Genomic DNA, 1,139,187 nt, shown 5'->3' on the forward strand with positions numbered 1-1,139,187 from the left:
TCAATTTTCTGGAAGAAATTCAACATAATGTTTAAATTATATAAACACACATTCCTAGAGGTCTTATCTCTAAGTAGTTCTAAACATTTTCAGCAAAATAGCTTCATCCTGGGGCATAAATGTTATGACACATTCAAAAGAAACCCATACAAATCTCTGTAGTCTAATTCCTGTGAAAAAAATGTACTTATAACTAATGCAGTTTACTGCAACTCCAAAGTTCCATCTAACAAGTATTTAGTCTGTATGAAATCATAATTGTCTCTGTACAGATTTCCTTTTAGCTCATATAATAATTCTAATTCATAATGTGGCGATATTTTTTTAAAGTCTTTGAAGTTCTTTTTGCAACAAATACACTGATAAAACTTTTAGCCTATGACAGACTTCTACATCTGTTTTGTGGTGAAAATGCACTTTTCCTATCTAAAGTCTGAATGAATAGACTTTATGCAAGTGAACTGGAGAAGAGAGGGACCTGAAAACCAATACCACCTAAGTTGGGGCCAGGAAGGATACAACTTATGAAAAGTGTTTGGGGAGGGAAGAGAGCTGCCTTCTTAAGTTCCAGTGACATTTTTGTGATTCTCTTCACTTGATGTGTCAGCCAGGACACAACCAAACAAGAAGAAGTTACTGTGAGTTCATCTTTGCAGAAGTGGCATACCTACAGATGCAGCACATACAGGTCTCATGGTCTGGAACAAGTTTTCTGGGAGACCACATTTCTCATAAGGCAGACAGCAGTGAGGAAAACTGGGAAAGCTCTTGCTGTCATCTCCCAATGCTGAACTCTCCAGAACCACTGGCAGGACACGCTCAGTGGCAGGTTCCTGCCTCTGGAATCTCCTTCCCTGGTGGTCCAACACAGCTTGATTCTATCAAGCGTCAGGAGACAGTTAGTTCACTGGGTTTATTATCTGTTTGGTTTTGTTTTATTGTTTGTTAATTTTTATCATTTTGCTCCTCAGAATGATAAAGTTAACATCCTTAAGAGCAGCAGTAGTTTAATGTTACCTATCCCTGACAGTTATGTAAGATACATTCTTTAATTGTACAATAAGCGCTAGTGGCAAAGGCTATAGTCACTCTGTAAAATTAGAAAAATTAAATTGCCTTAATTGAAGAAGACAGTGCTAGAATCCTTAGTGGCAAGAATAGGGGATGCTGGAAGGGCATAATAATCAATGGAATGGAGTAAAAGCTATAGTTGTGCGTAGGAGCAGGTTGTTTATAAGGCAAAACTAACTATTTTTCAGGACCAAGACAAAATTGACTTCTGCTGTGCCTCTCCTCACCTTGTGAATACCACTCTGATTGATAAAATCATAGTTCTTGTAAGTCAATCTTTTTTAATTGCTGAAAACATTGTGTCAGACTCAGCCATGTTGCAAGCAGGTGCTATGCCATTTTAGTTGATGGAGTTGCACCTGTTTACATGCTGGCTAAATTTGGTCCATGGGCTTAAAAAGCTGTTGGGACAATTAAACCTCAAAGATGGCATTTTTCCCCACCCTTCCTTTTCTCAGTCTGCTTGTTATCCTGCACAGAGAGTTACGTCCACTAGCATATCTCCAACTAGTCAGGCTAAGGTCAGAGGAAGTCTCTTTTTTAGTTCACTGTGTGGAGCTTCTGTCTACCAACTGCAAAGACCCAATTTTGAATTTGATAATAACATCAGATAATGTACATGGTATGTGCACACAGCAAATCCGCCATCAGAGTGAAAACTCCACTAATTTGTGATGGCAAATCAAATGTCTGGCCACCAGTCACCAGCTAAAACATTGTCACTTTAGAAATTCACCACAGAAAGATACATAAATGCTGCCATGTCTCTCCGGACCAGTGCAGAAAATCATTGTGATGTGATAAGGTCTTGTGAATGGCACCTAGGGCTTGAGCAAATTCCATTAAGTCAATGGAAAAAGTGCCTTTGGCTTTGAATAAGGTGCTTAAACTGTAGTCAGAATTACCGGAATTGCACATACACATGCAACCTAAGTAACTGGGCTCAAAACAGAAGTAACTGGGCAAAATTGAATGACCTGTGGCATACAGGTCAGAGGAGATGATTTAATGGTCCCTTTTGGCCCCAAACTCTCAGCTCATTCCGTTAATGCAATTGCAAGTGAACTTATGGGAAATATGTGAGCAAATTAGGTGCACAAATAAGCATGGAAATTACATGAACATATGCAAGCAAATGGATGACTGTGGTATTATTACCTTTATTTTTGTCCAGCTATCCTGGAAGAAGGACAGGAGACACTGGATATGGTTTAATTAGGCCACAACTTCATTCTGCAATGTCCAGGAGTACCTGGCAGATAAAAGTGTACAGTGCAAGTAATTCCATAATCATTTCAATATATATCTGGGGGGCTTTGTCAAGCCCTCCCCCTTACCCATCCTGGTTCCCAGCCAGCCTGTTGCTGGGACCTCACCATTCCCCTTCTTGAATCAGAGCTAAGGGGGAATTATATATGGGGATGGACAGGAGCTCCCTGCGGTAACAGTCATGGTCCAAACCCACCCCCCACACCCATTTCCGCTCTTTTAAATAATACCTCCTTTAAATCCTTTACCAATCCATTTTATCTGATCACTGTAGCTCTTCCCTGCACTGGACGTCAGTCCCATGTTTACATAATGAGTTGTGACATCATAACCTAAATCCCATTTATGTTCACCCCAACTAAGCACACACACCCCAAAATCCACTATGGGGAAGCCAAAAAAAAAACACCCACTTCGCCTTGGCCAATCTGGCATTGAGGGAAAAATTCCCAAGAAAGAAGCGATCAGCGCAGTGCCCTTAGTGGATCCTGACCAAACCTAGTATTTCACCATGTCGATGGGTGGGAGATGCTCTGCCTGGTCCAGATAAAAGAGGGATTTTCCTCAGTGGCATGGCTCTATATTGTCCCCCATCTCTTCTGGTCACCTCGGATGGGTGAAACTGGATGGGTTAATGTCCCCACATTGACCTTGTCTGCAGCTGCAGCTGAAAATTACTCCCTGACTCTTTAGCCCTTTTTCAACAAGTCAGACAATAACCCCCAGTGCTTAATGTGCAGTGAGGTCATTTTAAAGTGCTTATTGGGATAGCCTCCACAGAATCATTTTTGTGATGTTTCCAAGTAATGCATCTGTCATCATATCCATTTGACGATAAATATATTTGATGACATATCTGATTCAGAGCATAGCTCTGAAACACATTTATATTTACAAAACTCAGTATCAATAAAATGTATTATAACATATACAATAGTATAGTAAAAATGTACATATATCTAGAATATTATATAAAGTTCTCCAATAAAACTTCTGTGAATGGCCACAATCACGTGAAGACTTTTTTTATTACAAAAAACACCCTGCAATCTGAATTTCAAAAGTAATTCTATGATGCAGTTCTGGTATACAGTGAAGTTAACACTTCTGGAAGTGTCTACTTAAGTCAGGCAGCCCCAACCATAGACTGAGATGGGCACCACCAGTACCTTTGTAGACACAAGTGTGGTCTGGACTTAGTAACTGTGCTTACTAGTCAGTCTTGAGTGTTTGCAGCATGGATACCTAGAAACCAAGCATGGCACCCATTGTCTCTACCATGGGGGTGAAGGGAGGGTACTGTAGCCTTGGAAAATGGAAGTGGATATTAGGGAAATTGTTCAACTCCAGGAACTTCAGCAGCCTAGATACAATTTGCAGGCAACTACTCCACTAAAATGCAGACCAATCTGGAAGCCCTGTCTTCAATTCATTTGGGCCACTTATTGGAGTAACCTGATTGGTGTCTCCGTGGACCTGGGCACTCCCTGGAATGGAGGAATTCAAGGCCCTGGAACTCCGGAGTGGAAAGGGAAAAAAAGGAGTGAAATAGAACCAAGCTGGTAGTGGAGAGGGGGCGCTTCCCAATCTGGCTTTCTCCCCTTTTTCCCTGAGTGGATGGATCTGTGTGCTATGCCTTCCCATGATTCTCCCTTCAACACACAAGTGGGTAAAAATCCAGACCCAACACAATGACTGAGACACAAATTGTCAGTAGGACTATAGTGGGGACCTATTTGAAAATCATCCCAATCTAAACCAGCACACACTGGGGAACATACAAACCAAATATATTTAGATTACCTGGACTATTACCATCTTTGTTTATTTTTATGTTTAAATTTTTTTTAGATTTTTTAAAATGCATATGCAAGAGCTGAGCACCCTGACAATAATTAAATAATGGTAACAAAACTACCTAGCAGCATAAATGTTAATATACAAATAAATTAACCTTCCAAATTCTCAGGTAAACTTATTCTGATGCCCTATTTTAGCATTCTCTTTGCAAAGAAATTGGTTATGCCAATCAGAAGTTAGAGGGAGGTAGAAAATAGGACTTAAAATAGAAATCAAAACTCAACTTCCACATAAGTATTTTATTGTGGAGGCTACAGATGATAGCTGGGGAGGGCGCTTGGTGAGAGTTAACACAGCTCCAAGCTATATTAAACCCCAACAGGATTTTTTTTTAAAAAGAATATACTTGGTCAGCAGGCGATGCCAGAGGAAATGGCTAGTTCCTTAAAGAACAGTGCAATAGAAGTTAAGAAAGAACAATAACCTTTCTGCAGGGTTCTTTTTAATCAGCCTATAGAATTTATTAGAAAATTATATCCCTGCTATGGGATTCTACGGGATTGTTTGTAACAAGTTATAGAACTAAGATCATTCTCTGTTAAATTCTATAGCTTTTTAGAGAAATCTCTGTAGAATCCTATTGTGTTTTTTTAGAGCCTCATTGGTTTTATTCCTAACCAATTCCATGGCACTTCTCCACAAGGATTCCCTCACTCTGCTACTTCCCAACAACAATGCATTCTCCAACCACTCCACAAAGATCAAACCACATAGAGGGCTGATCTAGCCTCTGAGTAATGACTTCAAGATTTGACTAATTATTGTTTTAAAGTTGTTATTTTGTGTTACACACAAGCCTGCCTCTCCTAGTTAACTTTAGCTGGGACACTTTAAAATTGATGGTTAGAATACCTACAGTATAATTTACTGGCCAAAAAAATAAATCTTAGTAAAATATAATGCTCAGTTTTCAGGCTTTTATTATGAAAAAGTGAGCAATAAAAATGAAGAGTACACATAACTGAAGCAATGCAAGGTCCACCTAAGGAATGATTAACCCTCTCAGTGAATAGAGTAGTGTAATATAAAGCATCGACGTAAGAGGAATTTTACTGACGGTTAACTATGTCCATACAGTGTTCATATAGGTTATTCTATAGTAGTAGTAACTTTTTATTATATCATATTTAATTCCCTTTTTTGCTGGCCATTTACCCTCATGTCTCCTGGAATCCTTTAAATAATATTGCTTGCAAAACTAGCCAAAAAGCTGCTCTTGGCTCAAAGGAACGTTAGAGAATTTATAAGCTGTTTACCCTGCTATCCCTGGAACTACTGACAGCGGAAGCAAAATCTAGACATTTGCAACTCAACATGAAGAATGGAAAGTTAATCTCACCAGTACTGTCAAGGTTTGAACCGATGACCTCAGAAGCATGACATCTGACAGATGTCGAGCCACAATTGCTAATACAATTTCACTGTATTATGAAAAGTTCTTTCAGAGATTTGTTGTCTTATGTGTTGCCACCCTCAGATGTAGCTCAAAGAGAGCAATGCACATTCATAGTCCAGATTTAAATTATTTTCCCCCATAAAGACTCTGCCAGGCATAAGTGTAGACTAGCAATGGGCAACCCTTAAAAGAGAGTCAGTGGTTTGGTTCAGACAATCCGTATTCAAAAGTTTACACACTGATCTGATCTGCAAAACTCATCTGCAAAGCTCATGAGACTTTTGGAACTTTGATCCACTCAGGCTGAAACTCACGTGGAAACCATTTTTCTTGTAACATTTCAGTACTTCCCGTTCCAGATAGAGGAAAGAAATGCAGAGACACAGTAAAATGAAAAATAATTTCAATCAATAGTCCTCTAGATATTTACAAACCTCAGTGAAGGTTAAGGTCAATTTGATTCCAGTTGATTTGCCTGTTCCTTGTTCAGCCACTGCACACGATCCATATTTTACTAGTTAAGACGCCTGGATTCTGAGCAGAACACGAACAGTTTTTCAATATCATTATTAATATCACTGTCTGGTCTCTGGCCCATGAGCTCTCAATGCTACTGATTCCTATATCAGATAGAGCAAAAGGAAGAAGATCAGCATAATCCTGACAGAAATAGAGAAATAGATCAGAGCACAGAATTGGAGAGATTTAGGATTAATGGATTTAGGATATGAAATCCTGGTACCACTGGCAAAATTCCCATTGTCTATGATTGAGAGCTTTGATTAACCAAGGCAAGGTTCAAGTTGACTAAGGGTCTGTTGTTTCATATTCAGGAAAAAGATTAGACAGTCCGATGGATGGTCTCTTTTGAGTATAGAGGAATCGTGGTTCAACATGTTCACAATGAGCAATGTGCTGGACATTGCATAGATAAGGCTAATTATCAGACTCTTCAGGAAATAATACATTGGCTTTATATGTATCAAGGTTACACTTAAGGTGGTCTTGCCTGTGGTATGTTCCGTCCATTGCAGCCTGACGAGCAGTCACCCATGCAGAAGACAATTAACTTTACCTTGGAGGTATCTCCAGATGGATTGGATAGTGAAATCTAGAAAAGGTAATAAATACCTCCTCCCGATACCTGTTTGTTTACCAGAGGGTTGCAGTGCCTCCAAGCACCTAATGAAATGGCAAGAATAGTTGCCCTTTTTTTGCTGTAAAAGTTCCCTCAATGCCTATCTTCCTGCCTCTGGCCATGCTCATTGCTGCCTCAGGCAGATGGTTGGCTGCCTATCTTCCCCTTAAGACCCAGCATGAGACTCAAGCCAGGTATAGATAGGCAGGTTAGGGATCTCACCTAGGATGTGGGATACCCTAGTTCAGTTTGCCCCCTGCCTGATTTGGGATTTGAACAGGGATCTCCCACCTCTCAGGTGATTTCCCCAACCCCTGGACTAGATGTTATAAGGAAGACCTCTTTCTCTTGCCCCCAGCCACCTCATATGGAGGTAGGCAAGTGCCTAAGACATTTCTTGAGAGTGGCTTAGGCACATAAGGCATCTGACTGAAGGAAAGGGGTTCCCAGCTGTGGTTCACAAGCAGAAACAGGCACTTCCCTGAAGTCTAGACTTAGGTGCCGAACTCCATGAGAGTACAGCGGCTTAGGACACACCCCTCTTGTCAGCCTCTCCTATTGGTGAGCTAGGTTTCCTGGTTAATATCCATTCAGGTCATTAAAGGCTCTGGACCTACATTGCTTTTTGAAAGAAGTGCAATTCGGTATCTTATTTAAACATTTAAACAAACAAATATAAAATCAAGGAAACATATCACCAAAGCTATACTGTTATTAAACTATACATTAGAACAAACACTTCAATACAATGACCAAAATATCAAAACACAAATATTTGGATTGGAGTTAAATCATAAAATGAATTAAATCCTCCAACTAATTCTAGAAATAATCAACCCTTATCTCTTGTAAGAAGATAGCTGTTTATTTGGTTATAAACCCCAACTAGAAAAATGATACCGCCTCCATCAGATATATGACTTAGACTGGCTAGAAGCTCAATATTAAAACAAAATTATCTAACATTTCAACCACAACCTCACTTATTTTTGGCCACTTACTAGTATGGACTTTACAGGCTCTGCCATTGTCTTGGGCTCTCACACCCATCTTATCTGGCTAAAAGATCTAAAGGTCACCAATTTACAGAAAGATCAATATTAAAGAATCCTATAGAAAAATAGCTGATTAAAGACCCTAGCAAGAAAAGTAGTCATTCACCCAACTGTTCACCCAGAAACAAAGTTAAAAATAAGTTTAAACAATGTATGAGAAATTTACAGAAATCTTCCTTATTTTTGGAAGCAAACAGTTTATCTCCTGAAACTTTCACCTTGAGAGAGGGAAGTTACTATAAGTCTCTCAAGATTTAAAATATAAGATTTTCAGTTTATATAGGGTCTGTGTTCTCATGCAGGTTATTTCTCTCACATACAGTACAAATTATACACATAATTATACACATAAGTGTCTGCAGGATTGGCACCTTATTTTCTAAACATTAACTTTCTCGTTTTCAATCACCTATGATTTTTGTTGAACACTGGTTTCTAGTATCTTATTCTAGGTATCCCCATACTTTGTGTATCACAAATCATCATTACTGTTTATACAGTTCCAGTGGAGTGCATTATTAAGGACTCCAGGCAAAAAGCCCCCCCGAAAAAGCCATTTGCAGTGCGCAATGGCAAGAAATTTTATTGGGCAGTGTAACAGGATGGTCTGCCCCTGTGAGGGTCAGGGGGCTGGGCTTAGCCAGCTCTGTTTGATTCCCAGACCCAGCTGAGAAGGGGTCAGGTGATGCCCATAGAGATCAGAGAGAGAGAGAGCTCAGCTGCAAGAAGCGTTCTTAGAGGACTCTTGTGATTGATTGGGCCTGGACCAGAGAGAGAAGCACAAAGTGAAAGGATTCTGGGCTCCTGCAGCCTGTACTGGTCGAGGAAGTAGCTTTGTTCTGTGTTACTTTGCCAGTTATTTTGTTTTAATTAATAAACCCACACTTTGAGGGGAGGCCCTCAAAGAGACTGTGGCATGGTGTCAGTCCTTCCTAGCCTGAGGAAGCAGGCCAGGAGCCAGGGCCAGATTTACACCTTATGCACTCCTAGGCACAGCATTTTCAGTGCCGCACCACCCAGCTGACCTTCATGTTTTCTGCATGTCAGGGTGGGGACAGGGGAGGCCAAGTGGGGACAGGCCAGCTCCTTGTGGGAGGGGAGGGGTGCAGTGGGGCAGGTGGAGAGAGGGAAAGGGTGACCAGCTCGGCCAGCTCTGGGCAGGGGAGAAATATGTTCACCCCTGGGCTCTGGCTTCTGGCTTGGCCAGGGGACGGGACCTCAGGGGAAAGAGGAGGAGCAGGACGGTGAGGCAGAGTTCCAGCACTCATGTAGGGCCCCCAAATTGGCTGGGGCTCCATTGGCCCATGCAGTAATCCACCACTATTTAGGTGCCCCTAGAGCATCACCACCCCTAGGCATGAGCCTATTATGCCTAACTGGAAATCTGGCCCTGCTAGCAGCCCTACACTTAGGAATAATGCTGCATCTTTTTGAGCACATCTGTTGGCACCTTATCTGTTAACTATTTACACACACACACAAACATCTCTTTTATAGACCGCTCCTGTAACAGGCAGAGACAACTAAAATGGACAGATCTTTACCTCAAAGAGTTTACAATCTAAAGACCCAATCCTGCAAAGACATACACAAAGGGATTATATGATGCACATATCATATTTTTGCACCATTTCAAAACTGGGGCCTAAATTAGACACACCACGGTAAGGAAGGATAAAAAACAAAGGTTTATAGCGGTGGAGGATGGGATGAGGATTATAATACGGAACCACCAGGAGTTATTTTTACTTAAATATGGTGTTGGTTTCTCCTTGTTTTGTTCATTGATTTACAAACGTCACAGAAAACTCAGCAATGTTATTTTCAATGAAACAGTTTATATACGGTAAGAAAGGTTTCCTGCTACGTGCACTCCCAGACCACTGCGTTACATGTTGACGATATAAAAAACTAGTACTGTGATTGCTTAAAATGGCTAGCTTTCTGTTAACTATATTGCTCAACCTATCCATCTCATACCATATCATTAATTTGTAATCTACATTATGCAATTTCTTCTACTTGGGTTATCATCGCTACAACTTGCCTGCATAATACTATAAAACTAAATGGAACAGTTTTGCTTTGTTTTTGTTATGAATGTTAAACTCATATGTTATGATACTTCCAAGAACTATGTATCCAAGAAAAACACAGAATACAATGGGGATACACAGCAGCATACACATGGGGATGCCTGCCAGGGAGATCCAGCAGAAGTGCTGGGAGGCTGCAATTCAGTTCCAAGTTTTATAGGAGAGGGGATATTTTTTCAATGATGGTTTCAGAACATTAGGAGAAGTATATAATATCCTCCTAATCAGACAAGACAAGAATAATCTCTCTCCTTCTGCTTTTGAAGAGTTTTAAGGAAAATGTGGTTGGGATGATAGAAGGGTAGTCAGTGACAGAAGTTGAAGTTGGCTCTTTATTCATCAGTCATGCTGTGTACAAGCAGCTGCAGTGCAAGCTTTCTCCCACTATCCTGCCAATTATGTTAGCCATGCTCCCCCGAGATAATGACTAATCTAAGGCCTGGTCTACACTACAGCCTTTTGACGCCAAAACAAAGGTGGCGTGCACACTACAATGCTCGCCCCATCGACAAAACTCTCCTGGTTTGGCAACAAAATAAAACCACCTTGATGAAAGGCGTACAGCTTTTTGTGGCAAAGTTAGAGCAACAAAGCATCAATGTAGACATGAGTGCTGTAACTGGCCGCCAGGAGCTATCCCACAATGCCCACCCTGGCTGCTCTGCTGACCATTTTGAACTCCACTGCCCTGCTCTGCATTCCAGCTACACAGGCATGTGCCACTCCCCTTTCAAAGCCTCAGAGGGAATCAATCCTGCTCTCTCCTGGCAGGCAGGCAGGGCGGCCTGCTGCTGGAGGGGCAGGGGAGAAAAATTCCCAATGTGCTGTGCAGAGGTGGGGGCTCATGTCGGGGTGTCCCCCTCACCCCACTTGTGTACCAGTCTCTGCTGAGCTGGGGGGGGTGGTGGTGGGGGAGACACACCAGCTATCTGAGCATCAGCTTCTACCCCAGGATTGGTTGCTTCCGGCTGCTGCCTGAACGTAAAGAGATAATGTGCACGCGCACGCATGCAATCACACACACACACTTTTACCCCTCCCCCCACTCACACACTTCAGTGGGAGGGCTTCTTGTGTTTATGTTCAGCAACTTCAGTTTGGCTGACAGGGCAGTTGAAAAGCAGTTGTCAATCTAGTAGGATGCCCATAGAATGATGGGATTCAGAACCCTTCATCACGTGAAGCTGTGTCTGCCCCTTGAGGCATTGCAAACCCTTCCCAAAGCAGTGAAGCACCCTTCATGCAGGTGCACCATGGGATAGCTCCCCAAAGTGAACTGCTCCTTGTGTCAACGCAAGAGCTGCAACTGTGGATGCACTCCACTGACACAAGGATCAAAGTGAGGATATGCAACAGCAGTTTAATTACAGCAGTGGCTGTACAGTGGCATAACTTGTAACAACAAAACTCTACAGTGTTGGCAAGGCCTTAGGGTGCTCCTCTTCATACAAGCATCAAGGATAGGAAAAAATCAACAAATTTTTTTAAATGAAAATATTAAAGACAGGCTTGCATGAAACCCCCACAACTGAACTTGAAGTTTGGGTATGGATCCACATACAGATCTCTGCAGCATGCACCCCACTCTAATAAATATTGTATAAACAAATTTCAAAGTTTCCATGGTAGACTGAATGTTATGGTTCCTAACTTACAGTGAGTCCTGGAAGAAAGCGTAAGCTATTTTTGTGTCTTGTTTAAGGACTAAGGAGATCAAGGGCAGCCAGACAGGGTAGAGCAATAAAAAGGCCTCTAGGAACATAGTTAGATAATTGTATATTTTGGTTTTAAAAGAGCTCTCTTATGCACAGAGCAAAAGGATATCCTTTTGAATCTAATCTTGGCAAGGTAACATTAAGTCTTCGAAGAAAGCAGCTACAGACAAAAATCAGTTTCTCATCAAGCTTATAAAATCATGACTGGTTTGGGCAGACTCCAGGTTAAAATGCTGTTAATATGCACAAAACGGATGTGTACACGGATCCCTTCGGATGCTGGTAGACTATAGGTTCAAACATGCTGAAAGCTATATATTGCCATCTGTTTTTGTACCAAATTCCTGTTGATGTCAACTCCCATCACAGGAGTTCTGCGCACAGTTCGAGAGCAGCACATGGCTCTAAGAAAGTGAAACAAATACTTAAACTTGTCTAGCATTAAAGCTTAACTAAGCAATGTAACAGAACATAAGCATTCAGGATATGGAACAAAACAACTATTTAGCCATTTAAAACAGGTGTTAAATGCACAAAGGCCTTACTGAATATATCAAACTAAAAAACACTGGTAACCTAAGAATTGATTGAAGTACTAATATATGAAAAGTTACTCCATGAAAATGGCATTGTGGTATTCCAGGTTTATTGCCTCCCAGGGAGGTTGGGCATTTCTAGAGGGAATACTTCCCCTCACACAAGCACAGAAACTGAGTGTAGAAAAGAAAATTATATTAAAAGGGGAAAAGTAACCAGGCATTAACTTGGGAAAATGCCACAAGCGGATTTGCAAGCATAAAACCATGAGCAAAACACCTCAGAGTACACTGAGCAGTTTCCATTTGCCTCAGTTTCTCAAGTCCAGCATCCCACTCACAGTTGTCCTTAATCAGAGCAAACCCAGAGTTCAAAGGTGCAGCTCCAGAGTTCACCTCATATCCTGGTTGGGGGGTGAGGGGAAAGAGATGGAGAAAAAGGTCTTTTGTGCAATTCGCTCCGTTGGTCGTCCTGCCAGCCATCACCAATGCATATCACCACCATCTGATGCCCCCTGCTTCTCTACCAAGACCTCTGCTGGTCAGTCCCTTGATTTTCCACCCAGCTCATAGTGATTGTCAGCTCTCACTGGGAACTTCACTGCTGCAGCAGGCTGGGCAGAAAACGCTGTCCCACAACGAGTGATTTCAGCTCTAGTGATCTCTTAACAAAACAAAAAACAATAAGGAGAACAACAATCCATTAGCCCCACAATTAACACTAAAGTGATTTGTAACCCAGTTGGGCAAAGCTGTCCCATCATGCTGAGCACCTAGGCAGGCTAGGTGCCCTCATGCAAATATAGTCTGGTCCTGAAGCCTCTTGCGTGCACACACACATGCTGGGCAGAGCTCATTCAGACCCTACTTTCAAGCTGAAATGTACACCTCCTGCTTGAAGTGCAGACATGACCTAAGATTTTTCTCCTGCTACCATGCACCCATCTCAAGAGGATGAGGGAAAATCTAAGACTTGCCAAACAGCATCAGGCAAGTGATCTATCTAGTCTTATCTGGACTCCAACAGCAGTCAGTTACAAGATGAATCAGAAAGAAAGCATAAGAATCCCTATACTGGAATAACCTACTCATAGGGGAAGTGTCTTTCTCACCTTTGTGAGTCAGTGGCTAGCTTACACTGCCTGTTACTTCTTCTGTTCCAGCTCGTTGTACGGAGTCATGCTACCATCTATTTGTTCTGTATTTATCCAGCATCTAGCACAAAAGGGTGCTGGTCCATGATTGCAGTTCCTACCCCAGACAAACAACAAAAGACCAAAAAGAGCAACCACAGCATAATATTGGTACTAATTCAGGGCTCCAACATGATGCATTAGAAAACTCTTGGCCACATACCCATGGTCTTATTAAAATGTATACACACACACACACACACACACACACACCCTTCCTTGTGTTTTGGGATCCTCCTGAATGCTCTACTAATACTTAGCACTTTTCATCGGGGATCTCCTTCTAAGTAGTCTATTAGGTTTAGTTTACAGTAGGAAAAAGGATATATTTTTAAAATTGCTTTAGCCAAGTCAATTTTGAAACACCACTTAGCACCTAGCATAGACAGTTTAACACCTTTAAAACCATGTTAACTACAAGCAGTCGCCCCCAGGGGGAGCTTAGGTCCTTGATTGAGCAAGTCCAGCTAATATGGTTTTAAAGGTGTTAAATTCTGCTAAGTGGTCTTTCAACTTGTGTTAGCTAACAAGATTTTTAAAGACTTTTTGCCTACTGTAGACAAGGTTTTAAATGTCAAATCCTGACCTCATTGAACTTAACAGGAGTTTTATCATGGACTTCAGTGGTCCAGAATATCCCCCCCCCTCCCCAAGTGCTTAGAGGCAGGTAATGAAGAAACAGTTGTGACCTAATAGAATGATCACGGGGGCTGAAATCCAGCCAACTTAGGTTCTAAACTTGATTTTGCCGGTGACTCGTATGACTTGGGTAAAAAGGGTCATGCCTCAGTTTTCTGGAAAATAGGGATAATGGTACTTACGCATCTATGAAGCCCTTTGCAATTTATGTTTGTAAACTGATATGTGTAAATAATAATTCATCTATTTCTTTTCCATAATACACAAAGTTACCTTTCAAAGATGCATAAGCGTCATTAGCCACATTTTACAGATGTGGAACTGAAGTACAAAAAGGTTAAGTGACTTGCTCAAAGTCATACAGTAAGTCACCAGGAACAGAGGAAACAGACATCCTGATTCCTAGTCCAGGCTCTATTCCCTGGATTTTTCTGCCTTCCATGTATAGAAAACTAAGATGTTTCAGCTCATTTCAGTATGTGTAGCGATAGGCAATACTTCCTTTTTGTTCCTTTCCAATATTTATAAGACAGGAAAGCATTTAAAAATTGTACAAGTCCTGAAAAATAATAAAAAATAATTCCCGGAGCCAAAATTATTACCTAAATCCAGTGAAATTTCTGAAAATATGTTGATACTCATGGCCTTGGCATAATTACATTTTTTAAATGTTAATAAGCTTTTAGAGAGCAGTGCACACACTCCATTAAGAGTGCACTGTATGAAGCATTAGAGGTAATTTTCATCCCTGAGGGTTTATTTTGCAACATGTATGTCTTTGAATCTTTTTCCTACAAGATAGCAGCCCAATGAGGGGGTTCACTTACAAAGCAAAATAGCTGTCTTTAATACTTAGATATCAAAGTATAGCACGGCTTTCCACCACATTAATACAAGATAAAACCTGGATAAGTCATTTAAGGAGGTGACACAGATTAGGGGAAGCTAGGACTATGAAGACAACATCCCTGTGCCAAGATACTTATTGATTATTCAAATAGTATACCACCATGGAAAGTCTCAGACTGTAGCCTCTACAAAATGCTGGTCACAACAACAGTCTTCTATGGTGAACCTTATGCACAAGGTGTCGCTTCAGATGTTCTTGGCACATGTAGTAGCACTCATTTTGGGATGTGTATTTGTTCTCTGATAAATTAGTGTAATTATTTCAATGTGTTTTATAAAATAAGTGTGTTACAATTGAGGGTTCACTCTCAAGGATATATTGTACTTGGAATTCTTCCCTCTTTCAGCTGCAATATCAGCCAGGAGGAAATAGAGTTCTTTCATTTAGACAGTCAATGGGTAGTCGGCTAAACCCAAAGTAGTAACATATTTAAGATTTTTTGATACCTCTATAATAGAGCTGACAGTATTTCACCACTATATATGAAACTGGATACTAAATGGCCATGCTGGTACATTATCTCATAAACACTGACAAGACGCAGTTTACTGTCCTAAAGAAACCTACCAGTGGAAAGACCACTGGTTTCAAGTAGAAGTAGGCTTGGGTAATAGATGCTGTAGCTGGGCTAGAAAGGGTACATAAATTATAGGACAGGCACTGGCTTAGACTGCTTCTTCCAATGAATTTTTCAGAACAGTCAGACCTTGTCTGCTATCACTACAATTTTTAATCCACATTAAGAAAAGTAGCAGAGTTTAATATTGATTAATGTGGTGTGTCTACATTACAATAACTGAAGGAAACTAATCCTTTTTTGATGGGCTTAATCTGGAGCACAGCACTATCCAGGAATGTGGTTTAGTTTAAAGCATGGTTTAGAATAGTACAAGCAAACCCTTACTGGGTTTTCTGCAGAAGGATGATAGTCCATTCCTCCAGGTAATCCCACATTGCCAATGAAATAAGTCCCTGATCATGCAGTGATCACAGATGGACCCCTGCACCTACATGGAAACCCCAAGCTGCTCTAAACGTTGTCAGAGACAGGAATGCTGTAAGACCAACAGCATGGTCTCTTCAGCTGCCTCTTGGGTAATTGAGGATTGAGTACGAAAACCCATTTCTTCCCAGAACCAATACAAAGAAACCTTGAATCCAGACAACCCCTAAAGAAAAAAAAAGTGGATCCGCACCCGGCCATATCTTAGGAGCTCTGCTCACAGGACCTTAAAATGCCACTGCAGCTACTGAAAGAAAAAAAAAGGCGGGGGGCAGGCGGGGAGGGTCACATTACCCACAACTCCCTACGTGATTCTCTTTCCTGCCAGCTGCTTATTTCTGGGCACAAACTGTCACACAGAAAAAGTGACTGTATACAAGTTAGATGGAGTTGAATGAAGAATTTTTATCAAATATATTGTGTATTCATACGTCACAAACAAAAGAGCCATAAACCAGGATTTTCTTGATTTTATTCATTGTTTAAAATTAGTCACTGAAAAATTTCTGGCAATTCTCACTCTGTTGTGAACGTTCAATATTAAACAAATTTTGTTGGTTAATTTTGACTGGACGTGTAGTGCACATGACTGCCTGATTGTATGAGCACAGACAAGGTGGGTGAGGAAATCTCTTTTCTGAGACCAACTCTTTTATTAGTTGATGAAAGAAGCTTATGAGCTATACAGAGTTCTTTTTGATGAGTGTAACTCTTTGAATTAGGTTCACATACAAATACATGTGACTGAAAGTGAACTTTGAGTTTGCAATTAATATTTGCCAATACTCATAGCAATAGTTTTATTTGCTAGAGTACTCATGTAAAAGAAACACACAGGGTATGCTAACAGGCAAAGCGAGTGAATTTTTAAAATGTGAATATTCTGAAAGATATGGGAGTACTCGCTTGCTTCTACAATATAGAGTTGGGCTCAAGCTGAAGAATTCAGCGGCAAATCATTATTTGGAACATTCCAAAGTTTGAGCACTTTTGGTTCAAAAGTCTTGGTGTGGGGCTCATTAGAGGCAAGCTTCAGTCATGAAATTTCAATCTGGATCAAGATTCTGGACCCTCTCCCCACGCAGCCTGAAAGTGTTCAGATCCAGTGTTCAGCTGGTTTGGTCTCCCTCTCTAGTGAAAATGGCACTTACTGGATTTAAAGTGTCTGCTCCCTTTGTATCTGAGTCATATCTACTGACAGCAAATTATTGAAAAAAGTTTTCCATCTGTTAGCCATGCAAAGCCACTACAGCTATGGGAGAGTACGCTCGATGCTATTCTGACTCACACATCGTCCCCAACTATCTGCGTTTGTAGGGCAGTCAATCAGAAAAGTCAGCTTTTGAGCTGTAAACTGTGAGATTTGGAAGTTACTGAAAGAGAATATGGAATCCACTATGTCAAGTTTACAGGTGATCATTGAACTTTAAGGCCAACGATATGTTTATATGGTCCTCTAGAGAGGAGACAGTTGATGGAAAGAACATCCAGCATCATTACTGCCTGTTTTGATGCAAGAACATAAGGTCAGTACAATGAGACACCCTCTTCTAACCACTGTTGGGATATATTTATTTACAGCTGGAATGGTAATTACATATATGGTTCCTTTTAGCTAAACATTGGTTCCTCCTTTTGCCTTTAAAAAGGGTGATCGTACCAAATCTGTTATTACCAGTAGTGTTCTCTTCTTGATACACACATGGGGCTGCCAGCTCAGCAGAATATCAAGCAGCACTTTTCTTTCCTGCCATTCCACAAAATGAGTGCTGAAAATTTAAGCCTACACTGCAAAAGGAGTTTTGAAAAGGATGATTTTAAAGTAAATTCCAAACAGGTGGGTGTAGGGCGCAAGCGGATCAATGTCAAACAATCAGCAGTGGAACTGGGCATTACCCTGAGCACAAACACACCACATGGCATTAATACGCTGAATGCTTAAATCCACAATTTCACTGAGAAACATTGTGACTCTGTAATAACTTGGGAAAACAGGTCAGCAGAGAAACAATTCTATGCAAGTAACAATGCCTGGGCGCTGCGGAGCTTTGGAGGCCGGTTTGGAATCACAAACTAAGGAGAACGGACAGATTGTGCCAGCCCCCTAGCACTGGTGCACAGAGGAGAGAAATCAAGAAGTCTGTTTCCACATCCTTGCCTCCACACTCTTTGTACTCCCAAATACACAGCACCAGGACATCAGAGGGAAAACACCTCTGCAAATGTCAACCTCTCCCAAGAGGATGGAGAGGTTCTTGACCACACACTGTTCAGTACAGGCACAGATGGGATTGAACACTGCACCTTCTTTAAGAGTGGCAGAGGGGCTGCACTACAATGTGCCTTCCACAGCTCCAGGAGATATTGTGCGTGCCTCATGGGAAACGTGCTTTCCTGTACTGCCTGAGAACAGGGCTGTGGCCAGTGCTTAATTTGTAATGAAAGAGGTGCCAGATCTCAAGCAACATTTTTTACATTCATAACTGATGCAGCAAGCCCAGAGGTGCCACTCTAGGCTTGGCCGTTCAAAGCCCTGGCACAAATTAAGCCCTGGCTGTGGTATATGCTACAATATCCGGTGTGCCTCAATATGCAAAGCTGAGTTGTATTCCATGAGTGAACACTGATTAAAAAAAAAGACCTAAGTCTTAAATACATTTCAAACAGAGCACAGAACTCAGAGACAGCTGCATAATCACCACCCTCGACTTCTAAAAGCATGTTCAGAGCTCAGTGTGACCCAGAGAACTCCCAGGTATTAGCTAGCTCCTCAGCCCACTCAAAAAGTCCTTTATGGAAAAATATCCTAAAATTTAACAATGATTACATCATAATGATTCTATAACTACTCAAAATCTATAGAATTGAATATAAAATTCTCTCTTTTCAGAAGATGTTTTGAACCACCCTAGAATAGTACAGAAAGGATTTTTTTAAAATTCTATAAGAAGATTCAGAATGGCTATAGTTTCTATATAGGTGTGTATTAATTATATAAGACTTTTCTGTAAGAGATCAGATAGAACCACACATATTTAAAAAAAAAAAAAAAAGGGCAAAAAAACTATCAGCTAGAATATTTGACCTGACTGTGGAAGCCTGACTCAAGAATGAACCTTCACTATCAGGCTTTCCAATAACTATCATAAGTATTACATTTTCATACATTAATAGCAGACCATTAATATAAACCAGAAATGATTTCCATGTGTTTTCAAATTTCTCCTTTCCTGTAGTAATAAATTGCTCTCTCAAGAAATGTAAGCTGGGGCCCTGATCCAGCAAAGCACTTAAGTATGAGCTTATTTTATGTACATCAGTAGTCTCATTGACAAAGACCTAAATAATGTAGCCATCCATTCTGTCTTTCCAGTGCAGCATTGGGTGTAGTTTGACTTCTATATTTGGGCGGGTGAGAGGAGGAAAAGAGAGACAGATGGCTCCAGTCAGGCTAACAGGGTCACACGTGAGGGGAGGGCAAATTCTGCACCTGTCCAAGGCTTGCTGTTTGAGAGTCCAACTCTCCCCCACCCCACCCCCAACTACCTCCATGCCAGTGCCTTAGGGTGATATTAATCTGTGATGAAAAGGCCAGCACAAGGCCCCTCCCAACACTTAACCCCTTTGTAGGGATGGGTGGGAACCAGCAGTGGAGTATGGGCCCTTGTGCACTGCCTGCACACCATAGGAAGTGTTTCTTCCCAGATCTCTTAAAATGGAAAGCTAAGAGGGGGGTGGGGACCAGAAATAGTGGATCAATCAAATGCACCACGCCAGTGTCCCAGCAGGTAAATGGTAAATATCACATCCTCTGCACTCTATCCAGATAGGGCTTTATTACTTAGGTTTTGTGTGAGTGAAATAGGTTGCTTCCTTTCCCATCACTAATCCCATGCACTTTGATGAAAAATCCTTCAGATTAACAGTATTGTGTAATACACTTGGGCTGAGATTAACCATTAAGTCCCCATTCAGAGGGGTGATGACACAATATTGTCATGTGAGAGCAGTCAAAATGGAAACTAAATTAAATCCTCTTACCACCTCTTGTTACTTCCTTTAACACCCCTCTCCCCAGCTTTTGTCTTCTTCCCTTATCTTCTCATTCATTTTTGCCTTAACTTGTCCAATATACTTCTTTCTTGAACAATCCGTTTTACTTTTTCCCATTTCCTTTCTTCCACTTATCTAATGTTCCCTTTTCTTCTGTTATCCCCCCTTCCATTTTCTTAACCTTGTCACCCTCATATGTGCAATGCTTTCATTTCTAGTCTCCCTTTGATTTTCCTCTCCTTCCAAGCATAAAAAAGATTGTGGATCTTATAAATATTGTTTGTGAAGTCCATTGCAGTCTGCTACTTTGTGCTTCTAGAGGTAACCTTTCCCTTCAGTGTATGACAAATGATATTACTACAGATGACTCACCAGAGTGAGGAAAAAGTAATAAAAACCAAGAATTTAAAAAAAATGTTTATGGTAACTATTGTGTATGCACATTTATGCTAAATCATATACATACACACTTTTCTGGATGAAAAGCAAAATTCAATACTCTACAGTACAGAATTTCTCCCATTTAAAGCAGAAACCACTGAGGGCACAACTTGTGCCCTTGAACTTGTTTTTTTTCTACTGTTACTAAAGCCCTGAAAAGATCTCCATTTTGGTGGAATAAGCTTATCCAGCTCTCTGAGCCCAGAGTACTTTACGAAGTGAGCCCATGGATCATTTTGCAAACAGCTATTTGGATATAAAACTCGAGTTTGAAAGTCAACCTACTTTTAAGTTTCAGAAAAGAGTGCTTTGGTACATATGTTTTTTGGTAAAAAACCTGCCATTCAAGAAATAAAACCTCTCCCTACAGCACAATTGACTGGAGATAATCATAGGGTACTAATCTCATACTGGCACTGAAGAATCAGCCATCATCATAAACACAGTGGGACACACGACATTACACATCCTCAGCCAAATCTAAGTATTCCTTTGCATTCTGAAACCATCTTAAATAGAAAACATCCCACAGCTGCAGGCATATTCAGACAAGCAATTCTGTCAGCAACTTTGAATGACTGGATATTTCAAAGCATGGATATCTTCACTTCTGGAGCACCCTCTCGTGCTTATGCATTGTGTTGCAGGGGACTTCGCTTCTTGCACTCCTTTGGTGGCCATGTCCTTAGCCCCACATGGCCAGTCCCAGCCAACATCTTCTCCTGACTCCCTCTCTAGGTCTTCTACAATTCAGCCTTCCAGCCAAGCCAAGCAACAGTTTACTCTCTTTCGGGATAAGTGAAGGTCTAACTCAAAGTTAGAGAGTGTCCACACTCATAGACCTTCTTCCCTCTGCAGCTTGACTGAAACCCTTTACCTCCTGGCCCCCCTCTAAGATTCTCTTCAAATGCTTCTTCCCCAGTAGAATTCCCCATTGTTTCCCTTTAGCAGGGACTCTAAAGATTGCCCTTCTTTTTATAGGCCCTAGCTTCGTACTCCCCACTCAGAAGCCTACTCCATTCCCTCTGAATACCTCAGCCCAGCTGCCTCAGGGGGGAGGGGCACACTCCCCTCTCCAAGGCATTCTTTCCTCTGGTCTATGCCCAGCTCTGTTTAAATAGTGCTCGCCCTGCTTCACAGCCACAGCAGGGGGTCAGTCTTTCTAATAAAGCCCCACTATACCCAGCTGTGGTCACTAATTAGCCCCATATGTTGCCAACTAATCAATGAGGCTGAGGGATACCTGCTAATTCAAGGGCATGGATGAGCTCAGCTTGCCTCAAAGGGCCAGCCAGCCCATGACAGGGGAAAAAACAGCAATTGAGAAAAAAGAAAGGGCCATAAAATACCAAGTTTTAACTGTTCTGGAGTCACTGTGTAGGTACCTGAATAGAATTTTATGGCTGAGTTGATCGGCTGTGATCTGCTGGCATCATTGGTTGAATAACCAAAGGCACTAAGATTAGTGCTTTCTCAGATGGGAACCATCGGGAAGTGAAAGCACCTGTAAAGAAGGAACCCTCACTGGGCAGCGTGGGTGGGGAAGGGAAGAACTATACTCCTGTGAGGGTTTTGTCTCATCACAGACTCTGCTCATTTAAAAACGTCCATGGACCAGATGGCTATTCAAAAGTGACTATGGTTGGAATTTAGACCCCTCAGAGTCACATATGCAATGTGTGAAGCATGCTTCCGCTTGCCCTGCTAAAGAAAAACTATATTGAACTAACACTAACGCTGTGAGAGAAGCTGATAAAGCCTAGTAAACAGAGTCGAGTGATGTTCTATCCCACATGGTTGTAGAAAATTACTTCAGGTTCCAGGCTTCTTTATTTATATATATATATAATATATACCATTATTGTACTGTGTGACCTATATGTTACCTTGTCTGAAAGGATAACTTCCCTCCTCTCTCCAAACTGGATGTCTAAAGACCATAAACCACTGGAATTGACACAAAACACTGTGTTATAGCTAGATAATAAGAATACACAGGCCCACACACCAGGGATGTGGAGTTTCCAGTCTGCTGCTCAGAAATTTAAAAACTGATGAAATGTGTTGCAGTGCATCTTAGGGGACTCTGTGATAATCACTAGTACCATGTGTCACACAGTCAAATTCAGTCAGTTGAAGTTACTGCAGTACATGCCTGAAGTGTGTGGTGGAAGCTGGCAAGACAGTAGACAGACAGTGAAAGGAAAAAAAAATGTATCTTTCCATTTTTTAAACAATTGAGATACAAAACAATAGAAAGCTAATTAACATCCACATTCTAGCCAATGCCATTAAGTTATAGGAGCTTTCATTATTTAATAGTGTGAGAAATATGAACTGCTATATAGGTAAAATGAAATACAATTGTCTTGGAAGAAACCCTTGTGAAAAAAAAAACAAATAAAAGTTACTGATTTGAACATTAACTTTAAATTACTGAAAGAATTTTCCACCAACAAGGCTTGTTTTATAGATCTCACGGAGATGTACAAGTTTAGTCAAGTCTGAAGACTGTGTCCCTGTTCTTGGGTTACACTATAGAACACAAAAGGAGACATTAAATTACCTCTATGTTCCTCTAATCCTGGACCAGTTGTGCACTGGGCCAGTCCCTCAGTGTAAATTATAAACAGATTGAGGGCTGCTCTAATTTATGTCAGTTGCCAACAGTCCAAAGGGGCTGTTTTGGCAACCAGAAATCACCAGGGTTCATGGAAGTTTCTACCATGCCCCCACACTATCACTCAGTAAGGAGATGGCATAGAAGCTGTTATTCTGGCTCTGTGCTACCAAAGGTTCTTCCTACACTGATGGAGTGGGGGGTTGATCATTCCATAGCTGCCACCTTTAGGATCATGTATCAGTGTTGTAAAAGCAGCCCCAGGGCAGCTGACAATGGGGGGTCTGTTACATTAACTTGTTGTATATAAAGCTGTGTAGGACATCACAGTTTCCACTGTAATGTATTAAATGGCAGATAATTAAAATGAATATCAATAGAGTGACTCTATGCTGAGGCATAATTACAAGGAAGTAGAGTTATTGTTGAGATTTCAACCTTAATTCTGCATTTCTCAACTTTATGATCTGTTTATCCTTTTTTTTCCCCCCAAAGAACATATATTATTAATGACTACATATGTATACACATGCCTGTATGTTGGATGCAATTATAGGGGTTCTTCCAAGAACAACAGCCACATTTCACCTCTCACCTCTTCTTTGTTTTTTCTGTTCTTCAAATGCCCACTTTGCAATGACGTTCTTTAGCCAAGGAGAAGTGGATGGTGATTTCTTTGGAATCCATCAATGCTAACCACTCATTTGGGATACCAGAATACTCTTTTCTATCACTCCCTCCTGTTCAAAATGTATATGAGGCTTCAGAGTTAGGCTTTGTCTACATGGTGTGAATTTTAACAGATATAGTTGTACCACTATAATCTCCCATGGGGATACACCTATTCCAGTATAATATGCCCTTTCAAATTTAGCTTATGTCACCTGGGAAAGGGCCTAAGATAAACCAAAAAAAGCCATTCTTATTCTGAAATAAGAGAGTGTCCACATGGAAGCATATCTGTATAACTACACCTGTTCAACTTTTTAATTTTCCTATGTAGAGAAGGCCAGAGAGAATGAGATGTTCTGGACTGAGATGTCAGCAGCATGCAGGTGACAGAGTTCTTTGTCATATCTTCTTCTGATTCAAATAGCATGGTTTCTTTTTATAACTATCTGTTTTGATTTTTACATCATTTTTGTGAAAATGCAATTCAAAGGCTCCTTTAACAAAAGTTTTATCAGAGCAGTAAATAATCAAGTGAGCCACTGGTCACCCACTTAAAACATTGAATATTATGGATGTCTGGGTCAACCCTTAGTCCTTTATAAAACTCTTTGAAGCAATTTATTATCTCACACTAAACTTTCTAAAAGGTTTGGCCATAACTCCAGCCAGAAATAGGATGAAATTTAATAGTGGAAAGTGCAAGGTCACACACTTAGGGACTAATAACAAGAATTTTTGCTATAAGCTGGGGCTCATCAGTTGGAAGTGACAGAGGAAGAGACCTGGAAGGACCTGGGCATATTGGTTGATGATAGGATGACTATGAGCTGCCAATGCGATGTGACCGTGAAAAAAGCTAATGTGGTTCTAGGATGCCTCAGGCGAGGTATTTCCAGTAGAGATAGGGTGGTATTAGTACCATTATACAAGGCATTAGTCAGACTTATTCTGGAATACTGTGTGCAATTCTGGTCTCCCGTGTTTAAGAAAGATGAATTCAAAGTGGAACAGGTGCAGAAAAGGGCTACTAGGATGATCCCAGGAATGGAAAATCTGCCTTATGAGAGGAGACTCAAAGAGCTTGGCTTGTTTAGCCTAACCAAAAGAAGGCTGAGGGGAGATATAGTTGCTCTCTATAAATATATCAGAGAGAGAAATACCAGGAAGGGAGAAGAGTTATTTAAGTTCAGCACCAATATGGACGCAAGAACTAATGGATATAAACTGGCCATCAGGAAGTTTAGACTTGAAATTAGATGAAGGTTTCAGAGTGAAGCTCTGGAACAGCTTTCCAAGGGGAGCACTGGGGGCAAGAAACCTAGCTGGCTTCAAGACTGAGCTTGATAAGTTTATGGAGGGGATGGTATGATGGGACAGCCTAATTTGGCAATTGACTAATTTTTGACTACTAGCAGTAAATATGCCCAATGGTCTGTTTTGCGATGTTCGATGGGGTGGGTTCTGAGTTCCTACAGAGAATTCTTTCTGGATCTCTGGCTGGTGAGTCTTGCCCACAATTCTCAGGGTTTAACTGATCACCATATTTGGGGTCAGGAAGGAATTTGCCCCTAGGGCAGATTGACAGAGCCCCTGGGGGTTTTTCGCCTTTCTCTGCAGCATGGGGCACTTGCTGGTAGATTCTCTGTACCTTGAAGTCTTTAAACCATTATATGAGGACTTCAATAACTCAGTCATAGGTTGGGGGTCTATTACAGGAGTGGGTGAGTGAAGTTCGGTGGCCTGCATTGTGCAGGAGGTCAGACTAGATGAATATGATGCTCTCTTCTGATCTTATAGTCTATGAGTCTATGAGCCAACCTAGTAGCAATATTGAAAGTTTCCAAAGGAGTCAGTCTCCAAAGTATCCACTCCTGCTGGACTGAAAGAATTTGTAGTTAGGAGATGCACTCAAGATGAGCGGGGCTGAAATAGGAGGAGTCTTAGGCTATGTCTACAGTGCAATTAGATACCCATGGCTGGCTGTGACAGCTGACTCAGGATCAAGGTGTTAGGACTGCAGAGATGTTTAACTGCAGCATAGACATCCAGGACTGGAGCCCAGGCTCTAGGACCCTGTGAGGTGGGAGAGTCCCAGAGCTCAGGCTGCAGCCCAAGCCTGGAAATCTACACTGCAATTAAACAGTCCCCAGCTTGAGCCAGAGTCAGCGGGCAGGGGCCAGCCACAGGTTTTTAACTGCAGTGTAGACATAGCCTTAGGGGTAATTCAAGTACATGAAAGTAGGACCCTTCCATCCACAAGAAAAGAAGAAAAAAAGCAGAACACACAGACAAGGGTGAAAGCCGGGTTTGCTTTGGGAAAAGAGAGGGGAGTTGTGGTGGTTGTTCTTTTATTTCAGTGTCAAATTTAGACCCTGAACCTGCAACTGGGTCTGTATTTTGTAGTAACAGAATATTCATGAGTGGTTTTTCTGTGGGGTAAAGGAATATTTCAGCTCATAAAGGTTAAGAAATTGACAGAAGTGGAAATTTAAGTTCAGGAAAAATGTAGGTAGCTGCCAATAACATAAACACCAACCTAGAGAGAGTGCATCACTGTAGGGGCTAGAAATGAGGATGGATGAACGGATTTGGCTAAAACTAGCAAACCACACCCACTCATTCTCTTGATCTTTGGCCAAACCAATCAAGCCTTCTCTTGAAGTTGATTGCTCTATTTGCTTGTTTAACACTATAATATATTCCATGTAGAGACCGAGATTTAGAATTTTCCTTATATACCTAGCAAGATCTTGAGCAAATCAAAACTGCTCTCAAATTATAATGCTTCGTATACTGAGGTATATACTAAAATTCACTTTGATCTCCTGCTATTTGTCCCTCTTGATCCTTAGACAAACTGCGATCCCTCAACTCCCACTACAGTCACTGACTTAGGTTCTGGTTTCTGTAGTAGTTGAGGAAACTTAGCGTCTTTTGTGGTCAGACTATTTCAATGTATATATACTGTAGTGATGGTAGTGAAAGAAAATGCAGAATAAAAGAGATTAAACTATCAGAAGAGATTCGAGACTAGCTCAGCCCAGAAGCTAATAGAAACCAAGCAAGTCATAAAGGGGCTGATCCTGTAAATGACTAAGCACACCATTGTGGAAGTAAATGCATGGTTATGCAGGTGGTGTCGAAGAGAGGGCTTTGGATTCTTCGATCATGGAATGCTGTTCCAGGAAGAAGGATTACTAGGAAGAGACGGGATTCATCTAACGAAGACAGGGAAGAGTATCTTCACAGACAGGCTGGCTAACCTAGTGAGGAGGGCTTTAAACTAGTTTCGACGGGGGACGGGGACCTAAGCCCGAAAGTAAATGGGGAAGAGGGACACCACAAGGAAGCAGAAGGAGGAGGGTGCAGCAGGGGAGGCCTCCCGATTCATACTGTGAAAGTAGGCCAATCGGCTACTTATCTCAAGTGCCTGTACACAAATGCAAGAAGCCTGGGAAACAAGCAGGAGGAACTGGAAGTCCTGGCACAGTCAAGAAACTATGACATGATTGGAATAACTGAGACTTGGTGGAATAACTCTCACGATTGGAGCACTGTCATGGATGGGTATAAACTGTTCAGGAAGGACAGGCAGGGGCGAAAGGGGGGAGGAGTTGCACTGTATGTAAGAGAGCACTATGACTGCTCTGAACTCCAGTATGAAACTGGAGATAAGTCAGTTGAGTGTCTCTGGGTTAAGCTTAGAAGCAAGAACAATAAGCGTGATGTCGTGGTGGGTGTCTGTTACAGACCACCAGACCAGGAGGATGAGGTAGATGAGGCTTTCTTTACTCAACTAGGGAAAGTTTCCAGTTCACAGGGCCTGATTCTCATGGGAGACTTCAATCACCCTGACATCTGCTGGAAGAGCAATACAGCAGAGCACAAACAATCCAGGAAGTTTTTGGAGAGTGTCGCTGACAATTTCCTAGTGCAAGTGTTGGAGCAACCAACTAGGGGCCTTGCTTCTCTTGACCTGCTGCTCACAAACAGGGAAGATTTGGTAGGGGAAGTAGAAGTGGGTGGCAACCTAGGCAGCAGTGACCATGAGATGGTCGAGTTCAGGATCCTGACGAAAGAAAGAAAGGAAAACAGCAGGATACGGACCATGGACTTCAGAAAAGCGGACTTTGACTCCCTCAGGGAACTGATGGGAAGGATTCCCTGGGAGGCTAATATGAGGGGGAAAGGAACCCAAGAGAGCTGGCTGTATTTTAAAGAGACCTTATTGAGGGCACAAGAGCAAACCATCCCGATGTGCAGAAAGAATAGCAAATATGGTAGGTGTCCAGCTTGGCTTAACAAAGACGTCCTTGGCAAACTTAAACACAAAAAAGAAGCTTACAAGAAGTGGAAGGTTGGTCAGATGACTAGGGAGGATTATATAAACACTGCTCGAACGTACAGGAATGAAATCAGGAAGGCCAAAGCACAATTGGAGTTGCAGCTAGCAAGGGACGTGAAGGGGAACAAGAAGGATTTCTACAGGCATGTTGCCAACAAGAGGAAGATTCGGGAAAGTGTAGGCCCCTTAAAGAAAGAGGGAGGCGACCTAGTGACGGAGGATGTGGAGAAGGCTGAGGTACTCAATGCCTTTTTTGCCTCTGTCTTCACAGACAAGATCAGCTCCCAGACTGCTGTACTGGGTGGCACAGAATGGGAAGGAGGCAAACATCCCACAGTGCTGAAGGAATGGGTTCAAGACTATTTAGAAGGATTGGACATTCACAAGTCCATGTGGCCGGATGCAATGCACCCGAGGGTGCTGAGGGAGTTGGCTGAGGTGATTTCAGAGCCATTGGCTATTATCTTTGAAAGCTCGTGGCAACAGGGGGAGGTCCCTGAGGACTGGAAAAAAGCAAATATAGTGCCCATCTTCAAAAAAGGGAGGAAAGAGGATCCAGGGAACTACAGACCGGTCAGCCTCACCTCAATCCCTGGAAAAATCATGGAGCAGGTCCTTAAGGAATCCATTTTAAGGCACTTGGAAGAGAGGAAGGTGATCAGGAACAGTCAACACGGATTCACCAAGGGAAAGTCATGCCTGACCAACCTGATTGCTTTCTATGATGAGGTGACTGGCTCTGTGGATGTAGGGAAGGCGGTGGATGTGATATACCTTGACTTTAGCAAAGCTTTTGATACTGTCTCTCACAGTATTCTTATCAGCAAGTTAAAGAAGTATGGGTTGGATGAATGGACTATAAAATGGATAGAAAACTGGCTAGAGCATAGGGCTCAATGAGTAGTGATCAATGGCTCCATGTCTAGCTGGCAGCCGGTCACAAGCAGAGTTCCCCAGGGGTCGGTCCTGGGGCCGGTTTTGTTCAACATCTTTATTAATTATCTGGAGGATGGGGTAGATTGCACCCTCAGCAAGTTTGCGGATGACACTAAGCTGGGGGAGTGGTAGATACCCTGCAAGGTAGGGATAGGATACAGAGTGACCTAAACAAACTGGAGGATTGGGCCAAAAGAAATCTAATGAGGTTCAACAAAGATAAGTGCTGAGTCCTCCACTTAGGAAGGAAGAATCCCATGCACAGCTATAGACTGGGGACCGACAAGCTGGGCAGCAGCTCTGCAGAAAAGAACCTGGGGGTAACAGTGGATAAAAAGCTGGATATGAGTCAGCAGTGTGCCCTGGTTGTCAAGAAGGCTAATAGCATATTGGGTTGCATTAGGAGGGGCATTGCCAGCAGGTCACGGGAAGTGATTATTCCCCTCTATTCGGCATTGGTGAGGCCGCATTTAGAATATTGTGTCCAGTTTTGGGCCCCCCACTACAAAAAGGATGTGGACAAGTTGGAGAGAGTCCAGCGGAGGGCAACAAAAATTATTAGGGGGCTGGAGCACAGGACTTATGAGGAGAGACTGAGGGAACTGGACTTTTTTAGTCTGCAAAAGAGAAGAGTGAGGGGGGATTTGATAGCAGCCTTTAACTACCTGAAAGGGGGTTCCAGGGAGGATGGGGCTAGGCTGTTCTCGGTGGTGGCAGATGACAGAACAAGGAGCAACGGTCTCAAGTTGCAGGGCGGGAGGTCTAGGTTGGACATTAGGAAAAAGTTTTTTACTAGGAGGGTGGTGAAGCACTGGAATGGGTTACCTAGGGAGGTGGTGGAATCTCCATCCTTAGAGGTTTTTAAGCTGAGGCTTGACAAAGCCCTGGTTGGGATGATATAGCTGAGGTTAGTCCTGCTTTGAGCAGGGGATTGGACTAGATGACCTCCTGAGGTCCCTTCCAACTCTAATATTCTATGATTCTATGACCTCCTGGAAAATACAAGTATTCTCAATGCCTACTGGCTGCAGTGGGAGTTCAGCGCACACAGCACCTGGAGGATCTCAGCACTTTACAGGATCAGGTCTAATGATTACATTAATAAGGGGTGGGACACAAAATGGAGACAAATAATTTTGAGAACTGACTCAGTGATTAGAGAATACCCTGTACCAAATCCACTTCATAACACTGAAATAGGCATGAGCAAGCCTAGGGAATGTCAGTTGTAACCAACAAAGTTCAGTAAATCCAAACTCTTCCCCGTGCTCTGGAAATGGGTCCCTAAAACTGCATGATGAAGTCCTGAAACATGGGCTTTTCTGAGGCTAGCACACAGGGAAGCATCCAGTCTCTCTCATTTACTCTGTTGCCATAAGGCCCACCCAAACTCACAGTGTTAGTGTTGTGCTCAGTAGATACAAATGCTGCTGACTTGGGCAGATTTGGATTTCCATTCCACTCAAACTGTCTGCCTAGCTCCACACTGAAATTTATCCAAGGGCCAAAATCAGAGTCCTAAGAGCTAGGTAGTATTACAATTAGCACACCATCTTTACTCAGGCAGAGCCCCTGTCCGGGATCTGGAGTCAAGAGCTTCATGTATTGAAATATCTGTTTTAAACTCTGTTAAATTAATAGATCTTGTTTAAAATCAACTCGGATCTGATCAAATGTGTGATTTTTATTACCATGTTTTCTAATAACCGATGGAAGTTGATTGAAAATCAAGTCATTCAAAGCTTCTTTATACTTCAGGATATTAATAAGGTAAATAATAAATACCTGAAATACAGTATCCATGGTAACAAACCAGTAATTAATTAAATATACTCATTACCATGGAAACAGGACTGAGCCAAGTGGAAATTGTGCATAATGTCATAACCCTAAACATATCTCCTAACTAACCCTCATTACAGCAGACAACCTTGGAGTTTAGATCCTTTCATTCCATTTTGACAATGTCCTACTTTGTATGACTAATTTATTACCACCTACCACCGTCTGCTTCTATAGCACTTTTCATTTAGAGGATCACAAGGAAAACAAACCAGCAGATAAAAATAACATTGGAGTGCATGGCTCTAGCACCAAAACCATAAAATTCTTAAAACTCAGTTAAAAAAATAAGTTTACAACATCAATTTTTGTTTTAAAAGAAGGGAGAGAGGAATTACAGTCTGAACCCCACATACCTCCATTTTAAAGGAATTCCACAAATGAGGAGCATATGGTTTGATAGACTTCGGTCCACCAAATCTGTGGGCAGTCAAAGCTTTAATTCAGCACCTATCCAAGCACAGTCAAGATTGTAAAGAACCAGCCACCCCATCTTGTGTTCATATACTCAGCAATATCAGTGTTCCCCATTGCCATGGACATAGGGTCCCAGGTATGTCTACTAACTACAAAGACATACTATAATTTGTTTATGGATGTTCCACTTCAGCCAACTATAGCCACATTCTCAAGATATGAGAAAAAACACACATACATATTAGATGTTGTGCCCTTGTCTATTTTCTTTGGGGTATGGAAGTGAGTCTCCTTTATCCCTCACAGGCTGCAAAGAACCTGATTTCATTTCCAAGACTTTATGTAGTATGTCAACCAAAGATAAACCAGACAGTGAAATGAGTGGTTCAACTTTTGTAATAGATTCTTGCTCAGGCTACAGGGCCAAAAAAATCAGAGATTATGGTATCTACTGGAAGGAAACTGAAATAGTGTCTTTCTTTGTGTTTCCAACACTAAAATAGCCAATAAACTTGGTGCAGTGCATTTAATTTAATTATGTATGCATAGCACTGTCTAGGGACTTTCAACCTCAGTAAATAGTGGAATGCATAGTAGCATTTCCATCTTTTATTACTCTAACGTTTTTAGTAAACTTGACTTGTTTAGTAAACACCCCATGTTCCAATGACTCATAAAGGCAATGAAATTACCACATGAATAGCATTTTGTGCATACATTTTGAGCAGAGCCACAACTAGTCAAGGAAATGCTAATGAAAACGGGAAAAACCACAAAAGAGAAAGTTAGCTTCCTGGTACTTTGTTCCGCAAGTTCTGTGACTTTAAACCAACTTACATTTACTGTTGCCAGAGCTGGCCTTTGGGGGCTGCAAAGCTAGCAGCAGCAGCCCCCATGTACACACGCACATATATTACTTTTTACCTCTCTATAAATAGGTTAATCCCATCTTTCACTTAAAAATAAAACTATCCCTGTTTGTTGCAAACATAACCTTTGATGTGTTAATTTTTCCAGGTTAGTCAAGGTGCCACTACATGGCACCCACTGCTGGTCTTTGGGGCCCACACAATCTACACCTATGAATTCCTCCATTTTGATATATAATCCCAGACAAATTAGTAGTTTCAGAGGAAAGGGGAGAGAATGCTAATCAAGTATCTTCTGATGATACAAGGTCCTCTTGCCAACAGATGGCAGCTTTCCAGTGTTCCAACTCCTCTCCAGAGCTACTAGTGTGATTTCTGGATGGTGTGAGAGACAGCATGGTCTAATGGGCTAAGCGTTATGGTTCCTGTATTCTATCCCTGGCCAACATCGACTCTGTGGTCTTAGTCAAGCCTTTCTGCCTTAATTTTCCTGTCTAGTGACAGTAATAATACTTACCTGTTTCTTTGTGACAATTAATTAGTGTTTATAAAGTGCTAGATAAGTGCTTAGTGTAATGGGAAAGAGATAGCGAGGACCATGGAGAGGCAATAATAGGACTGAGTGGTTATGAAAGAGAAAGAATGAGGAGTAAGACGACATTGCTTTTCAAAGGAAAAAGGAACAAATATAAGAAAACAGTACAAAAATAAAAAAATGAAGATAGAGATGAACAGACTGGATAAGATATGGAAGGAAAGAAAATGGGGATAAAGAAATGAAACAAGAAGAGATACACGATTTATTGGTTAAATGATTCAAATCTACAAATTTATTTTATAGTAATTACCTGTCACAATTCCTTTAAGTGCGGGAGAAAGGGATCAAGGGATGTCTATTTTGGGAGCTTGTGCTATATTATACTGGATTCTATACTGTAATTAGTTAACTGGAGAAAAAAAAGACTGAAAAATAATTTTAAATTCACAGTATGCACAAAAAGTCCTCTAGCAGAGGAGCTCCCACATTATCTGAAGACCTTCCCTTTGACAAAGTTGTTTAAATGTTGACAACTACATGTACGTAGATAGGCTAATGTCTGCAAAAGAGAAGGCTGCTGATGGACCCAATAATCCCATTTTCAATTTATATAAAATGAGTTAATTACTTTTGGGGAACCCCAGCAATGAACTGCCTGTATGGTGGTGTAATTACAATTGGTATACCCATAAACAGAGTGCTACCAGTAATATTTTCATTATAATTGCATATATGTTTGATATCATCATTTAATGTTTCAACAGCATTCTGTCCATTCAAAAGTGCTATGTACATGCTAAGCACTATTTCCAGTTACTAAAAGCTACCATAATTCTACTTCCATCTCCAGATGGAGAAAATGTGTGCTCCTGGAAATATTTTATTTGTGTTTCGACACAGAGTTCTACATCTCAAAACAAGAGAGGAAAAGTCATTCCCTGCTTTTGCATGGCTAGAATACCAGTTTCAAAAGCTTCTTTCACATTGCACGTGTACAGTTAAGCAAAAATGATCACTGAAAAAAATAAACCTGGCCCCTTTCCCTTCCTCCACCTCTTGCTTCTAAAATGTCTCGTCTTTTACATAATTGATTAGCTTTATTAAGCTGAATGTGTTTGCACAGCTTTGGCAAGCAAATGTGTATTTTTTCTGCTCGAGCTGGAAGGAACAGTTTATTTCAAGAGTTAAACAGCCGCAGAGACCCTTGAGATGGTCTACATCCGATAGCTGTGGTATGTGCTCGGCTAAGCCTTAAACTGTACACTATGCAGCAGGCCCCTCTGAGGATACGGCTATGTAAACCATCTTACAGAATCTTTTCCTACCTGAACTAAAGGCTGAGTGTCTCCAGGCATAGCACCAGCAAGTCCTGTAATTGGAAAAATTGCTGCTTAAAAAGATCAGCAACAGGCAAGTATTGAAATGAGTAGGTAGTCCAAACATGTGTCTGAAATTCCATAGTTAATAGTGTAATTGACACAAATAATTTTGACAATGCTTTACTGTTAGTTGCCTCAGTACTGTTGTTTATGTTGTTGTGATGCTTAGGTTAACATGTACATAATCATGCCTTAAATCCTGGAAATTTATGGCGTAATAAAGTCCAACCTCTGTTACACTTTCCTGTTTATTTTACCAGTTTTTACAAAAGGAGCACGAGCCAATAGCAACCACATAAATTCCATATGTGTGGTAGTCGTGCCATCATAATAGTTTCTTTTGAGACCTTGGAATTTCAAGTTAAGATGGTAAACCCTATTTGGATAGTACTGACCGAATCCTTCCTTAAACCACATTAGTGCAGCCCCAGGAATTTGGGCCACAGTTCTGATCTCCCCAATGTAACCATAATACAACTACAGGGTTATAATCTTATGCATCGGACAGATACAGTCATAACAGGTACATCCTCAGAAAAAATATTATATTCGCCAACAGAGTTGTACAAAATTGGATGGAAAAATCAGTTTCAATAAAATCATTTCTTTCTCTGAGATTAAAGATCAGTAATAAACATTTGTTCCCTTCTTCCCAGATGGTTTTAATGTGGGATTGTGCAGGGTTCAGTCTTGTCACCTCTCATACCCAGCATGTATGTACCATCATTAGGACAGAGATGTTTTCATTTAGTATCTGCAGGCACATTTCTAATCTGGATCACATATTTATCACCTCAGCATTTGCATAAGGTAACTCAAATGTTAAACACATCTCTTTATAATCTGATGAGTTACCAGTTTGATTATTGTCTGCTTCTTTAATTTAAAAGATAGACCACATTTCATGACCATATTACGTGCCAGGAATCTTTTTACATACTTTTAAAAGACTGTATAGTAATGTGCCACCAGCTTTGTCTAGACATTCAAAATGCTAAACACATTTTAAAAATGCCAAATTTCTTTTTAATAGCAAATCTGGTGCTTGTTATTCTAAATTCCCACATTTTATTAGGTTGTGTACTGGGCTATTACAGCACTGCATCCGACAGAGGAAAATGAATAAGAGAGGGTGGGAAGAACAACTCAGCATGAGGAGATATACTGCATAACATAAATCCATTCATAATCTGACTTTACAAAATCCAGTCCTCATTGTACCATCCTTGATCTGGCAAAATTCCCAGGGTGGTTACTGAGGAGAGTGCGCTCTGCATCAGTTAAAAAGGATTGAGTTACTATTACTGCAAGCTGAACAAAAGTCATAGAAAGGAAAAAGCCTAGCACCTATATCATCATTAATAAGCCCAAAGGAGACACAAATTCAGCCCCTCAAAAAAATAATTTAGGGGGGGAAAAGTTATTTATAATACTACTCAGCAGAACAGTGATTATAACTTGATGCTCAAAAACAAAAACAAACAACTCACTCCTACAGGGGTAGGCAACATGAAAACGTGTAACAGCAAATAGCACACATCATATGCACAACAACTATTAGTTTTACTTTACTCCATCACAAAAATAAGGAGAAGAAAGATTTATTACTTTGCCAAAATGTTAGCTATTTTCCCTATGTGTTTTGCTTTTCTTCAGTTCCTATTTCTGTGATCAACTGATTTTTTTTTTCTTGCATGGAATGTGATGTACAAAACTCTGTTCTATTTATTTTCTATTGTAAAACATCATACTATCAACATGGAGCACAATAATGGCAGGGTCCTCAAGTGTGATCTCTAGAACTCTAGATCTCTCTTAAGAGATCAAATCCTGCAGTTCTTACTCCTGACTTCTGTTGGAGTTTAGCTTGTATTAGGACTACCCTAAAATTGCATTATTTGGCCCAAGCATTCTATCTCATCTGTTGTTTTCAACTGCAGCAACACTTACATTCTGTGTCATGTAGATAGAGTTCAGCCAAATTCTCATGCTGTTTACCAGTCACCTCAGGTCATGTGTCCCCTCCTCCTGATCAAGACTTTCAAAACACATTTGTTCTAGGCAGACTGACAACCACTGGATCTGGAGACCTATTTCCCTGTGAAAGTTGAATTTCTGAGATTGTCCACTACTGGTATTCTTCCAGAAAGTAAAGTCATTATGCATGTTTCTAAAGATCCCTTCTGAAGCCAAAAACGTAAGATTATGGAGCTGTGACTGCAAGGACAGAGTATCTTCTGTACCTCACTGGATCATATTTTTAGGAATATTGTTCCTGAGCATGCAGTGCCCAAACACATAGAAAGTGGCTACCTGAAGCACCGTCCTGGAGTTATTTAGACTCTGTAATATAGTGGACTCTACTGTAACAGACACTGCTATTACGGCAATGTTTGTTATGGAGGGATAACATACTCTGAAGAGGAGTCCATCATGACTAGAGCTGTGTAAATAAATATTCAATTAAAAAATGTTGTTTTGAGTCAAATCTAAAACTATATTGTTGGCGAATCAAAAAGTCCCCAAAATGTAATGTTTCATTTTGATTTTAAAGAGGGGATGGAATTTTTTAAAGATAAAACTGAAGATAGTTTCTAAACAGGAAGCCCTTTTAAACTTTGAAAAATCAAAATGTTTCATTTATACTTTTTTTATTGTTTTTATTTGTATGGTTTTCCACATGAACAATTTAGTGAAACTGACATGAGTAGTGGAATGTTTCATTGTCACCAAATCTTTTTTTGCCCAAAAAGAGTTTTGACTGAAAGTTTTTTCCCAGCTCTGCTCATGACACAATGAAGGATCAGAATTAAGGTTTTCTTGGCATGTTTTGTGGGAATCGTTACCTTAAGTGTGCATTTCCTGGTTTTCTTAAATTTCTGTCTTGTTTCTCTTAAAGCTAAGTATTTTTATAGGATATATGGACAAAGAAAAGTTAAGTTCAAACAAATGAATAAGTACAAATTCTAATTCATACCTGGAAAAAGGCCTGATGGCACTGCTCTATCCACACATATACGTTTTGTAAGAAGCATTAATGTGCACATACAGAAAGGATAACCCCTGCCCATACACAGAGCACTCTGCACAATTTAGAGTGTTCTTATTAGATGTGGTTTGTACATAGAGGTCATTGCTTGTTCAAACAGCCTATGTGCATAAAAACATTGACCACAACCTCTCACTCCTAGGTCATACTTTGTATTGTCCCTCTGCAGTAACTGCTGTGCAGAGCTTGCAGTCTCTGCAGAACTAATATTTAGGAAGGAGAGTACTGTGATTCCAACAGACCTCTCTATCATTATAGTGTCCCACCAGGTCATTGATATTCTGGGCACAAACATAGATACAGTGGCTCCAAAATGTCTTCTCCTCAGCTTCATTCATACAGGTCATAGAACCATGGGGTTAGAAGGGATCACAAGGTTAATTTAGTCTAACCTCTTGCCAAGATACAGGATTTTTGTGTCTAAACCATCCAAGACAGATGGCTATCCAGCCTTCTTTTGCAAATCTCCACTGAAGTAGCTTCCATAACTTCTCCAGGCATTCTGTTCCATTGTCCTACTATTCTTATAGTTAGGAAGTTTTTTCTGAGATTCAGGATTTATTATGACAGCTTACAGACATCTTGTAATAAAATAAGTGAAAATACAGACTGTTAGAGACCTAGTGGCAGATGTATCATGTTAGGTCAAGTTAGTTGCAGCAAAAAGAGATATTTTTTTTACTCTTATGCTGCAGCTGTGCAGAAATCTCTACCTCCACTATAGCGTCTGAAAAGTCACACACTATGGAACTGCCCCAAGAGAAGCATAGCTTGATCAGTCTGGCTTATCTGCACCTTTATACAGAGGTGAGGATTCTTCACTTTGAGGAATTTTCCCAACTACTTTGTGCTATTGAATCTACCCTTCCATTTAAAAAAAAATATTGTAGCTCTGATGTTTGCAAATAAAGCCTTTAGCACAGTGTAAATCAATGCAGTGCTGTCTTCCTGAATCTTCAGGCAGCAAAACTGGTGCTAGACCCCATGACTACAGATGAAGACAAGTCAAAATTTTTAACCACTTTTCATCCGTATGCTTTCCAGTTTGCCGTCTCCTCTTCTTACATATAAATCAGATCTTATATAAATGATCATCCCTTGGCTAGTACTTGTAACAACACAGCAATCGGTGGAGGATACACCTATTCAAAACAAATGCCTTTTACTCTTTCCTTGAAGTTTACTGCAACATGCTAATAAGACTTACAGCAAAGACTTACATAATATGTAGTATTATTGATGTGACTTAGAGGCAAGTTGCTCCAAAAATAGTTATTTGTTTACATTTATGCACCTCCTTTTCTACCAGCTGTGTCTAATTTTAAAATGTCATTTATTATTTTGTGCTTAGACACTCCTTTGCAAAGAGAACTGGTAAAAGGAAACATAATAGATGGAATAACAAAGAGACAAAGATGTGTCCCCACACTCACTGCCTAATAAAAGTTAGTGCTGCAGAAACACTGATAGGAACTGAAGGCTTTTAATAGACAACAACTGAAAAGAACTCATGGAAGCATGGCAACTAGCCAACACAAGGCCATTTTTAGAATGTATAGATACAGCACACCAGGAAATTATAGACTAATTACTGCAGTTTCGCATCAGTTGTGGGAAAAGTCTTGGAAATGGTTTTGAAAGATCAGATGGAGGAATGGTCGGAAAACCACAACTTGAATTAAGGATAGCCAACATGGTTTCAGGAAGGGAAGGTCATGCCTCACTTACTTGCTGGAATTGTTCAAGCATGCTGCTGCCAGTACAAACATGGAGAATGCTGTGAACATTGTATACTTGTATTTTCAGAAAACACTTGACAAAATTCCACATCAGAGATTGCTGTCTAATGTGCAAAGCCGGGGCCTAATTCAGAAAAGTTGGAGGGGGCTTTGTAGAAGTGAGGGGCTGACTAATGGACAGGAAATGAGTCAAGCCCTGTAAACCTTGGGAGAGATTCCTAGTGTTAAGCATCTATCTTTCTAATAATCCTAGATAAACTTTGCAAGATGGAATGGATATGCACTTTCATTTGGAGAGAATAAATTACAATTCATTCTGATTCTACAGCAAGACTTCCATTGTGTCTTGTATCAGTTAAGTACCTGGGTTAATAGATCAAAGCAGTTCATTTTAACAAAAATACAGCTCAATCCAAGATTAAAGAATTGCGAGGCAAAAAAATAGATATACAAATTCACCCTGTAAAACTCCTCCAAAAATTAGATTAAAATATGCTTGCAACAGAGTTTCAAGAAGACAGGTCTGCTAAGAAAGAGGGTGAGAAAAGTAGTATCCACCTCTTCTTTCATTCATCTAGAATAGATACAGCACCATATATTACACAACCATCCAGACCACCAGAATTTGGAGGTTAATAGGCAAGGTATTAGAATCTTTACAAAGATTACTTCACAGCCATGTGGTCAAATGGTTAACATTGCTATTCTACCTAGCAGAGGAAGATATCCTGTTACAGTATCACTTTGTGGCATGTGTTCTTGTACTTACCATTTCCTCACTGAATGTTTATCGTAAATCATGGATGCATTTAATTTCAGTACCATGGTTTGAAACACGAATATGTTATACTTCAGCTTGTACTCTTGAGGTAAATCTTAGACCATTATGACACTTGCCAACAGTAGGATGAACTTTTTCTCCCCATAAGTGTAACAGCACATATTCTAAAATTACTGCTGTAAGGCATATTGCTTGAATTGGTATGTGTAGAGCAGCAGTAAAAAGCACAGCAATAAAAACACAGTAAGCTGTGTCTTTCTTGGCAGTGATTTTAATAGTGATTTTGGTTGGGTTTAGGTTTTACAAAACCAAACCCAAAGCTGGGGTGGTTGTGGATTCAGATTTTATTTCATTCAAACCACTGTGGCCTAGGGAAAGGTGAAGAAGTTGCTCAAAAATGGTTCTGAGTTTGGCTTATTTCATTTTATTGGCCATTCCAAATAAAGATGGGCAAAAGAAAGGGTGGTTTTGGTTTACCAAACCTCAGTCTGGATTTTGTTTTGAAAAACCAGGGGTGTTGCACAGCTGGGTTCCATTTTATCACAAGCTTCAGTGATTGTTTCGGACAGGGCATCACAATGCCTGGGTGGGCTGCCCTTACTGAGACCTTTTCCATTCCCACAAGGGCACCCTGTCAGGCCTCTGCCTCCACTTCACTTTGGGGTAGGATCAAGCAATCCAAGTACTCTCCAACTAGGTCCCTGCCTGGTTGCCAATTACTTATCAGGCCCTATGGCCTTGACACCTGCAAGAGTTCTCATTCGGGAGCTTGTGGACAGTAACAGTGCAGTGACCACAGAAGCAGCTTCTCCAAAACAAAGTATGAATTATTTTTTCAAAAGGTGCTCAGAGCCTGAGAAGGGCAAATCCTATTGTTTCAAGGAATGTTCCTTATCAGAGCCATTGTTTTACCTTCCCTGCGTGACTTCTTCTAACTACCCATTTGATCAAGCTAACCATTCAGGAACATTAATATCACAGAGATGTGCCCCTCAGTGTGTTCTGTGATATTACCCTCCCTTAATGAATAGCTAGATCAAATGGATAGTTAGAAGAAGTCAGGCAGAAAAGGTAAAATCATGGCCTAGGTAAGGCCACCCACCTTTCCCAGTTCTCCACACAAGGGAATCAGCTAAGTGGTTCTTGTATGGGCCCATTTTAAAGCACACCTTGGATAGCATGATACAGGAGAAAGGCCAAAGGCCTTGTAACCTGTTTACTCAAGAGAAGTTATCATCATGAAATGTATTGCTTGAACTTTCTTACTGCCATTTAAACATATAGATAAGTGATCTATCCTATGTATTTAGTAAATATTATATTATTTAGTAAATGGATATGATAGCGAGACAAGCCTATAACTGTGTGCAGCACTCAAAAGTTATCCACAGCTGGACTTCCTGCATCATATTCAGTAACAGAATAGTTATTAGCCCTCCTCAGCAGCCAATCAAAAGAGCTAGTGTTTATCTTTTTATAAGTAACTAAACATAATTTCCAACCTTTCTGAACTGTAATAAATAGCAGCAAATGGACCATATCTAACACATGCTTTTAATTATGCTGGACCTGAATCTCCCCTGGCATCAGTGTAAATCTAGGGTAACTTTGTTGAAATCAATGGGTGTGACACCAGTATCAATGCAGCTATGCCTCAAAACCATTCCTGTGTAGTGCCATGGATGGAGTTTTACAGAGCATAATCCAGACTCCTTGCATAGTCCCTATGTATTCTGCCTCTCCTTCCCAGTACAACTATGCTAATTCTGCTGCCTTTTAGGCCACATACACCTACAGCATGAAGAGGCAGTTTTGTTCCATTGAAAGTCATTTGAATTAGGCCTGTTTATACAGCGTGAATTGTTAAATAAATATCAGAACTCAACTGATCCTGTCCAACCATCCTTTATCTAGCATTAACGTTCCCAATCCAACCTCCACACCCATTTACTCACTGCATAAACTGTTGATTGTAAGCTCTTTAGGACAGTGTCTAAATGTTTGAACAATGGGACCTTGATTAGGGTTGGGGCCTCTAGGAGCCACGGTAATATAAATAAGAAAAGAAAAATTTTAAATACCGGAACACTTCTAGCTCCCATGCAATTAGTGGTTTTCCACTTCTCTGTTAAAATGATCTTTCTCCCTTCTAAATCCACCCTGTCTCAATAGGCATGATCTCAACTAGTCTAAGTTCTCAATATCATGGAAGAGAATGGTATCTGCCTAAAATTTTGAGCCTAATGCAAGTGACAAGATAGCAATTTATGGCAGATTCTAAAGTGTAGCTCTTATGTTCCATTCCACATCTAGAATTCTTAACCTTTGACAGTGACACTCACAGCTTTTGGTCTGCAGGACAATTCTTTCGAATCTCCCTTCTCACATAAGTGGAAACACAGAAGGCAAAAGGGAAGAGGTGATAATTACATTCAGACTGCTGTTTTTTTATAAATCTGCCTGCTAAAATCATGTGATTTTTTTTAAATGTGCACATAGCATTAGGCCGGTTCTTCTGTGCCTTTCAAAACCATGAGTCACTCAGGGCACAAACCAGCAGGTATTCCAAGGAGAGTTAAAACAAACATGAAATTGATGTTTATAAGATTGGAAGGGAGGGGAGTGGTAATTACCCTTATTGGGATAAAATAGATTTTACAGAGGGCGCATTTAAAAAGTTCATTCCAGTGTTAGAGGGATTGCTGATTCCAGCCATCTTTCATGTACTGTAATGAGGAATACACCACTGGAACCAGCACTACTGCTTTAAAACTGCTACTTTGAAACCAGAATGAACTTTTCAGTGTGCCACTATATCTCAGAAATGCAGTGAAGAAGCTGGTCTTGATAATTTGCTTTTATGCCTACATTTTCTTAGTCTGCGTGTAGGCATGTGCCTGTCATTCAGCTGCCAATCTGAAACTCAAACTTTTATATCTGGCCAACAGTCACTCTCTTCATGTCCATATATGCAGTAGAATTTGACAAAAGAGGTAGTATTCATATCTGGCACCAGATTAGGCATAGACTAGAATTTGGGTTTTAGGTTCAAGGCCAACTCAGGAATAAGGGTTTGGACTCAGTTGTACTGAAATTTGGTCAACTATTTGGGATGTATCCCATTAAAATGCTTTCTCTTTACTTTGACAGTGAGATAGGAAAGAGCATTAGTAAACATGCTATAAGAATCACTCCTATCCTGGAAGTGGGCTAGAATACAGGATTTAGTAAGTCTTTCCTTCTCTAAATTTTTTGTTTAGAAACGCAAGCTGGTTGATGGAAGGTGCTATAATTAGAATTAATAGAATTAATTAGTTAAGCCATCACATGGTTTCCTTTCCAGGCAGGAGAATCAAACATTTGCTTCAGGGCATTGAAAATATTAGCAAGTTTGACAAGGTGGGAGGAGTCCAAAATTGAAAAACTTTAGACATTAAAATAAGGAACATTCTACAATATCCCTTCTTTAAAATTAATGTTAGTAACTTAAATTGGAAGCCCAGGTCAAAAAAAAAAAAAGGCAGCTGGGAAGTTATAAGCACTTTGTATTTCCCAGAGGCAGTGTGACAACTTTGCACTGTAAATGTGTAAAGATGCTCATTAAAGACCAAACCCAGGGAACCAGCAACAGAGCTGTTCCGTGATGGTTACTCCAATCCAATGTCCCACATCCCTTCCACATTGAGCTCTGCACATTCATCTGGCTGATGCCTTGCCTCCATCAGCCCCTTGAACACAGGGAGTGCCTGAAGACCTGGCTCTGCACCATGCATTAAGTATACAACCCTGTCAGGCTTCCCAAATCCAGTCACCTTTCCTTTGCACAATAGAATTACACCAGTTCCACTGCTGGACAAGAAGCAGAAGAGGTAGAGGGTGGATCTCACTCTGAGTCCTTATGCTTGCATTTCTTGCGTACCCCAAACTCCCATTGAAGTCATACAAGGGGCCGTGCTGAGACACTAATTCCTTGTAGACAGAATTGTCATATTCAGTCAAGTACATTTTACTCCAATTATGATTAGTTAAGACTCTCTATAAAACCAAATATTGATATAGTTATAGTTTTTAGTTGTAACACAATATTTCTGTTAAAAAACTGTTCTCCACTAAAATTGCTAACCCGATCTATGTATTAATTATATAAAAATAAAATATATAAAACACATGAAACAGAAAGAGACTATAAGAGATTATAAGACTATAATCATATGAGGTTCTGGTGACAACAAAAAGACCTTGAGCTTTGCTCTTGTGGCTAATTATGATGTCATTAGAACCTCTCAATGTACAGTATTTGTATGTCTTTGTACTTCAGGGCCTATCATTTATTTTATATATTAACTTCTAAAACTACAAACACAATGTAACCTAGTCATTGGAAAAGGCCACAATCCCTGATATGGTGTGTATGGATGCCAATCCTGCTGCTTTTTGCATCTGAGACAGACTCACAGAAAACAACTTGTTTTCACAGCAGATCCATGAAATCAGTTAAAAAATGAATGATGTTGATTGGAGATGCCTTGTGTTAGCAGTTCATTTTAGCTAGTCCAATACTTCTGGTATATATAACTTTACATCTTCAAAATGTCTGGGAAAGATTAATTAATACCAACCACAACATCCATGTGATAAAAGAAAGTCAATCCTAATTAGAGCTACATTTGTGCTACAAAGTTTAGATTCATCCTTAGCGTTTGGGGTGTTCAGAAATGATTCCAAACCTAACTCTAGTATTAACATTCCAATTTTTACATGGGAAAACAGATACAGAGTGCTTGATTATGGATTATGGATTATGATTCCAATTTCACGAGTATAAACCAGGAGTAATGCCACTAAAGTCAGTGGTAGAGAGTTATTATGCTGTAAAGTAGGGGAAAATCACAAGCAAGACCAAACGACTTGCCCTCTGTACATAGTGGAGCATCAAGAACCCAAATGTTCTTGGCTCCCAGTCCCTCAATCAAACCACTAGATCTTGTTCTTTCTCCAACACATCAGTAATATCCCTCCTCTGTGGCTTGTGCAGGCGACCCAAATCTTGGTCCCTACTCTGTACACACAGCAGAATCATAGTTGTTTCTCATGCAAAACAGTCCTCAGCACTTGTGGAGAAGGGGCAGGATTTATTTCCCCCTTTTGGCATGTTTTTCAAAACAAATGTATAATTCTAAAACAGAAAAAAGTAACCATTTAAAAAAAAAAAGAGAGAGATTATCCCTTCCAATGCCCTGGTGGTATGAGTGTTGCAATCTTTGTATGTTCCATGTCTCATACTCACCCTCCTTTTCAACCCCTCATTTTTCCCCCCGAGGAAAGCTTTTTATCATTGATTACAAATCATCCAGCAACATCCATCCAAAACAATCAGATCATTTGATTACTGAGCATTTTAGCAACTCCTGTGGAAGACAAATTTCACATGCAATCCAACAATTGCTAGTTTATAAACACTTCAGGGCAGACACCATGTCTACTTCCGTCTGTACAGCACATAGCACATTTTGGACACTATTATAATAATACTGTTGTGCAGGAGAAGATGACGTGGTTCAATAGTAATAAATCTGTAAAATATATACAAGCTTTGGGATATTTAATATAACTGTGAGAGGCATCTCTTTTCATGATGGTGTCTTTAAATTGTAGCTTTGGTATGACGAGTAATGTCACTATGTTTAAAATGAGTCATTTATTGTAGGGAAAATATGCTGGCCCAACAGCCCCATTGAAGACAGTCCTCTATCCAGTACAGGCAATGCCAGTGGGAGAGGCTCTCCATGCCTAATAAGGTGCTTCCACTTTGCTCTGGAAGAAGCATCACTATAACCAAGAGGATATTAATCCACTGCCAATTCAGTCACCAATATAATGATAATGATTATTTGTATTGCACTAGTCCCCGAGAGGCCTTACTCAGGATCATGGCCCAGTTGCACTAGATCCTGTACAAACACTTTAATGTGTAAAGCTCACATGCTATTAACATTAAAGATGTCCATGCTCAGAAGGGCATATAAACAAATACATAATGATGCAGGGATATTGGCACTCATTGACCTAGTTGCTGAGTCTACCAAAAAGGATTTCATCAGGGAAAACAAAAATCTTCCTTACATGTAAGGAACAGGTCTGGCTATAAGATCTGTGTTGTACTCTAAGTTCTGGCACAGCCTTCTTGTGGGATATATACATACAGACACCACAAGTGATTACTGGGCACTGAAATACCTGCACACCCTTAGCTCAGGATTTGAAGAAATATTTATATATGTGTAATGCCCACTCACCATCCTATTTTGATGCAATTTCAAGAAGTAAAGTGTTAGGGTCTAATCCCAGTCCCACTACAGTCGTTTGAGAAAATTGGCATGAATTTCAATGAGAGCAGGATTGGCCCCATAGAACAGCCAATGCACCAACATGTGCAATCACATTACACCTGGAAAAGTTCTCTCTTCCTCTCAGCAGAACTCTGGGAATGATAGCAAGAGATACGCCATTGCTGCCACTGTAAAGTGAAAAGGCTATTATCAAATATCTCCATTGTCTTTTATTCAAAAGTATTTCAGTGGACATCATAGGATCTGAATATTTATTTTCTATGTGGGCTTCTCCCCAGAGTCAGTCAGGTACATCTAAGTTTGGAAGTATCAGTAGCTCCCTGGGGTTATCCCACATCTCAAATCCTGAGCCACATTGTCAGCATAACATTTGTTATTGAAGTACTGCAAGTATAATGGAACTTCATTCATTCCCAAATTCAGACAGGCTCTCTTAACTTCTGGGTGTGCTCAGGAAACATTTTTAAAACTTAAATGGCAGGCTTCTCTGCACCAAAAACCTCCAATGGCCACACCTCACTTGTCTGGCATATTGCTAAAGAAAAATTGCATTTAAAGAAAAAAATCATTTCAATAAAAAGTTACATGTGTGGCTTTTGGGGGTAGTGGGGAAACAGGGTCTAATAATTGTATTTCAAATATTTGTATTTACATTTTTCAGATGATTTTCTATTGCCTTAGGAATTCATTTACATGGCAATAACAAAGAGATGTAGTATTCTCACGATATTTCAGATCCAAGATGGTGGAAAAATCACAAGATGACCAGTTCTCACTTTAAAAACAAAATCCCTGAATCAAATAGCATTTAAAGGCCTGCAGCATTAAAAGGCAAAGGAAAACAGTAAAAGCAAATAGAAATACCATCTATATTTAGCTTTAAATGAATACCATTACTTTCATTAATACATATTGATGTAAAGTCATAGTTGCACATGGAACTACACAAGTCAAAACCCCTACTCCTGCCTCTTGGAATTGAAAATGGAATCAGGGCCAAATTTAGGGGCAGGTAACCCAAGCAATCACCTGGAGTGACAGAGCTGGAGAGCGCCATGCTCGGGGGGTGTTTTTGTTGCTAGCAAAAAAAGGGAAAATTGAATGTTTGAAATAAAATGTTTCAGGTTTTCTGTATGTGGATTCATTTTTCGCTATCCTCCTAGAATGTTCTGGACCTTTGTAGAATCTGGTGGAACCTTCCAGACTTTGAGAATTACGTTTTCCTCGAACCTCCTAGAATGTTGTCAGCTATGCCTTCATGGGTATATAAGGGGCAGGGCATCACCAGTCAGTCAGAGAGATATAAGAACAAACTGAAGTGAAGTGAGACCCCCAGCTGCAATATTGTGAACCTTGTTTTATTGTGTAATTGTGAAAGTGTATTTGTGCTTTAAGACTTGAAGAGTGTAAGTAACAACTAATAAAGGACATATTTAATGAGAGGCCAGAGATATTTATCAAACCCTTATCTATGCAACAATATAAAAGAAATACTGTTACTTCTTTTGCCATGCTTAACATGTAATGACTCTGTGCTTCAGTTTGGGGGAGGGGGGAGGCAAAGGCAAGAAAAGCGATATTTTGAACTAACAGGCGAGGGTTAACATTCTAAGGCTGTCACCTACTGTAGCACTGTTTCATATTGATCCACCCAATGTAGGTGCACAATTCAATTTCTTGATGTTCGTACATTTCAGTTATTCTTAAAATTTAAAAGTTTCTATAAGCTTAGAGGAAACAATTTTTTTATTTACTTATATAGGGCACGAATAAATATAGATTTACAGATCCCAACATGCAAATTTATCGTCTTATATGACAGGGACAAATCATTCATGCAAATCATGCATCAAAGTTGTGAAATGGGCTACAAATGTAATAAAAAATTAGGTATTCAAAAGTTTCACAAATGGGGGGGGGGGGCGCCACTGAAAACGCTCCTTGCCTGGGGAGCCATTTGGTCTAAGGCCAGCCCTGAATGGAATGATTTGATCCTGAGCTCCCCATTAACATCAGTAGGAGTTAAGGACTGACAGCCCCTCCTAAGCTAATGTGCTTGGCACCTGGCAGGATCAGGCCATAAGTCATAGAAAGAACACAACAAAAAATGACAAAAGCCCATAATGGGCAGGAATAGACATGGGATAAAGGGAAGACGTCTGTGAACACAGGGAAAGTCTAAATGCTTTGGAGGGAGGGGACATATTCCTGTGGTGAGTGGATCGATGAGCTGATTAATTTAATTTGTTCCTGGTTGGTTATTTGGGGGGCTGGGTGAAAGGGGTGGGTAGTTTATGTTTATTTTTATTCAATTAATATTTATATTATCATTTTAAATCACATTTGGTGGATTTTCATTGGAAGATTTCAAAGAAGAAATATTTTGAAGTTAATTCAGGTTCTTGTGGAATCTGAATGTACTGCCCAAGTGGTTTTTCCAGAGTTTGCGAACATCAGCCACATTGCTGCTCCTGGTAACCTTAACAGGACAGACAATGGGAAGGGGAGGGGAGAAATAGTTATTGACCTCAGCACAGACACAATCTTCAGGCAGCAGCTCCAAAGTTAGAATCTTTGGGGCTTTCACTGGCACTGTTCATTGCAGCTCTAAACAGACAGTCTACACACTGGACTCTGTATACTGAAGAACCCCTTATGAAAATACTGTTTCTAAGATGCCCTATATTATATGAAAACATTCCCTGGACCTTTCTCTTTTGGTTTAATGGTGTATTGGTGCCACCTGCCGGTTGATGTTGGTACTAACTTTTTCATCCAGTCCCAGCAGCACCTGACCCAATTTTCTTGGCTATTTGAAGAATCAGAAAAGGGCCCATTCCTGGCAGAGGTGCAAATTCAACATTTAAAGGAGGACCTGTGGGGAGACCAGAAGTGAAAATGCATGATTCCTGAAACCAGTCTGAAGTGGATATCAGTGGATAGTTAAAACTTCAAGGGAATATGATCCCTCCTAGCCCCCTCCCATCCTTCTAGTGATTGCCTCTTAGGGATAGGAATATAAATAAAGAAAAGTAGGGAGATTTCAGAATATTAACATAATTACAGAAGACTCTTTCCCTTCTCCAAACATGAGCTAAATTGGTGGAACTCTAAACTACCCATTGACTTAACACATTTTTTTAAAATTATTACTTCCATCAAGTGGTATCACTATCATTCTGACATCTGGTCAGTAGCGGTGACTTTATAACATACAGAATGTAATATGGGACTACATCTTTGCAACAGCTTTATGAGAACATTTGATAGTCATAGATGTAAGAATTTATCAAGAGAAAAGGAGTTAATTCTCCCATTTTAGATATGAGAATCTGAGGCACAGTGAGATTAAGCAATCTGGCTAAAAAAAATCACACAAAGTCAGTAAGAGCTGGGAAATCAGTCTCAGGTCTCCTGAGATGCAATCTAGTGCCTCAGCCACAAAAACAGTATCATGGAGGAAATTTAGAGCTATGTTGTTATACCTCACCTGGTAGGCCAAGGAATTTAAGCAGCACAAATAACTGAAACCCAGAGGCCTCAACTTTTTTATGTTTCCCCTGGTATAAGTAACTGGATAACTCAGCAGAAGGGTAACAGGGTACAGAGTCTATCATTTCTAGGTCACTGGATCAAATCCAGTCCAGGTTCGTAGTAACAGAAATTGTTACCATGTAACAGTTGTTTCAGAGATGAAAGTAGACTAGTGGCCACAACAGGGATTGGAAGTCTATTCCCATCTTTGCAGGGATGTCATATGTCACGTGAAGCAACTCACATTATGCTAGCTTCAGTTCTCTCATCTATAAAATCATTCAGCTGATAACCATGTTTAAGTGCTTTGAGATCCTCAGATAAAACCGTTGTTATAAGAAATGAGTTTATGGTCTTAACCTAGTTTCTAGTGGGCAGATGTTCTCATCACAATTAGCACCTTTGTTGGCAGCCTCAACAAAGGGATCAAGAAGACTGATTGAGCATGGGAAATGAACTCACCCCTAGAAAATGTCCATCCCAAGAAGGGTTGAGGAGAAGATGGAAGCTTGCATCACTGATGTACATACCTATATGTGGATAAACATAGAATGCCAGCCTCCAGTGTTTTTTATCTGGTACCATTTATAAACCCTAAAGTCACTTTTTTTTTCTTTTTGGAATTAGCACCTCTAACCAAAATAAACTGAGAGGTGGCATTAAAAAAACGTAGTTACTGCTGACCAGGATGGAGTTTGAACTGATAACTTAGAAGTGAAAGTTATTGGTAACTAATAGAGCTGGTCAGGAAATGTTTTTTTCACAGAAAAACAAAAACTGGAGATGTAGATTGGCTGAGGAATCCAGCCTATAGAGGAGAATAGGTACCCAAGGCACCTGAACTACAATGCCCATGAGTCACTGCAGCAGCATTTCAAAATGAATTTTTTCTTCATTTGGACTGAAAACAGACACTTCTTGAGGAAAGTTTTGTTTAGTCAAAAAACCTACTTTTCCACTGAAAAACAGTTTTGATGGAAAATTTTCAACCAGCTCTAGGAATTAATATACTGTAGACGATTTTTCTCCAGTTTGAATTTTCTATTATATGAATTTGGAGTCTAGTGTTCTCTTAATGGGCATCTGAACACAAAGTTTGCATCTGAACACCCCTAAGCTCAGAGGCATTTTGATCTGTGATTTTGGTCTAGGCCAGACTTTGTTTAGTTATGAGTGAAGTTATGTGCACTCAACAAGAAGAAAACATACCCCCTAGTTTGAATTAATATCTAACGTGCATCCTATTTACTATGGTTAATATGAAACTAGACAAAAACTATTTCAAAACATAACTGTGTAAATGATTCTTTCAGACTGAGCTGTGGGAGGTTAGAATGAAATTCCTGTGCTCACGGTGAGCTCATTTCATCAGCAGGAGAAACAAAATATCACTGTTTAAAAGAGAGCTCCACAGCTTTGCACCTGCAGTTCAATTTCTGCAATCCATCATTTACATTATCTTTGGAAATGGAGGATTAGGAAAATCTTGTGGCAAATTTACAGTGAACTGTGAATGCTTCCTCTCCTGTCCTCCCTGCCTCAGCCACAGCTGGAATTTAATAACTCAAAACCAGTTATTTCCTGGCAAAATAATATATTTCTACTTACAATCATTCTTTCTGGGGAACTGAAATGGTACTATGGAGAGTGTTGGATGATGGGTCTTGTAGGTTGTAAAATTTAAGTTCACTCTGATCCTATATTTAAAACCAATATTTACCTTGCCTCTGGGAATTTTAATCATTTCCTTTACTGCAGCAATGCTTCTTTAGAGATAGTTCTGGACCTGGAAAGGAAAAGAAAAAAAATTCAAGGAAAGATACAGAACTCCACATAATCAAGGTCTTTGTACAGTACTACAATGTCTGTCTGAAGAAATATTACACTCTAAATATATAAAGAAGTAATTTAGGGGCCACAGACTTTTCAGGCAGCTAGTTGGGTTTAAGAGAGATCATAGCCTGTCTAACTACAGTTCATGACTGCACAAATAGGACTCTCTCTTGACTTATGGGGAGGGCAGATCATTTTTATAGCTACATGGCATCTCCGTTTTCCCTGTTGTGTTTCTGTACTGGTACTATGGTGCTTGTGAGGCTGATATCCCAAGCTGTAGCATTCTATACCACCTCCAAAGGCAGAGTAAGCCAGAATGCATCAAACTGTTCAGTACTGCTGTGGTATACTTGTGTAGTAGCGGGTAACAAGCATTAACTTTCACATTTCTCCACCAGTCCTGAAATTATTTTAGCTGATATCGGCTTATGGGTGGAGGGCTACAAACATTACCATGGAGAATCAAACCTGTCATCACTGTTTCTGTAAGAGTCAAAATATAAAGTGGAGGAGTGGAGAACTTCTTTTATCAAATTTAGGACCCCATTAATAATAGAATTCTAGATTTAGAACAGAACTTGAAATTCTGACCAAAAAAATAATTTGAGGTTTCAGTTCCACTCAGCTCATTCCATTCAGGATTTCAAGTGCAAATCCTGAGCTGCTGCAGGTCTCCTTATTTCATGTCCTTGATAGTTCTACCAAGAAGACAAAAATTACTTTCAGGCACAAATCAGTATTGTTTGTATAACACAAGATTCCATTTAGCTACAAATACTTGGGGTGATGAAGCAATTACATTTCCCTTGAAAAACTGGTTTAATTTAAAAGAAAGTATCTGGCAAAACTCAAAAGTTTAATGGAATATGAAACTCATAACTAAAAAATATCTAGAGGTTTTGCAAAGCCAGACCACCATGATGTTCTCTCATCCCTAGCAATTAATTATGTAACATTTAAAAACAAGTCATGCAAGTAAATCTTTTTGCAAAAGATTACATGCTATAGAAATAGAAAATAATAGTAATACTTAGCAATTACATAGTGTGTTATATATTCAAAGAGCTGTTCAAACAAACCAAGACATTAATATTTTTCTGCAAAATCAATTCTGATCAATACTGAGTGGAAACTAATGAAGGGAACAAACCACAACCCTGGCTTCAAACACTCAAGTTTTGGGAGTGGATCTGAATTTCCCAGTTGGCCCTAAACTTTATGAGATAAAATTCTGCAGAGTGAGCCCATATCTAATCATGTAAACAGTATCTGTGTGTTCTGTTTGTGTACATTCACAGAAAACTAGACATGCTAGTTGTTTTTCTTACATGTACATTCAGTAGTTAGAAAAGTAGAAGTCAATATAAAGTACAAGTGGAAACTACTGCACCAGCTCTGGCAAGCACTAACTCTTAGCAGTACAGAATAACAACTAGCTGTGCTCAGATCCCTTTACTTGGGAAAAATCTACATAGGGAACAAGAAGTTCCACGAAGTTCCCCTTACAGTATCATTCCCTCAGGGGGTATCCCACACACCCCACATAAACGGATAGTCAGCTCTCAAAGCCACTGACCTTGAACTGCCACTGAGACCTAGGGTTGTGCACCACCAGCAAACGCCATAGACCTCCACACTTTCTGCCTGCCCCCTCCCAGTTCCCTGGCGGCATGGATCCAGCATGACTGCTAAATTGGCTGCTTTCCATGGAATCCCTCTTTTGTAGGGACTCCACATCATGGAAAATTGGACACCACATGCTTCTCTGGGGACAACGTCAAGAGAATACCTGTCCCCTTGTGGAAGAACCCAAACTTAGGGGGTTTTATTTATAAGTCTATTGCCCAGCGGATAGTCCAGAATTAGCCAAACAACAGATCAGCAAAGTCAGATTTTTATTCTTTACGTAAAGAAGGTGGTTTTTTTAAATGTAAGGAATGAACTTTACTTACAAAAAACTGATTGTTTTTATAAGGTGGTATAAACAAGTCTTTATATGTTACAGTTTTCATGGTCATACATACTAAAAAAATGTTATTTAGGAATTTTTTAGCAGAGTACTTGCAACTTTCTTTATTTAAGTTACAAGTTAAGTTCTGCATTTTATTTTTACTGGCGTTTAGGCCTTTTAACTATTTTATTACTTTAAAACATTTTAAGATTAAATAACTGCTAAAAAGACATTTTTTATTTCAGGCTTTTTACAGCCATTTTTAAAATTAGTTTTTAGCAGAAACAGAGACCCCATCTTCTTTTCCCTTTACACCGTTAAGTTCCAGGTTCACAGCCTGCTCCTACCCACAATGAGGCTACCAGGGTTCTGAGGGAAAGCAAGAGCTGTGCAGCTGAAGCAGCGCTCCTACCATGTACACATTCAGCCAGGGATCCACTGTGTTTTAATCCCTGCTGCTGTAAAAGGAATGACTTAGGCCCTGGTTAACAACTCTCTGGAATACTGGCTGCATGTGAAACATTACATAAATAATCTCTATCTGTAGGGCATCCACCACAGATACCTATGAACCATGATATGACTGCTGAAAATACCACCTCCAGATGATGGACAGTAATAGAGAACAACAGAAACGGCAAGGCTTCAACAGCACCAGAAGAATGTAGAATAGATTAAGCAACAATGCCATTGCCAGCCTATGATTGAGGGAAGTTTGGCATATGGGGGATGAAGATTTTGACAAAGAATGAGAACAGAGTTTAAGGTACAATCTGCAAAACCAAAATGTTTGCAAATTGCTCGGTTTCCCAGTGCCTTCGGAGCATAACGTCCAGAGTACCATTTAAAGGCACAGTGGTAACAGGTAATTTCTGAGGCCAGCTGTTGTTGGATAGAAGAGGTAGGCAGCAGAATACGTATCCGCATGGACATATTTAGAAATATTTACCTTACCAAACACAGGGGATATCTGTGCTATCCAGAAAATGTATTCTTCAGTTTGTCCATCCCGAGTACATAAGCAGTCTTAAGTTTCATGGGCCAAATTCTGCTCTCCCTTACACTTCTGTACTCTATTGATCTTAATAAGATTGCTCTTAATTTATTCAGGCGTGAATGAAGGGGAAAATCAGCCCCTTTGTTTTATAAAGGGCTGAAAAAGCCCTTTTTGTGAAGAGAGTAGGGTATCTTTTATGAACGTAACAGTACAAAGTCTAATGATGTTCACCAATTGTTACATTGCAGTCAGTTAATTACACTCTTCTGCTACTGAAAAGATAACTTTTTTAAAATGTATTTCAAAAGGATTCACCCCTTCCTCCCCACACTATAGAAGTGAGAAAAAAAGTGGTTTTATTCTCATTCATCTTCATTTCAGTTAAGAATGCTCTAAAGCTGCCATCTTTACTAAATTTTATGAGGTTTTGGGAAGGAGAGAATCAGAGAAGAATTAGAAATCAACCCAAGACCACCAGAATGCATTAATAAGTTCCAGAAAAATGGGGTTTTGGTTAGACTGGTTTTGTAGGGCTTATTTGGAAGAAGACTTCATAGGTTAAAACAAGAAATGTAACTCATTGTAAATTCTTTCTTGCTAGTTAGAAATATTTTCATATACAGACTTTAGCATTAACAACAGGAGAGAGACTGGAAAGCTTCAGAAAACATACGAATTAAGGATTGTCAATCGTAAAGCCAAATTTCTCAGCTCTTGCTGGTTTGTGATGAAACACTAAACTCAGGCACTTATACTTAATGTGCTTCCTTTCCCCACCTCTTCCCCCATCTGTTTTTAAAAATACAATTTAATGGAAAGTTATAAGATATGAATACTCTTTCCTGGGGATAGTTGTTTATGTCCAGGAAAGAGTAAAATGGTTTGGAGAAAATAAGAACCAACCCAAACTATTACACATTCTTGAAATGAAGCTTTGGAATATTTTAACAATGTCTTCTTCTTCCATTCTCTTGAGGTTTTGCATTTCCTTATTTAGCTTGGCCTAACAGTAGCAGCACTGAAACCCACCAAGGAAGATTCCATTAGTGGTGAAATGGACAGACAGATCTGGATTATGACACCTCCATCTCACTCACTAACTATTCATTTACTGCCCTTGATGTTCATTGTCATGTTGTGCAATCTTGGGGGCTCTGTCCACTTTTCAAGCTTTAACCATCACACTTTTTTCCATCATGTCTCTATACCACAAATTGAAATTCATTCAGGTATAAAAGGTTTTTATGGTATTCTCAGTAATTTTCCATGAACATCAGCAATTTCAAAAAAGTTCTCAATTGTTTCATACTATCTCACTCTCTTTTTAACTCTGTATATTAAAATTAATTTTTATTCTTTGTTTTAAATTAACTAAATGCCTCTAAATACTAATTCTGGCCACTTTATATTTGGTTAGGGCTCACACAGTAGTCACACTGAGAAAGGGATGACTGGCAAAAGCAGGAAACAGAAAGAAAAACACATGCAGAGTAGGATTAGGAGGAAAACCCTCTTTCATTACACCAGTGATCCAAAGATTCAGGTCAAGGGCCAAACCCCATGCCAGATGCAGAACATGGTCAGTTCCAGAAAGACAATAAAACCCATCCCACTCTAATTCTTTCCCAGGCTTTCCTTAGTGAGGCCTGAAGAATTTCTCTCATTCACCAGATTTTCAGTTTGTGAACCCAACTCAGAGGGGGGAAAACACACACAGTACAATATCTTGGGGAAATCTGGCCACTCTTCCCACTCACTGAGTGGATGAGCACCTTGTGGCCTGAGCATCCCCAAGGAAGCCTCACTGCTTCTCCTCTCTTCTGAGCAGGACTCTAGAATCCAATTTTCTCCAGGGTTATAAAAAAAAAAATCCTTTCCTTTAACAAGGCCCCCAACCTTCTGAAGGCTGCTTCCTCCCATTTATCAGTATTTCCCCGCCTGATTACTCCATCCTGGTCAAGGAGTCTCCTTCCATGAATGACATTTCTAGCAGGAGACAAATGCATCAGTCTTTGCAAGCTACACAATTAACCCCTTCCCATCCTGGCTCAGTGTGGTTTGGAGACCCCCTTACAGACTTCAATTTCTTAATGAAATAAAATAAACAGCATTGGGCTAGATTCACAAAGACTTTTAGGCACTTAGAAAATCTCTGGGATTCAAAAATCCTGTGTTCAGTGCCTAGGCTCGATGTATGATGAATGGGGAGAGACAGGTGCCCCAAAATTGAATTCACAAAAGCCAGCACATTAGGTGGCTCCTCACCTTACTAGCCAATCAGAGATGTCGAGATGGGGAGGGGGGCGGTGCTGATTCTACCACTCTATAATACTGTGTGATTGAAATATGGCCATTTATATCATTAATATTGCCACTGTTGGACAATTGCAACAAACCTACAAAATATCTCATGTAAGGTATCAATGGAAAAGTTACAATCTATCAAATATGATTATCCTGTTGTACATATGTATTATCTTTGTATTTAAAGTTATAAATATTGACTATGTACCAGTATTTCAAATGTGTTTGCTCCTGAGGTAACAGGTAGTTTACATCCAGTCTAGCCAGCACATTTTGAATGGACCATTCAAGTTGATGGCCCATTAAAGGTCACAATGGGCCAGAGAAGAAGTTTATCCCCACCTGGTGAGCTTTCCTATGGATGCTTTAGCCAGAATATGGGTAATGACTGCTCCTAGGAGTCACCAAAGCATGCGTGGGCATGTGACTAGCTCATGTGATCTTGGACTCCATCTTGTGCCTGTTCTTTTCCACCAGCCAAGCTGAAAGCATTCCCTCCACATGGGAGAAGGTAGCACCTGGAAGCATCTTCATTTTGCCTCTTTCCTGCTCTTATCTCTGGACTATGGATTTCCACTAAAAGGAGCATTCCAATCAATGGACTGAGGACCTTCCAATCTTTTGAAGTTGCCAGAGACTTTACAAGCTAGCAGTCTGTAACATCACTGTTACAAACCTGACCCAAGAACTTTGCAATGATTGTATGTATATGAAGTCTTTGACCATTTTAACTCTCTCCTTTTTTCACTCATAAATAAAGCTTTAGATATTACATACTAAAGCATTGGCAACAGTGACTCTCAGTTGCCGGTTAGGTAATTTTCCTGCATACACATAATTCTTATAAATCCTTTTAAGCAGTCCTGCAGTATTCATATTGTCTGGATCAAGTAATTTTCTTTTTGACAGCTAAGTAAAATATCAGTATTTTTTTCATCATCAAGGTACAGGTAGGCAAGTATATTTGCCTGGGTTGGTAAGTTTTCATGACAACTTTGCAAGTGTGATTTGAAGTATCTCTAGGAGGAACAAGAGAAAGCCAGAGAGGTACTACTATGAAAATACAGAGATTGCACTAGTCTATGAAGTATCCTGAATAGTGACTCTGTGTGTCATGGCTCAAATGCTTTTCCTGGAGTGTGGCATGCTGGTGAACCATTTCCACCAGAAATATGGCATGGATTCCAAAACCAAAGTGAGAGCAGCAGGTGCAGCACAGGAACCAGCAATGCAGCTTCCCACCACTGCCCCATCAATATGCCTCAGCCTTCATTTCAAGGCTGCCAGCCCTATCACCGAGATGTTAAGCCTTCATGCTCATTGGACCCAAAGTTTTTCTGCTGGGATTGCCAACAGGTCCCAGCAGAAATTCCCAAGATTTCTAATTACTGCCAGTTGAAATGATAGATTTTATGATCTGTACGGTGGCCCAATGGACGCTCAACTAAGACCACCAACTCAATTTAGCTGACAAACAACTATAGATATTAAGAGCTTTCTGTTGGGTAAATATTCTACCAGTACTCATGACTGAGAGGAAAATTTTTGGAAGTAAATGATGTTATCAACCTGAATCTGCTCCTCTTTCCACAACCAAGGAAAAATGGGCTAGATTCACAAAAGGACTTTAGTGCCTAAATCCCAGAATCAGGCCTCACTGGGATTCACAAGCAACCACTCAGCTGCTCCTGAGTCCTGTAGGTGCCTAAACTCGTTCAGCACCTGTATTTTTGCAGTAAACGTTCCCTAAGTGCCTGTGTTTCTGCCTTTGAACATGAGTGGTGCAGCCCCGCTCTACGTGTCTGGATGAATAAGCCTCAGAGTGATGCATGAACCAGGGGAAGATAGGCATTCCTCTGCCTGACTCACCCATGGGGTCTGGTTTGTTAAGCAAACTTAGAGCTTGCCTGCCAGTTTGGGCCCTTACAGAGAAGTTTACACAAAATTCCAGGGTCAGAGGAACTCCCTCAGAACTTCTTATCTGGTGGTTAGGCTACTCACCTGGGTTGTGGGAGATTTCTGGTTCACATCCCCCCCTCCTCTCCCTGGCAGAGGAAGAAAGAGATTTAAACAGGGATCTGTTCGCATCTGCCTTAACCAATGGGATATAGGAAATACTGATGTTGGGGACTCCCTCAGTGTTTCATATTGAACGTGTTCCACTGCTGATAAATAATTTAAGTCTTTGGAGTCATGATCCTGTCTCCCACCTCCCAGGTGAGTGCTCTAACCATCAAGCTATGGATTTAGGCTCATGCTTGCTCTTTCTTTCTCTTGCCCAATGTCAAAACTGTTCTGCTGTGGAAAAAAAAAAGAAAGAATCATTAGGTGAGAGACAGAGAGATTGGCTTCTTACTAAAAATGGTCCAGGCACCTAATGCCAAGAGAGGGTTTGCAGCTGAAAATTCCAAGAGAAGGGAAATGCCTACCTGGAGCCCAGACTATCTCCAAGAAAGGGTGTCACTGTGCCTCAGTGGGTCACAGCTGAGGATACCAGGTTCAGGAAAAACTACTGAGAAGTGGGACAGACCCACCCCATATTGGTGGTTATTCTTCCATAAGATATGCCAAGCCAGTAACAAAAGTAAACTTCTATCTCATTACAACGGTTAACAAGAAACCCAAACTGCAGTTTCCTTAGACATCCCAGCCCTTATTTCATCACCCATACAGTAGACTTTAGTGGTTATTTAAAATCAATTTCATCAAACAAAGGGTCCTTCTAATCCTAAGAGATCAGCCACACAGCCAGGTCAATATATAACTCAGGTCTTACCCAATAAAGAAATTAAAAATTCTGCTTGCATTTTTTACAGGGTGGAGGGGGGGCAAGGCAAGTTAAAGGGGGTATTTAAAGAAAAAAAGTGCATTGTTTAAATGAGAAAATGAATGAATTCCTATAAGGTAAATTAAAATGATGGCTATAGTTATATGCCCTTCCCTGGCTCTCTCCTGCTGGAGTTATAAAGGGGTCTTACTTGGGCACTGTATAGTACCATTAATCACAGCAATTCTTGGATCATCGCACTCTCTCTTGTTGAATAGTACCGTACTCCACAAGTAAATCCATGTCCTCCATGTGGTCTGGATGGCAAAAGCTGATCCTAAATGAGTGCTTTATAATAGAACTTGAAAAAGGACCAAATTTCATTCTCAGACATATGTATTTTCCCTTTAAATCTATAGGAGTTACATATGCCCATCCAAGGGCTGAATATGGATGAATATAAATATGAACCTTAAAACTTATACCCTATACCACTAGTTATAAGCAGCACATTTCAAAATAAATTAAATTTCAGCCTCACTCTGTGTAAGGCACTTTGCATTATTGCTTATTTTACCCACACAACCACAGTGATGCTACTAACAGATCCAACATAGTTAATTTACTTTCTAGTTATGTAAGTCAATGGTCTGAATGAGATCTCTCCTGCCATCTACTGATGAACTGGAGGGGAAAGACCTCCAGAGCAGACCATATTTGCATAGCCATCTGTACTTTTCCTAGGTGATCAAGAGCCATACGTGCTTTACCAAAATGATTAAGTTGGCTGTTTTGGGTTAAAATTCACTTATGTCTTGGGAACAGGGGTAATGAAATATTATCTTTATTGTATGACTAAAGGGCAATTTAATTGTTCTTAATATGCCCTAATTGAGGTGGTCACCCTAACTATAACCTCTCACTAAGCATGGGGTAATGATGTCAAATCCAAGTGAAAGACAGAAGGTTGGGTTATATGTTCCTACCTGATTAGGACTCTGTTTAGTGGGTCTTAGATGCCATGTGCCCCTCCTCTTCCAGTGTTTAACAACAGAGCTGCCTAGACTCAACTGAACATCCTTGTTTCTTCTTTATAACCACTAGCACTGAAATTACTGATAAGCTGGTGAGTGGGACTGAGTCTTAGGTCTGGTGCAGGGACAGTGTTCTAATGAAAGACAATGCAAAAAAGGCAAGAAGCAAGGTTCCCTACTAGCCAGTGAAGTCACTAAGGGCATGTGTTCACTGCAATTAGTAGCCGTGTGGGGAGGGTCCCGCAGCTCAGGCAGCCCAGGCCCAGAAGTCTACACTGCAATTATACAGCCCCACAGCTCAAGCCCTGCGAGCTTGAGTCACCTGGCGCAGCCCAGCTGCGGGTGCCTAACTGCAGTGTAGACATACCCTAAGAAATGGGCTAGGTGGTAGGATCTCAGAATGGGTCACCACAGCTAAAGGCTGCAAGATGAGAGATGCAGCAGCAGCAGCAACAACAACAAAGGCATCCCATTGTCCAACAAAACCTAGAGCTGTGAGTACTAATACCTGGGGCTAGGTGATCATGGCCCTGTAGGATCAGACTGGACTAGACCAAGAACACAGCGGGGCAGAATCAGCAGTGACAGTGGTGAGCATCAGTGGATGCATTTCTTATCCAAACCTACTCCTTCCAGACTGGAGGGTAACTCACTGGAACACTCCCCTAGACTCTGGGACTTTGCTGACTCCAGACAACAAACCAGGAGTGGGGTGCACCATAGGGAAAGGGAGAGTGGCATGTTAAAGGGACATTCTCACATGGTGGATGTCACTCTGCCTGGTATGCAGCTGCAACTGAGTGAGCGAAACTCAGGTCAGTGTCAGAAAATAGGGCAGACACTCCCAAACTGGTAGTGATTTGATCAGTCTATGAGTACTACATGGGGAACAAATATTTGATCATAGACTCCTCATTGTAGCAGAGAAAAGATATTAAAAAGATGCAATGGCTGGAAGTGGAAGCTAGACAAATTCAGCCTGGAAATAAGGCTTTGAAAGAAAGAAAGAAAGAAAGAAAGAAAGAAAGAAAGAAAGAAAGAAAGAGAAAGACTAGCAAGGGTTGTGGCAGATTCTCCATCACTGGCATTTTTAGGGAAGTCTTATAGCATGCATTATACTGGAAGTGGGACTAGATGATCACATCCCTTCTGGCCTTAGAGACTATGAATCCATGACACCTGGTCACAGTGGCCCAGATGCTGTAGGCTGTCAGCCGGACCCAGCTGCTGGGATTTAAAGAACCTATACGGCCTTGCCTTTGCCAATAGCATTTTACTTTCTTACTTGAAGATATTGCTTACAATGTAGGGAGAGGTGTGCAGTCCAGAATTTGCAAGCCTGCAATTCATTTGAAATAGGATATCATCTAGTTTTCTAGTCCCAAAAGATCTGAAATTAAAACAGAAATTTAGCGCTGGTATATTATTGCACACAGGAGTGAACAACAAAGACAACATTTTGTAGTTTTAGAAAGATGTTTCTTGATCCTAGTAACTACCTTCAACTAAAAGGACATTTTCCAAACAAGCACACATTACAGTTAAGTTTAAAAAAAAAAAGGTCACTGCACATCTACATAGGAGACGCTACTGAATTCTCTCTTTATTAAACCTTGGGACCATACCAAATCCATAGTTAGGGTTTCTGCTCTTTTTCTCTATTTTGTGGAATTTATCCTGGGTAAATTATGGCTCCTTCTTTAGAAGAAACTTTAATTTTACCAGAGTTTTTAGAAAAGTTTACCTTTAATTATATTTTTAAATGGCTCCTTCTTGAGTCCCTCCATGCTAAAGAGAAGCTCTCATCAAGTACAAGAGATTTTTAACACCTGCTGGCCCTCTCTGCAAACAATTCTCAATACTGTAAAAGTTGTAAATTTGGGGTATTTCTGGTTAATCTTTTATAAAATATTGTCTCTAAATTTATGCTGCACTCTTTCCAAAAAAAAAATGGTTTTATTGGTTTCAGACCAAAAAAAAAAAAAAAAAAGTCTAACCCCAATACACAGGCAGCCTCATTTGAAAGAAATAAGTAAAATGGGTAGTCTAATTTTCAGATTTTAAAGGGGTTTATTTTATGCAGAATTTAATCCTTGGTTCCAGACTCTAAATTACTAACCTGATAGAGCATTGTAAAAAATAAGATACACTAACGTGGATTTTTCCCATTGCACAGTTAGCTATATGCTATATATAGAAAACTCTAGGTTGCTGGTGTGAATCTATTCAAGGTCAGAACTATAAGACTTAATGACACTGCATTGAACAATAGTCTCTTGGAATGTAATAGCCTCACTCCAGTTTCTTGTGGCTAAATGGCCCCAACAAACAGTACAATTCCGGATAGACAACGTGCTTGTTTCTATAGGACCCATCACTGCAGCTTATAGTGCTAAATACAGGATTAAAAGATGCACCACATCAGTCCTAGTCTGTGGAGTAGGAGTAGTTTCTGCTCCTCCTTTAAAAAAATGTTAGTAAGGATCATGAGTTGGGTGAAGTCTAGAAAAAGGAAATACGAGACACCTGTGCCCCTCTGTATTCTTGATTGGAGAATGGCCTTCCCAAATTAATATGTATGGAACTGAGCACATTAGTTTGATTTGTTCTCTATAACAGAGGGCCCTTAAATGAAAATGCCCTGTGTAGAATTTCTTCTAGTTTCTGTAAACTACAGCATTCTCACTTACCAAAGCATCCCTGAGTATTGCAGAGAGACAAACTACTTGTTACCCAATGCAGAGAGATAAAGGACTGAATGGGCATAAAGGTTCACCAAGAGTTTCCACTGTTGCCATTGGGAAATGTGTTTAGAAATTGCCTCAACAGGCTCAGTATATGAGTCACTTTGGTCACACCATCCGCTTACTCAGGCCATACACCATTCCCCAAGATCTGTGCTACAGAACAACTTGGTTTTGCAGATCAGCACTGGAGCAAAAAAATTGCTGAGAAAATGTAATTTTGGAAGGATGCCTAGATAAGTCAGACTTTTTTTTTTTTTTAAAGCACACATTCATGAATGGGAAGATAGGAAGCCTACCATCACAGCTGTTATTCTCTTTTCCAGTGTCGCATATATAGTTATTTAAATTATATTTACTGGAACATTTTCCAGATTGGAAACAGCATGCAATAGTCCATTCAGACAATTTCAGAACACATTTCCCAATGGCACCAGTGAAATCTCTAGGTAGTTATCACTACCATGCAGGGCCCCACATTGGGGTGGGGGAAGGGTACACTTTACTGGGGCCCAGAGGCCCTGGGGGGCTTGGCCCAGGCTGCAACCCCCATTACCATGAGGAAAAAAATGTTCATGGCTCATGAGATTATATGTATGGGATGAGGGATTGTGGTATGTGTGTGGGAGGGGGCCCATGTTACAAGTTTGTACTGGCCCCGAAAAAAGTATGCTCGGGCCCTGCTACCATGTTTGATCTAACCCTGCTCAGAGTAGGATTCGAAAACATTGAGGTAGAAATGCCAAGTCCTGTCTAATGTCTCTCCATTCTATATAATAAGATTCCAGAAATGTCACTCTAAAGCCTACAATGTCTGTTGAGTCAGTGGGAGATGACGGAACCACCTACAAGTATGGTTCAGAGCTCTTTTGTTCAGAATATCAGGTTCAGGTTCAATCATCACAGGGATTTGTTGTCTGTTAACATCCAATTTTTTAGTTCAGCCATATTGACTTTGAATTGCGACTTACACCCATGCAATGTACAGCTATGCCATGCCAAGAGTCCTAGGATCACTGTGATGTCAGAGGTAACACGACCAACCCCACTCTTACAGGACAGATAATCTGCATGCAACAATTTCATTGTTTGTATGAAGGGACTGAACAGATGGTGAATTATGTGGCCCAACTGTCACAGTTCTTCAAAACCATCCATGCAATACAACCAGCACTCAGAATAACCAGAAACACACAAAACCCCTTACTGCAGCACACACCCTTCATTCAGCACCTGCACAAATCAACAAAGTCTCCCAGCACAATACAAACATTTTTCCACCCTCACTCATATTTATCATAAAACCATCAACTTGAATGCCAAAGCTGCAGGTTTTCACTAATATTATTGTAAATTCTTTGGGAAAGTTTTTTGTTTTATGTTTGTAAAATAACCTAGCACAATGGGGTCTTGGTCCATGACCAGGCTCCTAGGCACTATGATAAATAATAATAAATCAGTTTCCACCAGGGTAGCTGGACCCATTTGGTAGTACAGATTCTAGTATTGCCAGTGTAGATGGGGGAGGAATAGTGCACATAAACAGCTGGTTCCCCCCATACAGAGGGGTTTTGCCTTGAGGATCCACTTTGTGTGTGAAATCACTAGCTACTCCCCACCTCTGCCCCCCTCTGCTGTATTCCAGTGTATAAAGCTTTGTGGCTCACAGCAGCAGTGTGAAATTCTTCTGCATTGACTTTCCATTGTTTAGCATCATCCCAAGCCATGGAAAAACCAAATTTCCACTAATGTGCTATATAGGTCAAGTGGCTCCCAGGAGTTGCCCTTTAATGAACAATCTAGCAGAAGTATTATTTGATAGAGGGCTAGCGTTCTAGCTCATTTGAATCAAAGAGATGATACACCAGTGATAATAAACAATTTTATCCCAGGGTAAAACTCAAAATAAAATGTCTAACTGGTACCTTTGTAAAACAGTAGCCAAATTATGCTACATTGTCTCGACACTTAGCAATTATGTAACTTTTTCTCTTTAAAACATTTTCATTGGTGTGGCTGCAGCAGCAAAATACGGACAAACATCCATGGAATTAAGCAGCAGGTGGCAACTTTTATTAAACTTTAACACAGGGGAGGGGCAATATTCACCCACCCATCTCCCATACTGTCCTGTGCCAGGCATTTAACTGGTTCCACTGCATGGGTTACAGGGCTTCTTACCATATAATGCAAAATGCGGGGTAAGTTTTCTTCAGCCTCCCCCCCACGATTCAGCTCTCTGTGAGTCCTAGGACCCTCCTCCGCACAAGAGGGACAGAGGGTGTGGAAGGGCAGGGACCTCAGCCCACAAGGGCTGACCTCAGCGTATGAAGGCCAGAAGGTCTCACTCTATCACATAAATCCAAGGCCCATCACACAAATATCAGATTTTTTACCATTCATTTTATTCTCTTAACCACACTGGAAACCTGCCACAAGTTCCAACGAATAAACAACTCCACCTCAGTCTGATAATAAATGCATTCATACTTAACCCTCTGTGGCTTGAAGGCACTGCGAGAAAGGCAAAAATCTCTCAGGTCCTCTGCCAATTGGCCCATGGGATCAGCTAGACCTGCAGCATCTGTCAGGCCGGGTTCCCATTCCTAGTTTGGGTAGGTAGGGTGGGCTGCTGGAGTGCAGCTGAAAGAGGCTCCACATGGCCCTGTTCTGGGCTAAATCCTGGGAGTTGGGGAATGCTGGCCAATCAGCACCCTTCTCCCCCAGCTGGCCAATGAGTGCCAGAGACTCCCAGGGTTAGTACCTGCCTCCTTTGCTGCTGGGATTGTCCCCCTTTCACCACCGAGCTCATCAAGTTCCCCCACCCATTGATGCAGGTGGGTGGCCTTTGACTAACCCTCATAGCACCACTATGAAGTAGTGTCTCCATTCTGAAGATGAGAAATGAAGACAGAGAAACTAAGTGACTTACTCAGGGCCACAGACAGAGAGAGGATGTCAAAATCAAAGTTAGAAATCAGAAGTTCCTGGATCCCAGCCCTGTGATCAGGCCATTGGATTACTCCTCCTTGGGCACACATATCCATAATGCACGAAGTTGCACACAGTGGCGGTATTATAATATATTATAGTGGAGACATTGCTTCCAATGCAAGATATATACATGTGGGTTTTGGAATTTTTTTTTTTTACAAATTGATTTATGGCAAGGTGAAAGTTTCACAGAGACAAACTCACAGCTGAGTAAGTAGGATAGGTACAAGCACCGGTTGGAAAGTCTTTTGGTGTTTAATAATACCTGGCCTGAATGTACTTGGCTGACGGTGCTTGTCATATTTAAAAACAGAGAAAAATCTGACACAAGTGTATGCTCTGAAGACTAATTCACAGCTGATTTTAAGCAGTGTAGACAAAGAAGCCACTGGGCAATACCAACTGAACTAAAGAGTAGCCAACAGGTGACACTAATTGAGCAATTGAAAAGCTAGTGGCTGACATCAGCTAACCAATCTATACGGATTGTATCCATGGAACAGATATATTAGTTTTGTAAAGTGCTGTAAAGTTCACTCTTTTGGTGATCAACAGCAACCTTGTAGAGCTAGTTAAAAATCAAAGCTCATCTCATACTTCTCTGCTTTCTAAGTCTAAAGGTGAACTAGCACAGATATGATGAAAGGCACCTAGTGCTACTGCTTAGTACTTTACCCTGCTAATAAAATGGCCTACTCATTGCACTGCTTAATAGCATGGGCCTACCTCCAAATCTCATTAAGTTGGCTACAATCTTAGACTTTATCTCGTTGTTTAGGCTCTATTGCAATTTACTGATCCAATACACCTTTGAGATAGAATTCAAAATTAGAACAATCTATGAGCATTTTAATTGTTCCTGGACCACTTGTATGCAGTTAACCATGACTAGCTCTGTACCTAAGCTATGATGCAATGTAAAAATCCTCATTCTTCATGCACTGTAGTTTTTCCAGATTACAGATTCTAACCATTTTTTTAAAAAGAAACAACAACATGTAGAGCTGGAACCAGGGAAGGCATTTTTCACAAGAAACATTCCTTTCATTCATATACAGTAGGAATCACTACTGAACAGGCTTTCTTCCATCGTTATTTTTCCCCTTAATACAGCTGCTGGATTTAAAACAAAAATGCAACTTCTCTAACCACAAAAATCCAACAAAAAGCAATTGAATCCTCAAGAGGATTTTGCTACATTGACTTAAAATTCAGTACTACCAGTGAAGCAGTGTGAAAAATTGGATCCTGCAAATCAGCAAAGAAGGCATCCAATGTAAATGTGAGACCTCAAATCCTATGCCTAATGTAGAGCACACATTATCTGCTATTGTCAGTTGCTGTGCCACCTACCTGTTGGAAGTACCCAGTGGTAAGGGTAGATGATTCATATATCATAGGATGGTTCTGGTCTTCAGAAACAATGAAAGAAGAGGCATCGTCAGAAAATCTAGTTGGTCACTGGCGACATACTGTAGGTTATAGAGAAGAATAGAAGCTATTTCTCAATAGACACTTATAGTTCCTCAATGTTATGGCCCCCATCAATTGTCATCACAAATACAGATGTGCACATAATAATAATTTCTTATAATGTTTTCATTGTGAAATGAGCAGCAAATTTCACCACATGTTTGAAGCTATTGCCTTTAATGAAATAATGGATTGTTATGAAAGGAATTATTCGAAAAAATGAAATTATTGCCCTGCCACATGTTACATGTATTTGTTAAAACTGAGCCAGAAATAATTGAATATTGAATGGGTGTGTTTCTAATGGGGTCCTGCAGAGATCAGTTCTTGGCCCTACATGGTTTAACATTTTTATCAGTTGCCTGGAAGAAAACATAAAATCCTCACTGATAAAGTTTGCAGATGACACAAGAATTGGAGGAGTGGTAAATAATGAAGATGACAGGTCACTGATATATAGCGATCTGGATCTCTTGGTGAGCTGGGTGCAAGCAAACAATTTGTGTTTTAATATGTCTGAATGTAAACTTATACCTCTTGGAACAAAGAATGTAGGCCTTACTTATATGACAGAGGACTCTATCATGGTAAGCTGTGAGTTTAAAAAAGATTACTGAATCATGGTGGATAATCACTGTAACATGAGCTCCCAATGCAACACTTTGGTCAAAAGGTCTAATATGATCTTTGGATGCATAAACAAGGGAATCTTGGGCAGGAATAAAAAAGTTTTTATCTCTGTATTTGGCACTGGTTGACAGCTGCCAGAACACTGTGTCCAGCTCTGGTTTCCACAGTTCAAGAAGGATGTTGGTAAGTCAGAGAAGGTTGAGAGAAAAGCCACAAGAATGATTAAAGGATTGGAAAACATGATTTCTAGATTCAAGGAGCTCAATCTATTTAGTTTACCAAAGAGAAGGTTAAGGGATGACTTGATTACAGTCTATAAGTACCTACATGGAGAACACATATTTATCCATGGGTTCTTCAGTTTAGCAGAGAAAGGTATAACATGATTCAATAGCTGGAAGATGAAGCTGGACAAATTTAGACTGTAAATAAGGCATACATTTTTACCCATGCAAATATTAGCCACTGGAACAATTTACCAATGTGCATTAATGCTACTGCGTGCAATGAATATATTCTTTTGTTCAATAAAGTCATCTGTACAGCAGGCTACATTATTAATTTACAAACAGTAGTAGAAAAAAAAAAGCCATCAAACAAAAAATGTCATTACCTTTTAGACACATTCATTAACTTCCCCAAGAAACTGAATGTTATCCTCATCTAGTCCAACCCTTTCCTGTTCTGTCATATTCTCTCGTTATTCTTGTCTTAATATAAATTGTAAATTCTTTGAACGAAGAACTGCATCTTTCTCAGTTTGTAAAGCACCATGCACACCTATGGTGCTATATAAGCAGTAAATAATAATAATAGAGGAGCAGCAGCAATAACACCAGTAGAAATAGAATAAAAACAATGATCCAAGATCATCATATTTCTCTATTGACTTCAGTGAAGGGATGAATTTGGCTTTACAGAAGTGTGTTGCATCTAGGACCTGTTTGTGTTTTTCCAGCAAATAATTTTAGTGCAGGCAACAGATGATTCATGGATTCCAAGGCCAGAACAGATCATTGTGATAACCGAGTCTGATCTCCTGTAAAACACAGGCCATAGAACTTTCCCAAAATAATTCCCAGAGCAGATTTTTTAGAGAAACCCCCAATCTTGATTTAAAAATTGTCAGTGATACAGAATCCATCAAGTGCACTGGTAAATTGTTCCAGTGGCTAATTACCCTTACTGGTAAAAATGTATGCCTTACTTCCAGGCTGAATTTGTCCAGCTTCATCTTCCAGTCATTGAATCTTGTTATACCTTTTTCTGGTCGATTTAAAGAGACTGCTATTACATATTTGTTCCCCATTTAGGTATTTATAGAGGAATCGAGCACTCAGAACTTAGTAAATGCAACAAGGAACTTGCAAGTTCAACAATAAGTCTGTCCTTTTGTGCTTATGCTTTAACATATTTTCCTTCTTTATGTTATACATTATTTCTCAATTAATAGGATCTATAATATAAAGCAAAGTGGAATGTCTTCTACAACCTCACATATCATAAGTTACAGAATCTGTAAGATTCAGTGAAATCTTCAGATTTATATTCTACACTATTATCTAGCTAGATTCTTAGACGGTGGAAATCTGTACAGCTCCACACTATGTCCCCAAAGTTAGCACAAAACTCATATCTGGCATAAGATAATATTCAAGAAAACCCTTGGCTTAAATACTGGCCACCAATAAAGTCAATGATAAAACTCCAATTCACTTCAACGGAAACCAAATTTCACCACATCTCTATGTTATCAGAAAGCTCCCATCACCATGTCTTCCACGTTTTGGTGAAGGAAAGACTGAATAGCATTAGAAAACATGCTGATAAAATTGACTTGAGTCCTATCTACACTACAACTTCCACTGTTGCTACACCCAATGGAACTGCACCAATGCTGAATTATGGCTTCGAACTTCACTAGTGTAGACTTGGCTAAAGGGAGTCAGTGGCAGAGCCAGAATCATTATAATTGAGAAGTTTCTGGTTTCTACTCCTGTGCTCAGACCACTAGATCATGCTTCCCTTTCATGATAGGTTTTCAGCATTCCAGTAGTAGTAGTAATGTAAACCCTCACTGATTCTCTCCATAATCAGAAACACCTGGATAATATTCAGGAGCAGATGGCTTAACATATCAATGACACCCCAAACTTTAATTGGCTTGTGAGAGATATACAAGACCATAAGGATGATATTGCTGGTCCATCAACACTTGGACACATGTCACTGTGGTGGCTGTGAAAACATATAGATAATTTAGAGACATCATGATCCCATGCTACCACAATAAATTTCTCATGGAGAAACTACATTTTCCAACATCCAACCCCCATTATATTCTAGTGGTTCTGATTATTATCTAACCTATTTACTACTTCCCTTGTCGCAGTTCCAGAGCTCCTCATCACATTTCAAAAAAGCAGAAGCCTGGTTTATAACAGCAAGTCCTCTGCAAGCCTTTCAGGCAAATAAAACATTCACATCTAGTATTTCTAGCTCATCTCAATTGGAACTTATTTGCCAGATTCGAATTTCTGGCAAGCAGCTCACTGAATCTGAAAAGAAAAATACCTTATACAACACACATACTTCAACAAGACACAAGGCCTAATTTTGTCAGTAGTTCCAAACAGCAGAAGTGATCCAAATAACTTATCTACAGTATACAGATTGGTCTGTGTTTTGGGATAAAAATGTTAGTGAGAGATTTTCCAGATGTACCAGTTCTGCCTAGTGGTTACTCAGAGCCTCACCACACAAACACTCAGGCTGAGCTGCTGCCAGCATCTCTCTGTTTCTATTTTCACAGGGTCTGCCCTCTGGCTTCACATTTTTTTTTTTTCCCCAGCACTTTTTGTCAATCCAAAATATGTAGACGCTAAGTTAAATCACTCATTTTGTTTATGTGGCAACAAGTTCAGAATCCTTGCCGAAAAAATGTTCTTGGCCTTGGACACAGCAGGCTCTGAGATACCTCCATCTGTTTTAAATATGCCACAAATTGTAGTATGGAAACTGCTACCCTCAATTGGTAGCCAATCTGCTGTATAAACCTATATTAAAAAAAATACCAGGGTGATTCAACTGCAGGCTGTTTTTCATATTTTTATATCATTTAGTTCTGTAGGAATTCAGTCCTTTTATGGAAGGAATTTAATAAATATTTGTTGTGACATAGACCTGGTCTACACTAGGAAATTAGGTCAGTATAACTAAGCCACTCAGGGGTGTGAAAAATCCACACCTCAGAACACAGTCAAATAGACCTACCCCCCAAGTGCAGGCTGCGGTAGGTCAATGGGAGAATTCTCCTGTTAACCTAATTACTGCCATTTTGCATTTGTGCATTGGTTTAATATAATATTCTAGGCAGCACAGTGTCTGGGGCAGGCATGGTCTCTTGTATCTGATTGTACAGTGCCTAGCACAATGGGACCCAGACCATTTACTGAATACAGAAACTGCAGTCCAAAAAACAATTAAATTTGTTGGTCTGATTTCTTTTAAATTCTACTATTGCTCGAATAAGTGATTTGCTATGAGAACTTGGACAAGTTATCTCATCTTTATGCCTCTCTTGCCTCACCTACCATTTGTCTGTTTTGTCTTTTTACATTATAAGCTCTTCAGGGCAGGGATTGTCTCTTACTATGTGTGCGTACAGTACCTAGCACAATGATACCTAGCACCGATCTCAGTTGGGACCTGTAGCCACTAATGTAAATAAATAAATCCTGAATATGGTATCCACATATTTCAGTGTGGCTAGGGATATGCCTTAAGGATAGCATCCCAGGAAGATATAATCCTACATACTTGTTTGTGAGTTACACCTCAGAAGAGAGTAGCTGAAGGATATTAGAGGAAATAAAGCAGTGTCTGTTTCTACTCAATTTTACAGGTAAACTGGCCTAAGCACAAGGAGATCCAGGGACTTGTTTAAAGCTGTAGAAAAGCTGTACTAGATCTAGAATCCAGGCTTCACCTGGCTCTCAGTCCATTGCTGTAACCGCCATATTGTAAGTGAATCATAACAATCAAATTTCTAAACAAGTAATTCCCAGTATTTCAAAAAACCACACCACAAACAGTTCCCTGGGATAAGCTATTGTGTTGCAGGCTGATGGTCAGAGTCCCTGTTGTATTGGACATTATGCTACATTAACACACCACCTCACTGATTCTGGGGACTTAAGATGAGCCTAGGACCAAGAGTTGCCTAGCTTTGTAGCTACCTAGAAAACTCCACGGAGTCAGTTAAGTTGGTTTTCCAGCTGCAGTGGTACAAAACATTCAGATTAGGGGAGGATTTGGCCCTCGCTCAAGTAACATATCTTGGCTCCTTCGGTTAGAAGTTGTTCTTATGTTTTCCTATGTGAGTTCAGAGCATAAATCCCCTACTCCTGTGTGTGTGTTTGACATCTAGGTTTAAAGGGGGCTCTAGAACATGAGCCTACGGGTGTTGGTGCTCCTAGTCTCCTGACTCCCATCTACAGCAGATCCATGGGTTGGGACTTAACTTCCATAGCTTGCCCCCAGCAGCTCACTTTTACCCTGAGACTTTAGTGGATATTTTTGGGAACATCATCTAGCAATGTTGGTTCCAGGACTATCCCTGAGGACAAAAATCCATAACTTCAATACCAGTAATGTTTCAATGTGGGGGAAGGCTAGAGATAGTTATGCCATACTTCCACATCTCTCTGCTGCCAGTTTAAAGAGGCAAGGGGAGGCAAAGCTGAGGTTGTATTTCCACACACCAGTAGGTTTATTTTTGGCGTATCCCATCCTCTTTTCCATCATTATATACAGAACAGTACAAAACAACCCTGAGTCAATATTTTTTTATTGCCACCATAATTAACATTTCTCAAGCCACCAAATATTCTTCCAAAATATTTTTAACTGCATTGTCATTTTCATTTCCTCACTTAGGGCTGTTCCTCTGAAACTATAATCTGTTTCAATCTCCCCTGAAATAAATCATTGCTTCAGTTTGGTAAAGTCAAATGGCTGGTAGTTTGATCTGGTTCATGACTGAACCTGTGATGTTTACTTTTGTGGCCTTATAACGAGTACTAGACCATCTTTTTTCTTTTTTTCTTTTTTTTTTTTTACTATGACTGTTTAATTTTGTAGTAATTATTTGTGCTCTACAAAATCAGGAGTTCTTACATCTGTTAGCATTATATGTAAATTTAAGGCAACTCAGTCAGAGCCAAATCCTGGCTTCTTTGCCACAGGGTAGAGTGAGAAATCCCAGGACCCTCCTTTGCCCTTCTATGTTCACTCATGGGGCAGCTAGAATCTCACTGTTTGTATATCCTGGTCACACAGTGCAGGGAAATCAGAGGTCTGAGGTAACAGCAAGGCAAGATTCCCTATCTTGCCAGGTAAGTGTACCCAAACTCTATTTCAGATGAGCCATATCCAGAGATGAGAGAGTTCATTCTCCACACCCCATTCAATCCTTGATGACTCAGGCTATGTACACACTGAAGGCAGCAAATTTGCCATCATCTGATCGATCTATCCGGATCAATTCAGCAGAAGTGAAGACCCGCTCAATCAGTCCAGAAGCTGATTCAATTAAACCACCACCACAAAAGGCGTAGCGCTGCATCGACGGGAACGCATTTCCCGTCAGCGCAGCACAATGGAGACGGCTAAAGGGAAGTTATAAAGTCCTGTCGACTGACACCGAATTTCCAGGTAAGTGTAGACGAGGCCTCAGCTAAGACTGTCAGCCAGGTTGCCAGCTAATGCTAATGGTGATATGGACAGCTACTCCATTTCAGACTGAACTAACACCACAAATTCATTATGTATAGCCCACCAACCATCAGAGAGTAAATTTTAAATTGTTTCTGGTCTAGATTCTGAGGACAAGGTTGAAAGGTTTAATATTCCATTATCAATTCACTGAGGCATCCAGTCTCTCTCCCCACTTAATGACACTGATTGGCACACTGTGCTGGTAGGACATCTAATCTCTCTGCAAGTGAAAGAGGCATTTCTTAAGCATTTTGGGGGGAAAAAGACCATCTGGGGGCTCTTGCACCGATTTCCCAGCCCAAAAATAAACCAGTCAAATAGCCATCAGTCAGTTTTGTTCCCTTTCTCCAGTGATACCTTTACATGAACTTATAAAAAGCCCAAACAGAACAAAACAGCAGCAGAACAAAAGCAGCAACTAAAATCAATTACCTCCTCACATACAGTCCTTTAGGTAAAGCTACAACACACACCCAGATTCTTCCCCTGCGCTGTCGCCCAGACAACCTTTTATATTTCCTTCGCTCCTTCTGGTGGGTCAAGGTTAATTGTCTTTTGCATTAACCCTTTAGGGTCCGAGCTAGGGAATGCCCTCGAATCCTATCATACCATCTTTTTGTTATGCATGTGTCCTTCAGTGGCTAGCACAAAAGGGCCCTAGTCCCTGACTATGGCTTTAGGCAGATCTGAAATACAAGTAAATAAATAATATTGCTATATTTGAATATCAGAGTAGTAATACAGGATACAAGACTGCTCACACTAGGGACTCAGGAGTTTCCGCACCAATATCAGCTGCCTAGTTATGACAGTGAATAGCATTCTTCCTTTATCATCATTTAAAATCTCAGCCCCTTCACAGCAAAAAAGCTGCATTTGTTACACTGAATCTGCCTTCAGGGCAAATAAAGAGCTATTAAAATACCTTGCATATGCTTGGGGGGGGGGCACATTTATTGTTAATTTTTAACTAGCATTAAAAAAAATAAAATCAAAAGTTTTCATTACAGTGAACATATTCATTTAATAAGAATTAAGAAAGCAATATTGTACATTCCTAGATTTAGTGTAACGAAAAACCTGCAATTATTCATTAGTCAAATATTTCTAAACCAAACAGTGAAGCTGGACATTCTATCTAACCTTTCCTCAGTGAAGTGGCATTCCTGTGAATTCATAGTTTCCTTTGTGTGTCCTGGTATCAATAGAACATTGTTCTCTTGCCTGCAGCAACCTCTACTGTTAAAAACAAGACTGAAATTGTCAATTACTTGTGCCTAAGAGCTGTTCTAAAGCTAACTAATAGCTCAGCAGTTCAAGGTCACCCTAATCCCATTACTAAGTGTATTTTCTTTCCCCAATCCTTTTTTCAGTGAGACAACTGCATTAAAACTGAACTGATCCCAGTCATCAGAAAGCTGCGATACAGATGCTGTTTAAGTGTCCTAATTAACATTCCACCCAGACGTGGCCCAGTGCCAAAATTCAGAACTAGAGCCATGTTACCTTCCCTCGCCAAAAAAAAAAAAAAAATAGAAATCGGGGGTATTCAGAGAAGAGGCCATTAAAGAAGCAAAGGCCAGCTGGAAAAAAATGGATCCAGATCCAATTTCAGATTTTGAGTTCAGAAGTGTATGGAGGGTTTTGGTTCAGTTTCACCTTTCATTCTACCCATGTTGAGACTTTGAAATTACATTTATAAAGTAGTATGTATGGTCTGAAATAAACTGATATGGCACAGAAAATGGATACCTATAGAAAATTCAAGCATTATTTTGAGTTAATTGGGCTAAAAGCTTAAGTGAATATTTCAAATGGTAATAACAAAAAATCATGTACTTTGTGTTTTATTAGGAGATTGTTTTGACACAGGGCTAGGTTACAGCTTCTGTTCTCAGATTTTATAGAAACTGACATCAGACTTACCACTGCTCCTTGGTTTTCAAAAAAATGTATACTATGTTTTTCTGTGACTAAGGTCATTGCATCTCATTAGACTCCTCAGAGCATATTGGAATCAAGTCCAGCCAAAGAATGACTTCTGAGCAGACAGCTTTTCTCAAATCATGATCTATTTCTGTCTTTTATACCCCCATGGATTAGAGTATATTTTATAACTGGAAGCATATCTCCATGGTTTTATAAATTATGCCCCAAAATAATGCAAAAATTTACAGATGACTTGGCAGACTTTATACGAATTCCTTGGGATTCCACCAAAACTGGGTATACTGGACCAAATTCATCCCTGGAATTACACCAAGGATGAATTTGTCACACTGTATGTAGCATTTTAACTTTGCTAATGATAACTGAGATAACTGTTCTGGGGCATATCTGTGTGATAATCCAAGGCGGAAATGAATATAGGTCTTATTACCTGGAGGAGATGGAAGTGTAGGGTATTTCTCCATCCTGTCTTTCTCTGTCTGTATTGCTGGAAGTGAATTTTGAGGCCTCAAGCTTACATTTTACAATGCGAAGCTCTGTACCCATAAAGAAGTTAAATAACAGCCCTTCTTGTCTAGTCATATTCCTTTTGCATAAAATACAATAGGTTTTATTTTGTTTGTCATTTTTCAAACAAAGTCTATCCCAAAATGCTTTACAGATCTAAACAATAAATCAGAGCAAAAGAAGATGTTAACAGGTATGTGCAAGGGAGAAAACATGTGTTGACTTGATATTTTAGAAGAAACAGAGAAAGCAGCAAAGCACAAGAAGGATGTTTCAGACAGCACGAGCTGTATAGGAGACTTTTTCATTAACATAGCCAGCCAGTATAAAGGGATAGAAAGGTGAAACAAGTTCTTCTGACTGCATCCATCTTTTTGTGTCATATGTAGTTTTGTTCTTGGTTATTACAATGCCCCACTACCAGACTGTTTCTCCTGCTATGAAGGATATTTAACAATGTAATCAAAGAGTGGTGAAGCACTGGAATGGGTTACCTAAGGAGGTGGTGGAATCTTCATCCTTAGAGGTTTTTAAAGTGTGTATTGACAAAGCCCTGACTGGGATGGTTTAGTTGGGGTTGGTCTTGCTTTGACCAGGTGGTTGGACTAGATGACCTCCTGAAGTCCCTTCCCACCCTAATTTTCTATGATTCTATGAAAAAATGTGTCTCCTGAGCTTGTATGAGGGTCCCAGTTATTACAGAACAAGAGATTTCGTATTAGCAATCGATGTTCTCTATCCTCTTCCTGCCCTGTGGATATGCTCCTAAACTTCTCTTGCATTGTGCTGAAAAGTGCATGTCCCTTGTATGTCACTAAGTAACAATGGCTAACACTGATTACTAAAGCTGGTTGGGAATTTTTCATTGCAAAACACCAGTTCATCTATTCAAAACCAAAAATCTTGCAGAAAGCTTTACTTTCAACAGGAAGATTTCTCAGGTCCAGGATGGAATTGTTGGTGAGAAAGACCACCCTAGAACAGCCAATAGCCTGCTTCTTAAAGGCCTTCACATAGGATGTAGAATAGGCAGGGTCACGTCATTTGTCTGCTTGATATGATCAGAGACTTGAAACTGGGTGAATAAGCACCTGTTGTGGGCTATATCCTCTATTTGTTTACAAAAAAAAAAAAAACAAAAAAAAAAAAAACATATGGTTTCAGTGTTATTCTGCATCAAAATAAAAACCTAGAAATTTTTCACAAAACAAAATTCTTGTTTTCTGGCCAGACCTACTGATTATTCTGACTGTGACTCTTAGACATCTTAATGGATTGAATCTCCATGTGCCTCTTTTTATAAAGTGTTGCCAAAAGAAAAAGCATATGAATTGAAAACTCATTAGGAAGTTGCAAGATTTTTTCTCTTGTTTCTTCTAAAAGTCAGCAGAGAACTTTAACTAGAATCCACTCTCTCACTGAAAGCCTGAGAAACTGCCCTTTGTGTGAAAGACCCCTGTGCAAAAGAATCCCCCACTCCCAAAAGCCACATGCAACGTTTAAGATTTAGATAAAAGCACAAAACCTCTCCATAGTTTCCAGCCAGAAAAACTCTGCAGGACCATGGAAATCTCTGCAAGGAAAAATGGGATAGAGTCCTCCCTCATGCCATACAGCAGGATCAGAGCCACTCTACAGAGACTATTCTCACCTAATGGCTATTTTTGTCTCCTTGTTCCTCTTCTCCAAAAGGAGAACCTTTACAGTAGTAGAACTTCCATTCCTGACTCCATTTGCACAACAGCACAGAGGGAGCTGCTACAGAGCTAGGTTCTGTGCCATAGATTGGCTGTATAATCTATGTGACCTCATCAAACCTTCCTCTCTAACCCGAGCAACAGGATCACAACTACTGCATAGCCAGAGGTTCCTCCACATCCATGGAGCAAAGTAAAGGAATAGCTCCTGTGGCTTATGTGGTGCTTAAGTGATATATTAGGCCTTGCATGGTCCTTCTGCACTGGGCAGATCTTGATTTAAAGTCTTGAGTCTCCATCCCTAAAAAAATGTAAGATATAGTTCACCCCACTAGACAACATGCATCAAAAATTAAACTGGCTAGTTAATTAAAAACAAGCATTGTTTAGAGCCAGTTATCTGCACTGATCATTAATATTTGTTTTAGGTTGTATTTCTTTCAGGTTCATCATAAATACCTGTACAAATAATCCATTTTCAACCAATTGTGGCCAATATTTTCTTTTCTTTTTTTCTTTTCCTTTGTTTTACTGTAACATAAATACATGTGATGATGTCTCTCTAGTAGCTGGGCCCAGCACATTTAACAGCCTGCTACTAAATGGCAGCTAACAGAATTACTCTTTCAGCACAAATAGTAGGGGGTTTTGATTTAGAGACTTGATCAAAAGCTCACTGAAATCAGTGGGAGCCTTCCCATTGACTTTAGATCAAGTTTTTGCAGCTGAATGTCTCTGGTTCATTATAACTGTATAATGGAGTATACCTTCTATCAGTTTTCTGGCTAACGGCAAAGTGTTTAGTAAACATTCTTTCTTCTTAAGATTGCAAGTTCAACACTTAGGAATTTTGTTTTTCTAAAAATTGCATGAACAGAAGCTGAATTTCATAATGACCCTCTAACCTCTGCTGTCTGGCTTATGTTAACTTTTCCATTACCACTGCTTCTCAAACCCTTTCATGACAATATTATATGCTGGCAAAACTTTTGTCATTCAGGTGTATGAAAAAACATCTAAATCCTAAAAGTGACAGAGTGATGTGTCTTTCAGGGCAGACCCAAGAGGCAGCCCCTAAGGATCTCTGACTTCAGTTCCGAGTCTCTGACCCTGTCAGAGTTCAAACAGCCATAAAGATTGAAAAATTTCCTGTGGCTTTGTTTTATTTCCTTCATTCAGCTTCCACGTCCACAGGACAAGCTTCCTTGCAGGTAGCATTTCCCAGGTGCAAGAGGGCCATGAACCAATCCTTTGTATTGTGATGTTGCTTGATGGCCCATCTGATTTTGATAGTCCTTCTGGATAGGGACAAGAGACTATTCCTGGGCCTGAATTTACAAGTTCAGAACAAACATTTTAAAAATTATAAAGCAAAACTTACACTTGATAGCATGGAATACATACATTGAAAGTGAGATTAATGCATAAATCAATTTACAAGCATTTCATAGAGTCTAAACACTAAATACATTCTTAAAAGATTAATACCTAATTTGAGCAAAACTAACATACAGGTGAACTGGTCTGGGCTCCAGCTATGAGTTTGTTAGTTCTTAGCTTATGCCTGAAGCCTGGGCAAGAGCTGGCATCTGGCCCGCCAGCGTCACAATGTGGACAAAAACCCATTTGCATGAATGGTCACAGAGAAGCAAAGAAAAAGGGATGGGAATGTGACCAAATTAAAAAGCCCTTCAGCGGAAATTCTGTGGGATTTACTACTCCCACAATCCTCGATAAGTCATGAAGGATACACCTCTACACCTCCTGCAACAACACAATATTAGTGAAATATTTTTCCTCTTTCTCCAACAATGGGAAAATCACTACAACCATAAGCAATACTAACTTAAGGCATTTTTCCTTCTGCACTAGGGCAAAATTCTCCTCTCAGATCTGCAGGCTGATTTCATTTCCAATATTCTGCCTTCCCTGCACACACACACAATTATTCTCAAATTGTGATAGATTAGCCGTAATTTTTGGAATAACCAAATGTTATAAATACTCATTTTGAAATAAATTTACCTTGATCATTGATCATAAACCTCTGATAAAAATAGCAGTTCCAAAGGAAGGTAATATTTAAGAGCGTTTACACAGATGTATCTATTACAAGGTTGCCTCCTATAGGAGCATAGTGTTCCACCTTTCCCTGTACTTAAATACTCTCTGACCAGAAAGAACTAGTACCAAGTGAAGTCAGTGAACTGTGATCCTCTGTTCAGGTATTCCTTCCCTAGCAGCAGCCAGGACAGAGAGAGTGACTTTAATCTTAGCTGTATAGCAACATGATATCCAGTAAAAACGTTCTGAGAAACATGCTAATGCTGATACATCATGTGACACTGATGCCACTTCAGTGCTCGGTACCTGTTAATATTAGGCCTATTGTTCCTGATCCCACATACACAGAAATCAATGGCTAGAAAGACCAAGGATGAGTTCAGTATGAGCAGGATCAGATCCAAAGTTTGTAAAGCCCTTTAAGATCCACCAGGAAGAAAGGCACTATATCAAATGTAAGATAGTAATTATTATTTCAATAAAAATACAATGATCAGTTATTTATCTTACATATTTCTTTCTTTCCATGTAAACCCTTTTGAAAGATGTGAATGCACAGCTCAAATGCTGTCGAAGAGAGGCAAATTAAAGTTAATTTGCTCTAGTAAGTTCCTATTCGTTTATGGTAGCACACACAATGACACTGAAAAAGGGACACTCCCTACTCTTAGAAGTGCACTGTCTAAGGCAGATAGACAAGAAGACAGAGGTTAGGGGAAGGTGCACAATATATAGTAAACATATTTTTAATGCAAGATGACTAGAAGTAAATATTTTAGTCTACTTGAAATTCTTCCGATGAAGATAACTTTAATATTAGCAAAAATGCAAAAGTTGTTACTGATGTTTCCATCACCAAGACACTTGGAGGCAGCTTTATATTTCCCATTAATGGTAGTTTCAGAGTTAAGCAAAGTTAAAATTTCTACTGACCAGAATTCAAAATAGGCATCAAGAGGCCAGCTTCACAAAACAAGCACTGCTAAAGTAATCAGACTGCAGACAATTAATTGAAAAGTCCAGTTTTCAAGTTAAAAAATGTAACACCCAACCAGATCAATGCAGGTTCGATATAACACCACTTTCTGCACCATACAAAGGATGACTAATTGGCTCAATAGCTGTCTTTAAGGAAATTTTTTACTTCTTTGTAATTTCTGTAAGCAAAAGGGCACATGTTGGAATATATCTAGCCCTTCAACTCCCTTCCAAAAGGTGTGTTTGAAAAGCCTTGTGCCTAATGAAGTCCATATGGGCAGCATACTGCCGGTACTATTTTTAGTTTTATTATCATTTGTGTTTTGCTAACTTATTAGATCATATTTATTAGCTTTCTATTACCTAGAGACATACTATTAAATTCTCCCTTCCTCAGTCCAGTACATTCTTAGAAGTTTGGAGTTCAAAATATTTTATGAAAACGTAAGTCGTTATCAAAGTATTTTTATACAAAAGCAGTGATTTTCCTGCCAAGCTCTTTGTGATAAACATAATTATCATACACTTCCTTTAAAATATTATCTCCTGAAAAAAAAGACCTTCAGGGCATGGTACAAGTCTCACCTATTCACAGAGACATTCTCCTGACAGAAGATCAGGAACCCTCAAGTTCACTCAGCATAAGAACTTTCTAATCAAAGACTATCTAGGAGATGAAAGCGTGGGTAGAAAACCATGTTTCCATTAGAAGGTAATCTTGGCAGTAGATAAATCTGAGTGAGAACTCCCAGATACTACAGTGATGAGAACATTAGAAATGTATGTGATAATATATTCAAATAATAATGTAAATGAACCGTTGCACAACGTGCAAAATGTCACAGAAACAATCACCACAAGTGGTACTGTTAGCAAACTGGTTGGCAACAACAGCAGATAGGCCAAGGACTGAATGAAATACTTTCAGAGGTGCTCCCTCCAGCTCAGAATACAGATATGCTGGCTGTATAGTGTGGGAAATTATTCTTGCACTACCATAGTATGTGATGTGTCTACCAGGATTATGTGTCAAAATAGCTTCTTTAAATATGTCTTTGTAGTGGCTCACATGATGCAACATTTGCTTCCCAGTTAAAAGGTTATGGGTTCACTTCCTACAGCAGAACTTCAATGCCTGTGTAGGGTTGATATAGCAATGCAATAGTAGAGAGGTACTGCTCTGTTAGACTTTCCTTAGTGGAAAATTAAATCTACAATCTTACAGTGGTGGCAACTACTGTGTGGCTAGGGCACACCAGGCCATCTAATTCTGTGCCATACTGCTACCAGTAGAGCTGCACTGATGGGAAATCTAGGGCTCTGAATTTTGCCAGTGTGCAGTCAGCCTTAGAGGTAGCATGCTTACAATGAAGGCAAGCAAGATCCTCTTGTGACACCCTCTGTCTAAAAACAACAGCCCAAAAACCCCCATATTCACCAATGTCATGTAATTATGATATGTTCTATACAAGATATGCCTTGTTTGGTATTATTTTAAAAGTCTTGATCTGCTAAACATTAATATCCTATTGGGTTGTATGTGCTACCATAGTATGTGAAGTTATAAAAAAATTGTTGTAAATGCTACTAGAACATGTTGTGAGGTAGGAACCACATAAACCAGCTTTTCAGGTACAACAATGAAGTGGCCAGATGTACTAATGGGCCATCAAGGAAAGAATCCACAACCAGGAATTGCTTACAGTGAAAGCTGCAGTGTAGGACACATGTTCGCAATGGGGTTGCAGCTGCCATGTCACATTCATGGACTTTTCTAGCAAGCTGAAACAGACCATAAAAGGAGGAGTGTAACATCATCACTTGGCTCCACTCGCATACAGCTGAACAGCTGAAAGGATCGTCTAGAAGACAAAAGGACTTTGGAAGTGGAGAGGGGAGTCCCAGGCAGGAAAGGTTGCCCAGCCTGCATTTAAGAAACTGCTTGTACCAGTTAACAAGGGTGAGACATTGCTAATTCAAAAGCTTGTTAGTGTGTAGAACCTAGACTGGGATCTTATGTTTATTTCATTTGGTAACTACTTTTAATCTCTTTACACTTGCTGCTTATGATCACTTCAAATCTATTTTTCTGTAGTCAATAAACTTGTTTAATGTTTTATCTTAACAAGTGTGTTTTTGAGTGAAGTGTTTAGATAAACTGTTCAATAACAAAAGCTGCTGCATGCTCCTTCTGCTTCAAGGGAAGGGTAAATTGGATAATAAACTTCACTGGTCAGACTTTTTGACCAGGGTTAGACAGTATAGACCTGGAGAGCCATCTGGGGCTTCACTATTGTTGATTTGTGAATGGCTGGGGAAAGCATTCATTGACCTAAATTGGGTGTCTGGCACCACCTGCTGCCAGATTGGATGATAACAGTGTCTGTGTCACTGACCAGAGTCTGGTGGAGGGCTCAACCCAAGCTAAGTAGTTGATAAGGGTACCCAGCAGTTCCACAGCTCCCAGGCGGTACCCCGTGGGTTCTGCATATCGCCACACCTTTGTGACCATCTTTAGTGGCTGTTAATGTGGAAGCTAAGAGCCAATGGCATTTCTTGAAAACAATAAAGGATAATTCCTAAATCCTGTCCAAGTGCCTCTCTCTAAAAAACAGCTTCTTATGTCCAAGGCTATGAATGAGCTATTTCTGAGTGAGATTTGGAGCTGTAATAAAGTTGTTTCCATGTTCATCCTGGAGATTTTATTATTTATGTATTACCCCTCATGATACTAAAAACATTCTATTCCTTAATCCTTTCCTTTTGTTGTTGTAGCTCTGATATTTAACTGTATATACCAATAATTTATAAGGAATGCCTCTTATTTTTATTTCTTTTTAAGGAAGAGCCAGAGCACATCTCCACACAGCTGTCTAAATTTGAATTCTTGTTTAGCTAAAATGTTCTGTGAATGTTCTTGGAGCCTCCTAGAAAGAGGTGTACCTAGTTAAGATCTTCCCATTTTCACGTGTGACTCAAGATGGAGATACCAAACAAGATTCATAATGGAAAATTCCAGTCTTACATAAACCCACAACAGTGTTTAGGTGGACTTGTCCCATGCACATATGCACACAGAGTTCAATTAGTGGCTTGGGAATTCCTTGGATCTTAAACTCATGCTCATTTTTGTTCTACTGAATAGTTTTTATTCCTGCATTCCAACTTGAAATTCCGCTTTCCTGCTTGACTCTGCTCTTTTCAAAACTTTACATTGCTTGTCTGTATTATAGACAGTAGTCTAGCCATATTCAGTGGTAAGCAAAGATTAAACACATTAAGAAAGAAGGGATCGTTGTGTACTTTATTGTTCTGTGTGAGTTCACTTGGATTCTGGTGCAACAAAGGATCAAATATATAAAATCTGCCTGCTTTTATAAGAGGAGATCCAGTGTATTCACACTCTCATTCAAACACTAATCTGTTTTCTATTATATTTTTGTGTATTCAGTGTGTGAAGGGCCGCCATATTTGGTGGGAGTGCTGCTTCTAGTCCTTTTATAGCATTCCTGCCATGCATTGGCAACAGCTCTCACTCACATAATTTTATGAAGCTCTCTGGGGTGAAAGGCACTATATTAATGTAGGACATTACTAATATTTAATACCAAACCCAGAAACTCTAGCAGGATTCATGTACATTCTGATGTTGCCAATGATGTTGGCTTTTTATTTTGTTTGTTTCATTGTTGCTCTTGCTCCTGCTTTATTTTAAACCAGCATATGAGTTGGAATCTCCAAAACCATATTTAAGCTTGCTAGCCAATGTGGAAGAATAAGTAAATAGGTTAACTGAAACTCTCAACTCTACTTTTTTCCAATACACCATAAAGAAAACACCAGCAAATTACCAGATTCCATATCCAGTTAAAAATTATGCTTTTCATATGATTGTAAGATTAAAATGGATATATGCACCAAGTCCCAATTGGAACAAGATCCAACCCAATATAGTGAAATTGCAATCATAATGCAAGTTTCCAGGATCATCCAAGACAATACTACACTGCCTTTTTGGATCTAATAATGAAGACCCAAAGCATTTTACTTAAGTGTATGGTAAACTGTCTTTTCTGATACTGATCACTCACGAATGATCACTCAGCCATTTTGAAGAGTGAAACAGCAACCATTCTATGTAAGAAACCCTACATAGGAGATTTTTTTTTAGACTGAGATGCAGCTGAAACTACAGAGGGAATTTTATACATGCGAAATATAATTGCAAGTGTTATAATTTGACTGAGAGACGTGAAAAGCGAAAATGATTTTTTATGACAGTGAGTGGCAAGAGCTCTGGTTTAATATATCTATCTCATCACACTGGAAAAAAATCAGTATAATACTTTCCAGGGGATCAGACACACTGTTTTACTTGAAATGTCATATACCTAATGTCACTGAATGGAGTTCAAGTATTTTACTCTGATAGATAAACAATTTAGAGTATAAGGAAGCAGATGGCAAACAGACATCTTTTTCTGGGAAAACTAACAGAAGAAGACAAAGCTATTAAGAGTTATTCTGTGTTTAATTTCTGTGGCAGGGAAAGAACTGACAGGACTCACAATTACAAAGAAAAGGAGGGATGCATTTGTTTAATTTATTAGGCCTTTTAAAAAATTCTTCTTCTATTTGTCCAAATAAAAGGTTGTCAGAACATGATGTTTTTAATTATATTTTAAGAGACATTTTGTATGTATCCCTTAAATGCCTCCAGCTGTCCCTTGTTGGATCACTATTAAAGGCAGACGAGCACTTGTTGAAAACTTTGAAAACACTCTACTCAGAACTATTTCTTATACATCATATTTTCTGTATTACTCTTTCTTGGGATCTTCAGTTCTTTGTACCTTGGAATGAGAGCAGGATCGTTGTTTCATAAGATCATTGATTTTGCTCCTACTGATTATTTCCCACTTGAAACTATAATTCTTGAGATGTACCATCGTGATTAGAGGTTAGAGTACTGATGAAAAAGAGATGGCGTGCACACATACAATTTAGGTGTAATGTTCAAATGCCCCATTCTCCAAAAATCAATGCAGGCAGCATGCTACGCAGTAACATTAGGAGGCAGAGCTGTGTTATGTTCTTCAAGTGTAATCCATGATAATTTCCCTATCAACTAATATGAAGTCCCAAAGGACTGATCCTAAGAGGTCCTGAGCTTCAGCAGCTACCAATGGGAACTCTAAAGATCCAACTCAATGAAAGGATTTGGGGCCCAATTCACAGTTGCTATGCAGCACCATTTGCACCACACAGCCTCCCCTCTCACCTTGGGAAATACCCCTGCTGCAGAAATCACTGTGTGATGTTTTTACAAGAGCCTTGACACAGGGGGCATTCCAGAGGGGTGTGGCTGAAGTACCCAGGCTCTCAGTGGCTGCAAAACCAAGTGCAGGTTGGGGCCCTCAAGGCTGCCTTTATCTGTTTTGTGAGCGGCAGTGGCATCAGCAGCTCTCAGATCAGAGGCAGGGACACAACCCTCCTCATCCCATTCAGTCCCTGCACCAGCATAGGAATGATTCAGGACCTATGACTGTAAGTGAAGAGTGAAGATCGGAACCAGAGGTATCAGATATCTGGTTTGCCAGAAAATGTATTTGTTTAAGGGCAAGGGATGAAAAATACAGAAAGTTTTAATTTTTTAAACAATATTTGTATTAGATTGTGGGATCTCTCAACCTTTATTAATCTGTTTTACAGTAACACTGACAGGCCTCATCTAAGATCATGAGCCAATTGTATGTACTAGGCCTTGTACAAACACACAGCAGGAAGCAGTCCCTGTCCTGAAGTCCTTACAATCTCAATTACCTTGCATGTATATGGCTATATAAATATACTGCAGTACAAAAGACATGTGAAGTTTTGTTGGCTAGAGCTGTAAGAAACTAGTGAACATTTTACTTTTTGCTATTTCATTTTGGATACTTCTTCACGTCTCATGTTTTTCTTTTCCAGGAATTTTGATGAAATTGCTATTTTCACAGGTCAAGCCACTTTCAGTCAAAAAATGGGCCATTTTGACATTAGTAGCCTAATCAGCTTGTTTTCTGGTACTGGTTTCATATTTGTGTATTTTATATACAAAAAATTCTCATAAGTTATGAAGCATTTTTTGTGGTTATTGAACTACGTCTAAGTGTTTTGGTTAGTATTAAAATGCTTTGAGGTTATTTTTTTATTTCAGGAAATTCTCTCTGTCCTTTATGTGGTAATGTTCCTGTAAGTAGGAAGTCTATTTTTGTTCCATATTATTGTTTTTCAGTTTCCCCTTAGGTTTGATACATATAAAATTTCACATTTAATTTAGATGTACTTGGATGCTGACGTTTATCTTCCGGATTACAACAGCCAGACTATTATTATTGATATTACAATAGCACCCAGAGGTACCACTCAAACCAGGGAGGGCATTGGAGTGGGCACCCTGCAAACACATAAGATACTTCCTGAAGAGTTTCCAGACTAAATTAAGACAAGATGCAAGAAATGAGTGTAACAGACAAAATGAGGGAGTTGGAGAGGGAGGATGAGGAAAACTATGACAGAACACATGGTTACAAGGACAATTGTTTTGTGTACAACTTGCTACAATAGAACTCTGATGGTTTTAGCTATTAAGCTATTCCTTAAGGACTGGCTCAATCCTATTTTCCTGAGATCTGAGGAAGATAATGGAGGTGTAGTATGCCAGGACAGTGTTGCTTCTACCATTGGGAACGGGGACAGTCACCTTGATACCTGGTGCTCCATACTTCAGCCTCCCCTCTTTTGGCTACAGAAACACCAGCCTCCTGCTTCTGGTTGAGCCATTTCTAATGCTTCTAAGCAGTTTAGCCCTCTGACCAAATGATAGAAGCCACCCCCTCACCTTTCCTGAGATAAATAAAAAGTCTAACAAAACAAAGTCTTTTCTATTCTACAGCTCAGGATTCCCCGTAGCCAATTAATCCCTTCCTTAGGAGTCCCCAGTTACCCTTGTATCAGGTCTTCTTAAATCCAGTTGATCCTTTCCTTACCACTTCAGGCCCCGGCTTTCTCTCAGCTCCACAGTTCCCACTGAGCAGGGGACCATTACCAGTCCCACACACTGGATCTAGGACCTCCCTAGAAAGAAGACAACTCACTCTTCCTACACAGCTGGCCTGCTTTTTATTCCTACCTGTCGGAATCAACTGGTGCAGCTGTTCTCAGGGCCCAAGTTGAACCTTTTCACTACTAGTCCAAGGACAGGATCTGTACCCCCTACCACAGAATCCTAGGGACTGCTGCATTCAGAGAAATGGGAACATAAATCAAAGTAAAATAAGTTTACCTTCATTCTAATTCTCCATACCATCCATAGCTGTCAATTGTATAGCATTAGGCATAACAAAATCCTACAGCTAGAAAGTAAAACTAGAGAAATTCAAATTAGAAATATGAGTTAAGTGTTTAAAAGTGAGCGTGATTAACCATTCAAGTGAAATGGTATTCTCTCCATCTCTTGATGACTTCAGATCAAGACTGGATGACCTACTGGAAGACATGCTTGTTTTAATGAAAAAAGTTATTGGGCTCAATAAATGGGGCAGCTGGTTTAAATTCTAGGGCCCACAAAAGTAGACTAGACAATTTGATGGTCCCTTCTGACCTTAAAATAAATAACTATTCAACTTGCATCCACTAGATAAAGGCTTCAAAAGCAGAAGCAGCAGCTCCAACAACCTACATTTTAACTGGTGAAAATATGATTATTTTTTAATAATAGTGCAATTTTTTTCCCTCACATAGGGCCAAATCAAGGCCCAGCTGGCATGGCAGTACAGAGACATAACGGAGCCTAACACTTTTGGGTTGGCTACTTGCCTCATAAGTGGCAGCTCCACAGGCTGCTACATCTTCTACTCAAGCAGATGAGGGGTTGGAGCAAGATGGGCACTGAGTGGAACTGTTACTTGGCAGCTCTGTGTTCTTGGGGAACCAGGGCGCAAAACCCCTACTCTCTCTGGCTCACATGAATCCCCCCCCCGCCCCAAACCCCTGCTTGAACCAGAAACCAAAGGCATCTCAATATGAAAAGGCAGTGGAAGACACACCTAAAACCCTCCCAACAAGAGTGATACAACTCCCCTAGCTTCATCTACATCAAAGATGTAAAAAGGAGGCATCTCAATTAGTACATCAAATGGAGAACAGAAGCCTCATCTACATCGAAGATGGAACAAAAATTAGCATAGCATATGGAGAACCAACCTCCAAAGCAGGGACTGCCCTGAACTCTGGGATTGGCAAATCAGGGATGCACTGCATGATCGGAGATATCTGCTCTTGATGTAAATGAACTCACACCTGCACACATCCAGCTCCGCAGTTATCAGACCGTTATAGTTATTGATATGCAAAACACTGAATCTTCCTGGTTGCATTGTGAGCTCCCTCAAGGAACACTGCCCATAGCCAGGAATGATCAGCTCCTTTTGTCCAGCATAAAGAAAACCACTCTGGGATACTCCCTTGAGACATTGTTTACCCATAAACAAACCTGGTGGTCTATAAAAACCCCTACCCAAGTTCAAACCTCTGTTCTGATGCCTGGATCCAAATTCTGCATCAGTTCAACTGGAACTTCCCCTCTTCCTGACTGATTGTGTTGGGGACTCTGCCTGTCTCAAGTGCTCCAGACCCTAAGCTGAACAGCCTGTCTCCTGAGAACCTTTGAGCTGCACGGAGTGGTGAGATCCTGCCATCTTCCCCCAACACTCTCTCTCTCTTAGTCCAGGTATAACTTCCTACTTTTGTAATCAAACCTGGGCTAGCTTTCTCCAATACCCCAACTGTAATTGTGTAGTATTGTAAGTGTTTGATTGTTTCTCTCTCCTTGTATGGTATTACTATTAGTATCATAAGTTTTATATACCTGGCAATAAAATAACTGTTATAATCAAGCTGGTTGCCAGTCTCTCTCTCCTTCTCTCTCTCTCGACCCCCCCCCCCCCCCCCCCCCCCCCCCAACTGCATGTACTCCTTTGTGTTCTTGGCTTCCCTATCTTGCTCTGCAGCAACGCTTCTTTTACCTAAACCAAAGATCCCTGGAGTGCTCAAAAATCCTATAGGGTTTGCTTATCAAGGGGGTTACTGCTAGAACAATTGTAGAGTGAGGTGGGAGGCAGCTGAGAAGTGATGCTTCGCCTAGCCTATGGAGTCCAGGGGCATACAAGGGTGGCCGCTGAAAGTGCTGTGTCACCCAGCCTGCTGAGTTCAGGGACATGTAAGGAGTCAGCTGAGAGTGCTGATAGCCCGGTCCGCTCAGATGCACTCGGTTAATCTGGAATGTGTGTGTGTATCTGTGGGGGGTTTATTTGAATCTGTGGCTGGAGGAATCCAGCCCTGAAAACCTTAGGTCCTGCAGGATAGCTCCATTGGGAGGGGACTTGTAGCCATATGAACACACAAGTAACACAAGCAGTACATTAATAGAATCACACACCCCAAGTAACACAAGCAGTACATTAATAAAATCACACACACACCCCTTCCAGGAAGGTAGCCCTAATAATGAGCATACCCCAAGGTAACAGGCAAGTCTGATAACAGAACCTTTCCTCCTCCGCTTCCCTAGTGTGCGGGCCAGCATAGCTATGCTGGTATGCTAGACAGCATATGCTGTGCCAAGTATAGACTCAGCGCAGCTTGCTCTCTTCCCGGAAGAACCAAGAGAGAGATTGTGACTGTGAGTCACATCTCACTTCTGGTTGCTCCTGGGGTAGCATAACAACATGCTGCCCCTTTCTGAACTTCTAGGAAAGCCATAAATTGAGCCTGTAATAATTAAGTGGAAATGATAGCAATAATTGAACAAACCTCTATCTTTCCACAGAGTAAAGATAGTTATATGTCTGTTAATTATTTTTAAAACCATACTCTCCAGCTCTGTACTCTTTGTAACTGTGGAGTAAATATTCTCAGTATACATTTGCGAATCAAATTTGTATAGGTCCTGCACGCTGCTTGGAAACTTTCTCCCAGTACCATTAGTTTAGTCAGAGGTATTCAGAGGTTTTGGCTAGCTGTGGAAAAACTTATTTTCAGTCTAATTATTCTCACAAGGTTAGTTGGTTGGTCTTCAGATTATCAGGTCTACTTCTTTGTGAGCCAGACAGAATAGACATGGTGTTTAAAGTCATTGTTCCTAACTGTTGAGGACAACTGTGCCAGCTTACAAGACCAATATACTGGCGGTATCAGCCAGTATCCTTCTGTCTCCCATTGAACTGTGTGCATTCTAGCTCACAGTGGAACTTTGGCCCAAATACTTGAAGAGCCTTCCCCACTGTTGTGGGCTATCTGGAGCTATGCATAGCCCCCAGGGGATAAGAATGCATGCTACTGAAATGGAAGAAGAAAAAGTAGCAGAAGAGAACCAGAATCCAACATATTGGTTTATAATTAAGGACCAGATCCTGCAATGCTTGGAGCACCTCCTAGGAGATTCTGAGTACCTTCAACTCATCAGATTGTCAGTGTTTAAATCTACTCAACAACCCATTGCTGCGGTAAGAGAAATGACCAGGAGGTTGTATTATAGGAGGTGTGTTTCATATTGGTATTCAAAGGCAAATACTCAAGTATCAGGCTGCTGATTTTTTTGTTTTTTATTTTGTTTATTGTTAGTTTGGCTGACAACATCCTATGCTCTTTACTGAAGAAAGATAGAAAAACACTTTAAGATAACTGACTGGATAGGTGCCCAGTAGCAATGCAAACTGCAATCTCTCCAGAGAAACAAACATGTGTAGAGTGAGATTCACATTCACACTAAGAACTCCCACAAAGCATTGTAACAGGCTGCTGTCCAAGCCACAGAGCCACTTCACTTAGTGCTGGGTTTGAAGGTAACATGCTGCTATGATTGTTGGGAATGAAAGCTATCCAAGCTGGCTCAGAGTTTGTTTTGCTTCAGTTATCTAACATGAAAAAGATTATTCTCCCACATCTGTATTTTCAAGCATGCTATGTTATCAGGCTTTACATGTTTACCCAGCAGGAGGCATAAGTAGAGACTGTGCCATGTCCAAGGAAGCACAAGATCAACAGTTCGATAAAAATGAACTGTCTGTAATATCATAAAGTTGTATATTAAGGGGAAAGGAAAACAAGAACTAGTAATCTACAAATTCCATCTGATGAGGTAAAAAGACATCTGGATTATGCATTTCACTGATGTGACTTTTCAAATGCATACAGAACTTTCTTCTACTCCAACTGGGGCTTCTACTCCAATGGGCCAAATCCTGAGGTCTTTCATTTGCTATTTTATAAGTCAGTGGAGTTTGGGATCTCAAAGTTTCTATATGTATGTCTAACATTTTATTTAGAATTCAGAGAAATACGCATTAAATTTTAGCATCGCAGAATGTTTCCATTTTTATTTGAAAATCACTGCTGTGAAATCCATTATGAGATTTCCAAGTTTTCACACTATCTCCTTTTTCAGGACTGGATTTTTGGACTCAGTGTTTCTCCACTGAATAACACTGACGTGGAAGTTGAAAACAACTGCTGGTACAATTTGGTAAAACTGATGTTTTGTTTGGAAAAGGTCCAGTTAAAGAGTTCATAACAAGGGAGGGCCTAAGTTAATTTTTAAATCTAGCTTAACTGAAGTTCAAGAACTTCAGGCTTTCTTGTTAACATACAATAATTATAGCAAAGAACCCCACATCATCAGAGGCTATATCAAATTTCAACAGTAACACACAGTGGCTTTTCCCTTCCACAGACTTTTGCTTATTTTTTTTTATATCTGTAAATTAGATTTGCAAGTCTAATTTTTTTTTAAATCGGAAATCAAAGAACTCTACCATAGAATTATAAATGATATTGCTTAAGGGAATCATCCTAATCAAATAGTTCACCCTCCTCTATAGAGTTGGAATGACTATACTTTCTGTACACTTGTCCACACCATTAGCCCTTATGGGTCAAATTCTTAAAACAGCCTTGTTGCTGCTCAATTCCTGCAGATGGCCACCCCTTGCCCCCCCTCCCCAATCCATTCGGGTTAACAGTCAACCCACGACCTGACCTTATTAGGGCAGCCAGCCAAAGGATCGGCTCCCACCTCATACATGGGAAATGAAACTGACCATGGGAAACGAAACTTACCAGCAACCAGGAAACTGACCTTACTGCAAGTGTCCCCCGGCCAATCCGGTGCTGGCACGTAGCCCATAGTTTATAAAAAGGGGTCTTTCCCAAGCCCCAGCGGAGAGCCTCATCGCAACCAGCCTGATCATCTGGTCTCAGACTTTCCCCGCTCCGTGTTCCCCCCCACCCCCGGAGCGTGAAACGTGTTTTGCCGGCCGTATTGAAACGAATAATGCTGTGGATATCAGTCTGTGTGTCCTTCTACGCCTGTGTGGTGAGGAGTTAACTATCAGTTTGTATTTTACAGCTACGTTGTCTGTTTAACTGCCCGTTTGTGTCTTGCAGTTAACTGTCTGTGTGAAATCTGTGTGTGTCTGTGTAAAATCATTCTGTCTTGTAGTTAACTGTCTCTGCCTCTGTGCTTTGTAGTTAACCATCTGTGTAACCCCTTTCTATTTCCTACAAGTAGCTCATTGTCTGTGTAGCATAGTGGTAAGTGTCCCTACCTGCTACATGGGAGACCAGGGTTTGATTCCCAGGCAGGGAACCCCTGTCTGTTTAATATTAGTTCAGCTCTGGGAACCACTGTCTGTTTAACATTAGTTTAGGTGTTTATAGTTAGTTGCCTGTTTAATACTTTCTTACATCAGTTTATGTTTTGTGCTTAATTGTTTTTATATCCTTTCATATTAGTCTATATTTTATAGTTAATTGTTTGTTTAGATGATTATAACTAGTTAAAAATCTATATTACTCCTGTGTTTATAATAAAACTCATTTATTTCCAACTGACTCATTATTGACTCTGGGGGATCACTAATCTGTCGGAACAAGCCTCTGAAATTAAACTTGTAACATTTGCATGCACATATATTTTTACAAGCATCACATCTGCTAACTACAGGGTTACCTACCAATTTCCATGAGCAAAATGCAGATTTTGTGCATACAAACTGATTCACATGCAAACTGTGTGTAGTTTTGATGGCATTTAGGGTCTAAATACACTTAATTCCTTGAATCTTTCCTCTAAAGTCGTATGTGCAAATTCTAGTTATAATTTTATTTTCCCCTAACAGAACATTGTCTATGAAAAACTATTATACAATATTATGAATTTAAGGTCATTTCTGGGTTTTAATTGCCATATTTCATTTATCATTTAAAATGGATCCCTTAAAAGGTAAAATAACATTCATAAATTCATATTTTTAATACATAGGTGGGGAAATCACAAAATGGAAGGTGAGTTTTCATTGTTACATGTTTACCATTCAAGCTCTGCATGAACAAAATGGTTTTATTTTGTCCTTCCTTAAATTAAGTCAGTGGTTGCAGACAGTATCCTTAGCCACAGGAGCAAATAAGAATCAAGTCTGGATTTACTGGAAAGGATATTAAATGGCTGCACTGGAGAATATAAGTATTACATCATTCCTCAAAGCAATTTGCAATAAGAATCTGTCTCATTGTTCCCATAAAAGGGGTAGCAGGAGTTTTTTAATGACCCATCCTGTTAGTAGGTGTTAGAACCCTACAGGTTAACTACTGCTGACCCAGAGGGGATGTTATGGCTCATTAGGCTCCATCCTGAATAAAAGGAAGGCTTAGGAATCCCTTCTGGCCTAGGGAATTGGGGTCTACATCTGTTCCTGATGGAAGGAACCACAGACACAAGCAAGAGAAGGTTTAGACAGTGGCTGGGAGAAGATGTACTTGTGGTGTTATTTTGGAGTGATATTTTCTAAATTGAAGATCAGAAGAAGAGCTCTGTGTAGCTCAAAAGCTTGGCCCTTTCACCAATGGAAGTTGGCCTATTAAAAATATTATCTCACCACCTAGTCTTGCTAGATAAATCGGAATCTAAGAAGGGTGTCTCAACTCTATAAATGTGTAATTTTTGTGTTGAGGTGGGTGAGAATCCACAGAACCAAAGTTGTCTTTGATGAATGGTAGCTACAGGGAAGAGGACTAGCAGAACTATTTTTTCATGATATCTCCTTTAAGAATAATTTGTTTTGTAAAAAAAAATTTACAGTCGATATGTCCTATGAGGTCTGGGCACATTTCTTTCCAGCATCAATAACTCTGGTCTCTAGTGTATCAAGAAGGACATGTAATTTTCCACACACTATTTTTTAAACACAGTTAGAAAAAAGGTAGCAGTCAAAATACTGCCTAGAGCTTCTTTCCAACAGACATTAAAATACTGCATGCATCTGAATATTGTCAGGAATCAGCCTGCAACAGAACTAGTCTCCAGGCAGCTGTCATCGGTGCAGCTGGCCTGCAGCCAGCTGCCTGATTAGCCATAGGATCTGATTGGCTGCAGAGGCCAGCAGGCTGACTCTTAAGCCAGCAGCAGCAGCTAGGTGGCTTCTCAACACTCACCATTGTGCCTGCTCCTGTGTTACCTTGTTCCTGTCATCCTGCACAGACGTTTTTTTATAAAACAAATGAAAAATGACATAATGAAAAAATAGTTCTGCTAGTCCTCTTCCCTGTAGCTACCATTTATCAAAGACAACTTTGGTTCTGTGGATTTTCACCCATCTGTCCTGCCACCCCTCTGCTGCCTTGAACCCTCCTTGCTCCAGTTTCTGACCTCCAGTTTGAGCCTTGGCTCTAGCTCACAACTACCAACTCTGTCTGGCTTGACCCTCAACTCTGGCATCCAGTTGCTGCATTCCAGTTTGACTCTTGGCTTTGGCTCCTGACTAGTGACTACAGCTTGACCCTGACCACTTGGCCTGATGCTTGTTCTGATCACTCTCATTCCATTTGGCTGACAGTTACCAGCTGCTAACATTGCTCATAAGCAGATGTACATTGTGTCCATTATAATAACAATATTACTCTTCAAAGAATACTTGGGCAAGATAGGTCAGAAAGAGTACCCTGGAAAAAAAGAGAACAAATTAGTAAGCTGTTTATTTTGGTGTTTGTAGTTTGATATTACAATGCCACAACTGCTTGGAAAAGAAAATTTAAACATGTCATGGAAGGGAAATATGAGAACAGCTAAAAACACAATTGTAAATATTCTTCCTCAAGTCTCTTATGTTGCAAAAAAAAAACCCCACAATGAACCTGGTGATTTATTAACTTTAAGGGAGTAGTATAAATCCACAAAAAGCAAGGAAATTAAAGCTAAGGAAATAACTCCATCCTTTATTGCCTCCATTGTGTCTAACTATAGAACATGCACTACAAAGACTACCTAGAGGCCCATGCAAATCCCAGGCTTACCTGGGTAAATTAAAAATAGCATTTCTGCAGCAATCCCTACGTGTTCTCGCTTTGTAGGTTTACCTCAGATCTTGAACATAGTTTGCTGTAATTCTATTACCTTTATATTTTACTCAAGGTAACAATAAAATAAATAAAGGAACATGCACAGGGAACTGCAGATATCCAGTATCTTTGCATGGTACAGTCATTTTGTTATAGTAAAAGAAGTTTATCTGGTTTGTAACTGCCCATTCAATCTAGTTTTCACATTCTTCCTGGGAAAGAAAAGACACATTTGGCAGGTGGAAGACTGGACCTTTAGTTTAATCTATAAATAGAGTTTAATTTTTATTTGAATTTAGCTGAATTCAACTGATATTGCAGGTGCTCAGCACATCTCAGGATTTGGCTTTATAGGCTGAGTCCACTTTATTGCAGGGAAAATGCCCTTTGTGCACCAAACAACAGCCTTATTTGTGGCAAAAATAATGAAATTTCTTTCTTAAGCAAAATGTGCATTTGCCCCAGCTGTGAATTTTCATTCCATCCCTTATGGGAATGTCCAATGGAATTGGAAAGGAAAATAATAAATTCTTGAGTCCTAAAAATAAGATGTGCCAGAACTCACTTCTCTGTTAGAGGGCTGCTGATACCTGTCCAGGTTGACTTGCTCATGAGCAGCAAAAGGGGGAAAGGGTCACTGTTCTCCTGCCAGCACCTTCAACCTTTGCAGTGGTTAAGTACCTTTCCATTTCCCCTGCCCCATCTTGGAGGGAAGAAGGCAGTGCCTGCAGTACTGACCCTAAGGAAGGCAGGGACAGTGGTGCGGTGAAGGGGGGCAGGCCCTCCCCCCCAGCGTAGCATGTCCCAGTGCTTCCTTCAGCTTGGCACATCCCACCGCTTCCCTCAGGGAAGACCAAGCTCTGTCCTACATACATTTCTCCTTTCCATTGTATCCTTCCCTTAGGAGTCTTTGGGGGACCATCTAGACAAGTAGACAGAGCCCTGCCCCGCCCCCCCCCCCCCTCCCACCTCATTGGGCTCCTGCAGCAGCTCCCTTCATTTTAAATGAGTAAAAAAAATGGCCAAAGAGAGACAAAATAGAGCAGCTTCTGGCCTTGTATAACCTTCCAGTCCTTCAGTCAGGTGACTCCCTGGTCATCCTCAACAGATGACCACAAAGTCCTACCAGGTGACTTTAAAAGTCTCCCCTGCTAATCCCAGTTCTCCAGGGTAGAAATAGCCTTAAGAACCTTCTATGTTAGACTTTTGCTACTAACTCTGTGGGAATTTCAGTCCAACTTGGAGGTGAAAGGACAATAGAAGAAAAAGATATGCACCTTCAAAATGGAGTTTGAAACTTCGTAAAGATAGATACAGAAAGTTCATAATCTCACACAGAATTCATAAACTCTACAGATTACTCAACTCACCACAGCTAGCATGGCAAGATTTATTAAGAGTCCACTTTTTTAGCTTTATACTGTCTATATATTTGAAAATATAAATTACAGTTACCAACAAATAGGCTAAAGAGAAAAAGGAGAGAGAACCCAACATGCTGGACTCTCCCAACCTTAGAAAGAAGGGAGGTGCATATTTAGAATAATAACAAAGTTACCCAACATATCAGTCACCTATTCTTCCATCCATTTTCTTAAATAAAAGATGCCTGAAATCCAAATCCACTTCCTAATACCTTTGAAAGACCAGCCTCTATGCAAATGTGCATCAGCTGTCCATACATTAAAATATGCCTAAAATTTATAACTACTCCCTATAATTAAAAAAGAAATTTAAAATGGGCAGATTCATACTAAGAACTTCAGATGAATCTAACAAGAATAGGTAAAGAAAAAATCTAGAAATTATCCATAGTTAGAAAATAAATACTGGGCTCCAAAGATGGACTTGAGATGGAAATGGAGAGCCATAGATTGACGGAACCAGACTACAGAGCTGTAAATCAAAACGATAAAATACAGTTTAATGCACTGCAGTTTTAAAGCATGTATTATCCCAGCTAATCCCAACATTCAACCTTTCACTTCTAATTTGTTTGATAAAGCTATCCTTCTCCCAGCAATTATGAACACTGATCAGGTTCCATATCAAATGGGTAAGATTTCATGGCATAATCCTGACTCCATGTGAGTTTTAGGGGATGATCTGGCCCTAATAATAACAGGCACATTTACTAAAGCAGCACCTAAAATTATATCTGCAATTTTGGGTTTCCAAGCTTTTGCCCATGGAAAAAAATGGATCTGTGTGTAGTTATAGCATTTGCACATACAAATGGTGGTTAGCCTCCAATTTGTGAGGACAAATGCAATGTTCACACACAAACCCAAATGTTTGCATCCTCAAAATCTTATGGGCACAGAAGACATAGAAGCCAGGTCAAGGTCTCTGAAAATCATAACATTCAAATGCACTCTTACTTTATATAAAATAAATAGGCTCCAGTGCTAATCCTCTTAGATGTGGAACATATTCTTGACTAAAATGTAGACTGGACCATGCAATATGGTCCATGTAAAAGGGATAAGATCAGATAACACATCAGAATAATTTTAGTGCTATTATTTATGAGTAGAATTGAAACAGGCTAGGATTCTCTATATTAGGCAGAAGAGTTTTTCAGACTGTTCAATGGGCAATTGAAAGTTTTAAATTAATGTAAACATCCATGACTAGAATTTATTACAATTATTGGCACACTAGGGGATATCTCCTATGTATTCTGCATAACACTCCTCAATAGAAATCCTCAACAATGTAAATATTTATGAATGCAAATGCAAAGCACTGAAGAAACTTTGACTTCTTTGCATTGCCTAATAATTTCAAGCACAACATTTCTCACAATAAAACTTGTTATTGGTTAAAAGATTTAGGGAAGCTTGCTTATTTTACATCTTTCATTTTCAGCAGACCTGATCAAGAATTGTTTTACCACTCGAGTCACTATTTTGAGCATTTTGTATTACAAACATTAGACTCGTCATTGTCCTTCAGAGGAGTTTATCCATTTGATTATCTGTCACTTGGAAAGCACTGGTCAGAAAATCATTTTTCTGTGAATTAATGATGTATTCTGACTTCCAAGCCATGAAAAAAAAGTACAAACACCAGCTCTTTTAGAGACAAAGTTAAAATACAGTAAATATCAGTAAGTTTACTTCACAATTTTACTCTCTGACCTCTCCTAATAAATATTTGTTGATGATTACCTCTGTTTTAAATGTATTTTAAATGAATTAGGTGTCACAAAAGATATTACCTTGACAGTCTTAGCAACTGAAATGTTCTATCTGCCCATGGTGCAAATGCAGTATAGACAATAGAAATGCAGGTTTCTCCATCTTACCCTGGTAACTTGCCTCTTATCTGACATGGATCGACCAACTATTTCTAATTTATTTCCCTATAACCGTTCATTCTTTGGCTTTTTGGCTCAGACTGTCAACAAGGGTTTCAGATCATTCCAGCTGTGATATGAACAATTTATAATGAATCTGTGCACTACAGACAATAGAAGATTATATAAAATACAGTTTCACATAAATGTACACCATCTGGGGAACCAGATCTAGAACTGTCACTCTTTGGAGCTGAAAACACAGGCCTCCACCACTTGAGGTGAAGGAAAAGTGCCTTTGCTTGCAGTAATAGCATTAAGGTCCATTTCCTCTCACTTAGTCCCTGTCTACACTTACCTCCGAGATTCAGCGGCAGTTGACGGGAGTTACGCAAGCTACGCAAAAAACTTGCGTAACTCCTGTCGACTTCTCTGCTCCTCTTCTGCATGCCGTCTTCACTGCACTGTGCCGACAGGAACCGCATTCCCATCGACACAGCGCTACACCACTTGTGAAGGTGGTCTTAGTACATCAATTTCTGGATCAACTGAACTGGTTTTCACTGACCGCTCAGTCGATCCAGAGAAATCAATCTGGTGGCAGCGACTTTGCTGCCATCAGTGTAGCCGTAACCTTAGTTCCTGTCATTAGAAGACAATGTTACTTATTGAGGGGCATGGATCAGCATTCATGTTGTGTTCCCCATCAGTACCTAGCCCAGGCCAGGAAAGCTAATGTTCCAACAAGCAGACCCAATGCGGTGATGAATCCTAATCACGTGTCATCTGAGGCACGTTGCCCATACTCTAAGAATGTTACTCATTATGTACCAAGAACACTAAATCATTTTTAGCTTGATTTGATTCATAAAACTCTTTAGGGATTCATCCTATGTTCTGGGTCCCCATTCCATAAATTAGGATACACACATAATAATAATTTAACAATATAATAGAAGGAACTGCTCATCCCATCTTAAAACAATACACACACACTCCCAATACATAAATAAACAAATGTAAACCATAATAAACCCTTCAGACCCATTCCCTCCCTAAAAGCCTGTGGGGAAAGATAGGCTTTGCAGCAGGCCCATCAGGTTAATAATCTGTGCTCTAACAAATCAAGGAAGTGAGCAAGTTCCTCAATCAAGAATCCCTCATGAAAAATATCTTGCCCAGTAGCTCCCTCTCGCTAATACCAAGAGAGATCCAATTCACATATCTGTGACTAGGATTCCTAGGCGTTATGGTAATACAAATAAATGATAATATTCTTAACCATGGCAGTATAGAAAAATTGAACCATCAACTGACAGTAAAACTTTCAGTCACCATGAGACAAATCTTGACTACTTATCCGGAGGTGAAAGACTTCCTGCCTGCTTACAAAGCTCTTGAGCCATCCACTCAGATCTCAGTTACTACCACTCTATTTTTAACTACATAGAGAACAGTCATTAATCTATGGAGGATAATCTTTACCAGTGCTTTAAGCATTACCTCAATCACTGGCATTCTACACTGGAGATACTTAAGAGTGGTTTGTCTCACTTGTATTACAAGACTAATCTCAAGAGTAATCAACTACTGATCAAAGGAAACAAATACACTAATGCTATTTGAAACAGTACAAATGCTTTTTTAAAAAAGTGTCAGCACCATAGGCCTCTTCATCTTTTATAATGAAGTTTTATATAGGAGGTCAGTGGAAAATATATAATGCGATACTCCAGACAAATCTTCAGGACAAGTCAACAGCAGAGATGAGACCAAACCAGAAACACAGACTTATGTACCAACATATGTTTAGAGAGACAAGATGGGTTTAGAGAGATAAGGTAGGTGAGATAATATCTTTTGTTGGCCCAATACAAAAATATGACCTCACCCACTGTCTCTCTAATATGGGACCAAATGGGACCAAAACAGCTACAACAATAATGCATTTAACATATGTTTAGGTCTTTAGTAACACCTGGAAATGCTACAATAGTTAACTTTGGAAGCTTGCAAATTCCTAACCCCAGACTACATATTTTTGCCAAATGCCACCTATTACTGTTAAACTTTCAATTTAGGAAGTTATTTGTCAAGTCTGAAATAAAACTGGCAGTTCCTAATCCTTCCTGGTGCATGCCATTGTGAATGCCAATGACTCTATTACTTGCTAATGTTTACTGACACCGCCTAGTGATTTTACCTCAACTGCAGCCAGCATACACATAATATGGTAAAACTGGCCATATACAAGTCTGCTAATATAACCTACTGTATCTGCCCAAATGCAAACACTTTTGAATGCACACTTTCAGCACATTATAAACCTTATTAACTAGATGCATAAGGTTCTCTCTGAGATGAAATTGGGCTCTAAAGGTCTCCAGTGTCAGTCTGTTCATTTGTCTTTCTAATCAGTTCGTGACTTTAAACCAATGATGGAGGCGGATGCAAAGTATTCCAGTTTCAATTGTGTATAATATGCTCCTGTAACTTAATGGAGCTTGCTTTTTTTTGTTTGTTTAGTGCTGTAAGCCATTAGTTTTCTATCTGATCCATTACATGTAGTAATTGTTTGCAAAAGGAAATAACTAAGCTCTCTACTTATTCAAGAAGTGGCTACGCTGCATCAGCCATTAACAATTTCTTAAAGATTTTTCTTATATTGAGTTCATGGTGCAATGACTCAAAAAGTACTTACACCAGCAACAAGAGATATACTTTTCCCTCATTACTGTCGTGATCATGGAACTCGTATTAACCTAAAATGAAGCACAAAATATACTTCATGCCTCCCATTAATATGCATACTCAGGACTCCTTGATTAAAATTCTTATCTCTTCTATTGACCTCTTGTGTGACACTGGCAAAAGAATTTAACCTTACTGTGTCTCAGTTCACTCATCTATAAAGTAATTAATACATATTTATCTGAAAGATAAAGGTATTGTGAGAACTCATATTTGTAAAGTGCTATAAAATCCTCAGATAAAAGGCATTATATGTGTAAATATCATAAACAAAAGTTATATGAATTTAAAATTGCTTTGAAAACATTTTTCCAGACTATTTTTATGTTAATTGATTTGCAAAATGTGTCCACTGGCACATCAACATATGTACATAAATTTAAAACATCATACATTTAGATGAAAAAAAAAGAAAAAGCCTATGACAGACTGACAACAACCTACTCACACCAACCTCATGTGAAAGTCTATGAAGAGAGATGGGCTCTGCTACAGATCAACAAACTCTTGTTCTAATAGACAAGTTGTGGAAGTGGATTCCCAAGTGAAGCATCATCCAGTAAGAACCTCCCCTACCAGTCCCAGACAACAAGCACTCCTCTGAACCCCTACCACCATGTTGGCTCCATGGTAGGATATAGTCCCAAACTCTTTCCATAGAGCTTTGTAGATTGAAATCAGCATCTTGAATTGCACTTGAAAGCAAGCAAAAAGCCAGGGAAATTAATAAACTGGTGTAATATGTGCCTTCTGGATAATACTAATGTTCTGCTTCCAGGTGGTCCTTAAGTGCATCTTTTCTTGGAGTATCACAGTAAACTCTGCTTAGAGACTTCCATGATAAGAGATTAATTACTCTATTCTGCAATGCTGAAACCATCATCAGCCAAAAAGAAATCTAATCAAAGAATTAACTGGAGCTTGTCAGACCATTTTCAAGTAAATATAATTCTGCCAAACCAAAACATTTCACAGAGATGTATCAGTTTTGCTGAGAGAGTCTGTAGCCTGGTGGTTAGTGCATTCACTTGGGATGTAGGAGACCAGTTTAAGTCGATGCACTGTGTTCTGGGATGAAAAACTCTACTCTGACTCAGGCAGAGCAGGCATTTGAACCTGGCTCTCCCCATACCCACACCAGTGTTCTAGTCCCAGCCCCCAGAACACACTTCCCAAATCAAAAAGCTCAGGTTTCGATCCAAAAATTGACATTTTGACACAATGCCCGCTACCTCTCCCTACATTGAGAAATTCATGTTTCAATCTAAAAAACTGACATTTCAGTACAATTCCATTTTCACAAAAACACACTAAAGATCTTATTTTCATTCCAATGCAGAACTAAAAGAATTCTGTGAGTGTGTGTTCAAAACACATACTCCCCAACTATTTTTAAATGTGCTAATGGTTCTGATTTGATTGGCTTCTTGTCAAAATAGGACGCTCCTCCAAAGTGCAACCAGATCTCAGGAAAGCTGGATTCATTATGCAGTTGTGACAAGAATATATTTTCAAAATTTCATACCTGGAGTGTTTTGTGCCATAAACCATAGTTTCTCAACCTGTGGTACACGTACCCCCACAGGCAGGGGGTACCTGGGGAAAAACAGCGTGAAGGGGAGGTGGGCGGCAGCAGCCCACTTCCCACCCGGTCACAGCTCCCAGCTGGGAAGTGAGCAGCAGCCACCAGCTCTTGGAGGGAGGTGAGCAGCAGCCACCCACTTCCTGCCATCTTCATCCAACAACTCTGATGTTACTGGAGTTTATATTAAGATATGGTGGGGGCTGCTGGAACAATCCCCATCCCTCCCCACCAGGATTTTTAAAAGAGATATAAATAGCACTTACAGACTTTGGAAAAAGATAAGAGGACCTATGCAAATATGCAGTGTGCAAAAATGAAAGGCTCACCATACCTTTTGCGTTAACTAGTCTTAACCACTTACTTCAGCACAGTGCCTCACATGATTTAGTTTCCCATATGAGAAAAAACGCATCAGACAAAATAAACATAGCTAGCATATTTTGTGGAGAATCTGATAGTGAATGGTTCTCTCTACCTTTCCAGACAAGGTAGAATATTACAAGGAAAGGATGTATGAGATTGTGTTATCCTCAGTGTTGAGTCCCCTAGAAAAACATGCTGGGGAAAAAATTCTAATAGAAAGGCAGCCTTGACCCAGGAAGGAATAATAGGCACTAGAAAGTCACAAAGGAAAGGGACTGCTTCTGTGTTTCAAATACCACCACTAAATCACACAATGAAAGATCCCTGTTATGAGTTGACTTCTGAGTGCTCTGGTTTGAGACACCAAGACTTTCACTCAACTCTGTGGGCATGAACTTACACACAGAGACCAGCTTCCTTTCCCTTCCCCAACAAAGACTAGCTGGATCCCCTACAAAAACAGACTAGCCTCACTCCCAACTTCAGACACATAGGGCATGTGCACATTGCAATTAAAAATGCATGGTTGGCCTGTGTCAGCTGACTTTAGCTAAGGGGCTCAGACTAAAAAACTGTTTAATCGTGGTGTAGATGTTCAGGTTCAAACTGCAGCCAAGGTCTGGGACCCTCCCACCTCACAGGTTCCTAGAACCCAGGCTCCAGCCTGAGCCCAAACATCTACTCTATAGTTAAACGGCCCCTTAACCTGAGCCCCAGGTAGTTCTTATGGACCAGTTGTGGATTTTTAACTGTAGCATACACATGTTCTAAAGGCCCATTCCCCACCCTAAATGGCTTATGGGTTGGGTTAAAACCTCATTGAATTTTTAGGGTGTGCTTAATTTGTAATAAAAGAAGTGTCAGGGCTCAAGCAATGTTTTTACATTCATAATTGATGCAGGAAGCCCAGAGGTGCAGGGGCTATGAACTGCCAAACCTAGAGGTGCCAGGGCTCAGCCCTCACAAGCTCTGGCATAAATTAAGCACTGAGTGTGCCCTTCACTTAAGACATCTGTATGAGACAGTTAAAAGCCTCTGTCACGTTGGTTGGATGGGGGGCGGGGAGAGCATTTATTATATTGTGTGACATCAATATGTCAAAATCATAATAATTCATGTAAGATATGCCATGTCAGGTACTGTTAGAAAGGTTATAATATGCTAAGTCAGATGGTAATGTTTATGTTCATGTGTTATATGTGTAATGGAAATTATGGATATATTTGATATATCTGTATTTTAAATTGTGCTGTCTGAAACACACCCTAGACAGGGTGGCGGCAGAACAGTAGCCTGCTTAATGGCCCATTGAGACATTCACAGATGCAAGGGGCCTAGGGGGAAAAGCCAGAGGTATACCAGATGAGTCACCGGGACTTGCTCATGTGACTCTGAACTCCATTTTGGTTCCTGTAAAATTCCACAAACAGCATGGCAGGGGCCAGAGGGTATAAGGCAGAGGCCTGGGAATCCATTTGGTTCTTCAGTCGGGATTCAGTTTCAGATACCAACTTACCTCTGGATCAGCTCGTCTACAACTGAACTGAAGCTGTGAAACAAAGGACTGAGACCCATCCAAGTACTGGATGTATACCAAAGGGACTATACAAGCCTGCAAACTCCACAATTCTTCTAGAAACCTGATGTACATGGACTTTCAAATCATTTGTATGTATCTGATTGCTTTAATCCTTTAACATTTCTCTTATGGTTTGTTTCTTCCTTTTTATAATAAAGCTTTAGTTTTAGTTACTAAAGGATTGGCTGGCAGCGTGGTATTTTGAGTAAGATCCAAACTTATATTGATCTGGTACTGTGGCTGACCCTTTGGGGTCAGAGGGAACCTTTTTAGTAAAGAGCACAGAGTTTAAATAACTGGTCTTCTTTACTGGACCTAGTGGCTAATTGGGAGCCGGAGACTGGAATGCAGTAAAGAGGGCTGTGTGTATTAGTATTCTGGCTTCTTGATAATTGGTGTGGGGAATCAAAAGCACAGTTTGTGGCTGGTTGGGAAATCTGGCTTCAGTGCCACCCACCAGTGCTGGGAGAATCTCCTCTCCTTTTACAGCCTGCCCTGACTTTGGCATTTTCAGGTGGCTTCCCTCGGCACAGAAGGGTTACAGCCCCCCACAAATTAAGCATAATGGAGTCCACCCAGAATCTAGCATTCTGTGGATGGAGATTCCACTGGGAACTCGTTTGAGCAGGTGTGCTTCTGTGAGTCTGTGTGTATGGAAAAGACACTGGGGAGCAGACTCATAGGTAGAGAAAGAAAGCCAAGAAGCCACCTGGAAGCATAGCACAGACCTGGGAGAAGCATAGAGAGAGGTTCTGGGATAAGATGCTGGGTGAACAGAATCCTAAACACTAGATATTCCAAAATTCCATTAGAAGGCTTAACAAAGGATTGCAAGTTCCCACACTCATACTCTATGAACCATAAATTTCTCATATTCTGCACAGTTCATGGAGAAAAAAAAATCTCAATATCTTTTCTTCAGTAGATGGTTTATGACCAAATGTCACAACAAGCAATAATATCTCTGCTTCACCTCATGCCACTAGCTAGCAAATCAGTCATTAAGTGCAGTAGTTGAGAAATGCCTTGAATATAACTATTGTGCTAAAAGTGAACTTTCATCAGCCTATGAAAAATGGAGTTTTTATCCAATTAACACATTATAAAACTAATTCTAACTAAAAGCTGTTGAAAGAGCAGTGTGTTAATCCTTCACTTTGATTGTCTGCCAATGCATAACTTCTGTCTTAATTTAACATTAATCAATACTGTGGTCTGTCTTGGGATCAAACTTCAAAAATATGCAGCTAATCGTGACAGCCTCTTTTTTTAACTTACTTTTTTCAGTCTAGCAGCAATAATAATGAAAGGCACACTATAAAAATACCTCCGCTTCAGATATTCACAGTCATACATTCTAAAGACGAGGTAAAGAGTTGCATTTATTGCTTCATAAGGCACAGCATTCCCGTGTAGCAATTATTTTTAAGATACAAAATATTTTCCCTATTTGATGGCTTATGCATAAGTGTCAGACACGGATTTTTGTAAAATTCTTCTGATGAAGAGAAGAATTCCAAAGAAATATAGAGGAAATGTTGTTAGAACAGAGGACTGGGAGTCAGTTAAGGCATTTACCACTGCTCTGTGCCTCAGTTTACCCACATAAAAAGCAAAGAAATTAGAAATAGAAAAGACTAATTAAGGGCCAAATCTCTTCTCCTTATTCCAGGGGTAATCACAATAAATTCAGTACCACTATTCAGGTGCTCAAGATGAGCAAGATTTGGCTTTCAATTATCTCATTCTGCAAATACAGGATTGTTCCGTAAATAATATTTGTATTGTTTTGTCCTCTCTCATCCTGTTTCAAGTGATGAGGCTTCACCTACTTTCCTTGGGGAGGAAATAGGCATTATAATAACAATATACCTAATTTTCAGGGTGTTATGAGACCTACTATTTAGAAAGATCTCGCTGAGATCTTTGGAATAAAAGGTGCTATGTTAGTAAATTACATTATTATAGAACTAATTCTACCCATACAATTACATAAATTAACATCTGTATGATAATTAGAGGCTATGAAACTAAACCTTTCCAAGCAAAAATATTTGAACCCACTGAAAGAAAAGCCAAAATATTTTCCTCCCACTGTGTCGCTTCAAAAAGAAGTTAGATACTTTCAACTGTAAACTGAATAATCCGATATTTATTCAACAAGCATAGAGGGAGGAGTCTCTGGAAAGGGATGGGAAATGAACCAGCTACTATATATGCCCTGCAGCTCCCTGGGGAGCATGACAGAAGGGGACAGATATCACCAATGACTAGGTTAAGAACATGCCATGAAAAAATCTAAGAATTATAGTGGAAGTCAGCTGTTTCCTGAAGTAATTGGTCAATTATTTATATTATTTTGCTGGGCAGGTATTCAAACTGAAGTTTAGATTTATGGCTATATAATCGGTCATGAAAACTAGGCTTAAAATAAGAAATACAGGAACTAACATATTCACCACTATCCAGAGTTTCCTACAAATTATCCACATCTAACAGTCCCTAAATTACTAATTCCCTGTCTAAAAGTGTGATCCTGCAGCACTGAAAGCAATGAGAATTTTGCTATTGACTTCAATGGTGGAAGGATTGAGCCCTGAATTTGAGGCAGGTTTTTATTACCAAACTTATAAACACAACAGCAGATTTATCATAAGAAAATCTAACACTGTGGCTTAAAAACTGTGGCTTAAAAGCTGTGGTGTAGAGCTGGGAAAATTTTTTCAGACAAAATTATTTATGGATGAAAAATGCAGATTTGGGCTGCCCAAAACTTTTTGAAGATATCAATTGATTCAATTAATTATTCTGGGTGAAAAAAGGAAACAAATTCAGCAGTATCAAAATGGTTCATTTTGATATTTCCAAAATAAAATGTTTCAATTTTTTGATTTAGGCACCATTCACTAAATGGTGGGGTTCCCCCCTTAAACTGAATACTTCTGTAGTTAGGGCACTCACCTGGAATGTGAGAGACACAGTTGCCTCCAAAGCAAGGACTTGAACCAAGGCCTACCCCTTTCTGGGCTGAGTTCCCTAATCACTAGGCTTCTGGTTATTTAGGGGTGGGTCTTAATCTCTCCTGTTGAAGTTGTTCCATTTTGTATAAATCAATATTAATTGAACCAGAGAGAGAGGGACAGAAAGCAAGAATGACCTTATAATCTGGTGGTTATGGCACTCACTTGGAGGTGGGCAACATCTGGGCTCCAGTCCTTGCCTAATGTTTATTTAACTATTGTGTATAAGAGGGGAAATGATTTCTTCTTTGATTTTGTGAATGGTGCCTAAATCCCTTTGTTAATCTAGCCCTTTGTTTCCAAATTTCCTTTGCTTTTATTAGTAAAACAGTTAAAAATACCCCAAATAAAAACAAAACATTTTATTTGACCTGAAACAATCTTTTCCAACTTGATTCACCAAAAATTTAGAAATATTTCAGTTTCGAGTTGAGCCAAAATGATATTTTTTCTTTCAGTTTTTCTGAATTGCAAGCAAACCAAATGATCAATTATTTGTACAGCTCTAATTCTGTTATCATTCTTACTGTAACTCTTCATCTTAGTCATTAAGTGGCTATGACAACAGTGCCAGGGCCAAATTGTGCTTTCAGCTATGCCAATAAAAATCCAGAATAACTCCATGAAATCTGTGGTCCAGAACACCGCCTCCCATGAGTTTTATGATGGAAGGAGGCTTTGGGGGAGAAATCTCCACAAGTATCCCCTCAAGGAGATCTTCCCTATCATCTCACTGCCACTCCTGCTGAAAAGCTTCAGGACCCACTCCCAAACCTGGCAGATACATGGGATGCCAGGATCTGAGTAGAGGATCTATGTCTCCCCATCACATCTGGCTCAGATTCTGGAAGCAATCAATAGCTTCCTGGAAGGGCCACCTCCTGGCCACAGCTGCTCCTGGGATCTTCAGGGTGAGGATCTCCAGAAAAGATTATACATACTAGACTTATAGAATCATAGAAGTGTAGGATGGAAGGGACCTCAAGAAATCTTCTAGTACAGTCCCCTGCACTGAAGGCAGGATTAATTATTATCTAGACCATCCCTGACAGGTGTTTGTCTAACCTGTCTAAAAAATCTCCAATGACGGAGATTCCACAACTTCTCTATGCAATTTATTCTAGTGCTTAACTACCTTGACAGTTGGGAAGTTTTTCCTAGTGTCCAACCTAAACCACACTTGCTGCAATTTAAACCCATTGCTTCTTGTCCTGTCCTAAGAGGTTAAAGAAAACAATTTTTCTCCCTCCTCCTTGAGACAACCTTTTAAGTACTTGAAAGCTGTTATGTCCTCCCTCAGTCTTCTCTTCTCCAGGCTAAACAAGCCTACTTATTTCAATCTTCCCTCATAGGTCATGTTTTCTAGACCTTTAATCATTTTCGTTGCTCTTCTCTGGACTTTCCTCAATTTGTCCACATCTTTCCTGAAATGTGGCACCCAGAACTGGACACAATACTCCAGATGAGGTCTAAGCAACGTGGAGTAGAGCAGAAGAATTACTTCTCATGTCTTGCTTACAACACTCCTGCTAATACATCCCAGAATGATGTTTGCTTTTTTTTTCCCATCAGTGTTACTCTATTGACTGATATTTAGCTTGTGATTGTAATCCGCTGAGACAGAGGGTTCGTGGTTTGAGATCTCGGTGGCGAGAAAAGAGCAGTCGGGCAAGCCAGTGCCCACAAGATCTGTTTATTTAAGCTGCTAGTAATACAATTCAGGCGCTTTCCACAATGAGGGAGGGAAGCCCCATTTCTCCCTATAAGCGAGCTGCACGGGGAGCGGACCTATCCGCAGCACCATTCAGCCGACTGGTCTACAGAGAGCTTCACCTTCAGTGTGTCATCCCTGTCCTAATATAGCCCACTCCTTCATCCTAATTGGTTATCTTTTGATTCACTAAAGGATTGGCTATCAACACTTGTTTTTCTTCTTACTATTGGTGCCTTTTGGGTACCCAATCAGCTATAAACTATGATTAGTTGTTTACTACTTTAACTGCTTTCAAGTTGCTTTAAACCATTTTTGCAGTTAGCACACTTCTACTTTATCTTGGGGTCATGCATGGGCAATCGGGCCTAGCCTGGCCACTATGCTGTATTTGCGTCACAATATTCTTCCGCATCCTACAGTGATCCACTATGACCCCCAGATCCCTTTCTGCAGTACTCCTTCCTAGTCAGTCATTTCCCATTTTGTATGTGTGCAACTAATTGCTCCTTCCTAAGTGGAATACTTTGCATTTGTCCTTATTGAAATTCATTCTATTTACTTCACACTATTTGTTCATATTATTTTGAATTTTAATCCTGTCCCCTAAGCACTTGCAACACTTGCAATGACTAGCATCATCCACAAACTTTATAAGTATACTCTTTATGCCATTATCTAAATAATTGATGAAGATATTGAACAGAACTGGACCCAGAACTAATCCCTAAGGGACTCCACTTGATATGCCTTTCCAGCTTGACTGTGAACCATTGATACCTACTCTCTGGGAACAATTTTCCAATCAGTTATGCAACTACCTTAGAGTAGCTCCATCTAGGTTATATTTCCCCTACTTTGTTTATGAGAGGGTCATGTGAGACAGTATCAAAAGCCTTACTAAAGTCTAGATATACCACATCTACTGCTTCCCCCCATCCACAAGGCTTGTTACCCTGACAAGGACAACTTAGGGTGGTTTGACATGATTTGTTCTTGACATATCCATGCTGACTGTTACTTATTAGCTTATTATTATTTACTGTTACTTATCTTCTAGGTGATTGCAAATTAATTGCTTAATTATTTGCTCCATTATCTTTCCAGGTACTGAAGTTAAGATGACTGGTTCATAATTCCAAGGGTTGTCCTTAATCCCCTTTTTATAGATTTGCACTATATTTGCCCTTTCTCAGTCCTCTGGAATCTCTCCCATCTTCCATGACTTTTTTTAAAAATAATTGCTAATGGCTCAGATATCTCCTCAACCAGCTTTCTGAGTTTTTTAGGATGTATTTCATCAGTCCCTGGTGACTTGAAGATATCTAATTTGTCTAAGTCATTTCTAACGTGCTCTTTCCCTATTTTATTCTCTGATCTCATCTCATTTTCACTGGCATTAAGTTAGATGTCCAATTTCTAATAAACTTCCTAGTGAAAACTGAAACAAAAAAGTCATTTAGCACTTCTGCCATTTCCACATTTTCTGTTATTGTTTTCTCACCCCTCTCATTGAGTAATGGACCTACACTATCCTTGGTCTTCTTCTTGCATCTAATGTATTTGTAGAATGTTTTCTTGTTACCCTTTATATCTCTAGCTAGTTTGAACTCATTTTGTTCCTTGGCCTTTCTAATTTTTTCCCTACATACTTGTATTATTTGTTTATGTTCATCCTTTGAAATTTGACCTAGTTTCCACTTTTTGTAGGACTCTTTTTTGCCTTTCAGATCATTGAAGATCTCCTGGTTAAGCCATGGTGGCATCTTGCCATACTTCCTTATTTCCTGCACAGTGGGATAGTTGTTCTTGTGTCCTTAATAATGTCACTTTGAAAAACTGCCAAAGCTCTTGAACTATTTTTCCCCATAGACATGCTTCCCATGGGATCTTACCTATCGACTTCCTGAGTTTGCTAAAGTCTGCCTTCTTAAAATCCACTATCTATCTTTATTGTGTTGGTTTTCCTCCTACCATTCCTTGGCATCATGAACACTTATCATTTCATGATCACTTTCACACACACTGCCTTCCACTTTCAAATTCTCAACCAGTTCCTCCCTATTTGTCAAAATCAAATTTAGAACAGCGTCTCCTCTAGTAGCTTTCTCCACCTTCTGAAATAAAAAATTGTCTCCAATACATTCCAAAAACTTGTTGAATAATCTGTGCCCTGCTGTGTTATTTTCACAACAGATGTCTGGGTAGTTGAAGTCCCTCATCACCATCAAGTCCTATGCTTTGGATGATTTTGTTAGTTGTTTTTAAAAAGCCTCATCCATCTCTATTATATTTACTGGGGATTCTCCACAGGAGAATGCGAATTATGTACATCCACACTCAGGCTGCCCTTGGCCCACCCACTATGGATACTGGACCACAGAGAGGATTTGGTGGGACCCAAAGCAAAAATGCCATGGACTGCCAAGCCTCTCTTTCACAAGGTAGGGGAAAAATCCACATATACATGGTACTTTGCGTATGGGGGCCACAGGGACATGACCAAGAAAAAGTGGAGTTACTTAGGATTTACACTGGAAATACTGAGAAAAGAATTTGGCCCACAGAATGTTCAGATAGGTAATAGGATGGCTAAAATCTTTAGGCCATTGATATTATATGCAGAATTTTGATTAAGCATTTGGCAATAAAATTTATGTTTATTCCAACACAGTTTATAGGATCTATATAGCTTGGGTTTAATTTTTTAAAAGACAAGGTGTGGAGGACAGGTCTGCATTTTTCTGAAGAAAAATACTAATTAAAAGTGTAATTAACTAAAAACTAGATTGCATTCTCAGGTAAGAAAATTTTTTAAAAGTATGTTTAAGCATATGGGCCAGATTCTGCCATCAGCTAAATCTACTCAATCCTATTTAGTTTATTGTCCTGAAATCTTTTTGAAACAGAAAATCTTGCAATTTATGGGCCCAATCCAACACACCTTTACTTATATGAATAAGAGTTGCAGAATCAGACTCTAAATCTCAAATGGAACTCTCCTCTAAATAGCTAAAAACAAACAGAAATAGATATGTCACCTTTACACTTGTTTAATTGTATTATGAAGCCCCCACTGTAGACCACTACACAGACTACGTGGCAAAATGGATTAGCTGTTCTAATACGGCAATTCCTATAAAAGTAAAGTAATTGCAAGCAATTGTAGCTCCTATGCATCTCTGAACAGTACATATACACACACTGTATATGGTCCATAGTTACACCTTTCCTGGTGTTTGATTTATTGAAGACTCAGATAATCCAACAAATCTCAGCCTAAACTTTCTCCTGAAATTTTCCCTGGAATTTTCCCTGCAGGTGTCCTCTATTTCAGACCCTAAGTCTCTTAGAGAGATCCACTCCAACCCACCATATCTTGGTTGATATTAGCAAGATGGTTCTGCTACTGTGACTCAGCAGTAGTTACTCTGCATCTTTAGACAGGGTTTTATAATACATCTGCTTACAGTGGCTCAACAGAGGAGCCTTGCATCTGAATGCAGGATCCTGGAAACTGCAAACCTGCTAGTCATTTAATTCTATTATTTACTTAGTCTAATCTAAACAAATAATTTTCCAAAGTCAGACTATAAAGTCCAACCACAGCTTAATTTACATGTTTTAAAATAAATCTTTGATAATTTTGCCTTAAATCAACTTTTACAGACTGAGGTATCCTGTGTCTCTTATAGTTAGGCAGACAGACATGACTGGAACAAATTAGTTGAGAGCAAAAACAAATCCCAACATTTGAACTACCATTCCTCCTAAAATATGAATTTATTTTATGGACATATAAATTTCTGGATGGGAAAACATCACACAAAATAAGATGAAAGTCCAGCAACTGAGAAGACTTGATAGTTAAAATTCTGTGGTTGCTCCACCCTGTCCTATATAAATGTTAAAATGAACAGTAGCAGGAAGGCATATGTGCTTTTAGAACAATTTCTTCTGGTTTACAATTGCAGTAGGCTAGAGTGACTCATGTCTCTGTAAAAAATGAGAGCTCTGTGCTTACAAAAGGATGCTTTGGTACCATCTCAGGAGTTTTTAAGTGAATAATAACAAAATGATACCTCTGTTAATTTAAATTAAAAATACTACCATCTATAAAAATGTCACTAAACATATAATTTCTTAGGATTCTCTGTTTCATGCTGATAAATTAGGAGATGAGATCTGTTTTACTTCAGAACATTTCAAGTGGCAGGTATTGTAAACCTAAACAGAGAGCATTATAATATTTCTCCCTCAAATTTCCAAACGAGATTATTTTCCAAAGATATAAAACTGACATATAGCACTTTTGAAAGTTGCACTCTTATGATTTAAGTTTTATTATAAAATCCTTTTATAAACTACTTTATACACACACACACACACACACACTCAGAATTCCTAATGTTTTCCAAAGTACTCAGTGTTGACCTATTTCTGATCTCACTGAAATGCATGCAAGTTTTACCATTGTCTTAAATGGGAATAGAGTTAAGCCAATGCCGAGTGATTTGGAAAATTTCTCCAAAATTAAATTTTAAAATGTAATTAATCCAAATGTGTTTATATAGGTATTGTATATTCTAATATGTATAAACAGTACACATTTTCTCAATTTTAAAAAAATGTTCTGTTTTGCTACCCTGTTTAAGAACTAGCGTGCATTTATTTCAAGAAATTATCAGTCAACTGATGAACAGTGCATATGGTAATGAATACAGATCCCAGTACATATTTCCATATTTATGTAATAGTATGCCTATTATCTACAAGTATAATGACTATATTTCATCAGAAGAGATATACACACACCATATAGGATTCTTTTCCATTCTTTAGCCTATATGTAGGGCCAAATACTGGTTTCCCATACAAAATCCAGGTAACTCACCCTTACAGAAGAAGCAAGTAATTCACCTGACTGAATTAGAGGCAGCAGAAGGAGAAAACTCTCCTTCCCTTTGAGAATCAAAAGAGAAGGAAAAACCCTCTTTCCTGTGAAAAAGAACCCTTCATAAAACAAACTACAAACCAGAATGGACTGGGGCTGTCTGCAGCTAGGGGACAAGGAAATCCTTAGGGTACCATTAGCTAGACAGGTCACTGGGAAGGTGTGACTACGTGCAGCCAGTAGTTACAGAAGTGGCAACTGCAGGAGCCAGCAGGAGGTGGGGATTTTGTCACAACACACTATTTCCATCAAGATTTTTTAAATGAATGAAAATACCAATAGCCACATAAAATTATATGAAGTATCAATGTTAGACAAATTGAATGGGAACAGAAATGTTGATTCTATTCCAATGTTTGTTCTCTTTTCCTCTGTGGGTTTGGCAGAGATGCTTGTTAAGTTGTTAACAACAGTGTTTTTTACTTCACAATACACCTCAATATGACAGAGATTTATAGGACTACAGTTGATTATAGTATCATTGTGTTTACAACAAAAGGCAGTAGCTGGACAGTTGTGTTTCCTAGAATTTTAGGAAGAGTCTAACTGAAATCTGAATGTGAATGAGCTAATACTTTTCAGATGATTGTCCTCTTTGGTCATTTTGACCAGTCACTTCTTGTTTGGAAAATAATTTACATCATGGTGCATTTCAGGTTCTTTGCTATAAACCTTAAAACCTGTAATTAACATTTCTGAGATGAGTCACTAGAGGTTTATTTGTAATACAAAACATCTTTTAGATTAGCCAACAGTTCAATAGACAAAACAAGTCTTCTGTTGACTTGTATTATTAATACAAACTATTTAGACACATGAAATCAAAATGAAATCCTAAGTGAATCAACATGTTAGAAATTGGCCAAGTTTAACAACAGCTTTCATGACTTCTTTTCAAACTGGTTGTAGTAAAAAAACCAAGATTATATTTAACACTGTTTTGATTTCTGCCTTGCACCAATTTAACTTCCTTAGGGATTTTTGCAAATGGCAAAAAATGGCAAAAGGAACAGAATTATAAACATGCTGTTCAATCAAGAATTAGCTCTTCAGATATCCCACAAGAATCTTGTTAGGTTCATGCTGTGTTCATCTGATTCTATCATATGTGATTCTATCATACGTTTGCATGTTGCTTTGCAGTAGACCATGTCATAGAAGGAGAAGCCAAAATGCGGCCTCTTGGCCAGTGCAGCCATGGTGTTCTACTGCACAGTCTTGCAGTCCTCATTTTAAAAGAGAAACGTGAAAAGAGAAAAGGAGGGCGTAACTGAGAGAAGTATAAAGGAAGAACACTGAGGTGAAAGAAAATAAAGCATTCTGGAAGTCAAGAGAAGTAAAAAAATCACAACCTGTCTGAATAACACCTTCACAAAACCCTGTAAAAATGATTTCCTGTACTTTTTATATGTTGTTCCTATTATTTCATACATTACTAGTGTACATGTTTGTTTCATAATAAAAGCCAATTAAAAAAATGTATTTTAGTATTGATTTTTATTGTAATTCAGAAATACTACCTAGATTGTTACCGTTTAATTCTTATCATGCAATTGACATTTAGGGTATAGTTATGTTTTAATTTGTGGTTATCTGCAAATTGTTTAATGAAAATTAATAGACTAATTGCTTGTGCTTTGAAAATTGAAATCTAATGCTGAGTAGTACCAATAAATACCAAACAACAAAGGCTGCTTGTATCACATGGAGCACTGTATACTGAGATCTGTGGTCTCTACAGGCTAAGATTTACTATTAAAGATGAAAGTGGATGCAGCCTGCTCCACTTCATGAAATGCAGGTGCAACTGTGAGCTTACTGACACTTTGTCTAAGTGGATATATTTTTAATCTCTTTGAATTATAAAAAAAACGGCATCACATTCAGCATCAAGTTAGGTGTCTGCGTACATCCTTTCTGTAGTATAATCAAAAGTATTATAAAAAGCGGGGACGAAAAAGCAGGGACGAAAAATGCAGGGGCTAAATGCTATTTGAATAAACATCCCAGGTGACAAGATGCAGACAATTACAGTATAATGAAAAATGGTCGGCAGAGGATAAAACAAAAGAGAACGTAAAGTAACACTCTTTAATGATTCATATATAGAGATAGTGTGGAAACTACTCTATCTGATCAGACAAGCAGACCAGGTAGTCCAGTATTGTGCCTCTGACAGTGGCTAATACTAGAGTCTTTAGAGGAAGTTGCAAGAAATTAAGTAGTGGACAATCATGGAATAACGTAACCATAAGAGAAAGGTAATGGAGGCTAGCCTTGCAACTATGACAACTCCATTTTTCACCACTTTGAAGACAGACCACTGATCTCTACTCTTTTCTTTCTCTCTCATAAGCAGTTTCTAATCATGGCAGAACTTTACCTCTAACCCAGTGATTTTAATTGATAATCTAGTTTTGTTAGGGGCTTTGTCAAAGAGTTTTTGGAATTCCAAATATCTATCAACCAATCCTCTGTTATTGACATGCTCAAAGAACAGTAGTAGAACAGGGAAGCACAGTTTTCCTTTCTATGTGAGTAGTATATGATTTATCATGATTTAAGCTGTTAAAATCCCCAGCCTAGAGCAAAAGAAGAGGGAAAGCAGGAAGTAGCTTCTTGGGGAGAGATATTGTTATTGGCAGAGCATGCAGTGGGGCTGTGGAACTAAGGCAGGAACTCTGCAGGATGTGCCCAACAGAGTTGGGCTCCTCTTCAGAGAGGCGATGAACTGCAAACAAGTCCCAAGCATGTGGTCTATTGTAGGTTTAACCCTTTCTCCCTGCTTCCTGGGAGCCTTTGGTGAACAGATAAGTCTTAGGAAGGAGCTCATCTGAGACACTAATCTGCTGCTAGTCCTGGGCACGCAGAGCAGTGTGTCTTGCAGGTGACAATTATAATTAGGTTTGTCATGATAACAACTGGAAACATGGGAGCTGCTACCCTAGAATCAACTCAAATTGTGGTAGAACTGCAGACTTCCACCTAGAAAGAGGTGAAGTAGTGAAACTTGGCATCTGAAGGGGTTAACTCAAGAGGGACTATACAGGAGGTCTAAGGCAATGCTTGCCCTGTAACCATGGCAAGATGGGTGTGGTTGCCTGGTAATCCAGCAAACCACAAGGTTTGATGATGGAGAGAGTACAGGTTAAGGCCTGTCATTGGAAAGAGTATCCCCAGGAGAAACTGGGGGAAGAGATCATACAGGTCTTCCCTGAACCATCACAGCAGCCATTTCCTCATTCCAATTTTAAATATGTAGCTCATAAGGTAAGTGTGCATGAAGGCAGAATGTGAAACCTAAGGAAAATCTCTCTAAAGGTTGGGGCTCCTTGTTGCTTTTCATCATAAAGGAGGTAGATTTAAAGTTCCACAAACAGTAACCAATGTTCTGATTTTCTCAACAGCTTAGTACTGCACATACATACACACATACATTTAGTATACTAGTCATTACTTCTTACCTATCAGTCCTCTTTCAAAAGATGTCCTTCCCCTATTATCAGCACAATTTAAAGAAAGCTGTAGCTAAGTCTGTAAAATATATTTGTTTCAATTAAAGTAGGAGCTTTTAAGCCAGTGATTAAAAGCAAACAAATAATTATGTTTTTCAAGATTTAAACTATAGTTCTTCTAAGTTCAATGACAAGCTCTTTTGAAACTTAAAAGAATGCAAAAGCATGGTGCAAATACCACTGTAAGATTCACCTTAAAAAGAAATGTGTAGATTTGTTGCTCATGAAAGCAAGGAACAAACAGCACTAGGAGAAACAAACTCCTTTTAGGAGTTTGAGCAAAAAACTTTTCCTATAGAAGGCTGACATATTGGTCTCCTTGATCAAATGAAAATTTACAGAACAGTTGCCCATGATAAATTGTGTCTGCAAAAGGTTTGATCCTGAACCAGGTGTCCAAACCTGTCATTCTGTTGGTGGTAATTTAATTTTGACATCTCTTGACAAAAATAAAACACCAGTCAAAGCCTTATTCCAAAGGAGCTGGATTTGAAATTGTCTTGTGATATGGGCTCTACACCTTGGGGACTGAACTGGGACCCACAAACTCTTTCATTTACAACTTCAAACAGTTTAAAAAAAAAAAAAAAAAAAAAAAAAGGTAAAAATACATCAATTTATCTTGTAAACCATATAGTTCAGGCAGGGAAGAAGGGGAAATGTTTAAATGTCAGTTCTTTACAAGTAGTGTATGTAAAGTATCATACGGTGTTTTTAATTTTTTCCAATGTGAGTGAGGGTTAAATCCACATGGAAAAATCTTGTGTTTAGATTGTGTATAAATCCACGTGGAAGTGAAGGTTAGTTTGCTTGCACTCTGGTATAAATTAATACACTGTACCTTTATATTTTTATTAAGTGTTTATATTGTAAGAACTTCAAGTGATTTCCTGTAATATACATTACACAAATGTTCATTGTCATTCACAAGAGGGCACCTATCCTGCGGGCTGGATAGGTGAGCTAAAAAGGAAATTCCAGACTGCCCACAAACATGTCAGGAGTCCTGGGAATTTTCCAGCAGACCAATGAAAAAGAAAAAAAAAAGTGCAGCTGACCAAAAAGGGTCTTCACAGTTGTTTCATATTGTTTTTGCTTGAACAATCTTTCATCACTTTAATAACCACCAAGCATTCCTCCTATAGGTCAAAAGAGTGATGTTCCCCTGAAAAAACCATACAATAAAATGTAAAGCAGAAGACTAAACTAAACTAATCATTTGCGGGTTTTTTAATGTCTACCTAATGATGAGCATCAAGTTTCTGCTGCTATTGGCTATGCCACTGACCACAAGGAATTCCACAACTTCTTTTGGCCATGGATTTATGCCAGGGCTCTAGGAAAACAGAAATGCTGCTCAGGATAGAGTAAAGATGCAGCATTATTGGAAAAAAGAAATAGTAGCAAATATTTCTGACTTTAAATTAATCTAAGATGTACAGAAGCAGGTTGTATGTAAAAGAATTGAATGAGTCAGATGTAATATTGCATCCAGGTACAAAACTATCATTTCGAAGAAATACTTACTTCAGGAGCATGACAATTTTAAGATGTATTTGAGAATGACTTTAGCACTCATGAAAATGAAGGACGGGCAGTCGCAGACTAAGGGTGGATCCATAATTCTGGACCTTCATATTCCAAAGAGGTTTCCACAGTGCGCCAGTTTCACCAAGGGTCATTAAACTAGGAAATTACACACAGAAAACTGCATTAAAACAACATTAAGGTTGCAAAGTCAAGTACTGAAAAGCTAGAAAATGCCAGAATTAAGATTGCCTGTACAACCCCCTTATGTGGTATGCATTATGCATTATGATACCATTTTAATGTCGTTTTTGGTGTGTTAGGTTGTAGGAAGGCGCAGTGGCCTTCCTCCGAGCCTGGGCCCGAGGAAGGGCCGCAAGGACAAGATCAGGCCCTGAACAGGCCAGCAGCTCAGTGTGCCCAGGAACCGGCCACTGATAGGTTCCGCCGGCCAGCCAACCCGGCAGCGGGGGGGCGGAGCCTCAGTAAGGGCCGTAACTACAAAAAGCAGGCCCTGTTGCTCAGTAGAGAGAGAGCTACCGCCGGAGGCAGACGTGCAGCGAAGGCCTGAACCGGGCCAGGCCTCCGCCCCAGGTGAACGCCTTCCAGCCCAGAGGCCCCGGGAGCGACCCCAGCAGCCCGCCTCTAAGGACTGGATAGGGCCTCCGGGCCCTCTAGACTGGCCTAGGCCTACAGGCCTGAAGGACTGAGCCAGGCCTCGGGGCCCGAGCGACTGGACCGAGCCCCCTGAGACTGAGGGCTGGGAGTTTCCCCCTGAGGCCGGCTCCGACTTGGAAGAGCTGCCAGATGCTGAGTCCCCAGAGGCAGGATCAGACCTGAAGGAGCTGCCTGAGGCTGAGACCTGGGACCTGGAGGAGCTGTCCCTCGCAGAGGAGCTCCCCGCCTTGCTGCCCGTGGACGAGGAGGGCCTGGCTGGTTTGCCCCAGGCGGTGTACCCCAGTGACCCTGAGGAACCAGCGGACGCAGGTACTGGGGGATATGGGGAGGAAGTGGCCCAGGGACAGCCATAGGCATGGCTGTACAAGGGGCAAGCGCCGTCGGCATGTTGCGGCGGGAGCCCCATCAACTGAGTGGCATCGCCTTTGCCACGGCTAGGGCCCTGGGCTGGGATGCAGTGGAGTTGAGTGGGTCTGCGTTCTCCTCCCCTCCCCCTTATCCTTGCCACCCAGAGAGCGAATACCGTCCCCTGCCCTCTTGAATCGAGGACATTGCTTGCCCGCCCGCCCTGCCTGAGGGCCGGGGCGACAGACTGCTTGCCCGCCCACCCTGCCTGAGGGCCAGGGCGACAGACTGCTTGCCCGCCCGCCCTGCCTGAGGGCCGGGGCGACAGACTGCTTGCCCGCCTGCCCTGCCTGAGGGCCGGGGCGATGGCCCCTACGGACGCTAATATCCCCTCTTTGTTGGAAGGCGCAGTGGCCTTCCTCCGAGCCTGGGCCCAAGGAAGGGCCGCAAGGACCAGACCGGGCAGGAGCCCGTTCTACATAGGTAGATATGCATTTTGAACCATAACTTCATCCTTACAATTTTGCTACCTAATTTGCACATGCACAAATCTCATCTCCCAAAGTTAAACATAAGAAGGCCTGGGCAAAAACTTGTACATCCAAAATTGCAGATGCAATTTTATAGCCAAATTTTCAAGTTGTCTTTCTGCATAATTTTGTTGAATAATGTAAGGTAATTGGTACTATATTTTAGTACATTTCACAGGAAAAAATTTTTGTAAAAATTCCCTTCAAAATTGGCAAACATTTACAATTTATTAAGATTTAAATTGACCATAGTAATAAGTACATTTATATTCTTTTACTCCGTATTGCTAGGGTTTTGGGGTTAAGGTTCTTTGTGGGGGTTGTTTGTTCCAAGAATTGTTATATTTGCTATTTATAATTAGTATTGTTGGATGGCTTTTTTTAAGACTAAACTAATTATAAAGATTGGGGTCATGGATTGGTTGCTCTTGTCAGGTTTTAGATTACACAAAATGTTTATGAACCAATTGCATGTCATCTACCCTTGGACTATAGCCTCTTCATCTATGGCCGCCAGTTCCACTTCAAGGGGCTTTCACTTCTAATTAGTCTAAATACTGACTCTGACAGATACTGGGACGACTCATGCTAATGATTTCTGGAATAAAACCTAGAAGTCTCTAAACCTACATTCAGGCCCATTAGGGCTTGAAAATTATTTTTATTTTAGTCTATGGCTTTTCACAAGATTCCTAGCACTACTGAATTATTTATTGAAGAGAGAGAGAGAATGCTATATGTATGTAGCAATAATATTTTTATTTAGTCAAAAATAAAAGTTTACTGTGGTTTTATTAAATCCTTCCAAAATAAGATTTAAAAAAAAAACAAACCAGCTTGTTTACCCTTACTCATCTGTGTGTCTTGATTACGTATACAAGTATACTTATACTGAGCCAGAACCTGGGGATCCACCCAGTCCCCCCGGTCGTAGTCCAGGAGGTGTCCAATCTTGGTGATGCCTGTCAGGACCATCCACCATTATATTGAGGGGACCTCTGCCACCTGCATACAGAGGTGGGGGTTATGTAGCAGAGGCTCCACGAGGAGGTCCTCCCCCACGGTGACCGCAACGGCCCTGGAGGCCAAAACTAGCCTCCAGGTCCGGAGGAGGTTCTGGTAGAAGACCGGCAGCTCAGAGAGGTCTCGCGGATGGAGATGAGAGCTGGAGGTCGTATCAGAGCCCTCGGAGGTGGTGGAGGAAGGTGTGTGCCTCCGTGCTCCACGCCAGACTACCTGCACTGTAAAGGAGTTTCTGCAGGGCCTGGAAGCAGAAGGTGTGGACCTGGCTGTGAAGACAGCACAGGCCATCCCCTCCTTCCTCCAGGGGGAGACTCAGGATCCCTGCAGAGACCCAGTGTAGTCCTGTCCAAAAGGACTCCATAATTTTCTTCTGGAGGTAGGCCAGGAACTTCGGGGGCAGGACCAGAGTGTTGAGCCAGTGCCTGAGCATGGACAGGATTAGCTGGTTGAGCACTAGTGCCCTCTCCCGAAGGGAAATGCACTGGAGCAGTCATGTCCATCTCCGCAGCTGCTCAAACACCCTGCCCTCTAAATCTTGCCAGTTCTCCGCCAGGGAGGAATGGGTGGCAGAAAGGTAAACGCTCAGATAGAGCAGCAGACCCACGCTCCACCGGATGGCTTGAAGCGTGGGTGTGAGGGAGCTTGTCCGCCACCCGGCCCCTACCATCAGGCCACAGCTCTTGACCCAGTTGACCCGGGCAGAAGAGGCCGCGAGTAGACAGCCAGGCAGGCCTCCAACCGTGCCAGGTCCCCCAGGTCCTGGACCACGAGGAGTACGTCGTTGGTGTACACTGACGGGACCAGCCTCAGCTCTGGCTCATGGAGCACAAACCCCGTCATCCTTCGGCGAAGGAGATGGAGGAAGGGTTCGATGGCCAGAGAGTACAGCTGGCCTGACAGTGGTTAGCCTTCCTTGCCTGAAGCTGATCGGTTCGGTCAGGGTCCAGTTGAGCCTAGCAAGGCACTCTGCGGAGGCGTACAGCACCTGGAGAAAGCCCACAAAACGGGGCCTGAAGCCGAATGCCTGCAGGGTGCCCAGGAGATACCCGTGGTCCATCCTGTCGAACGCCTTCTCCTGGTCCAGGGCCAGAAGGCCAAATGACAGACCATCCCTACACCCAAGCTCCAAGAGGTCCTGGACCAAATAGAGATTGTCAAAGATGGTACGGTCCGGGACAGTGTAGGTCAGGTTGGGATGGACCATGTCCTTCAGCACGGACCCCAGCCTCAGCCAGATGGCTTTGGCTATGATTTTATAGTCCATGCTGAGGAGCGAGATGGGACGCCAATTCCGAAGATCAGGGAGGTCCCTTTTCGTGCAGGTGGGCCATGCTCACCTTGCCTTCGGACTGAGCCCAGACAATGGCAAGGTCCGGGCCAAGGACATCCCAGAACACGCGGTAGAACTCCACAGTCAGCCCATCCATGCCCGGAGGTTTATTGGTGGGCATGAGATGGAGGGCTTCTTAGAACTCGGCCAGAGTGAGAGGTAGCTCCAGCTGGTCCCGGTCGCTCAAGCTGACCATGGGAAGTTCATTCCAGAGCACCCTGCAGGCGACGGCTTCATTTGGATCCGGGGACAGAGGCTAGCGCAGAAGGCCCTCACCCTTCCATGCATCTCCACCAGATCCGTGAGGGGGGCACCATCCTCTGCTAGAAGGCAGGTGACGTGCTTTTTAGCCCTCCTCCATTTCTCCAGGGCATAGAAGAAGATGGAGCTGCGATCTATTTCCTGAAGGAGATGGATGCAGAATAGAACAAAGGTGCCCCGAGCCCGAAGGTCTTCGAGGGCCCGGAGCTCCTCCCGCTCCTCCCGGCACGCTTCGCAGAGGGGTGGATGCTCGGAGCTGGAGACCAGATGCCTCTCCAGCTCTAAGACCTCCCGCTCCAGCTGCTCTATCCCCACATCCCTCCACCGGCTAGTCCCCCGAGTATAGTCGTGGCAGAAGAGCCAGGCATGCACCTTCCCCATGACCCACCAGCGCCATGCCAAGGGAAAGGCGTGCATCTGCTCCTGCCAGGCCAATCAGAACTCCCGGAAAGATGCCCACATCCTCCATCAAGCTATTATTGAAATGCCAGTAGGCTGGCCCCGGCCTCTCCACAGTCAGAGAGGCCATCACGGTCACCATATGGTGATCCGAGAATGGGGCCGGCCGGATGCTGGAGGAGTGGGCCAGCGAAAGATGGTAACACGAGAAGTAGATACAGTCCAACCGGGAGTGGCGCGACCAATCTTCACCCACCCGGACAAAAGTGAAGGTAGTGATGTCGTCCGGGTGGTGGTCGCGCCAGACATCCACCAGGGAGTGATGGTTGATAATCTCCCAGAGGATGTCTGTGGCGGCCTGGCTGTACTCAGTTCCTATGCGGTCCTGTTCCTCGAGGGTGATGTTCCCCGCCCAGGATCAGGCACTCGTGAGGATCCAAGGTGCCAAGGAAGGCAGATGCCTGCTGAATGAAACAAACCCACTCTGGACTCGAATTCGGGGCATTGAACTTGATCAAGTTCAAAGCTAGCCCCTCCCTATGGACCCAGAGGTGCAGCAGGTGACCCAGCACAACCTCGGCAACCCCCAGCACCTCGGGCTGTAGGTCAGGGGAGAACAGGGTGGCCACTCCCGCCGAATGGGTGGAGAGATGGCTAAAAGACACCCTGTCCCCCACTCCAGCCGCCAGCTGGCCTCAGCGGCTGGATCCGTATGTGTCTCCTGCAGGAAGACCACAGAGTACCCCCCTTCCCGAAGGAAGGAGAGCACCTGGCACCTTCGGAGACCCATCGTACAACCCCAGACATTTAATGTCACAAAGGTGGTTGGGGCCATAAGGAGGGCTGGGGGGAATCCTCATGGGCAGGAGTGCTAGCGACCCCCGTCAGGCCCTGCAGCAATCCGTGACCAACCCCAAAGGTCATCAGGGAATCATGGAAGCCACAGGCCCACTGGTAGGCCGCAACATCCCACCTCCCAGTCCCTTTGCCCTCCCTCAGTATAGCCCTCATGGTTTTAAGGAGGAAGTGGAAGTCCCCCGAGCACTGCAGGGCGAGCTGCACCCTATCCCTGGCCCCTCAGGAGTCCGCCAAGAAAGAACGCAGCTCGTCCCGCAGCACAAAGGGGTACGGGGTCGAGGAATCCCGGCTGTCCTCTGGCCAGGTCCCTGTGGCAGCCCCACAGCCAGCCAAGATGGGCAGACAGGGGGCTGATCCCTGACGCGGTGCCGATGTTGCAGGTGCTGCGCTTCCTGGCTCGGCCTCCGGCACAAAGGACAGCAGTGGAGGGAAAACAGCAGCCCCAGGTGGAAGGGGGTACACAAATGTCACCCCCCGGGGGTCAGTGGATGGAAGGGGAAATGACAACCCCAGAAGCAGCAGCAATATGGGGGGGGGACAGGGAGGGGACAGGGGTGGTACTAAGGGTAGGAGTGGGATCAGGGTCAGGGGTGGTGGCGGGAACAGAGTCAGGGGTGGGGCTGGGATTAGGGGCCCTGGTGGCCGAGCCACCGGGACGCAGCTCCACTTGAGCTGGCTCGGGGGTTGGGAGCATGGGTCTGGGGTGGGGGCCCTCGCCTATGCCAGGCCTAGGTGCCATGATGGACTCAGCGCCCGGGGCCACAGCTGTGGGCAGGGAGAGACAGGGGGTAGGGTCATCGGGAGTGGGGGCGGGGGGCTGTCCCACCTGGAATGGTAGTACGGGCCCAGCTGCTTGGCGCCAGCCATCACCTCGAGAGGCTCGGCGGCCGCAGGTGGAGTGCTGTTGGCAGCCAGGCAGATGGAAGAATCTGGGGGTGACCCAGAGGCGTGGGCGGGCACAGTGGTCTGGGGAAGAGAGGAGGAAAAAGGGGCGGCATGAGGAGATCGCCACCCAAATCGAGGCCTGCTGGCAGGGGTTCGTCCTCCCCCTGGGTGACCGGGGTCAGACCCAGGGCCTCGATCTCCTCAAAGATGGAGCCGAAGTCCCCCTCCACCACCAGGGGAGCCACCCGCTGGAAGCTGAGGTGACAATCGTCCTGGCACCAATGGGGAGCGCAGATGACAAGGCAGCGGGGCAGCTCCCTCTGAGGCCTCCCCAGGGAGGGAATCTAAATGGGCCTCCAGGAGAGGGGCTGTGCTGCCTCTCCTTACTGCTGCGACTTCCCCAATGACCGGCATCTCCCGCTGGACCTCATCGGGGGGGGAGGGGGGGCGCGGTGGAGGCCTCGTCGGTGGCAACCCCCCGCAACAACTTGCGGGGGCTTCCTCCCCGTCTGAGGTGGCGGGGAGGTTCTGGGCCTTCTTACGTTTGCCGCGCTTCCCCTTGATGAGCACCCAGCCCTCCAAAGTGGCAACGGCTACCTGGGCGTACGCTCTGGAGGGTTGAGGCATGAGCACCCCCAGAGCTGGTGGAGGGGACAGCAGGGGAAGGAGGGACTGTGACCAATGGCAGGGCCACAGCGTGGACAGTGGTACCCGCCCTGGGTGGCTTTGCCTTCCTAGTAGGGTTCTTGCCCGTCTTTTTCCCCTGGCCCTTTCTGCCGGCTGACGAAGTTGCAGCAGCAGAGGTGGAGGTCCCTCCCATGCCTGCCGCTACCAGTGCTGGTGCATTAGATCCGGCAGCGGCATTGGTCATAGTGGTAGCCGCGGGAATGGGTGGGGAAGTGGGCCGAGGATGGGGGATGGGATCGACTGGGGGAGGAGTACCCCCCCCAGTCTCCACATCCATTGATGGAGGGGACAGGAGCAAGCACTGGAGCGGGTGGGCAAAGACAAGGGGATGGGAAAGGGCTGATCCTTCCTCCCCACTGTTGTGCAGGTGGGGGAGGAGGGTACGTACAGGGAAGGGTCCCAGGGGCAAGCATCGGGGAGAAAGGGGGGGGCAAGAAGGGAGGGAGAAGGGGGGGATGGCTGACCTCTCCTCTCCATTAGGCTGCAGGTGGGGAGGAGGGCACTGATAAGGAAGGGTCAAAGGTGCCTTGTTTGGGGTGGGGGCGGGTGCCGGCTCCTCCGGCTGCACTGGATGAAGGGGGGAATACAAAGGCATCGGGGGTGCAGTGAGTGGGGGCACAACAAAAAAACACCAGAGGGCTGTGGCAGCTCACGGGTGCTTGGGGAGCATGGGTGCACAGAGCAGGTAGGGTGTGAGCGGGGCAGGGAAACCAACTAAAGCTGAAAGGTTGGGGCGGGGCAGGGCAGGCTGGGGGAACCAAGCAAACTCCCAGGGAGAAAAAAGTAACAGGAGGGGAGGGGGACAAAGTGGGCAGCAAAGGGCAGGCAGGGAAGGCTAGGAGGGAAAAGGGGGGGGGAGGGTAAATTGCCCCAAGGAGGCCAGAGGGCAAAGTGGAGGGTGGGGGGGCCCTCCAGCCAAACGCAGCTGGGGAAAGGAGGGCAAGTCCAAGGGGGAGAGGGAAGGGAAAGGAAGTACATGCCCCCTTATGCATTCAGGTAGTCCTTGTTGCTACAAGATGGTGCAGGAGGCAAATGGCCGATTGAGGGGTGAGGAGGCGATGCAGGTGATAGAGGGTGGCTGGGAGTGTTGGAGGGGGCGACTGCGCTGGTGGTGGTGTGGGGTGGGGAGTAGATGGATCAGGGGAAGGGCTCCATGCCGCTCCACCCTCTCCCCACAGAAACAACAGTACCTTCCCCCACCACCACAGGAGCAGAGATGGCACAGTCTCAGTTCAGGTGTGAACAAGCCCCCTCCACAGCTCCAGGTGCAGTCCTGAGCACTCTCCTAGCAGTAGTGGTTGTAGTCCTCCTCCTCCTCCTCTTCCTCCTCACAGGCAGCAGCAACCGGCAACAGGCTCCCAGGCAGCAGCAGCAGTAAGCAGCAAGTAGCTGACCAGGAAAGGTCCCCCACAGGTGGTGGCGGCAGTGGCAGCGGCAGCAGTGCCACTCTCTCCCCACAGGGAGGGAGGTAGGCCACCGGAGCCCCCAAATTGCTGCAACAGCAAGAGGTACAGGGGGACTAGCCGCCACAAGCCAGTACTAGCTCGAGGGGCAATATATCATCCCCAGGCTCAGCAAGTCCCTTTTCCCCTGGTAGCTAAGCAGGGGTTACTCCTAGTTAATTAACACACCTGGAGGCAATCAAGGCTCCGCCTAGGACTTGTTAAATGCCTCCCCTCCAGAGAAAGGGTTTGGCTGGAGTTGTGAGAGTGAAGTGAGCTAAGCTAAGCTACCAGATGGTGTGGGCAGGCAAGATGCTGTCAAGAGCCAGGAAGGTTTAGGAGAAGGAGCTGAACTCTGGCACAAGAGAACCATGCATCTACAAAGACTGGAGGAGGAAAAAACCCTGCCTGAAAAGGGCAAAGGACCTTTCCCAGGCCTGGAGGCCTGAGAGAAGAGCCCCTACCAGAAAGGAAAGATTGAATTGGACATTTGGTTTGGGCACTACCATGCCCAGTTGGGCTGTCAGGCATCAAGAGCCTTCCCTGGCAAGGAGGAAAGGAAGAACCCCTGTCTGAGCAGTGTATGGACATTAAGTCAAGGGGCATGGGGAAGTAACCAGGGAAGCTAGCAGCTTTCCTGAAGCCACAGTGCAAAGATTCCAGGTTGAGGTCTGGTAGTTAGAAAGGTCTGGCAGTTAGAAAAACCTTCTTTTAACATATAAACAGAGAAAATTTGACTTGGAAGAGAACAAAGATGGCATCCTGCAATGTCATTATTACAGAACTATTCTGTAAACTGAGTTTAAATGCAATTTCAAAAGTGTGTATAGCAGGTTAGCCACCTTTGAATTCTCAGATATAGAACCAGTTTTTAATAACCTATGTGCATTTCCTTTAAGAATCCCAGAGCTACCTTTGCTCTAGTTAGATAAAAGCCAATTCAGGTAACAATAGCAGTGGACTAGCTGCTACCACTCCACCCAAGACCCTGGGTACATACTGAAACTTCTAGGTTGTGCCACCAATTGTGCTGCCAGGTCTACACTGCTATTATTACTTGAACTAGCTTTGATTTAGCTAGATCAAAGCTAGCTCAGGTATGCCTACAGAAGTTGCAATCACACCTCCTGATTGCAGTGTAGCTGTACCCTAAATGTTTTTATTAATAATTAAGGTATCTTGTTCTTTAGTTGTTCAGAACTCTTGGATGAAGAGCATGTTGATTTCTTGAAATTTAACTTGTCAAACTGATCAATTACCTCTAACTGCTTTACAGTTCCTCCTCTTCACTAAAAATAAGAGTAAGTATTGTTCCATATTTACTGTTCTGAAGACAAGTGCAGTGAAACTTGTCCCGCCACAACCAGCTTAGCCTCTTTTATTACTACCTTTATATCCTTGCTTATATCCTCCTATGATTCTCATACAGGTTTCCTACCTCTAATGTACTGTGACAGGGTCAAATCAGATGGCTACTGGAGAGTTCTAGAAGGTTGACATATCAGCCCCAGGATCAGCAAGTCACTTTCCCCCTTGTAGCTGAGCAGGGGTTATTCCAGGTTAATTAATATACCTGGAGCCAATCAAGGCCCTACCTAGGACTTGTTAAAAAAGCCTCTCCTCCAGAGAAAGGGTGTGGCTGGAATTGAGAGTGAGGTGAGCTACCAGAGAGTGTGAGCAGGCAAGATGCTGTCAAGAGACAGGAGGGTTTAGGAGAAGGAGCAGAACTCTGGCAGGAAAGAACCCTGCAGGTACAAAGACTGGTGGAGGGAAAACCCTGCCCAAAGAGGGCAAAAGATCTTTCCCAGGCCTAAAGGCCTAAGGGAAGAGATCCTGCAAGTAGGAGAAGATAGAACTGGACATTTGGTTTGGGCACTACCATGCCCATGGGGCTGTCACAGGTTAAGAACCTTCCCTGGCAAGGAGGCCAGGAAGGGCTCTTGTCCGAGCAGGGTCTGTACATTAAGTCAAGGGACATGGGGAAGTAACCCAAGGAAGCTAGCAGCTTTCTTGAAGCCATAGCATGAGGCTGTGGCTTGTAGGATCCCTGGGTTGGAGCCTGGAGTCAAGGATGGGACTAGGCTCCTCCCACCCTCTACCAGCCATTCAATGGAGAGGCAAGAGCCTGTGAGAATCAGAGACAGGATCAGGAGCCCAGCAGGGAGCGGCCATCTTAGAGCGGCTGCATTACCCTCATCCACCACTAGAAGGTGGAAGAAACACTAAAGGGTGAAGCAATTCTCTGACCTACTGCTAGAAGGAAGCGCTGGATCCACCAAAGTAGAGGAAGAGCTTTGTCACAGTACACAGATAATTTCTTATTACTGATCATATTTTGGCTACTTTTTCACTAAATTTCCTCTTTGCTTTCTTTTTCTCCATCTTTCAAATTCTCTTTAAAGAATACAAATTGCCAAAATAATCTTTTGCTTACATTATGGTTGACCAAGGCCACTAGCCAGTTCTGATTTACAAAACTGTTATTTTATACTTGATAATGCAAGTGGAAGAGATCACTTAATAGGCAGCAGGTTTAAAACCACAAAAGGAAGTATTTCTTCACATAACGCAAAGTCAACCTGTGGAACTCTTTGCCAGAGGATGTGAAGGCCAAGACTATAATGGGGTTCAAAAAAGAGGTAGATAAGTTCATGAAGGATAGGTCCATCAATGGCTATTGGCCAGATGGGCAGGGTTTGCTGTTTGCCAGAAGCTGGGGATGGGTGACGGGATGGATTACTTGATGATTATCTGTTCTGTTCGTTCCCTCTGAAGCACCTGGCACTGGCCACTAGCGGAAGACAGGATACCGGGCTAGATGGACCACTAGTCTGATCCAGTATGGCTGTTCTTCTATTCTTACTTGTTTTCATATGAACAGCAAATAGTCCATATTTAAAACAGTTATCCACAATCATTTGTGCATTCATATGCAGAGTATTTTGCACACGTAGAGAACTTTTTGTCCACAAATTTACAAACACTAATTAATTAAGAACTCAATTGTGCCTTTAAAGAGCCACAGCTATTTAAAGAGCATGGCAGCTATTTAATGTCCACAGTAGCATTACAGTAGTTTAGGACATACATTCACAGTTATGTCTATTTTGCTGTAAATAAGGAGCAATATGTAGAATTAATAACCTTTTTAATTTAAATATAATCTGCAAAATTCATCCATAGATTAATTTGGCCACACATAGTCTTTCCTGACCTCTAATGGAAAAATTATGATAGAACCTATAGTATTTCCCCTATTTTGCCCTTCCCTCCACCTCCATTCTCAAAGCCCAATTGTGGATAAACCACCCATTCAGCTAAGTAGGGGTGCATATAGTTCCCTGGGGAGCCCATCAAACATGCTGCTGAAGCAGCCTGAACAGTCGTTATTTTCCCTTCTATTTACACTCCCTATCTACACTCCCAATCCTACTGAAAACATGACCAAATATTTATGTCCATAAGTAATTTAATCAATCCATATTAAATTAACATTATGTAACCAAGGTCAAGTTTTTCTTTTTCTTTTTTTTTGGTCTAAAAAGTAATCTTTTTTTTTTAAACAGCAGAGCTTAGTACATAGAGATGAGAGCCTGATTAGATCTTGAAGTCCATACACCAAATAAGTGTAGCATACAGCTCTGTTGGCAGGATGTACACTCATAACTATAGGAATGAAAACGAGAAAGAATCAGGCAGCCCATATCTGTTGCAAAATGGACACTTTAGACCTGCCCCCGTTTGGTTCTGACAAAATGAAAGAGCCAGCTGTGACGCTAGGCCCGAAAAAGCCAAGCAACTTTGCAAGTTGCATGGCCTAACTCTGACCTTTCAAAATATACAATAGGAATATACAATTGTAGTGAGGGTCATTCCTTATAAGTAGACTAGAGCTTTGATATGCACGTGTATCGCTGGTAGTTATTTGATGTTATTTACATATCTCTTGTCAGAGGTTAGCAGTGTAGATAAACTGCTTTCCGGTCTGTCACTGTTCTATTGATTAAGAATTCAAAAGGAATATATGAACATTTAGATGGAACTTTGAATGTTACAATACTATTGTTTGTATTTATCTTTTGAAGTTTAAGTTGTGAATGGTTGTAAATGGTCAATTACCTTGTGCTAATGTAACTAGTTATTGGTGTACTCAAGACATAGGAGATGGTACTTCAGTGTTCCAAGTAATCCTCTATTAATTGTTCAAGGAGGTACCTGATGTCAAGAAAATATCAGTCAGCCTTCATGGTTCTATAAAAGATTCCAGTGGACTGATCCTTTTTATCTCAAATCTGTCCAAGCTTGACAGGGAAAGTTTGGATCGCAAGATTGAGATTCCAGCACCAGCCTGGAATCACCCTGCTAATTCTCATGGGAGAATTTGAACAAACTCTGCACATGGACTATTTAGACTTCATTTCTCTGGACTGAATTTCTAACAAAGAAACTCTATAAACAAGGACTGATGACCTCCAAACTGTTTGGGTAATTTCAGAGACTTTGCAGTTAGGGAACTTTGCAATTCAGTTATCATCTCTACTTTGAAACTGACCTAAGAGCTTTATTTTCATCTGTGTATGTTTACTGACCTTTTAACCATTACTCTCTTTCCTTTTTTTAAATAAATGGTAGGTCAGTTAATAAGCATTGGCTTTAAGCGTGTATTTGGGTAAAATCGGAAATATTCATTGACCTGTTTGGTAATGTGTCTCATCCTTTGGGACTGGTAAAACTTTTTTACATATGATGGATAAATATTTTCAGTAATCCCATCATATTTGACTTGGCTGTCTAGGTGCTAGCCAAAGGACTGAATAGTTTTAAGTGAACTGTATTTTGTCTACTGAATGACCAGTGAGGTCATCAGAACCTGTTTGTTGCTCGCTTGGTATATCTTATTGAAAAAAAACCACCAGTATTTAGGGCTTTGCCTGCCCCATTCTTTGTAGTTTGCCCCGTTTAACCTATCTCAGCATGGCTCCCCTGGAGGCCAACGTCACACCAGTCCCAGAAAGGCACACTGGGGGGGAAAATGTTCTTTAAAAGGGGAACCCGTGAAGCAGAGAGATTAAATACGGATCAGGAAAGAAAGTATTCCTGGAGGAAGGATTGCTTTGGTTTTGTGCTTGTTACCATTATAGCACAACCTCAGTAAGCGAGTTTTCTGATACTTCATTTGATCTTAACTGAATCAAACAGAAGCTAGAAGAGAGGAAAAGGTTACCCATGTAATTTTGTTACCCACAATGTCTGTTATCCTTGTTTCAGCTAACATAGCTAATAAAATCTCATTCTTCAGGTAAAAGATGATCACCACAGCCTTTTAGGTTTAAAAATTTAAATTGTGTTGTACGGGTATTGTCCCGTTATGAGGATACTGTGCTGTCACACTACTCCAGAAGCTTGTGTAGCACTTGTGCACCTCTGGATGCCTCTCTGTGTATATTGCACCATCCCTTTGGTTCACCCGCTCAACAATTGACTAGCTCTGTGGGCTGGAGTGGAGAGAGCAGTTGTTGTGTTCTCCTAATTCCAGAGACTATGATTGTCCCTGGTATTTGGGCAGGGAGCTGACTCCTTGCATCCTTCTCCTGTCCAACCTAAAGTGATATCAGGATGTCACTTTAGATGTAAGCTTCCTGTGGCAAGGATTGTCTTCTATGTCTTGTGCCCTGCTAAAAACAGCTGGAATTTAAATAATACTGCTATTATTTATTCTTTGTATTGCTGTGTATTGCTTAGAAGCCCCAGCCACATTGTGCTAGGCACTCCACAAACACATAACAAAGAGATGGTCCCTTCCATACAGTGATTATTGTCTAAGATGAGACAACAGGTGAATAAACATACAGACGGGGATGCACAAGGTAACAATGAGATGATTCAGATCAGTGTGATAAGCAGAGATCACAGCAGACCAGCTAATAATCAGAATTTTCCTTCTTCCCCGAGATGTACAACACTGGGTATTATGGATTACTTTACCTTCCTCTGAAGACTTGGGTATCAGTCACTGTGAGAGGCAGGCAGGACACCAGATATGAGGGATATGATCAGTATGAACCAATCTTAATGTATGGCCCAATGTCTAAGAAAGGCAACAAGGAAGACATTATTTTAAAATAAAATACTTTTCTTCCAGTGATAGTGGCAGGTACAAAGCAGTTAGTACTTACTACCCTATGTACTCATTTTTTCCCCACAGATGGTGAGTCAATCACATAACATACTAAGGTAATGGCATCAGGCTGTGAGCTCTCATTTGCTTTTCAAGCACCTACCTTCTTGTTACTAAAACTGTGGTGGCACTTAAAGGGTTGGGGACCCATTGTGTTAAGTGTGTGCAAACCCATAGGGAATGAAGGTCCCTGCCACATAGTTCTTACAATCTAAGTAAAATAAGGAGTTAACATCATAGGGTTAATTCCTCACACACTTCCTTCAAGAAATATGTGCATTAAGCTCACCTATGGTAGCATATTGAACACCATTTTGCCTGAATGTAGGTAGATGCCTGGAAAGCAAATAAGGATCTCTTCCAGGCCTTTGGGAGTAAAATCAGCAACACCAGCTTCTCTTAAGTATTTTAACTTCCCATAAGCAGTTTAAAGTATTCCTTTAATATGTTGGCTTTCTTTAAAAAGCAAAAAGAAAAGAAAAGAAAAACAACCCTAGAGCTTTCAAGTAAACAGCTTTAAATCCTGCATGGTACACATCTGGGTTCGACAGTCTTTCCATAAGTGGAGGGGAGGGAGGCGTGTGAGAGAGGGGGAAGAGTCAGAGACCAGGAGGGGAGGAAAGAGTCTAAAACTGGATTTGCTGACTGTTTTCAATTATTTTATAGTCAATGAAGCCACCATGTGGAATGATGCTGAATAACATGCTTAGAACCAGCATACGTAAACTAGCTGCAATATCACCAAAAGCTAATATCCAGTTAACTATTATTTGTTAACATGTCCAAGGGTAGTTCTGGCCGTGTGCACTAACCTCTATACCTGGCAAAAAAGAAAAACTAGAGTTCTTGGCACAACAAAACAATCAGAAGATGAGACTTCTAGGATACAGGACTGTCCAGTTGTCCAGGGACAGTAATTCACCATTGCTCTTGTTCAGTTGAAAGTGTGGATGGATAGCCTCTGTCTAGCAGCTTTGTATTGGTTTCGATCACTGGGGGATGTGGCCGATTTCAATTATTGTTATACTAAGATAAGCGAAGAGAACATGTCTGCAGTGGCTCCTTCTGAAGATCCCTGCCCTTTCTTGGGAAACTGGGAACTTTCCTGAGAGTTGAGTACTTCTCATGACTACATCCACTGGTAATTTAGATACTTTGGACCCACTCTTTTGCCCTACTACAGCTGCTCTGTGCCACTCCAGCAGTGCATGGCGGGTGAAATCCTGCTCCACTGAAGTCAGTGGGTGTTTTGCAATTGACTTGAATAGGGCCAGCATTCATAAAGTTGGCTTCACCATCTAGTGGAGGATTCTTTGGAATTTTGCAGTGAATTGTATAATAAAAATGGGTTGGTCCACTCAAGATTCATACTTGCTTGTATCTGCTTATACTAAATTCAGACATAATCAGTCTCATCTTGTAGAGAAGTAGAATGAAAGGCTAATATTGTCTATTGCAATGTATAAACTATAGTGACTCTCTATTTAGAGTGACGCTGTCTGGATCCACCATATTAAGCAAGTGAATAGGATTTTTGCATTGCCTGAACTTAAAGACCCTCATGAGGAATTAATATGAAACACAACTGTCCTATGTTTTAGATTATATTTGGCTTTTTATGTCACTGCTGATTACAGATTCCTAGGTCCATTTAAATGATGCTAGCTAAATGGATTATTTAAATATATCAAGATTCAAGTTTGCAGTTTCCTGCGGTTTTTATGTGCGTTATGGTAAAGTATCTCTCATTGAGGTCATGGAGTTACAGTGCTTTCAGACAGATGAAATGTGAGGAAAGCTCTATGAAAAATTATAGAAACCTTCTACTTTGTAAAGAAGTCAGTTAACTGTAGAGGAAGTAGTAGAAATCACCAATTCCTCAGTCCAGTAATCCTAAAGTTCAAAACTTTAAGAAATGCTATCATCCTGAGTACATTTTAACATGTATTTGAAAATGAAGTTTTAATGGCAGTCAGCATCTCTGAGCCTTCTGGCATCCATCCTGCTAAAAAGTGGAGATGTCATTTGAGAGTGGCAGTGTGGGAGTCCAATGGAAGAGAATGAAAATTTACCTACTTTAATACAACATTAAAACAAGCATTAGGTGGCAATTCCTCTCACTGCCTCCATAGCCACTGCCTCCATAGCAGTGGCTACACTCACTGGGCCCCTGGGACATTTTGATGAAACTGTGGAGCAATAGAGCTCATATACTGAGCGTTTTCGAGTTTTTTGTTGTTGCAAATGGGATTGCAGATGATAAGAAGGTGGCAACTTTCTGAACTGTTGTGGCAGCTAAAACATTTAGTTTGTTAAGCAGTTTAGTGCAACCTGATAAGCCAGGCACAAAATCTTACAGTGACATTGTGAAAATTCTAGAGGCACATTTTTCCCCAAAACCACTGGTATTTGCAGAGAGCTTTAGGTTCCACAAAAGGAATCAAAAAGAAGGTGAATCAATAGCCCAATTTGTAGCAGCTCTTAAGAAGCTTGCTGAGCACTGTGAATTTAATGATATGTTAAATGACACCCTGCGTGATAGGTTAGTTTGTGGTCTGTGCAGTGAAGCAATACAGAAGCTCACCTTGCAGAAGGCCATTGAAATTGCAATGGAACTGGCAGCAAAGGAAGCACAACAACTATGTGCATCAACCAGAGTGCATAAGGTGTCACAAGAACCTACCAACAAAACAATGGGAAGCCGGGAATGTTACCGCTGTGGAAAGCCGGGTCACCATGCATCAGAATGCTGGTGTAAAGACCTAGTGTGTTGACAATGTGGCAAAAAGGGACACACTGAGTATGCCTGCAAACAGAAGAAAGAAGAGTCAAACAGAACAGGCAACCAGGAGAAAAAGAAGCCTGCTGTCTGGCAGACCAAAAAGAGAAATCTTCACATGGTAGAGCAGGCTCAGGATGATCAAAATGGCACCCAGTCAGAAGAAGTACCACTCCACATCTTGTCCATGGCAGTTGGTTCACATGAATACTGGGTAGCCCCGCTGTTGGAAGGTAAACCCATACACATGGAACTGGACACAGGAGAAGCAGTTTTGCTGGTCTCAGACACTGTATAAGGAGAAGCTAAAGCATCTTCCGCTTAAGCCAACAAAAATTGTTCTGAAGACATATACTGGAGAAGCTGTACCTACGTTGGGTATTATTGATGTTAAAGTGGAGCTCAATGGACAGAATGCTCAATTGCCACTGTTTGTGGTGGAAGGCAATTACCCTGCCTTAATGGAAGGTCATGGCTTAAGAAGATCCAGCTGAATTGGGCAGAAGTGCACATGATGGCTAAGGGAGAAATAGGTCTGGCAGCTGTATTAAAGAAACATGCTGCTGTTTTTGAAGAGGACCTGGGAAGTATGAAAGGAATCACTGTGAAATTGAACATTAAGCCTGACAGGCAACCAAAATGTCTGAAAGCCAGAACTGTGCCATATGCCATCAGGCCAAAAGTTGAAGCAGACCTGGAGCACCTGGTCAAGAATGGAGTCTTAGTACCAGTTATACACAGCCAATTGGCAACACCAATCATTCCAGTATTGAAGAAAGATGATTCCATTTGGATTTATGGAGATTTTAGGGTTACTGTTAACCCAGTGTTGTGTGCAGAGCGATACCCTCTTCCCCGCATTCACTGGCTTGGCTGATGGACAAAAGTTCAGCAAGCTTGATCTGTGTCAGGCATATTTACAGATGCACGTCGATGAGAATTTCCAAGATTTGTTGACTATTGTGATGCATAAAGGGCTGTACAAATACTGTTGCTTGCCCTTTGGAATAACATCTGCTCCAGCTTTGTTCCAGAGAGCTATGGAACAGATCTTGAGTGACTTGCCAGGAGTCCAGTGCTATCTTGATGACATCCTGGTCACTAGCAAGAATGAAGAGGATCACCTTAAAAACTTGGATGCTGCCCTGCAAAGACTGGAAGAGTACAGCCTACAAGTCTTCAAAGACAAATGTGAATTCTTCCAGGCCTCTGTTGAATATTTGGGACGTCATTGATGCTACTGGCCTTGGTAAGGCTCCTGCAAAAGTCAAGGCTATTCTGTAAGCTCCACCTCCTAAAAACGTGAGCCAAATTCACTCTTTTTTAGGGCTATTGAACTAGTATGGAAAATTTATTCCACAGTTAGCAACACTACTAAAACCACTACATGAACTCCTCTGCCAAAACAAGGTCTGGAAGTGGACTGAAGCCTGTGATGTTGCATTTAACAAGGCTAAATGTGCATTGCTAAATTCAGAGGTTCTGACACATTTTGACCTGTCCTTACCTCTACAATTGGCCTGCAATGCCTCTCCTTATGGTGTGGGAGCAGTCCTGTAACACGCTATGCCTTCTGAAGAGGAGAAACCCATTGCTTTTGCATCATTCACCTTAAGTAAGGCAGAAACTAACTATGCCCAAATCAAATATGAAGCACTGGGAATCGTTTTCGGAATTCGGAAATTTCTCCAGTATCTGTTTGGACAGAAGTTCAGACTTCTCACTGACCATTGACTTCTAACATCAATTTTTGGACTGCGCACAAGCATTCCACCGTTGGCTTTTAGTCGTATGCAACGATGGGCATTGTTGCTTTCCGCACACACAAGATCAAATATTAGAGATCCACTCTGCATTGCCACACAGGTGGTTTCTCAAGACTGCCTTTACCAGTTAAACAACAAGATATTGGCCAAAAAGAAATCTTCTACTTTGAACAGGTAAAGAACACACCCATCACTGCTACTCAAGTAAGGAAGGCAACTCATGTTGACCCAGTACTGTCCCAAGTTATGGACCTAGTAATGCATGGAACATCTCTACGGGACTCTCAGGTCTCACCCGACCTTCGTCCATACATGTTCAGGAGGATGGAGTTATCAATCCATTCTGGTTGTTTGTTGTGGGGGATGTGCGTCATCATTCCACCACTGCTGAGATCGCAGATGTTAGAACAGCTATATTCAGGTCACTGTGGAATAGTGCACATGAAAGAAATTGCACAAAGCTACTTTTGCTGGCCTGGCCTGGATAGTGCCATTGAAGAGAAGGCAAAAGCTTGTACTTCATGTCAGAGTGTGAGGAACACACCTCAGCTGGTGCCCCTACACCCATGGGACTGGCCTGAAAATCTGTGGCAGTGTATTCACATTGATTTTGCTGGCCCATTTGAAGGAACCATGTTCCTGGTTTTTGTCAACGCCCACTCCAAATGGCCAGAAACCTCTGTAATGCCATCCACTACTGCGGAAAGTACTATCCAGAGACTGTGTGAAATCTTTAATCATTTCAGTCTCCCAGAACAACTTATGAGTGACAATGGACTACAGTTCGACTCTCAGGAGTTTGAAAATTTTATGAAAGCAAATGTGATACATCACATCACCTCAGCACCATGTCATCCATCCACCAATGGATTAGAGGGAGAGGTTTGTGCAGACAACAAAACAAGCTTTAAAATCTGCACAGGGACATTTGTCCATTCAAAAGCATCTGGACACCTTCTTACTATCCTATAGAAACACACCTCATGCTATGACCAAAGCATCTCCGGCCTTTCTAATGGTAGGACGACAGCTGCGCACTTGCTTTGACCTGCTGAAACCCTCCAAAGCACGACAAGTTGTGCCATGTCAATGGCACAACCAAGTCATCAGACATGCACACAGAGCAAAAGACCAAATCTTTAGTCCTGGACAGCCTGTTCTAGCTCAAAACTATGCTTCTGGAACTAAATGGGTCCCTGCTACAATCATTACCCAGACAGGACCTGTTTCCTACACTGTCCAGACTGCAAATGATCTCACCTAGTGGCGACATGTAGATCAGTTGTTGCCCGGTCACACAAGTCCCAAGGACACATCTCCAGTTGAACTGCCTGAACTCATCATTGCAGGTGAGATATTGTCAAGACAAGAGTCACCCGTTCTTGACTCCCCTCCTCCATCCACCTCTGGATACTTCCAAGTATCCAAACATAATACCTTACAAATGGTTTCTGTACAGTTTACAATTCTCTGTGCCAAAGATCATCAAATTAAACTAACTATGTGAACCAGTTGTAAATAGATTTACATGTGCTCACACAGGGCTTTGCACTGGTTTAACTAAATCAATTTAAAACTCATCTTTAATTAAGCCAGTGTGCCTTGTGTGTGTAGACAAGGTCTCAGCCTACAAATTAGCCATGAAATTTAGCTCTCTCCATGAATGTAAGGAAAGTGTACACCCAAAATCTGATAGGTTATAACCAATACATACCTCTGACAAAAGCAAAATTGTACCATTAACTGCCAAATTACAAATGTAGAAGGGCAAATTGGACATGGCTGAATGGCAATTAGAGGAGATGGAAGTAGAGGTTAGAATTAAGTCTAAAAACCAATAATTTAATGTCATTATGAAACAAAGCAGATAGGCAATATCTTCACCATGATCAAAACTTTGAAACTTTGGAACCCAAGGGTGAGCTAACAGTTACCTATCCTAGGGCTCTCTGTGGAAATAAATAAAACTTTTATACTGACATGCTACAGAATTGCTAGTAAGAAGCCAGTGACTGACATGACAACCATATAACAGAGGTACAGTGACTGAATTTGCTCATGCAACAACGTGCATGAAGCATTTTGTATATAAGTGTAAGGTAAAACGTGGTGAAAAGAATAAGGGAGCATATGGAAACCTACTGCTACATTAATAAGCACTGTTGCTCAGCCACCAATGATCATATCTTCAAATGTATTTAGGTACTTAACTCCCATTGCTTTCCATGGAAGATAGGGGCCTTGTCACCATCTCAGAGCACCCCTCCCTCCTTGCATAGGGTATCCCACGCTCAGTTTTCCCTTCTCAGTGCTCCTTAAGAATAGTTCTCCAAAACTCTTAGGCTAATAACTCCCAGGTCACAGGGTTATTTATTAAGGACACCTCAAATCACAAAATAAAGTTCAATACCATAACTCAAAGGTACAAGCTCCACCACTTTCTGGGATTCCAGGCTCTTCAACAGTCTCAAATACCCTTGAGGCTGGAGGCATCTCAGGTGTACCCCCAGAGCGCCCTACTAGAGTTCTAAAGCTAAAACGAAGCAATAATGCAAACAAATTTTCACCCACCCTGGGCTTAATAAAAGTCCCACATCCCTCCTGGGTTCTTTTCCTAGCTCTCAGCCCCTTGTACAGCACTGTGGCCATAGGGATATTCCTCTGGGCTTTCCTCTTTCTCCATAGTCTCCCCATTCTACTATCCAGGCTTCCCAGCAAATAGCAGGCTTGCAAAGCTTTTTACTCTCTGCAACCTCTCTCTCAGGCCCCTCCCTGCTTTTCCTCTAGCTTTTTATAGGAAGCACCATTCCCCTGCTCTGCTAGCTAGAGAACAGGGCTGGATGGCCCACAGGTTTCTGGCCCTTAAAAGGGTGTATCACTGTGAGTATATCTACACTGAAAGGGAAAAAAAAGACCTGTGGCAGAGAGTTTCACAGTCTTGGACTCCCAGAGCTCATGCCATGTGGCTAACAATAGCAGGGTAGACATTCAGGCTCAGGATGGAACCTGGAGACCTATCCCACTCACCAGATTTCAGAGTCCAGGCTCTGGCCCGAGCCCAAACACCTACACTGCTATTTTTATCCCTGTAGCATGAGCCCTGCAAGTCCAAGTCAGTAGACCTGATCTCTGAGATTCGCTGCTGTGGGTCTTTTTTTGCAGTGTAGATATACCCTATGTTACATACCTCCTCCCCAGACCCTTGCCTGAAACCAGAGCAAGTTCTATATCTGTCCACTACAGTTCCTACACTGGTTTTGGCCTCCCTTAATAAATTCCTCAGGAAACTTCTTCCCTTCCAGAGGGGTCACATAATTTTTCCCCAACAAACTAACATCATTTGCTTCAATCTCCTGATGTATCATAAAGCTTGCCTTGGTCCAAGCAGACCTTATATTTCCCCTAATACAACTTTTCCACCACCCATCTGGGAATCCATTTTTTACCTGGAAGCCTTCCTCCCAGAAACTTGTCAGACATCTTCTAAATTATCATCCTCAATTCCATTCTTCTTCAGTGCCTCAACCACCAGGGCCTTAGGGCTTTTCAACCTGCTTCTGACCTGAACCCCAGTAAGATAAAAGGGGTTTGTGGTAGCCACACTACCTTGTCTATAGAAGCAACTTCTGAGTCATTCAACATTCATCTCAACTTTGATCAAGCTTGTCTCTCTGATGGTACTCTTTTCTTCCCATTTCCTCCCAACTCCTACTGGTTATGTTGGATGAGTTAGAGTAAGGACCCCTGGCCAGCACCACCACATCCACCTTCCCAGCAGCCTATGTATTGATGCTGCAGCACACCCATTCCTTTTTCAGCTTATCACCATGGGCCCTTCTTGTTTCCTGGCCATGGCTCACTTTCTTTTGAAGACAATACCTTCTTTTATGGCCTGATTTCCCACACAGATAATATATATCTCTTGACCATGATTTAACAGTAGGCCAAACTTCTGCAGATTCCCTCATACTCCCATCCCCAAAGCAAGACATCATATCACAGATCAGACAGGGGCAAGCCGTTCTCAGGTGCAACATCTCCTTGGCTGGAGCTCAAGGCTCTTGTGCTCCAAACATCTTTTCCTTCCCCGGTACTTGTGGCTGCTGAGAGTTTCCCTGTGCAGAATCTCCATCAGGGACTGCTGCTGCTCTTTTGGTATTGCCAGTCGCCTGTGCAGATCAAACTGCATCTCCTACCTTTTGATTCTCCAGAATCTGCAGGATGACTGCCTAGATCTGCTGCTGTTGACTGGCCACTTCCCAACACTGAAGCAGGAACCCCTGCAGTAGCTGCTGTACCCCACACATCAGTTAGGGAGGATAAATACTCCACTGCTGAAGAAGTCCTCACTGTTTTTCAGCTCCATACTTTCTCTTTTCCTTCACCCTCCTCCCCCCACCATTTTCTTTTAAACCTAGGACTGGCCTCACTTTCTCCTTATATCAGAATCAGTCATCACGCCTACATTCTCTACCGTAAGGTCTTGGGTTTGCTATCTCAGAGCACCTCTCCTAGCATGGGGTGGCCTGCAGGCACCCCACCTTCAGTTTTCCCTTCTCAGGCCCCCTCAAGAATACTGTAATAATAACAACACTCATGTCACAGGGTCATTTATTAATATCGGCACCTCAAATCACAAAATAAAGTTCAGTACAGTTACTCAGATGTTTGGGTTCTTCATCAATCTCAATCATCCTTCAGATTGAAGGGGTCTCAGGTTTTTTGCCAGTCCTCTATGAGTTCAAAAGCAGTTTCCACATAGACTGGGCTTGATAAAAGTCCCATGTCCCTCTTGAGTTAGTTCCAGCTCCCTGCCCCTCGTATGGCAAAATGGCCAGAGGGACGCTCCCCTGGGCCTTCCTCTTTCTCCAGAGTCTCCTCCTCCCACTACCTAGGCCACCTGACTTCTGGCCTGCCTCCCTATTTTCAGGGAGGCTTGCAGAGCTTTCTGATCTCTGTAGCCTCTTTCTCAGACCCTCCCCCATTTTCCGCTAGCATTTGATAGGGAACACATGTCCCTGGCTCATCTATTTAATGAACAGGGTTGACTGGCCCCAAGCCTCTAGTCCTTAAAGTCCTTACATGCCTAAATACCTTTGAGGATCTAGCCCCATAATACTCCTTCCTAATAGCAAGGAGTAAGTCCAAAGAAGGTAAAATAAAGCTAGTTGATTCTTTGTTGGCATGATGAGTATGCTACCTAAAGTCATTTCTCCTCAGACATTCATTCTCCATCCCACCCAGTCCTTCCCTTTTACTCTATATGCTTGTGAATAAGATACCAGCAGGGGTTTGAGACTTACTACCACACATTTTGGTGGGGTATGACTAGCACTTAAATTTACCTTGATCAACCCATAGCCTCTTCTTACAATTGTACTGGAGCTCATTAACTTTGCAGTACCTTCACAAGGTCTTGCAGGATCAAGGCCATTACAATCACTGAGAATTGTTTTACATGATGAGACAAATTGATCCCTCTTGTTTAATATACTATCATTAGCAGTGCTAAAGCCAGATACATCAGAAGAAAGTTACATATGCAGTTAGTATTAAAATTGTTGGAAATTTCTTCATGACCCAGTTGGTGACCAACTTCTTCCTTCAAAGATGAGGATTGTTAGCCTTTGTAATTTTAGCTAGAGTCACTGTAAATGCTACTCTTATTTATATTATACTACATTTTTAAATCTTACTATGCTGTTTGCCTCAATAAAATCCTGCAGTAGTGAATTTCAAAGGTTAATTGTACATTTTGTTTTTAAAAATTCTAATTATACATTTTAAATCTTGCTTTTTATTTTCTCAGTTGCTCTCTTGCTCTTGTATTACAGAAAATGTACATAGGGGAACCTGTCTGTCCTTCTCAGTATTATTGATTATTTATACAGTTTACCTTTTTCATTAGCTCAAGTCTTCTTCCATTGAATTCAGTGGGAGCAGGGTTGGGCCCCACATCTCATCTTACACTTCTCCTTTCCAAACTAAATATTCCTAGTCTTTTTAAACTCTCCCGAGCCTCCCTCTCCAGCTCTATGCCTCTAGTCGTTTTTGTTTCCCTTCTAAGGAACTTTTATTATGGCCTTTTTGAGATGGGATGGGAAAGGAGACTACACTCAGGGGCTCATGTGTTTATGCTAGATACATAAAAAACTGAAGAAGGAACAGATGGTTTATAAATCTCTTATTTCCCTGGTTTGTGCTTAATTACTCAAGCACAGGAAAAGAATCTTCTCAAGAAATTTTATTGGGAAAATTTTTCCAGTCATTCTTTTGTTTCTAGCTAGGCTCAGTGTACCATATAAGGAGAACTCCTTTGTAGCACAAGGTCTCTCTGCAGCACATTTTAGAAAAGGTAAAGAGTGATAAATATGCTTCAGGTCCAAACAGGGAAGACTGGTGGCTAAAAGTCAGCCCAGTTTATTTTTGTAAAGGCTTCCTCCCCTTTCTGTTTGGACAGTTTACATTAATACATGTAATTTACAGCCAAATCCCGGAGATTACTTAGCACAGGCTCAGAAAATGTTCTGCATATTCAAGAAAATGAACATAAAAGGCACAGGGCTGAAGGATAGAATCCTTAGCTCCAGTATGTCTTAGATAACTGGTACTGAAGGTCATAGGAATGGTAGCAGGCATAGCTTACTGTTCCTCCCACCGTTAGGGGCTTTGGCTTTGTATATCCATATACCGCAATGTGCTCTCTCCTTTCATGATCCACAGCTTCTGTACAGATATTCTGGCAGTGTACAGATGCCCCCTGCATTGACTCTCTACTGGTTCCCCTCATACACAGAAGAAATCTGTCATTTCCCCTGCATGCAGACATGCAGGGCTGCTCAGAATTTGCCCTTTAATACAGATGTTGATTTCCCTATTTATTGCTCAGTTTTGAAAACAGCATATGTGGTTTTCATATGTGCAGTTTAAAGAAACAAATTCAACACTGCATTTTCAAAAGAGAAAGTTACTCAACTTGTGCAGTCACCAAGGTTCTTTGAGATGTGTGTCCCTGGTGGGTGCTCTACTTCAGGTGTCAGTGCGTCCCAGCACCGTTGATCAGAGATTTCTGCAGCAGTGCCTGTCCGAGCTGCGCATGCGCAAAGGGTGTCTGGTGGCACTGCTAGCTTGCACGGCCCACCCCCCTCAGTTCTTTCTCTACCATGGAGATGTATTTACACACTCCCCATTTGAACCCCTAACCACATGCTCACTCCTTCATCTGTCCTTCATCTTTCTTCGACAGAATGAAAGGGGTTCAAATGGGGAACATGTGAGGGCTTTTAGTACAATCATTAGGTCCCATGTTGGTATGGATTCATGGATTTCTGGGTACAAGTTTTGCAGGCCTATCAGAAAGCGTTTTGTGACTGGGTCTGAGAATATTGATAGTGCTTCTATGTTTTGATGGAATGTGCTAATGGCTGCAAAGTATACTTTGATGGAGCTCATTGATAGGTCAGATGGTTTTAGTTCTAAGAGGTATTCGAGTATTAGCAGTAGAGAGGCTGAAACTGCTTGAGTGAGTTTCGCTTGACACCATGTACAGAATCTTTTCCATTTCTGCAAGTGTGTTTTGCATATGGAAGGCTTTCTGCTATTAAGTAGTACAAGTTGGACCTGCTTGGAACACGTCCTCTCTATTTGTTGGAACCAAGGAGCCTCTAAGCCATCAAGTGGAGCATTCCCAGATTGGGGTGAAGTGTTGTGCCCTTGTTCTGGGATAAAAGGTCCCTCTGTATCATGAGTCTTCATGGGGTTCCAATGGACATTTTTGTCAGGGGTAGGGACAGTCTATCTGATAAGACGAGACCAAAATAATTTGGCTTGTTTAGCCTAACAAAGTGAAGGCTTAGAGTGATATGATTGCCCTCTATAAATATACAAGGGAGTAAACACAAAGGAGGGAGAAGGGCTGTTTAAGCTAAAGAAGAAATGGATATAAACTAGCCATAAATAAATTTAGTCTGGAAATTAGAAGAAGGTTTCTAACTATCAGAGAAGTGAAGTTCTGGAACAACCTCCAGTAGAAGTAGTGAGGGGGAAATAACTAACTTGTCTTAAAATGGATCTTGATAAATTTATGAACAGGATTTTATGCTGGGGTTGTCTGCAATATGATAAGACTGGACTTGATGACCCAAGAAGTCTCTTCCAATTCTGTGTTCTGTGATGCGGTGGCCTTCGTGCTCCTCTGGGCCGAGCGCTTTTTCACTGTGGTAGGCACAAAATGGCCACCCAGGACTCCCACCAGTCTCAAGATGGCGGCCGTCTCTCTTCGGACCAGTCTTCCCTCAGGTCTTTGCAGGCCGAGTAGTGCCCTTGGGACCTTGGGTTCTAAGGTTTGGGGTAAGGGGTGTCCGAGCCCACCCTCTCCTTCAGACACCAGCCCAGAGGCCCTGGCTGACAGCAGTGGCTGGCTGCTGCTCTAAGGAAATGCACAAGTCTTTTCTCTGGTTTGCTTCCCTACCCTGGACCCCGTCAAGGCTAAGTGGCCACTCCACCAGGGAAGCCCCCCTGCTTTCCCCTGGCTTCTGCCACTCACTGTTCTCCTTCTCCAAACTCCAAGAACACACTGCCTGGCTGGCAGGGAGCTCATATCTGCTCCCAGGCAGTGCTTAATGGGTCTCAGCTGGCTCTGGCCTCAGCTGACCCTAATTGGTCCCAGCTGGCTCTGGCCTCAGCTGACCCTGATTAGCCTGGAGGGAACCTTGGGCAGCTGCTAGGGGAAGAGGGCCTTGATCATTCTTGGGCTAACGTAGCGCCCTTCTACCACCCTCCGGTAGCCCCTGTCACAGTTCCTAGAAAATACAAAGCCTGTAGTTAGGCAAGTGTGACAAATATGACAAAAAGTATAAGGGAGGAAGTGACAGTTCAGTTTCATGAGAAAGCAAATGTTTCTACTGTTGAGATTTTACCTAGAGCATGTGCAGTGTTATATTATTGGTTTGAGTCTTTCTCAAATCTAGGAAGTAGTGTGTGTTTTACTATTGCCTGCTTTGTGGTTATATTCATAATAAAGTATATTTTCCTTATCCTAGTGTAGGAGTTCTCAAACTTTTTTTCTGGGACCCCCTTTTGAAATATTTCAGGTTGTGATGACCCCCTCAAAAATAATGACCCCCCCCCCCCATGCCATGCCACCCTCACTTCTGCACTGCTGCTGGGGGTGGCACTGCCTTCAGAACACCCAGCCAGCAGCCGCTGCTCTCTGGCCACCCAGCTCTGAAGGGCTCTGGCTGTCAGCCATGCATGGGGCTGACAGCCACAGCCATGGCATGTGCAGGGGCTGACAGCTTGCAACCCTCCCATAATAACCCTCCCTTGAAGGGTCCCAACCCCCAGTTTGAGAACCCCTGTCCCAGTGCATTCCTGTTTTTTCACATTGCTTTTTTTTTCATAACAGCCTACTTATATTTTCCATTTTCACTGGTATTTTACCCTTTGCAAACTTTTCTTTGCTAATTATAAGACAGCACTATGCCAACTGGCATTCTTATTTTTCCAGTCTGAAATCCTTTCTTATTTCTCCTGATGCAGGGTTCAGATTCAATAGAATGTTTTGACAATAATGGAATATACCTCATCTTAGATCTACACTGTAGATCTCTGAAATGTGTAGTAGACTAGGTATTTGAGGAGCTGGTACTTAACTGATTAATCTTTAGCTCACTGGTTGGAGACACAGGATGACTCAGGGTAATAGGATAAAGTTTTCACCTCTAAAGTGCCAAATCAACTCTAGCTCTGATTAATAGGGACAGAATGTTGTTACCATCTGGTGTCTGTTCAATGACTTATGTAGAATAAATTGGGAGGCTGTTCCTAGTAGACTGGTTTCCAAATCACAAAAACACTATCAGAATTAACATGCAAGTGAAGACCAAAGATTCAATGTGAAAGAGGACTACACTCTCCTCTGAACTTCAGAGTGTGTTTGTAAGCACATTGATAGGAAAGTGAAAAAAGCTTGCCTTGCAACTATTTGGACTGTCAGTCAAGCACTTTTAACCACCACCATAAAATTTTCACAAATGAAACAAAGTATTTGACATCCCCCCAGGCGCTCCAGTGTAACAAGCTAAGAACATGGTAAACAGAAAAAAGTTTTAGACACAAAGGTGGGTCAGTGTCCACAATTTTTTAAAAAGTTATTGCTGTAGTTTTAGTTGGTGCCGCTCATGGAAATGCCACGAAGTTGCTAATTATGACGTATGAACTCTAGAGAAGATGCCAAAAACCATTGTTGGAATTGATTGTTAATGTGACCATTTGGGAGAGAAATATGCCAAGTTCTTTTAAAGAAGTCACTGTTGGATCCTTGATAAAAAATATTGATGTTGAGAGTCTCTTGGCTTGAATATTTCTTTTCTGGTAAGATTATTGATTAGGTCCTGCAGCACTTGATGTTTTCAGGCCTCCTGTATGTTTTGGTTTTCTACCTACGCATGGAGAACATATTGGTTTTGTTAATTGATCTCCTGAGGATGGATGATGATTATGCTGATGAGGGACAACTGATTCTTTTAAATCTGTCTGCTGTCTTTCATACTGTGGGCCATGATGTAGTTCTAACACATCTGTGGACTAGACCTGGCAGGAAAATTTTTGTTGAAACAGTGTTCTGTCAGAAAATGCTGTTTTGACAGAACCGTAACTTTCTGCAAAGTCACATAGATTTTGATGACATTTTCTGTAATTTTTTTGGAATGAAAACTTCTTAACTTCAGAAAATTTCATTTAAGAAATTTTTCAAAATGTACCTTTCAAAATGAAATGCTCATTTCAAAATTTTTTATTTTATGTTCTTTTCACTTTTCTTATTTTAATTATTTCTATTTTCTTTCATGACACATCAATAGTGGTGGATAACCTGTTATGTCATTATGACATGACATGAGATCATATTATGAGTTATTATTACTGAAATATATTATGTCACAGCTGAAATATTATTTTTAATGTATTTTTAAAACAATACAGGCAGCTGCTCCTTAGTACTGATGAAACGTCTAATCTTATTTTCTAGATCAAAGTTTTGTGTGTGTGTGTTGTAATAAACCAGTTTGACATTTTGACACTTTGAACAAGAAAAGAAGATAAGCATGCAGCTGAAAGTTAGACCAGGTGTGCATGGCACTATTGTAGGCAGTGTTGCAAGGTATTTATGTGCCAGACATGCTAAACATTTGTATGTCCCTTCATGCTTTGATTTGTAGGCTCTAAAGCTTTACATTGTTTTGGTTTTGATTGCAGTTATGTTTAAAAAAATGCTACATTTGTAAGTTGCACTTTCATGATAAAGAGATTATACTACAGTACTTGTATGAGGTGAATTGAAAAATACCATTTTTTTTTTGCTTATCTTTTTTACAGTCCAAATATTTGTAATAAAAATAACAACATAAAATGAGCACCGTACACTTTGTATTCTGTGTTGTAATTTAAATCAGTATATTTGAAAATGTAGAAAAACATCCAAAATATTTATAATACATTTAAATTAGTATTCTATTATTGTTTAACAGTGCGATTAAAACTATGATTAATTGTGACTATTTTTTTAATCTCACGATTCACTGTGAATTTTAAAATCTTTTGAAAATCTTATAACACAGAGATCCCCTGAACTTTGGAAATTAAATGTGCACAACTGCATCACAGTATAACACACGTACCAAATCTGTTAAAATAAAATTGCGAAACATACCAAATAATCTTTGAAAAAAAGGAACTGAATAGCAATAAACATAATTTAGAAAGTAATTTTTCTATTTTCTCATTCTCTTCTGCCCTTGCATTATGTTTTGAATCATCTACCTAGTTTCCATATACAGTATATGTATGTATTTATTACATTCCTCTCTTCTTGTTTATTTCCTTTTTCTTTAAAAAAAATTGATTCCTCCTTTCAGTTTTTTCTGGTCCTGTTTTGTCCTGTTCCTTAGCTTCTCTCTTTCCTGAATTACCTCACTGAACCTTCAAGCCCATCCTTCTTTTAAAGGTGATCAGAAAAAATATAAAAAGAACCACTTTATTAGTACGTATTGAATTATCTCCTAATAAAAAGTTGAAGTGAGCCTTTGAGCTATTGAAGGGGATTCCAGCTCTCATCCTTCAAACCTTACTTTTTAAAATAGCCCTATTAACATCAATAAGTGGGTGAGGGATGCAGAATAAAGCCTGATATCATACAAAGTTAATATCCTTTGTTTTTGTTCTTCTTTTTTTCTTCTGAAATTCAAACATGCCAGGTCTCCTGCTTCATGAGATATGGATCATCATATCATGCTCCTTGGATGATATTATATCAAAGCATGGAAGCTGCCGTTGCCACAAGGTATCAGCAAGATATCAGCACTGAAACTTGCAAATTGTCCTTTGAGGGCAAGGTAAGTCCCATTATTATTAGTTTTTTACAGGAATGTGCTCTTAAAATTACAAATATTGAAAACTTTAAAAAATAATTTAAAAAGCTCAGGATAGCAAAGTAATGTAAAGATTGGGACATACCTCACTTCTATGCACAGGTTTCAGTGATAGTCAACAGATATATTGCATATCTAATGGCAACTAGTGTGATGCACAGTAAGTGTAGACTTTGGGATCTGAGAAAGCTGGAGAGGTGGTAGAAGCACTGTCAACTGACATGTCTACCATTTTTAATTAGGGCTTTCAGCTCGTATGACATATAGATAGGGTTTGTTTGTTTGTTTGTTTGTTTAAAGGAAATCACCCTACATCTAATTTTTCTTTAAAATCTTCAAGTATTGGACAACCATCAGAATAGAAGGAAAGAATATTTCCTGTATTTAAGTCTTTGATTCTAAATGCTTTTAACAATTCTTTCTATACATATAGATAATCCTACTGAATTTAATTTCTTTTCCGACCTCCCTCCTATAGCTTCATTCTGTTTCTTTCTTTTTTATTTCTTGGTTAATCCTTCTATGTCCTTAAATCTTTCAATTCAGCTTAGTCCTTCAAATCCTATAATTATTCAAACAAAGCATTTTACCCTTTTGGCCTTCCTGGACCCTTGCCTATTACCTGTGACGTGTAAGTCTATCTTGATTAGCAATGCTTATTGCTGTATTTTCTTCCCTAGAATACTCATGGAAAGGTTCATGCCACTGATGTCTAATTTCTAATAGACTCAGTGTCATCACTATTACCATGAGCATTATAATTATTGTAGCAGCTACTTTTTATAGATAGGACAATTGTTTCATTTAGTCATTGCAAATGGTTGACATTGATGGATTTGATGTAATCCCATATAGTAGGAGGCCAAAGCCTGGTTCCATATGACAAACCACCCTTTAAAATTCTTTTCTGTTCCCAGCATCCACTCTAGTGAATTCTTTTGCAGACTACATAATTAATATGTATCTGTTCATTTCAGATATCTAAGAGCTTAAACATTCAATTTAGCATATTGTTTTGTCTGAATGTTTTAGCTGATTCTTCACACTCACAGTGCATTAAATTACCTCAGGGGATGAAATAAACTAGTGTGACAATTGCTTATATTATTTTTCACATAAGGTATATTGGTGAGGGAGTCACTTTTACAGATGAAAATTTAGTAGGTCCTTTTGCCAGAAAATCAGTCTTTTGGGAAAGTGTTTCTCAGGCCCCCAAGACTGTCTCCAAAATCACCGCCAAAAGCTTAAACTGTCCAGAGGTGCCACAAGAGTTATTGCAGCAGCTGTGAAAATGATATTACATATACAGTTCAAGCCAGTTGCAAAGGGGACAAACCTTGAGTTCTTGAGCTCCTTCATTTCCAAAATTTTACTGTAGTTAAATTCCTTATTTGCAAAACAGAAATATGCATGATGTCAATTTTTCCAAGCATCAGAGAAAAACATAGAGCAAATGCAAGATGATAGGGAGAGGGATTGACAAGAAAAATAATCAGCATTTTATTTCCCTTTGCTGATAGGTATGTTTATAGTCCCTTAATTATATATGTAGTTACTGTGTGTGTGTGTGTGTGTGTGTGTGTATAATATAAACAGAAAAGAGCTATCTTGTCAGTTAAATACAAAGTCACACTAGCCCATGTGTGAAGGAAAAAACTACTATTTTGGAAGGTATTCTAAATGTATTAGTTTTAATTTTTCATTCCTCCTGTGCAGCTGGATTTATGGTAACTAAATCATAAATCATGACTATTAAATCATGGTATATGCAAAATATTTGATGGTATGGTATGAAGGTTTGACCAGCACTTATTCTAGATTACCGGCATAACTCATTCTTGGCTCTGCCACTCATAAGTAAGAAAATAATCCCAAACTCATGTTGAGAAAACCTTTATATCTTGCAACACTATCACATATTCTATATGTGTATGCATGTGTGCAATTGTAGTAAATATTACTTTAAAGAATCATAGAATATTAGGGTTGGAAGGAACCACAGGAGGTCATCTAGTCCAGCCCCCTGCTCAAAGCAGGACCAAGCTCAACTAAATCATTCCAGCCAGAGCTTTATCAAGCCGGGTCTTAAAGTTCTCTAAGGATGGAGATTCCACCACCTCCCTAGGTAACCCATTCCAGTGCTTCACCACTCTCCTAGTGAAAAAGATTTTCCTAAATAAAGAACCTAGACATCCCCCACTGCAACTTGAGACCATTGCCATTGTTCCTTGTTCTGTCATCTGCCACCACTGAGAACAGCCTAGCTCCATCCTCCCTGGAACCTTTCTTTAGGTAGTTGAAAACCGCTATCAAATCCCCGCTCACTTTTCTCTTTTGCAGACTAAACAAGCCTAGTTGCCTCTGCCTCTCCTTAAAAGTCATGTTCTCCAGCCCCCAATCATTTCCACTGCCTTCCACTGGACTTTCTCCAATTTGTCCACAACCTTCCTGTAGTGGGGGGCCCAAAACTGGACACAATACTCCAAATGTGGCCTCACCGATGCTGAAGAGAGGGGAATGATCACTTCCCTCGATCTGCTGGCAATGCTTCTACTAATGCAGGCCAATATGCCATTAGCCTTCTTGGCAATAACGACACACTGCTGACTCATATCCAGCTTCTTGTCCTTTTCTACAGAACTGCTGCCTAGCAAGTTGGTCCGCAGTCTGTAGCAATGCATGGGATTCTTCCATCCTAAGTGCAGGACTCTGTATTTGTCCTTGTTGAACCTCATCAGATTTCTTTTGACCAAATCCTCCAATGTGTCTAGGTCACTCTGTATCCCTCCAGCATATCTAGTATAAAGAAAATATTATAAACCATGGTTTCCACTTATTATACTTTTTTACTTGAAAAATAAAATTTTAGAAATATGTAATTAAAGCTTGTCCAAACTTTTCAAATAAAAAAATAAAAAATACCGTTTTTCTACATCAAAATTGCATTTAAAATTGGTACGCTTTTAAATTTGTGAATTTTTATTGATTTTTTATTTTAAAATCTCATTTTTCATTTTTCTTTTTACTTTTTAAAAATAGAAAATATTCAAACTTATATTTTAATTTTGAAATACATTTTTAAGTAAAAATCTCATGACTGACAAAAAACATTTTAAATATTATTTAGACAATTAAAAAAAATAAACCAAACAATCCAATACAATTTTTAGTAAATGTTGATTACATGAAAGATCAAAACATAAAAATCAAAATGATTTTAAATGTTCTGTGGTTCTCTTTCTTCAATAAGTTCTCTATATAACCATATAAAATTGCAAATTCACAAATTTTAAAGAACCAAAACTAATTAAGGGTTTTTTAAAATAAATTTTTAATTGTCTTGTGCTGCATTTCTCCCCGCTCATGTACTTTGTCTGTATATTATACTTTTTATGTTTTCTATTTAGATCATAAGGTCTGTCTCCCTACTTGTCTGCAAAACACCTAGCACACTTTTGGGTACTTTGACTCCAATTTTGAGCTGTGGTCAAGCTGAGCTCAGTGCAGTTTTGGGTCGAACGGAGCAACATTTTGGATATACACCACATTTGTGGCTCATGGATCCCAGGACTGGTCAGGAACCAGTTCATCCCATAGCATAAGATAGAGCAGCCTTTGGGCAGTCTAGAATAACTGGAGCACAGAATCCCTCTAGCCAAATTCCTCTCCCCAGGCCATATCCCAGATGGGCCAACTGTGGGAGGATCAGCTGACCAGGACAAGGGTAGTCTAGCCTAGTGGTCAGAGCAGACATCAGTGGTCAGGAGTCAAAGCCAAGAGTCACACTGGAGGGCAGGAACTGAGTGCCAGAGCCAAAGATTAAGCCAGAGTCAGTAGCCAGAAGCCAGAGCCACAGGTTAAACCTGAGGGCAGGAACTGAGCAAGCAGGGTATCAGGCAAGAAGGAGTTCATAAGAACGGCTATACTAGGTCAGATCAATGGTCCATCTAGTCCAGTATCCTGTCTTCCAATAGTGGCCAATGCTGGTGCTTCAGAGGAATGAACAGAACAGGTAATCATCAAAATATCCATCCCCTGTCACCAATTTCCAGCTTTTGGCAAACAGAGGCTAGGGATACTTGAAAGCATGGTTTTGCATCCTTGCCCATACTGGCTATTAACCATTCATGAACCTATCCTCCATGAACTTATCTAGTTCTTTTTTGAACCCTGTTATAGTCTTGGCCTTCACAACATCCTCTGGCAAAGAGTTCCACAGGCTGATTATGCCTTGTGTGAAGAAATACTCCCTTTTGTCTATTTTAAACTTGCTGCCTAGTAATTTCATTTGATTAGTTCTTGTGTTATGAGGAGAAAATAATACTTCCTTATTTACTTTCTCAAGACAGTGGCAATGCAGGCGCAGCAGCAGGAATAAAATAACACAGGAGCAGGCACAGTAATAGATATGAGCATTGAAAAGCCACCAGCAACCTGCTGCTGCTGACTTAAGAGTAAGCCAGCTGGCCCCTGCAGCTGATTAGGTGACATGGCTAATCAGACAGCCTGCTGCAGGGCAACTGTTCTGAGGAGACAGCCTGGAGACTAACTTTGCTGCAGGTCCTGATTCCGAACAAGGAGAGGCAGATAGCATTAAGGAGTTTTCAGGAAATTGTCTCCTCATATGGAAAAGATTTTCAATGTGTTCAACAGATCAGATCCTGGAAATCTAAATGGAACAGAATCCCCAGGTGTATGGAAGCAGAAACACATGGAGGGCCAACTACTCCATAATACAGAACTGATCTCTCTGATCTCTGTCTAATGATTCTAGTGGAATCATGTTGCCTTTGGCTGAGTCTCTCTCAGGTGCACAGTAGCATCTCTTTTTGTTCTTTGTACAGCACCTAGCACAGTGGGGTTCTGGTCCATGATAATATGAACATTATGATAATACAAATAATAAATAATACTAATTTGTGGAGGGGATGCCAGAGGAGCTAATGCTGTCCTAAAAGGACTTATGTCTACACTAAACTGCAAACTTTTGGTGGCACAGATATGTCAATGATTAGTGTGTGATTAGTTGTGATCCCTGGCCAAAATAGTTGTGCTGGCCAAAGCCATTAGTGTCAATGCAGTTATACAGGCAAAACTGCACTTTTGCTGGTATAATTTATTTCACTTATTTGGAATAAGCTATGTCATCAAAAGCACAGCTTTGCTAGTATAAGCAGCAACAATACTTTGCTGGTATAGTATAATGGTATAGCAATACCAGCAAAGTGCTCCTAGTGTAGACCTGGCCTCAGTCAGACTGGGATAGAAAATGAAGAAAATAGACAAAAGAAGGAACAGAGAATGGAGAAATTGCAGGTAAGGCAAAAATGTGAACTATAATATATTGCAAATTAATCTTATAAATTCTGATTTTGTTTTAAATTGACAATGAAGTAAGGCAAGAGATATCACAGACGTGGAAATCAGCAGTAGAAAGTAAGGTGAAATAAATGGGGTTTGAGGAGATATCTGGAGAGAGAGTGAGGATATTTGGTTATCAGAAAAGGAATGTCTTTCCAGGCATAGGGAGGAGCATGAAAAAAGTCATGAAATGAAATATTAAGTGGACTGGGAATTCTTTATGTATGTCTGTCTGAAAGCAGAATTGGACCCTAGGCAGAAGTTATAGCATTATTACCTCTTTTGACCCCTAGATGGTGCTGCAGAACACCATCTTCACTAGAGGTATTTGATACCAAGTTTCAGTAGCAAAAACGTGATTATATTTGGCAACCCTTACAAACCAGTTCCACTACTACCTGAAAAGCTACATACACAGTCATGTGGAGCTTTTTTATTAAATAAAATAAATTGCTGTTGCAAAATCTTAATTTATCTATACATCTAATGCCCTGAGTGTTGCTAACCTTTTGTATAGTTACTTTTTTTTCATTTCTGAAACATTCATATGTTATAATGACAAGTTATTTACTCATCACAAGTTATTTTTAGGAACTTATAATTGTTTCAAATAAAATTACACTTTGTATTTTGCAATAACTTATTTAATTCTTCTTCATGCCACTACAGTCTTTTTTTCCCCAGCATTGTTTTGAGACATATTCTAGTAATAATACAAGAGAATATGTTGGTAGGTGGGATGAAGTACAAGCTGTCTTCAGTATTCATCCCCACTAACTGTTATTTTTATTAAGGTAGAATTACTGTACAATTATTTCATTTCAACACATATTTCATCATGTTGCTTTTCTACAGTTCTCTCTGTTCTGGCATATGAATATTGAAGCTGTGAAGTCATTCCCTCAGATTTAATCTGAAAGAAAAATGTCAAGTACAGCATATGCCCATAAAAATATGCTGCACAGTTTTCAAAATATGACAAATATAAAACTTTACATGTTTTTTAAAAGAAATAAAAAATCTGTAAGGCAGTGTTCTTTAGTAGTCAGAGCACAGGACTCTGAGCCAGAATCTTATCACCCAAATGAGACTAAGGGTGTTTGAGGGCAGAAGAGATTGCCTAAGAGGGTGCTAAATTGATGAGACTGGCTGCAAGGATTATGGGTACTGTGAGACTATGGGTAGGGCTGGTTGGAAAATAGTGAATATTTTCCCTCAAATATTTTGACCAAAACTAACATTTTTCATTTCCTTCAAAATCTTTCACTGATTTTTTTGATGAAACAACTCAATCCCTACTCCTTTTTTTTTTTTCTCCCTTTGCCCCTTTTTTCCACTGGGAACAGTGGGCAGGAGGGGAGAATTAAGAAGGAAGAAACATTTTCTATTCAAAATTTTTAAGCAGCTTTGATTCATTTGACTGAAAATTAAAAAAGAAAATTGAAGGAAACAAAATCTTTTTGTGAATATGTTCATTTCCATCAAAATGTATTTTTAAACCAAAAAGTATAGACACCATTTTTTTTTTTTTGACCAACAATAGCTGAGGGGACAATGAGGTGGTTTGAGGGGGGGGTCGAGGTAGTGGATTGGGGGGAGTGAGACACTGGACTATAGGGATGGTTGAGGCTGAGGAATGCTTGTGATGGCTTGTGAGACAAAGTGGGGACAGTGAGGGAGACTGAGGGAGTTGTGGGACTGGGGGTGAGTTGTTAAGCCAGGGAGATGGTCTGAGAGAAGTGTGGAAGTAGAGAGGCTGAGGCTGGGTTGTGGGGGCAGGAAATCTCACTGAAGGTGGATTTGGGGGGCAATGAGACGGGCTTGTGAGGCTGACGGGGGTTGGGGTGGCACAAACTCTGTGAGGGGCAGTTCTGGGAGGGTGTGCTGAGACAGTCTATGGTATGCTGTGGGGATGGTGAGACTTTGCGTGGGGAGGGGGAAGATGGGGAGATGATGAGGCCATGACTCAGAGGCAGAAGTGGTCCGGGGTCGCACTGAGAGGGGGAGTTGGGGCAGTGACACTGAGTGGGCAGCTGGGGAACCTTGGCGGGCTGTGGAAGCAGGGGGGCTGAGGTAGCGCGTGAGACAAGGTGGTGAGACAAGTTAGTCAGAGGCTGGTGACAATGGGGATTGGGGAAGTGAAATCTGGGGGGCGGCGGGGCAATGAGCCCAATGGGGGGTGGGGGGGCTATGGCCCGGCAGGGCGAGTGAGGAGTAGTGCTGCTTCGCCTGCAGGAGGCCGCCGGCCCCGGTGGTGATGGGGGGGTTTACACCGGGAGCGCAGCAGGAGGCAGAAGGGGCCAGAGGGAGGTGCGCATGCAGTTTCCCCGCTCGCCACCAGAGGGCGCGGGTTCGTTGGGCCGCCGGGTGGGAGGGGGCAGGGCGCGGCGTCCCTTCGGCTCTCAGGCTCCGGCCCGGCATGCAGCGCGCCGCCGTTTGAATGGCGCAGGCTCCGCCGAGTGGGCCTCGGCGCTAGGACTGGCCCGGATCAGCGCCGCCTCCACTGCTGCTGCTGCTGCGGAGTCGGCTCGGCGTGGCCCGGAGCAGCGCGGTACCATGAGCGGCGGGTGAGTGGGGGAGCCGGGGCCCCTGGAAGAGCGCAGTTCTCGGGCCCGCGCCGGGGCCGGGGCCCTGCCTGCCTGCCTGGGGGCTGAGCCCGGGACCGCTCCCTCTGCCGGCCAGCGCGCGCGCCCCCGCTCCACCACCGCGGAGTCCCGGCCCGCAGCTCACTCGGGGTCCCTGGCATGGACCCGGTCCCGACTCCCGGACCGGCCTGGGGCGGGGGCACCGCGAGATGCTGCGTGGGGAGAGGGGCTGTCTCGGACTGTCCGCGTCTCCAGCCTGCCCCGCCGCTTCCGGTACAGGTGGTGCTGGGCGGGGGGGGCAGGGTGCGCTCCCCTCCCGGCCCGTCCCGTCCCACCGTCTCCATGCGCCTTGTCACGGGCCTCGCTCGCGGCAGCTCGGCGTTTACTCGGGCCTGGGCTGCCGGCCCCTGACAGCAGCGCGCGCTGCGCCGCTACCCCCCTCCACCCGCCGCAAGGTGGGAGAGTGACCTGCCACCTTCCTCCTCTTCCCGCCCCTGCCGCTGGGCCTCTCACGCGCATGCTTGGGCTGCCCACCCATTGGAAGGAGACGCTACACGTGCCATTAAGTCCATCAACCCCTTCATTGGGGGGGGGAGAATGTCTTCAGATATTTGCACTCCCAAATGAGCAAGCTCGGGCAGTTGTGTGTTTCCGAGCAGGATGATTCTACAAGCTCCAATTTAAAAGGAGAGACAAAAAGGTGTCGGAGATACCAGGATGGCTGAAAAGCTTGTCCTGAGCTTTGCCGGCGCTTGCTTTGTTCAGTGGATGGAATTGATACTTTTATTCATGTGAAAAAGAAGGAAATAGTGCAGGAACGGTCAATTGTTTTGCTATAGCAAGTTTTGGAGGAAAATACCTGACTGTTGTGCTGGAGTCATTCAGTATATTTAGGTTTAATTCTTGCTGAATGAACAAGCTTAGATACAATGCAAGGAAATGATTTGACTTGTAAAATCTATTAACATTTTTTAAGACTTCAGAACAATTTTTATTTTCCAAAAATAACTCTTTTTTTCATTGTGATGTATGCTACTCTTTTTAGGACTGGCTTAAATGTATGCATTTAAAAATAGTTACATTCCTTTCTTGGTTATAGATACATTTTCCTTTTCCCCACCCCTCCCCTCCCCTCTTTCCATCCTCCTAAACCCCCTGCCTTAAATAGATAACATGATAGCTATGCTGGTTGTTCTGTAGAAAGCTAAATGTAATTGAAAGGGTAATTAGTAATTTGCTTGTCTTGTCTATTAGCAGAACCAAATAGAACAAATAAAAGCCAGTATCAAAACTATTCCTTTCAAGATAGTTTTTCTATCGTAGGTCTAAAAATATTTGATATATAGTCTTAGATGTTATGAATAGATCTGTGGTATAAAGAATTTTATTGAATCACTAAAGTGAGCATTAGTTTGAAATGTATAGTTGAGAATTGTAGTTATAGTAATCATGCTTGCAGGAGGTCCAGTGACACATGGTACATCTATGCATTAACTGGAAATTTTATTAGTTTAAAAATAATGTGTTAAAAGTCTGTCTACCCTTTTCCATTGAATGCCACCTTAAAGCTGTCAAGACCTTATCTTATTTTAAAATTTTGTTTGTAGGAGCTTCTCATTTTATAGGCTAAACATTCTAAAATTTTAGTTGAAAATCTAAAGACTTGTCTGGATCGAAACCTTAACTTCCAAGCTTAAGCAGAGAGGCTGCACTGGAGACTTTGGAGATGCTAGAGATTGTGACATCTGTATAAAAAGCTAATTGATCAAAGGGATACTTGTAGGGGCCAGGATGGAAGTAATCAATAGGAGGTGGGAAAGGTGAGTGGTCTAGCCACAGGTATAAATTTAGGCCTGGTGTACACTGCCACCTGCAGTCAATAGGAGATACGCAAGCTACCTAATGTACAAGCTGTACATAATGTAGCTTGTGTATTTCCTGTCAATGTACTTACGTTGCCATACTGCAGCATCTTCACAGCTCAGTCACCCCTTTGTGGGAGGTGATTTCCTCGACCAGAGAGCCCATCTGGGATCGATTGAGTGGGTCTCCACGACCTGCTCAGTTCGCCATGGAGCTGGCAGTGAAGACATAACCTTAGAGGGTTCCGTGAGAGCTCCCTCACAAGTAGAGAGAGCCTGTGACAGTGTGAGAGTATAGCAACACAGTGAGCTGCCAAGGTAAAGGAGAGTTTGGCTATAGGGGAGAAGTCTGAGGGATTTAAGAATTAGAAAGACCAAGTCCTCAAGAAAAGTAACTGAAGATAAACAAAATCCAATACACTGAACAAGCATACCCTAAACTTAGGTGTATATGAGTGTGTGGTGCAAGGAACTCATGGCCCTCAAAGACAGAATATGGACTATGGAGTATTGGGAATGTAAAATGGGAAACTGAGTCACAAGTCCACTCAGTTTAGGCTTATTAATTTTCACCTTTATTTATACTACTTCAGACAGTAATTGTCACTTAAACTGTCTGAAGATATATTTATGCCACATGATAAACAGATAAGACAGAATTGGTAGGAGGCCCAAATTACTATATTTTGGGGCACTGGGAAGTTCTCCTGTACTTCATGATGGGTCATTTCTACTTCTGATCTCTGGCCTGGTCCTTCAGCCCTATTCCTTCAGTTTCTGGTCTGGTGGTTCTCCAATTTGGACCTTGTAAATAAATATGTAATGAGGAAATATATAAATCTTTCTTCAATCAGCATTAAGCATGTTAAGTGTTTGCTTAGACAACCCATACAATATGCATGCGCAAGCTTCAGTTTACACAACTCTTGCTGTTTGTCATTCAGTTTTTGTGTCACCTTGCTCCTGGGTTTTCCCAGTAAAGGGGGCTTCTTGTCACTACAGGTTTTATGTATTTTGTAGCTACAATCTTTCAGCACAACATTATCTTTGTCCTGTCAACAATAACATCATTTTAAACAAATCAGCAATTCTATTTAAAAGGAAAATTGGCAAAACAACATTCATGCCAGCATGGCCTTGGCCTAAGTATTAGCTCATTTAAACTCATTCACTATCCATAATAGTAAATTATTAAAATATAACTAACAAAGTTCTTAATCACATCATTTAGCAATTCTTTACCTTTACATTTCAAGATCAGAATCTGTATGTATGTATTATCGTCCACTTTGGAGACGGGAGAGGTTAAAAAGCATTCTGACTCCAAAATGTCAATATTTTCTTAATTTTCTTTTTCATTCGAAGTATAACCTTACGTTTGTGAATCATTACCCCCCCAAAAAAAACTTCATTAACAATTTTCCCTGTTGTGTTTTGAGGGAGACCAGAATAGTTGAAGTGGAGAAGCAAGGGACTACAGGTAATGGGAGAGATTTTTCAAGTATATAGTAGAGTGGTCCCACCTCCTGTTCAACAGTCCTTGTGCTATTAAAGAAGATGAAAGTCTTGGGGCAGGAGAGCATCAACTGGAGCAGAGGAAAATGATCCAATAGTTGGGACCCAACTTCCAGATGATGTAATGCTATCCTCTTGCACTGAGGCTATCCCTCCAGGAGTAGACTCCAGTTTTTAGGAAGAGACAGGCAATGGTAGTGGGGAAATCAATTATTAGAAATATAGATAGCTGGGTTAGTGATGACCAGGAGAACCACATGGTGAATTGCCTGCTGGATGTGAAGGTAGTGGATCTCACAAGACATCTAGATAGCCTTACAAGTAGTGCTAGGGAGGAGGTGGTCTTGGTACATGTAGATACCAGTGACAGGAAAATTGAGACGTTCTGGATGCCAAATTTAGTCTCTAGGTAAGAGGTTAAAGTCCAGGACCTCCATGGTAGCATTCTCTGTTCCTTGTACAGGGCCGGTGAGACAGGCAGAACTGCAAGGTCTCAATCTGTGTATGAGACAGTGGTATAGGGAAGAGGGATTTAGCTTTATTTGGAACTGGGGGCGGAGTGGCCTATACATGAGGGATAGACTCCACCTAAACCAAATGAAACTGGACTGCTGGCTCATAAAGTTAAAAAGGCTGTAGAGGATTTTTTTTAAACTAAGGGATAGGAGAAAGCTGATAGGTGTGGAGGAGCACATAATTCAGGCAGAGGCATCCTTTAAGGATGAATTTTATTAAAGGGGGAACTCTATATCCTTATAAAGAGGATAGGAAAGAAGTTGCTAAAATACAAGGAAGAGCTAGTGAGGAAAAGTTAGATGTGTGATCACGTGTCCCATTTAAATATAGCACATGAAGGCAAGCAATTTAAAATTGAGAATGTACAAGTGCTTATATACATAAGCTAGAAGTGTAAATACTGAGATGAGTGAACTAGAATGCCTGGCATTAGATGAAGATATTGATATAATAGGCATCACGAAAACTTGGTGAAATGAGGATAATCAGTGGGACACAGTAATAACAGGGTATAAAATATTTTAAAATGACAGAGTAAGTAGCCCTTGTGGGGGAGTGGCATTATGTGTAAAAGAAAGCATAGAGTCAAATAAGGTAAATGAAACAAATTGTACCATAGAATCTCTATGGATAGAAATTCCATGCTTGAATAAAAAGAGTATAGCAGTAGGAATATATTACCGACCAGAATGACAGTGATTGTGGAAATTGTAAGGGAGTGTAGGACAATGGTTCCCAACCTGTGGTGCGGGACCCCCTGGGGGGAGAGGCAAAAGATTATAGGGGGTCCGTGAGGCTTCAGAAATATGAAGTCATTTAGCCCCCCGAGCTCCATGCTGGCCAGTTGCAGCAGCCTCAAGCCCTGTGCCAGTCAGAAAGGAGCAGCCCTGCCCTCCCCTCCCCCCGAGGGAGCAGCAGCCCTGAGGTCTGTGCTGGCCAGAGCAGAAGAGCAGCCCCCCCAAGCCCGCCGGGCACCCAGGCAGAGCAGAGGAGCAGCACTCCCAAACCCCATGCTGGCCAGAGTGGAAGAGCAACCCCCCAACCCCAAGGTGGCCAGGTGCCTGGCTGGAGCAAAGCAGCCCTGCACCATTGGGGGCCTGGAGCAACTCTGGCCAGCCCGCCAGCACCTGCCACCTCCATTACCCTCAGTCCCTGAGGGATGGGAAGAGGCGGGGCCACACAGCATGTGGGAGGATCAAACAGAGAATGATCGTGTTTTTTTGGCACAATAACTGGCATAGTGTAAGCAGCCTCAAAGTGAAACTGACAGCAAACAAAGTTGCTTATAACAGGGCTCGACAAATTTGTTTTGGAGCTAGGAGCCAGTCCAAAAGTTAAGGAGCCAGACAACACGGGCTCAGCGGCGGTGCACCCTGGCCGGAGTGCAGCAGCCATTCTCTCCTCCTGGCCCTGCCCCTTCCCTCAACCCCTCTCCCATAACATGGGCTCAGCAGCGGGGCGCCCTGGCCAGAACACAACAGCCGCTCTCCCTCCCAGCTCCGCCCCTTCCCCCCACCCCTCTCCCACAACGTGGGCCCAGCTGTGGGGTGCCCTGGCTGGAGTGTGGCAGCTGTTGCGCTCCCCCCTCCCAGCCTTGCCACAGGGGCGCAGTGGCGCCCTGGCCTGAGCGCGGTAGCTGCTCCCCCTGGAAAAATACTAGGCACCAGACTTAAATTTCTAGGTGCCATGGCGACCTCGTGCCCGGGGTTTGTCAAGCCCTGGCTTATAAGTGTTCTTTTAAGCAGACTGAACCAGTCTTAGTTTTTGTAAACATTGAGGGACAAGGAGAAATGTGACATTCTTTCTGCTTCATGTTTAAAATTAAACATAAATTCCTGCCTTACTGCAAGTATTTACATGCTAAAAATTTTTTAGTGAATTTGTCTGGAACGACTAGATTATCATATAAAAATATGCAAATAGGCTGACTGAATGTTCTCTCATCACTGTAATTTCAGTTTCTAATCTAATGAATTGGAAACCTTTAACTACAATTTCCTAAAACCGAGGAAGAAAAATCTGTTAAAATTCTATGTGAAAGGCCACTATCCTCTCTTTAATAAACCAGTTAGATATATTGTCCTGTGTATTATAAAACAAACCATAGGTTTCTTTCAGTTAGAATACTGGAGACAGTCAACAGTATGAAGAAATAACTAATATTTTCTGTTAGTTTTATTGAGTGACCATTTACTTGCTATCTAAAAATCCTAGCTATTTTAACCTGGAAATAAGTACTCATAGATATATTGAGTGTCTAAGAGTGTTTACACTTTTTAATATGTTTTTAAAAAATCTCTAGCTATTTCAAGCAGTGATTGTCTTTCTGTGTGTTGGGAAGGCAACTATAACAGCATGAATTCCCAAACAAACGTTGTTAACCTAGGCCTTGTCTTCGCTAGGAAAAAAGTGTTTCCTAACACACACACAAATTACAGATTCCTAATTTTCTAGGACTTTACCTCTTGTTGGCTATCGTCGTAAGAATACACATTTCCCCCTACCTTCACCTATTGCCCTCCTTCCCCCCTCCCGCCAGTGTGGACTCACCCAGTTATGGTCACTCAAGTATCTTTCCTTTCAGTGCAAGCAGTAGAAAGCAAGGAATTACAGCTACAGTCATATCTAATACAGTATCAGTCTACAACACTCCATTGTACTGAATACCGTCTTAAATATGCTGAATTTTAATTCAGTGGTACCATTGTAGTCAAAGTGTGTGCACATCAGTTATTTGAAAATAACATTACAGTACACAACCTTGGAACACACTATTTAAAATAATACCAATTATGTTAAAATACAATGTTAACATGCACTAGATAGGGGAAGATGGCAAAGTTGATTACATACTCAATTTATTATCTTAGTAAAATCACAGACTACTAAACAAATTTATGCACAAATGTCTGGTATGTACATTCATAGTGTCATAACAAGTGGTGCACTGTAGAGGGATTTTTTTTTCCTTTTTCACTTTCTTGATGTGTGCGCAGAGGGTGATGGTATTGCTAAATAGATTTAGTGTAAATTTAGTATATGGGTGTCATAGTGGTATCAGGGTAATGCTTGGAGATTGGTTGGTTGGATGGGACTGTTGCCTTAATTTGTGATATTCTTGATTTTTAGTGTTTGTGATGTGAGGAAATAACTTTGAGTTTAGGTTATTGAGATTAACAAAGCTTTCTGTGAGAATTTATATTTAATGTATATGTGGGGACAGGGGAGCTGTCTGCAGAGCTAGTAAAGTAATTAGATCGCCTCCATTTCAAAACTGCGCCAGGCGGACAGCTTTAACCTATGTTCCAGCTTTCTGTGATGGCACACACAGCTTTTTATGTGAAGTTGGGTGAACATGGAAGCCTAAAAAGCTTTGAGTGCTGACAGGAGAAAGCATGTTGTTTTAAACTTCCTCTGCCAGGAATGTAATGTTTTATACTGAATAGAATTGTCTTTACAAGTTGTAGCAAAAAACTGGTATAGGCTACTTTAAGTTCATTAATGTGGTTAATTTATAAACGCTGTGGCTCTGGTCCTCCAATACACTACCACTTTCTTGAAGATTTGCAAAAAGAGAACACTTGGGTGGTATAAAGATGGTTTAGTGGCTCTGTGCTGACCCCTGAAGGAGGAATGTTAAGGGAAGGGGACATAAAGTATATTTAACTTCCTGGCTGTGGGAATGGCCCTTGGAGCTGCCACAGTGAGCCAGGATCACAGTGGGGGAACCAAGGCTACAATATGGCCAGCTAACGCTGCTTCAAACATGTTAGCTTCTGTTTAACAGAGCTTTTCAGTTATATTAAGCTAACACAATGGAAAAACGCACATTTTGCCTGATAAGGCAGGGCTTTTATCAGTAAACTTTCATATTGCAGGCAACGTTCATCACCCCAACCTCCAACGAAGCCTAACCTAATTTATGAAAAGTACTCAGACATTTGAATGATTTAAATGAAAATGGCATTCACGTGAAGTAGGATCTTTCTTAATTAGTACTACGTACTTAGAGCTGTAATGTGCTTAATTGGGGTCAAATTGAAAGATGTACAAATATGTAGCAGCTAAAAATCACTGAAGGCAAAAGAAGAAGAGAAATACCATTAAGGCCCTGTTTTGACAGGCAAAAGGTGTTGGTTTGGTATGTTTCAATCGAGTTGCCTTAATGTGACTAAAAAGCTCTTTTCCGGTATATCTTTACTGCAGTAGAAGACCTGCGGCTGGCCTTGGTCAGCTGACTCGGGCTTATGGAGTTCGGGCTGTGGGGCTAATTGTAGCAGTGTAGACATTCGAGCCCAAATGTCTACACGGCTATTTTTTAGCCCTGCTGATAAGCCTGAGTCAGCTGATCTGGACTCTGAGACTCATTGCCATGGGGTTTTATTGCTGTATAAACGTATCCTGAATTCTCCGTAAGACTCAGGCTAATGTATTGGAAGCTGTCTTGGTCTTGATACAGTTTTTATATCACTATAACTGTCAGTTAGGAATGTGACTTTTTAACTGATAAAGTTATTTGTACAACACCTAATGAGGGTATAAGTGTACAGATATAAAGGTGCTTTATATCAGAATAGTTTCTTCTCTTTCCTACATATGGGCTGTACCAGTATACATCCTACTGGTATTACTACATCACCAATTGGAGTAGTACCACTTTAACTATACCCAAGTAATACAACTTTTGTATGTAGACAAGGCATGTGTTAGCTGACCATATTGTATGGTTTGAGACATGTTAGTGTGTATCTTAAAGAGCATTCATGGGACTTTTCAGTCATATTAAATAAACCTTGTTGTAAAACATCTCCTGTGAGCCATCAAAACAGAGCCTGAGAGCTCTCATAGCAAATGTGGAATTTTTTAAGTCTCTGTTATGCTGACCCTCAAATCCCTCAGAACCAAAGTTGAATAAGAGTTTCCACTGGTCTTTGGGCCAAGAAAGGAAAAGAGTAGTACGTTCCCAGGAGGAAACTAGCATATCTGCAGGTGCCTCTGCCATTCTAGCTATTGCCCTGGGCATGTTTAATTTCTCCCTCTTTCACATTGTTTACTTTTAGGCAGATTTTTATGTAATCTCAGTTAAATAAAAAAATTGCATGTGTTCATCATATAATTGGAGTGAAAACTTGCAGTGGCAAAATGCATCATTATTACAATGTGGATTTTTTTCCCTGCATTGCTAGCTCTATTGGCTTAGTAGGAGGTATCTTTCCAAAGTTGAAGGAGCCAAAATCTATGTCAGGAGAGGCATCAAAATGAAGACATACTACCTCTGTAACAATGCTCACCTTTTCTATGGGTCCCTCTAATAGTATTCTGTGGGAATCCAGACCCAAGAATGGCTGCTGGCTGTGCCATGTCCCTATCTCCACCCTCTCTGGGCCATAAGGCAAATATCTGCATTTACTTGTGTAGATTTCATGTCTGCATTTTGGTGCTCTCCCCTGAGGGAATGGCTGTAATTTGGCAATTGGAGGAGCCCCAGACAGCATAGCTCATAGAGAAACCATGATGTTAAGATGTTGCAGACAGATGGGCTGCAGTGTGCAAGCACTGAGGCTCCTTTTGTGGCCTTGCCATTAATAAATTGTAAAGAATCTGTTGGGTTAGGGGACTGAACTCCCAGTTTCTTCCATGTTGGAATGTGTGTAAACCTCAGCCCCTAAGAGTGAGGGGAATATAGGTCTTTTAATGTGTAAATAAACTTCTGTCATGAAGCAGTTACTAAATCTGAATGTTAAACATTGATATTAATTAGCTATGTGAAGATTTGTCCTTTGTTATAATTAAATAATAGCGTGGAGTGTACAGTTATCTTTTTATAGGCTTTTTTTACTTGTGTACTGCAAACAGAAAATAAAAGACATGAATTGGCAGGGAATTCTACTGACAGGCGGGAAGCAAGAAACTTTATAAAAAAAAAAAAAGGGGGGGGGGCAGGAGGAGGAGCAAGAAAGCATGTCAAAATATTGCACTAGTGTTGCTTGCAGACATAGTCTATAGTAGACAATGGTCCTAGGAGGAAATTTGCCTACAAATTAGGAAGCTGAAAGGTGTACTATCAATTTAAACTTTTTAGAATCTTTTTTTTTTTTTTTTTTAAACCCTTTCTGCTCCTCTGTTTATAGCAGGATCTCCTCATCTGTTTCTGCCTTCTTAACTGACAAAGTGCTGTCAATTGCACAAAGTGAACAAATTGAAAAATAGATATTTTCCCACTAACATCTTTTTTAGTAATCATATTTGTAACAGTAGTAGGAGAAAAGCTTTCAGACAAATATAATTTCAAGTTGAGCATCTTTTTTTAAAAGCACTTAGTACATGCTGTATGAAGTAGGCAATTGACCAAAAGCCCATAACCCAAACTCATGTTTGTGTGAGGGAAAAGGAAACAGGACACAACCCTACCTGCATCTGTGACATAATTATAGGTGAAAATAATATTACAGAAAAGTGCTCCTTTTCATCTTGGCTCAGATGAGTAATATCAGTCTTCTCTGTTCTACAAGAGAGCCTGGATCTAGCTGTCAGTAGAGTGCTGGCAAGCATTAACATAAACCAATTTCCCTTTAAAGGCGATCAGCTAGAGTTGGGATTGCCGTTTGTCAGCCTTTGTGTCTCTGCCTCCCCTTTATAGCTCTTTACACATACTTAGTTCAGTCATGCACCTGGGTCACCTTCCATATATGAGCATGTGGTGAGACTCCTGACTTGAAGCTAGTCCCAAATTGTAAACAGATCCAAAAAATTGTTTGAGTAATTCTCTGACTCATAAGTGGCATAGCCACAAAACATTGGTGGAAGTCTTGGGAGAATGCTGTTTAGTTTTACACACAAAATAATACTTTGAGTGGATCACAAAAATAATTGTTGACTTATAAATAGCCTTGGCAGGATTTGATTCAAATAGTTGGTAAATGTTAATTTCATCTGACACTGAAATTAGCGAAAAAAATAATTCCTCAATAACAGTTGTCAACCACAGCCTTCCCTGCACGTCTGGAGGAATCCAATGTCACCAGCTGCACAGGAAACCCTCTGCAGCTCTGCTGTCATGGCTCTGCTCACTCACTCTCTGTCAGGGCGTGCAGGAATGTTCCCAACCAGGAGCTGTTCAACAGTAGGGCAGCCTCTCCTGCAGCTGGGTGCTTATCATCCTCTTCACAGTCCTGACCAGGGGTCTCTGCTCTACTCCACTCCACTCCACTAGGACTGCGGCCTTCTATGCACTGTGCTCATGCAGATATCCAGTGTCACCAGCCATAAGGCCATACAGGGAGCTATCTGCAACTCCTGTCACTGGTCCTGCACACAGGGAGCCCTGCTGCAAAAACTTAAAATTGATTAAAAATCAAGCGAAAAGGGCTAAAAATAGAAATGGATATTAACCATTGAATTTACCCCCCCAAAAAAATTGAATTCTGCCAAGCCTACTTATAAATGTAGGTTTCTTGCAAAATTGGTTGAAATGTATTCTTTATGGGCCAGATGGTTTGATTTTAAATCAAGGCAGTTTAAATTAGCTGTTTAAATCATGACTTAAAACACCAAATGGAAAGTCTTGATTTAAATAATTGATATTTTTAAATCAACTTTTTCCATTTATATTTCAGTTAGTTTCTAAAGAAAGGTGGATTCTCTTGGTTGCTGTAAATCAACATGTTTTAATGGTTCTTAATTATATAGAGACTTCACCCTAAATTTGGTGCATCTTTTAGTTGCCTTTGAGGGTACACTATAATTGTATAAACTTAAGCAATTATATGACTTAATATTTTCAGAATCTTATTCTTCCTGTTTATTATGTTAAGAAAACTGTAAATGATAAGTAAATAAGATTAAACTTTTGCTCATGATTTGTGTCAAGCTGCATTAGGATGGTAACTGGATTTTTATTAAAATAAGACCTTAATAAAGTACATGACATATTGTGCCTTATCTATAAAGCTTGGCCTCAAAATTTAAATTCTTCCCCTGGTTTTTTCTTTATATAGAAAAATAGCCTTTAATTCAAAGTTGTTGATAGTCTCATGGATTCAGCATATTTAATAAAACATTTAAATAAAATAAGTGATTATAAGTTTAGGTCTTAAAGTATTTTGTATTAAGTTCAGATTTCATTTTAAATACATTTGTTTTTAAAAAAATAAAAAAGTATAATTTAAATAACAAAATAAAATCACTTCAGTGTTTTGGCTGAATTCAGAGTTCTAAAAACATGGCCAGATAAAGCTCTGGTAGTTTCTTTATAGAGTACTCTACATGTATCCAAGTCTTTACAACCTTGTCCCAAAGGTACTGCAAGCTAATTATGCAACTGTTGAAGCTGAACCTCTCTGAATTTTTAGTCACTTCATCAGTTTACTGTTTTGAAAATATGAACAGAAGATTGAATTGCCTTTTTATTCAAAACACAGTTTTGTAAATACTCATTATGTAAATGAGACAAATGTATTACAAGGTCTGCTAAAGAAAATCAGAAAAGGGTACTTTTAAGTGTTTAAAGCAGGTGGTTTTATGTAGCTTTCAGAACATTGTCACGAAATAAAAAAATGAAAAGTTGTGGGGGTGTTTTTTTGGTAATGTGAACAATTTCCCCAAAACTGAACTGACACATCAATATATACATTACCTTCAATAGCTTTTTAATGGCCTTTGTGTATAACAGTTTCAGTCTTTACTGATGTGGTCTGAATTCAGATCATTGCTTAGAAATAAGGTAGAATGTCCCATTACTGTACATTGAGTCCACCAAATTTATACTGTTAAATTATCTGACAAGGTGCATAGCCTTGGTTTATCAGTAGTATCCTCAGCTATGTAGATTTTTTCTCATCAGTACAGCTCTTGGAGTCTCTGCAATATGTGAGCTGATAAATTTAATTTGTTTTCAATGACTTGTATGCATGGAATAACTTACTCTCTGTTGAATGAAAGGGGATTTTCTCTGATCAAGTCTCAAATAAATGGCAACCAGCTATTTCCAGTGACAGGACCGATATATCTCATAGAACACTGGAACTCAAAGTACTGATTGTTATAGGTCTTAACTTTCCAAATGTAATCCTGATCTTTAAAGTGAGTGAGTGAGTGAGAGAGAGAGAGAGAGACATGCACACACTCACACCTTTCCCCATGAGAAGTAACTGCAGGTTCAAAGTTTCATTTTGTTTTCTCACATTTCTTACCTTTTCATGATTTTTATAGTTTTGGTGTATTATGAATACTTGATTATAAATTTACACTTAGGTACTACGTTTGTGTTAAATGGAGTTAAATCTAGGTCTAAAATTAGTGATATTTTATTATCAGGTACAGTTGACGAACACAGGTTATGTGTGCAGTTGGTAAGATACACAAGCAGCAGTGTCTTAGTCTAACATAGACCATACCATTTTTACTAAGCAAAATAAAATGGTCAATTATAAATGTGGAAAGTGAATGTTTCAAATATGGTGCAAACCATAGTTAATGTTTTACAACTGAGGCAACTGTATGGTTAACTATTGGAGTTGATCAATCTTGAGAAGTGTATAGTAAAACAATGACAAGCAGAGGTTTTGATGGTTTTTTTGTCTGAAATTTCAGGGCCCAGCATGCTTTTCTGGATATCCAGGTGAACATACATCATTTCATTTTCCACTAATCTTTCTCCTGAAATCTACCAAACTGTCACCCAAATTAGTCTCTTCCAAATGTAGAAGTAGTGTACACTAGTCTTTTCCCAGTGAGATCTGCTTAGGTTTGCATTTTAAATGATAAATCTTCACATTTCAATTCATTTTATTTGATATCTGAAACTCTTCTTTTTAAGATTTGAGCAATTAATGGGAAAATCTATGACTCCAGCTAAAATGATGACCAAAAATCACAAATGGAATAACCCCAATAATTCTTTTGAAGAGCAATATAAACTAGTTTTAGTAAGAAATACAAAAAGTTTTTATATATGCCAAGTTTCAGATAAGTGACGTGAAACACTTTGGATATTTACTCCTGCAAAGTGTTCTAGAACTTGTAACAGAGTTTAATAAATTGGAGCAATCTGTCCACCTAAGAATGAAATAGAGGCCAAATTCAGTAATTATATAATACTTTCATGGAAGATGCTATACAGTATGTTGTGACACCTTACAAAAAATTAAATTTGTTTCACAACACTTTAGTGAGATAGAGAAGTTTTGTTCATATGTTACAAATGGGGAAAGCTGGGCACCTGTTTCTCCATTTGCCTAGTTTCACACAGAATGTAGTGGACAGGAATCTGTTAGAAATCACTGGCAAAAATGGGAACCCATAAGTCACAGTGTATACATCCTCTTTACCAGAGATGCCTGACTCTCGCCTACACTACAGCTTCTATAAGTAGATAATTGTAGGTCCCATTTTTGCCAGGGTGACCAGGCCCAACTCCTGTACCTTAAGTATGAGATTCTTTATTCTAGGAATGTCGTGCTCTGTTTCAAGGGACCTGGACAATTATTAAATCAGTAGTAAGTATAGAACTCAGCTGACCAGCACAAATGCTAACACCCTAACCCAGGGGTCCCCAAACTACAGTCTGTGGGCTGCATCCAACCCGCCGACATATTTTGATTGGCCCACTCCTCCTTCCTGGCCCCACCCCTCTCCCACGTGGGCCCAGTGGCGTGCTGGCTAGAACCATGCCACACCTGGCCCCAAGCAGCGCCGCACGGCAGTCACAACCCCCTCCTGGCCCCACCCCTCCCCCACATGACTTGGGCCCAGTGCTCCGGCCTACCATAAGAGTAGGAGGGAGGGATGTGGCCCTGGCAGCTGAAAGTTTGGGAATCCCTAACCAGAGCAATGTTCCTGTTGTGAGCGGTCTGACAGGGTTTGTCTTCACTGCAAAGTTAACACTCGTGTAGCTCTGAGCTTGACTCCATCCACGCAAAAATCTGAAGCTCAAGTGTGGTGCTTGAAATAAGATAGCTAGCCTGTCCGGGGGGTACAGATTGATGCTCAAGTGTAGCTACTACTGCCTGCTATGTGAACAAAGCTAGAGAGTACTGAAAATATTGTGTAAAGCCATCCTACAAAACAATCTTGAAATAGTGATGATTTTTTTCAAATCTAGACACACCTATACAATTATGATCTGTCCTCGTAGAAATGAAACATTAATTCAAAAGGCATTTTCTGCAACACCTTAGAAAATACTGTTAATACGTAATAGGCCAATGATGTCCCAGATGTCATTAAGACAGTAAAGGAAGCTGACTCATAAGTATGAATTAATTAAGCACAGCTGACACATTGTCAGAGCCTGAGTCTTCATAAAAGGCCTAAAAACAGCACAGACTTGCATCCAAAGGACCAAGAAATCTCCATTAATCAATGCTCGTGAAACTAAAATGCAGTTGGACTCTAACATTTTGTCAGTGAATGATAAACTCTTTTAATAGTAAAAGTAACTTACGTTGTGCATTAGTGTGACATGCAGAAATAATTCAGCAGTGCTAAATTAGGTTGCTAGACAAGTTATCCTTTTGGCAATAAGCTTAGAATGATCATTCTTAATTTACCTAAAGCCTCCTTGTCCTTTTTATCTGAAAGTGAATAGTAAGACCAGTTGCCCTCCACTGATACTCTGATCTACGACAATTTTCAGTTGCTTTCAGACCATGAACTACGCTCTCCTTAGGGAGTGACAGTCAATGAGATTTTTTTCATCTGACTCTTATAAAGATTAATGTGGTCTTCAGTGGAATCTGGCACTTGATTTAACATGGGGGAATCAACAAGAACATCTGTGTTTGCTAACATACTATGAATACGATAGTGGAATGGAAGCTCAGAAGAAAAGATATGCAAACTAGAATAAATTGTTGATGCTGATTAAAATAAACTAGGGATGAAGGTTTAATATATTAAATGGAACGACATTAAACAATGTAAAATACAAAAGAGCAGTGTAATGTGCTCTTAGAGATTTGTGTTCTGTAATAAATTTCTAGTTTGCCAGTATCTGAAGTGACCAAGTCTCATCGTGGATTTTAAAGGTGACCTGCCAAGTAGTAAAGAGAATGTATGCCCTTTTCATTTGTGATGTATGAAGAAGGCCCAAAATGACTTGTTGCCCGCTTCACCCTAAAAACTGTCTCTGGTTTTTAACCCTAGAAATATCAGAAGTGTATTAGCTGGTGACCTTAATTTTGTTGGAGCACTCCCTGGTGTTAGATGGGTTTGTGAGCTTTCCTACCCCTTAACTGAAAGGGTGAGGTTTTTGAATCTTTAACAGAGAGGCTTTCTTACAGCTGTTCGTTAGATGTCAGTGTTGCCCAAAATCAAAACTGAACCTTTAACTGAGAATAAAAGTCACTTGCCATTCAGTTAGTCAGGTTTCATTTGCATATTGTCTGTTGTAAACTCATTCATTTTTCAACATTTTAAACCTATGAGCAGCAGGGCTTTAGTCCCATTGCTGCCACTCATTCCTCTTTCCCCTGCACCCTCCCAACCTGCCATCCTGACCCCTAAAAATTGAAAAGATTTTTCCAAGAGTAGATTTTCTGCTGCTGGCTTCCTGTACCTTATTCTGAGTTCTTACATGCCACAGAATGTATTGCACCAAGAGAAACTGAGTGCAATGTAGAGCACAGCAATGAAACCAGCAGGTGGAGACGGAAAGTGTGGCTGATGCCTCAGCAACTATCCTCCAAAAGTTAAAGTATGGCTTCAGGCTGCTGCCCATCACCCCCTTCTCTCCATTCGAGATAGCAAAAAACTATCCCACGTGAGGAAAGAGAGGTTGACACTCCACCCAACACTCAATAGGCTTGTGCACTTGTGTATAGTTCTACACTGTTAATAAAACTTGACATTTTTAGGTGGGTTTCAGCTTTTATTATGAAAGGTTTGCATAGATCAGATAAGATAATGCTTTCAGTTTTAAGTGTGCTCTCCCTAACAGTTATTTGTAACTTTCATCAGTCCTTATTATGTGCTCTTCTGCAAGTTATTGTTTTGAACCAACTCAGCTGCTCTCTTGTCACAAAGGGAGCATTTAAAAATAATCCAAGTTCTAAAGTGTTGTCTGTGACCCTTCTAAAAGATGTATCAAAACATAAAACTAAAAATCCTGCAGCATCAAACTAGCTACCTCCTAAGGAGTAATGAGATAGTAAGCATTAACTAAAAATAGTTAAAGTATGCTATTTGATCATTTCAGATTTAGATTTTAAGCATCCAAAGATCCACACTGAATGTGGGGGGGAAGGAGGTAAGGGCAAAGCAGGGGTTTGGTTTTTTTTGTTATTGTACTGTGTTCTATTCTACTCAATGAATGAGTTGATCACCAAAGAGTTAAGGCATCATTTGGCCTATTGGAACAATTGCAACGTTGAGCTGCAATCCAAGTAAACAGTTTTTAGATGAAAGGTGAACTCAGTTTCTTCCTTCAAAAGCATAGTTGCAAAAAATGATTTAGTATCTTAATTCAAACCATAAGTATAACCTTAAAATTACAAATAAATATACTTTGAGAGGCTCTTAACCTGCCATGTCCTTCATATGCAGTTCTGTGCCTTTCTTGTAAAAACTGATGGCAACATAAACAGAGAGGAGAGCCTGCATTTCTTATGCTTGTTTTGAGGCTGTCAGATTTTACAGAATAGCACCTTGAACTTGGGTTTTAGTGTGCAAGTAAAAGAGGAATGGATTCTTCAAATATTTTGTTATAAAATGTATGTATTCAGAGTTTGTCTATTTGTCTCAATAATTAGGGTCATTAACATTTTGTATGTATTTTAAAAGTATTTCAATTGATATGCACGTGTTTAGTTTTCTTTTTATCCATTTGATACTAATAGTTCTTAAAGAAAGGCTGTAGTTCGTGTAAATACTACTTAGTTTTGGAATAACTGAAATGTTAGTAATCCACTTGGGTAATATAGCACCTGAGCAGGACCCGTAAATAAGTTTGGTAAAATGTTAGATGTTTGGAGCTTCAACATGCTTGCCTACAGACATTCTTGTAAAAATTTAATTCTTATCAGGTGTGTCCTGAAAATCGATTAGCTTTAATGATGGTTTATGAGTACCAAAGTCCCTTAAAAGTCCTAACTTAACTTTTTGTTTCTGAGTTGAATTTTTTTAACATCTATCTTAAAAACATGATTCTCTGCAGAGACAGTGTATTCCAATCTTCACACTGGAGTAGAGCTTTATAACTGTAAAAAGGTTCAGCAAGTAGATTTATGATAGCAAGAGATCACTTATAAATATCTGACCATCCCAAAAGGAAGATATGGAATTATAATTAAGTAAAATTCTCAATTAATGCAATTCCCAAAAATGGTTAAAGGCTAGCAGTTGAGAAATTTAATTTGATTTAGCTTCATTCATTTTGGAATTAAGATAAACCATATTAAGGCCATGTTAATTCTGAATGAGGATGTTCACACAGTGATGTAATGTGGTTTAACTAATCCATTTTAAATTTACACCTAGTTATTTCAGATTAATTTTACTGGATATCCCCAGATTGGTGAATGACATTACAGTGCCATTGAAATAGGAAGACAAACTATGATATTCTATTGTTTCAGAAGCTTTCACTAGAGCTTGTGTGTCCATTTATATCGAGCAAACCTACAATATGCTTGTGATTGATTTCAGACTACTTAATAATTAGGTTTATGTTGTAAGGAATTAATTTCTAACTATGCTGCTGGTGGCTTTCTTCTATCTTGATTTCTGCATGTTACATATACATTTATGTAACAGATAATGTAAAAGGCTCTACTATTAATCAGAATATTTAGCTGCAGTATCTAATTATTGCTAATTTTTTGTACACCATTTGTGTGGAAGAACACTCCGGAATCAATTACAAGATGAACAGAGATGTTTATGTTCACATCTAACATTGAAAAAAACACGTTTTTCCACAGTAAGCAGTGGTCACAGGCAGCTCACCATGTTCCCACCTATTGTCAGCTGTCAAGGCTTTGTGGGCATCACAGCAGAGAGTCTTAACTTAATGCTAGTGAAAGGTGCCAGACAAACAGATCTCAATTTATCTCTAGAATGTGTACAGTGCAAACAGAAGTCCAAACTTCACAAGCTTAACCTGCAACTGCATTTCAACCTTCATCTACAGACTACCTTCTACTCCTTCCCCCTTAGAGTAGCTTCCTTGGCTTTCTCTGTTGAAGCTGTTAACAAAGATATTGTTTGTAATGGCTTATGACCAAATAACAAACTTATTACCCATCATATTTTTTAATACTGGTTTGTTTAAGCATTGGCACTTCAGTTTATTTAAACAGTAAAATTCTTATTATGGGCTGGTATCAAACTTACTGTAAGATATTGTAACCTTATGAATGCTTTCTTCTCCAGTGGATTTTCTGTGTGCATATAAATACCATATTCTCTGGTTCATGGATTTCTTTGATGTTGTGTCCTATTCATATTAAACTTGTCATTTTTTTGTAATATCGTATGCAGCAAAGTAAAAATTTAAACATACCTGGTAAGCACTTTCTACCGAACTGCTTGGCTATTGTACTTCATATTGACAGAAATACTTGCATCTCTCTACAGTTGACATGTTGTTACTAGGCAATTTATGGTGGGGGGGAAATATAGGTTTTAAATTAAATGAATTACCCGGTGTCTATATATAAGCTAAGTGAAAAGATTTGAAAGATCAGAGCATTTGAAGCTAGCATCTACCTAATAAATGTTGGTAGGTCTTTATTATGGCTGGCTGACTTTGATCCTACGTAACTTCCTCCTACCCCTTATTTTGTCTTTCTTCATACATCCAGGTTGGATATACTTTCTTCTCTTCTGAATCTCTTGCATCCAATTGCTGTCTGTATTGTCTTTTCTGGTAGAACTGTTTAGATTTTCTTCAAGATGATAGCCCTGTGAGCTAGTAGCAGAAATTATTAACTAATCTGAGATCAAATGAACACTTTTTTCATAAAATATTTGCCATCCAGTTTTCTTAGTTGTTGCAAGGTGTTTACCCAAAGTTTGTTGTTTGTTTGGTAGCACCAGTGTCCCAAGTGTTTTAGACAAGATCCCTCCCACTAAATGCTTACAAACAAAGAGTGGAATTTCAAACATTCACCTGGACTGTCTTGCACCAGTGATAAGATCTCATTTTAATATCTGCTAAATTATGATACCCCTTGATTTTGTAAATTACCCAGAACGTTTTGCGGATTTGTATGGTTATTTTTCATTGTCCTAACAATCTCTAAGCTCTGTAGGTTAAAAAAAAACTGAATTTTTAAACTTCAGTGAATTTCATTCCCTAATTTATAAACTCTTTTCAAAACTAGGGATTTAGGAGATTATGGCATCTGAAGCCCACAATGTTAGAAAATGGAACCTGTTGCATACCAAGGGTTGTCACACTGATCTCCTCAGACAAAGGATCTCTCATTCCACTAATAAGAACATGAAGGAGGTAAGTTTATTAACTTTGTTACTATTTCCTCAGGTAAACTTATTTACCTAAAACTATAAATTTGATGCTGGTTAATTTATCTGTAACTTTAAATTAACTAAATCGATGCATAGATTTTATTAGACTCTCCATGTCAGAAGATATCTAACCAAAACTCTGTGCACATTGCCATCTATTAAAAATACATGCTCTGATTTTCAGATATACTAAGTACCCACAACTCCCATTATGGGAGAAATGGGTGATCGGTACCTCTGAAAATCAGGCTGATAATGCATAGTCATTTTTTTAAAAAGCAGCAAATGCTATACCTAGCATAAAACAGCTAGCTAAAAAGACACAATTACAAATTGAAATCTCTCTATGCTGAGAAACTCAAAAGATGCCCCAAACCCCAATCATCTCAGCCCTCCCCAAATGTCTGTATGAAAAGATGGGTTTGCAATATTAAATGAAGGTCAACAAATTTGTGCTCTTCCCCACCAAGAAGGGGGGGAGTGACTCAAAGGGGGGGGGGGAGTAGGCCCTTAGGAGGAAAGGCTGTGACAGCTGCAGCAGCAGCAGTGGAAGTGATCCAAAGAATGGACGAGATAGTGAAGATGACTGCACATGGAAGCTGCAGGATGTACTTTATTCTGGAGAAGGTACCTGAAAGATGCTTCATTTGTATGAAGTGTCACCTGATAGATATGATGGAAGAGATGCTATGGTTGAGTTTTGAAGGGGATTTGAGCAGATGATGATGAAGAGAAGGAGAGCGGAGGCTGAAGGGAAACCACAAGACTTGCAGATGCATTTTGGACCATAGAACTATGAGGGTAGACTGCTGGATGTGGAAAGTGGCCAGTGGAAATATGTGACTATGAGAACAAGGCAGAGGAAAAGACGTGCTAGCGAAGGAGAAATAGAGCTGAGGAACAGTTTTGTTGAGCTGGAAAATGAAGGGGAGAAGCAGGCAGTAACAGAAGATGGGAGAACAAGGAAGAAGAGTGGCTAATCCTACAAGAAGAGGGGAAGAGAGAGTGGAAATAGCCAGAGTTTGCAGCCCCAGGAAGATAGAGGATGAATTGCAGAAGATTGCAAGTGAGAACAGAAGACAAGAAGACCGCAGCCAGAAAGAACAGATGGGGGAAGGTTGAAGAATTGCACCATGAAGAGTCAGGTCCACATGATTGTGGACTGCCTACTCAGAAGAGGAGACAGGCCTGTTACCAGAGCTGATCTGAGGAACAGAAGGGTGTGTAGTCTGCTGGAAGCTAAGATATGGGATGTGGACCTAAGGCTTAAGAAGATCCTAATCAGAGCAGGAAAGAATCCACTGATAGAATCTCAGTGGGATACATTAAGGAAGACTACACCAGGCTAGGGAAGACACTTATAGAAATGGAAGCTCAGGTCATCTTCACTGAGAGTTTATCTGTCCCTCGAGGAGGAGAACATAGGTGAGATAAGACTGACAATCAACTGGTGGTTCAGGTAATGGTTCTAAAAGAAGGGTTTAAGGATGTTCTGCCACTGGGAGGCATAACTGATTAAAAGAGCTTTAACCTAGGAATTTGGGAGAGACAGTTGGGACATGCTTATGTAATCTGCACACCTGATTACAATATTGAGCAGGAGAAAAATCAAGTAACAAAGAGTACAGCAATGGAGAAAGGAACAACAGAGGGTAGGAGAATGGACAACAAGAGGAAAGATAGTGCCAGTACCAATGACCATAATAGTCATGTAGAAGATACTGGCAGTAAAGTGACCGTACCTAGTCAAATGAAGAATCTGGGTGAAGCTAAGCAGGAACAACTAACATGTCTGTACACCAAAGTAAGGAGCCTGGATAACAAAATGGAGGAACTAGAACTATTGATGCGGGAAGTGAAACCAGTTATTATAGGAATATCAGAAACATGGTGGAATACCTACATATATTGAAGGGTATGTGCTATTCAGAAAAGACAGAAATAAAGATAATTGGTGGAGTAGCATTGTATATTAATGATGAGGTATACTGTAAAGAAATTTAGAGACGATGGAATGGATAAAACAGTCTGTTTGGGTAAAAATCACTTTGGGGAAGAAAAGTAATGGAGGCTCCCCTGGGATAGTGCTTGGGTCTGCTGCAGACCCGCAGGATCTGATCTGGATATGGTTTAAAAATACTACTGGGAATTGTGTGATTATGGGAGTCTTTAATTTCAAGTGTTACTAATGGTAGAGCCCAGATATTCCTGGATGGGATAGACAACAGATTTGTTCACTAAATAGTCACCAAACCAACAAGAGATGATGCCATTTTAGATTTAATATTGGTAAGTAGTAAGGATTTCCACAGAAGATCATCTTTGGTTTAGTTATCATGAGTTTATTCAATCTAAACTAAATGGAAGGATGAACAAAAATAGGACTGTAATTAGGGTCCTTGAGTTCAAAAGGGCAAACTTTAAAAATTTAAGGGAATTATTTAGGGAAGTGGACTGAATTAAATTATCTGAATGTGGAGGAGTCTTGGAATTTAGTTTCTGCAACTTTAAATCAAAGTTGTGGAAACTATCTGGAGCCTGCATTCTAAGCAAGGGCAAAAAATTCATAGGGGAGGGTTGATGATGAAACTAGATGAACAAGCATCTCAAACAGATTAAGAGAAAGCAGAAGACCAACAAGGAGTGGAAGGAGGTGTGGACCAGCAAGTAAAGCTATCTCTTGGAGACCAGAAAGCATAGAGAGAAAGTGTAGAGAGAAAGTGAGAACTGCCAAAAGCCAAATAGAGTTGGACCTTGCAAATGAAATTAAAGCCAATAATAAAAGAAAACAAGGAGAGAAGTGGGACCACTAAGCACTGAGATTGGAGTGGAGATTAAAGATAACCTAGGTATGGCCCAATTCCTAAACAAATACTTTGCCTCAGTTTTTAATAAGAGTAATGAGGAGCTTGAGAATAGTGGCAGGGTAGCAAAAGGGAACACGGATATGGAAATAGAAATTACCCCATCTGAGATGGAAGCTAAACTCGAACAGCTTAATGGGACCAAATCGGGGGTGCCTGAATAATCTTCATTCAAAAATATTAAAGGAACTGGTATGTGAAATTGCAAGACTAACAAGGATTTTTAATGCATCCATAAACTCAGAGATAGTACCGTGTGACTAGAGAATTGCAAATGTAGTACCTATATTTAAGAAAGGAGAAAAAAGTGATGCAGGAAACTACAGGCCAGTAAGTTTGACCTTAGTTGTATGCAGAGTTTTAAAATAAATTTTAAGAGTGAGTAGCTAAAGATATAAACGTAAATGGTAATTGGGATAAAATACAACATGGTTTTACAAAAGATAGGTCATGCCAGACCAACCTGAACACTTTCTTTGAGAAGATAACTGATTTTCTAGACCAAGGAAGTAGAGCTAACTGAATTTCAGTAAAGCATTTGATACAATTCAATACGGGAAATTATTACTTAAATTGGAGATGATGGGTATGAATATAAGAATCAAAAGATGGGTAAGGAACTGCTTAAAGGGGAGACTACAGCAGGTCATGCTGAAAGGTGAGCTGTCAGGCTAGAAGGAGGTTACTAGTGGTGTTCCTCAGGGATCGGTCTTGGGACCAATCTTCCTTAACATTTTCATTAATGACCTTAGCACAAAAAGTGGGAAGGTGCTAATAAAATTTGTGGATGATACAAAGTGGGGAGGTATCGCCAATATGGAGGAGTACCGGAATATCAAATAGGAAGATCTCTACATCCTTGAAAACCAGAATAAAATGGAGTGAAATTTAATAGTGCAAAGTGCAAGATCATGCACTTAGGGACTGACTAATAAGAATTTTTGCCATAAGGTGGGGGTGTATCAGTTGGAAGCAACAGAGGAAGAGAAAGACTTGGATGTATTGGTCCATCACATGATGACCAGGAGCCGCCAATGGGGTTTGGCCATAGAAAAGGCTAATGTAATTTTAGGATACATCAGGCAAGGTATTATAGTAGAGATAAGGAAATATGATTGTTATACAAGGCATGGTGAGACCTCATCTGGAATATTGTGTGCAATTCTGGTCTCCCATGTTTAAGAAGGATGAACTCCATGCTGCAACAGTTGAGCTACTAGGATGAACAGAGGAAGAATGGAGGGCCTATTTTACTAGAGGAAACTTCAAGAGCTTGGCTTGTTTAGACTAACAAAATAAAGGCTGAGGGGAGACCTGATTATGCCTCTGATATATTTAGAGAGAACAAACACCAGGGAGTTATTTAAGATAACTGCCAGTGTTGGCAGAAGAACAAATGGATATAAACTGGCCATCAACAAGTTTAGGCTTGAAATTAGATGAAGGTTTCTAACCATCAGAGGAGTGAAGCTCTGGAACAGCCTCTCAAAAGGATTAGTGGGGGCAAAAACCCTAACTTGTTTCAAGCCTGAGCCTGGTAAATTTATAGAGCAGATAGTATGATGAGATTGCCCATTCGCAACTGCTATTAGCAAATATCTCCAACAGCTGGAGATGGGACGCTAGATGGGGAGGGTTACTGCAGAGAATTCTTTCCCAGCTGTCTGTCTGGTAGGTTTTGCCCACACGCTCAGGGTATAATTGATCACCATATTTGAGGTTGGGAAGGAACTTTCCCCCACGGAAATTCCCAGACCTGAAGAAGAGCTCTGAGTAAGCTCAAAAGCTTCTCTCTTTCACCAATAAAAGTTGGTCCAATAAAATATCTTACCTTACCCACTTTGTCTTTCTAATATCTTGGGATCCATATGGCTACAACATTGCATACAATTTACCTTGGTAAAATTGACAAAAGCTTTCTAAGCAGCCTGCTGGGGAGCCATCATTTCAGTTTTTCCCCTATTGGAAATTTTTGGAGTCAAAATTTCCTAGAGAAAACTTCAATTTTACAAAAGTGCTTTTCCCATCAGAAAATCATTCCAACCAGCTCTTATAAACAGCATGACCTTTCTCTGATACTGTAATGAATATCCAACTAGAGTGAACTTCTCAAAACTGGTCTTGCAGTGCCACCCAGCTAGGTTTCTCTGGGATATGTTCATAATCAGGGGGCCTCATCCCTTATTAGACTGTGGATGGTCAGTGTTTTATTAACCATTAAACTTGCATTCAGCAGTATGAACTAAAGACAAAGTCCTATTCAATACTTTATTGACTTAAGAACAATTAAGCGAAACCAGCAGTGCTCAGATGCAGTAATCTGCATCTGGTTTGGTTTTGGGTTTGGTTTTTTCCACCTCAAATTTTTGTTTCATGCTTTGCCTCTTGGATTGCCCCACAGGAAGCAAGGTTCCCCAGGCTCACTCAACCTATCCCTTTATCCCTAAACCTCCATATCCACAGATCACAGTAGCATTGTTACATCCTCTTGGCTATCCAAAGATAGCATTGAAGAGCTATAGCTGGGCACTCAAATAAGAATAGGTAACAAATATCATCCCCATCACTTTCATCTCCAGTGAATCCAGCCCCTCACTTCCAAAAATTAAGGCAAAGAGGAAATCCTCTGTGTTCACATACTACTTAACTCCATGCATCTCCCATGCCCTAGCTTTCACCCACATCACTTATGCTCAGTGGTCAAAATGAGCTGCACTCCTTTACATTCAAAAGGCAGAGATAGATGTTTGAAGAGGGAATATGTCTACACCCCACCCCACCCCACCCAATATGGTTGTCTGGGAAAGTGATGTTCCTCAAATCCCTCACCTTAATGGAGCTCACTCCCAACCCAGTTGTTGCCCAACCTTTTAAGTTGGTTACAATGATCAGGAAATGAGTGAGTGATTCCCATACTAAAAGGTGCTTCTGCCGATCACAGCCCAGCCTCTGCCACCTAGCCAAGGCATGGACTGACCATTCTACCCAAGGACAAAGGATATTAAACCTGTTATGACCTCAGGAGAGCAGAGTGGCACAACAAAGCAGAGGATGAGTATATGTGAAATCCCTGCATTTGTATCAGCCCCATTCCCCACCTTCATATAATCCTATAACTCTACCTCCTGGCATCTCTCCCGTGACGTCATCCAAAAAAAATTCCCCTATCACAGATCCACTCAGGCACCCCCTGCTGTGAAGCCCACCATTTTGCTGTGGAGAAATCCAACCTTTGATCCTTGGCTCTGTTTAAGCTTCCTGAATCTGAACAGTCTAGTCACTGCCTGTGGTTTGGGGTCTCTGAACATACCTTTGGGGTGTAGATATTCTATGCGTCACCCTCTCCTGAGAGTTGAGACCGGGCTGTCCCCCTCTCAGCTCTTAGAGCAGTGCTGACCCCTCAGGTTCCGACAGTAGCTTTAACACACCTTGACCCAAAACTCCACCTGAATGTGTGAGCTCTTGCAGTTTCATTTTCTCAGGAGGCATGTGGTAGGTATATCATATAACACAGAGAGATTTTGCACAGGACTCATACATAGCATTGCCCTTTAAGAGCGCAAGAATTACACAGATCTATACAAAAATAATAAACCCTATACATGCATTTTCTTGCCTTAGCTTCCTCACCACTTCAATGTGTTCTTTGGGCTGGAGTCAAGGTCTATCTTGCAACCTTCTGTTTCAGTGTATCACTTTTGTCCTGAAACATGGAGATGTCACTACCAGCTTTTCTTTCACCTTGGTGTGTCCATCCCCTTAGTCTCTCCTGCCCCACACTTCCTGCTCCTGTGTGGCTCTCTGAGTCTTCCCCTGCCCCACCTAGCAATAGATTTAAATAGAATAGTAAAGCAATTTGACAATCTTTATATAGTTTTGTAAGTCTTCTATGAACACAATAATATTTTCATATGAACAGGTAATCTTTATCACTCTAGCACCTTAATACTCTTTAAAAATCCCTCCTGACTAGAAATCCCAAATACTAAAATAAAGTGGGAGGCCACATGTTAATTTTTAAATGAGAAAATTGTCAAGAATGTGATTGTTTCGTTTTAAAGCTTTTTGTAATTATGATTAGTTTTCTTCAAACATTAATATGCTTAATTTTTAAAAGGCTTGTCTAATCTATACAGCACAACCTTGATTTAGTCTTGAAGGATATTTGCAGTTCCTTTGATTTATCCGTACTTATGCAATGTATGGATGTTGGTACGTGAACCTGTTCCAGATAGGGGAAACCAAGAATAATCAAGGTTCTATTGTATACAACTAGCTGTATAACTGGTATGTTTTCTCTTTATGCCTCCATCCTTACCCTGGCAATCAACATTTTAAAAAGGCTTGTGACTTGTAAATTAATTTTGAACAGGTGCTTTTTCTTTATCACAACCTCACTACCAAATTTAGGTAATTTACATTGATCACAATCCTTCATCAAACTTGTAAAAAGGGAAATTACCTCTGATGTCACAATCCCACCACTTACCAAAGACATCATAATCTCAACTCTTGAACAAGATGCTCATAGGACAACTCTAGAGGGGTAGCTACACCTCTTCAAACTTATGCATATTTCACAGGTACAAACCAGTGGAAAAAAGTTAACAAAGGCCACTGCTGTACTTGGAAGGGAGGGAACACTAGTAAAGCAATAAAGTGGGGGTTTTCTGGTAAATTATGAGTTGTGTTTATAAACTTTCTTATAATACTGTTTTTCCATAGGGTAAGAAATCTCCAAAACAATTGGCTTCTTACACAAACAGGTAGGAGAGCTACTGTTTAGAATCTGGGGGACAGAATTTGAGGGGAAAGGAGGGCAAAACTATCACTTTTTATAACTGTTTTTTGGATCTTTGTATTTTAATGTTTTGATGTTTAAAACACTAATAAAAACAAGTAATTATTTGGGATCCTTGCACTTCCACATGGGAACCTTCAAAAGTTTTTAGGAAATAATGGTGGTCAGCAACACCATTGTTGGGTGGTTTTTAAGTTCTTTTGTTTTTCCTGTGATCTTTCTGCCACACCAATGGGAAAGCCATCAGCTTAGTTCCAAAATAGGAACTCTCCTTTGAGGGCATAAATTAACCCTGCAGTTTTTTTTGCCTGAATTACCACCATTCCTGGAATAGAGCTGAGCCCTCAGATAAATACTGACAGCAGTTGTCACCATGGCAATAACCTAATTAAATTTTTAAAACGTCAGAAAAGTAGCAAATCACTATTTTTTAAAAAGAAAATCATATAATTAAAATAATCTGTAGGTTTAAAGCTTAAATCTATTAAAATATCTTAGTGTTTAATGAATATGTGAATTATATAAAACATTTTACTTGATTTCTCATGAATATACTTTCGTTGCAGAACAACAATTGGACAAACTGTGACCAGCCTCCCCTTTCTTTTCAAAGTAGTATATTGTAAAAGAAAAGTTCACGGTTATACTCCAAAACCTTGTTACAGAAAAAAACAGTTCCCTAAAGTCGGGGGCCGTGACATGGCAAATAAGGAAAATGAACTGGCTTGTGCAGGTAATCTGCCAGCAAAACTACACGACAGTCATATGCTTTTACTAAATGCCAGTGATTCTGGCTCCTCTCAAACACAAGGTCCCTCATCAAAATACAGTGGTTTTTTCCCAGAGGTAAGTCAAGTTTGCAAAAGTGTCTTTTTTTTAAATATAGTTAATGCGCATCACCTCAGTTCATTATTTTCATTTTGGTTTTATTAAGTTAGCAGCAGAAGTTTTTGAAGAGACTGTAATTATTCTTAACTCATGGACCAATAAAATAAGCGAACATTCAAGGAAGTGTTTTGGAAGTAAATTTCTGCCAACGTATTCATAGATGGGAAGTTAATGAAAAGGAATATCCTTTGCAGGAGTATTTGACCAAGCCCTGTGAATGCTTGCAGTATCATTTCTTGTAACTGGCTCAAAAGGCCAGATAATATGTATGCCATAATAACTTTTCATGAGTGACCTGGAAAAAAACATAACTAAAATCACTTGAATGCTGTCCTTTTATATTTGTGTAGATTCTCTGCACTATTTCCTAGGTGACCATGAATTGAGGGATGTGGGTAATGTAATACAGTAAATATCTTCCAAAGTGTGTTTCTCTATTGATTGTTCCAGGTGTGTTGTAACTATGTACAAAAAAGAATGTATGGATTTAAATTACAGTACAGGGACAAGATTTTCAATAATGAGTTCTTAAATTTAGGCTCCTAAATCCTAAAATTGCTGGACATTAAGCAGCTCTTGTGGAAGTTGGTGAAAGTCACAGGGTGCTTGACGCCTCTGAATGTCAGGTCTGTCTTAGATACCTAACTTTAGGCACCCATTTTTGAAAATTATGGCCCGGCGTAATAGCAGTCTATTTGTGTTGCGTATTTTTTAATTAAAGAGAAGTTTATCAGCTGTTATTGGTAAAAAAAAAATAATAATAATAATAATAATGTTTAGTGTTTTGGACCTCTCTACATGTGAAAATTACTTAATCAATTACATGTATTAATAAAATTTAAAATTCCTTCTACCCAAAAAGAATGTCACCTTTTGGCTAGAAAAACTGTATTTCAGAGTAGTAGCCTTTAGTGTATTGCAGCAATTCATTGTGTAATAACTAATCAATATGTAAGTTTGAAAACCTTTTTGTATTTCCAAAAATGTTATACAGGTTTCTCAGGACCATGATACTATGGCGCAAGTTCTTTTCAGTAGAAATCTGAGACTGAATGTAGCTTTAACTTTCTGGAGAAGGAGAAGTATAAGTGAACTCATAGCCTACTTGGTGAGGTAAAATGTCTCATTTTAAAGTTTATTCTTTAATTCCAAGCCTGCTGCAGCTCTGTAAACTTTCCTTAGCTTGAAACAACTTGTAATTTATCTACAATTCCTGATTTTTTTTTTTAAATTAATCCTGGTGGAATTACAGTGTAACACATAATCAACTAGTAATCTAACCTATTGTTCCTTAATGTCTCTAGGATACAGGATCTTGGAGTAGTAGTAGATTGCCTTCCTGTGCTTACCAGCAGGTAAAAAAAAAACTTTCAGGACAAGGGAGTTTGAATGGGGTTCAAATGAATTGATCCATGTTCATGTATGTTAACACTGTTTTATTTTAGTTTACAGGAAGAAAAAACATATATTTCAGTTGGCTGCTGTGTAGATCTGTTGCCTTTAGTAAAATCACTGCTTAAAAGCAAATATGAAGAGTAAGTATCAGAATGAATCACCATCTTGATTCTTTATAATAGAACCTTCAGAATGGTTCAAAAGAATCATTCCCCAGCAAGCTCTTGCCCATGAACTCCTATTCCAATCCAAAATGAGTAAAGTACCCTTCATGGGCCCTGACACACTTTTCCCCTCCACTCCCCCACAGAAGGATCTCTGCATCGTAGTGGATCCTCCTGTTGTTTACTTCCGCACTGCTTCAAAGCAGGAAGCTCACACAACAAAAGCTCTCTGCAGGGATTGCTCTTCTGGTGTCTGTCCCCATTTCGTCCAAGCCCAGTCCCCCAGTGGTGCAAAAAGTGCACCTTTTTTGGCCAAGAGTTCTCCACAGCCAGAAAGGAGGAAACTGGCTTTGCCCTTATTTCAAGATTTATTCACAATAAAAACTAAAATCTTGGAAACCCAGCACCAAAGTCTTGATTCCAAGTTATGAAACTTACTGAGGGAACATTCAAATTCAGAACATCTTAACATCCTTTATGTGAGCCTCCCGTACCATTACAAAACAGAAAATACATACAAGTATTTAAATGTGAAATGATTCTCCTTTGTGGCTTTCCAGTTCCATTGTGCTGCCTTATGAGCTTTATCCTATCTAATCTATTAGTTAATTCTTAAGTAAAAGAGAGTCTGTTTGCCTCTCTTTTCAGTTATACTGTTGGTGGATATCACATCCAACTGCACCAAAGGGGGTAGATACATAATATCTAAATATGTTGTTACAGATATGTGATAGTTGGTTTAAACTGGCTCCTAGCTGTCATTAAGAGATGGTGGTCAGAACTGTCTGCACAACTGGAAAAGGTAGAAGATGGGTGAGTATAATATTGTATATTGCCACTCATTACTGTAGTTATTCAAAAGTTGCATTAAATTTATTTACACTGTTTTGTCCTACAATCCCAAGGGCTCAGATATGTTTTCTCCCAAAATGAAAAAGCTTCAGACAACATATAACCTGAAAGTAAAAACTTCACTTCTTCAAATGATGGCCCCTATGAGTATTCCATATGTGAGTGTGCATGCACGCAATGTGCCTGTGTCTGGAAGTTTCTCCAAGCTGTGTCGACCCGCACATGTGCAGTACATCTCCTCGTACTCCCAACCAAGGCTATAAGGGGCAGTGCAGGTTGACACCACTCCAGTTCGTTCTTGATGCCATGTGGCCTGAGTCAGAACCCTATTCCTCCTTCACTCTTAAGCAGATAAGAGAGTTGCTTTTTACTGTTGTAAATAATTTTATACTTCAGATAGTTAATACAGTTATTATAATTGTAGTATAGTGTATAGTTTAATATAACACCTCCCCAGCTAGAGGTCTCAACCCCTTGCCACCCAGAGCCTATACCTAGGATCCAAGGCTTTAAGACCTGTCTCTTGCCCTCGTAACTGATGGAAAAGGAATGAGCATCAACAGTGCCTATATTGTCTGAGAAAAGCACATATCTGAGTGAAATGTACCATCTATTAGTCCTTCTCGCCCAGAACTTGAAAGGCCCATGATCTTAGTCTCCACAAGTTCCTGCTGGAATAGGCAATGAGGTCCCGGATGCACTCAGATTCTGGCCAGACAGACCCTCCGGTACAGCAGCCTCCACAGCTGAGCAGTGCCCCGCCGAACCATGTTGCAGAACCACCAGCATCAGAGTAAGGACAACCTACCACAAGAGCAAGATCCCCATAGCAGACAGCTCATAAGAGATGCACTCCCTCTCTGAGCCTTGACAGGTCAGCTGAGATGTCACAAGCATATCCTGCTGAACCAATGGCAAAGACACTGCCCCCGCCTGGAGGATAAGGTTAAGAAGAAGTGGGATCCATCAGTACCACTGGTGGCCTCAGTACTAGAACCCTTAGAGTGCCCATCTATGAGTGTGGCTCCGGATACTTTGTCAGTGCTGCCTCGCCACCATGCGCACAGGATTGGCCTAACTACGGAACTGGGTCCCTCCAGAGTTTCCATGAGCACTCTGTGGACTCCAAGACACATGGATACGTTATCTCCAGATGTAGTGTTCCTGCCATAACTGCAGTCTCCACTCCTCTCGGGTCCATCCATTCTCTGGGACATCCCCACCCCAGAGGACGAACAGCTGCTCCTGCTGCAGGGCAGGCCCCTTCCCAGTTCTTCGGACCAGTACCTTCCGGTACCGACTGTCCCACTTTTCCAACGGAACAGTCATCTGAGTTTGAGGAGTCCCAGGATGTAGCCGAGCCAGTTTTGCCTCTGCTGCACAGGAGGGTGGACAGGCAGCTGAGGCACCCCTACTCACCCAGTTATGACCCCCAGGGAAGCCAAGTATCGCCTCCCATGGGGCCCACTCAGACTGATGGACCCCTCGTTCTGGCCTTACTGAAACCATTAGGACCTATACTACAGACTCCTGGCACCATCTTAAGGCTCTTACCGTTTCTTCCCTGAACATTAGCCAGCTCCATTGGTTTATGAAGAGGAAGGCATGGAACCAGTACCACCGGCTCCATTCGGAGTCTCCTCGTGACCAGCCAAGCCAGTCATATCCCTCTGCCGCTCTCTCTGCTGGATAATTATCAGCAGTACTACAAACACCTGCAGCAGGTGGCTACCAACTTGCAGATTCTGTGGGAGGAAGTTCAGGACCCACAACACTGTCTCCTGGACATCTTTCAGCCCAGGGACCCTCCAGAGTGGCCCTCCCTATAAATGAGGCCATACTGGCACCAGCCCAGACTGTGGCACATTCCAGCATCATGTGCCCTCACCCTGAAAAGAGCTGAGAAATGCTACTTTGTGCTGGTTAAAGGGGCTGACTTCCTCTTCACACACCCAGCCCCAACTCACTAGCTTGTCAGCACCCCCAGAAGTCCACCCCACCGGACAATGGGCCAAAAAGATTAGACCTCCTGGGCAGGACGGCCTTTTCGTTGGAAGGTCTGCAATTCCACATAGTGAAGTACCAGACTGTGCTAGCTAAATACAACTTCAATGCGTACGTCAGGCTGGCAGAATTTAGGGACAAGCTCTTTGCGGAGAACCAGGCCCTAGTGGATGAAGGGAGACTGGTGGCTAGAGTGGGCCTCCAGTCAGCAGTGGATTCAGCCGATACCGCTTCCTGTTCCTTGGCCACCAGACTAGTGATGCACCGGAAGTCATGGCTTCAGTCATCTGGGTTCCCGAGGGAGATCCAAAACAGCATTGAGGACTTCCCTTTTGATGAAGCCAACCTCTTCAACAATAAAAGAGATTAATCCCTGCACTCCCTGAATAGTTTATGCTCCACTCTACAATCCCTGGGAATCTACACTCTAGCCCCTAGATGGAAGCACCAGAGGCAGTCTTTCAGACCACATCCACCAGCTATGTAGCCACCCTACTATTAACGGTCTTTACCCCCTTGAAAATGACAGAGGTTTCAGAGATTCCACTTCCCAACCCTGGCCACTGCCACATCCTCAACCCTATCCCAGCTGGAGGCCAAAGGCCATTTTTGACATGTGGGTTGAGACCTGAAAACCACCTCCAATACCAACCACAGCATTCATTGCCTATCATCTTCAGTAGCCATCTTCCCTTTTTGCCCACAGTTGGGGCAAAACCACCATGGACAGTTGGGTACTGGAGATCATCCATCATAGATACTCCATAGAGTTTCTTTCCTCCCTGCCTTATCACCTTCCCACCTGACCCCCTTAGGGGGATCCCTCCCACCAATGATTCTTCAGCAGGAAACAGACTCCCTGCTCCACAAGGATGTGATAGAGGGCGTCTCACCTCAATACCAGGGGAGGGGATTCTGTTCACATTTCTTCATCCTGAAAAAGGTGAAGGGCGGAGACCAAGCCTGATCTTCGTCAGCCAAGTTCATTAATCAAAAAAACCGAAATTCCGCATGATTACAGAACTGGAATGGCATCAACCGGCACGTTCCCTTATACCCTCTGTTGGGAGCTCAAGGAGACGTACCATGCATGTGTGGGTCAACGAACATTGCTTGGAGAAAACTTCCAGACTCGGGCACATGCACACCGAAGTGTGGAATACAGATAGGAACTGCACATCTCGAAGAACCTCCAGTTACAGTAAGAAACCTTCTCTGATATGTGTTGTGAATCTTGCTCCTACTGCACAATATTACATGTTCTAATTACTTTGATTTTTTTTAAATAAGTTGATTTATTTTTGTGAAGCAAATCGTGTTCTTCAAAACTTAAAATTCCATTTTTAAAGCTTCTCAGTGATTTTTATATTGGAGTCTTAATTGCAAAACTCATACAAAATAAAAACAATACAAAAACTGGTGAACATACTTTAAACAGGAAGTTCAGAATTGAAATCTACACTCTGCCTTGATATTGCCACTAATGTGATGTAGAAATACTGAGGCTTCTAAGGCCATGTCTATTGTAAAACATTTGTTACCAAAGAATGATATTCAGATAAATATGAAGTACAGTTGTGACTGAGATTCTGTATATCTCTTCCAGAAATATTCAGATTTTAAAACAACAATTAAGTGGATTGTGGGAACAAGAAAATCATCTTACTCTGGTTCCAGGATATACTGGTAATATAGCTAAGGTAATTTATTTCCGGTAATCAATGTAACACTAAATATCCATCTAATCTGACATCAAATTTATATGCATCCCGCAAGTGGAGGATGTATTATCTTATGGAAATATTTTTCACTTAATGTTGATATAAATCAGAGTTCTTTTAGAGAAATCTCAAATGTCTGCTTTACAGTTTCATGTAGTAGTAGTGACATAGGGATCTAGTTTGGCTTTTCCATAAAAAAAAATTTATTTAAAGGGGGGAAAAAGAAAAAAAGATAAATGCTTCCCAGTTGGGGAGAGGAAGATACTCTTATTTTATCTGATACTAGTAAGGCACTTGGATATTGAGTGCTGCAGTATAAAAACCTAGATATGTAGGTAGAACATGAAAGGAGAGAGGTGCTGCTTTAAATATTGACACACCAGTATCTATGTACTGCAGGATAAAGAACCTTAAATACCAGCTGCATCTTTGAGTTTAAGTGCTAGGTGGCTAGGTCAAGAGAGAGGGTAACAAGCTTGATACTAGAGCTGGATGCTTCAGGCTGGGGAAAACAGCTCACAGCTTTTTAAAGCAAACGATATGTCTGCCTTCCCCTGCTGCTTGTTCATTGCAGCTCTTCACCCTACTGCAGTGCAAGGCCCACTGAGGCAGCAAGTGCTTGAGCACCCACTCCTGCAGGTGCTGCTCTTTGCACTCACAGCAAGGACCATAGACTCCTCACACAAACCAATTTGGGAACTGCAGGGCTGCACCGAGTCAGAACCCTCTTCCCAGGAGAGCTCTGACATGGATTACGTATGGGAAAGGAGGGAGACTAAGCATTGGCTTAGCTGCATAATTTGAGCAACAGAGGGAAGGGGAGAGGTTCCTGAGGTCTAAGAAAGAGAGTAAGAGGACAAACCTGCAAGGGGAGAAGATTTGCACTGATTAATACTTAGAAATTCATAGCTGTGAGCTTTTCATATAGTACTTACCCCACCCACCACACAACTTTCACTAGCTGACTGTTCCTTGGGATGGGAAGAACAGAGATGCAGTGACGACTACTTTTTTTTAAAAAAAATACACACGCACACACACTTTGTTGTGAGGTAATAGTGTTGGTGTTTGCTTGTAGTCTGAGCCCCTTGTGGAATTCACCTATGTCATAAAAATGTGTTCCAGAATCTCAGCTTTCTTTTTTTTTTTTTTTAAAAACTTGCTCATATTTCCAAAATTATCTTGGCAACCATAAGGACCAGAGCGTAAATCAGTACAGTGTTGTCTTCATGAGTTTGCAGAGAGCCTAATATAGAGGTGTGACCTATCTCATTTATCTCAGTTGGAGCCTTGTGAACTCAATTCCATGACTGGGGAATTTGCCGTTTTGCTGCATCCGGACTCCTGATCTCTTGTTTTGTCTTCCTGCCCTGCTGGGACTTGCCTGCAGCTACACTCCAGCTTTCCTCACAAGAAGTGCGTGCTCCCTGCAGTGTTCCGGGTAGCCAGGCAGCAGGGGGTAACGAGGCAGAACTGGAGTCCAGATTGTAGCTATAGAGCTGCGGGAAGCAAAAAAAAAAAAAAAAGGAAGAAAGCAAGCTACCGGAAGAGCAGTGAAAGCCCAGAGACGAGCAATTGAAGCTGGCGACAAGCATGCCCCCTTTCTGTGCCACGTATGGGGAAAAAGAAGTTCTGAGCCCATCTGTACAACACTGGGGAGCAGACACCCAGGGAGTGGAGCCAGGATGCCTGGAGAGCATAGCAGAAGAAAAAAAATGCTGTTGAAAATAGTGAAGGAATTTTACATCATGAGTATTTTCAGCTATGTGCCATAGGTGTGTGTGTACATGTGGAGGAAGGGAAATAAACCAAATTGAAGTTACTGTGGCATTTGGTGTCAATGTGCTTTTCAGCGGGCAGGATTTTGCCTGTACTTTACTTGGAAATAGTCATAAACTAGGGCCTTACTTTACTTGTTTTGTGTTTGTACAGCACCTTGCACAAAGGGCTCTTGGTCCATAACCAGGGCTCTTAGGCACTACTGCAGTACAAATAACAGTATCTTTGTAGTATATTTTGAAATAATTACAGTATGCATCCTACCTTATGCATTCTTTATTTCAGTAATGAAATAATGTGACAAACATTTTTTTTCTTTTCTCCTTTTTAGGATGTAGGTGCTTATTTATTACAGCTACACTGAGATGCTTGGAGAACTGAGGAGTGCATATTTGGCTAAATAATCCTTTAAAATATCCCTGGATTTATATACTATTTCCAAAATATATCTTTTCTGAGAACTGTTGGCAGAAGAGGAATGGACCTTCAAAAACTTTAATGAAACCACTAACAAAATCCTAACCATCTACTTCACATTGAAGTGGAAGAATGCCTAATAGGAGCAGCTTTTACTTCAGTGAGGTGAAAGTGCACTATGAAAACTGTATGCCTTTGCTGCATTTGGGATTTGTTCAGTTACTTGGTAAAGTCATTTAAATGCTGCTGTGTTTCACTACATATTGCATAAAGGAATATAAATTATATCATCGTGACAACAACTGCAGAACCAGTTATAAGGAACCAACAAGACCAGTCACCATCAGTGGGTTTTAAACTAAAATGTGCAGCTATTTTCCAGTTGTGTTGAAAAAACTTTGAAATGTTTTAGTATCTTGTTTTAATCAAAATATTAAAGATGGTTTTTGTTTGCACTATTGAGAAACTATATACAGCAAGATGCCTTAATTACTAATGTTTGAAGAAGCCAATTTATTAAGATACAAATATATCTATTAGAATCAACGGATCAAGACATGATGAAAAACTGCTATAAAAATCAGAATTTCACATCGTGTAAAACTCATTTGTGAAACATTTGCACATTTTTTAAAAATCAAGTCACTATTTCCCCTATATGTGTTCTTCAGAGAATCATCAGATATGTATGACATAACTAGCATATAAAAATACCTGCATTTGTTTGGATAAATGCTTATTGCAAATGTCAGACTGGTGAATTTATACAGCTAACACTTTTTTATTGTATATGGATTTCTAATATATTAATCTTAAGTTCTGTATCATTTAAACTATACAGATGAGTAAATATACTAAATGTTTCTACTGTTTTTCCTTTTGAAGCTCAGATAATTTTACCTGTTTTTTTTCCTAGAACAGCTTCTACACTACTTTTTATTACAGATATTTATATCTCCTGCTCTAGAAATGTTTACAGCCAGAATAGGCCTGTATTTTTTCAGATCTAACAACGTATAGGCTACCTCCTCTATCAAAAGTTGACACATGGCTTTTACAAAATTAGTTATTAAAAGTCTGATTGATTAAGGTAAATTCAAGCTACATTAAATCTAAATGGATCCACAATGGAACAAATTCAGAAGCACAGTTTACAGCTATATTTTGTCTTTCTTATGTGATATTTTAGTTTAACTGCTATAGTTTAACAGTTATGGAAAAGGTTTTGGGTTTTTTAGACCGGCAACTTTCTCTTCTATTTTGTAACTAGTGAAAATGCTTGTCCAAATAAAATTCTATGAAGTGCCAACTGTGCACTTGAAACAGAAGTTGAAATGTAAATCTGTAGCATGTACCAGCGACCGACTACACTGTTTTTGAATTAAAGTTATTATGGAACTTATCTTCATGCTTAAATCAGCGATTATAATTACTGTAGCTTCATATGTGTGCTTTTGCAACTCTATATAGAACCGTCTTTTTTTTCCCCTCTACATGGGTAGGGGCTCCTCTGCTTTGCAAATGAAACTAATAGAATATAAATGTTCACTGTGGGACGTGTAAGGGTCTAGAGTACTTCATTTTGAGTTTAATTTCAATGTCATGGTCACTGACTTCTGAGGGCTAAGTAGAAAAGTGTCTTCTAGCTCTGGTGTTTGCTTTTGTATAGGTAAATGCCTTTTAAGCCACCAAAGGCTCTGCATATCTCAACAACATTATCATCCTAAGGAACTAGAGATGTAGAGTAGCTCCCAAGTTCCAGGACAACTTCAGCTATAATTGTGGAAAGTTATATTTTCCTGTTATCATCCTATGATCTTATTTTTATGAGATGTTATTTAGAAGTAAACCTTAGGTGGATTTCCTTCACTGAATTTTTGTAATGTATTCAGATTACTGTAACTGATTGAATTAAAAAGTTAATTTGAACCAAAGTTCTCCATTCACTAGGAGAAGTGAGTGCCATCTATCTTTAGAGTTTATCAATAACTGTAATTCATGCTCATGTAGTTTTGAAACAGAATTTCCTACTAAACCTAATCACTTTCCAGTGTGTTAACTAGGATGATAGAGCTAGTACTTACAGGAACTGTAAAGATGTCATCGTGCCCTTTACTGCTTCTCTGTTACTATGCATAAAGATGATCTTTAAATTCCTTTCTTTGATTTTTGTTTTGACTTGCAATTGTTAGTTTTTAAATCACTCTGCAAGGGTAGTGAGCTCTAAAAGAGATGAAAACTGTCTGGCTTTCTCCTAATGTTGGCAGCAAGAAACAAAATATTCTATAACTCAGTGAATGGAAGCCTTTCAGAGACTGGCTGGAATAACTACTATAAGTAAAATGCACATCTTTTCATCAGTATCCACTTTGACTATAGTAACAAAGGCCTTGTTTCAAAATGAATGGTGCACATGGTCATTGATCTCTCACCAGATTACAGTTAAGAGGACAGTGGTTGTGTCTTCTATCCCTTGTGCCAGAAGTAAAGGTAAATCTTGTCTGGAGAACCAATTTTAGGTAAATGACTTGTAAACAATGTGTCTTTCCACTAAAAGTTATATTTCTGCAGCATTTATAAGGGAGTACAATATTAAAAATACATTGTCTTTGGTATCTCTGTCTTACCTGAATGAGTGCATCTCTTAATGTGTGACTGTTAGGGAACCACTAGACTGTGAGATGTAAGAGAATTCTTGGTCATTGGTCTCAACAGAATTCTAACCAAAGCTTCATTTATCAATCCAGCATTATATATATATCTTGACTACTGTAGAGCTCATTAAATGTCCCAAAAAACCCAACAGCAGCTTAGTTGGAACTTGTCAGGATCGATCTGCTGCCTGTTTGCTTTTCACAAGTGCCTGGGAATCTGTTGTGCTCTAATGGAATGTATCGTGTGTAATGTCAGATCAAAAAGATGATACAATGAGTAAAGATGTCAGCATCTGTATAAACTTATAAAATATTTGGGTAGTGACTGTCTTAATTTATCTGTACAAGAGTCATTACTGGACCAATGAACAGTTCACTGAGAAAAGAAACTTCCCACCACTTTCTGTTGCCCACAGTTGACACTGGTCAATTGCAAGGCTGTTGTCAATATTGTGTCATTTTTCCCCCCAACATCTTATTTTACTCATCAGAGTTACTCAAGATGAATTACAGCTGGTAAAAAGAAATAGTGAGCCATTTGCTCTTTCACTTCTTTAATGTTTTAGGTCTTCATACATGTGCTTTACATACATGCTTCACTGAGGAGAAAATTGGCGAGTGCTGGATTAAAGCTTTAGAGTTCATATCATGTGACATAAGCATGTATCTACTTGAGGATTGAGGCTCCTACACAGAGGTGTTCTTTATATTACATCTCTTGATAGGAAATTAATGAAGTCTGAAAAACAACACTTCATATTTGAGAATGTTCTTTCATGCCAATGTTCACCGAAAGGGCTTGAGGCTATCCTAGTAAGAGTTTTGACATGAGTTGCAAAACGGCTTGCTCATTCCCTAAACTAGAGATGGAAAAGCCCTCAGGCAAACTTTGAACTATGCAAAAGCAGCCTCTCAACGCACCAAATTAAACTGTTGGTATATGAATTCATGTTTAAGTTCTACTAATACTTTGCTGAGGACTGATCTTGGGAAAAGCCAAAACATTAAGAAGGTAGACACAAAGAATGCTAGAGAGCTTTACTGATGCTATATAATTCATTTTGAAGGAGCTTAAGTGAACATACCTCTTCCTAAACATCTAGAAGTAGAAAATCCTTACTTCCGAGGTAGCTACTGTAGCTTAAATCTTCCTAATATCACAAATATTTTTTCCTGTGGTCTTCGTATCCCAAAATATAACACTGATTTTCTCCAAGAGCCTTTTTACAAAGCTGAGTGTTTTATTAGTTGTCTTCTTCTGACAGCCCTTTCCCACTCCATAAACTGTCTTCTGTATTCCTATGGATTTGGTATTGCACTATGTAGAGAGAAAGATGAGTACCAGGAACAAAGCAGTAGGGGATTCACATGATCTGTTTTGTTAGGGATTAACAGCCAAGGATTGCAGTTTTAGATACATGTGGTGTAATGCAAAAGAGGTCTGTGTTTTATTCTGACAACATGAAAGGGTGTCTAAACACTAAACTGCTATCAACGGTAGAAAGTTGAGTGGAGTAGCTATGGTATATTTTTGTTTCTGTATTTTTTATATCCAATTATTAATAAATACACAAACTAGATGAGTAGATACTCTTGTCAAATATTGATTCAATAGGTAAAAGATAATACAGAAACATGCAAATTAGAGCACCCTTGTAAAACTGCTCCAAATTCTGTATAAGCTTTCTTCAAATCTAGCTTAGGTTCTTTACTATATGGGGGAGTGGGGGAAAAGCTTTTTAATGCATGTGAGATGTCTTGGTAAATTTCCTAGTGAACAGGAATACACATCATAAAAACTACTTCACAAATTGCACCGTTTTGTGCAGTCTTAGCAAAAACCAAACATGGACTAAATGAATCTGAAACCTAAATTATCTTTCAAACTTAGAAGTTGTTCTAGAGTTAATAGCTGGGGTATGTTAGCAGAGTACCATGGGAATACTTACACTGCCAACACTCATGTGGTGCCGGTTATTTGGATTAGAAAGATCCTTGTTCTCCACTATTATATGTATTACCATAATGCCTAGGAGACCTAGTCATGGATCACGATCTTATTGTGCTAGGCATTTCACAGACAGAACAAAGATGGTCGCTGACCCACCAGAATTTCTCATTTTAAATTAAGGATCTTTTAAATATACATTTGATAAAATTATTTGCCATGGTATTTAATAATATTAAATCCCTCCCCAAAAAATCCACATCTGCTGATATTCTATAAAATGTTTATTTTAAACAATTAATTATACAAGAATAACTGCTGCTAATTTGAGTGTCTCCTGTCCTCCATCTGATGCCTTAACCATAGGACACAAGTGTTGGGACACCACAAGATAAATACATGCAACATTCAGCACCCATTTAATGAAGTTAGTTTATCTTTGTGCAGTCTGTAAGGATATTGTATGTATGTTCATTTCATTTGCTAAAAGGTGAGGAAATGAAAATCCTATGAAGGAAAAAAAATACTAGAAACAGTATATAAATAAAGACTAACTACGTTAGTAATTTAGAAATTAGTTTAATTCCAATAAGCCCACAAACATATTTATGTAAAATATTCAAAAGTTAATTAACTCATTGCAATGGGCATTCAGGGCTGCATCTGTACACAGGACTTGAAATCGAAACGGAGGTGAGTTCCTGTGTTTTGAGAATCCATCTGCAAGACAGAAATTCCTGAGTTCTAAGCCAGGCTCTGACAGGGTCTTGCTTTTAGCCTTGGGCAGTGCCAATTAACCTGGTAATAGCATGGGGGTGTTTGCAAAGATTTAAGTAGCAAATGTTTGCAAAGCATTCTGAAGATGAAAAGCTTTCTAATCACATGAAAAGGGGATTGGCGTTTTTATTCCCAGTAATTCTAATTTTAAATGATTTAATGTTTTGACAGACTATTTTTGTTGCACTAACAGCAAGCACGTTTGTTGTAACGCCTCTTTATGCGGATACTGTGCAGATCCCAACTATTCTAAACTCTGCAATTTTGGGCTCTGTCTACTTGGAAGAAATGTTTTAAAATTTAAACAGTTCACAGAGGTCACTGGCTCAACTCAACTGCTAACATTTTAGGCAGCAAGAGTGCAGATGGGCCACTGGCTATCACCATTTTAAAACACTTTTTTTCTGCATAGTAAATATGGCTTGCATGACTTTTAAGACAGAATTAATGGAACAAAGTGTTTATATTTTGCACATTGGCTTGCTTTATATTTTCCTAGTACCTTATTTCTTTAACACAGTCTTTAATAATCTATTCTGTGAAGGGGGGTGAGTTGTTGATTTCTACATGTAATTGTGATGCATTAGAAAAAAGTAGATTGTATTGAAATTATTAATCTGTTCTTTAAAACTGAGTAGTATAATTTAAGCAATGAGACAAACTGCATGGGTATTGTGCAATAATTGAAGTAAGTCCAAAACTCAATATAGTGTGTCATATTCTAAGTAGTCTTCCACTGTAGGTGTGATTATTAGACTAAGCGCACACCCTAGTGTCTTTTTTTTTTAATTGTTTATAAGTCATTTTAAAGTATTGTGTAATTTAAAAATCTTGAAATTTTCTCGTTTAAAAAAACTTAAATGGTTTGCTGGTATTATACCTGCTCTTGAATATCCCTGCCAAATTTTGTGGGTTTATCATTATTTTTCTATTTTAAAATGCCTTTTTATTTATGCTACTGCTGTCTGAAAGACCCATGTAACCAACTAAGGACACCGACAAAGTGTTCTCAAATGCGCAAAGTAATCTAATTTAAAAATAGAGAACAGAGAAACGTGGCCAATTTCTAATGGGCAATAATTGTAGGAATTGTAATAGGCTTTAACAAATGGCTGATGTGATTTTTAAGTTGACACTACCTTTTAAATGTGTATTTATAAAGTTTATTACATAAACATTACCAGCAAAAAAGTGAAACACAGTTTTAGAAAAAGGGTTGCTGTAGTCACTTCAAGGATCAGCAACCTTTCCAAAAGCTGATGGAATTTATATGCATGTTGGAGGTGCTATGTTTGAAACCAAGTGCAGAACTAGAACAATAAAGATTGCTCACTGGCTCAATACCACCAGTCAGCTTATTGAAAGAGCAACACTGATGCCTAGTCCTACTTCAGCAGAGGTCACTGCCTCTGTTCATATGAGAATGAGCTACAGTCCCCCATTCCCAGGAGGTAGATTGGGTAGGTTAAAAGGAGGGATGATGAGGAGGAACTCCATCAGGAATGGGGTGAGGAGGATAATGAAGCTGTGTGAGCTTGGCTAGGCCAATGAAAGTTACGTTGTCAGATATTCACTGCACGCAGTGAATACCTAAATGTGAAGAGAGAAAAGACCAAGAAAAATTGTAATCAGTTCTTTGTATGTCTGCTGGTAATAAAATTCATGCCAATGAATTAAGCTCAGTTTCTGTTAGCTCTGATCTGAGCTACTGTTACACACATTTGTTAAAATATAAGGCTTTGACTTATCCTAAACAGAAGCAGCAGTTCAGGTTTCACTCAATCCATCACTTGAGCTGTGACTAAGTACTTTGCGTATGTCATATTCATCCAGAAATGGAGCGGACATCAGCAGTACTTAAGAATAACGAGCATCTACTATGGCTGTTAAAACACTCATTGAATTCTGTTGAATAAACAAAATGTGATCTCACAATTACTAGGTGGGCTGCACTTTAGATCCCTTTTAGTCCCTCAGGAATGCACTCTTCAGGTGACCAGCCTAGCTCTCTCCATCTTTCATGTATGGAATGCTACAGATCAACCTCCCTGGGATTGGACCTGTGGGCTACAGCCCCCCTGCTTCCCTATTATGTGTAAACACAACAGGCCCAACAATACTTGGCAAATGCAAGAGTCTGTACCCAGTGCCTGATTAAAGTGACTCAAACCAGTTTTGTCAAAACAAATGTATTGTGTGTTCACCACCAGGGACATAGCAAGATGGGGAAAGGGATTTTGAAAGGCCTATATGTTTGTTTCTTACCTACACATTATCCTCTCATTGCACTTGGGTAAATTGTGTTCAGCCCAAGCATCCTTACTCCTGGGCTGGGTGACAGACAGCCACTGCAGCATCCTCTGTAACTGTCAGAGACTCAGATCTACCTCCTACTGCTTGCTCAACATCCCACTTTCTCCTTAGGCTAGGGAGTTTAATGGTTTAGTATCCCCTTTGAGCCTAGATTTGGGCCAGGCAGGTGCACTTTCTCCGTTTAATAACTCCCCTATTGCTTCCTCAAGGATCTTTCTCTCTGGTGGTACCTTATCTTTGCTATTATTTTGTTTCCTGTTTTATCTCCCCCAGCACCTTTGATTTAATTCCTTGCAGTCCAACAAGATACTATCAAGCAGCTAAACTGAGGTACACATCATGCTCATAAAAAAATAATACAGAGAATTCCCTTATTCTCCACAGTGTCTTTTCAGGATTCCATACAATTAACTATACTAGTATTTAGAATACTTACTTTTGACAGTGGTATTTTGTTCTTACGGAATCTTAACCTCTACCACAGCTATGAAAGTATGTATGAGCCTGATTTATTTTTTAAAGAAGTGCTAAGCATCCATAGCTTTCATTCACGTCATTAAAAATTGTAATGTTCAGCCCTTCTGAAAATCAGCCCTATGTTTTCTGCAACTTACATATTTGTCTTTTTTATATACACAATATAGTTTCTCTCAAACTGAAGTTAAGGTTGTAAACTGGTATCTACTATTTTCCAAATATATTATTAGAATGTTGTAGTTACTTTAAAAAAAACAAACATACCTGCAAGTCAGGAAATGTAGCGGTTAATTCAAAAACCTGAAACTCCAAAGCTATATCAGGTATGATTCCATCACCAACTTTCATTCATTCTTACCCTTTGCTGCTGTCCTATCAAACTTTCAGATCTTCAGCTAAGTGCCTAAGATTTTCCACTGTCATAACAAAAATTCTACTTCTTCTTTGAGTGATGTCCCTGTGGATGCTCCACTTTAGATGTCATTGTGTCCCATGCCATTGATCAGAGATCTCAGCAGTATTTGCTTGGGCCGTGCGTGAGTGCGCATGGCTGTAATATTGTGGCACCATTTGCGCATCTGGTAGCGCACATGACCCAACTCCTTCAGTTCCTTCTCAACCATCCACGGTCTGAGACGGCGCGTTACCAGCAGTCAAATTTTGTTCGTAGTTAGATATTTTAGAGTTAATTATTAGTTTAGTTTAGTCATAGTTAAGTCTGTTTTAGTCAGTCACTTACCTGTTTTAAAAAAAAAATTCAAATTTATTTTATTTATATTTTATTTTATTTCTCTGGGTAGTGGAGCTTATAGGAATAGGATATGCCAGGTTCCCCTGGTTTTAAGAGATGTACCTCCTGTAGGGAGGCTATGCCACTGTTGAACAGACACTCACTCTGTGTATGGTGCCAGCGTGAAACCCATGTACCTCAAAAGTGTACACATTGCAAAAATCTTAAAGCGAGGGCCAGGAGGGACAGAGACCTGCAGCTGAAGTTAACTCTAATGGAAAAATCACTCAGACCCTCGTCTGACCCAGAACTGGACAAACCTAACATAGAACGCTCGCCAAGGAAAAGGGCTTCATCTCCTACTTCTAGTCCTACGACAAAGAGAAAGGGTTCACCTAAGAGGCTGTCCCCTAAATGCAGTACCAAAGAGGCAAAAGGATCCTCAGGTACAACATGGTCAGTGCCACTAAAGGACCTAAAACGTCCTGGCCAGGAGTTGAGCAATTTTAAAAAGTTATCTTCCTCCAGCACGGCACCACATAAAAATACGATGCAGAAACTGCCTGACAAATGGCCAACAGTCATTGTGGCACTGCCATGTCCAACAGCACCGAAGAAGAGCATGGTGCCAAGAAAAATTACGGCACCCACGCTGGCACCAAAACTGACCACAGTACCAGAGATAGAGAATATGCTGGCCACGGCACCGGTGACCGAGAAGGCACCGACAGTGGCATCAAGTCCTAATGACGCACCGATTGCAGCACCATCTTCTGATACTGCACCAATCTCAGCACCAACTACCATAACAGAGCCAATTGGGACCACGGCACTGACTTTGGCACCGTCGGGCATAAGAAGGTGCAAACACCACCACATACAACCCATCCACACCTCATCTCCAAGATTAGAGGACACCGTTGGCTCTCCAACACTTTGCACATGATGAGGCGTTCTCACCAGTGCGCTCTCTCAGTGATGATGATAGTGAAGCAGAGGAAGCTCAATTTTAATCTGAGCACTCCTCCCCCACTTGACCTTCACTAGAACCCAGTGATTATACCTCCCAGAGAGGGCACAAACCATATCCTTATTATGGTCCACCATGGTTTTCCCCTTCGATGCCATACCATATGCAGTGGCATAACTGGGATGCTTGCTCCTCCCACTCTATGAAAGACCTATCAGCTCCCATGTGAGTACAACGAGATCGGTGAGACCATCAACTTTCAGCTACAGTGGCTGAAGCAGCGAAAGAAACTCGGGCAGAGATTTCCACTGGGGATCAGGATACCTCTCCTCCCACAAATGAGTCATCATCCTCATCTGTTGAAGCTATGATTTCCCCTGCACCGACTGTTGTAGATGATTGTTGCAGGGTCGATTGAAGAGAGAGATTGAGCAGGGTGGAGTGATAAGGAGTGTTTATTCAGTTACAGCTTCTAATCTGCTCATTCCCCTTTGCTACGCGTCCAACAAAGTGAGCTCTGGGTTAACCACTTCACAACTTTTTATCTAAAATAATATGTAAATACACACTTCTACAATGCCCCTTAAAACCCCTATTTAGTGATATAAATGGTCATAAAATGAATATTAATGGCTATGGGAGGCATACAATTATACCCGTCCCTGTTTATTATTTAACACTTAACCTGTGTGGCATATGCATTTTCGCCATGAATTTGGCTATCTTGACAGCAGGAATGACCATAAATGTTCTTAATGTTCATGATGTTCTTATAACGGACAGATACAAAGCCGCAACATGGTCGTCAGCACATACATATAAAACATTATGCTGTTGACCAGGCATCTGTCAAGGATGCCTCATTAGGCTTAACTGTACTGTCATCTGCACAAAATAATTAACACCGAAGTCCCTCCTCCAATACAGGGCACTGCTCTATAATCACCTAAAGTGGAGCAACCACAGGGACACACATCTCGAAGAACAGCAGTTACTGCATAAGGTGAGTAACTCTTTCATGCTGCCCTACAATCCTTATATAGTAACTCATGCAAGTAATCCAATTAACCTAACTACACTCACAAGACAGGCCTGGGATCTGATGTAAATCAGAAGGGTGGATGTAATTCATGCTGTATTTTGTAAGAATTCTGCAACATAAAACTCTAGTCTTCCTTTCCTCAAGGCTTACAAGATGTTCCAAATTCTTCCCATTCAGTATTCTTCCACCACTTGGAACTGGAGCACATCTACTCTGTTCAGTTCCAAACTTCCAACACAACCTTGTCATTCACCCAAATGCGAAAAAAATATTTCAGAAGTGGCATTCATAGTTTCCAGAATGATGCCTTAACATCTCAAAATTCCCACCACATAGCTACACTTCTAAATTCTATCATGGTGATATCATGTTCTAAAAATGTAAAGGCACGTGTGTGTTCATCAGTCATTTTATGTGATCCTGACATGTATGCCTTGCACACTAGAGGTGTGCATACAGCGTATTGACAAATGAATGCTATTCCTGAATGTTTACTTAGGGTTATTTTGTTTTTTTATAAATTGGGTTATTTAAAGAAAAACTGTATGTGTGTATACAAAATACTCTTTGATAGTATAGTTCTTGCACAATATTTTACATATTGTTTAACTAAAAATAATGCCCTGAATTTTGCATACTATTTCTACTATCTATTTTCCCCCTAGTTATTTAGCTGACTGTGTTGATAATGCCACATTTTGAGGTTCAGTCGGTGTTTTTGATATACCCGCTAATATAATATGGAGTCTGTTTTCAGCCCAGACTTCCCCCAACTCATTCTTGTCTTCTTACTCCTCTGTGTCTCCAGTCATTCCCTTCACTTATTCTTACCTTCCCTCAACCTTCTGACCAAACAACCTAGTGCCAGTGTCCATCAGGAGACCCTGCCTGAGACTCCAGCAATAATCATAGAATCAGAGGACTTCTACTCTAGTCCCCTGCACTCAAGGCAGGACTAAGTATTATAGACCATCCCTTACGGCTGTTTGTCTAATGAATTTCCACTGATGCATCCACCACAGCTAGACCTGTTACTTTGGTAACACATGGCTCTATGACTATAGCAGAGAAGACAACAACAAACAAGTTGTCTGAGTAGTTCAAGTTGTTCTTTCCCATATGCATTACTGAGCATTTGTCTACGGTGAATGTTATCTGTTATATTGCCTGTCTACCTTTGTTAGATGCAGCTGAAGATTATCCAAAGATTCTCCTGATTTGACTAAATAAAGTAATTTTTTGTCATTCATAAACACCCACTACCACCATCTTCCAGGTAATCAATAATGGATAACATGGGTCCAATAAAGAGTCGTTAGACAATATACTAATAGCCACCTTCTGTTATGGAAACTGATCATTTACTGTATTCCCATTCTTTGTTTTCTACTCTTTCTGTTTCTAATTCAAGACAGAACTTTCCCTTTCACTCTGTGAATACTCAATGTCCTTGTAACATCTTTTGAGTCTTTATAAAAGACTTTTTTTTAAAGTCAATGTAAACTATTTTCACCAGTTCTTCTTTAGCTACAATTTTGTTGATACCTTCAAACAATTATAATAGGTTGCAGTCATGATTTTCCTTCACGGAACCTATGCTAATTTGTCTCTATCATATTATATTCACCTAGATGAATTATAAATCTATCTTTAATTTTTTTTCAACTGCTTTATCTGATACTGAAGTAGAGTATGGTCTACATTTCCCAGTACAACCTATAGAAACCTTTTTTTAAAAAAGAGGTACCGTGTTGGTTACTCTCCAACCCTCCAGTGTATGGTAGCTTATTTTAAATGATAGATTGCATATTTTAATTAGCAGTACAGCCATTTCATTCTAAGGTTTTTTTTTTCAGAATTCTTGCATGAATACCATCCAGTCCTGGTGACTTACTGCAACGGAAATTATCAGTTTGTTCTAACACCTCTTCTTTTGATTCCTCAATCTCTAACAGTGCCTCATCTTTATTACATGCAAAGAATATCTTTGAAGTAGCTATTTCCCCATCGTGTTCTGTGGTGAAGACTGTTACAAAGATATCTTTTAGTTTCCCTCTGCCCTTGTCTTTCTTCTCTGTCTTTGTCCTGTTTGAATAATAACTCTTAACACTTTAGATTTTTTTTAAACTACTATAGAAACTAAAATTAATTCTCACAACACGCTTGAGCAGTAGGTAAGTATTATTAAATTAATTATTATTAGACTAATTTAACAGCTGGGGAAACTGAGACATATAGAAGTCAAATGAAGGCCACATAGGAAGTCTGTGGCAGAACCAGGTTGAAAGCTCATGAATTCCTGGCTCCTAGGCCTATATGTAATTAGGCTGCACCATGAATTTACAAAGCAGGGTTTTATAACAGACTGGTTTGTGACACTGGAAGTAGATTAACAAAAAATTAATCCCAAAAGAGAGACAGAAGCTGAGTGCATATACAAATTTAGTATTAGCTATCTAGCGTTAAAATAAAAAACAGCTCATTTTGTACAGTCGGCACAAAATGAGCCCTTAGGGCAAAGCTACATAGGTATATCAGTATAAGGACAGATACCATTTAATAAAATTTGAAATAGTGGAAGAGGAAGTCTCTTAGGTTGAAGTCTCCAAATGCAGATGATCAAACAGGTTTTACAGCTCTCAAAACTACCTACCTTTTGGAAAATGATTATGAAATTGCAAAAGTTAAATGTGAAATACAGGAGTCAATGACAAAATTCCCACTGATTTTAATGGAACCAGGATTTTACCAGAGGACCAAAAAGGACTTCTTATGGTGAATCAGCTTTCAAGTACATTTATACATAGTGAAAAGAAGAAGCTGAAAAAAGAGGAGTTTGAATATGACTCAAGCACTATTCATTTCCAAAACAAAATTTCAGAAGCTCCTATTAAAAACACAGAGTGGTCCAATCTTACAACAACTTGAAAGAGTAATTCTAGATGGATGGCCAATTGAAAAAGTCCAGGTACCTCCAAGCATAAAATTTTATTGAAGCTCTGGAAACAAAATTGATGCATATGATGGAACCCTGGAACACTGTAACGTAATACCACACAACTTGAAGTCAGAAATGCTAAAATTAATCCATAGTGTCCATCAGGATATTGAGATATATCAAAACACATCACAAGATGAACAATTCTGGCCAGGCATGTAAGCTGCAACAACAAATTAAGTATCCACATGTTAAATTTCCAATAAATTAGAAGGACCAGAATGCAAAAGGAATCCTTGGTCCAAGATTGGCACAGACGTCTATCTGAATTAAACAAGATAGATTACTTCTTATTAATACACTACTAGTCACATTTTTAATTAAGATGTTGCCCAACACATTGGGTAGCAATGTAATAACATATAGTAAATTAATTCATTTGCCATTGGATTTCAGATTTATTAATAACTGATAATGGCCCATAATACACAACAGTTGCTCATTTCAACAATTCTCTTCAACCTAACAGTTCAGACATACCAAATCAAGTCCTTACTATTCATAGTCAAATTGGCTAATAGAAAAGTCCGCACAATAAATTGATTTTTACAAAACTCTGGCAATCCACACTTAACATTGTTAGACTGTCACAACACCCCTCACAATGACTCATTAAGATCAATAGTTCAAAGATTTATGGCCAGAAAGATTAAAAAATCCTTAGGGCCTAAATCTAATAAACTTCTTTAGCAAAAGACAATTCACTTTGCAGTATTTGCAAAAGAACTATACATCAGGAAACTGGCACAGACTATAACACAGACTGTCAAACAGTTATTCCTATTGCAAGAGTTAGATTCCAAACAGAAAGTGGCTGGTAAATTCCCACCACTAGCAGCTAAGTTGTATATCTCACACATCTAAGAACCTGTTCTACAGAAGGAACAGAAGACATCTAAACAAAGCCAATAATGGTTCTAGAGTTCTTGAGGATATCCAGATTGCTACTGACAAGTCTTGTGCAGTGACAGAAGTAACCCATGCCCACCCAGTCACTGACACTGAAAAGCTCTAGGAGTAGCTAACACAGGCTCTAGGTGATAGACCCACCACAGTGGCCAAACAAAATAGTGAAAAAAGTATTGTTTTGCAAACAAGAAACGTGATCAGAGAGCTATTGAAGTAGTTCCATTTGCTCTATTTTTGCCAAAGATTAAGTTTTCATTTGACAGCATGTAATAAAAATGACATAAAGGTGTCCTGTTAAGAGCCTGAACTTTATTTAATCTCCCCAGTCATGCGACATGAATCAGAATTACAAAAGGTGATACTTCTTTCATATGGCAGGAAGATTACTGTTTACTGTAACAATGTAATTTAATCCAATCAACAGACCTTGTTGCTTCTCAGGAAAGTGACTGATCTATAATTCCAATATTATATTTCTGACTAAGCCAAAGTACTGACTGTGTAAAGAATTAAACAGGATGGGTCACATTCCAAGTTGGAAATGGTACAATTCCACTGACTCCCATTGAGTTTAATGGCTTTTGGACTGAGCCTTAATACCGTAAAAAATGGGATGAAATTTGGTGAGATTGCAGCTTGCAATCCAGGAAGAGGTGGAGTTAACGTGGCTTTAAGCTTCCTAGTTTAGAACTTCCTAGTTCTAGGCTGCTCTGGGGACAGAAGCAGCCCTGGAATAATTTAAACGACCCTAGTGGGGCTCTCCAAACTATAGCAGACTGTGACTGGATGCCCTGAAACTATGTAATATATAGTATTGCAGTTCCACACTCAAGATACTCCTGCCAGCTGCAGCCCGGACATGCATCCTACACCAGGGCTTGCAGAAGGATCCTCAGAAGACCAACTGGGCTGGTCTTCCTCAGTTCCTGTGCGGGGAAATTCTGAGGCTTCTAAGATGTTCCATCCTGCTATGTAGCATACAGAAGTTATAAGAGGAGTGAGACTCACCCACAGTTTATAACTGAAATACAGACAAATCTTTTACTACGATGTTCCACATGCAACACTACAATAAAGCAGAAAGGATTCCTTTTTAATCATCCTGTTAGTATGTAACATACAGTATTGTGGTGAGGCCATCTTGTGGCTAAAGATACAAAAGGTGTGTGTTATGTACATTGAACCTGAATGGAACAGAAAATTAACCTAGCATTTAACACATATGAACAGATGAAAGTGTCAGAGTCTTTATATTTTTGGAAATCCAAATGTTAATAGTGAATATATTGTGGAGGAACCCAAACTCAGGGGTCCTTACTAATATGTCCGTTGCCTTGGCGGAAGGTCCAGAATTAGCCAACAACAGATTAGCAAAATCAAAGTTTATTCTTTACGTAAAGAAGGTGGTCCCTTCAAATGTAAGGAAAGACACCTGCTTCCAAAAAACTGACCATATTTATAGGGTGGTATAAACAAGTTTTTACACGTCACAGTTTCCATGGTCATACATCCTAAAAAAGTACTATCTAGGAATTTTCTAACTGAATACTTGCAACTTTCCTTATCTAAGTTACAAGGTCGTTCTCTGCATTCCATCTCTACTAGCGTCTAGACCTCTTAAGTATTTCATTACTTCAAAACATTCTAAGATTAAATAACTGCTAAAAAAACCATTTTCTATCTCAGGCTTTTTACAGCCATTTCTAAAATCAGTTCTCAGCAAAAACAGAGACCCCATCTTGTTTTCCCTTCACAATAGCATTCCAGCACTATGTGAATCATTATATGCTGTATCTGCATGAGCAACAAGAAAGCAATTTGTCAGGTTGTTTACATATACAGTGCACATGCACTTCTACTTCCATACATTCTGCTTGCTTGCTTCATAACCAGCTTAATGCATGAGGTATTTGTGAGTGATTGCTCACGTCCATTCCATTATAGGTGAGTGCATGCCACCGTGCATGGTTCCCAGAACTTTTTTTCTCCTTAGCAGCTCCTGTAGGGCCAGCTCTGGTGCCCCCTGGAGTCCCACGTGCATGCTGCAGTGTATGAGGCACTGCTGGCCTTACACCCCCTCAGTTCCTTCTTTCCATCCATGATGGTTGCTGGAACTAGCCTTGCTTTCTGCAAGTACCATTCCCCATTGTTTGAACTCTTTTTGCTGAGGGAGAAGGAGCCGGTGTCCCGGGGCAAATTTCATGGTAACTAAGATAATCTTCTCCCCGTGTTTCCCAAACCGCACGGTTTGGAGGAGGAGAGGAGATGGCATCTCCTCGCGGATTACATCACGCATCAAGTTCTGCGACCAGCAGGCGAGGGTGTCCCTCCCAGGAACCATCACAGCGCATTCAACCAGGGCTCAAGCGCCATCGCCCAGCAGGCGACAGAGGATGTGGGATTCAGCAGAGCCGTGCTCAGGGCAGCTCACCGGTAACTCCTACCCACCTCCAAGGTATTGCTTGTTAGTCACCTATAATGGAATGGTCATGAGCAATCACTCGAAGAAGAAAACTAGGTTACTTACCAGTAACTGATGTTCTTCAAGATGTGTTGCTCATGTCCATTCCATAACCCACCCCCCGTCCCTGCTCCCGGAGCTGGCAGAAAGAAGGGACTGAAGGGGCGTAGGGCCGGCAGTGCCTCATATACCGTGGCATGCGCGCGGGACTCCAGGGAGCACCAAAGCCGGCCCTATGGGATCTGCTAAGGGGAAAAAAGTTCCAGGAACTGTGCATGGTAGCGTGCACTCACCTATAATGGAATGGATATGAGCAACACATCTTGAAGAACATAAGGTACTGGTAAGTAACCTAGTTTTTCAAATGTAGCAAAACACAATACTTACTGATGACTATTTCCATGCCAAGTTTCAAAATCTATCCATTTTGGCTATAGTGTGGTTAGAATGTGGTCAAATTTTAATTTTTTTTTAACAGAAGGAAAAATATTTTCCCTTTCCCTCAGTATACCTCAAAAACTGCTAAAGGTATTTTGCTGGTGAGTAGTTCAGAAAATTGTGACCACCTCAAAACAGTGCTATAATAGAAAGCATTTTGCAACCGTAACTATAGCAATTGCTATTTGTTATGAAGAAAATATTAAAATACTCTCTTTTCTGGTTAAATATAGTAGTTTGTTTCCCAAACATTTACCGTCAGAAGAGGAGAAACACTTCCCTTCCTCAAAAACAGAGACGAAGTGAGAGGGGAAAAAATGGGAGTTGGTGAGGGAAGGTAAATGTAGAAGATAAGCACGAAGAATGATCCCACTTAGGAAAGTGGCATCAGATAAGGGGAGGATGAAGAATAGTACTTTCAGAGAGAAATTACTCCACTCTTAAATTTTTTATGTGGTGCCTGTGTACTATGGTGTTCAGTGTATTAGAAATACGAAAATATATTAGATTGACATAGTGTTTACAAAGTATTTAGGACTCTAATGTGCCTTTTAGGCACTGCAAAGCACTGGAAGTGGGTGTATGTTCACACCCCAGCAAAGAGTTCCAGCAGGCATTGTATCTGAAATTGGTAAGGCCTACAGGAGCAAACAGGAGCACAGCCACTATGCACCCTTTGCAAAGATGCAGCATGCACTCACTCTGCACCCAAGCAGAAATAAAAATAGCTGGAGGAATCTGGTGTTCAGAAGAGCAAAAAGACTATAACTGTGTCTAGACTCTAATATTAACTTGCTGTTCTGCTCACGTTCTTAATTTAAAAGAACATTATTGTTAAATGAACGCTCATATAGCTGCCAAAAGATGGCCCAATGATTTCTCTTAATAATAAGTTTAGAGAAATACTGTTAGAAGGCAAGCTTTATTATTTATCTCAGACTTTACATGTTCTTTTAAAATTGACTGCTGGGGATGCGGGGAGAGAGTTGGTGATTTGAACTCTTCACACATCTGATTAGTTCCACAAAATAAATTATGTATTTTCAATAATAAAAATGGTATGGTCCAAAACAGTGTACAGTATAATGTACATAGTGTGACCAGATAGCAAGCATGAAAAATCAGAAGAGGCTGTGGGGGGTAATAGGCACCTATATAAAACAAAGCACCAAATAACAGGACTGTCCCTATAAAATTGGGACATCTGGTCACCCTAAATGTCCTGTGTACATTGCTATCATTACAATATTTGGGCTGTTATTGTAATACACGTAATATTTTTAACAAAGGACCTCTTTCCTCCTACTACTCAATGATTTCCTCCCTTATCAAAGTAACTAACCATTGCTGAAAGTTCCCTTCTTGAAATAATCAATAATTGATGTTTACTCTGAGCTGTTTCCTTCACAGTCTAGTCCTTTCCCTGGGAGATAGTTGTACATGAGCTGAAAGAAGGTATGCTTAAGAAACTAAATTTCCTACATAAGAAAAAGTTTGTATGCAAAAGTTGTATGCAATTGCAAAAGTTTGTATGCAAAAGTTCTTATCTCCCATGGATAAAAAAAATCCGAGACTCTTTCAGGGAAATTCACTGATAGAATGGGAGATAAGAAGAACACTTCCCCAAGGTTAGTGGAGATGACTGCAGCTTTAACTGCCAGTACTTGTCTCAGTGAGGATGGATAATTTCAAAAGAAAAGACTGCATCAGGAAACTATAAGAAGTATATACTATAAAACCCCTCTTTTTGGTTATATACACTGATTGTAAACAATTTTGCTGAGAAATCAGTCTGAATTGCACCTGCTCAAGAATACTTGCAAGAAAGGACTCCCTGTCTAAATTGCCCTGTACAAACAATCTCTAGCTCCTTCAACATATAACAAATGAGGAAGTAGATTTTCAGAGGAGCCAGATCATCTGATGGTATCTTTCTCGCTGGGCAAAAGATTATGTTATTATCTTATTACACATCAACAATCAATGCTTGTTAAATGACAAAAACTAATTGTAGAGGCCCAACAATATCTGCCTGACCAGGGAATCTTTCTTGTTTCCAGTCAAGAGATCTGGGGAGAGGGGACAGAACAAGTATACATATTTTTGTTTTCAGGTGATGTGTTTTATTACTACAAGACATACGAGAAAGTACAAGATGACATGGACTCAGAACTGTATTTTAATTGTCAAAAATCACAGTAACTACTCTTTTCCTGTGGTAGGGTTTGAACATTTTATGGACCAACACTTTTACTTTCAGTTAAGAGCCGATGGCTAATGTTTTAGTATTTCTTCATATTTCTAGGATGATTATATATGAATTTCTATGCATAAGTACTCCTGATCTCATCTATCAATCCTGGATCTTCATTTCTGATGAATATTCATGATCCAAAAACGTTTACTTGGATTTTAGTGTCAAACAGCTTACATGTTGTTTCTCAATAAAACAGACTATTTGGGAGTCAACTCAAGGAGGGTTAGACTGTTGGTTGCTTACCCTTTCATTGAGAGGTATTTGGAGTTATTGTATTTAAAAGTTTGGTTTATTAAAGATGAGTTGCAAATGACAAATGAAAATTAAGTCCAGATTTATGTGGCAATGTTGTTATTAACCAGACTGCAAAGAACATTCAACACGGAAATAAATTTTAACTAAGGTGTTTTGTAAAAAAAAATTTCCACTCTCTGAAGTTCTCTTAGGATTTCTTGGTTCATCAACAGTATCCCAGAATATATCATATCATATCATATCATATATTATAAATATCATGGATTTCATGAACTATATAAAGACTATTTTGATGTTGCATTCTGGGATGTCCAAGTGATTAGGAGTACGGAATAGCTTCCATATGAAGAGAGATTAAAAAGACTGGGACTATTCATCTTGGAAAAGAGACGACTGAGGGGAGATATGATGGAGGTATATAAAATCATGAATGGTGTAGAGACAGTGAATAGAGAAGTGTTATTTATTCCTTCACATAATACAAGAACCCAGGGTCACCCAATGAAATCAAGAGGCAGAAGTTTTAAAACAAACATAAGGAAGTATTTCTTTACACAACACACAATCAATCTGTGCAATTCGTTGGCAGTGGATGTGATGAAGACCAAAGGTATAACTGGGTTTAAAAAAGAATTAGATAAATTCATGGAAGATAGGTCCACCAATGGCTATTAGTAAGGTTAAGATTTTGTCATGGTTATTTTTAGTAAAAGTCATGGACAGGTTGAGGGGAATAAACAAAAATTTACGGGACCCGTGACCTGTCCGAGACTTTTACTAAAAATAACGGGGAGAGAGAGCTGGGAGTGGAGAATGACACTTTGTCGGGGAAACAGAGTGCACAGCCCCAGCTCCAGCACCGACTGCAGCTGCAGGGTGGAGGTGGGGGGTGCACAGCCCTGAGTTGGCTGAAGCTATGGGTGGGGAGTGCACACCCCAGCTCCAGCCCTGGCTGCACTCATGGGAGGTGGGGACACATAGTCCAGACTCCTGCCACAGCTGCGAGGGGGGTGCATAACCCCAGCTCCACCCCACCGCTGACAGCTGAAGCAAAGTCAAAGAGGTCCAGTAAAGTCATAGAATCCATGACTTCTTTGACCTCCATAACTAAATCATATTCTTAGCTATTAGCCAAGATGGTCAAGGATGCAACCCTATTCTCCAGGTGTTCCTAAACTTATGACCGCCAGAAGGTGGGACTGGATGATGGGATGGCTCACTCGACGAAGTGCATTGTACTGTTCATTCCCTCTGAAGCATCTGGTACCAGCCACTGTCGGAAGACAGGATACTATGCTTGATGGACCATTGGTCTGACCCAGTCTGGCCTGTCTTATGTTCATATGTTTAATTAGTCCGTTAATTTGTATATTATGCTGGTAGAGGCAAAAATGTGGAGGTACGGGTTGCAGTATTATCAGAATGCAGTGGGGTACCGAGGGTTTATGGCACCCGGGGGCCAACCCTACATTTGCACCCCTCCAAGCCTCACACCCCCACCCACGGATGCCCCAGAGGAGAGGGGGTCTGTACCTGTGGGGGGAGGGCACAAAAGAAGTCTGTAGGCTAAAAGTTTAAAAAATTGAATGTTTGAGTTAATTACTTATTGCATTTTAAAAGCTGTATGGACTAATGCCCAGGGCAGACATCTCAGGATGCCTGGCAGGATGCCAAGAGCTTTATTCTGCCTAGTAACAGCTAGAAAGGCAGGAAACCTGCAGAGGTAGTGACGAGTGCACAGCTTGGTGTCGTGTGCAAAGGCATCTAGAGCGGGAAAATCCCTGTGATCTGACTGGTTGGCTCTAATGGAAAGAGAGTATATAAGGAAAAGCAACCCCAAGGGCTGTTACTGTCCATTTGAGTGACAGTTGTATGCACGTGTGTTAAGTTTATTGTTCTGGAGACAACGAGGAACCTAAGAAGAGGAAGGGAAAGCTGTGCAGCGTTCCTGAGAGGCCAAGATCATTGAACCTGTGGAGGACAACGCGTCTGGAGTGCCTTCATTCCTGACGGGGTCCAGCATCTTGGAGGATGAAGATAAATCGTTATGTTACTCTTAGTTAATTCAGATTTATGTCCCTTGTGGATCCTGTTGCATATTTATTTTTGTTTGACCTTAGAGGATTTTTAATAAATCTCTTTGTTAAATTATTTGGGATCAACCCCTTATTCCAACCCGGTGACAGAAACGGGTGAGGTTCCAAACTCACACCACCAGAGAAGGGGTTTTCAGAGCCAAAGTAAAATTCCCCCTTCTTGGTCTAACAAGGCTTGGCTCCACTGCCCCCCCTCCCCATACTTACCTGCCTCACGGCGCCCACCTCTCCCACTGCAGCCCCACAGCCCAGCGCTGGCAGGGACGGGGCAACCACACCCCCCATCCTGGGCTGGCCCTTCACGACACATGGGGGGGAGGGGCTTAGGGGCACCCCTCAAAGCCTCCAGTGGGGTAGCTGTGTTAGTCTGTTTTCAGCAAAACCATGAGAGTCCTGTGACACCTTAAAGACTAACAAATTTATCTGGGCACAAGCTTTCGTAGGCAGAAACCCACTGTCAGATGCAGAGCTTCCTACACTCCCCACCCGTCATGAAGGGCCAGCCAGGCACTTAACTGCCACTCCAGCCCCACAGCCCAGCGCTGGCTTGAATGGGGCAGCCTCACCCCCCCTGGCCTGGGGGGAGGGGAGAGCTGAGCCAGCCCTTCACGACATGCAGGGACAGGAGGTGCAGGAGGCTCTGCACCCCTCAGAGCCTCCTGTACTCCCGCCCGTCATGAAGGCCCGGCCCAGCACACCACCCCGCACTTACCCTCTGCTCCAGCCCCACAGCCCAGCACTGGCTTGGACAGGATAGCCTCATCCCCCTGGCCTGGCGGGAGGGGTGCCAAGCCGGCCCCTGATGATGTGCAGGGTGAGGCGCTGAGGGACGCCCCTCAGGGTCTCCTGCGTCCCCTGCCTTCTGCACATCCTGAAGGGCCAGCCCGGCATCCCCCCCACAGACTGGCACATGGGGGCCTGGCCCCCCTGCCACCTTTTGGTACACCACTGTCAGAATGCTAATATTACATTTTATGCCTCATGATTATAGACTCTCAGTTGTCTAGCTGACAGTTTTATTGACTGAACAAGAGCTGGTTGAAAGGACTTAACCACACAAGACTGAGGAGATACTGGTGAGTTGGGGAAACCTTTTGGGTAGCTCGTTGGCAGTTTGTGTGTCTATTATTCAGGGAGTGCAGTCCTCACTGATAAGACTGGTGTAGAATTTGGAGGTCACTCTTGACTGCTCTAAGCATAAAGGCCCATGAAACTGTGATCAAGAGGAGTTATTAGCATTTCCAGTTTAACTTCCAGTTGAAAATTTCTCTCATATGTGAACTCCAACATGGTCACTAATGTCTTTGTTACATCCTAGACCACTGGAATGCATTCCTAAATGGATTTCTCCTTAAACTGATTCAGAGGCTATGACCTATGAAAAATGCAGCTGCACACTTTCTCCTTTGGAAAGAAGTATGAATGTAAATTTGTGCCTGTTCTCATTAAACTATACTGCTTTGCAATACATCAAAGGATACAAATTAAAATTATTAATAGTAGTTTATAAGTCCCTTCTTTATCTTGTCCTTTAGTTCATGAGTTGCCACTTCTCAGCCCATGTGCTTGCTTGATAGTTATAACCGGCTAAAATGGATCTTCCTGTACTTCCCAGGATTGGTCAACTCAGCACTGAGATTGAGACAGAATTTCTAGGGTCCCTAGTTGTGAAACTCCTTCCTGGAAAGGACTGCCTTTAGAACATACTGTGGTAGGTTTTATTTTGGTTAGTTTATACCTGACCATTTTTTTGTCTCTTTCCTTTGTTTTTGTTTGTGCTATTTCTTTCTTTCTTTTTTTTTTTTTTTTTCCTCATTCTGTAGGGAATTAGTCCCTGTTGTTGTTGGATGACTTGGTGAATGGCTATTTGGTTTACCATGGGGCCAAACTTCTTTGAGGTTGTCTGAGCTGAATATTCTCTCTTCGAGTGATTGCTCATATGCATTCCAATATAGATGAGTGCGCGCCCCGTGCACGAGCCTCCGGAAGCTTTTCTGCCCCTAGCAACCCCCTGCAGGTCGGCTCCTGCGCCCCCTGGAGTGCCGCGCTCATGTCGTGGTATATAGGGACACTGCCGACCCCGCGGCCCCCAGTTCCTTCTTTCCGCCCGTGACGGTCTTTGGAACGCTGCCCCTTGCTCATTCGCAGTAGCAATCTCCTATTTAGTAGTAAGTTGTTAGTAAAAAGTTCATAGTTTTTAATATATATTAGTAAAAAAAAAAAAAAAAAAAAAAAAAAAAGTTAGTTAGAGTTAGTTGTTATAGTTGAGATTAGTTTGGTTAGCCCTTACGGGCTACGCGGAGCCATGCCGGGCTCCACGGGGTTCAAAGCCTGCGCTGAGTGCTCAAAGGCTTTCCCGGTCAGCGACCCACATGATCGCTGCCTCCGCTGCCTGGGGGAGCTACATCGGAAGGACAAATGCTGAATTTGTAAGTCCTTCAAACCCAGGACTCAAAAGGAGTGCGATGCCCGCCTCAGAACTATCCTAATGGAGTCGGCGCTTCGTCCAGTCTCCGAGCCCTCGGGGTCACCGTCGGCACCGAGTGTTTCATCGGCACACAGCGCTCCCCCAGCACCGGCAGCAGCACCGATGCACAAGGTGCCGAAGAAAAAGAAACGGCCGGAGGCCGTGTCCATGGACTCCCCCCTGCGACCGGTACAGCAGGGGGTGCAGCAAGAGATGCCCCAGCCACGTGCCATAGAATCACTTCCGGCACCGGCATCTCCGTGCAGGGAGCCTCCCCCGACCCCGGGGGGTGGGGGAGCTCCCCTGCAGGGGCCGTCGACACCGGAGGCGTTTGCAGCGGCACGAGCTCTCATGGCCATGCCCACGCCTCCGTCCTCCCCTCGGCCGAGGGAGTCAGGGACGGCGTCTCGGGGTAGACCCGTGCTGGGTTACCCCGGTGGGCAGAGGAGACAGGGATCAACGTCTCCCCCCAGATGGTCGAGGAAGGGGGAAGCGGGAACTCCCCCTCCTCGCTCCGACCTTAGGTCGTAGAGCACATCGACACCGCAGCACCGGGAGCGGTCTAGAGGTTCCGAGAGCAGCCGCTCCAGCTCGGGCAACAGGTCCTCGGTGTCCCGGCACCATCCTACCAGCTATGCGGCACCGAGGGAGGCTGAATACCCTCTTCGACCTTGGTGCGCAGCTCCTGGCACTGGTCGACATCGCCCAGGGACGTCCGGCACCGCTCCCGTTCTCGGCACCGGTCTGGTTCGCCTGCAGAGCCGAGACGCTCAGAGCGCACTTGCGAGCACCACTCTCGATCCTCGGTGCGCAGCTCCCGGCACCGGTCGCCGTCTCCTAGGGATGCCCGGCACCGATCCCGCTCTCGGCACCGATCCCGTTCACCGGTGCCTAGATCTTCGGCGCGTTCGCGCGAGCACCGCTCTCAATCTTCGGTGCACAGCCCGGCGTGGATCCCGGTGCCACAAGCGACCAAAGCACCTCGGCACTGGTCTAGATCCCCGGACCGCACTCGCGCTGACTCCCGGGAAACTAGACACCGTTCCCGGTCTACTAGCAGCCATCGTTATCCAGCTGCTCCTGAGTCTCATCGTCGCCGCTCAACATCAGCAAAGACTAGCCCTACACACAGCCCGGTGCGGCCCTCAGCACCGCACACTTCGGCACCGAGGGATTCTCCGGCACATTATCACAGAGGGCGTAGTCGCGAGTGGGACCACTCCAGATCGCCAGCAGATAATCGCCGTAAGACCAAGAGGCCCCAGGGGCATTCATCCACCAATTCCAGCCGGTCACCCCCCCGCCGTCACCATAGACACCACCGCGGCCGCTCCCGATCATCCCGGAGCAGATCACTGCCCGACCGAGATAGGGACCGCACAAAGCGCCCTAGATTGCACAGTCCGGCACCTCGTGGGCCCGGATCATATACGGCACCGGGACCGGTACCGACATGGGTACAAGGGCCCTGGCAATGGCCCTATTGGGGCCCATGGCCGCAACAAACGACCCAGGGCACAGCGTCAGCTCCCTCAGTGGCAGTCCAACCGCCACCTCCGCCTCCCAGCCAGGACAAAGCAGAGACCTCAGACGAAGAGTCTGACCCTATGGAGGGTCCTTCCACGGGTCCCCTCCGGCAGTCCTCCTCCTCTTCCCCCCGGACACTACATCCAGGGACCAAAGAACCCCCCTTCCTGATTTTAAAACACATCAGGAATTACTAAAGAGGTTAGCTGATAACCTACAGATTGACCTAAAAGAACTTTCAGAGGAGGAGGACCCTCTCTTTGGGGTCTCAGGTTCAGCGGGACCTTCCCGGGTTGCACTCCCAGTCCACGACCGGGTTCTTAAGGTGGTCAAGCCCCTCTGGGAGACTCCAGCATCAGTATCTGCCACCTCTAAAATGGCTGAGCACAAATACTATGTTCCCTCTCAAGGGTTTGAATATCTTTACAATCACCCTCCCCCGGGGTCATTGGTTGTAGATGCCGTCAACCAAAGGGACAGACAAGGGGCCCAGTCGAGCACTCCCAAAAACAAAAAAAACAAAAAATTAGATCTCTTTGGGAGAAAAATTTATTCGACTGCAGCTCTACAATTACGCATAGTGAACCACCAAGCGCTCCTTGGCAGATACAACTTAAATCTCTGGGCTTCCCTCCAGAGGTTCCTTCGCGCGTTGCCACCAGACATGGCGGAGGACTATAACACCATTCTCCAGGAGGGAGCGACGGTTGCAGGTGCCGCTCTTCAATCCGCTAGCGATGCCACCGATGCGGCAGGGAGGGCCATGGCATCTGGAATAGTCATGCGCCGATCTGCGTGGCTACAATCCTCCGGGCTGTCGCTGGAAGTACAGCAGGCCATCCAAGATCTGCCCTTTGATGGCGTAGGCCTGTTTTCAGATAGAACAGATACTAAGCTCCATGCCTTAAAAGACTCTAGGGCCACCCTAAAATCGTTAGGCCTGTATGTGTCACAGGCCACAAGGCGACAGGGCAAACAGAGCCCTCAAAGGCAGCAGCAGCCTGTCCCCAGACTGCCTCCTCGGCCCGCCCAGCCAAGGAGGGGCCGAGACCACTTTAGGCAGGCGAACTGCAGAGACCGCCAAGGCCCTGCAGGGGGCTCCCAGCAAGGCCAGCAAAAAAACAATAAGCGGTCCTTTTGATGAGACGCTCGAGGGCAGCTCTCTCTCCATCCCATTGGATCCCACTCTAACCTTCGCAGACAGACTGCGTCCCTTCCTCCGAGAGTGGCAAAGGATAATCTCGGACCGCTGGGTACTCAGCGTGGTGAAACGGGGTTATGCCCTCCAACTCTCAGCATTCCCGCCGGACTTTCCCCCCACCCCGTCCCTCTTCAGGGACCCATCTCACGAGCTACTCCTCGTCCAGGAGGTGCACTCTCTTCTCCGTCTAGGGGCGGTAGAGGAAGTTCTTCCTATGGAAAGGGGCAGGGGGTTCTATTCCCGGTATTTCCTTATTCCCAAGGCAAAGGGAGGCCTGAGGCCTATTCTAGACCTTCGCCGATTGAACAAGTTTATCAGGCGCCTCAAATTCCGTATGGTCTCCCTAGCCTCTATTATTCCCGCTCTGGATCCAGGGGATTGGTATGCTGCCCTCGACTTAAAGGACGCCTACTTCCATATCTCTATCCTTCCTGGGCACAGGCATTTCCTCCGCTTTACGGTAGCGGGTGCCCACTACCAATTTTCAGCCCTGCCCTTTGGCCTCTCCTCAGCGCCCAGGGTCTTCACAAAATGCATGGCAGTGGTAGCTACCCACCTCTGGCGCAGAGGCGTCCAGATCTTCCCCTACCTCGACGATTGGTTAATACGAGGAAGATCCAGGATCCATGTACAGAACAGCCGGCCCTAACCTGCGCGACATGCACCAAATTGGGACTGCTCATCAATGAGCAGAAGTCCACACTCACCCCGGTGCAGTGCATAGACTTTATCGGGGCTACCCTCGATGCGGTTCAAGCCAGAGCCTTCCTCCCTCTGCCTCGATTCCAGACCATAACTGCCATAATTTCGGAATTATACAGGTCCCCCACGACGACAGCCAGGCATTGCCTTCAGCTGTTGGGACACATGGCGGCATGTACATATGTGGTGAGGTTAGCCCGCCTCAAACTCAGGCCTCTCCAAGGTTGGCTGACTTCTGTGTACACCCCATCCAGACATTCACTTTCCAAGGTGGTCACCATCCCAGCCCAGGTACTAACGTCCCTCAACTGGTGGACAGACCCGAGGGAAGTGCTACGGGGGGTTCCCTTTGCAGAACTGACCCCCTCTGTAACGCTAATAACAGACGCTTCAGACGTAGGCTGGGGAGCCCACATGAGCCGAGTCCTCAGCATGCAGGGTCTATGGTCGCCTCACGAATTACACCTCCACATCAATGTCAGAGAGCTTCGGGCTGTCAGGCTGGCCTGCAAGGTCTTCCTCAGGTTCTTAATGGGCAGAGTAGTGCATGTCCTCACGGACAATACAGCAGCCATGTTTTATATAAACAGGCAAGGGGGGGGCACGCTCCTCGGCCCTGTGCCAGGAAGCCATACAACTATGGGACCTTGCGGTGAGGCACAATTTTCACCTATCTGCCTCTCACCTCCCAGGGGTCAGGAACGACGAGGCGGACCGCCTCAGCAGGTCATTCTTACCCCACCACAACTGGTCGCTCCACTGGGAGGTGGCAACTTTTCTCTTCCACATGTGGGGTGTTCCCCAACTAGATCTGTTTGCCTCAGCGTGGAACAAGAAGTGCCCGAGGTTCTGCTCACTCCGGGGACGCGAGCAGGGCTCCCTCTCGGACGCCTTCTTAATAGACTGGACGGGGCCCCTGATGTATGCATTTCCCCCCATCCCACTACTTCCCAAAGTACTCTTGAAAGTCAAGAGAGACAAAGCGGATGTCATCCTGATTGCACCAGCCTGGCCCCGGCAACACTGGTTCAGTATGCTGCTGGACATGTCCATAGCCGAACCAATACCGCTTCCGAAACGCTACGACCTCCTCTCCCAGGACCAGGGTCACCTTCTGCACCCGGACCTGGACTCCCTCCACCTGACTGCATGGAGGCTCTGTGGTTAACGGAGGGAGAGAGAGCCTGCTCAACACAAGTTCAGCAGGTCCTGCTGGGGAGCAGGAAGCCTTCCACTCAGGTGTTGTATAAGGCTAAATGGAAGCGTTTTACCTTTTGGGCGGAGTCCCGGGGGATCTTACCCAACTCTTTGCCCATCCAGGCAATCCTAGAGTACCTCCTACACTTAAAGATGCAGGGCCTTGCACTAGCCTTCCTGAGGGTACACCTGGCGGCCATCTCAGCCTTTCACCAGCCGATGGAAGGGAGGTCTATCTTCTCTCACCCTGTAGGTTTCTTAAGGGGATTGAGAGACTGTATCCGCAGGTCCGTGACCCGGTACCTCTCTGGGACCTGAACTTAGTTCTTTCTATATTAACAGGACCCCCCTTTGAGCCCATGGCTACATGCCCTTTGCTCGTCCTTTCTTGGAAGGTGGCTTTCCTAGTAGCCATTACATCGGCTAGACGGGTCTCCGAGTTAAGAGCTTTGACCTCGGAACCCCCTTATACGGTCTTCTATAAAGACAAAGTGAGGCTGAGACCCCACCCAGCATTCTTACCTAAGGTGGTGTCTCAGTTTCACTGTAACCAAGACATCTTCCTTCCCGTGTTCTTTCCCAAACCACACGGATCGGAGGCCGAGCAGAGATAACATTCCTTGGATGTCAGGCGGGCCCTGGCCTATTATATCGATCGTACAAGGCCATTCAGGAGATCAACCCAACTGTTCGTTGCAGTCGCGGACAGAATGAAAGGCTTACCTGTCTCTACACAACGCATCTCTGCATGGATCACTGCCTGCATACATACCTGTTACGATCAGGCGAAGGTGCCGCTTCCAGGAACCGTGACGGCACATTCGACCAGAGCCCAGGCCTCGTCAGTGGCCTTCTTGGAGCACGTGCCACTGCTGGACATCTGCAGGGCAGCGACCTGGTCTTCAATCCACACCTTCTCATCTCATTACGCCATCGTGCAACAGGCAAGAGAGGACGCGGTTGTCGGCAGAGCCGTACTAAGAAGGGCTACTCGACAGTGACTCCTACCCGCCTCCAAGGTATGGCTATTTAATCACCTATATTGGAACGCATATGAGCAATCACTCGAAGAGAGAAAACAAGGTTACTTACCAGTAACTGTTGTTCTTCGAAATGTGTTGCTCATATCCATTCCAAACCCACCCTCCGTCCCCGCTGTCGGAGTCGGCAGAAAGAAGGGACTGGGGGCCGCGGGGTCGGCAGTGTCCCTATATACCACGATATGAGCGCGGCACTCCAGGGGGCGCAGGAGCCGACCCGCAGGGGGTTGCTAGGGGCAGAAAAGCTTCCGGAGGCTCGTGCACGGGGCGCGCACTCACCTATATTGGAATGGATATGAGCAACACATCTCGAAGAACAACAGTTACTGGTAAGTAACCTTGTTTTTTGTATTCGTTATCTTTTCTTTTAGTTTTTTAATGTTTTGCACTGTGGTATTGAAATGCCACTGAGACATTTTGCAATAGATACCTCATAAATTAAGGAAATAAATAAAAGTTAACTTGGGCTAAAAATAAATTCTGGGGTACAAATGTATTGCCCAGGGTTCTGTCCAATGTCTTTTAAATACAAATGAATGGAGCCATATGCCTCAGTTACAATCACTTTCTACCCTTATCTATATTAAAAAGTTGTAGCTTCTATCTCTAGCAGTTCTGGAGCTGCTATCTTTTGAGAGTTTATCTGATGGAACAAAATTGCGAGTCACTGAGATTACTAGTTCTTCCCACTTTTGTTTAATTGTCCTAAATGTGTAGAACCCATATCTCACAAACACATCCTGAAGGATAATTCTGGGAGTCCCAAAATCAGTTGCATGGACCACACTGTCTCATCAGATTTTAAAATGATGCTTTAATGAAACATGGTGTTTTCGTGTAGTGTCAGATTTTGTCATTGACGGGTTAATCCTCTTTAAACAACATAATACTTGTATGCAGTGTTGCTGTAGCTGTGTTGGTTCCAGGATAGTAGAGAGACAAGGTGGGTTGTGTAGTATCTTTTATTGGACCAACTTCTGTTGGTGAGAGAGACAAGATTTTGAGCTTACACAGAGCTCTTCTTCAGGTCTGAACAAAAAAGTCATATCCTAAGAGATAATGCATGTCCAGCCAGGGGCACATGTTGTAATAAATGCTCAAAACATGGACATTTTGCAGCTGTTTGCCTCACCAAAGTAGTCAGGGAGTTGACTCATATTACAGACAACCAGGAGCCATTGTTTCTGGGATCTATCACTTGTGAAGACAGAGAGCCTGCCTCGAAAGTGAAACTGAATTTTCATGGCATGACTATTAACCTTAATATAGACTCAGGAGCTGAGGTCACAGTTATTTCAGAAGGGATTTACAATCACCTTCAATCCCTCCCAGAGCTGAAGTCACTTCACATAGCTCTGACTAGCCCTGGAGATATTCTGAACTGCGTGGGTCAATTCACCATGGAAACAATGTAAAAAGACAAAAGGAATGCATTCAGATTGTATGTGATAAAAAGACCATAGCAGCCTCCAATGCAGCGTGGTAGCCATGATGGGCCTCGTGAGAAAGTTAAAAGAACTTGATTGACTATTTGGTGATATTGGACTTTTGAAAGGAGATCCAGAACAAGTAACTTTAAGTGAGTACATACACCTTGCAGGATTCCATCATTAAGTGAAACCTGAGTAAAAGAGCATGGAGCAGATTTGCATAATAGAGAAAATCTCTGAGCCAACAGCATGGTGTGCCCCAATGGTACCAGTTATAATGAAAAACGGAAAAATATGAATCTGTGTGGATCTTAAAAGACTTAATGAAACAGTTCTGAGTGAAAAATATATCCTCCCAAAAGCTGAAGACTTCTTTCCTAAAGTGAAAGAAACTACAGTATTCTCCAACCCAGATGCCTCGAGTGGATTCTGGGAAATTCCTTCAGTCAAATAAAAATGTTAAACTAAGTTATGAATACTTTTCCAACAGATGTCATCCAGTTAGAAAACCACCAGATCTAGAAACTGGCCACTGTGTTCATGTCAAACTGGATGGAGAAAAAGGATGGACAACTCCAGCTGTTGTAAAGAAAGGGAATGCAGTGCCCAGATCATATGTGCTGGAAGCTGATAGTGAAGAAAGTTCAACAGACATCATCAACATCTACAGCATTCCTCAGAAAGAACAACCAATGGAGCAGACTCAGCAGATGGCAGATGCAGAACAAGAAGACAGTAACAGACAGCAAGATGACCAAATGTTGTGTGTTCTGGCTGTATAATTAGAAAACCATAAGATGCAGAAACCCTTAACGGTCCCATCATACTGAACTTCAGCGATAGCCTGATAGTATAAATCAGTGGTTCTCATCCAAGGAGTATGCATACCCATGAGGGGACACAGACATCCTCCAGAGGGTATATCAACTCATCTATATATTTGCCTAGTTTTACAACAAGCTACATAAAAGCACTAATGAAGTCAGTACAAACTAAAATTTCATACGACTTGTTTATACTGCTCTATATACTATACCCTGAAATGTCAGTATTTATAGTCCAACTGATTTATTTTATATTGTAAAAATGAGACAGTAAGCAATTTTTCAGTAATAGTTTGCTGTGACATTTTTATATTTTTATGTCTGATTTTCTGTAGGCAAGTAGTTTTTTAGTGAGGTGAGACTTGGGGGTACGCAAGACAAATCAGACTCCTGCAAGGGGTGCAGTAGTCTGAAGAGGTTTGACAACCACTGGTGTAAATGGTTGGGAGGGACGCAGAACTGAAAGGTTCCAGGGGGTAGCCGTGTTAGTCTGTATATAGCAAAAACAACGAGAGTTCTGTAGCACTTTAAAGACTAACAAATTTAATTTCAGCCGGCATAAGCTTTGGTGAGCTTCAGCTCACTCAGACGCAGTTGGTAGAAATGATACAGCAAATAGGTAACATATTTAGTAGGCAACATATACATTATATATGTTGCCAATATTTGCTGGATCATTTCTACCAACTGCATCTGAGGAAGTGGGCTGAAGCTCACAAAACCTTATACCTGCTGAAATTAAATTTGTTAGTCTTTAAAGTGCTACAGAACTCTCGTTGTTTTTAGAACTGAAAAGGGGAGATTCAGCACAACTGTATTACATGGTTCCGGCAGTAGGTGGCGCATTTAAGGGTCTGATGGCGACACACCTGGGGGTTGTAACCAAGAGCTGTGATTATGTCCGATACAGGAGGGCGCCCGACACCCACCACAAGCCCACTCACGCTAGCAAGGCAACGTCAGCAACACTTCCGCCTCGGTAACCTGTCACGACCAAGCGTTCCACCAGTCCACAGCCATCCCTGAGCCACGTGACTCGGAGACTGACTTCCTTCTCGGGGCTCTCCATGAGCGCATGCGCTGTAAGTTTCCGTCCCTCCCGGCAGGAGGTCGTTTAATTGGCCGTCCTTTTATCTCCGCATGCGCTATGCGGCTGCTCTCTTCTGCGCAGGCGTTGAACGCCGTCTCCCAGTTTGGTGCATGCGCAGAGGGTGGGCCGCGCTGAGGCTGCCTCCTTCTTGTCGCCGCTGCCCTGGTTACTGCTAGCGGCGGCTGTGATGGCGGCCTGGTCGGGCTCGCTCCCCTCGGCGCTGCTGTTGCTGGTGGCGTTGGTGCTGCCCGGCGGCTCGCGGGGCTCAGATGCGGCCGGTGCGGGGGAGTCTCCGGGCGGGCCGGGCGCCGGGGAGCGGTTTAAGATCGAGGGCCGGGCGGTGGTGCCCGGGGTGAAGCCACAGGACTGGATCGCCGGGGCCCGGGTGCTGGTGGACGGGGAGGAGCACGTCGGCTTCCTCAAGTGAGCGGCGGCGGGGTTCGGGGAGAGGCCGGGCTGGGGGTGCGCTGCCGCCGCTTGCCTGGGTCAGCGATGTCGATAGTCCCCGGACAGCCGGCGGATCAGCCCTCCCCCATTCTCTGCGCAGCCTTTTCCCTGTGCTGACATGGGGGTGGCTGACAGAAGCCATCCCCTACGCCCCTCCCCCCCCACACACAGCGGCGTTGCACCCCTTTAGCGAGCGACGTGCCTTGGGGACTGGGCTGGGGAGCAGGAGCTGGGCAGACGCTCGCCTGGCTCCTGCCACAAACACCCCTCCCCGTCGGGGGGTCGCCTTACACTGGGCTGGCAGGAGAGCGCCCTGCTGAGCCGCCCTGAGCCCTCCAATCATCCTGGCTGGATCTGTGTCGCTCACCCATACTTGCCCCCTGCGGTTAATACTATAGGGTTGTGCATGAGCGCAGGCTGACTAGTACTCTTAAAACCCCTTTATTTAATAGCAGGAAAAACACACAGGATTATGGGCAGAGCAAAACAGATCACATTTCCCACTTGCCCAAGCTTGCCAGTGCCCCATGAGGCCAGCTACAGAGCCTTTGAAGGCAAGGGACAAAGGGAGCTGTCTTCTCTTGTTACACAGATGTTGTAATATAGACACCAAAAACTCTAGTACAAGTAGTCAGTCACGGTTGCAAAACTTCCACCCATGTATTTCTGGCAACCTGATTGTGATGCCATCAGTAATTCCAATGTAGCCTTTTTTCCCCCTAAACTGTGAATGGTATCTATTAAAATGTATAGGCCCATGCGCCTAATGTTGTCTCTGAATAACGATGATCAGGTGACATCACATGCATGAGTCTTTTTAAAAAAAAAAAAAAAAAAAAGTCGGTTATAATAATCTTGTATATTAAAGTATGATGGATCTTTATTTTATTTTCTCAGGACGGATGGAAGTTTTGTGGTTCATGATATACCTTCTGGATCCTATGTAGTAGAAATTATATCCCCAGCTTATAGGTTTGAACCAGTTCGAGTGGACATAACTTCAAAAGGCAAAATGAGGTGAACCCTTCAAGTTATTTCTGCATCAACCCATTGAAACAAATTGAATCTGCTGGTAGTGCAGTATTAGTGTTGCTTGAACACACTAGTTAGGACAGGACTGGTACTTCCATTTTAGACCATAAGTTTCAATTGTATATAACTTTTTCAAAAGTTATTTATAGATGGACATTTCTTAGCTTCAAAAGTTTAGCTTTATTTTGATTTTTTCCCCTCCCTTCCTATACTTGCAACTTTAACACGAGTGAATGGAAAAGATTAGGAAGAGTGTTGCTTCCTTTCACCACTTCAATAATTTATTGGGTGATAGTAGACAATGTGAAATAAAATCTGCCTCTAAAATCTCTACTTCTTTTCTTTTCTGAGAGGCTTCCTGAGGTCTCCTGAGATTCTTTTCTTTCCATTTTAGTCTGTATCCCATTTCTGTCTTTCTTGGTTACATTCTGTCTGAGTGAGGAAGATGGTGTCAGTCTCTGTCCCTGGAATCTGTCTGTGCCGTTTTGTTCATTCTCCTTCAGTCATCCTAAGGTAGTTTATTTGATGAATACACATCCTTATTCCAGGGGTGGAGCAAGCTGCTATGTTAGTATGGAGAATGAAGGGACACATGCTTGTTCCTAAAATCTGAAGTGCTCTTCCTAGACCACAGCACAGACCCTTGTACTGTTTGTGCTCACCTCATCCACAACAACTTTAGGTCTGTCCTTTGTGTGCCTTACTGTAGGGTGTCTTAATACACACCAATACACAACTGTACATTATTGTACACTATTTAACAAATAGTACAAAGGAATAACTATACTGTGCAATAAGAGGGATTTAATTTAACTATTAAGATGAAATAAACGTTTAAATAGCACTTTTTCTTTAATAGGTGTGTGTGTAGCATCTTTAACGTCACATGTTAAGTGATCATACAATGGAAAATCCTGTTATAAGTGATAAACACAAGAGGCAGAATAAAGGTGGCTATGGGAACTGTAATGGTTATTTTTCTGGCTTCTAAAAGATTAAAATATCAAATTGAACATTTCATTAGCTGAGTCTTTGCTTTAATTACTCCTGTCATCTGTCTTATTGGAATAACTCTCCATAATAGTTCAAGATTTTGTTACCGAACTTTGAAAACTTAAATCTACAACCTTTATTAGATGTCTCATCCTGTTAACAACTGTGACATATTTTACTTTTGAAAATTTAAAGCATTTTAAAAAAGGAATCCTATGTTGTGGTTGGGCTATCTTTGTTAGAAATAATTAGAATCTATGATACTCCAACTGAGGCTCAGGAGCCACAAGTGGCTCTTTAATGTGTCTCCTGGAGCTCTTTGCAGCACATAGCATATGGTATTAAAACACTGTGATTTAATTGTTAACCAATCAGGATGCTTTTACTATGTTATTAGTTGTAGTTGATAAAATATTACTTGGTCAATTATTTTGCCGTGAGAATAAAATATATATATTAAATAGTTATATAGAATGTAAACTAAATATTTCCCCTGTCATATTATTTAAATATGAATATAGAGTACTGTAGTAAATGAAACAATGAATTCACTCTATGTGGCTCTTTTGTGTAATGTTGATCACTAATTTGGCTCCTGAACCACTGAGGTCTGAGTATCACTGAATTAGATCATTCCAATATTTGTTCCTGTTGAATACCAGACTTGGAAATGAGCTTTGGTGAATTTAATTTATACATTTCCAGGCATGGGGTTAAGTAGGTTGTTCAGAAATTAACACTGTAATCCATATTTTATCTGACTTGTTCATGTGCAATTTGCACATGCTTTGTAGACATTTTATAGGGCTATGATAATCAGTACCCAGAAGAATGTGTTTTCAAACTTATATTTAACAAAGCAAGTTTACCAGTTAGTCAGTTACTGAGATCTCCATAACTCTTTTGAAGAAGAACTTGGAATCACAGCTGAATTTTTTCTGAAGCTTTATGCAATTTGTTGCATAGTGAGGTCAGCTGGTTAATGTTTTCTGCCCAGCACTAATAAGTTAACACAAATAATTCTTCACCAACCACTTCCCAATAAATGATTCTTCGGTTTCTGATCTTTTTTTCCTCCTTACCTGCCCACTTTAAATTTTATGTTCTACCATAACTGATAGTCTGCAATAAAGATTAGAGGGGATATTATTAGTGCATGGTATGATGGGTATTAGTTAGAGAGAGTAACATCTGGACAAATGTCTTCTTTGGTTCACATTGTCATGTAGCAGCTTGTTAAGTGTGTAGTCTTGTAACAAGCTTTGACTAGAGGGAATATTAAATATGGATCGGTCAAGTTAGAGGGGAGGGTTTTAAAAATGCTTTAATAATTACTCATACTTTTTCACTAGAGCAAGATATGTGAATTACATCAAAACGTCTGAAGTAGTCAGGTTGCCATACCCACTTCAGATGAAATCTTCTGGACCCCCTTCCTACTTCATAAAGAGAGAGTCTTGGGGATGGACAGACTTTCTAATGAATCCTATGGTATGTATACATGCAGCACACAAATCTATTTGCTGCTGGTTTGAGGTTTTACCTAAACATTTTTTAAGAGCGGATTTAGATTAGGGTCCATCCATAGCAGTTAGAGTCTAAGCAAAGATAAAAACATTCTTGGCACTTGTGGAAATAGAGAAAATACACAAACATTTTACAAAATTCAGTAAAACTAACTTGTTTTCAGAGACATTATCTATAGGATAAGAGGCACCTCTAGAGGTGAATGATCGCACCAGCTGAACAGCACTTGCAGGCTTATGGTTGTTGAAAAATGCTTATTACTAATTATTGGCTGAAGCCAGTGCAGTGGTGATGCAACATTGACTTAAAATGTCACCCCCTCATCCAGTATCAAGATTCTTTTACTGTTTTTAATAAGCATAACTGTACTTGCAAATAAAAAATACAGTTAATGAGTTTTCAGAGTAAAATATTAATCTCCTGTTGGCCCAAGCTGTCTGCTGTTTTCCCCATTAAAATCATTTGTCTAATGAAAGCATTATTTCTTTACTTTACACTTTTAATTGGAATATAAGTGAACATATTGTTAGATTTTAATGTGCAGAGAACAAAATCACAATCTAGGGGGAAATTGGAGGCAAAAATATAATGCATCTTAAACACTGAAGCATTTGGTTTTTTTTATTAAAATATGTTAAAGGAGTGCTATGGCTCTCTAGGTACCAATCTTTTCTTGTCTTGAACAATATCATGGTTGTAAATGTGCTTATTTTAATTTGATAGTCTTGTTTTTTAAACGGTCTTCAAATCAGAAGTATCAAAATACACTGCTCCTCTTAATGTCAGTCCCAAATATAAATAAAGCTGTGCATGTGCACTATGATCTGGATGCTTAGGTTCTACACTAATGGAGTTTTAAAAGAATTAAGACTTAGAACAGTCCCAGTGTAAGATTAGGAAACCCATAGCTTGTGCTTTAATGTCTGCTTCCACTACAAAGCACAAGTAACTGCAGTATAAAATTCTGTATATCTAATCTGGTGACTGCACAGTGTCTTGTTCTGAAACTAGTACTGAAAGTCTTAACAAAAATATTAACAAATAGTAACTGTTTATGCTCAGCTGTATTAGGATCTATGTACAGTACAAGTTTATCTGAGCATGCATGGTTACTGTTTGTTAATATTTTTGTTTAAGACTTCAAAACAAGTACAAGTTTCAAAACAAGACACTGGTCATATGTACAGTGTGAGAGAAAATAAATCTTTAGAGCATTATATTACAGCCTGGATTAATCATGACTAGTCTGGCAGGAAAAAGGACAAATCCCAACCAAAATCCTTTTGGATATTTGTAATGTCTCAGAGAGTCCCATGCTTCAGTTGAATATGAGGATACTCGGGTAAATACAGACACACTCATCATCACACATATGTTGCTGCTTTTGCTTCTCAAGGGGTTTAGACTGTAGATATAAAGTTAAGCTAATTAGTACTGTCTGGAGTACTTTTAGGCCTGCAGATCTTTACACAGGCAGTTCTTACTGAGTTATGACAAACATAACTGGGAAAAAGATGTGCTTCTAGAGCTTCAGGAATCCACTTCTCTTCTAAATTCATAGTCTCTAAAGAATCTGAGAATGCAACCACTTTTATATACTTGGCATGCAGTCTGATCTCATTCTTTCTAGTTTATTTAAATTCTTTGCAGTTCTGCTGAGAATTCTTAGTTATGTACCTCCCTAGTGACCTATAATGTAGCAATGTTTATCAATCAGACCAGTACATCCAATTCTGTGACTATCCTAAAATACTGAAATAACTTTTCAGGAAAATAAAGGGCATCCCTTTATTTGCTGCAGCACTGCTGCTGGGAATAAGAGCTGTGATTCCCTGAAACTCCATTTTGTTGGGTTGCTCTGACATGGAACAGGTCACAGATCCTAACGACACCTTTTCTTTAGAGGTGATCCGTACTAAAAATTGACATCTTTTTCTCTCCTACTTGCTTATTTTGTACCTTTTTACGATCTCTCAACTACAGTCCCTTTATTAGCCAACTTTTCACCTACATTAAAAGCTTCATGCCCAATGCGTGCACACCTCAAAAACGATGTAAGTAGGATCTGAGTTGACATCCATCCATCTCTTGGGCTTTCTTTCAGGTACATTTGAGGAGGTTAATATGATAGAATTTTGGGGGAAAGAACTATAATTTCATTTCAGTTTTTTCCCTTTAAATAAATGACAGATTTTTGGAGCTTTTTCTCCCCCTCTTCCACCCCCCCACCCCTCCCCACACACACCCATCCCGTGAGGCTATACCTACTGGAACTTCCCCGTGATCAGTTGCTTTTAAAATTCATGATGGTTTTTGTTGCTCTCCACACTCTTAGACTGTGTTGCTTTATTGTAGCAGTCAGGGTTGGAGGCTTTAATAATATTCCATTTGCAGCATTCTGTCCTCTGCCAATGAGTCACCAAGTTCAGAATTTAAACTGAAGTCTCTTGCTTGGCCCCTTATAGAACTACAAGATTACTGAGCCAAATCTTCAATAGTTAGGGAATTTGGATTTCAAGCTAAGAATGAATATTTACTCTCAGGTGTTCAATGTCAGATGTTTCCCTACTCACAAGTCTTCCTTAAAAAAAGTGGTATTTTTTAAAATACTTTGAACAATGACAAACTAAGGAAATGTTCTTTGAATTTCTCTCTTCTGTTTAGGTTATGATGATGGTTCTTCCATTACTGATATTTGTGTTGCTGCCTAAAGTTGTCAACACCAGTGATCCTGACATGAGACGGGTAAGTATGCTCAATAGTCAAAAACATTAGTGGATTCCAAATTTTAATAAACAATGGTAATGAGATGTTAAGTTACCAATAAGAAATACAACACAAACTGAAAGTTGCCTAATGGGACACACTAATGGACAGCTATATTTATTCAATGAAAACTAAGTTGCAAATATAGTTATTGGTTTCTAGTATTTCAGTCCTATAAGCCTGCACTTGGGGCAGAACACAGTTTAGTTAATTATGTACAGCTAAGAATTGTATTATAGTCTTATATTTTCCAGACCTTCTACAAAAAACAGTTAATGCCATACTCTTTCTCCAGCTAGTTGTCTTGTAAATCCTCTTCTAATTTTTACTCTTCACAGTTAAAATCAGGCATTGAAGACTCAACAAGGCTTACTTTTGTGGAATTTGTATAATATTTATAAACACCTCTAGATGTGTTGTAAGGCATAAGATTCAGTGTTCTTTTCCCCTCTTGTGCCTCCACCAAAAATGTGTGGTTTACTGAGCTATTAACTACTCCTAGTGTCACAATGGTGTTATGCTATGGAGCCTTAATGTAGCCAGTTATTTTTAAATGATCCTTATTTATTGTCCTTTTACCATGCAAAATGCCAAATAGCGGAAGGCTAGGACAAAATGGAGATTCAAGGTGTATACTAAATCTTTTCTACTATCTAGAAATGTTCATTGTCTGTCTTTGGGTGGCTGCTTCTTTTGGGAGTCAGTTGGTTCCAGCTCCTCTTTCTCAGAAACCACTGTCTTCAGTAGTACTTTACAGGTGTCCAGGCTGCTTTAAAGTGATACCTATTAAAAGAAAATCAGAAGGTGTTTAATGCCTCTGGTTTAACTTTGAGAGAAGCTAAAACTTGAAAGTAGACCAACTTCCTATGAAATGCTGTTGAACTAGGTTGAACTGTAGAGACTGTTTAAAAAAAATACATGAAAAAAACTATTGTTCTTTTTGAAGTACTTGCACTCATCCACTGCTCTGGACAGACAAGTTGCTCTCATCTTTTAGTTTTTATTAACTGGGTAATTTGGCTTGTTCATGAAAAATTCAAAATTGAAAGAATCGTGATTGCTATTGAGATGATCTTGGAGGAGTGGGAAAGAGTTAAATTTAAGAGCTAGAATAAAATGGAAAATGACATTGCATTAGGTGGTTACGTATTAAGCCCTGCAGTGTAGACCTAAAACTCATTATGAAAAAGGAGATTTTAATAAAAATATAGATCTAATATCAACAGGCTACCCAGCCAACTTTTGGTTAGTTCATACTTGAAAAACACTTGAAATTGTAAGAATTCTGAATGTTTGCATTGGCTTTCTGTCCCTCATGTTAAGGGCTGATATAGTAAAAATGTAACTAAAGAGTTATAGCGCTCTGAAAAAGCAGTTAATGTTTTATTAATAAAATACTTAATTTCCTTTTGTAAAAGAAGATTACTTGTTTCAGTCTTTCAAAATGAAAGGATATTTATGCTAAACCAACTAAAGCTATGTTAAATACATAAGAATGGCCATATGGGGTCAGACTACTAGTCCATCTAGCCCAGTATCCTATCTTCCAACAGTGGCCAATGCCGGGTGCTTTGGAGGGAATGAACAGAACAGGTAATCATCAAGTGATCCATCCCCTGTTGCCCATTCCCAGCTTCTGGCAAAGCACAGATGGATAAACATCCTCACATTAAGATCCATTTCTGCAAATAGAAAAGGAGTCAGACATAAAGGTAGTGAATAAGAGCTGTAAACTAGCAGTTCAGTAACTGGTAGCTATGGGTACATCTATACTGCCAAAAAAACCCCAAACACAGTAGGTAGTCTCAAAGCCCAGATCAGCTGACTTAGGATCATGCTATAGGACTAAAAATAACAGTGTAGACTTTCCCATTGGGACTAGAGCCCAAGCTCTGAAACCCAGTGAGGGGGGAGGCTCTCAGAGTTTATGCTCCAGCCCAAGCGGGAATGTTCCACGGGTATTTTTAGCCCTGTAGCTTGAGCCCAAGTCAGTTGACCCAGGCTCTGAGACTTGCTGCCATGGGGTGTTTTGCAATGTAGATGTACCCTATGTAAGAAATTTTAAAAATTTCTGCTAGATGTGTGGTAAATACTAGTTTTTTCTAAACCTTTGGCAAACTTGCCAAATCTGCAAAATTTAAAAATATGTAAAATCCAGAAGAGGACACTGATTTTAAAATCTACATACGAGCTTAAATCTTAAAATAGTGTTATAGACTCATAGACTCTAAGGTCAGAAGGGACCAATCTGATCATCCAGTCCGACCAATGCTGGCCAAAGAACCTCACCCACCCACACTGTTATGCAGAGGATCAGTGTATCTTAGCTACAATTAACTTTGAAAAATGGATAGTTTTTATATAACAAGTATCTGCCCTGTAAGGCTACTTGAGACATGGTTGCCTTGTGTATACTGGTGCTTTTTATATTTTTTAAGTTTCTTTGTGTAGTTGGGGGTTTGGCTGTGGTTGCACAAATAAATTATTTTTATAGTGATGTGCTCACTAGAGAACTACTGCATAGCAACACAATAGGGGAAATTGCAAAGCTACTTAATGTGCCTTTCAGAAACAGCCTTAAATAGTCATGAGTTTACACTTAGATTGTCTAATTTTTTGTGTGCAGGAAATGGAGCAGTCAATGAATATGCTAAATTCCAACCACGAACTGCCTGATGTCTCTGAGTTCATGACCAGACTTTTCTCTTCAAAATCTTCCAGCAAGTCTGGCAGTGGGAGCAGTAAAGCTGGGAAAAGTGGTGCTGGAAAAAGGAGGTAGTTGTTTCTTCCTCCTGGACCTGAGTTTGCACAACTGCTTTTGTGTGGTATCATCTGTATGGGTCTTGGAAGTTCAAAACACCACTACTGTAAACTTGATCCAACATGAAAATTGATCTGCTACAACTGTTATATGTGATGTAGCTTTTTAGCCTATTTAAGCTGTTTTGTACTTGGCAGTAAGCAGAGGAGGACATGGCTTCAATCTCGCATCTGTATAAGGTCAATATTGATGATACTGAATTAATTATATTGCTCTGTAGAGAATTACATTAAAGAAATTAAATTATATGATGTGCTATATGTTAATAAGTTTTAGTCACTAGACAAAATCTCGCTATATGTAAAAACATTTGATTTCAAAGAAAGAGCTCTATATATCCTCTAAGTGCATAAAGTTTCTCCCTTTGGAAACTGAGTGATTTGAGCTTACCGAGGAAACAACTGGCTTTGCCAGCTAGAAGTACGTGAACTGGATATCCTATGTATATGAGTTACATTATTTTATATGCATGTTTTCTGGCTGCCAAAATCCTATTTAATAAGGTTAGTTTGAGTGAAATAGTAGTGCATGGCTTTTTCGATTTCATTTTACTTCATTTTTCTTTCATCATCTAGCAGCTGCCACAAAACTTCAGTGCAAGAACAGGCAAGCATCCTTTTCCAAAACTGCTCATGACCTCTGTCAAGTTACTCATGGATCTCAATAGCCATACAGTAAGAGGAATGCAGCTCAGGTTCATCCAGTTACACTGAATGCCTCATCTCTGAAACATACATGGTTTTTATCAGTTCTTAACTGTATGTGCTACTAGTCTGTCTAGGAGTCAAACACGGGGCAAATACTTTTAAAGTTATTTAGGTTTACTCCCACTTAAATCAACTTTTAAAACTGTTTAAATCAAACTCAATAATAGAACATAGATTGCGTTATATGGTAAATGGAACTACATGCTGTCATTTATTGGCAACATTCTACTTTTTCATCCTGCTTAGTAGGCTGTACTAGAATCACTCATTCATTTGATCTGAATGAAAGAACAGAATCTTCTCAAGCTGCTCAGTGTTAAGTGAATTTTAAAGGTGATTTAATACAGATGCAGTAAACAGTTGATTATTGTCCTCTCAGTGAACATTCGTAGAATTAAAATTATAGGAACACTTGCTTACATCCGTGATTAGTGGCTCTATGTGTAAACATTTTTGAGCTTTTATAAGGAATAATTGTTTCAGGGTGAAACAAACATTTAGAGTGTCCCAAATATTTTAATGTAATTAAAGAGCTCAACAATGTAGCTTATTCTTAAAATACCAGTTTCAGTTGATTGTTCTTTTGCTTTTATAATTCAGCTTTTTCTCATTGCTTGCTAATATCATAAGCAATGGAACCCATACACCATAAACACAACTATTTAAAATGTGACTACTATACAACTGAAGTAAAATTAATCCTGATATTCATATATCTTCTGAGGTTTAATAGCCATTTTCCAAACTGCCAGCCCATAAATATTTTATGACGAGACTTACCAGTACAATACCATATTATATACCGTGATGGATGCTATAACATAGCCAAACTGAGGCTTAAAGTGGAAATCACTCTTTTCAACTGTATTTGGAATAAGAGGGCTGATTAAACATTAAGTTCATTCTTTCCATCTGTCCACACACGCGTTAAAGATTAGATTTTAATAAACTTAAAACTTAAGCAGCCAAAAGGCAGCATAAAGGGAAAATATCAATTATCTTATTACGGTACCTTTATAACTGACTAGAAACTAATATATACTTGTTCAATCTATATATTTTGACATACATGATGAAGTTAACACTTAAGGTGTGGGAGGGGAAGTAAGCAGCTGGATCTTTCTGACAACCATAAAAAAGCTTGTAGCATTTCAAAAGTAAATTTTGGTTAATGTGTTTTCTTACATATGAGGAATAGTCTAACTCTACTAACAAAGAATGTTGCTGAAGTGAGGCTTTATCTGCTTCCCAAAATCACGTTGCTTATATAAGAGCCAACCTGTACTATTTTAGGTCACTTGTTACAACACTACCTTACTAAAGGACTTATCAGCATACCATAGAGCAGCGGTTCTCAACCTTTTTTTCCCTGAGTACCACTCGGGCCAGGTACAGTCGGGTGAATACCACTCGGGGGGAAAAAAAAGGGAGGGGCTTGCGGCGGGGTTTCGCGGTGGTGGCGGGAGGGATTTCCAGCGGGGTTTCGCGGCGGCAGGGAGAGACGGGCGGCGGGGTTTTGCGGCGGAAACAATACCCGCTACCAAAACCCTTCCGCCGTTTCCCCATTTTCGGCGGCGGAGTTTCGCAAGGGTGGGTGGGAGGGCCCATCCGGCGGTGGCGGATTCAGCGCCGCGCGTACCACCCAGCCCTCTGGTAAGTACCACCGGTGGTACGCGTACCACCGGTTGAGAACCGCTGCCATAGAGTTTGTTCTCTAAGTGTAGCAAACCTCTGACCATGGAGAAGAGGGCAATTACCATGGTATTTCTCCCCCGATGTACAAATTATGATTTGATAAGTTTAGCCTTTTCTCTGACAGCATAATCGTATGGCAGTTAAATCCCATTAATTGTTATTTTAATTGCACTTAGTACAGTAATTGATATTTATAGACAAATAACCCTTCTGTAATGATTGAGTACATAGAACATTTCCAGATGATCTACTTTCATAATGTCTAATGGTCTCAATATCATGTGAAAGGAGGGAATTCATTTCTTAAGGGGGAAGTGAAGTCTTAAGTAGCTAAAACTAAGGCCCTGAGTACAGCATAGTAAATATAGTGGCATAATTCAGGTGAAACCTGGAAAGCAGAATATGAATGCCTTACCTTCCACCTCCTCAGAGACTGAGTCACCTGTCTTCTTTTGGTGAGACTCCTTTTAGTTGTAGTTTCCTTTTGAAGACCGATTCAGGCTCAGTATACCAAAAAACAGCAATGATACTATGTGGCATTGTTTCCTCATCCCCATAGGTGAGGGCATATGTCCATAGTTTGAGAATCTGGTGTGCAGAACTATCCTTGGGGTGCTGCTGACCTAGTCCAGATCACAGCAGTGGCAAATAATGGTTTGGTTTTTTTCCATCTCCAGTTGGTGGTATTTACTGTCAGATGGGGTTCTAGCCACAGTGTCTGTCACCTTCTGCATTGACTACTGTAACATACTTTACTTGGGGCTGGCCATAAAGATCATCTGACAGAAGCTCATTCCATAGCTATAGAGCCTCTACCCAGAATACCTTTCTCCTGCACAGTATACTGCTAGTATAATGTATGATCTGTAGCTCTTGCCTGTCCATTTCAGGGTCATTTACAAATCCTTGAATAGACTGTGACCCTGCCATCTCAGGGACTGCTTTTCACTCCATACCCCCAGAATAATAGCTGTTTTCAATGAGAATACTTGAACTAACAACACAGGGTGCACCTGGCAGCAGCAGGGGTGGAGGTTCAGTGGATATGGTACGTGTTTCTATCAGATTATTCTTACCATCTTCAGAACATGCTGTAAATTCCGTCATCTCTCTCATTTAGGCATCTTCTGAATGACCCTTCTGAGCAGTTGGATGGAAGAAGAGAAGGGAGAGCTATGCTGCTGTTAGGGCCCATTCCATCTACTGCACACACTTATGTAGGACAATCTGGGTGTTACTGTGATGGGTGATTTAGGGTATGTCTGCACTCACGGCAGCAAATTCACCACCACCAGATTTCCGCTCAATCAATCCCAGAGAATCAGTGGAGATGCACTCAATCGATCCGGAAGTCAACTGAATAAATCCACCCCCGAAAAAAAATTAACGCTTCATTGACGGGAGGGCAATTCCCGTCGGCACAGCATAGTGGGAACACCGCTCTAACTAGAATTTAGGAAGTCGACAGGAGATACACAAGCTACTCTACAAAGCTTGCGTATCTCCTGTCGACTGGCACTGAATTTTGTGGCAAGTGAAGACCAGGCCTCAGACACTTTAAAATAATTTTGCCAAAGATGTCACCAGTGATCTTTCTGTTATCTAGATGGGGGGAGAAATTTAATTTTCAAAATTGAGTTTTACATTGTGTGTTAAATAATTTGTCGCCCCTCCCCCCTCCCCCTCCCCCCTCCCACCACCTAATCTGTAAAATAGGGATGATAATGCATGCCTATCTCCCAGGGATGTTCTCAAGATCAACTACTAATTTTATCAAAGAGAAAGGATAGAATGAAATTAAGATAGAGATGTGAGAAGAGGACTGAGATTCATGAGATAAGTGTTCTGGACTTTGCCACAGACTTTCTCTGTGGACCAGCCACATAATATTTCTGTTTCAGATCCTACTCTGTAAAATATAGATAATTTCCCCTTACCTCACAGGAGTGTTGAGGATAAATTCATTAATGAATATGAAGTTCTCAAAGAGTATAGGGAAGAGCAACATAGAAAAGCCTATAAATATAGGGTCAGTTTCTCAGGCAACTTTTATATAGCACTTTACGCATTCCAAGTACCGTAGAACCTCAGAGTTACGAACACCTCGGGAATGGAGGTTGTTTGTAACTGAACAAAATGTTATGGTTGTTCTTTCAAAAGTTTACAACTGAACATTAACTTAATACAGCACTGAAACATTACTATGCAGAAGAAAAACGCTGCTTTCCCTTTATTTTTTTAGTAGTTTATGTTTAACACTACTGTATTTGATTTTTTTCCCCCTTCTCTCTGAGACTGCCTGATTGTGTACTTGTGGTTTCAAATGAGGTGTGTGGTTGACTGCTCAGTTCATAACTCTGGTGTTCGTAACTCTGAGGTTCTTAATCTACTGAACTGTACAGGCATTAACTAAATCAGCCCTTTACATAGCCACAGTGTGATGGGGTATACCTACCCTGCACTGGTTCAGCAGGGGTTAATCACACTCTGTGGGTGGAGGAGACCATGCCACCTTACCCCTGCAGGGCATGCTCCAGTTAGAATCAGGATATAAAAGAGAGTAGTTCAGCCCAGTCTGGCCTGACTTCCAAAGGGAGCAGTCGTATGTTGCAGGCTCCTGCGAAGAGACTTTTAGGGCTCCAGGATGCAGAAGCTAGCTAGGCTGAGGCTCTAACTGACCTCCTGGCACGGCAGGTGGAGGACAGATAGCTGAAACCCTGAGACTACCAGCCTTAGAAGGATAGGTAGGAAATAGCCCAGGGAAACTAAATATAGAGCTTGTTGTGGAAATGGGGACAGATTCAGCATGTTTTGGGAGGATCCCTGCTGGGCCTGTGGTGGGTACCCCAGCCCTTGGCCGCCACCCCCCTCTGGCCACCAGGGTGCACTGCCCTGTCTAGAAGGGCAGTCCTATTGTCTCCAGCCACTGGGCCACACTGCCTTGCAGCAAAGGGTAATCCTATTGTCTCTGGCTACTGAGCCCCACTGCCCTGCAGCAAAAGGTAGCCCTGTTGACTCTGGCCATTGAGCCACGATGCCCTAGGAACCCGAACTGCTATGGCAACTTGGGAGACTAGATCTCTGGGGCTGTCCAAGCTCTACTTTAATTCCCCCAGAACCAATGCCCCCCTGATGATACCTACCCCACGACACACAGGTTGAGATTTCTAAAGTAGTCTAGCTAATTTAAACATGCATCCTCCATTAACTGAATGGAAGATGCTTTGAAAATCTCAACCTCAGTGGCTACTGGGCCTGTGATTGCATAAGAGTTTCACGTAGCAGACGGCTGATAAAAGCGACAAAATTTCAATATCCAATTATTTCATGTTGAGTAGGACGTTTAAGAAGAAAGAGTTTTTCTTAAATGTGCATAAAATGTAATGCGTAAATTGTTTCTGGAGTATGTTTAATTTAGAAGTGGTTTTCCAAGAACTGGCTGGGAGTGGGGGAGAGAGAGGAATTAGTAAGCAGTGAATAGGCAAAAGCCAAAATATGTATTTAAAGATTGACTCACTCTCAGCTGCCCCTTTCTGTGGTGTTTTTATGTGTGCTGCACCCTTCCTTTGCTCCTGGGACACTAGCAACTTTTAAAAACAAGTTATGATTTTGTTTGAAAATTATTTACCAATTGTAATCAGAAGTAACATCTTCAGTTACTATAACTGAAATATTATGAGAAAATTCTTCTTTTGTTTATGGATGTGATAGTGAAACCAACTATAGAAAGTCTTCATTCCCTGGTACAGTCAGTTTCCTCTTTTGGTTGTGTGGGTTTTTTTAAACAGCAAGGGATCAGAGAAAAGCATTTAAAAAACCATGTGATTGTAAAACCACAAAAATAGAGTGAAGACATCAGGGCCGTATGTAATACCCAAGACTACTTTTAATTCATTTTGTCTTAGTGGACTTAGATTTCAAGTTGGTTATGTTCTCTTTATTCTCTTCTACAAATTATATATAATGTATGAATCATATATAAAATATGTACTCACCCACCACTCTTAAGAGCATGAATATATAACTTTTTAATACATCTCTGAGGTCTGATTTTTTCCAGAAGAATAGTAAATAATCTCTCTCTACACACACACTTGCAAATTTTTATCTTAAGTTTAAAATTACATCAAGATCTGATTCAGTAAAAACCTCAGCCTGGCTTCTGTTCCATACTACATGTGCCACCAACCAATATATTTTTTGGGTTACTGCATAGCCTTGGATTGGCCTCTGTGTGCAAGCCAGGAAAGTGTTTTTTGAAATTTTTGTTTTTGTTTGTTACTGAATCTAGTCCGCAATCAGGTAGGAACCTTGAGTTAAAATGAACTAAATTTCATATAGACTGCAATAGTGCTAGAGTTGCTTGTGATTTGATGGTAAAGATATTAAAAAGGAGATTTCAGTGAGAGAGTGAGTGTCTTGCATGACCTTGATCTTATTGCTGTGGATACTTTGAAGACTAACTGCATACATGCAAAGGATTTTGAAATGATGAATGAGATTCTTTAACATGTAGTGTGATATTCATCACCCTCAGCAGTGTCTCCAAGTATTTTGGAATTCTGACAGGTTAAAAAAAACCTGCCTGAAAGATAAATAGTGATAAAACATCAATGATGCTGTCTCTCTCCTTCCATTCTCATGTATCAGAGTGGTCCCAAAAGGACTTGTACTGTTACTAGCACTGCTCAGTATATTTGTTAATGAAGTAAAGGGAACATGGATCTGGAAATGTTTAAATCTGTAGCTGTAAGGTGTAGAGCGCATACTAACCACAGAAAGAACAGAGTATTTTTGAGCTTCAGGAAGACCCTGGTAAGAAGAGGTTTGATGTTTTTTTTAATAAAAAAGTGATTCAAAAACAATATACTTAGCATATTGAAAGGAGAGAAAATTCAGAGTGAGGCCAGCAAAATTATATAAGGACATAAGGAAGACTGAAAGAATGTAAAGGGTCACTGAGGAGTCAGATCTGGCCCAATTAGGGGATTTAAAAAACCTTAGAACAATACAAATATTCTGCAGAAACTAGTTTTGTTTTAACAAACAACATTCACTGACTGTTACACTGTGTCTGGCCTGTGTAAGTATGTGTGGGCGAGAGGGGAGAGCAATACACTGAGCATACCCACCCGCTGCAAGTCCCATGCATGGCCCTGTCACAATTGTAGTCTCTACACCTGGGAAAGCACATGCACTGTTTCCTGTCTGTGCTTGGTGGTGCAAATCACCCAGATAGGGCAAATGGGAGGCAGTGGCCTTGCTTCTCCTTTTGCATGGGGTGATGGTAAGTGGACTGTGAGTAGGACACTGGACTGGGTCTCAGGAGTCTGGGTTCAGTTCCCAGCATGAGTACTGGGTGATCTTGAGCAAATTGTTTCCCTCCTTGTGCTTCAGTTTTCTCATCTGTAAAAGGAGGATAACAACACTCACCTCCTTTTGTAAAGCATTTAAAGATCTGCTGATGCAAAACACTGTATAAGAGCTAGGTATTGTTATACCATCCTAAAAGGTTGAGACAGCCTAACGGGCTGCAGCTGGTCACTGCAGAAAAAGATTATGTCCCAATGCAAGGCTCTTCCTACAAGGTCAATTTAGCCCAACATTTGCAATCACCCCTGCATCATCATGCTAGTGCATGCTAATCTGAACATGGCTGTTCAGAATTGCACTTTAATTAATGAAAATCTCACAAGCCTCATTTCATTGCTGAAGCCAAGAGCAATGCAGAATGTAAATAAACAGTATTATGGTGAAAAGTAAATTAGATTTTTAAATTTTTAAATTAGATTTTTAAAATTCTTTTGTTTTAATCTCAGATGTTAATAGGGATCTAGGAAAGGGTATTTGATTTTAATAAATATTTTCGTAACCTGTCATGTTTTAACTCCATTGAGCTTTCAAAAATTGACACTTAAAATGCAGTTCTACTCAGAAAAGTGACTGTAGAAATGGCATTGTGGTGTTCCATGTATATTCTGTCCTCGTGATTCCATCACAGGTATGCTGAGTTTTCAGGTAAAAGGGGGAAACAGGGTTAACTTCCAGTGCTGTAAAATCAATCTGGGATCCAAAGTCCTACTTCGTCATCAGTATTCTGATTCTGCAGGCCAAATTCTGCCCACCTTTAAACCCTTGTAACACCCTTCTCTTCAATTATGCCCTTAATGACACTTGTGCAATCCTTTGTTTTCAATGGGGTTGTGAATAACAGCATTAGTAACAGCTGTAATAACAGCATTTTTCCATACAGTTGGAACATACTTAATTCTGTTGTAGATGCATAAAACAGAATCCAATCTCTCTTATCCCTCTTAAATGTGTTGCCTGTGCACACCTAACAGGAGTTAAAATTAACTTAAAAAGCACTTTGCCAGGCAGGTTGGCCCAGATAATTTACTCAAAATCTGTTCTTTTTGTGTAATTTTTTTTTTTTGGCTGTTGATGCACTTTGAACTGAAACTGTAAGGATGGGTACAGAGAAGAGAGGTCACTTCAGATATCAGAAGAGCACCAATAAAAGGTGGGTCATATTCACACTGAATGCTATTGTGAAAAGAAGAAGTAATGGGAGAATGTTTTTAAAGGCATACATTTTGTCTAGATATTAGAATACATATAACCCCGATAGCCTGAGGGGGTATCTGGGCTAGCAGGGATCAGAGGGCTCTGTGGCTCTAATGGTCCTCACTGCCTCATGTGAGCTCTGATTCCTTGTGGGTATGGGATGGGGAACAGTAATTGGAGCAGCGCATCCTAGTTGATTGGCTCATCTGAGGGGGGCAATGGAAGCAGAGGGCATACAAACCCTTTCCCCCTTGCTTGGGCACCATTACATGCCCAGAACAGGTTCCACCCATAAGATTAGTGTAGGACTGAATTTGGGTCTGCTGTGGACATTGTCCTAGTCACCTTTTTGGGACTGGGAAGGAATTTTCCCCTCAGTGCCAGATTGACTGGGAAGGGGTGAGGTGGTTTTGGTTTGTTTTTTTGCTTTCTCCAAAGCACCCCAGGGAGCTGGTGGGGTAGATTAGGAAGAAAAGTTCAAGCAATCGCAATTTGGGAGGTGTCCAGTGCAGATAATTAGTGGTGGGGCAGGTTCCCAGGTAAACCAGATCTGACAGTGGAATAAGGGGATGGATATCCCTTACAGGGTTGGGACTCCGAATGTCTGGTACAGTGAGTAGGCAAGTCCTTTTCCATAGCCCCTTAACACTAGAAGGGAGAGGAAGGGTGGTTGATAGCAATACTCCATCTGGTGAAACATTGGTTATCATATTTACCAAAGGTGCTCAGAGAAAGGTTGGCCACTTGCACACAGAGGAATACAGGCTCCTTACTAGAGATAATATCTTGGGCTAAATGATCCAAAAGATCCTTTCCTGAATGTAATATATCCGTGGCTGAGATTTTAAAAGGAGCCCAGTGGAGTAAGACACCCAAATCCCATTGGAAGTCAGTGGGAATTAGATGTGTAACTCCCTTAGGCTCCTTTGGAAACTTCATACTGTAGTTTTATGGTTGCACTGATATTCTGCAAAAGCTACTACTCAATTCACTGATATTTTAAATTTTTTCCTACTGATTGCATACACACAATGTATATGTGGCTTTCTTTGCCACTTGGATTTGTGCAGAACTTTACACAGATTACAAGGGCATCATTTAACTTACTCTGACAAACATATGGTTGAGATGGTGCTGGCAAAAAATAACTATGTATTACTAGCACTTTCAACTCTTTCATCGCAGCAACCAATTATGTTTATCACCAGGCACCTCCCTAATGATAAGTCGTCTGGCCAGATTTCTGTGCTTTCTTATTAACCATTAAAGTTTATTTTGTGAAAGAAGTTATTTTCTCCAAAGCCCCATTAATCTAGGCACACCGAGAAAAATTCAGCTGGATTTTATAGAATCAGCCATATTTCACTGAAAATACATATTATAAAAACAGTCAGTGTTTACATTTCTTGCTTTAAAAAATTGGAATAAAGTGTCCATAGAGCTTTTAAAACTCTTTCATGCAAAATTTTACCCTATGTACCAGTACATGACACCAAATGTCATATGTTGTTCTCACCCCACCATCACAGCTCTGGATACGTGAAACATCTTCTTTAGTAGCACACACAACAAAAGAGAAAACAATGAGGAACTCTGCCTCTTTCGCCTTTGAACTCAATATTATTAGAAAAAAGGCTGATTTTTGTAGAAAATCTACAATATCTTTCATACTTAGCTTGTTATCAGTAATGTATGATAGGCCAAATATACCCTTTGGAACTCATCATTTGCCCTATTACTATAATTTTGCAATAAATTGTTAATAGATACATCATTCATTTTTCCCAGCTGAACTTTCTTTCCTCAGTTGCAGTCCTGCTAGGAAGCCATTGTAGTTTCAAAGGCTAATTGCTAGCATGATTTAAGCAGGTTTTTTCTTTAAATGGAGTTCATACTTCCTGCTTCTCAGTAAAACACACCATTATCGTATTTACTACCTGCTTCTTCATGTATATTTAATATTTTGCCTATAGTTTGTGTCTGCATACTTTTACTGCCTAATATTTCTTTCATGCTCCAGGTCAGAAGTTCAAATAGCTAGTCAGGTTTGTTTCTACAATAATAGGGTGTTTTACTGAGACCATTAAAACAGTTTATCATCAGAAGTTTGAATATGAAATGGTGACTGTTTCTGCTATAACCTCTGGTCCTGTAAACTGTAAAGTAACTGCTAGCTTTCTTTATTCTTACGAGTACTTGTTTTTAACCAGAAACTTAAATTAATGCTAGATTTTTTTAGTTATGTGGGTGTGCGTATGCATGCCTGCACACACTTCATTTAACTTCTTTACAGTAAGTACACTGTGGCCCCAAATTGCCAGTGCAACAAAAGTGTTGTATAGTGTCAAATTCTTTGCCCTGATTTGGCTGAGAACAAACAATATTAATTTCTTATTTGAATTTTATTAATATTTGAATTTGTATAGTATCTTCCCTCTGAGGATATCTGTGTGCTGCTACACAGTGTGGCTTCCAAGCAGATTTCTTTCTGGCTTCAGTGGTGGTCATCATCTCAGCCATTGAATAGAAGGCTATGTCTAGTCCAAAGAAGCTTGCAGAAATTAGATATGAAAAACTCAGACCCTTTCATTCTAGAAAAGCATCTCTCTCTCTCTCTCTGTGTCCGTCCGTCCGTCCTTTCAGGCAGCTGCAATTGCAGCACTTTCTCTGCATTAAGGATGGTCGATTGGCAGCCTCCTGCAAATGATCATCGCTTAAGACCCCAAGTATGGCATGTCCAAGACATGCCTGAACTCCAGTAGTCAGGTAGCATTAGTACTGCCCAATCATTAGGCTGAACAAATGGGAGTGATTCTAATAGATGAGGGGATAAGCCACAATGGTCAGATCCAGAGATGAACTTTCTTAAAGTTCCAGGTTGGGTGGGTCCACAGTTTTGGTTAACAAAGCAGCATTTATTTACCTGTACATAAATGCATTTTTTTTTGAGGGGCTCGTCTCCATAGTGTCTGAACACCTCACAAACTTTCTCATCTCACCAGATTCTAAAGACCCATCTCCTAATATCTGAGCTCCTCGCCAGATTCTAAAACCTCCCTCATGTTTAGGATCACCTTACTCTTCTGCCCTCCTTCAAAGACCTTCCTGTGATAGTGTGTCCTCTGAGTAAGGGTATATTGGGATTCTTCCAGATGCTCTCCACACTGCTCCTTCTGTTGTTAGACAGATTGCTCAAGAGAGTAATGCAAGGCATGCTCCCGCTTCAGGAGTGCTGAAAGCATTGCCTGGGCAGTGTTCCTAGCCACTGCTGGTCTGAGATGAGAGATTCCAATTTAGATTCTTCTGTGGCTGGCCCAGACTAGAACTTTTTACCCCATCAGGGCTGGTTGAATAGGATTCAATTAATGCACTGCTTTTCTACTAATAATTTATTTAATAAATACTGTTTTCAGGTATTCAACCAAAACTACCTACATACCTACCTACCAAATAAATGAATCAATGACTAAAACATGGATTTATCAAGTAATTTGACTAATTGGTTTTGTTCTTTTTGTAATCAATTCCTCTGAACATTCAGTTCAAAACTGCTGCTATGAAAAGGAAGGAATATATTTTTCATCTCCTTCAGTATATGGTGAAACACTCGTAATGAGCTCACACATGGTGAAACTGTTTGCAGTAGAAAAGAGACAGAACCAAGAGCTGGCCACGTCCATACCTTTGGGGTATTCAAGTTACAACTCCAAATCTGGACCAAATTTTCCAAATAGGATTTCTATTTTATAAAGGCTCCAACCAAAATGTAATATTCAAACCACCTCAGACTTTGGTATCTTTGAAATACAGATACAAATTATCCAGCTGGAACCCATCTCTAGTTTATAGTGAAGTGGGATGAAAGTCCCAAACTCTTTCAGTGCATTGGAGATCTGGATTGTAGTTTTGGTTTTCATGAAGTTCAGTAGGACTGTGCTCATGAAAAAGCGTTAGTGGATGAGGCCCACTAAATGGTAAGATCTTCTGGTTCAGGGATTGTCTTAATTTGTGTGTGTTGTACAGTGCTGAACATTTGTCAGCACTAAACAAATTATCAATAATAAAAATAATATACTTGATAATAGTGAAGCATTCTGGCCCTCAGTCAGCAAAGCATGTCATATGCTTAACTTTAAACATGTGCTTAAATTCCATTGACTTTATTGAGGATGTATATATTTAAGTATGTATGTTTTTAAGTGATTTAGCTGAATATGGATGGACTTAAGCCTGCGCTTCATGTTAAATGTATGCTTAAATGCTTTCCTGAACTGAGGCCTTTACAACTATATGTGAGTTCCCACTGTATTAGAACTACTCCAGGGCTGAACTGCTGAAGAACTGAAGAAAAGAATTGTAATATTTTCGGTTGGGAAACATGGTTTTAGCTCCCATTGCAAGTTTTGGAACATTTCCGAATTAAAGACAGGAACAAGTTGGTTACTTAACATTTGAAATTTATAACATATTTCCAAGAGGGAAGGGTTTGTGTTTTTCAATTTAGTATAAAATATGTAACTAGGGTTCATCTTACAAATCATTAATGCATGTGAAAGAGACTTATATCCGGTTTCAATGAAAAATAGATGTACAGTATAGCACATATATGTACAGAATAGCAGTTTAATAACCAAGGCAAGCTCTTCACACATCACTGCCACTTCAGAAGTTCAAGGCCGAGTAATCATTGCTGTGAGCGGAACATTTTTTCTGTTTTTGTGTCTCTCATCAGCTGTCACAATGGCTCACACAAGTCCTAAAATATAGAAGAAGGCAGCACAGGCACTTTCTCTGAAACTCGAAAGATTAGAATAAGTGAGTGAGAGGACAACATTTTTTAAATGGTAGAAATAAATGTAATTCATTTATTCCATTTACAACAACAATTGCAAAAATACATTTAGCTAAGGCTGTAAAGAAATTCAGAGTCAATTCAGTAAGTCAGGCCCAGTTTTCAAAGTAGCCATCTAGAATGTGCGTCTGTGGGACTCTTCAGATGAGCAAAGGTTCACTCGTTTAGACCATTAATTTGTTGTGTTATATCTAGTCTGCACTGTTAAAACTATGCTTAAATCTATTTCTGCTACTGTGGTTTAACTGCCACTGTGGAAGGGTCATTGCATACAGAGGGTTTCTGACTGTGGAAATCCTGGTTACAAAGAAAAATTGACTAGGTTAGCACCATTTCGTCAGGTTCTTTTTGAAGATAGCTTAAGAGCTTGATTAAGAAAGAAACTGACCCATCCTAATCAGATTCTGATGATTGCAAGAGCACACATCAGGATATTGAACTGAAGATAGAATTTGGTTGTAAGGCTTTCCGTATAAGATGGGCTGCAGAGAGAAGCTAACTAGAATGTTGGTCATTTTTCTTCCGCAGTCTGAGTAAAGTCAGACAACACATGTCACGGGAATGAATAAAACCTCCATGTACAGTGAAACCCTACAGAGGAGAAGTATGCAGTTGTTGAGCTGAGCGATTAATGAAGGCTTTCTGTAAGTCAATATAGTAATGGTTTACTTAATATATAGATTTTAGTTATTTATTTTTATCAGTTAAGCCACAGAAGTAAATAGAGTAATCCTAAATCAAAATGTATACATCATTTTCAGGAACAGATATTTTAATGGATATTTATTTTCAAAACTTCGTCTGGGTCAGAGTTGATGGAAGTGGAATATGGTCCTGTTTATTTTCAGTTTAAACAGTAGAAGAAAATAAGTGATTATTTCAGTATTTTTCAAAAGTTTCTGGTACACAATAATCTTCTCTGGCAATCAGATGACTGCAGATGCCTTGTCTATTCTAATTAATAATATAACAATAACAAAGCTTCCCACTTAACTTCTGCTTTGCCAGTTTGAAGGAAAGGAACAATGACAAAGACTTGCAAAAAGAGAATCACAAAAAATGGAAAAGGAAAGAAATGTGGAGAGATGGAAGGAGATAGAAATAATGATGGAAGTTGTGGGGGAAGAGGAGACACAAAGAAAGATGTATTCTCTTTGTTGGCTGCCAATGGACTTATCAGTGAAGCATCACTACAGCCAGTGCACAGAATTCTAAAGAAATCTCTGAAGTGATCAGGGGAGAAATGTACCAAGTCCAAATGTGTCCTATGGCATCATTACAGCTAGATCTGGCCTTGTTAAGACTTCATTTATTACTAAAGAAGGATATAGCTTTTATAGAGAGGGAACTTATACAATTTAAAAACTAATAAGTTAACTAGGTGTTTGTTAAATATTTGGTCATACTTGAAATCAAATTAAAAACCAATGAAGGTGTCTTTTTAATTTAACTGTAGAAATAAGCAAACCTTCCCTGAACAAATCTTTTTATATATTTTTGCGTAATTGATATGTGTATGAAACAGAACGAGTCTCCCGATACCTGGGTTGTGTTTGTATTGTAGAGGCACTGCTGCAATCTAACTCAAGTAGACCACAAGAAGTCCTCAAAATAGGATTTACATGCGGTATAGACCTTGTGCAGACTGGCCCTCTGCACAGGGATGGATTTTGTCAGTTGTAATACAGGCAGGAGCAAAAGCGTCCAGAATTTTGTGTGGCTTTAACAGGGGTGAGTGCTTTATTAAAGGTACTCTGGAAGAGATACAGGAGGGTAAGAACCACTTTCAGGTGGAAGGAGTCTGCTTTTTCATACCTTACAGCATAGTTTCTCAACCTGGGGTACATGTACCCCTGGGGGTTTGCGAGACACAGGCCGGGGGTACCACAGGAAAAGCGGAATGAAGGGGAGGCGAGTGGCAGCTGCTGACTTCTGGGGAAGCCGGGCATCAGCAGCTCGCTTCCAACCCAGTCCCACTTCCCAGATGGGAGGCAGTTGGTAGCCCCCTGCTTCCTGCCTGGTCACAGCTCTCAGCTGGGAGGCGGGCGGCAGCCGCTACAGTCCCGGGAAGCCAGTTACCCTCATTTCATGTTTCTCTCTTGTGGAGACAAAATTGCATAGTGGTGTCCACAGCGCCATGTGCACCGCCCCCCCGTCCCCACGCGGATAAAGAAGCAGCCTAGGGAGGGTTGACTCAGTGGCACGAACCGCACGACCCACACGAACCTGCCCAGGAAAATTGTAAGCACCTGGTTGGCTAAAAGCCAAGGCATGACCTTAAAATAGCTACCAATGGGGCTTAGCCTCTGTTACCCACGGGAAACTATAAAAGTTTAAAGTCAGGTAGCAGAGAGGAATTGGATTCACCCAGCACCCCGCGTATCTCCTGGTCGTGTCGGTTCAGCATCTTCCCCAGCCCGCTTCCCTGCAAACTGATCACTCGGAGCTGCGAACTGATCACTCGGAGCGGCTCTCTCCCGTCTGCAGGATTTAAAGCAAATGGCAACTGAATTTGGCCAACATGGTATATTTTTACATGGTGTTTGTGAGTATTGATTAACTGTTTGTGAATATTGATTAACTGTTCTCTGTTGTGTTTGTGCTGTAACTCCTTCGGGGAACTCCAAAACCTAGTGTCACACGCTGGCAGCCATGCGTTGATCCGGAGAGATCACGAACTCAGAAGTCTTGGGTGGCGCACTTTGTCCTTTCATGCACGGAGTTCCCCTACCTTTTGCTATCATCGTTTATTATAGAATAAAAAGTTTATTGATTAAGTGAAACTCGAGAATCCTCACTGCCTCGCCGACCCCCCCCCCCCCCCCCCCCGTATCCCAAACCGAACCTATCGTAGAGTTTTTCTCTCCGTTCCAACATCTCTCACCCCTTCCTCCTCTCAAATCTATGGCAAAAAATTTGGCACAGCGCTTTATATTCCCCAGCATTGGCATGTCGCTCAAAGCCTTCTAGCTTTCACCAACGTCAGCTCTAGCCCAGGTACATACTTGAGTTGCACACCCCTGGTGTAAAGGTGGTAACACTACCCACACTAAATCAGTCATATCACGGCCTTATATACTCAGCCCTTCTTCCAACATATGGCTCGTATTAGTCTGTAAATATAAAATCCTGTGGAATATTGAGTGTTGGGGTACTTATTAACATTTTCAGAAGTTAGGGTGTACTTGCTACTTAAAAGGTTGAGAAACACTGCCTTACAGCATAGATCTTTACCCTTAATTAACATATGTCTTGACACATCAAATAAAATAGAATATGAAGCTAAAGGTCAAACCACTTACATTTTTTTTCTTTATTTTTATATTTTTATGTCCTGCTTATGGCAGTGCCTGATACAGCAAAGTTTATGCTTAACTTTCAACATGCACTTGACTCTCATGAAAGTCAGCGAGACTTAAGCATCTGCTTAAAATGAAGCAGGTGTTTAAGTTCTGTGCTGAATAGTAATGAGCTTGAGCATGTGCTAAGCTCTTAAGCAAATTGTTTCATTGGGTCCTAAATATCCACTGTTCTTCAGTGCTGTATACCCTCACGGTTTTAATGGTGGCATTTTAAGCTTTATGTAACCTTGTAGGCTTTTAGTTCAGATGTGCTTACTTGCAAGTGCAATGTGTCAGAAGAAAGTCCACTAGTCCAAGCACACACAATGAAATCATGAAGATGCACTTTTGCTGGCCTTCTGATTTTGAGATAGGGAGATAATGCTGAGTTGTTCACCTGGACTTCAGCATCTGGCAAAGTACAGTTCCAAAGAATTAGCTCACTGATTTGTGCTCAGCTATTTCTTTCTCAGGCTTCACTTGAAACGAGAGGTAAGCTGTCTGCCTGGTGCTCTTTTTTTTTAGTTTTCTTAATAATTTATAATCCAGAGTTTCTTCTTCGATTTCAATAGGGCCAGTAACATTTACTAATCTAGGAGTCCAATAACCCAGGGAGGAGGGGAAAATGTGACAGGGAAAAGCTATTTAACATTTTGAATTCTCACTTCAAGAAACTCTTGCAGTTTTATTTAGGGAAACCCTGGTTGAAGGGGAGCACTTTTTGCTTTGTTTATTCAAACCCAAAATCCAGAGGCTGGGGTTTTTTTTTCACCTGGCCTGCAGCCACAGATGGAACTTTACACAAACTTTAGTCCAAATGTTTTTAAGTGAGCTCTGGTGCTTGAAAAGATTCTCAGCAGTCAATACACCATACTAACTAGTACTGCTTCATGCATAGACAGCAATTGGAGCTAATGCTTTTGCATGTGCTAGCTGTTCCCTACTACCAGAACAGTTCTCCAGTACCAGAACAGATCAGGCTCAAGGAATACTGAACATAAGATCTGATAAATGTAAAATGTGCTTTTTATATTTAAACTTTGTCAGTATATTATCTTCTATCCGGTTTATCATATGCAAAATTGTGTTATGTTGCATTGACTGATATGGTGTAAAGTAATGAGATGTATACTAATTGGTGGGACACAGGACAACACATCATCAAAATGATCTATCAGAAATGCAATGTGACACATTAAGAAAGCAGGGAGTGAGAGGGGAAAAGCCTGTTTTGGCACAGACTGGCTTCGTTGAAAGCAGGTGTTTCTGTTTTGCCTTCAAGAGTTTTTCTGCAAGTAATAAATCATTTAATTTTAAATGTCAGTCTGTGTTATGCTTTTATTGTGTATCTCAGCAGGGGGATTGACTCAGAAGAAAGATGGATTTGAAAAGTTCAATGGGATTTATTCTGCTGTTACTTTTAAAATGTGCTGCGTGGACCACTGCTGAAGATGCTGTGGTACTTGCTAATGCCCACCTTCTCCCTCAAGGAGGCTACCAGAGACTGAGTAACATCAATGAGAAAGGTATGTGGAAGAGAGGGAGTGTTGGGGTCCATGCACTATTGTATTGTATAGCCTTTACTATACTTTTTTGTATGGCATTCACTACCATAGTCTTTGAGTACTTCACAAACATTGATAGACATCTGAAGGTCCAAGATAAAGACTGTACTTAATAATAAATATTCATAATACTAGTTTGCATTTCTACACTGCCTTTTATTCAAAGATCTCAAAATATATTAAAAGTCTAAAAACACTTTATTTACAAAGGGTTTTAGTCCCTTTCTCTTCCCCAGAATGTGTTTTCTTCCAAGCACCTTCTTGGTGTTCAGTTCTTGAGTGTCCCTCTGCTCTGTTGATGATCTCAACTCTGACAGGCTTCAGTATATTAGTTGGTCTTTCCCTGAGGAAAGGAAAGACCATAGATGTATGGTCAGTGCAAGGATTGTCAGGGACTTCTATGAGAAAAGCAACATGGGGCCCAGCTGCTGTGAATTAGGTCATCTTCCCAGAGCACTATACAAGGGAGGGTGGGGGATTCTGATAATCTGGGGCTAGAGTATACTGGGAAAAGACATCTGTGTGAAGTACTTGCATGCTGGGTGCAGAAAATCGTCATTTTGTTTTGTTGTAGACAGTTGGGGAAAGGGGAGGTCTTTTCTGAACTCTCACTTTGGATGTTTAACTGTGGGCAGATTTTTTTTGTTTGTTTTTTTCTGGAAGACTTTGGAAAACATGGCTCACCTGAACTACCTCAGCTTCTCAGGAATAGAGTTCTCTTTTTCATAATTAGTCTGATTAGCTCAATACAGCACACCCTAATTTAATCAGTGTGTCCAGTCTCTACAGTATGCACAGACTAAGCTCTGAAAACCTTAGTTCTGTGGTAGTCGTGAAAAATGCCTACAGATCACCAGTCATGAACATATTGTTAATTTGTCAAGCATTTAATTGACTATAATATAAATATTATAATGTAATTGTGTTCCTTTCAACACTAGTCATAGAATGATAGTATATCTGTGAATTACTGTGCTATTTTAGTTCATGTCTAAGTCTCTGGTTAATGGAATAGATACTAAATAATATCCTTCCCTACAAAAGAGGAATTGCTGGTATGTATATGCTTGCTTTTTAGCTCAAAAAAGAACTGTTTGAAATCAGCATAAGTGTAACCAAAGGTTTCTTTGTTGCCTTCATAAGCCCTTATCAGTGATTTACATAAAATGTATTCACAAAGGGTGAAATTCACCCCATGCAAAGGGCCAACCCAAGGTCTATGTGCCACTTTTATCCCACCTAAGCCCTCAGCAGCATAAGTCCAGCTTTAGCCCATAGATTTTGATTTACACAATGAAGTGAAAAGAAATATTTTTTCATCTGTTTTCCTGTTATTGGTGTTAAATATTTTGTTAAGTCCACTCTGATCTGTATATATAAAATACTGGGAACAAAGGGCCACAACCTGATGTAGTTCCATGCATACAACACCAACTGAAATCCATAAACAAAAATCAGTGACAAGATTTAGGCTATGTCTACACTGACGGCAGCAAAGTCACCGTCATCACATCAACTTATCTGGATCGACTGAGCAGTCAGTGAAGACCCGCTCAGTCGATCCAGAGGTCAACGCTGTTAATCCATCCCAGCAAGTGGTGTAGCGTTGCATTGACGGGATCACGGTTCCCATTGGCACAGTGCAGTGAAGATGGCGTGCAGAAGAGAAGCACAGCAGTCAACGGGAGTTATGCAAGTTTTCTGCGTAGTTTGCGTAACTCCCGTCGACTGCCACCAAATCACCGGGGTAAGTGTAGACCGAGCCTTAGTCATTTATAAGTGGGGAAAAAACTGTTTCTAAAGGGAATTTCTAGATTTACCACTTTGTTCTATGCTTTTGTGTTTGTGAAAGTTGTGCAAATCTTCCCTTCATAAATCAATATGCAACATAATCATTAGACTTGAATGTAAATGCTCTTTTACCAATTTTACCTGTATTCCTATCAGTAAATAGGGTTGCATTCCTGCTTTGGAGTTTGGGTACTGATTATATTATCCAGGGGAGATTTTCAGAGACAGAGAGGGTAGTTAAGTACCATACTGTCATTGAAAGGCAATGGGAGTTGGGCAACTAATTCCTTTCTTTGCCTTTGAAAATCTCCCACACCATCTTAAAACCACATTCAGCCCTGACCGCCACTGATTTCCCTGGGTGTCCCATGTATGGACTGAAGTCACTGTGTGGCCATACTATATACTTGTCAAATACCAATAGGATAATCATTCATTCTGAAGTTCAGAGTCCAGTATTTTGAGAGGTTTACAAGTTGAGCAGAGTAAAATGTTAAATATACTTTTCTTTTCCCTCACATAGAATATCCAAGAGATTGTTATGAGATTTTTCAGTACTCTGAAGGAAGCTCCAAGGATGGTCTTTATGTCATTCAGCCAATGAAAGATCCCATTGTTACCTACTGTAATATGCAAGATGGTGGATGGACGGTAATTCAGCATATTACTGCCAATAGCACTGTGGACTTTGATAGAACATGGCAGGACTACAAGTATGGATTTGGCGCTGTTCATGACAACTACTGGTTAGGGAATGAATATGTGCACCAGTTAACTAGCACCTCAAGGCCATATACGCTTAAGGTCAAACTCGTAGACCTAAATGCTGAAATCAAATGGGGAGAGTATGAACCATTCAAAATTGAAGATGAAGAGTCTCAGTACAGAATTAGACTTGGCCTATACAAAGGCAATGCTGCTGATGCCCTGACCCAGGATACAGAAGCTTACCTCCATGACAATCAGAAGTTCACTACAAAAGACAGAGACAATGATAATTATTTTCAGAACTGTGCCAAACTAGAGTACAATGGCATTCCGGGTGGAGGGTGGTGGTATGATTCATGTGCCGGAGCAAATCTAAACCGTAGGAATGTTATATACTGGCAAAAAGACTGCAACAAGGAACATATGTGCAAGTTTGCCTGGATGATGGTCAAGCCCACTGACTATGGCCAGTGTCCCACCAAGGCTTGTCCCTGCCAAAAAGATGAATTGTAGATAATATTACTCTATTATGAAGTGAGACAGTAAAAGCAGCTTATACAAATCTTTTTTCAAACATTTTCTTTATCTCCTGTGTGGATTCTGTAGGTTTGCTTTTTGTCTAGTCTATAGCAAAATTACTTTCTCTGATTATTTCTTCTAGAAGCGCTGAAACTAATTTCAAAGTAAAGATGAGATCACGCTAGAAAATTCAGGGACAGACTTTGAGCATTCCAAAGATTTTTCCAGGATTTTGGTTCCACTTATGTCAGAGTTAAAGTCAGGTGAAAGATTTCAGCTCTGGATCCGGATTCAGAGACTGAATCTCTCCCAAAGTCCAGGGACATTTCAATCTATGGGTTTAGGTACATTCTTCTCTGTAAATCGGACATCAGCTGATTAGATGTAATAATTTTGGGCTCTTCTGTACCAAATAATAAATGCACTAATTGGTATGAGCAACTATTTCACTGATCACTGTTCGGAACATAGAGAGGGAAGAATAAATGATAAATCTCTATGATCTCCTGCCTGAAGACAGAATCAGGTTCGTTTAGTGTTTTGTTCATTTTTTTTTTTAATGACCTAGAGAGAGGAGTAACTAGCAGATTCATTAAATTCACAGATAACCTATGTGAATCCCAGATTCATTGTCATTTGAATCTGCTATGGATTTTCCTAAATCTTCGTGATTTAGAATTCAGCCCCACCACTGCACAAACTTTGTGCTCAGAGAACTTGCAGGATTGGGACTATAGTCAAGTACTATACCACATATAGTACATCCAATATTGGGACTAGAACTCCCAGCCAGAAACACAGGCCTCTACCAAGTGATTTAAAGAAACAACTCTATTGCCTCGGCCATGAGAGAGGACTGATACGGAAATGTTCAGATCTAACATATATCCATCCAATAGAGGGCAGCAACATACATATATGTGAGTCTAAATATTTTGTTCTTATGAGAGTATTCATGTTGGGATTTGACATATAGGTGATTGCTCATTTTCATGTGTCTTACACAGTGGGTGACTGTGCAGCTGCATGCATATGCAGTAGCTATGTTTACAAGATGCATATCATGATCACTGCATACCAGAGGCCAGCATCAAGCCATTCCATTTCATTTGTAGTAAAAGATATTTCAGTACTTAAAATTGTGTCTTCTGAACCCTTACCTCACATGGTTTTCTCTCCCCAGTTAGTTACCTCCCATATTTCCTTTTTTATGAGCACCCATAAGACTAAATATCCAACAAAGGGTATTCTTCATTTTTATTAGACCAGCCAGAGTTAATGATTGGTCAGCCTTTCCATTAGAAAGTGATATACTTTGTGTTTACAACACCTATACAATTCTCTCCAGCATCAAACTTGGTGCTAAAGTTTTAAAAAACTGAAAACAAAATGATAATTTTTGAGTTGTTGCAATGCATGGTAAAAAAAAAAAAATCTTTACACAACTACATATATTTCTCTGTTTATTTCCATATTGTAGTCTGGCTTCACTTTTAAAATGAAATTTTGCAGGATATTATTCCATTCTAAAGACAACGTTAAGGGTGTTACTTCTCCCCTAATTCATTATATATTTCTAGCATTTTTAATTCACTTAAATGTGAAGCCATATTTCACATTTGCTAGCTTTGGATGTTGTCACTCAACTTTGACTTTATTTAAACACACGTGTTTTTTTTATTATAAATATGAAATGTTACTGAATGAATATGAAATACGTTATGGCTACCAAAATTTGTTCTTTAACAGTTGTTAAATCATTTTTAAACTAACCACTTTTTAAAAGGATTTATTTTACAAAGTTCCTGTTTTCTTTTCCATATGAATGGGTTTGCCTTCACTCAGTCCTACACAGCATCACCAGAATGTCTATCTGGCATCTACAGTTTCCTTTTTGTTAGTTTTTATTGTTGTTTTACGCAAGACATCAGTATAATAATTAGCATATCTTTTGTATTACTTTAGAGTTTTCCATTAAAGAAGCTTGCTCATTAGAGTTTGGCAACCTTCTGCTTTTCAATTTAAAAATGGAATATTTTCATGGAATTTTTAAAAAATATTAGAAGTGAGATCATAATTACCATTCATATTAACTTAAAGCAAAGAAATTACACCATGTTTCAGCAGGATACAGAGGAGATAGTTAGAGAAAAGAGAAATGGACTGGGGAATGAAGTAGCTGAGCAGCACGAATTATTTTTCACCATGTACTACAACAGAGAACAGAAATTAAAAACATAGCTAAGGTCTGCAGGAGATAGGTGAATGCAAATCCATGCTTATATTGCAGCATTTTATTTTTATGTCCAAATAAAGAGCAGTAATGAGGAAGAAATATGAATTTTAATTGTATCCTCTGTGCCTGTACACATGCAGAGAGTGGGCCAGGGCAACTTAGGAAGGCCCAAAGACATCTAGAGGAGGGGTGTGGTAGCTACTAGATATGCACAGTGGCTGTTTCCAATGCAGTATAGACAGTTTCCATTATGGACAAGCATTCTTATAGATTCCACACATTCACCAACTATGAACTGGAACTCAAAGGAAGAAAAGGTTATAAGTATGGGCATTAGAGACAGTTTTGTGGACTCAGTGGCTGATTGACTTAGGACCAAGAGATGCATCTGCTATGAGGGCTGGATCTCCCTACCTGTACTGCATTGGAATAGGCTATAGATTCCCTATCTTGCTAGAAACTGAGGAAACAGTCAACTTTTGGCTCAGGGACTGGAATCCCTGCTAGCTATAAGGATCTTTGTATTGTTGTTTTGCTGAAAAGAGTCTGAAGTGTTTGGTAGGGAATTGAGAGGCTGCTGTTCTCCTCTGGCTCTGGAGAATCCAGGTCACACACACACATTTTTGAGGCCACATTATAGAGACTGAGAAATCATAGCTGTGATGAGAGCGAATGTATTTTTATGTGTGCACCAAAGTGTAAAAGTGAATATATTATCAAAACTCTGCAATTAAGCATATGTAACAGCAATGAAGTGGGGAAGTCTATATAAGGAACAACAAAGAGTTGCTGCCTAATAGTTTTCATAGACATCATAGAACTATAGGGCTGGAAGGAACATCCAGAGGTCATTAAATCCAGCCCCATATGCTGAATCTAGTATGCCTAGACCATTCCTGACAAGTGTTTGCTAACCTTTTCTTAAAAATCACCCATGATGGGGATTCCACACCCCCCTTAGAAGCCTGTTTCATAAGCCATTGTTTCTTGTCCTACTTTCAGTGGATATGAAGAATAATTGATCAGTCCTCATAACAGCATTTAATATATTTTAAAATTATCATCAGATCCCCTCTCACAAGGTGCAGTCATCATCCTCAGACTGGCACCTGCTGCTGGGGATTAGCTCAAGGCCAACACCCATATCCATGGTCTGCACATGGGCACTCTGTCCCTACTCTCGCCTATGGCTGCTCTTTCAGCTCCCAAGACTGCAGCATCCTCTTCTCGACCCAGTCCTCTAGCCAGAGAGGAGGGGTGGTGAGATCTCTGTCCAACAGTCTAGCCACTTCCCACTGGCAAGTAGGGAGGACACGGGCCCACCCTCCACTCTGGGCCACAACCCAGGAACCCTGTAAATAGCAGCCTCCTGTTGCTCCTCTGTAACCTCTGTCAATGCTGCTTTATTTCCCTAGGCCACTTCCCCATGGCCTCAGCACCTTCTTCACCTTTATCATAGGGCCTCAGCTGTCCAGTCCCAGGAGCCAGCCACTGCTTTGTCCAAGGTACTTATCTCTTAATTCCTGAGTTCCCAGCAGTAACTAACCTACTCTGCCCTGCAGCTCCCTTTTATATGGACCTGCTGGATCCAGATTGGCTGTTCCTTAGAGCCCTCTCCTATTGGCTGCTTCCCATGCAGCCTCCCTAGTGTTCTATTAATCCCTTGCGTGCTAGTGTGGGGCAGCTGCCCCATCACATCTCTCAATTTTCTTTTCACAAGACTAAACACACAGTTTTTTTTATCTTTCCTGATAGATCAGCTTTTCTAAACCTTTTAGCATTTTGGACTCCCTCTGCTTTGTCCACATCATTTTTAAAGCTTGGCACCCAAAAATGGACACAGTATTCCAGCTGAGGTCTCACCAGTGCCTTTAGAGTGGGACAATTACCTCTCATCCCTTACAGATAATACTCCTGTTAATTCACCCCAGAATGATATTAGCCTTTTTAGCAACTGATTGTTCTCTGATATTCAATTAGTGATCCACTATAATCCCAGATCCTTTTCAGTGGTACTACTGCCTAGCCAGTTATTCCCCATTTTGGAGTTGTACATTTACTCTTTCCTTCCTACATGTAATACTTCACACTTTTGTCTATTGAATTTCATCTCGTTGATTTCAGACCAATTCTCCAATTTGTCACGGTCATTTTGAATTCTAATCATGTCCTCCAAAATGCTTGCAGCCCCTCTGAGCTTGGTGTTATCCACAAATTTGGTAAGCATATTCTCCACACCATTATCCAAGTCATTAATTAAAATAATGAACAGTACCAGACCCGGGACAGACCTCTGCAGAACCCCACTAGATATGTCAGCCCAGTTTCATAGTGAACTTTGATAACTATTGGTTGAGTATGGTCTTTCAACCAATTTTGCACCCATCATATAGTAACTTCATCTAGTCCACATTCCCTCATTTACTTATGATAATGTTATATTATATGAAATGCCTCCTCCATCTCTTCCTCCTGATTTGGTGGTCTATAGTTAGACCCCTACCATAACATCACCCCGGTTATTTTGCCCTTTTATCTTCGCCCACATAGTTTAATTTGGTCTGCCTTTCACCTCCTTCTGGACTGCAAAACAAGTGTAAATATTCTTGATGTATATGCAACACCTGCTTTTTTCTCTGCCTGCCCTTTACCAATATTTCAATCATGAGATATAGCTCACAAAGTTTCAGTGATACCAAACTGTGTGACCTCAAAGATGCTACCTTGTATGAACCCATTCATCTTCCATTCAAAGTTCCTGGGTAGTGTGGTATTTACAATACTTGTTTGAGGTTGAAGCCTATGCCAGGGATAGCTTCTGGCCCTAATTCTTCACTATGTTCACTCTAGTGGTGGTCACAGATTGAATTCAGCTTTTTTTAGGGGCCTTGCTAGGGAGTTAGTGGATTTTTTGGTTTGATTGGTAGTATTTTTTGTGGAGTGAGCTATTGATGGAGTGCGTTTTTTTGTTTAAGTAATGATTTTTATAAATAATTTTCTTTAATGATTGTTTATTATTATACATATTAATTATTTATACTGGATTTTTATTTTTAATTATATTTTATTTTTATTATTATAATTGGGGTTGTTAAAACAACATTTGGTGATAGGAGGGGCGGTGTAAAAATATGCTTTTTGGCAATGTAACAGTGTACCCCGAGACATTCAAGAATTAATTGTTGTTTTCATTATTATTATTTATGTGCAGCTGCAAGCATACATGTTGTGTATTTTGTCTTGTTATGTGCCATGGTGTGCAGAAACTGAGATATCTGCAAGGTTACTCAGTAGTCCTATTCATTTCTGCCAACCAGAAGATGTCATGCTACAGAGGTCAGAATAGCCAAGCAAGCAACTAAAGCTATGCTAGGCCTGTAGGACAGTGGTCAGACAACCCAAATTGCACTGGGCCTCCAACAGGGAGAATCCAGAGTTTCTGAGTTTGACAACTTCCTGTTGGTCTCTTTATAGCTGGAAGTGTGCAATACTAAGTCATCTAAGCACTAATAGGAGAAACTATACTTCAATTAAAATCTGTGAGTGACTGTAATGTGAGATCTCACACCATGGCATCACATGGAGGAATATGAGCCACCAGAACCCTACCAGAGCAGCAGTATGTATATGTAAGTAGCTCTTACGTAGACTCATAGACTTTAAGGCCAGAAGGGACCATCATGATCCTCTAGTCTGACCTCCTGCACGTTGCACGCTACAGAACCTCGCCCACCCACTCCTGTAATAAACCCCCAACCTCTGGCTGAGTTACTGAAGTCCTCAAATCATGATTTAAAGCCTTCAAGTTACAGAGAATCTGCCATTTACACTAGTTCAAACTGACAAGGGAACCATGTCCCATGCTGCAAAGGAAGGCAAATACCCCCTCACGGTCTCTGCCAGTATGACATGGGGGAAAATCCTTCCTGACCCCAATTACTTATATACTAGTAAGTATATAGTTAGTAAACTCAGCTATTTGTACCCTACTGTGTCCATGTGGTTCCTTCATGTTACATTTATTGTGTAAAGAGTAAAAGACACAACACTTGGCTATGAGGGTGGGATTCTAATCCAGGAATTCAATGAAGCAGAGAGTGATTGCAGAAGCTTAGTAAAACTACAAAGGAAACTGGAGCCCACAGTCTCTGAGATTCAGACTTAACTGCACATTTAGATAAATACTTTTTAAAGTTTAAAAATGTCTGGCTGTTTAGGGAAAATAGACTTGTTTGATAGCTGAGTAGAAGACTAGCCTACTAGTATTAAAATGAACAGTATATAATTGCTAATGGTATAGCTGATGAGAAAAGATGGCAGTTTTATTGAGTGTAATGAGTACTACAATTTATAATCTGCTATGTAGCCTAACACCACCTCTTAAATCCACAGACAAAATATTTGCTGAGATTGTGGAAATTCTACAAAATCATCTCTCCCCAAAGCCACTGGGGATTCAAGAGTGTTTCTGCTTTTATAAATTGAATCAAAAAGAAAATGTAACAATTTCTGAATATGTGGTGGAGTCTGGAAAATAACAGAGCATTGCCAGTTTGGAGGGAGTTTAAATGATGAATTAAGGGACATGTAGAATGGGGTATGCAGAATGAAGCAACCCAAAAACAGCAATTGACTGAGACTGATTTGATTAGAAAATGTGGACTAGAAATTGAAGTATCAACATAACACAAACTGGCACAAATTGAACCATTGCCAGAGACAAATGTCATGGTAAAACACAAAATTGAAAGTGATCCAGTATTGGCTAAAATGAATGGCATATGATGAATGGATGGATTTATGCACACAAACAACTATTTCCAACTTTCTTTGCTTGAAAAGAACAGTTAAGTATGTATCAAGGTTGTATAATGTGTGGTAGTACCAGAGTGATTATTCCTACGAAGTCCAGGCCATGTGTAATCCAATAATTTGATGAAGGCCATTTGGGAATTGTAAAAATGAAAGTCCTTACCAGAAATTTTGTGTGGTGTCCAGGGATGATACACATGTGAAGAAAATGGCAAAACAATGTCAAGTTTGTCAGCAAATGTAACTCATGCTTAAACATGCTCCTTTGAATCTTTGGGAGTGGCCAACTACACCATGGTAATGAATCCACATAGATTATACTGGACCATTTATGGGACATATGCTTTTTATTGCTCATTCTAAATGGCCTGAAATATTCTGCATAAATCAACTAATTCACTGTAGACAGTAGAATTCTTAAGATTATTGTTTTCATGGACAGTATTTCCTGAACAGATTATCAGTATCAACAGAAATCAAATTCACTTTAGAAGAATTTCAGCTGTTTGTCAAATAAATTGTATCAGACAGGTTACATCAACTTCATGCTCTCCAGCTACAAATGGATTTTGTACACATACAAGCAAGCAATTCTTGAAAATTCAGATCCAGATTTGGATTTTGTGAATCCCAAAGTTTTGGAGAGTACTTTGGATTTGGGATTTTGGTTTGGCCCATAATATAGATTTTGCAAAATTCAAATCAGAATCTGGGTTCAAACTTCAAACTCTGCTGAAGTTTGGGGGTTTGGGTTTTTGGTTCAGTTCTACTTTCCAGCAATAAAAGCACCCAATTTTGTAATGATTTTTCTCTAGAACAACAACAACATTTTCCAGCATTACATAGGATTCTAATTGTTGTAATGAGTTCTCATTTGTCAAATTTAAAGCACTTACCATGTTTCATTGATGTTCCTACTTTTTGCTTGTAGCAGGTGAAAAGCTTCTTCAAATATGACTATCATTGGGAACATTTGTACTTAAACATTTAAATAAGTTTGACCTGTACAATTAATTTTAAAATGTTATATACCAAAAGCGGCTAGGAAAGAATGTTACAATTGTCTGGAAAGTGCGCAGAATGAGTAATACAATACAGAGATTAGATGTAATTAAAAGCTAGAGATATGTGGCCTTTTCATGATGCTGAGTTCTAGAACAGGACCAGAATCTGACTTTTCCCCAAGTTTAGGATTGAGATGGAAGTGTTTGGAGCATGATTCTTGTTTTAAAGTACATATTCACATCTGGATTCAGAACCATATGCACCTTAAATTCACAGCATTCTGACCCAGGTTTCAGTTTGGACCTACCTCTAACTAAAAGAAATGAGGAACAAAAATGACCCTGTGGAAAAATCTTAAAAAGTTTAATAGAGATTGATCTTCCTTCCACAAAATGTTTAAACCAATCAGTGGAATACCATAGCATGGGTATGATTATCTATTGAATCCTATAGGTTGATTAAAAAATTCTAATGAAAAGTTAATTCTCTATCAAATTCTATAGGTTAGTTAGAATAATTTCTGTAGAACTCTTTTAGTTTCATCCTTCTTAAATTCAACAGCATTTTTCCACAAAAGAAGGATATTTGATTCTAGCCTAGGCCTTGTTGTGTCCTGAGTTTCCACAAAAAGATGAATATATGGCCATTTTAATTAGATATTCTATGCTAGAGTTCTGAACATCTTTCAAATTTGCATCTGCAAACAGAATGAAATTTACAGAAGAGTCAGGAATACCTTATTTTACACTTTTTAAGGGAAAGGGTTTGGGAGTGTATGGAAAGAAAGAGAGGAAATGATGACAATTTATTCTGAGTAAGAATTAGATCTTCAAAAATATTCATGTGTGATGAGACTGGAGAATTCTTACCTAGAGAAACAGAAGTTTTACCAAAGAAGATCTCTTCCCTAGATCCCCAGTCCATAACCAGTTATCAAAATTCATGGTTGTGGAAAAGGATCATTAAAAGAACTGGAATCCAGATGGTAAACTTTTTAGTCATTTAGTTTAAAAGGGAGCTTTACAGAACTTGAAAACGAGGTATAATTAACTACTTAAATTATGTTTTGTTGAGGATCATGTTTTTTCTTAGAGTAACCAACCATACTACATAACAGGAAAGCATAAACACTCTATATTTCTTTTATATAATTTCAGGTATTTACAACGTACCTTAGGGTTTGGCAATGTAATGTCTCAGATGCTAGCAGCATAGGTTGAGCACATATTTCACAATTACATTGAACTTACATTGTTGCAACCATCACTTTATAATCTGTTTTATACACCTACTCAGCACAGAATCCATAAACATTTACAAAACACTCTTGCTTAACAGAAGCTAAAAAGTGACAACAAAACTATTCCATTTAACTTCAAAAGTAGAAGTCAATGCTTTAGCAACAACATTGCAGCTAGCAGGAACTGGTACAGCTTTATACATTTTGCCTTTACTATAGCTTTTGTCACAGATGTGCACATTAATATTGTGTTAAATCAAACACACTGCTTATGTGATTGAGCCAATGCAAAATAAGATGAACCCACTATAGTAACCAGTTAGGACACACTCACTATTCACAGAAAAATCTCTGGATGATGACAGAGGAAAATCAACAAAAGGGTCTTTTTAAAAAGCCCCATACTTCCCTTTAATAATCATATGCTAAAGTACCAGAAATAATTGGGACAATACAATGTATTTCAAAATCAATCATGTTGAATTCAAAATACATTTTTCACATTACTATACTGCTAGCCTTTCATTGACATATATTTTCCCTCTGAAAATTAAGAATATTAAAAAAATAGTACTTACTTACACCGTGGTCATTGACATGAATTAACTATATATCTGTGGAAAAACATTTCTTTCATGACAACTACCATTAACTAAATTATATGCTAACTCTATTGAAAACAAACTTCACTGAAAACAATGACAAATTCAGGATATCTGGCACGAAATCTGCTGCATTATCTCTGCACTGTGCAAGTATTTTCATGTCACACTGTATTATAATATTAAGTATTTTGTGATGAATGATATGGAGATGGGCCCAAACCACAACTCTGGATTCAAATACTCCTGAAATTTGATGAAGGGTAAATAGATTCGGATCTGAACTTTGTGACTTGGGCTCATCTGTAGTGCAGTATTTGTAATCCTTAAAGGACCTTTATTTTGTCATCTTTTTATAAACATTTGTTTATTCTCAGGCTCTTCTTATACCCTCTGATTTCTGTTGCCATTTCCTTTGTTTCCTCCTGGCTTTTCTGACACGTAATTTTATTACACTGTAGTGTGCCAGATCATTACCCCACTCCAGCAGTTTTGTGCTGCAAGTGGCCATAAAGACAATGAATCCTGGTATATGAGAAGGACTCCTGCCCTACGGAATCCTCTATGCAGCACAGAACCACTATATCCTTCCTGGCAGGAGAGACATTATTGGGGCATCCTTAGGTCCCAGCAAACCTCAGCTTCTGAAACAGCAAGGGGCCTGCCCTAACTTGCACCTGGGGTCAGGACCAGCATTTACTGGCTCAAGAATCCAGAAGCCACAAAGGACAGCCACCTTTCCCCCAACCTAGCAGTTCAACCATCCCAGAAGATCTGGCACAAAGACAACATAATTCCAAACAAATTAGTTGGGTGATATTTGTAAAGTTCTTTGAAGATCAAAAGTGCTGCATAAGTGCTAATTAATATTAAGATTAATATAAAAACAATCAGATATGAGTCACAAAAAGTCTATTTTTATCTTCCAGGAAAAAAAATTTTCTCAGTATTTTTAATAATGTCATGATATATTGATGACTGCATGACATCTGTATATATTTTTCCTGTGTTCTGTATATCATCAAACTAAAGGCATATATTTTTGGGAGGGAGTAGGGGAGTTAAAGAAGAGATTTTTATTTTTAATTATGTGCCATATATTGGATAATGAACAAAAAAATTAATTGTGCAGTGCAATCAATTCTGTTTTGCACCATCACTTTGCACTGGTATAGTGACTTTAAAAAAAAAACTCAACTCCTGGTACATGAAGAAATACAAATTCAGAAATTTCTGCTAACTATTTGTTTACAGGTGATACTAATTTGTATGACAATCTTGGTATGGGCATTGGATTTTTGATATACAAATGACATTGTATATTACACGCCACCTATAAGCCCTCCCTCCACTCAGAAAAGTTATCCTACAACAGAACATTTTCTTAGTAGTATTGTTTCTCTCAATAGGTTTGTCCATTTGGGGTCCTAAGAATCCCCCAACTCTTTATTTTGGGTACTGCTGTTTTCACCTTTAAATGGTCCTGGTTCCATTCCGTCAGGCTATGGAATAGTGTCACAAGAGAAGTAGTGCAAGGTCCATTGCTAGGGACATCTAAAACTAGAATAACAAAACACTAGAAAAATACACAGGAAAACACAATCCTGCACTGCAGGGAAATGGACTGGCTGACCAACAGGTCTATCCATCTCTCATTTCTAGGGGTCTGTGATTTACTCTACTCATTCTCTGGCTGCAAGGGAACACTACAGGCCCCTAAGAGGTTGACAATAATGCAGCTCCATTGAGTGACTGCACATCCCATAGACAATCACAGCAGCTGCTGCTTTCCTCTTGAACCTATCCACAACACTGTCAGTATGCAAAATGTGGCCTTTTGGTGCAGGGATTTTTGTCCCCAGACATGTAAAGCAACAACTTTGAAAAGAAAGAACTGCAGCCAATTTACAATGCCTGGAAAGTGTCAATACTTTTTATGTTTTGCTCTCATTGTATATTTTAATTATAGCAGTTTAGTATTACCCTGCCAGTACAATTTCTCTTCCACTTTTTTCTTTTTCCATTGACAGAAGAGTAGCATCTTAAAAGTTTTTCTGAAAGTTTTGTTACAGAGAGCATAACAAATAGGGTTAACAGTGCTATTCACATAGCACAGCCAATATCCAAGGTGCCATAGTGTTAGAGGAATGCAGTCAGAGCAAAATGTGGAGACCAAAACCATTATATTATAGGGAGTCCAAGTGATGATAAAAGCTAGAAGAATGGCACTTAAAGTCTGGGCTGCTTTGCGCTCCTTTATAAGGACCATTCTTTTCCTTTTAGTGATTTGGTTACTTATATTTGGATCCATGCTTTTGATGGAAGGGTCCTTTGATAACGCAGCAGAACAAGGAGTTATTTTTACTTTTCGGCAACCATTGTTGGTTTCCTGGGTGCCATCAGCCTTAACCACCAAGTGGAATTTATAAGCCACACATTTTGGACTTTTTTGTATTTGGCTTTTGGCTGGAGATAGAAAGTATTTCTGGGTTTCAAAATCATTTTCCATAGGGTGGTCTTTGATAAAAACTTCCTTATTCTCCTCCTCGTTAAACTCTTCTTTCTTACCTTTGGCTGGACTCTTGTAAGTTACTTGAAAAACTGAATCAGTGGTGGGTTTGTCCTCTTCTTCTGAGGATGCGTAGCTGCTGCAGGTGGTTAACTGGTCTATCTTAGACCAATCATTACAAGTGTTTGGTGTTTGAGGTGCTTTTGCAGTGGCTGATGTGCTTCGACTGGATGAAGACCATGAAGCCTGACACCTCTCCCTTTTCACTAAATTTTGTTGCTTGCAACTAAAGCAGGACTTCAAAAGAGCTTTCTGGGGTTTCATCATCTCAAGCTCTGCCACAGACTCAGAGCCTTGAAGTTCAGCAAGGTCCTTGGTACGTTTCTCAGTCTCTTTATAAATGCGGCAATATAAAATAGTCATCACTGATACTGGGAGGTAGAAAGCAGCAATTGCAGTGCCAAAGGTGATAATGGGCTCATACAAAAACTGTATCTGGCATTCTTCGGATGGGACAGTCCGTTGCCCCACAAAATACTGCCAGCATAAAATGGGTGGTGCCCACAGAATAAAGGAAATTAACCAAGCTAGACCAATCATAATGCCAGCCCTTTTGGGTGTGCGCTTAGCCCTGTAGGTTAAAGGTCTTGTGATGGAAAAGTATCGATCAAAACTGATAACTAGCAAGTTCATTACTGAGGCATTGCTAGCTACGTAGTCCAGTGCTAGCCACAGATCACATGCCAGACTTCCAAGAGACCAATGGCCTATTAGTATATAAGATGTGTAAAGATTCATAGAAAATATTCCAATGATGAGGTCTGCACAAGCAAGGCTGAGCAAGTAGTAATTGTTAACAGTTTTGAGCTGACTGTTGACTTTGAAGGATATCATTACAAGAATGTTTCCCACTATGGTAATTAGGCTTACAATTGCTGTGACAGTAGCAATTGTAATGACTTCCCAAAGGCTATGCCCTTCTAACTGTTTATGGTTAACAGATGTACTGTTTATAATGGTTGAATTGCTGTATAAATGTATTTCCATTCTTATTCTTAGTGTAATATCATCAGGATATTAAGGTCATTGCAGAATGTTTTCTAGTACTTGATAATATTTTTGAAGACACCTGTAAAGATTAAAGGACAGAGAGAGAGAGCGCAGATGATTAAACAGCCTGGACTTTCCATAGACTTATTTAGCATAAACTATTGACATTTTAAGCCATTGTATATATATACAGAATGTTAAAAGCAGTAAAAATGTTATTTTAATGTTTCAAATTGACACATATTGCTCCAAATGACTCTTTTTGCTGCAAATGAAACATTGTAATAAGATCCTATCAGATTATTTTCATGCTTTCTTTGCATTTTGATTGCTGTTTCTACCATTCTACACATAAACTAAACATACATTTTAGGGAACTTTGCTTTGGTAGCATTCTGTAGATCCTGAGACAATGCTAAGTGCAGACAAAACAACTACTGTTTCATAAAGTATTCAGTCTTGTCACCCCTTATCTCCTGAATATTTTAGGGGGGGTACAGTACATGTTCTTAGACACACAGACATTTAAAGATTCACAAAGCAATAAGACAGTGACTCATAGTGGTCCTTTTTGAATGTAGTGTACTATATATGTCATAATTGCCAACATTTCAAAAATATCTTAGGAAGATTCTGTAAAGAAGCCAGTGTTTGGAGAACCATTGGGGTGCTGAGAATAAGAGTGGGGTTTGGTGAATTGGGGATGTCTGGAGAAGGCAGAAGGGGAAGATGGAATTAGAAGAGCTTGGGGATGCAGAAAGGGAGTATTGGACTTAAAAAGCTTTAGGGATGCCAGGATTTAGATTAAAGAGTTAGAAGAGAGGTTGAGGGATTTGGCAAGAGAAAAAAGAGTGGTTCCTAGATTTTGGGAATGGTGGGAAGAGAGTTAGGCTATGTTTACACTGACAGCGGCAAAATCGCTGCCGCCAGATCGATCTTTCAGGATCGATTGAGCGGTCAGTGAGACCTGCTCAATTGATCCAGAAGTCGATTCAATAAGTTCACCCCCTCAAGTATCACTGAGCCGACGGGAACACTGTTCCCGTCGGCTCAGCGCAGTGTAAACAGCACACAGAAGCAATCGACCCGTCGACTGCCGCCGAATCGCGGGGGCAGTGTGAACAAGCCCTTAGACTGCACATAGAAAAGGGATGGCTAAGTTGCAGGGGAGTCAGGAATAGAGGGGCCTGGTTCTGGTCTTAGTAAGGGAAGACTGAAGGAGGAGTTGTTCTGTTGTAGCAACTTCTCTGCTCCAGATAAGCTATTAGTGGCTCAATACATTTCACTCCCTGCTTTCTCCTTCCCTCTACTTAAACCACTAGCAACTCAAGTCCAACATGAGATGAATAGTACAGAGTACTGTGGGCTGGAATAGTGGCTGCAGGGAAGGGCCACACAGCAGCCCTCCACCATGTCACTGGCTTGTGGGTCCCCAACCACTCTGCACTCCATCTGCAAATAGTTCAAATACTCAAACTTTTGCAGGTGGATTTAACCATAACCAATAAATGACTTGTACGATATGAGTAGGTTTAGGGCACACTGCAAAAATACACAGCAAATCATTAGACATCACCATGTGTTTTATATTCAACAGCACAATTCTCAGCTGAAATACACGTTTTTAAAGCAGAGCCCTGGTGTTGCATGCACAGGTTTCATGAATAACAGTCTGTTATAATATTTGCATTACTTTGAGCAATTTTGCACCAATACTGCCTATCTATATCCTGGGGTGGTGTTAGAATGTAGAGGTGGCAATTTAAAATTTATTTTGTACTTTTGAAATAAAACTCCTTGGGTAAAATTCATTCATGAAATAATGCTCATTATAGCTAATGGTGTTATTCCAGGGATGAATTTAGTTGTTTGTATTTAGGACACTAGTAAAAATGTTCTGGTTGTGAACTGCAAATTTGAATTATATATAAAATTCTGACCTATCAGGAAACAAATTTGACTGTACTGGAAAAAGAAAATTCTGCTGTGTATGTGTGTGTGTGTGTGTGTGTATACAGCTCAGATCCTTCCATGGTTTGGAGTAGTTCAAATAAATGGGCTTTTCAAATGACAAAATAAGCTGTCATTGGGAATGAGTTAAACCTGCTGCACAGTCAGAATCTCCTCACATGATTTTGGCTGCCCCTTATGCAGGTAAAAGTGGGATGAAAATGCCAGGAACCTTCTCACCTTGCATAGTCAACACGATGGCCATTCATAATTGTTGTGCCTGTGCTCAAGAAGAACTGGGGCTGTTCCTTCTGTTGTCCCCGAGGGCACATAATGCTGCAAAGTGGGGTGGGGTAGAGGGAGAAGGTGAGTCCATAGTCCCAACCTCCCTCTGTAAAATGTTAAGTTTGGCACAGTCAGTGTAGTCCCATTGAATGCTGGACTTCTCAAAAAGGGAGTCTATCTCCCCAAATGGCGCAGTTCCAAACTGTTTACTTGCATCAGTGGATAAATGCCATAATTTGGAGCTTTCAAAAATCTCTGCTCTTTGTTGGATCAATCAAACACTTCAGAAGACATCACATTTTATTTGTCTTATTAGATGAGATGTGACCATCTAATTTCTGGAATAATAAAACAAACAGTAGTTAAGCTTTTTGGGTACACACACAGGATAATATTATTAATTATTTATTACTGATTGAGCATCTACAGTATGCTTAGCACAGTATAAAACATAGAAGACAACCCCTCTGAGAAGTTTGTATTTTAAAACAGCAAAAACAATATGCTTGTTTTGTGAATTACATCATCTATCTAATCTATATATCTGTCTCTGGGGAAAGGATGGTAAAAGGGCGACTCTAGGTTGGAGGGGAGTCGGGAATAGAGGACCGCTGATTCTTGTTGAGGTAGGACAAGGCTGGAGAAGGAGATGTTCTGCAGCAGCCACCTCCTTTTCTCCAGGTAAACAACATCCCTCAGAGTTAGGTGGTTTGTTCATTGTGCCTGCAGGATTTTATTGGAAATTCAGATTTTTTTGGAACATACTCTGTTTAGTATCATGCACAATTTATAGCTCTCTCTCTCGTGAAGAGTTCTCATCAAACTAAGTAAATAAGAAAGAGCAAGGTCAGGTGTTAAACAAAGTTTCCCCAATAAGATTATGCTTCATGAAAGAAGTGTGTTTTAAGGAATGATTAAGAAGTTTAACAGAAGGAAGCACTAATATTAGAGTGGGAAAAAGTTACATTTGGGGCATATGGTGACTTGGGAGGAGTTAAATATTGGTGGCTTGTTTCTCAGTTTTGGTGGAAGAACCACTGGGGGCCTATCTGATCCTTGCAGTAAAAATATAGCAGCCGTAGTCCTGCTCTAACTTAGGCCCAAAGTATACAAAGACATTGTATCTATTTAACAAAATTGGTTTCAAGATTTATTTAAGAAAGGGATAGATAATAAGACAGAAAATATCATATTGCCTCCTTATAAATTCATGATACTCCCACATCTTGAATACTGCATGCAGATCTGGTTGCCCCATCAAAAAATAAAATAAAATAAAATATATTGGAATTGGAAAAGGTACAGAGAAGGGCAACTAAAATTATTAGGAGTATGGAAAATCTTCCATATGAGGAGAGATTAAAAAGACTGGGACTTTTCATCTTGGAAAAGAGACAACTAAGGAGGGATATGATAGATGTCTATAAAATTATGCCTGGTGTGGAGAAAGTAAATAAGGAAGTGCTATTTACTCCTTCTCATAACAGAAAATCTAGGGGTTACCAAATGAAATTAATAGGCAGCTGGTTTAAAATGAACAAAAGAAAGTATTTCTTCACACAACGCACAGTCAATCTGTGGAACTCCTTGCCAGAGGATGTTGTGAAGGCCAAGACTATACCAGGGTTCAAAAAAGAACTAGGTAAATTCATGAAGAATAGGTCTGTCAATGGGTATTAGCCAGGATAGGCAGGGATTGCTGTTTACCAGAGGCTGGGAATGACCGATGGGATGAATCACTTGATGATTACTTGTTCTATTCAACCCCTTGGAAGCACCTGGCATTGGCCACTGTTGGAAGATAGGATATTGGGCTAGATCAGTGGTTCTCACAAGTTTTTTGGTGGCCTCCGAGTGCGGCCATCAACTCTTGCTTGTGTCCGCATTAACAATTTTTCCTAATATACTCAGTTAACATTAGAAAAGTCAAATAAATATGCACATATACATGTCCAAATAATAAGTTCTGGGTTTTGATATATCAATTGTGTGGATCAGAATATTAGCAAAAGTTTAGGAGCTCTTTGAATGGAAAGGCTGCGTCACTTGCCCCACTCGCCTTTCAGATGAGAAAGGTGAGTGGGGTGCATGAAGAACTGCAGCGCCTGACAGGAGGCAGTTACTTGTTCTTCCCTGCAGAGCAGCCAATCTGGCTACATGTGCAGCAACTGTCCTGAGCCACCTGGCAGGAGGCAGGGAGGGGGCTGCTTTGGGGAGAAGAACTACAGCTTAGGGAGGGGGTTGCTGGGGGTCACTTGCACGGTTGTGGGGCGGGGGGGGGTATGAGTGGGTGAATGCAAGGACCCTGAAGGCAATCGAGTGGCTGGCTGGCAGGGAGGGAGAAAAGGCGGGTGGGTGCTGGAAAGGCAAGAGGGCGGAAGCTGGGACGCAGAGGCATTCGCGTGGCCTGGGGGAGGGAAGGGAGGGTGAGTGTATGAATGCAAGGACGACCCTGGAGGCAATGGAGTGGCTGGCAGGGAGGAAAGGGGGTGGGGGTGCCGGAAAGTCAGGGAGGGAAGTGGTAGGAGGCAGGACCCGAGGCACTGGAGCGGCTGGGGGGAGGTGGGTGGATGTTAGGAATGCAGGGAGGGAAGGGAGTCGGGACCCCATGCACTGGGTATCGGCTGTTTTCGGCGGTGTGTGCTGTCAGCTGTTTTCGGTGGCGTGATTTCAGCAGCTTTCGGTGGCGCAGTTTCAATTTTTCGTGGAACCCCGAAATTCATCTTGCGGAAGCCCAGGATTCTGCGGAACACCAATTGAGAAACACTGGGCTAGATGTACTATTGGTCTGACCCAATATGGCTGTTCTTATGTTCTAGTTAAGTCAGTGCAAACTCCTTGTGTAAACTCTTAAATGAGTTTTTAACTCTGTAAAAAGACAATTTAAAATTGTCCATTGATTTAGAAATAATTTTAGTGAAGTTGGTGCAGTTTCTGTGTGTATACCAGTGCTTACACTTGGGTGCATATGCCATGGCCCCAAGTGACTGGCAGCCAAGATCAGCTGAAGCCCTTCAGATAATTCTCAGATGAGGTGGAAAGCTGTTATGATGGTGCTGCATCACTCAGAGATGCCTACTAAGCCAGGGGCATTCTCTGGTGGCTGCATCCACCAGCTTTATAAATCATTACAAGGTGAGATGTCTGATATGTGTGAGAGTTTAGTGTGGTTGTTTTGTCTAAAGTGGTAAGATGTTGTGTTGTGAAGGCATCAGTGTTAACTGTGGAGGTTTCTGAAGTGTGTGACCGCGTTGTGTGGGGAGGTTCAGTGTGGTGCTGTTAACTGTTTTGGATCTTGTTGTTTTGTGTAGAGAATCATTGTAGTTGGGCTGTGTGGACAGACTGATGTGGTTGTATGCTGACAGGTAGCTAGGTGGCGTGGGTATGACATTCTGGGGTGCAATCTAGACTAGTGAGGGGCTGTGTCACTACATGCCCTGTAACTTGGGTTGACGAACAATGCTTTGCTGCTGTAACGCCCAACCTAGGCTTCTCACAAAAATCCAAACAATATGCAGAGCACATCCTGAGTGCCTGTGTATAGTCACAGCTCTGGTCTAGCAGCTCTGACCCCAGCAGCCTGTCAGCAAACACCAGCCACGCTGTGGCTTCCAGCAGCCTGGATTATTACTTTCAGGGTGACACCAACACATTCCCAGTCCTGGATTTTTCCCAGAAATGTTTGATCTGTCCAGCCCTGTCCTGGACAGCCCAAATATGTTAGGCCTGTTCCTCTTTTAAGTGTATCAAAATAACAGACTACCACCTTAAATGAAGTTATCCAAAAAATTCACAACACTAGATTAGTTTTAATTAAACAATAAAATAAGTTTATTTACTTACAAAGAGACAGATTTTAAGTCAGTACAAGTAATGAGGCATTAAGTTAGAAATGATTACAAGAAAAAAAAAGACAAAACATTTTCAAAACTTAACAGAATAGACTTGGTTCAAGGGTTACCACGTTTCTAGTAACATTGCTGACCAAACTCTTAGGTCAGGATCTACTCCCAAAATGCAACAGTTGTTTCTTTTGTCTTCTTAGGTCAAAAGAGAGAGATGGACAAGGAAATAAACTGGGATGTTTTTGCCTCTCACTTTTATATGCATTTGAAATGCATTTTCCTGAAAGTGACCCCTAAATAAAGTTCTTTTCAGCTGATAGCAATGAGCCATGCAGTCTCCTTGGGGAAAGGTTCCATGCTGGCTGGCCGATCAGCTGTTTGGCAGCATCCTAGCCGCTGACAGCTGCTCCAGCCTTGTCCCCGAAGTCCGGAAGATCCTGGAAGTCACAGAATCCGTGACTTCTGTGACCAAATCATATACTTAGTGATGGCCCATCAGCATTGATGACACCTGGCTAGAGGTGTCAACTTGTCCTTTATCTTTGAGAAACAGGTTTACTCACTCCCCAGACTTGTCCGGTAAACACACTTCAGCCATGATTTCAATTTATGTCATAACTTTACATATAATCTTGCCACATACACTTCACCATGATATTACTGACCTGCATGTTATTAATTTTCAAATGATACCTTATCAGGCATCATTTGTGCAAAGATTATTACAAAGGTATGTAAGGTGTGAATACAGAGGTGCATTGCATCACAGCAGGGTTTAGTGTAGTTGTGGTATTTGTGGGGGCTCATTGTGGTTGTTTGTGATATGTGTATGTGTGATGGTTGCATCATGTTTTCTGTTGTGTGGTTGTGTTACAGGATGTGTGTCTGCGTACAAGAATAGGCCAATAGTGGGGTTCAGTGGGTTGTGAGATGTGTGTGAGCGAGAAGGGCTGTTATGTGCAAGGGACTTGGTGTGTTGTGGTTGTGTTGTTGCATAGTGTAGTTGCTATGGGATTTGGTGTGCTGAGTTGTGAGGATCTCAGTGTGATTGTGTTGTGCTCACTGTGGTGACCACATTGTGCTATGGAGGGTTGGTGTGATTATGCTGGGTAGGGGGTCACTGTGTTTGTGAGGGACTCGGGGTGGTTGTGTTGTGCAGTGTTGCGGTCGGGGTTGTGCAGGGGTCGCTGTGACGGGGAGGGATTTGAGGGTCTCGGGGCGTTGTGCCGTCACGCTGGGAGCGGGCCTGCCCTGGAGCCTGCCCCGTTGCTGTTTCCGGAGGCGGGGGGGACCCGCGCGGCACAACACAGGCTAGGCCAGGCCGCCCCGCCCCCGCCTGCCCGGCTCGCGTTGCACACGCGGCGGGACCGGGCCCGAGAGGCGCTGCCGGGCCATGCAAGCGGAGCGCGGTGGAGGCGGCGGCCGGCCCCGGCGGGGAGGCGGCCGGCAGGGCAGGAGGAGGCCCGGCGGCCGGGACAGAGCTGCGGAAGGCGGCGGCGGGGATGGACACAGCCGAGGTGGAGGCGGGAGCCGCGGAGGAGGCGGCGCTCAGAGCCACGGAGGCGGGGGCCGGGGCAGGCGAGATCCTCGGGGCAGGGGGGCGGTGTTTCCCCCCGCTGCTCGCTACCACAGACGGGTAAGAGGGAGAGACCGCGCCCCGCCCACCCTGGGGCCGGGAACGGGCTGCCTGCAGCCAGCCACCACGGCCGGCAAGGGCCCGCTCGAGCCCTGCGCTGCTTCCCGGCTGCGCCCTGCTCGTAGCTGCCTAGAGCCGCCGCCGCTGCGACCCCTGCTGCAGGCTGGGCTGCGAGGGGCGCCCTGCAGAAGGGGAGGCATTAACACCGCCCCCCAGTAATGCAGGGTCTAAACGTTACCCCGGGGAGGTGGCCCTGAGCGTGTTTTGTGAGTCTCCGAGGCCGGGAGGGTCTCTTCAAAACCCAGCACCTGGCGCGCCTTGTGGGTGACTGACTCTGTTGTGTGAGGAGCCCGCTGAAAACTCAGCAACCCGCCCCTCCTCCGTCACGTTGCAACGCTGCAGCAGGATTTTGTGGCGTGAATCCATCGCTGGTGTCAGTACGCAGAAAAGTGCCGCTTGCAAGAGCACGTTTGTTTGGGAGGGGGGGAGACACCAACTCTTGGCAGCAGCGATTAGCTGCAGGAGCAGCTGAGAGGACACATTGCCCACCACGGCATATCCCACGTCACCCAGCCCTTTGACGTAATTTCTGTTTATGACCTTGTGCTGTGATGTTTGGGATCAGTGGATCAGTATTGTTATTATGGTTCTTCGCTATTTCATCTCCCTGTGAAATTGTGACTCAGGTCTTGACTACACTACGTACTTTAAAAAAAAAAAATTACCCCCCTTACTAACATGAGTGGTGCTGGCCCCATGGGGAACCAGGGTGTAGATAAACCATCTGCTTCTCCCACATTTCTGATTAGACTCTGAGCCCTTATATGATACGATGATTTAAAATGTTGGTGGCAGCTGGTGTATCAACTGGTTCCTACCATTGCTTATGCTAGTATGTGGCCTTAAACCCCCGTCCTGCATGTAATGCACAAATGGATGGAACCCTGAGCATTATGTCGCAGAATAATAGAATCATAGATCAGGGCCTTAAAGTGTAAAATGAAACTCTTGGTTGGTGCCATTACTTAAAAGGTATTCACCAGAGAGCCATTTGTATACAATATAAAATTCCATGGTGATTTACATAAAAATGACTGGACTCTGTATTTTGAATATTAAGTTTTGTTTTCAGTCCAGGGGCATACAGATGCAGGTGGAAGAAAAGCACTGTGCAGCACCAGCAATAATTGAGAGAATCAATAGCGTTAGCTTGTTTTGTGCTGGATTCTTCAAGGCATTTATTTAATTCAGTAGAAGCTATTTGTGTGCGGTGTCTGAGAGCGCATGCATATGCATGGCCTATAAACAACAGTTTCAACCTTGGTAATATTTTTTTGTATCTGGATATTTTTGTGTATACCCCAGTATTGCTGATAATTTGCTGACAGTTCTTCTAATTTTAAAGGGACACGATCAACCTAAAAATCACATTTCTCTATGAATTTTTTAACCTGGTATTTTTGGAAGTAGCTCCCTAAGGTTTACTATAACTGAGCGATTAAAGAGTGTTTTTAGATCTCTGGTTTTTTCAGTTTGTTTACTTTGTGTATTTGACAATATTTTCATTATTTTATTGATAGTCAGTTGTACTGTGTATCTAGTGCACTAGCATGATGACATCACCCTTAGTCATGACTGAGAATATAAGGAACAGTGTCTTTAAGAGCCCAGTAGTCCTCAGCGTCTTCCCCTGCCTCTTCATGAGAGTGTTTAACAGTAAGGCATGGTCCGCACTTAAACATTAGATCGAGCTAGCTGTATCACTCAGGGCTGTGAAAAATTTCATGCTTTGAGTGCCATTATTGAGTTGACCTAACAGCAGGTGCAGACATAGCTAGGATGATGGAATAATGCTTCCATTAATCTAGCTACTATCTTTTGTAGAGGTGGATTAACTACATGGATGGAAAAAATCCCTTCTGTCAGTGTAGGAAGAGTCTGCACTATGATGCTATGGCGGCACAGTGCTGTAGCTGTGTCCCTGTAGTATATACATGGCCTCAGGCTTTGTCTTCACTAGAGAAATCCAATGTTAACCACTGTGTGCTCTTCTAACACACCTTATGTTTGCTCACAAAAGTACTCCCAAGGGTGTATGTGTGCATCAAATGTAGTTTGGATTAGACATATTTCCTGTAAGACTAAACACTATCAATATCCCCTGTGTATTTATTTTATGTCAGTGCCAGTGGAACTGAGATGGCTAGTGTAATAGAGCTATCCCATAATCTCCCTGCCTATGTGCTTGGAAATGTTGGATAGGTACCCAGACGGCATGGCAGCTCCCCTTCGGGTACTTGAATACCTTATACCATCCCACTCCTGATACTTCAATTAGCTCCTGTAGCTCCGTGGGGCTTGTGGTAGTAGTCCTGGGGAGGGAAGATCTTAGCCTGGTGGCTTTTAGTTTACTGGAATTCACAGAGAGTACCAGAAGTATGTGCCTCCTCCAATCCCTTCTGCTCCTACCAGGTCACTCTAGATCAGTGAGTCTCAACCCGTGGCCCAATCAGCACACAGCTGTGGCCCATGTGACATCCTCAAGGCCATAGAGGTAGTATATATATTGGGTGGATGTGACCCACATAACACACAGAGAGCTGCATATGTGGCCCACAATGATAAATAGGTTGAGAACCGCTGGTCTAGATGCTCCTTGGAAACCCGTGGAGGAGCCCTGGGGAGAGAAGACTATACTTTCCATCCTCACCACCCTGGTCCTGGTCAGACATGTTGGGAGAAATTTCCTGCTTGGATTGGAACCATTTTAATGTGGTAGATCTTGAATCTGAACTATTTGATGTTTCTTAAAAATAATTTAAAACCTAGATTCTTACACAAAGTTTAAAAATACATCGCAATGTCAGAATATAAATCTCTTGTTTAGAAAACTATTGAGGATAAACGGATACTTGAATCCCTTCTTGCTGTTGGCACTTCAGTCTCTAATACTGAAGTCTCTGTTGTATTGTGTCTGCAATTATGGTAAACCTAGACAAAATACATTAAAATTATGACAAATTAAATTGAAGTCAGATTTTTGATCTGATCAGCGCACTTTCATGCAGATGAGAGCTGAAGTGCAAATAAAATTACAGGCAAACAGAGACTAGCAATTCACTAAACCTATAATAAAATACACTCTTATGAACAAAATTGCTTCATATACTGAGAAATATGTAAAATCTGCTTTTCTAGCAATTAGTGTGCAGCATTTAATCACTTGCTATATTAGCAGTAATGTCATCAGTCAGTTGGATTAACTTGAAAACTATTATTTAGTCACAATGTTATATGCTTTTAACATCTTAATTATTAGAAGATGGAGAATATTAAGTTGCTAGAGTCCTTGCCCTCACTTAATGTTTATAAAAACAGGTGTGCCACTTTGAATTCTGTCAAGGTCCACTATTTGCTGGGTCCAAAATTCAGTTTCCTATTCTGTGGTAGATATTGGCATTGAAGGGGGTAACAAACTTTCAGAGAGTGCTATTTGTTCTGAACATTGGAGCCATTCCTACAACTGGAACTGCATGGCTGGAAAGTTCTACCTGCAAAGCCCCTTTTGACAACAAACATGAAATTAGCAGGCAAAGTTCTAAGACTTTTATATCTACTGTGGAGAACCTAACAAAGATAATTGTTCCATGTTAGGGCTTGTCTACAGGGGGAAGTGCTTGCAAAATAAGTAAGGATGTGCAAGAGCTATTCTGCACTCCCTCACCCCCCTTGTGTGGACTGTCTTCTTCCACGTATTTATGTGGGGACAGTCAGGAAACTTAAGGTGAATCAACAAAAGGAGTGGCGTCAATATTCATAAGTTTAAGTGAGACTACTAAGGGACTCCTCCGCCACACAGTTACATATACTGAAAAAGAAAAAACAACATGCAGCTCTCACTAAATATGAAAAGCAGCAAGGCATTGATTGAAACAGAGCCCGCGATCCATTGTAATAAGAGCAAAAGCAAAACTGCCCAGGAGATTGATGCTTACAATTAAATGTGCACACCATGTCGTAGCAAACAGATTAAAGTACAGAAGGCAACGGCTTTGTATAATGTTATGCAAGTTTAACAGAAATCCGTCCAAATGCACCACTCCATCTCGAGTCCAATGCACAACGCCACTGTCTGGAGGGATCAGCTTGGCTAGTTATTCATGGCAGTGGGTAAAATGTGCGCAGTAAATTTTTTTTTCCCCTAAAGCTTCTCATGCCCCCCCTCAGAATATGTGCCATGCCCCCACAGAAGGTACTGCCCCCTAGTTTGGGAATCTCTAGAGTAGGGGGTGGAGTGGAGCTGCAGTTGAGAGTGGACCTGGGCCTGGAGGTGTAGCTGGTCTGGGAGTGAAGTGGGGTTGGAAGCATGGCGCTCCTTCCCTACCCCTTGTGGGGGCTGGCTCCGGTTCTGCTGTGCGCCCTCCTGAATGTTCCTTTGTGCCTTCTCTGTGCATGCCCCACAGTTTGAAATCTGCTGCTTTAACTTATGAGCATTGATGTCACACCATTAGTAGATTCGTCTTAAGTTTCTTGAGTGTCCCTGTGTAGACATGGCTTTAGGGTGCCTTTTTGCACAAAGGCACTCTGTGTGTAGAATGAGTATCCACAAGGGGAACTTTTGTGAAATAGTTGGTTCTGGGCTAATTACCCCATGTAATTACCCCAGGTCCTTAAGCTGTAATGTAAATCCCTAATACCGTTTTGTAACAATGTTTTCCTGTCTGCAGTACTAAAAAAAAACATGTTAAAACAATGATGCCCCATACTGTGTCAGTCATGGATTAGGCAAGGTTTGACTCAGGGCTTGTGTACATGGGGACGCTCAGCAAACTTAAGAAAAATTAATTTATGGTGTGAAGTTAATGCAAGCACATTAAACCTCTCTAGATCAGGCGTGGCCAACCAGTCAGAGACTAAGAGCCAAAAAAATAGCTATAGATACCGCCAAGAGCCACATTTACCTTTTGTGTGTGTGTGTGTGTGTGTGTGTGTGTGTGTGTGTGTACAGTACAGTATAAACACACACATACATACTGGATGCACATACATTGAAACATAATTTACAATAAGACAAAACAATCAAAATGTTTATTACCTTGTATGTTACGATTTTTGACTCAATGGGACTTTTGGCAATCCTTGCTTTCAACTTTCCTTGCTCCAGCAGCATCCTGGCACCCAAAGCACTGAGTGAGAGTATTCTGGGGGCAGCCCCGGGGTACTCCTACTCCTACCACACGCCCTACAGACCCTGCCCAGGAGCTGCACAAACAAACAGAGGCCAGGCCCACTCTCTGCCCCAGGCAGCTCCCATACAAAGGGTGGAAGACACGAACATAGAAACGTGGCTACTACACAAGGATGTATCAGCTTCGCCTGTCCCACACCCTCAGTGCCTCCAGCCATCGCTTCACCCCCTGGGCAGGGAGAGCCAGGACAGTGCGTACCCTTCCTCCTCCTCCTGCCTAGGTCAGACGCCCCCCATCAGGCCCGGGGGAGGGGGGGCGTGACGCTCTCCCCTGGAATCCCCTTTGCAAGACACAGCTGGGATGGGGGAGGGGAGTGGGAATTTCCTGTTTCCCCAGCGGCTGCCTCACAGATGAAAGTTAAAGTCACTGTGGGAGGGGAAGGGATCGCACCATGGGGTGCCAGGTGGGGTGCCCGCCTGGTTCACCAGCCCCACTTTGCGGCTCCAGATCAGCATGATGCAGGGAGTGTCGTACTCGAAGAGGAAGCTGCGCAGGGCCTTGGAGGCCATGGCGGCGGCTGGGGCTGCAGCAGCGCGGCGGCAGCTGGGCTCAGCACCAAGCCGGGCAGCTGCCGCACGTGCCACCAGGGACGGGAACTCCCTCCATCTTCCGCATAAGAGCCACATTTGTATGAGCAAAGAGCTGCATGCGGCTCGAGAGCCATGGGTTGGCCACCCCTGCTCTAGATGCTCTAATTCAGAAGTAAAGTGGCCTAATGTGAAAGTTAATTTGGATTAAGGAAAGGTGTGAATTGAAAGTACAATAGCTATTCCTGAATAACTCCATGCATGGAATCTCTTATTCCAGAATAAGACTGCCTTGTTCTTGTTTAATGTAACTCATGGAACAAGGTACTTTTATTCTGGAATAAGCATCTGCACATGGAGTTATTCAGGATTTGTTCTTCCAGAATAGCTATTATGGAGTAACTCCATGTGTAGACAAACCCTTTGCTGTAGTTTAATCCTCCAGGATTAATTTACAGCAAACGAAGGCCACTTTACTTCTGAATGGAAGTATCCACAGACAGTTTTAATGCACTTTAATTTATGCGTATTAACTTTACTACTATAATTAATTCATCTTAACTTTCCTGCATGGCACTGTGTAGGTAAGCCCTCAGAGTACTTCTGCACTACAGAGCCTATACCGGTATAGCCAAATTGGTATAGCCCCCTAATATAGACACAATCTACACCAATTGAAGGAGTTTTTCTGTTGGTGTAGGAACACTATGTCCCTGAGCAATGCTAGCTATGTCAACAGAAGTGGTCTTCTGTCATCATAGCTGTGTCTATACTGTGGGGTTTGTTGGCATAGCTGTCAGTGAATGGTGTGGTATTTTTACACCACTGACCAACGTAGCTATGGCAACATAACCTTTAAGTGTAGATCAAGTCTCGGTGTAGGTTGACCCACAGCGAATGTTTTGTCTTAATAACTAGGAGATCTTTTTTCTGCACCCAAAGCAACTCAGGCCTTGTTTAGACTTAAATTTTAAGTCAACATAGCTACATTGGTCAGGGGTGTGCAAAAATCCACAAGCCTAACTGATGTAGTTGTGTCTACTTAACCCTTGGTGTAGATGAGGTAGGTTGGTGGAAGAAAGCGTCTGTCAACCTAACTGCTGTTGTAGGAACACCACCTCCCTGAACATTGACAAAAAAAAAAAACCCTTACGTTGGTGTAGGCTGCACCCATGCTACAGGGTTATGTTAGCATAGCTAGAGTGACATAGGCACGCTGGTATACTCCCCAAAGTGTAGACATGCTATTAGAATGCAAATATTTTAACTTCTGAGATCTGGAGTTCAGGATTTGGCTTTTCCCTTGGAAGCTTTGATGGTATCAAAGGCATTAGAGAAGCGTGTTTTCATCCAGACTTGCAGGAGAAACTCACAATTTGAACTCTAGGCTAGTAAAGGAGAAAATGACTTTAAAATATTTAGGTTTTAAATACAAATGTATTTTGTTAATTATTTGTCTATGTACATTTTGTGTTACTGATTTACATTTCAAACTTTGTTTTTAAGCGTGTAGGTCTGTGTTCCTTTTTTTTTTAATCTGTTTTATATATTACCAATGCACCTCTCACTGAAGTATCTAGACACCTAATTAAGGAATTGACACAATTGTTGTGTCTTTCTTTTAGAAAATAAGCCTAGAATCACTCAGGTTAGAATACCATGAGGAGCAGTATGACTAATGTCTGACATTCTTCCTTGGGGAGGGAAAAAGGGGGTTGAACAGCCAAGTGGTGTTACCTTTGAGAAGGATGCACTCTGTTTAATTGCCCAAAGACAACATTTCCAGTCCTCCACTACAACATGATATATGGGAGAGACAGACTGGGGCAGTTGGTGTGCCAAATGTCAGATTTCATTGCAGATGTGGGTCATATTGGATAATTCTGTGTTGCTTGCTCTATTAAATCATCTAATTTACGTTAAAAATAAATGGAACACATTTGCAGTTACTTTTTTTTTTGTAAATTAGAAATTATAGTACATCAAGTACTAATTTTTTTATGAACCCAGCACGTTTCTCTTCATTTTTATCCTGTATAACTCCTTTATCTTACTTAGTATTCTAGCCAGCTTTATATTTTATTCCATGCTCTACTATGAAGTTTTGCTACTTTTATATTTAAGTCACAGTCTGTCTTTACCAAAAAAACCCAAATCCTTTCTGAAACTCTAAATAAATGATACAAAGTTTTCTTTTGATAATCGTCTTGACTGGATGCTCTTCAGACAGCATCAAAAAGCTTTAGGGCTTGCCTTCTAATTCCATATTTTTTGTCATTACATTTGTAACATAATGTAATATGCTCTCTAACTTTCCCATCTGTTTCTCCCTGCTGAGTGACATATCAGGCATGTTTTGTGAAGCCTACTGCTTCAGTAATAGCTGGAAGTACCAGGTTCTGATTTTCCTTTTCTGGCAGCTGGGGAGAGGTCAGAATACATTTTTTATTTTCTGAATGGTGGAAGCTGAATTAATAGATCTGTTGATTGCTTTCTTCCTTTTCTAAGGTTAGTCTCTTGATGGCATCAAATTGACTTCAGTCTCAAACTGGAACTTTATTTTATTTAAAGATGTAACACTGGTCTAAAGTAATATCAAATGCAGTGGTTCCCAACCTTTTTAGCTCGAGGGCCACAAATATGATCTTTATAGCCCTGCAGGGCCCCAGTCTCTGCCATCAGCCTACCTCTCCTCCCTCCCCACTTCAGCCAGGGGGAAGGAGTTCAGCGAGGAGGATCTCCTGTCCCCCTGGCTGCAGCAGGGACTCCTGTGCTCCACCTGGGTCCCTCAGCAGTAGCTCCATTTTGCAGCCAGAGGGACAGGGGATCCCTCTGGCTCCAGCAGGGACTCAGCACCTAGGGACCCAGACGGAGCGCTTTGCTGTGCTCCCTGCTACAGCCAAGGGGAGTGGAGCGCTGATCTCCCCTCCCGTAGGCTGTAGCAAGGAGCCTGCACTGTCTTTCAGCTCTCCACCTGGGTCTGCAGGCAACAGCGGCTCCCTTCTGCAGCCAGCGGGAGGGGAGTGCGGGCCATTTTGAAAGTTCCCGTGGGCCATGGGTTGGGAATCTAATATAATGTTATCAGCCTAAGGTAAATTCTGTCTAGTCAATACAACTTGACTGAAGTCTTTTGTAGCTTAATCAATACTTTTGTCTCATTAACTTTGTAGTCATCTTGAATAGGACGCAGAGGTTGGCATATAGTATATTTTACTCTCATTCTTTGTAAAAGCCAATCAATAGGGCTGCGGAATCGGGCCCATATTAAGTGAAACTTCTATTCAGCAAAAACTCTCATCAGGAATATAAAATATACATACTGTGATATAGCAAGGGCAGAAGGCAGTAGGAGAGTGGGCAAAGGGACGTATGCAAGCCCCAGAATGCTCTGGGCTCTTTTCCCTGCAGACTAGCCAGAGTTACTAGAGGGCAGTTAGGAGCATCTGAGGCCAATTAAGGCCCAGCCAGGTGCCTGATAAAAAACATCCTGCTCCAGACAGACGGGGCACAAGCTGGAGGTGGAGGAATGCAGTGTTGTGCAGACGCGCAAGAGGAATGCAGTGTCGTGTGGAGGAGCAAGAGGAGTGCTGTATTGTGTGGAAGAGCAGAGAGGAGTCTGGAGGCAGGTACAGGGCCCAGGAGGGGGAAAGCTTGCTCAAGTAGGACTGAGTTACTTCCCAGGCACAGAGGCCTGAGTAAGGAAGCCCGACCCATGCAGCGAGGAGGCAGGGCCCAAGGAGCTGAAAGGATAGAGGGGGGAAATAAGCCCAGGGGAAAATATTGCAGCCGTGAATATGGCACTAGCAGCACATAGCTGCTAGTCATAGGGCCCTTGGGCTGGGACCCGGAGGAGCGGGTGGTCCCGCGTCCCTACCTTTCTCCCCTTCCCATGGGACTACGCCGTAGAAACCATCCTCCCCTGGGGAGACGGGATAACTGCTGACGCCCTGGCCCATTACGAGAGGCAAAAGCGCGAGACCCTCTAGGGCGAAGCTGGCTGTTTTCCACAATAAATGAAGTCAGTGAAGTTTGTGCCTGAGTAAGAAATATTAAATAGTTCCCTTCAATATTAATTAAAGAATTTACAAATCATAAAATTGATTTTGATATTAATTTCTGCCTGCAGTATTGCAACTAATCAGATGACTAGTCTGTCACTGTTACAGGGCTAACTGCACCTTTGTCCCCTTGCTTGGTGTTTCTGAGTGCACCCTATCAGGTGTCCTCACCTTGTTCCTTTACCTGTCCTGTAGTGGAATCACACATTTCTGCCACTGTTACACTGGGCCCTTGGCACAGATGTGCTTAGTAAGCAAGTCTGTGCAGAGCCTATGACCAGTAGTAAATATAGTGATCAAACAGCCTTCTTAAAAACAAAGTATTGTCTAATGTTAACACTAGGAACAAAATATTTAGAAATAAAAGATTTAAAAACAGCAGTCTACACATGTCTATCTTACCTATAGACTTATCTTCACGGGATGCTAATCTAGGCAGGTGTAACTTCTTCAGATAGCTCAGTAGGTGCCTCTGTCAGTCTGAATGGCTCCCCCAAAACAGCCTCCCTTTCTAGAAAGAGAATGTGTCTTTACCTAGCCAGTGATCTCTTGTCCTGGTCAGTTCCGGGGTTTTCCCCTGCTTGCCCAAACCAGTTTGGTAGGTTGCATAGGAAGTTGAGCCAGCCTCCTCAGAGTGAATGGCTCTGCTATTGTCCTGAAACAACCCTTAAGTGTTTACCATGGGGTGGCTTATCTTGAGCCGCTGTTTCCTCAACAACCCTGTTGAGTTAAACCAATATAGTCATACAATGAACATCCCAATAACCATGCCAACATATAGTATTCAGAAATTATTACAGAACAGCTGCAAGTCTGTCACATGGTGTCTCTTTTTAACCCAAGTAGGAAAAGTTGAGTTTTTTTCCTGTTTTGTATTTGTTTTGATGGTATGCTTTTTGCACTTCTACTATCTTGCCTCTGCTATTCTGAACAGTTTTGTCACTTACATTTCTTCCAGAGTCTTTCTGGTAGTTTCTGTAATTTATAAGCAAGTATGCTGAGTGGTCATTCTGAAATTCTGTGAACTTTTAAAGGCGTTATCATTTAAGTTTCATATATTTTTAACTCTAAAAGAGGTAAAATTATTTTAAAGGATTTTATATAAACCATTAATAATGCAAGTGTATTTTATAAAAGGTGGGGAACCTGCCAAATAATATATTTGGAAGGAAATGTATATTGATGATGGTTTTAAGTATTTAAGAAGTTCATACCAAAAATTCTTACAAGAACTTAACAGCACATCTCATTAGAAAAAATAACTATAAGTTAAGAAAGAATAGAAGAAATTAAAGGTCAGATAATTTGTTTTTCATTATACCATTTTCTGTACTACTCAACTTAATATACAGCATTCTGACTGCCAAGGAAACAGCATTAGTCATGAACATCGCGGTGTGGGGTGGGGGGAAGTTTAATCTTTCTATTTTATGCTGATCCTATCCAGTATTTGTGTGCATGACTGCCTTAGTTATTCAGACTTAGGTGATAGTTGATCATTTAAAATAAATATGTAAAGGTAATTGCTTCAAGGCATAAAAACAATGCGGAAGTATATTTATCATCAGTTTGTGTTGTTTTCCAGACATAGCATGCAACAGACCAAAATTTGAACATTCACCTTTAGTTGGATTCTTAGGGACTGTAACTGCAGACCTTACCATAGGCAAAACTCAGTGGGAACATTACCTGTACAAGGACCAGAGAAATCCTACTTGCCTTATTCACCTGTGTAGTCAGCCCCAGTGAAGTCTATGGAACTATTTGTGCAAGCCAAATGGGATTTGGTCAGTAGTCATGCTAAGGAAACTGAAAACTAACTTTGTAAAATGGGTTGCAAAAATTATACGTTCTGGTGGTTCAGAAATCTTTATCCCAGAATATTCTAATTGGGCTAAAATCAGTCTTGTTTTTCATTATGGGATTTTAAATGGGTTCATGTTTCTGAGTAAATGGACTGCTAAACTGAGTTTGCTTCCATTTTCTATTTCTGCACAAAAGTAAATGAGTGATGATGGGAACAGTATTATTGCTTTTCAGCCATACATAATCTGATCATGTTGTTCTTTAGAAGTCTTCAAAAAGTTTTTCTTGAGTTTAAAAGAAAAACTTTGTGGCAAGTGATTCATTGATGATTTCGGACTAAGGATGCAATTTTGTCACGGAGGTCATGGATTCCATAATTTTAACGGATTTCCGTGATTTCTTCAGCTTCAGCCGTGTGGCGGGGCTGGAGCTGTTGGCCAGTCCCCAGGCGGCGGGGCTGGGCTGTTGGCCAGCTTCCAGTCAGCAGGGCTCTGGGCTGTCGGCCCCCCCAACCTCCATGGCAGTCAACCCCACTCACACAGACAGATTGCAGGTTTCTGTGAATTTTTGTTTATTGCCCGTGACCAGTCTGTGACTTTTATTAAAAATAACAATGACAAAATCTTAACCTTATTTAGGACCCCATGACAAATGCTGGAATGAATATTTCTGAATATTTTTAACAGCAAAGTAATTCAGGCTTTTATAAATCTGTCTTATGGAATGAGGGGCTCCCAATGTTTCCCTTCCACTTTTATGTATGGTATTCCTTTGCCTTTGTATGTGCATCTGTCTTCTCCTTATCTATTGCTTTAATAATGCCACCTGGTATAAGAATGAGACTTCAGTATCGGTAGACCTCAATAACAGAACCTTGCCAATGAAATCGGTAAATTCAGTGGAGTGTGTGGAAACCTTGCTCAAGGTTACTGAAATTCTGCTTCTATTCCTGCCTTTCTTTCCCCAGAGGATAGCTATAGAAAGATTCTCTTTAACCCTGAGGTGACTTAGTGATGACAGATTGAGGTTCTGGGTCACAAGTGTCCCTGGGCTACCTCTCTCTGTTGCCAACATGTTGCATTGACTTAAGCTTATTCTTATTGCCTGAACATTGTAGCTTTACCCACATTCCCTTTTGGGGACAGTTACTGCATCACTTATTTCTGTCCCTATTAACTCATGGCAACAATGGGAACTCATGGAAGCAACTAAAACTGAAGTGGTATTGTGCTCCCTTTTTTCTCCTTCACAGCAAATTTAGCAAGAGTGCAAAAAATAAATGGCCCCTAAGAGATGGATTACAAATGAATACATAGATGTATGATTGTTAGAACTGTGATCCATGAAGACAGTTACAGCATGGGACTCTGATCCTCGTATGTATGTGGGCAGTTCCTTGCATGTTATCAATGCCCTATTGATTTCAGTGGGGCTTTTCAAATGATTACAAGAAGCTGTTCATATAGAGTCAGTTGCAAGATCATGGCCTAATTGTGCAACGACTTTGATAGTTTAGGATTGTGAGACCTTCTGTGGACTGATGGCAATACAGGACTCACTCTAGTACATTCATCATTAATGTATCGCAGTACCAATAAGCTTACATAAAGAATGTATTCTCCACCTTTCCCCCATTTCCCCCCAAGTTCAGTGTGTGGATTGTAAAAGATAGTATTTTAATTATATTTGTAGTTGTTGACTTCAGAGAAATGGTGCTGAGCCACTCATTTAGGGTTCTTTTGGTGGAAAAATTATTTAATGAGATGGACTTTACAAAGAGTGCAGTTTTGAACAGGATTCTGTAATTAACAGGGAGTCAGATGGAATTGTGGTCTTAAAAAGTATGTGTGAAGTAGCCACTCCTCTGAGATAAATGTCTGTGTTTTTATTTTTTAACCAAATTAAGTTATCCATTTTTTTAAATCACAGGTACTTTTTGTTTGAGCATATAGAAAGACATTTGAATACATCCTCTGTACTTTTTTTTATCCTTGAGTAGCTGAAAAACTAATGAACTGATTTTAAGAAGCATAAGTGAAAACAGCAAAAATAATGCTTTCTTGAGACCCTTGTATGCCATATCTAGTTTAAGAATAGTGGTATAGCTGTTTTATAAACACTAGAGATATTATGGTGTAGTATGGAGATAGTATGGTGGAGTTGTTCACACTACCTTAACAATAGTATTGCAGATATTCCTCTAGAATACATTGAGCCAGATATAGCGATGGGTGTTTTACAAATGCGCAAGATAAAGGGGAACTATCCAGATCTTCCTCTAGAGCTTTAAACGGATTTGGCAACTGTTCCAGTCATTTCAGGTCATGTTTTCTGCAGCTGCAGTGATTCTTCTGTGGGGAGAAAGTTGGATGTATAATCCATCAATCTAGAACTTATTCATTATAGTTGATCCCATCCTTCAGTTCGTATTCACATTACTAATCCCATTTAAATTGAGCTGCTACAGACATTTTTAAAATCAGGATGTGGGAAAATAACATCTCCCTCTTGATGTGGGATGTGTCACATAAGTAAAAGCTCCAGGTCAGGCTGAGTGTGAATGTTGAAGGCCGCTAATGTTCTGACAGAGGAAAAGATTTCAGAAAAACAAACTTTTTGTTTTCTTCCACAATCGAGTTGGGACTTGGTTCATATTTTAGAGAAGATATCTTTTCTCCACTTCAGCACATTCTGGCTCTTGTGAGCCTAAAGTGATCAGTCCCAATGTCCAAAATTCATGAGGTAGGCTCCTGGACTTCATAGATCTTTCAGAAATTCCCATACTGTACAAGAAAGATTAAAAGCTTTTTGCCTGGTACCTGTCTTTTCAGCTGCCCTTTCTTCTTATTAAACTTCTTTTTCGCTTTCGTAGATCTCTCTAAAGGTCACAGATGGAGCATGCCAGTGGAGAGGATTACTTTTTGTTGCAGGGATATATAGGTATATATTTTTTTCTCTTCATGAAAGAACCTCTCTCTCAAAGCATTTTTACTTTCTGTAAAATTCATTTGCTTTTTGTTAGTTCCCTCATCTTGACAAAAGTCTGTAATAAGGTAATGTAGGAGAGTTTGCCTTAGAAGAGAGATGTGATATTATGGGGGCTAAGTGGTCTATAAAAAGGGAAGTAAATTATCCCTGATAACGAGAGGCAGTACTTAAAGGTCACTGAGGGAGCTTCACCTATGGATGTCTGAAACTGTAAAAATGCCAATAAGAAATAGATGTCAGATAAATATGACCAACCTCGTCATCAATAAGGTATTACTGCTCTTCGAAAAATATTTCTTTATCCACTTTGCAGTTTTATAATTGAGACATTAAATCTGTGTAGGATTAATTCTCACCAGTGCTGCTTGTTGTTGTCTTATCTGTGTGTTAATGCTGCTGTGCAAATGCAAAAGATAGGCAGTGCAAGGGACAAACAGTTTAAAGATAGAGAAAAGTTAGGATGTTTTGTCTTCAGACATAATAGACTTCTTCCGGCAAAGACTGTAAAGAACAAAACACAAATGCAAGAGGAGGTGCAAACACCCACATTAACTTGTCTGAGGTGTCTGATAAAATTGCAGTTGAATGACTTTTACAAATGGTTAGTTTCTAATGAATAATTAATGATTAATTGGAAGGGAAATAAGCTTATCTACACAATGTGAAACCCAGAAAGGAGGACATACAATCGAGGGTGGTTTAATGTCAGTGAGACAGCAGACTAGATTGATAGTTTCACCAGAAGTGATTGTTTGATTTCTCGCCTATTGTATCCTTTGTTGCCAAATGCAGACAACATAATTTATGATGCTGAAAATTTTTATCAAACAAAATGCACCATTTCTAGCTTCTATATCTCAGAACATACAGTAGGACTATTGTTATGTCTGCCAATCTACATTAGATACAATACACATGCTGTGGTTTATAGGACTGTTCAGAAATCTACAAGAGGGACCTTCTTTCACTGGTGATGTTGAAATGCCAGTAATGATCCTGATGGATCCAGTGGTTCATGAATCCATCAGGGCACCTTGATAGCACCAAGGAAGGTTGCAACTACCAGCTCAGCAGGTGCAAATTGACTGTTGAATGTGCTTTTGGTAGATTGAAAGGGTGCTGGTATTGTTTACTCACTAGATTGGATTTCAGCATGAAAAATATCCCTATGGTTATTGCTGCTTGTTGTGTTCTGCATAATATTTGTGAAGCAAAGGGGGAAAATTTGCTGCAGGGGTAGAGGTGGAGCAGCTATCTGCTTTGTTTGAACAGTCAGACACAAGGGCTATTAGAAGAGCACAATGCAGAGCTATACAACTCAGGCAGTCTTTGAAAGAGCACTTTAACAATGAGCCACAGTAATGCATTGTGGTGTTCTATGCTGTACCTAGCCCTGCTATTAGGAATTGTGTGGTGCGTGGTATACATATATGAATATAACATGTCAGTGCACCTATTAATTTTGTGGTGCTTGCTGTATGTTTATGATTGTTCCACTATGTTTGTCATTGATCCTGTGGGTTGTGAATGTACAAGACCCCTGATTTCACTGCCTATAGGCATTGTACACCATGTGTTGTAAAGTAATTAATAAAGAGTTTTATTTAGTAACTAAAACAGCCCCTAACAAAATAGCCAAAGAACATAATATTAAATACTTTTCAATGACAAAAAATTTGGGACCCCTTTAATAAATTAAGGAAAAGAACGTTGATGTCCATTGTAGCTACACATACATCAGCTGTAGCTCTGAGGTCAGTGTGTATTAAGCTGTGGTTGTCCATGCTTTCTCCTAAAGTGGGGTGGTAGGGGTAGACGTGCTGGCCCAGAGGCCATGTGGAATGCTGAGAGAGCAGTGTAGGGATGCACTGTGCTGCAGTTCTCCACTGACTGCAGTGTCAATCGAGCCTGGGATTGTTGAACCTGGAGTCTACAAGAGTCTGCAGCATCTGCATTTGCTGATGAAAAAGCTCCATTATGTCCTGGTTCATCTACTTCTTCTTTTCCTGTGCCTTTCTTCTCTCCACTCTTTCCTTCCCCATTCAATCTACAGTATTCATCCTCCCATCCACCCTCTAGAGATTGAAGGTCTGATGCAGAACTAGCTTGCAGGATTTCGCAGAACATGTCCTCTCTGTCCTTTTTTTCTCCTTATCTCTGTCAGTCATTCTGCTCGTGTGCGGGGGATACCCTTCAAGGCCATAAAGACTTCAGCCACAGATAAAACACACAGGTACCATTGTCATTATATTATGTGCAGAAAGCAAAACTTGAGATTCAGAAATCCTCTTTTCTTTGTTTCCTGAAAGTGTTAAACAAGACATGCTTATTGCCATTTCTGCTTTGAAGTACTTGTTTATGGCACCACTAACAGCACCAGCTATGGTGAGTCTGACTTGCCAGGGGTGAGGGAAATGAGAAGGGAATTGTTCAGTTGCATGAAACTATAGGGCAATGGCAAAGTACAGGGCAATGGCACTGAAGACTGGCACCATTTTCCACAGCTGGTGGTAGTTTTAGCTGAGATCTCACTTCAGATGGTAACAGATGGTAAAGGCAGAAAGAGCAGAACTGCTACTGGCGTCCCGAAGTCGCTCGAGCCTGTACGCTGCTAGCCCGTTTGAGGCGATGGGCCTGCTGAAGTTATCACCTAATGGAGAAATAAGGCTGCCAACCCAAGAAGCGTTCATGAGTGGATGCAGCGTACCTCAGTCAAAGTGTCGTCAAGATCTGTCAGGAGAATTCAAGGGACATCCCTGTATACATAAACAAACTGCTCTGTAGGTCTTACCTCCTCCCTCTGCCTCCTCCCGCCCCCTCCGGCCAGGGATGAGAAGCAGATGACAATTCTACCTCTCGTTGTGTCACTACCTTTTTTAGCACAAGTAACTTAATGAAAATTTTATAACTGTGTCCTGATAAGTTGGTGGAGTCATAACTGTAATGGGAGTTTTATTTACACGCTTACCCAAGGTTCCTTCTCCTGCTTCACGCTTGTCTGTGCTCAACTGCAGGGACTGGCTGGACAGCAGTGGATTGTGGCACGGTTGTACCTAATGGTCACCCGTCCCCCATACTCCTCCTCCTCACTGGTCATGGCAGAGGTCTGTGATTCAGGCTACAAGGAGGTGTCCTCGGTGGCATGTGGGATCATGGTGGGTTTTCTGTCAAATATGTAGGTCTTTGTAAAAGTGGCAGATTTGCAGTTAGGCGTCTGATCAGTTGACGGCCTTTCTGGGTTTCTAGTATGCCTGCAGTTCCTTGGCTTTCACACAGCACTGCAGTTGGTCCCTGATATAGCCCTTCTCCTGTATACCCTGGAGCAATCTGCATGTAGATGTTGACATTTCTACGGCTGGTTCAGAGCTGTGCTTGCACAGCCTCTTCTCCCCACAGGCCCAGAAGATCCAGTATCTCCTGTCTACTCCAGGAATGATTGCTTCTGGAGCATGTAGCCAGCATGGTCAGCCGGGCAGTTGCACACAACTTTGCAGAGCTGCTAGGTGTGCTCGCTCAGTGGGACAATTAAGAAAAAGAATTTAAAAATTAGCAGGGATTTTAAAGGGGGTGAAGGATTTCCAGTCTATGTGACTCCCCTGTCAGTGGAGTTAACAGTTGTGACCAGAACGGTCAGTGTCTGGTATTGTGGGACATGAGCTGGAGGACTTTTAGGGTTGACACAGGTAATGCAATGTCTACACACACGCTGCGTCAATCCATGTACATTGACCGTAGCTCAGAGCAGTTTGAGGAGGTGGTGTCACTATGCTAGTGTAACAGGGCACTTAGATTGGTGGGAGAGAAATTTAAGTGCAGACATACCCAGGTACGTTGGCTTATATCTGTTGTTGTGGTGACCTAACTTTGTAGCATAGACCAGGCTCAAGTTCTTTTCTGCTGCCAGGTAATATAGATAGTCCTGTAGTTCAGTGGCTGTCAACATTTCCAGACTACTGGAAATGCGGTCTCTCACAGTATTCTTATCAGCAAGTTAAAGAAATATGGGTTGGATGAATGGACTATAAAATGGATCGAGAACTGGCTACAGCATAGGGCTCAACGAGTAGTGATCAATGGCTCCATGTCTAGCTGGCAGCCGGTCACAAGTGGAGTGTCCCAGGGGTCGGTCCTGGGGCCGGTTTTGTTCAACATCTTCATTAATGATCTGGAAGATGGGGTAGATTGCACCCTCAGCAAGTTTGCGGATGACACTAAGCTGGGGGGAGTGGTAGATACCCTGGAAGGTAGGGATAGGATACAGAAGGACCTAAACAAACTGGAGGATTGGGCCAAAAGAAATCTGATGAGGTTCAAGTGCAGAGTTCTGCACTTAGGACGGAAGAATCCCATGCACAGCTACAGACTGGGGACTGATGAACTAGGCAGCAGTTCTGCAGAAAAGGACCTGGAGTTAACAGTGGATAAGAAGCTGGATATGAGTCAGCAGTGTGCCCTGGTTGCCAAGAAGGCTAATAGCAAATTGGGCTGCATTAGTAGGAGCATTGCCAGCAGATCGCGGGAAGTGATTATTCCCCTCTATTCGGCATTGGTGATGCCGCATTTGGAGTATTGTGTCCAGTTTTGGGCCCCCCACTACAAAAAGGATGTGGAGAAGTTGGAGAGAGTACAGCGGAGGGCAACAAAAATGATTGGGGGGCTGGAGCACAAGACTTATGAGGGGAGGCTGAGGGAACTAGGCTTATTTAGTCTGCAGAAGAGAAGAATGAGGGGGGATTTGATAGCAGCCTTTAACTACTTGAAAGGGGGTTACAGGGAGGATGGAGCTAGACTGTTCTCAGTGGTGGCAGATGACAGAACAAGGAGCAACGGTCTCAAGTTGCAGTTGGGGAGGTCTAGGTTGGACATTAGGAAAAAGTTTTTCACTAGGAGGGTGGTGAAGCACTGAAATGGGTTACCTAGGGAGGTGGTGGAGTCTCCATCTTTAGAGGTTTTTAAGCTGCGGCTTGACAAAACCCTCACTAGGATTATTTAGCTGAGGTTAGTCCTGCTTTGAGTAGGGGGTTGGACTAGATGATCTGAGGTCCCTTCCAATTCTGTGATTCTACTGTACCCCTTTCAGGAATATGATTTGTCTTGCAAGTTTCATCTCAGTTAAAAACTACTTGCATACAAAATCAGACATAAAAATACAAAAGTGTCACAGCACACTGTTACTGAAAAATTGCTTACTTTCTCATTTTTACCATATAATTATAAAATAAATCAATTGGAATTACATTTCATTGTATAGTATGTAGAGCAATATAAACAAGTCATTGTCTGTATGAAATTTTAGTTTGTATTAACTTCGCTAGTGCTTTTTATGTAGCCTGTTGTAAAGCTAGGCAAATATTTAGATGAGTTGATGTACCACCTGCGTACTCCGAGGGGTACTTGGACCTTGGTTGAGAACCACTGCTGTAGCTCAAGTGGTAGAAATCTGTGCTGCATTGTTTAAAGTTTTGGTGGTGATGCATGATAGGGAAGGGATGGGGTTTGTTACAGTTGAACATAATGGAATTTGTTTTTACTATTTTCTTTAACAAAAACAAAAAATCCCAACCATCTCCTTAGGAAATTACATACAAAATACTATCCTAAAAGAAATGTATTTAGGTTGCAAAGTTAAGCTCTTGAAAGTGAGAAAATGTCAGAAAGAAGGTATGACAATTCTGCCTCCTTGTGGGTATGCAAAAAAATATAGTCTTTTGTTACATGATGATGACATATAAGGCTGCCAGGCTGGTACAGTTAAGGTTAATACCAGATCTCTGTTTAGAGCTTGACTTTAAGTGCTCTAAAATCAGTTATTCTTATTGCCTTGAAATTTAGTGTATGGAATATGGTTAGTGATCCAAATTGGGGCCATTCGACAGAGGTTTCTGAGATACAGCCTCTCCCCCCACCCCCCAAAAAAGAAGAAACTTTTCTAAGGTTGGTGACTTCTATTAATGTTTTCTTGCGTACAGACAAGGATCAAACCAAGGCTGAAACCTTTGCACTGGATTGGATCTCAAACACCAGAGAGTTACCTCACTAGAGTGCATGTTACTCACTAAGACTTAGGGGGAAATCATGCCATACCGCGTGCCACCGATCAGCTGATGGGGCCGCCGAAAACGGCCCTGAAAGCGCGCCGCCGAATCAAGCAAACACCGCGCTGCCGAAAAGAGGAAGATTTCCTTGACTTTTCGGCAGACGGTATGGCATGGGCGCGCAAGGGTTCCGTGGGGTGGAAAGAAATTGAGAAACACTGCTCTAGAGGAATGTTGTGGCCATCAAATCTGAGCAACATGTAGGCAGTATGAGGTCAAATCCAACCCTGGGTAGAAATCTGAAATGAAGAAGGCATGTTGCTACAATCTGCCTCTGTCAATAGGGCTTTTTATTTTGGGGAAATGTAATATGAGTATTGCAGAATATTCACAAGGTCATCAAACTATTTTTCAAAATAAAATAAATCGGACATGCAAATGCTTGCTGAGAAAGGGGGAATTAGAGAGGAGGAATGAGGTGGGGCTTTGGGGCTACAGCAAAGGGAAGGATGATTATGGGGATGGATGGTTGGTGAGGGGTTGAGAGGTCAGGTGATGGGGAGAGGATGGGGTTAGGTGGTGTGGGAGGGAGATATGGGGTTGAGGGGCAAGGAGACTAGGGGAGAAAAGGGGCAGGGCTGTTTGTCAACCCCCACATTCTTGTGCATGTGCCAGGATTTGGGCGGGGGGGACTGTCTCCCTTGGGGGGTCTGAACTTCTCTCCCTACCTTTGTACATGTGTCAGTATGTGGGGAGGCCCTGCCCATTTATGGGGCCTGACCCTTTCTTGCACACCTCGTGTGAGCCAGGTTCTGGGGACTCGCCCTCTCTCTATTCCCTCTCATGTGAGCCAGGACCTGAGGGGCCTTGCTCTCTAGGCGGTCTAAGCCCCAACTCGTTTCCTCCCAAGTGAGACGGTCTGGGGAAGTTCTGCCCTTCTGGGTGGGGAGCTGGTAACAGGCAGGCTGGGAGCATGCATCAAAAACACGCTACTGAAACTGGGGTGAGGAGTTGAGAATGGGCATACTGGATGCATATCACAGGCTCTCCAGCCCTGAGGGTGGCAGTATAGGAACACCCACTGACATGAATGGAGCAGTTCATATGTCTCAGAGCTATTATTTCAGGTGTTGTTCATCTCCATGGGATGTTGTCATTCATCTGATAATATTTCATTGAGATGAATGGACCAGTTCAACATGTCTTTGAGCTTGCTGTGCTGCAGATGGGTGTGTGGAGCCCATTCCTTCCATCCTTCCTAAAAAGTCCCCCTTTCAGCATTATGCTGTGCTGGGCATCTTGATATAGCAAAGCAAGTGATGATGATTAATTTAATACAGTCTTATAGCAAAGTGCCAGCTCTGGTATAGTTAAGATTCAGAAGACCTTCCTGTTTAAAAGACTACTCTTCTAAGTACTCTAAAGTTTGTGTGCTTACATGTATTGTCTTGAAATTTGCTATGCCTCATTGTGTAAAGTATAAGGTAAAGTTAGTGATCCCAAGTAGGGGTCATCTGAGAAAAGGGTTCATGCCTCCTGAAGAAAACAGCATTTTATAAATGTAACAGATTCTATCAACTTTGAAGTTTGAAACTTGCTTTGGGCAGAAATATGAGAATTTAACATTTGGCTAAAATCTGCTTTTGTTAGGATTTTTTTTTTTATTTTGGTGGATTAAATGCAATCAGAGTACATTTTATAATTCAGAAGGCACTCAAACTATTTTTTAAAAGAAAATAAATTATACATGCAAATACTTGCTGGGAGTGGAGGGTGATTAAAGATGGAAGAGTAGGTGGGAATAGGAGGAAGGGTTTGAGTCTGCAGCAAGGGATGGGGTATCATGGAGAGAGGGAGGAATGGATGGTAGGGGAGGAAAGAAGACTGAAGGGGTAGGGAAGGAGTGGGGATTAAGAGGGAGGGAAAAAGTGGGACAATGTGAGGGGTGATGTAAGATGGGTTGCAGAGGAAGTTGGGGATTTAGTGGTGTGTGCGGCCTGTTAACCCTAAATTCTTCCTTTCTGCGTGTGTGCTACGGTCTGGTCCTGTTAGTAACTATATATTGCAAACATTCAAAGCATGACCATTCTCCTCATTCACTATAAAAAAATGTACGGGAGTGCAGAGTAGCACTTAGGAATCACATAGAAATCATGTGGCCTAGAAAGACCACTGTACTGGTACTTTTCTAGCTCTGCCTGTGGCCTACTGGGTTACCTTGGGCAAGTCACATCACCTTTCTGTGCCTCAGTTTCCCTTCTGTAAAATAGAAATAATGAAAGTTCTTTGAGATCTATTGATGAAAAGGACTATGTAAAAGCTAGGTCTTTTTGTTGTTACCCTGCCACAGTAGCATATCAACTGCAAACCTGTGTGAGAACTACAATTGGCTAAATGACCACTAATTTCCACCAACAAACATTTCTGTTTTTATTAAAAAACCCAGAAAATTAAATGGCAAAAAGCCTTGTTAATGCAGAGTTGAGGTTGCCCAGTGATAGTTCTTGCCTTTCCAGAATGTCAAGTTCAGTAAAATTCAAATTTATGAAAACCAGAAAATTTACAATTTAGGAAAACATACCTGCAACCAGAACTCTGTCCTGTTTGAGCAATGCTACAAAACACCCATAACACACATACCTGCACTTTGCCTTTTCACTGTAATGGACAGGAGCTACCTGCATCTGCCCTATACTCAAACAGTTAACCTCCCTCCCACCCCCCAAACAGAATACAACATCTGTAAAATTTAACAACCATGTCACACCCTTTTACACAGGATACCACATAAACCTATACTTTACCTTGCTCCTCATTAAATCCAGAGAGTTCTTATGCTGGAGCCGTGAAATTGTGGGCAGCTACAGCCCAGCTACCCCATTTGCTGTCCTGGAGAGCTGGGCAGCTGGACTCTGCTCCCTGCGGGGAACTGGGGTGAGAAACCCGGACGGCTGGATCTTGCTACCAGCGGGGTACCCTGCGTGGAGCCCGAGAACCTGTTGGGCAGCTGGGCTCCTGGCAGGGAGCTGCCAGCAGAGCTGAGAGACCAGGCTGTCAGCTCCCCACACTGCCCCCCCCAGGTCAGAGGAAGTGCTTCTGGTGAGGATGCGCAGTAATTAATGTGGTGGCTGTAAGTCGACCTAGCATAGGTCGACTTACCTTTGTAATGTAGACACAACCTGAGTCTCTCTTTTCTGCAGTTCCCCATCTGCAAAATAGAGATAAGAGTACTTCCCTATCTCACACGTATATTGTGAGGGAAATACATTAATTACAAGGGTGATGAAGTGATAAACTAGAGTGATGAGGGCTATATAAATACCTAGGACAGATTATATAGCTCAGGATACATGCCACCAACTCAAAATCCTGAAAGCATGGAAATAAAAACATCCTGCAATTTTTTGTTATTTGCACATTGTGTACAATGTATTTGATAACATATTCCAACACTCATGAAGCTTTTACTTCTCCTCCAGAAAATACCCAAAGAATATGTACCCTCCGCTAAATCAATCTCTCACTCTAGTGCTAAATGGTGACCTCAGCAATGTTAATGCAGAATAAATTCGTAAATATGTGATATAGTCAGATGTCAATCTGCTGATAATGAGCATCAGAGGTTACTGTTAAGTTTTGCACTAGAGTTTGATTTTGATGAAATTGGGGCACATATTGCTTTTTAGTGTCTAATAGTGATGGAAGTGAAAGTTTTACAGTGTTGGATTGTGTTACCGACAGTGTTGTAGGCAATGTGAAAGTGGGAAGGAATGCAAGACAATGTCCCTTAAGTTTTCATATTCATGCTTTTAAGGGTTTGAGTTCATGGAGCGTATCTTGATGCAACTGTCACCAAATTAAGTTTTTGTGTGTTTATAATATACTGTGTGTGAATATTATTATATGTGATAGTTGAGCCTTATAATTTCTTTTGACTGAAAAAGGGACAGTTGGATATCACGATTTAAAGTCAAGGTAGAAGAATTTTCATCTGTTAACTAAAACCTCCTTTCCTATATAGTAAAACTTTTGAAAACAGCTGTAAAAAAGGAAATGACTGACATAAGAGCATATATTTTTGCAATCATCAATGACTAGCTGTAGGAAGTAAGTGAGAGCAAGGAATAAAAATAGGCAAGTGACAAATGTTTTAAACTGAAAATGCATTGAAGGGTTTATTAAAAGAAGACATTTACTATGGACTGGCCAATACAGGAATCATATACTGTATTTCCCCATGTATAAGATGCACCTTTTTTCGAAAAATTTGGGGTCTAAAAACTGGATGCGTCTTATGCAGTAGTACTTACCGGTGACGTACCGTAATACATTTATTTTCAAATTTCAGGCCCCAAAATTAAGGTGCGTCTTATACATGGGAGCATCTTATACATGGGGAAATACGGTATATGTTTGGCTTAAAATTGTGAGCTGATATTAACAGAGGTTCAGAGGCTCCACCTTGTCAGCAAGTATCAGAAGGCATGGGAGTAATAATATTAATGGGAGATCCAGGAAACGTACACTCCTTTGTGAATGGAAGGCAGAAAACAAAACTGGCTTTAGAAGCCCACGTTAAGCACTACAATGAAATAAGAAAGACCAGTGTTTTCTTCTTCATTATGTGGAGCAAATACAATATTGTTTATTGGAACATCAGGATTCAGAATCTTGTGAACAGTTGACTAATTGAACTATAGAGTGCCAACAGGCTATTTGATGTCATGTGACCTAGTGTGAGTCGATTTTAGATTTTTAGTCACATTCAAAGGGCTTATTAAATGTTAGTTTTATTTTATAGAAAAAGAAGAAAACTAATCAAGCTGGATAAAATCAGGCTGTCACATTAAAGTACAAATAAAAATAAAAGCTTCATATCTTGAAATATCTAAATAAAATACGAGAGAGGTCATCACCAAACACTCTTATTAAGATTTGGACCCTGGCTCAGTCACAGTGAAATACGCACATAGGTTACCTATTAAGAACATAAGACTGGCCATACTGGGTCAGACCAATGGTCTATCCTGTCTTCTGACAGTGGCCAGTGCCAGGTGCTTCAGAGGGAAAGGTGATTGTGTCATAAGCAACCATTTAAGGTTTCTCCAGTGTTTACAGTGCAACTTTATTGTACTGCCATGAGTGGTACATTGAGACAGATTTTGCTGCACTTGCTTATAGGCAGTGTCTCTGAATGTAAGGAAAACATACTATTTGAAATATTGTGGGTATTTTTAAAACTTTATTATATTAAAAGGCAAAGCTAGGTGTTCTTTAGTCTTTTTCCATTTTGAAACTGATATAGAAAACTAGTGTTTTAATTTTGATGTATTTATAAAAATAGAAATTATGTTTAAAAGATACAAATGTTCTCTAAATTTAGAAGAAAACTCAGCAGCAGTTTCAAAAAGTGATGTTAAATACCATTTAAAACCATTGGATAGTAAGCTGCCATCTTGATATTCAGATGGAATGTAGATCAGAATTCTGATCCCATTTTAAATCCATAGAAAAATGGGAGACTTTCAGAGTTTTTAGGCAAATTGTGTGTGTATGTATCTTCCTGCCATGAAATTTAACTACTGACTTGTAGTTGAAAGCCTATGCTGTCTTGTGTGTGGCTGTCGGGCCAAGTAATCTTGCCATATGTGATGTCTTTCTTGTACAATCAATAAAATTGTTGCATACAAATTAGTATTAGAGTAAGGATGTTGATTAGTTGATATCACAATGGTCTAGGACTCTTGGAATGGCATAGATACATGCCTTATTGTAACAATACATGGCATGAGTGTAATACATAAAATCAAATGTCTAAGTACTTAAAAATTGGATGGTAACAGACTGAGAATTCCAGTGATGACTGATGTGACTGGTGATACTCTGAAAACAAAACTCTTAATCATGCTTATGGTTGTTTCAGTTGCTTCATGCTGACTCAATAGATATTTTAGGCTTCAGAGTGACACATAGTGTGACAATCCTGAAATAATATTATATAGATGAATATATCTGAAGTATTTTTATATACATTTTAAAGACTTAAATCCTCTTTCAGACCTTTATGACTTACCTCGGTTTTGTGAAGGGTTAATTTAATTTTGTGGCTAAACAAACTTGGTGGGGTAAAGAGTTTTTGGTTGTTTTGAATCTAGACATGCAATTTTTTTGGCTAGAATAAGAAGAAACCTGTCTGAAATTTAGACCTACAGCACAATCATACAAAACTTTACTCACTTGAGTGGTTTCATTGAAGTCCATGAAATTACTTGTGTAGGTAAGGATTTTCAGGATGTCAGACATAAATGTATTTTGGATTCCATGGATTGAGGTACTTTTGATTGACAAGATTTCTAAATTTGATTACTTCCATTCCTCCAGAAAGATGGTTGTAAAAATATGGTGGTGGTTAATATATGAATTGGATTTATAAAACAAAAATGTCATTATTACTTTTTACAGTATAATCACAATTGTAGGTTGTGTCAAAGATTAACCTAATATTCTTGCACATATTTTCCTCTAAATATGATTGTGAAGGAGAGATTTTTTTGGGGGGTCACTGTCTTGCAGAGATTAGCAGAATCAATAATAATAATAATAATAATTAATTAATAATAAAAGAAATCTCATTAGAAAATGGACCATCCGTGTTTTTATATTTGATTTAATTGTACTCACTAACCAAATTTATTTTGCTTCCTTGACATTTTGGAAGTCTCTGTAAATATGAACATTTTAGATTATTGTTGAAACTGTCAGTATAGTTTTTTAAAATATTAAAACAAAAGAACAAAATAAAATATGACAATTAGACTATGAAACAAGGTGACACAAAATTCTGTGTCTAATAGTATATTTTCCAGCACACCTCAGAACACCTTTTTATTTCCATTTAAGAATTGTAGCTTTGACAGCAACAGACAATATGCTGCAGATATTCTGCTACATCTCTCCAGAAAGCTTTCCATAAATTTATTTTTGAATGTATAATACATTTGGTTGTAACAAGTAGTTTAAAACTGATCTTGCACCAATATGTGTCGTACATAGCAACAATCACTAATCTGACTGAAAGGCTAAAACCCTGGTTTCAGTGCACTCATTTTGAAAGGATTTTTTTCAAATCTGTTGTTGTTCGTCTATACTGAAAGGACAGGAGACATTACATATGGTTTTAATCAGGCTGCAACTTTATTATTAGATGTTTGGGATTACCCGGCAGATAAAAGTGTACGGTGCAGGTAATCCCATGTTCATTCAAGAACTTCCTGGGGGATTTCCGCCAGCCCCTCCCTCATTTTCCATCCAGGTCCCCCAGCCAACCCATTGTTGGGACCTTACCATCCATCCCCTCTCATAGGAGGGGTAAGATGAGCTATAAGAAAGGGGGATTGGCTCTCTTCTGTACCAATCATAAGAGCTGCCCCTGTTCCGTTCCTTTACCCAACACCTCCTTTTTAAACTGTTTTACCAAGCCATTTATCCTGTCACTGTATAACTTCCCTATGGACTAGCTGCACTGGACATCTGCCCCACTTATATAATGACTTGTGACATATAGTCTAACTTCCTTCATGCTGCACATCATCAAAACCCTCCCCAAACCCACTGTGGGGAAGATGAAAAAATGCCAACTCCACTTAGGCCAATCTGGTGGTAAGGGAAAAATTCCTTCCCAGCACTCCTAAAAAGGGGCGGCTAGTGCAATGCCCACAGCAGGTCTTGACAAACCTGGTATTTCACCACCTAAAGGGGAGGAAGACTGGGTGCCTACTCTGTGCGAAAGTGGGCTTCACCACATGGGCTGCCCCTTTTGAACCCATCCAGATTCCAGAGGATGAGTCAGTGTCACCCTTTTGCAGCAGTTTGACCTCTTTCTCTCTCCCACCCCAGCCACAAAGCACTGTTCCCTTCATTTGGCCAGTCAGCCAAATTCCCTCCCCTTGTCCCTCCCCCTGCTTAAAGGTGTGTTGTGGTCATTTCTAACAAGATTAGGGTTCTCGTTGTGTATTTACGTTTGTTTCTGAATATTTGCAAAGAAAGCATACTCTGCTTTCATAAATTACATTGTCAGTTTGAAAGTAATGTAACTACCAAGTCAGTGCTTTCCATGTGACAAATTATTTAATGAGTGAATTTATACATTTGCAGATTATTTTAAGATAACCATAAACTTTGACTTAATAAAAAAGCATGTTTCATTGAGTGTTGGTGACAGCTCTTGGATTGATAATGAAGTCTTTAATGAAGTTTTTATCTACAAGACAACGTCCAGGCGCGCTTCTCCCACACAATGCCCTGCCAGTGTGCTCAACCCTGGTTGTGGAGGGAGATGTTTTACATTGCTCAAAATCAGTGTTTCTCTGTATGCAAAATGTTCTTAGTGATTTCTAGCTATACAGAGTGGTCTGTGTTCATGTTCTTCAAGAGCTATGGGATTTGCTTAGAAGGGTAGACTATGTGTATCAGATGATTATGTACAATTAGATAAAACCAATATTAAAAGGCTAATATTGTTTTTTATTTTATAAAAATGAATTCTTGCCCCTTCATCTGTACCACCACAGATTGTTCTTCAAACACAGTCAGTCAGTACCAACTGTCAATGCTTGTACATAGGAATGGGGGCATCAGGATTGTGAAATTGCCAAGAAAACATCCCTCAAATTAAATTCAATACTGGAGGCTATCTGTGATGATTTGCCTTTTTCTAGAAATGTAATGAGTTAGAGAAATTTTAGTTGCAAATACCTAAATATGTCAATATTAAAAACAAATGTGCTAAGATATTATCTTTTATGCCAATGTAAAAGTAATCTAAACAGTATAAAATTAATGCAAGTCTGCTTGACCTACCATCATTCCAAGTGTGCATTCTGTTTTGGCTTCAGATACTATACAGTGCATGTCTTATAGGGAACACAGTAAGAATTTGTCCATATCACACAAGAGCCTTTGCTCTTGTTAGGTTAAAAGTTCATGAATTCTTTTTCTGCTTGCAAAACAAAAGGGCAGAATGTATGTCCAGGTGATATAAGTAGGTTAGTGCAAAAGATTAGGATAAGACTTTTGTCTGATTTGTTATATTCAGTATTATTATAGGTCTACATGAATATGTTGTGATTAAAATAATTAAGTTATTGGAGGACTCTCTCTTGTGCATTTCTGGATTTAAGAGAAAAAATCCTTGTGAAAATGGGTTTTTTTGAGGCTGTGTTGTTACTCATTTTGGGCCAAAGCAGTTCCTGATGCAACCTCGTTAACTTCAGTATCATTATGCCAGGAAGGAGTTTGGCGCAATAAATTAAAAGCTTCTGTGTCTTCCCAAGAGGAATTTAAGTTGCTGTGCTATTAATGTACCTCTTACATTTCTATTCATGCTTAGATCAGTCCCTCAATTAATACAAATCAAGCTCCCGACTTACCTTCCTTCATAAAAGTCTCTGAATGCCCACTTTATTCCATGAAACATTACAAAGTATTAAGATCATAAGCCACTTTCTGTGCTGTTAGTGGGTTTTTTTATTATTGTTTGTATTATCATAGTGCTGAGGAGCAGTAGTCATGGACCCAGGCCCCCATTGTGCTAGGCACTATATAAACACAGAGAAGAAATACGGCCCCTGCCTGAAAGAGACTACAGTTGAAATATAAGATAAGACACATCAGATGGATACAGACAGATAGATGGGGAAGTACAAGAAAGCAATGAGACAACATTGTATTTATTTGTATTGTATTTATTGAGACAATACTGTACTGTAATGTTTTTATATTGTAAGTTATATGGGTTTTTTGTTTAACAAATATCACCTATTTTGAAACACTTTCTATAAATAAATGTAAAGTTTATAAGCACAGTACTATATACATAATATTGGATAAGACATCCGGTTTGTAAACCTTTTGTCTGGGTGACCATATGGCTAATTACATCATGCAATCTATGTGTGTTTGTGGATGAATAGGACTGTTACCACTGGAAAATTCAGACATACTAATAATGCCTTATAACTGAACAAAATAAAGAGAGAAGAGATAAGAAAACCTGAAATTTCCTGAAAGGCATAATATTTAAAGAACAGTACAGAGTATGCCAAGGAAAAAAGTAGTACATGATGAATGTGTTGCAAGGAGTTTTTAAAGATGTAATAATGGCACAAAATAGGGAAAGATGATGATGTAGGATATGAGTATATGGGATAGTATCGAGAGCAGGTAGAGTGAAGTCAGAAGAGGGAAGGCATAAAATGAGTTATAGTACTTGTATACTGCAAAGGCTGGGGAAAAATCAAAGTGGTAGTACTACAGGGTATAAAAGAAGCTAGAAAAGGATAAAGTAAAGCCTGTCAGCAATATAATAAGGGAGGAAGAACAGAAATGCCCAGAGAAAGAGAAAATGGAAATATACTCAGGCTACAATGCAAGAGCACGGGACATGTAAGTACTTAGAAAGACAGATAAAATGTTTGTCTTCTCTCAATAGGTTAATATAAAGAGGATTGTAAGAGGGACAGTGACAACTTCATTGGGTTATCAAATACAGCAATTTAAAATAAAGTGTTCCCATTTGGAAGATCACTCTTTAATTTTCAAAGTTGTATTAAAAAGTCTTGAGTTCACAGTGTTCGCTGAGTGTGAATATATGTGTGCACACCTGTGTGTGTGTGTGTGTGTGTGTGTGTGTGTGTGTGTGTGCATGCCTAGTGTGCCAGGACTACATGTCCACACTTTGGGTGAGTAGTTGAGTAAAGGCAGGATGTTATGGATTGCCGTTACATTTTATCCATTGTGGTTGGGTTTGAGACAAAACTCAATACTTAGGCTCCAATCAAGAGGAGATTGCTGACTCCAGGGAAGTGTCCAGTTGAAAACCATACTCAATTTATTTTAGGGCCCTCGTTCCTGAAGCACAAGTATCAGCGTGAGCTTGTCTGTAAGAAAGTGGCTGAACCAAATGTCTCGTACCGTTTTTGCTTTCCTCTTAGCTGCCACAGTTTTCCCAACTCTGTGCAAAATCTATATGTGAAGGGGTGTCTGTACCCTGGAGAATATGGGTACAGATGACTGTACAGATGGACCACAGCTTCCTTCCTCTTACACAGGGATGTGCAAAGGAGTTGGTTGGGAGCAAAGATGGGGATTCAGTAACGCTAATCTCTTCCAAAAGGGAGCAGGATGATGGGCTCTGAGAGGAAGTGAAAGGTGCTCTTGGGCAAGGGGCCCTGAAATAGCACAAGCTCTTGTGCAGTTAATGAGCCTGAGGCAAGGCTGGCTTATTTTCATCCCCCATGTATATGCATTTATTTGGAGAACTTTGTTGACATGGCATAATCCTTAAAGGGGCAGAATGTAGGTTTGTTTGTTTTTTGTTTTTTGTTGGTTCATCTGCCAGAACCACTGCTGTAGAGAAAGCAGAATACTAGGCTATGATCTCCTGGGATTACATGATTAGTCTTTTTCATACCATTCCTCACCCAATCCCAGCTGCAAAAGTGACAGAGGCTTGCTTAGAAAGACTCCTGCTTTGAAATAGGAGTGGATTAAAGCACACTCAGTGCCCTGCAGGCTAATGTCCAGTAGATTTACACCCCAGCTTGCCACAAAGTGTTTGTATACTTAACCCCCATATCTGTTTTTGGGATAAATAGCAGTGTTCAGGATTGAAGACCAGCACTTTAGCAAGCTATATATTCATGAGAATATTTTTTAACAAGTTAAAGGAACCCCATCAACTGAAAAATCACTCTTCTGTCTCAATTTTTTCTTCCTATTTTTGTGAAATTAATACCAAGCTTGTTTCTATTAAGATTAGGAAGAAAAATATTTTTCTATATTTTTTTCATTTTTGTTAAGTTGTATATTTGATAACTCTGTGTATATTCATTTAGTTTTTCCTATTTTTATATGGGTCTTTCACACAGTAAATGAGAGAGAAAATATGAAAAAAAGGGAAATATAACTAAAACATCCTGTAAAATTGGCTTGGGACTTGGGAACAAATGTGGTATTGAAACTACTTTAAATTCATTATTCAAACTGACTAGATGTCAAGCTGATGGTGACCCTTTAAAGTTGCAGCTATCTGTAGATATTGCTGTTTTAAAATGTGTAAACATGCAATTTTTTTGTTTGCTTACTTAAGGTTACACTATTTAAAAGTTGACCTTTTAAGGTAGTTCTTAGATCTTGTTTTAACTTGTATGATTATTGGTATTGTAGTTTCTGGGTGACACGTTTAAAACATTTTTACTGATGTCTTCTTGCTACAAGGTTAAAATAATCTCTCATTTCAATGTTATGATGCCAAAGGTAGCAAAATATAGTGACTCTGGATAGTTAGATGGGAACAAGGTGTGATGTGGAAAGAAAGAGATTTATGTTTACTGATGTATGTCTTAGGTAATTACTGTACTAATGGAGAAAAATAGCAACCATCTAGAAATAATAAGCAAATTAGTCTCTAAAGCTTCACTGAGCAGAAAGAGGAATATTTGAAAATATCTATATTTGATAAAAGTCAGTGGTAGTTTTGAAGATAAAAATATACGTTTTCGTAACCTGAATGTTGAATTTGTAAATGTAATTAGTGGCAGAACATTTTTAGACCATGCTAACGTATTATTTGTGTGTGGTATTATATGTATTATTACTTCCGTGAAGCACTATATTGGAATTGCAACCTGGTCTGAATTTATATTTTTAAAGTTTATCCACTCAAAGGTAAATTTCAGCCTTGTACCTAGAGAATTAGGCTGCACAGCTCCCATTAACACTATGATAATTTTGTGGTTTATTACTTAAAGCTCAAAATGAAATTTTAACTTCAGTGTGCTGCTTATTTGAACATTGGTATATAATGTAGCTATTGGAAAAAACCTCCAAATCTGATTCTGTTTTTCAGGTTTATCTCCCTATTTCAGCTGAAATTAAATCCATGCTAGTTTTCTGGAAACTGGCATGGTTGGTGTAAGATGCATACTCTTGACAGGAATAAATGATATAGACAGCTCTGTGTAAGATAGCTAGTTATAGTTCCAGAGTTGCCTTAGGTGAGTCTGCTTTCTCTGAATTTTGCAAGATTCTTTAATAAAGCTATAAGCAACAACAGAAAAGGCAATTTGGGGTATTCTTGGTCAAGGGCCTTTAGCCAACCAAATAATACCTTACTGCACAATACCTTACTCTAAAGCATGCCTAGGTATGGTTTACTATTGAAATATATATCCTCAGCTTTAAATAGTGGGGATTAGATTCGATTATATATTGGGTATTAGAGACCAAAATGTTTGCTTGACCATAGCAAAGCATTCGATCTAGAGGAATTGGTCAGGTGGCTTCTCCTCAGCATGGCAGGTGGATTTTGGCCTATTTAAAATTGAAATTGTAACTGTGCACCAGCTTCCAGCAATGCAGATCTGACACCATATCACCAAAAAAAGAGACAATTCTCTAAACAGATTTAGTGTTTTTATTTGATGATTTGGACTTAATAGGAGCGAAAAGATAATTTACCTAAAGCTCATACTAACGAATTGAATGTGTGTATATAAACATTTCCTGTTATTGGGAACATAATGTATCTCCTGGTTCTTGACCTCTTCCATATCATGACTATGACCCAAAGTTAGAGCTGCTACTTCCTATTTGTGTGTACAGGCTTGAATTTTTTGAGTGGAGGATCCAAGAGATAGTGTATAAATACCATTTTATAAAAAGCAATATGCTGGATGAGTCTTACTAACTTATTTTGTCATTTAAATGTCACAGACAGATGATGATGGTCCTGAATCACAAGATGAAGAGAAGGAAGAAGTGAGAGGCTATTCAAGAAGAAAGATAGTCTCCAACTGGAACCGCTATGAAGGTGCTGAGAAAGAGGCACAAAATGAAAGTGGAGAATCTCAGAGGGGAACAGATTTTAGTGTTCTGCTTAGCTCAGCAGGTAAGGATGTGAAAACCACATAAAGTATTGGTTGTTTATGACTTGAACTTTTCATCGTAACTCTAGCTTTTGCTCTTAGCCTTAGTTCTGGAACAGCGCTTAGAACACTACTTGTATGTACTTGACTAAATCCAGCATTGGGTTAGCCAAGTGCATCTCTGTTCAAGTTGTGCCTACTTTTGCTGGTACAGTAGTTTCATGGAGAGGTGTGTTTGTGTGTGTGTTTTAAAAGTAATATATCTTAAAATAACAAACAAATGTAAGGGTTCCCAGTGAGCATAAGGTCTAAATGTAATCATTTGATCTTATTCATTCTGCCTTCTTTTAATTCTTTGATTTACTTCTTACTATGAAGATTGCCTTGCATGCAGATAAAGCTGTATGTTAAATGTCCTTTATATTTTTGTAAATTCTTTGAGACATTGTTAAATGCTAAAATTTGAACCAAAATATTTACTAAGTTTAATAATTATTTCAGTATTAATATGCTTCTTGGTAATTGTGTTTACTAAGCTTTGCTTGTCTTGGGCATACATGTATAATTTCATTCACAGAGATAGGCTTCGGATTATTAATGGCTGATGCAGTCCTCTTATTGTTGTGACACACAAACTGTGACCTGCATTGTACAGGGTAAATTTCTGTATCTCGGGTGTGAATGGCAAGTGTTGTTTTTCCTTGATAACAATAAGGTGATTAGTTATTTTTTGCCTACTCAAAGGGAAAAAGAAATAAGGGGGGAAAGGCTTTGTTTTGTTTCTTTAAATTACAGATACACAGTATGAGCAGCAACACAAAAAGGACAACTTAAAATTATTCCAGAAAGAGTTTGCAATGCCTGTCTCATACAGTAGTTAGCATTATGAATTTATTGATGAGCAACTGTGCTAGTATCAGGGTTTGTAAAAGGTTATACACTATCTGATGGTTTGAAAAAGCTATGAAAACTAACTTGCAGATTTGTTATGCTTAGAATTGCCAGCTACAGGTAGCAGGGACAACTTAGGAATGTCCTACAATAAATATGTAAGGACCAAACCTTGTGGTCCTTGTGCTGAAGTCCCATTGAAATCAATAGTTTTGCCTTAGTGAGGATTGCAGGATCAAGCCTTGAATTACAGGTTTTATTCATTTTTTAACCAATTTCTTTAGTTTGATCACTGAGTATTGCCGCAAATGCTTTTCAGTTAAATGAGGTGTGTGCATCTTATTTCAGAGCTTCATTTGTCTAATCTTTACTCTCCCTTTTGACAAGACCTTGTGGCTATTATTGTCCCTTTAGCAGGTAGGTATCTTGGAATAAGAGATCTTATACTTTAGAATACCTGGGCATGAAGGAGAGGCAGCTTACCTCTGAGGCTCTGTTCACTGGGTGGATAAAACCATGCTAATTGCCAATTTTGGTATCCTGGCTTCCTTCACTGGTTTACCTAAAACATAGTTCCAGGTTGTTTGAACAGATACTACTGTTAAATAACACAGTTAAGCCATGGCTTACAGGAAAAAAATAATTTCTTTATATTGATCAGGGAACCATGTTAGTAACAATTGTTTCTAGCATGATTTAGTCTGTGGTGTAGAATGGGCCATATGCCCATGAGTTTAGGGTTTAAGTAAAAACTCTAATGTTTTTTCATCATTCTTCATGTGTGATAGTGTTAAAACTCCAGTTAGAAACCTCTCTTTTATGCTGTACTTCTAGAGCTAAACTAAAGAGAACCAAGTTTCTAACAATTTATATTTAAAAAAAAAATATTGTCAACAATTTTATTTCCTGTTCGTGAATTATCTAAATTGCTGAAATTAAAATCTGTGTAGTACAGTAGTCTTTTCAATACTTAACGAATTCCTTGTCATTCATTTTGGACATCCACCAGTTTGTTACATAGAGCACACTGCTCTGCTGCTGGCATTGTTTTTGTTTTGTAACAAGAAACATCAATGAGGCAAATGAAACATTTGCTTTGGGAAGAGAAAAAAAACTTACAAAAGAATAATATGGGTTTCTCTCAGAGATGTAAGGGAAGAAAGTAATCATGTTTTGAGCTCATAAACTTTGACAGTCTTTAACTGTGCACTGAACTGCTTATGAAAAATACTCAAGGCTTGCTTAAACTGATTTTTAAATTAAAGTAACACATTGGCATAATTAATTAATATAATCACATCCTTATAATGCCATTTTTATTATTACATTAATTGTATGGATTACAAAACATTGGGTTTTACAGCATGGTAGGAATCCACTAGTTTCCGGTTATATTTGCATTAAAAAAGACTGAGAAACCGATGACAGTAGAAACTGAAGTTGCTTTTTTTAACACCTGTTTAAAACAAAATAAACTAGGTTCTGGCTATTGACCATTCACTTAGCCTGGGGCAAGACCTTACAATTTTTTTTTCTCTAACTTAGTTTATCATGTCTGACATCCTGTAATTTTTTTTCCCATTCTGAATGTCTTTATATTTGCTGTGGTATCAGCAAAAAAATGTATATTCAATAAATGTAATATTTTCAGTATGTCAGAAACATTTTTAGTCCATTTTTTTCTGTTATACAAATTTAGAAAAAACAAACTGTGCCTTTGTAATCTGGGACAATTACTCCTCTCTCCTTCTTGTCAGCACTAGAAATGTCAGGGAAAAGCTTATTACATCCTGTCATTATTTCTATTATATATAAAAAATGTTTTTTCTATACAATAGACTTATTATTTGACCCCAAAGCATTCCACTTCTTGTAAGCTTTTGTTAAGAATTGCTTCTGAGTTATATGATGGACTAAAAAATAAATCTGCACCTATTGACAGTAATCTTTCTATATTTTAATTTAGAAGAACTAGCATCTTTGTAAAAGCAATAGAATTGTATACAATTGCATAAAGTCTTTGAAAGTATTTTGTTGGTCTAAGCAAGTTTTAAGAGGTGCTTTTTAAGTGCTGAAGTTGTAAGATTTACTTATTTCTATTTTAATAATGTCAGTGGATACCAGATTATCGTAATTGAGAAGTCCCTTCAGCTTCTGTACTGCAATCAGATCTTGTTTGTCCTAGGCAATACAATTTATCCCACCTTATCACTTGCTTCTGCATTTCAATTGTTTCTCTGAGGTAGGTGGTAGTTTTGTTGCAGTATACAGGCAGCTAAATTTACCGATCAGGCATTGCCGTGTCCCTCTAACTTGCTTAACAGCAGTGACTATACAGAGGTCTATTTCCCCCTATTATTTACAGTTAGGTACTAATGTGCCTCCTTTCTCCATTTTCTCCTGATTTATTCTGACTGGTTTAGGCTCTGGAGCAATTTCTTTGCTCTGCTGTGCTCCCTTTTCATCACCTGAGAGTGCAAAGGGAGTGGAGACTGATTGCAAACACCCAGGTGGAGGATTCCATCGCATGGGGAAGTCTCCACTGAGTGTAAAGCTAGTAGAGCTGGCTCCTGTATTACCTTACCATAGCCCCTGAGGATGGGAACTGTCATGGATACAGAAGAGCAATGCACAAAGGCAGGTGCTGCGTATTAGAGCAGTCCTTAAGTTGCTTTATCCTGAGACTGGCTGGGGTGAGGCAGAAAATCAGGATGCATCATGTTGCTGCACGAACTCCTGCACATCGCCCCCCTCGCATCTCCCCATCCATTCGGGCTAACAGTCACCCCACGACCTGACCTTATTAGGGCGTTACCATGGACACGGCTGCACCTTTGGCTCCCACGTCATATATGTGGAATGTAACTGACCAGGGGAGACTAAACTCCCCAGCAACCAGGAAAACTGCAAGGGTCCCCCGGCCAATCCAGTGCTGGCACGAAGCCCATATCATGTTCCTGGGCCAATCAATTAACCCTTCATGTCCCATTTAGTTCATAAAAAGAGGGGTCTTTCCCAAGCCCCCTCGGAGAGTCTCATCGAAACCAGCCTGATCCCCTGGTCCCCATTCTCCCCGCTCACGTCTTTTTCCCCCCCCGAGCGTGAATCGTTTTGCCGGCCGTTATCGAATTAATCGAGAAATGCTGTGGAAATCAGTCTGGGTGTTCGCCTGTGTGATGGAGAGAAGCTAACTATCAGTCTGTGTTTTACAGCTACGTTGTCTGTTTAACTGTCCGTTTGTGTTTTGCCAGTTAACTTTCTGTGTGAAACCTCTGTGTGTCTGTGTAAAATCATCCTGTGTTGTAATTAGCTGCTTCTGCCACTGTGCCTTATAGTGAACCGTCTGTGTAAACCCCCCCCCCCCCCCTTCTGTTTCTTGCAAGCAGCTAATTATCTGTGTAGCATAGTGGTAAGTGTCCCTGTCTGCTACGTGAGAGATCAGGGTTTGATTTCTGGGCAGGGAACCACTGTCTGTTTAATATTAGTTTAGGTTTTTATAGTTAGTTGTCTGTTTAATACCTTTTTATATCAATTTATGTTTTGTGCTTAATTGTTTTTATATCCTTTTATATCATTTTATATATATATATATTTTTGTTAATTGTTTGTTTAGATGAGTATAACTAGTTAAACATCTATATTATTCCTGTGTTTAGAATAAAACTCATTTATTCCCTAACTGACTCATTATTGACTCTGGGGGATCTCTAACCTGTCGGAACACATCACTGTGAGTTAGACTCAGCAGAGAATCCAGACTCCCATCTTTGTAGTGAGGAAGTAGTAGGGAGAGCAAAGAGGATTACTTTTCATGGTAAAAGTGCCTTTTCCATTCTGTATGATGATCTACCTTTTTCACTGCCTCCTCTAATTAACACATCCTGTATTTTCTTTGAACACTTCTGGAGTAATCAAAATAGTTGTTCTTCAAGTATTTGTCCACATGGATCTCACTGTAGGTGTGCATGCTTTCCATGCATGTGAGATGGATTCTTCTGACCAGTCATAGCAGCAAGACAAAATATAACAGTGTCCACCTTCTACCCCATAATTTTATTTACTCTGTTGACAAGAAATAATAATCATAAAAATATATTTAGAAAAACCCAAGGATCACTGATACCGTGGCATCAATCTCATGGCTGAGGCAAAGTCACCAGGCTTTATGTCCTGCCCTTCCTGTGAGGTGACCATGCGTCAAGTGATGGGCATTCTAAATGCTTTTTCTGTCATATTTGCTCTGGACTGCATAGCATGACCTTTAACCCGTAGAGACATCTAATTATCCTTGAAACATTTAGGACTTCCATTTAGCTTGGGTAAGGTTAATTTAACCACAATATCTACCTGTTGCCCTCCAGTTCAAGATCACAGTTTATATATTCCCACATCCAGTTATATTTAAGTTCTTGAAAGGTCTGATCCACTTATTTTCCCCCACTGTGGGACTTTTCCCCTCCCTGGGACCTAAATATTGTACTCCTGGCCCAAATGGATCTCCTCCTTTTGAGCCTTTATTGTCATGTTCTGTTAACTACCTCTTTATGAAGGAAGCCTTTTTGTTACCACTGCTCAAAGGGTAAGCGTGATGCAGGTGTTAGGGCAGGACCTTCCTATGCTATTTTCACAAAAACAAGGTGTGTCTCAGACCTCACCATCCTAAATTCTTACCCAAAGTGGTTTCATTTGAATCAGGATATATGCTTTCCAGTGTTTTTCTCCAAATTCCATTTGATTTCTAGAGAAACTAAACTTCACACTTTCAGTGCCTTGATGGCTCTCTCCTACTATCTCCATAGAACAAAGCCTTTCCATAAATTACCTAGACTATTTGTAGCAATTGGTGACAGATCTAGAAGGTAGGCTGGCCCGATTCAGAGATTCTTGAAATGGGTTTCAGATTGCATTAAGATCTCCTCTGAACTAAATAAATTAACTTCACATTCTCATGTTAAAGTACACTCTACTATGGCCCGACCACCCTCTTTGGCGTGCTTGAGGAACATTCCAATATCAGAAATTTGCAGGGCAGCCACTTGGATCTTTTATTCAGCTCTATTTGAGGATTGCAGCCACTAGTTCTGATGCCCAGTTTGGTAGGGAAGTCCTGGAGTTTGTATTTAAATAGCACTCCTGGCACACACCTCCTTAGAGAGAGAACTCAGTCAGCTAGTGTGGGGTCCATGTGGACACCTATACAAATAATGGTTACTTACTATACATTAACTGTGGTACTTCAAGATGGATCCCATGACCTGCCCTCCTTCCTTGATACTGAGGAGTCTTTTAGCTTTGGGATTATGTGTTGGCAAAGGAACTGAGGGACAAACGGTCCTTCTCTATCCTTAATGTGCTTGGATGTCAGAGGGTGGGAGTGAGAGGATGTGTGGGTATGGCCCCAACGGATGCTGCTGGCCAAAGGCTTGGATCTGGAATACATGGGGGTACATGTGCACCTAGAGTGGGATCCCTGTGGACAAAGCATCTCAAATACCCACGTTTACTGTAAGTTAAGTAACCATTCTTTTTCTCTCATTGTGCTCAGCTTCACAGAGAGCCTTTGGCAAGTGGGAGTTAGTATACATGTAGGTTTGAGATTCTCTGTAGTATGAAAATCTCTGAGTATAGTAAGCTCTGTGTCAGATTTTGTGGCATCCTTAATGAGTTGAATCACCCAAACATTTTTCTTGTGATTGTTTGATTAAATTAGAACTTTATTTCCAAAAGTGAAAAACATCTTTTCTTCTTTGAGACTTGGTGAAGTCCTTCAAGTTAGGAATGTTATTTTAACAACCATGCAGCCTTTGAGGAAAAAATTATGCTTTTGGGCATTTAGAAGTGAATTCACAGGTGGATTTTATTTTCAAATGAGCTTCCACTGATATCTAAACTTTAAAAATGTAGCCCATTAGCAGTCATCTTTTTCTATTATTGCTAATCATTATATTTGTCCAGAAACGTAAACTTCCTTCTTAAAATTTTACTGCAAGTGGAGAGAAGAGGGTGAAATGCTTAGTGAAGAAATTAGAATATGTACTGATGATGAAAATGATTGTGATATATATTTAAGAGTTTTAAATGGAAGAATATGTATGTGAGGGAAAAGCAGCAGAAATTGAGTTGTAAAGGAAAAACTTGTTTGTGAATATTCCTTATGCACATTTGTAGATAAAACTGGAACAATAATTGAAAGAGTAACTTTATATATCTGAATGAGGAAGATTAATTTTTAAACTATTGTAACACCTCATCTGAATGATTTAGTCTGGCATGAGGTTAGTGTAGGATCTTGGAGGTGAAAGTCTATTGGTCTTCTGCACCATTATGCCAGTATGCAGATAATATCTGGAAAAGGAGTAGATCATTAAATATGCTCAGTGTACAGAGACTGAAAAATTTGTTTAAAAATATTGCACCTTTACTTAGAATTAGCAGTGCAATTGTATTCGCATTTGCTGCTAATATGAGCTGTTGATTTTGCAGTGAAGATAACATTGTGTGGGTATTAGTGAATGTGTGAAATTATACATCGCTGGAATAGAAGAAAAATGTGTACCATATTATAAAATGAACACTCCTGAAATAGAACATGAACTCATATAAATTGGTAGGGCTTTTTATAATTAACTCTAATATCATTCTTAACATGTCCCTGGATGGCTACATCTGTTTTCTATAATCAGTATATTAATATATTACATTTATATTTATATAGTACCTTTCCCATACCAAATGATCCCAAAGTGCTTTATAAGCTCTACACCAGATAAGTACAGCTGTCTCAGGGTGGAAGGCAGCAGCTGTTTAATTGCAATCAAGCAACACTGAATAACAGTTAGGGACAAGATGTGAACCATAACATCGCCAAGTGAAACTGCAGGGGGCATAGCTAAATTAAAATCTGACTAGGGTGTAGGGGCTAACACCCTGCATAAATAAAGTACCACGGGTTATTTAATGAGCACACGTGGGGAGCAGGGTGTTGAATTATATCGTCTGCGGAAGAGAGCATCTCTAGCACACACTGTTGTTGCTGTGTTGGGGATGTGGGTTTGGAGCTGACTTTGAGGATGAATACCACCTATGGAATGACCTTCCAGACAAAATATATATATTTTGAATGCCCTGATGTGCTCCAGCAGGGCAATTGAGGAACAAGGAAGATATGCTTCTCAGTAACTAAACAACAAATGTGGAAGAGGAAATAGCAACTTCCTTTCTCTTTTATTTCATAGGAAGTAATAAAATGAAGTTAGATGGAGGGAAGCATTCAGTTTAAGTATGAAGAGCATGGCTAGTCTGGCTTTCAGTGATAAACTCAGAGATGAAATGATTTCATTTAAAGAATTTGATACGTGGAAAATACAACAAAAAAGATTAAAGGAATATATCTATAAAAGTATAGTTTGACCTGCACACAACCACAGCACCAGAATTCTAAAATCAGTAACCAACTATGTTTATCTAGCTATTTATTATTAATTCTGTGGCATGAAATTTGTCTTTCCTAAAATAACAGAAGCACTAGAGTTATTTTAGTGTAGTCATGACTATAGCATAAACTTCAGCATGGAAGCTTTGTGCCTATATTTCCTATTTTTATTTTGCTGCATCTGTAGCTAGCCGAAATGCACTATATGGCAAGAAATAGTGGAGTAGTCCAGTGATAGTTTCAGGGGACTTTCCTGTTTAGAGCTTTGCAGGTGTACTAAACATTGCTATCTTGGTGTATCTTGGTTCTAATTTTAACAAGTCAATCTATTGTGATTGAATTCCTCTTATTTTTAGATAGCAATAAGACTAAATGTACCTGTTATCAGAGGATGGGTTATTAGAGCATTCTGGCTAACTCAAGACACCTGGTCCCACACTGTGGAATAATTTGTTTGACAAATTTGGTGAAATAGATTGGTTCTGAGATATGTTTCAAACCTGAGTTTGTTGCTGTCATAAAAAAACAGGATGGTGTCAGAACTTAAATTGGAGCAGTCTGGTATTCTAGACCTGATATAACTTAATGAAAATGTGAAATGTCAACACTTACTAGTTAATTAAATGAGGATTTATGATGAACATTCCCTGTAGATTTGCAAAAGTATTAATGTTTATTAAATTCTCTGGTTAAATGATTTTTTTTTATGACAAATTGTTGCCCTTCTGTTCAGGAAATTGAAACAGGAGCCTTTCTCTTATTTATTTGTTTAGAGCTCAGTGAAATGATTTTTATAAGGTATGCTATTTGCACAATATCTTTAATCTTTTAAATTCTCTGTGATGGACAGTCTATATATTAAGAAATACATTTATATCTTTATAAAATACACTTTATTCATTTAATTATTATTATAGGTCTGCCCTGAAAAGTGTGGTTTTTTCATACAGGTGAAGGGGAACTCCTGGATTTAAATTTTTTAATATTCTTCCAGTCTTGAGTCAAAGCAGTACTTTGATAATATATTCCTTGGTTAGTTAGAGATGGTTTAATTTTCAATGGTGTTGCTGCTAATATCCTTGTAGGTTCCAACAATCTCTAGTTTTATGCTAATTAAATCCAAACTGAGTGTAACCTGGCTGTAAGGCACGTTTGCATTACAGCATATAAAAGCCTTCTAATATAGTCAAACTGTGCATTCATTTTCACTGATAATTTGAGTGTTCCTTACTTAAATTTTGTGTGGTTATGTTCCTTTGATGCACATTCTCTTTGATGGTTTCTTGTGTGAATGCTTTTTATACCTGAAGACTCAAAATAAGGTGATGTTGTTTTTTAGTAGTCTATGGAAAAGACTGATCTTTATTCCTGTTGTTGATAATTTTTGAATCAGCTTATCTCATTTAAAATATTGTTGTTCAGCATTCCACTATAGCACAATGGATTCGATTCAAAATAAAATGCTGTAAAATGTTGTAGCAGAACTGGACAGGGGAGATGGGAGTGGAAGAGATGAGAAGCAGAACTTTTTTTTATGCTGTTAAGGCTAGAAGGATCTTGTAACTCATTTTACAATAAGTAACATTGTTTATTGCTTTGGACAGCACACTTCATCATATTTGGTGTAATTCTTGTATCACTCTTCTGTTAACAGTTTTTAGGAATCATTGGAGCTGTTCAATATTATTGGCATTGCTAGGGCTTAATGAGCCCACATTTATAAATCAAGGCAATACATCACTTCATCAATTTTCTTCATCTCTGGATCATTAATCAGAGTTGTAAAACATTCAGATTTGTTCCTTTTTAGCATTTTTTGATTACCATGTAAGATTTAATTTAGCTATTTTTATTTTCTATACATTATTTAAAGCTAACTTTAAAATAGTAAGAAAGAACAGTTCTTTTATCTGCCTAGTACTGGCTCCTAGCTGAGGTAAACTACACATCCATTGTGGAGCCTTCCGGTCTTGAACCAACCTAGTAAAAACTGTTCAAGCAGAAGGAACAAAAAAAGTGGGAATGATAAAATAATCTTCTTTGCTAGAAGAATCTTGCCATGTTTTAGTACCTGTCCTCATTCTTTTATTCATATGTCCTAAATGACCAAATACAGATTTTAATCCTTCTTTAGATCCTTGATGGTGAATAAATGTTTTAGCTAGAGATAAGTGATCAAGTGGCTTATTACTGAGCTAATCAAAATGTTACTATTTGTCTCTTGGGATCTGAGCACTTTTCTTTCAATAGCTGCTATTACCACAACAATTAAAAAATGCCCCACCTACTTGCCACTGCTGGATGGTGGGTACTGAGATAGAAGTCAGAATTTTGACAATGCAGCATGTGTGTGTTTTGTTCTGTTTTTTATCTTCACATTTGGAGCGGGAGGAGGGGACCTAGCAGCTTCTGGTGAATTTTCTTAAAGGCAAGCCAAGAGAGCTGGCTGTGCGTAATTCCTCCAAAAGAACTTTAAGAATAAGTAACTCTCATATTAGATCATAAATCTTGGTTTGGCTAGAATACTTTTACACAGTATTTAGTAGCAAACATTTCCATAGATAGTTGGCACTCAGATACCATGGCAATAGATGTGGTCTAAGAGCCTACACAGAACAGAAAAATTTTGATTTTCATTGTTTAGGGTGGATGGGTGAACCACCATAGGATAATAATCCTCTGATTTCCAATGCCTAAAAATACTGTTGGCTGCCTTCTCACCATCTGCTTTTGGTTCTCTCTGTACAATCTAGGCTAGCAAGTTGTAGCTTTATCCTTAAATTTCTGTTATTTAACATGTATTTCAGCTCTCAGGATGAGAATTAGTGGTATACAAAATTACTAAACACCAACAGCTGCTGTATAGCTCTGGAGAACTGAAGGGAAAAAACAGACCTTGGTTTAAAAATAAGATCACATCATTTTTCTGTCCTGTGGGTATTCTAAGAGAGATATAGGGAAACATAACCTGAACAGAGAATTAATTTTCTTTATATATTTCACAAAAATTTTGTTCAAACAAAAAAGAATGGAAATGGTAAAGAAAGAGCTTGTGTCCTTCTAGTGCTCTGGAGAATATTTCAAAACCTGTTCATCCTTATGTACAAATTATTTCTGCCATGCTGCCTTATTCATTGTTGGCTTGGGTTACTGGCAATGTAGTGTATAATAAGTGCCAAAGACATTTATATATTTATATGCCTGCTTTTTAAAAATTGTTTATGCTTTTAAGAATCAATATGATTTGCTATTTTTGTGCAAGATTTTCCCAATTCCTAATTTTCTTCTTCAGTTTTTACTTAGGCAGTTCTTCCTATAGATCTAAAGAGTCCTAGAGCAACAGAAGAATTAAACTGGAGAATTCTGATTTCTTACACAAGTTAGTCAAGCAAGTCTTGTTCAACAACTTCCTGTTAACGTACATGAAAAATAAGACTTAAGCAAGGCATCAGAAAAAGGCAACTTGCTTTAACTTCCTTTTAGTGATACATTTAACATGCAAGGAAAACTTATCTTTAAAATGAGTAACAAGAAAAGTGAAATTGTTCTGTCAGTAAAGCAGATTGAGTTAAGTATAAGATGGTGCAACACAGAGAATCTCACAGAGCACTCAGATATATGAAAAAACATTGTTAGCAAAAGGACAGTATTATCCTGACTGAGTGTGTGAGTATTTACCTCTCGCAGCGATCTAAAGAGATTCTTCACTTTCTTTTTTAAAATGCTGGTGTAACTTAAATCTATATTGAAATCTATATTGTAGTTGATCTTCTTATCTCTTTTCTGTTGAAGACCCAATGTGGTTAGAAAAAGCTCTAGAGCACTGAAGAACTGTTGTTCATTAGCTCCGAGATCAGTATTTCCAGCTACATATGTTCAAAAATAATGAAGCCAAACCCACAAAAATCATGAGATTTAAAAATAATAAATCATTTTTTTGTGTCTGCATTTTGATATTTTTCACCACTCAGACCCAACCTGTATGAGATCATCTCGAGTTCAAAATTCAACCTTCAGTACATGCACAAAAGTGCAGACCTCCCTGTTCACTAGCTGGATTGAACTCCACTTCCTTCCTCCATTTGCTGAGGCATGGGATTCCGACATTCTATCCTTCTCTATCCTCCTCCCTAGCTAGACAGGATAGGCAGCTGCTTCATTCACATGCTCAACAGTCTCTTGTCCCACACATTTACTCCCCGCCATATTTCCCTTCCTTTCCCTCAGTCTGATCTTCGTCCTCACATTCTCTTTCACTTCCCCCCTTTTCCCACATATTCCACTAACTCCTCATAGTTTTGTATCCTGTTCCCCAACACATTCCCCCTTTCTGGCTGCCTCCACAGTTCAATTCCCAGCATTTCCAATTTTGTTGTCCTCTCCCCGGACATCACATGGTGACTAAGGAGCCACCATCTTCTCTCAGGACAGCCTCACTTCTGGGAGATCTTGCCCATCTTTGCTGAGGGCAGCCTCATTTTCACCTGCAAAGATCAAATGGAGTTGGTTCTCTGCCTCCTCAGTAATTCCTCTCTAACTCTTCCTGATTACACATACAAGTATCCCTTTTGTCTATCAACTGAGCTGTCATTTTTATCACAATCTGATGACCTAAAAATAGGAAATGCCAGATTTTTAAACTACTAGTTGAATTTTCTTTAGAAATGTTTTGGTTTTTTTCTAGCATATAGAAAAGAACACTGTGTATCCATATGTATGCACACTCACCCTTATTAGATCTAAAATACCATCACGCTATAAGATGACTGACCGAATTGGAATACAAGAATATAAGAATTGACATGTGCCAGAGACACACCATACTTCCTCATTTTGCTTTAGGATTTCTAGATCCATTATCACTATAACAACCAGAGTAGGTGAGCTCATCTACATGCTAGTACATTGTGCTCTTCATTTCGCAGCAGTGTTAGTGTCTGAACTTCAAAAAACAATAAATCATCAATAAAAATAATATTTTTATTTATAAAGTAACCCAAAAGCACTTTGGGTGCTCAATAACAATCATAAAACAATTTCTCATTCATTATTAAAATAACTCCACAAACTCAACAAAATTACAATGTGGGTAAACAAATGCAAAAAGTATAAAACAATAAAACAAATACAGTAGTAGTAATTTAAAAACATTTCTGAAAAAAATAAGCTTGTAGGGTCTTTTTAAAAGTGGGGAGAGGTGAAATAAGCGAGATTTCAGGAGTGAGTGAGTTTCATAACCTTAAGGCCATGACAGCAAAAGTTTGATTGCCTACCAATTTCAGATGTGATGGTGGAACCAACCCCTCAGCACCAGGTGGTATCTGAGTTCAAAACCATGTCAGATCTCACTGTCTAATTGATTTTTAGCTTTGTGTGTTTGTCAGGGCATGGTCAGGGATGTGAATAAAGGGTATTTTATGGGCAAAGGATAAATTAATGTTGCCACAGACTTTACTAAACTCACCAAAGAGCCAAGCAAATTTGGGACTGTTTTTGGTAGAAGACATTTCTTGACATAGTAGGTTCTCTTCTGTTCAATCATTTTATATAATCTTGTGTTAGTCACTATTAACTTATGCCTGTTTTTATGTCCTAAATAAAAGGAGGGGTGGGGAAACTGAGAGTAAGAGGACAGACTGTAAAATAACCTTTAAAATTAAATTATTATGAATACCCATTATTTCCTTCTCTCCCATACTTTAGTTATGAAAGTACTTACCCTATGTTTTGTACAGTAACTGGTAGAATTGGGCCCAGATCTGATTGGCCTATAAATGTTACCATAACATAAATGTTTAATAATAATAAAAAAAGGAAACCATTGAAACGTTTGAGCAATGCACAGTTATTTTCTATATGTGCTAGCAACCAGAATAGAGTAAAGTAAGATTCATAGAGTAATAGGATGAAATCCTAGCCCCATTGAAGTAAATTGTGGTAAGCTTTTCCATTTTTTTATTCTCCAGACCTTTATTATACTGGCTTTTATTCTAAAGCACTATACTTCACACTTTCTGAATTTTTTTTTCCTTTTGAAGATTCTCTAACCAATACGTTTTTCACTAAATGTTGTGCCACTATTTCAGGCTCTTGGTTGGCCTGATTCCTGATTTACATCGGTGTGAGATTAGAGTAAATCCACTGAATTCAGCAGAGTTACATTGCTGTAAACTGGTGTGGAATCACAATACAAAGATATTAAAAGTTGAGCTATTTAAATTTTCTTACAAAATCTCTTCTTCAGTCCCTTTTTACTGTTGACAGCTCCAGTTTCTTCATTCTCCCAGACTTGAAACCCTGATACAATCTTTGACTCCTTTGTTTCTTTTCCCTGCTCTCATTAAGTACTGTCTCTTCTTCCTTTTATGAAATCTCTAAAACCAATCCTTTTCTCAGATGTTAAAAATGTGGTCTATGCCTTGGTCATCTCACATCTTGTCTAGTGTAGCCTACTCTTCCTGTCCTTTCTGCCTCTTTGCCTGTTTACCCCACCCCACTCATCTTCCTGTTCTGTTACTCTGACTGTGTTTAATCTGTCTGCTGGTCTTTTACCCTTTTTCTGAAACAAGTTCAAAATGCTAGTATTCGTTTTCAAAGCTCTTCACATGTCTGTCCCACCTCCATCTTTGCTCTCACATTCTCCTATATTCCCATTTCCTCCTCATTTTCTTCCTAGCTCCCTTCCTTAAATTCCCCATTTTTTTCTCTTTTATACTTTGAACTTCATATTTTTTCATGTTGACCTTGGATCACACACCCTCTGTTTCAATTGATTTTCCTCTTTCAAATCTCTCCTTAAACCTACTATTTCTATTTAGCCATCTGATGCTGAGCCATTGCTCCACTTTTATCTTTTTTGTAGTTATCTGAATTGGAATGCAAGCTTTCAGGGTAGGGACCTTATCTTTTATATGTCTGTGTGATGATGCAATTACAGTACTTTATCAGTAATAACATAAATAAACATTTCTGGTTTTGGCTGTTTTTAATTTCTTTCTTCGTAATTTCTCTCTTATAATACATGCTTTTCCTGTATCACATTGATTTTTTTGTCAGGTTAGAAGCTGATCCCACTCTGGTCCCTTCTTTAAGGCCATGTCTACACTGCAGTTAGGCACCTGCAGCTGATCTATGTTAGCTGACTCAGGCTTGGGCTAACGGGCTGTTTAAGTGCGGTGTAGATGTTCTGGCTTGGACCTATCATGCGGGGTCCCAGAGCCCAGGCTCCAGCCCGAGCCCAAATGTCTACACTGAAGTTAAACAGCCCCTTAGCCTGAGCCTGTTAGCCTGAGTCAACTGGCATGGGCCAGGCATGGGTTTTTAATTGCAGTGTAGACATACCCTTAGGGGCCACAGTAAAAAACAACCCTCCCTCCCCCACCATTCTACTCCTAATATTTATGGATGGTAGAAGAGTATCAGTTGTGGGAGATTTGATAGAAATGCACAGGCCTGACTTCCATGCATATAAAGAAGTAAAACTGTAAATGAATAATTTTTCCTAAATGCCATTCATTGTGGGGATGGTGAGGGAGGAGAAATGAATGAGAATGTGACTGCCTCTGTAGCCCAGTGGTTAGTGCACTCACCTGCCATCTGGAAAAGTCAGGTTCTAGTCAGTGCTCCAATACATATTTATTTATTTGTACAAAGTGGAACAGCTCCAACAGAAGAGACTGAGAATGCAGAATACCTAATCACTTTTTGGTTAGGGCACTGTCCCGAGAGGTGGGAGATGTAGGTTCATGTCCTACTCCACATCAGGCAGAAGAAGGATTTCAATCTCGGTCTCCGACATCCCAAGTCATGTCCAAACCACTTTATAATGGGGTGATGCGGGTCTTTCTCTCTTTGGTTTTTCACGAGCAAGAGTTGACCTGGCTTAGGTACCTAACTCCAGGAGAGGATTTCTGGCTGAGAATACTGAGCTGACATAGGTGCCTTCCTCCAGCCTGTAAGGCACCTTTAGGCCCAGGTCAATAGGAGTTAGGTGCCTAAATACTCTTGGGGATATAGGCCTTAAAGCCTTGCTCCTTTTCTTTGCATTTCACTCTTGGCTAGCTTAGGTGGTTCCCTACTCAGTTTGCCATCTTGTGAAGACCCTTTTCTTCAGCACTTACCCTCTCCCTGAGTTGTAAGAGGTGCTTGAGCACATTCAGGGCTGAGGATTCCACTATGTGACAGGGTGCCTAGGAGTTAAGTGTGTCAATGCCTAAATCCATTTATGATTATAGCCCCTAGCGTATTAATAATCTGCATGGGTTTCTCTGACTTTTGGGGAAGGGCCATGCTGATCTCTGTGTTCTGTAGAGAATTTAGCACATGACTGATACTCAAAATATTGTAATTCTTAAGTGCATTGTTCTCTCCATGCTGCCTTGAGCCATTTCATATCTGGGTTAATAGAAAGTGCATTATTAGGGACTGTTCTCTTTGACTTATCTGGAATACATATCTTGATGTATACCGTATTTGACACAAAAAACTATGTTAAGTGAAGATTATTACGTTTGCAGAGTCAAGCACTGAAAAGTTAGAAATGCCAGAATTAAGGCATGTGTGATGTTAATTTAGCATGTTATATATATTATGATACAGTCTTTAATTACATAATCATCCCTGATATTTTCCACAGGACTTCTGCCTCATTTATGCACAGGCTGGATGGTGCTCACTTAATAAGCAGCTATTCAATATTTTATTTTATCTCCATTGTTTAATGAGGCCTTATTTATTGCATACTATTCAAACCAGGCTTGTAAATCAGAATTAATTTCCTCATGGGTTTTCTGTAGTGCTCATCACTACAGTATCTGAGTGTTTCACAAACATTAATTAATCTATCGTCACAACATCTCTGTATGATCAGAGTGTTGTATTGTCCCCATTTTACAGATGAGGAATTGAGGCACAGAGAGATTAAGGTTAAAAAAAGCAATCACTTAATATATTCAAATGCGGCTCCCATTGACTTCAGTTGTGGTTGTGAATTCTCAGCACTTTTGTAAACCAGACTGTAGTATATCAAGATGGGCAGCCAGCAAATGAAAAATACACAGTGAGCTCCTCTTAAAAGCTTGGTGAAAATGACTTGCTTAGCATCATATAGGAACTTGGTGGCATAGGCAGGGATACTGTCCAGTTCCCCAGGGCAGCATTCAGCAGTCTTAATCATAAGACCCTCCTTTCTCTTCCCGTAGTTCCCTGCCAAATTCACTAAATACTTTACAACTTATGCAACAACTGAAACGGGTCCTACAGACAAAAGCCTTCTTTACTAAAGAACCCTGAATCACCCCCAGAACAGGTCTATCTTGGATGCTTAATTAAAGACTGTATCTTAATACATATGCAGAATGGGGCTGAATGAAGGCTGTAAGGCATCAATGCAGCAAAGCACTGACTTCACTGGGACTACTCACCTGCTTAAAATTACTCCTGCTTCATTTCTTTTTTTGCAAAGTTACGACTAGACTTGGAAGGTTTGATTTTTATTGGTAAATGTTGATAAGCGTCACTTCTACTTCGAGTGATTGCTCATATCCATTCCAATATAGGTGAGTGCACGCCACCATGCACTGGTTCCCGGAACGTTTTACCCTTAGCAGACCCCGTAGGGTCGGCTTAGGTGCCCCCTGGAGTACCGTGCTCATGCCGCGGTATATGAGGCACCACCGACCCTATGGGCCCTCAGTTTCTTCTTTCCACCCGTGACAGTTGCTGGAACTTCTGCCTTTTGCTCTATAGCAAGTAGCCTCCCCTTTTTGAAGTCTTCTCTTTATTTGTAGTCATTTAATTAGTGTTAAGTAGTTGTTAAGTATAGTTGTTAGTTGTTAAGTATAGTAGTTAGCATTAGATTAGATAAGAAGCCCTTAGGGGCTTAGGGTTGGGCCATGCCTGGCACAACCAGGTTTAAGTCCTGCGCTGCTTGTGGCAAATCCTTTCCAGTGAGCGACCCTCATGACCTCTGCCTCCGCTATCTGGGAGAGCAGCATAGAAAGGATAAGTGCAGGATCTGCAAGGCCTTCAAGCCACGTACACAGAAAGAATGAGACGCGCGCTTGAAGGCTATCCTGATGGAGTCTGCGCTCCGCCCGGACTCTGAACCGGCGCGTTCTCCCATGGCAGCAAGCATCTCCTCGGTGCGGAGCACTCCACTGGCACTGGAGTTGACCCGTCGCCAGTCACCGGTGCCAAAGAGGAAGAAGCGCCAGCGCACTGAACGCCAGGACTCCCCCGCATTGCTTGTGCGGCCTGTGGGGAGTCAGGAGATGCATGAGCCACGGGCCGTTGAGTTTACTCTGGCACCTGCATCTCCACGCAGGGAGCCTCCCCAACTCCTGGGGATGGTGGAGTGCCCCTTCAAGGGCCATCGACACCGGAGGCGTTCCATGCGGCATGCGCCCTCATGGCCATGCTCATGCCTCAGTCTCTCCCTCGGCCAAGGGTGCGGGGATCAGCGTCTCGGGGTAAACCCATGCTGGGTGGCCCCAGTGGGTGGTCGAGACCGCAGTCCAAGTCTCCCCCCAGACGGTCAGAGAGGGTAGAGCGTGCAAGCTACCCTCACAGCTCCAACTTTGGGTCGTCAAGCTCCTCTGCACTGAGGATGGTCCAGGACACCGGAGGGTTTGCGCTCGAGGTGACGTTGCTACAGTTCTGCCTCGCGCGAAGTGCGCAGCTCCCGCACCGAGTCCCTCGCCACGGCACCGGTCTCGATCCCCGGACCGCAGTCCGGTGGGGATCCCGGTGCCAGAGGAAGCGGTACTGACATCGGCATGGAGACAGGCATGGCACCGGTCCCGATCCCCGGACCACAGTCCGGCGCGGATCTGGCACCGGCGGCGCAGACATTGGCATCGTGCTGCCACTTGCGCTCCTCGGAGTCGGACTCAGCACCGGGGAGGCACAGCCAGCACCGCTCCCGGTCCCCAAAGCGCCGCTGCAAAACCTTGGCACCGAGATGGAGGTTGTACTCCAGCTCATCGAGCCGCACGCCTCCCTGCCGGCACCGCACGCGACGGCGCCGGTGCTCCTCATCTTTGTAGACGTCATCTCGGAGCAGGCAGGTAGGAGCCACAGACACCACCAGCACCAATCCAGTGGCTTGGGGTCCCGCACCCACCTCCCGGACACGCTGCAGCCAGCACCGATGCCGGCACCGGGATGGCCACAAGGACCGTGGCAGTGGCCATACTGGGGGCCATGAGGGGCGCAGATGGGACAGAGCACCGTCTCTGTCCTGTCATCAGTTGCTCAACCGGCACCCCACCAGCCAGCCAGCCAGCCAAGGGCCATTCCTAGGAGGAGGAATCGGACCCTGTGGAGGGACCCTCCACTGGGCCCCTTCCACAATCCTCCTCCTCCTCCCCTGACGAGGCGACCGCCAGGAACCATAGGGCGCCCCTGCCAGATTTTAAAGCGCACCAGGAGCTCCTTAAGAGGGGGGCTAGCAACCTCAATCTTGAACTAAAGGAGCTCTCTGAGGAGGAGAACCCCCTCTTTGGGGTGGCTGGGTCAGCAGGGCCATCCAGAGTGGCCCTGCCCGTGCACGAGAGAGTCCTAAAGCTGGCCAAGGCTGTCTGGAAAACCCCGGCCTCGGTTGCCCCCACATCCAAGGGCGCCGAGAAAAAGTACTATGTCCCATCGGAGGAGTTTGAGTTCCTATACACCCACCCAGCCCCCGGGACCCTAGTGGTGGACGCGGCCAACCAACGGGACAGGCAGGGCGTCCTGGGCAAGATGCCCAAGAATAAAGACAATAAAAAATTGGACCTGTTTGGCCGCAAGGTCTATTCTACCGGGGCCCTGCTGCGGAGGATCGCTAACCACTAGGCGCTCCTCAGCCGCTATAATGTCAACCTCTGGACCTCCATGCGGAGGTTTGCACAGGCTGTCCCAGGACCAGGCGGTAGACTTTGCAACGGTCCTAGAGGAGGGCGCCGCTGTGGCAGGGGCAGCCTTACAGACTGCCAGCGACGCCGCAGACACCACCAGCAGAGCCATGGCCTCAGCTATTGCCATGCGGAGGTGTTCGTGGCTGCAGTCCTCTGGGTTATCCCAGGAAGTCCAGCAGTCTATCCAGCACCTGCCCTTTGATGGGGCAGGCCTCTTTTCGGATAAGACTGATGAGAAACTGTATGCCCTGAAGGACTCTAGGGCCGCCCTCAGATCTCTGGGGCTGTACACACCACAGGCCTCGAGGTGCCAGTCTCAACCACAGCCCCAGCACCAGACCCAGCCGCCTCCAGGCTGTTGCCCAGGTCCTCCCAGCCCCGGAGGGGCCGCGACAGAAACAGGGCCTTTGGCCATCGTGACCAATCGGGGTCATCTGCGGCCTCCCAACAGGGTGCAGCCAAGAGGCCCAACAACAATAAGCGCCAGTTTTGATGGGGCGCCCGAGGGTGGCACCAATACCCTTCACCTGGACCGTCCCTTCTGTTTTCAGAAAGGCTCAGGCCCTACTACGCTGAGTGCAAAGGATTATATCAGATCATTGGGTCCTCGGCGTAGTTCTCAGGGGCTATGCCCTTCAGTTTACATTCTTCCCCCCGGAATCCTCCCCCACCCCGTCCCTCTTCAGGGACCCCTCTCACGAGCAACTCCTGTTGCAGGAAGTGAATTCCCTCTTCCTCCTCGGGGCTGTGGAAGCAGTCCCTCCTCAGGAAATAGGGAGGGGATTCTACTCCAGGTATTTCCTCATCCCCAAGGCAAAGGGGGGCCTGAGACCCATATTAGATCTCCGCCGTCTGAACAAATTCATCAGACGTCTCAGGTTCCATATGGTTTCCCTAGCCTCCATCATTCCCGCACTGGATCCAGGAGACTAGTACGCTGCCCTCGACCTAAAGGATGCATATTTTCATATTTCCATCCTTCCCAGACACAGGCGCTTCCTCCGGTTTATGGTAGCTGGCTGCCAATACCAATTCTCAGCCCTGCCCTTTGGCCTCTTGTATGCCCCCAGGTCTTCACAAAATGTATGGCAGTGGTGGCGGCCCACCTACGCTGCAGAGGGGTCTAGATCTTCCCCTACCTGGATGACTGGCTGATCCGGGGCAGGTCCAGGGCCTACGTGAGGAACAGAATGGAGCTCACCTGCGCGACATGCACCAGACTGGGGCTGCTCATCAACGAGCAAAAGTCCATTCTCTCCCCAGTGCAGCGCATAGACTTTATTGGGGCCACCCTGGACGCCACTCAGGCCAGAGCCTTCCTTCCACAGCCTTGCTTCGAGGCAATGGCTGCCATAATCGACTGTCTTCACAGGTCCCCCATGACGACAGCCAGGCACTGCCTGCAGCTGTTGGGACATATGGAGGCCTGTATGTATGCGTTGAGTCTGGCTTGCCTCAAGCTCAGGCCTCTCCAGGCATGGTTAGCCTCGGTATATGCACCAGCCAGGCACTCTTGAACAGGGTGGTCACGGTTCCCCCACAGGTCCTGACCTCCCTGAACTGGTGGAGGACTCCCGAGGAAGTACTGAGGGAGGTTCCGTTCCGAGACTTGGCCCCATCGGTCACCCTCATTACAGACGCTTCGGATGTGGGGTGGGGGGCCCACATCAGTAGCGAACTGATCACTCAGGGGCTCTGGTCAGAGGAGGAGAGGAGCCTCCATTTCAACATCTGGGAGCTCAGGGCAGTCCACCTGGCCTGCAAGGTATTCCTCAGATTCCTGAGGGGCAGGATGGTACAGGTCCTCATGGACAACACAGCAGCCATGTTCTACATGAACAGGCAGTGGGGAGTGCGCTCCTCGGCCCTTTGCCAGGAGGCCATTCGACTTTGGGATTTTGCGGTGAGGCACGACTTTCACGTATCTGCCTCTCACCTTCCTGGGGTCAGGAACGACGAGGCAGACCGCCTCAGCAGGTCGTTTCTACCCCAACACGACTGGTCGCTACACCCGGAGGTGATAAGTTTTATCTTCCGCAAGTGGGGTGTTCCCCAACTGGACCTGTTCGCGTCGTCCTGGAACAGGAAGTGACCAAGGTTCTGCTCGCTCGGGGGTCGCGAGCCAGGCTCCATATCCGACGTGTTCCTCATAGACTGGACGGGGACCCTCATATATGCGTTTCCCCCCCTTCTGCTACTATCCAAAGTCCTCTTGAAGATCAAGAGGGACAAAGTGAACATCATATTGATTGCCCCAGCCTGGCCGAGACAGCACTGGTTCAGCATGTTGCTGGACCTGTCCATCACCCCGCCAGTGCTGCTCCCGAGGCATTACGACGTGCTCTCCCAGGACCAGGGTCGCCTGTTGCACCCGGACCTGGACTCCCTCCACCTGACAGCATGGAGACTCTGTGGCTGACGGAGAGAGAGAGAGCCTGCTCAGCGCAGGTCCAACAGGTTCTGCTGGGCAGCAGAAAACCCTCCACTCAGGTAGTGTACCGGGCCAAATGGAAGCGGTTTACCGGTTGGGCAGAGTCCCGGGGCATCCCACCGAGCTGCTCGCCCAGACAGGCGATTTTGGAGTACCTGCTCCACCTGAAGCTCCAGGTTCTAGTGCTGGTCTCCCTAAAGGTGCACCTGGCGGCCATCTCAGCCTTCCACCAGCCGATGGAAGGGTGGTCATTATTTTCCCACCCCATGTCAATCAGGTTCCTTAAAGGGGTGGAGAAGCTATATCCGCAGGTCCGTGACCCGGTGCCTCCCTGGGACTTGAACCTGGTCCTCGTCACACTGACGGTACCCCCTACATGCCCGCTGCTCGTCCTCTCGTGGAAGGTAGCCTTCCTTGTGGCCATTACATCGGCTAGGAGGGTCTCCGAGATAAGAGCTTTAACCTCGGAGCTCCCCTACACCGTCTTTTATAAAGACAAGGTGTGGCTGAGACCCCACCCAGCCTTCCTGCCTAAGGTTGTGTCCCAGTTTCATTATAACCAGGATATCTTCCCACCGTGTTCTTTCCTAAACCACATGGTTCAGAGGAGAAGCGGAGATGGCACTCGCTGGACGTGAGATGAGTCCTCGCCTACTACATCGAGCAGACGCAGCCGTTCCGGAAGTCAACACAGCTGTTCGTGGCAGTGGCAGACCGAATGAAGGGCTCACCTGTCTCCACCCAACGCATCTCCGCCTGGATCACTGCCTGCATCAGGACCTGCTATGAGCAGGTGAAGGTACCGCTTCCAGGGACTGTTTCAGCGTACTCAGCTAGAGCCCAGGCCTCGTTAGTGGCTTTCCTGGAAAGAGTGCCCCTGCACGACATCTGCAAGGCAGTGACCTGGTCATTGGTTCACACCTTCACGTCCCACTACGCCGTTGTGTAGTAGGTGAGAGAGGATGCGGGCTTCGGCAGGGCCATACTGATGAGAGCAGCTCACCGATGACTCCTACCCACCTCCAAGGTATAGCTATTTAATCACCTATATTGGAATGGATATGAGCAATCACTCGATGTAGAAAACAGGGTTACTTACCAGTAGCTGTTGTTCTTCGAGATGTGTTGCTCATATCCATTCCACACCCACCCTCCGTCCCCGCTGTCGGAGTTGCCAGAAAGAAGGGACTGAGGGCCCGTAGTTTCAGGGGGCGCTTAAGCTGACCCTCTGGAGTCTGCTAAGGGGAAAAAAGTTCCGGGAACCAGTGCACGGTGGCGCGCACTCACCTATATTGGAATGGATATGAGCAGCACATCTCGAAGAACAACAGTTACTGGTAAGTAACCCTGATTTTAATTGTACACATACATAAACAGAAGAAAAAGTATGTCCATCCATGATGATTTAAATTTACTGAAGATAAAGAAAGAAAAATACTCTTTGAGAACTTTCAGTTAGTTATTTACTTTGTATATTTTGACGTGGGATGTTGACAGTTGGTGTGATTATAAAGCTTTAACTTTTTGAATCGCAACATCTGTTGTCATTAAAGAATTGTCTGATACCCCCCCCTTCCATAATTTCTTGCAACTGTGAAAATTTAAATAGATAAAACTAGAGAAAATGGTAAAAAATAAATATTGGTACTATCCACCAAAATTTAGAAAAATATATGTATAAAATCAAATTCTGCAAAGCCTAATTGTGACCGAAATGCTCCTTCGGATAGCATTAACTCCCCTTTCTCTGCTTCCCTTTGCCATGACTTTTATCTAGCCTCTGGGAAGAGATAAGCCAGGTGCATCACTGTGTTTCAGGAACTCAGTGGTGCAAAACTGCTTCTTAGTGAGCCGTATACCCATTGGGAGAGAGGATTGATGATGTGAGAAGATGTGGAATGGAACCAGATTTCCCTTGGTCTTTACATGGTTACAAGCCCTTGGGCCCTGCCTTCTCCGAATGGCTGCAAGCCCTTATCCATTAATGAAGAGAGGAGGTGATATATGCATATATTGCATCCTCTTTCTAAATATGTCTGTAAGAGCGGAGTGTGGTTATAATGGATTTTAGGGGACCTGGGAACAAGTGTCTTGTGTTGGCTGGTGTTGTAAAAGCTTTGTAACAAGACAGATTGTAAATTTAGGGCATCTCTATTTATTGTGGGAAAAGAAATATTGCCAGTCCCCAAAAAACATAAGCCAGGTTTAAAAAAGAAAAGAAAAAAGTAATGAAATTGGACCAAAAATCATGAGATTACATCCATCCATCTTTTTTTAATTTTTGAACTCCCTCTGCTCACCCCAGTGTGTGAGACCATTAAACATGGTCTACACGTAAAACTTAGGTCAACGTAACTACATCACTCAGGTCTGTGAAAAATTTCACACGCTGCATGGTGTAGTTAGGTCGATCTAATCCCCGCTGTAGATGCAGCTAGGTTGAAGGAAGAATTCTTCCGTCAGTCTAGCTACTGTCTCCTGGGATAGATTTACTACAGCAAAGGAAAACCCCCTTCCTCACTGTAGTAAGCGTCTGTGTTACAGTGGTAGAGCTGCAACTGTGCTGCTCTAGTGCTTGTAATGTAGAGAGACCCTTAATGCTGCCAACTCTTCCAAATGTGTACAGTAAGGTGATTTTGGCTAGCATTACAGAAACTCTCGCTGGAATACTCAACTAAAATCAAATTACAAAGATTTGTATAAAATGCTACCTGGTAGTGTAGTTTGTTCAGCTTCTCCCTCAGCACACTTCTGTTCTTTCTACAGCTAAGTGGTTTTTTTTTTTTTTTTTATCCCTCTCCCAGGCAACGGTTGTCTTTTCCCTCTTCCTAGGCCAGTGAGTGGGTGGATGGAAGCAGTGCTAGGATTTCTTCACACTCCTCCCTCCCCCTCCCCTCCTCATTCCGAGGTTTGGTATTGCAGGGATCTGGAGGGGAGGAGAGTCAACACATTTTGCAAAGGGGAGGAGGCAGGACCAGACCAGCCTGAGTTGCTGGGCTATTTCTTCTTCTCCCTCCTCTCCTCTTGTGAAAAATGGTGTCTGCTGCGCCTCTTCCTCTCTTCCCTCATGAACTAAGGAGTTTTTGTGGTGAAGGAAGAGCTGTCTTTCTTACAGCAGCTTGGACTGGCTGCCTCCCTAATTCCCTACTTTGTGGGGAAGGGCAGCCAATTACAAGTTGTTTTCCTGTAGGTAGGGCTGAAAATTGTGAGAGGGCTGGAGCTTTGTGCATCATCCTGAGACTGGCACCAGCAGGGGACACAATTGCATTACTTGCAATTAAATTGTGAGAGTTGGCACCACTGTGTAACTAAGGACACTTCTTAAAAATAAGTGATTCTGTATAAAAATGCCTGTTTGACAACAAAAAGAAGTGGGAAGGAAATATGATTTGTTTGACTCTGACTCATTTTCAACCTTCACTGGCATGTGAATTAGATGTCCTTCCTTTGGCAGTGAATACTCACCATCTCAGCACATGAAAGTGTGATGTTTCTGAATTCACTGCAGCTAATGTGGATTGTGAAAACAATGTCATTCTCCACCTCCCACCACTTCTTTTGAAGGCCTTGGTTGAAAGCTGACCATGACATGCCATCTTTTATAGCTGAATAGATGTATTGGTATTTAACTGTACTGCAGATATGTATTAGGGTTACCTAATGATAAAGTGGTTGTAAAGTATAGGCTACTAAGGGAGAAGAAATCCAATTCAAGATGAAGTTGTTTGACATAAAGACATCATTGTACCAACTGAGATTTTTATGATGTGAAGCCAGTGGTCATAATTGATGGTACCAATAATATGGAAATTTGCACCTGAAACACTTGGCTAGCTTTCCACTGAGGAAATGGTGGTAAAATTGAACTGCCAAAAAGCTACGTATTGGAAGCTAATAGCCCAGTGGTAATAGAAGAGAAATTGGATTTGATTTTTATTAGTAAATGTGTCAGACTGAGTTCTGGAAATAGAAGCCGTTGGTTTATCTCAAGGAAAGGTTTAGCATAGGCAATGTGTGCAACTTTCCAGACCTGATTTCACAAATTCCTGCTTTCCCACCTGAAAAAAGTGGCAAGGGTCCAAGGAAGTGTACTGAAATGAACGGACTCTTTCTAGGAGGGAGGCACCCAAAAAGAGGTAGTGAAGGGAAACAGCACCTCTGCTACCACATTCCTCTCTTATGGAATTCTTTTAGGCTTTGTTTTTTTTCCTGTAGTCGTGGTCACATTTATATGAATCCACTTGAAGATACAGAGATACAGGGAGATTTCATTGATTCAAATGTCAGCAATATGCAGATGACACACATGTATATGACCTCTACAGTGTAGGATAACACCACTGCCACTGAACTAACCCAGTTGCTGGATGAAATCATCACAGAGTGAAGGGAGATATGGCTGAAGTTGAACTGTGGTAAAATGGAAGTTATGCTTGGTATAAAGAGGAAAAAAATTGTAGGAGCTTGCAACCATGTTGCAGCCTCCATGGATCAAAAACTACTATCTACAATTTCATAAGTCAGTCTGAAGTGTAGAATTCTTTTGGATTTCTCATATAGCAGTATACACAAGCAATGCATTTACCCTTTCCAACTGGCTGGGACACTGTCCCATCCTTGAAGATGATGGCTTGCCCTCACTAATATGTGCATTCATGTCTGGTCTATAGAAATGCTGTCTACGTGGGTTTGAATTCATTGTAGATAATGTGAATTGTGAAACAAATCATGTCACCCGGCGAAGATGAATACAATAATGTTGTCCTGAGAAAACTACAGCAGGTACAGAAAGCAGCCACTTGCCTGCTCAGCAGCATGGGTTAGCATGAACAAGTTCCCTGCACATTTGTGTTTTAAATTTGAGTGGGTCCTTATTTTCAAGTTGCTACGTGACCTGGGTTCAGGATAACTAAAAGAGAGCCTCTGCCAGCTCAACTCCATCAGTGATTCTGGTTTTCTTGCAAGACATCTGCTGCAACAGCAAATCTCATCTGTGCAATAGACAGAATCTTCTTGGGAAGTCTGTGAAACTCACTTCCCAAGGAACTTACTCTAAGAAATACCTCAAATTTCGTTTCTTCACAGTTCAAATGCTAAGCATACTTCTCTGACCTAGTCTTCTTATATAGCAGCATATAGCACATCTCTTTTGGGGAGGAAATTCCTTCCCTCCCCACATCCTCCATGCACATATACCCTTACACACAGTATTTCCTTTGGGTCAAAAGTTGGAGAGGAACCACATTTGCAGATGCTAATGATTTTGTTTAATCTATGCTAATCAGTTACCACTGTGATGGTCTGGCTTAAAACCCAGAACAAACTATGCCTCAATCCTTTTCTAGAGGGACCAACTTGAGGTCAGAGGGGGAGAGAGAACAGTTCAGTTTCCATGCCAGTAAAGACCTTTGTTTCTGCAAAAAGTGACAGCAAAGATACCACTTTGATGTCGTTTTTTGCTGGCTTTAAGGTGTGGACACTTGGCCCCATGAGATGGACCAAGACCATCAGACTGTACCAGATGATGACTATTAGTCATTATTGAGCTGGCTTTGATCTGAAACACTAATTTAGAGGTAAAAAGCTCCTTATTGCATTATCATCAAGTCAGTTTTCCCTAAAATATGATTCTGATGATGGTGATGGTTGTTTGGTTTAGGGCTTTTTTCTTTTGTACAAGGCTTTGAAATAACCTAACGGATTTGACTGTTATTTCACACCCTCCCCTGTCTTTGATTTTTTGTTCAGTTCAGTGAACATTTTTTTACTAGATGCTTGTTTTTCTATTTCTCTGGAAGTCTTTAATATGCAGAAGTAGCAGCTGTTTTTGAGTTTCTGTTTTTGAAAATAATGAATTTGAATTTGCATAACACTTCTGCTCTGGATTATGAACTATCTTGATCCTTTCCCTTTTGAAAATACAGGCTTTAAGAACTCTTCAGTGATACTACATTTTTAAAGTTACATACAATACATTCATTCTTTGTAGATATTTTGTGGTCCCTGCCATTCACTTTTATTGAACTTACACATCTTATTAAATGTAAACAGTATAGTCAAGTAATAAAGATTCTTTGATTTTCCTTAAATTTTAAGTCATTTGAAATAAAGCAGGCATGTAAAGGCATTGATGGATGCAAAAAGTAAGACTTTCTACTATATGTGTCTGATTATGTTGTTTTGGCAACTATGCTTTTTGTTCTTCACAAGTTTAGTGTCAGCAAATCAGATTGTAGTTTTAGATGATCAGTGTCCAAAGCCATATTATAAAATACATAATAAAAATTGTCTTGCCACCCTTATTCATGCAAATAACTCTTATTTACACCAGTAATCCCATTGAAATCATTGGAACTATTCATATCATTGAGGTTTGCAGAGTTGAGCCCATTGTTTGAGCTATTATATATGTTTTAATTATTTTTGATACATTTAGAAGACCTCAACAGATATAGTCACTGTACCGGGAATAGCACTATTTCCTGCTAAGAACAATTCTTCAAGTTAAATGCAAAGGATATTTGATAGAATTAACCTTTACAGTCACTTGTGTTGCATCTGTGCATTAAGACAACTTTGGCCCCCCAGCATTTTCCATCTATTGCTAAGAAATATCAGACCATATATTATACTTCTATTTTTGGTGAGTAGTAAAATCATTTCTGAATTTTAAGACCTATGCAATAAACTTTTTTAGTGCAATAAAAGTTAGGCACAGATGAGAAAATCCAAATTAACAAGTTTGGTAATAAAACAGTGCAAAGTTTGTCTGATATGTCATACATATATGTCATGCAGTGAAACACCATTGGTGAAATCCTGCCTCCACTGGGGTCGTCTCCTGTTAACATCAGTGGGGCCAGGATTTCACCTCCTGGATTATTTAATGTAATGTATGTAGAAATAGAGATAAGGGAAGCCCTTAAGTTTAAAATCAAATTTCCTCATGTTTGTGAATCTAAGTCACAGTCGTAATATTATATCAAGACCGTGTTTTGTGTGGAATATATCAAGTTAAATAATTTTTATTCTGCTTTTTAAGCACATTAATTGTACTAAAAATGACTAAGTACTATTGAGACAGAGTCAACAAGTGAAATTCAGTAAGAAACAAAATTATCTCCATACTGAATATTCCTTAGCTGTGCAAAATAGTTTGTAAGCTTCTCTGGTAGGGACCATGTTGTCTGTGTACTTGCATGGTTTCTGTCATGATGGTATTCTGATCAGTATTCTCTTTTCCCTTAGCCCCTATATGTGGAATTAATGACTACAAGAGCCCAAGATTAATAGCTACAGCCTTTTTTTATGGTAGGAAAATCACCTGTTGCTCACTATGGGTGTCAGAAATCATTGCTGAATACAGTTGACTTCCTGTACAGGTTGGGACAAAACATGTTTCGCACCATTTCAGAAAACTTGGTAAAACCTACTTCTAAAATGGTGCAGAACACAATTTGTCCGAATCTCTGTTTGCAGTTAAACTATGTGTAGCTGAACTGGTTGCTGACAACAGGTATTAGCAACAAGTAATTTTCCTATTGTAAACAAGGTTTATGAATGCAGCTTCTCCCACTTCCATTACTTACCTCTCTTACGTTAACTCTCTTCACTCTCTGTACTCTCAATTCATTCTATCCACTTTCCCTAATCTTTCTTTCCATAATCCCACGTTAATTTTCACTCCTTTTTGTTTTCCCACCTCCTATTCTCCCCACCCCATACACACCCTCCTTCATTTTTCCTGAGTTTATGTATGTATGAGAGAATGTGAAAAAGAAGGCAAGGGAGAGAAAGAGAAGTAGTAGAGATCTTTATGAGAGAGAACAAGCTAGTCACTTAGAGGAAGATAATCCATGTATATATGAGACAGCTAAATTAGCTTGTGTAAATGTAACTTGAAAGCATTAGAATTTAAAACTATAACTAGAAAGCATATTTTTGGGCTTGTCAAAGAAAATTGATCTTTTAAAGTATCTCTGTGTAAAAGACAATTTGACTAAAGGCAAAGCATTTAACAATCTCAGTGCTTGATTGGGTTGTGTTGTCTGTCTTTGTAAGAAAGAGTGTGGCTGTTTGTATAGTGTGTGCAGTGTGCAATAACTTGCTTGTATTTGTTAATTTTATTGGTAGTTTTCTTTTTTGTTTTTGTTAATAATAGAGAGTTGCTTAACAAATTTTGGGATTGCCTTTCCCCAAACCTTTCTACTTGGAGTATTTTAATGTACTGCTACTTCCTTCTGCTTCAGTGATTGTAAAAACTGTGTACAGAGTGTACAAGAACTATAAATCTCCTAGCAAAGTTTACAAACTTGTTCAGTAGTGGGAAACCTGGGAATTTATATTCTGTAATTTATCATAGCCTAAAAATACTCTGTCCATTTGGGGCATTTTTATTCTAAAAAACATCCAGTGAATAACAAAGCTGTGTAAACACACAATGACTTTCACCTCATAATTGTTGAATGCCTCAATATAGGTAAGGGAGGCTCCAGAAAATAATTTTGTTTCTAAATACTTAAAATAACATCCCAAATTCTGTTTTCCTGAAGCCTGTCAATTCTAGGCAGCTGTCAGTTTCCAAGATTATAATTTTAAATTGAAAATTAATGCATCCAGCAATAACTAATGAGATTAGTATTTGCTCTATCGCAAATGCAACTGATTGAACTAACTATAATAAATGATAGAAAGCTGCCATAATGTTTTTTGGAAACTGCATTACTGAGCCATTGAACAGTTACTGTTGAATATGTCATATTATGGTGAAAAGGGTTCATTTAATAATGAAACGAAATTATAATAGGTTAAATACAATGCATTTAACGTGGACAAGATATATTTTGGTGGCAATAGTGGTATACTTTGAAAATGTCAGTCAGGAAAAGGTGATGTGTACATAATGACAGTGAGGATAATTTATATAATTTACATGACAATGGGTAAAGCAGTTGTTGAACACAGGCATTATAGAAACTTTTTTTTCCCTAGAGTCTTATCCTTTTTTTTATTTTAATCCGGATAATTTGGCATGACTAAATGCATAAACATCATTGTATTCTTGCAACAGATTTTTAAAAAATATTTACAATCATTTATGGTGTATTTTAGATCTGGTGAATTGTTCACAGCAAACAGTTTTTTTTGGTTGCAATGGCTGCACTGTAAATTTGCAGAATTTCTGTGAAAGTGTCAGTTTTGTGGGGGAAAAAATTGTACCATTTCAGTCAGGAGGATTAGGGCAAATTTGAGCAGGAACTAGTGTCACAAGCCTGAGAGCTCAGAACCACCTAGTTCCTATCTCCATCTGAAATCCTGAGTGCTTTAATAATACTTTTGACATATTATAGCACTTTGCCAACGGTTGGCCAGATTCTCCTCTCAGTTACTTGGTGTAAATCAAGAATAACTTTTAATGAAGTCAATAAAGTTAAAATGGTTCATAGGTTATAAAGGCAAAAAGGACTATTGTGACCACCTTGTCTGACTTTTTGACAACACATGGCATAGGACTTCCTAGAATTCCTGTTTGAACTAGAACATATCTTTCAGAAAATTATCCACCACAAGCCTTGGCAAGTTGTTCTAATGGTTAATTACCCTCACTGTTAAAAATATGTATGTTGTTTCTAATCTAAATTTGTCTAGCTTAAACTTCCAGCCATTAGATATTGTCATACCTTTGTCTGCTAGATTGAAGAGTCCTCTATTATCAAATTTCTGTTCCCCGTGTGTTTATAGAGTGTGATCAAGTCATATCTTAACCTTCTCTTTGATAAATGAAATAGATTGAGCTCCTTGAATTTTTCACTGTAAGGCTGATTTCCAACCCTTTAATCCTCCTCTCTGAACCGCTCCTGTTTTTCTACATCCTTCTTGACTAGTGGACACCAGAACTGAACACAGTACTCCAGTAGTGGTCGTACCAATACCAAAAACAGAGATAAAATAACCTCCCTTCTCCTATTCAATATTCATCTGTAATGCATATGCCAACTTGATCAGTAATGATCTTATGTTTTCTTGCAGGTTATTGATAAAACTGTTATATAGCATAGGGCCATGAACTGATCCCTGCGGGACCACTCCAGAAACATATCTGTTGAATGATGATTACCCGTTTACAATTATATTTTGAGATCTGTCCATTATCCAGGTTTTAATCCATTTAATATGTGCCATGCTATTTTGTATCATTCTAGTTTATTAATCAAAATGTCATGTGATACCAAATCAGATGCCTTACAGACATATGTTTATGACCGCCACACTATTACCTTTATCAACCAAATTTGTAATCTCTTAAAAAAAAAAAAAAAATCAAGTTAGTTTGGCAAGATGTATTTCCCATAAACCCATGTTGAAGGACATTCATTATATTACCCTCCTTTAATTCTTTATTAATTGAATTTTTCATGTTAGCCATTCCACTCTTTTGCCTGTGATTGATGTCAGGTTGGCAGGCCTATAACTAACTGGGTCATCTCACTTACCTCTTTCAAATACTGAATCAACACTAGCTCCATCCAGTTCTCTGGAACTTCTCCAGTGTTCCAAGATTTATTGAAAATTAATATTAATGATCCGGATTACTCCTGAGCCAGCCCTTTTAAAAGTCTTGGGTGCAAGTTATCCGATCTGAATCTGCTGATTTGAAAACGTCTAACTTTAGTAACTGCTGTTTAACATCCTTCAGAGTTACTGTTGGAATGGAAAGATCCTCCTGAATTTCTGGTGCAGTTGGAGTTATACTGATGAAAAACTATTGTGAAGGAGAATAATTATGCCTAATGACCTGCTTGTGAAATAGTCAAGTATTGTTGTTCCATATTTGACAGAGTGGGAAGTTGAGGCTCATAATGGGTAAGTGCCTTGCTTTCAAAGTGACAGTTTTGAAATCAGGATTATAACCCAGGTTTTCTGATTTCCAGTTCTTGCCTAATTCTCTAGACTACAGTGTGTCCTAGAGCAATAATTTAAAATTTGTGACTCATCTGTAAAATGGTGGTAATGATATTTGCCAAAGGTAAAAATTAAAAAAAAAAAAAAAAAAGTGTTTAAGAGTACACTGACACAAGTATGTGGATGGGTAAGTATTATTACCCCATTTTGGATAGGGGAAATTGAAAGAGAGATTAAGTGATTTGCAGGGTTTCATTGTGGCCTTCTTAATAACCAGGGTTCTAATCCTGGTTATGCCAGTGATTTCCTGCTTGACCCTCTCATAGGGAAACTGAGCTATATGTTAGTAATAGGTGTGAGGCCTGGTAAAAAAAGTTTATAGAGTGCTATTTAAGTGCCGTTTCAATCAATAAAAGCAGTAGCACAGATGAGAATAGAATTCAGGATTTTAGGCTTCCATGTTTTTGTTCATTCGTCTGTGCCATAAGGTCTCTAGGGAGATGACCCTGTCTCCCCTCACTTCTTGCAACTTTACACACAAGGATTTTCCCCACTCAGGTTTTGCATGATTGCCTACAAAAGATGTCCACATTTTTGCAAAAAAGCTTTTTACAGATTTCAAACAACTCTATTAATACTTTCTGCCAATGTACATCTAGAGTGCAAATTGTCATCATAGTGTCTGAGCACCAGTTACCTCATTACAATAACTCTGTTTATAGAAAGAAATGTACTAAAAGGGCCACAGGGAGATGGATAATATGTTATGAAAAATCTCTGTATACTTAATTCAGGGTTACATGTAGATGTTTGGCTGGTAATTAGAACACAGGATTGGATGGCAATACTTCTGTGTTCTGTTCTTGCCTCTGCAGCTGGCTTACTAAGTGGCCTTGGGCCACCCACTTAGCTACTGTCATGTCTAAGATGGGTATAATGCTTAAATAGTAAACAGAGGAAGTTTTGAGATCTACTTGTTTGTAAAGTGTTTTGTGATTCTTGGATAAAAGGGCAGTGTAAAAGTGCAAAGTATTATATTGTTAACTCACTGCTTTCATTTTAGGTACTCTTCCATTGTAACTCTGGTCAGAAAACAAATTACAATTTTTGTTTCAAAAGAAGGTTGTGTCTGTTTCTCATTGCATTGCTCTTTTTATCCTGGAACTTGATAGTGGATCATTAAGAATTCAGATGCATTAGTTGAATGACATGCAAGTTTATTTCTGGTGTCTCTGGAGATGACAGAGAGGCTTCAGCAAGTCAGTATCATAATTAAAGTTTTAAAGAGGAATAATCCAATGAAATGAAAAATTACTGCTATTTGGTGATTTTAAAATAAAAAATTATATTCAGTTATGTTGATAAATAATTTCTGAAATGTCTGCCTATTCTTTAAATAGGGGTATACAGTTATATTACATTTGACTTTATAGTCTCCTTTTACTTTTTCCATATTTTGTAAGTCAGAGAACATAAGAAACTTAGACATGTAAGGCTGCATTTAAAGGTCTCTGAAAGGAGAAGTTTTGTATAGAATTTTGCAAGCTATGTAGAAATCTAAAATTGACTGTTTTAAAAAGTATTTTCAGAAGTAAATTTCCTTTCTTACAAAGAGGGCTTGGTTGCTCAGTTATACTTTTTTTCTTTTAAAAAATGGGTACTGTATGTCAGGGCTTAAAAATAGCCAAATGCCCACTGGCCCGGGTTTAGTAATAAACTTTCCAGGGTGCGAACCGTCAGCTTCTGCAGAATCAAAGCTTTCATTTAAAACAACAGGAGCAATAAGATCCTAAATATAAAATATTTCTAGCCCTTTTGACTCTGAAAATAACCTTCCAAATGTAAATTGAGTGTAAACAATGCACCGTCTTCCAGAATCTGTGGACAAAGAGCTGCATTGCATCTGCTGTTGCTCAGAGTTTCACCAAACTGCATCAGTTTTAGTTAGTATTACTGCTGTCCATGGGATTCTGAATAGATGCTATGAAAACCAACAATTAGGTTAATTTCACTACTTCTGTTGCTTAGAGCTTTTCCAAGCAGCAGAAGTAGCATCTGCAGCGATTCACTGGGGAAAAGGGCAGAAATTGGGAGAGGTGTAAAGTAGTTGAAATACCCCCAGCAGCAACAGGCAGGCTGAGGGAAGAGTACAGTAGCCGTACAGTTTTGTTGAGCCCCTCTATACCTATCACAACAGCCAGGAGACTGGGATCTGGGGAAAAAGAACAAATAGACTGACTGTTTCTTTTTCATTGTGGGAGGAGCTTCAAATTTATAAGACACCTGGTAGCTAGAGGGTGATATGAAAGATTAATCCCCCAAGTGGGCTTCAGGCTCAGCTCCTTGGGAGGAATTTTAACAGGGATGGGCTTCTCACTTGACAGTCACCTCTGTATAATGGGAACCCACATTTTTGGCTCTTCATTTTATCAGTTTTTGGCTAGTAGATTTAATCTTCTGGCGATTAGGTGTTTGGTAGAATTTCCAAGCTCTTTTGTGTGTGTAAGTGGAAGCTGGATAGAAGTTTCTTTGACTGGATGGATGGATGGTTGTTTTATGGTTGATGGATGGAGGAACGGGCGAGAGAAGGAAGGAGAAATTATTTGAATAAGAGAGAAAAAAGTAAGGAAGAAAGGAACAGGGAGAAGAAAGGAGAGACAACATACTGAGGGGGACGTAGAGGAAAGGAAGAGAAAAATGTGAATGGGGAGAGAAGGAATGGAAGAAACATATTAAAAGCAATGCAAGAAAAGAGACTTTATCTCTTATAGGAAAGAAAAAGTGTGTTGAAACCAGTGAGGAACAGAGGGTAGACCAACAGCAAGAAATCTGTAGTAAGTTACATTTTAAAACATTAAATAGAAAATTGACTAACAATGTTGCAGTAAAATATAGAATATATAAGACAGTGCACAACTGTTTTATTCTTTTTAATTTCAGGGGGTTTGGCTTTGTGAATGGGGCAGCACTGGGGTCCTTCATCAAGGCTATTAAGTTTAGCTGTTGGAGTACTAGAATCACTATGAAGCGATCACAGGATATTTTTATGTAGGACCAATGACTATTTGGACTGTATGCTCTGGCTTGTACAGTATGCTTTGGTTTGTACAGTTGTGATCTGAGTTAAAGCAATTTAGGTACAAGATGTTATTTTTGTAGTTCTGTTGAGACCCTTGTGTTCAACCTTTGTATTGAAAATATATAGAATATACCTTTATGGTTTATTAACACTGTGCTATTACCTCATTGTCCTATAGTTTTCCTTTTATAAATGGCTGTAATTGACACTACCAGATTTATCTGACATCCTATTTTTGTAAATGGGGATGTTTTCCTATAATAAAATAATATCTTTTAAGATTTTATACCGCCATTGTATAACATGCTCTTTCCTTTAGTAGACTGAATTAGATAATGAAGTACAGAAAATCAATTTTGCAAATAGTAATAGTAAAAAGAAGCATGGCTTATTATGTGTTCTTTGCATATATTTTCCTAACTGTTAAATAAAAAGCAATTTGAAGGATTTTAAATCTTAGCAAACAATTCCAGGACAAACCCAGAGAAAGACATTAATACAATTATTTGGACAAAATATTTATGCAAAAGAGATCAGGTATTTGTACAGTGCAGGAAATTTAACAGGACAAAATATTTACTTGAGAAGGTTTGAATTTCATTATCAATGTAAAGGTTACACTTAACTGAAAATCACTGACTTATTATTTGTGAAATCATGGTAATATTTTTGTTAGCAAAGGTGTTAAGTAGTATATGAAATAAAAACTTACCTGGAGATATTTGATTGAAGCTCATTTATCTGTGCTCTGTCTGAATATACTGTGAGACACTCACCAGGTAGGAAGCTTTCCTATTTTAAATGCATTCTTCTCTCTTGTCTTGTGATTTCTTTTTCCACAGCGTCTTTATTTGTTGCTGCTGCTTTGTTTTTTAGTGGTGGTTGCTTTCTAATTTATTCCCAGGCATCTTGAATACTTGACTGAGTTCTATATGCAGCATTTTAGGTTATTCTGTTCTCATAAGGTTACAGAAAGGGAGCTCTGAACTTTGCGTATCTTCAAACAATAGAGGCAGATGAACATACCTTAGATAACTCAAGTGCTCAGTAATTATTAAAAATTGATTAAAAGCTTCAGCATCCAGTAAATCCCATCTGTTTTCTGTAGATGATTCCAAAGGTGAAAAGTTGTTGTTTTTCTACAAATTCAGTAGCTCCCACATTGTATGTTTGCGTTGAAAAACAGTAATGCAAGATCAGTGGACTTCAGGTTTTGTCTTAACTTTTCACCCATGCTTCAGCCTCATATTTGTAAGGAATGATGAAGGATCTGCTCCTCTCTGCTTCTAATGCTTCTGTCAGACACAGATGTGAAACGCTCTTTTTGAACAGGAGAAAAAAAATCCCAAAGGGTGTAGTGTTTTGTCATATCTCGGGACAGTGAGCATGCATGGCATCAATGAGTAGCTGATATGAGCTATGCAAACCTGGCACTGAACTGACAGGAAGACACTTTCATACATAATAAACCTATTAATTATTTCTTCTGACGGACAGCAGTGTATACTAGAAGAAAAAAAGCAGCAGATTATAATATTAGGTTTGATAGGTGCTCTCTGTTTGAACAGCTTGTCATCAAGAAATGAATCCAGGAAAAGACTGCTGCTTTTGGGTGTGATCAGGTAGAATGGACAGTGGTTGTTTTTGACACAGTAAGTGACGTATGTGGAGGTAAAAGCTCCCTCCAGATTAAGGCCTTTTTATAGCTAACTTGAATCAAAGAAATGATCCAAAAAGAGTCATTATTGAAAATTCTGGTTATGTTTCAGTCTGCCTTTAATTTGTGGATCTGGCTATAGCTTTGTGGTTTGTTTCATTTACAGCTTTGTTGTGCAGATTCAGCCTACACACTTGTTCTGTGTATTTTCTCCACTGAAGAAATAATATAAAAATATTGTTTTTCTTATTGTAATTAATTTTTCATTCATTACTGGAGAAGTCACTTGCATGTGAAAAAGATACTGTTTCAAACTTGTTACCCATTTTTGTTGATTCAGACAAAAGCTTTCTGACTCACAAATCCCTTTTTTAATTAGGTGTTAATTTCAAACAGATTGTTCTCATTTTCATGTCAGTTGGATAATTGCTCTCTTGAGGTTAATATGCCCCTTCATACAAATGAAATAATGTATTTTTAAAAAATACTTTTAACATAGCATAAACCCTCCCCTCAAAAATCTGTCTTTAAAGATTACAGGGTAAAATCTTTATTCCTTGCACCCACGTATTTTCGTTAATGCTAATAGGAAATGTATATGCATTGTGGAGAAAATCTTAGTTTAAAGCTAGACTTAGAACTTCTTAAAATATTAGAAACACAATCATTAAAAATATTGTTACATTTCCCTCCGCCTCACTGAGAAACTTAGATTTATTTGAATTTTACATTTTCATGACAAAAACAATAGCAGGTACAACGTTTTGTTTAATTTCCTTTTTGCCTTTGGCACACTGAGACTGGGGAACAGAGACATGAAATTTTGGTTGGGAAGAAATAGGATGTAGTCTCCATTGCATGAGGGGGAAGAGCAGTGGGAAAGAGGGACTGCAAAGATAAATCTGTGTGTATTGGCACTATATCATACATATGTGGAACAACTTTCAGAACTTGCTGCTGTCCTGCATCATCTATACCAGCAAGCTCACGTTCATCATGCTTGTTAAATTATTAGCTTCACAAATGCATGAGAGCATCTGGCTGGCTCCCTTGGTTCATCCAGTCAGTTAATGATGAATGCAGTTAGTTCAAACCCTATGCCCCATACATATTTCCAAATGGCTGTGGAATACCGTGCACCCTAAGCCCAGAGCTAGGCTACCTAGTTGCTGTCCAAATGCAGCCCAGTGAATGATAGCTGTCGTTGCAAATCCAAACAATCAATTCTGTTGGCCTGTAAAGGAAGGAGCCTGAGCTGCCCACGGTACAGTGAACATGTGATGTAAAATCCAAATTGAGTGTGCTGGAATTTGACATCCAGGCATGTTTTCAGGAGTTTTATATAGAGACTGCCTGTCTCATAGCTCCTGTATCATCCTATCTGCAAGCACTGAATGTCTGCCTGGAGTTTATACCCACCCTGAAATGAAGAGGCACTAAATTGGTTAGGAGGTGACTTTAAAAAGACCAAATTCCTGCAAAATATTTTAACCCTGAAGAGAGGCTATTTGTTTGTGTGTAGCAATAAATATGCCTCCATATCTTACGTATATGTCCAGGTAATCTTGCAAAGGACAAAGAAAGCATGTTAGTGACTGTCCTGTGTGCATCCCTCTGCCCTCCCTCCCCCACAGGAACTTTTTGTGTGTAAAGATCCAGACCATCTTAAACTATATATATACAGTATTAGTAAAATGCAGCCATCTCAGAACTGGAGGGTTAACAGCAAACGTTGCACGATGGTAGGGTGAAGGTGAACCTAACGCTATACACATAGTGCCATAGGAGTCTAAGGTAAGCAATTCATGGAGGCAAGAACATTCAAACTCTTAAGCACAAATTTAGTCTGAAATCACTGTAATGACTGAATGCCTGTCATCTGACCATGAACCATCCAGTATACAATGGGCGATTAATTCTTGGACAGACCTGGCTGTCATGCAACCTTTGAACTAAAGGAAAACCTGGTGAGGTGCTCTGTAATGGTAAGTGTAGCTACCGTGTAGCTGTCCTTACACTTAAACTCTTAGTCTGGTCCTCTGCTATTGGCCATCCTCTGAGTGTTGAGCATGGGCACCCTGAAAGAAAGAAAGAAAAACTTATTAAAAACCACACAATGTTTTCTCCTCATGTTCCACCATACCTAAAACCATCATAGACCAAAGTGATAGGGCATGTTCACTGCGTATGTTAGGGTCTAGACTCTGCTCAGGTAAAAATATCTTGAGGCTATCTACCTGAAAATGAAACAAAGTCAGAGCAATACAGTTATTTGTGTTAAGGGGATAACAAGCTTTAAAATGAATGTTGCATGAGAAGCAGGGAAGCACTGAAGTTGAAATCACCCTTACTTAAGATTTGTAGCTGATTGATGGTGGTTAATGTGTTTGTGAGGACTCTCATCTTTGATCCTGCTCAGTTTAAAAATCCGCTCTTTGCTCTTTCCCATGCGTTGCTGGCGGCTATGATGGGCACCACTTGTTTAGTGCACTGGAAGACAGATTTTCCAGGAGTAACTTCTTGTCAGTATAACCATTTTAAGGTTAAATGTTACTGATAATTTGAGGTAGAACAGTTTGGGTGAGTATTAGTTAATGTTAATGGGGAGGGTAGGAATCTCAAAGAAGGAAAAAAACCAACATTTAGATGTACTCTCTAGGACTATCGCTTCTTTCTTGTTTCTTTTTCTTCCCCTTCCCAAATCCTTAAACCTTTACTCACTTCCTCATCCCACTGAAAACAAACAAAAAATAAACAAATTCCACTCTTAACCTATGACTCAGGCTATGTACACACTGATGGCGGCAAATTCACTGCCATCAGATCGATCTTTCTGGATCAATTGAGTGGCCAGTAAAGACCTGCTTAATTGATCAGGAAGTCGACGCACTAAAATGACCCCCTCAAGTGGCATAGCGTTGCGTCGACGAGAACACATTTCCCGTCAGTACAGTGAAGACATTGCGCACAATGGAAATTAAGAAGTAGATGGGAGTTATGCAAGCTACTCTGCCAGCTTGCGTAACTCTTGTCGACTGCCGCTGAATTCTCAGGTAAGTGTAGATGTGGCCTAAATGTTGTCATTCTGTTTCTGCAGTTCTGTCTGATTCCATGTTTGGTGCAGCTTAATACTTCAGTGGTGACTTTTTTGTGGAAGGATACATCCACCACAATTTAAAACTCTAAAGTGCTCCCTGTCTTTATGGAGAAAATGCAGTAATTGTTTCAGTTCCTTTGTCTTCCAAAAGTAGTAGCTGCTTGTGTGAACAAAATTATTTCTCTCCTTCAATTCTCTAGCTCTTCCCTTACTAGGTAAGGTTTGGTTTTCTGGTTTTGTTGCTGCTATATAGTAATTAATTATTCGCTATTGCAATTGGAATACTTTTGCACTGTGAACTGAATTTGTGCTTGTCTAAATTGAATGCAGCTGTAAAGCTGTAATTTTCAGTGATCTGTTTTGTATTCTATACATTATATTGTTTATTGCTAAAAAAAAATCAATAAATATCTTAAAAAATGAAGGAAGTCTTCAAAGACTAAAAGCTTTGTAATCAACCAGACATTTGATTAACATTAGATCATTTTAGTTTAATTGTTTTATGTGGGATTTGAAAGCATGGAAAAAATGGTCACTAACCTTTTATAACTGTTGTTCTTCGAGATCTGTTACATATGTCTATTCCATGTTAGGTGCGTGTGTGCCCACGTGCATGGCTGCTGGAGATTTTTTGCCTTAGTGGTATCTTTAGGGCCAGTTCTGGCACCCTTTGGAGCCCCACACAGTAGTATATGAGGTGCCGCTGGCCCTGCGCCCCCTCAGTTCCTTCTTATCATCAACTCCGACGGCAGGAATGAAGGGCGGGTCATGGAATGGACATGTGCAATACATCTCGAAGAACAACAGTTACAAGAGGTTAGTATCTGTATTTTCTTCTTCTAGTGCTTGCTCATGTCAATTCCATGTTAGGTAGCTCACAAGCAGGATGCCTGGAGATGGGCTCGGAGTTCATGGATGTGCTGCTTGTAATACTCTGCCGAAGTTGGCGTCATTTGTGTCTGCGTGGTAATGGCATAATGTATCACGAACATATGGACAGAAGACCAGGTAGTGGCTTTGCATATATCTTGGATCAGCACCTGCATCAGGAAGGCTGCTGATGATGCTTGTGCTGTGGTAGAGTGGGCTGTTATGATAGCTGGTGGGGGCACCTTAGCTTGCTTATAGCAGAACTTAATGCAAGAGGTTATCCATGACGAGTTTCTCTGGGAGGAGACCAGCAGCCTTTCATCCTATCTGCTACTGCAACAAAGAGTTGAGTCGCCCTGTGGAAAAGCTTAGTCCTTTCAATGTAGAAGGCCAAGGCTTGTCTAACATCCAGGGTGTGCAACCTGTGTTCCTCGCTGGAATTGTGCAGTTTTGGGAAGAACACTGACAGGAGTATGTCCTGATTAGTGTGGAAATGTGACACTACCTTTGGTAAGAAGACTGCATGGGGACGCAGCTGAACCTTATCCTTATAGAACACTGTGTAGGGTGGTTCTGAGGTGAGCACCCTAATCTCGGAGACCTTTTGCAATGAGGATACTGCCACCCCATCTATTCAATAAGCTCATCATTCACCTTTAACATTAGTCACTGAAAACGGATAGTCATGTTTTAGCTTATAAAAGGAAATGTATAGTTAATATACAATAAAACCCAATATAAAAATATTCAAATTGGATTACTAAAACATTATTTTATCACATTTTAATCAATATGTAGTTTAATCCAATAATAATTATCCAACTCGTCTAAAAATGTTTTAAATCCTAACAACACAAATCCCCACTTTGACATCTCATTGGGTAAACTCTCAGCCAATATTTGTAGCATCAAAAGTCAGAATCCTGCAAATAACATAAGCCATCATTAGCATTTATTAAATAATTTTAAAAACATTTTTCCCAAACTAGTAAAATTTCAATCAGGAAGATGCTTGTAAAAATCATAAACTATTTGCCTCAGTTCTCAAAGGGTTTGAAATTAAAGCTACTTGTGTTTTTAAGATGGACTGCCATATGGAAAGTCTGGCGAGGGTGATAGTCCTCAGGATTTGGCAAGGTGGTAGAGATTCCCCCTTGGCACCCCAACACTTTTCCTCTGCAAACAATAGGTCCTTCCACCTAAAAATTATTGTACATCTGCTTCTATTCAGAGGTGATTGGCTATTCTAATCAATGTTTCTCAGAGAACAGGGAAGACCCATTTTATGGGGCGCTTTCTTATTCTATTATTGGGAGAATGATGTTTCCAATTTAATTGAGAGTAAGTAGGAGATTTTTCCTTTCACATTTTCATTAGGAAGTCCTTTAAGAATAAAGTTTCTTCTTTGAGTGCTTGCTCATGTCAGCCATGCTCATTCAACTCCATAATGTAATCAATTTGGAAGATTGATTATCAGCATCAGATATATTACAAATAATGCGTAACTGCCATTTGTTCACTTGTGATATCTGTTGAATATTTTTGGAGACTAGATAGAGGCAGGTTCAATAATGCTTTATGAAATCAATCAAAAGCCAGAATTTACAGAATTTTGTATTTAACAAATATTGTTCAATTTACCTCTGTTTTATACATTCCTTTAACTGATGTTATATCATTTGAGAGCAAGACCTTGGACTTATTATTATCTTGTATTTCATACATGAAAAACATCCAATAAATCTGACTTGTTTCTTTCATTATTAGGAAAATATTGAGCATCTGTAGTTCATTATTGGGGTCTGATAGTGGTGAGGTTGCTGCTACCAATTTTTGAAAGATTTCTGGGGGGAGAGTGTGAAAGAGATCTTTAAAGTTCGGCATGCACACGCATACACGCTCCCATTCTCAACCTGACAATTCTAGTTGCCATAACAACTTGATTATAGCAGAGCATTTGCTGCTATAGTTAAGGTTGTGTCAGCACTTCCATTATAAAGCTGCTGTTTTCAGGAATTTCAATTCATCCAGATTCCTCAGAAAATGGCAGGTAGCATCATGCCTGTATAACAAATTTTATTTTATGCAAAGCCTCTTTGTTACTTCTTAAAAACATTGAGTAACTGTATGAAATACAAGATAGGCCTATTGTTTTGAATGTTTTTTCTTTTTTGCTGTAAAACAACAAAAACTTTGGATAAAATAATTAAAATTGGCCATTTCCAGTGTGGAAGGGGCCTTGAAAGTGAGCAAGTTCTGTTGCTTTTCCACAACATAGATACATACATAGATACACGGAGTTTAAGACCAGAAGGGACCATTAGATCATCTAGTCTGACCTCGTGTGTAGCACAGGTGAGAGAATGTCACCCATTTACCTCTGCAATGAGCCCAGTAACTTGTGTTTGGCTAAAGCATCTTTGAGAACGATATCCAGTTTGAATTTGGAGACATCAAAAGTAGAGACTCCACCACTTTCCTTGGGACTGGTTAATCATCCTCACAGATAAATTTGTGCCTAATTTCTATTTGAATTTATTTGGCTTTAACTTCCATCCATTGGTTCTTTTTCTGCCTTTTTATGCTATGTTAAAAAGCCCTTTAGCACCCACTCTGTTCTCCATGTGAAGATACCTATATACTGTAACCAGGGCAACCCTGGATATTTTTTTATTAACTCTTATGGTCAGGTATTTTCTCCAGCCCTCAAATAATTTGTGTGGCTCTTTTCTGCACCTTCTCCCATTATTCAATACCTTTTTTAAAATGTGGACACCAGAACTGGACATTGTATATCAGTACTGGTTTCACCAATCACAGAATCATAGAAATGACAGTCTAAAATGGATCTTGAGAAGTCACCAACTCCAATCCCGTGCACTGAGGCAGGACTAAGTATTATCTAGACCGTCCCTGACAGATGTTTGTCCAACTTCTTAAAAACCTCTAGTGAAGAGGATTCCACAGCCTCCCTAGGCAACCTGTTCCAGTGCTTAATAAGAACAATGCCTGTTTCTTATATAGCGCTTTTCATCAGTAGATTTCAAAGCTTTTAATGTATTTATCCTCATGCACCTCTGGGAGGCAGGGAAGTGCTGTTATCCCCATTGTACAGCTGGGGAACTGAGACACAGAGAGGCCAAGTGACTTGTCCCAGGCCGTAAACAGGGTCTATGGCAGAGCAGGGAATTGAACCCAAGCCTAGGCCAGAACCTTGACCACTTCTCCATCCTTCCTCTTGCTTCTCTAACCTTATAGTTAGAAAGGGTTTCCTAATATCTAACCTCAATCTCCCTTGCTGCAGATTAAGCCCATTACTTTTCATCCTACTGTCAGTGGATATGGAGAACAATTGGTCATTGTTCTCTTTATAATAGCCCTTCTCACAGTTGAAGGCTGTTATCAGGTCCCGCCTCAGTCTTCTTTTCTCAAGACTAAACATGCCCAGTTTTTTGATCTTTCCTCAGAGGTCAAGTTTTCTAAACCTTTTATCATTTTACTTGCTCTCTTCTGGATTCCCTCCAGTTTGTCCATATCTTTCCTGAAGTGTGGTGCCCAGAACTGAACACCAGCTCCAGCTGAGACCTCATCAGTGACAAGTAGAACAGGACAATTACCTCCTTTATCTTACATATGACACTCCTGTTAATACACCCTAGAAAGATATTACTTTTTTTTTCACAGCTGCATCACGTTGGGTCATATTCAATTTGTGATTTGCTATAATCCCCAGATCCATTTTTGCTGTACTTCCGCATAGCCAGTTATTCCCCATTTTATAGCTAAGCTGTATACATGAATACAACATACTGTATATAGCGGTAAAATCACCTCCCTGCTCCTGCTCATTACTCCCCTGTTTATATATTCAAGAATCGTATTAGCCCCTTTTGCCTCAGCAAAGAACTGGGAGCCCATGTTCAGTTGATCATGCACTATGATCCCTTTCAATCACTGCTTTCCAGGATACAGTCCCCCATTCGGTAGCAGTGGCCTGTATTAAGGGTTGCCAACCATCTGTAAATTTATGGACAGTCAGTAAAGAAATGTACAATTTTAACACTGTCCGTAAACCCGTAAATAAATGAAAATGTCCGTGAAATTGGGTAGAAATAAAACATACTGTATTTTGACATTGATTGTCGTCATTCATAATCATTTCTTGTATCATAAAACTACATTGACCATGACTTTATCAATTTCCTGTTTTCTATTGCACATGCCCAAAGAACCCTATTGATCAATTAACTGCAGCTAAAATAATTGCGTAATTCCAAATTCCTGTGTACAGAATATTGTGAGTGAGTACACACTTTTGTGACGTTATTGTATTCTTTATGGTATTTTTAGCGGTCAGTAAAAAGTTTACCACGCCAGTGAAAAGAATCAACTTTAGATCTTCATGTTAGTAAAAGCTAAAATGCAAGGTTGGCTACCCTTATTTCTTGGTCCTAGATATGTAACTTTGCATTTGTCTGTATTAAGTGGTATCATTTTATTATGGGACTTACACTAGTATTGTGTTTCCTAGTGTCAGAAACCGAAAATCAGTTTCCAGGCTGCCATAATAATAAAAAAACCTGTTCAATCATTTAAAATTTGTTTGTGCATTAGAATCTCTTTGACTGATAAACTAATATAAACTAATATACACTTGCTGTATATAGAATAACACGGCTACCCCCTGGAACTAATATACACTTGGCTAAGGAAAAGGGGTGCAGTTTTTCTTTAAGATTGTACAGTTCAGAACTAAAAAATACTATTAGCTAGTAGCAACTAATTGACATTCCCATTCCCTTACTTCTCTTTGTTGGCTTCTTTTTGTGGAGTTCTCCCTTGTTGAAATCTGTTTAATTTACCTGATATAACATTTTTGTTGTGCTCATAACATTTTACTAATTCCCAATAGTTACAAGTTGTCTGTCTCAATCTTTGAAATTCAATACAAAAACTTCCTGTACTCTTTCAAAAACATTTTACTCTTTGAAAAAGCCACATTCAGAAAGCATTCACAAGCTGCATCTGTTTGTCTAGGCTTTGCAAAAAGAGCCTGGTTTAGTTTCCCCTGTCATGTAACTTTTTGTCAGTGTCTACTTTGTCTTTGTTGTGGTGCTAAATCAGCAATTAGCTCCGCTATGTATGGATTTGTTTAGCATCTCAATCTGAATATTTTCCAGTACGCCCAGTTATTATATTGAGGGTTCCATACAAAATTTTGTAATAAATGTTTGCCAGATTACATTTATATATGTTTTCTTTAAACTTGGATGATATAAGAATATGTAAAGAATTCTAGTTAGATGGATCTTTGCATTCTTGGTGTCTACTTGTAGCTTCTATAGCTATTAAAACCTATAGGATCTCGACTGGAAGCATCTTGAGTAGATTATAGAAAAGCATCATGATTTGAAATTTCAGTATTACTAAATTTAGTGCATACATTTATAGATTAATTTGAATTTAGGAAGGGACAGTATTAAGTTGCAGGCTGTTAGGTGAACTATAGCTAGAAATCTACACTTGCTCTGAACTTTTTGTTATATAACTGTTGTAATTAAACTTTTGTTAGTTAAATGAGATTTTAATTTAGAGAATGTAGAGCATTGAGCTCTTTCCTCTGTCAAGTGAGAAGTGGTGGGAAGGACAGAAAAAGTTGCATGTCACTTTCTTGTTGGAACAAGAATATAGAACTAATAAGAAGAGCTGGATTGTTAGGCTTAATTTGTTTTGAAAAGTCCAAATTTGCAAGTGTGTTTAAGAAATTACCACATTATAGGAAGTTGGAATAAATCCTGAAATTATTCCTACACAGAAATAATTCAAGGTGAAGTTACAAGTGGAGGTGTACACATTAGTGATTTGAGTGCATATTATCTTTCAAAACATTTGAGTCAGATAACATTTTTAAAAAGTTAGAAAAAACCAGGATATACAGTTAAGATTGCACTTCCACAACAACCCAGTCACACCGAAATACCCACAACCCTAAATGTACCCCAGAGGAAACAACAGAAGCAAAATAATTTAGTTGCAGGCATGAATATCAGTATTCCATTTCACATAATGGCCATCAGTATGTATAAGAAGAGTGGTTATAATGCTCTTATAAGTTGGGATTGATAAAGTTATTTTCTTATGCATTTCATTATAAATTCAGTGTTCAATTACAAATCCAAAAAGATTAGATTTCCTATTTTACCATTGTGGATACAAGCAAAGTCATTTTAAAAGAACAGATATGCTCTATTGTTCTTAGAAGAGATAGAGATTAAATAGAATAATCTTGTATTTGTAATTAACATAATTGATACCGTTAAGCAGGGGAGATTCTAATAAAACTATACAAATATCATGATTTTTAAAAGCATCTTTTATTTTTACATCCATTCACGAAACATACTATTGGCACCCAAAAACGCACAATTAAGTCCTAACATCCAGAAAGCAGTAAGTTATGGTGCCATTTCTCATTTCATTTTTTTTTTTTAAATATGCAAAACATTCTGCCTCATTATGAGAATACTACATGATTGCAACAGTACTGCCGGAGAGTTGAGTTTGTGATTATTATTTCAATGTGACTGTTGCTTGTTGTGGAAATGCAAACTTAACACTGTATTTCCAAGATTTCTGTTTTGTAACTCAAATATTCTTGCAGGTAATAGACACTCCCTGAGATGTCCTTTCAACCTTAACTTTCCTAACAGCTTTTCAAGTAGGAATTTTCTTTGTGGTTTTTTTTTTTTTTAAATGGTCTTAAAATCTTCTGGACAGGAGCCCTGCTCCTTCAAATTTGTGTATGCCTAATCCAGCAGTTTCTGCTAGGTCCAGTGAAAGTGCCCCCTTGTTTAGCTGGCTACATAGTTTCATGCTCCCCATCTGTCTTGTGGAAGAAGAGTTGTTATGCTGAAAATAAGGCAATCCTACTCTGCGAATCTCTGAATTTAGGCTCTGAATCTGTGTTTTGCAAAGACATTAGGAGGCCCTGTCAACATCTTAAAGAATGGACTGGGAATTTCCTCCCAGGGCCTACAGGAAAGGGAAATGGTTAGCTGTGAGCAGGCTTAAGAGTCATTAGATCCTGGGAAGGATATCCCTGTACTTCCTGATGTTCTTTAGCTCTCGTATAAAATGCTGCGGGTCAGATGAATTCACTTTCCCTGCTGTTTTCTGGGCTCTAGGGGTTTCTGAGGAGTGAAAATTCCTATCCCAGCTCTTTCTGTTGTTCCCCAACAAACCTGAGTAGGCTTTTCCAGCCTCTAAGATTCTCCAGTCTTTATCTTCTGTAAATCTTAGACGTCTCACCAGGATGCCCTGCATTGTTAGTCTTAAGAGATTCATGGTGGTCCTCTCTGAGGCTCCGTACTGATCTTAGCAGACTCCTTGGGTCTTTCCCCAGATCCTTTGTAGGCATCTGAGACCCAAATATGCCAAAACAGGCTTTTGGGGGACTAACAAACCTACTAAAGCTTGTGGTCATTCAGGGATGGTCCCAAATAGAACTTCTAAGGCCAATAGGGGTACAGGAAGCCTAAAGATTGGGCTCAGTCAGCCTCCTGATGCTCATGCAGAGGTGGTAATGAGTATTCTAAGATCTGAAGGATTTCACCTCTCACAGACCTCTCAGGTCTATTGAAGAGGGAGAATTAGTCCCCCCGATCTCCTTCCTCTTAAGCCCTGCTGCTTTCTTCAGATTTTCCTCTCTCCTTCCCCTTCGCTCCCGCCTCACTTAAAGAGGTACTATGGTATGCTGGAGGGCTTCCTTCTTGCGGAATTCAATAGAAGCCTGGAGGCTTTGGGACAGGGGAAGAGATCTAGGAGGTATTTTCCCCTCTTCCTGTAGACCTTGTCAGCTGAATGGGAGAACTGTCAGAAAGCCTTAATAGGCTCACTGAAGACCCACCCTTCTTGAGGAGTAGGAGGACAGACAGACAGCAGTAGTGGGCTCGTTATCCCCAAATGAGCCAAAATCATCAGGATCATTGGCCTCAAATGAACCAAAATAAGGGGAGCAGTGGGGGCGATTCATGATGCGCCTCTGAAATTTAAGAGGGGGGTAATTGGTTTCCCAATGAGCTTAAGATACGTACTGGAGGCTGGCCTCCAATGAGCCTCCTAGCACTCATTGCGGTTTCTTTCTCTGCAAATCACAGGATCTCTCCTCATGACCATAACAGGACACCTGCAGGCAGTGTGGGAAGTCTGGGTGAGAAAATGGGGGTTGGACATGAGATCATAGGAAGCTTTCCCTGCCTCTCCTTCTTCTGGGTCTCCTAAGGTCTGCAGGAGGGGTAACTCCCATGCAAACCTTGACCAAGAGGTTTGTCACACCCTTCCATCAGACTTTTTTGCATGAAAAAATCTGTTCTATTGACAAGTCTTTCCAGTGGGCATCTTATAATTTATGCTCTAGTCCCTTTCCATTCAAAATCAGAGATGTACCTTTTTTTTTTTTTTTTTTTTTTTGGGGGGGGGGGGGGAGGGGGCATCTTAGGTCTCCGGCAGTCCTTTTATCTTATATACTAAGCTTGCCAGAGTCGATGTTAGCTAATGAAATTACCAAAGAAAACTTGAATAGCTTTGGTAATTTGACTCTTATAACTAAAATTTGGACCTGAATACACCCACACATTAAAGTAGTACAGTAAAGTAAGTTTAATCCGTTGTCTTCTGGGGATCTTTTTGTTACAAACTGAGAGGTGGAGAAAGTAAAAGCAGAAGACTTTCGGAAATGTATTTAGCAACTGTTACGTTGTAATTGTCATAATTAAGGAAGCCTCCTGCTCTAATTTGCTTAAAATTTCAAAGAAAAATTCTACGTGAGTCCCAGATTTAACTTACTGATTTTAAGGCTGATATGACTCTTGCGCCTTTTAGGGGGAGAGGGAAAAATATGGAGTCATGATGGCTACTCATTTGCACCCTTAGCTATGGAGTAACAGCCTTCACTTCAGAAAGTGAAGAAGCAAAATGACTGGGTTATATGAATGTAAGACAGTGACCTAAATAGATATTGATTTCCATTTTTACAAGTAACGAGTTTTAATTATGTCAACCCTTTTATGATATGCTGCACTGTTCATTTGAAAGGTATGTCTGTAAAGATTTCTAGGGCAACTGTGAGTCACCTGTTGAGTATTGAATAATGGGCAAACTAGAATATCTTAATAGAATACCAGTCTGGGTTACACAACATAGTATATTTGAATCTCCAGCAAGAAAGTGGTGTCTGCCTGCCTAAACTGAATTTATTTCTTGTTAAAACACTCATTCTCTGCTTTTCTTTCTGTCAAAGGAAAATTCCAGTGGAAGGAGAGGATTCTTGAGCCTATAATTCTTGATTAGCAGTTGGTGCAACACCCCAGAGCTATATTGTACAACATGGATGACCTGACAAATTACTAGATAGCTAACATTTATTTAAAATAATTAAGTGTTGCTTCCTTTTCCAGTGGAATAATTATGAAAGTATTTGAATTTGTTTCTTAAACATTGTTTGTTTTTTAATTCAGGGCATGTATTTGTCATAGGAATTTGTGAATTGGTGTTCTCTCTCAGCCTGCTGAGTATCTTTGAAAGCCTTTTCACATTTTCTTTCTTCTAGGAAAGTCTATCCTGCAGCATCTTTCTTTAAAATAGAACCAAACAGCATGCCTGCATACATACAAAATAATCCCCTCAATAATATGTCTCACGCTGTCTCTGATGGGGATAGTCCACTCTTCTGAGGGAGTGGGAAATGCTCATGGTCAGACATGCTGCAGCTTAGCCCCTCCTCAGGCTTCAGAGCACATGTGGGAGTGTGTCTTAGAGATAGTAAGAATCTGGGGCTTTGGCTTCTTTCTTTCTTTTGAGACCCTTCTCTTAATATGAAGCCCACCCTAGCATCCAGGGTCTGGCTTGTCTGTATTGCTGCCCTGCCATCCCTCCCTCCCTCCCTATAGTTGAAGTACTGTTGAGTTGCATTTCCAGGATACTGTGGGTCTGACATCACATTTTTTGGGATCAGGAAGGAATATTTCCCATTGGGCCAAGTTAGCTGGGTGTCTAGAAGGCTTTTCATCTTCCTTGCAGCATCAAGGAGGCACAGTTTAGGTTGAAAGGAGTAAGAATAGGAAATTAAGTATTAGGAGATAACGTAATGTTTACTTTGATGCAATTTATGAGTAATGTCCAATGCTGATAAAGGCTAAGAGGCCCAGCTCCCAGAGGAAATGAGACCAGGGATATGGCTGATGTACCTTCTTGCCTTTAAGGAAACAAAGAGAGACAAGTCTTCACAGATTGCTGAACCCTTGGTATCCTCATCCCCCTGTCAGGGGAAGGGCAAGAGGATTCAGAGGTAGACAGAATCCTAGGAATTAGTTGAAGAGGGTCGAACCTAAATTATTAATTAAATAGTGCTAGGCCATTTAACCATCTACTGAAGCCAATTAAGTGCTTGGTATTAAAGGGGGGAAGTTGTCATCCCTCTCCATCATTACTTTAAGAAAGTTGAGGCCTGTTACTTAAAACCCTGTATTTGTGGGTTTTTTCACCTGCATGTCCTGGTTAAAATGACTTGTTACATATGTTTTATTGAAACTTTTGGCTTTGTATTGTAAAAAAGCAAATTAGATCTAAATGATTACAGTTAGATGCTCTGAAGATTTAGTGACTTAAGCACACTAATCAAAAGATATTTGACTGTACTATTTTATAGAACTGTGTGTGTGTGTGAGACAGTCTGCACCTTTATGTTCACCTCTTTCTAAGACTATGATAAATTTTGTATAATATATGCCTTGTAAGGTATCATTTGAAAACTCTTGATTTGCTGATCTTTATTGTCCTGGTAAAATATGTATGGCAACATTTTATGTAAAGTTATAAGATTCTGCTGCATGATGTTAATAAAACATATTCCAAATCCGGAAAAGCATCCACGAACCAAAAATGAAAGTCCTGTAGCACTTTAAAGACTAACAAATTTAATTTCTGCAGAAATTAAATTTGTTAGTCTTTAAAGTGCTACAGGACTCTCGTTGTTTTTGCTGTATACGGACTAACACGGCTACCCCTCTGGAACTTTTCATCCACGAACCAGTTCCTCAGAGACAAAAGGCTACTGATGCCTCAGCCAGGTGTCAACAATATCAAATGTATCATCACCTGGTTAAGTAGCCATTCTTTGGCAGGAAAAAAGGATGTGAGTGAGAAATTTACTTCTTGGCAAAGAAACAGCTGGAGGCCCTGTCCCCACAGACTTCCTGTCTCCTGAACCCCAGCAGGAGATGATTCTCAAGAGGAAAAGGTATAAAAATGGGGAACAGACACCCCAAGATATTCCTTCCTTTCTCTCTACCCATGGTAGCCACAACACCTAAGGACTCAGAGAGGGATTGTGGTAGAAAGGAATTTAGTCAGGTGAGAGCATTGCTTAATTTGTAATGAAAAAGGTGCCAAAGCTCAATTTTTAATTTCATAATTGATGCCCCAAGCTGAGAGGTGCCCAGGCTTGCCAGGGCTGTTTAAAGTGTTTAACAGATTAAGCACTGGGTGAGAGAGATCTTTGTTTTGAATTAACTCTAGCTTGTTGAATTAAGTATTAATTGAGTTTATTTTTATTTTTTTGTAACCAATTCTGATATTTATACCTCATTATTTGTAATCACTTAAAATCTATCTTTCTGTAGTTAATACATTTGCTTTATTGTTTCATTAGGCCAGTGTGCTTAGATTGAAGTGTTTGGGAAATTCCATTTGAGATAACAGGATGTGTGCATATCATTTTCTGTTAATAAAATGACAGACTTCATTCATATGAGCTTGTGTTGTCCAGGAGAGGGCTGGGCAGTACAAGACGCACATTTCTGGGGGAAAGTCTGTGACTGGGAAATTGCTGGTTTTGCTCTGCAGTATAATTCAAGAGTGACTGGCCATAACACTCATACTGTAAGCTGAGAGTAGTTTACATGCTGGAGGCCATGTGTGAGCAGACTAAGAGTGGTAGCTCTCACAGCGAAGGGATGTAAAAGGCACCTTCAGCAGGAGAATTGAGGGGACATATTGTACTCTGGAGTATGTCACAGTGTGTAACATATACACATATCCTGTGATATGATATTTTCCACTCTTCAGCCCTGGTTCTCTAGTCTCACATAAAAAATACTGTATTGTGGATGACAGATTCTTTTCTTCCCAGGAGAATAGGAGAGCTGTTTGTTGCACTAATTAAAGATGATTGTCTCCTATATCCTACAAGCTCCTGTTATCTGTAAGAACACCTTGATGAATAATCTCAGTTTTGAAGCCAGTCCAAACAAAGAGGGCTCAGTGCTAATAATTATATATCCTGTTGTAAACCACAGTAACCTCTGACCTGGAGGTCTACTACTTAAAGTATAAAGATACATGAATGTTTTGTCAATTCTGCTATATTATTGGACTGAAAATAATGAAAAGCATCTGTCAGACATCATTTAGCCACTTGATTTCAAGTGTATGCTCCAAATCACTGTAATCTATCATTGTAATCTATATATGAATGTTCAGTATTTATCCATATTACTACTTATAATGTTGGGACAGCCCATGGAATGCATACTCCAAACCTGTATTAAGTAACCTCGAGATTTTCTTTGAGTAGATGCAACCATGTATTCTATGTGGGTATGCACACTGGTGCAGGAGAACTAGCAGTACCTGTAGGGGCAACGCTCAAGCCCTGTGGCCCCTCTCTTACTGGTTTAAGGGCAGCACCTCCTTGATGCCACTCAGTTCCTTCTCACTATGCCTGGCTAGAGTTGGATCTCTGTGTGGTGTCTTCATCTCACACTTTCTTCTCAGTTTCTTAGAACTTTTTCTTGTATATAGTAGTACCCTAGGTTTAGTTTAATGTTAGTTGGAATAGTTGGCTGCCCTGTGTGATATCCTCATCAGGGTTCAAGCATTGTATGTTGTATAGGGGGGCCATCCCCAGCTGCAACCCCCACACAAGGTGCTTGTTGTGTCTCGGCAAGGGATACACTTAAAAGAGGTTTTCCATCTGCACGTCTCTCACAAAGAGGACACAGATGGTGATGGAGTTGCAGTTGAAGCAGCTCCTTCTGGAGCAGGCTGTGAGGCCCACTTTGGCATGAAGCCTCATCTGATTAGGGGTCACCTTCACACCTGGCAAGTGATGCTGCGCCATGTTCAGGCGCTGATGTTTCCCCCAAGAAGAAAAGGGACTGGTGCAGTGAGGGTGAGGTCTCATAAAACGAGTTAAGACCATTACAAGGCTTGGAGAGACACTTTCTTCTCTTCTAAGAGGAGTGCTGACCAGCATTGTATTCCTTCCGTCACATGGGATGGAGCATGTCCGTCCAACCACTCCCCAGTACCGTGCCAAGAGCAGTGAGGGGATGTATCATCAACTCCAGTTCCAGAAATGGGATATCCAGTGAGTTTGGTAACAATGTCATCAGCACCAGCACTGACTGTCTCAATGGTGATGGCACACCGTGCAGGCTCAGACCTGCTTGGCCTCTCAATCCTGGAGTCTCTACTGGTCCAGGAGTGCTTTGGTGCTTTGGCTTCTACTGGCTCATCCTCTCAGGATCCTAACAAGGGCAGTCAGGAAAGCAGGGGCAAACATGAGGCTAGGAGTAGACGAGGAGTTTGTAGTCAGTTCCAGGCCAGGGTTAATACTGAGGGTCGGAATTTAAGTCAGGCTTCAGGTCCAAGTCCGGAGGTGAAGTGCAAAACAAGCCAAGGTCATGCCAGGAGTTTAAGAGCATAGAACAGGAACAGTCATGGCAGCTACAGAAAATCCATACTGTTGTCTGGAGGCTCCTGGAATGCCCCGTGGGTTTATATAGGGTAGAGAGCCAATCAGGAGCATGGGGGCTGCTGCCTGCCAAACCCTTGAGGTGGAACTTCCCATGGTCTGTGTCCACAGTGGGTCATGGGAAGTGGAGCCCGGGTTGGTTACAGCTGCTGCTGGGTGGCAGCCTGCAGATGTTAACAGCCTGGTAGCTGTACAGGCCTGAGCTCTTGACCCTACACATCCTCCATTCTGGTCTTGGCATTTTCTGCTGTATTGCAGAGCCACCGGGTCCGTCAGCACTGTAGCTTATACCTCCTGGGCTGCAGACTATCGATTTGAGGCCAGGCCCAGCATTGAAGACCCCCTTGACTCGGGGGCATCCTTTGTACCATCGTCTTGGTGACAGATCCTATCATCACATTTGGAATTGGCCTTGGTGCCGATGCCTCTCCTGGTACTGGGGTGGGAGTGTGTTTCATCCGGTGCTGCCGATACCAATTCCCCATTCGTCTTTGGCACCAGTGCCACCTCCTTATTGGGCTTCAGATGAGTCTAACTGATTGAATGCCCCGTCAAAGCTGGCTCCTCTCTTGTCACCACAGAACCTCTGGGATTCTTCAAGATCCGGATCGGGTTCATCCTCCCCCTCCTTTCTGAATAGGAGCCAGAGATTGCCCTCTGATCACGATCGGTGCTGCAATCAGCATCTGTCGTGCAGTTGGGATAGAGGTTCTTGGCCTGGTGCCTACCGACCAGAAACACCTTATCCATATGCCCAGTGCTCCTCCGTCTCTGAGGTCCAGCTTTTCGACCTGCTCACTGATCCTGATGGTGGCTCCCGTCACTGCTGAGTCTGTTCTCTTTGGTTCTGTGAGGCTCTTCTGATTGGATTCAGTGGTACAAGAACAGGATCTATTGTTGAGACAGCAAACACCTCCTTGTCTGCCTGAGATGATTCTACTATGCTGGAATCTTCCTCTCCCTTGATACCTGAGGACTTAAAGGTATATCAGAACCTCTTGAAGCATATGGCCACTACCTTGGCCACTACATTTCTAAAAGACATTCCTATATTAGACATTTGCTGGTTAGCCACTTAGTCCTCGGTACATACTTTTGCAAACCACAACCATAATGGCTGCATCCAGATCAGATGCAAATTTTGGAAAGGCAATCCTGCAGTCCTCCTTTAAATAGACTCTTAGCCCCATCTCTTCAATTACTGCTTGTGAGTCACCCATGTAGAATACACAGCTGCATCTGCTCGAAGAAGAAAAAACAGTTACCTACCTGTAATTGTTGTTCTTCAAGATGTCATGCAGATGTGTATTTCACAACCCGCCCTCTATCCCTTCTGTATAGGAGTCTGCACTTTTGACCTTCATTGTGAAGGAACTGAGGGGGTCGGGGCAATGCTGCCTTTATTCAGCCAAGGGAGGGGCTACAGTTGCAGGGCATGAGAACTGCTCCTACGGGTACTGCTAGGCAAAGTTCTCTGGCTCTGGTGTGTGGGGTGCACACACCCAGATAGAATACATGTCTGCATTACTTCTCAAAGAAGAATAGGTACATGTAAGTAACAGTTTTTAGTACTGCAAAAACCCAGCAGTTTGAAGTTGGTCTTTCCAAATTCTTCTTTGAGTAAAGATGATATCTTGGGGGAGAAAGATGTTCCAGAAAAGAGGTCCTTTTGGCAATCACATATATAGGGGTTTGGCTCTTAACTTTAGCTTTATTTTTGCACCAATGATTAGCTTTTAAATGGCAATGTGTATTCCAGCTTCTGAACTGAAAAATGGATTTCCTATAAAATACACATTCATGATGATATATTCTTGGAAAACTTCCTGGCCTGTTGCTTTATATTGGGAAGGGAGGGCTTTCTTTGTAATCAGCATGAGCCATGTATTTGTCAGTATTAAAGCCAAAGGTTAGTATTGTTTTGAAGTACCACCAAAGATGGTTCTGTTTCTGAATTTATTTATTTTTGGCTCTGGCCAACTACTTTAGGAATTCCATAAATCTTCTGAAGATTTAGTTTGGTTTCATGGGAGGCTTGAGGAATGCATGGGTTCTGTTGCTCTGGCACTGATACTTATCTAATTGCTTGTAGGTGAGGTGTTGGTGTTCTTACCACCATGTCATCCAATTCTGAAAGGTTAAAACACCAATGACCAGAATACATTAATCCTTAAATCACTAGTAGTACCTTTAGAGAAGAAGAGGTAATTTTTTAAAAGTGTAAGTGCACTTTATGTGAGGCGTGTGTATGAGAAAAAGCAAACAGGAAGGTGTAGGCGTCAGAATTGCCTCTATATGCTCCATTGGCCAAATTCATCCCTGGTCCAAGTGTGCACAACTTCAATGGTTCACTTCAATGGCTGTAATACCCATCACTTACAACAGTTTGGCCCCACACGGAGTACCAGATGGGTATAAGTTGCACTCATGTTGGGCACTTAGTAAATGCCAAATCAGTGTTAAACTGTTTTGCCCCACTTAAACTCATTTTGGGGGACACACACAATGTGTAGTTTAAACAATTTACATCACTGGTGAATTTGACAGTAAGATTTCTAGATGGACTTCCACCGTGTTGTCTCTTTTGACTAGGCCTCAGTCCAGTAATAACTGGGATAATAAAATGTACTGCTGGAAACTTTGGCACTTCTAAAACAAGAAACAAGATTATTCTGGAATGGGCTATTGAGTACTAGAGTCATTATTTCAGAAGGATTATATAAGAAAAGAATGAGACGAATTAGGTCTAGGATGAAAGTGAGATGGCATAAAGGCTTCTGGGATAATTCTACTGATGCAGCTTTCCACTTGGGCATTATTGATATAATTCTTACCTTACTCTTCCGTCACATCTCCTGGAAGTTTTTGTTACAAAAGTTGCAAAAGAAATTCATAGTGAAACTGGGTTGAGTTGTTCAGCTACTCATGTTGCTTATACACACCCCTATCTCCCTTTTTTTGGTCAGCAGTGCCAAGGCCCAGTTACATATATATAAAACAGATGGCTACTGTAACTTCTGTTGATATGGATGGAACATATAAAAGTTGTTTATCTTCCTATTATTCTGTCAATCCCTTTCACTTCAAAATAAACATCTGTTCTAAACATTAGTTATGATTCTTTCCACATCATTTTGCCTCTTTTTTCCTTTTTATGATATCCTATAGGAGATGAAGAAGACAGATGAGTCCAGTATAAGACACTGACTGTAGTGTGTAATTTATTTTTTAAAAAGCAAATACAATAAAAAAAAAATGCATATCATTTTACCTTTTTCTTCTGATTATAGCTAATCAACGAATCTAACAGCTTTTCCCAAATAGAGTTCAAAGATGCAAAACCATAGATACACAATCCATGTATTCCTTCCCTTATCCTGTCCTCCAATTAATCATCAGAAATTAACCTGAGCACAACATCATAATGTTTTACAGGAAGGATGTGAAGCGATAGCCTCTCAACTATAAGGATGGAGTAACTGCTTTGCCTATCTATAATACATATCAATACTTTCAGCCTCTTTGATCATATCCAGATTTTCCACAATATCTATCTTCACTTTAATTGCTCATTTCCTTCCTCCAGGATGCTTTTCTTCTACTAGTGTTTTTGTGGTTATTTTCAATTACTCTTGGAAGGATCTAAGTGACAAGAAAGAAGTAGCTTTGCAGACGCGCTCAGGGATGTTCTATATAGAGGTAAGGTGGGAAGGAAGTGCAGAAACATGGGGGAGAAGGTTTATTGTGGGGATGAGTGGGCAAGGTTGGCATTATTTGTGGAGTGGAATGAAGAGATCCACAAGATTAAACATGATGAAGAAGGGAGATCCATTAGATTGACACAGTCAGGGTGATGGGCAAGAAACATAATCTGAATAGCCTTGAATCTTTTATAGGTTGAATCAGGAAGGAATATGGAGTATATTGGGAAGGCTACAGAAATTATAGTAATCAAGGTAGAAGATAATGAGACTGTGAGGACATTGATATGTGCGCGCATGCAAACATACAAAGAAAACAGATTTGTCTTGATTGGAACTAATTTAGCAAAATTCTGGGAACTGTACATGTTTGCTTGTACCTGTTTAATAAACTGAAGAAAAAATTTGGAAACAGTTTGTTTAATGGATACTTAATTGCTATTTAAAATATAATAGAGCTCCCAGGACACCTGGAGCTGTGAGTGCTTGGTGTCATACAACAATACCTCCTGGTAGCTAAGAAAAGTTAATGAATTGTATTAACTTTATCCTAAGGGAGTCCTGTCCTGGGCCAGAAGGATAGTGGTTGTGATGTAGTCTATTGGAGATGAGGATAAAAAGCAGCGAATGACAAAGACCCTGAGGCCATCCAGCAGAGATGCAGAGGACCTCTTATAGCATATCATTGTGGGGGTGGGAAACAGGATGGAAACTTACAGTTTCTTATGTAGGACTTGTAATTACATAAGAATGGCCATATTGGGTCAGACCAATGGTCCATCAAGCCCTGATGGTCCATCAGTATTCTATCTACTGACAGTAGCCAATGCCGGGTGCTTCAAAGGGAATTAATGGAACAGGCAATCATCTAGTATAGGGGTGTACAAACTTTTTCAGTTGCGCCCTCCTTACTGTTCACAGAATTTGTTGCTCCCTCCCCTCATTACTTGTAATCTGAAATAATCCCTTACTTCTGTGCTACTGCTGGGGGTGGCACTGCCTTCAGAGCTGGGTGACTGGAGAGCGGTGGCTGCTGGCTAGGGCATTCATGTTGTTTGCAACGTGGAAGGACTATATTTTTCATCCCGCTACTGGATTGTCCCACAATACCTGCTCTATTTTTATTCTGCAATATCCACTTTATTTTTATCCTGCTCCTGCTATTATGGCAGAGGGTCCACCTGATCCTGCGGGATCCCAGTTTCTTTGCCCCTCCCCCCCCAAAAACCGCATCTTTTGGGCCCTGTGGCATGACTCCAGTTTGCAAATAATTCTTCTACAGATCCATCCTCTGTTGTCCACTCCCAGCTTCTGGCAGTTGGTGGCTAGGAACACCCAGAGCATGGGGTTGCATCCGTAACCATCTTGGCTAATAGGACCTAGGCTTGATGGACCTAGCCTTCATGAATTTATCTAGTTCTTTTTTTAACCCATTTACAGCTTTGGCCTTCACATCACTTGACAATGAGTTTCACATGTTGACTGTGCATTGTGTGAAGAAGTACTTCTTTTTGTTTGTTTTAAACCTGCTGTTGATTGATTTTGTTCGGTGACGCCTGGGTCTTGTGTTATGTGAAGGAGAAAATAATTCTTCTCATTCTTTTTCTCCACACCATTCATGATTTTATAGACCTTTATCATACCTCCCCCCACCCCAGTCATCTCTTTTCCGAGCTGAAAAGTCCTATTTTGTTGTTTTTTCTTCCTATGGAAGCTGTTCCGTACCTTTAATAATTTTTGTTGTCTTTCTTTGTACCTTTTCCCATTCCAATATATCTTTTTTGAGATGCGACAATCAGAACTGTATGCTTTCTTTAATTAGCTGGCTGCCATTAGTAGTGCAATAGACTTATAAATGAAAACTTTAATTAGTAGATCTGGGGGAATATTGCATAAAATGGATATAACTATTCACTTGAATATTTAAATGATTCACTTTGGTCTTTTTGCATTAATTTTCTTTGAACATTTCTAAGATCAAATTTTATTGGAACAAATAACTTGATTGCAACAGTGGAACACAGTTGTGAATTTGAATATCTAGTTGTCAACACTTGTAACGAACTATTTAGTAAAGAAAATTAGCAAGGGTACAATAAAGAAAATTCAAAATCACAATTGGTTGCTAAAATACAAATTTATCCATTTAGAGCTTGAGTCCACTGTGACACTTACATTTACAAACAGGAATGTTTATTTCCATTGTATATGCATAGCCTTTGCTCCCACACTAACATATTCATTAATTTCTAACTAACTTTGTTGGACTATGTAGCCCACCAATCCATCAGTTTTCAATCTCAAATGAGTTCATTCCACTAACCCAAGTCCATATTACTACAACTTCTTTCTGAAAAACCACCATCTGTTGGCATGATTAATATAGGATCAATATAGCTTCAGTATATTACATTGTAGATAGCTTTGTGTGATTTTTGTGTGTGTGTTTGGTGTTATATTGAGCATCATGGTGAGATGTGTTTGTTGTTGTAAAGATTAGGAAATTTTATATGCATGGATAATCTGTGTTGGAGATTGGTTTTAAAATTGGTGTTTTTACTGTAAAAATGTAAAGCCTTGAAATCTGCATTGGTGTATAGTATTTATGGTCAGAGATCAGGCTGTAAGTTGATCGTTCATGATGAGGGTGGAGGTACTTGGGCGTTGAGTTGTAGGTGAGGTTGAGAAGTGAACTGATGAGGCAAGTGTATGTAAGATGCTAACTGAGGTAACCCCTTATTTTCTTGCTTTTTTACACTTTGCATTGGTGAATTGTGCAGTCTATCCACCTTAACTCTTAAGAGCCTGATTATTTTACAGATGGCGAGCATCCATAACTAGAGCTGAAGTCAGTGTAATCTGTTGATGCTCATCACTTTTGAAAAACTGGTTTGAGGTTTTGAAAATTATTTTCCAGTTTTTGGATTATGTATATTAATGTTGATAGACAGATGATAGTTGTCAGTGTTAACTACTATGTGTCTGTAGTGGAACTCCATTGTCTCCCATACCTAAATAACTTTGTATCAATTCCTAACCCTTGCAGAGCTGCACTTCTTTCTGAAGCCCCTCACAAAGTGCCCTATTTCTATTCGAAGATGCAAAAACTGGATTACATCATGCTCTTTCCCCCTCAGCTCTGCCCTGTCCCATCACCCTATTTCATAACTCCATATAATTTATCCTGTATCTCCATCCCCTCTTCTTCCTTATCATATTCAGTTTTTGTATGCTGATATATATCAGTTGTGACATGTTATCAACTGGAGCTTATTTTAAAGAAGTTTTTTTTCTTTTTTCCAAAACTTTGTTGAAAAAAAACGTTTTTTTGAGCCTGAAACTCAAATTTCAGGCAGTATCTAATTAATGTTAAAATATTAAAGGTAGAAGGTCAGTAAAGGGGGGCATGGTGGGGTGCTGGGATATGAATGGACTATGTATCTTTAGAAATTGGGTGGAGGGAAGTAGGTGTGTGTATATATGTAGAATATGGAACTGTAGGGTGCCTGATGGATCTGAGCTATTCCTCTGGCTAATCCTGGTGAAATTCCATTACTTTGTTTTGAACAGGGTAATAATAACTTGTGTTTAATGCTGAAATTTCTAAAATTGCAGATGTCTGAGTTACTATCAGAATAGTGGGGTGTGTGGGAGAGAGAGAAGTTTGGGGTTAGCTATAGGAATCCAAAATAATAGGGAGGAAAATGTGACAATCTTTAAAAGAGGGCCTTTTAAAATGTTTCCTCTCCAAATGTTAGTAACTACTATCTGTTAATCTATATATAAGAAGATTAAATATTTTGTCAATTGAATTATTATAGCGCAAAATTTGTATATGAAATTCAATCATTAAAGTGTTGAACAATGGCATTCTAGTCCTTTTTCAAAGCAAATCTGAACACAGTCTTAATTTATGAAGTCACTACTGATGCCTTCATAATTATTATACTTCCAGAAAAATGAATGTTTTGGGTTTATTTTTCTTAAATATAAATAATTTTATCACTTAAATTTGCATTTATAAAGTAGAAAATACATAGAAAATTTGAGAAAACAGTATTTATCTTTTACTTTGTGTAAAGATGGGACTCTTAATAGCACATCTGTTCTGTCTCACTGAACTACAGAGCTGCATAACCAACTTCTTTCCGTTCTCTCCTCCTCTTCTCATGCAAGGACATGCTGCATGGTATTGAAAGGTTTTTTAACCAATATGTGTTTCTCCTAGTACGCAGTTTTGTTATTGTATTTTATTGCATTTAATTTTTGTATAGAAACATTTACTATTATGATTATATATTATTTGTATTACCATAGTGCCTGGGAGCAAGGCAATGTACAAACACAAGTAAATTTGAAAAAATATGACATTTCTTGTTTCATTTTTATAACTTTACATTAAAAAAATTGGTGGGTGCAGAATTTCATTTGTCATATTTATTGGGCTTGATTAGCAGGTTTTTTTCATTTATTCATAAGTAGGATATTGCTTGGCATGTGTCATCAGTTGGTATTCTCTCCTTACTTAATTTATATTGTTACCTAACATTAAACCACATTACTAGTAGCTTGAACTAAGAAATAGCTGATATCATGGCCATCATACAGTTACCGTTAATATTTGTATTGTGCTCTTTCTCTTCATTATTTGTCTTTTCAGGATTTATTTGAAGATCACATTGTTCTGCTGCATTGTCTTCTTGTTATTAAATCTTTTTTTGTTAATAACCTATAATGTAGTGAGCATGATTTAAATTGTGCACATAATTATAATAAAGAGTATAAGTATGATAGTGGTCAAATTAAATTAAATTATTTACCAGGCTTCTAGATGACTGTATAATTACTGTATATTTTTTTAATTTCAATTAGAAAGTGATAAAGAATCTTTATTAGGAATAAATTGGGCATTTTTTTTAATGATAGGCTTCAGAGTATTTGCGAAATACCCTATTTTGTATTGAAAAGATCAATAATTTATGGTACACACCATTGTTCTTGCCATATTTGTATGTGCACAGCTACCTTGGAATGAACATTTTCAAAAATCTACCTAAAGTACTTGCTTCAATGATGCTTTTAAAAAAGTAGGAAAAAGTCCAACTACTAATATTTTAATTAGAAAAATAAATTACTTTTTTAGTTTAATGTGATGAATCCAATCTATTGTTGCACTTCTATTGCACCATAAAATATACATGATTTCCTAAACAAACAAAGGATGAGGTTCCTCCTCCCCCAACCAATTTACAATACAGGCATCTGAGTAACTTTGCTTATGTGAATAGTTAGGTTGAATTTATTTTCAAATATTTTGGCCTGTGTCATCACATTTTGCTTTTATGATATAGAAAATACATGGAAAATTGAATAATTTGCACCAGGTGCACATTCAGTATCTTATTAAAAGAGTAAGCAAACAAAGGCATAGTGGGAATATTAAGTGCGGGCATCCTTCTGCATCTATGCTGCTTCTAATTTAAAACTTTATGCTTTTCACATAGCTGTCAGGATAAAATTCTTAATTACAGCAGATCTTCTGCTGTGAGAAGAGTAATAATCTGTGTTTTTCCTTTGATTGGGGGAGAAAAAGCAGCAAAAGAAGTAGTCCGTATGAATGCTTTTTGAACCCTCACCCCTTCTCACCTTCTAGCCAATATCTACAGTTTGTCTTTAAGTGAAAGATTGTTAGAACAGTAAATATACTTTTTTCTTTGTCAGGTGTGTTTCCTGTTGGTTGCCTAGCAACTATTATTTTGCCATACATTCTTGTAAGACATTAATTCCTTTTGCTATCCTTATGCTTTGTGCTTTTTTAGTAATAAATATTGATATAGTTAAAAATCAGATGTTTTATATATCTACACCTTTCTAACAAGAGTCAGATGGCTTACACAGTGTCTTCATAGATGATTTATAACTAATTATGTATATAATAATGAGTTAGATTTTCAATGGCCAAAATAGGACTATCCACTAACATATAATCGAAAATCTGGGTTAGGATTATAACAGATTTATAAAAAATGTGGAGAACTTTTTTCCATGTTAATGCTTTGACCTCTACCACTTCCTTACCTTGGTAATCAATTTCTGATTGGGGTGATGATAAAATTAAAGTCAGAGAAGCCTATTAAGAGTAACAAAGCGTTTTCTCTATCTCTTGGACCATTCTCCACTTAAAGTTAATAATTGGTCCTGCTGATTTTCAACTCAGATAGAATTATAACTGCATGAGATTCCTGATAACTTTTTAGGAAAATTTCCGTGGCAAATGTATTTTTTTAATTAGATTCTATTGAATCACTGGCAACAAATATGTCCTGTTCTTGCTGTTCATTAATAAAGCTGCCATTCTCCTCATGCTTTCATTTTAAAAGTGCATTTTTATGATAAGTGCTAACTAAAATGCTTTACACACTTGGCAAAAATGACGAGTCTAAAATGCATTTCCCTTTTAAGAAATATGCGGTTGTGTATGTAGATTTGCATTTGTGCTCAGATACACACATTGCTCTAGAACAGACAAATAAGATACCTCTGTCTTTACTGTTTTGTTCTTTTTGTGCCTGTCTTCTTAGAATGGGTCACTGGCTTCAGAACAATAGTGTCATGCTGTAGAATATAAATATTATATCTGTAGCAACTGCCGCTGTATTTACTAGACTTGTGCATTGCTAGTCTATTGCTAGTCATTCATATCAGGCATTGAAGGTAAAAAATGTATATGCAGGAATGTTGCACTACCTTCCTCTGCAGCTACTTCTATTTTTTTCTGGTAGATGCTGGCTGAAAGGTGGCTATCAGTTTTGGACCAGTCATCTCGTTGCTAGAGGTAGCCTTTAAGAGTCACATTTTGAGAATCTCTGGTTCGGAGTGCTGTAAGTTGCATAAAGATTTAAGTATGTTGCTGTAACTATCCTCATGGAATCCATTCTCCATTTTATAAACATATAAAATGCACCCACTGAGATTTTTTAGGAGTTATTATGGAAGAATTGATTGAGTCTAAAAAGTCCTCCTTGGCTTTCACATCTTCAGAGGGCTTTGAATTAATCGTGTGAAAAATGCTACATAAATGCAAAGTATATTATTACATTTAATGTAATTAAATTGTAATTCTATAACAACACAGTTTTAGGGATTTGAACTTCTCCCATTGCCATGGCAGCTAAGTGCTTTCAAATAAATTATATTTACCTTATAGAGTGAGGGGTTAAAGAATGCTATTAAAACATGAACCATAGATACATTTTGTGCACATTTTTTGTGCAAGGCCATATGTTTCATGGCAGTCTTGAAGGTAGGAAAATATATGATGGATCATAGATGAAATGGAATGGATACATAAATACAGTTTTAAAAAAGGCCCCAGAAACAATAGAAATTTAAAATAAAGCTGGTGACACTTAGCATTTGTAGCGCCTTTTGTATTTGAAGCACTCACCAAATGTGACTTAATCCTTATGCTTATGTGACACAGGTAAGTATTATTATCCCCATTTTACAGCTGGGAAAGCTAAGGCACAGAGAAATTTTAAATTAATTATTTAAAAGCCACATTGTTGGAGCATGATTAGAATTCAGGAATACCTGGTTTTCAAACTCTTCTTCGAAGAGTGGATCGTGCCTTCCTCTTTTGTTAGTTTAAATTTATCTATCATTTTGGGATATGTGTAGACTATAACTTCTTGTAAGTTGATTAACTGAATTGTCTATCATCTGTAGCATTTTATAGCAGTTTCATGTAGTGAATATGTTTGGGGATGGATACCTCTCTTATGTGTCAGATAATGGAGTAATTTTATACTGTGCTTTTCCTAAAGGATTTTCATTTATGATATGTTCAGTCACCTTTTTTTTTACCTGTTTTACAGTACGAACCATTTAGAATTAATTTTTTAAAAGGCAACACTGAGTGTAGAAGCTGTGGGTCTTAACATTTTGACCTACCACATTGTTGATTAAGAATTCAAATATTTGTTATATCTGTGTTTTGTGTGTGCAGGCGCACAAGTGTGTATTCAAGTTTAAAAAAAAAACTGGTAGGAGTATTGTTTTGATTACTATACATGATATGCATGCGTACATATGTGTATGTGTAGTTATCAAACCGCACTGCTCCTGCCCACAGTCTTTAGATATGTGCATTAAAAGTATTTTTAAATGATAGACTATAACAGCTTCATGATTTAATATTTCTTACTTTTTCATATTCCTTTATGCAAAAGTGGTTATTGTGAAATGGGATAGATGTTTTCAAAATAAGGATTTTCTAGATTTTACAACTTTATAATAGATTTGCTTATTCTTCTGTGCTGGTTCTATTTTTGTAATATTTTTTTTTAAAGTAAACAAGCATACCAAATTGATGTTAATAGAAAAGAGCATGAGCGAAACCAATTCAATTTCCAGATACAATAAATTGTTCAGCTTAACTAAATATATTTTGGGATGGTACCTTATCTAAATGCTTAGAATTATGCAAGTTACAGTTGATGATGGTTTATTTATTCACAGTTATGGTGTTGGGCCATGTTCAGGCAGAAGATTTCCCTTTAGTTACACAGTGTCCTAAAAGCTGTGGATTCTGGACAGTAGTGTGTGCTAGTTACTTGTGTTGCTTTCCGTCACTTGAGACATCTAAAACTAGATCTGGCAAGGTATCCTAAAATATACTGCAAGGAGAAATTTTGCCCTGGCAAGGTGCTTGTATGTATGACCTCAAAGGCCTTTTAGCTCTTTGTAATGAAAAAAGAATTTACCAAGCCTCCAGTTCCTGCAGGCAGATATTCTCTGTTCTCTTCCTTGCTCCCTTACCATACTTCTTCAGGAACCAAGGGGACTGTGTAATTTTGCTAATAAAGATTATATATAGATATATTGAGTCAGTAACGTTTCAGGTTGGAAAAGTGGGAGAGTGTAATTAAGATGAATTTGGCAAGACAGACTTGATTATTACAAAGCTATCTGAAGTTAGGATGTTTTCCTCAGATGGACTAGGATAGCTACTAAACTGTCTTAAAAGAAGAAAAAATAATCATGTTCAGGATCCTTTACTAGGCTCTGTCCTAATTAAAACTATTGCTTCAGTAATATAGGACAGCACTGGAAAAAGGAAAGCATGCCTTAAGCAAACACTGAGACTCCTTAAATGTAAGAAACTGTGCAGAAAGTATGGCTGAATGAATATTGCCTAGTTTCAATTTTCTGTTGGAACTGATATTGAAATGGTTTTAATGGATCATATCAATCTGCAAAGTCACAATCGAATGAGAGAGGTTAGGTACACTGGTATACAAATCAAAAGTAATGCATTGTTTTGTGGGATCCATCCTTGCAGTAATTAATGTTTCCTTGTTTTCCTGCAAATCTAAGAAGCAGGCTCAAATGTAGCATGCAATGTATATGAAAATTACTATAGAAAGCAGGTGTGGTTTGTTACAGTTGCATTTCACAAATTAAACAATTTGGCAATTTCTTTTTATTCAAAGTACCAACTGATCCTATCTCATATTAAAAATGTATAATTTATAAAAACTTTGTTTGTTATTTTTGTTGAAAGAATATAAAAGCATCTAAAATATTCCAGCAAATATGTTCTATGTTCTTTACAATTCTGACTCTCTCTAAAATCAAACCACATGTATATCGGGTATGAAAAAACAAATTCTGAATTCCAGCTAAAAGCATTTTAAACCAGGATGTAACTAACCCCTTATTGAAGACACCATGTTATTTCTTCAATATATGTGTTTTGTTTTGAGATTGGATAGTATTTTCAAAAAAAGAGAGTGATAATGATAAGAGTAACCTTAAACACTGGACCAAATTCAGAGGTGATTCTCTGGGTCTCTAGAAGGAGTTTGCTTGTTGTAACTTAACTTTTTTTTTCTTTGCTCTTTTCCATGCATACCTTCTTAGAATTGCTGTAGAATTTCTTTAGTCTTCTCTATACTAGGGAAATTTTATAAGGAAAAAATAAAATTCCACCATGCTAATTCTGAAGCAGCTTGACATGGTGTTTGTGATATTGACAATTGTGTGGATAATGCTACATACTGAAATTCATCTAAAATACGTGTCTGAATATCTCTAACTTTCTCTTCCAAGATAACCTCTTTTCCCCTCTTGAAGTTTGTGTACAGTAGGTGATTTGTACCAACAGTTTAATTCTCCAGGAAGTTTTAAAGTTAAGCTTCAATCCTCACTGGTCAAGTTTGTATAAAGTGTTTACAACTGATTGTGTTAAGAATAAAGGGATTAAGCATCCTTAGAATAAATTTTTGCTACATAAATAGAAATATCTTCCTTTTTCCAAAACTAGATTTTCTTTTGTCTCAAAAAGTCCAATTTAAAGCTCTTAAAAATAAAATTTTATACGTCATGAATAATTAAATCTCCACAATTTAACTTTTCTACTTTTCATATTAGGTAAATTAGTTATTTGTCTGATTTCTAATCCAATACTGCTTGGGCACAGCTTTATGATGTGCACAAATGAGGGGCATAGTAAAAACTGAAGAGACCCCATTGTAGAATATGAAAATGAAGAGACATTTAAGCAGGGTAGATAAAAAATGGTGATTTGGGAGGGGGGTTGTTAAAAATTTAAATACAGAATATAAACCTATTTAAAATAGGTTGTAAATTTAAAATTTATTGTAATCTATTAAAATAATTTAAATTAAATACGAACAAAATATTAAGCAGTACATGGTTATTACCAAGTTTTAAAGAAAGCCAGACCACTCAACTGGTGGAAGCCACTGGTTAAGCACCTAGGTCCAGAGTTAGTTGAAGTGCTATACTAATTTTTGACAGCAATAATCTCTTTTGCAGAGGCAGAGAGAATATTTTCTTCATTTCAGTTTATTGAACTAGTTCAGTTCAATGGTTAGTTAATTTAAAGGTAAGAAACGGAGTAAGAGTTGAAAAAGCAGAAAAGCTTGTTTTCCTCTTCCAATCTGTGAATAAAAACTCAGTGTTGGAGGATGAGTGCTACCAGTTCTAAAACTTTGAAGGACATATAGTGACCAAAAACAATCAGTTCAATTTATTAACTACAGCTAGTACTTCTTTATTTAATAAATTAGTTTTAAATGCAAAACAAGTTTTGATTATCTTTTTTCTTCTGTATTCAGCATTTTAAGGTAGTCTAATTTAATTTTTTTTAAATGCTAGTTTTGCACATATCTAGTTGAATTTAGTATTTCCATCCAAATAGAGCTTGATACAAAAAATAGTCATCATCTAGTAAATAAAAAATGCAACAGTCATCATTTTGTAACATAAAAATGTAATAATTAAGAATCTGAATAAATGAAAGTTAAGAACTATATAATTGCTTAAATAAATGTTTATAGATACAGTGTAAAGAAACACATTTAGTGTAAAGCTATATTTAGTTGCAAATCAACACATTTTAATGGTTGCCAACTGATGAGAATCAACCTTTCTGTAGAAAAATAACTTAAAAGTACAAATGAAAACATGATTAAAATCAATTATTTAAATCATAGTCTGCTGCATGCCCATAGTGTAGACATACCCTTAACAAAGAAAACCATAAAGACTATAAATAAATTGAATTAAACATAATTTTGCAAGAGCAATAGAAGGATGAGAAATTTCAACATTTCAGTAGGTCTGAAATTAATTAAAACATGGTTCAAAGCTTCTTACTGAGGTCTCAAAATTCTGGCTCTAGTAGTTTTTCACCAGTGACTGCCAAGAAAGCGCTGCTTCTGGAAATGCAGTTTCAGCATGGTGAAGAACAGGTAGTTTGAAGACAGGCTTCAGTGAACATTAAGGGTTGTTTTTTTTCTAGTTTTCGAGTCTAATTTCAGTGTTGACACCTGTGTCCAGATAAATTCAAAGGTTCAGTCACCTTTTTTATGAAGTTTTAGAAGCAGACAACCTTCATTTTAATAGTAGTATGTGATTTCACTGTCAGATAAAGGCCATTTCATCTGTATAGAAACAATAGCTGGTTAGGCTTATCACAGGTGACTATGCCTTAATGATAGCCCATAAAATGCACTCTCTTCTTGCTTCCCTATAATTTTTGAAAGGTGAAATTCTGAATAAGAGTTGGTGTTATGTACAGTTAGCATTTTAGACATCTCTAACTATCAGATCAATAAAGTTTCTCTGGAATAGATCTGGTTTTCCATTTTTAGGTTTATTGAGCTATCAAAGGCATATTTTAAATATTGAGGTAGAGTGGGTTTAAAATTAAAAGCTGCTTTTTCCGGTAATCATTTTAATTTTAATGAAACTAATAGGGGAAATAATCAGAACAGCTTCCTAGCATCCCCTTCACAAGCTAAAGAAAAATATAGTTCACTAATTTGTTTATATAATATATTTTGTGAAATAATTTCCTAGACAAACCAGTTCAAATAACCTTTTAAATAGCATTAAACATGAAGGGCTGGATTCTGCCACCCTTATTCATGTTGAGTGTTACTTTATTTTGTGAGTAGCTGCAATGGTTTTAATAGGATTATTATTGGAACAAGGTACTACTTAGTATCAATAAAAATGGCAGAATCTGTCCCTAAATTACAGATTGAAATATAAAACTGCCATTCATTAATTTGTCATACATTTTTTTAATTCAGTGTGCAGCTTTATGCACACGTGGGTAAGTTACCTGAACATTAAGGGAACGTTCTCCTTCGAGTGATTTTCTACATATGCTTTCCACCGTAGGTATATAAGTGCCCAGTGTGATTGAGTCAGAGAGTTCTACCAACCATACCATCAGGCAGCAAATGCACCCCTGCTACCATAGTGTGCCAAGCCAAAGCTACGAAGGGGCATGGTCAACTGCTCCCTCGAAGTTCCATCTTACTGCCTGTGGGGAAGGCAAGAGTTGGCGCTCCCTGTCACTGTTGAACTTTCATTAGTCAGCTTTTGAAAAGAAGAAATTCATGTAAATAAATGTTTGAGGCAGTCTCAGCCTAAGGCTACCCCGAAGGATAAGGAATATAAGAGATTGGGTCTGTATGGCAGAAAGACTTATAAAGCACAGTGAGCTTTAAATGAGGGTGTCAAATTACCAGGCTTTGTTGTCCAAATATACCTTCACTAACCATTCAACAACTTCAAATTTTTTTAGACAAACTTTCCGAAGAATACTGAGATCAGTTTTCAGCTATACTCCCTGCATGTTATCTCACTACTCAGCTGTATCTCTAAGCGGCAATTGATGTGTCATATACTGCTTCATATTCAGTGGTGTCAGCCATGTCAATGAGATGTTCCTCTTGGCTGCAAGCCTCCAGAATTCTAAAAGAGCTACAAAATACAGTAGAAGATCTACCATTTGAAGATGCTAAACTCTTTTGTCAGAGAATCAGTGATGCCATTCACACATTGAAGTCTGCCCTGACACCAGCGTAGAGTGTAGACTTCATTTGAGCAACTCTAGACTCCTTATCCTCAAGAATGTACCTGCCTGTTCACTACAGTGCCCAGCTGCAGAGCACACAATCACAGCATTGATTTGTCTTCAGCTGTTAGGCCACATGTTGGCTTGCATGTTTGTGGTGCCCAAGCAAGACTAAATTTTTGGTACCTTCAGGCCTGGCCTAGGACTTACACTCCCAACAGGCACAGTATTCCCATGTGGGTGACCCTATGTTCAAGAGTTGTCAATTTCATCAACTGGTGGTTTCCTCAAACTTGCAGAGTTTTTGTGGATTCCCCTTTTCATGGCTGCCCCCATCATGTAACATCACCACAGATGCATCCCTGCTGGACTGCAGTACCCATCTCCAGCACTTCATAGGTCAAACAGACTCTTCAGGAAACATTCCTTCAAATCTACATTCTCAAACTCAGGGCCATTTGCTACATTTGTGATCACTCCTGAGCTAACACCAAGAACCAGTTTGTGAAAGTGATGCTGGAATGTACTATATAAATGGTCAAGGAGGGGCAAGATCATTTTCGTCATTTGCAGAGTCAATAAGGCTATGGAACTGGTCAATAACCCGTCACATAGATATCTCAGCAATCTACCTGACAGGCCTGCAGACTCCCTGAGCAGACTCTTTAACTAAGATCATGAGAAGCAATTCAGTCTTTCAGAGCATTTGTTAGTCTTGGGGCCTTCCGGAGATAGATCTCTTTGCATCACCACCCAATGCGAAGTGTCACCACTTCCGCTTGAAGAGAGATCATGTTCACAACTCAGTGGGGGAAGCCTTCTTGTATGCCTACCCTCTAGTGTTATTGATTCTCAGGGCTCTGAACAAGCTAAAGCAAGAGACAGCAGTAACTATCCTGGTAGCATTATCATGGCCAAGGCAAGAGTGGTTGCTGGGTCAGCTTCACCCCTCTCTGCAGGTGCCTCTTCACCGTCTGCTCCCAGTGGATCTCCTGATACAAGAATCAGGTATTGTGACCCATCCCGCTTTCTCTTCACTGCACCTCCAGGCTTGGCTTCATAATTGTTCTCAGCCATAGAACTGGATTGTTCTCCCAAAGTGAAATCTATCCTCCTGAGCACTAGGAAACTTGCCATGAGGAAGACCTATCTCCAAAAGTGGAAGCATTTCTAGGCATGGTGTGACCATTGAGCATATCCTCTTCTGAGCCTCTCTTCATGAAGATACTTGATTACCTGCTAAAATAAAAAACACGACATTTGTCACTCAGTTCTATTGTGGTCCGTCTAGATGCCATTATAGCCATTCATCTGCTAGTTCAAGGAGTTTTTTGTTTTCGCTCACCCTACCACAGCGAGGTTTCTTAAGGGCTTGTCTAACTTTTTTGTGCAAATCAGGGTGCCTACTCCTCCATGGGACCTTAACCTAGTTCTCAGTGCCCTATGTTATCCATTGTATGGACTCATAGGTAGCTTTCATGTTCTTCATTTGTCTTTTAAGACTTCCTTCCTCATAGCCATAACTTTTGACCAAAGAGTGGAAGAACTAGGGGTGCTTGTGACTACCCCACTTACTTGATTTTCTACAGTGATAAAGTGATCTTATGTCCCCATCTTTGCTTTTGACTTAGTCTAGTCAGAATTCCACATCAATCAGGGCATTTGACTCCCATTATTTTAACCTAAACCTCACTCTTCAGCAGAGGGGACCAGTCTTCTTACACTGAATATGAAAAGGGCTCTTGCCCTCTACAAGGCCTTTCAGGGCTTCTTCCAAACTCTTTATCTTCTTTGCTGTAAGGATGAAGGGACAACTGGTTTCTGCTCAGAAACTGTCGAAATGGGTTTCAGGATACCACCTTATCTTGTAATTAACCTTCTGGAATGCATCCCCTACCTTGAGTGCCTGCCCATTCCACCAAGACTCAGTCTACCTCTATAACCCTTCTTAAGGACATACCCATTGTGGACATTTGCAGGGATGCCACCTGGCTGTCCATTCACATGTTCTTCAAGTACTATGGTATCATACCTGCTTCTAGGGCAGATATGGTGTTTGGTAATGCTATTCTCCAAGCTATACTGAATTTGCCTCCTCAGAACCCATCTTAAAGTACTGCTTGGGAGTATCCTATGGTGGAGCATCCACTATGCCTCAAAGACAAAGGAGAGGTTACTTACCTGTACAGTTACCAGAGTTCTTTGAAATGTTTTTTCCATATTGGTACTTCACCACCTAATCTTCTTCCACTCTGCTGCATAGTCTTACTTCTGAGCTTTGTGGTTGAGAAGGAATTGGAACGGCAGCGAGTCCGCCCCTTCCTGAATAACATCACACTGGAGCACAAGGGTGTATATGGCACAAGTGTGGACCCGTGGTTATTGCTAATTAAAAATCTCTGATCAAGATGCCTGGGTATGTGCATATCCTGAGGTGGAGCACCCAACAGGACAAACCATCTGGGAGAACTCCAGTTACTATACAGGTAAGCAGTCTCTCCTTTGATGTGGAACTGCTGTCCACAGACTTTTTTTAAAAAATAGAAGGAAGGTTCATAATGGGTTTATGACAAAAATGATTTAAAAGTGGGGAAAACATATGTAAGGTGGGTAGAATACAAATGAAACCTGCTTGATACTTTATGATGTATTAATCATATCACTAAAGGAATGACAAGCTTTTCTAGTTACAGATGCAACTTATTTCACCAAACACTCTTATATCTTGCCAGAAGTTATTAGCAAATATGCATTTTTTCAGTCCTGTATAATTTGTCTTCTGTAACTGTTTATATATTACATTATTTCCTTTTTTCCAAATGGAATGGTTACACTAATAAGATTCACCATATATTTAAGGCCACTAGTTTTCCTATTTATTACCTGCTGTTAATCATAGAATCATAGCAATGTGGGGCTGGAAGGGCCCCTTACGCTGAGGCTAGACCAAGTATACCTAGACCATCTCTGGCAGGTGTTTGTCTAACCTGTTCTTTAAATCCTCCAGTGATGGGATTCCACAGCCTCTCCTGGATGCCCATTGCAGTGCTTAACTACCCTTATAGTTAGAAAATTTTTCCTAGTATCTAATATAAATCTCACTTGCTGCAGATTAAGCCCATTACATTGCATCTGACTAAATGGGTTTCTGCCCACGAAAGCTTATGCCCAGATAAATTTGTTAGTCTTTAAGGTGCCACAGAACTCTCATTGTTTTGCTGAAAACAGACTAACACGGCTACCTCTCTGGAACATGCCCACTTTTTTAACCTTTCCTTATATGTTCGGTTTCCTAAACCTTTTACCATTTTTGTTCCTCTCCTTTGGACTCTGTCCATTTTTTTCACATCCTTCTTAAAATGTGGCACCCCGAACCATTCACAGTACTGCAGCTGAGGCTTCCCAATGTCAGCTGAAACAATTACTTCCTGTGTCTTACATATAGCACTCCTGCTAAGATACTCCAGAATGATACTAGCCTTTTTTGCAACTGCATCACATTAGCTCATTCAATTTGTGCTCCATAATAACCCCCAAATCCTTTTCAGCAGCACTACTGCCTAGTCAGTTGTTCCCCATTTTGTTGCTGTACATTTGATTTTTCTTTCCAAAATGTAGTACTTTGCACTTGTCTTTATTGGACTTCATCTTGTTGATTTCAGGCCAATTCTCCTATTTGTTAAGGTCATTTTGAATTCTAATCCTGTCTTCCAAAGTGCTTGCAACGCCTCCCAGCATGGTATTATACACAGATATTATAAGCATACTCTCCATTCCATTATCCAAGTCATTAATGAAAATATTGAATAGTGCTCCACCCAAGAAGGACGCCAGTGAGACTCCACTAGGAATATCCTCCCAGTTTGATAGTAAACCATTGATAACTACTCTTTTGAGTATAGTCTTTCAAATAGTTATGTACACACTTTATAGTAATTTTATCTGGAGCACCTTTCTCTAGATTACTTATGAAAATACCATGTGGCACTGTGTCAGAATCTTTACTACAATTAATGTATATCACATATGTATAGCTTTCCCCTTATCCACTAGGCCAGTATCTCTGTCAAAGGAGGAGGAAATTCTTTTTTTTTTTTTTGGCATGAAATCCATGTTGGCCATTACTTATAACCCTATTATCCTTTAGTTGTTTAGAAATTGTTTAATAATTTGTTCCAGTATTTTTCTGTGCTGTTCTTCTGTATTTCTTCTTAGAAATGTGTTCATTTTTCCTCTTTATGTAGGATTCCTGTTGGATTTTCGGGCCATTAAAGAGCTCCTGATGGAGACATATTGGCCTCTTACTATACTTCCTATCTTTCCTTTGTATCAGGATAGCTTGTTGTTGCACCTTTAATATTGTCTCTTTGAAAAACTGCCTGCTCTCCTGAGCTCCTTTTTCCCTTAGATTTTCTTCCTGTGGGATTTTACCTATCAGTTCTGAATCTTTTAAAGTCTGCTTTTTTGAAGTCCATTGTCCTTATTCTGCTGTTCTCATTCCTTTATTTCCTTAGAATCATGAAATCTGTAACTTTATAATCACTTTCACCCAAATTGCCTTCAACCTTCAGATTCACAACCAATTCCTCCCTGTTAGTCAGAATCAAGTCTGAAATGGCTGTCCCTCTGGTTACTTCCTTCATCTTCTGAAACAAAAAGTTGTACATAAAACTTTCCGAGAACTTAATGGACCTTCTATGTTGCGTAGTATTACTTTACCAGCAGATGTCTAAGTAGTTTAAGTCCCCATTACTAACATGTCTTGTGTTTTGCCTATTTCTGTTATTTGTTCTAGAAATGTCTCATCCACCTCTTGCTTCTGATTTGGTGGTCTATAGTAAACCCATACCATGACATCATCCCTGTTTGGTGGTCTATAATAAACCTGTACTGTGACATCACCCCTGTTATTTTCCCCTTTTATCTTCACCCAGAGACTTTCAACTGGTCTGCTTTTCTCCTCCTCTTCTGGACCACAGAACAAGGGTATATATTCTTGATGTGTAATGCAACATCTCTTCTCTTTCCTCCATGCCTGTCTTTCCTGAACAAGCCGTACTCCTCTATACCAATATTCCAGTTATGAGATTCACCAAGTCTCTCTGAAGCCAGTTAAGTCATAATTTAGTTTATGTATTAATACTTCCAGTTCTTCCTGTTTATTTCCCATACTCCTTGCATTTTATATAGGTCCCCCCATTTTTATCCCTCTTGTTGCACCTGTGGCTCCATTGTGATTTTACATTCCCTCTCTTCCCAAACATCTAACCATCTGCTAAGGTCACCTTTTTTTATACCTGCCATTTGACTTTTGTCACCTGCCCCATTTAAACCTAGTTTAAATCCTTCCTCCAGTATTTTTTTGGATATCAATGTTAGGATGACTGGTCAGTATTTCCTGGGTTGACGAATTGGTGTGCAAAAATGCTGTTCCCCTTCTTGGTCAGGTGGACTCCGTCTCTTTCCTAACATTTAAGAGTAAAATTGAATTGATATTTCTTGGGAGCTGTTCTGACTAATCATTTGAAAAAGGTAGTAAAATCATTAGTTAGGTTGATATTGTTTGTGAAAAAAATTGATTGTTAAAATGAATCCTACTCTTGTATTGTTAAGGCTGTGAGAGGCAGCATGGTCAAGTGGATAGGGCACTGGATTGGGAGTTGGGAGACTGGAGTTCAGTTTCCAGCTCAGCCACCCTCTATGGATATTTGACAAACCATTTCATCTTTCTGCTTCTATTTCCCCTTTGAATCTTTGTCTATTTTGCCTATTTATATTGTAAGCCCGTGAAGGGCAAGGATTATTTATGTACAGTATGTAGTACAATGGGGCTCCAATTTCAGCTGAGGTCCCTAGGCAGTAATATAATAAAAGTAATAATAAGTGGTCAGAGACTGTAATCTTTATTTCCATTATTGTTTAATTGTAATACAGTAGCACCCTATACACCCCAACCAAGATTGTGGCCCCATTTTCTTAGGTACTGCACATACACATAGTGCAAACATTGCTGATCTGAAGAGGTTTCAGTTAACAACTTTATCTTTCCCTGCAAAGATTTATGTTATGTCATAAATATATAATGTAAACAAGAAAGTCATATTTTACTCTGAGGGTCATGTCCTGTTCTTGATCCATGTTCAAAATTAGCATAGACTTCAAGAAATTACCAGAAAAAATATTTGTTCATAGTAAACTTCGTAAGGTACAAAAAATCTGACAGCTTCTTGCATCTTTTTTGACTGCTCGTGGTTCTAGAGACAGTGGACTAAAGAGATGCTGTAGGGGGGGAGGAACAGGCAGAAAAAAAGACAAGGAATCCCCTGCAGTGAGGAGTGTATATTCTAAATGGGTGTCCTATGTGGGTCTGAAGTGCTACCTCCGTTGATTTAATGGCTTTTTTTCATATTGTGCAGGAGGATTTTATGTTCTTTTGTGTATAAAAGAGGATGGGAATACAGCAATGAGATATGTCTTAATTATTTTCTCAACTGGTGCCAACATTAAGAGAACCATATAAACTTACCATGCATTAAATAAATTTCTAATAGGAGTTGGGTTTGTGGGAGAGTTTGACATGTTGTATGAAGGGCAAAGTAAAATGGAAAACATTACTGTAGTGGGTTACATCCCTGAATTATATTTGAAAGGAGCAAATATAATGTACAGTCTATAATCCTATATTACTGTAAAATCTTAGGGAAATCTATAATAAAGTTCATAATAATGGAATAATCAGCTACAGACTTCTAGAAACTTGGTTTGGATTACTGCAGAGGTTAAGGAATAGGAAGACATGCATTTCACAATTCAAAAAGCTCTGCTAGTAGCCAACATGCATTTCAGTTCTTGAGGTTACCAGCATTTGGTCAGCCATAAACTGGGGACGGAGAAGTGTAGACTTTAAGTGGGAAAATGAATAGGAAATGAACTCTGAAGCTTTACTTCTGCAAAGATACCTTTTAAAGAAAACTACAACACTGCAGGGAAAAGCATAGAAAAACATTTCTGTGGGAAGCACAGACTTTAATATCACTCTTCCAGAAGGCACCCTAATTAGAAGAACCGAGATAGGCAAGGAAGTCACAGAACAAACTCATATTATTCCAGCTCAAGGAGCAGAGAGACTCAGGTGAAGCATAAGATTTTGATAGAGACGTAAACCTAAAAGAAACAGAAGAACTATGGTTATGCAGCAATAAATTTCAGTCCCTATAAACAATTAACTATGGATACAGAAAGCCTTACAAGAAGTGTACTTCTTGACCACTGGAGGAAGTGAGCAATTTATCTCAGCTTCAGATGTTTGGCAGACTATTCTGATTATCCAGTAATAACTCTTATTCCCAGCTGTTGTGTTGCACTAACTAGAAGTTATAATGGATATATTGAGTGTCATATCACTGATTCTCTTCTTTTTACTGGACTATAGGAGATACTGCATGTAGAAATTACACAATTTCTTATTTCATATTCACATGGATTTATGTTCAGTTAACAGCAGAGTGTTTGAGAAGACCTGACTATCAAAAAATGAAGCATTTAGACCATCCAGAAGGATGCAAATTGAAAAAGGAAGTGATCCCACACAACTATCTTTATTAGGACTGTAGTTGTTTTTATGTTTAGGCACTTCACGTTATTCAGCAATGAAATTATGGAATAATGATGCTGATTCTATTTGTAGAGGAGACGAGAGCACAAACTATCAAAAGCTGGAGGTGGAAGCTTATTCTTAAGGGAGCACATTGTCACATAGATGACTGAAGAGTACCCCAAAAACAGATGGGGCATCTCTCATTATAGAAGGGTACCGTAAATAGGGCATGTAGTATTTTATGAGGTATTGATTGAAAAGCCTTGTCCGGGGGGAGGAGGCGTTAAAAATATTAGGGTTAATCAGCTGTGTGGCTTCACACTCACTATATGGCCTAGTGACATAGAAATAAATTATTCTTTTTTCTTGTGTTATATAGCTGTTGTATGAGATTGCAATTACGGTAGCTGATAATCAACATTTTCATTGTTATAAAATTGTGGCCTCTGTTCTTTTTTTCCAAATGTGCAATTTTGTATTTCATGAGAGTGGAAGTCTTCAGGTAAACTGTTTTAGAATGTGTTTTCCATTTACAAAGAGTACTTCTGGTGGTCTGCGCAAAGCTATGTAGAGCTGTTTAGTGATAATTACTTTCCTGAGTGAGCCACATACATTTTGAAATGAGAAGTCAGCAGTGCTAACCCCCATTAAAACACATAGATTAATTTTGCCATTAAAATGAGAATTTTTTCATCATTCAGTATCATGCTATTTATAAAAATGTTCAATTATAAAAAAGGATGCTGTAATTTAATAGACTAGGAATACTCAGCATGCTTCATTAAATTTCATAACATGCTCTGTTTTTCTTTGACACACAAATTATAGCAATATTCACCTTACGTTCAAATTATGTAGGCTTTTGTCTTGTTGCTAGATGCAGATTTAAATCTTAAATTTGATCCATAAAGGTCACATAGAGAATAAAAATGCTTTACTTTTGAATCCCTTTAAAAATACTGTCAGGATTCTCAAAACCATGTTAAGCATTCCTTTTAGCCTTTCAAAAAAAGCCTCTACTGTGGTTTTATTTGTACAAAATAAACACATCTCTTAATCTCTAGTTACCCTGGTACAAGTTGCAAGAAAAAATCACTTTTAAGTCTCTGCTCATGGTAGGGGTGTGTAGAGAGACAGTCACTGATGGCATTGTGTCTGAGGGAATGTTTCACAGCAGAATTAATTCAGGTGATTGGAGTCTGGGCTAGGGTGACCGATTTTACAGGGACAGCCCCAGTATTTGGTGCTTTGTCTTATATTGGTGCCTATTACCCCCCACTCCATTCCGATTTTTCACACTTGCTATCTGGTCACCCTAGTATGGGCTCTCAGGTTAGCCTAGCCTGGATGTAAGTAGTTGCATGGCAAAGCTACTCTTGAGATACTGTGTCCTCATTAGTGCTGCTCTCACGTGTTTGTGTCTCTAGGACTTCTGTGGGCCTATCCCATGATTATTTGTATTATCATTATTATTTATGCAGTAAGATGTGCTGCTCTATGATTCCTTCCCAGTGAATTGTGGGAGAACTTGTCTGTCCTGGGCTTGCAGAGAGAATTGCGGAAGGTATTGGAGGATTAGCTGTACTCAAGTGGTTTAGCCTGCTGCCTCACAGGAAAGTGGGCAGATTACCAGCCAGAGTGAAAGAAGCATCGAGACTTTAGCCTATAGTCCCAGATGAGCCTGATAGCTCAGAGTGAAAGCACCACTAAACTAGAGTCAGAGGTTTCTGTGTATGGATGAGAAAAGGTGGGTACAACATCCAAGTAAGAGCCAGGGTTCACTCTTCACTGCAGAGTTAATTTGAGTTATAACTCGAATCCTGTTCACATACAGAACCCCGTAACTCAAGTGTGGTAGTGCATTTAACTCAAGATTGCTGGCCCTTTTGGGAGTAGAACTCATCAGTTGTTAATACAGTCATTTTGTGTAGCTTGAGTATTATTACTCAGTGGGGCCGCTCTCATTTAAACTCGGCTAGCTTGAGAGGATTTAACTTAAGTATACATAACTTGAATTAACTCTGCAGTAGGGGCATAGTATTAACTTTGCTTCCAGGGTCGTTGGTGCGCATGCAGAAGAGACCACTGCTAACCCTTTTATAGTCTGAAATGTGCATGACTCCTGACTCTGGCTCAACTTGCTAATTTAACTTATTGGTGTTTCTAAAGCACCTCTCACCATAGTTTTAGGTTCTGCACAAAGGTCATAGTGAGATCTGTCTAGAGGGGATCACTTCCTCAGCCTACTCTTCAATTAAGACATTGACTTTTGTCTGTTTCTGCGTATGCTGCTGGATTTTTTTTTGCTTCTGTACTTTGGGGATTACTTTGGAAAAGAAACAGGTCTTATCACACAAACTGAAAGTTGCAAGTGTTGGCTTTTGTTGATCTTCTTTGGGATAATGTTTGAGAGCTGAGGGCGCTTCTAGTGACCTCTCGAGTTTTTAATCTGTCTTCATTTAGAGTAAGTGAGCCACAAGGTTGTAGGTGCTCTGGGCTGGGGGTGGGAGCCTGGAAAAAGAGGTGGTTCCTGAGAGAATTTGAGCCCGTTCCGTTAAGGGGTTTGTATACCAAAACCAGGATCCAGAAGTGAGTGGAGGATAAATGCTACATCAGAAGCAATTAACAGCTGATTAAAATGTATTAAAAATACACATTGAGTATTTCTAATTACTTCAAAATTTCAATGTTTATCATTTCTACTAAATTGTTCTAACACTTCTAAATGTTGTTTATTAATACTGTGATTATTATAGTAGTGCCTAACAGCTAATGAAGAATGGAGCTGCATTGTGCTAAGCACTGTATAAACAGAGTAATAGACAGTAACATATGATACAGTTGCAACTTTTACAAAAACCTTAAATGAATTTCAAAACAAGTATAAATGGTAGGTTTTGTTTTTACTAACTATTCCTAATTAATAAGCTCAAGTTTTTATATTTTGGATTTCTGGCACTCCATCCCTGAGTGTAATGCCCACTCACAGCCTGTGGGCATGTGCTACTTAACTTTGTTTCCAGAGATGCTGAACACCCATAAATCCCATTGGCCTTGGTTGGAGTTGAGGGTGCTCAGCACCTCCAAAAATTGGGCCCCTCTTCTCTGCATTTTTAATGTTGATCTTTACTAAAAAAAACATTAACTGCTTCACCCCTTTGGCCTGCACATTCAATGTGTCCATCTAACGTATCTGTTGTTAGTGTGCTAGTTGTATGGTATCACAGCACCATGGAGCCTGAACCATTGCCATTACAATCACAGCATGCCTTGTAACTACCTTTTTTGTTTAAGAACACCAGGGATGGGGAAGGGGAAGAGAGTGAGTTCCACATTCACCATCATTTGGAGGCATTGGGATGACAAGAGGGAGAGACCATGTCCCAGTGTGAGTATAAGTGTGGCCCCATTTAAGGGAGAAGAGGGAGCTGATTTAATCATGTGTGGCATAAGAATGTTTTTTTTGTGGGGAAGAGGGGGATCACACAGTAAATACAAACTAAATGGGGAAAATCAGAGCATTTTATGATTGAAGAGCACTTGAGACAGGGCTTTAAAAGTTTTTGAAGTTTTGCATTGATCTTGTGATCCTTCACATATGAAGCTCTTGTTGAATTGTACTGCAGAATTAGGCCCATTTTAAATTTGCAGTATCTTCAATCTTGGAAATAACATTTTTTCATTTAGCAGTTTAATTTTCTTCCATTTTGCAAACATTGATTTTTATCCCTGTTTCAGATGGAGCTTGAAATTAGGCATATTTTAATTTTTTTCATCAGCCCTGCAAAATATGGTTTCTTAGTTAACTGTTACTGCAGAACCTGTAATGGGAACATAATCACCACCTTTAGTTTGTTTTAGGTATAAGATAAATAGGGGCTATTCTTAATTTTAAAGAACATTAATGTTTATTTAGAATTCTGAGGATATATTTCTCATCAGACAGTATCAGTTTCAGTGTATTTACAATATAGGAGAAAATTCATTGGGCTATTAAATAGTATTTGTGTCTATACAACAGGGGTGGCCAAACTTCGAGGTGTATACGATAATCTTCAGAAGTTCAAGAGCCACAGGACACGCACAACCTTGAAGTATTTCCTCCAGCCCCCCCATGTGCCCTGCCCCCCAATCTGTCCCATGGAGGGGCACAGGGTTTCAGCCCAGTGGAGGGGGAGCAGCAGTGGCAGTGGCGGCGGCAGCTCCCTCTCCCTTCAGTGTTAAAGCCGCAAGACTCTCTCTCCCCCCCCCCCCCCTCCCTGCAGGACAGAAGTCTCTGGCCCCACCACCCTGCTGCAGGGCAAAAGCCCCAAGCTCCCCATGACCCCAGTCTGGCAGGAACTCCTAAAGCTAAAGAGTTTTGAAGGGTTGCACCCTCCCCATGTGAGCAGGTGGAAAATGTTGACGATATAGTTTGAGTGGTGCATTCTGTTTTGTCCTCAACTGTCAGGTCCCTTTTTGCTGGTGGCGGTTGAGGATCTCCCTCTGGCTGCCTCTGTGACATTCAACTGTTCAATAATTAATTCTGAGATTAATTATTTCAGTATCTTTGTTTTTCTTCTGTCAGAGTATTTAAATGGACTGAGTTGAGTCGATGCTTGGTGAGGCATCTACTACTACCTGTCTTTTGTACATTTTTTATTTGATTTTTCAGGAAGGTTTCAGCTTCATGAGGTTGTATTGTGTCTACTACAAATATCTGGAGAGAGATCCCTGTGCTATATTCTGGATGACATACTCTGAGGTTTAAAGGGTGGTTTGCTACCAGATATTCTTGGGACATATCTTCTATCGTGATTAGTGGGTCTTGGTGATTTTTGCTTCCACAAACCTAATGTTTATACATACTGTTGGATTTCAGAGGTTCTACCATAAGTGTGTTTCTGTCAGTAATTATTTGGTCACTAATTATTTTGGGCCATCCAGAATTAGATGGATGGTTGATCAGTTTTGCAATTTCCTTGTTCATTTAGTTTATAAGGGTTTTTTTGTATTTAATGTCCTCTGTTATATGGGCTTTTAAGGCAATTTTGATGAAATGCTTGAAAACTCATATCTAGCCCAATTCTAATATGTTTAACTTTCTGTATGGGAAACTCCTTTGAGTCATCAACAATCTACTGACTGATACACCTTGTTCTGTAGGTTTTGATGATTACTTCCCTGGGTTTCTGTGTATCACAATGTAGTTCTTTTCTCCAAGCTCAACATTATGGGTCCACCTAATGTTTTGTTTCTTTGATGCTAGACAGGGCACTGCTATCATCAAGTAGATTATGTTTAAGGATGTCTACTTTAATGTCTTATTAATATAAACAAGATAACCTATTCTGAGGACACATTACCCGAGATAGAGAACATTGACCTAATACAGTTTTGAAACTTTGCTATGCAGAAAGAAAAATGCTGCCCTTAGCCATCTTAATTTAAATGAGACAAGCACAGAAACAGTTTCCTTACCTTGTCAAATCTTTTTCTAAACTTTCCCTTTCTATTTTGTAGTAGTTTACATTTACCACAGAACTATACTCTATTTGCCTTTATTTGTGGTTGACCGGTAACTCTGGTGTTTGTAACTCAGGTTTTACAGTATAAAAACGCAAATACATTTATGGTAGCTTTAAAAGAACAAGTTTTGACTAACTGATTATATAAAACCATTCTTTCTTGCAGTGTAGCATAACTTTTATGTAACTTTAATTATTAAATATTCATATGAACTAAGATGTTATTTCCTCATGTTCTCTGAGCTTTGATGTGTTTTCTGGTGACCTTGCTGACTTCCTCTGGGCATTGTGCATTCTGTTGTTTTAAAATCAGTCTTTTACTGAATATTCTTATGTTCTGTTCTTAATGCTCTTTGAAATCAGAGAATATGAAGCATTACAGCAACACTAATTTTAATAGAATTGTCACATTGTCTGGAGTGGCTCACAACCATGAGTGCCTACCTCAGGGTAAACTGTCAAAAACAAAGGAGACACCCCAAACTGTTAAGTTCTGTAATTAGTTTTCACCAACCCAGTGACAAATGTGAACTCCTGGATCACTGTACCTATTTTGTGCAACACTAACACATAAGTGGACTGGTCTGGTCTCCGGCTATGAGTTTGTTAGTTGCCTTAGACTCTCCAGTCTATCTTGCCACCCAGACAAGCTGGACTTAGTGATAAATAGTCACACCAAAAATCACAAAATATTCAGGTTGCTTCCAGTCCAAAGAGATCAGTCACTTACCCTAGATCAGTGGTTCTCAACCTTTTTGGGCTCATGGCCTGTTGCGATCCAGTGAATAGTCTGGGGGTGGCTGCCCTAGGACAGAGACAAAATTAGGCATCTTAGTGCTTGGGGTGAGCAAACATATTTGCGCCCCCTACTAGCTCCTGCAGCTCCTGTGCTGTGGGGCTAGTTGGGCTTGTCTCTGCACTCTGGGCTTTGCAACTTCCAGGGTTGTAGCGTCACTCAGGTTTGGCCCCCGCACTCCTGACTGAACCAAATTTGTGTGAGTGGAGTTCTGACCTGTAGTTGCAGTACCACTCTCTTAAATTTGGCCTACCTAGACTCCTCTTGCCATGACGGCTGAGCCAAACCTGAGTGGCACTGGGGTACCAGAGGTTGCAGTGCCTGGAGCAGGGAGGCGAGTCCAGTCAGTCCTGTCGGACAGGTACCACAGGAGCTGCCACGCAACCCCTTGAAACATTCTGGCAACCCACGGGTTGAGAAATCCTGCCCTAGATGTAATACCAAAGACAATGCCTGTAGCCAATCCTATAATAAACTTTTTAAAGGTTTGTTAACTAGGAAAAAGTTTTTTTAGAGGTTAAAGCAAGCAAATATATACACAAATGAGTTGCAATCTGAATCATCAGGGTAACAGAGTTAGTGGTGCTCTGTCAATTCAAAGTGTCTTTCAGTGTGGACCTAGGAGGTAGCTCTTGGGGATCTCTGGCTTCATTTTGGTGTCTCTGGCCCTATGAGAGTTCAGACAGCAAAGGGAGAGAAAATTTTCTGTGTCTTTGGTTTATTTCCTTCATTCAGCCACCAAGTCCATAGGACGAGCTTCCTTATAGGTAGCATTTCCAGGGTGCGATAGGGCCATTAACTAATCCTTTGTATTGCGATATTCCTTGATAGCCCATCTGATTTTGATAGTTTTCTGGATGGGCAGAGTGTGGGGCAGGGAAACACTCTTCCCATCTGAATTCACAAGTTTAGAGCAAATATTTACAAAGTTATAAAGCAAAAAATGCATATTTCCTTATAGCATGGAATACAGACTTTAGAAATAAGTTGAATGCATGCAACAACTTAACGAATCTTCTAAAGAGTCTAAACACTAAATACATTCTTATAAGACTATTACTGTACCTATTTTGTGCAACACTAACACATAAGTGGACTGGTCTGGTCTCCGGCTATGAGTTTGTTAGTTCTTAGCTAAATCCTGCAGTCTTGGACACTCAAAGTGCCTCTGTTGTCCAGGAGAATCACACATTCCCAGCAAAGTCTTTCAGTTCTTGAATCAGGAAACACAGGGAGACTCAGCTTCAGATCTTCCTGATGACTAAGTTCATGAGGCCTGCTTCGGAACCCAACTCATTAGACACCTGTGGTGATAACCTTTTTCTTTGTGTATAATAAAAGGCTGGTTTAGTTGACCAAGACTGTATCTTGTTTTGTCTTTTTAGGACAGAGGATCAGACTTCAACAACAACAGCTTCCTCTCTTAATTCCTGCATGTCCTAACTTCTGAGTATGTGACTTTGCAACTTTAATAATGTTCCTTAACATAACTTTTGAGTGTGTCATATACTAGATTAAAAAAAAAAAGCAACCTGAAAAAATAAAAATTCCATTATGTGGCATCAATGGAACATGGGTCATCAGCAGTGTTTGAACCTTTAGAACCACTGTGCAGACCTCTGCCAGTTGAGCTAATGGAGTAAATGATAGCTGTAGTAGGTTGTCATCCTCTATGTGAACTGGCATTAGAGGGCGATGAGGCACAGGTTTTGCCAGTGGGTTTCACACATATTTGCTGACAGCAGAGGAATGGTGACTCAGGTATCTTGGGTTACATTTCAAGCTATGGAGAGGAGCAATGACACAAACTCTTCTAAACACCTCTGCTGTGGACTCAATGCCTATTGGTTGTGCGGGTCAATGCCCCTCAATTTCCTCTCACTAACAGGCATCGAGGCTGCAGCAGAGGGGATGGATGTGGGATTAGAATCCAGATAGGAACCACACATCTCGAAGAAGCAACATTTACAGTAAGTTACCTCCCTTTCTTTGAGATGTGATGCAGACGTGTATTCCACAACCTAGCCTCGGTCCCCTCTGCATCGGAGTCTAGTCGTTGAGTGTTTGGTGCAAAGGAACTGAGTGGGGTTGGGTTGGCACCAACTTATATAGCCAGGGGAGGGGCTATGTCCACTAGATATAGGGGCTGCTCCTCTACGGGTACTGCTAGGCAAAATTCTCCGGCTACAATGCACTGGGCGTGCACACATCTAAGTGGAATACACATCTGCATCACATCTCGAAGAATCACAGTGCAGTAAATAACTGTTTCTTTCACTTTTCTCAATGGAGTTGTGATACACAGGCCGTTCAGCTGTGCCTCAGTTTCTTTGCTCCCTACGGGATTTTGGACCACAGACACAGTCAGCACTGATTTAGTTTCCCTAGCAAGGGCACAGAGAGAGCTTGTCTTTTGGGCCACTGAATCTGGCCTTGCAACATTTACATCTGAGCCCTCGGAGGTTAAATCTTTTCCATCATTCCCCAAAAACACCTCAGAAGGAATATCCTCCAAGATTCCTACAGTCAGCATTCCGGAACCCTTTTTTCATGTCCATTTTGATTTGGGCTAGGGGCAGGGCAATAGGGCTCATGATAGAGAGTTTTATCTATCTCTTTGCCTCCTGGCACCTGATTGGAGTGCACCACATAGCATTTAGCGAGGGTGTTTGCAGTTCTGGTATCATGTCACCCCTAAAAGATCATCCTATTGATTTTCACCTTCTGTTGCCACTGGGAATTTGGTTGGATTAGAGACTCTAGGGTATCACATGACAAGCACAGAGGATTGGGGTGTGAGTTCTGGAGTATGCATGCAATATGTCTCTCTTGCTTTGAGGTTATCCTGAGTTAGCATGGAAGCGGGGACATGTTCTGGGACCACCTGATGTCCCTCTTACACTCTTTGGCAGCTAGGGAATAGTCATTGGACATGATTACTGTTCACATGGGTCAAAATGATGTGGGATTTTGTAAAGGCAATGACTTGATCATCAGGGGTGATTACAAATTAGTCTAAAACGGAGACCAATGCAGAGGATGATATAGTGGGAAACCATCAAGCCTCTGGGTTGATAAGGCCAGAAGGTGCATGCATAGGGAGGTGGCTAAATTTGTATGTGAGTGGGAATGATCAGACTCATCAGAAAATATTGCATTGGACACTTGAGTTATTCAGGGACAATGGCGTAGGTACCCTATCTAACCAGGGAGCCAATCTATTTTTGGCCATTATTAGGAAGGGAACTGTTATGTGGAACCGAGTTGGGTGAGAGGCAGGCAGCTATGCTAACTGATGGGGTGTCTTTGTCACAGGTATCCCAGTGCAAGTACTGATTAGATGAGGAGGGCAGGGGTGTCAGGTTCTCTAAGAAATCAGAACTGCAAATGGACTTGGGCAGAAGGCATCCCCTAAAGAAGCTGGGGAAAGGGGGATTGGGACTCTTAATGTCTTATACAGTGGGTAGACAACCCTCTTTTCCGTGAGCCCCCTTTCATTCATACGAGAGGAAGGCAACAGGCTGGGTCTAGGTTGGAGGGAGGAGGGCTGATAGCAGTCCTCCCCACATAGATGGAAATACTTAAGGAAAGCATGGTCCTATACTGTTCAAATTATTGCCTGATATTTTCCAGGGGAGGTTGTGGCCTAATTAAACCACATCACTTACACCTTTATTTTTCTTCCCGTGTGATCAGGAGAAACACAGCTGGTTCCTTATCCTCTTTTGCCAGTCATATTCCTGTGAGACAAGATGGTTCCTTAGAATAGGTGCTAACTGCTTGTGCTAAACAATCTGTTGCACCTTCTATTTAGCTGTTGACACTCTGAATACATTCCCAGACCTGAAGAAGAGCTCTGTGCAGCTTGAAAGCTTGTCTCTCACCAACAAAAGTTGTTCCAATAAAATATTACCTCCCTTACCTTGTCTCTAATATCCTGGGAGCAACACAGCTACAACAACACTGTAAACAGTCTTGTTCCTGATTTTTATCCAGCTTATCTTATAAAATGGAAGAGAAAAACCTTATATAAATAGGTCAAACAGAAAAAGAAACTCATGTTACTTGCATTAGGAAGTCCTAGATTTCTCACAAATTTCAAGTTAGTTTTGCAGCTGTTGCTCAGATTTTGTTATAAGAATGGCATTAGTTTGTAACCTGTTTTCCCATGGAAGTCCTGTTTGTATGTTGTGGAATATATAAACAAGCGTTTGTCAGTCACCATTCAGTTATTTGTCTTGTCTTGGGAAGGAATTGACCAGATTGCTTTTAGAACAGAAACACTAATTTCTGGGTCTCTTATCTCTCCAAACAACTCTGTATCTTCCAACAGCAGTTGTCTTTGTCATTTAATGAAGTTGGAGGATCAAAGCCAACAAGTACAGCTGGCAGCATTAGCCCTAGCATTTTTTTGGGTAATTCTTTTCCCTATTCTAAAGCGTGTTTATTCCAAGCTTCATTTCCTATGATTGATGTCTAAATTCCTGCAGAACAATAAAACACATTGGTTAATCTTACAATTGATTTAGGGTAATTTAAAACTTTTAGCTGTATGTTGAAAGTTAAGACTGACTGGGTAACTTCAGCTACTGTTAGAAGTTGGTTTTGTAGCACAGTTGAGGATGAAGTGATTGTTCTTACTTTCAATTTTCTGGATTTGGTCAGCTTCTTCTTACACAGTATTTATATGCAATTTGCAGTATGATAAAGTTACAGCATTGCACTTTGTCCATCTCAGCTCATGGCTTAATGACCACAAAATATTTTAAAATGATATTTCCAGTTTTTCTCAGATTGTGATCTCCCTTTAGATATTACCTTGATCCATTCCATTTTGAAAAGTATGTGCTATTCCATATTTTTGTGGGAGTCTTCAAATATAATTTTGGATGTAAATAAATATTTTTATTTATGCAGACCATGTTTTGGTTAATTTAAACCACATGATTGAAATGTTTGTCAACTATAAGATAGTTTTAGTCTTTTTTGGTAAAAAGCATCTGTTAGTGGAGAAGTTGGTCCCTTTTTTAAAAAAGGAGCACAGTGATACAAAATTTAAATTTAAAATCCAGAGTAATTTCTTGATTAGGTATAAAAACAGGAAAAGTAATTGCATGAAATATATGAATACTGTTGTTACAATACTGGTCCTTGCCCTGTGAAACTCATACTATCATTGCTGCAGGCGTGTGTGCGTATACACACACACACACAATGTATTAATATATAAAAAAGTCTACTCTTATCTAAACTTTTAGATCAAACGTTAATGATAATCAGGTAGTATTACTGTATTTTCTCTGGTGAAAAATAATCTAACTGTAGTCTCTTAAATAATAATTCTTAGTATTTATATCAGATAACTTCTATAAAAGGTAACTCTTTATCAAATATAAAGATACGTAATCTCATCTCTTCTTTCCCTTTTATTTTGTTTTATTATATTAGAGTAGATGGTAACTGTTATCCTGATGGCAATTGTATTCAGCTGCTTATTAGGGCTCAGGCCATCTGTTTTAATTCACTTATCTGTGATCCTCACTGAAAGCTAACAGTCCTTGATTCTGAATGTGAGATTTGTCTAAATAGTGGCATTTTGGTTTTCACTGCTACTTCATTCTAGGTCCTCATTTTTCCCATTTCTAGCTTTTCTCCCCTAAATTATACTTACACAATTCACTGCTGAAAGCATTGGGAAGTGTTCCTAGGGAGGACTAAATCAGATCTGTACTATATAACCATCTCTTATACAACATTGCCAATTCTACTTACACTTCATTGCTTGAGAAATTCTACCCAAATGAGATTAACATTTCTAATCCCTTTTCCAGATTAATAGTATTCAGCATCTTAATATCAGCTTTTTCTGGTCATGTTCTATCTGTTTGAGTCCAAATAGGTTTTGATTACTCTTATAAACAATATCCTGTTAGGATTTATGATTCCTGTCACCAACTGCATTGCCAACTTTCATCTCTTGCCTTATCCTTCATCTGCTTTACCCTTACATTTTCTTGCTGCAGCCTAATAGCAACACAGTATACTGAGATAAAACACTTCTGTCCATGCCCTGGTGGATGTAGGTTCCAGAAATTCCTTACCCGTTTAACACCTCTCTGAAAGTTTATGGATTTCTCTTTTCTTTTGGGAAGTTGGCATGAAATTACCCATACAACAGTAATCTTAACAAAATAAGTTTTATTAAAAACAGAGAAAATAGAATTAAAACAGAAGAAATAGTTTGGTTAAGATATCTAGATTTACATTTCTCATCAACTAAATTGGGTAAGGCATTTTTAGTTTAATTGCAGATTAAAAAAGAACGGTGAATAGTTTCTATCTTCTGAAAATAATCCCTTTCTCTGATGACTCTGGTCAACCTGTCAACATTGTGTGCTGAGACCAGAGACGAACAACTCATTTTGCTGTCTCCAAGTGTCTGTTACAAGGTCTGCTTGCGTGTAGGGAATACCTGTCCTGGTTGACCTGGGGTAAGTGACTAGTCTTTTGGGACTTGGAGTAACCTGAATATTGTTGTTGTGATTTTTTGTGTAAGAAACCATCTATCACAGAGGCAGGTGTGTTGAGTGGCAAGATAGATTGGAGTACCGAAGGGGACTGTGTGTGGCTCCCTACTAAGTGCCTGAGAAGTTCACACTTGGTACTTGGTTGGTGAAATATAGATATAGAACACACAACCAGATTCAGGTTCGTGCCCTGTTTCTTGACGGTCTGTCCTGAGGTTAGCACTCATCATGAGCCACTCTAGACAGCGAGACAGTGACCTTTTAAAAAAATTCATTTATTAATTTATTTTACCGTAAAACAAACGTTATGGACAAATTCTCTATCCTGTCAAAATTCCCATCAACCCTCTTAATGATTTCTGAAACATTTCAGCTGCACATGTTTTTGACTTGATCATCCGTGTTGTCAAACATCAGTCTCTTTAAAGCTCAATCTACTTTGTACCTCTTAGTCCCGAGCTCCGGAAAACAAAGCCTTCTTTTCTTAAATTTTCAATGAGGTCACAAACTGATCTTTGTCTCAAAAGTTGGAGGTTTTGCTACATGTATGGAATTTGAAAAACAACTCTAACAATTCCACTGAAAGTATTGGAAAAGAGCTGGGCCAGATTTACACTTGACACATCCCGAGGGCACAGCCTCTTCAGTGCCTCGCCTCCCCCTTATCACCTACAGCTGATCTTCATGTTTTCCGTAGTTTAATGGGAATTGTATTGAGTCACCGTGATTTCTTGTTAACAATATGTAACTTTCTGGTAATTAGTAAAGTGTAATGGTAAGTGTGTCGTTTTTTCTAGCATGTGATATTGCTGAATTATTTACCTGGGATTCTGTGGTACCTACTGTAGATGATTCAATATTCCGCTGACAAAAAAAATTCCTAAAAGTACAAGAATGCATGTTTTTAATTACTGAGTACAACAGAAGGACCACTTTATTGTACCTAGTTTCCACTGGCCCTTGGTCTAATCCTACTTTTTCCCCTTGAGAGTGATGGGGTGGTTACGGAGTAGTTTAAAACTTTTTTTTTATCAGAAAGGCCTGATCTTCTCAATTCCCATTGCTTTCTCTTTTCTCTTCTATGGATGTTTAACATGCAGTTCTGAGTCACACATCAGCACTGGCCTTGCACTAGAAATCTAGTGACTAGATTTAGCTTGTGCAATGAGTCATCAGGGATCAGATGCAGGTAAGGAAAGTGTAACTGACAGGTTTGAAACTGTTCATGGTTTTAAAAATGCACATACATAAAGCCTAAGTGAGTTTAGACAGTTCAAGTATATTTTAAATTTGTCTTTCAGAAACTCTGTAAATATCAAACATTGAATAGCTGGATTTTTCTGCCTGGCTACAGTATATATTAGTATTGTATAGAAATTAGGAAAGGACAAAATATGATTGATTAAAATAAGTGAACTGAACTTTTACCCATCTCTTTAACTGAATTAGACTTGAATCTTTACATCCTGCCCTCTGCCCTCTCATCTTTTGATAGCAGAATCTGGCCTCCTGTTGCATTCTGTAGTGATGCTACAAAGTGCTCAGCATTCTCAGGAAGCTTCAAATATCCCACTGTAAGGCTCACAGTATATGCTGCTCACCTTTGGACATCACAACTGGGGAATCCATGGAGACCAAAATTCAACAAGGAAATAGCAATTTTAGTATTGCTGCAACTAGCTACTCTTGGGAGGAAAGTGCAGAGTCTCTCCCATCCTAAGACTCCCACTTTGGGGGTCGAAGAGGCTCAGGAACTTGTCCAAGAAGACTTCTGCTGTAACCAGGAAGAAGGAGGACTCTTCCCTACAGCAGAGGCAATGCAGAAAGGAAGAAAAGGTGAGTATCAGGAGGCTAGGTCTCCTCTAAAAATTTGCTTCATTTTGATAAGCATTCAGACTGAACCTCTGAATGCTTTGAGTTTTGCTCATCAGTAACAAGAGGGACAGCCCTATGATAAATAACTTAAAATCCCTTACTTTACTAACTGAAAAATAAACCCTACTGTGTTGTGAGGAACATATACAAAACGTAACATTATCTTTCCTCCCTTTTGGAACAGTTAATTGTAGGAATGTTGGGATTTTTTTACAAAAAATGGTGTGCCCCATGGTACGTTTCTGGGGAAAGATCATGGCTAGACTAGCATTCATCTTGAGCATCACACCTCTTTAGAAGCCCAGTCCCTTAATTTTCAAGTGATTTGAAAATTCTCTCTCAGGTATCAGACTTCAGTAGGAAAATGTAGCCATAATGGTGGTAATAATGCATAGGTCTTATATATTGTTTTTATACATACCTAGAGGCAGATCCTCAAGAATTTCATTTCTGTGCATTAAAATTTTAATTAATATTTAAAATGTTAAAAGGTAGAAAATTGAGGTCAGTATAAAAGAATCTTGCAAATGTAAACAAGAATATTACTGTCATTTTTTATAAAAGTAAATGAAATCAATGACATTGCAGCTCATCCTTCTTTTCTGCTCTGTATTTAATAATTAATTTGGTAAATATTCATCTAATATATTCAAAGTATCAGACCTGTGGTACAATTATAGCACTAGGATTGTGCCATTAAAAATAGTTTAAAAGAACAGAGAATTTGACAAATAGTAGGATTGAATAAACAATAAAAATGTTAAAACAAATCTGTTCTTATAACTTTATAAGTTTCCAGAGAATCTATCAGATGTTATTTCCTATATTGGTATAATAATGCTAAAAGGACATTTATATCTCTAACCTATATAAAGAAGAGCAAAACTTGATTTATGACTAATAACGTAGAAAACCTTAGCTAAAATTAAACAAAAAGAAAAGAAAAAATTGATCTGTGTTTTGCTTTACTTGTTTTGGCCTGTTACAATTAGAAGTCCAAAATGGCTTAAATATCTTGTTGCATGCTTTTAAAAAGTTATTATGTTTGTTGTGTGCATCTCAAGTCTTCAGTAAGTTTTTATAAATAGTTTCAGATAGCATTCACAGATCTAAAAATACCAAAAATTAAATTTTAAAAAAAGCCAGTGAAAGTAGGATGTTTGGCAACATTTTCAGGTTTTTTTTGGGCTGGGAATTATTTCATGGTACTGGAAAATTAAAAGGGATGCCATTGTGACACTGGTAAACCAGGTGCCAACTTTTGCCAAGGCTGTAGGTGTCAAGCTGAACAAATTCATAGCTGGAAACCAGACCAGCTCACCTATATGTTAATACTGTTCAAGATAAGTGTTGGACTAATAAGAATTAGTTTAGTATTTAGACTCTATAAAAGGTTTGTAAGTTGCTGCATGTATTAATCTTTCTTGTAGTGTCTGTAACCTGTGCTATAAGGTAATATATAAGTTTTGCTTTATAATGGTAAAAGTGTGCCTGCTTTGAACTTACGAAGTGCAGTTGTAGCCGTGTTGGTCCCAGAGAGATGAGGTGGGTGAGATAATATCTTTTATTGGACCAGCTCATGCTGGTGAGCGAGAACCTGGTCATATTTAAAAAAAAAAAAAAAGTCCTGTAGCACTTTAAAGACTAACAAATTTAATTTCAGCAGACATAAGCTTTCATGGGCTTCAGCTACCAACTGCATTTGAGGAGATCTACAGAACTCTCGTTGCTTTTCCCGTATACAGGCTAACACGGCTACCCCTCTGGTCCTATAAAATATATTACCTCATCCACCTCCTCTGAACTTGTAAACCTAGGCAGGAAAAGTGCTTCCCCCACCCATCCGAAGAATTATCAAGACTAAATGGGCCATTGTGGAACATCACAACACAACATGTGGTTTAATGTCCCTCTTACATCCATAAAGATGCTACCTGCAAGAAAGCAGGTTCCATCAGCTTGAATTCTGGAAGACAGAAATAAAGATAGCTGACATGAAGATTTTTCATTTCTTTGTTGTTTGAATGCTTACAAAGGCTGGAGCTAAGAAACACAAAGCAGAGGTCCCCGGGGGGTCAACCTGGGTTAGCTCTAACATTCAGTGGTATAGATTGCTACATCTCTGTCATCTTTTGGAGCCATAGACTGAACTCAATTGTGCACATATGTTGTCTGCTTTAACCTGTAAATAACTCTTTCATTTCTTTTTCCTAGTTAATAAATCCTTCATTAAGCTACTATAGGATTGGCTACCAGCACTCTCTTTGATTTGAGATCTCAGGTACAAATTGACCTGGGATAAGTGATTGGTTTCTTGGGATTGGGAGCAACCTGAATATTTTGTGATTCTTGGTGTAAGTGAGCATTTATCATTAATTCCAGCTTGCCTGGGTGGCAAGATAGTCCCCTTGGGCACTCCAGTCTATCTGTGACTCCATGGTAACACTGTTACAGTGATCCAGGATTTCACATTTATCACTGGGCTGGTGAAATCTAATTATAGAACATACAACCAGTTTGAGGTGTCTGCCCTGCTTTTTGACAGTCTTCCCTGATGTTGGCACTGTCTGTCGTGAGTCACTTCAGACAGTGTGACAGCCATCAACTTGAAATCCAGTCAGCTTTAAATGGGAACTAAGGGTAGTTCATTAAAATACTTTTATCTCTGAATACCTTTGCTAATTTTTGTGATTTTGTAATCACAGTTTTCTATTTTTAAGAACATTTCTATTGTTATTCTGTTAAAGACACACACAAATAGTGAGAGAGAGTGGAAAGGCCCAATCCAATATCCACTGGAGTCAAAGGATAGGCTCAAGCCCTGTCTCATTGACTATCCAGAGGAACAATGAAATTGAATAAAACCAGAGTACAGACAGATGTATAAAGTAAACATAGAATAATAAATAATAGTGTTTTTTTCTTTAATCTCTTTCAGTTATAGCAATCTTGGATAAGTGTAAAAATAGAAGGTAAAAAGATGGAGAATGGCTTTTAAGATGATGGTGTTCCTTCAGAAAGATGTATTTAGCAATTATTTATTTGTAAGAGACCTTGGAAGAAGGCAGGAGAATTTTCCCTTCTAAAATATTCATTTCTTTGTTCAAAATAGTCAATAACTCCCCAGCCCCTTCCCTCTGTATTTTCTTGCCATTCTAATTACCATGTGCTAAATATATAATCACATGTCCCAGTCTGCAACTTTGTGGCCTTTATGGGACTCCCCACCATTGAAGTAGAAACTTCAATTTATAAACCACTTGTTTTGAGGGAAATGCTACTAGTTTCTGAAGATCTTCACCAATGAAAGTTTGAAAAACTTCCTGTCTAGGGGTCAAAACTGTATGAAAAAGGAAGGCAGTCAACACAGGAGTTTAAATCATTTTGAATTCCTAAGGTAATGATTAGCAACTGGAATACCATGAGGATCATGAGCTTTATAAAACCTTATGTAGTTTGATTAAAAGAATCAGTAGTAGTGCAGATCTTACTTTCTCAACATTACTGGATGACATTTTTGAGAAGCCTGATATTTTTTTTCCACTGTATCAAAAGGCATTTTACAGAAATGCCTAGAGGTACCATTTTTAGCTATATAGGTTTTGTGACCAATTTAGTCAACTGAAAATTCCAGTATATCTATTTTCACTTAGCATTAAGGATTAAATTCAGAGACCTGTAAATATGCTTCTAGCAGTTATTACTAGAAATAAGATACTATCTTTTCCTTGTGTGCTACTCACTTATTCTTTTGAACTAGACCACCAATATAAACTTGTGTCTACTTTTCTAAAAGGGAAAAACAACAATACAAAATAATACATGTTGAAGCCTTCATTTACTTACTTAAAGGTTTTATGATGATTGTCTTTTCATTTTCATTTTATCCTTCCCTCGTCATGACCTCCACAGTAAACAAACTTTAGATGGTGCCTAATTTATTGTGTTACATACGTACGAGAATGATTAGAGCCATACATGCCTAAATTCCATATAAGATTAGCCTCTTTCTTTCTCTCCAGTGCAATCCCATTCATTTCTATCAGGTTGTACTAGTGAAATTACATTTGGTCCTAAATCTTTAAAACTAACAAGAACAATATCTTTTACTCTGAAGTGTTATTGCACTCCAAAGTTGTGTTATTTTGGCATTGCATTGTATGTTGAAAGAGGGTAAAATAAGGAACAAAGTTATTTGTTGCAACCTAAAAATCAGTGCTGGACTTTCTTCCTAATTTTTTACTTCAAACCTAGTAAATGCTTTCTTGTGATTTTTAACTCAGGAGCCTTTACTTTTTCTGGCAAATGTCTAGAGATGCTCAAACAAAGTAAGCATGCAGTGTAGTGTTATCAGAATAACTTTGCCACAAACACATTTACACCACATTTTCTAATTCATATAGCAATCATAATTTTACAGAAGGAAACGTTACAAAGGGTTAATGGTGAAATACATTGATTGGGAACTTTGTTTAACCTTCTCCCCTCCCTCCCCCCCCCCCCCCAAAAAAAAAAAAAAAAAAAAAAAAAAAAGCCTTGGATATTATTAGGGAGACATTTTGTTCTGGGGAATCATCTGTGCTATGCTCTCCTCTGCTCTTTTTACACTCCACTTCTCACTCAGAATTCCCTTCTATGGCTGAAACACAACAAGGTCAAACTGCGGGAGCAGTCCTACAATGTAGAAGTCCAGAGAGCAGCGCTCTCATCTTGTTGAACAGCTCACTTAACCTTGGGATTGTCCTGAATAATTTGGAAGACTTAGTAGACATGAAGTTCTTATTAAGGGCCTATTCTCCTTTCATTACCTGAGGCATAGTGGTGGAGAAGCTGAAAAAGAAATGAAAAGTGTAAATTTTTTCTTATGGTGACAGATGCATGCTCAGGAAAAAGAGGTATAAAAAAAAACCAGCATGTGCTTGAGGCAAAGCTTCTTCATGCCTAATACGTTAAGAAAAAATGTTCAATAACGGTTGATCCTTGTGAAAATGTTTCTTCTGTAATGCTGCCAAAGTCATTATTTGCTTGTGTCATCAAATTATAGAATCTTTTCCTAACTGTTTGTAACTCTTCATTCCAGCTAGGATCAATTTTAAACTTTTTCTAGGCTCTTTAGGACTGTGAACTCATTCTATTGTCAACTTACTGCCTGAGTGACTTTTTGTCCACCTGTCTATAATTACAGATTTGTGTCAGCTATATAGGGGGATATACTGCAAGATGTGCTACACAATTGAGAGGAGGTTCAGGTTAACAATGAGGTCAGATAATAATACAAAGGGATGAGAAAACATGGTCAGAAAATCATATGGTAAGTTTCTATTTGAAAAATTGCAAGCTAATACCTCTAAGGGAAAGGATAATGGTCAACAAATTAGACCTGAGTTGGCAAGACAGGAAAAGGCCAGTGTAGTTTTGGATTCCATATGCAAAGGCAGTATGTCATGGAGCAAGGAGGGTAAAGGCTACTTTCTACATGGCTCAGATGTGACTCTCCCCCCTGGAATAGTGTGTCCAGTTCTAGAAAACACACAGCTATAATCTTTCAGGTAATCTAGAGGGAGGTCAGGGACAACAGTAAAGATCAGAACTCTGGAAAAACTGATTTACAAGGAAACAGTAAAAAAGCTAAACAGATATATATCTTAGCAAAGACATATCTCAAAAGGGGAATGGAAGATAGAACATAAATATAGACATAAACACGAAGGATTGGGGGGAAAAATGTTGAGTGTGGCACAAGGGGTATAATTAGGACAAGTGGGATGAAATCCTGGATAGGAAATTTTAGGCTGAATATTAGGGGGGGGAAATTGACACCATGATAAACTAAGTTGAGGAATATTCTCTTAAGGAAAGTGGTGCAAGCCCCATCTTTGGGATATCCAAAACTTGACTAGATAAAACACTAGAAAATATACAGTAGGAAACAATCCTGTGTTAGAAAGAAGATGGATTGGTTGATCTAATAAATCTTTTCTGACTCTAATTTCTATTATTCTGTGACTGAAAAGCTTGATAAATTGTTTTAAAAAAAAAAGCCTGGAAGAAAAGCCAGAGTTTATTAAGTTAATTTCACTTAAATATACTGTAAGTGCAATGTGCGTCTTTTCAAGTGGATCATAATATAAAGAATAGCATAAAGTTAACATTTGTGTATATATTATATGGCTAAGATATGGTTGCACTATAATTTTAGCCTTATGTCATTATCATCTAATATATCATTGGTCTTTAGGCTTTTAAAAAGTGAATTTTGATATTCTTACTAGTATTAATAATGTACCAACACAACAGCAGACAGCAAATTTAATAAGTGATATTCAAAAGTGAAGTGCTAGAATGTGTATTTTTAATGCTAAAAATTACATGCATACACATAGCAATGTATTGTTAGGCATTGTTAGAATAGGCATACAACTATAGAAATAATTAAGATTAAGATTTTGTCATGGTTATTTTTAGTAAAAGTCACGGCTAGGTCACGGGCAATAAACAAAAATTCCTGGAAAATTCACCTGTCCCTGACTTTTACTAAAAATAACCATGACAAAATGGGGCTAACGAAGAGGAGAGCCCAATCCCTGCTGCAGGAGAGGAGTAGAGGGAGGTGGGTCCAGCACCCCTGTCCTGGAAGTGGCCATCTACAACACCAGGGAGAGGAGGTTGGCTGAGGGGGTGCTCTGCAACTGTGGGGCCTATTTCCGTTCCTCTATCTGTTCATGCATCCAGGCAGAGTTTCTCTGGGTGGAGTTTGCTGGCTCCCTAGACACCTTCCAGGAGCAGTGGGCACTGTCTGGGGTTCTCTGCTCGGCGTCACCTTCCAGTTCCCTCTGTTTGACCCTTTTACCTCCACGCCCCTTCCTGTTTTTTCATTCGTTGTCCCACGTAATCAGTTGAGTCCCGGGTCCAGTGGCTTCTCCCCTTAGGCTGGGGGAGGGGCCTTTAGCGGTGGGTGGGCTTGCACCCACTCACCTGCTCCCTGGTTCTCAAATAGTACTCCTGTCCTGGAGGCTTAGAGTTCCACCATGTGAGTCACCTGCCCCCACGGCAGCTTGGAGGTGCAGGGGCCCCAACCTGGGATCTGTGGGGACCAGCTGAGCTCCAGGCTCTCCCCGCTAACAAGGAGCTGCATATCTTAGAACCCCAGAATCTCCCACCGCCCGCGGGGGCTCGGAGCTGCGGGATCCCCCTGCCACCCATGCCAGGGAGCTGCAGGGTCCCCCCGCCGCCTGTGGTGGCTGGGAGCTGAGGGGTCCCAGCTCGGAGTACTGGGCTTCCCCCCTTGGCAGCTAGGAGCTCTGTAGAATTTTCCCAGTGCATTCACCCATCAGTAGAGATCTGTCTGCACTTTATTAAACATGTGCTTGATAACATATTTACATGGAGAGATTGATGGAGGGGCTTTGAATTCTTTCCTTCAGACTTACTCCCAGATCATTTCTGGAAGCTCATGCTGATAGAGTCTTGAAGTGTGGTTCTGCTCTAAAAAACACCTAAGTAAAAATGGCATCTTTTTACTCAGTGTAACTGCTTTCTACATGTATTGAGTCATAGCTTCTTACTTCGTGAAAAAAGTAAGATTTTACTGATCCCTGCAGAGCCAGTACAAGTATGGCAGAGTGAATTCTATTGTTCTTCTTCGAGTGCTTGCTCATGTCAATTCCAAGTAGGTGTTTCCACGCTGCGTGCACGATTTGCCGGAAGGTTTTCCCCAAGTGATACCCATTGGGTCGGCTCTAGTGCCCCCTGGTGTGACGCTTTCATGGCGCCTTAGATAGGGCCCTGCTGATCCTCTGCTTCTTCTGTTCCTTCTTATCGACCATGATAGTTGCTGGAACTTTGCTCTTGCTTTCAAGCTTCTCCATTGTTCTCCTAGAAGTACCTGTTAAATAGTTGTAAATTGTTAAGTAGTTAGTATAGTCTTAGAGTAGTTTAGTTACTGCATATCGGTTTGTTTCCCCTCCTCGCTGGGGGACAGGGCATGCCTGGTTTCAAGCCCTGCAGGTCCTGTAAGAAGCCTATGTCCAGGGATGATCCTCACTCATCCTGCCTGAAGTGCTTAGGAGAGTCTCACTAGTGGTATCATTGCAGAATCTGCAGAGGCTTCCGTCCCAGGACCCAGAAGGAAAGGAGCCAGGGACTCAAATTCCTGTTAATGGAATCAGCCCTCAGTCCCATGGAGCAGAGCCTGGCAGATCAGAGACCATGCACTTCAATCTCCATGTGAAGTGCACCGGCATCAGTGAAGGTAGCAGCGCCAAGGAAGGACTCCACACCTAGAGACCCCTGGCACTGGCATGCTTGCCCGACACTGAAGACTTGATGAGTGGAGAGACGTAGCACCATTCTCACTCATCGATGCCTTCTGGTGCCAAGGGTCAGGAAACATTGACAGTGCCTATCAGAGCATCATCATCTTCCTCCATCTTCTTCTACAAGAGGTGCAAGCTCTTTTAAGAATAGGAGGTGGACGTGAGATTGATAAGGTCTACCTTTGACAAGTTGGGCCTAATGATCAATGAACAGAAGTCAAAACTTGTGCCCACCCAGAGGATAGAATTTTATCGGGGCTGTGCGGGACTCTGGTCAGGCCAGGGCATCTCTTCCACACTCATTTTCTGACCCTTGGTGGCATCATAGAGGACTTAAAATATATCCCATTACCATGGATTGGAATTGCCTAAAGCTGCTGAGGCACCTTGCGGCATGTATTAATGTTGTTCAACATGCAAGACTATATGACCATCACAAGTGAGCTCGGGACGACATAGTTAAAGTAGTCTCGCTCCCCCATTTGGTGTTAGAGACTCTATATTGGTGATACAATCCCCACACCATATGTGCAGGAGTTCAACATCTCACCCCTCATTATGTCTGGTGACAGACGCTTCAGCGATGGGTTGGGAGGTCATGTAGGGTTGCTCAGGTTCCAAGGACTTTGGTCCCGTGCAGAACTTTTACTTCATATCAATGTGAGGGAGCAGAGGGTGGTATGCCTGGCCTGTCAAGCCTTCCAAGGTCGCCTGATGGGTAAGGTTGTATCGGTCCTAAAAGACATTACGACAGCGATGTTTTTTATAAACAGACAGGATGGAACTTGCTCCTCTTTTGTGTGCTAGGAAGACCTCAGACTATGGGACTTCTGCAATACTCGATCAGTACACCTGGAAGCATCTTACCTCCACGGGGATCAGAAGGTGTTGGCAGACAGCCTCAGCAGGTCCTTCCTCAGTCACAAATGGTTAGTCTGCATGGATGTGTTGAGCAGTGTCTTCCATCGGTGGGGTGTTCCCTGCGTGGACTTATTCATCATAAGACTCAACAGGAAGTTCTGCTTCTTCCAGAATCACATCCCAGGGTCCATTGCGGACACCTGCCTCATCCTGTGGATGGGCCAAACATTCTATGCCTTCCCATGTACCCCACTCATCCATAGGTCCTGCTGAAGATCAGGTCTGCCGTGATTCTGAAAACCCCCATTTGGCCTCGCCAGCATCGTTACACCACGCTCCTCAACCTCTCAATGGACACTCAAATCACTCTACCTCTACTCCCGGATCTGATTACTCGGGAACCCAGCAACTTCCAATACCCCAATCTGGACTTATTGAACCTCACAGGTTGGAAGCTCCATGGCTAAACCCCCTGGAACTAGCATGCTCGGAATTGGTTAGGGAGATCTTTCATAGCAGTAGGAAACCCTCCACTAGGGCCACTTACCTAGCTAAGTGGAAGAGGTTTTTGGTTTGGGCTGCCCAGAAGGACATCTAGCTCGCATTGGCATCAGTTCCTGTCAGGACTATTTGCTTCATCTGAAGCAACGGGCTATTTAGGTCGTCAACTAAGGTCCACCTAGCAGCCATATTAGTGTTCCATCCATGGGTAGCAGGGTGCTCGGTCTTCACTAATCCTTTGTTTGGGCTTTTTCAGAAAGGTTTGGACAGGCTGTAACCACGTACATGCCTACCAGTTCCCCCAGACTGATGGGGCCACCTTTTGAACCCCTGGTGATGTGCTCGCTTCTCTACCTCAGTGGTTCCCAGACTTTCCTTTGCCATGGCACACCTTGATACCTTTAATTATTTTGAGGCACACCATCATATAATTGCCAAATAAACTCATGAATATTCATGAGCCAATTCAGAAGTCTTCAAGTAGTTTTTCAAAAAATTCCGTGGCTCAAACTGCTCAGGCCTGATGCACACCAGTGTGCTGCTGCACACCAGTTGGGAAACACCGCTTTACCTATCCTGCAGAGTTGCCTTCCTAGTAGCCATAGCTTCCACCAGGAGAGTATCTGCGCTCAAGGTGCTCACATCAAAACCTCCATATATAAGTTTTTTCAAGGGTAAGGTTCAACTTCACCCTCACCCAGCTTTCCTTCCAAAGGTGATTTCCCAGTTCCAAGCAAACCAGGACATATTCCTCCTAGTTTTTTACCCGAAATCGCACGTTAACAATCGGGAGTGTAGACTGTATTCACTGGATGTCAGGCATGCCTTAGTCTTTTATATCGAAAGAACCAAACTGTTCAGGAAAGCAACTTAGCTCTTTGTAGCTGTAGCGGACAGAATGAAGGGGCTTCCTGTTTCCTGGCAAAGGATTTTGTCATGGATCACTTTGTGTATCAGGACTTGCTATGACCTGGCATATATGCCAGCTCCGGTGATAACAGCCCATTCCATGAGGGCACAAGCATCATCTGCAGCGTTCGTGGCCCAGATTCCGATCCAGGACATTTGTGGAGTGGCAATGAGGTCATTTATTCACACCTTGGCCATTCACTATGCTATCACCCAGCACCCTAGAGACGATGCTGCTTTTGGAACAGCAGTGCTTCAATCTGTGGGACTTTGAACTCTGACCCCACCTATGGTCTAGCTTGGAATCAACATGAGCAAACACTTGGGATCAACATGAGCAAACATTTGAAGAAGAAAATACGGTTACTAACCTTGTGTAACTATTGTTCTTTGAGATGTGTTGCTCATGTCCTTTCCAAGACCCACCTGCCTGCCCCTCTGTTGGAGCCAACCGGCAAGAAGGAACTGAAGAGGTGGAGGGTTGGCAGGGCCCTATACAGGGCACCATGAAAGCACAACTCCAGGGGGCACTAAAGCCAACCCTAGAGGTACCAACCACTAGTGGAAAAACCTTTCGGCGAACTGTGCACACGGCATGCACACATCTACTTGGAATGGGCATGAGCAACACATCTCGAAGAACAACAGTTACAGAAGGTTAGTAACCATCTTTTCTGATTTGTGCATCATCCATAAAATTGTTAGCTAAGTTCCAGTTGCAGGGCCACTTGATTAACTGTATTGTCTGCAGATTACACCCCTGTTAAGACCTGTGCAACCCAAAGAAGATAATAGGTTTGTACAGCTGTAATTGAGGGCATAATTTGAGGGCAATAGGGTCACTTAGGTGCAACTGAGGGCAAGATTTGGCCTGCAGAATCTTTATTACTGGTGATGATGTACAAGCCAGAAAATGCACAGATTGACTTTGATGCTTTTACTTGGAAAATGAGCACATTTGTGAGATACATGATTGGGACACAATAAATATGCAACTCTGTGCTGTGACTTTTTTACAAAATAAAGTCACTTTATAGAGTAGGACTATATTGTAAAGCTATGTTAGCCTTACATAAAAAGATCAAATTTTGAATTTCATAATATGTTCTAAAAAAATATAGAAAAACAGATTAGATGAATTGAGTACATCTATCTTTTCATATTCTAGGCATAAATATTGTTAGCATGATAATACAGGTAAGACTAAGTTGTTTTCATTTTCAGCTCTGTTTTCTAAAGGTGTATTTTGATTTGAATTGGGCGAAAAATTCTCATGAAAACTTTTGCTCCTACTTACTCAACCCAGTAAATTTCCCTTTGTTGTTTGAACTTGCTAGACAGAGAAACTAATTACTACCTTCCATTAGTTTTTCTTCCTGTCGTACTGTACACTCTCTTCAGTCTGAGTTCCCTACTTTCTTTATTCTTATCTTTTGCTTCAGCTCTGTATTTGTGGTCTTGGTTCCTTATGGAGTAGTCAGCTCGTGGGATGGGTAGAAAATACTATGGGTATGCTCTGCTCGGTTTCCTCATTAACCGATTAGGACACCACTATTGTGTGTACCACATCCACCTCCTTCTCTTTCTCTCCCTCAAGACTGGCTGGAGCAGGTCCAGGATAGGAATCTCCCTCTGGGCAGGCAGAAGGGTGTCATATAGCAAGGCCCATAGCAGCAGACTAGGATGCATAGAATAAACTGTGAAATTACACCTTTAAATTCTGTGCCTACAATAAATGATCAATAAATGTATAAGAAAATACAAGTGAAAGTGCTAGTGAGTAGTGTACTTTAGGTAAATCAAGCATAAAATTAATAGATATTATATAATTATTAGTGGCAGCAAGTGAAAGAATCCCACAATGGTCAAAACTTGGATTTCTGCTCTTTTTAGTTGATATAAATGCCCTATATGTAGGGATCAACATTAGTCAGTTTAGTATTCAATGACACAAAATAAGAGGGAGGTGTGATTTTTTTCCCTCCAACAAGTCCTATTCAAATAGATATGAATCCCCTTGAAAATTTGATGGCAAATAGCAAATAAAGCTTAATGTTGATAAATTTGATGTCGTGTATATTGATTTGTATACAATAACAACAAGGGCAGAAGGAATGGAATTGAGCTGGAACAGGACTTCGAAAAGGACCTTGCTGATAAAATCACAAACTTTTGCATACTAATTTTAATCTCTCATCTACCTATAAAAATTATTTGTTTTGTCTTTTGCATTAATTTATTATACCTCTTTTATTATTTCACTACATTTTAAAAATGAAATTCCTAACAGGTTGATGTTAAGTAGTACAATGTGCTGCATGCTGCAGTGCACATCCTAAATGCAGTGCAATGAAGCTGAAATGCAAAAACATCATATCCAGAATATCAAACTACTCTGATATTTTTAGGCCAAAACTTCATTTATTATTAATAAACACTTTTGAGATGTCGTTCTATAGGCTCTGCATCATCTGCATGAAATAGTTAACATCATTTTAAGAAAGAAAAAAATACCCCAAAAGGTATTAGTACACATGTGATATTGAATTGTATCTGAAACAACAGCATAAACCTACCACTTACGCTGGACCAAGTTCAGGGGATTTTAATCTTTGCCTTTGAAAGAGACATTTTACCTTGCAGGGCCCCACTATCCAGCCCCTTTCAGTTTTAATATGCTCTCCAGAAGGCACACTCTTTACTCATACATCCTGCATTACTAACGTGGTATATTACTAAATGATTAATAGGTACAGTAGGTCTTGCAAGGAAAACAAAGAATTATGAACATGAGTGGAAATTATTAAAACAAGTCAGTTTGAATAAAATTAAGCACACAAACCCATCTCATATTACTATGTCCCTGCAAACAACACAGTCAGAACATGGTTTGGTGTATACTCAGTTTTTCACTTTCCTCTTGACATATTTCAGGAGATACTGATTGTCTTTCCAGATCGGTTCAGGCCAACATTTTCCCTTCTTATGTCATAGAGAATGACTCCATTTATTTGAGTTCAGGAATTATAAGGGCCTAATTCATCCTATTTCTTGCACTTGCAATTTTTGGTGCTGTTTTGTGTTTCCAGTTGAATGTACGCTGAATTGAATGCAGAAAAAACTAACTAAAATGTTAGTTAACTGTATCAAACTTTAAGGCATTTGTTGACTGTTTGATTGTGTAACTCACTCTAAACGAGCTAGCAAATTGAGAGTAATGAACAAAACTACATTAGCAAGAAAGATTGAGAACACTTCTATTGGCCATGAAATTCTACTAATTCAGCAACCATCAAAGAATATATGTACTATTAGCCAAAATTAAGACACATTTAAAATAGCTAAGAATGAACAATAAATACTGTCAAACCGTTTTAAATTCTCATGGCTTTGCCTATAAATATTTGAGAGGGGAGAAGAAAGAGGGTCATAATTTGCAAAAACTCCCAGTGTTTATTATGTCAGGGTAGCATTGTGGAGGTATAGAAAGCAATGTGGTTTTGCCCCTATTTTTTAGAATGAGGAGTGTTATCAGAATAAAAGTATCAAGCTACTTAAAGAAAGGATCATTTAAGTTTGTGCAACTGTTTTGGTCTAGGAATGTTTTTTTAACGTTGATTTGAAAGTTAGGAAAACCTCCATTTTTTTTTAGACCGGAGAGGAATTAGCAAACACTTACAATAATAAAGGATGACCTTACCCACTCTCACTGCCAATATAGATATACTTATATATTTAATGAAAATCTAAATCATTGACATTATTTTTTCAGTTTTAAATAACTTGAACTTCACATTTAGAATCATAGAATTATAGATTCTTCAGACCTAGATAAATATGCTGTATTTTAATATTTGTATGGTAAAGGAAAAGGTTAATATGAAAGTTCTGATGTCATTGAGATCTATTGATAAGCACTGTATAAAAACTTGATATTGCTATTGTATTTGCAAAAGGGTGGCAAGAAAGTTAGTTCAGGTATTTTGCCTTATGAAAGAATTCTGAATGTCCAATAAGCAGTCATTTCTGAATACAGTTCATGTTTTCAAAAACCATCAACATACACCCAGAAAACTATCATGAGCAGGTTTATGCAATATTGGTGGCCTAACTATATTACACCAGTCCACCATTGCTATGACTGAAATTGCTGCATCTATGGTAGCAATGGGGGGAAACTTCCAGGAAAAAGTCAAGTGGAGTCAAGGCCACGATATTAGTTTCACTGCCAAGATGAGCAATTTAAATGCTAGCAGTTCTATTAATGATTATTTTTTAAATAAAATAAAAAAAAATCCAGTGTGCTTGTTGCTGCAAAGAATATGGGATAAGTAAAATCCCTGTCCCAGGTACTTAGTATTGTTGGAAAGACAAACAGTAGAAAAAGCCAAATCTGTATCTGTAAATCATTTGGTCTAGAAAACTTTAATTTGTTTTGAAGTTTATGATCTCAGTTATGGAATATTTCATAGCTCCTTGATACAATGGGGCTCCGAATAGTGAAGGACCTTTCTATAACCTATACAAGATATGGGTTAAGGATGTAGTTTTGGCCTTAACTCCAGAATTTCTTGGTTCTTGTCAGTTCTAGACTAGATGGTAATGGGATCTTTAACTTATTATGTGTCTGTAGTATTCTTTCCCATATGCCCTCCTCTCGGTCCCCAAAAATTGTGGCGCAAATAAGCAGTGGGCTCTCGCTTACTAGATCACTGCTTTTTCGCTCCATGTCAGCCCCAATCCCTTGTTTGTGTGGGTATGTCTACACTGCCGAGTGAAGTCGACTTACTTGAAGTCGACTTTCAGCATCTGATTTTTAGAAGTCGTGTGTCAACATTCAAAGCAGTGCACTGTGGGTTGCTGTCCCACAGGGCAACTAGCTGCGGTGGCTGTTGAGACAAGTGTCATCGTCCCATGATGCAACGCTGCTTCCCCCTCCCTTCTTTCCCCAAACAAACAAGAAAACTGTTTTTGTGCCGTTTTTTACTCCGTGCGCTTGCCATTGCTGCGGAATCATGGAGCCAGTTCAACTCTGCACTATTTTTGTGAGCGTCACAAATACGTCACAGCTTATCATCGAGTATTTTCGAAGTAGAGCAAGAAGCTGAAGCAAGGCAACAGCGATTACACCGAGGCTGCACTGATACAAGCCATCAAGCAGAACAATTCCCAATTGCTGCAAGCTGTAACGCATCATCTGCAGTCCGTGGAGTGCAGGTTCTAGTCCAGGGAAACAAGCACAGACTGGTGGGACCGCATCGTTATGCATCTGTAGGGTGAGGATCAGTGGCTGCAAAACTTTCGTATGCGAAAGGCAACTTTCCTCAAACTGTATTTGGGGCTGGCCCCGTCCCTAAAGCACGTGAATACTCGCTTGAGACAAGCTGTGACAGTGGAGAAGAGAGGCGCCATCGCTCTGTGGAAGCTGGCAACTCCTGACTGTTACCGCTCAGTTGGGAATCAATTCGGAGTTGGTAAATCTACAGTGGGCACCGCCATGATTCAAGTATGCAGGGCCATCAATAGACTTCTGCTACGAAGGATAGTGACTTTGGGAAATGTGCAGGACATAGTGGACAGGTTTGCCATGATGGGGTTCCCAAACTGCAGGGGGGGGGGGCCGTTGATGGGACGCACATCCCTATCTTTGCACCTGCCCACCTAGCAACCGAGTACATAAACCACAAGGGGTACTTTTCCATGGTGCTGCAGGGCCTTGTGGATCAAAGGGGTTGTTTCACCGACATCTATGTGGGGTGGTCTGGGAAGATGCATGACGTGAGCGTATTTCGTACTTGCAGGCAGGCACTTTTTTCCCCAACCAAAAAATTCACATCGGGGGTGTGGAAATGCCCATAGTGATCCTGGGGGATCCTGCTTACCCCTTGCTCCCTTGGCTAATTAAGCCGTACACCGGGCACCTTGACAGTGACAAGGAGTGTTTTAAAAACAGGTTAAGCAATTGCAGAATGGTGGTAGAATGTGCCTTTGGGCGTTTAAAGGGTAGATGGAGGCGTCTCCTCACTAGGCTGGACATGAGTGAAAAGAACCTCCCTTCGGTGATATCTGCATGCTATGTTCTTCATAATGTATGTGAAGCGAAGGGTGAAAGGTTCCCCCAGGGTTGGGCTGTGGAGGCAGAAAGACTGTTCGCCAATTATGAGCAGCCAGATGCCAGCAGTACACTGAGAGCTAACTGCGGAGCGGTTTGCATTAGGGAAGCTTTGAAAACCAGGTTCTGCAGTGAGGTGCTGGACTGATTTCTGTTCCTGTATGTTGTTTGCCTTTGGTGAACATCCCCCCTTCCCTTCCGCCAATTGGTATCTGTACCCGCCAGATCCCTCCAGAACAAGATATGATTTAATAAAGAAACGTGTTGAAATGATGCAAACTTTTATTTATGAACATTCAAGTCATGGGGGGGATATAGTCTCTGCTTAAACCAAATAAAAGTAATCAAAGTGACTTGGTAGTACACTACAATGGGGAATACAAAGGTACAGGGCATGTGCTGTATAGCTCTGGTATTTTAAACATGTGCCGTCTTCCCTAGGTGACCATGAGCAGCACAAGGAAAGGGAAGATTTGCTGCACGCAGCTTGGTACCAGCTGTGCTCTGTCATGATGCAGGTTCCCTTGATTGCAGCGTGGCGCGGCAAAGTATCCTACCATGGAGGGAGGAACAAGGCAGCCCTCCCCAGAAAACTTTTGCAAAGGATAACAGATTACCTACATGAAAGTTTCCGTGAGATATCAACTGATGTTTATCGGAGCATATCTCATCACAGAAATAAACTGTTCCCTGAGTAACCCCCCAGTACAGTCACCAAAACGCCTGAAATCCCCTTCCTGCCACTCCCCCCCAATGTAAAAGGACAAAACTGCTAAGAAGAAAAAAAATTCACCAGATGTGCCTTCCCCTGGATCATTAGTGCTGTCCTGTGTGCTGCTGGACTGCTCTGAGGTCAGGAATATATCCTGACTTTCAGGGAGAATGGACACCCCGGTCTCATGCACCCTGCTCTCCTCAGCCTCTTCCTCCTCCTCCTCGTCCACAGTTTCCTCATCATTGTCCATGGACCGTGACCTAGCGGAGGTATCGATGGTGCAGGGCAGCACCGTGGTGGGATCACCACCGAGAATTGCATGCACCTCATCATAGAGATGGCATGTTTTGGGCGAGGAGCCAGAACAGCTGTTAGCTTCCCTGGTTTTCTGATATAACTGGCTCAGCTCCTTGATCTTCATGGGGCACTGCTGCGCATCCCTCTTGTGTCCCTTCTTCAGCATGCCCTGGGATATCTTCCCATAAATGTCCAGATTCCTTTTGCTGGCTCTGAACTGAGCCAGAACGGACTCCTTGCCCCACAGACCAATGAGATCTATGACCTCTGGTCGACTCCATGCTGGAGTGTGTTTGGGCTTTGCAGTAGCCATGAGGAGTACTCTCTCCATGCTGGCAGCACAGGAAATGAAAATTCAAATCTTCCCAGGGCTTGACGGGAGGGGACATTTCCTGGTAGCATGACTACAATACAGCACAGCACGAATGCCCAGAGTGGTCACAAGGGGGCATTGTGGGATACCTCCGGGAGGCCAATAAAGTCAATTTAAGTGAAGTTGTGTCTACACTGACACTAAATCAAATTAATAAATTCGAGTTAGGCGGTACGCCACTTGCAGAGGTGGTCCTATTAAGTCGACTTTTGCCGTGACTTAAGTCGACTTAACATTAGTGCCAGTGGAGATGCAGGTGTTCGGAGATCGATGTAAGTGACTTTACGTTGACCTCTGTTGCCACTGTAGACCGGGCCTGTGTGTTCTCATTTAGACTTTAAGACCTTTAGGGTTAAGGACTTCATCTTCCTACCTGCCTGTACAGCATCTATCACATTGTTGGTGTTCTACAAATATTTATAACATTTGCCTGAGGAAATTAATTTATGAATTTCCACTTAAGGACTCTCCCAATTTCCCATTACATAGATGGTATAATTAAAAAACCAGTGACCTGGAGATGTCCAGTGAAGTCGTCTTTTGTTATATTTTGGTTTATTTGACCAGCAACCTGGGTACATTTATATGTAAAAATAAATAAAATGTCACAAACTAGTAACCTTAAAAAAAATTCGCAATGCTGGAAAGTGTCATAAGGCTTTTCTTAAGGAAAAATGCTAATGTTGAAGGTGACTGGTTTAAATTTAACCAAAGGTTTAAACTTAACCTACAGGGAAATCAGTAACTTCACACTGAAATATCATTTTATTGTTTATTTAGTAAAGAAATAAATAATAGAGAAGAATTCAACTTTCTGTCCTTGGCAGGGTAGCTACCCTGTGAATAGCCATATCGTTTTGGGTAAAGTTTTGAATATATGTTTATTTTGTTCAATGCAGAATGTTCCAATACTGTGTATTCATATTGCAACTAAGAGTTGTAACAAAGAAACCTTTAATCAAGCTTAATCATGTAAATATTATATTTCAGCTACACAATCATACACCATGAAAAAGTCAGTAACACATGGGGAAGACAGCCTGCTGAAGGTTGTTTATGCAACTTACTGTAGCATAGCTTAGTCTGATTTTGTTTTCTATTATAGACTTTTTTGCTATAAACTCTGTATGCATGTGAAACTTGCATTGACTTCTAAGAGGGTTTAGGTACAGAGGAAATTACAATTATGCACCATCTGTCCTTCCTTCTGCCCCCTCCCCTCCAGTATTATATAGGGTACACTAGTTTAAACAGAATATAAAGCTTATTTTATATGTAAGGTTACTTTTTTAAAATTAATTTTTGTTTAATAATGAAGTTGGTGCATGCAATGCCTAAAAATGGCAGAGGGAGCAAGCATGTGGTGTAGAACATTTTTTCTTTTTTTTTCTCTCTCAATGGACCAAGTAAACAATGGGGCCAGCTGTAGATGACACAGCAAATTGTTTTGTCATCTACAGTATTGTAGTCTTCCTCTTAACATCCTTGGTGGCTCTTCCAGGGCATGTAAAATGCATGCTGTTTTTAGCTTTCATTCTGTTTATCCATGCAATTGATGTACAGTTTTGAGGGGGGGAACCTAGAAAGGTCATTTACTACTAAAAAAAATGAGCGAGAAAATATGCCATGGGAATTTAGTTGTGCACTATTTTGGAGCACTATTAATGGTGCTATATTTACAGTCTCGTGGGTCACAACATTTGGGATTTGAAGAAAATGACATACTTTTCAATGTCTAACTGTTTGAATTATTATTGTATGTTTTAAAGGCTTTTATACTTATATTTGAGGCTCTGGCCCTGAAGAAAAGCTTCTAAAATTAACTGGGTTTCTATTTCTGATCTTGAAAACTAATTAAACTTAACGTGTGTCTGATCCTGGAGGCTTAGGTCGACTTTGGGCCTGTGTATCAACTGAGAGTCTGTCGGACTTAATGCTGGTGGAATGTTATTAAACTTAAGTTGTTAAAATTGCAGTAAAATATGTAGTGTTCAGACTTTCTTAAATGCTGGTGAAAGCCTAAGTGTAATACTCATATGCTTATCTCTGTATTTCTCATGGATAAAGGAGGGAGAGCTAAGGAGGAACTAGCCTGTGTTGTGTGTCTGGTCTTTTGGGAACAGAGGAACTTGGATTTTAAGTGATATTATGGTGAAAGGGGCCTAATATCACAAGAGTCTACTTACATGGTGTCAAGACAGACTGGAGTTTCCAAGGGGACTGTTTAAATTCTATATTAAGTCTGGCAGAAGCCTAGGGAATTAATAAGCAATGCAGTTAGCTGGTGTGTCTAAGGAGTTAGTCACAACTGGTACTGGCTTAACTTCCTTGTTATTGAGCATCTGCCCTGAAGTGGAAACCAGAGTCTTGGGATGCCAAGGGGCATGACAGTGTGTAATTCACATTTTACTTTTTAGTTCTTCGTTGGGGAGTTTGGAAGTGGTGATAGTTCTTAGGTCTGCCTGTACTACAAATATGACCATGTCAAAGATCTTATTAGTTAACACTACAAAGTAGAAGCATATTTGTAAGCTAGTATCCTTATCTGGTTACATCATTGTTCCCTGACATGATTCCATGTAGAGTCAAGACAAGCCATACGGCTGCATCCAGAGACATTTTCTGTAGTTCTCCAACTGTTGGTGCAGTTCCACCAGTGTTAGCAATGAGGGGAGAGCTAGCATGGACTGGAAGCCAATTCTTTTATCAGTCTGTCATCTAATCCCTCTCAGAGCAGGCCTAGATGGCACCAAAAATGCTAATGGCTGGTCTATACTAGCCTTCCAACTGTTGCTATCACCATGCAATAATGTTGGAGAATCTGCTTCCAACACAGTTGTCCCCTAATATGGTTACAAATATGCATCCTAGTTTGTGGTATAGACTATAAGGATCATTGATATGGTTACATTTCTTAGTGTAGATGAGACCTAAGCACTATAACTACTTTCAGGCTCGCCAGCAGTGGAAGCATGCTACCAGGGTCAAAGTCAGTGATGCATTAGGACAGTTTCACTGACTGTAGGGAAATATACCCTCCACCTTTATGTGTATATAAACACTCAAAGGATTTGATGTAATTAATTCCAGAAAAGGACCTAATGTAGTCGCCTTCATATCGCTGTATAGTAAACGGCTCTATCTTGTTTAAGCTGGAGCTTAATGTATTCTAAATATTTAATTCCATAATGTAATTTTGTAAGAAATACCCTTTTAACTTATTAACTCTAAATAACTAAAATTATCTCAGTGAGATCAACATTTATTCATTACAATGTACACTGGGGTTTCTAAGCTGCATATTAACCAACCACCCCTTTAAAACTAATCAGCTAAAACTGTTGTTCAGCATGGCATGTTGACTGCTAGAGTTTTTAAATCTTATGTCAAGCTATTGTATAAGTGTTCTGAAACATATTTATACTATATTATTTGCAAACCTGCAAGTGAATGACAGAACCAGGGAAAATACAGGTTGTTTTAAACATATTCGCTGTGTTGGTATGTTATTTAGAAATAGCTGCCAGGTTCTTGACAGCATGTTGACTTTGCAGGATAATTGTAATGTTACTGATCTTAATAATATCTGATTAAAATTAATAGATGCAGAGTTCTTAGGGTATGTCTAGACAGCAAAAAAAGAAAAAGAAAACCCTGCAGTAGAGAGTCTCAGAGTCTGGGTCAACTGACTTGGGCTCATGGGGCTTGTGCTGTAGAGCTTAAGATAGCAGTGTAGACATTTGGGCTCAGGCTACAGCCCAATCACAAACGTCTACACTGCTGTTTATAGCCCTGCAGAGTGAGCCAGTTGACTCAGGCTCTAACACTTGTTGCCATGAGTCTTTTTTTATTGTGTAGATGCACCCTTTGAGATTCCTTGCTTTTGCTTCATGTAGTTCCATTTGGTAAATGTCTATATTTACTCAATTTATTGCTTTACTGGTGGCAAGTCACACAATCACATTGGTAAAAGAAGTGTGCAGTGATAATGTGCATAATGAAAGATTGCATTAGCGAGAGCGTAAGCTATATTGAAATACAAAAAAAATTAAAAAAGAAATTTAAAAAGTAGAAATTGGTGACCTTTGCTGACAGAGCTGCTAGGAAATTGTCCAAAATAATGGGATGATTGACTCACGTCTTGTGGAAAAATATAAGGAAATGTTCTTCATTGACTAGTCAATTTACATTTATATAAATTGTACACATCAGGCTGCTCAGTAATTTTTTAATTTTCTTGCTAATACCTTTAAATAAGTTTTAATATTTACTTTTTGGATCCTGTGGGCCCACGGGCTGCTCCATCTCTACTCTTAACTGATAGCAGAGGTAGTTGTTTGTAAAACAATTATTGGGAGGGGAACTAAAGCTGCATAAATTCATTAACAGTATACTTCACCCGATTGTTGTACTTTACATTTCTGTACCCTGAGAAATTCATTGACCTCATGGAGGATTTTTTGAAGGGCTGTTGTTGAAATTAATTGAAGCCAACATTTGTTCACACACTTTCATTAAGGAGGTGTTAAGAATGTCTCTGGAGATAACTCCCGTGATTCCTTTTGTGAAACAGAAGGAATCACTTTGTGACACTTTATTCTGTAATTAATTTTTTTTTTTTTGCCATTCAGCCTTCTCATGCATATTATTTCAGTCTTTCTTGTTTCCAGCTGACTTTCTTCTTTTTTCCTTTCTAGTATTACCATACTATTACCTTCTTCTTTTTGTTCTGTTATTATTTCTCTTAAGTTTGTTTTAGTGTTTAACTCTCCTTGGCTACTTTCCCTATATGCTTCATAACTTTCCATCATAGATATATACTACCTTACTTTGGACAAAGCTCTGTATTTGGACATATAGTGTTCTATATATATGTATCATAGGTATAATAAACATTTTAGGACTGCTTTATTAGTTGAAATATCTCGTGGATTTGCAATAATCACATAGCTATTTATTATCAATTTAAATGTGCAAGTAACTTTTTAAAAGAATCAGATTTTCCTTAATTTATATTTCAGACACCTTTTACCGTATTTTAACTATTGGGATTCTTGTATGTAACGATAGCAGTAGATAGACTGGTTCATAAAGCACAGTGTAGATAAAACAAGAATAAGGAAAAACACACACTTCAAGTTCCGCTGACATCACAAAGCACTTGATCTTTGTTTTTGCAGTTACCATATTTTCAGAATCTCTTTATATTTGTGACTAGCCATGGAACTTACAGGTACAGGCTCTTTCTCCTTCACCTCTGCTGCTCCCCTTTCCTCTTTCACAAGGGTAACTGCTGCTCCAGCAATCACATATTTATAGGTTTTCTGTGTTTATACCTTCCGGGCAGCTCTAAATTCTGTCCACCTCACAAGCCTTGATTTTCTGCTAAAACTAAAAGACTTGGAGAAGGAACTCTCACACATTTCCTCATGGCAATGTCCTTGGTTCATAGAAGACCTAGACCCTGCTCTCTCCTAGTATCTGGGTCCACACAAACTAGCTCAGATCTCATGGGTATCAGTCTTTCATTCCTTTGAAGTAATCTTAAAAGCTTGTTTTCTCCTGGCTCTTCGTAGCCAAAATCTTATCCCCAAAAGAGAAAAACTGCTAAGAAAAGGAAACTTCAGTGGTCATCCTTGGAAGAGTTGGCCAGCTTCTGCAAGTGGTCAATTAAGCCATTCATGGAGAATGAGCTCTCCTGATCAGTCTCAGGCAAGTCCAGTCATTCGGGATGCCATTACCTGCAGGAAAGGGTTAGGAGGCTGGTGGACCTGATTTATTTCATCTTAAAAATAACAGACCCTTTTACTCAGCTCTCTCCAATTTAATACCTTCTTAAATGAAATGAAGTAAGAAGAGCAAATAGATTGTTCTGTTATCAGAATCTTAGGAAAAGGTTGTGGACTCTGAATAGTCCAGAGAGGAAGAGGTCAACTAGCAGAGCTGCTTATAAGCTACCTCAACTTCAGATGAACCAATCAGTCAAGTTCTCTTCAGTCTACAACAAAGGAAAATTTTGATCCCAGTGGACTCAGCAGAGGCACTTAGGGATTTTGTGGGCTAGAAGAGTAAGAACTCACTAAAAAGGGGTTTTGAATCTTCATCGTTTGTTTTATGGGAAACTGTGACCTGTGTAATCTCTGCTCACATGGTCCAAGGAATTCAGGGAGGGATTCAAAGAAGCAGCTCAAATTACCTGGTTCTTGGCCAGATCTCTCCTCAGCAACACCCTAACATGACTCATCAAATTACTGAGTCCACTTTCAACGGCATAGAAAATGGGGGACATTTTTCTAGTTGCACCAATAAAGATGTTTTTCAGTTCCTGCTTGAGATCCTTTAGATTTCAATATTAATTTTTCTAATATAGCTTTTTTCTGTGAGTCTCATCTGCTTGGTAGTGTGCCTGCGGTCTGAAAGTTACTGTATTTCCCCTAGAGTACCAGCAGGAGCTGCAGACAAGCAGCTTGAATTAAAAAAAAAAAAAAAAAAAAAAAATCAAAGGAGGAGCCTTGCGTTCCCTTTCCAGTGTATGAGTGATTAAAGATGGAGAATCCAGTATGGACGGACAGAGCTGTGTGTACCCAATTATGGGCAAGGAAGTTCGTTTTTACCTTTCTCCCTTAGCCTAACAATACCTCTGGACACAGTCATGTCAGAGTCCTATAAGGATTATATTGTACTGTGGATTTTTTTATAATATAAATGTATTCAGAAACATAAAGTGCTAAAGATACTATCCAGTTTGCACGTATACTTACACAAATATCTGTAACCTTTTATCTCTCATTTTTAATGAAATTGTATATGGAATATTTCAGACAAAGGACAAATGGTATATAATATTGAGCATCAAAATATTGTTAAAAACATTTGTCAGTTCTTTCCTCCAATTAGAGATTCACCTTTTGAACTATAGGCTTTATATATTATTATTATTTGCATTTTAAAAACATTTAAAAGAATATTGATAGTAATTTTCTGTTAGTTGTTGCAAATGAGAGTGTTATTCATATGAAAAAATCAGCAGGCTAATACTATGCAGTTTATTTGGCTCTAAAACATGCATTCTGTTTAAATCATCTCATTTAATTGGATAAATAGCATTTTTACTGGTAGAAAAATCTGCTGTGTTTTAGAGTTCCTGTCATTTAATTTTAAAACTGCAGTTTATGTAATAATTACTATTAAAATTTATTGTGAAAGATGGCAAAGTTAATGTTTCGTATTCAATTCAATATGTTTAATTAAATATATTTGTAAACTGTTGTATTTTGTAAGGATTGTAATTTAACATAAAAATGCTTTTGTATTTGAAAGGAGCTCAGAGTCATTGTAAGATTTTTTATTAGTATTCATAGCATAAAAGGAAGTTATTTTCAGGCTAAAGGAATTTTTGAAAAGATAATTGAGTAGACCAATATTCTCATTGACCTAATTTGCATTAGATGTGATTCTGTGAATTATAGTTATTGCTTTTCCATCTGAAATGCACGCTTTGTCACTGTATTTAAAAAGCCCATTTAAACGGTATATTTCATCTCCACTTTAATTTTGCAATTCTCAACCTGGGGGGTGGTCTCAGGACCCCCAGAAACAACTGGCAGCTGTTGGTTGGGAGTGGGGAGTCACAAATCTGCTCCTAATACCAGTGGAGTTTTCTGCTGAACTAGATTTGTTAGCAGCTTTGCAACCAGCCATTCTAGTTTCTTTATTGAGTCCATGATTTTTAGTGTCTAACAAAATTATGAATTTAAGCTCCCAGGCTCATCTTTTGAAGGGGTTGTGCAGGTTTCCTTTGACGGCAAAGACTGAGAGGTCAGATGTTGAGTGTTGGCTTTGTGAAAAAGTGGCCTATAGGTGACATGGTGTTTTTGTCTTTTATCGTTTTTCTGTGTAAATTCATTTGACAGCATACTGATTGTCTCTCTTCACCCACATAGTTGTTATTGGGGCATTTAGTACACTGGATGAGGTACATCAGATGTTGTGATAGGCATGTGTAGGACCTATAGATCCTAAAAGGTGTGCTGTGGAAGTTATTGATCATCATAGTAGTGGTGATAAGTATGCAGGTTTTAAACCTGTCATAATGGCAGGGTCTTCAAGTTGATGGCTGGTCTGTGTGGATCTGGCTTCTGATGATGAATGTGGTGAGGTTGGGGGATTGTTTGAAGACCAGAAGGGTGTGTTCGGGAAAGATTTCTTTCAGGATGTGGTCCCCATCAAATATCTGTTCTAATTATTTAACAATTCGCCCTATGGGGTCTACTGTGGGGTGGTTGGTGACAACTAGGGGTGTGCGGTCAGAGGGTTTATTTGTTTTTTCCCCATTTTGAAGGAGGTTCTCTTGGGGTATTTGGGATATTTGTTCCATGATGCAATCTGCTTGTCTGCTGATTGGCCTTGTTTAGTGAAGGCAGTTTTAAGTGTGTATCCCTGACTTTCTCCTTGGCACATATTCTGTCATATCTGAATGCCTAGCTATAGATAACAGATTTCTTGCCATTTTTGGGGTAGTTACTGGATCTGTGAAGATAAGTGTATTTAGCCGTGGGTTTCTTGTATATAGTTGTCTGTAGGGTTCTTTCACTGAAGCTAATTGCCAGGAAGTTGAAGCTGGTGTCAGAGCATTGTAGAGGATTTGCTGGATGGGTAGTGCTTGTTGAAGTTGTGGTAGATATCTATGAGGACATTTAGGTCATCTGCCCAGAAGATGAAAATATTATTGATATATCACAGGTATATCATTGGTTTTATGGTGTATTTGTCCAGAAAGTCTTCCTTGAGGTGGCCCATAAAGAGGTTTGCATGTTGGGTAGCCACCCTAGTACCTATGATTATTCCTATTGTTTGGACAAAGTATTCGTTATTGAATATAAAAGTTGTTATGGGTGAGGATGAAATGGATGAGTTTGATGATGCTTTTGGAGTGGATACCTTAGTGTTTTCTATTGTCTTGTAGATATTTGAGGCAAATAACAATACCGTCAGTGTGAGGGATGTTGGAATATAGGGAAGTGACACTGAAACTGACAGGGATGGTGTTCTAAGGGAGGTTGTTAATGTTGCAGAGTTTCTGGAGGAAGTCATTCATGTTCTGAAGGAAACTGGCCCTCTGTGTGATGAGTAGTTTGAGGATGGTTTCTATGAGTCCCGAAATTTCTTCAGTAAGAGTTTTGTGGTCAGATATGATGGGTCTCCCTAGGTTCCCTTGTTTTTGTATCTCTGGAAGCATGTGGAAGATTCCTGGAGAGGGTTCATGGGGGATGAGGTTGTAGAGTTTCTCTTGGCGTTTTGTGGGGAAGGATTTGATGATATTCTTAAATTTGTGGGTGAATTGTGTTGTGGGGTCTTCTTCAAGTTCTTTATAATAGGTGGTTCAGAGAGTTGTTGGTTCGCCTCATTGACATCATTATCACAGTTGTCATAATATGAAAAAGGCTGAGAACCTTTGGGTTTAATTATTTTCTTTTTCAGGAGAAAATCAACTTTCACAGGTGTCTTAATTGAGGATTACCAATCACAAGCATTCAAAAATCATGAGATTTGCTTAAAAATGTGAGATTTTAAAAATAAGTTTGGGGTTCTTATTTGCTTTCTAAATGTTGAGCATTTAGGAATCACTCTCATTTACTTACAGCAGTCTAGATATGGTAATTTTATACACCTTTATTGTTGGTTTGAAGGCTACTTATCTGTCTTATATGTTGTAAAGGGTTTGGCACTCATGTCAGTATTTCAAATGTGGGTGCTTGTACTTAGGCACTGAAGTCTATATTAAGGGGCCTCATTTTTCAGTGTGCCAAACACATCCCATTTTCAGGTCAACAACAACAATTAAACAGTCTTTTTTCTCTCTCTCTCTCTTCGCTTGTTTCATAATCCTCATCAGTTTGCTTGGCAAAATTTCATGAGATGGTAGATGAGTGTGCATGCACTGTTTAGTGGTATTTATTTCTTCTGAAGAACAAGAGGTGACAGACTCAGACAACACTGCATTGGTTACACTTAATTCACATTTTCAAGGTTTTCTTCACAACTAGGAGGGGGAAAAACATCTTTTTAAACAAAGTAGCTTGTTCTTCAGATGCTACCAAAACCGACAATGAATCAATTTTCAAATCTCAAAAATCAGTAATTTATTTGCTAGATGGATCTGAAACAGTGAGTCACCAAAAATATTCCTTAAAGGGACCATTTAAAAATAATTAGAACTCATAAACTGGTTAATAGATTTACTTGTAAATGTTTGGAATATTTCTGTATTCCAAAAAAGCGTGGTTAGCTTGGGATGTATTTATTATATTGTTTGTGTAACAAAGAGGTTTAAACCCTGCTTTAGCAACTCAATATAGACCTAACTATGGAATGGCATGAGAGGTAGGGAATGTTTGAGTAAGTAGGAGCTGTGTATATGGAGTCCTGAGTTCTGCTCCTGGGAGAGGAATGGCATGGAGGATCAGGACTGTGTGAGAAGATAGGTGCTGTGTGTGAGGCATCATGGTGCCTCAATCAGGGAGGATTAATGCAGGGTCTCAGGCTAAGGGGGTCTCCACAAAAATAAATCCGGGTGGCTGGTGAACCTTCGGTTCAGAGAGGCTAGCTTCTGGCCCTGCCCCTTCCACTCAAAGCCACACCCCTTCCATCCCTCTCCTCTCAGAGCCCCGCCCTGGCCCAAGCACCAGCCAGGCTGGCCGGGTGGCCCCAGTGCCCAAGTGCCCTCAGAGCTCGTGCCCCAGCGCTGTCCTGCCCCAACCCATCCTGGACGTCCTGTGCCCCAGTGGCTCCTCTCCCCCACTACCAGGTGTGGACCCAACCTGGCTCCAGGTTGGCCAGTCCGCTCCAGCCCCCAAAGCGCCGCCAGCCCACACCACACCTCAGCGCCACTCCACCCCCAGGCTGGCCGGTCTGCTCCAGGCCCAGCCTGAGCACTACCTCCCAGCCCCCGGAGCACTGCCAGCCTGCACTATGCCACAGCGGCAGCCTGCCCTGCCCCCGGAGCACCTCCAGCCCGAGCGCTCCCAGCCCCTGGAGCGCCACCAGCCTGCACCACAGCATAGTGCTGGCCCACTTCGCCCCCAGGCTGGCCATTCTGCCCCAGGCTGGCCCGAGTGCTCACACTCCTGGAGCACCGCTACACCAGGCTGTAAGGGGTCCCACAAAATCTAATAGCCCCAGGCCCACAGGAGAGTTAATCCAACCCTGGCCTCTGTTATAAAATTTGGATATATTTGATCATATTCCTCTACTCCAATCTTCTGTGTGTCACTTGTCATCTCATATAGTAGACTTTTTGAGGTCAGAGACTACATCTTTGTATACTTGTACAGTAGATAACCTAATGGGGCCCTGATTCTGTGTGGGCCTCTGAGTGCTACTGCAGTATAAATATTTAAGTCCATTACAGATGCTAATAAAAGAATGTTAAGGTTGCAAAATCAAGCACTCAAATTTGGAAGTACCAGAATTAGATTGCCTGTGCAACCTTAATTCAGCCCCCTTGAGCTTTTGCTTTATGATACAGTTACATGATCACATACTTTTTCCATCATAGCCCTGGGCCAGACCATGTTCAGTGTGGACAGAATCTTTTATGGGGATGGCAAAAGGCATATCCACAGACAAATTTCAAGTCCCAGTTCCAAAGTCTGGAGATACTAGAGCTTCTTAACAAAATGGTTGTAAGAATATTTTTTAACATGCACAAAACAACATATTTTCCCTGATATTGTTCTTGAAAATGGTTTGACTATTTTTGCTGAAACTTTCCAGAAAAATTCAACCTCAGGCAGACAGACATCTGACATGGACAATTTTAGCTCAAATGCGTAAAATTTTAAGGTTTAAATTTAAGCAACTGAAAACAATCTTGTCGTTGAAAACGTTGGATAACCATAACTTAAGACAACACCTACCACATCCTGCGCTTCCACTACCATTATAATAACAAATACTCTCTAATTATACTACTTTGTAGTCCCTAACTCAAAAAATAAAGCCCCACTGGCTATTATATAGCATGAAGACTTGTTTTCTCTTTCCTACTGTAGTCTGGCATTGAAAAGTTTCTCTTAAAGCTCTATTTCATTTTTAAGATAGAAAATATCACCTATTGACTTATCTGTGTGCAGATTCATATATGTCTATCGGTCTTGTAACTCTTTTGCAGACTAGAGATGAGCATTGTGTTTAGTGACTTAAGTCTTAGCTTAGATGTGCTTTTTTAAAGGGGCTTCAGTGAAAGCTATATTAAAAAATTAATACATAGTTGTAGTTGCATAGTTACAGTTTTTATTGATCTGGACTTAATGAGTTTACATTTATTGTGTGGGATTTTGGGAGGATGCCTGTTGTTTTGTTTAAAATTAAAGTTGCACTTTAATTCCCTTCCACAGGAGATTCCTTTACACAGTTCCGATTCGCTGAAGAAAAAGAGTGGGACACAGGAAGCGTAGGCCCTAAACAGGTAACACAGAAGAATTATTAATCAGAGGATTTCTGTAAGCATGAAATGTTTCTGTAATTCCAAACTGGATTCCAATGCTTTTACTTCATATCTTCTTATGAAGATAATCCCCACAAATACAGCTTCATTTTTATTATGTATTTTGAATAGCACGGTTTAAAAAAACCCAAAACAGTAGGCAACCCAAATATGCACACTTATTCCCCTTGTGCAGACAGTATGTATTGTTGATGGATTACCGTTGTTGTTGATGGATATTTATTCTGGCAGCAACACCAATTATTCTGTACACAGTTTGGTATGTTTTTCTCTCTTGCGGCACCCTGTTGTGTTTCTTCTCTGCTTCTAATGAAGGGCAGTAAAAGCAGCAGCGTGATTTGGTTGTTTGGGTTATTTTGGTGGTAATGGTTGCAAAAAGAAAAAATGAATTGCAAGAGAAAAATCCATGCAGAGGAAGGAAAATTAGGGATTGTGATCTTGTTTTGCAGGCAACTGTAATAACCTTGATATGTATTAATTGTGCCAGAAGTGGTTTCTAACATGAGCAGTTGTAACCCACATATCTAATAGGGAGATATCTCTTTCAGAGATCTATTGGTGGGGGAGGGTAGGAATAAGTTGTGTCTGGGTCATTTTGCTAGGCAGATACACAATTAGCTCTCCTCTCTGGAATTGATAATTCCTCTTTGAGTGGTTGCTCATGTCGATTCCATTCTAGGTGTGTGCACGCTGACGTGCATGGTTACTGGAACTTCTTTCCCTTTAGCAGTATCCGTAGGGTGGCTTCGGCACCCTCTGGCGTCACATGCTTATACTGCAGTATAAGAGAGGCCGCCGGCCCTGCACCCTCTCGGTTCCTTCTTTCCACTAGTGACAGTTGCTGGAACTCCCTTCCCACTTGCAACTGCAAGGCATTGTGTTGGAGATAAGCTCTCTCCCGTATCTTTCTAAGTGTCTGGGGGAGGTGCGCAGAAAAGACAAGTGCACTATTTGTAAAGGGTTCAAGCCCAGGACAAGAAAGGAGGGAGATATTCTGGAGGCCACGTTGAGACCAACCTCAGAACCTGCTCGAACTGCTTCGTGCAGAGTATGACAGCTTCAGTGCAGAGTGCACCACTGGCATCGAGCACCTCCTGGCACTGCTCAATATCGCCAGAGTCAGGGCGCAAAAAGAAGCACCACGCCGAGAGGGTCTGCTCACCAGTGCCCAAGAGGACCAAGAAGGGGGCTTGGGGTATGGAACCTTTGTTGGGCCAGTTACCCTTGCTGGGAACCCAAGTGACCACCCCACCGGGAACCATCTGAGACTCCAGCCAGTGTGAGGAGTGTCGTCCACCTGGCCATTCCGTCAACACCTGAGACATTTCAGGCAGCAAGGGGTCTGATGACCTTGCCTGTGCCTCCAACACCATGGTCCTTGGTACTGGACAAGAGCAGGTACTGGCCTCCAGATGAAAGTCGGCAATGGGACCGCCGCTCATCAGTCCCACTTGGCTCACCGAGGTCGTCGGTACCATGATCACTGGCAAGGGGGATATCCCCAAGTCCTTGGCACCACTGTTCGAGACCCTGCTCCAGATCTCCCTCGTCTGCACGGGGATCGGACAGGCACCTGTCATGCTCCCGGCGCTGCCATTCCTCTACTCCACGGTATTGGTTACCAACATCTTGGCACTGTTTGGGGGATTCCAGGCATCAATCCTGATCTCCCTACCAGTCCCTGGAAGGGTGCTCATCGGAGCAGCACTGACCAGCCAGTCCCAGGCACTGACCCCCTTCCCTACTCAACTGCTCCCTGGCACCATGGAGGGGTCAGATGGAGAAGTTGGCAGTCCCACCTTGGTCATTGGGAACGGACTCCCATTCCTCCACCTTGGAGAGGGAGCGCAATCCTGAGCCAAGCCAGCACTGGCACTGTCATAAAGAAAACGGGAGGAGCAATGCCTTCAATATCTGTCTGGTCCTGGGTACAATGGCCGACTCATTGGCCTTATTGGAACCTCTGGAGGTTCCCCATGTCACCGGGGCCCTGCTCGTTCCTGTCCTCAGTACAACAGTTGGCAGTGCTGTCCACTAGGGAGGGCTTGCATGACTCTGATTCGAAGGGTGATTTGGAGCCTCGGGCATCCACTTCAGCCCAGAACCAGGAGAAGTGACCACCCCCTTTGCCACCGGTACTGCCTTCATCCTCATCATCTCCAGATGAAGCAGTGGTGGCAGAACCCTCGGCACCCCTAGATGATTTCAGGGCACACCAGATCCTCCTGAGGAGGATGGCTTCCAACCTGGGCATGTAGGTTGAGGAACTCCAAGACACCTTGGACACCCAGTTTGATGTGTTGGCGGCAACAGCACCAGTCCGGCTTGCCCTAACTGTGCATGATAGAGGGTAAAAGATGGTGAAGGCCCTGTTGCAAACTCCATCGTTGCTGCTACCTACCTCAAAAAGGGCTGAAAAGAAGTATTACATAACCACTAAATACCTTTTTACATAACAATTCAAATATCTTTTTACCCACTCTCTTCCGAAATCCTTTGTAGTGGCTTCAGCCAACGAGAGGGATAGACAGGGACAGCCAAATTCCATCCCGAAAAATAAGGAGCCAAAATGCTTAGACTTATTCGGCCGTAAGGTTTATTCTGTGGCAAGCCTACTGTTCCAAATAGCCAACCAGCAGGCCCTCCTGGGTTGATACAACTTTACTATTTGGAACTCGTCTAAGTTCTCCAAACTCCTCTGTCAGAAACATTCCCAGGATTTCACCATTATCCTGGACAAGGGGTAAGGTAGTGGCAGGGGCAGCCCTTCAGGCATCCCTGGATGCGGCGGATTTGGTGGCAAGATCAATGGCCTCCACCACATCTATGCACAGGTCATCATGGCTACAGTCCCAGGGTTATTACAAGAGGTGCAGAACTCCATCCAGGAACTTCCATTCAATGGCACTGGCCTCTTTTCAGACCAAACGGATGGGAGGCTCCATGGCTTGAACGACTCAAGGGCCACTTTGCAATCCTTGTATGACCCATGGTCGAGAAAGCAGGCTCGGCCTCCCTGGCAGCAGCCTCAGTTCCAAGGACCTGCACGATCCTCCTCCTATAGGAGGAGAGAGAGAGACAGAGGGTTTAATTGCCGCCGTCAGGCACTAACCCCCTCGACCTCGCAGCAAGGGTCTTTGCGCTGCACTAGTAGCCGCAGACACCAGATTTGATGCCGCCCCCAAGAGCAGCATAGCAGTCTTGTTCCAGGATCCGAACCCCAGACCTTTCCTAAACCGTCTTTTCCCTTTTTCCCAGGCATGGCGCAGCATAACATCGAACCATTGGGTCATCATCATCATTGCAGAAGGATCTACCCTTCTATTTTCCTCAACCCTACTCAACCATCCCACTTCCCTGTCCCTCATCAGGGACCCCTCTCACAAGTGTCTCCTTTTCCAGGAGGTGCAAGCCCTACTAGCTTTAGGGGCGGTGGAGGAAGTCCCTGCAGACTTTCAGAGGAAAGGCTTCTATTCCCGCTATTTTCTCATCCCCAAGGCAAAGGGTAGGGTCAGGCCTATCCTCAGCCTGTGACTTCTCAACAAATCTCTCAAGAGATTGAAGTTCCTCATGGTCTTCCCAGCCTCCGTTTTCCCTTCTCTGGATCTGGGAGACAGGTATGCTTCCCTCGACTTGAGGGAAGCCTATTTCCATATGTCAGTATTCCCTGGACACAGGAGGTTCCTCAGGTTCGTCATGGGTCATGGCCACTACCAGTTCACAGTGCTCCCCTTTGGCCTTTCGTTGGCCCCAAGGATGTTTACAAAATGCATGGCTGTGGTGGCCACATATTTGAGATGCCAAGGGGTTCAGATTTTCCCTTACCTGGAGGATTGGCTAGTCAGAGGCAGATCCTGTTCCCATGTGCATCACAGCCTGGTGCTGCTCATCAGCACGTGCCACCGACCAGGTCTGTTGATAAATGAACAGAAATCAACATTGTCGCCGGTACAACAGGTAGAATTCGTAGGAGCAATTCTGGATTCCACACAGGCCAAGGCATTCCTACCAGAGTCGCGGTTCCACTTTATGGTGACCCTCATCAGAAACATCCAAGTGTCACCTCTCACTACAGCGCGGGTGTGTCTCCAATTGCTAAGACACATGGCGGCCTGCACATGGGGCCAGCATGCCCGTCTGCAGCTCAGACCGCTGCAGTCATGGCTGATGTCGGTTTACTCCCCGAGCAGGCACGGCCTACACTGAGTAGTGATTGTCCCCTCCAGGGTATTGGTTTCCCTGAACTGGTGGTCCGACCCTCACTCTGTGATGCAGGGAATGCCGTTTGGGGGCCTCAGTCCTTCGCTAACCCTTGTGTCTGATGCCTCGGACTGAGGGTGGGGAGTTTATATCAGCAAAGGGCTCAGCACCCAGGGAAACTGGTCCCAAGAGGATTGTGAGCTTTTCTCTCTCTCATGCCAGTTCTTTGAAATGCATTATTTACATTTAGTAGTTTTTTAAAAAAATGTTAATTTTACTTGGCAGTTTATTAGCTCCTGAAGTTATTTAAATGCACTTATGAGGGTCAAAATTACCCTTATTCTCCTCATCCATGCACTGTGTGCAGACTCCAGACTCCTCTTTAGTATTTGACAACAGTGCCATTTTTTTTTATTTTTTTGAAATGCTAGTTCATTGCTTTGTAGTAGTAGGAGAGCCTTTGTTCAGATGAGGGATCTTTTGAGGTTTTGTGTGCTAAAGAATTTTTCTCAGTGATGAACACTAATGCATTCTGAATTATCACTTAATGCTGAAGAATAATAATTATTGGCACCAATGCGTTATGATGCACAATAGGTCTTTTCTTACTCTTTTCTTACTGGAAATCAGACATCAGGATTTAGATATTTGAGGAGCTGTCAATATTGGTACATCCAGACTCTTTTATTGCTTTTGTTATGAATGGTTAAAATTTGTAACCATAGGTACAACTCAGGCCCCTCTCTTGCCATTAGTTTTAAATAAAAGGAAATGAGAAAAAAAATCTTAAAATTAAATAAAAGGTCACAAAAGTATTACAATGGACTATAAAATATTAAACCACAGAGTGCATTACAGAACAAAGCATTATGTAACAGAAAGGTAATGTGATGTATGTTTGAGTAACTTTCTACCTAAGCATTTGTTTCAACAAGCTTGTAGTGTCTTTTAATGTGGTTTGAACATTAGGTTGAAATATAGATAATTTTGTTTTTCAAAAATTGTTCAGCATAATATCTTGAACATTGCTTTTGTATGTCTGACGGCAGCAGTTGTTAGGAAGAATGTCAGTCTTTCAGAAACATTTTTGTAACATTGGTTTTTAAGGTCTTTATATGTCCTAGATGTTTGGAATATCAAGTAATCCACACAGGGATGAACTTTTTCCAAGTTTCATTAAAATTCTAACAATGCTTTTTAATCATTTGAGATTGAAATGCTTTCCAAGTTTTGATGTTTAAACAGAGTTTAAGCTATTGTTGCAGGTGAGAATTTTAGCATTACACAGAGCATTTATCAAAAACAAAACCCAAACAATTTTTCCTCTGAAAAAGTGACTCATAACTTGCCTGAAAATGCATAACTTAAGCTGTAAACACATTATAAATAATAATTCTGTTTAGTTACAAGACTGGACACATACATAATAGGGTTCCCAATTTTAGTTGCATGTATTCCTGGAGGTTTCATCACATGATATAATCTCTAATTAAACATTAATCTTTAGTTCCTGGGCACTGAAGGACAATCCTGGAGAATTGGCAACCCTAAGCATGCTGAGATTTGACATTTATAGTAGCCATGGCAGCAAAGCACAAAGGGCTGTTTGTGTGTCTATATATTTGTATCAAGTTTCTCTGTATTCTTCTATATATTTTTGTCTGATTTATTTAATTTTATCTATACAAAGAAGTGTGGTCTGAGCACAGTACCGGGAGCCAGGAACTCCCAATTTCTAATTCTGGATCTGCCACTGTCTTGCTATTAGACTTCAGGCAAGTTACTTACCTGTGCCTCCATTTTTTCATCTGTAAAATGAGGACAAGGTTACATAGCCAAGTAGACTTTTAGGGTGTATCTACACTGAATCGGGGAGTAAACCTCCCAGCCTGGGTCCACAGATTTTATTAGTGGGGTTCATGCCAGCATGCAAAAATAGCTGTGTAGATGTTGCAGCTTGGGCTCTTAAGCTTGGGGGAGAGGTGGGCTTCAAAGACCAAACTCCAGCTGGAGCTAAGGTCAAAGCACCATCTACAGAGCTATTTTTAGCAGTTGGGAGGCTGGCTTCCAGATTCAGTGAGACATACTCCTAGCCTAGAGCATTCTACTGCTATTGCAGGATTGTTTCCGTTTGTATATCTTCATTGCATTGCCACGTAGGCATCCTAAACTTACCCCTCTTTAATATCTTGTTTTCTTCCTCCGAGTTATTGCGCCTTTAAACCACCCTGAATGATTCCTTTGCTTTGCAGGTGTTTATACACTTAGCTGTCATTTTGCCAAGCTATACTATACATACACAGTTTTAAAGCAATCCCTACAACTCTTAAAATTATTACAGCTGTCTTATAGATTTAGGTTTTTATTGCTTTTGGAATACAACATATTGAAATCATTGTTAGTTTAATTTCCTTTAAGCAAGTTTTCTGTGCGTTTAATTGTATTTCAGCTCTCTGCGCTTTATGTTGATTGCCAGTCTTTGGTCCAGGCCCTTCAGGAGCTTCCTCTGCATCTCAGGTTGAATGTTGCTGCTGAAATGGTGCAGGTAATGCTCTGGCTGCTCATAAAGTTACAGAAATATTTAAATAGGCCAATAAATAGCACATCAAGACAAAAAACTGTGCTAGTATCATGGTATTAAACCTGGTTTTTGAATGAAATTGATGTGTGTTCATGTATTGCATGAAATTGGCAGGTTAGCAAGCACATGAGGCAGAGGAACTTGCATCATCGCTTCTTATGCTTTGCCGGTATCGTTGCATAAACTGAACGTTTTCACATGCAGTGCATTGTAATAAGGGCCAGGATGCTCAGTGTTTGGCGAACAGTACTGCATGGCCGCAGTACTTGTTTCCATTTTCACTATCTTTTTGAATGTTGTATCAAAATTTGGAAATGTTTTAAAAAAATTAAACTAATTTGATATGTGATCTTTTTAAAAAAGTAACTTACTGATCTATATAAGGTGTGGCACAACATATGTGTTACCCAGCTTTTGTGTCATGAAACAAATTTGAGTCAATGAACTGCCCATCAAGTAGCTGAAGAAAAGGTTACTTATACTCAGGGTATAGAAAAATTAGGTAACAGCATTTCAGTAAAGTGCTTTCTGTAGACTATGGAAAACAAAATATCATTCACAGAGAGGGAAGAGGACTAATGAGAGTCTTGAGTTAAAAACTGCTGTCAGATGAGGTTACATATGGAGAGCGGTTTATCAGCAGCTGAGGAAAAAACGACAACAACAAAATCAATCTGCTCCAGAAAGGGAAAGATGTATGACTCTAATAGAAAAGATTTTCTTTCCTGTGGGATTGTTAGAAACGATTCAGACACTTACATAGCTAAAGTCTTTCTTACTGTAGCTGAAAAGTATGTCTGCAAATGTAGAGTACATAAAGGAATCTGCAAGTATGGTTCTTTTTCAAGTCAAATTCTGTTCTGGCAAGCAAAATACTAAGCCTAGACGTCATTGCTTTTCCCAGTGATGATAATTATTCCAAGGGGATGAATTTGTTAATTAAATAAACTTATTTATTTTCTTTTTCAAACAAAATAAGAGACCACCTGTGCAGTAAATGTAATCAGGGTCTCCTACAATGTGTATGGGCAGGTAAATAGGGTAATTCAGTGCATATTGTAATATTTAAATTCTTTTTATCTTTCTTTTGCCACTTGGCTATGCTGTGATATGACTTGCGATATCACAATCTCCCAAGAAGCACTGAAGGAGCAAATAATCTGCCTGTAGCTGGTTAGGTAAAGAGGGGATGTTTGCTACTGTTTTGCAAATTTTATGTTTAATATCACCGTGTTAACCTTGGAAAAATAAAATACAAACCTGTCAGAACCATGTCTCCTGGGGTGTGTCACGGATTTACAGGGTGTTTTTTATGCCCGAGTCTATCTTTAAGTAACCTTTTTATTGGCCAGGCCAAAGGTGTAGCTCTTTATAACTGAGCTCTGCAGCTTTCCGAGGAGACTATGCTTTCTGGCTTTAGCACTCCTGTTTCTCCACGTGCTCTCCTCTGCAAGTCCCACTGAGTTCAGACTCCTGTTTAAAGATTCTTTACCATTTGGGAAGCTGTGCATCCCAGTAACTACTTGTGGTGACATAGCACACCCTTTTCAGAATGAGGTAGCATTTATTAGTCAACTGGAATACAGCATCTGAGAACTCCTAGGTTAACCTGGAAAAGTCAAGCGTAAGCCAGAGTCCATAGTGGCAGAAGCAGCTGCATTAATGTGCAATGCTCTCCTGGGATCCCTCTTGGCTCTCTTTCCCTCTAGTCTCTGAGTCTGCGATTTCCTTAGCCCTGAGTGTGTGGGTATGTCTACACTGCAGCTAGGAGAAAGCCTCCCAGCCCGGGTAGACAGACTGACGTTGGCAGGGTTCGAGCTAGCATATTAAAAATAGCAGTGTGGATGTTGAAGCTCTGGCAGTGACTCGGACTAGCCACCTGAGTTCATATGAACCCAGGAGGTCAGGTGGGCTTGAGAGCCTGAGCTACCACCAGTGCCGCAACATCCACATTGCTCTTTGTAGAGTGCTAGCTTGAGCCCTGGTAACACTAGTCTGTCTGCTCAAACTGGGATGCCTGCTCCCAGCTGCAGGGTAGACATTTCCTGTGTCTTGGGCAGCACCCTTAAAATACAGTATTTCAGGCTGTGTGTTTTTGTTCCCACACAGCTTCCACTGCATTCAGCCCATCCTGGGCTCCCATTTATTAGAAGTTAATGTCCCAATTTTTGAGTCTTTTACTCATATATGCTGATTCCATTCAGTGTTTGAACGGTGCATGCAGACAGACTCCAACACCCTGTCTGTTAGCCCCTGTTCTGGGGAAGCAATTTAACCACTATGCACCCAGTGGGTAGGAATATGAAGTCGATAGGCAAACTGTGTTACGTATATTGATCATACACATATTACAAAAAAAATCCTTCATTCATCACACAGTGTCACATTTGAGAATGACTCAGCACGTGGTACTTGGGAGGGAAAAGCTAAATCAGAGACACTAGGTTAATTATTGGGCCAAATTCTCCCCACCATGACACCCAAGCAATTCCACTAATTTCAGGTGGATTTCAGAGGGACTGAATGGGTGTAACTGCAAGCATTACTTCTCTACTTGTATGCACTGAATGCCCCTTTTACAAGCTGCTGTTTGGTGTATTTAGCGCTTCACCTCATAGTTCATTTTAAAAATATTGCAGTTACCTTTACATATCGATATTATTGCACAAATATTTTCAAATGTATTTTTGTATTAGTTTTACTTTCCTTGCAGTTTTAAAATCTGTTCCATTGAATTTAATTAAGTGATTGTATTGTGGGAGTCACAAATTATTGTGCTGTCTTTTTTAAATTTCAGCTGTAGCAATTGAGTTTTCATTATGGTGAACTCAAGTCTTTTCTTGTACTTTTAGGCATCAACACCCACAGAACTCCCTCAAACAACATTTAAATGTATTGAAGACAGCAAGAGGAGAGTGACTCAGTTACAACGACCTTTGGGTCAAAGTGGAATAGCATCAATCTCTGATCCCGTTAGTGATTCTGTTGTCCGTTCGATGCCTTTAAGTAAAGATGCACCTGGAACAACTTCGCAATCCTGTCAGAGAGGCTGTTCTGTATCACAGCAAGTGGCAGATAATTTGGATGAAGAACTGGATTTACTGCTAAATTTAGATGCTCCTGTTAATGTAGAAAACAACTTTCTGTCAGAAACGTTATCCTACAACGTGACAGCTGAGAGAGATTTGAAAATGGAAAATGGTGAGATTTCTATTTTTTAAATTCTTTTTAGTTTGTATTGTTCTTTCTGCACTGATTCTTTTAGTTAAACTCCTGAGTGGTAAGTCAGCAATGCTGCTCTCATCGTCCCTATATCCTGACAGTCATTGATTTGGAATTATGTACTAACACATCTGTTCATTCTCATTCTCCCTCGGAGGTGACCTTTCAGAGGAGCACCTCTCTTGTTTAGTACATTGACATTCCAGAACTTACTGCAGTTGCTTGCGGTTGATAATCGTGATCTAAACCGTATTGATATAAATGAAAACTGAACGTAAGTCTTTCAAATATAGTAGAACAAGTATATTCCTGTGCCTTAACTTTTTTACTACATATAGCATAATGGAATATGGTGCTTTCTGGTATTAGGCCTTTCAGTACTACATCATATTCTGGCTCATTCTAAACTCATTATTTAGAACATATACTCACTACATTAAGCACATTCTTTGACAAGAATAGGCCTATCTAGAATAGACACCATTTTCAAATAGGCTGAGATATGATGGGCTGAGTTATATGTCTTGCCAGCAACAACTGGTGACATCATAACCACCTAAATAGAGCAGGAATGTTGTATTCCATACTCTACACTAGATAGCAGTGATTGCATCAACTATAGCAGAAAATGTAGAGCACTAAACTCAGGTCTTGGGAGATAAATAATTTCAGATCTTAAACTGTCTTTTTTTGTTCAGTTCATCTTTAATTTTTTCAGGCTGCTTTAAAAAATCCCCATAATGAGTATAATCCTTTATGATCCTAGGCAATGGACCACTTTGACAGCTTACATCCTTCTTTTCTTCAAAGAGTACTTCCTCTCTTCCCAAAGCAGAAGAGTTGTACTCAGTTGGTCTCTGAGCAAAGCTATTTCTGGGCTTTGTGCCAGCTTCCTTTTACCCTCCGCCTGTTCCCGCCTCCCCCACCCCCAGCTCGGTTGCAGATGTTATGTCCCCTGTGTGAATGACAGGGTAAGACCTAGTGTCCACAAGATGCAGCTCACTGTGAGATGGGGAGGGGTTTAGTTCCCAGGATGAAGGAAAAGAAGCCAGTCAGGCCTCATGTGCATGCAGAAATCCTGACCTAATTGTGTCTCTCGGTGAGCACAGACTCCCCGCTCCTCACTGCTATACAGCCCCCCCAAAAATGACATTTCCAAGGTTATTAACTTATATAGAGTGGAACATCAGTTAGCAAGGGAAGTGCTAATAACGTGATGGAACAAGATCCTATTACCTGCAGGACGCTTTGGCTTTTCTGATTATCTGAACTAGCATTGAAAAATGTCCTGTCAACAACAAGGTACTCAGCAGTAGTTATGATGCTGCTTTTGCATCTAGCAGACCACACAGTGACTATACCTGCTAAAACACATTATGGTTTATAGAAGAATCACCAGGCAGAAAACTGGTATACATAATTGATGAAACATTTCTATCCTATAATATAGAAAGTGATGTTATACTGAAGAGTTTAATGGAATTTTCATTTTCAAGGACAGTGAGTAACATCAGTGAAGAACGTTACTGCAGTCAGCATGCTTATTTTGAACATTTTAAGAGATCAATAGAGTTCTTCTGCAAAGTGGAGCTCTGGATTTCTTAGTTGGCAAAATTTAAACAGGTAATGGCTCACTGCTAGCGAGTTTTCTGTCAGTGAAAGATTTCAATTCAGTTTTGAGCGGCAACGCTATTACTCAATTACTCCACAGTAATATACCCTTTTAATAAGTCTGGGAAAGAAACAAAGGTGGGGTTTTTTTCTGATTACAGGTTTTAAACTATTTTTCAAACTTTTCTTTGTCTTCTACATTTTTTTTTTAAAAGAAAAATATATTCTTGACTGTTATTTCTGAGTAATAAGAGTAATATTAACTAACAGCATTCCCAAAGCTTTAGGGCTCAAGAATGGGTATAAATTTCACTGAGGATAAGTACAGTACAGAAACCTGCTAATCCACACCAAAACAACTGGTCATCTCTTCCAAATTCTCAGCAGTAGTGAGATGTCATATTACTATGAGTCCATTATTTTTACAAAATATTTTGTCATTTATTATGAAATATAATTAGGAAGATGAACCTCTCTAGGTAAATACTGACGCTAGATGCCTCTTTTAAACCTGATTTTCATCATTCCTCCAGCTTTATCAAAACCAAAACTTCCTGTATCATATCTTGGCTCAGGATAGACTGTTTTTTGAGGAAAGCATAAAGTTTTTCATATTTTAAAAATAATCATAATATCTATTGGGCTGATGTATTCAAAACGCCTGTCTAGAGAACCCCAGTATATTTTATTCTATTGGTTCTTCTGAGGAGTGGTGGTGCCTAAGGCCACATCTGCACTATGGAGCCTATCCTGGCATAGCCCCCTGTGTAGGAACACTAATTCCTCGAATGATGTTAACTACACTGACAGAATCACTCTTCCATCGACATAGCTGCATCTATGTTGGGGTTTTGTCAGAATAGCAACGTCAATCGGGTGGGTTTTTTTTTCCACATTGTGGATTGACATATCTAAGCTAAGCTAACTTAAGTGCAGACCAAATCTTAGACAAGTTTTGAGTGAGTTAATTGTAGCTTTCCTGTACGTGCTGAAGTACACATGGTCCCTGAATGCTTTAGAAAATGATGCAGCTGGCAGAATTTTGCTGTCTGCTGAGCCTGGAACATTTCTCAGATAGGAAAGAGTTCCATAAAGGGATGTTTTAATGTTCATTTTATGCTTATAACCAAAAAAGCCACGAATTCCAAAAAATGTGAAACTGTACCTGTAGTTTACAGGTTCTCTCACACGGGTGATTTTTTCCTGTTGGCTAAACGGTATATTGTTAAAAATTCGGAGGTTATGGTTGTACATATGAGATGCTGCCACTGTCAGCAGAACAACAAACCTTGAGCTGTTACTACAGAGTGTAAAAAGGATCTTGAAATAGCACATCTGAGAATGATTTCTGTGATATTTCATGTTTTCTTAGGAGATGTACATCGTGCATTAAGTGGAAAACACAGTGCAAACACAAATGTGTAGTCACTAAGATACTACTCTACTAATCATGAAAATAGCTCTGCTGCCATGGCCTCCTGCTGATCTCTCACATAAGAAAGAGTCTGCATTAGTCAGGAGAGAAGCTAGATCTCAGGTTGGGGTGGGGTCAGGATCAGTTATGAATCTTGTAGACTGGAAACCTAGCCCTGTTAGAAGCTATAAAGTGCTTCTTTCACTGTGGCCCTAAAACAATCCAGCAAATTAGTCAGATGGCAGCCATCTAATGATTGATTGCTTTACTCACTTGCGTTTTTGTGATTTTGCCCAGTTAGCTGACATACACTCTAGTTAAATGTCATCCTCTTTTTATTCAATCAGGCACTGAAAATCAAAATGTTAACTTTCTCAAAAGTTTCCATAGTGCAAAGACAAACTTCTACATAGAATTGTTTCCTATATTTATTTTGCTAGTTCCTCTAACATTGGATGTGGCTGAAGAAAAGAGCTCAGCATCTGAACAGCAGAAAACTACATCTAAAAACATTACTGAGGAAGAGCTTGAAGATTGGTTGGACAGCATGATTTCCTAAAGGAAAGGAAAACTGCCTGTAGCCGGAATTTCAGTGTCATGCAAGTAATAGAAAAATAAATGAACATGGTAGAAATTAAGCACAAAATATCAGTTTACAAGAATTCACTGAACTAGCTGCTTCATCTCAACCATTTAATACTGCATGCCTACTTTTATTTCGCCAACATTTGAAATAGCAATAGAATTTACCCAAATTTGTTAAGAGTTCTCTAAACAAAAAAGTCTACTAAAGTTACAGTTGAGTTCGTTAAGAAGGATCTTGTAATGAAATAAGGATTTTTTCAGAAAATTGTGCTTATAGTGTAAACTGCAAAATAATACACAATGGCAGAGCATTTGTTTAGACTGGTACTTGCTATCTATAGTTCCAAAAATAAAATAGTGTTAGTAAATATAGTTTTGTGTTTGTGTATCCTGTGTTGTATCGGCTTTATATTATGTACTCAGAAAAAAAAAAAAAGGAGAAGACAACCCAATTATTATTTATTTGGTTTGAAATACTTTATTGCCGTGGGCATTTAATTTTATTTGAAGAAAAATGCATAAACATAGCAGCATCACTACTTACAGCTGACCGTAAAGCATTATTTTATTTTGGCCTTTTAACAGCAGCATCTAAAGAGCTGTTCTTGAAAGAAGTATATATGAATACACTTCAAGTGCAGTTTCATACAGTAAGACAGAAAAGCAACACAACCAATTAATGGAACTGTCAATTTAAAACACTAACAAATAAAAACCTTGCATAGCTATGTCTACAGAGGTTTTAAGGCACTTAATCGATATTTCAAGGTCGATAAAGTGTTTGAAATTTTTTTTTTAACTGCTTAAAGCTTTTCAAGCTGTATCTTCATACATTCACTAGCAAATACCATGGGAAAAATTAGACTGCAGTTAAAATACGTTTAATTTCACAATGTGAGTCATAGTCACCTGACATTCAAGTGCTTAAGTTTCAGAAATTGTGCATTTAAGAAATAATGTTTCTTTTAGCCCTTTCAACTATACTACCAAACATTGGGTCAAAAATCGTTACAATTTCAGTGTGTTTGTACAATGTGTTTGAATTGGAAAGTTTAAGGTAACTAAGTCTTTAATGTATAGATTCCTGTCCTTTTTCAATAGGAACATTGAAATTCAGACTATAAGGCCTATGTCTTATCTGCTAGACACACAAATCCTTAGTGGATGGTTTTAAACAAGTTTACAGTAAAGAGTTGGTAGACAAATGTGACCTTTGAATTACACTATAAAAGGTAAGCTTTTAATTTTGACTAGGTTTTATATTTCATTACCATATTAGCTTCTTTCATGATAAGTTTATCCAAGTTGATCTTCATATTGTTTACGGAAACAATCTCCAGCTGGGAAGAAATCCCAGCATCTTTCTTGGTACATTTTCCATACAAAGGACTCCTGAAACAGTGAGAGGGGAAAGAGTTTTTTAATTTTAACATATGTTTATTTTCAGTTATTGCTGTATATAATATAACTATAATTAGTACCATCCTTACCCTGTACACATATTACCACTGATAACACATAAGAGGACATTATGTTACCTTTAGCATGGGTTTCCACAATAAGTGTATAAAGTTTAATTGTGCAGTTTTCTGTAACTTAACACCCTGAAGTAAATTTTCAGGGCACAGTGAAAGTAACTGGGTACTGTATTGTTATAGAGAAGTGGGAGAAGTGTCTTGTAGTCATGATCTATGAATCAATCTAGTTACACCAGTGCAACTCTCCAATGTACATACATAAACTGTTTTTAGCTCATAGGGTAAATTACAAGATCAAGACAATTTAAAGGTGCATTGAAGCTTCCCACTAGTAGTATTAGATCAATTTTAAATCAGTGTAGCTACCAGTGCAACTCTGCTTTGTTCTGAAACTTTACCATTTCAAATGTACATAAATATCTTTTTTAAAATTTTGAACACATCCAATATAAAATATGCATTTAGCAACTACTTTTTAGTACAGAAAATCAGCTATTGTATTGTAGGTAAGCCTTTATAATAAAAAGTTTTGTTTTCGAATTATATTTACATTTGTTTAAACTTTCAAAAATCGTTAAACACAAAGTTAAAATATCAGTGTCCCATTATTATGACTCTGTCAAACATTTTTTTAATAAATATCCTTATACTAATATCTTCAATTATACAAATTTTAAAAAACCAATGTCCTTTCTTTCTTCATATTTTCTCCAAGTTTGGACAGTTAAACTTTAATCAGTTGCACATTTGAAAGTAACTAGAACCATTTCAGATTCCTGGAAAAATGCATGTTTTATTTTTTACCAATTAAATTAATACACAAAAAACTGCATTGTGAAACAGACTGGGTTGCTACTTGTCTGACATACCTGAAAAACATGGATATGAAAAGTATACCTAAGAGTATGTACCCTCTGCTTTGCCAGCCCTACACCTTACCACAGACCACAATCTTAACTCTGCATCCCCTCCTGATGGCAGCCTCCCAATGCTAGTAACTTGGTGTGTTGGGAGGGAGATAGCTTAGTAATGTGGTAAAGTCAAGGTTGAAGTTTCGACACAGAACCTGTAGAGGAAAATACTAATTTATGTTTCATTTTAACCCTGCTCCGAAAATGCTACTTCATACTCACCTGACCAGTGTGCTCAGTTTCATCCTTGTTAATGAGATACATTAGAAAGAACCTGAAACAAGCACAAAAAATATTTATTGATGTGGAAAATCTAACGTGACATATTTGATTTGTATTGTTGCACCTCACGTCTCTTTGTCAGGAAGTATAAGGGAAACTCCACATTAGCTAACAAAATAGGGTTGAGGTTAGTTGTGAACATTTATAAAGTTAGAAGCCTTCTTTTAGGGTGAGATTCTATCCTCTGAGTTGCCACTGAAGATTTTTAGCTTCTTGTGATAGTGTTAATACAGACACTGGATGTGAAATCCCAGTTACCAGCATCAAAAAAGTAAAAGTAATCTACCTTATCTCAATGTATTTAGCTTAACAAAGAGTTTAAGGAGTCATATGATTACAGTCTATAAGTATCTATATGGGAAAGAAACATTTAAGACAAACCCTCTAATAACATTGGTTTTATAATTTGTATCGTTTTTAGCATACAGTCATTATGATAAGCTCTCTTGAGGAAATTCTGTGTTTAGCTTGAGTAACTTGCTATGACTGAGGGTCGATCATGCAGGGTATGGGCTAGAGTAGCCTCTAAGGCCTTGGCTCATGCACTTGGGAGTGGGGGGGAGAAGAGTAACTCAAGATCTGCATAATTTTTCCCTGGACATCACCCAGCACAGCCTCACAGAGTTTCAAAGGATTCTAGGGAAGTTAGGCTTAAACTCCCCCTGAAAAATCTCAGCGTTGAATTTCCCTAACAATAATACAAAAAAAATTATCAGACTTAATAAAAGTTAAGCCCTAGTAAGAATAGAAGCAGCCCAATAATGACTCTAGTGTAACCAATAATAAAAACAGCATGGAAATAGCATTTCTTTTTTCAACTTATGACAGTACCTCCCCTAAACTGTATCTGCTACACCGAGAGATTAAAAACGGTGTCTTCACAGGAACCTTAGCTTTAGGCCAGTTACCTATTTATTATAGCACCAAACAAAGAACTGATGGTTTCAAACATCTTAAAATGCACAGGTGAGTCTTAATTGTTGTTCTAACTCTATGGATTACTAGAAGGACATTGTACTATCATCCAGTCATTTTTATATGCAGCTCTGACTTATGTTAGTGTCTAATTTGTCTTTGGTGTTATGATTTGAAACCCAATAATGCTCAGAAATAAGTGGCTTTGGAGTACTGCCAATAAGTTTAAAGTTAATGGAAATACCATTTCAAAGGTCTGGTATTTCTGTTGGAGTCCTGGAAAAGATTTTACACCAACTATTATATCCCTATCAAGCCATACCTAAAAAAGAATTTTATCCAGCAGTTTAGCCCCTTTCTACTCCCAGAATATCTGAAAGCTGATCATAAGTCTCTGAGTCTTAAAACTTTCAGAATATAAAGCAAAATAATTTTGAACTATGAATTGGTTTCAAGCATTTCTCTGGGACTATTCCTTAGTTGGCTAGTTGTGATATGTCACATAGTGGTGTTTTTTTCTTTTTGTACATGTATCTTCATGAGTGAAACTCACAAAGTTCAGAAATCAGGTAGTCCAAATGTAACTTCCCTTCATCTTTCTACTGTAGCCTTTTGCTGTTCCTAAGTAGGCACTTACGTTCATGCTTTACTTTTATACTGTGAACACATACATTCACTACATACAAGACTGAAACTTCCTGGCATATTGTAAATGTGGCCTGAGTTAGATAAAAACTTAATAACAAATCAGTTACAATGTGTGTATTAATATACTTATTGTTGTACTCCTTGAGAAAATATTTTAAAGGCAAACAGATTTCTTGACATTTTATATTTATAATGATGCATAGAAATAGTGCAAGAGTTGCATCTTATCTCCATACTAATGGACAGAGAAAAGGGATGATATACAGCTCCCTCTGAAAGTGGGCAGAAAAATACCCTGGGATCTACCATAGCAGCTGCAATGGCAGGGAAATTAACTAAAACAGAAGAATTGCTAAATTACAGGATAATTGCCTTTGGTTTGAGAACTGTGTCACAGCCATGTTTCTCCTACCTTAAGTATTGCTGAAACTTATTTACTTTGACCACAAGATACAAAAAAAACCCTCTAATTTGATTGATTAATTTCAAGATCTGCTTTGCTCTATTGTCTCTGGGCCTGTAAAATCTGTTGTTTTTTTGTGGTGTGGGGAGGTGGTATATATAGCCCATATTCTTATTGAGACTTAGGGCTTGTCTACACTTGAAACACTACAATGACATACCTGTCGCACTTCAATGTAGGCACTACCTACCTCCCCAAGAGGTAAATGGAAGAATTCTTCCGTCAACCTAGCTCTGTCTACCCCAGGGGTTAGATTAGCTAACTACAGTATGTTGCTGAGAGGGGTGGATTTTTCATACCCCTGAGCAACATAGCTGGTTCGACCTAACATTTTAGTAGAGACCAGGCCTTAGTGTCTGCATACAACCAGACTATAAACAGGTTTATTTGTTTATTTATATGAAGTGAGATTCATTAGCATCTTTATACTGACAAGGAAATTGAAAAGCTTAGTTTACTGTAAACCAGAAAATGATAAGCAATGCTTATGTCAAATCCAGTGATCTAAAGCAAGCAAAGGGGGCCAAGCCTGCACTTTGTACATGGGTAAAACGCCTGAAGTCACTGGGAATTTGCCCAACAATAGAAATATGGCAATTTCTCCTAATACACAGAGTCTGCTGCCATGTAAATATCCAGAATGTTCCAATGCACTTTAGGCTCTTGGGGGCATGTACGCTCTATGAGCAGGTGCAACATGTCGAAGCCAGACCCAAGGCCTGCCATCTCATGCCACTCAGTTCCTCACTTTCTGCTGGCATGATGTTTCCCCCTTCCCGTTCCTGTGCTAGTTAAATTTTTCCCTACTTTCTCTTCTCTGGGAGTATTTGCTAATGTGGGCAGTAAGGACCAGTCACCTATAAGCCACTCTTTGGACGTTTGGACCCCAGTAGCTTAAATTACATGCATTGGCTAAACCAGTGTCTCAACCTTTCCAGACTACTACAGTACCCCTTTCAGGAATATGATTTGTCTTGTGTAACCCCAAGTTTCACCTCACTTAAAAACTACTTGCTTACAAAATCAGACATAAAAATACAAAAGTGCCACAAAACACAATGAAAAATTGCTTACGGTCTCATTTTTACCATATAATTATAAAAATAAGTCAACTGGAATATAAATATTGTACTTACATTTCAGTGTACAGTATATAGTGCAATATAAAAAAGTAAGCGGCTATATGAAATTCTAGTTTACACTGACTTCACTGGTGCTTTGTATGTAAAACTAGGCAAATACCTGGATGAGTGGATGTACCCCCAGTTGAGAACCACTGTGCTAAACCATTTTGGAATCTGTTATTTATGAGGCTATTCAGGCTACTCCCCTTAATAGAGAATCAGCAAAGGCAATTTCCGTGCAGAATTACAGGATCAGATCAAAAGTTAATCTATTTCTTATGGATTTCTTTCCAATAAATATCTACTGTTGCTTCTGTATGAAATATTGTAACCCTAAATAAAAAGGTCTCCTTTTTGGTGCTGTATCATATATTCATCTCCTTCAGAACGGAACCAGCACTGCCTAACTTAATGGACCAAAAATCATAGTAGTGTGGACTCCTCCTTGGTTGAACGGTAGCCCCCATTCTTGCTAATATGCCTCTACCTTCTCTAACACACAATGAAAAGAGCCATTTTAAAGGAACAGTGGGTTCCGATGGTTTATTTTGTAGGGAAATAAAAAGGGGGGGGGGGAGGGGAGAAGAGCCAGACAGCATCAAAAGTTTGTACTTTCTTCTCTGAGATGTTCTTAAATTGTGTGGATCACACAGCAGGGCTGTTCAGATACATGCATTCCAAGCATACTATTCCTGTACTGAAAGCCTCCAAAAGATGATCGCCAACTAACATGACCCTGGAAACAAACAGTAACAAACATATACTCACAGATAGTTTGCCAAGTTGTGCTCTTGTAAAGTATGCATTTCAAAACCATGTGGGGTTGTGTCAAAATAGTCATTACCAATTCCACAAATGAAACATTTGGTCTAGAAAGAAAATTAAGATTTTAGCACACTCTTAGCACAGTAATCTAAAGTCTTATCAGTTAGTTAAGATTTAATATGGTTGTGCATACCTCCATATCTTCTCTCACTTGTTCTTGCTGATCTCTTAACTCACCAAAGGCATCAATAATCAGACCTGTTGTTTTAAAGGGAAAGACTTAATTACTCAAACCTCTAAATATTAATTTTACAAGATATTGAGTGGTGGAGAATTTGCTTGTTTAGGCTTCATCAAAAGGATAGCACCCCAGCTAGCATAGGCCTCATTTGCATCCCTTGGTGGCTATAGGTAAAATCCAAGTTGGGCAACTGGCACTGGATCGAACATTTATTTGTGTTGCACTGGCTGTAAGAGTTCACAATTGAAACGTAAACCTTTTATTGTCTCAATTTTGGGGCAACTGCCCCTTTGCCCCCTTCCATGGTCTACTCAAGGAATGCCCTCCCCTCTCCCTGGGCAGGGATTTGTGTGTACCTCTCCCACAGCCAGCCAGTTTTGGGATTTTGCTTTCAACACACACTAGTAATTCCAGATTCCACAGGAAATCCATCCAATGAGCCAAGAACACACAAATGCATATAAAACATATTGAGACAGAGGTCTATGAATATTTTATGGGACCATAGTGTCTGGCCCATCTCAGCACTTTGAAGATTTCATGATTTTGAGGATTGGTTCAAACATATTCATAACATTAAATACAATAGTCTCAAGGTGTTTGTCATACCAGTGACTGTCCCTACTCCCCCATAGAGAAGTGGATGTACCGAGGGTACCTGACCAACATCCTTAATGCTTGCCAGGTGAGTCTGCCATGACCTCTAATAATTTCAAATTGCAAATATCCACATAGTAAACAGTCTCACAGCAACCTACCATATACTGGTGATATCCCTTGGAGTGAAAGCAAAGTGCAGAAGCTGGACTCTTAGTCAAACTTGCTGGGATTGAATCTGTGAAGGGGCTACAAGCCTACACCTCTGGGCAGGAGGGAGAGGAATGCAGATTCCTGCCCAAAGAGAAGTGATGACTAGAGGCCTGAGACCAGAGAGGGCATTTCTTGAGCAGGCGGGGGGGAGGCGGATATGTCAAAGGTGTAGTTAACCCAGAACTGTGATATACATAATGCACACCTCCCCCTACTTCCCCAGGTGTGCATTTGAAAGGCTTTGCTGGGCCAATAGGTGACAGAAAAGCCCTGATGTTTTTAAGGATTTTTCTCCACCCTCTTTCCAAGCCTTTTTTTCTACCATTTTTTCTCCTCATGAATTTGAGGAGCAGGGTTCTCTGGGTTCAGTGTAAGCCTGTTAGTTCCTATGTACCCAATGGAGGGCTTATAAACTCTTCCACCTACCTGGGGTGCCTTTCTGTGCCCTGAGCATAATCCTCTTCCCTGTCATTTTGGAGGGAGTGCTGGGGGGAGGGGGGGGGGGGAGGGGAGTGGAGGGAGTGTTACTGTGGGCATAATGCTAGTCCCAATTTTTAGGCTCGGAAGGAATTTTCCCCTCACTATCAGATTGGCCCAGGGACCAGCTGGACAGGTTAGGTAGTAAAATTCATGAGGTCACAATGTGGTAGGTGCCCAGTGCAGGTAATGGGTCAATAGGGAATCTGGTACCTTTGCTTCCATAACCTGTGCCACCCAGGGGGGCTGCCCTCAAGTCTCCCCCACTTTCACAATATGAACCTGGTCCCAGAACCATTGCTAGGACCACACTGTCTTCCCTTTTGTACAAGGTTTGGGGGATGTACCAGACAGTAGGACCCCAACCCCTTTCCCTACCTTTTTAGCAGCTGACCTACACTGGATGAGTTACTGCCACGTAGTACCCAGATGTGTTACTTAATAAAGTTGCAATCTAGTTAAACCACATTCCTGATGTCTTATCTGGTGCTCGGGACAATGTATATATTTTACGGGTAAATTATACAATTACTACTTCCAGAATGAATTGTTCTATGAATTGATACGGAGAATGTAGCAATATTCCTTAAACTATCATAGTCCATGAGCAGTTCACATGAATCGCAGAAGTAAATAGGCTCACTAAATTCCAAGCTTTCTTACTGTTATGGAAATACCTTGAATGATAGCCAGTAGGATGACAATGACGAAGAAGAAAAACGTGATGTCAAAGACAATTCGATACATTTCATAAGGGTCTCCAGCAGGGTCTTCAATTTCATCCCCGATACCACCCCCAGCTCTCACACCCACATACATGTGGAACAGGTAGCACTAGAAAGAAGAGAAAGTTACACTGGAAGTATTTAAAATTCCTGATATTGAATAAAGAATGGTTAGTTACCCTACAGTAACTGTGAAATATTGTACTCAGTATGGAGCTCACCGTACGTGCTCATATGTGCGAGCTCAGAATCTTGCAGAGCAGTGTCCATTGGGGTTACTGTGCTTTCTCATGCTCCCATGTGAGGGCACAAAGGGCAGAATGATCTTGACACTCCCTTGGTTCCCTGGCAATTTGAGCCCATGTTAGCTGGGGACTCTGAAAGTGGGGATGGAGGGCAGGTAATGGTATCCACACAGACTACAACATCTCGAAGAACTACAGTTACTGTAGAGTAAGTAACCGTTCTGTCTTCTTTGAGAATGTGTCATAGTGGATCCTACTGTAGGTGACTGGCAAGCAGTATCCTCTTCAGGATGGCGGCAGTGCGGTGTACCAACTGAGTCAGTCAAACAGAGACTGGAGTACTGCTTTCCCTAATCTAGCATTGAATTTAGCAGCCATGTCCAGTGCATAGTGCTTCAGCAACATGAGCAGATTCTAGCTATTGCCACATTTTGGGAACAGGCAGAGGATGCTGTTTCGGCCTCATCAAGTGAGCCTTGATAGTCAGAGAGAGTGGTATATTTGCCAGCACAGTGGCACTGTTATCCACTTAGATAGCCTTTGAAATTAAATAGCACGATCTGTAGTGTGGCTAGTTATCATCATGAACAGACATGGAGAAGATATAGTGTAGTAATGTAGAGCATGGGATGTATACAGGACACGCAGTTTCTTTTCTCCCATGCATGGAATGTGGCTTAGGGAAGAACAGAGGTAAATTGATGATTTGATTTAAGTGATTAATATTACCTGGAGGATGAACTTCATATAGATTTTAGAATAACTTTATCCTTGCAAATGAGACACACACAGGTTCCACCTTGAGGACTTGAGCTTGCTCACTCTTCTTGCTGAGGTGATGGCCATGGGACAAACCCATTTTAAGGATCAAGTGGTGAATGAAGCAGTCTTGTGAGGGACTTACAGGGGAGCTCCATCAGCTTCAGGCTGAAGACGTTGAGATTCCATGTTGGAGTATGCTCCGTTACCGGGGGTAAGCATGAATCAATCGGGATTTCAATGCCACTGGATGTGAGAAGATCAAAAGCCGTACTCTGACATCACTGCCAGATGCACTTCGATCAAACTGAAAGTGTTCGGTCTGTTTCAATTGCAACATGTAATCTAGAATCCAAGGTATTGAAGCCTGCTCAGACACGAGGCCATGTCAGGCAACCCATATAGAAAATGTCTTCCGCTTGGAGGTATAAATCTGCTTTATGGACTGCTTCCTGCTTTGTGCCAGCATGTCCTGCACAAGTGAAGAGTAGTCCTTTTCCAGGCTGTCAGTTGTAAAGAAGTTGAGTCTGGATGAAATATTTGTCACTGGTTCTGTGATAACAGGTCTGGGCAGTCTGGGAGCCTGAGCAAGGGCTGTGCTGACATGTGCAGTCTGTCAGCCATAACTGTCTTGGCCAGTAGGATGCTGAGGATGAGTCTGGCCTTGTCTCTCTGGCTTTGGTGATCATGTTGAGGAGTAGTGGGATTGGTGGAAAAGCATATAGCAATCCTTAATTCCACTGCAGTAGGGACCCGAGTCTCATGCCCCCTTTGGAATAAAAGTTGAGGCACTTCACATTATCTCTAGTGGCAACAGGTCTATTGCTGGATTTCCTCCTACTGGAGAAATGTCAATATGGTGATGGACCCCATCAGTGGCCACTGCTGGTTGATGACAGATTGCCTTCTCAGGAAATCTGCCTAGCTGTTTCTGGTTCCCAGCAGGTGCAGGGCTATCAAGGTTACATCATGTATGCAGCCAGTTCCACAGTTTGATTGCCTCCCTGCATAAGGGGAAGAACAAGCTTCTCTTTGTGTTGTCTATAGGCACCTGTACTACCATGTGCCATATGACCAGGAGCAATGTCACACATGCCAGCCTGATGACCTGGAGGTCCAAAACATATGTGTAACCTTATGTCTTCTGGGAACCATGTCCCTTGTATCTGTAGATGGTTAAAGTGGGCACCCCATCCTTTCTAAGATGTCCATGAATAGCATTCCAGATGGCAATGGGGTCTTGAATGCAACTCTCTTCTTGACATTGGGTTGTAGTCACCATGACAGTTCCGTGAGGATGTAAGCGGGAATGACAATTGTTTTGCTCCTTTGACGCTTCATTGGGGAGTAGACTGACCTGATCCAAAGTCATAGAGGCCTTGGTGAAGTCTATCAAGTGGTGTCATATGTGGATACAAAGCATATGGCCTAATAATGTGAGGCAAGTCCAAACCATCATGAACAAGCATGCAATTATCATGCATTAGGCATGATATGGAACTGCACAGAGGCTGAAGTGCATGTGTTCCTGCTGAAAAGATCCCGTTTTTTTCAGATTCTTGTCCTCCGTCTTTGATGGACCCTGTTTTGTCTTATGTGAATTATATGACTCTATGACCCTGGTGTATAGTGTGCACAGAACTGATTGAACCCTTGGGTGGCATTTGGTACCACTTCTTTACCTGCTTAGAAGGAGCAAGGTCAAGATGTGCCAGAGACCTTTCACAGGGTTCCTCAAGTCCTTGCTGATAGGCAGGGCAATTCTTGTGGGTGCCATGGAATTTAAGATGTCAAATAGTTCATGGGTAGTCTCTTGGATTACGGTTGTTTGTTTCAATATCCACGGTATCCATGGTTCTAGACAAGAGTTCCTGGAGTGTCCAAAGTCATCTAGAGTCAGCGCCAGCACCAGAGTTATAGACTTGTCAGGACAGGAAGATGATTACTTGGGTGGACAGGGAAGCGGAAGTGACTCCCTGGCCTACTCTGTTGGTTTTCCCTGATACTCTTGTGTTTCTAGTGAGAGGGGGCCTTTGCTATTGATGTTGATGGAGACCAATATCTCTTCCTCCTTATGAAGAGGTGATAGCTGTGACTGCAGGACAGATAGGATGGTGGGCCCCAATAGGGCCATCTCATATGGATATTGTCCAGGTTGTGCCCAGAAATGAGTGGCCCAGGGAGGGAGAGAAGAACTCCTGGAATGGCAGTGCGGTTGGGCACAGTTCCATTGAGGACTGTGCTGGTACTGATGTTGGTGCCAGTGTCCTGGCTTGTGCCAGTGAAGGTGGATCCCCAAAGGTGAACTTTGGCACCTGGAGTGATTCCAAAGCCAGAGTCAGAAGGGCTCTCAGTGTTAAAGTCGGTAGAGAGCCAAAGTCTATCTGGTTTTCTTTGCATCCACTATGTAGTGCTGCCGCAAGCCCAGCTCCAAGTGGACATTGTGTCCACCCCAGAAGATGGGCTCTAAATCCAAAGACAGACTAGTGAGGCCTTCAAGTTCCAGAGAGGGTGACACAGCACTATTGGCAGAGTATTCTAGGCCTCTCTGTCCTAGTGTTGATGCTGAGGAGGTCGATACCATAGAGGTACATACTGGTGCCAGGACTCTTGATGCTAGTGTTGACTTGGCCACTTTCTTTGGTCTCTTCTCATCACTGTAACCAGAGGTATGCTTGGTTGCTGGTGCACTTGCTGAAGACAGCCACGTTGGTTCCAGATGGGACATAGCCTCAGATCCAAGGGAAGAAACAACCTTGATGGATTGCTCCAAGAGGTGCAGTTTGAGCCTTGCGTCCCTTGATTTCTGAGTGTGGGAGGAGAAGGAGCAGCAGATGGAGCATTTATTGGGGATGTGAGCTTCCACAAGGCAAAAGAGATTCCTGCTATGTCTGTCTATCAGGGGCACCAGGCCATCCCACAAAGAGCAGGATTTATACCCTCAGGACTTAGAGTCTGCCCTTTTAACAGCCATGCTACTTTGTCCTTCTGTATGGGGCATTCTCCTCCTTCTCTTCTCTTGTTTGTTTGTTTGTTTTTTTAAATCATACATCTAAAAAGATATTATAGAAATACAACTAGGAATGAAGAATATTTCTTCACCAAGATTTGGAAGCTTAGACAAAAGGCTGAGCAGATCAGACGCAGTTCAGGTTCTTTCTCACTGCCATGGGTGGTAAGAGGGAGCTGACGGAGTATTGAGGCCACTCTGCTCTCTATGCCCTCATGTTAGAGCATGAGGCGGCACAGGGTGCAGCAACTTGATTTGGCTGTGCAGAAGATTCCAAGCTTGGGGGCATGTGCACTTACAGTGAATTTCCACACTGACGCTCATTTGAAGAAGAATATATTTTGTCTTCTGCATAAACACTTTGTTATAATGCTCTCTCCATACACCACTTATGTTCTGTATTTCAATAAAATCTGAGACTAAATTGTACAAAGAATAAGACATGGAGAATTATGTTATAAAGAAAGAAATACTCAGCATATAATGAACTACACTGTTGTATCCACATTCAGACTTAGTATTTGGGGAAGTTCATACTGAAATAAAATGATTGGAACGGAATCAAAGTCAATTACACACATTCATTTTTTTCCAACTCAGTGTTCCACAAACGTAAGACTATTTTCAGTGTATTCTTCTCTAGATCCATTTTGTCTACAGCCCTTTTCCTCATGTTCCAAGACTAAACATATCATATTCTACCAACTGTATAAATTATAATTCAAGATTCTTCAAACTTTTCTGAGCAACTAGGGTACATTGTTTTTATCTATATGCTTCATCTTTTAATTGGATCTAGAAAATTTTAGCAAGAATCTCAATTAAAGTAAAGGAGATGAAACCAGCTAAAACCAGAGTATGAAATGTTTGTAAGAGACTGTTTAATCCCACAGTGTTCAGAGGATCTCTGAGTCTTAGGTATTTTCAACACCCAGAAGCCTGTTTTAATATTTTTTGACCAATCTGTATAACCTCTGGCCCAAATTCTGACTTCCATGGGAGATTTGCCTAAGTAAAGCTTGCAGGACTTGGTCCTAGATGCAGAAGTTCCCACTTCACCAAAATATTCACTGTGGGCTGAATTATCAAATGATAACATCTAGATACACAAATCACAATTTAGGCATACAACAATATAGTCTAATTCCAAGGGACTGTCTGGTATCTCTCTCCTATAAAACAGCTATATTACACTTTTAACTTTCTTCAGTCACACAATATATGTCAAAAATATATTTGAAAAAGCTTTAGCCACATTCTTTAGTCACAGCAGGCAGCAATATTAGTTCTAAATGAAACATGCTTTAATGAAAGTAAATAATGTGATAAATCCGATCTTGCAGAACAAAGCAATACAGAACTATGCATGGATTTTTAATGCATTTTTACTACTGATGGAAGTCTGCTATTAGCTATACTGTTATTAGTATAACCACAGATAAAAATATTAACATGGAATCATTTTAGTTCATTTGGCAGAATTGTTTAAAATGTAAAATATGTTGCTAAATATTTTAATTATTCTAACTGCTCTTATATTTTTGAAACTTGTAAATGAGTTTTATTTCAGGTCAGACCTTTGTATTCAGTCCACAAAGGGACCAATTAAAACAATATTGGATGGGATGGAGGTCATCCTTCACATTATTCACTTATCTGACTTGCATTAAATATTTTATGCAGAGGTCAGGAAGAAGAAAGAATACATTTATGCAGTTTTGGGTCTTTTGTTCTAGAGACAGGCAGGGAGAATGTGACCAGCACTTATCTGTGTCTGTGTTATTCGCATTATAAAATTAAAATTTTATTGTGTTTTTTGTGGGTTTTTTGGTACAATTAGCAAATTAGAGTGTCAACAGCCACTTCACCCCAAAGTAAATATTTTTGGGATACTTTTGAATTTCATATGAATAACTTTTATATTTTGGGGGGGAGGAGGGGGGAGAGGAGTGGCCTTGGAGTATTAGCTTTTTATCACCCACAGTAAAGTCTTCTTAGCCTGATGCAACTGCTCACATGCTTCACCCCTTCTGGATTGGCTAAGGTTAAGGAAATTGGGACTATATTTCGTTGGATTGGAACTTTACGTTTACTGTTACTGATTGAGTGGATTTTTCTTCTTTGAATTTCTTCTCACCTCAGCCTCGTGGATACTCTAAAACAGTGACACTCAGGCTACGTTTACACTGACAGCGGCAAAATTGCCACTGCCAGATTGATCTTTCAGGATCAATTGAGTGGTCAGTGAGACCCTCTCAATCGATCAGGAAGTTGACTTGAGTAAGTCCACCCCCTCAAGTAGCGTAGCGCTGCATTGACGGGAACAGCACAGTGTGAACAGCACGCAGAAGGGAAGCTGAACAGTCGACGTCAGTTATGCAAACTACTCTGTGTAGTTTGCGTAACTCTCGTCGACTGCCGCCGAATCGCGGGGTCAGTGTGAACCAGCCCTCAGACTCACGAGCCTTAAGTGGCTCTTTAATGTGCCTCCTGTGGCTCTTTACAGCACATGATATTAAAACACTGTATGATTTAATTATTAACCCATCTAAGTTGTTAACCAATCAGGATGATTTTACTATGTTATTAACCAATTAAGTTATTAACTTGCTTGCTCTGAAAAAAAAAATATATATATGTCCCCATATATTAAATATGAATAGCACTATAGTAAATGAAACAATGAATTCACACTACTGTGGCTCTTGTGGGTAATGTTGATTGCTAATTTGGCTCCTGAATCATTAAGGTCTGAATATCACTGCTCTAACATATACCTGTTCACAGACGTTAATTTTGGCAGCAAGTTCTATGGTGTGAGGAGGTTCCATTCATGCCCTCTATTCTATAACAAGGGTAGCATAAATCTACTATTTTGACCTTACACCGTCGGAGAATGCAGAGTGAATTTCCAGATATTTGCACTGTCAGAGTGGCTCAAAGCAGCTTGACCAGACCCCAAGTCCCAAGTTCTTAATGATAGAAATACCCTTTTTTCCCCAAATTCATCTAATATATTTGAGATACTTTGAGCATCCAGTTTAAAAACTAGGATGACATTTCTGTCTTAAAAGTGCCAGTGATGTTTTACTTACTGTCATCATGTCATCACATTTCATGTCTGGCTCGTCTTCATCTTCACTTTTGTTGTAAAATTTGCGGAAGAAGTTGAACGCCACAACAGTGTAAAGGTAGACTACTACGGCCAAGAGTCCTACAGTCAGCACAAGCTACATGCAAGCAAAATAAATTAAATGAAAGAAAAGTCAGTTTCTATCAAAATGGAAGAGCATGAGCAATTCTAACCTCCTTCAGGCAGTATTGATGAATCAGACAGTCAGGAGATCTTATGTGTTCACAAAAGTATCGAAACTTGACCATGATGTGCCTTTTTTTTTTTTTTTTTTCCTTCCCAAAAAGGATGAAAAATGACAGTTTTGCTACCCATTGGATCTCTCTGTTGCCTGGATCAACATATAGTTTCTGAAGATCCAGATTTTATAATGGGGTAAATACATCTTAAATGTATACTTTGATACCTTATTTGGTGGATAAAAGAGCAGCAGCATGGTTTTAGGAAACACATATGGATATTTTTCTAAAATGTATGCTTAACAGACACTTTATATTAGTAATGTGATACATTCAGTATTTGGAAAAGAGGTGAAATGCCAGCTGATTTGTGAAACTGGACCTGCACTGAGCATATTAAACGGTGAGAAATACACTTTATTGAATTATGGGATTATTTGAATGGCTTGCTATTTTAGTACTGACTATTGTTGCCAATATTCTATCTAATAAGATGTCTTAGTGATGCCATCTGCTCTAAAATTCCAGTGAGACAAAGAGATACAATAGGTGAGTTCATCTCTCATTACTCAGCTGCCGAAAACAACAGCATTTCAGGATTCAAATTCTTGCTCTTAAGCAAATAAAATCCTTCTTGAGCAAGAAAATTCAGCACTAAAGAGCCATTAATATATTAATCATTGGTTTTGGAGTATACAAGTATAATAGTGTTATTGAAGATATTGTGTGTGTGTTTTAAAAGCACTGTCGAATTGATATTACTATTTAAAAGAAGTTAAAAAAATCAAGCATTTTAGTTGCTTTTTAAGTAGCAATTTATGCAGATCATTGGGCATATTTCTAAAACATATGTCTCTATTTAAAAATCTGCCATTGTCTTTCATTATTCATGTCTGTGCAGAAAGCAACAGTGATGATGTCAGCAGTGCGAATACTTGCTTGTCAGAGAGGGTAGTCATGGGAGGTTTATTGAAAGTTGTGACCTTGAATTGAAGCTGTTTCATCAGCACACACAGCCTTTGAGTTTCTACACTGAGAAATGTCATCCCAATAGAAATATATCAATCACAAAATTAAAATATTAATAGGTAACACAACTAAATGTAGCCAGCCTGCCAGAGCAATGGAGGGGATCAAAGTTTAGCCCGAAGCAGTAAGGAAACAGCAATGATAAAACTTTTGGGGAGACTACCAGGTGTCATGCTCTAGCAATTTCCTTTGCCTGACAAAGGATAGGACTACATTTAGATGTCCTCTGCTGAAAGAACTGATCAGGCCAATGCATAGATGTTAGAGGAGAAAGAAAGATTGAAAGGAAGTTGGGAGCTCAGGGTACTGTTATTCTCCTAAAAAAGAAACCTGATAGGTAGTGAAGAAATAGGGCGTAGTTGCTATAGTATATTAGACAGAGGGTAAACATTCAGTATGAAAGTTATCTCATAGACTATAAGGTCAGAAGAGACCATTACGATCATCTACGCTGATCTCCTGCACAACGCAGGCCACCCACTCCTGTAGTAGACCCCTACCTAAGACTGAGTTATTGAAGTCCTCAAATAATGATTGGAAGACTTCAAGGTACAGAGAATCCACCAGCAAGTGGCCCGTGTCCCATGCTACAGAGGAAGGTGAGAAACCTCCAGGTCCTCTGCCTATCTGCCCTGGGGGAAAATTCCTTCCCAACCCCAAATATGGCAATCAGTTAAACCCTGAGCAAGTGGGCAAGACTCACCAGCCAGACACCCAGAAAGAATTCTCTGAAGTAACTCAGAACCCACCCCATCTAACATCCCATCACAGGCCATTGGGCATATTTACCACTAGTAATCTAAGATCAGTCAATTGCCAAATTAGGCTGTCCAATCATACCATCCTCCCCATAAACTTATCAAGCTCATTCTTGAAGCCAGCTAGGTTTCTTGTCCCCCCTGCTCCCCTTGGAAGTATGTTCCAGAGCATCACGCCCTGATGGTTAGAAACCGTCATCTAATTTCAAGTCTAAACTTCCTGATGGCCAGTTTATATCCAGTTGTTCTTGTGTCCACATTGGTGCTGAACTTAAATAACTCCTCTCCTTCCCTGGTATTTATCCCTCTGATGTATTTATAGAAAGCAATCAAATCTCTCCTCAGCCTTCTTTTGGTTAGGCTAACAAGTCTCCTCTCAGAAGGCAGGTTGTCCATTCCTCGGATCATCCCAGTAGCCCTTCATTGCACCTGTTCCACTTCGAATTCATCTTTCTTAAACATGGGAGACCAGAACTGCACACAGTATTCCAGATGAGGTCTGACCAATGCCTTGTATAACAGTACTAACACCTCCCTATCTCTACTGGAAATATCTCACCTAATGCATCCTAGGACCGCATTAGCTTTTTTCACATCACATTGCCGGCTCATAGTCATCCTGTGATCAACCAGTATGGCCAGGTCCTTCTCTTCCTCTGTCACTTCCAACTGATGCGTCCGCAGCTTATAGCAAAAGTTCTTGTTATTGGTCTTTAAGTGTATGACCTTGCACTTTCCACTATTAAATTTCATCCTATATCATCCTATTACTCCAGTTTACAAGGTCATCTAGATCTCCCGGTTTTTCTCTGTATTGGCAATACCTCCCAACTTTGTATCATCTGCAAACTTTATTAGCACACTCCCACTTTTTGTGCCAAGCTCAGTAATAAAAAGGTTAAATAAGATTGGTCCCAAGACTGATCCCTGAGGAACTCCACTAGAAACCTCCCTCCAGCCTGACATTTCACCTTTCAGTATGACCCGTTTCTCCCCTTTAACCAGTTCCTTATCCATCTTCCAATTTTCATATTAATCCCCATCTTTTCCAAGTTAACTAATAATTCCTCATATGGAACCATATCAAATGCCTTACTGAAATCTAGGTAAATTAGGTCCACTGCATTCCCTTTTTCTTAAAAATCTGTTATCTTCTCAAAAAGAGATCAGGTTGGTCTGACACGATCTACCTTTTGTAAAGCCCCTTTCAAAGCCGTCCTTCTCTACTTAGAGAATCTGTTTTACAGATGCAACACTGGCCCTCCACTGAATATCTCTTGTCATGTGTGGTAATATCTACTAGATACTGAAAGCAAATTCGAGACATGGGTGGATTGGGGGCTGCTTGGGATTGTTTTATTGCGTTTGAGAAGGGATGGCAGAAGGGATTGGGGTGTGCATGTCTGAGGCTAGGGCTGAAGCCAGGGAATTTTTCAGGGGGTTGCTATGGGAGGCATCTTAGTGGGTGGGAATATGTGAAGAGCTCTCTAGGGCTGGAAAATGACAGGAAGGCGGGAGATGGTGAGTTGATAAATTATCTGTGGTTATGTTGAGATGGTGGTTAGGAAGAAGGCCAGGTGTCAAAGAAAGAGATGTGTTAAGGTATCCAAATTGAATTTTAAAATTAGATTTGTATGCATATGAATCCACAAGGCCATATTTGCATATAGATTCCAAATTGCAGAATGGTCACATTTCAAAATGCCTTTAGGAATGGCTGTTCCTTTCCTCTTTTCCAATGTCCAGGAGGCTATATATTGTATGCATTTACTGTCCCATGGGTATAGGATTATAATGATTCTTTATTATAATTTTATAGGATTAAAAGTGTTCAGGTGCTTTGCAGAAAACACAGGCATATTCTTTGCCCCAAATATTTACCATCTAAATGAAAGCACATTCCAATACCAACACCAGCAATGTAAAGAAATTCTGAATAGAAACTACTGTATGCTGCAGTTATTTTTTCAAAACCTAGTTCTGCCTTCTTAAAACTTTTGGCATTTCTAAATACCATAAGTCATTAAGGTCCACATAAAAGGACCAACTCACAACAAAATAAAATTAATTTTTTAAGATAGATCTGGTAAATAAAAGGTAATTGAAACAAAGAAACAGCGTGTCCAGCCTGACAAACGTATATCAAATTTTAGAGAATGAGATTTTAAAAAACAGCTAAATCATAACTCTTGAAATAGGGAGTTGACACTTAGATATGATAATATTACATATCTTTAATCGATATTTTTCATAATATAAAATAATAGACTCATTTTGCTTCACTTCTTGTTCAAAGCATTGGTTTCCAGGTACACTACATGATTATCCTATTTGTTCGGTATAGTTATGAATGGTGTTCATTTTCAGACTACATATACCACACTCACCTGCTTGCCATTGTGAGTAACAGAAGACAGAATGGTTCGTAGTGTCTTGAAACCCATAGCAATATCCAGCAAGTGAGCAGCAAAGAAGAAGTTGTTGTAATGGCCAAGGATAGACATAGTTGTGTACCAAGCTAAGTACAAGAAGGACTACAGAAAATGTGAAATGTTAGTAAATATAAACAGAAACTAATCCGTTTTACTGGATACTGTACATCACACAAACCATGAAACTCTGAACTGTAGGCAATGATTAATGGTCTGAGCTTTCTAATCATGAATTAATACGGATTTAGCATCTCCATGTTTTTCATGCCAAAGAACTCTGATTCTCTCTCTCCAGCACACCCACTGCTCTCATAAAAAGGCTTGCAGTTTTACCTTAGAAATGATGCCTTTGACATTTACTTTAAATCTTTACTTGATTATATTCCTCAGAACAGATTAATTACTGAAATAAGAATTCCCTCAGCACTTAACATTGTCTTGTTTTGGTTGAGAGTATACAGGGCTGGAGAACTCGCTATGCAATCTGAATTTCTGAAGGTCTGATGCTTCTGCAGGGGCTGAGATTGCTACAGAGACAGCATATAGGCCGTGGGGGAGACAGTGCTTTGTAAGCCACTTCCTCTGGCTGGCTCGTAGGGAATGACTACACAGATATAAAAAACCCATGGCTGGCCCAGGTCAGCTGACTCAGGCTTGTGGGACATGATCTCCGGGCTGAAAAATTGCTGTTGAGATGTTCAGGATCAGGGTGGAGCCTGAGTTCTGGAACCCAGCAAGGGTAGAGGGTCCTTGAACTTGGACTCCAGTCCAAGCCCAAACATCTACATAGAGATTTTTAGCTCCACAACCCAAGTCCCAGGAGCCCGAGTCAGCTGACTTGGGCCAGCCGCAGCCACTGAGGGTCTTTTATCCCTGTGTAGACATACCCTTTGAGCACTATTGATGTGATCTGGAGGAGATATATAGAGCCCTCATTTGCAAGAGGAAATTTTAAAGTGACTAGGAACCTTTAAAGGTGGTTGTGGGAGTTAAGAAAGGATGTTAAAGGAGTCTGAACTAACCACTGGCCCCTACAGGTGGTCTCTGCAGATTAGGATTATGATAGGGCATGTTTTTGCAGACACTGACTACTATGCTCTACCTACTCTGAAGATAGAGGTCTTTGGTCTCCAGCTATCAGTCCGGCAACTTACACAGCCCCCCAAAGTCAAAATGAATTTAAACCCCAGAATACAATACAAACCCTGTTAATATTATTCCTTTTAACACCATCCAGACATTATTATTCATTTCCAAAATCTTGTATTACACTTATAGTATCTCCTGCCTACTGCCCTATGAGGTCAAAAGCAAATATTCCAACAGAGAATTAAACTTAAAACTGTTGGGCTAAGGTTAAAGACAGAAAAAGAACAAACATTTTTATATTGATTGCATTAGTATGTAGCTATTAATTCATCAATACATATGTTACTTTTTGCAGTTCCTTTGGTTACCCACATATGTTTATTTCACCGTAGTCAAGATGACTGGCTTCTTATCTTGTCCAATTTTATTTACTCTTTTATTTCTCTTTATTAAAAAAGTATCCAACCATAGCTTTGAATACAAAATATGTATTTGCATTTAGAATAAATAAAAGCCTATATATAAGCTAACATACTTACATTGTCAGTGAAAACAACACCAAGCTTCCAAATGTGGTACTTTGTATCAATAGAGCTTAACCTATGGAATACAAATATTTTGAAACTCATAAATGTCAGAGTTAAGTAGTTAGTAACTAGTTATACCCCTTTCCTTATGTTTAACAACACAAACACAGCTTCCCATAATGGCTACTTAGATATTTTTCTTTCAGAAAATGTAACAGGAACTTTCTGGCACTTTATTTGTATCTTTTTTTTTTGTAAGCATTGGTATATACTGGACAATTATTTTAAGACTGATGTACAGGTCACACTATTTTAGAGAGCATTCCCTAAATTTTCAAAATTGTGTTGGGCTTTAGCCACAGAGTTCCAATAGTCTCAAGAGTTCCAGAATTTTAAGTAAAATTAACACAAGTAACAAGTAAAAGTAACACAGCTCTACTTTGAACATATAGGCTACATTTACACTGCACAGTTAAACTGGGTAGGGGCACTCAGGTCTGGGCATCTGGGTTAGCCTTCCCCAGGTGTAAGTGTCCCACATTCCCACTTCAAAGCTCACGCATTACTGTGTCCTCGCTTTTTCTGCACTCGCCCAGGTTTGTCTTGGGGCATATCCCATGGTTCTTTGTGCTGAGATGCTCTAAGATTCTTTCCAAGTCAACTTGTGGGAGAACTTGTCTGTCCTTTGGAGGGAATTGTGTAAAGGGCATAGAAGGACTATCAACACTTGAGCGATTTAGCCTGCATCCTCACTGCAAATTGGTTGGATTCATGCCTGAGTTAAAGTAGAGCCCAGGTTCTAAGCAACACCCCCAGCCAAGTTAGCTAGCACAGGCTTAAAATACCTCCAAACCCAGGTCAGAAGTTTTTATGTGTAGATAGTAGAGGCCACTAAGGCTAAAACTGGGGTTACAGCCCAGGTTAACTGTGCAGTGTAGACACATACCCATTGAGGCTAAAGTGCGTGTCAAGATGCTTAAATGTTGTGGGTTTGGAATTGTCTGCAGCTATAATAATAAGTATTAAACAGCTGAGTGGCATTATGCTTAGTCTAAATGTGGTTAAAATGACCCAGATTAAATACTGCCTTACCCCATGACATCATAGGGTAAAATTTTCAAAAGCAACTTAAATTTTATTTTCAAAGTTTGAAAGTTAACGGGACATAGGAGCCTAAGTGTTTGTCACTTTTGAAATTAAATATTTTATTCACATTGATTCATAGCATCATAGAAATATAGGGCTGGAAGGGACCTTGAGTGGTCATTAAGTTCAGCCCCCACACTGAGGCAGGACCATGTAAATCAAGACCTTCTCTGACAGGTGTTCATCCAACCTGTTCTTAAAAACCTCCAACGATGGGGATTCCACAACCTCCCTTGGAAGCCTGTTCCAGAGCTTAACTATCCTTACAGTGAGAACTTTTTCTAAATATCTAATCTAAATCTCCCTTGCTGCAGATTACTTATTGCCCTACCTTCAGTGGACATGGAGTTACAACTGATGCTTTATAACAGCCTTTAACATATTTGTAGACTATTATCAGGTGCCCCCTCCAGTCTTTCTCCCCCTCCCCCCCAAGACTAAACATGGCAAGTGTTTTGTTTAACCTTTCCTCATAGGTCAGGTTTTTTAAAACCTTTTATCATTTTTGTTGCTCTCCTCTGGACTGTCTCCTAAATCCTTCTTAAAACATGGCACCCAGATCTGGACAAGGTACTCCAAACAGAGGCCTCATCAGTACCAAGTAGAGTGGGACAACAGCCTCCTGTGTCTTACATACGACACTCGTGGTAATACACCCTAGAATGATAGCCTTTTGCAACTGCATCACATTGACCCATATTCAATTTGTGATCCACTATAACCTCCAGATCCTTTTCAGCAGTACTACCACCTTGCCAGTTAGTCCCCATTTTGTAGTTGTGCATTTGATTTTTCTTGCCTAAATGAAGTACTTTACTCTTCTCTTTATTGAATTTCATCTTTTTTATTTCAGACCAATTCTCTAATTTTTCTAATTCTCTAATTTTGAAATGTAATCTAATCAGTGGTGGCGCTGCAAAATGAACTCAGGATTCTTCCACCATTCTTTTTACTTCGTTATTAGATTATCAACTGTATTATTATAACACAGGTACTCAGTGCTGAAGAATTTTAGACACTTCAATGTTGTAGAGAAGGCACCGAACTATTTCAGATCTACATCATCACATGTGACATTTTCATAGTAATTTTACAATGGTATGGCAGGACAGCATGACAATTATTTTGCAGTTCTCTGCACTTCCTTCTTTCTATGTGCCCCCTTTTTGTAGTTGTCAGGATGGACAGGAAAGGATCACTGGCACCCCTATTGTTTTGCCCAGCACTTCCCTACTTGGCTTTATTGAGGCACCATGGGAAGCACTCTGTGACAAAGCTGGTTGAACACTGGAATTCTCAGCAGGAAATTCCAAAATTCTGGAAAATGTTTGTTCCATTTCAGAATGAAAAACAAAATTTTGCAATTTCCTGCAAAAGGGAAATCTGAATACATTTAGTTTGGAAATAATCAAAATATGTCATTTTGAAAAATTCAAAACAAAATTGATCCTGAGAGACCAAACTTTGGGACTCCCAGTTCAGCTGTCTCTCCAGGGCTTCCAGGCATTCTGTGAGCCCCAGCAGACTGATCAGGAGCCATGAGAGAGTTGGGAGCCTCAGAGCTTGGGAGCCAAGGCTTCCAGTTCTGTAGCAGGGAGCTTAGACATCCTGAGAGCCCCCAGGGTTTCCAGGCTCCCTGCTGCAGAGCCAGGACCCAAGCCCTAGCTAGAGTTAGGGTTCTCAAGGCTATCAAGCTCTCAGCTCTGGGGCAGGGCATCTGGCAGACCTGAAGTGCCCATCCCCAGATCAGTCCCCATGGCAGGGCTGCCGTGGGACAGTGAACCCTGGAAGTGGGAGTCCCCAACATTCCACCAGGCCAGTTGGCAGGAAACCAGGCAGGTTTCTGACCGAAAGCTGACTGTAGTGTGTTGGAAGTAAAACATGAAACATTTCGTATTTGACGAACTGGCATTTTCTGATGAAACCTGTATTACTGGAAAATTCCTGATCAGGTCTGCTCTGTGATCAGTGCTCCCCTCCTTCTGACTGAGACAAGGACCCACACACTCTTAATAGCCACACGTGCAGTGGAGTAGGAAGACTGAATTGGGCCATTATTTTAAGTGGTATACTTAGGTTTTTAAACAGCTAGTTATTTTACTTCATTACTACAAAGAAGCTTTTACCATGTGAATTTTTAGTATTGAGCAAAGTATTGAACATATATACATTCTCAACATATCAAATCTGTTATCTTTAATAAAGCAGTGGTAGCAACAGGTTAAAAATGTCTTCCAATGTGATTTGTTTGAAATCAGCTCAGATCAGCTTTTTTTTTTTTTTAAATCTGCAAATATCATACCATGACACAAGAGATGCCTCCTCTGGTTCAGTCTCTTCCACTGGACTAAAGTCAAGGGCATTTTTGTCCAAACCTAAGAGTTCAGCTATGCGCTCTGTTCCATACAAGTCACCATATTTGTTAATAACCTAGAAGGGGAAAAGATGAGCTTCTGATCAGGGCAAGACATTGGTGTCACATCCTCTTCACTTTACACAACATTTGTAAAAAATTTTAAAACCTGTTTTCCAGGGTTGGCATTGCTAGAACAGTGAGAACTCAGAGAAAGAGAGAAAAAGCATTTTAAAAAATGAAAAATAGAAGCATAAAAGGCTATTATCTGAAAGCTTCGGTATAATTTAAAGTAATTTAAGCTGGCATGTTTTTCTTTTTTTTAGTGGGATGAGGGGGCTTTGTATCCTAATGATGACAATGGCTGTAAATTAGAACTGCATGCCTGATTGACAGCACAAAGTTATTTAGAATGTATGAGTCTAGGAATTAAGCCAAAGCACTCTCTCTTCTTCCTCTTCCCCCACCCACATCATGACTGACTATTCCCAGTAAGATTTACCATAACTATGAATTCCATGAAACAAAATGCAATTCTCAAATATTTGTATACCTATACCACAAAAATATAGATATTTGAATTACGTACACAGTATATTTGTCTTACATTAGCCATAATAATAATCTAAACAACCTACCTTCCGTTTTACAAACTTGTCCCAGTAATTGTTAGGAAAGGATCTGTATAGATAAAAAGTTCTCAAGTTATTTAACACGTCAATGGAGGCAAAAACCAAAAAATGTCAATGGGATTTGTGCAATGATGGTATTTGGCCCACATGAATTTTAATTCACTATAACACCAATGTCTCCAAGTTTTTTCTCTTTATACCATCTATGTAAATACTTATTAGTGAAATATAAAGGATGGACTGCTGGTTGCTTTCACTTAATGCTCACCATTACCTAATATTGTGAAGGCTGCCATAATCATATCTTTCAACACTAAACAAATCCATTTGCAAATCCTTCTTAGCCCCCATCCCCACCCCAACACACATACATGTGCACAACCCAGCTTTGCATTCTGGGAGAAGATAAAGAAGTTTCTCAGTGCAGCTGACTCTTTTCAGCATGTTAACCGCTATAGTAGCCTTGATTTCATTTCTATCCAGGCTGAAAACACAGAAATCGACATTTTTGCGAGGACATATAGCACCAGAAGGCACAGTGCATTGACTCAGTAAATGTAAGGATGATGATTTAGGTTATGTTTACACTTGGAGTTGATTCCCAGCCCAAGCAGACCTACTCATACTTGCTTTCATTGAGCTAGCACACTAAATAGTAGTATAGCCACAGGGAGTGGCGAGTGGCAGCACTGGCTAGCCACCCCACGTACATACCCATGGGGTCCAGGTGGGTTTGTACTCAAGGCGGCTAGCCCATGCCACTGCTCGCTGCTGCCCACACGACCATTGCCACACTCTTACTTTTAGTGTACTGGCTTGATGAGAGCTAGCACAAGTATGTTTGCTAGAGCTGGGAATTACTCCCTCACCTCCAAGTATAGATGTAGCCTTAGAGGAAGAGGTGATTATTTGTAATTTTATTCTCTTAAGGTATATCATCATAGCACATACCACTGTTTGGTCCAAAATCCCAGCACAAGACTAAACGGGACATTAACAGCGCTAACATTATGAAACTTTACTCCAGCAAATGGCATTGCCCTTCAGAACAACAGTGTCCCTAGTGTCCCCAAAGGTCAGTTTCTTTCAAATAACAGGTGAAACTAAAAGTACTCTATATATAAGGGTACACAAATATGAATTTAGAAAGGTTACAGAAGCTTCAGCCACCAAAAGTGAGTGGGTGAGTGGCTGAATAGGTCTCCTAAAACTGCCAACAGATTCCCCACTTTTGGAAATTATTGAGCCCCACAGTTTCTTCATGAAATATTTTGTTTTAACAATAAGACATACTGCAATAGACACTGGGAAATATGTGAACCTTAATCTGTAACAGAGGAAGATACCTTTCAAAACAATGTCTTTCCTTTAGTGGCAGGAGGGACAAAACTATAGATCATGGAGATCTTACTAGCACCGTATTGACCAAACCATTTAGGGTTCTTGACTTTTTTAGGGATGGCACCAGCCAACAGACCCTCATAGTCAGAGTCTTCTTTCATATGATCCTATAGAATCAGGGATTTTTCTCTGCCTCCCAGCTTCTATTTGGTGGTATGGTTTATGAGAGAGTAAAGGCTGAAAGGTATGTGCACTAGTTTTGTCTGTTACCTGGATGTGGGTTCAAGTGTTGCTGCTTGTTTTAAAAACTCTAAGACCTTAAGGTGCAGGTTTCTTCAGATGCAGTGGGCTAGGTCCATAATGACCTCTATCTTGTCTAGGAATAGCTTGAATTCAGCTGCATTCATCAGAGCACCTATTTATTTATTTTATTTCATTTGATATATAAAATAGAGCATTTTAAAATATACAGAAGGTGTAGGAAAGAATTATATCCTTAAGTGCATTGAGGTGACCAATGCCTGAGGTCCACTTCACATCAAGACCAGATTTTAATCAGCTGAATCTGATGTTCATCTTTGATTCAACTGGAGTGATGTTGTAGCAGGAGGAATACAGGCTGTACAGAATGTTCTTTGAGTCCAGCTGACAATATCTAATTTTTTTAGTGCTGATTCTACTGAGGTTGTAGTCACAGAATGCCTTCACTGCTTGCTTTCAGGAGACAAAGAAACATGCTGGAAATCAGTGGGTTCCTTGCTCTGCAGTTGGGAGGTGGTAAGGCCACCCTTTCAACACTGGTTTCCAGCAGCAATAGTGTAGTGGGTCAAAGCGCTCAAATGCTCACCCGTGGTCCTGAAGGCACCCAATGACATGTGGAAGCAGATAAAATTGGCAAATATCTTATGCCAGAAATAGACAGTGTTGTGGTCACATTTATCAGAAGGTGAGAAAACTACACTTGGGAATTTTTTATGTTGCTTCCTTTCAGACACTTCAAAATCTTTAGGATGAACAAAAGGCAAAAATGAAATGTGCACATGAACTGGAGGGAGAGAAAAGTCTGAGAATAGGGAGGCAAGGGGCCCTGAGGCCTCTTTGCTCTCAGAGAAGAAAAACGCTGGAGGAGATAGAAGAAATTATCATTTTGTGTTTTCTAAAACAGACACTGAGCCAAAAGAAGCACCATGAAAATACTTATACTGTGAGAATAGGGGATTTTGTGAAAAAATATTGCTCAGCATCCATCCATCTAACAGAGCTGATGGTGCAGGACTGCTGAGATTGAGTGATGAGCTTCATCAACAGAAGTCAGGAATGAACTATGATTAGGATCTCCAATAATGTTTCTGTGTAACTCCCCTGCTGGTGTAGTTTTGGCTCAGAACTTTAGAATGATGGGAGCTCCTGTCTGGCAGTATGGATCCAAGAGTGCGGGATCTGTTGTGGTAGATGTCTTTTAAGAAATAATGTTACGCTTGTATAACAATGATCACTTTAAAGAATTTCAGTGGGTTTTCAGTCAAAGAAAGATCCCAGTCCTACTTACAAAAAAACCAGGTTGGTTCTTAAACAACATATGACAGGGAAGCAGAGACACTGGATGGCTTAGAGAATTGGCAATGGGTCACACAGTTCTAGGTCACTCATCTGAAATTGACTTAGTATGATAGTGACTGAAATTAATAACCTGAAGGCTGTTCATTGACTATGTACAAGGTTTTAGACCAAATCCTACTTGATAAGTCTCCACCTCACACCAGTCACCATTACAGTTAACACTAAGACCTCGTCTGCACTGGTGGCAGTGTGTAGGGCATGTGTATTTAAATGTCGCAGTGCAAAGCAGGCTGTAGCCACACTGCAGTGTGTAGCTATATGCAGCAATGAAAGGCTCTGGCAGGTAGGAGGCAGTGGGAAAAGGTTCTGGCAGTGGGGAGCTGCAGGAGACTTTCCCTGCTGCCTCCCGCTGCCAGAGCCTGTCAGGCAGTGGGGAAAGTCTCCCACAGCTCCCCATTTCCAGAGCCTGTCCCCGCTGCCACAGTCTTTCACTGTGGTAGGGAAAGGCTCTGGCAGCAGGGAGGCAGCACTGCTAAAAATAGCAGTATACACTTGTGAGGCACTGCTTGGGTGTATAGAGAGCTGTGTAGGGTATATTCCCTAAGGTTCTGGCATGTCTTTACTCACCTAAGCAGTGCTTCATGGTCTATACTGCTATTTATACCTGTGCTAGGGGGCATGCAGTGGATGTGTGCTACACATCACCGAAAGTGTAGACATGGTCTAACTGGCCCTCTTGGCAGTTTCAATGAAGCCAACATGCTCTCTCCAGCACAGCATTGAAGTAATTTGGTAGGGCACTGTGGGCAAGCTTGCATTGCTGTATCTGTTCTGTGGATGCATAATGTATTTCAACCTCTAGAGATGTCAGTCTGGCACATTTCAGGCACAAAATTAAACTGGGAAAGAAGTTTTCTTTGTAAAATGAGCTAGTAAGTAACGAACATCTATAGAGTCTGTTTGGCAAGAGCAAATTATCTGTGGTTTGTCAGAGCCTGTTCAGACTCTGGGTTCCTCTTTCTCACTCACTTACTGGCAAGGTGACCAATCACTATGCAGAATTTCTCTCTCTGTTGGGCTTCCTCCTCTTGAATCCTCCGTTTGACTCCTTTCAATCTGACAGAAATCTGTTAGCCTGATCTACCTTCCTAAGGAGGAAAGCGTTTTTGTTGATACCTGGTCTTGGAAAGCCCTCATGGGATTAGCCTGCAGATGGGAATATAGTTTACCTTTCTGTGATTTGACCTGAGACAGTGCAGACAATGATTTTAGTATAGTAGCACCATATGAAACACACCATAGGCTATCAAAATAGAAGACTCAGAACTGAACTAGAAGAGGGAGGAGATTGCCTAACCTTTCATCAATTAATCCCTCCTATAGGAAAATTGCTTTTGTAAGCCCTGCTCTCAACTCCCTGAAGTCAAAGGAAGGGTTGTAGACTTTGGCCTGTAGTGCCTAGCAAGAATGTAGGTGGCACCTTTGCAAAGTTTGTTGACTAATGCTTCCTTTCTGTGGTCTAGGAAGTGGCACAACTGAAGTGGAATCAGCTGTAAGTCTCATGGTACAGGAAATTAGGGCACCTGGATCTGAGGGCAATACTGTGGATAAAGGTCATGGCAGAAGGGCAGAAGGAGTCTCCTCCCTTCAGAGAGCATCATTAGATCCACATGCTAAGATAACCTTGGCCAAAACAGTTAGGATTAAAGGAATCCCATGATGAGCAGTTTTTTTTAGGACTCCCCAGAGGAGCTGAAGGGGAGGAAATGTGTAAGCCAATGAATGATAAATTCCATGAAATGACAAATGAATCCTGTACAGATAACCACTGCTGAAAAAGGACGCACCTGGCATTGAATTTCATCATGAACAGCTCTGCAATGGAGATTCTCCAGTTCTTTGAGCTTCTGGAAAACCTCTAGGGACAACTCTCCTGGGAGAATCTTGGAGCAGTGTAACCAGCATGCCATACAGTTAAGGAGACATTAATGAGTTCCCTTATTTCATGGAAATCTTAAAGTTCCTTTTCCTCAAGAGTTTGAGGCTGCCTCAGGACAGTATCTTTCCCCTCTGCATGAACTACATGTACTTGTTCTGTCCGTCACTGCCCCTGTCTGCCTGTCACTGCCGCTGCACAGTGGCTGTGGAGGTTGCCTACCTGCATGTTGCTCTGAGTGAGGCACGAGTCAAACTGGAAAAGCAGAAGAGGGAGCCCTAAAGAGCAGGAAAATACTAGATGGTCATCACCCCACCTGCCAACATGAGCGATGAAAAGAAACCTAGTGTTTGCACTATTGTGAAGTGAGCCTCAAAAGTGATGATTTTAAATACTTCGCACTATTCTAGAATTGCACTTCTGTTGTTGTTTCTCATAGCTCTGCAAATCTATTAATTCAGAGAAACAAATACTATAAAGCTTAAAATTTTAAAACAAATATTAATAGCAAGAATGAATACATTTCACATAATAGTATTTCCCCTTGAAAATCAAAACAGCAGCACTACTGCCAATTCTGTGCTATAATACCTATTACAGAAAATAATCAGAAAGTAACACCACCACTTTGGTGCAGGAAATGGATTTTCACCACCTACACAAAACCGGTTTGTAACTAGAAAAAACAAAGTTAATTATTTCACAAGAAGAACTTTAACCTGCAAACTGAATTCCATTGTTACTAACATTTTCCTAGCATCATACATCAAAAATACCTTGCGTCTGTGTTTTAATAACTGTATATTAATCAAAGCTGTCATCACAGAATATTATTCAGCTTGTTGACTCTCATTACATTTTTTAATGCGCAATTATCTACTCACAAAACGAAAGACCATTTTGGATGTAAGAAACAGATTGGCAGCATTCCAAAAGAATATTTTGAAGTAATTTTTTAATTCTAACTTTTTACCAATCTGTCTCAGTGTAATATATGGACCAAAATGAAGTCAGTGGAAAACTCCTAGGATCTGGAGTTCTAGGAAACTCCTAGGAAAATAAAGTATTACAAGGCTCTAATAATTCAGATAGTATTCCAGTAGTACCAAAAGAATTTGGCATTAGAGATGAGCTTGAAGGAACTCATGCATCTTGATTCACAAAGAACAAAAATAGCATGCTTAACTTTTAATGAAAAAGCTAGACTTGTTGTTCAATGCAAAATAAAAGCAACTTTGTAAAGATAATTGAATAAGATCCATTCTATGGAAAGACACCACACACGGGCAAACTTATGTACAAATAGATGAACTCAATGATTGTAATAAGGAAATGCTTTATTAGGTCAACTCTGGCAGCTGCCATGGCATGCTAGTTTAGCTACAGGCACCCTGGCATTGAATGTATCTTTTGGATAGCATTTTTAACTGATGAAGTTACTCTGGAAAATATTTTGGGTAGAGGGGGTTGCTAATGTGTGTGTTAAGGGTTGGACAACTGAATCTGGCAGGCATACACTTCTGTCTGGAAGTGTAAAGTCTAGCTTGAGCAGACATACCTGCTTTAGCTCTGATCGATCTAGTGCACTAACATACGGTATAGCTGTGGTGGTGTGAGCAATGGGAGGGGCTAGTTGCCCTGAGTATGTACCTAGTGTCTTGTCTGGGATCAGACTTGGGGCAATTTAGCCCCTCCTGCTGCTCACATCACCATGGCTACACTCTACTTTTAGCATGCCTGCTCTGATTGAGCTAGCACGGGTGTATCTCCTCAGGCTGGGACTTACACCCCCAGATTGAAGTGTAGATATACTCTTAATGGGGAAGAAAATTACCCTAGCTGAAAGATAGCTAGGCCGCAAAGGCTGTAAGCTTGGAGTAGATAATAGAGGTAGCAGACCACCAGTTCCTAAAGAGAAACTGTGCTCATAACACAGGAATCTAGTTACAATCAGATGTTTGTTTATGTCTGATAGGTAGCTCTTTTGACTTCTCTTTGACAAATTGTTGTTTCTTTCATACACATTTTGAAAGTCTTTTGAGAAAACAGTTTAGAGCCTTCTAATGGCAGGTCTTCTATTGTGTTTTGTAGCTCTCTTGGGAGGCCTGAAGCCTTCAGCCAAGAAGAGCATCTAATGGAGATGGCTGTAGCCATGGAATGTGAAGCAGTATTGGATGCATTGATAGTCGCCTGGAGAGATGTCCAGGCAGTGAGGTATCGTTCAGAGATTATGGCCAAGAACTGCTATTTGTATTCTTTGAGCAAATTTTGAAATTGTTATGCAGAATGTGTTGTACAACTTCTGCTTGCACTCCTAATGATGTGCCCACCCTCCACATGAAGTCATGAACAACTTTAAAGTTTTCAGGAGGAGGTGACAATAATTCTGGAGTTATGGCCCTAACCACGGAAGAGAAAGATATATGAGGGGGAATATCTACAGATTCCTCCCTAACATTCTCTTCCTCTGTGTTCCAGTAATGGAGGAGATTGTGGAACTGCAGGAGGATCTTCCAGCGATGCGGGAGAAGGAGACTTCCTCCTGGATTGTGTAGAGGAGGAAGACTTGGATGCTCCTGAAGCAGTCTGAGTCCCAATAAGGCCAACGTGGATAGTCCAGTCTCTGTACCACCATACAGGGGCATTCTTGCAAGAATAACCCTGTTGCAGATCAGTACAAGTATGTTTATGTAAGGAGATCTAAAAGGCCTTACAGGAGAAATAGGTCTGTCATGCTCCATGTCTGAAGAGGAGGAAATCTAGTTCTCCTCAGTGAATGGGGAGCTGTTCCTGTAGGTGTTTGTGGAGGTCTTGGCACTGGCAACATCTGGTGCTGCCCTAGCATTACTAATGTCAAAGATGTAGCCACTTGGTGGCTCTGGAAGCAGCTGAGCTGGACAGAAGGCAGAGAGATGAGTTGCCATCGAAGGTGCTGGCAGTGCTGATGTTGTAGGCTGTGTTGATGATGCAGGAGGACCTGTCGGTGCTGTGGTGATAAAAGATGCCAGTGGTGCTGATGTGGTTGAAACTACTGCATTTTCTGACACCACTCACAATAAAGGAGAGTCAGGGAGAGGTAGACACAACAGATCTTTTGCCATGAAGAATGCCTGTGATGTCAGCGGTGTTAATCTCTCTGTGGAGGTGAAGGCACCAGTCTTGATGGTCCAGCCAGAGTCAATGGTATTGCTTCAGGTAGTGCTTGTGAGGGTCAGTGTTTGTGATCAGATCTCAATTCAGCACCAGAGGATTTTATTTTATTTTATTTTTTAAAAGATTTGTCCCTTTTTGTGTGATGAATAATGAGATTCTGTCAGTCACAGAAGACAAAGACGGTTTTGAATGTTACATGGAGGCCATGTGAGGGGAAGATGAATAATGTTTCTCACCCAGTATTGGCTTAGGAGCTGAGGCAGCTGGAGGGGCACTACTCATGAATGACCGCTCCATCCTCCTGTGGTTAGGGTTGAGCACTGAAGAAGGATATATTGCCTTTTCAGGTAGATGTATCTTAAGGCAGAAATCCTTTTGCTTTTTCATCTTCATCAGAAAGGATGTACAATTGGGACATTCATCCCTCACACGTTCCTTGCCCAAACAAATTAAGCAACTTTTGTGCCTATAACTTACAGGGATCACAGCCCTGCACATGGCACATTGTTAAATCCTGAGATTTTTTGCATAGTAACTCCCCGCCCTCCCAAGAATCAGTTAAGTATCTAACAACTATATACAAATAAGAGAATTTGTCTTTATTAAAAGCTTGCTAAGAGAAAAGAACCAAAGCTCAAGAGTAATGGGGAGTTCCAGCTATTACCATGGGCAGTAAGAAGGAACTGAGAGGGATGCAGCAGCCATATCCCTTTATATCCTCAGCTCCATGCACAAGGATGTGGGGGTGCATGTGCTGCTTTCTAGCACTGCTGACAAAAGTCATCGACTTGAGTGCATTGGGCCCACATACACCTACAGGGGAGTGTGTATGTGAATAATCATGCAAAGGAGAACCAACTTACTCAGTGAATCATTCCAATCATAAACGCTACACACCACTCAATGCTCATTCTCTATTGTATTTTACAGTTCTGTTTTTTTGTGTCTTTACGTCCTTTGGGAGCTGGGCCTATGTTAGACTTACTCATTGTACAGCAATAGCATCATAGAGCATAAGTAATATGTAAATATAACGTAAAATTTTCTAAATGTTTTATTTGATGAAAAATTAAAATATATTGTAATGGTGTACCTATATATTGTTCTGCTGTATCGGTTTGCCACAGAACAGTACATTTACATGAGCTGGACCATCAGAGAACATACATGTCAAAATCTATTTGATTTATGATGTACCTTAGGTACATTGTCTATGAAAAGTGATCATAAGTAAGGGCTCTATAACATTCTCTTCAGATTAAGCATTATTCTGTGTTCAGTCTACTAAACTGAAGAATAATCAATTTGGCAGCATTTAACATGCAAATGGTAATTTGAAATCTCAATAATTTTAAAGTGCTTCATAGATAGGTCTTTTAGCCATTTCAACACATTGGATAACAACAGGGAAATAAAACCAAGTGACCTTCTGAACTGACTGCTGCTCAAAGCTGCTAAAATCATTTGCTTTTTTGTCTCTCTTGCCTACATTTATACAATTCATGCACAGAATAGAAAATGAGACTCCTCTGGATCACTGTGTGAATCCTACACTATTTGCTATTATTTCCAAACTGGACAGAAAAGTCAGATCTACTTAGATATTCTGATAATACTTTTTTTACACCAGGTTTACTTCTTTGTTATACACTAATTTTGTCCAGTTGAAAGGGAAAAAAGTACCTTTTTATTATATGAATTAAAAATTGAGGCAGAGGAAAGAAGAAGAATATAATAAAACAAAGAGGGGAGTGCAAAAGCCAAATCTACAAAGGTTTCCCAAGTGATTCATTTGTGAAATTTCTTAGGGAAGAGGCTGTGAGTGGAGACTTATAAATGTCTTAAAGCTATAAATTAAGTATTACTATATATTTAGCCTTTGACAAATCAAAACATAAGAAAATATACAAAGGAAAAGAAAAATGTATTCTCTGATATGGCATTTGCTATGCAAACAGCTCTTTAGTAATATGACACCTCAAACAGCATCTGCTATTAAATCTTTGTTAGGATACAGGGAAAGATAACCAATTTTTTGTGCAAACTAGGTGGTATACGTATTAGTGAGGTTCCACTGCAATGGTTTGGTGAGCTATCCTATTTTTAGACCTTTTTTAAAGTCTTGTTTTACTTACGGAGTGTTTATGACCAAGCGATCCCATTGTCCCTTAATGTCATCCTCTGAAGGCTGTTCTGTAATGTACAAACCATCAAATTCCAACTTCCTGGCAATTTCCTTTTCTCGCTTGAATACAACCAGAGGAACCTTTGGAAAAAGTATTTAAAAGGTTTATAATGACTTACATATTTCTTAGAAATAATTAGGTCTCTCTATAGTATAAAACTAACCCTCAGTTCACTACCTAATTTCAAGCCTCAGAGTTGGGTATATTCTAAGAACTGGGTATTCTGGACAGTGGTGAGGTTTGGATGGTTGCTCACCTCAAATGAAAAAAGAATGAGTTCTGATGTTGCTCTTGGTTGAGAATATTGCACTTAGCACTGACCATGAAGATGTGTCAGGGCTCTTGAAGCAGCACCCTCAGCAGCTTACATTGGTTTATATAAAAGTAAGTGTGTTTATACTAAAAGTTAAATGAAACTGAACTTCTGGCAGAAAATAGAAATCAAAGCAAAGTCTAGACACTATACTTCACTGTCCTGACTACAAATCATGGTGGAAAGCATCTGGAGCCAGAAAGACAACTATGGGGTGGTTGCATTGATGCAGTGTGCTTCCAAACTCCTCTGGAGAGTAAGCGAGCAACATCCCAAAAGGTGGTGGTGCTAACTGGGGTGAGTGTATGGTTAGGGTGTTCAAGAATGTAGTGATTCACCACATGGCAGTCTCTGTTCAGACCATGCTTGCCATCACCCACCAAAAACTCCAAGGAAGAGCAGAGGGGGAGGTACTAAAACTTCTCTTCTCTCAGGTTAATCCCTGCTAAAATAAAGGGGGAAAGTTGGCTGCTTTTAACATGATTGATTAGGCTTTAAACTCTGAATATTTTAAACTAAATTACACTGTTTTATGTTTCTCTCACAGGAGTAAGATGCCTAACAATTCTGTGGAAGCCATTCAGATATGAAAGTGATGGGTGCTTCTATGAATCTAGACAAAAAGAATTATCTTGATATCTGCTCTGATACTCATGTGTGCTATGAGGAGTGATTTTGATATTTGTCTACATTCAATGAAACTGAAGGGTTGAAAGTCTCAGAACATTGACATGGAGTTAGTTGTCTACCAAACATGAATAAGTAACTGGGCTTCAAACATACACACAACTCACCTTTAGACAATAGTATCCAATCACACAGACAAAGGAGATGATAGTATGAATAATTGCCAGAGCCCTGAGTGTTGGTGCCATGTAACCTGTACTCTCTTGTAAAACAAAAAACACCATTGCCTCTTCCTCTTCTTCTTCTTCAAATGAGTTCCACAGATCAGAGTCTTCCTCTAACTCATCAAATGGTTCTTCTGTCACCTGGGATGGAGACATACAAACACACAAGAACACAAAGAACTTAAGCTTTCTTCCATTCCCTTAATCACATGACAAATCTCTTTTTGCTCCCTATGTCTTTCTTAATATTTTGTGAAGATAGTGCTCATGTAACGTACTAGACTGAGAGTCCTAGAGAGTGAAGTCCTTCATCTTCAGAACATGAGAAGCACAGATACAACAAGAGTGCAGGCTCCCTACACCACTTTGTCAATGTACCTCCACTTGATGTAGAAGGAGCAATTCCAGAGGTAGCTCAATTTACGAATCTCCCTGTTCGGGGGTGCAACGGCACGAATGCAAGTGAAAACAGTGTAAAGGTAACACCAATGTTTTATTATATAAGCAATTAAAATAATGATTGGATAGACTGGTATGACAAACTTCAGGTTTCTTTTGGAATTTACACTATTTATGATTACTAGTGTCAGAGGAAGGGAGCAAAAGCTATGTTGTCACAATTTATTTGTTAGGCACACATTTTTATTTCAAAATCTACTTTAAAGCTTACAAATCTTGCTATAGCACTTGATTAGCATTTTACACTAATCCCTGGCCAACAAGATGCCCCTGGCTCCAAACTCTGCCAGGGCCATTGCAAAACTGGCCTCAGAAACAAGAAGCCATAACTGGCTCCCTGAAATACAAAATTCTCTGCCCTCCTCTATGAGCAGTGGAGGCTGGATGCAGCAGAGAAACTGGCCCTTCATTTCTAGGTTGACAGTGCAGATCAGTAGCGGCCAACTGTTGCAATCTGATGGCAAAATTAATTGAGCAAGGTCTTCCACACGGCCCCACCAATGGTTGATCAGACCAGTGGGGATGAGACACAGTGCTCAGGAGAGAGCACATGATTGGGTCCCTCTTTCTCAGAACTTCTGCCTCCCTTTAGCTGGGCTGTAAAGATGAGGTGAGTTGATTGGCTCTTGCACTCCTCCCCCAGCATATTTAAAGTCAGCCCAGACATTTCTAGGTCCTTTAGTACAGGATCTGTGTTCTTCAGGGTGCTGCTGATCCAACCGATTACCTATTTTCAGATCAAAAAGGAATTTTTTCTCATTGGACCAAATTGGCTGAAGCCCAGTGGGTTTTTTCACTTTCCGTGTAGTCTCCTGGAGGCACAGTTGAGTTGTAAGCAATACAACTTTAAAGTTTAATATTAGAAAAGATAAAACAGATTAGTTAGTCACAACACGTGGCTGGTTTCCAGTACAGATTATGGCCAAAAGGGCTAGCTTTCAGGGATAAATGAGAATCAGGATTTCACTGGTGGACCTTGTGTCTATAGGAGAAAAGGAAAACTGAAGCCTTCCTGGACTAACCTTCCTTGCTGGGAGAATACAAGTGGATTCAGAAGTGGGCTGAATCCTAAGGGTTGACCTAGATGGATCTACCCTGAGGAACCTTGAATCCAGTTAAATGCCTTGTGTATCATGCCATATCTCAGTGATACATTAATAAAGTTGCAGTGTGCTGCTTAACATCCATCCTCTGCATCTATTGTTTGTTTGCCTGTATGTCCTGATCAATATAAATCTGGTTCCTCATGGACAGATGTCTTCAACACAAAAAATATCATCACAAACAACCTTGTTGGTTGCAGCGAGAAAGCATAGGCTGAATGATGGTTATGAAGCCTGAAGTATCCTCTCACACTTAGAAATAGTTAAAGATGAAGACAATGTGGGGGAAACAATGCACTGCAGTCCCCCCATTGCTACCCTCTACTTTTTTTGGTTTTGTTTTATTTTAAAGAAATTTTAAAAATGAATTGTGCACATCTTTAATAAAAAAGCACAAACTCAAAAAGCAGCCAAAATTTATAAATAGACAAATGGAACTATCACACACAAAAGCAAAAATGTTATTTAAGACAGCTAGAATACATGAGACCTTAATATGATTTCTAAATGATTTAGTTACCATTTCCATGCTGAAAATCAAAGTGATCAGTATTATGGAAAGAGGAATACTGTTAAAGAGACAGTCATGTGAGTTGAGGTTCCAATTTAGGATTAGACTTTAGAAAACATTTTTAAAAAATTAAAAATGCTTTGAGATTGAGGGTTTGGGGGTTTGTTTGTTTGTTTGTTTTGGGGGGGGGGGAGGTAGGGGTTGGCTTGGATTTTAACATTCCTTTGGCAAGGTTTGCACAAACCCAGTCACATCATGCCAGTACACTGTACCCAAAACAAAAAAATGACTATAAATAAAAGTTCAACTGATTAGTTTATTTTCACTATCCTAACTTGAATAAAATACAGAATTAAATAGGTTTAGTCACTCAAGGTTATATTAGTAACTCAGGTAAGAACATAACTTTAGATACATTATTTCTAGGTTGGCAGTGTTGATTTTAATCCATGCATGTAGTGCTTACAATAAATGGTTGGGTAGTTTAGATCAACTATGTTAAACCAGCCTTCAGCCAGCTGCGCTGGAAAATAAGTAGAAAAACTCTACAAAGAATGAAATGCAATAAATAATACTTTACCTTGTAGAACAGCAGTATAAAGTTGATGGCAAAGGCAACAAACAGAGCAAGAAACCGTAAATTGTAGAAATTTCTAGCCAAGTAATGCTGGAAGTACAAGGAACATTGAAATAAACAACAATTAGAAGAGTCATGGAGCAAGAATCAGAATTGGGGAAGTAGATAGGAGGTAGAGAATCAAATCCCAACTATGCTCTGCAATGTTCAACAAAACAATTACAGCCAACATGAAAGAATCACCAGCCTTGCTGTCTAGAATTTTTGTGACCCTTTCTTTTGTACCTAATAATTCACAACAGGGTATTTTTGTGCTTAGGGAAAAATACAGAGAGGAGGCAGCCAGACTCCAGTTGGTAGGAACAGAAGCAGCCAAAGATGTGCCCTTTTTCACCTTTGGACATTCCACTCAAAACTGTAGAATGTTCTCGGACTTTCTCTACCCTGTGCTGATTAATTGTTTGCTCCAACCTTCCTCCTTCCTTTCCCACAAAGTCTGTTCATCTCAACTTCACTCAACACCTGCCTCTCCTTACCCTCTTCTCCCTTGCCATTTCTTATTCTGCCCCTCTCACTCCCTTTCTCTGCCCTTTTCTCTCCATTTAGCAGATTCCCTCCTAAGTAAACTCACCGCCAAAAAATTAAATAAATGAATAGTAGAACCGACATGACGATTTCTGCCACCACACTGTTCACTTTGTTTTTGTGTTGTACCCCTTACCCTATTCTGTGTCTGCCTTGTCTATTTAGATATTAAGCTCTTCAGTGCAGGGACTGTCTACTATTCTGCATTTGTACAATGCCCTAGCACGATGGAGCCCCATTCCTGGTTGGCACTTAGGCACTACCATAAAAACATGATCAATTGTAAAAAATAATTAATTTGTAAAAAACTGGTTGCATCTCTTCCTTGTATTTCACACTTAGCTGCTCTCTGTGTTATTTGACTTGTGATGTGCAGTGACTAAAAAATGGGAGCAAAACTTACCAGCATTTTTGTTTGATAAATTTCTACGACTTTAAAAAAGTTAGCCATAACTGCCTCAGGCTTCTCTATTTTTTGTCCATGCCTTCGTTTCTTTTTCTTGGTTTCCTCCTTTCCTAAATCCTCAGATTGTACTTCTTCCTTTGCTTTGTCTTGTTTCTCACCATCTTCCATGCTAGAAGAAAGTTTACAGAAATAAAACAGAGTAAACTCCCGCTTTCTCTATGCTATGATTAAAACAGTGACTCCCAATAAAAAGAGGTTGGTTTTGAGTGTGAGTTAGTTGCAGAGAGGGTCAATGGAGGTGAGTGACTAAAAGAAGTGAGATACTACAGCCAACAGTCAAAAAGCTACCTTACTACTAAGTGAGGTGCAAGAATAATAATAATCCATTTAGTGAGTTTAGGGGAGATCAATGGAGAAAAGGCTAAAGCATTTCAGTCAAAGTGGGGTTATTAGCACCACGTGTGAAATGTATAATTACTTGCCGCCTAAACAAGTGAAGTATGTATGCACCCAGTGCAAGTAACTCAAAATTGTCAGAGTTTATGTGCAGAATCTTGAGTTCAAAGTTGAACAGAAGACAGAAAGATTTATGTATGTGCCACACAGACTCATAGCAGAGTGGTTTCATTTCAATAAAAAAAAAATCATCATTATTAAAGGAAGGAATCAGTGAGGAATGAAGGGAAAATTTCCTTCCAAAGGACCCACCTTTCAAGAGATGTAGAAGACGACAATCTTTCCTCCTGCACAAAGGAATTCCCTTTATGAGAAGCAAGTATCAAAACTCATTGTGGAAGAGGATTCAGTTTTCAGGAACGTAAATAGCAGAGTATGTGATAACGGAGAGAATGGTAAGGTAAATTACCATCTAGGTGTGAGGAGGTTGAAACTTTAAGGCTAATAGATGGTCGTTTATAAAGAAATTGAGAGGAGTTTGTAGTTTGTTATATAGCAGTATCAGTGAAATAAGGAACTATATGAGAGATGTCTGAGGAGCTACACTTACATTATTATTAATGAAGCATCATTCTAGGGGCCCCTGCATTAGCTTTCTTTGGACTGCCCCTGATGATAAGCACAGGAGGACCAGCCATACAAAGAGGAGAGGTTTATGTTTATTAAGCACTGGGGAACCTTTTGGGAAAGTAAGATTCTATAAAGAAGGCCGGGTCTCTCCTCCTTAACCAACAAAAAGGGAGCTAGCCTCCTGGCAATGACAATGAAGATTTGGGAGAGTGAATTTTTAAAGCTGTAATTTTTAAGCTGTAGGCTTGCGGGTACTGCAAAGTATTTAAATGAAAATGAAATATGATAATAAATAGCAGAAGTATAAGGGAATCTCTGTATTCAATAGTGAGAGAGAAGATAGGAATTATGGTGTAATTGGAAGGAAGTGCAGGAAAAGAATAAGGAAATAAACTGTCAGCAGGAAGAGGTTATGTGCATTAAAAACAAAAGCTATATAACAATTGAAAAGCCTAAAAACAAGAATGGGTGAGATGGACTATTTGGTATTGGGGAATAACTAGATATTTTATAAATGGCATTTGATAAGGTATGTTACTGGCCTCTGGGTCAGGACTCTGAACTCAGACAGTTGAGAGAGATTAGGGAAAAGGAATAAAATCTAACAAAACCACTATAATGGGAGATTTGAACCACCTAAATATAAACCAGTTTAACGTCATAACACAACCTGGCCTGGGTAAACAAAAGCTTCCGGAACTGCTTGTTGTGGCGCATACCAGAGGAGAGGCTATTTTTGTCTTAATACTGAGAAATATATTGAACTGATTCTTTGGATTCTTAGTACTGAGAAATACAAAAGAGTTTAAGTGCAGTTGGCAATTATCAGAAGTATAGTAACAAAGCAAGTACGCTTAAAATCTTAGCAGAGGGTTGGAGGGAGGGGAAGACAAAAATACCAAAATGATTCTCTGACAGTGAAATCTAAGAAAGGGATTTTTTTAAATGAGGAAATTAGTTAGAAACAGCCTGAAAGGGAAGAGTTAGGAAATTAAAAATCACTGACTCATCCTGGAGACTTTAGAGTTTATGTTATTAAAGTCACAGAACTAAGGTATGTGTAGTGCTGAGAAAGAAAACAGGATAGATAAGTGGCAAGCTTCACTAATTTATCTGGGCCCCAAAATTATCCTTTAAAAAAATAAAACTCCAACTCAAGTGATTCAAATACAACAGAACATAAACCTTAGCAGGTTAGAAGAGGTATTTAGGAATGAAATTAATGGGGCTAAAGTGAGAATCCGAATAATAGATCAAAATATAAAGAAAAAAAATAAATTGTTTAAGTATGTCAGGCACAAGAAAGCTATGTAAGTGAGTCATCGGATCTGTTAGACCACCTGGTTGTAAAAGGGTGCAATCAAAAAGTAAAAAGATATTGGCAGAACTATCAACCTTCATATTTCAGCATAAGCTGATCACACACTGTCCCACCTGCCACTTGGAAACAAGTGAAGTAAATATCACACTAATGAAGGTTTCCATCCTAAAAATGTTTCCCAGGATTTTAGGTGAAGCAGCTGCAGAGGATTAATAAGACTGTAAATAGGCTTATATGGATTGTTCAAGGTGGCACTTGGGATAGGGTCCCTGCTCTGCTGCTCAGTGAAAGTGCTTGTCGCCTCTGAGGAGTTGTGTTGGCTGCCCAAGACACTAATAAAAGGGAGAGTCCAATTAGTGCCTGCTCAGGATTATTTCTGGCCAGCTCATCTAGGAAAAGCAAGAAAATAAACAGTAGTGTACAAGTTACTTACTCAGCCTTCTCGGATTCTGCTTTTGTTTCTGTTTCATCTTCTTTTGCTATTTCAGATATCTAAAAACAAAAATATATTAAAATTGCCATAAACTTACTTTTAAATAAATCTTCCTAATTCTACTTACTGCTTTCTAAATGACAAAACAATCAATTGCCAATGTGTCTCATTAACACTGGGTCTCTTTCATGTTGTCATAGTTCTAAATTTTTTTGCTTCTAAAACAAGTAGCTCAGACAATATTTCCACAGTGAAAACTTCTGTCGTGATTCTTCCTCTAACATGTTTTCAAGATTTATTATTAATACTGTAATTGTCACAGATGACTGAATAATTCAAAGTAATAATCAGTGTAATGAGACTGGAGAAGTTACCAGGAAGGGTGGAGGTAATTGAGCACAGATCATATCCTAAAAGTAGCTGAGGTACAGTTGTCACCATTAAAAACTTGACAATTACCATTGGCATGTAAAATTAATTTAACTTTGGTATTGCATCTTTTCTATACATAGAATGTGGAATAATGTGGGTTACCATGAATATCAATGTCAGTATAACAAATTCCAGGTAATTGTCTAATAGCGGCAACATCTTCCTAGTTTGTCAAGACATATTCAAGTAAGTATATTCTATAAATGTAATCAAAATTAGCTGAATATATGTATATATTTTATTTTTGCAATACTTACCCCTTAAACTATCTATCCATGGTACTTATATGCCCCCCATTCCATAGTATCTGACCGCTTCGCAATCAATCACATATTTATCCTCAACAGCTTGTAAAGTAAAGATGTGCTATTATCCCCATTTTACAGAAAGGGAACTATGGCATAAAGAGGTGAGGGACCAGATTTTTAAAGGTATTTAGACTCTGCTTCACTTCATATTGCAAGCCCTAAGTCTCATTTGAAAGAGTGACCTAGGCACTTAGGAATAGATCTTGATGAACATTTTTGGTCAAATAGTTCATTTTGCCAAAAAATGCAATTTTTTCCAAAACTATTTTCCAGAAAATTTGCCAAAAATTTCAGTCCTAATTTTTATTTGGAACTTAGATGCCATTCACATAACGATGACAGCAGCGGTGGCCTCCTTACATTCTTTAACCCAGTAGTGAGAGCACTCACCGAGATTCAATTCCCTCTCTGTCTGATGTGAAGAAGGGATTTCAACTTGGGTCTCTCACATCTTAGGTGACTGGCCTAACTCCTAAGCTACAGAATCATTTTCAGTTTCTTTCCCTGTCCCAATTACTATTCATTGTTATTCACAGTTGCAAATCATAGTCATTTGTTAGTTCAAGTCCCTGCTCCTATTACTATTTAATTATTTATACACAGTGGAATAGCCTCAACAAGAGAAACTATAAGAGACACAGCAAAAACAACGAGAGTCCTGTAGCACCTGAAAGACTAACAAATTCCTGCGGGCATAAGCTTTCATGGGCTGCAACCTTTGTCAGATGCACGAAATGGAAATCACAGATAGGCGGTATATATATACATCCAAGGGTAAGAAACAACAATGAGAAGGGCAAGTGCTAACAAAGTCATTTCAGTTAGAGTAGATGAGGCCTTTTCACAACCGTTGATTAGAAGGTGAGAATGTGTGAACAGTGACAATTCCCATGACCCAGTGGTTGGAGAACTCTTCTGCAATGTGGGAGACCCAAGTTGAAATCCTTTCTCCACATCAGGCAGAAGGGGGAATTGAACCTGTCTCCCCCACATCTCAAGTCAGTACCCTAAATACTGGGCTAAAAGATAGAAGGAGAGTGGCACCACCACCTCTTCAAATGTTCTGAATCAAGCCCTTTAAAAATGCTAAAAAAATCAGTTTCAGGTTAAACAAAACATATTTTGTTTGATCCAAAACAGACTTTTTTGATTTGCCAAAATTTTTCACAATTTTTTAATTCAGTACAGGTTGAACCATTTTAATTTTTTTTCCAAACTGCCAGTGAAGAAAAAAATCAGTTATTTTCCCAACTCTGCATAGAAGCATAAGTCTCATTGAAAGTCAGTGGGACTTGGACTCCTAAATCAGTTTTGAAAATAAGACTTAGCTCCCTAAATAATTTAAGCGTTGCAATGCTGAGTGGAGCAATGCCTAAATATTTTTTAAAATCTGTGCCTAAGTGATTTGTGAAAGATCACACAGGAAGTCCGTAGAGGAGCAGAGTCATGAATTCAGGTTTTTCAAGTGGCAGGCTATTGTCTACTTGCACCATTTTTTTTCTTCTTCCTCATAAAATCTACAATGAAACCTCAAAAGGCGTCTTTGTGGCTTCTCCTAACTGCACTTTGGTACCAGAGGAACTGTAGCTGAGTAAACAGTAATTTATTTCCCCCCCACAAATACTAAAGTGAATTTCAGTTTGAGAACTTTTTACACTAACTTTTCAATGCCCAAGCACTCAAGTTTTATTAGTGTGGATACTCATGAAAAGCAGTTTTTAGTTAAAACGATTCACTGAAAGCCAATTTTGAATTGTATACTAGATTGTAAAATTTGCACTTTGAGCTCCATTGATTGGTTACATGTCACATAATATTATTTCTGTTCTCTAACTGGATAACTTACATAATTCACATACATGAGAATTGTAAATTTTATAATTTATACAGATTTATAAATTCACAGTTTTGATTGATTGCATTAATTAACAAATTGGAGCTATGGACAGAAGTAATGGTTACTTACTGTAACTGTGGTTCTTCGAGATGTGATGCAGATGTGTATTCCACTTAGTTGTGTGAGAGCCCAGTGTGCTGGAGCTGGAGAATTTTGCCTAGCAGTACCGGTAGAGGGGCAGTGTTCATGATTTGTGGCTGTAATCCCTCCTCCTGGCTATATGAGGCAGCACTGCCCCGATCCCTCTCAGTACCTGTGCACCGAATGCCCAGAGATGAGACTCTGATGCAGAGGGGATGGAGGATGGGTTGTGGAATACACGTCTTCATCATATCTCGAAGAATCACAGTTACAGCAAGAGGGAGTTACTCACCTTGTGCAGTAATGATGGTTCTTTGAGATGTCCCCCCCCATAGGTGCTCCACTGTAGGCATGTTGTGGGCAAATAAATTCAGTTATTACTGGAATTTTTAGTAATCTATAATACATTTTTGCTGTAAGGAAAAATACATTTGTTCCACCTACCTGTGCTTTTCTTTTCTTACGAACAGTGCTTTCCAAAGATGGAGGGGTATCTGTACCAATTATTTCTGCAACATCACCAAGTCCAGCATCATGACCATGTTTTGAGCCACCTTCTTTCTTTGCATGAATGCCAAAAATATCCAACATTATGTCAGTTTCTCCTTTTTCACCTTTCACAAACTGCACAAGTTCAACTCTAACGCCATGCTCAGAACCTTCGACCTTCTCTGCTTCCAGGACGTCATCATGGATTCCAAACTGTGTTGGGTCAGGCATGTCCCCTAATATTTTGGTAACTTTGATGTTTTTGGCTCCTTCAACCAGGCCACCCCCAAACACAGTACTCCAGAGAATTTGGAAAATCCCCCATATGATGGTGAAGAACAACTGGAATAACCCTACAAATAGCGTCCAGAAAAAGGAGAAAAACACTTTCACCAATTCCTTTATAGTCATCTTTCTAACTTTTCTGTACTGTTTCCTTAGGTTCCTTAAAGTGACCATTTTTAAAAAGTTGGCAGCATTCCTCTTCACTGCAACACAGGCCATTGCAAAAGCTGAAGCTGATTCCAGAGATTTTTCCTCTTCTTCCTCATCATCTCCAACTTCCATTACATAATAAGGCTCCTCTTCTTCCTCCTCTTCAGGTCGTTCAGGTGAATCTGATTCAGAGATCTGAGATGCTAACTGCATTTCAAAGATTGTGTCTTCACAGAAATTCACAAACAGCTCCATTTTCTCTTGTTCGCCACCTTCATTTACAACATCAAATATAAACTGCCTTTTGGATTCTTTCACCTGTGGTTTCTCCCACTGGGTTCTACTGGACTCACTGATTTCAAAGTAAACTCTCTCAATTTTCTTGGCTCCTCCCATTATTTCAATGCGGCCAAGGTAAGGTTCAAAGTAATTAAGTACACTTTCTGCTGGATCTAGTAAGCACTGTAGGCGTGAATCATTTGGCATGTGCTCTGAAAGATTAGTTAACAAGACTGCCACATTAAATCCAATGTCTTTGGCTGGCTCATGGAATCTGTCCACAAAATCAACATAATTAAACATGTCATTTTCATCAGCCTCTGCACAGGACAGCAGGAATTCAAGCTCTGACTGTGTGTATTGCTTCTGACCTTCCATTGCTTTCTGGAATTCTTTCTTTGAGATGATGCCTTTACTATCTGGATCATATTCTTTGAAAGCATCTGAGCTGGTTAGGTCTTTCAATTTGAGGAACATGTCGAAGAACTTCAAGATCATTTCTACATTGCTAGATGATTCTACCAGTGTGTCCACCATCTGTTTTCCAATAGTCCCATTTACAACATTGCCTACATTGTATGTTAAAATAATTAGTTATTTGATTTATGTATAAATGCAATTAAAAGTAAATTAATTTCATATTTATGTTCAGAAACACTACAAAAACCATTTCATTCTTAAATCTACATAATTTTCTTTTAAACATGTTTTTCTGCATTGTCCTTGCTCTTTCAACATTACGTGCACCTCTTCTGAACAATTTTTAATAAACACAAAACAGCTTTTTGCACTGGCATAATAAAAATGTAATTAAAGAACAATTCTGAAAGATTAATTATTGCATTGTGACAGCTCAGCTTCATATCACTGAATGTAATAATACATAATCATAAAAAATAGATCTGACCTTCAAGTAGTGACAACAGCATCACAACCATATCCTTCAGGAGATCCAACAATTCCTTAAGTAATTCAATCTGACTGGAATCCTGCAACATAAATGGAGCACACATTTTTTTCCTTTTCTTATTAAGAAAAGATACGTCTAATAGGAAGAAATAGCACTTGGAATGGTCATCACATGCAGTCCTAGCAAACCGGACACATCAGAATCATTCACTGTCATTACTATAACGATATATTATCAATAATCTCAAACAATACAATGTGCCCAACTAGAGCAGATGTGTGAGCATTGGGGTATATTGTAATAAAGTATCAAGGACTACTGCAGTGGACATTATTAGTGAAGGAGAATCTTATTAAATTTGCTAATCTATATATGACAGAATTCATGCAAAAAATACATTCCCCCTCAGTTCTCAGAAAAGATTTAGTAGCACAATATATTAGGATTCATATTACTAAAATTTTAATATGTTTACAGAATATACCAGAGTACATTAATTAATGTAACAAGCCCTATATGAATTTAGGTGCCTAACTTTAGGCATCCTGGTTTGAAATTTTTGCCCAAGATTTATGGTACAATTTTAAGGAGTGGGAAGGAAGCTTATATGTACGTCAAAGGGGAAGAGAGAACAGGGAAGGGAGGGGGATGCTGCCTGGAAGTGAGAGAACCATTGCTGCAAGAGAATGGCTGGTCCTGTCAAGTGTCGGGAGTGGCTGTGTCTGGCAGTAGTGGCTCTCTTTTCTCCTGATGTGGAGGTTGTACATCTAAGGTGAGACCAGCTGGTCCCTAGAGGCATCAGCTCTGTTTTGATCCCAGTTTTCCCCACCCTGTACTTCCTTATCCCCATACTGTATATATTTGTATACACATCAATTTGGTTTTTGAGACGGTCAAAGCATTTTTATGAACGTTTACATCTAAATTGAGCGGTGGATGAACTCAAGAGGGTCAGTTTATCCATGGGTGAGATTACAGATGGGTAACTAAAACTAAATCACAGATATCAAAGTAAATGAACATTTTGTGATTAAGTAATCTTGATTTTTTTTCCCTTTATGTTTGCTCAATCACTAAGTGACAAAATTTGGTAATCTGCAGTGGCAACTCCCAGACATGCATGCAAATTAGCAAAGTTCATATTTTTATTACTAGAAAATGACATGGTTATTGACATTAATCAAAAATATAAAAGCAGACTGACTTTAGAAAACTGTAAAACCAGTATTTTGTACTTTTTTGTGTAGCTTGTGTTTATCAATGTTAAGTCAGTTTAATTCAACTCCAGAATACAGTACAAAATACAATAAAAACACACTAGTTCATCTTGAAGGTAACACATCAGAAACACAGGGGCTAGTTATTAGTCATGTGATTTCTTCCGAACACCAGGCAAGATATTCACATTCAAATGTTGAGCCTCTGGCTCCTTAAAAGCAGGCAAACACTTTATGTTCTTCCACAGAAACAACTATGGCCAATCCAAGAACAATATTGATGGGTGTCAAAGAGCCCCATCCAGCTCTCCTAAGCTGGAAGGAAGGCTAATATCTCATGGGACTTTTAGGAAGGAGGACAGTAAACTGGAGAGTAAAGTTTGTTGAAAATTATCTGATGGAAAATTTTCCATTGGAAATTACCAATTTAATGAAACCAATATGTTCTGCGGGAACAAATTGATGCCATTGAAACTTTTGATGGAAACCAAACAAGCAAGCAGCCTGTCTCACCTTCCCAGGCTCCCACACACTTCCTCCCCCCACCACCTCCCTTGCTTTTGGGGAGCCTGGTTTCTCAAAATCTCTGACTCTTTGGCAGCCCAACAGGGCAGACCAAGAACCCAGCAAGTCAAAACATTTTTCATTTTTCCCAAAATGGCATTTTCTGGCCTTTTCTTCCTGCAAAATATTTTGAGATTTTGTTTTTCATTCCAATTTAGAATTTTTTTAAAATTTTTTGTGTGTGTGTGGAATGGAAAATCCCATTCCCACACAGTTCTACTGAAGAGGGAGAAAGTTGGTAGAAGGACTTTTAAAAATATGCTGCATCCATTATCAAAATGCAAACTGTAAATATGGTAATGAGTTCTGTTCTTTTTTGACATAGATGCAAGTACCCTATCAGTGAAATGAATATATTATTTATTTATTTAAAATATTTTACTATAATTTTTTAAAATCTAAAGCAAATATAATGGGTGCTATATAAAATTTCTATTGTATTGAGAGATTTTACCGTTTTCATGAACTTTCTTGTTACATAGCTATTGCTGAAAACGTTAAACATCTTTGAAAACTGTAGAACTTAAGTGCATCACCTGAATGTTCTCAACTAATGAAAAGCACCTCATTTCAGAGATAAATCTTTTGAAAAAAGCAAAAACCACCTGAGGTTATTTAAAGTGGCTATGAATAAAAAACTTCAGACTCATTAACATGGTACATGTAGGCTAGCCTTTTAAAAAAAAAGTTCCTTAGCCATATTAGGGCAATTAGGTGATGAGTGAAATGTATCTAAAGAGATAATCGAAGCGCACTATATGCAGACATGTTTAAGAGGTTAGCTGAGTCACTTAAGCATAGAAGAATTATAATCCATTCAGCAGAAGGCCCAACAGTTTTTTCTAGGACAATCATCTAAGGTTAGGGCTATTTGTTACATAATGAAAATAAGAATGCTGTACACAACTGAACAGAGATGGCATGCCTGATTGATTTATAGCTTTCACTACATATTTTATTGCATTTTACGCTGACAATATAGATGCAAGATAATTGTTGAACAACTGAAAATACCTTAGAGAGTTTCATTTGCATATTAGCAAAGACATGAAGAAAGCCAACAACTGCATCCCACAGCCTACTGTGAGCCAGACTCTGCTGGTTACCTATGCAAGGACCCTAAAAATTAAGAAAAACACATATTTTCTATAAGCATCAATCAGGATAAGAAATACTTTTCCAATTTAAGGCTCCTATTTGAGTAATCCAAGAAATAAGTACAATCTTCCATGCAGTTATTCTAGAATGCCTTCCAAATGTAATTACCACATAGGTTGTGAATGTTAAGTATACAGACAATCACACAAATATCTATATATTTTTACGTTATGGACCAGATCCAGAGCTGGTGTAATTCAGCATAACTCAATTCAAATCAATGAAGATGAAGCTATGCCAATTGCTGATTTATACCAGCTGAGGATATGCCTATGTATATATAAATACATTTCTTGTAAATATTGAAATATGAACATTCCTGTGTCAGATTTTCATTTACCTGGATATATTCTGTAAGTGAGTTGAAAATTTGTTTGGTCACAGCCAAAGCTTTAGAGAAGTTACGCTGTCCAGATTCATCAATCACATTTTTTCCTGAATAGTACCAATAGAAGTCACTAATTGATTCCTAAGAACAAATGACAATATGTTATATTTTTCCATTCTCATATTATATGTTCAGCAATTGCCATTCATCATCACATCAACAGAAGCTGAAATGGGAGGTAGGATTTCATATTTTTATGTTCTTTTATTTCTAATCACAATAATGTTCTACATTTTTGTCTGATTATGTATTCTGCAGTGAGTAATACTGAAACGCGTTAACGCTAAGTTTTACCAAGGCGCATCTGACAGGTGAAGATAAAAATGTAGGTAAAAAGTGCGGTACACTTTAATATTAAGCTTTAGTTACAAGTTGACTTCAATACAGGATTACCACACTAGTAATCACAAATTAAATTAAATCCATCCAAAATATCACGTGCAGCCATGAGCATGTGCACCAGGTGAGGAACAGAGGGTGCAGGCAGCTTCTTCAGTCACCTGCACAGGGATGGGCACAGAGTGATCTTTGTGATCCTTCCAGTGCTAAGACTACACAAAATTAGTACTGCTCCTCGTGTTAGCCTCACAAAAGTGGAAGGGAAGGGGAATATTTTATTCTTTGTTTTGTCTTTGTCTTTTTTTACCTGAAGACGTAAGAGATAGTCAACAGTGCTGATAATAATATTCACTGTTGTAGTGTTGCCCATCTGCGTACGCAGGAAATTCTGAAAATCTGAAATCACAAATAATTTGTGTTGATAAATATGTATGTATAGGAAACAACAAAGAGGAGATTATTCCAGTATATTAAAGAGGAAAGTTACTCTTATAGCTACTAGTTGTGAAAGACCATTTCATATGTACTGCACTTAAAAGCACTGATGGTTTATTAAACATTCTTGAAATTTTATTAAAATATTTCCTCATTTAAAGACATCACAAGAACCTTTTTGTGAATATCTTGCCATCCATTTTTCTATTAATGATTATATGCATAAATTCTGGAATGTCATTAAGATGGCTAGTTAAAGAGTGAAAGTTAATTAGATTGCATGACTTGTAGCATTTTGAAGAACCACTTTATCTTGGAGTGTTGACTGAATTACCGTTAGCCAAAAAAAAAAGCCAATTTGAATCACATCAATACAAAGGACTACTGTCCTTCCTTTTAAGAGTATGAATACAAACATCCTTTCCTGAAAATTCATTCCAATCTACTTACCATTGTTATGACCTTCACAAAGCAGTTGTAAAAATCTAAATAGATCACGCGTAAACTCATCATTCTGTAGCACTTTCTCACCTTGAAAATATACAGTACAATGAATGTGACCATTGTTCATTATGAAACATGCAAAACATATATTCTTCAAACAGCGTCCTTCAAAATAAGTGATACTAATAAAAAGCAAATACTGTAAGCTGCTATAAAGTAATTTTAAATAAATGTATTGAGAGTAATGATAATAAAACAAATTATGAGACAGAAAAAGCAAAAGCCAAAATATTTAGCACTCCAATGCATTCATGGTAAAAACTACTGGACTAAAGTTCTAATAAGTAAATGGTTAGTTGTCAATAAAACCATGCCTTAAATATGAAAGACACTTCTTTAATTAAGCATCAAACTCTTTGTCCAAGCTCAGCACGCAACCTGCTGCAGACCATAAAACTAAACCTAAAGGATGTCTGGGAAGATGCAATTAAAGAAGATTTCTTTCTGTATTTGCAACACACAATAGCATCAAAAGCTGTAAACCCAAACGTACCACGCTCACGAACGATGACTGTGGATCAAAGAAAAATAATAAGAATAGAGGATAAGCAAATTGTAAGTTACAAGAGAATTTCTGTTAAAATGTTTACTGCTAGAATTTTAATAAACATTAACCATGTTAAAAAGTCTAGTGTAATCCTAATTTTTAATGAGGCTATCAATAAAGACAGCAATGTGCTATAACAGCCCTGAAAATTCCAGTTTTAGGAGGAAGCATAATAAACTCTTTAATCATTACTTGAATTAAATGGGTTTTATTCATTATACTCACGAGTTCCTTCTTCAGTAACCATCCCAAGGCCTTCTGCTTTATTCTGTCTCTCAAATGCATTCAAGTCAAGAACACTTTTAACAAAGCACAGAAAATTGAGAAAGTTCTGCTGCTGTATGTAGTGGCAAAATTAATTTCCTCCATGAACTCTCTGGAGGCCTTGACCCACACGTTTTACCCATTGTGATATTCACAGATTCGTATGTATTAAATGAAACATGTTTTAAATAAAATGATTTGGAGGGGGATAAGGGTCCAGTGTCTGTTTCTGAAAAGATACAGGTCTAAATCTCCTCTCGATACACACCTATCACTTCTATTCATATCAAATGGAGTTACACATATATATGTAGAGGAGAAAAGGGACCCAAATATTGTTCTGCATATTGATTCAATCATGTCCCCCTGCCAAGAGGTCATAATTAGAGTTCAATTTATTTCTCATTCATTATGGTTTCTACCAAACTGTTATAATTTAAAAGGAACGTTTTGAGAGTCTAATTGTCTTCTGAGCTCAAAACCTATTGAAAGATTGATTTTCAATTGTTAATACAGCAAAGCTCAATTCCCAGTACAGAAGATGGTAACCTCTCTCAATACACTGGTGAAATAATTTTATTTCTATAATCAGAATACATTTTAATTTTTTTTAGCTTGTGAAGTTTATTGAGTTCCACAGTGACATATGCACTTGTCTTTAATCACACTGTGAATATTAAAACCAAAAACTGAAACACTAGCATATTGTTTCAAGTGTCCTTTACATTTTATTGTCTGTCTTCAAGTGAAGTTATTTTTACCATTGTCCGGAAACACATGGGCAACGGGCCCTGTAACTGCAGATCACCACTGATCTAAAGTCTACCAAATGCTGTATTACTCTTATGTGTGCTTGCTAAGAAGTACAAGGTCAGCCTGCGCTTTATTTTTTCTAGGAAGAATATTCCACAGACGAATGTACTCTTCTTAAATGCCTAAGATCCACAAATACAATTCCCTCTAAATCAATTCCCAGCTCAGTCGGCGACTGCTGTAATCCAAACCTTCAAAATGCACCAACTCTGAGCAATTAGCCACCAACCTAGATGCTACTAAAACTGTAACAACATGGTTTATTCTTTTACCTGCAAGATTGCATTAAGCCAGAGAGAGACTGAAAAAATCCAGCATCCTTCTTCTCTTTAAGGTAGTCTAACATTTTCTGTAGGGAAGAGATTTAGGAAAAACTATATAGAAATTATAATTTGACTATTTGCCAAATTATCATGGTCATATTGACAAAACTGGCCAGCAACATATTTGATCTTTGCTCATATTAAAAGGTAGTTTGCGCTAGCCTTAACCATGTTAATATGTATCTAACTATTCAACCAGCCAGAATATTACCCTCCACATTTTTTTAACATAAAATTAACCAAACTCCTCCTAACATAAGAATAGTAGTAATAAACTAACATTTTCAAAATAACATGCTTCCTTTAGAAAGAGAAGGCTTGTAGAAGTTAAATGTTGTTACCTGCTGAACTAAGGTGTTACCAGCATTTAGAATGGCAATGCCAAGTTTTAATGTTTCAATAACCATGGGGCCCAGTTCGCCTGTCAAAACAATTATATAATAATTAAAACCTGTGCTCACATAACTGACTACACTGGAAAAATAGAACAGAAACTATACTTAATGCAGTTCATAATGTGCATTTAATTTTGATGTATTATATACCATTCACTTAGTAAGCTATCTGACATATTTACATAATTGCATATTGGTTTAACATAATTTTAATACTTCACAGAACTTTACCTTTGCTTGCACTAATCATCTGAAGAACCATCTCAGCTGCTCCACGATCGTGCAGACGAGCTTGCTGATAAAGAGTTTTCTGCTTTTCCATTTCTTTCTCCTGAGTTTGGAAACACAAAAATGTAGTTAACACCAACTGAATGCACTATTTGCATTTTACATACAGCATGACCCGTACAGCTAGGGAGTCAGATGAGCTGCATTCAGGCAGTGCTTAGCTGAACCACAGAATCTGATCCATAATGTACCAGGTGGCCAGAAGATAGGTTTCTTTCTCAAACTGGCCCAACTTTTAAAAGGTTGTTGGTTATACACAGTGTTTTTACTCTGTAAACCTTCTGTTCATGCATTCATCTATTCCTCATCTGTACATCTCTACAAAAGGGTGAATACACTGGGTGCAAAATATTCAGCAATAAGAATATTTAAAATAGGCAACATTGCCTGATTCTAAGGATGGATTTAGTTTATTATAGATCTATGTGCTTATACCAAATATGGTCATAAAATTAGAAGTGGGTAAAATAAAGTGAAATAAGAACTGTCCTTTAAGTTATTTCAGCCCCTAAAATACATTTGAACTTTATTAAAGGCTGCAAAATATCTGGCTAAAACCACCTCCCTTTCTCTGCAGAATCTTTATCATTCCTGGATATCACTGTCTAAACCAGTCCTTCCCCTCATGCTGCTGCTTCCTGCCCATCGCCTGCATGTTTTAATCTCTTTAATGGAGTGTTTTTTATTATTCAAATTATTGTGTATTTTTATGATGTATTTGTACTGACATTTTCAGTGGCATTTGACTTCTATGTCAATCTGTGTGCGTATTTGTTGGTTATATCCAGTGCGTACACCACTAATATGGTATTCAAATCAGTTATAATGTTAGGTAAACCAATAAAGCCTGACAGATTGGTGTACTACTATATTTCCATCTGACAATTATATGAAAATATTCAAAATTGCTATAAGTTAGTTATATTTTTATATATGTTATATATGTTTGTTTTGTTAACAAAAGCAGCGACATTGCTCCTGTGTCAGTAGAAGGTTTTTCCTACAATGAAAGCTGACAGCTGAAACTCACTAAGAGCTGAAATCACTAAAGGAACTGGGAAACCTCAAGAGACTGAGGGGAGCCAGCAGAGGGGATTCAGCAAGGCCCGGAGGTGGTGGGAGCCAACAGCGGATGGGACCAGAAGGTGGCAGGAGCCTACAGCGGTTGGATGCCTACAGGCGGCTAGTGCAGCAGAGGGGACCAGTCAAGCCCACGCCTGGCTAGTGGCAGGAGTCCCACAACTGAGAGGTGGACAGTGCAACTATGATGGTCAGTAGGGCAGGGGAAAGCAAGAATGGAGAGGACATGCCCCATGTCCTCTAGGATGGGGTGTGTTCAGCTTATTGTGTTCATGAATTCTGTTTGCACTGTTTTCCCAAACCAGTGCTGTGTTACTTCCTTCCTTTTATTAAAAAGTTTACTTTCTACACTCAGACTCTGTGCTTGCGAGAGGGGAAGTATTGCCTTTTGGGGGCACCCAGGGGATAATGTGTGATTTCCCAGGTGACTGGGTGGGGGCTCGAGCCGGTTTGGTGTTGTATCATTGACATGAACCCCTAGATATAGAACCCAGCCATTTGCTGCTGCTGGCTCTGCCTGTCAGAAGGGTTACATGTTTCAACATACCTAGCACAATGGACCTCTGATTGCAGTGGGGGGGTCTCTAGTCACTATTGTACTACAAATAATTAACCACCACCACTGAGCAGAAATTCCAAATGAGGAGGATACTTACCTGTAACTGGAGTTTACTTTGAGATTTGTGGTCCCTTTCTGTTTTCCACTGTAGGTTATGTATGTGCATCGTGTCCCCGGAGCTAAAGAATTTGAAAGCAGAGGGGAAGGAGGGCGGATAGTGACCATGCATCTCAAAGAACCTCCAGGTACAGATAAGTAACTTCTTCTTCTTCGAGTGATGGTCCCTGTTGAATTCTAGTGAGAGTGACTGACAAACAGTACCTAAGTATGAGGAGGGTGTAAGGATGTAGACAGTAGGCCTAAGCAGAATACTGCTATTCCAAAGAAGGGATCAACAGAAGAGTCCTGCACCAGGGCATAGTGTCTTGCAAATGTATGAACAGAGCCCCATGTGGCTGCTTTACAGATGTCCAGGAAGGGTACCTCCTGAAAAGATGCCATGGCCCACAGTTGTTGCTTGCAGTCTGGTGGAATGAGCTCTTACCCATAGGGGTGGGAGGGACAGAGGTCTGAAAGCTGAAAGCAGAGTAGCATGCAGCCAGAGATGCATTTGGAGATTCTCTGGGTGGAGATGGCATGCCCTCTGGCTCTTTCTGATACAGCAACAGTCTCAGGGATTTCCTGATTGGTTTTATTCTCTGTAGTTAAAAAGCCAAGGCCTGCTGAAAATTGAGGGAGTGGAGTCTTTGTTCCTCTGAGGAAGATGTGGTTTTGTGAAGAACACAGGAAGGGTGACCAGACAGCAAGTGTGAAAAATAGGGACTTTTGGGGGGGGGGCAAGTATAGTTGCATATATAAGACAAAGCCCCTAATATCAGGACAGTCCCAATAATATCGGGACATCTGGTCACAGGTAAGTGAATGGATTCGTTAATGTGAAATTCCAGAACTTTAGGTGATGAATTTGGAGTGTAGACATATGGAATAAAGCTTATGTAGGATTTGTGATCATTGCTCCAGGTTTGACAGCCCTTTTCACTGAGGTGATGGCTAGAAGGAAAGTGACCTTCATGGAAAGGAGTGACATGAGCAAATAGCTAAAGGCTCAAAAGGGGGAGGCTTGTGAGTACAGGAAGAATGAGGTTCAGGCCCCACTGGGGAGTAGGTGGGAAGGTAGGTGAGTAGGTAGGAAGGTTCTTATTAGGCCTTTCCGGAATCTACTTGTCAGAAGACCAAGTAGCCCTGAAAAGGTGGATGACATACTCTGATTGCTGCCAAATGGACTCACAAGGAGTTGATGGACAAACATGATATTTCCAAAGATAGGGTGTAGTCCAAGATGAGAGGAATATCTGTAATCTCTGGCATAATGCCTCTTTGGAGTGCTCACGAAGAGGAGCACTTCCATTTAGCTAGGTAACATTTTCTAGCAGAGTCCTTTCTCCTGTTAGAGAGGATGTCTCAAATGGCTGTGGAGCATGAACGTTCTAAGGATGATGCCTATCCAAATACCAAGCTCTGAGGTGGAGCAGACACAGATCAGGGTTCTTGATCTTGTCATTCAGCTGGGTCAGGTGCTCAGGGAACTTTAGCGTGGGATGATTGGTGGTTGGGATGACATCCATAGAAGGTTGGGAAATTGGAACTGTTGGGGCCAGAAGGAGGTGATCAGGATGACCCATGTTCTGTCCTGCCAGATTTTGTGTAGACCTTGTGGCAGAAGTGGTAGCGGAGGGAAGGCATAGATGAACTGGTCCAATGAAGGAAGGAGGAGAGTGTCACCCTGGGAGTGGTGACCTAGAGCTCCTCTGGAGCAATACATGGTGCATTTCCGGTTTGCTTGGGAGGCAAACAGATCCCTGATTGGAACCCCAGAGAGTGAAAATACTGTGCATTATCAAATCGTGGCGCTTCCACTCATGGTCGACTGCAAAATGTGCTTACAGATTCCCTCAGCAGACATTTTGCTTCCCCGGAAAGTAGGCTGCTGATAGGGTGATTTGGTAGCTAATACAGCAGTTCCAGATGCTGACTGCTTCTGCACACAGGGAGGCAGATCTCGTTCCCCCCACTTGTTGATGTAGAAGACAGTCATAGCATTGTCTGACATTATAAGGACATGGTGAGCGCAGATGAATGGAAGAAAGGACTCACATGCTTTCTGGACTGCTCATAACTCCAGGATATTGATGTGCATCCTGGACTCTCGAAGTATTCAGGCACCTTGTGCTCTGTGACTGTTCATGTGTGCTCCCTAACCTAATAGGGACATGTGTATAATAACGATCCTCTCCAGGTAGGAAGGGAGAAAGGAGATGCCCATGCATAACCAAGGACGATTTGTCCACAACAGCAGGAAAGACAGTACCTTGGCTGGAACTGTCACCATGAGGTTCATGGAAGGACAGCTTGGAGAGTATACTAACCACAGCCAAGTTTGCAGGCAACTAAGGTGGAATCTTGCGAATGGGGTGACGCAGGTGCATGAGCCCATATGACCTAGGAGGAACATACATGTCTCGATGGGTACTCGCGGACTGCTTTTGACATGAGCTATGATATTGTTCATTGTCTGGAACCTTCCTTTGGTGAGAACAGTCTTGTGGTAGAATTTAAAGTTGCCCTGATGAAGTCCAGAGATTATGTGGGGGTGAGAACAGATTTATGCTGACTCACAGTGAAGAGAGGAGGTGTAACATCATAGAAGATTACTCATAGGCTTCCCGGCAGGAGTTGGCAACAAGAAACCAGTTGTCGAGGCAGGGGGGAATATAGTGAAATCACAACTTCTGATGTAGGCGGCTACTACTGAGAATATCTTGGTAAAGACTGTGGGGAAGGTCGGTATTCTGAAGGGGTGTACTCTGTACCAAAAATGGTTGGAGCCTACCATGAATCTGAGAAAACATTTGTGGGCAGGATGAATGGACATGAAAGTGGGTGTCCTTCAGATCAAGAGCCATGAACCACATGCCCTTTCCTAAAGATGGAATTATCGCTGCCAATCTGACCATGTGAAATCTGAGTTTGTGAATGAAGCAGTTGAAATGGCAGAGGTCGAGGAACCACCCTTCTTTTTTGTTTATCAGGAAGTAGGTGGAGTAAAATCCTCTCCCTTGTTATTGAGGCGGGATGTGTTCTATCGTTCCTTGCTGCAGTAAGGAGTTCACTTCTTGTCTGAGAATACTCTGGTAAGAGTGGTCCCCAGAGAGGAATGGGAAGGTGGGTTTTGGAGGAAGTGAGATGTAAACTATTGTATAGCCAGAGTGGATAATGTTCAGCACCCACTTGTCAATTGTTACTGAACTCCAGGTGTTGAAAAAGGATGTTAGACGATCCCCAAATGGTGTGCGGGGATCAGGAGGTTTGGGTTTAGTGTTTCACAGTTCTTGAGATCCTGTCAATAACAACATTGAGCTGGGGGCTGAGATTGAGATGCCGAGCCTGTTACAGATGATGTAGGGAAGTGAGGCTTTTGAACCCTCTGTCTCTTACGTGGGCTTCTGATGGAAAAACTGATGAGCCATGTGTCTAAATTTGATTGATGGGTGAAACTTCCTCTTGGGGCAGGGGCATATATCCACAGAGAGTGGAGGGTAGCTCTGGCATCCTTCAGGTTATGGAGGGACTTGTCCATCTTCTGATTGAAGAGGTGTGATTCATTGAAGGGAAGGTCCTTAATGGTATTCTGGACTTCTCTAGGCATGGAGCCATGATTCCTTGCACATGATGATAGCAATAGCCATAATACTTGAGGAGACATCAGCGGCATTGACTGCGGATTGTAGGGTGGTCCTGGATATCAATTTGCCTTCATTTATCAGAGCTTGAAAATGAGCTCTGTCCTGTTGTGGAAAGCTGTCAGTAAACTCCACAAACTTGGTGTAGTTCAGGAAATTGTCTTTAGCCAGTGGCACCTGGTAACTGGCTATCCTGATCTGGAGGCTGGATGATGAGAAAACCTTTCTTCCCAGCAGATCCAGGCATTTTCCCTCTTTGTCAGCAGGAATAGACCAGAGGTGTTGCTGTCTAACCGTTTCAGAAGTGGCACGGACCACCAATGAATTGGGAGTGGGGTGAGAAAACAAACATTCTGCACCCTTGGCTGGCATGTAATAACACTTCTCCACCCCTTTGGGGATAGAAGCACAGGGGTAGGGGTGTGCCAAACTATGCTATCTGGCTCCAGTATGACTTCATTAACAGGGAGAGCTATTCTGTTGTGTCCAGACCATGCAGGATGGTAGCTGAAGGCAGATAAATTCAGACTGGAAGTAGGGTGTTCATGTTTAACAGTGAGCATAAGTAACCAAAGGTCGTGGTGGATTCTCCATCACTGACAATTTTTAAATGAAGATTGGAAGTTTTTCTAAAAGATCTGCTCTAGGAATTATTTAGGGGAAGTTCCATGGCCTGTGTTATACAGGAGGCCAGACTAGATGATCACAATGGTCTCTTCTGGCTTTGAAATCTATGAATCTATGAATGACCCCTTCTAAATCTGAGCACAGTGCTACTTGGCTGGACCTTAGGATCTGCCCCAAAGATGGCCAAAAAATGGATTTATTGCAAAGGGGAGCAAACGTTTGCCAATTTTTTGTTATTTAATTTGGTTACTATTAAAAATTTAGTGTTTACCTAAGTTAGCATGTACCGTTATATGATATACCTATAAGTAATACTTTATGAGTAGAAGATGGGATAACTGGGTGTATCTTAATTACTGTGATTTGGGGACAGCCAACTTTTTAATGGCTATAACAATGCTCCTTTCATTGCTAGATTAATTGATAAATTATGTAGAATAAATTAATTTGATGGAGAGATCAATGAACTTTTTAATGGCTATAACAATGCTCCTTTCATTGCTAGATTAATTGATAAATTATGTAGAATAAATTAATTTGATGGAGAGATCAATGAAATAAGGGTAGTTGTATTATGCTCCAGGAGATAAACTGTTCCAGGTATAATGGGCAGCATGGAAGAAGGCAAAAAGATGACAGTAGGAAAAGGAAACTAAGGGAGTGTTCAGGTGTGAGATGGAGCAGAGTGAATAGAAGGGAAAGTAAGAAGAAACGAAAACAAAATATAACTAGGCTGGCAGAAATTAATTAAATTTTTTTTTATTTGATGGATTATATTGGTGTTTATATTTTAAACATTTTTCTAATGTTTATCCATTTTCATTTTCAAAGTTGCAGGAATTATGCCTCAAATTATGAGAGAAATCAGACAATTATGTAATGAGAATAGACGAGATTCAAAATATTAAAACTTTGTAACCATTAAAACACAAATACTCAAAATATACATAGTAAATATTCTTAAATCAAACTCTATTAAGTTCTCAGACAGTATTTTTCTTTCTTTACCTATCTGTAAATCGCTATTATTATTGATGAAAAGATTTCTTTGTTAGTTGGCATGTGTACAGTGCACTTGATGTTTACTGACATTTACTGATAAAAATCTAATCTTTCCAAGCCTAAAAATAGGCAAGAACAGATTCAGGCAGAAGGATAACGGATTAGAAATTTGAGTTTGATGCAGATATCTTGCTACCCAGTTCTATAGCTTTTCTAGTTCCAGAAATTCAGAAATGTGTGTAATTACATTGATCTGCTGTTATAGAAATAATGTAGCAAAGTGCCTCAATATCCCCCACATGGCTATTGTCATTGCACCTACCCTATCTGGTTCCTGTTAAAATATTGTTTTGTGCTTTTACTCTGTGTGAAAAGGTAGTTTAAACTCTCACCTCAAATGTCTTCTCTTTTTCTTCATCCTCTTCTTCATCTTCTTCACTTTGACAGCTCTTTTTAGAACGAGAAATTGCAAATTTATGCTCAGTTCGAAACAGTCATTTCTATTACAATTTGTGCTAAGTGAGCAAAAAGCAATTAACAGAAACTTTCTAAAACAATTACAGGCATAAGCAGTAAATTAAGCATATTAAAACCTAATCTATGTAAATACTGTAACTTTACTTTCTACTGACAATGCAGCTAACAAAGAGATTTGGAAGAGGAAAAGCCATTAGTAGTTAGAGCATTTTAAAAAAATATTTACAATTTTTAACACTTGTGTTTCTGAATGCTACGAAATTGACATTCCGCAAATATGAGAGTGCTTTAAAGTATTCGCCCACACATACAAAATCCCAACAAATAAAATGAAGCCACCATTCTACGTTGCATCTTCAGTCTTAACTCAGTATATTTATCTATAGCATCTGCCTTAATCTCATATTTTTTCTCAGATGAAGTTGCCAGTTACATTTGACCTGTTATGAATACTGTTTTTTATTGATTTGTGCCTGACATGCTGTAAGTACTGATTGCCAAACATTAAATGCCATCCAGGGATTAAAGCATGCTGCTTTTCTATGACCTATTTCATAATAATAAACATATTATTAAGGAGCAAATACTGAGTCCTGATTCAGTCCATTCTCCAGGTAAATTCACACTGAAGTCAATAGTAGTTTTGCCTGAGTAGACTCTGTAAATTTTGATTTTAAAGTATTGAATCATTTTCTGTTTAAGACAGTGCAGCAGAAGTGGCAAAATTATAATTTTCTGAAGTTGGAAAAGTCCTCCATTTGTGTCCTAACAATGGGCCAAATTCTGCCATCAGTCACACCTGCGAAATCCATCGAACTAAATTCAACCCCATGGGAGTATGTAACTTGATCCAGTGTTTCTACAAAAATATGGCTACAGTACAAAACAGGAACCACTAATATCAAGTAATTCACAAAAGAGACAAAAAGAATTAAGAAGAAAGCATGCAGAAAATACACCCAAATAAGTTGGAGGTGCATATGTGTGGTGGGGAACAGGGTTTGAAATTAAATATTTACCTTGGCCATCATGGCTGAATAGGCTGTGTACAAAGGATCATCTTCCAGTTTGCTGTAGGTAGAAAAAATGTCATTCAAAATGCTTATTATGTGGGTTTAACATCCGAGGCACTTATAATGCTGCTAGAATACAGGTTTCATTTTCATTAAGGAGCAGATATACACTTCATTACCTGCAAACCATGTTGTAAACATATCACCTAATGTCTCAGTCCATGTGAAATTCTTTGTTAAAATATATGTATTCATATGTATGTGCAGGTGAGCATGATAGTTACGTATTTTACTGCTGATTAACAGGCAAGACTCAGTGTCTGACATGTCTGGAAAAGCGGTTGGAGATAACAGTTATAGCTGTTCCTGTCTTCTAACGATTAGCTGTGATAATATTATAGGCAGATTATGTATTTAATAAACTAGAATCTGTAAAACAGTGGAGGAATGCTTTCCTTATCTGTAATTTGTTCTTCTACTGGTAGTCTAATTGCAAATAAAGCAGAAACTGTCATTAACAGGAAATCACGCTCTCCCACCAGTGGTATTTTGAACCATTTCCCACATATCGCATGAAGTGTGATGAAAACCTGCTAATAATACAAACATTTATGTACTAGTACCATACAGCAGTGGGATCATCCTGGCTGCAGGCAATAACTATTAATTTGGACTCATATACCTCTGAGAAATTGAGTCTGGCAATGTTTGTGTTACATGTTCACTAAGTTTTATAAATGTCCCTTCCCCTTTGACCAAAAAAGTGTTAAAATTTGTGCTAATATAAAGTTAATAAGGAGGTTAAACATAAAAAATAAATACATAAGAGCAAGTAGAAAACTGAAAAGAAGAGGCAGAAAACTGCTCATCCTTTACAATACTGAATTGCATTGGTGCTAAGTCACTTTTGTACTGAAAATGTCTGTATTACTGATTCAGTATTGTATGATTTTACTTCTGTTGTGAAAATGAATATACTTTTAGGAGGTAATTCTATAATTAGTTAATTGAAAATTGAACTGTGTAAATTGGTCCTGTGTAATTTTGAATGTGGTTCAACTTACCTTCTCTCAGTGAGAGCATTGCGACTGAAATGGAGGATAATTTGATGAAGTGGATCAGGGTGTTTTTCAGTCTCTTCCACCTCCTCCTCATCTTTTTTTGGAGGTGTCTGTACAGAGATTTGCATTGAAATATTTTATAAATAAAACATCACAAACAACAAATTAATACAGAGAAAATTGAACTCAGTTAAAAGCATCATACTTTGATTTTGTCCAGTTTAAATTCTTTTGCCAATATTCATGATATTCAGCAGTTTACAACATCAGAAACATGTTATTTTGTATGACTATTAAGCATTTACAATACCTAATTCTGTTACTCTTATTTGATAGGAAAGCTAAAGTTTCTCATTTGCAATGTGATTTAGACAGCTACAAACCTTATTCAGCAGAAATTAGTATGTAGGTTTCTGTGCCACCAAAGTGGAAAGAAAGACCCAGCTGTTATTCAGCAGGAAAATCAGCTAGGAAATGGAACCATTTTTACTAATATCCACAGATGCCTCCTGTAAAGAACTGTCAAGTGAGTGAAGATTTTACCGTGATATTTTTCTACACTTTCTTTGGATCCCTAATCTTGAGTCACAAGATCTAAGAATTGCTCTTTCATGACTATCTGATCCTTCTAAAAATATTTTCAAAGTAAATATATTTTGCACTGGAGTAACAGTGGGATATCTCCTTAATCTTACATGTGGACAAGTCATATGGGCTGTTTTGACATTTCTGGGTAGGACTTTATAGAATGTCACCCACTCTGTCTCACTGAGTGCGAAACTTTTATCAGACCTGTAGTATGTTAGACAGCCCCAGAGGATGGCAAGTGTGGACACAAGTCTTCCTTTTATCACAGCATGTATTGCCTGTATTTTACTTGCCACCATAAATGTATACACAGCATAGGAAGTATGCAGATGTATCTAACAAGATGTGCAGTAAGTGAAAAGTTCCTGACACCTGCTAAATTTATTGCTTACTTTCACTAAATTTTTACTCCACAGATATGTTAACAATGCATACTTGTGCAGCACAGCTTTTTTTATTTACCTGCACACATTACATGCTTAATACTAGTTTTACACAAGATTTACTGCAAATATGCAGTGAACACTCTGAACTTGGTCAAATCAAAGTGATTTTTCTCTGGAGGAATCAAAGTCACCTCTCCTTAATGATGGCTATAACCATTTCAAATATCTTCTTTCTATTCCAAGCCATTTTAACACTGCAGCTAGTAAAAAATCTCAGGATTTTTTTGTTGTTTTTTTCCCGAATAGAGAAAGATATTTTCTCTCTATCTTTCCACTGACTCAAAAGCTGGTAGTACAAAACATATGAATGAAAAGGAACAAAACTGTTGTTGGTACCTGAGTTAGCCTTACTTTTCTCAAGCAAATCTGTGACAATGTAAAGTCATGGCAACAAGTGAGTTAATGGGAAGGAAAAAAATGAGTACAACACAACAAAGGCCAAAGACAAAGTAAATGTACTTCCATGATATGAGTCTAATCTTGAATGGGAATCTTTGTCTAGTCAAAAGGGCTTGTGCCACTATTTTTAAAAAGCGAACAAAGAATCTGACTATGGTTGTCATAGGCGTTGGGATTCCCTCCGAGACCTTTTTCTAACTTAGCTTTCCAAGAACTCAGTTGGACTCCAGATTTTGTGACTCGGATATTTTTATTTGGCACATCGCTAAACTACGCTGAGTTAATTAGACTCAAGTGTAGGAGCAAAACTGTAACTAGACATTTTAGTATTCGGGGTGAGCAAGCATATTTGTACCCCTGCCAGTTTTTTTCCAGCACTTCACCCCATTTTTCCGCCCCTGCAGCTTTGTGCTCTGTGTGGCTGTCCCGCTCCCATCGCCCTGTTTACGGCTCTACACAGGAGATAGGTAGATAGGCGTAGGGCATACCATACATCCAAATTTACATAGAAAACCTCTTTCTTTATATACATTTACATGTTACATTGCATTTTCTATGCATTGTATCAGACATTTTGGGTTTTGCTTGGTTATTTTGTAGGAAGCATCTGCTGTCCATGTAAGACTTATTATTTACATTCCAGGCTTATCTTGTCCATTGTAAATGGTTCCCTGGGTGTTCCCCCTTATCTTAGCTAGTACAGACATTCTGTCTCTTAGCTTACTGACCCATTTATCTATCTTAGTTAGCACAGACATTCTATTTCCAGCCTCCCTAATCCTGTCTCCCAAGAAATGAGGTCTTACCCATGTCTAATTACTCATGTCATGACAGGCCTACATTCCACTACTTTTGTTTTTCTTTTTTGCATTAGCATTCATTTAATTTGCATTATGTTTCTATACTTTCTTCTTTTACTACCCAGCAACACATTCCCAAGACGAGAGTAGCTGTAATCATTTGAACCACCATTAATACTAGGCTCAAAGTATGAACCAAGGGATGCAAGGTCACCTTGTCTGGTATAGTCCACCATGGCGTAATTCTACATTTTAAACTTGCTTGATCATTAAAGCATCCTTCTGTAATGTTAACTTTGCTTTTATTTTAATTACATGATAAAAACTGGTACAAAATATAAAAATCTTTCCATTTATTACCTCAGGAATTTTAGATGTGAAACAGAATGTAGGCCAATTAAAATAGCATTCCCTGAGTCTATAGCGGTCCTCTTCAGCCACCACATAATACTTGCTATTACCAGCATAGGCAGTTTTTCCTTTACTAACATTCCAGCATATCAACTATACTGTGAAATTTGGAGACTATTCCCCCAGACAGAACCCACATGCTGGCAATCCTGAGGCATTATACCTGCACATATAAGTGCCAGTACAAACCTAGGGCTTTCCAGACTTTGCATTATCTTGCAACAATATTTGAGGAGGGAAAACAAACTTCTTCCACACCGTTGGGTTGCAGTGGTTTCACATTTAACTTCATGATATTGCACCCTTGTTAATTTTCTTACCCTGTACTAGCTGGTATTACCTCTCTTGTACTAAATTTTTTTCTTTTCTGTGGTGATAAAAGAAGGCAAGTTTTTTCTTTTGCTTCATATCACTTATGGCCACTTTTACTTTGCATAGCATGTATCCCCCACATACTAGATATGATATTAGAATTAAAGTGCTTTGACTTCATGCCATACTTTTGTAAAAGCAGCCAGCACAATTGATTATTTAGAGATGCATTCATTAGGAAGAGACCATTTCCTTCAGAAAGGTTGTAAAGGTTTCCTGGGGGGAAAAAAGCATATAGTGGTGGTAGTTGTCACCACCAGACCTTCCCTTTACATCTCTTTTTTAATTACTAAGGGTTTCACTAGGTGTATACTGCCACAACTAGGCTTCATTATCAAATCAGGAATTCTCTTCTTTAACACTTTAATTTATTACCTCCTTCTTCTTTATCACTTTTACTTTAACATTTCCACAACCTCCAACTGTTTAATTCCCTCTGACCCTGCAGCGTTAATTTGTGCAAACCTTCTTTTAATGCCTCACTCTTTTTGCTTAAATTACTTAATTATCTTTTAAAGTGACACATCTCAGCTGAATTCTTTCTACAACTCTAAGCTTTTTTTTTTTTTTTTTTTTTTTTTTTTTTTAAATGTTTTTGGTACATATTTCTTAATTTAGTGCATTTTGTCTGCAAAGCTGCACTTACTACATACCTACCTTGAAGGATGGCTGCTTTTTACCTATTTGCATAAATCCAGATTAGCAGACATTGTTTTCTTCTTGACCTTTCAGGAATTTTTTCCATTTAGTTTGTTTTCTGCTCTACAACTTTGATTTGCTCTTATATTTTTGCATTCTTTCCTCAAGGTGGCACATTTAATCTGTAGAGCCCTGCAAATTCATAGATATCTGCGGACCATTTTTACGGATACAAATTTTGTATCCACGCAAATCTCTGCAGCACACACTCACCCGAATGGAGCTACTGTCACCCAGCCCTCAGGCTCTCTGAATCATGCAGCGGCGGGCTGCAATATGTGGCAATATCCCGCTGGGCATTCTGGGATTTGGACTCCTCATCTTGCTAGGACGGAGGAGGTAAACTACAGCTCCCAGCAAGGAGTGTGCCCCTGTGCTCCTGTGCAGTGAGCCAAGAGCCATTTTGAAAGAAGCGTCTTTATTTAGTTTAACCTAATGGACAGAAACAGAGGGCACTGTGAGCAGGGTAGTTGTCGCTGCTGTCTCTCCCAGGTGTTAGAGCCACCACGGCTGCATAGGAGTGTCCGAGCCTCCCCCACCCCCTCACTGGGAGAGTGGCACAGCACATGAGGGCCCAGGATTGTAGCCTCCCTGCCCAGAGGAGGGAAGGAGGTTTGGCGGGAGCAGAGTTGGCGGTTGGGCAGAAGGGCTCTGGGTAAAAGTGGGAGGCAGTAGAGGGTCAGGGACCTGGCACAGCCCTGCGTCACCGGTGTGCGGTGACCTGTGGAGCTGATAGTAGAGCCCTGCAAATCTGCAAATATCTGCTTTATATCCATGGATATCTACAAACAAATTTTGTGGATCACAGATTGGATGGAGATTCAAATTTTGTATCCGCACAGGGCTCTATTCATCTGTAAAGTTTTAGTCACCAGAAATAATCCTTGTGAAACTGCTACCTTGATTTGGGTTTTTTCTTTTCTTTTCTTTTTTGCCTTCAGATAAAAAAGTAGATACTATTTTTTTCCATGGCTGCCAATGGGTCCTATTTTTCAAAAATTTCAGTGGCATTCAACATATTTGTGATATGCTCTGCCAGTAATTTATTTATTTATTTATTTTTTATGGCATTGAATAGACTTCTGAGGTGCTCTGCCAAGCATTTTTTTTTTCATTTAATACCACTCTCTGGAATTCCTTTTTCACATGGTCTCAGTTTTCCCCTAATATTTCTCTGGAGAGCTCATAGGGTCTGGCCTTAGATTTAACCCACTTCTCCAGCATGGTACTTATAACCTCGTATTTAAACCTTTCCAATGCCATTTCTAAAGTGCAGGATTTTGATCTTGACAGTAAAGTTACACGTACAATAAACTATACATTACTTGCTCCAGACTAATGGAATCTGCATCAAGGCACCACTATATCGGGGTTCCTTCCAAGACCTCTTTCTACTTGGCTTTCCAAGAACTCAGTTCAGTTCCAGATTTTGTCACTCAGATATTTTAATTTGGCACACAGCAAAGCTACGCTGAGTTGATTAGACTCAAGTGTAGGAGGTGGATATAGGGCATACTAGGTATCAAAACTTACACTGAAAACATCTTTATTTATATACATTTATACATTATATTGCATTTACTAGACATTGCATCACACGTTTTGGGATTGGCATGGTTATTTTGTAGGAACCAATCCCTCTACAGCATGCTCTGTCTAAACACTGTCCATGTACGGCTTACTCTTTACCTCCTCTTACAGTCTACATTTATCTTGTTGATTGTAAATGGTTCCTTGGGTGTTCCCCCTTATTTTAGGCAGTACAGATATTCTGTTTCCAGTCTGTTGATCTATTTACCTCTGTAATCCTGTCTACCAAGAAATAAGACCTCACCCATATCTAACTACCCATGACAAGCGAGGCCTACAGTAGGCAGGATAGAAGAGTTACCCATGATTTTCCAAAAATTCAAATCCTTCCCAAATATGCCAGTGCCTCTTAAAAGGTAGAAGGTGAGTTCTTCTGTGTATGTCAGTGTTAGTTGAAGTTGAGTTAAGATTTAAACATGTTCTCCTTGGGAGGTTCTGAAGTGGCATCTTCTTTTTCTATGGCCCTTAGACACCAAGGAGATAGGCATTTTAGAAATACTAGACAAATGCATAAAATCTGGAGTTAGGAATTCCAGGAAGAAGGAAGAGAGAACCGGAGAATTTTCAGAATCAGGATTAAGTGCCAAAATGCAGAAGTTTGTTAATCCTCCACATCCACAATACATGAATGCTGAATTTCTGCTGAATATGGCTAGGCATATTTACATTTTGTTACAGAATACCAACAAGAAAATGGCAAAATTTAATTTGCGTTAAAGCTTAGGATGTTAAAATAAAGTATTATGTAACAACAAAAATTCAAAAAAGGGAAAGCATCAATCACGTTAAGTCTTCAAACAAATAATAATTAAAACATAGGAACATAGGAATTGCCATACTGACATAAACAGACCAATGGTCCATCTAGTCCATTCTATTTCTGAAAGTGATCAATGCCATATCTTCAGGCTGAGGGCAGAAACCACCTTTAATGCACCTAAATGTGCAATACTATACCATGGTGCAAATTTCTTCCTGACCAAAGCAGGTGATTAGTTTATGCCCTGAAGCATGGGAATTTCTATTTTATAAATTTAAAAAAATAACTATGATACACAAAAGTTAAATACATGTTATTATATGTATCTATATAATATATATTGAAGTTTGCACTGATAACTAAGCCCAGTTATTTCAGTACTTACAGCCAAATCTTGAACTAGTTTCTCCTCAAATGAATATTCCTCTGTTTCTATCCAATAGTTCTGATAACCATGGAGGAAGAGGTTAATAGAACGGTGCCTGGGAGGGGGGGTGAAAGTGAGATCAAGAGGGGTAAACAGAACATAGTATAATAGTTTAGGTGGTTAATGATTAGTAAGGATATGTGTTTTGTACAATTTTGATCCTCTGATTGGTCAGTAAAATGATATACAAACTAAACATTCAGTGGAAAAACATTTTTCTTCAGACTTTTGAACATACTTGAGATGCATTGAGGATAAATACCACTTAATGTCACTACTTTTTCCTACACATGGGTCTGTTTGTATTGGTATAATTGTGATAGTCCCCTACCAGAATTGGGATGCCATTGGTTTAGGTGCTATTCAGCAAAATATTTTCAAATTATATTGTGAACACATACCATAATGAGCACTTTTTATGGACCAAAATTTTCAAATTTAGCTCTTCCTGAACTATGTGCATGGAAAAAAAGTGTGGCACTTCTTCATTTTAAAGTTGGAAACATGTATTTTTAAATTTTGAATAACTTATGAATGGATTTTTGTGAAAAATTACAAAATATTCATCTTTCAGCTGAGATCAAATATGGAAAATATTAGTGCAAAAAGAGGAGGGTTTTTTGTTTGTTCATTGTTTTTTTCAGAAAGTTACCATATGAACAAATAGAAATAGATTCTAAACGAAATAGTACCATAACCTTAACTATAGTGTCCACAACCATAGATGTGCACAGCACATTTCAGTAGGGTGTGCACCCAGGGAATTTTCATTAGAGTGTGCACCCAGGATCTTTATCAGGGGCAGGGGTGTCAAACTCAATTCCACCAGCAGGCCACATTTGAATTTCCCTCTAGCGGAATTCCCGCCGTGTCCTAGTCGCCGCCAAGAAATCTCGTGAGGAACAAGATTTTGTCAGCAGATCGCGGCGTCCTCACGTCCGCCACAACATCACACAGCTACTTCTTTTTCGGTGGCAGCTCGGTTTTTATTGCCATCCGCTGAAAAATCACACACGCTCTCTACCTTTCGGTGGCAGCTCTACTGGCCAACATCAAAAAGGTTTGCGGGCTGGATAACAAAGGTTTGACTACCCTGCATTAGGGTGTGCTGTCTGGATAATGACTCAGACAGGATGGATGCAGAACCATAGCCTGCTTAATGGCCCATTAAGACATTCCCAGGTGCAAGGGGCCCAGGGGAAAAAGCGAGGGATACACCTGATAAGTCACCAGGACTTGCCCATGTGACTCTGGACTCTATTTTGGTTCCTGTAAAATTCCATGACCAGCATGCCTGATGAGGCACCAGGACTGGCCCATGTGGCTTTGGATTCCATTTTAGTTCCTGTAAAACTCTACAAACCGCGTAGCCAGGGCCAGAGGGTATATAAGGCAGAGGCCTTGGGAATCCATTTTGTCTTCAGTCACCAGTCTTCAGCCAGGACTCAGCTTCAGATACCAACTTACCTCTGGATCAGCTCATCTACAACTGAACTGAAGCTGTGAAACAAAGGACTGAGACCCACCCAGAGATTGGGTGCACACCAGAGGAACTACACAAGCCTGCAAACTTCACAATTCTTCTAGAAACCTGATGTATATGGACTTTTAATCATTTGTATGTATCTGATTGCTCTAATCCTTTAACATTTCTCTTATGGTTTATTTCTTTCTTTTTACAATAAACCTTTAGTTTTAGTTACTAAAGGATTGGCTGGTAGCATGGTATTTCAGGTAAGATCCAAACTTATATTGAATTGGTACTGTGGCTGACCCCTGGGGGTCAGAGGGAACCTTTTTAGTAAAGAGCATAGAGTTTAAATAACTGGTCTCTTTACTGGACCCAGTCCTGATTTGGGAGCCAGAAGCTGAAATGCAGTGAAAGGGGCTGTGTGTATTTGTGTACTGGCTTCTGTGGGGATTCAGAAGTGCAGTTTGTGGCTGGTTGGGAAGCCTGACTTCAGTGTCACCCACCAGTGTTGGGAGAATCTGCTCTCTTTTTACAGCCTGCCCTGACCTTGGCATTATCAGGTGGCTGCCCTGGGCGCGGGACAGGTCACAGACACAATATATGGTTGGAAACTGATGAATAAGTGTTATTAAAATTGGGGCAATTGCCATTTGGTCCACTAAGACTGCAAAATTCATCCACCAATACAGCACTCTCCCGCATGACACTCCTTGACATTCACCAGTGCCTTCCTCAACAAACATACATCTCTTCTTAGCTTGTTTTCTTTCAAATTAAATAAATGTGTTGTCTAAAACATTTGGTTTAAAAATCCACATGAAAAATATTGAGAAGTCTGCATTTTACAAGAATGTAGTGTCCAATCCTAGAAGCACATAGCATTGGGCACAGTAATTACTATCCACAGACTTCTCTGGGACAACTCTCAGTATTAAATACTGTTCGTGGACATTAGCTTTTGCCTTACATTACATGTTCCATTTAACATGAAGTTTTTTGTTTTTAGAGGCACTCCATGTATCCTGTAAAAGCAGGGGTTGTTTAATTCATGGAGTTTTGGGGATATTTTTTGTTTTTCTTTTTATCATAGGTATAGTGCACTAACTGCACTGATGCTAAAAATCATGTAAATACAATGTACACAAGTTGAGACCAGAGGGCATATCTGATTTATACACACATAAAATGCTGAGAGTTAGGAGAGCAGTACACAAATTATGCACTGCCTATTTTTTTTGCAACAATTAAATGATTATTTGGATAACCTCCTGTGTTTTATTGCCAGCATTGGTACCATTTAATCATTAATCCTCAAAGACTGACCAATCAGAATCCCTTATAAAAATTGTACAAATTTATGTTTTATGACAACATCAAATCATGGCTGGGAAAGGAATAAGTGTGTGCATAAGGAAGAGGCTCCCCACAGGTTACATTACCGTTAACATGAGTATAAGCCTGTCATACTGAGTTTTTTCATGTACTTTTTCCAGCCAAACACGTTGAAAGGTGCTCAGGAAGAAAGTGCTAATTTTGTGTCTGAAGAAAAGCATATAGGTTTTCATTTAAGAACTAACAATAAAGACACACTTTAAATTCAGTAAAGTAGCAAGAGAGAAAGCAGTCTGCATTTGCAAGCTATGTTTGAAACATTGCCATGTACATTCTATTCTGCTGCATCTTTCTATGCACATGAATATATTAAAAAAAAAGAAATAATTAAAAAGTGCATTTCCTTAAACCATCAACTCTAAATATTTAAATATATTCATATCTCACAGAAAATATACTTATTACTTAAAAGGCACTTTTCATCTTCAGAGCACTGCACAAACATTAACGATAGCTAATTAATGAACAAAGAGTATAAAGAATTAGTATTTCCAAGCTTTAGAAATGTTCACTTTTTTGAGAAACAAAAATATTTAAAAAAAAATACAATTACTATTTGCTTTGTATCTCAAGCCACTTCTCAGAAGAGGAACAGGAAGCATCTAGAAAGCTTAGGGGGGAAATTAAATAATGTCTTTATGATAGTCTAGATGTACTATTTTAACAAGTAGCTGCACATCAAAGGACAATGAAATAATGTTCTGAAACAATGTACTGAGAATCTTAAAGTAAGACAAATGTTCCATTGAAGAAAATCAGGTTCAATTGTGAGATTAACATGAAAGGATATGGATGACTACCTAGAAGAAAGGGTAATAATACACTGGAGTCTTTAATATTTTCTAGGATGATGGAAAGGATGGTGCTTTTAACAACTTGCTGGCTATCCTTTATGTGTCTAAAACTATTATCTTTTATTATAAAATTTGGAATTTACTCTCATCCCAATATAATACAGAAACTAAATTGGGGAAAAACATTCTCAGATATAAATAGCTGCATTCAAAATCATGGTTCAAAGGGATTTAGCTGCATAGCACTTGTTATTACTAATCATATACCACTTGATAAATGCCTCAGGGCTCAGAGATGTCTTAAAGCCACAATCAATGTATGTAATTATGTGTTATCATGACATGACAGCCTTATCTCGCTGCCATAATACACTTAGGTGTTCCTTCTTTAAGAGGTTATAAGCATAACCTGAGATACGTAAACTATGATTAATTTATCAGACCAGAATATGGTTGTCAAGATATACCCACAAGTAGTTATTATTCTGAAATGTGCTCTCCTTTTCTCCATCCTCAGAACACTGGAAAGAATTGGCCATCACTCCAAAACTAGTTACTTTGTTTTTACATTATATTTAAGTCTCCCCCTTCTCTTCCTTCTATGGACAATGTTAGTTTTTTTCTAACAAGAATTTTGTTCAAGGAAGATTCTCTAGTAAGATGCTCCCATGGTTGTCTGGGAAGTGTAGATAAGCCGAAAGAATACAGAACTCCATGTCTTTTGTAGAGATGGGATGTGTCCTCTTCACAGTATAATAAACCTTTCATTGGTTTTAATGTGGTAAACCTAACTTCCTTCCCAAATTATAAGTGCAATTGCAAGGCTGTCAACACCATACATGGAGATACATTTTAAGAATGCATTTTTTAGATGTAGATGAAATGCATTTTATTAACTGTTCTGTGAGCACTCTGTGAGCAAAGCACGTTGACTTTTAAAGATTTCTTTCTTCTCTTAGCGGAAGGAACAAACTTCATCCAGCAAGCACACATGCACGCACATGAAAATGCATTTTTGTTAACAGGGCAATGTTTCCCAACTTTGAAAGTGAGATCTCTTGAGAGGCCCTAACCTTGCCTGGGTGGAGAGCACAGAGCAAAGAAAAACCACTGTGGGAATGAAGAAAATTGCATGGTGATAGAGCCATCTCTTCACCCCAATGCAAATGTGATCTTACAGCTGTGGGCAAAGCAGTGGATGGGCCTTAGGAGGGCACACACCTTCTGTCCAGCCCCCCCAGTGCTCTGAATGCAGATGAATACAGGACTGGCTCACATGTGCAGAGCTGCAGGCTCAACCAGCAGTCCAGAGGCCCAAATTTCTCTGCTCTGTCACCACAGCTCTCATATAGGCTGTAATAATATACACATCCCAACCCAACATAGCCAATATAACCCAACACAAGCAGCATGAAGCCTTCAGTAAGACAGAAACAGGGAAGGAAAGCCACTGAACAAGACAGCTAAAAATGAAAAACAAAACAAAAACAAAGAAGAAATTAGAAGACGATGAGAATTATTAAAAAAAGGAGACCAAACGAAGGCAGAAAAGGACAGAAGATAGAAAATGGACAGAGATAGATTAATAGATTGTAGCAACTGTAACAGGGCATGATGTGAGGGCCATAAAAGAGTGGGCTGCACCAGATAAGGGCTGGGAAAAACTGAAATATTGTGTTTGTGAAGCAGTGTACTTTGTGCAGTGTTTTTTTCCATTAGGTTATTTGGCGTAAGTCTCTCATTTTGTCACCACGAGGAATAAATGATGTGGGAAAACCTATTATAGTTATTTAATAGACATTATCAGCAATCTCTCTATACACAGCCTTCTAAGCATGCCAAGGCACTCAGGGCTGATATTTTCAAAAATAATTTGAAATTTCCTTTGGTTTTTATTATTCTTATTAAAAATCAGAAAGTCACAGCATCTGCCAACTACAGAAGTTCTGCCAAACTAACAAACTTTCCTAATGATTTCAAAGGCTGTGTGTGTGTGTGAAGAAATTCCTGCTCTTCCTTGAAGTGCTTGCTCAATAGTAATTACTCATGAATAAATAAACCTTTAGAGCACTTACCTTGGCAGATTGTACAATGGTGCCATCCTGAAACAAGCGACAACGGCCCTTTTGCGTTGTTTTGACAAGAGTTTGTGCCAAACAGCTTTTTTTGATCTTAATGGTTGCTCGACCTATGGGAAAAAGACTTCCATCAATATTTGCAGTACAAACACTTCAGATTCAGTTAAAATACATTTGTTCGACTGATATGGCTGGCAAGTAAATTGATTAGTGGATATTACAAAAGCTTCTTTTCTTCTCAGAAATGTTGCTTTTCTCATAAAAATCATATTTTTGTAATTGCTTAGGGCCATAAACAGTTCTCAATCAACATAAAGAACTCCCATTGATGTCAACAAATCTCACGTGTGGATGGAGGGTAAAATTTCCAAAATGTGCCCTCTGTGAATAAATAAATTTGTATGCACCGTCACTCATGTAAACCATTTTTGTGCACTATCACTCATGACAGATTTTTTTATGGACAGAACACAAATCAGGTACATTTGAATTTTTGTATTCAAGTTCTATCATTTGAATGAACATGCAGGAATGTGGAGAAGTTGCTAGTACAAGTTATTCCATGTGTAGAAATGGAGAACAGGGGGATGTCACATTGAAAATATGTATATTAATAACTCACGTGTATGCACAGACATCTTTTTAAAATTAAATAGTTGCCAGCCACTGTGTGCTGAATTCCTGCAATATTGTTTGTGGGTTGTTTACAAAAATTTTCAAGGGCAAATAAAAAAGTTGCTGCTTGTTCTTCTAAGTAGAACTTTGAAACTTTAGCAGATGACACTTTCAATTTAAAATGTATAAATGTTAGTTTTAAGCAGAAACTAATGTTCAATAAGTACATTTGATGAAGCAATCTAAACATCATTTTACACTATGTGCTCTCAGGAAAGAACCTCATATTCTAATTTAGAGTAAGTACTGTACAGCTGTAGTCCTTATCACCTGCTCCAGATGATAGACAGCTGCTGAGATTCTCTGCACCCGTTCCACAGTTTTCTCAGGATCAGTGGGCTCTTCACTTTTCAAAATGTCCTTGTACAGGTTCAACTGCCATTTCACAGCTGGATCATCAGACTAAAATGAAGATATTTCATACTGTATTATACTTTTCAAATAATAAATTGGCCTTTTTATATTCCTTAATCTAGAAAAAACTGACTGAGGGTTTTTCAACACAGTACATTAGTCCACATAAGAGGAGGGTAAATTTTAGTGTGCACTGAGGTGTCACCCCCTAACTGACCTGTATGGAGCTTGCTGACACACAATAAAAGTTCCTGAGTGCATGTTAATATAGTTACCTTTCAAACAGTAGTACATTAACATGCACCAGGGAACTTTTAGTGAGCACCAGCAGGTCCAAATGGGCCAGTTAGTGCAAGGCATATTAATGTGTGCTAGAGTTTACACTCCTTCTGTTGTGGATTAACACACTGTGTAGACAAGCCCTGATTTAATATAATGAACATGACTACTACTACTACTACTACTACTGATTCACAAGGATAAGGAAGGTTATAAATAATCCCATTTCATTTGTGTCATTCATCTCAAACTTCCCATTTGCCACCATTATCTGTAAACATGGCATAAAGGTCCACAATCTACTAGGATAGCTGGATTTAAATTCTGTAGCAAGGCTCCATGGTTTCTTATGGTTGCTGGGGAAACACTGGAAATTCTGTGGTGTCTTTATGTAAATTAAAAACGTGGAAGATGGTGTAGAATTACGTATAAAAAAGAGCAATATCCCCAGTAACGTGAACTGTGTGCTGTTTATGTTGATATTAAAATACATGTATTTTGCATAGAACTTATGTTATTTCAGTATTTCACAATGCAAAACTGCACTGCACAAGTTGCCATGGGGAAGCTGGAGTTTCAGCAGATCAGTAGGGCACTGCTGGGGCTTTTGGTGGCTGGGAAGGTGTGGGAGGCATTTTGGGATTGTGGAGTAAGCACATAAAATGGATGCTTTTGCTGAAATGACCAGTAGTGAAATAGCTAAAGTTCAGCTTTAGGTTCCAAAGTGAATACCCAATGGAGAACAAGGTACCTCAAGCCTCTCAGCTAAATCAGCTTGGTCTGAAGCCAGACCCAGCTGGATGAATATTCAGCTAAATGAAAGTATAGTAAGAAATAATGGAATACCTTAAAGCAAGAATATGGACAGCAAGGAGGACAAAAAGTACAAATATTGATTGGAGAAGCAGTCAGGTAGGTGTTAGTTAGTGAAAGGATTATATCCAATCTAGCAAACTCTGGTGTGGTCTGAGGCAAACATTGAAATGTTTGTACATGTATGCAAGGAATCTGAGCAATGCAATGGAGGAATTGCAACTACTGGTGCAGGAGGTTCAAACTAGATATTAGAGGGATTACAGAAGCATGATGGAATAGCATTCATGAGTGGAATACAGGTATTGAAGAGGATATGTTATTTAGGAGAGATAGGAATAAAGGTAAAGGTGGTGCGGTAGCGCTGTACATCTATGAAGTGATAAACAGTAAAGAAATTAGAAGAGATAGCATGGACAAAACACAGTCTGTTTGGGTCAAAATCACTATGGGGCAGGATTGTAAAAAGTTCTGTTTTGATTGTGTAGGGGTCTGCTATAGACCCCCGGGGTCAGACTCAGATATGGATAAAGATCTCTTTAATATTATTAGAGATAAATACTATAAGGAATTATGTCATAATGGGAGACTTTAGCCAGATACAGATTGGAGAATAAATGCCACTAATACTGGTAGGGCCCAGTTATTCCTGGATGTGGTACATGAGTTTTCTTCATCAATCTGTCATTGAACCAACAAGAGGTGATGCAATTTTATACTTGGTTTTAGTAAATAGTGAGGCCATCACAGCAAACCTGGTTGTAGGAAATAACTCTGGATTGAGTGATCATGAGTTGATTCAGTTTAAATAAAATGGAAGGATAATCCAAACCAGGTAGTCAACTATGATTTTTATTTCAAAAGGACAAACTTTAGGAAAATAAGGGAATTAGTTGAAGAAGTCAGTTGGACTGAAAAGCTCTAGGATTTAAATGTGGAGGAGGCCTGGAATTTCTTTAAATCAACTATACAAAAACTATCTGAAATTTGCATCACAAACAAAGGGAAAAAATTGTAGGGAAAGGCTTCAGATCCAGCTGGATGAATTACCACTTCAAAAGTTATAAAGAGTAAGCAAAAAGCCTATAGGCAATGGAAAAAGGAGTTGATCAACAAAGAAAACTACATCTTGGAGGGTGGAAAATGTAGAAATAAAGTGAGAATTGCTAAAAATCAAGCTGAATTAGTTCTTGTCAAGGAAATTAAAATAAATAAAGAAAGAGGTTTTTTAGTTATATAAATAAAAAGAGACTAAGGAAGTATGAGGCTGGGCTGCTATGCAATGTGGATGGGAAAGAAATTAAAGATAATCTAGATATGGCCCAAAAACTAAGTGAATGCTTTACCTTATTTTTCACAAAGCATGATAATATGGAACATGTGCATGAAGGCAGTGTGAATGATGGAAATCTGTGTAGAAATGGAAATGACCATATCTGAGGTGGAAGAAAAACATATAGTGTTTAATACAATTAAACCAGGGGAACTAGATAATTTCCATCCAGAATGCTGAAAGAATGAGCACATATGAATGTTAGTCTTGTAGCAAGGATTTTTAATATATCTATCTATTTGGGGATAGTGCAATATGACTAGAGAATAGCTAATGTCATGCCTATATTTAAGACAGGGGAAAAAAGGTGATCTGGGCAATTACAGATCTGTTAGTCTAATCTCAAAGTATGCCAGGTTTTACTACAAATTGTGAAGGAAAGAATAATTAAATTAATGGAGGTAAATGGTAAAGAGGATGTAGTGCAACATGAGTTGACCAAAGATAGATCATGTCAGACTAACTTGATTTCTTTTTTTGGAGAGAAAAACTGATATTTTAGATATGGGAAGTGCAGTAGATCTAATACACTTGGACTTGAGTAAAACATTTGACAGGGTACCATATAGGAAATTACAGTTAAATTGGCGAAGATGGAGATCAGTACAAGAATAGTAAGGTGGAAAAGGAACTGGCTAAAGGGGAGAAGGCAACAGGTTGTGCCGAAAAGTGAATTATCAGATTGGAAGGAGGTTACTAGTGCAGCTTCTCAAGGATTGGTCTTGGGACAATCTTATTCAATATTTTTATTAATGATGTTGACACAAAAAGTAGGAGAGGGCTAATAAAATTTGCTGATGATACAAAATTGGGAGGCATCATCAACACAGAGGAAGATTGGAACATTATACATGAAGGTCTCGAGGACCTTGAAGACTGGAATGACAGAAATGGGATGAAATTCAATAATACAAAGTGGTCATTCACTTCAGGTCTAATAATAAGAATTTCTGCTATAAGATGGGGGATCATCAATTGAAATTGACAGAGGAGGAGAGAGACCTGGGTGTGGGGGTCAACAACAGGATAACTATCAGCCACCAATGTGATGCAGCTGTGAAAAAGGCAAATGCAATTCTAGGATGTATCAGGCAAGGCATTTCCGGAAGAGACAGAGAATTATTAATGCCATTTCAGAAGGCACTGGAAAGACCTCATTTGGAATACTGTATATTATTCTGGTCACCCATGTTCAAGAAAGATTAAATTAAATGAAACAGGTGCAAAGAAGAGCTACTGGGATAATCAGAAGAATGGAGAGCTTATGTTATGTGAGGAGATTGGAAGAGCTTGACTTGTTTAGTCTAGCCTAAAGACAGCTGAGCGGGGAGATGACTGCTCTCTGTAAATACATTAGAAGGGCATATACTAGGGACGATGAAGAGCTATCTAAGTTAAAGGACAATGTTTGAAGAAGAAATGACTATAAACTGGTCATGAACAAATTCAGGCTGAAAATTAGAAGAAGGTTCCTAACCGTCAGAGGGATGAGGTTCTGGAACTGCCTCCCACTAAGCTTTGTGGCGCAAACAACTTAGTTTTAAGAGAGAGCTGGACAAATTTAGGTGATTGCATGACAGGATTGCTCGCAATGGTAGAGGGCAGGGCTCAGAAAACCTAGGGCTCACTTCTGGTTTATGTCTTATGTTCCTAAAAGCTCATACTTCAGAGTTTCAGTCAGCCACCTGCAGGGGTAAGCAAGGAATATTTCATTCCCTATGTATTCTGGATTATTGGGTTTTTTTACCTCCTTCCTCTGAAGCATCAGAGATGGCCATGGCTGGAGATGGGACATTGGACAGGCTAGGCCAGGGCTCTGAGATGGCACCAAGCATTCTCTCTCTCAGGTGCTTGGCTGTCTGGTTCTTGCTCACATGCTCAGAGTCTAACTGATTGCCATACATGGGGTTGGGAAGAAATTTTCCTTCAGATCAGATTGGCTGTGACCAGGGTGTTTTTTCACTTTCCTCTTCATGTGGGTGCAGGATTACCTGGATATATCTCATTTAATCATTTCCCTGAGAGTCAGAGTTTAAGATCAGAGTGAACTATAAGATTATCTCATCTAACCTCCTATATATCACAGGCCACCGACACCACCCAGCACCGGCGCACTAACCCCAACAACCAAAATTAGACCAAAGTATTACAGCCCACTGGAGACTAGACAATTATGTGACACATGCAGAGAACAGGAGGGACCAAGTATGCATAAAAACGTAAGAATGGTCATACTGGGTCAGATCAATGATCTATCTAGCCCAGTGCCCTGTCTTCTGACAGTGGCTGGTGCCAGATACTTCAGAGAGAGTGAACAGGACAGGGCAATGTATCAAGTGATCCATGCCCCTGTCATCCAATCCCAGCATCTGGCTGTCAGAGGTTTAGGGACACCTAGAGCATGGAGTTGCGTCCCTGTCCATGTTGGCTAATAGACATTAATGGACTTATCCTCCATGAACCTATCTAATGTTTTTTTTTTAACTCAGGGTATGTCTACACTGATTGCGCTGTGTCGGACTCCACAGATTAACACAGCAAGATCAATAGAGCGGGCAGTGGAGATCCGCACAATCGATCTCAGAAGTGCTCTTCGGTTGGCGCAGCCCACCCAAAAAGAGAGTAATACTGCATCTCGCCCAGAGGGTGTTCCTGTTGACACAGCGCAGTGAAGATGCCGCAGTAAGTGAAAGTAAGTCGATGGGAGATACGCAAGTTTCAGTATGTAGCTTGCATGTCTCCTGTCGACGATGCCGGCAATATAGACGAGGTCCTAGTTATACTTTCAGACTTCACAATATCCCCTGAGTTCCATAGGCTGACTGTGCATTGTGTGAAGTACTTCCTTATATTTGTTTTAAATCTGCTGCCTAATAATTTCATTGGGTGACCTTGGTTCTTGTATTATGTGAAGGGTAAATAACATTTCCTTCTTCACTTTCCCCACATCCTTCATGATTTTATAGACCTCTATCATATACCCCCTCAGTCATCTCTTTTCCAACCTGAACAGTCCCAGTGCACCAGTGACCCAAGACTCTGACTCTCAAAACTACTGTTTCAGGCTGTTTGCAGACAGACAAACATAGCTGCATCAGTTTATAGTTCATGTAGAAGGTTTTCTTTGAAACAATACAGCTAGAAATATTGGCCTACATTTTTAAAAATGATTTTCGGTGCCCATTTTGAGTTACCTTAAAGGGACCTGATATTTCCCAAGAGCTGAGCGCTTGTCCTTCTAAAGTATCTTTCTTTTAGTACATGAAATCACTAGTGACTTTTTAAAATGTAGGCCTTCACTGATTTAGAAAATGAAAATACAGTTTTTAGAGCAAAATTTTGTGACACAACATGGGTTTTGCACCAACGGCCTGATCCAGAGCCCAGTGAAGTCAATGGAAAGATTCTCATTAACTTCAAGGGCTTTTGGCCCAGAACCTAATTATGAAGATTTATAGAGTACATGGGACCCTATTTTGGTGCCATCCTTGCCCATGAACTGTTTCATGAAATGTTTAAACCAATTTAAGTATCAAGTTGCTTAAGCACTGCAAACTTTACTAAGTTTTTAAAAACTCTAAATTATTTAACCTGATCTAAGGCTTTAGATAATTTTCAACCAGTGTATTCATTTTTTAACAACTTAGTTCAATTTAAAGTGCAAAAGTAGTCAAAGAAACATAATTTGGGGTGGAGTAGAGGAGAGTCAAGTTAAAAACAGCAAATTGAAGCAATTTTGTTTTTATTAACACTAAAATGAGATAAGGGGTCCAAGGATTCATTGATTTTAAACAGTTATAGTTTTAAATCTAAAAAACAGATTTTCTTCAAATTTATTGTGTTTTACTGAACTCACTGAATTCTAAAAACCAAGCAAAGCTGAAAAAAGTGATTTGATAGAAAAAAGTGGACAGAAATTATTTTTAAAATTTTCATTATGGAAACATGACACGCAAGTGCAAACCGCATATTTAAAAATTTTAGCCTACACCAGAGTTATATCTCATTTAAATAGGATTTTTTTCTTAATATTACCTTCTCCTGCAAATGCAAGTTGTTACGTAAATGTTCTTTGACTTCCTCATCTGTGTCCCTCTGTGGAAAAAATACAAATGTGTTTTATTTCTGTTTGAGATTTATCTTATAAAAACATTTGTATGAGATAAATCCAAAATATAGAAGATACTAATTCAGAGTACTGCAACATAACATATTGTTTTGGTTTTTTTTAATTCCACATATAGTTGGGAAAAATATTTGGGGTCAATGTTCAAAGAAAGACATGCTTAAATTGTGGCCATAAAACATAGGCCAGATTCTGAGGACAGTTAAGTGTCTGTTAAAAATCTCTCAGGATTTAGTCCTAAAAGCATACATATGTGGAAGGTTAGGGGAGATTGTGTGGTAAAATTGGAAGTTGTTTGCACATCTCCACACATTTTATGCCTTGTAAATGTGTGTTTTGCAGGTATAATTATCCTACGACAGACTGAAATATTTAATTTGCAGCAATAGTTTAGGCATTTATGTTTCAAAATTTGGCTTTAAAGTTCAGCTTCACTATTTTGAAAATTATTGTAAAATTTAGACTTACATGACTGTATCTAATCTTAGCCAAAGAAATCAGCTCTTGATCTCCAGGAGTGCACATATTCAAACCAATAGGAAGCATCTTTTTAAGTGCAGCAACAATCAAGGACGTCTGTATTGAATACAAATCCCCTCTACGCTTCAATTTCTTTCGCTCTTGGTCTTGTCCTCCGGACTACAAGTAAAAGATCCATAGGTAACTGATTACATAGTTAACCGCAAATTACACCCTTTCCTGATATAGAAAATGATTCCTCACTGTTCATGGTCCAGCCAGACTACAGTAATTGACGTAGCTATATTTTGAATAGTTAGAAACAGTAAAATAACAGTGAACTGTATGGTTTGTGTAGAAAATGTAAAAAAAATACTTCTTGCTATGCATAATGTGATAATACTCATTATTTTCATAATACTAACTTAGTTTTGTATATAAGTGCATACATGTAACTATAACTTCTGGGTCTTACACATGTCTTGAATCAGACATGTACATATAACTAAAAACTGATTCATAGTTATAAGACACTACTTGTTTGTATTTTTAAAGAGACAATTCAATTCTTGTTCATTAAGTTTTTGTTAAGAATTATTCTAGACAAGATTTTCCAAGGTCTTAGTCCTACATACATGGATGGGGCTAATCTGCATTGCTGCTGCTTGAGAAAGATTACAATCTAAAAGGCATGGAATTCAATGCAACCAAACATTAAGGAAGTGATGCAGCTGTAAAACCAGACTGTGTTGGCTGGGTTGTCATGTAAGCAATTCTGAAATGATATCAGACTAAACCATCAGCAGCTTTGGTCACCGAAGGTACAAGAGAAAGGAAGTCCTGGGAAAGAGAAGTGAACAAATAGAATAACATTTGGTCTGTCTATCCATACTAGACAATGTGGAATTTTATTTAAAATAAAACAAAAAAAAACATTTCTTCTTTGGCTTAAGATAGCAAATTAAAACTCTTAGCAACAGCATTGTTTATCATAAAACAGACCCATACGGTTAATGAGCTTATGGTAAACAACGACAATGACCACAACAACATAAATGGCTCAATCCTGAATTCCAAATCTGGACTAAACTCCCATTGAACTCAAAGGGAGTTTTGCCAAAGATTAGAACTCAAGATTGGACCTTCAGCATAAAAAAAGCTTCAAAGAGCTGATGCTTACTTAGCCGTCCACATCCTCTTCCCTCTGTAATGAAATGCTAATGCCTATTGTGTGTATATTATATTGTACAGTTACATGTAAAGATACAGTAGAGGCCATTTGCCAGTCATTACTACACAGCTACGAGAGACAAAATCTACTATAAGAAGAGAGGAAAATGTTAGGAATCCATATTCCAGTGTGTAGTAAATTTTGGTCTGCTGTCTTTCAAATGGTGACCACTGTATATGTAGGCAGTGCTACTTAGGTTAAGTGTTTAGCAATTCAGAGGGTATACAAAGTGGATGTGGTTGCCTTTCTTAAGGAACTAACAGCTGAAAGAGAGTATTTTGCCTCAAAGCTTTGCTTTTGGAAGTGCCTTAGAAAAAGTTTTCTATAGTAGCATTGATGTAATGGCACTACATTTATAATGACATTATTCGTACTCTACTTTGGTAGCAGACAAACAAATGCCACAATGTATCACTAGGACCCAGTGGCGTCACTATGCCTCTTAAATAAGGGAGGCAGCTTAAGAAGAGGAAGCCATATCTTTTTCTCACCTCTATTCTTGGGAGTGATATTTTGCCCATCAAAGGTTATTTATTTTCAGTTGTGTTTGTGACTGGAAGGTGTGTGAGCGTAACATAAACACACTTAAAATCAATACATTTGAAAATGGTGAAGAGGTGACCCATTCTGCCTTTGCCACCAGACTTCTGCCTTCCTAAAAGGCACTGCAGGTAACACTAACTCCTGCTGGTAAATATGCAAGTAGAGCTATGCAGAGAAATGTGCACTATCTGTGATAGAATAACAATGCCTCCCTCTATAGCGATAGATATCTACATCAATAAAAAATGCCTTCACTAGATATGTGTGAGACATGATAAATTGGGTATATTTTGTCCAAATTGTTCTCAATGATAAAAGACATTTTTTTCTGTCACTTCTGGAGTGAAATGCACCTGTTGTTTAACAGCACACATGGACTCTATACTGTTAACAATTTAAGGCCTTACGCCTGCTGATGCTAATGGAAATATGCCCATAGATGTCAATGGGAGAAGGACTGGTCAACAGAACTGGAAGAACGCCATATATAATTATGATGCAGGGGGAATTCATGTAGGCAGAATATTACTGCCAAAGCTAGTCAGGACATTGGTGTAAACATTCATGACTCTTTCAAAATTGTCAGGTTTTTCCCCTGGAGTGCTGATAAAGCCCACACTTCTTTATGTGGCGAGGTTGACAATATTATTATTAAGTTTATAATTATTATTATATATTTATTTATTATCTGTATTATTAGTGCCTAGGACCTCAATCCTGAGGTCAAATGATATAAAGTACAACTTCACTTCAGAAACGTCATTTGAAAGATGCAAAGGAAGGTGAACTAAGCATAGCTCACTGGGGAGTAGGGAATCTCTGAATAGAATACATAGGTAAAAAGCACCCACCCAGCCACACAACAAGGAGGTGTTTTTAGTTTTTGGGAGGACTAAATTTACAACACCTCATGCAATCCTTCTATGCATCAGTGGGTAGAGGGTGGGGTGGGGGTGGGGGTTACTACTGACACAATATTTCACCCTTATATTTGTCTTAGAAAGTCACAAACCAAATATGGTATGTTTCCTATAGGTGTACTTAGAAAATGCTCTCATGATGAGTGATTCAACATATTAAACAAGGTAACAGAAGGCAGAAGGCAGCAGAAGTAGAATGCAGACCTTAAAAATTAATAAGTAATGTAATGGAATAAATTTTTACATGAAAGGAGCATCTGGGCCTTTTAAGGGGGGAAATCAGCTGATCTGATCAAATATGGCCAGTTTTGCAATATGGAAATTTATCAGGAATGGAGCCTATGCCTTCCTTTTGTGACGCCACTGCTATGATTAATGGAAAGAATGCTTAGAGACTGGCCATCTCTAAAACTAAAACATAAAGACACATCATGCACTTTGACCTGTACCTTTACTTGCATGGCCTGTATGAAAGAAAAATACAAGGAAAAAAGTAAGTAAAAGAGATGAAACGATGAAAGTTTTACAAGTTAGTAATAAACATAGTCTACATCATCCGGAAAGTAACTAAAACAAGTCTGCAGCTAGAACAACACAAGTCTGTGAGTGTATTGTTAAATGTGGTCTTAGTGAAGTAATGATTTACTATACTGAGCTTATTCCTAGCAAATAATCTATCTTTTAAATTTATCAGTTGCTATTTGTCAAATGCATGACATACTAATTAGTCCCAGTGACTGCTGTATCAGATGTGGATACATCCAATAAGTCACAGCATCCGTTTGCTAAATTCTAAGTTTCTCTAATTTAATACACAGAAGGAGTGGCTTGGGACTCTGAACACTCCAACAGTGAAGAATCTTTCAGTCATCAGCAGTATAATTTTCCTTTTATTATTATTATTTTTAAATCAAAACTTGATTGTAAGAAAATTATTCTTATGATCAAAGTGAAAAATAAACCTCACAGTAAATATGCAACCAGATATAGCATTTTATTTACAAAAGTAGTATTTTTATTTTATAACAGGATATTCCAACTTCTTATACATCATTAAAGAGCGCAAAAGTCATGCCTCATAGCTCTCAACTGTACCTCAATATGAGAAATGTTGTTCATTTTAGACTCAAATTTACCTCTCACATATACATTTAGTTTTTTAAAATCTCTGTTTAACCATAAAAATTGACACCAGAAATTTATTTTATTTATAGAAGAAATTATTTGTTGCTCAAAGTCATGATATCAGGATGCCATGCAAAATTAACAAAATAACATAAATATCAAATATTCGTAATCAGAATTAAACATCTATCTGCAAACTCATTTAATCAACAGTCAACTGAGGAGCGTTTGTCTCAGCATGCGAAAATAATGTAATAGAAAACTGTGTCCAGGTTTAAGAAAAGTACTTTACATTATTTTAAGCTTCCTCCCTCAATTATTTTTGGTTTTCTTTGTGTCCTTGTCACACCTTAAGCGCAAAGTCTCTCATTTTGGGCCTTGAAGGACTGAAACTTAGCTAAGATTATACACGTCTTTTTTTCCTTATATATGTATACGTAATAGTTGGAAACATATGATCATTTCTACAACTCTGAACAACTACAAGTTAAATTAAATGTTTAACCCTTTAGGGTCTTGAACACCTTACTCTGGCAAATGGGAACATCTTCAATGGGAATTTTATCTGAATAAGAAGAATAAGGCCCTTACTTGCTCTGAGACATGGCATAGTAGATATATAATAAATGGTAAGTGAACCAGTGAAGTTAATTCTATTTCATTCGTGACTATTACAGTGATCCACTCATGATTTATTACATAATTCCAAACAATTTACTAATTCATGGAAACATAATCTAAGAAATTGAGTAGATTCAAGGAGATGAGATTAAAAAATCCTCAACAAAACACGAAATAGCATGAAATCCAAAATTCTGGATCCATCCACTCCTGAAATTTAGGGTTGTGTAATAATGTAAGCCTGAATTCCATGACTGCCTCAGACCTCTACAACGGACCTAACAAAACACTTTTTAAAAATCAAGATGCAAGTTTTATAATGTGGGCTTCAGGAGGAGCTGTAGATACTCAGTAACCTTGAAAATGAAGTTACTAACTAAGGTACCTACATATGGATTTAAATACATAACTTTAGACACTCAAACTCAAAAAATTGCTTTTATACACGTTACACACGTAGGCATAAATTACATACATGCACAGGTGTATGTGTGGGCCTTTATATAGATCATGTGTAAAACACAATATGGAATACTTATATCTTTATAAAATCTGCTACATTATCAACAAACCTAAGGAAGTCTGGAAAAATAATACATTAGTGGAGTGGAATGTGTTTAAATAATCTATTTCAACACTTTCTTTGTAACAAATTTGTTATTTCGATGCAGTCCAAGTAACCAGTCTTTCTCAGACTGAATATTCTCTAACTTACCATTCCCCTCCGAGCAATCTGCTGCCATTTTTTCAGAAAAGAAAAATTAAAAAACTTGCTCAGCTTTAAATACATTTTTCTTAATAAAGATTAACAACCAATATTGTATAGTCAAAATATACAATAGGCATTCTATCAATTTTTTGGATTGTAATAGAGCCATCTATTAGAAATTGTAGATAAATCTGATATTTAAACTTTACCCACTACATAGTCTATATTCTTTCTTCATACAGTAAAAAGATAATCTCCTTCCATTTTCTTCCTATTTTATATATATATACATTATACATAAGTATAATCACATATATTATAGATAATTGCCCAGAACTCTGGCTACCATTCAGGAGCACACAACAGAGTTCAGAAATGGGGGGGAAATGAATAAAGCCACTTTTGTGCTCTCCTGTTTATTGACTGACTGTGCACCAGGCCAGGCCCTGGAATAACTTAGAGCAACATGCAAGCTGCTCTGTCTTGCACTGTTAAGGTATCAATGCAGCAGATGGCGGATCTCCGAGGCACTAAGAAACCCCAGCCAGACCTATTCTTACCCTAGTCATGGCCTGTACACTATCAGTCAGGAAGCAAGCTGCTGTAAGAGCCTCTACACTAGCTCTATACCACCAGAGGATACTCAGTTACCAGATGCACTGACATTAAGTCCAGCATCTGCCAGTAGCACGCCATGAAACAGTCACATCACAGGAGACAATTTGGGCCAATATATTGAACATTTATATTAATAATATTTACTGTATGTTCATATAGCACACACACACTTATTTATACATTGTCATGATTAATAAATAGTAGATCTAAATTCCAGTGCTAAATATAATATGATGAACAATGAAATAGTAAGAAAGTGGAAAGTTTTGATCTCCTTGATATCAAAATACTGCTTACATTAAGTTTAATATTAAAATGAGCTGCATTTTGAAAAGGAAATCTTGTCATATAATTTACTCTACTGTTTAATTGAGTCTTATAACAACCAAGCAACCAAATTTAAAAACTGATGGAATTTATCGTTTTCCCACATTTAAAACATTACATCAGTTTCCTATCAAAATGTTCACTTATTTTAGCAATAATACTGAATGCATACAAAGTGTGCTAAGAAACATTGTTAATTTTCCAGTCATGAATGATGTGTTAAAAAATGCTTAAAATGGTGCCACAGGCGATATATCATGTGATATTTTACTCATCACAAAACAAATGCCTACCTAAACCATTGTTGCTCTGCAATCACTCCTGCAGATATTGTACCATATAAATAAAATATTTAACCAGGAACAGTATAATTCATTATTTATGTTCATACATTAGTGATAACCATTCACAATTCACAGAAGCACTGTACTCCCATATCTACCTATACTTTTGTATGCACTGCATTCATATCGAAAGACTCACTCTCACACCTATATATATACACACACATATAGCTCTGAGCATGTGTACACATTTACATATAAATTACATCTATTTTATATAAAAATAATAAATGAGAGATGGGCAAAACTTTAATCCCAAATCCAAACCTCTGCTAATTTTGTGTGGCTGTTTATTTGGTTTTGAATTCCTATGATTTTGATCCTGGACTGGAACCAACAACAGGTAGCATGTATTTTCTGTTTTGTGATTCAGATGTGACTGGAAGTTCCCTGAGAACAATAGTTCTTGTGACATTTCCCCTATTCTAGATGGAAGACATTTCATATAATTTCAGTTTTTTTCAGGATAAAATATCACAGGAACAATTAAAACACTTTGGCGATATCAAAACGAAACCAGAGCCTTAATTTGGCTTTAAAACAAAGCCCCAAATGCTATTCTAAACTTAATCTGGAGTTAATTCAGCCCCAATAACTGCCTCCTTAGTTCATTTCTAATATATAATTTATATACAAAATTATATATGATATATAAATATATATTAGTATTAGTATGTGTGTTCATCCATCCATCCATCCAACCATCCATCCATATGCACACTCTCCCCTCACATAGCTGTAGTGATACCATTCAGGATCATACTAATATTTCAAATCCCTTAAGTGGCTTAAGGTAGCTGCTTTTTAATAAATAAAATAAAATAAAATAAAATAAAAATGAGCTTCCCACGAAAATGTTTCATTCCTTCCTCCAAATGTGGAATTTCCTCTCTAAATGACACTGCTCCGAGGCCCAGGGTGGGTACCTCCTTAGTCAGGAACAAGTACTAAGTCTGGTATCTTGACAGTCCAAACTTTCCATTTGGGGACAAATTTATTTTTGGTGCTAGTAGGTCCCAAGATGCTGAATTTTAAATTTATGACATTTTTATGTTTAGGAAAGAACTTACATGCAACTTTCAGAGATTTTTAAAAAAAGATTAGAGGTATAAACTTTTTCTCTCATTGTGTCCTCTGAAGTTGGACTCATAGTAACTAAGGGAGTCTAGGTAGAAAGATATTAAAAATAATCCTGAGACACTCTCTCAAAGCATCCAGACCCGTAAGCCACCGTGTGTTACCCACTGTACCACCACAAGTGTTCTTTGAATCTTGGAAAGGTGGATCCCCTAGCCATGTGGGTTGAGGACACTGAGAACTGATTGTAACTGAGAAATTGCGTGAGACCAGCACTGTAATCTGTTAAACTGTGGACACTAGAATGTGTGTTCTATTTTTGTTTTATTTCTAATCACTTTCTGTTTCTATTATCCTTGTTTAGTATCACTTAAATATCTTTTCTTTATTAATAAACTTATTTTTGGTTTTACCATACAGTCATCTCAATGCTGTGTATTCAAGTAAAGTGTGGCTGGTTACTGCAAAGGAATGCTCTTCCAGGGGATTTGAGACCTGGAATTCACTGAATGTTACCTGCAAGGCAAGGTTGAGACTGGCAGAGTCACAAGGAGTTTGCTGGTGAGGCAGACAGACTGGTGTGGCAGGGAGCTGACACACAGTCTAATCTCCAGCAAAGCTTTCTCTTGCTGACGCAGAGGGGTAACATAGTGGCTTGTGGTTCAGGTCACCTTGCAAAAGCATCACAAGCCCACATACATTTTTTTTAAAACCTCTCTAGAACATTTTAAAAGAGGTTTTCGGTAAATTTGTGACATATATAAAATGCAGTGTGGTGTTTTGTGGCATGAAGGTTTCACCAGCACTAGTCTGGAATTAATCTGTGCAATTCACTTATGGGTTTGCAGTTGAGTACTGAGACCTCCCACAGCTCATGCCAATGAAACCTTTAAGCTACACTACCATGAATTTTCTGTCACAGGTATATCAAAATATATTTTGCAGGCATCACCGTGGTATCTGGCCACGTTACAAAAACGAATAAAAGAGATGTCAGTAAAAAGCAACAAGGCAATATATATATATATATATTGTATATACTGTATATAGACATATGCAGAAGATGAGCCCATCCTGCTCTATTACAGTAAATGGCAAAACACCTACTGACTTCAGGGGAGAGAGAAAAGGCTATAAATGTTTCCTTGCATAATTTTCACACAATATTGAATTTGTAATGTACTAAAAAGGCCACATTGCTGCTTTTAAGATAAACATTCTTTTGTACATGTAATCTTTCTAATGCTTTTTGCAAATGTATCTTAATTGGTTTAGTTCCATGCTTATTCAGCAAACATTTAATCATAAAATGTGATAAGTATAACTAGTTTCTGCACAGAAAGCTGCTTTATATTTATCATCAAGAAGCAACTACATTTTTGTGTGCTCTGTCAGTACAGAACCAGCAATCTGGTTATATTTTCAGAGCTATTTTGACTAAATATTAAACAAAGTTAAAAACATGATTCAGGTTTAATTGATCTTAAAATTTTTATTAACTTACTTTAGACATCTTGCTCTTGCTGTCTCCTGTTAAAAATGCCAAATTGTTGATTTCATTCTGAATCACAAAATTTTGTTCTTCTCTCTTGAAGTTCTAAAACAAAAATCACTAAAATGTTGAAGGCATGAAGCTTGTGTATGCCGCATTTATATTTACAAATACAAAACACTGGAAGTTAAGAAATGAGAAATGGCATCTTACATGTGATTTACACCACAGAATAAAAACTTCAGCTACCATTTGGAAGAGTTCATCAGAATCTGCATCTGGTTTCTTGAGCCAGTTTGGTCTGAAAATAAAAACAAGGGATGTTTACAATAAGAATTAACTGCACATAAATATTATTATAGTATTTGATTAACTGATTTTATTTGTGTTGCTAATTTTAGAATGAAGTGAAGGAGCACTCAAACTTTTTAAGTACTAATGCAGCATCTCTTTGTCTGTCATGAATCACTATTCCCTCAAAGTATAAAGGGTTCATTCAACTCTAGAAAGAATCTCAGACTGCAATGGAAGATGGTTCATGGCCTAAATGGGCATGTGTTTTATAAACTGCATGCAATTCACCCACTACAACTAAATAGAAGTTGAGTATTTCTGATTTAAGCTTTAGATGTTTTGTTTAAAACAGCTACACAGACTTTACGTTCACATAACCTGCTCTGATCATCTTTGCAGCTGAATGGGTATGCTGGCTCCATGATATTCACTTGTTCACCTTCAAAATATCATGAATTGGGAGAAAGATGTTTTAAAATCTTTTTCTTCTGCGTACTTTGTTACTTGGCCCATTCTCTACTTTTCACGAAAGGTTCTAGAACACGATTCTAGATCTTCACAGGCCAAAACTGGCACTGCAGAGGGGGATAATTTTCAGTGCTCTAAAAATAAAACTTCTAGTAGAAAAGATCAATAAAGAACAGCAATTTCCTTAGGTTACTATGGTTTTGAAAATGTCTAGACAATAAGACACTGTTTGGTTCATAGATTAATAGGGCTGGTCTACACATAAAACTTGGGTCAACCTAGCTATTCAGTTCAGACCTGAAACATTTGTGCAATGTAGTTAGGTCAACCTAACCCCCACTGTCGAGTCAGCTAGATTGATGGAAGAATTCCACCTCTCAGAGAGGTGGATTACATACATTGACAGAAAACCTCCTGTTGTGAGAAGCATCTACACTACAGCGCTACAGTGGCACAGCTACAGTGTTGTACTTGTGCCCCTGTAGTGTAGACACAGGCCAGAAGGGACCATTGTGAACATAGTCTCATTGCCTGTGTAACACAGGCCATAGAACTGCCCCAAAATAATTTGTTTTGAACTGGAGCATATCTTTTAAAAACACATCAATCTTGATTTAAAAATTGCCAGAGATGGAGAATGGTTGGGAGCCTATCTGCCTCCATTACTACTGTGGAATGTCCTAGGAGAAACCAGAGAAGATAATAAACAAAAGAAAAGTTTGTTCTCTGCACTAGAAATAGTTCTAGAAAAAATTAGTCGGCACAGAAATAATTTATGCTTGATTTTTACACCTAATATTTTGGAAGTACTCTTTCGGAACATTTCATTCAGAGGATAACTCCTATGCAGCCAAACCCATCCCTCAGTTTTAAACATGCAACTCCTTCAAGGGCACAATTTCATCTTCTGCACTTCCAAACTCAATTTTGTTTTGGGTTTTAGTTTGTGTTAAGCGCTGACTGTGCACATGCAACTGCTTTCCAGGAATGGATTTTTCAGTAGCTCCCATTTCTAGAGACAACAGTATTATAGCCAGGGCTGGCAGTGCTATCTATGAATAAGACTGCACAACCCTCCTGTTGTTAGACCCTGTTTTCAATTGCTTATAATTCTTAAAAACTTTAACAGTTCAGGTTGCAATTTTCCATGCTGGGTGTCTGCCTCAGGCTGAATTTTTTTGCCAAAACAAAAATTTCAACCAAAACAGTTCCAACCATGTCTGAGAATGAGGTTAAGGGAAAATATGGTTTTTTTCCTCATGTGACCTTTGGTTTGAATAAATCTAATCACAAATTTTGGAACAGGGATTTTAAAGTTGGCAAGGATGAAAATTCAGCCAAATTTGGCCAAGTTATAAACCTCTGAAAAATCAATTTGCACATGCTCAGTAGATACTTCTTTGACATTAGCAGCTAAAATCTCAGAAGATTCATCCTTACTGAGAATGATAAAGCCTCTCACTGGCCCTAGTGCTGACCAGACTGTGCATGCACCCTCCCCACAAAGCAACTCAACATGCTTCATCCCCTCCCAGCCCCTTGTGTTGACCAGATTATGCATACATCACTCCACAGAGTAGCTGAGCATGCTCCAGCCAAGGTCTACAGGGGCAAAGCCAGACTTTCCTTGTAATGGCTGCTCCCCGCTGCTCTGGGCTGGGCTGAGGCTGAGCACTGGAAAGGAGCAGGGCGCCTCTCTCTCTCGTGCTCTCAGTGACCCACCTGACGGCATCCAGAGAGTGGGTTGAATGCAGGGGGGACAAAAGATGGACAAAGAGGGGAGGGAAAAGACAAGGCTGGGACTAGGAATCTTGTGAGGCTGGGACTGGCTGGCAAGAACACTTGGACTCATTGGCTAACGACACTGGGACTGTGAGCTGTGTGGACAGGACTGGGAGGGCAGGAAGAGGAATGTGGAACAGGGAAATATGAAGAGGTAAAGGGGGCTGGAACTGGTTGGACAAGCAGAATAGGACTGAGAGTCAGGGAGATACTGGGGCTGAAAACCAGTGAAAGAAACTGGGAGCAGGAAAGGAAAAATGGCTGAGAGCCAGTCAACTGTGCGGGACAACACTGAGATTAACCAAGAAGCAGGGAGAGGGGGAGAATGAGACTAGCTGGACAAGAAGAGTTGGACTAGGAACCAAGGGCAATGGGGACATTGATGGAGGAGAGGCAGATCTGCAAAGGAGCTTGGGTGCGGTAGAAAATTGGGTCTAGCTTGGGAAAGACATTAGGAAAGAGTGGCGGAGGAGGTGCAGGGGGAGATTTAGATGGTATGAGAGGCTTGGAGAATGAGACTGTGACTCGGAGTCAATGAGAGGAAGAGAGGGAGACAGGGAGGAGAGAACTGGGACTGGCTAGGCAAGGATACTGGGACTGGGATAAAAAGCCTGAGGAATAAAGACTGAGACTGGGATAAGGAGCCAAGAGAAAAGAAAGAATTGGAAGAGGGACAGATTGGAGGGAGGAGGAAGAAAGAGTAAAGCATGGGGCTGGGACACACAGAAGAGTCTGTGCTCAGTTGAGCACACTTCCCTCCAACGTCTGGAATGTAACCCAAGATTCTTAAGTTTCAGCATTTCTCTGACATCAGGAGAGACAATATCAGTAAAACCCACTGACAAAGTTTTTGCCTCATCCCTCTCTAGTGTGAGTCGACACAGAGGATGACAACCTACTAGGTCTGAATAGAGACTGGGAGTGGCTAGCCCACTACAAAAAATAATGTCCCTCTTTTGACATTCACATCTTCTCATCAACTGTTGTGAATGGGCCTCATCCACCGTGACTGAATTTACCTCGTTAACACTTGTCCTCCTCACTGTGATGTAACTCACTCATCCTTGCATGTGTATATATGCCTACCAAACTGAAGTTTCCACTTCATGCATCTGACGCAGTGGGTTTCTGCCCATGAAAGCTTATGCCCAAATAAATTTGTTAGTCTTTAAGGTGCCACAGGACTCTAGCTGTTTTGCTAAAAACAGACTAACACGGCTACCCCTCTGAACCTACGACTACTTCAGTTACACCATTAGGTTAAGTGGCAGAGGTCTGTGCAATGAATCTTAAGGTTCCAGCCCATGGAGTGTTAATATGATGCCAGAGGATGGAATTTCTGGGTGTTTTTTCAGTTTACTTCTTTAAAAAATAGGAAACTATACACACAAAACTATATTAATAGAACATTATTAGGGTTGCAGAATGAAGCACTCACAGTTAAAGTCAAGCCATGCATTATGATACAACCTTTGATTATATACTATTTTTTCCACAGGAACCCTGCCTCTTTCAGGGCACAGGGTGGGCCTGCTCTGTGGATAAATTAGGGTTGTGTAGTAAAGAAGTCTTCTGTCTGTAGCACCCCTTCCTCATTTGTCAGAAAAGTTGGAAGGTTTGTTGTGAATTAGGCCGGGGTTTGCAAGAAGAGAAAGGACAATCTCATGGTTAAGATAGCTGAATGTTGCCCTGCAGAACTGGAGTCTATCCCTGCCTCTGAAACAGAATTTCTATGTGATGTTAGGCAAACCACTTAAACTAGATTTTTCACAGGTGGCCACTAACTGTGTATTCTTCATTTTCTGGGTGTCCAAGTTGAGACCCTGGAATCTGATTTGTAAAAGTGCTGAGCACTCACAAATGCAACAGAAATTAATGGGAACTGTGCTTTGAATGTGGCATATAATGCTAACTACTCTGAAAAATCACATCCTAGTTGTTTCAAATTTGGCAGACAAAATACATGGAAATGTTTTACAGTAATCTCTGTACCTCTGCTCCTCATCTGCAAAATGGGACTACTACTATGTGTCACCTCCCAGGAGTGTTATGAAGATACATTATTTAATGTTTGTGAAGCACTCAGATACTATGGTGACAAGATATAGAGAAGGTCATGAGGAAATTAATAATTCTGTCTTCAGAGCAAGGTTTGAATAGTGTGCAGTAAATAAATGAAGAGATATAAATATAATACACATTGAACAATGAGGATAAAACAAAATACAGAATAACTGCACATTAACTGAGCACCATCCATCCTGTACAATGACCAAAGCAGGGATTCTGTTAGAAAAATAGTATCAGATCATGTAATTAAAGCTGTCTCATAATAAACATGTACAAGGGGTCCAAAGGGCAGACAGTCTTAATTCTTGCATTTCCTGACTTTTGAATTCTTGACTTTGCAACCTTAACAGTGTTCCTTTAACATATTTTTAGTGTGCAATTTGCAAGAGGGACAAGATTCTCCAAAAGGATCTCTACTTCTACTTTATATCTCTTCATCATCTTCTTTTTGATTTATTGTGTCTTATGCAAGTTAAAAACTTTTCAAAAGGTTTTTATGTTAGTGTTGCAAGTCAAAGAAAACAGACTACTCTGTAGTAAAAGGGGAAAAATAAATCATGCCTTTGAGTCCCAACCCAGCAAAGCACTTAAGCATGTGCTTTACTTTAAGCATGTACTTTACACTGACATCAGTGGGACTGCTCATTTGCTTAAAGTTAAGCATAAGCTTAAGTGATCCCTTGGATCAGAGACTTAGAAAATAAAGCTTCTTAAGACAGGAGACCTTTTATACTTTATAAATAAAGAACCTCTGTGTATATCTGGACTTATGTAACCATATCCATATCTGGGCCTCTATGAAGAGTTTTACATTCCATTGATCATACTGTCCCTGAGATTTAATCTCTTTAGCGGAAATCCTTATCTGTAAGGTTTTATTTATAGGGTTGAGACGCTGTACCATTGAGTTAAATTACTATTGGCTGTGTCCTTGCTCTGCCCTCATTCATCCTTAGATTCTGAATTCTTCAGTTATATTACCTTCTGAATTTAAATTCTGTTACGTCTACAGCACACTTTTTCTGACCAAACTAAATTTAGTAGGACTTGAGGTCAATAATGCTCTTTTGTTCTATTTTTTATTGATTTTTTAGGAAGGCTCTCCATTCTGCTTTGCGTCAGGTGTCAAAAGTATCAAAATTAACATTTGTACACTTTTCAGAGCATTAGTTAAAAGAGTTTACAGATCCATGGAGTGCCCTTGACTTGACAGGGCTGAAAGGTTCCTATTTATCCTTACTTTTGGTCTTGAAACAATTTGCTTTATTTAGCCTGAATTACAAATCTACTTTTAGAACTCCATGACAGTAAACCTAATGCGTTTGTATGCTGATATCCGTGTGTTAAGGAAATGGAAAATTTGTTACCGATTATTTCCTTTCTGCTAGTAGTATCTCTCACAATGCTGGACACTTCAATTGATCTCCTTTCTCAGCAGTTTATGGAAGTAGATCAGTGTTTTGGTACAGCCCTTCCACTCCTACTTTCTGCCAAATGAGTTATTCTGAAGCTGTAAATCTTGCATAACATTATTAACAATTATTCCAGAGATAACAAATAATTCTGTACATTAGACCAAGGAAGATGGCCATATGGAAACGATTCCACTTGATATTTCACATTTGACTCATGAGCCATCCGGGGTTTGTAGATTTGTGGGAGATGCTGCTAGCAGAAAGGAAATTATTGGTAAGAAATTTTCTGTTCTGCAGACAGTGTCTCCTACAATTCTGGACATCTGGGAAATAGTGAGCAGTTAAAAAGACATAGGTGAAGTTATGAAACAAAAGTTCAACAGGAAAGAATTACACCCGCTTTTTTGAGCTTCCTTTCACCTATATTATTTCTGGGCCACCCCCTGCAGCAAAGGAGGCCTCTTCAGAAGATAGAAGGTCCATCTTGTAATGCTTAATGAAGGTGTTAGCTGTAGATGAAGTGATCATTTTGCAAATTTCCCAAGTGGATGCACTTGCTCATTCCACTTACGAGGTTGCTAAGGATCTCATGGAGTATACCTTGATTCCTTCTGGGACAGGAGCCTCTGATGATTTGTAGGCCCCCATAGTACATAGTCTAATCTAGCCACTGACGGAAGACTTGGAAACCTTGAGTCCCTGGTGTTTTGGGTGGAAGGACACAAATAGGGAGCCTGTGGAGTCTGTATGCTTGAGACAGATTTTCTGTGCTCTTCTGACATCTAAGGTAGACCATGACTTTTCAGTTGGATGTTGTGGTTTGGGACAGAATGAAGGGAGCACAACCTCTTGGGAATCATGGAAAGAGGAATTTACCTCAGGAAAAAGAATTCTGGTATCTGAACACCACCTTGTCTTCGTGGAACATGCAGTAAGGCTCCTGAGGCTACCAGCTCTTGCTAGGCGGATGTGACAGACTCGTAGTGCCAGACTCGTTGTTTAAATATGCAATCACAGTCGTATTGTCTGATTGAACCAGGACGTGGTTCTGCCTTAGAGTGGGCTAGAACCTTTTCAGAATTAGCTTAACTGCTCTCAACTCTAGGAGAATTATGCTGTGAGCCTTTTCCTCTTGGCTCCAGATGCTCTGAGCTGTTTGGGACTCCAAGTGAACCCCCCAGCTCTCCAGGCTGCTGGTGGTTGTGAGGACTAAAGGATCTGGACGGCTCTGGACGGCAGATGAGCATGCCTTTATGGATATTGTCGTGGGCTGACCACCACTGTAAGGAGTTGAACACCTGTGTTGGAAACCGTACTTGATCTTTCATGTTATTGGGAAGTGGTCCCATACTTTTAGCATGAAGACTTGAAGATTTTTTATGCATAATGGTGCCCCTGGAGTGATCCCTATGCACAACACCAGGAGTCCTATCAGCTGAAGGCTTTGGTAGGCCTCTTATAGCTCTGAACGAAGAAAATAAATCCTGGATGGAAGCAGAGAACTTTTCTTGGTACTGATGAAGATGTCCACTTGAAAGAGAATCAATGTCTGAGAGGTGGCCCTGTGCTCTGCTTACTGCAATGGAGCTCTCATCAGGATGTCATCCAGAAAGGGTTACAGGTGAATTCGCTGCAACCTGAGTGTGGCTATTATTACCACTAACATTTTTGTAAAAACCCTGGACAAATGGGAGTGTTCGCTACTGATAATGTTTCCTGCTGGACATTAATCTCAGAAGTCTGAGGTGGCATGGTATCATGAGGATATGGAGATATGCATCTGCTAGGACTACTTAAGTCAAGGAGTCTCCCCAGGACAGGGATTCCATCGAAGAGTCGAAGGTCTCCATCTGAAACTTCATTTTCTTCATCCACTTGTTGATCCTTTTGAGGTTCTGACACCCCCCATGCACTTCTGTACAATGAAGAATCATAGGATCAAAGAACCATGGAAGTGTAGGACTGGAAGGGATCTCAAGAGATGGTCTAGTCTAGTCCCCACGCTCAAGACAGGGGTACGTAATAACTAGACCATCCCTGACAGGTTTTGTCTAACCTGTTCTTAAAAACTTCCAATGACGGAGATTCTACAACCTCCTTTGACAATTTATTCCAGTGCTTAATCACTCTGACAATTAGAAAGTTTTTCCTAACATCCAACCTAAACCTACCTTGCTGCAATTTAAGCCCATTGCTTCTTGTCCTATCCTCAGAAGTTAACGAGAACAATTTTCACCCTCCTCCTTGTAACAACACTTTTATGTACTTGAAAACTGTCACTATGTCCCCCCTCAGTCTTCTCTTCTCGAGTCTAAACAAACCCAATTTTTTCAATCTTCCCTCATGGGTCATGTTTTCTAGACCTATAATCATTTTTGTTACTCTTCTCTGGACTTTCTCCAATTTGTCCACATATTTCCTGAAATGTGGACCCAAAACTGGACACAATACTTTAGGTGATTCCTTATTAGTATGGAGTACAGTGGAAAAATTATTTCATATGTCTTGCTTACAACACTCCTGCTAATACATCCCAGAATAATATTTGCTTTTTTTGCAACAGTGTTACACTGTTGACTGATATTTAACTTGTAATCCATTATAACTCCCAATTCCTTTCCACAGTATCTTCCTAGGCAGTCATTTCCTATTCTGTATGTGTGCAACTGATTGTTTATTCCTAAGTGGAGTACTTTGTATTTGTCCTTGTTGAATTTCATCCTATTTACTTCAGACCATTTCTTCAGTTTGTCCAGATCATTTTGAATTTTAATCCTATCCTCCAAAGCACTCGGAGAACCCCTCCCCACTTGGGCATCAGCCGTAAACTTTATAAGTGTACTCTCTATACCATTATCTGAATCATTTATGAAGATTTAAGAAGATGGAGTAGAAATGGAACCCAGAGAATGTTTCTTCTGAAGGAACACTCTCTGTGACTCCCATATCCAGAAGATGACATATTTCATTGTCGATCAGATTGAGTTTTATGAGGTTGTTGGAGATGGGTGACTGGATGAAGAATGATAGTGTTGAGTCCACAGGATGAGGGAGTACACTGGGCTCACTATTTCCTTGACCCATTTGTATGTCATCAATGAAAACCATTCCTTGAGGAAATGAGGAATCCTGCCATTTCAGCTCTGGAGGGAGGACTATGTGATCTTTACCATAAAGTGGATTTTACAAGGGGTGAGGTTCCTCTGGACTTTCCCCCGGAACCTCAATTCCATTGTTTTCCATTAGGGAATCTGTTTTCCCTTTGCTGGTATCTCCGTGAGGATGAGGAGAGAAAGGAGTGCCTCTCTTGGAAGGCCAGTCTATGTTCTCACTTGAAGGCACTTAGTGGGGAAAGGAAAGCCTGTTTGGATTTGCTGCGCTGTCGACCACCACCTTATCCAGCTTTTTCTTTAAAAAAAGAGGGAGTCTGTAAACTTGGCTGAGCATAGGACTGATTAGAGTGAATATCCCAATTTCCAGGGTTGGCACCATAGGTGGCACCTGGCTACTGAGCTGGAAGCCATGGCTTAGGCTGAGAATTTCATTGCATCTATGAGGCATCAGTGACAAACACTGTTGCTAGGGAGTCTTTCTGTAAAGTGGAGCCAAAGTCAGGGTAATCTCTGTCTTTAAGGGATTTGAGAATTTTCAGCCAGGAAAGAGATGCTCTTGCAAAGTAGGTGGCTGACAGAGACATTGGGAGGGTGGCAGAGGAGGCTTCAAAGCCCTTTCTGAGAGTGTCCTCCATCTTTCTATCTCTGTGGTCATTAGGAGAGAACTCCCCTTCTGCGGGAATAATCATATCCATGGCGAGGGATGCTACAGCTAGATGCTGAGGTCACTCTTGTTAATGTGTTTGCCCTTATCAGGCTTATTCCATTCGACACTAATCACCTCCTTGAAGGAGGACTGAAGGGGCATTGCCAGCCTCAGGGGAGGACGTTGCAGGGGAAAATTATCTCTGAGACTTACTCTTAGGAGCCTGCTCAGGTTTCAAAGCGAGACAGCTCACCTTCCTCAATGGAGGAGGAGGAAGAGGAGTCAGAGGACTCATTTCTCCTGGATATTTTTGTGCCTTTTCTTTCCCTATTTATCCTTTTTAGGGTTTTTAACCTTTTCTGAGAACTTTAGGAGTGAAGAATATCTGCTGCAGCTTTGATGAGGCCTTTTGTGGCTTGCTCTCTTAGGGCCTGGTAAGGTGTGTCTTTGAATCCTCCCCATTGGGTCCCATTCTCCTGGTAAGTGGAGGGAACTCACTTCAGAGCCCTTCTGGTTGGCTTGGGAGGGAAGGGGGCTGATTAGAAGCCCTGCTTCTTTCCCCAGAGCACTAAGGACCCACTTTAAGACTTGGAGGAGGGGGCTTGTGACTCCACAAATGTTCCCTCTTTCTGTTCTGTAGAGGTCACTCTGGGCACTTATCCTCTCAGTTGAGTGGTCAGGGTCCTCTTCACTTTTGGAACCTCTTCTTGCTCTGCATTGTGGTTCCTGGTCCACTGTTCTCTCATTGCTGCCTTGGTGGGTAGGACACTCGCCCCCTTTCCACCAGGCCCATGTGACTTTTATTTGGAGTTAAGGCCAGAAGGCTGGGTGTAGGTTGGGCTCAACTCGACATCTGCCAAGTCTGGGAAGGCTGCCTCATACATAGAACACTACTTGATTTTACCTAGTGCTTGCTTGGCTGCTCTGCCAAGCCTGTAAGGGGCACAGGAGACAGCAGAGAGATGCTGCAGTGGAAGCTAAGGGAGGGTTAAACCCCCAAAGGATTAACTGACCCAGGGAGGAGGAGGGATACCAAGGAGGGAAAAAACATTGATCTCCACTGTCAAAGAAAATGGGCAGAAAAGTTAAAATGGAAAGAGTAAGGGAGGAAATCAAAGAAACAGCCATTGTCTGCTGCTGCAAAAGCAGAGAATCTGGGTGCAAGCAGGAGCAGAGGGGGCGTGGTCAGACTGTGTAGCACCAAATGCTGATCTGCCTCCAGAAGCTGCAGAAAGAGAAGAGCATCATGGATGTCCAGACCTGTGGAGATGCTGGGTTGCAGAAAAGAATGGTTAGTTATCTTGGTTATTTACTTTACAGTAACTGTGGTTCTTTGAGATATGTTGTACAAATGGATTCCACTCTTGGTGCACCTACACGCCGTGTGTGTAAGATCAGATTCTTTTGGCCAGCAGTGTTCATTGGGACCACATCTGCCCCTCCATCCAAGAGCATAAAGGGGGGAATGGGCCTAACCAACCCTCAGTGCCCTCAGCAATAAAGAACCTTAGAGGGGTAGGATACCTAATGGAATCCATCTGGAACACACCTCTCACAGAACCACAGTTACTATACTGTAAGTAAGTGACTGTTCCTTCTTCTTCAAGTGATTGTCCACATGAATTCTATGTTTGGTGATTGACAAGGAGTTGTTTGTTCGCTTGAAGATGGGTAGTAGGAATCTTGCTTAAGCACTGACTCCAGAACAGCCCTACCAAAGTGAGTTTCTGATCTAGAAGCCTCTAACAATGTGTCCTGTAAAGGTGTTGAATGAGATCTATGTGGCTCCCCTACACATTTCACTCCTGGGAGAATTCTGCACCAAAAATTAAAAATCCTGTGCACATTTTAAAATTCTGCATATTTTACTTGTCAAAATAATACAGTTTCAATTATTTTGATAATTTATTTCAAAATACTGTCTGCAAGTATGTCTGTAACAATAAAGACAACAAAAAAGATTCAGGAAATTTTTTTTGACAAAAATTCTTTTTAGGCATATTAATACTAACCTTTGAGTAATAATTCCTTTAAACTACTATACAAAAACGTATTTTGCAGACCTCAGAAGCATTGCAAAGACTTGGAGGAATCAGGTGTAATGGAGGAGCTGAGCGAGAGGGAATTAATGGATGGGAAAGAGTCTGGGAGTGAACCTGGAGGGCTGTTGAGTATGGGTGGGAGAAGCATGGAACAGTTTTTTGGGGGGAGGTGCAGGAAGAGGATTGTTAGAGAGCTGGGGAGCCCCCTCCATGCAGACCCTGGCTGACATCTGCCTCCATCTCCATTTTGCCCTGCACCTCCCTGCCCCATGTGGCCCTTCACCTCCACTCAGCCATCCCTCCCCTCTATCCCCATTTGGCCCTGCACCCCCTCCCTCCATCCCCAGGCATCCCTGCACTCCACTCAGCCACTGCTCCTTCCCATCCCCATGTTTCCCTGTGCCCTCTCCCCTGTCCCCATGTGTCCCTGCACCCCCACTCAGCTACCCCCCTCCCCTCTATCCCTATGTGGCCCTGCATCCCACTCATCTACCTTCCTTACCCGTCTCCATGTGTCCCTGCACCCCTACCTCCCTTCAGCCCCCGGCTCAATGCTGTCACCCCACTAGCTCCTGTACCCCTGCCCCAGTCTTTCCGGCCCCCCCACTAGCCCTTCTGAACCCCAGTCTACATGATCCCCCAGCAGCCTCGTGCCCCTCTCTGTCCGTCCCCTCCATATCCCATACCTTGTGGACAGAGCACTGCAAGGAACACAGCCACTGCCCCTCCCTATCTGCAGCTGGCTGCTCCAGCAAATGTGAAGTTTAGCATCCCCTGAGGAGAAGTGAGTCTTTGGGAAGAATACCTGGATATAAATTAGTTTACATGGAATTCTGAAAAAAGCTTGGGATGAGACCTGAGTGTGACCCTGTCCTTATGAAACACTATGTAAAGTGACCCACTACAAGGGCCTGAATCTTCCCTACTCTTGATCCTGCTGTAATGGCCACTAAAAGGGCAGTCTTCATTGACAGATGACATAGTGTACAAGTTGCTAAGGGCTTCTAATGAGGACCCATCAATCCCGCTAATATTATATTGAGGTCCCAAGTGAGAGAAGGGGCTCGCAAATGAGGGGAGAAACCCGAATGAGGCCCTTAGGGAGCCTTACAACTTTGGGGTGGGAAAACACAGCATGGGCCTAGATAGGAGTGTGATATGCAGATATTGCTATTAGATGGACCCATATGGAGCTGACAGAAAGATTAGATTGTATTATGACTAGCAGATAGTCCAATGTTGCGGAAATGGGTGTTGTGAAGGACAGATGGTGCTGAGTTCCCTAAATAGAAGCTTTAAAAGTCAGTCTGGTTGAGGCTTTCCTGCTTAGGAACAGAACATTCTGAACTTCAGCTGAATAGCCTCTTTTGGTGGATGTCATCCAACTGGCATCCAGGCTGTCATATGTAAGGAGCTGGAATCTGGATACATGGTCTGTTATTCTGCAAGACTACATTAGGAAAAGCTGGCAAAGTGCCCAGGGGCTGCACTGAAATGTTCATTAGGTCTAAATACCAGGAGCTACCTGGCCCATGCTGAAGTGATCATAATCATCAGTCCTATGTGTTGCTTCAGTTTCCTCAGAACCCATTGTATCATGGGGATCGGTAAAAAGGCCTACATCAGTCCCAGTGTCCAGAGGATGAAAAAGATATCTGATCGGGAAGCCTGAACTGGAATCCCACCGGAACAAAATGTCTGACATTTGTCATTCTGGTGCGGGGCAAATGGATCTACTTCTGGAATCCCCACTTGAGAAAGATGTTCTGCAGGACTGAATCTTTGACAGACCACTAGTTATTGTTGAGAATTGTGTGCTGAGTTGATCTGACAGTGTCCTGAAGACTGGGAAGGTGCAGAACCACTGGTGTTCGGAATACACCAACGCCAGTGTCACATGGTTTCCTGACAGAGTGGAGACTATCTTGCTCCCCCTTGTCTTGTAACATAAAGCATAGCTGGGATATTGTCTGTCAGCACTTGGATTGTGGATCCATAGAGAAGAGGTAGAAATGCTTTGCATGCCAAGCATATGGCTCTGAGCTCTAGGAAATTTATGTAGAGATGAGCTTCTCGAGGGGACAACAGGTTCTGAAGTTGATGGTGATTTAGACAGGCCCCCACACACATCCCTGAGTGTGGCATCCCTGTCAGCAAGGTTTTGATAGGTAGGTAGAGATCAGAGAAGGATACTCCATTGCTCATCCAAAGAGTGTTTGTCTACCAATTTAACAAGGGAATGACTTCTTGCACGACCATGATCATCATGTCCCCCTGTGGTGTCTGCTAGGTACATATGCTGATTTCAGCCACCCTTGCATGGAGCGTAGGTGAAGTTGGACAAAATGTGCCATGTAGGTTCATGAGGCAATGTGTATCAGAAGTTTAAGGCATGCTCTTAATGATGTTTTTGGGTGACACTGAAGTTGGTTGATGATGTTTACTATTGTCTGCAAAAGGTAAGCTCTCTAAGACCTTGAATCTAATACTGTTGCTATGAACTCTATGCTTTGAGTCAGAATCAGTGTGGGTTTTCTCTGTTTTCTCAGGGTCAGCAAGGCAAAGAGCTTTTAAATTACTTGGATTGAGTTGTACATCTGTAGAGGTGATCTTCCTCAAATCAGCTGGTTGTTGGGATATGGATAGACCTTGATCCCATGTCTCTTTAGGTGAGCTGTCAAAACTCCCAAGCACTTGTGAAAATCCTGGGTACTTTGGAAAAATGAAAGGGCAGGACCCTATACCAGTACTGAGATGTTCCTACCAGGAATCTGAAGTTTTTCCTGTGGGCTGAAGTAATGGATATGTTAGAAAATAGGTGTCTTGTGGTCAAGATCTGTGAATCAATCTTGAGGATCTAATAAGGGAATTATGGAGACTAGAGTCACCATCCTGGACTTGAAATGGCAGATTGATCTGTTGAGACGTGGCATCCCATCCTGGACCTTCCAATTCCCTTTCTTCTAGGGATGAGAAAAATAATTCACCCACCTCCAATCCCTGAATGCTAAATGAACCTCCCTCCACTATTCCCAGTTGTAGAAGGGAATCTACTTCTTTCTTTAACAGTATCTCATGAGACACATCCCTGAGAAAAGATGGGAAAGCGGAAGAAGGGAACTGGACCAGGATAGATGCACAAGACTTAGCACAGTGGGGTCCTGGTCCATGACTAGAGTTTCTAGGAACTATGGTATAAAAATAATAAGCAATCATAGCAATCTGGATCCACTGGCCTGAGGTGATTCCATCCCAGGTTTTCCAGAAATAAGAGGCATCTGCCGAAAAGGGAGATAAAAAGGAAATATCCTCAGGTGGTTCTGTTGGGTTCTTGATATTGGCATCAAACCAGCTACCTGGCAGAATCCCAGACAGTGAGGCAGCAGAGGAAGAGGCAGAGGGTCATCTTGGTGGCTTTGAGGTCCTTTGGGACTGATTATCATATTGGGCAGAGTACTGCCACTTAAAGTAAGATTGTTAATGTCCTCAATTCTTTCTCAAGGCTGGGACATCAGAGGCCCAAAGAATGTAGAGAATCACCCTAGAATTTCTAAGGAATGGAGGGCCCTATCCAGTCTAGTGCTTAAAAGTTCATTGCCCTCAAAGGGAAAGTCCTCAGTTGTTGTTTGGACCTCTCTGGGATCCCTGAGGACCATAGCCAGAAAGATCTTCTCATTGCTACCTATGTAGCCATAGTATGTGCTGCAATTCAGATGCAACCAGAACAGCCTGTAAGGATGTGCACGCAGTCAACTGCCCCTCTATCATAATGGCTTTCATCTCCTCATTTTTCTTTTTGAAGCATGTGCACAAATAGACAACTTATCTCAGTTTAAGTAGTGATATTTAGAAATAAGTATGGATACTAAGCCACACAGTGTTTGGAGGCTGGCTGATAAGTATAGCTTATGCATAAAGAGGTCTCATTTTCTCAAGTCCTTCTCTCTGGGTGTAGATTTGGGAGGTCCTTGCTCTTCTGATGGCTTCAGGATTGCAGCCTCTGCATATAAACCCAGTACTGGATGAGAATAAAAGTATTCAAATCCTGTAGAAGGGACCTGATGCCTCCTGTCAGCTCACTTTGATGTGGCTAGGATGGACGCTTGCATGTGGCATGGATCTTTTGCAGGCTCCAACAGTCTTTCATTTATGGCTATCATGAGTCTGATGGATATGGAAAAGTGTAAGATATCCAGGAGTTTATGTGGCTTTTCCTTCACCACTTCTAGATGAAGAGGAGGAGAAGGAATTCAATTCCTCCAAGGGAGGAGCATTCTATAGATACTGAGATACTTGATGCCAGGGCTCTGGGTACCCAGACATCTGGTGTCAGGCTGGTGCCAAAAGATCAGTATTGAGAGACATGTGATCCATAGACTTAGTGGATACCACTTGCTCTCTCTTGGTAATCAGGACCAGGGTGCCCAGGGAGGCCACAAGGAGGTTGAGCCCGAGAGGAGTCAGAATTTTGATGACTCTTGTGTTTCGGATTGCTAGGCACTGGAGGAGGTGGTCATCTTGGCTCACCCCTGGAATGGTGCTCTTTTCTGTCTCATCAGAGGAGATCAACACCAGAATAGAGGTGGACAGCTGAGGTCTCTTATTAGAAGTGGTTTGGGAGGTCAGATCAAACCTCAGCTCACTGGGGCACTGATGGAAAGGGTCTAGCACTGATCCTCTTTTCAGTGTCTGAGGAGGCCTGCATCAAGCTCTTAAGGAGGAACAAATTCATGTGAGCTTTCTAGGTGATCTCAGCGAAGGGGTTACACAGAGAGCATGGATATGTCCCTTTCCTAGGTAGAGTAGGCACTGGGAGTGCCCTTTGTTAACAGGCTTCAAAGCATCATGTGAGGTACAGGTCTTTAAATCCCAGAGATTTAGCTTCTGCCATGTTACTAGCACCCCTGTAACAAGGGGGTGCACTCTAGCCTAAATTGAAACTTATTTAAGAAAAATTATATATTTTTTTTTAAATCCAAGATCTATAGCTAATTAACTGTAAGAACTAAAAGCTAACTAATTAGTAAGAGGACTAACTGATGAACAGAAGCACCTTGTGCTGAGAAGAATGCAGACACTGTAGGTGTTCAGTCTCACTGCCACAAGTGGTAAGAAGGAACTCAGGGACAGGTGGGCTCACTCTTCGCATTATCCCTTCTGGTGGTTGGCTGTGCAAGGACATCTAGGGTGCAGGCACAGCTGCAATAGACACTGCTGGCCAAAAGAATCCAATCATGCATACATGGAGTGCATTGGCACTAAGAGTTCAATCAATGTGGACAATGACTCAAAGAACTATTTGTTAGCTAAATTGGACTTCTGGTTACATTTTGGGTATGTCTACACAGCAAAGAAAAACCCGTGGCTCACCTGTGCCAGCCTGTTTGGGCAGTGGGGCTGTTTCATTGCTATGTATATATTTCTGGGCTCATGCCAGCGTCTGAGCTCTGGTACCCTCACACCCTATAGCGTCCAAGAGCCCAGGTTCCAGCCTGAGCCCTGAAGTCTATAAAGCAATCATACAGCCCCACAGCCCAAGCCCTGTGAGCCAAGTCGGTTGCCACAGGCCAGCTAGGAATTTTCTTTGCTGTGTAGACATACTCTTAGAAAGGAGGAAACAGGTTTAGAGGAAAATTGGTCTCTCTAAACATAGAAGATGATTAGACACCAATGGAAAAAAAATGAGGATTTTGCTTCCTTGCCCTTTTAATATCACTGCTTGCAGTATATTTTTGACAACATTCCTAGATATACTTCTGGGGCCACATCCTAAGTTGGAATACATTGGTATAATTCCACTGACTTCTATGGTACTATGCTGATGTACAGCAGCAGACGATTTGGTTCAAGATATCTCATTAGAGCTGCTTCACAGTTCTGCTTTCTGCAAAAGGTTCAATTTCCAAGACACTGAGGGTAAATCTTTCAAAAACACTAAGGTGTTTTAGGCACCCAAGTCCCATTTTCAAAAGTGATTTGGGCACCCAGGTTTGAAGTCCCATTGGAGTGTATTTGCAGAGAAGAGGTGTTCTTTTATTTAAGTAAACAAACAGAATCATGCTAATCGTCACCACCAAGGAGAGAGGCAGCACTGTATAGCAAAAGTATTATAGGTGGGGCTGGTAGAAATTTGGTAAGGGGCAACATTGCCTGTGCAACCTTAAGTCAATCCCCTTGTTTCTATGCATTGTGATACAATCTTTAGTTATATGATCACAAACTATTTTTTCCTGAGGACCCCTGCCTCAGTGCACAAGATAGATCTGCTCTGGGGTTGAATCAGGGGTTTGAATAGTGAAGGAGACTGTTGTTTGTAGGACCCCCATGCCATTTGTTGCAGAAGTTGGAAGGTGTGTAGTTCAGCTGGTTGGAATTTTTTTTGATGGAATGGTTTTCCACTGGAAAATGTTGATTCATCAACAGCAAAATATTCTGAAGGAATGTGACAATTTATACTAAATTCCAGTGGAAACCAGGCAGATTTTTAAACCTGTCTGGTCTTCTTCCTGCTTGCCTGCTCCTCAGCAGTGCACATTCCTGAGCCCATGGCAGCCAAGAGTTGCCTCAGAGTTGAAGTTCCCAGGGCTTTAAGGCTCCCTGAACTACCTGGCTCCCAGGACTCCTGACAGCTCAAGGAACCTCAGAAACACATACAAAAAAAATCAAAATAAAATGTCATTTTTGACTGCTTTTAAACTGAATGCTTGGAATTCCCATTCCACAGGAAATTCCAAAAATTCATTTTCATTTTGCTTTGGAATTATTTTTTTAATATCGGAACTTTCTGCAGAGGAGGAATGCCAGTTTCCAGCTAGCTCTAGTGTGTAGTGAATGAAGCTTGGGATTCCAGGAAAAGAAAAAACAAACAAACAAACAAAAAAAAACAGTCTCATGGTAAAGGCAGTTGAATGCTGCCCTGGAGAACTGCATCCTGTCCCTGCTTCTAGCAAAGATTTCCTATGTAATGCCAGGCCATCACTTAAACCAAACTATTAAGTATGTGTTCCTCATTTTCTGGATGCCTGACTTGAAACTCTGGAATCTGATTTATAGAAGTGCTGAGCACTCACAGCTGCAACTGGCATATGCTGTATAATGACAAATACTTCTGAAAAATCAGGTCCCTGTGTCTTTCAGTTCAGAAACCCAAAATTAGTGAAAATTTTTTACCTTAATCTCTCTGTAGTTCAGAAAGATTAAATGGGGATAATGCTATGCTCTCTCCTCACAGGAGTGTTGTGAATTCTTGTGAAACATTCACTTATAACTTACAATGATGTGTGCCATAGCAATTGTTTTCAGCACAGGTCTTGAACAATATACAGTAAATAAGTAATGGGGCCACACTCTGAGCAATGAAGAGAAAACAAAATACTGAAAGCTGATCATTATGTGAACACCATCCATCCTGTGCAATGAATATGGCAGGGGACTTGTGAAAAATATAATATGCGATCATGTAAGCATTAGAATGCATATGCACAAAGGGACTAAATTAAGGGTGCATATGCAACCTTAATACTGGCCTATCATGACTTCTGAGTGCTTGACTTTGTAATTACAATAATCTTTTTTAGCACATTTTTTGTAATATATATGTGTGTGTGTGTGTATGCGTGTGCGTACGTGTGTGTTAAGTGCACTTACTAGCCATATTTATATTTGTTCTTGAAAAATAGACTGATTATATACTGATAATGTACAATAGCATAGTGTTTAGACTTCGTAATTTGAAATAGGGGAGGAAGTTAAAGTCTTTTACGAAATGCTTGAAGAGTATCATCCCCAGTAAATTATTCAGAAGAATACCTAATGCTTGCTGAAAACTTGGCCATTCCAAAAGTTTAAAAAAATGCTTTCCAGAAGATTTCAAAGCCCCAGGTATAATCATCTCTGGCAGAGATGATGTGTCAGTATTCACAAAAGGTGACTCCATCAGAGGTATGATAAATTATCTAAATCCTCCCTTTGTTTTAGAGTGGCACATCACTGTATTTAACTACTGTGGGATGCTGTATTCCATCTGACATGAATAGCCTGGAAATGCCATTCCCATTGGCTATTATTGCTGTCATAGTCCTAGAAAATATTTTAAAATGCATAGAAAAAATAAAGCAAATAGATTTTTACACAGGTGAAAGTTTAAAACATGTCATTCTAACAATTAAAGACCCATATGAAATTCATTCTGAACATTCCATTAAGTTCGTAGCACTCTTTATGAGTTATCTTCTTTAATCATAAATTCAAAGTAAGTCATCTGATCTGTTGAATTATTTATACCATATTTTCTCACCTGTTGTTGTCTACATAACGTATCAGCATTGGATAGAAGGCATAGAGGTCTCGGCAAAGAACTGCAAACTCATCTAGAATGAGTAGCTCTGCTTCTTGGGTATCGCTTTTACTGTCTGCTCTCAGTTGTTCCTCCTCCATCACTATCTTTATGGCTTTCTTCTTTAGTTTCTCCAGGGTTGGAATAAAGTGGGTTTTCAACAAATCAGGCCTGGCTTTGCTGATGATAGGCTGAGCATAAACTACATATTTAAAAAAAAAGAAATACTTTTATGACTAATGCCCAATTGTTTAATTTTGTTAATGTTAGTACTTTTTACTTCTATAGCACTTTTTCATCTAATGGTCTTGGAGCATGTTATACTTGCTAATAAAGCATCACAACAACTTTTTGAGGTAGTTGTTATATAGACAGATGCAACCTAATGATAATAGCATGTAATTGGGAATCTGGAATGCATAAATTATAATCCTAGGTTTGTTACCTAATCTAATTGTGGCCTTGGGTAAATCACACCTCTCCGACTCAGTGAAAATCTCAGTTTCTGTAAAATTGGATGATAATACAAATACTTACCTCACAGAAATATTGTGAAGTTCAGTTTGATAGCATCTGTAAAGTAATCTGACCATGAAAAAAGCTATAGAAGTGTTAAGTGTTATTGTAATTTCACTACCTTCACAGTTGGGAAACAAAGAGAGAGAAGATAAACTTGCTCAAGGACACAGAACTAGTTCATAGACGAACTAGTAACATATTACAGGTCTCTTGAGCTCCAAAAGACAATGCTGTAAATACTGTAAGTGAATATAGGGCCAGCTCCTGTGAGCACTGGGCTTTGCAATCAATTGGCAAAGTTCTTATTGATTTCAATGGTGTTTCTCATGGTTTGTGAAAAGGAGTGGGTTATCCACAGAACTGATTGGAAAGAGATACCTTTAGAATTGAAAGGATACTTACCCTTCTGAGAAAATTTCTATACAATTTAATAGAAAATTATAACCTTTTTGCAGGCTTTCTGAATCATTTAATGAAAAATTATACCCCTACGTTCTATGAATGGTTAAAAAAAAAACAATGAAGGGATAACTTTCTCTTTTAAATTCTGTAGATTTTAGAGTAATTTCTATAGATAGATAAATACATACTAAATTAAATATATACTAAATTCTTTAGGAATTTTCCAAAAGTTCAGTCTTTCTGGCTATTCAGGACATGGCATCTCTACTGAGATGATCAACTAGGGCACCTTGATGTTGCATGGTCAACTAGAACTTAGACTTCTAATTGGATTCTTTGCACAATAAATGTTTAATAGCCTTTTCCCTCACACTTTGTGTGCTTTTGCCTTACTAGGCTCTAAGCTCTTTGATTCATGGGCCATATCTTCCTATATCTATGTGTGGCACTAGGCAAATTTTTGATGGCACCACATATACGTAAATGAAGCTTTTTGAAAAATCAAAAAACTGCTTCCTCCTATTAATATTTATATGATTTGTAATCATATACTTTTCTGAATTCCTTCTTGTTATTATTATATATCATTATGTAACATAGTAAAGTAAATGATAGTAAACAAATTTAAATATTACTCCTTCTATGGAAAGTGCAAATAATTAGATGCAATTAATCTTAAAAAATTATATGTAGTATAGCTACCTGCAATTCTCTTCATCCAAGATGCTTCATCTATTCCCAGGTTGTTGTTGATGATTTTCAAAATGTTTCCTAGAATGATGCTGAGTTGCTCAGAGGTCACTGTTGTACAGCAGGGTCCAGCACTTTTAGGCATATTCTCAGACCCTCTTTCCCACCAGTAGGACAAATAGTTGCATAGCATCGGTAAGATAACTTCAATCACGTGGGGCATTTCAGTGTACCTGGCTCCAGACTCTGCTAAATCATTAATTTCCTTCATTAATCCATCTAGCTGAGGGATTTCTGGACACATCTCTTCAACTGAATCTGGCATACCTAAAACTGCATATTAGGGTAGAAAACAAAAATGTTTAATTTAAACGGGGTATTTGTGTGTGTGTGTTTTCAATATAAAATAATTAAAAATAAAGACTTTAGGGATAATTAAAATAAGCAATTTAAGATTGAATCCTGCCCCCTCTGCTGTGCCTGGCTGTGACAGGATTTGGGGGTTGTGAAGATGACCCTCCCAAATGCCACACTTTACCAAGGTAATACATTAGTGGTTTATGGTGGCCGTGAAGCTCTCTGCAAACTAGATGGGAGGATTCCTTCCCTCATAGAGCTAGCTGGTGCCCCACCTAGCTACACGGGCTAGGTAAAAAAATGTAGCTTAGAAGCATGATCTATATTTGTTTGTTGCAGTTCAGCTTATCCCTCTTTTCATACTCCTATCTGCCCAGCCCTGACCTGTACTCTAAAGAACAAGTCTGATAAGGGAGTTTGGATTCTCTGTCCCATCCCAATACATTAATTGGAGGAGACTTGCTGCCCACTTTAACAGCCAATTCCTCAACTGATCATCCAGCCTACTTTATTGCCAGACATCTCAGAACAACTTGCCTGCCTCCACTGTTACTGTTGTTAGATACAGCTGCCAGGTAGGGAAGCTACAGACAGTTGCTTTCATGATGGGTTTGTTTTTGTTTTGGAAGAGGGGTGGTCTGAAGAGGAGGAAGAGCAATAGGGAATTGATGGATTTTTGTGTGGAACCGTATGGAATTGATTGACGTTATTTTGGCGAACAGCAAATATCATATGTATCTCTGACTGAGGCAAAGAGAGTCAGAATGTGCAATGAGAGTCCAGTCACGCCGTCAGGGATAATGGGGCCCTACAAATGATGTGGAAGAAATCCTGTTCTGTCAGTCTGACTAGGAATCCACATGGTTGGGGTCAGAGTCCATCACAGATTCCCAAACAACAGGGGCACAAAAATACTGATGAAGGCCACAAGATGATTCCTTAATCCTGGACATAAAAACTTTGGTTTCTGTTTATACAGGCAAATCTTCAACCCCCTTCTCTCTCCAAAAAAAAATCCCTGTTATGCCTTGGTTGCATCCTGCAGTGTCAGACGATTGTGTCTCTGAATAGATTTTTTAGTGCAGATGTGCCCTTACACTAACCCCTAAGTATAATAGAACACAATTTTATAAAAGGAATCCAAACACAATGTTCATAAAAGCAGGGTAAAGGAAGCTGTGATGGCACAGCTTCAGCTATAGTATAGCAAGGGCCAATCTGGCAAGCAATGCAAGAGGAGGAGAGTCATTTACTCAACCACACTTTTTTTCCCCCTCATTGTTATGACTTATTATCATCATCTGAAGAGCAGCAAATGGCTTTTTATATTCTGGAGTGCAGTACTTACTGGCTCTCTCTCTGGCCGTTTTTGTGTTGAAGACAGAGAGTGGGTTGTAACTGTTCAGAGATGGTTCAAGGAATGCTACTGGAATGGCTGCTGCAAGGGATGCTAAGCACTCACCAAGTGCTGGACGCTGCCTGTAAGTGACAGATAATTAATGTAATTTCAAAGGAAAAAACTTTCTGAAAGTTCACGTTATCTCTTTTTATTCCTATTTTGTTTACCATTTTATCAATTTGTGAATTTATTTGCCACTTTTGGGAAGTTGGCAGTGTTACTCACATGAACATAACTACAGTATGTGATAATACATTATAAGACCAACAGGAAAATACAGCAGTATGAAAACCCTGTAAAATGGCACTTCACATTAGAAGTGAGAATAAACTATTCTTCAAGGGTTTGTTGTCCTGAAGAAAGGATATTTGATTATTATAATTTTCTTTCTTAATAAGCCAGATTGCAAAACATGGATGCTGAAAGATTTCAGAGTAGTATTGTGGTAACCATAGGGTATTTGTTGAGTAGCACCATCTCCTGGTACACTTCCATAACAATGTTGAGGTACATTCATGCATAAAAGTCAGCTAAGGAGGAGTACATCCACTTGGAAGAAAAGTCTGCAATTACAATGGAAAGCAGCACTGGAGACAGTGGAGACAGGAAAATGATGCACCGTTGACAAAATGTGCTAGTAATAAGTTTCCCCAACCCTTGTCAACTGGATATTAGTTTGGTTGTGTGAGTAGTAAAGCCCCTTATTATCCACCATGGACCATGAAAGGCTTGAGTTACATTACGAAATAAGCCTTACATGTTTGCAGAATATGAATAGCAAAAAGGACCAGAGCTGTAGAACCTTTTACCTGAATTTATAGCTCTTTGCTGCCATTTCCTTTATTCAGTTTGACTTCAGTTCTCTAGTCCTCCTTCCCCAACACACAGCTGTAATCACAGTACAGTCTTGCAACTGAGAGAGTTTATTATTAGCTACTTCAGGTGTACCATAAGATGACCTTCCTCAAAATATTTAGATACATATTTTCCTGTCAGTATATAAGTGAAAGGGACTAACTTCAAGAAATAATAAAAAAATAAGCCAACACTAATGTGAATTACACTGACCTATCAAGAGAATTCTATAACCAGAAGTGTAACCACTCAGCCGCACAGGGCTAGAAAAGAGGGATCCTCAAGTTCTCCACCCACATGATAGCACATTGAGCTAGCAGCAATGCCATCTGCAGATTGGTTAAAGAAATTAATTCCACTTTGTATTAAACTAAATGTAGAATGATTCAGTACAAAGAATTTGGGGACTCTGTCACATTAAGTAAGTGAAATTCTATCAACAAATACAAGTAAGCTGAAGAAGCATTTTACAATGACAGATAATGAATGAAGAGTATAGCCCAACATCAAACATACATTTACTGAAATCACAGTGTTTAAGTAAAGAATTTATATCCAATATTTAATTAATAATTTGCTGGTGATGCAAAGATAAAATTAATTAAAAATAGCATGGCAATTTGTTCACCTGACCAGTCATACGGCCCTACTTGTATTGAGGCCAAGAAGCTGGTTTCCAAGAGAGACATGTGAAATCAAACTTAAAGACTGAAAAAATATTTTTCTGGAACCCATCCATTGTCAAAATGAAGCTGTAATAGGTCTGATTACAAAGCATGAAAAATCTCTTTAGAATATGCATAAAATATACATTAGTGATTGGTGTTCTCTTATGTTCTTATGCTGTCTTTGCTGTCCTGGTGCATGGAGAAAATGCCTGTATAGCATGAGAAGTCCATGTTGTTAGTTATCACATTTTAAAGATTCAAACTCCAACTACAGATGGACCATGAACTGGGCACACAAATGACAGCATTTACCGAGGCAATGGAAACCACCTGTGTGTGAACAAATACAGGTGAGGTTGAGGCCCCTTTGTAAATCTGATCATTAGTGTTCAACTACCATCTGCAAATTCAGCTATAAATAAAAACATGATTATCTAACATGAGAATGTACCTACTCCATAAACAAAATCCATATTTCTGTACAAAACTAGGGACTTTTGTGCACAAATCTGGTAATTATATGTGCAAATATCCCTTTGTGTAGATTTTGTGGTTGTAATTTAGGTACCCAGAGCAAAGTTCATTTCAGGATTTGTGACAACTTCTGCTGGAGGGTTGTTTGGCACTAGATGTGGCAAAGAGGGGGGCAGAAGTGGCACAAGGCACCTGCCACCTCTTGTCTACCAGTGGCACTGTTGTAAACCAAATCAGCCTTACAATAAGTCTGTAAAATTCTCCATTTCAATATATATGATGTCATATCTGATTCAGTCATTTCCAGGTTTCAACAGATTTTTATATACTTGTTTACTTATTGCTTCTGCAGTAGCTGTTTATCTTGAAGATATTCACTCTCTCTCAGTTTTACTAGCAGCAAAGATCTGAAGATGTCTTTTATCATCATCTCTGGTTGCAGAATGTTCAGATTAATGCTGAAATAAATTTTTTAAAACTCCGTGATTACTCACTCTACAAATGGGAAACATTGTTTCATCACATGACAAAAGTAGGATAAATTGCCTCATTAAATCCAATAGCCATAAATACTAAAATATATTGTTTGATTGGCATTTCGTGGACTATGTGAAATGAAGAGGTTACCTTGTCCATTTTTTAGCAAAAGAGTGTTCATTTCATAAATCTCATCAGTATCACTACCAGGAATGGGTAAACTGCAAGAAAGCACCTAAGAGCTGTAGTAGAAAGTGAGAGCCTGAGACATAAGGCCTTGTATAACTAAAATAGAAGTCAGGCCCTGCTGATATAAAGCAAAGTTAGCTAAAGACAGACTGTGAACCAAAGTCAGGCCCTGTTACAAAACATGCCTGCTTGCAAGTTCACAGAACCTGGCAAGAACAGAGCTGGTATTGCAAAAACACACACATTCCTAAGAAGCACTAGGCACAGGACATTCACGCAAACAAATTCTAGAAAGAGGGTACCAGAACACCCTGGTACCAAGTATGGTACAAACCCACTCTCCAAAGATATCAGGGGCATGCTGGCCCTTCCTAAATATAAGGTCAGGATGACAGGATGAAGGATAGAGATGTTTTGATCGAACTAATGGAGGGGCATTATGTAACTTTTTTGTATCAGTGTTTAAAAGAGGATCTCACAGGGAATGTCCTTTTCCAGCCTAGGGGGAATGGAAAGTCCCGCCATTCACTGAGCCATGTCCATTGTCAAGGGCATACATGTGTTAGTGTACTTATAACCATTGAGCCACCGTGCCTCATTGGTAATAAACCTGGCTGGCTGCCTTCACTACTGAATCCAGGTCAGTGGATTTATTGGGCAGTTTGATTGATGTCTGCACAGAGCTGAGAAAACATATTGAAACAACACACACACACACAGCCAATACCTGACAAGAGCACCTTTCCTGAACCCTGACTCATTTTTAAAGCCTGAAATGAACTTGTTTTGAGATTCTCTATATATGAATAATACACATATGGCTACATATAAACTACAAATATACACAGATTTAATTTCTCATCAATTTACATTGAAAGGCCAATGTAGGCAAAAGCAGTGAGAAACAATATTTTAGTACATCCTGTTACTGAAAGATGTGGGCAAGCCACCAACTTCCCAGATGATCATTTCTATTGTTTTTCAAGGAATCAAGCCCTTCAGAGACTGATGAAGGCCAAAGGTGGGAAGTATACCTCCTGAATGGTCTATACTGTGACACATGTTATAAGAGTAAAAGAGTTTTAGTACCCCTCACTCCAATAAAAAAAAAGGAGGGTGGTCACAAACAGCTTGAATCTGTTTGCAACCTCCAAGATGAGAACCCATCGCTTAGAGGAAACAGAGAGGTTGTGACAGCCAAGTGCTGGGGTTGCCCCTTCACCATCCGAAGATCACCTACAACCAAGCAGGGAGAAGATGGGGACTGGGGTATATTTTGTAAGGCTGGTTCCTCAAACATTTCAGGTAATATTCTGATAAATATCCCAAATTTTGAACATAACCTGGACTGTGAACATTTTACTGTGAATGCACCCACATCAGAAAAGGTGTCTTAGGAATGGCTTATCTACTATATTGAGGATCTTCCGGAGAAAGTGCTGGTGCTGGCATTACAGGCTTTTAGCATTAATTGATGGATTTAGGCAAGTTGCAGTGAGTGTTGAAGAAATGTCTGTGGGTTTTTAAATATTATTTGTTTGTTCTTTGTGTTTACAGAAGTGCTAACAAGTATTGTTGTGAGTCATTAATACTTCAGAGCTGCCTGAGATACTATGCTATTAAGCGTCATCTCTGGCCTTCTGACCTAGAAAAGACTATTGAGGGTAATTCTTATATCTGAATACGATGCGGCATCAACTTCACACTCTGGGAGACAGTAGCACAAGACAGGGCTAACTGGTGAAGACTTGTCAAAGAAGGAACGACCATTTTTTGAGGAAAATTACCTCACACTGGTCACAGAAAAACATCAGAAAAGAAAGGACAGACAACTGTCATGCAGTAATCATGGCCCAACCCTGCCTTCCAACACCATCTGCAATGTCTGCCAATGAGTCTGTGGCTCAAGGATCAGACTCCTCAGTCATGAAAGGACTCATATAAAATAAAACATGTGAAAGAGATCATCCTTGACTTGAGGGATCACTGACGACTGGAGATGACACCCAACATAAAGGCTGTAATTAAGGACAAGACAATACTGGCTAAAGTAAAGTCAGAGCAAGGCTCTGTATGCAGCTTCATTTGCCCCACTAAGTCCATTACAGAGTTAGGTGGAAGATGAATATTGTGAGATTCAGGTTCCAGTCCCTCATGCCAATGAATAGTTAATTATTTTAAAAAACTAAAACAGCTTCAACAGGAGAAATCTCTCCTGAGAGAGACCTCTAGAATATCCCATAGCTCAGTAGTTAGGGCACTTTCCTGGGAAGAGGGAAACCATCCCCTTCTCCACACTAGGCAGAGCAGGGAAAAGTCCAGGTCTCCTACATCCTTAGGAGAGTCTTCTAATCCCTGGGCTAAAAGTTTTAAGTATGTGTATGGGGGGGAGGGACTCCACTACCACCACCAATTCTCCTCCGGCTTGTGCAAGAAAAGGCTTAGATGCTTAACTCCAGGAGAGGGAAGAGAAAAATAATCCAAGAATATATCCATCAGACTCTTTTCTTTCTCGGCACATAACTTTAAGAACTTCTAAGAGGTATTGTGAAAAATAATAGTAATTGAATTCTAATGTGCCACCTGTAAGTATTTTATGCCCTCCTTGAACTGCTACAAAATCACACGCGACCCTGGAGCTAGAAGCAGCTTCTTTTTTTGATATCCAAACTACAGCAGAAACTGTTCTCTCTGCTCACCTAAATTAAGATGTAAGAATGACATACCTATTACTGCACACCCTGCAATATTAAAGAGAGTATATTAAAAAAAAAAATCCCAAACCAAGCCTCACACATTATGCTCATAAATGGAATCTTATTCTGAGACTCTACAAAAATACCAAAGCTTATTGTAGCAAGGCAGTTTTATATACTGCAAACCGTATTTACCTTCCTAACCTAGTGAACTAGAGAAGTGTTGAATTCTGAAAAGACAAAACCAGTGGCCTACCACATAGTTTCTTATTGCTTTTGTAAATGGGAAGATTTGCTATATCTTTGCTATTCTTCTTGATAAATGAAAGATAACAGTGGAAAATTTTTAGCTAAATGGAATCTAAGGGGAAATGGTGTAAGGTGGATTACGTTTTCAAAACTCTATGCAACAATGGTAGAATCAGTATAGGAATTGTTTAATCTTACTCAACAATAGAAGTACCATTAAAACTAAGTCAGGTGACTCTAACACAACCACAGCTTTACTATTTGTGACCTGATGTTAGGGACTTTGACTTACCATTTGCTCTTTAATGGCCCACCAAAAGATTGTAGTTTCTGGATTCAAATTCTAGCTCAGAATGTAAGATGTTATGCAAATCTCTGTCCCTGACTTATTTGGTTTATTTCTCAGTGCAAGAGAAGATGGTGACATTTTTAATGGCTGTTATGTAAACAATTAGCAATAAAAATTATCTTATGTAACTGGAAAACATGAAAAATATTTATGTTGGTCTGAGTATTTGATATAACAATATATATGTGAGAGTATTTTTCTTTGAAGCTTAATGGTGAGAGTCATCCTCTCCAGAAAATTACTTGAGTAACTCTAGTATAAAGGGTTACATAAGATCAACCTGCCTTTCTTTTAAAAAAATATTTGATATTTTTATATTGATTTACCACAGTGTACATGCAAATATCTCTGTTTGTCAAGTGAATTGACTGTCCATAATAATCTATTTCTCTGAGATTTCAGCATCTGTTAATTTCATCAGTATTTTCTGGAGGGGTTTTTTTTTTTTGATGAGTGTATGTACAAAAAGTATACAGAAATACAAGAACACAAAAAAATGGAAGAAAAATAATCCAGGACAATTTTAAGATAAGGTCACTTTATCGCAGAGTAAAAGCTTACAGTTGTTTTATTGCGAGGGAAGAAATGGAAAAGGCAGAAACAGAAAACACGCAAATAAAAAAACCCCAGACATTCAATATGTGTATTTCTATTCATATCCTTTCAATTGAAATTAGACTTCTTTGTGATAAAAAACATAATGTATTAATACCAGAAACAGCAACCACAGGACATTTAATAATAAAAAGATTGATGTAGGATTCAAAGTTAGAATTCCAATCACATTTCATTGTGAAGAAATATTTTTTTTAATTTAAAAAGAAAATGGAATAAAACCAAATATCTTGAATGCTGAAAATTTAGGATGTTAAATGAACATCCTTAAACAGATGAATACTCTTATGACACCTTTGTTTCACCTCGCCCAATGATGAAAAACAGAGTCCACTTACAATAGTGAGAAACTTAGTAAAAAATATTTTAAAGGCAAAAGTAAGGAAATTAATATCCTTAACCTTAGCAAGAAAGCTACTTTAATCATATCATATAACAGTGTCAGAAGGCCTGCATTAAATCACAAGGTTCAAAAGATTATTCAAGCCAAAGAGGCATCCCTTTTGTAAATGGAAATCTAGTTCAAATGAAGCCAATGGAAGGGAGTATAAACTATGCAGGTAAAACACAAAATAGAAAGTCGGACTAAGAAGGAATTTTAAGAGCAAATTGCAAAGGATAAAAACAAATCAATTATTTCAATAGCTAAGAACTACTAAACTTGAGAGAGAATCTCTGGGTCCATTGGATTATTAAGAAGTAAAAGAAGCAATTGTAGAGAGCAAATTATTTCTTTGAACAAAGGATGAGGAGGAGATAACTGACCAGAAACATTAGATCCAGGGAATAAAGATTAATTGTCAGAGATTGAAGTGTCAAATTTGGAGTCGGTGGAACAAACTTATAAAACAAAAACTAACAAGCCATCAGGACCAGAGGTTGATTAGGAAAAATCAAAGCAAGGTATAACCTCCTTCAGTTACAGGTTTGATTAAGAAGAATTTTTCCATATTATATAATTACTACAGGGTTTCTTGCAGCATCTCTGAAGCCTCTGGTTCTGGCTACAGTCAAACAGGTTGCTTGACCAGAGGGACAACTGGTCTGATCAGGTACATCAATGTTTATATTCCCATAGAAATAGTTCATTTTGTATTATTTCTGTATGTAGCTATAATACCAACAAATGCACCATTATTTTTATAAAAGTAAACTTACCTTTTCTATTGTCATTTCAAACAGTTCATTACTTGTATTAAAGGCACTTACACTCATTTCAGCAAACTAAGGTACAGATTGTTAAAGGCATTTAGGAATTGCTCTGCTCAGCATTGCAATGCCTAACTGATTTAGGGGCCTAAATATTATTTTCAGAATGGAATTAGGCACTTAGGGGCCAGAATCGAATTGACAGGCTATGGTATTTAGATTCAGTTAGGCGTTTCAATGCTCAGTGCAGCAATGCCTAAAAACCTTTAAAAATCTGGGGCTAAGTCTTTACACTGAAACACCCTTCTTATCTTAGATACGTGATATTATCTCTAGTTTCATAAAGGTATTAGCCATTTTCATTCAATACCTTTCAACATAGATGTTCTTTCCAGTCCCAAGGGAATATAGGCTGCAAAGAATTCTGTAACATGAAACTTGAACATCACCCACTGAAAGGGGGAAAAAAAAAAAAAAGAAAGTTGGCATATTGTCTTTACAAATTCATTGAAAAGCTACTCTTTAAAAATAGAAAACAATATTATACAATCTAACCAAATGCTGACGAAGTTTATTTATAAAGTATTTTGGCCTGTCTTTATCAATTATAATTATATTTTCAATTCCTCTGACAACTATCCAGTGATTTATGCAACTCTCAGAAATTCACAGATCATTATTCACTATTAAATTTATCAATTTATCTGAAAATAATCAAATTTCCAAGGATTAATTTCCAGTTAAACCAAAGCATTCTACCTATGTCATATGCAGGGGCCTTTTCCAAAGCCTCCTGGACTCAGTGAGAATCTTTCCACTGATTTCAGTGGATTTTGGATCAGGTTTTTACTCTCTATATCTTTTACCTCTGAGCTACAATCTCCACAAATGTATAAGATAAAAAAGACAGGGTTTTCAGATGGACATATTACTAAGCCTCAAAGGAAACATTTACAGTGAATGGAATTGTTTACTTATACTTGCCACCAGCATTTTTAAAATATACATGAAAATCTCCGTTTCTTATTCATTACATTTTAATTTTTAATATTTCAAACTAATCAAGCTTTCATTTAATAGGATGCTTTCTCCAGTGTAAGGTGAAAACAGTACCATCTTCTTTTACTACAGAGCTTTGCCTCATTTTACTCCAACAAAATAAAAGTATGCAACAAGTTTCTGCTATACCTTATTTGCATTTTTCTATAGGAAATTATGTCTGTATTATTCACACACATTAGATAACAGGAAGTTTAAGGGGAATTTAAAATTAATCTTAGTGCTTGGAGAGATATTGTGCATAAACAACTTTGCTTTTGGCACTTGAAGTCTTTTATTTTTGCATAAGGAATAAAGATAAAAAGAGCAAACCATCTCTTTAACAAAACATATATTTCCAGAAGCCTAAAAGAATTTTAGCATTAACTGACCTGATCTTGGTTATGCTAGGTTTACAGTAGCGTAACTCCACTAAAGTCAAACTTTTTAAAACAAAAATGCAATTAAGTTAATTCCAGGATTATTACTGGCAACACCAAGGTAACTGAGCACAGAATCTGTCCCAATTAACTCAAGCATTTACTATTAAACGTCTTTATGTTATCACAGCAGAGTAAACCTTTGAAAATAAATGACAAATCTTACAGAGTAAATCAACACCAAACTGATGCTGCGCAATATGTTCAAAAATTGATGTCAAGATAGGTAACAACGCCACTGTAGTATAGTTGATGTTCTGCGAGACACCTTTAATTTGTGTTCGTGAATGTGTAAATTTCCCAAGTTTAAGATTTTCTAAAGTCTTTTCGAGATCTTCAGCTGCATTTTCAAAGAATGCACGCAATCCAGCTTTAACCAACTCTGAGCCTGATTTCATGACAGTTCTGCAAAATAATTTGGAAAAAAACTGAATTAAATTCCACATCAGTTGTCTACATATTTTCATAAACAGAGATATATTTACTTGTTGGTTTAGTTTATTTCTATCTGCCATCAGACTTTGAAGTTACACAGATATGTGTCAGGGGAATTTTTAATTCTGAACTGAAAAAGCCAGTTCTGTGAGATATTGTTATCCTAGGTATTTTTTACAGATAAAAGACAACTAAGTGTATATCCCCCTCAAGGAACTTGAACTTTAAAACCCAGACTTTAAAATTCCTTCAGTGAGGGGGATGTGTGTGGAAGCCTAATGGCATTTTACATGGAGGTGAAGTAATGGAATGAACATGATTTGTGTACAGCAGTAGACACAAAAATAAAGCACAAAGCATCACATGCAAATGTTTTCATCACCCCCTTCCTCATTTTTGTAATCCCAAAATCCATGACCCCCCTCAAATGTGGCAGAATGCCCTTCTGAGCATGCCTCACCATGCCTTTAATTGTCTGGTGCTGGAAAAACTCCGTAACTGCACAACAGGTACAAAATGCAGGATCCCTAACCCTGCTCCCATTTTTATAGGTGCCACAGTAATTGGGCAGCCAGTCAGGGTGAGCTGCATGCCTATAATCAGAGTACAAAAAGAGTATAACAAAGAGGGACAGCCCACATCATCAGCATTACAGCTCCACTTTCCCCTGGACTGAGTAAGGGAGCCCAGCTGGGGAGGGATGAGCTGGGCTGGACTTATAAAGACAGGAAATTGGCAGCAGAAAAGGAGGCTGCTGGGAAAGTCTGCAGTCACCCCCTGCGTGAAAGAAGGTGCATTTAGGCTGGCAAACCAAGAGAGGGGGAGGAATCCAGGAAGGCAGGACAGTGGTCAGGGAAATGCAGTAAGGTATAGAATGGAACAGGCCTTGACTGCTGATTAGAGGGTGGGCCTGGATTCCCCTGCCAGCCACTGAGGGTGTGTCATTATGAGGCAGTGAATGGGAAGACTGCCTAGGACTGCTGGCAAAGAAAGACTCTGATACCCCTGAAGGAGAACCCATTTAGTGATCTGGCTAGAGGGCTGAGTCATGAAGAGGCTGCAGCAGCTCGTGGAGTAGGAGGGGGGCTGCAGACCCAGAGAGAGAGGTGGAGGACCATGGGAAGGGGCATCAACCTCGTGAGCTATTCCCCAGAATGACCAGCCCCATCCTAGCGGTGAGTGGAGCACCCTGCCATAGGAAGCGAGATCAGTCTGTCCAAAGACTGTGCTTGCTTGGCATGCAGACTGTCCATAACCAAGCCAGTAGACATCAAAGTCAAAGTTTTGCAAAGGGTGACACACAAGTATACAAAGCCATGTACCATAGGAGGGTGAGTCTGAACTGTTGTCTGAACAGAAGCACAGTGATGATGTAGGGCTGCTCCAATAAAGTCTGTAGTCTGTGTGGGAGCTAAAACTGACTTTACTTGGAGCCCTAAGCATTACAGTAATCTGTGTAGGGGCAGGGCTGTCCTCCATATTTCTTGATAGGATTTCCCTGGGAGCAGCCAGCTTTCGAGACAGAGGAATACCGATGAATTCTCATGATGCAGGTGAGCTGTCACTATTAACAACACCTTTATGAATACCCTTGGTGCCATCAAGAGGCCAAAGGGGAGTACTCTGTATTGGTAATATTCTAGGCCTTTGGTGAATCTCAGGAATCTCCTGTGTGTGGAGAGGCTGTCTATGTGGAAAGAAGTGTCTTTTACAACAAGAGCTGTGAACCAGTCACCCTTGTTTAGCGATGGGATTATAGTGACCAGAGTGATCATTCTGAAACTCAGGTGGTGGATAAAGATGTTCAGCTGTCTGAAATTTAGTAAAGGCCTCGAGCCCCCTTTCTTCTTGGGAATGAGAAAATATCTTGATTAAAATATCTTGATCCTTTTCCCCTATGTTGAAGAGGTACTAGTTCTGTGGTTTCATAATGGAAGAGGGAGTCTACTTCTTGACAGAGCAGAAGAAGGAGAAGGAAGGGTTTTTTTCTTGTATGGGAAATGAGAGACAAACTCTATCATATAATGGTGGTGGTTATCTCCAGAACTCATCAGTCTGATGTTACATAGTGCCATGCCTGGGAAAAATGAGCGAGGCAGTCACCAAAAGGGATGTAGGAATCTTGAATAGCTAAATGCAGCAGGGGGACTGGTTTGCAGCTGTCAAAAGTCCTATCAAAATGATTTCTTGGTGTGAGGCTAGGGCTGGAAGGAGAATGTAGGAGGTTGTTGTGCTCACCGCGCAGCATTCTCTAGTGTTTCCTAGGCAGCTTGTAAATCCTTTGATGCAGAATGGTTAGGGGCTGGTCGTTGTCCATAAGACTGAGTCTTGGGTTATTTTCTCTGTGGTGTAGGATATCTAGATATCTAGTGAGCAAAGGATTGCTCTTGAGTCTTTGAGGGAATATAGTGATTCATCTGTCTTCTTGCTCAACAGGTTATTTCTCTGAAAAGTCAGATCCTCCATAGTGGACGGGACTTCTTTCGGAAATGTAGAAGATTGGAGCCATGATGCTCATCTCATGACTATGGAAGTTGCCATTGAGCAGGAAGCTCTAACTGCTTCATTCACTGAAGTGTAGAGGGCTGATCTAGCTAGCAATTTTCCTTCATTGATAATTATCTGGAACTGAAGTCTATCTTCTTGAGGGAGCTTGTTGATGAATTTAGAGAACCTTTTGTAATTAATAAAATCATATTTTGACAGCAAGCTTGGTAGTTTGCTACATGCAAGCTTGCTAAAAAGTCAAAGAGACTTTAAATATTTGGCCTCCTTACCAAAGGGTGTAAACTTTGGGTGGTGTTGCTTGACCCTTTTGCTGATAGCTTGCAGAAGTAAAAAGTTGGGAGTGGGATGTGAAAGCAAGTATTCTGCCTCCTTACATGTCATAAAATATTTCCCCTCCATTCTCTTTGGAGTGGGAACATACCAGACTGTGTTGGCCCATTGTAAAATGGCCTCATTAATTCACAGTGCCATCTTGCGGGACTGGCACTCTGAAAGATATCTAAGAGCTTAAGAGGGTGTCCAGTACTTCCTTTAGGGGGATTTGCAGCATGTTTATGATCTCCTCAGAAGGTCCTGGAACTGCTTGTTGTCATCAGGTGGTGATGATGATGATGGTGTGACCACCTCATCTGGGGATGAGGATGATAACCTCTCAGAGGTGAGTGATTCTGCCTGATTAGATTGTTCCTCCTTCTTAGAGGGTTGGGGTTCTTTCCTGCCTATTTTGGTTCGCAAAGTGATCTTATCAATTTGGGATGTCTCGTAGTCAGATTCCAGGTACCCCAGTAAAGTCAGTTTAAAAAGTCGTAGAGGAAATGAAGGGATCCCCATGGAGAAGGGTACTATTAGTCCAGAGTTGGGGAGTTTTTCCTATGAGAGAGGGAAGGTGGCCAAAATATCTTAGAGTCTCGGTCAAAGCAGATCCCCTGTCTTGACAGGGCTGACAAAATTCTCCCATTGATTCTGGATTCATCAGAGGAAAAGGAAGCTTCTAAATCTATATGCAACACTGGTGATACTGAAGGTCTTATTATACTTTAACTGGTAGATGGTACTGGTGAGTGGAGAACTGATGGTATAGTAACCTTCATGGTAAAGATTGGATCCGACAATATCGGATCTGCATAAATAGGTCTGCATAAATAGTAACATTCTCTGGAGGATTTATATCTAGACCTTGATGCTGGAGAGAGGACTGGGCTTATTTCCTTTGGTAGTGCTGGTGGTGTCGATGTCAGACAGGCAACAGTCTCTTGTACTAACTCCTCCTCCTCTCTCAGAATCAGCATTGTCATTGTAGGAGGATTCTGCTGCCTTCCCTTCCCTTGCTGGTACTGAGGATGGTCCCGCCCCTTCAGCTAAAGATGGGTTCAGGTCATTTTGTCTCTTGGGGAGCCAAGAAACCAGTACTGTGCTCCTTATGAGCTCCTGACATCCCAATGCCAGGACACAGAGTCTCATATAACTTTGAGGTTGACAGAGAGGAGATACACTTTTTGGATGATGACTTGGAGGGGGCTTTCTCCAGTTTCTTGGAAGAGGTTTCTTGCTCTTACCCTCCTTGTGTCTCTGTGTAAAAGAGTCTTTATCCCTGATTATCACCAGAACTGGAGACCACTGTGCTCAGAGAGGTGCTTCTTGGTGCCTCTGTCCAATGTACCGGGGGAGGGGGATTTCTAATGGGCCAGGATCGGACCACAGCCTCATTGTGCAATCCAACAGGAATCTTCTAATCCTGAACTTACAAGCATGATGGGTTCAACTAGGAAAGGATTGGCAGATATTTAATGTGAAGGGCATATGAGCTCACTGAGGCTAGAGAAGTATACGTCATAGTAGTTGTTGCCTGGGAAAACCTGGCAGCAGGCCACACAGACCTTGAATCCTGGAAAAACTAGGCACCCCATACAGGGTGTGACCAGCTGGGGGGGAAGACCCCAAAGCCCTAAAATCTGCTAAACTACTCTAATTATAAACAATCTAAAAAGAGATTTGAAAACTATTTACAACTATGTCCAATGTTAGAACAACGTTAGCGAATACCAAGTTCCATCTCAGACCACAGGCAGTAGAAAGGAACTGGGGCGGTGGTTGGTCCACATTACTCCTTTGGTCCTTAGATCAGTGCACAAGGAGGGGAGGTGCGCAGATGCTGCTCAATGGATGCTGCTAGCAAAAATATTCCAGTCTCAGGAGCATGGTGGGTATACACACCTCGAGTGGAATACGCATAGGGACCATCACTCAAAGAAGAATAAGCAGATTCTTTCAGTAACTGCTATGTGATGTTTAAAAATCTCATATTATCAGATCCTGTATCTGGACCTCATCCAAAAAGTGACATCTACAGAATCACAGAATCCAACACTATGGTAGGGCACTCATTCACTGTTTACTAAAATCCGATAGGCTCAAACCTTTTAACCAGTTGGCTGCCTGGTTGGAATGGCAACACCTGAAGATACAGACAGCATGAAGATGAGGTTAGGGGTGACATATAATTAGTAGTGGGTTTCTTTTTTTTTTTTCCAAATGCAATAGCAAGAATTGTGGGGACATCCTAATTTACACTAATACATTTATTTGCATATAACACTCAACTGCTCATTAATACCTCCCTGAGTGGTTTTCAGTACGTATTTTATTATAAATTATATATGTCATTAAAAGTAAAGTGATTAATGATAAGAGGATGTCGGACTGAGTTACATTTTAATGTCTTTTACTATGCTAATAGACAGCTTCAAATGTTATTCAACACACCTCTACGGCAAAATTTTCAGCCTGGTTTTAAACTTGCCTCCTTTTTTGTGGTGCAAATAACTGCAAATGCAATTTCGCAGATGATGTCTGTTATATTTCTAAGTGATGTCCTGGACTGCATTTGCAAATAAGTGACTAAAATGTCTAATGCCTCTAAGCTGTGGGCACAAACAACTGTGGATGCAACCTTGCCTCTGCAAAAATGGAGGCCAGTGTCTGAAAAATCTGGATCATAATCTTTACTCTAAAGAGTTAATATCAGCAGTAAATAAGGAATAAAAATATGCAGTGCAAAACTCTTCTTTGAAGAGGTTGATGAAAACTGTATGATCTGAAGCTGGTACTGAAATACTGTAAAAACTTGGCCAATTTACCGTGTATCTAGTGTCTGAGCCAAGATGTGCAGGCAGCTCACCATTGTAGTAGAATCACTCCCTGTTATAAAAATTAAAAAAACATAGTATTCTGAACAATATATTTTGCTTTTAAAAATATTTCAGTATATATAAACATACAAATTTCTTGACTCTTAAATATATATCTATCAAATTCATGTTGATGGGAAGGCCTACAGTGCCCCCTGCTTAAAAGATCTTTTAGATCGAATGGGTTTTATTTTTTCCCCCATTTATCTCATTTTCCCCCTTGAGATTGGCAGAATGAAAAGGGTGCATACTTTATTTCAGAATGTGTAATTTCTGTCCCCTTCATTTTGTTTTGTCTTTCCCTTTTGCTGTTCTTTTTCTTTTTCTTTAAAACTTCTTGGAATCAAAGAGCAGCCACTGAGAAGCAGGTGCTAGTCAGTTAGCGAAAAAATAAAAAATGGAGAATAGTCCAATTGTTGGAAAAAATATCTCCATAGAAGAAGTCACATTAAATAAGAGGTGGGATGAGGGCCCTACACATATGCTCTATGGCCCCAGTCCTGAAAACTCTTATGCATGTGTTTAACTTTCTGCACCCAAGTAACATCATTTAATTCAGTGGAACCACTCACCTGAGTGCAGTTGAGTATGTGCAGAAGTATTTGCAGGTTTGGGCCCTAAATGCACCTATTGTGTATAAACGTGTATGTCAATCCTACTTTCTTTATGCTGATTGAAGACATTTTTCTTTGTCTACTTAATGTCTTTATATTTCTTTTATATTTAACCTGTAATTATCATATAATTAGGTTTGTTATTTTTATCCATTCTCATTTTCATGAGTTTTATAATAAAAAACAGAAAGACTGTACCACACCAAAATGAGGATAAGGATTTTCATTAACCATCTTCCACTTCCCAAGACACAAAGCACTGTGACAGCTACTCTTAAAGGATCATGAATCAGTTACAAGATGGCAATTTATCATTTTCAGAACAGACTAAATATTTTTCAGGATAGCTATCTTGTTTCCTTTGCAACACATATACATGAAGGAAGCTAAAGTAGACATTTAGGCCACGATTTGGAAATGGGACCTGCTAGCACAGACTCCTCCATCTAGGAAGAGACCTACTAAAGTCAGTGACATTCCACACAGGCACAGGTGTTCATCCTACTGGATTGCATTGAAGAATTAGAACCTTATTAAACATTTTTTTTCTACTTTGCGTGGCAGAAAGAAAGGGGGGGGGGGGGAGTTTTGTTTAGTGTGGATACAATTATAACTGAGTCTAAATCCACCTTGAGTCTTGGGCCCATTTCAATACAGGGTCTGAACTTTGTATCTAGTGATGAACTTGAGCCACAATTTCCTTTTACAGATACGGAATCATACTCATGATTACATATATCTAGAGACACGTGTCTGTATTAATCACTTTACCCCACGCACCCTGTCTTTTCATTAAGTCTGGTCTCCTAGGTTCCCCCCCAGTTTTGGTCAGCTATACACATCTGTATGTTTTATAAATAATAAACAATAAATGTAACATTAATATTGACAATAACAATATTTGGGGTTTATATATCAATTTAAATATGAGAAAAAGTTATTTTATTTTTGAGTCATCATCTAAACTTCATTACCTAAATTCTTAGCAGATCATGTGAAAAAAAAGTGGTCTTATTTCACACACACATAACTCTACAATAAATTAATCTTAATTTATCAAATTCAGCTGACACTAAATATTGTAAGTATCAGTTGTAAAAGAAATTTGTTGTGAAAGTTATGAGCAAATGAAAACTGGATATTAACTCTTACTTCAGCTGATGCTACTTGTTATACTACTATACTTTATATATTCTATCAAATTCTACCTTCAGTTACAGATTTGTTGCTCCCATTGACTATATTGGGAGTGGAGCATGTGCATCAGAAAGCAGAATTTGTATCAATGTGAAAAGTTTGAGTTGAGCAAGTTTGTGTTGAGCAAGTTTGAGTGGAGCATGTGCATCAGAAAGCAGAATTTGTATCAATGTGAAAAGTTTGAGTTGTTACAGAAATAATGAAGTTAACAGTTATGCACCACTTATTTTCCACCCAAAATCATATTGCTCATCAGTTATAAGCCTTAAATGTAATATAGGAAACATAAAAAGTTATAAATAAAGCTTCATCAATACTTTTTTAATAACTTACCAAAAAGTGAAATCCTATGTCTAACAAGAGCAGCAAGTTTGCAGAATAGGCTAAAGCAGAAAAGAATGCAAAACAGTAGGAGAAGACACAAAGATTAATGCTTTGTTTAGAACATGAGGTAAAACAATAAGGAGAGAATAGTGAGACTAGAAGATGTGAAAGAAAGGTACACAGTAGTTCCCTGAAGATATATTTTTACATCACATAATGAGAACAAGCAACCAGGTACCTGCATCTGGCAATAATATCTTCTACAATAATTTTCAATTTAAAAAGCACCTCAAAGATGACTAAAAAATGAGGGTTTTTTTTTATTACAATAGTTGCAGAAACTGTATTTTAAATGGTTGAATCTCTCTAATGGTTGTAATTTTTCCCTAAAGCTGAATATCATTGTATTGTTTTATTTGACATAAGAGAACAATAAATTCATTTTAACGAACTTAAGATAATTTAAAATATTTTCAAAAGGTACTATTTACAAAGAGTAGTTTATCTTTTTGTATTTTAACAGTCACTGATAGGTATAATTAACTCTAAAACTTTAACAGGAAAAAAGAGTGGTTCTGACAAACACTGTCTTACAAGTTTAACTTCAATCCATAGTAAAATAATGTAAAATATGAGAGAAAATTCACCAAACATATAAAGGGTAATGGGAAACATAAGCAATAACTAGCATAGGTTTCTAAAGAATAAATCTTTCCAGGCAAGTTTATTTTCTATTTAATAGACTTAAAAATTGGAGATGGATATAAGAAATGTAATAAATCTATCTAAGTTACTTTTATTGCTCTCCCATTATTATAATATTTAAGCATCTCATTGTCTTTAACATATTAACACAGTACCCCTGTGAAGTAGGAAAGTTGTATTATTCCCATTTTACAGATGGAGAATGGAGGCATATAAAAGTGGCTAAGCAGTGGTTAGACAGCTAACTTCCATGAATTCATTTTAGGTGAATTTGTGAATCCCGCTATGCATCTTTAAGCACCTAAATACATAGGTGCCTAAACATCTTTGTAAACACAGCCCTAGATGGCTCACCCAGTGTCACCCAGCAAGTCTGTGGCAGAGCAGGGAATTGAATTCCTGAGTTCTAATGTAATTCCCTAGCTACTGGACCATCCTAGAATATATGCCCATGTAATATATTTGGAGCTCAGTAAAGCATTTTATATTGTATCTCGTGAAATTGAACTTGAAGATTAATTCAGACTGACTTGGATAAGAACATTGTTCTGTGGATTGAAAACTGGCTAGAAGACTGTAAACAAAGGGTAATGATAGATTAGAGGATTACAGGTAAAGATAAATTGGAGGACAAGTTGGAGGCAGGAGATTAGTGTGTTCAGTATTAGCTCTAATCTTATTAAATATCAGAATTAATCATCTGGAAGAGAGAGTATACAGCGCATTGATGAAATTTATAGCTGATGCTAAACTGGGAACAGTTGCGAACACTAGATAGGATAGTAGAATAAAACAATTGAATATAGAGAAAAATGGGAAGTTTAGGTTAAAAAAAAAAAAGGGGGGGAAGAGGAAATACAGCTTGGACAATCTAATACATCCAGGGAAATGTAATATGAAATACATACTCAATGACAGTAAAAAACCTGGGAATCAGGAATGTGGACAGAGCTCCAGGGGTCATAGTGCAGAGTGAAATAAACAATAATTAGCAGTGTCAACTGGCTGCAAACAAGTCTGATATAGTTTTGTGCTGAGAATGCAGGGGCAACATATTAAGAAAAGGGAGGTAAACTCTCTCATTCCTCTTTTAAAGTTTCTCATGCAATCACATTTACAATAGCTTGTTCATCTTTAAACACCATTTTTCCAGGAAGAGATTGACAAACTGGAGGAAGTTCAGAGAAGAGAACAAATATGATCAATGAGGGGAAAGACTGACTCATAATGAAGTTAACAAAAGGAAAATTTAACTGAACACTAGGAAAAACTTCCTGACAGTGAGATCTATAAGCATGCAGAATAGTCTCTCAAGAGAAATGATGAAAAGTCCATCACTTGGGACTTGTGGACTGGAAAAGGCACAAAAATGCAAACTGTCAAACCATGGCCCACTCCCCACTCCTGGGGATTTGGCAGGGTCTTGGTGAGGCCCAAACCTCCTATTTTTAAAGTTAAATTTTTGAAAATAAACAAATGCAACCCTATATGGGATTTTCTTTTACACTCCCTTTGTTCTTGTTCTAGCTCCAATGACAGTTTCTCACACATCTAACACAGCTACGTGGATCAAGCCAGATTTCCCTGTAGTGACAATGACACCAGCATTGTGTGCAGCGAGATTGCTTTCTCTTCTTAATGGTATCTGGTGAATATAGAGCCATTGGGGAAGAGAGATGAGGAAGGAAGGGGAGGTGGCAGAACATGGCTGCTTCAGAGCCTTGTTGGCAGGGAGGTGTGACAGGGACAGAATATGATACAAGGGCTCAAGGGGGAATAAGCCAGGGGAATAGGAAGGAGAAACAGAGGATTTAGAGGTGTATAATGGGAAGGAGGGGGAGAATAGGGGAGGACACTCTCCCGAATAATTCCCAATGCACCAGATTTCTATTGCCTCCCAATAAAATCCTTCTAGGGTGCCCCAGTTTCTCTCCCTCATTCCAGAATAACCCTCCAGGCTGTCCCAAGGTCATCAATCCCTTGAAACACGACAGTGATAAGGACAGCTGGTATCTATCTCAGTGTTGGTGGCTTAACACTTTCCATTATAAAAGATTCTTGTGACTTTTGGAGAAATTATTGAACAGCTACCTCATTCCCTGAGCATTGTCTATCCTGTGTGTCTGCAACCTAAATTCTGGCATTCTAGCTTAACGATGGAACTTAAATAATGTTCTTTTAATGTAGCTTTTATGTAACTGTAAACTCTAATATTTTCTTATTTCATTAATTGCTGATAAAAATATGAATATCATCTGGCGTGCCAGTGAAAATGGGGCTTTGAGCTCAGTTGCTGTGATAAAAAAATTGGAGCACAATATTAAAGTGTTTGAGAATTACTGCTGTAACTAACAGTCTTGCAACTGGCAGAGATATGGACTGAAGGATCTTCTAGGTCTTTCTATCACTAAATTCTGATTCATGTAATGTCTGGCTGTGGAAATGTTCATATTAAAAAATTGCACGTTAAGTTTCTTCTTCTGTTCCTGACACTGCGCCTGCATTACTCTGGCTACGACAGCTGCTGTCTCCCATGCTGGCACTGTATTCTCTTTCATTAAAAGTATTCCACATTACAAGGCCTGGCTGATATCCTTTCACTGTGTGATATTTTAATCAATATTTTCCTTTTGCAACTGAAGCCCCATGCAAAGAGAAATGAAGAATTACTTTCTTGCCATAGCTTTAAATCTAGGTGTTACTGTGCCTCAGGATTTGGATATGAACAATAGAAATATTTCAAGCCCATATGTAGAGGCTTCAGACCAGAATCATCAGAGGAATAATGGTAAATGAATTGGTTGATATTTAGTATTTTATAGAATTGTCACATATCACTGTCATCTTCATTTACAGTTTCTCTATTAAGAACAGAAAATACTATATTAATTTGAAAACATTTTCACTGATATTTTCCAATTTTTGGAGGCTTCACTGTTGGATCCATACTTAAGGTTGAGTTTTGGGCTTAAAGCAGGAATTCTACCGCTTTGACAAATTCAGCTTTTCCTCCCCGCAATTACAGCACTCACTCTGAACATGGACTGAATTTTCTGAGAAATGACAAGTGAATTGGTTAATTAGTTTATGAGTTAAAATAAATGGATCCTTTCAGAAATGAAGCACCCATTGTCTGACAGTTTCTTTATCCTTAATAATCTTAATAATGGAAGAAAAGACATTTGAAACCGCTCTTGTAATTAAACTCACTGAAAATTTGTGCACAAGCTACATTTGAAGACTTTTTTTTTTTTTTTTTAGCATTAATGGTAATTTTTTTCACATTATTCTTCAAAATTAAAAGTTTCTCCTTCAGCAGGGGCTAACAAATTATTACAGAGAACTCCACGTAAAACCATGCTCTTTCAAAGGCTGCCATCTGCCACTGTTCACATTGGGACTGGGATCATGGCTTACCTAACTGTGGTCAAGCTATTTTGAGAAGAGTGTCTATCCCTCATTTTTCTCAATGGGCACTTTACATCCCAGCAATGTATTTGCTCCACTGCTGGGGCCCTTTCCAAGGGCTTGTGCTTTCTTTCACCTCTGCAAATGCTATTGTGATGCTAGCCACTAGCTTCAGTGTTTTGAAAGGTATTTGAACCTCATTCGGTTCCAATTACACTGATTCGCAATAAATGAAATTCATCTCAGCCTGTACTGAGGCTTGGAGCTGTTGTAGGAAGAGGGAAAGGAAATTAGACCATGGAGGGGTGGCTTCCAGACAACCTGTGTGAGGTGGATAGCATCTCCACACTAACCCATTAGGTAGGTGCATAGGGAACATAAGGTCTATATTTACATGCATTCTGTGGCTTCAATGTCCCACTCAGGTGGGTGGAGTAGGAGACTGAGGAGGAAACAGTGTGTTGAAGACCTGAACCCTGCCATAGTTTGAAAGGGATGGATTTTCCTGCTCACTTCCCCTACACTTCACCCATATTAGAGCCAACTTTTTTGGGTTTATGTGGATAAAGTGAGTTTCAGCCAGTATCAATACCTTCTAGCTTCCTTCTATTTAGCATTATTGCTACTGTTTAGGTTATGGATCCGATAGACAGAAATAAAGCCATGTTACTTTATTTTTTAAAAATATTGTGGGATTCATTTTGAAAGGTCCAAAATATACAATTAAATGTCATTCATCCATAGGAAAATTTTACGCAAGACCTTTCCCATTTTTAATCATAATTTTTTTTATCTTCTTTCTGATGTTGGCATCCAGAGGATCTTTGGGAAGGGTAAACAGAAAAGGGTGGAAAGAGCACAAACCTTTTTCACTACTAAGGATATTCAATGATCGCCATTAGCTGTAATTGAACTTTTGGGTTGTTTCCTAGATTTTAGATTTATCCTCCTCACTGCCCACCACACACAGACTTTTAATTTTTTTTATATTTATGATCCTGGAGCCTGAAGTTCTCTTTTCAGTAACAAAACTGATACAGTAAAAGCAGCAGCAGTGCAAGCTTCTTATTTGCCTCCACTCTTTTCCAGAGGGTAGAACTCAAAGAGTGAGAGGACAGTCAGTATACATGGCTATTCATATCCTGATGCTGAGAGGTGCTGAGGCCCTCAATTCCTACTGCCTTCAGTGGGAGCCCCCAGTGCTTCTCAGGAGGCATTTAGCACCTTGGCATTTCTACTGACAGTCAACAGTAGTATCTGTTGGTACTGTTAGTGGTGGCAGTTTTCACGCTATCATTTCCTGCCTATGAAAGAATGCACGTACGACCATCCAACAGTTATCCCCTGGCACCAATTTTTGGGTCACCAGCAAAGATGTTGAAATGCTTGATAACGTTGTAACACTATTATTGTAAATATATAAAATCTCTACCTGATCAATGTTTTGCATTATAAAACATGATTGAAAGTAAATTAAATTAAGTAAATGATTAAAATTAAAAGTAAAGAAATAAAGAGCAGGAATGGTATTTATTTACTGACATTCTACTAAAGGAAGAATCATCCATTTATGGTCTATTTGAGGAACCTATCTTTTGCACTGTTATTTTGCTTTTTTTTTTTTTTAATATTAAAAAAATACAATCCTCCAAAGTTTACCTCAGTCTTTTACTTACCTTGCCACCATTTCTTTTTCCTTATTGGAAGCATATCCACTGCTACTAAGTGACTTAATTGGAGAAGACAGGAAGTACAGGCAGTGATTGGTAAAGTACTGGTCAACTAATGGTAGGAGAACCTAGGGAACACAGACACAAAATATACTTTTAGCATCTACAGTACATTGTTAAATGTACCATACAGCACTCCAATACAGCACAGTCCATTCACGGAAGCTTTTCCCTTTAGGCTTTATATTACAATTGCATTTTTAAGTTTTAGTCACTAAGATAATTAAATCAAAATCTCAGATATGACAAATGTAAACAAAAGTTAAATCAAGCAACATATGGCCTTCTTTGAGATGTCACAGATGCCCTCACATAAATATAGGGGCAACCTGGAAAATAGGGACAGCAGAATAATAACAATACAAGAAATATTCGGGTATTTTATCATCAATTATCTGCTGAGTGAAACCATGAGAATTGTCAGATTGGATCCATCTGCTTTGATGTGCAGCTCCTGACAATAGACAGCATCAGTGAGGAAAGTGTACTCTCCATTCCTTTCTATAATATACTTTACTGTCCAATGTGTTTGTAGTGTTGCCCCAACCTGAAGAAGAGCTCTGTGTCCCTTGAAAGCTTGTCTCTTACACTGACAGCAGTTGGTCCAAAAAAAGATATTACCACACCCACCTTGTCTGTCCAGTATTTGTCAGGGGCCACGGATCTCAAGGGCAGGTCACCAGGGTTGCTGATTGAGAGCCTTACCCTGTGCCACCATGCCGCAAGGTCAGATAAAGGAGCTGCAGCTAATCCCCTACAACTAGAGGCTGCACCCATTGACTCAGCAAGATCAGATGACTAGCAGCAGACTGCTGATTGGATACTAGTTAGTATAAAGCTTCCTGTTCCAGCCCCACCCCTTGACTGATCAACTAGTCTTTTAGTTGTATTGATGCCCAGACTCCGAGACCAAACGCCTGAAACTCAAGCCAGTCTTCTGAGCTATCTGTATCCCAATCCTGCCCCTGTTCTTTGCCTGTTCACTGATTTCTTCCCTCCCAGGGGTTGACATCCCAGCAGCTGAACTTGCCTGCATCCTGGACTGTGAAACACCAGAGCTCCCCGATCCTTCAGAGAGGCCCAGCTGCTCCACGATCATGCACATTAACAACACCTCAGCTCTGGTCTCAAACCCCATGGTCCTGCTTACTCACAGCAAGCAATGACAACATTATCCCAGTGCGAGAAATTTCTTCTTGATCCTAAATGGCGATTAGTTTATATCTCAAAGCCTGAGAATTCATAGCCCTTGTAATTGCAAGTTCAAGTGAATATGCCATTCTTACACATATAAATATTGAATCCTATTATAAAAAACATACTAAGCTATTTGCCTCAATAATATCCTAAGGCAGCAAGTTCCAGAAATTACTTATAAAATAATATTACACAAAATAATATTACATTTGAACTGTTATAAATATATTGTCTTTTTATTTCATACTATGTCCCTTATCACATAGCAAAATAATTTCCAGAAATAGTGCCTCAAAGCAATACCTCTGGAAATGTCACTTGCACTCTCAGACTCATAACCCACCCATATTTATGGGAAACAGATATTCCATTACATGCATAGTTCTGTAACATTTACACACGAAGTAAGAACCAACAGGACTGGAGCCTTGGACCATGGGGGTTCTGTGCTGCTGATGTCATTGCATTGCCATTGGAAGCTTAGGCTGGGCTCCCAGAGGAGGACAACGTGAGGATGGGCTTGAAAGGAAGGTACAGTGGAACCTGAGCTGTGGTCCCTCACAGCCCACTGATTGGCCAGTACCAGTACTTAAACCAGGAAGTCATGTAGGGGAGCTGCCTGAGCAGCAACACAGACTGCCTGCCTGTCTCTGCTTTGGACCCTGCTCGCGACAGACCCTAGACTCCAGCTTCTGACCCTAGTTTGTCCTTGGCTTTGCTTTTCGATTGCTGTCTGCAACCTGGCACCTGACCCTGCCTGCCTATCGATGCCTCAGTCTCAGTTTGCCCTCTGGCCTGTCTCAGACTTTGACCTACCAATACCTGAGTTGGTCTGACTCCTACTCTAACCATTCGGTCTGACCATACTTGTCCCGGTCATGACACATACTATGTTCTGTATAATAGCAGGGGTCCAAATGCATTCCTTGAAGTATTAAGTCACTTACTTTGGCAAAGAATTTAATTTCTTGGTCATGTGGTGATTTCTCTGTTTTTCCACTGGTGACAATGGCTTCTGTAAGGATACAATCAACACAACTGTCAATAAGAATGAGCAAAAATTTAATGGTAAATAACTGCAGTCTTTTGTGATAGCCTTACAAACTTAATTTTAAAGTAGTACAAGTAAAGTATTACAGAAACTCCAGCTAGCAGGTTCAACAAGTACCGCATTTGCATTAAAAAAAAAAATCAAATCTTGTATTATATTTTCTCAAAAGCAACATATGTGCAATAGGCGCAACTCAGCATAATGGGTCTATGTTATCATTGTAAAGTTTAAATATTAACTACTTTTATGATGTTCAAAATAAAAACACTTGAAAAACTTACCCAAATGTGCAATGAACTCTTGAGCAGAGTCAACGTATTTTAGAATCTTCTTCAGAAACTTAAATGCAAATCTCTTTTCCATGGATGAAGCATCCAAATCCATATCTTTCAGACCCCTAGTTTAGAAACAGTTAAAACAAATGGTATTACAAAGATGTTACAAATAATCAGATTACTATGAGGCTTTCCAAGACCTTTTCATTTTATTACCTAATCAAGGTAAGTTTTCATAAATGAAAATCCACCTTTCGTAGCAACGCTCTTTCCAAATAGTAATTTCCACAGCAGTAACTGTTAAAATAAGCCCAAGTTTCTCAGAAGGATTTTATTCTTTTCCATGAAAAGAGTTTTAAATATCATGCACTTTATGATACTTCAAAGAGCTATGATCACTTTACAAAAATGAAAGTGTCTTCATTTTGAGCCTGAATCAGCAAGTCGCTGGCAACTCAATTTCCACTGACTTCAGTCGGGTGGGGGGTGAAGATGCTGAATACTGTATAGGTAGCACATAGGCCTAGATCTGCAAAAGAACATAGGCCTCTAACTCCCACTTTAGGCACCTAAATCCAGAATTTAGGTATCAACGAGATCCTCAAAAACCCTGCTCAGCTGCCACCTAATTCTGAAGATACCTAAAATTCCTTGGTGCCTAAATTTGCACCATAAAAGTTCTGATAGCATCTAAGCTTCTGCTTTTGGCCATGAGCACAATACATCATTCTAAACATCCAGATGCCTATACCCCAATGGGATCCTCAAACCAGATGAAGATAGGTGTTCCTCCACCTTTCTCGCCTGCTGAGCCTAAACCGGTAGGCATTCTCAAAGCAGGGCTAACTCTACACAAAATGGCCAAGGAGCAGGATGGAGACCCCTCCTTTCAACCTTTTTCCAAGTGGTTAGGGCACCATCAGACTATGGGAAGAGCAGCTGTCTTCCAAACCCATTTACATGGAATTAAAGCAGCTTAATTTTAAAGGAATATCAATTATTTATAATATGTACCCCCATAGAGTCTAAAGGAATTATTTCTATAAATCTTAGATCATAAAAACCTAAAAGTCCACATTTGAAAAAAGCTATTCATATGAAAAAAAAGGACTCAATCTGTTAAAGCAAAGACAGCTATATTTAAAGAGTATGCATACTGTGCAACCTAACCAATCCCATTTACAAAGAATTTACCTGTTTTCACAATTTAGTCCAACATTTGTCTGATTGAAATTCTGGAAATTTGGTAACTGCAAGCAGGGATTTCGAAAGGTGTCACCTTTATACATTATATTTTAAAGAAAGGGAAGAGGTTATTAGGTGAAATTCACCCTGATGCAGAGGCTGTCCTAAGGGTCTCCGCACCATTTAAGCCTCACATAGGGGTGCAGAGGACTGTGCTGGACAAGCAGCCATCCTCCTCTATGTGCCATCAAAAAGGTTTCCATGCTGGCCCCATAGGGGGCAGGTCAGGGGGAGAACTGAAGATGAATATTTTAGCAAATCCAGTGGTGGCACCAGTATCCTATGCAATTAGCACAGAGGGGCTTCAATTGCTGTTCCTGTATAAAGGTTACAAAGGGACTAGTGAGAGGAGTGGGGGTGCTGCACCACACACCTGAACATTGGCTTTGGGCTTGAATGGATTTCATTCCAACCTCTCTGATCTCCACTCACAAAAAGAGCCTAAATATCTGAGTTAAGTGGATTTCACTCAGTAACAATAAAGGACTCCAGTTTTTTGGGTCCTGACATGTAAACACATGTATATTATCTTCTTATTTATACAAATAGTCCCATTACAGCCAATAGGAGTAATCTTGGCAGTACATTTGGAGTTTGCTGGTCCTGAATGTTAATTTGTATTAATTTCCTTTAAGCAGACTCTATACTTTCCCTATTAACATTGATTTTTTTTTGAAAAACAAACTCTAGCTATCTACCACATCCAAGTACAGAAAAAAATTGGTTACATACCTGTACTGTAACAGTTGTTCTTCAACACATGTTGCACATGTCTATTCCACTTCAGGTATGTGTGCACCCAGCGCACTGTAGCTGGACAGTTATTCCTAGTGGTATTTGTTGGGGTGGCACATGTGCTGTGCATCTCCTTGCGCGTTCAAGCAGGGGCATAAAAGATGGAGGCGCCCCAGTACCACCTCAATTCCTTTCAACTGGAATTATAATATTATGGACTCCAAAGCAGAGTTCAGGAGGGCTGGTCATGGAATAGACATGTGCAACACATCTAAAAGAAAAACAGTTACAGTACTGGCATGTAACTATTTTTTCTTCTTCACATGATTGCACATACCTATTCCACCTCAGGTGACTCTCAAGCAGTTGTCTATGGAGCAGAGCTTGGAGTGTATTGGAAAAGCAACTGCAGAACAGCCTTCCCAGAATCTACATTGCCTCTGGAAGCCAATGAAATGGCATAGTGCTTGATAAAGATGTGAATAGGAGATAAAGTCACTGCTCTACACATACTTGGTATTGGAATATACTGTTAGAACACTACTGAAACTGCCTGTGCACTTGCAGAATGTGCCATCCACTAGGAAGGTGGTTTAGAGTTTGCAACATCATAATATATAGAAATGCAGGTGATCCATCCAGAAATCTGCTGTGAGGTAACCACCTGCCCTTTTATTCTCTCCGTACAGGAAAAAATAATAGATGCAAAGAACAAAATAATTTTGACCTGTCCAAATACAAGGCAAACGCCTGGCAGAAAGCCAATGAATGAAGTTATTCATCAGCCTTTTGTGAATGTGGTCTGGAAAAAAACATAGGTAAAAAGTGGGTTTGGTTGGGATGGAAATCAGTACCCACCTGAGAAAAAAAACTTCGGATGAGATCCTAAAAAAATGTTATCCTTATATAAAAATAGTATAAAGTTGGTCTGCCAATAATATTTGCAGTTGTCCAACCCTCCAAGCAGAAATAAATGCCATCAGAAAGGCTACCCCTGGGTGATAATATGAAAGAGGGCAAGAAACCAAAGACTGAAAGGGAAGACTCATTAGAGCTGACAATATTAAGTTTAAATTCCAGGGGAAAGTGGCTTTTTAACTTGAAGAAAAAGCCTGGCTATTCCCTTCAAATAATCTGATTGACACAGGGTTGGAAAATATCAAATGACCTTAAAACAGAAGTTGAAAAGCTGAAATTGCAACTATGTGCACCTTGATAGAACCGATTCTCTCAGATGTAGCAAATACATACTCCAGATCATCCTGAACCCTTGCCTCACAAGAAAGAACATTTCATTTGCCTGCCCACAGCAAGAGAAGATTCCATTTGCGCAGGTAAGAAACTCTGGTGGACAATTTCCTATTGTTCAGTAAAAAGTTCTGAACAGCTAGTGAACAATCCTCTTCCCCACAGTCTAGCCACTCAGCACTGAGGCTGTGATTCCTGGAAAGTATGTATATACCATGATGCAGAGTCAGGGGTAGTCACACCAACTTTTGGAGGCCCAAAAACCAGTGCTCTTGTGTCCAATGAGTATTAGAGCTGGAGCACTTGGTATTAGAACGGCATCATCTTACTTTGTGTAGAGAATTACCTATGGTATCAAGGTATTCACCTTCCATGAAACTAGGAACGTGTTTATGATTGAACCCAGGCTTTGATCCACTGTGGAACAGAACCAACAGCACTACCTGTTCTGCTTTGTAGTGACAAGATCCACGCTCTCTCTCTCCCAGGTTTGAAAAAAATCACTCTTACTATATTAATTTTTAGAGACCACTTGTGATCCCTGCTGAAAGACCCACTGAGATGATCCTCCAGAGAATTCTGAATCCCTGATAGATGATATGCCCTGAGTGATATCTTATTCTGAATGCAAAAATTCCAGAGCCCAACAGTTTCCTGACAGAGCTGATCTGATCTGGCAACCCAGGTCATACTGCTGTCATATTGTCTATAAGGACCTGAACAGAATTTCCCCTTATCTCAAAGACTTTAAGGCCAGAGAAAACCATCATGATCATCTAGTCTGACCTCCTGCACATCACAGGCCACAGAACCTCACTCACCCACTCCTTTAATGGGTCCATAACCTCCTGGCTGAGTTACTGAATTCCTCAAATCTTGATTTTAAAAAGACTTCAAGTTACAATGAATCCACCATTTACTCTACATCAAGCCAGCAAGAGACCCACACCTCACACTACACAGGAAGGTGAAAAACTCCCAGGCTTGCTGCCAATCTGACCTGGGGAAAAATTCCTTCTCAACCCCATACATGGCAGTCAGTTAGACCCTGCGCAAGACCCACCAGCCAGACATCTGGAAACGAATTCTCTGCAGTAACTCAGAACACACTCCATCTAGTGTCTTATCTCTGGCTCTGGGAGATATTTGCTAATAGCAGTCACAGACGTATGCCACTGTAGGCAACCTCATCATACCATTCCCTCCATAAACTTAAAAAGCTGAGTTTTAAAACAAGTTATGTTTTTTGCCACCACTACTCCCTTTGGAAGGTTGTTCCAGAACTTCACTCCTCTGATGGTTAGAAACATTCATCTAATTTCAAGCCTAAACTTGTTGATGGTCAGTTTATATCCATTTGTTCTTGTGCCAACATTGGCCCTTAACTTAAATAACTCCTCTCCATCTCTGCCCCCAAATAAAACAATTGTCTAGGTAGGGGAATGCATGAATGCCAATTCTGTGGAGATAGACAGCTACAATGGCCATGCATTTGGTAAACAGATTGGGAGCTATGAGAGGCCAAAAGGGAGGACGGTAAATTGGTAGTGATGGCCTGATACCAGCATACTAGATGGAGGTGACCTTTTGTTTCTAATGCACTGAGTCAAGGTGTGCAGCCTGTCTTCCCCTCACCTGACTCAGGATCTTTTTACATTTTCACAGACCATCAGGTAGCCATAAACTAAGGGGAGAAGTTCCTCCTCCTCCTTCCTGGCTGTAGGTACCTATGTCATCTCTCGCGCAGCTGTCACACACTTTACTTGGACGGTTCCCACCCTTGGATGGGTATCATAGATTTGGTAGTGTACTGCAGTGTCCCTACTTTCAGCTGGAGACACACACTCCCCTGCTCTGTATCACTGCTAGCTCCCTGATAATGGTGGGCAGAAACCTTGTTTCCCTGTCTGGGCTCCAGGACACAAAGAATGTATCTTTGAATCAGTAGGACTCATCACTCCCAGGGAGCAAGAGGCTGTCCCAACCCCCTTCCCTCTGTCTCAGGTGTCTGCTTGCAAACAAGAGGTATCCTGAGCTTATCAGGTTTGCCTTTACATTGCAAGGGAGAAAATCCCTTCTTCTTCCTTCCAGTCACTTCATTTGCATTTTGACTAGCTTCTTCATTCTTAGCCATATGGCTCTCTCTCAGCGCTTATGAACCCTTCACTGTTACAGGGAGAAGGACTAGATTTCATCTTAAAGTGACAGTCAATTCCAAGAAGAATAGGAAATGGGCCGTCTTCTAACATGCCCACTACCAACAACCCTGACCCTTCCTGGGCTGCACAGGGATTTGAGCTGTAGGCAGGACAAATGGCTTCAGATTAGGAACTTTAATGCAAGTTGCACAACCTTTCAGGATTTGATGGGGTTTTAGCACACAGGGTTGGACAAGAGTTCTCTAATTCCCAGAATCTCTCCAGCCAGTGACTGTCTCCCCATTAACTACCACCTTCTGCTCCCACTGGTCTGATGGATCTGCATCCAGGAGGGTGCAACATGACATTTGGGTGGTGGTTTGGGGAGTGAACAGCTTGGAATGAACATTATATGCCACTGGCAGGCTGGCTGGCTGATTCCCTCCCTCTGGAGAGTCAGTCACACACCTGACTTTGTGAGATTGGGGTGTAGCTGGCCTTTCCAGCATCGCACTGGGTCTCAGTGGGTGGAGTGGGCAATCTTGGACAAAGTGACCCAGCTGGTCACAGATGAGACACCACGTTTCCTCACCTACCCCTCCCCTATCATGGGCTTCTCAGTGGTGGCTTCCCTACTCCTGGGCATGGTTCTTGAATTAGGCCCAATTCTTATACTCGGATCTCATTCCATCCCTATTCATTTTGCTATCAAACACAGGCCAACTGCCCACATGATGGTGTGTCAACTTCCCCACTAACTACACCCCTTTAGGCTCTTTGTCTGTTAACCAAGATTCCAAGTTAGAGGGGCAGAATTAGAAGAATTTTTCAAGTCTTATTGATTCATAGACTTTTTCAGTAGTGGTTCTGACACTGATAAACCAAGGGCCAGTTCTGGCCAAACGCTGTAGGCATTAGCTAAGAATTGACAAACTCATAGCAGGTAACCTAACCAGCTCACCTGTATGTTAGTTTTGTTCAAAATAGGTATTAGTTTTATAAAAATGTATTTAGTCTTTAGACTATGAAATGCTTTTAAGTTGCTGCATTCATTAATCTCTTTCTTTCTTTCATGCTAAAAGTAAATATGTACATTTTGCTTTATAACTTTGAAAATGTTTGCTCTGAACTTGTGAACCCAGGCATGGGAATTGTTCCGCCCATTAAGGGGGCCTGTCAAGATTAAACAGGCCATTAAGGAACATCACAATAGAAAGGATTGGTCAATGGTCCTATCACACCTTGGAAATGCTACTTGTAAGGGAGCTAATCTCATGCACTGGAAGGCTAAAGATAGAAGATAAAACAGGGTCACAAGAAAATTTTTTGCTGTTTGGGGCTGAACCTAAGAATCAGAAAAGCAGAGATTCCCCGGGTTGACCTGGGTTAAACCCTGAAAACACATTCAATGCTGGCAGATTATTACATCTCTGTCACCTTTCAGGATCATAGATTAAACTAATTTGTGAACATACGTTGTCTGCTTTAACCTGTAAATGACTCTCTCATTTCTTTTTTCCTAGTTTATAAACCTTTAGTTAGTTTATTACAGGATTGGCTACAGGAGTTGTTTTTGGTGTGAGATCTAAGGTATAAATTGATCTGAGTAAATGACTGGTCTCTTGGGACTGGAAGCAATCTGAATATTTTGTGATTTTTTTTGGTGTAACAGACCATTTATCACTAAGTCCAGCTTGCCTGGGTGGCAAGATAGACTGGAGAGCCTAAAAGGACTATCTGTGACTCCATGGTAAGACTGTTATAATGATCCAGGAGTTCACATTTTTTCCTGGGTTGGTGTAATCTAATTATAGAACATACAACCAGTCTGCCCTGTTTTTGACAGTCTGCCCGGAGATAGGCACTCACGGTCACTTCAGATAGTGTGACAGTGGTGACTCTTCAACCCACTACCCATTTTCTTATGTACCCCTTAATTTAAGTTGCAACTTCAACATACTTCATATTCCCTTTTTTTTTTTTCTGAATTCCTTCAAACTTCCTTTTATACACTTCAGGGGGGTCACTTTAAACTTTTGCAGATACAATTTTGCAGATTTTTTAGATAGCCATAAACTTAGTGGTTCTCTCTGTTCATATGGGTAAAAGTGATTAAGGCTTTCCCTGGCAGAAGTGGAGCCAGACACCGTACCATGTCCTTTTGCCCCATCTTGTTCAATTCACATCCCATTTCAAAAGCATTTAAAAATACATTCATGTCATCCCCTTCCCTAAAGCAAAGAAATAATTTGGAGTCTAAGTGCCCCCCCGCCAAGACTAGGCATATGAGGTCTGGCTCCACCTACCAGATCAGTTTTGCTGACACAATTTCTCCATCTTGAACTGATGTTGATGCTCCTTTTCTCTCTCATCTCGCTGCTTGACCAGGGGCCAGCACTTCTGGGTTGCTCTTTCTCCAGGGGCTACAACAGTGTACACCAGTTACCAACCAGCCTTCACAAAGCAAAATACATTTATTCTTAGGGCAAAAGCAACACAGAGAAAACATAAAAAAATACCACCAAGTCTTACACACACAGTAATAAACGTACTAGAAATTGCCCATCAGTCTCATGGGCCCTACTAAACTAAAGTCATTCCATCCTTTTAGCAGGATTGGGGCCTCCCATTGGGCAGGATATCCTGTCCATTTGCTTACTCAAAATGAAGACTCTTAATCTGTTTAAATTCAGTCTTTACATATCCCATGTTCTCTGTTTGTCTCTCGTCTTTGGGAAATCCAGTCGAACCAGTATATGCAAAACACCCCAGGTGGTGCTGCTTCTCCAGAGTTGGTTATAATCCCAGGGGTAATCACCTCTTATTGTTTTTAGTTCTGTAATAGCTGTGGTAACTCTCCCCCATAGCAGCAGGAGATTCGCACAGCTATGATATAGTCGTGGTAGTGCATAGAATGGACTTCCTTCTTAAACGGTCCTTTGCAAGTCTTCTTCCTCTGGCAAGAGTCAGTATGGGAGGGTTTAGGCTTCTAAAATCCCTCAAAATTGAATCTTCTAACCCTACTTCCTTCAACTCTATAAACCTTGTATAAGTATACCTTCTGGTGCACATTGGACATGACCCCATCTTTGCAGTTATCTTGTTCTCAACTGGTGCAAGTTTGCAGCTGGTCAGGATCATCTAAGTATCTCCTTTTTTGTGACAAAATCAAACTAATGGATATTAAGAATATGCCATAAATGTTGACACTGAAAACTGTTTGGTTTCCCCTCCTCAGCTGTTTTTAATGGCCATTTTTCTGCTCCATATAATAGACATGTCATCATTACTGCACTAAACATTCATATCTTACTTGTCACACTGACATCCTGTCACCAAAACAGAGGCCATTGAAGACGTTGAAATGCCATTGATTCAAGAACAATCTGATGTATAACTTCTTTGGATATAGAACCCCTTTCTGTCAACATACCAATCTTCAGGGATCTTACTTCTCCACCATTCAGAAGGAGATTGTTCCCCTCCCAGGTGCTTGGAAAGCCATCACTACTGCCAAATAGTGTTTAAGTATCATGGAACTGGATTACATGCTCCAGTACTTTTCTATAATTTTTCTCTTCCACATCCCTCTTCAGTGACCCCTCTCTCGTGAGTCACTTCTTCTTCAAGAAATTCAATCACTTCTCTATCTAGAAGCTGGTATCACTCCATAAGGTATTTCTTAATCTTATGTTCCTGTTCTCTTTCTAAAAGATCTGCAACTACAGCACTTGGCTCTATTCTGCCTTGGTGAGGGCCACACTAAACAACAGCTGTAAATATCACTGTGCAGGACAGACCCAACACAAGTTAGACAGTGTTTAATCCCAGGAGACTTGGACATAACCAAACTGCTCAGGACCAGATAAAACAACCACAGAGAAAATAAGAAATTTCCAGGTGGGAAAAAACAGAGGTAATTAAAAACTAACATTATAACAACTATTTAAAAGAAGAAAAAAGTTTCCTCAGAGGAAAAAAGGGGAACCGTGAACAATGGCCCATGGAGAGCTCCGATAGTGGCAGTGAGAAGGAACTGAGGGGGTGCCCGGATGGCTTTGCCTGTTTTTCCTTTGTCTGGATGTACAAGAAAATGCACAGTGCATGTGCCACCCCGACTGGTACCGCTAAGGAAAACTCTCTTGGCATGTGCACATCTGAAGTGGAATACGCATGTACAATCACCTGAAGGAATAGAGATCATTTGAAGAAGACCAGTTACCAGACTATTTTAGTTTACAAGAAGTACTCAATGCTATAAAATATACAAGGTCTTAAAGGCTCTTTGTCATGTAATTTCTCATTGAATTTTTACAAAAAAAAATATTATTTAACTTATGACGTTCTTTCCTTCTGGTATAATTATTCATTTTTCAATGGTTTGGTGTCTTGCAATACAGTAAGAATGTATTATTTATTTAACCACAGAATAAGTAATTCCCTAGCATTCATCCTCCCCTCAAATAAAATGAGGCATGTCTTAGTGTGTTTTGTAAGTTCTGCCACTTTGCATGAACAAGTTATGCAAGGATGCACAGCAGAGAGCCCTTTGTCTTACTGGTTAAACATAGCCCTACAGAGTAATCCTCATAGAAATCCAATTAAAAGAGCTATTTTACGCATATACATTTCTATAACATTCGACCACAAAGCCTATTTTCCTATGATCCTTACTGACAACTGCTGGGTGTTAATTTAAAAAGTTTTGAGCTGTCTGCATACTTTGGTTTAGATCTTATTATTGTATTTTGTATTTGTCATGAACACACATTTAACTATAAAACTTACCTGTCTGTGCTATCCCCAAAATTGAAATAAAAATAATTTTCTAATTTAAGAAAGGACTGGAAATGATAATATTCTTTTGTCTATAGATTAAATACAAAACGGTAATTACGCTGTCCATGATTAACACAAAGAGTAGAGAGGGAAAGAAATTAGCAAGAATGATGGCATTGGTATGGAAATATTTTAAATAAATACACTGCTTACCTAGATACAACAATGCCATTCATCTGAAGGAATTTAAACAGCTCTTGTGCCTTCTCCCGGTCCCGAGATTTCTCCTTGGCTGTCAAAGTGTCATAAGGCACCAATAAAGGATGACTACCTCCTCCTTTGGAAAGTTGAGAGAACTGTAAATTTTTCTATTATAACATTATTTTTCAAATATAAAGGGAACTACACAATTCATATTGTATTACACTGTCTTTCAGACTCTTCCCTCTCCCTCATTTTATTTGTGGTTCACAGGATTTTATTCTTACCTTTGCTCTCCAATTCCATTTTCTTCTTTCTGGCCCAAATGTTATGATAGTTTTCTGCCACTACCTCAACCATTCCCTACATCACCACAAAAAAAAGGCAATCCAAAATTAAAAAGTGATAGAATGAAAATTTAGCTAATACTATTCCACATAACCATACTTTAAAAACGAGTTGTAATACAAAAACATTGTAGACAAGTTACCAGGTATTTTCTCTCATTAGCTAATTAGGCATATACACAAACCATTAGCCTCAGCAGAGGCATTATTTGGGTATAATCTAGATCTATAACAATAATTGAAGAGCAAGTTCAGATCCAGAGATATTTTTCAGCATGAATCAATGACTGCTTAAAATCATTATGCTTACCAAAAATAATTGTAATTGTTGTTATTATTATTATTATTGTTCATTATATGTATTACTGTAATACCTAAGAACCCTTGTCATGAACCAGGACCCCTTTGTCCTATGTACTGTGCAAACACAGAACAAAAAGATATTCTCTGTATCAAAAAGCTTAAGTAGAAGACAAAAGACAACAGGTGCAAACAGACCGATGGGGGAGTACAAGGAAACAATGAAACAATATTGATCAGCATCACTGACAATGGTTTCAGCCCACCAGCAGCCTAAATGTTGTCACTTTATTGTAGGCATCATGGCAAAGGAGAGTTTTAAAGGGGAATGTGAATGAAGATAATGAGGTAGCTTTGTGGATGTTTATAGAGAGCTCATCCTAAGCATGAGGGGCAGCATGGGAAAAAACTGAAACATACTTGATTAAAAATTTAACAAATGAATGATGGAAGCTGGCAACATTGGCCAATGAGAGGTGGGAGCTGACATTTTGATAGTAAATGAGAGGTGATAGGTAGGATGGTGATAGGCTGTGAAGACAAGAAGCTTATGTTTGATGTGATAGAGAAGGTAGAGTCAGCAGATGGATGCAAAGAGAGGGATGACGTGGTCAAAGGAATGTACTAGGAAAATTATCTTTGCACTAGCATTCTGAGTTGATAGAGTGGTTCAATGCTGCATTTATCAAGGCCACAGAAAAGGATATTCCAGTAGTTGAGACATGAGATGAGGAGAACCTGAATGACAATTATAGGAATTGCATGAATGGACAGGAAAGGCTGTATCTTAGAGACAACATGAAGAAAGAATCAGCAAGCTGTAAACAGAGGCTGGAGGTGAGAACCTCCAGAGAGGTCAAATTTAACAATAATGCCCAAGTTACAGGCCTGAGGGATAGGCGGGATGGTGGTGTTGTCCACAGGGATTGAGAAAGAAGATGGAGGGAAGGTTTGGGGGAAAGATTAAGAGATCTGTCTTAGCCATATTAAGCTTAAGCTGATGGCTAGACATCCACAAGGAGATGTCAGAGAGGCAGTCTGAGATTTTAGTTTGGTCAGAAGGAGACACACCTAGAGCAAAGATGTAGATCTGTGAGTATTCAGAACAGAGATGGTAGTTGAATTTGTGTTTGCGAATAAGATAAGGTGGAGAGAGAGAAGAGAAGGGGACTAAGGAAAAGGCCCTATAACATCCCCATGAAAAGTTGGAGGAAAATGAGGAGGATTGCTGGAAGAGCAAGCTGAAGGAGTTATGAGAGAGGTAGGAGGAGAACCAGGAGAAGAGAGTCACGGAAGATGTGATGATCTGAGGAATTTGTCTCCAAAACTTATGAATGCTGTTTGATATCATGAACTCTCTGCATGTATTTTCATCAGACTGCAAACTCCATTTTAAATATAGGAGTTAATTGCCTTGTCTGTTGTCTTTTTACTTACATGTTTGACTGAAATTCCAAGGGGGTGTAATATAAAGCTGACAATACAGGATTGTTAAATGGGATGGCCTTCTATTCAAATATAAACATCCCAGAAAACGGGCTGGCTCCTACTCAGGAGAACTGGTTTGTCAGGGGAGAGGCTGCCTAGCAACGAAACTGTGTGTATCTGTGATCTCTTGAGGAATCTAATTCCAGGAGTCACCTGACAAAGATTTTAAAAAGGTTATAAAAAGCAGGATCTGCTCTGTTCAGACTCTTTTGCCATTTTCACCAGCTCAAGTGGAGGAAGGCTGCTACAGTTTACCTAAACTCAGATGGTCCCCCATGGACTGCCAAGGGAAGGGTGAGCTAGGGGAAAGGGCATGGCATTCAGAGTATTTGTTGTTTTTTTAAATGTTCTATGCATCTTTTGTGCTGTTAAGTAAAGAGAATCCTGTATGTGTTGTATGTTACATCTATCATGTGCCCTGGAAGAGTTAACCTTTGACTCCAGAACACCTACAAAGTTGGAGTTCTGGGAGAGTGGGCGCTAGGATTGAGGAGATGGGGTTCCATTAAGTTGGAAGAGTAGAGTTTTTTAGTTAGGAAGATGGCAGAACTGAAGGAAGAAAGAACACATTTGTAATGGAGGATGTCAGCCTGGTCATGGGATTTTTGCCAGGTACGCTCCACAACATGAGAACAGGAGCACAGGAAGCAGATATTGGGGGTGATCCAGGGCTTGGGGTTGGCAGGACAGACCTGGCAATGGGACAGCTGAGCCAAAAAGGCAAGGGTGAAGGAAAGCAAAGCAGGGAGAGAATCAACAACCAGAGCAACAGAAGAAAGGGGAGAGAAACCAGGGAGGAGAGTGGTGAGAGCAGATGAGAAGACATCAATACTGATGGACTGGAAGTCATGGAATAGTCAAGTGACAGGGCCTGAAGGAGGGAACTGATGAGTGATGCTGAAAGAGATTAAGTGATGATCAGAGAGGAGGAACTCAGGAAAAGAGAGATCAGGGAGAGAACAGTGCTTGGTGAAGATCAAATAAAGTGTCTTTTGGTGTGTGTGTGTGTGGGGGGGGGGGGCTGCAGTTAAAACAAAGAGGTGAGGGAACATGTAGCTAAAGGGTTGGATGGGTCATCAGCATGGAAGATGAAGTCACCAGGGATGAGTACTGGAGAATGTGAGAAGAGGAAGAGAGACAGTCAAGAGTCAAAATCAGAATGAGTACTGATGGGTAGGAGTTGGGTGGATTCTAGATGTCAGCAACATGGAGAGGGGAAGGAGAGGAGTCGGAAGCAATATTGTTTAAAAGATCAGAAAGAGTGGGAAAGGAAAGGGAAAGAGGGTCGGAAGCAGCAGGACTGGGAAAGAAGAAGCCCATCAGCCCACCGTGGTCTGATCCAGGGTGGGGAGAATGAGAGAAGGCAAGGGCTTCATGGGAGAGAAAATATTTATTTGTTTTAAATATTTATTTATTTTCATTCTGATTCAGAATTGCATTATTTATTAGAGTTATAAAAATTAGCCATGTACTTTAAAAAAACCAAAAAAGCATATAGAAAAGCAGTGCTGTTTATAGGCTGTTTTCCTCCAATAAACTTGTCTGGAGTAATAATGTGACCCCATAAGGCATACCTTCATCATATCTGACTCTCTTATTAAATGCCTGGGAATACAGATGGGCTTTGGAATATACCTGGAATATTAATTTACTCAGGCTCTTTAGAACCAAGGCAAGAGACAGGTTCCTAGGACGTGAGGCAGTTACTGAAAATACTTTGCCAGCAGTCCCCTTACAGGCTTTTTACATTGTGATATTTTTTAGATGGCCAGATGGTATCAGCTAGCACATGAAACACTGCCAGTTGGACAAACAGTAGACGTCTCATTTTGAAATCATGTTAACTGACAATACAAAATTGAGAACAAATACAGCATCTACCTATTTTTATAGGTGGTTGCAACAAATGCACTCACAGACATGTATATGTGCCCATAAAACCCACATATGTGCATAAAATGGGTAACTGCACACACAGATACACATTTGCAATCCCATACATGCTGGGTTTTGTATGCACACCAATTACACATTCCTTTGAAGATGTGACTCTGCATGTTGAAAAGTCACGTAATATTTTCAGTGTATTTGCAGAAAAAAATATGAACACACACCTGGAGCTCCCTAGAGAGTACAACATTAGAAAGATCAAGTGGTGCTGGGCTGTATCCATTTCCCTAGAAATATAATGGAAGAATTATTGATGTTTTCAACTATTTACTTAATTTCTATTGTCAGCTCAATTAGAATTAAACTATTTAGATTTTTGAAGCCCTTTGGGTAGGATTCATGTTTGCATTTGTGTCTTGTACAGAGATGAACATACCATGAACGTTTTACAAACAACAGAGGCTATAGTACACTTATATTTATTCTTTACATGCTCATTTTGTTCATCAGCCCCCAGTGCAGCAAACCAATTAAGAACATTGATTATGGTTAAGCATGTGAGCAGTCACACTGAAATCAATGGTATTATTCGTATGCTTAAAGTTAAGCATGTGCTTAAGTGATCTGCTGAATCGTGTCCCTGTTTTCCTTACACAGTCATACCCTTATTTACATGTTTTTTTGAAACAGTTTTCTACTTATGTGATGTTATCTTATGCTGGTAATGTATATGTTATATTTTCAAAAATGAAATTAAAGGTTATAATATGGATTTATATAAAATGTAAACAGACTTTTTTCAGAGAGAACTTGTTCTTCTTGTAATAGTTCTAACAGGACATTAAAAAAATAGACGCATATTACATGATAAGACTACCAAAGGGTGATTAGCTGCAAAGATAGATAACCAGCATCTCTCATTGGGTCTGGTCTCACCCCACTGACTGGTCAATGAAAAAATTTCCGCTGGCTTCAGTGATACAGATTCAGGCTTTTTGAGTTGGCATCCATAAGCTGCTGAGCATGTGACATTGCCACTCTGTGACACACACCATCCAGGAGAAAATATATTCAAGGCTTCTCACTGATCCAGGTCTTCAGGAAATAGTGAACTGGAGATTCATACCAGCAAGTCAAATAAACTTTTGGAGATTAATGTCTAATGTCTTTTATATGAGAAACGTACACCAAATTTGATGGTGGCCCAGAAATTCTACTGTATACAGACAGGCATCTTATCAGTTCTACAAGTAAGTATGTAATAAAATACAATAAAAGCAAAATTTAAAGAAAACGTGAGAAGCAACTGCTAAAGCAAGATTGCACAAAGATCTACAAAATAAAGGGATCAGACTGCGATATTCATGTATTTAGCATGGTCATGGCCCATTTTCAATTTCCTGTCACAAAGCACTTGTTTTGCTTAAACAAAGAGAAAAAAACCTTTCAGAGAGATCTCAATCAAATTAGGTTTCATTAACATGAAACAAAAGGTTTCAAATACCCCACCTAGTGCCTCTGGGCTGGATACAAAAAGGCTTGAATTCCCAAGTCTCTCCAACCAGATTCTTGGGGAAATGGAGGGAGGTTGTTTCTGACAGCATTCTTTCCTCAGAGACTGCCCTCTCTTTATATGCTCATTCTTTATTTAACAGTGCAGCCCACCTGCCTTTGTTATAGGGAATCAGCTTTCTAAGGGATTCAGGTGCTGTCTTTCAAGTTTGCTGAGCCATGCAAGGAACTTCCCTGGGTTCTATCTTCACCTAGAGCTCTGTCGTCTCAGTGATTAGGCTGATGCCACCTCAACTCACTTTATCAGGGAAGCTGGGATAGAATGCTTCAGAACCATAAGGACTTTCCTTTGGGGTCTGAAAGGATTTGTACTGCCTGTCAAACTTATTTTTTTTATTTTGGTCATCCCTTTAAACACATTTTAGTTATAATTACTATTTGCAATGATAAGACATCTGCACTGACTGCAGATAGTATCTATGGTAGACAGTTGTTTTAAGGGGTAACTAATTAGGCTTCAGCAAACAAAACCATACTAGCCACTTCTAATCCCAGTTCCTTATCACCCACTATAATCTTCCATATATGAACGCTCCATTCCCTTGTAATAACAGTTTTATCCCAGCTTCCCCAATCTTTTAAAAATGATTTTATTTCCAAGAACACCCCACCAAGACATGATATAAAATTTATAAAGACTGTTTCATGAGAGTGTATTTACAGCACCTAGAGTACCAGGTCTCTGATCTTAGATGAGGCCTCTAGAAGCTGCTACAATATCAATAAAAATAGTAACACTAATAAGCTAAGCGTGGAAAGTTTCTTTTTAAATAGTACAATTTTAGGGTCCATTCTCTGTGAATAACAAGGTGAATTGGTTGACTTCTGTGGTTTTAAGCAGTTTTGCCTTACTTGGCTAGACTGTGATATGCTGCGGAGCTTTTCATTTTCTCGTTGCTGTACCATTGCTTCTCCATCCTTGGTCCTTTCTAGACTCCATCCCATGGCTAGCATGGTTTTAAGAGACTCTCTGGCAGGCCAACGATAAATTTCCTTTTCCTTTAAAGAAAAATAAATAAGTGGCTAATTATGTAGTGTTTCACAAGCAACTAGCAAAACCTTATGGAGAAATATTCTGCCTTCAATTAACCCAGCAAGCTCAATTAAAATCAATATGTATTGCATAGCTATAACTGAGGATAAGATTTGGCTCTTTGTTTCAAATAGTTTTGGAAATAGTCATATTGCTTACTTCTTTCCCTTGGGAGACTTATTCCTAGGACATGTCAAAATGCATTAGAAACTAAGCACAGCAGACTTTGAAGTAACAGACAATGGAATTTATATTTTGCAGCTGCTTGCAACTGATTTACTGGTCTTTCTGACCAATTAGGAAAATTTATAGTACTGTACACTTCCAACACAAAATGTCCACAAGCCTAGGGTGCTATCATTGCAATAAAAGCTATACAAGGTGCACATGTCAGTTTGAGTCCCTCTTCCACCAACTTTTGAGTTACAGATACTATCAATGCAATACATAATGGTCTATTATCCCCTTAATGCAAATACAAACACCACTAAATTTTATTGGCAGGAAATGTATCTTGCTCTGTTTATAAGAAATAAAAGTGTTTTGTACCTGAAATGTTATGGTATAAAGAAAATTTGAATATTTCATTATTGTAAGACTTCTCAAATTATTGCTACTACTTTATTCCAACTCTAGAAGTAGCTTCCATATATAAATAACTACACAATGTAGCATGTTTATAAAGTAAATATATTGTGTAAGAAGTGATTAAAAAATCCTCCACTCAAATAAGATAAATGGTCTCAGAATAACAAATATTAAAATACCTTAATAATAATGAAAATAATAATAATGCCTCAAGAGTTCTATGGTACATTTTGTCCAAGGATCTCAAAATGCTTTACACACCTCAGCTAATTAAGTCTTCCGCACCTGTGTGATTGTAGCAGTCCCCAACTCTTGAATGGGAAAAGTGAGATAAAGAAGGGGAAGGCAAGTGATTTGTCCAAAATGAGACAGGCAGTCACTAGAAGGGCATGTAATAGAAACCAAGAGTCCTGACTCAGTCTACTGCCCTACCACTAGAAGACTCCACTCTTAGTCAAGAAACTCACAGAAACAATTCACTTACATACGACGTTAGAAATTGTTTACTGCATAGGTGTTTCCCCTTACACCCGCCACACCTTTAGCAGAGTAGTGAACTGCCCTGGCTGAGGAGAGATCTCTATTCAAAGATCTTCAATCATACCTTTATCTCAGCCACAGGAGTTACTGCCAAGGGATAAAAAGTGTTCTCTTCTTCACAAAGGGCTGAGAGCATTACATCCACAATACTCCCAGCATCAGTTGCTCCACAGGGCAAGAGAGAGAGACTGGGAATCAAATCCAGACTCCTTGCATTAACTAAGCAAATGGCTGAGCTAATCTACAACTCTTGTCATTAACTGAAATACAATATGATTTGGCTTTCCCCATCTCTTCTCTCTATTTCATGTGCTCATTAAAAAGGATTAATTAAAATTGTACTAGAACCATGCTGTTTTATGTTAGAATGAAGTTTAAATTTAAGCTTCCCTCCATTACCTTTTCCGTTAATGTTTTGAAAGGCCTTATTAATGGATGTGTCTTCATGTTTTCATCCAGTGAAACACCATATTTCCATCCACTATTACTCTGAAAACATAAAATATACTTTACTTAAACATTCTTTTTCTGATATGAATAATGTAAATGAACAATCACAAATGAAGTCATAATTTTAATATGTGACATACACTACAGCACATCTACCTAAGCCGCAGTTGTGCATTACACCTGAAAAATGTCTCTACCCCGGGATTCCAAACACACTGTCCCTTCTATAGTTTGCAGGTTTACCTGCTAAAACAGACTCCAGATATTTTCCTTGTGTCATGGCTGGTTATTTTGACCACAAAGTAGTTTTTATTCTTGATTATTGTTCTCCATTTATCCCTAAGACTTTTATGATGTATATCTGTTTTAATTCTGCTTCCCTCTCTTGCTGCTTATTTATAAATAAACAGATAACAATGAAAGAAATGTTCAGATAATTTCTTCAGATTTTCCACTGACTAAATATAAAATAGCACAGATTTTGATGCTCTCTTTTATGGGCTCAGAATAAAAACTATTATCAAAGTTTGTGTGACTCTTCTCATACATTAAAAAAGATAGAGCTATATTCCTTTAGTAGAATGTTCAAATGAAACTATAGTGGTTTCATTCCTGCTACTTATTCTAGATTTTTCTAAGTTCAGTCTAGTGTCTTTGTATTTCAGAATGGAAATTAACTAGCATTTAAATGGGTGATTTCATTTCAGATTTGTTCACTATCATGAGGCTATTTGGTACCAGCACTATTTGGAATAACTGGTGGAGAACTAGTTGAAATTCTAATAGTTAAAAGGAAGCCAGAGATGGACAGAGTTAGATGAACAGAAACTGAAGCAAGCACTAACAGAAATACTGTGAAGATTGGCACAAAGTTGATAAAGTTTAACCCCATTTTACCTCCCCTAAATTATCAAGCTTTATTTTTTCAATTCTCCTATGATGTAGAAAAAATTCAGTCTAAAAATAAAGTGTTAAACAACATCAGAGTATTAAAATCTCAGCTGGGCTATCAACCAACAAATATAGAAATCTTGACTACATTTAGTGTAGATGTCGGGTCACTTACTCCATCCCCTCTGCATGCAAGCATCATTCACTGGAGTTAACAAAGTACTATTTCAACTTAGAAACCCTCAGCATGAGTGCAGGCTTTTGTAGGCTTCAATCGTCTCAAGAGTGGCAGGCATGTGAAAAAGGACTAAGATAGTAGACCTGAATTTCAGATTTACAAGATTTCTCACTGCCTCTTTAAACAACTTGTATTTCCCAATTAAGAAGACCTCTAAACTATAACAGACATGGGCCCACATCAGTCCTTTCTACCACCCACCTATTTTCCAAATGAGCAGAGCTGTCTCACTTCTTTGTAACACTTTTACATCTAATCTAATGCATCCTACACCTATAAATCCCTGTCATCAGAACTACAATCCCCTTTTTATCCAGAAGCATTCAGTTGCAAGTCTCTGAACACAGATGCTATCCACTTAGTTAAACTGAATGATGCCACACACAAGGTTGACAAACTCCACTCCACACAACAAGAAAGAGAAAGCTGTCTGAGAAGAAGACATCTTAGTTCAGATTCGTAGACAGATTCATTGAGACCGCACCTTGCCCTCACCCAACATATCAGGAGGTGGGAGGGATGTTGTCTCAGGAAACAAGCTGCCTCCTCTACTCCTTAGGCACCCAACAGGTGAAACACCTGCAGTTGGCTGATATGGAAGTCCCAGTCTAATGGGCCAAAGAAGGTATATCAGATAAGCACCACTTTTAGGCAGGAAAAACAGGTTCCCTGAACCCAAGGTTGAATTAATATGCGGGGACTGGGAAAAGAGAGAAATGGTGTAGAAAAGACAAGACCTTCTGACCCCCCTCCCCCCCCCCACACACACACACGTTGCAGGGCAACACAAGGAGAAGAGAAGGGCAGAGAGTGTGGAGGAAAAGTTTTTGCATTTTAGTTCAAGTTAGATGATTGTTTCTTTATCTGTGGTAGATGTGAGTGAGTTTCTAGTAGAGGGGCAGAGTCTGTCAGTGAGAGTGGTTATTGTGATTTGTGGCTGTTAAGGAAAATTAAAGAAGGAAAACTTGTCATTTCCTTTCTTTTAAGCGCTTTTGTCCTTATTCAATCTTAACCAGAATTTAATTTATTTAATGAAGTTTTTGTTTGTGTATATGTATGTGTGTGTGGCCAGACTTGTTTAAAAAAATCTGTTTTTCCAATTTCTTTCTTTGCCAGGATAAGAGGTTTGAAATTCTTACTAGAAAACAAAGAGCTGAACTTGTTACTCATCTCCTATAATATTAACATTTTTAACATTAACAACTTTAACATAATTTCATGGAAAATCCAAGATCCTGATTAAGCTTTATTTTTGCCCAAATTAACATTAAAAAAGACAGTGGAATCTGAAATCTCAGATGACGGCTTCAGGAAATCCATGAGAGGTATTTGCATACATTTCATGCCACAATTGCAGCCCCTTGTAAATTCCACTCTTGCCAAGCACTGAAATAGCAGCTAGCACAATGATGGGGCACACATGGAGAACTGTGAGGGAACCAACACATAAGAGACCTTTTACACATATCTAGGGAGGAAAAAGGGGCCTAACTATGCTTTTTAAAACAATCAAGGAGATTGAGCTTCCCAGGTCCACTCAGACTTCAAAGCTATTGCAATAGAACCTGCTTCACCTTAGAGCTTTCAGCCAGCATAAAATAAATATAAACATCAAAGCTAACTGCAACTATGTGCAACTGGCATTTCTGTTTAAAGGACAATGCTTTGCGCCCCACTCCCACTTCAGGAAAGTGCTGCTCTGGTATTATGCACACACTATGAATGGCAAGTCTGTCACTTAGATTTAAAAAATTGGATAGATTTCCAGTATTCAAACCTCAATGTTCTTTAATTTTCCTTTTCTGACAATTGTCAGTTCTACAATAATCCCTACCTTGTCACAGGCCCATTTGTCATGTGAATGTTCCGCATACTTGCTGACAACATACTCCAATTTTTCAGGAAGAATAAGGCTATATACAAAGAAAGTGTGGTCATTTAACCATGATTTACTCCAACCAGACATATGAATAAAAGGCAGTAAGAGACACCAATAGTTAAAATGTTTCATCTCAAGAGGTAAACAAGAAATCATACTTTGTAATTACTTTTCCGTTTACAAGGAATAACACAAACCAAAATGAGTGTGATAGTGACATTACTGAGTTTCTTCAAATGCATGAACACTGGAGCATTTAAGAACTGTAGTCATAGGAAATACAACTACTAAGCCATGACCTAAGGATTTTTATTTTATTCTTTGTGGTTGTTAGTACATATACTATTATGATGAATGTTTTGATGTGTTCCACAAAGAGGAAAAAAATGTCCATTTTCAATCACCCAGTTCAGTTGCTGCATAAAAATTATTAGAAACGTGTATTTTTGAGAATGCAACTGCATTACTAGGAACACCAAATCTCTCTGTGAAATCATTATATATATCATCTGATTTACTTTGACGTCTGATACTGTTATAATTACACAGGATAAATTCACACACTTAGTGAAGATTTTGTCATAACTTGGCAATAGGCTAATAGTAACATTGATCTGTAAGATTTTGGTAGCCTTGAGCCATCTCTCATCTGTAAGCACAGTTCATCCCTCTAAAACATGAGAGAAACAAAAGACTATATAACCAGAGTATTTGGATTTGGCCTTCATACTCACCTAAGGCTAGATTTATAAAGAGGATTTTGGCATTGCAACGCCTAAATCCTAGGTGCCCTGCTGCCCAGTGGAATTCATAGCCCTGAGTTAAGTGCCAAGGCTCTCTATCACTGTATGGGGAGAGTTAGGCACCTAAGAAGGAGACTTACAGAAGCCAGCAGGCTAAATGGGGAGCAGCCTAAGTTAGCAAGGAGTAAAATGTGAGGAAAGGGGAAGGGCTTAGGGGCCAGATTCACAAAGGGGTTTAGGCATCTAACTACAATGAATCTGAGGAAGGGCAGCCCTTTTTTAAGAAAAATCACAGAGAGACAGACACCCACCTCCCCCCACCCAATCATAGCCAATAGTCCAGTGTTAAGACACCCACCTGGGATTTGGAAGACCTGTTTTTCAAAACCCCATTCTGTCTGATTTGCAGCAGGGACTTGAACCCACGTTTCCACCCACCTAGGAGAGAGCCCTAACCACCAGTATTCTAGGGTAGGGGGTCTCACAATCTCACTTGTTGAAGCCGTTCCTCTTTATTAATTAAACAGTCATTAGATCTGAGCATGAGAGAGAAAGGAAAAAGTGAGAGATTGATTATACAACATGGTGGTTAGGGCCCTTACCTGGGATGTGGGATGAGCTTCAAGTCTCTGCTCCAAGAAATATTTAAGTCTTTATACAAAGTGGAACATCTTGAGATGAGCCGTTAAGAGATATCCACTCTAGAACAGCCAATAGCCTGAGGGTCAGGACACTCCGCTGGAAGATGGGCAACCTCCATTCAAGTCCCTATTCCAACTCAGGCAGAGTGGGAATTCAAACTTGGCTCTCCCATATCCCAGGTGAGCGCCCTAACCACTGAGATATAGAGTCAATCTCTCTCTCTGACTTTAACCCAATGAATATTTAATTGTTTATACAAAGTGGAACAGCTTCAACCCAGCCCAGAGTAGCCTATAGTTGGTGGTTAGGGCACTCTGTCAGAATACCAGCCAGCCCTCAAAATTCTCACCCCCAGCTGTCTTCGGTGAAGGTTAGGCATGCTCAGAGCACACATACCAGATTTGGCCCTGCAACTGAGATGGGGGATGAACACTTACTTCTAAGAATCCTGCTGAGGCTGAGGTGTGAGCTAGGGGTCCAAGCAGCTCCATGGTAGGAGGACTTAGGCAGTTTTGCACATGCCCACTGGCAGAAACCCAGGTGCTTATGGAATTTAGGCACCCGCAGGGTTGCACAGCAGCTGAGCAATGGTTTTGTGAATGTTGGTGGCATTTAAATTTTGGCTTTGATACCTAAAGAGGCAGTTAGGCAGGTACATCCCTTTGTGAATCTAGCCCCTACTTCATAGGTTTATTGTGAGACTTATTTAGTGTTTAAAGAGCACTTTTGAGCATGGAAAGTGCTACATAAATGCTAAATGTAAGCTGTAGAGGAGGCATTTTTGGTGCCTGGCAGGAGGGAGCAAGGCTCCCCACATTAGTTATGAAGAGCACTGGTAACATTTAAAAAGTCAGCTGCCAGTCAATTCTCTTCAACAAAAGGAAAAGAAAGCTGTTCGCAATAAGTGGCACAAGAGACATTTGAAAAACCTTTATGGTTATCATGACTCACTTGACTGTGTTGATAGGTTTTGGATCAAAGTTTCCCTCTGGATCCACTGATGCCTGCTTTTTCAAAGTTACTCTAATTCTGGTGTCTAAATAATCTGGAGGTAAAGCCCCAGCTATAGCACTTAGACAAGGCAAGGCCATTCGGAAGAGCTCTGGATCATACTTCTGCAGGAGAGATAGGAACTGGTTGGAAAGTTCAATAGAAAAACATGCAAAATGTTAGTGAAAGCAAGACAGCCATATGGAGCAGAACTAGAAGATGCAGTCAAACAATGAAGAATATTTTAAAGACAAGCGCATAGCAGAAACTCATGCCAGCATAAAGGTGTATACTCCTATGCAGAAACTGATGCATTTTAAAGGCTCTATTCAAACTAAATGTTGAATGTTACACATGCACAAGCCTTAAGTTGTCCATGGAAACTAAAAGACCTACAAACATACATCAAAGATTTTCAGACTTTGTCAGCCTGTTCAGATAAAACTTGACTATCCACAAAAATTAGTTTTAAGCTTTATAGAACTTCCAAAACCTATAGTAAATGCATAATATTTTGTCACCTCTTCTCCTTCACTCCCCCTAAATACTGTTCTGCTTAAATCACATGGGTCAAAAGAAATTTACTTCCTCAATAGTAGAGGCAGTTCATAAATTTTCAAACTTGTACCAGCTGGAGCTGAATTAGCACATTCTCTCTTCTAACCTAAATTAAAGAGAGAGAGAGCACTTCATGATTTCCATATAAGAAACTAACCTGATATGATGCACATTGAGTGTCTTTTAGCTACCTATTCTAAGGCAGTGTGGACTAGTAAATAGAGCACTGGATTGGAACTCAGAAAATCTTGGTTCTACTCCCAGCTCTGCCATTAGCCTGCTTGGTGGCCCTGAGCAAATCACTTCACAGCTCTGTGTCTCAGTTTCATCAGCTATACAATGGGGATAATGATACTGACCTCCTTTGTAAAGTTCTTTGAGATCTACCAATGAAAAGCACCATGAAAGAGCTAGGTATTATTAATAGTAACCTTTTGTTCAGACAACCTGGGCATGGCTCCTATTTAAAAGTTGGTCACCTTCTTGCCATTAGGGCATAGGCATTCAATGAAGATGGAATTTAGGTAAAACTTATATTTAGGAAAATTTAGGAATTTATATGTAAAACTTCTGCAGTGGAAGGCCTTCCACTGTGTCAGTAATGAAAAACAATGGCGCTATATATTGCTATAAACTTGAATGATTACCCCTGTTGACATTTGATTGATAAAATAAGTTGAGAGCTATTCTGAGGTTCATGGAGAATTTTGGCTGTCAATATGACATGACTGTATTGCAGATGGCACCTTAAAAAACCTATGAGCTGAGATGTTAAAAAAAGATTTTCCCATGCGTGCTCTGCCTAATTGTATGTGGTATACTGGAAAATTGACTGTGACCTGGCACCTATCTAAGTAAATTATACCATCAAAGTAGTTGGAGACCATCAACATTTAAAACCTATAAATGCCTGTTTTTTACAGAGAAGAATGAAGGAAGACACTGTATTCTAGAAATTTTAGAGAAATCTCCCATATCTGCACTGCTACTAATGACAGTAATGTGGGAGCACTACCACAGATTGGCCACCAATGTTTGTATTACCATGTCATCTAGACTTAGTTGAAACAAGGTTAAGAAGACATAGTGATGAAGGTGCTGGCAGCTGGTCTACATTCGGCTCTTCTGACATTGCTACCATTGGTGGAGCTGCACTGATGGTAGTGCAATGGTGGGAAATATAATTAAAAGCAAGAGTGTGAACAAGGCCTTAGAGTCTAGTATACTGAGTCTACTGTTATCTGAGCATACTAATTTACACAGCATAATGGAGCGCTGAGCAAATAATTGACAGACATTTCAATGCTAGAATCCGCTGGATTACCAACTTCGAGATGTCTTCACTGGACACTGAGACGTATCAGGATATCGCAGCACTACCACAGAACAAGACTATTGCAGAGCACAGGTAGCATGATTACTTTGGATTCCAATTTGTCAAACTTTGTGGTCAACACCAAAACCTGGATTATTATGAATCCAGCACAGCCCAAATATTATGCCCTCAGTGTGGGTGGTCCTCTTCATATCAGGGAGATACCATTTCTTATTCTACCCTAATCATAGGTGGAGGAGGCTGAGTGCCAAAGCCCTGAACCCATGCTTTGAAAATGTAATGCAGAAAAATGTTTGCATCCCAGAATGGGGCTTTGTGGTACCTGAGTCAGGCAAGGTACAGCAAAACTACACAAACATATTTTTTTGTCTGGAAAGATAGGGATAATAATACAAGTTTACCATGGGTTTAGTTGTTTATGTCAGTGCTTTATGCAGATTCAATTACTTCCTGTTAAATCATATACACATTTTGACGGGTGCATCCTGATATGTAAACTTGTGAGCCCTCATGTGTGCAATGGACTCTGTCCCCCCTTCACAATAAAATGCCATTCTATACTAAATAAATTATAACATCATGTATGCATCTTCCAGAGGTAGCTTTATTGTAAAATGTCAATATTTGTAAAAGTTTATAATAAATAATAAAAATAATAATAATAGGAGGATGAAGAGATCAATTTGTGACTGTGAGAAATTTACCCAAATGCAGGGTTATTGCTATTCTAAGCTAAAATGTCCCTAGGCCTATGTTTGTCTGAATAGAGCCCTTTGTGATTAAGCATTCATTTTAGAGGGGGGTGATCAAGCATTCAATTGTGTATTAATCTGGTTACAAGCATTCATTGTCAATATCTACTGTATTAAGTGAAAGCAGAGTTAAAACAAGCACTTTTTGTAGTTTGCACAACCAACTGTTATAGTTATGCTATCATGGCTATTACAATCTTTAATGTGAATTATCATCATTACCTTATGAGAGAGGGAATCAAAAATTCCCCAGAAAAGTTTCTCGGTCAAATGTAACTCTTCTTCTGCTGCAATTCCATAACTCCCCAGTCCAGAAGGCAAGCAGTAATATTTCCAGCATTGCTCATAATGATTTGTTAGAAGCTATGTAGATTAAAGGAAAATACAGTTTTGTATAACCTGTCAACATTTCTTATGAATACTATAACAAACTGGTTAGTGAGGAGTTGAACCACTGCCACCTACTAGAAAGAATGGGAACTTCTTAGGTATGTGGTACAGGCACTTTACTGCTAGAGTCTGATGACGATTCTCCTTTTTGCTAAAGCATTTGGGGTTTGTTCTTTTGAAACAGAAGTAGCTGAGTTCTATTCTGGCAGTTGCTGTAAAGTTCTGAATAGTTATGGTGAGCAGCACAGTGACAAATAGTTTCTAGATGGTCACAGCTTTGTTACAGTGCATAGAAATTAGCCCAAATAATAAAATATAAAATGGGGTTAATTAAATAAAAGTTCAGAGGGAAAATTAAGGAAGTATATAAGGGTGGATTTTGGCAAAGGGGTCTTTTTCTCATCTAAATACATATGGATCTGACTTCTGGTTATTTAGAAATTCTTAGATAAGTTCAACAACTGCAAGCAAAACAGATTAGGTGATCTCAATTTAATCCAAAGCAGACATCAGAAAACATGGCAAAACCAGCCACAATGTATAATTTTCCATGATTAGCCATTTCTGATCAACTGTTGAACAGTTCATGGAATATTTTGGTCTGAAAGTATGTAATGCACTGTCTAGTGGGCTAGCATGCATGATTAGTGTGGCCTTCTACAAGATGGGCTATATCTGAACCTGATCTCAAACACTTCCTAATAGGGCTGGTCAAAACCCAGAAATTCCATTCCATGGGAAATTCTGAAAATAAAAAAAAAAAAAAAAAAAAATTAAATATTCCATGTCTGAACAAAACCTTAAAAATGTCAAATGTTTCTACAGAGTGGGAATTCTGAAATTTCATTTAGAAAAAAAATCAAAACAATGTTTAGTTTTGATTTTTCTAAACAAAACTGATGAAGCTCCCTGAGCTGCCCAGAAACCTGCAGACCTGCCTTCTGGGTTCTCTGGTTTCCAATAGAAGATTTCACAAAATTGACATGGTCCTGTGGAGCATGTTGGTTTAATTTAATTGGCATTTTCTGACAGAAAAATGCTCCTTTGGAAAATTTGTTATCAGCTCTACTTACTAGTTTTGTGATTGTTTCACACTCTAGTGGTGGGGGAGAAAGGAGGCTATTAAGGCACGCAATTCTAGATAGCTCAAAAATTCTCCTTCAAGTCAAAGAGTTTTTTTCTACAGCTACATTTTGAGTCTTATTCTCTATATCACATGCATGCACTTTAACCAACAAACACATTGTCAGTGTATGTATTCTATGCAGACTCATTAAAAATTATGTAGGGGAAGCTGGAGTAATGCCTAGATTTAAACTACTACTTTCAATATCACACTTATGTGAGCAATGGAAAAAGGTGATGTTCCTGAGCAAAGTCACTAAACGAACATATGCTATATTGTTTTCACAAGGGAAACATTGACAATGTGCTTGTCTGTTATATTTAATAAAATTTTATCACAATAGGAATAATTTCACCTAATTTCTTTTAATGCTGTTACTACCCCTCCCTCCACCCCTCTCCCCTCAAAACATTGGTGATGACAGATTGTTCTGGAGTATATTTTCTGTTGCATGGACATGTAATAATTAGAGCAATATTTACCCTGAGTGGCATTTTACAGTATTCATTAAGTAAGGGCACATCAAAAACTAGTCGTCGTAATAGCTGCTGTAGCATAGAAGGACGTAAATGGCTGTAATTTAAAAAGAAATTAACCATTTAATAATATACATATATTTCAATGAAATTGCAAACCAATTACAATACCCGTTGGAATTCAAGTTACTCAGTGAAGGTGCTCAGTAAAACAAGGGATCTCACTGTGTCTGGTCCATGCATGGGAGGATATAATGTGGAAAGATATACTACTCCCACCCTCCCTCTCTTGTGCACTGTGCATGGTCTGACCATAATCTAGCACAAAGGACAGAGCTGGATTTTTCAGAGTTCTTCTAGGGGGTGTAACTGGCTACAGTGGAAAAGCTAAACTAAATGAATAGAATACTGTTCTAAGAGTGAGGTCTGAGACTACAGGGATATGAAATAGTATTTCAGTGAATGTGGTGGAAGCCCTGTGGATTGAAACTGCTCTGGGGAATGTATTTGAATTATAGGAAACAAACCTGAACTGGAAGTGAGATTGACTAGATGATCTAACATATCTTTTCCATCTTTAATTTCAATGGACCAAATCCTAGAAATCAATTCACAGCCTGAGGAAACAGGCTGTTAGCTCTGGAAAATGTACATTAAAAATCACAGGTGTGAGAAGCAAACTTCTTAGCCCCTAAATGTAAGTACATAATGCATAGACAATCTGCTACTGAAAGTCATGAGGAAAAGAAATGCAGCCTGCCGATTCTCACCCCTCCTCAGCACAGCACGGACCAATTGCTAACACTAAATTATGCACATAACTCCCCCTTCCATATTCCAATACGGAGATCAGAGCTGGTTAAAAAATAGGAAAGTTGTTAATGAAAAAGCTGGTGTAATTTCCCCCCTCCTCATGTTTTTACTAATATTTTGAAACATTACACGTTTTCCTTCTAACTCTAATGGTAAGTGAGGAGCAGGCTGTGTGATGTACAGGGGTAGCAAAGTTCCTCATGTGGGCTGTCAGTTTCCTGGCTCTCATCCTTTAACATGGAAATGTAACATTTTCACTGCATTTGAGGCCTTAATTGACTGTGATTCTGAGAATATACTTGTTCTTGAGATCTCCACTAGCACTATATTTTCCAAATATTAAAACTGTGACTGTTATTTTTGCTAATAAGGTCAGATTCTGAGATTGGGAAATCTATTTTGCTGTCATGTAATATAACCACCTTAATAATACAACAGAAAAAGTGAGTGGCTTTAATATTGACAAATGTACTTTCACTGATTCAAGGAGATTTTCATATTGTATTAGACAAAACCTGAATATACATGATTCCAGCTAGTTTGAGAAGCTTCATCTACATCAAGTGGGCAGGAAGCCCCAGCAGTGCCCAAAGACCAAGGATTGAGGACATAAAGGAGCAATGCAGAAAGACATATTACTTCTGAATCAAACTTACATTTCATGATATTTGAGCCAAGGAAGCTCTAGGAATAAATAGGAATAATCATAGCTAATTCATAGCCAATATTAAAAAAAAAAATCACACATCTGATTCGAATTCTGAAGGTTTTTCTGCTAAATAATGGTTTGGTTTAAAACAAAATAATAATAAAAAGGTTGTTATTCTGTACAATCCTGTGATTTGTAGCAAAGCAATATCATGTGTACAGCATGATTCAATACTATAAAACCAACTACTCAATCTTTTCTTTCTCAAAAAATATTTTCCTCTTACTTTCAGATAATTTACTGCATTTCACAAGAAACTACACTTCCATCTATATAATAAATAGAGAAGAAAATTACTTTATTATAATGTACATGCTCAGTTCAATGCCTAGTGCAAAGGAAAGCAATTTACAAATGTCTATGATACTCACTGGCAAATAGCAAGCAAGCATTCTTCAATAGTGTCTCTTTGTGCTTTTGTAAGGGAGCGTCCCTTGGAAAGTCTATATATTGTATGAAGTGTGGAATCAATCAAAGAGGCGTAATGCTCCGTTCCGGAAAATAGGGGAGCACATCTTGTTAGTAATGGAAGCACAGACGAGCAAATATATCTATTTAGTGCAAGAGCTGCCTCTGTGGTGCTCAGAGATACCTGTATAAAAGTAGCATATAATGGTCATTCCCATCTGGAATTATGTATTAAGTAAGAATGCTGTAAAAGAAACCCCGTGATACATTTCCCAAAGTGCCTAAATATCAACTGTGTTTAAATTGTGAGTTTATATATTGGGCAATTTTAATGCCTAAAGTATTCTTCAACTGTATTATTGTCTGGCAATTTTGATATAACGCAATTTTACAGGGATTAGGAAATACTAAAAATCAGGGAAAAGAAATAGGGTTCATCACTGAGATAACCTCCAAAGAGGTGCACATCTGTGTTGTACAGCAGTGTTAATGTTTGCCTGTAGTCTGGGCAGTGTGGCCTCCTGTACATGTAACACCTGATAGAAGCACAGGGGGTGTTCATGTATTGGCCATTGCACGATCAGGAGGAGTAAGTGTAATAACATAAAGTTCACATCTACTAAACCCTGGACCATGCCTTAGAACATTCCTCCATGGTTCCTGTTGTAGAGATTTTGCAGTGTAGTTTTTAATGCCCAGATTTTAGGGCATTAAAATGTTACCCTCTCCCTCCTCATGGTGTTTCAGGGTTCTCTAGAGGTTGTCGGTGGTAGAATTTAGACCAAAAAGTATAACTTTAAACCTTGTTTAATACAACATTGAAGTAAATTTAAGAAAGTGACACTAACAGAAAAACAAAAACAAAATAAAGGCACTTCATACTCAACCTGCTGTGGTCATAAATGGCAATCCAAAGTATGTAACATAATACATGTAACCTCAGATCTTAGATACTACATGTATCCTAGACACCACGGACGCCTTTAGATTAGATTAAGTACATTACATATATCAATTACTTTGATATAAAAGAGAACATCAATCAAGACAGAAACTCGGGACTGGCATTCAGTTTCTTTGCCCCTTTTGTTTTAGCTTACACTACAATTTTAAGCTTATTTAAAAAGTATTTTACAGCTATATAATTTTTGATGATATATATACTATACTATATATAAATGTAGTATATTACAAAGAAATATGCATACACTTATACTCTATATAAGAGTGTATATAGATTACTTTGAGCTTCTTTAAAAAAGAAAATATTTTGTCTATAAATATAGATTTTAAGAAATTCCCTGAAAGTGAATTGTAAATTTGGAATACACGGTCTGTCTATATGGAATTACATAAAGGTGCCTAAGATTATATGCGGTCAAAAATATTTGAATCTTTTATGCAACTGCAAAATGTTTTTCCTACCCTGTGCTCATCAAAAGAATGCAATTCAGAGAAAAATACTAGTAGCAGTTTCTGCTGGTCAGCACACACTCTATGGCAAGCCTCTGGGCTTCAGCTGCAGTATAACTTCCACTCCACTACTCATATGAGTCAGTACATTGCTGTAAATTTCTTATCAGCCTTCAAGGCTTTTGTAGTCTTAGGCTGGAAAGAAAACTTTTAAAACTAAAACTATAGAGTATTAAGAAATGTGTCCCTAGTTACAAGAAACTTTAACTTTTAAGACTATAATTATTTTTCTGAAAAGCTAAAAACAACATATGGTACAGGTGCATGTATGAATCAAAGCTTTCCTGTAAATTCAATCTTCCTTTTCTGAATCCATCCACAAATGGAATAATATGCATTTCAGTCCAATACAGTAGCTACCATTATTTGAATATGCAAAATGTTAAAGATGAAGGGCCTTGAATATTTTTACTTTGTTTTCCTTACCTCTTTGTGATACTAGTTACATTTTGACTTACTGATATGGAGCCTCAGATACAGACCAATCCTTCAGCACTATTTGATCCTTACTCAAATGAACAGCCCTGTTGAAGTCAATAGGTCTACTCATGTAAGGATTATTCATATGAGCAAGAGCTAGCAGAATCAGGCCCCTAATTATATAAGTAGGAAATTCTTGTGATTGTCATTAGCTAATTACCCCAAAAAAGTCAGCTATCCAGGCATTGTTATTAACATATGAGACAGAACTATGACCTACATCAAAAATTTAATAATGCCAAGAGCTCTGCTGTTTTAATTACTGTAATACTATCATTACTTGTAGTTACACATTTCGATTTAGTATCAGACTCTACACACTGTTTCAATTACACATATGTATTAACAGGAACTATCAAGATTTTGAAGTTTTTCAGTCTTGAACCCATACTTTTCCCTCTGTGCTCCAGTTAGAGCTAATTACTTTAACCAGTCATAATGCCTGACCAATATGTTAAATAAGTGTTTTTTAGTTTATATCATTCTAAAATCGTTAGCTAATGTTTTTCTTTTGTACCACACCCACATTTCTGGAGGTTGGCACTATTATTTAAAAACCTGTCAAGTGTAAAATCCTGGCCCTATTGAAGTCAATGGGAGTTTTGCCATTGACTTCAATAGGACTAGGATTTCACCCCAGGTTTCTGTATGTATTGTATGTTTCTTGTATTGCAAGAAAAATAATATTTTATGCTTTTACTCTTGCTGGAAAGACTAATAATGGTAAAGAGAGAGCAGAGAAAATTTTTACATTTATGTTTTGAGGGTAGGAGTTTAGTCAATTTAACCTTCAGCATAGCTGTAACAAAAACTATTTAATGAATTATAAACTAATAGATATATAAATACAGATCTCTCTCTCTTTGTCTTTCTGTGAATAGGCCAAGTCCTGATATTCTTAATTAGTTTATACTCAGTCTTTATTAGTCTACCTCGATGAACAATAAGAAAAATTATCCATAAACATAATGGCAATTCTGGGGTTTGATGGGCACATTACCATTCTCTTCCCTTGCTAGTTATAATGGCTTATGGGGATATATAGATAAATCTTTATATTACGTTCATTATGTATGTTAACAAATGAATGATCCACAGATTGAGTACTGTGCATTGTCTCATTCAGCTCCTCTGAGATCACTTCAACTCTAAAAGACAGTCTCATTGGAAGAATGGTAATGACACCACAGAAAATTAATTGTGTCAGTGACAGTAGCTCATATTCTCAACAACATATTGTTCTTAAAAAACAATTGAAAACAATACTGAGTATGATTTCAACACAGATATCTAGAAATACTGAGTTAAATCACTACATTCTAATCTTAGAGTCTCACCCTATGTTCTATTCCATACGCTGGGCCTGATTCTCAGCTGCCTTAAACCTATGTACCACAGGTGTAATTTGCTACCAAATCATAATTCTCTATTCACACCAGTGGTAATTTTTACATCAATTTTACTCTCATTTTGTATTGATGTAAATGTCTAAATAAGGTATAAGACAGTGGAGAATGAGGATCTTGATGTGTAGCAGTACATAATGTGTCTGAAAAACTTCTATTAGATACAGGTGCTATGACTTCTATGCACAAAGAGGAACCATATACAATAGCTTAAATTATTTTCACTTTAGGTTAAGTATTGCTCTTTGGCCTTTTGGCTAAGATCACGTGTATTTTAGATTAAGCAAAATAACAAAAGATCAAGAATTAAAAAGCAAAATCTCCATGGGAAATATAGTGTCTCTTCTGTGATAGTCCAAACTGAATAAAAAAAGATGTCTGTTTCTGTAGAAAAAAGTGCCCTTACAGATTCAGAAACTGATTTTTGAGACAATCAAAGGAATTGGATTCATGGTATTCCTGGACTGAAGGACAAAAGGAAGTACCAGAAAGCTCATGAGAATGTTTCTCCTCATAATGTTTCCAGTTCAAAATTGAAAGCCTAAGAAATTTGGATAGTTTGAATAAAAAGATTAATTACGATAGCGGTTGGTGACCAGATTATGAAAATGAAAGATTGAGGCATCTAATATGACTGATGATGCTTTGGTGAAGTTCAAGAAGATATGCACAGGGAAATTTGGCAGCTGAGGAAAGAAAGGCTGACCAATCCTCTGTTTCATACTCTCAGTCAATCATCACTGTTCCTTCTCCTTCACCAGTACAGATTTTACTTTCTGTGCAGTGAATTTGATTCTTATGCAGAGTACCTCTAGCACTTGCATAAAGGAGTTCAAGTAATTCTGGGGACCTGAGAAAAAACATAAGTGGCTGTCTCTAGCTATCACATAAAGAACATATTTCTTGCCCCTCCCCCTCCCTGAACTAACAGTGTCCTTAAAGGAAAAAGGATAAAATATTTTCTCAGATATTTGAGCAGATTTCCCATGCAACTGAAGTTGAAGTCTGGCCCAGTTTGCCACATTTTTCATATTCCTACTCTCTTCTGATTCTGATTCTATTAGATGAATATTCAGTATCATGGATGCTGTCCAAGAGCTTTGTAGATGTAATAATTAAGCATATTCATACTAACTGCAATTTATTTTTAACTTCTGATTGCACTGAAAATTTCAAAAAAAATTATTTGGTGCTTTTTCCTCCCCTAATGTTAGTACTGAACATTTTTGATCAAACATATGTACTGTAAGTTTATGCAGCGGTTGCATTGTTATTGCTTGCTTACATATTAAGCATTGTGAGAGGGCTTATTTATTACTTTTCCTTTTTATGCAGTACTAACTAAAAAGTTGTGTTTTGAAACTCTGATGTAGCCAGTATCCTCAACTAATGTTCCTAATTCTCACTAAGAAAATACTTACCGTATCCAGGGAGGCAGATGCTCTTAAGTCTTGTAAAAATCCAACCTCCAGTAGGTGGAGGAGGAAGCTTTGGTCCTTAATACCATAGACACGGTCCAAAAACAGCACCATGGGTGCTTTATGGTCAGGACAGAAATTTGCAGACATGTCTGGCTCAGTGACTGTACCATCTAAAAAAAAAAAAATCTAAATATTTAATTTCTATTTCACACACAAAATGCAGCTCAGCTCAAAATCTCCTAACAACTATTCATTTTCAATCTTCTAAAAAATTCTAAGGTACAACAGAACATATTAAAATCATAGGGTCAAATCCATCAATGAACTAGGCATCTGCAACTGCTGTAAGTTCAATGTCAGAGCAGGCATACTTGCGTCTACAGTGAAATTGCCTTGTCTCTTGTTCTAAACATCAACATGTATAAAGTAATTTTCTTAACAGTAAAGAACTATTATAGAGAAAGAGAGCAAGAGAGACAGTTAGACACTGCAGAAGGATTGGTTAAAAATTGTAAAAGGAAAACAGAATGTATTTATAGAGTCACAGCTCCAGTGCAAAACATATAAAGGCATTTTTGCTCAGTTTTTTATAGCCCCCTTTCATCTGCTGTGATGGGAGGATATGGAGGGTACTAGCTGGAACCTGTTGGGTATTATTTGGGAATGTTTTAGGAAAGGATGATGACCTGCATTGTACAATTTGTTGATGGATACTCCCAGATATTTTATGTGAATAAAGGTGCAGCCTAATTAATTAACTAAATAATTGCTTCCTGTCATTCTTCTGATTGGCTGGATGAAGTAGACAAGGGCTCCCCTAGCGTACATGGGCATAACTCCATTGATTTAGGGGGAACTGAACTCACACTAGGGCTTAATTTAGCCCAAAGTCCATTGAAACTATAGCAACAAAAAGCTTCTGTATATCTATTTAAACACTTTTGAAAAGTCTGCATGATGGTAAATTGAAGTTACCTTTGTTAACTGTTGATAACTTTAGTGGTATACTTATAATCCCCACCAAGTCTTCTGTTGGTACAAGAGAACGAAGGATTGACCTGATTCGAATAGCTTCTCCTTTCCCAGTTTGGATAAGCTGTTGAAGCATGATCAGACATATAAAATAAAACATTTAGTTAATTGAAGGGACATCAGAAAAACCCATACAAATCCTGATTGATTAAAATATTAATGTTGATGGTTTTTATTTTGTAAATCACTGCAAGACCCCTCCTCCCCCGAAGGTTCCAGTTTTCAATGATTCCACCCTTCTTACCTGTGCCATTTTTAATGGGATGTGACAGATGTCTGAAGACACACTTAGTGTATGACTACACTGCAATCACGGGGTTTGGGTAAACATACCCGAGCTAGTTTTAATCTAACTAGCTTGGGTATCAGAGCAGCAAAGCCACAGCAGTGCAGTCTGCAGCATGGACTAGCCATCCAGGTACCCAGGGTGACAAGCAAACTTGTAAAGTCCGTGCTGCTGCAGCTTCACGTCTCCGGACCCAAGCGTGATATACCCAGGATACAATCCAGACTAATAAATAGCTGTGTGACCCCTGCCCTCCAATCTGGGGTACCCTTTGCAATGCTTTGCTGCTGTAATTTCCAGTCTCTATTGCTCACAAACAGCTTCCAGCATGCAAGTTACTTCCATTTATGTCTGTGTGTGCTGCAGCCAGCCAGCCACACTTTGGCCCTTACCAGCCTGAATTATACTCACAACACACTCCCATTCTCAAATCCCCCCCCCCCCTTCCGAAATGTATGCACTGTACTGCCAAGTCCTCTCCTGGACAATACAAATTTATATAGGTCCATTATTTCATCAATGGAAATGTTATACACACATTTTGTTATCCCAAATGGAGTTTCCCGAACACTTCAAACACACTGGATTAGATAAAACAATAAAACAGGTTTATTAACTACAAAGAGATTGATTTTAAGTGAATATAAGTAATGAGGCATAAAAATCCTAAATGATTACAAGAAAAATAAAGATAAAATGCAACTAATGCCTAACTTAACAAACTATGTTAAATTCAAAGCAAAGATTGTCTCATCACATGCTCTCAATAGTCTTACTGGCCAAATTTCCTAGGCCAGGACCCCTTCCACTGTTTAATGGCTATTGCCTTTGTCTCTTCTCATGCAGTGAATCAATGGGCAGAGAAAGACAGAGGAGGAGAGGTGCCTTGGGGTGTCAGACCCTTCTTTTTATACTCCTGTCCCCTCCTTTGAGAAGCATTTCCAGCTGAGAGTAAAGGTGACAAGCAGTCTGTGTGGAGGGGAACTCCATGCTGTTTCTTTGCTAAGATGTAGTTTCTTTTTGCCCCTGCCTTCTTTCCTGTCAAAAATGGCCACTTAGGAAGTAATGGCCCATCAGCCTTGTTTATACCTGGCGGAGGTGTCAGCTTGACCTTTGTTTCTCTTCCTGCTCGATGACTCTGTTTACTGCTTAAATGCAAATTAAGCAAAATACACATTCTTTTGTTTGAGACAGACCTGTTTGCCACCTTCTGTTTGGGCTGGGTTGTGATTTGGAACATGCACCATACAGTGGCATCTTATAATTTAACAGACAATATTGCCACATATTTTATCAGGACAATATTGACCAACATTTTATGAGTTTTAAAACAATACTTTACAGACATACCTTGTACAAAGATTATTACAATAGTGTGTGGAATGTGGACACAGGGGTACATTCTGTCACACCAAGCTAGTAGAGCAAAGCTAGCTCAGGTATATTTATGCACTGTAGAAATACCTAAAGACACAGAGAAGCCCTCACTAAAAATTCAGACTAATTTTCACAACATCTATAGGTGTCTGCTGCACAGGTCAATGCATTGGAATAGAGAATCTATGAACGACTCCTATTACTTACAGGACCTATAATGAAGGATAGGTTCTGTAACTTGTCTCTGTTTTGTGAACAGATACACAAGTATGTCAGACATATATGTTCATACATAATGGTGGAGATTTTGAAAGTTAGGTGCATAACTCCTATCAACTTTCAATTGGGAATTGGGTGCCCATTTGCCCTATGTGCCTGTGAAAATCTTCCCCAGAACATTTATTCATATTAACTTCTTTTGTGTTTAGGTTAGATATTTAGACTATTCAAAACACCCAAACTGATTTTTCTCAAACTTTTCAAAACCGTTATCTCTGGCCTGAGATCACACAGGGGAAGTTTTATGTTCTAAGAAATTATTGAGAAAGTTATGAGCAAATGAAAAAGGGAGACTAGAATGAAAAAAAAAATCTGAATATATTTATGGCACTTGCTATTACAAAACTTATAGTGCAATATATATTCACTTACAAATATCTTTTTCCCCACCATAGAGTTGCTTCCTGTCTAGTATCAATATTATTACAGTTTTGCAAATTATTCATTGCTGTGTGATAAATTAAATTTGGACAAGCCAATCTTTATGTGTGAAGCCACATAAACATCAGTTTACATTAGCCGCTCCTGGCATGCTAATGTATGCAAGGTATGCCACAAAACAATAAAACTAACATAAAACTAAAAATAACTAACTAATAAACTAGCAAGTGGGCAGTTCACTTGTGATTCACTTGCAACATTTGTATTTATCAAAGAATAATTAAATATATTCCTTAAGTGTAGAAGTTATGGGTTTTTTAATTTCTCCTTCATTCTACTTCTATCCTGAAGACTCATACTTTATTTTCAACTCTGCAGAGTTACATTTAATCAAATCATCAGAGATCAAGAAGCATGTTCACAGTATCTATGATTTCTTTTCTTTCCTCCTTATAAGGCATCAGTGTCACCAATTCACCTACCATATCGGGGAAGGCAGTGCTGCCTCATGGATAGGGCACAACACTATACAATCTGCAAAGCTAACCTCATTGAAGTCAATGGCAAAACTCCCACGGACTTCAATGGAACCCAGATTTCAGCCCTGGTATTGACTCTGATATTGACATGCTGGCTGAACTCGGATGAGTCTCATCACCTTTGTGTTTCTTTATTTCCCCTTTCACCATTAGTCTCTTACCTATTTAGATTTCTCAGGGCAGAGACTGCCTCTCGCTCCTGCCCCACTCTCAGTCAGGATCTCTACACATTATTGTCATAGAGATTACGATTGCTGGTAATAAGCTATAATAACAAAGGTCCTGGGGTTCCAGACTATTTACTCAATTCATGACCCTAGACAAATCATGTAACTTCATTGCATCATAATTAATCCAGCTATAAAACACTACCTAAAACCAGGGCCTACAAACAAACAAGTAAACAAACAAACCATTATATTTCAGCTCAGTTAAGATGCCGAGATGACTTACACTCACAATATAAATCAAGGGAAAATACTGTGATTTCTTTATTAGTCCAACACGTATTTTAATATGCAAAATCTTGGGCCCAAATAATAACAGTTTTAGCAATAAGTATAGTTTATTTTATATAACGTGTACTAATTATAATGTTACTTGAGTGGATACAAATATTTGCAGCTTGTGTATTTTACCCAAATAACAAAAGATGGAAGGAGGCATAAATTAGTGTTTCTTTTTTCATAGAGTTTGCAGAGAGTGTATCCATATAGAGACACTGAGAAATACCATAAACCCCAGGTTTCCTGAAGAAAAAGCTTTTGAACAGAGAATAGTTTTGTCATGTAAGTATTATTTTGAATATGAAATATGAATATGACAATATGAAATTGCTTTTACAAAGTATTTACTATAACTCCTTTTATCTTTATTTCACAGCAAGGGAATGAAGCCACTTACATGCATTTCTGGTGCACAGCGTCCAAGCAAGTCTATCAGAGCTGAATAAAATGACATGATTGCATTGCCCATATGCACAATTTCTTCTTCCTCCTCTTCTTCAACACTCCTAAAAAGGAACCAAATACATGGGCATATTTTGGCTGACATCAGATTGCCTAAAACAGGATTGGATTCTTCGTTATAAGGTGTCTGTGTAAAATGTTTGTGAGAGTGAAGCTCCTACTGACTGAATGCAGTGATTATTGGCCTATTTCTTGTCTCTGGTCACGTGTTCATGTCTTCTATACTAAGAGATATATTTATTATTCACTTTTTCTTCATGTTTTATTGTAGTCTTTATTTTATAAGTTAGCCAGTATAGGTAGAAATAGTCTCTTGTGCTTCCTGATTAAAAATTATTTTTCCATTAACCCTGTAGAACACTCCCTGTGTACATTTTGTATGAAAAGTCCAGTTATAAATATGGGTACCTAATGTACCCTGTTCCACATCTGGAAGTCAAACTAATACTTACGTATCTAAAACATGTGTTTGGTTCTCGAGTTTCAAGCAGTGCACTCAAACAGAGAATTATTTGCCCTAATTTAGGTCCCGTATGTATTAGGTTAAGTGACAGGTCCAATTTCTCTTTGAAATAATTGTTTACTCTCCAGTTATGTTTTTAGGATTCTGTCTTCCATCAGTCAAAGAGGAGTTATCAACTTCTAATTGATTTGTAAGCTCAAAAAACCACTGTACCACATGTCAATGTAAGGATGGCCATAGACAGGAGTTTGCTGACTGGAGGATTCTGTGACAATGACCAATTCAAAATGTACTCTGCAGTGTGGTTTAGAAAAATATGTCCATTACATTAGAAAAATGGAAAGACAAACTTAAAGATGTTTCTTAGGTTGAGATTTTTAAAGTAGATCAGGGGATTTAGACAAGTATTTTTGAAATCTGTTTGACGGCTTTGTAAACCTTTACTTCACACCACATCTGCCCCTCTACCCTACTCCTCTCTGCCCAGTTCCCCACACCTCCTTTCCCTTCAGTGTCCTCTCTCCCTTCACTCTTCTTTCCATTTAGGTGATACGCCCCCCAGCTAGACCCACCCTAAAAAGCAATCATGGAACTAACATGAAGTTTGCCATTACCACGCTGTTCACTCTGCTTGTGTGTTATCCTTTCCCCCCATCTCTGTCTTATCTATTTACACTATAAACTGTTTGAGGCAGGGACTGTCTGCTACTCTGTGTCTGTACAGTGCCTAGCACAATGGGGCCAACATTCTTGGTTAGTCATTAGGTACTACTGTGGTATACAAGATTAATAACTCAGCTAATGAAACATCAGCATTTGCCAAAAGAGCAAATACATTTACTTACACTTCTCTTTGATAGCCCTGAGAGGGAAGGTCAAGAGTTGGGTTCTCTGAGATCTTAATAGCTCCTTGCATAGCTGCGAGCAAACCATTGCCTCCTTCTCCTCTAAGAGCTGGCCCAAAGCATTCTGGGCGTCGAATAAGGAGCTTGACAACAACACTAGCATTTTCTTCAACACTTTCACCTAAAGACCAAAAGGACACGTTATCCAATATATAAAAGCCAATACACTTCTTCTGAAAGAAAACCACAAATTTATGCACAGTTTGGATTTTTCCCTAAGTTTTATAGAACAAAAATGAGAGAGCGAAAGAGAAAGAGAGAATAACGTTTTTTTATTAAAGGAAAAAAAATGCTAAATTTACAGCTCTGAAGGTAATTCATGTACTTAATCAAAGAGCAGTTATAATACAGGGAATGACAGTGCAAACTTCCCTTAACTGTCTTCCCAAAGTTAAAGAAACCTAACTTAGAAGATTCACTTAAAAGGTTGCAAGGGGAATTCATTTTCCATGACTATTTCTGTCTTTGCCCTCTCTTCTGGGACTGCCAACAAAGGCAGCAATTGTGGTAGTTGCTTCTAAAGTGTCCATGCAAGAAATGGACTAAGAACTCATTTCATGGAAATAATTAAACCATAACTTGTAAGTAATAATAATTAAAAAAAAAACCCTTCTGTAATTGCTATTCTTTGAGATGTGTTGCATGTGTCCATTCCATTCTGGGCCCATGTGCGGTCTGTGCAGTTATTGGAAACTCTTTCCTCAGTGGAACATGTCTGGGTGGCTGAAGCGCCCTCTGCAGTTGCATGCCAATGTTTCTGAGTATAAAGGTCGTAGCTGCCCCGAGCCCCCGCAGTTCCTTCTTGCTGGACAACTCCGATGCAGAGAAGTAGGAGGGTCACAGATTGAACATGTGCAACATCCATAGTTACAGAAGGTTAGTAACCATTTTTTCTTCTTTGAGTCACCACTCATGGTGACTCACAAGCCATGAAGCAGGTGGTGGGATTAGAGTTGATGTGCACACAGATTGGAGTACAACTTGACCAAATTTTGCATAGTTTCTCGAGTGCTGAGTGATGGCATAATAGGATGCAAAGGGGTGGAGTGAAGATCAAGTAGCTGCTCTACAAATTTCTTTGATAGGGATATGCACAAGAAATGCTTGAGATCTTGTCAAATGAGCAGTTACTGTAAAAGGAGGTTCAGCCACCCTCCTGGCCGAAGCGACAGCTACCAAAAAAGCCACTTTCATTGATAGGTGTAAGTAAGGAGCACATTGCTAAAGGCCCTGTAAGTGAGGCCCTGTAAGCTTTGACAAAACGAAGTTCAAGTCCCAGAGAGGAAAAGGTTTCTTCATCTGTGGGTTCAACTTCAGATTGTAGCAGTTGGTGCCAAGGGGCCAATAAATGAATGAACACTGAGAAGGAACTACTTTTTCCACATCTAGAGTTTGTTTCTTAACTTCAGGATTAAGGTACATTGGCAAGCAATAGGAAGAAGAAAAGACTAAATTCTTCAAGACTGTTTATCCAACATCTTTCACAAGCATTCAGCTCACACAAAAATACTTCACTGTGATCTATTATAATATAATTCTGCATTTTGTAACACTAAGTGGCATAGTTTGACATATATGTGTAAGTCTCATAGTGGTAACATTAATGTGATTCAGTTGCTGGAAATCAGGATTGTAGTATTTCCAATACAGACATCGCTGCATATCCTGGAGCATTGCAAGGTCCTCTGCACCTCAGTTTATCCACCACTAAAATTCATATAGTTTTATTTACCTTCCTTAAGAAGGCATTGTCAGACTTTATTAAATAATTAAAGTTTGTAAGAGCATTGAAAGGTGTGATATAAGTAAAAAAATATATAGTTAAAGAATTATGAAGATGATGATAATTACATAAAGGGAAGAATACACTAGCAATCCTACATTTGTAAAGAGACAGTATACTTTAAATAAATGAAAGATTTATTTTTATAGATAATTGTAAAAAATGAGGTTCTTAAAATGTTTAAGAAAACGTCTCTTGATATTATCAAAGGCCAAAGATTTAAACTTACTGTTAACAAAGACAGCAAATCTTAAGAATGACAGGTAACGTTCACCCTCTATAGGATTCCATCCAATGTCAGGATATCCTTTAGCTACCAGCATAGGGCAGCTCTGAAGGCCACAACCAGCCAAGTAGGTCACAACCTGTTAAATATAAGGATTTATAGCATTACACATTTGTTATGTTTTAGTTTTGAAATACATTTCTAATAATGTTATCAATATAGAACATCAGAAAAAAATTACTAGATATTTTTATATAGCAAATGTTTTGACCTCCCTCTGAGAAACAATGTGATTATGTTTAACATTGCATCAATTTCCTTTTCTAGGTCTCAGTTTTCCATATCAAATAATAAAAACCTAAAGCCTTTTTTATTTTTAAGATGACCTGCTTCCATGATGAGACCATCCATAAAACAATTGACAATGCTTGTTTTTTCACTTCCCAAATTAAAAGAATCAAGCACTGTGAAAGTCATATTTTTTCCCTTATAGTGAATAAACTGTAGAGAGAAAGTTAGGAAACACACATTTAACAACTTAAAAATTATGGTACTTGTTCCGGAATTCTAGCTCATAGAAGGAGCAAAATTCCTGCCATGTCCAAGTTTACCTAATGTGAAACAATGCTGTTAAGCTTTCTAGGTGAAATCCTGACCCAAGGCAATTGAAATTTTGATATTCAAAATGGTCGAGATTTCATAATCTTGACCTTTTATAGGAATTATAATAATTAGGGTAAAAATAAAACTAAATGGAAGTGTAGATATTTAAATTCCTAAAAAAAAAAAAGATCAATATACATTTGCAAAAGTCCAAAGATCCAGCAAGAATCAAATTAGAATTCCTGTAATCTACAGATGCCTAATGTAATATTACTTACAGAGTGCAACCTAGACTGTGGAACCTGCAAATGCACCAACGTGGGCTGCCTCTAACACTGTGATGCTGATGTCAAGCTACAAACCTCTGATGGACACTGCATTTACACAGACATCCACAGGCAGGGTCACACCCAACCAAGTTACATGAATGATGTCCCAGTCACTTATCGCCATCAATATAGAGGCTCCAGACAATTCCCCCCAGCCTTGCACCCCAGAACTATACCTTCTTGCATTGGTCAGAAGCCTGGCCAGTGTAACCTCATTATCTAGTTCGCCACTCTGACAAAAGGATAGTGGTCGTGCAACAGCCTTTGTTAACCTGAGCTGAGATTGTCCAAGCACTTCAACCAAAAAGCATTGTTTTAGGTAAAATACAAAAAACCCCAGATTTATTAATTACAGAAAGATAGATTTTAAGTGATTATAAGTGGTAGACATAAAGCTCAGAGAAATTCAAGAAAATATAAAGTAGACACACATTCTAAATCCTAAACTTTTAGTCTATGCAAGAGTTGAATCAAACACTGTCTCACCCTGATAGATGGTACAAACAGGTTACAGTTCCTCAATACACAGGCTAGAATTACTTTCCAGTCTGGGACCATCCTTCCCCAGTACAAAGTCTTCATCTTCTAGATGTTCTTCCAGGTGTTGAGAAGGGGAAGAGAGAGGCTAAGTGGTGATGTCACTGTCTCTCTTTTTATACCTTCCTCCAGTTTTCTGGAAAGATCCTTGTTGTGACATGGATTTTAGACAGCCCCCGTTGGTCAGACAGTTTCCATTGCCTATGTGCTCTATCTGAGAACTCTGTGGGATATTCTCTCCGTTGGGAGAATGGATTCCCTTTAATGGGCCATCAGCCCGTCTGGCTTTGTTGCAACTGAAAGGTTGGATGTGGGCATCTCCCAACCTCACGAAATATTTCAGTAACACTTATTGCAATACTTCTTAAATTCACATATAATGATAGCACATACAATCCAACAGGATATTAATGTTCAGCAGATCAAGACTTTTAAAATGATACCTCAGAAGGCATACTTTATATAAAACATCATAATCATATGACAGTGGTGAATATGGGGAGTCCAGGGTGCTACTTTGAGATACAGAGTGTCCTACGTATCAAGAGAAATGTTCAAAAACTACTAGATGAACCTTTGAGAAGAGGTTGGAATTTCATTTATAATAGGATATAGTGAATAGTCTTACTACCTGCAAAACACAGGCCATAGAATTTCACGTACTAACTTCTAATGTGTACCATAACTCAGGATAACATGAGATGGTAAGGAAGGCAGAAAAAGATGAAGGAAAGAGAAGCGGTAGCCCTATCTCCCAAATAGTATAATATTTACTATAGAAAACCATGGTTTTGAGCATTTTATCTTATAGTATGGCCCATGCATCAAGCAGCGGGCTAATAATTTTTCACCATAATCACTAATTCTAATTAATATTATATATACATACAAAAAATACTAAAAAAATGTTAAGATTGCCAGTCCAGCACTCAAAAGTTTGGTAAAGGCCAAAATTAAGGTTGCCTATGCCACCTTAATTTGCGCTCCCAGTCACTCCATTATGATACTGCCATTAATTGCATGAACACATGCTTTTTCCACAGGACTTCTGTCTCAGTACACAGGATGGACAATGCTCACTGAATGGATATATATTAAATATTTCATTTTATCCTAGTCATTCAATATGTTGCCTCATTTACTGCGCACCATCCAAACCCTGCATTGAATACACAATTATTAATTTCCTCACGGGCTTTTCCATTGCGCTCATCACTCTAATATTGAAGCAGTTCACAAACATTAATGAATTTATCATCAGAGCACCACTGTAACAGGAGATAGTATTATTATCCTTATTTTACACACGGGGAGCAGAAGCACTGAGGGATTAAGACCAAAAATGTCACCTAATTTTGGGTGCCCTAGCCCCACTTGAGACACCTAAGCCTGATTTTTCAGAGTACTTGGCAATTTTAGAGCATTTTATATGTTCAAAACACAGCTCCAACCAGCTTCAGTTACTGTTATGAGCACTCAGCACTTCTGTAGTTGAGAACCCAAATGTCTCAAGTTGTGCTTTCAAAAAACAAGAAACACACAACAGCCAGCAGTGGAATTTTTGTTTAACTGACTTGCCCAACATCACAAAGGAACTCTGTGGCAGAGGCAGGGATAGACTCCAATTCTGTAGGGCAGCATTCGACTGCTTTTATCACAAGACCATCTTTTCTCTTCCTGCAATCTCCTGCCTCTTTCACTACATGCCTTCCAACTTTGCAACCAGTGAGGCATGGAATCTATAGACAACAACATCATTCATTATGCAATCTTGTTTCCTTCCCAGAAGATGGTCCATGCTCTCTAGGATTTCCTAAATTTTGAGTGCTTAACTTTGCAATCTGAATGTTCTAAATTTTTTAAAAAGCAAAAATGAGACAATAGGAGTTACATCATGTGGAACCACACTGATCTCCACATAGGTCATCATTAGGGTCTGGACCTTTTGATCCACAGCATCGACCTCTGCCACTTGAAATCATAGAGTAATTTAATAGCAGTAGTAGGCTGTCATCATCTATGTGGACTAACCAGTTGAGGGAAATGAAACATTTTGGCAGTGGGTTTCATGGATATTTGCTGACAGCAAATGTAAAGGAATGTAAAGATTTAGGAATCCTGAGTTTAATTCCAGTTCCTAGAGCAGAGTGTGCTTATAAGTGGTTATAAACCCTTCTGACCCTGTGCCCTCACTTCACCCTGGGTCCTATCCCCATTCCCTTCTGCTCCAATCTACCCCCCACCCCCCACTTACCCCACTCCCCCTTTGTTCCTATTCACCCCCTGTTGCCCCTCCACTATGGCCTATCACTGCTCCCACTGCCATCTAGCTCCTGCCCCAGACTCCTCCACTCCTAATCCATGCCCACACCCTGGATCCTGCCTCCCTTCTGCTCTGCTCCTACCCAAAGGCTCACTGACTCCTGGCCTCTTCTCCACCTGATTCCCCAATAACCACCCATTCTCTGCATTATTTCCCCTCTTTGCCCATACACTCCCTTCCCCCCAGCTTCTATTCTCACCCATCCAACCCTCCACTCCCTGACTACTACTTCCTTCCCCCTCCATTCTTACCAGTGCTCACATGCCTACAACTCTTACCTCTGTCCCTCTCTGCTCCTATCCACCACCTTGCCATCTGATTCCTGTCCCTCTCACTCTCCGCTTCTCCACTGCCACCTTGTCCCTACTCCCCTCTGCACCTAACCACCTCCCTGCTGCTGCCCTACTCAGGCCATTTGTCTGATTTTAAACTGGACAGTCCTTTTTTTGGATAGTCTGCCCCCCATCTAGCATGGAGACAAAACTAGATGTGGTTTTGTCCAATATTGGATGGGGGATGCCATTTCCAAGAGCATGCCACTCCAACTTTGCTGGCATGACCTTGTACCCTCTGCAGCCCCAGGATGGAGCATGCCCAGAATAGACAGGATCTTTGTAAAAATTCATTGCCAAACTTTAAAAAGTCTTCACTGAGCAGGTGCGAACTGTGATTTTCAGAAGTTTATACCTCTGAATTTTCACAGGGATGACACATGAGATATTCCTAACACCAAGGTGATCCGATCCAGGTCTAATTTCAAATCACTGATCCAAAGCAAGGAGAAACTAGAGCATCTCACTAAAATGGTTGAAAGATTTATTATTATTTTATTATTATTTTTTAACATGGACAAAGAAACGTATTTTCCCCAAAGATCATTTGGGAAACCGCTTAATCATTTCAGCTGAAATTTTAAAAAATATTTGCTTGAGACATACACCTGGCATGGAAAGTTTCAACCCACATAGTTAGTTAGATAAAGTTATAAGCAACTGAAAATAGAGACTCATAATGGGAAGTGTCAGGCAACTTTAGCTACAGGAATCACTTCCTGCATTGTCTATAATTATGGAGTAATTAAGGATCCAGGCATCAACAAGGCAGAAAGTGCATTGCTGCAATTTGGGACAGACTGCTGATGTGTGTTTGAAGACTTTGAATTCCAAGACAGCTTTTTGGAGCCCAATAAAAATGTTTTCATTTTTTTAGAATTCCAATATTCAAGTGGATTTCAAATCAGGCAAATCCAGTTCACTCATGCCTACTTAAAACAATACTTATTTTTTTAAAGATCTTTTATTTTATTGTATCCTTATAATTGGTTACATAGCTTTGCTATAAAAAGAACATAGATTTGGAGCAGTTAGCCTGCCCTTAGTATTATGCTATAAAGAAGAAGAGTCAGGAAGATTGCAAGAAGAGGAAGAGATTATTGCAGCATAATCAAATAATTAATAACCCTTCGTTACAAAATCCCAATAATATTATGGCATGATTTGACTAGAAGGAGACAGCAAGAACAGAGAGTAAAATAATAATAAAAAAGCGAATAATAAGCATTTACCTTTTCCAGGTCTGGCTCTTCCAAAGCTAGTGCAAGCTCATTATTGTCCATTACAGAGGCAGCTGCAACATCTAGTGGAGTGGAACCCCTCATAGAAGGAGATGCTGGAAAAAATATGGTAATATACAGTAATTAAAATTATTTAGTTTGCACTAATGAAAGTTGTGCAGCAGAGGGCAGCAGTTACATTGTAATCTAGGTCATATTCAAATATATTCATAAACAGTATGTTTTATGGTCCCAATTCAACAAAGCAAAGCTTAGATGCTTTACTGAGTAGGGGGATTGACTTAAGCACATGCTTAAGTTCTGTGCTGATTCAGGGCCTATATGCATTGCTTTACTGTTTTTAGACACACTCAAAGCAACCTGGAATAACAACTCATAAAAAAACAGAACTAAACTTGAGAAAAATGTAATAGAAGTTATATGTCCTCAGCAAAGGGGAAAATTTTCACTCTATATCTCTAAAGGGCATACAGTGCTATCAAAAGATCATCTCAAGTATTTAAAAATGTGTATACCTGGTTGGAACATTCTGTTCCATGTTTCACTATCACCTACTATTTCTTTGTTTTATACTTAGGTTGATAATATGAAAGTCATTTTTTCTTGGGCCACACAATTCTAAAGAACACTAAAATTAAGAAAAATGCACTTCCAGACTTTGGGGTAGAATATGAAACTTCAAGTCATATAGTTGCACTTCAGGGAATGATCTTCGCATTACTAAATTTTTAAATAATATATACACACACATATATAAGTACATTACTACCCATTCATGTAGTTGGCCGACTAAAGAAGTCAGCATTATTATTATTATTATTATTATAAGGGTTAAATTAAAGTAACATGGTTTTGTTCCTAACTCATTCATTATAGTTAAATAGCCCAGATTTAGAGTCTTCTCTTTGTAATCCAATTCACAGCAGTCTAATGATAAAAAGAAAGATAGAAAGCTATGTTTTTCATTAACATTAATCCAAGAATTGTATTTAAACTTCAAAGAGATCCTCACAATACCATGCCTCAGCTTGATAAACAAGTCAGATGGCAGTCTTGCGATATTGCAATATCCACGGGAGTTGGTTTCAGCACTTAAAGGTACATGACATACCGAGCCCAACACTGCTGTTTTCCAGCAAATAACTTAGATGTTCAAACATGGCCTTTTGGTTTTGGCGGCTGATTCGACAGAAGTAGCACAGGAACCGACAACAACTTGCCACCATCTTAGGAAAAGCGATCTGCTAAAGAAGAAAATTGACAAAGCAATGAAAGAGAGAATCATAGAAGTGGAAGGGACCTCGAGAGGTCATCTAGTCCAGTCCCCTGCACTTATGGTAGGACTAAGTATTATCTAGACCATCCCTGATAGGTGTTTGTCTAACCTGTTCTTAAAAATCTCCAATGATGGAGATTCCACAACCTCCATAGGGAATTTATTCCAGTGCTTAACTACCTTCAGTTAGGCAGTTTTTCCTAGTGTCCAACCTAAATCACTGTAATTTAAGCCCATTGCTTCTTGTTTTATCCTCCCTGGTTAAGTAAAGCAACTTTTCTCTGTCCTTCTGGTAACAACCTATTATGTACTTGAAAACTGTTATCATGTACCCCCTCAGTCTTCTCTTCTCCAGACTAAAGAAATCCAGTTTTTCCAATCTTACCTCATAGATCATGTTTTCTAGACCTTTAATGATTTGTTTTCCTCTTCTCTGGACTTTCTCCAGTTTGTCCACATCTTTTCTGAAATGTGATGCCCAGAATTGAACATAATACTCTAGTTGAAACCTAGTTAGCGCGGAGTAGGGCATAAGACTTACGTCTCGTGTCTTACTTATAAAAATCCTGCTAATAAATTATGTTTGCTTTTTTTGCAGCATTGTCACACTGTTGACTCATATTTAGCTTGTGATCCACTATGACCCCAAGATCCCTTTCTGCAGTATTATTTCCTAGGGAGTCATTTCCCATTTTGTACATGTGCAACTGATTGTTTCTTCCTAAGAGGAGTACTTCACATTTGTCCTTATTGACTTTCATCCCTTTTTCTTCAGACCATTTCTCCAGTTTGTCCAGATCATTTTGAAATTTAATCCTACCCTTCAAAGCACTTGCAACCCCTCCCAGCTTGGTATCATCTGCAAACTTTATAAGTGTACTCTCTATGACATTATCTAAATCACTGATGAAGATATTGAACAGAACCAGACCCAGAACTGATCCCTGTGGGACTCCACTTGATATGCCCTTCTGTTTGACTGTGAACACCTACTCTCTAGGAGTATTTATGCACCCACCTTATAGTAGCTCCATCTAGGCTGTGTTTCCCTAGTTTGTTTATGAAAAGGTCAAAGCTTTACTAATGTCAAGATATACCACATCAACTGCTTCCCCCCATCCAAAAGGCTTGTGTTGGTAATATGTTAATTACCAATGCTGCACAGATTCTTCTTCATGTATTCCTAACAAGAAATTATGATGACAGTATCAATGCAGTGAGTAGCTCTAATATGCATGCCTTAATTCCAGTTAGTCTGCAAAAAAAGGCTTCCAGACTTCCTTGAACCTTTCTCTTAAGTTCATTTTAATAGCAACCTAAAATGATTATATAAATCATTCTGCAGATCTTCAGGAAATTGCAAAGGGCTACATTGGAGTGAAAGAAGCTGGTGCATGAACAGTAAGTTACTTCTCTACATCCCAAAGTGTTTTACAGACTACAGTATTTATATATTATTATACAGAAAAAAGTATGTTAAAAATTAGGAAATCCCAGAATTAAGGTTGCCTGTGCAATTTTAGACCTGGTCCACATCTAAAAATTAGATTGACCTAGCTACATCACCCAGGGTTGTGAAAAATGACATGCAATATGCAATGTTGACCTAATCCCCACTGTAGAAGCAGTTAAAAGAATCCTTATCTTGCATATGTCTTTTATTACATCACTGCCTACAATTTTAGCCACAGGACCCCTGCCTCCCTGCACAGAATGGATGGAGTTCACTTAGTGAGCGGATACTGAATGTTTTGTTTTATCCTCATTGTTCAATGTGTGGCTCCTGGCCTTATTTACTGCACACCATTCAAACCCTGCTAGGAAGAGAGAACTATTAACTTCCTCCTCACCATAGATCAGAAACATTAGCCAATTTATTTTCAGAACACCCCTGTAAGACACAAGATATGATCCCCATTTTACAGATGGGGAACTGAGCACACAGGGTGTGTCTACATTGCAATTAAACAACTGTGACTGGCCTGTGTCAGCTGATTCAGGCTCATGGGACACGGGCTAAGGGGCTGTTTAATTGCAGTGTAGACATTCAGGCCCAGGCTCAAACCCGAACATCTACACTGCAATTACACTGTGCCTTAGCCCGAGCCCTGCGAGCCACAGTCAGCTGTCACAGGCCAGCCGTGGGTGTTTAATTGCAATGTAGACCTATCCAGAAAGGTCAAAATTTTCCACTCATTTTGGGTGCCCAAACTGAGACACCTAGGACTTGATTTTTCAGAGTATTAAGCATTATATAGCTCTAATATTTCAATGTACAGCTTCCACTGACTTCGCTTGCAGTTGTGAGTTGTAAATATTATAGCTGCCCAGTGCTGTGCTACACCAAACTTCTATGGGATGACTAGCATGCCAAGTGTATTACGATTGGAGGCAAACACTGGAAGTGCTTCAGCTGGGATGCTCTGTAGGCACTCGTGCTGGTGGGTCCTAGTAACCATTCAGACACTTGACTGAAGCAAAAGGGCATTTTATTAGGATGGGCAAGAAAGGGAGAGATGGCAAATACCCTGGGTACAGTGGCTTAAACTGTTACAGGTCAAACAACAACAAAGCGGTTCTTGTTTGGGCTCCTGCAGGACAGCCCAGTCAAGGATTAGAGCTCTTCAGGTGCAGTGCCTGGGATTCCCTCTCTAGCTCAGGCTTCTGTGCAAAGCAGACAAGGGTTTCCAGGTCATGAACAGTTAGTAGTGTGTCTTTTATTGAAGCCCCACTGTACTGGCTACCCGCTCACTCCGGAACAGACCTGCTCCCAGCTGCAGTTCCCAGAAGTCACTCTCTGTTCCACTCATCGTTCTCTGACTTTTACCGCAGCCTGCTCTATACTAGGTTTGCTAACCCTCCAGGATTGAACTTTTAAGGGCCAGCAGCAGAGCACTTTCAGCTGGGTGCCTGCATCATTGGAATTCATTCCTTTTCAGGGCACAGTATATATACATTTAATTATTTTGACCTTTATTTTATTTGTTTTGGTCGCATTTACTCCAGAAAAAATGACAACATTGATGCTAATATTTATGTAGGTAGTAGTGCTTCTTGAATGCCACCTATTATTCATAGTTTATATAAATAATGGGCTCACACTGAGTCAATAATACTCAAAATTAATAATTGCATCATAGAGAACATGGTTCTGATTCTAAGCATTGGAACTAGAAAATTCAGGGGTATGTTTAATACCTCATGTGCATATTCCTAAACAATGTTGGTGATACTTTTCAACAAGCAAAACCCATATTCATCAGATGACAGAACAGTGAGCAAATTCCCACCACTTCTGAAGTAATAAACAAAATATAAACTTTTGTTTGTTTGTTTAATGTTCATGATGACATTTAATATTTTGGGAGTTTGCACCTGTGAAAATGAAAAATAGTTTTATAGGTGATAAATTGTTACTTTGTTACTGAAAAATAAAATAAGAAAATCATTGTGAAAATAGTCAAAAATATTTTCCTGGAAGAAACAAAATTGGGAAAAAAACCTCTCTTTTTTGTCTCCAGTGAAATTTTTTCCTGTTGGCATCAAGTCTGTTTTAAAGAATAAATTTAAAAAAATCATTCTGGATCAAAGCCAAACAAAAATCTCAGGCTAATTATGCGTACACTGTAATTACTGAGGTGAAAACTTTGAAGTACAAATATAGCTCTATCTGGCAGTAAAAGCAGGAGAACAGTATGACTCAGCTAGGTTCAGCTTACAGAGCAAGTCTGGTCAATACCAGAAACCATTACCTTCTTTCTCTTTGTCAGCTTAATAAATTGATCTTCTACATCTATTAAACTAAGCAAACGGTTATATTTTTCAATGGGCAGGCAGCAAAATATCACACTGATCTGTTATTCCCCTAAAGTTATGTCTATGACATATTCTTTGATACCGGCAGTTAAAACAAATTCTTGTAAAACACACACTTGACTTCATGGAGTTAACAATTTACACCAACTGAGGATCTGCCCCACAGTCTTGCATACTGTATATTTTGCAATACATGTATATTGGAATCCATTAACATGTAACCTTTGGAGCATTCCCTGACCCTGATTCTCCTCTCATTTATGTAAAACCAGCATGGCCCTTGTTTGTATGATATACACATATAAAGCCAGGAAATGTGTCCCTCCACAAGCAACACTTGGGTTTGTTTCCAAAGTGGACAGAATGAGTTTTGTCATAGTGATGGACTAGGCAAAAAAAGGACGGCCACATTTCTACTTCTTTGTCCCAGATGTCATAAAGCTTCCAAATGACAAATATGGTTTCCATCAGAGGCAGTGAAAACATATTTACATAATTAATGTGTGGATAATTGGGCAACTGCTTGACATACACAAGTGTCAAAGCTCACTGGGTGTTATTCAAAATTTTATGTATCTCAGCCACTAGCAATCCCATCCAAAAACAAGCTGCATTTGGCGAACTCTGCATCCAGCAAAGATCTACAGAAGCCAACATAATGCACCATCAAACAAATTCATGGCTTACCTCCCAAAGTCCTCCACTGAATTTGTTACCATTGACTTTATTGTCAGTGCTGCCTAAGACTTTTAGTTTATTAAGGTGGCACGTGTTGCTCATTGTCTCAAGCTACTAGAGCATGACTCCCAAAATACATGTATGCAGTGGTAGTCATGTTGGTCCTAGGATATTAGAGAGACAAGGTAAATGAGGTAATATCTTTTACTGGACCGACTTCTGTTCGTGAGATTGACCAACGGAAGTTGGTCCAATAAAAGATATTACCATCTTGTTTCCTACAATACATTCTAGTCCTTATCTGTGACATATCCCCACCCTTTAGAACTCCCGAATCAATGATGACTGATCTGTGCATTCTCCCAGCTTGTTTGAAAGATGTAAGGATTATATTTCTCACTATCTTTATTTTTTCCTCAATTAAAAATCACAGTTCTTGCTTTTCTGGGCATTAGATTTTGACTTTTCCCCCCGTTTTCTTTCTTTCTTTCTTTCTTTTTTTTTTTAATAACAAAAGTAAAATAAAAAACAAATCAAAGTTTGCTCACTATTTGATTTTTTGAAATTCTCACTATCCTGATTAACAATTGTAGAGGACATCAGGGTAATTCAACATACAGCGTTTTAAGTATCTTACAATGACAGCCTAGTTGCTAAGCAAAATATTGAAAATATACTTGGACTACCACTATACTTTTATTTGATGCAGATATATAAAAAATTAAGTTTTTATTTTCAAGAATGTTCACAGATAAAACCTTAGCAAAAAATTGAGTATTTACACCAGACGTGCACTGCTTGCAGAACAGAGTTGTCAAACAGTTATAAGTACTTGGAGATAATTAGTGAGCAGAAAAGGAGACTCCTCTAATTTATAAATCTTATGTCCTTAATTTTACATATGGGGAAATTGAAGCACAAGGAGGGGACGTGACTTGCCCAAATTATCCAGTCGGTCAGCTCCAGAGCTGGGAATAGAACACAGGTCTTCTGAGTCCCAGTCCAGTACTCTCTTAACTAGGCCATATTGCTTATATGCTTATACCTCTACACCATATGCTTGAGTGTATTTGCTACCACAAAATAAAAAACAAGACAACACCGAATGTCAATAAGATTATGGCTGAGATACAACCCTAGAAATAGCTGGAATTTGGCAATTAAAAATTAAGATTGTTTTAATTCACTACATCATGGAGCTGCTTTCAGTGTTGGCAATGGAACCCTTTACCAGTTGTACATGTTTAATGCTTTGTCCTGTGTGGGGCTACTTAGTCTACAAGGACATCCAGCTACATACATACATAAAATTAGTTATACATAGTAACAAACCTTCTTAAAGCACTCAGAATGCATTATTCCTAAAGATGGAACTATATGAAAAGAGGATTGTACATTATGGTACAGTTTTTTCATATGAAACCTAACATATAGAACATCATCTATAATGTTGGTCAGTCTTTTTATATTATCACAAGGACTTACTTTCAATTCTTAAAATTAATTCATATCTGATGGCATCCCACTTAGATAAATAATTCCGGCATGCATAAACCATAAATAGCATCCTCCTTTCCCTGCGGTTGCTTCCTATTACACATCTTAATATGTTTTTGCAGAGGTTCAAGATATAATGATCTAAAAACTAATGATAAAATATTTGGAAAAATTACCTGAGATTTATCTCCTCCAAGCACATTTACCATTACTTCCATAACTGTTTCATGCATACCCAGGACTCTCATTAAGTTAGGATGCTGATAAAACACCTTGTTGTTCATTATATCCCTAAATCGAGGGGGGGAAAAGTCAATAATGCATTTTTTAAAATATCATATTTTCATTTAAATTATCAAAGCATTATCAGATACTTCAGAAATATAGAACGTGTGTTTCAGTGGAAAGTATTATTCATATTTCAAGGGCCATTACAGAAATGATCATTTTCAAATCTGAGATTTCATCACAATAGTGGAAATGCTTGACACTTCTTAAAAATTAAGCATTATTTTATTTGACATCTTTCCTTTCATTTTTTCTTTATTTTGATATATAATATTAGGCATCTAATATGCTGCTTCCAACTTTAAACAATGCTTCGAAGAATTTTTACTTGAAGAAAGGACACATTGTATAATGGTCAAACCACATGATCATGAGTCCAGAATTGTGGTTCTATTCTTGTTTCTGTACCAGTCCTCAGTTTTCCCATTTGTAAAATGGGGTGATAATACTTACTTAACTCACATTGGTGTTTCTGAAGTTTATATCATTAATGTTTGTAACACTCTGAGGTACTGTAAGGGAAGATGCTATAGAAGTGCAGTTCATTTGGAATGCATTTTGTACAGCCTCCTTAAGCAGAGATATTTTAACATTTTTTCTTTGAGTCCTCCTGAGACTCCTCAGACTAGAATCCTTTGTACTAGCTCTCACGACCCTTTATAGGACAGAATAGTTTTCCTGGTGCTATAGATGAAGTGGCACATTGGATATTTTGGGCATTTTAGAAAAAACAGTTAAACAAATCTGCTTTAGAAGAACATAGAAGACTGGGAATAGGAGTCAGCACATGATCCACCACTTCTAAAAAGAGCGACTGGCAACCTCAATTTACAAAGGGCTCGATCCCAGACTCACTGAAATTGGTGGCAAAGCTCCCATAGAATTTAATGGTGAAAGATCAATGCCAAATTGGGAACCACTGTGCTACAGTAATCAGCTAGGTGCCATATATTGAATTGCTAAATGCAACAAAAAGGACAATTTCTTTGCAGAACAAAATAATTAAAATAACTAACCAGAAGGTAAAGAAAAACTTTATATCTCTTGTAAGGGAAAGAAATACCATGTTCAGCTTATATCAACTCTTGCCTGATGAAATGTCTTAGAATATACTATTAAGAAATCTTAGGACCATCATCTGGCTTTCTCTCTCTCCTAATAAAATATTTTCATTCAACTGACTTTCTAATTTTTAAAATCTGAAATACTCTTACTTTGTTTCTTACTTCAAACGTATGTGACCCCGTATGTACACCAAGTAAGTCATCATATGCACGTAGGATTACAACAATTGGCCCATGCTACAATGAATATATGACTAAAGTGGCTACTGGAGGGACCAACAAAAATCAACTGCTTAAGAGAGATGATCTGATAATGGAGGAAAAAAGTACTCATTTCATTAAGGGGCGCTCCAGGTTAGTCTCTCAAAAACATAATCTTATAAAGGGTTCACTGTCTATACTACATAGTCTTCTGATTCAAATATGGTCGGACATTATTGTGATGGCTTTTTGGGTTTCAACCTAATTCCTAATGGAGACTTGCCTATTACACACATATCAGAAAATCTTTCTTGAGCAATGACTTTTCACTTAAACCTAAATAAAATAAATAAATAAAATAAAATAAAGTGAATTTAGAGTTCATGAAAGGCACTGGACTGACACCAATGGAGATATAAATCCACTATCCACAAAGCTGGTAAAATGTGGGCATCAGCAGTGAAAGCATCAGCAAAACATCACACTAATACTTTTATTAAACGCCATCCAGAACCAGAGAGGCTGTTTTTGGTATGAAAACAAAGTTCAATCTTTATAACATCGTTGCGTAGCTTTGGCCTATGCATTCCGATTGACAGCCAAAGAGCGAATTGAAACCAGCTGTGGTAGTGTGAATTTTGTGATATGGACACATGCCTTTGAGGAATTTGGAATGAGACCTCCATCTCATTTTTCATAGGCTACAGAATAACCACATAATAGTACAGTAATGACATTCAGCCACTGTCTGAGTCAGAATAGAGCCAGTGACCCAGAAATGAAAGACTGTATCCCATTACCAAACCCTTACTTAAAATTTAGAAAGAAAATTATGTTAATTCCGTACCCTAATCCATTAATCATAAGCAATTCCTCTTCTTTTCCCATTCTGACACTGAGAAGTGAGCGAATCTGGCCTAGTGCTGCTAGTAAATTGATTGTATCCTGCACAGAAGCAGCACTAATAGTGTAGGCCTTCCTCAGAGCCTGCAGTAGCTCACCAATGCTGTCATATTGCCTACGAAGGAGGTTGAACATAATCCGGACTAATTCTGGATCTTGGATCTGGTCTTCCTGAGCCCAGCGCACCATTGTCTGGGATATGAGCTCCTTCAAAGTAGCTGAAATAAAAAAACATTATGTAAAACATGAATAACTACTGTGGCAATTTTAAAGAAACTCTTCCAAAGCATTAAAGTACTTGCTAGTTTGAAACCTCACGTGACTAATAGTGGATGATAAAGCATTCACAATGTAACAAGAGAGTATGGGCAGACTAATTTCTCACTATGTCATATAATGATTTTTTTTTAAAACAAATTCTCTATTCAGAATTTAATTTTAGTACTTTAAAGAAAATTAGTGCTCATGAAAAGTGATAGGCAGTAGCAATGAAGAATGAAACCCTCTACTCAGTCACAAAACTGTTACAATATGGGCAGCAGTGCAATTTCCGCACACAGCCTTATCACAATAACATTGAGGTATATCATCCTTACTGATGATAAGGTACTTTTAAGAGCCATGCCAATTTATCCTTCATTTCCGTGCCAAGATTAACAAAATAATACTAATTTCAATGGTGATTTTTCTAATGTGAATGGGTGTTCATTAGGGACTAAATTAGAACTGTCCACTAATTTCATACAAGCCACTGAAAGACTATCAGATAGCAGTGATACGTGGTCAATATCAGTCTTAGCAATTCTAAACATGCTTTTACTGCATTTAGTTATCATTCAATTTTTTATTTATACCTAAAAATATGATTAAATATATTTCTGGCTGCTCAAAAACTTATATGACAATGAACCTGTTATAAGGGGATAATATAACCCCTTTTATTATTCAATAGCACAGCATAATTTCTGTTTGAGGAATAGTATTAGATTTTGATTTCACACCAGTGTAATTCTATAATTTCAATGGAGTAAACTCTTGATTTACACTAGAGTCAATGACAACATGATCACAAGGAGATGCTTTGCTGTCTAGCCTGTTCTAAACTGGAGAAGGAACTGATGAACCAAGAAATTCAATTGAAAATCTTAGAATCATATGATTTTTTAAAAGAAATCAACAAAAAGATTGGTTGACAGGCACACACGAGAACAGTTTTATTTAATATAAGATCCCTTTTATACAACAGGCATCATTTTACTCCAATAGAGAGTTAATTCCCCTCCCCACCATTTTTAAATTGTCTGCATAGGAGATCAGCTGCCATCTCATAAACTGCCACACATTAGTTTTGCAAATTTAGCAGTCTCAAAACAACTCTATGTAAACATATAAACAATAAGGCAACTATCCTCTCTAACCACACAGTGCGGTTCCTGTAGTAAGTTTTTAGCTAAGCGGTGTGGAAAAAATAAGTTATGGTTCTCCTTTTAATTTATCCTTTGAATGAATGCTACAGTTTCCTGTGCTGCTAGAGATATACCATCCACTTTCACTCACACTGTGATGAGAAATTATGAACTTTTATTAAAATATAGTATGTTTTATGGAACAAGAGCCATATCCCAGATTTGTAAAGGTATTTAGGCACCTAACTCCCTTTAAAACTGTGGCCCATGGTCTAAGATTATGAGCTCAAGGTTGGGACATAAGAACACTGAGTTCTAATCTCAGTCCTTATACTATTTCTCTGTGTGACTTTAGGCAAAGCGAACAACAGCACTTCTTTAGGTTACCCAGCTATACAATAAAAATTAATATCACCTACCTCACAGCACTATTGTGATGATTTATTAGTAAATCAGATTAAAAGCATTTAGACTAGAGCTGGGCAAATAGAGCAAAAATGTCTTCATGATCATTCATACCAATAAAACCAATTGCTTTGTTGGTATTTGGGAACTGCTTTTCTTTTCTTATTTGCAAAAATTCCAGTAAGCCAGCATTTATTTGCAAAAACGTTAATGGCGAGAAAAGTACAAATACTAACATGAATAATTATTCTCAAGAATATTTACACCAAAAGTCCTTTCTGATGACCATTTTGAAAATCTCTTCTTTATTGTTGATACAACAGATTAGAATTACAGTAGCTGAGAGATGAATGAGTTATCCTTTTTTCATAAAGCTTAGGTAATCCAATAAAGGAACAGAAACAATACCATATAATATGAGAAAGATGAGCAATCACACGGAATGAGTAGCTAAGAACTAATAAAGAATACGCTTAGTGACTTTTTCACAATCTACATTGTACAATTTTTTGTTCAAAACTTTTCAGGGAATGAATGGGAATAATAAACAAATCTGTAAAAAAACCCACTATTCGAGGATAATTCACAAAGGGAAAAAGGGACTATGTTTATCAAAAACTCTTTGCTCCAAGCAATTTGCCCAGCTCTCCTGAGGAAGGAAAAAGTTTGAAATTAAAAGGTAGAGTAGCATTACATGGTTTAGTGCCTGCCATAGACAAGATTTTTTTTTAAAAAAAAAAATCACTTTAACAAAGTTAAAGAATATGCATATCCTTAGAAAATTATCTTTGGTATTCAAGTTGGCTAATCTCCAAAATGTGAGCTATGAGGATTAAATGGCCTCTATGTACATTATAAATAATTGGGGTGGGGAGAAGTAAATTTTTTTCCATGAATTTAAAACTGGCTTAGTTCCTGATTTCACCAATTAATCTATTATCCTCTAATAAGCAATTATCCTCTTTATCACCAGGTATAACAATCTGCAAAAGAGCAGCCCTACCCAACAACTTCCCCCATCCCCCCCAGCAATTTAGCACCACTAGTAATTTGTATGAAGCTAGCATTACAGCAGAAAAGAGAGACCCAAGAAGCTGTTCAGCCATACTCCAGTAACAGTCTTGTAAGCTAGTGTGTCTGACAGACTGGCATACAAGCTCTGGAATTGTTCAATATACACGTACAGATGTTATTCATAATACCCGAGAAAATTAGATTGATGGATATCAAAGTATAATGATTGGATTTTATCTTCATATTTTTCAATAAGGTTGTAATGCCAATTATTAGAACACCTGTTTCTGCTGGTACTCTTTTCAGGAGTCCAGCCAGAATATAACACAAGTATATATATATATTAATATTTGTGAAGAACTGAAAAAGTAATTGATGGGGTTTCTGATCTGGCTGAACTAAGATATACTGGATATTTTGCAATGTCTGCTGTAGTGAGATTTCCAGTCCAATTACCAGTACAGAGAGTTTTATATGCCAAGAGCTTTGCTAATCACTGATCTATCTTTTCCCTTCATCAAGCTTCCTACTTTAATGTGGTGTGCTTCATTAGCAATGGTTCATCTGCATTGACTCAAAACAGTAATTAAGGAAATACAACTAACAGTAGCATTATTCCAGTAGGTGTAGGTGTACAAACCTACATTTTTGACAATGTTCTAACATTCAATTTAAAATCACAGATACAACAAAGCAGTAACAAGATCTCAGGTGCCTTGTTACACATCTTTGGTTTTCCACCCACTATGCTGGCTGTTATTCCCAAAGCTATTCAGTGAAATACACAGAATTTGAAAATAACTGGAGGTTTAAAAAGATAAATGAAAGAGAGACAAATATTTGACCTTTATTTACTATGAGAAACAAAGAATTTTCTCCACCGATAGCCACATGACCTATGAGGAAAAGTTGAAAAATGGGCACACTATTGAGAAAAGAAGACTGAGAGGGGGACCTGATATTTACATATTTGAAGATTTATTAGGTCCCCCACTCAGTCTTCTTTTCTCAATATTAAGTGTGCCCATTTTTCAACCTTTTCTTCACATCCACAGAAGGTAGAACAAGAAGTAATGAGCTTAATCTGCAGCAAGGAAGATTTAGGTTAGATTTTAGGAAACATTTCTGGTTAAGTTCTGGAATAGGCTTCCAAGGGAAATTGTGGAATCCCCATCATTGGAGGTTTTTAAAAACAGGTTGGCTTACGTGGTCCTGTCTCAACGTAGGAAGCTGAACTTGATAACCTCTAAAGATCCCTTCCAGTCCTACATTTCTATAATTCCATGAAAACATTTTACAAATTGATTATGAGGCTTATGTGATTGTAGTAAGTATAAATGTTTTATGTGATTGTTGTAATAATTATGAATTGTTACATTTACTCAATTATTAATATGACAAAACATTTAAACAATAAATTATTACATCAATGAGTAAGGCTTCCTCAATCTTATTTAATTCTTTTAAACTAGTTTAGTAACTCTTCACTAGACCCCAAAGGAGAGTATAAATTATGAGAGGCTTTCATTAAAAGGTGGTGTAGGAGGTGTAAATTAGGATACGTGCAAACCTGATGTAAATCATGTTAGGCTACATTTGTGTTTAATGCTACTCAGGACAGTGTCCTCAACAGACACTGTGAAATGAAACATGATCAAGAACAGAGAAAGCAGATATGAAGCAATTACATGATATTATTCCTTTTTGTGGGCAAATATCAGGATCAACTGTATTTTGTTTGGATGTCCCTGGCAGGGCTCTCTACTAGGCTGGAATGACAAAAGTGGTATGTTGCATTGCATTCCTGTGTGTCACTGCCAACAGAAGGCAATTGTTTGTCCTCACTGTACAATGATGCATATAACATATTCTTCCCTCCCGCCTCTTGGTTGGGAGTAGAATCCAGGAGTCCACTAACAGACCATAGTCCCTACCCCAGAGCTGAGAGTGGAGGGCTAGGGGTTAAGGAGTCTTCTCTACATGCATTTGGGGAATCTAAGGCAGAAGAAGGAGGGTCAACAGAAGAGCAACAAGAGGTGTTTGTTCTTTCTTTACGTCATACTTATGCACAGATTCCCCTTCAGCTCCAAACAAAGAAAGGCACAGAATATGTGTTTGCTGTTGCTGAAATTAATAAATCGTTCTCTCCTGCCAATCAGCTCACTTTCTATGGGACTAACAAACTGCATATTTTCTTTCAGTTACCTTGCTAGGCATTTGGGAAACAATGAAAAAAGGAGATTTGCTGCCTTTTACTTTTGTATACATTTGTGTGTGTGTGTTTGTGTTTTAAAAGAATATTGGATTCCTCAACATAAGGGAGAGAGAGTTTGTGGAATGTGTCTCTTTACAGAAAGTCAAAAATGATTATACCAACACTTCAATTAGTGCAGAGCAGAAATTGCTGTAGCTTACGTAAACCAGTAGCATTTTGAAGGATCAGATAAATGTTTTAAGTAGGGACAAGGGTAGTTTAAATGAGACATCTTTGCAAGTAATCCATAGATTTGGTTATACCAACACAGCATGATCAAAAAGGTGGGTACACAAGATCATGTTCCTGTCTGCATACCAGATCCCATTTTCGGCACACAACATCTCTTAAATGCAACACTAAAGTGGATTAAAAGGAAAAAGTTAGCTCAAAACGTATTTTAAAAGTAATTTTCCCTTAATTAAGTTACTATTAACATCTGCAAAATTTCAACTTAGAAATGATTTTTATATTGCATATACAATTCTCCTGTTTTACCACTTAATATGCTAATTCTTTTGCAGAACAAAAGACATTTTGCAGAACAAAAGACAAAACACATCCTGGCATTTGCTGCTGCCTTCTGTCAGCAATTTGTCATCATCCTGCCCACGTACCACTCTAGCAGTGCACTCTCATCTATTCATTCTATGGAAGGACATCTGAGGAGAGCAATTGCTCCAGTTTGTGTGTTAAAGATGTGAATGTAATAAATAAGCAGGTTATTTTATTATATTATATCTACCAACCAGTATTTTGCAGGGAGGTAGAGCTCCCCTCCAGAATAGCATTTGGGCTTCTCCTTGAAAATTCAGAAAGGAAACCCCTGCAACAGAATTTCAAGACAGTAAGAATGTAGGGCTGGAAGGGACCTCCAGCGGTCATCTAGACCAGCACCCCTGAACTGAAGCAGGATCAAGTAAACCTAGAATATCTGTGACAGGTATTTGTCCAACATGTTTTTAAAACCTCCAGTGATGGGGATTCCACAATCTCAAATGATGGGGTTCTACAACCTTCCTTAGAGGCCAATTACAGATCTATCCTTATAGTTACAAAATGTTTCCTAATATTTAACCTAAATCTTCCTTGCTGCAGATTAAGCCCATTAGTTCTTGCTCTGCCTTCAGAGGACATGGAGAAAACTGATCACTGTCCTCCTTATAACAGCCCTTAACATATCTGAAGATTCTTATCAGGTCTCTCCTCAGTCTTTTCTCAGAACTAAACATGCCCAGTTTTTTAATCTTTCCTCATAGATCAGGTTTTCTAAACCTTTTATAATTTTTCTTCTGGACTCTCTCCAATTTGTCCACATCTTTCCTAAAGTGTGGGGCCCAGAACAGGACACAGCTGAGACCCCACAAGTGCCGAGTAAAGTGGGACAACTACCTCCCATGTTCTATGTACAACACTCTGTTAATACATCCCAGAATGATATTAGCCTTTTTCACAACTGCATCACATTGCTCACTCATATTCAATTTGTGATGCACTATAATCCCCATAATCCTCCATTAATTCCACATAATCTGCTCTTCGGGCATTTATTGGTTTTAAAATGATACAAAACTAAAACTGGAAAAGCTACAAAACTCCCAAACATTTTACAAAGTCCCAGACTGCGATACCACTGCTCTCCTACAACATCTCTTTGTTGATTTCATGCACCTCAGAAGTGCACGTTTTCATTTGGATAACTGAGAAATTCTTCCTTTATTACATGTAATTCTTCACTTTTGTCATTGATCACATAAATCGTCTGAAGGAATTTTTGCCATGTCAACATCGTAATCTTTTAAAAGTGAGACACAAGGGCTTTTCTACTTTCTAATGATCTCTGCATAATGACAACTGCAGTTCACTGACCAAATATTCTAGTACTAGTCACATAATTTTAATCCAGTATTCTATTCCATTCTAGTATTGTCACATAATTTTAACTTTTGATTATATTTTTGATTGTCTTCTTGCAGATGTGGTTCTTAAATGTAATCTATTGAACACAAAAATAATCAGGCTGCTTTTAGTGCACAATTTACCCAATTGTAAGACGAAAAAAGAATAATGTGTATCTAAATGATTAAACTGAATTTATAATCCTGAATAATTATAAATTCATTGTATGGCATCTTAACTATCCCTGTAAATACTCCAGAGGCATTAATAGGTGGCAGCTTATATTTCAGTGCTATAAACAAGTATTTTTTCTTGCTTACTGAGTGTCCTGGATTATTGTAATTTGACTCCTTCCACAAAGCTTTAAATGAGAGATAGACATCTATGAGTGAACACAGCTGCTGACTAAGTCAGTATATGTGTGAAGCAGTAACCCAGAGAGTTTATTTGACATTTTGGTAGGGGTACCATTTCTAAATTTACTGTAGGCTGTTAGCACAAATTCAGAAGGATTAACCTTCGGCATTATAGGGCTGAAGACACACATGAGTTATTGGAAGCATGACCAACTAATTTATTATTATTAACAAACATTGATAAGTACAGGGAAATGTTTTTAATAGTCAAACATTGAAAGTACAAACAGCTTTAAGAAGTGATAACATGGTTCTAATTTGCAATTATACAGCATCCTATCTGAAAAACTTTTGATAGCGTTAGCGTATTATATGATTTATGACAGTATTTGCAGTATTTCCTATCTGTTTTTAACTGTTCTAGAAAGAATTTAAATAGATGTAGAATATTTAAAGGAATATATTCCTTTAAATTACTTTTTAAAACTATGAGTATTAATTGCAATAAAAACATATAATTTGCTCATTTATTGTATGCATGAAAATGCAAAATTATATTAGTCACCCTCTAACATTTTCAGTTGCTTAACAGCCTGTTCTTGCAAAGACTTGGGCATGTGCTTAACTTTACGTACTGTGAGCAGTCCCACTGCCTTCAACAACATATACATAAGCCTTTTCAAAATCAGGGCCTAATATAATTAAGATGAAACAGAAAACTACAAGAAATGATATACCATTACCTAAGAAAACTGAATATGTTTTGAGGGTGGACACTGTATTTCGCATTTTCATTCAGCCTTCTATAGCATTTTAAAATACTCCAATTCAAGTGGACATACAGTAATAACGGTGGGAATAAAAAATTGTGTTCATTACAGTTAATTTGTGTGAATTTTTAAAATTTTAATAATAATACTGCTTGTAATGTAATTACTTCAATTCTTTCTAAAGTAATTATGATATAGGGAGGAAGGGAAGTTAATTTAAAAAAACAACGGGCTCAAAAGCTTCTTTGAAGAGTGAGACAAGGAACAAAATATTGAATATAAATTTGACATGCATGGATGCAAAGAAAGATGTAAAGTTCTATATTCCCTCTAGAGGACTAAGCTATGAATTAGCAGCTAAAAATGTTTATCTCTTTAATTATGGAGAGATATGTTATTTTTGGCAACACATTTTCCCCCCAAATACTTTGCTTGCAATGCCCCCAAAATGCAATTGCCGCTCATGACTCATAAATTGCAACAACATCTAGCTCAGGGGTGGCCAACCCGCGGCTTGAGCCGCATGCGGCTCTTTGCTTATACAAATGCCGCTTGCGAGCTACATGCCGCTCTTTGAGACTGTAAGACCGCTCTTTGAGACTGACCAGCCCAGGGTAAGACACCTGAAATTGACCAGCTGCCACCGAAATTGACCCATAAGCCCGAATTTTCGGTGGAGGGTAAGGTAAATGTGGCTCTTTGCGGTATCTACATCTATTTTTTGACTCTTCATCTCTGACTGGTTGGCCACCCCTGATTCTAGCTGCTCAGTTCAAAACTCCTTTTGTCTTAGGTGAAGGTTTTTGATTAAGTTACTCTTAGCTATGTTAATTGAAGGGTGAATTCACAGCCAGCAATAGGTCTGTGATTCATCCAGTCATTAGCACCTCTCAGTGTAGCAGTACAAGGCAGCAGAAGGAAATTGGTTTTCTTGGGGAGGGGGCTGTAACTCATGGAGCCTCTCAGTCAAATTACCCCAAATTTGGATCACTAACACTACCCCATGCACCCATTAAGCACATCAAATTTCAAATAAATAGCCAACAAAGCATGTCAATTTTAGAGAACTTAGAAAGGTCCATCTTTAAACAGATGTAATAATGCAACAATAACTATAGTGGCACTCCCATGCCACTATAATATATTTGTTATTTATCAAATATCAGCATGGTGCTCAGTGACATATAAAGGGAGAACAACACTGTCCCATCCCAGAGGTGCTTGCAACATAGGCACAGACAATACAGTTAAAAGTGTGCTCTACATCCTTACTATACATAATTGTTAGCTTAATCTCAACAGTAGTGACCTGAATTTTAAATATTCATGTTGTATCACTGTGACACTACCCAGGGTGCAATCTGGACTGTGGATCAGCTGTGTCCCCTCAATTCTCCAATCTGGGATGCCTTTTACACTGCTTCACTGTGAGAGTAACCACTCCTAGTCTGCCCACACACAGCCTCCAGCATATAAATCACCCCCAGATATACTATGTGAGTGAGATAACTAGCCAGCCAGCCACTCAAGAATTATATTACAGAGTCCAAATTCCCAGCAAATTCCCAGTCCAAGACTTTTCTCCAGAAATGTGTGTCTTCTACTGTCCAGTTCTTTCCTTCTGGACAATTCAAGCTCATAGAAAGTCTGTCATTTTATTAATAGAAAATGATATGCACAAATCTCATTATCCAAGTGAATTTCCCAAACATTTCAATCCAAACAACAGAATAAGTATATTAACTACAGAAAGGAAGATTTGAAGTGATTACAAGTAATGAGGCATATAAATCAGAATAGGTTACCAAAAAAGAAATAAAAGGTAAAACACAAACTAATACCTAACTTAACAAGCTAAGTGAATTTAAAGTGAAAAGGTTTTTCTCACTACATTCTGAAAGAAGTCTGGCTGGATTGATTTCAGTCAGGACCCCTCCCCCAGTTCAATGGTGCTTCTTTTGTCTTGCCAGTGTTGTTGATGCCATGAGTAGAGATGAGGGGAGACAGGTGATTTGGGGCCTCTGTTCCTCATTTTTATACCTCTTCTTCCTCTTTGAGAATCATCTACTGCTGAAGTTCAGGAAGCAGCTAGTCTGTTTGCACAGGAACTTGGCTGTTCCATTGCCAAGATGTAAATTTCTCGCTAAGACCCATCTTTCTGCCACAGAATGGCTGCTTAACTAGGTGATTATGCTGATACCTGACTGAGGTGCTGGCTAGCCTTTTGTCTCTGGGGAACTGAGTTTGAAGCTTTTTCCCTAGGTTTGGAACATGTCTTATATAGTAGCATTTTGTAACTTTACATACAATGTTGCCACACATATTTTACCAGGACAATAATGTTCAGCAGATTATGAGTTTTCAAATGATACCTCTCAAGGCATACTTTATACAAAATTTATCATAGTCTTTATCATAAGGGTACAGATTAAAAAAAAAAAAGTTATGTGATTATGACAAAGTTGAATGGGTGGGGCCATCGGAACATCCCCTGCACTCAAGGCAGGACCAAGCACTATCTAGAACATCCCTGATAAGTCTGTCCAATCAGCTCTTAAAAATCTCCAGTGACAGAGATTCCACAACCACCCTAGGCAATTTATTCCCGTGCTTAACTATCCTCACAGTTAGGAAGTTTATGTGCAACGTAATGTGCAACCCTTGCTGCAATTTAAGCCCATTGCCTTTTGTATTATTCCCAGAGGTTAAGGAGAACAATTTTTCTCTGTCCTCCTTGTATCAACCTTTTATGTATTTGAAAATTGTTATGTCCCCCCTCAGTCTTCTCTTCTCCAGACTAAAGAAACCCAGTTTTTTCAATCTTCCTTCGTAGGTCATATTTTCTAGACCTTTAATCATTTTTGTTGCTTTTCTCTGGACTTTCTCCAAATCTTTCCTGAAATTGGTGAGGAGAACTGGTCCACAATACTCCAGTTGAAGTCTAATCGGCATGGAATAGAGTGGAAGAATTACTTCTCATGTCTTGCTTACAACATTCCTGCTAATACATTCCAGAATTATTGCTTTTTTTTTTTTTTTTTTTTTTGCAACAGTGTTGATTCATATTTAGCTTGTGATCCACTATGACCTCCAGATCTCTTTCTGCAGTACTCTTCCTAGGGAGTCATTTCCCATTTTTTATGTGTGCAACTGATTGTTCCTTCCTAAGTGGAGTACTTTGCATTTGTCCTTATTGAATTTTATCCTATTTATTTCAGACCAATTCTCCAGTTTGTCTAGATCAAAAGTACTTGCAACCCCTCCCAGCTTGGTAACATCCTCAAATGTTATAAGTGTACTCTTTATGCTATTATCTAAATCACTGATGAATATATTGAACAGAACTGGACCCAGAACTGATCCCTGAGGGACCCCACTTGATATGCCTGCCAGCTTGACTGTGAACCACTGATAACTACTCTCTAGGAGCGGTTTTCCAACCAGTTATGCGTCCACTTGATAGTAGCTCCATCTAAGTTGTATTTCCCTAGTTTGTTTATGTAATGGCGAATCTCTTGTTTTTAAAGTTGTTCTGCATATAGCACTAATAACACTTCATCACGTTCAGCAAAGGGACTGATTTCATTTTAAGGATAAAATAGAGATATTAACAACATTAACAAATGAAAATTCAACCTATTTTTTTTTTAAATTAGGTACTCTGGTATCCATGTTTGTAATGCCAATTGGCTTCTACGCAGATGAAATGCACAGTTCTGGAAGTTTTGTATCAGCCACTGAATACTGCACACTACCCAAATATTTGCAAGGACCCAAGTCTCTGTGGGGAAGCAGACTATAAACTGTTTTCCTCCTTGAATTTCCCTGCTAGAGGAAAGTTTAGGAGGCAAATTCCCTCCCCCAATCCATTGTCACAGAGAGATATTGAGTGCAGGGTGTTGTGTTTATAATCAGCCATTCCATGATTTGACCTATGTAGGTCAGCTGCATGTTCCAACAGCTCTCTAAGGTAGCTATGATACTATCAGCATGCTGAGTTGTCTCATCAAAGCATGAGATAGCCATCTATAGCAAGAAACAAATGTAAAATGAGTTTTATATTGTCAATAGCAGAATGTCTTCTCTTTAAAAATGTAAGTTCATTTACAGGTCACCTTTAAGCGATTTTTCATCAAAGACCCATTTTTTCAATTTTTATTTATTTCTTTAACAATTTCTGATGGCAGTGGGTGGTTATATAAACAGCTTAATTCTAAATTTGGAACTGTAAAATGAATGCACAAAGATGTTAAGTGCTTTTTCTTTTCTTTTTTAAAGTGTTGTGTACTTTGTGTCTTTTCTTTCCATTAAATCATCTTCCTCCCTCACATGTGCTGCCTTTCTTCTCTTTGCTTTCCTTTACTTTGATGGATTAATTTGGACTCTATCCCCTTTTTCAGTTTCCTCCCTTTGGTACTCTTTTTTATTGCCTCTTGCTTTATGGTATCTCTTTTCCTGTCTCTCTAATCCTCTGCTCTGCTATGGAATATAACATGCTAGTCTCTTGGTCTCTCAAGCAAAGACACACAACACTCCAGGGATTGGAATTCAATACGTTTCTCTTTTCTGCCAGCCCCCCCACACAAACAGAAGACAGTAGAGAGTATCAGATGGGCAGAGACTATAAAAAGGGAAAGAGAATAGCAGCAATATTGGTACACATCTATGAAAAAGTTGCTCCAAATAATGGTGTTACATTTAATGTATTCATCTAATGCCTTTCAGCAGCATTTTAACACCAAGATCTAAAAGGGTAATGTAGTAACTTTATCTCAGATGTATCTTGCTTTTGTGGATGTAGATCTTGATCTTAACCTTATTTTATGAAGTAAACAAATGGTTTAAAATTCATGTAAGATGTTTAAGTGGGTTGACGATAAAAGTTATGTTTAGTTTGTTTCTTCTTGCCCTCTCCCTTCACTGTCTCCAACACATACTGTGTGCAACAACAACAGATTGACAGAGAACATTATTTAACTCCACCCTCATACACCAGGTACATCACCTTTGCACCATGCTGGTGCCTCAAAGATGTCACAGATGATTTTGCTGCACCTACCAAATATGTGAGGCAGCAAGGAGTTGGTTAACCCCATTTTAATCTTTAAAATGCCATCAGCACAGTGACACAGCATGAAAGGAGACTTAATTGAGCAACTGCTTGTCTTTGAGAGACTGCAATTCAATTTTGCTACTCGGCTGAAGATTGACAGCTACTGCAGTTAGCAGTAAATCTTTCTTTTATCTTGTTTGAGCTGGTCACCTCAATCTTTCTAGTGATTACTACCCAAAGAAGTAACAAGAAGAAGAAAAAATTGTGCATATTGTCTATGCTCATTAATGCTTAGTTTGATAGAAAGGTCATAACGTATACCATTGATGAGAAGAGTTACATGAAAATGTAACTGTATAACTTGTACAGAAAGAATGTTGTTGCATGTGGATAGCATTCGTACACTGGACCCATCTTTGTGGTAACTCAGAAAATTTCACTGAAGTACACAAGGGAAGAATTTGGCCCAGTGCATGAACACTACACAGTTATTATGTCTAACTATCTTTAAAACAAATTTAAAGTTCAGGTAATAGAAAGTGTGAGTTATGAACTCATGTTCATTTTTCTATGTGAAGCCTGAAAGTCTGTAGCCAGTGACTGCAAATCACACCCACTCCCACTGCTTACATGAAGATTACCTCCACAAGTTGTGTGAAAACTCAGAACAAGGACTTCAACTGAAATTCATCACTATTAAAATGCTGGTTAGTATGTGCACTCTGAATGACATCACCATTGAAATTAACCATCCTTAATTAACTCGTAACAAATTCTGATGGATCAGCAGAGATATTCATCTCAGAAAGGAAAACAAACAAGCCAACAAAAAACATTTTCGAAGCTATATCATAACATCACCACCCATGCCTGTGGGGAGAAATGAAGTGGAGACCCTCCCGCTTGCCAACCCACCAACTTCCTATGGTGAGAAAAATACAGAAGCCCTTTCCCCAGACAGGACTATACAAATATCGAAACACACACAAAAGGACCCCTCTAATTTATTTTGAAACAGGTGGGTAGACAGCTAATTTCCTTTAAAAATTACAGCTATTACACTGCTTTCTGTCTGTTTCTCAGCCCTTGCCACTTTTGGTTGGGACATAGGTACTTCCCCATACTAGAAACTACAGAGCCTCACTTGTGTAAGTGAGCCCTTTTCTCCAAAACAGTTCAATTAGCTCTTCCATGCACCTTGCCTGCTCCTCCAATCCATGAATTCTCTCTACAGCTGAAAAATCATTCTCCCTATGCTCCTTACTTTCTCTATTCCCATTTAGTTGAAAGTAACCATTATTTTCTGAGGGGGCAACTCCCCGGACATTACTCTTTTCTCCAGTTCATTTGCCAGTTTGATCTTATCCTTAAATATTGCCCCTGCCCATTAAAGACATAAAAGATCAAGTTTCCAATGGACAACAAAAGTGTTAATAATGGAGAACATGGCCACTTAAGATCTTTTTGGTTGATGCAGATGCTCTTTTGGTTCAAGATGCTATCACAGAGTGGGTCAAATTTGCCATTATACTGTTAGGAGCTAACTTGCTGTATGCTACGTAAATCTGACTAAGTCACAAATGAGCCATCTGGCTAGGGAGGATTTTGAAAATATGCCACTGGACACAGTGGATGGAAATGAGAAGATAATGCTGATGGCTTGGAACATTCACTACATCTGAGAAATATTTGTACCACTCTGCTTAGATTCAGTTTATGCTAGAACTACTCTCGAGTCTTGGATCAGCGCAGAAAAAAGGTTAATCTTTCTCATGTGTAGAAAGGAGAGCTGACCTTTGTAAGAAAAGCTTCTGGGATCCAAAGAACAATTTTCTTTGTGATAGCTTCAACAAGATTTCTTGAAGAAGAGGGATCTGATTTCTGCTGCTCTCCAAGTGGAGATAATAATAAAAAGGGTTTTAAGGGAAATAAGATAAAAAGATGAGCAATGCATAGGTTCAGAAGTGGAAAAATTAGGGCCTTCAGGAGTAAGATTCCAGGTTAGATTCCTGGCATGTCTAAGTGTGCAGCTCTCAAACACTTATATACTGGAAAGGTGAGTGTCTTGTCTAGACTAGTTTGCAAGATATCCAACACAGCAAGGATTCCTTCCTGGTTTTCTAGGGTCTCATTTCTTTTTTCCCCCATCAGTCTGAGAATGTATTAAAGATTGTCGCATAAACTTTGATAGTGGATTACCTCAACAAGAAAAGAATACATCAACCCCCATCCTTATTTTTGGGGGACGGCAGTGGAGAAGGAGGGAAGAAACGCCTTTTTTTATTAGAATTTTAATTTCAACCTCTAGACTGTCATAAATAAGAAACCCATACCTGCAAAAAGGCGTCCCTAGGCTTTTCCACTAGAATAGAAGGAATGGAGCCTCCTGAGATACTACTGCTATCTTCAGGATAATGGTCTGTCTGGCTACTTTCGGATAATCAGAATTACTCAGGCATGTTCTATATTTTCAGAGAGCCTTTCCTACCAGATGAAAGATGGTCCTTTGGTTAAGACACAGTCTGTGGACTTGGGAGCGCATCTTCACTGCTATTTTTAGCTGCACAAGTTTTATTAAAGCTGGCGTGGGTATGCCAACACGAGCTGCTATCACAGCTCTGAAAGCAGCGTAAACCATAAGTGTCAAATGGCTCTTTCTCCTGTCTTCCTTGAACCATGAAGACTACCTGAGTAGAGCTCACCACATTTTTCATCAGGAAGAATAGGCACTCTCACGTCAAACAGCAGCCTGGGAGGTGGCGGCAATGACATATACTGGGTAGCACTTCACTTCTCCTTTGACAGGAATATAGAATCATAGAATATTAGAGTTGGAAGGGACCTCAGGAATCATCTAGTCCAACCCCCTCCTCAAAGCAGGACTAACCTCAGCTATATCATCCCAGCCAGGGCTTTGTCAAGCCTCAGCTTAAAAACCTCTAAAGATGGAGATTCCACCACCTCCCTAGGTAACCCATTCCAGTGCTTCACCATCCTCCTAGTGAAAAACTTTTTCCTAATGTCCAACCTAGACCTCCCCAACTGCAACTTGAGACTGTTGCTCCTTGTTCTGTCATCTGCCACCACCGAGAACAGCCTAGCCCCATCCTCCCTGGAACCCCCTTTCAGGTAGTTAAAGGCTGCTATCAAATCCCCCCTCATTCTTCTCTTTTGCAGACTAAACAAGCCCAGTTTCCTTAGCCTCTCCACATAAGTCCTATGTTCCAGCCCCCTAATCATTTTTGTTGCCCTCCGCTGGACTCTCTCCAACTTGTCTACATCCTTTTTGTAGTGGGGGGCCCAAAACTGGACACAATACTCCAAATGCGGCCTTACCAATGCCGAATAGAGGGGAATAATCACTTCCCGTGATCTGCTGGCAATGCTCCTCCTAATGCAGCCCAATATGCTATTAGCCTTCTTGGCAACCAGGGCACACTGCTGACTCATATCCAGCTTTTTATCCACTGTTACCCCCAGATCCTTTTCTGCAGAACTGCTGCCTAGCTCGTCGGTCCCCAGTCTGTAGCTGTGCATGGGATTCTTCCTTCCTAAGTGGAGGATTCTGCACTTTTCTTTGTTGAACCTCATTAGATTTCTTTTGGCCCAATCCTCCAGTTTGTTTAGGTCCTTCTGTATCCTATCCCTACCTTCCAGGGTATCTACCATACCCACAGCTTAGTGTCATCCGCAAACTTGCTGAGGGTGCAATCTAACCCATCTTCCAGATGATTAATGAAGATGTTGAACAAAACTGGCCCCAGGACCGACCCCTGGGGCACTCCGCTTGTGACTGGTTGCCAGCTAGACATGGAGCCATTGATCACTACTCGTTGAGCCCTATGTTCTAGCCAGCTCTCTATCCATTTTATAGTCCATTCATCCAACCCATACTTCTTTAACTTGCTGATAAGAATACTGTGAGAGACAGTATCAAAAGCTTTGCTAAAGTCAAGGTATATCACATCCACCGCCTTCCCTACATCCACAGAGCCAGTCACCTCATCATAGAAAACAATCAGGTTAGTCAGGCATGACTTTCCCTTGGTGAATCCGTACGTTCTTGTTGCTGATTCTGGAATACATGTTAACCAGCTGGATCTGAAACATATCCTTAAAATCCAGGCCCATGTGCCCTATGAAATGTTATGCAGCATAACATGCTAGTTTATTCACTCATTTGGAAAGGTCCTACCTTGCTGTTTGCTTGTGGAGAGAGAAGGAGTTGCCACTATGCAAAAGCCCTCTTGTGCACAAATATAGCAGTTTAGTTTAGATCCTCACTGGGACAAGAATTCAACACATACAGTAACATCTGTTTCCAGAGTCACAGAACAGCCCTGATTTTCACAGATCTGTTCCCATATTCAAGACTAATCTGAAGATATATTTAAAGCTGTCCAGAACTAATGAACTAGACAGAATTTTAACTCTCTCTACAGTGTGTTATGTCAGTAGTCTCTTTCTTCTTCATATATTGCAAATATATGTCCAAATTTTCCCTCTCTCCAATTTTTTTTAACGTTCCCCTGATATCTCAATGGGGGAATACTGTCTAAGTTTTCAGTTATAAGTGCCTTAAGGTCATTGGTATATGTAAATATGGTATATGTCCATCAATACTTATTCAAAATCTTAAAGTTTAGTAAGCCTTTAATATCCCAACCTAAAGCATTAAAACTTCTTATCTGCTGCATGAACTGCACCCTAAATCACTTTCAGCCTGTGGCTAATAACCATATAGATCTTGCTAAGCAAATCCAACATTGTTCGATAAGTCAAATCCATAGCTCCCAACAAAAAGGTGAAAAGAAATTGGGTCTCTTTCCTGCAAGCTGGAAACTTGAGAGGAAAATGTGAATCTAACATTTACATGTGTTTTTTTACATGTTTTTAAGTAAAAGTGACAAATGCTAAAAAGTGCAGTGTCGTTGCTGGGAGGTGTGGGCTTTGCTAAAGAGCCCTAGACATGGTTTAAACTGCCCCTGCCCAGTGTTCAAAGATAGAGCTAATTAAGGCTCCATTAGGAGTCCTTTTGTTTTGTTAAGTGATCACTGGAGTTGAAATCATTTGCTGTGGGACAGCATTCCTGCCCAGCCTGCATCAACAATGATGTTCTCCCATTAAGAGCTAAAAACCACTGACAGCTGAAAATTACTAAGGCCTTGTCTACACTAGAAAGTTTTGTTGACAAAAGTTTTGCCGGCATATAGCCATTGCTATAATTAAATCATTGTTGCGTGTCTTCACTATCTCCTTCTGTCAGTGGACTGCATTCACATTATCAGCTCATTTGTCAACAAAATGAGCAGTGCACTGTGGGTAGCTATCCCACTGTGCAACTGCATGCAGGGTGCTTTGGGAAGGGTTTGGGACAGGCACAGCATCACATGATGAAGGTTTTTGAGTCCCATCATTCCATAGGCATCCTACTAATTTGATAGCTGCTTTTAAACTGCTGTTAGCCAAGCTGACACTGCTGAGCATAAACACAAGCCCACAGAAGCAGGGGAAGGGGGGGGGAGAGTGACTGAATGAGTGAGTGAGTGTGGGTGGGTGTGTGTGTGTGAGAGAGAGAGAGAGAGAGAGGACGGACACACACACACACACACACACACGCACGCACAGAAAGACAGACAGACAGCATGTGTTGGAGGACAGGGAGTGTGTCTGCACTCGTCCTGTCTCTTTAAGTTCAGACAGCAGCAGCTGGAAGCAACCAATCCCAAGGCAGAAGCTGCTACAAAGACAGCTCATAGCTGGCAACCCCCATTCCCCCAGTCCCTTCAGCAGAGACAGGTCTGGTACACCTGCAGGGGCGGGGAGAGGGACACAGCCCCCATGTCCCTCCTTAGCTCTGCATGGCACATCAGGAGTTACACCCCTCCCCTGCAGTTTAGGGCAGGCAGGACAGGACTGCTGTTTGCTGCACTGTGGAGTGAGCTCTCCTTGGTGAGTGAATTTGAAAACTTCCTGGAGCTTTCAAAGAGGAGGGGAGGAGGCAGATGCCTACAGGGCAGCTGAGCTCAAACTGCTCACCAGAGCGGCACTAAGCAGGAGGCTATTTTCAGTGATATAACCTAAGGGCAGTGTCTACATGCCTGTTTTTTTCACAAAAACGTTGCCAAAAAAGGCTCTATGCCTCTCATCTAGGTGGTTTTATTTTGTCGACAAAACTACAAAAGGGTTATTGCAGCCTGTACACTGATTGCTTTGTCGACAAAAGGTGACTTTTGTCGACAGAACTCTCTAGTGTAGACCAGGCCTTAGAGAGAGGTAGGAGGAACCTCAAGAAACTGACCTGCAGAGGTCACAGGCGGCAGCAGAGCGAACAGCCAGCAGAGCAGCCAGCAGAGCAGTTGGTAAGGAGGCCGGTAGCACAGCAGGCTGCTGGCAGGACAGTCGACAGGGCAGCAGGCAGCCAGCAAGTGGCCAGTGGGGTGACAATCAGTATGCCCAACGTACTCTGGGTGTGGGTGTTTTGCTCATGGTTTTATATTTGTGAACCCTGCTTGCGGTGTTTTCCCAAGTTAATGCCACGTTGCTTTTCCCCTTTTTTTTAAAAAAAGTCTTTTTTCTACATTCAGTCTCTCTGCTTATGACAGGGGAAGTATTGCCTTTAGAGGTGCCCAATGGGTGATGTGGAATTGTCCCAGGTTACTAGGTGGGGTCTCGAGCTGGTTTTGAGTTGCATTGCTAAAAGAAACCCCTGCATATTGAACGTGGCTCTTATTGCTGCCAACTCTGACTGGCAGAAGGGTTACAATTATTTTATCACAAGTTTGGCTCCTACCTTCACTTCACCAATGATGCCAGCTTGATTGCCTGAATCTCCGTTTCTCTGACAAGCACTTTTGTTCTTTCTCCCATGTTGCCATTTACGTGTGCAAAAAAGTACCAGTCAAAATCCATAAAGGCACCACCTTATGCTCCATTTAGTTCCTCCTCAAAATTGACCTCCTCCATGAAGCATACAAACTGTCAATGGCTAATGGCTTAGCAAGAGCAAAGTTAGGATTACTGCTCCTGACTAGCTAAGAATTGGGCACATTCTATTATTTTTGATACTTCAATTCCCTTCCTCCTCACCCTGACCCATTTGTTTGTTTGATCCACATATTATATCTTACCTCTAGCAAAAAAGGATCCCAACCTGGTTGACCTCTAGGCACTATTACTATAAAAATGTTCATCAGAACTACAGCATGTAGTAAAATTATTTTGATATCCTGCACAATCTTACAAACTGTTGTACTTTTCAGTGATCTCCACTATTTCTTTCTCAGCTCCTAACAACTAATTTAAAAAACAGTAACAAAACAGTAGAGGTTGTCTTCCTCAAAAAATTCTCTACCTTATGCCTGTAACTCCACAGCCCCTTGTTCCATCATGCATGTTGCTGGGCGTCGGGGACTGATATTTATGGTGTATGGTATTCCTCCAGTGTTTGGGACTGTTGCTTTTTCAGTGGATTACGTTGCCACTTCTCTCTGTGCACCTTTCAAATACTTGTGTTAATACTTACACACACCTTTATAAGAAGAATATTTCAGAGCTTAACTCAACACTGCAAAGTTATAGGGACACATCCCACTTATTCTCCTTTGTGATGTGCCTACAAAACTCTGCTGTACGAAATGAGAGTTAAACAATTTTGCTGGTAAAGTATGTCAGTTCTTTCGCTCATGTATATTTTGAATAAGATAAAAGGTCAATAAAAAGGGTGACAAGATTGATGAACTAAAGAGTAAAGTTTCAAACAGACTGATCATAACTAGATAATAATTTACTCTGGTCCCTGATTTTGAAGTCAAGTGCTAAAGATTGATGGGAGCATAGTGCAGATGAAATACTATTCTATTAAACACTGGAAAATTCTTTCACCTCAGGCCAAAGATATATACACAGAATTTGTACTGAAGTGCAAAACTGATATAAAATGCCTAGATAATAGGGTTCCTATTTCAGTAGTTCCAAACACCATGTAAAGGTCTTTCAAGAAATTTATTACCCTGGTTTCAATAGAGGAAAATATATATATTATCATAGAATCATAGAAGATTAGGGTTGGAAGGGACCTCAGGAGGTCATCTAGTCCAACCCCCTGCTCAAAGCAGGACCAACCCCAACTCAATCATCCCAGCCAGGGCTTTGTCAAGTCACACCTTAAAAACCTCTAAGGATTGAGATTCCACCACCTCCATAGGTAACCCATTCCAGTGCTTCACAACCCTCCTGGTAAAACCTTTTTACCTAATATCCAACCTAGAGCTCCCCCACTGCAACTTGAGACCATGGCTCCTAGTTCTGTCATCTACTATCACTCCATCTTCCTTGGAACCTCCCGCTTCAGGTAGTTAAAAGCTGCTATCAAATCCCCCCTCATTCTTCTTTTCTGCAGCCTAAACAAGCCTAGCTCCCTCAGCCTCTCCTCATAAATCATGTGCTCCAGCCCCCTAATCATTTTGTTGCCCTTCTCTGGACTCTCTCCAATTTGTCCACATCCTTTCTATAGTGGGAGGGAGAAGAGGGACCAAAACAGGACAAAATACTCCAAGTGTGGCCTCACCAGTGCTGAATAGAGGAGAAAAATCACTTCCCTCGATCTACTGGCAATGCTCCTACTAATGCACCCCAATATGCCGTTAGCCTTCTTGGCAATAAGGGCACACTTTTGACTAATATCCAGATTCTTGTCCATTGTAACCCCCAGATCCTTTTCTGCAGAACTGCTGCCTAGCCAGTCAGTCCCCAGTCTGTAGCAGTGCATGGGATTCTTCCGTCCTAACTGAAGGACTCTTCACTTTTCCTTGTTGAGCTTCATCAGATTTTTTTTGCCCAATCCTCCAATTTGTATCCTTTCCCTAAGGTCCAGCGTATCTACCACTCCCCCCCAGCTTAGTATCATCTGCTAACTTGATCAGGGTGCAATCCACCCGATCTTCCAGATCATTAATGAAGAAGGGACACTCTGCTTGTTACTGGCTGCCAACTAGACATTGAGCAGTTGGTCACTACCCATTAAGCCAAATGATCTAGCCAGCTTTCTATCCACATGAACACATATAATTGTATCTGATGAATAGTTGGTGTTTCAGACAAACAAGTAGAAATTTTTCAAACAGTAAAACATAAAATCATGTCTAGCACTCACATGAATAATTCACTGACTTCAATGGAACTATTAGTAATTGTCACAAAAATGGGGTCTGAGTGGAAACACTTATTTATTCAAGATATTCCACCCCTGCTAAGTCCATTCAAATAGTGAAACGTTCCTAATGTTCTCTCCGTGGTTCTTTTCTTATCCCCTACTTTGCTAGATCAAAAAAGCTATTTTTACTTTTGTACTGAAAAAACAACTGCTTATTTTAGCACTAATAATTGTAGATGGAATGAAATGTAAGAACAATGGAAACATGATTAGGTTTAAGTGGTGCTGGTTGCTTTCTGAGACAAAAAATGAGAAAGTTAAGGTCAAAAATAAAAAAGTCACAATTTCAATAAATTGGAAAAGAAAAAGAAAAGCCATGGGACAATATCTGAATTATAAGAGAGTTTATTTTCCATTATAAAAATTTATATACCTGTCATTTAATAATATAAAAGCAATGGCTCATGTAAAGGGCTGGAATGTTATAAAGGGGCCCTTAAAACCCTGGTTCAAACTCTAGGTGTCAGGGACAGGGTTACAGTGCACAATGATATGAAAATTCCAGGTAGGATCATAGTCCATAAAGCAGCCTGAGGAGATGGCTGAAAGTTAGGCTACGTCTACATTAGCACTTTTGTCAACAAAACTTTCATCGTCCAGGGGTGTGAAAAAACACCCCCCTGACCGATATAAGTTTTACCAACAGAAGCACGAGTGTAGACAGTGCTATGTCAGCAGGAGTTGCTCTCTCACCAGCATAGCTACTGCCACTCATCAGGGGTGATTTAATTATGCCGATGGGAGAGCTCTGTCCCATCAGTATAGAGCAGTTATATGGTACAGCTGTGCCGCTGTAAGGTCTCTAGAGCAGACAGCCTTAGACAGTTTCAAGTGCTGTCTAAATGATGCTGTGGACCCTTGAGCAACTTAGATAAGGACTGCACAAAGGTGACTCAAAGCTACCTTAGCCTCCCTCTTCACCTGGCCTACAAGTTCTAGGCTGCACCTTTTTAAAATACAGCATAGAATCAAACCGCAAATGTGTAAAATTTCATGGAAAAGTTTTGCTTAGTGAAAGATAGACAGGGGAAAAGAGATAAGTGTGGGGTTCTCCTGAAAAAAACTTAAAGTCATCATTTTGTCACACAAATCATGGCAATGGCAAACATACAGCCTTTGGAGTAGGCACTGTCAAAAAGTTAAATGTAGGTAAGGCATAAAGTGGAAAATGTGTAAGTTTCAGAAGAAATCAGAAGCAGATATGGGTACAAAGTGAAAAGTTCAAGTCTAGATCTGGATTTTCCACAATCTGAGTTTTTGTTTTGCTTTGACCCATTTCACAAGTATGCATCCACAAATTTCAACTCTGGATCTGAATTCTTCCACAGTTTCAAATCCATCTCTCATAAAAATTCATTTAATCATGGTGTGGAACCCAGATGCTTTTTTAACTGTCTGAAAACTACTTAAACATACAACTCCCGTCTTCAGTCTCCTGTATAAAAAACGTCTTCTATTCACACAAACTTTTATGAGAAAAAATGTTACAGTGAAACTCCTGCAGAGTAAGAAAAATATGCAGTACTAGAGGTACCACTTTAAAAAACTTACTGGGAGACTTTTCCTCCACCTCTGTAGGCTCTTTTTTTTCTGCTTTTGGTGGGCCTTTGATTTTGTATATCAGTGAACGAAGTCTGCCAGTCCAGGAGGTGTCTTCCTCCATCTCCTCCTCTTCTTCTAGTGGAATACCTAACACGTAGTAAAACTAATTAGAAACAAACTATGTATTTTCAAGATAAAATTGTTCAAAATACATACTTAAAAAAATTCCACGTGTACTGATAGCTTTTAACCAGCAAATTTAATATAGAAAAAAAAATTATGGATATCAGCAGATTTCTAGGGTGTTAGCTATAGTAGTACCCCTCAAAACAGAAAATGTACTTCAGTTACATTATATATATTACAAATAACCAGATATACAATACTCCTTATGAACATCGGTAGTTGTTCTCCCTAGTATAACAGCCCAGGTATTGTTTTAGGAAGATTCTACTTCAATTCATTACAACACAAAAGTCCTATATGATTTGGCTAGGTTTTAGGGGGAGTTTAATAGCGTGTTCCAGTGGATGGGATGGTTTAAAGGGGTTGTTGATTTAAGGCTTTGATTTATTGGCTGGCTGAGTTCATTCCTTGTTAAAGGACCCTGCAAGGTGGGAGGATCCCAGAGCTCAGGCTCAAGCTCAGTCCTGGAAGTCTACACAGCAATGAAACAGTCCCACAGCCTGAGCCGGCTCACACAGGGTGCCTAGTTGCTCTGTAGACATATCCTCACAGTGCCTAACGCTGAGCAGACTGTGGCTGAACTATCCTTACAGAGATGCTTCATTCCCTTATAGCTCCTGTGTGTGACAGGACTGTGCATGCATCTTCCCCAACAAGCAACCAATATGTTCCCTCCAACCCAGGGATACAGGGGTAAAAATGGTTTTTCCCTATCACTGATGCTACCAGTTGTTTCAGGCTGGGGTGGGGCCAGGCACCGGAATGGAGAACAGGGAGCCTCTCTCTCCAACTGGCACCCAGGCAGTGTGGAGGAGGAAGCAGTCTGATTCAAATACAGAGGGGACAGAATCCAGACCAGGGTGAGGGAAAGAAGTAGATTAGAACAAGGAATCTGGTAAGAGTGGGATCAAAAAGTGAGGACAGAAACTGGGACTGGCTGGGCAAGAAAGTTGCAATCTGGAGGGAGGGAAAGCTGAGACTGGAATCCAGGGGGCAGGGGAGGGGAATGGGACTGAGAGATGGTGAGGGACATAGAGAGTAGAAAGTAGAGGTCAGTTGTCTGGAGGGAAGTGGAGGACACTGAGATCATATGGGGAGCTGAGGTGTTGTGGGAGAACTTGGACTGGCTGTGCAAAGAGACAAGGAGATGGGGAGGAGACTGCAGCAAAAAGTCAGGAGGGGAGACTGAATTGTATGAGAAGCCTGAGTACAGAGATTAGGACTTGGAGTCAATGGAGGAGAAGACAGAGTGGTCGAGAAGCTGGGAGAAAGTAACTAGGATTGGCTGGGCAAGAAGATTGGGACCGGATGTGGGGAGTGTGAGAGAGGGACTAAGAGAGAGAACCTGGAGGTGGAAACTAGAATTGCTTGGTTAGGAGACTGTGGCTAGTATGAGCAGCCTGCGGAGTGGGAATTGGGACTGGGTAGGCAAAGAGAGTGGGACTGGAACAAGGAGATGAGAATGGGAGAAAAGACAGGACTGGGGAAAGGATAAATTGGACGGTATGTGGTGCAGAAGGGGTCCAATCTGGGGGAAATGGGCAGCAGGGTCTGTGCTCTTTAGAACATACTCCCCTCCAGATCCTGGAATGAAACCCAAGATTCCTGAGTCTCGCCATTCTGCTGCTGCCAGCAGATCTCTGAAACTCACTGCCAGTGTCCCATCCCACTCTAATGTTGATCCACATAGAGGATGGCAACCTACTACTTTATCTGTTACCCCATTCGCTCAAATGGCAGAGTTCTGTGTAGCTGCAATTCTTAAGGTTCCAGCTCTGCGGATGAAACTTGTAGGTGTCAACCACTTACCACATAATGGAATGTCTGTTTTTTTCAGTTTGCTTTTTTAAAAACCTAGGAAATTATACACAAACAGCTACATTTAAAAAACACTGTTAAAGTTGCAGAGACAAGCACTCAAAAGTTAGGAAATGCCAGAATTAATGTTGCCTGTGTAACCTTAATTCAACTCACTTCTGCATATGCATTATGATACTTTCCTCAATTACATGATCACATATTATTTTTTCCACTTATCATTCTGAGTACTTAGCATTTTATACCACTTAATATGTTCAAAGCCCAGCTCCCTCTGACTTCAGTTGCATATGTGAATGGTGAGCACTTTTGTAAATCAGATCCCAGGATCCCTAATCAGGCACCCAGAAAATCAGGAACACAAATGACTATCACTTGTGAAAAGTTTGGTATAAATGATTTGCCTAGCATCACACATAAACTCTATAGCGGAGGCAGAATCCACTTCTCCAGGAAATAATTCAACTGATTTAACCACAAGTACATCCCTTCTCTTCCTGCAATCCCCTGCCTCATTCATTACACCCCTTCCAACCCCCTAGCAGAACCTCTGCTATACAATCCATACCTTAGGGTATGTCAGCACTACATTCAAAAACCTGTGGCTGGCCCATGACAGCTGAGTCAGGCTGGTGGGGCTCGGGTTTGCAAGGCTGTTTAATAGCCATGTAGACATTCAGATTCAGGTTCCAGCCTGAGCCCCAAGACTCTGCAAGTGGAGAGGGTCTCAGAGCTCAGGCTCCAGCCTGAGCCCAAACATCTATACTGAAGTTAAGCCCAAGATTTGCAAGCCTGAATCAGCTGGCAAGGTCCAGCCATGGGTGTTTAATTGCAGTGTAGACATACTCTTAGTATGCAGGTGGTGGAGTCCCTTTTGGCGTGCTGGAAGTTGTTCCTGGCTTGTTCCACCAGAACTGGAAACCTCCTGGACTATGATCGGAGGACGGGGTGGACCCCATGGTGTTCAGCTAGCTCATGGGGTTGTCCAACCCGTAGGTCCCCTGTCATGTGCTCCAGGAGGTGAGGGCAGCCTGGGGTCCTACATCTCTTTTCTTCCTCAAGCAGGTCCTGTGGGATAGGGCATCCCACCCATGACCCTGACCCTCCAGAACTTGACTTCAGGCCCCTGCCCTGTGAGCCTCCCAGGTCACCCCTGACATGCAACCTAAGTTGGCTGAATGACATCCAGCCAGTCGGCCCCTGAACCACAACCAGGTAAACATTTGTATGCGCTTGTGCTTCATACTTTTCGCTTCCTCACCCTTATGTCCTACCTTGACACCATATGGCAGGACCTGCTGCCACCTGGTGATGGCAAGCATGATCCCTTGGCCCGCTAGGGATATCAGCTGGTGGCTTCTCCCTGAAGTCATGAGCACAGTTGTGTACCTGGCATGGTTCATGAACTCCCCCCACGCTTGTCCTTTTGCAGTGAGAGTAAGACCCTGCACAGGGTGCATCAGGTTGCAGCCCCTCTTTTAAGTCTTCCTCTTACAGAGGTTCTGGCTGCACTTCTCCCTGCACCTCCTGATTTTTGCACACCTCATCTGTGGCCCCCAAGTCCACCTCATCAACCTGCTCCTGGCCCTGGCCAATATGGCCAGCATACCAGAAGGAGGAAGCTAGAGGTGGGATGCTCTGCAACTGTACGGCCTACTTCCAATCCCTTGTTCGATCATGGCTCCAAACAGAGTTCCTCTGGGTAGTGTCCACAGCCTCCTCGGAAGCCTTTGAGGAGCAGTGGGTGCTATCAGAGGTTCTCTGCTCAGTGTCCCCTTCTGGTTCCCTGATTTTTGCCTTATGACCTTCATTCCCATCCCTGTTTTCTCATTTGTTGTCCCCACCATTCAGTTGTGGCACAGGTCCACTGGTCCCTCCCCCGGTGTTAAGTGGGAGGGACTTTACATATGGGCAGGCTTAGGCCAACTGCTTCCCAGTACCCACAATGCAATTTATGCAATAAATGAAGCAGGTGCCCAACAAGTGAAACAGAATCTTCACTACATAACCCTGGTTCATCCTGAGGGCAGCTCCATTCTGTGCCCTGGAGCACTAAAACAAGAGTCCTGTGGAAACAATAGTATATGCTCATGTAACTAAAGAATATGTCATAACGCCTACAGACAAGGGGGCCAAATTAAGGTCGCACAGGCAACTTTAATCCTGGCATTTCCTAATTCCTAATTCGGACAGTAGGCAATGCCAGGTGCTTCAGAGGGAATGAACAGAACAGGTAATCATCAAGTGATCCAACCCATCGCCCATTCCCAGCTTCTGGAAAACAGCAATCCCTGACCATCTGGCAAATAGCCATTGATAGACTTATCCTCCATGAATTTATCTAGATCCTTTTTGAACCCCATTATTGTCTTGGCTTTCACAACATCTTCTGGAAAGATGTTCCACAGGTTGCATTGTGTGAAAAAATACTTCCTTTTGTTCATTTTAAACCTGCTGCCTATTAATTTCATTTGGTGACCTCTTGTTCTTGTGTTATGAGAAGGAGTAAATAACACTTTCTTTTTTACTTTCTCCACACCAGTCATTTTATAGACCTCTATCATATCCCTCCTTAGTCGTCTCTTTTCCAAGCTAAAAAGTCCCAGTCTTATTAATCTCTCCTCATATGGAAGCTTTTCCATAACCCTAATCACTTTAGTTGCCCTTTTTTGTACCTTTTCCAGTTCCAATACTTCTTTTTTGAGATGGGGTGACCAGATCTGCATGCAATATTCAAGGTGTGGGTGTACCATGGATTTATAAATAGGAAATATGATAGTTTCTGTCTTATTATCTATCCCTTTCCTAATGATTCCCAACATTCTGTTAGCTTTTTTGACTGCTGCTGCACATTGAGTGGATGTTTTCAGAGAATTATCCACAATGGTCCAAGATCTCTTTCTTGAGTGGTAACAGCTAACTTAGACCCCATCATTTTACATGTATAGTTGGGATTCTGTTTTCCAATATGCATTACTTTGCATTTATCAACATTGAATTTTATCTGCCATTTTGTTGCCCAGTCACCCAGTTTTGTGAGATCCCTTTATAACTCTCTGCAGTCTGCTTTGGACTTAACTATCTTGAGAAGTTTTGTATCATCTGTAAGTTTTGCCACCTCACTGTTTACCCCTTTTTCCAGATCATTTATGAATATGTTGAACGGTATTGGTCCCAGTACAGACCCCTGCAGGACATCACTATTTATTTACCTATTTCCATTCTGAAAACTGACCTTTTATTCTTACCCTTTGTTTTCTGTCTTTTAACCAGTTATTGATCTAGGAGACGGCCTTCCTTCTTATCTCATGACCGCTTACTTTGCTTAAGAGCCTTTGGTGAGGGACCTTGTCAAAGGCTTTCTGAAAAATCTAAGTACACTATATCCACTGGATCACCCCTGTCCACATGATTGTTGACCCCCTCAAAGAATTCTAGTAGATTGGTGAGGCATGATTTCCTTTTACAAAAATCATGTCGTCTCTTCCCCAACAAATCGTATTCATCTATGTGTCCTATAATTCTGTTCTTTACTATAGTTTCAACCAATTTGTTTGGTACTGAAGTTAGAGTTACCGGCCTGTAATTACCAGGATCATATCTGGTGCCTTTTTTAAAATTGGCATCAAGTTAGCTATCCTCCAGTCATCTCATACAGAAGATGATTTAAATGATAGGTTACACACCACAGTTAGTAATTCTGCAATTTCACATTTGAGTTCCTTCAGAACTCTTGGATGGATACCATCTGGTCTTGGTGACTTATTACTGTTTAATTTATCAATTTGTTCCAAAACCTCCTCTAATGACACCACAATCTGGGACAGTTCTTCAGATTTGTCATCTAAAAAGAATGGCTAAGGTTTGGGAATCTCCCTCACATCCTCAGCCCTGAAGACCAATGCAAAGGATTCATTTAGTTTCTCCGCAATAGCCGTATCTTCTTTGAGTGCTCTTTTAGGATCTCAATCGTCTAATGGCCCCACTGTTTGTTTCGCAGGTTTCATGCTTCTGATGTACTGAACATTTTCTTTGCTATTACATTTTGAGTCTTTGCCTAGCTGTTCTTCAAATTCTTTTGTGGCATTACTAATTATATTTTTACACTTCACTTGCCAGAGTTTATGCTCCTTTCTGTTTTCCTCAATAGGATTTGACTTCCACTTCCATGAAGCAAAACAAAACAAAAAAAGCAGGTTTCCTCTCCCCATCCCTCCCCCAGTGTAACATATTATTATGTTTACCAGGTCAGTCTTCATTTACAACTGTAAGTCTAATTAATTTATAAGAAATGCCCAGAACTTTTTTCCTGGGTGATTTTTTTGTTATTTAAATTTAATTAATCATCATCATCTCCTCCTTCTTCTAACATCAATGTTAGGTAGGGCTGAAAATTTAAATAATACATAATAAAAATAATAAAAATGTTCAATTCAGCTGAAACATTATAATGGAAATAAACCATGGCACACACTTTAGATATTTTTGGGACTTAGGAACTCTAGGAACAGTTATCAGATACATAACACAACTAAAAATGAAGTAATTTATATCATCAATATCTTGCTTGCCATGAAAAAAATCAGAACTAAAACCTATAATGTTCAATCAATGAAAAAAGTAATTTGCCTCTCACCACAGTGAATTAGAAGATCATCATGAAACTCATATAGCTCTTCCCGAATCTCCTCTGGACAGGGACAATCCTCTCTCAGTTGAAAATTTAGCAACATATTAATCTTTTAAGGACAAAAATAAACCCAAACATTTAGGACTACAGAGTGGATCTTCATAGAGTACAGTAATACAGACATACTTTATTGTCACTATTTACACTTGGTTCTCAAAAGAACCAGACTAACACATGCATTTGGCAAAAGTAAATATGCCCTTATTGCAATATTAAAGCAATATGGCTTAAGGATTTTAATTCTGATTCATAATAAAAGATACATACATTCCCAACATTAAACAGATCTTTTAGAAAAGACATTAATCATTTGTCTTGAAAAAGTAAACAAATATTCCCAAAGCCCAACATAAGAACAACTGGAAAACCAAACTCTCAAAAACGTAGGTTCCATAACAAATCTGATGCCTGTTACCTTTTGCATGCATTTTTAATGCAATACACACAGATATTATGAAGCAAACAACAGGTAAATTAATTTACTTTGGTGTTTCACAGGTTTCCAACAAATCCTCTCCTTGATTTTTCCCCCCTCAAAACTGAGGAGCAATTTTTAGAGACGGAAATGTCAGTTGGTTACAAGATAAGTCCATTTTCATAAATACCAACTGTACTAGTAAAGCAAAAACTGGTATCTTCACAGAGCTGCATTCAGGAGTTTCAGGTCAATGTTTTCAAACCTATGTGTGAAAATTAAGTTCTTAGATCCATATTTAGTCACTTACATAAAAACGGCCCAATTTTCAAAGATGTTGACTGCCTTTAGGTTCCCATTAACTTCAGCACCTTTAAAAATTAGGCAAACTTTAAGAACGGATTTAGGATCCTAAATTCTGGAACTCAAGTTTGAAAACTTTGGCATGTAACATCTTGTGGCAGCCTAACAAACTATTTCATATAATGTTTCATCTCCCCCATGATCAAAATTCAAGTTTAGGTGTTAGACAGTTCTACCTCTTCCTCTCCTCACTTATCACTTGAAAACAAATCCTGTCCTTTATTTTACCTGTTCTTGAGGGGGAGAGCGAAATTCCCTCGTCTTCTTGGCAGTCAAAGCAGCAGACATGTTTAAGGCTTGCATGAGTTCATTGTACCTATATTTCTGATTATATTGCAGCTTTGACACATAATTGTCTGCAAATGATACAATAGCTTCTACCCTGTGTCGCAGCTCACAGTCACAGAAATAATTGAGTAGCTCACACATCTAGCATGGGAAAAATAGAGGAGAATTAAATATCTTAATTGAGAATCTAAACCATAAACTCTAAAATGAAAGAATAACAATACGAATAACAATTGACACTGCACATGAGTGTGATAGGTTCTTCTATTTGTCAGGCAATAAAAATGAGAATAATAAAATTACTTATTTTTTCACTAATTCTAGTTTTTAACGAGTAGAGTGGATAATAAATATATACAGGTATTTTATTATTATGATCTAACACATCATTTTGTATTTATACACTGCCTTTCATTCAATGCAGTTAAAGTGCTTTATAAGTGTTTCTTCTCTTCCATAACATGCATGTGAAATACCCTGCATATGAACATTAGACCCATTTTGCCTACAGAGAAGCAGAAACACAAATAGATTAAGTGATTTACTCAAAGTCACACTGCAAGTCAATCATGGAGCCAGGACTAGAACCTGGGAGTCTTGAATCCCAGGTTACTGGCTGCAAACACTAGACAACATACCCTATCCTTGTTTCATCCATATTACATTAGATATGCATATACTTTAAAATGGTTACCTGGAGTTTAACAGATTCAGGTAATCTTGTTTGCAGTAAGCCTTTTACTGGAGGTTTAGTTTCCTTTAATGCCTCTTCCCCAGCTTCCACAGCTTTTTCTTCAATCTGTGTAACTTCCTCCTTCTCTGTTTTCTCTTCTGTTTCTTCCTTGTGCTCGCCAAACACATTGGGATCAATAAGGAGTAAAATCTGTTTCACATCATTGTCATCAAAAACCCCCATTGCAAGCAAAGTTCCTATAAGTTTAAGGACAGGAACAAACTGGAATTCAACTTTCCCTCCAACAGGGTCTCGGATATGAACACCACTACAGTGTACTGCCTCTGTCAGCATGCTTATGGCCTTGGTTTTGAGTATCTCAAGTGGTATCTCTGGACTGGGCTTCTGATGTTCTTCACTGGCCGCAATGAAACAAGGAGTAGAGAATTTAAAACCTGGTTTCAAACAAGTGCTATGCCCAACTCCTGGTAACCCATGTTTTTTTAATTCATCAGGAAATAATTTGATTTTTCTAGTTTCATCTGTAATTGGAATGATAAATTCATTGTTCATCATAAGCTTGGCTTCCTTGGCATATTCCAAATGAATACTGATGAGTAGATCATAAAATCCAGAGCGTAAGAGTCCAGGTAAATATTGATTATCTATTGCGTAAAATAACTGAGATAGGTCCACGTGGCTACAAAGTGCATAAGCAACTCTGTTATTACCCAGTGCACAAACTGAGCTATAGAGTTTTAAAGTGTGGTAGTGGAATTGCATCAAATCCTCTTGTTCACATAGCTCCAAGATATCAACACACCTGTTACGCAGTACAAAGAAACATAACAGTGATCATAATAAATTAGCTTTATTTCATTAAATACATACACAAACATACTGGGGAAAAATAGGAATAACAGTATAATGCGTTAAAGGACAAGATTTTGATCAGGTCTGCTTTAGACCACAAATATTGACTTTAGTACCTAATAGTCACTATGGGCACAACACCAGATCAGCAAGTGACAATTTAATAGTCATGATGACAATCAGAAATCCTTAGTAAGGAGAAGACAAATATTGAAATAAAAGGGATATTGCAAGTAAGTTACATATTAATAAGATTAATTTTCAAAAGGTAATATTTTACTTTAACGGTCCAAAACACTTCCGTAATACCATTATAAGATGCAGTGTTTTTGGAGCCTTCCTGAAGAATATTGTAGTATTTTTTGATAAAGTACACTATGTTTAGCTCTTTTTCTTGAACCAACTTTCACTGAAAATGACCTCCAAAAGCAGAATTATGAAATCAGGCTGCAAAGGAAATACGGTTAAAAAACTGCATTTTTGCACAGGCTTCCTTCCATGATATCTTTTCACTTTTGTTGTCTGATATCTTTATAACGGGAACAAGTTATGCATATCGGAATATCTAATAAAATAGACAAAACTACATTACTGTAATTCTGCAGATAAAATTGACATTCAGTACAATTTAGAGAGAGTTTAGCTTTCTAAAATACTATTTTAATCAAGACTATCAATCCAGGAAGTTTTTGGAAAGTGTTGCGGACAACTTCCTGGTGCAAGTGCTGGAGCAGCCAACTAGGGGCTGTGCTTCTCTTGATCTGCTGCTCACAAACAGGGAAGATTTAGTAGAGGAAGTAGAAGTGGGTGGCAACCTAGGCAGCAGTGATCATGAGATGGTTGAGTTCAGGATCCTGACAAAAGGAAGAAAGGAGAACAGCAGGATATGGACCATGGACTTCAAAAAAGCAGACTTTGACTCCCTCAGGGAGCTGATGGGCAGGATCCCTTGGGAGGCTAATATGAGGGGGAAAGGAATCCAAGAGAGCTGGCTGTATTTTAAAGAAACCTTATTGAGGGCACAGGAAAAAAACATCCCGATGTGCAGAAAGAATAGCAAATATGGTAGGCCTCTAGCTTGGCTTAACAAAGAAGTCTTTGGCGAACTTAAACACAAAAAAGAAGCTTACAAGAAGTGGAAGCTTGGTCAGATGACTAGGGAGGATTATAAAAATACTGCTCGAACGTGCAGGAATGAAATGAGGAAGGCCAAAGCACAATTAGAGTTGCAGCTAGCAAGGGACATGAAGGGGAACAAGAAGGGTTTCAACAGGTATGTTACCAACAAGAGGAAGATTAGGGAAAGTGTGGGCCCCTTACAGAATGGGGGAGGCAACCTAGTGACAGAGGATGTGGAGAAAGTGGAGGTATTCAATGCCTTTTTTGCCTCTGTCTTCACAGACAAGGTCAGCTCCCAGACTGCTGCACTGGGCGGCACAGAATGGGAAGGAGGTGAACATCCCGCAGTGCTAAAGGAACAGGTCCAAGACTATTTAGAAGGATTTGACATACACAAGTCCATGGGGCCGGATGCAATGCACCCAAGGGTGCTGAGGGAGTTGGCTGCTGTGATTTCAGAACCATTGGCTATTATCTTTGAAAGCTTGTGGCAATTGGGGGAGGTCCCTGATGACTGGAAAAAAGCAAATATAGTGCCCATCTTCAAGAAAGGGAGGAAAGAGGATCCGGGAAACTACAGATCGGTCAGCCTCACCTCAATCCCTGGAAAAATCATGTATAGCTGGCAGCCGGTCACAAGCGGAGTGCCCCAGGGGTCGGCCCTGGGGATGGTTTTGTTCAACATCTTTATCAATGACCTGGAGGATGGGGTAGATTGCACCTTCAGCAAGTTTGCAGATGACACTAAGCTGGGGGGAGTGGTAGATACCCTGGAAGATAGGGATAGGATACAGAAGGACCTAAACAAACTGGAGGACTGGGCCAAAAGAAATCTGATGAGGTTCAACAAGGACAAGTGCAGAGTTCTGCACTTAGGACGGAAGAATCCCATGCACAGCTACAGACTGGGGACCGACGAACTAGCAGCAGTTCTGCAGAAAAGGACCTGGGGGTAACAGTGGATAAGAAGCTGGATATGAGTCAGCAGTGTGCCCTGGTTGTCAAGAAGGCTAATGGCATATTGGGCTGCATTAGTAGGAGCATTGCCAGCAGATCACAGGAAGTGATCATTCCCCTCTATTCGGCATTGGTAATGCCGCATTTGGAGTATTGTGTCCAGTTTTGGGCCCCCCACTACAAAAAGGATGTAGACAAGTTGGAGAGAGTACAGCGGAAGGCAACAAAAATGATTAGGGGGCTGGAGCACAAGACTTATGAGGAGAGGCTGAAGGAACTAGGCTTGTTCAGTCTACAGAAGAGAAGAATGAGGGGGGATTTGATAGCAGCCTTTAACTACCTGAAAGGGGGTTCCAGGGAGGATGGAGCTAGGCTGTTCTCAGTGGTGGCAGATGACAGAACAAGGAGCAATGGTTTCAAGTTGCAGGGGGAGGTCTAGGTTGGACATTAGGAAAAAGTTTTTCACTAGGAGAGTGGTGAAGCACTGGAATGGGTTACCTAGGGAGGTGGTGGAATCTCCATCTTTAGAGGTTTTTAAGATGAGGCTTGACAAAGCCCTGGCTGGGATGATATAGCTGAGGTTAGTCCTGCTTTGAGCAGGGGGTTGGACTAGATGACCTCCTGAGGTCCCTTCCAACTCTATGATTCTATATAGTGTAATAACTGTAAAATTAAAGTAGATTATATGGAAAATAATAAATAATTTTAAAACAACACAAAGAATCAGAATCACAGTATTTGCATGTAATTTACATTTGTGTTTTGAACTGGGTGAAGATTCAATCCAAAGTATTTTAAAAGTCTATCTGTATGTTGTAACAAAACAAAATCACATATTCTCCTAATCTCTATGAAAGATTTTATCTTACCAATAGTATGGCATCAAAATGATTTGGTTTGTAATATCTATTTAAATTACATATATACTGGATGTTACAGTAAAGGAGATCAGAAATTCTAAATGATTATCAAAGTAATTCATAGTACAGTCTGACTGTACTAGAGACCTAGAGAACACCCCAAGGCCTAGAGGACACTCCTCTGAAAGAGGAACCTGAATCAGCTGCCCCTACATTTCCCTCACAGGAAAGCCATTGTGGTTCTCTCCAAATGTACCTGTTTTCCTCTGGAATATGAAGTGCCATCATTTGCAGTGGCTCCAGACACTGCACTAGCCAACCATGGCGTTCACTGATACGCTCAGTCTCCACCTTCAGGAAGCTGTTAGGCATTCTGCTCCAGAGCACAGGCGTAATTGTTTGCACATCAAGGCGTGGGGGGCACTGAGGAATAGGATTTTTCTCTTCACTTTTAAAGATTGCTGCTGATAAAGGCATCGTGTTCTGCAGTAAATACATTGGAAAATTAAAAAGAAAATATTGTAACTTGTTTACCAACATTTTATGGCACAAATATCACCATGTATAATAGTTTAAAATACACACACTCTTTCCCTCGTAAACATGTGGCTTATGTATAACAGTAGCTATTTTTCACTAGTCACTGGGAAACTCCCACTGAGTTTTACAGAAATTTACAAATTTGCAAATAAGCAAACAAACAACTTTAAAGATGTCAAGTTTATGCTATCACAAATGTACTTCATTTATTTTGACCAATGTAGCTTAGTTTTAGAACATAAGAACCATGGTTCACCTTGCTCAATATCCTGTCTATGACAGTGGTGTGTTCCAGAACTTAAGGGGCATGAACAGAACAAGGCAATTATGGAGTGATCTACTGATCTTCCCTTCCTGACTTCTAGTAGACAGAGGTTTAGGGTAGCCATGAGCTTGGGGTTGCATCCCTGATCATCTTAGCTAAAAGCCATTGATGGATCTATCCTCCATGAACTAATCCAGTTCTTTTTTGAACCCAGTTATATTTTTGGCCATCAGATCATTCCCTAGCAAGGAGTTCCACAGGTTAGCTGTGTTTTGTGTGAAAAAGTACTTCCTCTTGTTTATATTAAACCGGTTGCCTATTAATTTAATCATGTGACTCCTGATTTTTTTGTATTGTGGGAAAAGATAAATAACACTTCTAGCTTCACTTTTTCCATACCATTCATGATTTTATAGATCTCTATTATATCTCCCCTTAGTTGTCTCTTTTCTAAACCAAGCAGCCCTAATCTTTTTAGTCTCTCCTCACACGGAAGCTATTCTGTACCTTTGATCATCTTTGTTGCCCTTCTCTGAACCTTTTCCTGTTCCTTTTTCAGGTGGTGCAACCAGAACTGGACACAGTATTCAAGATGTTTTTGAATGGATTTATAAACTGGCATAATGATATTTTCTGTCTAATTTTCTATCATTTTCCTAATAGTTCCTAACATACTGTTAGCTTTTTTTTACTGCTGCTGCACATTGAGCAGAAGATTTCAGAGACTGCAGTGACTCCAAGATCTCTTTCTTGGGTAGTAACAGCTAATTTAGAATCCATTGTTGTATATGTATGGTTGGGATTATTTTTTCCAGTATACTTTAGTTTGCATTTATTAATGTTGAATTTCATCTGCCATTATGTTGTCCAGTCACCCACTTTTGTTAGATCACTCTAACTCCTGCTTTGGACTTAACTAGCTTCAATAATTTTGTATTGCTTACAAACTTTGTCACTTCACTGTTCATCCCATTTTCCAGATCATTAATGAATATATTAAACAGCACAGATCTCAGTATAGATCCTTGGGGGACCCTGCTGTTCACCTCTCTCCACTGTGAAAACTGACCAATTATTCCAGCCGTTTGTTTCCTGTCTTTCAACCAGCTACTGATTCATCAGAGGACCTTCCCTCATTATCTCATGGCTACTTAATTTCCTTAACAGCCTTTGGTGAGGGACCTCATCAAAGACTTTCCGAAGTCCAAGAACACTATACCTATTGGATCACCCTTATCCATGTGCTTGTTGATTCTCTCAAAGAATTCTAAAAGACTTGTGAGACATTAATTCCCTTTACAAAAGGCGTGTTGACTCTTCCCCCAACCAATTGTGTTTATCTGTGTGTCTGAGCATTCTGTTCTTTACTATAATTTCTACCAATTTCTCCAATTTGTCACCGGCCTGTTTTGATTACTATAATTTGCCCTTGTATAATAGTAAATTTATGTGTTTTGTAAAAGTAAGTAAGTTTTAACAGTACAAGATCTCACTACAGCACTCTAATATTAAAATTGTCCAAAATGAAGTGAGACCACCAGGCTTTTATGTGAGAGCTACCAGTTTTAAAACAACAACATTAATTGATAGAAAACAATTACAAATACCTTTAATTTCCCAAGCTCAAACTGAACCAAATTTGTGCTCGTAGGTTGTATAAAAACTGCTGGAAATAGTTTTGTGGTTGGTTCAACCTGGAAAAAATAGACTTATCACAATTAAAAAGGCATCAAAAGTCACTTAACAGTTTATGTCAATATATTCATTGTAGTGCAACTTCTACATGTTTATTAAATGACTGTACAAAAGACATGAAAGTGCCCATCAGAAGCCAAACTATAGTGTGCCCTATATTGCATTGTACAGTATATGATGCCAATCTTTCAAACATTTATGCACATGCTTAATATTAAGCATGTGAATGACCCCATCAAAGTCAAGGGGACCATTGATGAACTTAAGGTTAAGCATGTAGATAAGTGCTTGCAGAATCGGGGTCTATATGTATTGTGGGTACTATAAAGTCATGCATAATGTCAGTTATTCTATAGTAACCTCTTGTGCTTGAGCTATAGTTTATTACAAACCAAGATGAAGAAAAAAGAAATATATATTATCATCTGGGTTCTCAATCTGGAAAGGGGCTTTGAAATCAAAATTAGGTAAAATTATTTGAATGTAAGCTTTTTTATTAGAAAAAAGAGCAAAATTGATTACAAATGGAAAAACTCTTTGCAACTGCCTAATTGACAGGCTGACTAGATAGATAGATACTCTCTCTTTTTTTAGCTATAATAATTTACTTTTTATTTTCTAATTGTGTGTGAAGGTCAGGACATCGTTACTAGGCTTGACTAAAATAAACTGCCGTCATAAATCTATATTTAAGATCCCATTTCTCTTCTCTATGATTTGACATTGGTATGACAAATAATTATAAATATCTCTCAAATATATTAAATATATATATTATTTTTCATTTCCTTGTTATATTAAATATAGCAAAAGTTTACTAAATTTTGTAACAGTATATAATAAATAGGTCTAGAGCAACAGTAAGGTGCAACGTTTTCCTCATTATTTCGGTCACCAGGCCTTTGTGAATGAAGATCCAGAATACAAATATTGCTCTTCTGCTCCACTTGAGAAAATTGAAAAATTGAATGGTTACAAGATTAGAATAACAATTATCTTGCAGTCTTTGTCCAGGCATCTGGTTAAAATATCAGTCGCTTGCCCAGATGAGGTGGAAGATGAGCTGACTGAAAAATATCTCATTTATATTTTATGATTTTAATCTAAAAGTGTTTAAGAAAGACAAAGGCCAAACACAGTTCTTTTTATTATTATTTTGAAAATTAGAGTAAAAAATTAAACAATTTAAAATAAACAATTTATAAGTTATTGGAACATTATTCATCTGCAGATTCTTAACTCTTTATTATCTAAATATTCTCATATAAAATACATTACACCTTTACAGGAAGTGCTGTGTTCTATTTTTTAGTAGACCAATTTTTGTCAATTTCATTTAAAAAAAGTCTGAAAACCACTCAATACATTCAAAAGTGTTTTCTGGGGAAAGAAGACTTGAAAAAGGAGAGAATTCCTTTCATGATGTTCTGTTTTAAATTTAATACAAACAACCTAGGTTTTAATGGCTTGCACATAATAGAAGATCCTTCTGAAAGCTGCCACATCAGGAATAATAATAACCAATGTTATCACCACATTTCCCTGGGACTACTTTGCAAAATAAAAAAAACATCTAAATGAACTATCCTTGCATCTATCAAACAAGGAATGCTGCAAAAAATAAAAGAGCTAATTGTTCTTATGAGAACAATAAATTCCTTGTCTTTATTCAGCATCTGTTACATTGATCTAAAATTGGCCTTAAAATAAGGGATCATACTGCAACAGTTTTCAAAGAAAGCAACACACAGTATTTAATTTAAATATAATCTAAAAAGTTCATAATAGTTTTAGTTAATACATATGTTTTTGTCTACCCAATTTTTTTTGTTTTGTTTTTAATATATATATTTTTAAAATAGATCGCTAAAACGCTTGAGCTCTGCTGTAGTAGAAACTCTAATGGAGAATGCTCTCTGGCTCTGGCAACCATTTTCAGCACCTAAACATACCACAAGCAAATCTGATTCACATGGTGCTGAAAATAGCTGAGACAGGTAGAAAACCATCTCTATATTATAGCTTACAATCCTGGTAAACCTGGCAGAGCCAATCAGTGGTAGGAACGTTGGTAAATTTTTAGCAAAGAAGTAGGCTAAGCTATGGTGTAACAAATTCATGACTGTAGTTCAGGCCCCACGAGGCACCCCCCCAGAAGAAAGGATTAGCTGTTGGGGCCAATTGTTAGCTTTTGGGAATTGCTGGGGTGGGAGGAGGTGGAAGGAAGCAAGGGCCAGATGAGCTGTCTCTGTTTCAGGGAATTCCCAGTGCAGTGTATATAACCAGGTCTTAGGGTATTCAAGGATTGTAGCATGCTGACAAAATTGAGCAATAACAATGAAAGCCAGAAATGGGTTATGGTGATTTTCAACACCTTATAACCCAGCCAAATCTGAAAAAATTAAATAAAAAATAATGGGACAAGAAAATGGCAGAGCTTTTTCCCTTCCAAATTTCAAAGGTATGCTTCAAACAATGGTGGTGTTAGAGGGTTTCAAAAAAGGGTTAAAAGAATCTTTTATAATAGAAAATGTTAGGTGCCTACATATAGAGGTTAATACCAGCTCTCCTTACAAAATCATCTGCATAAAACATTTGTCTTATGTAGGCTAAATCCACTAGAGGGCAACATTGTCACAAGCACCATCCGGCAAATGTTAGTGTAACACACACAAAGTAGCCTGTCCAATAAATAACCTTTTCTAATGCAGGGAAAAATAAAATGTTTTCAATTGTTCTCATTCTTATATAAACATCATACAATTATATGTGGCTTATTTCTATGTGAGAATCTCTATTCAGTGCCTAGTCCCTTGGCTGACTATCAAACATCCACCTCCATTTATTTAGCTTGCCTATTAGCTATTTTGCTGCATTTACAACTTATTAAAACCCGGAATCCAAACTTGTATTGCATCAGTGTGAACAGCCCAAAATAATAAAAAAGAAGGTAACAAAATATACACAAAACAGAAAAATGATTAGAGATGATGCGTCAATCAAGTCATACTCCTCAGTCAAATAATGCTAACCTTTCTTTTAGTGCCTAAAGAAAGCCTCTTACTCAACTTGTGCCTTTAATTCCTTTAATAGTTTAGATTGAATGTTGTTAAATTAAATAATAAAAAATAGGTATTTTAATACTTTTTAAATGATTTTGGGGTGTTGACCAGAAAAATGATTGACAAATTGGTAACATTGGAAAAAGAAGTCCTTTAAGTTATACAGAGAGCAGAAGGCAACAGTATTGCAAGCTTCCAAACAAGCCTACCCCTCTAAGGGTTGAGAAATAAACATTCAGGTCCATTCAATCATCGCTGTCTCTTCTAAAGTCACATCTACACTAGAGAGTTTACGGCGGCACAGCTGCATCACTATAGCTATGCTGCTGTAAGCTCTCTAATGTAGACACTCTAAGCCAACAGCTCTACTGTCAGCTTTACTACTTTATTTACACCCCTGAGCGATATAAATTATACCAGCATGAGCTGTAGTGTAGACATAGCCTAAGACTGTCAGAAAGGGATGCTAGTTAGAACCAAGTTTGATGATGGATTTTGTTATATAGACACTTGTCCGAGTTGGAAGCAGAGTGAGACCCACCAGCTCATTTCATATAGATACCCAAATAGCTATCAGCTGTCAATAATTTTTGTTCATTGACGGTCAGAGATAACAATCACATCAGTAGTTTATATCCCTTCCGCCCGTCCCCCCAGAAGATTCTGTATGCTATTATCTGTATTACTAGTGACAGCTTTTTTTAGTATATTATAAAAATGACTTACTAAATAACAAATTACTTTTTTTTTCAAGTTACTATAATTTGTAATAGTTCAGTCTATTAGGCTTCTTCTGTGGAAGAAAGTGAAGTGGACTGCTGATACAATATTTCAAGGAAACATTGTTTTATTGAAATAAACATCTAGATCTGAAACATGGTCTCTTTAGGGCTAGACTGAATGTTGGATAGCTTGTTTTGAAATCATGATACTTTCTTAAAGTCACAGCAGCAGGAGGGGGCCTGATCCTGCAAAAGATCCTTGCACAGAAATTCTACTGAAGTCAACCAGAGTAGTCCCGTACAGAGTCGAAAGATCAGGTTTAGAGAAGGGATAGATTAATCACCCAGTAATTTCTGGTTTTACAAATTTAGAAGAAGCATTTTGAATGTAAGCAAAATTATGTTTTCAGTTCTGCATTTACAGTCCATGTACAGGTTTTGCAAATAAAGATTTCAAAATACTAAAAAGAAAATAAATATTGTCATAATTGTTAAAGTTTAATAATAATTTTTTAAATTTAAACATTTCCTTGCCATTCTACGAACTCAGACATGATAGTATTGTGTTAGTTACTGCATAAATACACGCAGACAGTAAAACTGGCCGATCTAGTTTCACCATCTAAGCGGAAAAAAGAGCAAAATGTTTGTAAGTTAAATTAAGAGTATACTTAACTAGAGACTGAAGTAAACACAGTCACCAGATCCACAAATTCCAGAGTTCTGGGGACATACAAAACCTGAACCAAAATCCAAAAGTTGTGTGTGGTTCCTATTCAAATATTTAGTCAAACTAGATATCTGGATCCAAACTTTGGGGTGCCTGAAATCTGGATTTGATTTCTGAAGCCAAAACCCATCTCCACTCTAAATCATTCCTGCTCCCTCCCTTGGCATGGTACTTATTAAAAATGATTTTTCAATAAAATGTAATGAAATAAAAATTACCAATCAAAATACTGGAGTATAGGAGAGACGAAAGGTCCAATCAATATTTTTGTGTGTGTTAATATCAGTACTATTTCCTCTGTTTAAAAGAATTATTGGAAACAAAAGAAATGTGGCATTACATTAATAGGTTTTTCATTTTATCAGCACAAATTCTGAAAGAAAGTGACGTCAAAAATATGTACTGTTATCACAGGAAAGTTAGATATCTGGCAAAGAAGAAAAACCCAATCTTTATAATCTTTGTTACAGCAGCCAACTTGCTAGCTAATTTTCTGAAAAGCTGCTAATACCTGATAACAAGTGCCAAGATCTTTTCCATTGGCTGTGAATGACAACATTCCAGTACTCAGGTCAACAAGGCATCCAATTTCTAAATCAACATTACTGCGACTTGATCTCTGGGAATTGGCAAATGTATCTCCACCCCAAACCATGTAGCAGTTACTGCGCTTCACACTGAAAAAAAAATATCAAGAACAAAGAAAATTAATAACGTGCTGGATTGTGACTGATTAATATAGAGGTTAAGATGTACATTACATACATTTATTTCTTCAGTAATAACTAGAAATTCTGTGGGAAAGGTCAGGATTTTTACTGATGAAGAAAGAGCTTCTTAAAAGATAGAAGAACTTTGTTTTACTGACCATTTGTCAAATGAACACAAACTTACTTTGAAAAGCCATTTATCATTTGATTGGAAAGGCTCTCCCTAATGTTCTTTGCAAATTTCAAAAGCATGAATTAATTTCTCACTTTTCTGAATGCCACTCAGCTGTAACATGCTTGATTTGGAAAGCATGAGTTCACTGGGTGTGATCATTCAGATATAACAATGAAAGGAGGGGAGCTGGGCAAATTGTTAGTTGAAGAAGAATGTCCCCTATTTGACTTTAATAGCACCACCTAAAATACTTATTAACAAATATATGATTTAGTGACTAGTTCCACCTAATACTTAGAATTTAAATGAGCATTAGAACCTAATCCATTATTTCTTCAATTTCATTCATCTTTATGGATAATAAAGTTAAATTCCATTCCAACAAGTAAATAGGTAATTTAAAAAAAATTCTCTAATAAGTGTTATGTAAGTCCCTTACCTTTCATGAACCCTTCCTCTTTCATCACCTAAAGTAACTGTCACTGTGCTATTTTTGTTTAGATCAAAATTTTCACTGTAAAAGTGGTAGTCAGGTGTTACCCAGCCAACCCAGACGCAGGGTGGGTCTTGACCAGCAAATATTCGCACTGAGTAATAGTACTGAAAAGAGTAAAAAGTAGAGTATCAGTAATAGAAATTGAATTCTATTATGAAGACAAAAATAAGAAACATTCTTAACAAAAACAGGAAGATATCATCACACATACACAGAGAATTTTAAAAACCAGCACAACTACTATGCATATTGTCTATGGTTCTTTAAAATATGTTTCTGTAAAAGCTGCTAAAATAAGCTCTGAAACATGAGAAAATGGTTTGTCCTTATATAGAAATACTATAGTTAGTAAAATTAATAGTACTATAATAAAGAAGATGTAATCTACAATAAAGTCAGGGTTTAGATATGTATTTAGAAACGTAAACATAGACATCAAATTTTAAAATTTTTGCCACTGTGGATACGCACAAATAAAATCACTGGAAGGTATTTTCCATGGATTTTCAGCAGCCCCTTTTTAAAATGAGCGTGTTACCATGCAGCAAATATTAAGTAATGAAATGCATAACTGAGTATATCTACTTACTGTTGTAGTGTGAAGAGCAGTTTCCTGGCTCTGTTTTCTGGGGGAGAAAAAGCAGCTTTGTAGTAATTTGGTAGTTTAAACTTTTAAAGTATTAAGTGACACTATTTTATTTTTGAGTACTTGAAATAAGTTGCTCATATAGATTAATTGCTGCTGTAGACTATGGTATTTCATGCTCTGAGTCAATGGAATGCAACAAGCCTTTCTAGAGAGGATCAAGGAAAGAAGATGATACATAAGTGATCATTCCCACTGACAGGAGGAAGAACTGGAGAGAGAGAGTGAGGTTTACAACAATCAACCAAAGACAGATGATCCTTTTCCTGAGCATATTTATTGCTGCATTTGCAGTACACAGGAACTAAGAAGAGGAGTGGAAATATGAAATGGGGTGGGGATTATATAATATAAATTCAAGATGTCAAGGTAAGTAAAAGATTCTGGCCTAGTTTTCAGAGGTGCTGAATCCCTGCAAATCCTGCTGATCTTCGAGGGATTTGTTGGTGCTTAACACGTCTCAAAATCAAGCCAGTGAATAACTAGAGCCCTCTTGCTACATTTCTTTAGGGTAAATTGTGTTCTTGCTTGGATACCTCTGCAGTAAAGTTTTGTTTTAAGGTTATTTAAACCTTCACATTTAAAACGCTGGTGTTTTGTTAATAAATAAAGAACATCAGTAACGTAAATCCTATACAATTACAATGTATGGGAGGAAAGTCGATGGGAAGCACAATATGTAAAAAAAAGAATAATGGAAAATTATTTTTTAAATTTTGATTAGAAGTCTACCACAAGATGATTAAACATAAATCTAACCTTTTTTGGAAAGCATCAGTAGATGCATTTTCCACGCCAGTGCCATAGTTAAAGGATGAATGGAATTCAATGGGCATGCTCAAACGGCAATATATCATGTCTGCATTGCAGTTCTGTGTGCCAAATGTCTTGTGGATCACTTTTAAGCAAGGTGGGCTGTCAATACTTCCATCGATTCTTGTGATCTAAAAATCATAAAAATAATTTCAAGTTCAAGTTCATTTATAAAACTGAGAAACACATCATGGAAATTTTGTATTAATTCATGCTGAATTCAACGGGCTAAGAATTCACTTATTATGAACAGGTAGCTGTTTAAATGTTTCATCATCACAAGACAAAGTCAAGCCAAATGTTCAGTAGAGAAAAATCCAGGAAAGACAAATATTATTTGTATGGTTAATCTCTTATACTCATAATTCAAAAGGTGTTTTTAGATTCTCACTTTAATTTTAACATAGTGTCCAAATGACTTCTATCTTGACGTATGCTAAAGGTGACTGAACAGGCACTCAATGAAAGAAGACAGATAAAAAGGGTAAAAAAAAAAAAGAAAAGAAAAGGGAGAAAATATAAATTTGGATACCAAAGAATCCAAAACTTGCATGATCTGAGTACCTAAATAACTGCAGTGCACCGGTATGAATTAGTATTGCATTCATAAAGAACAATAATGAACATCCACATGGGGTGACAACACTATCACAAATGAAGCAGGAGACAGACAAGAGATCATTTGGAATTAGCCAAGACAGACTTGGTTAATGTAATCCTAGGGTGCATCAGGTGAGATATTTCCAGTAGTGATAGAGAAGTGTTATCACAATTATACAAGGCACTCGTGAAACTCATCTGGAATACTGTGTGCAATTCTGATCTCCCATGTTTAAGAAAAATGAGTTCAAACTGGAACAGGTGCAGAGAAGGGCTACTAGGATGATCAGAGAAATGGAAAACCTTTCTTACAAGAGGAGTCTTAAAGATCTTGATTTGTTTAGACAAACAAATGAAAGATGAGGGGAGATATGATTCCTTTCTATATATACATCAGGGGGATAAACACAGGGAGGAGCGGTACAATTTAAGTTAAGGGCCAATGTTGGCACATTGAACAATTGGATATAAATTAGCCCTCAACAAGTTTAGTCTTGAAATTAGATGAAGGTTTCTAACGATCTGAGAGAAAGGCTTGGTTTACACTTACCCTGGCGATTCGGCGGCACTCGATGGGAGTTACGCAAACTACGCAGAAAACTTGCATAACTCCCGTCGACTACTGTGCTTCTCCTCTGCACGCCGTCTTCACTGCACTGTGCAGATAGGAACGCAGCACTACGCCACTTGTGGGGGTGGATTAATAGCGTCAACTTCTGGATCGACTGAGTGGGTCTTCATTGACCGCTCAGTCGATCCAGATAAGTCGATCTGATAGCAGCGACTTTGCCTCCATCAGTGTAGACATAGCCTGAAACTCTGGAACAGCCTTCCAAGAGGAGCAGAGGAAGCAAAAAACCTAACTTGTTTTGAGTTTAATAATTTATGTATGGGATTAGATCACCTATAATAGTATATGGCCCATCTGTGACTGCTATAAGCAAATATCTCCCGTGGCCAGAGGTCAGAAACCACATGGAGAGGGATCTGAGTTATGACAGAATATTCTTTCACAGGTGTGTGGCTGGTGGGTCTTGCCCACTAACTGATCACCATATTTTTGGTTCAGAAGGAAGTTTCCCCCAGATCAGATTGGCAGACAGACTGTTTTTTGTGGGGTTTTTTGCCTTCCTCTGCAGGTGGGGCATGTGTCACTTGCTGGTTTGAACTAGAATAAATGGTGTATTCTCTATAACTTGAAGTCTGCAAATCAATATTTGAGCACTTAAGTAACTCAGCCAGAGATTATGGGCTTATAGGAGTGGATCGGTGAGGTTCTGAGGCCTGAGATATGTAAGAAGTCAGACTGGATGGTCCCTTCTGGCCTTGAAGTCTATGAATAATAGCTTTATATATTACCTGATGATAGTAGGTATTAGTGAGAGTTTAGAGTCTTGGTATGACTAAGTCAACTGTTTAGAAACAGGTGTCTTCTTAATATGCAATGTTACCTCAATATGAGCATGATTTTTTGGAACATTGACAAAAGTTGGCAAGCGTTTGCTAAACCACATAGCAACATCTCGGTTCATGTTGACAGCAAAAGGCTCAAAACCCTCTTGAAGGCCGCACATTGTATAATACTTGAAGGTGCTGGCATCCATTCCAAGGTTCATACGGCCAATCTGAGACAGACCCAGTGAGCAAATTGGGACAAAACCTAAATAAATGATAATACAGAAAAAAAAAAACACAATTTATCTAGCAAACATAAGCATTTATTTTGGATTCTATCCAATATAAATTTAACCTCAGTTCATTTAAGAATTAAGGAAGGTTAACACTCAGATACAAGAAGAGCCCACACAAGGCCATACCACTTCACCTGTCCTCCCTTTAAATGTCTTCAGTGTGGCACAATTGCTGCAGAGGGCCTTGTGTGGGACGTCTGCACCAGGATGAATTTCATCCTTACTGCCACATTTTTGTAAAAAAGCACAGTTATATCTGAAACATAAATGAGAATATGTGAAGTTGAAGAGGTGGCTTAGCGTATGTCTACACTGCAAAGGAAAACCCACGGTGCCAAATCTCAGAGCCTGGGTCAGTTGACTCAACCTCACAGGGCTCATGCTGTGGGGCTAAAAATAACCGTGTAGACATTCTCACTTGGGCTGGAGCCTGGCCTCTGAAACCCAGCAAAGAGGGTCGATCTTAGAGCCCAGGTTTCAGACTGAGTGGAAACATCTACACTGCTATTTTTAGCCCAGTGCCCGAGTCAACTGACCCAGACTCTGAGACTCCGTGCCACAGGATTTTCTTTGAAGCATTGATATACCCTTAGAGGGCTAACCATCAGGTTTGAAAAACCCTGGTTTGCTTGAACCATTCAAATACAGGAAGGATCAACTCAGTTCTTAATCCTTCTGAGGCAAATAAAACATAGTTTCATCCAGCTCACTGAATGGAGATATTTCAGGTGAAATCTTAGTACTCAAAGCCATGTATGCTCAGTGTGGACATTAAAAATTCCACATCATTTTCTGTAAGAAATAGAGGTCTCATTGCGTATCCTTGGCCAAAATTTCCCTTCTCCCCAATGTGTGGCAATTGGTTGCCTAGCTCCCACACCTATGCCTTGTATGTTTTATTGTCTTGTAAAGTCCTTTGAGCGCCATTCCTTCAGGATGGAAAAGTTATATAAATAAAATTACCACTTACACATCCAAAATTATTTTAGGGAAAAAAATCAGCATCAATTTCTATGTGAACAAAAATACAAACTGAATACAAATACATATCAAATATGAAAGGAAATACAATGATCTATGCAGTCAAAAAGCAACACAAAGGGCTGAGCCACAAACCTTTTCCAAAACCCCAAATAAGGATAGATAGATTTGATTTTTTTCTTAAGAAATTTTTTGTTAAAGGCCTTTGACCCTTTCTCCTCAGGGTCCACACTTGCTTCTGGTGCATTCAGAGTCAGGCTGAAGACCAATGGAAAACCACCTAGAAACTCCCTATGTATTAGCAGAGCTTTGAAACCCTTAATGGTCCCAAGTTCTGCAGCAATTTTCTGGTGGACTTTAAAAACTATATGAGCATGTAAAATTTACAATAATCACATTTCCCCAAACTGGCAACTCTCCATCTGCTGAGTTTATCAAGCCCATGTGATTCAGAGCCCAAGGTTCAGGAGAACATATAAAAGATGAGAAGGTCCGTGTGCTCCTACAAAGCTTCTAATGCACACAGGAGGAGTGCTGTAGTGCTGAGAATGCAGGTCTTAAAAAGGTCTCTGTGATACACAGGGACTTGCTCACACTATTATCATAGTAGTGCCTAAAGGTCTCATGGCTTTCTTGTGCTAGGCACTATACAAGTACCTAGGTAGACATGGCTTGTGCTCCCAAAGAGTTTACAAGATAACTGAAAACAAGATACAAGAAGTGAGTGTAACAAACAATAGAAGGGAAACGGGGAGGGAATATGAAGGTAATAGTAATAAGAGAGATATATTTGCATAGGCTAATAATGTGCAATTTGAAGGCTCTGGATCATATATATTTTTAAAATGTAATTATCATTTTAAAATTCCCTATGAAACTATAACTTCATGTTTCCTCCACAGAGAAAGTTATCCTGGGCTTGATGACTATTTTATTTCTTTTTTGTTTCCCTCTCTTTTCTACAGGCTATCCCTAACCTCCCCTCTACCCAATGTTATTAGTTCTTTTTATAAATATATAAATGATCCCTATACAACTCCTTGAGATTATTAGTTCCTCCCCTTCACATAAGCCCAGCCCTTCTCTCTGAGATGTCTGACGCAACACAGAGATGGGGGAGGGGGGACACGCAAACCAAGGGTGCTTTCTGTGGGGAGGAGATGGATCCCTACAGGTGTGAAGTACAAAAGGGCAGAAAGTCCATTCATCAAAGACAGTTCCACTGTCTTGAACTTCATGATTAACAATTGCACTCTACAGTAAATACCTAAAATAACTAGCTATTTTTTTATCAGTTTAATTGTCAGTATATTTAGAATGTATATAAGAGAATATAGATGATTTAGTTGGGGTTGATCCTACTTTGAGCAGGGAGTTGGACTAGATGACCTCCTGAGGTCCGTTCCAACCCTAATATTCTATGATTTCATGATATATACGGTTTTATTTTCTCTCCTGAAACCTTCTTCTAAAAACCAAGATTGCTTTAAATCACCAATATTCTGACTTAAATATAAACCTTATTATTCTTAACAGATCAAAGCCCCAATTAAATTTGTTTGCCTTTTAAAATTTTGTATTCATAACTGTGGTTAGAAAGGAACAAAATGAAAGCTCAAGTTACCTGGGAATTTGGAAAAATGAGATAAAAGATAGTAAGAGCCTTTCAGAAATGTATACCTGTTGGCTGGCTTTGTAACGCCTTGAGAAGAATTGTTTGGGTGAACATTAGATATTTCAATAATAAACCAGGCTTTATTCTACGTTGAGTAGATACTCACCCATATTTAGGTCAGATTTTTAACATGTACAGTATGAACTTTTGGTAGGTTTATATACAGACCCAAATTGAGGGCTAAACCTGCAAACACTCAGACACTTGAGAAACTTTACTGACATGAATAGTCTCATTAAATCTACATAGACATTTTCCCACTATTGGCATTTCTGATGACCGAACATTTTCTGTCTCCACATATCTGTATTTGTGTTATTCTAATAGCTATTTCTTCAAGAACAGAGAACACTGGGGAAACACAGCTGATAATTCCTTCTCCCATTCCAGCAGCAGAAATACTACAGCCATGGGTCAGGGTGAGAGCTAAGGGGAAGGCTGCTGTTGGCTCTCTCACCCACTAGAGAGCTTCTTCTGGAGGGAGGAAAAGGGAGAGGGGGTTTTGGTGGTTTGAATTCTGAACTATGGCTGCACTGATCCTCAAGGGGAAGTTTCTGGCCACCCCCCATCACTCTATGACTAATATTAGGTAGGTGTGAGGAAATTCAGATAACAGTTACTTTGCTCTCACTGAGTCATTCAGAACATATTGCACAGATGAGATAAGAGGAAAGGTCCTCTCATGGATCAATAATTGGTTAAAAGACAGCAAAAAAATGGAAGGAATAAAGGGTCAGTTTTCACAAAGGAGAGAAGTAAATAGAGGAGTCCTCCAAGGATCTGTAACTGGGACTAGTGCTATTCAAGTACTTATAAATGATCTGGAAAAAGGGGTAAATAGTGAAGTGACAAAGTTTACAGATGATATAAAATTGCTTAAGATAGTTAAGTCCAAAGCAGACTCCAAAAAGTTACAAAGGGATCTCACAGAACTGGGTGACAGGGCAACAAAAGAGCAGAAAAAATTCAATGATGATAAATGCAAAATAATGAATATTGAAAAACATAATCCCAATTATACATACAAAATGATGAGGCCTAAATTAGCTATTACCACTGAAGAAAAGGATCTTGAAGTCATTGTGGATAGTTCCCTGAAAACATCCACTCAATGTGTAGCAGCAGTCAAAAGCTATGACAGGAACAATTAGGAAAGGGATAGATAAGAAGACAGAAAATATTATAATACCACTATACAATTCTTTGGTATGCTCACACCTTGAATATTACATGCATTTCTGGTTGCCCCACCTCAAAGAAGATACATTAGAAATGGAAAAGGTAGAGAGAAGGGCAGCAAAAATGATTAAGTGTATGAATCAGCTTCCATATGAGGAGAGATTAAAAACACTGGGCTATTTTAGCTTGGAAAAGAGATGACTGAGGAGGGATATGATGGAGCTCTATAAAATCATGAACTGTGTGGAGAAAGTGAATAAGGCCGTGTTATTTACCCCTTCACATAGCACAAGAATTAGGGGTCACCCAATGAAATTAGTAGGCAGCAGATTTAAAACAAACAAAAGGAAGTACTTCTTCAACAACGCACAGTCAACTTGTGGAATTCATTGCAGAGGATGTTGTGAAAGCCAAAAGTATAACTAGGTTTAAAAAAGAATTAGATAAATTCATGGAGAATAGGTCCATCAATACTATTATCCACGATAGTCAGGGATGCAACCCCATGCTCTGGGTGTCTCTAAGCATCTGACTGCCAGATGTTGGGACTGGACAACATGGGGTGGATCATTAGATGGCTGCCCTGTTCATCTCTTTGAAGCATCTGGTATTGGCCACTGTCAGAAGACAGGATACTGAGCTATATAGACCATTGGTCTGACCCATTATGGTTTCTATTCTTATGTTTTTATGGTATCAGGAAGAAACACAGTGGGATTTAAGCCTGGTACTTAAATCCATCCCTATGTGTTTGTCTTCATTCAACTGCACGTCCTGATCAATTAGTATTGACTTAAAGTCTATTCAAAATCAAAGCTATTTATATTAGTGATCATGAACTGTGCAAACCGAGGCAGGCAATTAGTTAACAGAACAATGTCAAGGTATTTTTATGACTGAATATACCACTGTGTTCATGCCCAACACACTATTGTACTAATGTTTGTACAAAGTATGTCTTGTGAGGTATCATTTAAAAACTCACAATTTGCTGAACAGTATTATCATGGCAAAATGCACATAGAAGCATTATATGTGAAGTTATAAACATAAAATGAGATTGTGATTAAAAGTATGTTTCCCAGAAAAATCTGTAGAGTGGCCAAACCAGGAGATGAAGAGCAAGCTGACACTTCAGCCAGGTGTAAACAAAGCTGATGGACCATTACTTGCTAAGTGGCCATTCTTTGGCAGGAAAGGGGGCAGAGACAAAAATCTACATCTTAGTAAAAAAACAAACAAACAAACAAACCCCAAGAGGCAGTATCCTTCCACAGAGACCCTTTGTCTCCTAGGTCCCAGCTGGAAATATTTGTCAAGAGGGGGACTGAAACTATAAAAAAGGAGGGACAAATACCTCAAGACATCTCTCTCTCTTTCTTTCCCTGCCCATCACATTCTGAAAAGACATAGGAAGCAGCTGTTGGACTCTGGAGGACAGGTCCTGACCTGAGGGTTTGGTCAGAAATCTGCTGAAGCATGTGTGAGAAAATTTTGTTTTTAATCTAATGTATTTTTAAATTAGGCACCAGTAATCATTTTATCTTTATTTTTCTTGTATCCATTTGTGACCTTTATTCCTCATTACTTGTACTCCCTTAAAATCTCTTTTTTTGAAGTTAATGAACTTGTTTTATCTAATTCATTGTGTTCAAGTTGAAATATCTGGGTATTCCATTAGGAATAATAAATGTTGTGCCTAGAATAACAGAGTCAGCATATTTGTACTATCTAGAAGGGGGCTGGGCAGTACAGGACATACATACATACAGGACATACATTTCTGGGGCTGGGGCTGGGAGTTTGTTGGGGTCACCCTGTGGAAATCTTGGAGGTTGGCAAGAGCCATGGTGTGGCTGGCTGACTGTAGCACACACACAGATATAGCTGGGAGTTACTTATATGCTGGAGGTTGTTTATGAGCAGTCCGGGTTGGAGGCTACAGCAGCAAAGCATTGTAAAGGGCAACACAGATCACAGAGCAGGGGGTGACACAGCTACAAATTGGTCTGGATTATACCCTGGTATGTCATGATTTTAATTAGATTAATATTGTCTATATTAACTTTCAGAAGCATGAATCTAAAATCTGTTTCCTTACTGATATTTTACTTTCCTCCATTAGGCAAAAGCTGCACAAGCAGTTTGATCAATATGCACAGACCTTCAGTAATGCATTTCTGGACCCTTCCCCTCCCATAGGAAGCTGATCCTGAAAATCCTTACTACTATGAATTGTCCTTACTCATGAGTAATGGTTTCCGGGAATGGACTAAGAATTATAGGGACCACCACATTATAGGGACTTTAAAGACAGATTTTTTTTAAAGTGCTTAAGGTCAACTGTGGGTCTATCAAGCTTGAGAATCTCTCTTTTAACTATACATATTTCACTTTCCAGTGAAAAATTGGAATGAAAACATTAACATTGGTAATGTATTTGATTGATGATAATCTTCATTGCTTAACATGAAAGTCATACACATTTTCCAAAGTGGCTCTATCAAATATAAATTTGTGTGAAGAATTTAAAAACACTAATTAAACATATGGTTGTCCCAAAAGTTGCTTTCATTGTACAAGCCCTCACTTTTTACTAAAATGTATAAGTCTAGTTCATACTATAATACAACAAAATATCGTAGCCATTCAAGTTTATTTTTTCATGTGATGTGCCCACTAATCCTTGATCTGGGAGTACATTTTTTCCTTTCACATTTTATCTAGTTAAGTTTAGATAGTTATCTCTGCTGATTTGTGGTGGTCAGTTCTTACCATTATTCCTGGTGAAAGGGATGGTTCAGTACTGCATGTTGTTCGAAACCTATTTTTCTATTTCTAGTTCAGGGCTTGCAGAGCCCTTTCATCACAGTGCCCTCTAAATAATTAATTATCTTTTAATTGCATTTCAGGCTTTACATTGCAACATAACAAGACTACTAGCTGATAACGGCCCTTGAGCCTCAGGAAACACCAAAAGGATTAGGTTTGGGCCATTCAGGCACAATCATTTGGCCAACAAAAGACTAGATGGGTAAGAACACTGGATTCAACAGTAGGTAAGTTTCCTCATTCCCCTCACTCAGCTAAAGGCTCTGAGTTGCTCTGTCAGAGCTGGAGGCCAAGGACGTCAAATCCCAGGACATGAGGAATTAAATGGAAATAGGCAGATTCATCTGCAACAATACAATTTCAAAATTCTTAATTCATTTTAAATCTGTAGTGGAACATAATTTTTCCCTAATTTTTCCTATATGCTTGCAGTGTAACTTTAAAAACAATAAGATTCAACTTACCATTTTCTATTTCAAAGTCAGCAAAGGCAAGTTCTGAACCTTTATTGGTTATAAGCAACTCCCCATTCAAAGTAAAGATCATGGACTTGTCATCTAAGTTTATCATACAACCAACCACATCTCCTGGTTGCCAGTTTCGTCCAAAGAATCCACTGCCTAGATGCCAACGCTGGCCCTAAAAAAGAACAGAGGTTCAGAAATAAGAGTCAGTACACTTCCTTTTTGCTGCAAGAGAGATTCAAAGCAAGGGGAGAAAAGGGAAGCTAACACACACTGACAATCAATGGGTTTATACTGCATATGATAATAGGTTCTAGACATAACATTCTAAATAAGAAAATAAATCTTAATATATATGAATCATTTGTAACAAATCTAAGATATAATTGTAATGAAAGAATTTCATCAGTGATGGGACTCTACTATTAGTTCTTTGTTTTTATCTATTGCTGTTCATACAGGGGATCTCAAAGAGATTCATGAACATTAAAAAATTAAGCCCCACAACACCCCTTTGAGGTTCTGTAGGCTAGTATCTTCTCTATTTTTATATGGGGACATTGAGAAACATAGACATTAAATGATTTGGCTATGGTCACACAGCACATCAGAACTGGGATGAGAATCCAGATCAAAGGACTCCAAGTCCTATGTACAATATCATCATTCACCTTTTCTTCTTTAAGGAGTCAAGATTAAGAAAAAGGGAAGGGGAAGAAGAGGAGAAAGACAGAGACAGAGAGAGAGAGGTCCTGTGACTATTAATGTGCTAAGCATCTTTTATGTTTTATCATTGTGAAGTGACATTTGCCTAAAACTAAGTGCCTTATCTGACTAAAATGCTTTTGTTATTTTTGACTTGAAATAGAGTCTTTTCCATGAATTACATGGAATCCAAGAAGATAACATAACAGAAATCTGTCTCTGTAGAATTAGTCACAGTGTGTAAAATTAGAACATATGGATGATGTAGAGTATGAACACCTTTTGTAGCTCAGAGAGAAAAACTTTTATATGAATCTCAGAGTTTCTAACAGGTCTGCTCAAAACCACCCACATTACAATGCCACTGTGTATCCTGTTCACAACTACAAACAAACTAACATCACTTAAATTTTGTAACTAAATTTACTTACTCTGCTGCCTTCAAACACAAATGCTTGGTCATCAGCTCCCAATTCTATGTCTGGCCGGCAGCCTGGCCTTGCCCAGCCAACTCGCATATCTCCACCTGTCACAGCTTCAAACTCAAAGTACCACTTTCCAGATGTCACTGCATAAGACTGCTCTACTCTGAAGAAACGTATCTTGTCAATGCTGATTTTTTCCACAGTTTGGTCAGCTGTGAAAAAGAGAAGGAAAAAACAACAACATTAGAATGAAATACAACTGAAAATGCCAATGTTTAACTTTCCATCTGTCTCAGTTCTGAAAGCAATAGTTATTTGTTATGATATGGCTGAGAATGGTACTACACTTCATATTTATAATATGGATTTGGAGAAATCTCTTGTTTTCTTTTTTCTTAAATGACATGAGGATGTTTGTGTTTGCAGTATTGTTGTAGGATTGGTATTGGTTCCAGGATATTAGAGAGACAAGGTGAGTAAGGTAATATCTTTTATTGGACCAATTTCTGTTGGTGAAAGAGACAATTTTTCATGCTTACACAGAGCTCTTCCTAGGTCTGGGTGTTTGTATTTAATGTTAAAAAATATTCCTATGTAGATTTATTTACAAATAAGTTTTTAAACACAAAGAAGCATATACATAAGCTTTATAAATTCTTCCAGTAAATATTAATAACAGAGCGATATTGAGCTAACTGATCCACAATTTAGTACAGTACAAAAGCCACACAAGATTAAAATTTCTAGTTCTATAACTGAGTGATTGTGTAAGAAACTTTGGTTGCTTACATAAGTCTTCATTTGCCAAGGAACAGCCCCATGCACAAAGCTGCATAGGTGTAGATATGTCCTACACTTGAGCAAGTTTTCAAGTACATACTGCTGTAAAATGCACATAATTCAGTGGAGTACATTACTAAACATTAGCTGATAGTTACAGCTATAGGAATAATAGGCCTGTTCCTGCTTCCATTGAACTCAATTGAATTTTTGCAAAAGTTGCGTTGACTTCAGTGGGAGTGGTGTCAGGCCCAATCATATACCTAGGAAACATAAAACTGATCCTGCAACCTTCATGAGTAATAATTTAGTGTATTTTACAGTTTTTTTGGTAAACAGAAATATGTTTCAGATCAAGAAATTATAATATGATTAGTAAATGTAGATTAAAATAAATTAATCCATTCCACGATTTAAGACCAAATCCTGCTTCCATTGAAGTGAATGGTGAAACTCCCACTGGACTTTCAGAGATGCAGGAATGAGCCTTTAAAAAGCAGTCAGAGATGACTTGGAAAGGAAATAAAAATCGGGTTTGTTTTCATAGTACAAAGAGTACCTGAAAGATTCTGGTTTTTTGTAACTATTTTTTCCCCACTTGTGTTTTTACAAATGCCCCCCTCCAAGATCCAAAATTCAGGCCTGGTCTAGGCTGAAAGACTCACCGATTATTGTCAAGCCAGGAAATGGTGACATCACAAGAGCAAAGACTGATAGTTGAAGAGCTGAGAGCAGAAGGTTGTGTTGGACACAATGTTTAACATTCTGGTTTTTGTTTGTTGTTGTTAACACCTATTTAGCTTATATAACTAATATTTTGGCTAAAGGAAGCCTTTATTTAAGATTCAACAACCTTGCCCTTCAATTAAAGTTTTACGGCTTGCAATAAATATCCTTGAGACACGCTAGATATCCTCTAAAAACAGTATAGTTCAAACATGATGTTCCTTATACTTCTAAAACTAAAAAAAAGCAGAAAAAAATCTTTAAAAAACAAATATACATATATTTAATGTTTTCTTTCTATATTACAAAGAAACAAAAGGACATACATTCAGTGTTTTTGACTGCTTTAAGCAGATCATGAAAGAATTTAATTTTAAAACGATTTCTAAATGAAAATCAGAATTCCAATATTATTCCAGGTTTTACAAATCAAAAGCAGATGGCATAAGGCAAAATCTAAGAAATTCAGATTTATATAATGAATGAATGAATCAATCAATGAAATTAATCAATCAATCAGAAGGATTAAATATTTTCAGTAAATTTGTTCTTTGTAATTATAGATTAAAATAATTCACTTAAAAATATTTACTGTGCCACAATATTGAAAGACATTATGCAAAACATTTTAGATATAAGATACTTTATCAAACAACGATATGTTTAGTACAGACCATGAGGATGTCTGGAGCACTAGCATGGGCTAAATGGGCATTGCTACTGAAAATCTCTGATCAAAGATGCCTGGGCACATTTGCACCTGAAGTAGAGCACCCATAGTGACACACATCTTGAAGAAGTCCAGTTTTCCGTAACATATTAAAGAGTTCTGTGAAGGAGAGTTTACTCACCTAGTGTAGTAACTACACTGTAGTAACTACTTCAGGTGCAAATGTGCCCAGGCATCTTTGATCAGAGATTTTCAGTAGCAATGCCCATTTAGCCCATGCTAGTGCTCCAGACATCCTCACGGTCTGTACTAAACATATATAGAACTGTACAGGCGAAACTCCCTCAATTACTTCTCTACTGCAAAGTCCCATGAGATGAAACTCTGAAGCAGAGGGGAAGGAAGGTGAGTAGTGGAGAGGGATACACAGCTGAAAAAACACCAGTTACTGCAGAAGGTGAGTAATCTCTTCTTCTTTGTGTAGTTATCCTCTGTGACTCCTGAGCAGTATCCATGGAATGAGGAGGAAGTTTGGATCTAACATGGAAGACCAAAGTGCATTGACAACCACAGTGTCTGATCTAGAAGCATGAACAAAGGCATAGTGCTTGGAGAAAGTATTCACTGAGGTCCCAATTGCAGCTTTACAAATCTGTGCAACTGAAATATATTTCAAGAGTGCCATAGAAGTAGCCTGTGATCTTGCAGACCTTGTATCTTAAGAAGGAGGTTGAATACTGACAGTCTCATAACAAGAGATAATACATCCAGAGATCCACCTTGAAAGTCTTTGAGTGAAAATTGTGGATCCTTTGGATCTGTCTGCAAATGGAACAAACAGTCTGGGAGACTTTCTAAATGGTTTGGTTCTGTCCAGACAGAATGCTAACACCTTTCTGACATCCAAGATATGGAGGGTCACTTCCTTCCTGGGCAGGTGTGGCTTTGGGGAAAAAAGGAAGGTGAATAACCTGATTATTATACAATTTGGAAGACACTTTAAGTAAAAACAACAAAACTTTTCCCTGAAGAATATTGTAAAGGGATAGTCTGCCATTAAAGCCTCCATTTCACTGACTCTTTAAACAGAAGTGATGGTCACCAAGAAAGTCATCTTCATAGGCAGATGAAGTAGAGAACAGGTAGTCAGTAATTCAAAGGGAGATTTCATAAACCAGTTAAGGTCCAGGTTTAAATCCTATAGGGGGATGAGCTCTCTAATCTGCAGGACAAGATTCAGTCAACCCCTGGATGAATCTTGCCATCATGGGGTGGGCAAACACAGAATCCCTCTAGAGAAGAGTGAAAGGCAGTGACAGCTGCCAAGTGAACCTCAATGGAACTAATGGAAAGATCTGACTGTTTTTTAATTCCGACAGGTAATCAAGAACCTCAGAGAGGAAAAAGGGAATAGGTGAAAACTGTTCCTGGACACTCTGGTGATGAAATCGCTTCCTTTTTTTTTTAAGGTAATTGTTTTGTATAGATACTGTCCCTGCTGTTTAATAATACCTGCTGTATTTTTGCTGCACCGGAAGTCTCTGTCCCTGAGAACCAATGAGGAGCCAACTCCTGAGTCAAAGAATATTCAGGCTGTGATGAAGAGTCCAACCAGAATTCTGAGTTAGCATATGAGAAATGGTCAGAAGGTGTAATTCTGGGCAGGAATTATGACAAATCAGAAAAGGGCATCATATTTGTCTCAGCTAATCTGGTTCAATTAGAATCAATCTATCTCTGTTCTGCTTGATCTTGTTCAGCACCTTCAAGAGGAGAGGTGTGGGTAGATATGCATAGAGAAGGTCCTGTGTCCAAAGAATAAGAAATGCATCCTCTAGGGACTGATGACCCAGTCCTCCCCTCAAGCAGAATTTCTTGCACTTTTTTGTTGGCAGCAGTTGCAGAGAAGTCCACCTCTGGGAATTTCCAGATTAGAAATATGTGTCTAAGAGCGTGAAAATAGAGTTTCCACTCATAATCTTTGGAGAAGTGCTGCTCATATTGTCAACCATTTTATTCTGAATGCCTGGTAGGAAAATGGTAAGATGTGGATGTGGTTGGCTGTACTACAGTTCTATATATTGCTTTGACACAGAGGGAGGGGGAATCTCACTCCCCCCGATGATTTATGTAAAACATGCTAGCTATGTTGTCTACCTTGATTTTTATAGCTTGGCCCCTGATGAACAGAAGAAAGTTTAAATAGGCATTTCTGACTGCTCTTAATTAAAATTTGGATGGGTCTTTCCACTAATTGAGTGAGTTCAGCACTTGACAAGGGACAGTAACCATCCTGGCTAGATTATGTATGTTTAGGATATAAAGACCAGCCTTTCAACAACCAATCGCTGAGGTATGGAAAGACTATTATCCCCATTTAACAAAAGTAGATGGCTACTACTTCCAGAATCTTTGAGAATACCCTTGGGGTGGAGGCGAGACTAAAGGGAAACACTCAGTACTGGAAGTGATCCTGACCAACTGTAAAGTGGGGAAATTTCTTGTGAGAGGCGTGAATTCCGATGTGAAAATCTGCATCCTGAACGTTGAAGGCTGAAAATTAATCCGTAGAATCTAGTGATGTAATTATAGCCACAAAAGTTACCATCCTGAATTCACAAACATGTTTTGGCATTTGAAATCTAAAATTGTCTCCATTCCCAATTCTGTTTTGGAACCAGCAAGTACTTGGAATAGAAACCCTTTCCTCTGTACCAGACCAGACCTCATTCTATGGCACCTGTGCTTTGGAGAGAGATGACTTCCTGTCTCAGGAAGTGTTTGTAGGGTTGCTCAGGAAAGGGAGGTGGGATGGCAGAACAGAAGTAAAATGAACATAAGAACATAAGAATGGCCATACCGGGTCAGACCAATGGTCCATCTGGCCCAGTATCCTGTTTTTCGACAGTGGCCAATGCCTGGAGCTTCAGAGAGAATGAACAGAATAGATAATCATCAAGTGATCCATCCCATCGTTCATTCCCAGCTTCTGGCAAACAGCAATCCTGCCCATTTGGCTAATAGCCATTGATGGACCTATCCTCCGTGAACTTATCTAGTTCTTTTTTCAACTCGAGTATAGTCTTGGTCTTCATAATATCCTCTGGCAAGGAGTTCCACAGGAATGGATGGAGGAATCTCCAAAATTTATTTGTTGGACATAATATGTTCCCATGTAGGTCAAAAATGGGAAAGCCAATCTCTGAGGTGTGGGATGTGAGTATGGTGGTGCAGCTGAAGATTTTTGAAACAGGGGTGTTTTGAGTCCTTGACCAAACCAGCAAAATTGTCGCTTGCTCAAAATCGACAGTTGGGTGGTGGTAGTGGTCATGGTAGGAGGTATTTTGTTTTGATACCTTGGCCTTTTTCTTGGCTTCTGTAGATCAATGACAGTTAGAAAATTGGTCCAATCAGAGTGTCTGCACAGTCCGAGATACATTAAATTTTATTTTATTTGTAGGCACATATATTCTGAGAGACCTGAGTGTGGCCCTCAAATCTTAGGTATGTAAGGATTCGCCTATGGATTCAGAAAAAAAGTTTAAGTTCATCAAAAAGGACTTCCATGGTATTTTGGACCTTCATATAAAAGTCATGCAGAGGCAGCCAAGATGCCTATGCAGGGGCAGCCAAGATGCTTGATATATGATGACAATGGTGATTGACTGAGTCACAGCTTCATCTACGCCTAGGGAGGCTTGCAATGAGGTCCTCGCTAAGAGCTGATCTTCAGCTATATGGCCTTGAACTGTTCTTGAAGTTCCTCAGGAAGGTGTTCAGTAAAGATGCTGAAATTAATATAATTATTGTGGTTGTACTTTGCCACAGATCCTGATAATTTGTGATCTGAATTGAAGGGTTGCAGGCACGGAACTCTTCTGAGATCAAGTCATCTTGGGTCCTGATCGTAAGGTCTAGTCTTTGCATAGTGCTGTCTGCCACACTTGTTGACTGTCTTCACAGCTAGAGAATTTGGTTTTGGGTGAGAGAACAAAAACTCTGAATTCTTAGGTAGAACATAGTGCTTTTTCCTTCCCATTTACATACAGAGGGTGGCATGGCAGGAGTCTGCCAGATGGTCTTGGGAGATTCCAGTGAAGCCTCATTCACTGGTAACACGACCTGTGAAGAAGCTGTTGAGTGTAAGATGTCCAAAAATTAATGTTGCTACTCTTGGGACTCCTCTAAAGGAATTTTGACTGAATCAGTGATACACTTCATCTGTTCCTGACTGTGCTTGAAGTTGTCTGCCAAAACAAGAGGCGGGAGTATGACAGCATCATCTGACCATGATGAGGAGATATCTGTTTGATGTGTCACCTTGTCCACTCTGGCCTCTTGCTCCTCGAAAGTTTTTTCCTAAGAATCAGGCCGTTGACAAGGAAGGAATGGAAGAGATCAGTATCTTTTTTTATGCTCCCCATGGGAGTAACTCAGAGATCTTGAGAACTACTGGCAATAAACAGCCATAGGTCCCAATATGCCCACTGAGGGGAACCATGGTGTGAGGGGGCATCCACTGTTCATCAAACCAGTGAGATTGGGCACAAGATTGTTTCTGTCTTGGAAATTCCCTTTCCAGATGGCAGGGGAGATGTCCCTTTTGTGGTAGATAAGAGATCACTGGACAGAGCTCTTAGGATCAGAGGAATCATCCTTACCATAATCAAGACATAGGGTGGACAACAAAGGTGATGACATTGCCTGCTTGACATGGTTTGTATGTTCCTGGTATCTGAGAAAGATAAGGTCTCAGTGACTCAGCAGATCTGGGTACTGACAAACATTCAGTACCCTTTAATAATGGAGACTCCAGCTCATCTGAGACAAGCAGGTCTTTTCAGTATTTGATCTCCAGCAATACGGAGTGTACCTGACCTGGGTTTAAAGACTGCAATCAGCAGTGGTGCTGAGGGTCCTGAATGTTTCAGTAGAGCCTGCCTGGAAGATGACACTGGTACCACAGACATTTATTGCTTCAGTGGAACATGTCTAGTGGCTGATATCAGTACCAAAAATGTTGATAGCTTATGTGGCATAGCAGTCTGGGATACCAGTTTAGGTACCAATGGTAGCACAGAAGAATCCATAGGTGATACTTGTTTCTTTAGTGCAGAGGACTTAGAATATCTTCTGGAGAGATCATGTTTGGTCAGCACCACCGGCAGTTTTGGTACTGAAGAATGCTTGGTTCCATGGCTGCTGGAAGAACTGGAAGTTTTCAATAAGCTCCCAGTACTTCTGTGATCTGAGGTCTTCAAAATGGTCAATCTCTGAAGTGACAGATTTCTGTGAAGAAGGCTCTTTGGTGGGAGTGCTGGAACTCTTCCTTGGAGCCTTTCTGGTAGCTTTGGTGCCCTTTTCTCACGAAGATCTCAGCGAGCCGGACATAGTGTAGATAGAGCATTAAGTGCACTCAAAGGCCATTGTGTGGAAGGGGTCTCTGATCCCAGATCTGAGGCTGGTCTTAGGGCTTGCCCCATCATATGGAGTCTAAATTTGATTTCCCTGTTTTTTCTAGATCTGCTTTTAAAAGATGTGGAAATCTTATAGTTATTACATACATGAGTGTCTCCTAAACAGCAGAGGCACTGAGAATGTCCATTGCTAACTGGGATGGACTCCCAGTATGAGAGTGTATGCAGCCTGGGTGTCCTGGCAAGCCTCTGCAATGACAACCCCCAAGGAGAGTCCCTCAGTTGGAATAAAATAAAAATTATCAAAATCATAAAAACAACTAAATTAAGTAACTACACTAACATGAAGATTAAACTAATCTGGAAGCAAGTATGCTAGATGCTTAGTCTCAGGCCATAGGAAAATTCTAGATATCTTTGGTGTGGGGCATAAAGATGTCTGGAGAGCATGCACAAGCTGAACAGGCACTGCTACCAAAAATCTTCATTCAAAGGCACATGCACACCCAAAGAATTACTAGTTGAAGAATTAGTATTTACAAGACATACCTAGGTCTTGGTCTGGTGGCTCAATATTATATCCATAACCAGCAAAAGTCCGAACAGCTTCACGAAGACTATCTCTATTTGATTTCTTAGTACGTTCATCTAACAATGCATATGGCACCAGTCGAGGATTTCGTTTGTTCTTAAGGTCCTAAAAAGAAGTCAGAAGAAAGAATTTAAAGGAAATTGTGTTTAAACCTCACACAGCATGTATGTAATGAGACAGTCAATATTAACTTATGCTCTTCCTTTTCTATATACAATTTAGGCTTACAGGTCTTTTTTTTTCTCAACATAAAATCATAATTATATCATCAATAAAAAGCACTTTTATAAATACAAAAGCTAATAAATAAAATACATAAACACAAAAGTCAGTAACTGCTACAGCATACAAAGCAAGAATGAGAGAAATCTAAGGAAATAATTAACTAAGTGTGTGAAACACTACTTCTATAGTGTTACTAGTTTAAAAGGAAAACTATAATTAGATCGATGCAGATGGTCCATGCAATCCATGGACCAATTGCAGGATCAAAGTCTATTAAAGTTTTTCAGATCTTAGATATATGGTACAATCTATGTTTGTCTTTTCATCATATCTAGCATCCACAAACCAATTCAGAAAAAAAAGTACTTTAAATATTCTAAAACTCATCAGTTCTACATCTTTCAAATGTCCCTGACAAAATGGTTTTTACCTGCTGAATGCCATAGGTCCATCCTTGTTTTATTCTGTCTTTTGCCCAGACATTATGTGCATTCTCTGCAAGTTTATCAACTAAAACTTCTTGAGAAGGTAACAATTTCACTTCAGAAAGATCTAGAGGGGCAGGTTTATACCCATTTGACATCATGTAACTATAACCCAATAAAAACAATGGTAATAGTGAAAATTATTTCAGCAAACTTTAAAAAAATACATTTAATATGATTGTTTCCCCTCTGTCTCCATCCCTCACTCCCCATTTATTTGTGGAATGCATTGTAAGTCACGGCAAGACCCAACATGTGGAAGCTCTGTGGGGCAGACACTCTAATTTACCACCTATTTGTACAGCACCTAGTTCAATGGAACCAAAATCCTTGCTTGGGTTCTTAAATAGCTATTGTAAAACAAATAACAAAAAGTTATACACTCTGCTTTTTAGCAGAAATTTAGATGTATATGTTTATATTTTAAGCATTAGAAGACATATTTATATTTTGAACATTTCTGTAATATTTGACTTGAAGATTAATGGTATTTTAAAAAAATCATGTAAGCTGTAGAATGTAGATTTCTTTTTAAGTAGTATGCTTTCTATTCACATACACTAGCATCTAATGATTATATCCTTTAATGTCTTTATATATAACTGCATAAGATAAATAAAACCAAGTATTTTAAGACATCTTCCCAGTTTTCTGTAGAGTATTATGTTTAAAATGTAGTTTAAATATATCATCAAATGTTTTGAAAACCTTAAGCAAGCAAAGCAGTCACTGAATAGCATGAACATTTTGCTTTTGCAGGATTAGGCCATTAATATACAAGCAGACACTCAAAAAACCTCGCAATAAGCAACTTCCACTGACCTCAGTGGCGCCTCATATTCTAGCAAGCAGTTTAGAAAAGGATTAAAGCCTTTTGTGCTATGAATTAAACCATAGCTCTCCTAGAGATGCAATATAGTGGGAAGGTACTTTACCTTGCACAAACCATAAAAGCAACAATCTATTCAAGTGTTTTTCATATGAATTATATATATGATGAACATAGACACAAACTGGCTTTTAGTTTGCTTTTTGTAAAAAGGAACAACATCAAAAGAGTTTTACTATGGCTGAAAAATGCTTTTGGCAATTAAAATCTTGCAAAAGGTCTCCTTCACTAATGTCATCAAATGGTTCAAGGTCATCATCTCTCAGAATTACTAAATTTACTGCTCTCTTCAGAATCATAAAACTTATTCTTTCCATGTAGAGTTGAATTCATTACTTTTGTTACATGGAAGTGCCCACGTCTCTTGTCCTCTGCCAGAAAGATTCAGTTGTGGACCAGGACTGCAGCTATGTCTTCAGAATTTGCAAAAGGATGGCAACTTTAAATTGTGTCAGGAGTGTAATGAGATCCCTAGCAGCAGAGGCTGCATCAGATGTGTGGTGAAGCAGCATGTTCCCTTCACTATCTTTGCCACTTTATGGGCTGTGCAGGTTGCTTGAAGGCCCTTAAGTGGAAGAGATGCTGTGGCAGCCTTGCACTAATTCAGCTTCTCCATTGTCAGACTTTCAGCCACCAGTGGCCCTGTCCTCAAACCAATAGTGAACTCAGCTCTTTGAGGATTTAGAGCAAGAAGGAAATCAAAATAAAACTACTCCATTAAAGTTCCGATGAAGCCTCCAGCATTGAATTGTTCTCTACCATACTATCATTTGGAAAAGACCTTTTTAAAGGCAAATGCCTTAAAGGAAACTTGACCTTGCTTAGACCGCTTAGGGTCTGATCTTGAACATATTTATGCCCATGAGCATCCCATATGTGTACGTGTTTGCAGGATGATCCCAACTTCTTAAAAGTTATCTCCAATTCTTTTTTAATACTGAAAAATTGTTTATACAGACAAAAAAGTAACATGCAAAAGCTAAGAATGCTGAGAATACCTAATTTATGCAATAATATTGAACTGTGTTTTCCTAGCGTTGCATAATAATTTGCATAACAGCTATTATTTAGATGTCTTTTTTATGTAATTTAATTTTTTTCAGGTTCTATAAGTAATTTAAATATGAGTAGAGGGATATTAGTCTTTTGTCTTCATAAATTTTTGTATATGATATAATACTTTTCCCAAAATGAAAAAGTAAATGGAAAATGGAGAGAGTTATATGGAAGAGGAATATACCCTTCTAAGTACAGTATGGTATCATCTACTATATTTTGCTACATGATAAAAGAGACTTTCTAAATAATTTTAACTTTTCACTAACTGTCTATTCTGGGGTCGCACAAGGCTCACATCACAAGATAAAAGAGTATGCTGGCTCAATATAGTCACCAGTGCATGGCTATTTTTCTCACAGCCACTCCACAGGATGACATAATACAGCAAGATTGGCAGTCAGCAATCATCAGAGGTCAGGTGATGAAACAAAAATTTGCTGTCGCAAGTTAGCATTCATATGCACAGGCAGTCTGTATATGTGAAACTTTTATAGCACCTTCACAGTCAGCATTATCATCTGAACATAAATTTCTTAAAATAATGATTACCAAAACAATTGCAAAGAATATTTTATGTTTAAGTAACACAAATAATTAATCATTATAATTGACGTATGACTATGATTGTTAAGATACATACTTTTTAGGAAGTTTTACTTTCTTGAGATCTTCCTCAGCTGCTAGATTAGCATGAACAATATGGCATCCAAGGGCCAAAAGAGTTCTATAAAGATAAAAAGTCAGTTGTGGCAAAATAAAATGAAGTTACAGCTCCTATTAGGTGTTAAAGAAAAATATAGAATTCTCTTAAATTATTTTGTGTTATTAGTAGTTCTTCATATTCAAAACACTTAAAATGCACTTCTAATATAATTTCGGATTTACAGGCTTTGGAAAAATAAAGACTTTGATTTATCAAAAGTCAGCAGAAATAGGATTGATTAGAAAATGAAATGACGACATTAGTATCAAAGTAAAAAAAAAAAGCAAATTAGTGTCTCAAAAAATATATGAGTCATAGTTGCTTGTCCTTCTGCAAAGAGTAGTCCATTGCAAGTTACACTCACATGGGACTTTTATCATGAGTAAAGTGAGCAGAATTTAACTCTGTTTTCTTCTCTATATCTCTGCAAATAAAGGGCCAAATTCTGCACATAGAATATGCACATAGAATTCCCAATGAAGTCAGCAGGAATTGAATAAAGTATTTTCAACACAATTTGAACCATATTGTCCATATGACTTACACATTTTGAAACCATACAACACACTGAGATGAATTTTAAAATGTCAGAATCAACCTATAAATAAAACTTGATTTGTTTTGAATCTTAGATTTAAAACTCACTTTAGGGTTTCTGTTGACATTTGTAGGTTATAATTCTTCTCTGTTTCAGGTAATTTTGAGAACTCCACGAGACAAGGATGTTGTCTTTTATTATCATCACGTACCTATAATAAAATACCAGAAAAGTATTGTATTGTTACCAGACTCAGACTAATCTCAGCAGAGCAAAAATAGACTTGTTTCTTGCACAGAAAAAGATTTTATATATACCACCATCCATCCCTACAATACCTAATAACAGCTATTCGGTATTATATAAGTGAGTCTTTCCATGATAAATTATGAAGTATGGAACAACACCATTAACCACTGAAACATAATGAAAGATGTAAAATCATAGTTACTGAAAAGATAAACAATAGGCTAAATACCACAGTCCTTACTCAGTGAAACTCCTGTTGCATGTCTGAGCCAACCTAATTTGCTATTGTAAATTGAAGAGTAGCTGAAGAATAACTCTTCCTTCTGAGTAAATCTAACCATTTCTCCTTTTTATTTGGTGTTATGGTGTTAAACTGGAGAGATATTACTTTGTTCTCTCAGCAGCATTGACCACTAAAGAATTAGGAGCATGGTATGAAGATAAAAGCTCTGAGTCCTTGAGTATAATATTTCTTTTGCACGTAGGTGGCATGGTGACTGGAGTGTGCCATTCAGCTTTAGCAGATTCCAATTATGCTCCATTAATTGGAAACACTACATATACTGACTTATGAAGACAATTTAGTAACTTAAGCTGAGATTCCTGGAACATTTCCAAATGCATCTCCAATGCATCAGCTCTTAAAACTGTTTTAAATCATCAGCATAATAAGCAGGGAGAAAGCACTACAACTTCACTGGGGAAGAAGATGAGATCTTCTCCCCTGGGAGTTGATCATATCTTCCTGCTGTGGCAATTGTTGCTGTGGTAATTCAAGTTACCTACTTTCAGTCTCCTTGCTAAGACATTTTATACATTCTCCTAAACTATTCCTATGAGGATCGCATGGATTCCAATTATGCCATTAGGGGCCCCATATGGGTCAGGAGAGGGACCCCAAAGGGAATCATCCCAAGCCCAATAAGGGGAACGATGAGACTCTCTCCCATCAATATGCTTAGAATATCAGCAATCTGAATAAAATTCTGAAATAGGAGCTTTCAGGGGGATATATGGGAGATATATGGGAGAGAATTGGGTATTTGCTGAGATTTTGAAGAAGACATTTCTTGAACAGCTTCCATTGGCAGAACAGAGTATGGTTCTGGTCATGAAGCCAGCCCTGAGCTCGGCAGTACTGGGGAACCTGAGGGTCACAGGGATACCCCACTTTCCCTTATGGGCAGGAGGCATGAGGAGTCACAGGGGACTGAAGCTCCTCTGATACTGAAAGGTCTCTGGGTAATAAAATTCTAACCATACTGGAGAAAGGAAATGGGGGGAGTGTATGCTCTACCACTCCTACCTGTACCATGCTCTAGTATGGTCAAAGACCAAAATGATAATGCACCATCCATTATTGTAGATGGTACTGCATGACTCTGCAACAACTGGTTGGTACAAATCTAACACAGTACCCTATGCTTGCTAAGCACTAAAGGGTCCTCATGAGCAGACATAAACTTCTGCACTCTTTTGAGCAGTAGAGAGTGCTTAGCAAATGGTAACCTATGAGGATGCATGCCAGTGGTCTTAATATCACTCTCTGAGACTGCCCCTTTTCTCAGTACCGATGTCTTGGTACTGACAGACTTTGGATCCTCAGCTGAACCTTTTCTAGGATGTGAGGTGATTTCAACTTCTTTCAAGAATCCAACTCCCTTTGACTTCCTGCCATAGAGGAGGCCTTAGCCCTTCTGTAGCCCAATGTCCAGAATTGTGGGAGACATCTGGATTGCTCTCCTTTCTCTGCAGCTCATGGAGCTAGATCATCATTTTGGTGTTGCATGTCCTGGCTACACCCCATCTGGCTTTGCTTAGACCCAGATTCTCTGCCTCCACAGCAGCAGACTTTTGCTCCTGCTCTTCCTCTTTCTATTTTACCTTTTCTGTCCAGTTTTTTTTGGCAGTGGGGAGCAGTGTTCTTCCTCCTTCACTTCCCTCCTTCTCCATAGGTCAGTTAACCCTTCAGGAGGGTTAATCCACCCTGAGCCTTTGCTGCAATGCCTCAATACTGGCTCCTCTGCCCTTTATGAGCAAAACAGAGCAGCCAAGAAATCAGGATAGAGGGAAAGGGGAACTACAGGAGAACCGACTGCCAGGTGAGATGGAAAACACTGGACAGGGAACCTAGACTGAGAACCCCTGGAGAGCAGAACAGATGATATTTCCTGTTGCCCTTGTAGCAAACAGGTCAACTGTGGGGATGCCCCCAAGCTGTGAAAATGATCCAGAGGACACTTGTCTTCAGGGACCACTCATGACTCAGGAAAAAATACCAAAGAGATAGTCCAGGAGATGATTCTGAACCCCGGGCAAGTGAATAGCTATTGGAATAACATTATCCTTGATGCAGAACTGCCACAGTCTGATCACCTCTAGGCAGAGCAACCTTGAATGTGCTCCTCCTTGTTTGTTCTCATAGTACATCATGGTGGTATTCTTAGTAAGTATGTGAACCACTGAGTCAGGATATGCTTCTGAAAAGCATGATATGCATTGCAGATGTCCTGAAGCTCCAGCATGTTGATATGGCCTCCTGCTCTGACTACAGCCTCTGTACTTTCAGTGACCCTCAGATGTGCCACCCAACCAATCAGGGAGGTGTCGGTAACAAATGACCTGGTTGATGAGGGCTGGACAAAGGGAACACATTGGCAAACATTATCTGGACATATCCACCACTGCAAGGAATCCAGGGCAAGTGGAGAAAGATGCATCAGTCTGTTTAGAGGGTGAAGAGCAGGACGGTAAATCATTCTGAGCCACACTGGAAGAGGACACATTCCTGGACCCAAGGAGAGGACGGGATTGAAAGACAGAAGAAGTGCCTGGTATGCTGCTGACATGGAAACAGTCAATACCAGTATCAATGGTCGGTATTGGAATCAATGGATGCTCAGGGGCTGGAACCGGAGTCAATGATACAGGGTTTCTAACTTCCCTACTGAGCACTAGGGAAGGGTTAGAGGTACCTGTGCCACTCCATGAGCTAGCACCAACTCCATGCCAGTCCATGCTTTTCCTGAGGAAGACAGAAGAGTCCACCCCGAGACCTGGAGCAGTCTGGATCAGTCTTTCCCTTGGCATAGTCAAGCAGGAACAGTTTCTCTGTTTCTTCAGAGAGGTGCTAGCTCTGGAACACAAAGCGACAGCACTCTTGGAACCCAGGGGTGATCTCTGACCTAATGAGGGCCTCGGTGCCGAAGCAGGACGCATGGCCTATTCAAGCCGGTGCTGCTTCAGGAAAAGATCCTGTGCCACCTAAATCCATTTCTTGAACAATCTGCAGATCACACAATGCTCTTTAACGTGGGCCTTGCCAAGACAGAGCAAGGACTGCATGTGGAGATCGCTGTTGGGGTTCATTCCTCCACACGAAGGACAATGTTTAAACCCTGGTGGGTGCATCACCAAGCAAAACTAAACCAATACAATTAACACTCAGGGTACTACTAACTATATTCAACAGGAGAAAAAACTAAACTAGATGAGGGGTTCTGAGATTCAGACCATACAAAGCCCAATTGCAGCCACGGGCAGTAAAAAGGAACTGAAGGAGGGCTGGGGCAGCACCACCTTATGTAGCCCAGGGAGGGGTTACAGTCACAAAGTGCGGATATCATCCTTCTACAGGTACTGCTAGGCAAATTTCTCCTGGTCTGGTGTGTTTGGCACACACATCCCTAAGTGGAATACACAGTTGCTTCTACCAGAGGAAAAGCTTTTTATTTCAAAAGGTAGAGGAACTAACCAGGGGGACAGTCATTTTAGACTTGAATCTGACTAACTAATTGGCTCTGAATCTGAAGATTAAAGGCAATTTGTGTGAAAGTGATCATGAAATGATAGATTTCATAATTTTAAGGAAAGGAAGGAGGGAGAGCAGCAAAATAAGGACAATGGACTTCAAAAAAGCAGACTTTCATGAGAAGAAAATCTAAGAGGCAAAAGAGTTCAGGAATGTTGGCAGTTTCTCAAGGAGATGATATTAAAGGTACATCTGCAAACTATCCTGATGTAAAGAAAAGATAGGAAGAATAGTAAGAGGCCAATACAGCTCCATCAGGAGCTCTTTTAATGACTTGAAAATCAAAAAGGAATCCTACAAAATATGGAAACAAGGACATATTGTTAAAGAGGATCACAGAAGAACAGCACAAACACATAGGGCCAAAATCAGAAAGGCTAAGGTACAAAACGAGTTCCACCTAGCAAGCGATATAAAAGACAACAAGAGGAGGTTTTTTAAATATATGAGGAGCAAAAGGAGGACAAAGGAAAGCGTAGATTCTCTACATAGTGGGAAAAGAGAAATAATAACAGATAACATCAAGAAGGCTGACGTGTGTAATACTTATTCTGCTTCAGTCTTCACTGGACTCGGAGTGACCAGATTCTCAACACAACTACTATTAACAAAAAGGATAGAAGAAACAAGCCAAAATAGGGAAAGAACAGGTTAAAGGATATTTAGATACATTAGATGTATTCAAGTTGGCAGGACTTGATGAAATTCATCATAGGGTACTTAAGGAACTAGCAGAAGCAATCTTAGACTCTTAGTGATTATCTCTGAGAACTCAAGGAGGACAAATGAGGTCCCAGAGAACTGGAGAACTACGAATGGCCATACGGGGTCAGACCAATGGTTCATCTAGCATAGTGTCCTGTCTTCTGGAAGTGGCCAGTGCCAGAAGCTTCAGAAGGAATGAACAGAACAAGGCAATTATCAAGTGACCCATATTAGGATTCCCTCCAAGATCTCTTTCCACTCAGCTTCCCAAGAACTCAGTTTGACTCCAGACTTCATCACTTAGGTATTTTTATTTGGCATATAACAATGCTGAGCTGATCAGATTCAAATGCTAGGCGGGTAGATGCAGGGTACAACACAGCTCTAAAGTTACAGAGAAACCCTCTTTTTTATATACCTTGACACATTTTATTGCACTTACTATACATTGCATCATGCATTTTTGGATTGGATTGGTTACTTTGTAGGAACCAACCGCTGTACAGCATGTTCTGTTTACTCATAGTCCACGTTCGACTTTACTCTTTACCTCGTCTTAACACTCCTTACTTTTCTCGTTCTTTGTTATCTTGTTCTTAGCAAATGATTCTCTGAGCATACCCCTTTTTATCTTCAGCTATCTTAGACATTGTCTTTTAGCTTATTGACCCATTTACTTATCTTAGCACAAACATTTTGTTTTCAGCCTGATGATTCATTTACCTCACTAATCCTGTTTTCCAAAAAATGAGGCATGTATTAAATTACTCATGCCAGGCCGGGCCTTCCTACTTTCCACTGCATTTGTTTTTTGTTTTTTTCTTTTCTACATAATCCATCCCCTGTCATCAAGTCCCAGCTTCTGACAGATGGACATTTAGGGACACTTGGAGCACGAGTTGCGTTCCTGACCATTTAGGCTAATTGACACCATTGATGGACTTATTGTCCAGCTATACCAGGAGGAGGACAGGAAACACTGGATGTGATTTAATTAAGTCCCAACTTTATTATTAATTGTCTGGGAGTACCTGGCAAATAAAAAAGTGTACACTGCTAGGAACTCCATAATCATTTCAATATCTTCTGGAGGGCTTCTGTCAGCCCCTTTTCCATCCTGGTTCCCAGCCAACTCACTACTGGGACCTTACCATCCCCCACACCGAATGAGAGTTAAGGTGGGCTATAAAGGAAGGGAGAGGTGGCTCCCTGCTCTGCCTGTCATAGGAGCCTCAAACCTCATTGTTTCTGCTCCTTTAACAAATACCTCCTTTAAATCCTTTACCAAACCATTTATCGGATCACTGTATTCCTTCTCCACAGAGTACTTGAACTGGACATCCTTCCCCATGTTTACATAATGAGCTGCAACATCATAGGCTAACTTCTGTTTCATGCTTGACTCACCTAAGTCCTCTCCAAACCTGCTGTGCGAAGGTGAAAAAAACCTCACTCTGTCTTGGCCAATCTGGCAGTGAGGGAAAAATTCCTTCCTAGCCCCCTGAGAAAGGAGCAGCTAGTGCAGTGCCCACAAACCTGGTATTTTGCCACTTTCAAGGGCGGGAGAGTGGGTTCTGCTGTGCTTGGTCTGAGAGAAAGAGGTCTTCTTCCACTCAGTGTGCAGCTATATACTCTCCCCTCTCTTCCTGTCACCTGGGGGGAGTGAGTCACCATTCTCATATTGACCTGCTCTACCTCTACAGCAATGCCATACCCCTTCCTCCGGCAAGTCACACAATGGCCTCATGCTTAAAATGCTGTAGGGTCATCCTTTATCAACTTATTTACTTCTTTTTTTAACCCAGTTATACTTTTGGCATTCACAACATTTCATAGCAATGAGTTCCAAAGGTTGTCTCTGCATTGTGTGAAGAAATACTTCCTTTTGTTTATTTTAAACCTGCTGTTTGTTTTACATTTGTTTCATTGGCTGACCCCTAGTTCTTGTGTTCTCAGTTGTCTCTTTTCCAACCTGAACAGTTCCTTGTAATTGCTCCTTATATGGAAGCTGTTCAATGTCCCTAATCATTTTTGTTGCCCTTTGTGACACACTGCACCCACAGGTATACCCTCATGGTGTGACTGTATATTATTCATGTTTGCCCTTATAGTGTAATTGTGTATTGTTTAATGCAAAGTATGTCATGTAAGATGTTTTTGGAATACTCATGGCATACTGAACATTTTTGTTATAGTGATAAGTTTTTTGCAATGTCATGTGTATGGTTATGAGGCTTCACTATGTAATATTCCCATATATGTGTCTCATGGCTTGAGACAAATCTAGGCAAAACTCTACAGAGCTGAGAAGCAATTTGCACCTCATTAAGACTTGTATAGAGCAACCCAATTCAGCATTCCAGGAATAAAGGACTGGTCTGGATGTCAACAAATGAATCCACAGAGGACCACAGTGACTCAGGACATGGAGGGAGCCATACACTAACATTGTTTTTCACCTGGCCCTGAAGGGAGGGATGAGACTCCAGAGGGAGGTGAAGGAACAAGTTAAAAAGGAGAGATATTTTGCAGTCTCTCTCTCTCTTCCACCCCCATCTACAAACACCACCAAGCAACTGAAATGCTGACCCAGGGGATAGCCTGGCTGGAGGCAAACCAGCCAGCCTGTGGTGAGAATCATCTAAGACTGTAAGATTACTGAAAGTGTTTTTTGAGATGGGAAGATCAGAATTGTATATAGTATGCAAGATGTGGCTGTACCATGGATTTACATAGTGGCATTATGATATTTTCTGTTTTATGACCTATCATTCTGTTAGACTTTTTTTTTTTTTTTTTTTTTTATGGACTGCCACTGCACATTGAGAGGATGTTTTCAGGGAAATATCCACAATGAGTCCAAGATCTCTTTCTTGAGTGGTAAAAGCTAATTTAGACCCCATCATTTTATATAGTTGGGATTATTTTTTCCAACATGCTTTATTTTGCACTTAACATGGAATTTCATCTGCCATTTTGTCATCCACTCATCCTGTTTTGTGAGGTCCATTTGTAACTTTTCGCAGTCAGCTTTGGACTTAAGTATCCTGAGTAAATTTGTGTCATCTGCAAACTTTGCCACCTCACTGTTTACTCCTTTTTCCAGATCATTTATGAATATATTGCATAGCACTGGTCCCAGTTACAGATCCTTGGAGGACTCCTCTGTTTACCTCTCTCTATTGTGAAAATTGACCCTTTATTTCTACTCTTTGTTTCCTGTCTTTTAACCAGTTATTGATTCATGAGAGGACCTTCCCTCTTATTCCACCTCTGCAATATGTTCTGAATGGCTTAGTGAGTGTGGCAATTGTTATCTGAATTGAATCTAATCCTCACACCTATCTAATGTTAGTCACAGAGTGACGGGGTGACCAGCAACTTCCCCCTGAGGATCAGTGCTTCCACTTACTAGCTACTAATCCATGAAAGGATATTCCCTCTTATCCCATGACTGCTTAGTGTGTTTAAGAGTCTTTGGTGAGGGACCTTGTCAAATGTTTTCTGAAAGTCCAAGTACACTATATCAACTAAATCACCCATGTCCACAAACTTGTTGGCACCCTCAAATAACTCTAATAGATTGGTGAGACATGATTTCCTTTTACAAAAGCAATGTTGACTCTTCCCTGACATACCATGTTTTTCTGTGTGTCTGATAATTCTGGTTTTTTATTATAGTTTCAACCAATTTGCCTACTACTGAAGTTGAGCTTACTGACTTATAATTGGCGGAATTGCCTCTGGAGCCTTTTTTAAAAATCAGGATTACATTAGCTACTCTCAAGTCATCTGGTACAGAGGCGGATTTAAGCGATAAGTTACATATCAAAGTTAGTAGTTGTGCAATTTCATATTTGAGTTCCATCAGAACTCTTGGGCATGTTTAGTCTTGAGAAAAGAAAACTGAAGAGGGACCTGATAAGAGTCTTCAAATACATTAAAGGCTGTTATAAAAAGGATGGTGATCAATTATTTTCCATGTTCATTGAAAGTAAAACAAGAAGTAATGGGCTTAATTTGAAGCAAGTGAGATTTAATTAGATATTAGGAAAAACTTTCTAACTATAAAGATAGTTAAGCATTGGAATAAGCTTCCAAGGGAGGCTGTGGAATCCCAGTTATGGGAAGACCAAATTGAACAAACACCTGTCAGGGATGGGCTAGGTATACTTGGTTTTGCCTCAGTGCAGGAGGCTGAACCTCTCAAGGTCCCTTCTAGATCTACATTTCTATGATTCTATAAAATAATCTTAATAATTGGTTGTACTAACAGCTTCACATATAATAAGGTTATTTGTTCCCAAAGAACAATGAAAAGAAATATTGTCACAATTTACCTTGCCATAGGTCCAGCCAAGTTCTATTTTATTCATTCCCCATAGTTCATGGATATTTTCAGCCAGTTTGTCCCTGATCTTTTCAAGCTGAATAGGCAAAACAATCTAAGAAAATAATATTTCAAGATTCAGTAAGAGAAAAGAAACTCAGTAATGTCCAACTTTCCTAAAATGCTTCAACTATAATAATTGACACCACGATTATGTAACACGTCATTAAATACTGTATTTCACAAGCAGTATGTTGCTAAGAGAGGATACATGCTGGCCTAACATTTTTACTGCTCTTTGAAGATTTTGGATAAGATAAGTTTTACATTTCTGTTATTGTGAACGCAACATACCTGAGTGGTGTCTATGGGACAAGGGATGAAGGAAGCTTGAGAGAGGAATTGTGTTGTGCCCAGCAAATCCCTCACTCCATCAAAATCTCTCTTATACTCTTTTACTGGTTCCAATTTCATTTTCTCTTTTGGAAGCAAAGCTTCAAAGCAGGGACCATACCCAGTAGGAGGCAGGAACTTAAACTCTCCATGACGTCCACCCAGTAGGAAACGAACCCTATACAATTTTGAATGAAAAAGTGTCATGTTTAAATAAGACAGCCTATACTAACACAGCAAATGGGTCATTTGTGACAAACTTAAATTTTTGTATTCTTTTAAAAATAGAAATCTATAAAGATTTTGATACACTACTTAAATTTAAGAAATCTCTAAGAATTTCTAAGCACTAATGTTAGATGATGCTATATGTTGAAAAATTATAGTCTACAAACTAATTAAAATATTTATGCTTTGGTAAATATAAAACTTGACTATTTAACTCAAATCTCTATTCCAAAATACATCTGTGTCATTCTTTAAACAAATATCTCCATTTTGGGTGGTATTTTTAAAATCAGGTAAGTGATTTCGGAGCATAATTCCAAGTTTCAATAGGACTTGTGCTCCAAAATCACTTAAGGACTTTTGAAAATCCCACCATAAATTATCAAAATAAATTTTCCATTTATCTGTGCAGAAAAACTACATGAGAATCTTCTGAAGAACATAACTATGATGAACTGAGTAATCACAATAACCTTGTGCAACAACTAAACCAACAAAATTATTTCTCCGCAAATACCATCATTGTAGATCTGCATCATGATCCTAGTTAAGTGTCTATTAACATACAGGGTTCTCCAGTTCTCTTCAATCACATACTTTTAATGTAAATTTAATGTAAGAGTTTGGTAATAAAGGAAATAAAGGAAAAGCTACCCATCTTTCACACTGATTTGGTGTGAACCTCAATAAGGACTTGATTGGGTGACCTGCATGAAATGTGTTGATGTGCTCAGTCTATTTCATGGTGAACAGGTGTCCACACCATGAAAATATCATCAAAACTGATACTAATTGGCCCACTTGTTTGTAGTGCAAGAAAGAGGCACAGGGCTGAACAACAGTTACAGAGACCAAACTACAAATGCTATATAACAACTGAAACATAGTGGCAGGACAATGTGAGCAAGACCATAATAATGTTGCTGCTTTGTCTATACATCTTTTGGGGATAAATAAAAGTGTTCTATCTACGGTATTATCAGCCCAGCACCTTTCAGGGGCATTAAAATTCCTTAAAAAAAAGAAAACAAAGAAACATCCAATTCCCAACAAAGATGAAATATCAAAATAAACCTAAGAAATATTTTCTTAGATGGAAGATATGTTTCATCCAAATAAATACATATTAATCATGTTTTATTTCTGAAACTACATAATTCATTGAAATTAAATGTGTGTGGGACAAACTGACTTTCTTTAGACAATCTCATCCTTTTCAATCTCAATTTATAAATAATAAAATATGCATTTTTGTTGTTAAAAACATTTGCAACAGCATTAATAATTTCACCCTCAATCTTGAGTGTTCAGAAACAACCCCATATGCATTGTAATGGTATGGAGGCAAAATCCTCTAGATTAGATAGCCATTACTGGACTGAGGGGTGGTCTGAACCACACAGTTAAGTCAACATAAGGCAGCTTACATACATGCTCTACTACACCAACATAATAACTCCACCTCCATAAGAGGCATAAACTTATGTTGGTGCAGTTAGGGTGAAGCAGTGTCTATGGATCCCGCTCCCAGCTGGAGCTCTCAATGAGTGCCCTGAAATTGACAAAGCTGCCCAGCTCCCAGTGAGGAGTGGGTGGTGGGGGCTGAAAAGCCCTGGATGGCTTCCCTTAGCTTCTGGTGGGAAATAGGGAGTGGAGAGTGCCAAGCTCCAGGCAGGGAGCTCTCCACACTGTCCCTATTACATCAGTGGAAGTGCTCCAGGTGAGGACATGCACCACCAACCCAAGGAGAGTAGTGTGGACATGAACCACTGCAGTAATTACTGTGGTGCTGTAAGTCAATCTAATATAGTTCAACTTCTGTTTCTAGGGTAGACATACTCCAATAATAAAAGCCCCTTAATTGGTTCAGTCATCCTTATGTCTATGGAAAGTGAAAACTCGGACAACAAATTGTTAATGTTAACCTTTTGATTTTATTCATATCACTAAAGACCAACATTAAACGAAACCATCACCCTATTTAAAATGTTTAATACTGTACCAATTTTGGAGTGAAGATAATTTATTACTCTATATAGTTAGACATTTAAACAGAAATGTCCTGCAGTATTGTTTAAGTACCTGATTAATTACTTTATCACTAATCAGAATCACTGCTGATATAGTAACTGCAGCAATGTATATGAAGGACTTAATACTGCTTTCTGGATGGAGTTCTCTAAAAACTCATGCAATTTAGTTAAAGAGGATTAAATTTTTTCATTATGTGTTTTTAGATCAGCAACAATCCCTGACAAATTTATCACAATAAGCTGTAAATAATTAAGTTAATAAGTATCCACAGCCAAGGTTAGCTGACAATGACAGAAAAACTGCAGCAACAATACTAATGAATTTGGGAATATCGTGGCTGTTACAGATGGTACAGAATTTCACTGTAATTAGAAAGTGATGCAATAGCATTATAAAACACTAGTTATAGTACAAATCACAAGCATTATAATTTGTTAGTCTTTAAGTTGCTACAGGACTCTTGTTGTTTAAGCGTTACAAGAGTAATATATAAGAACTAGTCAATCAATTTTTTTCATAAATCAAAGCTATTATGCCAAACATAAAAGTTTTACAGTACAAAATACTATACAGACTCATCAATCTAAATTTAATACTTTACTTTCGTTTTATTGAGGAATTTTCATACTGGTAGAAAGACAAAAGAGAATAGATATGAAAACTCAATTTGCTATACTCAACTCATGGCACTCAATCTAAATCTCAATGAAGTCAGTGGGAGTTGGATTCAGGGCTATAACCAGAAGTGATTTTTTAGCAGGGCCTGTGGCTGACACGGGTAAGCCGGCCAAAAAACAAGTATTTCCCAAACTTCCTGCTTTCGGTCACAAGCAACCAGCTGAGAAACTAAGCTGCCCAATGCTCCAGTTGCCAAAGGAGTTTAAGCGGAGAGTCGGCTGCCTGATGCTCTGCTTAAGCTCCCTTTGCAATAGGAACATCGGGCTGCTTAGTGATTCTTGGCCAGTCACTTCCTGAACTTCCAGCCATGTGACTGAAAGCAGGAAGTTTGGGAAGCCACCAGCCGAGAAAGCTCCACTTGCCAAGGTAGCTTAAGCAGAGCTTGGGTGGGTCTGCTTTCAAAGGTGGGCCATGGCCCACCCATGATCACCCATAGTTACACTACTGGTTGGATTAGACCCTTACTGCAGACATGTCTGTTTATCTAAGGGCTTTCCTGCTTGTATTTCCAGTTCTCTTGCTTTATCATGCAGTAACGTCACAATCTTTTGTCACAGAACTGACTATTATGTTGCAAATTCAATATTATAATTTCACTGAAGGATCACATAAAAGGAAAAATGGACTGTGAGAGTCAACTTTATTTCAATTTATAAATATATCTGATAATTAGTGAAAGAGGCAGGAAAAGTACTATCCATTGTCTAAGGTAAATAATCCAATGAAGTTAACAAATAAAGGTCGTTGGAGTGAAATTGTTTATATATTAGTATCAACGCTATTAGATTGTTATTGTAAGTTTAAATATTTTCAGGTTTCTCAGAGGGTTTGTATGGGTGTTCTTTTGTAATGAGAGAGAGGAAAAAAAGAGAGAAAGAAATAATATTTTTAAGTAAGCAAATGTTGTCAGTTCAGAAGGATTCCAAAAAAGGAATAAAATCGGTTGACTAAAAATTCCAACCTATGATTATTGCTACTATATGTAAAGTGACAGGGATTTTACAGACACATAAAAGGATACAATATCTGCCCTGAAGATTTACAACCTAGGTAGTCCACTGGTGATATGAGACAACAGATGCACAGATCAGAAATTATTAACCACAATAATCTTCCTTGATCCACATTAGAGTTGGGCAAAAATGATAAGTATGTTTTAGGGAATATTTTAAATGTCTTGTTCTATAGTTTTTGTGGAGAACTTTGAAATGTTCTGATTTTCTGATGGAAAAAAACAACCCCCACAAATTTGCTGGCTTTCAAAATTTAAGATTTTCAGTTTTGGGGTTCTTCCCATTTTCTTGTTTTGTTCTTTTTTCCATTTATTCTTTTCTCTCCATGTTGCCACTGAATAAAAGGGGAGTAAAGAAATTGAAAGGGTCAAAAAAAAAAAAAAAGCCTACTGAAAAACCAAAACACAAAACTATTTCAGATTTCCATTTGTTTATAGAAACAAAATCAGAAAATTTAAAAGTAAAAACGTCTACAAGTTTTTTTACCATGTGTTTTTTCACAAAAGGACATTTTTTGTTAAAGTAGTTTTGGATGAAAAAAATTTAACCAATTCTAATGGAAAAAAAAGCACAGGTCGCTCTAGAACCACAATCATTCTAATGCCCTCCAGTGTTAGCTGAAACTATCACTTTCATTTTTCATAGATTCATACAGTTTAAAACTAGTTGGGATCATCAGATTATCTAGTCTGACCTGTATAGCATTTTCACTTCTATGGCTTTCTTCTAATTTTCCTGTGCTTCTGTTCTCTTCTTTCTTTGTTTCTTTTCCTGCATTCCAGTTCTCCCCTAGCTTTTTTACTGCTCTTTTCTTTTTCATACTTACTCTCCCTCTGCTTCTGCTCATTCAGCTTCTGTGTATCCCATTCTCCTTCCTATCTGCTTTCACTGAACACATGAAGAATGAGCATAAGTATCAGAAAATTAGTTATATCTGATGCTGGCATTCCTTCCTTCCCATGTTCAATTCCTGCACTACTATGGTTAGCATTAAATCACCATCCTACCTGTATTTAGCAGCCCTGTAATGTAAATCTGAGACTATTATATGAAAACCATTCTCACTCGCAGAATTGATCTCTGTGTAGGGAAGGTGTTGCACAACTGTATGGGGAAATTTCCACTGGCACTGCCCTAACTTTGTTCTTGCTAAAGAGGAGACCACTGTCATTGTCATGGCATATTTCATAAATTCTTCCAAAACCTTTTCTTTAGTGTAGATATTCCTGTTACATTTGCCTATCTCCAGTCACTTTAAGTTAATGAAAAATAGTTTATAAAGTTTTTTTTAATTTCTTGGTTTCTCAATTTCTATTTTTTCATTAATTGAGATATCATAGATAAATAATTAACAGGATTTCTGATTTTGGCATAATATCTACTAATTGTTTATTAGAAATATATAAGCTTGTTGATTCACAGTTTATTCAAAATGCTAAGTAAATTATTTAGCTTATAGAAAACATAGGCTCAGCACAGGAACTGACAAAAATATCTGAAAATTCAGTTTTTGTCAAACATATTCCTTAATATCCTAGACAGCTGTGATTACAGCTCTATTCATTATACATGATTTTTCTAGGATGAATGACAAGAATATGTCACATAGCTAATATTATTCTGTGATACAGAATAGGTTTGAGAAACAGAGAGCCTGTGGTATCAGTATTTAACATACCACCTGTTCAGTTACTAAAAGCACAAGGTACTTATCTCTAAAAATGTTGACTCTTCGTGTCAAAACATCTGGACCCTCCAGTTTCTCAAATCCTCTGAACAGCTGTGATATACATAAATGTGTTAGAAAGCTAATTTTAATTTAGTCTCAGACTTCACTTCTGTCACTTCATGCTATCTAAAACAGAGACTAAATAAATCTGAATGAACTTAAATAAACTGAGTTTTTAAGATAGAGGTGCTGATTAAATCTCTTTCTTGATTATCTGAATTCTAACTGTGTTATGTTATTATAGGAGGAGGAGATAATAGCGCTGCCCATAGTTCATGTCACTCAATACTTCCCATTATAAGACTTGATTTTCAACTGTGTATAACTTGGACACATTATAACCATTCAGGCTGAAATTTTCCATGCCAGGTAACTGCCTCAGGCTAAATTTTGTATGTTTCAGCCAAAATGGTTCAGCTGTTTCCACAAATGTTATCAGAGGAAAAAGTACATTTTCTTTTTTACGTGTAATTTTTCTTTAATACCCTCCATGCCCAATAGTCTGTACACTCCCTGCAAGTTGGAGGCAGAAGAAAGATTGACAGCCAGCCTGGGGCCAGGACCAAAACTGAAAAATACTGACTTAATATATTACAATAAGGGCTTGTCCACACAAACATTTAGTATGTGGCAAGCTGGGGAGTGAATCTACCCCTCATTAGCCTGCTGAGGTCTAACTGTCTGTGTAAACCCTGCTAATGTGCACTAACAGTTCCTTACTGTGGTGGTTTGATTACCCTGCTTTGAAATAGGACTAGATCAAAGTAAGGAATTGTCAGGGCATGTCAGCAGGATCTACATGGACCGTTAGACCTCAGCAGGCTAGTGTGGGATAGATTCACACACCAGCTTGTTGCAATCTAAGTGTTCATGTAGAAAAACCCTTAGTCACCTATCTTTAACATGTGAACCTTGTAACAGAGACTTAGGGAATAGATGAATATTATTATGTATTTTCCATTTTATTCTATGAAAATGGAGGGGAAGAACTATAGTTCTTAGAAAAATGAGTCTTTTCCAGGTGGGTCAGACTATCAGCATGGAGGGTATTGGAAAGAAAATTCACAGATAAGGAGGACATTTTTCTTTCTCACTCCCCTCCATTTCCAGTAGTCTGTACTATTGCAGGATGTGCAAAGCAGTGCTCACCCCCGGTGAGGGGAAGGAGAGGGAAAGAGGATTTAGATAATGTGCATGGGGACTGACCCCGGATAAATTTTGTGGCAGCATATTCTGAGCATATTCCAAAGGCTGCATCTGAGGAAGAAAGGAAATCCACCTTGTAGTGCTTTGTGAGTTCACTGATGTCCATGTTGCATCCTTACAGATTTCTTCATACGATGCACAAGACCTCTCTGCCTAAGAGGTTGCTGAACCCCTCAGGGAGAGGGCTGTCATGTTATCTGGTGAATTCACTCCAAGTGCTCTATAGGTTTCAGCAATCTGCGCCTTGATCCATCTTGTAATAGAGGATTTAGAAGCCTTCGTCCCTTTAATTGAAGAGTGATAGAAAATGAAAAGAGCTGTGTTCCTGAGATAGATTTTAAGTACTTTTCTGACACCTAATTTATGACATTCAATCCCCTTGGGATGCTTAGAATAGGGAATAAGATGGCAAAAACACTTCTTTTGACCTGTGGAAAAACGTGTTTATTTTTGGAATAAATGACAGGTCCAAACAAAGAATTTGTCACTATAGAAAATACATAGATGAGGCTCCAAAGACAATACTCCAACTTCCAATACCCTCCTAGCTTAGGTGACTGCTACTAAGAAAGACATTTTGAAAGAGAGAAATTAGGGCTGAAAAAAATGTAATTGTTCAAATGGTTCTTTGGTTAAGGCGCCTAACACCAAATTCGAGCTCCAAGAAGGAAACTTGTGTGCCACAGGAAGCCTGAGCGTGGCTGCTTTAAGTATCTTTTGATGTGGTGATAATTAGAAATCTTTTTGGAGCCTTATAAAAACAGTTATGTACATGTATTGTAACTGCTATTCTTCAAGATGTGATGCAGACACGGATTCCTTGTAGGTATGCAAGTGCCCAGTGCACCAAAGCTGAAGAACTTTGCCTAGAAATACCCATAAGGGTTGCACTTGCACCCTGTGGCCCACGTCCTGCCCCAGGCTATATAAAGGTAGCACCACCCTGACCATCCTCACTTCCTTCAAACCCAACATCCAGAGCATAGTCTCAGATGCAGAGAGGATGGGAATGGCTTGTGGAATACATATCTGCATTACATCTCAAAGAGCAAGTTACAGTTCAGGTATGTAACCTCTTCTTTCCTCTTTGAGTAAATGCAGCCGTATATTCCAAGTAAGTGACTCACAAGTAGTATTCACAGGAGGCTGGGTTTGGAGTCTATTTAAACAAGAACTGCAGGATTGCCTTTCCAAAGTTCACATCTGAGCTGGATGCAGTAGTAACAGCATAGTAGTTTATAATGTATGTATGGAGGACCAAGTGGCAGCCCTGCAAATGTCCAGTATAGAAGCATCACTTAGAAATGCCATTGATATTCCTGTGCTCATGCAATGAGCTCACAGCCTGTGAAGAGGCACAGTCTGAAGTACTTTGGATGCTGTCACGACACAGGAAGTTATCCACCTGGAGATCATCTGTGGTGAGACTGCTTGCCCCTTCATTCAGTCTGCATATGAAACAAATAGACCAGATGAAGAATGGAAAGGTTTAGTTCTATCCAGGTAAAAAGCTAAACATTACCTGACAACCAGCGTGTGAAGATGCTGGAATTGAGTGTGTCTGAGGGAAGAACATTAGTAGATATAACTCGGTTCAACTGAAACCACTTCAGATAAAAAATGTAGGGTGCACCTGCAGGGTTATTGTCTTTGGAATACTGTGTGTAAGGAGAGACTGCCATCAATGCTTGCAACTTGCATGTTCTTTTTGCAGATGTGACCACCCAAGAAAAGCAGTTTTCTAACACAGAAGGGAGAAAGAAGAAGCTGCCAGAGGCTTGAACAAGGTCTCATAAGAGGTGCTAAGAAAGTACTAAGGTCCCACAAAGGAACCAATTATTTTACCAGCATGTGGTGACGAATGAAACACTTGAAGAACCTTGCAAGCATGGAGTTCAAAAACACTGACTTCTCATAGATGGCTGGATAAAATGCAGAAATCACTGCCAGGTGAACTCTCAATGAGCTAAGTGCAAGACCAGAAGACTGAAGATATAAAAGTACTCCAAGATGTTCTAAATACAATTCATCTGTAACAGGGGGCCTGAAGGACCAGAAGAGTGCATGGCTCCCAGCCTCCTGCTTGGTTGCAGGGCCTCAGTATTTAAGGCTGGAGGGGAAGTAGGGGGACCTGGGCCCTTCCTCTTCACTGGATCCCTGCCCAGGGTCCTGTTTTTGTCAATCTCTGAAGAGGGGCAGCCCTCCTGGCAGAGAGTCTAAATTCGCTGCCCTGGGTTTGATTTGGGATGTGGCACCTTTGGTCCATTTAATTGGTCCATAGGGCCTGCTTCTCATAGGGTCCTTTTTGGGGCCTTGAGCAGCACCTCGTCACAGTCCCAGGCTGCTTCAGGTGGTGGGCTGCACACTGGGGAGGCCAACTCCCACAATGTCCCTGGGCTTCACCCACTCAGTTGCCTCTGGTGCTGGAGGCTCCTAGGTCTCCTCCAGAGTCTCTCGTGACTAGGGAGACAGTGCTTCTTCTCATGTGGCTGCCTTGGAGGACAGGTTAGTGATCCTTCCCCTCAGTTAGAGAGGCAGCTAGCTCCTGCCCCTTGCCAGTCAGCCCCAATCTGAGCTAGGCTCTTTCCTTTTCTCCTCCCTCCAGGCCTGGAAATGGTTGGCAGTATAATGGGGCAGAGCTAGTTGGGCCCAAAGAATCTCTTTAACCCCTGATGTGCTAACTGGCTGTTGCTCTGCTTCATCACAGCATCTATGACTGAACTCCCTGGTCTAGCAATCAGATCGAGAACTGCTTCCACTTGGCCAAAAAGGTCACTCTGGTGGAAGGCTTTCTACTAATAAGCAAGGTTTGCCAGACTGCCTCCGAACGTCATTCGTCCTCCTCCTCATCTAACCATGCTGCATCCATGCCATGAAATGCAGGGAGCTGTGTGCTGGGTGCAAAATCTGACAGTGATGTTGAGTCAGAAGGTCAGGATAAAGAGGAAGACATATAGGAGGCTGTCAGGGGATTTGGGGTCTCAGCCCAGCAGCACTGCCCAGCAGTGAGAGCCTGCAACAGCATTGCCCAGAGGTGAGAGTCTGTGGGGCCGGTGGTAGGTGAACCTGGGCCCTCCCTGGTCCACCAGACTCCAACCCAGAGTCTGTGACTGGAAGGTTGGGTATGTGGCCTGGGTCACCAAACCTGCTTCCTGGGTCACTTCCTATCATGGCCTCTTGCTCTCCAAATTCCCAACAGGGTCTGTTTATGCACTGTGGCAGCCGTCAGCTCCCCTCTAGTGGGTCCCACGCTTGTACTGTCTCTAGTGGGCCAGGGCGTCTTCAGTCACCCCGTCTTCCCTAAGGAGGAGGGGAGGGATCCGGGCCCACCCGCTCCTCCGGGTCCCAGCCCAGGGGCCATACGAGAGGCAGCTATGTGCTGCTGGCACTGTTTTCCCAGCTGCACTGTCTTCTCCTGGGCTAATTTTCCCCCTCCTTCTGGCTCCTTGAGCCGGATACCTTTGTTTGTCCACAGGACTCTGCACTCTGTTCTGCTCCTCCACTTAAGTTGGTACTCCACGGCACGGCACGGCACGGCACGGCACTCCTACTCCTCCAGTTCATGCCCTGACTGTTTGGGGCGGAGGGCTTTTATGAAGCTCCTGGCTGGTCCTTCATTGGCCCCAGCTGCCCCTAATTGCCCCCCAATGGCACTTAGTTAATCAGCAGGGAACAGAGCCCTGAGCATTCTTGGGCTCACATACCTCCCTTCCAGCACTCTCCTACTGTCCTCTGCCCTCGCTATCTCACAGCACTCACAAGGGGGCGGGGTTCTCCCTGCCCATGATCCGCATTTTCTTCAGTCTCACCCCTCTATCCCCAGTCTCCTTGGGGCCTTTAGTGTTTTGGAAGTGGGGTCCAGCCCAGGCAGTGGAGAGCTCCTACAGCCTCTCTGCAGTAGTTAACAATGGAAGTCTGCTCCCTTCCTCAATCTGCCCTGACTGACCTAAGCTGCTCCATTTGAGCTCTGCTTCCATTGTGAGCAGGCCTTGCAGATGCAACTGGGTGGGACCTTCTGGGCCCAGAGTTGCTCACTAATTCTTGGTTCCTTGGTCTGGGGCTTATAGATCCCAGAGACTGAACCAATCATATGAGGAAGTTGGAGAACCATCCTTGTCTCAGCCACACTGGAGCTATGAGAATGAGCATGGCATGATCCAATTGCAGCTTGAGAATGGCCTGTAAGATGATCTGAATTGGAGGAAAAGCATACAGGAGTGCCAATTCCTAGCTCAGGTGAAAAGCATTGGTCATAGAGCCTGGACTGAGATCCCTTAGAGAGCAAAACAGATGGCATTTTTTGTTGTCTCTCGTGACAAACTGGTTGATCATTGAGCTTCCCCAAACTGAAAAGATGGACTGCAGGATTTCAGGCTTCAGAAAGCACTCATGATTCAGGGAGAAATTTCTGCTGAGGTGATCCACCAGGTAATTCTGGATCTCAGGTAAGTGATTGGCAACAGGAGTAACGTTTTTCCCTATGCAAAAATGCCGGAGCCTAATCACCTCCTGACACAGTACATTGGAGTGCCTGACTGTTCACATACCACATTGTGGTGATATTTTCTGTAAGGATGTGCATTGTCAAGTCCAGCCTGCCTGCTTGGTTTCTATCAAATGTTTTAAGTAATTGACCCATTCTAACAGAACAGGTCAATTCCATTGAATCAGCATTTTCTAATGGAAAACTGTTTCTTCTGAAAATTTTCAATGAGCTTTTGTCTACACCCTAAGTTAGGTAAAGACTAAAGTCAGTTCCAAGATGGATAGTAAAACCAACTCCCAACCCTCATCTCTTCTAGGCCCTCTGATTATTCTGTCTGGAGAGGCCTGGGAGTTCTCCCATTCACTAGATTTTCATAACTTCTGTGAATTCAGCTCATTGGGAAAAACCCATGTACAGCTGGACCTCAGACTTCCTTTATCTCAGGAAAACCCAGCCATTTCCCTAATTGCTAAATGGATGAACCATCTAAAGTCTGAGCTTTTCTTCCCCATTGCTCTTCCTTTCTTTTCTGGACGGGATGTAGAACTCACAACTGTGGGACTCAATCTGTTCCAGGTCTACAGTGAGATCCCCCTCTGTAAAGGTGGCCAGATCCTTTGCACCGTCTTCTTTTCCTTTGCTGCTTGTTCTCCTCCTGATTATTCCCCTATAGGCTTGATACTTCTTGCATGTGCTGCAGAACTGCAGGCCAAGCCATTTATTCCTTCTTATTTTAGCTGAGCATAGAGCTTTCACACTTCATCACACCCTCTCAATGATTTCCTTACCTGCAGAATGATCCTGGCCCCTGAGACTCAGATTTAGTTTTTCTTGAAAATCAAAACTCATAATAAAGCAAAAATTAGGCCCCCAGAACTTCCTATGCTTAAGAGGTTTGCACAAGTGTAACTGATTGTAAATTTTAGGTAAAAATTATGATGATCATTGAAGAGCCAGAATAGAATCTACCTTACTCTCTACTGTGCTGGTTCTGTAATGCTAACAATACTAATATTAATAAAAACGTATTTTAGTCACTGAAGTAAATAGACTTAACAGTTTAAGCGGCTCTCTTAAGAAAGAAGGTCCTATTTTTACCCAGTGACTTTTTAAAGTAGAATCACACTTGAACAATATTTTTGGAACTGAGTTGAGGTGTGGTGAAATGTCCAGCCTGACAGTTCTGAAGTCGGAAGTCTTCACTTTATCTATAAAACAGGCGCAAAATGGGCAGTCGAGTATATAGGTTTCCCATACTGTCTCACTATTGGTTTTCAAGCTCTCTATGTGAGAAAGGAGTTTAGTCTCCATGATAATTTATTTTTTACCTCTTTTTGAGATTGCCAACAAATGTTTCAGTTAATGCCAGTTATGGTGTTGTGCCTCTGATGTGGCTACTTATCAAATGGTAATTGGACTGAGACCAAACTAATTGCCTATAAGTCACCAAACAGCCATCAAATGATAATGATTTCAGTCATTGTCAGCCCTAGGACATATTCAAATCAATCACCAACAGATCAAAAAGCTCCACGTTCCAATTCTAAGACAACTAGTCTCTAAACCAATGAATGTATTTTTTTCCCTGACTGAAAGGAGTATAATATTTAAGCAATAAAATAAAAGAAATTATGTATGTTAAGCAACACTCAGCATGACAACATGGCAAAAAAGAACAAAATATTAATATGAAGAGATCAAGCACTTACTTGACACCTGCAGAGAAGCTCACAACAGGAAAGAAAAGCCCATCGACATTGAAGTTCTCAAACATTCCCTGTACAGGTTGTCCATTAATGCGGAATGAAATACTGGGCACTCCTAAATCCAAGCAGCAGCTAACCACGTCATCAGATGCCAACAAATGCTGATTGACAGATGCTACAGCTCGAGGTACTCGACCTGATGAAAAAGGAGTTAGGGGCAGAAAGGCTTTAAACAATCTCCTGTATGTAAGGGGTTAACAACAGAATAGCAACTATACTGACTCAAATTTTTTGACAAGCTATTTCAAATAATTTATTTTCTTTCAAACATAAAGACATAACCATGTCTTCATCTGCTTTGTGACTGTTTTTGCTTTAAGATACAGACAATGAGCTACATTCTCCAGACTGATAAGTGGCAGAACAGTACATGAACTGAGCAAATCACTTGAGACCTTTGCAGCTGTTAGCAAGAAAGAATATGCTCAGCTCAGGCAATGCGTGCTCACATTATGACCTAATGCAAGAGCTGTTGACCGTATAAAGCTAATAGTGATGGACAGGTAATTTCAATATCTACTGCTGAAGTACTTATGTCTTATTTCCGTTATTCATGAAACATCAGAGTTCCAATGCATTTTAGTTGCCTTCATCCATGGAAGGGATTATATATTTATAGGGATAATGAAAGCATCCACAGTTACAGGATTAAATAAAATTAAAGGGGATACTCATTCTTCAGAGTAACCACAAAAAATGGTTACTTAACTGCGCAGTAAATGTTGTTCTTCAAGATGTGTTGTGCACACATATATTGCACTTCAGGTATGTGCAATACTCACTGCACTTGAGTCGTAGACATTTAGCTAGCAGTACTCTTTTGGGGTGGTGCATGTGCCCTATGTGTTTATGCCCTCAGCCAGAGGCACAAAAAGAACAGTCACCCTGACCCTCTCTCATTTCCTTCAAACTAGTATCTCAGTGATGTCAGACCCCAATGGTAGTTCATGGAAAACATATGTGCACAATACATCTTGAAGAACAACAAATTACTTTATTGGTAAGACACCATTTTTTGTCCTTTGAGTGGCTGTGCACAGATATATTCTGCTTCAGGTGATTCCCAAGCAGTAATTCTTTAGGTGGTGCAAATTTGGAGTCTACTTAAATTAAGACAGAATGACAGATATTCCAAAATCAGTATCAGCTCTGGAAGCTGCTGTAATAGCATAATGTTGAGTGGCAGTGTGAATTGAAAACCATGTGGTGGCTCTGTAAGTTTCCATGAGTGGGATGTTAATTAAAAATGTTACAGAGATAGCCTGATCTGTGGTGGAATGAGCTAGAATCCTTTTGGAGGGGTTTCATTTGCCAGATCATAATAAGTCCTGATGCAAAGAGTGATCCATTTCTGAAATCTCTGTGCAGAAACTTCCTGATCTCACATTCTCTTCTACTTATGATATAAACTCTTTTAGAGCGTAATCCTATCAAGATAGAAAGAGTCACTCATCTAGTGTGTGAAGTGTTTTCAACTTTATGGTTATGAGGCTTTTGAAAGAATTTCTGTAGATGAATCAGCTGATTCAAATGGAAGTCCAATACCACTTCTGCTAGGAAGTTAGGGTGAGGTCTTAAAGGAACTTTATGTTTATAAAACACCACATATGGAGGTCCCATCATCAAAGCCTTCAGATCTGCAACTCTACTAACATATGTTAGCACTAATAAGAACATTGACTTTGAAAACAGCTGAGAAAAAGAGCAGGAGATCAGTGGCTTAAATGGTGGTCCCATGAGCCTTGTCAATATTAAATTAAGGTCCCAGGGTGTGTGTGTTAACATATAGGAGATAAACCCATGTAAACCTGTTAAAAATCTTCCAGTCATTGATGCAAGAAGAACAAACATCCTTCAATGAGAAGGTGAATTGTAGAAATGGCTGCCAAATGAACTTTTATGGAGCTCACAGAGATGCCTGATTCCTTCAAATGAAGAGTGCATTCCAAGATATGGTGAATCTTTGTTTTGGATGATGTGCCTAGTATGGCCCAGACAGAAAATCTCTTCCACTTTGCAAGATAAGTTATCCTGGTGGAAACCTCTCTGCTACTGATGAGAATATTTTGAACCTGTTAAGAGCAGACCCTCTCCAATAGGTTTAGCAACACAACATCCATACTACAAGGTGGAGACAAAGAGCTCAGGTGGAGAACTTGGTCATGGCTCAGTGATAAGTTGTGTACAAAAGATAATGTCATTGGAGGCTGGATCAAGAGTATCTGAAGGACTGAGAACCAGAGCGGTCTTGCCCAAAGTAGGGCTATAAGAATCATTCTGGCATGTTCCCATTTCACCATTTTGATGTCCCTAGATAGCAACAAGATCAGAAGGCATGCGTAAAGAAGCCCTGATCAAGCAGAATGCATACATAACTGAGCTTGGATTTAGTCCTGTTTTGGAACAGAAATGGTGAGATTTTCTCTTTTGTGTTGTGGTAAACTGGTTGACACTGCAGTATCCTCATTTGTGAAAAACTGTCCTCACTATGTTGTTTTTCAAGAACCATTCATGATCTTCTGTGAAGTCCTTACTGACATGGTCTGCACTAGTACTCTGCACTGCGCACCCCCATAGGAGATATGCTCTGAGGGTTATGCTGTTTCAAATAGAAAAGTTACTAAATGCATGTGAGGGATCATGGATCTCGCACTCCAGGCCCACAAGTCCCCAGGCAGTGCCTAGGCCATGACTGCCAACCAACACCCAACTCATCTGAGTAACCAGGGAAGGATCCCACAGAAGGGTTAGCTCACAGAGGGCCCCACTCCCAAACCTTCCATTCCTCCTGATTGGCTCAGGGATTCTATATAAACCAGGAAGAAACAACAGGAAGTTGTCTAAGCAACTAGAGGAATCCCTGGATGACTGCTATTACCTGACTCTTGATTCCTGCATTCTTGTCTACTCCCAGTTCCTGATTCTTCACCTCCTCCTGGTTCCTGTCCTCTATCTTCTCCCAGTTCTTGCTGTCCTGCCCTGCTCCAGGTCCCTGCTCCTCTGCCTTACCTCTGACGCTGTCTCCAGCTCTGACCCTGGGCCTGGCACCTAACACCATCTCTGGCTCTGACTTTTGGTTGGTACCTGACACTGTCTTCATTTGACCCTTGGTGCCAACCACTAGGCCTGTCTCCATCTTTGAGCACTAGGCCATGCCCCAGTCACTGCAATGCATCACTTTATGACATAAAGGACTGGATCTGGCCTTGCCCTGTTTGTTCGGATAATACTGGGTGGGAGTATTGTCCATCATAATCAGCCTGGTCAGTCCCTTGACAGAGGTCATAAAAACTTCACATGCCCAGGATATATCCCTCAATTCTGGGATGTGGATGTGGAGGGAAGACTCTTGGTCAGACCATCATGTTTGTATTTATATCCAATGCAGGTGAGCACCCCATCACAAGTCGACATGTCTGTTACTAGCATATTTGTTGGAAGAGGTAGCGAATAAGGTACCCCTTTGCAGACTTTCAGATTCATCCATTAGTCTAAGGATGATAGAACCCTGGCAGGTACATGAACCAACATGTCCAAAGTGTGTCTGGATGATAGACAGATCTCAACCAGCTCTGCATGTACTTCAGGTGAAGTCTGGCATGCTGAGCCATGTACATGCAGGATGCCATGTGTTCTGACAGCTTCAGGCAAGAGTTCACTGTTGTCCTGGGTCAGCTTTCACACCGGTGCAAAGGTTTAGAATTGCCTTGAACTTTTCTTAAGGCAGGTGGGCTGTCAAAGTTGTAGAACTGAGAATGGTCCCAATGAATTTGATTCTTTGCACAACGGATAGAATAAACTTTTCTCGGTTTATACTTAGCTGAACAAACAGAGACTGGATCTGATCAATACTGTATGTTATCTGATGGATGAATTGGCCCTGAACTGGCCAATTGTCCAGATATGTGAATAATGGATGCTCAGTTACCTGAGGTGAGCTGTAACCATCACCATACACTTTGTATAGGCATCAGGTATGATGAAAGGCCAAAAGGGACTACACACTGCAAATATTAGCTACATTCTGTAGCTCGGGCGGATTGCCACATGAAAACAGGCAACCTGTGGTTTGAGACCTTTTGGGAATGATGATGGAGGCAAGTGGCACCATCTTGAATTTTATTTTTCTGATAAAGGTGTTTAACTTCTTAAAGTCTATGGTAGGCCTCAGACCTGCTCTTTTCATGGGTGTGAGGAAGTACCAAAAGTAGAACCCCCTTCCCTTGTGCTGTCAAGAGACCTCCTCTACAGCTCTGGGATCTAAAAGAGAGTGCACCTGCTGAAGCAGTACAGTCTCATGAGAGAAGAATCTGAACAGGGATGAGAAAGGTGGGTGGGGGTAGGACAAGGACTGGAATTGAATGGTGTAGCCCAGTCCCACACTGTCTAGAAGCCATTGATCTGTAGCTATGGATTTCCTGACCACAAGGGATTGACACAACTGATTCTCAAAGGCAGGAATGGTTTCTAACCATCGGAAGAGTGAAGTTCTGGAACAGCCTTCCAAGGGGAGCAGTGAGGGCAAAAGAACCTAGCTGGCTTCAAGGCTGAGCTTGATAAATTTATGGCAGGGATGATATGATGGGACAGCCTAATTTGGCAATTAACTGATCTTTGACTACTAGCAGTAGATATGCCCAATTGCCTGTGGTGGGATGTTAAATGAGCTGGGTTCTGAGTTACTACAGAGAATTCTTTCCCAAGTGTCTGGCTGATGAGTCTTGTCCACATGCTCAGCTGATCACTATATTTGGGGTTGGGAAGGAATTTTCCCCCAGAGCAGATTGGCAGAGGCCCTTGGGGTTTATCGCCTTCCTCTGCAGCATGTATGGTAGATTCTCTGAACCTTGAAGTCTTTAAACCATGATTTGAGGACTTAAATAACTCAATCATAGGCTAGGGGTCTATTACAGTAGTGCATTGGTGAGGTTCTGTGGCCTGCGTTGTGCAGAGGATCAGACTAGATTATCATAATGGTCCCTTCTGACCTTAAAGTGTATGGGTCTATGAATCAGGAAGATCCTGTTCAACTATTATTCTGCCTTCAACAAAGAAATCAAAATGGCTGCTTTGAAGTAGAGGAAGTTGAGTGGGAAGAGCCTGCAGAGATAGGAGCTGAAGGTTTCCTCCTTGGAAATTCATGGCATGGAGATCAGGTTGTCTGTACTGATAAGTACTATGCCTAAACTGGAGCCAAGACCTCTTCTGCCTCTTTTTTTTTTGGGTTGGATTATATACCCCTGGGGAACAAAGCACTGCTCTGGAGTCTTTAAATGAGTGCAATGCTTTGTCCATTTTATCCTTAAATAAATGGTAACCTATCACATAGCAAATCCTCCACAGCGTTTTGCACCTCTCTCAGAATGCTGGATGTGTGGAACCAGGATGATCTGACATAGTAATGGCAGTTGTCATTGACCTAGCCCATAACAGCCTCATCAAGAACCTCCTGTAAAGATGTCCTGGCAAACAGGCAACTCTCCACTATTATGGAGTTAAACTCATCCCTGCAAGTTCTATGGAAGCTTCTCTGAAAATTTTGCAATGGAGTCTCAGTAAATAAAGACATATGTGGACAAAAGTACCCAATAGTTTGAAATTCACATATGAAGGCTAGAGGTGGAATAAACCTTCCTGCCAAATATGTCCTGTCTTTTGGGCACTGTTCCTTTGGGGTGGCCTTGAACTGCCCATGCTGTGATCTTTCAATTGAGTGACCACAGCCAGCAAATCAGCCACAGGGTGGGCGAAAAACTGTTCAAAATACTGTGAATACTCTCAGGTACAGATGGTTCTTCAAGAGAGACAGATATGCCAGGGAGGCAGGTGTGTGCCACAGCAGTGTAACAGGGTGAAGCAGTGCTTTGTTTATAGACAATGCCATCTTCCTGGCACTGCCATCTGAAGTATGTCTAGAAGCTTGTGTGGGTTCTTCAGAACCACCTCTCTTCAATGCTCAGTGCCAAGGCGACTTTCCACATAAGGTCCTGAAAGGCTTTATAATCATCTAGGATGGGTGGATGATTCAGACACAATCACCTCATCAGCTGAAGACAATGAGATATGAAAGGGCTCCTGTTGCCTTTTGTCCTGAATGTCCTCATTTGATGGGTTCAGGTTGGAAACATGGTTAGGCTCCGGAGGGAGCACAGTGCCCTTTATGGGTGGTGGACAACTCAAAGATCTGGGCCTAGAGCGAGATGTCAACATTGACCTGGTAACCTGTGGTATGCCCCAAGATACCCAGTACAGTCCAGGTGGATAGTTGTGGGGGCTGGATGCAAAACTGGGAGATCCTTTGTGCTAGAACTGTGGGATAGATGATCTGGTTCCACATAGAACTGCCTTTCTGGATCAGAGGATGCAACAATTTTGATCTCTATGATCTGACTGAAGAAGCCTCTCTGCTGCTCTGGGAGTAGGAAGCAGAATAATGTTCTTTTAACACTGCTTTTTTAATAACCTAGAAAATTGTGCTGAAAAACCCCTAACTAAATAAAACAGAAATTCCATCATGTGCCATCATACTGAAATACTGTATTACACGGTAAGTAGGGTAACATTAATTGATCTTGAATATTATTAATATGTGTTCTTTGTTTGTGAATAAACATACATACGATGTAATTCAGTAATCTGCTAATTTTATACACACTAAAGGTCCTATATTGCTGTACATCTGCATTAGAATTCAAACTGATGTCAATGGGAGTTCTACGCGTGGGTCCAGTGGGGATCATATGTCCCCAAGTATATAGAAAACAGACTAGGTTAGATAAGGACAAGTTGATAGAAACAATGGGCTAGGAGTTTGATTCCATTTATACAGGTAGAAATCCAGAGTAATCCAACCTGTGTACTGGAGAGTGGAATTTAGCTTGTTGCAAAATAATGTGCAATACACATCAACTGGGAGCAATTTTTAGGGATATATTATTCCTGAATACTAATTTTTAGAAGCCTATTGGTAAGAATAATTGAAAAATGTACCTAAAGTGTACTTACCAGACCACAAATGAAGGCCATCAAAACCATAGGAATAGAGGTCATCACCAACACCATTGCCACCCCATCCTTCTCCACCTCCAGGATAAGGAGCATAACCTGATGTAGAGGCCCAGCCAACCCGTAGATGAGTGGGTTCTGCCGTCAAAAATGGATCTACCTGATCGATTATTAGTTCAAAGTACCACTTCTTATATTGTGCAGAGCCCTCAGCAACCCCCAAAAAAATGTTTGGCCTCATACTAGAATAAAAGAGATACATTAGATAGTTCAAAATATACAATGTATTACTGGCATGTTGCAATACTGGTATATGACATTACACTACACTGTGCAAATACAACACCTGAGCTCAGGTGTGGAGTCGCATCATGTAAACTTCTGTCCCAACTGATTCTATCTGCTTTAAAGCTTTCTATGGCTGCATAATAATAAATAATACTAATAATAAAAGTAGAGAAAGAAGTTGTGCCAAGTTCTTAGCTGAACTGAATAACAAACCAGCCTAGTGTGCCATGCATGGAGGAAAAAATATATCCATTGAAAAAGAAAAAAAAAATATTGTTTCTGTTTTCCTGATACCAAAAGATGGGGGTTGAGACATGAAGAAATAAAATCTTTGATAAAACAGAAATTATTTTACAATTTGCTTACATGCTGTATATTCTGAGGCTGATCCAGCAGTGTCCTGCTTTGGACCAGCCTAAGAGAAATCAGTTTCACTCTCCCGTGTAAAAGTGATGTTCTCACTCATCATTCACACTGGTGTTCACTCTACACAGGGGCAGTCAATAGGCAGACTGAGAGCTAAATCTGGACCGCTGGACACTTTCGAATGGACCCAGAATCTTTTTATTCACTTATTGTCATCATTATTGTTATTTTTTTATTATTATTATTTTCTCCAGAGTCTGTACCTTGACTATATTTTGACCAAGAAATTTGGACACTGACAAAAAATAATTGACTACCCTTAGCAGCTGACTGGAATTGGACTCCTCTGAATAACATCACTGAGGAGATGCGGACTAGAAGTGCCAAAACATTGGGGAGGCCTGAATATGAAACCCTCAATTGAGGATTCCAAAATCTCAGAAATGTTGCCAGATATCATCACAAGTATACTCAGACATTCAATTGCTGAGCATCCATGGCAAAATTAGAGGTACAAATTTAAAAAAATAATATTCATATTAATTAGCTATCAACTTCTTAATACTAATTTCCTAATTTCAAAATAGTACACTATTAGCTAATGTACATAGAGAAGGAAAAAGAACATTGATTACTTTTATATAATAAACAATGTTTGTACTATATTATACTATAATTGTATTGGACTTATTTTTGCCTTGATCCTTTCTCCCTTAGGGACCTGTTAATTGTTTGCAAAGTTAACCAATGTACACAAATACAATGGTGTATGCACTTATGGTATTATATAAATAATCCATTTTTCATTCTTTTCAACTGGAAATTGAACAAGCATTTTCTCTTCAAAGATAGATTCCAGAAAATTTCCTATATCGTTAGTACATGAAACTTTTTAAAACAATTAACACCTAGAAGTACCCTATAGCGTATGTCTTTCAGTGATTGCTAACAAAGACTAAAACAATTTTCCTTCACCAGCATAAAATAGAGTATTTTCTTAATTTAATTTAAACTAGTACTAAAGACATTTATGCTCTGTTCATTTGCAAACCTAGCAACCAAACAAACAATGCACTATACCTTGTCACATCATTAATTAAACGAGATTGCAAGAGCAAATCTCTTCGGGGGAGTAGATTGTCACAGATCAAGTTCTGATTGGCACGCACTGCAACTCCATTACAGAGACACAGAGAACAAAGCACATCAAGAATCTGAAACAGATCAGGGTACAGTCAAGTAAATGTGACTTCACAATACAATCATGATGCCAATTTAATTCCTGTTCAAAATATGCAGGATAGAGAAGAAATGTAACATGAAAATTTGGTTGTTTTCCAAAGATCTTTGGTTAGACATAAAATGAACATAGCTTGACATCAAAGAAGTTAAGACAAGCATCCACAAAACTCATTGCCATCTGCAAAGATGGATTAGAAATCACACAAGAATAGGTCTTTATCTGAGATCTGTGGTAATTCACTTCTGATATTTCCCGCCAGAATGTCACAAAAAGAGCCTGGAAATGCTGTATGTCAACTATTCATAATGAAAACTGAAACTATGCCAAGTGTTCCTAGTTTTTAGACTCACTAGAAATGTGTAACTTAGATAAGATACGTTGAGAAATTCAGTAAAGACCTGAAAACCTTTTGGGCAAAGGTTGTGGGGACCAGCTTGATGTGATTCTCATGCCAACTATCAGTCTGCTTTGAAACCACAGTTTAAGTAAAAAAACTTGGGAAAAGAAGCCATGTGGATCAAAATTTAAGAAAAAGTTCAAACAATCCTGGTGATCAAAACAGTTTCAGAGAGGTCTGATTTCAAAATTTCTGCTTCTGGTCCTGGCTAGATTGATTTGCACAAGTCTGCTAATGAGGACAGACAAAGGATAGATTTTAAGCAGCAGGACACTTGAGCTGTTAACCTAAATTAAAAGCTGACTCGCTGTATCTTCACTGCTATTTTAATCCTGGTTAGCTAACACAAGTTACAAACATATATATTTGCAGGGTATACATACTCTAAATGAGAAAGAGGCACTAAATATTAAGAAGATGTTCACATTGCTTACATCTTGTTTTATTCAATTGATGACCATAGTTGCAGGGTGGATTAAAAACAGTGATTTAAGAGGGGAAAAAAATCATTTTTAAAAAATTTACATCAGATTTTTTAATAATACATTTTCTGTTTAAAGTTAAATTTAAACCTGTTTAAAATTAAATTTGAAATTATGATAACGTGTGTTAAGTGCTACATTTATTATAATCTATTAAAATCATTCAAATAAATGCAAAAATATGGCGCATCAAAAAGACCTCAAATTTTAATGAGTTAAAGGGTGCTGCTCTTTTAATTGTATATAAAAGTGGGGGGAAGTGTCTGAGATCTACTCAAACTTTGTAAATATGTCTTGATGTCATGTACTATATTAAACAAGTATCTATATTATTTTCAGTCTTTACAATGGAGTGAATCTGATTATTTTACATTTTTCCAAACATAAGTACTTTGAGTTTCTGTTGTGTAGTAAAGCTTTTACCTTAATTACTTTGGTTTCATTTTAACTTGCAGGTATAGAGAGAATATTTTCTTAATTTGGACTAATTCATTCAAAGTTGAGAAATGGATCGGGAGTTGAAAAAACAAGCAAATTTTTTTTTCTAATCAATGAAGATGAAAACAAAGTGGGACAGGATGAGATCTACTGATTTGAAAACCCAGAAGGACATGGGGCCAGATTTTCAAAAGAAGATGCATAGATGCATAGAAGAAGCATAGAGAGGCATAGAGGGATTTTCAAAAATGCATAAGCATATTAGGAACCTAACTCCCATTGATTTCATTTTGATTTAAATCAATCCATTCTGCACAAAGTAGTTTGAGAGAATTATGGTTAAAATTGGGTTAAGAAGATTCCTTGTTTAATATTTCTTACTATAAGACAGAATTTCTAATCTAGCAGGAAAATGACACATTGTTCCCAGGATAACAAAATAATTATTTCATCAGCCTATGATGCAGATTCGTAGGCAATGAAGATGGAAAAGACCAGTTAGGTTATCTAGCCCTTTTCATTGCCAATGAAGATTCATTCTCTTTTGTATTTTTAATATTCATTATGAAGTATACATTTAGATATTCTAACTAAAAGGGCTTCTTAAAAGACCATTGCACAGCATAACAGATCTTGCTAACAGGAAGTATTTCCTGATAATCAGCTACATTTTTCCCTTTCTTAATTTGAATTGCATAGTTCTAGTTATGTCACCTTGTATTGTTCTAAACACTTCCTAAATGGTGTTTATACCCTTTTGATATTTTTAGAACAGAGGTCGGCAACCTGTGGCACGTATGCCAAAGGTGGCATGAGCAATGATTTTGAGTGGCACGTCACACCACTCCCACCCCCAAGCAGGTCCATGTGGTGGCCGCTCCCCCCTTCTAGCCCTGTCCCACCCCTCTCCCATGTGGGCCTAGCAGTGCCTTGGCCAGAGCCGGCGCAAAGCTGGTGGAGTGGGGGAGCGGCTGCCATGAGGCCCTGCTTTGCACCAGGAGCGGTGTGGCTCTGGCCAAAAAGGCACCACGGACCGGCGCTGGAAGCAGGGAGCGGCTGCCACGCGGCCCTGCTTGGGGCCTGGAGCAGTTCCTGGCCAGGGCTAGTGGCGTACGGAACCAGCCAGCCACTCAGTCACCCATCCTCCCGGCCCCTCCTCCACCCTCCTGCTGGGTGGGGACAGCGGGGACCCCGGATGCACAGGAGCTAGGCAGCCTTCCCCACCTCACTGGCCCTTCCCTGCCCCACCCCCCCTCGCAGTGGGGGGGGGGGGGGGAAGAGGGGATCAGGAAACGGGCACACAAACACACACCCCCCACCCCGCTGCTGCCAGTGCCACCAAACACCCGGTAAATCAGGGTGCTGGGCCAAGGCACATGGGAGAGGAGAAGGGGAAGGTTGCCGACCCCTGTTTTAGAATATATACCATACTGTAGAAAGCTATACCATATTTAATTCTTATAATCTTTCTCTATAAATCAGCAGTTTCAGCCCACTAAACATTCTGGTTCTTCTTCTCTAATAATCCTCCAGTTTGACAGTATCATTCAGATATTGAAGTTCATAGAACTGAATGTAATATTCCAACTGCAGTCACACCAGAGAACTATTCTCTGCTGTGTAATGTGATGCCATTCTTGATAGAGCTTCAAACTGCATTGGCTTTTTATCTTATCTACTTTGCTTCCCACTATTTCTTCTACATTTCTTTCAGCATTATTGCTTTCCAGCTTTCTCTCTCCTACCTAATATCAGTGTTTCAAAAATTTCCCTTCAGATATAGATTGTAGTTTTCCAACCTGAATTTTATCTTGTTATGCTCTTCTCCTATTTCTAATATCTCTACGTCATTTTGGATTATTTTCCTGTCCTCACTTGTGCTCAAAACTCTTCTCAATCTACCATCATCCGTGAATTTCATTAATGTGCTGTTCCACTCTCTGCTGTAGGTCATTAATTACGATATTAAATAAGACATGACCTACCAAAGATCTCTGCAGTACCACAGTAGACACTTTGTTTACATTCCTCCAGCCATTAAGCAACCAATGGGACAATATTGAGCTCCAAGGCCAATTTAATACATTTTAAGAGTTAGATTTTGTGTAACAGTAAGAACCTTTTAAATGATGTGCACATTTTTTTAAAAAGAGGTTTGGTTTTTTTTAAAAAGAGGATTTAAAAAAAATATTCATTTACTTTTTCAGGATAAACTAGTTACGTAGTCAGAAGAAACTTCTTTAAAAAATCTATATTCTTATTTCTGCTTTTGTACATTTGAATGTATAAATGATAATATATCATTGCTCTTTCTGGGCAGACTTTGATCTTAGTTGTGTCAATGTAAACCCAGAATAACTTTATTGAATTCTATGGATTTAGATCAGTGTAAAAGAAATCAGATTATGGCCTTTTGTAACATACACTCCCTGGTCATGGTAAAAATTAAATCATGAAAGTCTCAGAGCCTAATTCTCACTCATGTGAATAGTCACATGAAAAGTGAATGGAACTACTTATATGAGTAAGGGTTTGTAGGATTGAGTTCTATCTTGTTAGATGTATGGAGACAGTAGAGCAAGTCCTTCCGCTGTGAACTTGGGCTCCTAGGCTGCAAGTTATTCTACGCAGTCAGATTCTTGAACCCATATGGAGTAATTTACAGTCTGAAGGTCCTAGATTACGTTTACATATAGCATTTTACTTATTCTGATATGTTATTTGGTTGCCTACCAATATTTATAACAGACAGAAATGTGCTTGTCATACACAGAAAAGATGTTTTGAAGACCCAGACTCCTACACACTTTGATTTATTCTACACAGAAAAGCAATTATAGATCTCACATATTTCATTTTGTTCTTTAAGAAGCAATTTAATAGGTACTCTTCACTGTGTATTTTTAATTCATTTAAGGACACAATGTCTGACATAGGTGACATTACAGAGACTTTTTCACTTTTTTCTGAAAGTTACTCTCGATATTACTGATATGTCCTATATTTCTCAAACATACCTTGTGATTGCGTCCGTGCTTATCCAGCAATGAGATGATAGACTTGATATGTCCCTCTGCTATCAAATTTAAAGCCTCTGGACTTTCAATCAAGATGCAATGTAATACTTCCAAAATACCTACATGAATGCCACAAAAATCATTTTGACAATAAACAATCTGCAGAACTAAATATAATTTAAGAACTTGGGGGGGAAAAGAGCATCCTAACAGAAAAGTAATCATATCTTCTCTTACTCAATCTATTCAATGTCTCCAGACTGAAAAGAATGAAGTCATTTTCAACAGCTTTAAGGGTCAGCTATGATATGGTATATATTTGGATTTAATTCCCTGGTTAAAAAAAAAAAATCTGTCTGTGACAGGAAATTAAAATGCATCTTTAAATTATAATTTATAATTTTCTTGACATAAATCTTGGTAAAAACACAGAAAAAACAAAATTCACTTTAGCTAGTCACTGAAGGAAATAGTTTTCCTAGTAGCCTGTGTTTTATTATAAATTTTTTTAAAACTGAATTTTGTTTATAAAATTTTCTTGGTGTTACTTTCTGCAACCGATTCCCCAGTAGCACCTGTGCTATTTGCAATTATTTTGGTAGCCGTGGAGCGGTACCACTGGGAAATACTATGAAGCATAAGATTGTAACAGGCCTAATTTAGTAATTTATTTCAGGGTTCTTTGACTGTGATGGTATTAGGAAAAACAGATCTAAAATAAGGGGAAAAAAAAACCCAGGAAAAAAGGCGGTGATGGGTTGGAAAGAAAATGAAAGGCTAAAAAAGGAACAGTTTGTTAATTAGAGAGATTTGCTTTAAAAAAAATGTTTGTTAACTTGAGAGATCTGCTTTCAGTTTTTTTCATACAAGACTTATGTTTTCTGATGCTTACTATTTTTCATGCAAATCTGTTCCTTTCTAAAGAATGTAAAGGAATCATCAATAGCAATATATTATATTTATAAAATGGGTCTTACCTGAGGAAGATTCTAGTCTATCCAGTTTACTGATTAGCCAATCGAGGTTATTAGAAAACTGGGTGCAGTTATTTCTGTTACCACGAATGAGGGCAGCTAGAAAAAAAAAAAGTTTGATAACACTAATGATAGTAGAACACTTATATTAACCACCAGTGCTGAATACAAATATTGTAATATAATCTCTAGGATAAACAAAACAAAAATCATAATTCTCCTTCCTTTGTCCCATGAACCAAATACATTTTAATATGTATTTTATTACTAAAATAATAACCACATAGATTTTGTTTTAACCACTTGGCTCAAGAATGATAATGGGATCTAGCTCCTTTTATTCTAGTTTACTAACACAAATTCCACCTAGATCAGTAGTAAAAGTTGTTACCATTTGCTAGATGCTTAGTAGCCTATGTGAAATGAATTTGATGGTGTCAGTCTACTTGAAAATATTAATTGACTATACTACTTTTACTCATCAAGTATCTTTCCCTCCCATCCTGCTTCCCTGTTTTGTTAGGGGATCTACATAATCAATTGAAATGTTTGAAAACATGACATCATCGTTTAAATGATTAACACACTCTTAAAATAATTTATCTAAAAAAATTAACAGTGTGGTATGGTGGGGTGTATAAGCCTCACACAAAGAAATCAAGGATTAATGAGTTCCAAAGGGCTAGCCGTGTTAGTCTGTTTTTAGCAAAACAGTGAGAGTCCTGTGGCACTTTAAAGACTAACAAATCTATTTGGACATAAGCTTTCATGGGCAGATACATCCGACGAAGTGGGTTTCTGCCCATGAAGGATAAATGAACCTAGCCACACCTGCTGGGCATGCTCACAGTGGAAGCTGAGCTCAAATGGGAGTATCTCAAGTCAATTACAGTGGACAGAGCAAGGGAACAGTCCCCTGGAATTAGCTCCCACAGATAGGCTGCAGGAGCTCTATGCTGCCTGGACCAGACCCCCCTGCTGAGCTGCTAAAGGCCCCCATGGAGACAAGAAATGATGGGCAGTGACAGATGGAGAAGAGCCTTGGGATTACTGCCAGAGAACCCTCCACTTGATGAGTCCATAAACAAACTATGCTGTAACTTTGGAGAGCAGAGGCTGCAACAGAAAGTGACACAGGAAATAGGCTTGTGAGGGAGGGTGTCTGCCACAGGCTGCAATCTGACCTGCCAGTCACAGGGCCCTGGTCTGGAACCTGGTGGATCAGGGAAAGCCTGTGTTCCCCTACTGCCAGCCCTACATAAGAACGGCCATACTAGGTCAGACCAATGGTTCATCTATTCAGTATCCTGTCTTCCGACAGTGGCCAATGCCAGGTGCTTCAGAGGGAATAAACAGAACAGGTAATCATCAAGTGATACATCCCTTTGGCCATTCCCAGCCTCTGGCATTCAGCAATCCCTGCCTATCCTGGCTAATAGCCATTAATGGACTTATCCTCCATTAACTTATCTAGGTTTTTTTTAACCCCATTATAGTCTTGGCCTTCACAACATCCTCTGGCAAGGAGTTCAATAGGTTGACTGTGCGTTGTGTGAAGAAATACTTCCTTTTGTTTGTTTTAAGCCTGCTGCCTACTAATTTAATTTGGTGACCCCTAGTTCTTGTGTCATGAGAAGGAGTAAACAACACTTCTTTACTTACTTTCTCCACCCCAGTTGTGATTTTATAGACCCCTATCACATCCCCCGTTAGTGGTCTCTTTTCCAAGCTGAAAAGTCCCAGTCTTATTAATCTCTCCTCATATGGAGGCTTTTCTTTACCTCTGATCATTTTAGTTGCCCTTTTCTGTACCTTCTCCAATACCAATGTATCTTTTTTTGAGATGGGGCAACCAGATCTGCACACAGTATTCAAGATGTGGGAGTAACATGGATTTATAAAGGGGCAATATGATATTTTCTGTCTTATTATCTATCCCTTTCCTAATGATTCCCAACATTCTGTTAGCTTTTTAGACAGTTGCTGTACATGAACTATCCATAATGACTCTAAGATCTCTTTCTTGAGTGGTAACAGTTAATTTAGACCTCATCATTTTATAGGTATAGTTGGAATTCTGTTTTCCAATGTGCATTACTTTGCGTTTATCAACATTGATTTTCATCTGCCATTTTGTTGTCCAGTCACCCAGTTTTGTGAGATCCCTTTGTAACTTTTTGCAGTCTACTTTGGACTTAAGTATCTTGAATAGTTTTGAATCATCTGCAAATTTTGCCACCTCACTGTTTACCCCTTTTTCCAGATCATTTATGAATAAAGTGAACAGTACTGGTCCCAATACAGACCCCTGGGCAACCCCACTATTTACCTTTCCATTCTGAAAACTGACCATTTATTTCTACCCTTCCTTTCCTCTCTTTTAACCAGTTACTGATCCAGAAGAAGACCTTCCTTCTTATGACCACTTACTTTGCTTAGGAGCCTTTGGTGAGGGACCTTGTCAAAGGCATTCTGAAAATCTAAGTACATTATATCCACTGGATCACCCTTTTCCCCCTCAAAGAATTCTAGTAGATTAGTAGGCATGATTTCCCTTTACAAAAACTGTGTTGACTCTTCCTCAGATGGTGATTTTCACATAGTAACTTATTGCTGAGTATGAAGATTTCTTTCCTGTCATCTAAAATTTATGGCAATTGGTTTTAGCCCTTCAGTTTCTCTCCAGGAATCATGGATACATGGAATCTAAACAAAGATTGGGCCTCAAACATAAGTTCCATGTGAAAAGGCAATATTTAAACTAATACTTATGGAACCTTTCAGACAATATTTTATTTAATGGTTTGTGTGTGTGAAGGTTGCAGAGAGAGCTTGAGTGAAAGAATATTTTGTAATTCTAAAATCCTTAAATAAAAAATGAAACAAAAAACAGTCAACTTTCAGATATGTATTCTAATTGCACAGAAAACTAACAATTGCTTCAATTTTCAACAGCAAGTAAAACAGACTCTTAATGTTGTGCATTAATTGAGCTTTGTTACTGATCTACTTGATATTACTCTGGTAATAATACTTAGAAAACAGCATTTGCTATATCTGAACACACCATTAGTCCATCAACTGTAGTATCTTTATCTCAAACTCTATATACTCCTTTCCATATTCCCTTTTGTACAATGGGACCCATGGGAGACGTTCCATGGAAAAGAGAATATGCCTGGTCTGGATTATCCTCTCCAGAGTATCTATCTGGGGTCAGATGGTATACATTGTGCATGCCCCTCCTTGGGCCCACACCCAGCCTACACAATCCTCCTCACAACCCACCTGGTTTCCCAACTCTGCCCCCAATATAGACCATGTACTTGTGGAGAAGTCCCTCTAGGGTCCAGATGGGAGGATATATAAAATATCATGGGGGCATTTAATCTATCCTTCCAGTTGGCAGGGTGAAAATTATTAGTTACACAACCAACTACCACTCTCCTTAAATTCACCTACTAAACATATCACATGATCAAGGGGCCTGCACACTTCTAAAACTGTTCCCAAATATCTCCAGGTGGGAAGATATCACACAGCTGCAAGACAGGCTCAAGTCCAGGCTGTTAGCTCCACCTCCTGAGCAAAAGGTACTATAGAATGGATAATTATTTTCAACAGCACAGAACATGCATTATCATTGGAATTAACTGAAAAGTTCCATAGCAGTTAAGCTATTAACTAACATTTAATTTTTCCCTCACAGAACAGCTCACTAATCTGCAACCACATCATCAAAGATAAAAATCAGGCAAAGATAAAAATAGCCATACTACTGTAGGCAATTATCAAGGATTTTTATTATAAGGTAGGTAACTGATATAAGCTTTTGTTGCTTATTACAACAGAATAAATGAGGACAGCAAGTATTCTTTTTTAAGAAAGAAAATTTCAGACTAGATATTGGGGGAAAGGGCAGATATATAACAGTCTTACAGAGCTACAAAGAATAAAGAATTTGGGGTTGCCCTTTCCTTCTCTTCTCTCTTCCTACTTTCTTTTCTAATTTGTGACATTGTGGCTGAATAAAAGGTATGAAAATCCTTAACCTACTGAAGTCAATGGGAATTTTGCCATTGACTTCATTGGGATACACACACTTCCACTCCAGCATGAATTTTCTCTTCCCCCAAACTCTGCCTGTCCTTTGTTTCCTTGTGCCCTAAATCTTTGGCACTAGCTTACTCACATCTTTGCATCAGAGCTGTCTTATTATAAAAATGAGACTAAAATATGTCCAAAACTACACTATAGGACAAGTCCTTCTTATAAAAGGGATTATGCTAATTAGGGGCCAAGCTAGAGCTCTAAAGAGAGAGTTCTGACCCGTTGGCAACAAGGATGATTTAATTCTGGAAAGCACAGACAGACTCATGTTGCAGTGGTTTGTTAGTTAGAGGTTGGTTTAAGCAACAAGGTTTGAACTAGAAACACACTTTCTCAAAATGCAATTGTCTTTATATTCTTTAGGCCCATCTTTATCTTACATATGAAAATATTCTCTCTCATTTTCCCAAATTAAAAAAATAATTCACTCCCACTTGCACACCATCAATACACTTTATAAATAAACTGCACAAGCACTGAGTGTTGCATTGAAAGTCTTTCTACATTTCTAGTTGTGGTGGTGGTGTTTTTTCTATTGTACTAAAAGTGTCCAGGTCTTATTTTTTTAAACAAATAATGTAATTCATATAGCAGGATATGTTCCACATAAAAATCCTTTTTCAAGCAGGGAAAAAAGCTCTTACCCTGCTATTTTCACTACAATGGACTGCTTGAAAACTCACCTAGCAATTTGTAAAGGAGGTTCAGAATTTCCTTCCATGCTGTTCCACTTTCCTCCCTTGCGACTCCCACAAAATGAGCTGCACTGTTGTAGACATTTAAGCGATCGATGCAGTTCAAAACTAGTGCCAGCATTCCCTAAAAAAGTACGATATAGAAGAAAATGTTTGCATATGCCAAAAAGTATTCCTTTGTATTTTAATACATTTTCTGAGCTACATGTTTAAAAGCCAGTGTTGCTTTAAACAAATAGGGAACTATTATTGTGCTTGAAATTAGAATTTTTTGAACATGCATTTTTCTGTATCCAAGCTATAAATACCCTCTTTTGAGGATGATTCAACTTTGTTTGTTGGCTTCCCATGAGAGCTTAATCTATATGCTTACACATTAAGGAATAAAGAGCATGACAATCTTACAAAGGCCTTCCGTACATTTTCTGTGAATGGAATCTGACTCACATAAAAACAGTTCTAGCTGCAGAACTTTTCTTATTTTTTAATGGAAACAGCTAATTCCAGTGAGACATACTTACGATGTCACTTACGAATTTGTACTCCATAAAACACTTGTTGATTAGAAAAAGGCTGAAATTTTGATAGCCAATAAAATTATCTCAAGAAAAACATGTCCAAATACATTAATAAATATTCTAAGTTATTTGTAAAACAATGTTATTATAGTATTGAAAAACTAACGTATTTTAAACATCTCTAATTATTACTTAAAATAGATTTTTCTGTGCATAAAAATATCATAGAATCACAGCCATGTAGGAATGAAGGGGACCTAAAAGTTCATCTAGTTCGTTCCCCCATGCTAAGGCAGGATTAAGTACACCTAGACCACCCCTGACAGATGTTTGTCTAACCTGTTCTTAAAAACCTTCAAGGACGGGGATTCGACAACTTCAGTTGCAAATTTTATAAACATACTCTCCATTCCATTATCCAAGTCATTAATGAAATATTGAACCGCACCAGACCCAGGACAGGCCCCTTTAGGAACCTAACCTGATATACCCTCCCAGTTTGACAGTGAATCATTGATAACTACTCTGAGTACAGTCTTTCAAACAGTTGTGCACCCACCTTATAGAAATTTAATCTAGACCATATTTTCCTAGTTCAGTTATGAGATTGTCACTTGGGAATGTGTCAAAAGTTTGTGCTAAACATCTCGTTACACTTAATATTTTTAATGAAGACTAAAACAAAAAAAGGTATTAAACACTTCAGCCTTCTCTGTGTCATCTGTTTTTTGCTATCCTTCCCCATTAAGTAATGGGTCTATACTTTCCTTCATCTTTCTCTTGCTTGTAATGTATTACAGAACCTCTTTTTATTGCCTTTTATGTCCCGTGTAATTGTAACTCATTTTCATTACTTTATAATATCATCTCCGGGCTTAATAGTTTTAGAATTAAGTAATATATCCCCTTTTGTAAAACCAGGATTTCTCTGCAGTATAAAGCTCCTCTTTCTATCCCTGAGAGGTTGGCAAGACACCAGATCATAAACGCATCATTGGACCAAGACTTAATATAAGACATCTTGGGCCTCTAGTTTGTGTAATTTTGGGGGGAGAAAATATATCAGAACCTCAGAGTTACAAACACCTCAGGAATGGAGGCTGTTTGTAACACTGAAATTGTCCATAACTCTGAACAAAACATTATGGTTGGTCTTTCAAAAGTTTACAACTAAACTTTGACTTAATACAGCTTTGAAGCTTTACTATGCAGAAGAAAAACGCTGCTTTTAAGCATCTTAATTTAAATGAAACAAGCACAGAAACAGCAGTTTCCCTACCTGGTCAAATCTTTTTTCTAAACTCCCCCCCCCTTTTTTTAATCTTATGCTTGATACAGTACTGTATTGTATTTGCCTGGGGGGGGGGGGAGGGGAAGAGTGTGGTTAACAGTCAGTTTGTAACTCTGAGGTTCTACTGTAAGTAACTTTTTTGTGTCAGTATGATTTCTTTAATAATGACACTTGTTTGAAGTTGCTCAGAAGATTGAAATATTTGATTAAATCCAAATGGAGATGGATTAGTGGTCAGCAACAAGGTGAGGCAGTCAAAGGTACATGCTAACAGCAATGTAGCATATGGCTTACAATTTACTTCATATACCAGCAGCAAATACATACACACAAATCCCAGTATACATGCATTTGGAAGACAAACATTTTGATTTCCTATTAATGCTAGTTATAGGATATACTGAAATAAAAACAATCTATTAATTCTCCCTCACCTCTTCTTTGAACAAATTTTGTCTGTTTTTGAGTGAGCGAAGTTTGTTTTGCTTGTCTTCATGTCCTAGTTCTTCTTCTGGAGGCTGGAAATAAGTAATCAGGTCTTGCAGGGTCTCAAGTACCTCCTCAATAGGCAGGGTGATGGGTGCTGCTGTTCTGTTGTTTCCACTAAGAATCAAGAAAGAGAGATTGACAGTATTACCCTCTCTATACAATGTAAGTTACAATATTAATAAAGCAACCTATTGGCTTTTTGATATCTAAATCAGTTCCTTTTATTTATGTGACCAGGAATGGCTAAAAATAAAATATTTGCTACATTTGCCCCAAGTGTAACATTAGGCAGAAATTAACCTGAGTTGTGGGTAACTCATACAATTGTTTCTTGGATGTTCAGTGCACAAACAAGCCTGCCTGGAGCTGGATCATGATATTCAGGGAAGTCCTATGGCCTGTGTTATACAGGAGGTCAGAGTAAATGATCACAATGATCTCTTCTGGCCCTAAAATCTATGAATTGTATCTCCTACATATGTGTAACATGAAGAACAAAAAACAAAAAATGAAAAAAAGAAGAGGCAAAGGCAGTAAACAAGATGATGAGGGAAAGCAACAAGATAAAAAAACTACTATTTTTTAATTTTTATAAATTCTCTAATAGAGATTGCACCCATTTAACGTAAATTGGGATGTAACAAATAGATCCACAGCTGCACATTGCCACACAGTTTCATTTTTTTCAAACAAAATGAAAGACATCTTTCAAAGAATGTGGAGAAGAGATAAAGTTATATCCAATGTTATATGTGGGGGCGGGAGGGAGATGAAGGAAGGATAAATCCAAAACACTGCCACTCAGTCTCTCCTCACTCAAATCTGAGTCATTACCAGATTTTCCAAGCAGAAGATTCTTTCAATTACAATCAGGCATATACAACAATAAAGCATAGTACTTCCACAGTAGAGCTGGTTGGAAAAAAAATTTCCCTCCATAAAAAATGTTAATGAAAATGCAAGCAATTTCTGTTTCATCAAAATTTACAGAAAAGAATACACTCTCCATGACAAAATTCAGTTAATTAAAAAAAAAAATTCTATCAAACAATTTTGACAGAAAATTTTTCATCAGCCCTATTCCACACATAATAAAGCAGCTGTGACTCTTTTTACAACATCTCTTAGAAAAAGATGAGCAGGAGAAAGAATCAGCAGTGTTTTCAGTAATGTTGTTCAGGTCAAAGCTGGGTATTTTCCAGCTCTATTATTATGATTTCCCCCCCTCTTTTTGCTATACAGTTCTCTCGTAACACTAAACATACTGAACGAGGAGGAAATGAAATATGCTGTTCCAAGTAACTGCAATATGTTCTTCCAAATGTGCTTTCGTTATTGTCAGAGATGGGCTTGAATAAAAATCCAATAACTTAATATGCGCCAAGCCGAGGAAAGTTCAGATATGGATATAGATCCAAACGTGAAAGCTTTGAGGCCATCTCCAGTAATGTTTGTGTTGTCCATTTCCCTCTTTGAATTACTCCTCTACTCTACCTCGAGATTTTTCAAAATTGCATACCAAGATTCTTAATTTCACTCTATTCTTACACATTTCACATAGCCATTAGAAATTAATGGGCACAGACACTGAACCTCCCTTTTACCCTAGAAATCACTTTGACATAATATATGAGAAACAGAAGTAGATCAGCATAGGGAAGATTGTATTTTCACTTCCTTTAAGATTGCTGACCATTAAAGCATGTTATTCTGGAGAGTTGGTAATGCAACAATTGTCATAAACCATCAATTTACTCAAAAGAGGGACAAGAACAAACAGGAGAAAAAGCTGAAGTGGCCTACAGGATTCACTATGCAACACTCCAAAAATATGCCTCCTGATTTAGAAAATGTTTTCAGTTGCATGTTTCTAAAATATTGTCGTAATTTCTATTTTCCAGAAGGGTACATTCATCTTTCATTAAGACTGTCTATGCACATACTCTGCTTCAGTATCTGAACTCCAAAGCTATGACTGAAACAGACAGTTCAGAATTATTCTATTTAAAGTCTCAACTTTTATTGGGCAACTAAAGTCTTATAATATTAATCTAACTTGATATCTGACAGCAATGATTCTAAACAATATTGTAGACTTTGGTAAGCCAGCTGGCTACACAGTAGTTGATCAGATCTTTTTTGGCAATATATACTTTTTTAAAACCTGATCCAAGACAGCTGAAAAACTTAAGCTAAGTATTCATTTACATTATAATGTAAAAGTAAGTTACATGTTTTTCATTGAGGAAAGTATCTACTTTGTAGATAAGGTCAATTACTTACAGGCTTAAATAGTTACCTCTGGGACAGCAAATTTGGCCAATGTGACAAATCTGACATCCACTCTGGATGAATTTGACAGTTTTGTTCACTGAGGTCCAAGATTTTTTTTTTTTTTTTTTTTTTTGGGGGGGGGGGGGATTTGAGGGGGTAGGTCTGCAACCCACACATTTGGATGCTTTGCCTTCATGGCTGGTGAAATCTATCAGAAAGGAATTTTGTTCTAATAATGGTTGAGATTAATATGACTTCGGGAAAGGAAGATATTACCTTCTCTCATGTGAGTGGTGCAGCAGTTAAGCCAACTACTGCCCTGTATTTAACCTTCCTTCATGAAGAAAGTTATGGAGAAGGTTTTGATAGGAACATTTTGGTGTTATGTAGAGATCTCCAATTTCCTGGTGCATAGATAATACTTAAACTCCTCAGTTGGTACTCTCCTCCTATCAACGGACAGAAGTCCATTAAAATTTAACATTTAAAACTGTCAGCAACCACTGGTGCCAAAGGTTTTGTAGGCTTTCGTAAGGTCATGACAAGGTTAGATGGGGGCAATACTTTAGTGGTTTTGTTCTTCCTCTCAGAGAGAATCAAATGGTAGTGATGGTTCATCTACCCAGAAGGCAGTTGTCTTGTCCTGGTGTCTAGACAAGATTAGAACACAGATGAGAACAAGATGACTGAGGCTCAATCATAAAATGGAGGGTTGCTGGCTGGGTAGGAGAAGCATCTTGACAGCACAATAGAGATGGTATTAACACTATTACTTTGTTAGTAATACATTAGGTTTTTTAATGAATTGCAGAGTTTTGGGATGAAGTGGATCCCTGCTCATTTTTTTCCCATTTCCAGTTGGTTAAATGACTACACATGCTTCTCTCTGAAGCAGTCCTAAATACAATGATCAACATATTTGAAATATCCAGGATGAAATGAGCTGTACAGAGGAGACAGTAGAAGAACAGTCTGAAGATGCAGATTGCAGCCCCACTTACTAAATAAGTTTGACCACTGGCAGCATAAAACACTTATTCTTTAAACTCTGTAAGGGGATGCAGTTCACTTCTGGGTGGAATTCAAGGTATTGATTTTGAGCTACAAAGTCACAAATGGTCTGAGTCCTAGCTGCTTAAGGGAATCACTCCTTCCCCACATATTGCTGGGGCAAACTCAGATCAGTAAAGATGCTTCTGTTACACTCTAAAATATGAGCATTTGGGAGCTGGAGATGAGGCATTTTTTTGTGGAGAAGCCTTATCTCTGGAATTCAATTCCCCCATTGATACAACAGATCCCAAGACTTTCCAGACATAGCACAAAGTTCATCTGTTGTCTCAGGACTTTGTCTCTTGGGATGGCGGGAGATAGTCTGCTGTATCTGGAACCACAGGCAATTTAGGGCAGATGTTGGTTAACATGCCTTATGAGAAAATTTACAAAATTAAAAAAAATAAGTATCTGATGGGGACATGCCATCAGTAGAGCGAATCTGGAACTGAACCCAAATATGAACTTCCTGCTCTCTATGGTATTTGGATTCATTGTTCAAGTTTCAATGATTGTAGAGACAAACCTTAGTGGTAAAGATGGGTCCTAAAACTAATTATAAATCTAAAAATAATTAAATTCAAACATTTCAGTGTATTTTAAAAGAACTACATAAAACCCACTGTAGATCATGCTGTGCCATATACCTTATAAATTGGCTAAATAAGCCAGTAGTATTGCGAATGATTCGAGCAGCCTGGGATTCTTCATGCTGACACCTTTGTAATGTTAGACCATCATCCATATGGCCTTCTTGGTGTAATATAACCTATGGAATGTAAAAATAAAACAATGCTTGGGGGGAAATGTGCAATTGAAAATACAAAGCCTATAATTAGGCAAGTAAATTGCATTTGGAAAGAAACAATATTTCAAATGTAATTTTAATACTTTGCAGCTCTTGCTTCAATTTTGTGCTCAAATCTGCTACCTAATTTAGAATGGTATATAGTACATATATAATAAATGAAATCCACTTTCTCTGGGCACTTCTAATACTGATAATTTGCCTATAACAACAATGCATAATGAATTCCTCAGTCCTTTCTAGCAAGGCCACTTAGAAAAGGAGAAAAGAGATTGTTAGTGAACCTTTGAGATTCTTTAAGCTTCTTTTTAAAGATAACAACACATTTCAATGTAAAAAACAAAGATGCGGTCCTTTCTAAGCTCTGTCTTGCAAGAAAAGAAGGACTGAGTTTACTATTTTAAGAATCATCAGTCTACAGGACTCCTGTATGGAAAAACTACTGACAGGAAAACCAGTTACAGTGGCAAACATCTTAAAGATATATACCCAGCAAGGGAAAGAATGTTTTGAAAGCATTAACATGTACCAAAACCTTCTCCGAATTGATTTAACCATTCCTACCTTAAGCTGGGTTCTTGATGGACCACCAAACTAAGCACAGTCACACCAGGCTTTTCTAGATGGGAAACCTCATAGGAACACTTAGGAGCCTCAGGAACTGGTATTGATGTTTCAGTGGGTCTTACCTCTCTCCTTCAACTATTCCCTCAATGTACCAGCATCACATGAGAGAACTCCATGTTTATTTTTAATAAGATGTAAAATTCAAGATCATTTGTAATCATTAAATTCCATGACACTTTTTGCCAGAGTTGTATAATTCACCCTGTTGTCTAAGCTTAATTTTAGCCCCAATAATTACATTCAAACTATCTGAATTTCCAGTACAAATTCAATTAAAAAAGGTATTTTTTATTATTTCCTAAGCAATTCTATTTACTGTGGCTATGAGCTGTTCAAAAGTTGCTGCCTCTCATCTTAAGGATGGCTGAAATGATTAATATCAGTTTGTTGAGTTTGTAAAGTGATATAGGATCCTTGTTTAAGTGTTAAACAACACTTAAATATATATTTAATGCCCCTGTAAGCATAACCAACAATGGATGACCACAAAGAGTCAGTACTAATAGTTGTAAGTCATAATTTTACTCAACACTTGGTACCATCTGCTGAATAATTTTTCTTTCAGATATTGAATATCTTGCAAAAAAAAGACACATGGAAGTTACTTGATTCTTTTGGCACCAGTCCCTTATCATTGATCCCTAACACAACATTTTCATTTTCTTATTGTACAATTGCAATATATTGTGCTAATCTACCATAACAAGCTCTAACAATAACTTGGGAAAATGCTGTAGATAAACTATGTTAATACTAACTCCATTATTCTCAACAAAATTTACATGAACTTTAGAAAAAAGATGTGGTCATGTACCTCAGACTAAAGAAAACACTTAAATACATCCCTGCCTTATAATGGAAGGTCAAGAATGGAATGGATGAGATCTACTACTTTTGGGAATTAAAGTGAATGCCTCAGTACAAGGATTGCCCTTTCTTTTTATCAGCTCAGATTTGAGTATCCCAGGCTGTATTTTAAGGGATATCAATATTATCTGGATCCCTATCTCTTCATTATACACTTCAGTTACTTTCTAGTGAAATGAGTCATAAAAGGAAGAATTTAATGTAACCATCACCTAAAGTAATAATTTCACCTTCAAAAGGGAACGCTCTCTACAATCATTGTAAGTAGTTTCTAGAACTGTTCCATGAAATCCAAATCCAACAGATTTCCTGATCTGCAAACTAAATAAATCTTGTCCTAATCTATACCTTGTTTCTCCAGCAGCTAGCATGAAACACAAAGAAAGCACCAGAGATAGATGCTGCATGTTCTAATCTTTCATATTCTTTTTTTTTTCCCCCCTTTTATGTGTTTTCTTTATTTTGTATTAAAGAAAACAGGATCAGACTTCAAACAACAAGAGCAATAACAGCCCAACAGCATCCGAATTGTCTATCTCTCCCTCCCCCCAAAAAGAGAACTGTTACAATATCTTTAATAAAATCTAAAAAAACCTGTCAAGTGGGAGAGAGGATCCCCCATTTAAAAAAAACAAAACAAAAAAACCCACCTTTGTAGAACTAAAGGGAAAGAGAATAAGGGAATAAAGGGAAACTGTTAAAACGAAAGCCTTACTTGAGCCTTTCAGTGTTAAATATTTAATTGCTTAATGTTTTAACAGTATATAAGGTTTTATTAACATCTTATCCCTAGCTGAGCCTGAAAAATCCTCCTTCCTTATCAACATGATAAATGTGACACCCAGGAAGAGAAGCTTTGGTCTTAGACTCCCTTCTAGATGTAGGGGAAGAGACACTGCAACAACAGGTAGTGTAGAAAAAGTAATACAATCCCAAAAATCTTCTACATGCTGTACTTAACAAGTAGTTAAGAAGGAAACCATAAGTTTGCAGTAAGTCTGTCCATTTTATCTAATAAAAATAAATAAAACTTTAAATTATGAGAGTGCTTCCTTTTTATCTTGAGATCTGCTTAAGTAAAGAGAATTAAATATTAGAGAGCTATTGGTTTGCACCTTAAGGTGAGTTATCCATGAAGACGATTAGATGTGTTTCATTTGTTCAGTAAGACTGTTTTTGAATTCATTCTTGCAGCTGTAGGATTTTCCTAACTGAGACCAATTAATATTATAGGTTGACTAAATTCCACATTTGGGCACTCAGATTGACAGTTAGGACTCAGTTCTGCAAGTTGCTGAGCACTCCGGGAACTGAGGAACACATTCAACTCCTACTCTGTTCAGTGGGGGTTTAAAGCACTCAACTCCTCCCAGAAGCATTCAGTACCTTACACAGATGAGCTACTATTTGAGTGCCAGGGGGAGGCCCCAGTCCAAGGGGAGGAGCCACCGGACCCAGAACTCAACTGATTGCGTGGGACAACAAATGAAAAAACAGGAAGGGGCGTGAGGGTCAAAGGGTCAAACGGAGGGAACCGGAAGGGGACACCGAGCAGAGAACCCCGGACAGTGCCCACTGCTCCTGGAAGGCATCAAGGGAGCCAGGGGATGCTGCCCAGAGGAACTCTGCCCAGATGCGTGAATGGACGGAGGAACGGAGGTAGGCCCCTTAGGCAGGGAAATGTGCCTCTCTCTTGCCAGAGTGCTGACTGAAAGATCAAAATGAGAGATTTAAACCTCCTAATGAGATGCCCACAAATGGAAAATTGGGCCCAAAATACAAATTTCTCCTGAGGTGCCTAAAATATAGTTTTCTTTTTTAAAAAGTGACAATATTTGATTTCATGCTTTTAAAAAAGTACATACATATAAATTACTGCAATTGATATTAAATCAATTATCATTGATGTTTTGCCTTTCAGAGACAAGTAGCCCTAAAAGCAACTGTATCACTTAAAATTGAATAGGACAAATCAAATAGAAGTACACTAATACAAAACAATCCCATTTTGTCAGGATGAAAGACTGTATGAGTCAATAGATATTTTATTATTTATTATAGATAATTTCTATGATTTTAGCTTATACTTTTATTTTTTTAAATGCTTACCTTTCTTTTCAAGGGTCCTAAACGTGGTGCTTTAGCATCCTGTGCTTGATAAGTAAGCCACAATGCACTGGCAACATGCTGGACAAAACAAATGGAATCACCATACTTTATTTCAGCAAGTCCCATACCTTCTATGTCACGTTTCTGAACTGATTCCAGTTTTTCCTTTAGTTTAAAAAAAATAAATAAATGCAGAAGTATTAGTTTAATCTCAATAGTGCAAAGGGAAGCATTATAATCTGTAATATTGAATAAAGCCTATACTAGCAACATAGCTAAGAGATGTAGCTAAAAGTACACTTTAAGTAATTGTAACTTGCTGTAACCAAATCAATGGGTCAGATTCTGCCCTCAGAAAAAGTGTTTATTTAAACTTTAGTTTAAATATTATAACCATTTTTCAGCATAACAACCTAATTGTTAAATAAATAAGCCCAATATGTTAAACTTTTATGAGTATTTACTCAAAAGCTAGTACTGTATGTATGTTTAAAAAACCTCCGCAAAATAGAAAGCAATTCTAGAAAACAATTCTTGAAACTTTTTAGTCAAAGTGAATAAAGCAAGGCCCCATCTACTCTGCAGCAGGCACTCGTTTCTGAAACGTTCCTATGTACATAACTAGAAATTCTGTGGCTTCACATAAATCAAAGCGAACAATTTTATTGAATTAAATATGAAAATACATATAAACAAATTCTTGTGTGATTTATTTTGATATTAAGTTTAATTAATTTTCAATGTGATTTTTGTATTTACAACTTGTATATGTAGAGAAAGTTGCTTGGGATTGTGGGATAGATTTATGGAGGGGTATGGTATGATTGGACAGCCTAATTTGGCAATTAACTGATCTTTGACTCCTAGTGGTAAATATGGACAATGACCTGTGATGGGACATTTGATGGGATGGGTTCTGAGTTACTACAGAGAATTCTTTTTTGGGTGTCTGACTGGTGAGTCTTGCCCATATGATCAGGGTTTAGCTGATCACCAGATTTGGGGTTGGGAAGGAATTTCCCCCAAGGGCAGATTGGCAGAGGCCCTGGAGGTTTTTTGCCTTCCTTTGTAGTATGGGGCATGGGGCATTTACTGGTGGATTCTCTGTACCTTGAAGTCTTTAAACTATGATTTGAGGACTTCAATAACTCAGTCATAGGTTGGGGGTCTATTACAGGAGTGGATGGGTCAGGTTCTGTGGCCTGCATTGTGCAGAAGATCAGACTGGATGATCATATTGATCCCTTCTGACCTTAAAGTCTATGAGTAAGCAAAGTAGCTGGTTGTTTCCTCTACAATGATAATCAATTAATTAGTTAATAATGACAAATTTAGAGTTTGCACCCATATCTCTCCAACAACTACTGTATAGCGCTTTTTGGAAACTCAGACCATTACTAAACCATTTTACTTTGAGTTCACAACTGGAAGGTTTTCTTCCCAACCATCATGGTGGGAAAGAAGGTTTATTTTTTATTTTATAAATGAAAATTGAAATGCCAGAGTGCAATACTGGAGCAAGGAGCAGATTCTGCAGCAAATTCTACAATTGCAGAACACAGAGGGCCCTGCCAGTAAATTAAATATGGAAACAGAACATTTGGAATATATTATTTCGGTATGGGCTTGTCTACATGGCAATTTAAGGCACTGCAAGCCAGGGCATGAATGTACAGAGCAGCAGCATGCTGCACATTAACTGGCTGTGTGGACCCTCCTATTGTGCACTAAAAGTTTGAAATGGCAGGTCAGAAGTGCAATTCAGAACTTTTAGTGAGGAACAGGGTCCAACAGCAACTTAGTGTATGGCAAGCCAGGGTGTGAATGTACACTGCACGAACCTGCTATGTACTAAGTCGCTGTGCCGCCAAGCCCTAGGATTCCAAATGTTTCAGTGAAAAAAATAGGTGGAAGTACTATGTATCTAAATAGGTACCAAAGTAGAAATCTATATATATTTTGCTTAACAGTATTACATTTATATGCATGTTGCTTCTTTTATTATTATTTAATGGATGTTTTAATATTTGTTATGGAAGAATATTAATAACTTTCCTCTAGTTACGGAATACAGTTATAGTTCAGTTAAGTGGTTCATTCAATGTCATGTGAAAGCCCAACATGGAAAAAGAGGGCTCTGAAAGCTTAGAAGCCCAAATGTACCAGGGAGTTCAATAATGAGTTGCTGCATTGACCTGATCCATATATATGGTATACACTGAGGAAAGAAAGGGTATAAAGAGACTGATAGCATGAATCAAGAAAATTGCTGTTGTGACTATAGATTGAGCTCATTCGTCAGCATGATTTATGGTATAGTTCTTAAAATAGATTTTTTTTTTTTACACTTGGACTAAGCAGTTTCAAGACTCCCTAAAAGCATTTGCCTCTTTATCAAAAAAATGTATCAATACTTCTGTGAATGCAATTGTAGCAAAGCTGATAGCAATGCCATAGACAGACAGAAAGACTGCAATTCCACCATGCTGCATATGAAGTTCTAGAGGCAGAGGGCTTGTACTTCCAAAATCACATTTAGACTCAGTGGCACATTAATCACTAGTCTAATTGTAAACAATCTTTCACCAATATTTATCTATTTATGAGGACTAAAAATAAAAATCACAGAATATAGATCTGATTTCTGGTGTCAGGCAAAATTCCTATGGGCCTAACTCAGGAAGAGAGCATCTTGCAAATGACACTCAGCAACTTGCACAACTGGACATTTAGTTTTATGATTTTAAAAAAAGAATTAATACATTTGCTGAGCCCTTCTGATATTTACAACCTTTTTAATGTTAAAAAGTTTGGGCCAGTCAATGCTTCAGATACAGACAGACCCATCAATGTTACTAAGATATGTTTACTATTAATGTTCTAGCAATGCAAGGATGAAGCACGAGGTGTTTGTTCTGTCTAGAGCTCTGTGATAATACCAACTTCAGGCCCCAGGAAAAAAAAGATGACTCCTTTATCAAGACCTGGCTGGGGCTTTCCATATGTTCTACCTATTGTTAGGCAACAGGAAACCTTCATTCACTATTCCCCTAATTCCTTCCTCAAAGCAGGTCCTTACAAACGTAAGTTCTACCTAGTATCTAGATAGGTATTTATACCTTTTGGGATCATTGATAAGCCCTACTCGTTCTTCTCTAGGCATCAGAAGAGAAAGCACAGAAGTTAAGGATGGCGGTGGGTTGGGAAGAATTAGAGTCTGAATTAGTGTCTCAGAGCTGAGTAACCGAACCAAATGGTTTTGCAAGAGCCCCAAAATTTGCTTAAACTGACAATGAGAAGGACATACAGTAAGAACTGCCATACTGGACGATATCAATGGACCATATAGTCTAGAATCATCTCCCTGATAATGGAAACTTCAGTGGAAGACCTAGCCCTCTTTCTGTACCCAAACGCTCAAAGTACAAATTGCTTAATATACTGCAATGTGTTGTATCCACTGCATGATTACTTAGTCCAGGCCGGGCCATCAACATACTCTTTGTGGTAACACTGTCAGCATAGGTTTTCTCTCAGTCTGGAAGCTAGAAAGTCAGGAAGAGCTATGGTAACCATGTAACTGGATTAAAAACAAACAAACCAAAAAACCCCCCAAAAAACACCTTGTGTTTACTATATCTAAATCCTGTCTCTTTCCCATTGCAACATAAACCACACGTCTATGGTTAGAAGGTTTGTTCTGATCCCAGTCTCTGATCATGCTATGTCCTTGAGTATAACAACAGCACCTGAATTATTTTATCCTTTCTCTTTTAAGTCAAGATATTGAGACATTAAAAATAGCTGCTAAAAATGAAGTTAATTTAATATTTGCCATAACTATGTTAATTCTTTTTTTCACTTGCATGGAATATAGCTGCCACATTTCAATGTCAATTTAAATCTGAATAGGGAGTATTGGAATGCCAAGATGAAATGAAATGAAATGCAATTACCATGTACTCCTTGGGGATGGCATTACAATGTCAAAACCATGGGAAAATGTCATATCAAGTTTATGGAGATTGCACTATGATGTCCAAATGAGATGAAACTATTTCAGTGCGTATTTACGGTGAGGACATTATGATATTACAGATGTCTATAGAGAGTATAATACAATGTCACAAATGAAATAAAATCATTTTGGTGCCAATTATTAATGCTAGCTGATTAATTGCTTACTGTTTGCACAGCACTTTGAACATGTAAAGGACTATATCATTACTAAGTACGAACTCTGTGAAGCTTATGTCAAAAGGAAACAAAAACTACTTCAGTGAAAGCTTCAAGGGAGCATGTTATGATTTGGAAGTCAAGCTATGTTAATACAACATTAGCTATCAAAATAAAATAATATTAATTGAAGTTATATGGCAGCTCTAACTGTGCCCTTGTTAATGATAACAAAAAAATGTATACCTCATAAGTAATACACAGTTTGAATTTTGGCTTTTTAGGTCAGTTCTTATTTTAACTCGTGACATTAGACAATCTCTTCAGCTGTTTTGGTCCATGGAATGTGTGATTTCAGCCAGGCCACTTGGTAGCACTGTGCAAGGGCAGAGGGATATTTTCTAGCAGCTGAGAGGTCAGGATTCTTGGGAAATGCCTACTCTGTCTTTATCTAAGTACTTATACAGATCCCACAACATGGTAGTGCCTAAGCACCTCCCCTGCAAGAACACCCTTCTCTTCCCTCCTCACAACCTGTGCTCAGATTGCCTCCCTCAGGACAGGACCAATTGGGCTGAGGAAAGCAAAAGTCACATCAGGAGGTCTGGCTGGTGGCAAGGAAAAAAATCAGTAGTCAGCCAAATAGAAGAACAGGGAGGTAAAGCTGGCAGAATGGAGGAGGGTAAACTGTATGATGCAGTCACTATTCAGAAAGAGGGGGCAAATTCTGGCAAAAATCTAGGGAATAGATTTAGGGAAAACAGGGTGTTCTCAATTGGTAGAAGAGAACAGGAACATGGGTGGTGACAGAGGAGAGGCGTTTGTTATGAAGTGAGGGACAGGAATGTGATTGGAGCTATGTTGACTCTTCTGTAGTCCTTCTGTAAAGAGCAGGAAGGAAAGGTCTTTAGGGTTAAGTTCACCCACCCCTAAAACTGATTAGACAGACTGATGGACACTAACTAAAATGGTACCTTCACCTGCTCCATTTCTCCCTTTATTAACAGTACTTGGCAAAGGTTAAAGTGACAATGAAAGCAGAAAAGTCCAGGATTATAAAAAGAATAGCCTGATCAAGCTAACTCACTGAGACTCTGGTGCACCTTGCCAATGCCTATTTACTGCTGCTACTGAATATTTCATTCCTATAGCTCTATGTCTCTGAACTAGGAACATATAAAGCTTGAAATCTACTTTCTCATTTCTCTCCTATATCAATATAAAAAAAAAGGAAAAAATTCCTTCCATTTTAATTCTGCAGGTGAAATGCAGCATTTACTTGGTGGCAAACGCAAAATGTATAGTTAATAATGAATATTTGAACATTTGGAAACATCATATAAAAAGAAATCTAAAACACCTATTTCATTATCTTCTACCAAAAATGAATTAAGCTTTATGGTAACTGTTAAACTATTACAGCATCCTAATGCCATTTTAATCCTCAAAGATAGCTACACCCTGGCAGTTATGTAGAAATGAAGCCAAATCCTACTGTATGAGTCATCTGTGACTTTTAAATTCATTAGAATGTTATTTACTTTGACTATGATGTTAATAATTTATTTTTATCTTTATATATTGTTAGGTAAATAAAACCTGAAGTATAAAATATTAACTCTAAAATATAAAAAATTCAAAAAAGAAACAAAAATATTATTTTCAAATTAATCCTAGTTCTTCTGTGGTTGTTCCCAAAAGTCTTATAACTGAATCTGAGCTCTGCTTAGCAAAGTATGCCAAGTACTATGCTAGAATAGGAACATCCCATCTTAAAGCAGGATTCCATCTGCTATAGGGGAAACTGTTGCCTCTCTGGTCACAACAGAATCTTTCCCTTAAAACATACAGGCTGACATTTTAAAACATAGGTCTTCAAAAGTGGGACCCTAAATCCATATTCAGCACTTAAATAATAGTCTGATTTTTAGACCTGCTTGGCACCTGTAGTTCTCATTAACTTCAGTGGGAGTTATGAGTACTCAATACCACAGAAAAAAATCAGGCCAAAGTAAGGCTGCAGGAAATGAAACGTTAAAAATTTTTATTCATAGTGGACACAGGAAATAGATAAACTTGTTGGTATATGTGTCATTAACATCTTTTCAGCCTGTTTGTATTGGTCATCTTCACTTAAAGCAATAGAGTTGCCCATGAAATTCTCTCATAACATTTTACACATTCATTTAATTTTTCTATAAAACCCAGACTCCTTCACCTCTGCTCTATTTCTATATGGAGATGTTAAGGAAGACTCTAATATGAATTTACATTTTTTTAAATTATTCTTACTATCAGAGGTGCTGGTGCAATCAAATTAGTGGAAATGAAGTGCTCCATGAATGATCGAAGCAGGGAGAGAAGAAAAGTGCTGAAATGCTAAACAGGCTCTCAGACAAAGTGGGATGCAATTCAGAGGAGAGAGACCTAAATAATAGCAGTGATGGTAAATAAGACTTTGTGAAGCAAGATTAAGAGAAAAGGGCTTGTTTATTCAGAAAAAAAAAAAACATGAGGGGCGACATGATACCTGTCTACAAAATAAACAAAAGGGTGTTTACAATGAGATGAGGAACAATTATTCTTACTTGTCAACAAATACAAAGTAAGAATTAATAGGTAAGGTTACCTCAGTATCTGCAGCAGTTCCTTGAGCTTCCCTATATTTACTATAGGAAATACTTTGAATATGGAGGCTAACTGCAAGTATTTACTCTCTAAGGTGATTGTCAAATGTTCAAAGTGTCACAATCACAGTATTAAAGAATATATCTGAACATACAGGCTAAATGTTATCAGAAACCTCAAAGAATTATGCATTGGGTCAAATTGCCACAATAAATTGCAGCATTGCCAGTTCTAGAAATACCTGAGGCCTAGACCACGTATCACTCTGCATTGTTCAGCTACGCCAGAAGAAGGACGTAAGGCACTGGATGTAATTTAAATTAGGCTGCAACTTTATACTTAGATATCTGGGAGTATCTGGCAGCTAAAATTATACAGTGCAGACAATTCCATATACTTGGGGAGCTACTGTCAGCCCTCCCATTTTCCAATCCTGGTCCCACCCATCCCATTGCTGGGACCCCACCACCCCTCTCATATGATTGTTAAGGGGGCTTAAAGATGGGGAAAGGTTGTCTCTCTGTCATACTTGTCATAGGAGCCCCGAATCCCCATTCTCTGCTCCTTTAAAGGATTCCTCGTTTAAATCTTTTACCACTAACCTGGTCCCAGTATAAATACTCCCTACCTTCCAGTCCCTCCCCTCCCCCAACCTGGTCTGGCTGTACTGCTTCCTGCCTCTTTACCTCCTTCCTACCAGCCTGCTGGACAAGCCCTATCCTTGAAGTTAAAGGGGCAACTCAACTTTCCTGTCCAGCAGGACCAAGTGCCCCACTGCTTGATACAAAGGCAATATCATACATGCAATACATGTTGCATGGCCTCTATAACCACAATAGGCTGGAGAATTACTTAGCTAAATATCCAGTGATCAGAGGAGAGGCTAATTCCCTGCTAACCTGACTATTAGTCTGACTCATTGGTCAAAAGAGCTGTTCTCATGTTTAAAAAAAAAAAAAAAAAAAAAAAAAAGCAGTATTTGCTTTAATACAATGACACCAGCCTTCTGTCTATCAAGGATGGTTTAGGGACAGGGTTCTCAAACTACTTTATTTTTTTTTTCATAGTTCAGATCACTCCTAACAGAGAAATTCCCTCATGGATCTTCATGATCATGCAGACCACTTAGCCTCCCATTTCCAATCACAACATCCCTGTGGCAACTACAGCAATCGCTTACATTAAAAAGTAATATCGGGAAAATATTAGTGTATTTTTAGCTGTCCTTGGAATAATAAAAGTTTGATCCTCTGGAAATCAGAACTGCTTACTTCTGCTTTTCATTTCATCTGCTCCCTCCCAGCTCTACTGTTTTTCTCAACTGGAAATGAGGAAAAAAGGTAGCACCATATGATCAGCAGCTCACTACAAGCCACAGTTTGAGAACCTGTGGTTTAGAGATCCACCAAGTAGGTACTTCTGTTGAAATGCTTCACTTGCAATGTCACTACTATCTATATGACTACGTAAAGAGACCAGGGAAGAATTAGTCCCAATGAAATTAATCCTATCTGATACATGAAACTGGAATGAATGACTATCTTAATGAGGTTCCAGCCCACTAAAATGATTCTATGATCATATCATATCTAGAATAAATAATTATATCTAAATATAGTGTGTAATCTTCTTTGCATGTTAGCAATTTTTTCCAGTGTACAGTTATCTCAATTTGTTCAACACAGAATCAAGTTTTTAAAATGCAAAAAACACACTAAGTGTAGGAATAAAATTGTAATTGTAACCCTGTAGCTTAATTCATAGCTTTTAATTGTAATTGTAACCCTGTAGATTAATTCATAGCTTTTAATTCATACCCTTATTTGGGTCAACCTCTATATGGTTATTATTGAAATCATGTAACATTTGAACTTCTCTCAGTCATACTCCATATTGTGAATGTAAAACCCCATTTTGACCTATGTACCCCATCTTGTGTAAAACCCCATTTTGACCCTATGTACTCCATCTTGTGTCAAACCCTTTCTAAACCTTTAGATGAATAAGATAGCTATCTGAACAAGGTATGAATGGAGAGTGTATGTGTGTGTGAGTCAGACCCAAACTGCCAGCTTGTCCTGATGAAGTTGTCCTGATGAGGTGTGAAGTCCATCCTAGGCTGAAGAGTGTGAACACAGCCCCAAAAAGCAAAGAAGGATCCACCCCAGAAAAACTTAATCAAACTTAATCAAAGACATCAAAGAACAAGCTGAAAGTCACGTCTGCTATTGTACCTGCAATCAACGGTCACAGAGAAGCGACGTGACACAGCAGAACTGAAAAACCTATATAAGACTGGGTGAGATTTCAAGGCTTTGGGGAAAAACAGCGTTCTACACATCACCTAAAGAAGAGCGTCGGTGCGCGCCCGACAAAGACCCTGCTCTCCTCATGCCCAGCTTTCCTGGCCAGGTAGCTGCTACGAGCCACGAACTCCAGCAACGGACCCTAGCTACGACCTCAAGCCACAACCAGGACTGGTAGCTATATATAACTATAGAACGCTTTCTGGTATGTTTGGGCGCATGTATGTGTGTGTGTGTGTGTAGGTTTAAGTTAGTTATTACTTTAGTTTTTGTCAATAAATGCGGCATACTGCCTTTTCCCCTTGAAAAAGTCCCGAGTGCTTAATTTTGCACAACACTAAGATCATCAACCCCATTATTCTTGTATTTGCATTCAAAATCACTGTCAATTGCTTCCTCCTTTAAATAATTTTGTAAGATGCTGGAACCTATTTGGATCTAGCATTTGAGATCTTCATATTTATTTACCTTCGATGCTCTAAAACAAAAGGAAGTAGATTTTGTGTCTGACTTTCCTCTGTCTAACAGTACAAGACCTTGGTCTTCAGTAAGTGCCAAGTACTGTCCTGTTGTAATGTGTCGAAGGCGGAATGGTTGTCCCCATCTGATGTAACTGCCACTCCAACTAAACAATTAGACAGCAAAAATTAAACTCCAAGTTACATGAAACAAACATTTCCACTTTGAGTTATAAAAGATGTGTTGAAAATTCTAAAAAAAAATAGCATTTTAATAAATAATTCTGCCTAGATGTCATATGTTCAATATTTCTCTTCATCTCTCTATTATTAAAGATTTATTTTTATTAATATTAATGGATGGACTAAAATAAGTAAAATATCAGGGCAAAAACAGTTAAGTCATGCTATATCTCCAGATAATCCATAGCAGAAGGTCCGTCAAACTCCTAGTAATGGGAGCTACAAACAACACTAGCAAAAATTACTGTACCTTATACGAAGGGGTTCCACTCTCCACAAGGCCCTTGCACGTACACCAGCTCCTCCTGTTTCATAGAATACCCTCCTGCAGATAGATTGAAAAGATCATCCCCTTGTAGTTATTTATAATACAAAGATTTTATAACTTATTACTTCACTGGACACTTTTTCCAGCCAAGTAAGTGGAGGTGAATGGAGACCAGATTCCTACTCATCATTAACTGCAGTGTTTACACACTGGTTAAATGTGGATGTATGAGCTTAATTTGAGCCATAACCATCTAATTTTTTTATTGTTAAATCTGTAATGACTATAAATCTGTAGCTGTTTCCTCAGGTACTCCTTCTTAGGTGCTGATAAAAAAAATTCTAACTTCAAAAACACCAGATCAATTTTATGTCACTTGATTGTTCAAAAAAATCTCTAATTCATGGAGTTCCCCAATCAGAAGTATGGATTAGTAAGGCTCTATGTACACAGAAGCACAATAGTAAACATAACGACAGATAACTGCACACTTTCAGGAGTTATAATTTACAGCAACCCAGGTAATCAGAATACCAATTTCAGGGTCTGAAATGTATTGCTAGACCAATATCTGAATTTAAAAGATGGTACATATATCTGTACATGTTCACAAATAAAAATACTGTAATGTACTGTAATTGCAATTATATGTTGTGAGACAGTGATTACAATGCTATCTGTATGAATATTATATTTTTACTGCAAGAGTGACTCATCCCTTGTTTTTATTAAAGGGCTAAAAACTGAAACTGCCTAAAATATGAAAGAAAAATGTTGAATAAATAACCCTCACAAAAACACTTAATATTAAAGAGTTCAGAAGAATAAAATAATTAAAAATAGACAGACTACCTCAAATGAAAGATAAACATAACACCAATAGCCCCTGTCCAACCATTCAGGAAAAGATCTGAAGTAAACAGCTTGGCTTCATACTGTCTCTTGAAGGTCAACTGATTCAGGTTCTGCCAAATCAACAGGGGCAAATGAATTCCAGAGTTAAGTCCCTCCATTCCCTGTCATCAGCCTCCAAGCTCTCAAATATCAGGACTGTTATCTTAAAGGCATCAGTTATTCTCAAATGCTCGGGTGGTGCATGGGGTAAGATGCAGTCCTTCAGTTAGGTAAGACAAGCCATGTCAGACTGAAAAGATAAGTATCAACACTTCAAATTGCACCTGGAAATGAGCAGAAAATCAGTGCATTCTTTGGGCGCTAGCGTAACGTGCTTCTTTGCAGACAAGCTGCTGTGCTGCAATCTTCACCAGTTGCAGCTTGAGTTGCCTGTTAAGATAACCCCATGTACATGGTACTGCAGCAATCCAAACTGGAGGTTACAAAAGTAGTGGGAGAGGTTCATCAAAGGTATTACCTTTTGGAATTTGATGCTGGTCATTGCTATATTTTCTTTTTGCCATTAATGATTGGCTTTCCAGCAAGATTTATGCAATTATTACTGTGTATATACTTATGGTATAAAGAGTAATAAAGTACCCCTTAAATATTGTTCTGCTGTACTGGAAGACGACTTACTTAAGGCTTATGCCTTATTCTTTATCATCTGTCTTTTAAGGTATATTTAATTGTTTTTGAAACATCAACAAAATAACAATTGATTAAGTAGGTTAATTAAGAGATTTCTGAAAGAGGGAGTGTGGGAATTAAGGGACCATTGATCCACCTATTGCTACTTCCCTAAACCTCCCACTAGTTTGCAAAGTTGTTCGTTCACTGGAAAACAAACAATCTCCTTCTCGACCTTGAGAAAGATTTAAGAAGCCCCACTTGATGCAACATTTTCTGTGATTCATGCCCTCTACCAAAGAAAACAAATATGATGACAAGAATAGTTTTGTAAAACCAAGGTAAAAAGCACCAAATCTCTTCTTAGAGATAAAGACAGCATTCTACTCCATCATCCAACACACAACTATGACAAGTACTAAATCTGCAATGTTAAAATGCTTGGGCTGTGAGAAAATGTTCAAGCCCGTAGCTAATGTATTCTTTTTTCCATAGCCATCAGAAAAATTACTTCTCAAGCTTGATGCACTTTTCCCTATTCTAAAATGTTTTAGGAATCCTTTTAGATAAGTTATGAAGAGTTAGAGTGAAGTTATCTGTATTTTTCTTATAGGCAAAGTATAACTATTAAATGTTTTTCACACAGTATTAAACTCTTCTTTTTTATTTATCTATGCCAAAATTGAACTCTTTGTTCACTGTCTGAGATGATTTGTGGACTTAATGTTTTTATTAATATGATTTAATAATCTAAATTGTCCTATTGTTCACAATTCTAAATTTAGAATCAAATGTAATGGACAGCAAGAAAATGCCAAACTGCCTGGGACAGGCTGTAGAACCTCTTTTGGTATGTGCATAAGAAAAGAGGGAATATACAGATCTAGATACAGTCATTTTAAGTTATGTGTATCCCTTTTATTCCTAAGAGTATATTGCTATACACAAACCTGTATCCTGTCTAACCACACAACACCAAAGCCCAAAATATCACTTGACATTCTGTGATCTTAACAGCAACATGAACACATTATTTACATATTTTTGCACTTAATTTACTTGCATCATCTTAGGGAAAAGAAAAAATGAAATTTTCTTTGCTTAATAATGATAGCATTTAACTAGTTCTAATTAGCCTGTGAAGTGTACACCTCATTGAGGTGAATGGGATCAGAAGAGGAAAAAGGACACCATTGTACTGCTACTGCTTCTTGCTTACAGGTTTTTTCCTGCAAGATTGGATTATCTGGCAAGTAGCCCTTCTATTATTCTTTGCAATGAAAAAAAAATTGAATTTTATTTTTAAATGAAATTTTAGAATTTGCAGAATGTTGTAGAATTGTAGTAAAAAAATCTCAAGGATCAGTCATTTACCCACTGTTAAAATTTCTTCTTGTCCCTGATGTTGAGTCAGGGGTTTGGTTGTCCCCACCATCCCCATTGTTGTTTGTCTGGGGGCGGAGGGAAATCTGCTGTGTGTTTCAGCAAGGAACTATCTACATCGTTGTAGGAAGGCGCAGTGGCCTTCCTCGGAGCCTGGGCCGAGGAAGGGCCGCAACGGACCACCGGCCGACAGTCATTGAGACTGCTGTAGCAACACACAGAGATGCAGCTCTTGTGCCTGACAGGCCTCTATGTTTCAGTCAAGCAGGAAGAATGTGCATTGGACTGTCACAAAGGGACAGGGCTTCCCTAGACTCTACTAACATATATTAGCAGATGCCTAGTGATCAGACTCAGAATTTGTCTTCACTCATGTTTTTTTTTTTAAGTTTTCCCCTCAGCATAAACAAAGCTCATACTCCTCAGTGAGAACTTAGTCCTTGCCAAATTTCAAGTTAAATATTTTGGTCACTTTTGCTTAAGACCTATTAAAAAGAGTGGTTAGAATATTTGTACAATCACTGTTACTCCAAAAAGAAGGTTATTTAACCCTTCTTTCAAAAGGTTGACCTTCAGACAGAGACCAAGCATGAAAAATTTTAGCCTCAAAAGCAAGTGTTTCAGAAAACTAGCAGGCATGTAAAAACAAGCTTTATAATAGCAATTGCATGTGTACCTTTTCTATAGAAAGCACAAATACTATTCTCATCTATTTAATGTATATGTAATAGATACAATTATTTTAAAACTGAAATTGCTTTTCTGTATTGCAAGGTTTTTTCTTCAATAAAACATATGTAAAAGCCATGAACTTGTTTGCATATCAGGAGTGATAACAAGCACGTGTTATATGAACAAGAAATGAAAATACTTTGGGGGTGAAATTCTCAAAATATCCACAAAGCTCTAGTAATCAAGTCTTATATGAATGTCCTGTAAGGAATTAGAGTAATAAACTTCCCTCCCCGCAATCTGGGGGCAAGCTACAGGGCTCCAATATAACCTCCCATGGAAGGCAGTGTTTCTGCTTGCTAAAGTAGTGGCTAGTGCTCCTTCACGTTCCTCACCAGGCATCTGCATAAGCAGGATTTGCAGAGGAACTTCCCCAGTTCTCCTCTTCATGCCATCCATCAAACTTTGAGCTGGTGCAGGGGCTCCTTTTTGATGCACAGTAAGCCCAGGCACCCTCATCTCTTGCTGCTGCTGCTCTTCCTATGGCAGGGGAACTAAGACCATGTCTACACTACAGACCTTACAGCAGCATAGATGTACCAATGTAGCTGCACTACTGTAAGATCTCTCGTGTAGCCACTCTATGCCGATGGGAGAGAGCTCTCCCGTCAACATAGTTAAACCATCCCCAATGAGCGGTGGCAGCTATATCAGCGGGAAAAGCTTTCCCACCAACATAACACTGTCCACACCAATGTTTATGTCGGTGTAACTTACATCGCTCAGGGGGTTGTTTTTTCATACTCCCTAGTGACATAAGTGGTAGTGTTAGGGTGACTATACATCCCGTTTTGGCTGAGACAGTTCCTTTTTAAGCCCTGTCCAGGCCATCCCAACTTTTTTGGCAAAAGTGGGCATTTGTCCTGTGTGCCCTTACAACTTGATCAGCTGGCAAGAGCAAATGGGATAAATGCCCACTTTTGTTTAAAAAAAAAAAAAAAGTGGGTTGTGGAGAAACGTAGGGGGTTAGGGGACACACAGGTGGGGGAGGCAGGGTTCGGGTTAGCAATGCCTCACACAGGGAGCAGGCAGGGCTCGAGCGAGCAACAATACCAGCCCCACGAGGAAGGGCGGACAGGCAGTGCTTGGGAGAACAGCGACACCAGTCCTACGTGAGGGAAGGAGCAGGGCTCAGGTGAACAGCTTGGACCAGCCCCAAGTGGGGGGGGGTGGGAAGGTGGTGAGGAGGGGAGTGCTTGGGGTAGCCCGACATGGTGTCCCATTTTCTATTTGGGAAATATGGTCACCCTAGGTAGTGCAGACATAGCCTAACATTCTGCAGTGAGTGGGCCTTCTGTCACTGTGTGAATTGCACCATTATGAACAACTTTCTGTGTAGAAGCCTTTTAAAAATTAAATGTCTCTTCTACAAAAGAAAAGACTATCCGAGCTGCATAGCTTAGGCAACTCCTTTCATGGTAACAGAAATTTCAGGTTGTCTGGAACCGGTTGAGCAGTGGACTGTAATACACAAAACCCTTTTGTACAGGCAACGTACCATGAACCAAAGTCATGTTCAGTCTCTCAGTTCTTACTAATTAATTTTGCTGGCTCTGTTTTTTCCTACATCTGTTCCTATTTTTTTTTAATTTATTTTGTTTTGTAGAATCTGTGTGACTGATCTGAAAACAAACCAGTCTAAACTGAGTCCTAACGTTTCTTTTTTCTGAAATCCTGCTGATGACAATGCAACTCCAAACCAATCTCGGCATGTGATGTTATATCACTTTCATGGGTAAACTTCAAAAACTATTCCAGTTGGCATTTCTAGTCAGAGGAGAATTTCTCTTATTCTTGAAATACCAACTTGTAGCGAGCTGGTCTTGCTTCATTAACATAAATAACTTTTTCAGTTGTAGCACTGTATTGATACAGCATTTTCAGAATGCATTTAAAGCTGCCTGTCGAGGCAGGAACATGGGGAGTATTAGACACTTGCCAAACATAGACTTTGAAATAAAGCGAGAGGGAGAGAGACATGCATAAGAAGCAGCCTAATGACCCCATGAGTCATTTTCAGGTTCTTAGCTGCAACTGAATTCTAGTGAAATAGTAGCAAGTAAATTACTCCCTGTGATTTCTCTACATACTGAACAAATTTCTGCCTTTATTTACACCCGTGAAACCCCACTGACCTCAGTGAGACTGCAAGGATATAACAGAAGTCATAGAAGTTCTACACACACACTCTTTATATACATTTTATACTTTTACATTTATTCACACAAAGAAAATGTTGAGAAAAAAAATTCACTGACAATGAAGGGAAGAAGAAAAGAAAGTGTATACAAAATGCATGCTCACTCACTTCTGCTGTGAATCATTCTGGTCTGTAGATGGGATTGTCAAACACTCATCATGGCCATGAAAAAAACGTACTACATGCCCACCAAGTAGATATCCTGGAGAAGAATCATATTCCCTAATTAACTTTGGAAACATTGACAAAGGCATATTTGTGAAGTCCACAGTTGTAAAACCTGGAATTATTCAGTATTTTATCAGCAGTGAAATTAAACAAGTACATAAAACAATTTGTGCAGCATAAAATATATTACTTTAGAATGATATTATTTTTAATGAAAAATTCTGAATTGAAAATGAAGGTGAAAAAGAAAATAAATAACCCAGATATTGAAGAGCTAAGTTAGGATTCAGAGATAGGCAGATGGAAATTAAAGCTTCCATAATTATTGTTGCTTTGATAGTGGCATTTTGAAACAAAAGCAGAATCAAATGCATACTACCATAGTTTTGAGACATAAGTGAATTTTCTAAATTATTGAAATGTAAATTCTGCAGAACAAAATGTCTTGATAGGAGAAGCTATCAGCCTGTTTTGACATTTATAATTTGTGTCAAAATCAAAATTGCGTAGTAATAGCAGGTGATTGGGGCAGAGAAAAACACTTAGATATTCTGTAGATTTAGATTTTAATGGAGGCTATCTTTCCAACCCATTTAACACAGAGACTGCAGGTCAACTGTAGGCACTTTGCCGCATAGCAAAAGAAGAAACATGAATAATCAACATCTTACTGTTAACTGTTCTAACCTCAGTCAAATCTGTGCTTCTTTAGTTTTTTAAAAGGACAAATATGTAAAAGTGGGGAAAAGGTAAGAGAAACAACCTAGATACTGTGTACCTATATATTCTATGGTGACTGATGCAACACAAATTAAACAATTAAACTAGATAACATGGTAATTAACAATATGGCTTAAAGTAAATTATCCATTTGACTGTTAATAGAAGTGGTAAAGCCAGGGTGTAATGGGGAGGAAAGGCAGTTCCTGAAAGTTTTCTTATCCAATATGATCTAAATGTTCTAAATATTTTGAGGTCTGACCATTTATCATCTAAACCATTCTCAGAGGTAAATCCACAGCTACACATTCAGCTACATTCTGAATGACAAGCACTAGACAAAATACACATTTGAGCAACCTCACAAAACCCACTTTATGCTCCTATGTAGGGCTGGAAGGGACTTCAAGAAGTCATCAAGTCCAGTGCCTTGCACTGAGGAAAGACAAAATAAACCTATACAATCCCTGATAGGTATCTGTCCAACCTGTTCTTAAAAACCTACAGTGATGGGGATTCCACAACCTCCCTAGAAGCCTATTCCAAAGTTTAACTACCCATACAGTTAGAATGTTTTTCCTAATATCTAATCAACATCTCACTTATTGCAGATTAAGCCCATTACTACTTGTCCTACCTTCAGTGGACATGGAGAACAACTGATCATTGTCCGCTTTATAAGAGCCTTTAACGTATTTGAAGACTTATCAGGTCCACGTTCAGTATTCTTTTCTTAAGACTAAACATGCCCAGTTTTTTAAATCTTTCCTCAGAGGTCACGTTTTCTAAGCTTTTTTATCATTCTTGTTGCTCTGGACTTCCTCCAATTTGTCCACATCTTTCCTAAAGTGTGATGCCCAGAACTGGACATGAGTACTCCAGCTGAGGCCCAACCGAGTAGAGTGGGACAATTTCCTTCTAACTTATACACTCCTGTTAATGTATTCCAAAGCAATATTTGCCTTTTTTGCAACTGGGTCACATAGCTGACTTACGTTCAATTTGTGTCTACTATAATCCGCAGATCCTTTTCAGCAGTACTACTACCTAGCCAGTTATTCCCCGTTAGCTAGTTGTGCATTTGATTATTCCTTCTTAAGGGAAGTATTTTGCACTTGTCCCTTCAGGATCCCACTAGATACATCTTCCTAGCATGACAGTGAATCATTGATATCTACCCTGTGAATGATCTTTCAACAACCTTATAGAAATTTCATCTAGACCCCATTTCCCTTGTTTGCTTATGAAAGTGTAATTGGGACTGTGTTAAAAGCCTCACTAAAATCAAGTTATATCATATTTTCTGCTTCCCCCCCATCAATTAGGCCAATCACTCTGCCAGAGAAGGAAACTAGGTTGGTTTGGCATGATTTGTCTTGACAAACCCAAGCTGGCTATTCCTTATAACCCTGTTATTTAATAATTTGTTCCAATATCTTTCAAGGTATCAAAGTTAGGCTGAGTAGTCTTTTTGTTCCCCTTTTTAAAGATAAGAACTGTTCACCTTGTCCAGTCCTCTGGGATCTCATGAGTTCTCAGATAATTGCTAATGGTTCCAAGATTGTTTTATCTAGTTTCTTAGAGTACCTTTGAGTGAATTTCATCAGGCCCTGCCACCATGAATATATGTAACTTATCTAAATATTCTTTAACAAGTTTTTCCCTATTTTGGCTTGTGTTCCTTCCTCCTTGTTAAAACTGTGTTGAATATTCTGGAAATAAGGACAGTCTTGCCCAAAAGCACTTGTGTTTGAGTTTTATCCTACTTCATAATTTTGACCCCAAAAGGTATAGAATGTAAAACCCTGACATTTGGTACCCATGAAAGTGAAGACCTATAAGCATCGGCTTGAACAAAGCATAGTACAGATAGACACACTGCTTCCCACCACTTCTCTACCAATGGACCTTAGAGCCAACCTAAAACATCTGTTATTTCTCTCTTGAGGCTTCCTTGATCAATGACAATTGTGCCAAATTTCTGTGGGGTGTGTACAAAGGAGGAGGATACTGTAAGAGTCATTTTCACTTGGAGCCTGATGCTAGTCCATTGACACAGTGCACCACCTAGGCCCTAACTCTCCAAACACTCATTACTATGAATGGTCCCATTGAAAGATTATGCTTGGTAGTGTTTGAAGTTTTGGGTCCTTTGGAAACAGTCTGTTGCTAAGATCACATCTATATTTCCCCCATGTTTCTGCCTTTCATTTGCTCCTTTTATCCCCCTCTCTATACTTGCACCTGAAGGAATTTATCCACTCCATTGGTCTCTTTCAGCAGCAACATTCTGATGACTCACAAATCTGCTTCGCCACCTTACCCTATTTCCTCTGTGCTCTTGTCTTTTCCTGTTTCTACAATGGCTTGCTCTACACTACGAAATTAGGTGGCATAATTATGTCGCTCGGGGGTGTGAAAAATCCACACCTCTGAGTCACACAGTTAAGCTGACCTAGCCCCCAGTGTAGACAGCACTAGGTCAATGGGAGAATTCTCTTGTTGACCTAGCTATCACTTCTCAGGAAGGTGGAGAACCAATACCACCAGGAGAACCCCTCCCATCAGTGTAAGTAGCGTCTTCACTGAAGCGTTGCTCCAGTGCAGTTGCATTGCTGCAGCATTTTAAGTGTAGATAAGCCAAATATCTTCTTTCATGTCCTGTCACTTCTTTAAACTAAAGAATGTCAAAAATGAATTAATCTTTCCTGAAATTTCTGTGCTGTCCATTTCACACTTTCATCATTCACTTTTGTCCAGGTTTGTTGAAAAGTTCACTATTCTCTGTGTCATTCAAACTTGCAATCTTTGGTTTATCCATTTTCTTTTCCTGTCATATCCAGACTCACCAAGACTTGCTGCTGCTTCTTACAATGTTCTATCATGCCCTTTCTTCCTTTACTGCCAAAAATATGGTTCACTTGGTGCTTCTTTTACCTACATGACTGTAAGTTCTCTTCATCCAGTTTCCTGATTCTCTCCTTTCCCATATGTTTTTCTGCATGATGAAGTTTATTTACCTGTAACTGGTGTTCTTTGAGATTCATAGTTCCACTTGTTGGACCAAGACCACTGCACCATAAGCTTCCAGAACCTTTTGGAAAGCACCATGCATTGGGGCCACTTGCCCCTCCTGGGGTTCCACAGGTATAAAAGAGTGAGTGGCCCTAATGGATCCTCAGTTCTTTCCACTAATTCAGGAATTCCTAACTTGAGACTTCTAGTAAGTAAGGAGCATGAATAGCAGAGTCTCGTCTCAAAAAACTCCAGTTACAAATAAGTAATTTTCATTTCTTCTTCAAGTGGCTTATGTATATTATCAACTTTTAGCAAGCAGAACAAAGTCTAGGAAGGTGGACTGAGTTGTTCTAGGTAAACAAAAAGAGCAGGAATGCCCAGCAAGCATCTGGATGCTAGGTCAAGAGTGAACAGAGATGAATGAACTTCTTGCTCTCCCTAAGCATGTCTTAATGTGGGGATTTTTTTTATTATTATTTATTTATTTATTTTTGCTAAAAACACATGTATAGCTGCAGTTTCAGTCGTGCAACATGGTGTGATGAAGACAGTGTGAGGGCATTCCTCCAATGATGCCTTTTGTCCTGGACGAAGACTGAACATTTGTAGGAGGCTAAAGCCCTTTCAGGTAATGATAATTGTGAAACATACTGCATTTTACATGGACAACCTTTGGATCACAATGGACTGACTCATGGTGGCATACCAGGGCACAATACAGGCTAGTGGGAGGGCTATGGCACCCTCTACTCTGCCACCTTGGGTGCCTTGCAATGCATTGTTGTAGTAGCTCACAGCAACAAAAACAATCTTCCAGCATGCAAGCCATACCTTGAGAGTGTGTGTATATAACTGCAGCCTGCCAGATACAACGTGGCTCTCACCAGCCTAGGTTATACTGCAGGATGACCCCAACACATGCCCAGTCCCGGAACTTCCCATAGAAATGTATGTTCTGTACTGCCCACCCGTCTCCTGGGCAGTAGAGATATTAAATTTCTTATTCCTTTATTGGAATAATCTGTCAGTTTATTACCTTTATTAGTTACCCAGAAACTTTAATTTAAACACACTGGATGAGATGAAACAGTAAAACAAATGTATTAACTACAGAGAGAGATTTTAAGTGATAAGTATAAGTAATGAGGCATAAGAAGTCAGAAATGGTTACAAGAAAAATAAAGATGCTTACTATTATCTACCTAAGAAGCTATCTTAGCTGCAAAGCAAACTTTCTCACCACGTGTTTCAGCAGATTACTGAACAAACTTTCAGGTCAGAAGCACTCCCCAAGAGTCCAATGGCTGTTTTCTTTTGTCTTCACAAGTGCAGAGAATGAGGTGGGCAAGGAGAGGAAGATAGGGATGCATTGGGGTGTTTGTCCCTCCTTTTTATACCTGTTTGAATTTCTTTTGTTTTCCCTCCCTGCTTGATAACTCTGTTTATTGCTTGAATGCAATTTAAGGCAAGCCAATTGCTGCATCCACTGCCACCACTGGAGCAATGATATTCTGAGCAGTAAAGTAGTGGACAGAGCACTACGTGGATGCTCTACAAATGTCCTGCCATGGGATGTCTGCAAGGAAGGCCAATATGGTGGCATGCACCTGCATGGAGTGGGCCGTGACGCCAGAGAGGCAGAGGAACGCGAGAGAGGGCGTAGCATTCCTTAATGCAACAGTAGATCCATTTAGAGAGGTGTTGTGAGGAGAGGGAGCATCCCTGGAAGCACTCTGCAATGGCAAGCAAGAGGCTGGGAAAGGCCTGAATGGCGCAGGTGCATTGGAGATAAGAGGCCAGCACATGGTGAACTTCAAGAGAATGCAATGTGCGTGCCCTGGGAGATGTGTGTGGTTTGAGGTAGAAAACTGGAAGGTGGATAGATTGGTTGAGGTGAAATGGAGAGGCCACCTTGGGGAAAAAATTGGGATGCAGTCACAGGGAGACTTTGTCTTTGTGGAACACAGTAAAGGGCAGGTCGGCCATCATGGCTCTTAGCTCACTAACTCGACTCAGTGAGGTGATGGCCACCAAGAAGATCATCTTCATAGAGAGGTGGGTGAGAGAGCAGATCATGAGGGGTTCAAAGAGTGGCTGTGGGAAGGCAGACAGGATGAGATTGAAATCCCAAGAGGGCATGTGCCCATATTGACAGGAAGGCGTGGAGTAGGCCGCAAAGGAAGCGGGTCGTGGTTTGGAGAGTAAAGGCAAAGAAACTGTCCACAGGAGGGAGGAAGGTGCTGAGTGTTGCCAGATGGACACAGACAGAAGAGTGGGCAAGGCCTGAAAGCCTAAGATGAAAAAGGTAATCAAGGAAGATGAGAATGGAGATGGAGTCCAGAGGATAGGTCTGGCAGTATGCCCAAGTGGTAAAGCACCGCCATTTCTCTTGATAGCAGGCCTTGGTAGATGGTCATCTACTGTGCGTGAGGATGTCACGCACTGGTGTGAAGCATGCTCTGTCTACAGGTGAGCCAGGCCACATCCAAATGCCAAGCCATTAGATGGAGCAAGCTCAGGCTGGGGTGTTGCAGATGGCCGTACACCTGGGTGAGAAGATTTGTGGGGGAAGTGGAGAGGTGGAGGAGATTTGTGAACCAGTATTGGTGGGGCCAAAAAGGGGACACTAGAATGATTGTTGCTTGATCTTACCACATCTTGCGCAGGACTTATGGGAGCAAGGGGATGGGTGTGAAGGTGTAGTGGAGTTTGGTGGTCCTTGGAAAGAGAAGGAAGCCTGGCCTGAGGTCTCCTTTGGAGAAGAAGAGGGGAAATTTGTGGTGGTTGCAAAGAGGTCCCAGAGGGGTGTACCCCTCTCCCGAATGACTGAGCAGAGCGTGTGATTGGCGTAGAAGGACCTGCTGAGCACATCCACAAGGGAGTTGCTGGTGCCTGGGAGATGCATGGCATGGAGGGCGACTCCATGCCTGAGGCACCAATTCCAGGAGTGAATAGTCTCCATATAGAGGGAGGAGGACCGGGCATTGCCTTGCTTGTTGATGTACACAACTACCATCATGTTGTTGGATAGCAGTTGAAAGTGTCAGGATTTGATGAGGGGCAGGAATGCCCAACAAGCAAGGCGGGTGGCCTGCAATTTGAGGATACTGATATGCATCCGTGCCTCCCTGGATGTTCAGATGTCCTGAACTGTATGGCCCTCTAAATGGGTGCCCCACCCGATAAGTGAGGCATCCATGATGACAGTGGTGAGAAGAGTGGGAGGAGTGAATGGAATGCTGGCCAGGACTTCAGATGGATTGGTCCACTATGGAACAAGAATTTGCATGAACTAAGGAATTGACCCACACAGCCTCTGAAAGCCTCGGATGCACCATGCAAAGGTGGGTGGCAGGGGGGATAGTTGCAAACACTCTTGAAGGATAGAACTAAAATTCAGAGAGATCTTGATAAACTGGACTACAGAAACCAAATGAAATTGAACAAAGACAAATGTAAAGTGCTACACTTAGAGAAGAAAAAACAAATACACAAATACAGAATGGGGGATAACTGGCTTGGCAGCAGCACTGCTGAGAAGGAGTGGTGGTGGATCACAACCTAACATGAGTCAGCAATGCAATGCTGTTGTAAAAAAAAAAGCAAATGCAATTTTAGGTTGCATTAACAAAGACACAGCATGCAAGTCACAGGAGATGATAGTATCACTCTATTCAGTGCTGATTAGGCCTCAGCTGGAGTCCAATTTTGGTCATCAATGTATAGAAAGGATGTGGAGAAACTGGAAAGGATCTAGAGGCAAATGACAAAGATGATCAAAGGGATGGAATGCAAGGCATATGAGCAAAGGCTGAAGGAACTGGGTATGTTTAGTTTGGAATAGAGAAAATAAGTGGGGACATGATAGTGGTCTTCAAATACTTGAAAGGCTGCCATAAAAAGATGGAGAAAAGTTGTTCTCTCTTGCTACAGAGGGCAGGACAAGAGGCAATGGATTCAAACTACAGCATAGCAGATTTTGATTGAATCCCAGGAAAATTTTCCTAACTGTAAGAACAGCAGGACAATGGAACAGACAGCCTAGAGAGGTAGTAGAAGCTCCTTCACTGGAGGTTTTCAAAAGAAGGCTGGCTAGCCAGCTCTCTTGGATGGTTTAGACCCAACAAACCCTACATCTTGGCAGGGGGTTAGACTAGATGACCCTTGCAGTCCTTTCTATCCCTATGGTTCTATAATTCTATGAAAAACCAATGAACACATTGAGTACACTGTGTGAGATCCAAGCTCACTGTACCTTTGATGGTTAGAAGAAATTGAGGAGAGGTTGGGGGCCACACCTCTTTTATACCCTGGGAACCCTCCAAGACAGCTGGGAGGAAGGGTGAGAAACCCCAACAGACATTGCTTTCCAGAAGGTTCCAGAAGATTGGGGTGCAGATGCCTTAAACCCACAAACAGGAATATGCAGAGGCCACTCAGAGAAGAAAATTAAATGTCAGCCTTACTTTTAAAGCTCTCCACACTTCTTCCCTTGCCTAAATCTAGTCAGCTCTGCTATCTTCCTAGCTAAATAACTATTTCTCAAAGTTAATTGAATCCCATGTCCTCAATTCCAACTGTTTTTCTGCTATCTTGGACTCACTCCTCATATCTTCCCCTTCCTCCTGCCTCCACTTCTCTCTCCACACAGGATCTCACCAATTTCTTCCAAGAGAAAACTGACAAAGTATGATGTGAGCTTCTCTCTCCTCTTGAATCAAATTCCCTTCCTTACCTTTCTTCTCCGCACTCCCCAACTCTCTCACCCTTCTCCCTAGTTGCAATTGCAGATGTTTTTCCATCTACTTTCCTCCTCTAACCCCTTTATTTGCCTCAGTGATCACAGCTCATCATCTCCTTTGCACCCACTCTCATGGCCTCCCTTATTCTTCTCCTCAACCTCTCACTCTGGCAGGCTTTTTTCCCTCAGAATACAAACATGCTTAGTCACTCCCATCTTAAAAAAACCAAAATCCAACCTTGACCCCACATGCCTCGCCAACTAAATCTCTAAATTCACTAATCATCTACAATTATTGTCTGGTGTTCCCCTCCACCAATTCCAATCCAGAACCTCTACAATATGGCTTCCACCCCTCTTCAACTCTGATAAACCAACTCCCGCCAAAGCCTCTAATGATCTCTTCCCTAACCAAATCTCAGAACCAGTATTCTATCCTCATCTTCTTGCCATGTCATCCACCTTCAACACTACTGACCCTGCTCGTTTTCTTGAAATCTTGTCCTCTGTTGGTATCTGTGACTTTGTCCTCTTCTGGGTCTCCTCCTACCTCACTAATCACTCCTTTAATATGTCCTTTGGAAGATCTACTCACCACCCTCCCCCTTCCAACTTTCTGGAGGGGTGGTGGGGGTCCAGAGAGCTCTCTCCTTGGTCCCTTTCTTTTGTCCCTCTATATCTTATCTCTGGGTAATCTTATCCACAAACACAAATTCAATTGCCATCTCTATGTAGATGACCCACCGATCTCCCTGTATTCTCCAGACTTGTCTTCTTCTGTTCAAACTAAAAATTTGGCCTGTCTCTCTGACATTTCCTCATGGATGTCTAGCCACTAGCTCAACATGGCTAAAACAGGCTTCTTAATCTCCCCCTAAAGCCATTCCCACTATCTTCTTTCTCGATCACTGTGGACAACACAGTCATCCTGCCTGTCACTGGGGCCCATAACCCAGACATCACCTGCAACTTGAACCTCTTTTGGTCCTCACATCTAGATAATAGCTAAATCTTGCCAATTCTTGCAGCATATCTACTCTAAAATATGGCCTTCCCTATTGGTCCACAAAGCTAAACATTTGACTCCAGATTCTCATCATCTCACAACATCTTTTCTCTGGCCTTGTTAGATGCAGTCTTGCCCTGTTCAGATCCATCCATAATGCTGCTGCAAAGATAATTTCCTAGTCCATTGCTTTCATCACATCAGCCCACTCTTTGCGTTCCTTCCCTTGCTCCTCTTTCTCTGCTGCAATAAACATAAGATGCTTGTCTTCTTTTTCAACATCTTTCATGGTCTATCATCTGTCATTCAGTGTCAAGAAGTTGAGTCCTGCCTCCTATCAGCTCATATGCCAGGCTTCAACACCCACCTGTTCAATTTTCCAAACAAGGAAGCACCTTAAATACTTATTTCCACACTGCTCTTCATGCTTGGGAGGAGCGCCCCATAAACATCTCAAATCTATCTCATTACCTTACTTCAAACCCTCCTTTGCCATGACACCTACAAAAAACCATGACAATCATTTGGCCGCTGGAGTACAGAGACCACAGCCTCCCATGCTGACCAGTATCTCATTGATTGCTTGAATTCTCCCATTGGCCTGTCTGTATCCATCTGTTGTCTCTTGTTGTTTTATACTTAGATTATAAGCTTAATGGAGTGGGAACATCTTTTTGTTCTATGTTTGCATAGCACCTAGCACAACATGGTCCTGGTTCATGACTAGGGCTGCTAGGCACTATGGTAATACAAATAAATAAGTTAAATCAAGCAATTAATAATAATAAATGTTTTCTCTCATTGATCCCTATCACATCACCTTTGCTCTGCATATTCTTCACACTTTGTTACTCCTTTTGTCTTCTCTCACTCAACCCTTCATGTTTTGTACACCTACAATTACATCAACTACCTTATTTCTCACCAATAGATTTAAATGTTGTGCTATCCATACTTCCGTTCTTGCCCTTCATTCAACCTTCCTTTTGCTGTTATAATTATTTTCTATGTGTCTATAATTTAACTATTAAGTTGATTGGGTCAGGTTTTTTTAGTTTTCAACTCTTTAAATTGCCATGAAAAGTTATATAATAAATATTCACTTTTAACAGTGTTAACATGACAAACCTTCTTCAGTGCTACTTCCTGAGCATGTAGGATGGACGTTCCAGAGTGTTTGCATAAAGGAGGCATCCACCTGAATGTTTCCATTTGATATGGAGAGATGCTGTAACAAAGAGAAAGTCATACCCCAGAGAACCATTAAAAGGATTTGCTATTAAATCTATTAAGATAAAATATTCTTTTCTAAAACAGTGCTCAAAGATAACTATTTTGTTGAAAACTTTCAGTGTCTGAGAAGTCTTTATACAATTTCTTGGAATCAGACATCCGTTTCACAATGTACTGTTATCCAAATCTATTCGATATTAATAATAGTAGCAGCAGCTTTTATTTCTGCTTACAATAGGACAATTAAAAAAAAGAGAATTTCTAAGATAAACACCCTTACCAGATATCTTTCTGAGGACACACTGACCAGGATAAGATCATCACCAATTCGAACTTTTTCTCCTTCTGACCTCTGTTTAGAAGCAGGATGTATCGTCCACCAGCATGCTTCACCTACAACATACAGAGATGCTTATGCAAATTATTTAGTATATAACAAAAAAAATCATTCTAAGATAGTGTACAGATAGCTTTATAAGATATTTACATAAAATATAGTAAAGAGTTACAGTTCTTATAAGGATAATATTTGCCTTATTGTGATAGTGATATTGTCTTCCTCTCTTCTGTTCAGCACCACGTTGTTGGCTTTTTAAAGAACAAAAACAGTGGCACTGCCATACTTCTCAGTAGCTACCATCTACCAACCAATTTGTTTTAAATCTGTGCTACTCCATTAACATCAAATGAGGTGCAGATAGTAGTGATTAACACCTAGGGTTGCTGTTTCCCTTGTTTTTTGATTTTCTGACAATTCTAACGTACTATTTCCCCCCAGTATTCTGTCAGTCAAGCCTCGGTGAATCTGGTACTGTAATTGTACAACCCCTCTCCCCTCAACCTATCACCAGTCTTGCAGTTCAGAACCTGCCTCGTCTATGCTTGCTACAATCAATGAATTACTGACTCATTTTCTACATCTGTTAACTATGATCAGCCTTTCATACCTTCCCTGGCCTGTTGTCCTCCATTCCACACACCCTACTTTATTTTATCATTTCAACTGTGAGCTATATGTCCTGTAGAAAAATTAAATTATACCGTATTTAAAATAATGCCTACTACCTTATAACACTGCTATGTTACAAAAGTAGAAACTATGGACCAATTCAATGGATTCTGCTGGTAGTGCAGACCTTACCTGCACCTGAGAGCCAAGTTTAAAAATGACCACTCTAAAGCTATTTCTCTACATGCCTTGTAATGTTTTGGTTTATTTTGACACAAATAACAGTCCCATGAAAATTATATAGCTTGTCCAATGTTTTCACACCCATTAATGCCTGCTTATGCAGAGATTGTGAGCCAAGGAAAAGTGGACAGGAATTATACACAAACAGAAGAGATGGCCAAAAATCAAGCAGGCAAAGAACTGTTTTCCTATCTAAGGCAATATATTCTTAAGGGTTGTTTTGTTCCTAACATTTACACCTCACTTTAAGTCATGATTATGTCATTGCAAAGTCAGATATGAATTCTACAGAAATAATTATGGAGATTATGACATTAGATAAGAGAAGATGGACTTCAAGGAAACAAATATGCTGATAATATCTGTAATAAGAACAAAGAGAAATAAACTCAAATGATAAGAGCTATACAAATAATTGATTCCAAATACAATGTGTTTCCATAAAGTGTCAGTCAATTGTTTTTAAAGATGCAGTGGCTTGAGATTTAGTACATGAAAAGTAAAGAGCCCTCTTTTCTGCTGAGATGGATTCCACAGTACAGTTTAATAGAAAAAAAGGTATAATTTACTCTGGAAATGCAGATTTGCTTCAAAAGCACAAAGAAGTTTCAAAACACTTAACACATAAAAAGCTCTGTAAAGACTTCTTTTACTTATTTTTTTAATATGACATGTATGAAAAACCCTTTTATATATTTACAATAAGACAAATACCAAGATGAAGCTAACCTTGCAACTAGCAAGCAGATATTCATTACAAAGCCCAGAGGGCACATGGGACACCATTGAGAGTAACTCTGAAAGGGACCACAAAAATATCAGGACTGATTTTCAGAGGAGCTTATTCTCAAAAAGAAAAAAATGCACATATTCTTTAGAGCAGCATGTTAGGCAAATGGAAGCCAAACTTGTATGGTCACATTAATAATAACTATGTAACAGACTAAAACCAACTACTAACCCCTTCCTGACACAACTTTCCAGTGAGTGTACAAAGAAGTGAAGGAAAAACACCCTAAACTTCACAGGGTTCAGAGCAGAGGCCATGACGACAGTCAGCCCAGGAGGAAATGTGAAATGGGTTTATAGTATATACATTATGTACATGACTGTGTCGCTCCATTACCACACCCAAACTTTACTATTATTATTAAGGATAAAAAAATGCCACCCATCTGCAATGGGAGGGGGAGCTCAATGGGGCTGGCACTGAAATGGGGACAGCCCAGAACAAATGGAGGGAGACACTTGTGACAGGAGACAGGACAAAAGGTAGATTCTCCCCCTGGGAGTCTCTGGCACCCATTGACCAGCTGGGGGAGAGAAGTGCTGATTGTCCAACGTTCCCCAGCTCCCAGCAGCCCATCCTACCCACCAAAACTGGGAATAGGAATCTGGCTGGACAGATGCTTTATGTCTAGCCAATAGTTCATCTAGGGGATTCGGAAGGAATTTTTCTCCAATAGGCCAATTGGCAGAGGATCAGGGAGTTTTTTGCCTTCCTCACAGCATCTTCAAGCCACAGTGGGTTATGTAGAAATGCACTTAGTACCTAACTGAGGTACTGGGGTGGAACTGTTTATTTGTCACACCCTGCAGCCAATTTCCAGTGTGATGAAGAGAATAAAGTGAAGGGTTCCTAGAGGTAAAAGACCTGGGATTTTTGGTGATGGGCTTTGGGCTCATGGGATAGTGTCAGACTCTGTGGCCCTTACAGGCTGAGTACAGACCCTTTGATCCTCATGGGCTGAGGTCCCCATCTTTCTGCACCCTGTGTCCCCCTTACAGGGAGGAGGGTGCTAGGACTCAGAGAGAGCTGAGTCCCGGGGAGTAGTCTGAGGAGATCCTACCACGTGCTATGAGTTATATGGTAAGGAGCCCTGTAACACTTGTGCTAATCACGGTGTGACAGGGTGTATATGGCTCTTTTGTGGCCCCCTGCTAGAGGCCTGGCAGTCCTACTAAACACTTCCCCACTCAGGAAGCAGCTGCAGAGGTGGGTCTGCCTAGAGAGGCCTTGTGGAAGCAGCCAATCAGAGCCCAACAGGCTCATATAAAAGGAGCTGCAGGGCCTGAGCAGGTCAGTTCCTGGCTGGAGCCAGAGGAGCAAGGAAGGGAGCTCTGTGCTGGCCACAGCAGCAGGATGGTCTGCATTTGCTAAATGTAGAAGTGAGAGGACTAAAGAGCTCTAGTCCTAAGGTAATGGATGGAGGTGAAGAGGCCTGGGGAAGGTAGCAGCAACCATTTAAAGGAAGCAGTATGTGATTTCTGTTTATAGGGGTCCCTGGGTTGGGACCCAGAGTAGTGGGCAGACCTGGGTTCCCCCACTGACCAGTAGCAAAGTGGCCTAAGCCCTGAAAAGGGGACAAGACTGCTGTAGAAGCATGAGAGAAGGGCTGGATTTAAAGGGCCCAGAGATGGGGTTGAAGACCCTAGTGAGGGCAGACATTTAGTTACACTCTTTGCTACCCTGGAGGAGGTCCATTTTTGACTGTGTATCTTTACTGGAGGGCTGAGCTACTGAAGATCTGCCAAGCGAGGTCAACAAGCTACCTGGGGTGCCAGGTGCAAGAAAAGGCCTGCAGTAACAGAAGCTCTGAACTGCCCCCCTCCCCACTGGAACCAATTAAATGCCTGGTATAGGAGACTATGGGTGATGGGTATAAAGTGTCCCTCCTCTGTGTTAAATTTAAATAAAATATCAAGTAGGGTCATGCAGGGATCAATTTTGGGTCTGATTCTGTTCAATATTTTCATCAATAACTTAAATAATGGCTTAGAGAGTATACTTGTAAAGATTGCAGACAATACCAAGCTTGGGGGGGGGGGGGGAATGGGGCTTTGAAAGTCCTTTAGAGGACAGGATGAAAATTCAAAATGATCTGGAGAAATGGTCAAAAAATAAATAGGATGAAATTCAATAAGGACAAATGCAAAGTACTCCTCTTAGGAAGGAACAATCAATAGCACACATACAAAATGGGAAATGACTGCCTTGAAAGAAATACTGCAGAGAGGGGGGGTAAATCACAAACTAAATATGAGTCAACAGTGTAACACTGTTGCAAAAAAAAAAAAAGCCAAACATCATTCTGGTATGTATTAGCAGGAGTGTTGTAAGCAAGACACAAGTAGTAATTTTTCTGCTCTACTATGCACTGATTAGGCCTCAAGTGCAGTATTGTGTCCAGTTCTGGACGCCACATTTCAGGAACGATGTGCACAAATTGGGGAGTCCAGAGAAGAGCAAAAAAAATGATTAAAGGTCTAGAAAACATGACCTATGAGAAAAGATTGAAAAAACTGGGTTTGTTTAGTCTGGAGAAGAGAAGATTGAGGTGGGACATGATAACAGTTTTCAAGTACATAAAAGGTTGTTACAAGAAGGAGGGAGAAAACTGTTGTCCTTAACCTCTGAGGATAGGACATGCTGCAATGGGCTTAAATTGCAGCAAGGGCGGGTTAGGTTGGACATTAGGAAAAACTTCCTAATGGTCAGGGTAGCTAAGCACTGGAATATATTGCCTAGGAAGGTTGTGGAATCCTCATTATTAGAGATCTTTAAGAGCAGGTTAAACAAACACCTGTCAGGGTTGGTCTAGTTAATACTTAGTCCTGCCTTGAGTGTGGGGACTGGACTAGAAAACCTCTTGAGGTCCCTTCCAGTTCCATGATTCTATGAAAAGTTGAGGCCTGCCACCAGGGCCGTTTTAAGACCTTCGTAGGCCCTAGGCACACTTGCCTTCATAGGCCCCCCCCAACCAAAATAACTAATTTGATTTTAAGCTATTAATAAATAGTTTTTTAAATAAAAATAAAAAAATTATATATAAATATTTTTTGTAGGCCCTGAAAGTTTTGTAGGCCCTAGGCATTATGCCTATTGTGCCTAATGAATAATACGGCCCTGCCTGCCACTTAATTCCAGGCATGCGTCTGTCATAAGAACATAGAAACAGCCATACTGGGTCAGATAATGGTCCATCTAGCCTAGTATCCTGTCTTCCAACAATGGCCAATGTCAAGTGCCTGGCAAACAGAGGTTAGGGACATGCAGAGCATGGTTTTTCATCCCTGCCTATCCTGGCTAGTAGTTATCCTCTATGAACTTACCTAGTTCTTTTTTGAAGCCTGTTATAGCCTTGGCCTTCACAACATCCTCTGGCAAAGAGTGCCACAGGTTGACTATGCGTTGTGTGAAGAAATACTTCCTTTTGTTCGTTTTTAAACCTGCTGCCTATTTAATTTGGTGACCCCTAGTTCTGGTGTTATGAGGAGTAAGTAACACTTTCTTATTTACTTTCTCCACACCAGGCATGATTTTATAGACCTCTATTATATTCCTCCTCAGTCGTCTCCTTCCCAAGCTGAAAAGCCCCAGTCTCCTCATGTGGGAGCTGTTCCACACCCCTAATCATTTTAGTTGCCCTCTTCTGTACCTTTTCTAAATCCAATAGATCTTTTTTGAGATGGGGTGACCAGATCTGCACGCAGTATCCACAGTGTGGGTGTACCATGGATTTATGAAGAGGCAATAGGATATTTTCTGTCTTATTATCTATCTCTTTCCTAATGTCGTCATTTTGCTGCTGTGTTCACATCAATAAAACACAGGCTGCTGTTGATGGAACTGATGCTTTCTCTACTTATGTCCTTTCCTTGTTGAGACATTGACATGAAGGCCCGATTTTACTCTATATACCAGCTTCATAACTGTGGATGGCAGCTGCAGGACTAGCTGCAACTTCCTGATTCAAAGCTGTCCAGCCCTGGCACAAGTTAGGGCTGCCCATAGGCCTGCTTTTTGGTTGTACGGCTGGCAGCTGTAGCCGGTTTGTATTTTCTTCTTTTAAAATAGCAATTTGTTATTTTAGCTCTTTGAGAACTTGGAAGTGAGTTCAAAGAAGTGGGGGCTATTTAGTTTCTATCACTGTTGTTGGCACTATTCCCTGAACTCTAGTACTTAGACTGTCAAGTTTCCATGTTGATTCTGGTAAAGATGAAACTCGGGGAAAAAAATACAATGCCAAAAATCCTCTAATTAACACAATTTAGACAAAAGGAAGCTAATTTAAATGAAGATGTAGGTCTTGAAGAGATTAATTAGGATAGGGTTTTTTCTAAGATTTGAGAACAAATAGGTTATTTTTATGTCTGTTTTTAATATTAAAGTTCAAAGCCCAAAACCTTTTGATCTCTATTTTTAAAACTAAAATTGGTTTCTCTTGATTGTTTTTCTCTGGTGTTGTTTTAATGGACTTCAGTGGCAAGGGGTTACACTTCCCTCTTCCCCTTTTAATTTTTTTTTTTTTAAATGGATGAGATTTGTATAACTTTTGCTTGTTTTTGTTTGCCACAATTACATTATTGTAATTTTATCTGAAGGATGAATTAATAATCAGTAAAACTTTTATTTTATCATTAAATTAAATATGCTAAAATGGGATTAGAAAATAAGTGAATAAAACTGTATTAATTAATGATAATAGAAAATTTGATAGTTCATATTTGCCAGTGTTTTTGAATTTAGGGTAACACTGGCCACTGCTCATGCAATGTTTCATGGATTTTCCCCCTGCCCAGCGTGCTAACCCTACTGAAAGTCAGTCTTAATATTTCTTAATGAATAAATAATGGCAGGTTCACAAATTTGTAATGCTCATAATGTACATAACTTTCCTAAAAGCATTCTTAAGACTAATACAACTGGCAAATTTTTCTCACGGAATAACTCAGAATATTGGCATACCTGCTGCATTTTCTCGTAACCCCACATCAAATGCAAGTTTATCTGTTTGGGATCTTGATGTTGACAAACACGTCAAATACTGCAAAACATGTTCAAGTTATTAAACACCAAAATCAGCAGAATCATTTCAGGCATACATCTCTAGTCAATGCTGCTCATAGATTCACATAGCCCAACCTTACCATTAATCTGAATTTAAATTTCCCATTGACTTCAATGAGAGTTCAAAACTAGCTTCTTGCAAGAATTTCTCCATATAAAATAATGCTCCCCCTTCTAAGTATAAAGGTACACACAAGAGCTGCGATTTTGAGACAAGCATAAGCAGGTTTCCCATGACTGCACTACTCCTGTGGCAGACATATCAAGCAGATCTGAAAGCAACAATAACTCCTCACTTTATGCACTGGCACATGCTCAGACTATGAAACCATTCAGAATGGGTGGGAGGTCAAAAGCTATTGTTGTGACTTCCACTTCAGGGGGAAGAAGGGAAGATGCTTCAAACACATCTCTCCTTCTGTCTGCACATTATTTCCACTATTTGATAAGTTCTTGTCTCTGTTCTTTCTCCTCCAATGGAACAATGTGATCCAGAGAGAAGAAAAGCTAAAGCTTCCTAGCTGATAAGATGCCATAACAAATGACAACAAAAAACAAAATTCATAAAAAAGTGCCTCAAAATATTGTCAAAGCATATTTGTGGATGTGCACTGTGGAAATACTGGGGAAGTTGGGGGTGAGGGAGACCCTACTATATAAAATACCCAAGAGAAACTATAACTTAGTACAGACAGGGCATAAACTTACTGCTATTCCTAGCAGCAGCAACTTGATATTGGCATCCATTTGCATGCAACATTTCACTGAATTGCTAAGCATACTGATCCCATCTGCAGAAAATGGAGGCTTGCAAATACATCTCAGACTGCAATGGTCTAAAATAATGCATTATTACTTAGGGCCATCTTCTACCCTCGATGCTGCCATGTATGTAGTAGTGCACAGCTGCACAATTTTAATAAGGTACCCATACCTTTTGCCTCTCTGATGGTTGTTCCTAGCCATACCTACTGCTGACTACTACAGCCATTTTTGTCCTATGACTGGATGGCATGCTGCACACCAACCTGCACTGTGCACATGTATAGTGTGGTGTGTTTTTTTAGTTTTTCGCAGATCTTCGTCCTTTCCACACATTTGTACCACAAAGGGTGAACATATGGGCCTGACATTCTCTTCTGATTAACAGCTTCAGTCCTAAAATATTTTAAATCCTATGCAAAGCATGCCATTTTAGTAACTCCTAGACATTGAGGTTATGCCACTGTTAATGCTGTATGATACTAATTTTACAGTTTCTCTTTCCATATTAATTTCCATAATGCTGCAATGAATAAACAATCAATTTCTTTTAACTCCTTACTTTAGTTACATCATGCTCAGTATATACTAGTCACTTTTGGGTGCCTACCTTGATACACCTTAAAGGTCCCTTATTTTCAAAGTGTGGGTGATCAGTACTTTGAGGCACCCAAAATTATTGGTCACTGCTGAAGATATTGGCCTCAATGTTCTTGCGCAAAGAGGAAATACTAAACGATTATGTTCCTTCATATACGTTTATTACTTGATCTAAAGTGTTTATTACAACTTGAGGTTATCATCAGTTATGGAGAACACATTATTTTACTGTATATGTAACATGCTTTTCCAATTGTAAGTGCACTCTGTTATGGAAGTTAATAAGCCACTAACCATTCTACTGAATGAATGTCGAAGTAGTATAGCATGGCCATACAGCAGGGTTCTGTGACCACCTCCTTGAGCTGCCTATAGAAATGACAGAAAATGTTAATATTTGATAGCAATGCAAGGATTGAAAACAGACACAATCACCTGAAGTCACCAATAATTTAAGTATCATACACAGATACTCAAATCGGATTACGAACACATAGTGCACATTCGCAACAAAGGTTTGTACAGTCACAATGATGAAGTAGTTACAACTGTTTTTATTGTGCAAAAATAATATATTTGACCGGATTATTATGACCCAATTATCACTTTAGTGAGTAAAGGAAAAAACCAAGGAGTTTTCCACAAATGATATGTTCTGAAATGACATGGGAAAAGGCATTTCTTACCTTCCTTATAAACTTCTCAGAAGCATTCAGAATAAAAAAAAATATATAATTAAAGTCTTAAAAACGACTATCCACACATTTTTTATAAACATTTTTCTTATGTACCCACATACTAAACTAAATAATCAATGTTCAGTGAGATCCCATGTTGCTAATAAGAATAAGCATTTGCTAAAATTAGTCTAAGTTTACCATAAATTTTATCACTTGTGATAAATGTTTAAAGGCCATTTCATTTTAACTAAATATCATATATTGGAGAGTTGTTGAGACATGCATAATTATCAACCCCAAACATTAAAAAACATGCATCAGATCCCCCCAAAAAATTATGATTGACTTTAAAATAATGAGATTTTTAAAATAATACGTTTTGGGTTTTTTTTATTTGGGCTTCTTGAAATTGGATCATTTACAATTCTCACGTTCAAGACTTTCTTCGCAATAAGGAGGGCTTGACATTTCATTTTTTTAAATGAAAGCCAGATTCCCGAATGAGGCTTTAGGAAAGGCACCAAACATCATAACAGTTGGCAACAGTGTGACAATAACAAGCTTTACAGGACTTCCAATCTGTTTTGCTCTCTCAACTCTCTTTCATTTACACACATGCAGACACACTTATTTTTTTTTATTGAAGAGTTCATCAAAAATTAAAATCTGCCCTAAGAATTAGGGCTAATTTTTGATGCATTCTGGCATTTCCAATTGAAGGTTAAAAAGCAGAATTTGACCTAACTGTTACATATGCATCTTCTGTAGACATATATTTGGTAAAATTTTATGCTGAGAGTTTGAACATTTCACTGTGGCTTATTTTCCACTTAAGATATGTCTACACTGATGGCGGCAAATTTGCTGCCATCAGATCAATCTATCTGGATTGATTAAAGTGAAGACCCGCTCAGTCAATCTGGAAGTCGCTCTATTAAAACCACCTCCAAAAAAAGCATAGCGCTGCATCGATAGGTGCGCATTTCCCGTCGGCTCAGCACAGTGGAGATGGTTCGCTAAACTGAAGTTACAAAGTTGACAGGAGTTACGCAAGCTATGCAGAGTAGCTTGCGTAACTCATGTCAGCTGCCCCCAAATTTTCGCCAGCAGTATAAAACAGGCCTTAGACTTTTAGGCCTCGTGCTCACTTTGTTCAGGGTCCATTCAAATAACCTTTAATACACACAAACAAGGAGGCTCTTGAAAACATAATGGTAGAACAAGGCTCTTATCTAGTATATTTTATATCTTTCTCAAAAGTGAATTCTCTTAAGGCCAAATGTTACCATTGGACATGTGTAGTGGAGAGTGCAGGACCAAAGGAGCAGGGTGGTTCCATGAGCTAAAATAGCATCCATGGGCAAAATTTGTCACTAAATAAATTAGAAAGTTCATTGATTAGTTTACTTTAAGTTTACATTTCATTTGTAAAAAAAAAAAAAAAAAAAAAAAACACTAGCTCTAAAGATGCCAAGCTGAAGAAACTCCTTGAAACTTTGTAGCTGGACTCCCAGGCTAATGTTGATTCAGAACACTAAAGCAGAAATCATGTTTGTCCAACAGACACATACTAAAAAGCCAAAAGCAATGAAGTTGTGGGTGATTCCTTTATTGTAATAGCAATAAAATAAGGATGAGCATAGTTCTAATTTTCTTGCTCCAGTAACAAGTCTCAAGGAGAAGTGTGCTAGAAAACCAGCAAAAATAATCTGCATATAAGGGAAACCCTGTCCTGCTTAATTAAAGGGTTTTTCTCCTTATTGTATGTATACCATTTCTTTTATTTTTTTTATTTTCATGGAAATGAAGAGGAAAATGTTTGATGTGTGTGTTTTTCTTTCTTCTTTTAAACTATCAATGAATAAAAACATTTCCAAATCACATTAGACTCTTTTTAAAAAAAGTGTGCAGTTCCCTTTTAGCCTCAAAGTTTAATTTTGAAATGTCAGAGTCAACATCCTGCAGTCAGTTTAAGTTATATTGATCCATGCTCCAGGAACTATTATAGTACAGTGGTCAAAAAGGTTGGCAGTTACCTTAGGCAATCAGTTACTGCTGCAGATCCATGTCATAAATGCAATCTGCAGTCTGCTGATGTTAGTGTAGGACAAGGAACCTTTCTTAACTAATGGAAAAGTAACTGCTTAAAAAACCCAACCCCAAAAACACTAGAGTCTTGGAAAAGTCTACCAAAGTTTGTTTTTAAAACATGAATAATAATTATTGGATGGAGCAAGATATTACTGAGGGGGGAAAAAACCCACTCACAAAAAATCGTTAATGAATTTTCCTTGCCAAAGCCACAAATGCAGCTGGCTATCCTAGGCTGGAGTAAGGGCCATAGCTCATTGGCATGAGCTTTTCACAGAAGCTGCTTAATAATCTAAAGAAAAATGATACAGCAGCCTACACAATTAATTTGCTGTTATTACTACTTATTAGTCCAGCTGTGTAACATTTTGTAGCTTATGCTAAGTCATTTTATGAGTAGGGCCCTACCAAATTAATGGCCATGAAAAACACATCACAGATCGGGAAATTTGATATACCTCATGAAATCTGGTGCCCAGCCAGGGACTCCTACCCTAAGCAAGGCTGCAGCTGCTAGTCCCAGTCAGGGATGGCAAGTGACTAGACTTTCTCTTCCCCTGCAGCGGCTGCTCCCTGGATGGATCAGACCCACCTCTGGGAACCTCCCTAGGCTGAAGGAAACTCTATGGGGGGAGGCTGCAGCTCTAGCTGTCCTCCTCCTCCCCCCACTCTCTGTGTGAGCAGGAAACTGCCATAAAAAATGGACATATGGTTACACCACCACTCCCCTTGCAACCTGAAACCCTCATTTGTGCTGTTGCTGGTGGTGGCTTTGGTTTAGAACTGGTACTCGGCCAGCAGCCTTCCTCTTTGGCTGCCCAGCTCTGAAGGCAGGGCAGAAGTAAGGGTGACAATCCCATGACTCCCCTACAGTAGTCTTGCAACACCCCCCAACCCCCACTACCCTGACCGCCTTTTGGGTTGGGAACCCCCGGTCACACCATCATGAAACCTAATGGAACTGGATTGCTGGCATGTAAAATTAAAAAAGGTCATAGAACAGATTTTAAACTAAGAGCTGGTGGAAAGCCAACAGGTGCAGAGGAACACGTGGTTTGACAGAGACATCCCTTGGTGGAATGAGGATAATCAGTGGGACATAGTAATACCAGGGTACAAAATATATTGAAAGGACAGAATAAGTTGTACTGCTGGGAGAGTAGCACTATATGTGAAAGAAAGCATAGAGTCAAATGAAATAAAAATCTTAAATGAACCAAACTGTGCCATAGAGTCTCTATGAATAGTAATTCCATGCTTAGGTAATAAGAATATAGCAGAAGGGATATACTATTGACCACCTGACGAGGATTCTGATAGCAACTGTGAAATGCTCAGGGAGATTACAAAGGCTATAAAAACAAAAAAACTCAATAATAATGGGGTATTTCAACTATCCCCAGATTGATAAGGAACATGTTCCTTCAAAACATGATGCAGAGATAAAGTTTCTTGACACCTTAAATGACTGCTTCTTGGAGCAACTAGACCTGGTACCCACAAGAGGAGAGGCGATTCTTGATTTAGTCCTAAGTGGAGCACAGGATCTGGTCTGAGAGGTGAATATAGCTGAACTGCTTGGTAATAGTGACCATAACATAATGAAATTTAACATCCCTGTGGCAGCCCACCATGGTAGCATTTAATTTCAGAAAGGAAAATGAAACCAAAATGAGGAAGTTAGTTAAACAGAAATTAAAAAGTAGAGTGCAAAAAGTGAAATCCCTGAAAGCTGCATGGAAACTCTTTAAAGACACCATAGTAGAGGATCAATTTAAATGTATACCCCAAATTAAAAAACATAGTAAGAGGAGCAAAAAAAGTGCCATTGTGGCTAAACAACAAGAAAAAGAAGCAGTTAGAGGTAAAAAAGCATCCTTTAAAAAGTGGAAGTTAAATTCTATTGAGGAAAATAGTAAGGAGCATAAACTCTGGCAAGTGATGTGTAAACACATAATTAGGAAGGCCAAAAAAGAATTTGAAGAACAGCTAAGCAAAGACTCAAAAAGTAACAGCAAAAATATGTTTTAAGTACATCTCAAGCAGGAAGTCTGCTAAACAACCAGCAGGGCCACTGGACAATTGAGATGCTACAGGCACACTCAGGGAAGATAAGACTATTGCAGATAAACTAAATGAATTCTTTACATCAGTCTTCAGGGCTGAGGATGTGAGGGAGATTCCCCAAACCTGAGCCATTCATTTTAGGTAACAAATCTGAGGAACTGTCCCAGACTGAGGCATCATTAGAGGTGGTTTTGGAACAAATTGATTAATTAAACAGTAGTAAGTCACCAGGACCAGATGGTATTCACCCAAGAGTTTTGAAGGAATTCAAATGTGAAATTGAAGAACTACTAACTGTGGTATGTAACCTATCATTTAAATTAGCTTCTGTACCAAATGACTGGAGGATAGCTAATGTGATGCCAATTTTTAAAAGAGGCTCCACAGGTGATTCCAATAATTACAGGCTGGTAAGCCTAACTTCAGTATCAGGCAAAGTGGTTGAAACTATAGTAAAGAACAGAATTATCAGATACATAGACAAATACAATTTGTTCGGGAAGTGTCAACATGTTTTTTGTAAAAGGAAATTATACCTCACCAATCTGGGTCAACAAGTATGTGGATAAGGGTGATCCAGTGGATATAGTGTACTTAGATTTTCAGAAAGCCTTTGACAAGGTCCCTCACCAAAGGCTCTTAAGCAAAGTAGGTGGTCATGGGATAAGAGGGAAGGTCTTTTTCTAGATCAGTAACTGGTTAAAAGATAAGAAACAAAAGATAGGAATAAATGGTCAGTTTTCAGAATGGAGAGAGGTAAATAAGTAGTGAGGTCCCGCAGGGGTCTGAACTGGGCCTAGTACTGTTCAACATATTCATAAATTATTTGGAAAAAGAGGTAAACAGTAAAGTTGCAAAATTGGCAGATGATACAAAACTACTAAATATAATTAAGTCCAAAACAGACTGCAGAGTTACAAAGCGATCTCACAAAACTGGATGACTGGGCAACAAAATGGCAGATGAAATGCAATGTTGATAAATGGAAAATAATATACATTAGAAAACATATTCCCACCTATACATATAAAATGATGGGGTATAAATTAGTTGTTATCACTCAAGAAAGATCTTGGAGTCATTGTGTATAGTTCTCTGAAAACATCCACTCGGTGTGCAGCGGCTGTCAAAAAAGCTAACAGAATCATTAGGAAAGGGATAGATAAGACAGAAAATATCATATTGCCTCTTTATAAATCCATGGTACGCCCACATCTTGAATACAGCGTGCAAATCTGGTCATCTCATCTCAAAAAAGATATATTGGAATTGGAAAAAGAACAGAAAAGAACAACAAAAGTGATTAGGGATTTGGAAAAGCTTCCAGCTGAGGAGAGATTAATAAAACTGGGACTTTTCAGTTTGAAAGAGAGACACTTAAGGGGATATATGATAGAGGTCTACAAAATCATGACTGGTGTGGAAGAAGTAAATGAGGAAGTGTTATTTACTCCTTGTCATAACACAAGAACTAGGGGTCACCAAATGAAATTAATAGGCAGCAGGTTTAAAACAAACAAAAGAAAGTATTTCTTCACAGAATGCACAGTCAACCTGTGGAACTCCTTGCCAGAGGATGTTGTGAAGGCCAAGACTATAAAAGGGTTCAAAAAAGAACTAGATAAATTCATAGAGGATAGGTCCATCAACGGCCATTAGCTAAGATAGGCAGGGATTGTTGTTTGCCAGAGGCTGGAAATGGCTGATGGGATGGATCACTTAATGATTACCTGTTCTACTTATTCCCTCTGAAGCACCTGGCATTGGCCACTGTCAGAAGATAGGATACTGGGCTAGATGGATCATTGGTCTGACCCAGTATGGCTGGTTTTACGTAAAAGATAAAACAGGGTCACAAGAAAATATTCATCTCTTCGTTGTTTGGACTCTTGCAAGGGCTGGAGCTAAGAAACAAAAAAGCAGAGGTCCCCAGGGTCAACCGTCAGGTTAAGACCTAAAAAGACATTCATTGGTGACAGATTACATCTGTCAACTTTTAGAACAAGAGGCTGAACTCACTTATGCATATATGTTGTCAGTTTCAACCAAGAAATAACTCATTCCTTTTTCCTAGTTAATAAACCTTTAGTTAGTTTATTATGGATTGGGTACAGATGTTGTCTTTGGTGTACAAAATTAATCTAAGGTACAAATTAATCTGGGGTAAATGACTGGTCTCTTGGGACTGAAAGCAATCTGAATATTTTGTGACTTTTTTTTTGGTGCAAGTACTATCACTAAGTCTAGCTTGCTTGGGTGGCAAAATAGACTGGAGAGCCAAAGAGGACTGTCTGTGACTCCATGGTAAGATCCATGAGTTCACATTTGTTATTGGATTAGTGAAATCTAATTACAGAACATACCATCGGTTTGGAGTGTCTGCCATGCTTTTTGACAGTCTGCCTTGATGTTGGTACACTCGGTCACGAGCTACTCAAGACAGCATGATTGGGGGGGGGAGGGGGAGCATTAATATGTGGTGAGGGTGAGGTGCAATGTTCAGAAGGAAAGAAGGTCCAAAAACACAAGGCACAACATATGACACTGTCACTCCTATATGTCCAACCAGCAGAGCATGAAATTCACAGGCTTATGGGTTGAACACGAAGTGTGCCTTCAGAGTTCTCTTCCTGGATACAGCTATTTGAGAGCATGCACCTATATGCAGTCCACAGCATTACCAACCTCAAACATTCAAATATTAAGGATCAGCCCCCCCAAATCATAATATTGTCTTAAAAGTAACGAGATTTTTAAAAGTAGAACAGTTAAAGTGTTTAGGTCATTAGTCTTCTGCCATAGCATGTATGGTTCACATTCTCAAGCTTTTCTTTACAAACATGATGGCTCTAATCATAATTTTAAATAAACAAATGCAGAAATTCTCACAATCACATGTATCCAGGAGTTGGGGCTTTAAGAAAAGCACCAAATATCACAAGATTTGTAATGAAATTGTGAGAGTTGACAAGCTGAACTCATGCCCTGAATGTGTTTGAATAGTTGTTTGTGTTAGATTAAAATACTGCTAACATGACTAAAAGTGTTCATAAATAAAAGAAAAGCTTATGGTCAGTCACTAGCATTTTAAGAAAATAATACTAGCAGTGATTTCTTGTATTTCTACCTTTCATCTTAGGAGCTGAAAGCACTTCACAAACATTAATTACCATTTGTAAAGATGCCAGACTTCTTACAGACACAGAAAATAGTAACAAACCTGCCATTAGGGGTCTTACACTCTAATGTAAAGTGATTATATTGAAAGTCAGCCTTTCCTACACTTACTGGAGAGTGACACAGAAATACCAGTTTCCACCTTTACTAAGAATAGAAAATAACTATGGTAAATGGCAATTTTTTTTAATGGCAACCACTACAGACATAACACATGGGATAACAATTAGTAAGAATGGGAGAAGAATATTGATAGGGTAGACATATAAAGTAAGAACATAGTATGGAAGTTTATTGTGATGCATTCATCTCAACTTGTTTTTGTTTTTACTAAGTTAAAAAGAAAGGGGATAACATTAAGACTAACCAAAAATATAGCTATTGAGGAGGAATTTGAAGGAGGTAAGAGAGGTCATATGATGAACAGGTATAATTAAACCTAACAGCATCCATGTGCAGTAGGCAAACTTTATATAATGATAATAAGGGTTTTCTTTGGACTTGAGTCCAATGGTTTATATTTAATTAAAGTCCCTTTAATTTAGCACGGTTTTTAACTCATTCTCAACTGATCAGAGAACCAATATTGTACATTACATTTTTTTAACTCAAGAGTACTAATAACTACAAAATTATATATTTCACTAAAGTATAAACAGCAGGTTTCATGAGTCAGAATTCCAAAATTTGATAGCAATTATAGTACATTCATTACAATAAAATGAAGACAAATTCAGCCTTTATTATGATTTTTACACCACCACGTACGTGCACAGTCCTTGCCCTAAATCATGCGTGGTCTAAATAAAACATGACACCATGAATGAAAAACAGAAAGAGGCTGAGGATGATAGGAAGGATGAACTTACAACAGGAAGGGATGATGAAATGAGCTATTGTATACAGATGTCATGGTATTCCACTTTCCTTTTTCAAGATGTGTAGGTAGTTTTGAGATGCTGTGACTCATATGCTGGTGTAACAAATGTGTCACAGCATGGGCTATAATCTGTGTCAGATAAATGGCTGGTTGCATCATTTGGGTTGTATGTTGTCGTCATGTCATTTTCTGATCTGATCATGTCATTTTCTGGCTTAAGGGGGTAGAATACTAACAGTCTTTCAAATGCTTCTCAATATTTCAAGGTTAAGTGCAAATTAGTTTCTCACTATTTATGAAAATGTTTTGTTGATTTTACTTATATTTTTACCTTGACCTTGTCCACATACTTGTGAAAGAAACTTAAAAAACCAGTAAATACAATTATAAAAATACTGTCTTGGTGTACATGTAGGATCAATTTGAAAATCTGATGCCTTTTCAGCTTCTGTTACTAAAGGCTTTAGGTTAAGTATATATATAAAACCAAAAAGTGCATATATTTTCTTTGTCTAACCAGTGACTGACCACAAAAAATACATTTGTAATCTATTAATTTACAAGGAGACTTTTAAGAGCAGCTGGTCTGCTGTTTTTATTAGCAAGGCCAACTATAAAAGTGGATTTTTGCAGCCATTTTTTCCAATCCATAAATCATATAGTCCTTTTATTAAATTTTTGATTTCTTATTAACATTGTGGCATGGATTGTCCTTCAAGTCTGTATGGTTGGTGGTCTGATCCATATACTTAACATACATATGATGAACTTCTTTATTTTCTATTAAAACTTCCCTAGCTCTCTTTCTGTTTCCCTTCTTCTGTTTCCAATACTTAGCTTTCCAGATGGCTGTGGTTCTCATAAACTAATGGCCTAATTTTCTGAGAAGTTATGCACCCCACAATTCCCACTGAAGACAACTGAATTGAATCCCAGCACTGAAGACAATGGGAATTGTAGGTTGTCAGCATCTCCAAAAGTAAGACCTTAAACTTATAGTTGGCTTTTTTTATGTTTTTTAAAATCTAAAATATTGTTAAAAATAAAAAATAGCTTCTCATTACAGAGCAGTGGTCTCAGCAGCATCAAGCTCAAAAGCTTCATCCGAATCTATTTTTCTTCCATTGTGACTGCAGCCAATTAATCATTCTGGTACCAATAGGGTAACCCACAGAGGGCAACAGTAAACTTTATTTGTATAGAACTGCAAGCCACAATGAATGAAAACAACTAGAACACTAAATTAAAATTGTAAATTAAAAAAATTGTTAACAGCAATGTACACAAGAAAAACTGTGGGATAAACAAATTTATGAGCATTATTAAAGTGTTTACATCTGTTGTGCTGACATTTGCCTCCTTGAAAGTACATCAACTAAACTAAAGTAATCAGTTATTTCCTAATGGACTAGGAAGCTAATATTAACACAATGGGATGTGTTAATGCAGCACAGAAACCTTCATCAGATCTCTCCCTTGAACTGTGGGCAAAACTTTAAATTTTTTCAAACATGCATGTGAATTATGGTCACAAAAAAAGACAAAGTTGACTTTTTAAAATAAGGCAGTAGCCATAGATTATAAATTAGTATTATGAAATATATACGTAACGCTTTAAAAGTACATGATGTTTCACAAAACAGATCCTTACAATGTTTATTTGAATGTAATCTGTATCAATGTACCTTCACATCTGGTTAACGTGCAGCTTGATAATAATTAACATATTATGCACACTGATATTTTAGGGAAAGGATTATTTCATACAAACATTGCTGAGACACCACCATTTCAATTTCTAACACTAAATCCATAGAAGACACAAATGGATATGTTTTATTTTTATAATTTAAAACAGAATGTGTAAAATCAGTTTTAAAATTATTACCCACTCATATACTTTAATCAAAGTACTAAGTCTTCAAAGTGGCCAAAATTCAGCTTCTAAATTTGCATGGCCAACTTTTTGGGCATGCAGTTTGAAGCCACAAATATTGTGCATCCTCCAAACTTGGATTTGCACAATCAAATGCTTGTATTAATAAAAATAAACTTCTGAGTCCAAAATTGCAAGCCTGAAAATATTTCCATGCAAATTCACAGGTCATGTTTGAAAATTTCCCCTGACTGCTATCTAAGAGAAGTTAAATAAAGTAAAGCTAGGGAGGGTTTAAATTTTAAATATATAATATATTAAATATATTAAATATTAACGAAGAAGTTACAACATTTGAAGGGTTAAAATGTACAATACTGGAAATCAGGGACAATAACCATAATAGTTTAAAGTGGTAGTAGTAAAATAGTTCAAATGGTATTCAAACTTTTCAGTCCAAGGCCAAACATTATTTTAAAGGGGGCAGGAGACAATCAATATTTAGTGGCAAATTCTCTGTCGTATTTCGTTTCCTTTGTGCCACTCACATGCTGCAAAGAATGAAAAAAAAAAAAAAAAAAAAAAAAAAAGCCTTCTACTAATCCCCTTCTGGAACTACTCCAAGCTGGGACACAGGAATCCCTATGCATCTACTACCCTGCAGGCTCACAGTGTTCCAGTTATTCCCAATAGGTGTATAGCTCCCTAGGGAACAGTTGCAAGTGGGTGCAAGTCAGAACAACCCCTAAACTGTTCTAATTTGAGCTGGGGCAAAGAATCAGGGAACCAAAACTGGTTGTTGGTTTTCATTTTCTCCTCTTTCCCAACTGTCTCCTGGGTGGCTGTGCGGGGGAGAAGTGCCATCTTTTAATAGACACTCTCCTAAGGTCAAGCAAAGCCAGTTGAACTCCTATCCTGCTCTCCCTGGGGCTCCCACAGAATGGCAGGTAAGCAGGCAATGGAGCAACCAGATCTACTCTCCTCATTCCCATGAGAAGTAACACATGGAAAGAGCCGAGGCTCAGGTATGTCAATACTGGTGGCGGCAAAGTCACCACCATCAGATTGACCTATCTGGATCAATTGAGCAGTCAGTGAAGACCCGCTTAATCGATCCAGAAGTCGATGCTGGTAAACCACCCCCTCAAGCGGCAGTGATATGTTATATTATGGAACAATTGCTAAACATATGGAGGGCAACATTTTCAAAGGTGCTCAGTATTGGCCTAAATCTGGTCTTTTCGAAGTCAATGATAAAATTCTCATTGGCTTAATCTGGGAGCAGATGTGGTTTCCATCAGCACAGTGCAGTGAAGACACCGCACAGAAGGGAAGCACAGCAGTCGATGGGAGTTACGCAAGGTACGCAGAATAGCTTGTGTAACTCCCGTCAACTGCTGCCAAATCCCCAGGTAAGTGTAGACCAGGACTCAGAGTGCTGCAGGATTACATCCGAGCTGCTCCTGAGGCTGCAGGTCATGGAAGACAGTTGAGAAAGTGGTAGTAGTGACCAACTTTATTCATACATGTTCATTTCAAAGTTTCAGGGTAGACTCAAGGCACACGTTTGTAATCAATTCTGCTTAAGAGGCCCATGAGGGTCATGGGTTGGACACCACTGGACTACACAAAAGAATAAGTTTACATCTCCAGGATAGTGTTGAAACCATTTTTAAAAATAATGGCTTTCAGGGGAATTTCAGTACTTCAGGGGAAGTTCACTTGCTTCAGAAACAGCACATTGAAAATTCTGCTGCCAGTGCTGATGCTTTACAGAAACAAATTTTATGGGAACCTGTTTTCAACACTCCTGACAGGGGACCAGATCTGAATACTTTTACTCACATGAGCAGTCCCAATGTCTTCAATGGGACCATTCACCATGTTGATTTGCTGAATTAGGCCTACAGTTACAGCATCTGTCACATTTTAATAAATCACCACTAATAATACTTAATACATTCCAACCTAAACCACAAATCATATTTCTACAGGTGATCTATTCTCTTTAGTAGTCTACACAAAACTGTTGAAGTCATCATTACAACATCAACTGTGTATCAGATTTTGAGCAAAAAAGTAATGGGGTTATGTCAGAATCAAATATTAAACATACAGATTTTATCTATGAGGTGAGATACTTAGACAGGTTCTATCATATTTCAAAAGAATAATGTATAGCCATGAGACCTCTAAATCCAGTTTGTTTTTAAGCCAGCATTGCAATTACAATCCTATACATTTCAGTGTTTATATAGCACTGAAGAAACACAGCCTATGAATAAATAAATAAATATAGATTTGTTACATTCAAGAGAATCAGGTTTTAGGTTGTTTTTTTAAACTTAAACATGTTAGTGTTACTTGACTCCATCGCTTCATCTAGGTAAAAATTGCAGATGGAATAAATTCTAATCCACCTTATGAAACAGGTTTGAATCCTTCTCACTGTAACAAATGCAATATGTTTGGTCACATTCACATCACGTGACCATCACCCACAAGCATTGCACAAATGATTCATGTCTTCAATTCATAACCAAAAACAGAGCAAACAGGTTAAATTTTCAAATACTGGACAGTCAAACTCTTCAAACGACTCTTTTCATGAATACTAAAATCATGAAAAAATAAAACTTGAATAGACATGCTAAATGGAGGCAAAAAAGTCTATATAAAATAAATTTCTGAATTTCAATATTATTGGTGAGTATGGATTTTGGTAGCTAATTACAGCCTCAAAATGCTTGAAAACAAAATGCTTTTTCTATTCAGACATTTAAAATTATAGGCTAATGCAGGCTTGTGAATACAGTTAGAAATACTGCATTAACATACATAAGTATATTTTAAGCAATCACCCTACAGTTAATAAGTTAGCCTTTGCCTCCAATAAAAGTATCATTACAAATGCTCAACTACTCCTTCTGTATATTCACCAAAAAAAGAAAAATTTTAGTGTTTATAGAATATTAAAAAAAAAAAAAAGTTATTCTTGTTTCAAATACAGAAGTTCTATTTTCAGAAAAGTAGGTGGTAGAGAACAAGAGAAACATATATTAGTAAGTAGATTTAATGTTATATGTTCTTTCACTTGAAAATGCCTTTACTCATGAGATTGCAAAATGTAAAAAGCTAGTTTGACCTTGACGTTTTGGGATTTCTTAAACAAGTTGATGAAACTAGTTTTCTTCACTGCCATCTTGCTAAAGACCCAATGCCACAGATTTCGCATGTAGGGCCTGACTCTACCACCCTTACTCATTAGAGGGGCACCTTGTTCCATAAGTTATCCAATTGATTTAATGGGGCTACAGGTAAGATATCATTTATTTTACATAAGGTGCAGAATTGAACTCACAATGAGTAGGTAATTTTTTCCACTAGCTTTTTTCATTCTTATTATGCACTCCACAGTTATACGTAACTGCATAATAGCATTTGAAGCTGTATTTTCTACTAACTTGGGTTAAGAGAGATTGCATGCTTCCCTTAGATTTTAATACAATTGTTTAATTTACTGAACATCAGATCACCTATTTCAAAGATCTTCAGAAATTTAAGATTTCAGAGATCCTCCATTTACAAAATTTAAAACTATTATTTTAAAGGGACAAAGAATGCAGCTAGACAGAGACCAATATTTTAACTGACTGATCGTTAGCTCTGAGGTGTGTGGGCCCCATCTTAAACCACAACACACAATAGGCACAAAGAATGAAACTGTTCTGATCACTTACAAGTGAAAGGTCTAATTTATTAAAAGTAGAACTGAAGTCAGTTTCATGCAAACTATATGTATATTAAATGAAGAAAGGAAGAACATACCCATTCGGAGAGGTCACTAGGCTAGCAAAGTGAAAAACAAAATGATAAATGAAAATTTAGTTGTGCATATGATTTTACTGTGGATGTGTTCAAATATTTTGTTTGTATTTTGTTATAGTTCAATAAACTCAAACAGCATAAACACTGATGACAAAGGATGGAACTACCCTTGTCAGGAATTTTTAATGACTGAAATAAACAGTGATGTAATGTTTGACATTCATTCTCTTCCGACACAGTACTGATCCCATCAGCAAACTGGCTAGTAAGCTGCATGCTAACGTATAAAATGAGTTGCAAGAAGCTGTAAATCACTGTAATCGTATTCCAGTTTTGTTACATCATTATATTTATGAGGATGAATTCATCCAAGGAAAGCAGCCAGCAAGAAAATTAGCTACCCTTGCTTTTACCATTTAAAAAAAAAAAAAAAAGACAATGGAAAAGATTAGTAAACATTTATTTACATTTACTACTACTTTTGTTATTAGCTTGAGCAAAAACTGATTCTTTTGTGCTCTCTTATTGTGTCACACACACTCTCTCACACAAAGATAGTAATCAATTAGATTGTGTTCACAAATGCTATAGCAAAACAGGTCTGGTAATCAGTAGGCCTGGTGTTGCTTTTTCTAACAATATAGTTTTAAATATAAAACTTTGAATACTAATCAAACACTGTATTTTAAAATTTACATTGTTTGAAGCAACAAAAATATACACCTGCCAACACACAGGCACACACATAAATACTACATTGGGTAAGATTTATAGTTAGAGTACACACAATGATCCTGATCCCAACCCTCAAAAGCAAGAAAAAGTTAAATCATCGATTAGTGCACACCTTCTGCTCCTCCATCCAGAGAAAGACACCTCACAGCGACTTCAACCACCATAAACCATAAACAATGCCCTGCAACCTTACATCCACCTAAGGAGAGATGTCAGCCTTCTTGCAACTCCTCCCCCAAACTCAACACCACAAACAGACCCCTCGACCCTTTTCTGCAGAGTTCCAGAATATCATACTCATTCAAGTCTGGAAAAGGGGTTCATAGAAGGCTGACATCCTTATTACAACAGAGATAAGATTATGGTGCATTATTTGTGTTGGTCACTAGTGGGAAGGTGATATAGGCTAGAGGTAAGTTGTCAGCCCATGGATGGAAGAGTAAAGGATATGTACTGTTACATGGCTTAACTTATTAATTTCCTTGCCTTTGAGTCTGTTGTCCGGTGTGATGTGTGCAGGGACCTTAAATAATATGAAGTGTATATGAATTACCTAGGCTTTTTAGCTTGGAAAAGGATCTCCAACCAAAAAAGTCCTTTCACGTACACTCCTGAGTCAGCTGGTCACTTTCATGAAGATCCTGTGGCAAGAGCCACTGCTAACAAGTCAATACAAAATTTTGCATTGCTAGCCAGTAAATACAACAGTTGGCTCATATTTTACAGATTTTCTCTATAAAACCAGAAAGGCTAGAAACAATGGTTTTTTTAAATCAATACTTAGCTTTTGGTTTACCCAATTGATGTTATAAAAATTGACAGTAAACAATGTGACAAAAAAAGAAAAGTTATGATGAATATCATCAACAAATAAACTTAAAATTTATTATGAAAAGTCAAACTTCCTCATAGATGCTAGAAAAAAATTCTACAAGTTACTCAATTTTTCAATCTCAAAAATCAGTAATTAATTTTCTAGAGGAGCCTAACAAATCATGAGGCTCAAAAAGTAAACTTTCTTAAAGGGCTTATTTCTAATTAATTGTAATTAAAACTGATTTAATATATTTCTTGAAAAAAAAATCAATCAATCTTAACTCTCAAAGACAGATCCCTCCCTCAGTTGTGGTAAACTATCACAGCTCCATTGATTTCAATGGAACTATGACAATTTATTCCATCTGAGGATCTGCCCCATAGATGGTGTTTTGTCATTTAGGGAAGTATACATTGTATTCGTCATACAAAGCCCAATGAATAAATCCCTGTGTTAAGTAGAAAGCTGAACTCCAACTTAGCTGTGAACTGTGATGATCAGATAGACACGAATATACACACAAAATGTCTTGTACATATAAACATAAATTCTGATTCATCTGATACATTACATACAAATATCACCAGACACATACATTTGGGTGCCCTTTTTAACATGATAAAATCCTTCCCATTATAGGTTTGATGCAGAAACAGGTCTGTCCACTTTCCACAGCTCGAAAACAACTCCACCAGGCACATTAAAATGAAGCATACAAAATCTCAGCACCTAAGTACATTTCCTCCTCAAATTTTCCAAAATCAATCCAGTCAACTGTCTTTATGGAAACTTTGTAAAACTTTTAGGCAATAACATTCATTTTATGTAAAAGATGTTTCTTTTTGCAGGTAAAAAAAATTAGGATTAGGTGTGGTCAGAAAACAATTCCATTTTGATGTTTGTTTTGGATTGGAAAGAAAATGAGATTCTTGAAACTGGGTGAGAAAGGGAGACACACTATAGCATCGTGGTTAGGGTGCTGACTTGGGAAAGACAGGTTCAGGTCCCTCCTGATTTGGAATGATCTGGGTGATAAACCCTGCTTTGACTCTGCACTATTGTAAACGATTAAACTAAGTGAAAACAATTTAGTTACTTTTTTTTCTTCCTTATCACTGCACAATTAAATTTGTGGTACTAAAGTAGCTTATTTTTACAGGTGGGGAGATATCCAAAATAGTACCAAGTCTCTAAAACACCTCTAAAGTAGTATTTCTGTCAAATATGTGACATAAGTACAATACATGCTGGCTTATTATGGTGTAAATTCTTTATTGGAACTTCTTTTGGTTGATTTGCATAACTTATTTAGTTCTTCATCTTCAAGAGTAACGAATGCAATCATCCCAAACTCATTCTGATAAACCACAACACTTTATACCACATCATATACTCTACATGTATATACATATATTTGCGTACACACACCCACCCCATACCATATACACATATGATCTCTAGGATTTGTGCTAATAGAACTGTATGCAAAATAATGTGCTTACATATAGTACTAATTCTGTAAGTTCTCAGTGTATGCATCTCCCAGTAAAGTTATTGTGAGTTCCACACATAAAAGGATTGCATCAATATGCTTGTAGACAGTGCATATTGACTTTATTGTTATTTTATTTTTTAAACATGACCTGACTGTTGACCAAGACATTGGGGTTATGGATTATATTTAAAAGTTGTTTAATTTTTTTTAAAAAGAAGCAGAATATCTTCAGCACCAGCACAAGAGAAGCAACTGGTAAGAAAGTAAATTTGAGGGTCTAAAAGTTTGACAGTCTGTTTAGATTACAGGAGTGCAAAAATTCACCAGCTTTAGATTTTTTGTGTGTGTCTTTGTGATCCCAAGATACTTTTTTTTTTTTCTCTCAAAATAAAACTTTGTTTGAATACTCTCCAGCATACATGCAAAATCATGAAGGACTTGATTCTAAAAGCACTCTGGAGATTACTTTAAAATTCTTCTGAAGTCAATGGGAGATCATCTCACAAAGTGAATTTCACCATCATGCTAAGGCCTAGCACGAAGTTAAGTACCTCTTAAGTCACACCAAAATGGTGGAACACAGGCCTTGTGCTGGCCCTCTGAAAAGAAGCAAGTTTCAGAAACATCTGCAGAAGCTGAATAACTTTTAAAAACACATTATTAATATTTTTTTTGAAACCATATAAATCTTTAACTGTTTTGGGTATATATTAGCTATACCAATTTTCTCTGGGATGAAAATTCCACATGAGGTCTACACTCACAAACAAATCTTTATAAATTAAATAATATTTTTGGCTATTTCTTCTATATCACGTAGGAAGGATAAAAATTTCTGAACCATTTTGGGTGTGGGTGTCCATTTTTTTCCTTTGCATTGCTTGAAAATGGAAAAATTGCTTGTTATCTAAAACAAAGTTTCTTCTGTTAACATGCAATATGGTTAACTTGGCATTTTGGGTAGCTGTTTCAAATTTGCAAATAACCTAATTATTAATTGTGAACTATAGCTACGGCACCTTAATATAAAAATTTTGATATATGTGCATCTGCTGACACACTGTAGTGATTTCATAGATATGAAAACTAATAATATGATCTAAAAATGCATTTAGGGCCTGGCCCAACACACATTGAAAGAAATAGGAAGACTGCATGGAAAATCTGAGTCCAAGGAGGCTTTCATTATGAGGTAAATTTGGAATAATCCAGCATTTGTACAAAAAAGGATATTATGCCAAATTATTATTTTTTAATTACCACATATATATAATCAATACCAATAATCAATCAATATATATATATATGGTGGATTCTTTTTGTTAATCTGAAGAACACTCAGTTTTCTCTCTCACTGCTCCACTTTTCCTTCCACCTGATTTGTCAGTGAAATCATAATCCTTTGTGCAGCTCCAGCGCTATGAGGAAAATAGGAGTCTTCAAGTTCCCCGGTAACAGAAAAGAGAAAAATTTTAGGGTCATCTAGCCGTGCGCAGGTTAATTTGATATATATATATATGAAGTTGTTGCCATGTAGTTACGTAAAGTGTACATAGTGGTATTATTTTGAATTTCTTGCTCTGTTCATAGGAGTGCATGTTAAAATGTATTATATAACTAAATGTAATACTACTTATATGGCGCAGAATGTGGGGAAAGTTAGAGTTTGTATTATAACAACTGGTTGGCTCAGATTGGGCATTTGAGCCCAAAGCAATTAAATTGAGAGTTGAGATTCAGTTTTCTTTTGCTCTGGGCTCCCAGTCCAGTGAGAATGGCTTCAATTTAGACTTCGAAAGTGATTGAAGCATCCAATCACAGCAGACATCGGCAGCCTGGTGATTACCTGGGTGGGCAGCACAGCCTATAGTTTACATCAGCAAACCAAAGCAGTCTATAGCCAACCTCAATGGACCAAAGTAGTCCATAGCAGATAATGCTTGGTACAAGCCCAGGGAGCCATTCGCCTGTTTGACTGATGCCAGGGCTGAACTGGAGTTGAGAGTGAGGTTTAGGTAGAGTTTTGCTTTGGATAAGAGTTTTGTGGCCCCCTACATTCAAGCCAATCATACAAACTCTGTTGCAGCACGCTCACATTTTAGAGTTTTTATTTGATTCCACAGTATTAATTAATGAGTTCTTTGTTCCTTCCCCTAACAAATTAAGAAGGTGTGTTACTAGGTATCCAAGATTCTATGTGCTTGATAAATGAGCGAATGGCACAAATAAGGGTGACCAGGAATTTTCGTGTTATGTTCCTAGATTCCGTAAGTGTAACTAAAGTTCTAGGTAGGGACTAGAGCCAAACATTTGTTTATTTTAAAAAGGGACCCTTAGTATCGTATTATATGATACTTGACCCTTTTAGTACTTTTAATACCTTGCACAATCATTATACATGTTTAGAATTAGCAACAGTTCAGAGATGCAAAGGTGTGAACCTTTGCATGTGAACTTTCCCAAACAGGAGGTTCAGATGCAGGACTTAGGTTTGTCTCATTGTAAAGAAAGAAGATAATCAAAATTCAGAGTAATTGGGATCCGGGTTTCAGTTTCAGGCCAGTTTTTACTCACACCTTCACATCTATTGCTAAAGAAATGATTATGATGCCAAAAATAAGTATTACCACTTCACTTCCAGATCACAAAAGGAGAAAATGACTGTGAAAGAGCAAATCATAGTCTGTAAACTCAAATAGCTTTATCAGTAATAAATAGGGCAAGAGAAAGTACATTTCTGAAGTATATTTACTTGTCTGACATCTGGAAGTTTCTTCAGTATGAAAATCCTCTTTTTTTCATTCTTGTGTCTTGATATTGCAGTGGTCTAACATTCCACCAGTGACACAACACATAAGCACAACAGAAAGAACTTGCAGCTTTTATTTTTCAAATCTCTTTCATATGTGAGTTTACACTAGACTATACAATACTTAAATATAATTGTGTTTTAATACATTTAGAGATGCAGAAACACAGAAAAACAACCTGCAATGAAATATTTCCACAGGAGAATTCCTGCTCCCTCACCATAAGTTAGGTAATTAATCGAACTCTCTGACAAACAACTCTTTAGTTACAGTAACCTCAAAAAGTATATTAATGTTTGAAGTCCAGAATATCATATTTAAACAAAATTATGTCACCTTACTTGGTTGATCGATGGACTTAAATAGCTAACAGTTAACTTTAAAGATAATACTCTTATTCTGACTTTGTGACTACTGATGGGTTTATAGTGCTACCATGTAGATGATCTAAATTTAAAAGCAACCTTATGAAACTCATAGGCCTTCAGCTGGCAGAAGCTGGGGTCATTCCAATGGTGCACTTTTGCATCTTTCAGCAGCCAGTTCTGAACTACAGTAAATGATCTTTGAAGAGGGTGGTTGCCTTTTCTTTCATCGGCTAAGTATATTAAATGTCCCTAATTACTCAATATGAAAAATTGTCTGCACCATAAGGGTGAGGAAGCAATGGCAACCATAAATAAAAGGAATATTGAAGTACCTATTACCCCATTCTGAGAAGCCCTCCGTCCTAAAGGTCCTTGATCAGGATAAGAAAACGAGAAACAGTCCCAAGTTGTATGCCTTTGATGCCAAAATGAAAATAATTTACTTACCCCTTCACTGGCATTCTCCCCAGTGTTGGCCAGCATTTCCTGTAGGGCTCTGACAGAGAGAGACTGCTCCAGCACAAAATTACAGATGCAAAGATCTGGAGGAACATACTGCAAAAACAAGAGATGCACAAAAGGACAAGAATTATATAATTGGTCAGTTTAAACAAAATGTAAAGCATGAATGCACACACGCATGCACACACACAAATAAACATGAATTTTAAGTAAAAATGTTTGTTTTTTAAGTTTATACAAGTTTTTGTATAAAAATGTTATTCCCTCCTTCAGAAGATTCTTGCTGCAATAATTTTCCTTTTTTATTAACTGCACTGTGCTACTGTTAAAATAATGGGTCCTCAGGCCCAAAAGCAGAAAAGTGTATCTGCTTTCTCAGCTCTTAAAATATTTAATCATGACAAATCATCAACAGAAAACTAGAAGGAAACATCTGCAATTATAATTTTATATCCCAGCCCTGAATGTATTTCACATTAGAAGAAAAATATTAACTGTAGCATTAAAAGATCTGTAGTTATTGAATTATAATGCTTATATTAAAAAAAAAAAGTGGAAATAGTTTCTATCCACTAGTTCTGTAACTTGAAAGAACAGTTATTTACTTAACAGTAACAGTAGTTCTTCAATATGTTTTCCACTCTTGGTGCACATGTCCCATATACTCATTACAGGAATGTGTTGGCCAGCAGTGTTCATAGGGCCACGCCTGTGCCCTGAATGTCTTCACACCTACCCATCCAAGGGCATAAAGGGTGGAGGCAGATCATGGAATACATATGGACAACACAACTCAAAGAACCACACTTACTGTAAGGTAAGTAACCGTTGTTTCATCAAGTGATTGTCCATATGTATTCCATTCTCCGTGATTCTCAAGCAGTGACCTGATGTGTTGGAAGTAGGTACTTAGAGTTTACCCAAACAGTGATTATAAGACAGCTCTGCCAAAATAAGTATAAGACCTAGATGCCTCTACAAGGGAACAGGGTTTTATAAAAGTATATACTGATACCCAGTTAGCAGGCCCTACAAGTTGCAGAGTCAGCCACACCTATCAAAGAAGCCAGTCTTCCATTCACCCCAGCCACCACATTCCAGGTCTCTGCAATCTCTGCATGGTGTCAGAGTGGACTGAATAAAGATCAAGTAGATCACACAACACCACTAGTAAAGGGGAAAGACGGGGAAAGGAAAACAGACAAACAAGGCCTCTATCCAGAACAGCCAAAAAACTGCAAAGAACTAGCAACAAAATGGGCAGATGCCTGAAAACGCAGAGATCCCAGAAAAAATTGCTATAGTGAGTCCAGGCTGCAATAGGGAGTGTGGCAAGAAAAGTAAGGGACACTGAAACTTAGGCTAGGGCCCAAAGCAACATTAAAATCATCCTAATCTCATGCTAGCAACAGCCAAGAACAAAGTATTCCAAAAGACGCAACAGACTCTTCTCAAGAATAACTTTGAGTAGGAACTTGCTGTAGAAGCCGTTCATAGGGAGAAGAAAATACCTCATAATGCCTACAAACAATACCCAACCAGATCAGTACAAGCACAAAGGGATCCAGAGATGACTATGCTAACTATGCTAATGACTATGCTAATGGAGTAAAGAACAGGAATACAACAGAACATGAAAGAATTCCCATGGCCTGGCAAACCACCTCACAGTAAATGGCTTTGTCCAGCAAGGCACAACACATGCAGGAAGTGTCTAAGATGATGACATTATGCTGCAGTCTAAATGCACAGTGGCAGTTGTCTTTCAAATGAAGACCTAAAAGACACTGCGAACAAGGACCTTGGAACCACCATGAATAACTACAATCACCTTGGGAAAGTGTAAAAAAATACATCAATACCTGTGTCTGTTTTGAAGTAGCAGTCATTCCAGAATTACTTTATAGGAAGATGAAAGCACCAGTACTTCAAGAGTCCTGGGCCTTTCAATTCTTTTTTGAAAGTCCCCATTAGATGTGAAAGGAAAATGTCAGTCACTCTAAAACTCTGCGAAGACATCCCAAAAGGTCAATGCTGGGTTATGCACTGCTCTACTTAACTTTCCTGCAATCACAGTCATAAGCATGGTTATAAGGAAAGAACCAGTCATCATGGATCTACAGCCTGAGATCACAAAGAAGTCCCAAAATTATTCCACAGACTGGGGAAATTAAAGGAAGAATATCACATTAAACTTATACCAAAAGCAAATCCACTTGCTTCAACACTATCTAGGAGACGTTCCCTTTCTTTATCACCCAGGGTAAAGCAGAGGTCAACCTCATTGAGGAGATGGGTGTCACTTCCAGAATAGACACCCCAACCGAATGGTGTGAAGGCATGGTTGTGGTCCCAACACTAAATGACAAGGTTTGGATCTGTGTAGAGCTTAATGAGAAGGCTTGTAGAGAGCTATACATGCTCCCATATGTTGGGCACACCCTTTGACAACTTAGTCGAGCAAAAGTCTTCTCAAAATTGGATGCCCAGTCTGGGTTTTGGCAGACACTTTCTGGGAAGATTTTGATTCAATAAATTTCTATGTGGCATATCTTCTGCTCCTGAGAACTTCCAGATGAAAATGTTAGAACCCCTGAAGGGTCTGGAAGGGACTTTCTGACAAATGGATGACATCCTTGTCCACAGATTAACTCAAACTCAACACATCAAATGTCTCTTTGCAATCCTGGAAGGATGTGAGAAAGCAGGCCTAACACTTGACAGCTGTAAATTCTCAAAGACAGAATCAAGTTTCTAGGCCAGATTACTAACGGAGCAGATCACTAACAAAGATCCAGAGAAAGTGCAAGTGTTTACCCAGATGGAGCCTCCGTGTATCAGTGAAATACCGTATGTTGATTCATGGACATAGTAACACACCTAGGAAAATTTCTACCTTCCTTGGCAGAGGAGTCAAAGCCATTATGAAATCTCCTTAGTCCACAAAATTCCTTGAACTAAACAGAATCAGGCATTCACAAAAATGAAGCAAGACCTAAGCATTCCTCCACAGTTGATAGGCTCTCCAGGGCCCCAATCCCATACACACCATAGCAAGAGTGTGAGTAGAAGGAGCAGCTCGTGGAAAATTTCATAGATGAAGTACGTACTGATTTACTAATCACAGAAAAACATCTGCAAGAAGCAGATGGATTCCTGAGTCAAGTCATGAATCACTGCAAAGAAGGCTGCACAACACACATTCAGAAACCCCTATGAAATCACACAGGGTGGTTTCTGGCTATCTTCCCATAAAGTAAGGTTTATTGTTGAAAAAATCCAGACTAATTATCCCTAATGTAGCAGGAAATCCTTGACAGACTGCATGGAGGGACACCAAGGCATTGCAAAATGCAGGAAAGGAGCTAAACAGACAATTTGGTGACCTGAGCTAAGCAAACAACTACAGTAGAGACTTGAGAAATGTGATATTAGTGCTCACATGAAACCAATCCATTGGAACTGTTACTATCATGTGCTGTACCAGACAGGCCACGGCAGAAAGTCGGGACTGATCTTTTCTATCTCAATAACACAATCTCTCTTTTGATGCGTGATTATTTCTCAAGATTCATTGAAGTTGTTAAGCCACCCAGCACCACATCAAATGCAGTTGTGGAGAGGATAAAACCCATGTTTTGCCTGTTTTGGGATTCTGGAGCAAGATATCTGTAAGAATGGTTCTCAATTTTCCTCTGACACCTTCACGAGGTTTGCAGATACCTAGTTTCATTCATGTCATATCCAGCCCACAGTTCCCTTATAGTAATGGTGAAGCAGAACATGTAGTAAAGAAAACAAAACAACTTCTTTCTAAATCCTCAGATTCTCATCTTGTTCTCTTGGCACACCAGTCAATACCTCCAGCAAATGGATTCAGCCCTGCAAAACTGTTGATGAGAAGGAAGTTGAAGTCCATTATCATAACCTTCCTTTCCCAACTAGGCCCTTGTTGGCCAGACTTCCCAAGATTACAGAAAAAGGAAGATCAATACAAACCCCATCAGAAGAAGAAATTTGAGAGGTGCCACAGAGTCAAATCCTTGGGCATACTGAATCTACCAGATCACATTTGGGTAAAAAGAAAAGGAAATGGTGCAAGGATGTGCCAGGACACTTTGAACCTATTTTGTTAGGATGCCAGCAGCAATCATCCATCGGAACCAGTGTCACCTTGTTGCATCATCAGGTAGACCTCCAGTACACCCAGATTGCTACCCTGAAATGGAACCTGTAAACAACATCCCTCTGCCACAAGTGTGCTCTCCAGACCCTCTTGCTGTAAGGAGATATCCAGCAAGAAAGACTCCTGCATTCCTGGATGATTACATAAGATCTTAAGAATTCAAGGAAATCAGAGTACTAGCGGCCAAATGCCTTAAAAGGGCAAAATAAATCTCTGACACAAATCTGAAAGTTTGGGCAATCTACCCAGCCCTTCATAGGGCTGTTTATTTTTGTTTTATGTTGATATTTTATTCCTGCTATACTTTATTGTTTCATGTAAAATTAAGATAAAGGTTTTATCACCATTCCATTTCAGAAAGGGGGATGTGGTGTTAGTTGTGAATCTTTAGAATGGCCACTAAGGGTGAGAGAGAAAGGAAAACAGGAACTAACCAGTCATGCATTCACTCCAACCACAGTGTACTGAGTCTCTAATCTCCACAACCAGTACCTTAATCTAAACCTTTTTCAGCTTCTAAAACCTACTGCAAAGCAGTTGAAATTTTCATGGGGAGCCCCAATTTTTTTGGTAATGTACCTGTGCTTAAAGCACAGTTCTTTGTGTTAAATTCCATATGCTCCTTCATATCTACATGAGGCCCAGGGATAATGTGACCCCTCAAAATATATTCTGACAAATACTTATCTTCATTAGTATAAGGAGATGCATAATAGCATGTGGTCATATAATTAAAGAGTGTATCATAACGTATATGCACAAAGGGGCTGAATTAAGGTTACATAGGCATTTTTTAAATGTTGAGTGCTTGACTTAATAGTTATTTTAACAGTTTGTGTAAAATTGTAAATATAGATGTGATTACCATTAAATATATAAGGAAGTGTGTAGAGGCAATCTGATGTATTCCTTTCACAGTAACACCAAAAAATGATGGATATTTTATCCTACATACGTAACAGAAAACCAATCCAAAGTGGGATGATGAAAAAACAACTTAAACCTAACTAATGCATATGTTTACAGCATGATGATAGAGGAAAAAATCCGAAATCAATTAATCCTATTTCATTTTCTATTGGACAAGAAAAAAGTATATACAGTGCATCCTTGAAATAAAAAGAGTTTATACACTAGAAAGAGTCATCATCATTCATCCTGCACCATCAGGTGCATAAAGCAAAAGTCAGACTTTGCCCATTATCCCTATTCAGGATTGGTTTTCCAGGTCTTTTATATGCAGATGTAATAATGCTGCTTCAGCTATGGAGGATGCCTCTAGGTCAGCCTCTCCATCTCTTGCCCACAGTCTTCAGCAAAATGCTTGTTTATTATGCACATGATTAAATTCAGTTGGACTAATTATCCTTCCTTTTTGAATTTGTATATCTGTAAGTGTGCCCAGAGCATATTTCAAACCAAAAAGGAAAAACACTGAAATAAACATAAATAATGGATTCAAAAGTTTTAGTAGTGAAATATAGTATTCCCCATTCCTTTCTGCATATAAAATGTTCTCCAGTTTATTATTATTGAATTAGTTTTTAAACTCCTTGGGCAGAGATGTTGACTCTCATGTATTTTGTAGATCACTGTGAAAACTTAATGTTTATCAATAAATAGTTTAAAAAAAAACCCAAAAAAAACATAAAACAAAAAAAACCCACAAATACAATCATTCATTTTTTTTGCCTAAGGCCAATATTAAACTAACCTTCAAATATTAAGTAAGTGCATTTTGTTTTAAACAGTGTATATTATGTTGTAAAATAATTTGGTTTAAAAGGGAAAAACATGAATATAGCTGTAATCAATTTAAATAATCAGCTAACAGTTCTGTTGTCAAAAATTATTGGCATGCAGAAGCACAGCAGATGTTTTTATATTCTGCAGTATAGAAAACCCTTGTGAATGTAAACAATAAGTGATTAGCACTTCTCTAATGGGCATCAACCCGTCTCCCATTAGCTCAGTTACCAAAGACCAAAAAATTACATTCCCATTCATCACTTCAAAATGCCCCATAGTAAACCAAAATAAACTAAAGAACTCATCTCCTGTCAACATACTTTCTGGCTAAATGACTCCTTTAGTGATCTGAACATTATGACAATTCCTCTATATCCAGCTAAATTACCAGAAACTACAAGTTACATATGCAACTTCATATTTATCCTGATTTCATAAAACAAAATTAAAATAGTAATGGTTTATCATGTGTACTCTATCTCAGAGATTATTATGTATTATGATATTCAAGCTTAGCATTTTCTTTATAAGATAAAGATCTCAGCACAAAAAAATTGGTAAAAATTGGTAAAAATGTAACAGCTACAAAATTACCATAAATAGCTATATAAATAAAGAGGAATCCTTGCTTAGTGTAGGTTGGTTTAAAAACAAAATACAAGACTGGTCAGAAGCCAGTAAGATAAATGTTTAAATTAGCAATTTTCTCTGCACTTACATTGGCTGCCTCTGTTCTCCATGAACAAGAACACATACGAGAGTTTGGCAATCAATTTTACATTACTATACCTTAGATTTTATTGCAATAAATGTAAATACTGAAATCCTGAAACTTGGATACAATATCAAAGACACCTTATCCTTATATATGGGAAATCCGCACTGTAAGGCAGATCCATTGTAAGGGCCTCAAATGGAGATTCATAAATACTGGCAGAGGTAGGTCTTGATACCAGAGGAAAGGTTCTTGTGGTACCCCTTAAGAACCTCACACTTGTAGGGTGGGTGAAGACTGAGCAGTTCTCCACTGAAGGGCGGAAGGTGTTAGTTGCTGCTAGGCATACACACAGTGAGCTAATGGCTAGACCCTATGTCTTTAGACATAGAGAAAGTCCAAAATCACAGCATTCTGCAGATATATGTAATGACACTGGCACCAAAGGGAAAACCACTTCCATTTGGCAGCATAACATTTTCTTGTAAAGGTTTTCCTGCTGTTGTGGAAGATGGATTGGACATCTCCTTATCTTTGTTGTCCATCCAAAAACCAGGCTGTGAGATGGAGGGATGCCAGATTGGGATGGTTGGTCCTGCCTGCATTTTGAGTCAGTAGGTTCAGAAGTGTATGCATGCAAAATTGTCTCAGCCACCAACAAGGTGCGAACAAGATCATTGTTTTGTCCTGTTTGACCTTCCTCAGTATGCAAGGTAGGAGCAGAAGGGGGAAGTATGAATTAGTGGCTCTGACCACTGCACCAGGAAAGCATCCCCTCTGGAACTGTGTTCCTAAATGGCTCAGAAGCAGTAGGCTGGACACTTCTTATTTGCCTGGGATGCAAAGAAGTCTGAGGATGGGAAGCCCCATGGATGGGGAACGTCCTATACCACTGTGTTGTGGAGGTCCCACTCATGATCCTTGTGGAAATGTCTGCTGAGGCTGTCTGCTAAAGTGTTCATTACTCCTGGAAGGTGTACTGCCAAGAGGGTGATCTGGGGCCAAAGCTTATCTACTTGAAGCAGAGTGGCACTTCTCACTGTTTGTTTACATAATATACCATATTCATCAAACATGACTTGAACACAGAGCACGGATGAAGACTAAAACTTCCTGCAAGCTTCATGGACTGCTCAAAGTGCAAGGAAACTGACATATAGTTTGGATTCCTGTTGAGTCCACGAGCCTTGAGCCACATGTTCATCCAGTTGTACTCCCCAGCCCAGTAGGGAGATCTCCATAACTAGTTTTTTTGTGGTGGTGAGGGAACAAAAGGGAACCTCAATGCACACAGTCTCTTTGGTTTCCCAAATGTGTGATGTTATGACATTCTGAGGAATTGAGACTTATTTATCCAGGGTGTCTCCACTTGGACCATAGACCATCCTCAACCATGCCTGAAGGCATGGAACATGGAGCCTCATGAAGAATGTCATGTAGGTGTAGGAAGCCTAGAATGCCTAGGCCTAGCAGGACTAGACAGGATTGAACAGTCATCTGGGGGCTCAGCTGGAGTTGGGCAATGAGGTCCCTCATTACAATAAATCTATCCTGAGTAGGTAAGCCTTGGCTGAAACAGAATTCATAGTTCTTTATGCCTTCAGTTTGAAGCAGGAGGAAGTTCAGGTCACAGACCCCGCTAGTGAAAAATTAAACCCAGTGAACAGCCTTAAGGACCATCTCTTGAAGAAGAAATGCACAGGATCTTAGCCTCACATTAAACACTGTCATCTCTTTCTCTGGAAGACTAAATAAGAATATAAAAAATGCTGGAAGGAGAAATGGCAGCTGAAGATACAGGTCTTAGTACTGTATAGCCAACTGTTGCTATTATATGATCACAACAGCATTCCATGGGAACTTCTCTACTTTCAGCATAAGCAATTAAAGGGTCCAATCTCCCTTCAAAGCACCTGTGATGAGATGTACTCCCGACACGAACCCTGAGAGGTAAAGTAGGCCCAATTAACTGCCCAGGCTGCATCAGGGAGTAGGGATTGATTAATTAAACACAAGATTCAGCTGGATAGGGATAGGCAGGGCCTATAAACCTGGAAGCTGACAACAGAAGGGGGCTGCAGGAAGGCAGGCTGCAGTCACTCCCTGGAAGGAGGGGATATGTTGGGATTATAGTGGGTAGTCCACAGTTACTCCCTGGGAGGAAAGGAGTTGGGAGGCTGACAAATCCAAAGAGGGCAGAAGCCAGGAAGGTAGGAAGAGGCTCAGGGGAATAGCAACAAGGAATAGCAATACAGGCCCTGACTGCTAACTGGAGGGCCCCTGAGCTGGGACCCAAGTAGAGGATGGGCCTGGGTTCCCCTATCAGCCACTGGGGAATATGGCATAGGCCAGGCAGACTGGGTCTGTTTGTCCCAGAAAGACTTTGTTATGCATCTGGAAGGGGAATGTGGTGACCGGGCCAGAGGGCTAAGTCATGAAGAGAGAGCTGAAATTCCCAGAATGAGAGGGGGCTGCAAGATGAGAGAACAATGGAAGAGATGCTGCCAGAGGAGCATGTAGCACCTGGCTGAGCTAATCCCCAGGATGTCCAGGAGGAGGCACCACTTGCTGTGTGAACCCAGTGACAGCATACATGCAACTCCTATTAATATTAAAAAAGGAATCAGCACATCAAAGGGAGAACAAATGCCAAGATTAGCATTTTTTTAAACTTTAGCTATGTATGCTTTTTAATTTAATCAAAATATAGAGGGATTTTTGGATTATGGGCTAAGTAAACAGATTCATATCTTGGATGCAATTACAACTACATACTTTTATGAATTTGTGAAGTAGCTACAGGACAAATTATTTGCCCACTTCTTTTGGCTATTGGGAATGAAATGGGAATATAGGACTGGACAGACGACACCTCTAGGCAGCAGCAATGTTGGGAAATCTCAAATGGTGCCTCTGAACTTGAAAATACATGCCTTTTTTTGAAAGACCATTTAAAAAGACATAGTGGGAAAGCAATTTATAATAAGCAAACTATGGTAACAAAACAGATAGACTACACAGACAGTGTCTAAGTATGTCGGAAAGAAAATTAGATTGGAAAGGAATCTCTTTCCAAAATCCATGAGAGTTTCTTGGGTATTTATCAGTAAATTCAGAAATATACTTTATATATGGGATCCTAGTAAAAGACCAGTCTAGAAAGAGGAAATTTTCATACAAAACCAAGATGTACTGTATGGCAGGTTTGGTGCAGGAAACCTATAGCAAAGTAATATGAATAAACCATGAACAAAGCTACCCAGACAGTTATATTTTGTATGAGACTTGAATATTAAATTCTAACAATATTTCCAATCAGATCTTCCAAGCTGTGCAAATAATTCTCTTATCCAACACTCAGCACACCGGATACACATTGTTTTTCTGAATGAGGTGTTAATATACCATGATTACCTACTGAACTGAAGATGTTCAAATGAGTTTGAGATTGAAGTGTTATTTTTTTTACCCAAAAAAACTGACTGAATCCAGATCAAGGAGGGATCCAGATCAGGGAGGGAGGGGAATGGCAGTAGTTAGATGGGGAAGGAAGATTAAATAACAGGAAAAAAAGGGGCAGATTTTGCATTGCATTTAGCAATATTTAGCTTTTTTTTATTCTGAGAACTCAAAATATGTTACAAACATTGTACAGCTGAGCACATATGTAACCATCAAGTAATGGCCATCTCTAAAGCAGAATACAGACTTGGGCCAGTCCTGGGCCAGTCAAACACACAACAATTTTAACAGGACATAGGACAAAACCACCAGAAAAACCTTCAAAGGAACCCGTACCTGAGTGAAAAGTGCAGGACACATTTCTTCAGTCTCATCAACACTGTGGTAAGTTTTGCATGCAGCACCAAGAGTATCATTGATGGAAATCCCACAAGGGAGATTAATTTGAATAAATTTTAGGAAAGCTTTCTCTTAGTGAAAGAGTCACAGCCAGCCAGTCAAGACCACACTGATCACAAAGTAGAAGAGATGGGACTAAGACACAAAGTTCACATCTGGGTCTGAGTTTACCAAAGCTAAAACAAACATCTTTAAAACGTGTTCATATCCAGGGTTTGCTTGTTTGTTGTCCCAGGGTTGTCAGTCCTTTCCCTAAGCAGGAACTCAGGCTACTCTCCTTCCTACAGAAGAAACAACAAAAGCTATCTTCCTGCTGGTTACAAGCCTTGCAGCAGCTTGTCTCTCCTCCCCCTCTCTCACAAGAGGAGGGGTCTCAGGCAGTCCTTAATTGGACTCAGGTGTCCCTAACTGATCTGAGGTAAGCCCTTCTCAGCTCATAGGAAAAAGCGCTAGAATGATAAAGGCCTTAACATAGCTGTCTACACTCACAGGTGTACAAGTGCTGGGACCAGCGTGCTGGCCTAGCATAGCTGTGTTGGCCACAGCTTTCTATCTGAGCCAGACCCCGCTCCTCCCCTTGCTATCTTGCAGGCCCTGCTGCTGCTGTTTGAGGGGTCCTGCTGGCCTACATTCTAGGGGGGAGCAAGTGACCACACCACTGCTATTGCCATCTGTGGTGTCTCTCCTGGCTGGTTGCTGCTGCCTTTGAAGAGGAAGAGAAGGACCATTGTCACAGGGGGCATGCAGGACTACTGCAGGACACTATGGAGAGGACTGAGATTTTTTCATCCTTGCTCCTGTGGTGGTGGTGGTAGTAGTTACTGTTGCTGGGGAGAGCAGCATTAGGTCCTCCCATTAGTCCATCTACTCCCCCCCGCCACCACCACTGCCTCCCCTCCACCATCCCCAACTACCATCTGAGTCTAGGCCTCACCCCTCGAATCAGCTGCTTGCTCAGCTTTCCACTTGGAACTGTTGCAGGAGCAAGCAGGGACTCTGCTACCCAGATGCACGTGCCTTCCCCCTCCCTCGGACTTGCCCTCCCTTCCCCAGCTGTGTTTGGCTGGAGGACCCTCCCCACCCTCTGCTTTGCCCACTGGCCTCCCTGCAGCAGTTTGTGCCCTTTCCCCTGGCTGCCTGCCTGCCCCGCCCACCCCTTCCTGCCCACCTTGTTTTCCCCCCCCTTTTTCTGCCTGGGTCCCCTAGGAGTTTTTGTTAGCTTGCCTGCCCCTCCCTAGTACCTGGGAATCTGCAAGCCTTTTCCTGCCCCACCCCAGGGCTGTTGTCAATCCACCCCTTTCCTTTCCCTCCTCTTCGATGTTTGCCCCTGCCCATGCTCCCTCAGTGCCTGTGAGCCCCCTACCGCTCCTTTTTTTGTCCTTTTGTTGTTTCCCCTGGTTCACTGCATCCCCTGATGTTGTTATAATCCCCCCTTACCCAGTGCAGTCAGAGAAGCCGGTGTCCCCACCCTACGAAAGGCCCCGGCGACCCTTCCTTGTTGGTGCCCTCTTCCCCAGCCTGCAGTCTAGCCGGGAGAAGTGGTTAGCCATTCCACCTTTCTCCCTCCCTGGCCCCTCCCCTTGGTACTTGGCTCCTGCCCCTGTTCCCAGATGGCTGGGGAGACTAAAGGAGGGATTCCCTGGGTAACCTTGTCGTCCCCTCTCAGCTTCCTCCCCCACTCACCCTGGCGCTACCACTTCAACAGTCGCTGCCAGGTCTATTGCCACTGCCCCCAGTGGGGCACCAGCAGCAACGGGCACAGGTGAGGACTCCATCACTGCCATTGCTCCTGTTGCCTCCACTCTCAGGGGAGCCCCCTCAACTGGCAGAAAGGGCCAGGGGAAAAATATGGGCAAGAGTCCCACCCAGAAGGTGAAACCCCCTGGGGTGGGGGCTGCTCTCTCTACAGTGCCCCTCTCCCCTGTCCCCTGCTGTTCCCTCCACCAGCTGTGGGGGTTCTTATCTCTTCACCTGCAGGGCATATGCCCAGGTAGTTGCAACCCCTCCAAGATGTACAGGAAGGCCATATTCTTCCTGGCATTGGAGGCCACCACCCAGGAGGCAGTGGAGAAGGCCCTTGTGATGGGAGACATTTACGTCCCACTGGAGCCTCTGGAGGACCTGGGAGTACTGGTGGTCTTCACATCTATCCCACCCTTCCTACCTAATGCTGTCCTTCTGCCCTTCCTCTCCACCTTAGGAAGCTTAGCTCCGTTATTAGCCCTCTCCCATTGGACTGTAAGGACCCCACCCTCTGTCACATCCTTTCATTCCACTGGCAGGTGCGACTCCAGCTGCCGCTGGCGGTGCATGATGGGGAGGCTCTTGAGGGGTCCTTTCTGGTGCCCCATCAGGAGGCCCACTATTGGATATACTATTCTTTTGGGATGCTGGTGTTTCCTCTGCTGGGTGATGGGGCACATCCAGAGGGAATGCCCCCTGGCCTGGCACAGAGGGGTGCTTGGGACCAACAAAGGCCCTGTAGGGCATGGGCCCTGTCACCATTGATGCCCCTGGCTGCCTGGTCCCCATTGCCGCCCCTTCTCCTCCTTTGCCTGCCTCCATCTTCGCTTGGGCCCTGGGGGTGGTCCCCCATCTTGCCCAGATGAGTGGGCAGACCCTGACACCCCTGCACATACTAGGGTGGGGCCACAGTGGAGAGGTCCTACTTCACCCCAGGAGGAGGTTTCCCATCCCCCCATTTCCCTACTCTTGCCTCCTCAACCCCTGAAGTCACTGCCCTACCCCCTGCCTACTCCATTGGCCAGCCCTCTGCTATCACCTTGGAGGGCGGAAGGGGAAGTAAGTGAAAGGCACAGATTCAGCACCTCCCTCTCACTACAGAGGGAGAAGAGACCCTCTGAAAATCCTCTTCCTTTCTCTCACCTTCTCCAAGCCTATGTCCCCCACCCACATGTCTGGATTGCTCCTGGTCCCTTCCACCTGCCCATTCAGATGGCACCGCAGCTACAGATGCACGCAGCTGCCAAGCCCACTGAGGTGATGGCTGGTGTCAAGCGGCCAGGACCCGGGTCATTGGGTGTACACAACTTTGCAGCGGGGCAGCCGGTCTCGACGGCTCTGACATGGTGTCTGAGTCTGGGCACCCTTCAAGGGCCCCCTTCCCATCCCCCTGATCCCTGTGTCTGGTCGAGTGGTGCTGCACCCCCGTGGGTTGGCAGCTGGGGCCCCTGATCCCAGCCCCGCTCCTGCCCCTGTTTCTATGTCCACCCCTGATCCTGATCCCACTCCTGCCCTTAATGCCACCCTCACCCCCTCCTCTTCCCATATGGCTGTCACCCGCAGGGTTGTTTCATTCCTCTTTACAACTGACAACTCCCAGGAGGTGATATTCGTGTTCCCCAATCCACCCAGGGCTGCTGTTCTCCCTCCACCACTGCCCCTTGTTCTGGGGATAGAGCTGGGCAGCATGGCACCTGCAGCACGGGCACTGCGCTGAGGGTTTGTCCTCTGTTTAACCATCTCTGCCAGCTGCAGGGCTATTTCGGGAACCCAGCCAGAAGATGAGCAGGAGTCTCTGACCCCAGCCCCCGATGTGCTGTGATCTGAGCTGTTCACTTTTCTGCTGGACACTTGTGGGGCCAGGATCAGAGTGCAGCTCGCTCTCCAGCAGTAGGGGCCTTCCATCTCATCTGGGCTGTGAGGGATATTCTGAAAGAGGGCAAAGGGACCAGAAGGCAAGATGCTGTGGCCTACACAGCCTCGAAGACCTTCGGGCTTGGGGCAGCTTTGTTCAATCCTGCATCCATCTCCTTCAGGAGATGGATCGCTGCTCCCACTTCTTCTATGCCCTGGAGAAAAAGAGGGAGGAGGCCCAAAAAGCATGTTACTTGCCTTTTGGTGGAAGATGGCACCCCCCGTCACAGAGCAGGTGGAGATACATGGGAGGACCAGGGTCTTCTCCCCAGATCAGACATAGGCTTGCACGATCTTCTGGGATGAACTCCTGATGGTCAGTGCAGGTGACCAGGACCGGCTGGAGTTGCCTCTCACTCTGGCCAAGTTCTTGGAAGCCCTCCATCGCATGTCCACTAATAAATCTCTGGTCATGGAAAGGCTGACCATGGAGTTCTACCACGTGTTCTGGGACATCCTCGGCCCAGACCTTGCCATTATCTGGGCTGAGTCCTTGGGAAGAGGGCAGCTCCCTTTGTCGTGCAGGCGAGCTATGCTCACCTTGTTCCCAAAGAAGGGGGACCTCCACAACCTTAGGAACTGGTGTCCAGTCTCTCTCTTTAGAATGGACTACAAAATCATAGCAAAGGCTATCTCACTGTGGCTGGGGTCTGTGCTGGTGGATGTGGTCCATCTTGACCAGACCTATACCGTCCCAGGGCCATACCATCATTGACAACCTCTATTTGGTCCAGGACCTCCTTGAGCTCAAGTAGAGGGATAGTATGTCATTTGCCCTCCTGTCCCTGGATCGGGAGAAGGCATTCGACAAGATGGACCACAGGTATCTCCTGGGCACTCTGAGGATGTTTGGCTTTGGGTCCCAGTTTGTGAGTTTTCTCCAGGTGCTGTATGCCTCCGCAGAGTGTTTGGTGAGGTTCAACTGCTTCCTGAATGAACCGGTCAGCTTTGGGCAAGGGGTGCATCAAGACTCTCTGCTGTCATGCCAGCTGTACACTCCAGCCATCAATCCCTTCCTCTGTCTCCTCTACAAGAGGCTGATGGGGTTGGTGCTCCATGAGCCAGAGTTGCGAGTGGTGCTGTAAGAGTACACCGATGATGTGCTCCTTATGGTCCATGACCCAGGTGACCTGGTGGGGTGGAGGCCTGCCAGGCTGTCTACTTGGTGGCCTCCTCCATCTGGGTTAAGAGCTCTGGCCTGACGGTCGGGGCTGGGTGGCTAGCAAGCTCCCTCCCACCCATGCTTCAGGCCATTCGATGGCAAGACTTACAGCTGGTTATTTTCCAAACCCCGCCAAGGGCACATCCATACACACTTATGCTCCACACTCTTCATTTCCTCACCCTTGTGTCCCGCCCTGACACTATGTGGTGGGACCTTTTGCCACCTGTTGAAGGTGAAGAATCCCGGTGGGTCAGCCCGTCTTCCACCTTGGTCCCACGGACTGTCGGGGATATCAGTTGGTGGCTCTTTCACAAAGGCATGAGCATGGGCATATTCACCCCCATCCCTGATACCTGTCCTTCTGTAGTGTGAGGGAGACCCTGGTGCATATTTACCTTGAGTACGCCAGGTTGCAGCCCCTCTTCTGAATCCTCCTGAACCTTCTTTTATGGTTCTGGCTGCACTTTTCCCCACAACTTCTAATTAATACACATCCTATCTATGGCCCCACAAAGTCAGGAGACCTACTCGTCAACCTCCTCCTGTCACTGGCCAAAGTGGCCATCTATAAAACCAGGGAAAGGATGTTGCCTAGGGGGTGGAGGTTCTGCGACTGCGGGACCTATCTATTTCTGTTCCTCCCTTCATTCACATATTTGGGCATAGTTCCTCTGGGCCGCATTCGCTGGCTCTCTAGCCCCCTTTTTAGGAGCAACGAGCACTGTTTCGGTTCTCTGCTCAGTGTTCCCTTTCAGGTTCCCTATTTTTGACCCTTCCACCTGTTTCTGCTCTTTCTTTTGTTGTCCCCCATAATAATTTGAGTCTTAGGCTCAGTAGCTCCTCCCCTTAGGCTGGGGGAGTGGCCTTTAACTGTGGGCGGGTTCACACCTGCTCTCATTCTGGAAACCAATACGACCACTCTCTTGCAGCCATCCAGCCTAACTTTGTCACACCAGCAATTGTTCAAAGCAGGTCAGATATATGGAGATGGTATACTTTAGAAACTTTAGAAATTGATGTATTATTTAGAAAATAAGGACTATGAAATGAAATCCCCCCCCCCTTTTTTTAAATGCAAATATAAAAAAAGGTGGTTAAAGCTGAGGATTTCAGTTCCCACTGATGGTAATTTGGCATATTTCACAAACACAAGAACCATGTTCCTTTCTTTAAAAAAGAAGAGAATGGTGTGTTAAAAAATGTAGCTGCTATCACTGGTCTGTTTAAAAGTATGTACTGACCTCTATTTCCATCTATCAATAAATCATCTTTAGGATCTCTTTGTAAAGATGGTGTCCCTGTGAAGTGTTAAGACAAACTTTTTGATCATATTTAATGGTGATGTCATTGTACAAATGGTCTTGGAGGTAAACCAAATAGAAAATAAGAACAACCACCATGTAAAGATGTTAGACTACAGTTTAGGTTAGGACCCTAAAATTGCAGTAATTTCACTGGGCCCTGTGCAGTTACAGATTCCATTCCTTCTTTCCCAAGGTCAGGATGAATCCAGGACCCATGGATGTCCTCAAATCTTACAAAGATTGAATGGGTCACTGACGTTAGACGTATTATGCTGTGTTTTGAACTGCCAATTTAATAGATACAAAAATACAAGAGGCTGATAGAGAGTAAGCCACCGCAGAGTCAGGCAGAACTCCATAGTAGCATGAAATTCTGAAAGAAGCCTATTGTTAAAGTAGACTAGCTATTTTAACTGAAGCATTGGGAAAACTATTAGAGATCTGTAATACTACGCACAAGGAAAAGTATTGGGATTCAACTGCTGGAATGCAAAGAAATACAAATGAAACAACAGTGTGACTTTTCCCCTTGGAGGTAGGCCAGGACCTTTCACACTGATCCACTGTGTGCTTAATGTGTTCATAATCCCTGGGTTGAAAAAAAAAATGTACACCTGAAAATATTTCATTAGGGAAGATGCAGACAGATACCATTCTAAAAGCAAAAAGACAAGAAGAAAATGGGAAGGAGAAGGAAGAGAAGAGAAATGAAGTGCAGCATGCTGGAAGAAAAAAAGATGCAAAGGACAAGAAGAGGGAGTCCTCTACATTATCTTGTTTCCCTTAACTCCCTTCTGTTTAATCCATCTTTTCTATTTTCTGTCACTATGTCTTCTACACCGCCCCCAACCTCTGCTCATTAGCTCTCCCATGTCCCAGTCTCTTTTGCCTTTCCTCATATTCTTTCCCTATTGTCTGTTTTTTCATCCACCATCTTTAAAACTGTATAATTTTCTTCTAGAGGCTAGTGTTTGTCTGCTGGGCTTCTGATTTACTGAGTCAGCCTTACAGGAAGCACGTAACAGCAATCACTAAGAGGAGATGGTGTTTCTGGCAGTGCCAGTCCAGTATATTAGGACTGTAGAGACTGGAGTCATAGTAGGAAGAAGTTCATTATTAAACTTTGATTAGTAAACAATTCTAAAAGGTGAATTTCAAAATACATCATAAATTTCAGTATCATTACAGTAACAGATTTGAAAGTGGTGAATAACAGCTAACAAAATACAGCATGGTTTGTACGGTCTCAAAATTTTACTTCCTGACTATATGGGAGAGAACTGAAGACTGAGATCTTTTCTAAGCATCCAACAATAAAGTTACCAAAAAAAAAAAAAAACCCCAAAAAACCCACAAACCAAGAAAGAGTGAAAAGAATAAAAAATAGTTTTATATTAAGCAGCATATTCTTAAAATAATAGATGATGCTTCAGCTATGCAGTCCCTGTTGCCATTAAAAAGGCAGTTGGCAGCAAAGCTGACTTGCCAATATACAAATTTAGCAAATCTCAGTGAACTAGAAAAATATTCCCTTGATATTTTACATTTATATACCATATATTAAAGAGTGTACAGTTAAATTTATTCATTCCATTTGGTAGATTAGCATTCATCAATTACCCCAGCTGAGAGCATTTATTGAAGTAATTCTTACTTTAGCTTCTGAAGTTGGTTCCAAAAAGCACAGACGATTTCCAAGTCCCTCAGCTGCCAGGCAGAACTTTCGTTGTTCTTTCTGAATGTTGGCAACACATTGAAGTACTACTTCATCATCCTGTCAAGAAACACAAGGACTAGTGAGAAAATATAAAATACCTTTAAGGTTTGGCGCAATGACATATGAGCTATATTACAAGTCTGGGATTTTGCTTCTGTTTAAAGTTTGCAGTGCTGTTGTAGCTGTGTGAATCCTAGGATAGAGAGAGACAAAGTGTGTGAGGTAATATCTTTTACTGAACCAACTTCTATTGGTGAAAAATATGAGCTTTCAAGCTTTACAGAGTTCTTCTTAAGATATTACCTCATGCACCTTGTCCAACTTTTTAAAGACAGTCATGTATCCATATTTTCACACACAGAATTAGAACCTGAGCACTTTAATCATAGAACTGCATTCTAATCAGGGACCAGGTTAGGCAAAAGTTGCAATGCATCAAATTTTTATGGTGCTGAATTGTTTTGGGAGTTTATTTTTGTCATTTTCATTATCTCAGCTACAGTTTTAGAATTTGTGTTTGGAATAGGAAATGAAGAGTAATTTGCTAATAGTTTAAGTGAGCAGAGCAAGAGAGAAGAGAAAGGAAAGCAGGGTTCTGTCTAGCAGTAGGTAAAATGGACAACTTTGAATGTGTCCTGATTGTAAGTTATGTACCCTGGGATAATTCCATCCAAGCTAAAGTTTACTTATCTGAACTGACAAGAAAAGAATCTGAGTCCTTTACCAACATGTCTGAATTTAAGAGACAACTTTGGGCCAAGCTCACTAGAGGAGGAAGCAAGTCTAGGATAATACCTAAATTTTTCAGCTTTGTTGACTGCATGGATATGTTGAGAAGAAAGCCACTACATTAGGTTCAGGTGATTTTCCGAGACTAATTTTCTACATACTCCTCTGGAAATACCAATATTACAGGGTAATCATATTGGAGCAACAGCCAAGAGAGTGCCAAGGTTCCCCTCTCCCACCCCAAGATATTTCCACAGTATGTTCTATTATAACAATTTTTTTTAAAAAGCCAGTTTTTCCCTATACTTATCAATTACTTAAATAACACACTTTTCCCTATACTTAGGAAAGGCAATTATCTATTGCAATGGTTGGCTAAGGTTGGCTATAAAGACTTTTACTCTAGAGCTCAGGATGCATAGAAAGTAGAAAGGGAAAAACATGAAAATAATTTGTTCACAACTCTGATGAACAAAAGGTACATGAAGTTAGAACTTCTTGAAGCATTTCTTTAGTGTCAACAGGAAATACTATATTTAACTGAATTTACCTTTACTAATGTACACTGTTGTGTCCTCTCCCACACACAAGTCATTAGCTACATTTGGGGCACAATCTACAGTCTTTGCTTGGACCATTGACTGCAAGGGAAGTGTCACCTATGAAGGTAAAACTGGTCCAAAGTAATCAGAGTTGCAAAAGTAAAACTGTATTTCCTTCCTCATGAAGGAATGTAATCACAATGGGCACTTTTAATCAAATGTTATTGTTTCCTGGATTATTGCTGGACAATTGCTTCAATCAAGCCCATGAGAACAAGAATCCCCCTCTCTTCCACCTCCCAACATTTAAACTAACAACCGCATATTTAATAAATCAAAAAAGATAGTAAACATCATTCCTCCATCTGGTGGCAAGTAGCATTAAAGCAAACCTCGGAGAATTAGGACGATTCTAACCTGGGACCTGAGACACCTGGGTTCAATTCTTGCTCTGTCAGAGACTTCCTATGTGGCCCAGGCAAAATCACAGCATCTCTGTACCTCAGTTCCCTATATGTAAAATGGGAATAATAGCACTTCCCTTACTCACAGGGGTCTTTTGAATTTAACTACCTTAAAGATTGTGAGATACTACGGTAATGAGAGCCATATAAGTAGCTAAGATAAGTAGCTAAGATAAGATAAGATAAGATAAGTAGCTAAGATAAGTAGCTAAGTGTAGACCAAGCCTAAGTAATAATACAGTGAATGACACTACAAAAAAAATAAGAGTTTAATCTGGGAAGGACAAAAGGTTTTTCACCTTGGAAATAAAAGGACATCACCAGTATATTGGGAATAGAAAAATAGAATGTCTTCATCTTTCTATCAGATGGCTACTCTTTGAATTGTGACTATTCTTTTCAGATAATTTCTGTGAAAATCTCTAACTACACAACATGGCTGGCTACTATATTTAAGACAGATCATTTGGCAGTTAATGACAGTCCTATAGTTAGTTTTGTATCATGAGCCACACAGCTTGTTAAATGGTACAAAATGCTTGTTCAGCAAATTTCATGTACAAGATTTTTTCCCCCTAGAACATATTGTATTTCCCAGCAGGAGACGGGCAGCATATTTACAGCCATCTTACCCTTCTGTCTTTTTGCCACAACCCTCTCCCATCATTTCCTCCCTAATTTGTTCTTCCCTGAATCCTTCAAATTCTTCAGTACAGATTGTTGCTGTTTTTTCAGTTAAAAAACAAAACGAAAAGCAATCCAGTTTAATAGTCTACTATGCAATAGGTCAAAGAGTGTCAGATCAACAACAGAGGTGGACATATATTTCTACCAAAAGTTGAGAAAGAAAAAGAGTAAGATATACAATGAAAATACAAAAATATTTTCAACATCTTTCCTCAATATATTCGTGTATCAGTTCTCCAACATGTGTGCCCCTGAGAGACTCAAAATCAAACTAACATAAAGACTAAAATGTCCAATACACAGGTTTAGAATAAAATTGAGGTTTGACACAAACTATGCTTATCACTGGACAATTTTAACTTATTGATAAAATAGAGGCAGAATTGTAATTATTTTATTTATTGTTTTTAAACATTCAACCTGCTGTGTATATTTAGCTTGTATACAGAGTATGTCAATATATTACAGTGAGAGTCCTGTGGCACCTTAAAGATTAACAAATGTATTTGGGCATAAGCTTTCGTGGGCAGAAACCTAATTAATTTAAAAAAAAAATCAAACATTTAGGTTCTGTTCATATGCTCACGGCAGTGATCATTCTCTCCACTTACACTAAAACATACACAACAACAAAGTAACACTAACACAAAAAACATTTCAACATGGAGTTATGGTTGTCATCCATTCCTAAACAGTATGGTATTTGTCCTTCCACTACCCCTCCCTTAAAGTGAGGTTCCTGTGGTGCAGCAGCAAGCAAAAATACGTACAAAATCCATTTTAATGGAATGATGACTGGAGTTACTGATCAGTGAGTCAGTGATCATACTGAATCAATATATGCATGTTCAGCACCTATCATTGCTTCTCCTCAATCCACCAATTTTCCAACACCCTTAGGATCCAAATGAAACTTCTGTATAATAATCTTGATTAATGTTGCTGTGGATACTCCATCTGAGCATTTGGCATATCTCTTGTGATACAGTACATACAGTCCAGAATAGAGAACCACAGTCTAAAGGTATATAATACATTCAAATCTGTGCAGAGGCTGTATTTAATAACACCAGTTTTACCTGATTAGCTTGAACTAGTGGGGAAAAATAGACACCAGAACATTTACTTGGTTACTTCAGGTTGCAACATGCCACAACCCAAATCCATGTCTTCCATATTTTTTTCTCAAAAATAAGGATGAACAACCCCCCAAAATCACTGAACTGCCATGGTAGATGCTTGGTAAGAAATAAAGGATCTTTGCTACAGAACTGTAATAAAAAGAAGCTGTTTTTTCAAAAGACCATTTAGAATTTTGTTTGCATATCTCACAATAACTGTAACAAGAGTCGTATGTCCAAAATTGGCATGCAACTCTTTGAAAATATTTCCCATAACAGCAAGGAGACTGGACAAGGAAGCTAGGAGGGAAATGGAATGGGGGAGCAGTTAGAAGCTGGGGTTAGGGGAAGACTAGGACTTGAATGAAGAGCTCAGAGGGGTAGACTGATCCTAATTGGGCAAGAAGATTAAAATTGGGATGAGGAGCTGGACAATGGATGATGTGGAGGGGTTTAGGATGAGGAGATTGATGAGAAAAGGCAAGGGCAAAAGAAGTTAAACTTCTGGGGAACAGAGATAGAAGGGTCTGTGTCTGATAGAGAACACTCCTCCAGGAGCCCAGAATGGAATCCAAAATTCCCAAGTCTCACCATTCCGCTGCTGTCAGCAAATATCTGTGAAATTGACTAGCAAAATGTGTGTCTCATCCCCCTCTAATGGTTGGCCCATGTAGAGGATCACAGTCTGGTATTGCTATCAGTCACTCTGTGAGATAAAGCATCAGAGATTTTGCTGTGGATCAGAAGGTTCCAGCCTCTGCTAAATGAGTGCTCATATCTTCCCTCTTTTTCTCCTTTCCTTTTGCTGTTAAGTTTAACGCCCTCTTAACTACCTCAGCCAGCCTGTCCTGAGGAGATTGATTCCCCTTTTAATGACGTGGAGACCATCCAAACTATACAGCCTCCTCTCCCCACAGAAGGTAGAGAGCAACGTTCCACAATACCAAAACCTTCCACCCTACACCACCTACCTAGCCAGTGGTCCACTTGCAGAATCTTGTGCTGTCTGTCTTCCTTTGCATGCAAGACAGAAAAGATCACATGCTTCTGAGCTCCCTGAAGTTATCTAATATCTGCAAGATAACCCACTATGCAGTATTATTAGTTAATAATAGAACCATCATCAGTCCTTGCCCACTGACTTCAGAAGCCTATCCAATCTTAGAGTGACATCTTGTATCTTCGCTCTGGCAAGACAGAACACCGTTCTGTTGTCTGCTTGTTCCTGGTAGAATGTTCTTTTGATTCTTCTGAGTACTGAATCCCCAACAAGGATAATTGGTCTTCCTTGGATTACTGGAGTGCTCTTTGTTGGCAAGCTTGCTTTTCTTACCTAGTTGGGCCTAGCTGCCATCCATAGGTGTGTCCCATAAATCTCTCCATTCCCTTGGACCAGTTAGATCTTGAAAGGTATCTTCCACAGTTTCCAGGTTGAAGACCTGGTATCGACTGGAAACTTCTAGCTGTGTGAAATTCCTTCTGGTCCTCTTCTCTCTGGTGGCCACAGCCCACCCATCTCATCTGTCTCCAGCCATGAAGCATCTTCATTGCATGAGAATAGAAACCTTCTAATCTACATTCAGATAGCAGGGGTTTTCCAGATATCTTTTTTATTTACATGAAAAGCTGCCTCTCTTTTCTGAAGAAATTTCACATCCCTCATTGAATTCATATAAATAGAATCCTACTGAATGTATTTAATTATTTTAGCCAAAGACAAAAAATATTCTAGTAATGAAATATTTGTGCCCACAGAATGTTGACATATTCCATGATTTTTTTAAACTTTTCCACTTGAAATAATTGAGTCAGCTCAGAATTAAGCACCAACATCCAGTATTTCTATATAAAGAACAGCATTTAGAAAGTCCCTATTTTCTCATACAGCTGCAAGTAATTGTTGTTTCAATCTATTCACTAAAGGAGAAGTAATGCTGCAATCTAAGTAACAATATATACTAGGAGACAAATCAGAACAGATGGTCCTAAGAATGGAACACCTGAGATGACTTTATTTTCTTTACTCTACATTACTTCCTCATCATTATTTTCTTTCACAAAAATAAGAAAATAAATGTTGTTTTGTGTCATTTTCTACAAGAATGTCAGACATTTCTCTCAAATATAGGAACATATAAGAAAAATGTTAAGTTAGCAATAAAATGCATTATCTATTTGGGCAAAGTTCAAAAGAGGTTATTGTCATATACTTCAAACATATATAATTATAATATATATATAATATAATGAGCAGCTAATTTCACTGCACCAATGAAATTCAAAGATATCTAAAGGCTGCAGATATTAAAAGCAGAAACTGTTTCAGATGTATTTATTTTTATTAATTCAATTTTCTAAACATAGCTATAGGTGCCCATCCAGTGCTCCTTGACACCCCTGCTACTAGTTATAATTACAACATAAAACATAGACAAAGGACTGCCCACATATATATCCACCTCAATCCACACCCACCTCAACAGCCTTCACAAAGCCGGAAACAAGATGGACGTTGCAGATTACTCAGAAGGTTAAATCAATGCTCTGACAGACCAACATGAAGGGAGCAAGTTCTAGAAATGAGGACCTCTCACAGAGAACACCCTGCCAGCAGTTCCCTCTTGTTTGTATTGAGGAAGCTCTAGATCAAGCACTGGGCCAGACTCTCTGCCCTCACTCCTGCCTCTTTGCTGCCTGAGCGGCAAAAAGGAGGCAGAGTCTTTCAGTAGCTGCCAGGTTGATCATTGTGCCAGTTGAAAGGAATTCTCAGCTGGTGTAACGCTGGTGAAGCCAAGATTCCTATGACAACCACCATTTCCAACCCAGCATCAGAGGTGTAGTGGACCTTTGTTCTGCTACAACAATTCACAATTGGAATTCACAATTGTCCTTTAGGAACCAGAGCCAGCTGTTGTAAGTTAGAATGCCCCCTTAGAGATGAGCTAGAGCAGCAATAACTAGCTCCCATGCGTTGAATGGGTCTTGGTGCAAAAGACTCTTTGTCCCTCTATATTTTCTACCTGTACTAATAAAATAACGTAATATCATTGACAGAAAACAAAAAATAAACTTTGAGCTCTTTGTGCAAGTTCACTTGCAATATACTGTCAGACAACATGTGTTTATATATAAAATTCAGTTGAAAAGACAACAGCGTCAATATACAAAATAAATTTAAAAAACCAATGCTCAGCTAGTGTTTATGTGTTTTAATTTTTGGCATCTACATATAAATTGGCAGAAGATATTTTAAATATCTCTTGACTTAGTATAAATTATTATAACAGAAGTGCTTACTAGTTGCACTAAAATCTATATTACAAAATCCAGAGTTTAAAGAAAGGCCATATATCTATTCTTAAAGTATACAACATGTTGATAAAATAAAAATAAGATTCTTAACCTAAATTAAATAACATAGTTTTGTGGATTTTTGCCCACCAACATACAATCTCCCTGGTTTTAATACCTGGGTTTCACTATTTGCTGTAGTAAACCTCTTTTTAATAGTGTTTGCATCATTCCATCTTTAAATGCCCACTTCAACTTATTTTAGAAAGAACCCAGAAAGCCAAATCTTTTCAGGCATAGCTGTAATTACTTTTCAGTACTTTCAGATATGATTAAACAAACACTTCAGGTTCAATCCTGCCACCTAACAAGAAAGCTGTACAAGAGAGGAGTTTGCAAAAGACAACTTTCACTGAATTGGTATGGGCTTGTATGAACATGGGGTTATTCTGGAATAGCTATTTCTGATTAACTCAATGTGTGGATGTCTTATTCTGGAACAAGAGTGCTTTATTCTGTTATTTCAATCCATTTTGGAAGTGGATTAAGATAATTCAGAATAAAGTAATCTTATTCTGGAACAAAAGCATCCATACAGGCAGTTAATCAGAAAAAGCAAATCTATTTTAAATTCACAGTTTACTTTATTCCAAATTAATTATTATGTGCAAGAAAGCCCTAAAACTGTTCCTCAGACAAATTTATGAACTTCTCAGTATACAGGACAGAATCTTACTGAGAATGCAGATGATAGGTTTTGCACAGCCCAATGTATTTAATTTTATGCAAATTGTGCCAATTTATATATTGCAATAATATTTTGCACATAACCATTAACATGATCTTTAAAAATACTGTGTAGATTGAATGCTGAGGAAAGGTATCAATTTAAGGGTATGTCTACACAGCCCACGGCAGTGTGCTTCCCAGCCCAGATTGACAGTTTTGGGTTTGCAACACTTGTGCCAGCATACTAAAAATAACTGTGAAGACATTGCTTTGAAGTTGCTGCTCAGGCTGCAGCTCAGGCTCTGAAACCCATTCTCCTTCATAGGCTTCAGAGCCCAAGATCCAGCCTGAGCTGCAACATCTACACAGCTATTTTTAGCATGGTAGTGCAAGTCTCAATCTGTCAACCCAGGCTGGGAGACTAACTGAATGAAATCCTCTTATTTCAGGCAAACTTTTCACAAACTCAGTTCTTGTGTAAGCTCAGCTCTATGAGTCAACCCAGAGCTGGCACGGACTTCCTTTATGGATAAAATCTTCACTGAATCTGGGCATAATGTTGTATAATAGATGTAGTGATAAAATGCATTATTCAGTTATGGGCCCCATGCACCTCTCATTTAAGTTTCCTGTCTCTCATTTATACAGTTATTTATTCTCCAGTGATGGAAGGGAAAGTACATATACTCTGCTAGCATAAAAGCCATCCTGTGTATCTCTTGCACCATCCCATCCTTCCGAGTGTTTGCATAAGTGCTTGGCAGTTCTTAATAAATACTATAATACCACGTGAGCAGTGTAGCAAACTCTCACAAATGGCAGGAATTCCCCACTCAGCACAATGTCCAATATTCTATAGATGATATAACAAAATTCTGCAACTGTGCCATAAAGTTTATCATCTTTCGAAGACAGCACTTTCTGCTTTGCCTAGTTTTTAAGGACAGCATCAAGTTGTGGGTTAGATTTTGTAGACTGTGGGGAAAAATAAAGATAATCATGGGGAAAATATATTAAAAGAGGTATGCATTTCCAAATGAGGAAAAAAATCATTAACAATATTCTAAGTGAAATACTTCTGTACAGGACTAACCTGTGTGAGTCCTCTGTAGGAATTTTTGGGGAGGTGGAGTTGGTTGAGAATTTAATTCTGATGTAGTTAGATGCAACTTGTACTGTTGCGCTGTCATGTTTCAGTGAAGGCACTACTATGCCGATGGAAAAGGAAGAACTTTTCCCCATCATTGTAGGTACTCCACTTCACTGAGAGGTGATAGTTATGTCAATAGGAGAAGCCCTCCTGTTTACAAGAGTGCTGTCTACACTGAGAGTAGGTCAGTATAACTGCATCGCTCGGGGGTGTGGATTTTTCATACCCCTGAGCAACATAGTTATACTGATGTACCTAGCCTTGGAAAATAAATGTTTGAGGTCTGATCCTTATCTCGTGTATTGGTGCAATAGAAGTGGTTCCACTGAAGTGAATGGATGAATAACTAGTATAAATCCTCTGTGAGATCAGAATCAGGTTTTTTATGTCTTTTTGAAAAGACTATTTGAAAGACTATTAAGTAAATGTTAAATGACAATGCATAAGCATATGGCATGCATAAAAGCATAAGAAGAGTGTTCTCAAAGAATTAGAGCACTAACTGGTCTATGAATTAGGAAGATATAGTTGATTACACATAGTTAATATCCACCTTCGCCATGCCGAATTAATATACCAGCTATAATAAAACCTGTACGCAAAAGGTGCCAAGTGTTGAAGTCCAAGAACAATTTGTGTAGTCAACAGCTCTGCACAGCCTTAAAATAATATAAAAAACAGAGAGGGACAGAATCAAGCAAACTAGTCAGAGTACTTTTTCATTCAATGTGACATACCATTTCTCTTTGTGTGTGTGATAAATGACTTAGCTGTAGACCAATTTCACACCCTCTGGCATTAGGCTAACATCATATACAAAATTCTGTGATCTATATATCCTCGGATTTGCAACACTAAGGGAGGAAATTGGCCAAGGATGACTCAAGCCAGCCAATGTGTATTCCAGTTCAGTGGAGGGTAGTCATACTTTATGAATTTCTGCTGTAAAAAATATAAAATTATAAAACTTAGCACTACTGTTCCAAGAAAAAGAAAATCTGTAACTTATTTTACCATGCTCTCTCAACAGATACGGTTGATTTGTTCTTGTCATTCTAAATATATAAGCCTCACACAATAATTTTTAAGGGAGACTGTGAGATCCCATTTGCCATAAAATTGAAAAAGCAAGGTTTTATAAAAACCTTTAGACCAAAAGAAATGTTACTAGGATTTTATATTATTATTACATCTGTAGGCTGTCTTGTTAAATAATGTGGTATCATTTAATTTGGATAATTTGGTAATCATTAAATCATTTAAGTGGACTTTAATCACCATAAAGGCAGCTTTGATTTAGTTTCCTATATGAACTTTGGTATTACAACTTTATGATCTGGATATTAAAATTTTCAGTAAAATATCAAAGGGGCCTCATTTTGTATGTTTTTTAATGAATAATGTGATGAACATAAAAAGATGCTTAAAAATGTGGAATTTAATAAACAAACTAGGATTGGAGAATAATATGTTTGTATTTGCTTGCCATCCAAATAATGGAGCTCAGTTTAACTTTGCAGACTCTTTGTATTGAGTAAAGAAGTCTAATACAACTGTAACTTAAAAGAGAAATGGAGTTTAAAATTAGTTCTTTATTATATGTAAAATTCATATTCAGAAATGAAAATCTTTAGTAGTATTAGTCTTTTTAGTCAATACTTCCTTATTATTTAGCATTTTTGAGAACTTGACAACCAACTTATATTTGTTTTATTGTACACTACTGCCTTGAAAATTCATAGGTCATGTTTGTTAATTTTTTCAATAATTTTATTGATGTAAATCTTGAAATTAGAAATAATTTTAAAAACCACTGAAAAGCAAACAGATAGTCCCATGCAACATTTGCAGTACTGTGCTAGTGCCTGAGAATCTGAAAGTGAAACTGACCAATTGTTCAAGCCAAGCAATTTGCAAAGAACACCCAAAAAAGTAAATTTGATCTTTAAAATTATTTCAGTTTTTTATATTTATATAGTGGTATTAATTATTACTGTTGGGCTAGATCAGACTCTCTCATTATCCACATGTAGAAGAACCCTCTTCCATATGGAAGGGGGATTCACAGTTGCCTCCACAGCATAGTCCTTCCACTACTACCTGACCTTGACAAAGCAGTACCCGTCACACATCTGGACTGTCTGCTTAGAGAGCCAAGAACAGAAAGAAAATGTGGGGTTTGGGTAAACCAGGGTTGAGATTGTGCCCCCCTTCTCCTTTGTAGGCCTTACCTGCAAAGATCTCCAACGTGCCATTGCAAACAGTGGGAATAGGTGAGGAGAAGACCTATCAGCTGTAAGGAGGCTGGGGCCTGAACTGCTGTGAGGGGCATAGTGCTTTCTGTGGTCCCTGGAAATCTGTCAGGTTTGGTGCCTGGTCATGCATTCTTTTCTAGGGACTGTTCTCCCATCAGTACTGAGGGGGAATCTTTCTTGTGGAGATTTCCATCCAGAACCCCCCTCTAATGGCATTTAATATGGCCCACACAATAGATAGATTTTGAAAACAATTTTTCTTATGACTGAAATAAGTTTGGGGGTATAAAAGTTACAAATCAGTATTAGATAAACAGATTAATTTCATATTTTGTCAGACAATATTTGTTACTCAATTTCTTGTAAGGACAGCCTTAATCCTGTTTCTGATGTGATACTGTAGAAGCAAAATTCATGTGTGAAATTAATTTTGTGCTTTGCCAACTCTTAGTTGATTAATAAATTTAATTTTGCACTAATTTTTGTAGTCATATACACTTCTGAAGAACATGGGAGATATCTGTATTAATGTTATGACTGTTTACATACAGTCACAGGATGGGTGGCCCTTTAAGACTAGCTGGGCTCAGTCTTCCTGTGAACCTGGCAACCCAGTGATAAATAGTGACTCCAGCTAAAGATATTACGGAGGTTTAATTACAATAACTGACACCAGCTGAGTGGACGGATTCAGGCAGGACTATATAAACAGAGCTGAGCATTCAGAGAACAGTCAGAAACAGGAGCTGAGGAGTGCTGCTAGAAATAGCCAGGACAAACTAGCAAGCTGGGTCTGGGCTTCTGAGAGAAAAAGTCTGGTAAGCCTTCGAGGGGTGGCCTGAAAGTGTGGAGAGACTGCAGTCCCAGGAAAAGGGCCCTGGGAAACCCCATGACTCAAGGGGAAAAGAGCTAGGGGGAGTAACCAGAAAGGTTGAGGTTTTATATTTGGCTATGGATAACGGAAGTCACACCCAGATAGGAGAAGCTGTGTTTGTCCAGCAGCAGGTTAGGAAGAGAACGACAGAGGTTGAATATGAATTGACAAAGTACCCAGACCCCAGAAAGAAGGAATTGTGGCTCACTAAGGGATGGGAGAGAGAGATTGTGTTTAAGTTATTACATGTTAATAAACTAGCCCCCAGGAAGGGGTGTACAATGTGAGTCCAGTCTTTGTCATGTATCAAAGAGCCCTGGGAAAAAGGGAAACGGGATAGATGCCACTGAGCTGCCTGAGACCAATAGGGAGTGCTACAGAGTGGGCATATATAATATGTGTGGACAAGATGGCTGTTGTGGTACGGCTGGTTCTATGGAACCCAAAGGATTAATTCCAGCTAGAGCTCTCATCAGATATCCAGGAACCCAGCAATGACTAATTGATAATACAGTGAATCCACTACTGGAACACTACGTTCAGTCCCTGTGATAAATACAAACCAGTATGGCCAGGTTAAGAAGCCCTGTTCAGAACCTCAGAAGATCTTCAGATGGGAATTCTTGAAATGGATAAAAGCCTGATAACAAGGAGAAATATAGACTGGGGGGTCAGACTGTCAAAAGAGTCAGAAGTTTCAGGGATGGAGGTGGTCTCACCAAGCCCAATGGTGGTGTGTGGGTGGGTCAAGTGGTTCCTACTTAAACTGGCAAAGAAAGGCTAAGTGTAGGTAAAATGACATGCACATAGGCCCTTTTGTTATTTTAACCCTTATCCCTGTCTGTTATATCTCTCTGGACCAAAACTACTTTTGTTTTGAAGAAGTCATCCTGAGTCACTGCAATTTCAAACTGATCAAGTCCTCAGAGAGAAATCTATTGGAGGGACCAAATGCTGGAGCAGCTGGAGGTAATGCCACTGGTAAAAAAAAGAGGTGTTGTAAACTGGTGATCTAGTCTAAAGTGGGCTCAATTGCTGGATTCCACTCAGAAATACAGGTATAGGCCTTTAACTTGGAAGGGGGACAGACAGAAAGACAGAGCGAGGTCAAAGGTACCGTTCAGCCCTGAACCATTACAATATTCCATATCTACAAATGATGTAATATTCATGTATCACTCACTCCCTTATAGATGTAGATTTATTTTCCCGTCAAACTCACTCTTTACTATGTGTCTACTAAAGTTACTGATGATATATATCTTTGTGGAAGCCTACATGAAGGGATAATACTCTTTTACAAAGAGAAATTTGTAACCTTTCAATCTATCAAGAGGACATGACTGAGGAATATATTCACATTCAAATATTATTAGGGTGATTATATTTCTCAAAGAGAAAATGGGACACTGTGTGGTGCTAGCCTGAGCTTTCCTTCCTCCTTCCACGGGGCTGGCCTGAGTGCCCCACTGACATGTGGGGCTTGCCCGAGCCACTCGCCCGAGCCCCTATCCCTGAGCGGGGCTGGTCCAAGCTGCTCACCTGAGCCCTGTCCCCATTTTCTCATGCAGGGCTGTCGTAGTTGTTCACCCAAGCACTGCCTTCCCCCCGCCACCGGGACTGGTGCTGTTGCTTGCTCGAGCTCTGCCTGTCTCCATGAGAGGCTGAGGCTGGTGTCGCTGCGCACTCGAGCCCTACCTGCCCCCCTGCCCAAGCCTTGCCCCCACCCTCACCCTCACCCCCCCCCCCGAGCCAGGGCTGGCATTGCTTGATCAGTTGGCAAGAGCAAATGGAACAAATGCCCAATTTTGCCAAAAAAGTAGGGATGGACAGGACATATGGTCACCCTAAATATTATATGACAAGAAGATTAATTACGACTTACCCTAAAGAATATTTACTGACACTAGCTGGTTTACAGTTTTGTTATATATTCAAAACTCAGGCCAGGTTTCAACTATGAGTTTTAGCCCAGTTTTAAGTAAATCTGATCTACTTAATTGTCCTATAAGAACCATGTGAAACTTGCAGTTTCCCTCATTATTTTACAAGGTCTATCCAAATCAGAAGCTCAAGTGAAAATAAAGGGATTCACCAAATAAAATGTGGGGAAAAAAAAGAAAAAGGATTTCACAAACCTTTGGGAAACAAAATCACCACATTTCTCTCAGCTGTAGTTAGAATAAATGTAACATTCCATGCAGAATTAATTCTTGTCTGCAGTTTTCCACTGATCAAAGAGTAGCTACTGGGACCCCCAAGACTCACCCAAATATTGATTATTCATCACTCTTAGTAAGACATTCAGGGTAAGTCAACTTAAAAAAAAATTCTGAAAAAGCCATTTTGTTTTCAATAGTCAAATGAAACAGGTCTAGAGCCTGAAAGTGGAAACATCTTTCCACAGTTCTGCTTTGTAAAGCACAAAAAGACAAGGGAAAAAAGTCTATGGGCCCAAGCAGTTTGGGTTAATAAAACAAGAACTCCGGCACTGGTAGTGGGGAGGGGAACCAAATCTCTTTTCTGGATCTGCTTGGGGTGGGGAGGAACACATATAAATGCTCTGCCTCCCTGTCTCCCCCTGAGCAGCTGTGTGCCCCTGATACTCTCTTCTTAGCACACTGATGATGGAAAGGCAGCAAGTTACTAAAACCCTAGGTGAATAGAAGAAACTGGTTCCCAGCCCTTTTTCAAAACAAGATTACAATGTACCTTACAGGAGTAGGTAGATGAGTGTGAGGCTCCCTTTTACCCACTTTAGTTGCTAAAGGAAACTGTATCTTTAGCTTGAAGTTCACTAAATCTAATCCCTGGATGAGCTCCACCATCCCTTCAAGTCTGACTCATGCTCCCCAGCAGTGAGCCAGGAGCAACTGGTCCCGTGCTGGTAATATGCATCCCCTGTGCTTTTCCTGGTGTAGTAATCCACCACACAATTTTCATATACAGAATAGCAGTCTGTATGGGAATAGCCTCACACTTCGGGGCAAAGAAAGGAATTTAGTACCCATATCAGATGTATGCTAGTGTCTCGGAGGGAGGTGGGAAGGATTCTTCCGACTTTAGAAGACAACTATGCCTCCATTGTGATCCTGAATGCCCATAAGGTTTTCTATTGGTTTTAATAATAATAATCAGAAACAGAGATATAAGGTGAAAACATATGACTGAAGCCACTGTCTGATAAATGTACAAAGGTAAAACACTCACAGACGAAGGTCAACTTAACTACAGCTTCAGAAAAACAAGAGTTGCATGCCAAATAAATGGTTTTGCCCTTATTCCACTGAGACTCTGCAAAGTATTACAGAAATACAAGTTTGTTGGTTGTACCATAGGATTTAATGAATATATTCAAGGCACAGTGTCTTTCACACAGAGGTGACTCCACATGAAAGAGGATCAACAATCAATACTTAGAATTTAGAAAACGACAATCAAAACAAAGCAAATGTCTTATAATCTAGGGTTTCTAACATCTTGCATACTTGTCAACATTGCTTTCAAAAGCAGCCCAGTTCCTGTGAGTTAGGTGCTAAGACACTCCAGGGATAAGCATGGCATAAGTGCTCAGACAGATTATTACAGATCAGCAAGTAACCCAGGATCTAAAGATATTCTGATCTAGCATTTCACTCACCTAACCAGTCTCTAATGGGAGTTTAGGATTACCTGTAGTTTAAAATCAGCACCACTAGCTCAAAACACACAATAAACTCAAGTCACAACTCCTGTGAGTGAGACTTTTATAGCTTCTCCCTAATTTGAGGTGGGTTTATACATGGCAAGCCTCATCTAGGGAGTCTACTCCTAGACTGCCTCAGGAAAGCCTGAGGGTAAAGAGCAGCACAATAACAGTACAGTACAGCTTTCATGTTGGAACCCAGCAATAACCCTCTACTTCTCTCCAAGAAGCAAGGACATCCCCAAACATGCTACCAAAATGATCTCCTATACCCACCACCATCTCTTTAACTCAGGGGAATCAAAGACTACTTAATCAGACCATATTCCTAACAAATAAACTACTTGTTAGTGCTAATCTACAAATCCTATTGCATCTTGTTAAAGAAGCTTGAAGTGGCTACTCGGCTACAGAGTGGATTTAATAACCTTCAGTGTAAACCATTCTATGGAAATTGTGGGGGAGGGGGATTGTTTGTTTGTATATTTAATTTGGGGGGGGCGGGGGGCTGGACAGATGAAAATACAGCAATCAAAGAAACAAAATTACAGTACAGCAGCATACTACTCTACCATACCTGGATCAATTCCTTACTATTACTATTGTAAGAAATGAGTGCGACAGCTACATAACATAAATATGTCTTCTGTTAAGTAATTACTTAGCTGACATAAAAAGCTATCTAATCAACAACTGGAAGAAAGCCTAACTTCTATTCTATCTTTGTATGCACATAATTTCATTAACTAAGCAAGCCTTTCACAATAAAAAAGCAACTTTAAAAAGTTGATGATCTACTGATCATGACCAGGATTGGAGAACTCTACAAAGAACAAGCAACTCAGATGGAGCATTCCAGAGTGAAAGCCATGAATTATTTCTTTACTAGTGTCTTACGTAGAGGTGGTACTATATCTCCACACCTCTGTCACAGAATGCCAATCTTTTCTTGATGTCCTTCTAATGGCATTCTCCATTTTCAAGACAGGTAATTTCTCTGGACCTAGAGCGGCCATTGTTTATTGTTTACACATACAGTGTAAATACAAATCAGATTAGATTCTGGAGAAGACAGGATGGACTTGTCTGCTGGTTACAGCAAACAGCAGTAGTAAGCAGCAGAGCTGGTCATACAATACGTTTTGTGAATAACTGTGATGAGCTCAGACCATTTATTTGTGAGGTCAGGTTATTTGTTGTTTGACTCTTCTTACAATTGCTGTTTTATTAAGGAAAATGTTCACAAATCCCAAAAATTTTTAACATTTAGATAATTCTCACCCTAACTGTGAGCCTGTAGGTTTAAGGACAGGAGTTTTATACTCTTTTCGATGGGATCCAATGCTGTCTTTGAGCCATGGAAGGCCCCAGATAATAGACTTTAAAGTTGTGAGTTTTGTATCTAGAGATGTTCTCTTTTATATCATTTTTTAGGTTTTTAAGATTTTCTATTTCCTCGTTCCTGTCAGTTGTTAGGTTCTTGACTTTACAGGCAGAGGAATAAAAATTTAAAAAAACCCTGAAATTTCTTAAAAGTCTAAATTCTTAAAGTATTCTTCTCTATTCATAACTGCACACAAATTTAGAACTTTCAACATATGCATGTACCTAACCCGAGTAACTATGTGACATTATAATAGTTTGTCCATCCTAACCCTTCCACCTTTTGCTTATTATCATCATGTTACTTCCAATCTGAAATTTGATTGTAAGCTCTTTTGGAAAGGAAATTCATCTTTTATTTGTGCTGTAAGAATGCCTAGCACATTTAAAGAAATTGTAAAAATACTAATCAAATTTGATGTGATTTTATTTTGATTCACTGCACTTTAAAAAAAATAAAAGGTGAAAGCTTTTATGTCCCCTCATGGAAGCTCCTAAAACCCCATCCAGTTTGAGCTCCAAAAGATCTTCACTTGATAAGGGGCTAATTGAGACTGAGGGTTAGTCTACACTTAAAATTTACAATGGCACCACTGTATTGGTACAGCTTCTCTTCTCCCCTCCCCTTCCCTTGCCAGCAGGACTTGGACCAATTCATGACTTGCTTGCTCCTCTTCCCCCTGACCCGGCCTAGTCTTTGCTCAGCCAATAGGAATGCAGCATGTGGCAGAGCCTATAGCAGAGCTAGGAGTCTCGCAGCACTTTTTCAATCCTGAAGCAAACACTCAGCTGGAAGGCAACTCTCAGCAGCAGGCTCCGTGCTTAGTCTGAAGATGCTGCAGATTTCACCATGATCTGTCCCCACCTTCACATTGACATGTTAAAAAGGCAGGAGCAAGCTCCTTGTGACACCAGTAGAGACAGCGCTGCTCAGGCGGGGGTGGGGGCTGTTGCCTCAGTGGATGATTATCCTCACAGACAGCCCAGCTTTGGAAGTTTAAGGACACCAGGAAGCCATGGGGATCCCAGCCATGCAGGGGCCAGACAACCAACCCAACAGCAGGGATCCAGGGCAGAACCTTAACCCTCCTCCCCCTTCGATGCCATGCGGCCCGGGGACATCTGCCCCTGTCACTCCCGCTCCCAGCCACACCACAGGAGAGGGAGGGGAGTTGGGGATAGCTGGAAACAGGTCCGTAGACCCCCCTTCCATGGAGCGCAGCTGCCGACAGGGGATAGGGCGGCAAATGCAAGCATTGGCCCCTGGGCGCCAGAGACCCACAGTACACCACTGAAGTCAAGTTAACAACCTCGAGATAAAATCCTAGGAAAAACAAGGAATGCAGTTTGTAGTTTTCACATGTGTTAGCAGGTGAAATTAAAGACTAGCCTTTAACTAAACATGCTAATGTATGTGAAAACCATAGCCTTTGTCTTCCTTAGGATTTGAATTCAAATGAGCTAATTTTAGGTTTTTTTAAAAAGCGTTCTTAAGTGAAGACAAGGCCTCCGAACAGGTTCTGACTGGTCTGAAATTAGACAAGACAAAGCAATCACAGCCCTAATCAGTCCATTCAACCTGGAGTGCTAACTTGATGCCTCTCTCCTTTGAGGAGAAAAAGGAGAAGTGATGTGAGTTTATTTGTGAAGACATTTCTTTTGTAAAGGGACAAAGTGTGAATAATAGGGATGTCTGACATGGTAAGAAAATAAAAAAAGAACTTGGTGGGGAAGATGCAAGACAAGGAAAGCCATTGAAGGGAAGGTGAAAGACAACACAAAAACAATACAACAATAAGTTTGGGGAAAATAAAAACGAGGGGCAAAATATTTTTTTTAAAAGATATGTAGTTATCAGAAAGAAAAAGATAATGAGAAGTGAAAGAGAAGAAAGACAAACACAAAGGAGATATTGAAATATACTCTAAGTTATTTAGAAAAAATATTATTAAAATGTTACATTAAATAATCCTATAAAACATGAAATGGGATAAAGTAACTGGAGCAGGGGAAGAGGCACACAGACTGAAGTTTGCCTAGGAAACCAAAATGCCTAACACTGGCCCTTCCCTCTGCATATCAGTCAGTTTCGGTGAGCTGAACAGAAACTAAGATTCCTGAGTGAAGAACTCAAAGCAGGATCATCATGAATTTCAACCCCATGCTGGTTCAGAAAAAAATGAAAGCAAGATATACAGTGAAAGAACAATGTAACGTGTGTGCACATGCAGGTTTATTATCCCAGTTAGAGCTAGCTGAATCCTGCAAAAACAACATTCACAAACATTTGTTCAAACCAAACCATTGTTCAGTTTGACCATATTTGGGTCCCTTTAATATTCACTACTCTCAAATAAGTTTGTTTGTAAAAATGTTTGGAGACTAGCTGTTCTTCATAAAAATAATCATACTTGTATGCAAACAAGAGTACTCACAGTTTCTTATTCCTTATTTGTCATTAGTTATTCATTATTTGTCTGTTTAGAAGTTTCATTTGTAGTAGTAGGTGGCAGAAACATTACCATATGACCAATTATTCATCACAAAACAACAGCTAATAGTCAATGTGAAAAAACTGAAATAATTTAAGAAATTTAATATTGTTTAACCAAAGTATCTGGTGACTACTAATGAATATCAAATTTGCATAAATCAGAAATGATTCATTTATAATTTGCAAACAGAAAAAAAAGGGCTAAATTCCTAGGATAATGTATTCACAATGAATAATTTGACCAGTCTCTAGCCCTACTAATCCTAGCTCAGTGGGTTTCCTGTCTGGTATCAAGCACTGCACTCTGGGTTCCAAACCTACTAAAACTTATTAAAAACATCCCATCTGCATCAGGTGCCTCATTAAAACACCCATATTTCTTGTTTTATTAGGTATGTTAACCCAACTCTGCAGTCACTCTCTGAAAGTCAGAGTTCTGCATGCAGAAATATGGCAGGGTTGGTCTCAAAGCAGAAAATATTCAACATCTATTTAACCGTATATGTTTCTGCAAGCAAATGAATGTGTGTTTGTAGAGAAGAACATAAAAATGGCCATACTGCATCAGATTAATGGTCAATCTAGTCCAATACCCTACCTTCCAACAGTGGCCAATGCCAGATGTTTCCAAGGGAATGAACAGAACAGGGTAATCATCAAGTGATCCATCCCTGTCGTTCAGTCCGAGCATCTGGGACCTACAATATATACAACTTATTTTATCAGAGCAACAATATCGATTCATTTCTATGCTTTGATTTAGAAAATTATTTTTCATATTGTTTGTTCATATTGTTTATTCAGTGAGGCAGAACATAATTAACCCGTCTAGAATATGACTAACAAAATGGAGTTAACACTTCTCGTCTTTCAAAAAGTGCCATCAATCTTTAATGAAAATGGTCATAGGTTGTACCTCCAGAATACCTCCTTGGGGTGAGGGAGGGCACCTCTTTCCTCACAAATGTCCTTTCCTAGATATATACGTCACTGAATAGTCAGTGTGGGCTGTGGTTGTCCAGCAATAAATCTTAGGGAGGAGGCTCCCTCCTGTCTGGGTGTAACAACAATCCAAACGTAAAGAGCAAAGAGAAGTAATACTGCAGTCCACAAAATAGTCTGGCTCTGTTTCCCACAAGGCAAAAGGTAAATAACCTCTGTGAAGGGTGTCTGGGTTCCTAGTCTCCAGTGTGTCTGAGGGTATGTCTACACTGCAGTGTAATCCCAGAATTCAAACTCGGGCTCAAGTTTAACCTCCCTTCTATCTATACACACATTGCACTAACCCAGAGTGTGGACCCAGAACACCACAGGGGTGAAGGGTTCAAGCTTCAGTCAAGTCGGGACCAGGATTCAAGCCCTATTGCGTTGCTGTGTAAACACAGCCCCAGAGGCCCAAACTGAGTACCCTGGGCTCTAAAAAGGAAAACAAATTGAATATGGTTCCTCTACCTCTTCCAAGGGTCCAAGTGGCAGATGCTCTTGAGCAGCCCTGCTCTGTGAGGCTAGGAAGCACTCTGTAATCTATCTTTGCTTCCCCCTGAATGCTGCCTTGCACTGGGCCTGGATCTTCCCTTCTAAGGAGCCACCCCAATGCAGGCTTCACAGGCCTCACAGGTGTACTAGGTTGGGACTGATTGCCCAGAGCAACTCTTTAGCCACTTCCTAAGTGGGGTGGGAACCCGTTCCACCACAAGCACAAATGATCAGGACACTGTTTTATGTTTCAGCCACCAAATGTATCATGCTTGAGCACAGTGCCCATCAAAGTCGTGCTGGGGCATTGAGTAAGTACTGATTCAGGGGGAAGAATGAGAGTTACTGAATCACCAACACTACTTCTACATGCACCTGGGTTTTTCCTGGGATGATTCCTTCAGACTGGACTGATCAGACCTCACCCAGCTGAGCCTGTGAGAGTGGACAGGTTCACAGCACAAGATGGCCTTAAATAAAGCATTCTTGACCAATCTCTCCACCGTTTTATTCTATAGATTTCTAGGAACTTTTTGTTGTTTTGTTTTCTTACACTTCTAGATAGTCATTGCTTAGAATTTGGTTCATAGCTAAGAAATTTGATAATACAAGAATTTCTCATTTTCATAGTCCACAAATTTCACTGTCAGTATCATAGTCAACTTTAAAATTGGACTCTTTTCTTTAAAAACAAACTCTACAGCTGGAAGATTGTTTTCCCCTAGCAGTCTTGGAAAAAATACCTGATTTTTTAAAGAGAAAACAACAAATGGCAGGTTTGATTAATTATCTTGGAATGGTCATTTAAAAGTCATACTTATTGTATATTATTCCAGGCAAGATCTCAGCATAGTCCCTATAACCATATGATTATTTTTAACTTCATTTTCAAAAAATTTCTCTACTTGAAACTAATAAATGATTTCACTTCCCACAAGGATGCCACAGTCTCTAGCAATTGCTCAGAAAACTCTGTGATATGTGATTATTGAATCTTCTAAGTCCTAGGAATCAGAATCCTCTTTGTTCATTTGTTTTTATCTCACATTCCTCTAACCTATATGTCAGTATGTTGGGCAGCAGTGCTTCCTACACTCCATGATGCGCTGCTTAGTTTTGTTTCAAAGATCACTACACCTACATTCCAGAAGTAGCCTAAGCCAGAGCCGCATGAGCTCTGTAATATTGTTTGTGGCCACATGGATTAAGATGGAGCATTTCATATTGTGTATTTCAGTTTCTGCAAGATGCATGCCCTTTTTAAGAAGGGAAAGCTTAGTGTGGCTGCCATCAGCTTTATTTAATGTAGAATAGGTGCATCCTTTGGATTCCTGGCATATTGGCAATGCAGCCCTCATATGGGCAAAATCTGCATGCCTTGCCTATAATGTTTTTTTCTAAGGCCTAGAGAATATTGACGCAAGTTACAGCGATGATCAAAAAGTGCTATAATTACAACACTGGTGCCTGTTCACACCACACTCACTGTGTCATCGAAGCGCACTCACAGTTGGTGCTCTCACATTGAGAGTGAGAGCAGTGCACTGGGGGCAGCTATCCCACGGTGCGACTCACCACCTTGTGCCACTAGGGTTCAACATCCCATGATGCAGTGATTTCCATCCTGTCATTCCATGGGTTTCCAACCGCATTTTGTGGCATTTTTCAATGGCCCCAGTTTCCCAAGCACCCGCCATCTTATCTAAAAGAATGGATCCTGCACTGCTCTCCACTGTTGTTGTCAGTATTCTGAACACATCACGGCTGCTTACGCAGTGTATCACGAGCTCAAATCAGAACAGGAATCCGAGGCACCTGACCTGCTGTGTGCCATGCAAACAAACAATGCTGGATTACGGTTTGCATTCATGGAATATCTGTACAAAGTGCACCTGCTGCTTTTGGGCAACTGAAACAAGCACTGAGTGGTGGGATATATCTGAATTTTGGCCCCAGACCATCTTGCAACAGAGTACATCAATAGAAAGGATACTTCTCTATGGTACTGCAGACACTTGTGGATTACCATGGACATTTCACTGACATCAGTGTGGGTTGGTCAGGAAAGGTGCATGATGTATGCATCTTCAGGATCACTGGCCTGTACAGAAGATGTGATGTGAGCTCTCCACGCCAACCAAGCAGGAAATGGAATATCAAAAATTTCTGTGATTTTGAAGGGGGAAAGGCAGATGGTTGCATGGCAGCGGAGTTCAAACTGATGGCCCGAGCAGTCAGGATGGGCATTGTGGGATGCCTCCTGGAGGCCATATACCACGACATAACCAAGTGCAGTGTTTACACTGATGCTCTATCACTAAAACTTTGTCGCAAAAAGCTCTATGCCTCTGGTCGAGGTGATTTTGTAGTGTATACACCACCGTCTTGGTGCAAAAAGCTGACTTTGGTCAACAAAAGTCTGTAGTGTAGCCCAACCCTAACTCCCTTTCTCTCCCACTCACCAAAAATAAAACTGCTCTCTGCTTTGGATCCAAGATATTTCATACGTCATTGTAGTCACACTTGTTATATCATTGCTCTATAATTCTTGGCTGTCAAGAAAGTTGCTAAAATAAGGTGAGCTATTCTGCCCAAAGGGCAATACTCTTCTTAGAGTCTCCTGAGTGCCTTGCCTGTATAGTGTCCACTTACAAATTTTATGTTAAAAGACCCAACTTTTCTACAAATTCCTAATTAGTTTTTTCATTCTATAATCCATATTAAGGAACACTCTAACACTGACACTGAAACCAACATTTCAAGCTTTATGACCAATGTCAGCTTCTGACCTAAGATCAATAATTTGTTATAAAAACAGGAAATTGCTTCAAATCATATATTTTTTCAGAGGCACTTGGAACATAAAAATATATACATAGGTGCTGTAACTAGGGGTGCTGGCGGTGCTGCCACACGCCCTGGCTAGAAGTGGTTTCCATCATATACAGTGTTTACAGTTTAATTCAATGGCTCTTGCCACCCCCCTATAAAAATTGTTCCAGCACCACTGCATATATATGTACACAAGCATATCCAGCTGTTTACAATTTCTGTATGCATATTTAAGATCCCAACATCAGAGCTGAATTAAGCTCCTATATATTATGCAAAAATTTTGTTCCAGATATACTAACTTAGTTACATAATGAAATTAACAATAGGTCATGTAAAGATACCTTATGTTTGACTTTCCTCTACTTTAAAAGTATTACAAACAAATCTTTTGACAAACAGCATGTGTTAACATAAAATAAAAGCATGTTTAGATAAGACTGTCACACTGTAAATCAGAAAACAGCATTAGAGAACATGAATAGATTTTAAATATCCATTCAATTTTAAAAAAAATATCATTAGTACGGTTAGCCTTCTTTTCAGTTCTTATTATTAAGCATTTTCAAGATTCTTCCAGCAAATTAAGAAGTTTCTTGGTTTAGTAATAAAATGTCAAAGCCTTCCTTTCTCCAGTAAGCATATGAATTTCTGCCAATAAACACATTCAGTTCACTGCAAACTGATCTTCACGATGACAGCAGAGTTATTTGATGGAAATCCACACACCACCACCCGATGACTCTGAAAAGATTCTATAAATACAGCTGGGGTTTCCGTTGTCAGTTCACTCCCTTAGTGGTAGCTGGACCAAAGCCTAATCCAAGCTCTGGAACATACTTCCGTATCTTATAACAGGTCACTAGCATGTCAAGCAGTAAGCAAATCATTAGACAGTCAGACAGGAAAATGTGATAGATTTCACATGATTGTACTTGTTTATGTAAAATTATTTTATACAGTTGATCATCATATCCATGATAACCAGGAAAAAGGGTACAATAATGTTTTTCAGAATACATTTAGCATAATCTCTGTACATTTGATTAAACATGTCCCTCCCCTGCAAGTTTTGTGAATGACAGCAACAGGTTTAGCTGATATACAAGAAACACATATCTGATACATACATTTGCAGTAACCTGAGATTTCTTAATGTGTTTCTGTGCCAAATAATTTTCTGCTGCTTACTTGACCCTAAAATTGGCCTGTAGAGCTCAGTAACTAATTGTATATATTCCTAGTTTTACAGTACAGTAGCCTTAGAAAATTAAACATTTAATACCTGACCCCGAGGCTCCTTACTTTGTGACGACCCTCTATTGCAGGTCATAGGATTAGTCATTGATGTATACATACTGACTGTTGTCCAACTTTTTAATATACTCTCTGTGAATTTACATTGTTGCTTCTTATTTTAATACTACTTTGGAGCCAAAATGCTGGGTAATGGTATCAAAGGGGCAAAACAACAATGTAACAAACAATAATTAATATGAAAAGAAAATATTTAACAAATCACAAGAACTCATGTTAAGAAGAGGAAGGAGTTTGAGATTATATTTAAAATGACGGAGAGTCAGAAAAACAGATAGAGAGAATTCCAAAGAGCTGGGCCTATATAGAGAAAATAGAACAAATTAATTGTGGTAAAAAGAATGATGAGAAAATGAACCAACTGAATGAACAGGATAGTAGAAGAAAAGGATAGGAAGCACTACTTTGACTAAGATTTTCATGCTAACAGTGAGAATTTTGAAGTACAATGCAGATGGATAGGAAGTCAGCAAGCAATGAAAAAAAAAAAGACATGTAAACTGCAAAATAAAGGGAAAAAAATCAGGCAAGCTACATGATTTGTATCATACTGAAGTTTTAGAAAAGTAGATTATGGAAGACCAATACAAGTAGGCTACCAAAAGCAGAAGCATGAGATCCTTGCATTTATTGTTAATAATAAATACAAAAGGGATCAGGAACTCTTGTTTTATAGTGTATGTTCCCTTTTCACAATAACTATGAAAACAAGGTCTCTGGGAAATTTTTGGATGGGCAGGCTTTTAGTTTTTCTGGATAAGATCAGTTTTAAACCACATTAACAGATGCTTTAGAGCCGGAGTAGTTTAATCCATTAACTTTTTACCACTGGATACCAGCGTTCTAATACGGCTAAAATAGTAAGTGAAATGAATTCACATTGTAAGAACATTCAGATTTGCATTATTGGCAGTCTGCTCAGGAAAGGCCAAAGACCAGAATAGCCAGGGAGTGACAGATTAGGAATGTAGGTAAATTAACAATGTTGGGGTAGCTTAAAGCACCTTCCCACACAATGCCTATCTCTACACAAGTGCTATTAGCTTCCCTTACAGTATGCAATAGTATACCAAACTTAAAATTGCTCTTATGAAAGTTTAAATATCCCTTACAGATGGATATGAGAAGGAAATAAAATACAGTAACTCATAAATGACAGTACGTATCTCCTGCAAGACAGGATCCATTCATGGAGAATGCTTTTAAATGCAAGATCAGATACCCATAAAAGATGCATTATAAGAAGAAGAATGAGCTTTCATGATTAAAATTTTGTTTAAGGGAAACAAATTACTTCCACTTAATTTCTAGTGAATTATTAAATTTCAGTGGCACAAGCTATCTTTTTTTTTTTTACACCATACATCACCATAATTTCTGAGTACTGCTGGTAATAGCTATCTTATGTATTTAAATTCTTCTAATTGAGAGTTTGAAAAATGGTACTAAAGAATATTCAAATCGAGTCTTGTAGAAATACACTGTAGTATCTAGAATATTTCTTATGTTTTTCAAATAAATCAACATCTTATCTTTCTTGGGCAATATTCCTCCATGCTGATACTATACTGTGTACATGCCTGCTAGTTTACTGCAAATTCTTTGATGTTTCCTATAGTCAAGACTCTCTACAGACACAAGTCATGCTATGCTGAACTACATTTTTTATAGTAAAGAATTATTAACAGTATAAATTACTGTAATGTTCTTCACCATCTGTTATAACCCTCACTTATGAGTGACTGCTACAAGAGCTGGAGGTGAATTTCAGAAAAGAGATTGCTGGGGATTTTTTTTTTTGATATTTTATTAAAATCACTGTGTCTGATAATCTGTTGTTAACCATATTATTCATGCCATAAGATGCCTTATTGGCCAGTTTACTTTTTGAAAAGATCTCTCAGCTACATAAAATAAATACCTTAAAAGAACATAAACACTAGACATACGAATCCCTGCAGCACTCACAATATCGAATGAATTACTGTCCTGGAACCATAACATTCCATATGTCTTAAAGAGAATTTTGCACCCTGCAGAAAGAATGCCAATGAAGACCACCACATGTGAGTTAAAAATAAATAAAATCAGTCGACACACTCCCATTCAGGACAGGTGAAATTTTAAGGCTCTGTGTATAAATGAATTTGTACAAAGCAACGTATAGAGCTGTGGAGTTTTCCTTTACATTTTAAAAATGAAATTGTAATACTAATAATAGTTATGAAATAATCTGTTTTAGGGACAGTACAGCAACTTAAAAATCATATTAATGGAACATGTTATCAAATAAATGTTCATTACTATTGTGTTTCCCCATATGTTGCACTGGGATGAGTCTTTGTGCAAGTCAACCAAGATTTAAAAAAGGATGAAAATGCCCAAAATGCCAGAGCATATTTTTATAAACCTTACATTAGGTATCTCCATTCTTTAAAAGATGTTGGTGAATAGCTGTGTTTTTACAGAATGAATATATGAGGCACATAGGTGCTTTTTGCTTCTTTGTTTTGTTTTTAATACTAGCAATGCTTTAAAACTTACAAGCATACAAACTTTCAGTAACAAACTCAAAATCAGCCAGACATTTTAGTTGTCACATTATGCATGAAAAAGTAACATGGAAAATGAACTTTATTTGAAATAGCACTATCACAACCACCATGATTTTTACTATGTGCCGTGAACACCGCTACATAATTAGTCTAAGAAGCCACAGTACTTTGGAATGTCTATACCATGCCACTGAGATGATGTCCAGCTAGATTTTTTTTAAATGCTTGGAAAAAATTTATTTAAAAAATAAAGACTAAGTAAAACAATCCCAACCAAAACAATAAACAAAAAATGCAGTTAAAGCTACAACACAAGTTTTGGCAGCATAAAGTAATTAATAATCTTGGGTTAATGAACTAACCTTTCTAGCACTGAAGTCAAAGGCAAAATTCTGACATTTTAATGGCACTGCTCATCAAACGACAAGAACCCTGATCCTTCACGTGGCATATTATTGGGTAGCAATGTTAGTCTTTACAAAACTGTAGAACAAATTAGAACCTTAAAATATCTGACTCACTGAAGAGACACGTAATCACATTAAGAGACAAACTACTCTTTTATTGATCATTGTCATTAGGAGAAACAAAACTGATACCTTCTGCAAAACTCGCTTTGCTATGTATATTTACAAAACATGTTTAGGTATATTCACACACAAAAACCCCATTTGTACTACCTGCCTTCAATATGTAAATGTTCTTATACAAAATTTAAAGTATAACGACTGAAAACAATAGTTGAAATCAAAATTGTTAGGATAAAAATTAGCAATTCTTGTTGTATATAAATTGATGGCGCAAGGCATAATATAATGTAATATAATATAATATAATAGAAGTTTATCTGCATGTCTTTCATTTCCATAAATCACATTTTATCCCAACACCAACAGAATAAGGGCAAATAATTTGTTTAGTTATCTTAAATAATTATTTTGGACTGATCAAAAATAGTGTAATAGCCTCTTGAATATATTAGCCACTGATTCTATCACAAATAAAAGGGAAAAAATCTTTTATCATTCACTTAGCTGCAAACCTCTTTATAGAGTCCTTGTTCATTTCTGAAGTCTGTATTATCCATTATCTTGAAATCAACCATCATTTCCACTAATAAATTACAGAGTCAATTATTAATGAAGTTATCAATGAAAAAATATACAAAAATGAAATGTTATTAAGCAACCATTTAAATCAGTCTTACTCTAGTAATTTTATCAGTGGACATTTTCCCTCCTGGTTAGATCTCATCCAAGACAGAGCCCAAATCCTCTATCTACACTACATAGTGTTTTACATCACTTTAGATGACACATGTGCACCTAATTACATCTAACCTTATCAGGCAAATGGTTTCATGTCAACAAATACCATCATACTCTACTGAGACCTGACAAAACACAAATTTGATATTCCTTCAGCATGGATTCTACAGTGTTTGAGTAATCTAAAAAATAATGTTTAGGTAATGGTTATGAGATGCAATTAGTTCATGTTGTACTTGGGGCAAAGCTTTTTTGGCTCTTCTACAAATAGCCACAAAGCTACATTGGTCAGACTGGTATGGTTGGTAATTACATAAACAGTAAATGACTAACTTGAGATCCAAAAGAATACCCCTCCTCTTGCCCAAGGGATGTAGAAACTCTGACGGTGGGGCTGGATTTTACTTACCCAGAAATCCTAAAGGGTGTGCCTGTCTTGAAAAGGTGAGGGTTCCTCGTTGACTGGGCAAGATGCTTCTAATTATGATTTGGGTACTTATCCCTGCCCTAAAGGTGTAAGAGCATCCTCCGGGCTGGAGCTGGATCCCTTTTATTTAGGAGGGCAAGAGCTCCAGTGAATAGGCATATATTCCTTTCCATTTCAACCTGCAGAATTTTTTTTAAATCTAGTCCCTTTAATCTTTTTGCTCATTTTCCATCTGGAAATGCTCCAGAGGAACATGACAAATAATAATGGGGAGTGAGAGTGATGCAGGATTGAAGGTCCCCATAGAAGGGGAAAAAGGAGAAATTCATAAGAAAGAAAGGTAGGATTTGTATTCAGTTTTTAGGGTAACTGGGTGATAAGAAACTGTGAGTGTCCATGGACAGGAAAGGGTGAGATGGACTTTGGGAGGTTCTTATTGAGGCACCCAACTACAGCAGCTGTGTTCCTTGATGGCCACTTCATGATGGCTGAAAAGGCTGACCACTACCACAATCTCAAACTGTGAATTGTGTAAGATCTTATCAGAGATGAGGCACCTGACTGGATGTAAAACAGATGAACACTAGGTGATGCCATAGGAACACTAGGTGATGCAGTTGACTCCTATAGTGTAGCATGGTGTGAAGAGAGATTTGTTGGGAAATTATGTAATGAATTTTGTTAATCAAATATAGCTATATTAAATTACAGAGAAATAATATGATATAAGAAAATTTAAAGTAAGTTTGCTTTTCCTTTTGTATGGGTCTCCGTTGATGCAGCATTTCAGAAGTCAGCTGAAACAGCTTTGGGGTTGTGTAAATCATGAAACTGGCCTTATTTGTGTCTTATTTGTAAAAACTTAATCTATGTAAACACCAGGGAGAACAGAGTGCTGAGAGGGAATTATTTGCTGAGGTGTGCTTCCCACATCCCCTACAAGACAAGCTAACAAGCCAAAACTCAAGGCCATAAAAACAGGTCAGAAAGAAGGATAACAACTAATGTAGGAACTGGATGGAGACAGTGTGGTTGACAGCAAAGAATAGGGATAACAGATGTAGATAAATACATAAGAACTGCCATTCCTGGTCAGACCAATGGTCCATCTAGCCTAGTATCCTGTCTGCAACAGTGGCAAGTACCAGAGCTTCAGGAGAAATGTAAGGAACAGACAAGTTGGAGTGATCCACCCTACCTTCCTCTTCTGGCAGTTAGATCATGGGATTGCATCCTTGACTATCTTGGCGAATATCCATTAATGAGTAAAAGTAAGCTTTATCAGGAAAAGCAAAAATGTATTACTTTAGAGCTAGTTAGTGAGAATCATGCATTTTTAGAATATATAGGGACACAGAAGAGGTAACTGGGTAAACTGAGTTTGCATACTAAAAGATAGATGACTGACAATAAGAGAGTGGAGAAGACACAGGGGAAGAACATAGCAGAGACCAGAGATGTGAAGAGTCACCCTGTCCCAAAGGGGGGTAATTTGGTCATTTATTTTTCTTGCCTTATTTGTTTTTGCATGTATATATGTTATAGCATTGTCTTAAAAGGTACATAATAAAGGCTACATGAAATTGTTAAAGCCTAAACTGGAGTGGATCTTGTTTGTAATCCAACAGATTGGACAGAATATACAGCTGTGTTTTTCATATCCTATTTCTTATGTAGAAGATCTCCCAAAGATAGATCAAGTTTCTCCCTGTGACGTTTCAAGTTTTTTTTTTTAAGCCTGAAAAGTAAGAAAGAAAAAGAAATCACTAAGATTCAGAATGAACTGTCTGCACTCACGAAGATTGAGTGATAACCTGAGGGGACAAACAGTTTCTCCTGTCTTATTTTTCAGCCTTTATTGCTCACTGAAAGGGCTAACTCCATGCCATAATGTGTGAGTTGGAATCACCTCTTCCCGACTTGTAAAAGCCAGAAGAGAAATACTGGAATTATTACTGTTGGAGGTTTTAATCATCTCCTTGCAGAGGAGTTGTCGTTAAGTAAGCTACTGTGGAGTCCCTGCTTCAGAAACCATTGTTTGATAGTAATGATTTCCAGCTATCAGCCTGTATCATACCTCCCATTTTTTGGTGAAGGTCACTGAGAAGGTTAATGAGAAGGCTTCTCTAGCTATTTCATGAATCTTCAGATTTTCTATATTTGATCATTTATGGTTTTACAGCTATGTTTGGGATGCAAGCTGCATTGTGGTGGTTGATTATTTTCTCCTAACAATGGATGAAGATAGATTTCTCATGCTAGTTTTATTAGACCGGCCAGTTACAGTTTCATTACAAAGCCTGTGTTCATTAGCAGGAGTGGATGGAGTTACCAAGTAGTTCTGTTCATATCTCAAAATCAACTCAAATATTGTTTTAGGTAACTGATCATCTATTCCAAAGAGATTAGGCTGGCATGAGAGTCAGTTTTGTCACCTCTCCTACTCAAAATAGGAGACAAATGAAGAGCACAGTACTTTTCAGAAGTCAAAAAAATAATAAGAACAAGCTGCCTATGGCTGACTTCCCATAGGACCAAAATGAAGTTAATAGGTTGGGAGAAAGAGTTGACAAGAGGAATATCTGAGGGAGTATATCTACCATTTGTCATTTATGTTTGTAATCTTGGAATTTTATTAAATCTAGGACTGACTTTGGAAACCCAGATAACAGTTGTAGCAAAATGTCATTTCTAATACAGACTAACTATCATCAATCTTGCCTGCATCACTTTAAGATTAGATTGCTGTAATGCATTCGATGTGGAGCTGCACATTGGGAGTTTTATACATCCCTATTTACCTAACTCCATCAAAGCTCATCTGCTCCTTCTAATTTACCCTGCAATGAAGTCATAATGCTGAAGTTGTGAAATAAATAACAGCATCAGACTATGAGGTCACAGACAGAAGGCCCTTGCACTCATCATTAGAATAAGGACTTAGCAGTATGATTAAATGGATTGGGGGGAAGAGGCAGAAAAGGACTGGGGAGCTGTGATGGAAAGGAGTCTGTGCAGGAAAGATTAATTTAAAATACCAATATAATCAATAATAGTATAAGGAATACAGATAAAATACCAGACAAGCACATCTCTTGTGTTTTTTTCAAAGCTTTTCCAAGCGTGCAGCCCTGTGATAAGATTTCATGGTATCTGCAAGTTTGTGAATGCACTAAGGGATGTAAACAATTATCAGAATATTCACCCAACAATGAAAGATAAGTTTTTAGAATGGTTTCATATTCTATTTCTGAGAAAATTTTGTTAGCTCTTGAAGCAGACTTATTATGAATGAGACAATATTCTTAGAGATCTCAAACGCTAGATGTTCAGAATCAGTTTTCCTCTCTCAGTTATCAGCTCAACATGTTTCTGTATTATTTGAAATACAGAGACTAACTGAATCTATTCACATTTGGTAGATTAATATCTCTGAGAAACAAGAGGAAGCTTTGCTTTACCATCATCAGTTCAAAAACAAATTAGTTTGAAACTGCAGCTGGCTTCTCTTTTAAAATGAGGAAAAAATAACTTCTCCCTCTGAAATGTCTCTTTCCTCTTTATGGTACAGCCCTCAGGTGCTCCCATGAAAAGAGAAAAGCGTACTCTATAAATCACAAAACCCAAATGTGAAACAACAGGTCCACAAGTATTCATTTCCCTGGTTCTACTTTAGTTAGTGAGTTGCTAGCCAGTGGAGTGTTTCCCATCTCACTTTGCTCTGTTTTGTCAGATACCAAAGATCATTCTAAGTTAGAGGCTTTAATACACCTTACCAGGCACCAGAGAACATTTGCTGGAAAGGATCTAGGCACCATTCATTGCCACTTGAAAATCTAGGGAAGGGAGCCAATTGGACTCAACAGATAGCAGACATGCATTCTTACCATCCAAGACAGTCAAGATAAATCCTTCCTGATCTTAGGGCTTCAGAATTTAGGGTGAGGGTGAAGGGAAGAAAAAATTAGGTACTGCGATTTTAAAAAATCAGCTTTAGCCTATTTGAAACAACAAACACTACAATGCCTTAATCATAATCTCATGGTTATTTAATGATATCACTACATGGCAGAGTTAAAATTGTTTGTATACTCTATTTGCATTCCCATACCTTAACAACACTGGGATTTCTTTAACCCTGAATTTATAATGATTGTTCTAGGAATGATTGCAACATTCCCATAATATATTCTACCTTTGATTTCTGATATGTACTCTCCACCTTAAAATTCACGTAGGTTTTGTTCAGAAATTATATAAAGCAAAGTGCAACTTGAAGTCTGGAAGTCAAAATGCATGAAGAGAAAAATCCCCACTTACAACCACATCTGATCGTGTTGATCTTTTGAAAATGTCACAATTGCACAAGCAATTTTTTTTTTTTACTGGACAGGATTTGATTTGAAAGATTCAAGGAAAAAAATATGACATCTGTTTGAAAACACCATACATATGCTAACAAAAAATGTATTCAAATGTATTCAAATGTTAAGTGCAGAGATGGCTGTGAACAGGAACCCCAGATCCACAGTTCCCCACTCTGTACATTGAACAAATACAAAATTGTGATCTAAACTTCTATAATTCTTATAATCGTCTAACCTGGGCTCCTGAATCTGAATATCTCTAAAGTTTGGGAATGTTTGGATTTGAATCCAAATTTCATCACTCAGGCCCATATTCAGTTAAAATTAAACAGGAGCTTTCCTACTGCAAGAATATGAAAGAGCTTCTAACGGGCAGAAAATACTAGGATTTTTTGCAGGATGTACTTTTTGATTATTACAGAACTTTAAAAATTTCACTAGCTAAACTAAGTTGAATGTTTGATTTCAATATAATTTTGGCCTAGCAGCCACAGAAACTGAAATCACCTTAGAATTTGATGTTACGTGGTAAGTATTAATATTTCAATCCATTGTACATGTAAGGGAGGGAAGGAATTTTAGTGCAAGCTTCCTCCAGAAACTCAAAATGTTTTTAGGAAACTGGGTTTTTTGTTTTTGTTTTGACTTCTAGTCAACTTGCTCATAGAGAGTGGGCACTAAGGGGAGTCCTTGCAGCAAGCATCTTCTTTAGGGGTTGCTAAGTTGCTTTACATCATACCCCTGAGAAAAGAATTATAAACATCTAATGTATCTAATCTAAGCACTGTAGAAAACTAATTTGTATAATGCTAATTAATAGTAACATTTTTGCTGATATAATGAACAATAAACAGGAGAGTGATATTGCTAAGTGTCAGTAGAACATTCAGGAACAAATTGCGCATTCATATTTGACTAGGGGAATATCTGTTTATGGTATAATACTGGCAGCACTGAGTATTCTGCAAAGTGACATAGCACTGAGCAGGACACTGCAAGCAAGGACAGCCACTGACCATTCATTGGTGGGAGCAAATTTATAACCATTAGTTGTCAAAGACAAGTGATTTTAAAATGTTCTGAGCATGTTCTGCCTACACTTATGAAAGCCATTAGGCCTGTACTAATAGGTACAAGTGGCCTGAAACACGGCAGGGAACCTGCACAACCGTTGCATGCTTTTCTTTTTCAATAGTTAGTACTGCCCTCTGTCTTTTAACATTATTTCTGGTGCTGTACAGGGATGAGGAGGAAATATTTTAAATCTGTGTGTAGGAAAAAAGGATTTAACTTGATATAGTTCATGAAGAAAATTAGAAGAATCTAAAACAAGGTGTGTCACTGTCCTCTGTATGGCATCAGAAATATTCATCTGTGTATCACAGACCTATACTGCTAATAGCTAGCAGAGGTTCTCCTGTAAAACAAGTAGTAGGGGCTTCTTCTTTTGGAGCAGAAGAATCTGATTTCTCAAGTAGAATGGTCTGCATTTCATCTAAATCAGTTTCCCTCTTGCACAATGGAGAAAGGGGTCCCATGAAAACGCCCCTTATCCTAAGGGAAAGTACACAGTACCAGAAGACAACATATCATGAATTGAAATCTCTTGCACAATGATGACTGTAAAGTACACAGAAATATGAACAAGGTCTGATACTTTCACCATGGGAGGCAGGCGAAAATCAGCTCCCCACCATTTTGCAAACGAGAACTGAAGAGTTGCAAGATCATTCTGTGCAGAACTGGATATAAAACCCTGGTCATTAATATGGCAAATCTAAGCCTCATCCACACATGAACATTGCCTTTCAGTCCCTTCCTGGAGACTGAAATAGAACCCAAGAAATCCTGGATCCCAATAATTTTGTTGCTGTTTAGCATGTTAGCCGATATCATATATTTGCAGAACGTTTTGTATTCATGCTAAATTGTATAACTATAAACTGGATTCCCAGAATATTTTGTACATATGCTAAGCTTTATTGTGGAAACTTACTAGGATGTAAACTGCATGTAGCTTCTGTTTGTGTGCGCAGAACCTGTCAGAAGCAATGCCAAATGTGAAAAATTTGCTAGGTATGGCGGTTATCTTTCAGGAACAATTGATACAGCTGTATTGATGACTTTCCAAATATGAAAGGAAACTAGATAAGAAAAGGGATGAAAAGGTTGTGGTAACGTAGTGGAATCTGTACGTATTCTGTAACAAGCCAGCAGATGGCACCTGAGTGCAAGCAGCCACGTCCTGGAGGATCAATGATCTAAACGGGGAAGATGAAGGATTCCATGAGTGAGGAGGAGCTGGAGAGTGGGCAACATCTTGGCTCTAGTGTGTGTGTTGGAGGGGCAGCTGGGACTTGGTGGAAGGAAGGAGGACTATGTTGCTCTAGGTTTGAGTGTGAGAGAGCCTGGGGACATCTCAGCATATGTCATGGTTAGACTGGGGGCAGTGATGAGCACTTTGGATTGAGACTCACGTGGGTACTGAGGACAGGTGAAGGTTGAGTATCAGCAACTCCACCAGGCTGGAGGCGCAGACTGACCACCACCAGGGATGCAGCAACCTCACCAATCTAGCACAACTTAGCTCTATGTGCAGCACCAGAGGGATTAGAGGCCTCGGGTAGAAAGTAAAGATTTTGTGCACCTCTGAAGGTGGGGGAAGGGACTGTGCTATTGTTTCACTGTTGCTGTTGAATTCCCTTAGTTTCTCATCTCTTTCGGCCTGTTTGGTCTGTACCCATTCCCTTGCCTAATATTATTTTATATAAATGGATACAAAAACCCTTTGTGCATAATTGGGTTTTGCATGTTAGGAGTTTCCAGTCCAATGGAAGCAAAGGGGGCAAATGCCTGACCTGGAGACAGGGGTGGTGGAACAATTTTTATAGTGGGGGTGCTGAAAGCAGAAAGCATGTATTTGGTTGTAAGTTGGAGAGGAATAGGTACAGATTCGCTACCTTATGATATTTACCAAACACCTGTGTCCAGAACGACAGGGAAGTGGCAGTTTGGCACATTTTTTATTGTAACAAGGGGGATATAAATGTAATCCAAATTCAGTTCATGGTTTTGGAACACAGCCAAGATGTAAGCTGCAAGCCTGTTCTCCATATTGGGTAAAATATTAACCTATAATAGGATTTGACTCAACGCCTTGGTGCCTCCTGCTGGCTATCTGGGGAATTAGCTCTCAAATGGGCAGACGCCCCTCTCTGCAGTGTCTCACCCACCCTCCTGTCTCCACTGGACCCTCCCTCTCGTGACTTGGCCCTCTGACTGAGTCACAATTCATGTCCCTCCCCCTTTATGGGGGATTCTGCAGTCTGTTCTAGCCACTTCTCACTGTGGCCACCGCAGTCCTGACACCACTCCTATGGCGATTGTGGGGAGAAGGGGGACTGGGGCCCACCCACTACTCTGGGTCCCAGCCCAGGGACCCCATGTGTGGCAGCCTTCCACTGCATCTCTCCCCAACTCCTTCGTAGATTTCACTGGGCCACTTCCCATCTTCTTCTCCATCCTTGCTTCAGGGCATTCAGCCCTAGCCACTGCTCTGTCCAGGGTGCTGACAATCCTTCCTCCTCAAGCTCCTGGGAGTCACTCTGTTTGTGCTGCTCTGCAGTTCCTTTTTATACCAGCCTCCTGGGCCCTAATTGGTTGCCATGCAGCCCCTTCCTATTGACTGCCTTTCATGCAGCCTCCTCAGGGGCTCTCTTAACCCTTTCCTGGCTAGTATGGGGCAGGCATCCCTTTCCATATTGTGCTGATTTATCTATATTTAATAAACTGATTGAGCCTGGTTATCTAATGTCTTATCTAAGAAAGAATTGGACCCATGGGTTATCAATTAGCAAATAGTTGGCTGGCAAAGTGTGTGTGAGGTCCTGCCACAGTGGCTGGTACGCACACACAGGATAATAGTTACTTCTTTTAGTTGAAGTGGTTGACATCCGGCTCAGGGAACTGAAGATCCAACATTAAAATTTTACCGCTGACTCAGGTGGGAGGTCATTGGGGCTACACATAGGATCACTGGTTTCTTGATTTTTTTTTTAAACTGGTTTGTTTCATTCATACAGTGGAAAAATATTAAAACAGATTTTATAGTTAAGAATCATTATAACATGTCAATTATGGCACATCAGACAACAAAACAGTTGTTCCACATTTCAGTCATTTATTCCACTTTTTGACTGCTCACACACTGAAGGTGTAAGGATGAGAAGTATGTCTGAATTCAACTCCACTGTTGATGTGAAGTTTCAAGTGACCACGCTATCCAGCATAGCGACAACTATACATTTCCTAGAGTGCCACGTGAACACAGAATCAAAATGGTGAGGCTGAGCATGTTATCAATTATAGTATTTAAGTACCTTTGCAGATATAAAATACAAGGTCCTAATGGACTATTGAACTTAATAGAGAAAGTCATAATAAGAAACAATGGATGGAAGTTAAAACCAGACAAATTCAAGTTATAAATGGGACACACTTTTAACAGTGAGAGTGATTAACTATTGGGAGACTACCAAGGGAAGTGGTAGAATCTCCATCTTCTGATGTCTTCAAATCATGAGCAGATTCCCAAAATTCTAGTGCATTCTAGTGCAACTCAGTTATGTATGTCTCACACACACATTTCTTCTTATATTTTTCCATGTAAATATTGATCAGCTCAATGTTGTTTTAAGCTTAAAGAATGTCAGAGCCATGGCATGTACCTGCAGGCTAATGATGTTTTTGGGTTTTGAACTTATACCTACAGAAGCAATGAGGAGAAACATAATTGGTCTAGGCATCAAAATAATATATCCCATAGTAGGCAGGACAAGAATTATATACAAACTTTCAAAATAAGATCTTATAAGAAGTATCTACAAGATACTGAGAGTTAGACAGCATAGTATGTATGGACACAAAGTTGACACATGACATGAAAAAAGCTGCTGTATGGACACAACTGACTATGCTGAAAATGGTTAGCAATGTATTTTTACTTTTAGTACAGACAAGCTAGGCCTTAGACTGGCCACTTGTTCAAACAAGCTCATCAGTTTTCCTGCATCCAATTGCTGATCCCTAAATTACAGACACATAGGTTTTGAAAGTTGCCGTAAATTGTAATATCATTGAGTTTGCTAACATGCTGAAAAATTAAGAAAGGTTAGATAGCTGCAGAAAAAAAGTGTGCTGAGGCAGTGCACACCCATAATAATAAAAAGCTAATGATAAAGTTTTTCCATCATAAGTGGGTTTTTTGGGTTTGCTTTGTTGTTGTTGTTTGAGGTGGGTTTTTTGGAAGAGTGGAAGTTGAGAGTCAGGGAGGGAAGTTTTTTAGGAAAACAAAAACATACACAAGCTAAGTTCTCTAGAACCTGAAAGGCAAAGAGCAAAAGACAACATGAAGTCCACTACGGACCTTGCTATCTAGATCTAATTGATCTGTGAAGTGTTTATATATTGCAGTGAGGACACTATAGAAAATCCTAAATAATTAGATACAAAAGATACAAGGTATTCAATCTAGGCAATATATATTTACTGCTAGTTGCTCATATAGGTTTCATTACCGGTCCTCCCATATAATTATTGGTGGTTATAAGAACAATTCTGTATCTTTCAAAAAATGGAACCTGCATGCATTCTAAGCACTGAAACTTTCTACCTTTTTGAAGTTGAGGCTCAATAAGCTATTCTTAAGGGATTGTGACTTGAATTCCAAAAGCAACTACTTTTCAGCATGGAAAAAGGCAATAGTGCTCATTCAAGGTAACAAAACACAAAAGCCAGAGCCGAAGTTTTAAAACGTAGCCATTTTTGAGTTATCCTAGACTAAAGAATCTAAAAATGGTCTTAACTTTATGATCAGATCAGTCAAAAGTCACTAAAGAGTTTCTATGCAACTTTTTAATATTTTCACTTCTGATTTGAGACCAAGCATAAGAATTTAGCTCCAAAGGTAAATTATAGATGACGGAACAGAGGCCTGATTGGAAAAGTGCCATCTGATTTTTATTTTTTTTAAACAGTGTACTTATAAATAGGATGAGGCAAAATTTTTCAAACAAAACATTTTTTATTGAAAATGCAGATTTGATTAGACCAAACATTTTGCACATTTTTATCAATTTCAGTGAACTGTTTCTATCAAAATAAAAAACATCAGAAGTGTTGAAAAGGACTCATTTAGCCACTTTTAAACCTTCTTGTTTCAAATATTCAGGCTAGAATCACATAGCAAAACAGCAGCAGCAGCAGCCGCCATTTCCCTTATAATCCTTAGCCCAGTGGTTAAGGCACTCATCCCTGGGATGTAGGAGACCAAGATTCAAATCCCCACTCTGGAGCAGGGATAGGGACTTGCACCTCTCTCAGATTAGTGCATGAATCCCCAGGCTATTGGGTACTCTGAGGTGGGTCTCTCTTGTTGAAGCAGTTCCACTTTGTATAAATACTTAAACATTCAGGGGAGCAAGAACTGGAATCTGGGTGACAGCCCCTCCCCTCCACAGCCAAATGCTCTAACCATTGGGCTAGAGAGGGATTCTTTCTGCCTGGCTCAGTGATTACTCAAGTATTATCACAAGCCTTCCTAAACTGGACAACAATCTTAGCTTTCATTTTTAATATAAGTAAGTGTCTAGCCCTTATGGTTACAGAGAAACTCTTGAAATGTGAAGTAAGTGCTTATTAATGCTTCCGAAAAACCAGAAGGCAAAATTCTTTTTATTTATGATTTTTTTTTTAAATCTCTCAAATCTTTTGGACCTCACTCATGATATTTGAATGACTGGGGTTGGCAACACTGGGTAAGAACAAAACAACAGACAAGCCTAACATCATGTGCCTAATTATTTCTTTCCCTGAGAATGCACATTAAAAACAAGATCTGTTTCTACAATCTTTTTTTCCTCCCTTTCCTCTTTAACTAGAATTTAACTGGAATGGAAGGTGCAGATTTACTAACCATGAAGCACACTCCTATAGTGACAAAAAATCCATTCACCACTGACATGCTTTCCCTAAGAATTACATATCTGAGGTATAAGAAGTTGAAAGCAGATCAATGCAGGCTAAAAAAAATATATCCTGTTCATTACAATAGTTTCATAGCAAAAATAACTTTTTGTAACTGGTGAGAAACCCTGAACAAGTTATGACAGGTCTAAGCATGATCTCTGTAGTTCCAAACAAATGTATTGCTTTGTTACACTTTTATATATTTTCTAAACATTCTAACTGGCGTGAACATGGTGATGTGACTACAAAAGGCACAAACTACTCTCAGTGGAAAATGTCTGCATCATTACTAGTTTCTATCAATCTCTGTCTTTTTGACTGGGCTGTGTCCCTATCCTGTCACAAAGCTCACAGATATGGAGCCGGGGTCCAAACTCATCTCTTTCGTGGGCTTTGGCTTTACTGGTAACACAAAGAGCATGACACCCAGAGTCACAGCCTCCTACCTTATTTGCTTTGTTAACCCCCAGAATACTTTCCACAACAAGCCAGCAGAATTTCAGCAAGTTTTACAAACAATTTTAACACCTACCGACCAGATGGCCAACAGAAATGCCTATTACACCCCCCCATCCTTTTGTGCTAGTCACTCCACTGGACTGGGCCCTCTTTCTGTTTCAGCCTCTCCACTGTGTTTTTGCAGGGCACCATCCCAAAATTTTCCTGTACTTTTAAATTGCCACAACATCCCAGCAGGAGTTGTCAAAATTTGAGGCCACCTGTTATTTTTATGATAAACTTGTGTGTTTATTTCCGTTTCTTCTCATCTCACTGTGTTTTGTATTCCTCTCATACATCCATGTTTCAGTCTCTTCCCACAACCCCTGCATCACTGTTTTTCATTATTCTCTTCTGTCCTTCACCTTTTGAGTCTGTCCTCTTACTGCCCCTCAGTCTCTCTCTGCCAGCCCCACACACACTGCTGCCCATGTTTCATTTAATACCAGTAATTCATCTGGCTGCTTCCAAAGCATATTGGGATACCTAACATATGAAAGCAGACTACAAAAAAACAAATCTTATTTCATTGCCCCTAAATTGTGCAAATATTCCTTAAATAAAGGCACAAGTTTAATAAATTCCAGGATTTTTTGGTTTGCCTCCATCTAGGTTTGGAAAAGCTTGTGTGTACTTTACTATGTGCTTGAGGGTGGGAATTTTTAGAGTGAGAAAAATCAAATGTGTGTGTTAAATATGTACATACATGAAAACCTATAAATAATGTTTGAAAAGAATACATGATTAAATAAGTCACTGCAACCATAAGACGACAATATTTCGTACTTTGAGTGACACATGCAGCTATTCAGTGTCTCGATTACTGCAACATCCTTTTCTCTGGCCTTGACAAATGCAACCTTGCCCTGCTCATACGCATTCAGAATGCTGCTGTAAAGCTCATATCCATTCAACCTGTCCTGCTTCCCATTTGTGCTTGGGAGACACTCCCTATAAACATCCACAAAGCTATCTCATTACACCCAACTCTAAAACCCACAAACTCCTTTGCTATGATGTCCACAAAAACCTTGACAACAGTTTGGCTGCTTCTGTGCTGAGACCACTGAATCTGATTCTGACCAATATTGTCTAATTATTTCCTTGTACTCCCCCATCTATTGTGTCTTGTCTTATACTTTTGTTTATGAGCTCCTTGAGGCAGGGACTTCCTTTTTTTAATTCTGTGTTTGCAAAATGCCTGACACAAGGGGGTCCTGGTCTATGCCTAGGGCTCTTAGGTGCCATGATAAATAATAAAAGTGGAACCTGTACTCAGTATGGTGCAATTATGTGATATGCAATTGCAATGTATGCAGAAATAAACCATGATAGATGCTCCATTCATTGAATTCTAGCAGTTGTTAGTCAGTAGAGAACACACAAATTACTACAGAAATGGTAAATTATACTGGTTTGTTCTCTGTAGGTTCCTACATCAACCAACTTCAATGAAGCTTGAATTCCTCTACCATTAATAACAAATAGCTAGTGCATTCGAGTTTTTAAAGTCTTGTTTTATTATGCATTATCCTATTCAGAAGATTAAAAAACTCCAAACACAATGATTACACATTCATTTTAAAACTAAGTTTTATTCCTCCCAGAAGCTGGACTCAAGAAATTACAAGTTATTGATTTATAACTCATCACAGACTATGTTAATTATGACTATGTGTAGCTGCTATAATTCAATCTACTGTGCTGTATATTTTTACAGGACATGCTCCTGGAAGATACAGAGCACCCTCAACTCCAAATGACTTTAATAGGCGGTTCGAGTGCTCAGTGCACCCCAGCTAGTATACTAGAGCAACACTGGAGTATAATGGAGATGATGTTATTCCGTACTCGTCTCTCTTTTTTTTTTTTTTTATTGGTGAAACCCGCTATCTCTGGACACTTATATATATTTATTTCAGATCTATCGAAAAAAATGTAAGAACACCAAATATGACTGTGTACACCTGTTATAATTTGATCTTTTAATGTTTTGTTTATTACTGCTAACCATTATACTCTCTTGTGTACTAATTATCCAAAATATTGCATGTAGCATTTTGGACCATTATTATGGAATAGGCAATTTTGGTTTAATAAGGAAGGTAACAGATTCCTTTTTCTCATTTGTAAATATTTGTATTTCTCATTTGTAAATATTTATGATGAGCTCATGTGGAGCCATACCATTGTAGGAGTACCAAGACATAGGCTACTTACTAGAGTCCCCAGGTGCACACAGGTTGTTTATACACTGCTATACCCCTTTCTGGGTGGAAGCTTATTTCTCTCTTACAAGGAGTAAGACTAGAGTAACTCCTGAGATGGAAATTCTGCCTGGTCCTTACACGTGTTGGGCAAGGGGAAGGCCCCTTATACATTTCTCCCCACACTGCACAAGAGTGGCACAGAATTTGGACATTAACAACAAAAATATCTTAGTCAACACTTGATTAATAGACTCTGCTGGGTAAAGAAAACGAAGCAGTCTGCTTTTTTAATAGAGAAAGTGTTTTCTAATCCTTGGTATACAAATGAGAGATAGTTGATTTTTACAACCAGGAAACAAAGTCATGGAGGCTGAGTGGCAGCAAAGCACTAGCTGACCAACCAAAGATTCTTCAGCATTTATCACCTTTAAAATTAAAACATAAAAACAATAACAAGAAAAACGGTGATTGAGGGCACATTAATCTCAAAGAGGAAAAGATTTTAACAACGGAATATACTTTGTTAGATTGCAATAGACTAACAATCCATGCAGCGGCAGGTTGCTAGCTTCATATTTGGTTGGATTAATTGTCAACTCTAAAATATCTGGTTAGTCTGAACACAGAACTAATATTAGGCCCTACGAAATCAGAAATAAGGTCTGATCTTTACCTCCATGAGGCTTTTCACAATAAGCAACCACAGGACTAAACAAACATGATTCCTCAGCACACTAAAGTGTACTACTGAACAATTCAACCAGATGTGGAACCCAGATTTCATAGTTTAATTTTAAATCAAGAAATGCTTTTAAAACATTAATTCTCACTCCCAATACCCTTGCAATGTAGGCAAGTCTGATACTCATTTAAGCACACATGAGGAAACAGACAGAAAAGTTAAATAATTTCTATAAAGTCACACAGCAAGTTAGTAGCAGAGGGTGGTAAAACTGTTTTTCCCCTCATTCCCAGTCATATAGTTTAACCATTATAAAGTGTTCTCTCTCAGGCTATAGAAAGCCATTAACAGTAACTTGATCACTGGACAGACCTCTAAACAGAGAAAGAATACCAGAAACAATATCAACTATTGTGCTGAAACCTGCAGGTCAACTCATTCAAAAATCCACATTTTTTAAAAAAGCAATCATATTGCTTTTGTTGCCCCAGTTAACATAATATGAATATTAATACCACTAATAACTATTCCATCATTTATAAATGGCATGAAGTCCTTAAAATTATGATGTTTAAGGCCAGATTACTGCATTTTAAAGAAATTTGCTGTATATACAAATACATCTACACTTTTGGAGTACTTGGAAACCTAGTCAACTTTTAAAAATTTGATATCTAGAATCAGTATAAGCACGGATTACTTCTAAAAGGTCATTATACTAGAAAAACCATCTATTCTTTAACAAAACATTACATTTTATAGCTTGTCACTTAGCTTATCCTAAATTATGCTTTTATGGAGCATCATGCCATATCATGGCTTGATAGTGAAGAATAGTGTTATAGCTAAATTTAACATAAAAACAAATCAAAGGTGAAGATTTGATCATTATCCTTTTCTATACAGTTGTCAAATTTTCTAACTCTCAGCTAGAGATCCCACACAGTGTGTGAATGCAAAATACTAATGCATTCTCGTTTATATTGCAAGCATTGCTTGAATACGCATTAGCCAAGACATTGATACATTGTCTCTCACTATCAAATAATTCCAATAGCCCTTTATTAACTATTATTTTTATGAGCCATCTCAAGAAGGCAACATAGTCTCATTATTATATGTCTATGTAAAAAATAAGTATTGCAGTTTCTATTACAGAGATAATAAGCAATCAAAAACACATCAACAGAGCATGGAAAAAAGTGCAGAAGCTGCAATGGACAAAGAAGTTGAAATATTTAAAATTCTAAAATCAAGCAAAAGCTATGAACAACACTAGTTATGTGGATGATACTTCAAAACAACAATAAATTACATTAGTCTGTAAGAAGGTATTAAAATTTGTTACCATAAAGAAAAAGACAAGTGCTGATATAAAACTAATTGTTGAAAATGTTCAGCGTGAACTACAACTCTCAAAATGTATTCAGAATATATTTTTCAAAATGAATTACAACTAGCTCCAGTTAGTACACAGCATAATTTGATAGATGAGAAAGGCTATGTGGTCACTTAGGCAGAAGGATACATAGTGTAGTTTAATTAAGCCTGGATTCAGACAAATATTCAAAATCTGTCTAAACCGAATGTTGCTGTGTGTGGAGTTAGGATTATCTCTTTCAAGGGCAAAGCAAGCCTCAGGGGAAGAGCTCTGACTGCAATGTAGAATTAGGAAATTCAGCAGTTATCTGCATTTAGGATTGCAGATACCCTTTCACAACACTGGAATTTTACACATTTAAAACTATGTGTAGAAAAATGTTGTAATGATCCTTTTTAACCCCTAAAGTTTTTTGTGTGTAATAATTTTAGACTGAATCCATTTGCAGAAATAAAATCCAGAAATTTTAAATGGGAGAAATAACTATCAACACCACAAAAGAAACCAAAACATTAGACCTATCTATAGATGTCTGTTATGGCTGTGAGTCTGACAAAATATTCAGAGTAGTCAAATATTGCCCGTAACATCTATAAAGACTTTCTATTTTTTCAGTAAACTTCATGGAAGAAGCATAGCTCTTTTTTTTCTGGGTTTACACACACAAAAGAGGAAAAATCATAATCTGGAGAATCTTCAAATTTAATCTCACACAGCACCAGTTGCTTCTGGTCTCCTAGCCACAGTTCTCTTTCAAAGTCCTGAGTGGTCTGAGCTCTCTGTGCAAATACATGCTTTCTAAGGGGATGCAGTCTGGAAGAGTGAGTATTGACACTCTGACAATTTCCAGCTAAAAGAAAGGACATCTCTAGCAATAAAATGTGTTAGCTACAATACAGAATTGCTACTGAAAGAACGAAGTTAGTCCATGTTGGAAGGTGTGCAGTGTTGTACTGTCTCTATGAAAATCAGGAAGGATACACATGCATGAAATACGAACTGGTTTCAGTGTTGGAGAAAGAAGAGCCACTCACACAGTTGCCTGCTTTCAGAAAAACTAGGAAGTCAAACAGGAGCAAAGGTGCTGCAAGGAGAGATGTGGTAGGTTCAGACAATGGCGTTGAAGGAGGATGAAGAATGGTGGCAGATTGTGACAACCAGGGAGTAGGGGGAGAACATATTCCTCTGACCTAGAAATTAGCAATGGTTATTTGGGTTATACTATTAAAACTTTCTTAGTGGGAAAAACAGCCCCCTTGTTTGTGTCATTTATTTATACTGAACAAGACTGAACAAAATACTTGAGAATATACTACAAGGATCCACTCTGTGTTGGCAGGAGCTGGACAAGTGAATTAATAGAGGGGTTTCCAATCTCTAACTCCTGTGGTCATTTTCTGTGATAATGCAACAACGGTCACATGTATAATATGGCCAACTATCCAGTTTTCCAAACTCTTATCCCTAAAGGAGCAATACTGAGGCCTATTTGAGCAGTTCTGCTGAACATGTGCATCTTTAATCCTCTGAAGGAATCTTGCAAACTAAGCATGTTATTTATGCAATTTTACCCCCACTTACTGCAGGTGTAAATTATACATACAGTACCACACTCTGGGAGTTAAGGACCACAAAATGCTGTGCTCCAAATTAATATATAATTTAGGTGAGGTGTTTGAAATTGACTGCAGTCAACAGACCTGGCTAAGTACATGTATCTAAATGATCACATAGGTCTTCTGTAAGCATGCATGCACAGTTCTTAAATGTTGTATAGTACTTCTGTTAATTACAGAATAGAAGTGTGATCCTCCTGGAACATACAGCATGACTCCATCATGAGAGAGATTTTCTGTTAAATAAAAAAGATCATAGTAGTATATGTCACAGAACCATAAACAGCCTTGGAGCTAGCACAGCTCAAATATTGACCTTTCATTATTGTCCTGATGTTTTTCGTAATGGAAGAGATTATATGAAATTCTGTGAATACTTTTAAAGATATTTTTGATGTTGGTCCAGAATATTAGAGAGATAAGGTGGGTGAGGTAATATCTTTTACTGAACCAAAGTCTGAGGGTGAAAGAAAGAAGTTTTTAAGCTACACAGAGCTCTTCATCCGGTTTGGGAAAGGCACTCAGAGCGTCACAGCTAAATACAGGGTGGAACAGATTGTTAAGCATAAATAATTAACATTCAAGGTGAAGTGGCCAGTTAACACCTCTGCAGTCAGGAGGAAAAAAAGTGGGTTGCAGATTGTTGTAATAAACATAATTCTAGTGTCTTTATTAATCCATGATTTTTAATGTCTAACATAATTATGAATTTAAACTCCCAGGCTCGTCTTTTGAAAGTGTTGTGCAGATTTCTCTCGAGGACAAGGACTGAGTGGACAGGTTGACTAGATTGACTGACTGTTTTGTGAACAGTGTTCACCCATGGGTGATATCCGTGTTTTTATCTTTTATTATTTTTCTTTGTGGATTCATTTGAGAGTTTAGGTATTCTCGTTTCAACCACGTAGTTGTTATTGGTGTATTTAGTGCACTGGATGAGGTAACATGTTGCAATAGGCATATGTAGACCTGAAGAAGAGGTCTGTGTAGCTCGGAAGTTTTTGTCTCATGAACAGAAGTTGGTCCAATAAAAGGTATTATCTCACCCACTTTGTCTCTATAGATGTTACGGTCAATATTTGACTACTCTGAATATTTTGTCAGACTCACAGCTATAACAGACACCTATAGATAGGTCTAACGTTTTGGTTTCTTTTGTGGTGTTGATAGTTATTTCTCCCATTTAATACACTCAGGATTCAGACAAGTTGTCAGTGATTCAGTATGGCTTCCTCATGATGAGCGAGCAACAGACAGTAATAATGCATAGGGGCACGCAGAAAGACTCCAACATCAGTTCAATCTAATGCCCTTAGCAGATTGCTGGCAGGATACCTGATCATGAAACAACAGCTATTTAAAGTTACAGGCATCAGACTCAAAAGGAGAAAAACTAGACAGAAATTTCTACTCTCGGATATGTTCACACAACTCCCACTGACATCAGGGGAACTTCACACGTCTAAAGGTAGAACTGGACCAAATGAACATAAAAATTTTCATCCTGGATCAGGTCAATGGTCCATCTAGTCCATCACCAGATGCTTCAGGAAGACGGATGGACGGACACACACACACTTCTTCAGTAGGCAGTTATGAGAAAGCTGTCCCTTAGGAAGTTTCCTCCTAATGTCCAGTAGTTACCTTATTCCTCAAGCATAAGGGTTTAGATTCCTTCCAAAACTTTTCTGTTTACTATAACAATTCCGAATATTCTTGTTAGATTTATAAACATCTACTCCTTTTCTGATCCCTCCTAAGATGTTTACCTCAATAATATCCTGCAGTGGTGAATTTCAAAGACTAGTTTTGCATTATGTGAAAAAAAAAATATCTTTTAGCAAGTCAGAATTTTCCATCTTTCATTTTCACAAGATGACTCATGTTCTTCTATTCTGAAACAGGGAGTACAGAAGATCTCAGACTACCTTCTCTATAACATTCATTATGTTCCCATTTACTTATTTACTTGATAAAATAATACAGTCCCAGTTTTTTAGTGTTACTTCATAGGAGATTATTTACATGTCCTCAGTCATTCTTTCGTTGCCAGTCTATGAACTCCCAATAAGTGTAATATTATTGTATTTATTTCTGCACATTGTGAACAACAAAACTCCAAGAGCATACCCTCTTATTCACCTATGCTTTGCTCTCAGTATGTTTTTGTGTGCTTGCTCAGGAAGATCAATTAATTAGAAAATGTTCAAACGGAAGGAAACTCCAGACTGTAGGGCCAATTTAGTTTATATTAAACAGGAGCTTCTTTTAAAAAATGCTTTGAGGTAAACTGAATCATTAGCATCAGGTAAGAAAGAAGGTCCTTCTACAGTGATAAAATTCCTTGAAATCAAGCTGGCTTTGGTTGCAATGGAGTCAAGACTCCCAGAGAAAACTTACAGCATTTTAAAATACTTGTTGGAGGAACAATCAAATAAATGACACTGCACCACTTGCAGGTTTTATTAAGTCACTTAATTTTTACCTGCAAAGTGGTAGCTCAAGGGAGGGCTTTTTACAAATGTTTTGGCCAAAGACAAAAATCCTCGTTTTATCATTGACTTGAAAGATAAGCTCTTTGATCGGGAAATCCTCCCCTGAGAATTTCAATTCAGATTTTTCTGTGCGTAATTCATATCTCAACTATAATAGGAAAATAACTCATTGCTGACAATGGGTGCAACTGAGCTGATGATAAACATAGCTATCTGCAAGTGCAAAAAAGAGCAAACTATAGTCTTCATTGATTCAGCTGCAGCCATTGTCAACAAGTAATTTTCTTTGTATTAAAGAAAGCTTCAGAGCTTATAATGCATTTCTGACCAAGAAATTCAGTTGCTACCTTGTCTTCTGCCTTAGACCTAGTTATAGCATGAAAACAGTTACTACCAACCTGCCTCTTCCTCACCCATAAGGCTGAGTTCTAATTAGAGTAGGTGCCAACGCTTAGCCTTCTGAGGCACATTTCTCTGCCCAGACATTGGAATAAACCCAGTGTTGCCAGCTCTCATGATTTATCACAAGACAATAAAGAGGAAGGATAACAGAGTGATTAGGACACTGGACTAGACCAGAAGAGTTCTGAGTTTAAGCCCTGGCTCTGTCACAGACTTCCGGTGTCACCACTGGCAAAGTGCTTAGCCCCTCTGTGCCTCTTCTCCTCATCTGTAAAATGAGGGCATGCTAGCTGGGTTTAGGATGCCATTTTCACCTATGATGCATTATTGAGCCATTACTGGTTTAAAGAGGTGTCTATCTTTCTCTGAAACATTTAACATTGGCCACAGAATTTTGGAATAGATCAGTGATACTCAGACTGAGGCTCGTGAGCTGCATGTGGCTCATTAATGTGTCTCCTGCAGCTCTTTGCAGCACGATATTAAAACACAGTGAGATTTAATCATTAATCAGTCTAAATTATTAACCAATCAAGATGCTTTTACTATCTTATTAACCAATTGTAGTTTATGAAATAATAATACTTTGTCCACCATTTTGCTGTGAGTGTGTGTATATATATATATATATAGTAAATGAAACAATGAATTCACACTACTGTGGCTCTTTTGAGTAATGTTGATTGCTAATCTGGCTCCTGAGCCACCGAGGTCTGAGTATCACTGGACTAGATAGACTATGTGGTGAGATCTGTGTTCTAGTATATCAGGTGTAGACATTCCATCTAAGGTTTTTACATGGCCCCCCTTACTGTTGAACTTTATGCACAGACATTTAATTTCTTATTTGATATAATCATATTTGTGGTTCTTAAGCAAATATGCTGAGTGTTCTTCCTTTTCAAACTTGTAAACTTTGTTTAGTGTTTGCCCTCAAACCAATAATTAAGAAACAACGATATATTTTCATCATCTGAATTGCCAGGGCTGATCCTAATAGCTGCCAAGTTTTGTTCAGCAGAGTGTGAATTTATACTAAATGTTTAATAAACTAATTTGCATATTTATAAATAACTATAAACTTTAGTTTATGGTCAATACACTCTGCCATAAGCAGGGGCAGCTTGGATAAAGAGCTGCACAAAATTTGGCAGCTATGGCTTAGGTAAATGGGAGTTCTCCAACAGGTGAGAGGGTGGGTACCTGGGATGCTGGGTCAAGTGGGCAGATGATGAGGTGTCTGTCGGGGATGGGTAGGTGCTTAGCACTGCTGGGGTGTCTGGAAATGCTGAGGTTAGCAGGACTACAGCAGGTGCTGGGATGTCTCTGAATGTTGTCTGGTGAGTACTGTTAGGCAGTGGGGTAGCTGGCTGGGGATTTCTGAGACTAGTCTGGGACCAGTGTAGAATATGACGTCCCCTTCTGCCCCCACCACCTCCTCCTCCTTTTGTTGTTACTACTACTGCCACCGCTGCCTGCTCTTTCTTTGCTCAGATCCAACATGAAGAGCAAGAGCAGAGGCACAGAGGAGTGCATGGCAGGGCAGCCAGATGCCTGACACTTCACTGCCCCACTTCATAACATGTGAAAAAGTCCCACACTTGATTTCACAAGCCACCTACAACAGAGCATCCCCAATATCTATCCTGCTGTCTTCTGCCTGCTTTCCCCGCCGTTGGCTGTGGGAATCCCATTTCACCATTCTGGGTCTAGCATCAGAGGGAACCAAGAAATAAAAAGTGGGGATGGCACTCTAGATGACAAGTTAGGGGTGTATTATAGGTCCCTTATAAAGTTGCAGAAGTTATATAAACTTAAGGCCAGCACTGAGAACAGCTGACTGACTCTTTTTGGGAAAAACCCTGGTATATAAAGAAGGAAATTATATTGTGTAAAGATCAGAAAACATTCTAATAAAAATAAAACCAATATTGCAGACTCAAATGCCTTTAAAATGGAATTCACTGTTCTCACTACCACCAATCTTCATGACTTTAAAATGGCTCTTAGAAAGACTATTCCTTCTGTGCTGCATCAGCACTTCTAGAAGCTGCAGCTTTTCTCAACAGCAAGACACTGTTCCACTCTGCTTCTTCAGCAGATTATGCTGCTGAGCTCACTGCTTATGGGAGTGGTATGAGAAGAAATGGGAATAAGCAACATTTGAGAGGAGAAGGAAGGAAATGAAAGAAGAAAATTGAAATTTTACCACTGCCTTCAGATTCTTGTTTTGAAGGATTAAGTTTAATGACAACTGCCATGGAATACAGAACTAAACTATGAATGAAGTTTTGCAAGTAACAGAAATAGTCCCATAAAGTACATTAGTGACATCACTGAGCCGCATTAATAGAAGATCAATGTCCTATAGAAAAGGTGAAGTCACTTTTGTCACATAAGAGCTAATTTTAAATGGTCTTGGAGGTTGTCAATAGCCCAGTGATTTGTAACAGCATATACAGCCTTTCAAGACCAGTTCAAACCCATGTTGCCCCAATTAGAAATGACAAAACCGTTAACATACAAGAGCTCTGTGGTGGTCTCACTGTAGTTCCTAGAAGACCAGGCCAGAAATTCCAAACTTCCATGTCTATATTTAGGCAACTAAGTCCACATTAGGTATCTAAATAAACAGACCTATTTTCAGAGATGCTGAGCTGTTCACTTAGATGGGAGCTGTGACAGATGCTGTGGGTGCTCAGCACATCTGAAAATCAGGACATTAATGTAGGTGCGTAACATGTCTAAATTTAGACAATCCAAGTTTGAAAATTTTGGCCTACATGACTACATAAAAAACCCACAACCAAAAGTAGCATCTTCGTTGGCATGCTACACAGAGAGACTAAGGATTGAATGGACATGGGGACAAATACCCTCATTCCTTCAGGTAGTCCCTTCAGATCAGGACCAAGGCACAGAGATTGGAAGCTTGCAATGCTGGGTATGCTATACATTCTGTGGCCACATAAATGGTTTCAGTCTCTAATTGTATGCCTACATTGCAGCCGGAGGAGATGGAGAGCTGTAGTTGCTCCCTTAGCTACCAGGTGGTTGCTGTGGAGCCTGCTATGCAGTCCGCCTGACCCTGCTGGCTATTTACTACTTGTGCAGCCATCACTGAAGCCCATACTGTTCTCGCTTTATTTTTAGCAAGTTAGTTAGAGAAAAGGCAGGGCAGGTACAGCTACATAAGCTGCCATTTACACCCCTGGGTTTGATATGGATGTACCCTGAGTTTGTCTATCCACCATTTTTCACATGTAATAAATTCACTTTAAAGGTGATGTGAAAAGGAGATTTTTGAAGATGAACTGGTTCCCCCCGTTCCCCCCCCCCCCTTTTTTTTTTTTTTTGCTTCTTTCTGATATTGAAAATGGCCCTACACTCCTTAATTGAAGGGGTGAAGGTGAGAAACTAACAGATATTCTTTCAACCAAGACTTCATTAGACATGGGTATTAGAGACGTACTGACAAAAAGCAAACATGTAGACTGCCTAACTAAAAATATTTGCCCCCCTCAATTGCTCAGTCTTGTGATGTCAGTTCACTAATGCGCCAGTCATCAGAGAGTCTTCCAAGGTAGAATACACCAGCTTCTAAATTAAAAAATAAAATAAATCAGAGAAAAAAAAAGGGGCGGGGGGGGGACAAAAATCATTCAGGCTTTTCTGAAAAAAAAAAAAAAAGGAAACCAAAAACATGCCATTTATTTTCTCTTCAGATCACTTAAAAATAAAATTCAGCAACAAGAAAAACAAGTGTTTTGATGGCATTCTGATATTTATATTATTTGTTAATTGATGCCACATATTGCTGTATTTATGTAATAAATCTTTGTAAATTTACACTTTGTTCACAGGTAGTCATGATTGGTTATACACTGAGAAATTACAAGATTTAGGTTTTAGCATTTTATGATGCTTTAAGAGAAATATAAAATCAAACCTTCTGTGGTTAAATAATATTAGTGACACAATAGAGCAGACTGCAATAAGCTTCTAATAAGACTCCTAAACCATGATTTTTATAAATGCCATTAAGTAAATGTAAGTTATATTTGGTGAACTGCACTTTGCCTACTTTTAGGATAACACATTATTCTAATAACTCTACATGCTTTTATTGCTGGTGGATAAAACAAAAATACTTATTGAAGCTACAAAATCCATATAATAGAAAATGCATTGTTGTTTTCACCTTAATGTAAAATGAAAGTGAGGAAAACGTCCTGTTAATTTTCTTTTTCTGAAAACGTCCATCAATTCTTAACAGTAGGTTGCGTCAAGGAAGGATGAAACAACAGAGGCATTTGCAAACCTGCAAACCAGGAACAGGTCATCATAGGATCCTCCTCTCTGGAAAATTCCAGCAAGATTTACTTCAAAACTTTAATTACTACATATTTTCAAACTTATCATAGCCATATTAAAATGCCAGTTTACACTACAGACCTATATCAACATAACTAGATTGCTCAGGGGTGTGAAAAATCCACCTAACCCCCACACAGACAGTGCTATATTGACAGGAGAGCTTCTTCTGCCGACATAGCTACCACCTCTCAGAGAGATGCATTAACTACACTGATGGGAGAAGCTCTCCCATTGGCATACGAACATCTTCACTAAAGCTCTACAGCACTGTATGTGAAGATAAGCCCTGAAAAGTGCCTCTTAAAATACCACAGTATGTAGTTCTATTATTTCAATGATTTCCTGTAACTATATAAGCTCAGTATACAAGGACTGGGGGGGGTATTTGTTTTTCCTAATTGCCAGAAGTGCAAATTCACCTTTCAATTGGAAAGTTGTGCTGGGTTCTACCTCACATCATAATATAGTTAACTATTCTGTTGATGATGCACAAGCCACAATGGAATTCAGCTCCCTTTCTTGGAACTACTTAGGCTCTACAAGGATAACAGAAGTAAAAAGTAGTAAAAACCATGTATAAGCCAGTAGAGCAAACAAAAATGGCAATGGACACTCAAAAAGGAATATGTATATTAGTAAGAAGATGGCATTTTTACATAATCACTTTTCAGAGTAGAATTGCACTTTAAACATACAAGAAATCACATTTTTACTTTAATATTCTTCTTGATATGGAACATTTTAGGAGTTCCTCATGATAAATATTAGTTTAAATAAAGTAGAGACAACTCCTCCACCAGGAGGCACTGACTGGTGGACATACCAGGAGGCACTGACTGGTGGACATACCATTTTTAGATGAGAAACTAAACAGATACGAAATTTTCCTCTCTCATTCAAAAAAATAGCAAGAAGTCAGAAACAGGAAAAAACACACAAAATATCCTAAAAACATTCCAGCTGGTTGAATCTCCTCTGGGTCAAACACCATTCACTATGTTTCTTTCTTGTTTGACCGAGCCTGCTCTTGATATGAAATAGCAGATAATGCTCCTCCCACTAAAATTAATATTAGTCCTGAGTAACCTTTTGTTCCTTGTGCTTTCTTTCTGCTTCATTTGCTACAGTTGTTTTGTTACCAGAGAGATAGAAGCCAAATGCCAGAGCCAGAGGGTAAGCTAGAGGCAGAGCTGAAGACCAAAGCCAGGAGTCAGAATTTGGAGGGAAACAGGTCCTGAAGCAGAAGCAGGCTGTAGGGGTGGGGCGGAAGCAAGTTCGGAAACAAGGCCAGAGCAGGACAAGAACGATGCAGGAGCAGATGGGAAGTAGGCTGGAGCAGGGCTGAAGCAGGGGCTGAAAACGGAAGCAAGGCAAGTGCAAATGTGGGCATCAAATGCATTGTGCAGCTGCTGATCGGCTGTGGATGCTAGGCTTATCAACAGGGCTACTAAGCCAGTCAGGTGCTGTGGCTACTCTGTCAGTTCTAAGGCAATGCAGCTGAACTCACTGGTTGCTTAGAAGTAAAGTTAGTTAAAGATCAGCCCAGCAGCTGGTCCTAGCTGATGTGGCCCCAACAGTACCCCCATCCTTTTGGGGTTGCCTCCCAGGAACCGTTGGGCCAAATATCTCAGGGTAAGCCACACGGACAGTGCACAGGAGATTCAAGGTTCTGCGGGTTCCCATGACTGCTCCTCTGGGATGTATCCCTCCCAGTCAGATATTGGAGTCTTCCTCAGACTTGTCAGGAGTCCAGAATATGCTGGACCACGTATTCCTCTTGGCCTTGCAAGTCAGGGACAGAGGAAGAGGAGTAGTACACTGTTGAAAGGGATTCTCAACAAAAAGGTTGAGATGTGGAGACATAGAACCTGGGATAGATCTTAAAGGGATTGTGGCTCCTGCAATGCAAAATTTCTAGTTTAAGTAGTTCTGTGATTGGACCCCTAAGTACATGTAGTCCAGTTTCATGTATGGAGGGATGGATTGCAGGTTTTGGGTGGACAGGAAAACCTTATTCCCTACCATGAGTTTGGGGGTCAGCTGACATTCTTAGTCAGCATGGCATCTGTACTCTCTCTTAACCTTTTCTAACCGGCACCTGAGTTTTTTTTTATATACTTGGTGAATGTGTGCTGTGAGATCAGCAACAGTAGGTACTGGCAAATTGAGCGGGATTTTGGAGTGATACTGAGTTTGGAACCCATGATTCATGAAAAAAGGGTCAGGGCATGTATGGAGTTGTGTAGGCCAATTTGGCATGGGGAGTGAGTGCCAGCCAACATCCAGGTGGTAGTGTAGGAAGCAGTGTAGGTACTGCTCCAGGACTTGATTAACTTTCTTTGCCTGATTTTTGGTCCTGGGGTGGTAAGAGCTTAAGGTACAGTGTTTGACGCCCAGGAAGCACAGAAATTCCTGCCAAAAAGGGGGAAAAACTGGGAGCCCTGGCTGGATACCATGCTTGTGGACAATCCATGAAGGTGAAAGATGATGTCTTCGAACAGATGGGCTCTTTCCTGGGTGATGGGGATGCCACAACACAGCATAAAAATGCACCATCTTTGTCAGGAGATCAAGTACCCCCAGAATCAGTGCATCCTTGGGAACGCAGTAGCTTCACAATGCAGTCCATTGACATAACAGCCCAAGGTGGAGTGGTCAAGGGATGAAGGACACCACGTGGTTTCACACAGGGGGCTTTGTCCAGGCACAGAGGTTACAGGACCAGATATAAGTTACTACCAAAGTACTCGCCACAAGAAACTCCTCGACATCAGGGCCTGGGTCTTGAATCAACCTAAGTGACCTACCAAAGGATCATCATGGTATATTAATAGGACTTGAAGCCTGGGTGAGCCATTGGAGGGCAGTGATTGGGATGTCCACTCCTGAGAAACCCTAGATGAATTGTCTATAGATATTGATGAAGCCCAAAAAGCATTGCACCCCACAGATGTCCCTGGGCACCACCCAGTCATAACTTTGTCACTTTGTGAGGGTCTGTGGAGGGGTGCCAGTTACTCCTCCCTCTCTGGGTCGGAGGGAGGCCACACTGCCTCACTTGCCATCTATTGGCAGGGGGAATTAGCCAATAAGCTGAGCAGCAGTCTACCGTCCCTGGCCCTCAGGCAGGGCAAGGCAGCAGAGCAATCTATCACTCCATCTGGTTGGGAGTGGAGCACCAGCAATCTAAGGCTCCAGTAATGAGTGACTGCCACTCCAGAGGTGGGGTGGCAGGGGATAGAGGGATGCGAGCTCTCCCAACTCCACTGCGTCCCAGCCACGGGCCGAACAGTGGTGAAATGGGTCAGCGGGGCTCCAACTGAAACACGCTGACTGCACCTCTTGCAGCACTGCAGATCAACTGGAGTCGGCTCCCCCGGGCCACTTCCTAACCTTCCCTTTGGGGGTACCTGGTTCCGTGGGGCATCCTGAGTCTCCACACGGTACTTGGCTAGCAGCAGGTCCAGTGGTTCTCCAGTAGGCAGAGGCTCCTGGGCTCAGCAGCAGCTCAGAACAAAACAGGGTGCATCCATCTCCCTTGCTGCCTCAGCCCCAAGTGAGCTAGAGGCCCTGCCCCTTATATGTCCTGTCCCGCCTACACACACTCAATGGGAGGGGTCAGGGTGTTCTGGCTCCATCCACCCAGATAGGGAAGGTGGCCCCTCCCCCTCTGGTTTGGAGGGAGGCCACACCGCCTCACTACAGGGTCCCATGGCCAGCCCTTTGGGGGAAAATGATGTAGTCAAGAAACTCTGTGTCCCAGTCGAACTGGCACTCTTCTGGCTTGACAAATGGTGGTTTTGGCAAAGTCTTTCTAAGATACTCCACATGTGCTTGGTCATTTGAAAAAACAAGAATGTCATTGAGATAGATGATAATAATCTGACCCACCATGTCCCCAAAAATGTCTGCTAAAATTCTAGGAAGTCATAGGAGCATTACAGTGACCAAAATGGCATGTCCAGATATTCAAAGTGTTCATACTCGGGGCAGCAGGCAGTTTTCCACTCATCTCCTTCTCAGACCTGCACCTACAGTGCTCTAATTTCATAAAAAATTCAGGCAGAGCGTAATCAGTCTAGGAGTTTATGAATGAGGAGAAATGGGTAATGGTTCCAAATGGTCATCTTGTTGCGGGCTTGATGGTCAATGCAGGCCTCAGGGAACCATACTTCTTTTTAATTAAATAGATTGGGCCCCTTCTGGTGCGGTGGACAGCTGGATAAATCCTTTCTGCAGATTCTCCTGCAGATAGACATAAGGGGCCTGGAGCTCTGGTTCAGAAAGGGCATATATGCAGCCCAAGGCAATTTTGGCATCTGATCGAAAGTTGATTGGGCACTTCTATCTGTGGTGCATGGCCAGGGTGTCCAAATTTTGCTTGTCAAATATGTCTGCAAGGTCATGGTACTTGTGGGGTATTTCAGCAGCAGCGGCTGGGATGGTCAGGCACACCCAACTCCCATGTGTCCTTTCCCTCACAGCAGGGGTTCCCCGATGATGACAAGCTGCAGAGGATACTGGTTCTTGGGCTTTGGGAAGGCAGAATCACTTGAAGTACTGGGAGCAAAGCTCAGTGTCTTTTTTCACCAACAGGGGTCTTGGGGCAGTGATCCAGGGCATTCTCAGGGGGAACAGGGGACCTGAATCAACATGAACTGAATGGTGTCCTGGAGACCCTGAAGGCTAATTGATCTCCAAGGGCGTGGTCTGGTGGGTGACCAGCCCCAAGGCCAAGAGTGAGCCCTCAGTAGTGTCCACCAGATCCAGGGAATTCATATGCATGGTAGGACTCCCATGAGCCTTGGCCACATCCTGATCCATAAAATTACCTGAGGCCCCTGAATTGATGAAAGCCTATGGGTGGACCGCTGGGCTCATCAGAAATAGGAGCTGCAATGGCAGTTGGAGATGCATCAAGGGAGGTTTCACGGTTGCTGTTGTTCCAACAGAGGTGCTTGGAGATTGAGAGTCTCTGGAGTGAGAAAGTGACTGGTCCAGCCTGAACCCGCTTATTGGAGCTGTGGCTTGGCACTTCCTGACCCCAAAGCTGGTCTGATCTTTGTAGATCATCTCAAGGCAAAATGCGGCCTAACCCAATAATACAGATACAGTCCTGATTTCTGGTGTGGTGCTTCACAGCCTCAGACAGGTGCAGGCCTAGGTGACATGCTTGGATTCTAGGTTCTGGAGCAGGGTGTACGGTTGAGGGGTGTACCCAGAGCTCAAGGGTCTGGGTCACATTCAAGGCGCCACTCAGTAAGGTGAACATCAATTTTGACACATAGGTCAATCACGTCGGTGAGGCAGGATGGCAGCTTGACCTACACCAGTTCATCTTTTACATCATTCAATCCAAGTTGAAACTGATGCTGCTGCATGGCCTCATTCCACTAAGTGTCAGTGGAGAGACGACAGAATTCAGTAGCATGCAGGGCATCTGATTGACATCTTTGCCATAGAGTTTGCAGTATGTCTTCAGTGGTTCGGTGCGATGGAAGTCACCAAAGATAACTGATGTGGCCTGAATGAACTGCTCCAACTGGACCGGGCGGGGGACTGGACTGTTCCAAGAGGGTAGAGGCCTAGGCCAATGTCTCCTCATGAGCAGACACAGCTGGTCTGTGGGGAATGATTGGGGACGTAGCAAGAAGAGCATCTGGCATTAGTTTAAGAAACCTTGGAATGGACCATGATCACCATTAAACTTGTCTGAGAGCAGGACTTTCTGCTCCCAGGAAGCCAGAGCCAGGGTTACCGGAGAAGCCACCTGGGGATGTAGGGCTGCATTCCACACCTGTGCAGACACCTGTAAATTCAAGTTCTGTATAGTCCCCACTAGCTCTGCCAGGGAACACCTGGCCTGAGTGGAGTCCATGCCAGCAAGGTGGGCTCCTAGTTTTTGTATTTTGGCTGGTCAAACTAGCCTACTGGACTGTGGGTGGTCAGGCCTAGTGGTTAAAACCAAATGCCAGAGCTGGGGAGTAAATCAGCATCATGGGCCAAAGGCAGAGCAGAGACTGAAGTCAGAAGCCAGAGGGGAACAGAGTCTGAAGCTGAAGCAGGCAGTAGGTGGAACAGAAGCAGGTTCAGAAACAAGGCCAGATCAGGATGGGAATCAGGCAGAGGCAAGGGCAGGGACTGGAAGCAGGCTGGAGCACGGGGCTATAAACAGGAGCAGGCACAGGACAAGTGCAGCAGCAGGCATGATATGTGTTTAGCAGCTGCTGAGCTGCGCTGGGTGCCAGGTTTATAAGCAGGACTGCTAAATAAGTAGCCAATCAGGTGCTATGCCTACTCTGTCAGTTCCTAGGCAGTGCAGCTGGCCTTATTGGTTGCCTAAACAGGAAAGTTAGTCAGGAAGCAGGCCAGCAACTGATTCCGGCCCCTAAAGCCACTATATTTTGTCAATTTTCTCTTGAAAGAAATCAGAGAGATCCTGTGCATAAAGATATATGGAAACAGGAGGAGGGACGGGTTTAAGGAATGAGACAAAAATGGTGAAAAAGCAGCTGGGATTGGAGACATGACATTCTATCAAGTTGGGGAAGCATACTTGTTTAGGTAGGAAGATGGCAGAACTGAATCAGGTCATTCTTACACACATAAATATATCTTCCAAATAAAAATAAGATTCCCAATACAAAAATGTTGCAAGCAATTAGAACATCAGAGTTACATTATACAGTATATAGGTCACATAAGCCTTAACACTTTGGGCCAAATCCAAACCTTATTGGATTTCTTTTTTTGGACACAGAAGAGTATACTGTACATTGATGCTGCAAAAACAGCATTAATGTGGGAGATTACATTCAAACCTGTATGCTGCAAAAGGTATCTCATCCTTTGACTATTTCTGCCACAGACAGGAGTGATCTGGGCGAGAAGTGGGGAGGTCAGGTCAGAGCACACACATTATCAAGTCATACTGACCACATCCTTCAATTCCAGGCCCGGCCCTGGAAACCACAGAGTATACACTCTACTGGTTTTGATATTAGGAGCATATTTGCAGAGTAAGGTTTATGTTTTAAAAGTTGTCATTGTTGGAGTCAGCATTATGAACACTGACAGAGTCTTTTTAATATCTATTTTCACACTATGTTTGTTTTGTCACAAATAGCTGCCTGTGTACATAGCAACTTTTTTAATACTTAGGATTTCTATCAAAGTTTTTACTTAGCTTTTGAATTCTGTGCATAATTGCGGCTGACTGTCACTAATGACATATGCCTGTCTCGAATGTGCAGCAGGTCTTTTAGTTTTCCTTATGTTTCTGTATACATTCCATTGCATAGTACAGAGTGAGACACTCTAGGCAGCACATTTCATAGTGATTATTCTCTTCTTGGGTAGTTGAAGTAATTTGGCCTTAGGCATTTTGTATCACCACCCAAGGCATGCTACTATATATTCTAAGCATGTGGAATTTTCATTGCTTTTTGCATCTAGTTATTGCTGATGTTATTTCAAGGCACAATGTCTATTCATTTTTATATCAGCTCTGCCTCTGCTGCTGAAAAGCTGATTTCAATCTCAGTGCTAAATTTCTGATGTTTGTGCAAGTGATTTGTAAAGAAAGTTATTTAACTCACTTCAGTTGCACTTCCTTAGGATTCTCTATCATAGTGACATAAGAGTCATAAATATATAGAGTCAGACTCCAAGGCCAGAAAGGATTACTGTGATCATATAGTCTGACCTCCTGTATAAAACAGGCCATAGAACTTCCCCAACATAATTTCTAGAGCATATCTCTTAGAAAAATATCCAATTTTGAATTTAACCCTTATTTCCAGTCTGGATTTGTCTACCTTCAACTTCCAGCTACTGGATCGTGTTATGCCAGGCTCTTGAATCTATCAGAGAATATTATCAAATATTTGTTCCCCACATAGGGTACTTACAAACTATAGTCAAGTCACCCCATAACCTTCTCTTTCTTAACAAGGAAAATAAAAGCCACACAAGATTGCTAGTCGAAAAGTTACAAAAGTCCTTCCAGTTTTTAATATATTGTGAAGTCACATATGCAAAGGTTTGTGATATTTTATGGCGGCTCATTGGTAGAACAGAGTACAGGGCCTTTAATGTGACATAAGTCACAATACTAACAACTAGCTCTTATGGAGCACTTTTCATCAGTGTAAGACTGCGTATGGTGCGGCCTGAGCGTTGCGGTCCTTCCTCGGGCCCAGGCTCTGACGAAAGGCCACTGCACCTTCCAAAAAGGGGAATGTTAGTGTCTCTCACGAGCCTTAGTCCTGGCCCTCAGGCAGGGCGGGCGAACCAGCAGTCAATCGCCCCAGCCCTCAGGCAGGGCGGGCGAGCAGTGGCTCCGCTATCCGTAGCGGTACGGAGGAGTAGGCTCTCCCAGGGTGGCTAAGGAAAGGGGGAAGGGGACACAGGCCCACCCATCTCCACTGCATTCCAGCCCAGGGCCCTAGCAGTGGCAAAGGCGTTGCCACTGAGTTGGCGGGGCTCCCGCTGCAACACGCCGATGGAACCTTGCCCCTGTCTCAGCCACAGTTATGGCTGTCCCTGGGCCACTTCCTCCCTGTATCCCCAGGTACCTGTATCTGTCGGAACCTCGGAGTCACTGGGGTACACGGCCCGCAGCAGGCTTGCCAGTCCCTCTTTGTCCACTGGCAGCAAGGCGGGGAGCTCCTCGGCGGAGGGCAGCTCCTCTAGGTCACATGGTTCCTGGGATTCTTCGCCAGAGGGCAACTCCTCCAGGTCACAGGGCTCTGGGATTTCAGCCTCAGGCAGCTCCCTCATCTCCCAGCCCTCAGGCTCAGGGGGCTCGGTCCAGTCGCTGGGGCCCAGAGGTCCTGTTCAATCTTTGGGGCCTGGTGCCCCTGGCCAGTCCTTAGGGCTCAGTTGCTTGGGCTGTTCCCGGGGCCTCTGCTCCGGGAGGCGCTCGCTTGTGGCAGTGGTCTGACTGGGTTCAGGCCTCTGCTGCAGCCGGCGGGACAGCACATCTGCCTCCAGCAGCAGCCTGTTCCCTATTGACCTGCGGGGCCTGCTTTTTGTACTCCCAGTGCTGGCAGAGGCTTCGCCCCTCTGTGGTCGGATTGGCCGGTCGGTTAGACCTCTCCCTGTCCTGCTCCCCGGTTGCCGGGCAGACTGGACTGCCGGCCCTTTCACTGTCTGCTCTGGGCGTTGCTGCTCTTCGTCGGGCCCAGGCTCTGAGGAAGGCCACTGCACCTTCCTACAATCAGTATATGTCAAAGCACTTTACAAAAGGGTTCAATATCATCCCTGTTTTAGAGAGGGGGAAAACTAAGGCACAGAGAGGTGAAGTGATTCATCCAAGGTTACCTAGCATTCCCATGGCAGAGCTAGGACTCAAACCCACATCTCCTAAATCCCAATACAGTGATCTAACCTCTAGGCCACATAGCGGATATTTAAACTAATATAATGTTGTGAAATAAAATTGCATTTTTATGTTGTATGGTAGAATAGTGTCCTCATAAGAGGACTACACTCTTCACCACATTAAATGTCTAAACTCATACATATTTAATTTCAGCACTGAAGAACTTTCACCATCAAATGATGGCTGGTACCATCAAAAAAAATCTACGTAGAACTTTCTCCACAGGGGACAACGAGGGAGGCAAATTTGCCCCCTTGTTTGGTTAATGACAACAAACTATCTGTGTGGTCACTGTCTAATTGCTGATACCACTAAATATTGTAAAGCATCCCTTTGGAGCACTCTGATTAATTTGTATAACCAATTGGTTTTGACTACATTTGTGGTTTGTTATGAAAAATGTTTAAGAGACCAAACAACCAAGCTCAGCCAATGTATTGTCTATAGAAAAAGCAGTAAAGTACAGGAAAGAAAGTTAATATTTTGCATCGATTTTCCCAAGGACTGGGTTTTTGCAGCATGTTCTGTTCACCTTGCATTGAAGGTGTGCTCCCAAAATGCACCCCAAAACTTACTTATTAATTGTATATGGGTTTAAAAGTAAAAAGTACCTTACATGTTACCCAAGACTAAAAATTTACCAATCATCATCTTTTACCTTGTTTTTCAAGTACCATGATATACTCCTCTTATTTCTTGTTTACAACACACCGCAATTTAAGCTAGCTGGTCCTTGAAGATACTCCCTACCTGTACCAGGAAAGAGTATTTACGTATCTTGCCTTTGACAGTTTTCCTAGCTGTCTATGCAAGATGCTGAGGGGTACTTAGCATAAGTGAGCAAGAACAAGCTTAATACAATTCAACATATTACCCAGTATATACCATATTAATACATATTAACATGTGTGGGAAGGTAGCCTATATGCTTTAGCTAACAGGAGGGCAGACCATTCAAGAGTAAGCCCCTCCACAAAATCATTCATTAGCTTTAGAGCCATTAAATTAAAAATAATAATAGTGCAGAATACAATATATTTGACTTCTTTCAGTTATTAGAGTTAATATTTTTAAGCTTTACATTGAACCATGAGGGCTACTAATATATTTATTTTTAAAAATGGAGTCTGGTGACTATATGAGAATTTCAGCTTTCAGGAGCTGGTACTTTAAGAAAAACACCAAATATTGAGAGTGCTGGCAATACTGTGTGTATTCCATTAATGATTGAAACAGTCTAAATCACACAACTGCTGAGCATTGTGCAGCTCCATGTGTGACATTTTAGGCAAAATTACTAAAGCCTGGTCTACACTTAAAACGCAAGTCAACATAGCTACAGTGCTCAGCAATGTGAAAACTTCACACATGAGAGCTGTAGCTATGTCGATCTAACACCCAGCACAGACACAGCTAGGTCACTGGACAAATTCCTCCATCAGCCTAGCTACTGCCACTCAGAAAGGTGGATTAACTACATCAATGGAAAAAGCCCTTCTGTCACTATAGGAAGTGTACAGCTGCAGTGCATTATTTATGCCACTGTAGCACTGTATTGTAAAGATCAGTGGCATACTGAGGGGAGGCAGGGGGGAGCCAGGCTTCTGGGCGCCAGACTGCACGGGGATGCCAGGCTGACCCTTCAAGACACACAGCGGGGATGGGAGGCGGTTGCCACTAGGTGCCTCTCAGAGCCTTCTGTGCCCCCGGTGCCCCATGAAGGGCCAGCCCAGCATGCCCCCCCTCCTCCCAGGCTGGGCTGGGTGTGAGAGGCAGGCACTGCGTGGCGCGTAAGTATGGGGGGGAGGGGTGGAACCCAGCCAAATTCAGGCTCCGCCAACTCACACAGGAGGAGGTAAGATACAGACCTCCCCTTCCCCAGGGCAGCTGGGGGGGGGGAGGGGCAGCACTGTCTTATGGGATCTAAGGACCCCTCCTGCCCTGCACGGGTGGGGGGGCACCAAATGCAGGCTTGGCCCCCCAGGGAACCAGAGACCTATGGTATGCTACTGGTAAAGATGCCTTTAGTGAGCTGATTTGGACATGATGAAATTCAGTTTATGACTGTGTGATGCGGGGGGCAATCCACAAGGCCTATATGGGCAAATTTGACCAATTAACCTATATATTGCACCTGAGGGAAAACCAGGGAGTGTTAAGGCCTAATTTGCTGATGAAGTCCAGCTGGAGGGGGAGTTTTGGAAGAACTTTGATACTCTGGAAGCAGAAGACTATAGTGAGCTGGCAGGAGGGCCAAGCTAAGTCAGCAAAACAGAGTACCCTGAGCCATAGGCATTGAGAGAGACTGCATAGGGTGCAGCTTGCAGAAAAAGGGTGCATCACTCCTGAGTGGAACTAATCCCCAGATGCGATCACAAGGAACTGCCGCTAGTGGGGCACCCTGTGAGAAATCAGCACATCCTACCTCATGCCTGGATAAGGCAGGGAACTGTTCAAAACTTGGCAGCTGTGGAATAAAGGGAAGCTAAGTGGGTGCTGAGGGCAGCCTCTGTGGAATGTGGAAGCAATGATGTGATTACAGCTGCTGTGGGATAAGTCTGTGCTGGTTGCCTGGGGCTTTCACTGGCACCTGCAGGGTGGCTGCTGTGGCTGCTCCTGGTGAGAGAGGGGAGTTGTCTGGGGCACTAAGTGCAGCTGTCTGAGTAGAGAAAAACTGGCACCATTATTGGGCCTCTTACCTTGTGCTGCTGCCACTGCTGGGCCTTCCTCTGTCCACAGCTGCCTCTGTCCAAACAGGGCTGGTTTCAAGCAACCAGAGAGCACCAAGAAAAAAGGCCCCAACTATTTGGTTGGCAGTCTAGCAGCCAGAAGGCACAACTGTAGCTCTGTTTGCACATTGGCCACAGGTGTGAGATTGAGGCTGAGCTGAAGGCAGGTGTGATGAGGCTGTCAAATAAATGCATGTATATCATGAGGAGAGAGGAAGGTGACACTTGGCAGTGCTGGAATCAGAGTTAAGGAGAAAAAAAATCTTTAATTTCCTATGCAAAATGCCAGTTCCCAAATCAAACTTTTTCAATCCAGTGCTTGGAATTAGAGAGTTGCCAATTGCTCTTGTGAAATGTTGCTGCAAATTGATTGTTTCTCAAAACTATAGCAGAGCTACATTGGCAAATACAGGCTGGTGGACAATTTGCTCTGCAACTAAGTTTTGCTTTCTTCCCCTCCCCCAATCAAAGCTTGTTACAGAATTTTAGATTTTACCACACCAGAATATTAAAGGCGTATACACCCAGGCTTGCACAAGTCTGAATATAAATCCAAGTTTTGCAACTCAGATATTTGTCTACTCATTACTTTCTGGGGGCGAGGAATTATCTATTGCCTACTGTGTGGCACAGGCAATGGAAAGCTTTGTATTATGAAATTCAATACAAGTAAAGATAGCTCCATGCAAGTTAATGGTCATGGGTTACTGTTTGTCATGAGTAGAGATGTTTTACAGTTAAAGCCATTGGAAACTGTACAAGTGCTTGCAATCTCATAAGTAATCATAGCCAATGCTATTGCTATTATTTTGATTAATTAACTGGAAAAATGGATTTTGACAAACTTTTGAAACTCGAGTTTTGAAGTTGCTGAGGGTAACAAGGAAATATTTAATCTAACCAGGAATTTACAAAGTATAATTCGTTCCTGATAATTTAGAACTTTTTAATATAAACTTTCAGTAAACACAATTTTAAGAGACAGTCCCATAAATCTGTGTTTAACTGGGGAAGATCCCAGAGATAATACTACATGCATTTCTTTCCATATTATCCTATGCTAAAACAATGATATTCAAACACTCAAGAACAAGGTTCTTACAGCCTGTGACAAGGTAAATCTACACCAGTTCATATATATATTCATGGATATTAAGATATAGGTGGGCAAATTTTCACAAAGGTGGCTGTCCTTTTGCAAGCTTATATTACACTTGCAGTTTTGCACCCACAAAAGGGCTTTGAGTGTAAGCCTGGGTATGTGGTCCTGACTACTTAGTTGCATATGCAACTCAGGCAGCTAGAGGAACACACACACACATATATTCGTAGATACAAAAATGCAGGTACATATTTTGCACATAAAATGGGAGACTAGATCTTATGTTTTTAAAAAAATTTGCTTCACAAAATCATGTCACTTATTCCCTAAATTATTAGTCTTGCTAGAGCTCCTTAGTAGCTTATTTAGAATGTTGTGAATTACAGAAAAACATTTGTTCACTTAAAAGTTTACATGAAGGAACAGGTTTAAGTCATGCAGATAAAGTGAAAAAAGCCAGGTAAGTTTAATGAAAGAGTAAATAAATTCCAAGCTGTTTTACAGAAGTGGTTTTAAAAAATCATTTAACTTTGTTGCAAGCTGTTTTGTACAAGCATGACTTCTAGCAATGCAAGTTTGTCTTTCCAATTTTAAAATTTAGAAACTGCACATTTTAATATGTCAGATTTGCCATTTTTATACTGGCATAAGGCTACACTCTTACCTTCTCCTTCTGTAGTTAAATAAACCTGGCCAATTCCTTGTAACATAAAGGCTACAATTTGAACTCGAAAAAGGGCTGCTGTGTGTCCTCCTCAATTTACTGATTATTGCATATCACTGATATTTCACTGCAATCAGTGTACATCAGACTGCATTTGGTACATAAAAGAGCATTGCAGGTATCTTCTGTTAGGCAGGTATTCGGCACAGTTGGTAGGGTAGCTGGGCAGTTCTGTTACCTCCAAAAGTAGGTACACAATCATGGGACTTAAAAAAAAAAAAAAAAAAAAAAAGCCACAAACACAAACGTTTTTTTTAGTTACAAAACCTAATTCCAAAATAATTCTACTACCCAACCTAAGGCTTGTCCCCTGGTTTGGCTGTTTCCAAAGAGCATTTATTCCAAACCAGCTCCCTCTACCAGAGGGCTATTTTCTCATCCCTTGTACTGAGAACAGAGTCTAATGAGTCACACCTGCTTCAGTGAGTCAACTATAAGTGGTGTGCAGCTCCCTGGGGGTTCCAACATCTGGTCAGCAACAGTTTTGCAACTCTGTTTACAGATTAATCAGTGTAGTCATTTTAAACAACACACACTTCATACTGAGAGGATGAACACATATACAAAGCATCTGGTCAAACTTCAGACCTTTCCATCTGGGAGAGCCATTAGACTGCATTGGCAGGTACCAAAAACTCACTATGAACATGCATAAAAATTGTCACACTCTGACTTTCTTTAAATGCCTAATATGTAAACTCTACTTCACACATTAAAAGTCTGATTCCTTTTTAACCAAGGATCTAGTATCCCTGTTGCGCCTACACACGGTAAATACACTATATTATTATCAAAATCTCTAGAAGCAAATTTTAATGTACATTTTCCAAATGAGACTGCATTCACTACTCTGTGAAAGTGCATATTATATTGAACTGTTCTTTGACAGTGATGCAGTAAATACTAATCCTCACTTCTCTGCAATTATGGCAAAAACCAATACTTTCAAGATGTCCTCTGAGATCTTTATTTCAATTGACAAGAAATTGGGTAAATGTGTTCCATAGCCAAAGGCATGCATGCTTTAAGAAGTTTCCTCCGTTACCTTGCAACTTTTTAAATTTCACAATGAAGATTCAGTCCCTTCCCATTATGAATGCAAGGATCACCCAGAAATGTAAAAAGCCAGCTATATCAAAATTCATTTTTAAAAAATGAGAATCGGGTCTGCTACAAAAGTAAGCCAAAAAACTAGTACCAAGGAGATAATTGTCATTCATTTTCCAACTACAGGATTTTTTGACAATGTTCAATTTAACAAAAAGCAAATCTAGTTAGGGAATCAAATTTTAAAACTATTTAAATTAAGTTTGTGAGAGGAAAAAGCCACCATGATACTCAGTTACAATTTACACTATATCCTTAACTGTCATTGTTTCCCTTTGTTTTTTAAATGTCTTTATTTACATTTTAATTTGAGCACTGAAATTTAGCATTTAATAGTTTCTTCTGAAGAGAAGGTTTGTTTAGATGTATTAAACAAAATAATTGCTTGTGCATGGCTGGCACATTAAAATGTAATGTAATGATGTAATATGATCTAGAGAGTTCAATTACATCCCCAAGGTACAAAAGAGAAGACAACCTTAGATTGTGGTTACAATTTTGCAACACATCTTGATGACACTTTTGTTTAATTCAATTTATGATATTTATAGTATGCAAAAGTGGTTTACTTAATAAAAAGATATTTTGTTTGAAGAAGAGCAGTTAAAAAGAAAATTGCTCGTGATATCAGCAAGACTATTATATTACAGTTGCACACTGGCTCCCACTGCTGCTACAGTTAGTGGCACAGAGGTTTTACAATGAAACATGTGGCCAGGTGCTAATAAGCAACTAGGTCAATGTAGCCTAGGAAATCAATGTGAGTTGAGGATACTCAGTACCTAAATACAAATGCTCAAAGCTTGCTGAACACTTATGCTATATGTTGTGCTTTTTAATGTTTAAGGTTTCTCTAAGTAGGTTAATCTGTTGTTGGATTTAAATAAACCTTTATTTTTCAAATATGTTTGAACAGGACTAATTAATAAGCACAGGGAAATGGACATTTGCCTGTTGGCTTTTTTACATAGTCATCTGAGCAAATGAGACTAATAAGGTTAGAAAAGGATAATATGATCTAATTTAGTATTCTCTGTGCCAGATATGGCCAAATATTGGTTAGGCAACAGTTCCTCTACTATAATGGTTTCCTATGCTCTATGAAAGAGGCATAAGCACTCTTTGTAATTTGTAATTTTTTTTAATTGGACCATACTTGTAGTATCTATGGTGAGTCTTCACAAGAAACTTGCATCCTTAACCAGTGCCATTTGGGATCCATGTTTCATAGGAGGATGCAGAAATCAGGATGGACTGTGGTCCATAACTTTTAAATTGTGTTCTGTCCTTGATTTTAATGCATTTCTTTATAATCCAAGTTAGGTTTTATTATTCCACACCATAAGTATTCCTTCCCTTCCCTCTCATTAATATTTTTTGAGTCTGTTCCCAATGCACCTGGCAGCATTTGGACATGTGGTCATAGCATTGTCATGGGAACTGAGCAGGAGGCAAGATTCACAGCTGGGTTTCAATATGAATCATACCCAGTTAACATGGCAGGGGATTAGGAAGAAGCAGAGAGATCAGGCAATCCACTCGCTGCCTTCTATGAAATTGCAGGAATGTCACGGACAAGCTCTCATCGTTTGCTCAGGGTGAAATTCACCCGTGCAGAGGGTGGGGCCTAAGTAGTGCATATACCTTGTATTGGCTCTCTTCACTGGGGGAGGTGAGGAAATTTAGTTCTAGGATTCCTAAATCAGTACTTATCACTCAAACTTCTATTTCAATCAATAGGACTTTTGACTAAATTGGTAGCTAAAGATGGCCCTAGAAGAGTGAGACTGACCTGAGCTTGGTCTGGTTGAATATTTAAGTATAATCTTATTTACAAGTTTAAAGCTTTGCTCATGTTCTTGCTCTTTTCCTACAGTGGGTTTATGAAGTTAGCTGTCAGACTTGTTGCCCTTTGATGAGGCTAGAAAGTGTATACATTGAAAGGCGAATAGTTGCTTTTTCCATTGGGAATAAAGTCTGTAAAGCCTGGCTATAGATAATCCTTTTATTTCATCTTGAGGGAATATATTAGAGTCATAACATTTTAGTATATAGAGTAAAAATGTTAGATAATTGAAAGTCTAAAATGGGGAAAAGGAGGAGGGAGTAAGGCATACAGGATGCTGGCTTCACTTCAGGCTAGGTAGCCTTGTTTTTTTTAACTGGTACAGACTGACCCAATAGGAGTAGACTTGCAAAACTGCATCACAAATGCAGTGTCCTGCAGTGGTCAATAGTGCAACATTAGGAGGAAAGCAAAAGTCATCACCAAATGAACAGAGACATTGAATACAAAATGGTTTACTGGCAGAAAGAAAAATTCTTCCTGATACCAGGTAAGATATCTGGGGAAGGGGTGGAGGAAGGGAGAAAATGTAGTCCTTGGATTTTAATTTTAGCAATCACTATGTAGATTTCAACACACTGAATCTGTCTGTGATGTTGCTCCATTTCCTTGATAGGAAGAACTGGAATTATGGTCTATTGTAAATCTGTGTTAAAGCACTTTTTAAAAGTACAAATTATTTTTGGAAAAAGCACTTCAGCGATGAGTCAAAATCAAAACTCTACATTCAAACACCCCCTGAGTTCCTGAAACATTTGAAATCTGAATATGTATTTAGAACCCAGTTAAGGCTGGGTGGGGATAAAGCTCTCATGGGCGGCTCATTCCCTAAAATACAATACTGTAAGAGACAGTACTATTAAGTGGTCAAGTTAAGGTTGAATTGTGAATTTGATTTTATTCATTCTTACATATATTCATTGAAATATGTATGTAGAGAAAATAATTTCTAAACTTTGTGAAAGAATCTTTAGTCACTATTTCTTGTATTTATAGTATCTGTTATTAAGGAGTGGACAACAGCAATCCTATTTGCATACATACACACCACAAATGTAGAGGTGAGATCCATGTTATAGATGTAAGCAAGGTCTGAGTGGCACTCTCCCTGCTCAGCCGCTGAAAGAAGGGTCACTTTATTTACATGGATTTTGTATTTGCATGAGTACAATTAAGTACTCAGCATATTGCATAAGCACACTACCGAAAGATGGACACTGTAACCATGAATGGTCAGTACAGGGGAAAAGCAAGAAGGGAGAGGTGAAGGACATGCCCCCGTACTCTGGGGTGGGTTCGGCTCATTAGTTCATGAATTCTGTTTGCACTGGTTCCAAAACCAGTGCTGTGTTACTTCCTTCCTTTTATTAAAAGGTTTACATCAGACTCTGTGCTTACGAGAAGAGAAATATTGCCTTTTGGGGGTGCCCAGGGGATAGTGTGTAATTTCCCAGGTGACTGGGTGGGGCTTGAGCTGGGTTGGTGTTGTATCATTGACAGGAACCCCTAGATATGGAACCCGGCCCTTTGCTGCTGCCGACTCTGCCTGGCAGAGGGGTACATATTCTATGACTACAATTTGTGACTTTAGCATGCATTTTTTATTTTTATTTGTTCTACTTCAGTGTCAAGGAGCCCTAGGCCTGGATCAGGGCTCAGGGCCCCATTGCGCTAGGTGCTGTACAAAAACACAAAACAGAGACTGCCTGGAACTGAAGAATTTACAATTTAAATAAGATTGCCTCACTTGGTTTCACTAATGTATTGCCTCACTAATCTTTCCTCAAAATGAATTATAACACTTCAAATAAAGCTGAGTGAATAATTGTTGGGGGTTTTTTTTTTTTTTGGTTCGCAGGCCAAACTGAACAATCCAATTAGTTTTTAAATGAATTTTTTTTTTTCTTCTTGCTAAAATGAAAGAATTGTTTGTGCTGAACAAACATTTCAAATGTTTCAAAAAAATTTTTTTGCCCTGTTTTATTTCTGAACCATTAGCTAGCTTCAAACTGCTGCCCTCCTATTAATCACATCAAACTGAAGATTTCCTCCCTCCCCCCCTCCCCCCACCCCATTGTGGAATTTCCCTAAAGAATTACCCTTGATTACCCCATCTGGATTGACAAAAAATTCAACTCTGGAGCAGTGGCAATTTTCTGTATGTAAGAATTTCACATCTGTGAAGTCTGATATTCCAGGGTTCTTCCAGACTAGAAATGGATGCTTCACATAGTGTGAGAGGGATGATTCTCAGGTTCTCAATGGGAAGTGGCACTTTTCTAGCTCTGCCTTGAAAAGAATTTTAATTAATGGTAGACTGGATGTCACGGTTCCACAGTATCGGTGCTATGACCCCAGTTTTGGAACAGTGTCTAAGAGGAACCGCTTCAGTGTGCGAGACCCTCCAGGGGTCTCGGTCTTCCTCCAGGGTAAACCACACGGCTTCACTGCCTCCTTAGACTGGACCTCTGGGCGTTCAGCACTACTGCTTCATAGAGTGTACTCCCTTCAGCAAGTCCAACTGAGACAGACTGTTGCTGGAGATTTGTACCCCCTTCAGGGACTAATACACCTCACCAAGCATTTGCAGCAGTGCTCAGACAAAACCGTAGGGTTTATTCGTTAACTGGAACACAGCATAGAAAGACCTTAGGCTAGTATAGAGAACTGAAGGTTAAAGCATAGTCCATTCTGGTTAGCCCAAAGCCCACCCAAGAAGGAGTGAACCCCTTGGTTCAAGCTCTGTCTGTCTTTCTTGTATCAAACTCCAGATTAGATCCCACACTTCTTACAGCAGCCAGCTCTTATCCCCCACCTCATACTTCTCCAGTCCTTTGATCTCGAGCTGGGGATTGTTGTTCAGCTTTCTTAAGGAGAGCTGAGGATGTTCATATCCCTCTGGTCATTGGTTGATAAGTGTCAATGTCCTGGCAATTGGGTTTGCCCTTGTCTTCACCAATGCTCCACTGATACGGAGACTAAAGCCTGCTCAGGTAGGCAAAACCCCCACCTATGTCGTTCAGCCTGCCCTGAGAGCTAACAGTCCTTTTCGACCCCACTGGGTAACAATGCACCATATGGTGGAAACTGAGGCACACACAGCATTAATAAAAATATTACAAAAAATTCCCCCTTGTCACACTGGATTCCATCAGAAGCATCACTGACACTGCATGAGGGTACATACTGTGCAATATCCGCACTGGTGAAGTCAGTCATTTGTCATAACCATCCTCCTGCCCATAAAACCAGGTAGTCCTATTGCAAGAACATTTTTCTCATAAAGGAATCAGTATCAGTCTCAATTTATTGGGACCTGCCAGGCACAGCTGACCTACTGATGCAGTTGGAAACATTCTTTTGACCAGATTGAAGGTTTTATGAGTAGGATTTAATGTGAGGAACACTCCCAGGGACCTGTAGAGGTAGATCAATCTGGGGAGGAAATAGGAGCAGGTTTTTGGCAATATTATTTGGAGAGAGAGACACCAGGGAGGTTGAGTAGCTTGGAGCACAAGAAGCAGATACAATGGGGTGTTTTTGTGGTAAAAACCAAAGGGAGGGGAGAGAAGAATAGTAAGTGGCTGGGTTGGAGGTATAGCAGTCTATACTGCTTGAGTATTTTTAAAGTTAGAAAACAGAAATAAAGTATAAAAGTGAATGGAATACCAAAGAGTTGTTTTTTTATATTATAAATAAAACTCTACAAAGCAAAAGGGTAGAGTTGTATAACTGTTAAACTGTGGGAACAGGAAAAGGGTTAGAAGTGCAAAGAGGAGGAGAGAGGGAAAAATATTCCATGCAAAATGTAGTCCTTAATGCATATCAGTTCTTAAGCCTAACTCAAAACTGAGAGACATAATTCCTTTAACTTTTTTCCCTACCTTTCTTCTCAAATTAAATGTAGTTGTTTAGTTTGAGGTAAAGCAATAAATGTAACTGAGAAGAGACATGATGCCCATGTTAATTCAGAGAGAATGCTGAGGAGCCAATTCTGTCCCTCTCTCTAGCAGCATATACAGGCTGTATAGGAATTAAAAGAGCTGGGGGAGAATTCCACCTAATTTGCTCCTACACTTCCACCCCACCCTCAAAAATCCTGGCACAGAGGTTTTGTTGCAGTGGATGCTGGGAGTTGGAGGGGGCACTCTCAGTACTGGGGGCTATGGTGATGCTGGTCTGCTGCACAGAACACAGGCAGCTCAGAGGAGCCAGTTAGTAACCAGAGAGGCTGCTCTAACTTACATCAAGAGCTGTTTCAGCCCCTGAAGCAGCCCATAATCTGGGGAGAAGAAAGGTAGACAAAAGCACCTTTTATCTCCCTTTTCTCAGGTTGCCCCATCGACGATGTGCTTCCTCATAGCCTTATGTCTGTAATTTCCTGTGCAGCTTGCTGAAATCTTTCATTATGAGATTGACTGTTGTCAAAGACCTCTCTCTAAGACCTCTCTCTAGGAGTTGAGCATTTCTGAAATTCCTTGGTACTTCCTTGCTCAGAGCTATCAAACTGGTTAGCAAAGTATGAGCATCCACTCTGTCATATGCCCAATCAAACCTCTCAGATCTGTGTTAAATACGTGGAAATGGATACTAGTATGCAGGAGTGGTACCTAATAATTAGTATGGAATATGAGATATTAAGCTGCTCTGTGGCAGATGGATTGTTTTAATATTTCATACTTACACTATAGTATCACCAGGGACACAGATCGGATAAGATTGCATCTGTTAGGTTTATCCAGAAAGAACTGTCTCTACGCAACATTAATCAGGGGCAAAGTGGAGTACCCTAGTATATTCTCTTTAAAAAGGTAAGACTATGGTTAATTTTGCTAATAATAAAACCTGGCTAATACCCAAGAGTTAGGAAAGGTTGAAAGTACTGTACACTGATTCTAGATATTCATTTTTTACGATTAATTCAGAGACCTCTGCCCATCTCCCTTTCTACAACTAGACACCGGAAAATCTAGCACCTGATATTCAAGAGTTTAGGTGGGTAAATGTGCAATTGTCTTGACTGTGAGCTGTAATTTTCCACCCAAATGATTAGTGAGATACATGAAAAAACAAATATTCTCATACACAATCATTTCAACTATGTGCAACTAGCTTTGCAAAATGGATCTGACTAAACTTCTAAAAAATCAAACCTAAGTGTTCTGGCCTAGGTCTCTGAAACACGTTAAAAATAAATTCTCCTCCCATTCCCTCTCTTTACAAATACAACAGACTGCTTCACTCATAGTACATTAGATGGAACAATCTCATTCTCCTTCCCATAAGTCCTTATGTACTGGTTGTATTCTGGTGTGTTTTTCTGAACACTTCTGCAATTACATCAGTGAGAGTCGTCATAAGGGGAGTTAGAGGACAAGTGAGGTCAGGAGCAGAATACACAATTAAAAAAATAGTGTCATTGTTCTCTGTCCACAGCTATAATGGAGAATTTATAACAAGTTGGAGAAAAAGGTGTATATGCATGTACACACACTGTAAGCATCCATGAAAAGCAAGGCAAAATTACTATACTTGGGAAAGGGGAATCAGGAATTTTTGTTCTGATCCAACTGTGATTCATTTGGCTGGGAAATGGAAATTATTTCTGGTGGGATGAGGTCCAGGAAATGCCAAAGTATTGTTCATAATGTACTGTACACCCACTTATCAATATTACCCCCCACACATTGACTGCAACCTGGAAAATTAGTGTGGCATATTTCACTGTAAATGTGAGTATAACTACTTTTACTTTCTTTCATTCAGTCCCCTGTTACAAAATTATGTGGGTATTTTCAATGGAGCAACATAAATGCTGTCTGATCCAAGACATTACCTCATATTTGGTTGGTTTGGCAGCAACCAGAGTGACAAAGAACTTTAGAAAAAAGCCATAATGAGTAACAATCACTGGCAAACTCAAACACAGCAGTAAAATCAGTGCTGAGGATGGACTTGATTGAGGGGGTCTCTCACTCACCAACCCACCCTGGCCAACAGTGACAGGGTTCTTTTCTACCCCTTCTATACCTAAGGATAAAATATGCTGTTTCACATTATTTACTCACAGTTTCACAGAAGTGCATGGTGCTTTTCACACGAGTGAGTGGTTTATAATCTGTAACCCCTTCCTGTTCCATACAAACAAAGGGTATGGGGAAGGGCTTTGGAGGACAGTAGTAGATTGTGAGATAAACATCTGATACATAATAAGTGTATCATTTTTTTTGCTTGCCCCTTCCAATACACACACAAAATTACTTAGTGTCTAGAATAAAGGCCGGGGGCAGATGTCACTAGCAGAGACTAATTTAAAGAAGCAATTCCAAATATTATCAAAGGCAACACTAAATAAAGTTCAAAAGATATATTCCACAGATGAAGATTGTAGCAATTGTGTTACTGTACAAACCAAAAAGAAGATATATATTCATCTTGAATGTATAGTCTATCTTCAAAATGTTTAGATAATAGCCAGCTGGAAAATGAAAAATAATTACTGTTAAATTAATAAGTCTTCTAATTATTTATTTCTATTATCACATATCATAGTAGCACTTAGAGGCCTCAATCAGGGATCAGAGCCCTCTGAGGTACGCACTGAATACACACACAAAAAACAAAAAAACAAAAAACAAAACAAAAAACTCCAAGCTTTTTGGGGCATGAACAACCTAAGTGTGTGTGTGTATATAAGTGGACAAATTTTAGAAATGAATATAGATATCACTTCACCCATTACTGAAATGCAGCCACTTCTGTGTGGGAAGGTTGTAGTCTTAAAATGATACACAGCAAAACTACAGAATTAGTCTGAAAGTTTAGATTAGATTAAGTCTGATAGTAAAGAATATCATATCAAATGAAAATTTAGCAAATTCCGCTTTACAAAAGCAAAATGGAATTTTGCTACACCAATGGAGTTAATATAGTTGCTCTTAAAATGCCATAAGATATTTAAGACTCACATGTGATCTGATCTTCTGTTTTATACATCATCCTAAAGGAGACACATCTAGTGCACAGTGGTCCCTATAATACCCTTAGGCACTCGGCTCCTATGCACTCAAAAAGAAGAGAGTGTAGGGCCAAAAAACGATAGCCTCTTCTGACTGAGCTGGATGTGTTTGGTACAAGATTCTATTCTGAAGGAGGTCTGTGGAACATTCAGTAGGTGATTCCAATCCTGGATGAAAGACTTTTGGTCTGGGAAATATTCTGATAGGCTATCCAATTCCACTGAGGAGAAAGAGGGCTATGAATAGTTGAGTAGGAGTTGTTATGCTGTGTGCATGCATGAGTATAATGTTCAGGCAATAAAAGATGTATATCTAGGTTTTTATGGACCTTATCACTATAGAACCCTAGGACCTAATAAAATGCTATCATTCCCTGTCAGTAGGCAAGGCTGGAAAGAATCTAATAGCAGGTCCCACTTCCTGAAGTGGAGAGGAGATAGCAGCAGCTGCTGCTTTTGTGCCCTGCAAGGAGAACCTAGGTCTGCAAAATGAGTAATCACAGTCCTGGCCAATGAAAAACAGCAGCTTTCTTCCAATATAATGTTCTCTAGCACTAAGGAAAAGAAATACTCATCTACAACCTCCCCAACTCCTCCTGTGCTTAGTACTTCATTCTATCTCAGCTGGAAAAGATCACAACAGAGACCCCCTGACCAGCGAGAAAGGATAACAGCAGAGTCACCGCCATCTCATGTGGCAGACATAGCCCAACTGAGAAGGGGCAAAGCCCTTTACCTGGTTATTGAGAAAGGGTGTTCTGTCAAGGGAACCTGTTAGAAAGTGAAAAGGTGAAGTGCACTCAAAGATTTGTTGTCAGAAGAGAGCAGCTTTTTTCCAAGGCTGAGGTATCTGTCAGGCATGTCTTGGGAAAGAGATACACCTTCAAACGGCAGTGGGGGGGATGGGGAGGGAAGACTATTCTTCAGTGAGATTATCTGTTTTTTCATGAACTCTCACAGGCAACAAAGTGCCAATGACACTTCAACACACCTAACAGTTTACATAAGCAGCGGCAGCCACTACCACCCTCCCAGAAATGATGTGTGGCAAACATCTATTTTGGGTGGTGAGTCTGTCTATTTGGAATCTCAGCTTTTTAAAGTTGTATCACCAATGCTGGGGCTCTCTGTTCCTGAACCATTTTTGACAATGAATGGGGAGTGAGGAGGATGTGAGAGGAGGGAACGCACTTGAACCAACAAGATTTTCCTCATGTAATTTACACTCTGACACATACTAAGGTATAGGATGAAAAAGGGAGTTCAGAAAAAGAAGTCTCCCCCACCACCATTAGCAAAACTTAATGTGTGAACAGCACGTGCTTAAAAGTCCAAATTGGTTGTCACTAGGTTTGTCTAAAGCCTTAAGGAAGAATGGTGTGAGGACCGTTTATAGAAAATTACACTGGGTGCAGGCTATTTCACTAATTAACACCCCTAGCCAAAGAAATCCTTTTTCCTTTTAAAATAAACCTTTAAACTGAGAAAATATCCCAGGACAGTTCTGGAGTCACCACCCCTACCTCTGTTGGTGTCTCCCCCAACAAAGTGTGCTTCTGCGTGTGTCTGTGTTAGAAGAGGGTCATCAAGGGGCATTCTTGCCTGGTTTATTCATCATTTCAGGGCTCTCCCATCTGCAAAGCTTCTGTTAATGTCAGTGAAATCTAACCTAGACACAAGTTTCAGAGGTCAGATATTTGGCATGCAGCATTTAGAAACCCAAGTACAAAGTTGATGAGGACGCTTCAAACGCAGAGGGATTATAACGGAAATAGGTCTCCCTATACCAAACTGGTACTAGGCAGGCTATTGAGCAGATTTAAGGAAGAACCCACTGAGATTGCCCAGTGCTATTATAGCTCGTATCCTAGCATTATCTTTTTACTGACTAAATCAAGCCTCCCACTTTGCAAAGCCAGCACAGAAATAACATTTCATTTTTAATACAAGATAACAGGAACAGACACAAGATATAGTAAAACAATCTACTGCATGACCCAAAAAAGCAGATACTTACAGTTCGCAGGAACTGTATTTCATCTTCCCCTCCTTCACCCCCTTCAGCCATGGCTCTTGAGGAGTCAGCTCTGCTAAGACTCTGATTGTCTCCACTGGCAGCTCACTGTGCTCCGTACAGCTCCTCTTCTCCTATCAGTATTAGCATATAGCTAATCCACAGCCATATAGGGAGCCCAGCTAACTCCACTGCACTGCAGACTGTCAGTCAACCCCCTCACTGCCAGAACCAACTGCGCTGCTTCTCCAGTTTCACAGCAAGCAATTCCTTTCCTTTCTTTCGGTCTCTTTGCCCCCTAGAGAAAAACCTATCGTTAAGGCATTGCAGGAAATATTCTATGCATCAGTGGTTCTTTCTCCCCCTCTTATCAATGTCTGTCCAGAGTGGCAATAATGGTGAAGTGTTAATAAAAGCAAAGCTCACACTTCCATCTTCAGAGATTAGGGTCTACAGTTTTGCATGTGAACATAAATTCAGCAACGGATGGGAATACAGATCACCATAGGATGAGCTGAATTTTGACAACTGATTTTTCAGCCTGTTCACATTAACGTCTATTTATTGCTTCTCTGCATAAGCAGCTGCGAGTCTAATTGGCAAGATGATTTAATAGTCTAACACCACTATGTGTAATTGTTAATGCTGTCTCTTTCTAATAGGAGTCATACTATGGATTGCAAAGTTTTCATCTGAAGCACTGTGAAGGTGCACTTGAAACATAGTATTAGTGGATCATATATATTTCAATTAAAGAATAAGGTACAATTATATTAAAATAAAACTTAAAATAACTTTAAATCCAAGTTAAATGAGACTCAAGTAAAAATCTTTAGCATTTATATATTACTTCATCCAAAGCAAATTCTCAAAAAACAGTGGGATAAAACTGGAACATCATATTCTCAAAGTTTGGGTTGTTCAGATTTATGATACCAGGTTCAAAGTGATCATAAGGCTTTCTTATCTATATCATTATATGGCCCCTATCATCACAATATCGCAGTACCTCGTTATTTTAGGCACACGGTACTTCTTAGTTAGGTATTAGTTATTATGTAGTCCTGCCTTGAGTGCAGGAGACTGGACTAGATAACTTATCAAGGTTCTTTCCAGTACTACACTTCTATGATTATTCCCATTTTACAGATGGGAAACAGGAGAGAGAGAGAAAATGACTTGCCCAGGGTCAAAGAGGATGTCTATGGTGGAACCAGGAATTGAAACCAGATCTTCTGAGTCACAGACTCATGTCCTAATGACACAATCATCCTCATTTCCATCAAAGATGTGGAACCCAGAAAAATCATAAGCACTACCATTCTATTTCCTTAATTCAAAGAAGCATAGCAACCAGCCAGGGAATAGAATGCCTGTATAGCAGTCTGTCTTTCCCCCATCTAGGGACTAGGTATCTCAAGGGTTCTCTCTCACTCTTTCTTTACAACTTCAAGGCTTCCCAGGAGAAGCAGAGATTTTGTGGAGAAACAATGGCTCTCCTGCTACTTTTGAGGAGGCACTTGCCTGACAAGAGGCAACTCAAAAGCCACATGCTGAGTTGGCCAGGCAAGTGACTTCTCAAGAAGGGGTAGTCAGGTAGAGCTGGAACAGTGATCATCCCTATTAGCTCCTATCCAATTCTGACAGTAGGAAAATGGAGACCTGGATCCCTTTCAGTTAAATATCTTCTTAGAATATTTAGATACAAAATAAAGCTAATATTTCTGCTGCTCTGGAAATCAGTTATTCTATTTCAACCACACTTGAAAGAGGGTTGAGACCCACTCCTCCCATAGTTCCTTCTCACTGCACAGTGGGGAGATATGAAGAGTGACCTCTCCAGGATTCTCAGAGGGCTTTTGAGGGAAGCCAAGTATCTATGGGAAAATTCAATGAAAGGAGTGGGCCTACTGTCCATACCCAAAGACATCAAATCAGACCACTCAGTGTCCTCTGAGAAGACAGCAGCAGGTGGGAGCCTTGTGTACGGTGTTCTCTCATCTGTCTTTTTACACAACCAGTGGGGTTTGGCATACAGTAATGTGTACTTTTGCTATACCACAGCAAGTTTTCTGTGCAGTCCTATAGTAGCACACACTATACAACATGCTACTGCATATGAAAAGAACTTAAAGAACCACTCAATAAGCTTTGCAAAATATATACGATGCCTGCTTTTAAACTGTACTAATACATCTAGAGTAGTCATCTGAAAATAGTGACAGTTGATAGGTCTGTTAAAATAAAAAAAGACTGCAGGTACAGAAGTAAGATCTGATCTGGACTCGGGACACCCTGCACATGTTAAAAGTGTCAGGAAACTTGAGTTTACGTCTGACCCATCTGAAAACAATAGGAGTCATTTTCAAAAACTGAGTATCAAACATTTTACACATACAGGGATGTTCAGTCCCACAGTTTGGTTCCAGATCATTACTGAGTGTGAGATTTCCTGAGGCACATGAAATTAATTCACACCACTCGCATGCATATCTCTCTGTTTTGTAAAAGATTGGGTACAATTCTGGCCCCATTGATGTTAATAGGAGTTTTGCCATGGACTTCAATGGGCAAGAATTTCACTCACTACCTCTGAAACCAACAGATATAGCCACTTTACATATTCTCTTACTTTGATCTGAAAGCTCATATAGCATTATACCAGCACACAAAGAGCTACAACATGGCTAAAATTCTGCCTAACCTCAATTTCCATCAGCAATTTTTTTTTTTTTTTTTTTTTGGTTAAGGCCCTCTATTTTTCTTCGCCTGATATTCAGTTTTACAAAGTACTCTATGTATTATTTTGGGAAACAATTTACTGCCCCAATAAAGAAAACATTTTGTTTAGATCCATGTTTTTAAAACTGACAACTGAACTGCAATACCACTGTACAGTACTTGTATTCCTCAGTTTTGTTCTGCTTAATATTATGTCAACATGTTTAATAAGAAGTATTTTCAATTGTTATGGCGTAATGAAATGTATAGTCTCCTCAAGAAGCCGTAGCTGTCAATTTTTTTCAGGCTTTCCCATGGGCTCTCTGAGATTGAGATCTAGTAGTTTATGGAGTTGCACTTAATCAGATAAGTCTCACTCACACAAAACACAATCTCTTTGATTTCTAACTTCTGCATTCTGTTTTTTCTTGCAATTCAGCTGTGCCGGTTTATTGAAGCTGCAATTGAAAATAATTTACTTCCAGTTCACAGCAGTTTTAATAATTCAATCTGAAATGACCAAGTGTGCTTTTCAGGGAGAAAAAATATGTATAGGACGTATAACTACTTTAATTAAGAATGCAAGCTCTTTGATCATATTGGGCCCGATTCTGCTCTTACACTAAATACAACTGATTTACAGTCAATTGACAGAAACTGGGGAACACAATCTACATAAATTATCCTGATTCCGATCAACTGATCTTAGGTGAATTCTTCCCTGGAGTCATTTCCCTTAGTGTATCTTCCAACTGAATCCATTCCTGGCAGAGAATGTCTTAATTTTTTTTTTAATTTGTTCCACAAAAAATTACAAGAAGCAAAACCAAATCTTTCAAATAAATCCTTCTTTCTGCCATGAAAAGACATGCTGCTGTCATGCAGCTCTGCTTATGCTCCAACACCTAGCTCTAGCCTTTTACTAAGAGATTCATGATGACTCTTCACATGAGCTCTTGCTTTTAGCTTGGCTTTTGGCAGGCTTTACCGCTGCTGCCACCAACCAATAAATTAGAATTTTCATAGTGGCATCAGCCTGGCAAAGAGAAACAGTACTGTAGAGAGAACTAAATGTCCATGCTTTTGCCACTGGAAAAATATCTGGAACTGAACAATTTTTAGTTGTTTTAGCTTTTAGAAAGTTGGTTTACACTAATCAAAGACAGATCAGAAGACTTCTGAAAGATGCTCACAAAGCTTATTGGTGTGTATGCATATATTGGCACTTTCAGAAGTGTGGGAGCTTCAGGTGGATGGTATTACACTGTTTGTCTATATATATTGTTGGAGCTCAAAAACTGAGTCACAACACACTTTGGATAATGGCTGGTTCCATTAGGCTCTTCCTAGGAAAGCTTTTGCATACTATATAGGATTTAACATTTGACCTTCTTTCTAGAACAATGAGTAAGAGACTGGAAATACATTCTAATAAAAACGAAAAGGCTCTCTGCAATGCCTTGGGGTGCATGTGTTCAGTTTAATTTTGCTCTTATAATTGTAAGAGTGAAACACACACCAGTTCAGAAAGCCACCAAAAAACCACACCCAACACTTGAGCCTCGCTAAAAAGCCTTTAAGGTGAGTTCTAAGGTTTAAGTGATGTGCAGGGACATACGCAGGCTGTCTCCACTGGGATATATTTCATCTATAGGATTTCACTCTGCTGGTCATCAAGAGTCAATTATTTCAATTTTTAAGTCAAAATACCTATGGGAATCATGATTCTGAAATGTATTGGGGCTTACAAATATTGGTCGTTATGGTCCTTAGATGAGCTTTATTATAGCATTGGATTGTGATCCTTTGCATTTAAAATGTTCTGTTCATTTCTTAAATCCATTAATACTAAAATCCTCAGGTGAAATCAGGACATTGATAATGTGATTAAACATAAAAGGAAATATATCTTCATTATTTCTCAAATATTTTTGAATTCTTAGCTATTATTGATTTAATGAGACGTAGGGGCCTGGTCCACCACCAGTGGATTCAAGTGCTTAAAATGAGCAGAAGATTCTATGTCACACTCCTGCAGTAGTCAAATACCAGCACATTCCACAACTTTAAAAATTATTTCTTATTATTTGACTCAAGAAAAAAGAATGATGCAAATTAAGAAAAGATGAAAGAAAATAATATTTGAAATAACATGAGGGTATAACAACCTGGAAGAAAACATGTAATCATCACTATCAACATTTGCAGGTGACAAGGACAGGGGGAGCAGTATATAATTAAGAGGCCAGGTCACTGATACAGACTGATGTAGGCTGATTGATAAGCTGGGTACAAGCAAATAGTATGCATTTTATTATGGCCAAATATAAAGTTATACTACTAAGAACAAAGAATATAGGCCACAGTTACATGCTGAGGGAGTATCTTAGGAAGCAGTGACTCTGAAAAAGGCAGGGTGTCACTGTGGATAATCAGCTGAATAGGAGTTCCCAATACAATGCTGTTGCCAAAAGGGCCAAAGCAATCCTTGAATGTATAATCAGGGGAATATAGAGTAGGAGTAAGGAAGTTATACCACCTCTGTAAATGGCACTGGTGCAACAGTTGCTGGAATATTGTGTTAAGTACTGGTGTCCACAATTCAAGAAGGATGTTGATAAACTGAAGAGCCATAATAATGATTAAAGGATTTGAAAACATGCCTTATAGTGATTGAACTCCTTGAGTCTGTTTAGCTTAAGAAAGTGAAGGAGTGACTTGATTACAGTCGGTACATATCAACATGGGCAAGAAAAATGTGATAATGAGCTCTTCCATCTGGCAGACAAAAGTTTAACAAGATCCAGACTGGAAGTTGAAGCTAGACAAATTGAAACATGAAATAAGGCACACATTTTTAACAATGAAGGTAGATGAACACTTGTACAAATTACCTAGGGTTGTGGTAGATCACTGACAAGTTTTAAATCAAGACTGGATGTTTTTCTAAAAGTTCTGCTCTAATTCAACAGGAATTATTTTGGGGAAGTCCTATGGCCTGTATTATATAGGAGGTCAAATGTTCACAATGATCCATTCTAATTTTTAAATCTCTAAACCAGAATTGCTCTGCAATGGTCAATCTTTCTTCTGTATTCTGCTCCTATCTCAGAACCTGTACAGTAGCATTATGAGAGCCATCTACCATTTTTCTTCCCATTTCTAGCAACTAGTTCATGGTCAACTCCTATTGAGAGTTATGATCTCCCACAGATGGCAGAAAAGATGCCTTGGACATTAGTAAGCAAAGACTTTGTAATAATATCTATTACTTTTGGAACAGTAAGAGCATTGGTTAATAATAATTATAATTGCTCCACTCTAAGTTGTTCCTCTAAGTTTACACCTCTTTCTTTTTGGGAGGAATAGATTGCTATGGAATTAGAATTTTTACAGCTTATACCAGAATAATTATGGTTTTAAATGGACAATATGAAGGACATTTGCCAAGAGATTTTAAAACTACTAGTTTTCTCGTAGTGTAAACAGAGGGATGATTTATCTATAGGCATTTCTAAACCTTAGTTAAAAGTCTATGACTGTTCTCTTCTGTGCTGTCAAAAATTCTATCTTTCTTATGTCTTCAAAACTATCCTGGATGTCAGTACTTTGTTTTTCACCAGAGCTAGTTTGGTTTTATTTTGAATTTTCAGATCATCCTCTTTGATACATTTATTTTTAAACAGAGAAGCAACATTACATTACAGAGTCCACTACATACTCATCATCAGTACTGCTTTAAATGCAATCCAACATCTTGCCAAGTACCCTCAAATGCTACTGCAGTCAATGAGAGGCAAAGGCAGTACCTCATAGGAAATGCTGAGACCTAAAAAGATCCTGGCCCTTTTTGCAGGAGGCAGCTGAAGAGTTGGAGAGTTCCACTGGCACTGCAGAAAGCTTCAGGGATACTTTCAAAGTGAGGCAGTTTTAAGGTGGAGAAGGTTTGAAACCAGAAATAATTTTGAGCTTTAGAAAATATGAAAATTGCGCTGAGCATAAAATGGGTTTTCCATTCAGAATAAACTCTGAAGAGCAAACTAGCATAGCTTTCTTGTTTAAACTTTCAGCTATTTTACATTTGCTATTTTGTTTTGAAGTTAGCTTTATTTTCATTTGATTGGAAATGGAATTATTGGAACAAAAGCCAAAATTACTTCCAATATCTAAATGAAGTTCTTTCATTATGTTTGCATAATAATATGTTCTAAAATAAGTGATGTGGTGTTTAATAAAACCTGATTTTATTTTAATGAGAATTTATTTTGCTAAATTAGAAATTATTACAGTTCCATTTTCTTTGCCTGAAGCCCCATTGCTGAAATCTGTAAGACCTACAATTCAACATTCAGAAACAGACTCAGATCTTTCAGGCTGCCAGGAAAACATACTTCTTAACTCCCATATATTCACAGCATGACACATGCTTTTGAAGTCTGTCATACAATCACATAGCAGCCTAATATTATCTCATGTGAGAAGTTCTCTCCATGAGATATTATTAGAGTTAAGTTAGAGATGAGTTTTATAAATTATGGATGCCTTTTGTTTGTTTGTTTGTTTGTTTTAACCTTAGAAACCTCTTTACATCAGATTTTTGGAATTCAGAGACCTTTTCCAGTTCCTTTTTGGTGATGGTGTTTTTCAGCACTCTGCAATACAGATTCTTTAAAAGAACCACTTGATTTCCTATGGCTTCCTGATTACAGAAAGTACAAGATTCTATTGTGCAAAATGGAGCTGATCTGCTTTGTTTCTGGAAACAAAACTATCAAATGCTGTTTTTCTGTAGTATCTTCCTGTTGGCAAAACATAAAATGTTATTTATGCTGACCTGCATGGAGAGCTGATTGCCCTGTTAGTTAAAAGAAAAATGCTGCTGTCACTTACCAACACTAAGAAGGGATCAGGAAAAGATCTCTGCTGAGCATGCAGGCTGCCTAAACAACTACGCTCTCTAGGCTCTTTTGATCCAGGGGAAGGCAATTTCTCCAGCTCTGTGCATTTCTATTACTACTGTGGACAGAAACATAGTAAAGACCACTGGAAATTAAAAAAACAAAAAAACAAAACAAAAAAAACACTGAAGATTGTACAATGAAAATAATAAGTAAATATTTGCTATGCTTCCCTTCTTTTTGTCTCTATTTTGACTGATCTCTAAAATTTATGTTAGATTGCCATCTGGTGGTATAGGTGAAAAAACTCATTGTTGAGTATCAAGCTGGTAAATATAACAAAACACATTTTACATCAGAGAGCAGTAATCTATTTTCCAACTATATTTCTGAATAAAATAGCATAAAATACCCTTAAAACTTTAATCCATGGTGCTATGAACTTGTAAATTGCATTTTTTTTTCCCTTGTGAACAATCCTTAATTGTTCCCTAGTTCCTTTCTAAACCCAAACTATTTAAATCAAAGTATGAATCATTCATAATTTTAGTGTATTTATTACCAGGTGTGCTGCTGAAACTTCTGATGTGGTGCTGGAAAAAATCATGTAGGCCAAAATTTTTGAGGGTGTCCATTCATTACATTTTTCTTATTTCCTGGGAAACAAAGAACCGGATTTCCAGACATGTTGAGCACTCAACTTGAACTTAAGGTTTTCTACTCCCCTAAAGACTCAGGTATGCTAAGTTAAACACCCAATTATGGAGGGACTCAAAATTAGTAGGCACTTCTGTAAGTTTTGAGCATAATATCTGCCTCAGGTCCCACCTGAGGAAAATAATACTTCCCTATCTCACAGAAGTGTTGTGAAGATAAATGTACTAGTCTTTGTAAGGCACTCAGATACTACAATAATGGTCATACAGAAGCCAATGTAGAATCAAAGGCTGTCCTGTTAGTGTAGTGTTTCTTCACACCATATGCCAAAAAGTATTTTCCTAAAGGAAAGCAGAAGGATCTATTATCTATATATGGAACATAGTCAAAACAATCAGAGCAGTCCCTCTGGGTAATGCTGGAGGCTTACAGGAGTGGGGTTATGCACAGTGCAACATGACAGGAGTCAGAACTTTGAGATAATATGGGTAAGAGAGAAAATAAACATTTACTTAATTCTGCTGAGCACATGAGTGTGCTTAATTTCCATGGTTTATAACTGAACCAAATGCTGATGGATTTTCACAAGGACAGCAAAAGACATGACTGATCTCAGCACTATTCCTCTGCCAAATTTCAAGTTCCAAATCCAAGTTCCTGAAGCACTAAAGCGATTCAAAAGAATTATCTTTTGTTGATGTGCAAGTAGTCTTACTAACATAATTCCCTGTTTTTAAATTAGCTTTATTCTTAAGTGTCTGAACTATCTTGACCCAACTTTCCAAAAATCTCAACCTCTGCTAGAGACCAAGTATGGAAATTTCAGCAATAAAGGTAAGAGTTTTATGAAGTTTTAAGCAACTGAAAGGAGAATTATAATGTAAAGTGATAAGTAACCTTAATAACAGGCATTCAGTGAAATGAGCCCATTAAAACAAGTTAAATTATTTCAGAGTGATACCTACAGCTGCACATTATGAACCACCTAGAGGTTAGGCAAAATCTTATGCAGCAAACCAGCCAATAGGGAATTGCACTAATTCAGTTTTGCGGTAATAAAAGCATGGCTAATAACTCTAAGGTCTGACTGAGACAGAAACAAAATCCAAAGTAGGTCGATTTTCAGTAAAATTCAGTAGGTGGCTGTTCTAAGCACATAGAGTAGTGAAATGAATTAAGTGAACAATTATCAAAATGTAGCATGACAGTGTTATAAGAGTTAACATGTAATTACAATTGGTTCTATTGGAATTGCCATATAGCTAAAGAATTATAATAAAACGCCAAACCCAGATTAACTGGAGCCATGAGAATAATTCACAGTGAATAATTTATCTGACAAATTTAACTTCTTTCTGCTTGCTAAATATCTATCAATCTCCTCAAATTCATTTATTCAACTTTTCCTACCCTACAGACTGACTGTGTTATGTTTATTTCATACTCTGTATTCAAGCTGGGATGCTTAATTGTGATTTGTCAGGTAAATCACACAGGACTGTTTCCATCCCATGCCTAGATTAATGTTCAAGCACTTTCCATAATAATGTGTGTGCGCAAATTTCCAAGTTCTTTTTCAAGAACTTTTCCACATGACTGACATTTTGTTTATGCAAATATATGTGCCAATAACTTTCAATATTAAGTACATTAATGTAAAGCAAACATAAGGAGCATGCAAACATGGCAAGCAAATTCATTAAAAAAGCAAACAAATATCCACAAAATACTTCAGCATTCACCTATCTTTATGAAAGACTCATGGGGCATTACTTTAGGCCCTGCCTTCACGGAGGACTGGCATTGTGGTTGGTCATTAAAAACACAGGGAACCTTTATTCATTATATGTTCATTCCACTGACAGAAGTAATTCAGCTGCACTCAGAAATACTAGCAGAAGGGAGGAGGAAGTTGTGTGTTGATACCAGATACAGAATTTCCTTTTCCTCTATAGGTTTAATTATTCCTAGTGGAGTTTGTATGGTATTAGTACTAAGAGCGCTCAGAAGGGAGGAGAATGCTGATGTGGACTGAAGGAGTAGAGATTTGCAAGAACATGAAGGGGAAGAATACAGAGACAGACCAAGGAAGAAAAAAAGGCAAGAGAAGGAAAGAAGATAAACAATGGGATGTAGGAGGTATATTAACTTGGATGGAATATGTTAACGCCTGTTGACTGATTATATAACCGAGTCACTGTCCAACATTAAACCGTGTTAAGACAGCTCAAGGTTTGCTATACAGAGAACTCAGCCTGCTTAGTCCCATGGCAAACACACTATTAAAATGCTTTTAATATGTTATTAAAATATTTTATTTAAGAAACGGAAAAACAAACAGTTAAAACATTTGAAATGTGAAGCATGAAATACGGCTTTCATTTTAACAACATCTCTTGTTCTCTTTTGCTGGAGAGAGTTTTTAGAAGGAAAAAGTAAAAGTCCAATCCCATTTCATCCTAAATAGTGTTTGGGATTCAGCTGGATTTAGTAGAGGTGACAATGGCATCTGGGTCCCTCTTTCTGGCCCCATCTTGCCAGGGCCTCTCTCAAAATAGGGATGATGAAGGCCCCGGGTCCCAGGAGATGGTGGGGATAGCAGCAATGGGGATGAAGCTCATGACAGTACCCAATTTTTCTCCCCAAAGTCTCTTTCTTTAAGGACCCACAAAGGGAGTGATGTGCAGAGTAGCCCATCCCCTTATTATTTTGTCCACCAAATAGGCCTAATTTCTGACACACCAATGTAGCTCACTGAGTTTTGGTTCCACGCTTCTTATTTACTAAGCATGATCTTAACACAGTCCATGAATTATATCAATAGGTATTTTTGTTTGGACTAATTCAGCCTGCCTCTCTTTTGTACCTTTTCCCTTCAACATTTGTTGTTATAGATTATTGTGACATTTTCTGAACTTTTGCATACTTTCTACGGTTGAACTTAATTCTGGTAAATTTGTAGGCCCAGTTATCAAAACAGGGAAAAAAAGAGACACAAAATGGACTGAAGGGAACACAAAGGCTGTTATAATGGAAGGAAACAGAGTAATGTAAGAAGACACAACAGGGATAAGGAGAAAATAGCAAATAAGAAGAGCGAAAACTTAACAGAACTACAGAAGGAAAGGCAGACAAAAAGCACATCCACTGGAAACATTGCCTCTGATTAGTTGCAGAGAAGAAATGGTGTATCTTGAGATAGTTTGGGCATCAAAGGATAAGAATGACACATGCCTTGGGCTTCCCTAACAGACGGGTAAGATGAAAGGGAAGAAGAAAGGAAAATGAGTAGTTTGTTTTGCCATTAAAATGTGTCCGAATTGTATCTATGCTACAATCATTTTCCAAGGGAGGATTCCCAGATCATTCCACTTCCAAAATCCATCTACATTTAGGATCCACAGCCCTACAGCAAACTTAAGTCTTATTTTGGCATTTCTCCTTTCTTTCTTTTCCCTTCCTTCATGTCAACTTAAATCCACTGCAGTGGCTGTGCCACAATGCCAGCAAAAACAAGCTCCCTGTCAAGTCCTTGCTTTTGAACACTATGGTTCTGTGTATGAACATACAATATTAAATAAAACTTTCATTATAAGCAAACCTACACACACACACACACACACACACCCAACTTCCCCGCGACAGGCTGCTCAGTTAGAATGACTCCCCTTCCAAAAAATCACATTTCACTTTGTATGCTCCATTGATTCCCTGGCAGCCTGTGCTGGACTTGACTTCTGTTAGCAGAGTGCCAAACTGTGGCTTGCTCAGAACACTATTTATTTTACCAAAAGCCAATTATGAATATTAGCTGACCGTGTATATTTTACATTACAAGCTACCTTTTGACCATCTGTGATTTCTGAGATGGCTGTGATTACTAGTTTATGAAAACACTCATCTCTATTACCACCTTTTCCTCCCTTCCCCCATTTGCCAGTTCTGTTACATATAGTCTAAATCTTAGATTGCAAGCTCCCAGGGGCACAGATTGCCATTGTGTAATTTGTTTATAAAGTGCCTAGCACTACTGGCTCTGATTCCCAACTGAAGCTATTAGGCTCTACTACAAAAGAACAGCATTTTGCAGATAGAAAGGCAGTGGTCCATGTCATAGTGACGCAAATAAGAATTCAGACACCCAAATTGCATGCCTAAATGGAGTAACTGTGTACACAAGTGTGGCCATAAATTTACATATTTATGCTTGCAAGTGAGCATCTAGCATTTTCGTTTTAAATTTTCCCCTAAATCAAAACACATTTGGGAGCTCTCAAACTCCCTTAACCCAGCCCTATTTAATAACATGCAGTACTTCACGCTTAGTAATTTATGAGTTATAACTGTAACTTTGATACTTCTTGAAAACACTTTGCAACTGAAACTAACCCTTGAATTCTTTAATATTAAAAGATATGAATAAACATATAGGAAACAAACATTTTAAATTCACATTGAAGACTAATGTTAGGAATTATTACCTTAATTGATTTTTCTCTTAATTCCATATCTGGCAGCTTCTAATTTTGGGGTTTTAATTAATTTGTTTTGTTCGTATCTGTTAAATAATTCTGTTTAGGATTACAGAACCCTAATGTCCTTGAAAAAGGCTTTATCCTCATAAGTTTCAATAAGATTGGTTTTGTTTTTTTACTTTTTCTATCCCTCTTTCTTTATCATGCTTACACAAGTGGTAGGCTACAGTTTTAAGAAGAGTCAAGTAGCCACACACACAAATAAAGGAACTGGAAAAGGAAAGAGGCAACAAAACCAAAGCTCAACAGATGCTATTAAAATTATCATCTAAACTTAAACTCTAAACGTTACCTACTGAACACTAAATGTGTCCTACTTAAATTATGTAAAAGCAGTATGGGAGGAACACTTTGGAGATGTTTTTAAACTGAACTAAATATATAGAATATATATAGAGGCTCAGAAAGTTGTTAACTTAAGATTAGATCTACATTTGGGTATTTGGTTGCCTAACTGACACTTTAGGAGGCCATGACCAAAATTAACATCCCCCTGCTCTGCTGTCATCTAACTGAGGAGGCATCTAAAATTCCTAGGTGCCTACATTTGCACCAATAAAGTCCATTAAAATCTATCATAGGACATGTACACAACCACTTCAATCCTGGCATCTGGGCATATAACTCACACCTAAGCCCCAGCAGGATACGCACACTAGGAAATGCCCTATCGAGCTCACCTGGGGACCTCCAGTAACTGTGCTCAGAGGCCACCTAACCAATTGGTGCCCCATGCAAAACACCACTGGTGGAGGTGATTGTGCCTCCCTTATAACTTTAGCCCAGTAGCTAGAGAACACTTAACCAGGATGTGGGAGATCTGATGACAGAGTGCTCTACTTACTAGGATATGGGATATTTTGGGTGAGTTGCTCAGTCTCTCCTGTTGAAGCCATTCCACTTTGAATAAATAATCAACGGGTCACCAAGTGAAGGCACTCCCTTGGTAGGTGGGAGCCCAAAGTTCCAGTGCCCTGCTCCAAGGACTCTAAGTATGTGTACAAAATCAAACAGCTTCAATGGGAGAGATTAAGACAGACTTATCCCAAAGCCCAGTGGTGTGTGAGTGTGAGAGAGAGAGGACCCTGGGTTTCTCACAGCCTGTGTGCGTGCTCTAACCACTGGTGTAAAAGTTACAAGTCCATCACCACCACCACTTTTTGTGAGAAAGAGCATAGGTTCCTAACTCTAGGAGAAGGCTCACAGCTGTGTATCCCAGGCAGAGATAGGCACCTAAATCTGAATTGGGGGAGGTGCTTAAGTCCCTTTGAGCAGAGGGCTTGGGTCACATCCCTCTCCTCTGCATTTTAAATTGGCTAGCTAAGGTGGCTCCCTGCTCAGCTTGCTGGCTTTTGTGGATCCTGTTCTTAGGTACCCAATTCTCCGCATGCATTGTATAGGAAGCTTAGACACCTAACTTGGGGCCTTGGATTCCAATAACAGCTGAGCAAATAACTGGGTTTTTGTGTTTGTCTGAGAGCCAACCTTTTAAAAAAAAAAAAAAAAAAAAAATTCTATTCAAGTCAAACTGAAAATTTAGATTCCCCGCAGTTTTAGTTCTCCTATCAAAACAACAAACTCTGCAAAATTGTTTCAGAACTACCAAACATGGCATTTCCAAAACAAAATCTGCTTCCCTGGGACCGGCAGCTGCTGAGTGAAATTGATAAATATGTTCCGGGGCCGTGGCAGACGTCCACACTTTCTTACTAATCGGCTCCTTTGCTGCTTCTTATTTTATGCTGTTGCTCCTCTTTTTAAGCCACCAAGCCAACTCCTTTATTTCAAACCGTCAGAGAATTTTCAATTCTGATTGCTGTAAGAACCCTTGTTAGAAGAGCAACTAAGCTCTGCTCATTCGTCATGGTATCCGTTCTAGAACGTCAGCACGAGATCCCTCATTCCCATCACCTCAGCAACATAATTTAGTGTGCCTTTTGTCACTATTATTACCTGAATTTGGGGAGGAAGGGGTATTACCCATACACTTCTCACAACTATAGAGAACGAAGGGAAAGACCCCACAAGTAATTTAATATTTGAGGAAGTGCCACTTTTTCTTTTAAAACAAACAGATACAAAGAAGAGGGAAAGAAAAACATTACAGAGTCTTCAAAATTATCCAAAGAACTGTAGAGAGAGACTTTTTAAAATTCATTCAGTATTAGTGAAACTGCACAGTGGATGAATGACAGAGGGTATGTCTACACTACAGTTGGAAGATGTCCATTCCTGCTTGAGGAGACATACTCACCGGAGCTCTGATGGAGCTAGTGCACTAAAAATAGACGTGTAGACGTGGAGGAATGAGGGGCTAGCTGCACCAAAGATGTACCTATGGTCATAGAAGGAACAAACTCAGGAGCGCTAGCCACTTGCACCACCATGGCTGCACTTTTAGTGTTAGCAGGCTAGCTTGATCGGAGCTAGTGTAGGTCCATCTCCTCGAACTGAAATTTACATCTTCTACCTCTAGTGTAGACATATCTAGAGATTCAGCCAAGTTGAATACAGGTTCCCCAAATCTCTTATTAGTGCTTCAAAAGTTCAACACCAGAACAGCACTAGTAGTTGGTTTTATGCATATGCCAGACAACTCAGTGGCTCACACAGTGATATATACTAGAGAGAGGATTCTTAATAAAAGCTAGTGCAAAGCAAAAAACAGTAGGCCCAGAAAACTACTTGAAAACCATCAGAAGCCATATGCATTTAAAGATAGAGCAATGAAGCTTACATTTTAGAATAGAAGTACCAAAGAAGCTAGCAAGAAATGGTGAAACAGGAAACCAAAGCTTTTGGTAAAATTATGAAAGATATAGATTTCTCCAACACCCTTTTAAAACTATAGCAGTATTTTATTTTTCTGGAGATACTAGCTGTATTAGGCTCTGCACTTTAAAACTGCACAAAAGAAATACCTTTACTGTTTGTTGGAGAGAAATCCAACAGCTTAGAATAAAGAAAATGTTTTGTAACGTGCAGAATTAACGGTAAAACAATAGAAAATATTTTGGAAAACTTTTGTGCAGAGGACAATATAGGTGCCATTTATAAATTGTGTTCATCTCATATAGGTTTGTGCTACAAAAGGAAATAACTAGATTGTTTTTGAAAAATAATTGCCATGGACATTCTTATGGAATTGCCATAGAAGTTCCAACAGCTAGGTTTCTTGATTAGATCAAGCCAAGTAAATTGTCTGCAATAAGATAATCATTTGTCAAGGCCAATTGGCCACTGTTTTTGCATAGGTCTGCACAAAGTTAAGTGCATCTATGTGAAGTAGCTGTCTGCACCACATTGGATACAACTGCCCAGAGATCATTTTAGCAAATACTTGCTCTGTTTAATTCTTCGTCTTGTACTGAGTTGCAAGTGAATAATCAGCTTATTTGGTAGTGGTGAAGACTAGTGACTAAACAAATACCTAGAAAATGGCAAGACTGCTCAGTTTCCCATGGTCTGAGTTAAGGATAGTTAAAGATCTGGGGTGCATCAAATGTCTAGAATATGGCAAGTGTGGTTCACATCTCTGGGCATCATGCTATTGTTATGTTGTGGGAAAGGGCAAAGCTATGCACCAGAGTAATGGTAAAAGGAACTGTAAAAGGGAGGCTTTCTTTGAAAATAAATAGTTACAACAGATTCCTGAAGATTCCTTTTTATGAAGAACATTCCATAAGACGTAATGGATTTTGATGATAGTACACCACAGCATTAGTAAGAAGTATCTGAAATGCTGCCTGAGAACGGGGAGAAAAATTAAAATTGAGTGGACTATTGTGCCTGGCTGCACATGCGCTTGCTTAGAGTAATAGGATTCTGAACAAGTGTTGACAACCGTGACTTCAAACCCTGGGTGTTGACACATAAGTTATAGATGGATAATCATGAAAGAATATAAGTAATAGGTTATGTCAGTAGTAAAAAATACTTATTAATTAGCAACAATGTCACAAAAGGTGCCAGCTACAGCATATTATTCAGTAAAATGGATCATTTAAATATGACAAGAGAGTATGAACTAAGAGAGTAAACAGCAAGTTCACAGTGACTTGTTGAGCACCATTGATCTAAATACTTTTTTTAAATTGGCAAGAACATTCTTAACCTTCTCTAGAATCCGATCCTGAATAGAGCATACACAAGTCAAGTGAAATTGCTGGTATAGCTGTAGTAACAAAGTGACCTGTATTTAAATACAGTATGTCTCCAACTGACATTAGGCATCTTTTATAGATTTGATTTAATAGTTCTTTGGGAAAGACATACTAAGAGATATATAGTCAACTGTGAAGTTTAAGTGGAATACAAAGTTATTTTAAACATTTCTATTCACGATCAAAGGCTCTGATACTAACTATAAAACAAAAATTGGATAGCAATTTTGGTTATCAAGTACAATAAAAATAAAAGTAATATAAAATCTCATATGATCTAAAATAATCCCATGTAGGATCTGATTCTGCTAAGCCCTTACAACTAAATATACAATCACAGTGTCTTGGCATCCAGACCTTTAACTTCATCCTTGGAACATCTATTAGTTAGGCTATATGACATTACTAACTAATGCAGAAATTATTTCCGAGTCCATTAAATATAAGAAGAGGGTAAATATCAACTTGAATCAGGCATAACTCACACTAGCTATCCCTGTAATTTGGAGATGTAGCCATGTATATAACATCCAGATTAGAGATTCAAATAAAACACAGAATTACAATATATAGTAAATATCAGCGAGTATGATTGATTACTGGTAGATGTGAATACATTTAAAATATTTTAACTGTGACACACAAGTGGATAGTTATAAGAGGCTTGTGGAATACCAGAAAAAAGTAATGTAAACTAAAAATACAGTTTAAAAAAAAATTGAACTCTTTTCAAAGACCTTACTGAAGATTGCTGCTGGCTATTCTTTGTAATGAAATGAATCAAAGATGACTTCACCTTGTTACATGTAGGTAATGGATAAGACCTTTTGGTCTATATATTAAATGTCTGAAAGCAAATATTACATCATCATCCCTTTGTGCCCATGAAAGCAATTTTAAGAATTCAACAGTGAGGAAATTGTATTTTTGCCCATCTACTTTCTTCTAAATGTATTGTGAAATAACTGTCCTCTTACTATGATTTCATTGGATTATACCTACAAGTAGTTTAGTGGTATATAAATTTGATAAATAAATTTGCTATACTAATTATCAACAAAACAGTGGGGGGAAAGTTATTCTGTTTGTGTAAAGTCCTGCGATGGATTATGTATTAAAATGTAATATATTCCCATATTCAATGGGCATGATGCCTAGTAGCTGACTATACAAATCTTTTGCAGAGAGAAATGGGCTTTAAGCAGAACCAGATCTACATTTTATAAGCAGCAGGATTTACATGCATAAATTAAAACAGTGCTCTGGAATTACAAACAGGCTTACTTTGAGTCTAAACCATACAGGAATTTATATCCATGGATCACATAGTGGCTCCTGGAAGGCCTATCCTTGAAGCCACAGGAATTTTAAAATTTTAAAAATATTTAAAAATATTTTAAAATATTTAATTTAAAGATAAAATCTTTAATCTTTAAATTAAATCTTTACTTTGTATTTGTTTACAAACATTCCTTTAACACACAGCAATCTAGCTTGCTTATTTTTGGAAGATAATTTCTGTACTGAAAAAGATTCATTATGTCCTTATGGCTCTTATTTTTCCTGACCAGATCAATGAGTGGTCCATTACAACTACCTCAAGTCTAGACACAGAAAAAATGGATGTCTGTGTGCGATCATTACTTGTTATGATTATTCAACAGCATTGAAATGAAAATTTCTTCCATAAAGCTATTTCTTATTTGTGTGGGTGTACATGCTGCACACTTGTAAGGCAGCAGCATAAATTGGAAGTGTGAATGGAAACCGTAACAACGGTATGTCTCTCAGTGTAACCGTGTGATATCACTGCCTGAAAGAAGGCTGTAAAATGGTTGTTACAGAACCTAGCAGGAAAGGTAAGATATGTACACAACTTCAAAGGAATTAGAATAACCATGACTGGGACAATAGCTGGGGCAAGAAACTACCTAGCTGCCAAAATCTTAATTTGGATGATTGTTCTCTTTCCATGGCTAAGACTTCTTTCATATGTGTCACGAGTTAATAGACTAGCAGCCACCTAACTGCTGCTTCATTAAGGGTAGCACGGTATTGAATTCCACCCTCCAGTCTTCTAAGCTGTGCATTCCTCTACCACATTTGACCATCTGCATTGCTGCCCTGCAGTCACACTATGAGCTGCAGCATTGTGGCAGCTACGCTAGTCATTCCACTCAGCAAATCTGTTAAGCCTAGTCCAGGATTTATGTCCCAGGCTGCAAACAAGTGGATGTAATTTAGGGCTTCTGAAATGCCTCAGCACGCCTGTGTCTATCTCAGAGTTGCTATCACTCTTCAAGGACATAGCCGTGGACTTTGATATGCCATTGTTTATCTGAGATTGGCACTGGGCTGGCAGCACTGGAAGTGAGTTGCAGTGAACATTTATGCACAGTCAGATGTGGCAAATCAGCAGAAACTGCAGGTGCTGGTGTATTCTTCTGGAAGTGGGTGGATCTTCTCATAGGAAATGCGCATTGCTTATTTGCAACTTCTGTGCAGCAGGTTGTTTTCAACTGTCATAGCTCCCCATGCAGTTCTAAGTGTGATGGCATCTCGCTGAAGTTTTGAGGGAGCTATATGAATCAGCACAGATAAATTAGATGTTAGTGTGGCTAAGGCAACCACTAATGATATTGGTGGCTTTGTTCAGCTCCATAATCAATGAGATGCATATGCTTACTTTTCCCCCAAACTGCTCCAACAGAATATTGTGCAGCAACTTCCAGCACCAGGACTGAGGTCCATAAAACATTTCTCTCTGCTCCTCTGGAGGTTCCTGCTAACTTCTGAATCAATGTAGGGTGGGAGGTGATTTTCTTAAAGTATTCTAGATAGGACTGGTATTTGATTGCAATCCTCTTTGACTCCTAAATAAATGACAACTGGCTGGAAAAAGGAGTGGACAATCCTCAGAACAGACTGGAGTGGGTTGAGTACAATTAAGTATTTAGCATAATGTCACTGTATATGGATAAGCACACCTAGGTGCTGAGAATAATGGGAAATGGTTAGCAGGGCTGGTTTTTGGCTACAAACCACTTTTGTGTTAACTGCTGGGGTAATGTTGTCCTTCAATTGTATGAACAGATGTCAGCAGAACTGTGCTTAGCCTGTTACGATAAAATAATTGACCCTAAACTAAACAGAGCCCAACAAGGATGGCGGACAGATGTTTCAGCATTGTAAAGGGGGGAGGTGTGAGAAATCTCCTATTGGGATTGTACCAGTCCTGGTGAAGGGCCACCCTCAGGTATAGAGTGACTATCTCCTCACATTGTTAAAAGGTAGAATTAACAACTCCTCTTGGAGTCTTTTGTTTGTTGAAAGCAAGGACATTGCTCCTGTGTCAGCAGAAGGTTTTCCCATGAGCTGAAATTCACTAAGAGCTGAGCCACTAGAGGACTGGGGAAACTTTGCCTCACAACTAACGGAGTGGAGTCAGCAACAGTCGATGCCTGCGGTCGGCGCCTGGATCGGTGGGAGCCAGGTGCGGTTGGCAGGAGGTAAGTGTGGTTGGCGCCAGCGGTGGGGACTCAGTGAGGCCCGGAGATGGTAGGAGACAGCAGCAGAGGGGGCCTGGTCAGAAGGAAGGGAGAGGCCAAGTTGCCCAGAAGATGAAAAGGCAATGTTGGTTGAAGAGACTTTTGTCCATGTACTACTGTGGAAGCTTGACATTTGTTCTGGGTCACAGAAGAATTGTAGGACAGTGACTGAAGCCCACTCCCTTAGACTTTCTGTCTAAACTGTTGTCAGGGCACTCCCAATTGATATGGCAGGAACTGAGGTTGCTACATGGAAGGATCTGGGAAGGCGGGCAGAGCAGGGGGCGGCTAGTTAGCTAATGGAGGCTTATAGACATTAATCAGCCTATGCTCATTCACCTTTATTATCTGCCATTCTTTGATGTCATCTGAACGAGATGTTGATATAGTAACAGGGGACAGCCCTTAGAGGACATGTCTACTGCCTTCTCATGGCATCACTAGCAAGTAAAGTGAAGTGAGAGTAGACAGAACACTAGCCTGTGTTCTGCATTTTAAGGCTAAGACTGAGATCAAAAGGGGACCCTGGAGGAAGGGGAGGGTGGAAGATTAGAGGCTGAATGGGACACATCAATGCAAAAATGGTCCAGGCTGCAAGAAGGGTAAGTTGGTTCTGTTAACTTAGAGATGAAGAATAAACCAAACCTGCCTGAGCTGTGGATAGAGAGGTTAATCTTAAGTAAGGGAATGTGTGTGCAGATCTTTGTTTTTTTAAAAAAATAATATTTCTTTAAGCATTGTGTAATATTTTGATTAAAAATAAATCATTATTTGTTTTGAATAAGCGGTTTCTGGCACTCCACAAATATATGCTGTCATCAGCTCCCAAAGACAAACTCTTGCAGGGTCCAAGCCCAGTTGGACCTGCTGAATTAGTCAAGGTTAGTACCAGCTCTTGGTCTGAGTTGGGGCAAATTGTGTAATTCCACTCCAGAACAGGTAAAGGCCCCAGGCCTGACACCTGGGAAAAGGGGTGCACACATTGATCCAAAGAAAGGATCATGGGATCAGTCCACCCAAGAACAGTGACAAACATTTCATTTTTTTTTCCATTTTCAAAGGTAAACAGTTTGCCTTGGTTGTAGGTAAAACACATTCATTAAAGAGATTTATAACCTGACTAACCTGTCTTGGCATTTAAGATTTGTAGCAGCACTCTCTCTGTCCTCATAAAATGGAGCATTTGTTTTTATTCCTGTATCCAATTTAGGAAGTCTATATTTTAATGGATGTGGTTGTAAAGGCTATTCATATAGAATGATGAAAATGAGGGTTACTCAAATCAATCCTTGTAACATGATACAATCATACCAGCCTGAACCATTCTTTATGAATCCTTGCACTTTTCAAGTGAAGGCATAATTTGAAGATTTTTAGACATTGTGACATTGGCCACTAGAGGAGCCACACCGAGATTGCTCAATTAGGGCAAAACCGCAGAGAAGGGGGCAGGCAAACCCCCAATACTGCTGGTTATTCTTCCATAAGATATACCAAGCCAGCAATAAACAACGTCTGATTACCTCACTGGTTATCCAGAAGCCAAAAACACAGGAAACAGACACCTTACACACCAGGTCAATTAATATTTCAGATCTTATCCAAATACAGGCTTATAGCCAACACTTATTAACTAAACTAATATTTATTTTTTTGAAAGGGCAGAGGGAACATTGGTTAAAAGACATACAAATGAAAATAAAGTCCATAGGTCAGTTTCACAGTAGAGATGTTAAACTGAGTTGCAAAAGTTCTTTCAGGATCAGGTTTGTAGCAGTGATGAAACAAACTCCTAATTTGGAAATCACCCAAACAGCTTGGGGGGGAGGAGGGGGGCGGAGGGGAGGGGGTCATCAATCCTTGCTTAAAACTTCCTTGTTAGAAATTCAGTCCAGAGAAATGAAGCAGAAAGTGAAGACAAATGGGAGATATTTCCAGGGCCTCATATACCTGCTGCCATGTGGGTGGATGCTCTTAGCCTTAGCTTGTGGAAAATCACAAGCACAAGATGGAATCCAGGGTCACATGAGCAAGTCACATGCCCTTGCATGCTTTGTTGAGTCATAGGAGCAGCCATTATCCGTAGTCTGGCTAAAACATCAACAGGAAGGCTCACCAGATGGGGATAAGCTCCTTCTATGGAGTCCTTTGATGGGCTCTCAGCTAGCATTGTTCATTCACAATGTAGCTAGACTGGATACAAACTTTTACCCCAGAAGCAAAACACATTTGAAATCCAGATGGATAGTCAGATTTATAACTTCAGAAACAAAGATGATACATGCACATAAACAGGATAATCATATTTGATCGATTGTAACTTTTCCATTTATATCTTACATGACATCCTTTATATAAGATTTGTTGCAATTATATAACAGTGGTAGCAACAATGATATGCATCATATTTTAATTTTAATCATATTTTAATCATATAATGTCAGACACTCCAGATGACTTTTCCATTTTTGAATTGCTATTTCTTTTATTGATCAAGATACCAATTGTCCATGCAACAAACCTCTGGAACAAGTGTTTGATCCAGTGGTTAATAGAAAAAGTGCCATTAGATGCGTAGCAGTTGAAAAGCAAATAAATAGAACGCATTTGGCTCTCAGAGCTGAAAAACTCTGCCTACTTTGAATTTACACCTAACATGATGCTTATTCCTATATCTCAGTCCCCAGTCTTCTCTAATCTGGGGAAGCTCAAGGAAGAATTATTGCACACATGCAAACAATCGAGAAGAGGAAGTGGTCCCAGAATGGCAGAGTCATTGCAGAGACAGAGACTGAGATTTCCGTGTCTGTACTGAAGAAAAGCATGCTGTCAGGTTGTATGATATCAGACTTTACAATCGTGTTGGTTTGATTACCAGACTGCTATAAGCTGGCACTCCCCCACACTTCAAAGCTGGCATGTTTTGGTTTTAGCAGTCAATATTTTGAAAAATAGAGAGCACTGAGGTTAATGCTACCTACAAGCAGAAAACCGCACTTCTGCATTTCCATAAATCTATTTCTGACCTTGAGGCTTTGTAAAAATATCAAATCCTAAATTTGTCATTGGTCCCTAAACTAGCAGCACATTTTTGCTTCTCCTGTTGTTGCTTTCTTGCTACCTCCTTCTGTTGATGCCATAAGCAGCTTTAGCAGGAGACAGATATTCTGCTTAAAAATTAGGTGGGTTTTGAGAGGGGCAAAACCTATGGAAGAAAGGCAGGGCCCACCTGCAAAACTTAGGAGATCCCCAGAATGTCAGAGCAAAGGCTCCTGAAGAGGGCCTTGGGCCCCTGTGAATATGCTGGGAGTGGGGGACAACAGAAAACAGCATGGAGCTGCAGGATCCTTTCTGCTGTATTTAGATGAGCTTCTGGTTTCATGGGCATCACCAATACATATTGATAGAAAGCTGCTAATTCATTGTTTGTAAGGGCTCGATTTCTTAATTAGGTAAGTTTAGAAATATTTTTAACTAGTACAATCACAACACATGAAAACTTGAAATATTGGAATGCAGCAAAGGAAACAAGTGAATGAATCAAGTACCAAGATGAAATTGATAAATGTTATACTACACTTTAAAGCTGTGAGCATCTCACCGTTCTTAATATAATCTTTACTATCAAAAGCAATCTTTATTTACATATAGAGACATTTTAAATGTAAACAAAATCATATTTTTGGTCAACACATTGATATTAGACAGTCACCTACCTCTCTTTAGCCTTTACTGACAGACTACCCCAAACATCTCCAAGATAAACTTTACAACCTCATCCCCCATGAACCCACCCCCAGCTATCTTCTGCTTGCTTCCCAAGATACACAGAAAAGGGAACCCAGGCAGACCCATCATATCTGGCAATGGGTCTCTCATTGAAGGAATATTTTGTGACTATGTAATAATAATTACTGGTGCCATTACTCACCATACAAAAGTGCCAGCTTCCTCTGGGACACAACCAACTTCTTCCAGAAACTCCACAACATTAACAACCTCCCTCAGAACACCATCCTTGCCACCGTGGATGTCACCTCCCTATACACCAACATCCCTCACAAAGACAGCATGACTGTCTGCTGCAAGTATCTACAAAGACAGAGATCCATCCCAACCTTCAAACTCATCCATTTCATCCTCATCCCTCACAAATGTACAGTCAACAAACAAACACTTTGTCCAAATCCTTGGAACAGGCATGGGTACCTGGATGCTCCCCTATATGCCAACCTCTTCATGGGCCACCTTGAGGAGAATTTCTGGACATATGCAGCACAAACTCAATGATAGACCTGAGATATGTCAATGATATTTTCATCCTCTACACAGATGCCCTAAACTCCCTCAGATTTCCACCACAACTTCAACAACCATCACCCATCCATCAAACTCCCTTTAGAACACTCCCATATCAGCATCAGCTATTCAGCTTCAACAATGGGATCCTACAGACAACTATATACAAGAAATCCACAGACCACCACACATCTTCACAGATCCAGTAACGCCCCCTCCCATATACACCAAGAAATCTGTTACCTACATCCAGGCCCTCAGATACCACAGAATATGCTCTGAAAAGAAAGTCTGGTCTACACACCTTAACATACTTAACACTGCAGTCACCAAACAAGGACACTCCACCAAAGAAGTAAATCATATCATGAAACAGGCCATCCAAATACCCTGAGAGAACCTGCTTCAATATAGAAAACAAAACAAAACCAAAAAAACTCTCTCCAACCACACACCCCTAGTTGTCACCTACCTCCCACACTGCAACCCATGAGGCATCATTAAACAATTACAACCCACACTCAATGGGGACCACATCCTGAAAGAAATATTTCCTGAACCCTCTCTTTTGGTCTTCAAACAACCCCTCAACCTCACTAAGCTCATCACCAGAAGTAAACTTCCTCCAGATTAGGACATACCAACTGAAAGTGGCATCAGACCATAGCATAACAGATGCAAAATCTGAAGACATCTTCATTGCTACATTGACCAATATCCCCCACATCACACCTTTCAAGATCCTTGGGTCCTACACATGCCAATCACCTCATGCAGTGCATTAAATGCTCCAATATCAACTATGTTATTATAACACCACCACCATAGTGATAAAGAACTGCTGCCCTGGCAATGAGCGATGAGGAATAGCCCCTAAAGGTGGAGGAGGAGAAGTCATGTACCCCTAAGGCTGGGAGGATTGCAGCCACCATTCCCAGGAGGAAACAGAATAGTGGTGATTCTGAGGGGGACAGAGGCACACATCTGTCTGCCTTACATGGCATACTGGGAGATATGTGAAGTACACATGATTATTAATACCTGTAAGAAGAGTTCAGATTAGAACTCAGTCTCCTTCTGTCTTATAGCACAGCACTGCAATGCATGCCTTATAAGCCAAAGGAGTAGCTGCCACTGCTATGTCTCATCAGGAGCTCAAGATCCAGAGAAGATACACTCAATGTAGATGGAACGTTCACAGATTTTTGAAGCAAACGTCTTAAAAGTTCTATTGAGCATGCGCACGTGGCAATTTGCAGAGCCTATGACTTAATCAGATCCTTAATCTATTTTTATAGAGACAACAAAAAACATCTTCCTAATCCTACAGCTACCTCCTGTCAAATTGCAAGTCCCTGCTCCAAAGCAGAGGGGACGGGACGGACCACAATATTCTTCCATAACCTCATTCTCAGAAAAACAGCTGAGTTGTTCTTGCTGAAACTTTCAGAAACATTCAAGCTGAAGCAGACAGCAGCAAGGAAAATTTCAGCTCAAGTAGTTATAGTTTAGCAAAATAATAAGCAACTGAAAAGAGGAGCTTATGATACTGTGTTCAGTAAATGTCGGAGTTACTAATAGCTCTGTCTATAATAGACTAGGATAATTTGTTAGTTGTATCTGTGACCACCCTGAAAAGAAATAAAACCCTAAGTCCAAAGCATAATGATCACTCTGACATCATGAAAGTAGGGGAAAAGAAGAATACTGATGGGAAGCAGTAAGCAATAAACTCCTTCAACTAAGAGGAAAGAAAAAAAATATCCGTATGATAGTCACTTGCAGTTGTGCTGTTTGTCACTAGAAGTCCCTGCACTGTGTGGGGAAAGAAAACAGACATCTAGTCAAAGACAAATTTGACAGCCACTTTGTTTTGTTTGGAGCTTATTGCTGTTATCCCTAATAAGTGTCTGTTGCTTAACAAGGACTGTGGCTCTATGTATCAACAGTCCAAACTGGTACCTACTTTTGCTTTTCTTAGCACATTAAGGGCAAAAACAGCCTGGTGGGTTCCATATTTTGAACGTCATTACCAAGGTTACCCACTCTTGCAATTTTATCACTGTAGGGAAGAAAAGCTGGAAAACATGAATGCTAATGTTTCAAACACCAAGATGAATAAAAAGACCACTTTTTTCCTGAATCTCATGGGCTTTTTTGTCTCTGAACAATGACTTCTGAATGCCAGCGATTGGCAAGTCTGCATTACTTTCTCACTAACTTGTTACTTAGATCATGTGGCTGTATTTGCCATTATTCAGAAGTAGCCCGAGATAGCACCTTATTTTAAACTGCCCCAGACTTCCTCAGATGTCTATTACTTGCACTGTTGTTGTGTGGGAGAGGGGTTATGTTCTCATTAAACAGGAATGGAGGCTGCTTTGATCTGAACGCTTTGACTCACTTCTACCAGGAGTAACTTCATAAAAAGTATGAAGATTGGGGTTTTCCCAAAATCCTCTCTCTCTACCTGAGCTACTTCTAGGCTGGTGGGAGAAGGCAAAAAAGGAGGGCTGAAAACTCTTGCAATACACCATTGACCCAAAGAAGACAGGGCTCTCAACTGAACTGTAGTTCGTGAAGTGTGCCAACAGGGGGAGCGAGCATTCAGCTTAAACTGGAAAAACTTAGCAGAAGGGTCTCCAAAGTGTGAAATGAAAGTCACCTGTACAAGGTAATCTGTAAAGTCAGTCTGTACAGGATAATGGAGCTGCAGGAGGACACTTCTTTGCTTAAATTGGTGACAATAATTAACTCTGCAATATTCACCACCTCTACAAAAAAGATCCACCATGGGAAAAAATTGTTAAATGAAGACTAGCATTAGACAGCGGCTGGGACATCAAGAAAAAGGAAACTACACACAAAGTGCACTACTGCATGTTAGTTATCTTTGGAGATCACGTGGTATTTTAAAGTTATATCAAAGGTGTCTAGAGCTATGGGTAGGCCTTCCCTTTTTAGTGTGTGTGGGAAAATCTAAATATATGCAAGGAAATTTTTAGCAATATCAGAGAAAACATATTTTTGCCCCATAAGTGATAAAATGTATATACTCCCAACTAGAATCACAAAACATGTATCCATATGTTCTGGTTCTGGACTTAATTGGAACATGATTAAAAACAGATTAATACACATATCTCTAAATTGTTTGTAAAGAAGCAAGTCCTTAATTATTTATGCCACACTTGGGTAGCAAAGTAAAGACACTGATGAATTTCAGCACTCGTTCTTAGCGATTACTCTGCTTCTTGCCAAGCACAGCCTAAGGCTTATATAGAAATCAGACCTGACCATTTTCATTGTCATATAACTCAAACTTCACCAAGAAAGTATGTCACTAGAAATGGCTTGCTATAATGGAAGAGCACAACACAAACTTGGCATATTGTCTACCTCTCGATTACAAATAGAGGGAAAGAATCTACAGTAATTAGACATGTAGTATCCCACACAAATATATTGGAACCACACTACCACACTACCATTGTATTTCTGAGTGAGTTCCACCTAGAGACGCAGTCTCTTACGAGTACCATCCCCAAGCCTCCAAGTGGTCAATAGTTATTACTGACTGCATGATGTGTTATACAAAAGCAGAGTGATTAACCCAGGTGTCCTGATCAAATCCCAAATTAAGTACAGCAGTTACACTCAACCTATGAAAATCTCCATTGCAGATTTAATTAGATACAGCCATACTTCATTTCTTGTTCTTAACTATACTGTACTAACTGTACTTTTTCTCTACATCATCAAAAATGAGAAGTTATACCCAAGAGTTGGCAGCATTTTGGTGGTGGATGCAGTGAATCCTGTGTAGGCTCTGTATATTATGTTCAGTGTGTATACCATTTTGGTAAGGTTGCCAAGCACTGGTTTTCCAACTCTTCATTATGTAAATTGCTTCATAAAGAGGGCAACATGTCCCAACTCCCTTCCAAATCCACCAAAATCTAACACTTGGTTCTCAATGTTTCATATATTGTTGGGTCACATGACATAACTATGTACCACAGGTGGGCCACAGGTTGAGAAACCATCACTGAAAAGCACATTGGTACACTGATAGGTTGCCAGTATTTTAACAATGGGCTGCCACAAACTTTTCTGTGTCTTTGCCTCCCTTTATGTTTGGTAATATTTGATATAAAACATTTATCAGGTGTGAATGGCCTTGAGGAGAGGAAGAAAAGGGACATCTTCCTTCCTTAAAAGAAAAGCAGATCTCTCATAACCATAACCAATGTAGAGGGTGGCACCACTGAAAAATGTTCTGCTAAGTTTTATTTTGCTGGAAATGTTTATATTTCACTACTTAAAACTTTAATTAGTAAAATAAGTGGGGGATGGATTGAAGATCCTACAGTAGGTCCAAAGTTAACCTTCCCCTGGAAAATAATTTAAATACCAAGTACCATGCAGAGTATTTTATCTGACTCATTCCAATACCAAAATATTTACTCTTCAGAAATTTTTTATTTTTAAAAAATCCAGGGATAAACTTATCTCTGACAGGGACACTTCACTAGTATGCAGAGGTGGTTTGAATTCTAATAGAAGTAGCAAAAATCATACCTCTCCATCTGTGATGCACTCATGGGTCTTAGTTAACAGAGCCTGGAAGACAAAATACTTAGTTTATTTGTAAAATACAGGACACCAGCAGAGCCAAATAAATATGGCAGGCCGCATACACAAGTGTAAGAGACTGAAGCTTCATTAGGCCAGTCCCCTATGCGCCCTTCTTCAGCCACAACTCACATTCCCACAGGTAAAGTCCATTTCAAGCAACTAGTAGCTCTTCTTTCTGACAGCCTTCTCTCACCCACTTGATCTGTTCTTGACCATCCTTTTAGATCACTGCAAGAGGACCAGCTGTTCTACAACCACTCAGAGGGCAGCTTCTTTCCTAAAGTTTTGCCAGATGGGAGTAAACCATGAGCTTGCTTTCTTTCCCTCCCCCCCATTTTCTTTTTTTGGTCCTAAATACCACAGAGGGGTGTATGGGGTGAGTTCAAAAGGTAATACTTCTGCATAGCAGACAGCCAAACCCTGAAGAAGTGGTTTGCTTGAAGTCAATCCTGGGGACTCTAATGGCTCCAAAAGGTGCATGTGGGTAGCACCACACCCCAGGACCTAGCCGGCATGCTAATCCTAGTGAGAGGAGTAAGACACTGCTAGTGAAAGGAAACATCTGAGCTACCAAGTACACGAAGTCTCCTGTGGCAAAGCAAATTCCAGAGTAGAATACTGATAGAAATAATTCTGAAGCAAGCTAGCAGATAGCTTAAAACCATGTTGCAGATGGATGATGATACACTGGTCAACCACAAAGCTCACAAAGATGTTAAACACTTGGTGATCGTAGAAACTGAATGAACAAGGGAAAGAAAAAGTACGCCAGCTCGATCTTCACCTGGACGAAATGAGCTGTGGTCATCATTCAGAAACCAAAGAGGGGCAAAAAGAACATGATAGGAACAAACAAAACACAAGCACAACATGCAGAACAGGGTATTATGTAATGATCTCAGAGGATAAGACATTTATTAGCGCATGGAGCATAAGAACATTACACTAGGCTGGAGCCCTTGAAGTAATAATGCACAAATTGAAAAGAAATCTGTTTATGAAAAATGAGATGGGAAGGCAAAGGAGAATTCTATTATAATGAACATAGGATACTGACATTGGGAAAAAAAGATGGTGGACACCAGGATGGAGTTGCAATAAGGCTAAAGCCAAAGACAAGCCAGGATCTTACGTCATTTAACTCAATATCTCCTCATATGCTGAATATGAGATTCAGAATCAAATCTGGTGCAGTCAGAATGGCAATATATTTCAATATATTTGTACCAATTTCACCAGCGCCCAAGGAAGAAATAGATGAATTTTATAATGAAAGCAATACCAGATGTTTCAAGACAAGACATGTTACTGGTTTTATTTTAATACGAAAGTAGGACCAGTCTGGAATTCCTGGGCTGGAGCAACTGACCGATTCAGACTCAGTGAAGAAAACAAAAGAGGAGAAAGGCTAAATAACAACCTTGTGATAATAAACATGCTATTTGAACAAAGAATGCTGCAGATGAAGTGGACTAGGATATCACCTGAAAGGCAAACAGAGAACATGACCGACTTCATACTTCATCCTGTAAAGAACCCTGAAACCTCTCAGTGGTCTTCCAGTAAAATCAGGGAAAATCTGAGTTGACATACCTGAAATTTCTGAGAAATACAAGCAACCCCTCCCCCACATCTCCTTCCCTGACTTATTTATATAAATTGTAAATAAAAGCCCAACTTAAAATAAATGTCTGCAGATCATTTTAGGAGAACGCTCTTCCACATCACTGTTAAACAATATTGCAATTTGTATTTTTTGTTCAGACTCATCTTTAATAAAAAGAGCTAGAATTAGATGCCTCTAGTAGCCATAATAAAGCTTTTAAAAACAAGTGGTAATTGCACATATTTTCCTCAAATCTAGGGTAAGCATTTTAGGACTGCTAGTTATTTTGCTGCAAATGAAACCATAATGGATATACCTTAATTAATTTCTTTAATAGGATTCTGCCGCTATTAGATTTGAACTCTAGGGAGAGCATAAACCACCAATTACAGATTATCAATTACAATTAAGTCTTCAAAATATTCCCAAAATGCAAATGTGAAGTCTGAGAGAAAGATGAGAATGAATGCCTCAAATGATTGAAAGATTTTTTTTTTTCCATTTAACATAGTAGGGCCCAGAAGTGCCATTACTATTAAAGAGCCTGTAAGCAATTCTGAGGTATTTATAATGTAGCCATTTCCACACACGTACTCTGAAGGTTCATCTTTGCATACAATTTTAATTAACGAAAAGTTGTATTGACGTAATTTTCAATACATTTCAGTTACCGAAAGGCAAGAAATAGCATTCTTTGTTATAGAAGCTTTTTTGTGCCCCTGTAATTTCCCCCAAATTTTGGAAATGTTCAGCAACAGGATTCTAGTTCAGGGCATGTTTCTACTAAGAAAAAAGTATATGCAGTGTCATATATATATATATATATATGAGAGAGAGAGAGAGAGATATGCTGAGAATACCCACTAATTACTTAAAACCTTCATAATTATGGTGGGAGTACTTAAATATCAATTAGTTTTAAGTCTTTTACCAGTGTGAAATAGTGGTAGGACTATGTCAGAGACCTTCACAAAATCAGTAAAAGCCCATTAAAAAAAAAGGACAAATATTGACAGTTACCACTGTATCTCAAGATACAAAACATATCTTAAAAGATGGCCATTTATGGAGGAAAGAGGGACTCTCACACATGTAAATTAAGAGAAATTAATTAGGCAGTCAATTTCAGTTAAAAAATTGATGTGTGTGTTCTTTTCTTTGTGTAGTGTGGCTAACTTGTCAGCATAAAAAAAGCAATGCTCTCTTAAGACCAGCAGTTAAGACGTTGGATGGGACCAGGAGCTATAAGTTCAATTCCTGGCTCTGGAAACTTCTTCTGTAACTTTGGCAAGAAAAATTTCTCTGTGCATCAATTCCCCATATGTAAAATGGCAATAATGATTCCTTTCTCCCAACCTTTGTCGGTGACTAAGCTCTTTGGAGGCAAGGACTATCTCTTACTATGAGCATGCACAAGTGCCTAACGCACAGTGGCCAATCTCAGGGCTTCTAGGCACTACTGTAATTCAAACAACCAACATTAGTCAGGTCAGTGAATTGACCCAATAATTAAACCAGGCTGTTATTGTACTTCTATACAAAAAGCTATGATTTAGTATAAGATTTTTCAAGTGTCTTTTTTTTAAAAAACTCTGTTTGCAGTGTTTTTAGAAGCTTTCCAACAGAAAACTGAAAGGAACACGGGTCTGTTTTGTTCACTTCCTTGTTTGTACATCATATGATATTAGGAAAATGTGCTGTTTCAGACTAACTAATATTCCATATTCACAAAGATGACCATAATGGCTCTGAAAGCTAAGTTCTGGGACACTTTCAGGTAGGTTAGTCCAGTAAGGATTCTTACACTTGATGTAGACTCAGAATAAGAATATTTATTAAAATTATGAAAAGGGAAAGCAATAAAGTGCCACGCAAAGTGTACTTAACTTCATTTATGTTACAGGAGAAATACCACTCAATTTATACCAGCTAAGTCCACCAGGGAAAAAAAAACGTAGAAACATTTTGTCTTTCATCCTAGCATCCCCTTTGCCTCCTTCCTCCCTTTTGTAGGATACTAGGTAAGTCACCAGTTGCACACAGCTGAGTACATTCTTCTGTCCTGGACATTCCTGCCACAAGGGTAGGCAGCTGTGTTCTTCTCTATGGGAAGAAGTTAACTCTCTCCCTGCCAACCCCAGGAGAGGACCTACACAAACTGTCACAGGATTAAAATGACTTTTTTGAAAAAAAATATGTATATATTGATAATGCAGATTTAAACTATAGCTAACAATTACCCAACCCGACAACATTCCCTAAATCAACATCCAGCAGTGTTTAATGCTATCTGACCTAGTAATTTTTTTTTTTTTTTTGTGAAATTTCAGGATGTCTTGATCCAACTCAGCCTCTTCAGCACGCATAATAAAAGGTAGACATATGTACTTATTAGTACTTATCTCTAACTGAAAAATAACCCAAAACTTAGAGCAGTGGCTGTCTCTCGGTCCTTAACTGACTCAGTTATACTGAAATACTTTAGAATGTATGATTTTTTGGTAGTGTAGTACTTTGGCTCAGGTAAGGTCAGACTTTGTAGCCTGCTACTGCAATGGCAGTAAATATTATCACCTGCAACTGGCCAGCGCTGTGAGCTGACCAGCAATTAGTTAACTTGGCTTATTCCCAGGAAGCTCCGCCCCAATGCTTCCAGAATCTTGGTGTCCACCTTTCACCTAAACAGCAAATCCAACAATGAACCACTCAATGTCACTTCTGTGGTCAATGGATCCAAAATGTCACCCATCCAAGATCCTACTCATGGCCAGGAAACTTGCATATACCTTGATTTGAGTGCAAGGTTAAACTGTAAACAGGTGTGACAGACTGCTTGATTTGAGTGCAAAACTGTAAACAAGGATATGACAGGCTGAGTGCTGGAAATAGTGTTTTCAGGTTGGTTTTCAGTGTTTTCAGGTTAGTTGAAATAAGTGGGAACACCCAGGACTGATAAATTAAAAATGCAGATAAGATGAAGGAAAGTGATTGATCCTTTCATGATCCATACAATATCCAAACCAATTAGATTCAAGAAGTACAGTTGTTAGTAGCTAGGAAACATGTATATAAATTGTGTTGCATGTGACAATTTGGAATTGTGACATTGCCCTGTATCTACACCCACTGTGTCTGGGCCTGGCTAGTAGGGGCATAGAGTTGTTACATGCCTAATAAAGTAACCTGAGTAACGAGCTGGCATCAAACTGAGTTTTTGGATCTCTGAGAACTGGATGAAGTGTTTTTCCAGAACAGGATGAGGTGTCTGGTTAAGCTAAATGGAAAAGATCTCCGAGCGAATCCTAACATTTCAGCATACAAAAGGAGGATAATAATTTTTATGGACAATGCGCAATATGCTTATCAGAATGCACATTTGTATAATTGGCTGTATAATAGACAGCAGCAGTCATGAAAACAAGGAGGTCTGTATGTCCTCATATACTATGCTTGATATTTAATGTATTATGGGTCTGTGTCAAGACTCACGCTGGCTGATCTGCAGCCTGTCTCTAGTAAAGCATTTGAGCCTTTAACGGTTTCCATTTAAAAATAATTAAAAATTTTAAAACATTTGCAGACTTCAGTTTCAAATAGAGATGGGGAGATATTACCAATTTTCATTCATCTTCTTTGTTATGAAGAATTTAAAGGTAGATATACTGACATAACATGGAGAGTGGTTCTGGTATTTTACTAGTTTTGAACTGGAGAGTTGATGCAGAAAATGCTTCAAGAGCGTAAGTAAACTAGGGCACATAAGAGTATTTAGGTATTCAGCAGGTGCCGTATTTCAGGGGAAAAGTTGCAGCTGTAGAGTAGGGTGACCAGACGTCCCGATTTTATAGGGACAGTCCTGATACTCAGGGTTTGTCTTATATAGGCGCCTATTGCTCCTCACCCCCTGTTCCAATGTTTCACACTTGTATCTGGTCACCCTACTGTAAAGATCACATCTTTACCAGTCTGTTCAAAGCAAGCCAATCTTTGTTTATAACAGTCAGAACCCTATTTAAAATGTTTACAGGTGTCACTATCATTAAAAAAAACCCAAAGAGTCTACCAAACTCAGAAGGCTCGAATAACAGTGGGAAAAGAGTCCAGAGGGGTAGCCATGTTAGTCTGTATACAGCAAAAACAATGAGAGTTCTGTAGCACTTTAAAGACTAACAAATTTAATTTCAGCAGGCATAAGCTTTCGTGGGTTTCAGCCCACTTCCTCAGATGCAGTTGGTAGAAATAATACGGCAAATACAGGCAACATACATAGGAGACAATATATACATATCCAAGGGCATTGACAACAATGGGATAGGTGGACGAAAGCCAGGTACTTGAGGCCTAATGACAGCCATTGAGTAGGAAGTGAGAATGGGTGATCAGAGCAAATTACTTCTTGTAATGTGATAGCCATTCCAAATCCCTGTTTAAACCGAGTTTGAATGTGTCAAGTTTGCAGATAATTTCTAGCTCAGCAGTTTCTCTTTGAAGTCTGTTTTTGAAGTTTTTTTGTGATAGGATAGCAACTTTCAGATCAGAGACAGAAATTTGTTAGTCTTTAAAGTGCTACAGAACTCTCATTTGTTTTTTTTAATGGGAGAGAAAGAGATGGTGAGTGTGTTATTTATGAATTCCTTAGTTTGTGCTCTGGAGAAATGCTGAGTTAATTGCATGCTGAAAAGAGGTTGAAAGATGTGAAAAAAATTGTTTGGGTGCAGATAGGCACTACTGGACCATGAAACATTGAGAAAACAAACAAGACCTCCCGGCACGCAGCTCCTATCTACCCTTCTCTCTGCCTGCACCCTGAGCTACCCTACTTCCTGCACACAGCTCCTAGCTACCTCCTGCCTGCACTCAGTATGGTTTTCAAACTTTTTGAGCTGAGCGCCTCCCCTTTTGTGAGCAATTGAGAGCTAGATTGTTATGCATAAATTAGAAGAGGGCAATTAATGGTGGCAGGCAGTGGGGTGAGTTACAAATGGTTGTAAGGAGCCTTATGACCGGTATCCCTGTTGGGTCTGTATTTTCTGATGTCTAGCAAAGTTATGAATTTAAGTCATCAGGCTTGCCTTTTGAAGGTGTTGTGCAGGTTTCCTTTGAGGATGAATATTGAAAGATCAGATATGGAATGCTGATGGCATTGTAATAGATGAGACACTTCTGCTTAGTACAGAAAATACTGGACACATACTAAAAATGAACTGGGAAAGCTGGACAGATTCTCTCTGCATCTTTAACACTTCATGTTGCAACAAAAACCTCAGCTTTTAAATAGTAAATTCTAACTGCTTCATTTTCATGAAAGTGATATTGAAAGCTTTGAAGAGTCAGTACCTACTGTTTTGATTTCCTACTGTGGAGAAAAGATAATAGGTAAAATGCAGCTGTGTGTATTAGTAATTATGTACTTCAGTTTTGGAAACAGCGGTGGAGAATTTCACTCTTGAAATTCAGCACTGATATGTTCAGCATCTGCTTAACTACACTAAATCTCTCGCTAAGATGAGATTGGGGGAAAGGGGGGCCCAAATCCTAAAATAATTAAGGAATGCCCCCCACACAAACCCCTCTAAAAAAAATTCCACATATGAAGAACCAAATGTTTTAAAAAACCTAGAAGTTCTGACAAGTTTGAAAAATTCCTCAGTTTGCATATGCTTGTATGCTTTAAGATATTGGCTGGGACTGTAAGTGATAGAAATATTGAGAGCCTGTTCTCATATCTTCAGACAAAAGGGTTTCACATAAGCATATGAATCTCATTTTCCTAGAAAGTATCACCTATGTTTTAATTTACTACATGATTCGTTTATTACAATGATTCGTTTAAAATAAGTTTGTATACATACTTTTTCACCTTAGCATACATAGATTGAGCTAAGATCAATTTATTTATTTTACATTCTCTCAGATTCATTTTTTGTATATTTAGTTTCCCTTTCCCATTACTGACCTGTGTAACCTTCGGGTTCAAACACTGCAGGGCAACTTCTCTTTGTTTAGGTTAAGTATTTACAATGGATTTAAAAAGATATGAGGAATTTTATTCTTTGGTTTTGGTAAGGGCTTGTTTTAAACAAAAATCTTAGTTTGGGGTCCAATTTAACTTGTTGTTGTCCCTAAATAATGCATTATGACACTTTATGCTGTTAGATATCTTAGGGTACGTCTTCACTGACAGCGGCAAATTTGCCAGCATCAGATTGATCTATCCGGATCAATTGAGCAGTCAGTGAAGACCCGCTCAATTGATCCGAAGTTGAAGCGTTAAAACCACCCTCTCAAGTGAAGTAGCGCTGTGTTGACAGGATCACATTTCCTGTCAGCACAGCACAGTGAAGACGCCACATAGAAGAGGAGTTACGAAGTTGAGGGGAGTTACTCAAGCTACTCTACGTAGTTCCTGTCGACTGCTGTCAAATTTCAAGCCAAGTGTAGACCTGGCTTAACTAGGAGATGCAAAATAAGGAAAACAAATTCTTTTTTGGGAGATTTCTCAACATTGCAGAAAGTCCAAGTAACCTGGGAGCAAATTTGAAATGTTACCCATTATCAATGGGTTTTCCATAGGTTTGAATTTTTTCAGTAATTAAAGAGACTTCAGGTAACTTAGTCTGATTGACTTTATTAAGCAGTTGTTAGTCAGTGCATAACAGAAAGGTTTACTTTACCAAGCTCTGTAAAACCAAGCCTGCAGCTGATGATAGCTTGATTTTGATGCTTTGTTCTGTTATTTACTTACTACTTAATATATTTATACCAGATTTGTTTAGTTTCATTCTCATTATTTCGGTTTTTCTCCTCGAGACATCTTTTTTTTTTTTTTTTGTTATATTTCCTACATGATCAAACATTCATTATTTAGCTTTGTCTTATTTTTGTCTTTTTGGCAGGTATATCATACTGAATTAACTCAAGTATCTGCTACTTATTGTGGTTAGTACATCACCAAAAATACTTATCCTTTATTAAATGATTCTGAAGAAAGTATTCCAAATATTATATCTTTCTCTGATACAGTAATACTAGCAATCTACTATTTCCCCCTTCCTATGACTGCAGAGCATTATGGAATTCTGGCTCATAGACAGAGGCTATATAAGACTTTATGAGCACCTACCTGTAGGTCAACACAATTAATTTTTGTCACTGTCATTCACTGTAGTCAGGAAAATAAGATTTATCACTGTAACTAACCTGCCATGTACTAAGTGCCCATGTGGACCACTGCCATGCACTGAAGTGTCTCTAGTGCTCTTCAATCTACTCCTGTTTCAAAGGGGGCGGGGAGGTAGATGAAAGTGCACTACAGAACTTGTAGTACACAGCAGCAGGATCCACATTGGCCCTCTGCAAGCTAAGTGTCTATTTGGGGGTAGATTTACACCCCATTTGCTGCAAACTACATGCTTGTGTAGTTACGCCTTATTCAAAGAAAACATGTCCCACCAATATAGGTACTATTAGGGCTGATTTCCCCACTTCCCTCCTCCACATGAAGCACCGAGCGCTCCATCCTGAGTAAGGAACATGCAGCTTATATTACACATAAGCAGCAGTCTTGTGAAAGCTGGTCTTGATCCTTTCTGAGGGACTTGCCAGAGAGAAGGAGCTGAAATCTTCCACTCCTACTCCCCACAGAACTCTGGTTAGCTAGAGAGCTGGAAGGAAATCCCACCCCTACTTCCTATTGTTATATCCCCCACTTCTTCCCATTAGAGGAGAAGAATATCATTCTGAAAAAAGATTAGAAGGAGCACCTGGGACAAAGTAGACCCAATGGAGCCCGAGCTCACATCTGTCGGACTAGCCCAAGGAGCTATATAAGTGCATGGTCCCTGTGAGTTTGCACTGCATATAAGAATTGGTCACTTCACAGAGAAAAAGAAATGCCTTAATCTGGGACTAAGAGAATGAGATTGGACTGTTGCTGCTGATGAAAATAGATTCCTTTTAAGCATCATATACTTATGTTATTGTCCCATTAAATGATCCCCTCAGTGACATCACGGTTCTGTCCATGCTTATGAAGGTGTTGGAATAGATCTGGATATTGGTGAACTCCTGCCTTCCAAAACAGGTAGGGGTTTGGAACAAACTACCAATGAAAAGAGCCTGCCATACAGAAAGCAGCAAAAGGAGCTAGCTGGGTGGCCTCTGCTGTTTCTCACCAATCCTAGTGAATATGTCAAAAATCTTTCCCACAGCATAATCCGATGAGTTAATATTTAACTCTCTGGCTGTCTTTCCATAGTTAAGAAGTAGAATGGTCAGATCAGGTTGAGGAGGTGGATGGATTACAACAACAAACAACAACAACAACAAAAGCCATGGCCCTTACCACCATCTTATCTTTGTTTCTTCACTTGTCTGCTGCTCTCTGTTACTGAGCTGTGGTTTCATATCTTAAAAACAAATATGAGCAACAGGGTCTGGTTGATAAAATAGTCTTCACCAGCCTCTTAGGATGCTATGTTGATTTTAAATGGAGAAGAACCCCCCCACAAGCCAGAACATAAAACCAACCATGGGTCTCCATCTCATCTCCCAGATGCACTAGGGTTTAGTTAATAGCTTACAATAGCAGCATTTAGAAACAAGCTGTCCAAAACACAGCAAGAACACACATTTCACAGCTATGAGCTATAGTCTCTGTGTTACCAACTATTAATCATGAGGGCTGCACATTTGTCATGGTGATAAAAAAAGCCATGGGTAACATGATTTTTCTGTTTGTCACAGATTTTTCTTTGTGTCTGACTTTTATAAAGCAGTGTTTCCCAAATGGTGGGATGATGGAAGAGGGCGTAGAAAGAGCTCCTCCTGTGAAAAATGGGACAGGTCTTCTTTGATCTTTCTCCCACTTCTCTTCCTCCCTGCAATATAGACTATAGACTCTAAGGTCAGAAAGGACCAATATGATCATCTACTTTGACCTCCTGCAAAATGCAGGCCACAGAACCTCACCCATCCACTCCTGTAACAGACCCCTGACCTATGACTGAGTTATTAAAGGTCCTCAAATCATGGTTTAAAGACTTTAAGGTACAGAGAATCCACCAGCAAGTGAGCTGTGCCCCATGCGACAGAGGAAGGTGAAAAACCCCCAGAGCCTTTTTCCCAGGGCAGATTGGCAAATTCCTTCCTGACCCCAAATATGGTGATCATTTAAACCCTGAGCATGTGGACTAAACTCACCAGCCAGACACCCAAGAAAGAATTCTCTGTAATAACTCTGAACCCAACATCCCTTCATAGGGCATTGGCATATCTACCACCAGTAAGCAACTGTCAATTGCCAAGTTAGGCTGTCCCATCATACCATTCCCTCCATAAATTTATCAAGCTCAGTTTTGAAGCCAGCTAGGTTTTTTGTCCCCACTGCTCCCCTTGGAAGGCTGTTCCAGAACTTCACTCCTCTGATGGTTAGAAACCTTTGTCTAATTTCAAGTCTAATCTTCCTGATGGCCAGTTTATATCCATTAGAGCATGAGAGGACCCAGCTGCTGCTGCCCCCTTGGAGAGGGGACAAAGAACCTCAGGAGCTACAGGAGGAGCAGAGATAAGACGGGGGTGGGCAAATGTGGTGGCCAGGGCAGAACTGATGGGGGTGGGCAAATGTGGTGGCCAGGACAGAGAATAAGTGATGTGGGGGTTGGAGGAGAGGCAAATATTGGGCAGAATTAATGGAGTTCTATGGGACAGGGTTGAGTTGGAGGCTGGGGGCAGAATTAATTGTTGTACAGGGGGACAAAGATGTGGGGTGAGGTGATAATTAAATAATTAGAATGTTTGGGTTTAGAGAGAAGTTGGAAGTTCTGCAACACCTGACAACCAGAAAGAAATCAGGCAGCAGGGTCCAAAATTCAGTAAGTTTCAGACATCTAGCAATACTGTCTCACACATGGGAAGTAGGAGGAGTTAAAAATCAAGCAGATCAAAAATCTTCCTTAAAAAGAATTGCATCGGTTTTTTGGGGGGGGTCTGATTCATGATTTTTTAACTTTTGGGGTTGGCAATACTGTACTGAGTCTTTGGTTGTGTGCTCCCCATAGTCCTACCCAGAGATGGTCATCAGAGATGGTCATTATTCCCCAACTGACACTGACACAAACTCCTGGAGTAAACACACTGGACCCAATTCCAGGGATTAGTTTAATAGATACTGGTTGTGCAGAAAGGATCTTGCCCTGAACCCCAAAGGACCAATGCACCATGTCACACTGGCCTTTCCTACATCCTTTGTCCATCTTTGTTTGGACTCAAAGCAGCTCTTAGGTGGAGGAAATTTGTCAGCTTATATTTGTGCTAGCTGCTTCACAGACGTACACTTTACAACAATATAAAGATCTGCAGGAGGAACATATCCCCTCATCTCACAATTACTCTGACTGCATTCTGTGGTGACCTTTTGGACCTTTGATTCCTGAACCACACTCCAAAGTATGCTAAAAATGTCAATCCTCTGATAAAGCACAAAAGACAAGACAGAACACCAGTAAACACCCCCCCAAACGAAAAGAGATTTGCAACCACGCCTGAGTACTTCCGAGAGTACTTCCTTGCACTAGAAAAGCAGATATCCCCTACTAACTGCACAGTATTAAAACAAACCAAAAAAAAAAACACTTGAACCACATAAATAGGAAGCCTTGTAACAGATCAACGAGCTCAAGCTCATTTGAAATACAGTACACCCTCACTATAACGAACCTGTTGGGATCCAAGCCTTTTGGTCGGTATAGCAAGGGCTCCAGCCAGTGGCAGTGCACACTCGAAAAAGGGTGTATGCCACTGAGCAGAAATCAAGTGAATCAGACCCACACACATCTTCCCAACAGGTCCTGTCCCCAGATTTTGGGTCATCACAGTTCATGCTCATCCCCAAAATGCTCCTGGGGTACATAATCTGATACACAGATAGCAATGCAAGAGATATTTACATGCACACCAAAGGCTGGACATATGCATATTGGGCACATGCATTTGAAAAAAATCTCATGTCATCTTCTAGAAAGCATAGACAATGTATAAATAGAGCCTTCATGCTTAAACTCTTCTAAAGTGAGTCTTCCAACCAAAATCACATCAGAATAACTGAATTAATTTACCAAAATCAGCAACAGTGCTTTGACAGATAAACTTCCTGGGAAAACAACTTAAAAATAGCTTCGTATTTTATCAGTTTGTTACTACTAAGCTTTGTCTTAGTAAGACCATGTTTAAGTGGGCTGTAATGATCAAAATATTGCAAGTCCTGTGTTGCCCCTCAAGCCAAAAGACAGATGACAGATTATTATTTACAGAGTAAATTATATTCCTAGACCCAACCAGTATACAATCTAAAACTCCAATCCTATACATTTCCCCATGTGGATATGAGATCAGGGCCTCAAAGAAGACACAGACACAAGATATAAGGTAACAGTACCAGTAAGGGTGGAAAGGATTCATAGTATAAGTGGGTTTTAAAGAGAGATTTGGAAGAGTAGGAAGTAAGCACTTTGTGGACAAGATGTACTATAACCTCTTTTAGAAGGTAGTTGACTAAAGCTTCCGTTTGGTGGGTATCAGACTGCAGTTTTATATTTTTACCACACACTGTTCTTCAATAAAATTAGTAACTTAAGTCTCACTCCTGCGATGAGCTGTGGGAGAAGCCTTGTAAAGATTAATCAAAAAGTTCTGCAAGTACTTTACAAAAGGTAAAAAATAAATAGGTAACTTTACCTTCATGTAATTTGAAATCAAAGCCCAGAGTAATTATTCAAATCTTCCAGAAGCTGCAAAGCTCAAAATTTAAAACAGAGGTCAACGCAAATTACACCAGCTATTTGATCCTTAATTAACATTTCACACAAGGCAACTAAACACTTACAAAACAAACAAACTAGGGAATTAAAAATCTGAAATAAAATTAGCATAAAAAAAAAAGACAGCTGTATTTTATGTTTTGAAGTTACACAGTAGCATAACAGTTGTTCATAAATTTCAGGGGACAATGAATTAATCAAGCAAGAAGTGTTACATCTTTTCAATTTCAGCTTGCCAGATTATCTTTCAGTGTTGTATTTGTAACCAGATACCTGTGTATTCAGACTACTGAGCACTCTCATCATTTATAGCATCTCCAACATAGGCTGGAAGCAGATCCATGCACATCCATAGAGTCCGCCTGACATGAACAGGAGTCTACTTGCACAGATCTACTTGCAGGATAAGGGCCATAGTCTTCAGATTATGCAGTAGGTAAACAAACATGGAGAACATACTGATATTATATTCCTAAAAATAGAATAAGAAATAAATACATGGACAGGACTGACATTAAATATAAGCAAAAAAACCCAGCTTCTTGCTGCTCTACGTTCCATACTAGCACTGACTCATGGGCTGGACTTGCTTCCCCCTTCAGCAGCTATAGGAGGGGATATCTCCTGGTCTGACTTTCCATACACACATATTACTAGAGCACGTATTTACTTCAAACATGGAATATCATGAGTTCAACCTTCTAAAGACATATTAAGACATACTAAGAAATTTAGTCAGCCAAGAAAGTGTTCCAGAGCCTGGCTGACTTCCTTATGAAACCATACAAGTATGGGCAATATCCACTCCACTGCAGTAGGAGCCATAATGAATATTTTAATAGATGGTTAAATATTCTTTATTAGTTGACTTGCTGAGACTTTTCTATTAAATTGCTTCTAAGTATAGGGATTTGTTTCTGTGTGCATTGCTTTTTTAGTTGTTGCTGGGGTTTTTTTTTAAAAGCAGGTTGTAACTTTTGATTTCTGCTAAAAGCCAACATTGCTTGGAATCGATATGTTATCCTATAAAATGGAGAAGGAAAGACACAGTAAGAACTTATTGAACTGTAAGTAAGAGCAAAGGAGGAAGAAAGTCTGAAAAATCCAATGATTCTCTTGTCGCAGGGAACAATTATTGTTTTTTGTTAGCACCTAGGTGGCTCAGTCATGGATCAGGACCCCATTGTGTTTGGTGCTGTACCAACAGAACAAAAAGTCCCTACCCCCAAAAAGTTTACAATCTAAATAAGACAGTAAGCTTACAATTTAATTATTGAGGCATGGCCTATTAATTCTCACTATGCTCACCTGAGGAGCTTTTCCCAGAAGATTCACAGGCATATGCTAAAAAAGCCAAAACAAAAACCACCTTAAATCAAAATGAAGAACCAAACATGCCAGACTAATGCAGAGCTTTGGCTTATTTAACCCCAGGTCTCCAGAAAGCATGCAATATCCTCATCCTGTAGGCTACACTGATTATACTAGTGCTGGGGCCCACTCTTCCAGTTTGATCAGAGTAATTGACTTTTAGCTCCCAAGTGGATTTCAGCCCAGATGAAGGGAAACCCCACCCCTCCCCTCTGATTGACTGGCTTCCTCACTTCCCCAAATCCCAAGGAAGAGTTGCCAATCAAAGCCACTTCAGGAGGCAGTTCACCTCTTTCTTCCCCTCCCAGCCAAGGAGCCTACAGCCTTCTGTAGGAGAGAAAGCAGCTAGTTTCATATTCACAGGGTGGGGGAGGAGGAAAAAGCCAAAAAGCCAAAAAGAGTCCTGCATATAAGGATAGCTCTTTTCCCTCCTACCCTCCCTCCCACTTTCTGCTCCTCTCTCCATCCCTGCAACACCAGCGCTGGGAGTATCCTGCAGACCTGCCCCACTGCCCACAGTCCAAAAAAGGAAAAAGAAGGGGGTGACTAATACCTGTAATTATCCCCCTGGGCCTATGAAAAGGACCTTCCTGTAGCTGCCCTCCTGGTCCTGGGTGGTGAGGATGAAAAGCCTCTGGAACTGCACGATGAGCTGAGGAGCAAGAGGGAGCTATGGAGGCAGCAGAATTGATGTGGGATTTGGGGCACAGAATTACTTAATTAGAATGTTTGGAGAGACGTTTAGAAGCTCCATCCCATCAGGCAACATTTTAGACAAATCTCTGTAATTTGATCTCTGTTGGGTCCTCCAGTTCCTGCAAGGGGGGCTAAAAATCACCTACTTTCTAAGCCTTTGAGATCTGGCAACATGAAAATAGTCCCACAAGAGGGAGGTGGGTAAGGGGAGTTCAACATCAAGTGACAAAAACCCTAAGACTTTTATTATTTAATCTTATAATTTTTTGAGAAAGTCTCATGATGGGTCTGGCTCTGGTTCTGAAGATTTGAGACTGGCAGTACTGTACTCAGCACTGGCCTAGATCAGAATGCAAATACTATAGCAAGATTGCCCTCTACACCATAAGGCCACAGTCACATGACCCTCAATCTTTAAAGCTTTATATGCTTGATTTGCTAGCTACATATTTGCTATGAAAATAGGAAATAAACCAGTCCCAGAGTTGCCAACATAGAGATTGTTTTTCTAGGAGCAATTCTCCAAGGCTCATGGGGTTTTATGTATTTTCTGACATGAAATTTACAGATTCATCAACCCCATATGGTCAGAAGTCATTTGTCAGCCCCTCCTCCAATTATGACACTACTTAAAATCATTTTAACAAGAGCTTTGACAACAGTAAATGTTGGGAGTTCCCCCACCCCCCATGGCTTTACTCCACAACCATGAAGAGTAGAAACTTAGTTTTTTAAATGGAAGCTGAGATTCCCCTGTAGTCAACTGAATTTAGAAGCTGAGGGTTTAAAAACAAACATCAAACATCACAAAAATGACTGACAAAATCTTGAGTTGGTAAACCCTAATTAATTTCTGGTTATTTAACCTGAGCTTACTATTTGTCAGAGATTTTAAAACATTTAGGTTTGGATGGGTAGCTACACCCTAAGTCTGCACATTGCTCCACACAGGCAGATCCCACTGTATGACTAGGACCCTAATTTATATTCAGGTTTATACAATATATAAGTAGGTACTTTTTTCAGTGGGACTGTTCCCTTTATATAAATTAAGCATATACATATGTGTTTGCACAATTGGCACTATATATTGTATTTACAACATAAGGATAAAGGATCCAAGGAAGAGGAAAGCTAGAAGATAAACAAATTAAATACATCTTTTTAATACAATCTCAGAGAAGGAGCACTTATAACAACCATTCATAAGGACCTTACCTCGGGACCCTGGTTCAGAGCTTCCCAACTGTAAAGTCCATAAAGAAGGTCACCAGGTCCAGTCACAGTAGTTCCCTGAAACTGAGAATGAAACCACTATCCAGAACAGTCTGCATAGTTTTTAGGTCTCTCTTTCTCTTACAAGGAAGGGTGGCTGGTCTTGTGGTTAAGGCAGAAGACTCAGACTCTCAAGATCTGAGTTCAATTGCTACCACTACTAACCTTTGTGAGCTTGACTAAATCACTTTGTCTCAATTCCTCATCTCTAAAATAGAGCTAGTGGTATGTAGTCACCTCTCTGCCTCAGGTTCCTGTTTAAATAGCCTAGCCTCAGGGACTGGCAGGTGACCTCCTTGGTTGTAGGCTCCAGACTGACCCTTAAAAGGGTAGTACACTCCTTCACAGTAAGTTTATTTAGAACACTGTGGATGTAGGGAAGGCGGTAGATGTGATATACCTTGACTTTAGCAAAGCTTTTGATACTGTCTCTCACAGTATTCTTATCAGCAAGTTAAAGAAGTATGGGTTGGATGAATGGACTATAAAATGGATAGAGAGCTGGCTAGACCATAGGGCTCAATGAGTATAAAATGGATAGAGAACTGGCTAGACCATAGTGATCAATGGCTCCATGTCTAGCTGGCAACCAGTCACAAGCGAAGTGCCCCAGAGGTCGGTCCTGGGGCTGGTTTTGTTCAACATCTTCATTAATGATCTGGAAGATGGGGTAGATTGCACCCTCAGCAAGTTTGAGGATGACACTAAGCTGGGGGGAGTGGTAGATACCCTGAAAGGTAGGGATAGGATACAGAAGGACCTAAACAAACTGGAGTATTGGGCCAAAAGAAATCTAATGAGGTTCAACAAAGAAAAGTGCAGAGTCCTCCATTTAGGAAGGAAGAATCCCATGCACAGCTATAGACTGGGGACCGACGAGCTAGGCAGCGGTTCTGCAGAAAAGGACCTGGGGGTAACAGTGGATAAAAAGCTGAATATGAGTCAGCAGTGTGCCCTGGTTGTCAAGAAGGCTAATAGCATATTGGGCTGCATTAGGAGGGGCATTGCCAGCAGGATGCGGGAAGTGATTATTCCCCTCTATTCGGCATTGGTGAGGCCGCATTTAGAGTATTGTGTCCAGTTTTGGGCCCCCCACTACAAAAAGGATGTAGACAAGTTGGAGAGAGTACAGCGGAGGGCAACAAAAATGATTAGGGGGCTGGAGCACAGGACTTATGAGGAGAGGCTAAGGAAACTGGGCTTGTTTAGTCTGCAAAAGAGAAGAATGAGGGGGGATTTGATAGCAGCCTTTAACTACCTGAAAGGGGGTTCAGGGAGGATGAGGCTAGGCTGTTCTCGGTGGTGGCAGATGACAGAACAAGGAGCAATGGTCTCAAGTTGCAGTTGGGGAGGCCTAGGTTGGACATTAGGAAAAAGTTTTTCACTAGGAGGGTGGTGAAGCACTGGAATGGGTTACCTAGGGAGGTGATGGAATCTCCATCTTTAGAGGTTTTTAAGCTGAGGCTTGACAAAACCCTGGCTGGGATGATATAGCCGAGGTTGGTCCTGCTTTGAGCAGGGGGTTGAACTAGATGACCTCCTGAGGTCCCTTCCAACTCTAATATTCTATGATTCTATGAATAATCAGGGCAGCAAGTGCAAAATATTTTTATAGCCAGAAAAAGAAATATTTTAAAAGTTCAGTCTAATAATAAGCAAACATATATATACAAATACTAAGGTCCCGATCCTGCAAGTTACAGCATGAGGGAAGACTGCTCCTGTGTGGTTTAGGATTAGGGCCATATACACTAAGGGAGGTTAGGAAGAAATTTTATCTATAGCTACCTACTGTAGGGTTTCTTGTACCTTTCTGGGAAACAATTGTTACTGGTCACTGTCAGAGACACTAGATGAGGCCAGTGTTTCTCAACCTTTTGATATCAGGGACTGGCTTGCTGCCTTTCTAAACTGTGTCAAGGCGATCTTAGGGACCAACGCCAGTCCACAGACTGGTCACTGAGAAACACTGAACTAGGCTGTCAACTGTTCTGATGCTGTTTGGCCATTTCTACATTCATATACAAAATAAATGGGGTATGTATAGTCAAAATTAGTTATAAAACTACTGCCAGGTTCCCTTGCTTTGGGTACAGCCAAAATAAATTCTCACCCAGTTTGTTTTACAGACCTCCACTTAATATATTACCAGACACAGAATCTTTTGGAGAATGAAAGATCTTTTTATATAGTAATTCTTTTTTTTTAAAGTGCTGCCCTCCAAAACACTCAGCTGTTAAGCAAATATAACAGATAAATACATAAACTCTTCTGACACACTTTTCCCCCATCATGAACATGTCACAGGCAAATCACAATAGGAACACAAAAAAATGAATTAATTATAAAATTCTATTAGTGTATTATGGGGACCCTTACTGGGCATGTGCAGTAGGTCTCATACTGCTATAAAAGGGGAACAAGGGATCCATTCTGGGGGTTTTTTTAATTTAATTTTTTATTTAAATATATCCATAAGAGCATTCCCCACTACTAGCTCTAAATCTTTAGTTTGAACCATGTATTGCTCTTAGTGTTTTGTTTTTAGAATCTTATGCTCCTAGCATGCATTATTTTGCTAATGAAGTCCAATTAATGCAGAGCTGAATTCGTAACATGAAGGTAGGGCAGCCATTTTAGACAAAGAAAATGGAGGAAAAGGAAAGACAATAAAATAGAATGGGTTAAGAATGGAAACAATGAGAGCTCATACTCACCCATAGTAGATCTTCATTGCTCCAAAACAAGACCACAGTTTTAGGGTACATTGTTTTTTAGATGAAGATAAAATAGGAAAATAATGCAGGGGAAAATGTCTTGAAAGCGAATATGCCAATGGATGATATGTCAAACAGACATTTTACAGAACAGGACCATGAGGGTTTAGGAGGACATCCAAGGTAAGCTACTACAGTACTTTTCAGAGAGTGTGTTGTATAACTTTCTAGTGGCAGTTGAGGCTTTCAGTATTTTTTTTAATTAGAGTCTGTATGTGTGTATAAATATTAGCTGTTAGTAGCAACAGGTATTGCCAAAACCAAGTGGTTTGTCATGTGTGGTGCCAAAAATGCTGTGATTGCTACTGTAGTACAACTTCAAGGATGATGACGACTATTTCTACTGTCATAGTGCCAAAGACCCTGTTGAACTAAAAACACAAAACAAAAAGATAGGAGTAGAACTGATTTCAAATTGTAATTTTTTATTTTTATTTTTAATGTATATGCATTAGTACCACAAAAAGCTAAACGCTCAAACTGAATAAACTTCAACACTTGGACAAACCTCATGGTCTTGTTTTGAACTGCAAAGAAGTGTATCTTTGTGCAAAAATTAAATGAGACTGGGCAGAAATTGAAGCTTGTAATGAAACCTTAAAGTAAGTGAGTTTTTTGTGGCTTCATAATCTGTGGTTCTGGATGATCGGATCTGAGGAAGGGATGCATGCTACTTATTTCTCCTTCACCAGATGATGTTTTCAGGATGTCCTCCTAATAAAAAGTCCTCCATTTTATGATTCTTGTTTTAAATTTCTTTTGGTTTGTTTGTTTTTTCACAGCTTATGTAATAGATGGATTTTGTATATGTGTATTTTTTAAAGGACAACAATGTTTGTATAAGGCAATGATATGGCCCAGCAACTAGAATTACTTCTTTAGCGGATCAGCTCCTTGGGTGAACCAATATTTACTGTAAGTGCATAAAGTTATAGTATATGTTTTAGATGGTACATACAATTTGTAAGCATTTCTAAAGGCCTTCAGTAGGAATGTATCAGACAAAAAACTAATTTCACGTATGCTACTGCATCAGATAATAGTCAGAAAGAAATGGTTTTCAGTCACTACGGATTTGGGCCAGGTTTAAATAAATGACTCTTGATAAAAGGCTTTGTTTTGCTATTTTTGATCTGTGTGAAGCTAGTTGGTTCTCAGCCCATTTTTCAATGGACAGATGTCCATATCCTCCAAAAACCATCAACTGTCACCTTTGCTGGTAACTATCCACAGCAAATTGGGTAAGGATGAGAACTCATCTTTCCTCTAACTCTGTGCTCCATCTAAATCATTGTTGAGGCAAATCAGCAGGGCCCATGCTGTTGTATCTTTTCTATGGATTAATTATATTAATTCTATTAATAGAGAACAAGGTCACCAACTCTTATTATTTTACTTCAAGGTCATGCAATATTTGATGTTTTATAAAGTTATTCAGAAGGCCTATCTGAATGTTAATTTAACTTTTTTCCAGTCTACTTCCTTCTGGTTATTTCAGTGCTAAAATTGTTATATGAGCCTTGAGTACCACTTTAGATTAGCTCTGTTCCTTAGGCATTTACTTTTTTTTTTAAAATAATAATAATAATCTTGGCAAGATATGGGGAACATTGGCTTGTTGTTAGAAAAGGGGATTGGAAGCCAGGACTCTTGGGCTCTCTTTCCAGATCTGCAGCTGATTTGTTGTGTGAGTAGTTTATGTCTCAATCTATCTGCATCTCAGTTAACCCATCTGTAAAATCACTATATTATATATATATATATATATATATATATATATATATATATATATTATACCTCATGTGTTTTGGAGGCTTAACATTTGTAAAGCGCTTTGAGATCCTCATATAAAAAATGCTAAGGAAAATGTTTCTAAAATGGAGCAAAAGTGAATTTAAAGTCTCCAATTAACATGTAAGATATTCTTAATTGTCCTCAGATAAAGAAAACGGTACACTGTTGTCAGGACCAGATTTACACCTTACGTGCCCCTAGGCATGGCATCTTCAGTACCTCCACCATCTACAGCTGACCTTTGTGTTTTCTGCATGGTGGGGGAGGGTGACAAGGGAGAGCGGAGCTGGCTGGGCCAACTTCATGCAGGGTGGGGGGAAAGTGAGGGAGAGCAGCTGGGGGAACTAGCTAGGCCAGCTCGGGGCAGGAGGAATATGCTCACCCCTGAGCTCTGGCTTTTGGCCTAGCCAGGGGAAGGGTCTCCGGAGGAAGAGGAGGAGCAGGGTGGCAGGGCCCCAGGAGAGAGAAAGAGTGGCATTTTATAGAAATTTGTAGGTATTTTTAAAAACTTTAGTTCTGTGTCAGATTTATAATTAAAAAAAAAATGCCTAATGAAAATGAGCTTTGCTTTTGCTATATTAACTAGGCTTAATTGTGATCAGAAATGACTTTTTGTAATGATTTCCCAGCAAGAAAATCATTTCTTGATAACAGAGTTTGTAAACACCATAAACTGTAGAGCTGGGTTGGTGGGGTTGCTTATAAAAAGCGTTGAGAAAAGTTTTGAAATTTTCAAAACCGTTGTTTTCTACTGCTTTGCTACTGAGCAATATTTTTAAAATCTTCAGTCAAAAATTATTTGCCTCTGCTATCCCCGTTCAAATTATTTGAAAACCAATTCGATTAGAGCCACTCTACAAGGGACTCCCCATCCTATTGCTGACTTTGAAAGCCACTTGAAAGGGGATTTCTTCAGCATGGAGATGAGGTGCAAGTTTAATACAGAAAAATATAATGTATCTGTCCCTCTGACATTATCATACGTGGGAACTTCTGAATCTATGGAAGGTCCTCTGTGGATGTGGGGATTAAGGTTTGTGGCACAAAGGCAAAAGATTTTTCTCCAACCCCCTTTATGAGTGGGAAGGGATAGATCTGACTGTGGAGAAACCTCTGTATGTGAATCACAGGGATAAGCTCCCCCTTGTTTATTCCTCTGTATGTACTTCATTCAAGTGTCCTTTCCATTTCTCTTCCATGAATTACTAGAGGAGATTAGAGACAGTGAGAAAGTGAAGAGGAGGGGGAATGCACAAACCTCTGAAAAATGTTGTTTCTCTTCTTTTGTGTCATTTTCTGACCAGCTCTAAAGAAAAGCAATGCTTTAATCAATGAAAACACTCCCTGGTTAAAAAGAGAAAGCCCTATTTGTTACTGCTAAAATTTTTTTTAGCTGTTTCTCACATTTTTTATTTCTTGAACATCTACTGTATCATGTGTGTGGGGGTGGTGGGGCAGAAAGAGAGTCCCCAAGACAAGACAGACTCTTCTGCTGCTTTAAGTGCATAGCTGGATATCACATTAATACTACCCTATACCGAAAACCAACTGACCGCAATACATACCTTCATGCCTCCAGCTTCCACCCTGGATACATTACATGATCCATTGTCTATAGCCACGCCCTAAGATACAACCAGATTTGCTCTGATCCCTCAGACAGAGACAAACACCTACAGGATCTCCATAAAACATTCTTAAAACCATAGTACCCACCTGGGGAGGTGAAGAAACAAATTGACAGAGCCAGACGGGTACCCAGAGGTCACCTATTACAGGACAGACCCAACAAAGAAAACAACAGAACATCACTGGCAATCACCTACAGCCCCCAGCTAAAATCTCTCCAACACATCATTAAGGATCTACAACCTATCCTAGAAGATGATCCCTCACTCGCTCAAGCCGCAGGAGGCAGGCCTATCCTTGCTTACAGACAGCCCCCCAACCTGAAGCAAATACTCACCAGCAACTGTACACCATACAACAAGAACACTAACCCAGGAACCTATCCCTGCAACAAACCCCGTTGCCAACTCTGCCCGCACATCGACTCTAGTGACACCATCACAGGTCCTAACCACATCAGCCACACCATAAGGAGCTCATTCACCTGCACATCTACTAATATAATATATGCCATCATGTGCCAGCAATGCTTCTCTGCCATGTACATTGGCCAAACTGGACTGTTACTACCCAAAAGAATAAATGGACACAAATCAGACATAAAAAATGGTAACATCCATAAGCCGGTCAGAGAGCACTTCAATCTCCCAGGACACTCTGTAGCTGACTTCAAAGTTGCCATACTTCTACAAAAAAACTTCAAAAACAGACTTCAGTGAGAAACCGCAGAGCTAGAACTAATATGGAATGGTTCTCTCATTACAAGAAGGAATTGTCATTGTTCACACATTCTCACCTTCTAATCAATGGTTGTGAATAGGCCTCATCTACCCTAACTCAGTGTTTCTCAACCTTTTAAGTACCAAGTACCCCCTAACTTCTGAAAATTTTAATAAGTACCCCAACACTCAATTTTTCATGGGATTTTATATTTACAGACTAATGTGAGCCATCTGTTGGAAGAAGGGCTGAGTATATCAGGCCGTGATATGACAGATGTCAGATCTAATATGGGTAGGGTTACCACCTTTACACCAAGGGTGCACAAATCAAGTATGTACCTGGGCTAGAGGTGATGTTGGCCAAAGCTAGGAGGCTTTGAGTGGCATGCCAATGCTGGGGAATATAAAGCGTCGCGCCAAATTTTTTGCCATAGATTTGAGAGGAGAACGGGTTAAGAGAGAGAGAGAAGGAGAGCGAGAGAGAGAGACAGGAAAAGAGGGTAACTGGTGAAATCTGGGGCTGTCATAGTTGTCAATTTCACTGCTCAGCTAGAGCAGTGAAATTGGCAAGTTTTCTGGGCACTGGGCTTTGAGCCAGGGAGGGGTGCTGCCACCTGGGCAAGTTGCAGGTGGCTGCTGCATGACTGCTAACCTGGGCGGTGGGCTATGGCCACCCAATCTGAGCTGGGGCAGAGGAGGCTTCCATGCCGGCTGGGACCCAGGGATGTGGGCAGGCGGCTGCTGCCCATCTTCAAGCCGGGGAACTGGGACCCAGCTGGAAGCAGGGGGCTGCTTCCCGCCTTCCCCAGAAGCTTGGGGCTGCCATCCGCCTCCCAGCTCAGAGCTTGGACCTGGCAGGAAGTGGGCGGCTGCTGCCCATCTCCCCCAGAAGTCGGCAGCTTCCGCCCACCTCCCCTTCACTCTGTTTTTCCCGGGGTGCCCCCTGCCTGTGTCTCGCGTACCACAGCTTGAGAAACTATGCCCTAACTGAATTGACTTTGTTAGCACTTGCCCTCCCCATTGTTATGTTTCTTACCCTTGGATGTATATATATACACCTCCTATCTGTGATTTCCACTTCATGCATCTGACGAAGTGGGTTGCAGCCCACAAAAGCTTATTCCCACAGAAATTTGTTAGTCTTTAGAATAATTACAGTTACTGTCATTAATCAGGAAGATTTGGTACATGACTTAATACCGCTCTAGAAGAGGGGACATAAAACTGCTGCTGATCTTCAAATTCTGGATATGTAGGAACTTAATAATTTTAAATGTATATTCTCATTAACCCTAGAGTAGGGTGATAGCCTCCCTGTTTCTTTGGCCTAATAGGAGCTGGAAGACAGAGAGAGCTCTCCAGGCTAGAATTAAGAGTACAGTCTAGGCCTCAAGGTCCATAAACTTTCTCGATTGAGCAATGAGAGGTGTTAACTTTCAAAGAATCCCTGAGTGAGTGTTCCTAAAGATGGGAGCATGGCAGCTTTCTTTTTTAGGGCTGTCTCTCGTGGTATGTCTACACTGCAGCTGGGAGTGAGTCTCCCAACCCAGCAGACAGACTTGCACTAGTGGGGCTCAAACTAAACTCTAAAAATAGCAATGGACATTGCAGCTCGAGCTGGAACTTGGTCTCTCAAGCCCACCTGACCCACTAGTTGTGAGATCTCAAGCTGTGAAGTCCACACTGCTATTTTGAGCATGCTAGTTCAACCCTACTAGTGTGAGTCTGTCTACCCAGATAGGGATGCTTGTTCCCAGCCATAGTATGGACATACACGTAGTTCATGTAGTCTCCAAGATGCTGGAGGAGCAGAAGTGCACTTCAACTTGCCTTTAGTTTCCAGTCTACTACCCAATGCTGAGGTTAAGCAGTTTCAAACTGTTGCAAGATTTTGTAAGAAAAAAAACCAGCGCACTAACTGGTTGCCCATGTTGCTTGTGTTGAAGGTGGGTGCTGGAACTTTTATTGTCCTAGGAAGTTAGTAATATCTAGGGTTAGATCACTTTTGTCATCATACCCAAGTCTCTTTTTTCTTAGTTTATTTCCAACTAAAAGCATTGGCCAATACACTTTTCATTATTTTCCTTTTCTTATTTTCTGTTTGAAGACGTGGGGTGTCTTGTCTATGTATGTTCCACTCTGAATGGAGGCCAGGAGAAAAAAAAAAGTGAAGAGCAGCTGCAACTGATTGGACTTTCAAGGATGCCATAGCTTAAAATTAATGGATGTTTCAAACCAGGAGAGGAGCCAAACATAACCTTCTGGCAGGGCCTCTGGTTGACAGGTGGGCCAGCTGAAAAACCTGAACTTCCTGCTTCCAGTCACGTGAGCAGCTAAGAAAGCTTCAGCTGCACAGATAGTTTAAGCAGAGATTGGATGGCCCTGCTTTCAAACCAGACCTGAACTGAGTGGGTGGCTCATCCACTATCTTGGGCCTTGGATTGTGTGGGGCTTTGCTGTGCTTCTTGTTTTGCATGTAAAACACAAAAAGAGCAAGGTTTCTTTTAAAAAGGGAGTTCATACATAAGAGCTCCCCAAATTACCCAGGATTTCCCTTGAGTTTGGAACCTCAAGAAGAACAAATTTATGTGGAAACCTAAGTTGCTTCTGAACTTAGCAGAGAGCGAAACTGCATTGGAAACCCTTAAGCAACACTTTCACTACTGACTATTTTGCTAATTTAAGATTCTAATTAAAATCCTTTTCTTTCTGCTATAAAATCTATTTAATAAAAACCGCTTCTGAGGCTTTAAAGTCTCCTCCTGGAATTAGACACTTGTTTCAACCAAGGGGAGAATACAAATCCCCCTTTTCATGTTTTCCTTTACTCACACTATCTTCACCCTCCTTGAAATCTACCAAAATACTCAGGAATGTAGCAGGTGCAGTTAGAGCTAATGCACTGATAAAAGCTTTGATGAGTAAAATTACTCCACTGTTTGGAATAACAAGTTCTGCTGCCAGAAAACTAAAAGTTTTAATGGCATATGCTACTTAAATCTCCACTTGAATTGTCTGTGTAGATATGCAAATAACTGCCCTCGTTTGCAATTTATAGCCTTCAAGGAAAGTGTGTTTACTAAATGAGAAGTCTGTTGTGTTGCAAATTACAAATAATTTAAACTATATATTTTGTCTCCTTGTAATCTAATAAGGAATAAGAGATATCATCTATCTATGCGAGCTAAAAAGTATTTCACCTTGAGCTAAGAATTCATTTATTCTTCATTTAAAAAGTTTTGAATTTCCCCTCATGGTCTTTTTAGTGGAGAAAAATACTTTATACAGATACTGATTCAAAATCTATTGACTTCAGTGGAAAGACTCCCCATTGACCTCAGTGGGCTTTGGATCAGGCCCACAATTATTAAGTATGCATTCCGGTTGCTTTGGCAGGAACATCATCCTATTCTGAGAAGGAAAGCTTTTAAACATTGACTTAAATATACTACTGTATCTTAAATGCTTTTGCCTCTTAGTGTTACATGTAACATCTAAGATTACCATAACTGAAAAGAGATTTAGAATTTTTTTTTTTGGTAATTTTTTCAAGTTGTTTATTTTGCACATGATGCAAAATATGTTGTCAAGTCTGTTTCATTCTTTTGTCCGGTGGCTTTGTGTAAGTCTTTCACATGGGAACAGGGAGAGAAAAAAAATTCTGGACATGCATAGTAGTTAAAACTATTTTGAACTTCTGTATATGGAAATTGACTAGGTTTCAAGCTCTTTATCTTCTTTTAACATACTCTCCTACCCCCAATGGCAGTTAGTACCTGATGCATAGTCATAAATTATATATATTATAAATATTCATGCACTTATTAATATGCTTCGAGAGTGGCTGTGGACACAGGGGAAGCTGAAGAATATCTGAGAAATAATTGTGCTTATAATATGTGCTAAAATAGGAATTTAATGCATTCTTGTTGGTTTCTTGCTTATATCTACCCTCTTGCCACTCCAGCCTCAAGTTTAATATAACAAACAAAATTTTGCCCCAGTTAGCCTGAGGTTTTACCATATTATCATTTCAGGGACTGTTTGACTACAAATATATCCTCTTGATTATTGATCGGTTTTGCAAATCTACAACAAAATGCCATTTCTGCTAGTTTTACAGATCTTCTTATGGGAGTAGTGATTAAATCAAAAGACTGGAAGTCAGGACTCTCGGGTCCTATGCAGAGTCTGCCACTGCCTTATTGTGATCTCAACTTTTCTGACTCTGTTGACTCACCTGTAAAAAATAGGTATAGTGCTTCCCTGACAAGGGGCATATTGAAATTTCAATTTGTCAAACAGCAAGACCTAAAGCAAGCGTGTGTGTGTTTTACATACATCACCCTTTGTGATGGGACACGCCCTCCCATTGGCCTGGACCTGTGCTGAGCTAATGAGGTGCACCTGCATAGCTTATTCTTCCTGGAAGAGGCAGGGCCCAAAGGGGGAAGCTTACCTTGTGAAGGGACGACCAGGAAGAAGGGGTTCTATGCAGAGATTGCTAGTAACAGAGGCAGGCCAGTTAAGGAACAGCCATGGAACACATCACTTCCAGAGCTGCCCTGGCTGACAGTAAGAGGGGTGAGAGGTAAACCCTGTGAAGGGACAATAGACTTTTAGAGACTGAGCCAGTGAAGCCCTATCAGGAGCTGTCTGAGAGGCTGACCCCTATTCCAGCTAGACTCTCCTCTCTTGCAAGGGGAAGGGAGGAAGAATAACCAGCCCTCTGCCAGGGATCAATTGCTGCAGAATATCCCCCGAGTGTAGCCCCAGGGGAAGTAGAGAGGGTAAATGAAGGACAGTGGCACCTAGGGGGGGATCTAGGAAATTTTGTCCCCTACTACACCCCTTTAACTTTTATCATGAAAAGACCATTATTACATGGGATCATATTCTTTGTTACCTAAGGATTTAACTTTTTCTCTTCTTTCCTTATGTTAGTTTTAAAACTTTAAAAAGGTGTCTTTTGCAGTGTTGGTATCATTTAGGTGCACAAATCCCCGAATCCATATGCTTAATTCAGCACTGTGTTACGCACACAGGTATGTGCATGTACAGAGGGGAATTTATATGCCCACATTGTGTGTGCAGGCACACTTTGTTTGTTTGAAAATTTTCAGAGTACTCTATGAAGTTATAAAGCTACAAATTAATTTTTAATTCCTCAGACCATTCATTTAAACAAACTGCTGTCCCTGCTAAAGCTGCAATGGACTGTGATCATGGAGTCTGCAAATCTAAAGAACCAGCTACTTGGAACTCAGAAACATATAATCCTTTGCCTGGTCGTCTCACTCTCCATCACGAGCCTTAATTTGCCTATTAGACTGTCACTGAAGAACGAGTCTACAAGAAACACAAGCATGCTAATAAGTTTGAAGGAAATTCCAACTTCTTCAAACTGCAGAAGCCAACAGAAACACTGACTTATTATATTAATAAGAAGGACTAGAATTGGCAGAGCCAGATTAGCAGTTAGGCCAATGGATCATTAATCTAGAGGATACCAAGCCAAGAGTCTTTGCAATTTTGCGGTTATTGGGAGGAGCAGTAGCAACCCCTATATTAAAGTTGACTAACAAGTTCCATTATAAAAACTTTTCAAACCATTTTTTAAAAAGATCTTTAACATCTCTAGGGTTTTCAGCACTACTCTGAAATTTGGCAGGGGATAGTCCTGGGGTGAGCAAGGTCCCTTATGTTATCCCTATGAAAATTCATTGTCCTAAATTGTTAAGTCACCATTTGCAGGGTACATGAAGATCATTAAAATTCTCTCAAATTCTGCCTTCGCTGAGCATGCTTTGCTGACAGCAGAGGAATGGTGAGACTCAGGGACCTGTGGTTCCATGACAGGCTCTGGTTGGTACTATGCTTTTGTGCCCTTTGGCTTTTCCCTCCAGTCTTGACCACTTTTGCTCCATCCCCTCCAGCATGTCCCTGTCCCTTTCCCATTCTGTGGCTCCTTGACTGTCCCATTCCACTTATTTACCCAGGCCCAGTCTGCACCCCTCAGGCTTCTCATCCCAGTCACAGGCGCCTTTCCCAGTCAGTTTCAGTTCCCTTCTCCTGCCTCCTCCTCATCTGATCTGTCTTTCCCCTCCCTCATAAGCAACTAAAATCAGGGATTGATAATGGGAAGTATCAGGCAACTTTAATTGTAGACAGTGTTGCTGGCCATGCTTATAATACTGGAGAAGTCCCAAAAAACTACAGTTTTCTTAGGTAGCTCCTAGCTGTGTGTTCCTTCTATTCTGGGTGCCTAGCTTGAGATGCCTTAGTCTTGATTTTCTGCAGTGACTGTGCACTTAATGACAAATGGAGAAATGAAAGCTGTGGAGCCTCAGTCTCTGACATTAAGGCAATGGAGTCTTGCTGATGAATTTGTAGGACTCTCTATTGGTCTATATACAGCAGGTGTGGCCAAACATACTGACTGCCCCACTCACTGGGCAAAGTCCTCTAGCCCTGCCACCCCAATACAGGCAGAAGCTCTGAGCTCCCCACCCCAGTCTGATAGGTGGCGAATGGGGGGGCATCTGTAAAAGAGCCACATGCAGCTCACTAACCACAGTTTGGCCATCCTTGGTTTGTAGGTTTGTTACAGCAAAATGCCACAATTGCTAACATTTGTGTATTTTTTAATTTTGCTCATAAAAGCGGATCATTGCAGTCTCGTTATCTCCTGTGTCTCCTGGCTTAACTCTTTTATGTTTATATCGGTTCCAATAGTCAAGAAACTTGAAGAATTTTAGGAACAAAAACACCATATATTTCAAAGTTTACATGGGAAACAGTTACATTCTTTAAGGGTTTTGCCTTTGTTGCAACAGTTAACTTGAGTTACGCCACTTGAGCTAGTCTAGCTTGCAGGAGAGTGGACACCGCATGTGACAACTCCAATTACACAGGGTCTTGTGACCCATCCGTGCCTAGGGTAGCCACCTGAAAATGCCAAGGTCAGGGCAGGCTGCATAAGGAGAGCAGATTCTCCCAACACTGGTAGCTGACACTGAAGTCAGACTTCCCAACCAGCCACAAACAGTGCTTCTGATTCCCCACACTGGTTATCAAGAAGCCACAATAAAAGTATACACAGCCCCCTTTACTGCATTTCAGTCTCTGGCTCCCAATCTGCCACCAGGTCCAGTAAAGAGACCAGTTATTTAAAACTCTATGCTCTTTACCAAAAAGGTTTCCCCTGACCCCAAAAGGTCAGCCACAGTACCAGATCAATATAAATTTAGATATTACCCAAAATACCACACTGCCAGCCAATCCTTTAGTAACTAAAACTAAAGGTTTATTATAAAAAGAGAGAAACAAACTATAAGAGAAATGTTAAAGGATTAAATCAATCAGATACATGCAATTGATTTGAAAGTCCATATATATCAAGTTTATAGAAGAATTTGGAGTTTGCAGGCTTGTATAATCCCTCTGGTGTACATCCAGTACCTGGATGGGTCTCAGCCTTTTGTTTCACAGCTTCAGTTCAGTTCAGTTGTAGATGAGTTGATCCAGAGGTAGGTGAAGACTGAAGACAGAGACTGAAGGACAAAATGGATCTCGGGCAGCTGCCTTTTATGTCCTTTGGTCTTTGCCATGCTGCTTGTGGAATTTTACAGGAATAAAATGGAGTCCAGAGTCACATGAGTAAGTCCTGGTGACTCATCAGGTATATCCCTGGCTTCTCCCCCTAGGTCCCCTGTACCTGTGAATTTCTTAATGGGCCATTAATCAGGCTAGTGCTGCAGGCATCCTGTCTGGGATGTTGCCCAGACACAGCACAATTTGAAATACAGATGTATCAAATGTACCCATAACTTCCATTACACATATAACACATGAACATAAACATCATCATCTTACTTAGCACATTATAGCCTTTCTAACAGTACCTGACCCGGCATATCTCCTATGAATTATTATGATTTTGACATATTGATGTTAATATAATAAATTCCCCCTCCCCATCCAGCCAGCGTGACAGGTTTGTCTTCAGTGCACAGTTAACCCAAGAGTTTGGCAACTCGGTCTGCCTAGCTGGATGTGTCCCCCCCACAGCAACACTGACCCACCTACTGTGTCCTCACTGTATCTGCACTTCCCTGTGTGTATCTGGAATTCTTTGTGCTGAAATGTGCTAGGTTTCTTCCCCAATTAGTTCTGTCAATTGTGGAAGAATATGTCTGTTCTGTGGGAAGGCCATTGGAGGACTATCCCACTTGAGAGATTTTATTTATTCATTTATTTTATTTTATTTTGCTTCCTCACTGCAAAGTGGGTGGGGGGTTCCAGCCTGAGGGCTGTCACCTATATCCCCAGTTGGGGAAGCCAGCTCAGGCTTACATTACCTTCAAACTTTGATCAAAGGTTTTTTTCTATGTAGAAAGTTCAGGGTTGGGTTAAAACTTGGGGAAGAGCCCAAGTTAACTGTGCAGTGAAGACAGACCCTGCAGAGTGGCTGGATTAGCCCCGGATGTGCTAACTTGAGCTATAGCCTATGACTACACCCTAACTATATTACTCACTTGACTTCAGCAGCACTCAAGAGTAAACCCAGGCTTGGCGGCTGAACGTGAGCTAGGGGACTTTTGTGTGTTGACAGGAGTTGGGTTAGGGCAACACCCTAGCTATACCTCAAGCTAAAAGCACAGTGTAGACAAGTCCTTAGCTCCACCTCTAGTAAATTTGAAGATTATGGCTATGCATCTATCATCTCTCTCTGAGTTAAAAGGAGAGAAAATAAAGTAGTTCTGGAAAAGAAATGGGGTGGGATTCTTAATCAGCAAATTGAGATTTTGTGGAATTAATACATACAAATTTAGCATATCAGGATGTAGCTGGGTTTTATGAAAAGATTAATGGAGTCATTATAGATTGTTTTGATGTTAAACCCCATTAACTGAGACAAATAAGAAATTGAAAATATGGCTTCCCTGTTGAAACAACACATGTGTAAGGGTGAATAAAGGAAAAAGCAAGGCTCCTCAAAGGAGGAAGGCTGCAATGAGGTTTATAGGTACTGTACTATAAGGTGATATAAGTGACATACCTCTGTTTAAAATTAGATTAAAAAACTAATCTAATCTCCTTCAAAAATCCATACATTTTATGCAAACCAGCTAAAATGATGCAAATTTGATCTGCTAAAACCCAGTCTCCACTAATGGAGGAGAAGTCAATTTATAGTACCAATCTGCATTATGTTGAAAGGAAATAGTTTAATTGTTTTGATCTCAATTTAGCAGAAAGGTATGTATTTCCAAATATCTTTGGGAGCAAGAGGAGAAGGTAGATATGGCTGCAACTTCAGATCAGGAAGTCATTTTTTAAAAACCTTATAAAATTGGAAATAGCTTTTACTTATTCTTTTTATATAATACATGCTCAAGAGACAGGCCTACACTGGCAAAAAGGAGCTTATGTTGTTGTTGTTGCTGCCTACCAGGAATGAGGGCCTGTAACTGCACCTGACCAGTCGTCAGGCAGTCAATTAGTACAGCTGGGCCACAGTAGAACCATCTGATTGGCTAAAGCAAGCAGGTGGCTTGCTCGTAAGCCCAGTAGCTGCAGCAGATTAGTGGCTGTTCAGTTCACATGTTTCAGGATTCTGTGCCTACCAGTGTTTGTTTCACTCCAAACCTTGCTCCTTTACTGCTCTAGCCAAGAGCCTGCCCTGCACCCAGTTCTGTCCTAGTTCTGTCCCAGCCCAGATCCTACCTTCCCTGACTCCTGGTAATGTGGTTCTGATCCTCAGCTCTGATTCATGGTTCCTGTCTTTGACCCTTGACTCTGGTATTCAGACTCTGACTTTGGTTCTGACCTTTGGCTCTGATCACTGGTGCCAACTGCTGGGACTGACACTGGCTGATTTCAATAAGCATAACTCATAAATTTTGCAAACAAATGGGGAATTGAGAGCACGTTCTCATGTATGCACGTATGCTTCTGAGAACATAGACTTTAAGGTGAGAAGGGACCATTATGATCATCTAATCAGACCTCCTGTACAACACAGGCCACAGAACCTGACCCACCCACTCCTGTAATAAACCCCTAATCTATGACTGAGTTACTGAAGTCCTCAAATAATGATTTAAAGACTTCAAGTAGAAAGAATCCACCAGAGAATCAGCAAGTGACCTGTGCCTCATGCTGCAGAGGAAGATGAAAACCCCCCAGGGGCTCTGCCAATCTGCCGGGGGAGGGGGGGAGGAATTCCTTCCCAACCCCAAATATGGTGATCAGCTAAACCCTTACCATGTGGGCAAGAGTCACCAGCCAGACACCCGGAAAGTTTTCTCTGTAGAAACTCAAAACCCACCACATCTAACATCCCTTCACAGGCCATTGGGCAAATTTACTGCTAGTAGTCAAAAATCAGTTAATTACCAAATTAGGCTGTCCTGTCATACCATCCCCTCCATAAACTTATCAAACTCAGTCTTGAAGCCAACTAGGTTTCTTGCCCCCACTGCTCCCTTTGCAAGTGTGTTCCAGAACTTCACTTCCCTGATGGTTAGAAACCTTCATCTAATTTCAGGTCTGAACTTCCTGATGGCCAGTTTATATCCATTAGTTCTTGTGTCCACATTGTTGGAACATAAGAGTTTTGTGATGTTTAGCATCGACAGAATTTGGTTTTATTTATTTTTATATATATATATATATATATATATATATATATATATATATAGTTTTGACATATCAGTGTTTATTTTTAAGTTTTTCTTTAGACTTTAATTGATTTAAATTTTCAATTGTGGGAATTTTTTGGGGAAGTCAAACAATAATATAATGATAGTAGACATTCCTGAAATTAATTTGTGGCATGTAGCATGAGGGGTGGGGCAAGAGAAGAGGAGCAATGCCCCTCCCCACCCTACTTAAATGGCCCCTGTGCTTCAGCTCCAATAATACTAGCATTACAACATGTATTATATACGTTAAGGTGAGGCTCTAAGTTCTCAAGCAGCATTTTTCTTACTTTACTTATGTGTAAATTTCAATTGCTGGAAATATTTTTTCATTTTTGTGCATGTACAGTGAAATTTGCATTTATGGATATGTACTGATATCTTGGAAAGATTAGATTTCTGTTTTCTAGTTTTCATTTCTGGTGCTTTTATTATTACTCTGACTAATGAAATCTGACCAATTTCATTCAGGTTGGCTGGTTCACAATGTTACTAACTCCTGCAACTTTCAAATTATCACATTATTTGGTGACTTTCTTAACTCCCCAGCTTCTGAACTACTGTTATGTGAGAATCTCGGCCTTTACTTTTAGAAAAAAGATTCTAACCCTCATGGTAGTGGAGAAAAAGGCTGAAAACACGAAACCTAAGGCTCAGATGCTAGCAGGCAAATAAAGAATTCACCTGCCTTCTCCCCCCCCCCCCCCTTTTTTTTTTTTAAAGAAAATCCTGATTTTGGGGGGAAAGGGGGATTCACAATCATGCCTTGGGATTGCTAGAGATTGACACTACAGGGTCCATCATCCATGCATGGATGCAAATATCATTGATGGCATTCAAGATTTTCCATACTTTAGCTGAAACTCCTCTTCTTCCCATTGTCTTAGTAGACCTGCATAAATATTTAGCGATGTATTGCTATCAGTATAGCAGTGAAAAGCAGGACAAAGGCTTAGGAGTAAGGGAAGGGCAAGGGAGCGGTGTCCTTTTTCCAGTTTGTGAAATAGAAGAACTGCTGTTAGGTTTTTCCAGTGTGTTTATATGGCCAGCTCACTATCTCTAAAGACTTCAGCTATCTAGCTGTCTCCCTCTCTGAAAACCTTGGTAGCCAGTTATACTACAATGTTCATATTTTGGGAGATAAGGGGGAAGTCCTAAAGTGGAACTTTGAGTTGTGAAAATTAATCATTAAGTCTCTATTCTGAGGTTATGATGAGGAATTCATCAATATGACAACACACTTGGAAGATTTCATTAGTTATTAACTATTATTTCCATATTTGTCATGAGAATGGGTCTATTAGTTCCCCTTCCCTTCCTGGACTCTGTCAGCTGTTGGCCCCTAAATGCTGCTTTACCATGGTAACAGTCAAGATTTTAGAGTAGAATTACTTTCTCTGGCTTCCAGATGGTGCAGGTAATATAGGCAGAGGATGATTTGTGATTAGTCTGTTCAGAGGATGCTTGATGGCAACTCCCTAGCAAACTCATTCTCACAAATGAAATTTCCCATTCATCCTTTTCTTTTCATTCGCCAAAAATCTTAGTCTGGAGAACTCCATAGTCATAGATACATTAGAAAAATCTAGTGAATAGGATCCCCCATTTTTTTTACCTGCAGCTCAAAACTTGATATCGTAACAGCTGCCCTTCTTGCCACTGAAAGGCAGATTAATGTTCTTCCTTCCAAAGCCTTTCAACACATCACTTGAGTGAGTCAGATGTTGCTGTAGTATGTTACGTGGCTCCCCCCTCTACAATGTTATAGTGGCAATAGTACATGATCTGCACTGGTTTCCTGCTTTTCTGGGTAGAGCTCAAGCAGCCATTTTTCACGTATAAAGTCCTAAATGGTTTGAGTTCTGGGCATCTGAGATTGCCTCCTGCCTGGTGATACCATCAGCACAGTCACTCAAGCTCCCATAGCTTAAATGGGAGAGGGCTGCTGGCAGGGTGTTCTCCATGTGAATTGGTCAGGGCTGGAACAAGCTCCACCTTTTATATTTCTCTTGGGTAACCTTTGTGACCAACATGTGGAATGAGTGGCCAACTCTGGAAAGACCTGCAGCCTGCGGTACTTGGCTGGAGGATTGCTGGAATGCAGAGCTCTTTTAAGGAAGATTTATGTGTGAATTAACAAAAAAACTATCCCATTTACTATAAACATTGATACACATTGTTTCCTGATAACACAGCAATGAGTGAATGTTGTCTTAAAGGAACATAAGCGTTCAATTATTTTGTGATCATATGGACTTGATTTATCAATGGAGCTTGTCAAATTATGAATTTGAAAGTATCCATATCTACCTCACTAATCAGCATCAACTAAAATCCTTGAAAGTATTGTTTGAAATTCAGAAATGGTTATACATAACAATGAACAATGGCATTTGTTATAGGAAGAAAACCATACACTAATTTTTTTTTCTGGTGGATTACGGCATAGTTGGATGAAAAAGATTTTAACTGGCCAAAATGAAATAAAGCTGTTAAGTCCCATTGTACCTATAAAGGTTTAGACCCTATTGTCATTGACTAGCTCTTATTACTTGCACAAACTGGGTCTGTTGAGTTGATTTTGAGTTATCAGTTCTCTAAAGTTTAAATACTGTGCTCGTTGAGGAACTAAGGGCTGGTCTACCTGGATGACATAAAATGAATTGAAGAAAGGCCGCTTTTATTCCTGGTAAGTGTCCACATGGGGGGTTATAGTGGTAATATATCATTATTGTAGACAAGCCTCAAGGAGTTCTGCATCAAATGGAAAGATGACCTGATGAACTGAGTTCCTTAGGCCCTCTTCTTTTTCTGCCTTCATTAATGGTAAATAATTTTAATTAAGACTTTACTTTGAATTCCAAAGGAATGACCGTTTACTTTAACTTGTAGCTGTTTTTTCTCACGATAAGTCAATGCTCATGAAAAGTGAATGACTGACAGGCCTACTTCTCCATTTATCAACAGACTAAAGAACAGCACAGGCAACTGCACTGCAGCCTTTCCCATGCTGCTCTGTCAGTGTCTCGATCCTAACCCGGACGACCCACCCTAACCCTAGGAGTGAATGTGAAAACTAAATCTCTGGCACCCTTTCAGTCCTTGGCTTCCAGGTTGAGACAATCAGTTTCTTAGTGAATTAGGTGATCACATCACAAAAGTACACCAGAAAATGATGCTCTTTTTGAGAGAGTCCATGCACTCATTACTCACAGGCTGAATGTGAAGTGGTTATGAAGGCATGACTTCTAAAATTTAGAAAGATTCTACTATGTGGATCACATCAAATGACAACCAGGTGCTTAATTCGTTTTGTCAACTATGGTCCTTTATTACACATTTTTCTATAAAATGTATTAGTATTGTTATTTGGAAGTGTCCCTGCCACATTCAAACGGACTTAGTGGAATAAAAAAAAATATGTTTCCTGATGCTCTGCTGGCCATAATATCACTTGCTCACTCCAAGGGGAGGAATTTATTCAAATGTGATATCCACCTCTTCATTAAATCAATTTTGGGTCAAGATTTTCACATACTAAATCCTGCTAGATTGCAGCCTTCCCTTCTGAAATTTGTTTTCAAGGCAGCAAATCAATCTGGCAATGTTGTTACTTTTCCAGTTTTAGCTCAAAAACCCAGAAAAAGGCAAATCTTTACACCACTCAAGGGGTTAAGGTAATACTTTCTGGAGGCGATGGAAGATTTAAATATGAAGCAGTAGACCTGTCACCTTACTTTTATGTCGTGGTTGGCAGGCATGTGCTATTCATTTTTTTTTTTTTTAATTTAATTCTTTGAATGCAAATGTATTCACTGAAATTCTGCTCAATGCAATACACAGGCATAACTCTGAGCCTGCAGGATTCCTCAGATGGACGATAGGATATATTTTCATAATTATGTTTTGTTGTTTTTTACAGTACAAGTATTTTGACAAACAGGACTTCTTATGTAGTTGAATTGTGGTGCTCCAGAATTCTCCTCCAGCTAGTTCTATTATCACTATAATGTTCAATTTTTAACTACCAAGTTAATGAAAGATCTGGATGCTAATAACATTAATTATACTCTTGAACACTAGGCTAGTTTATATGTTTGGGGTTTTTGGGAGTCCCATGGGATCTAATTCCCCTTTCCCAGATCTCCAGTCACAGGCCCCATGTTACCTTGGAATCCAACTGTGCAGCTTTGAGAATAGGATGAAAGTAGTCACTTGAAAGCAATATGAGGGGCTTCCTAAAGATACTGCTCTGCAGCACAATGACCTTCTGATGGCCCTGGAAACTTTGGGACAAGGTTAGGAGACAAACTCTGATTCTTCGTATGTGGCAGCATTTTGTACTATCATCACAGCTGGACTGGCTCAACATGAAATTCTTAAACACATTGGTCTGGATTTTGTATTTTCTTTATTATTCCTTCTCTGCCTGCTTCCCATCTCTACTCCACAAGAAGGATTGGGAGAGAGCTTACAAAAGCACGAGCGGGTGTGATGGGAATGACTTGCTTATAATGTCTTTTACAACTAATCTCACAAGCAAACATTCCCTTCTAGTGTTCAAGCCAGTGCTTTTTATAGGAAGTTTGAATCCCTTCTACACTAATCAATCTGGCATTCCAAGACTCTGTGTACAATCTCCAGATTCTGTGTAAGGTCTTCAATAACCATTTCTTTACAACTCTAACTAAAAATAAAATAAATTGAGTTCAAAACACAGTTAGCTAGGCTAGGTATTAATGAGTTTAGACTTGTACAGTATCGAATATAATTAATATGGTTTATATTTGAAGAGCTCTAGCAGTGTGCTAGCCACTTACAAATAAAGATGACCTAGATGGTGACCTAGGGCACTTCAATGCTCTTCTTCAGATAAAGAAAAACAAATCTGACACACACACAGTTCATAGGGTACCAGTCTGTGTTGGAGACAGTAAAGGAGGAATCGTCATTTCTAGTAAGCTTTGTGGAATAAGTGTGTTTTGAGGAAAAATTCTAATATTGGTACTAATAACACAGAGATTACTGAAAATGAATTGCCAAGTAAATTGCTTCTAATATAGAATTTCTCCTTTTTTCAGATTCTTTAATATAATGAGTCCCTTTTAATATTCCGGAACACTGGGTATTACAGCAATCCCAGCTCTGTATTTTAATGGAATTTGACCTACTTAAATGCAGTCAGTTTTTGTTTTCTGCTATCCTTGGTTTCCATTTGTATGTAGCAATCACTCAGTTTGTCTCTAGAATGAACTAGATGACGCTTCCATTCTGGGTTTGTCAACTTCTTCCCCACTCTAAAATATATGTAATCAGTGGCCATCCCCAGCATCCCTAAAAATCATTAAGAAATTTCGAATGTGACAGTTTTTGTTAGATAATGATGATGCTTTTCTTTCCAGATAAAACAGTTTCATTATAGTTTTTCCTACTCAAAACTGTTGTTGGTTCAAAACCTTTTTCCTGCCAGCAGGGAGAGAGATGGCTTTTTCTAAAATTACTATAGCTGTATTTTGTGTAGTGGTTCACAAGGAGTGGTTAAAGACTAAGCCAGTAGAGATGTCCTCTGTGGAATCCAAAGCAGTGAGACACGTATCTTCTCCACAGGCTCCCAGGCTGTCTCTTTCAGAGCAGTTTATAATGTTTTATTCTTGTTATAATAGTATATTTGTTCTTGTTCTGTGCATATAAATAGCTTTATGTATTAGAGAATCCTATGATCATTTGGTTTGAACTTGGGTCATTGTATACACCCCATTGCATTGTGGCTGTCATATGTTTTCAAATTCTATTTAGTGCCTTTTCTACACAGTGCTATTGGCATCTGATCCTGTTTTGTTTTGTAAAGAGTGTGTGTAACAGTACACCACTGTTTCATCTGTTTGAGTTAAATGACCATAGCTCACAGATGGCATCTATAAAAACAAATTTTTACCCAAAACTTTTGCTATACTTATTCTTTAATTAGTTTGTCTTTTATCTACCCCACTGTAAACCTAAGGTGTTATGTATGTTGCAAAGAGGAAACTAGACCTCTAACCCTAGTCCCTTATTTCAGCTGGAAGTGCTGGAACTTGATCTACTGACTGGGCACTGCTCAACAACCTCCAGGTCAAAATCTCCCACTGGTTAAGCCCAGTGAGGTTGCAATCCATCTACTGCAGGTCACACTGGAGAAGCAATTCAAATGCAAGTACATGAATAATGGCTCCAGCTTCGACATTAGAATGTGGGTAGGAGTCAACCACAGCCATTCAAGATCAATGAGCTAGATAAGACCCTTAACTCCATCAAGCCAGGCTTAGACCAAAGATGTCACAGTGGCTTACTAACATCTACATATAGGTCATTAATTAGAAGAAATTACCATGCTCTTGGTCTCAAGCAAAGATTATTGCCATGCTTAAGCCTGACAAGGACACAGCGTGTTAAGTTACTTCCCAATTCCCTGCTGTCAGTGTGTTTCAAGGTGTTTTGAGTGTTTGATCCTCCAACAAATTGCTCTGGATTTGGACAATGTCTTGCAGGTCTTGCAAGGATGCATCACCTGTGGTCAAGTCCTGGCCTTGACCACCCTTAGATTTGTTGAAAACCATTTTCAATAAAGACGGGAGCCATCATCTTGGATTTTACCACCACTTATGACACAGTTTGGCACAGAGGCCTTTTGTTTAAACTCTCTTGAGTTGCCCTGTGTTAGATAGTTGAAGTAGTAGAGATCTTTCCCCGAAACAGGTGGCTTAGAATATACATGGACAACCGCTGTAGCTCTTGGAGGTGTCAGATCAACAACTTTCCTCAAGACTCAATTGTTTAACCGATTCTGTTCAATATGTACATCAATGATCTGCCAACTACACCCTTGCACAAGTTTATCTATGCCGACAACATCTGCTGCAGCTACCTAGCTCAGTCCTTCCCAGAAACTGACAGTCTTGAATTATGATCTGAAGCTCATGGTAGACTACTGTAGTAGATGGGACCTGCAGCTGAGCTTTTCCCAGACTGTTTTCTAGTATATTTCATCTGCATAATGCAAGCACAGGCCATGAGTTAAATGTTTTCTTCAACGGCCAATGCTGCAGCATGATGCAAAGCCAGTTTATCTCTGTGTGACATTGGATAGGTCATTAACGTACCACAGCCACCTGAAGAAGACAGCAGCCAAAGTCAGCTCTCGGAACAACTTGCTCAGAAAATTGGCTGGTTCAACCTGAGGTGCAAGCATGCAGACTCTTGGAACATCAGCCCTTGTCCTCCGCTATTCAATAGCAGAGTACTGTGCTCCTGTTTGGTGTCTCTTCTCTCACACAAGGCTGGTTGATGTGGAGCTTAATAAAGCATATTATTATCAGGACTTTATGTGCAACTCTATTCCATGGCTACCAATACTTAGCAACATAGCACCACCCCATATTCACTATGAGAAGGCCTTTGTCATGCTGCTGGCCAAGATCTATGAGAACAGCAACCTGCCTTGATACACAGACCTCTTCAACCACCCACCAGCTTGCCTGTCTTCTAGATGTCCTTTATGGTCATTTAGGCCACCACAGGACATGATGGTGGAATCTGCTTGGCACAACAAATGGTCAGTGATGACAGTTGTTAATCACACTCTCGTCACTGACCCAAACATCAGTGCACCAGGTTTTGATCTGCCAAGGGACCTGTGGTCACCTCTGAATCATTTTGAACAGGACAGGGTAACTATGCGGCCAATCTCTTTAAATGGAGTTTTTCTAATGACCTGCAATGCAGCTGTGGTCAACTTCAGACTATGTCATATGTCCTTGACAAGCGCCCACTGATTTATTCAGGCTATTGGCTCTAAACCTGGATGATGATGATGCCATCAAATGGCTGGGCACATTGCTCATAGGCTGAGAGAATCCCAGTTCCCAAATCTGGGATTCTTTTGACAGCAGATTCCCACTGTGTATGTGAATCAAGAGTTAGAATAAACTGATGTCTCTCCAGAAGACTTGTTGCTTTTGAATTTACATACTATAAACCCAATAAGACTTTTTCTTGAAAATTATTTAATTGGTACTAATTATGCACTTAAATGTTTTGGAGGAGGGAAACATTTTTACAAACATTAATTCTCACATTACCTTTTGTCAGACAGGGAAATTTAATATCCCCAATTTACTGATGGAGAGGGGAAGGTAGGCAGAGAGGTAAAATGATGTGCCCTGAAACCAGGTAGAGTCAGTATAACTGACGGAAACTTCTGAGTTTAGTTTTAAGATCAGACAGTTAGTTTCCATCAGTGTTATGTAGCCTAGTAGAAAGCAAATTCATCTAGATTAGACATTAGTCCTTTTAAACAATTCTGAACATTACTGTGTGTTGCTGAATGTGATCTATTTTACAATTGTTTCATTCCAAAAAGCTGCTAATGGGTAAATACTTAATGGCATGTGGTAACTTGCTACCAACAAATTATAATGAATGAATAAGAAATTTTAGAAACGGAAAAAAGCATTCCAACCCAATATGCCTTAATCCCACATTCTTTTATTTCTGATAGTCTTTCAGGAACAAATGTAGATGTATCTTAAACTCATTTTTACTTTTTTTTTTTTTTTTCCGGTCACCATCTCTACCAAGCCATTTCATATATATTCATGTCTATTTGCACAAAACAGGCTAAGATTCTTACAAAAGACCAGAATGGTTGAGGAATGATATAAACCCTATTAATTGTGAGGCATGCTGATTACTATTTCCAAAATGTCATGGTCGTTGGCTAATACATTGACCCTCTGGAAAGTAGTAGTGTGTGAAGATTGGTGCTTTCAGCACAGCTCAATATAAAGAGACACTTTTTTTCAAATTTTCCTCTCTAAAAATCCCTTAAACCATAATATTTGCAAAGGCCGTATCTATGAGGAAGAGTTGAAGGATTTCTTTAAACACAAGAAACATGCAAAATAAAGTTTATTTAGGAAAAGAGAAGAGCAGGATACTTAGAAACATTCAGCTTAGCTACATGGATGCAGATGTTAAATGAGATCTAAAGTGGACCAGGAAAAAGAAGCAAACTCCCTAAAACAGGGGTTTTCAAACAGGTGGTTGTGAGGCTATTATGGAGAGGTCACGAGCTGTCAGCTTTCACCTATGCCCGTAAAGGTGACATGGCATGGGGGGTTGTCACAGCCTGAAATATTTTCAAAGAGGGTTCCATCAAAATAGTTTGAGAACCCCTGTCCTAAAACAATAGCAGACAGATTCAGAGGAATAATTGAGAGAATAGAAATAGAAGAGGGTGGGGCAGTGGAAAGGATCCATTATGGTCTGTCATTAAAGTGAACAAGGAAGGGCTTGAAAAATCCATTTAAATACTTTTCACTGGTAAGTGGGATGCTTTCCCTAGATAATGAAGGAGCTTAAACTATCATCTTCTGTAGAATTTCAATTTTCATTTAATAATAATAATCTAGCACTTAAGAATTGTGAAAATAATCCTCCAAACACTGCAGAACTCCCTGAGTATACAAATAAACATCTCTAGTGTCTCTCCGATGCAGACTGAAAATTCAAGATGGATTGGGTCTAATTTGGAAATGCTGTGAACATTTTGCCAAACTCTGTAGTTTTCCCCAGGTATTGTGGACATTTTTGGAAAAAATATCAGTTTTTTTTTTTTTTTTTTTTAAGCAAAATTCTTTCAAATACTAATATATTTTTTAGTCAACTATTTGGAGAAAGCTTAAATATAATTGACTGTTCAAGCAGTCTTGTCAGTTTCCTTTGTATGTGGTATGCTTAATGTCTTATCTTCGGCTGTTTATGTAGTTCTTCTGTGCACAGTTTCATCTGCTGAAATGTTACTTACCTGAAATTGTTGCAATTTAGTGTTGGGGTGAATTGATTCTTCAGTACATATAAAGATAACATTGTACAACGTTTTGGCATTCTTCATGATGAAGGGTGCTCTGTAAATATAAACTGTTGTAATTTGTCCCTTTACAAGGAGATGGGTCTCACCTCACCTGTGACACAGGCAACTCTCCTCCCCAGATGGGGAAAATGAAGATCATGTGACTGTGGGTCCTGTGACTCAACCAGGCTGAGGTGGATAAAGCAGGGGCCTTTGGAGAACCATGAGGAGGAGGAGAGGCCTCTGGGTCCTCTGCAGGGCACAAAGTCCTGGGAGTTACTACTGAAAGAGCATGAAGACAGATCCTCAGGAAGGAGGGAGTGGGCCCTGTTTAGGACTTGGGTGAAGCCTCTTTGTTTGTTTTTTGTGTTCCATTTGTTTTTATATCACCTCCTTTGCAGGACCTAATGAGTTGGCTCTCAGAAGGGGAAATCTGTTCTGAATATCTTGGACTGTGGTGTGGAGTGTTTAAGGTGCCCTGCGGAGAGGGGAAATTGAGGCAGAGCCACTGCACTACCACCTCTGGCATGAAGGGGGCACTCTGGAGGTAGCAACATAATTCTTCTTGTTACATGATTTACAGGCTCCTAGAACAGTGAGATAGGTTAGTGTTCACTAACAAGAATAAGATAGAAAAGAATTCACTGTCCTCGCCACACTTGCTGTAATTAGGTTGTTAGTTTGGTGGTTCCCATCCATGTGATCTGGTAACAAGAAAACCACAATAATGGTGAGGCAGCAAAGACAGACCATTTGTATTTTTATTTTTTCAGTTTGCATAAGGCCCCTAGTGAAGATGCCTTAGGCACACGTACTTTTCAATAGCAAACTTATTGTACAAATGCCATTGAAGCTGACAGAATGTGAATCAAAAACTCCCCAACTTGCAAAGTTGCAGTTAAACCCGCTACACATGCCCCTCAGTACAGAAATTAGAAGGCTCTGAATTATGCCCCCAATGTCCCCAAATTCAGACTTTGTCGGGAGATGGAGAAGCTAATTTCAGATAATTCTTATCAAGAATGCCCTGCTGCTAGCCTCTTGGCATACAGAGCTGGGGACCGTTAACTCATGTGTCTCCGCTTATCTAAGGAAATTGAAAGAAGTTATTAACAAGCCTAGAAGAGTATTCTTGGGGGGGGGGGGGGGGAGGAGTGTAGCTTACTACAGAAAATACAACAACCACAAATAGCTACGTCACTACATTTATCATACTGAATAATAAATCGATGTGTTTTACAGAATTATAAAGTGGTGAAAGTCTTTGAACATCTGTCTTTATTCTCTTTTAGAAGAGATGGAAAATCAAGGTAATCATTTGGCGCAATGTGAAATGAGTAGACCTGGCATTTTTATCAAATCCAATTTATGGCACTTATCCATATGGTAACTGTAGTCTGTGTAACATGATTTACATTTTTTGGGGTCAGGTAAGCAATATGATATTAAAAGCAGAAGGATTCGGAAATCAGAAATTATAATAAATCTCAGTAAATGTCCAGTGGTCTATTAGAGTGGTCAAATATCAAGATTTTTAAAAGTGACCATTAGAAAACATAAATCTCTGATAAGATATTTAACTCGTCCTTTGGGAAAACATTTCTTTGAATAAAATCACTATTTCCAATTCTTGAATTTTATGGTAAGTGGTTTTTATATTGAACTCTAAAAGTGAAGGAAATAATTAACATTGTGGAACAACGTGAAGCATATGCTGCAAATTTTAAAATCATTGTGTCTTAATGAGAAATTTAGATTTCTTTTGATTTCTCAAGGAAAAATTAATCTTGATTCTTTTACTGTTATGCTTTTTTGTTTTACGGCTAGCCAATTAATTCCTCTGGGCTAAGATCATATGGAGGGAAGAGACCCTGATTTGAGCCTATTTTAGCAATTCTGTAGGTGTCGAAAACTACATTTAGGTACCTTGATAAATGGATTGATTTTTTTTTTCCAGAGGTGCTGAGCAAACCACTCACAGTGACTTAATTGGGAGCTCTACATGCACAGCACCTCAAAACCTGGATATTTGTGTTCAGTAGATCCCATTTGGACACACAAATGTTTGTGGCAAGCAACGTTTCACTATATCTCTTCTTAAAAAGAAAACTGACGCTGGAAACTTTGAGACTATTAAATCTGTCTCTCAAATGTGCACTTCTAAAGATAAGGTCAGCCATGATGGGGAAGAAGCAAATCAGACTGTGGACTCTGAGCAAGTATAGAGAACCTTGAACAATCTGGTTTGCGGGTAAGTGTGAAACAGAACCAGGATTATGTACAAGTTACACATCAGATGCATCTGCAGTGCTGGCTGAATACAATGTTTCTTAACTTGGAGGTTGACTGGAAGAAGATATTCATTTGGAGCCATTTTCAGAACCGCTTTTTCCTGTTCAGTTTTAATCAACTGTCTCCTTCTCCTGTTACATGGTTGCAGGGAAGCATCATACCTTCTCAGAATTGGAGTCTATCCCTGTCTCTGCCACAGAGTCCCTATGTCAGGCAGGCAAGTCCTCTTAAATCAAACTTTTCACAGGTGGTCACTAATTTTCTGAGTGCCCAACTTGAGACCCTGGTGTCTATTTTGCACAAATACTGAGCACTCACAACTGCAAATAAAGTCAATGGGAGCTGTGCTTTGAACATGTGAAATGCTATGTAATGTTGAGTATTTCTGAAAAACCTGATTCTAAGTGTCTGATTTTAAGTAGCCAAAATTAGTGGATACTTTTTTTAACCTTAATTTCTCTGTGCCTCAGCTCCCCATCTATAAAATGAGGGGCAATACCTGCCCCCCCTCACCTCAGAGCGTGTTGTGAAGATAAACTAATGTTTGGAAAGCACTCCGACACCGTAGAGATGATTGTTACAGAAAAACCAATACGGAAATAAATAATTATGTTTTCAGAGCAGGGTTTGAATTGTGTGCAGCAAACAAGGTTTGGGGCCATATATTGAACAATGCGGATAAAACAAAATATTAAATAGCTGCTCATTCATTGAGCATTGTCCGTCCTGGGCACTGAATATGGGAGGGATCCTTGGAAAAATAGTATGTGATCATACTATACTAAAGATCATACAATAATGCATATGCACAAGAGGGATAACTTCAGGTTGCATAGTTTTTAATTTCCCAAGTGTTTTGTTTTTTTTTGTTTTTTTAAAGAAATGGAAAAAACAAATTCCATCATGTGGCATCATGTTAACACTAATATCATTCATCAGCAGGGCTGGAACCTGTAAATCCACTGCACAGACTGCTGCCACTTGAGCTAACAATAGTAAGTTGTGGAACAGCAGTAGAGGGGGAAGATGCCAACTTTGTCAGCTGGTTTCACTGACAGTGGAGGAATAGCGAGACTCAAGAATCCTGGGTTCTTTGCCAGGCTTTGGAGGACAGTGTGCTTACAGGTTACAGACTCTTCTGGTTTCTCCCAAGCTTTGACCCCTTTTTTATCCCATCCCCTCCAACCTGTCCCAGTCCTGTCTTTCCCCACCCCTTGGCTCTTCAACCCAGTACAAGTCTCCTTTCCTATCCAGTCCTAGTCTTCTCCTCCAGGCTTGCTGTCAGGCTGCATCTCCCACTGTCTCCCGGTTCCCTCCTTCTGGCTCTTCACCCTGTCTCTCTCCTCTGCCCCTCATCCCTTCACTGGCTCCCAGTCTTCCTCCCTGGGCTCCTCTTCCAATCTCTGTCTTCCCAACGCCTCCATTCTCTCTTTGGCTCCTTGTCCCAGCCAGCCAGCACCAGTTCTCCCCTCCCCGCTCCTTTGCAAGCTCTGTCTCCTCCCTCACACATTTGTGAGTCAGACCCCAAAAATCATGATTGTTTTTTAAATAACAAGTTTTGTTTTTTGGTCTGTCCTTTGATTTTTTTTTAATTCCCCTGGCCCACCCCAAAAGCATGTGAGACAATTAGTGTAGCCAATGCTCTAAAATGTATTAAAGTGACTTTGGCCCCCACTGCAGGAGCTCCCCTTTCCACATCTGCCTGTCCCTGTCAATTGTGCCCCGACTTCTTCCCAGTGCCCCTATCAATTCTGACCACTTTCCTCCAACTTCCTCTTCGCCTTCTGGGGCTCTTAACCATGTCCCCCCACTCCCAGGCCTGGGGGTGTGGGTGGTGAAGGAGGCTGCACTGAGGTCCTGTTCTCACCATTCCAGACTGGCGCGGGGGACCGCTCAAAGAATTCACCTACCTGTTCCCCTTACCAGGCCTGGTGTTGCAGGAGGAGCAGAGAGTAGCCATCCCATTGCTCATAGAATGGGATGAGAGAGTAGAATCACCCTGAGGTGCTGGATTCTTTTTCCTCCCTCCTGTGAGAATGGTGTCAGCTTCTGGAGGGTGTGTGGAGGGAGTGTAGTCCACAGGGCTAGCTTGCCTTTATTATATTATATTCAGTGGTAATGCAAGGACCTACAGGCCTATATACTATAAGACATTAGCTTCAGCAAGTTTGCATAAGGCTTGAGGCCTATGAACTTTAGCAGATAAACTTTGAGCAGATAAATGGCCCAAAGAAAAACCCAAGTACTGGGGAGCTGGAAATAGAGTATTTTAAGAAGAATTTCTAACCACAGATACATGATCCAACCACAAGAGTGTCATGGCAGTGAATGGTACATATCAGGTTCGTGAGCTTCATCTGCAGATACCTAACCACAAAAGGGCCCCAGTAACGAAGTGATGTATATGATAATAAGTTAAGATTATTGATATACTAACCTATAGGAGAAGAACACTCCAACATTAGTAAGGTGAGAAAATACAAATAAGGAAAAGGGGACAAACCCCTATTGAATATGCATCAAACATAGTGGCGTCAGCATATCATATTATAGAAGTTACATCCCAGCCTTGGGGTGGTAGGAGAGAGAGATGTAGTCCTTGGGACGTGCTAAAATGATGGCCACTGGTGATGGTGATGGTGGTGATAAGGAAGATGATGGCTAACATTTCAGGTTGTTCACCAAGGAATGGTGTGAGTATATGCAGATGTACATTCTATAGTATCTCTATCTATCTATCTATCTTACTGAGTTGGGGTGTTTGAGACTGTGCTAAATGTATTAAAAACTATTCGTAATTATAGAAGAGTTCCTATAGTGTAAGTGTTGTAACTGTGCACATTGGGTTTCATCATCAATATAATAATTTGAATAATACTGGGCTTGATCTTGAGACAAGAGCCTGTCAACCCTCAAAGTGATAACTGGGGATTCTTAAGTAATCAATATAATCTGTAGATCAGGCTCCAGGAGTGATCTGCCTGCTTCCTGCAGCAGCCCTGACTAGCTGCTTTTCCCCAAGAGACCTGGCCAGTAGGGAAGGCAGCCAATCAAAGTGGGTATTCCCCTAAGCAGAGCTGAAATTCGCAAGACAGCTGGAGCCGCTCTTACCATTGTAAGGCTGGGTGAAAGTTGGCAACACTGCTGTCTTCCCCGTCCCCTCCTACAGTTCCCAGACCCAACCGCCTTGCCCAACCAGTTCCAGCCCCTGTCCCCCCAGCTTCCAATTCTTCTCCTCCCAAACCCTCAACTCTATCATAGTTCCCTCCTCTCCAGTTCCAGTCTTCCAGACTCCTTCTCTCAGTCTACTCCTGTCCCTACTTCCCATGTCTGGTTCTTGTCCACTGTGCATTCAAGTCTGAGAGCTCGAGTCAGCTGACTCAAGCTTGCAGGGCTTGAGCTACAGGGCTGAAAATAGTAATGCAGATATATGGGTTCAGGCAAGAGCCCGGGCTCTGGGACCCACTGTGCTTGCAGGGTCAAGCCCAAATGTTTACACTGCAATCTTATAGATCTGCAGTCTGAGCCCACTGACCTGAGCCATGCCCCACGGCTATGCCCCAGGACTTTTACTGCAGTATAGACATACCCTCTGACTCCCTGTAGTCCTGGACTAGAGCATACTCAGTTGCTCTACAGAGATGATACATGCAGAGTCTGGTCAGCACAAGAGATTTAGCTGTTAGGCTCTAGCAAGTCTCTACTGAGCATATGTAAACTGCAATTTTTCAAAGGCTTATAACTTGACCAAATTTGGGCAGATTCGGAGGATGGCAAATCCCTGACACAAAGGCTACCACATGCTACATTTCAAGGCCCTGCACCAAAGCATGGGGCGCTAGAGATGTTCAAAGAAAAGGTCTTAATATTTTTTTAACTTGGGCAAAATAGTGTATTATTCCCTACCCTTGTTTCTGGCACTGACTAACCTGTAATTTCCTCCCCACTCCTCCCCTCACCCCCTGCCAAAAAAAAAAATCAGTCTGCAGCAGACACCTGACATTGCAAATTTCAGCCCAAATAGTTAATTTGGCAAAGTTATAAGCAGTGTCAAGAAGTGTTGGACAACCTTAATAATAGTCATAGTCTATAATAAAGCCAAGCCAAATTCAGTTTTAAAAAAACACTCCAAATGTTTGCATATTGCATTTGATAATCAGCCAGTTCCATTTAATATTTTTCTTCTATCTGGCATCTTTGTGCATTGCTCTTTATCTTAAGCTTATTTTGAAGTCACGTACTCAAATGAGACTTTTTTTATCTGTACTTAGTTTTGCTAGATCCCATGATAAGTTATGATATATTAGAGAGAACAGCATCACATGAATGTTCTGTAATATGTTAGTTTATTTTTAGTAATCATCAGTAAATAAAACTGCTTGTGTTTTGAGTTATATAAATGTTCTACTGGGCTTATAAGTGGCAGTGTTGATCTCAAGCTTATATGATCAATATGAATAGGTCATGAGACTGGATCATGCAGTATTATCCATCCTCTTACCCCCCTCACCCTCTTGTACATTCATAGTATTTAGTGCAGCCAGATGTGTGAACTCTTACATTTGTCAAAATATTGCAAAAAGTGACCATTGTTCAGAAACTTGGAAAAAACTCAGAGGTAGAGTTGTTTAATGAAGAATATGAAATTAGTGGATTTAGCAGCTAATTTTGTGTTGTGTGGAAGTTTTAATGTTGAATATATTTCCATCAGTTTTGGAATCCATTTTAGATTATAAATCTATAGTATTTTCTTTTTCCCCTGTAATATGTGCTGAGATGGGTGTGGGAAGCTGAGGTGGCCATCTTTGTTTTCGCAAATAGCTTGAATACTGAGTAATGGAGGCATTAATAGCAGAGAGATTAGAACAGCAAATAAACAGTTCCCTGCCTGTAATTGCATAGCTCACCATTTCATTTTGTGGTGCTCTGTCCCTTCTTTCTGGCTATGTACTATACATATGGCTACAGTCCATAAAGAGCTTTGAGTCTTCTGTGTTTTGAGCTATGGATTCAGATTCTTTAGCTCAGGCAATAGCAGCTCATGCTGTTCTATCCAGATGTCCATGATTCAACTCTCACTGGCATGCCCATAGGCATCATGTTACAATTGAATCATGATTATTCAGCAATAACCACAGAGGGATTATACAAATCAGACATTCAGAACCAATCAGAACCGTGTAATTGGAGGAAGGGAGAAGGTACAGCTAACGATCAATTCTCAACAGCCTTGCCCTCTGGGTGAAGACAATTGGATTCCAGTAAAATATTTGTTAAATTAATGCCTGTTGAACAATTTATCACTAGAAGGTAATTTTTATGTTTAATAAACTACATCTTATTTATCTCTTCCTTGGCAGATGTAGCATTCAAACTAACATGCTTAATATTTTTATAGTCATTATTCTGAGCTCAACTGGGTTCTTACAATAAATTGTTAATTCCAGTATTTCCAACCCCCCAAAATTCAAAAATCTTGAGGGAGACCCCACCCACTTGAAACATGAGATTTATAAAAAAAAATTATATAGTGGCTCTGGTCTGTCTTTCTGTGTGCGTGTGCCTGGGACAACTAGTGTGATCAGCTTTCCCAAATGTACTGAGTGATTCTGGCCCCTGCTGTGGGAGCTCTCGTGGGCTGCCTGGTAGTGTGAAGCTTCCAGCTTCTCCCCCAAACCCCTGACTTCTAACTAATTAATTCTGTGCTCTTGCCCCATATCTGCCTATTTCCCCACCCAGCAATTAATGATGCACCTCCAGCCCACACATTAATTCTGTCCCCCAGCCTCACCTCTGCTTCTCCTACAGCTGTAGGGGATGATTCATCCCCCTTCCTCTATCTCAGAGTGCTGCCAAGAAAGAAAGGGGAGAAGAGCAGATCAATCCATTGTTGACAGGAGTGGGCGAGGAAAAAGAGCTGCTCTGAGCTTGGTCTTCTGCTCTTTCTTCCCTCCCCACCCTGCCAACCCCAGAAGTCTAGTGGCTCCTGAGAGGAGAGGGAAGAGCTCCATCTACCTCTTGTGACTGTCTTGATTGGCCTCCAAACCCTGCATGGTGGAAATTCACTAGAGGGTCAGAGCTTCTCATTGTGAAACTGGCATCAGCTCCAGGTCACTCATAGCAAGAGCTGGCAACCCTTCTTGAGTGAGGTGTCAGTGCTGCATACAATGATGGGGCCAGGATGGAAAATGGGGAGCCAAGGTCTACTTTAATTCCGTTTTTGATTTGTACAATAGTACCTTAATTATGAATAATATTACCCTAGTTTAGTCATAAATATGACAAAACTATTCGTTCTTCTGCCTTCTTTTGATGTCCCATCTTCATGAATTAGATGCCAAACTATTTTGGTGATTTCAGTGTGTGACTGAATTTTAAGGCCATAACTTCAGCATCACGCTGCAATTACTAGAATCTGAAATCAGCAGATCCATATTTCTTGTAACTGGGATAATGGCTTTCTGGGCCTGTGCATGGCAGATGGATTACCCCTGTAAACTGTATCTATTCCATGGGAGATGTTAGTTTGTTATTGGGTCAATAACTTATGAGCTAAAAGATTGACACAACGAAGCATTTTGGCTCCCACAGAGCCAAAAGCCTATTTGGACAAAAATCCACTTTTTAAAACATACTTAAATATGTGCATGCGCTTCAGATAAGCAGTGCAATTAGCTGTTGTTTGCTATTGTGTTCAAGAAAGAGTAAACCATGCTGCCCTCCGAAGCAGTAAAAGTTTTGATTTTTTTATAATCATGCCTTGCATCTGAGAATCACAAAGCACTTTAAATTATCAATCCTCTCACTGCTCTTGTGTGGTAGATAAGTCATTTCTCTGCTGATCTTCCCTGTGTGGCTTAAAAGTCGACAGCCCGAATGGCTTCTCTCCCAGATAGAAAGGAAAGAAATGAAAAATGGTGAGGGGAAGGTGAGAAAGGGGCACACAGAGCTCCTGGCATGGTGGGGTAGGATGCAGGCAGTACAGTTCCAGGCATGTGATGGAGGGGTGAATGGGAAACCACATATTTCTTGCCATGATGGGGAAGGACAGGACAGGGGGCAGAGATTATCTGGCATAGGAATAGGAGACAGGGTGACAATGGTAGGTGGAGGAGGGCATAGGGGACCACAAAGACCCTGAGACGGTGGTAAGGGAGATATGGGAGAAGGGGGGCACCCAGAGTCCTCGGTTGGGGGTGGTGGGATGTACAGAACCCGTGGCAAGAGGGAGGAGATGGGGGCATTGTAGGGAGTCCCTAAAATAGAAAAGGATAGGAGGATAGCACACAGAAAGCTTATGGGGGGAAATGGAGGAAGACAAAGGAGCCCCTCATGTGCCGTAGCACAAGTCCTGTGTATCCGAGTCTATAGATCATGCCTCTGACCCTCACTGCCATGGGTTTTAAAATGCAGTGTAGATATACCCGAAATGTACGACCTCCTACTACTGTATCTTATACATATGTGACAGATGCAGATTGTATAGTATTAACGCTTTTTTCTTGGTGGTGGGAGAGATGGAGGAGGCCTTCTAGATCTTCTGATTGCAAAATTTACCTTCCAAATGTGAATCAAGAGTAAGCTACTGAAGTGTGACGTCTTCCTGAGTTTGGAGACTGCTTGAAGCCATGGCAAGTGGCTGTTTGAAGGCCTGTATTCCCTGTTAATTACACTGGCACGTCAAATCTGCCCAATGATATGACTTGCATATCAACAGTAGCTAATTAATCGCTGATTACTTTAGAATGGGGAAAGGGCATGGTAGAAGGGAGTGGGAGTTGGGAACACTGGGAAATGCAAAAGGAACGGAGGGGAAAACCACATGGACAGAGAACAGTGAATGAAGAAGACAGGAGGATGGCGAGGGAAGGGGTGGAAATAGCAGTGATCCTAAAATTGAACACATTTGCCCATCAAGTAATGCAACAAAGTTCTGAACAAATAAAAACCCGAGTTTAGTTACTACAGAAGGGCCATATGATCTCTGTGTAAACCTCCCATTGACATCATTGGCCATTTTTCTGTGGATTGAGGGGAGTATGGAATCCTAATTTTATGTCTTAGCCCATGGACCAATAAAAATGAGATTGTCCTCTCCACTGAAAGTTTGACTGTAGTGATTTGTAAGGGAGATAAACAACTTTCTCATCTAGGAGGTCAGATGAGGTGTTTTGCAGAGCACGGCCTTTCCACAGGTAGCTGTTAGCAGCAGCAGGACTCAGAAGTTTTGTATAGAATGTTTCCTCTGAGTTACTTTCCCTGTGTCCTAGTACTTTCACTCTTTATACATCACTTCTTGCTTTGGAGAACTAGTGTCTGTTAATGTGAAAGTGTTTGTTATGCATTGTGAACTGTGGCTCTGTCACCCTTCCACGACAGTTAGTAATTCTGCAAGGGAAGGAGCAGCGTGTAAAGGAGGCACTTATTCATTCTCCTGCTATGCATCTGCAGTATCTCCAGTTGTTTTAACTGAGAGCAATACAACTATATAATGACACTGACTATTTCCATTGAACTGAGCCTGAAGTTGTCCAGGAAATTCATCTTTATGAATTCTGCTGAACTCTTCTTTGAGCAATAAGTACCACTGTTTCCCATCTACAAAATTATAACTCAGCTAACATGAGTATTGGTTCATCAGATGGTGACTTCACTACATATTTCATATGTGAGTCAATGGTTTTCATATCTAACCTGTGTTGGAAGTTGGCTGGCAGAAGACCATCAACCGTTAATGCTTCCTAAGAATTGGATACTTGCAGAAAATTTAAGTGAAGACGCTTCCTCAGTGCTTAATTTGTGCCATGGCTTGGCAGTTCATAGCCCTGGCAGCTCTGGGCTTGCTGCAGCAGTTATGAATGGAAAATATTGCTTGAGCCCTGGCACCTCTTTCATTAAAAATTAAACACGGCTCTTCCTCCTAAACTCCTGTACTTTTTATTTCATACAAAGCTACATTAGCTGTCTCTGTGGAGTGAATGAAGCAGCAGGCAGGTTGCATTTATCTTATGTGAAGATGAAAAGCTGATTACAGTGATGAATGCAGATGAAATAGAAACATCTCAGAGATTAGGTTTTGCTCTCCATGTGCCCCACATTGCAGATGGACATAATCATTTCATGTTGGTCAATTTACATGTACAGTCTTTCCTCTGTCTCCTTATCAGAGCACGCAGGCAAATAATCAGCAAATTGAAATTATCAGCAAAGTGTAATCAGTCATCTCCCTTTGACAGAACAAATTTTAAAAAGAAAACAGCTGTAACTTTTCAAAGTATTTGGAACTGGGATTTGTCTGTTTCCCATTCTGTTTGTAGTATCTGTCACTAACTATGATGTGAAATAGTGATGTTATAGACAAGGTACTGTAAAATTGTAGGTTACTATGTGGGAGATGTCAAGTACATCATGAGCAAACTATCAAGTTTTTACAACTCTATGTTGCTGTTAGTGATGGAAAGAAGTTTAAAACAATCAGAAGGAAAAGATCTTCAGTCTTTTAGGTAGCAGTGGGACGTGAATGACTTTTAAAATATTGTTTAAGATTTAATTTAGTTTATGAAAGATCTGTTCTTTGCATGTTAAGGGCTGATTTTATCTACATGTGTTTATTGCAGAAAGCACACCCTATCATGCTTTCCATTGTGGGCCTTTCATTATGGAGTCTTGTTTAATGAATCTCAGCAGAACCAAATGTATAGTCACAAGAGATGCCTCATTTCCCCTAAGCAGGAGACTTTATTGTAATGTGTTAACATTTACAAAGGTCTTAAAGCATGGATGGAATCAAAATGCAGTTTTTTCTTCCTAAACTTTACAGTCACTATTGCGGTCTTGTAGAAGGCTATATTAATTGCAGCGTTTAAATATTTAGTGTCTTTATAGATCATCTGTGTGTAATAAAATAATAAGGACCTTTCCCAGCTTCCCTGCTGTGCTGTAGAACTGTGTTTCAATGAACAATATCAGAAAGAGTTGGAGGTAAGAAAATAGATTCTTGAGACCCAACCAATTCAGCTCCTCCATGGCCCATAGCTTGGCTGAAGTCCTGCAATGTAAAATAACAGGAGGGACAGTTCTGGTCGCTTTTGAGTGGCAGAAATGTTGTGATTTTTATGTCTGAAGAAAGTCGGAGGGCTGCGAGATGATCTCCTGTTTGCTGCTGCTGCTCATTTACTTAAAAGCCCCATGTCAGTCCTTCTAACACGGGAGCGTGATGCAGCTCGCACTGATGCTGGGCTAGGGGGAGGACGATCTCATGGTTGCAGCCGGGGGAGCAGCAAGACGGAAATAGCCCTCCTGAAGCCCAGTGTATTAGCACCGGGAGAAGCCCAGACTTGGCAGGGAAATCTGTTGTCGGCCAGAGCGATCTGACAGCAAACCCTCGGAGCGGTGATTTCCCAGCACCCGCAAACATCCCCGACCCACAGACGCTTTTAGCCGCCTTGGCACTTCCCCGCTCTGTGGAGCTGCCCCACGCGGGCTGCCGGTGAGCCCGGAGGGCGAGACAGGGGCAGGGACGGGAGGCTTTAAATGCCAGGCGGCAGCAGCGGTGGGTCACCCGGAGGAGGAGCGGGGGGGATTAGCACGGGGTAGCCGCCGCCGCAGCAGCAGGACCCGGCATCCTCTCTCCGCACCTGCGGGAGCCGTCGCAGCCGAGCTCAGGGCGGCGTCTTCCAAGGTAACAACCCTCCGTCTGTCTGTCTGTCTGTCTGTCTCCGCTCTGTCCGTCAGCATCCCGGCCGCGTCTCCTCCTGCCCCAACTGAAGGATCACTAGGGTGAAAGAAACTTGTTAGTCTCCGTCTTCCCTACCTCCCCGCCGGTGCAGAAAGCAAGGGAGAGAGAAAATCTTTATTGCCAGCTCTCCTCTCTGCTGCTGCTGCTTTATAAATAGCGCCTGGGCCAGAAGCTGTGATCTCTTCCCTTATTTTAGTTTCCTTTGCACCCCCGGTAGCTTTTCCCCACTTCCTACCAGCTGCACTACTGCAAGATGTCGCTGGGTTATTCTTGTTCGTTTCGGAAAACCTGTCACAATGGTTATAAAGTCCCTTGTTCCCCTTCCTCCGGGTCTAATGCTGCGAGACAGAGGTTATTAGTTCCCCCGGGCCGCAGGCTTTAATGGATGCAAATCCCTTCCTGCACTGGGGAGTGGGGGGCGACTAGAAGGCACATGATTAATGTTTACAGCATGTAAACAATCTGTTATACTCAACGTGTAGGGTTCGGGAGGGGCCACCTTAGAAAATATGAGGCTGCCCAACTCTGTCCCGTGTAAGGTTATATGTAAAATCTTTTTACATACATTCCCATAACTTGGTTTTCTCTAATATTTTTCAAATTAAGATGCCAAAAAAAAAAAAAAAAATCCAGAAGAAAATCTTACATAAACACAGTTTATTGGCAAGAGATTATAATTTCCCCTCCCCCCCCAACACACATGTCAAAGGATTTGTGTGAGTAGACCATTAAAATAGATTCTCCTTTCCCAGGCACAATATTCTATCAGTTGAGACACTGTTCCAGTGGACAGAGCATTGGTCTGGGGACCAGGAATACCCAAGCTCTAATTCTAGCTCTGCCACGGTCATTATAAATACTGTGTCTGTCTCCTCATCTGTGAAGTGTGTGTGTGGGGATGGGGGGTGATGGTTCAGAGTAACAATGCTTCTAGAACCTCTATAAAAGATGAAATAATGAAAAAACAATGTTTTAATCAATAATTTAATCAATAAGTTAACAAACAATGGGTACAATTATCAAAATCAATCCTGTCTAATATTACTGAGCCATTATTGAGTATTTACTATCTGATATGCTATAGAACACTTTGAGAAGTGCTATGCATGTGCTAAGTATTCATTGTAATTTATAGTAATGATGAACAATATATCAATAACACAAGCAAGTATAAAAATTAGGTTAAACAGTTAGCTGTAACTTTCTGAAATTTTTATTTTTCAGGCAGAAATAGTCCAAGTTTGGCTTCTGCTTGGAGGCAAATTGGTTTGGTTTGGCAAGTTACAGCAGAAACTGTTCAGCCATTTTTGATTAGAGGGAAAATGGAAGGGAGGCAGAAGTGTCAGTGTCTCATTACTAGAAAATAATAAACTTTTTTTTAAAAATGGCTTTCCAGCCAAGCTGTCTGGGAATAGGAAGTTGAAATTTGGCATGAAATTGTCCCTTTTTTAGAAGGACCGCCTAAGGTTCCAGTGAAAATTTATTTTGACTTGACTCAGGTATGCCCCATTGAAAATCAGGTTCTATGCACATGAGTACATTTCCCTATATCCTTTCACAAAGCTAGTAAAGTGCACAGCTATATGTACATGGCTAAATTAACTGGATAGTGAGAAGTTAGAAGTTGGTATAGGATTTCTTAACACTTCAGAAAGTATGTTAGGCGGAAGGCAGAGATACCTTTAGAAGCATGGGTAGAAGTAAATTTTTTCTGTAAATGTTATGCCTCCACATTTAGTCAACTGTTTGAAAGAAAAATGAGAACATCCTAGAAACACTTCTCAGCTGAACACTTCAAAAAAGAAGCACAGTGTATAACTGACTTATTGTCCTACTGAGGTAGCTTTATCTCAGTCCCTTCCTCTTTACAACGTGTGCAGGAGTCCTGACAGTCTCTGTGCTCTCAGATTAGTAGGATGCATAGAAGGGAGTCCAACTCTTTAGAATTTGCACAACTAGATTAGGCTGTAAACTCGATTGGGCCACAAGGAGAGATGGATAAATATCAAAGATAATGACTTGCTCAGAGACATTCACTTTATTAAAATAAATTAATAAGAATCTCATAAAGTGTAAATTCTTACACTGAAACATTTAATGTTACTAAGATATGGAAAGCTAATCAGATCCACACACAGAATGAGAATGCTGATGCATTGATTTGTGTAGTCAACTAGGCAAAGAATGAAAGTTCCCCCAGTCCCAATAGCAAAGCACACTTCAGTCTTTCAAATATTGTTACTGATACGTGTAAGTGAAAAGGAATAACATAATCTCAGGACTTTAATGAGGAAATTCGTTCTAAGTTTTGCAGATTCTTATGTGCATAAATATTTATTGGATCAGAACCTCAGGCTGCAAAGTAACTCTGTAATAAGTCAAATTACTTTGGGCGGGGGTGGGGGGAGGAGGAAATAAGGGGAAGTATGGATAATCATTTTTGAGGTTTTTTTCCTTAATTTAAGGCTCTAAGGTGAGCCATCTTTCTGACTTAGAGAAGACAATGTATTTAATATACAGTGTTTATGTAAGGGATGAGTTGGAAAAAAAATCCTATTGTTATATGTACACGTTACATGTACTCCTAGTATTACCTCATCCAAGACTTACTTTTCCCCCTAAACTCTTGAGCACGTCCACAAATGTGTTTGTTAGCTTTAATCCTGCTTCATCCATTTTGGCAGGAACTGGGATATATATGAAAGAGGATTCTTCTGTTGAATGAACTAAGCTCTGATCTTATGACTTAAATGTGTATTTGGACATATTGAGTCAGTTACATAACTTGTGTCTGTGGACTATATTCTGTTGACTTTTTTCATGTTACTTTTGATAAGCACCAAAGTAAAGGATCCTTTTTAATAGGAAATTGGGAGGCCTTTTGTGTCATACAGCTGTCAGAGGGCTATAATGCAATTATGTGCTGTGGACTCAGTGACTGAAGTATGAGCCCTAACTGTGTGTAAAATTATATTAGGATTGCATCAATGTACTTATTCCTTTATTCCTACTTCACTTGCTGTTTTCTGCTACTCACTATTGCTTTTTATAGTGGGTGAGTGACGGCTGTCAGGCTTACTGTACTTTCATGTTTCATGTTTCTTTGTTGAATGGTTTAGGGATAAGCATAATCTAGGGACTGGCATGTCATTTTGTCCCTCTACACCAACCATACATAACCAGGAAACTCTATGCTCACCATTGTTATTCCTGATCAGGTGCTCAACTCAGAAACCTACCCAGCACAACTTTCTTCTACAACAGCACATCTTACAGCTCTCGGTAGCCACAGAGTTAACTAGATCCCCTCAGAATATCATTTTCCCCTTGCTTTGAGAGCTGGTCATGTAAAGCTTACCGAGTCCTCCTTCGGTTAGTGTCTGTGATACTACTCACTAAGTGACACTGATGTGGCACTCAGCGTCTTAGAGATGTAGCAACTCCCAGAAGAAGAAAAGAGCAAAGAACAGGAAGTAGTGCTGCACAAGCTTCTGTGCAAGCAGCTATATCTCCCAGCTGTACAGTATGCGTCAGTTTCTTCCATTTGCCCTTTTCCACAGCAGGATCCACTGGTGATGGTGCATATCAGCACTAATGACACGATCATAAGATATCTCCTGGATTATAGATCACATCTGAGAACTTGGAAGGGTGCTGCTGAAGTAGAAGAATGTCCAAGTGATCATCTTGGAAACTCTGTCCTGTCCTGTGAGCAAAGGAAGACAGAAAATTCTGGAAGTGAACCACTGGGGAGGTAAGTGGTATAAAGTAGAAGGGTTTCATTTTGTCAAACATCGGCCCACGTACAATGGGGAGGGAGGGCTGTGCAGTTTGGATGGCCTTCTTCTCATTAGAAGGGGCACAAATCATCCTGGGCACAGGTTGGCAAGTCAAGATGGCATTCAATTAATAGCAAAAGGGGAGGGTGAAAAGAAGGAACAAATGAGCACTCATTTAACACAAAATCATGTTGATGAGAAAATTAAGAAATGAAAGGATGAGAAAGGGAGAAAATCTTTAATTGCTAATACACCAATACTAGGAGTTTGCGTAACAAACAAGGAATTGGAATTGCTCATTTATGAGCATAAATTCAACTTAGTTGGTTTTACTGAAACTTGGTGGGACAGTGGCATACCGGGGGCGGGGGGAGGGGAAGAGCAGGAGGGCATGCCCCTGAGCGCTGGCCTGGGGGGGGCAGCGGCCAGGCCCTCAAGAAGGAGCCGCCCCCTGCTGACATCCCCGGTGGCCGTGCCAACCCAGCCAGTCTGCCTTCTGTCCTCCCAGCCCCACCACCCCCACGCTGTGTGCAAGGAGGGTGCCGCAGGGATCCCGGCCGTGCAGGGCCCAGGCAGCCAAAGGTGGGGCTCGGGGGGGGGGGGATTAGGGGAGAGCGGGAAACAGGACCACAGACCCCCCCTCCCTCCACAGGGTGCTGCCACCAATGGGGGGAGAGCAAATGTCAGTATTGGCTCCCGGGTGCTGGAGACTCCTGGTACGCCACTGTGGTGGGATGAATCCATGATGGGATTGTTAAAATCAATGGTTATATTCTATTTAGGAAAGATCAACTGAGTAAAAAGGTAGAGGGAGTGGCACTCTGTCAGAAATTACATTACTTGTTTGAATCACTGATACCTTCGGAGAAAATGATCTTAAGTTATTGATCCATAAGCATTCAACAGATAAAGCGCAGGATGGGGTGTTAGCTGGTGTCTGCTCCTGACCACCAAATCATACTAGAGAATTGGAATACCAGTTCCTAATCTATATTGTGTAAGGAAGAAAGCTGTGATCAAGGGGGACTTCTGTCTAAGTGACGTGTGCTAGAGGTTTTGTGCTGCCAGTATTAAAACATGTTTGGAATTTCTAAATATTATAGATGGCCATTTCCTAACTCAAGAAGTGTTGCATCCAACATCCTCTTGACAGATAAAGAGGAATTGATCACAGAACTAAAAATTAGTGGTAGCTTGGGTACAAGTGATCATGAATTAACAACTTTTGTTATGTACAAATAGAATAAAATCCAACCAAGTGATATATATATATATAGAGAGAGAGAGAGAGAGTTGGTGCTTTAAAGGTCACTTTACGAAGTCTAAAGCAGTTGTGAGCCAAATCAGTTGTGAGAGAGAATTTAAACAGAAAAATGTGAATGACGATTGGGAAATGTTCAAGAACACTTTACTCAGTGCCACATTCAAGAAAAAAGGCCACACTGCTTAAAAAAACAATCTGCCTTAGAGGAGGAGTAGTCATCTTTTATTTTAAAAAAAAAGTTGGGGGGATGGGAAGTTGGTATTAATGAATATAAATTAGAAGCTAGAAATTGTAAAAGAATAATAAGGAAAGCAAACGGATACAAGGAGAGACCTTTGATCAGCAGAGTTATTGACAATAAGAAGGAGTTTTTAAACTATATTAGAAACAAAAAGAATCCTAACAATGGTATTGAATGATTATTAGATGGAAATGATAGAACTGTCAATAACAATGCAGAAAAGGCTGATGTTCAATAAATATTCCTGTTCTGTGTTTAGGGAAAAAAAGCCAGATGTGGTCAAATCATATAATGAAACAGTTTTCATTACAACAATAACTCAAGGGAATGTCAAACAACAGCCACTAAAGTTGGATATTTAAGAATCAGTAGGTCTGGATAACTTACATTCAAGAATTTTTAAAAGAGCTGGCCAAGGAGTTTGCTGGGCCATTAATGTTAATTTTCAATAACTCTTGAAACACACGGGAAGTTTCAGAAGTCTCAACAAAAACTAATGTTGTGGTAATATTTTAAAAGGGTAAACAGGATGACCCAGATAGTTATAGACCTGTCAGCCTGACATTGATCCTGAGAAAAATAATGGACTGGCTGATACGGTGCTCAATTAATAAAGAATTGAAGGAAGATAATATAATACCAATCAACATGGGTTTATAGAAAATAGATCCTGGCAAATGAACTTGATATCTATTTTTTATGAGATTACAAGTTTGGTAAAGGTAATAGTGTTGATGTAATATACTTAGATTTCTGCAAGGTATTTGATTTGGTACTGTGAGGTATTTTGGTTAAAAAAAAAAAAAAAACCCTAGAACAATACAAAATGAACATGGCACACATTAAATGGATTAAAAACTGGGTAACTGGTAAGTCTCAAAATGTGACTGTAAACAGGAAATCGTCATCGAGCAAGTGTTTCTAGTGGGGATCCACAGAGTTTGGTTCTTTGCCCTATGCTATTTAACGTTTTTATCAATGAACTGAAAGAAAACATAAAATAATCACTGAAAAAGTTTGCAGATGACCCAAAGACTGGTGGAATGGTATATAACAAAAAGGACAGGTCATCGATAGAGGGATTCTGGATTGCTTAGTAAACTAGGCACAGGCAAATATGCATTTTAATACATTTACATTTAGCCACATACATGTGGGGAAAAAAGCACATAGACCCTACTTACAAGATGAGGGACTTGAAAGCAGTGCTTCTGAAAAAGCTCTAGAGGTCATGGAGGATAAGCAATTGAACATGTGAAGCACACTGGCTAAAAGGGCTAATGCAATCCTTAGATGTATAAACAGGGGAACCTTGAGTAGGAGTTAGGTAGGTTTATATTACCTCTATATTTGGCTGGAATGCTACATCCAGTTCTGGTGTCCACAGCTCAAGAAGGATGTTGATAAATTGGAAAATCTTCAGAGAAGACCCATGAGAATGATTAAAGAATTGGAAAACATGCCTTACAGTGATAGACACTAGGAACTTCATCTTTTTATCTTAACAAAGAGAAAGTTAAGGGATGACTAGATCACAGTGTATAAATATCTACACGGGGAACAAATATTTGCTGATGAACTCTTAAATCTAGCAGACAAAGGCATAACAAAAACCTAGAATTGGAAGCAAGACAAGTTCAGACTGGTAATAAGGTGCAGATTTTTAATAGTGATGGTAATTAGCCATTGGAACAATTTACCAAAAGTCATGATTTATTCTCCATCACTGGGAATTTTTAATTCAAGAGTGGATTTTTTTCTAAAAGAAGTGCTTTACTTCAAACAGGAAGTAATTCAGGAAACTCCTAAGGCCAATGTTACACAGAAGGTCAGACTAGATGATCACAGTCGTCCCTTCTGGCTTTGTAAGCTATGAATATGTTAAATGGGACTATTAAGAATCTTAATGAATAAGCTTGTGTGTTTGCAGAATCAGGATCTAAGCCGATATCTTCCTTTTACTCTGCTATATTAAATGCCTTAAATTAAAATGTATTTAAAAAGTGGATGATTTGATGTATTAAATTTTTTTATATAAATATTGTTTTGTACGTGTAGGATATAGAGAATATTTATTGGAGGTGGGAGAAGATATACTCTTAAAAAAACTAATTAAAAAATCCACCCAAACCCATCCTCCCATCCAAAAAACAAGAAAATCTCTGCAAGAAGTTACTTGTAATGTACATTGTTAATTTTTGTTTTGACGGACCAAAGTAATAAAACTGTATAACGTTTTCATTTTGGAAAATAAAAACTGATAACTTAAAAATGGTATCTGTTCATGTGCTAACATTCCATAAGCTTTTAGAATATTTTGTATATTATGGGACCACTTCAGTGTTAATGTGCACAGCCTCGTTCATTTCAGTGATTTAATATTTCCATAATATGAAATGGCTATTATTCTTGAGTCTAACAATTATACCTTAATGGCATTTGAGCCTCTTCAGGTCAATGATCTACTGATCAATATACACTCTCAGAGTATACTGTTTATATTCAAATGCAGCCAAGATGTATTTATGTCTGAGATATGTACTTGTTAAATGCTTCATGGTACACATTGAAAGAATATTTTAAGGAATTGTCACATGGTACTGAAAATGTTTAAGGGGTGTGTATTCTCAAACTGTGCTGAAGCTATTGAGTGAACTCCTTTAAACTTAACTCTTCTCCATAAAGCTGTCAGCCTCAAATCTATTTTCTTTGCAGGTAAAATATGAATAATTAGCAATGGGTTTATAATTTGTTACAGACATACATGTTTCAGAAACTGATGTACTGTGACCACACGTTCCTTGGTTCTTTCCATATGAATTCTAATATTTCATGATCTGGACCAAGAAAGCTTGTATATGGAGACAGATTAGCTCTGTGTCTAATGTCACCTGCATAATTGACTTGTCTATGGCCAGGGCCTGAAGTGAAGTGCATCACCACTAATCTGTTCTGTTTCCCAGGAATGCAATTCAGGGAATCATCTTTGACTCCTCCTTTTCATGTCAGGCTTTATATCCAAAACTTACTGTTTTTTTCTTCACAGTAGGGTCTTCTACTCTGTCCCGATGACAAAACTACTGTCTAGGCTCTGATCTCGCCTTCGTTACTGCAAGCCTCCTTTGCAGTTTCACTGGCACCTGCATTTCTCCATTCCAGTCTGTCTGAACTCTAACAGCCAACATTATCATCCTTGGTTAACGAATCGACCGTCACAACCCTTCAGATTTCTTCTACTGGCTTCCCTTTAAATATCACTTCAAGTTTGAAATCGTCAACCTGTCTTAAAAGCCCTTTGCAAATCTGCCGCTGTCTACATCTTGAAACTTGTTTCTCTGTATCCTCCTTGGCCCCTCTATGCTACTAATGATGTCAGTCTCAACACAGTTAGTTTCCTTCCCACAGTCTCTTGTGTATTTTTCTACAATGCCCCCTCTCTGGGGAATGCTTTTTCTATTCAAATATGTGAAGCCACTACTTGTTCCTTATTCATGTTGTTCTCAAAAATCCACCATTTCTGCAGGGTCCACAAGAGTTATATATATAATTTACAGAGCAGAGCTAAACCAAATCATTCCCATGTTTGTTTCCTGTCTGTTAGATTGTAAACTGTTTGGGGCAAGAACTTTATTTCTCTGAGCTATACAGTGCTGAATGTACTATTGGTAGTATGGAAATAATCCCTATTTAGGCTTTCCTCTCTTCTGAGGTAATCGTTGGTTACTTCCATCTTCCACTAACTTGATAGGACACATAATTTAAATGGACATACCCACTTATCTTGGAAAACTTTTCACTTACTATAGTTACACATAACACTGGAGATGCGCTTTTTCCTTTTCCTTTTTCAGTGTATAAATTCGGGCTGGATCCAATGCCCATTGAAGTGAATGGGAGTCTTTCCAGTGACTTAATGGGCTTTCGATCAGTTCCTTTGTGCATTTGACAGTACGTTGCGTAGAGTCTGTCATACTTTCTTATGTAGCATCATTTTAGTTTCTACTGTTTTTCTGGGTCTTTCACACAGCAATGAAGGAGAGAGAAACATTTGATTGTAAAATCACAAAAATCATCAAATAGACTTGGGGACAGATGCAGTAACCAAAATGGATTCTTTCTTGTTTGATTCTGTCTGTATGTCAGGTTGATAGTGTTACATTACTTTTTTTTTCCACTGCGCCGACAAGACACCTCAATGTGTTTATAGACCAAGGCAATTAAAGAATACAGTGGCAAAAAAGTGAGAGTGAGCAATGTAAGGGAGACAGGGTTTTTTGTGACAGGTGGCTTTTTCCTATCCAGAAGTGGGTCTGTATGCAGCAATGGAAGGATAAAATAGGAAGTGAATGACAAGCCAAAAATGGTATGGAAAATCTTTAATTGTGTAACTGATTTGGTTAGCATAACATTTGTTTTAGAGAAATAAATTGTTAATGCAATGTTTCCAATAGACTCATCCATTATGTGGTTGTAGAGTTGCTCACAAAACGTGGTGCTGGAAATAATGCTTAAGTAGAAGCCATTTGGCTTAAAGGGAGGGATAAAAATATTTCTTGAAAGTACTGTCAAGAAATTGTAACATAAATGAGAGTGAATTAAGTGAGGAAATAAGCAACTGGTGTGTTAGTCTAGCAAAATTGATGGTGGAATACAAGAAAATCATTCCAATCAAGGAATCCCAGCAAGTCAAAATGTATTTATTTAGTCTTCTCCAGATGAGTATCATCAGTTGCTTTACAACAAAGTGTTTTTAAGTCCATCTTTCACCTGCATCCCTCTTCACACCAAGCTCTTTTATAGAAAAGACTTGACTTCCTCCCAGCTGGGTCAGATAATTGGACTTAGAGGGGCAGGCCACCTTGTTTCAAATCTACACAAATCCATATGTGCTTCAATGTAGTTGCAAGGTGAATCTTTGAGCAGAACTTGGCCACAACATGTATTCATGCTACTGTAGTGGTCACTATAATAAACTGTTTGAGTTTAGATCTTGTTTTTGCTTCATGCAAAAGCTGTTTGGGGTTAATTACCTTATTTTAGTGACCAGTGTGAACAGTCTTCATTCAATATTCTGGGGTTTTTTTCTTTAGTGTTTGCCACGAGGATCACCTAGTGTCTGTTACCATTTCTTCAAACTATCTTTTTAAAAGATGGGCTCTGAGCAGTATAAGACAAATGCAGACAGTGTTTGTGGCAACACAAAAAACATAAAGGAAGATACAGCCCCTGCCCTGAGGAGCTTGCATTCTGGGTGATAAGCTCTTTGGAAAAGGGGACAAAGATTTGTTAACAGGTACACTAATTGTTCTAAATAAACCCACTGTTGGTGTTCTGTGAAAATATCCTATATATATCGTCTGCAGTAGTTTTATGGAAATAATCCACTCTAGATATCCTGTAAAACTAATTTTTTACATTATACTTTCCTCTGTGTAAAGGTTTTTTGAGAGTATCTTTAAAATGGATTTTTTTAATTTGGCCAGAAATGACAAATAAAATAACCAGTCAGAAGTATACAGTTCCTTACAAAAGCACTGAAAAGAAACCCACATGGGATACTACAGTTTTACATTGTTTTGTCTGCTAGAAATGTCAGATTTTTGTTCACTTTGTTTTTGTACTTTTGTTGGTAATACAGTACATTCTCTCAGGAGACACAGGATTACATTTGAGACATGAATAGAGGCCTGTACAAGCTGTTGCAGTAGGTCCAGTATGGCTTTTATCTGGTTTGTGTTACTTGAATTATCAACTGAATAGTAACTAGTACCTCTTTTTCTAAATAAAACCTCCATACCCAGAAGCAAAAATGTTTCCTCTTGGCCTAATTAATTTTTGCCTCAATTTGTGAAGTCAGCTGAATATTGTCCACATGCTCTTCCTGTGCATGTACCCAATGATGACTTTCTGTTTTGCATTTCAAAACCTTCTATAATTCTGAGCGTTTGGCTTATGTGTTGAAAGGGAGTTCATACTTCAGAGTTTTTTTCAAACTTGTTTTGAAGAGAGCATATCTGTTGCCCTAGATCATAAACAGCAAAGCTAACCTTGTTGTGAGCCCATGTACTGAGCAGTAAGACCCTCTCTCTTTAAAGATGTCCTATCCATTTAATGCTTTTGTTGAGGAACAAATCCCACGTTCATTTTAAAACAGATTAAATAATCATAACATCCGTTTCATTTCCAGGTTTTTGAAAAATGCTTCCTTCTGGTCTAGAGGCAGTGTTACATTTCTAGCCCTTTGACACTTCTAATAGTTTCAGTATATGGTCAGTGCACAGACCGGTTGCCAGGAACTCCTGAATCCCTTGTGATCTTGGGCATGTTCCTCAACCTTTGTTCCTTAGTTTCCCACAAGCAAAACAGGGATAAATACAGCTGGGGACGGCATGAGGACGAGTTTAACATTTGTCAAGGATTTTAAATTCGTCAAAGCAAAGGGGAAAGCACCTTGCTCCTTGCAGCCAGAATGGGGTTAGGAGGGCAGCCTGACTCCAGGAGGTGCTGCAGGATCACTTAGCTGAGGACATGACATTTTTAAAGAGAGAGGGTCTTACCGGTCAGTACATGGGCTCACAACAAGACCCTTGGTTGGTTAGCTGCAAAAGAAACTTTAATAATGAAATCTTTCCTGATATTCAGTCTAAATACTATATACAGAGCTGGCACTTTCCATTATAGAATGTTTTCAGTTGCTTAGACCTTAGAAGATGAAATTTTCCATGCCAGTCATCTGTCTCAGGCTGAATTTTTTGGCGAAACTTTAGCAAAAACAGTTCAGCTACTTCTAAGAAAAAGATTAGAGGAAAAAATACTTTGTTTTGGCTGTGTTAAGAAAATTCTTAGAGCAATTTTGTTGATCCCTCGACGGAGTGGTGGTCTTGGTATCAGGGATGTGCCTTTTGCTGTCCCTGTGAAAATCCACCCAAATGTGGCCAAGTTATGAGCCTAGGAAAATTAGCAGCTAAATTCTCTGAAGATTTGGCCTATTCTGGGCATATTTCAACCCATGCTACAGGGATTGAGCAGGACTTTAGCTGCAGTTTCTCCTCTTGGCAACCAGGGGCTGTTATGGTGCAGAGCACAGAAACTGAGAAGAGAGAAACTGCCTTACTTGAGCTCTCAGTGCTGCTCCTGCTGGTATCTGGGCTGGGAGATGGAGAAGAAGAAAATCTGACTGGAATGCAGAAGGTCGAGAAGCTGGACTGGGAGGCCTGAGAGGGAGGCTGAGAAGGGACTGGAACAAAAGGGATTGGTGGGATGTGGGCAGGGGAGGGTGTGGGATACTGAGAAAAAGGTGGAAAGAGCAGCTGGGAATGGGAAGAATCGCTGTGGGAACATGAACTGGGATGTGAAGTTGAGGTGGGGGAAGAGAGGGCTGGGATGAAGAGGTGGGGGGCGGGTGATTGGGAGGCTAGTAGTGCAGCTGGTAAATTAACAAGTCTCTTGTAGTGAATTGGGACTAATGTGGTGAGTTCTAAGGCCTTGAACACCCTTAAACATTTTATGACCATAGCAATGTGACTTTTATTTATTTTGCCAATATAGCTATGCTGCTAAAAGCCCTAGCGTAGATGCAGTTACACCAGTCTAAAAGTGCTTATGTCGCAATGTCATTGGATCAGAATAAACTGTGCCAGCATAAGTACTTCTGTAGCAATGTAACTGTGCCTGCACAAAAGTGTGCTTTGCAACTTTGCACAATTCAAGTGGCAATGCCCCTCTAATGTAAACAGTGCCTTAAATAAAAAATCTTACTAGTGCAAATCTTACTGTGGACTTCCAAAGTATTTTTGGGTGTGTTCCCAGCAGTCTCCTTCCTAATATTACATTAAAGACCCAACTCCCCAGGAAAAGAAACTTCCCTATGTCTAGGAGTGAATTAGGGGCAGAAGGGGCCAGCCAGAAATGATGGAACTGCTCTGAAATAATAAGCACCTGGAACTGGAGCCTCATCAGACACCTCTCAGGCAACCTACAAAGGATCAAACCAAATGGAGAAAGGACTCCTCCTCCAGGAGCAATGGTATGCCTCCACATCTGTCTGACATCTGTGGACCCATCCTCTAAGAACAGGGAAAAGAGAGTCTGTAGTCTAAGGGAAGTCTAAGGATAAAATTGTGATGAAGGATAAAGGGTCATGTGAGGGAATACTGGAAGGGAACATTTGGGGCTATAGGAGAGAGGAAGAAAGAGGGCTGAACTGCAGATCTAAACTGGAATTTATGAAAATAGCAGGGGAGAAAAATAAAAACTAGGGTATCCTTTCTCCAGTTCTTGTGGGTGTGTTATCTGTTTAGAGACTGACTGATCATGCAAACAGGACCCCTGCTTTTGCAGAGTTTCATGTGAAGTCAACAGAGCTGTATGTGGGAGTGAGTTACTGCCCCCGGAGATCACTTTGCAGAACTGACTTCAGTTGTAAGCATTTTGTGTGTCTGTAAAGTGCCTAAAATACTTTACAGGGCTGCAATAAACACAAAACTACTGTTAACAGAGGCAACACTGGTGAGCATCCCATCTGACAAGGAATGAGGCCAGCAGACACCTGTATTGGGAGCCCTTGACAGAACCCAGTCCAACTTATGTGGAAGGGACATATATGATGAGCTGTTGGAGTAACAGAGTAACTGTTGGAATCTTTTGCCCTCCTGTACAGAAGCCTCAAGTGCTGGATGTGTTCCTGAGTCCAGAGTTTGTTTAATGCCCATCTGCTGAGGCCTCTGTGAAATTTCTCAGTAAAGGTGAATGTTCCTGCTGCTCTGAGAGATGCCATGGAGGACTGTATACTCTGACCACACATTCATCAGAATCATGATGTGGTCAGTGGGCCAGGCAGCTGGTCTCGGAGCAGGATCCACGTTCACTTGTATCGTTCAAAAAGAGTGCAGTGCTAAACTGTACTAATGTAGTCAGTGCAGCACATTACAGCCGGTGAAAAGAGGGGGACCTAAGGCCTTTATTGATTTGAGTAAGGGTCAGGAAGAAAAGGACTTAGTGCACTGTGAGACTAGGGATGGAGGCCTACTGCAACTTGAGATCTGGTACACACCCTTTACCCCCATCCAAACTGCAGACTGGCACAGGTATGTACTTACCTACACTCTATGAGTAGGACACTACTACTACTACTTACCTACTTACCTACACTCCTCAAGTGTGCTAGCTTGCTCACCATCTCTTTGCCATCAGACATATGATTCTGGCATTTAGATGGAGACAACTGCTGGTTATGGCACAGCCATGCATATTGACGTGTATACAGTCTTTAGTGTAGACATACTCTTAGCGGCATTGAGGCTCCCGGGGTTGAAAAGAGTGCTAGCAACCCTGAAAAAAAGTGTTTTACTACCTGATCTCTGATGCGATGCAAGCTGCTTCCTTGTGTAACTAGGTGATTTGGAAAGCTGAAAAGATTGATTGTGAGGGGATGGAGAAGAGGAGGAGTTGAGGATAGAAGAGAGACAGTAAGGGAAGGAAGAGTTCAGGGAAAGGTGAAGGCTGAAAAAGGAAACTAAAGAAGGAGTAAATCAACAGGGATAGTGGAAAGGAGAAATAAAATGAGAAAGCGAGATGCAACGGAAAGGCTACAGCAGAAGATTGTACACAAGCAAGAATGATGGATATTCAATTCTTGCTTTCACAGATAAGAAAAATATGGTTGCACCCCATAGATTTTTATTGTCCTTGGACCCTTCCAATTTTTTCTACTCCCTGTCTCTGGATGACCTCATTTGCGATAAGAGCTTTCAGTTACTATCTCTACTCAGCTTCCAGTGCACTTCCAGTTCAGGTTGCTTTAATGCTCCCAGTGTTGTCTTCTAGAAGCGATCCCTACGCTTTCTAACGTCACCCTTGCCCAGGAACAACCCTTCCTCACCCTATATCAGTGCAGCCTCATACTCTCCTCCTTCAAATCTGCCTTAGCCAACAGCTGATTTAAGATTTTCAAGCAAAATTTTTCCTTCTACATATGAAAACTAGTCAAAAATTTAAATTTTTCATGAGGAAATATCATTGCGGATGAAATTTTTGGATGGAACATTCAGAAACAAAGCAAAATTTGGTTATTTTGGTTTTCAAAAACTGAAAGTTTATCTTGTTTTTTCCTGGTGGTTCTTTTTTGCCACTAAAGATGATAGAATGAATGATAGCCAGGTTTTTGTTTTTTTTTCCTTTTTTTCTTTTATCCACTCTAACTTTTCAAAACGTCCAACTTTGGAATAGTAACTGTGTGGTAAAAAAGAAAAATGAAATTCTGTAATGCTGCTATTGCATAGCTTTTTCCAAAGATGGAGAAATTTAAAAAAATTACAGTAATGAAAAATCCTGGACATTATTTTATTGCACCTCATGGCAAAAAGGAGAATGGAGGAAAAGGGGTGGAGGAAAGGTGGGGAGAGTAAGAGAATGGGGGAAAACTAACAACTTTAAAACTGTGGACATTTTTTAAAAGTAATGACTAAGTTCACTTCTTGCAGCAAGCGATAGAAGACTGATTTCCATCCAAATTATAATTAATCAAAAAAAATTTTTTTTTTTTAAAGTAAAAGAGAGAGAGGAATATCAAGATTGGCATTTTCATAGTACACATATATTTTACTGATGGAACCCTTGTGCTCCTTTGTTTATATAATCTTTGCTGTTTTATGTCTAGTTTACATAAGAAACCCTCAAAGCAAGGACATGTCGGTGTCTTTTTGTCTATGAAGTGTAATGGAGACCTATGATGCTATATAAATTATGTTTATTATGAGATTCGTGAGACAGCAATGTTCCACTTAAAGGACACAATCAAACTGATATATAGTTAAGATTTTTAAAAATATAGATTTTTTTTTTTTTTGTAAAACTCAAGTCGTCCTAATAATTTTTATGATTTTACCATCATTTTTATATTTTTCTAAAAATGTTTTTATTTCCCTGATGCTTGGTGAAAGACCAATGTGAACAAAATGGGAAACTTACAGGTGAAATAATCAGTTTCACTATTTATAAAGTGCTGATAAATAAACAAAGTAAACAAAGGATTGAAACTCTCTGAATCCAAGGGAAGCTAACTATTCAGTTTGCTACAAAATCTACTTGTTTTAGCATGACACTGGAAAAAAGCTCAAATATCACTGACTAAATACAGAGAATGATGTGAGATTGTGAGACATTGATAATGGATATCAGATAATTGATTGAGGAACTTGCAAGCTTACATACCTGTGCCCTTTGTTGTGCAAATAGGCTATCTTCAAATATCTTGCCAGAACATTTGAGGAGCTGATCTTGAAATGAGGTAAATTGGAAGGGGCCCTGATTGACCATATTTATTGCATTGATTGATGGAAAAAAATGAAATCGTCTCTGAGCCCTGTTGGGGTGTACTGTACTGAAGACAAGGTTGAAACATTTGTTAAAGATGTTCCTTGTTTTCATTATCGAAAGCACTATGCAGAGACCTATATTCTATAGTCAGAATGAGAAATATACTGAATATTAATATAAGTAAGTTTGTACTTTGGCACTAAACCAATAATTCTGACCACTGTGACAGGGTCGGACCAGATGGCTACCAGAGAGTGCTGGAAGGTCAATATATCATCCCCAGGATCAACAGGTCCCTTTTTCCCGTGGTAGGTTATTCCAAGTTAATTAATACACCTGGAGCCAATCAAGGCCCTGTCTAGGACTTTATACAAGCCTCCCCTCTAGAGAAAGGGTGTGGCTGGAGTTGTGGGAGTGAGGTGAGCCACCAGAGTGTTTGAGGAAACAAGATGCTATCAAGAGAGTTTATGAGAAGAAGCAGAACCATGGCAGGAGAGAACCCTGGAGGAACAAAGACTGGGGGAGGGAAAAACCCTGCCCGAAGAAGGCAAAGGATCTTTCCCAGGCCTGAGGGAAAAGACCCTGCCAGCAGGGGAAGATAGAACTAGACATTTGGTTCAGCACTACCACACCCAGAGGGACTGTCAGAAGTCAAGAGCCTCCCCTGGCAAGGAGGCCAGGAAGGAACCCTGTCCAAGCAGGGTACAGACATTAAGTCACAGGGCACAGGGAAGTAACTCAGAGAAGCTAGCAGCTTTCCTGAAGCTGCAGCACTAGGCTGCTATTTGGAGGATCCCTGGGTTGGGGCCCAGAATTGAGGGTGGGACTGGACTCCTCTACCCCCCACTGGCCATTTACTGGAGGGGCCAAAGCCCCAGCAAAGAGGCAAGGGCCTATGAGAACTAGAGACGGAACTGGGAGCCAGCACGGAGCAGCTATTTTAGAGAGGCTGTATTACCCTCACCCCCCACTAGTGGGTAGGAGAGTACTAAGAGGTGAAGCAGTTCCCCATCCTACTGCTAGAGGGGAGCGCTGGACCCATACAGGTAGAGGAGCTGCTTTGCCCCATCACTTCTCTATGAAATGGTTGAACAATATGTAGACTTTGTGTTCAACATTAGAGTTTTCTGACTAAGTGCTGACAACATGTATACAGTACTGCCATAGCTCAGGGTGAACATCAAGCAATGTATAATGATTGCTTTGAGTCAGCATTTACCAAGAGTTGCCATATAGAGGTATCTGGAAAATGGCATCATTATTCTAAGTTTAAAATAGGAAATAACTTCAGTGTCTTAGATAGTGAGGTGTGGTAATTGCTGGCAAATATTGACCTTTTAATAGCAACGACAGAATTAAAGAAAAAATTATACCTGTTAGACAATGATGATCCAGTGATACTTCTGGCTTTGAATTGTTTGGCAGATATTACTGCCCATATCAGCATTCTGAACCCCACATTATATGTAGACCCACTAGGTCAATCTCTCCGACGCAGTGATGAAAATGCTTGAGAATACATTTCTTTGTGTCACAACTGCATTTGGATAATCATTGTGTCCAGTTCCTATGACTTAAAAAAAATACCTGAGATTTCCTCTTCTAGCCATCGTAGTATGAATCTGCTGCCAGCAAACATCAAATGGCTTTTCAATGGAGACTTCATTATTTCAGAGTAAAGACCCCCTTTCTTTTTCTTTACAAGGCTGTGGCAGAAAAGTCAGCTGTTGCACCTCGCATGTAATTTTCTCTGCTCCATTGCATATTGGCCCTGTGTAACACACACTGATAAGTTTCTATTACTGAATGCTTGCTTCTGTTAGGAATATAAATCTGAATAAGCTGATTTGCTCCATAAAGAATATAGCAGAAACTCTGATGGGCACTTTTGACAGTCTTATTATGATATACTCTAAAATTCAAACCAAACATTTCACAGATTTTAAAACTGAAGATGCAGCTTAATTCACACACTAGTCAGCCATCACTGAATCTGAAAAGCTTGTGCTTTTTATCCCTTCAAAAATATTGTTAACTAATGAAACAAAAGTGCATGTACAATTCTAATTATGTAGCATTGTTTCAGTTATATTTTCACAGATGGTGCATGTCTCATATGTTTTGCCTGTGAAACTTCCCTGTCCCCATATGCTCTGGCAAATATCAGTGATGAGAGCTAAATTCTAAATATTGAAATTGCTCTTCATTGGTATGTTATGCAGCTATAGGATGATATACAATCATTGCTCTTGTTTGTATCTGAGTTTCAGCAGGCTTAAATCAGGCAAGGATCTGTACAAGGGCAGAAATAAGTGCTAGGAGCTAGCATGATATTGCTTCTATTGAGATACAAAATTTTCATATCATATCTTCCCTGTCTATGCTGTTAGTAACTGTGGCTTAACATTTTGTCAAAACGTTTTAATGAACGTACATATAACATGTAGATAGTGTTTGCCAAGTAATAGTTATACATTTAACATTTATTATCTTAATCTGATCAGAAAGTGGTGATTCAAATATTTGAATATTGTAAGCTCTTGTTTTATGAACTCCCTGACAGCTCTGTGTGGATTAGTTTGTGCTGAATGATACTGCTGAGGTTTTGACTAAAGCCTCACTGTATTTTCAATCTGCTTTCCTTGGCCAATTCAGTCTACATCTTATCTCGTGATTTGCATTTATATATAAAAATCTTCCCTTTTGGTAAACAAAGCACTGCACACACTCATTGTGGCTTATCTTGGTGACCTCAACCCTATGTTTTAAGTTGTCTCTTTATGCGTTCAATGAATTTGTTGGCAAGGTTCATAAATTTGCTTGACTGATTTCCTCATGTTAGGAGTGTATAACGTTTTGTATAGAGAGAACATGATTTTGTTCTCTGATCAGGCTGCTGGTAACAAATCCTTAACAAATCCTTGCTGAAGTAAGACACAGTCATTTTTGCCAAAATGATACAATATATTTGAAACTATGACATAAGTAATTGTAAAGTGCCATGGTTTAAATCTTCATCGCATTGTTTTCCAATAAATAGGATATACGTTTATAGTGACAATGTTACTTTCTTTACAGAGTTGTGTTTTCTTTAATTATGACTGAACTGATTCATAGATGCCTTGTACCTCTTTGTATCCACAAGGAGACAATGATCTTCTACTTTTATCGTGATAGCAGTTATGAGCAAGTCAAATGGTAGTTTACAAGAACCTCATGGAGTGTGTATGAATCCAGATAATTTTAACAATGAAAAGGAATTGACAGACAGATACTATTTGACATCCCTGTCAAAGAAGTGTATTTTTAGTAAGTACAAATAGAAGGATTACCACATCTTCATCTGTTTTCACCTTCATTTGACTCATGAATTGGATCTTTGTTCTGTCCATTTCATTTCTATCCCACTTGATTAATTTTAGAGTCAGAATTGGCAGTGTAGTTTAACAAGTGTAGGATGACATACATTTTCTTGAAAGAGAATAGCCTGCAGCCAGCATACTGTGGGCTGTAATTTTTTTTTCTGAGTTGTGTGTGCTAAGCATGTTAGGACTAGGTAGTGTGTGGGTGGGAGATTCTCAGTTAAAACAAAGGCACCTCAGATAGTGGTGTTGGTCATTCACTTTTTTTCCTCTGTCTCATTTCTTCAGCATGGTGTGCTGGAGATGCTGTCTTCCAGGTGAGACACAAGGCAGAAATCCTAGCCACCTGAGGTCATAGGAGTCCACAGCACCTTCTGCAAGGGTTAGTGTTATTGCCAGTGTTCTCTTAAATTCCAGCATAAGTACTCGCACTCTGCCTATCTAAAAAATCCTTTGCTGTTTGAACTGAATATATTGTTGCTGTATGCAGTACTGCTGCCCCAAATGTTCAAAAATCATGAGTCTGGCCTGCCAAAATCATGAGATTTAAGATTTTAAAAAGTAATAAATGTTAATTTGTTTTTAATTTGGGTTCTGGCTTTTGAGCCTTTATGGTGCACTTGCTTCATGTTCTTCAAGACTTTTTTTTTTTTTTTTCTTTTTGCGAGGCTAGAAGGCTAGAAACTTTTTTTTGCCAGTGAAAGCTGATATTCTCATGCAAATCATGATTCTAGAAGCTGGTCTTTAGGAAAAAAGACTGAAAAATCACAAGAGTTTTGGTCACACTGTAATAATAACTAAGACTCTTATATGGTCTTATAGTGGCAATGTTTCACCTTAGATATAGCTGCATTTCATTGGCCAGTGAAGTTGTGTGTATGTGTATGAAGTCTGCAAAGCACTGTGGGATCCCTTGAGCATGAATGGCATTATATAAATGTGAAATATGATGACAGTTACGAAGTGTTTATATGTTCCATAGGTTCTTTGCTCAGTCATCAATATTTTTCCCATAAAAAGGCTATGTGGTGCTAAGTGTACTCCTTCCATTGTGTGGCTCTCTTGGTAATAGACTCTCTCTCTCTCTCTCTTTCTCTGAACCTTCCCATCTGATTTGATTATTTTGGTGCTATTTACCTCATCCTTCAACTCCCTACTATTGCCTGCTCAGATCTGCATGCAAGTCTCCTTTCCCCAGTTAGTGTCCCTCTTTGGGGAGCTTCAACAATGGCTGGTAATCCCACTTCATAATCCTGCTTCCATCATCCCATCAGATTCCCAGTGTTGGCTGGCCCCTGGTCCTTGAATCTTCCCCTCCTGATGCTGCCATGATGAAAACTTTGGCCCCTTTTAAAATGTTATAATGGAGATGAAGCCTCCATCTTTTAGGAGGGGGGAGCTATCAAGGATCTGTATATTTCCCCTTACCACTTAAATAGTTTTAGTTGTAACCCACCATGAGTCTGTTTTCAAATTTTGACCTTCTATTGTTCAAACAGTTTACTCATTCAAACCTTTCACTCACCTTTGTCCTCCTAAGAACAAAGGCAAATCTTGATCCTTATTTTCACAGTTACACATAGAATTTCAATATTAAGAAAGATAATTATAATTCCAGTGATGGACAACAGAAAAAGCATATACTGTTGCAGTTGTGACAGTATTTCTGCAGATAGAATCTAATAGTTTAATCTGCACTATTTCTTTAAAACTCAGATCCACTAGTCTGCCAAAATGCCAGAGTTAGCATTTCCAAAGGCACAGGATTCAGTGTGTTCTTGTGTGTGTGTGTGTGTGTGTTTGGGGTTTTTTTAGGCTGAAGGCTAAGGTTGGATGGACTTCAGTAGACAGCTCTCTCTGGCTCTGCTTAGCCCACCACTGCAATATTGCATTCAGTTCAGTTTATAATCCAGAAAGATGAATGTGATTGGATGGAAATTCAGAGAGGAGTTATAAATATGATTAGTGGGCTGAAGGGATTTGCTTACAAGGACAGTTTAAAAGCTAAAAATGCTTAGCTTGACTGAATGACAGTCTAGAGAAACATGGCTGTCTGTAAGTAACACCACTAATAGAGAATAATTGTTTAAACTGCCACAAAACAGAATAATTAAGGTTGGGAGGATGATATTGAGAGGACAATTTTGTGTATAGCAGGAGTAATGTCCTGACAGTTTGGTCACAGTGCACATGCACGCCCAGTAAACAATATGTAGGAATCAATCTTGTCTGAAGAGATGACAGGACTAGATTTAAGAGGTATTTCCTATCTATATTATTTGAAGATGAGAAAGATCTAAATTTGACATCACAATGTTGGGACAGATCACCTGAGTTAAAATCTTCAACTGGGAACACTTGGCCACCTTACTTTCTACTGTGCTGCCAGTGCCCCCTAGCTCTCTGCTGCCATGTTTTTCTTTGTCTGCCAAACATTTGTCACTGCTTCCAAGTCATCTCATTGCTCCACGTCTTTCAATCTCCATCTACTTCCAGGTCATTATGCCCAAGTCTGCATGTCACCCTTTTACTTGAACACCCTATTGTAACAGTGGATGGTTCACCTACATTCCTAACCAGCCAAAGAACTGAATTGTGAAGATTGTATTTGGGGATGGTATTTGGAGGGAAAGAATTAGATATTATACCATATGTTACTTGACAGAGTTGCATGCAGAAGCCTGCACGTTGTCTGCTTGCACAATTCTTAGCTCTAAGTAAGGTTGGTCCTTGACTTTCATAAGCACTAAAGCTGCCAAATTTCCTTTCATATTTGCCGAGATACCTAGTTGCTTCTTGACAATTCAGGCAAAACTAGTGTATGGCTGAGCAAGCGTTTCTCTCAGCTGCTTCTCCAGTGAGTTTGATAAGGCTGAATAGTCTGCCCATAAATACTAGGAGCTGCAGATTATTCAGAATATACATTACTGCATGTATCAAGAAAACACAAACAAAAGTTTTAAGCTGTAATCTTTTTATCAACCAGTTATGGCTGAGGGGCAAACAAGGGAACCCCACACTCCCAGAGCATGTTTTACTTTCTAGTGCAGCAGTTCTCAAACTGTGGATCGGGACCCCAAAGTGGGTGGGGTCACCAGGGATGGCATTAGACTTGCTGTCTTGCTGATTTCCCGGGGCCAAAACCCAAGCCCAAGCGGGAAGGCTACAGCCCTGGGCAGCAAGGCTTAGGTTACAGCTCCCTGCCCCAGGCTGAAGCTCTGGGGCTTCAGCTTCAGCCCCTCCCCTACCCAGGGCAGTGGGGCTCAGGCTTCCTGGGGTCATGTAGTAATTTTTGTTGTCAGAAGGGGATCGTGGTGCAGTGAAGTTTGAGAACCGCTGTGTGCTGAGGACAGCTTCTTTAAGCAAAAGATTTATGGAATACCAAGTGGAAAAAGGTTGGAAAACCATCCATTCATTGCAGAGTAACAAAATACTATTCCATCCAGTGAACAGCAACTTAGAATATCTGCTTGGCTCAATAGTAGCCAGAGCTCCCTTATAGTTACGTGTTTTCTGGATTTCTCTAACCCAGAGGGAGACCAATCGCTTAGAGAATAACAAACAAAAGCAAAGCGTACTTGCAAATGAAGCTGAACTGCAACTGACCATATAATGGATATCATTTGGGCATATTAAATTAGATGCATAATGTAGTTACTGTGTCTGTAGCTTCCGTAGGGCTGTTAGCACACAGTCAGTACATCATACTTGATCAATAAAATGTCTAACCAGTCAAGAAAAATAGACAACAAACAAATGTGTTGGTCAAATTTCTCATTTAATAATGGGACTTTTGTATCCCTAGTTATGACTATGGAATCCACTCTGACGCAGACTGACATAAACTAATGTACACATTTTAAGCAAATATTTGCTTGACTGTTGTAACATGTCTGCCAGGTGGAGACGGCAGCAACAAGGGCCGGGTTCAATATTCAGGGGTCCCTCTTAACAGTATAACACAGAACCAGCTCAAAATTAACCACCACCCCAGGCACCTCTGAGAAGCAATACTTCCCCACTCACAAGCACTGCAGTCTGTGTATAGTAGAGAAAACTTTTTATTAACAGAGGAAAGGAACCTGGCATGAATTTGGAAAAATACCATGACCATGATTTGAATGCAACTGACCATGAGCAAAACTCCCACCCCAGAGTACATTGGGCAGTGTCCTCTGCCTCCGTTTCTCATGTTGTGGTGTGAAAGTCCAACAAACAAATGTCCCATTCATAGGTGGCTAGTGATATGGGCCTGTGGTACCTGGGCTCCACCAACATTGAGAATGGTGGGCTCAGCTCTACCAATATTTCTGAGGTGCTGGGGGGCTGGCTGTGGAAGTGCAGAGCGCAGCAGCCCGGATGTTCTACCTCCCTCCTGCTGACACGCTCAATGAGTCACTTCAATGCCGGCCCCAAACTGCGAGGTGCAGCGGCAGCTGCTCCCCCCTCCCAGCCCTGCTCCTTCCCTTGCCCCTCTCCCATGTGGACCCAACGCCTTGGCCAGGAGTTTCTCCCGGCCCCAAACAACGCCACGCAGCTGCCACTCCCCCCCCTTCTGTCCCCGCCTCTCTCCCACGTGATGTGGGCCCAGCGCCCTGGCCAGGGCACCACCAAAAATTATACGACCCTGGCGCCCCTGGTCCCTTTAACATGCCACTCCCCTCTCCCTCCACCGCACCCCACTTTCAGCTGCTGTCCTTGGTCAGCAGAGACCCAGAGTTCAGAGGTGCGTTCACATGAGTTCTCCTCATGGGGAAGAAACATCGAGCAATGCCTTTGCAGCTGCTGCTGCTGCAACTGTCTGCTGGGTACCTAGGCAGAGTAGGTGTGCTCATGTAAATACAGTTTGGTTCTGAAGCCTACCCACCTGCCCCCCAAGTTCATCACTAGCTGTCAGGGGAGAGGTCATTCAGACCCTTGCTTACACTTTGAATTATTTTTCTTTCGTCTTTTTTTTTTCTCTCGAAACATAAGGCACTGGCGAATAATGTGTTATAATGCTACACCTCTGCCCCGGGAACACTCAGCAGCTGAATCTCCACTCTATTGTTTCTTTGAACACCCTTGTTTCTACCTCATCATTTGAGTCCCTTATTCACAGAGATGGGCCCCAGCAAGCCAACATTTGTGCACTTAAGATTGGGTTTTTATGAACAAGTACACAGCAGACCAAGTGAAGACACAGTCTGTGGAGCTAGCCGCTGTGCTTTGGAGGCTGGGGGGAGGGCAGGTGAGGAGACGATTTCAGTGTGCAGATTTTATTATTAGTCTATTTGGAATATACTGTTGGTTGTTCAGCCTTTTCCCAGCTTGCTATTTCACCTTTGTTACTTTAAATAAAGCTGGTTGGTGTGGACTGCCCACCTTTCGACATCTTGTTTATTTTATTGGCTCCTTAGGTTGTGTCAGTGAGTTTAGTCTGGTTTTCCCTGTTAAGTTTCCTGCAGCCTGCACTCAGGGTGTGTCTACATAGGGATGCTGAGGAAAATAAATCCAGATTAACTAAAGATGTCCATTAAAAATGGATTAGTTTAACTGCATGTTAACCCTTGTATGGACACTCTGTCAGAATTAAAGAGGCCCTAATTTGAATAATTTGATTCACTTTGGAAATGTAATCTCTGTGTAAAAGCAAAACTGTGCAGCTCTACTATAATTTATGGCAGATTACTCAGAGCCATGTAAAGTTTTCATTTTATTGGCAAGAGACCAGAACCTAGGACATTACAAGGAGAGCAGGATCAGAGGGTCCCTTCATCCTGTTAGGGGTGTTTTCTCCTTTGGGTGTCTGGTCTAGCACTTTCCCTGAAATTCTTGGTTTCCCATCTCTTAAGTGAACTTAATTATACCCACCTCAGAGAAGGGTTGAAGCTTAATATTGATAAAGTAAGCTAACTTGTCTGATGACCTTATTTGAATGAAAAGTTGTTTTTTATTGTTAATGACCCAAATTCTATAGTCAAATACATGTATGCAACTTCCATGGACAAAACTTGCCTCAATGTGCTGTATAAGATAATCTTCACAAGCTATTTCTGCTGGCATTAAAACCACATTTTAATATCTTAAGTAGGAAGAATAAGCATCACAAAAAATATTCTGAAGTTTAGTTTCTATAATGTCCCTTGTTATTATCATCACTGTGCTTCAGAAGTTGTAACAGATACTGATTTGAAGTTTATTCCATCCAGTTTTCAACACACAAATAAAATTGTTCAGATAAAAAAGATCTTTATGAAGTTAATTCTTCTGTTTTTTCAAGCATCTCTTTTTTTATGACTCAAAACTGCAAAACACAAACTTACAAATAATCATAGAATCATTTAATTTTAGGACTGGAAGGGACTTCAAGATGTCTTCTAGTCCAGTCCCTGCACTCAAAGCAGGACTGAGTATTTATCTAGCGGTAGGTCTACACTACCACTTAAGTCAATCTAACTTATGTCGCTCAAGGGTGTGAAAAAGATACCCCTCTGAGTGACGCAACTTACATTAACCTAAGTGCTGTCCACACCAGCACTATGTCGGCGGAAGACGCTCCTCTGCCAATATAGTTTCTGCCTCTGATAGAGGTAGAGTAATTATGCCAATGGGAGAGCACTCTCCCATCAGGATACAGCATCTTCACCAGACACGCTACAGTGGTGCAACTGCATCAGTGCAGCTATGCTGCTGTATGCTTTGAGTATCCCTAGACCATCCGTGACAGGTGTTTGTCTAACTTTCTCTTAAACATTTCCAGTAATGGAGATTCCACAGCCTCTCCAAGCAATTTATTCTAGTGCTTAAATAACTTGACAGTTACGAAGTTTTTCTTAGTGTCCAGCCTAAATTGCCCTTGCTGCAATTTAAGCCCATTGCTTCTTCTCCTATCTTCAGAGGATAAAGAGAACAAATTTTCTCCTTCCTCCTTGTAACAACCTTTTATGTACATGACTGTTATCATGTCCCCCACCCCCCTCCTCAGTCTTCTCTACTCCAGACTAAACAAACCCATTTTTTTCAGTCTTCCCTCATAGATCATGTTTTCTAGACATTTAAACATTTTTATTCCTCTTCTCTGGACTTTCTCCAATTTGTCCATACCTTTCCTGAAATGTGGCTCCCAGAAGTAGACACAATATTCCAGCTGAGTCCTTATCAGCATGGAACCAGTGGAAGAATTACTTCTCATGTCTTGCTTACAACACTCCTGCTAATACATCTTAGAATTATGTTTCCTTTTTGCAACAGTGTTACACAGTTGATTGATTTAGCTTGTGATCAACTATGACCCCCAGATCTCTTTCCACAGTATTCCTTCTTAGGCAGTCATTTCCCAATTTGTATGTGTGTTCCATTCTAAGTGGAATACTTTGCATTAGTCCTTATTAAATTTCATCCTATTTACTTCAGACCATGTCTCCAGTTTGTCCAGATAATTTTAATCCTATCCTCCAAAGCACTTGCAACCCCTCCCAGCTTGGTATCATCTGCAAACTTTATAAGTATACCCTCTATGCCATTATCTAAATCATTTATGAAAATATTGTACAGAACTGGACTCAGAACTGTTTCCTTCGGGACCCCCACTTGATATGCCCTTCCAGCTTGACTGTGAACCACTGATAACTACTCTTTGGGAATGGTTTTCCAACCAGTTATGCATCTACCTTATAATAGCCGCATCTAGGTTGTACTTCCCTAGTTTGTTTATGAGAAGGTCGTGCGAGACAGTAACAAAAGCCTTAAAAAAATCAAGATACACCACATCTACTATTCCCTTCCCCCCTTCATCCACAAGGCTTGTTATCCTGTCAAAGAAAGCTGGTTGTTTTCACACAATTTGTTATTGACAAATCCATTCTGATTGTTATTTATCACCTTATTATCTTCTAGGTGTTTGCAAATGGATTGCTTAATTATTTTCTCCATTATCTTTCCAGGTATTGAAGTTAAACTGACTGGTCTGTAATTCCCCAGGTTGTCTTTATTCCCCTTTTTATAGATTGGCACCATATTTGCCCTTTTCCAGTCCTCTGGAATCTCTCCTGTTTTCTATGACTTTTTGAAGATAATCGCTAATGGCTTAGATATTTCCTCAGTCAGCTCCTTGAATATTCCAGGATGTGTTTCATGAGGCCATGTTGACTGGAAGACATCTAACTTGTCTAAGTAATTTTAAACTTGTTCTCTCACTATTTTAGCCTCTGTTCCTATCTCATTTTCACTGGCATTCATGAAGTTAGATGTCCAATTGCTACTAAACTTTTTGGTGAAAACTGAAACTAAATTATTTAACACTTCTGCCATTTCCACATTTTCTGTTATTGTCCCTCCTCCCCATTGTGTAACTGGCTTACCCTGTCCTTGGTCTTCCTCTTGCTTCTAATCTATTTGCAGAATATTTTCTTGTTACCCTTTATGTCTCTAATTAGCTTAATCTTGTTTTGTGCATTGGCCTTTCTAATTTTGTACCTACATACTTGTGTTGTTTGTTTATATTCATCCTAATGTCACTTGCACTTTCAGAAAACTCAAGCACTCCTACTTTTTTTTGCTGGCTTCATTCCTTTATATGCTTTTCATATCCAGAAATGTCAAACAGACTAATTATTAATAACTGGTTACAAGAGCACAATTGGTTCATTTTTTCCTGCCATATGTGGAATGGAGGATTCCTCTTGCTCTAAGAGAGAGGTCCTTTCCTCAAGAACAGCGCTGAGCCTTTGCAGAACTGAGAGCCCTCATTAACACCCTGACAGGAACTCCAGTGGGAGTGGGCAAAATGGGTTCTGGTGGTGGTTTTTAAGAGTGTTACAAGTATCTCGTGCTTTGCAAAACACAGCTGCAAAAAACAGGACCTTGCTAGCAGGATGTTATGTTTCAGAGAAACACTGCCTGCTTCCTACACCAAGTGATTCCCCAACTATCCATTATGGGATTTCTTGCATCTTTTTCTGAAGTATTTGGTACTGATCTCTATCAGAGACTGAGTATTCTACTAGATGAACCACTGTTTCTGGTATCCCAGTATCCTACATACCTATGAATTGGTGTAAAAGTTGCGGGTCAGGATATGAGGGGAAATGAAGCATTTTACATAGTAATGTAACTCTTTGCTTTCATTATAACCTCTTAATTCAAGTTCAGTTATTTTGACTTGAGGCTTACCTTGGTCACACTCTGCTTTAAAAATGTTAAGCTGCAGTTCCCACTTCCTTCAGCAGGTGGAAGCTTAGGTGCTCTGCAGCTTTTCAGGCAGCTGGAATTGCTCCTGAAGGGTGTAGATTTTTCCTGATATTTATGATCCTCCTGCAGTCTGCAGACTTTTCTAAGATAATTATTGCAGTAGTGGTCCTCCCTATCTTCTGCTTGATCCCACTGCTGGCAACAGCACCCAACCCAGTGCTCAAATGTAGCGAATTAGCATGAATTGGTATGCAATATAAAACAAATGCAAACATATCTAGTTCTTTAGCAGGAAAAATTTGGATGCTGTGGTGCAAGCAGAGGAAAATAGCATTAAAGTGATTTAACATGCATGTAATAGCACTACTACTCCATCAACAGGAGTTGCATCAAAATCAGTGTATCCACTAGATTGAAAGCTTCATAAATCAGTAACCATCACCTGATGAACTTGTGACTGCTATGGCAATTTCCTGCAATAGCCATGGAAGACCTTATTGTATTAAGCTGATGTGTTATTGTGGGCTGGGATTGTATGTAACCTCTCAAGTGGGATATGTAGGACCTTGGAGTTCAAAAGATGATATTGAAATGTGCCAGATAAGTATGGACTTTGGGGACAGTAAGTGTTAAGTGGATTTCCTGTGGAATTTCTAAGGAGAGGTTAATGCAGATTCTCAACTCTGGCTATGCAAAAATTCAGCCTTTCAAAGCTGCAGCCTGAGAAGAGGGTCATTGTCTCTGATCACCTGTTACACAAATCAAGATTTAAGGTCTGAGCTGTATAAAGAAATAGTTGATCTGCCCGGTTTGGGTTCTGGTTCCTAATCTAAAGACTGATATGAACTTGTGGCTACAGAGAAAACGCAATTATGGGATTTGAAGGACTGATACCTACCAGGTTTTGGAGCTGGGGGTAACCTCTGGTAAGCCTTTTAGCAAGTGTGTAGGTTCCTTTATAGCTTTTTTTATGCTTTCTCTGTCATACTCTTACCTTAAGAATAAATGTGCTTGCATAGCAGGAGCTGTGGGGTAACTTGTAGCTGCTGGCAATACACTGGGCTTAGCCTTTGGAAAAAAAGTAAAGTGCAGGTGCCAGCCTTTTTTGATAGTTGGGCTTGGTGGGAATATCACAGTGTAGGAAGGGAACTGTTCAGCCTTAAAATCCCCAGTCAGGAGGAAGTGAGATATGGGTTTCTGCCAAAGAGAGGTGATGGCTGGGAGCCAGAAGCCTAAAGTGGGTGCCTTTGAGTGGCTATGGGGGGAAATACAGAAACTGTAATAGACCCTTGTTAAGGTTTAGGTATTTTGGTAAAAATAAATGCGTCCACATTTTTTCCTCCTATGGAAACCTTATTGACTTCAGTGGAGTTGCATGGATGTAAATAAGGGCAGAATTTGACCCACAATCTTTTCTTTAGTTGTTTGGGAATGGTTTGGGGATTCTTTCATGTGAAATAAATATCAGTGCAAGTTATTGTGTTTGAGAGTTTAATGGTTATATTTCTGGTGCTGTTGACTGAAGTGGAAGTGGCAGCTTACACTTTTCATTAGGACTGTGGTTACTGACACTTGTATCAGCCAATGAAGTTCAACAGTAAATTACCTTTTCAGCAAAGTGTGTGTGGGGTGGGGGGGGGGTGGAAGAAAATAGCTGCAGAGTTGACAAGCAACTTGGCTTTGTAAAGGTGGTGCAAGTTCCCTAGAGGATTTCATGTAACCCTGTGAAAATGCACAGATCAAAAGCACTTGGTGGTAAATGTTATGACACCAACCATGAATGTTAGTGTTGCCATCCTTTTTGTGTTACCATTCTTTCCCTTGAAGGATTTATCAGGAAGTATACTGAGAGAAAATTGTGATGTTATGCTACTAATTTGCAGTTGGTTGCATCAAAATTGCCTTAATCAAGTTTGACGGCTTCTTTTTTTATCCCCTTTTAACAGGCAACATTACTGTAGAAGATTAGTCAGATGTCTTCTGTACATTCTCCACATCACATGCCGTGTCATGCAAGCCTTGAAACACTGACCACATCACTTAAATGCATGAATAATTAGGTGAGCATAATGGAAGGCACTCATACTATCCTCCAATTGCACAGGCCCATTATGGAACTCTGCTACGTCAGCTTCTATCTTCCAAAGGGAAAAGTCAGAGGATTTACGTACAAGGGTTGTGTAACTCTAGACAAATCCAATAAACGTTTTCATAACTGCTATCAAGTAAGAGAAGGGTCAGAGACAGCAGAACCGAGAGAGCAACCTTATGAAAATGTTGGAGATATTTTTTTCAAGCAAACGACCACTAAAGATATTCTCACTGAGCTGTATAAACTAAATGCTGAAAAAGAGAGGCTATTAGCTAACCTACTCAGTTCACACAACATTCTGGGTATTAAAATGGGAAATCAGGAGGGGAAGCTACAGGATGCCTCTGGAGGCCTGAAATTTAAAGATGATGATCACTTAGCTTTCAAGGATCTGCAGGAGTCCTTTTTGGGATCCACAGATAAGAAATCCAGCTTGAAAAACAAAAAGATGAGGAAAACTGGCAGAAGGAGAGAGAGCTTGGAGGAGTTCATAAACAAGAAAATGAAAAAGAAGATTCATGGAGATTTGGAACCTTCTGTGTTAAACAGGGAAGAAATGCAATTGGGAAATGACTGGACACTTTCCACCAAATTTCCTGCCGGCAGCTCTCCTGGTTCGTTTTCCAGTTCTAATCGGCAGACAGTAGACGACAAGGATGATTTACCATTGGACATGAATATACCACCAGAAAGATGGAGAAAATATGGCTATTTTCTTGAGTGCAGTGGGACTCTGAAATTGGGTACAGACCAGTCTGATTCTTTATCCGAATATGACAATGATGTGTTTGGAAATTGTAATACGCATCCCCATGGTAGTCTGTTGGATGATGTGGAGGGTACTCTTAAAGTAATGCAAGTGCAGCAGAGGAGTCCTTTGTTGAATTCTTTCCAAGACAGTTTACCTAACAGATTTGAGGCCTTAAACAAGACTGCAGCAGCTGAAAGCCTGCATGATTATGAGTATACTGAGCAGACCAGCAGTAAGAAACCTGTATCCAGAGTTGTTGCTAAAGTACATGATCTGAGAGCTTGTGTGCAGAAAGATATAAAAATCCAGATAGAGTCTGGTAACATTTCTTACACTGATACTAAAGGAGATAAAGAAACTGCTATCCCGGTTCTCACTGAAGTGTGCAATGAATTTATACCAAAAGCTGATGTATTCCATATAGGTGAAGCTGATGTAGATTCTAAATACACTGTGATGCAGGAAAAGGAGTGTGATGGCTGCGTTTTGCAGTACAAACAAGAAAGAGCACAGATTACTGATGAGTCATGCAACCTTGTGGGAGCAGTGAATAAAACCCTTCTGAAAATTATCCAGAATGACAGTTTAGATGAAGCTGCAGAATGGAAGAGACTACAACAAATTACAAGAGCAGACAAAAACCTACCAGGCTCAGTGTATGAGAAAAGAGCTACAGTACCCCAGGAGAGAAACAAACATTTGTTTTTAAATCTGCCAATACATTTAAGAAATGATATTTCTCAGACAAGCACCAACCTTAACCCAGAAGAGAAAATGCCACTATCACCCTCTTTAGTAGCTGTTTGTAATGTTTTTAATAATTCATATCCTGTATTCAACACACACAAACAAATGTCACCTCTTCCTTCTCCTTTACCTTCGAGATTGCCTAGTCCACAGTTGCACCATAGGATTCTTCCACTACCTATACAGAACACCGAGGAGGAATCTGTGTTGAATGACTATAACAGTGGGAGACGTGATGCCACAAACCTCTCCTTTGCTAATGATTTGGAATCGCAGTTCTATTTGAAGTTTCCTGAATCTGGGGAATTGGGATTTTCCAGAAAACAACCAGACCTACATCAGTGCGCAACTCTAGAGCATTTGGAAAAATGCAGTATCCAAGAAAAACCCACTACTCAGACACAGCAGCAGCTATGTCCAGGTTAGTCCTGTTTCAGACACTAAAAAATTCTGTCAAACCCTAAACATCCCAGATGTGGTCTTTTAATAATGCCCAGTTCTTATGGCTTAAACAATGCATTTGCTGTTCAGGTAGTTTGTTTAGTATTTAAGGCTTTGACTGGAAATCTGATCATATATTTTGGTTCTTATTAAAGTGATCATTGCGCTTTGAAGTGTTTAGCAGTTATATTTGCTAGAGTTTAGCTGTTTATGTGCATTACATTTATCTTGCACTGCAATGCTTTGTCTTAGTTTGCCTTTTGTGTAATTGCTACCAATTGTTCTCTTAATCCAAATTTAAGATACTCAGAAAATAAATATGTAGTTTTAAAATTTGCTCTTATGACTAGCTAAATATCTTTCACCCACTTAGGATAGTCATGCCTACCATATGATATGCATCCAGTTATAAGAAGTGTATTTCTTACACAGATTGAAAATTCATATTTGCTTATTTTCCTGTGTTTTAAATGTTCTAGACTGTCAAACGGATCTAATATCTACTGTCAAAAACATTTTGTAGTTTATTTGGATTTCCGGATGATATTTTGCACATGTAGCGCAAGTGAATTAATTTATACTAATTTAGTGTAAGACTGGTGCTTTGGCCATGTAACTTCAATAATGCTACAATAACAAAATATTTGTGTTTAAACAATGTTGTATATGAGAATCCTGTTACAATATGGAATATATACTGTATGCTTGATGATTATCTCTGCATCTTGTTAACTAGTGCTACGAGGCCCAGGTTTTTCTGGGAGATTGGAGTATTGGAGAGTTTTAGTCCTAGAGCATCTGTGTGAGGAGAACAAAGGGTTGGGGGAGGGCGTCCATGCTTTGTGTCAACAATTTTACAGCTTAACAGAGAGGGCTGCACACTTCAGTGACTGCTCAAAGTTCTTAGTGGATCAGGGGAATGAGAAGGAAACAGAACAGTGTTTCCCTACTTACAAAATAAAACACTAGTCACCACCTTCATAAAGATAGTGTTAAAAAAAAAGTCATTATGGCTTTTCACATCTTTTTATCCAATCTCAAACTTTTGTCTAACTACAAATCACTGAACTCCAGAAGATCATGGGATCCAGGTGCCAAATCCAGTCTTTTGTGGAACTGTTGTACAATGTTGTGTCCGGGTCTGAGTTTCTTTGAGCAGTTGTGGTGGCTAGCTTTGTTTTCCATTTAACCTGTGTTGTACTCGGTGTGTTGGTCACCGGTGTTTATCAGTGTAGGCTGCGTGCGTGTGTCCCTGTGTAGATGCTGTCCTAGCTCTGGCCAGGAAACTGAGACGGCTCTCACGATCGAATGAGTTGACACAACCACAGATTAGCTGAGCAACGAAGGCGCCCAGGCCAGGTTTATTGCGTGCAGCACAATGAGAAATGACTTACAGAGTATTTTTGGGTTAGTTTTGCATAGGCGGTGTTACAATGGTCTCGGCCCAACGGCGGGACTTTCCGTTATCCCCTAGACCGGATGCCGGTATTTTCTTTGACACCCTCTTTTATACACTGTTACATACACTTTCGTTCTGCCCCCTTTCACGTAGGTATTTGCCACCCTCCTGATGTAGTCTAATACCACCTTTTTCCGTTGATTGGCTGATTTGGGCACCGCCACTCCATGTATCATTTCTATCCATAAAAGTGTCATTTCAGAGAGTTAGTATTTTGGTACCTCTTATACCTACTACATATTTTAGTAATATTTTGGCAGTCTTACAATCTTGCAGTATCAGCACTTTCCTGTACCAGTTTCAATTAACTTGAGTGACCCCTTATACTTCTGTTCACTCGGCTTTTTCCATTTAGGCCTTAGCCTGTTTTACAGGCCTTAAACTCTCACTTCTTACTACATTCTGGAATTCAGGGGTCCAAAAACTGGCAGGATCTGTGATGTACCAGCTTTTTACACAGACTGTGTGTCAGGAAAAGAAAGTTTCTCTTCCAACCTCTCCTGCCCCCTTCGTACAAACCTGCCTTTCACACAACACCATAATAAATCTAAATGTTGTTTTATAATTTGATAAAGCAAGCCTTTTCTCATAACTGTTACCATGTGTGGAGGGGGAGGAGGGGTACATGCTGTCCCTCATGTTCTCAGTTGGATCTTTATTGGGCGGACGTAAGAAAGGTGAATTTACAGCGAATAATTAAATGTCGCAGGCCTGATCATGGTTCAGTGATACTAACACAACCCTCCATGAATGTGAGACTGACCTAGTCTGTGCACACACAGACTAGCTCTTTACTCACTCCCAGAGCTCTTTCTTAACTACCTGTGTGTAGTATAGAAAATGCTCACAGTTGTGATGTCCCACTGCAAGGCGGGCAGATGGGCTCCTTTGTCCAGACTTGGCCAGCTGGTTCTGCTTCCTTACCACTGATACCAGCTTGTGCCAAGTGACTGCTTGAGTAGGGGACTGGCTTCTCTTTCTACCTGATGCCTGCAGGACACCTAGCTGAGGAGACACTCAGAAGCTGGTTTCTTCAGGTCAGCTGGGCTCTATGGAGAAGCAAAATTGAGCTTTTTCTGTTCTACTCAGTTAGAGAGCAATTGAGGGGCTGTTCCCTGCTGAAAACTGACCCCTTTACCTCCCTCCAAGCATTGTGTAACTGGTTTGGCCTGTGTGCCCACATCTGGATGGTCATAACCATGGGTAGGCTATTGTGAGGGTGGGGATGGTTGTCCAGGCATGTCATCAGGCTCCTAACCTGGTCGTTCCTTTTCTTCTGTGCCCCAGACCTCACTGGCAGCCTAAGTCTCAAGCACACAAATTAGGCATGCAATTTTAGTTCCCCAGCTGCAACCTCCATGCTGCTGTATCTGTGTTTGCCCCCAAAATATCAAGGGAGCCTTTGCTTATTATTATTTTTTATTATTTATATTACAGTAGCACCTATTGACTCCAGTCAGAGACCAGGCCCCGACTCTGCCACGTGATGTATATACATATAATTAAATAAAAGACCATTCCTGCCCAAGCAGCTTATGTTATTAGTATATGGTGAAAGACAACAGGGGGATACAGCAAACAAATGGTGTGGAGGGACAACAAGGTAACAGTGAAACTATCACATTCATTAAAATAAGCAGAGGATGCTGGGAGGGGAGTCAAGGCTGAGGCTTGGCTGGCTGGATCTTGCAATGGGAGTGGGACTAAAAGGAGGGTAGAGGGGTGAGAATCAGTGACAGACAGTGGAGGGAGAGGGAGAAGGGGACAGGGAGCAGGGGACTTTAAAAAAGAAAAGGACAAGTTATGGATGTTGATAAATGGGAAGTCACAGACTGGCTAGTGGGGGGAAGGAAAAGGTAGCAGGTGGACATTGTTGAAGGAAACACGGTGATGGTCAGGCAGGGAAGTCAGCAATGGAGAGCAAGTGGGAGACTGATCCTGAGTTGCAAGTTAAACAAGAAAGTTAGGGTGATGAGACAGGGCTAGAGAATCAGGTGAGAATTTTTTCTGTACAAAGTTTTGAATTATACAATTTCACTTCTTTATAGGACCCTTGATAGCACAACCAGTCTTCATTTTTGGTTCCTTATTTGTTTATTTATTATTTGCATAACAGTAGCACCTAGGAGCCTTAGCCATGGCCCAGGACTCCATTGTGCTAGGTGCTATAAAAACACAGAACACAAAGATGGTCTCTTGACTGGAGAGTTCTGCATAACACTAGCATCCTACTATGTAGAGAGAGCAGGGCGCAAATAACAAAAGGTCCTGATTCTTGTTTATAGGACAGTGATTCTACAAATGATAACAAATCCAGATCTGTACAAAATTCTGCAAGGTATAATACTGTTTGTTTTTCTTCTGATTGGAAGATTTCTCTGTGTGTCAACACCGCCATGGGTGTATCAAAAAATTATGATGTGTGAGAGTGACATCTATCCCTTCCCTCTATAGCCATGTGTCTGGATGTAGGAGGCTCTGATTTGGGGATATTGGTTTTAATTGTTTGTCATTGTGATTGCTTGTTCCCTTACATGGCCCTCTTTTACAAATTGAACTAAATAATCAAAGTACTTTAAATTAACTATAAATGCTATAGCAGAAATGAGCCTGAGCTTCAAAATTCACATCAGGATTTTACCGAGATTTAGTTACATTTAGATTTGTGGCTGTAGTTTGGACACAATATAAAGATTGACCCATGCCAGGAAGTTCAGATCTGAATCTGAACTTCTTCAAAGTTTAGGGAAGGATGAGTCCAGGGTTGTGGTTTAGATCACTCTTTAATAGAATATGCTGGGTTGTAAAACTGTTTTGTCCCAGGTTATAATCTATATTTAGATTCAGTGTATACACTGACTTTAAAATAGAAGTGCAGTGTTTCTTAGTTGTATTATCTCCTCAGTTGAGCTGGGCAAAATGTGTTTTATTTTGCAAAATTTTGTAATGGATCTAAACATTTTAAAAACATTTTTTTTCAGCTACTTGTTTCAAAGTTTGCAATGTTTTGTTCTCATTTTGGAAATTATTGAAGTTTTTATTAATGTTTGCCAGTGTTGTTTTTTTTTTCCATTAGGAAAAATCTGTCTTTGAAATACAGTAAATAGTTTCCATACTGCATTGACAAAAAGTGATCTCTTGGGATTTTTGTTGTTTAGGCAAAAATCCAATATTTAGTGGTATAGTTGTGAATGAAACTTCTCTTACAGTTCTACACAAACAATTCCTTCCTCTCTCCCACAACTATCAACTGAAGTCACAAGACTAAAAGAATCACTATCATAAGACGATGACTCTGACTCATGTGCTGTTATGAGTGGGTTTGGGTGAATATTTACCCTCTTTCATTCTTGGATACCCACTGCATGTTCCTGCAATTTAAACTGGAATGCCTGGCTGGCTGTGGATATAACAGATGCAATGAAAGCAGTTCTACAATTTGGTGGGCAGAAGGTGCTCTATATATGTGCTTCCACGGTTCTCTGCCACCCCTTTATAGCAAATAGCAAGTTTTGGTGGCATGTAGCTTATATGTTTTGTTGCTCAGGTTGGCTATGCATCCTTCACTTCAAAACATGGAATTCTGGATCTCAACAGTTATACCTCTACTGAAGTGCAACTGAGTGGCCCACTGAGCAGGCCACAGCTTTCATTTTACCAAATTAACTATTAACTGGAGAGAATTTATGGTCCAAAAGTAATTCATTAGTAGAATTCTTGGAAATTGTTTCTACGGGCAGTATTGCTGTTTGAATGATCAAAGTCCAAATTAAAAGCTTAAGAAGAGTTTAAGGCTTGCGAGAAATAATAAAAATAACTCCCCTTTTTGAAGTTTCTGTAGCCTACCATGGCATGCAAACTTTTGCTGCCACAGAGGTCTAACACCAAACCCTGTGTAACTGCTGTTAGAGAAACTAACATTTAAAATACTATGGAAACTTGTACCATTCTTCTGAGGAGATATATTTCTATGTTTATTAAATGATGAGCAAACCTTGTTAATTGTTCACTATGGTAAGAGAAGCAAAAGGGATTTTTGTTGTTCGGATCCAGTTGTAAGATCATCTGATAATGCTGCGTATTTGAGTTGAGTTCGTGAAGTGCTGCAGTGTTTTCTTTACATTTGAGTAGCCAGAAATGAATTGACATGTCTCAAACGGACATGGCATCATCATGAGCAGTTCAATCAAGCCCCAATCCTGCAAATGTTTATGCACATGCTTAACTGGATTACTGTGAGTAGTCCTTGTGCATGTGCTTAACTTTACCACTATGAGTAATCACAGGAGGACTGCTTAGGGTAATGAAGTTAAGAACACCCATGAGTCTTTGCAGGATCGAGGCCATAGTATATATAGTACTAAAAAAGAAGTGGGTGGGTAGGAGGTTTGTGCTGCTTAGGTTAGGCTGCCAAAGACTTGATTGCAGTTCTTGGGCTACATTGCAAATAAACTTGTGAGTCCTCTGTCCATCTTACTGTTACAATCAAGTTGAGGACCTGATTACAAAACTCTGTATTGTCAGCCCCTCCTATTCAAAAGTCATGCATCACACCCACCAAAATCATGAGAGTCTATAAAAACAAGAAACGTGTTCTCTCTCTCTCTCTCTCTCCCTCTCTCTTTTTAAGTGTAAATTGAGACTCTTGCATGTCTCCAGGAGTTGGGGCTTTAAGGAAACCACCAAATATCATGAGGTTCACAAGACCATGCACTGACAATGTTGCTTCAGTTAAATTGCCACGTTATATATTTATATACTCTAACACCCCTTGATTGGGGCTTTTGGGTACTACTGAACTATAGATAATAATGATTTATAGCATAGGCAGGAGATTTATGCTGCTTTGTGATGGGATCTGAAGTGACATCCAGTGCAGTTAAGCCCCATCTATGATATGAATTAGAGGGATGTTGCTATCAGGTCCCTGACTCAGTTGTAACTCTAGTGTAGACAAGGCCTAAATCACACACTTTCATAGTTGAAACTGTGGAATCGCTTAAAGAATATGTTGCCAAAAACTATTAAGTATTTGCTTGAAGGGACAGTATTTAGTTTTAAAATTCTGAGTAAGGTATTTTTTTGAGTTCATATGAAAAAAATGTTGCAATTTGGGGTCTTGTATATTTTCCTTTTCATTGAAAGAAAAAGAATCTCAGATTTTCTGTCACTGTGATGTCCTTCTAGATCTGAAGAAAAACTAAGTGGTCAAATCCCATTCTTTGGGTGCACAGTGATTTTGTTTTCTTTTCCTCTTTTAGTACCAAACAAACAGAAGTGTCAGAATAAAAATGTTAAACATAGAGACATCAATTCCACACACACAAAAATACATAAGCTGTATAATCATATCTGTGGTCTGTTTTTGTCCACTCCACGTACAAATACATCATGTTTCTCCAGCCTTAGAATAACTGAGCTTGCTTTCTGCCCTATGGCCACTTTTAGACCTGTCCAAGGAGTAGACTACTTGCCTCCAAAAGATGAACTTTTCCTGCAGCTGCACCAGCAGCCAGTCTCACCACCCTTAAAGAATCTGTCTCAGCAGCAGAGACTGTACCTTTCTCTAAAGGAAATGTTCACACTAGTAGATAAAACTCTGGAGAAACTATTCAGAACTGTTTACATTTAAATAATACAGAGTGACACTCTGTCACATTGCCTTAGTAAGTAGTGTCTGGGACAGGAGAGAGAGACGAGTGGTACATTCATTGAATTCATTCATTGAAGTGTATCCAGTGGTTAGAACAGGAGACTGAAAGTAAGCATTGCAAATTCTGACAAAGCCTCTGTGACCTTGGATGAGTCACCCATTATTTGTGCCTCCGTTTCCCCATCTTTAAATTGTGTGTAATACTTATTTCATAATGGCATATTGAACATAACTAATGCTGGATTTACTGGATTAAAAATTTACTGGGTTAAAAATGTGATGTACATTAAGTACAAAGTACCATATTACTGTGTGTATGTGTATAATAAGTGGAGCTGGCAGTGCCCAGCACTTCCCATTATAAGTCTCTGTTTTCAGTTGCTTATAATTTTATCAGGCTTTAAGTATTTGGGCTAAAATTTTCCATGCTGGATAGGTGTTTGCGCTGGACTGAATTCTTTTGGAAAGATTCAGCCAAAATGGTTCAGTTGATTCCAACGTTGGATGTGAAAATACATTGTTTTGCCATGTTAAATTCTTACAACTACTTCATTGAAATGCTCTAGCACCCGGATGCCCTGGAGCAAGGACTTGAAATTTGGTGGGGAGTTGCTTTTGTGACAGGGTTATGCCTATTGCTATGCTTATGAAAATCACCCCAATTTGGCCCAAGTTTTAAGCCCTTAGAAAAATCTCAGTTTATATGTGCTCTGTAGAACTACGTTAGTTTGGAAGCTAAAGTCTTTCAAGATTCCATCCACACTGAACATAGGTGAAGGCATGGAAAAAGCCATTGCTTCTCCGCTGTTCTGCTCCATTGCTAAATGAAGGTGTGGTGGGAGAAAAGGAGGAGAAGCTCATGATGACTTTTACTTTCAGTAAAACTTTCCTGAGTTCGTAAACTTTCATTCCTGGAATACTGCTAAAGTAATTCCTTCTTTCCATCAAAAACGAGAGTCCTGTAGCACCTTAAAGACTAACAAATTTCTGTAGGCATAAGCTTTCGTGGGCTGCAACCCACTTTGTCAGATGCAATGACGTCAGGTGCAAGATCTCAAGCAGCTTCCACAGCTTTTGGTTCAAGAACCTATAACGGACATTGGTAGAGCTGCAGTTTTGTCATCAGTATATACTTTTGCTACTCATTATACTACATCTAACCATTCAAGAGATGATGTGAAGTTTGGACAAATAGTTCTTCATCATTGTTCAGGTAGACTCTGAAACCCACCTCCAGGTTGAACTGCTTATAAGTTACCTAAAGTGGAATGGCCACGTACAGCCATTGAAGAAGGAAAAAGCAGTTACTAACTTGTTCTGTAATTGTTGTTCTTTGAGATGTGTCGTGTGTGTCCGTTCCATGACCTACCCTCCTTCCCTTCTGTCTGGTAAGAATGAACTGAGGGGGTGGTCTGGGGTAGCTCCACCCTTCATACCATTGTGCCACAGCATGAAATAGCTAAGAGCACATATGCCATCCAGATAGGTACCACTAAGGAAAAAAATCTCTGACTTGGGTGCACTGGACAAACACACACCTGATATGGAATGGGCATGTGCAACACATCTCAAAGAACAACAGTTAAGGGACAGGTTAGTAACCAGGTTTTACTGCTTGAATTTTATATTGATGTGGGTTTTTTTTTTTTGTTGTTTTTTTTTGTTTTTGTGTTTACTTGACTAGCGCTTTGATTTGAAAATAGACAAAGTCAATAAGAAGAATTCAGTAACAAGGTCTTGTGATCTGCTCTTGTACCATGTCTTTGGAAAAATCAGTTTTATAGAAACAAAGCTCTATTTAAAGACTCTTGGAATAGGAGACAGCTGATATTATGCTGATGCTTTATACTTTTTGTGTGAAGAATGAAAAGAGTTTATAAATACCTTCTATAAGTGGTTAGGAAAATTGCTAATTTGCATTTTAAAAAAACCATGGGCTTTGTCCACACATAATTTGCATTTCATGAGGTGAGTTTGCATGTAAGTCATGTGGAAAAATCATGCACAGTTTCTCACATGTAATTCACATAAAAGTGGTTTACATGAATGGTACTTGGTTTAAAACGAGAAAATTAGTGTGAATACTCTTTGAGCGTTTTGCCAAGAGATTAGAGTAAGACAGCTTTTCTGGTTTTAATACATTCTAATTCAGAAATGAAAGTAGGTTGTATGATTTTGAAAACCTCAGGTTGGCACACTGAAATCTCACTTTGTAGAGTTTTCTAAGGAACACAGAGCACATATCCATTGCAGAACTCTTGAGGTTAACTTAGTCTTGTTCAAATACTTATTTGATTAATCATTTGATCTAAATTTGAAAGTAAACGTTTAGTTGTTTATGATCACTATAAATATAAAATATGTTACAATTTGGACTTCAGATAACTGAATGGAGGTTATCTGAATGGAGGTGGAGTGACTCGGTGCAGTATATTCTCAAGAACACAAGAGGGAGCTGGGAGGAGGTATGAAGGAGGACGTAGCGGGAGAACTGCTACATTTTTCTGATTTGGCTTATATAAAGAATCTGGTTTAATTCTACTGATGACTTGCTCACCTTAGTCAAAATACAGTATATGTGACCTTCCCTCTCCCCTCAGCTTGCTTTCCTTTCCCTTGCCCTCCTACAACTTTCTCTTCCTTCTCTCCTGTCACAGATGCAGAAATTTCTTGTCTGCTCTCTTCCTCTAATTCCTTCACTTGCCCTAGTGACCCTGTCCCATTCGATCTCCTGATCTCCCTCACACTCACTCTCATGCCACATCTTACTCTTCTCAACCTCTCACTGTCCTCTCAAAACACAAGCATGCTTTATTCTATCCGATCTTAAAAAGTCCTAAAGAAAACCAAAAAGAAAAGCCAAACCATGCTTAACCCCACTTGCCTCTTCTGCAACTGCCCCATCTCCCTTCTCCCTCTCATCTCTAAGCTCATTGAATATGCTGTTTACAATCACTTCCGTGAGCTCCTCTCCTCCATTTCCATCCTACATTCTCTCCAGTCCAGCTTCTGCCTCAGTCACCCCAAAGAACTTGCTTTCGCCGAAGTCTCTAATAACCTGTGCCTCACCAAAGGTCAAAGCGGTATTCCTTCCTCATCCTCCTTGACCTGTCAGCTGCCTTCAACACCATCAGCCATACTCTTTCTCTTGAAATTTTCTCTCCCTTGGCTTCTGTGACTCTGTCCTCCTCTGATTCTCTTTCTACCTCTTTAACTGCTGTTTCAGCATATTCTTTGGAGGATCTTTCTCATTCCCTCCCTCCATCTTTCTGTGGGGTTTCCACAGAGGTATGTCCTTGATAGCCTCATTTTCTCCCTGTACTCTAAACCTTGGCTCTTGGTAATCTCAACTGCAAAGAAATTCAGCTATCATGTCTATGGCGATAACTTGTACCTCTACCTGTCTTCTGCCCACACTAAAAACTCAGCCTCTCTCTGACATCTTATGAATGTCTAACCATCAGCACAAACTCAATAGATATCTTAATCTTCCTTTCCCACCCACAAGCCTTCCATGCTACTTCCTTTCTCCATCACTGTGGACACCACCACTATTCTGCCTGTCACTCAGGCCCATAACCTGGGTGTCATCTTTGACTTGGGTCTTTCTCTAGATCCTCACATCTAGGCTATGGCTAAATCTTGCAGATTTTTTCTCCAAAACATCTAAAATATGGCCTTTCCTATCCATTCACACAGATAAAACTCTTGTCCAGGTTGTCATCTTACATCTCAATTGCTGCAACATCCTTTTCTCTAGCCTTGAGAAATGCAAGCTTGACCTGCTCATATCCAATCATAATGCTGCTGCAAAGATCATTTTCCTAGCCTCTCATTTTGACCATGTCACCCCTTTGCATTTCAACATTGGCTTTACTTTCTCTGTCACATCAAGATACGTTATTTGTCTTTACTTTCAAGACCCTTCATGACATGTTCCCACCCTATCTATCATCTCTCATTTGCTAAATATCCCTGTAAATATCCTCAAAACTACCTCACTATCTTCCTTTAAAACACTTCTTAAAACTCTTCTTTTTTGTGATGCCTATACAAAACTCCACAACAATTAGACCACTGGTGTGCTGAGACTGCTGCCTATCATGCTGGCAAATGTTGTCTCATTGTTTCTTTGTACTCCCACATTTGTTTATATGGTATCATCTGTTGTCTCTTGTCTTCTACTTTGGTCTCTGCCTTACAATCTATTTATTTTTGTTCTGTTTCCACAACGCCTAGTACAATGGGATCCTGTTCCATGACTAGGGTTTCTGCATGCTACAGTAATACAAACAAATAATAATGTATTTTGAAAAGTTAATGTAAGCAGTTGATAAATAAACAATGAAGAATATACACCAGGAAGTGAAACATGGTTTTTAACCAGTAAGGCCAGCTTTTAACTGAAATATACATTTATTTTTAAAAAGAGGAGAGGAATCCAGGAAATTTCAACACAATCCTCTGGATGAAAAGAGTAGTCTTAAATGTAAAGTCTACCTTTCACGAAACAAATGATACAATTAAAAAATACTTAGTATTTGATATTGATTCAAAACCACACAGCAGTCATACTAAGAGGCAAAGTAATCAACATATTTATCTGACCTTTTGAGTTGTTACAAAATAGTATCTCTTTGCATACAGCTAATCTCTACTTTAATAGAAGGCCACACATTTCCATTTCACCTCCTATCTGCAGAGTTTGATCCGCTCCATTCAACCTTCCAATTACTTGAAAAGAATGACTAAAAATGATTAACAAAGGGGAAATTAGAATGTTCGTATCCCACTAAAATGTGGTGATATGGCTTTTGGATGAACTGTTTGGAATCATCCCAATGTGTCAGGTCAGACCTTTCTTAGAGTCACCTTAATCAACATATCATTTACATGGTATGGTAACAGCTCCTTCCAAGTTTTTGGACAGTAAATTATGGTAACCGTCAGTGCTTGTGTTCTATATTTAAATAGGAGAAAGCTACTTCTAAGAGTCTAGTGTTATTGTTGGATTTTGAAATCTCATAAGGTGCTCAGATAGCACAGTTATTAAGCATATATAAATATGTAGCTCTCTAAATATATAATTTTGTTTGCAAGTATATTCAGTACAACCCCTAACTCAGAGGTCTTCATCATGCAATTTGACCCTTTCATCCTTATTTTAAAATGTCACAGGTACCGTATATGCCGCATAACTTCTTAATGTGGTACTACAGATCACCAGAACTCCTGACCAGTGAAGTCAAAATGTATTTTAAAATAGTGTTAACAATATGAACTGTAAATCCATGCTACTCTGAAAATATGTTGCATACTTGACTTAATCTGTAGATGTACAGTAGTATAAAGACAGTTAAGCAAAACTGTGAATGTTCAAGACAAAGCCTTTGAGTTTACAAGACACTGTAAAGACTGACCTTAATAGATACTGTGAGCAAATAGCTCCAGTTTTAATTGAATGACTTCCCAGCATGACAAGCTTAAGCAGCAAGTTGTATTTTTGTCTTTATATAACATGTGACTTTCCGGTCAAAGCCAATCACTGAAGGGTAACCAAGTGAATTAAATTGGAATGAAAAATCAGAGGCAGTTTAATGTTTCATGCTGGTCATAGATTAACAATTTTGTGTTCTGCGGAACAAAAGGCCAGTGCCTTCACACCAAGTCTCAGTTTATAACACACTGTACTTCAAAGATTTACCTAAATGAAACAGGCATTTTTCTTTTTCCACACATGAAGATTTCTTTGTTAAAAATGATAGCTGGCAGCTATAAATTATTGAAGCCGTACATATTTATGCACTCAGGTAATACAACACAAATCAGTTTGAGAATGGAGTCACTAAACTAATATAAAAATGGTTCAGTTGAAATCTCTTCTTGCTGGAGCAGGATGATATATAAGCTGAGACCAATTACAAGTATTTACCTGTGTAAGTATAAAACTAACAATATACAGGAATTTTTAAATAACGTGCTAAGTGCTATTTGTTTTTCTCTCTCTCCTCTGTTTTAAACAAGTGGAAAAAGCATATTTTATTAAATTTACCAAAGTAGCCAAATCTGACTTCTAATATGGTTAAGAAATTCTGCATATTTCCTATTAAAAATATTCTCTATTTATGGCTAAATTACAAGAGTAGAATGTGAATATTTAATTTCAAATGTAGATTTTTTTTCTAAATTTATACATCATGAAAGATGGATTGATATATAACATTAGTATGTTTTGTAAATCATATTTGTAAATTGAATTTAAATATTTTATTTAAAAGGGACTTAATTCAATATGTACTACATTAAACAACATGTAAACAAAAACACATCTAGGTCGTGAATATTATTTAAAAGCACATACATTAAACTATACCTAATACTGTAATACACTTTCTGATGATCCAAATGGTTTCATTGTCTATGTTGTGGGAAGCTTTCTTAAGGGTTGGATTGTGACTAGCCCTTATGCTGCTTTTCCCCACCTGTGGTGGTGGTGGTGAGGAGGCAGAGACTGGTGGAGAACTGTCTGGATACATGTCAGGGGAAGTAAGCAGCATCCTTTCAAGGGCTGCAGTAAATTACTTCTCCCCAGAGCAAGGCACAGGGCAGGAATTCTAAGTCACAGTTCCTCCAGGGATACATATTGCTGCTTACTCTGAGCTGTGCCTAAGGGTAATATCTAGATCAGGGTTGGCCAGACTTACTAATCTTCCTGAGACCCCCCTCCCTTCTGGGCAGAATCCTCTAGTCCAGTGTTTCTCAATTAAATTTGGCCACGGAACCCTTTTGAACTCGACAAATAATTGCGGAACCCCCCAAACTCTTAACAGTATTTTTACATATGGGGCCAAAAAAAATGTCGAAATAAGCAAATTATATACAAACAACTAGGTCAGCGTTTCTCAATTAAATTTCCCCGTGGAACCCTTTAGGCTCCACGGGGAAATTACACTCATACTCCATACCCTCCGCTGAAAAATCCGGGACATCTTCCCTTTTTTGGCGGCGCGGAGAACAGCTGCTCTCGGCGGCGCGATGTCACTTTCTCGCGAAACCCTAACAGTGTTCCCGCAGAACCCCAGGGTTCCACAGAACACCAATTGAGAAACACTGCTCTAGTCTCACCACCCTGCTGCAGGGCAGAAGCTCCGAGTTCCCTACCCCAGTCTAATAGGCAGAGAATGGGGGTGGGAGGGGACATAGAGGGCTCCGTGATCCACACTTTAATTGTGAAAGAACTGCATGTGACTCACAAGTTGCAGTTTGTCCATCCCTGATCTAGATCTTCATATGTATGGTAAAGACTTTACTGCTTTTTATACTAATTTTTACCTTCCCTCCCTCTTTCTGGAAGTGTTACAAAGGAAAGTGCTTTCATTTGCAGTTTGTGGTGCTTGATATTATAATACAGTAAAAAGCTTGCCTGGATACTTGCGTGAGTAATGGCATGGAAGCATTAGATATATATATATATATATTCACATCATAATGGTGCCTGGTAGTGTGACTTCAAATGATCTGTCAGCATTTCTCTTATATCAGTACATGATTTAGAGGTTTATAACTTGGCTGATTCAAAAAAAAAAAAAAACCCCACTGGTGAGCAAAATTTAATGGATAGTTTTGGCTCCGTAAGTGCACAATGACCCTGTTATTTTATAGTAGTCTGAAGAACAAAGCTGTTGTATTTAAAAAAATACAACACACCTCAGAATTCCAGACTTCTATGTTACTTCAAATACTTGTATAAAGTTTTTGTTTCATATTAGTGTGGTTTATTATGAAAAGTAACTTGATGAAAAAGGCATTCTGCATTTCTGTTTTTAATAGTCTGTCAGTGATTTCCATATCAAATATGCTCAGTTTACAAGTAAAGGTATAGTTTTCCTGATTGCCAACACCTGAAAATACAGTCTAGAATCTGAAGGGTAAGCTGAGCCCCTTCTGTTGCATGATCCTGCACCATCACTACCAACAACAAAAATCTTCAACTAGAATTTAGTTAACGATTCTCTTGATGGTGTGCAAGCTGCAGTAGAATCCAGCTCACATCCCCAAAGCTGCATTGGCTTAGCAGAATCAACCGTAGTAAAAAGTAATAAATCTCAATGGTGTGTAGTTTTGCCAACAGTAAAATAATGCTGCTCTGAATATTAATTTAGGAATCCGGGTTTTTTTTTATAGTAGTTTGTTTTTTTCCAAGGTAGGACTCATAGTCATTTGGCTTTCTGGGATTCATGAGAATTCTTTGTTTTGGACTTAGATTTTATTTTTGCATCTCGTGTGTGGGATCATTTTTGTTATAATTTGATCCAACAGAATACCATATAGGCGGTACTAACTTGTATGTACAATCTGGAAGCAGGTTTTCTAGCAAGTCTCCACACTTCTTTGGCTATTATAACATAGGACTGGATATTCCCTCTTACTTTTGAGGACAGAAGGGAGCAGAATGGTATGGAAACTGTGGTGGGAGTACAGAGAAAGAAAAGTGTTAGCTCAGGGGTGTATTTTTCCCCTCCGTGAACCTACAGAAGCCCCTTGCTAATATGGATTCACAGGTTCAGAGAAAGAATTGGGGAACAGCCATTCTCAACAGCTTCCTAACCTGGCAGATTTCCAAGCAGGAGATAAGTGTTATAAGCAACATTCATGCTTACTCTGCAGTTTCTATTACCATCCAGAGAAGTTTAGTAGTGAAACTCATGATGTTCTAGAAATACTTTTTTCCATCCTGTTGGAATTTAACAGGATGGAGAGTGTCAGTGGCAATGCTAAATTGTGGAAACAATTAAAGGTGCTGCTTTTGTAAATACAGCTTTTATTCCTCTGTTTGAATTAACTCCCCCAAAATTACATAATGAGGTGGAGAGATGGTCTAATGTCGCTGAAACAACATTTAAGCAGGACTTGTTAACAAGTTACTGGTGGTACTGTGTGAAGGGTGACAGCAGAATTAATAAATAAGTGTTCATGTTGTGATAATTATTTCCTTCTCACTTAAAGCCAGATTCTGAACCCCTTACTCTCAGCGGTGAGCTGGTACATACAACTGCAATGGTGAGCAGACCCATTACAGACAGTGGAGCTACTTATGTGTGTAAATGCCTACCACAATGAATAAGGGGTATATGTCTGGCTGTTAGAGCAGGTGGGCCTTAATGTCCTCTCATGTATGTCACTGTAAACCAAGAATAACTCTTCTGAAGTCAAATGGAATTACACTGGTGTAAAATGGGTATAAGCGAGGGAGCCCAGCCTTGTATCTCACATTAGATACATTCATTTCTGGAAGGGGACTGTGACGGACCAGAGAAACCTCACAGCAGCAAGAAAAGGTTAAAGAGAGCCGATGGTCCCAACTAGCCCTGCACCTTTTTTTACCTGCAGCCAATTCAGAGAGCAGGCCCGGCCTTAGGGGTGGACGACGTGGTCAGGAAGGTGCCTGAAGTAAGGGTGGCAATACCATACCATGCCACCCTTACTTCTGCGGTGCTGCTGGTGGCGGCACTGCCTTCAGTGCTGGAAACCCAGCAGCAGCAGCTGCTGTGCTCTGGGAAGTCATTCAGTTAAAACTGGAGCTATTTTTCCTAATGTCCAACCTAAACCTCCCTTGTTGTAATTTCAGCCTATTGCTCCTTCTCCTCTCCTCAGAGGTTGGCAACAATTTTCTCCCTCCTCCTTGTAACAACCTTTTATGTACTTGAAAACTGTTATCATGTCCACCCTCAGTCTTCTCTTTTCCAGACTCAAAACCCAATCTTTTTCAATATTCCCTCATAGATCATGTTTTCTAGACCTTTAATCATTTTTGTTGCTCTTCTCTGGACTTTCTCCAGTTTGTCCACATCTTTCCTAAAATGTGGCACCCAGAACTGGACACACTACTCCAGTTGAGGCTTAATCAGCGTGGAATAGAGAGGAAGAATTACACCTTGTGTCTTGCTTACAACACTCCTGCTAATACATCCCAGAGTGATGTTTGGGTTTTTTTGGATCAATGTTACACTGTTGAATCATATTTAGCTTGTGATCCACTATGACCCCCAGATCCCTTTCTGCAGTACTCACTCTTTCTTAGATTGTCCTTTCCCATTTTGTATGTGTGCAACTGATTGTCCCTTTCTAAGTGGAGGACTTTGTATTTGCCTTATCAAATTTCATCCTATTTACTTCAGACCATTTCTCCAGTTTGTCCAGATCATTTTGAATTTTAATTCTGTCCTCCAAAGCACTTGCAACTGCTCCCAACTTGGTATTGTCCGCAAATTTCATAAATGTACTCTGTGCCATTATCTAAATCCTTGATGAAGACATTGAACAAAATCGGATCCAGAACGTATCCCTGCGGGACCTCACTTGATATGACCTTTCAGCTTGACTGTGAACCACAGATAACTACTCTCTGGGAACGGTTTTCCAACCAGTTATGCATCCATCTTATAGTAACTCCATCTAGGTTATATTTCCCTAGTTTGTTTATGAGAAAGTCATGCAAGACAGTATCAAAAGCCTTACTAAGTCAGGATATACCAAATCTACCGCTTCCCCCCCATACACAAGGCTTGTTACTAGGTCAAAGAAGGCAATCAGGTTGGTTTGACATGATTTATTCTTGACAAATCCATGCTGACCATAATACTTATCACCTTATTATCTTCTAGGTGCTTGCAAATTGATTACTTAATTATTCACTCCATTATCTTTCCTGGCAGCATAGGGATAACAATTTCTTCTTGACAGGGATTTTTATTCTCTTCCTCCAGAGCTTGAGTATATGTGCAGGTCTCTTCTTTGCCGGAGTGCGGGGGAGCAATCATCAAAGTCTTTTGTCCATTGATGTTCCACAATGGCTTGTCTGATGTCTATGGGACTTCTTTTGTTGGAGAGGAGATGACACCTCTTGTGGTAAACTAGCATTTCACACTTGGTAAACTAGCATTTCACACCTGAGTGGAGGGTGGGGAGAAGGATACAGTTTTAGATCAAACACTTAAATATTATCTTTATAACATGTAATACACATATTATAAGCGAGATAAATGCATGCAGCAACTCACCAGCATTTCAAAATCTAAACACTAAACACATTTTTATAAGTCTAATATCTATTTTAACAAGACTAACACACGGGTAAGCCAGACTGGTTTCCTGCTATGCATTTTTCAGTGTCCAATGAGGCTTATGGGTCTTGATATTAGCTGGCATCTGGACTGCCAGCATCACAGATACCTTTGAAGAAAAGATACTAAATCTATTTTAGAAGTAGCCTAAACGGCAATGCTTGAGCAACACTAGATGAGCAGACCTGTTATATTCAGAGTGATGTTATTAAAATAAGTTTCATAGTGTGCAGTCCTAGTTTTTGCTTTTAAACACGGCAACATTTCAGAAAGCTTGAAAAAATATTTTATAATGATAATATGGATTCCAAATCTTTGTTTGGGGGAGACTCTGTGTGGTTTCCTAATTTCTTATGTTTATATTACTACCCCTTCTGGATCCCGGGCTTATTTTTCCTCCATAGTCATCAATGTCTATTAAATATCAGCTGCTATTGTGTGACCTAAAATGCTAATCTCATTAAATCGTGTTCACTCATCGTATTAGTAATTAGGTACCTGGCTTTCATGTTATCAGAATATTTATACTAAATCATTTGATTTCATCTCCTGAGTGATTAAGGTATAATAATGCATCTGCAGCCACTATAAAACAGACACACTGCAGTCTGAAGGCTCCAGATTTCTCTTAAACATATTATGATAAAATATAATTAACAAGGGCTCAAGTCAGCAAAAATTGATCCAAGTTCTTTGTTAAACAAACTCCAAAATTTGGCTCCTGTTACTTTGTGCAGCACTAAAGTCAGATTGATTTTTTTTCTTTGACTTAAATTTGTCAATACAAACCCAAAGGTTATTATTCAGTTGTAGACAGCACACATTTTTAAACTAAATACCGAAATGTATGTTAATGCAAAGTTATGGTTATAAATTAAAACAAAACAAAAACACAGCCCATCAGCTGAAGTAAAGCTGAAGTTATGACTACAGTGTTAAGTTGACCACATTGCTTGCAATGGATATAGTAACTAGAGCTGTTCAGAAAAATGCATTTTCCCCTGGTAGGGAAAATGTTCATTTTTCATCAAAAAATTGAAAATGTGAAGACTGGGTAGGAAAAATTGTTGTTTTTACAACTAACTCCCCCCTCCCCCACCCCACAATATTCATATTCTGGTGGAAAAAACATGTCAGTGGCGGGGGGGGGGGAGCGCGGGGGTGTTTTTCTGACAAAAATGTAACATTTTTTTTTTTTTTTTTTTTTTTTTTTTTGAGTGAATCAAATACTTTCTATGAAAATGTTCATTTAACTGGAAACCCAATTTTCCAACCAAAAAAAAATTGCAATGGAAAATTTTTGACCATACTTAATAGGAACTCCTTGGAAACCAGCTATTTTCTACATGGATTCTGGGAATTGGCTAATTTGCCATGGTTAAAAGATGGTAGATGGGTAGGGCTGGGATAGAGAGATGTTGTGGGAGTTGAGGTTAGATTGTGACCATGGAAAGGAGAATGTCTACAACATCAACTGCATTCTCAGTTGAGGAACCAGCACCAGGGAGGCAGCTGAAGCTGGAATTAGTGAAGAATCAATCTATCGGATTTCTGAGAACTCTGCTCTGACACGGGGAGGGAGCATGAGGCATTCATTCCCTTCCATTGTTTGCACAGGAACAAGAGGGAGGGGTCTCATGTATCAGGGAGTGGGGAGAAGAAGAGACTAATGGGGTTACAATGAAGAAATGAGTGCACTTGTTCAATTTTTGAATGGCTAAGATCCATTTAACGAGCTACCTATTCATCAGAAATATGACTTACACGCTTTATGAGCAAATTAAAATTAGTATTTGTCAGCTCTCATGAGTTTATACTGACTCGAGTGATTTTCATCATCATCTTTTGTTTGATCTTTTGTCCACTCAGGGCTGAGGTTATAAATAGATTCCATCCATGTCTGGTTCAAGCTGCCATTTGAGCTTGGTGCGGGGGGAGGAGGAGGCATTGCCTGGATGGTTTTTATATACTGTGTTATACAGCTCTCTCCTTGGGCATTTGCGACCTCTCTCACCACACACCCTTCAACAGAGAATAATTTTAGGCAATTGGTGTGGGGTCATTCCAGCAACCAGATAAACCATTGCATCTGACATCTTTTAGTCATGCACTACACTTTCACTCTTCTATGAATGTCATCATTTCTTAGTCTATCTAGTTTTGTAACACCTAGTATACGTTGCAGACACCTCATTTCATGTTTGCCGTTTTTGTTCCAGCTGCTTTGTCAGTATCCATGTTTCACAACCATAAAGTAACATGTGCACAATAAGGATTGTATATAATCTGGTTTTAATCATCATGGACATTGATTTGAGGTTCCAAATGTTTTTATTCAGGCATGCAAATGTACTGCTGACAGTCGCTATCTGCTTGACAATATCACATTTATAGTGCTGGTCATGTGTTATGGTGGAACCCAAATAGCAGAAACTGTCCACTTCTTTGATGACTAGTTTAGCTTGCTTCTTGATGTTACCATTAATTTGATTTTTGCTCATTCATTCTTAAGCCCCATTCTCTGGTTGTTGTATATGGTTTGGTAGCTGCTTCTTGGTTGTATTCTCTGCAGGCATTATCATTATGATATCATCTGCAAAATCAAGATAATTGATAATTTGACCCCCAAGTCATGCAGCCTACATCAGTGTTATGGAGGGAGTTAGCCAACATGTTTTATAAGTGTAAAGCAAAAAGGTTTTTGGCTGAGTATGCGTCACTGTTTTCACTTCCAACCACTGTTGACTCTTACTTTGTGCCCCAGCTCTGCTATACAGACTGCAGTATTTGAATCAGCTTGTTGCTAAAACAATATCTCTTGACTACTTTCTACAGAGTTTCTCTGTTAATGGAGTCAAATGCTTTTTTAAAGTCAATGAATGTGCAAAACAGAGGCTCATTGAACTCTTTGTCTCGCTAAGATTTGATGAAAAACCAATATCTAGTCTATGGTGCAGTGTCCAGCTCATGACTCAGAGGATTTCATTTTATTCTGCTTTTTGTTATTCAACCTAGAGCCACTCTACAGAATATCTTACTAGGAATGCTTATGAGATTTACTTATTCCTCTGAAGTTATTGCAATTCATTGGTGCAATTTCCACCCTTTTTAAACAGTGGAACAATAATTGAGCATTGCCAATCTTCAGGGACTTCACCCTTAGTACAGATGAGGTTAAATAATTTGCAAAGGATCATGACCATGTCTCTTCCATTATATTTTAACACTTCAGGCGGTATACCATCTGGACCAGACGCTGTGTTGTTTTTCAGGGACCTGACCGTGGCTTCAATTTCTGCTTCCAATGTGTTCTCCTCCTTCGCAATTGATGGTCTCAATGACAGCTGGGCCAATTTGTTCTTGTTCAATAACTGATGAAAATATTCTTTCTATTTTTTGAGCTAGGGAGTTTTGGATTTTTTTTTTTTTTTTTAACCTATCTCATGAAAACATGAAGAAAGGCTGCCAACTCATGAATTTTTCATTTTTCAGAATGGCCACCATCTCCTATTACTATTAGTGGGTTTGACACCAGCAAGATGACCATTATATCCCCACAAGGTATCTGCATTTGGAAGTGAAGCTGACCTTAATTAAGTTGGCTGCCATCTCCCACTGTTTTCAATGAGATTGCAGCCATGCCCACAGGCAAACCGTATGCCACTCTGTGGTTAATAGCCAGGGCTGGGTAGGACATGGACTGTGAGGAGCAGCAGAGACACTGTGAATGGTGGATGTGGAGAAGGAGAGGGAGAGGGAGCAGGAGGAAGATTTAGGGGATGCAGGAGAGTGGAATGTCAGGAGTAAGGGCCCAAAGCTAGTCTTCTAGCTGCTAGCTTAACCCCCAGGCAGTCTATTGAGCAAAGCTGACCCTAACTGAGCCACCTGATTTAACCAAACTGCCTGACTGGCTGTGCGGATCAGCCCTGCTCCTAAGACCAGCCACAGCAAGGCACTGGCTACTCAAAGCGTTTGCCCATAGTAACAATGACTCCTGTGCCTGCTTTTCCAGTCCTGCTCCTGTCTTGCTCCAGATTTGTTCAAGCCCTGCTCCTGCTTTGGACCCAGGCCTGTTTCTACCTTGGACCCAGCCTTGCTCCTGCCTAGCCTCAATCCAGTCAACCTTGTTCTGACCCTCGGCTTAGATTCCTGACCTCTGACTTCTGCTCTGACACTTGGCATCTGTCCTCTGGCTCTGGTTCTGATGCTGGGATCCAGCCCTTGGCTCTGACTCTTGCCACTGATTCCTGGCTACAGACTCCTGTTCTCAGCACTTGGCCTGACTCCTGCTCTGACCATCAGATCTGATTCCTGCTCTAACCACTAGGCAAGGCCATCCATGTCCCAGTCTCATAGATGTTGCTACTGGACACTTTGTGATCAGTGTGGATTCCAGTGAGACACAGTACGCCCGATTTGCAGATCAATAAGGTTTAATGTGCAAGGTTTTCTATAAATATACTAGTTAAATACAAAGCCTAAAACAAACTACAATATATCATACTCACTAAGCCTGGAGAGCTAAGCAGTTACTCAGAAGGCTTTATACAGGAACGGCTTTCTTCAGGGGCCCCGCCAGGGATCAGTGGATCCTCTGATCTGACTGGCAGCACTTCCCGCGGAGTCAGGTGTTGATGGAGAGTGCCCCTTTGTCTAAATAGAGACTTCTTATACTCTTCCGTAAACAGCCTTCACCTAACTGTCTCTCTACTCATTAACATATATGCTAATGACCTAAATTGGGTCTTCACCCTTAACTACATTCCATTCTCACCATGATAATTGGGGTCGTCAAAACAACGTCTGGTGATAGGAGGGGCGGTGTAAAAGTATGCCCCTTGTTAATAAAACAGTGTACACCCAGACGTTCAAGGATAACTTGTTGCTCCCATCACTGTTATCTATGCGCAGCTGCAAGCAATACATGTTGCGTATTTTGTCTTGATATGTGCCGTGTGGTATGCAAAAACTGAGACATCTGCAAGATTACTCAGTAGTACTATTCATCTCTGCCAACTGGAAGATGTCATGCAAGAGGGGTCAGAATAACCAAGCAAGCAACTGAAGCTATGCTAGGCCTGTAGGACAGTGGTCAAGCAACTCAAATTGTACTGAGCCTCCAACAATAAACTCATAGACTCTAAGGTCAGACGGGACCATTATGATCATCTAGTCTGACCTCCTGCACAACGCAGGCCACAGAACCTCACCCACCCACTCCTGTAATAGACCCCCAACCTATGACTGAGTTATTGAAGTCCTCAAATCATAGTTTAAAGACTTCAAGGTACAGAGAATCCACCAGCAAGTGAGCAGTGCCCCATGCTGCAGAAGAAGGTGAAAAACTCCCAGGGTCTCTGCCAATCTGGTCTGGAGGAAAATTCCTTCCCAACCCCAAATATGGCGATCAGCTAAACCCTGAGCATGTGGGCAAGACTCACCAGCCAGACACCCAGAAAGAATTATCTGTAATAACTCAGAGCCCACCCCATCAAACATTCCAGCACAGGCCATTGGCATATCTACCACCAGTAGTCAAAGAACAGTCAATTGCCAAACTAGGCTGTCCCATCATACTATCCCCTCCATAAATTTATCAAGCTCAGTTTTAAAGCCAGCTGGGTTTTTTGCCCCCACTGCTCTCCTTGGAAGGCTATTCCAGAACTTCACTCCTCTGATGGTTAGAAACCTGCATCTAAGTTCAAGTCTAAACTTCCTGATGGCCAGTTTATACCCAGTTTCTATCTTGTGACATGAGGTTCCAGGAGATGTTGGGGGTGGGAGGGAAACTGAGGGGATGCAGAGAATAGTGATGGGGTAGGAGATTGCAAGAGAGAGAATGGCAGCTCCACCATGCCTAGGGGGGTAGTGGTAGGTAAGGGGAGTCCCCTCTGAGCAGCCAGAGGAAAGCAGTATTAGCAACAGCTGTGAACTGATCATGAGACATGGGTTTGGAGCCTGCAGGAGGAGCTTTCATGATGATGTCATCATCTCCCCTGATCTTGTGATTTTTTTTTTCATGGCTGGGTCTGTGAGCTGAGCTCTGTGTGAGAGCCTCAGGGCTGAGGACACAGACCTGCCTTCATGTATGGCTCTATAGCGGAAGCAAGGATCCTGGTGCAGAGGGAGGTTGGGGCAATGGGAGTTGGAAAGTGGTGCTGCTTGGACCAGGGCATGGGAAAAGCCCCGGGGCAACAAGAGACTGAAGTGTCGGTGCTGTGTCAAGACAGTAATAGGAAATGGATGTCAGTTCCTCTGTCTTAGAGGTGAGGAGAGGGTAAATGAAGTCTTCATCTGAGTAGTCAGGGACAAGTGTGCATTTTTGGGTGCATTAAAGGTTTTTCATCCTGAAATTATCACATACACTTTGGAGGAGTAGAGAGGAGTTAAAAAGGCAAAAGACCGACTAAAAAACATTATTTGAATTTCAAAACTGAACAAAACAAAACACATGACTTTTGACCTATGACAAAATCATGATTTTTGATCTCTGGTGATTGGCAATACTGACATTACGAAGTTAACTCTTTTAATCTCTTGTCTCTTGTATACTTGCATTTGCGACAATAAGACTTTTGATTGTCCATTTATTTTAGCATTTTTTTACATTTTAATTCCTTGGTTTTTAATTGAAGAAGACCAAACAAGGAGAAAAAAAAGGGAAAAACCTAATTGTAGGATTATGCACAATTTTTAAAGATGAAAAAATACCTAATGCCTTAGTGCCGCTGGGAATTATGAAACTTAAAACTTAGTGGTCATATGTGAAATTTATTTTTAAAACTGTATATGATTTTAATTTAACTTTCCTTCAGATCACTTCCCCCCGACTCTACAACTCATATGCTGAGTATCCCTTGTAAGAACTAGTCGCATGTGAAATTTAACATCTAATTCATACGTTTTTCAATCATCTCTCTCTGCTTGATAACTTCTGAGGACGTATTCAAGCATATATTCCTATTTCTGGTCATTTGGAATACGAAACATTATATGTGCTAGCAGGTCTTGTTCTTGAGAATATGTTCCTGCTGGTAAAGCATCCTTTTATGGAGATTCAACAAGATTCTATGGAGATCTTTTTTTATGGAGATTCTAGAAGTGTAAGTATTTATTCTTAGCTATGTTTTTGCACCTTGTTTCTCCCACCACACACGCCTTCCATGGCACACTGATTGTTTCTGAATTAAAGGCTTATCAGGACAGATTTGTCTTGAAAATTGACTCTTAGCAAAGCTATTGTTTTAGATTATTATGAACAAGATCAGTATCATCACACATCTTCCTAAGAACAATTTGTTCCTTTCTCACTGTCACTTGGGGCTCTGCTTAACGTGCAAGCCCAAAAGTTGTTGCTATCTATCCAGATTTCCCAAGTAATCTACTAACATGCACTTCTTCATTTTCTGAATTGTTCTCAGTCTGTTCCTTTTCTAGTGCTCAGCTTCCTAATAATATTCTCAAATTTGATTCAATAGGCACAGTTCCATTTCAGTATTTTTCCTCTATCTTTCAAGCCAAGAAAAAAAGCCTACTTGTATCACTCAACTGACAGCCTTAATCCACCTTCAGGGTTTTTCCTCCCCTCTGTGGATTAGCAAAAAAAACAAAACAAAAAAACCCCCCTGACCCTAATTAGTTCAAGGAACCCATATTTTTCATCATCTCCTCAAAGGGATTGAATATTTGTCCAGAACCTTTTATTTCAAGGCAACCAATTCCACCTCACAGTCCAGGTTTTGAGTTTTCTGATGTCTTTTTCTAGGTTGAAAAGCACCTCTCTATCATGTAGGTCAGAAAATTTGAAGGCTGAGCAGAATTTAACATATATAGCACATAGAGAAAGATAGAAGTGACTCTTTTTAAAAAAAATTTAGGAGAGGATTTTGGCAAGAAATGGAGAGCACTTTGACTCTGATTCAGAGTTTGTTCCCAATAGTAATTAGAGGATTCAGCAAAAGACCTGTGTTCTTCACTGGGTTAAGGACTGTTCTATTAATAATGGAATCCATCGAAACTATTATGTTCTATAGCAGTGTTGCAAAAGGAAATAATCTTATCCGAGTATGGAGAAAATTTTTAAAATTCAATTATTAAGTAAGGTTTTTTTCTTATATTTCTAACACTCCTATATTGACAAGATCTTTAGTAATTTCACTTAGTTTATCTCTATGTTACAGCTAGGAGCATGTTTACTGGCTTTGCTGGACAGATACACACTAGCTGTGCATGAGCTAGTGCACTAAAATAGCAGTGTGGCCAAGGATCGCATGGATAGGAGCTCGGACTAGCTGCATGGGTGCATACCCACCTAGATCCTTTGTATATGTACTTGGGTGGCTAGCCCAACCCACCGCCTGTGCTATCCCTGGCTACACTGGTATTTTTAGTGCACTAGGTTGAGGAGAGCTAGCATGTGTCTGTCTATCCGAAGCACTCTCCCAGCTGTAGTATAGATGTATCCTTAGAGTAATGTAGAGGATTTTCATGAGAACTATGTAATTTAAAAGTCATAACTCTTCCATCTGAGGACCAGATTCTGTCCTTGGCTCTTGTGTGTAACTCCTGCTGAAGCTGATGTTAGCTGTACAAATGCAGCTGAGCGTAAAACGTTTAAGCAGAATGAGCTGAGTGTTGTGGGAATTCAGACCTGCGTGCACTGGACTACTGAAAAGCAAGATCTAATATGCTTAACATTTGTGCTTTCACAGCTCGTAGAATCATGGAGACCTTTTCCACCCTCTTCTGCAGCATGTTCAGGGCTACCAGACATGCAGTATGTTCCCCCACCCCTTTCTTTTGTGTCTTCAATGTCTGCTTATTCAACTGTCGACCTTGCTTTCTCTGCCCTGTCTCTTTTCTCTTTTGGTGCCTTCCCTAGGACCTCTTGCTTCTCCCTCCTTGTTACAGACAAATTCATCCACCAACCCCAGCTACTTTCATGTTATTGAAAAACATGCTTTTTGAACTTTCAGTCAAGACTATGAATCTAAATTCAGTGTACTAAAGCCAATTTATTTAAATAAACATCTGAAATTTTGCAGTATAGTACACATGGCAGTTATGATTTTTCAAGTGCATTAACTCCACAGCAACCGTAGTGTTTAAATGACAGTATGTCATAGTTTACTTTTATTGTAAGAGTTTTCTAAACATTAACTAATCTAAATTAATCTGGTTATTACCCTTTAATAGGGGTTTAAAAGCTGTTCTTTGTAATGTGGTTACTAGAATTACACATAGTTTATTCTGACCTGTACGTTAGAATTTCAGGATACGTTTTGGTCCTTTATAATTTATTCACAATACTAAAAATGATTCTGTGCTGTCTCTGCACACTGTCTAGAACTTTACCCATCCTTGGTTACACACTGTCTAGACAAATGACAACATATCCATATTCATTTTCTAATCTGATCAAGTGTAATTTTTTCATTGTGCCTACGCAAATATATGCTATTTTCCAAGTCACTAACATTATTTCACAATAAACACCAAATACACACACACAGGTTTCATAGTTAATCATATAATCTTCCTTTAACTACTGGATCTGTTTTGAATAAAGAAATAAAATTAGATGAGGCAAAACTTATTAGCAGTTGCTCTAACTCAGTGCAATAGGGCCCTTACTTTAGCTAACTTTTAACCACAAAACTTAATAGAGCATGTTAGGATTTTCTGCAAAATGACTTTAGCAGTCTGCATTCCACTGAAACACTTTCCCTCTTCCTTATCCTGATAGGAAATTTGATGGAGTGAAACAAATTGTTCTCATTTGATGGGAGGCTAGTATAGGGCACAGGAGTCCAAAGTTCATTTAGAATTCTTTGTCTAATCTATGGAATTTGCAGAGATATTTAGCAAGGTTGCTATTATAAGGAAAAAAGTGAAAAATAAAAATAAAAGCAATTTTGTCTGTTACTTTGCTTCCTTGGCATCTACATTTTGAGGATGAAATATTTAAAAAAGAATGTAAGTTAATTTTTGGAGAAATGAAATAGAGTGATGTGGAAAAGTTATTACATGACTTTTTCACGCAATGTAACTCCTATTGCGCGTGATATTGTCACTATTGTCTAAAATCAGAAAAGCATTCCTATCAAGGGCAGCACTTAAATATGTTTAACCTTTAAATGCTGCCCTGGAAAGGGATGGTTTCCTGAACTGGGATCATATGTGAAGTTTTTCTAATAGTTTCCAACACTTCTTAAGTTAGTTGTTTTATTCATATTTTTAAAGGAAAACAGGTAATGCTCATAGGCTCAAGCTTGCTATAATGTACTAGTAACTGGTATTTGATTCACATCTGTGCACTTGCATGCCAGTGAAAAGTAATTTCCTGTGGCAAACATCCACTCCATTAATGAACCACTTCTCAGTTAGACCGTGGGCTTCCAAAGGACAATTATCCACGGCACAGCTGCAAAAATGAATTGAATGGCAGAAATATTTTTAAGTGAATTGAGCAGGCTACTTCTTAGGTACTTGAAAGTCTAAAGCTTTGTTTTGCTCTGCCAGAGCTGACTAATGCCAATAAAAAGAGCCAGTTACATAATGAAGAATGTTTTCTTCTGTTTCATAATAGAACACTTTGGCTTTTAGAAAGATCTGATATAGATGAGATTCTGTAATTTCTTTTGAAGTTTCAGACTGACTTTAATTTACTAGTGTTACTCTATATACGGATAGGTCTTGTGAAGTCAACCATACACTAGCCTGAGCAAAAATGCTTTGCAAAATTAAGTATGAAAAGAAGCCTCCTTGTTCTACTTCAGTTGGGTTCCATATGCAGACATGCCAGAGTTGATAGTTTACAAAATTACAATATTTAGACATAGAAAAGCCTCTTCCTAACAGATTAACAAGTATTTATATTATTTAAGTATAATTTTAGATGTAACTGCTGACCCATGGCACTCTCCTTTTCTCCTTATTCAGTGCCTATTTTATAAGGGGTCAGTTCTTTATCAGGCCTTTGTGTGGTGTGAAAGCACTGAAATTATGTTCAAAGGCGTGCAATAGCCTGGTGAATCTGGGATCTTAATGTCCAGTTTTGCTTCTACAGATTCAAAAATGTTTACCTCTTCAAATGTGCTATTGTTCAGGATACATTTTTGGGCAAGTAAAGATAACTTTGAATTTCTTGAGCATAGCTGGAAAGCTCTGGCCCAGTGTATCTCCCCTTCCCATTCACCACAAGTTACTGATCTGAACGCTGTCTCACAACACATTCAAATCGGGGCTCAGCAGCATTGTTTTCTCCAGTCTGACCCCCTTCTTCTGAAACGTTGTGTGTGTTCTTGTCATCTCCCATCCCTGTCCCCTTGGAGGGCCACTACTCTACTACTCTCTTCTTTTTCTCCTGCATCTGAGGTAGTTCTATCCTCTGCTCCGCTGCCACACAGTGCATCCAGCCACAATTCCTCTGACTGGGAGTTCAATGCCGCTGTGCCTGATGGCACTATGTCTGCCTCTACCCTTCTCTCTTGCTGCTGTCTGATGGGCAGAAAACATGACATTTTAACTTTGCTGAATAGTACTTCTGCTTGTTTTGGGCAATAGTATTTTTTCTTAGCCAGATCTTCAGTTTAAGCAGGAAAATGGTCATTTCTACTTTTTCCCCTCCAAAATTTGAGGGTGTATCTGTCAACACTAAAGTTTAAAAAAAAAATCCTTATGGCTATAATTACATGCAATCAATATTTGTACTTGATTTAAGTTGAATGGAAAATTTAAAAATGAATATTCACCCTCCCCCAGATTTTAGTCACACTGTGCCCAATATGAAAGAGGAGTGAAGAAAGGAAAATCAAACATTGGGAGAAAATGCAGAAAAAAAAAAAGGTTCTAGTATATATTAAGTAGATGTGTCTAAGATTCAGATACGTTTTGAAAAATCTGTATCCTTAAATCTGGTTGTAGTGGTCTTTCTATCTTTTATTCATGTACAAATTACAGTAGCACTGGATCAGCCTGAAATCAAGTCCCTATCCAGTCGTATGATCATGTCAATGACCCATTCTCAATAAAAACTATTTTGATTTATTTCCCTCTTTTCCTTTATTAGCTGTACTATCCACTTCTTTATATGGGGACAAACTGTCCTTTAGCAGTCAGATAGCCACATTGTTCACCTGATCCTCCTTTGCTTTCTCCATGATTCTCCAGATTATGCACTGATATTTGAGATAATCCTGGGGATACCAATTAATAATTTACACTGCTCTACTCTGCTTATGCTGTCATTGTCCTTGCCCTTTTGTGCTGATCCTGTATTCTTTTGGGTTGCTTTGTGGTGCATCCCTTAGTCGGGGAATTCTGTACCTCATGGTAGCAATCAGCACCCATATATGTGGTTGGTCAAACCAAAATAAATTCTGTTGTGCTGCCTGTCTTTTGGAAATGTTGAGTACCATACAATCAATTGATCTTTTGGTTTTGGGACTGCTGTGAGGAGAGAGAAATAAAGAATTGATGAAGACAATCAGAATGCAGTTTGAACTAGGGACTTCTTTTACCTTTCTTTTACCTTATTTTATAGTAGAGAGACAAGGTGAGTATTCTGTGTATTAGCCAGTATGAACATTTTAAGACTAGCCCTTGATGTTGAGAGACAATACTGTCATCTAGAATGCTATTTCAGATACAGTATTATCTGAAAATGTGCTCTTTTCCCATTGGAAAAAGTAGCTTAACTCTGTGCAGGGTCCAGGTGTAAGGATATATGTACTGTTCCCTTAAATGTGTAGCAGGTAATCAGACAGGAGTGAAGTTGGGAAGGTTAAAGGAAGAAACTACAGTAAAGCCCAGACAGGATGCCATTAGATACGTTTTTACTTGTTCTAATAAAGTTCTGATTCAGTGTTAGAAGAAAGTTACTGTATTTCTTTATTGTTAATGATTCAAAATAGTTACTGTGCCTTCATACCCTATATTTACATTTTCTTTCATAACAAGAAACTGCTCTTTTGAAAACATCACGTATTTGCAAATAGTCATTGCCTGACTAAAGTATGTGAGGCAGCTTTGGAAACATTTGGAAGTTCCACCCTAGAAACACAACACACACTGGCTGCCCTCTTCAGTCACAGACAAATACAGTTGCTGTCCTTAGTACCTGCTCTCCTGGTATCCTCTGTCAGAAGGAAGCAGAATTAATAAATTACACTGTTGCTACACAGTAGGAGTCTCTAGATGAGGTTTGTAATATTGTTGTTTATTAAAATTGTGAATAGAAATGAAAAAAATAAGCATGGCATATTTTGCATGGTAATATGGAACAAAACCTAAATCCTGCCTCCAATTTTTTTTTGTATTAGTCAATAAATTGCTCTTCACCTATGAAGCGGTGAGAAAAATGGAGTGTGGAATAGCATCAGCCAGTCATATCGCACATATAAATGACTGCCTCCAGACTGAATTACTGAGTTCCATGAAAAGTATTATTCTTCTCTGAGGAGGTGAATGGCTAATAGTATTATCTGCACCTCTGGCCTCATCCCCCTTTTAGAATGGCAGATTGCAATGGCGAAGGGAGAATAAAAAGGGCGGGGGCTGTGAATTGATTCATTTAGCTGCAAGGCTCCTGAGGCTCTTTGAAGGTCTGTAACAATTAATGTACGTAACAGAACATGTATACTTGCTTGGTGAATGTCGTGATCGTTGTTTCTTGAGGCCTCCATCAATATTTACCTCCTAGATAGATAAATCTTAAATTCATCTCGGCAGAAGTGAATATGTGTTAACCATGGGCACCAAAATGTTGAAAATAGAATGAATGTGATATTTGAGAAGCTTCTTGTTTGGTTCTAATACCGAATTTCACACTGGCAGCAGTTTTTAGCAGCTGAACGGAAATCAGTTGTTATGGAAAGTGTGCCAGTGCAAACTAATTTTGAGTTCACAGATGTTGCAGCCACCTAGAATACATCTCACTGCATATTCAAGAGTAAAAATCAAATGTTAATATTGTGCCTCAAGCAAACTGTCAGAAAAAAGCTTACCTCATTGAGACTGGCCTTAATTTCTTCAATACAAACTAAAACAGTTAATCAATGTATTATCATCCTTCTCCCTCCCCCAGTCCCACAATATCAAGGACCCAGCTGAATATTTAGGCATATAAGTAAGATTTTTTTGTTTTTTGTGGTACTGAGCACCTCCGGTTTCCAGTAAAATTGGTGGGAAATGTTGAGTGTTCAGCACCTTTGAAAATGAAGTCATTTATTAGGTGCTAAAAGTATGAGGTTACCTACGCATCAAATAGCAGATTTTTGGCCCAAGTACCCTAAGTGTACGCTGTGCTTTTAACTGGAGATGTAAATTCCAGCACAAGGAAATGTGTCTCTGCTAGCTCTGATCAAGCTAGTGCGCAAAAGGTAGCCAAGGCAGGTAGCCAAGGTAGGAGGAGCTAGCTATTCCCTGAGTTACGTACGTAGTGTCTTGTGTACTTGGGACAGCTATCCCCTCCCACCATTCATGCCACCACTTCATTTTTAGCACACTAGCTTGACCAAAGTTACTGCAGGTATGTCTCCTTGAACTGAAATTTACACCTCGAGCTCCAAGTGCGGACATACCCTAAGTGAGCTAAAACTAGCATCTACACAGCATAGGTGGGTTCTACCGTTGTAACTAACTTACTGTGCTGAGTGGTGTTTGTTGCCAACAAACACGGACAGTTTGTAAAGGGTGTGGCTCCTCCTATGTGGAAGGACCCTTGTGTTAGGAAGCAGTTCTGAGAGGAGGTTCAGGAGTGAATGTGTGCTCTTCTTGGCTAAGGGAGAAAACCAGACTATACCTGTAACACCAGTAGTAGGAGGGAGCTGCTTCTCTAGTCTTCCAGTAATAAATATACGTGGTTCTGTTCAACTCAGCTCATGCCTATACTAATATTCCAGGAAAGGGAGCTCTTATGGGCTAGCCAAGGGGTGAGGGGAATTGCTGGGTGAGAGGGGAGCGGGGGCACTGCTTACCCAAGCCAAGGACAGGAGGGTGAACTTGGTCTTTAGAAGAGGAAGGGGAGTTCTGCTGTCATCCTTATTTTATCCCCTGGATAGCGGGCTTTTACTCTACCCCTTTGCCAGAAGGGATGTCACATTTGGATATATATCCAAATATATATTATCCAATAGAGGGCTGTTGCGTGCATTCACTAAGCCTGCTAATGACATGGATACTAATAAGACAGTGTTTCTTCACTGCTTACGGGTAACACCAACTGTTTGACAACTGGACATTTCTGCATAATAGTTGCTGTTGCTCATCTTTTAATGTGCTCTGTATGCAGGCTGTCTATAGATCTACCAGTACAGAAAGTTGAAATATCTCATTGGTTATGGTTTTAGTTTAATGCTTTATTTGGATTATGTTTTTTGTTGCTAATAGTTACCTGAAAAGAAATGTAACCTTTCCTCCCTGAAACTAGAATCTGGTAGGAATTAGGGAAACCGTGGGCTGCTGTTTAATATATATATTTTTTTAATGCAAGGTTGTTTACTGTCCCCTATTACTCCACCTCCCCTTGCTACTTATCTGGCTGTCCCACATATGAATGTAGGAAGCGATAAATCCTTTTCTGTGGTTATGGCTGCCCCCAAATCCCTTGCTGCCCCTTTTCATTTGCTGAGTTCCATTTGCTGACTCCCTTGCCCCCCTTGTGACTTGCAGCAGCACAAATGGGGAAACCATGGAGAAGCGGGCAGCTGCAGGCCACCTCACCAGCCCACCTACCCACTTCATCCTGACCTACCACTAAGACTCAATTAATTGGGAAAAGAAGAGATTTCTCTCCTTCCACTGGTGTCCTCATATCTTTTTGGGACACCATTACGTAATAATGGGGACGAGCAATTTTCAGGAAAGAAAAATATAAAAAATGTAGTGATGATGTGGGAAGGAGATAAGAAGAGCAATGAGTCAGAAATAGCAAAATAAGAGGATAAGGAAATGAAAGTGTGCATGTGGAGAGAAGGAATCCAGAAAAGAGACCATGTCCAGATTAGTTTGTTTTATTAAACTGATTAATGCTCTTATGTTTAATAGTATTTCCAGTGATGGTATGTTTATTTAATTACATGTAAGGAAGTGCCATAATACATGTGCACAAAGAATCTGAATTATGTAGTGTGAATGCAGAGCAAATGCAAAAAAAGGGAAAATGTTAACGAGTGAAACCATGAGACTGTGTGGAAGTACATTTTAGTGCTTATTGCATGCCTTGTGGCATACTTAACTGCTAAGAGAATGTGGTCGGAGAGTGAGAAATATCCCGTAGATTTCTGTCAGAGTTCCGTGCCTAAAGAAAGATAGTGGTGTTCAACTGAGTAGCTTTTTGTTTGGATTTTCTGTGTGCATTCTCTAATTCCCTTTATTGCACTAGCTATGGATAGATTTGTAATCTTTTCAAGGACAGTTGCACACATGGTCAAACGTAGCTAAAAATAAACAAGAAACAAAGAAGTTAGACATCTGTCTCCTTATTCATGTTCTGTTAGCCTATTGGCTAAGGCTACAGATCAGAAATATGTCTGCTGGTTGTGATTTGCACGCAAAAAAGCTCTCTTCAAGCAAACAAAAAAAACTTTAAAAACTTGACAATTATGGTATTAAAAGTGTAACATTTTTGAGTAGTGTAATCCACTATGCTCTGTAGTGTATCCAGCATTGATCATGATTAGATAGAAATGATTCCAACTAATAAAGAAAGCACAATTAAACAGCTTTGAGAAAAATTGCATTGGTAAGTTATTTTTAAATGATGTAAGACAGCATAAAGCATATATCTAAAACTTGATAGAATTTACGTAAGTGTGACGAAGCTCTTCCTCTACCTTGGTGGGTCCAGCACTTCCTTCTAGCGGTAGATCAGGGAACTGCTTCACCCCTTAGTGTTCTTCCACCGTCTAGTGGTGGGGAATGGTAATACAGCCTCTCCAAGATGGCCACTTCCTGCTGGGTCCCAGTCCTGTCTCTGGTTCTCAGAGGCCCTTGCCCCTTTGCTCGGGCTCTTAACCCTCCAGTGAATGGCTGGTGGAGGTGGGCCCAGTCCCACCCTCGACTCCGGGCCCAACCCAGGGACCCTACAAGTAGCAGCCTCTTGCTGAGGCTTCAGAAAAGCTGCTAGCTCCCCTGGGTTACTTCCCCATTCCCCTTGACTGAATGTCTGGACGCTGCTCGGACAGGGGCCCTTCCTGGCCTCGTTGCCAGGGGAGGCTCTTGACCTCTAACAATCCCACTGGGTGTGGTAGTGCTGAACTAAATGTCCAGTTCAATCTTCCCCTTCTGGCAGGGTTTTTTCCCTCAGGCTTCCAGGCCTGGGAAAGGTCCATTGCTCTCTTCGGGTAGGGTATTTCCCTCCCCCAGTCTTTGTACCTGCAGGGTCCTCTCCTGCCGGCATTCTGCTCCTTCTCCTAAACCCTTCTGGTTTGTGACAGAGTCTTGCCTGCTCACACACTCTCTGGTAGCTCACCTCACTCTCACAACTCCAGCCACACCTTTTCTCTGGAGGGGAGGCTTTTAACAAGTCTGTGTGGGGCCTTGCTTGACTCCAGGTGTGTTAATTAACCTGGAGTAACCCCTGCTCAGCTATCAAGGGGAAAGGGATTTGCTGAGCCTGGGGCTGATATATTGGCCTTTGGCCTTTTGTCAGAAAATTTCAGTTCATCGAACCTGAAATGTCTTGCAAAAGCAAGCTAGGTCCGATTAATATTCTTTATTCACAGGCAAGGGTTCTGCCATGTGAACTGCCCCAGGACCGCAGAACCCTAGCTTTGATTGTCTGTGGTCTTAGGGCTTCCAGATTCCTGGGCTATATAGCCTAATTGATGGATTGGTGTATTGATTAATTTCTTAGACCATAGTGGTTGATGAGGATTCAATTTCTGAATGGCTACAGTGTCAGGAAAATGATGATCAATGTTATTAAGTGAGAAACCCAAGGAACACACGAGAAACGATTACAACTGATCACAAGTCCCTTTATTAACAAATCCACTGAACAGATGAACAATCCCACAAAGAGTGAAATACCATTGCAGATAAAGAGATGGTATAAAGTGTTTAGCTCTATGACTGGCCTCACTCACATCTCCTGCTCTGGAACATCAGTGGTTATCTTCCTCTTCCTCCTCATCTTCATCATCACCATCACTACCAGTGGGTGTCATCCTGGCATCTGCCATTGCATGCAGGCCGGGTTACAGCTTTTATAATGTATTACACTGACATCTACAATGCCTAATGCATATTCAGTGGGGTTTCAGTCCCTTTTCCTTATCTTTATTTTCTCACATACCTAATGTTTGGGTGTCTTTCTCCCATAGGTGAGTAGGCCTTTTGCCAAAGCTTATTAGCATATACATCAGTTAGTTACCTTGGCATTCTTGTGATTGGATGTTTGTAACTTAAAATATTGAAAGTTGCTATAAACTGACATCTTGTGGTTACTTGTCAGCAGCTTAATGACATTTATCACTCTATCTTGTGATATAGGGTCATTTATGGGTTACTTACTTACATCCAGTCTTTACGCCTTGGGCTTTCGTTAGTTTGGTTAAACTATTGTCTTTACAGGCTTGATGCCTATAGGCTTTTGCATTACTGTCTTAGTTCATACCTATATGGTATCTAACATGTATCTGTAGGAACATAGTGGCTACGGCTTCCTTGCCCACTGTGTTGTGGATTCCTGAGCTGGCCTGGCAGTATGAAAGCCCCGGGATACTCAGCCCCTGAAAGTCTGCATGGTGAGCTGCAGACCCTGTGAGCCTCCACAGCTGCTGACTGAAATGAATGTTTGTGTCAGTTTCACGATAGCTAATAGCTTGACCTGGGAAGTATATTACATTCTGGAAACGCCACTTGTAGGAGGTTTCCAAAACAACCGGCGGAAGAGGCAGGGGAGAGTTTCTTTTCAAAAAGAAATTTTGAAAAATTGAAATTTTTCGCAAACTGAAAATCCCACGTTTCAGCCAGCTCTAGCTAAACTTAAATATATTTGAAAGCTGAAGTGGCTCATGGTGTAGGAGTTCGCTTGTTAAGTGGAGTGTCCTGCTGAGCACATGACACCCATGCTCTGTAATGTGCCTGATTGGTTTATGGGTGAAATTGTAGGTGTTGGCTTTGACCTATAAACACTAAGGACTTTGATTTTCAGAGGTGCTGAGCATTTGCAGCTCCTTGTTGAAGTCAGCTGGAACAGGGTTACTCAGCACTTACAAAAATCAGGCCACAAATGGCTTGTGACTTACCTGTCTGAGGCCACTTCTCTCCCTGTTTTATTACTGCAGTCCATTCCATAGAGTTACTTCAGCTGAAGCCACATAGACTTACAGGAAAGGGAACTGTGACTGAACGTTTTCTGTGAGGATCCCCATGTCACAGTTTCAGGATTACTATACCTGGATTCCCCCTCCATGATCTTTTCCGGGAGTTCCCATCTGCTCGTATGTCTCCAGCTGTCAACTGTCTCTGGGTAGAGTACCTTGTCCCACTCCCTTCTGACCTGGGGGTTTACGGCTTCATAGCTCCCTACCTTACTCTGCAATACCTCTAGCAAGTCAGTCTGCTTAAGGGCCAGCACCCATGCTTTGCTTTCTGTTGGAGGGCTTTGAATAGTGTACTGCAGTGGCAAGTTACCACACAGCTCTTTCTCAGCAACCCCATTTAATCTTAAGGTAAATGCATTACAGGGAAAACCTGTTAAAACAATAAATAGATTTAAACACACACTAAACGTAACAGGACTCACCCATCAGTCTTATGGGGCGCTAGCAGCCAAAGTTTTTCCAACCCTTCCGCAAGGGCCGGGGACCCCTTTGGACAGAAGGTCCAGTCCATTTGCTGGATCAGAAAGAAGGCCCAGACTCAGTTCAAACTCATCTTTTTATACCAAAAGTCCTTTCTTTGTCTCCCCAATCTCTTGAAATTTGAACCAGTTTGAACCAGTGTATGCAAACCACTCCAGGGATTGGTACTTTCTAGTGTTGTTTAGTTTGTGACTTACCTTAATCACTCACCCGCCCCACAGTTCTGTGGTTCCTGTCAGAGCTGTGGTAACCCTTCTCCATGGAGTAGAACACCATCCTACATAAACCACTTCTCTACTTTCCTGATACTCCTGCAGTTCTATTCCACAGAGGTACTTTAGCTCGAGCCACTCATATAGGAAAGGGAACTGCTGCCAGAGCTTTTTCTGTGTGAATGCCTGAATGTGGGAATTCACTCTACCATTCCCCTATGCCTGTAGTCTGAAGTGTCCCAAGAGGTCTGCAGATTTGGGCTATGTTAACAAGATCCTTTTCTTCACGTTGGCTTTTTTGGGGGTGAGTGCTGGGGGCTCAAATCTATGTCCTGGAGTGTGGTTTTCCCTTGCTGAATTTGGGAAAACTAGCTATATTTAGCAAGGTTTTAATATACCTTCACTGTGGTATCTGAGTACCTTCATCTTCATTTTCATTTGTATTGGTATGATTGCATTTGTAAAATATGGCAAAGGCAACTAGGGGCTTGGAAAGAAACTTTTTAATGGCTTGCACACACTAATAATACTAAAAAAAATTCTCTTTAAACATATCATATCTTTCCTGTGCCATGAGGGAAAAAAATAAAAATGTAATGTCTTTAAAAATCAATCTGATCTAATCTTGGATCAGGAGCACTAATTCATCTATCATAACTGAATGGTTCTTGCATGGTGTAACTACAGAGTATGATTAAGGTCCTTTGAATGCATTTACTTTGTGTTTCCATACTTTAACATGCTTTAACATTCTTTTAAGTTTGGCCTTATATATAATGTTGTCATCAAGCTTTTCTACCCTAAAATAGTGTGATTTATACTCCCAACCTTAACCCCAATTTAACAAAGATTTTGTCTGGGATAAATAGATTAGGAGGTGGGGACCAAAGATATTTTTAAGGTGATGTAATTTGTGAAATAGCAAAACCAACTGAACATTCAACCTAGTGTCAACCAATAGGCTAGATGGAGAAAATTTATCTCAGTTGAAAAGAATGAAACTGTTCTGAGAGTACAATATGAGATTTGATGATCTCTTTTGGTGTCTCTCAATTTAGTTTCTGACTGTGTCTTATATAGAACCTTTTAAAAAGGTTGCTCTTTTTTTTTTTTTTTTTTTTTAAATCTTTGGCTTGACTAAACTGTCTCAGAATTCAAATAAAAAGCAGAACTCCAGCTGTTGCGCTCTTCATCAAGAGGCTCCACAAAGGCTTGCTGCAAGAAAATGATTGTATATCTTGGATTCTCTCCAGTAAGCCTGTGTTTAGTGGTTGCTCTGTCAAGATTGATTTTTGGGGCAAGAAAGTTTTGTTGTAAATGTCTTTACTGCCAGGCTTTTGTACAATATATCTTCTGCTATGGAGATTTGCTGCTCTGCTTTAGTACCTTATAGTAAGGCACTAATCTGCATTTGTCAGTGATATAGTACAGTCTTCATTTCCCTGGTATCAGAAGATATTGTTTGGAGAATTTGATGGATAGAAGCTAGCAACTGTCTAAATTACTAGCAACACTGAGTTATGCTCACTATTTCATGGGAGAGATTATTGCACCCAGCTATACGAGGCATTTTAGTGCCTGGGGCGAGCAAGCATATTTGCACCCCCTACTATTTTTTAGTCATTTTTCCACTTCATTTTTCTGCCCCCACAGCTTTGTGCCCTGGGAAGCTTCCCTGCTCATCCCACCCTGGTTATGGCCCTGGCTGGGTACAACTAGAGGACTCTGAACTGGTTATTGAAGGCTGCCCTGATAAGGAGACAGCTGATAAAGTGATTTTGTGGTTGAGGTACTGGACTGCTGCTCAGAAAATCTGGGTTTTCTTTGTGGTTCTGTCATAGTTCTTTCTGTGTGACTCTAGGTAAGTGACTTGCCATCTCTATGCCACCGTTCCCACTCAGTAAAATGGGCATAATACTTTCCTGCCTGACAGGGCTCTTTTAAGCATAGCTCGTAAATATATTTGAGAGGCTCACGAACTATGAAGATGAGGGTCATTGAAAGCCTATCGTTATGTAAAAATAAATCAGCAATCTACTGGAAGAGGGCTTTTGCACTGTTCATACAGCAGTCTCTAATCAAGATTAACTATAAGGTGCTTAGAGCAGAGGACTGGAGTCAGACTCCTTTGTTCTATTCCTGACTCTGACATTGATTTGCTGTGTGACTGTGATGGAGAATTCAGCCCTCTGTGTTTGGGGTAGAGAGAACCATATTGGGCTGTCAGCACCGCCATCCCCGCACCCCCATGCTGGTCCCTGGACAGAAAACCCACTTCTTCTGTACATATGCAGATTTATCCAAGATCAGCAGGGATTAAACAAGTGTTTTCTTGGCAGGTGGCCCTTGTTACCCTGCCAATTAATCCATTTGGAAGCATATAACCTGCTGATCTTCCTTGGAGAAGGTCAAGGAGCTCTGAGATTAGCCAGCCCACAGGGAGCTCTTCAGATAGCTGGGAGGAATGATTCTTCTGAGATTTGGGCTGTTTGTTTCTTTACTTATGTTCTTTGACAGTCGCAACTGTAACTGGAGCAGTGAAACTGGGGCCCTAGGTCAATTGTTTTGCAGTATGTCTAATTCATGTTTACCCTTTCACATAATACAAGAACCAGGGGTCACCCAATGAAATTAACAGGCAGCAGGTTTAAAACAAACATAAGGAAGTACTTCACACAATGCACAGTGGACCTATGGAACTCATTGCCATGGATGTTGTAAAGACCAAAAGTATAACAAGATTAAAAAAAGAATTAGATAAGTTCATGGATGACAGGTCCATCAATGGCTATTAGCCTAGATGGTCAGGGATGCAATCCCATGCTCTAAACCTCCAACAGCCAGAAGCTGGATCTGGACAACAGGGGACTGATCACTCAAAAATGCCCTGGTCAGTTGATTCCCTCTGAAGCATCTGGCACTGGCCATGGTCAGAGACAGGATACTGGACTAGGGGGACCATTGGTCTGACCAAGTATGGCCATTCTTATGTGCTTTTTGGTTAAAACCCCAATATAAATACAGCAAACCAGGAAGTGGGGAAAAAACTCTGCTAAATAGCATGTTCAGTGACTGGTTTACAAGTGGGGAAACCTGGTTCCTCTCATGCAAACTTTGGGGAAACCACAAACTGTTGCAGTTTACCCTCTGACAAAAAGGAATAATAGCTCATAAGAGTATTGAGAATTTGTTTGTACAAAGTCTTGAGATGCTCAGGTTAAAGTGCTATAAAATGTAAGTACTGATAATGCATGTTTTCATAGATGCATTCATAAATTCCTAGAGCATATATTTTAGATAAACATCCAATTTTGATTTTAAAATCGTCAGCGATGAAGAATCCACTGTAACCCTTTGTAAATTGTTCCAATGGTTAATTACTCTCACTGCTAAAAATTCACACCTTATTTCCAGTCTGACTTTGTCTAGCTTCAACTTCCAGCCATTAGATAGCATTATATCTTTTTCTAGTATATTGAAGAGCCCATTATTATATTTTTTTCCCATGTAGGTACTTATTGAATGTAATCAAGTCACCTCTTAACCTTCTCTTTGTTAGAACTCAACCTATTTGTCTTATTACTACATGTTTTTTAATCCTTTAATCCATCTCGTAGCTCTTCTCTGAACCCTCTCCAATTTATCAGCATCCTTCTCGATTTGTGGTCAGCAGAACTGGACACAAAATTCCAGCTGTGATTACACAAGTGCCAAATACGAAGCTAAAATAACATTTATACTTCTACTCAAGACTCCCAGTTTATGCAGCCAATGATTGCATTAGCCCTTTTGGCCACAGCATCACACTGAGAGCTCATGTTCCGTTGATTATCCCCCATAACCCCCAAATCTTTTTCAGAGTCACTGCTTCCCAGGGTAGAGTCCTCCATCATGGAACTATGGTCTACATTCTTTTGTTCTTTGATGTATATATTTGCATTTAGCCATATTAAAATGCATATTGTTTGTTTATGTCCAGTTTACTAAGAAATCCAAATTGCTTTGTATCAATGACCTGCCCCTTCCTTATTTATAATTATGACAATCAGGGTCCAAACACCCCAAAAAACAGATGGGTGGGGAGGAGGTGTTGAATCCCAACAAATAAGCAGTCAAATCAACTGATTGTATGCAGTGTTGTTATGCTATAAAAACATGTAAAGTAAGGTTTTTTATAAAAGCATTTAATGTTATAAACATAATATCGCTATGCGATATATATACAGGGTATGATTAGAAATGTATGTATTTGTGTATAGAGAGGCCTGTGCTCATAAAACTTCTGCTTCACCTCATAGCATGACAGGAACCAATCAGATAGGGAGAGGCACTTCCCAAGCTAGGTGTTAACACAAAACCAGATTCAAGTACTGATCCTTTGTACAATCCAGGAAAAGACGATTAACAGAAAGACATTGAGACAATTGGGGATGTCTCCATTTTGAATATCTGTAGTGATTGAAGGGAAAAAACTGCAAAACCCCATCCTGTAAACCCTTTTAACATGGAAGGTGTTTGGATTGAGAGAGATCCAGAAACTGAGGGACAGTCTCTAAGCGGGAAGCTGACTGTGAAATGCTGGATTCTCCCTAAGCAAGGGATACGCTGGGAAACAGTTCAAAGGCACTGCGTAACTTTATATTAGAAAAGGATTTTTATCTAATATGGAAGTGTAAAGGCTGTGGTTCCATCTTTTATGTTTATTTACTGTGTAACTAGTGTATGTTTGATGTCCCTCACTATTTCATCTTTGACTCGGTAGCTATCTGTTCAGTAAACCTTTTGTTTATATTTACCCCAAGCAGGTCTCCGTTGTTCAAACTGTGTGGAGAGGGGGTGACCCAGTGAACTGATAACCGTGGGACTGGTGTCATACCTTCAGTGTGATCAACTAGAGGGGAAAGGTCTGTGTGTCTGGTACTTAAGAACTCAGGGATGATGGAGTTGGAGAGGATTATTAGGATTCTTTTTGTTCCTAATATACTTACGGACAATGAGAATCGGGTTTTTTAACTCTTCTGGCTATAGATTTTTCCTTGTTTCCTATGTGTTACATTCCTAGACCAGATACACAAATTGGAGTTTTATTAAAATTGGTATAAAACCCCCAAACAAATCCAGCTTGCACATGACCCATTGCTGCTCAGTCCTTTTAGAGCACATACAACTCTGCTGCTGCAACCAGAGCTATTTCCTTTGACCCCACTCCCACCCCACAGCAAATCTTCAGTCCTTTGTGCTTTCTCCCATCCTGCCCTTCATGCTTGAGAGAAGCTCCTTGTAAACATCTGCAAAATTAACTCATTATCTTCTTTCAAACCCTCCTTAAACTTCTCTTTGCTGTGAGGTCTACAAAAAACTCGACAATGGTTAGGCTGCTGGTGTACCAAGATCACTATCTATCATGCTGAATGATACTGTCTCATTGTTTCTTTTTACTCCTGTCTGTCTATATCCATCTGTTGTCCCTTGTCTTATGCTTAGATTTTAAATTCTTTGGGGCAGGACCTGTGTTTTTGTTCTATGTGCTGTGTGACAAAGCTCTTCCTCTACCTCAGTGGGTCCAGTGCTTCCTTCTAGGGGTAGGTCAGGGAACGGCTTCACCCCTTAGTGTTCTTCCACGCTTTAGTGGTGGGGGAGGGTAATACAGCCTCTCTGTGATGGCCACTCCCGGCTGGCTCCTGGTCCTGTCTCTGGTTCTCAGAAGCCCTTGCCTCTTCGCTGGGGCTCTTGTCCCTGCAGTGGATAGCTGGTAGGGGATGTGCAGGAGGCCTGGTCCCACCCTCGACTCCAGGCCTCAACCCAGGGACCCTACAAGTAGCAGCCTCCTGCTGTGGCTTCAGGAAAGCTGCTAGCTTCCCTGGGTTACTTCCCCGTGCCCCTTGACTTAATGTCTGGACCCTGCTCGGACAGGGGCCCTTCCTGGCCTCCTTGCCAGGGGAGGCTCTTGACTTCTGACAGCCCCACTGGGCGTGGTAGTGCCAAACCAAATGTCCAGTTCAATTTTCCCCTTTTGGCAGGGTTTTTTCCCTCAGGCTTCCAGGCCTGGGAAAGGTCCTTTGCTCTCTTCTGGCAGGGTTTTCCCTCCCCCAGTCTGTGTACCTGCAGGGTTCTCTCCTGCCGGCGTTCTGCTCCTTCTCCTAAATCCTCCTGGTTTCTGACAGCATCTTGCTTGCTCACACTCTCTGGTAGCTCACCTCACTCTCACAACTTGCTGCTCCTGGGGCTGATACATGGGCCCTCGAGCTAGCATTATCTTGTGGGGGCCAGACTCCCCTGCACCCCTTGCTGCTGCTGCCATTTGGGGGCTCTGCTGGCCTGCCTCCCTCCCTGGGGGGAGTGAGTAGTTCCACCACTGCTGCCGCTGCTACCACCTGTGGGGGGTCCTTTCTGGCCAGCTGGCTTGCTGCTACTGCTACCTCCTGGGAGCCTGTTGCTGCTTTTGCTGCCTGTGAGGAGGAGGAAGAAGACCACTGCTGCTGGGGGAGTATGTCGGTCCACTCCAGGATGCTGTGGAGGGGGTTTGTGTGTTGCTGGACTGAGTGACTGTACCATCTCTGCTCTTGTGGTGGTGGGGAAAGCTATTGTTGTGACTGTGGGGAGAGGGGGTAGCGGTGTGGAGACGCCCCCCGATCCATCGACTCCCCCCTCAATCCCCACCACCACTGCCGCCATTGCCCCTTCCACCACCCCCAGCAATCACCTGCATAGACTCCTCGACTTAGCCCCTCACCTCCTATAACACCTGGGACTGCTGCAGCAGCAGCAAGGACTGTTGCCATCACCTGGGCGCATGTGCTTTCTCACCCCACTTGGACTTGCACTCCCTTTCCCAGCTAAGTGTGGCTGGGAGGTCCCCCCCCTCTACTTTACCCTCTGGCCTCTATGAAGCAGTTTACCTTCCCTTTCCCCTCACAGCCTGCCCCACCTGTCCCTTGCTGCCCACTTTGTCCCACAACTCCTATTTTCCCCTTGGGTTCCTTTAGGGTTTGTTTGGTTCCCCTGCCCTGCCCTAGCCCCATGGCATTTTTTGCTCTCCCTGCCCCACCCAAGGCCTGGGAGTCCTCAGTCCTTCCCTGTCCTGCCCTTGGCTTGTGCTAGACCCATCCCCCCCTTTACCTGCTTGCCCCTGCCCCACCCTGATCTACTTCCTCAATGCACCCAAGCCTTTTTCAGCACCTGTGAGCCTGCACAAGCCCCCATTTTTCATTGTCCCCCCTGCTCACTGCACCCCCTGATGCTCTTGTAACTCCCCTCTTCCCCAGTGCAGCCGGAGGACCCACCACTCCCCACACCTACCCCGAATAAGGCCCCTGCTACCCTTCCTTGTCAGCACCCTCTTCCCCTGCCAGCAGCCTAACGGGGAGGATGGGTTAGCCCTGACCCACCCTTTTACCCTTTGCCCTTGCCTATCTCCCAATGTCTGCTCCTGTCCATCTCCCCAAATGGCCCTGGAGACCCTCTCAGTCAACCCTGTCCTCCCCCTCAGCCTACTCCCCTGTCTACCTCTGCAGCTAGCACTTTGACTACCACTGCCGGATCTACTGCCACCACCGCCCCACACTGGGGCAATGGCAGCAGCAGGCACAGGAGGGACCACCACCGCTGCTGCTACGATCCCTCGGCCGGCAGAAAGGGCCAGGGGAAAAAGAAGGGCATGAGCCTCATCCAGAGGGCGGAGCCTCCTGGGATGGGGGACACTGTCCCTGCCTTGGCCCCGCCATTGGCCACGGCCCCCCCTTTCCCTGTCATTCCGTCCACCAGTTCTGTGGGTGCTCCTGCGTCAGCTCCCAGAGTGTACACCCAGATAGCCGCCACACTTCCAGCCACCGCCCCATCATCTGCCCCACTGCCTCCTTGAGTAACATCTCTAGAGGCTGAGGCTCCTTCCCCACCCTGACCAGGAAGCATGGCGTTCCTTTCCTCCTGGAGGCTGCCTCACCCCATGCCCACATGTGGGCATTGGCACAGGTACTGGGGCCCTTGGCCAGCGTGGCAGCTTCCAAGATGTCCGGGAAGGTTGTCGTCTTTCTGGCATTGGAGGTCGCTGCACAGGAGGCGGTAGAGAAGGGCTTGGTGATGGGGAGCATCTATGTCCCTTTAGAGCCCCTGGAGGACCGGGGCATACAGGTGGTCCTCACCTCCGTCCCACCCTTCCTTCCTAACGCCACCTTGCTCCCCCTCCTCTCTAGCCTGGGGAAGCCCATTTCCATCATCAGCACTCTCCCGCTGGGCCTGCAAGGACCCCGCCCTCCATCACATTTTGTCTTTCTGCCGGCAGGTCCAAATCCAGCTGCTGCCGCTGGTGGCACATGACGGGGAGGCTCTCGAGGGGGTCCTTCCTGGTGCCCCATCAAGGGGCCCAGTATAGGATACACTACTCCTCGGGTGAGGCCCAGTGCTATCTCTGCTGGGCGATGGGGCACATCTGGAGGTGCTTCCTCTACCCTGCGACCGCTGGCGACCCTAACCACCCAGCCCCCGTAGCCACCCCTCCTCCTGTGCCTGTCTCCTTCTCTGCTTGGGACACAGGAGTGGTCCCCCCATCATGCCCAGACAAGCTGCGGGCCCCATTGCCGCCACCGCATGTCCTGGGGTGGGGCCCATGGAGGAGAGGGTGGTCAGGTTGGCTCCGGGCCTGGGAGAGGGCTCACTCGAGGGGGAGGTTTCCCATCCCCTTGTCACCCCTCCCCTACCCCCTTGACCTCCGACACCATCAACCTTGCCACCTGGCTCCACCCCCGCTGGCCAGCCCTCTGCTAACACCTTGGAGTGCTGGGTGCTTGTCGATGGTAAGCGTGGCAAGCAATATAAGTATCAGAACCTCCCCGCCACCTCAGATGGGGAGGAAACTCCCCAAAAAACTCTCTGCGGGGGTTTGCGGCTGGTGAGCCCTCTGACGGGCTCCCTGAGGAGGGCCAGCGAGTGGTGTCAGTCGAGGAGGAAGTCGCAGCAGCGAAGAGGGGCAGCACAGTCCCTCTACTGGAGGCCCTTATAGATTCCCTCCCCGGGGAGGACTCAGAGGGAGCTGCTCCTGCCATCTTGTCATCTGCGCTGCCTGTCGGCGCTGAGGCAGTTGCTGCCTTGGCTTCTGGTGGGGTGGCTGCAGTGGTCACAGAGGGGGATTTCGGTTCCATCTTTGTGGAGATCGAGTCCCTGGGTCTGACCCCGGACACCCAGGAAGAGGACGACCCCCTGCCAGCGGGCCTTGATCTGGGAGACAACCTCCTTGTGCCACCCCCTCCTCTTCCCTTCTCCCCACTTCTCCAGGCCACTGTTCCCGTCCTCGCCTCTGGGTCATGCCATGGCCCTCCCACCTGCCTAGCTCCCAACAGCACTCCACCTGTGGCCACTGAGCCTACTGAGGCAATGGCTGACGCTGAGCGGACAGGCCCTGGACCCATGTCTGTGGCAGGATAGCTGCCCCCACCTCCTTCCGAGGGCCCTGGCCCAAGACACCCCCTGCTCACCACTGCGGCTATGGGCGCTGAGTCCACCATGCTGCCTGGGTCTACTGTCGGTGATGGCCCTCCCCCCGAACCCATGCCTTTGACCCCCATGCCAGGTCAAGCCTCAAGGTCCATTGCAGTCACCAAGGGGGAGGTCCTCCTTGTGGAGCCCCTCTTATGCAGCCCCCAACTCCATGTGCAGGTGGCAGAGGCCCCCTCGCTGTCACAGAGGATGGTCCTGGCAGGTGTCACCAGGATCGGAGATCTCCTGGACTATGACCGGGGGACTGGGTGGATCCCCAGGCGCTGGCTTGGTGCATGGGGCTCCCCACCTTTCAAACCCAGGAGGTGAGGGCAGCCTTGCCTCCCGCTGCTAGGGTTTACCTTGAGCGGGTCCTGCGAGAGGGTGATCCCCTGCCCCCAGTCCTAGCCCTCTGGAGCTTTTCATCGAGCCCTGGCCCCACATGTCGTCCCAGCTGCCCTCTCCCCACGCACTGAGACAGCTGCTAGACTTGCAGCCAGTCCATTTCTGAACTGAACTGTGGAGGCTGAGGACCCCTGGTGGGCCAGGCTCTATTCCACCTTGACCCCGCGGCCCACCGGGGACATCAGTTGGCAGCTCCTTCACAGAGCCGTGAGTACGGGTGTGTACTTGGCGCAGTTCACCCCTCGCCCCGACATCTGCCCGTTCTGTGGCATGAGGGAGACCCTGGCGGTTGTCTACCTCGACTGTGCCAAGCTGCAGCCCCTGTTCTGATCACACTGATTCTTTCTGGTCTTAAAATCTATTAATTGAATAGTCAAAGCTGGATCACAGACTAACAAAAAGAATCTGGAAGACTGATGCTATCATAATCATATATTGAATCCTATACCTGGATGCTCAGTAGCATGCTCCATCAGTAAAGTAGGGGTCCTAGTAAATTGCATGGGCAAAGCTGATTCTGCTAGTTTTGCCCCCTTCAGTGTAAAGTCAAAACATTGGTGTGTATGTCCTGTGTAGCTTTTGCACTGCATATGAACACAGGGCTGAAGTTAGCAAATGAAAATGAAATAAAATATTGGACAGGAACATCAATAGCTGGTCAACTGGCCTTCTCCCCATCACAGTGTAACCTGGGGTGAGTCAGGGATAAGGCAACTTTCAACGTCAGACCATATATGCAATTAGAATAAGAAGAACCAAAAGCATGACACTTTTATGCCTAATGTGTGAAGATGACTTTTACATACCAAGGAGAAGTTTAATATAATCCTTCATCTACTAGATATTTGTATAACCCCAGATGGTTTTGATTCATGGGCTGTAGGAATCTTAATTACTTTACAGGTTCCAAGACCTCAAGGCTTTAAAACCTATGTTTTATCCTTGATCAGTTGGCTTTTGGAGGTGCTGCTCTTTCCTTCTCATGACCAGCACCTACTGCAGCTTTTTTTTTAAATTTAGAAGTTTGGAATTTTATGCAGAAGTGGTGTGTTGAGATTTGCCAAATTCATCAAATTTTGTGAAACCCACCCCCCCCAATAAGTTGCAACAAATATTTTGCCTAACTATAGTAATGTGACCATCCCAACTCATGCCAATAAATTTACAGCACCACATACTAGTATGTATAGTCACTCTCTTTCTGTGCAGAATTTTAATGGTTGGTACATAAAACATTCTGATTTTTCCTGCCAATTTAATTTTCATTTTAGTGAAAATTTCAAAGGAAAAATCCATTTTAAAAATAAAAAAATAAATGCTAACTGAAACCTTCATTTATGTTTTATGTTGATCTGTAGAATCCAGCTGTGGATTCAGTCATCAGCCCAGTGAAATTATTTTCTAAATGTTTTCTGGTAATTCTCAAATTCAATATAAACTTTCATTCTAGATGGACTCTAAAGTAAAAAGTATTTTTTAAAGTAAAAGTACTTTTTAAAGTAAAAGAAGCATGGCTGTAAGCTCTCCAACTAGATAAATTCAGAAAGGATCTTAATTATATATCTCTTTTCTGTCACTTGGTTTATAGCAATATTTGAAATTCTTATAGTGTACCTTAAATAAAGATTCACAATACAACCAACTTGGGGATATTGAAAGAGAGGTTTTGGGGGAAAAGGGAGTGCAATTTTTAGGGCCCACAGCGTGGGAAATGCTCCCCAACAATAGTGCCCCCCCTTCCCCCAACTCCACCTCCTTCAGGAAAAAAACAGGGCCTACAGTGCAAGAAGCACCCTGTTTTTTTCTGCAAAGGCCCCCCCCCCTTTTCAGAAGGGAGAAAGGGGGGCAATTCAGGGAATGGGGGCCCAATTGTTAGACAAAAGTGCATGGGGGGGCTCCATTTAAAAAGTTTGAGAACCATTGAGCTAAACAACTTACTTAGCTAGTAGAGGGAAGTTAGGGAATTGTATACGTATGTGCAACTCTGACATACTCTATCCAGCAGAGGGCAGTGACTTCACACGTGTCTTGCACAGGCTTGTGCATATACATTCTGTTCTACAGCATCTGAAACTACTGGAGATTGTACTACTTACTGCTGCAACTAAAGAGAGGGAGACTTCCTGGATTAGTGTCAACAGCAACAAAAGATGAAGGAAGATTTGAGACAAAAAAGACTGTATGTAACTTTTACTGGTATGTGGTATAGAAAGACAAAATCAGGTTGTGTTAGAAAATCTAATAGTCATAAAACTTGAGATGAAAGCACACAGAGACAAACAGCATGTTTTGACTTTTCCAAATAAGAGAAAACATATGTGAAATGCAGAAATTTACTTTTGGGTTGCATGTTAGCATATGTGTAAACAAATAAACCTCCCTCAAATGCTGCTGCTGTATATCCTGTGAACAATCTAGCAAATAATATTGGTTTGTTTTGATTTCTTCTTAAAATGCAATTGTAGCTTTAATAAAATACAGGCTTCTTTGGCTGAATTATGAAGTGAAGGCTGCAGATGACTTCAGGTGCTGTACTACTTTGTCAGCTATAAATATTTTATAGCTTCTATCTCATAGAACTAGAACCCAAGAAATCCTGAAATCTGGTTTCATCTCTGGCACCGACTTCTTCTGTGTTGGACAAATCACACAATCTCTCTGTGAAATGGGAATGATATTTATCTCCTTGCAGGTGTAAGGAGTTTTAGGTAATGTTTGTAAATTCGTGGTAAGAATTATTAAATCATTTGTTCTTTATATTCATGACAAAGGATATGGATAAAACTGGAAGAGTGGGAGTGAAAGGGTGAACTAACTATCTCAAAAAAAGGCTTGACTTTGCATAGATCATCTGAGTTGAAATGGCATGAAAAAGACATAAATAGTTGCGTTACTGTGGTAAAACAGAGGTGACAATTAAGGAGGCACCATCAACTTGACAATCACTTTTCAATTTGAAATCTTTATACTTACTGTTGTTACAAGTAATCCCCAAAGATAATTGGAACAGCCAGAGATAAGGCCCTGATTCTGCAAATACTTAGGCATGTGCTTAACTTTACGAGTAGTCTCATTGAAATCAATGCAACTACTCATGGTAGTAAAGTTAAGTGTGTGCCTAAGTGTTTGCAGAATCAGAGCTACAGAGAGGAAATTATTTTCTGTCTTCAGTTTTACTTTAGTGCATTTGACAACACTTTCTGTATTACCAGCTCCATTGTTTTGGTGATGATGATCTGGAAGAGAATGCTAATCAGTGTTTGAAGCTATAACGATTGAAGTAACAGTAGTTAGAAGAGTGCACAAAGAGAAAGATGAGAGGAGTGGTGGACCTGAACATGTCCAATAATATTGTTCTTGGGCTTGTCCAAAATACTTTTCCGTATATCAGTAAGGAGCAGTGTAATCCTCAATTTAAAAAAAAAAAAAAAAAGAAAGAAAAAAAAGATTGTAACAAAAAAATCCCCTCTAGAAAATGTATTTATGAAAGGTGTGCTATCAGAAAATGGAATTTAAAAAATGAGCCAATTATAAAAAAATTCAAGTTGTCAGGCCTCCTTTAACATTCCATGTAAAGCAGCAGGACACAAATGGCTAACTTGGAAGATCAGGGAAGATCATGTCAAACCTCATGGTCTGTTCTGTTATGTTCAGTGAATGAGAGATTCTTTCTTGAACCAGTTGGGGCTGTCAGACAAAGGTATTATGTGACTTGTCAGAGTCTTTTCAATAAACTGAAACTGTAAGCACTAGTGAAAAGGAAAAATATGTGTGTTGCACTTAAGGTTGACCTTCATACTAATTAATTCCTCTATATTTGCATTTTACTTTCTTGTATATGTAATAAAGGAATCTTTAATCTCTCATGTTTAGCGCTGAGAACTAATTTTCAATTCCACAAATTAGGAATATGTTTCAGATGTGTGGGTGTAAAAGCCACCAACTATTTGAATGCTATTTGAATGTTAGCTCAGCCATACTTACCAAATGTAACCTTGAAAGGGGCTTTTCCTTAGGCCTTGTCTACACTACACAGTTTTGTCAACAAAAGTCAGCTTTCATTGACACAACAGTTAAAGTGTACACACTACAATGCTCTTCCTCCTGATTTAACTCTTCCGCTACGTCAACAAAATAAAACCACCTCTACAAGAGGCGTACAGCTTTTTGCGACAGTTAGATAGATCAATGCATTATGTAGACACTGCTTATGTCACTGTAAATGGCCTCCCGGAGGTGTTCCACAATACCCATCGTGACCGCTCTGGTCAGCAGTTTGAACTCCACTGCTCTGCAGTCAGGTACACCATCATCCATCCTTCCCCCTTTAAAGGCCCAGGGATTTTTGAAATTCCACTTCCTGTTTGCTCAGTGTGGAGAGCTCTCATGACATCTTCCCAGCTGACCATGCCAGGTCCACATAGCAAACACTGTCCTGCTTGGAGTACACCGGACTTGTTGGGTTTGCTGGACCTGCGGGGAGAGGAGTCTGTGCAGTCCCAACTCCACTCCACCTGTAGGAACTTCAGTACCTATAGTCAGATTGCTCATGGCGTGTTGGAGAAGGACCACGAATGGGACACACATTAGTGCTCTGTGAAGATCAAGGAGCTGGGGCAGGCATACTAGAAGACAAGGGAGGCAAACCGTCGCTCTGGTGCTGGGCTGAAGACCTGCTGTTTCTACAAGGAGCTGGACGCCATCCTCGGCAGCGACCCCACATCCACTTCCAAGAGCCCTGTGGATACTTCGGGGGGGGGGGGGGGGGGGGTGGAGACAGCGGCCAGTGGAATCAACCCCAGGACCAAGTGGTGAATGTGGAAGTGGAGTTGGAGGATGATGTGGGACAGATGACAGGTCATCCAGTAGCGTGGTGAAACCTCTTCTCAGCTCCAGAGGGTTCAAGCCAGTCCCAGCACTGCTGCTCTGGTGCTCATGATACAGGAGAGGGAAGCTCTGATAAGAATTCATTTTGATTTGATACTGCTCGGTTGCATGAGGTAGAGCTGTCCTCTGTTTCTTTATATGTCAGAAGTGGGTTTAAGGGATAGAAATGTTTAAGACTAGCAACTGCATCTGTTTCCCATTCCTTTATGCAGCTACGTAGTGGAGACCTGGTGGAAAAGTTTGTTAATGCACATTGAGATTTCATGGGAATCCTCCAGAGAGATCTCTAGGAAACTTTCCTGGAGGTACTCATCAAACCTCCTCCAGAGGTTCCTGGGCAGACCTGCTTTGTTTCTTTCTCCATTGTAGGAAATTTTGCTATGCCAATCGGCAATCACTTCTGCAGGGACCAAAGTTGCATAAAGGCGAGCAGCATAGAGACCTGGTCTGAAACCACATGGATGGAGGAGATGCATCCTTGGTTACACTCAGGAGTGGGATATCGGGTTCAATCACCTCCAGCTGTGGAAAATGGTGGCAGAATTTACAATAGTGTCCCTCGACACTTGCAGTGATCCTCTTAAAAAAACACCTAGATCCTTTGCTCTATCTTGGCTGTTTCTTCTCCGGGCCAAACTCACCATGTTTCAGGTGCTTGCTGAGCTGCATGCTTGCCAAGGGAGAATGAGAAAGAGATGTATGTAACTATTCTGATTCAATGCTGTGAGTGCACTCACAATACTGCCTCTGTTTTTGTTTTTTGTGGGCTTCTGCAGATGTGCCCATGGAATAATGGGACAGAAAAAATTGCATCATGGGACGGTGAGCCTGCACTCATAATGCACTGCGATCCATTTCCCTTTTCCACGACGCCTAAAGGCAGAAGGATAGCTACCCACGGTGCACTGCTCTCACTGTCGATGGTAGAGCACCAACTGTGGACATGCCCCGCTGACACAAGGAGTGTTGTGTGAACATGCATAAATTATATAATTATAGCAGTTTGTGATCATCTGCGTAACTTGCGTCAACTTAACTCTGTAGTGTAGACATAGTCTTAGTCTTGCTCCATAACATAAACAAAGCCATCAAGAAAGAATGGAGAGTCATTAAAAAGATTACCATATATAGGAGACCAGTGATTAGGAAACAAAGGCTTTAAAGACATGGATGTTAACTTGGTCTAGGATTTAAATGCTATGTGGTTGAGTTGGGTCAAAACACAGTCCCAAAATTGGAATGTGAGGAATGTGTGGGAATGGATAGCATGAATCATCCTTTATTTTCCTCAAACTAATGAAACAGTTATTTGAGACAAGAGAGGAGTTCTTTTCCAAGAAGCTTGTTTTCAAAAGAAGGTGAGTGGACAAAAGCAGTCTTCCCATGGAAGGACAAACACTTCAGTCTGAGAAGGCATGTTGTGTCCTGCAGAGCCAGAAAAGACCATGAATTCTGCAATGGTAACTTTTTACTTAGAATGTCGTAATTGCCTAATGTTTCTATTCTGTAATCTAAGAAACTAGCTTGCAAAGATTTTCATATGATAGGAATATATGTTTTGTACAAAAGAGCAGGTGTGGTCTCATGGATTCAACGTAGGGCTGGTGTGTTCAGGAGATGTTGGTTTTAATTCTGATTGCCCTTGTCTGGTTGTGTGACTTTGTGTAAATCCCTTAGGATAACTGAGGCACAGAGATTTTATCAGTAAAATTAAGATAAACATGCTTATTCACACTTGTGAAGCTCTTTGAAATCTCTGGTGAAAATTGTTATATTGGTCCCAGGTCATGTTGGTCCCAGAAATTAGAGAGACAAGACAATGTCTTTTATTGGACCAACTTCTGCTGGTGAGAGAGACAAGCTTTCAATCTTACACAGAGCTCTTCCTCAGGTCTGGGAAATGTACTCAGAGGCTATGTCTATACCACCATTTATGTTGGTATAACTTATGTCGCTCAGGGGTATGAAGATTCCACCACCCTGAATGACATACGTTACACTGACATAAGCACCAGCATTGGGAGAGCTTGTCTCTGCAAGCCAATATAGTATGCAAAAAATTGTTCCCAAATGGTGGATTTGCCAGTGCATTAGGTTTATAAACACGTATCACTTGCCTCATGGTTATGAAATATTGAAAATACACTATGTATTGGAGCATATCATATCTGTAGAATTGAAAAACAAATAGGAGATACCTCTGTATAAATCATATGTTGAAATATATAACTGAATAGATTCTAAAGTATCTGAATGTACTATCATACAGATCTACTCTCAGTTTAAAACAGTTTAATATTTAAAATAAGTTCTTTTCAAGACCAAGAAAGTGCTTTTGTTCCATATATTGAAAGGATGTGTGAATCATTCACAATCCAATTATTTTAAAACCTGAAAATTTGTGGTTGTTTTTTTGAATTTCACAAAATGTGTCCATTTTTGTGGGGGAAAATGGTGATATTCAATGAAAATAGGACCATTTCTTAATGCAAAAGCTCATGATTAATAAATTTGAATTTTTGGTCTCATTGGGCATTATATTTCACAAAAAGTAAATTTTTCACGTAATGAAATGGCCCACAGTTAAATTTTGAGTACTGCTTAAAGAAACACACTGGTCATGGTGAGATGGTCTAAGTTTTAACCCACCTATTTTTTCTCTTTTGTTACATCCTTGTTTGTTTTAAAATGTGTATTGACCCATTTTTGTAGGTAAAAGAACCTCTCAGTAATAAATGTGTACATAGTGTGTGAGTAGTAAGTTTTTTTTAAAAAAATTAAATGTTACAAACTGACCAAAACTAATTTCAGAAGTTAGCAAAAATAACTTAACATGATCTTTTGTAGATTTAAAATTAAATTTCTGGCAGAAGTGATTATAACACACCTGCTTTCACATTGTAGTTAATTTACAAATTTACATCTTTAATCTTTGAAATTGGTTTTGCAAATCTTGCTCTGTAGCTCGAATTATTCTGTTTAACATTTGAGATGCATAACGGTTAACTGTAGAGGAAACTTAATGTGAAAAATTCTGCATTGCAAACATTTTGCAGTTTTGTGCATAGAATCATAGAAATGTGGAGCTGGAAGGGCTTGAGACATCATCTAGTTGAGCCTCCTGTGCTAATTCAGGACCAAGTAAACCTAGACCATCCCTGACAGGTGTTTGTCTAACCCAGCGGTTCCCAAACTCTGTCACGTTGCGTACCACCAGCATAAAATGTCACCGCCTGTAGTACCACCACCTGTAGGGGCAGGGCCGGGAGGGGTGAACAGCTGCCATGCTGCTTGCGGACAGGGCCGGTGCTGGAGCAGCTCCTGGCCAGCTGCTGTGGCCAGCTGCTTTGTGTCTGGGGGAGAGAGGGACAGAACAGCCGGGCCGCCATGCTGCTCAGGGGTAGGCGCGGTGCTGGAGTGGCTCCTGACCAGTCCCCCACAGCAGGTGGATGTGTACCATGGGGAGGTACCTGGGTACCACAGGTGGTATGCATACCACAGTTTGGGAACCGTTGGTCTAACCTGTTCTGAAAAACCTCCAACAGGCTTCCAGAAGAGATTGTGGAATCTCTGCCATTGAAGTTCTTAACTATCTTTATCATTAGAAAGTTTTCCTAATATCTAACCTAAATGTCCCTTGCTGCAGATTAAATCCATTACTACTTCTCCTACCTCCAGACGACATGGAGAACAATTGATCACTATACTCTTTGTAACAGCCCTTAACATATTTGAAGACAGTTATCATGTTCCCCGCCCCCTCATGGTCTTCTTTTCTCAAGACTAAATATGGCCCATTTTTTAAAACCTTTCCTCCTTGTCAGTTTTAAAAAAAACTTTTTTCTTTTTGGTTGCTCTCATCTGGTCTCTCCAATTTTTCACATCTTTCTTAAAGTATGGCTCCCAGAACTGGACACAGTATTCTAACTCTGGCCTCACCAGTGCCGAGTAGAAAGGGACAATTACTTCCCGTGTCTTACATATGACACTCCCATTAATACACCCCAGAATTATATTACCCTTTTTTTGCAACTGTATGACATTATTGACTCATTCAATTTGTGATCCACTATAACCTCCAGATCTTTTTCAGCAGTAGTACTGCCTAGCCTGTTGTCCTCCATTTTGTAGTTGGGCATGTGATTTTTCCTTCGAAAGTGTAGTACTTTGCGCTTGTCTTTATTGAATTTCATCTTGTTAATTTCAGACCAGTTCACCAAATATATCAGGATCGTTTTAAATCCTGTCCTCCAAAGTGCTTGCAACTCCTCACAGCTTGGTGTCATCCTTAAATTTTATGAGCATACTCTCCAGTCCATTATCCAAGTCATTACTGAAACCAGACCCAAGATAGACCCCTGTGGCATCCCACTAGGTGCGTCCCTCCAGTTTGACAGCAAACCATAGATAACTACCCTTTAAGTGTGGTCTTTCAACCCAGTTGCACATCCGCCTTATAGTAATTTCATCTAGACCATATTTCCTTAATTTGCTCCTGAAAATGTCATGTGGGACTGTGTCAAAATCAAGATATATCACGTCTACTGCTTTCCTCCTATCCAGTAGGCTAGTAACCCTGTCGAAGGAAATTAGGTTCATTTGGCATGATTTGATCTTGACAAATCTATGTTGGTTATTAATTGTGACCCTATTAGCCTCAAGGTGCTTACAAATGAATTGCTTAATAAATTATGCCAGTATCTTTCTGGGTATGAAAGTTAGACTGACTCATCTATAATTCTCTGTTTCCTCTTTTTTCTCCCTATTGAAAGATAGGTACTATGTTTGCCTTTCTCCAGTCCTCTAGGACCTCACCCATCCACCATGAGGTCTCAAAGATAATCATTAACAATTCTGAAATTGCTTCAGCTAGTTTCTTAAGTATCCTAAGATAAACTTCATCAGGCCCTGCCATCTTGAATATATCTAATTTATTTAAATATTTTTACCTGTTCTTTCCTTAGTTTGGTTTACATTTCTTCCTTCTTGCGGTTAATATTATTTGTGTTAACTATTTGGTCACAATTTATCTTTTTAATGAACACTGAAGCAAATAGGCATTAAACACCACAGCCTTCTTGATGTTATCCATTATTAGCACTCCTTCCATGCTAAGTAGAGGACCTATGCTTTCCTTTGTCCTTCTCTTGCTCTGAATGTATTTAAAAAACCTCATCTTATTTCCTTTTATGTCCTTGCTAGGTGTAACTCATTTTGTGTCTCAGACGTTCTGATTTTTTCCCCCTACATGCTTGTGCTATTCTTTTGTGCTCATTCTTACCAATTTGTCCATGTTTTCTCTTTTTGTATGATTCCTTTTTGATTTTTACATCACTAAAGAGCTCCTGACAGAGCCATATTGTCCTCTTACTATTCTTCACCTATCTTCATGGGTAACTAGATGACACAATGCATACATAACTCTTCCTTCACTGAAAATTTCTGAATTGAGCCTAATAGATATATGTATCTAAATGTATTGATTTTTTCTTTTTAAATTTCTTGCTGCAGTTGCCATCCCTAGAGTAGAATTTCTGCTTTTGTGATACCTCCCATCGGGCAGTGACAGAAATTATGCTGAGACATGCATTAATGAAGGAAGTGTGAATTCCCTTAAACTAAAAAAAAAAATCAGCTTAAAAAAAAAGAAAGAGGGAAGGCCCTAGGAAATGATCAAAAAAGAGAAAAGATTAGGCAAGGAGATTAAGCTTTTACTCTTAATCACATTCTCTACCATAATCCAATGCCTTTCCTTAATAAAAGTCCTATCATGATTATTTCAGTGGCATCTGGTAAGAAAAGTGACTTTTTGTAGAAATTGGATATGCTGATTGTCATTACTAAGGGTTAATTTATTTGCGTTTTAGTCAAGATGTTAAGTGTGCTGATATGTTTTAAGTAAGATGAAAAAATGCAGTGGGAATTTTGTAATGTTGCATCCTACAGAGCTCACTGAAATCCGTAATCTTGGAAATGAATATACTGTCTTCAAATACAACAGGATTTCAAAATACCATTTAATGTATGCCTGGTTCATCCTTTGTATTATTTATGATAACAAATTACAATTGCAAATTTTGGCATTGTAGTTAGTAAGCATGTTTTAACTTCAAGGCAGTGTCACATGAATATTCATTTCATTTGGAAATAGGTTTTATGCAAAATATGCATAAACCATAAGATAGTTGCTATGACTGGTTCTCACAATAGTATGGAAATGAGGATCATGTTGTACACTTCCAGCAGATATATACAAGCAACATAAGCCTGACTTTCTTTGATTTTGTTTTGTTTCGTTGTGCTTTTCTACAATAAATAAATAACATCACTTTATGCAAAGCCACTGGTTAAATCTGGGCTCCAGCATACGCCAATACTTATAAGAAGACAGCTACTCATGGCCCATTTTTGTCTTTTAGGAATTTAAGTCATGGTGCTTTATTTAACCAACAGCATATTTTATATTGAGTTTTTTTCATAGGAACATAGGAATTGCCATAGTGAGTCAGACCAATGGTTCATCTAGTCGAGTATCCTCTGTTAGACAGTGGCCAGAACCAGATACATCAGAGGCTGGCCCAAGAACCCTGAAGCAGGGATAGGTGGAACAATCCCCCCCCACACACACACACACACACACACACACACACACACACACGTAGGTCTCATCCTGATTTCTAGTTAGAGACTGGCTTACGTCTTCAAACAGAAGGTTGACTATTCCAATTTGTTTACTGTAATTAATTATAAATTTGGATATTCTTCATATATATGTAGATATTCAATCCTTTTTTGAATTTTGTGAAGTTCTTGGGCTCACCAACTTCTTGTGGAAATCAGTTCCACGTTTTAATCATATGCTCTGAGAAAAAGAATTTCCTCTGGTTTTGTATTTTCCCCCTTGTTCTTGTATTATGAGAAAAGAAGCTTCTGATCTGTACTCTCTGCTATTCATTATTTTATATACTTTTATCATGTCTCCTCTTATTCATCTCATTTATAAGATAAACAATCTCAATTTTTCAATCTCACTTCCTATGAAAGTTTTCCCCAGCATTTGATCTTTCTTGTTACTCTTCTCTGAACCCCTTCAATTCTGCAATATTCTTTTCGAGATGAGGTAACAGTACTGCACACAATCTTCCCATTGAGGCCACACCATTGGTTTTTGGTTTTTTTGGTTGGTGTTGTGGGGTTCTGTGAGTGCATGCAACATTGCCACACCACAGCTGCAAGACAAGTCAGGCCTGGAGGTGGGGCCTAAAATGGAAAACCAGACTCAATTAGAAACATCCCTGTGGGGGAACAGCCTTTCAAATTCTAGCTCTCGAAGAAGGGCTTTGCTGAGAACAGTGTCTGCTCACACAACCATTACCCTGAGTGGATGGTGGGCCAGACCCTGAATGTTTACATTAATATGCTGGGTGATTCGTCTGAGGCAATGGACTGGATGATGACCTCACAGAGGGTCCTTGGAGGAAGGGAGGCTTGCTGCCAGCTTACATTAGTTCGTTTGTTTTCCTTTTTGGGCCTTTGATAGCCCAGGAAGGGGTAGGTCTTGCAGGTCTCAGCCAGAGGGGCTGAGTCACACACATCTGGACCTGTGTTGCTAACCATCAGGACACTTATAACTGGAAGTGATAACAGGCCTCCATCACACCACTGTTGGAGAGCCTGTGACAAAAAGCATTATAATATTTTTTGGTATTTTTTTCCACCCTGTTCCTTATCCATCCTAACATCGTCTTCGCTTTTTTGACCACAGCTGTACATTAAGCATTGACTTTCATTGAGCTTTCCTTCAACATCTACAGTGAAACCAGGTTCTTTTCTTGGGTTGAAACAGTTTATCTAGAACTCTATAAGGTGTATGAGTACTTTTAAATTATTCTCTCCAATGTTCAGCACATCCAACTGGTAGCATGTGAAAATGATGGGGGAGTCAATATAATGGATAAAATTCAGTACATGGGGAGAATATTACTGTATATGTAGCAGTGGCAAAGGTGCATGAAGCAGGGCTCAGAACATTTTACCAGAAATGAAGGCATTTAAAAATAACTGGGAAGAATTGAATGGAACAGGTGTCATTTTGGAGTGCTGGAGTGGTAATAGCACCATATGCTGTATAAGGTAGGAGTCCTGTGGAAAATGCCTGGGGATGCTAGAGCGTCTAACCAAATGGTTATAAGAATATTTTTAACTGCCAGCTCGACCAATAATATATAACAACATTTATAATAGGAGAGGAACGATATATATGTAGAAATGGATCACAAACCTCATGATTTAAAAAAAATGTTTAGTTTCACCAAAAATCTAAAGTCTGATGATGAAACTACAGATAAATTATCTTTATTATGAATATACATCAGGTGAGGAGCTTATATAATATACACTTTACAGGGCAGTAAACTGATCCACTACTCCTATCTACGCTATATATTTGTACCATGGTTATGAGCATGGTACCTGACTATCTCAAAATGTTGTGGGTACACAACAAAGAAATTGATTTCTATTTTGTTCTGTGAGCTGGAACTTTATTTCCTTCCCCTCCTATGTTATTTTGCTAGGTCAAAGAAGTGGGTTTGTGTTTTGTTCTGAAACTGCGGAGGGTTCATAGTCATCTCCTCTGGAAGTTATCTCCTCTCCAGATTCATAGGGGCAATTGCTGAGAGAACTGTCTCATGCACTTGTAAACACCTCACCCTTGAATCTGACAGTTTCTTTGTTCAAGTGCAATGTAGTTTTCATGAGAAATCATGATCATGTGAGCTCAAGGTCCCATAGGTAACTTGAGCCAATTGCATGGAGAACTTGGAAGATCATGAGCAATACCTTTGACTGTGACCTGGTATTCAAATGAAAGCCAATATTGGAAGCTGAGCGCTTGGGCAATATGATCTCAGCAGCATATGTTCATGACCAGTTAGGCTAATATCCTCTGAACCTTTGGACCTTTTATAGGTTGTTTCATTCTTTGATATAAAGCATTACAATGATTAAGTGTGGAGATCACAGCTATGTGGATCAACATAAGAAAATAAGAACAGCCATATTGGATCAGACCAATGGTCCATCTAGCCCAGTATCCTATCTTCCAACAATGGACAATGCCAGATGCTTCAAAGAGAATAAACAGAAGAAGGCAATCATCAAGTGATCCATCCCCTGTCATCCAGCCCCAGCGTCTGGCAGTCAGAGGCTTAGGAGACACCCAGAACATGGGGTTGCATCCCTGATCATCTTGGCTATTAGCCACTGATGGACCTATCCTCCATGAACTTCTCTAATTCTTTTTTTAATCCCATTATACGTTTGACCTTCAGAACATCCCCAGCAATGAGTTCCATAGGTTGACTCTGCATTCTGTGAAGAATTACTTCCTTTTGTTTGTTTTAAACCTGCTTCCTATTAATTTCATTGGGTGACTCCTGGTGGTTGTGTTATGTGAAGGTGTAAATAACACTTCCTTATTCACTTTCTCCACATCGTTCATGGTTTTATAGACCTCTATCATATCCCCTGCCTTAGTCATCTCTTTTCCAAGCTGAACTGTCCAAATATTTTTAATCTTTTTAAAATCTTTTTTAAGCTATTCCATACCCCTAATCTGTTTTGTTGCCCTTTTCTGTATCTTTTCTAATTTTAATATATCTTTTTTGAGATGTGGCAACCAGAACTGCACAAAGTATGCAAAATGTGCGTTGTACTATGAATTTATATAGCGGCATTATGACATGTTCTGTCTTATTATCTATCCCTTTCCTAATGGTTCTTAACATCCTGTTAGCTTTTTTGACTGCCACTGCACATTGAGCAGATTTTTTCAGAGAACTATACACAATGACTCCAAGATTTATTTTGTGAATGGAAACAACTAATTTAGACCCCATCATTTTTTATATCTATTTGGGACTGTTTTCCAATGTGCATTACTTTACCCTTATGAACATTGAATTTCATTTGCCATTTTGTTGTCCAGTCATCTAAATATGTGTGATCCCCTTGTATTTCTTTGCAGACTTAATTATCTTGAGTAATTTTGTATCATCTGCAAACCTTGCTATCTCCCTGTTTACCCCTTTTTCCAGATTATTTATGAATATATCAAAGAGCACTGGTCCCTGTACAGATCCATGGGGGACACCACTATGTACCTCTCTCCATTCTGAAAACTGACCATTTATTTCTATCCTTTTGTTTCCTATCTTTTTAATCCAGTTACTGATCCACGAGAGGACCTTCCCTCTTATCCCATGACTGCTTACTTTGTTTAAGAGCCTTGGGTGTGGTACCTTGTCAAAGGCTCTCTCTGAAAGTCCAACTACACTGTATCTACTGGATCACCATTGTCCACATGTTTCTTGACACCCTTGAAGAATTCTAATAGATCAATGCGGCATTATTTCCCTTTACAAAAGCTGTGTTGACTCTTCCTCAACAAATTGTGTTCATCTATATGTCTGAGAATTGTGTCTTTATTATCGTTTCAATCAGTTTGCCTGGTATTGAAGTTAGGCTTACCAGCCTTTAATTTCCAGGATCACCTCTGGAGCCTTTTTAAAAAATTGATATTACATTAGTTATCCTCCAGTCATCTGGTACAGAGGCTGATTAAGTGAGAGGTTACCTACCCCTGTTAATAATTCTGAGATTTTATATCTGATCTCCTTCAGAACTCTTGGATGAATACTGTCTGATGCTAGTGACTTATTACTATTTAATTTATCAATTTGTTCCAAAATTACCTCTATCGACACCTCTGTTTGGGAAAATTTTTCAGATTTGTCACTGAAAACGAATGGCTCAGGTGTGGGAATCTTCCTCACATCATATGCAGGGATGATTGATGCAAATAATGTATTTAGCTTCTCCACAATGGCCTTGTCTTCCTTGAGTGCCCCATTAGCACCTTGATTGTCCATTGGCCCCACTGGCTGTTTGGCAGACTTCCTGCTTCTGATGTATTTAAGACATTTTTTGCAGTTAGTTTTTTGTGTCTCTTGATAGCTGCTCTTCAAATTCTTTTTTGGCCTGCCTAATTATCCTTTTACTCTTGACTTGCTAGATTTTGTTCCTGTCTATTTTCTTCAGTAGAATTTGACTTCCAATTTTAAAGGATGCCTTTTTGCCTCTAACTGCCTCTTTTACTCTGTTGTTTAGCCATGGTGACATTTTTTGCTTCTCTTACAATTTCTTTTTATTTGGAAGAATACCTTTAATTTGAGTTTCTGTTTTTAAAAAGTTTTCATGCAGTTTGTAGGCATTTCACGCTTGTGACTATTCTTTTTAATTTCCATTGAAGTAGCTTCCTCATTGTTGTGTAGTTCCCCTTTTTGAAGTGAAGTGCTATTGTGGTGGTGGTGGGGGGGGGGTTTGGTATCCCCCCACCCCACACACAAGAATGTTAAATTTAATTACATTATAGTTGCTATTACCAAGCGGGTCAGCTATATTCACCTCTTGGACCAGATCCTGTGGGCCACTTAGGACTAAATCAAGAATTGCCTCTTCCCTTGTGGGTTCCAGGACTAACTGCTCCAAGAAGAAGTCAGTAATGGTGTCTAGTATTGATACTGGACACTTAGTGATCAGTGTGGATACCAGTGAGACATGGTACACCTGATTTGCAGATCAATAAGGTTTAATGTGCAAGGTTTTCTATAGATATACTAGCTGAATACAAAACCTAAAATTAACTACAATATATCATACTCACTAAGCCTGGAGAGCTAAGCAGTCACTCAGATGGCTGTATACAGGAACGGCTTTCTTCACGGGCCCCACCAGGGAGTCAGTGGCCTCTAGTCCGACCGGCAGCACCTCCCACGGAGTCAGGTGTTGATAGAGTGCACCCCTTTGTCTAAGTAGTGACTTCTTATACCCTTCCATAAACAGCTTTCACCTAATTACCGCTCTTCTCATTATCATATATGCTAATTACCTGCATTGGGTTTTCATCCTTAACTATATTCCATTCACACCATGAGCATTGGGGTCGGCAAAACAACATCTGGTGATAGGAGGGGCAGTGTAAAAGTATGCTCCTTAGCAATGAAACAGTGTACCCCCAGACGTTCAAGGATAACTTGTTGTTCCCATCACTGTTATCTGTGTGCAGCTGCAAACAAACATGTTGTGTATTTCGTCTTGTTATGCGCTGTTGCTTTGCTTAAATGTAGATATTTTGCCCCTATTCTCTTTCCTGCCAAAGAATGGCCACTTAGCAAGTAATGGCCCATCAGCCTTGTTTACACCTGGCTGAGGCATCAGCTTTCTCTTTGTCTCTGAAGAACTGGTTTGGCCACTCCCCAGACTTCTCTGGAAAATATGTTTTTAGTCATGATCTCAGCTTATGTTTATAACTTCACATATAACAGTGCTATATGCATTTTGCCATGTTACTATTGGTCAGCTAATTGAGTTTTAAAATGACATCTCACAAGGCTTACTTTATACAAAGATTATTACAATAACGTGTAGGATGTGGACCCTGATACGTTCCGTCACCAATACCAGGCACTCAAGTTCACCCATCTTAGTATTTAGGCTTCTAGCATTTGTATACAAGCATTTATAAATTTGTCAATATTTGGTTTTCAGCCTTCATGCGATGTAATTGAATCAGTCTCTTTCTCATTTGACTGTTTCTCTTCAGCTCCTGCCTTTACTTTATCAATTTCTATAGAGAATCCCTGTTAATAGATCCTCCACTAAGGGAGGTCTATGTCCAAACCATGTGCTCCTCCACACCTGTAGGCTTTTCCCCAGGCCTTAGTTTTAAAAACTCCTCTATGACCTTTTTAATTTGACAGGCCAGCAATCTGGTTACATTTTGGTTTAGGTGGAGCCCATCCTTCCTGTATAGACTCCTCTTTTCCTAAAAGGTACCCCAGTTCTTAAAGCCCACCTCCCTACACCATTGTCTCATCCACTGCATTCAGTGAGATTCTGCAGGTTTGCCTGGCCCAGTGCATGGAATTAGAAGCATTTCAGAGAATACTATCATAGAGGTCTTGGACTTCAATCTCTTATGTAGTGGCCTAAATTTGGCTTCCAGGACCTCTTTCCTACCTTTCCCTATGTCATTGGTACTTATATGTATCACAACCATCGACTCCTGCTTAGTACTGCACATAAGACTGTCTAGATGTCTCAAAAGATCCACAACCTTAGCACCTGGCAGGCCGTTTACCATGACTATTATCTGTCTCTTCCTGATAACTGGGTTCCCCTCCCCAGCAGGGGTACTCTCTGTGCAAGAGGATACCATGATGTCATCTGGAAGGAGGGTCCCAACTATGACATTGTTTCCCTCTGCTGCAGTTTGATATTCTCCTTCCCTGAGACTTTCATCCTCAACAGCACAGAGGCTGTCAGTTTGGGGATGGGACCACTCTACTGTGTCCTGAAAGGCTTGTGTATGTACCTCTCTGTCTCCCTTAGCACCTCCAGTGCAGCCACTCTGTCCTCAGGAGCCAGTCAGGAGCCATACTCACTCTGAGGTTCATGAGCTGCTTGCACCAAACACATACATAAGCCATCTGACCACAAGGCGGGTAATCATATGAGCTACATTCTGTACAATAAAGTGGATAGCCCTCACTGTGCTGCTGGATTTCAGCCTGAATTATTTTTACTCCTGCAGCTTTTTGTTGTTGTTTGTTGGCTTAAGTTTAAAGAATGTTAGGTATTTCTGGGTCTCTTGCTCCCCCTCTAAACTCCTTCGCAAAACTCCCCTGGTTGCTGCTCCTGTTCTCTAACTCCTGGGGTCACTTTGGAGCTGGCTTTTTAAACCTGTTTTGCCTACGTAGTTGCACCCCTGATGAAGGGATCCTAAAAGGATTAAGGACCAAAGGCTCATTAAGAAGCTCTCAGCCTTGCCTAGCAAGCCCCTAGGCTCAGCACAAAGCCCCCCAAAACCACACTATAAACTTCAGTCAAGCAGGCACAGAACAAACAAACAAACTAACAACAAATTCACTGCGGCTTAATTCAAACCTGATTGGGTGGTTTGGGAGGGAGGGTGTGCGGTCTTCTTTGTCATCCATTGGGTGGAAAGGGGCAGTTTTGGTGAACTGATGGGAGACTTATGCTGTTATCCAGTGTCTAGCCCAGTGTCTACAATATTCTGTGTTGTGGAAAACTTTATTCAAAGTGCATAAAGCTTTCCCTGCAAACCATTTTGCTATTTCAGTGTCTCCTTTGTGTCCAGGTTTCTTCCTCCATGCCCTCCGGGCTTTTCTACACAAAATGTGCCTTTCACCAGGGTGCAACACATCACAGGTCAAAACATCCCATGTCACTCCTCAATGAAAGCTATTTTCATGTCAAATTTCTATCCCTAGTTCTTTTGATTACAGAATTAGTCACAAAATGTTGCAAGATTTATTTAATTAATGGAGGAGAGTAGGTGGTTTTTTCCCTCTCCTTTTCTTGCTAAATATGTTTTGCTAAAATAGGTAGCAACCAAGTGTGGAAAATCTCAGCCCACTGACTGAAAGTTTTGAAAAAGTGACTGATAGCAAGGATGTAGAATGGAACTGCTTATGCATTCTAAATTACGGGAAATTATGCTGCTTCTGCTGTGACAAATTATTCTTGACTTACTCTTGTCCAGTGGAGCAACATTCTGAACATTAATATAATTTCTAGCTTCTAGTTTTAACTTTTTTCTCTGTTTGGGGTATGCCCAAATATTGGGCAAAGTACAGCATCATTCTATAATGAAAACAAGCAGAAGATATTGCTGAAGCGGTTCCTGACCATTGTATGTCTGTATCCTGTAACTGACTCAGTTCTTAATGGTAATACATTTGAGACTGAATTGTTTTCTCTGCTCACCAAAACATCATTTCCCACAAGTCATCAACCTCATACTAGCATGTCTGGTACCTTGAAATTTACTGCTTTCTATTTGTTTAGTATTACTGGGAAAAAGAACTAATGTTCAGAGCAGGGTTTGGTGGTGTTTCTCTTTTCAATTTGTGACACACAGAATTAAGACACAACCACTGAATAGTTAAAGTACTAACTGAAGAAGTTAAACCCTTGAATGCATATTAAATAAATACTGTCATAACTAATAATTTTTCAATCAAATGAAAGCTAATTCAACATGATTGCTGTAGAGAAGCAATTATTGTCCTTAACTCTTAGAATTAAAGTGAATCCACAAAATTCAATATAACATTACAGACACTTTCAGTTTAATTAAGCTATGCCACATTTATACAGCAAAACATCCTAGGGAGCATATTTCTGTGTTAACAAGATTGAGTAAATGACTTTGCACCAGCTAGTCATGTTTGCAGTGTACTTAATCTCCAGAGAATTTGGTACCTTAGGGCAAATAAGAATTCCAAAGTCGCCATTTAGAAAAAACAGCAATAATTCTTTGCTTAATTCCTTCATTGGATAAAATTGCTGCGTAATTAATTGACCGACTAATACATGCCAACTAGTTTTCACAAAAACAAATTTATTTTTGTCAAGACCTTTTTGTTGTAGATTTCTTGTTTCATTTTATTCCTTTCTGCTTTATGGGAAACTCTTGACTTGGTGCTTATACAACTAGTATACTATTGCATTTGGGTTTCTCCCAGACACCATGATAGATTGGGCTATTGTGCTCATTAGATCATTTTCCCATCCCTTCACATTCCAAAACAAATATTTTGGAATGTGACATATGCCTCCTCCACTATTTTATTATACAAAAACTATACTGGAATAAGGCTTGCAACCTCAAGAGCAGAATTTAGTTAGTTGAGTATTTCCATTGAAGTTCATGAAATTATTTTACTGAATAAAAGGTTTGCAAGATTGGGACATAAAATTAATAGACAGTCAGTGTCCCATACTGGTGCCCCTGAAGCCTAACCAAAACAGTTTACTTTGAGGAGAAATTTGAGGTCTTTCAGAAATACTGATGTTATTTTAGAGCTTGTCAAGATCTTCCATTTCAACTGGCTCAGAGTTAACACGTTGTTTGCTTTTAATGTTAAATACTACAACTTTGAAAGGCATCTTTATGTCTGAATCTAGGCAGCATCTGAGCCTAGGACAGTACACTCTTCTTTCCTCTTTTGCATTATACAGTACAGTAACAGTTAAGAGCATAAGAATGGCCATACTGGGTCAGACCAAGGTCCATTTAGCCCAGTATCCTGTCTTCCGACAGTGGCCAATGCCAGGTGCTTTAGAGGGAATGAACAGAACAGGTAATCGTCAAGTGATCCATCCCATCGCCTATTTCAAGCTTCTATTACATTCTTTTGAAACATAAGAGATGCAATTTGAATATTGTTTATTACTAATACTTTGTATGAAAAAGCATTTATCTTTGACATATGATGTATAAACAAAGGCAAAGCTTATCTAGACAGGGAATATGCTAATTAACTTCAGGAGGCTCTCATAAGCGATTTTCAGCTTGACATCAAAAGCTGTGTGTTGTCTGCTTAATACAATATTATTTAACACAGTCTGATTTAAACTATCCTATGTTATTACATGCAGATTCATAAAAATAAGTCCAGTCATTCCAGTTTTTGCACTCAGGATGATGCAAAAGTTTTCATTCTCAGGTTGGTGTTTTGTAACTGTTCACTCCTTCTATGTCTCAAATATTTAACTCTGCAATTTCCAAAGTATTTTTATTTCCATTTCAAGAGTGCATAACTCGACATACTTGAAAATGCAAAACGCTTTTATTAAAAATATGCTAATAATTTTTCTATTTGCCATTGCTTACTTCATGTCTGACTCTGATTAACTTTATTTGGTGGAACCTACTGCAGGATTTTGCTATCTAATTACTAACTATTCAGGGAAAAGGAATTATGTTACAGCTCTGAAAACCCATGTATGCACTTGGTAAAAATAAATGACTACAAAACGTAAAATAGTCACATTTCTTATTTGTAGTTTTTAAAATATCAGAGTGCAAAGTATATCAACATCAGGGAGAGCAAGACTGTTGTTTTCATCATACGTATTGGGACCATATGAGAAAGGTGTTTTATTAAATATATAAAAACATAAATATCATCTAAGATTTATTGAAAAACCTTGACTGAATACTATGCTGTATGCACATATATATGCTATCTCTTTAAATATTTGGTTTTAAGCCCAGCAAATCCAGGTTACAATCTGGTTCTGTAATAGCTCTGTCTAGAACATTAATGCCTTGACACAATTTTGTAAGATATGTAGAAAGACTTTAAGTTTAGGTGAGCTAAGTACATTACCTATAGGTATGTTTCCCTTTTGGTAATCTAGATAGAGCTGCTATCTTTGGCTACAAAGGTCTTATTTTGAGTCTTAGTTGTGTTAATGAGCAGCGCTCATGAATCCATCAATGCCGCATGCTACTACTATGTGTTTTGGTGTCTGACTGTGACTTCATTGTAGAATACTATGTTTGGTCTCTGCTGTCCATGAAACTTAATTTCAAAGTCTATTAATGTGAATAACTACAGTTGGTTACTCATTTATGTTTATGGACTCAGGCAGCATGCATATTTAATCAAATAATGTGTGTAACGCAAAAGAAAAAGGGGAATAGAATCAGTTTTATTTGGGGCAGGTATTTTTACATTCTGAACATGAACTACTACATAACAACATAATACTATAATATTTGTTTTTCTTTTTACACCTATTGTATCTTAAATTCTTGAATTCCCATCTAAAAATATAGAATATTGTTTAATGTTCATGTAATGCCTTAAGAACTGAAGTCTAAATATTTTAAAAACATACTTTTTAAAAAAAGCAAAAATATAAATTTAGTATCTGCAATAGTTTTAAAGAACTCGTAAAACAGTCACGGAACTCCATCCTCAGTACACTTAGTTATACCTATGTATTAAGCTATATATGATGCTTTACTTTCAGTGAATAGCTCTCCAAAGAGTCTGCAATAGATACATATAGAAATGGGGCATTAAGAAGAATTTCTTCCTAACCTAGAAAGCCAAAATATTCAAACGTGGGTGCTTAAAATTAGGCAACTAAAACATATTTTAATCATCTAAATAAGTGGCCTAGTTTTCAAAGATATGGAATATTCACAGTTCCCAAGTTCAAATTGACTTCATTACAAGTTAAAGGTGTGCAGGACCTCTGAAAATCAGGCCACTTATTTAGGTATCTAAATATGGAGTTAGGTGCATAACTTTAGTTGTCTGAGTTTAAAATGTTCTCTATTTCTTGATGTAGCGATTACACAGTTGGAGTTTTTTCAGTTTTTAGACGCTAGATGGCACTCATTTTAGGAAAGGAAGGCTCTCTTTCACTTCTCTTTGAACTGTGCTTGATTTTATATATTCCAGCTGCAGCTAACTGTGAAGCCTGATGGGTTTTTTTTTAATATGGATGAGAAAGCTCAGACAACAGCTGCAATTCCCTCAATGGTTTCTGGCTGTGAAGAGATCTCTGTTAAATCGTACTCTTATCAATCATCAAAGATGTGGACTTTATTATTGTTAGCTTTGTTTGCTTGAACACTGCATTTGCTTTTGTGACTGCAGTTAAATCCTCACATCTTCATGTAGTATTTTAATGTTAATGTAAGAAGGAAGGCAGGAGATGGAAAATAAAATTAGAAATGTTAAAATTTTGGATTTTACTGTTGCCAGAGTGGTTCTAGAGAAACCAATCAAAATGTAACGGCCATCTATGAAAACTCCTAACTGTTTCTCATTGTGTTGACTTCTCTGGAGCCTGTGTCAGACATATCCATATTTATGCACTTGACTAAGCAGATTTGGGATGTGTGAGTCCACAACTTTGCTGTAAATCTTTTACCTTGCACAGTATTGAAGATTTCTCTGGTCATTATGGTAAACCGTAATCTTCTGCTCCACGTGTCCATGCAATTAGAATCCTTATGTGAAATTAGTTGCTGAGGCCTGGTATTTCAAATTTATACCAGGAGCAAATTTTACATCTAATTTATAAATGCCTTATTTTTTAAACAAACCCTAGAGTTGGATAATTTAATTTTAATTTAATTTTTGCAGAACATATGGAGATGACTTTAATAAAATTAGAGTGGCTTTGGCTCTCTTCACAAGAAAATGAAATTCAAGCACATTACACTTAATTATACTAAGATACTAAGTATATTGGGATAAAACCTCTTCATTGGATTAGACATTTACCTTTTTTGAAAATGTTATAACCTTGTTGCTGGTCATCATATTGGTGCATGCTTGCCGTTGAATTAGATGTTTCATCAATTATTTGAATTTTCATCATATTCTGACTTTAATTTATTTTATATAGATTTGTGTATTGCTCCAGTGTTGTCCTGAACTTACTGAAAGCTTAGTACTTAGTAGCTCTGAAAATCAGGATATTTATTTACGTACCTAAATATGGATTTAAGTGTTTGACTTCATTCAACCATGTTTGAAAATGCTGGCCTCAGTGTTTCATGTTAAAAAGGTCCTTTTCAAAATGTTAAGGAAAATGTCGAACATAAAATTAAAAATATACAGTTACATGTACAGTTTTAAACCATCTGCCAAGTGATTATGTATAGCGGCAAACAGTAAAAAAAGTTTGTTTGGTGTGCATATTTCCATGAGAATCTTTGTGAAGATTGTGGTTTTGTGTGTGCATGCACACCTATGGTAAAGTTACAAGAATAGGCAGACTGTGTGCCTCCATACATCACTCCAAATGTTCACACTTTGAAGAATTCACTCACTTTGTTAGATTTATTGCTTTTGTCATTAGAAGGATGGGAATAGGAACCACTGTACATTGAAAATCACAGTATTGATTTAAGTCAAGCTAACAGAAAAAGAATACTACTTTTACTACTGTACCTGTGTAGTTCCAAATCCATGGCAAAATTATAATAATTGCTTTGACAATAGGAAGTATTAAAACTTCGTTTTATATATAATACATATATTTTTGCCTTGTTCCAGAGAACCTATCACAGTGGATTGAGAACCATCTATCTTTTTAAGCCTTTTTGGCTTAAGGACTACTGTGTGTTGGTACAATATTGGCCAAAGCTGTCTTTGCCTAAGTGCCATGGGGAGGTCTCTAATTATGCTCAATGGAATTTCCTTAGCCCATTACTAAATGCCACGGTCGCCTCGGATCAGGATGCACAGAGAATCCTCAGGAGGTAGGGCATGGAATATGGTCTTGGCAGGTGAGCTGTCAACTCAAGCATCTTCCACAGTGCGGGGGGAGATGATATTAGGAAGCCAATTTTTGCCTGGATCAGTCCCAAGGAATTTAGGGAAACAAGTGCAGATATAGCATATGTGAGAAAATGAAATGTATATCATAACATACACTTTTTTTTTAAAGGGAAATGTATATGTGTCTACATTATACTGATTGTCTGCAGCAATTTAGGGAGAGTGTAGAGTTGTCATTGATGTGGATAATTCCTTTCTTTTTGTTAAAATCTTGTAGGTATTCCAGCAGAGACTGCTTTGAAGGATGACTTCACTGAACAACCAAATAATATAGATGTCTCAAACAGAGATGAAGATGTCTGGGGTTTGGGTTGCAGGTTGGGACAATCTGAGCCAATTGCAGATTGTAATGAGAGAGAAAGATTCGACAGAAATACGTTGCACCTGAGCCTGGACCTGAATGTAAGTAGTTCTCTGAAAGACTAGTTAGATGCATACTGACTTTGACCAACAGGCACTTATTGAGCACATTAATTTTCTATTACAAATATGTTCCAAATTATGTAAAACAATCTGCTTATTTTAGGCTGGAGTATAGAATTCTAGTTAGCTGCAAGTCCATTGAGTCAAATAGTCACATCTGGAGGAGAGGGGAGAAGGGGAGGAGATAATGGGGGGAAAGAGCGCACGCATTTGCTAGGTTGAAATAGCTAACAAACTTATGGTACATTTTTGTTTAGCCTTTTGTAAGGGATATTCATTACTGATACAGTATGTGGTAATGCTTGAAATAAACCAATGTGTAACAGTGACATCTATTGGCAAAGATACTAGAATTGATTTAGAATAAATTAGACTATTGTATGACTGAACTTTAGATCATCTGGTATTTTATATTTGAACTGTTTTTAATTATAGCTTCTTGTCCATGACACCCTTATCTTATTTGTTAAAATATTTATTTTGACTGTTGATGTGCTACTGGGATAGTGCATACATAAATTACTTCTCACACTAGCTGTGACCCTTCCATGCCTATGGTAGCCACCTGAAAATGCCAAGATCAGGGCAGGCTGCAAAAGGAGAGCAGATTCTCCCAGCACTGGTGGGTGAAACTGAAGTCAGACTTCCCAACCAGCCACAAACAGTGCTTCTGATTCCCCACACTGGTTATGATGAAGCCAAAATAAAAATATACACAGCCCCCTTTACTGCATTTCAGTCTCTGGCTCCCAATCAGCCACTAGGTCCAGTAAAGAGACCAGTTATTTAAAACTCTATGCTCTTTACCAAAAAGGTTTCTCCTGACCCCAAAGGGTCAGCCACAGTACCAGATCAATGTAAGCTTAGATCTTACCCAAAATATCATGCTGCATCATGGCTACCCATTCTGAGCTGGGCTGCCATGAGGCATCCTGCTTTCCAATCCCTACTGCCCTAAGGCTCTCGGCTCCTTGGTCCCCATTGGGAGCCCAGATGCACCAATGCTCCTGGCTCCCTGCTCTCTGCAGAAAGTCTGGGGGCTGCTGGACTGCCCACTCCCCACTCAGAGCTGGACTCTTGCCCGATTTCCCAGCTCCCCACTCCCAGCCGGGCTGCCTTCCAGGCTCCCGGACTCCCTGCTTTGAGCCGGGCTGTGCCTGCCCAACTCCCCGTTCCCAGCTAGACTACACCCTGATCTCCTGGCTCCCTTTTCCCTGCCAGGAGCCGTGGTGCTGCCCCAAGGCCCCCAGGTTCCTCCTTCCCCTGGGTCCTGGTTCCCCACTGGGCAGCTGTCATGCTCCCAGCAGGTAGTGGGGAGCCAGGAGTTGGGGGGGGGAGGGGACAAAGGAGACCCAGGAAACTCGGGGCAGCACCTGGGAGCTGTGAATAGAGCTGAGAGAACCAGGCTCAGACCTCTTAAGTCAGTGGAAGCGTTCCTGATGAGGATACACACCATCAACAGAAGGGCAGTGTGGACATGAACCACCACAGTAATTACTGCAGTGGCTGTAAATTGACCTAACATAGGTCGACTTAAGTTTTTAGTGTAGACATGCCCTAAGAAAAAATCCCTGCTCTGGAGGGATAAAACAGCCAAGACTAACAAAATGTGGCAGGGCGAAAAAGGGCACATAGAAGTTCACACAACATAGTAGAGAAGTGACGAGAACCTGCATCTGCTTGGGCCAAATCTAGTGCCCAATCCACTGAATCATTCTGCTTCTCACCTTTGCTCCCACCTGTATTCCATTTTGTGTTTGTGTCTCTTTCATAATAATACTTAGCATTTCACAAACATTAACTAATCTTGTCAACACCACTGTGTAGTATAGTTGTATTATCCTCATTTTATAAATGGAGAAATTAAGGTCGGAAGATGAAATGACTTGACTAGGGCACAGATAATCTGTGTCAGTTTCAAGATTAGTTCACAGGAGTTCTGTGCTTAATTCAGTAGACCACGCTGCCTCTCGTGCTGTTGCGTACCCCCTTGCAGCCGCTTCGATTGCTCAGCAGAGCTGCAGTGTGGGCTCAGCTACAAACAGCCATCTAGTGGTCTTAGCAACATCAGCACCTACAAAACTGCAAGTTAATCTCTGGGATCCTATATAGTTGAGAGAGACCCACTTCTGTTGATTAGCTGCCTGGAGGACTGGGAAAGAGAATAACTTGTAATTTATATATAGGAAAAATCCTTTGACAAGCTTTCAACTTCACAATTTATTTATGTCAATGTTTTTTTTAATCAAAAAGCCTAAAAAATATTTTTAACATGACAACTGACGTTACTTTGACTCTTACAAACTTCCAAAAATTGAGGGGCTGGAGACAGTCATTGAACAGAGGATAAAACCTTAAAAGCACTAAGTCCAACAGTGGTCCAAACAAGGACTTAAAGTACATTATTCCAGTGCTATTCTAATTGTCTATTATTGCTCTAGAAAAGCAGACAAAATAAAGATGAACTCTTATAGCTTTCACTAGTACTTTCATTAACAAGTGGATCTTCGATGTCTTTATCCCATTTCCCATATTCCTTTGTTCCTATGTCCCTCTCTCTTCTGCAACCTTGAAATGTCTCATATCATCTGGGGTTGTGATCTCAATCTTTTTTTTTTTTTTTTTAAACCATGTCTCTTGACCCAGACATGCAGCTGGACATAATGACTTAATTCTGTTCCTGATTAATGGCTGAGTAAATGACCAAGCAAGAGGCTATTTTGGTACTCCCAGCTGAAGAACACCCAATTAAGCTGAAATTGGCACCTATATAACACTTTTGACTTTGATGTCTGCCCTTTAGAAGGATATGACGCAGAAGTGTGAGCAATTTGACTAGTAGCTCTTTCAGGGTGAGGTTATCTTTGTAGTTCCAAATTATCTGCATAGGAATGATGCACTCTGTCCAGATCCCATTATGTGGTATTTCTAGCACTCTCTCTGTGTGACCATTTCATATCTTTTGTTAAATCTCACAGTTGGGATTTGAGCCAAAACTTAACTTCTATTTGGAGATACACTGATGAAGTCATTAACCTGGTTTAATGACCAAATTGGTAAACAGAAAATAAGAATTATTGTATTTACCTGTGTAGTAGGACTGGGATCCAGATTTCATGAGGACCACTAGCCATCACATTCTCACCATGCTGCTTTAAGGGCAATTTTTATTTTAGGGATCTCAAGTTCCTTCATAAACATACATACCACTGTGGTGAAGGCCTTGCAAGCTGCACATGAGTTACTTCTGAAAGCTGTGTAAGAGGCCTGATGTGTTAGAAATTGAAAGGAATGTAGGGTTAAATCCATTACAGGCTAATTGTAAATTTCTCAAAAGCACACATTTATAAAACCAGAAAAAATAGTTAAGAATTAAGGTTAAAATTGAAACAAATCAAAGCACAGTAAGGTATGGAAATGCTCAGAAAAGGCACTTTAGTTCTGCCATGTAAGGATATCTAGTGGACAGGGCGAGAGGGAATAAAAGTCTTTCAAAATCAATTTAATCTAATCAGGGACTATGAACACCAAAATCCATCATCATAATCATATGGTTATTACATGGTGTCACTACTCAAATATGAGTACCTCAAGACTTATTTTTCCAGTTGGTGTTTAAGGCAGAAAATGAACAGGTCTATGTATGCAGTTTGCTATAAACATGTAAATACCTGAGTTTTGTTTTGAGTGTTGGATCATTTGAGTCTACTAGACATTTGGAGTTCCAGTTTACTATGGTATGTGCATTCTATCTGCCTGGATAATTGGTGTGATAGGCTATATTCAGTCTCACAATCGTTAGTGGTTTTTGTCCCCAATCTAAGGCTATGTCTTCACTGATGGTTGCAAATTCGCCGCCGTCAGATCGACTTCTCAGGATCGACTGTGCGGTCAGTGAAGACCCGCTCAGTCAATCCAGAAATTGACATATTAAGACCACCTCCTCAAGTGGCGTAGCGCTGCATCGATGGGAACGTGGTTCCTGTCAGCGCAGTGCATTGAAGACAGAGCACAGAACAGAAGCACAGAAGTCGACAGGAGTTACGCAAGTTTTTTGCGTAGTTTGTGTAACTCTGGTCGACTGCCGCCGAATATCCGAGGTAAGTGTAGACAAGCCCTCAAATTCAGAGCTTCCACCTTTTGTAGTATCTGAATGCCGAGACCTCGTCTAAACAGAAGAGAACACACAACCAACATTATCCTTTTTTATTTTGATGGTAAACAAGTCAGATAGATATTCCAGTGAATTGCTGTGGAAATTATTCTTCTCTGATAATGGTTTGCCCTCTGTAGAACAACTGACTGACCGCTGATTGTGTAATCATTTTCAAGAGATGGTTCAAACACTTCTCATTTACAACACCTGTGCATTGGAGCCACACTGAAATTCTTTCTTAACTTCCTATATAGTGTTACCATTTGCTTTTAGGCTAGCCTATGTCTTCATGTTCATCCCATTCATCTGTGGTTCTGGTAATGGAAAGGATCTGGAAATGTTACCTGAACTGTTGCTGACAGAAAGGACCCTGGTTTGCATTCTTAAGGGGAAGGGTTATTTTCTTTGTACCTTTTATTGTGTGTTTTCTTCAGAGGAAGTTTTAAGACTCCCCAGGGAAGGCATTACCTCAAGAATTCTGTCCCTGAGAGGGTTATGGGTTTGTAACTTCTGTCTGTGATTTAAATGTAGGTCAAAAAGGGTGTGGATTACTAAATGTGCTTCCAGTTGTCTAGAATGTTTGTTCTGTGGTATCATTAGTATGTCGACTCCTCCTGTTTCTGCTACCACTGGTTTCAGGAGCTTTTTCTGAAGCATCAGAAAGCTGATGATAGGGCAGTGCAGGCCAATGGGAGGTTTGTAAATTGCCATAGTCTGTTCTTCTTAGAGAAAGTGTAGCTATTTATAGAGGGGTACTGAGAAATGTGCACCCATAAATTCCAGGGACAGTAGGCAGTTCTACTAGAGGATGTTTCACAGGAGATTGATTCCCTCAGTGTTAAAACTTCTATATATCAATCAAGCCACCCAGTCCCATTCGTTTCTCACTGCATAATAATATCCTTCTTTTTTGTACACTAGTTATGTTTTACTCAGAAACACCTTATCCATTAGATAGGAGTGCTTGTTTCTTTACCAATGATGCTCTCAGTTTGAGGCGACTGTCTGATTTTGAAATCTGAATGGATTGTGGAGGTTTTGTGTGAGGCCAGAGCTTGGTAAACTGAGTCACCTGAAGATTGTGTGGTAACCTTGAATTGCTTGTAGAATACATGGGTCTTGGGATATTTTTCCCAGTAGTGGATAAAATGATGGGCTCCTTCCCCCAGGCTAAGGTTCTGATGGCTTTGGGATGGAGATAATGTTTCCCTGATAATGTGCTTCAGGAAGTGAAAAAGGCAAAATAAAAACAGGCGTTGTTTGCTAGATACCTTCCTCGAGAGTAGCTGCTTCTGTAGGGATTGCATCATCACAAGGTATTTCCACTTCTGGAGCCTGAAGGGAAAGTTTCTCATGGACACCCAAGCTCCCCAATATTACATCCCCTTCTTTCACTGGTCCAACTCTGACAGCTGGACTCAAAGTCTTTATTGTAGAAGTCTACAGTTTATTTGGAGTACATATAAACAGTGGGTAAAGAAATCTCCTGAGCTTTCACTGCAAATGAGTACTGTCACTAGTACTGGGCTAATTGCACCTTGGTCTGCACCCGCTCTCTTCGAGTACGTCCTCGCAGGTGACAAGCCTCTCTACTGTCAGCTTTCTCGGGGTGGAATCATGTGATTATCCTACACTCAGGCTGGGCCTTGGGTTGCAGTCCCTAGCACTAACTGTGATTATTTTAGTAGGCCCAAGCTAGGATTGGTACCTGCAGTTCTGCTCCTCAGGAGCTATTACCAATGGCATTGAGTGACCAGACAGCCTTCTTAAATATACAATATGTTGCTTTGCAAAGCATTTCAGAAAAAAAGATCTTAAAGCTATAAAGAGTGTATGCTGCTCAGCCTGTCCTCCCCAAGTCTTATCATCCCCTGGAAGCTTGGGTGGGGCCCAGCTCCTTAAGACACACTCACAGGACTTGCCTCGGTGTCCCTGTCAGTCAGTCTGTTCTTCCAGGAACAGCTTACTCACTCAACACGGCTTTCCCTCTCTTCAGAGTCTTTTTAACCCTTTAGTTTCCTTTTGATCCCTTAGCTGCCAACCTTGGCAAAACAGCTGTGTAACTTTGGGCTGGAGCCTAGAAGTAACAGCTTCATTGCTAATAGAACAGCCATTGTTTTGTACTCACACCCAAGTGTCTCTTGGGAGGCTACTTATCAAGATCTGTTGTGTTGCCTTCCTACTTGTTTTCCCAAGAGCCTCCTATTAAACTAAACCAATACATTCATATGTGAAAACTCAATAACCCAGTATAGATAGACAGTGATTATCTCAATAATCAGGTCACATACAATATTCATAAAATTATTGCAGCTCAATCACTATTCCTAGATTACATAGCGGGCACAAAAGTGTTATCTAATATTAATACAAGGATAATAGACTGGTACAATATGGATGAATGAGCTTAGTTTGAATAGGGCAGACTGAAACAGTTTGTGGGCCAGACTCATGGCAAGTGATCCATCACACCAATTATTTAAAAATTGATATGAATCACTGTTCCTCCATTGTGAACTGACTATATCTCAAATGAATAAAATAATAAAATAAAATAAATGGAAATAGTAAAAGCACAAGCATGGCAATAAGAACAACAGAAAAAAAAGGGAGTGTAGGCAAAATGAAGCATTAAGAAAACATAAAAACCAAGTCTCTATTATGGGTCTTGACATAAAAATAGGTAGACATTTAAATGTTGTGGGCTGGAGTCGCTGGTCCATTAAGTTCATTTCACTTCACACTGTTTACGTGGCACAAAGTGAATTTAAAATGCTCAGAGATTTGCACTAGAGAATTCCTCTGTAAGGGGAATCTTCACCAGAGCTAAACTGCCACCTGCACCAGCACATCTGCCCCAGCACAATGGCCCAGGCAGAGAGTGTGGCTCTGGTAGTAGGGTGACCAGATGGCAAGTGTGAAAAATCAGGATGGGGTGGGGAGTAATAGGCATCTATATCAGAAAAAGCCCCGAACAGCAGGACTGTCCCTATAAAATCGGGACATATGGTCACCCTATCTGGTAGCCCAGTTCTTTGCTGGTGTGGGACTTTATGCCAGTGGCATAAATTAAAACTGCCCCTGCAGCATTCATTTTCACCAGGGCTGGGTGGCTGAGAATTGGAGAGTTTTTACCAGCTCCCTAATTTACACCAACAGCTTGGCAAAATGTTGGGCAAAAACTTGCCGATTTGAGACAACCAAAACATTTAGTGAATTTAGATCAAATCCGTCAAATGATTTTCAGTCAGATAAAAAAAGAAAAACATTCAAAAAAATCAAAACATTTAATTGCAACTTTTTCTAAACAAAACCTATTTTGATTGTTTTAATTCAAAACACCTTTTTATTTCAAATTTCAGTACCATTGTATTGCTTTTAAAAAGGTTAAACCCCCAAAACTAAATGGAATGTCTCGTTTCAAGCAAAAATAGTTCAATGTACCTAAAATGAAATTTAAACAAACAAAAAAAATTTGGCCACTGGCCCAACCACTTGGTTATTTGCACACCTCTACTTTCCTCTCCACCGCCCCATCAGCACAATGAAGAAACAAGCCCAAAGTTTTAAAGAATCCTGTAAAGTTTTAAAGAACATATGAGGTGATAGGTGATAGGACAGACTATATTGTTTCACGGTTAAGTCACAAATGAGGGTAAGGCACTTGGAATGGTTCCCACCCTCACCTTTGCGTGTGTGTATGCATGCAAATTATAATTCAATAAGGTGTGTATGCCTGAGATAATAAGTCTTTAACATCATAATTTGATGTTAGGGAGGCTTTGTTCTTAGAGCAGATGTCAGATGTATAATCAGCTTTTGTTTGAGACTTTATGAACTTTGTTAATTTGTCATCTCACATTTTCAAAAATAACTTTTCCCATATTATTTTCATGCTTTCTGAATTTTTTGAAATATTTAGGCATAAAGTTAAATATAATAAATTGATGGTGCACTTTCTCCATGCACAGGACACACAAATGTTCATTATCTGTTTTGATAACCAGCCTCAGAGTTAAGATTTTTCTAAATTTTGGCATATCAGTGTATATTATTTGCAAATGGCTTTTCTTCAGGGGAAGCTAAAATCACAGAAATTAATGGTGGAAATTAACCTCACATTAGCAATATGCTGTAATCTTCATGATTAGGTGGGTTATGGACCACTGTATCTAGAACATTAGCACAATAACCACTGTGTCATCCATAAGGGGTGAATCTGTGGTCTCCCATTTAACAAGTCTCTTGATGGTGCAGGAAGAAGTAGATGAGGAAATTGGGAAATTCTCATGCATTTGCAATTTCTGCAGTTTCTTAAACTGAAAAAGAATAAAAATGAACCTGTACGTCTTAATGTGAGAGAACTTTTGCAGATTGTGTGCGTTAGCTTTACTTATATATTGACAAATAAAAATTTTTCCTTGGAAATGCTGAGATGTACAGACTTCATTCCCAAGCAGTGAAATTATCGTAGAGAGCCCTTTACGTATATAGCTTTATGTAGGCAATATAGAAGAAATTTTTGACCTGAAATGGCTCTGCAAAAGGTGCTGTACTTTGAAATTACTTTGAAAAGGTAACACATCTCCTGTTCTCCACACAGTTAATTGCTTAGTTCTGAGCTTTGACTGTTTACCCTGTCTACCCATACAGCTTTCAGTCACTGGGTGTGGTGAACGTTTGATAATACCTGTTTATAGTTCACAGAAATAGCTGTGGAGAGTTAAAACAGTAGTAATATGAAACCAGTCTTGTTCATTTCTTTCACTGGCCCTGGAGGCTGAAATCTGCATTCCAGATGAAACCTGCAGCAAAGCGGAAGAGAGCCTGATATTTTTTATTCCGTTTCAAGGGCACTAAGTCTAGTTACTCTGGCCAGTTGAGAATTTCAGAACACTCCAGAAGATCAAAGAAGATTTTTGTTTTATTTTGGGTTTTTTTGTAGGCATTTTTGAAGTATTGCTTTATCTGGATTTTTAATT

General features: G+C 39.9%; 7 protein-coding genes and 2 long non-coding RNA genes across 15 annotated transcripts; 5 read left to right on the forward strand and 4 right to left on the reverse strand.

The window, feature by feature from the left end:
• Positions 1-2,229: 2,229 nt before the first annotated feature.
• LOC137159704 (uncharacterized) lies at positions 2,230-46,016 on the reverse strand. The gene is made up of 3 exons (XR_010921701.1): positions 45,859-46,016; positions 6,031-6,216; positions 2,230-2,323 (listed from the first exon to the last, which is right to left on the reverse strand). It is a non-coding gene; the product is annotated as an uncharacterized lncRNA (long non-coding RNA).
• A 695-nt stretch (positions 46,017-46,711) lies between these two features.
• LOC137159705 (uncharacterized) lies at positions 46,712-58,616 on the reverse strand. The gene is made up of 4 exons (XR_010921702.1): positions 58,536-58,616; positions 51,167-51,232; positions 49,909-49,976; positions 46,712-48,391 (listed from the first exon to the last, which is right to left on the reverse strand). It is a non-coding gene; the product is annotated as an uncharacterized lncRNA (long non-coding RNA).
• Positions 58,617-160,058: 101,442 nt separating this feature from the next.
• KATNBL1 (katanin regulatory subunit B1 like 1) lies at positions 160,059-199,073 on the forward strand. 2 transcript variants are annotated; one of them, XR_010921654.1, is made up of 11 exons: positions 160,059-160,408; positions 180,642-180,769; positions 188,376-188,416; positions 189,018-189,297; positions 190,334-190,452; positions 190,644-190,694; positions 190,785-190,874; positions 191,622-191,711; positions 195,361-195,454; positions 196,758-197,250; positions 197,586-199,073. XR_010921654.1 is itself a non-coding variant. In XM_067558025.1 (10 exons), exons 2-10 carry the CDS (start codon positions 180,656-180,658, stop codon positions 197,616-197,618), a joined length of 912 nt encoding a protein of 303 aa, XP_067414126.1. In that variant the 5' UTR covers positions 160,063-160,408; positions 180,642-180,655; the 3' UTR covers positions 197,619-199,073. The 2 variants fall into 2 exon arrangements, 1 of the variants encoding a protein (XP_067414126.1); XM_067558025.1 differs by lacking the exon at positions 196,758-197,250 and having other exon boundaries at positions 160,063-160,408.
• Positions 199,074-231,574: 32,501 nt separating this feature from the next.
• Positions 231,575-241,308, forward strand: EMC7 (ER membrane protein complex subunit 7). The gene is made up of 5 exons (XM_067558026.1): positions 231,575-231,897; positions 232,819-232,938; positions 235,299-235,437; positions 238,138-238,218; positions 240,866-241,308. Exons 1-5 carry the CDS (start codon positions 231,662-231,664, stop codon positions 241,016-241,018), a joined length of 729 nt encoding a protein of 242 aa, XP_067414127.1. The 5' UTR covers positions 231,575-231,661; the 3' UTR covers positions 241,019-241,308.
• Positions 241,309-246,060: 4,752 nt separating this feature from the next.
• Positions 246,061-265,063, forward strand: LOC137159570 (fibrinogen-like protein 1). 4 transcript variants are annotated; one of them, XM_067558035.1, is made up of 3 exons: positions 246,061-246,206; positions 259,577-259,748; positions 262,102-265,063. In XM_067558035.1, exons 2-3 carry the CDS (start codon positions 259,601-259,603, stop codon positions 262,797-262,799), a joined length of 846 nt encoding a protein of 281 aa, XP_067414136.1. In that variant the 5' UTR covers positions 246,061-246,206; positions 259,577-259,600; the 3' UTR covers positions 262,800-265,063. The 4 variants fall into 4 exon arrangements, with proteins under 4 accessions (XP_067414136.1, XP_067414134.1, XP_067414135.1 ...); XM_067558033.1 differs by lacking the exon at positions 246,061-246,206 and adding an exon at positions 249,839-249,985; XM_067558034.1 differs by lacking the exon at positions 246,061-246,206 and adding an exon at positions 254,583-255,525.
• Positions 265,064-274,663: 9,600 nt separating this feature from the next.
• CHRM5 (cholinergic receptor muscarinic 5) lies at positions 274,664-276,256 on the reverse strand. The gene has a single exon (XM_067558168.1). The coding sequence runs from the start codon at positions 276,254-276,256 to the stop codon at positions 274,664-274,666; it is 1,593 nt and encodes a 530-aa protein (XP_067414269.1).
• Positions 276,257-283,632: 7,376 nt separating this feature from the next.
• On the forward strand, positions 283,633-458,695 carry AVEN (apoptosis and caspase activation inhibitor). Its single transcript, XM_067558031.1, has 6 exons — positions 283,633-283,975; positions 318,412-318,586; positions 444,513-444,583; positions 451,272-451,367; positions 454,256-454,604; positions 458,091-458,695. Exons 1-6 carry the CDS (start codon positions 283,733-283,735, stop codon positions 458,207-458,209), a joined length of 1,053 nt encoding a protein of 350 aa, XP_067414132.1. The 5' UTR covers positions 283,633-283,732; the 3' UTR covers positions 458,210-458,695.
• A 9-nt stretch (positions 458,696-458,704) lies between these two features.
• RYR3 (ryanodine receptor 3) lies at positions 458,705-936,568 on the reverse strand. 3 transcript variants are annotated; one of them, XM_067558029.1, is made up of 105 exons: positions 936,435-936,490; positions 935,941-936,086; positions 856,111-856,230; positions 837,805-837,912; positions 836,932-837,006; positions 816,828-816,902; positions 815,070-815,148; positions 808,409-808,521; positions 808,024-808,123; positions 797,351-797,444; positions 791,386-791,460; positions 790,903-791,059; positions 781,325-781,489; positions 777,561-777,682; positions 773,532-773,700; positions 771,277-771,412; positions 766,487-766,582; positions 765,510-765,628; positions 761,013-761,146; positions 759,279-759,520; positions 752,217-752,409; positions 739,095-739,311; positions 738,751-738,855; positions 729,753-729,856; positions 729,045-729,128; positions 726,402-726,561; positions 725,704-725,851; positions 717,568-717,773; positions 716,432-716,606; positions 709,061-709,269; positions 706,956-707,140; positions 706,140-706,176; positions 705,494-705,654; positions 704,681-704,846; positions 699,568-699,654; positions 697,412-697,638; positions 693,368-694,169; positions 692,614-692,814; positions 691,554-691,656; positions 684,923-685,060; positions 660,945-661,218; positions 658,721-658,835; positions 652,389-652,521; positions 651,269-651,372; positions 645,916-646,051; positions 643,844-644,024; positions 642,471-642,579; positions 638,649-638,769; positions 637,674-637,843; positions 632,857-633,077; positions 630,970-631,060; positions 629,194-629,334; positions 626,287-626,450; positions 623,906-623,984; positions 620,892-620,981; positions 619,184-619,330; positions 616,984-617,046; positions 613,022-613,097; positions 612,747-612,870; positions 602,395-602,510; positions 602,010-602,077; positions 599,812-599,933; positions 594,032-594,081; positions 591,837-591,897; positions 585,923-586,161; positions 584,649-584,730; positions 576,507-576,637; positions 574,814-575,134; positions 573,152-573,392; positions 553,239-553,326; positions 553,038-553,130; positions 544,028-544,198; positions 543,469-543,528; positions 536,925-537,056; positions 535,977-536,089; positions 533,155-533,254; positions 523,756-523,862; positions 522,698-522,749; positions 521,594-521,650; positions 514,137-514,236; positions 513,852-513,931; positions 513,460-513,536; positions 512,336-512,409; positions 512,057-512,074; positions 511,510-511,590; positions 510,932-511,020; positions 510,238-510,366; positions 509,754-509,858; positions 506,956-507,037; positions 505,290-506,617; positions 502,128-502,186; positions 499,345-499,516; positions 498,360-498,446; positions 495,650-495,847; positions 494,492-494,622; positions 484,373-484,415; positions 483,684-483,811; positions 480,248-480,308; positions 478,575-478,721; positions 474,184-474,318; positions 467,027-467,183; positions 465,015-465,079; positions 464,825-464,925; positions 460,847-460,898; positions 458,705-459,627 (listed from the first exon to the last, which is right to left on the reverse strand). In XM_067558029.1, exons 4-105 carry the CDS (start codon positions 837,838-837,840, stop codon positions 459,532-459,534), a joined length of 14,433 nt encoding a protein of 4,810 aa, XP_067414130.1. In that variant the 5' UTR covers positions 837,841-837,912; positions 856,111-856,230; positions 935,941-936,086; positions 936,435-936,490; the 3' UTR covers positions 458,705-459,531. The 3 variants fall into 3 exon arrangements, with proteins under 3 accessions (XP_067414130.1, XP_067414128.1, XP_067414129.1); XM_067558027.1 differs by lacking the exon at positions 935,941-936,086 and having other exon boundaries at positions 936,435-936,568; XM_067558028.1 differs by lacking the exons at positions 856,111-856,230; positions 935,941-936,086; positions 936,435-936,490 and adding an exon at positions 848,268-848,568.
• A 117,782-nt stretch (positions 936,569-1,054,350) lies between these two features.
• Positions 1,054,351-1,059,311, forward strand: LOC137159659 (formin-1-like). The gene is made up of 2 exons (XM_067558128.1): positions 1,054,351-1,056,345; positions 1,059,262-1,059,311. The coding sequence occupies exons 1-2, from the start codon at positions 1,054,404-1,054,406 to the stop codon at positions 1,059,309-1,059,311; spliced, it is 1,992 nt and encodes a 663-aa protein (XP_067414229.1). The 5' UTR covers positions 1,054,351-1,054,403.
• The last annotated feature ends 79,876 nt before the right edge of the window (positions 1,059,312-1,139,187 follow it).

This window comes from Emydura macquarii, unplaced genomic scaffold, assembly GCF_026122565.2.
Source record: "Emydura macquarii macquarii isolate MOO-44397 ecotype Brisbane River unplaced genomic scaffold, CSIRO-AGI_Emac_v2 contig_1876, whole genome shotgun sequence".
Lineage (NCBI taxonomy): Eukaryota > Metazoa > Chordata > Testudines > Chelidae > Emydura > Emydura macquarii.

Bases quoted from the DNA above. Each gene is read 5' to 3' on its own strand.
- RYR3 (XM_067558027.1), bottom strand. From the start codon at position 936,485: ATGGCTGAAGGGGGTGAAGGAGGGGAAGATGAAATACAGTTCCTGCGA. The intron at 729,857-738,750 runs GTAAATTGTGAC...ATTTTATTATAG, and splicing joins TTGGCTGGACCTATGGCAAG to GTACGTGATGATAATAAAAG. The intron at 521,651-522,697 runs GTAAATATTTAA...CGTTCTAAAAAG, and splicing joins ATTCAGCCATGATGGCCAAG to AGCTGTCAAAGTGAAGAAGA.
- KATNBL1 (XM_067558025.1), top strand. From the start codon at position 180,656: ATGGCATCTGAAGCCCACAATGTTAGAAAATGGAACCTGTTGCATACC. The intron at 190,695-190,784 runs GTAAAAAAAAAA...GTTTTATTTTAG, and splicing joins CTTCCTGTGCTTACCAGCAG to TTTACAGGAAGAAAAAACAT. The intron at 195,455-197,585 runs GTAATTTATTTC...TCTCCTTTTTAG, and splicing joins ATACTGGTAATATAGCTAAG to GATGTAGGTGCTTATTTATT.
- LOC137159570 (XM_067558035.1), top strand. From the start codon at position 259,601: ATGGATTTGAAAAGTTCAATGGGATTTATTCTGCTGTTACTTTTAAAA. The intron at 259,749-262,101 runs GTATGTGGAAGA...TCCCTCACATAG, and splicing joins GAGTAACATCAATGAGAAAG to AATATCCAAGAGATTGTTAT.
- AVEN (XM_067558031.1), top strand. From the start codon at position 283,733: ATGCAAGCGGAGCGCGGTGGAGGCGGCGGCCGGCCCCGGCGGGGAGGC. The intron at 451,368-454,255 runs GTAATGCTCTGG...TTGTACTTTTAG, and splicing joins TTGCTGCTGAAATGGTGCAG to GCATCAACACCCACAGAACT. The intron at 454,605-458,090 runs GTGAGATTTCTA...TTATTTTGCTAG, and splicing joins AGATTTGAAAATGGAAAATG to TTCCTCTAACATTGGATGTG.
- CHRM5 (XM_067558168.1), bottom strand. From the start codon at position 276,256: ATGGAAATACATTTATACAGCAATTCAACCATTATAAACAGTACATCT.
- EMC7 (XM_067558026.1), top strand. From the start codon at position 231,662: ATGGCGGCCTGGTCGGGCTCGCTCCCCTCGGCGCTGCTGTTGCTGGTG. The intron at 232,939-235,298 runs GTGAACCCTTCA...CTTTTTCACTAG, and splicing joins ACTTCAAAAGGCAAAATGAG to AGCAAGATATGTGAATTACA. The intron at 238,219-240,865 runs GTAAGTATGCTC...TTTTGTGTGCAG, and splicing joins GTGATCCTGACATGAGACGG to GAAATGGAGCAGTCAATGAA.
- LOC137159659 (XM_067558128.1), top strand. From the start codon at position 1,054,404: ATGGAAGGCACTCATACTATCCTCCAATTGCACAGGCCCATTATGGAA. The intron at 1,056,346-1,059,261 runs GTTAGTCCTGTT...TTTATATTACAG, and splicing joins ACAGCAGCAGCTATGTCCAG to TAGCACCTATTGACTCCAGT.